At 43.4% G+C, this 1,153,433-nt stretch overlaps 5 protein-coding genes, 6 long non-coding RNA genes and 2 pseudogenes across 16 annotated transcripts; 7 read left to right on the forward strand and 6 right to left on the reverse strand.

Moving 5' to 3' along the window:
• Positions 1-38,834: 38,834 nt before the first annotated feature.
• PRKCE (protein kinase C epsilon) lies at positions 38,835-505,863 on the reverse strand. 3 transcript variants are annotated; one of them, XM_033124969.1, is made up of 16 exons: positions 505,443-505,863; positions 504,697-505,240; positions 332,691-332,754; positions 208,413-208,572; positions 206,283-206,317; positions 204,932-205,017; positions 200,716-200,845; positions 189,071-189,213; positions 186,550-186,646; positions 183,566-183,765; positions 180,637-180,810; positions 118,820-118,974; positions 71,189-71,327; positions 66,680-66,868; positions 63,526-63,672; positions 41,443-42,163 (listed from the first exon to the last, which is right to left on the reverse strand). In XM_033124969.1, exons 2-16 carry the CDS (start codon positions 505,042-505,044, stop codon positions 42,017-42,019), a joined length of 2,214 nt encoding a protein of 737 aa, XP_032980860.1. In that variant the 5' UTR covers positions 505,045-505,240; positions 505,443-505,863; the 3' UTR covers positions 41,443-42,016. The 3 variants fall into 3 exon arrangements, with proteins under 3 accessions (XP_032980861.1, XP_032980860.1, XP_032980862.1); XM_033124971.1 differs by adding an exon at positions 58,331-58,360 and having other exon boundaries at positions 42,031-42,163; positions 504,697-505,863; XM_033124970.1 differs by lacking the exon at positions 505,443-505,863 and having other exon boundaries at positions 38,835-42,163; positions 504,697-505,178.
• On the reverse strand, positions 250,030-250,676 carry LOC117033066 (heterogeneous nuclear ribonucleoprotein A/B-like; annotated as a pseudogene).
• A 4,315-nt stretch (positions 505,864-510,178) lies between the features above and the next one.
• On the reverse strand, positions 510,179-531,740 carry LOC117032686 (uncharacterized). The gene is made up of 3 exons (XR_004424795.1): positions 531,605-531,740; positions 530,193-530,318; positions 510,179-513,107 (listed from the first exon to the last, which is right to left on the reverse strand). It is a non-coding gene; the product is annotated as an uncharacterized LOC117032686 (long non-coding RNA).
• On the reverse strand, positions 523,188-524,197 carry LOC117032685 (F-box only protein 16-like; annotated as a pseudogene).
• Positions 531,741-531,766: 26 nt separating the features above from the next.
• On the forward strand, positions 531,767-713,079 carry SRBD1 (S1 RNA binding domain 1). Of its 3 annotated transcripts, none has more exons than XM_033125419.1 (21): positions 531,767-531,853; positions 534,111-534,190; positions 537,501-537,681; positions 544,039-544,425; positions 555,701-555,867; positions 559,264-559,381; positions 560,444-560,582; positions 564,827-564,923; positions 566,214-566,349; positions 570,401-570,504; positions 576,157-576,264; positions 579,955-580,112; positions 583,817-583,907; positions 584,609-584,716; positions 629,934-630,025; positions 642,175-642,257; positions 686,103-686,209; positions 687,493-687,669; positions 690,995-691,174; positions 708,778-708,962; positions 712,313-713,079. In XM_033125419.1, exons 2-21 carry the CDS (start codon positions 534,111-534,113, stop codon positions 712,600-712,602), a joined length of 2,988 nt encoding a protein of 995 aa, XP_032981310.1. In that variant the 5' UTR covers positions 531,767-531,853; the 3' UTR covers positions 712,603-713,079. The 3 variants fall into 3 exon arrangements, with proteins under 3 accessions (XP_032981310.1, XP_032981312.1, XP_032981311.1); XM_033125420.1 differs by having other exon boundaries at positions 531,830-532,127; XM_033125421.1 differs by lacking the exons at positions 555,701-555,867; positions 559,264-559,381; positions 560,444-560,582; ... (12 more) ...; positions 708,778-708,962; positions 712,313-713,079 and adding an exon at positions 550,696-552,583.
• A 62,637-nt stretch (positions 713,080-775,716) lies between these two features.
• Positions 775,717-886,852, forward strand: LOC117033216 (uncharacterized). The gene is made up of 4 exons (XR_004424852.1): positions 775,717-775,808; positions 814,493-814,650; positions 846,066-846,106; positions 886,267-886,852. It is a non-coding gene; the product is annotated as an uncharacterized LOC117033216 (long non-coding RNA).
• Positions 886,853-894,244: 7,392 nt separating this feature from the next.
• On the forward strand, positions 894,245-899,842 carry LOC117033418 (uncharacterized). Its single transcript, XR_004424879.1, has 3 exons — positions 894,245-895,298; positions 895,978-896,104; positions 898,769-899,842. It is a non-coding gene; the product is annotated as an uncharacterized LOC117033418 (long non-coding RNA).
• A 3,200-nt stretch (positions 899,843-903,042) lies between these two features.
• LOC117033417 (uncharacterized) lies at positions 903,043-905,455 on the forward strand. The gene is made up of 3 exons (XR_004424878.1): positions 903,043-903,092; positions 903,501-903,654; positions 904,514-905,455. It is a non-coding gene; the product is annotated as an uncharacterized LOC117033417 (long non-coding RNA).
• Positions 905,456-916,975: 11,520 nt separating this feature from the next.
• LOC117033416 (uncharacterized) lies at positions 916,976-948,290 on the forward strand. The gene is made up of 4 exons (XR_004424877.1): positions 916,976-918,288; positions 918,446-918,576; positions 946,627-946,700; positions 947,820-948,290. It is a non-coding gene; the product is annotated as an uncharacterized LOC117033416 (long non-coding RNA).
• On the reverse strand, positions 918,282-935,841 carry LOC117033415 (uncharacterized). Its single transcript, XR_004424876.1, has 5 exons — positions 935,578-935,841; positions 933,727-934,026; positions 929,653-929,760; positions 919,193-919,273; positions 918,282-918,607 (listed from the first exon to the last, which is right to left on the reverse strand). It is a non-coding gene; the product is annotated as an uncharacterized LOC117033415 (long non-coding RNA).
• Positions 948,291-1,036,131: 87,841 nt separating the features above from the next.
• SIX2 (SIX homeobox 2) lies at positions 1,036,132-1,042,493 on the forward strand. 2 transcript variants are annotated; one of them, XM_033125632.1, is made up of 2 exons: positions 1,036,132-1,036,955; positions 1,039,118-1,042,493. In XM_033125632.1, exons 1-2 carry the CDS (start codon positions 1,036,390-1,036,392, stop codon positions 1,039,452-1,039,454), a joined length of 903 nt encoding a protein of 300 aa, XP_032981523.1. In that variant the 5' UTR covers positions 1,036,132-1,036,389; the 3' UTR covers positions 1,039,455-1,042,493. The 2 variants fall into 2 exon arrangements, with proteins under 2 accessions (XP_032981523.1, XP_032981524.1); XM_033125633.1 differs by having other exon boundaries at positions 1,036,138-1,036,949; positions 1,039,118-1,041,394.
• A 40,829-nt stretch (positions 1,042,494-1,083,322) lies between these two features.
• SIX3 (SIX homeobox 3) lies at positions 1,083,323-1,095,071 on the reverse strand. The gene is made up of 3 exons (XM_033124305.1): positions 1,094,949-1,095,071; positions 1,086,521-1,087,334; positions 1,083,323-1,084,730 (listed from the first exon to the last, which is right to left on the reverse strand). Exons 1-3 carry the CDS (start codon positions 1,095,001-1,095,003, stop codon positions 1,084,538-1,084,540), a joined length of 1,062 nt encoding a protein of 353 aa, XP_032980196.1. The 5' UTR covers positions 1,095,004-1,095,071; the 3' UTR covers positions 1,083,323-1,084,537.
• LOC117032706 (translation initiation factor IF-2-like) lies at positions 1,093,873-1,100,925 on the forward strand. Its single transcript, XM_033124306.1, has 2 exons — positions 1,093,873-1,094,025; positions 1,099,599-1,100,925. The coding sequence occupies exons 1-2, from the start codon at positions 1,093,915-1,093,917 to the stop codon at positions 1,100,421-1,100,423; spliced, it is 936 nt and encodes a 311-aa protein (XP_032980197.1). The 5' UTR covers positions 1,093,873-1,093,914; the 3' UTR covers positions 1,100,424-1,100,925.
• The last annotated feature ends 52,508 nt before the right edge of the window (positions 1,100,926-1,153,433 follow it).

Below are 1,153,433 nucleotides of genomic sequence, written 5' to 3' on the forward strand. Positions count from 1 at the left end.
ACTACACTTAAAAATCCTAATTAAAGCATTCATAAGCACTTGACAATCCTTCTTTTCTGAGGGAGAAGTTAGGATGGAAAAAAGAAAAGAAATCTTAACCTAAACTTAGGCATAATCAGGTTTCATAGCCTTGAATCCAATCATTCTATTGTGAGGAAGAGAGCCAAAGAAAATGATCAGAGATGCAAAAAAAGACATGTCAAAAGACACTCATCACATCAAAATTTTTATATAATGTTATTATCTGTTGTTTTTGATTCCCTAATACTGGGTACCAGTTGAGATTGTTCAAGAAAAGAAGTAATTCTAAACAGAATACTTAAATTCCAGATTTGGCGTGAGGATGGCTCTATACCTCTCTGTATGACTTGGGTCCTTTTGCTTGCAAGTAGAGGATATATGTTTAGGTTTTTGAAAAAGCCTAACAGGAAACAATCTCAAATGTGCCAAATAGCCATGTCTCAGGGAGCCTGAACCATCAGTTGGAAAATATTTGATTGTTTAGGATAAAACACAGCTGTAGTGACATAGTTATTTAGCCATCCCCTTAGCAACAGATGCTGAAGGTTTTTCTGTCAAACTCCATCCTTATGGTGACGGAGCCACACTGTCCTCTGGCTGTACTGACTTTCTGAGCCTTTCCAGGGCAGATTCCCAGGAAAAAATATAAATGCTTCTAATTGTTTTCTAACTCATTAACTCAACAAAGACTTATTAAACATTTGCTATGTACCAGGCTCTTTTCTGAGCACCAAAGATACATCATCAGGTAAAATACACAAAGCCCCTGTGATCATGGTGCTTACATTTTAGGGGAGAAAGACAAAAACATTTACATACACATATATGTCAAATGTCAGATGGTGCTTCTTGCATAGAAGAACAAAGCACCATAAAGGAAGAGAGGGAGAGGAGGTGCTACATTTCACAGAGCAGTAAGTGAGGACTTCTCTGACAAGGTGAACATCAAGGTAAGATCTGATGACAGAAAGAGAGTGAAGCAAGGAGACAGCTGGGGAAGAGCTTTCCAGGCAGCTGCGGAGGCCGAAAAGCGTGCTTGTTGTATTGAAGAAAAGCAGAGATCACTGTGGCTAGAGCATAGCGAGGGGGAGAAGAAGAGGTTGGAGACTCCGCCACAGGTGGTCTTGTGGGCCATTGCAGAGGCTTTGCCCCTCCTCCCAAGGTGAGATGGAAGCATCTGGTGGGTTTGAGCAGAGATGTGACATGATCTATTTTTCTCTCCAAATTAATAGACTATTTTTTTTAGAGCCATTCTAAGTTTACAGAAAAATTGATTATAAAGTACAGAGTTCTGCAGACATCTTCCCAAAAGTTTCCTCTATTATTTATATCTTCTATTAGTATAGTACATTTGTTAGAATTGATGAACCAATACTGATACATTATTATTAACTGAAGTCCATAGTTTACAGAAGGGCTCACTGTTCCTCTTGTGTGTCCTATGGGTTTTGACACATGCATGACATAATCTACTTTTATGTTATAAAATGTTCACTCTGGCTGCTGTGAGTGAAGGATGGGGTTGGGGATAGAGCAAGGAGAGCAGTGGGGAGGCTGTTGCAGGTCTCTCGGTGATATGAAGGTGACTTGGGCCAGGATGGTGGTACAAAGTGGTCAGACAGAGCTCACAAGAGTTGCTGATGGATTACATGTAAAGAATGAAAGAGAGAAAAGAATCAAGGATGATCTCAAAGTTTTTATTTTGAGTAATTGGAAGAATAAAGTAGCTAAGATAGGGAAATATTGGGGAGGAGAAAGTGGGGGTGTCAGGCGTTTGGCTTTGAACATATTTAGTTTGAGATCCAAGTGGACATTTTGAATGGGAATTGAATACGAGTGGCATTTAGGGGAAGGTTTGAGTTGAAGTATACATTTGGGATTGTCAACATATTCATGATTGAATGTGGAACAAGATGAGCTTAACTAGAGAGTTAGTATGGATGGTGAAAGGAAGAGTTGAAAATTGAAATCAGAATCCTCCAACATTCAAAGATCAAGAAAATGAAGAGGATCCTGCAAAAGATCATGAAGAAGCAGCCAGTGAAGTTGGAGGAGAACCAAGAAAGAATGGTCTTGAATATCAAAAGAAGAAATACCTTAAGGAAGAGAGTGATCAACTGCGTCAAACACTGTTGGGATGTGGAAGAAGATGGTGACTGAGAATTGACCATCAGTTTTGCAATATGATGGTCATTGATGGCGTCTTCAAGAGTGGAAGGATAGAGGCAAGAGTCTAACTAGAATGAGTTTTAAGAAATAAGAAGAGAAGAGCTCCTCATAGAAGACAGTGAGTTTGGGCAACTCCTTTGAGGCGTTTTGAAATGAAATGAAGTGGAAGAATGAGGCCATGGCTGTATAGGGTTGTGGGGTAGGAGAAGATTTTTTCTTTTTTTAGGATGGGAGATGGACCTACATGCATTGTAGATCAGTCAGTCAGCACCCAGGGGGACACACCCGTTGGGGAGGGGGCAGAGATTTCATACATACTATGTTGCCAGCCTACATGTATCCTTTATCCTTTTGGCTATAGCCCAAAGGGGTGTCATGTGGCATCAAGCCTGATGACCCTCTAATGGGAATCTCTCAGGGTGTGGTGTACAGGCTTCCCAGTAGGCTCAGTTTCTGACCAGCACCTTGTGTGGTCAGTCTGGAATGATTCCTTTCTTTAAAGGAAAGAATATATATTTGAAGTAATCCAAGAAAAACACCTCTTCATTCATAAAATTAAGTATCTGTTCTTTTGAGGGATTAGAGTCTCTTCTTCACAGCTGCATAGTCATGTCAGTATTGATCTTTGCACCTTGCTCTGCAGGAGAACTTTATATTCTTCCAAGCTCCTTCACAGTTGTATTCCATTCAAATCTCTCAACCCCATGGGGTGGGTAGGGTAAGTATTATGTTCCTAACTTTACAATTGAAACCCAGAATGTCAGTGACTTGAACCAAGGTCAAACAGGGAGCTGGTATTAGGGTCCAGGTATCCTGTTCTAAGGCCAATGATCTTTGATTTAATCAGCTTGTCTGGGTGGACAGCCTGCTCCAAGCTCTGAGGTATATAAGAAAATGTTTTGTCTACACTGAGGTTCGGGGCAGAGCCTGAGCCTCAAGAACCCTGCACACGATCCATACATGGTAGTGTGACAGATGCCCTTGGGGGTCATGGCCCAGAGAGCAACAACAGGAAACTTCGACCCAGGCAGAAGAGCCTACCTAGGGCTTCAAGAGCCTGAGAGAGCAATCAGATTAACACCTCCATTTGACATATGGGAACTTTGAGTCCAGAAAGCAGAGTGACAGCCAGCTCAGCGTCTTGGTTCCCAGTCCAGTTGCCTCTCCTCTTGACAAATTCTCCTTACTCTTACTGTGGAGTTTTTCAAAGTCTTGTTAGCTGTGCTGATGAGATCCTGGCTTTTTGTTGTTGTTGTTCTGGGGACTTTTCACTGTGTCAGGCCTGAAATCCCACCCCAGGGATGTTTTCTCCTTCCCAGGAGCCCAGCCTCCTCAACACTCTCCTCTAGGTGAAATCTGGCCTCTGGTGTTAGCTCCAACCTCTTTCTCCTTCCTAGACTTTTCCAACTTGCTTTCCAGGCCTCTGGGAACACAGGACCTGCCTTTTGCCCTGAGGCCCTCCTGTCCCAGCAAAGAACAGCTGCTTTTTCTCTTGGGGGAAATAAGCACTTAAAAGGAAATAGCTCAGAATGGGAATGCTTTATAATGAGGGCATTTTGAGTAGCTCCCACAGGCTCTTTGGGAGCAGAGGGCCTTCACTGTAAGCTTCAGATACTCTCTCTACCCCCATGCCTCATGTCCTCAGCTCTCCTTTCCAGATACCCAGTCAGCTTTTATTAGCTCTCTCTGTCTCCTCCCTCTATCTTCTCTTGGCACCACCCATCAAAGGAACTGAGTCATTTGGAAAATGTGAGAAATCACTTAATAAAGAACTGCCCTGGGGAAATGCACAGGTAAAAGACTATAAATAAATGATTTCATCTCATGCTTAATTTAATAAGAACTATGCCCACAGTATCTCTGCTAGTAAGGAAGATAGATGGCAGATAAGTGGATGAGGCAAGCAAGCTGTCAGTGCTGGGGCATGTAATTGCCATGAGCCCAAGCTTCCCTCTCCGGATGCACATGGGGCCGTGCCAGGGAAAGCGTCTCTCTGCCTTGCCCCATGGAGAGGAGAAGGGACTGGGAATCAGGCCAAGCTGATGTCAATCCCAGATCTGCGTGACTTTGGGTAAATTACTTAGCTTCTCTGAGTTACTTCCAGGAAATGGGGATAACAGTTCCTATTTAACTTTCTCTATCTATCTATCTATCTATCTATCTATCTATCTATCTATCTGCCAAGTGCCGGGTACTATGCTAAATGTTGGGGGACACTCTATAAGGACCAGTGTATCAGGAACACCACAGGCTGAGGAGATGGGGTAGGAGCTAATTCACAAAGGGGCTAGTCAACCTTGACCATCAAGGGACAAGAGGTGATGTTGGCATTTGATAGCATTGTGGTCAGGAATCCTGGGAAGTCAGACAACTGCCTGGCTTGTCATTTCTTTTTTCTTTTTCTCAGTCCCAGGAAGTTCCCATTGGAAGGGACAAGAGTCAAACAGGAATCAGAATTACACAAGGGCAGATCATGAACAAACGCTGATTGAAACATGAAGCTTAGACTCTAAGCAGAATAAGACTTTCCACTTCCCCTGAGCCTCCATCCAAAGTTTGTGAGTTCACCAACTTTGGTCTGGGGCTGTATGGAGGAAGTCCAGGAGAGAGGGGAGTAATACGGCCAGGTTTGTAGAGTAAGATGTGATCGAATTTACCAAGTCCACTTGCTTATCCAGCTGGATGGGGGAAGACAAGTGGATATGTATGATTATTAAGGCATAGCACTTCCACCCACTTCTCTGTGAGGCCAAATCAGTAGTTCCCAACTTTAAGCATTCAGGAGAGTAACTCTCTTTGGAGGGGAGCTAGGAAGAGGGTAGGAATGGAGGTTATAATAAATCCTTCTTTCTCCTATGAGGAAAGAGGGAAGAAATGGAGCTACTGTAATCAAGCTGCTAATTACTAAAATCAAGAAGGCTGAGACATGAGGAAACAATTCTATTCTTGCTTTAACTAGCTTGAGAACCTAAACTTTGAACTCTTCAGTTATGCCTGGAGACATATATGTAAATATATACATCCTATAGAGAACACTCTGATAACCCCTGAAGGATTTAGGAAAGAATGTTCACATGTCCAGCCCGCCTGACATGAATTATCCAGACAACCAGACATCTGGAAGATCACCATCTCAGACCAATTCAGAGGCTAAGAATGCAGAACTCATTCTCCTGAAGAATGTACTTTTTACTATAAAATTGTCAAGCTTTTCCTTTTCCTTCGGAACACTCTAGGTATTGCCTACTCGTGTTCTTGGTTTGCAAAGCATAAGATCCTTGAATAAGTCATTACCATTTATTTCTAGCCAAAGCCTGCTGATTCATTTATGCTTAAATGAGTCAATTTAAGAATTGGAAAGCCCAATGGGAAACCAATGAATGCTCTTCAGCCAAGTGAGCGACCGGCTGAAATAAGATTTGCATCTTTAAGGAGCATCACTGCCCCTTAAATTATTTATGAACATATGCTGTTTAAAATAAAGAACACAATAGATGAATAAATACCAGGATATTTACAAATGAGAAATGAATTCATAAATCAAAAAATGGAATTGAAGAAAAACTTCCCAAACAGAAAAAGGGAAAAAAAAATATGCAAAGAAAGTTAGGAAATACAGATTTTAGAGATGGAAATGCTAATATCTGGATTAGAAGTTATCAGAAAAAGAAAGAACTAAAAAGGGAGAAGAGAAAACATTTCATAAAATAATAGAGATGTATTTCCTAAAATTAAAAAAAAAAAAAAGAACGGAGCAACCTCAGATTGAAAGGACCCATAGAATGCCAAAGAAGGAACACCAGAAAGACTCGCACCTATCCAGAGTGCAGTGAAATTGAAGACTATTAAATACAACACATTTAAAAGTCTAGAAAATTCATCAAGCTTCCTGAATATAAAATCAATATTCAAAAGTCAGTTGCATTTCTATATATTAGAAGCACATAACTAGAAAATTCCATTGAAAAGAGGTATCATTTACAATAATATTCAAGAGTATTTAAATAGTCAGGGATAAATCTAACCAAAGGTATTAAAGACCAGGGGAATGGTATTAAGAGATATCTAAAAACTATAAATGTATGGAAAAATACTATATTTACGGACAGGAAAGCTGATTATCATAAAGATGTCAATTCTTCCCAATCGGATCTATAGATTAAATGTAATTCCACTAAATATCCAACAGGAGAGTTTTTTGGAACTTGAGAAAATAATTCTAAATTGTATCTGGGAAACCACAGGACAAAGAATAGTCAGGGCACTTGTCATGCAGGGTGTCTGGTCCTGCTCCCTGCACAAGAACGCAGGATATGGTGAGGCCAAAAAGGAACACCAATGGAGCCATGGAGAGGGGGTTCATACCACTATAGTCTTGCCAGCAGCTGGGTTGGAGACACAGGAAGCAGGCTCCACGTGATGCGCAATCGTCATCCGTGCTTACTAACCCCACTTGCTAGCCACAATCTGCGCTTGCTAGCCACACTCTGCTGTCCGCTTCTCTGCCCACCAATCCACAACCTAGCGTAGCCACGGCAGTTATATTCGTGGCTAATGGCTAACTGATTACAGCTGATGGCCAACTAGTCACAGCTGATGGCCATCTACTACCTGAGCCAGCACCTTTCCACGTAAGGTCAAGAGCCTGGAAACTGCTCTCTGGGATTCTGTCCCCACAGCACTTCTAAGAACATGAGTAGGGAGGGGAATTACCTTACTGGATATCAGGAGTTACTTTGAAGCTATCATGGTTAAGACAGTGCAGTACATCTGTGCAGTTCAGGAATAGACAGACTGACCAATGTGATAGATGTGAGAATTCAGAGACAGATTCAAGCAGCTGGGAATCTGTGTATGATAGATGTTCATACATTCAACCAATGGGGAAAGAGAATTAGTCAATAACTGAAAGTGGAAAAAGTGGTACCCAAATCGGAATAGATTAAATCAGATCCCTTTTTTATACCTACATGTAGATTAAGGACTTAAATGTCAAAAACAAAACTTTGTTTAGCACAAAATATATGTGAATATCTTTTATATCTTGGGGTAGGGAATGACATCTTAAAACACAAAAAGCATTGGCTTACCATATAAAAGATGAATACATTTGACTATATTAGGAACTTTTGTTTTTTCAAGAGGTAACCTAAAGAGAGTAAAAAGATAAGTTATACACTGGAAGAAGATATTTGCAATATACACAACTGACAAGGATTAGCATCAAGAATATATTCATATATGCATATAACAATGACCATTTTAAGTAAGAAGATGGGCCCAATCAAATGAACAGAAAGATAGATAAGAGACATGAACAGGGATTTCACAGAAAGGAAGCAGATATGGCCATAAACATGTGAAAAGATGTTCAACATGATTGGTGATCAGGAAAACACAAATCAAGACTATAATGAAACTCCATTTCACACCCGTTCCACTGGCAAAAAACTTAAATGTCTGACAATACCAAGTTTGGGAGTCTGTACATCCACAGCCACATGATCTCTTGTACATTGCCAGTGGGAGTATACTTTGGCGGGACCATTTTGAAAAAAAACAAACAAAAAAAAACAGTCTTGCAGTGGTATTTCCTGAAGTTGAAAATGAACATAACCTATGCCCCAGATTTTCACTCACTCACATGTACTCAGGAAACATGTGCAAGAGTATTCATAGCAGCACTATTCACAATAGCAAAAACCTGGAAACAACCCAAATGTCCATCTACAGAGCGTGGAAGATTATACTGCGGTATATTCCAACATAAGGTTAAAAGAAACTGCAGTGCTAGACAACATAAACAAAACTCGGCAACACAATATCAAGTGAAAAAAGTAAGCACCCGCTTCCCCAATCATATGCAGCATGACATCATTTTTATAAAGTTATAAATAGGTAAAAATTTTTAAATAACATTTTAGGAATTATATAGAGGAGTAGGACTCTTAACAATGAGTACAAGGAAATGAAGAATGAGGGGATCAGGATTATTATTACCAAATGGGGGGCGAGGGAGATCAGTGGTTGCCGGGGGCCTGAGAAGGGGCAGGGACTGATTGCTAATGAACATATAGGGTTTCTTTTGGGGGTGAGGAAAATGTTCTGGAATTAGACGGTGGTGGTAGTTGCACAATCTTGTGCATACATAAAATCCACTGAATTGTACACCTTAAAAGGTGAGTTTTATGATATGTGAATTATATCTCAATTAAAAACGGGAAAAAAATCTTATTATGAAACCACAGCAATTAACACAGTTTGTATAGGATTCAAGATAGATAAATAAATTAATGGAACAGTATAGAGTCCAGAAATAAATCCACAGACATATGGCCAATTGGTTTTCAACAAAAGTGGAGAAAGGATAGTTTTTTCAACAAATGGTGCTAGAAAAACTGGATTTGGATACCAAAAAAAAAAAAAAGCTCTCACTCATACCTTGAACCATATAAAATTTTTAACTCTAAATAGCTCATAGACCTCAATGTAAAATTTGAAATTATTATAAAAGTTCTAGAAGAAAATAAAGGAGAAAATCTTTATGACCTTGAGTTTGGCAAAGATTTCTTGGATACAACACCAAAAACATGATCCCTTTTAGCTGAAAGGAGATTTTAAAAAGGGGTGCAGACTTCATCAAAATTAGGAACTTCTCCTTAAAAGATATTTAAGAGCATTGAAAGACAAGCAAGACTGGGAGAAAATATTTGCAAATCACATTTCTGGGACAGAACGTTTATCCAGAACATATGCAGAACTCTCCAAACTCTGTAAGAAGTAAACAAACAACCCAATAAAAAGTGGGTAAAAAATTTCAACAGATACTCTACCAAAAAGAATATATGAATGGCAAATAACCATATGAAAAGATGTTACATTTCATTAGTCCTTAGTGAAAAGCCAATTAAACCATATGAAATGCCACTACTAATTTTAGTATGCCTAAAATTAAAAAGACTGATCATATCAAGTGTCAGTGAAGACGTGAAACAACTAAGTCTCGTACAGTGTTGGTGGTAAGGTACAATAGTACAACCACTTTGCAAAAGAGTTTGGCAGTTTCCTAAAAAGTTAAACCTAGCTTACCATGTAACTCAGTCACCCCACTGCTAGATAATTGCCCAAGAGAAATGACATCAGATGTATACACAAAGACTTGCATGTGTGTGTTCATAGCAGCTTTATTTGTGATAGCCCCAAACTGGAAACCATGCAAATATCCATCAACCGGTGGATGTAATCTATCCCTACAACGAAATACGACTCAGCGACAAAAAGGAACGAACCATTGATACACACAACATAGACGAATCTCAGAACAATTACGCTGTGTGAAAGAACCCAACAGAAGAGTCTACTAACTCTATGATTTTATATAATATATTAGAAAATGTAAACTATTTTACAACGATAGGAAGCCGATCACAGTTGCCTGGGGATAGGGTTGGCTAGGGTGAGAGATAAGGAACAGATTCCAAAGGGGCACAGAGAGACCTGTGGTGGTGATAGCTGTGCTCATTACCTTGCTTCTGGTGATGGTTCCACAGGCGGAAACGTATGTCAAAACGTACTGAATTGTGCCCTTCAAATAAGTGCAGTTTGCGGTATGTCACTTACACTTCAATAAAGCTGATGAAGATATCGGCCTGTGCTCATAATTGTTCGTAATGGAAGCTGGACGACAGGCACTATATGGGGGTTCATTATGCTAGTCTCTCTGCTTTTGCACATGTTTGAAATTTTCCTTATTCCAAAGAAAACATGTCCGTAATTGTGACGGTTTTAATATATTTTCACAAATTCTTGTGACTTGAGAGGCGAGGTTATAAATCGCAATGCAACTTCCTCCTTATTCTCTCCTTTTTGTATAGCTCACTCTGGGGGAAGCCAAATGTCACATCGTAAGGACACTCAAACATAACACACAGCACGGAACTGAGGCCTCTGGTGAATAGCCAGTGTAGAGCTGAGTCCTCCTGCCAATAGTTGTGGCAATGAACTTAGAAGTGAATTCTCTAGCCCAACCAAGCCACTGTGTTTTGGCATAGTTTGTTAGGCAAAAATAGATAACTAGTATACTAACATCAAAAAAAAGGAAAACATAGGCAGAAAAATTACCCATATGAAACGTGACTGGACATCTTAACCAATCAACAGTCCCATTTAACTGTTGGCTTCTACAGGTATCTCCTGGCTCATTCAGACATCACTGGTGCCTCCTCTCTATGAGCTGCTACAGCCCCTGCTGTCTAGCCCAGGCCGTTAGTCCACATTGCCCTGGACACAAGGCACAATCTCGTCTCCCCAGAGCCAAACTTTCTGTCTCTATGGAGGCTTGAAGATTCCAAAGGCCATCCCCTGCTTCCCTTAGGACACCCACCACCAGGCAAAGCTCATGGGAATTAATACTTTTTCATAGATAGAAGCCAGGGAATCCAAACATTGCGATTCTCCACCTTAGACAAATTGGGAAAAGAGTAGAAGTTTCTCTGGAGAGTACTATCTCACTGCAAAGAATGATGAAACCAAAAGTAGGAAACTTTCAGAGGTAAGAATTAGCATCTCTGCTCTACAGACAAGGACACAGAGCCTCAAAGAAATGAGGGTATCCTAAATCTGCACATCTAGCAGGTGGCAGTATCAATACTGGAAGTCTGTCTTGACTGGGTACTGGTGTGCTCACAGGGAGTCCCCACCATGGCTGGTCCTCTCTGTACTGTCGAGGGAGGTGACACCCATGACGGATGGAATAGTGTGTGCGTTACCATCACCCTGACTGTGTTGTCCTTTCCTGCCAAGGAGACCCTTCCTGATCCTCTGAGTCTCTCCCTGGTAAACTGCCAATACCACTTCCTCTCTCTGCGTTGCCTTCCCAGACCCCTCCAACCCACCATGCTCTTTTCTCCTGAATGTAATACAGCACGACTGGCATCCAGCACTGCTTCCTGAATTTATGACCCATTTCCTATGTGTACCTAGCTCTTCATCCATGGGGCAGGAAATGCATCTCAGAGATTTCCCCCACTGTGCCAGGTGCTTGCCCTGTCCTGGGTTATTTGAGGAAGCTACGGAGCATAGGGCCCACAGCCACCACCTCTGGGCCTCTCAGAAGCAAGGACTCTGATTTGAGGTGAGCTGAGCTGCCAGAGCGCAGACCTTGAGGCTGCTGTCAGGTACCTGCAAGTGGCTCCCAGACACAGACCATCTGGCCAGGCTGCCCTCAGGGAGTTAGAGGCCTGGTCAAGGCCTCTGTGGGAATGGGATTCCTGAACATACTGGAAGGGCCACATAGTTTTGTACCAAAGCTGCAGAGACAGATGGGGAAGCCCTCCTCCTTCCCACTTCCTCCCCACCCAGGCCTGCATAGCCCAGTGCCCTGGGGGGTCAGAGGTGGAGGCTTGGCCAGAGTGCAGTCTCCAGGGGGAGGAAGGGAGCTTGCTCTCTCTGCCCCTGTCCTTAGAGCTGCAGAAGTCATTTGGGAATAGTTAGGCCAGAGGGCACAGCTGCCCAGGGCTCCTCCTCCCAAACCAGGAACCTCTCCTACAAGAGTCTCCTCCGGTCACAGTGTGTCAAAGGCCACACAAAGCCACCACCATGACTTTATGATGGGGGTGGGGTGGGGATCATTCATCATAACCATCATCCTCATGTCGTAAGCATGAGGATCTGGGGAAACAAAGGAATAATAGACACAGTCCCTGCCCTCAGAAACATACAATCTAGTCGGGGAGGTAGGTACTGTGTTAAAAAGTATACATTTTTTAAGACAATGGCGAGGGGTATAAGTTTGAATGCCTGCGGCACACGTTAGGATGCCAGGAGCCCAGAGCAGCGAGAGGGACTGTGGGCTCAGAGCTCAGAGGCTGCCTTGAGGTTATGAGCGCAGAAACCTGAGCGGCAGGTGGAGCTGAGTTCAATGCCAAAGGCCTGAGTCAGCTGGTAACGCGATGTGACCTTGGGCAAGCTCTTGGACAGCTCTAAACCTCGGTTTCCTTATCTCGAGAACTGGGGTGCTAATGATGCCTGTTTCATCACATTATTATGGGAATTAGATGAACCTGAATGTATAATACACACATACACAGCAAGGTCCTCAAAGTGCACAATCCATGCTTCCACCATGCTGGTGCCCAGTGAACTGGGGCTCTGCAGCAGGTAGCTGCCACTGCTATTTATGGCCGAGGGGGTCCTCAGTCTGGAAGGATGGGACGGCATGCCACCAGAGAAACCGCCCGAGCAAAGGTACAGATGCAAGGCTGTGCGAGACCTATCTAGCAAAGAACAAACGAGTTCACTGTGTTCCACATGGGCACGAATTCAAGAGAGGTGAAGGATCTGGAGGGGTCTCCCGGAATTTGCCAGACAGAGGGAACCTATGTCCTCCATATAATAGCTTTGCTCCTTTCCCTGTCCCATGCTGTAGCCGAGGGGCCCAGCCATTCCTTCCAGAGCAGGAAAAAGCAGAAGCAGACGTGGAGGAGGGCTGGGCCCAGTGCTGGTCTGCTCACTCCTACAGTTCCGCTCTGCCCTGGTGTACTGAGGAAAGTCTTCACAGAGCATGGGGTCAGGCTAGGGAACATGAGCAATTAGGGAAACGGAGAAAGTCACCACAGAAGATGCAGGGTAGTGAGGAAATGTCTGGGGGTATGCATACATAGAGGCTGATGCCCTCACATAGGTACCCCTTCTCTCAGACATGGGTACAGAGAGGTCCCCAGAGGCAGGGTGCATGCACGGAGGTACACACGACATCACACAGGCTGAGTAGACACAGGCAGTACAGAGATGCACAGACATCCAGAGCTCGAGTGCTAACTCTAGTGGTCGGTAAGAGACTTCCTGGGCTGCTCTCTTGTGATGTGTGTTTTTGTTCAATGCACAAGGGTGCTTGGCTTAGCCAAGGGAGGTGAGAGGGGGTGAACAAATGCAGGGGCTCTGGGCGAGGGGCCTGGATTTACACAATGTGATTGGAGCAAGGCCCTCAACCTTTTGGAGTCTCAGGTTCCTTAGCCGTACACTGGTGATGGTCACCCCACACCCCACACCCCACCCCCCAGGGCTGCTATGAGGATTATAGCCAATTTTATAGATAGAAACAGGGCATCAATCAACTAATTATTTAACCCAAATTGCTAACATTTACTGAATTTTCTTGGGTGTCAGGCATCATGCTAACAACTTCCTTTATCCTCATTCTACAAATGAGAAAACTGGGGTTCAGAGGACTTGACAGACGGCCCCAAGCCAAACAGAACATGATGGAGTTAGCATTTGACCCTAGGCAGCCACTCAGGGCTCATACTCTCGACCCACTACACCATTTTTCCTCCCTGATAAATACATTACTTGAAAAAAATGAACTACAGCTGACAGCAGTTTGTAACCAAAGAGGTGAGTGCAAATACTACCTGTTATCATTTCTATGAGCAGGTTTTAAGAGCCAGAGAATTGGACGACAACTCGCAGGTCTCACTCCCTGGTTGCTCTGTGCTAATTAATTTCAGAGTCATAGTTGCTGTTGTGATTGGACCTATAGATTATTGCATTTCAGCTTCAGAGACAGAAAGTTCTTCTTCATATCTAACTTTAGTCTCGCCCGCTGTATAATCGCCAACATCCAGCTCACAGCTGGCCTTATGCAAAGGACGATGTGTTTGTTCCCTGCCTTATTTGTGGATCCTGCTGTCCTGTCATGCAGTACCTGCAGCAGGTGTGGAGTGGGGACGCCTGGAAAGAGGGTGAGAGGCGGCCTGGGCCCCTTAGCTTCACAACTGGGTGCTACTTGGCAGTCTCTATATCGTAGGGCCTAAGAGTCTAGTGATATCTCCTAGGAGACAGCTTTAAAAACTGACCTACAGTGATGTAAATTAGATAGTGGTCGAAAGGAGAGGGGTCTGAGTGGAAAGAGGTATTTCCCTCAGGTATACCTCTTTCTGGGGAGGTAGGAATATTTTATAACTTGAATGCTGGTTGCACCCAAGTTGCCAAAAATGACCAAACTGCTATGTGCCTTTTATTGATGTTCATTTATCAAATGATATCCAGTTTTGATAGAACTATATCAATTACTTAAAAGAAATAAGTTCAAGCCTGCCTTTGGGGGCTCTGCACTCAATGAGACACTCCACTCCCTCTGCAGCTCTCTTGGCGGCAACGGCAACCCTTGGCCGCGTGTAGGGAGCCCTGAGTAGAGGCTTCGTCTGCATCTGCTGTCAGGAGTGTACACTCAGGTACGTGCTTAAATGCATCTGTGGAGAAAGTCACTGGGACTGGGCACAGGGGTGAGACACGAGCGCTGAGTTCCCAAGGGATGTTCAAGTCTCCTGTCTGCCCCGTAGAGCTGGGCACTGATGAGCGCAGCGGATGAATGTGGAGGGAGGGTGGGAGCAGAGGAGACTATGCCCCGAGCTGCAGCTGGAGCGAACTGGCCATCACCCCAACTTCACTGCTCCCTGGCCATTTTCTGGGTCTCCCCCTCCTGGGAGCCCTCCAGAAACCCTGCTGGGCTGAATCAGCTCTCTGTCTACGCCTGGGGCATTCATCCACAAATTGAGATGCTGGAGTCGAGTCAGGACAGGGGACGCTTCAGCGACGTGAGGGAGAGCACGCGGGAGCTGCCCACGCCTCTGAGCCAGCGCAGCTCCAGCCGCAGTCCTCCCGCATCCTGGGCTGCCCTGGCAGGACCTTCATGCAGACCCCATGGCCACACAGGTTTCTGGGTAGCCCACACTGCCCCCACCGCAGCTGCACCCTGGGACAGAGAGAAGGACCCTGGATCTGGCAGAGGAGTAGCTGGTGCAGGGCGAGATAGAGGGCGTCTTTGAGTTCTCAGGATTATAAAGTCTGTTCTTGGTGGTAAATTTATAAGATGCATCTAAGAGAAAAGAGAAGTAATTTTTGGATCATCTGCCGTGTTGGTTTATCCAGATTATTTATTTATTTATCCATCCAACAAAGTAACTGAAAGCTTATCCTATGCAACGCTCTGTATTAGGCACTTGGACTGTACACAAAGATGGATAAAATAATTTCCGTTTTCTCAGTATTTGCAACCCAATTGGGGAGACAGACAGGTAATAACTCACAATAATAAAAGAAAGAAGGAAACAAATGCTAGTGAGGTGTTATCTGAACCCCAGAGGCCCAGAATGAGGTGTTCATTCTAGCTGGAGGGGTTGAGAGAAAGCTTCCTGGAAAGGGAAGGGAGGTATGGGTAGCAGGGATCTGAGTCCTAAAAGCTGAGTGTGGTTGGTGAGGGTCCCCGCATCAGCGAAGATGAGGAGGATTGGAAGAATTCTGTGGGTTCTCAAAGCACTGAACCTCTGGAGATGGTGGGTCTAGGTCTCGCCAATGAGCATGGCAGACCAGGCCTCAGAGGGCTTGTTCATACACCCGGGATGAGACCAGCTCACGCTGTGACCCCACCTCCCTGCTCTCAGTTGATGGAGCAGGCTGGGCTCCTGTTCTGAGTCCTGTCTATAAGATGACTTGGCAAGAACACTGCCCGAGGAATATTGGGACTAATAGGATCAATAGATCCTTTCCCTGGGGGAGGGGTATTAGAAGTAGAGAGAAAAAGATGGCATTTGGCTGGTGGTGAGAATAGAAGAAAAAAGCAAGAGAGAAGAGAGAGTATGTCTTTCCATGACAAGCAGAGTTCAAGAGGTCAGGAAGTAACAAGATGGCACAGGCTCTGCACCTCTAAATGGAGCCCCACCTCAGGAGCCCTGACCCTGCTGTCCACCTTGGTCTTTCTTGGTGGCTTTTCATTGCTTTTGTCAGAAGGTCTAGCTACGTGGCTGAGGTTTGTGTTGTCTGACTGCCCTGAGCACAGGGCACCCCTGCTACAAGAGGCAACCTAATCTTTATAAGTAACATCATAAAGAAACAAGCACCTTGAAGGGCAGGCTAAGAAACTGGAGTTCTAGTTTATGGGCAGTGGGGTACTTGGAAGATGTTTTAGCTGTTGAGGAAGAGCCTCTGGCAGCAGGATGGAGAATGGGATAGAACAGAACAAGGCTGGAGGAAGGGACAGCCATCAGGAGGAAGAGAGGACCTGAAGAGGAACCATAGGGGAGAAAGATGTGGATGGACTTCAGCGACCTTAAAGAGGTAAAATAGACCAAACCTGGTGAAAGGTAGGTGGAGAATTGGGGTGAGAGGAAACCGTCAAAGACCCCTGGGTGCAGAAACCATAAAGCAGAATAGGCTTGGGAGAGAGAACAGGTTAAGTTGGAGGACCTTATGAGACACTCAGATGGAGCTTGGGAGGGATTTCTGTGTCAGGATACAGACAAATGGCAGGTATGACGAGAAAGCTTTCAACCAGAAAGCATGACCAACCTCTTGGGTCTTGCCCTACTTCTTGGGTCCAGGTGAATCAGTTCCCGAGTGTTGAGGCACAAAGACATCCAAATGTGATTGAGGTGACCCAATAAGAAAGTGGGCAAGAGACTAGAACAGGAAATTCACAAACAGGACATCTCAATGACCAACAAATACGTGAAAAGGCCCACCTCAAAACACGTTCCACAGGCCCACCTCAAAACATTTATGGGGTCCAGACACTGGAAGTCTAGTGACAGCCCCCTTAACAGAAATCTCAATATTTCAAAATTATAAGCTGAATTAACAAACAATTAAAATATAGTCTATCCTCCAAACTTCACAAATACACATTCATAGTACCTTGTAAGGCCAGGCTCAAATTTAGATCTTTTAGATTCCTGGGAGTTTCATGCCTGAATGTGGTATTTCAGGCACAGAGGGCTCCAACTCCCTGCCTAGTCTCCTCTTCTTCTGGATATTAGTCTCCACTAATATCCTGCACTGCAGAGGACCTCACACTCCAGCCTACATGTCCAAGGTCCACCCACATCCAGCAAACTTCTGTCCCGGAGCCGCCCTGGAGACTACAGATCACGTATATGCACAGTATAGTCTCCACTAGGAAAAGAGACCTAGAGAAGTGGCCTGTACAGGCTGTAGAGCCTGGTGTGGGGACACTTAGGTGAGGGATTCCAGAGTCCTAAGGACTAGCTCCATCCCTAAGTGAGTAATTTAACCTCTATGTGCCTGTGTGGTCATGATAAAGACTCAATATGTGCTCCTTTACTAGTCATTATGAGTAATAATATGTAACTCAATCCCCATTCAAATGCTAGTCCAATAAATTTAGGTACTGGGCCGGGCACTGACCTGACAGCTTAGCCCGGGCTGTGGGGTGTTACCGGGCATAGTGACAAGCTGAGAGGGGGCTGGGCTCCATCTGAACCCCTCTTGCAGCCCTACTGGGGAAGAGGAGGAGGCAGCTAAGAAGGCAGCCATACCATAGGCCAGGTGGGCAGGAGCCTTGGCTGGTCTGGCTCCCTCAGGCCTCAGGGAGATGCACAGCTTTGGCCAGGAGGCCTGACTAGGCTTGGAGGTCTGGCACCGTCCCTGCGTTGGGTAACAGGATTCTTGCCCTTGCGGTGGATCTGCCAGCTGGGCTTGCGTACAGCTTGGGTAGAGCGCTGTGTGTGCCAGAAGTGGGGAGACCTATTTTTGCTCTAGCCACAGGCCAATGGCTGAAAAATATGTTAAATTAAGATGACTTTGCTCTTTCTTTGCACATAAACAGTGCAACTTACCGACTTTTTAAACAGAGTGACTAAAGAATCTCTTCAGTGGAGACAATGAATCCTAAATGTGTGTAGGTCTGTCCGGAGGCTGGCAAAGTGAGAGACAGGGTAAGGACTGTGGACAGAGAGAGAAGAGAAAGGCAGAAGAGAAAGAGGACAGAAAGGCAGAGGGAGAGAGAAAAGGGAAGAAGGAAGAAAACCTCAGTACAGATATAGAGATACACCGGAGGCCATAGCAGGGGAGGAGACAGAGGAAGACAGACAGAAACCAAGAGAGAACAATGGACAGAGAAAGAAAAGATTCCGTGGGTTTTGGGGAGTCCGTTGAAGGAGGTGGTGAAACGGTGTGTATGTGCATGTGCTGCCGTCCTGGTTAACTGTAGTTTAAGCTCGTCAATTATTCCTCTCTGTGAACCCACAGAGAGTTCACATGAACTAACTTAAGCAGTCCATAAAAGAGGAAGTTATTCTCTATCACCCCATGTTGTCGCAAGCCAAGGGACCACATTCCTCTCGGTGTCCCTGTCACTTCTTTGAACAAGGGCAGGAGAAGAGTTAAACTGGAGCAGACTCTGGTCGACAGCACCCAGCCCACCTCGTGGTGAAGACGATCAGAGAGGAGAGGTGTCTCCTTCCAAATAGCTTCCCGGAACAGCAGAGTCGGATGAGATTTGAGAAGTGCCAGGGAGACAACTCTACCCCAAAATATCTCCCCCACTCCCGGTCAGGGCTTTGACCTCCACCTCAAGGGAACAGCGTCAACTGGGGCAGGAGTCAGGAAGACAAGCTGGGGTCCCCAGCACAGCTTTCCAAGTCCCGATTTCTCATCTTACATGGGGATAGTGTGCATTTCCCAGGGTTTCCCTGCCCATTTGCCGGGAGAATCTACCTGACAATAGATGGGCAAGTTCAAGGCCTGAGATAGGATATGACTCTGCTACTAACGAGCCCGGTGATTCAGACCCTCTGTTTTTCCTCATGCAGAAAATGAGAAGGAATGAGTTGTTGTGACAACAAAGAAAAGTAATATTTGTAATGATCTGGTACCAGTTGGTGGCCCATAGAAGGTAGTTAGGTACTTTCCCTCACGTAAGCTATAAAACTAAAACATTATTATTATTCCTTTGTATAGGGACCCGTATCACTTTCTGGACCCAAATGCATATATTTCTGGGAGGGAAACACATCTAACCTGTTGTTAACATCTTTTCATAAATAGTTTCCAATTAGACAGGCAGCTGAGAGCAAGTTTCTGATGGCTACTACAACATAGCACAGGTGAAGTTTGATACAGACAGGTGAAAAATTGGTCTAAGGTTGGACTCTGTCTGGGTTCATCCAGGCAGGCAGTCGGTTCTCCACCTAGCAAATTCTAACGTGTTCTTTAAGACTCAACTCCAACGTCTCCTTTTCAGTGCTGCCTTCCCAATCTGAGAGAGTTACTCCTTTGGGCCCCTCCACTTTTTGTCTGTGGCTGTGCTATTGCAGTCCTCCCATTTTATGCAATTATTGATTGCCTCTCCTACCAAACTGAATTCTTTGAGAGCAACGACTGAATCATGTTCAACTCTGGATCACCAGGTCCTGGCGGCGTGCCTGGTCCAGAAAGGCACTCAAAGTTTATTGACTAAACACCCAGGCTTGCCTCCCCTCTGGAAAAACCAGAAAACAGCAATGTTTAACCTCTGAGGGAGTCCGCCTCACTAACAAAATCAAAGCACTTTCATTTGCATAGCCTTTACAGATCACATGCTTACATACCTGTTACCTCATGTGCTGCTCAAAATGGTCCTGTGGTGTACATAGGAAAGGTGCTGTGCCCCATATGACAGCTGAGAAAAAGAACTAAGAAAAGCTAAAGGACTTGCTCAAGGTCATCCAGCTAGTGAACAGCTGAGCCAGGACTGGCGCCCAGGTCTCCTAAATTCTAGTCCAGAACAAATCTGCTGAGGTCTTATTGGGTCAGGAAACTCCATACCAGCTGGGGAAAGAAGTGGAGGATATTACTATCTATGTTTATTAAAGCTAAAGAATTATATGCCTTTTAAAAGAAAGCTGTTTTTTTTTTTTTTTTAGAAAAAAAAAAGAAACCTCCATAGGTAAAACATAGAAAACATCTACAAGCAGAATGTTATATAATTTCTTTTATAAGTTCAAATTTATTACATGTAATCAGTTGATGAATGTAAAACAACAAAGCTATTGTAAATCACACAAAAATGTAAAGTCGAGGTTATACATGACCTTTGCAGCCAAGTAAGCCTCATTATCAAATGAATTTTTGTATCGAATTATGATCGTTTAGTTTTCTAGCTTACATTAGAGAAAGTGGCGAAGTACTTTCTAATGACCATCAAGTAGGTGTCAGATCATTACAAAGATTATTTTTTTTCTCCATTTGTCACACAATTGGACGCATACTATAAATACTGCTAGAAACTTTTTTCTTTTTAACTTAAAGTATCTTGTTCTCTCTTCAGTACGAGCACACACAGAACCGCTCTTCTGAATGGTACAGAATAGTCCATGTGTTATAGACTGAATGTTTGTGTTGCCACAAAATTCATATGTTGAAACCTAATAATCCCTAATGTGATGGTAGTAGGAGGTGGGGATTAGTGCCCTTATAAAAGAGAACCCAGAGAGTTCCCTCACCCTTCCCTTCATGTGAGAACCCAGAGAGAAGTGTGGTTTCTTCACAGCTGTCTACAAACCAAGAAGCGGGCCCTCACCAGACACTGAATTGGCTGGTGCCTTGATCTTTTGGATTTGCCAGCGTCCAGCACTGCGAGAAATAGATTTCTGTTGTTTATAAGTCGTCCAGTCTATGGTATTCTGTTATAGCAGCCCAAATAGACTAAGACATCATGAGAAAGTTGCATCACTATTTGTTTAGCTACCCACGTGCAGACATTTGTGTTATTTCCAATGAATGCCTTTGAACATAGACGGCATGCTTGTGGAATATATGTGTAGCATAAAATCCCAGAAGAGGGTTGTTCAAAGAGCAGGTACATCACACATTGTCATAGATATGTCCAAGTTGGCCTTCAATGAAGCCTGCTCTGGCTTGTACTACCTACCAGCTCATCTGCCCTCACCTTTGCCAAATATGAGAATACAATTATTTTATTCTGTGTCAATATGCTACTAAAAGTTGGTATGACATCGCTTTAATTTGCATTGCTTTAAATTATGAATGAGATGGAGCATATGGAACATTTCCCCATGGGTCTATTGATGATTCCATTTCTTTTTTTCTGTCATGTCTCTTCATCTTCTTTGCCTATTTTTCTCTTGGTCTTGTGTTTTCTCCCTTTTTGATTTATTTATCTCTGACTATTTAAGGGGGTCTCCATCCCCACTGTCAACCAAGAATCCTAGATCAGACAAAACTGTCCTTCAAAAGTAAGGGGGAAATCAAGACCTTCCCAGATAAACAAGAGCTGGGGGAGTTCAGCGATAACCTGAGGGACCACCTCCTGGGTGCTGTTTACGTCAAGTTCTGGTGTAAGGAGGGTGCAGAGTGGGCAGTGGCTGAACTCAATAAGTGACTGCTGGCTCCATGGGCAGTTTCCATGAGCTGGCTCAATGTGTATGCCCAGCTGTCTCCTGTCACTGAGTACAGGGAATCATGCCGTGGGCAGCATGAGATGGGGGGATGTACCCCGGGTAGCTTCTGCAACTTCATGCACCTGTGACCCATCTCCTGGAATCTCCGGCGGCAGCTCTGTGGGTGGGGCCCCAGGCGCACGTATCTCAAGACCAGCCTGCCAAGACTCCTCGTACCTTAAGGCCCTATACCCTGAGATGAATCTGTGCCTATTCCCCCAACTGTGTCCCAAGCCTCTTGTACCCTAAGACTAGCCCTGAGTCCTCGTCCAAGACCAGCGCCTAAGTCCCAATGAAAAACTCAAAAAACAAAAAATTCTTTTTAGGTTTTCCATCTCTTCACTGCTATTTCCATTTTGTTAATACGATCTTTTCTTGACTTTCTTCACATAGTCCTTTGATTCTTTAAATATCTAAGTTGATAGTTTTAAAATCATTGTCTAGTAGATCTGTCAGGTTTTTTCCAGGGACAGTTTCTGTTCATTTAATTTTGTCCCCTTTGAATGGACCACACTTTCCTGTTTCTTTGGAGGCCTCATGATTTTTGTTGTTGTTGTTTTTGAAAACTGGACATTTGGATCTAATAATGTGATAACTCTAGAAATCAGATTCTCCCCCTTCCCCAGGGTCTGCTGTTTTTTAAAATTATTGTTTCTGTTTATTGTGCTTGGCTTTTTTATTATTGTAGGCTGTCTCTGTGCCACGGATCTGCCTGAAGTATAAACTTAAGGTCTTCTCAAGTCTTTTCTGAGTCTGCACCTTTGCCTGGGCATGTGTGGTCACTTCCTAACTTTCCTCATATATGCAGTTGCTTTTGAATATCCTAGTCTTTAATGTCTGGCTCCCAGGAGAGAAAAAGAGAAAATGAAAAAAGAGGAGTAGGATACCAGCTCTTTAAATCCCCTGGAAGTCACTTCAGCTGGCGGGGAGAGGCTTGTTGCAACAATGGAAGGCGATGCAACAAACAATGCCACCCACCTCTTTGTCTGCACTTCTGTAACTAGAATCAGCAGTCAGCTAGCAGAACCCAGATTCCTGGCATTTAGAGGACAGGGCCCTTTTTGCCCACCCTGGTTCCCACAAGCTTCATGCAAACTGCTTCTGGAATATGTGCTCAGCTGCCTGCCATGGATGGGGCTGAGGGAAGGGATGGGTAGGAAGGGTAGCTGCCATAGTGCTAAGAGCTGAACTTGACTGAAAATAACAGCAATTTACTGTTCAAGCCTTTCCCTGGAAGTTGTAAGCCTTCACTAGACGCCAGAGTTCCAAAAGTGTTACATCAGACAGATTCTGAGAGTGCAATTATTTCCTAGTCGGGGAGAAAGAGTCCTGGTGCTTCGTACTTTGCCATCCTCTCAGAAGCCTCGCTATTTAGTTTTATTTTGATTACATTTGCATGAACATAGTTGGGAGATTACACTAGTTATCCAAGGCTTATTATGAAAATGAGCACCTCTACCCCACACACCCCAGTAACTGCTGCTCCTAGAGGCAACCAGTTTCCACAACTTTAGGGAGTTCATTTGGTATATACTCATACAGCCACATCGCTCAGAATCATGCTTATATTGCTATTTATTGACTTTTTCAGTTCTAGACATAATCTATCAATTTCCCACTATGGAAAATGAGGATTTAGCTCTCTTTTAGCCCTTGGCCTTTCCCCGTCACATACACGCGCACTTTTCATGCCTCTGTCTTCCCCGTACAGTTAAATCAGTGTTTGTTTAGCCACCCCTGTGCAGACATGTGTGTTCCAGCTAAGGCCTGTAGTAAACTTTGTTTTACCTTTCCTGCACAGAACTTCGTTTTCTCTGAAATTAATACCTGTTTTATTTTCCCATTATCTTACTTTTTGACGAACTCATCACTAGTTCAACTTCAAACTTCCATTTGTGTAAATCAATGTATTCAAACACATTAGGTGTTCTATCAATTCAATCTTCTCATGGAACAATCTCTTGAGTCTTCTGACCTGTTCAAGTCCGTTCTCTTTGCCCTTTGCACTTGGCACCTTGCTGTTGTCCCTGGAATTCCTTTCTCCATCATCCTGGGGATTCCCTTCTTCTCTTCCTTGTATTCAATCCCTTGTTTCCTGGTTCTTCTGTTTTCCCAAAGTTTCTGAGAAAGGGTGTGTTGGAGACAATTTTCTAAACTTGAATATCTAAGTGTCTCTATTCTACACTAAAACTTGATTGATGGTTTGTCTTGTGTATACATTTCTGTTTAAAATAATTTTTTCCTCAGAATTTTCAATACACTGCTTCGTTATATTCTGTCTTACAAACTTGCCTTCGAGAATTACGAAGTCAATTCTCCTTCTGATTCTAAATGTTTGTATGTGACTTTTTTTCCCCCCAGGAACTTTGACTTCTCTTTGACTTTAAATGTTCTGAAATTTCATGATATGCATTGGACAGGGTCTATTTTAATCCATTGTGCTAGAAATTTAAAGAGTCCTTGACTCTAGAATCTTAAGAACTTCTCATCTAGCAAATTTGTTCTGTTATTTCTTTGATTACTTTTGCCCCTCCCCAGTGATCCCCATCTCCTCGTACTCGTATTTGTATGCTCTTGTGCGTCCTTTTCAAAATTGAAAGGGATGACTATGTGACCAGTTGGATGTTATAGAAGTAATGATGGATGATATCCAAAGTTTGTCATGAAAGATATTTCAGCTTTTACCTTGGTCTCTTGGATCATTTGCTTGGAAAAAGCCAGCAGTCATCTCAAGAAGATACTCAAGCCACTCTATGGAGAGGCCACATGGTGAGGAACTGAGACCTTCCATTAACAGAGAGCACAAACTTGATTGTCAAACCTGAAGAAAGCTGCAGCCCTGGCCAATATCCATCTGAACCTCATGAGAACCCAGAGCCAGAACCATTCAGCTAAGTCACTCCTGAACACATGGTCCCCTCAACACAAACCATGTAGTCTTCATCCATGGGAGAAATGTTTCTCTATATTACACATCTGTTGTTTTGCTCGCTCAGCATTTCTTTTTCTGGTGAAAGACTGTCTTTTCTCCTCTGGGAAACCATCTGTGTGGGGTGGACAGCGCTTGCTCCCCACCCCGACCCCAGCTCAAAAGATGGGTCAGACCTGGTCAATGAGATCATCCCCAGGACTTTGCTGGAAATGTCACACGGCAAATTATCACTCAGTCCACAGAAGGTAGAAGCCTGGAGCTGCTGGTGGCCAACCCCAGCTGTGCGGAGAGACCGCATGAGAGTGAAGCCAGTATGGTGAGCAGAACAGGCGGAGAGGTACTGTCTCCCTGACACCGCTGGAGGCTGGAATCTGGCCATTTATTAATGTGTCCATCTCCCTTTGAACTTCCCAGTTTCCTGAACCAATACATTTTTTTTGTTTACAAACTCGAAAAAGATACCTGTGTCTTTGCAGTGCCATACCTGTCTCTTCCCTGACTCATTCGTGAAGTATTTTTTATCATAACTGGATGTTATTTTTAACAAATGTTTTTCTGCATTTATTGAAATTATTATAAGAGTTTTCGTTAACATGGTGGATTATATTGATTGATTTTATAATATTAATCAGTGGTTCTTAACCAGGGACAATTTTGCAGGGGACATTTGGCAATGTGTGAAGACATTTTTGCTTGTCACGAATGGGAGTGGTGATGCGAGTAGTATCTACAGGCCAATAATGATGCTAAATATCCTACAATGAGCAGGAAGGTTCCCCACAACAAAGAATTATCTGGCTCCAAATGGCGATAGTGCCCAAGTGGAGAAACTCTGTCTTAAACCAATCTCACATTATATATATATATATACACATATATATATGTGTGTGTATATATATATTTATATTTATATATATATGTGTGTGTGTGTGTGTGTGTATATATATATATATATATATATATATATATACTGAGGGGGTGTCAAAAAATGTATACACATGACTTGTGTTCATCTTTTGTTATCAGTATATATTGAGTATTACAATTTTAATACAGTTTTTTCCTTTCTTAAAATGTGTATACTTTTTTTGGCATCCTCTGTGTGTGTGCATGTGTGTGTGTGTGTGTGTGTGTGTGTGTGTATCGCTAGATTCAGTTTGCTTTTATTTTGTGCAAGACTTTTGCATCTGTATTTCTTGAGTGAGATGAGCCTGTAATTTTCTTTTTCCAACTATGTTCATCTTGTTTTGATATCAAGATTTTATTGCTTGCATAAAATGAGATGGGAACTATATACAGTGTGGAGTTTCCTCTGTGGAAGGATTTTAAACTGTTGATTCGATTTATTTTAGTTATATGATTACTCAGGAGTTTATTTTTGTGACAACTTAAGTAAGTTTGTGTTTTTCTAGAAATTTATTTCATAAAAAATTTAAATATATTGACAAAATGTTCATATTACTTTATTGTTTTTTATAATAATGTCTATAGAATATGTAATGATGTGGCCTTTTAATATATGCTTTCTTTCTTTTATTCTTGGTGGGTCTAGCTAGAGGTTTATCAACTTCATTAATCTTTCCAAAGAACCACTTTTAATGTTTTCATTTCCCTCTTCTGTCTGTTTTCTATTTTGTTCATTCCTGCTCTGATGTTTATCATTACCCCCTTCTACTTTTATTGGGTTGTTTTGTTGTCCTTTTTCTGACTTCTTGAGATGAGTGGTCTATTTCTGTTGTCTGCTATTTCTGTAAGTTTTCACTTTCTTGTTTCTTTGTGTACCTGACTATTTTTGATTAAAGATGTTTGACTGTGTGTAAAAATTATTTTGAGGAATAGTTTTAAACTAGAATGATGTTATCTTCCTCTACAATGGATCTTTTCTTACTTCTGCCAAGTTTGCACATGTTCATTTTGTCTAGGATCACCTTAATCCAAATTAAATACTTGAGATATCCTAGACCTCCAGATGATAGAAAGGAGGGCTACAAGTTGGTGCCAGAGCTGATTTAGTTCTGCTCTATCCCACCCTGAAGATATAGTGAGTGCTGTAACCAGAATGCCTACTTCTGGTAAGCTCTTGGCTCTGACTTTTGTCCCCTTCCCCTGGCTCCGTGAGGCAACGAGGAGTTCAGGTCAGCTTCGCAGCTGTTTATCGAGGCACAGTATCTCAATGCAAACATGGCTTAAAATGGTTTGGTTTAACTCTCTGGGTTCTCCTTGCCTCCCAACATTCCTTAGCATTTGGCAAGTTCTTTGATGCTTCTAAGATAATTTTTTTAAAATAGTATGCTTTGCTTTTTTAGCTATTTTCAGCAGGAGGGTAGGTTGGAGATACCTACTCTGCCATTATCAGAAGAGGACTTTCATTATATAACTCTTTACACCTTTTGATTTGTGAGCCTTGTGCTCACAAATCAATCATATACATATGATTGATGCTTTAAGCATATATATATATATATATATATATATATATATATATATATATATGATTTAAAAAATAGAAATTGCGACTTCTGGTTTCTGTTTCTGCATATAAGGAGTTTGGAAATTGCCACTCAATCCTAACGATCAGTAAAAAGCTGAACAAACTGAAAAAAACAACTCTTCTTAAATCCGTAAGAAAGGTGAGGACACAGGGCAAACCGCTGTCCCCAGTATTGGAAAGACAGACAGGTAAATACAGGGAGTCTCAGCTTACTGGAATAGAGCCTCTTTAAACTGCCATCTTGAATCCTTAGCTTGGGGTTTGGGGGTCCTGGGGTGATGAGTGCTGTATCAATACAAATGAAGGTAGATGGTGGAAGTTGAGCTGGTTTGCGGGGAGGTTCCCTCGGTGTGTCCTGAGGGCAGTTTGTGGAGGAGAGAAGTCGGGGAGGAAGGAGGATTCCTCGGAGGTGGATGTGGCTCACAGGCCCACAGACCAAACTGCACCTCTTCAGGCTGCATTGGCTTCAGAGAGCAGCAGCCTCGGGGGCAGAGGTGTCTGCGCAGAGATAAGGTCTAGCAGAGATGCTTTAACCAGCAAGTGGTGTCCTGTCCTCTTATCCCTGCTCATAAACCTCGGATTCCAGGAATGCTGCTAGCTTGGGCTAAGCCCAGAGGAACAATCTGGGTCAGTGCATAAATACCAGTTTCAAGGAGCCCCCTCGGGGCAAGGCTGGGGAGGGCAGGCCCTAAGAAAGGTGGACATGGACCCTGCCCTAGGTCCTGACAAGGGGCTGAGACGTTTCTGTTTACACACCCTTCCTAGGTACTGCCCTCAGTCCTGCAACGGGCCACCCTGGGAACATTTGGCATCTCTCTCCTCCTGACAACCCTGCAAGGGGTGAGTGTCTCTACTTTGTCAGTGCAAGAAGCCCAGTGTCCCCTAAACAGTGGCAGATCCTTTCGGCCTCAGAACCTGTGCTCCCTGACTCTCATTCAATTCTTCAAATATTTATGTGGCACCTACCATGGCAGTCACTCAGCTAGAAACTGGGGACACCCTGTCCACAGAGGACAGTTTCACAGACCTGGTTAAATACCAGATTACCTTAAAAAAAAAACAAAGCCACTCCTCAGATCTGATTTCATAGGTTGAGGGGTAGAGCTCAAGGGACATTTTTACTTGAACAATATTTGGAAATGACAGTGCTAGCTCCAAAATGTGTGGGAGCCCTCTTGGGCCACCAACTGCTGGAGGAGACGGGTTTCCCTTTCTAGGCAGGCAAGAGCAGTAAAGTGGCCTAGCTTTGGTCACTTGCAGCTGGACTCTGCCTTAACGAGGGGTGACAGAGGCAGCTCAAGGCTTGACTTGCTCACCATCTTCCCCCATCTCCTCCAGGGTGCCTGAAATTCCACAGTCAGAGATTGATTCCTTTGAGTTAGGTTTTATCTCCAGCTGAAATACAAATTCCTCTGGGGGGTGGGGGAGAACATCAGCTATGACCAGTTGAATATGGGCGAGTTTGTCACATCAATGCACTGGGAGAGTCAACAACAATAAAACCAAATCCTTATTCAATAGGATGAATTGCGCTAAATCACAGTCCAGGCAAGTAACAGTGAGAAAACCAGACTGGGACCTGCCCTCTGGAAGCATCTAAAGGGGAAGAGGGGATGAAAGGGGACTAGGTTCAGAACTCAGGGCACCAACCTGAAGAAGTAGCTCTGAGGGCTGCCACGGTACAGAGGCAATCCAGAGGGTATAGAAACAAGGATGGCTCAACCACTGAACCAGCTACAGGGCCCAGGCCGTGGGAGCCCCGGGAGGGAGGGGAGCGCATTATGGACAAAGCTGTCCCCTTGGTCTGGGAATTCCAGGGAAGGCTTTCCAGTGGCCTTCTGATGCACCTGGAAAGAATCTGATGCAGTGGAGGGTGGCTGGGAAATGAAGGACACAGGCAGAGGGACAGCAAGGACACAGGTACCAGTCTATGAGAAGACCCTGTATTTGGGGGCTGGCCAGCAAGTGAGGCTGGGGCCTTGCTGGACTGAGCTGAGAGTGGACTCTGGCTTCTGTGTGAATTCTCTCTTCGCTGTATTTCCTCCTGCCGTTTTAGAGGCAGCGGCAAAGGTGAGAGGAGGACAGAAATGATGGAGTCACTGAGCCCTGCAAACCTGGGGCACGGCCCTAGCCAGGTACTCCCTGACCTCCCGAGAAATCTGCCCTGAGGCCTGTAGGGGAGGAAACATTTTTCCTTCTAACCTTCTAGGTTCTGTGGCTGGTCTGAGAATTATACTGACATAAGACAGACTAATAGGAAAAAACAATCTTAATTATGTATGTACACCCAGGAGGCCCACAATGATAACGAGACTCAAAAGGCGGCCAGACAGTTGAGGCTTATACATTATCTTGAACTAAGGAAACGGTAGGGGTCTGGGGCTTTTGTGGGGAAAGGACAATTCCAGGGAAGGTGAGAGGAGGAAATGTATACAAAACAAAGTTTGCCCCGCTAGGCAGATAAGTCAGGTGAAAAAAGTGGTCTCTGGTAGTGGCTCTCTTTTAGTACAGAAAGGAAGACACCCTTACCAACGGAGATTTCCTTCACAAAAGGGTAACTTCTACTCTGTTTGTGGAGTTTCTCCTGTGTCTGCACGTTCTCAAAATAATCAGCTCAAAATGACTCTTAAGCCCAAGAGGCGTATTATGGTGTGGTGTTTTCTGCTCCCCATCAGGCCTCTTTCCCTCCCACTGCTCCTCGCATTAAACATCTTCTACAAAATAAATTGGGGTTTGAAAGACTTGGTTTATATGAATGGGAAGAGGAGTTTATTCCCGGTCCTCAATGCCTGGTCCTCAATTTAACTCTAGCCAAGGATCTAGCCTGTTCTGGCAGGATATTTTCTCCCTCTCTCTGAGGTGGATGGGGAGCACAGTTCTTCTCTGGGCAAAATAGAAAGGCAGATTAAAGAATTACAACCTTGGAAAAAAAAAAAAGAAGAAAACTAAAAAAGTCCAAGAACAACAGGAAGCTGAGCAGGAAGTTCCCATAGCAGATGAAAATATTTGAGAGTTGTGCTGAGAGCAGAGACTGAGGGCAGAGGGGATTTCAGGGACACACAGGCCTGGGCATGGTCCGTGCCACCCATCCTCTACCATCCCTTCCTTTAGCAGGTGCCCCTGGCCCTGGTGGCCTGCATACCAGCGCCCAAACAGGCACATGCACACACACACATGCACGCACGTGGCAACTTTTACATGTGCTTTGCCCAGATGTGCCCATACATGCGTTCGCACACACATGCTCATGCCAACTAATATGTATGCACGGTGAACCCGCATGCATACAGATGCAGGAAAGGCAAACACTCAGAGACGCTGTGTGTGCAAAGCTCTAAAGACAGCAAAAGTTAGACTGTCAGCCCTTCCTCTCACTTGCTGTATTTGACCACCTCTGTTTGGCTGCTGGGAGGCTTGTCACAGCAGTGCCCCCACCCCACTCAGGGCAGCCCTCCATGGGTCAGGACCCTAATTCTGTCTTTCTAGACCAGTAGTTCTCAAGTTTTTTGATCTCTGAACTTTTTTATACTCTTAAAAATTATGAGGACCCCAAAGAGCTTTTATTTATGCGGGTATATCTATCAATATAGTGGCATTGTTTTCTATTCCGACAAGTCTCTTTAAAGTGCAGCTTAAGAGAGGACAGCTGTATTCTTCCATATGCTTCTGCAGTAATTCTCTTATGATATGTTTTGGTTGAGGCATACAAAGAAACTCCAGTATCACAGAGATACGTAGTTGAGAAGGAGAGAGCCTCCTGGATCCCCTGTGTTAAGCAGACTCTGAACTATAGTCCCCGAAAGTGCCCACATCCTGGTCTTCCTACCCTGTGTAATCCTCTGCCCGCCTCCCTTTGGGTGTGGGCCGGACCTGGTGTTTCGCTCCTAAGGAATACATATGGTAAAAGGGATGGGACGTCACCGGGAAGGTTGAGTTATAAAGACTGTGGCTTCCATCTTGAGTGGGCCCTCTCTTGTTCTCTTGCTGTGCGTTGTGAACTGTACCGTGAAATGTACTGTGGGGGAGCCGACCTGGCAAGGAATATCCAGTGAGGAACTGAGTCCTGCCGACAGCCATGGGGGTGAGCTGGGCGCAGACTCTCCCCTAGTTCAGCCATCAGATGAGACTGTAGCCCCAAATGATACCTCAACTGTGGACCGTGAGCTATCTTGAAAAGAGGCATCTCGCCACGCCGTACCCAGATTCCTGACTTACTGTGAGATAAGATGAGGTAAGCAATGTTTACTGTTTTAACCGGCTAAATTTGGGGCTAATGTGTTACACAGCAATAGATAACTAATACATCCCATGAAAAGGGTTCCCAAACCTCACTTTGAGAACCACAACTCCAGACCCATCTCTCTTCATCTGCTCTGGTGGATTCCTGCAGTCAGTTCTGCTCTTCTTTCAATGCCCTGCTCTCAGCCGATATGGGGAGGAGGACTGGTAAAGTCAGTAGGTTCCGCACAGGTGGCCAGTGACAGGGACCGTTCAGGTGAGGTGCAGGACAATGCCTACACATGAAGTGGCCACTCCTTGACAGTGGATTTGGAGGCCGTGTGCACTTAAAAGGGGATTCACTTCTTAATTAAGTTAATGATGGCAGGGTGTGGCCAAGGTTCTAAGCGGTGGTCTGTTCCCACCAGAGCCAGTCCACACCCCACCCACCCCCATCATGGTGCTCTTTGGGGAATCAAACTGCAACTTGCAGCTCCTGTGCCGGGCCTTGGGGGTCTTAATCACAAATCACTCTATTTCTTTCCCCTTGGGGGCCGACACATGGAGAGCCCAAATCTGACTTGGTCTCCCCTTCAGTGAAAAGTCTTCTATCTGAATTGCCATAGGCTCTATAGGCCCATCTGTCTGCCTCCAAAGATCCTGAGCAGCTGCTATCACCCCTCTTTTTATAGATGGAAAAGCTGAGACAGGAAGAAGAATCGATGGTATCCAGTCAGGGCCCCACTGTCTGTGGTGGAACCAGGAAAGCAATGTTCAAATGGAGGAGGGATTCCTTCAATCCTCGTATACCACCCAGAAGTAAAAGTGCCTGGTCACCTACACCCTCCTGAATTTCGCTTTCCTCTGGTACGCCCACGAGTAACGCCAATCTGACAACGATGTCTCACATCCTAGACCACTTCAGGCTTCTACCATTGGCATGTGCTCTTGAAGATCAGAACCTCAGACACGATCTGGGCACAGCGTTTCACTGCCATGGAGCGCATGGAGGTGATGCAACCAAGCCATGTCACCCAGCAAGGTTTCAGGCAAGCCCCCCGTTCACCTTCTCCCCCTACCCCACCCATAATCTGATTAGAGCTTTTTGTGTGGGGCCTAGCTCCTCCCGCAGGCTGTAGGGTCTGTGAGAGGGCTATGCTCACAGCACTTGGCTCTAAGTAGAAGTTCAATAAGTGATTGTGAATAGATGAGGAGGCTGGCAAGCACTTGAGGTTGGTCTGTGGCCAGGGTTAGGAAGCCATGCTGCGGTGAGTACTGAAGGTTAGTTTCTGACAAGGTCAAGGTTAGCGGGTCAGTCTGTAGCAGGATGGGGAAGTCAACCATAGGAAGGGGCTATGAAATCAGGCTTTGTTGGGGGTCAGCCAGTCTTTGGCAGGGTGAGAGGTAAATCTGGTTGGGGTGAGAAGTCAGCTACTGGCTGGGGTGAGGTCTCCATCCATGGAGAGTATTTGCTCCTGGCAAAGCTAATTAGCTGCTTCACACAGCATCCCTGCCATCCCAAACCCTCTTGCCTAATCCAGAATGGCTAGTATCCTAAGTAGGGGATGAAGAAGTCAGCTCCAGCTCCAGGAAAGGATGCAGCTCATGAGTGGCACCAAGGATCACACTGGAAGCTTCTGACCTTGCTTCCAGGGCTGTCCTCCAGCAGCTGGTCTGGGATGCAGACCCTGCCTGAAAGGCACAGTGACTAAAGAGACCTCAGACCCTTGGAGGCATTTCCTGTTTTCCAGTGAACTGAAAACTCAGCTTCCTGCTTAGAATAATCCGTAGGGATGGATTCTTTTTTTGGTGGTGGGAGGGGTGTCTGAGGGTGGAGGATGCAGACTTTGCTGGGCTTGCAGACCAGCTCTCAGGGCTAGGCGGTGGCACAGGAAGAAGGGTGGGAAAGGAGAGAAGGAACTCCCAGAGGCCTCTGCCCGTTTCCTGGCTGTGCCTTCGTGTTCACATCCAAAGCCTTTACAGAGAGCAACACAAGTCTAATTTCATCAAACAATCGTATCATTTCACACAAAGGCGAAATTTCTCTGGAAAGAGAAAGCAAAAAGTGAGCAGGACCTGTGTTTGGACAGTGACCAAGAGCCTGGTGGGAAGAGCCAGCTGGGTCTTTGGTGCCAACTAGAAGCAGATTCAAATAGCAGGCTTGCATCCTGGATCTGCCAGGGGCTAGCTGTGTGGCTTGGACAAGTTTCTGACCTCCCTGAGCCTCAGAGCCCACATTTCCCAATTGGAAAACCTAATTACTACCTCCCAGGTGTATGGTGCCCTTCAGGCCATGGCAGGCACCTTGGAAGCCAGTCTCCTTCCCTTTAACTGAGCACAAGGGGGAGAGGCGTACCTGGGCAAGAGAACAGAGGTGCATCTGTTCCCACAACAATCTAATCAGCTCCACTTCTGCCAAAATAAGCTCCTAGCTGCAACTGCTGACCTTTCCCCTTCCATCTCCTCCTTCCCACGCACTGCAGGCACGGCCTAGTCTTCAGCTCCTCATTCCACTCAGCTCTGGGCTCTTTCATGGCCTCATCTGGTGATGATTTGGGAAGACAGACTTCCCTCCTCTCCTGCCGGGGATCACCCAGGAATGCCACCCCCCAACCACCAAGATGCAGATTAAACACCCCTGTGCACAGCTGAGATGGATGGAGTGAATAGCAGGCTCATTTAAAAAGGCTATTAGCATGGACCACAGTGCTTAAGGAGATACTGGCAAGGATAGGGCCCTGTGATCCCAGCCCACGGTAAGGCTGAGCTCTGGAGGAGGAACTGGCCTTGGCTAAGATCAGGGGCGGGGGGAGTGATGCAAGGGAGGGTGGGGAGGGACCGTCCAGTCCAACCCTTATTCTGATTTCATCTGCTGAGCTGAAATTGCTGGAGGCAGAGTCAACTGACTCACACCGTCCCAGCAGACCGTGCAAAGCCCACAGCTCACCTGAGCGGTAAATCGTCTCACACTGGAAGCTTCTGGCTCCTCCCTCCTAGTCTCTCTCCTCCCTCATTCTCTCCTCCTACTCTTTACATTCAAACCTGGCTTTCTAGGTTGTTATGAAGGTGTCTCTGACGAGGGATGGAGCTAGGACATATTTTATTTAACACTAGTTTGATTTATAACTGAAAACATATTTAGCCCTATGTTCTGGACCTCCATTTTTACTCTTGCTTCAAATATCAGGGGTGGCCTGGACCTTCTAACAAATTGTATGATTCACTTAACGGTCATATTTATTCTTATTGCTGTCGACACCCAACCACCATGTAAATTCTGTAAAGGCACAGATTTTTGGCTGTTTTGTTTACTGATGTCCAGATGAACGGCCGGCACATAGTAGGAACTCTATGAACACCTGTGGAATAAATTTGTGGAATCAATGAAAGAATGAAATGTCCTGTGTCATTTGTCCTCTGTGTAAATATTTTTTGTCCTGTCCAAACAGACTTGACCTGTCACTGGGTCTGAGAATTTGGACAATTTAGTTTTCTTATCCATAGAATGGGCCTGCTTAACACTTGCATGGAGTTGTAAGGACTAAATAACTTATATCATTTCTGCGCCTCAGTTTCCTCACCTATAAAATGGGATTCTATCTACTTCATGGAACTTATAGATTACCTAAAAGCAGAATTTAGCACAGTGTCTGGAACAAAGAAGATAAGAAATGTAAAACTTAATGATTAATGACCTAAAGAAGGAAGCAGGGATGATGAGATTTCTTGATTGGTGCCCAGGAAGGGGCCTTCACAGAACCTCCCTTAACAGCCCATGGTGGCTGCCTGCTCCCGTGTGCAGAAGGCCTGAGAGGGAATGAGGTGTGTAAGTGTTTACCCTGCGGGGCCTAGAACTGAAGCCGGACTGATCTGGACCCTGAGGCGGCAGCTACCTGATCTGATGGGGAGAGTCGGCCGTGAAAGGAACTTTCCAGTCCTACGCAAAGACGGGGTGCCTGTATCGAAGCGCTGTGCTGGGCTTTCTCAGGACACCATCAAAACACTTTGAAAGATTGCCATGACCTTGATAATCTCATGTTGAGACATGATATTGAAGGATTCTACTGCAGCATTGCCTTGGGACTCAGGCCCCCGACTCCTTCTAGCCCTTCAATGCCCCTCGTCACTGAATGGCCACCCAGAAAGCCTTTCTCTACCCTTTGTCCATATCCTCCTCATCCTTCAGTGCCCTCTCACCACTGCCTCCTCCAGGAGGTCTGCCAGGATAACCCAAACCTAATCCCCTTCTCTGGACTTCCCTGGCATCATCTGCAGGGCTACTTTTGTTCCTCTTCTCTGCCTTATGCTGCTCTCATCTCCTTCTGGTTGTAAGTTTGCGGAGGGCCAAGACCTGGGGTTTGCTGCATACGCTCCCTTCCTGCCCCAAAGCAAGTCCTTCACTGGTGAGGTGGGGTGTCAGGTGCCCCCAGGAGTGCTGAGGGGGATGAGGGAAAACAAATCAGACTGAGAAAAGAAAAGGAACCCTCATTAGGCCAAGCCACCCTTCCCCCATGACACAGGCTATGCTCTGATCAAGGGAAGAGAAATTACAGCAACAGACACTGCAGTGGGAGCTTTATCTCACTAACATTTCGCAACAGGCCTCGGAGTTAGTAGGTCTTATCATTACTGGTTCACAAACGTGGAAACAGGTTTAGCAAGGTACAGCTTCAGCCCAAGGTGAAAGAGCTGAAGCCAAACCTCACTTGTTGTGGACTCCTTGAGCCAACTTTGTGGATTCTTTTTGGTAGATCTCAGTAGCTGCGAGAGGAGGAGGAGGCTTAGCTATTCTCTTACAACCTCACAGACACACATATGGATATTTTACTAGCAAGCAGGCACAGGAGAGTCTGTGACCATTCTGAAAGTTCCAGTGCTTCGCTGGTTTGGGTGTTTATGAGAGTGTCTCACAGGAAATATCCACTCAAGACAGATGCCGCTCTGTTCCAGCCACAGAACGAGGCTCTGGGAGTTAGGCAGCCAACATGTCTCCAAGATGGCAGGGAGACCTAGGCAGTTTACAGACAGCCTAGGGTGCCATCCCCAAGGGTAAGAGGCAAAGATCATCCTAGGTTTTTTGGGTAATTTTTTTTTTTTTACTGAAGTATAACACACATACAGAGGAGTGCACAGATCACAAAGGTACAGAGCTCCATGAATTGTCACAAAGGAAACACAGCTTTTTGCCAGGTTCCAGCTCAGAAAACAACACCAGCACCCTAGAAGCCCTTTCGTGCCCACACCTGGTCACTAGCTCTCCTCCCACAAAGGCAACACCTGGCCTGATTTCTAGCAGCATGGATTGTCCGTTTTCACACTTGCGGTAAATGGAACCAGAGAGTCGGTACGCCTTTGTGCCTGGCTTCTTAAACTCAGCGTGAGCCTGAGAGATTCATCCGTTCTGTGCAGTTGTAAATCATTCATTCTTATGGCTATGTAGAGTCCTACTGCGTAAATATTCCGTAGTTCATTCTATCGTCGATGGACTTTTTCTGTTGGGTCCAGGCTCTGCACATTTGACTTGGGTAGATACTGCCCAAGTTTTTCAGAGTGGTTGTACGACCTTACCCGCAAACCAGAAACACTGACATTTCCGATTGTCCCATATCCTTCATAAAACTCAATCTGTCTGCCTTTTTGGTTTCGTTATTCTGGTGAGTGTGAAGTGGATTGCAGTTTGATTTAAATTTGCATTTCCCTGATTACTAGGGAAGTTGAAGCCTCTCTAGGTTGTTATATCCTTTGGGTTTTTTTTTTTTTCTTTAATGTGGAGATTTGTCTTAAAATATCTTCGCCCATCGACTTATCTCAAACAGCATTAGTGTACCTCTCTCTTTATGCTAATTAACCAGCTACCATTTTCCATGAGGAAAACCCTTTCCTAGAATTCTTTATGCTAATAACAAAGCCTCCAGGTATTGATAGGAGATAAAAGAGAACTGAAGCATTGGAGTAGCCTTCTGAGTAAACAGCTATTTATTCAATCAGCTGTCCATCCCTGGAGGGCGTATTCCCCGCTTAGAGCACCTGATCACCCTTCAGCTAGAGTTTAAAACTAACATCCCACAAATGTAGTATCATGGTCGAGGCAAAAGTACTTTAAAGTAAAAAACAGAATTCTAAGGTGGCTGTGAAGCCTTCTTTCCACTCACTTCGCCGCTATAAACCCTATGAAGCACATGCCTCCTGGCTCAGTACTTTTATTGTATGGGGCTCTTCAGGCTGCTGGTAACACAAGCACTGGATTGTGCTCAGGTACAAGGGAATAGAGAAGAGGCCACCTGCTCATAGACTCCTTCCGTGAGAACGCTGGTAGACCTGCTGTTCCTCAGCTCAGGGCACAGCCACACACATACAGGTTTTCCCTGGAGCAGTTCTGAATGAAGCCTTCTGACCCTTGTCAGGGACCAGTGGTCGCGGCTTTCCTGGAACAGACCTGCCTGTGCTTGGCTTTCTCTCTTGGAATGTGGATGGGGCAGAGGGAGAGGTTCCAAACAGGGACGCTAATCAGCAACTGGCCTTTTCTTATAGCTTCAGTGTGATTTGTGGAGCACCTCGATTTGGGAGGATGAGTTGTCTCATCTCCAGGACTCTGGAGCTGTCTCTTCCAGGCCACTAGGAGAGACAGGTGTAGACCAGGCCTATTTCAGGCAGTGAAATGCTTAGAGACGTCCTCTGGCCTTCCTAGAACAGCTCCTTTTAATTTGTTTCTCCTGATCTTTATTTAAATTCAAGATACTACAGATATGCGGATGGGAAGCTTGCTTCTCTTCGGGTGGCCACTTACCTAGAAATAGCTGTCTGACCAGAGAGGAAAATATGTGATAAATACAACCTTCTTCTTGGGATGGGTCTGAGGTCCATGCTTCCGTCTTGAGGTAGGCCGGCGATGTTGCTGAAAGGGGGAACACTGCGAGAGGAGAGTACTTTCAGCACGATACACATACCCAAGTTATTGGAAGGCTTGTGAGGAAATGATTTTGTGGGCCATCCCCCTCATCCCAGAATGATACATAGTACAACTTCAATCATTTCCATAACTCAGGAGCTTTCGTCATGTGAAATTTCTGCTGTACTTGAGTATACTTTTGAGTTTCAAATGTTCTTGAAAAATCTGTGTTGGAGAAAGAAGAGGAGGAGCCTTGCAGAACCAGCACAACATGAGTGGTGTGGCAGGAAAGGCGCCCCAGTGTGAAGGAGGAACCCAGATAGCTGAGACGTCACCAGGAGAGCCACAAGTGTTGGCTGAGCAGGAAAGGAGAGCAGGAGCTTCACATGGAGCTTCACTAGCCAGTCTACACCCTGCAAAGGGGCTATCAGCCTGAGAGGAGTCATTTGGACTCCAAAGACCTGATGTTCTGAGTAGCAGATCAGAGATTGTGTTCCGGAGAGGCTTGACTGGGCATCGGTTGCAAGGAGATCCAGCATTTGCTTCTCTAAGAAGACAAAAATGAGAGTGCTGCCCGGCTGTGCGTGCCCATGCCCCAGCACTCCCGGGCAGCTCCGTGCCACACCCAGCCCACGGAGGCCCCCTTCGTACCTCCCACAGGCAGTCCCAGAAGCACAGAGGTGAGGCCCGGGTTGGCAAGGGGAGTAGGCAAATAAAGTTATTTGCGTCCTTTGTACATTTTCAAAGGACAAAGGAAAAGCTGAAACAACGTCTAGGTTTTGGAATTTTGTAATCTCTAACATACAAAAGACAAAAAGCTTCATTAGTGTCACCTTGTCACTCACAAAGGAGAGAAAAATGCTCACTGGGACTGAGAAGTAAGATTTTACATCATTGTATTTATTAGGTTCTGAAACAATACACATTCACATCCTTTTGAATACAGTACATTTGGCACAATAATGTTTACAATGAAATAACACTAATGAATGGCAAGAGATTAAAATTACATCCAGAAAGGGAAAAAATGTACAAATAAAGCATCACAATACAAAAAAAAAACAACTAAAATTGAATACATTTTCTATTTAGCCAGAATTATTTTGCACATAATTTAAAAAGAGGTAATTTTTTTAAGCCTTCTTCTTCTTTTTTTAAAGCAAGAATGCATTGTTTTTTCACCTTTGGAGGAAAAAATTATGTTTCCACTTCACAAAATTTCTCACTTCCATAATGAGAGAACACAGGAGAACAGCTATCCTTCATATATTTTTTTGGCAAATTTTTTTTTCACTCCATTTTTTTTTTCTTAAAAAAAAAAAGAGCTGGAAAGATTAGAAAGAATCGGCAGAAATGTAACAGTGTGTCCACTTCCAAACTCCTGTGAAAACTAAAATGAAACAATGACTACTCAAGGAACACACAAGCTTTTTTTCTATAGACTCCATGGGATTTGAACCAGCCAGTGTGAGAACTTGATCAGCTCCAGCCCCAAGCAGGAGGCCCCAGAGCAAGCCTGGAGACTTGGGTGCTGACAGAGGGTGTCGCTGGGCCAGGTGACTTATTGTTGACTGACTGCCTGGAGCTGCTGGGTGGAATGTATTATTATTTGACTTCCCAGCAAAAATGCCAGGTGTCCTGTTGGAAGGGCCCAACCTCCCCTGACATGGGAACTCCACCAAGCCCTTACACAAGGCCATTTGGCATTGCACTTAGAGCTTGCTTGGTTGTTCAACGTTCATCATGGTGAAGGAAGCAGGTGAAAAAGAGAGAGCAGTAGTGATGCATGAGTATGACGGGCAGTATTGTCATGTCTTCCTAAAAATGAGATGATGCCACCATGAAGATGTTTCTGTGCTTGTACTCAACTCCAGAAGATAGTCTCTCCCGAGGATGTCAAGTTACCAAAGATAAATTAAGTTAATCGACTGGTCTTCCTCACTTCACTGGTGTGCCAAACACACAACTTGATAGAGCATAATATTTGAAATTACCATAAGAACAGATACTAATTACACCTGAGTTTTTAAAAAATAAAAACGCAAGAGAACTGAATGTCACCATTAGTAACAAAGGCTACAACCAGCCAGAGGCCAATAAGGACACCAACTCTCTATGGGCTTCAGCTAGTCACTATCCAAGCTTTGAAACCACCATCAAAAACATTCCTTTCTCTTCCCCATCTCTATCAGGGCATAATAGAGCACAGGAGAACTATAGGTGAGATTTAATATAGCTTAATATATGTTTACATCTTTTAAGACAAACCAAAATGAAATAAACAATACGGAGAATTGCCCCCCTCCCCACCCCAAAAAGAAACAAACACACTTTATCTCTCGGTAACTTGAACCAATACACTTACAGAGTATTGCACCTGGACATTATTAGAATTATTCTTTCATAGACTAAAGTTTTATAATATGCCTGAACATGCAGCAGTTGATACCTCTAAATTCAATGAATTAATTCCACAGGCCTTGCAGCAAACACTATATACAAAAATCTCAAATGTACAAAAGGCAAAAAGCTTCATTAGTGCCACTTTGCCACTCACAAGTATATATATTTAGGGGCAGCTGGGAAATCCACGTGCAACAGTTGGAATGGATTCCATTCCCTCCTAAATCAGTTCAGGAAAATAGATAATCAAATGACCTCCGGGGAAACGTATACACAAAGCCACAAAGAACCCTTGGGAATCAAAGAACGTAACACTGTTAGCATATCTACAGGAGGTAACATCACATCCATTAAATAGTGCCCACGTCAGTTGCCATTGCAGGTCACACAGAAACAAGCCTCTGAGTATGTCTGGGTACACTGTCAGTTTTCAAACCAGTCGCTCTTCAGTCTCTGGATGTTCTCTGCATAACCCATGTTTAACCTCATCCTGCTTGTTCCAAAAGCAGATATTTCATATTAAACGTTACATGTTTAATGTTTAAAAACCACAACACAGTAGTACTATCATTGTGTAGAAGTGTGCAAAATAACACACTGCTGCAGAAAATAAATAGAGTTTATGCTGGGAACTTAGGAAGAAACCGGAAAGAGAATTTGGGAACCGAGCTTTGCTAGAACCCTAGGGTCTTGGCCATCAGTGCAGTGGCCTTTGTGTTCAGGCAGAACTTCAATAAATGAGGACCACTACGTGTTTCCTTTTCTCTCATCTCATACAGACCCCACTGTGCCACGAAAGCATTAAGAGCATAAACCATGGACAATTGGTTTCTCACTGCATATTAGCCCTTGAATTAATACTGCGTTCATCCTGTATTAATTAATTGAATTAATCCTGTATTAATACTGGAATTTATATCTTTTGGTCAATTAGAAAGCAAATTTGTGAATATATTTGTCAAATTAATAGACTTCAAAATCAAATTTCTTTTTCTACAAAGAGTGATTTCTTCCACGAGATGCATGCTTCCACAACTTTGGCATGCCCCAAAGCTAAAACCACAGCAAGCAAGAATTAGCCATTCCAGAGCAAACCAACACAGGTAGGCGACCCGTGCCTCGGCCAGTCTCTCTCCTTCACAGGCGTGCCCTGAGGGTGCCCACCTTCATGCTGAAGAAGCACCGGTCTCTTCTCCTGGACAGAAGGGCAGAGGATGGCAGGTGGAGGGGCTGCAGGGACGACAAGCAAGAATTGTTGGGACTCTACATCCAAGGGCAGAGCCAGCGTCTTCTTGTTTGCCTTTTGTTGTTATTGTTTTCCTTTGCAGTAAAAGAACTGAAGTTGCTTCACTGCCAGGAGCCCCCAAGGAGTGGAAAGCGGCTTGCCAACAGACCAAACACAGCAGGGTGTCCAGCTAACTGATGACTCCAACATGTATCTGCATTGCTGATGAGTCAAGAACCAAAGTACCTTCTGGTCACCAGGCAGAAGGAGGGAGCAGCTGGCCTGGGGTAAGGGAATGCAATAAATAGAGAGTGGTCAGGGGGTTGGGGTCCTGGGGAGGAGAAGTAGTTCAAGACCTTGTGAGCCTCTGGAAACTAGACATCGTCTCGGCACCCGTCTTGCAGCATCACCAAACTCCACCTGGAGTGACTTCTCAGGACATTAGGTCTTCACCAAAGTAGGAGAAGCCTTTGAATTCCTCCTGGTTGATCTGCTTCACAATCGCTTCATCCACAAGTGTGAGTACCGGCTCTTCCCGGGTAAAATCTTGGTCAAAGTTATTGACGTCTCTTTTAGTTTTCTGTGAGAAGAAAAGAGAAAGCACTGACTCCAGGCTGACCTTTCTCCCCAGGGCCCCGCACAGGGAGTAGGCACTGAGCTGACCAGCCTCTCGCCAAAGCAGGCCGCTAGCTACTGAGAGCAGACATAGAGCTGTTCCAATGAGGTAACGATGGATGGCCCCAGGACCAGGAGGTGACAGAGGACTTGGAGAAGAAAAATGAGTCCAGGTGAAAAGGAAGAAGGGTCTGTGAGAGGGTATGATGGAAAAGCAGGGAAGTGGGATTCCCAAAGACTGTGTGTGTGTGTGTGTGTGTGTGTGTGTGAGCACGTGTGTGTGTGTGTGTGTGTGTGAGCACGTGTGTGTGTGTGTGTGTGTGTGTGTGTTTGGGAGAGTGGGATGCATAGCTCCCATCTCACATTCCCCTTCCAGCATCTGCCCTAACCCTCTGGCCCCATCAAGGTCTCCCTCCCTGTGACCCAGGGAACAAACTCAAATCCCCCTCCCACAAAGTCTCCAGTGCTCTTTCTTCCCTACAGGTAGAACCCCCCATAACCTTGCCAAGTCTGCTCCATAGGGCCTCTTATAATATGAAAATGGGGAGGGGGTGGGACTGTCTTCTGGGAAATCTGTCTTGATCCCTATCTGCTCTCACCATGAACCCCCTTTTGTGTCCCCCATTATTCGTTTTATTACACTCAACACTCTAACTTGCAATGAATTGTACCCAGGATTAGTGACCTTTGCCTCGACCAAGAGCTCCTCACAGGCAGGCGTCCTGTCTTAGACAACCTGGGGTTCCCAGCAATAAGTGTGTCTGAGTGATTGAACATGCAAACCAACCCCCCACGGACTCCCCAGCTCAGAAGGACCCCTGCCCACTTGGAGGCTCAAGCTGCCAAAGTAGGGCTGATGGCAATCAAATAAATCCTACTTTGGGGAGAAAAATCAATAAGCATAAATACTACTTTCGGCCTCTAGGGGCGTCCAGTTGAGTTGGGAGCCAGTATTCCGGACTGGAATAGACTGCAGCGGTTAGAAAAACTTGCATGGAGAAGTGGGGGCTTGGCTGAGTCTTGAAGAATGAGTTACAATTGCATTAGTAGAGATGGGTGAAAGGCACCTTGGCAGGAAGAAAGACAAAAGCAGGGGGCAGGAACACAAACAATGTATACACAGGACAATGGGTTTGCCAAGCTCCCTGGGGCAGAGTCCAGCGTGAAGATGGCAGGAGATCAGAGTGGAGGCGACGGCCGAGGCCTTCGGTACCAGGGCCCATCTCCCCCACAGCACAGTGCTGAGAAGATGGAAGGGGCTCGGGCAACACAGTCTCAGACACTGATTAACTGTGTTACCCAGGATTAGTGACCCGGATGACGGAATAAATCTTGTGGAAAAAGTAGCATTATTACTTGTAGGAGGAAAAATACTAATATATGCTATGCTCTGCGGAAATCTAAAAGATGTTAATAAGTAGTCTCTGAAAAACGTGGTTTGAGATAAAGCTTTATTTTGTACCCTGCTTTTGGAGATTTGCAATGCACCTTGCTGAATTAAAGGCTCTCAGACGTTCTGGAGTCAAGAAACCCAGTGCACGTTGTTCAGGCCAGCCTTCCTCAAACGTGACATATATATATATATATATATACATACTTTTTTTTTCCTGAATAGCTTATTAATATCTCTCCTGGAGGAGAGGTCCACAGAAACTGGCTTGAGAAATGCCGCTTTAGTTTACAAAGCACCTTCGCATTCATTTGCTCATTTGATCTTTGGAACAGGCAGGTATGTTTATCCCGATCACTCAGATGAGGAAAGTGTGGCTCACAGAGGTTTGGTGACTTGCTCAGAGTCACCCAACCAGTTAAAAGTAGAGCCATACTCAAATCCAGGTCCCAGCAGGATGCCTTCCGTGGTGTGGAATGTCTGGAAAGCTGGACACTGGAGAAGAGGGAAGACACGGCAAGGGTCAAATTCAACCAGGAGACATTTAGGTGAAGCCACTAGGCTAAAATCAAGCCAGAAAGTCTTGCCAGAAGACCAGCACGGTGGCACAGGGCCGTGGGTCAAGGAGAGAGTGGGTACTGTGAACTGGGTGACCTCAGCAGGGGAGTCCGCTTTCAAATTGTCCCAGATTGAGATCAGAATCACATGGACAGCATGGAGCAGAGATGAGATAATCTTCTAGAACCCATCAGTACTGCTTGGCATCTTCTCCCCGGGCTTGAGCTGCATAGTAGGTAGTCTCAGATCTTGGCCGGGAGACAGCAGGGAGACAGAAAACCCAAGGGGTGGCAATCGGACCTGCCGCTGAAGGACACATGTGTTGCCCTTGAAAGGGGAAAGCCGAGTGGCTTAGTCATCTCTATCAGAAGGGCTGGCCCCAGGCACGAGGACTATCTGTTCTCCATCTCCAGTGTGTACAGAGCAAGAGGAAAAGGGGGGCCCTGAGTGGAGAGGGACTTCAGAGAAGAACAACAAAGCCCATCCCCACAGTGACGCATGTTGGACACGGGAGGGCTGGTGCCTGGGGAAAGGGTGTGGTGACGCCTCTCCTGAAGATCTTATCAAAAGAGGGATGGGTGCACTTGGATTGAGGAGGGGTTACAGAGCACGGGCCTGTGGTGCAGGGTGAAATGAGTCCAGAAGGAGGAGTAGGACGGGAAGAAGGGGATGGTGTCCTGAGAAGCCTTGAGTATCATCCCAGAAGGCGACCATGGGGCATCCTCAATAGGGGCAGGAGGGCAAAGGGGACCAGGAGGTAGGAGGGGCAGGAGTTGGCTGAAGAAGAGAGGCAAGGAATAGGGCAGGAGGAAAACTCAGAGTAACATCACCAAGGGTGGGCCTTGCCCAAGTCTCCTGAAGTTTCAGGGGCGGGACCACCTTTTTCCCAGCTCCCGCGCACTGGTCACTAATGAGGGGGTGTGTGCACAGAGAACCTTGGGGAATCTGCAAACACTCTGGCAGTGGCTCTCCCTGTGTATCTACTTGTTTGTGCCTCACCTTTCAGTCATTACTGTCTAGTAGGCACGGAAACTGGTCGTTTCCTGAGGTCAGCTGAGCATGGTGACAGACCTAAATTGCCTATGATGTCTGAATTTCAGATTATGTACCAGGGAATCAGGCTCCATCAACACAGTTAAGGATGGAATTCCCAGAGGACCTCTAGCTCCACGGCAGGGTAGCCTGGGGAGCTGTGTAGTGTGGCTCTGGTCTTTCCAGGGGTTTCAGAATCATCTGTGGCATTTGAGTGAGTGCGCCTTCTTTAAGAGCTCTACAGAAAAACATACTTGGCTCACCGACCTCCTTATGCAACCTGGCCCAGGCCCTGTTTTCCTTGAAGATATTTTAGGTGCATGCCAGTTACTCATTTCCAATTCAAATAACCAACATCCCCACTATGTGCTATTCCTGACTATTAACCTTAGAGGCTTGGGAAGTTTTCTAAAGCAAATATTTCTGGGAAACTCCATCCTCTATTAATAGCATGTATGCAGCACAGCTTCCTCAAACGTGAGGAGGACTGGGAGTTATATCCTTTACTCACTGATTTTATTCTCTGAGAAGCTGCTCTCTCCCCCGCTCCCCCCACAGGCACAAGACTTGACTCCAAGGTTCCGATGGGTCAACTTCCACAGACACTCCCTGTTTACTTGGGTCCCTGGTCATCCCAGATGCTTCCTCTAATGTCTAAATGCCAGACTCTTAGCCCACACTGCACAGCCTGAGAGGTGGCACTGGGACACACGGAACGACCTTCTAACTCCTCAGACCTTATCTTCTCCATGAAGCCCTTCCCGCATCCTTTGGCCCGTACTGAGGGGAGGCTGCATGGAGTAGGAGAAAGAGTACTGGCTGACCTCTCATCCTTGTAGTGTCCCTGCCTGGTTATATGACACGGTGTGAAGTCACTCTTTGAGCCTTGGTCTTTTCATCTGTAAGAAGGGGGTGGTAACAGTGCCTTGAGGACTGAGATGCCAAATGTGAGGTACCTCAGTGCAGACCCTGATGCATAATGGGTACCCAATAAATGTGAGTCCCTACCCTGCCTCTGAGTCTGAGCACTTCTGTGCCATCCGCTGGCACCGTGCCCAGCTTGGCTGTGTTAATCACCACAGTCCATGTGAATGATCTGCCCATTGATGCCGTGAGCTTCTGGGTGGCAGGGACGGAGTCTTCCATTTCTTTCTATGCCTCCACATCTGGAACTAGTGCTGAGCTTGAGTCTGCCTGAACATTCTAGTGCTTCCTCCAGTGACTGAGGTTCTTCTAACGGCGCTTCACTGCGCTGGGGAACAGCCCCAGGTTCTTACACCCACCCACTTCTAAGGCCTTTCAGGAACTTCTGCCCGCCTACCCGCCCAGCATTAGCGCCTGGGCCCTGCTGAACCATGAAGTGCTCTGGTCACTGGCTTGCTCCTGCCTCTAAGCCTCTGTCTGGAGCACCCCCTCCCCTCCGTACAATCTGCCCCATGTCCTCACCACTGACTTTTGCTCACTTTTCCTATCTTGGCCTCGATGCCGTTCTTTCCCAAAGGCTCCCTTGTCCCTCCAGGCTTCCTAAGGGTGTCCATTCACTCTCCTGACTCTTTTCACCGCACTCACACTAGGTGTCCTCCTCTTCTCAACTCATCTGCGAGCTCCTTGGGGGCAGGGACCAGGTTGAACTCACCATTCTATCCCCAGCCTCGCCCAATGCCTGGCGCAAAGCAAGTGCTCAGTAGGTATCTACCGAAAAACATGAATGGATGCACCTCTCTTGCTGCTCCTTTATTAGAGCCACCAACACGAGCTAGATTCACAACCAGTGTCGACGGTCCTGCCAGAGGGCTTTTCCATTTGGGGAAGTGCAGCTGGAGTGGGGAGAAGGCTGAGGTCTGATTCATGAAGGGCCAGGAGTGGGGCAGCCCAGACTCTTGCAGCCTCACAGGGCCCTGAGACATAGGCACACTTAGCCCTGTTATGGTGAATGGGGTTTCTTCTCCCAGCAGCCGTCAACTTGGGGCACTAGGGTTCCCTGGCTGGTACAAGATAGAAATAGAAACAGGTTCAACCAGAGAAATTGCAATTTGGGAAAATGACATCAAGAGATAGGGGCTAAGGGGAGTTTAGGGACTTGATGTGTATGTCCCTCATCTTTGTGGTTGGGGCTAGGGGAGAATGACATTCCTATTCCTTCAGAAATAAGGTCTTGTCTTTGAGAGTTCTGGGCTGATCTTGGGGGAAGGGCACATTTCTGGGGTCTGCTGTGGGGCAGTGAGGTGGAAGTTAGTGAAACAGAGTTACAGTCACTCCAGAGCCTTCTTAGAAACTGCATCTGAGCACAGCCAGGGGGCCCATCTTATAAATCACTCTGAGGCCACTGAGCGCTGGGGGCTCAGCCGGGCGTGGTGGTGTTTGGACCCCAGGCAGCCTGAATGCTTGCTTCCTGTGTGGCTAGTGCCATTCTCTCATAGCCCTCACTGTACTGAAGTCATAAACACAAGCTTTCAGAGGAGCCAGCGATATCTGTTTCTGTCTTCATCTGATTACCAGGAGATCAAGAGATGACTTTGTTCTAAAGCACCGAGAACACTCCCTGGCCTTACAGGCTGGGGCACAAGGCTGGCTTTCATGTGGCCGCCTTGCTGGTCCCTGCCTACCTCTTCATCTCTGCCTGGCATGCCAGCAAGAACATAGGCAGCAGAATGACCGCAAACCAGGGGCACCCTGCCCCATGTGTGTGACCAGCATGGAGGAGACACGATGTCTTCACACGTTCTCCAAATGCCTGCTCTCCTCTAGGTCCCATGTCAGGTTCCACCTCCTTCCTAAGTCTTCCCTGAACCGGCCTCACCCCATGTGACCCTCTTCCCAGTCCCCATGGCACCTTCTGGATCATGTATTTGGTCCCTTCTTCCAATGTTTTATGTGTGTCTTATTCTCCTCTCATATCCCTCAAGGCACCCAGTAGACACTTAAGATTTATTTGTTTAAAATAAAATAATTGTATTCACTGTAAGAGTCAAATCTAAAATTCCTCCTAGCTTTGAAATGTCAATATTGCTTTCTAAGCTCTACTTGCCTCTTTTAAATATTCTAAAAGAAAAAGCGAGAATTTAAATAATTAGAATGCTTGCTCAACGTCAGTTAACTGGATCTTAACTGGAATCCTGGGCTGGAACAGACTGTCCAGTTAGCTATCATTTACCTAGAAATTTCTCTAAACGTAATCCTCAATTCTCCTCCCCAACCCCCCACCCCTGCCTTTTGATTGTGTTAACCAAGAACTGGTTATACTTTTGGACTTTCTTTATAGAAAAGGGTGCGGAATGTACAGAATGTTCATCTGGCCCTGGGCTGCCCATGGAACCTTTTACAGCACCTGTCTTGCTCAGTGCTTCCCTACTATTTTTTTTTTTTTTTTTTTTTTTTTTTTTTTTGTAATCTATCTCCTTTTTACAATGTGGTGGCCGAGCTGATCACTCCATTCCTGACTCTGGTCTGAGCAATACCAAGTTCAATGGTACTTCGTGGAAACCCTCAAATTAAACTGCTGTCTACGATAGTACCAATGTTTTATCATTTCTTAAGTAGCTGTGATAAATCACAGTTTTATCAATCCAGTTTGACCCTGTTATAGGTTGACTTGTGTCCCTCCCCCTCCCCACCCCCCAAAAATATGTTGAAATCCTAACTCCCAGTACCTCAGAATGTGACTTTATTTGGAAAATAAATTTACATTACTTGGCAATGTAATCAAATTAAGATGAAGTCACTAGGGTGGGCTGTAATCCAATACGGCTGGTGTCCTTATAAATCAGGGGAATTTTGGACACAGAGACAGGTGTGCGAAAAAAGGGAAGGCCGTGCGAAGAGCCAGAGGGAGAATGTCCCAGGAAGTACAGAGTGACTCTGCCACAAGCTAAGGAATGTCTGGGATTCCCAAAACTGAAAGGGATAAGAAAGGATTCTTCCCCTACAGGTTTTAGAGGGTGCATGCATGACCCTGCTGACACCTTTATCTCAGACTTCCAGCCTCCAGAAGTGGGAGACAATACATTTCTGTTGTTCTAAGACCCCTAATTTGTAGTACTTTGTTGGGGTCGCCCTAGGAAACTAATAAAAACCCCAATTTTCTGAAATAGACTTTTCGAATCCAAACGAAATCCTTGATTTCTTCTTATTATGGTACTTCTTTCTAGCCTGTCACGATCACCATAAATAATGATTCTATAATTTACCTCTCTGAATCTTAGTTTATTTGCCAAAAATTGGGGGTTATATGAGAGCTTGACGAAGGTTCTACGAGAGCATCTAAGTAAAGCTCATGTGAACTCTAAAATAGCATGTAGATGTCATTTTAATTCTGTCATCCATCCTATCTGCTATATCCTTCAGCTTTTGGTCATCCTACCATCTGATTAGAACGCCTCCTATCTCTCTATCAAGATACGTATAAAAATAGTGTGCAAGGCAGGGTGAGGCTCAGAGCCCTTTGACCTGACCTCTACAAATGGCCTTCTCACAAAACTGACACCCAATCCCACACCCCAGCACACTTTGGGGGGGGTGATTGTTAAATCCGTTGTGAAACGACCAGCCATGGTGACTTTTCCCATCTTGTTCAAGAGGACGATATCAGAGATTCCTGTTAGAGCTTCTAATTTTTAAATGTAGACTGGCTCACTGGGTTGCACAATCCTTCCGTTTGTGACCTCTATTCAATCTAGTAAAATTGCTTCCACCTTTTAGGGAAGAAGAAAATCAAGACCTGTTTGCTTTTGAAAGTGCACATGCTCACTTCACGGCATTTAAAAATGGGAAGCGACTTGATTCCCGGCCTTTCCCAAGTCCAAAGAGAGAGTCACGATAGTGTGGTGGCCTCTGTTGCTGGCAGGCAGCGGTGAGGAGCCACCAGGCCTCAGGTGGTGGCCTCGAACGCTCCCACCCCTCTGGTCTGGTCGGCTGCCTCTCGTCTAAACCACTTCTGAGGAGGGAAAGCTGCTTCACTCCTGAGGCAGTCTGTATACATAAGTATCTTTTAAAAATGGACCAAGTCCCTCAGACCACCAGGCATCCTGAATAAACAGCCACAGCTGAATTCCGTCAAATCAGCTGTTTGATGGAATGCAACTATTTCCCCTCTCTTCTTGTCCCCTCCTTATTGCTAGACTATAAAAAATACACATTTTTTACAAATTCCATTTGAAGAGTTACTTTGGAAACTCTTACACTAACCTCCTCCCTCACACCCAGCAAATACTCCAGTGATCAAAGGAGTTCAGCCAGCTCCGATTTGCCTATGAACCAGCCCTCTCTAGGGTACTATAGACCCAGCCACATGGATCTGCATCATAGGGGACGGTGGGATCCCTATGGCTGCAGGACAGCGATAAGGAAGTGGTTACCGAACTTAGAACGCTTGTTACAATGCTTTTAATACAAAACTTCAGGGCAACTACCCAAAGATTCTTTGGAAGGCAGCGCCCATTTAGACATCTACAGAAGCTTGAAAAGAGGACCCAGGACAGAACTCCCTGGGTCCCTGCTCCCACAGACACCGGGAACAGGACCCTCATCTGCCCCTGGTAAAGGGGGAGCTGTCAGGGTGATTTTCCACGCCGTCTCGTCTCTCTCTCTCAATTCTATGGCTCAATCGTTAAAAAAAGCAAGTAAAGTATTTCAAGCAAGGCTTCTTAGCCTGGGTTCCTTGCTCCTAAAGCAGAGGTAGCAAATTTTCTGTGAAGGGCCAAATAATAAATATTTTAGGCTTTGCAGGTCTCTGTCACGACCACTCCACTCTCCTGTTGTGGCACAAGACAAGAATGTAAATGTGTGAGCATGGCTGTGTTTATTTATGGACACTGACATTCAAACGTCACATAATTTTCAGGTGTCACAGAACGTCCTTCTCCAACCATTTAAGACAAATGTAAAAACCATTCTTAGGGCTGCACAAAAAGAGGCAGTGGGCTGGATCTGGCCTGCGGGCCAGAGTTTGCCAACCCCTACACTAGATAATGGGCTTCAGGGCTTCTGCGAAGCTGGTAAAATGCAGTCGAGTAGCGTGTGATGTGTTTGGGCGTATTTGGATTTTCCTGGAGAGACTTCACTGTGGCAGATTCTCAAAGGGTGGGTGAGGGACAACTTCACGGCTAAGTTCAGAACCACAGATTTAAAAGTTTCCTCTCAAACAAAGCCTGAATTTCTCAGCGCTGCAATAATTCTCTCTGAGGAAACCACACAGAGGAGAAAGCCCCGAGAAGCCTTCTCAGGACCTGAAACGCCCCCTTTAGCTTACGGCCCTGGGACCACAGGGTAGAAGAGGGCGGGGTGCGGGCGGTGAGGGGGTGGAGCTGGGGGGCACCGCAGGGCTTTCCCTCTGTCCATCAGGTGCTCCTCCAGAAGGCAGAAGTGTCCCTGTGAAAATGGTAGAGCAGACTGTATGGAAGGCTGTTTCCAGAGGCGTATTGTAAGACCAGGTAAAGCCATTTGTCTCAAAGCTTTAGCTCCACAGACACAGTATTTCTTCCTTCCTTTTAGGGAAGGAGATAATTCTGAGTAGTTCTGAAGGGCAGTGCTTACACTTGCTTCCTCAAACCCGCGCAGTACTTCCCTCTCCCAGACCTGCCCGGGTCCACACATAGGCACACCTGTGGCTGGGACTCTTTGACTCTAAAATTTGCTAACAAAAGTTAGCAAACATTCCAGCCAAGAGTCATTTTGGGTCAGGTGGTTATGGACGAGTCCTTATCACCTGTGCAGGGAACACTGGCCCTTGATGACATTCAGTTTGGAATTTATAAATAGCCTAGAGGTGTCTCTAAGTGCCCCATAAATCCTGGCTCCCCAGTAAGGCAGCCAGCGTCTCAGGGCAAGTCAGACCTGCTGCATCTTCCATTGCCAGAAATGCCCAGCTCACAGCCCTGGCCTTGCCAGCTCCCAGTTAATTAAATGGACCCTGTTGAGTCCCCAGAGGATGGTAGAGTGCCAGAGCTTTTCTCACACAGGTGAGCCTACCTCCCTCCAAGACCAGAAATGAGAGTAAAGGAGGGTCCATTTCCCTCCTAAATGCAGCAAAGCAGCTCTGAAACCTTTCCCGGGGCCACTAACAAGAAGGGTCTGCTGCTGCTGTGACAAAAAGGAATGTCCCTTCCTGGGGAAACATCTCCAACCCAGGCTGGGCCCCCTCATACACCTTAATAAATAAATACACTTAAAAAAAAGGTGCCTCTTTATCCTGGCACTCCTTATAACTGGGCTACATAACGACTTACTGAGTAACTATTTTGTGCACTAGGCTGGACGCTAGCTCCACTTGGGTGGGTGTCTTGTATTTCTATCACCAGCACAGTGTTTGGCACAGCCTCTGTTTCTTCATGTGAGAAACATAATAAAGCTTGTGGATGGAGGCTTTTCCAAGTGTTTTCCCTGCCTGATTCATTTACCCTCACACGCCACCCTCCTGGGAGGCCACAACCCCCACTGTAAAGATTAGGAAACAGTGCCCAAGGTGCAGGCCAGCCAGAGGTGGAGCCAGGATTGCACGCGGCTTGTTCTGACCCGAGGCCCTGTCCCTGGCGTGTGCTGTCCTGCCTCCTGCTGAACAGCACCAATGCGTTCATGTGCACTGCGGGCTGAGTAGCTTCTGCCAGTCGTGTTGTCGCTGTGTTACAAACAAACAAACGAACAAAAAACTGCATTTGGTCTAGTACCCTTCACTGTGCATGAGGCCACCATCCCCCTTACGCCTTTTGCGGTCATTTCTTAGACATCAGGGGTGAAGAGGGGCATAGTCCTTCAAAGATTTAATTTTTTTTACTTTAAGCAACAGTAAGAAATACATTTATATATATGACTGTGTGTACATCACCTCATTCCACTACCACAAGAAAAGATTCAGCAAGATAGACACTAACCTTACTATACGTGACGCTTTCTGTGTTCCAGTTAATATTCTACTTTAGTCTCCTGTATTCTAGTCTATCCTATTCTACCCATCATTAAGAATTTTTCTACACTTGACCCACTAAATTGATTTTTACAACCCACTGCTGGATAGACCCCAAAGTAGGGTAAAGGGGCACCCAGTAGGGGTGCCTGAGACTGAAAAAGTACAGAAAACACAGTGTGGATCTGCAGGGATAAAAAGCCTTCGGAGGAGATAGCAGGGCCCTGCCTGCCATGGCTTGCCGGGGGCCTGAGCTCTTGAGCCAGGCTCCGCGGTGAGCTGGCCCCACGCAGCGGGACGTGCAGTGGCAGGACCCATGCCTGGTGCTGCACCAGGAGCCTGCGTCTCCAGCTAAAAGTGGGCAGGTACACAGTGGCAAACCTGGCCCCACTTTGCTTCTAACCTTGGGGCCCTGTCTCACTTATCATCTACTTTTCAAAGCAGTGTCATTGTTGACAGCTGTTGGGTTTAGCTTTCCAGGGATGATTGTTGGTACCAGAAGAAGAAACTTTCCAATCTTGTCCTGGCAAAAGCCCTGTTCCTCCACTCATCAATCTTCCCCCTCCTTATTTATGAAAATGTTCTAGATAGATATCAGTTCTTTTGGCCTGGGATTTATTATTGCTCTGCCTTCTGGCTTTGAAACAGGAACTGTAAACACTCCTAATACATGCTCTCAAGTCAAGATGAGGTCACTCACCTTCTCTTGCCATTCAACAATTCCAGGTTTCCTAATGCAGGATCTTATCAACCTTCTCCCGCCCACCCCTCCCAATTCCCAGGCACATACTGGAACAGGTCTTGGGCCATAAAAAGTGAGAAGAAAATCTGGAGATGGAGCTAAGACAGAAACATTCTCTGGAAAGAAAAACATGGTCTATCTACACAAGTCATTTCATTCATTCCACAAATACAGAGGGTGCCAAAAAAATGTATACACATTTTAAGAAAGGAAAAAACTATTAAAATTATAATACTCAATATGATCTGATACCAAAAGATGAATACAAGTCACGTCTGACTTCTGCAATTACAAGAGGTGTTCAAAGTGGTTACCATCAGCGCCCAGACATTTCTGATTATGGCAAACTACTGCGTGAGCAACGTTGACCGAAGTGTCCACTTGTATACATTTTTTTGGCACCCCTGGTGTATATTGAATACCTACTATGTGCCAGGAGTGGTTGCTGAGGCTACAACTGTGAATCACACAGATTAAAAGCCCTCCCCCAACGGATTAACCAGAACATACTAATTGTTGATGTTGGGTGAGGGACACATGGGGATTCTCTCTACTTTGGTACATATTTGAAATTCTCCATGATAAAATGTTAAAAATATAGTTCTCAAATCTCAAACACATGATGCCAAGTGATAGAAGCCAGGCACACAAGAGTACATGCTACATGGCTCCATATATATGAACCTCTATTCTCCAGTGACAGAAAGCAGGTGAGGGATTGCCCGGGGCAAAGGGCACCTGGGAACTGTCTGGGGCTCGAGACGTTCCTATGTTCATTGTGCTCGTGGTTACATGGGTGGATCCATTTGTTAAAATACATCAAAATGTGCACTTGAAATGAGTGAATTTTATTCTAGGTAAATTTCATTACAATAATGATGATTTATGAAAAGCCTCAAACCCCTGTGCTCATGGAGCATGTTTAGAGGAGTGGCTAGGGATGGAAGAAACCTTAGGGACTGTGTAAGTCCCTCATTTTATAGGAAGGGAGCAGAGAAATTCAGTGACTTGCTCAGGGTCCCACAGATTTGCTAACAGCAGGGACCAGCTGTGTCCAGCATCTTCCTCTTAACTCATTGCCTCTGACACAGAGTGAGGGCTAAACTCTGGAATCCTATGCTTTGGGGTGGCTGTATTCTGAAGCATTAGGTGGCACATTCGTATCCCAGACACCTGGGTACCTGTAGCCTAAATCTGCCATGCCTCTCCAGGAAGAACTCCTGTTGTTTTGAAACACTAGCTGAGATGCCAGCAGTGGCAGCAAGGAGGAGGGGGTCTGATTGAAGCCCCAAGTCAAGGTCTGGTTTATTTTGTAAATCATTTCAGTTGATAAGCCCCATACTGGCTTATCTTCCCATCTCCCTACTTAAGGCAAGAATCCTATTTCACTGTCCTGGTCATTCTCGACCCTCCTCCACACCTATCTGGGCTCACACACCTGACATACTCCATTGACATCTAAGCTCTGTACTCGAAGGAAACGCCTTTGCAGGTGAAGTAGGTCCCAGAAAGGAGTAGCCGGATTAACACAGAGGGTCAGTGGCTACAGGCCCATGGTCCAGGCCTTCTCGCTTTGAAAAGACCAAGGTTCATGTGGAATCTTAACTGTGTATTTGTCAAATCCCAGAAATGTAGAATAACATGTGAGTGTCAAGTTTAGGCCAAATCCAATTCTGTTACCATCCGCTACCCCTGCACACAAACAGAGCACAATAGATGCAAAACTGGGTCTCCAAGAACTTCTTTCCTTCATGACAAATGCACCCCTGGAGAATCAAGGTCTTGGACTTTGAGATTGGTGTAGGCAGGAACCCTGGCAACTTGCAAATGTCACTTGGTGGTCTGCATGCTTCCAAGAACAATTGCTGGCTTCAGGGCAGAGGACTGAGCCTCCCACGGGAAAGGCTGAATGTTTTCTGCGTTTACTGATGCTCATTACGCAGCCTCTGACCACTGCTCCTCCACGACTGCTTGCCAGACCACCCTTTTGCTTTTTCTGCAGAGACTGGAAGGAAGCACAGTTCAAGTGGACCTGCCTGGACAGAATCTTCTACAAGACCTCGGGTGGGAAGTGGCTTCTGTGGCACACAGGAGTGGCACACAGAACCTGTCTCCCAGCTTGTCTGGGGGAGGGGGCTCTTCTTCATGCCACCTCTCCTCCGCTGTCCTCTAACCTCGAGACGCAAACCTCAAAACTCCCGTCCCAAAGTTAAGTCCTGGATTTTACCCTATTGCCTGGTATTCTTCAAGTATTTATGTTAGAGACTCTCTTCCTGTCATCTTAAATCCTCACGCTGATGACAGTAAGGTGACAGTAGGGGATTCTACTCAACTCATGTCAACCTTCCCCTCCAGGGCTTCACAGAGAGCACAGAGTACATGTTCAATAAATACCTGTCAAAAAGAGCTGATGTGAATTCTGCCTTTCCCCTTTCTACGCTTTTGCTCAGATGGTTCTCTCTTCTTAACCCTTCCTGGCTCTCTCTGCCAAGTTCCAGCTCCTCCAGAGAACTTTTCCTGACAGCTTCTGCTCTTCCCTCCTGCCATCGGGCATAGCCCAGTAGGTCCCATGTACCCAGGTGGGCTGTGAGTGTTACCTCCAGTGCCAGTGGGGTGGGGAGGGGATTAAATTCAATAAACACTTGTTTGGTGAACCCACGAAGGCAAATCCCAACCGAATAGCTATTAAGTCATAAATGAAGGCTTCGGAGCTTACAGAAATGCCCGGCCCAGCTCAGGGCTCAAATCCCTCCCCCCACCATGAGGAGAACCAAAGTGATATGTGGGTGGCCACCCCCACCCCAGGCTGCAGGAATGGTCCTATAATCAGCATTCTCAGATGGAGAAATCTCTGTCAAAAATACCCCACTGAGGCTGCTTAGATTAGAACTACTTGGGAACCTGCTGTGCTAGCATGGCATCTCCTCAGTGACAGCCACCATTTCAGGGCTGGGGCATCGAGAACTGCACAGCTGTGCCCAGCAGAAACACTGCTGAGAATAAAGGCAGAAAAAGTAAAGGTGGTGAGCAGTTTCACAGCATAATGAGGGGTCAGAGAGTGTAGGAAATTGGGGTGCTATTCCAAGGGGCCAAAGGGCTGGGAATACTGGCATCTGGGGTGAGTCACACATGGTCTTGCAGTACCTCCCTTCTCCTGGTACTCCCCCAGCTTAGAATGAACTCCCAGCAGGCTCTCTGGCAGAGTCTGAATTGGCCATTTTTTGTGTGCCAGTCTTCAGATGCCTTTCTGTCCTGTGATAGTTGTTTCCCTGACCGCATTGTGTCGTCCCTCACCTGAACTCCTGGCCCCTCCACCCCTTTGGAGCAGGAATATTGTCCAGTGCAGCCCCCGTTAGCTTAGACCCCCACTGTCTCCACCACTGTCAGCACCACACCATCCTCAGCAGTCACCGTGTATCAAGGACTATCCTAAGCATTTCACATCATTAGGTTTTTTCACTCCTCACAGCAATCTGGTGTGGTAGATACTATTATCCCCACTCTATGCATCAGGAGACTGAGGCTCAGAGAGATGCGATGACTTTCCTAAGATCCTACAGCCCACATTGGAACCCTGTTGTGTGTGATTCTACAGCTCAGCCTTCAAAGCTCACACCACCTCCTGTAATCCTCCACTCGTGATTCTTGGAGTACTGGGAGGAGAGGCAGAGGGGCTGTCATAGGTTGGGTGGGGGTGGCGAATGGAGAGAGAGGAACTAAAATTTATTAAGAATCTAATCCTGTTTGTTATTGAATCCAGGCTTGTTATCTGATCCCGTTAATAATTCTGTGAGCAAGTATTCTCATTTTATAGATAGGAGGTTGGGGGCCTCAACGAGGTCAGAAGTCTGGGGGTGAAGTGAATTTCCAGGTTCACATGGCTCTCCTGTGACAGTAATTTTATTCCATCTCAAGTCTCTCTGAGGTCAAAACCAGGACCATGTCCACTATAACACACCACCACCTGGGCCAACGACCAAAAAACAGGTTCCTGGACTTTTCCCACGCCCTCCAGCCCTGCGCCAGAGTCCTGGCTCCTTGAGGGACCCTGCAGCCTCTTGGAGGGTAAGGGCTGTCACTATGGCATGGACGTTCTTGGGGGTGGGGTGCCCTGACTGAGGGATTGCAAGAACCAGCTGGGCCCTGCTCCTGCTCTGCCAGATGGATGATGAGGACGGCCCCTAATGGTCTCCTGGGCTCCGTCTTCATGGTCCACGCCATCAAGTGGTCCCTGGGCCGGTGGGCTGACTTTAGGGGAACGGCTGCTTCAGCAGCAGGGCTCCTCCCCAGGCCACTAAGATGGTGAGGGTGTGAGGGTCTCAAGCCCACTTCCCAGTTTTCTCTCAGCACAGCCCAGTCATGCAGGAGCATGCAGGAAAGGCTTCCCTTGGGCGTCCCGCCATGCAGTGTGGATGGCTGGATGAAAACGGATCATGAGGTTGAAAGGGGCCTCCATGTCACCAGGCCTGAGGGCTCACCTACCTGGAGAGACTCCCCACTCTGAAGGCCTTACCTTAATGAGGGACATTCACACTGAAGCAAACTTGAAAAGAGAGAACACGTACACAAACAGAAGTTTACTTGGCCGGCATTTTTCCCTCATCGCCTTTGGCTTTACTGAGGACACCTAGGTTTCTGGGGAGGCAGATCTTTCCCTCCTCCTCTGGCTTTCCCCCCATTCTGGCGCCAATGCCCCCGCTAGCCACAATCTTAGAGCCCAATGCTTTTTGAGGGGTAAGGGAGAGTATGCAGGAGGAAACCTAGGAGTGAACAAAATACTCCAAGATCTGCAAGGTCAGATGACGCCCTTCTACCACACCAAACACATCACTTCTGCCCTCTATGGTTCCCAAAGAAGGCAAGCCCACCAGTAACACAAAAGCGAATGTGCTACTTTTATTGGCAATTCGATGATGCCACCATTTTGGACGCAAATCTCAGTGGGATAGACCAACAAATCCTATACTGGACGATTTTTCTCTAGCATCAAAGCTCTTTGCTCCAGCCTTGCTGGCTTTTCCATTCCCCCACCCACTGCTGGGGTGCTGCCACCCACTCTGTGTGCCCTTGCTCTGAAGCCAGCCAACCTCAGAAAACCGATTTGAGTACTTGACGGCACAAAGTCTTTCATTTAGTGTTGATGGTATCGCTTGTGCAAAATCACTGGAGTATATAGGAAGAAGATTAAAGGGAAAGTGGAGGGGGGAGAATATATTATATAGCTGGCAGGACAAGTGCGAAGATATTCTACACGTAGAAGCAGGGGACACTGAAAATGTCCTGGGGTGGGGGCTAGTGCAATGGGGCGTAAACAAACCTGAAGGCAGGAAACCCCGTGGACTAGTGACAGCTGGTGAGTCAGGGCAGGGGTGAGACAGGGACACTCAGGCGCCAGGGAGAAGAAATCTCAGTTTAGCAAACATCTCAAGAAGTCAAAGGCCTAGAGGGGACAGCAGCTAGTGGAGGTATGTGATAGAACCTGACCAGAGGCTAAATTCCAGCTGTGAATCTGGACAATCTCCTCCGTGCTATCTTCAGAGGGCGAGGCCCTATAGAGGGGATGGGAATCAGGCCTGGGGGCTGTTCTCCCTCCATCGCCTCAGCCTCCAGCGGCAGCAGCCCGGGCGGAGTGCAGGCTCACTGTGTCCCCCAGCAGGATATGCCGAGGAGGGGACTGAACCGTGTTATGGGAGTGGAGATGCGTAGGGAGCCCTGGAAAACAGGCCACTACATCTTGGCTTTTCTTAAGTCCCAGCCTGTATGACTTGACCTCACCCAGGCTCACCTCCAGCACTTGCCACCAGACAAAACCCATTCCTTCCTGGATCAGACAGACAGACGCCCCTGCCAGAGTCCTCAGATTCAGTATGGCCAGCTGAGGAGTGGGGCAATAGCTATTCAGCAGGCTTTTGGGGATTGGTGGCATCCTGGCATGATGCCAGTGGACATGGGTAGGGAGCAAGTGGAGGATGGACAGAGGAGACCCAGAGTTCCTTCACAGGCCCCAGGCGCTTGACTGGATGCTTCAACCTGACGCAATCAGGGGAGTCTGCGCCCCTGGCCACCTTGCCTGCTCAAACACACGCCCTATGTCTTCTTGAGGCCACTACCAAATTGCAAGGCTGGTGATGTTTGCTCAGACTTGTCCCCTTCCTTCTCACAGTGGTTTTCCTTGGACTTGAAGTCATCCCTAAGATCTAAGAAACTCAGCCTGTCTCTGGCGGCTTGCAACCCCCTATCCCAGCCACTTCCTGCCAATGCCAGCCTCCAAACCAGCTTTCCTTCCCTCCTCTGTCAAAACCTTTTTTTCCCAGTTCTCCCTGGAAGGCACCTGATGTGCCCTCAAATCATGTGACACCAAAAGCCTGTCTTGTGATGGAACTCTGCCCCATGAATAGAAGACAACTTCTGTGGGACATACCTCAGCTTCCCTGTGTCTCTCCAATGACCTCTTGTGGGTGGCCATCTATTTTGCCTGTGGGTAACGCTGACCCTGCTTATGGCGCACACAGCCCTCTTCACTGCTTGAATCTGAGCCAGGCAGGTACCCACACCCCCAGGCTTTATTCTGAGTTAGTTGGCGGGGGGGTGGGGGGCGGGGAGGCTTACGAAAACCTTATGTCAGTTTTCACAGTGGTCCTGCAAGGCTTTAAGAGATGAGTAGTCCAGTATATTTACCGTGGCAGTAAGCTTTAATCTAACCTAAAATTTGTGTCTGCTCTATACAAGCCCACAGATAACTCTCGGTGGTGCCATTAACATTGTTCAGAAAAGAGCTTTCAACTTAGGGGCAGATTTGGGGCAACTTTCCAACCTGCTAACTAGATCTGGGCTATTCTTTTCCAATTTTGGTATTTCTCTGGAGATAAGTCTCTAGTCCCAAGGATATAAATGTGATCAGATATTTAAACAACTTGGATCTTTAAAGACCTGTAGCTGAGACCTCTGTAAGGATCAACAGTTTTGGCTTAACACTGTGACCAGATACACCTCTTGCAGAATGTAAGTTTCCCTTTTAATCCTTCCTTCAGATTTTCTAATTATCTCCTGAATTCAAACCCACGGAATAAACACCCTCTCCGCGGACCGTGTGGTGGTGAGGATAATGCTGGAGGTCTGCGGGGGTGAGTAGGAGAAACATGCACAGAAGATGATTTCCAAGGCAATGATGAAGTCGGGCTTCGGGAAAGCTAAGACTGCGAAATTGGTGGGAGCTTCTGGACAGTCCCTGCTCTTGTTCACTGCCATCCTCTCAGGGGGTGGGAAGGCCCCTGACCCTGCTTGAGCCCCTCAGCAAATGAAGTATACAGAGCTTTGCCCTTTGCTCTTAGGTGAGCGGCTCTCCAGAGGTCCAAGGAAGAAAGGCATGGGTGCCTTGTGCTCGAGGTGGAGATGGAGTCCCACCTGACCTTCAGGTGGTCCTGAGCCCCTGAACCCGGGATGTACTTCTACTGCTGGCACCCGGGGACCCCTCACAGTGTCACTCCTTTCAGGTCTGCACTTTCATTTGGCTCAGAGTTGAGACCAGAAGGTGGAACCCCCAGCGAAGAACCACTGGCACTTCTAGAAGTTTAGGGACCAGAGCTTCTCAGCCTCTTGAAATCTCAGATCTCTCTCCCCCACTGGATATGCACAGTATTCTGCCACTTACTCTACCCCAGTGAGAGATTCTTCCCCATGAATCCGTATGTTAAAACTTCCTTGTGTTTTTTAGCATTAAAGATCTCCCTAATTGCTTGCTTCTACGTGGCCTTTCAGCAAAGACCTGCTCTCCACCTCTGCCTTCCTACCCCAGGTCCTCTCTCTCTTCACATCCCTTGCTGATGGTCCCCTGGGGCTTGCCCTGTCCTCTCCAGTCTGCATGCCACAGGAAGGGGCTACGCCTCCAGCCTTCTGCAAGCTTCGTTTTAAGTCATTTTGTTGACCTGGAATCCAAATTGAAATCGAAATCATTGTTTTAGACCTGTGCTGGCTGCTCGCCCCTGAACTTGTACTGGAGTCCCGTTTGCTGGGCCTGGATTCTTTACTTAGGTCTAGTTCCCAATTTTCTTTGGGTTGATTAACTTAGATTACACTTGAATTAACACGTCACCCTCAGATGTGAGACTCTACTTTTGAGATTTGAGACTCTACTTTCTCCTCCTCCTCTGCCTGGCCTCTGGTTTCAGACTTGCCCTCATTTTGTCGGGGGCAGAGTTCATCTTGTCCTTAAAGACCACCTGCAGAGACCCCGGGGACAGGGGAGGCAGCCTTCTGGGAGGCTGGCATGTGCAGTAAGCCCTGTCCCAAACCCACAGCATGGGCTTGACATAGCAGGCCAGAGAGCTACGTGGGAGATGGGAACGGGTAGGGGTGATATAAGCCAAGGAAGAAGGTGAACCTCAATCTAGCCCGTTCCAAACTGTGTGCTAGCCAGTGAAAAATCATAAAACCCCAACAGAAAACAGGTGAGGAATGGTGACAGGACCAATCGTCCAGGGACGGTCAACCCACCATGCTCTAGTCTGGCTAAGGTCTGGACCACGGTCTTCAGCTGAGAGGTACCAGCCGCCCTCCCCCTCACCCCACTTGGCACATTTCTGAGAATCACAGCAATATCAAAAGCACTCCCTAGAAAACCTCCTAAAATATAATAAAATTTCTTTCTGACAATTCATAAAGCACAGGAGGTTGGTTTTTGCACTTGGTAATGAGGGAGGAGGGGGCTGACAGAATATAGGGTGACTGAGGGCTGACTGGATGATCGCAGGTCTTCTTCTCCGGGACCCCAGCCCTAACACTCTGGGGCTCCTGCCCAGTAAATGACTATATTACACACTTCCCTTTACTCCCAGTAACTAGCCAGCTGGCTACGCAAATTTTCAGTCTGAATGATTGCCTTATCAGACTAAAAGCCAACAGAATTAAGATATCCCCCCTACACACACACACACACACACACACACACACGCACACATATACACACACATATATGCACACAAACATACTCTCACTAACTTGAAGAAAAGCACTGCTTACACCTTCTCTGTTAGGACCTGGTCGTTGCTCTCTGCGTCAACAGTTCTATTCCTTTTTTCAACTTCTGAGCTACTAACACCCTTTATTGTTCCCCCCTCCAACTGGCATCACCCCAACAGGCCTAAGAACCTGGAAGAGTGTGATGAAGCTAGAGTGAAGTCAGAAGAGAGGGCAGGGCGAGAAGGAAGAGATCTCTCACGTGGCCTAGGGAATGGACCTCTTACAGATTTTGTCCCCAGAGGTTCCCAGGGGGACAGTCCTCAAATGTCAGTCACTGAGCAGCTACTTCATGCTCTGTGTTAGTTCCAAATAATGACTGTGACTATTATTTAGTTAATATTTTTCTTTACATTGATTCATTAAAAAAACCCATTTATTTATAAAGAAACCTTATATCTCTACCATACATTGCAAACTAGTGTCATTTGCAATTTGGGATCAAAATGAATAAGAAACTCTATTAAAATAAAAAATGTTCTTCTGTGTCCCATTTAAATCATCACCTTGGTTATGGCTTACAGGGTGTATATTTTCTACCGTAAACTCTTAAGGCTGAAGAGACTCTGTAGGGAGCGTCTTGGCGACCTCCTGCCCTTGTCATTCTGGCTGTCAGATATGTCCCAGACCATCTTTCCGCGCGTGGTACCAAGGACCAGCCCACAGGTGGGATGAGCTCCAGGCCTTACTTACAATTCGAGGTTTGAAGGGCGGCTTGATCTTCTTCTGCTCCAGGAGCACCCAGTCGATCTCCTTGAAGAATGGGTGCTGCTTGATGGCGTCCTCACCATTCTGCGCTGCCACACAGCCCAGGCGCTTGTGGGGGTTCTTGGTCATGAACTGCAGGGATGAGCACATAGGTAGAATTAGGAACAAAGGTCCGGCAGGCCTAAGCTGTGAGGGAGCGATGGACGTCAGCCAAGGCAACATCTTCGGTGTCACCTCCTAAGCCCGTTTTCTGTACGTTGGGGGGGCTTTGCCCTTTCTTAGTATCCTCTAACTCTTATACAGAACTTACTCTGTGCCAGCCACCATTCTACACATAGTATATTAACTCACGTCAGCTAAATGAAACCCTCTGAGGTGCTATTATTTTCCCTATTTCATAAGTGAGGTAGTTGACGCACACACAGGTTAATTATCTTGGCCAAGGTCAAACAGCCAGCAAGGTACCAAGTTGGGATGAGAAAGTCAGGCTCTTACTAACTCCCTAATTCCGCTCAGATTCTCACGCCTTCTCTTCAGGGAGACTGTTGTCTGATAAACTCACTTATCCTGACAGGTCAACAGTCCTTTTTGAGGAAAGGAAAGAGAACCAGATATTCATGTAAAGGTAAATTATCAAAGGTAGCTCCTGGTCCTTTTCTCCTCCTGGACCTGGGCCCTCCCACTCTTTAAAGATTTGAATTTGTCATCTCTAGAAACAACATAGCCATGAAAATCAAAAGATTAAAAAAAAAAAGCAAGGAAAAGAAATGCGTATTGCTTCTCAATGCTTGTCTATAAAAACCACATTGATGGGTTGTACATTTTTGGGCTGGTGTCTTAGGACAATGGCGAAGAAGGGAGGCAGCAGGACCGCCTCTTACTGCTGCCTCTGAGCAGACTGTGCACTGCAGAACTGTGACGAAGCGGTCTTCTCTAGAGTTCTGTACCCCCTTCACATAGGCAGCAGCCCTCAGGGACACAGCTCACCGGCCAGAGTCATGGAAAACCTGGCCTGGCCCTAGACTCGAGCGACAATGTGAGGAAGTGAAGTGTTCCAAGGCCAAGGGAGTAGAAGACTGCTCCTTACTTCCTCAGCTCTTCCTGTCCTCCCACTTCCGGGAGGGGAAGTATCGGGGCTACGGATAAGCATATAGGTTTTAACGCCCCAGGAAGCTGCCCCTGAGCCAGAGGCTCTTCTCACAGGGACGATGCCTTCTCTCAGAGACTTCCCCTCTCCAACCAGCTGACACAGACACGAGCTCTAGCTTCTGAATCTCTGTAGGTCAAAGTTTCTCAACCTCTGTGCTAATGACATTTCGGACCGGATACTTCTTTGTCGCAGGGGCCGTCCTGTGCACTGTAGGATGTTTAGCGGCCTCCGTGGCCTCCACCCACATGTGCTCGGAGCAGCCTCTGCTCCAAGTGGTGACAACTAAAAATATCTTCAGATATCGACAAATGTCTCTTGGGGTGCAGGGGCAACATTGTCCCTGTTGAGAACCACTGCGCTGGGTCATCCAAAATGAAAGGGCCCAGGTCGGGTGCCAGGAGGGAGGCTCAGAGGAAGAAGCGCTGGGCTGGTGCTCCGGGCCCAGCTCTGCGGGGCTCGTGTTCTGGCCGCCTTGGGTGCTGCGCGTTTTTCCTCAGTCAACACCTGGCACATGCTAAATGCTTCATTCATATGTTCTCAATAGATGACTGAGTAAATAAGCATACTCTATTTGCTTCCTTCAGCGCTCTGCTGTCCACTGTGACCACGTCTGGATGTAGTTTCTATTGACTGCCCACCTTCTCCTGCTGGACTGTAAGCTCCACAGGAAGGGACGATGGCTGTTGATATTTACCAATACTTACTTAGTATCTAGCACAATGCCTGGCCCGTCCGAAGCACTCAACAAATAGTAGTTCAATAATAACCAAATTAATTAATAGAAGGGAAACAGTGAGGGAGAGAAAGGGAAGTAGATGAGGAAGGGAGGGAAGGATAAAGTGAGGGGTAGAGGGAAAGAGGACTGCAAGCAAACAAACAAACAAAAACAACCGTAGCAGAAAGACACATGTTCTGATGTGGCATTTTCCCCCAGACACCTACAAAATGATGTTAGGTCTTTTTAACATTATCATATGATGATTTATGTTAATTAGTTACGGCAAGTGATACTGATTTTCCATTTATGATACGACATAAAATTTCTTTGAAAAATGCATACAAGTATATTAGGCAAATATTGGGAGTTGATTGAAAGAACAAGAATAGTAAATCGTAGTAGAGAAAGTACTTGGCTATGGTAAATTTTCTGAATGTGGTGTGCCAACTACTGAACTTTGGGGCACTCTGATGGATGAAAGAAGCCAGTACTGGAAGTCCAGGTTCCTAGGCTGCCACCCCGGTCCTGCCTCAGCTCAGGAGGATGACGCTTCCCAGGCAAATTGATTTGCTTAGCTTCCCGATACTTCAGCTTCCACAGCTTTCCTTGGGGGACAGGCAACTTCACTTACTAGCTGCAGCACATGTTTCTTAGGTTGTAGAAATGACTGCACTGAGCAGGTATGAAGAATTTTCACATGTGAGGGATTATCTGTAGGGGTGGGGACAGCCTCTCTATTACGTCTGAATCCAGCATGGCCGCATAGATCTTGAGTGGACACTTCTTTTCTGATCAGCTCTTCAGCCACAGTGACGCCTTCGTGGACACAGGTGCACAGTGCCCTCCTCTCTCTCCCCTGCTCTCTCTTCCCCATCACAGGCCCCAGAAGAAGACAGGCCACGGTGACAGGTATGGATAGTATGGAAGGAGTGTCCAGCCACAGAGCCTAGGCAGTAGGGGTGATCCCAGGGCAGTCTGGATTGGTTCTGCTCCCTCTGAAACACTCACTGGAGGACACAGAGCTGCCCCAGACCTGCTCTCCTTTTCCCCCAAGAAGAGCCATTCTCTCGGCAGCAGTTCTCTGACCTCCCAGGGATGACTGTCCTCAACTCCTTTCATTTAGCTGTGAGCAGAGGTGGGACAGAGAGAGGCAGAGAGAAAAAGGGAGAATGGGAGAGCACGTAAGGAAGGAGGAGTGAGAAGGAGTGAGAAGAGGGAAAGACGGTAGCAAGGCCAGGGAGCAGAGACCTCGGTGTGGGGGGTCGACTCACAGCTTTCAGGATGCTGACGGCCTCCTTGCTGAGCCAGACTGGGTAGAGCACGTCATCGTGGAGGATGGACTCAAAGAGGTCGTCCTCGTTGTCAGCCTCGAAGGGGGGCTGCCCGGCCATCATCTCATACATCAGCACCCCCAGGGCCCACCAGTCCACGGAGGGGCCATACTCCAACTCCTGCAGGATCTGCTCAGGAAACGGGCAACATCAGAGCCCACCAAAGACTCCCACCAGCAGCCACGTCTGTGCCACAAGTGCCCATGGGGAGAACCACACCTTCATTTCCAGCTTGCTGCTCTGCGGAGCGGAGCCCCATGTTACCTCAAGTTAGGTTCCCAATCAGCGAGTTCAGTGGAAATTGAGTTTGGGAGGCGCTATGCTGGGGGCCAACTGTCTAACGCTGGTACCTACGTGAGGTCCTCTTGTGGGGACAAGTCACTGTTTCTTTGTTTGAGCACCAGATCAAGTTCTTCACTTGGATTGATAGCCAAGTTAAAAAAAAATGCATATTTTTGACATTAGAATCAGGGTGAGAGGAGCAAGATGCAGATGGAGAGCAACACAGTGAGCTGCAAGGGACTGTGTCCCGCCGTGTGCCTTCCCATGTCACACTCCGTCCGGGGCACGGCTCACTGCGTGGAAAGGTGAGCAGAATCCCCGTCTTCAGAAATGGGGACAATGTGGAAATCCCTGAGCCCTGAGCTCTTGGAAAAGAAATTATAGTTAATACGTCTCCTCACCCTGTTGTGTTCTAATCGCAAAGAGTCACTATGCTCTTGCGTATTCCAAGGAAAGACCGTCTCCAGTGTTCCTCACAAGTCCCACGACACTCGCCAACGAGCCCCTCGTTTACCTGCCTCTATAAAACCCCGGGTCCCCTTCCTTTTACTTGAGACACCTCAAATGGCAAAGGCCATGCCTAATCATTGCAGCTTGCAGGATACCTCAGGTGGGTAACTTCTCAGGTAACTTGTCCCAGAACAGGCTCTAGTTCAGTTCTCAGATTTGAAGACAGCCAGAGAAAAGGAGGCTGAACCCCAGTATATGGGCTTTCTGTGGTCTCCTCAAGACACCCTTCTAGAGATTACAGATTGCTTGGAATTAAATAACAAGACTTGGGTAGAAGGATTTTGAAAACAGTAAAAACACATTCTAGTAATCTTTTGAATTTAGAATGAAAAGGAATATAAGCAAATACAGCCAACTCTAAATGATGCCGGTTTGATAACCTGTTTGGTGAGTACCTTGGTCTCTTAGACCAGTGGTTAGCACGTGGTATCTGTGAGAGGTCAGAGCTACAGACTCCACTGTCCTGAGGAGCCAGGAATGCTGCTCTGTCCCTCAACCTTGAAAGATCCAGAGCCCCAACCTATCTCACCACAGGACCACTAGTTTCTCTAGGGCACTGTTTTCTCAGGGCATTTATAAGCAACCAGGTGGCAGGGGCTCTCACATTCTTCAGAGTTCCCACTGTGAGCAACCCAGCTCCAACACTCGGGAGACCGGCTGCCACACGTGCCCACTGTGTGTGCCTTACTGGGTTTGCTCATTTCTCTCCTTGGCGCAGGGGGCTGTGAGTGCTAAGGTGGCCACCTTCCAGCCTCCAGAAGATGGCACAGTTGAGTTCTGTGCCACCACAGGGCGATAGGGAGGTGGCCTCAGGTGGCCTGTGTCGGCTCAGACAGGATGTCACTGTGGGAACCACAAAGCATTCCTGCTTACCCTTCCCCAAGGCCCTGTCTAAAGCCTTCCTGTTTGGGGTGGCACCTTTTATAAAATTGCTTTTAGGCTTGGCTCTAAGTATCTGCTTTCTAATCGGCTTGTCTGTGATGGAACTGGTGAGAAGGACAAGGCATCACAGGCCATGGGAGGGCACCCAGCATGGCAGCCCTGGGTGGGTCAGAGCTGGGGTAGAATAGAAAGGAAGGCATTGGGTGTCATGATGACAGGCATTACCCAGGGCTGGCCACCCTTCCTGGGCAGCGGGGGCTGGGAGCAGAGAAAGGAGAGGAGGAGAGATGGGTGTTAGCCAAAGGCATATTGGGGGAAGAGAAGCCCTGCGGCAGAGCTAGCATCTCCAGAAGGTGTCTGCTTTCAGAGTTAGCCAGGCACCTCTCCACTTTTCCTCCTTGAATAGAGGCTTATGCATTCTGAAGCATTTCCATGCTCTAATCTCATTAGATTCTCAAAACAACTTGAGGAGGCAGGTAGGGCAGGAATTGTTGTTCCCATTTGAAAGATGAGGAACCCCAGGGTCAAAAATGTCTTGTGACTTGACCAAGGTCCCATGGAGGCATTAGTGGTTAAGTCCAGTGTGGAATCTCAACTCTCAGGTCTGTGCTTTTCACACCCCACTGAACAACCCAGCAACGATAGTACTGATGGAGCCTCCATTTATTGACTCAGTACTACTCGGGGCCAGGCGCTGTGGTACAGGCTTGAGAAGCACACTGTCATTTACTCCTCCCTGTAGCCCTTGATAAAGGTAGCAATACGTTTGTCAGCTATAAATTGCCTACAGTAAGACCAGGGATTACTTGCCGTTTCAAGTGTAGCGGTGATTCTGCATAGTGAGCACATGTGTAGAATGGAAAGCACGAGTGTCTGGGCTCATAAACAGAGATCAGAGTTTTCATGTGAGTCTCGCCAATGGATTGCCCTTCGTGAAAGCGGTGTGGGTATTTTGTTCACCATAAAGTAAACACTTGTCTTGGGCTGGGTCCTTAACTACTATACTGGGCTTTCAACCCTTTGACTCTGGTATCAACTCAGAGGGGCTGGAACCAAGCATTCTGAGGACAAAGGATGAATAAAGAAGGTGCTGAAAAAGCAATTGAGAGCCCTGGCTTTCACTGGTTTCTCCTTGAAGGTTAAATTCCTGGTGTTCTTGCTAAAGGAACACACTAATAGAGACACTTAGAAGGTAAAAGTTCCAACGAGAATTTACCTATTGTTTACCCACCTCACTTCTCTGACTCTCCTCAGGCCTCCCCCTGTCTCATCTAGTCTGTGAAAAGTCTCTCAACTGTCCTTCCCTGTCGCTCTCCCCTCTGAGTTACGAATATCCTGCTGATATCCATCTTCTTACTAAGACAGGTCTGATTATGACTCGTCTTTACAGGGAAGCCCTTAGTGGTCCACAGGTTCTGCAGGAGAAAGGCCATTTTCCTTGGTCCTCTACCCTAATCTCATTACTAAGAGCACTAAGCAATCCTACACCACTAGCGTTCTAGCTACACTATTTTCCTTTCTTAAAAAAGGCCAAGAATGTTCTCACCCTTTTGTCTTGGCTCATGTTGGAGTGTCCCAAATTCTCATTCATTTATTCAGTCAACAAACCGTTACTAAGAGCCCGGTTTTTGTGCAGGATCCTGGAAGTACCCAGATTAGAAACAGCCCCTGCCCTAAAGGCTTCAGAACTCAGGGATCCTGAACCTCTTCCCTTGCCCCACCCCCACTCAGTCCTCCCTATTGTTTTCAGGAATGTTCCCCACCCTCCACACCAAAGGAAATCCTGCTAATTCTTTACAACTCAAATCATCCACCAGGTGCTCCAAGAAGCCTCCCCATCCTGAGGATACCATCTTGTGTTTCGTACCTATTTATTCTACTTATTTAGTTATTTACTTACCTGTCACTCCCTCTGAACCAAAAGTTCTTTTAGGAGAGCGACAAGTGTCTTAGTCAATTCTTTATCCCTACATTGCTTTGTGTCTAGCAGGTGCTCAAACAATGCCCACGGAAAGGAAATGAAATCTAAATGTGCTAACACATACCTAACCACCATGGGCAATGCTTAATGGGGATTGGTACTTCCTTCCCATTTTATATGTGTCAGAACCCACAAGACCACTTTTATTAAGTATCTATGATTGGCTATGTCTTAAACCATATCACACTAGGTATCTCTCAGCTGGGCAAGACTGACCTGGAGAAACTCAAGGCAAACAAACACTTTATGATGAACAAAATATCCACACAACTTTCACAAAAGGCAGCCCATCGGCGAGGCTTACAATGAATATCTCTGATCTGCATTTATAATGAGCCAGGCACTCTCTTTCTCCTCGATCCTGTGTGCTCCCTACGTAGAATCACCGCTGCACTAGAAATGGCAAATAATTCCTGGTGTTACTGCAGACAAATTATAGTGGATTAATGGCTGCCTTTATCAATGGTATTCCTTTATTCGGTGTATAAAGAAGTGAAAACAGTGACACAAGTCAACAAATTTCTCTTGGTCCTAGTTTCATCGGTAGCTCCGGACGGGATGGAAGAGTAACAATGATGAGGCGGACTAACCAGATTTGGGGAATGGCCTGTTACTCTCAGCTCACCAGTATCTCCCCCTTCACCACCACTTCCTTATGGACACATCAGCAAGTCTTTTCTCCCTCTTTCCTGGGATCCATCCTGATTTTTCAGACTTTCCCCCCAGCACCACTAGATGACCCCAGTTCACGGGGATGAAACAGGAGGAGGAGCAGACCTTGTACACTGTCTTACCTCAGGAGCGATGTAGTCAGGAGTCCCACAGAACGTGGTGGTCGTCACACCATTCAGAATCCCTTCCTTGCACATCCCAAAGTCGGCCAGCTTGCAGTGACCTTCTGCATCCAGAAGGATGTTGTCCAGTTTCAAATCCCTGCAACATGGGCCAGAACCACATTGTTAATGCTTCACTCATCCCAATAGGGTCTTCTTGAGTTGGAGAGAGAGGCACATCTCAGGGAAATCTGCTATAGAAAGGAAAGTCTTAAGGAGGCTTGACCTGCCAGCAACCAACCTCAAGGCAGGTCTCTGCCTACGAGGGCCAACCCCCAAAGGAGCCAAGTTCACCCCAACATGAGGGAGGAGGTTCTGTTACCCCAGGAATAGCTCAAGACTGTTGTGGTTAATAGATTCAGTAGCTATTCATTGAAGCAATATTATGTGCTGAAATTCATATTATTTAGACCTTGATATGAAAGAAAGAAGCAACTTATCCCCTTTCCTTTGTGAGTGAACCATGCAGATCAGCTGGAGGAACAAGACTGACACATGTTAACATCAGTGAGGCAGACAAAACCACATAAGAATCAGGTGCTACTTTACAGGGCACTGACTGTGTGAACTGTTGCATTTCAGGGAGTAGACAGACCACTGATGGCTGGTGCAGGCAGGAGGGCTTCCAGGAAATGGTGACTCTCGAGAGAAGCTTGGATAGATGGTAAGGTTTGGAAAGATCATGAAGAGAAAAAATGGGAGGGCGGGGAAGGCCAACACAGGAGATACAAAAGGTGAAGAGAGGAGAGAACTGGATCCCACTGAAGGTGAGAAGAGACAGGCCTGCTGAAACCAACCACAAAGAACCTCAAATGCCAGGAAGAGGGGTTTGACATTCACGCTGAGGGCAATGGGAGCCCTGCCTACATGTGTACCATGTGTTTGCATGATCAGTATTTTAGAGGCAAGCAGGCTGAGTGAGGGAAGCGTCTGGGGCAGGAAGGAAGACACACTGGTTGCAATAACCAGGACCTCCAGAGCTCAGGTGGTTCTGCGGTCAGTGAGGGCCATGGCCATAGTTGGCCTCAGCCAGTAGCTGATGTTACAGTTACCTCCCTTGTAGCTGGTGTTACAGTTTGAGGTCTGTGTCAGATTTTTACATAAAACCTGGGATTCTGGACGTGAATTCCCTAGTAACCAAGTCTGCAGACCCCAGACTTGTCCCACAGAAGGTCCCAGACTTTTGAACGGAGGTCTCTGCACCCCAAGCCTTCCTCGCAGTCACTCTGGGGTGGAAGTGTCTTGCAAAGAAGGCCCATTGCCTTGCACACAGAGCCAGAGGGGCCCTTCTCACAAGCCTGCTGGCGTCGGGACGTGAACTCCTCCACCATCAGGAATCCAGGCCTGAGTGCAAAGGTGGGTCAGGAAGCATTTTGGGGCCTGCCTGCTTGCACCATGGCCCCTGTTTCCACTTACAGCTGGGACGTCTTGAGAAAAGAGCACATAAAATGTGCTGCTGTAAGCAAATGCTCGTGAACTACAGAAAGTACAGTGAACCCAACCAGCCAAGCCACTAGGACCCGGGGTCCCTGACCCCCAATCCTGGCCACTGTGTGTGGTCAAGGCTCAGCTTTGTCTGGGAGTGGGAGAGCAGTGAGATGAATAGCAGCGTGGCTCTGGCATAGGAGGCCTGGGTTTTAATCACTGTTGTAACCTGGTCCTGGTGAAGTCACCTTGCTGGTCTGTTACCCTATCTGTCAACTTGGGTCAGATACATTCCTGCTCGGAAGCTTGTTTTCATGTGTGAAAAATCAGTTTGTAATACTGTTACACCCACTTCCTTCACGAGGAAACTGATCAAGAGGGAACTAGGTGTCCGGTCTGCCCAGCTGTGGTCTTGGAGAGGTATGCCCACTGAGTTACGGCCCCTGCACACTCTCTAGAGTTGCCTTTCCAAGACTTACAGGACTGCATCATGATCACCATGGCAACATTCATCGTAACAACAACAACAACAACAACAACAACAACAATAACATGTGGAAAGTACCTCGAGGTCTACAACCCACATTCATGTTCTGAACACCCCTGAGAGTTAGGAAGAGCACGCTCAGCTATTACTAGGGCAGAAATAAGTACAGAGAAGCCAGAAGAAGGTAAGCGATTTCTGCAAGCTGACGGGGATTGGTGGAACTAGGATCTGAACTCAGGTCTGCTGCTCGGGAAGCTGGTGTTCTTGCCTCAGTGTACCACACTCCTCTACCTTCCTGCCTTCACTTGGGGGGGCCTCTTTCAATGCCAGCCCCCAACCCCGGCTTTATAAAAGACCCCACATGCCACTGCTCAGAGCTCTTTTTTAAAGCTTTTGTGTCATAGAAAGGACTCGTTCTAATTTGTATGAATGGAATAGATTCAGAAGAGTCCACACCAGCCTGAACCTTGCCCTTGTTCTCAAAATTGCCACTTAGCATTTCTGGCACATCAGGCTCGGTCTTTCCTTCTACTCAGCGTTCCTACTTAGGGCAAGAGAAGGTGGCATGTCGTATTTCTGCCCACCTCCCGCTCTTCTTTCCCTGCCTGGCCCTAATGCAGATGCACACCATCCCTTTGCTTCTTGCCCCTATTCCCTCCTGGGGGGGAGATTGCTCTTGCTGAAGGTCTAAGGTGAAGCATGTGTGAAAGTGGCTGCCCCTCTGCTGTGGCAAAGGGAGGCCCCGGGCCAAAACGTTTCTTTCCACTGTCCTGCCACTGAGGCCTGAAATCCCGCGAGTCACTTCCTCAGAGGCCTCCTCCACTGTCTGTATTTCTCTAAAACTCTTGTCCCATGGAAGAGACAGTGACTTATGTTCCTTTCCTTTGTGACAGGAAGATTAGTGAAGCGTGAAAGACCCCTGGGGGCCAGATGGGCCATTCCTAGAACTTTATTCCTCTGGGTGTCTTCAGTCTCATTAAAAAGTAAAATACTGACACCACTGGGGACCAAACTTGTCCAGTCCTGGGCTCTCAGTGAGTTCCTGAGTGGGGTTTCAGTGTGGGGGAGAGCTCAGGGAAGCCCAGGGCTACATTTCCTCAGGCAGAGAAAAAGAGATGAGAGAATGCCCTTGCCTACAAGGAATAGGAGACGAGGGCTGCCGAAAGAAGGTGGCATCCCTGAAATTCCGTCTCTTGCACAGCTCACTGAGGTCTGTGGTCCACTTATGGTTCCCCACTTCTCCATCTCAGCACTGCTGTCCTGGGACCCATGACTTTCTACTTCCTATTCCTGTCCCATGATTCTCCCACCTGCTGGTTTTAAGTGCCACCTCTTCACTAGGGGCCTCTAAACCTCCCTGAGAAGGGGGGTTGGGAACAGCCACTGGCCCTGTCTCTGTTAAAACGCAGCGCTTTCGCTAAAAAAAAAAAAAAAAAAAAAAAAAAAAGCCTTGTCTGCTTCCAGCCTTGCCTGCTCTGAGGCCCAGCTTGCAGGGCAAGTTGAGTGGGCATGGCTCCTTCCTGAGAGTCCCCACAGTGCTTGGGTCATGGCTGGGCACATAGTAGGTACTCATCAAACTTGACTCACAAAGAAGGAGTTCTGTTTAGATATTAACCCCTGTCTACTCAGTCCTCAAATACAAGTCCAGGGTACTTTTGCAAACTGGGGACATTTTTAAGGAGTGGAGTCATTTTTCTAACGGGGAAAAATGCAGCAAAATCCCTTTCCCTAATATGAGCCAGTGTCACTAGCCATTGCTTATTAAGTTAATCTATTAATAGTTCCACTTAATCCCTTTCAATAGGTAATTCATGTGTTCATATTAATAAAATCCAATGTATAAAGAGGCATATACCGTGTTTCCCTGAACATATGACCTAGCTGGACCATCAACTCTAATTTGTCTTTTGCAGCAAAAATTAATATAAGACCCAGTCTTATATTATACCGGGTATTATATTATAGTAAAATAAGACCCGGTCTTACATTAATTTTTGCTCCAAAAGACGTATTAGAGTTGATGGTCTGGCTAGGTCTTATTTTCAGGGAAACATAGTAGTACGTATTCTCCCTCCTGCATCTGTTCCTCAGGCATTCCTTTCTCTCTCTATAGGCAATTGCTTTTTATTCATTCTTTGTGTATCCTCTTGATCACACTTTATACGTAAATAAGAAAATGTTAACATATGGAGGCATACCTTGGAGATATTGCAGGTTTGGTTCCAGATCACTGCAATAGAGTCACACACATTGTTTGGTTTCCTGGTACATATAAAAGTTATGTTTACACTATACGGTAGTCTATTAAGTGTGCAATAGCATTATGTCTAAAAAAACGCACATACCTTAATAAAAAAATACTTTCTTGCTTAAAAAAAAATGCTAATGATCATCGAAGCCTTCAGATTGAGTCATAATCTTTTTTTGCTGATGGAGGGTCTTGCCCTAGTAACGTTAAAGAGCACTGATTACAGATCACCATAACAAATATAATAATAACAAAAAAGTTTGGACTATTATGAGAACTACCAAAATATGACACAGAGGCACGAAGTGAGCAAATGCTGTTAGAAAAATGGTGCTAATTGACTTGCTTGATGAAGGGTTGCTACAAACATTCAATTTGTAAAAATCACAGTATCTGCAAGTGCAATAAAGAGAAGCACAATAAAACACGGTATGCCGGTATTCATTTACTCCCCCTTAACTAAGTGGAGATTACTATATGCATTCATTTGTACCTTACCTTTCCCCTTTAATATACTGGAGATCTTTCTGTCTTGGCACATAAAGGGCCTCCTACTTCTTTTTTATGGCTGCATAATACTCCACCATATTTATTGGGGGGCATGTTTAGGATGCTTCCAAGACTGTGTTATCGAAAACAGAGCTTCAATGAATACGCTTGTACATGTGATGTCTCGCACATATCTGAAGGTAATTGTATACATTTCCTAGAAAAGACATTTCTGAATCTGATAGGACAAGAATGTGGATTTCAGTGCATGTTGCCAAACTGCCCTCCTTAGCGGCTGAACAATTTTCACTTCTTTCAGCAGTATATGATAGTGTCTGTTTGCCAAGATGGTATGTTATCAAGTTTCTGGTAGTCTGGTAGGTGAAAACAGTATCTCAGTAGATGCTTAAGTATCTCTATAAGTTTGAACATTTTTCATATATTTAAAAATAATCTGTATTTTTTTCCCTGTAAACTGTTGCCCATTTTCCTTTTGTGGTGTTTGTTGTTTTTTTAATTGATTTTTAGGAGCTCTTTCTATATTAGGGAACAAACTTTGTGTGGGCTAAGAATTATAAATACTTGTCCTAGTTTACTGTTTGACTTTTGACATTACTTGCAGTGGTTTTGCCATGCTGATATTTATTTTTATGTAATTGAGTTGATGTTTTATTTTTATGGTCTTTGGATTTTATGTCTTAATTTGAAATGGTTTACTCATTTCAAAGTTATAAAAGCATTCTCCCAAGGTTTTTCCTACTACTTTGATGCTTTCATTTTACAAACTTGTCTTTGATGTATTTGGAATTTGTCCTGATAAAAGGTGTGAAGTATAGATTCAACTTTGTTTCCAGACATCTAGTGAATTGTCCCAATTCCATATGTTGAATAGTTTATACCTTTTCCTCATTGACTGAAATATCACCTCTATAAATACTGGTGCTAGATACCCCACATGCATTTGGATTTATTTCTGTAATCTTCATTCTATAACATTGATCTGCACCAAACTTTTTAAACGATTATAGGTCTATAATATGTTTTAACATCCAGTAGGGCTGGTCCCTTATTATTTTTTTTCAAAATTTCCTGGCTACTCTTGCTTATTTTTCCATATGAACTTTAGAATCATCTGTCTAGTTAAAAAAAAAAAAATCCTGGTGGTGATTTTATTGGGAACAGTTTAAAGTTATAAATTAACTCAGGGAGAATTTATATTTTTATGATGTTGAGTCTTCCTATCCAATAATATTGTTTGTTTTTCTATTTGTCTGTTTTCTTTAGGGGCATTTTAAAGTTATCTCATATCGATCTTGTACATATCTTGTTACAGTTTATGGTAGCCTGCTGGTTGTCCCAATATCCTTATGTCCTTAGTGAGAGAATTTTTTTTTTTCTTGCCATGCACAGAGCAAAGCAGGTATGAATGAGAATTCAAGGCTTTCCTTAAAACTTAGTTATGTGACTAAGTTCTAGCCAATCAGATGCGTGGAAGTCTTAACAGGAAGAGCCTTACTCTGCTTTTTCTATTTTCTATTGCCTAAATGAGGATATAATGCCTGGAGTCCTGGCATGTGCTTCTTTGACCAAAAACACAAGTTCCAGGCCCCAGGAGAGCCCACTTCCAGATAATGTTCATATGAAAAAGAAATAAACTTGTGTCTTATTTAAAGTACTGTTGTTTGGGGTTTATACGTTAATTGCAACTGAATCCACTTCTAAACAATCCAAGTTATTAATTTATATTTTAAATTCTTATCATAAACGGAGTCTTTTTTCCATTACATTGTCCATCTTGTTGCCCACGTGTATACTAGTTGTTGATTTCTGCTTCTCATTCTGTGCCCTGCCACTATATTACCGAACATATTCCTTTTGTGTGTGTATTTTCCTGTTGGTTCTCCTGGATTTTCCAAATCATCTGTAATTAGTGATCATTTTTACCTGCTCCTTTGCAGTGTTTATATTTCAAACGTCTTTGTCTGATTGTGTAGACTAGCGCCTTAAGAACACTGCTAAATAAAAGTGGTGATAGCAAGCATCTTTGGTAGTCCCTGATTTTAGAGGGGCCCCTCCCAGACTCTCTTCCTCAAGTGCCTTTGTCATTGTCTTTGTTGCTTGGCACCTGGACTGAAGACTAGCTTACTGTATCCTCCCTCAGAATGAAGACTTGTGAGACCTTTCATGGAACCTTTCTTCCTTCCCCAGCTGCCAGAGGGCCAAATGGTTGTGGGCTGTGGGGAAGCGGGGAAGGAGCAGGCCATGCAGTGTCCCTCTAGTTCAGGGTTTCTCAACCTTGGCACATTGGAGCTAGACTGACATTTGGGGCTGGATACTTCTTTGTTGTGGGGGCTGTTCTGTGCTCTGCAGGATGTTTCGTAGCATTGCTGTTCTCTATGCTTTAGATGTTGTTAGCAAACCCCCACCCCCAGTTGTGACAACCAAAAATGTCTCTAGATATTGCCAAATGTCCCCTGCAGGGCCTCTGGTGGGACAACTACTACTATAATCTAAGTCTTAAGTGGTGATCAAGGCTCCAAGATGGCCCAGATCTGTGAGCCAAGTAGGGATTTGGGAGCAATACTCTGGCTTTCAGGAAAGGGTGCATTTGCCTGGAGTGTCCCCTGCCATTTTATCCCTGGGAGACAGCAATCCTGACCACACCAATACTAGTAACATTTGAAATGAGAGGAAACCGAGGCTCAGAGAAGGTAAGTCAGTTGCCCGAGGTTGCCTGACGGGTAAGAGGCAGAGTTGAGTTGCCTCCACGTGACTGCCCGTGACCACCTTTCAGATCAAATGTGAGATCCATGAGTTGAAAATCTCTGTCTGCTGATTGGACCCAAATTCCTGTGGGCTGGGAAAGAAAGTCTTCGTGGTGAGAAGGGGAATACAGAGCCCGAGAGGTCACAGTTGCTGACAGGAAAGGATTGATTTAGGGCTGCATGGTAAAACCAAGGCTCCCTTGGGGTAGGAGCACAGATCTTTTCCAGAAACTCCGAAGACATCAAGAAAGGAAATTCCCAAAACAACGTACATTTTTAAAAATTCTATAAAACCTGAAGGGGGGTCGGTGTGGGGGGAAAGACCTAGTAGTTATTTTCATAAAGGAAAAAAAGGCTTATCTTCTAAAACCAATTGTGCTTTATTTATTAGAGTGGGAAACGGGAAAGGGATCTGTGAGTGAAAGCGAAGATCTCTAAGATGAGGTTGCTGTGCCATGGGGAAGAAACGGTCTCACAGGGAGGGAGAAGTGGTGCGGCAAGGTCTTAACATTAGGGAAGACTGCTGGAGATGGGGTGAGAGCAGGGGCAGGTCAAATGTTACTTTCACTTTTAACAAAAGTATTCTTTTAATGTGACAAGAAATCACCTGTTGACATTTCTAGAAATGTGGATAATTTTGGCTTCTAAGAATTGCCTCCCCCCCCCCCCCCCGGTGCTATCCATACATCTAATTCAGTGTCTAATGGCTTAAGTATACATAGTGGTTGGTGCCTACATGTTATGATCTGAAATGCTGGGTAACTCCCCCAACTTCTCTTTTCGTAATGTTCAGATAGGAAGTGAGATGCTTCTGAATCTGAATTTTAACTCTGCTACTTACTAGCTGGATGATGCTAGGCTTGTCCAAAATATCTCTGGGACTCAGTTACCTTACTTGTAAAATGGGGATAATCTTGCCAAGACTGAATGATATAACCGAGGTGAAAGCTCTAGCACAGTGCCTGATATGTGGTAGTTACCCCAGAAATTCTGCTCTCTCCAGGGATCTTCATCAGTCATTTCTTAATATACATATCCTGTTAGGGCAAGTCACTAGATCCCTAACAAGCTTTAACTTTTTAAAAAATATTTTACCTTCTACTGTGTATAAGCCACCGAGATAGACACTGTGAGAAGAAAAACAGGAAGCACATGCAATTATAACATATGGAAGAAAGTGATGAATGATACTTAAATGAGAGTGCGAGAAAACGCGTGGTGTGCGAGAGAGAGAGAGAGAGAGAGAGAGAGAGAGAGAGAGAGAGAGAGAGAGAAAGAGAAACTTTCAGCCTACCCTAGTGAGAAAATCAGGGGATTCATTTTCTCTGGGCCTGGGGACTGACACTACAAGGGAACACCAAGTGCCTCAGGGGAGAAAGCAAAGGGGGAGGCAGATAGAGAGCAGGGGTGGGGCTGCACAGGTGTTACTAATCAGGATTGAGGTGACAGCTTCCAGACCCTAGCAGACTTCTCAGGACCTGGAATGGCCACACCGTGAGCACGACCTTTCTGCAGGGCCCTGACGACCTTTCTGCAGGGCCCTGGGAGCTGCTGTGGCTAGCAGCTTTCATCCGTCCCTGTGCTCTGTGGTTCCCCACGTGCTAGCACACACCTTATCTCCTTTACTCCCAACAACAGCCCTGGGCGGTAGGTATCATCATCCACACTTTACAAAGAACTTGGGGGGCACAGCGGCTCACAAAGGTGAGCTGGGACCTGAACTTCATAAGTTGGGTGGAGTCCTGTTTTCTTCACATGACTCATCAGTGGTCTCATGTGAAAATTCATCCTTTTCCATTTGTAAACCTTTATTTTCCCAATTTGATGGCAGATTCCCCAAGAATAAGGGCCAGAAACTCTTCTGTGTAAACCACACAGCATTTAGCAAAGGGTTCGCAAACATGGCAGCCTTCACATATAAGAAAAAATTGAAAAAGGTTTTTTTTTGCTTGACTTAAAAATTCACCCTACAGGAAGAGACTCATAAGCCCCTGTCTTCTTCACCCAGCCTCCATTTCTTGATGCCCTCAACATCCTGGCATGCTCAACTCCTCTGGCATGCTAATTCCACAAAGCTCAGGCCTGAGTGCCATATTAACGACAGCAAATTCTTCCATTTACTTGAAGATAAGAGATTAGAAAGATTACTTTGCGGATGCCAAGTATTTGGATCGCCAGAGAACAGGCCTTCGGGGAGGTTATGAAGAAACTCTTCTTGTTTTTGGACAAATAGTGGAGACTCGTGAATGACTGTGGTTAATCAGATGGGAATACAGGCTCTTCTGGTACATGTTGCCAAACACCCTCACCAACATAACAACATATTCAAGAGGAAGACAATTTTCCCCTTCAATATAGTCAGACTCCCCTCAACAGTGGGGTAGATGGTGGTGACTGGCTGCCATCCTAACACTCCCAGGGATGCCAGATCACGCAAGTCTCACCCACGCCAGAGAGGACAGTAAGCAAGAACCATAGGACAGCACCTCACACCTCTCCATCAAGTAGAAAAAGCACAGTTTGCTTCCGAATAAAGGTAACTGATTTAAGAATTCTCCATTGAAGTGCTGACACCTGAGAATCAACAGTAATATTTCACTCTGGGCCAATCTGTAGGGAAAATCCTTCTCCAAGTCTTTTAATAGGAATAGCTCAATCATTTAGGAATAAAATAATAGCTACCATTTTTTCCCCCCGAATGTTTTTGTATGCCAGGCTCCGTGTTAAGTCCTTCTGTGATTTATCTCATTTTATCTCACAAATAGCCTATGAATCTGGTAGGACTATTACGATCTCCATTTTAAAGGTGAGTAAGAAGGCTTGGGGGGATTGTCTACCTGGCTCAGGACATACAGGTGGTGAGTGACAGAGTTGGCTCTGCCTGACATCAACTCCCATGCTCTTAACCACTTTGCTATGTGGCTTGAGGAAGGAAAAAAAAAGTATCCACACGGTGGGACTGAGAAGCCAGTTGTTGCTGTTGGGGTGATGGTTGTTTTTGACTCACGGCAACATGGTTTTAAGATGTAATGGATAAGCCAGTCTCAAGAGAGCAGACCTTCAGTTGCTACAGCTGGAAACCTGAGGTGTGAAACAGCATCCCCAGTGAGAGCCAAGGTAAATAGCCTGGCACAGTACCTGGACATTAAGACTTCAAATCACCGTAAAGTAACATCTGATTACATGGTTGCCCAATTACTTTTTTCGTTTTTAATCCACAGCAATGAAAGCAAATCTTATCCTTAATACTCATAGATAATATCATGACCCCCACTGATGGAAAATAGGCCTTTACTTTGTGACCCCAACAAGTGAGATATGTTGCCCTGACTGTCACCAAACTTATACTTAGTGCCCTCATTCCTTTCCAGGCCATCAATCAACTTGTACTTTGACCTGCTTATTTGGGGCTCAGTGTATAGACTGGGGCTAAGGACAGCGGTGACCTAAAGCAAGGTGTTTTACCGTCCTCATTTCAGAGATAAGATGGCTAAATGAGTGAATCCCCAAGGACCCTTCTCGTCTAAGATCCTGGGATGTGAAGGCAGCTAGAGCCCATGAAGCTTGAACTTGCAAGCCTGGCTGTAGCACCCCAAAGGTTTCCCCTTCCACTTTGGAGTGAACCCTTCTTTACCAACAGGCATTTTATACAAAATGTAAGTCAGATGATGCTCTCCTCCTGCTTCCATTCTTCAATGGCGCCCCAGGGACGTGCTTCCTAGCATGGCATGAGAGGCCCTCTGCGGTCTCCACCAGCCTGGACTTCTGGTCTCATCCCTCACCACACCCCCTGAGAATCCACACCTGGGGCCTGTGGGGCTTTGGGGAGGTTCCCAGGTGTGCGAGGCTGTCTCCTGCCTCGACGTCCTGGCATAGGCCCTACTACGAGGGTCTGTCTTCCACAGTGTAATCCTGAGGTTCGGGCCTGGAACGCCCCCAGCGCCTGATGCATCCTAGCTTCTGAAAAGCTGCTGGCCAAATGCATGACGGAATGAGGGAGCTGAGAAGTGAATTTGAGGATCATGGCCCCAGGCAGCCAGATGACCTGAACAAACATTTTCAGATAACATATGGAACTATGACCATCTATTATTATTAAAACGATACAATTAAGGTCCAAACCACCAGAGGCAGCTGACTCTGATGTTCTCTCACACCTTCTAAACCCTCCTCCCATTACACTCAGGAAGAATTCCTTTGTTAACTTCCAGCAGTTTCTGTTGCAGCTGGAGTGGAACTCGAGCACTGCACTCTGGCTCTGGGCTGACCCTCCTGTCCTCCACCATGTGGTGCCACTTCCCCACCCCCACCCCTCAATCTAGCCAAAGGGGTCTCTGACAGCTCCTTACACTCCCTGAGCAGGTTCCTTGAGCCCTTTGCCACTTCACTGTTTCCTCTCCCTGGAGAAAAGACTGCTTGTCATTCAGGTCCCTGCCTCCGTCCCCCTTCCTCTGAGGGGCCTCTCTCAGCCATCCTGCCATCCTGCCCCACCCCTGCCTGCCCCAGACCCTCACTTCCATCTCAGTCACCTCGGTTACGTCCTTTGCATTGTGATCACCATGTGCAATTACTTGGCTTCTGTCTTTGAGTTTCTCTCAACGAGCTCCATGAGAACAGGGGCTGCGTCTTCCTGTTCACAGCTTGAATCCCAGAGCCCTGCAAATGCCTGGGTGTTCACAGAGCGTCTGGATAAGATAACGGGCAGGATCTGTATTAAGCCCATCTTAACGATGGTTGAGTCAATGGCATGATTACTCCTAACGTGTTGCCTACTCGACCCTACTAGGCAACGTTCCACCATATTTACTGAGTTGCCACTCAGAGTCTGTCCTGTGCTAGACCTTGAGGATCCTGAGGGAGAAGACACAGTCTTTGTCCTCAAGGAGGGGTATGGAGGGAGAGGTGGACACGAGGCCAGAAATACTTAGGATGTAAGATCTACACCAGAGGGAAAGAAGACACCCCCACTGCCCTTAGAAGGCAAGGGCTGCCGCTCTTGCCTTTTTTGGGCCCAGAAATTTGTAGCTCAAAATCCAGCCAGCATTCTGTCATCACAGAAAGGGCCACTCCAGCTAAAGGACCAAGAGTAACCTTTCTGGGGGCGTGCCTGGAGCCTGGCGGAAGTGGACTGTAGAACCCTATGCAGGGCCCAGAATTTCTGGACGGGGAAGGCCAGAAAGCCATCCTTTAAGCTCCTTTGTCAGGATGAGAAGCTGCCAAAACTAGTAAGCCTACGTCTTCCATGACCAGCCCCATAAGGAGCCACGTGCTAGGAGAGTGGTCAGCACCTCGCAGGTCACTGCAGCCCCCGATAAAGAGCTGAGGAAACACAAATGTAGCTCCACATGAGTTGAGGGGGATGTAGGAAAAGCACGTCGTCCTGGTAAGTGGGGGTCACCCAAGTTACGGAGGATATCAGAAGCATCATGCAAGGCCAGGGAGCTGAAATGGACTGACCTCTGAGCGGACAGAGAACAGATTTTATTATTCTTAAGAAAAAGAAGTCTCACATTTGTATTTGTTTAATTTGGCCATGAGAGGAATTTGCTTTAAGACCGTGTGGTGCTTCTCAGCTAATCAGAAATATCAATGTGCGCACGTGTGTGTGCGTATGCATACGTGCTGCTAAGGAGGTCTAGGGTTGTGTTCATGCCCACACGTGTGTTTATGGGCTTAGGCCTATGGCTAATAACTAAGGAAAACACACAGGTCCACGAGGATCAGACAGGTTAAGAAGATCACTCTTTTTCATCAGGCAGGACACGATCCGCTGGCGTTTACCAAACAAAGACAATTAGAGCTAAAGACAGGCCCCCCCCTTGCCCCACTTGGTGAGTATTTACTGGGTACCTGCTATGTACCAGGGAGGTCCAGGTTTTAGAGTGAGGGCAGAGGTCTCCCAGGAGTTCAGCCTGCACATGCTGAGTCTGAGGTGCGTTGCAGGCATCTGATTGAACATCCTGAGCCGGTGGTGATATCTGAAGGTTTGGGCTGGAGAACTAATGAGCGTGGGTGAGATATTCTGAGAAGAGGGTAGCATGTGAGAAGAGGGCTAGAACTGGTCTCTGAGCGAGTCCAACATTTAATGGGCAGGACTTGCAGTGGACCAACCAGAGAGAAAACTCAGGGCACTGAGGTGCCTGAGCAGCCTCAGGAGGAGGGAGAATCTCAACCGTGGCGCGGGGTCAGTCACTGACCTGCTGTCTTAAGTTTGGTGAGTCAGCAGCTCCAAGAGCTCCGAGATCTTTTTGTCTAACTGAGGCCCAGGGAAATAGAGGTATTTGTCCTTAATTATATTTACTGACATTTTCTCTTTAAGCTTTGGGATTCCAATTTAGAAATAATAAATAATAATAAGTGTAGTTTTTCAAGAGAAGACTTTCCAAATCAATACAATATGTGCCACGGTCGGCCCGGCGAACAGCATTAGGAAAGTAAAGAACTGTAAATGTCAAACCCACCAGTGGGAAAGAGGAAAGGGATTTCCAGAATTCCACTCAGGAAAAAGAAAGCGACAATTCTGCAGGTGACACTGGGAGACAATGCCTTTGCATAAGACAGTAGCCGGCTCCTTGTGAGAAGAACCCCTATTCAGAGAAAACCCCCTGGAGCTCCATGTTCTCCATGAGCCTTCGGTCTCCGACCAAGAAGGTCCTAGCAGCTTCTCCTCTTCTTCTAGTTGAGGGAGCGCACTGATGCCCCAGACCAAGAACAGTTCAGGTTCCTGGGCCCCTCTCTCTCTCCGTTTCACCATGCCCACTGCCTTCTGGCTGCCCTCCCTGTCACTCCCTACCTACTGCTCCCTCTGCAGGGGCGACGGTACTCTGGACAGTTCTTTACTTCCTTCTCATAGAAAATCAGCTTTCGCCGAACTATGAGCCCTTCTAAATAATGTGCAAATCTGTTCAATGTCATTGAGCTAAGGACACTATGACTTGATATGTACCTTCTGCCAGTGACCCCCCCCCATAGGTTTATCAGACACAGATTGACTGGAATACTCTGGAGAGTTAGTGGAGGACATGAGCTGTGGGCGCAGCTTCAATACCACGTCTCAACTCCTGGCTGCAGAGGCCTAGATCCCCCTCTAGGCCCCTCCGAGCAGCCACTGCTTTAGCCCCTCCTTGGAGTCCACGGAGTCCAGCCTGATTTAGCTACTACGTTGTTTTTGTTTGTTTGTTTTTAAACCATAAGACCATTTTTGGAGCAGGATTTGGATTGTTTTGATGTCATTCAGCTACAATTCTGAGTGCTGCTCGTTCCTTGACTTTGCTGGCAATCACTGTCTGGATTTTAGCCTCAGGCTAGCACAGGTTGTTTGGGCATAGATGTGGATGAAATAGTAGTAAGTTATGTTCAGTGGAGGGAGGTACTTAAAACAGGTCGATCCTTCTCTGCCTTGGGAAAAAGTGATACCCAGCTTTTAAGCAAAGTCACTTTCAACTACAGTCAAGGTCATGGAAGTACAGTGAGGGCATGCAGTAGACACACTCAGATTTGGCATTTATAGTTTTACTATTCTTGAGCTACCCTGAGGGTCCATGACAAGTAGCAATTTCTACCTGTACAGAGTACATGTTTTAATTCAGGTTTTAAGGAAGCCCGTGTGTGGTGTAGCCAACTGGCCAGCAAATAAGTCTGACCAAGTGGAGACAGTGATGAGGTCTGTGAGAGAAATACGTAGTTCTCAGCCAGAAAGCAAGTGGTTTGACCAAATTAAACACAGGAACGGGCAATTTGTTGTTGGTTCGGATCTATGACCAACACGTCTTCCAAATATTCTACTCTGAAATGAATAAATCATGATTCGTGAATTTATTTTAGCAAGCACTATGGCAGAAACTGAAACTTTAGTGAAAACTAAAAAAGATGATTAACATTGTGCTGTGAAGATGTGCTCAGGCAACGTGTAACTCTCAACATCTCTATGTCTATCTCTCTATATTATATTAACTAGACTATATATTTTATTACATACATACTTCGTTGTATATTATTATATATGTACATTGTATTATATATGTAATAAAGTATACATATGTAATGAAGTATATAGTACGATTAATATAGAGACATATCAAATTAATATATGAAGAGATACAGCTATATAGAGAAATGTTGGGAGTTGTGTGTTGCCTGTATATGCACAATGTATACATGCAATCAAGTAGTTAACATGTAGCGGGAGAATGAGCCCAGGCCACATATAATTCTCAGTCTCCCTTTCTCTCATATATTAATCATACTATTAGGTTGGTGCAAAAGTAATTGCAGTTTTTGTAATTAGTTTTAACCCTTTAAACTGCAATCCCCTTTGCATCAACCTAATAGATACTTTGTGTATAATAAATTATATGTAATAAAGTGCATATGTGTAATAAGTATACAGTATGAATATTACAGTATAGAGAGATGTCGAGAGCTATGCATTGCTTTTATATACAATAAAGTATATATGTAATAAAGCATCTAGTATGATTAACATATGGAACAAATATTTATTTAGCATAAGTGTCTATGTGTATTTATATTTTATATAATATATGTATTTGTAGCGTAATGCAGGTACCTATAGTGTATGTTTTACATAAAATTATGAGAAGTTTCAGGGACTTCTTAGATTATATTTGGTGTTGTTGGTCTATTCCCAATTTTGAAATTTATTTTTACCTACCGGTGTATGCTAACAGACATAGAAACAACAACAATTACTCCTGAAGCCTTAGAGTATACAAATGGAAAATCTGTCATCCTTTCAGGTTAAAAAGAAATCACTGTTTTCATGTGTTTAACAGCCCCCAATGGAGGTTAATTAAACAAATGCTAATTTCCTAATCTGTTGATGACTGTCACGCAGTGTTTATTGCCAGAGATTAGCTGTTAAGATAGACATACCCACAACCAAACCTACTCTTTTTTTAAACATAAATGCTCTGATTTAATGGAAAATAACTGCAGGGCACAAGTATAAACTATAAAACAATTAAAATCATAAATTCAAATGGCAGCAATTCCCAGTGAGTCTTACAACATCAAACTAAGCAGCTGCCAATCTGAAAAGCTCTGCCCTGGGCCCTGCAGGTGAGCTGGCTCGAGCTGGGGCAAGAGACAGGCACAGGCGGCTTCCCATGGGTGGCCTCCAGCAAGAACCAAGGCTGGCTGGAGTCCCATGGGACAGCGGGATATCAACCCCAGGGCTCAGGAGGTTCCAGGGCAGAAGCTGCCCAGATGTTTCTAGACAACTTGTTTTCCTTTCATAGAAAACACCATTCATTCATGCATTCAAATATTTACTAAGCATCTACTTTGTGACATGTACAGTTCTTACCATGGAGGAAACACATTTCCTGCCCTCATGGAGCTTACATTCCAGCATGAAAGGAGACAATCAGTTAATATAAGAATAAATAACATGTTGAAGAATGAAAGTGCTTTGAACATTAGGCTAGGATTAACTGCGGTCCATGTTCTTGTATCTTTTCCATCAAGTGACAAGTACTTATTCAGCACCTTTTAAGTGCCCTGGCCTTTGTGAGATGACTTGCAAGAGGCATAATTCTAAGACTTGGCTTCTGCCATCCAGGTGAAGCAAGGAGAAAACCATAAACCCACCATGCTCATTTAGTGAATATTTACTAGTGCATCGCACAGACGATCTCATTTAATTCTCCCCAAAACTCTCTGAAATGGGTACTACTATTATTCCCACTTTATAGATAACAAAACTGAGACTCAGAGAGGGTGAATATCTTTCCCAGAATCCCACAGCTAGCATGGAAGTGCGGAACCAAGATTTATACCTCGCAAAGGGAGCTCCTAACCATACCCTCCACGCGTGTCTAAACTAAGTGGTGGAGACAGTCGGCACTGAAGGAGTTCCTGAGAAGCTATAAGCTCCTCGAAGAAGGACCCATATCTGTTACATTGTCTATCTTCTCTGCAGGCCCACAGTGCCAGGTGCCAGGAGAGGTCAGTGATTACTGACCGCCAGTCCTTCTCTGGTGGTCTCAGTGCAGGATCACCCACATTTTCCATCCCAGGAGTCTTTAGGTGTGTGGTCCTCCAGTTTTAATTTCTCCATACTGACATTTCATTGGTTTGTCCATCTTACTTTTAATGGTCAACTAGAGATCTAGATTTGGGACCCTTGGACAACTGGTTGAAGATCAAGGACATACGGACTAGGGAACGTTTACCAAAACAGGGACTCTCCATGATGCCATGCCTGAGATGGAGCAGGAGACTAAGACATCTCACAGACAAGAGTTTGAAGGTTACTCTGACTTTGATCTATCAACAATATGTGAATACAGTGATGGACTCTCACTGAGCCTCAGGTCCCTTACCTGTAAAATGAGAATAGCAATACTGATTTCAAAAGCTTACTGGGATGTTTAAATGAGATAATATGCAAAGAATTTATTCCAGTTCCTGGCACAGTGTTGGTGTTTGACAAATTAGTTTTAATTCCCCTTCATGGGCAATTTCCAAACTTGATCATCCAAACTACTGGTTTTAGACTCCTCCCTCACCTTCAACAAAATGACTTTCTGCCACATCAATAGATTTGAATGTCTGCTGTTCTGTTTTAGACTGACCATGTTACAAGTGATACGGTAAGGGTGCAACACGATGGGAGCAGCACCCAGAAGGGGAAACCAGAACGAAGAAATAGAAAGCGTAATTACAGAATGGTGGCAATCTTTGCTTCTGATTGTAGCAGGCTTTGTCATGGAAGGGTCGGGAGGGTACCTCCGTGCATGAGTTGTGGAAGGACAGGCGGTACCAAGTCTTGGCCATTTTAATACTCCTGTGATTTCTGAGCCAAGGGGACAAAGGTGAAGGGACTGTGAGCTGACCAGGCTGTGGTGTCCCACGGTCATGTGTAAGAGACATGGCTCCGTCCAGCCTCCTTGGTCCCTGCCCGTTTCCCATTTAGTTTCCAGCTTGCCCACCCACTGTACTCCTGACCTGCTCCATCTCTGTTCAGCAAAATTTCTTTTCTATGCAAGTTAGCCCGAGTTATGCTTACCACTACGAGCACAGCACTGGCTGAGAGCAAGACCAATACTGTGACGAGCCGTCAAGGGCAGCCGAACCAGCAATACTAAACGCGTTAGGCCTTCACGCTCTAAGAGAAGGCGGGCACACATTGTAGCCACTCAGTGGATGTTGACATGACCCATGAACATCCAGAAGCTGAGAGGTTGGAATCAGATGCTAGTTAAGGGTTCTGGAGCTCTCGCTCTCTCGCTACATTGTCTCTACAGCTGTTTCTGCTCCAACTTCAAAATAAGAGAAAACATTAAGCATCGTATTAAAACCTGCAGGAATTATTGTGAGGGACAAAGTATTAAAAGATTCTAAGGATCCAGTGTTTTAGCAATATTGTGAAGCAAGTATCAATGACGAGTTGTTTAAGGGCAAGGATCAATGATTTTTGAACGAAACAAACCTGGAAGCTAAATAAAGAGTATAAACTGCAGCAGCAGAGCTAACCAGAAAGGCCCAAATTGGCAGGTTTCTGGCCCTCAATCCTTTCTATTTCTGTACTTTGCCCCTCAACTCCTAGACTAAGGGTCTGGAGGCTTAAAATAGCACAGCTGACTCTAATTTTTAAAGCTCAACAACACCCATATTTCAGAAGCGCTCATGGAGTATAAGTCTATTAATGCTGAGTCTTAAGTAAACTGTACATTACTGAGCTGTGACTTCACTATCGGTGTCCTTTCCTCGTCTCACCTGTCTTTCCTCAGTGGTACCCCTCTCCCTGGTCCAGTGCCTGCTGCCTCTGTGCTCTTCTGCTCTCATCCAACGAGCTCCCAGGAAAGCCTGTGACAACAGTATTTATCCTCTAGGGTGAATGCTCAAGGGAAGAGGGAAAGGAATGCATATTTGTCAAAGTCTTACCATATTCCAGGTTCTGTGCTAGGTTCTGTGGGGGAGACCCAAGAACGCTAAGAAAGAGTTTCCACTAGGAAAAAGCTTTCAATCTGGTATTAAAATGGGAAGTAGATATTTAAGTAGCAATAAATGTCAAATAAAAGGTATAAATAGTAAGTGTTCACTTTGGGGCTCTTGCAGAAACTGTTCTCTCTGCCTGTAGCACTCTTCCCTTTTCTTCATTGGCCAACTGTCATCACTTCCTGCAAGAAGCACTCATGGGCTCCCCGAGTTAGGTTCAGTGCCTCTCCTAAGGATTCCCAAGGCACCCAGATCTCCCTTGCCCTAGTATTCATGACAACGAAATGTGAATGCTTACGGATTTGTCTGTCTCCCCTGCTAGGCAGTAAGGTCCACAGAGAGGAGACGAAGGGGCCGGAATGAAGGAACTGAGTCGAGTTGACCACTTTATCCCCACAGGACCTGGTACAGTGCCTGGGATGTAGCAGACACTTAATAAATATCTGATGGTTGCCTAAGAATGAACACAGGCACAAAGGAGAGCTCCGAAGAGTCCTCCGTTGTCTGAGGGGGTCAGCTGCCCTGACAGCAGGCACTTTGGAGTACTTACTAAAGAAAGAGCCATTGAATCATTTTCTTCTGGAAACTTAGTGTTGCCTGTGTCGCAGTTTGGATGCCAAGCTGATAAAACAACACTGCCTGAACCCACTCTACAAGAACCAACCTGTTGGGTTATTAGTACCCTGGCTTGGCAGCCCCAACCCTGTTGCTTACATCTGCCATGCTGTTTGCAAAGATTAATTTGCCTTAAACAATTTTTAATCATTTTAAACAGGTACTTCACTTAGACACAATGAAGACACGTACAACCCGATTTTGATTCACACTCCATTTTGTTATTGCGGTAATCCTGTAAGGAATGGAGTTTGATTTTCATGCTTATTTAATCCTAATGTGAATTAGGGAAGAATGACTCACTGCCATAGGCTGAACGTATGTTTTCTTTCTTAGAGGGTCCTGATTGAAGTACCTACTAAGTGTCTCTGTACAGTTAATGTTTTTTATGCCTATATCTATTGGTACATGTGAACTTAAAGAAGGGAATTATTCAAAAACACTGAAAAACGGAAAAAATTCCATCAGCCGCTTGTATTTGGCTAGATGACATCAATGGCTAATTCATTCCCCTCCTGCTCATACGCAGTTTCACCACATCCAGGAAATGGACTCTCCTGCTCCTCCTCCCCACTTTAAGCCCATCATGGTATAAGCCGACCTCCGGTTCGACATACTAACTTCAGAATGAATCTTTTCCAGATAAATTGATTCCCAAAAACTCAAAGTTTTATGTAAAACCCACTTGTTCCCTAAAATGTCCCCCCAAAGTCACTGTTAGGTTCATTTATCAGCTGTTTCCAAATAAACTTCTGGAGGAACATGGTATACAAATATGGTATCACCTGCTTTTCAAAGGTCTCTTTGCTTTTATGCCTCTTCGCTTTTACGAAAAACCTACATCACTACCTATTTTTGATAACTTGAAAGAAATCCAAAGAGGATTTTTGCTTTTACAAAAATAGCAATTCCTTGCTTTTGGGTAATACTTTTGACTTGCCCCAAATTCTTTTATCCTCATTATCTCATCAAACCTTATTTCAGTCTCACTACTTCCCAGTAACTGCCCCACAATTGGAGGTAATAGTTTAAGACATTAAAGTGTGTTGACTTGCTTATCTTTTTACTCTGAGTTTCCTTTAAACAGTGTGTAGACAAAAAAGGTGGAAGGGGGGGTGCTCAAGTGTGTTCCTTTGTAAGGCTTTTCCTTTCCTTGTATTTGCACATTTTTGATAGTGAACTTGAGTCAACTTTCTTCTTAAAGATTACACATTCCAGGGAGAAGTTTCAGAAACCATGACCATGGAGCCGTAAATATTGCCACAATGACCATGGCAAGGAGGTCTCAAAAGTTTTCTAGAATCTCTTCTCAAGCTTTACTAGGGAGGACAGCACTTAATTTTCAATGAAAAAATTATTTGGCTTCACTAGCTCTTCTAAGTATAATGGACGCAAACACTTATTGGCACCGAGCTAAAGAAAACAGACTATGGTGTCAGAAAGAGCAAGGTTCCAAAGTTGCTCCCCTACTTCCTGATTATGGGACCTTTTGGTTTCATGTTACAACGTGAAGGCTCAGTTTCTTCACGTGTAAAATGGGGACAATACTATCTACCTCACAGGCTATGTTCCTGAGGGTTACATGAGAGAATATATGAGAAACACTTTTTACCAGGCACAATTTAACCCCTCAATAATTTCAAAGTGGAGAGTTTCACATATCAACCCAGACTTTGGCAAAATCAGAGGGGTGCAATAAGGGCTATTTAGGGTATTTCACCAGTAAGGGCATTTAAAGAAACCTAAATGTAAAACTTATCCATGGTCAGAATGGTGGTTACCTCTCGGGGTTGGGGGTGGTAATGATTTTAGGGACATGGGAGAGCCTGCTGGGGTGCTAGATGCAATCTGTCTATATCTGATCTGGGCTACATAAGTATATATTCATGTAAAATTTTGTTGCCATCTAAGAATTGTGGACTTTATAATAGTCCTATTATATCTCAATAAGGAAAAAAGAAAAATGGAGGAAGGGAGGGAGAGAAGGAAGGAAAGAGGAAAAAATGGGAGAGAAAAAGAAAAAATGGAGCAGGTAAATGATTTTTCCCATGGTCTGCTTTGCTTCTTTCAAGTTACGTACAAACCCAGTTCAGGAGAGGCTTGTTCAACGAGTGTGCTGACTGGCTAGAAAAAATAGTGCCATCTTTCTTTCCTCCACGATCAGATCCTAACTCTTGTACAGAGGCACTCAGGAGTGTCATTTTGGGTATATATTTAGGCGTAGGAAGCCATGAGGCTATGTTTTCAGAAATGGTATGTTGGTCTGTTTTCAAACAAGATGTGCCTATTGGCACGTGCTCAATGCCTAATGCTATACGACCCTTGGTAAGCCTGACCATCAACCTAGAATTTCCCATCAACAAATTGGTCAACATTTTCTAGCCATCCCTCAGAAAACCCCCACCCTGCCAGGTCCCGTAAATTCCCTATGGGCACCTATACCATCTCAAAGCCCACTGTGTTGTGCTGTACAGGCTGGGCAGGTATTTGCAGGTATCCACCCATGGGTGTCAAAGACAGTGAGTGAATGCACCGGACACCCTGGAGTCAGAGAGAACAGAACGAGGAGATTTCTTTCAGTGTGTAGCGTGGAGCCCATCTCAGGCATGTGGACTGGTGCCTCCTCAGACTGATCTCACACCATAAAGAAGCCAGAAACAATGCAGTATCTACTTTACGATAAGTGAACTGAGGTGAAAATGAAAATTGTCTACCTGTGTATTCTTAATCCTTTTAATCCCAAGAACACCAAACCATTACTGGCATAAACCTTGTCATAAAAGATACTGAAAGGGTGGGGTGAGGTTAACGTGCCCTGGTTAGATAGAGTTGTGATGATAAAATGACTTTAAAAAAAATTGTTTTGTTTGAAATAAAATTTGTCTGGAGAGAAGTGGTTTTACTTTGGGAATGGATCCAAGCCGTTCAAATGGATACTGCCACGTGTTCAAGTTAAACACACATAAGGGCCACAGTGGTGGGAAATTGATATTAACACATTAATAACAAGAGAGGAGCATATTTACCCTGTTCTAGTTTTTACAGTATGGCTAGATTAAGTACCTTTCTTGAGTTAATAGTTATAGAAAAAAAAATCCTCTGGTTTTTCAAGCATGGGTAGAATCCTTTGAAAGAAAGTTCAATACAGTCTAAGAAATTGTATTGTAAAACCTTGTTGAGTAGAGAAAATGAAATGACAAATGGAAGTCTCTGCCTATGCCTTTCCTGATCATCAAAAGGGTCCAGGGCCGGCCCAGTGACTCGGGAGGTTGGAGCTCCATGCTCCTAACTCTGAAGGCTGCCGGTTCGATTCCCACATGGGCCAGTGGGCTCTCAAGCACAAGGTTGCCAGTTCAATTCCTTGACTCCCGCAAGGGATGGTGGTCTGTGCCTCCTGCAACTAGCAACGGCAACTGGACCTGGAGCTGAGCTGCGCCCTCCAAAACTAAGATTAAAAGGACAACAACTTGAAGCTGAACGGCACCCTCCACAACTAAGACTGAAAGGACAACAACTTGACTTGGAAAAAAGTCCTGGAAGTACACACTGTTCCCAAATAAAGTCCTGTTCCCCTTCCCCAATAAAATCTTAAAAAAAAAAAAGGGTCCAAAAATTCTTCCCCATCTCGATCTGATTCCTTCAGGGTCTGGAAATACTGCAGTTCTGGCTGTACTGCAGAATTGGTCTATGTGCCTAGGCTGTGTAGACCTTGTGGTCAAAAGAAAGGACTGCAAACTCATAACCTCTCTAATCCTTTCCAGTTGCGTGACAGAACTTTAGAGCTAGGGCAGGGTTTTTTATCCTCGACACTATGGACATCTTGGGTGGGACAATTTGTAGTGGGGGGCTGTTCTGTGCAGTGGAGGATGTGTATGTAGCAGCACCTTTGGTCTCCACTCACTAGATGCCAGCAGCAGTCCCCCCTCCCAAGTTGCGACAACCGAAATCGTCTCCAGACATTGCCAAATGCCCCCTGGGGGCAAAATCAACACCAGTGGAAAACCACTGTGCTAGAGGAACATCAAGAATCACCCAGTCCAATCTCATCTGAGAGGCGAAGAAACTATGGCCGATAAAGTGTTCTGAATCTAAAACTAAGTCCAGCCCTCCCCCCTCCACTGCCCCAAACAGTGCTGCCGCCTAAGAACCAAATTCTTTTTGTTTTGTTTTGTTTTTGCCTGAGTTCCATGCTGGAAAACTGAGTTTCCTACGTCTATTATCCAGAATGACAACACCTCCTGGAACCTCAAGGATAAAGGAAACTTGGGGCTCCACAGGTAGAGGAAGCATCTCCTGGGCAGAGGCAGCATCTCCTGGGCAGAGGGCAGCATCTCCTGGGCAGAGGCAGCATCTCCTGGGCGGTGCTAAATGAATTCCACTAACAGGCTGGGTGGGGTGTCTCTTGCTAGCACTGGGTTGGTGACAATCTAGATCTTTCCCTGCTTCCTGAACTCTGTCAGTGTGTCTGTTAGTCCATTGCTTTAGAAGGTCTTGTTGCAGGAGTGTTGTCACTTGCTAAGAGGTAATAGTTTCTGGAAAAGGAATCGCTGGAAACAGTATTACCTCTCCTAGTACTAATATAAACCATCCCGCAAACGAGGCACTAAAAACTAAATGTTCATCCTGTTCAGCGTAGAGCCATTAGAAATTGGAGGAATTTAGACAAAATGAGCCCCCAGGGCTAATAAACTATATTTAGAACCATTTGAATGCATTTTATACTTATAAGAATTTTATTTTTGATAAGAATTTGAATGTCTTGACCCCTCCCCCCAATTTATAAAGATTAAGTGACATCATTTAGCTGGAATAAAGAATGCCCTAAAAAGAACAGGCCAAATTGTTTCTACCATTTAGGAAAGGGGGAAAAAAAATAGAAAAACCAAACCAAACCTAACAAACCCCGTTTTTTTTTTTTTTTTTTTTTTTTCTCTTTCACAAAAATAACAGAAGGAAAGCTGCTACTGTAATCAGCAGTGATCACAGGCATTTCCTGTATTTTTGTATCAAGCTGGTTGTTTTTTTTCCATTACATACCCAGTGAACTCCAGTTAGGTCAAGACTAGAGAAAAACAGGACTAATTATGCCTCCCGACCCACAAATCTGCCTACTTAACTCTGCTAATTTTATTGTGTTGACTCCATGGTTCCAAGGAGCCAGTAAAGGGAAAACCTCCATGAGCCATTCGCTTTCCTCGCCCGGAAGCCGAGCCCCTGCCCACGCCTCCACCCCCACCACGGCTGCCCCACTGCGTTGCCAGCATCCTCAGAAGGAACTTGTGCTCCCCAGGCCCCAGGTTGAGATTCACTCAGGTTGTTCAAATGAGAGCGTCTTGGGTCAAATATCCCAGGCTCCCATGTGTCCATGTTCCAGGCCTACCTTTGGACAGGTCAATGTCTAAATATCCAGGTCCCACGGTCACTCTTGTCCATCACTGGGGACCTTCACTCTTACGTTTTATCCCTAAACAGGGCAAGAAGGTCTTCTTCCTTATGCTTCACCTTCTAGGTCCTTGGCTTTAAGTGCATGCCTTCCTGCTTTGTCTTCTGTGGTTACAAGAGAGTGTTCGGGGCCTTCTTACTGAAGTTAATTATGATGCAGTGATAATTGAATAGGGTCATCTCCTTTTTCTTTTTTGCTTCTTTAAGGCTTTCCATGAAAGGTGTCCTCTACTGTGTCTCTGCCTTTGCCCCCCTAATTTTTAATACCTTGCTTATCATACGGTATCCCACTGGTTTTTGCAGTCGACCCAGTGTTTTCACAGCTGCCAGTATCTATTCTCTCTTTCAAACCTTCTGAAAAGCTGTGAAAGCCTTCTTTACCAATTTGAGATCATTATAAAGAGATGACAAGATCGCTGGCTAACTGTGGGCATTTACTCTTTCTCCACCCTGTCCGACAACAACGCAAGTGCCTACTCCTCTTTGTGGAATTTTAGGTAGGTTTTCTTCTTGGTGATGTCTCTCAGGCCCAAAATAAACAAATTACTTCATCATTTTAAATGACAAGGCCACAGAGGAGTCTCTCCAGTTGACAATTCCGCAAAACTATCTTAAGATGATTATGCAGGTCATTATCCTTTAAGCTGTAGCTATAGGGTTACTTTACTCTCTGACAGTTTGTTCTTCAATTATCCATGCTACTTAACATTTTTTCTTATTGTTCATATTAGTTCCATTGTTTGATGCAATAGTCAAATCCTCAGAGCTAAGGTGGACCTTGGAGGTAAATAAATGTCATTCTGAAGTAGTTTGACAAGATTGAGGATTAGAAATGTTTTCCTTGTCCTTCTGCTGTTACCTTAGGCGACCCTACTCTTCAAATACTGGTGTCAACACCTGACATCGTCAGCATCAACCTTGTAACCAGCTGACCAATATTAAGTGATTACCTACCAGGTCCCTGGCTCCACATTATAGGAGAATTAATAACAACAATAAACAATTACTAAGCCCTTCCTATGTGTTTTTCAAGTATTACCGCATTGAATGTTCATAACAATCACACATGATAGGTATTTTTTAAATGAGGAAACTGAAGGTCAGAAGGGGGAAAGAACTAACTAGTCTACAGAGCCGGGATCCATCCATCCTAGGTGTGTCTGGCTCACAGGTATGTAATCAGCCAGCTAGGCTGCTGCGTATCAGGTTCCCTGGGAGTTACTGTGGGAAGGACTGAGGCTGCTTCTGCCCACTTGGTTTCTAGACCTCATGTAGAATTTCTTTTAGAATCCATCATTTCAAAGCCACTTAGAAAACCCATGGTTTTTCCATTGCAAACACACATTATTTTTGATATAAAATGATTTCCAGAGATCAGATTTGCCTCCAAAGGAGGACTCTTAGTTACAAACGAGACTATTCAAAGAAAAACCTAGAGAGGCATGTACAAATATCCCAAGTAAAAGTAGTATTTTTGCCCTGAGAATAAAGTCTCCCAGGAGGACCCTTTTAAAGGAGATGACGATACTCATTTGGATATATAAACTCTGGTATGTTTGCTTTAAAAAGTTCAGTCAATTTCCTCATGGCAGAATTGAGAAACCCCCAGCCTCCTGATGTACTCCCATACTTTCTGGAAGAGGTAATTTGACAGGATTCTATAGTACTTCTGATAGTCACATTTTCCCCCTGCTTTCCTTCAAACATTAAATTTGGTTCTTAGCTATTAAAGATAAAATCCTTTGTTTCATGTTCCTTTTCATATGAAATTTGCCTATAATTTTCTTTCCTGCTGGCTTCCCTTTAAACAATAGCAATAAAAACCACCACAAAATTCTTTAGATTCTACAAGTGAAACGTCTTTCTGCTATCCACAGTTGGGTTTTCCCTTCTCCAAACCTAAGCACTGCAGGATGTACATTCTCCTTTGCTACTCTTTCTCCTCATTTCAGTCTAAGATGTTTTTAATCCTCACATTTCATTAGCCTGGCTTTCAAGGAGATGTGTGTTTTTTTGTTTTGCTTTGTTTTTTTTAATAGTCCTTCTTCTCAGAAAAAGCATTATTTGTGATTTCTAAATTATTCTCTCTGGCCAACCACAGTGGAGAGTGAAAATGGACAAACGTAGGGATCGTACACGTGGCTAGTAAGCACATGAAGGCTGAGGGATTAGTACTGTTAAATGGCATGGACCAAATCCCATCAATTACACGGCCCATTTGGTTGTGGTTAAGGGCAGATGGAAGGAAGGGGGTGGGGGTAGGAACACATACTCAGGATAACCCCGGCTTTGTATTTCATAATTGTTCCAAGGTGTCCACAGTACCAGGTTACCTCAGCAGCTCTCCAATCTCCTTTCACATTTTTCTTCATCATCTGATTTTATTTGAAACTAGGATGAAAGCATCCAGGTCACAGTTACCAAATTGACTATTACTCAGCCATAGAGATGTTTTGGATTAGAATCCGAAGGGTTCTCCTGTAGGTTGTAGTTGCAGAGCGGCTCATGTCCACATGTGCACACTGCTCTGAGAAGTTCAAAATGGCAATTTTCATTGGACATTCTCTATCCCCAGAAATGTGCCTACCTGTCAAACAGGGATATCCTTCCTGAAGTAGGCTTACCTCATACACAGCCCTAGGCTGGGGGCCTTGGGGGACCCAGGAGGAGGCAAGGTCATGTTCTCTCACCAAGGGCTAACAATTTAGTCAGGGAGACAAGATTAACAGAAGTGAGACACTTCGAGACTGACCAAACACTACATCCCTAGCTGCACTCTGAAATCTCACGCCATGGGGCAAATGCTCATTCACCTTTTGGGGACATCTCACCCCGATCCTCCTGCTGCTGTAACATTATAAACCAAGAGCTTTCCCTCTGTAACTTTAGGCCTTTGGTTCCTCATAGTAAGGAATTTAATTTGTCTTATATTGAAAAACAGAGTCATATACAAAAATAAAAGAAAAAGGTGGCAAATTATGGGAACACTCTCTCTGAGATGCTCTCTCTAAGGTTGCCTCTGTGACGGGGTGCTAAGTACACGGGAGGAAAGAAGCCAGTGTCTGATTCCAGGCAGGTCCTAATTATAGCTTTGTTATCTTGCTTCCATCGAAAATACAGATTTATAATTCAGACAAACACACAGAAAGAACTCGGTAGCTTTGAAGCAAGTACTGACGCACACAGAGTTAGCTCCAAAATCTGGCCTCATGCAAAGTTGTATCTTCCATCAACGGCCAGACACTGTGTTGTATGCACACAAACATGTCCTTAGAAAATAAAGGGTCCCTACTGGAGAATGCTATAGAATCTGCAGCAAAGTGGGGCTTCTGGGTTCTTTACACCCCTTTGCTCATTCTTCTAGGCATGTGCTCAGTGGCTTAAATTTCTGGACAAGACAGACTGGGTGGACATTTTTCACTGGGGATTTGGGTTTTATGGGATGTGCATTTTTTTGTGCAAACGTAAGTTAGGTTTTGAGCTTCTTACCAATAGCAATTACCCCCACTACCTCACAGGAACCTAGAAAGGATGGGGAACAGTGTCTGGGAACAGGCCCTGTCTGTGGAAGCTCACAAGGTCAGGCAGTGAGAGGCCAGTGTGACAGGCTGAGATCGGAACTGTTGTTCTCCTCTGGATAGTTGATAACTGGTGAAATAATATTTCCCTGACACTTTATCCAAGCATAACTTTCCAGTGCCTAGGACCAAGGCTTGAGCTCCACTTTGGTCAAGAAGGAACATCAGAAGGAGAAATTCTCCAGGCCTGTGATTCACATGGAGGGCCACTCAGGACAGGCTGGATGCCTTCATGGAACTGTCCCTGTATTTATTCTGCAGCCCAAGCCAATGGGATAGGGTTTCTTAGGCTCTTCTAGAATATATAATCTTGGAGAAAGGGACCCCCTAAATATATATTATTAAGGCCTCAACTCCCTTTTCTCCAAATCCTGCTCTTTTCTTGGCTTAAGTCATCCCGATAATCTCTCTAATTCACCATAATTTTTAAACTCATGTCATTATATCGCAGAATTCTCACAAAGGAGGTCTCTCAAGGGAAAGAGTTTTAGATTCTGCTACAAGTCTTAGTCTCCAGAAGGCAATATTAGTTCCAGCCACATGGGCCAGGCAATGCCCAGCTTCTGGGAAGATTGAAGCCTTGACTCAGAAAACTCATGATCAAAGACCCCTGACCATAGAAAAGTAAGACAGACACAGGAATTTCCTTTTAGGGAAGGCCTAGCTTAGCATATGTTTAGTCCTATGTTGTTACCTGCCACTGCTGTGAAATACAGCCTAGGACTATAGGATTCTTCGGTGAATGTAATTCTCCCTGCTCATCTGAGTCCAAAGGCCCCGTCTGGTATTGTTTAGACATTAAAAGTGTGTCTGGAGAGTGAAGAGAGAGGCAGTGATTCATTCCCATTAAACCCAAACTGCGGATTCAGGAAACAAAAATATAAGAGAAAAACAAATAAAGAAGTAAAATAAAATGAATAACAAGGAGTACCTAGAATATCCTTGAGGAGAAACACCACAGACAAAGCACCAGCACCCCTCTGGGGTCCCACAGACAGACAGGACTGAGATGAATACGTAGTGGTATTCTTTCAGGATTCACTGCCTTACGGGGGATGTGGGAAGGGTGGTTACTGCCACATTGCTCCCGTTACCCGCATCAGCCAGGAAGCCCTCTTTGCCCTGGAGTTAACCCTATCTGGGGCTGAGCGGGAGCCCCCCACATGAAGCACACTAGGGAGCAGCCTCACTCCCTCTCTATACTGCCAAGTCTACCCGGAGAAAGTTATCCCTGTAGTTCAAGGCATTTCCCCTGCTAATGTTTAAATCATTCTACGCACCCTCTGCCTTCATCAGGGCCAAAGTACTGACGGCTCGAGTTTCCAGCTTAAAGAGGGAGACTGAGCCACGGGGAGCATCTTTTAGAGAAGAGATATGATGACAAGTGGTAACAATAATGTCTATAATTTGGGTTCCTGCGAGGTCATGACCACATTCTATGAGGAAGGCATTAATACATTTTATAGGTAAGGAAACTGAGACTTGGAGAGGTCAAGAAAGGTTCCCCAAGGTTACACATCTGTAAGTGACAAGTCTGGAATTCAAACACAGGACTGTCTGACCTCAGAGTTCTAAATTTAACTGTGGACTACAAAACAAACAGGCTAAGAGAACATACTTGCAGTAAGTAACAACAACAACAAAAACCCAAACAAACAAACAATCCCCCTCCCCCCCAAAAAAACCAACCTAGTCCAGAACTATATTCCTAATGTATTTAGAGTAATTATTCTCAACTGTGATACAGTGATGGAATTGGGGAGTCTAAATTAGTTGTGTGGTCCATAAAGTAAGTAGGCAGTACTAATACAGTAATTACGGTGATAGTTAACATGTAGTGCTCACTGCCATATCAAGTACTGTGCTAAGTACTTTGAAACATGCCTGGTACTATTTAAGCCCCACAACCTCCCTGTGATGGGTACTATGACCATGTTTCACAGATTCTAGAATATACTTTTTTTTTTCATATTTTAACAATTTTCAAGTTAAGATGCACCTCACAATTAAAATTTGTAACTCTTTTTAGTAAAAAAGCAACAGAAAAAGAGGGAGGGAAAAGGAAACAAAAGACAACTGTGATGAACACAAAATAGTAATGAGGATGGTAGATATTAATTCAACTACATCAAAACATCACTTTACATGTGAATGGTCTAAATACACCAGTTAAAGACAGAAATTGTTAGAGTGAATTTAAAAAACAGCAAACAAGACCCAACTGTATGTTGTCCATAAGAAACCCACTATAAGAAGATTCAGATTAGTTACAAGTAAAGGGATGGAGAAAGAAATACCATCCTAACACTAAGAAAAAAAAGTTGGGTTACCTATGTTAACTTAAGACAAAGTAGGCTTGACAATAATGACAATTATCAGGAATAAAGAGGCAAATCACATAATAATAAGGGGGTCGATTCTTCAAGATGGCTGAAAAATCCTAAACAGGTATGCACCTAACAACAGAGCATCAAAATTGGGGCAAGAACTGATAAGAATTCAATACTACAATGGGATATACATCATATCCATTTGGGTGTGTAATAAAAAAGACAGATAATAACAAGTGTTGGTAAGGACGTGGAGAAACTGGAACCTTCACATATTGCTGGTAGGAATGTAAAATAGTACAGCCACTTTGGAAAACAGTATGGGAGTTCCTCAAAAAGTTAAATATAGGTACTATCTGACCCAGAAATTCCCCTCCTAGGTATATAACCAAGATGAAGAAAATACACGTCCACTCAAAAACTTGTACACTAATATTTGTAGCAGCAGGTGCACAACCCAAATGCCCATCAGCTAATGAATGAACGAACAAAGTATGGTATATCCACACAATGAAATATTATTCAGCCACAAAAAGAAATGACATACTGACACACGCTACAACATGGATGAACTTTGAAAACATGCTAAGTGAAAGAAGCCAGGCACCGAAGACCACACAGTGTCTAGTCCCATTTATATAAAATGTCCAGGATAGACAAAACTATAGAGAAAGAAAGTAGGTAAGTAGTTGTCTAGGGCCGAGGGTGAGGGCATGAGAGGATTGGGGGATGACGGTTAAAAGGAACAGTTTCTTTGTGGAGTGATGAAAACTTTCTAAAGTTGAGCGTGGTGATGGTTGCACAACTGTGTGAATATACTAAAAATCATTGATTTGTACACTTTCAGTGGGTCAATTGTATGGTCGGTGAATTATATCTCAATAAAGCTGTTAGAAAAATATTATTGAACTAAAAGGAGAAATGGACAAATGCCCTCTTTCAGTGATAGATCAAGCAGTGAAGAAATCAAGGAGGACATTGTTGACCTGAACAGCACTGACCAGCTTAATCTATAGATTCATTTTACAGTCGTATATGGGTAAATGTTTAACCATGCCTCTCTAGGCAGCACAAACCTTTACCTGTAGCGTTTGCTGATTTCCATGGTACAAACACTCCCACCATGGCTGATTTCAAACTACCAACAAAATGTCACTGACCGTGGAGTTGGGAAGAGACATGTACAATCAGCTTTCCCCTTGGTGTGCTGTAGCTGGCACAAATCAGATTGTTAAATTATTAGGAATTTTGTGAGCTGTTAAACATGGGTAGCTTGAAACTGGCCCTGGGGGAAATATTTACACCATGGTAATCAGCTACAAATCAGGTGTCTCTGCTGTTTGTTCCCAGCCAGTTTATCAACATACCATCAAAAAACACCAGAGCCCCAACTCATGGTTCTGGCTGTGTCACCAAGAAACTAAATGACTTCCAACAAGTCACACAACCTCTCTGACTTTCAGTTTATTCATCTGTAGAAGATGAAATTGGAATAGCTGACCCCCAAGTTTTCTTCCACTTCTGAAATTCTATTAAATAGTAGGTCCCTCTTCCACAGCTCTCACATATATAATAATTCAATCTAAGACCATGCCAGTGTGCAGTTCCATTACTTTTGACAGTCATTCTATGTCCCTCAGGGTAGGGCCCCTGGCTTCTCTCAAGCCTGGTTGCTTACCAGGTCTCTTTTTGTGCTTTGAGTTCCACGCATGTGGAAATTCTTTAGACCCACAGACCCATTTGGCATTCCCCCACCACCTCAAGCCTTCACACATCCTACTCTCACTCCTTGGCACACTCTCCCATGTTCCTTTACTCTGGCCAACTCCTACTTACCCCCTTGGGCCTCTCTGGGAGAGGTCACTCCCCCCAGGAAGCTTCCTTGATTTTCTCCAACTAGTTGAGGTATCTGTGCTATGTAGTTCCCTGGCACCCTATCCTTTCCTTATCATCATCCTTATCCATTTTTATGGTTACTGCTTGTTTTACTGTGTGGCATCCCCACCCAAACATAAATGCCAAGAGGGCAGAGAATGTGCGTCTTTTCCTTTTCATGGCATCTAGAAGGCCTACACCCGACATACCAAAGGGACTTAACCATCATTTTTGGCTGAATAAATGAGTGTCTGCTTAAACACTGCCCTCTGAACAACGGAGACTTTTTCTTCATTGCTCAAGAAAACGTACAAACCCAAACAGAAATCCCCTTCAGATGAATACTTAGCAGATTTCCAACAAGGGAGAGAATTTCAGCTGAGATTCTCTCTCTTCTGGGACGGTTCTGACTCATGGTTGTGATATTCTCGGTCCTGATGGGACCATGATTTTCTAAGCAAGCAGCCCTGTTCCTTGGCCAGTTCTTGCCCCTGTGATGTGTTTCAGCCCCTTGAGGGAGCTCTGCTCACAACAGGGATTAACATTTAACTTGGCAACATCAGAGCCTTTTAAGGGAAAACTGTGCATACATTATAGAAAAGGAAGCCACAGACAGTGATTTGATACTCAGAGATCAGATCCTGGGACCACCTGCCAATGAAGTTTCACGTTCCAAGGAATCATTGGAATTGCAGGCCAGGAGCCCTAAACCCTCCCGGTAGGAATTGGGCACTTTCCTCCTTGGATTCAGTTCCCTCCAGAGCCTCATCAAGATCATTTGGAGAGGCCGGTGCAAAGGTTCATTTTCAGATTCTGTTCAAGGCATTCCCAGACCACCAGTCTTAGGGCATAGAGCCAGAGCATCCAATCCAGCTGTCATGTAGGGACTGAGGTCCAGAGAGAAGAAGCAGTTTGCCTAAGGTCACCCGCTGAGGCAGAGCTGTATTAGAATTCTGGCCCCTGACTTCTAACCCCGTGTTCTTTCCACGGCAGCACTCGCTCCATCAACCAGACACTCTAAAGAACAAAAAGACTTGTGGAATGGGGCAGGGCACACAGAAAGGAGGCTGAGGGAAGTGTTGGTCCAGTAAGAAGTCCATTCAAAAATGCATCAGGGCCAAATATGTTTAGAAAATCCCCCTATTTCCCCAGAGGTGTTTTCTGGGTACATTTGAATAGTTTGCCAAGAAATCAAGAGCCACTGGGTAAAGCCATAAGGTTAGCATAACTCATGGAAACTCTATAAGATCTTCCAACCAAGAAATAGTTACAGTACAATGTGAGAAATGCCCTAATATAAATGTAGCAGAGGCGATATTACTAGGAGGAATAAGGGAATAACATTGCTTGAAAGGGCCAGGGGAAATGAGCTGCAGCTGCAGCTTAAAGGATGAGGAAGAGTTCGAAAAAGTAAAAAGGAGAGATGGTATTCTAGGAAAAGGTACGGTATCTCCAGGCAAAGGAGAGGTCATGTTGTGACTGTTCAGGATCTAGGTAATAAATGCACGTTGTGTGTGGCTGTGTTGATGACAATACCTCTTAGGCTTGAGAAGAGATTCAAGGAGGAACTTGGCTGGAGAAGCACTTGGGAACATGGGGCAGGGGTGGAACCTGCGTGCAAATCCCAGAGATGAAGCTATTGAGAGGGTGAAGCTGGGGGATGACTTCTGGCAAGAGGCTTCAGGTCTAGACATTATCTTGAGATAACATGGAGTCATTGCAGACTTCTGAACAGGAAAGTGCCCCAACTCCTTGTTTTAGACAATTAATTTGCAGGAATGGTCAGCCTGTTAACACATGACCAATGAGAGAAGCAAAGCCAATTAAGTGTGGCCCCTATGGCGTCCAAGTGCTAGGGTACACCACCCCCCACCCTCAGCCTGTGTCAACTTGGACTCACCCAGGGCCCACAGAAACTGTGGGACCAACTCAGAGGTTCGCAAAGACTCGGCTTACCATGTGGCAAAGCCACCCATTGTTTGCCAAAACAATTCCCATTTTTAGTAGCTTAATCATTAGCCAAAGGCATTGAAGAAACAAAATCAAAATGACTAAATCTAGGAGAATTCAGACTCCATTGTTGAATACATTGCAGTAATACTTGTTCCAATATGTCTACTTTCTACAGAACACAGCCTAGTCATAAAATAAACGCTAATACACAGATATTAAATTCTCTTTATAAGATAGGTCCCAACTCCTCAAACTAGCCTTTGTATAAAAGGTGTTTTCATCAGTTTGCCAACTGGCAGGATACATTCAGGGTGAAATTTGGAAAACGGACAAAGTGAACCTTATCAACTGTCCACTCAGCCACTTGGGAAATAGAATGATAACAGGAATAATTGCAGTTAGCATTTAGTGAGTACTTACTCTGCACCAGACACAACTGTAATTACTTTACATGTATTAACATGTATTTGATTCTCACACTATCTCTTTGAAGGAGCCAATATCCCCATTTTACAGGTGAAGAAACTGAGGTTTGGAAAAGTAATCTCCTTGCCCAAGATCATATATCTAGTGAGCAGTGGAGACAGAGTTTGAGCCTAGGAGTCCTTAACCACTATACTGGGTTCTTGTTTCTATGGTAGGTATCATGACAGACACAGTAGTAAATGGCAGGGTCCCTGATAAGTTTTTTCTTTGAACACACACGACTAGCTGAAACACTCAAACAAATTTAATCAGGAATTTCCCTCTGGTTGCAAACTTCCTGTTTGCTCTGAACCTACGATGTTATTGGGAGTCAAAATTCTACTTCTGATCTGGTCAGCAATACCATGGCTCCCTCAGAAAGACGTAAATTTGTCTTTCATCCCAACTACCTCAGTCTCAACTCTCTCCTCCCCTCCCCTTTATCATGTCACAATGACTTTATCATGTCACAATGACCCTATACGATCACAGGCAGGTAGCACAGCAAGAAAATGGTTTGGGGTAAAGGTCTTGGGTTGAAATAAACCTGGACCCACAAAAAAGTGACTACTCTTGAACAACCCATGAAAATATTTCACATTCCTTTATCAGGCAGACAAGCCCTTCAATTATACAACATGGTAGAGGTACAGAATGACTTTCATTACCAAAATGTACCTTTCCAAAGTCAGCATGTGAGCTAAAGCAGGTCATCTAAGGACCAGGTGGTAGAGGTGGGGCGCTCATGAAAATGGACAGATGCAAAGGGAGCCCAACAGGGAGCCTCAGGCACCAAAGTCAGACTTGCTGCTTTCCAGTGCAAGCACATCTGTCAGCTGTCCCAGCCCCTTGGTTCCTGCCGTGTGCACTGATCAGTACTTACTTATCCTGCCCCAGGGTCCCCAAGTGCTCACAGTATTAGAATACTACCAAGGAGAGGGTCCCTTCTCTGGAATATTGCCTGGCTGTAAGGTCTGGGCCCTGTCCTAGACGGGCCCTCATCCTACGTGGGGGACACAGCCTCACATATCCATCACCCTGCTCCCCCCAGATAGGGGCATTACTGCACTGTCATTGTTACTGGTGCTTCTGTACTTCCCCAGGCCTTGCTGGGCCCCGAAAAACGTCCCACAGACTTGCTATATCCATAACTTTCTTAAACCTTTCAATTTATGCCAAGACTGCAGGCCTGGCCATCTCATTTTATTTAATATTTACTATCAGCTCCACTTTACAGATGAGAAAACTGTGGCTCACAGAGAGATTTGGTCATTTGCCCAGGGCGACCCCTTTAGTAAGTAGCAATGCTGGGACTTGAACCTGGGTCCTCTGTATTAGTTTGCTAGGGATGCTATAAAAAAGTGCCACAGACTGGATGACTTAAACAATAAAAATTTATTTTCTCACAGTTCGGGCGGCTAGAAGTCTCATAACAAGGAGCTGGAAGAACTGGTTTCTTCTCAAGCCTTTCTCTTTGGTTTGCAGATGGGTCTTCTCCTAGTGTCTTTACATGGTCTCTCTTCTGTGCATTTCTTTGTCCTAGTCTCCTCTTCTTATAAGGTCACCAGTCATATTAGATTAGGGCCCACCCATATGACCTCATTTTACTTTTTACCTCTTTAAAGACCTTATTTCCAAATACAACTAGATTCTAAGGTATTGGGGATTAGGACTTCAACATACAAATTTGAAGGGGACACAATCCAGCCCATAACATCCTCTGACTCCATAACCCTGCGCTCCCCATTCATCCAACCAATATTTATAGGGTCTCCTAGTTGCCAAGGATTGTACTCGGCACTTCTGCAAATGTTTCCTCATGTAATTCTCAAAATAGTTCAGAAAGGTTCATGTTTTAATTCCCATGGTACAATGAGGAAACTACATTTCAAACAGTTTAAATATCCTCCCCCCCACCCCCGGCCCCAAACACAACAACGATGAGGCAGACCCAGGATTCAGGTCTAGTTCTCTGACCCCAAACTCAGCTCTGTCTCGAACATACAACTTTGCTTCCCATGAAAAACCGCAGCTGGGAGCAATGAGACAGGGTGACTTGACAGTGGCAGCAATGGGGTGGGATCTGGCAGGTTCTCCTTTTTTGGAAAGATCATAAATCCCATGGATAACAGCGGGATCTACTGCACAGGCTTGTTGTGATGATTAAATGAGTTAATACACACAAAGTGGCCAGAATTGTGTCTGGCTCCTAACAAAGGCTAAGTAAGTGTCTTGCTATTATTGTTGTTGCCACTATTGCTATGGTGGTTATTTTTAGTTTTGTTGTTATTGACTTCTGGACAAAGAGGATAGCTTGAACACCCACAACTATTTTTCTCTCTTTCCCAAAATTACACACACAGGCCTATATATACAAAGATGGGGAGAACAAGAGAAGAAACAACAGCAACACAATTTTGGAAGATGGGAAACAAAGGGATGAGTGGTAAATGACTTAGTAGACCCAAAAAAGAGCTGAATTTTAAACCAGCAATGGGAAAGAATCAAGAATAATCAAATTTACACTGCAGAATCTCCCACCTTTTGCCCCAAGAAAGCTCAAGAATTTGCAGTAACAGTTACTTCTGGAGATGAGGGTCACATGAAGAGAGACAAAATAAAGACATCTGGTTGATAATAAATGCTAAACTAGATTTTTTTCTTTACTTTGCACAGCCCCTTCCCTGCTCCCAGGGGTTTATTCTCTGGAGAAGACAAACAGAGGGTCTCCAGACCCAGAGTGAAACAGGGAGAAAGAGCAGGAACAAGCGTATAGAACTGAAAACAGGGGAATTAAATGGACACATGTATTCTGGGAGCTGGGCCCTCCAACCCTCTTCCCTCATTTGGCTTCTGGCTACAAAGCCCTCTCTTTTCAGGAAGGACTCTGGAAGAGTCATCCTATGGTCATCTGAGAAATCCAAGAGGAAAGGTCCCAAAACTATTGATAGAAGTTTCACAACTAAGTGGCCATCCAGATTAGTTTGATAAACCTCAAGTTGACTAATATCTGAATGATAACTCCAGAAAGAGAAAGTAGAGAAGGAATCATTAAATACACAAATGAGACATTTTCTAGAACTGAAGGACATGACTTTCTAAATTGAAAAGATCAACCCAGGGCCCAGGACAATGGATGAAAATAGGCCTATATCACATCATTAAGTAATTAACAAGCTTCCAGGAAAAAGTAATAGGTCTATACAAAGGATCAAGAATCAAAACAGTTTTAGACTTCTTGCTTGCAACACTAGGGATTAGAAAGCAATGGAATAATACCAAATTTTGAGGGAAAATGGTTTTCAATCTAGAATTCCATACCCAGCCAAACTCTTTATCAAGTTTCAGAATAAGATAAAGATGATTTCGATATAAAAGGAAGGTCTCAAAAATTTACTTCCCATATTCTTTCTCAGAAAATTGCTGGGTGTGGGGGGGTGCTTCATCACATCAAGGGGGTATATCAAGAAAGAGGAGACATGAAATACAAAAGATAGGAGCTATCAAGTAAGAGAGAGGGAAAAGGAAGCATTAAGATAATAGTTCAGGGAGATCCCAAGACGACAGCCATACAGCAGGCACTGAGGATAACTGTTCAGACTGGAGCAGTTTAGAAGGCTCTGGGAGATATTTATCCAAGAATATGAAATTAATAGAATGTCTATGGCACCTAAACATCCTGAAGGGAGACAATTTGTGGAGAGTTTGTGTTGAGCTAATAATAACCGCAGGGGGAAAAAAAGAGATAATTCTTATCTCCATGGTAAACAAACAAAGAAAATATATAGGAAAGGAAAAGTAATTATAGCTTACCACATGGCTTAGTTCTAAGTAGTATTTCACGGTCATAATAAATGAATATGTACATTCATTTAACCAAAATTACCATAAATGCTATTGAGAGGATGGAAAACTGGAAAGTTGGAAAGAATGCGCAGATGTGGTGGGGTGGTGAGTGAGTGGGGTGGGGGCAAAGAACTAAATTCTCGCTTCCATAGTGGAAAGTTACTAGATAATGCCTAAAATAAAGTTTTTTTTTAAAAAAAGTAATAATAAATGCTTGTTATTTAGAAATACATAATTCCATACCAAAAGTGTCAGCTAAAAGAATTGAAAGTGGTTGTCTCTGTGGAAGGGGACACTGGGGGCAGCAGGGAGGGAGGGCAGAAAATGGCTTTTTACTTCTTTAAACACCTGGTAGAACAGTTTGACTCTTTATCTACATGTATATCTTTGATTGAAACAACATCTGAGCTTTATAACACCTCACTGTGTAAACTTGGGTGAGTTACCGCCCAATTTTGGTTTCCAAGTTCTATCTATAAAATGGAGTTGGAGTAGACAGCCTTTGAGGCCCTCGTTGATCGAACATTCAGACTTGAGATTCTTGCTATGGTAGACGGTATCCTCCTAGTATGATACACTCAGCCCTTAGGTTCTTGGGAGTTTTATATTAAAATATCATGTTCTACTTCCGGTGAAGATGGCAGAAGATGAAGATGCTTAGAAGATGTGATACTGAGGACTGTAAGAAAATGGAAATAAAATCAACTATTTAAAAAAAATTAATTAATTAATTAATTAATCATTTTCTATAATGGGTTGAGGAATGCTGACAGCTGAGAACACTCTGTGAGGAAATAGAGCCCCAAGTACCCTAAGTGATTTTCTAATGGGCAGGTCCTAGAAGACTGGGAAGGAAGAAGGAAGGGATCCCCCCAATTCTCCCTCCTCCCCTGCCTTGTATTAGCACTAGATAAACTGAAAATGTACTGAAAGAAGATGAGAATCTACATCACACTGCGCTCTGTATGCATTTTCCACGGAGGACCGGCTTGGAGAACACAGCTAGAGACCTCAGGAGGTCTCCAACTTTTGCAGGGGAAACCCCTTCCAAGCCCCTCCTTTTGGGCTCTGTTCCCCAGCCCTGGAAAGGACAAGACACTTAAGACTCAGGTTTATTAGGTGCTCTGAGATTTGACTAGATCTTTGTTTCCTGCTCTTAGTTTTTATTTGACTTTTTATAAACATTGTCATCAATAAGGTAAGCTTTTTCTAAGTACCTCTTGAGTACAGAGTGAGGTAGACTCAGTCAAAACAGAGACACGTGCTCCCTCCTGTCTCTCCTCTGCCCATCCAATTCTGGCAAGGGACACCTAGGGCAGACTGACAAAAGCACATAGGGCAGACTGACTCTTGGGGAATGATGAAGACTGATCGTTAAAGATAGAATGTCTTGGTGAATTTAAGGAGAAGGAGAGCTTTATAACTTACAACTTCCTTCTCTGCTAGATAATGACCAAATTTTAGTGCTCAAAGTGACAAATGCTAATCATTAATAATACTTCACATAAATAAAATACCTTGTCATTTCCCATGTGCTTTCATATGCTTCACCTCTACCTCTATAATCTGACTTCCAGTCCTCACTCTCAACTACCACATGAAGGAGACAAGATAAACATTATCTGAACTTCACAAATGGAAGCCAGTCTTAAAGAGTGGTTCAATCACTTGCTCAACAAGATTTCTCAAATTTTCTAGAAACAGTTTTACCCTGGGTAGCTAAAAGGCTGGTGAAGGAAAAACTGACTTTACCCATTTCTTTGCCGCTTAAATTTTTATTTATCCTATAATCTCTAAAATTATAATTAAAATAATAAAAAAAAAGGAGTTTAGTTCTATAAGAAAGAAGGAAGAGATTCATTCCTGTATAGATTCCCTTTTGGAGACTGGGTTGGATAAAAGATCTCCAATGTTCTTTCAATATATCTTAATAAAAAGCAATTCAGGATACAATAAGATTAACTAACCTTTATTGAGGAATTACAGTGTGCTTATAGCAGGCATTATTCAAAATTATTTAGATCTATCAACTCCCTAAATCCCTACAACCTCATGAGACAGGGACAACAGTTATTTCGACTTTATAGACTAGGAAACTGAGGCACACAACGTTAAGACAACCAGCCAGAGTGGCACAGGTCACGTTCACCACGCTCTGCGGCAGTACTCCTGGCTTCCGGACTGGGAAAGAATAATACACATTCCTGTCTGCCAAGCCTCCGGCTGTCTTCCCAGGGCCTCTGGCTGCCCTCTTTCTGAGGCAGATCACACAATTTCCCCTTTTTCGTGTCGCATGGATGGAGGAATGCTCTCAGAGAGTCAGCGGCTGCTATTGCGCAGCTCAGTGAAACACAGATGCACTGAGCATGAGGTGCAGGAGGAGAGAGTTCCCTGAATCAATGTTAGAAAGAAGGCCCACCCTTCAAAACCTCCACTTCGCATGGTGTGTGTGAACGCGTAAGGGAGGGGAAGAGATTTTTAAAAGCCGTGGTTGGGAAGAGTGGACACACCGTGAGCTCATGTCTTTTTCTGCCATCGTACACAGTGGAGTCCCAGGAACACTGGGCAGGGGATAAGAGACAGTGCCCTATGCAGCCCGGTGTGGGGAACCTGACCCAGAAAGGTACCAGAGGAAAGGGGGTCACGCCTGTCAGCTTGGGCTCTCCTTCAAGTGTGAGCCACCAGCCACAGAAAGGACTGCTTCCCTACGTTCTTGAACACTGGCCAAATAACCGCTAATTAGTTTCTGTGTAAATTCCAGAAGGAAGGCTGGATAATTCAGTTTCAGCTTTAGCAATGAAGTTCTCCTCCAAAACCTGGTTTTGTCAATCTCTCAAATAAGCCCCTGTATCGCACAAAATATGAGCTCTGCCTGGGCTTCAGAACAGCCAATAGGCAAGGAGACACACTCATAGCCTCTTAGGTCAGCTGCCGACTAACTACCCTGAATAGCCCTTCTGCTGGCAGCTTAAAGCAGAGCATCATAGGAAATAAAGACCACATGGTCCTCATCAACCCATAAAATGAGAGATATGAAGGAATGGGGGGCCTTTTAGGGTCAGGGAAAAAATTGTGTTCTAGGAATACATCCAACACAGACTTTTAAGAAGTACACCTATGACACAGCAATGCACTAGACTGGAAAGCTTTGGAGTTATAATGGGGTAGAAGAACAAATATGAGTGAACACCTACTGTAAGGAAGATACTGTCCTAGGCCAACTAGGTGAGCACTCCCACATGGAGTTCTCAATCACAGAAGGGGCATCTCAAGGAAAACTACAAGGTCAGCAAAGGGCACCGGCTAAGGACCTGGTAGAGAGAGATGTTATGTCACTCAGGGAAGGCAAACGATCTCCATGACAGGCTGGGTGGTCAGAACAGGGACACCTGACATCGTCCTGAAGGCAGAATGGAATTTATCTAGACCTGTGGTCCCCAAATTACCTGAGGAATGCTTTAAAAAACAAAACAAAACAGATTCCTAAACCCCATACCAAGACCTGAATCAAAAGCTCTACGAAGGTTGCTCTGGAATCACTATTCTCTTGAAAAATATTACAATATTATTATGGAAAATTGAAAACATACACAAAAGTAGACAAAATAGTGAGCCCACATGTAGGCATCACCAGTGCCAGCAATCACCAACTCATGACCACTCTTTTCTTGCCGATATCCTGATCTATTCCCCCTCCCTCAGTACTATGGAATCTACAGATTTTCAAAGCCAGGAACTCTGAGGCGGTAAGGCCATGGATGTGCACTGGGAACTACTCACTGATCAAGACACAGAATAGGATCGAGGGTAATCAAGGAACCGTGGGGACAAATGCACAGAGAAATGAAAGAGAATGGTACTTGGGGGAGAATGTCAAATAATTGGGAGTACCTGGAGGGTGGGATATGGGGTTGGGGGAACAATAATAAGGGTCAAAGGATTGTTGCGGGCCACCAGAGCCCTGTTAGCGCGCATGGTGTCTCTGTCAGGAACCACAAAAAGGCATCTCGTTTCTTGGGTAGGAGCTACCCACACAAGCAGGGTGGGCTCCACCTTCCACTCATTGCCTGTGCTCTTCACACCTGAGTGTGGTGTCCAAACCACAGAGCTGTGCACAGCAGTCCCAGGGCCAGGGTACGAGGGAGTCTGAAGGCCAGCAAACGGGATGGCGCTTTATCTTATAAGGGTGGTAGGGTGAGAAGAAGGGGAACATGTAACAATCAGCCTGTGCTTTGAAAGAGTACTAAATAATGGAGGGGAGGTGGATAGATAGAAGGGCAGAAAACCGAGAAGCAGTGAGTCAAGTAAAGTATTGCAAACCAGCCAGGGAAGAAGGAAAAAGGTTTTGAAGGTCAAGTCTCGAGAGAGAGGTTTGAGAGAAAGATCTTGTTTGGGGTTCTAGAGATAACTGAGGGCTGGATATAGTGATACGGGGTTGCTGGCACCTAAGAGGCATTTGAAGGCATGCAAATGTGCCAATGCTCAGAGAGAGGGTTTAGGTTAAGAATAAAGTAGGATGAAGGCCCTAGGGAAAACCAGCATTCAGAGAACGGAAAGAAGGAGCCAGGCCAGGTGATAGAAAGATTGAGGAGAAATGGTCAGGGAGGTGGGAAGGAGAGGCAGAAAGTATGGCTCATAGAAGCCAGTGGAGCAAAATCGTTCACAAGAGGGATGGGAGCGAAGCCTTCATTTAGGGAAGGAGAAGAAAACTAGAAATGTAAGGGAAAGTTAAGTTTTGGAATACCTGGAATGACAAGCTAAAGAGCTTGTCCTTAGGCTTCAAAAGGCAGGATAACAAGTGTCGTGGGGGTACAGCAGGAGCCTATTGATCAGTCAGTTATACTTCCTAAATCTGCCACTTCCGACCTTAGGCAAATTATTTAAGGTGAGTCTCTGCATCCCTGCTAGTAAGTTGTGGATGATTATACCCACCCTATAATAATAATATGGGATAACACCTCAGAGAGTGACAATTCTTCTTTATGTCATGGCACCTAACAATGCGCTGCCTTGTAGTATGGGGGATCTTTTCATATATCTAACTCCTGTATCTCTGACTAGCTTGTAAATTGCTTTGGGGCAGAGATTAGGGTTTTAATCTAACTGAAGTCAATGGTCATTCGTTGACTGTTTACTTCATGCAAGACAGAAGAGCATGCAGAATAAGAAGATTGAGAGGTTAAAAAAAAGAAGAAGAAATGGCCCTTAAGAGAGTGGGCAACTCAGTGAAGGATCCACATGGATGTCTACTCCGAACACCAGGTGGACAGTGGTAGGGGAGGCCGTGCAAGTCTCGAACTGCAACCCACCCCCAAATTGCAGATGAAAGTGTGGGCAATGGAGAGACTCCCTCTGGCTGGTGGGACCAGGCTTTGTGCAAGCAGGTGGTATTGCATGAGGCTCCTGGGCTGGACATAGCAGGTGGAGAGGAGGTACAGACGCACACGAGAGTTTGGAATTGGCAGGTGAGTGTGAGGAAAGCTAAGAACCTTAGGGGGTTCAAAACAAGGTGCTGTGGGAAGGGAAGGAAAGGTGTCCTGGCCTAGAGCAGACAAAACCTAAGACGATCCCCCATGAGTCAAGTTCCGGCATAATTCCATCACCCCCTTCTCTTGAGTTTGGTGGAAACTGTGACTTACCTGTAACCAAAAGAATGTGGAAAAAGGTGATGTGATATCACTATCATGATTATGAGACATTATGGAGCAAAGGGATTTTGTAGATATAATTAAGGTCCCTAATCATCTGACTTTTTTTTTTAATTTATTGGGGTGACAATTGTTAGTAAAATTACATAGATTTCAGGTGTACAGTTCTGTATCACATCATCTATAAATCCCACTGTGTGTTCACCACCCAGAGTCAGTTCTCCTTCCATCACCATATATTTGTAATCATCTGACTTTGAGTTAAACAAAAGGGAGATTATCCTGGGTACGCCTGATTTAATCAAGTGATCCTTTTAAAGGGGCGGGGGGCGGGGGGCAGGGTGGTCCAGGCCTTACCTGAAGTTAGAGACTCAAAGCAGAAAAGATTTTTCTCTCCTGCTGGCCTTGAAGAAGTAAGCCACAAGAATTCTATAGCTGCAAGGAAATGAATTCTGCCCACAACTATGTGAGCTTGGAAGAGAACCTCACACTTCAGACAAGAAGCAGCCTGGCTACACTCCTCGGTCACAGCAGCGAGACCCTGAGCAGAGGACCCAGGTACACCATGCCTGGACTCCTGATCCATGGAAACTGAGACGATAAATGGGTGTTGTTTAAGCCACTAAGCTTGTGTAATTTGTTACACAGTAATAGGAAATAAATACATGAAGTCAACGTGGAGGGCCATGAACAGCAGGCGACAAAGTATGGGCTTTATTATGCAGCCCATAGGGAACCACTGACTATTTTTGAGCACAGAGACGCATACTTTCGGAAGCTAAGAGATGTCAGTAGGAAGGGACGCCTGGGGTGGGGGTTAGTGAGAGCCCCTCGAATAAGATTTGGGCATTGTTTTCAGGAGGTCAGTAAAGTTCTGATAAGTGACTACATTCAGTATTGAACCAAGCCAGCTATTTGTCTACCCAACTGAAAAGTAAAAAAGAAAGAAAGAAAAAGAAAAAGAAAAAAGAAAGAGAGGGAGAGAGAGAAAGTAGGAAGCAAAAACCAAGTAAAGAAATTCACAGTCCTTGAAAAAAACCTTAAGGAACTTTAGTGTCCTTGTTGCTAATTATAAATATTTACTCCTCCCAGAATTCCTGACCTCACAGAAGAGCCTGCGTAAATAGTCCTGCTGCCTTACTGGAAAATTAGTGTGTGTGTGTGTGTGTGTGTGTGTGTGTGTGTGTGTGTCCTATGTTTTCTTGGAATAGGGACAGGGCAGTAATAGGGGACTAGATAATCTGCAAAGAGTCACTTCCTGTTGGATATTGTCTAGTTCCCTTTCCCTCCTCCACCCGGACTATAAACCCTGAGACCCCCAAGCAACTCCTGCTTCTCTGATTCTATCTGCTAGAGACAACGAAGCCAAACAAACTCAGGAAGTGGCAAGATGTTGGGAAGGGGAGGAAGTTCATGGCACAGAGGAAAAAGTAAAAAGAATGCCCTGATGTTGAAGGAAGAGGGTGGGGAGAGACAGAAAAGAAGGTCACCCCAAGGTCGTTGGGCGCCAGGCCTTTAAAATGTCGTTCTGGGCTTTCAATCAAAACTGGCACATTTATTGCAGCACTATACACAATAGCTAAGACATGGAAACAACCAAAATGCCCATCGGTAGATGATTGGATTAAGAAACTGTGGTACATTTATACAATGGAGTATTATGCAGCCATAAGGAAGAAAGAAATCTTACCATTTGCAACAACATGGATGGATCTAGAGAACATTATGTTAAGTGAAATAAGTCAGACAGAGAAAGATAAGTTCCATATGATCTCACTTATTTGCGGATTCTAAAGAAAAGAATAAGTGAATGAACTAATCAGAAACTGGGAGACAATGAGGAAAAACTGAGGGTTGCTAGATGGGCGGGGGGAGTGGGGGGTGGGGGGGAGGGTGAGGGGATTGGAGGGCAGTCGGTGACCACAGGATGGCCACGGGGTTTGAAAATTAATCTGGGGAACGTAATTTGGTGGTTACCAGAGCGTAAGGGGGTTGGGGGGTGGGGGATGAGGGTGAGGGGGATCAAATGTACGGTGATGGAAGGGGAGCTGTCTCTGGGTGGTGAACACACAGTGTGATTTATGGATGATGTGATTCGGAATTGCGCAACTGAAATCTATGTAATTCTACTAACAATTGTCACCCCAATAAATTAAAAAAATAAAAAAAAAAAAAATAAAAAAAAAATAAAATAAAAAAAAAAAAAAAAAAAAAAAAAAAAAAAAAAAAAAAAAAAAAAAAAAAAAAACTGGCACAAACAGTGGGTCTCCTGGGGCTATTCAAATACTAACATTCACAGTGATAAAACGAACCCCCAAAAGTCCTCTGTAAGCAAATTGGAACAAACAACTAATCTAAAGCGGATTGCTAAGAGACCAGCTGGGCAGGAGCCAAAGTCAGTTCAAGTATCTGGAGAATTCATTTTTTCACTCTGAGCAAAGAGAGGAGGAGAGAAGAGCTACCTGTAGATGACTCCATGTTGATGGAGGAACATGAGGGCTGACGTAACTTCTGCAGCATAGAACCGGGAACGAGGCTCATCGAATTTTCGGGAGCGCTGAATCTGGAACATGAGGTCTCCACCATTTACATACTCCATGACGAAAAAGAGGCGGTCCTGAAAGGGGAGGCAAAAATGTTACTTAGCTAATTCTCCTGCAGCTGCCCACACAAGCCAGTGCACCGTGAGCCTAACCTAACAGAACTGGGGGAAGAACGAAACGGGGAAGAAGGTGGATGAATTCTGGAAGCCACAACATAATCCAGAAAGAAGAGAGTGAATACCGCACATGAATGAGGGTCTGAGGTATTATTTTAAAATCTTGTCTTACATTTATGGGCATCAGCCCAGTCTAGTGGAGGAAGCCCGAAGTTGACAGAAAGGAGACCTGGGTCTGTCTGATTTCTGTCATGACCTTGAAGTAATGCCTTGGGCAAGTACGTGTCTGTGCCTTTGGAGGCTCCAGTTACCTTTATATGTGTGGTAGGTTGAATAACGACCTCTCCAAAAGATATCCATGTCCTAATCCCTTAACATGTGAACGCTCCCTTTGATGGCACCAAAAAAAAAAAAAAAAAAAAGACTTGCAGGTGACACCAAGGATTGTGAGATGGGAAGTTACCCACATCACCAGGGTGGGCCTTAAAAGCAATCACAAAGGCCCTTAGAACAGGGAGATTTGAGAAGGGAGAAGGCAATGTGACCACAGAGGCAGAGATTGGAGTGATGTGGCCACAAGCCAAGGAATACAGCTGCCACCAGAAGCTGGAAGAAGAAAGGACTCCCTCCTAGAGCCTTTGGAGTGAACATGGCCTAGGTGACATATTCTTTTGGCCCAATATCACTGGTTTCAGATTTCTGGCCTCCAGAACTGTGAGAGAATACATTTCTATCGTTTCCAGCCACCAAGTTTGTGGTAATTTGTTAAGGCAGTCCTATGAAAGTTATACAAAGTAGCATGGAATAATGAGACTGTGAAAGCCCCTTCCCATGAGGGCCACTGTTCACTTTGGACGACGTTCCTTCTGGGATTCCTGCCTCAGCCTTCAGAATGGCCAAACCAGCGTAACATCGCATTGGGGCTGGTGCCTTCTAACGCACATCCATGATGCTAGGGGAAGCAGATGGACTAAAATTCACCTTTGCGCAGTTTCTTGACTACTGTTTTCTAAGCCTGCAGAGCGTGGGATGCTATGCTGGACAGGCGGCAAAAATCATAAGCCATCATTGTCCTTGGGGGGCTTATGATTTAGGAGTAGAGATGGGAAATGGGCAGCATGATGAAATCCAAACAGGAGCAGAGTGCTTTAAAGATACTGGGTGCTGAAAGAATTAGAAGGTGGGCTCTCTGAACTGGGAGTCATGGAGAGTTCTAGGTGAAACGAGGCCGTGAGACAAAGTGGAGGTGGGGTGGTGGAACATGAACAAATGCCTGGATGTAGGAACAGAGTGAGAATGCTTAGGGACCAACCAGTAAACTGAGCAGGTCGGCTGGGGATAAAGGTTCATGGAGCAAAGGGGAAACAGTGATGTTTGACAGGCCAGGGGAGCAGAGTACATTCTTAACATATAGAGCCTAAATGAAGCTCCCAGGAGAATATTAGCCTATTGTTGTCAATCAAAATTCATAGAATCGTTTCCAGTAAGACAGTACAAGTCACAATAATATTTCTTTATTCATGAAGCAGTCTTGATAGTGTATCTACTTTATTATTGGCAATTCTTTGAAAAATCAGTCCATCATTAGGAATTGTTACAAATTCAGACAGCTTTCTCCCACACCACAATCTCCAGAATTATCTCCAAACTTCACTGGTGTTCACAAAGGACCCAAGGTCTAGCTTCTGTTCCATTTATCCTGCTCCTCCCCTTCAAGGCCTGCCTCGCTTTCTCTCCAGAGTACAATTGTGTCCTGAGAAGTACAGAGGCTGCCTTGCCGACCATTCATTCAATCCTCCATTCCTCCTTCAAACCCTCATTTCTAAAACCGAATGCTCAGGCTGACCCCAGCCCCATGAAACCAGAATTTCTGAGGGTGGGACTCAGGCATCAGGAGCTTTCAAAGCTCCTCCTGGGATTCCAAGGAGCAGCGAGGGTTGAGAACCACTGACTCTTTCATCTGCTTTCTGCCAAGGTGATTTGCAGCTGTGAGATATATGGATAAGTTATTTGAATTTTCCTTTTTTTCTTTTCAAGGATTCCCCAAGAACAAGGGTTCTCAAACTTGTACAATAAAATCACACAGAGGCTTGTTAGCACACAGATTCCGGGGTCCCCCGCCGAGTTTCTGATTCAGAACACTGGGGATGGAGCCTAAGAATCTGCATCACCTAATTCCCAGGTGAGGTTGATGCTGCTGGCCCGGGGGCCCCACTTTGAGAAGCACGGCCTAGAGCACTTGAGGAAAGCATTTCACACGGCAAGCACAGCTGTGTCATGCATTCAATACTGCCCTAAGCCAGCTGAACCATCAGAAATTGTCATTGCAATGCCATTCCAGAGTCACCGACTTGACTTGGGCGTCAGCAACCATGGAGGATTTCCTTGGCTATGTTTGAAAGAATCCAGATCTTTAATGAGGAAAAACTTCCCCTTCCCACTCTCCCTCCCTGGCTGCTTTTTATTCTCCAACACTAGACACACAGCTTTTAAAGATAGCAGCTGTGGAGTGAGAAAGAAGAGCTCCGAACCTGATTTCATCATGTACTGACCAAGTGATTCAGGCAAATAACTTCATTTCTCTGTGCTCCGTTTTCTCATCGGTAAAAATGAGGATGATAACAGGACTTGCCTTACGGACTTCTTATGAGGATTAAATTATAGTTAAAATGCCTGGCTCATAATTGGTACTCTATACACATTGTCTATTACTACCGTTACTGACAGCATTATAGCTATTATTGTCATTATCAAGTCTCCATTTTTTCCCTGTCCTTTCAGCAGTGTTTTTCCCTGATCATGGCCTCTCCCAACAAACACTTGCTTCCCTTGGCTTTCAGGCTGGTTTTTCTCCGTATGTTCCTGGCAGGGTTCTTTTTTTCCGCCTGCTCTTGTAGGCCTCTCCTCTCCCCAGCCATTGGGTGTTGGAATCCCACAGGGCTGTACTCTCTGTACATTCTGTACTCTCTGAGTGATCTCATCCACCCCCACAGTGTGTAATGCACCTTGACGCAGGTGACTCACAAACGCCTACCTCCATCCTAAGCCTCTCCTCCAAGCTCACACCCATTTATCCACCTGCGTTTCTGACATCTCCCACTAGGTGCCCCAAAGGCACTCAAACCCAACATATTCAAAACTGACTTCATAATCTCCCCCACCCCCAGAAAACTGGTCCTTGTCCAGGGTGCCTGTCTCAGGGCAGGGCTTCACCATTGAGCCAACCGTACCAGTCAGAAACCTGAACATCATTCCTAATCCCTCCTGTCCTTCTTCCCTTACATGCATCATCAAGCTCTGTTGCTTTTACCCGTTGTGCCTTCGTGCTTATTGTTTTGTACCTGTTACATCTGTCTGCTTCTGTCCATTTCCACCATCATCATGGCCACCATTCTGGCCCAAGCAATTAACATCTCTCGTCTAGATTCTTCCAAGTGTCCTTTATTAATTAGTGACCCCTACGTTGACTCCCATTCCCCCACCAAATGCTGATCACAATACAGATAGTTCCCCTGCAGAAATGAAAATCTGGTTGTAACCCATCTCCCTTCTTCCCTCATTCTACTGATTTCTTTTAAAGGCTTCCTGATGGAATGAATATGCCATATGGCCTGTATGGTCTTGCCCTACCCGCCTCTTTTGAGTCATCTCACTCTGTCCCAGGAGCAAACTCCTTCCTACCACAGGGACTTTGCTCATGCTGTATCCCCTGCTGAGAATATTTTCCCCTCTTGCTTTACCTGATTAATCGCTCCTCATCCTTCAGATTTCAGTGCAGCCATCTTTTCTTCTAGGAAGCTGTCCCTGACTTCTCTGACAAGGTCAAATCCCCCTAGTATGTGCTATGCTCTCCACTGTAGCATTTAGCACAGTGGAGGTTTTATTTGTATAATTGATGCGTGTCTTTCTGACTGTATGCTTTAGGAGGGCTGGAACTGTGGGTAATTCTGCCCTGTTGGTTTGTAAGGGAATTAGCCTAACCCCAAAGAAAAGCTGCTATAATCCCCTTAAAAAATAAGCATCCTCTGGGTAGAAGAATAAATAAGGTCAGGGGGATATAAGAGAGAAATGAAACCAAAGGGTGTTCTGATATTTATGTCTGCAAATTCTTACTGCTTAGGGAGTTGAAGACAGGTCAGTTTGCTGCAGTGAGCCTCCTGCCTTGTGGAATCTGGAGATGGGTACCTCCTCTGACCATTTCGCCCTCTCGGGGTCTGTCTGTATCAGCATCCCATATATAGTTAGGGCTTTGGACAGTACTTTTGTTCCATGGACAGATGTCTTCACGTCCCAGTGAGATTGTCGGTTTCTTGAGGAGCATACCTTATTCTTCCTACATCACCACTGGCTCTGAACTCTGTACCTAAGGAGGCACTCGATAAAAATCTGCTCATTCAACACTCATTCCATGCAAGCATCAGGAGGGAGGGATTTTTGTTGGTTTAGATCCTTACTGTATCTCCAGCCACTAGAACTGAGCCTGGCATACAGTGGGCTCCTGGTATGTCTTTGTTGAATACATGAGTTCTTGAACACCCACCACGCATGAGGCTCTAGATGCTGGACAGTCAATAGTAAACTATAGTTGGTTTCCCTGTGTTATTTCTCTTGTTAACCTCATTTTGAGTTATTCTAACTTTAGCCCATGTTGAACTTCAGTTTTAACTGGTTTTCTACTCATACAGCTCCACATGCATGGTCCAAAGCGTAGTCAACCCTTTTTACATAGTTAGGGGCATTTTAAAGCAAGATAAGTTTTTCACTTCCCCTCCCTCCATTCAGTGAGTCTGGATTGTTTCTGACCTCCACACCTAACAAATTTGAGAAGCATGTTTTGATGCAGAGTGAGAACCTTAAGTCATTCTGGGAACTGCTTAATTACGTAAACTGAAATCAAAAGAAAGCTGGCAAATCCAGCAGCTACTCATTAATCCCCTCTTGGCATCGGCAGAAAACAAAACAAAACAGAACCCCAGCTTCCTGGTAAAGTAAGCAAATATGTTTTCTGAGGTAATCAAAGATTTTAAAAGCCTTATTCCACCTCCTCCTTCCTTAATCTCACCTGAATGTCTAAAAAGTTACGGTCTTGCGATACCAAGTAAAATAATAAAATTAGGAAAGAGATTATATGTCATGGCTATTTAGGGTAAGAATAGGTAATAATGACTTATAAGCCGGAAGGGCCACACCGTGTGTTAGAAATTCCTATTGGGCTCCATTTTCCCAGAGCGCTAAACTTTCCTGCCTTTGAAGGGAAAACTAGGCCCGCCCTGTTCATCTTTCAAGGTGTGATGGATAGCCAGAGGCTTCCTCTCAGCAGCACTGCATGTCCTGCCAATTGGGTTTGTTTGGACACACATTCTCCATCATTTGTTAGCTGTTTATATGTGCGAAGATTCTATCGCTTTTGAATCAATTTCACATGAATGTCCAACAAAAGACGGGACTTGGAACAGTTTGCTTTAGATGTGCCAGTGACAGGACAAACCATTTTTCCAACATGCCATCTGAGGGTATTATGGGTCCTCACTCCACACTCTGTAGCATCTCCTTTCCCCCTCCATATCTACATCTGTTAACCTATCAATTCAATAGGTATGTCCTGGATACCCAGCCCTTGGCTAGGTGCTTGGGGATACGGAAGATGACATAAGCCATGGCTTTAGTCTCCAGGAGCTACGAATTAAAGACAGGAAACCATAGAAAGCAACACAAAATAATCTATCATTATGTGCTGAACTCTTCTGTAGCAAATCAGATCGTAATACCTATGTATCTGGGTCATATCTTCTTAGCCCCTGCTAAAGAATAACTATCTGTCAGCCAGGCCTTAGCCTAGAAGATCATAAGAAATAGTCATATGAAAACACTTTCTATATTGTATTTCCCATAATACAATTGGTATTGATGGAACTAGTCATTGCTATAGGAATCTGGTTGACATAAATCTGAATTAGGGGAAAGACCACACTTGACTAAGGTCTTGAACAATGGGAGGTGGGAGGCTGAGAACCCCTGGCTAGTGAGAAGCACAGCCCTGCAGGGTCGTGGTAAGCAAAAATGAACATTGCATGTGGGGATGAGTGGGGTAGGAGTGACCCAGTGAATCAACTTGCTATCTAGAAAACAGTGCATAAACTTTGGACATAGGTAGAAAGGAGACAGACTGGGTGGCAATGGGGCAGCAGGGAGGTGGTTCTGAATACACAGGTGGGAAGTAAAGAATTCTAGGAATCTTTTGAGTTATATAATGGCATGATGAAAGCCAATGTTAAGAAAAGCTATTCTAGAAACAGAGTTCAAGATGGACTGGAAAAAGGTAGCCTGAAGTTATTCCACCTCTTCCCTAGTTCCACTGTCTTAATGTCTTATTATCTTTGAAAAAGAACAAGCAGCCCTCCCTTTCCCTTACACTTCCTTGGTAGAACCAAGGGAAAGATCAACTACTTTGAGAAACTTAACTAAATCAGTTTTATTTCCCCACAAAGAAAGCACAGCAATCGTTATAATAAACTAAAAATAGTCAACAGTGAGTGGGACTTTCTAGCTCTTAAGTAGACATACCACACGTGGATGATAGGCAGAGCCTTATTTAATTGGTGTCACTGACCTGTCAACTGTGTATTGTTGAAAGGGAGGTATAGATAATAAGAAGGATCTTTTTGTTCTTATTGGACGCTTACTTGTCAATTAACAAAAAATGAGAGTCTCAGCTGAATAATAATTATGATTAATAATGTAAATTTTCCTATGCAATAATAATTATTGCTTGAATAATGTTTGGCTTTTTGTGGTGTTTTTTTTTTAAAGTCATTTTCACACATTCTGAGTCCTTCTTTTAATAGGCCTTCTCCTCCCTTTAACTCCCATTGTTCAAGGCCTTACTTAAGTGTAATGACCTTTCTGTGGTCTTTCTCCAAATTAAGATTTATCTCAATCAAATTCCTATCACAATGACCAATTACATCAACACCAGTAGTCATATGGAAAACACAGAATGGGTTCCTAGATGGCAGTTTCTCATAATGATCTTCTATGAGACACAGAGAGTAGAGTCCACTCTACTGTGGGTAAAAGGGGGATGCTTATTTTCTTGTGGGAAAGGTTTAACTTTACCAGATTTGCTCAAATAGTAAAAATTCCACCTGACATTCTGCTGGCTGAGATGGTATACCCTTCATTCATGTATACCTGGTATTTGTTTCCAATTGTTTAAAACTATGATTATTTGACAGGATGCCCCAAGTTTCAAGTGACCTAAAGTTGTACCAAACTGACTCACCCAATAAAGCTCAAACACTTCCTGCCTCTTGTTAGAGCTGCATTTAGCCCAGGGAACAACTTCAAGTTCCTGCCATCTGTGCATGAAAGCCAGGGGTAAGGGAAAAGTTTTGGTTCAATATAACACAGAACACTTTCCTTTTATAGGAGTCATCAACATTTTATGAAGTTTCTATCACATCATATGGGGTATAGCCCCCCAACAGGCTACATCTTGACAATACTGACCACCAGAGTGATCTCCTGCCATAAGAGCAGCATCTAAAGTTACTTAGGAATAACAACTTGACATTAGTTTCCTCTTTGAAATTAGAGAATCAAGAGGGTTTAGGATGTGGAACTTGGCCAATGAAAAGCACTTTTGCATCATCGCTGCATACATTGTATACATGGCATCCTCAGAGCGTGTCTGGTACCTCAGAGTCACCTCGCAGTATCTGGCTTCCTCTTGAAACTCAGACATCATCTTATTATTTCCAGTGCCCAGCACAAAAAGAATCACCTACAGAGGTCACACACTTGAGATCTGATTTCCAGGAGGCTCACGTACCTACTCGAGTTGTAAATAAAGCCTGCAGTCCTGGTCAATCCTGGACCGTGTTATTGCTGCTGCTATTGTTGTTGCTGTTTTCTCTTTGCTTTCTCTTTCTTTGCCTGCTTGCTTAATTCTATTTAGAAATAAATCCTGCTAACCAATCGGGGGATTAGAATGCACCTACATTAATGTTAAAATGACCCGTCTATTCAGTGCAATCAAGGAAACTCTTTTCAATCTTGTCTACATGCAACTCATCGGTTAACTGAATTGTTCACTTTACCTGTCGACATCACAATAGTCTCTATTTTCTTACCTTTTCTTTTCTTTCCAAAGAATATACAAAGTTCTAGTGACAGTTTTAAAGATAAGCAAATACCAGGAGCTGATCCTAAGTAGAGAAGGTACATCAATATTTCCCTACAATTTTGGGAAGAAAATATAACCTGCTTTAGATGGAAATATTTAGGTTGATCACACCACACAGAGAAGAAAGCAAAATGCCTCCTCATACCCCCGTGGTTCAATGTGGCAGTCAGAGCTGATCCTACATATAAAGAGCAGAGATGTGGGGAGAGGTTCTAGTTAGCCTAGAGGATAAATAATACGTGCATACTGAGGTCTGTGCAGCAATTTTCCAGGTATTCAATGAAACTTTATTTCTCTACTTGGAATACTGGAAAGATGTTACTTCTCTTCCATTCCAAAGTGTACTCATTCTCTAGAACCTGACCATGCCTGGTAAGTTCAGCCAACGCTGATCTTTTCCCTTCCTGATCAGCTATGAAGCTTTCCATCTGCACCAGTTTGGGCCCTTGGTTATCCTTACAACACTCTTTAATTGAAGCAGGACACGGGTGAAAAAGCATTCCTGTAGTTCTTGTTGGACATGGTTGGTCAGACCACATGGTCAGTGTGGTATCTGCTTCTGGGCACCATATTGGACAAACTAGAGTTGATCTAGAGTAAGGCAAATGGGGGTGAGAACAAGCTGGGACCTATGAAGAGTGGCGGAAGGAAGTGGCAATGGTCAGCCTCAATAAATCTACTCCTAAAGATGCTGACGGTCCGAACTGAACGAACGAATGAATGAATGAGCTATCAAACAAAGGAACAAATTGAAGAGGAACTCTCTCAAAAACATTTCAAGGATTGCCATGTTGGTAACCAATGGAAGGATTACAATGTTGGTAAATTCAATCTTTAACTACAGAGGGCCCAACAAGACCAACCGGTGGAAGATATAGCGAGGCTCCTTTTATTACAATCTAGGAAAGACTTCTAAGAACTCCAGCCCTCTGTCCACCATTGGGTCCTGCTGCCTTCTTTTGCAGTGAGTTCCTTCCCACCTGAGGTTGCCAGCCTTGGCTGGATGATCACTTTGCAGGGTTGTTAACGTTATAGAAACCCTCTTTGTTCATTGAAGGGATGGACCAAATGAGCTGGCTGAGAAGCAGAATCCCTTGGGGGGCATTTTAAAGCATACAGATTTCCAGGCCCCTCTATCAGAACTTCGAACTCTGGGATGGCTCCTGGGAATGTTCATTTTAGTTTTAAATTCCCCAGATAGCTCCTACTGATCAGTGAGGTTGGGGGACTACTAGATGAGGCAACTTCTCCGGCTCCTTCTAACATCAGGATTTGGGGATGTTACATTTCGTTCTACATCTTTCTGTGAGAATTCCATGTGTTGGTATATCCAACTAGAGTGCAAATTCTTGGGCCACTGGTTTCTAGCCTTTCTCCATCCCAGCACTCTGATGGACAAGTTCTCATGAAAACTATGGCTTTCCACAACAGGAGGTAGCTCCTGGAGTGACCAGGGCCCTGTCTCCTGCACTGGGCTGAGTCCCTACAATGCTTAACATCATGCTGGGTTTATCCAAGCCATTCCAGTAATGCCATAAAAAAGCACTTACTGTGTAGCTCAAACTGTACTTACTGCGTTTTTGCATCTATAGGGCCAGATGAAATCAAATCAAAGGCCTGAAATTCCCACCCACGGCCAGAGAGCTGTGGTTTCACACATAATTGTATTTCTTGTCTTTTCCTATCAATTGCACTTGGCTTGACTTTTCGTCCTGTAGACGCTTTGTGGGGTTCATATGCATGGCTACCCCGAACCAAATAAGCCATGATAGCAAGCAAGCATGGCTGATATCATCACTGGGCTAAATCCCCGTTCATGTTCTGACTCCTTTAATAAGCCGAAATGAAAATGTGCTAATCTCGGGGAAATTAGCAACTTGGAAATAATATACTAATGGACGGATACAACTACATCCTGTGAATTTTGAACACTTGATCACATTGTTTTAAATCTTCAGTGGCATGGCTGGTGGTTGCAGGCATGCTGAAGAGGATTTCCATACCACTTCACTAATACTTTCATTTGATGACAGATAGAGCGTGAAAGGAAATTTTTTGATTATTAAATTCTTTGATCTCCATACTTCTGCTCAGATTTACTCTGAATGCCAAGCAGTGTGGTGAGATAAACTTATAAATATTTGGTGTAATAGCACAGGGTCCTTTCCAAGGAATTGCTTAATCATGGTGTGTTATTGTAAGGAGGTGCTAGATTCCGGCATGTGCTGTTTTATAAAAAATCTAAGCGCACAGACTCCAATCAACACCATCCAGTCCTTATTAAGCAGGCATAGGTGTTTGTAGAAGCAGAACAAAAACAGCCTGTGTTTTATCTGTCCACAAACCTTTTGTTCTGAATGACCTGGAAAGGTGGTGATACGACAAGGCAAGTGAGAGTTTCAGGACCCATTCTCAGCTCTGATAGGAACTGAGGGCCAACAATTCGGAAAGGAGGCTGGTTTCTCTAAATGCAGATACGCATTATCTAAACAGACTTGTTAATGCCAGGGATGAGAAAAAAGACCTGGGAGCTTGAGATCCTCAACTGAAACACTTCATGACTTGACTGTACCAATCCCTGAGTGTGGAACTCTGTCAGTGGGTGTTTTTTAACATTCTGATAGCTTTCTCCATCCGTATCCTCACCTATACATAGTCTAAACTCAGCCTCTGCACCCAGTCTGCCTAGCTCAGCTACTTACTGGCTGTGTGAACTTGGACAGAGGTATTGGTGTCCCCATCTGCAAAACTGAGATTCAATAGTAGCTACTTCATGGAAAATTAAAATAGAGTATCCTTCATTGTAAGTGCCTGGCTTAAAACAAACAAACAAACACACACACACAAAAAAAAAACTGCTCAGGAAAATATTGGTTGCAATTTTTCATTCACAAGCCTCCCTTTGGTGGCTGCACATGGTGTGGTGATGGACAAATGTCAAATCAGTCAATTAGCTTGTATTTATAGAGAGCTTTCAAAAAGGCTACAATCTATTTGGAGGAATGAGAGATTCCAATGAAATAAGGCTTAACATCACAGGATGGTATTTTATTACGTGTGGATTTGTGATGAAGAGATAATGAAGGAAAACTCCCTGGAAGAGCCGGGACTTAAAGAGCGGCAGGGGGCATCAAAATGAGAAAGGGTTTGCGTCTTCCAAGTGCAGGAAAACCATGAAGGCTTAGAGAGAGGGATGCTTTTGGTATTCTTAAGGAACAGGGAGGAGACCTGCTGGCTTTTTTTTTTTTTTTTGAAAATTACAATCTAATGCGAATGTGAGACATAATTAACAAGGAGAGACTAATAATGGCTATCGTTTATTGAACACCTACTACAGGTGAAATATGAGCCACCTTTCTACTGATGAAAGAACCTTGAAAGCAGGTGTTAATACCTGCATTTTCCACAAAGAAACAGAGGCTTAGAAGAGTTAGTTGACTTTCTCAAGGCCACAGAGCTGGTAAGTAATACAGCCAGAATTTGAACCCAGGTCTGTTTGTCCCAAAGCCAAGGTTCTCTCCGTTACACCAAGAGTCATCCTCTCCATCATTCCATAAAGCTGACAATAGAGCTCACATTTTATGCATCAAAAATAAAGGTGCTTAGGGGTTAAGGTTCAAGAGTACGTGTTCGGGTCTGCACATTAACCCTTTGCTCAGGCTGTATTTATAGAGATGGTTTTGAATCTCTAGGACAAAAATCTCTGCTGCTTTTTGAAGGAACATAATAGAGATCTGGTCTTCAGTCTGGGACCGTTGGTCCTCTCTAGAGTCAATCTAGAGTCTAGGTGAGTACGAAATCATGTCTTTTTTTTCTGGTGACCTTGAGGCTCTAACAGTGGAAAGTAAAGGCTAAAGCAGAGTTATAACTTCCAGATAATAAAACGTGTGCCACCAAACACACTCAGAGCTCCTCACCCACACTTAAAAAAATACCTACTTATAGAAATACACTTCATATGGATGCATACCACACCCATTACCCAGACAAAACATACCTGCAGCCTTGAGAAACCACTTCGAAGAACAGTTATATGACTTTAGCTTCAATAGTTACATGACTGGCAATTTGGAGAGATTTCATTTTGCAGATGGTGAGCACAAGTAAGTGAGAATTGTAAGTGAGAACACTGAAGAGGCTTCCATGTACAAGCTGGTTTCCTAAGTGCCCTGGATGGTCAGCTCACTGAAGAACATGCCACATCTCCACTCAAGAGCCTTCAAAGGGTCTTCACTGTCATTTGGAATAAAGCCCGATTTACCAGTAGTAATGCTTTTCAAACTTTAGCATCCATAAAGAATCAACTGGACAATTTTTTAAAAAGATTCCTGGATCCCATACTCCAAAATTCTGAGTCTGTAGGTCTAGGTTGGGACCTGAGATTCTGCAATTCTAGCAACTTTGCAGGTGGTGCCATGCTGTTAGGCTGGGGGGGGTCACACTTTCAGTAGTTCAGGTTAGAATCTCCCCCAGTCAGGGGGTAATCTAAATTTCAGCCTATCTCATTACTTCCTACTTGAGTTGATTTCTTTCATATCACAACCACTCCTTACTCTTGGTCACTTCTGAACCATCCAGGCAACTCTGCTCCAAGTCCCGCCTCTCCACACATCAAACACTTCCTCTTCCTATTCTTCTCCACCTTGGTCACACCTTTTCCAATGAAGACAGCATTTCGAGAACTCTTCCTCTTGTGAATTCATAGTAGTACTTAAACCACCCACATGATGATTAACCATCTCCTATACATTATAACCTTATGCCATTGGCTTATATTATTAAGGCAGAGAGGGTTACTGAACTCGGTGTTATTTTTCTACCCTACTTCTTCGATTGGACTTTTCTCAGTCCTTGAGAGCAAGAAGTATACCTCGCCTATAACAGTCAATCAATAAATAATGAGTGATGAATTAGACTTATCCATCAATATATTTAATATAATTGTGGTTTTGCTTAGCTAAGATTTGTTTGAATTGCCAAGGTGGGTGAGCGCCATTACTTTAGACAACCTGATCCAACACTATTTTATGATCTTAGTTCCCGGAGCAGCCCCTGAGGTCTCTTTCTGAATCCCTGTACTGGACCTCACAGAGTAGCCATGCTCATAAATTAGATGGCTAATTACTTAGGTGTCTCATCCAAATAGAGTACTTCTCTTTATCCCGGATACAGACCAGCTAAGGTTTATACACATTCGTGACCTTTCCTGTAAGAATTCCACAGGGGGAATCTACCCACCAATGATGTAAAGTACAGGCAAACCACCAGAGTCTCTCATGAACAATGATAACAAAAGATACTTCGATTGCCTTCTGACTAATCCCTTGCTTGGTGAAATAATCAGTGAGCTGGTGCGGAAACCCTGCTTTTAACCACAGTATTGTGTAAAAAATGTGTATTCTCTTGCAATACTGACCTGCAAACAATCCAATGCCAGGAAACTCTAAACAAATGCCTGTAAAAGGGATGTATTTCCAGATTCACATGACTTTTACTGTTTCTCTACTTTGCATCAGATTCTTGGTTTGCCAAGGAGGAGGAGAGCTAAATAACTACTATGAAGCGTATTGGCTTCATAAGGACGGGCAGTCACACAGCTTTGGGCCCCCAGACTCTGCTACACTAACTGGAAATTTGGTGCATTAATTTCACAAGTGCCATTCAATCTTTGGCAGGCATCTTTCGAGCATCTACTAGATGCAAGGCAGTGCTGCCTCCAACATGTAAGGTGCTCATTCACTGTCTTTCTGTGTGAACTCCCAAGACAGGTCTATCCTTGAAATTACACGTGGTGTTTCATTTTGTATCTTTTAGGCTGGGCCTAAGTCTGCATATGCAATAAATATGTAGAAGAGGGGAGCAAAACTGCACGCGAGCAAAATCTCACTGCCCTGGGCTGACAGGTATCCCCTCACCTCTGCCTCTCAGGCATGGCAGAAACTGTCTCTCAGAGGCCATCTCAGGCTGTCTGTCCCGGCTTTAAACCACTGCTTTAATACAATTACCCCCACCCCCATGAAACCAAAGTGTTTGAACAAAATTATTTTGATGGGCAAGGACTCACTTCACCCATCGGGCATTTGTTCAAATAGGATATTGTGTTATCTTGCACAAAAGCAAACTGAAAATTTATCTTTATAAAGAAATGCATTGCTTGGCCACTTAATAGCCAATTCAAATGCATAAAAATTTGTAACTAATTTAAGAACACAAATGTTTTAAGTACTCTACAGTACCCACCTATTTAGCAAATGTGCTCACTCAAATTACCCTTATCTTTTTATAATGGAAGGTTCTGGGGAACCTCTACCTGGCAATAATTTGTTAGCAGTTCTAATTCCTGTCCATACACTGAAGTAATATGATGTCATCTTTTTGAACATATTCCATACAATTCAGATTTACCACCAATTCTAATTGCCCAAATTAGTTTTCTTTTGCCGTGTATCTCTGTTTGGATAAGATAAAACTCTGCCAACTTGTTTAAAACACAAGCACTGACAAAGAATAATTAGTAAGAGCTTCCCACCACCCCAAAGGCAGACCTCACCATAGAACTAACTCTTCCCCTCTCTGTGAAGCCCTTGACAAAGTTCCCACGTACTTACAACCCAGGGTCAGCCAGTGACAACAGTTGCTTGTAGTCTAACAGCACAGCAAGAAACTTCTGCCCTTTTCTGATCATCCAAATGGAAAATTTACGAGATACAGACAGATCAGTTCACAGACTATGCCCCAAGCACTAGAAATAACTTATTTTCACAATTTATTTGAACAAAATGTACTGGGTAATATGAAGTTGTTAAATGAATAGAAGTCTAGGATTTCTAATTGGAGGAGATGGTTCTCTACTCCCTTCCCCAGAGACTGGAAAAATCAAGATGCAACCTACAGACTTAGCCCTAACTCAACCTCTGTTTACCTATTTCTAGTAGTAAATTTGGGGGCAAAGAAAGGAAGGGAAGGAAGGCAAGATCTAAATAAAGGTACGTGCCTCTTATTACTTCAATATTTCCTTTGGGGTGACTTTAGCCAAGCCGGCACTCAAATGGGTGTGCTGGCAGAAACAGGGGAAATAACAAAACACAGGAAAGGAAGTTTATAAATGCTTTCCCTTCACCTGATATTGTACAGGGCTGTCTCATCTTCCCACAGAACCCTGAAGCCCCTTACCACTTCCGCGTCCTCCCCCTAGGGCACAGCCTGCTACTCCTACATTCTCTCAAGGGACATGCCAAGGTAACATGGCTGCTGAGTTATCAGCATCCAGCCCTGGGGAATGTTTGAAACAGTAACTTCTGGAGGGCTGCAGCTGCTGGATCTTTGCAAATAGGGTGGTGGTGGTGGTGGTGGTGTGTGTGTGTGCGGGGGGGTGGAGGGGGGCGGTGGTGGTGGTGCAGGGAGCAATACAGTTTCAGAAGAGACAGTTAAGACAAATTAAAGAGCAGCATTCCACAAGCCTCATATATGTAAGGCAAGGGTGCCTTAGCATCCCAGCAGACAATGCCATCACTTTAAGCATAAATCGACTGGTCTGTTCTATTTTCTAAACTTGCACAAACACTTTCCCAGAGCCAGCAACATGACTCAAAGCACCAGTGATCATTTATGGCTTGAAAATATAATAAAAATATTTCCTATTGGAAAATAGTTAAATATTCCTTTTTTTTTTTTTTGGATGTTTCTGACCTCTAACGATATCACATCTTGATCGTTAATATAAAGCAAAGATCTGTCAGAAGAAGTTGATCCTAAAATAGGAAGGTAGAAAGGATTCTGCTAAAATATGAGGAGCAATTTTGTCAAATTTCATTACAACTGATTGTATCTGAACTGTGCTCCTCATAACACAAATAATATTTGACTATTCAGATGGAAAGAACAGCGAATCATTTATTAAAATGTCTGTGTTCTTTTTTGGACTGTGCAGTTTAACTGGATAGATGATAAGATGGAAGGTCTGTTAGAGTCAGAGAAAGTCTTTGCATGGAATGACATCTGCTTTCACTTGTTGGAAAACAGACTGTCTTAAGAGTATATTAGAAACTACGACAAACCCAAAACAGTTTCTCAATGAGATTCTTGGAGGAGTTAGTTCATCCACAGACACATTCCCTGCCCCTCTGGATACTAGATAAACAGCATTCTTTCAAGGTACAGGATCTGAACAGTTGCTTCCCCCTTTTCTCTTTCCTTAACAGTAGGCTTTTAGATTTCAAAAAACCAGGAATTATATCACTCCTTTACCTGTCTGAATAAAAGAAGCTTGGAGAATTACTATCATACACTCTATGACCTAGCTCTGGAAGTATGGAAGAATTTAAATATTTTCAAGTCCAGAATGTGGAAGGGTCAAATAACTTTAGAGCATGGTCTTACAACTTAGAAAGTCAACACTTTCCCCTTCATATTCTGGTTAAAAATGAAGAGCAACATCTGTAGAAAGCTTAAGCTTACTGTCAGCAACAACACCCATACACACACGCACGCACGCAAAGGGAGATAAACTCTGGACCACAGACCAGGGACGTAGACAAGCAAAGAGAGACAAGTAAGCATAAAGTGGCAACATTCTATACTACGAAGGAGCCCAAGAGAATTAGGAAATATTCTGTAACTCTGACTGTGCCTCCCATAGTTTATTGAGCTGCCAGTTTTAGACTCATGAGGCACTTTCTAATTCCCACAGTTTGTATTGTCACCCAGGTCAGAGTGGAACCAGCCTTCGAAAATGTTTCCTTGTATCTCCCTAATTCTTCTTTCTATCTAATCTAGAAAAGAGATAGCATTCAGTAAGACTTTGCTTCTGGTGCAGGCTGTTGATGATAATCTAAATCCCTTGGGCTATGGTTTAAGCCTTTGTTGCCAAGACTGTCCATTCCATTGTCATCCAATATCATTTTTAAAGAAAAAATCAGTGCAAGGAAATCTAAGTAATTTGGGGTTGCCAATTAGTCAGTATTAAAAAACACATCATTAAGTAAAATTCATGTGAACTTCATTTGCAAATATATTTAGATGATCTTTGGGTGTCAAAGGAATAAAACTATATGTTAAAGGCAGTTAACCATTCTTATACACAGCAACAATGAGCTACTGAAGGATATGAAGATTAAAACCTCATTATAGTCAACAACTCCTGGGGCTTAGAGAGGACTAGGGTTCTGTGAAGTGATCAGAAATGAATCTTCCACCCTCTTCCCAGGTTATTTAATAATGTGCACCTTCAATGAGTTTGATAGCAAAATGCTACTCCAGTTTAGGCAGAAGAAGACTCACTAGCAAGGATTATTATAGCAGAAAGAATGGAGATGAGGTTTGGTCGGGCAAAATGCTGTGCACATCCTTTCCTGCCCCTTGCAAGATGGTCATAGTTGCAGAACTGTGTCCTGAGAGCAAGCTGGACTTTCATTTTCAAATGCAGGGGAAAACAAACAAACTTGGGCTGCTTCACATATCCTCAAAAAGCTTTTCTCAAAAAGGGCTTCATCTGTTGTCAGGTGGGCTTTTGAGAACCCAGAACACAGAAACTGTCTGGGAGTCTGTGCTTAAAAGTCCAGAAACAATTCAGAAATTATTTCAGCTGTTCTCATTTTAGAAGTCAAACAAAAACATCAAGTAGAAACAAACACATGCTTCTATGTATCTATTTTTAAAAGAAAAGCATAGCTCTGCCCTTGACTCTTTGTCCATCTTTTTTTGCTCAACTTCAAGATCTTGCTCATAAAAAAAAATAAACTGCACTGTTGGCAAAGGGAGCAATTCCAAAATTTCTTCTCCCAGAATATCACATATTCTCTCACCTAGCTCAGCCTAAGGCATTTTAGGTCTTCAGTCTTCTTTTTCTGGTCCTGGATCAATCAAATACAATAACCAGTAGCTAGTTCATCCATACCTGCTGATTCAATTTTGACCCTCTCAGCTCTACCTTTCCAACTATGATCACCCTCTAGTGGTAAAAGCAGTTAACTGCAAGCTACTCAGCCAATGAATAGCAGAGGAAAAAAATGACCAGCTTTTTCTCTACAGCTTTCTGATACGATTTCCAAGAACATACTTAGTAAAATGAGAGACATTCTTGAAGATTTGTGTGCTATTTTTTTAAATGTAGGAAACCTTACATTAATAAGCTGAGTTTTTTTTAATCCTTCAACTTCTAGTTAAAAGAATATGGGTGTTGAGGAGGGGTACTCAATCCAAAATAAAGAAAACAGAGTTATTGCAGAGAACCTCAGTGATCCTCTGTCTAACTTTCATAACTACCATGTTTTCCCGAAAATAAGACCTAGCCGGACAATCAGCTCCAATGGGTCTTTTGGAGAAAAGATTAATATAAGACCCAGTCTTATTTTACCATAATATAAGACCAGGTCTATAATATAATATAATATAATATAACATAATATAATATAATATAATATAATATAATATAATATAATATAATATAATATAATATAATATAATATAATATAATACAATATAATATAATATAATATATAGTATAATATAATATAAGATAAGATAAGATAAGATAATATACTGGGTCTTACATTAATTTTTGCTCCAAAAGACGCATTAGAGCTGATTGTCCGGCTAGGTCTTATTTTCGGGGAAACAGGGTACCTCTCAGTCCCCATAAGAGGGTCCAGTCCCTAATCTTCAGGGAGAGTTTCAGAATCACAGCAGGGTTTTCTTGGCATGTTGGGCTTCTCATGGCTTCCTAAAGGGAACACTTTGCATGAAGAGGCTGACTAGATTGGGTAAGGCACATCCGTCCACCCAGGGAGCACCCTGGCAGGACAGGAGTGACCTGTCACCAGAACACAAAGTAGCCCAAGCACTGGGACAGGCTTTGCTCCTGAAACTCTAAAACCTTCTCCTCAGCAAGAGGATAGGGGCCGTGGCGGTCTCATTCATTTCCACATCACCAGCATCTGACACAGAGCTATGGACCTCGTAGGAGAGCAAGGAATATTTAGTTTATGCATGAATGAGAGCAAGATGCTGAAAAGGTGCTCGAGAAAGCAAGTGTGATGCTGCTCTCAGGAGATTCTGATGACCAGCCCTGATGTCCCCCGCCAACAACCAAAAGAGGAGATTTAAACTACTCCAGGAATCCCAGATGCCAAGATGGCACACTGGGACCATCTACCAGGCAGCCAAGTTCTCCAGCTCACTTGAAGAAAAGGGGATTCCCTTTTATCATTTTATAGAGTGAGCGGCTCTGCAGGTTTCATTTTAAGGAAGGATTCCATTACTATTAACAGCCTGAAACTATTGCTCTAGGACACTGGCCTCAGCAGAATGACAACAAACCAGAGAGAACAACACTAAATAAATTCCAGAAAAAAAAATAGAGTAAGACACAGTTAAAGAAAAAAATCAAACTTGACTGTAAGATTGACAGGCTGAGACAGAGTAGTCTTTGGGGTACTGGGGTGCACACACACATGCAGACACCTTCAGTGTGTGCAGGGACGGACACCTCACAAGCTCACAGAACTCTTCCGAGTCCTGTTACCACTGGCCCACGGTGACTCGGCGGCACTGGAGGGCAGGACGGCTTTGTGCAGCTAATGCGAGTGGGTACTGGTTGCTTCCTCTGGTCTTCCCCATTTCCCTCTGGATGTCACTTCTGTTTCTCAGTGTGTATGTGGACCCCCCCAAGGCAGCAGAGCTCTGAGACTCCCCTGCTTTGCCCACCCAACGTCTCAATCACAACAGGCATCATGAAGCCTTGGACAGAATCTTCTTTTAAGTGGTACTGGTTTTTGGACAGTCCAGGCAGTGCTCTCAGAAGGGAAGGGCTGTCTGACCTCGTGTGCGGTGATTATCCATGAACCTGCTTCCTCAGTGATTCTTCTTGTTAACTTCAGTTTTGGGGGTCTGAAAATGCATTCCTAAATTGAAATCGTACATTCTTTAGAAACAAGGTCTATGGCAACACTATTCTTCTCCCAACACTTAATAGCACATCATGCAAAGCCAAAAATAGGCTCTGCTATTCTCTAATAAAAATACAGAATAATTCATGTTCAATTAATTCAATGACTATTTTTTTCTTTAGTCCTTTAAAGTTTTTGATTTTGTTTGATTTTCATTTTTACCATATATGTGGTAATAGTGTAAACGCATGACCCTGAACATAAAGCAATAAGGAATGTCAAATTGGCAATAAGAAAACACTCTTGCTGGCTAATCTCTAAAATGTTCGCCATCTCTTAAATTTTAGCTTATTAAAAAAAAATATTTCGGATATTGTCTTAAATGAGCACATCACATGTGGCAAGCAGATGACCCAAACCAGACACGGGGTTTAGGGAACATCAAGATGCACAGCCATGGAGGGAATAACCAAAATGATGGAATGCCTCTCACATCTGCTTGGAAACAGCAAACTCACTGATCCCTGCAAAAGCAAGAGAAATCCCAGTGGTCTCGAAGATGAATCTTTCTGCATCAGATTCCGAGTTTGTCATTCCGTAAGGTCTAACCAATGACTTATAGCCTCACTGGTTACTTCAAGGTGCCAAGTACCAAGGATCACGCTGATTGGTGCAATGGTCTATGAGCCGAGACCACTGTACCCAAGAAGTTGCCGAAGAGAACTTGACCGACCAAAGGAAAACAATTAAAGTGCAGGCAAATAGGCATTAATACTATTTTATCTTACTTAAAAGTGTCACTTTAAATAATAAAGGGTCATTCAATGTGCCTGAACCCGTGGCAGTTGGTGAACCTTTTGAAACATCTGGAAAACTGGAAGCACCTGGGGTTGTCCTACTTCAGTGGGAGCCCGACCTTCCTCACCCCAGGTGACTTGCAGAGCGTGTCCTGCCATAACATCTTGACCACAGTTTTCTGAGTGGATACAACTCTCACCTCCCCTTCCCCACTGCCTGTTCCCTCCAAGACAGGTTTGTGGGATTTAAAATCCAGACGCTTTGGCTTCTTCAGTTGGAGTTTGGTTTGATCAAATAAATATTTAGCATCTTAAACAATGAGCCAGTTCCTTTGGAAACATTTCATTCCATCCCCACACAATGAGCACCTGGCTCCTAGCCAGTCCTTTTCCAGCTTTCCAGAGGCTGGATGAACAGCGTGGCCAGCTGACCTCCTCTTGTCCTGACCTGCCCAGAACATTTGTGTCCTGTCAGGAGAGAGAGCCAAAGTCACCTGCTCCCCGCAGAAGCTGCAAACCCTGGTCTAACTTCTGTGTGACTTGGAGCAGGCCACTTCACCTCACAGGAGTTGAACTAGATGGTCACTAAGGTTCCTTCCAGCTCAAACTGCAAAGCGCTGAGAAAGGCATGAATTCATCCCTTATTTTGCTGCTGTAAACTGAAAACCGAGGGCAAACCGGGGCCAAAGGAAAGGAAACTGGGTTAGAAGGTAACTCTTGAGGTCTAAACCTAGCTTTTGCATTTCCTCGGTCAATGGACTGGTGGGTGGCCTTTTGCCTCTTCTGTGTTTCGGCTAGTGTAAGAAGAGTCACTACGAAAAATCCTAACGGAGATGTTTATACTCAGCTCTTTTCACAAGTGGTTGACATTCTGATCTTCACAACAGCTTCCCCAGGGGGACTGGGTCGCTATATCTAAATTCCCATTTCTGTGGAGGAACAAATTGAACTCCTGGCTGCTCAAGTAAAAAACACAAACACAAACAAAACAAAACAAAAATGCAAGTCTGTAGAGGTGAGCCATTTAGCAAATTAAAGGAAGAATTTAAAAAGAGAATCTTTTCTTATCCTACATCTCGCTCTCTTTCTAATACTTTACACCAGTGTTGTCATCAATTACGTTTTACAGAGTCTTATTATTGGAAGGAATTGGAAGGAATTGGGAAGATTGTGTTTTCCAGATCATTGCAACAGTATTTCTCATTCTACATGCTCCTTGAAACTGGGTGGGCTTTGGGGGCAGTAGTAATGCCATGTGACTCTCAGGGTTAAGGCGTAGAGGACAATGCAGCTTCCACATTGTTGACTGGAAGATTCTCTTTGGAAGTCTTTAGCTACCACAGAAGCAGTCTGCTGCCCTAAGGTCACCGTGCTATGAGGATGCCCAAGCCAGCCCATGCATACAGAACGCATGGAGAGGCTCTGAGACTCCCAAAGAGAGACAGATGCCCAGCCAGCTCCCAGCTTCAGCCCCAACTGTTCACACCTCCAGCTGAGTGCCCTGAGCCAGAACCAACCAGCTGAGCCTCCACCTTTCCACGTGATCTCGTGTTAGCAACAACAATCGAAACAGCTCCAAGCCTGTCAATCAGAGCAGAAGTGCTTTCATCTGTTTTATAAACTTGGGTTTTCTCATTATTACTAGAACCGTTTCTCAATATTGTTAAAACTATGAATTCCACCACTTAAAAAAAACAGTGTTTGAAAGCTATCTTTAAGAATGGAAGAAGATAATTTCAGCCCTGCCACCACCCACTGGAAGGATGGTGTGATGAGGACAAAATGTAACTCCAGGCTTGACTCGCATCCAATATTTATTTTTAGATAAAGACAGAGTCACAATGCATAGAGAAGTTCTTAATGAATAGGTATTCAAGAGGAAAAGATCTAAAATCTGGAAACACCTAAATTCATTAATTACTGCTAATTTCTTTCTTAATCAACACAATACCTTCTGAGAAGAAAAACAGAGAGGATCTGGGGGAAATGCCATACAATCCCTCCGGGTAACACATATGAAATGAACAACTTTATCAGAAGGCTTCACCAGGACAAATGAACCCCACCTAAAAGTTACTGTATGAGCAGTCAGGGGTACTGAGCTCAGCTCTGGCTTCTGTCTTTTGGGACAGATATTTGAAGATAAAGGACACCCAGAAAAGCCAGATCTAAAAGTGATGGGCCTGAAAGTCACCAGGTAGTGAAAGAATAGGTTAAACAACCAGAGATACTAGTGTGAGGAAGATTCAGACAAAATGTAATTATTGTTTCCAAACATGCTAACAGTGAACAGCTACATGACCCTCTCCTCTAAGCAGCTGCTTTCCATTTTACAGATGAGGAAACTGTGGCCTAAGGTTACAGAGCATATTTGTGGTACAGTCAGGATTCAAACTCAGGAAATCAGGCTCCTGATTTTAACTACCAAGTCCTGCTGAGTCCTGCTTTTAACTAGAAAGGACTGGCATGTAAACATTAGACTCACTGAGCATTGTTACAGAGAGAAGAACCAGGGTTGAGAATGGAAGTCACAGCAAGGTCAGTGCCAACTGGGGCTCAAAAAGAAGGAGCATTTCCTATCTATCAGGAGTATCAAATAACTGGCAGTTACAAGGTAGTGAGCTTCCTCTTGCAGAAAAAAACGCACAAGCAGAAGCTCTATAACAAGCTTTTGATGAATTTTAGCTCAGATGGAGACCAAACTAGAGGATTGCTAAGGGAAGTCTTTGAACCCTGGGATTCTGTGCATGGATGAAATTGCAGAGATTCTAAATTTGGATTTCATTCTCCTGCAATTCTGCTCTACCTAACACCTTACATATGTGGGATGTGTGCTCTTTGTGGGCAGGGGCTGGTGAGTATATGCTACAGTAGGAAAGCACCAGATGAAGCGATACGGAACTTGTACAACTTTGAACAATCACTGAATGTCTCTGAATTGCAGTTTCCTCCATGATCAAATGCAAGTGAGCAGAGTCCATACTGGCGTGGTGAGGGGCCGGTCCTCTGGCCACACTGCTTGCATCTGTACCCCAGCTCTGCATCTTACTACCTGCAAGTCACAAAACCACTTGTGCCTCAGTTTCCTCATCTGTCAAATAACCTTTCCCACCTCCTAGGGCTACTGTGAGAATTCAGTGAGTATGTAATTTGTAAAGTGCTGGGAGCAGAGCTGGGCACAGAGCAAGCACGAAGTAAGTGTTAGATAAAAGGAAGGTGATGGTAACTCTTTTCCTCACGCACCAGGGGATTGTGGGGAGGCGGGGAGGGGGAAGAGAGCTACGCATAGGAAATGAGAAATAAGAAGAATTTGAAATAAGTAGCTGTTTTATGTTTAAAGGTAATCTCCGCTATAACATAGTAAGGTCCCTTATCAGGTCCAAATTTCTAGGCTGCAAATGACTAGTAGAGTCCAAACAGTGAAACAAGGACCTTTCCTCCCCAGAGCAGGGCTTCTCGCCATGTTTTCACCATTTCTTGTCTCACATCCAGTTATTTCTCTGAAATCACTGAAGTTCTTGACAAAAAGATAAGCTTACATTCCTGCTTATACCTCTTGTCAGGTCCCCCACCCCCTCCACCCTGCCTTCAGCTTCCTCATCCTCATAACTCCGGAGGAAGTTGTATGACAAGCTTACATTTAGGTTAATCCACTTTGAGTTAGTGTATGGTGTGCGGAGAATGATCTAAATGTCCACCATTTATGAAAAGGTCATCCTTTCCTCCATGGAATGGCCTTGTCACTCTTGCTGAAAAATCAGTTGACCGTAAATGTCAGGGCTTATTTCTGGACTCTCAATTCTTTTCTATTAATCTAGATGCCCGTCCTTATGCTAGTACTACACCGTTTGGATTACTAGAGCTGTACAGAAAGTTTTGAAATCAGGAAGTACGCATCCTCCAACTTTGTTCTTCCTTTTTCAAGATTCCTTTGGCTATTCTCAGGCCTTTGAATTTCCACATGAATTTTAAGACTTGCTTGTCAGTGTCTGCAAAGAAGCCTATTGAAGTTTTGACAGGAACTGTGTTGAATCTGTAGACCAATTTAGGGAGAAATACCACTTTAATAATATTGAGTCTTCTAATACGTAAACATAGACCATTTCTGCACTAATTTAGATCTTCCTTAATTCCTCTCAGCAATGTTTTGTATTTTTTAGCATATAAATCTTCAGCTTCTTTTGTTAAATTTATTCCTGGGTATTTAAAGCACACCTCATTTTACTGTGATTCACTTGACTGTGCTTCACCGAGGTTGCGTGTTTACAAATTGTGGCAAGAACCTCCACCAGCCAAACGATTCTGACTCACTGTATTGCGATACTCGCTTTATTACGATGGTCTGGAATGGAACCCGCCATCTCTCGGAGGTATGCCTGTAATTCTTTATGATGCCCCTGTGAATAAAACTGTTGTTTAAATTTCATTTTTGGATTGTTCACTGCTAATATGTAGACATGCAACTGATTTCTGTATACTGATCTTGCATCCTGTGGCTTTCCTTCACGCAGAGCGTGTGTGTGTGTGTACCTTAATATTTTCTACATACAGGCTCATGTTGTCTGTACACACTGAATTTTGAAAGAGGCTCGAACCTTAGACATTCTCAACTACCAGAACAAAGGGGGAATCCTGTTGAAAGTGACACCACCTTAGAGTGTATCGCTTTTCTCCTCACTTTCTATGCACTCGAAATCATCCCTGAGTATTTGTTTCTCACTTTATTTCAATGAAGCCTTAAAAAAAAAAAAAGGCAGAGAGAACAATACCTGCAAGTGGTAAAGCACCAAAGAGATGGAACAACCCCTAAGGAACTGATAGCCTGACTTCAGGATATCAGGCATGACTTCAAAGAGGTGCTAGAACCAGGAAACAGCTTCCAGGTTTCCCCGAAGAGATCGGAGCCACCTTAAAATCCGCAGCTGGTGAGAAGAACGGCTATAGCACTGCCTCACACTCAGGCTACATAACTTCTCTGAAACTCGGTTTCCTCGTCTGTCAAAACCTGCCCTGCTCACAGCTATCAACCTTTACAGTTACGGCTCAGAAAGAAAGTGATGGTTTGCTGAGGTATGTAGATAGCTCGTCGCCACCAAGACGCACCAGCCCAGGGTCCCCAGGGCCGTCCCCAGAGCTGACAGGAGAAGCCACATCACAGCGCTCCTGTAACCCACTCATAGTACCCTGCCTGGGAAGGTCAGATGTGAACATCAAATGACATCCGCTGAAAGGATTGAGAATTGCAGTAGAAATGAGCATTTGTCAGCTTAGTTCCTGTGGGAGGCCCTAAAACCATCTCAGTACTTACGTGTGTGCTTGCCTAAGAGAGCAGCATCCAAGCTGATGATACAGAAACTGTCTTTCCTCTTCCTGCCCCAATTGGGAGGGGAGGGGAGAAGAGAAGGGGATCATTGAGACTCAACCAGGGCCTTTGTGAGACGTTGCACAGGAGACGCTCGTGCCCGTGGTGGGCGTCGAGAAGAGTCATTTTTGTTTGTTTGTTTTTAATTCTGAAAAAGAGGGAGGCTTTGACAAAAAGGAAGAGAAACGGGAGAAGACACATCCAAAATGTGCCAACCTGCCACCAAGTTACTCCCAGGACATAATTGGGGGGGAAAAAAAATCAAAGCTCTACCAAGTTGTGTCCTTTCCATGGTGGCAGTGTCCTGACATTGCCCCCAGTCACCTTTGGAACTTCATCAAAAGGCCAGTGCTGGGGGAGCAGGAGGGAGAGAGAAACAAAATCTTTGTTCCTTCTCAACCCCAAGGTCACACCTAACATTTTCTAATCCATTCAACTCACAAGGCAGGGGCAAGGAGAAGAGAGAGGAGGCGGGGAAAGCAGAAAAGGAAACCAAAAGACTAGAAATAATGTTTCCTCTCCATTACAGCCCACATGGTTGAAAGCCATTAAACTCTGAGGTGATTAGAGAAATTGGACACCTTTTAAGGAGTGGGACACTGGAGCCTAGGCGTGCCCCAGGACAGGCATGCAGGGGCAGCTCAGACAGCTTCTCACGGCTGGCTCAGGGATTAGGAGAAAGACTGTTGACTTAAATTTCATAAACTGTACAATCACAAAGGCTCATAAGAAATTACCAGTGCTCGAGTCTTGGTGGCACTGCTTCTGTTAAGCTTTCCTGCTTCAGCCCTTTACCTGTGAAAGGTAAACATGATCTAAGGGAAGTGACTACAGATTTTGGGCATGTGCATCCAAGGCTGGGCCTTGCCCAAGCCACTCCCATGAACAAGCAGGGGAGGGAGCAAGAGGAGGTCAGCGGAAGAAATGCCAAGCCTCCAGGACTGCAAGGCCTTGCCGTTTCCTCACCAGGATGGCTGTGAGAACCACACTCTAGGCACTCACTGGGGCCTGCACTGTGTTGTGTTCAGTAGACAGAAGGACCGGGTCTTTCCCCAGCGGTCTTATAGTCAAGATGGGGAAATATACACCACAGGAAATGAATCGCAGGACATCAGATGGTATGTCCTCAAGAGCTAAGTTGATGCAAAGCATGAGGAGTTGGCCAGAGCGAAACCAATAGGGGAGATCAAGCTAGGCGTTCGAGAGCAGGCGGGACTTACGCGAGTTCACAGCAGAAAAGTGGAGGTGAGGTCCCTCACTACTTGGTGACGTGTGGAATCAAGTGAGAGTATTTCTCACAGATGAAAGGAAACCAGAAGGTATTCCCTGCAGCAGGTATAAAACTTACAGACACTGGCCCCTGACCAGAGAACTTCTTAGGAACAATTCAGGCTTAAACCAGCTTGATTCCTCAAGGCCTGGACTCTGATCTGGGCTCACAGGTAATTGCAAAATGTGTACATAAAGGGCTTTGCACCAGGCTGCTGCATGCTGTCCCATCTCAGCCCATCTCAGACCACTTTAAGTCAACAGATGCTCAAGGGATCTAAAGGCCTAAGAGAGAGCTGGGCGATGTGCATTGTCCAGATGGAAGGAAACAGCACCGGATGGAAGGGCAGCACTAATGCAGGGGTGGGGGTCTCCCATCACACTCCCAGTCCATTCTGCAACTAGTGACTGGTTGGGAAGCTTCTAAACAGAGACCCTGAGACCCGTGGAGACCACTTACTAGGGCGAAGGATTGGGCAAGTAAAAGTTCAGGAAGGATAGCCTTGGACAGACAATCCTGCCCCAATCTCAGTCCAGAAGGGGAAAGAAGGGCCTTTTCTCATCCTTCTGCCTTTCTAACTCTGACTATAAAGGTCAAGTTGTCTCTGTTAGGGGACTCCAAGGAAGACCTTTGGACGCTAGACTGCAGGGAAGAGCCAACTAAGTTGTTTTTAGAACCTCTATTGAGTTCATCCTATAAAGGTCAGACATCAGGCATCATTGGAGAGTTATGTGACCCAGGCCCAACTATTACACTCTGATTTGTGCCACGTGGAAGTGTAAAAGGGGAGAGTACAGTCTGTCTGAGAAGGACGAGGAAAGCTAGAGTCACAATGAGTTGGGTCTTGCAGGATGAGCAGAATTTCCCCAGGTGGAGAAGGCTCTGAGCTCACTGACCAGGTCCTTTCGCATTCAAAGCCCAAAGCATCACCCATCAGACACTGGTTTCCTTCACAGCCATCAAAATCCCCATGCAGAGCAAGTCATTTTCCTCTATCACCTGCCTCTCTCTGGAGAAAGGCCAAGTGTTCAAAAAAAAAAGGGATCAAGGACGACCGGGTTGATCTCTAATACTGGGCAAACCTGCCCCACTCGTGTGCTGAGACCTAGGCTCTAGCTCAAAAAGTCATCTGGGCGGTACAAACAGAGAAGTGCTTGTGGGACACTGAATGCAGTGAACCTCACGTGGGTCTTTGTTGAAGGTGAGAAATCCCTGGAAGAGGGAAATTGATGTGGAAATACAGAATACAGAAAGAACACATGGTGGGACTTTTCCATTTTACTAATATCCTTAGTTAGGACTTTTCAAACTACTGTCCTGTAAGCCTCAGGACAGCCCTGTGAGTGAAGCAGGCAGAGTGTTGTCCCCATTTCACAGATGAGGGAACTGAGGCTCAAAGGGATCATTATGTAGTTACCAAAGGACCTAGTCTGTCAGAAGAACAGAAACTACAACTTACTTCTCCGTGTTTTCCCCATGTGCCCTTAAGCAAGTCACTAAACCTTACAGTGTTGGCAGGTGGACTTATCTGTGAAGTTCTTGCCTGCTGTGCAGGCACATAAGAGTTAAATTAAATGACACTGATTTTGTGACTGTTGATAAAAGTTAACAGGTTATGTTGGCCTTCCAATTTTCAAAGCACTTTCTACATTTAATGAGCTACCCAGCTGGTCTTGGTGAAACAAAGAGAGGGCATTGCATTTTAAAGTCAAGTTCAGTTTTCCAGGATTTGCTTGGTACTTGAAAGAAAACATCCTGTGTGTATGTCAAAGGCCAGCAATCAAAGTGGAAACACTTTGATAGGACTTTTTTAGGCCAAGATATCCTCTCTTTTAAACATTTTTTCCCCCAAGTTTTTGCTTTTGAGTCATTTAGCAATCTCACTCAAAAACAAATGAGTTAATTAAGTAAGCAGATAAGACGAGGGAAGAAAGGGAACTGCTTTGATTTGAAGCTATGAACAAGGGAAACAACTGACACTGTCAGGTTTGTCCTGATCCACTTCAGTGTTTTGAAATGCATAGCTTCTCAAACATCTAACATCTAAAATATGATGAATGGCTTGAAATTCATGGTGATCTCTAACTCAGCAAGTTACCCAGGATGTGCCCTCTAAAGCCCTCCTTGTGTGGGACACATGGCACTGTGAGCTCGCGGCCTGCTGGGCGGGCTAAGGGGGTGATGACCTCCAAGAACAACGTCCTCCATGACCCATTTTGCTTTTTCCTTGTTCCAGCCACATACCTTCATTGCTCTATAAAAGAACACGTGCATCACCAGGTATCAGTTGTATTTACCAACCCCTAATGAGACCTTGTCAAGTTCAAGTCCCTGGGGTTCCCTCGGCCAACTGGAGATGAGATTTCTGTACTGTTTTTCCCATGAGATCTTAGAAAACAGTTTAGCAAAAAGTTATCAGACAAGTGGCATAGCTCAGGAAGAGTCCTTCGCCATCAGCGCATCTGGCCCAGCCTGCTCTGAATCCTGTGCCTTGAAACTTCTCTAACTAGGGACACATATATCCAGAAAGGCTGGATATCTGGGGTGGGGAGGGGGAGCGGGGGCAGGGAGGCAAAGCCATAGGGTTTCTTGGATAAGAAAGCCAAAACGTTCTTGGATATCAGACACATCTCTCCTGACCTAAGAACTCACTTCAGGAGACAGGAGAGAGAATAAGGCTGAGAATCTTCCCTGATGAGGAAACAATTGGAAAGTCCAATGTCAGGCCCACGGCAAGCTGTTAAGAGCGCTTGTTAAATGGTAGATGAAGATGGAAATAGGGCTATTCTAACAAAGTTCACTCATTATCAGAAATAAATGGAGTACACCTCTTGTATCCCATCCAAGTCCTTCTTTATAAGACAGTATTTTTAAGAGGATTCCTGAAGGGGTCTTTCTCAAGGTGGAGACCCTCAGGGCAGTGCTATACTGTTGTTTCTATAACGGACAGTTGATCCCTGACCCTCTTTTAAATTTTGAACCAGCTATGGAAAAACCGTGACCAAGAAGAAACAAAATGAAGCCACCTTAAACATTTTTTCACTATAAAATATATATACCCTATAAGCTTAAGTGTTTCCATCTTTCAATGTAATATGCATATCAAAAAAAAACCCTAAAGCTGAGGTTCTCATGCTTTAATGTGCAGAAGAATCCCCTGGAAGGCTGGTTAAAATCACCTGGGACTCGTTTCCGAGCTTCGGCTTCAGCAGGTGATTTTGATGTGAAGCACAAGTTCTCTGGACCGCCCTTTGGGAAAGACTGCCCTGCGGAACTAGGGGTCACTATGGACTGCCAGGAAAAATCACCTCTACAGCTCCAGAGGTGAGACAAGGCCCAGAGCTCCGCCAGAGGCCTGGAGAATACCAGACCAGGCTGGAGAGGAAGCCCGGCTGCTCGGCCAACTTGTGAGCAGCCGGTTTGCTCAGAACAAAGGACGGCAGCTGACCCTTTAGGACCTGGGTCTGCTCCTGTGCCCCTCACCCCAGCACTTCCACCAGGAAAGAATTCCAGCCATAGCTTGCTGGGTGAATGGGGACCCCGATCTCTCCAGAAGGGGAGGCATTTCATTTACCATCAGACATCATCTTCCATGACAGCAGAGGATGTCCTCTGTGATTCAGGCCTCCTTCTGGGTGTTGTCCTTGCCCTCCCAAGATGCTATTTTGGTCTCTCACCTACTGACTCAGTTTCCTCTGCCAGGGCCGCGCACCACATGCCAAGACCTACAATCTAACATAGTGGACACCCTTGACACTCCAGAGGAAGACGAGAGAAGGAACGAAACACATGCAGGCCCTCTTCATCAGAGCCTGAGAAGTCCCTCCAGTATGACAAGCCGAAATGTCTCTGCAGGTTGGAACACAACCTGGAATGCAGTGACAACCTGTCTTAGGCAGGAGTGAGGGATAAGTCAGCACACGAGGCAAAATCGTGTATGTCAAAGAGTATGGTCAGAATTTCTCTGAACATCCCTTAAATCAGTTTTGTTTTTTAACAACAATGCACAGTACTGATGAACCGGCAAACACATGTGTATAAACACATATATGGCCAACTTATTCACACATGAGGGTAGCAAATATGACAGGGCACTCATATTTTTTACACACACATACATACATGTATATACACACAAGTAACTGAAATTGTTTCCCAAAATGACTATTATCTTTACAACATATAGAAAATACGGGGGCACGCTCATATTTTCTATCCTATTCTATTTCATTAAGAAAAAACTCTCATGGAGATACACAAAATGAATGTTGTGACCCACTAGTCAAACACAACCCAGAGTTTGAAAAAGGCTGCTTTCACTGGCAGCATGTATCGAATACATGGTTCTGGGTATACTGCGCTATACATAAATGTGAGTACAAATACATAACATATACAGTAAAGTACACCATAGGTTCATAAGGTACAAGGTCACAATTGAACATCTACTAGAATTACACGCAGCACGGAGTGATGCCGTCCTCAGGGGAGTCCCTTGCTTGGAGAGGCGGGCGGAGCGGAGAGCCCCTGAACGCTGAGCAGGTCCGTAGTTCGCTTGCCCTAATTTATTTATTTACCAACCACCTACGATTACGTTAGCGTAAAGGAAAGCTGGGTGTGGTGCCTCTATGGGCATTCCTATTGCTGTCAGGAGCTGTGGGGTGTTCCAGGTCTTCAGGACTCTGCACTGAACATGTTAAATCATACAAACCCTAAGTGGAACAATGGCATGCTAAATCAGCAGACCCCTCCACTTAGGAGTGAGAATATGAAAGTTCTGAGTACTGGCACAAAAAAATGGCACCACATCACAGCTAAATACAACAGTATTTATTATATGGACTATCTCCGGCTAAAAATTAAGCTGTCACATTTGAACGCAATTACCCAAAGCACCATGTGAGCTCATCTAAGTCCACGGCTGGCCGACGGTGAAACCTAACAGGATAGGGAACCGTGGATGCTGGGAGGAAGAACGGATGCAGCCACTGGCCCGAGTAGTAGGTAAGGGAAGATACTTAAACCCTCCCATGAGAATGATACCACCATTACGTGGTGCCCTACACCCTCCCGTATACATAGCTGTGGGGCCACAACTCAGTCAGAGATGGAGTTCTAAGCCCACTCGATTCACCTTCCTCCTCCAGCCAGAGGAAGGCAGGATCAAATACATTCCTGCTTTGCCCCATGTCATCCAGTGAGGCAGCCTTTTCTCACAGTGGGGTCTACAGCTCTCCATCATCTGGTTCACCTACCTACCCAAATTCTTTTTCCTGCCCCCCTCTCTGGTCAGGTGAGTGTCCTCACTGTCCTCCCTGACCCTAAAACTGCCCCCTCCATTCTCCCTCTCTCTCTGCTTACACCTTCCTTCAAGACTTTATGCTGATCCCTGGCCTGTGGTGTCCCCAATTCTCATCTTGGAGAATTAAAAGCCTGCCATTCCACCTCCTTGACCAACGACTTCCCTGACTGTCCTAGACTGGATTCCATCAATATCCCTTTTCTCTAACAAAATGATGTTATATAACTGGTACTTAAAGGGATCTTTAATTAATTCATGCAGCTAAATCTTCCTTGCTAAATAAGAATATAAGTTCCTTACGGACCAGGCCCAGACGTTTCCCCAGTCAGTCAGTCAATAAATATTTGTATCACTAAGTACCAAATTACCCTTCTCTTATATTCTCAGTCTCTAAACTAGGCTTTTACAGAGTCTCCAGTCTATACTTATTATATGGAATGAGTTTAATGTGTAAAAGTGGTGACCAGGATTAGATGTTACTTTGGTCTCAGATCTAAGGTGGCTGGCATGAAATCCTAATGAGAACCCAGCCCAGGACGTCACCCATCGCTGCTATGCTCATGGCACCCAAGTGAATGGACCCAGACACTCATGATCCTTCCTACACATGAAGGTCTCCCCCCTTTGGAATTCTGCATCTGCTTGCAGATGGTTATCACAGGAATAAATGAGAGACTCCTACATAAAAAGCCACTAGTTCACTCATAAAAACACCCACATTTTCAGACCAACTGATAATAGCTATAAAGATTCAAGGACATAGAAGCAGAACTCCCTGATTCCTTCCATCTGGAGTTCCATAGTGGAGATGGAGAGGAATAATCAGAAGTGACAGAACCCTCGCTCACCTTTCTTTCTCTGAGATATTTCAGTTGCCTAAAACCCTGCCCCATGCCCTCCACCTTCACCACAACCCCACTCCCCACACGCACAACCAAGGACTCATTGTTTATTTTACTAATGAAGAAGTTTGGTGGGTCTTTCCATTATTTACCATTACATCTTATAGGCAACAACTGCCTTCAGACCCATATAGCTCTAGGAGTATACTATGTAAATGCCCTTTGAGTTAAAAGCTTTTTAATGTAATATATTACAAAAGATATCAAGTGGACATTTCTAATATTGCTTTAAAAAAATTGGAATAATTACCACATGTATGACTCTTACGCTTCACTGTTGGACTGAAAGTTGTTTTTCTTGCCATATAAGCATGTCTATGAGAAGTCCAAACAAGCTCTGAGTTATATAACATATTTTGCATTTTGGGGGGCTATAATTAGAGTGATAAGATTATGGCAATGATCCTAGAATAGATTAAGGACATAATTGTGATGAAAGAGGGCTTTGGGTTAGTGAAAGTGCAGATCTGAAACTGTTTTATTTAACGTGATTTTGGCACAAAGTGCAGTAATAATCCCTTATTTACAGAACACCTTTTAGAAACTGTTTTTCTGAAGTCCCCACAAAGTTTTCCCACCTCAAATGTTTAATTTGGATGGGAAGTTGGCTTGTGAGTTTAGAATGAAGTTATAAAACAAAGAGGGTCTCTCAGGAAACCACCACAACTTTAAAAGGGCTTGAAAAGGCAGGAGCTACAGAGAAGCCAGTGTCGTTTCTGAAATTTACTAAGTTCTCCTTCTAGTAAAAAATGTTACACACAAAACAATAGTGTTGGTATAGTGATATCTGAAAATTAAAATACTGAGCAAGCCAGAGCCTATGAATAAGGCTGTCCATGGAGAAGCCCAGAGTCGGACTGGAGTAACCGGATGATTGGAGTAACCTGGGAGAACTGGGAAGACGGGCTCCACAGCTGGGCTTTAGGGAGTGAGCCCGTCCCCATCGCTTCTGGTATTTTATAACATGGGCAGAAGACTTCTGCGGAGAAGGGCCTGGGGATGACTCTTCTCCCATTAGTTACTTAACAATATACTGCTCGGGGCTAATGCCACTGGTTGAAATTAAATAGAAAGACCAAGAGAGGTTAAACCATGGGCTTTAAAGAGGGGCTTTGGCCCTGGTTCTCCAGAGGCAAAGGGACAAGAGCCACAGGCTGGCTTACGCACCTGTTTAGCTGGCTGGCCATTCTACTCTGTGGCTAGACCTTATTTAAATTGGGAATAGAATCGTGGACTCTAACCTCTCCTGTTTACTTTTGTTTATTTTCCCTTCTTACCAGTGTTCCTTTTGAAAAACTCCTCCAACAGGTTTAGGCAGTAAACAAGTAGGAAAAACTTTTTCCTCACTTCAATAAGAATCAAAAAGGGCAACATTCTTCTTTCAGGAAGTGGATAGGAAGGGGGAACTCACAGAGACAGAATGTTGGTGGGCCACTGGAAGCTACCAGCCTTCTTAGCTGGGGACTCAGTAAGATCCACATCTACAAAGACCAGCAGGTACTGGTCCTTAATGAACTGCTAATTTACCCATTTTGACTTTTCCTTTTCACATTAACTATTTTCCATAAATGTTAGTATTAACGGCTGGTATTCCCAAGAGTCACAACTCACGTATAAAAAAAATACATCAAAGGAGGCGGGGTGGGGGGAGCTGGAAAGGGGACACTTACATAAAATGATATTACAACCTGTAATACAGAAGTCATATGCTGTGATAACTAAAAACCACAGAAGAGAAAAGCTCATACAACGTCTTCAGTGTAGAAAATAAGAGTATTCAAGCGGAAGTGTTAAAATGGAGACGGGCATTTTCAGTATCACCTTGTTGGCAGTGCTGTGCAGTTTTCGGGTAAATTCCTCCAGCCCAAAGAATTTTAAATTTCACTAAGTAATGTAATGTCAATTGATCTATACTTTGTCATGATGCACACAGAAAGGTATTCACAAGGAAACACTTCAGTAATGTGTTGTGCATTCCACATTAAGCAAAAAGCTATTATTTGTGTCATGGCCGTTAGTTTGGTAAACAAACCCAAAGTCACTGCCTTCACGGGGACTCAGGCCAACACATGTGAAACCTGTCCAAGACTATATGCCGAGATTCTCCTAGTTCCTGCAAATGCTGCACCTTTCTGCACTGTGAATTTTTTTTTTTTTTTTGCCTTTCTTCTAGAAACCAGCATGTATGTGACCTGAGTTTGGATAGGTGTAGGGAGAAATATGGATATGCGATTTTTCTCTCTTTAAAACCCAATATGTATATCCTACGGGGATAGACATGCTCTGTAAGTGAGTTGATGAAGCCCAAGCATCAGGTAAGGAAAGACTAATAAACCAATCCCTCCATGAAAAGCATTTTGGTCTGTGTTAATACTGCTTTAAAATTCTTACACAGGAGACGGGCATACCCACTATTCTACTATCAAGAGTAATTATTTGTTCGAGTCCTATGGCTTAATTACTGGTACCAATATGAGAAACGCTTGAGACTATGCTCTTGCCATGAACTTGAAGACCTATGGAACAGAAACCTACTTATGAAATGAATACCTCATGTCACTTACTCATGAACAGAAATGATTTTCAAAACAGAAATGATTTTCAAAAAGTTTATGACGGTTAAACCGAATAATTTATTTTGAATACTGGAAATATAAACAGTGCCCTAATTAACTTTGCGAACTTCTCATTCCTGGTACGTATGGCGGCTTTCACTGTGACCTAGATAAAGGGTGAAGTCTGAACTACGTTTAAAATTGAGATTAGTCAGTTTGCAAGCACTCAGGAAATCAGCAATTTTCAGAGTGCAAAGGTTACAATTAAGGAAAAGCAGGGGTAGTGAAGTCTTAGTACATCTTTCCTATCTCCTCCCCTACTTGTTATTAGTCCTTATTGTTAATTCTGTGTTAGGAACACCTTTCTTTCATTGGTTTTTATCCAGTTCTTTCTAGGTTCACTCTAGGATGCTAAAGTTCAGCTTGGAAGACTTAGAGGCAGATTTTGCCATTTCCCCAAGATTGTTAGCAATTTATAGTAAAAGAGACCTCCTGGTGTGGGACCTTCACCACATTCTGTAAAGTTTTCCTATAAGTCCTAAGTCAGTCATTCTCAACCCAGTGCCCCAATATCCCCCAGGACCCAGTTTCAGTTGAACTAAGGTGAGGCCAGGAGGGGGTATGTTTTTAAAGCAGACCAAGTGATTCTCACCTGAAGCCAGAGTGGACAATGCTGTGCTAAGGTGTTCAGAGCATGCTGCCTCCCGCATGTCCTCCAAGGCCTCTTGTACAGAACTAGATTGCAGTCTACATTCTGTTCACCCTTCCCAATTCCTGCTCCCACCTGCGTCCTCGTTCATGTAGAAACCTCTCCCTGGAATGCCCCTAGCTCTCCAGGTCTTACAGCTACAACCCAAGTCATCCTTCTAGGTCCAGTTCAGTGCCATTTAGTTACCATTCTCCTGGCACTCACTATGAGCCAGACACTGTGTTCAGCTCAGAGAATACAGACACCAGCACAAGGAATAGGACCTGCCTTCAGGGGGCTTCTAGTCATGGTTGAGAAGTCAAGATTTTCTGAGATACCAGCCCAAATCAAATGTCCTACCCTCGGTAGGTTAAAAAGGACAATTCTACATATAGCACAGGCCTGGAAGTGTGGTGGTCCAGAAGCACAACCACAGTCAATTCAAGTAGAGGATGAATAAAGCTGGGACGCCACGGAGACCCACAAAGAACCCCAATGAGAGTAGATGGTGGTGGTGCCCCTAACATTTTCCTCCTAGATCAGCGGCAAACATGAGCCATAGAGACAACTAGCAAGCAGAGACTTGAGTCTAATCAAGGGAGCCTTATCCCATCTGTCAATATTGTCATCCTTAACTGTTTATTGAATGAACAGTAAGTAAGAGAAAAATACTTGAAAGAATATTAGCCTGCTTTGGAAGGCTGAGTTGATTCAGAGATCAAACTCAGACCCTACGAGCTAAGCTTTTTTTTTAAAAAAATGACATGAACTAATATGCAGTCAGAAAAACATAGTCAGGATAGAGAAAAGGGACAGCTTAGGTTGAGGTTTATTTTGCAACAATTTTGTGGAACATCAGTATGGGGACCTGAAGCTCTGACCGGTCAAGTGCAATTGTGAAAAGAAAATGGCGGCAGAACTGACAACTGGTTTCCAAGCTCCCTGGAACTACTGCTCTCACAGGAGGAAGGTGTGTGAGACACAGAGAAACTGGGTAGGAGGCAGGGGAACAAGAAATGGTAAACTTTAAGTGAATAGCAATAAAAATCATAGCATAGCAAATTATGTGCCATATAGTTTACTGAAGACTTCACATTATATTCACTCATTTAATCCTCAAAATGTTCCTTATTAATTACTATTCTCATTTTGCAGATAAAGAAACTGAAGCACAGAGAGGTTAAGTCGATTGACTAAAATCACCCAGCCAGTTAAAACAGAGGTGGAATTTACACCAAGGCCATGATCTCACCACCGTACTAACCTGGATTTCAACAGTGGGTATCAGGCCTAAGGAACTAGATAAATTGCACTTGAAAGACATTTTCTGAATATACACTAAGCCAGGAACTGTGCTGGAACTTCACAGGTCGCTTAGTAAGCTCTAGTTGCCAACTTGAAGACATTCATCGGTCCTATAGCAAAAAGTACAAAAATTCAAAGTAAATCAGCATTAAAAAATCAAAATAAATCATCTATTTCTGTCATCCTACTGTTTGGAGTTGGTAGAGAAGCTGTGTTTATCATTATGCAGTATGGCTAAGACTGGAAGCTTGATGTAATGGAACAAGAACGTCACAAGGAAATAACTGGAAAAAGTGTTGTGTGTGAGAGCACATGTATTCCGGGGGAAGCTGCTATCACTATGCCTTCATTTCATCTTTCCAGATATATAACACCTTATCACCAAGGACTGTGGCAAGTAGTGGGAAACATTTGGGAGGCAGGAACTTTTGTGGGTCAAAATATTTTTCGAGCCTCTTCTGAAGCCAGTTCATTTCAAGTTCACACATCACTTGGGAGCTAACAGTAGTTTGAACTTTTGGCCTGTAAGATATCCTGCCATTGGTAAGTAAACACGCAGTGAGGACAAACAGTTTTTATACAGCTCTTCATTGTACGATGATAAGATCTGGGGAAACTTTTTTTCCCCTAGTTTAGATTTCTTTATTCAAATATCACACAGAAATTCCCCATCCCACTTTGCCAAGACCCGACATTTGCTCCCGTGTCTGGGAACTTCAATAATTTGGCAATTGCTGCCAGTATGTTTTGTTTTGTTTTGTTTTAAAGAATTTTAAATGCTATGTAGCCTCTTGAATTTTTTCTCTCAAAATTATACCAAGTATAATTGGCTTATAAAGAAGATAAATATAGAGGAAGGGCCTCTAACCATTCAGTACCACACCCAGCTGGTCTCCTTCTTGACTCCCCAGCTGACCCTGGGCAGGAAAGTAGGAAACTGCTGTTAAGTCACCATGTTAGGCACTTCACAAAATCATATCTAACCCTGAAACAACTGCAGGAGATGGCTGTTATCACTCTACCCCTCACCCAGCTTTATTAAAATACAGTTGACATATAACATTGTGTAAATTTAAGGTGTATAATGTGTTGATTTGATACGCTTGTATCATGCAAAATGATTACCACCAGAGTGTTAGCGAACACCGGCCCTGTTTATTTTTTTAAGATGAGAAAACTAAGGTTCAAGAAGTTTCAAGATTTTGCCCCAAATCAACCAGTCCCCTAAATTGACGACACATGTGTGTCTGGCTTTGAAGTCAGTGCTCACTTCCTTTTTGCTAGAGCTAAGCTGGCATCATTACGACTTTCCTTCCAACTCCCACAGGCCTCTGAATACCCCCTGTAACCTGACTGTAACCCAGACCACTTTCTGCAGGTTGAAGGGTGGCCTCCGAAGGAACAATAGTCCCACAACATCCTGCCCACAGAAGTCAGGTTTGGGAGTTGTGGTTATTTTTTTCAAAAGTATTATTGCAAGGCTGAATAATGGCTCGGGTATTTTTCTCCTTCTTTTGAAAAATGGCAAGTAAAACAATACTCAGCTATAGTGTTACGAACCTGGGGAAGTAAGCATTAGCCTGAGGGACATTTGAACTCCTCCAGAGTATTTTATGTAACAATGCATCTCTAAACCAAATGGCATTAGCGGGTAATCCCTTTTTGCCATGCCTTATGGCAACGATGCCACCCTGCTTTTCTCACACATGGGTAATTACGGATGGAAAGAAGGAGGTAAGCAAGTTTCAGGGTTTGCTTGCAGATAAGCCAGACTTGGAATTGGGGATCCTTATCTTCAGCTCTCCCATGCCTTTTTAGTCCAGAAACTGAGCAATGCTTTTCATAAGAGTAGCTGCCTACCCCCTGCCTGTGGGATTCCAGCGGTTCCAGAAAGATGGAAAGAGAATTCTGGTAGACCTCAAAGATTTATGTCTGGGGAGAGGACCCGGTCTGTTTCCCTGGCAGAGTGATAGTCATCACTGGAAGGGATACAGGAAAGTTTGAGTCATCAATGGGGGCATTGAACCCGAGGCAGGGTGATGGGCCTGGACCTGGCAGGGTTTGGGAAGCTTCTGAGAGCTGGCATCTTGACCGGCCTGGGCCCAGCTGCCTGCTTGGGGGAACAGAATGTGGAGCAGCCAAGCTTCCACTGATTTTTCACAATGTTCTCATCCCCATCTGAGGCCCTCCGCACACAGCACCCATCTCTGCATTCAGCTTTCTCTTCCACTAGGCCCCCATGCCAATGAGCGAAAGCAGATGGAAGAGAAAAAATGTCTGAGTACCATCTAATTCCTCGCCTCGTGTTTTTATGCTCTAGTTTGGTGGGAAATACTGTCACATACATGACTACAATACAAAGAAGCATAAGGTGTATAGTGTCCCAGAGTAATAACATCTTAGGAGGATTAAGAAAGGAAAAAGAAATCAGACCTGTTTAGAAGGTGCGGGGTGGGGGAGGGTTAAATGTCACACAGCTATTAGCAAAGTAAGAGACATTTTGGATGGATCTTGAAAAATGATAGGAGAGGAAATTATATTATTTACAGAGACCGAGCCTTAAACATGACTCTAAGAGCTCACACGCAAACTTTCCTAGTGTGAGGTGATAAGAGAATCTCAGCTGAGGGTCAGAGGGCCTGCACAGAAGATCCAATTCCACCCATATTATTGTGGAATTTCGAGAACACCCCACCTAGGTTTTTATCCATTAAAGGAGGTGACACTCCTAAGTTCCACTAAGGATCACATAAAAGTGAGTGCATCAGAAATTTGGAATATACGTTATAAGCCGCACCAAGGTACAAATACTGAGCTCTCAGAGACCACAGTGTGTGGTGGCCCAAGGCACTCTTTATTTCAGAGCAAAATCTCTAAAAGCCCAGAGTGTTGATTGCCATCTCCAGCAGGGTCTCAGCGAAGTCCTCACCTGCTGGGCCCCTGCCCAGGCATGGTACCCATTCCAGGTTAACACCAGATTCAGGCTGGTGAAGTATGAAGCTCAAGGCTGCCCTCACACTGGTGGCCCCTCATGAAAAATGTCATCTGTTTCCTCTGAGTCATCAGTGCAAATGTTACAGTCGTCCGGGCTCAGCGGGAGCCCCATCTCCCATTGCAGGGGGTCCTCTAGGGATTCCTTCAGCAGCCCAGCATCTGATTCTGTCAAACCCTGCACTGTCCACTCCATTTCATGTATACGCTTTGTAAGGGCAAGGCTCATAGCATGTGAATCTTTTGCAAATCCCGGGAGGTGTAGGGTAGTGCCTAGGACAGTCCCTTGCTGATTGACTTTAAAGCCAGCTCAATCCAACAGTAGGTGGCTATGCCACTATTGGGTAGTGTTTCTCAAAGTGTGGCTAGCGACCACCCTACACTCAAAACTGCAAATCCCGAGCCCCATTGAATCAGAATCTCCAGGGGTGGGACCTATAATCTGCCATTTCTCCAGCTCCAGAGTTGCAATGCATACTAGTGTTTGAGAACCCTGCCATAAAGGACAAAGTAATAATCCGCTTAGACAGCAAGATCCATGTCTGAGGGTGATCAGGAGCAGGGTGTGGGGGTCTGCTGTGGAGACCCAGGAAACCTTCCAGTTTGGCGGGACTTTCCACCCCCACGCCTCGTAAAAAGATGAGGAGCGATGGCTCTCTGACTGACCTCTCTCCTGCTCCCCAAATGCTGATGTGGTGTCATTCTTGTCGATAAAATGATATGCCTAAGTCCATAACTAATGCTCGGTTCACCTTTTCTTCTTTCTAATCCTCCCAGAAAGGACTGGTCTTTGTAAATACTACTTGTGGATTTCTTGCCATTGCATCAGGAGCAGAGGCCATCCGATCCATGCTTCCACACCTCTCACACTGATTACAGACGAAAAGGGGCCTTTCTCCGTCAACTGGATGGCTCCAGTTCTATAAATGAAACCTTGACCTTTAGAAGCAGCACTGATGATAGCTACTTCATTTTCCATACTTTCCTGTTTCCAGTACATGGTGAATTCTTGGCAAAGAGTTCGTTTCTCACAGCCGAAAACACTGGCTGGCCACAGATGTGGAAGTCTCAGCTGGGAAACACGAAATTTCATTAATATCCCCCAAAGCACACACCTTGGAAGAGAACCTTTACCCATGACTAATTAGAAAGTCACTCCTAATGAGGACATAATGGAGAGGATTAAAACCCTTCATCTCTTTCTCTCAGCCTCCTGCTGAGGCTCTCCTCGGGTTACTGGGCTTTTCATAATTCACTGCTTGCTTCGCCAATCGGAATCCAAGCATCAACACAGTATCACTGCTCGGGTCGTTTTCAGCCCAGCCAATAAAAACTCCAAAATCATTATGGAACTTTCCGGGATAACTGGCATGCAAGCAAAATACATGATAACCTTTAACAAATCCTCCTACCGTAGGCAAGCAGAGGAGAAAGTTCCAGAAGGCGGCGGGTGAGGAGGTCCTCTGAGCATAATGAGGGTGCGCTCATGTCCATTTTGAGAGAGGGGTGGTAGTTTCCTCAGGCAGAAACTTGGTGCCGTCGGTGAAGCCTGGCCTCTCTCTCCCCCCATCGCCTCTAAGATGAATGCTGCCAGGAGGTGGGGCACCAGGGCATGCCTGGATCATGAATCACGGGCCCTTCAGCAAGTCCCCTCACTGATTTGTGCCCGTTTCCTCATCTATCAAAGGAAAATATACTACCATCCTGCCCACCTCATAGGTGCTGTGAGGATACAGTGAGGCGATAATGTGCAAAGGACTCTGAAAAGCAGCGTGAGAGTTGCATGTGTGCCACTTGCCAGGCATCGTGCTAACGGCCATCTCTGCTACCACTGAATTCTCATGGCCACCCTTGGAGGGGAGCATTATTACGTCCACTTTGTGGAGGAGGAAACCAAGACTCAAGGACATCCTTAATATCGGCTGAAAGTCAAAATAAAACAGACAAAACAACAGGTCTCCGAAAACTAAATGCCTGTTCAAAATGAGATACCATGTTCTTAAGTAGCTGTGAGATGAGTTGGTCTAAGGTGAGAGGTGGTTCGAAAAAAGTTTGGATTCTCTCCCATGCTAATTGCAATCAATTAGTACAGGGCTGTGAGGGACAATGTGCGAACATTGAATCGTATAGAATCCTATTCATGATTCTACAGCCACGTGCTGAAAGTGGCAGAACGATGGGTTAGTTGTAAGACAGTAGCTAATAAATCAGCTGATTTTAATTCCCGAAATGATTCCTGCTGGGTGTAATCACACTAGCTTTTGCTACCATTACTACCATGTTTCCCCGAAAACAAGACCTAGCCAGACAATCAGCTCTAATGCGTCATTTGGAGCAAAAAATAATATAAGACCCAGTCTTATTTTACTATAATATAAGGTTGGGTCATATAATATAATATAATATAATATAATATAATATAATATAATATAATATAATATAATATACATAATAAATATAATACCAGGTTTTATATTAATTTTTGCTCCAAAAGACGCATTAGAGCTGATTGTCTGGCTAGGTCTTATTTTCGGGGAAAGAGGGTACCATAGGATGTATTTCCTGAGCACTTACGCTGAGTAAGTGGGCTTGCCCTATAAAGACAAACACACACACAAACACACATACAGAGGGCACAAGGGGGATAAGTTTCTGCCTGCCTTTGGGAGTTCATAATTAGTTGAGGGAGATAAGTCATTTGTGGATATAAATCTAACTGTCATGTTGTAAACGCTGGATGCCAAGTAAGAAGAGCAGAAGGTTTCAGGTGAATTGGAGGGTTCACAGAGAAGAGGCTGGATGTGAGAGGAATGGTTGGAGATGTGGATAATCAGAGATGTGGGGCTGTGTCATCCTAGGCCAAGGGAACAGGCAGGAAGGCAGGGATTTGCATGGCACGTTTAAGACTCAGGCAGTGAAATCGGAGAGACAGGCTGAGAGCTGACAAAGAACATTTTATTTTATAGGCCATGGGTGGTGCCCAAAGTCTCGCAATAGGGTGGTAAAAGTCGGCAAGCTCTTTTGGTTTATTTGTAAAACTCCTTCCATGAGTGATTCATTTCAAATAAAAATCAAAATGGCTGCCCCACTATAATCCGTTACTCTTGTTACTACCCAAAAATAGTACGTGAGGGAAGTCCATTTAAATATTCATCCCTACTCACTGGGAGCTTACTACATCACTCACAAGGAAGCTGTACAAAAATAGGATGCCCTACAGGTAATGGATTCAAGGACAAGCGCAAAATACACATCTCAGAGAAGTTCCCACCTATCCTGAAAGGAAACACAAAACGAAAACGACTATTTGCAGGGAGAAGAGACTGACTTACTCTAAGGATGACAAAGATGGCAAGGATCCTCGAGTTTGTGGGGCAGGAAGAAAGGGACTATCTCATATTATGCGGGACTAGGAGAAACGGGTAGTGGATTGGGAGGGGGAAATGGCAAAGTTGTTTAAGTGGATAATTCCTTTCTGCTAGGACATACTTACAATTTGCTATAGGAAAGTGTTACTATAGCAACAACCCTAGGAGTCTTCCATGTCAGAGATCCTTAAGGCTGCCAGCCTTACATCTTATACATACCCCCAATTACCTCTGAAAGAGGCAATTGCTTTTCAGAAGTAACATTGATGGGGGAGATGGGACAGCACTTCAGAATCTTCAGGGCGGGTGCGTGGTTGGAAAAGACCAAAAGTAATTTTGATAATTGTGTCTTCTGTCCTTCTGGTCTCCCCCTCTCCAAATACTGCTGTTTTAAAGGTGATGGGATGATAGAAAAAGCGTAAGTCTGGCAAGCAACCAGGAAGGCGCTCCAGAAAGTCCTAGCATGCGTTTAAAAGATGCGGATATTAGACAAGGTTTATGGCTGTGGTACTGGCGTTTTCTCAGCCAGTCTGCTGTGTTTCTGGGTGTATCCTTATTCAGAAGGTTCTCCAGTGCTGTCTTCTCCTTTGCAAGGGGGATACCTAGAACACTGTCCGCATGCTTAGATGACAGACCCAGAAGTGAACGTGTTCCACTCCCCAGGACGTAGGATCACAAAGAGCTGTCAGCTCAGTCACCCTGCTCGGTCACCCAGCAGTTTTGAAAGTGAGGACTCGCCACTCCCTGAGAAGTAGCTTAACTTTCTAGTACATTTATAGAATCTTCTACCATGTTTTGCGGGTGGGCTTTCCTTCTTATATCGTAGCGAGGGCACTGAGAAGAAAGCGTGGTGTGAGAAACAGTTACCCAAATCTGCAGCTAGAGAAGGGGGTCATTATTCATGGAGCCTTGTGGTACAAGGACTCTAGCAAATCCCCCTAAACATCATTTACTTCACTTCTATTAAAAAGAGAGAGAGAGAGAGCACTGGAGGAGTTTGACATTTTCTTACAATTTCCTTTTTCCTGACTCTCTCTGTACAGGATGATGTAGTTGTTTACTTTAAAGCTCAGGAGTCAGCCAGCATTGTATGAAAAGCTTTCCCACAAAAAAACCCATAATAAGACAAACTCCTGTCCATGATGTTTAAGCAATTAGCAATACATGAACAGGCTTGCTTGAGGATCTGCTCCTTCCTCTGGTCACAGGAGCCACCCACCCTGTGATTGAGGGACACAGAGAGGACTTTTCATTCCATTGAGGAGTGGGGGGGTCAGAGAGTTGGTTTGAGTTGGGGGTGGTGAAGGAGCAGGGGACAACGAACCAATGAGGTCTTCATTGATCCCACCCCCAAGCCACTTTCATGAGTCCCTCTATTCAATCCTTTGTGAAATGACATTCTGAACCTCAGTATGCTTATCCCTAAAATGGGGGAATAGTAAAACTGTCAGAGGTGTAGTAAATCACACCTGTAATGTGGTTAGTGTGTTATCTGAGGCAGCACAGCAGAGTGGTGAGCACTAGAATCATGTCCGTAGAGAATCCCCTGGGTTCAAATCCCAGTTCCACCACTTACCAGCTGTGTGATACTGCAGAAGGCATTCTACCTCCCCGTGTCTTAGGAGACCTACCTCACAGGGCCTTTGCAAGGATTATACTAATTAATATTTGTAAAGAGCTTTAAAAATGACTGGTACATAGTCAGTGCTGTAAAAATGTCAGCTGCTATTATTTTTGGCTTATAGAAAACGTTCTATAAACGTTTGCTGCTGGTGATGGCAGCAAGGAAAGCTATTTTCAACTGGCAGCAGGTATGGAGGAGGGTGGCCCAGGAAGGGGCATGTCCCCCACAGAGGATATGTCAGAATCTGGAAAGAACATGTATGTATACAGCTTCAAAGCCGAGTTCATTTTTAATTTTGTAGATGGAAAATGGAAAGATGTGTATGGTTTTCATAATATAAATTGCCAAATGAAACGTTTGGCTGCGTCTTCTTGGCTATAAGACATGGCTTTAAAAATGTGGAGAAACACCATAGTTGTGGACACTAGGAGAGATTGCTCCCCTAATGAGAGCTGCATGCCAAAAGAGTGAGGCTGGGCTAGGTTACTCCTTAAGAAGTCTCAACGCGTGAAAGGGAGACCCCAGGTTGGGCTGAAGGTGGGCCAGCTTTTCTGTGGCTAACCCCTAGATTTCAGCCTCTTGGTCTTGGTCTTGGCCTTGGTGTGGGGTCAGGAGATGGGGACTAAGCTTTATCCTTCCAGCTAAACAGACCATGTGACCAGTTGCTATACTTCCTGTCCTTGAGACAGACCTCACTGCCAAAGACAACAGGAAAATCAAGAGTTTTGTGGCAAAATAATGATGTGCAGAAATTGTCCTCAAGCTCAGATCTGACTACAGTGAGAACTTTTTTTGGAGGGGCTAGCACAATTTAAAATGCTAATATCTATGGCAGTCTGGATACTTTCATAGTCTTGTTCTCCTCTCCCCTTTTTTTGTTATAAAATATACCTACAGAAGAATATATAAAATATACATACATACTTTAAAGACTACTCCAATAAAGCAAACTCCTTTTAGCCTTGATGCATGTTGACAATTAGCAGTTGACTGCAGGTCCTCAGAAACGCCTTGAAAACTCTGACTGACTCTCCTCCCTCCCTCCCATCCAGGGGGAAGGGGGGTCACCATGTGATTTTCCTGGTAATCACTGCCTTGTTTTTCTTTATAGTTTCATCACCTATGTGTTTAATCTCTAAACAATACATGGTGCAGTTTTTCCTATTTGGAAAAACTGTATATAAATGTAAAAACCTGTATATAAAAGACTGTATAGAAATGCAGTCATGCTGCATGTAACTTTCAAGGACTTGCATCTTTTATCTGTGTATCCTCCTTTTTAATCACCAGCTCTCTCTCAAAGCTCAGGTCTCCGTTCTTAAGGGGGTATCACTCTTTCCATTTTAAAAGTGTCCTTAAAAAAAAGTTCCTCCAAAGTTCACCCTCCAGTGTCACCACACAGCCACTGAACCAATTCATTCTGTTCCCTTGGATGCAAATTGTTCACCACATTTAGGTGGGTGAGGGGGAGGGGGCCAGTTCCTCATCTTTTCCATTCAAATATCATTTCCTTACATCAAAGTGACATTTTTGGTAGATTTAAAGATCAAAGAAATGCATTCAGAACTTCCCAGTGATACTGTCTTCCAAAAAAGAGACATTTTTTCCCCAAGCACTACATTATTAACATTTTTGCATCTTCTCTGTTTCTTTCCAGTTTTGTCCAACTGCTCACACTCCTTCGTATCCCTGTCCTTTACCTATGACGTCTAAATGTCCCTTGTTATGGAATTGGGATTTTAAGTTTTACATTTTTACTGTAACCTTGGAACAATTTGTATAGATTTTCAAAAAGCCCTCTAACCTTATATTTTTCCCTCACACAAAAATGCCTGTTTGGATCAAATGGGCTTTTTACTCTCATCATCCTACAAAGGAGGAAGGAGCATCTGAACGTCTGCATTTTATGCTCAAGTTAGTGTCTCAAGATTCAGGAATGCACAAGTAGGTCAAAGAGCTAAACAGAACCCACCCTTTTGGGGATCCAGAGGCATAGGAGTCACAGTTTTTGAGCTGGAAGCATCTACCTATCACTTAAAGTTTTTGGAAGGACCCCGTTTGTTCCTGCCTATGGCATCCACAAAATACTGACTTCCTGTGTTTGCCTAGTTACCCAGGACACCAGCCTCTCTTCAGTTCCCATGGTGATGGGCTGACTCCCCCACTCCCCACCCCCCAGATTAATGTGGTTTAAAGCTGCAGAGATCAACACTGGTCCAGGCAGCTGGAGGGGAGCATCTGAACAACATAATCCATCTGTCTCAGATGGGATTTGTTCCTTGTCATAACAGCACAGAGCCAAGCCCATTTATTCAAATGAGCTCTCACAACTGTGCTCACCACCCATGGGTCTTTCTCTGTGACAAAATCCTTCATATGTGAGAAGAAAGTGTTCCTCCAATTTGTCAGAGTATGCCTACCAGTCCAGCCTACTCATCTCTCTTCTTTCTCTGACTTTCTAAGATAATTTCTGCACCACTCATTTTTGCACAGAATCGTATGTCATTTTGTAGCTCACCAGTGCTAGTCTTACTTACCTAGATAAACTAGGTTGTCTTTTTCCGTCCCAGGCATTCCTGGTACTAAGCTGAAGACATACCAGGCATTGAAAAAATACTGATCATCTAATATATACTAAAGCAGAACGCTTTCTCCCTGATGGCATGTGTTTCACATGTCTTTCCTTCCCTGGTACTGCTCCTTCATTACTGCCGTTTTTAATGCTTAAGGTTTAAATTACTCTGGCAAATTACTTATACACATCAGCCACTCCATCTGGCAATCCAAATGGATCTTGCCAAACCCACCATGTTTTCTGGTGAATTCTTCTGTAAACATTTTATAAAAGGAGTTAGTTAGCTTCTCTAAGGTGAACAATCACACCTACATTGATTGATTTATTTTTTTAAAGTCAGATCTTATTTTCAAGTTTTCTTCTATTGGACCTACTTATACTTCTTTTTGAAGTTCATTTCCAACTTACTACATCAAGAAATACTTCCTGTATCTCTAATAAACTCCCCCAAAGGAACAACAGTGCATTTGACTATGGAAGTATTTCGACTTTAATGGCAATGTGTTTCATTTGGTTATGTGTTTTTAGTGTTAGCATTGGTGAACCTAGAAAATCATCATACACTAGGGTTTAACAAAAGAGGTTGATTTAAGCTATTATCTGGACAAAATGGGCATGGGTTGGATAAATGATGGAAGAAATATTGAGAACAAAGATCATTTTCCCCACTACTCCCATCCTTGAACTCGTACTGTACTATAACTTCCATGATGCTTTTGGACGACGAAGGAAGGCCAGTAATCCTATTGCTACCGTGTAACTATCAGTCAGTCAAGCCCAAATGGAGTCTAAGAGCAATGGCTAAATAATGAGTTTAGTTCCCTAGCAACCTGCACACAAGTGACCCGATAAAATGGATTACATACAGCTGGGGAATCGCAACTGAAGATCATATTGACACAGCAATGAAGTTAATCTGTACCTCCTGCCACACCACAGGGGTCAACTAAGAAAATTTTTTTTGCCTGTGATCCCTCCTGGCATTCTCCCTGGAATGGCATGGTAAAAATAAAACACTCTCGTGGGGTCAAAAGTGAATGTTTCAACTTCCTATTGCCTCGGCAAAAAGTTCTAACAGGAAGAAGAGGCTCTGTTTTTCCTTCTATTACTTTCCCAAGACAATTCAGATTGCCTAAAATATTACCTCCAAAGAGTTATTCCAGGGTGCCCTGGGCAACAGACATAAATCGTCTGGTCACCCTACTATAAATCAATCCATTGCCATTTTATTTACACCTTGGTCTCTTGGGAGTTCATCAATCCTCCAAAGCCTAATCTCCCCTGGGAATTCAGACAAAAGGAAATTTCCAGGAGCCAACTGCAGAAGTCCCCTCATTCATGGTTTCACTTTCCGTGATTTCAGCTACCCGCGGTCCACCATGGTTTGAAAATATTAAATGAAAAACTCCAGAAATAAACAATTCACCATAAGTTTTAAATTGTGCGCCATTCTGAGTAGCATGATGACATCTCATGCCCTCCCGCTCCATCCTGGGTGGGATGTGAATCATCCTTGGTCCAGAGCATCCATGCTGCAGATGCTATCTGCCCATTATTCACCTAGTAGTCATCTGCGTTAGCAGACCGACTGTCACAGAATGCCAGTGCTTGTGTTCAAGTCACCCTTATAGTAGCCTAATGTTGTGTCACAATGCCTACGTCATGTACCTCACTTTATCTCATCATGTCGGCATTATATCATCTCCCATCATCATAAGAAGAGTGAGCACAGTACAATAAGCTATTTTGAGAGAGCCCACACTCATATAACTTTTACTACAATATACTGTTATAATGTTCTAGTTGATTATTAGTTATCATTGTTAATCTTTTACTGAGCCTAATTTACAAATGAAACTTAATTATAGTTGTGAATGTATGGGGAAAAAACATAGTATACATAGGGTTCAGTGCTCTCCGTGGTTTCAGGCGTCCACTGGAGGTCTTGGAACATATCCCTTTTGGATAAGGGAAGACTGATGTACTTGGGTTTGAATCCAGGACCTGCCATTTCCAGCTGTGTAACCTTTCTTTGGAATAATAGAGGGTTGATGTGAAGACTAAATGAGTTAGTACATGTAAAATGCTTGAAATTAAACCTGGCATATAATGAGTACTATATACATTTTTGCTTTTATTGTTATTATTGAGCCAAGGATGACCCTGATGTGGAAGGTGATGACTAGCCCAGCTAGATGACCCATCTGTCTCTTTCCTTTCTTAGACTGTGACAGCAGCCTCCAAAGACACACCACCAGGCAGGCAGTTTTGTCCAAGCTGTTCTTTATTGGAACCAGTAACCTTTGCCTCTCACACTGGGGAGTCATCCCCTTTCCACCCTCAGTGACAAGAAGGAGACAAAGGAAGGTCCAGTAAGAATTCACTGAAATCTTGTGGATGAAAAAAAGCATGCAGAGGATCCATGAAGAGGCCAATGTCATGGTGACCCACGTATGCCGTCCCTAGTTCAAGCTATGGGTCAGTCAGTCAGAAGGACAAGCTACCTCACTCCTAGAGACACACAACCAAGAATGTGTTCCTCTCATTAATTAGTTACAATCTAAATTTATTAGATTCTATAATTAAGATTTAAGAGTAGAGTTTATAATTAAGCAACAAAAATGATGTAACAAAGCATGTATCTTCTAGTTGGGCATAGACTTCTTCTGGAAGAAAGGATGGCTCTCAGTCATCTTTTGCTTGATGCCTTCCTGATGTATTTGTGGAATGACTAGACAGGTTAAGAGGTTGGGCCCTCGCTGTATTTAAGGACAGTCTGGAATCAGGAGAGAGGATAGGTAATATATAAGTTCTCTTTATTAAGCTAATGTGCCTAAAGGGTCAAATCTACCAATAATGGTGTCTCAAGTCTGTTTCATGAACATTTGGCAAACTGGTCAGGAAAAGTCAGCCTTATAGGTGAATAGAAATGTGGCAAAGCTCTCAGTCCAGCTTAGGGTGTCTATCTATATAAAGCACATTGAAAGTATTCCTTGAATAAGACAGAAGCTAAAATGTGCCTGCTGTGTGCTAGAAACTGTGCTGAGCTTTAATAAAACAACTATAATACTTCCTGGTAGATCTTCTGATGTAGGACAATTCGTCATTGAAAGTGTATTTGAATTTGGAACCCTTATGTAGAGCAATAGCCTGTGAACATAGAGGCTTTGATCAAGGTAGGAGCAGCTCTTGAATTGAGCTTTGAAAAAGGAACCTAGACAGAAGCACTGTTCAGTTGAATTTATCATCGTTCTTTTCCCACTCATGCATTAGAAACAAGTCTGTAATGGCCCCATGGACTGTTCCCAATGAGTTGCAAATTCACAGGTCTTTAGAATCAGATTTAGGTATCTTACAGATCATGTTATCTAACTCCCCTCTCTGTGCCTTCCCCCATCTTTTATTATAAGTAAGGAAATCAATGTTCAGAGAACTGCCTCAAAGCAAGCATCAGTGGCAGAAGCCAGAGTTAGAACCACAGTTTCTTGACTCATGGTGCCCTCTTTTCTGTATCCTGTGTTTCCTACAAATCATTATGGCACACATGAACACAACTAGCCAAATGGGATGTACCCACCACTTTGCAAGATCTTCAAAGTCAAAGCATTACGGGTCAGCAGGGTTCTCTGAAGTGCCTGAGACCATTAGAACAAAAAAGTTCACGTTATATGAGGAAAGCCCATTGTTTAAGCTGAAAGATCTTAATAAACTGGGTAGAAGCTTCTCTACAAAATGCCCCATGAGGAAAACAACATCAGTCTACTATCAAAATTCAACATGAATCTAAAAATAGACACACTGAAAACAAGGTAAACCCTGAAATCTAACAGATGTCATTGGGGAGGAATACGGGAGGCCTGACGTCAACCAATGAAGAAACTGACTTTGTTTGGTGAATGAGTTAGATAACTTAAACCTCTGGTTTTAGATTTCAAGATGAAACCTTTTATTTAAATTCTATCTTTATGTCCCCAATGAACTGTGGGCATATGACACCACAGAAGTGTACAGGTTGTGTAACCCAATTGGCAGCAATCTAAGTTCTTGTTTCTAATTAGTCCAGGGTTGCACAATCAATATTTTCTAGAGTATTAAATGGAGTGCTCTACTTTCATCACAGGCAGGCCAGCCTTCCCAGGTGCAGAGGGGAAATTCAATGGCCTATGACAATTTGGTTTCAGAAGTTCTTCCCCACAGCCTCTGGACTTGTGGGTTATTGAAATAGCCTCCTCACCCACATCTCTGCTTTTTATTTTTCCCTTTCATCCGCACCACACAGAGCTGCCACATTGCATTTTCTATGACATCACTTCCTATAGCACCTGCAAGCAATCCTTTCCTTCCAGAATAAGTCCAAACCCCTTGTCGAGCATTGTAAGAACTCCATAGCTTAGCCAGACTCTGCTTATGAAGTTGCTGACTTTCTCACACCCTCCCAAAGTGAGCTAAGCATCCCAGAGCCTCAGTTTCTTCACCTGCCCAAAGAAATGACAACAATCCCTATACCAGAAGGGACTTGTGTAAGATTTATGAAATTAGTTCTTGCACAAGACTTGCCACATAATAATTGCTCACTAAATCACTTGCTCTTTATCCCACACTACCTTTATTCTATAAGCTACTATTATATATGTATATATACGTGTGTGTGTGTGTGTGTGTGTGTGTGTGTGTGTGTATGATGTCATCTCTCCTTGAACATAAAAGTTGTAGTCCCTATTATTTCCCACAGGCACCTAATAAGATTCTAGCACAGAGCAGATTCTCATGTTTGTCACTAGAGTTATGTCACACCCCAGTCACATGCTCTCTATCTCTCTGTCGTTCTGTGATGGAAAACCTTCCTCAGTGAGCCAAAGTGGTTTAAACACATGCTTTTAGGTATTCCTTTCATGGGTACTTCTATTAATGATCCAACCAAATTAGAGACAGCACTCAGAGAGAATGCTTGAGATTAAGTTTTGAATCTGCCTCCAAAATTCCACCTCAACTCAAGTCTCAGAAATATGCCTATATTAATAACAGAAGGACATTTGTAATGGAAACCTTCAGGAAGTGAGGCCTGCATACATAAATCAGATTACATTTGGGTAGGTAAAATTCAAGACTTACTCCAAACTCTCAGCAGAAGTTACAGCAGTTTTAATAATTTTTTCCCCAAAGTGTAATCCTTTCTTCAAATGATATTCTACTTGGAATACTAACATGTGAAGAAGCTGAAAGTGGGACTACTCTGAATGGAGTAGAAGAAGGAATATGAACATCCTCTCGTCACAGCACACACAGGTGTACGTGTCCAGATGTGTATGTGTACACACATGACAATCCTAAGACACCTCCACAAAAAACTAACTCAAAAACTACAGCTCAGAAGAGTAAACTAATAGTTTAGGAGAATGGGCTACTATACTACTTACTGGTGAAAAAAACAACTAGACAAACATGTGGAGATACATAATATAATGTCAAAGGAATTTAAATCTTGTTCTACAATATGTCAATGTCACATTCTTTATAAATTGTACTCAAGTTTATGCTATAGAAAGAGAGAAATATAAACAGGAGGTGGTTCTGTTGCAAAGGCTAAAACCATCTCTGAGCAACACTGGGTAGGATGTTTTAGTTCACTTGCTGCTAACATCAGCTCCACAGGAAGCCAAAGATTTATGGGCGACCTGCAACTCCCAAATGCAGGGTTTCTCTACAAGAGGCCCTCAGATACTGTAGAACCTTAGAAACCATTTAGTTGAAGAATATTTAGTGACAATGAAAACACAATATTTCACTTGGTGAAACAGTTTCATAGAGTTTAGAGTATGGTACCAATTATATATATATATAACGAATAGATATGTATTTTTGAATTGGTAATATACACATCAGAATGTTCATAGTCATGAAAAACAATCTTAGTTTCTTTTTTGTCCTTTGTGAATTTTCAAAATTTCCTACAGTTAACCAATATTCATTGTGATGAAAACTTAAATATTATTACGTTTTTAAAAGCCAAGGCCAACAGTTTTTGAAGGAGAACAAAGCAGTAAGTTCTGGGCACTACAGAGAAGCCAGCATTTATCATATTGTGGAGTAATAAACACGTTCCTATGAGGCTTCCAGTTCCATGAGGCCAGGAAACACTGCCTTGTTCACCACTAAATCCCTCAGCAAGTAGCGTGGCGCCCCATGACACCCACGGCACGGTACCTAGTAGGTGCTCAATAAACAATGGCTGAATGGACAAGTGTGAGGGCCACGTCTCGCTACAGCCCATTTTGGATATAATTCCTGTGCCCACGCCCCTTTCTCCTCCCTTCTCTCTTGCACTTGCACAAAACCCAAACATTTCGGGAAACAGGCTGACAGATCCTGCTACTCTCACCAGCTTAAAGGGCATTAATTTTTTTTTTAATTCCATTCTTATTGAGTGCAAGTAAAAACAGAGCTGTCACCCTCAGACCCTTTCTCATGTGTATGACAGCAAGTGAGGCCTGGGGAGAGGGGATTTGGAGGGGAGGACATTTGAAGTAGAGAATTGGGACTGGAGGGAGAGGTTGGAGACAAAATAATGTCCTGTGAACAACGGCTGTCGGGAAACCTCAATTCCAGTGCCGGTGCTGTCACAGACAGGCTGTAAGACCGTTGGGCCTCAGATTTCTCATCCCTAAAGTGAAGTGACTTCCTTTGCCTCACAGAGACATGGTTAGGAACAGGTGGGATGGCTGAAATAAGTGAAGGCATTCTGAAATGCACCTGTCCTACTCAAACGCAAGGTTTCCTTAGAGGCAAAGGAAGTTACATAAGGAGCAACCATTTTAGACTAAGAACCAACATGCAGACCTCTCTGCCCTGGGGGCATGTGAGCATAAATGAACTCTACAACCTTTTGTTTCATCACACAGAATGCTTCCTGTTATGCTTTCAGACCTGGTCTTCCTCCTCCATGAAGCCTTGCTTGATTGTGAAAACCGTGATCTCTGACTGGCTTGGGCACACCTGGCCTGTCCACACATAGGCACACCGCCACACTAACAGACACACCTACACTCTCTCTCTCATTTCCTACCAGCCCCCCATGCCCTCAGACCACCCCTCCTCAGGTGAACAGACCTTATAACCCCACGAATTTGACAGAAGGCCCTACTGTAAAAGTCTTGTTATGTGCCCTGCAGTGATTTGCATGCTATAGCCCTCACTGAGGATGTCTACATTGGCTGAATAAAAGAAATGGCATTGTTGACCAATCCACTCTCAGGCAAGGATGGTCTTCAGGAGTAAGGGATGGAGTTTGCTGGAGTCTGATCACTTTGACAACTGACTCTGCCACCATTAAGCCTTGTACCCTCTACCACGGACTCCATTTTCACTGAAATCTGTTAAAAATGACTGAGGCCATCTCCACTCAAAATCATTAACTGGCAATCATACTGATTCCCAGATGGCTGCCTGACCCACGGGCAAACGCTTGCTATTAAACAGCTCAGTCCACACTTGTGAGACACTCACCAAATCCAACAAAACCCCTCCAGCCCCTGCGACGTCATACTGCCTCAGACTGTGTATTTTAGTAGGAAAGAGACTCGTAGTTCATTCCGTTGGTTTTCTGGCTCTTTTAGATTTAATCTGACACCATCACGTTTTAACAAAAATCTACCAAGAGCCTAATTTTTCAGTTTGGTTTTTTTGTTTTGTTTTGTTTTGTTTTTTGCTTTCATGTTTGCTGTGCCTCAGAGTTAATGGTCAAAATACACACCAGAGTTCCTTGAAATTACATTGTTCCCCCTACATTGCCAGCACTCGTCCTCAGCAGTTCTCACCCTGTGCTCACACCGATTATTAAAACTCATTTGAAAATTGTCTCCAATTGTTTTTTCAAGGATTTTTCCATTCTGCATTTCCCTCAGGGCAGCAAGGGAGGCTGGCCAAGGGAGATTCTCTCGGAGTTCACCCTCAGTTTCCTTCGCAGCAGCTCACACAGGCACAGATCTCCTTGAGTTAGCTCCCCAGGCTTGGCAGGAAATGCCAAAGGGTAGGGGATGGACATAATTAGGGAGAGATGAACATTAAAGAGGAAAAATCATGGGTGAATTTATTCAAGTCAAATTTTTTGGGATCCAGTAGGAAGACATGATTTCACAGTGGGGATCATACACAGAATCTAAAAATGCCTGAGAACTTTATTCCCTGTAACTACAAAAACAAAAGCAAAATAAACTTACCACTTAGTAGCTCTCCTCTCCCTAGACGTCCACGGATGAATGGGAACCCAAAAGAGGCAATTCCTGAAGTCACTCCCGGCCCTAAGCCTTGACTTTGTCCAAGCCCCAACCTTTCAGGGCCCAGTGGAGTGCCGAGCCCAGTGAAGCAGGCTCACAAGTACTACCTTCCCCTCTCTACCCATCAGCATCTGGTCTTACAGATGCAGGAACTTCTTCTTTATGTCCCAAATACCCTCTCTTTCTTCCTCTCCTTCCTTGCTGTTGTTCAGTCATTGTTATTTCCTTGGAAGAAGCAGGATACAGAATGAGTTGGGGGTTCTAGCGTTGGAAAAATAATAATCAAAATGAGATTTGGGGATAAGTTCTAGGTCTCATGAGCCATTTCTTTGCCTTTATCCTCTTCTAAATTCTACCTATGCTTCAAGGTCCAGGTTAGGTTCTATCTCTCCCAGGAAGCCTTCCAAACTACCTTCTGCAAAGCTTCAAAAGAATCCAGTAATAATAATGAAAAAAAAATAGAATCACCTAAATGGCTCCATCAGAAGAGCTACTGTGCTATAGAATATCCCAATTTGCATTTCTTTCTCCCCACTAGATAATAACCTCCATGACTTTAGAGTTGGTATCTTTTAGCTTTTTAGCCTCAGAATCTAGCAATGTCTGGCATATAACAGATGCTCAATAAATACTTGTACATTTATTGAAATACTTACAAGCCATCCTTTTATAAACCAAGGAACAACGTGTGTGTGTGTGTGTGTGTGTGTGTGTGTGTGTAAATATTAAACACAGCTGCTAATTTGACACCATCCATTAAGTAATCTGGCAGTTTTAAATATGAAAATTTAGTTTCTTATACACATCAACAGATAGTATAATTTCTATAATTCTTCATGGCTATGTCAGTCTTGATGACCATAATGCCTTTATAAAAATAAGAATTATGCCCAGGGATTTTTAGTTGTAAGAGAGAGGACCTGAGAGGACTGAGGCTACTCCATGTTGTATGGATTCAGAAGTCCCTTTACCTCTTTTCGTACCATATGTTTGATAGTTAAATACAGGTTTTGTAGCTTTCCCTAGTTGTTTCAGGTTATTCTAGCATCTCAAAGAGTATACTCATCAAACACTAGTTTGAGTTTGAATAAAATTAAAGTTACAGGCTTAACTTATTGGCCTGTCTGCCATTTCTCACTAGCAGTGGAAAGCTGGAGCCATATCATTTGCTTTTTTTCCTTCCATATCCCACAGAGAGTAATGAGAGTACATGAGCCAAGGGTAGGTGGGCTCGGTACAGAAAAGGCCAAATCACTCTTTAGCTGTAACTTGGTCGTTCGGTGGGCTGTGGTGACCAGAACTAACTTGTGACCTGACTTCATCATTGATGCCAACGGGTTTACACAATCATCGCCATTGGTCATCCTGCCAGTCCTGCTACCCGTACCTCACACGCTTCAGGTCCTGCTGGCAACCTGTATAGTTCATGGTCAGAAGCCCTGTGCAATCTATCAGGAACTTCTCAAAGGAATGTTTCCTTACGGGCTGTTTATTCCTACATACTGAAAAATAAAGGCTCACCTAAAAATAATTAAACCTGACTTAATATTATCGATGCTCTGTGTGCCTAAATTAAACAAGAATGCAAGAAATCTTAATAGGATTGCAATCAGGTCTTGTGTTCCTTGATCATGTCTAGAGTCTTCTTTGAAACCAGGGTTCATGATAGCTCAGATAAACTGCCCTTTCTTTTCAGGAAAAGTAAAACTAAAGCAGAAGAACTATGGCTATTGTACCCAACTCCCATTCCGGCCCCAACCCTGTCCCAATCCTCCCCACTCTTTGAAGCCTTCCCCTCTCTGGAGCCTAACGAGCACCCTCTTTCCAAGCCCTCCTGGTTGGAACACCCCCACCTAGATGTAACTATGCAATGCTGTGTGCTGCTCCGTGTGCGTACGGACATTAGTAACCTCCCCATTTCTTATTGAATAAACCCCTCCACTTGAGAATCGTATTCCTTCTTGCTGATAACCCCATACCTAGCACCTACCTCAGAGTCAAGTGAATAATAACTACTCTTTAAAACCAAGAGTACTGGTTGTCATAAAAATAAGTCATATTTTCTAAAAGTTAAGTTGTGGGTTTATAAAATGATTGTAAGATTCCTTTCATTAGTAAGCTAAGGTCCTTCAGCCAGGTTAAATATGATTTGCTTTAGAAAATTAGATGAACATACCTCTATTATGTAAAGTGAGGTGTGCTGTGTTCTACTGAGTAATGGCGGCACGGGAGAGGTGGAGCAAAGTTGCTCCTGTAACTGTGGCTACCTGACAATGGCCTGAGAAAAGAGTTCTAAATCCCCAAAATACACAGGAAAGTCTCTTCACTCCCCAACCGTACCCTCCAGCCACCCAGACGCCAATCTCTGTGTCAGTTTGGGTAATATTCTGCCATAAAGGAAGCCCATGGTGTCATTCAGCACCATTTACTGCTCTAAAAATTGCCACACGATGATAAAAGTCAGCCTTGATATTCTAAAATGCACCGAGGAGAATACTGCTGACATCCATTCTCATTCCCTCTTCATTCACCAAGAGGTGTAGGGAAGCTGACTATCCATGATGACTTTCTACCATGCACAGGGGTTTGACAGAGTCCCTACAACTAGACTAGACCCCTCCTGAGATGTTGGGTCTCTTAGCAATGTGTCCAAAGGAAGAATGCAAGTGTGGATCCCTACCCAGGAAACTACCTCAGACAGTGAAAGAGATGGCGCACTGGCTAGGAGTAGGGGAAGAGGAACACTTCCCCACAGAGGGGACACGGTGCTGGGTCAGGCATAAGAGATTAGCAACGTGATATCAGAGCAAGGACCCACTGGATTAGAAGTCCCAGGGACCAGATGGTTAAGCTGAACTCGACCAGTATGGAATGTCTCTGGTCAAAGAACTTACTTCTCTGAGATCTGATTTTCTCACCGGTGCAGAGTAGAAATTTTTTTTAAAAAGTCTTTTAACCTTCTGATTCTGATAGTGAACACCTACCAGGTATGAGGCCCTGGGATAGACACCATGGAAAATAAAAATATGTAAGATACATTTCTCATTAATCTAGAATTATGCTTAAGTGGAGAAAAGAAGAAAGTTGACCTTGAGATTGATCCTCTATTATCATGTTGGACTTTGCGCGTGTATATATACACACAAATGCACAGACCCACAAATCTGAGGCATTCCATAACACACATCAAAAACAAGGATAGCTTGTGAGTCCTGTACTTATTCAGAAAGAGGGTTTTCAGATTTGCAGACATTAGTGGGCTAGGAAAAATTCCAGTAGATCAGTGATTCTCAGTGTGGAATGGGCAGGGGCTGCGTTTGGGATCAAATAATTGGGAAATGGTAAATTAAATAAAGGTAGTCCCTTTTTTTTCCATTGCAGGTCTCCTCAGGGACTTTAGTAAGCAAACGTATGCTGAAACGCTCCAAGAGAGGTCAAGATTGCAGTGTCCCAAACTATGGGCCACAAGTCCTTTATGCTTAGAGTTTCTCAAGTGAGGAGGGTGATGAGAAATACCTTTTGGGAAATAGTGTGCCAAAGGGACGGTCAGCCCCTGAAGTCCCGGGGGACTGGGTCTTGCTTACTATGGGATCTCTGGCACCTGGCACAAGAAAATGAATCAGTAAAATGTGGTAAAATAAAAATTTGCCAAATGAGTAACTGTTGAATTCTGAAAGTAGAACGACTGGCATTCACAGTGACAAGAGGTGAAAGTGTGCCAAGGAGCAAGGACTTGTCCATGACGGTACCCTTCACTGGGCTGCAGAGGGGCACAGGGAAGAAGTTCAGGTGAGGCTGCCTTTGCCGTTTCAAGGAGCCAAGGGCTACAAATCCATAAGGCATCCTAGAAGACTTTAACTTTCCTTTGCTCCCCCAAAAGAGGTAATAAGAGCCCTATAACAAATGTGCCATTTCTCTTACTAACAAATCAGTTGTGATACTCAGAGGTCAGACTCCATAATGTAGTTACTGACTATCTTCATTTCTTTACTGCCACCTTCTGGTTCCCAGGCTTCTACATGGCTTCTTCTAAATTTAAAATGCCACTTATATTTATAGTTCGCTATGGCATTTTAAGCACTTGTTCCCATCCTTTACCTCGTATGACATTATACGAGTTAGGAGCAGTTAGGGAGGCCATCATTCTTTTTCATTTGACTTGAAGACAACACAGAACTTAAATGATTTGCCGAGAGATAGTTAGGAGCAGAGCAAGAACTAACAACACCTGTTGGTTTTTCTCAGGAGCAAACACTGGGTTTAGTTGTCCGGCTTTGTCCAGATACATTGGGAGAGTTCGATCACTCGCTCATCCCTTCACAAGCACAAACTTGAATGGAAAATTCCATGCCCTTAAAAAAGAGGGTGCTGTTCAAACGACGACGCTGATCTTTTCAAGGGTCAAATCCAATCACCTTTACAAGGTCTTTGAGAAAGAATGTAGGTCTATAATTGATTTTTCACCTGACAGTCAAGATACCATATGTCCTCCAGTGCTACCCCAAGATGGCGGTCCCCCAGTTTCTTCCTAAACTTACCTTGGTCTGGAAGCAGCAATAGAGTTGGGTTAGGTACGGGTGTTTCCGCGCCAGAGCCAAAATCCTCTTCTCTGTCATCGTGCAGTCCACATCGTCATCCTGAAGGATGACGTCCTTCTTTAGGACTTTCACAGCGTATACTTCATCTTTGCCTTTGAGCTCCGCCAACATGACCTGCAATCAACCGAGACCACTTCTGTCAGTCTATACAAGTAGGGAGTCTAAAGAAGAAATACAACTCAATACCAAACGTTTTAAAAACTAACCCCTTTTTAAACATTTTCAAGAGGATAACAGCATTTTAAAAATGCAGTTATAGAAAAACTACCCATCCCAGGACAGCTACCATTTCTTTACTTATTTTTAATCTCTAACACAGTGTCCAGGCAAGGAAAATTTCACTGCACATCTGTTAAATAATTATTTATGTGTTTATATATGTTTACCATACTTGCAATGATAGTACAGCAAATATAGTACAGAATTTTTAACTGAACACTCTTTCATGAGCATTTGTCTATACAGTCTCCATCATTATCATGGTTTCCGATGCTCACTTCAACTAAACACATTACAATTTATTTAGCCTAACCATTTACCTCCTATTAGATTCTTGGGTTACATGTAATTATTAAGTATTCTATAACTTGCACCAAGTATTTTTGTACATATAATTTTTTTCTTTCTGTTGGGTCATATCCTTAAGATAGCAAGTGTTAGAAGTGAATTACGGGGTTAAATATTTGGCACATTTCTGATTTTCGAAGAGGATGTACACTACACTCTGCCAGGAGCAATGGAAAATGCTTTAGTGTCATGGCAATTTACCAACGTTGGGTGCTTTCACTTCAAAAACTTGTTTTGCTCATATCATGGGTGTGCACTGTTACCTCAATGCTGTTTTAACTTGCACGGAAATGGGTTTTTTTTTTTAATTTATTGGGGTGACAATTGTTAGTAAAATTACGTAGATTTCAGGTGTACAATTCTGTATTACATCATCTATAAATCCCATTGTGTGTTCACCACCCAGAGTCAGTTCGCCTTCCATCACCATATATTTGACACGGAAACTTTTTAAATATTTGTTTTCTAATTATATTTCTTTTTGTGTGAACTATTTGTCAGTTTCCTCTGTGTAGTCATCGACAGTTTTATAATATTATTTTCTTACATATCTGTCTGAGCTTGGTATATAAAGACACTAACAGTCTACTTTCTGCAAAGGTTTCTCTAAACCTGCTTTCTGATTTTCTTTCATTTTTTCCTGTTAAACGGGATCAGGATCATTTATCATGTAGTCAAATCTGTCCTTGTTTATCTTTATGGTTTCTGCTACAGCTTTAAAACTGGGAATGTGATGCCTTCTCCAGAGAGCAAATTAACACTTCCATCTCTTAAAGTTTTCCTATCATTTGATATTTTTGCACTCTTTTCTCTACAGTTGTGACACGCCTTTCTCCCATTAAATAACGGACTCCTAAGTACAGTTTTAGTGTAAGCTGTTAGACCTAAAAAGCAGTAACTCAGAAGCTCAATAAGGCAATTAAGGGTCTTAACCTGAAGACCTTTTGTTGCTCACATTTAATGCAAACCCTTTAAAACTGGCTCACTTTGGCTGTGATTTTTCCTAAGAAACCATCTAAATGCTCCAGAGTCACCCAAGTTCTCATCTGCATATGGAAACCTGGACACTCTGAGCCTGCTCATAAGCCCTGAATCTTGCTTACCATGAAACCTGCTCACCTCTCTGAGTTATACCTGCCAGAGGACTGGGGTCTGCTTCTTATTCAGCCCACTCTAAAGAATGTGACTACTTCCGCTTTTGTTATTTAAGTAAATCCAGTTACTATCCTGTCTCAGGGTGAGATGGGGCAGGTGACATGGCCCAGGGACCAGGCTCTGTACCCTGAGGGCTTTACAGAGCCATGCTGTTCAGAATGGAGTCACCCTGCAGCTCAGCAAGCTTACTGACCCACATGCTACTTTCAAGAGTCCCAGACATGTGAGGGCATGTGACCCCTGGAAGCTCCCAGAGATAGGCACCTGGGCCCTGGGCAGGGCCTCTGTGCTCCAGGAGGTTCTAGAAATACAACTCCCATCTGCTCCCAGGCATGGCTTTGTGAAGAGCCAGGGAATAATCAGCGGCCTCTGCTGAAATGCTAACCAGCTTCACAGGCTCTCTGCCCTTCCAGATGTTTTTCTAACGAACAGGAATTATTCCCCATCCCCACCTTCAGAATGGATCGCCATGAATGCTTTACTGTGCACACCTGCATTCATACCCCACACCCCTGTGTCTGTCCCAGTGGGGAGCAGGATAGGGAGCGCGAATAGCACCACGGGCAGAGGTCCGGGGTCCAAGATATGAGAGGATTATTCCCATTCTCTTGCCACAAGTGGAAGATCAACAAATATTTAGTAAGCGCCAGAAAAATCAATTACATAATAGTTAACTTCCAAAGTAACACATGCTAAGATTTGCTTGGAGCACTATGTTCACTGAGTTCAGAGATTCTAGAGTTCATTTTCAGTCTTCCTAATGAATGAAAACCAGACTTTCAGATAGATCTCTGAAGGGAAGACATATACTGTTAGTATTATTGATAGTGGAACGCCAGGCACATGTAAAGCAAATTAAACTTCTGAAAGTGCTTTGTCTCCTGCTATGTCACTTGATTCCAGTCCCCATATGACAAGTGGGGAAAACTGAATCCCAAAGAGGTACAACGACTACATTAAAGACCCATTGCTTGTGAGCAACAGAACCCCAGGTCCTGTCTGCTTGGCCTCAGGCTGCTTTTACTCAACAAGGCAAGAAAATATAACAAGACCAGGCTGAAGGGTTTATCGCTTAATCTTAGATCGAAGAGATAAGGCAGCCAGAGGGTAGAGAAAATCAGCAGTTCTACCCACACATGCCACCGACCTTGCCAAAGCTGCCTTTGCCCAACACTTTGATGAAGTTGAACTCATCCAGGCCCAAGCGCTTGGCCTGGCCTTGCCGGACTTCACCATTCTCGCCGGGGCTCGCCAGCTGGCCGTCTGTGGATGCTGCTGCCCTGTGCTCCTCCCCTCGGTTGTCAAATGACAAGGCCTTCCGGATGTTGTTTTCAAGTTCTTTTATTTCTAGGGCCAAGGGTGACAAGACATTGCATTAGTACACACCTCCTAAGCCCTTCCCATGAGGACTCAATGCTCAGACTCCCCCCTCCCCTGCCGCCCCAGCTCACAACACTCATTTTGGTTCTTCATAGCAACAGACTCAGTGTGGCGTCCCTTTATGTTTCTTCCTTTGCTCCACATACTTTCACTGGCACTTAATGTATAGGAGGACTAGGTGTGCAAAGAGGAGGATGACACAGTCCCCACCAACTAACTCCTTCTGATTACATTAGGACCCGGCCACCTCTCTGAAAGCCCCCTTGGCTAGTAGCCTATTCCATTATTCTTGGTTAGGGCAAGAATCCCAGCCTTCTCTGGACACTTGCCGAGTTCCAAAGGCAACGGGTAACCTTTGAGTTGCTTTTGAAGATGAGAGTGACGACTAGTTGAGAACTATCATCACAGTAATCATTGGTGATAAAATTATTTCGCCTTCCCAAGGACTTTACTTGGCCTTGTTGCTGGATTTATTCTAAATGCCCATCTCACGCAAGGGTTTTTAAACGACACAAGGAATGGTCTTATCATTAACCACAGAATTGTTTCCCAAAAGTAACATGTTACAAATTTATCTCAGATGGGGCAGGGATTCCTCAGTACAATTTCACAACAGCGAGACAGGCTTGCGCCCCTCCAGAGTATGTGACCTGAATTCCCTGGAGGTGATAATGCTGGATGATCCTTTGACCTTTTCTATTTGAGGAAGGGCTGTATTGTTAGTAATTCATTCACCAAGACACACACTCCTCTGTGTAGAAACGGGCATCTTGAGCATAATCCAATTTTAAAAGATGCTCGTGAATAAAACCGGGGTTCCAGAAGGGGAACATAGATTCCGAATACTTGGGACTCAGAATCAGGTATGAGTGATCAGGTGCTGCTTGACATACGCCATAAAAAGACATTCAGCTTTTTTTCAGAAGGACTGAGGCCCATGAGAACTCACTCAAGGAACCTGGAGATCTTTCTTATATCTGGAGTTTGGCTCTCCTGACACGTGTTCGAGGGAGAAGGGGAGGGGTAAGGAGAGCTTAGTTATCCCCCCAATTAAGTCAGCAGTTTCCCATCACTTAACTAAATGTAACTTTTAGTCTCAGCATAAAGTGAAAAGTCTCAGTTTCCAAGGCAAGTTATTAAATGGATTTTGGAAGAGAGAACTTGGGTGTTTAGGGATACTACTGTTGGAAGAAAACGTCTTTCTACGTGTTCTGACAATGGAGGAAAGAGAAACTATCTTATTTCTTTTCTGTAGTAATGTTGTGTCTTGCAAAGAGTGTTTTCACATAGTTACGTTTGTGCTCACGTCACTGCTGGGTAATACTGGTACCTGCATTGACTGGGGGCAGAGAGAGGGTCCCGAGAGGCATTGCATCCTGCCAAGGCTACACAGAACACTGGGCAGGAGCCAGGCCTAGAAACCATGGTCACCTCACTCTTACTTGGGGTCTCTTTACCATATGATCCTGTCTCCTTGAAGCTCTCAAAGGAGGTCTCAGCATTAGAAACGGAAACATGAAAATACCCACACTGGTCCAGGATAATACCTAGGTCAAAAGTACCGCCAGATAACTTACGAATGGGTCAAACCTCTTTCGGAATGAAGCACAGTATAAATATGCAGAAAGCTAATCAGAGCAGCACGAAGAGACTCAGACCAATTATTTTGTGGCTTCAGGACTGGCACGCCACCCCTGCAGCTATTTTATTTACTCCTGGGTAAGAAGAGCTGGGTCACAGTGATGACCTCCAGGGAGGGTCTCATGACATGGATTGAGAGTGGGGTCCCTAAGCCAAGAAGGGTATGGTCTTGTCCATACCACTGATTGATATCCTGACCTTTGGACAAACTTTTTCAACTCTCTGACCTTCCACTTTCCACCCTGTAATATCAGGACAGTAACGGAGCACCAACACAGAGTTGGTGTGAACATGAAAATTGGATAATGATTACGAAAGGGGCTACCAAAATAATCACGGCATTATTGTTGTGCAGTGATGAGTCTTGTTCTGCAGATGCAGACCTCCCTTCCCAGTGACTCTGGTTCTGGTCACCAGAGGGGAAGGATTTCTATGTCAAGTCCCTCTTCAGCCTCAGCACCCTCGCCTGCAGAATTCAGAAACTACTGAGGACTTGAAGCACCTTCTTACAAGGACGAAGGAGACAGCCTGAGCTGAGCATTGGAGGAGAGTCAGGCCCAGAGCTGCCTTCCTCCCCACTTCTTCTTGCAGGCTCCTCCCCAGTTCCATTCTATCCCCACCCACCCAAGCCAGAATATACAACATCATGCCCTACCCATGGCCCAACTCTTGCCCTGATCTGAGGTTTTGGGTATGATGATTAGAGTCAGGAAGGAAAGAAGGAAGTCAAACTCAACTGCTACTGGCAAGCCCGGGAGCAGCCACTGGGGCAGAAGGGTAAGAGACGGGGCTGTACCCCTTCCCTTTCCTACCCCCAGAACTAGGGAAAGAGGACAGGGAAAAGACAGGGAAAAGAGCATCACATGCTCTTCCTCTCTTCCTCTGTCCCTGAAGGGATTTAAGGCAGGCAAGGCGATTTAGTGGCTCTCCATCAAAGCCTTACAGAGTGAAAAAACAGCAAACGAGTCAACATGGAAAGAGTGTCCGAGGACCTTTTGGGGCCGCTGGCTGTTTCAGCTAACAAGATCATTCTTGGGTAGAGAGGCCTCAGCTCCCCCGTCCCACCAATGACCAAGCTCAGAGGTGAAGAAGCAAATCTGAGGGTCTCACCCTGGTCACAAGGGGAGGTGGGTGCTGACTTGGACCGATCTTCCTCAGAGGGTGAGCTTCCAGAAGCAGGCTGCGGGGACTCGGCACCAGCAATGAGCTAGAGAGAGTGGGAGAGAAAGAGGGGAGAAGGGCATCAGAAGGGAGGGTAGTGAGTTTCCCTGAGGTCAAAGGTATCAAGATACTGTATCAAGCACCAAAGGAGTGCCTGGTGCAGAGTACCACTTGCTGAATTGATATTCTGAAAGCACAGACTCAAGGATTACTTGCCAATTAAAGGGAAGAATATAAGAGACTTTACACAACTGACCTTCTTAAGCAAAGCTCAACCATAGCCCTTCAATAAAACCTCCCTTGCCTACCCAAGCCACGCAAATTACCTCATGCGATGTAATTTGACACTTGTCTCTAACACCTGTTTGGCATTTATTCGTTATCTTATTCAGCTTTAGTTGATAAAATCTGTATGTGTATATTGTGTGGGGCTCTCTACTCAGGTAGACGACAGGTTCTCTGAACGTAAGAGTCTATCCAGAACTGGCCCCGCCCCCGATAACTTGCACAAAGGGATTCACATAATAGACGTTCGGGAAATACTTTCAGACGTATCAACATTTGTTTGAAAAGTTTAATACAACGCCCACAGTGAAGTCTATTTCCTGGCACAGAGGCTGGCATATACATTTTAAGTTCCCATAAAAGTCAGAGGTTTGGACTAAGAGACAGCAAGCACTTCTGTTCCCTTTTACTCTTGGTCCACCAGCTGTGTGCCCACGTCTCTTCCGGATGATGGACTACCTACTTGCAGGGGGCAATATGAAGGGAATGAAAGCTCCAGAAAGTCTGACACTCCTGCCAAAAAGCCCTTTCAGCTTCTGACCAGGGCCATCTCTCTCCCATCCTCTCCTAGTAACTTGAGCTCCTACTTGGTTCACTTGACTTTTTCCAGCTTTTGCATCAGAAGCATTATAGCAATAAAACTATCAGGACTGAACTCCCTTAGTCTTTTACTCTGCCCCTTTCTAAATTTCTCCATGTTGGCTCCCGAATCCAAGACGGGCAGACAATGCCTGGCTACTGGCATTATCGCCCACGTCAACATGAGGGAGAAGGCAGGTACTGAGTTTTCCTTTAAGTGCTTCCTGAAGATAAAGATTCTGTCTCAATTTATTACTTCGGGCAAGGAGAAAAAAAAACAAAAAAAGTCTCCTGAAAAGGATGCTCTCCAGAGCTCCTCAATGTGTGTATCCAACACCGTCACCACCAGGTGTTTGCACAACCCACCTGTTCAGTGGGGCCCTAGGATTCTTGGGTGCTGACATTCTGCTTGCAATTTCAGCGCTCTGGGTCAATAACTTAAGTCCTGTTTCCACCAGCTGGATTTATGGAGCTAAGAAGAGCTACCAGAAGCACAGAAGTCACTCAGGAAAAGAGACTTTTTGTCTGCAACCCTTTCAAAACAGCGTTGTTTACTGGAAAGGTACTATAGAAAGGACGGAATTTAAGAAGATGGAAACAATTCACACCTTCAAGGGAAAAGGCTCTGCTGAGAGGCACTGGGGAGTGGGGGTGGGGAGGCCCGTGCAGCTTCTAAAATGAGAAGGGAAACAGAGCCCTTCAGAAGGCATTTTAGGGCAACATTTAGGGGAAATATTTAGGAGTCAAGTTTGCACAGGCATCCAGAATTACACTTGCATTTCTAGTAAAAGCTTGAGAACGCCTGACATCGGACAACGAGGGCCACTGCCCACCCCGCCTCAGCCAAGATTTCTTGCCCAGTTAACTTGGTTCTGATTTTCTCATAACTTATTTTTCAAAGACTTCTTAAATTTTTCTAGGCTAGGAGCCAAGGATAAAAAGGGCCTTCAAACAAAATGCTGAAGATGCCTTTCGCCCTATTTACATCTGTGGGCCTTGACGTACCAAAATAACATTTTAGCAAATGGATCTCTTCCTACTGACATTCAGAATGTCACATGGACAGAGACAGGGCTTTGGTCTCCAAAACAAGGCCCAGATGTTTCATGTCATGGGGCATTAACAATATTCCCCGGGCAGCCGAATGTCGGCACTATCACAAATCTTCTTGCCTTGTTCCCTAGAAAAGAATGTGGTTCCAGCTCTTCATCCATTTATCCTCATTACAGTGATACCAGGAGCAAAGTTCAAACACTGACATTGCTTTCATGCCAGTTCTGGAGGAGATAAGTCTATTTCCTTGTCTAGAGTTGCCCTGCTTTTTCTAGAGGGAGTTCCACAGCCTTCATCTTAAAGTTTATGTTCCCCTGAGAAACATAACACTTGAGACTTGCTTGGTTGTTCCCCCTCTTCTGGAACTAAAAGTGACTTTAATGTTACCAGCCTGGCTTTTTTTTTTTTTTTTTTTTTTTTTTGCACATGGTGTTTTGAGTCCAATGTCTCAAGCCCAGCGATCTTATAACCTCATTCCAGGGCACGCTCAGGAAGCCAGCACAGAAATGCTGGCCTACGAAGACCATCAGAAAACCACCAAATGGCCAGTTACCTTTTTCCTCCTCTGGCCACTGTTGGTGATTTTGTCTGGAGTGACGCCGAGGTCAGCCAGCACTTTGGCAATTCCCCTGGCGTCCACGCCACAGTTGGGAGCCACGTTGGACTCGCAGCGTCGGTGAACATTCATCTTGCAGACTGTTAGGAGACACAGAGAAGAAACCTCACAATGTGTAAGGCCAAAAAGAGTACCATATTTTTTTCTGATTGTAAAAGTAATACGTGTTCATTGGATAGGATTTGGAAAATGCAGAAAAACGCAAGAGCTAACTAAAAATCATCCGTCATTCCATCACACAGAACTAAAATCATCCATCAAACCACCATACACAGATAACCACTGTTTATTGATTAAATAAATGTTATACTTGAATTTCCTTTCAGGGAACAGAACACTGACTACAGGAAAACTTAATTGGTTTATGTGAAGAAAGTTCATTTGAGTTGTGAACCCAAATGGGTCACATGTATACAGTCTACTCTATTACTCTGCTAAAATGCGGGAATATTACCCAGAGAAGAATGCCCCTACTAGCGCCTACCTAGCAAGATACTCATCTGAAAATGAGGAGATTGAATGAAGAGACCTCCAAGGCACCTTTCAAATCTAAAATCCAATTTCAAAGAAACAAAGGCCACGCTGGAACATATTCATTTTGCCCGCATCATTTAGTTGTCCTTGGTGTAGGACATCAAAGGAGAAAACAAACTCTTCTGGTTTCCAGTCCAGCATGTAAAGAGCTTAGAAGTCGTCACTTGGCCCTTACAAGTGAAAAGCTGAACAAACTGAACAATCAACAACTCTTCTTAGATTTATCAGAGAGGTAAGGTCCCAGGGAAAACTGCTGTCCCCAAACTAGGAGAGACAGACAAGTGACTACAGTGAATCACAACTTATTGGAGCAGAAACTCCCCAGCAGAAACCTCTGTGGGAACCATTGCAGGGTCAGAAAATCTCAACTGAAATTGGCAAATTGCTGGAGTCTCAGAGTAGACAAGTCTGAGCATCAAAAATTCTAGGCAGACCCAATCATAGGGGCCTCCGCACTTCTGTGAGGTGTACTTCTAGGAGTTCGACCCGGTTCTCATAGTGAGTATTGGAGAAAAATTCCCTTGTGCTTCTGGCAGAGGGAGGGAAAAGGGAACCATTTTTAAGCACCAGAGCACTCTGTTAACAAGGCCTGCCGTCAGGAGAAACTATTTTACAGAAGCTAAACTATCATAGTTTTATAGATCTTAACCGACCTGGCGGAAGAAAACTACCCAAAGCCAGCCTGCTCTGGCCTTCCATGTGGGAGAAGGAAAATACCCAACTCCAGCCCACTCTAGTCATCCTGTCCCACCCCAGAAGGGAGAAAAACCTGAACTAGGAAGCTCATAGTTCAGAGGCACAGGCTCACTGCCAAGACTGAGATCTCATCAAAGGAGGACAGAACGTGTCTCCCCGCCACACCTACCCACACCACTAAAGGCCTACTCACTGCAGTTCCTTTTACACAGTACCTCATGACTGCCTATCAAGAAAAAATGGCAAGGCACACTAAAAGGCAAGAAACACAGTTGGAAGAGATAGAGCAAGCATCAGAATCAGAACCTGATATGGCAGGGATGCTGGACTGATCAGACCAGGAATTTAAGACCACTGTGATTAATATGCTAAGGACTCTAACTAATAAAGTAGACAGCATGTAAATACAGATGGGCAATGTAAGCAGAGAGATGGATATTCTAAGAAAGAATCAAAAGGAAATGCTAGAGATCAAAATCACTGTAACAGATACGAAGAATGCCATTGATGGGCCCATTAGTAGAATGCACATAGCTGAGGAAATAATCTCTGAGCTTGAAGATATGTCAACAGAAACTTCCAAAACAGAAAAGAAAAGAGAAAAAAGACCAAAAAAAAAAAAAAAAACAAAAAACCAACAAAACAACAACAACAAAACAAAAGCAAACCAAAACACACACACACACACACACAAATAATAACAAACTACACCTAAGTATATCAAATATAAACTGCAGGAAATCAAAGATAAAGACTCTTGAAAGAAGCCAGAAAGAAATAACACCTTATCTATAGAGGATAAAAATTACATCTGACTTCTCAGGAACCATGCAAACAAGGGGACAGTGAAGTGAAATACTTAAAAGTATTGAGAGAAAAAAACACCAACATAGAATTATGTTAATAATTACCTTTCAAAAATGAAGGAGAAATAAAGGTTGTCTCTGACAAAAATTGAGGAATTGTTACTAACAGACATGCCTTGCAAGAAATGTTTTAAAAAAAAGTTCTTCAGAGAGAAGGAAAATGATGTAAGTCAGAAACTCAGACCTACATAAAGAAAGGAAGAGTATCAAAGAAGGAATGTGACATTAGAATAAAAACTTTTATTTTTCTTATTCTTAATTGAGCTAACAGATAACAGTTGCTCAAAATAATAATAGCACCAATGTATTTGATTATGTGTGTGTGTATATATATATATATATCACATATATCAATATATCTGCTTATGTATAAGTGGAATGAATGACAGCAATTATACAAGAAATGGAGGAAGGAATTGGGATTATTGTTATTATAAGGTATTTGTACTATCCATGAAGCATTAGAGTGTCATTTAAAAGTGAACTGGATTGTTTATAAATGTATATTGCAAACTCTAGGGTAACCATTAAAAGAAGTAAGAAAAAAAAATAACTGATATGCTAAGATAAGAGAAAATGGAATCATATAACAGTTAAAACCAAAAGGCAGAAAGAGTGGAAGACAAAAATAGGGACAAAGAACAAGGGCATCAAATTGAAAACATCGGCAAAAGCATAGCTATTAATCTAACTATATCAATAATCACTTCAAACATCATTGGTCTAAACCAATCAATTAAAAGAGATTGTCACAGTGGATCAAAAAATAAGACCCAACTATATGTCATCTACAAGAAATGAACTTGAAATATGCAACATATATATATTAAAATTAAAGACATGGAGAAAGATATGCCATGCTAACACTGACAAAAAAAAAAAAGAAAAAAAAAAGGAGTAGCTATATTAATTTCAGACAGCCGACTTCAGAGCAAGGAAAGTTATCAGGGATAACAAAGGTCATTACATGAGGATAAAGGGGACAGTTCTCCAAGACATTAAATTCTTCATATGTATGCACCTAACAAAGGAGCATCAAAATACGTGAAGCAAAAACAGAACTGCAAGGAGAAAGACGAATCCATTATTACGATTGGAGACTTCAATATCCCTCTATCGGAAATGAACAGGTCCAGAAGGCAGAAAAATCAGCAAAGACATAATTGCAGTCAACAGCATCATTAATCAACCAAATAAAATTGATTACTTTATTTACTGAGTACTTCATCCAATGACAGCAGAAAACACATTCTTCTCCAACTCATATGGAACATTTACCAAGACAGACCATATTATGAGCCATAAAATACACCTTAACAAATATAAAAGAAATCATATAGGGTCTGCTGTCAAATCACAGGGGAATTAAATTAGAGATCAATGACAGAAAGATAGGTAGAAAATCCTGAAATACTTGTAAATTAAATTACACACTGCTAAATAATATGAGTCAAAGAAGAAATCTCAATAGAAATTTAAAAATATTTTGAACTGACTGAAAATGAAAACACAATTTGTCATAATTAGCAGGATACAGCAAAAGCATCCTTGAAAGACACGATCTGTGAAAACTCACAGAAGAAATAGACAATGTGAAAGGCGTTAAAGAAACTGAATCAATAATTAATAACCTTACAAAACAGATAACACTATGCCCAGATGGGTTCACTGATGAATTCTACTGAACATTTAAGGAAGTATTCTAATTCTCTACAATATCTTGTGGAAAATGGAAGCAGAGAGAAGATTTCCTAACTTTTTATGGCCAGCATAACTCTACTACAAAAACCAACAAAGACATTAAAAGAAAAGACAACCACCAACCAAAATCTCTCATGAACATGGACGTAAAAATCTCCAACAAAATACTAGCAAATTGAATCCAACAATATATAAAAGACGAAATGGGATTTATCTCAGGTATGCAAAACCAGCTCAACATTTAAAAATCAAGTAATATAATCCATCAAATCAACAGGCTAATGATGAAAAAAATCACTAAATCTATCAATAGATGCAGAAAAAGTATTTGACAAAATCCAATACCCATTCATGATAAGATCTCTCAGCAACCAAGCAATAGGGGAGAACTTCCTCAACTTGATAAAGATCATCTAAAAAACACTACAACTAACATCATACTTAACGGTGAGAAACTAGAAGCTTTCTAGTTTCAGGAACAAGGCAAGGATGTCCCCTCTCACCACTCCTTTTCAATACTGGATTGCAAGTACTAGCTAGTGCAACGAGAAAGAAAAGGAGATAAAAGTTATACTGATTGGAAGGAAATAAATAAAACTGTCTTTGTTCACAGATGGCATGACTATCTATGTAGAAAATCCGAAAGAACTGACAAAAAATTCCTGTAACTAATAAACGATTACATTAAGGTTGCAGGATACGAGGCTAATATACAAAAGTCACTTTCCTATATACCAGCAATGATCAAGTGGAATTTGAAATTAAAAACACATTATCATTTACATTAGCACCTAAGACAATAAAATATTTACTTATCAGCCTAGCAAAATACGTTTAAGATCAATATGAGCAAAACTACAAACTCTGATAAAAGAAAGTTAAAAAGAACTAAATGAATGGAGGGATATTCCATGATCATGGGTAGGAAGAAGGTCGATGATGTCAGGATGTCAGTTCTTCTCAACATGATCTAAAGATTAAATGCAATCTCAATCAAAATCCCAGAAAGTTATTTTGTGGATATTGACAAATTGATTCTAATGTTTATATGGAGAGACAAAAGACCCAGAGTAGCTAACACAATATCGAAGAAGAACAAAGTTGGAGTACTGATACTACCTGACTTCAAGACTTACTATAAAGCTACAGTAATCAAGACAGTGTGTATTGTGGAAAGAATATACAAGTAGATCAATGGAACACAATAAAGAACCCAGAAAGAGACCCCCATGAATATACAACTGATCTTTGACAAAGAAACAAAGGCAGTACAATGGGGCAAAGATAGTCTTTTCAACAAATGGTGCTGGAACAACCAGACATCCACATGCAAAAGAAAAAACAAAAACGAATCTAGACACAGACCTTACACCCTTCACAAAAATTAAATGGATCATAGACCTAAATATAAAACTCAAAACTATGAAATTCCTAGAGGAAAACAGGAGAAAATCTAAGTGACCTAGAGTATGACAATGACTTTTTAAATAAAACCCCAAAAGCATTACAGATGAAAGAAATAATTGATAAGCTGGACTTCATTAAAATATATATATATATATATATATATTTTGCTCTGCAAAAGGCATTGTCATAAGAATAAGAAAGCCACAGACTAAGACAAAACATTTGTAAAACATAAATCTGATAAAGGACTATTACCCACAACATGCAAAGAACTCGTAAAACTCAACAACAAGAAAGTGAACAACCTGCTTTTGAACAACCTGCTTAAAAAATGGGCAAAAGACCTGAGTAGAAACCTCACCAAAGAACACATGCAAATGCCATAAAAGCATAGATGTTTAACATCATAAGTTATTAGGAAATTGCAAATTAAAACAATGAGATACCACTACCCACCTATTAGAATGGCCCAAATCCAAAACAATGACAACATCAAAATGCTGGAGAGAATGTGGAGAAACAGGAACTCTTATTCATTGCTGGTGGGAATGGAAAAATGTACAGCCACTTTGGAAGACAGTGTGGTGATTTTCTACAAAACTAAACATCCCCTTAGCATATGATCCGGTAATCACACTCCTGGTATTTAACCAAATCAATTGAAAACTTAAGTCCCTACAAAAACCTGCACATGGATATTTAGAGCAGCTTTGTTCACAATTGCCCAAACTTGGAAGCAACTGAGATGTTCTTCAGCAGGTGAATGGCTAAATAAACTGTGGTGCATCCAGCCAACGGAATATTATTCGACACTAAAAATAAGTTAGCTATTAAACCATGAAGAGACATGGAGGAACCTTAACTGCATACTACTAAGTGAAAGAAACCAATCTGGAAAGATTATATATTGTATAATTCCAACTATAGGACATTCTGGAAAAGTAAAACTGTAGAGACAGTAAAAAGATCAGCGGTTGCCAGGGGTTAGGGAGGAAGGAGGGATGAAAAGATGGAGCACAGAAGATTTTTAGGGCAGTGAAACTACTCTGTAGGATACCGTAATGGTGGATACACGTCATTATACATTTGTCAAACTCATGGAATGTACAACAGCAAGAGTGAGCCCTACTGTAAACTGAGTGACGAACCCTACTGTAAACTGAGTGACGATGATGTGTCAGTGTAGGTTTATCAGTTGTGACAAATGCGCCACTCTGGTGGGGGGGTGTTGATAGTGGGGGAGGTTGTATGTGTATGGGGGGGGAAGGGGGTATAGTGGGAAATTTCTATGCCTTCCCTTCAGTTTTTCTGTGAACCTAAAACTGCTCTAAAAATTAAAATCAAACACACACACACACACACACACACACCTGTTCTGGAATGAAAGTAGGCCGGATGGCCAGACCTCCTGCTGGCCTCGCATAGCCCCGAGAGAAGGACAGCTCGGACCCCACCTTCCCTGCCCACAGAACCACAGGTGGGGATTCAGAGGTGGATGTGCGGTGGGAAAGGGCTTTCTCAGACAGTATAAGCAAACAAGAAAGCTCCACCAAGGCCTGATGGCCTGTGGCGCTCACTTGATTACCTGACTTACTACTAACAATGCCTAAAAATCCTTGGGCTCGGCATGTACTCCAGGCAACAGCACTCTGCCCTGAGTTCTCTGTCCCACCCCCCTCAGCAACCGCTACCCTTTGCACTCAATTCGCCTTACCTGCCCCTGCCCCCCAACCCACGAAAGTCCTCTCTGTCTCTTCATAAGGTGACAGAAAGGGCAACAAGGAAGCAACCAGACGAGGAATTGCTTAGCCAGAGCAGCTGTGTACATACTTTAACCACTGGCGCCCTCTCGTGTTGAAAAGCTAGATCTGCCCGTCCTAACAAAACAATTAGCTTGGGTGGGCCGGTCAGCAAAAAACAGACAGGATCTCGGAGGACTTTATTTTGAAAACCTCTGTTATTTCACTGGGCAGGCGGCGTAGTTGTCTTAATATGTAAACAAAAAGAAAAGAAAACCAAAAAAACCCCCAATGACGCGTCAGTTAAAACGCATGTCATGAGACTGACTATAAAAGTTCTTTGGAAAGTCTGGAAACATGAAGGCAAAGCTGGCTGAGGAAAGGGAACTTGAGATAATTCAGGCAGCCCTAGTGGACTCTCCTGGAGGTTGGGGGGGAGGGGGCCAGGGGGAGGTGACACCAGGAGGCTGCAGACCAGTAAGAGAAAGTGGATACACCAGTTGGAACCAAAAGAAAGCTGAGGTTCATTCACAGTAATGTGGGCCTCACAAACCATCCAAACTCCCACCCAATGGCTACTGGTGCTGGGCTGCCAGTAGCCCTGGGCTACCCTTGGGGTTTCTCTCTCTAGGCTGCCCTCTTATTGTTCATTTTCAGCTGGTTTCGCAGGGGTGAATAATGCTGAGAAGAAACAGAGCCGTCTTGCTGGGGCTTTTTTAAAAGGAGGATCATTATTCTACTACTACCCCACTTTTCATCACATATTTGTTGAGGTCCTAGTAGGTGCTGGGTGGTGTGTGGCAGCAGTGTCACCCTCGGGACAGACGGGGGCTCAGGCACGCTGGCCTTCATTTTCGTTGCCTTGTTTCCACCCTTTTCCTAGCTGAGATTAAAGCTAGGATTGTAATGAGGCGGGTCCCGCTGCTGGGAATTCTTCCAAAGCAAGAAGACGACATGCTGAGAACAATGACAAAGCCAGGCCTGAGGTAGTCAGGCCTAGGCGTCCGTAGAAATTTCTTTATGTTAGGGTGACTTGGCGCGTGAGGGTGAGCCAGGGCATTGGTTTGGTTTCACAACAGGTTATAGTCAGCCACGCTCAGAGACAGAGAACAAACAGTTGTGAGCAGGAAACTGCAATTGTGTAAGGGAAGTTGGCAGGGGTGGCAGAGTCACTGCCTGCAGAGTCCTGGGCAGATGAGAAAGGGAGGGTAGAAGGGTAGCTCCATGTGGTCATCCTGGGTACCAGTTGTCACCAGATAGGGAATTAGGAGTCCTGATCACACTGGAAACATCGTTCAGAGCTTTCCAGAGATGATGACCGGCCGACTTCCTGCTACCCAGCATTCCTCAGATGCAAACTCCGAGTGAATCTACTCCCGACCTTCCATGCATGATGAGAGTCACTAAGGCTTCATTTATTTTTATTAGTAATCATAGCAGCAGAGCCAGGCTTAGATTGGGCAAGAGGGGACCCTGCCCTGGCCCACGCTGGCCTCTTCGGGTCATAACCCTGTCCACAGCGCAAGGAGTCGACAGGGGTAAAAAGACTTGAGGGTGAGAAAGGATGAAAAGAGAGAAGTAAACACAGGGGACTCGGGGGCAGTAAAAACATTCTGTATGATACTATCAGGGTGGATACGTCATTATACGTTTGTCAAAATCCATAGAATGTGCAACATCAAGAGCAAACCCCAACGCAAACTATGGACATTGGATGATTTATGATACGTCAGTGCAGTTCAGTGATTATAAGAAATGTACCACTCTGGGCGGGATGCTGAGGGTGTGGGAGGGTCAGTGTATGTTGGGGCAGGGGGTATATGCAAAATCTCTGTACCTTCTGCTGTGAACCTAAAATTGCTCTAAAAATAAAGGAGAGGGAAGGGGAGAAGAGAAAAGGGGAGAGGAGAAGAGGGGAGGGGAAAGGAGAGGAGGCAAGGGTGGAGTTGGGTCATAGGGGTAGGAAAGGAGCAAAGGGAACATGGCCAAGTCAGGAGGAACAGGAGACGGAAGATCTGTGAGCTTTTGCTGGGGGCCCTAAGTTCTGAGCAGCCTTCACCTTCCAGTCTCCCCGTGGCCTGACTCCCTCACATTCCCCGGGGCTCCTGGGAACAAGTATCCTTGCTCTAGGCAGCTTTATTCTCCCATCCTTTACTTGAGCAGGCACGAGAGTATTTCCTGCCAAAACAGAGACGAATACACCGTCTCTGGGCCATGCCTCTTCCAGGGTCATCCGGGGACCCGCAGCCTTAGTAGCGACGTCTGGGTGTCTGGGCTGCTTTCTGAAAATGTTAATATTTATGAGATGATGGTATCTTCATTTGAATTCCCTAGATAGATCAATAATTAATATATTTACTAAAACCCAGACATGGCTTCATCAGAGTCCCATCCAAGCAGGCTCTATGCTTCCCGGCAACTCCACTCCACTTTCCAAAAATTCAGCACTCCTCTGCTAAAAACATTCAAGATACCTTCTCTCTATTTTCTTCCTCTTCTTTTGTTTTAATGTCACATAATGTCAAAAAGGACGTCAGGCAGGCCCTGTTTCTTTCAGGGTGGGAGCTAGGATACTAGAAAGGGAGATGTGGATATCTGGGCACCTCACACAGGACACCAGATATGTCAACAGCCAGAACTTTCTCCTGTCCCAGGTGAGGTCATCCTACGTTTCCACCGCAGCTATTTCCAGCCGTCACCACCCTCCTCAAGCCTTCCACACCCCCACTTCTCACTTCAACATCGAAAAGGATCTCCTACTTCGGAAAATAAGGGAACTTTTGTTGCAATGCCCTCCACAGATTCAGGACTTAAATGATCACTTTGCCCCCTCACCTCCTCCTGGATTTCTATCCCTGACACAGCAAACATATCTGCACCAGGACTCATCGGAAGGCTTCCCCTCTGTCCGGGAAGAGGGGCATCCATCTCTCTCTCCAAGGCCCACCCCTCCTCCGTCCCTGCTGCACTAATGGTCCCCTCTCTCTCCTGGCTCATTAATCTCTCCTTTTCCACTTGTTTCCTAATTATATTGAACAATCTGAAAATACAACCTTCTCCATTCTCGGCACAGCATCTGCGCAGTTGAGCTTCCGTCTCTATCATCCACCAAGACAGCTCGTGTCGAAGACACCAGGGACCCCCTCATGGTTAAATCTAACCCCACGTTCCCTTTTTACCTTAACTAACCTCTTGTAAGCATTTGGCACCACCCTTTATTGCTTCCTTTTCAATTGTTTTTTTATTACCCTCTACTCTTTCATTTTCCATGATGACATTTCTCGCTGCCTTTCCTCCTGCTTCTGGGGTCCTTCCCTCCTCCTGCATTTGCAGGCTCATCCTTTGGCTCCTCCTGCCAACCCCCGAGGTGCTATCTTCTCTCTTCACACTCAAGATACTTCTCCGGGGGATGACATCTACTCTAGGACTTTAACTCCTGCTTAGACGCGGACAAATCCCAAATCCAAATGCTCGGTCTAAACCTCTCCCCAGAACTTCAGTGAGAATGTCCCGAAGGGGGACAGCCCCATGTAAATTTCCCCCAGGTGCCTCGAAGTTAACGCGTCCCCCATGCAGCTCCACCATATTTGCCTCCAGCCCTGTTCTTCCTCTTGTAGTCCCTTTCTCAGCGAATGGTATCACTACCCTCCCAGGTAGATATGGGAATAAATTGCCCCTCCATGTCTCCTAAGCTATTCGCCTCCTCTTCCTTCCCACTGCAGCCATTTCCTTATTTCCAGTCCTCATAATTTCTCAGGGGAAATCCCTTCAGTGACCAGTTTGTTTACGGCTTCAGTTTTCTTTCTTACACTTTACCTCTTTTAGCTAATTTTTTCATGATGGAAATTTATTAATAATACATTCAGTACAAATAATAAAACACTGTTTTTAAATAATGTCTGTGCAACGTTCCTGCCCAATAGTTCGTGGTTGTCCAACTCTGTGAGTGGGCTGGACCAGCTTATGGAACTGGATGCTCTATCCAGGCCCCAGAGTAGGTCCCCACCTTCCCATATTATGTGCTTTTACCTAAATGGTCACCTAGCATGACCATTTGAGCAGAAGATAATTCACAGGCAAGAGAGCAGCAAACAGAGAAAGGAACCCAAGACTCAAGAGTTAGCTATTTCTGCTAATAAGCTGTGTCACGTGAACAAGTTACTTCGTCCCTGAGCCTCAGTTTCCTCACTGGGGACATGAGGATTATATCACCTACATCACAAGCCTAATGAAGGATCAATAAGGCGTCTTATGTAAAAGTATTCTAGCATGGCTCCTTCCAAGAGAAAGCGCTGAACCATGGATCATGACAGAAAAATGTCTATTACTCACTTCAGTACCTGACTCCGAAAACATTTGTTCCCTGATGCTGCAGTGCATCTTTTCCTTAAATTATTTCTAGGCTTTGATAGGAAAGGTGGAATCGTGCCTCCCTCCTCAGTGCAGTTCCCTTGGATGGCGCCCACACAGAGATGGCTTAACAAATTCGTAGATAACTAACGTGGGCTTGTGTTCGACCTTCCCGCTCTACCTGGAACTTGCTTTCGGGGCTATGAGAACAGACCAAGACTTGTAAAAAGAAGAGACAACAGAGGCACACGGGTGTGGGGAGACAAGGGCAGGGCACAGAGCACCTTACCTTTGCACTGCAGACCCTGCCGCAAGAGGCCCCAGAGCAGGGACCCACAGTGGTCGCAGAACGTGGGGACCTTGTAGTTGTGGATACCAAACTTGTGGGGCATGTTGACGCTGAACCGTTGGGAGCCCACCTGCAGGGATGGCAAAACACAGAGTCACGGCCAAGCTCCTAGGTGCCCGGAACTGCTTACTGTTGGCCCTCGTACAGAACTGACTGCAGGTGGCAGGCCTTAGCTTGGCTCTGAAAGGTGCTCTGAGAAAAGAGGTAAAGAGAGTCTCTCTCCTGCCCCAGGCCTTTGCTCCTGATGCCCTTCACCCATTCTCTGCAGCTCTGTTTGACTCTGCGAGGCCAGGCTTGCTCCCTCATGCAGTTCCCTCTGAGACGTCAGGCCTCTGACTCTCACAGCCCACAGCACTCAATTTGCCCCTCACACTTTGGCCATTAACGAGATGTCACCATGTGCTTTCAATGCTGCTGTGTGCATGGAAGCCTGGCTTAGGCAGAGTCTTTAGTGGACATGGAATTCCACAACACCCTGAAAACCCAGCCCTGCTGTGGAAACTGGAGGCCGTCAGTTATGACAAACCATTGTGGTGGAGATGGCTAATACAGAGTGGTGACCACAGGGTGCTCGGGTGTTGGCACTGACCACAGGCTGGGCACCACCAGCCCAGTTAAACCGCACCCCCACCCTACGCGGCAGGCACCCTTCTTAGGCTGAGGTTACAGAGGAGGAGATGGAGAGGCAGGGAGACGAAGAAACATGGCTGTAAGCTGAGGGACGGCAGAGCCAGGACTTGATGCCCACGACTCTGAGTTCAGGGCCCAGGACTTTTAACCTCTATGCTGCCACTTATTAATTAGTTAAAAGGAGTAAAGAGAAGGTGGTAAGGTGGATGGGAGGGATGGGGAAGAGAAGTCCAGGTATTTGATCTGTAGGTCTGGGTGTACCACAAGCCACTCGTGAGGTCTCAGGCCAGTTTCCTGACTCCCTGGGGCTTCAGATTCCTATCTGGCAAATGAGGATGGCAGCCTCATCCCACCTAATGTCACAGGGTCCCGGGGTCCGTGAGACACCAGAGGTGGAAGAAGAGGGAAACATTAAGTGTTCCACAGAAGTAAGACGTCATCAGCATTGTCTGCCTTTCTGGGTCTTCTTGTCGCTCGGCAGAGCTACTCTCCACCTGTGTCTCCAGTGCGGCAGCCACACGAACCAGGTCCTTCTCAGAAGGCACAGGGGACCATCACCTGTGACCCCCGTTGGCCGGGGAGGAAGTCACTCTTGCGATTCTGGGAACCAGGGAATGAAAAGCCGGTAGCAAGGATGTTGCCCTTGGCTCAGTGCTGACTGGTGAGTGAAAGGCCCCCACTGGGGACTAAGAGGGGGGACGAGAGGTGGACAGAACGTGGACATCGATGTAGACATGGAGTTGAACGTGAATATGTTTGGGGTCACTCGACTGCACAACGAGTCCCCTGTCACTCAGATGTAAGCAACGGCCGAGCGTCCCACTGGACCAGAATGTTACTGACCTTGCCTGAGACGCATATAATGTCAATCAGGGTCTTATCCCACTACAAGATTCCAAGATTTACTGAAAGCAATCGTGCCCACTGCTTCCTAGGTTTGTAGGTTAGGTGTGCCTATTTGTGCATGGAGTCACGTCACCTCCACGTCAGCCTGCTCAGCCTGAAGGACGTAAGAGATCCCTGTGCTCTCTCTAGTCCTGCAAAGGCTAACGACAGGCTGGACCTACACTGTGCATAGAGTCATGGTCTCCTAGGCATAGCCTCCTAGGGATGTGGACGACAGACAAAGGGGAAGACACGGGGAAGAGTCCCGGGTGGCTAAGAGGCTGAGTGTGGGGCAGGAGAGCTGTGTGGTCCTCAGGTATGACCACGAAGGACTCTAAGGTATCAGTAAGCGGGAGCAGGAAGACGATGAGCGCGTGCACGAGCACACCACAGAATCAGAGCAACGGCAAAACCAACACAGGGGCCGCACGCGTGTGTACACACCACTCCAACTGAGGGAGGCTCAGAAACAGAGGGTAAGTAAGACCTACAGAGAGGACCTGGGAGGAAGAAACGGTCAGAAAGACAGAATTGGAAGATTTCAAAAGAAGGAAGGTGACACAGAGAGCATTCCTTTGTCACCACACCTGAAGGAGCAGGGAGGGATGTGAGTCCTCAGTGAGCACACACACATAAAACAGGGCAAGTGCATTGGCCAAGGGCTCGCGGCACAAAAGTTCCAAGGAGCGCGTCGGCAGAGTACCTTTAGTAGGAAGATGAGCTATGTGGTGTTTAGAGCTAGCGTGGGCGTATGTACGATGTGTGTGTGCGCGTGCATCTCACTGCCAGTGGTTACACAAAAGAACAATGAACTCAAAGGCTGTTGTTCTCCAGCAGTGCTGTGCTTGACAGAAGGCACGTCCGTTGTACTGATGGCCCAGGGACACACTGACCCTAAAGGAGACTGGCTTCGGGGTGCACAGAGACAGGCTAAGAAATACAAAGCTCCCTTCCTCAATCCCTGGCAATTTATCCCCCTGGGGACACATGCTAAGTTTCGGAACACACCCTACTGGTGACTTCTTTTCACCGTTCACTATGCCAGGAAAGACAGTCAGAAGAACTAGGTCACAGGTTAAGCTGGGTTGTGGGCATTTCAAACACTTTAACCTGCATGGCATGGACTCCTATGGGACTCTTCCCTTCAAGAAGGTGTGAAAGAACTTTGGAAACCTGCAGAGGTTCACAGCTGATGAAACCTGTGAGATCCTTGAGGGTAAGAATCGTGTAATCCTATTTGTTTCCATGGGACATGGCATAATAGCCGGCACACAGGAAGTGTTTAATAAATGCTCAAAGGCCTGCCCATAGGAAGGAATAAAGCCAGAAAGCAAGCAAGCCCTCTCTTCCTTTCATTTACTTGTAAAAGTAATGAGGGTAACAACATACTTTGGGTAACAACATCCTAGACCAGGAGTCAGGAGACTCAGTGGCGAAGACCTGCCACTTTACCCACGACAGTAGAAACCCTGCAAACAACTTTGGCGCTCTGGGCTGTCTGCGCTTTGGGGACATGGAAGGTTCAACCTAAGCCTTGCCCCTTGCTGTGTTCCAGAAACTATTTGAAAGCAAAAGGAGATAAGAGATGGGAAATGCTTTGGATGCCAAGATGCCATTTGGTTGAATTATTTTTAAGAAGCAGGTAGGTCTCTGTAAGTCACTCCTTTTGGAAGCCAAATTATAAATCCACCTGATTATAAACCTACCCGGGACCACTCTCTCTGACCCCCAATTCCAATGATCTAGGATTATACAGTATTTATTTATTTCACCAAGAATTAAAAGCATGGCTTTGACCTCAACTACTATGAATAGAGACAATGCTTACAGCCATATTCACACCCTTCTCCTATTCGCTCAGTTAGGGGAAACCTAGCTTCTGTGTTGCATTTTCTTGCTTCCTTACCCGTAGAAACTTCCCTAATAGTCAATCTGATACTAGTTTGAAAGATTAAGAGACAGCATTGTGCCGTGTTTAGGGGCTCAGACTCTGGAACAGGCTATCTGGATTTGAACGTGGCTCATTCACATACTAGCTGTGTGAAATTTGACATCTCTTTGCTTCTATCCTCTCTGTCGTAAAATGAAGATGATAATAACTTTGATCAGCTGTTACGGGATTAGATAATACTGGCTAAAGTGCTTACATCAGAGCACGGTAGGTGCCCAATGAATGTTGGCTATTGTTATTCTTGTGGTTTTTTCTGCCTCCTAAGTGTTTCCTTGTGTTTGCTAATTCCACTCCAGTCCTCCCATCACCTCATAAAGACAAGGTTCCAGCTTGCATGTTGTGTCTCTCTTAACTGTTTATGAGCTCTGTGGAGCCACTGACACGTCAGCTAGCCGCTTCACTGTTCCGATAATGACATAAAAGAACTCACATTTTCCTTGTGGGCTCTGGGCTCACACAGCTGTTGGCATCCTAGCCACAGACATAAAACCGACTGTGAGCCACACTCATTCTGTAGACTGTACCCCATGCCAGAAAGCCGTGGACATCCCCCTTAATTCTTGATCAACACAAGGAAGAAAGCAATGGGATCTCAGAGAGATAAGACTTTTTTAGGGACCATGGAAGAGGCAGTGGAGGGTGGGGATGGCAGTGAAGAAAGCCCAGAATTTCAATGTTATAAATATTTACCTCGTCGGGAGTTTCCTGTTTCTTTAATCCAGCACACTTCGTAATTATCAGCTCATGGCATCGCTTGTGGACCACGCAAGTGCAAACTGCAAACAGCCAAAAAAAAAGAAGGGAAGACTGAGTGACTAGTGGGGGAAGGAAGGTTCCACCCCAAGATGTCACCGGGTTTTGGTGAAGGGGCGAGGGGAGATACACCCTTTCTGTCACCAAGCCTTAATGTAGCACCCTGGAGGAATCCCTTTGTACAGTCCTTGCAAAGCCCTTTGCCATCAGAACTCTTCCTGTTTCTTAAATGTGCTAGAGAAGAAGGAACCATTTATACGCAAAGGGCATCAGGCAGTATTGTCTAGTTCCAGGAGTACCGATCAGTTTTCTTGCTCCTGTTTGCCAAGGTGAGGGAACAATCTCCCTTCCATGAAGCACTGTCTATCAAAGGCATTGCAGCCATCTGGGGCTCCACTCAGGATCATGTCAGGATTGACTGGTGTGTTAGGTCAGGATGGCAGAAGTGGCACAGAAGTTCTTACGCTTTTGATCTGATTGTACTCTTACGTGCCAAACTTAAAATTTTTCATCTAATTTAGTATCTCCACAAGAAGTGGCCTGTAGCTCTATCTTTACAGTCATGGGGAAGTGTAGGCAGTAAATGGCTAAAGAGGTCAGAAACTGCACACGTGCTAAGCCAAAGACACATCAATGTCCAAAAGAACCTACCCAAGTCCCCAGGGATGAGACCCAAGTTAACCAGTGGCTGGGTGAGGAGATGGAATGGTCTCTCAGCCCAAACCGCAGAAAGACCTCCACATGACCACATCACATATCCACCCTCCAATTCTGGACAATTTAACCTTGCATTTGTAGTCAGTCAACTGAGAACAAAGAAACTTCAATCACTTCAAGTGAGATTTAAATGTTTAAGAGCTGCGGGGCTCTTAAACATTCCATAGTAGAGACAAAAAAACGATAATCGGCAAGGACCCTTCAGTGATACTGAATAACGCAAGTGACGGAGCTCCTTCAGGGAGCAGGAGAGTAAAGGAGCGGATGGAATACACACCACAAGGTTTAGTACTCAGCGGGACCTGCAACGGGCCTCTAATGGAAGCACGTGTCTCACGTGGAAAGATGAGAGTGCCACCTACAGGCAGGCTAGACCCCTGGGACACCTGGAGATGGATGGTACCTATAAGGTACTCCCATACATCTATTGCCACATGAGTATGTGGGAGCAATGGTCTGACAGGGACAAAGAAACACAGGGTCCTTCTTCTCGAGCATGCAAACTGTATAGCCTCTAAATGTCATCAAATCCATGGGCCCCAGGTGATTTAGTTCATACAATACCTCTTACCTTGACATTGGTATCCCTGCTTTCCTATGACACCCCTGAAAAGAAAAATACAACCCTTTAAAAAAGTTAATTTTAGTAGGTCAAAACCCACACAATCTCCCCATTCTGGTCACTACCCACAATGCACCAAGTAGGCTGGAGTCTGCCTAGCAGCGTGATTACACTCCCACTTGCAGGAGGCCTTAAAATGACTCCTTCAGAAAGCCACAGAGGGCAGCCCCAGTGCTTGGAATGGGTGCAAGGTGTGGCCAGTGTCAGAGCTTGGCTTCCTCTACAAACAGCCATTCTAGCGGGACCAGTGGCGCTCTGGGAAGCCACAGAGACCGCCTGCTTCCAGCAGGCCTCCATGGGTCGAGTGTGACCGTCACCTTCCTCGGGGGTAATCATGGAGGAGGGCTGCAGCTGGCAGGCACATTGCCTGGTGTTCCCGGAGCAGTCCGGGGTTATAGGTCTGTCTGGGACCAGCACTGGGAGCTTGACTCACCATTTGGGTGAGGGCCAACATTGGTGGTTCCTTCCGTGGTCAGAATAGGGTTCCCTGGGGCCAGTTTAGTGTCAGCATGGACACAGGACAGTTCAGTCAACCTGGCCGAGCCCTGTTCTCAGTGCACCAACAACTGGTCAGGGAGCTCCCTGCAACTCCCAGCCCAGTGGGAGGAGACAGGAGTCATTTAGTTATTTGGGCTATTCCTCAGGAACCTACAGCTCAGTGGGGTTCGCTATGGGCTTAGAAGAGACCTGACTCTGTAAGACTCAGCCTTACGAGCCTACTCCCCTCGGCACACAATTCAGGACCAAAATGCAGACAATGGAAGTCAGAGGGTTGAGTCAGCCCTGGGAATGAGACCTGCCTGGGGGTGGGAGTGGGGTGTTACCTCTCTTTCAGTTGAGTTGAGTTTGCTCTGAGCTGTGTCACCTCAGATGTCCATGCCAACCTCAGGGACTAGTTCTGGAACACCATGAGGATAAGACTAGCCACTCCTGGACACCCTGGAAATCCAGGGGGTCCTCCGAGTGCAATTCAAACGTTCCTTGGCTGGGTTCCTGCTGCAATTTGGCCTCACTCACTCTCCCTCACTGGATCCAAATGTGTTGGCAAACTCCAGTCAGTTTCAGAGAGCTCATAGAGGTTGCCAGAAAGGCTGGTGGGATGTCAGGAAAAGCAGGCGCTTTTAGTTGTGCTCACCAGGGATGGAATCAGGCCTCTGACACTTCCCAGCTAGAGGACTTCAGACTAGTCTCGTGTTCATTTCTGAGCCTCAGTATTGTCAGTGGAATGGGGTTCATACCCCATAGCTCATAGGATACTGGACCAATTTAGATAGTTCCAGTGCCTAAGAGATAACCTGGCACGTGGTAGGTATTCATTAAAATCCCCCCTCCAATCCCCAAGGCAAGTGCTCCTTCTCCACGTTCCAAACAGACTACTACTTACCTATATATGCCTATCAAAATCCTAGTTATCGTGAAAGAAGAAATGCCACTTCCTCCAGGAAGCCTTCCCTGAGCACTTCAGCCAATGCTGCTTGCTCACTCCTGAAACCTCAGTATCCTAGCAGCACCAGTTACAACAGTTCCTAAGAACTGCTTTGGATTATAGATGTTGGCAAAAGAGTAATTTGTAACTTTATTATGAAAAAATTCAAATGTATATAAAAGTCAGGAGATGAATAATGGACACTCAGGTACTCATCATCCAGCTCCAACAATGATCAGTACATGGCCTGTCTTGTTTCATCTCTACCCCAACCCCTCCCACCTCCTTCCAGCTTATTCTTTTCTAACAAATCCCAGAATCATATTATTTCATTTGTAAATAATTTAGTTTGTCTCTCTAAAGATGAGGATCTCTTCAAAAGAAACCACAATACCATTATTGGTTATAAAGTCTTAACTCCTTAAATATGATACATGATATGATCCTAAGTATAAAATCACCGAGAACTATCGTTTCTTCTTTCCATTTATCCCCCCAAGGACCAAACGCTCACTTAGCCTTTCAGAGAAGTCTTCTGCAATCCAATAAAGAAGAAACAAGGCACCTCAGCACATTTTACAGAAAGTTTCTCATCTCCTAACTTCTCGCCACAGAGAAAGCATAACAACGAGTGGTTTCAGGAGAGGACTTACCAGATAAAATCTCTGCAGTGGGAGCAGTAGGTGGGCTGCCGAAGGTAGGTGGCCATGAACTTGTGGCCGTTGACCTGGTGGACTCTGCGCCTGACAGCCCCCTGCCGCTTCCGGGGCCGCATGCGCTCCCTGAACACGCGCTCTTCATTGTCTTTAGGGGCTGGGGAAGGACAAAAGCAGAGAAGAAAACAGTCTGGGTTAGCACACCTTGAAAGTGACCTCCTGCAGGAGAGCTGCTCCATCCTCGGGTGCCTGGAGGTGTGAGGGGACATGGGGCACAGCCTTGGCTGGTGGAGGGATTTGGGGGTCTGAGGAACCTCACTGCTCAGCTCCGGTGAGACAGTACCACATGGGGAGGGAAGGCCAGGACTGCAATCTCCTACGCCAGCTGCACCCTCAGTGTCCATCTCAATCCCAATTCTGTTCCACACATGGCTGTTCCACTCCTACACCAGCTACACGTTGCAAGGGTATGGGGTCAAAAGGATCAGGGTTCAAATCTTACTGCCTCTTCTGAGTACTATGACCTTGGACAGCCGGTGGCCCTCGCCCTGAGCCTCTGTGGACCTCTCTCTCTGACAGTGCCCACCTCATGGGGCACTGTGGAGTCAATGGTGTGACTTCCAACCACACCCAGCCACCTGGCTCAAAGAAGTGGCTGTCAAATAAATCTGACTTTTCTTTCTTTTGCCTCTGATGTAGACGAGGACAATAAAGAGCCTTTCCCCAGAGGTCAGAAGGAGAGGAAAGTATAACCTGATAAAAGAAGTTCTGGAAGACTGACGACCCACCATCATGGCAACCTTCTACAAGCCAGGAAGAGGGCCCTCACCAGAACCAAACCTGCTAGTATCTTGATCTTAGACTTCTAGCCTTTAGACCTGGGAGAGAGAAATTTCCTCTGTTTAAGTCACCCAGTCTGTGGTGTTTTATGAAGGCAGCCTGAGCTGACTAATACGGTGCTGATAATGGCTAACATTGATCAAAGGCTCACGCTGTAGCAGAGTATGTTAAGTGCACTATGTGTCGTAACTCATTAAACTTTCACAACAACCCGACTTGAAGGGCACTACTATTATCCCCATTTTGCAGGTGTGCAAACTGAGGAATAGAGAGTTTAAGTAAACTGTTCCTGTTAACACAGCTATTAGGTGGTGGAGCCCAGATTTAGACCCAGAGAGCAGGGAAGAAACCAACGTCCCACTGTTCACACACTGCTTTGAGGGACAGCCCACTCTCCTACGGCAAGGCCCCAAAGCTCTGTCGGAGTGGCTCTCATCATGGCAGAGTCAAGCTGCCTGTGGCCTCCCCAGTGGCAGGGGAGGTAGGCTCTGGGTCTCCTACGAGGCTCCTAGCACTAGTGTAGGCCCTGGAAGTTCAGTCGCCTGCATGGCACATGCACTGGGAAGGCCCTGTGCCCCCAAATACTCCCTACACCAGACATCCCACCACAACAGTGTCAGTCCTGCTGGGAGAAGCATCGCCCCTCTAGGATCTCTTTGAAAGTAAGGTTCCCTGAGGTGGAGGTCACATGTGTGAGCCAAATAGCTGTTCAGTCCAAGGGCATCCTGTCAGTCCGGAGAGGGTACGGATGGAGGGCAAGTAAAACTGAAGGGAGAGAAAGGCAAGAATGGGAGCATGTGCCTGGCCAGCGTGGGTTTTTAGGGGGACGCAGCCTCCAAGCAAACAGGCAGAGCTGTGGACTGAGCGGCCGCACCCTTGGCACAGACTGATGACCCTGCTTGTGGGCCCTCTGCCCCCGGCCCCTAGCCTGCCTCCGGGCCCTTTCCAACTGGTGCTTGTTATTTCAAAAAGTCTCTGTCACTGACTATCTTCTGGGTGTGGAAACCCATCACCTCCTACCCTGCCACAACCTAGGGGCCAAGACGGGCTGACCAAACTCTCACTGTGAAGATCCAGTTCTGTTTTAACACAGAGATAGCTATCCACAGGCACACACATTCACACACACATGTGGAAATATGGCAATCATCACTCAATTGTGCAGTCATAGGTGATTTTCGTTTTGGCTTCATACTTTCACTATATTTAGAATATTCTATTTTATAAGGTGGAAAATAAATATGGTGATTTAAAAAACAAATCTATTCAGTAGCCCTTACTTGCTACAAACCTGATCTACAAAAACCCAAACCAAATATCCAGTTCTGGGCAGGTTAGGCCAGAGGATGGGAATTATTTTTGTAAAAGGCATCCTTTGAATTCTTCCACAGAAAATTCACCATGGAATACATTTAAACAGTAAGTCAGCTGCCTAATGCATTTAAGATGCAATTTGACGTACAAACCCCTCAAATTTACTAGTCACTTGGATCCTGGAAAACTGTATTTTCAGTTAAAATGGTGAGTACAATCGAGTTTTCTCAAGGTAGCACTGCTGCAATGGGGGGTAATAGTCGTCCCTGAGGGCCTTATTTCTCAACTTTTTACAGAAATGATCAGCAGCCAAATGTTCTAAACGATGTTTACATTGATTTAATAGGTAAATGCATCAACCCATGATTTGAACTCCACTGACTTTTAATGACCTCTTGGTAAAGTGTTCTGACACCTGGAGAGAAGCTGCTTACAGTTTGGGGGAGAGGGGAGGGTCTTGGGGGCAAGTTAGACGAGAGCCAAGAATAACTCCTGCGAAGTCGTGGTCTGATTGAAGGTCCCCGAAGGGTTCTGTTACCCCTGCCCATCTGCACTGCCTTTTAAGTCAGATTTTACGTCAAAGGCGTAGGGAAACAGAAGGCTACAGGAAAAGAAAAACACAGGCAAGCTTCATGCGCCCAATTCCCACCGCCACCCGCTCCTCCCAAGCCCAGTGTGCGAGCAGCAGGACAGGCAATAGGAAAACGGGGGTGGGACCCCTGGCTGTGAAAACATCCCAATTCCACATCCCTCTGCACAGGGAAGCAGAGAGTCCAGCCAGAGCATCTCTGTGCCCATCAACCACATGCAGAGAAGGAACAGCCTAGATTATGTGAGGAGGGGAGCCACAGGGTTCCTCGGTCTCTCTGCTGGGGCCTGGAGTCACCAGGAGAAACTGAGCCGTTCAGATTTCCCACTGCTGTGAAGGGTCTCTATTCAAATGCAGCTCCCACAGGGAGGGGTAATACAAGATATGTGGGTGTAGGTGTGTATGTGAGGTGAGGTGACAGAATAGATTTTTAAATATATATATATATGTGTGTGTGTGTGTGTATCTATTATTATATCAATTAATAGAATATTTGATATATTCGTAAATATAACATTACATTAATATATTCATATCATGAACATAATTAATAGTATATAATATATTATAATTAGAATATGATTACTATTTTAACATAATTCTATTGCAATTGTATTAATAACAATATATAGAACATACAATGTGATATAAATGTATAGTTTTGCTGAAGCATTTGAAAGTTGCATAGTAACACTTTACCCCTGTAAACATCAGCTTTTATTTCCTCACAATATCAGAGTCAAGAAATTTATCATTGATATAACATTATCTGATAGATACTTTATATTCAAATTTCTCCAACTGTCCCCAAAATGTCTATAGTTATTGTTTTTAAATTTTTAATCCAGGAACTAAGTAGAATTCATGGATTGAATTTAGTTGCCATGTCTCTTTAGTCTTCTTAATCTGGAACAGTGTCCTTGATTTTTTTTTTCCTTCTTATGATACATTTATGAAGAGTCTAGGATGCTGTGTTATGGCACGTTCCACAATCTGGATTTGTTTCCTCCCAATTAGCGTCTGATTAAACGGCAGAGAATACCAGAGGCACCTAGGTGTCAACAAATCCAAGCATATCCATGAGGATCCCTATTGATAACTGTGCAAAGGACACAAACATAACATGTATAGAAAGAGAAATGGAAAATACTCACTCTTATTAGAAATTTTTAAAACACAAAGCAGAGCAGTCTTAATATATCACTGACTTACCATTTAATATCTAATAAAGAAACAAATTTGTTTTTAAAATGGTATTATCCACCATTGGCAAGGCTGCTACAAATTGATGTATTCGTTCGCTGCTAGAGGCAATGTAACATAACATTTTCAGAAGGCGATATTACGATGCATAGCAAACACCCCAAAGAGACCTACATCCTGTGATGCGGCAACTTCTTAGGAATTAACTCTAAGTCAATAATTAAACAGAATCTAAAAGCTGTACCCTTATAACTTACAGATGTTCCCCAACTGCGTATCCATCTTGGCTAACAAAATAGAAGTAACCTGACTGCCTCACATTAGGAGTGCGACCGCATAAATCATATTTCATCTATAGTACTTTTTAAATGGTGAGGAAAGGATATGGAAGAACACGGGGAAATGTGATCAAATGCTGTAAAAACAGAATGCATAATAACACAACCCTCCGTGAAAGCTATTTGCAGTTTGAAGGTAACATAAAAGTAAGAATTCTTACGCAATCCTAGGATGATGGGATTATGTATTATGATATTTGAAATAAAGTTCTCTAATGCTCTTTAATGACTTTTAAAAGCAGAGCTCTCTCCCTAAAGCATTTAGTGGAAGTGCCCCTCATGCTGCCGGAGTGGGAGGCTGCATGGCAGGAACAAGGAGTGGGCACCAGATGTTGCCATGGAAAGCAGGAGAGACAGGACACACTTCATCAGTTTCCCAGCTGCCTGTGGTTCTGAACAGGGTGAAGAGTTACCCAGGCCTGTCCCCTACACCTGTGCCTCCTCGCTCACTGCTGTCACTGGATGCACTCAGCCACGCCCGCCTGGTGTGATGGTTCATTGGCTGTGGCCTCTGAGGCAAAACCAAGGCTGCCTTTCCTCCCAGAGGGCCCACTGGCCCTTTCCAGATCCTTTGTTTTACGGCTGCATCTGCCACAAAACAGAAGGGGTGGCCTTGAGTCAGAGAGAGGCTAACACAAAGCTGGATAACTTCTGTGAAACTTTCTGCAGGAATAAAGATGTTGACTGGTCAGATAGAACGACAAGAATTCACAAAGGCATAAAGTGAAGCAGAGACATGCTCTGAAGCAGTTATGAGATGCTCAGTAACCCCAGCCTCCAACAACATTCCAGGCATGTGTTCTGCTTGGTCCGATTCATCTATAAACTTTAAACTCCTAGGAGCTATCACACCAATGAATATCTTACAGCCCCAGTGCTTAGAAGACTGTCTATGGCAGGTTGCAGGTAGGATACAGGAGCAGCAAAAAGAACACCTACCGTGCAGTTATTATTCTGTTGACCTAACCTCATCTGGCCCCTTTTCCTTGGGCAGAGACTTCTCAGTCTAGACCAGGGAGCACTCACAGACTCAGGGAGGGGCAGCCCCAGCACCAAACCTGACCTTTTCTGAAAGTCTCGCTATTCTGCCATCACCTCTCTCACCCTGCCTCATCTCCTGCAGAGAAAGGAAGCCAAGGTGACAGACTGAGCACATGAGGTCAAGGGTACCCTTAACCTCAGCACACTCCGGGTGCATTTTTGGTTAAGAATATCAGCAGGGAATTCCTAGTAGACCCAGACTTACGAACTCCTGGATGCCAGCACTTCCTTCCAGGGTCTGTGTAGCAAGGACTGTCAAACTCAAGCATCAACCTTGCCCAAGACCCTCAACCCAGGAGCCTGGACCAGACTGACCAAATACGCACAACTGGTGACCTCTAGGCACCGCTGTCATTCCTCACTGCAGAATGGTCACCTGTCATTGATGTTTAGGGCACACAGGGTCTTTCTCACAGCAAGTATGCTGTGGGTCTTTATTTTTTCTGATCTCCCTCTTTTGGCCTCTTTCTGCAAGTGTGGTTGAACTAGGAGACTAGATAAATTTTGCCTTTGCTCCAGACTTGCTTTATGTCCTAACATTACTAATTTAATCTCTTTGAGCCTCTGTTTTCTTATCTATCAAGAGGAGGTAATGCAATGGCTTCCCCTAAATCCCAAGCTGGTATGCTCCTTTCTCTCTCCCTAGTACCAACATGACACCTCATTACTGAGGAAGAGTGAAACAGCCTCACCCCACCCTGCGAAACCTACACTGTTGCCCTCCTTGTTGCCCCCACCCTGCTGGGGTCCAGCTGCCTCCAGATGTTCCACACCTGCCACTGTGAGTAAAAAAGAGAGTCAGCATTGTTTTCTCCCACCCCACCCATTAGGGCCTTGAGAAAAACAGACTCTGTCTTCAGACTTGGAAATCTGTCAGGAAGGTTGGGCTGGGCAAGGAACACTGACTCAGCTCTAAGGCAAAAGCAGTAAGAAATGTGACCAGCTTGAGAAAAGGCTGGGGACCGCCTCAGAAGGCTAACCCAAGCAAACAATGAATCAAGGCCTCAAGGCAGGTAATTTCACAACACAAAGCAAACAATTTAATCATCCTTGCATTTCTGTCTAAATAGCTGTACTGTCAAATCTTGGATATTCAGAAGGTGAAAAATAACAAGTACCATTAATGGGGCCCCTGCCATGTGCTGAGTACAGTCTAAGCATCTTACATTCCCCAAAATACTATTCCATACACATGAGGTCCTGTTCCATATACATGAGGTACCATTACATACACCGGAGGTATTATTACATATACATGAGATACTACTGCATATCCATAAGGTGTTATTACATATTCATGAGGTACTTTAGATATGCATGAGGGACTATTGCATGCCCCTGAGGTATTGTAACAAATACATGAAGTAGTATTACATACACATGAGATATGTGAGCAACTTACATACATCCTCTAACACCATGAGGTATTCTTCTCAACTTACAAGTCAAAGAAACCAAGGCTCCAAGAGGTTAAATAACTAACTAGTTGTAGGTCACAGAGCTAACAAACAGTAAACGTCAATTCAGGAATACCCAGTCTGGCTCATCCATTCATGTCCCCCAAGGATGGCAGAATAGCTTTGATCCCACTTGTACCCCACTGTTTCTATGGAAGTCTCCTCCTGCTGCTGTTCACCAACGTCTCCACACATCTGCCCCGCTCTCATCTAGAGACTTAGAAAAGAAAGCTACAGGGGACTGACTGATTCATGGTACATCCACATAATGGAGTGGTTTAAAAAAAGCAGATATGCTAAGTCCACCAAGAAACAGTAAATAGAAAAAGAAAACTAAGAAACATGTACAGTCTGCATTTGTATAAAATGAGAAAGAATAGACTCAAACAACATAAGCAAAAATACACACTGAGAATTTCTGAAGGGTGTAAAATAAACCGTTCATCCAAAAATGTTTATTATGTGGATCCTGGATGCCAGGCAATGTTCTGGGCACAGACCGTTGGCTACAAAGGATGGGCCATAGCCACTCTCTCAGTTATTATTCGCAGATGTTCTGGATTTGGTCCTTAATAGACAAACCTCCACTAACAAAGGAATTGCTGTGATATTCCAGACAACAGTAGTTATGACGCTAGGGTGCTCCTAGCCGGAACCTTTCCCACTCAGTCTCTGAGGAGTTTACTTTCCCTCTCAATAATTCTCTGGTTTGACTTTATGGACTTATTGGTGAAAAATTTAAGGTCAATAAAAGGAAAGCAAAACAAACGAAAAACGATACTACACACTGAAAATCAAAGGAGCAGTGCCTTTTATGTTTTGCCATGAGGAAAACAGGTTATAATATTTTCAAGGGAAATAAATGCTTCATGACAGTGAGTTTTAATTATTAAGTAAATATTTATGTGATGCCAAAGAATATGCTCTACACGTTGTGTTCACACAATACATTAGAGACATTTCTGTTCAAAAACAGGAAAGAGGAAACAGCAATGAATTCCCTGAGAGAGATTACTCTATGCTATCTATATCTTCCCAGAGAGTCACACAACGTGGAACAGAAAGGTCTCAGACGGCAAGGCGTGGATGTGTCTGCATATGTTATTCTGTGTGTAATCTAATCAGAAGAGCACCGATGGAATTTCAAGATGAGTATCTCAGATTTAATATAAACCATTTTCTTCTCTCTTCGTCACTTTCTGAATGATCTGTTCTGGGTTCAGGGCAGAACGTAGGCTCTTTACACTTATTAAGAGAAAACTTAAGCTAGTTTGTGCTTTGCAGGAAAGAAAAATTCACACCCGGATAGGATAGAGAGAACAGCACTAATGTGAGCTGGGGTGAGAACATGGCAGTGGCTGGACAACGGGACGGTCACTGAGCAAAAGCGCTCTATGGAGAACAGGGGAAGGCAGCCTTTCAATCCCACCACCCCACGTTCTAAGGCAAAGGGGAAACATCGGAGAACAGGTATTTACTGAAGCAGGAGGTTTGCTTGCCTCCTGCCCGTCTGTACTCATTCATTCATTCATTCATTCATTCATTCATTCCCTCCCTCCCTCCTCCTTCCACTCAAAATTACATATTGAGGTCCCACTGAAACTTGACCGCATGCCTCTGGTACCCAGGAAAAGTCATTACTTGCAAGGAGGAAACAGCAGAAGCCCTCCAGGCAGACCTGCTAAAAGCTCAAAGCGCATTCCCAGCCTGGAAACAAGCCACGGAGGGCACTAGTCAAGGGTGGGGCTGGAGTCCCCGCCAGTGCCAGTGCCAGTGATGGGCCTACGATTCACATTGCAGCAAACTGAGCTGCTGCTGACTTCGTGGGCACCTGCGCCCTATGGAGCTTTTGTCCATGAGGCCAGGTTCTGGACATTGTTCATGTTTCTAAGGTGCTGTGTTGAAAAAGTGCCTGTGGGAGAACAGTGGCAGCAGTCCCGGCAGGGAGTCTGTCCATTTCCACACGCTAGATGGTGGTCGTGGGGAGAGGAGAATGTCAACGCCAGGTAAAGGTTGATACCCTCCCTTCAAATATATAACAATCTGTTTAATGTCATAGGCACCTCAGTCAAAAAGGTTGTGGGGTTATTTACTGAAAAACCCACACTTATCTAGTGTGGTTGATATCAGCCAGTCCATATCAACCAGTCAGTAGCAGGCAGAGTGAGCTAAAGATCAGACCCTCTCATGCCCAAGGGGCTCCCAACTACTTCATCCAAGCTCCATAGAGCTTCTCAAATTCTGCGCAATTTCCCTACATACCACAAGGAACCAACTTTTTGTTTCCCCCAAGCTTCTTATTTGCTAAGGCAGCTATGAGCTCTCAATATTTCAAAGTTAAAATTAAAAAGGAACAGTCCTGGCCTGTCCTAGAAAGATCTGGAAGCCTGGGCAGGGTTCCTATGAGGCTGACCAGGTGGGTGGGTATTTCTTCTTAGACTACCTGGGAAAGAAAGAGAGTTTCAGGTAGTCAGAAGACTATAAAAGAAGAAAATGGAAGGCAATGAAGGAATGATAAGACAAAGGAGATGGAGAAAGAAGATAAAAAGTTAAAGACGATGAAGTCACAAAGTCCTGGCTGGTAATTAACTAAATGATCCCCACACCTTTTCAGGAAGCAGATGGATTTGTCTTAAGTAATACAATCTCCTCTCCACTGTTCTTTGGTCCATACTGACTAAGAAGTCAGCTCGCTTTCCTCCACCCTCCCTTCTAGTAACCCAGGTGGGCTAGTTTCCAGGGCAGGGCGTTGGGGGGATGAACCTTCCTTAGGAAGTTTAATACAGGTAAACAAGCCCCATAGCTTTCTACAGAAACAGCTACAGTGGCCACAGCTCTTGTGGAACTTACAGGTTTTTCCTTGTTTTCAGAAACCTGCTTAAATTTTTTCTTATAAGTTTTATGTTCCACTGATACTGTGACCAAAACTCTGCACATGAAGACAGGGATGAGGCAGTCAAAAGCAATAATGCTTTTATTATTAACTGAAAGCATCCCATAATCCAACCCACGCTCCTTCAAGGCTTACAGGCCCTGATCTCTCTCTCTCTCTCTCTCTCTCTCTCTCTCTCTCTCTCTCTCTCTCTCTCTCTCTCCCCCTCCCTCTCTCTCCCCCCAGCCAGGGGACACTGCAATCTAGGAAACCTAATGAATTCCCATTATTCCTTCTGAGGGACTCCAAAACACCTTTCTCCCCCTGAGCTGTCTTCCATAGTAACATGAGAATGTTGGGGAAAGAAGAGTCACCATGTGAGAAGCAAAATGTTCCTAAAGCTCTGCAAGACAACAGACATTTGCTAAATTTTGGGCCACACAGCTATAAACTCCCATAGAGAGAACATGAAAAATGCCAAGAGGAAAAGAGGAGGGGAAAACCTGTTTTTTTCCTTCCCGTTTAATGAACCTAAGAAAATATTCTGAGGCCATTGATGCTCGAGGGAGATATAGTTAGCTGAGGTCTTAGTGCTAATAAAGTACAAGTAGAGATCAAATTCCACAAATAAGTAAGTTATCTTTGTCCAGAAGGAAAATATTACCAGCCAGAGGCCCTGCTTTGAATATTGGTGAACTTTCTGCACGTATATATTCTTGGTCACCAGCACCCTGGGGAAGAAGTAGTTATGACTCAGCATGACCCACCCTCTCTCCTAAAAACACAGCTTCCATCCTATACCTTAATACCTCAAGGCAGCCCACGATTTGTGTCTTTACCTATAGAAGCTGGCACTTTCCGAACCCGGAAATCTGAGCCCTGCATACAGTGCAGTCACATGCCAGCCCTTTCAGTCAGTCGTGGTTTAAGCAGTAACTGGGACTAGGCAGCAAAGGTTAAGCTGAGATGAAGGTCTATCGTAATCTTAAGAATCTCACAAATCCTAGCAATGGATTATTAGCACTGCTCGTGGCCAAAGCACATCACTGCCCCATGTCTGAAGTGCTAGCAAGTTCGGCTATCCCTAGCAGGTCACGAGATGCCTAAGTTGAGAACATTTAAATCCATCTAAAGGAAAGAGGTAAAAAGAAATGTCAGTTTCTGGGAGAAATAAGAAAGGCTTGAATGAGATGTATGGTATCCAATCTCCAAGATGAATGCCAGAGATCCCTGCCTCCTGCTGGTCTCACTTTTGTGTAGGTGCTTCCTACAACGAATAGAGATGACCTGCTGACTTGTGTAACCAAAAAGATTTTGCAGAAATGACAGGTTTTCAGTAACTTATGAGGCTAGGTCATAAAAGATACTGTGGCTTTCACCTAGATCTCTCTTGGACCACTCGCTCTGGAGAAAGCCAGCCGCAACGTCACAAGGACACTCAAGCAACCCTATGGAGTGATCCGTCTGGTGGGAAACTGAGGCCTCCTGCCAATGGTCAACACGGACTTGTGAGCCATGGGCATCAGCCACGTTGCAACTGGATACTCCAGACGCAGTTTGACCTTCAGCTGATCACAGCCCTGACCAACATCCCACCCACCTGCCACCTCCCGACAGACCATGGACCAGAACCATCCAGCTACAGCTCCTGAATTCTTGACCAACATAAACTTTGTGAGATCATACATGTTCATTATTGTCATAAGCTGCTAAAATTGGGGTGATCTGTTCCACTGTAATGGTTACCTAATTCAAGAGGTAATAGATAAACCAAGTGGGAGAGATATAGGATATACACTGCAAGGAACATTTTCTAACTGTGAGAATTGTTCATTTCCTCAGTCCGTATTTACGGCATCCCCACTGGATGCTAGATACTCACCTATACTTTGTGTTATGCACTAATCCTGCCGAGAGAGAGAGAGAGAGAGAGAGAGAGAGAGAGAGAGAGAGAGAGAGAGAGAGAGAGAGAGAGAGAGAGGAAGAAGCAATCCTCCTCTGGACAGGACAGGTTATATTAGAATCACTATCACGTGGATCCCAGGGCCTATGTAAAAGTGAGTTAGGCTGACCTGGCTCCTGAGAACTGGGAGTTCAAATATACTGGTGCCCTAAAAAACAAAATGATCCCTGTTGCTTTCAGTTCCACTGTGTTAGCTTTATCCCTTAAGCCTGAGGCTTTCAGCCCTGTTAAAACACAGATCCTCTGGGAGGGCCATTAGGAGTTTAATATGGATGAATTTCAGATTCCTTTTGGAGAGGCTATGCTGGGAAAGTAGGAAAATTGTGGCACATAAAGGATTGTAGAACCTGCAGGGAGAATAGTGGCAGGAGAGAAATTTTGGGAATTTTGCAGTCAAAGGCTAATGGGTACTTGGCATATCCAAAACAAAAGATAATACCCATTTAAAAAAAAAAAACTAATAAAAATAATAGGCACCATTTACTATATGTAATACATGATTAAAACATATTTTTTCTGCTTGTACACTAGACAAATGAGAAAACTGGGGCTGAGAAAATCTAAGTGATTTACCCAAAAGTGTATAGTTATTAAGGGGTAGAGCCTTATTTTGTACCAAGGTCTGTCTGGCTCCAAAGTTCATGGTTTCCACACTATAGTGTACATGTTAAAAAATATGCAATGAACATTATTTCCCCCTTTTCATCTCACATAGAAACTGGAAAAAATCATTCACGAAAATTCAAGCATGATGTTCATATTTCTCTAACAGGTGGTTTATAGATGTCTTAAAATTGAAATTTCCTTCTCAAATCATTAAGTGAAAAAAACTATGAGAAAAATTATTAACACATTGGAAGGGGAGAGGCCAATTTCTTTCAAGTGTATGTGGGGTTTGATGAGATGTTCTGAAACTTGTTTTGGAAACCAGACCGCTGGCAAAGTAACAGAAAATGAAAACTTGCAGAGACGACTCACTTTCATACCACAATCCACAGGCCTGGGAGCACAGGAAGTAACAGAAAGAAGACCAGAGCCCCTTCTTGTAGCCTATGTGTACTGATTCCAGTCGTTTCCTACAGAACTTTCAAAGGCAAGAGGAGACGTGAGGTAATGATGCAAACACAGTCCTCACGTAGGCAGTCACCTCCTGGAACAAAAAGTTTATATCTGTTTGAGCCAAGCAAGGAAGAAAGTTTCCAGTCAAAGCGTTCTCTAAACCTGACCCAAGCCCCTTTGTGTCCGGCAAGAACACCTGGCCTTAAAGGAAAAGTCTATTCTCTTCCCTAAGTCAGTCCCTTCCTCAATCCTGAGGCTACACAGATGGAAGATTAATGCTGTTTTTTTTTTGTTTTTTGTTTTTAAATAAACATTATTCTCTTTCTCCAAACAGAACAGTTAGCCAAGGCCCATACCAAATCTATTACTAGAAAATTAGAATTGAGAGGTTCAAACATTATGTGGGTGTGTGTGTTTAAGGTAGAAGAATTAAAATGAAGATAACACATTGTGTCTCTTGTTCTTTCAAACCGTCTTCCTCGGAATAAAGAGTGCAGTGTTGAAGAAGGCATTCTTCCTTTATTCTGGAGCTGCTCTGGCCTCTGGCTAGCAGCCTCGTCCAGATAATCCAGTGCAAGGGAGAGCTCTTACTCTCCTTGTGGAGAACAGGGTGATGATTTTCCTCTTGCCCTGGGGGAAGCTTGGAGCTTTCTAAAAGCTTGGATAATATTCTACCTCCTTATTTGCAGCTCAAGAGAACTCCAGTTGATTTCAGGTGAGGATGACCTGAAACTCAACAACTCATTAACCAGAACTACTGGCTGCTTCTCAACCTATTAACCCAAAATATACACCTATTAGACCCCTGACTTGGCTCTATCTGAAGTGCATGTCTCACTTAAAAACCATCCTAGATATCGAAAAGGCCTCTCTCTCATCTCTCAAGGGGAAATCTCATTTCCTCTTGGAGTGTGATGGATTAAGAAGTTCAGGAAAATGTTTTACGGCTGGAAGGAAGGGGAAAAAAGATCTCTCTTTTAAACAAACAAGGGTCACTGTCTGTTATCAAATCTGAATTAGAACACAGAAGAACCGAGATTTAAGCCTATTACCATAATTCCATCACCATTTTCTTTTAAATGACCTAAATCCTGAGGTCTTCACCTTCTTAAAATACTGAGCCTCAAACTTCAGCATGCATCAGAACTACTGGGAGGGCACCCTGCTGGACCCTGTCCCCAGAGCTTCTAATTCAGCAGGTTTAAGGAAGGCCTGACCATTTCATTTCAAACAAGTTCACAGGAAATACTAATGTTTCTGGTCTGGGACCACATTTTGAGAACTGTCTAGACCACATTAGCCACCTTATCTGAATCATGTAAAAGTGATACATGTATTTATTCAAAAATAACTAGGGCTCTGCTCAGAATGTCGAAAGCTAAAAAGACTGTCACTTCTACCATTACAACAACAATAACAAAAATCAGAGAGATGAAATAGATCAATGGAACAGAATAAAGCCCAGATATTAGTCCACAAATATATGTGCCATTGATTTTCAACAAAAATGGAAAGGCAATTCAAGGGAGAAATTATAGTCTTTTCAACAAATGGTGCTGAAACAATTAGATACCCATGTGCAAAAAATAAGCATAGATCAATACTTTGCATCTTGTTCTAAAATAGATCCAAGATAGATGATACACAAAAATATAAAACCCAGAACTATAAAACATTTGGAGGAAAATATATGAGAAAAATCTTTGTGCCCTTGGAATTAGGGAAAGATTTATTAGATATCACACCAAAAGCACAATTCATAAAATACAAGATTGATAAATTGAACTTGATCAAAATTAATAACTTCTGCTATTCGAAAGACATTGTTAAGAGAATAAAAAGGCAAGTCCCCAAATGGGAAAAATATTTGCAAATTGCATATCTGGTAGAACAGTTAATGTCTAGAATACATACAGAACTTTCAAAACTCAATAATAAGAAAATAACAAATTAAAAAAATGGGCTAAAAATTTGAAAGACACCTCAGCAGAATAGATGAATGCGTGGGAATTAAGCACATGAAAAGATGTTGAACATTAGTTTTAGGAAAATGAAAATGAAAGCCATTGTGAAACCACTGCACACCTATTAGAATGACTAACATTAAAATAATAATCATAATAAAAATAAAACTTGAAAATATCAAGTGCTGGTGAGGATATAAAGTAACTAGAATTTTCATACACTGGTGGGAAAAGAAAACGGTTTTGCCACTTTGGAAAAGAGTATGCAGTTTCTTATAAAATCAAATACACATTCACCAAACACAATCCAGCAATGCCATTCCTAGGTATTCACTCAAATGAAATGAAAAGTTTTATTTACCCAAAAACCTATGTGCATATATCTATGAGAGCTTTATCTGTAATCATCAAAACCTGAAAACAATCCAAATGTCCCTCAACTGGGGAATGAATAAGCAAATTGGTGTACATCCATAGAGTGGAATTCTACTCAGCAACAAGAAGGAATACATTACTGGTACAATCAACAACACGCATGAATCTCAAATGCACCACGCTAAGTAAAAAAAAAGCCAAGTTCAAAAGGCTACGTATCGTATGATCCCATCCAAATGACATTCTGGAAAAGGCAAAACATTTTTTTTGGCACTGAAAGGGGATTAGTGGTTTCTGGGGGTGGGCAAAGGGTTTGACTAAGAAAGGGAAAGCTAATGGGAGAGTTCTGACCGTGGTAGTAGTTACATGACTGTACGTGTTCATCAAAACTGGCAGAAATGTACACTCAAATTGGTGATTTTTACTGTATTACATATTACATTATTATTTTTTTTTAAAAAGGGAAAAAGTAACGAGGGAGAACCTACTTCATCCTCAGCCTTGAGTCCAGAGCTACTAAAGATACAAAGAACTACTTCGAGGACAGTTTAGAACAAACTAGATGCCTAACGCATTGAAACAGCCTACAACTGAGAACGTAATGAGCAAGAGATGATAAATGTAAGTCCAGAGACAGCTGGGGTATCTGGTGCAAACCTGGTCCCCTCCACTGTCTAGTTCTACCTTCACTTTGAAGGCTTGACAGACTTCCTCTTCGGCTTTCACCACCCTAACCAGGTCTATCTCCTGACTGGCCCTTACAGACGTCACGTTTATTTCTCCCTCCAATCTCCTAACTACATCAGTTCTCCTTTCTAGGACACAGTTCTCTTTCCCCTCTCCTAATCTGAAGCTTTTCCATCCTTGAAGATCTAAATCTTTCATGAAAACTTTCTTAACCAGAGCAGTCCACAGGGATCTCCTCTCCGTTGAACAATCATAGTACTTGGAGTCTTTACTATTCAATGTGCTATCCATTCACGAGATATTTAATATACATTTTCTGAGTGCTTCATGTGGTGTTCATAGTTTCCCTCTCTACATTGCTAGTTACTTTCAAAAAACAAGAAGCCCTTAAGATTTCTTTTGTCCCCAACCTCAGCCTCAACACTCCCATTGCCTAGTTCTAACCATCATTCATTAAATGAAATGCTCAAGTTTCGACAATAGTGGGTAAGAGAAGCAATGCATTCATCCGCTTATAGCTCAAAATCTTTGTGACTTTTTTTCCTCACAAATAAGGTGATTAAATACACAAAATAAAACTCATTCCCTCTTCTAAACAATTTAACAATCTCCAAAGGCCCCACAATAGTGCAGTAAGAACATGCATTTCTTAATATGTAATTGTTTCCATGTTTTAGATTCCTTTCATGATAGCACATTGAGGCAAGGTCTGGATTGAAATGAGGATAAGGTTCTTTTTTTATTCTTATTTTCTTTTAATAATAACCAAACAAATTCTATACATTTCTCTTTTCTTCTAGAAGTCCTTGGCCAAGCATCTTGAGTTAATATGCACCCTCTAGGGATGTTTCCTATTTTCATGCATGCTTATGTTTAAATTAGATAGGCCAATTTAATTAGTCTTTTTTTTTTATTTCACTAATTAGTCTTTTAATTCTGCAGAAAAGTGACGCAGGAAGACCATGCTGTGTTATTGCCATCATAGTCTGAGTCTCACGTTACATTTTATTATTTGTTCTTTGGTTATTTTACAGTCAAGTGTAAATGGAAAATGAAATATTGATAAGGAATTATGTGATTGCAAAGAAATTATTTTTTTCTTCAGAAATTTTCTAATCAGTATTAAACTCTTGACAGTCGAAGTTAATGATAAGGAAACCATCAGTCCTCACTTGGTTTTGATATACATAATTGCTTCCAATAATATCACAGAGACATGTGAGAATGAGTTTGGAACCTGTTTCCTTCCCTGCCCAGATCAGTGGGGCTGCGAAAAGACCCTGTGTACCCCCAAAGCCCCCTTCAGAGTGGGAGGGGAGAACTGAAAAGGCTTGGAAAGTTAAAGAGATCACTGTCCAAACTGACCATTTTGCCAAAGCCCAGTCCTTTCTAGTTATGGCTTAAGGTGTGAGCATAAGCATTACTCCCAGGTAGAAAAAATAAAACAGACATGCAAGGGCCACTTGCCCAGTGAGTATAACACAAAACCACTAGGCTAGCAGTTCTCACACTGTAGCCTGCATCGCAATCCCCCGAAGGTTCCTTAAAGCCCAGGTTGCTGAGTTTCTACTCAGTAGGCTTGGGATGGGGCCTGAGAATTTGCATTTCTAACAAGCTCCCAGGTGATGCTGACGCTGCTGGGCCAACAACGGAGTACATTTTAAGAACCGCTGACTGCCCTAGACCATCGATGGTCCTCTGAATCACCAGAATGATCTCCTAAGAGACAGGAAATAGACCCAGAGGAAGGAGGAACAACAGAGACTTCTATGTTTTAGCACTCTAAACTGCCCCTCCAACAAGGCAGCCACAGGAGCCCCAGCGATGGTGACTCCTGAGGCATTTCTGTAAGCTGTCTTCAGTGCCCAGGGAGTTTGCAGCCCCCACACCTCAGGAATCTCTGAAATAAGCTTCTAGGAGCAGAACTACTGGGTCAGCCAGAAAAGCCTCTTCTGCAAGCAGGTGACTAAGATTAGGGAAGGAGATCAGCAATCCAGGGAACAAAGTGAATGGCTGTGTGAAGGACATGTAGGTACAAAAGGGAGAATAGCAGCACTTAACAGAATCCTGGAATTCCATGTACCCCCCCTCCGCCCCACCCCAGCACCTGCTGTGTTGAGAACTGAGCCCAACTCTGTGAGGGGCTGAAGGAGGCACTGTCCTGACAGTACTTTACCCCCAGGTGAAGGGCTGAAGACTGGACACCCCATCTTCCCCCGGCAGCTTGTCTCTCAGGTGGTCATTTGGGGTTTTCACCAACCGGGAAACTGCTTTGTGAAGCTCTCATTTATGATTACTTTTTTCCTATGTCCTCCCAGTGACCCTCTCTCCCTGTATCACAACAGGAGCTTTAAAATACACAGAAGCCTTGGCTCCAGCCCCAGAGAGTCCCATGTATATGGTCAGGAACCAGCCCTCCAGGGGGATTTTAGCTTCCCAGGTAATTTTAATCAAGAGACAAAATTGAGGACCACTGGTGAACCAGATCTGGGCTTCTTGGCCAAAAATAAGTTTGTGTTCTTACTCTCCCTGCCCTTCATCTGATGAGGAGGGCATTTTCACAGCCAGGCGATTTGTTTTACTACAAAAACCAAACGAGCTATATATAGAAAATGGCATTTAACTATGTCTCTTAGTTTTCTTAACAGGCAAAGGCACTAGATAAGTTTGCAGGGGAGGAGTGGTGCTGTCTTTGCCTTCGGTGAATCCATTCAGCCCCCTGAAAACTTGACCCTCTTTGTGCTTCGCCCGCATCAGCTGGGTAAGCAGGTATACAAAAATAATTGGAATAGTGCATGACACTAGCTCTCAATTAGACTCACCAGGAGGATACCGAAATATGCCAGTGCTGGGTCCCGCCCCAGACAACTGAATCACAATCTCTGGGGCTGGACACCGGCACTGGCATTTCTTTAAAGCTCATCAGCGGGTAATCATGGACAGCCAGGATTGAGAAGCACGGATGGAAAGAGAAATTAAAAATCAGGAGACATGGAGGGACAATAAATAGCATTGATGGAGCCAGAGGTTTCTGACTCAGCAACTGCCAGTGACATTGAACAAGAGTTTGAGTTCAGTGTTTTCGGGGCATGACTCAGAAATAGGTATTCCAGGGGAGGTCATCCAAGGGGGAGAGAGAGGGAGAAGGCAAGGGAGTTGGTGTTCAGGGAAGCAAGGGAGAAAGAAAGAGATGTTCTATCCTAATTAAAAAGCGAATGAAAAGTACCCTTGCCTGGGAGTCTGGAAATGGAGGACAAGGTCTTGGTTCTGACACCGATCACAAACGGGACCCCTGGGGAAACCATTTCTCTTGCCTTGGTCTCAGCTTCCCCAAGATAAAATTACATGGATGGCTATATGTTTTCAAGTCCCTTCTGAATCTGAGATTTCCAGCTGAAAACTTGACGTTCCGTCAAAATCACTGGGGTATGATGTGGTCATGTGCCTGGACCCTATGACAATGGGGAGAGGACGGAGCTTTAGAGCTGAGTATCTTCTGTGTAATTTAATGCAAATGCTAAAGACTGACAACAACTGGTCCAGGTTTATTTTGAAGCTATCAATTAGTTGACAATTTCATTATCGGAAACACACTCCTCAGTAATGTCGAAAAAGGCAGCTGGCTTGAGCTTCCTGTCCATGAAATTAGTTTTGGGGGTGAACCCAGTCTCCATAGATTATAAAACAAATTCTCATACTTATTTGGCTACATGTGTTGTGTTCTGTTAGTTTATAAGCTCCTGGAAAGCAGGAACTGGTTGTCTCATGGAACCTTGGTGTAATGTGGCACAGCCTAAAAAAGCACTTGCAGTGTTTTCACTTGTTCTACAAAAGTCATGTTCTTGGAAAGTTGCATGTCAATGGAGTTGCTATTAATTAAACCTAATTTTAAATGTACATGAAGTGCTGGATAAGGGAGCCGTGTGGGTGCGGTGAGCACTTTTGAAGAGTGAGTACATTTTTTGGAAATGCTAACAATTACACCTTAATTCAACCGTTTAGTAAATCTAAATTTTAACATAGCAATTTCAATGTAAAATAGAGGTTGTTTTATGTTCCCTTAATGCGAACCCTTAACAAGGGGTTCTGGGGCACGTTATAATAAATTCTATAGTGTGTACTCCTTTGGAATACTTTCAGCAAATGGAGGGCGTTTTATTGATTTAAGTTTTAATGTACTTCTGTGTTCTGAGCCCCTTACATACACGGAACAGAATCGCAATGCCTATTGTAGTGTTTGCAGGCCCAGCAGCCGCGTGGTGCGATGCAATGAGCATACTCACTTTGAGTTGAGCGCCAAGGTTTCCCTACCTGTGTGCCCTTGGGTGAGCCCCTTTCCTTTTCTGGGTTCAGTTTGTTTATCTGTGCGATGGAAATAGTGGACTAGGTGATTTATAAAGTCCTTTTCAGCATTGCTGGCATTCACGGATTTTAGGGTTCCTTGGAGAGTCCGGATAATCTGAGGCTGTAAAATTTTATAGTCCTAAAACCACTCTATTAGTGCTTTAATCCAGCTTGGCACAAGCTCAGAGGATGAGGTGTGTGAGAACCAAGCTCACTGTATGTGGCTGTGTCGGTTGTGCACTGCACAAAATTACTCAGCTTTTGCCACCCTTGCCCCCAGCACAGGGCTACATACGCTCAGGTGGGGATCCTATTGGGTTGGGGGCTGCATGGTCTAATGTGGCCCTGGTGATAGCAAGACCTTTAAACGTACGGACAGCAAAGCACAACTCTTGCGGACCCCTCAAAGTGTGGTCCCATGGCAAGAGGGCTATCCTTGTGGGCCCACAGGAGACTGAGCTCAGGCGTGGAGATCGTGTACCCGTAAGTATCACCTAGTTTCAGTGAGGAAGTCAGGGTTAACGGGGGATGATGGAAGCCCGAAGACTTACAAGGTAGAAGAACATATCTGAAGAGATCACTACGACTGGAAACATTACTTACTGAACAGTCTACATGAAGCTGTTTCCTAGAGGACCTGGTTCCTGCCTAGAGCCTCGGGTTAAAGTTGTGTCGAGCAGTGGTTCTCAGACCTGGCTGCTTCTTAGAGTCACCGGGGATGCTGGTGCAGCCACAGACTCTTGAACCCCCAATCCCATTGGGCGAGGGTTGCAAATCTGTAATTTCATTCAGCTCCCCAAGAACTCGGGTGCAGCGAGCACAGCACCAGACACCATTTGTGTGTGAAGAACTCTGGTTCAGAGTGATCACCTGGGCACCGAGTAAGGATTAAACTGTGGAAAGGATTGGAATACAATTCACAATCAGGACCAGTGACAGACTACACTGTTTAGAGCTGTCATGGTGGCCAAATGAACATGGTCCCAGGCAGAAAATCTCAGGCCACTCAGTGGGCAAAGATAGGTCAAAGAAATGAACTTGGTAGCTTGAGGACATTTAATCAGGGGAGCCAAGTTCTCAGAGGTACTCCAGGAATGCCAATCCTCCCACTTGTCCTCCAGCGGCTAGCCTCATCTCTGAACACTTCTCACCGTGAGCCAACAGAGACGAGTCAGACACCGGGCTCACTTGCAACCCACCCCTTGGATGTCCATCTCTCTCTGCCCTCCATGTGCTCGCAGTAATCTTTTCTGCTCCCTTCCTTATTAGACACTTAGTCTGGGGCATTATGAAACCAGGCATCTGGTAGTCTCTGGGGAAACTGGGGCAGAGTAGGAATAAACCCCAGTGATGACCTTGAAAGCTGTTTATTTTCTCCTCACCGGGCTAGAGTTCCCCGTGCAAATGTGCTGTGACATCTTTATCAGCTACCCTTAAAATCAGAAAGGGAGAGGCAGAAAAAAACTAACCCTTAGTGAGTGTGACTGAAATTCTGCCAGCAAATTATAAGCTAAAGCTTTTCATAAAAAACGGTGAAAATCAAATGACTCATCTAAAGACCAGAGATTGGCTGATGTCCATTACAGGGAAATAAATTACATGATCTATAAAGCAGCAATTGTTTTTATGCCTACTATTAAAACTCAGCATTAGGTTTTAGTAAATATGTTGATTTTATTAAAGGCAAAAAAAAAACACACACAAAAAAACCAACCACACTGAAGATAGCTTCAGCCTTTGGTCAAAAATTCATTTTGCATAAAACCATCTTTGTTATTTTCCCCAGGATACCAATAAGGGAAATTTTTTCCTAAGGAATTATTTTAGGCAAGTGTTTAGTTTCAAAAAATTTTTTAACTCAGAAATACATTAAAAACCCGAACAGATCTATAATAATTTTAAAAAATCAATTAATTCAAAAATCAATAGATTTCCCATTTAAATCCCAATGGGTTGTTCATGGAATTTGAGAAGTTGATTCTAAAATTCACAGAATAAAAAGGGTCAAAATAGCTCCTCCCCACCCCCCAATGTTAACAAATAAGAATAAAGAATGGAAGGATGTTCTCTGACATCAAGATTTTCACAGCTAAAGCAATTATAACAATGGCACCAGCTCAGGGATGGATAGACAGACTAAAGGAATAGAGATCTGAAACAAGAGGATCAATGGGGAAAAGATGGACTGGTCTCAACATGATCCTAGGTTCACAGGTTGTCAAATTTTGGGGGAAAAAAACGAATGTAAAACACTAAAATTTTTACTTAGAAAATAAATAGGAAAAGATCTCTATCATTTAGATAGGAAAGGATTTATTAAACAGAATGCAAAAAGCACAAACCAAATATAATTATATTACAATGTGAAACTGCACCATAGAAGACATCATAAATAAATTACAATGGCAAGCCACGGATACTGTGAGAAGATATTTTCAACACATAATAGACTCAGATTTAGTTTTTGGGTTTACTGTATCAAAACTCCTACTACCAATAAGAAAAAGACCAACAATCAAAAGGAAAAATAAGCAAAAGATACGAATTGTTTCTTCTCAGGGGACATCAGTTGGCCCATAATCCTTACAGGACCCTCTACCTGACTGTTAATTGGGAAATGCAGATTAAAATAATAATTGAGAAACCACGTTATACTTATTGGTTGGCAAAATTAGCATCTGACATTACTATGTGTTGATGAGAATGTAAAGAAGCAAACTCTTACATACTGCCAGAGGGAGGTGTAAACTAATATACCCATGTTGAGGAACAACCCTGCAAACATGAACTAAGCTGATGAGGCGTTATGTCCTATAACCCAGCAGTTGCTTCCCAAGTGAATACTGTAGAGAAATTTGCCCCATGTACCCCAAAGATGCACATATCTAGCTGGGTGAGGAGAAAATAAACAGATTTCAAGGTCATCACTGGGGTTTTGCACACAAAGATGTTTACTGGAACAGTGTGTTGCAGTAAAACACTGAAAACAACTTAAATGTCCACCACCATGTAAATGGATAAAAAGTGTGATATTGTCATATAAGGAATACCTAGTAGTTAAAATGAATGAACCAGATCTATTCTATCAACACAGACAAATCCTCAAAACGTAATGTTCCCTTTAAAAAGTTACATAAGAATATGTACAGTATGACACCATTTATATAAAATCAAATTCACAAAACATTTATAAACACAGCCTAGTGGTTGGTTACCTCTGGGGAGAGAGGAAGAGGAGGAATCCCTCCACAAAAAGACTTCTGATGTCTTATTTCTTTAACAAAAACCAATGAAAAAGATCTGATGCAAATAGTAAATTTTTATATTTGCTAAGGGTAATTCGATTATTCTCACGCTTTCATTTACTTTTTAAACATTTCCAACATTTTTAAAAGATCTGTGTGACCACGTGTCAATGAGCATTTGTACCACATTAGCATGGAGGAAAGACTTAACCTCAGTCCATTGAATTTGGAGAAGGGACATATGGACACTCATAAGTGATTATCTTGCACAGCACAACTTTAAAACATATGCAATTTATGGATGAATTGTTCCCCACAGCTGTAGTTATTAGTCAGTGTCTAACATTTGGACAATAGACATTTATGTGAGCGATGCCCAAACACAGTCTAGAATAGAGAGGAGAGGGAGTTTTATCACTATGCAAAGAAGACACTGCCGACCTCACACATGCATTGTTCTCTGACTTCTTCCTCCTAGGCCATTTTACATTTCCAAACTTTATTGGGTAAAATAGGCTAGAAAAGGAATATAAATTTCATTGCAAGAAATTTTGACTAGATAGTCCCACTCTGAAGAAATAATCCTAAAGAAATTTTTTAATTCTATAGAATGCTGTCTATAGTAACAACCACTGCAACAATTCTGGAAAACTGAATGTCTCACCATTGTTAATCTTCTTTGAACAAGAGCTCGAGGATGGATGTCTCTGGGATTAGACAGTTCTGTTCTCCAGGACCCCGCCTTCTCTGCCCTTTGGACAGATGTTTCAGCCATACCCACTTTCCCCGCAAATCCTGGGAAAAGCTGAGACAGCAGGTCCCAAGGTTCTGAATTAGGTCATTTATAACCCATTTCATTTCCATAAAATTGAAATGAAAGATAGCCAGAAAACAAATGGGAAGGCAAATAGGCCGAGTGACCTTATTGCACGATTAGTTAGATGGACCAAGCGTGACTCACAGCCACTGACGATCTTATCAAGGGTCTCGTGGGCCTGGAGCCCAGTGGTGGGAAGAGATTTAAGAGACACGGGGGCTCCTCCAGGCTCTTTTGCAGAGTGGGTCTGCAAACTCTGCTCACCTTGCTTGGCACTCAGCCTACATCCTACACCCTGGGAGGGCCTCTGTCAGGTTCATAATCAATTCTGGCCTTGAAAATGAGGGATTCATGGCAGCCCTGCTCACTAAAAAACACAAAACAAGCTGTCCATATATATCACTGCATCCACTCCATTTTTTGGTTTCTCGTCACTTGCCATCCAGTGCTGGCCTCACACACAGGCATAAGTGGTCCTTCATGTGGTCTCATTGAAGGAGATGGAGAAGCCCCTCACCAAATGGCCCTCCCCACCAGTGCCCGCCATTCTGCCATTAGCAAGTCATTCTTATCTCTCAAGAGGCTGTATAAAATAGAGACAAAGAGTCCTCGCTTTGAGGTCACATTACCAGCAGGACACAGTTACACAGGCTCACTTTAAGAGACCTATAAGGATAATAGTAGTATTTGCCTCATGGAAAGTACTCAGTGCCTGGCATGTAGTACATGTTCAATAAATGACAGCTGTGGCTTTGGTTGTTGCGTCAGGTGACCCTCATAGGTTCTCCTCTAGGATCGAAATCTCCCTGGAATGTGTCCCAGTCTTAGTGTGTCAGTGATTTCCCCGATTCAAGAGAGGAACCCATGGCAGCTGAAGGCTCAGGGAAGGGGAGGTTGGAAGAGGAGCAGGCAATGGCAGAACCTTTACTGGAGAGGAAAAGGGCACTAAAAGGCATGGCTGGGAGCATGAAGACAAGTGTCCCCACTGACTGAGGGCCTCCTCTATATCCTTCACAAAAATGGTTTTGAGCGTGGGGTGGAATTTACCAACCTCAATCTCCAAGCATTTACAAGTGAGGTAACTGGAGTTAATTTTTTTTTTTTAAATCGAGGATTAATTTACATAAAGTGGAATGCATAGATATTAAGTGTACAAGTCAATGATTTTTGACAAACGTATATACCAGCACAGCCACCTGTCTAACAGAGCTGTCTTTTATGTATGGCACAAAGACTTCCATACAGAGCTCACACATCAGGAATCCCCGCTGGGGAAGACAGGGACCTTTCTCTCCAGTCCTGGTACCTGAGGCAATCTCCAGCGTGCGGAATAAAAGTGGCATCAAGAATTGGGAATGGAGTAAATGGAACTAGAGCAGTGAAGTAGAATGGAGAGCAGAACTGAGTCACCAACGAAGTGACTCAGTCCTAAAAGGCTGTGGTGTCAATGAATCTGGGCAAGAATCTGTATGGACTGGCCCTGTGGGGGTGTCGTGGTGGCCGAGTACTGGAGTTGACTCATGGCACCCAGATTCTTCCCACACCTGACTCAGCAATCACCCCCCATGTGTCTTTGTGAAAATCACATCACAGCTCAGTGCCTCAGCCTCCACACCTTATAAAACAATGAGAGTGGACCAAACGCTTTTTGGTATCTTTTCTGGTTCCACCAACTTAAAGAATCCTGCACTGATGATCTAAACAGGGTAGTTTCACTGCATGGTGACTCCAAATTCTCCTTTGTTTACTTAACACAGACTGGTGCATTCTGCAAACTGAGGCTCTTGATAAAAAGAACACAGGAAAGCAGGCATGGAGGCTCGGTTTACGCCAAGATAGTGTACCTTAGCTGACACATTTTGATATCCAGGTGTCTGGTGAAAACGTTATATTCCTCTGTCCATCTCAAAGGCATGTGGGATAGTGGAACTAGAAAGCATTTAAGAAAAAAATAAAAGGGGTCTGGAAAGAAGAAATTCTTGTCTCCATAATCCCAAAGATTTTGAGTCTTTGTAGGAAAAGTAGTTCTCATCTTGTCTATCTAAATTCTAACTAACCTGCAAGGCCCAGTTCAAATGTCACCTCCTCCTGGGAAGCCCCTGGCTAGACGGGTCCATGGAGAATTGCTATGGCCCTCTACCTGCACCCCTTTTTACACACATGTACCTTGTACTATAGTTACATGCATGCAACTCCTATCTCCAGGCTGAGATAAAAGGTTATGGTCCTTTTAATCTCTCAGAGGCTGGTTAAGGTTAAGTGCTTTTTACAAAACCGTTTTGTAAAATGAAGAAACAAATGAGTCAGTGTTAGTCAGGTTTAGGGTAAACTGCATTATGTCCTTAACAAAGGAATTTATCTCCTAAATATCCCAAAGTAGGAAATTACCTAAAATGGGCTCTTAAATCCTGCTGAGTCTTCATTGGTGTGTGCTAACCGACAAGATGCAATCATTCTCTTTGGCTAACATGAACTGTCGATTTAGAAGCTACTATAAAAGTTGAAAGGTTATGTGCAATACATAATAATTAAAATAATCGTGTGTCTTTGCATAGCACCTTGAAGTATATAAAGAAAGGAACTGTAGTGGCAGCTCACTCCTGGGGAGTGACAGTGAAAGCTCACAGCTTGAATCATTAAAGCACCCTTTAAAGCACTCTTCTGAATGGTGAAATGTTTTCCCGTAAGCATATATGGTTTTATCATTTAAATGAGGTTTAATTAAAACTAAAGTTTACAGAGTTTTGACACATGAACTAATTTAATTACACATGCATTATAATACATACGATGCATCGTAATGCAGTTTATTGTTGGAAAAAGCCTGAATCTCAAGGAGGTTAAATAATGTGCCCAAGAGTTAATTGCAGAACCAAATAACAGTGTGCTTACATAACAAAACACAGGAAAGAGGGAAATCTGTATTCCCCTCATATTCTAATCCTTCTTATGAGGACCTCCTAGTTAGGCCAACCTAATTTACCAAGTGCACACCCCGCGCCAGTGCCTGCTGCTCCGCTCCCGACAGCTATAGGGACCCTGCACATGACAGTGGCTGCATGTTCCTTTGGACATGACACATCGATGAACCATACAAGAGACTTAATCATTTGTATCAGCTAAATGGAGTCTAGGAAGGAAACATTGCCTATATTGTTATTTTTTTCACCTGTACAATTTGGAAGTCATAAACCAAATGACTTTATTATCAAAGTTTTCCAGGCATCTCAGGATGCACGCAGATAAGCACCGTCTTTGGCCATAAATGTTTCTGGAATTAGTGTCTTTGGAACTTACCGAGCACCACAATTCATTCCGTCAACTTGAACAGGTGAAAATAGAATCAATGTCTTATTGGACCTGCCTCGATGAACATGAGAAGTCAAAAAATATTTGCTTTTAATGTCTGGTTCCTACACGTCTCCCTCTAACCTAAGCAAGAGTACTACTCACAGTCGGTGGCCCATGCCAGGGGTATCATGCCTCAGGAAAAAATACCTAATTCAGAACAGCGATTAGGTTTGCTTTCCACGAGTTTGCTTTGGAAGATATTTGGAAAGACAGAGCGCACTCAGGCAGAACTTCCAGCTAACGGCAGCAGTCTCTTGCCTAGGTCTCCTGTTTTAATCAGTATAAAAGAGCCAAAACTCTCCAGGAACAAGGGTCTTTGATCCCAGTAAACAACCTTCCCACAATCCAGGCATGTATCACCTTCTAGCTAGAGCCAGCCCAGAAAGGCGGTCATGTCATCATAAAATCCCAGAGCTCAAGTGGACCTTCAAGGTTATCGAGGTCAATACATTTCCCTCATGAGAAGCCCTCTCGGCTCCTGTAGTGTACACTTGAATTGCCTAGTGCGCAGGCCGCTCCTCACTTCAGAATAAGTGACTTTAGCTTGGCGGGTCCTCGGTCCCTCAACAGATGGAACTGTGCTGGCTGAATCGTCCCTTCTTTCTCCCTTTTTAATTCGACTATCCATCCTTCAAGGCCCATTCCCTCCTGGCCCTCCTTCCTCTGAACTACATGTTATAAATACCTGTCTAGGCCGAGTCCGACTGAGGAATGCATTATCTCTCGATCCAAATACTACGTGTCTTAAGGCTGGACACCCTGTCTTTTCCTCTCAAGTCACCTAATCTACAGATGACTATACCGATGGTGTCCACCCAATACTTGGAGGAGGTGCAGAAAATGTCCTGGCCACTTCTCTTCAGTGTGCACAGGCCATAGGCTGACTTTGAGGCGCAGGTCTGATGCCAGACATCCGAATGGATTTACTCAGTCAGCAAATGGCCACGAGTGCATGTCCAAGGGATTAACCGTGCTACTGTTTCCCGCTCCTGTCTCCAGAGTGGGAGTCCCTGTTTTGGGTTACCATACACGTCATCTGCTCAGTTGACAACAGGTGTCTATTAAATTTTCAGTTGCTGCAGGTTATTAAGCAAAAGGCACCCGAATGAATTTGAGAAAAGTGCTGTGTGTGTAAATGAATGTAAGAGCAGGAGGGAGTGTGGGAATGTTTTGTTTGTGAGTGTGTGTAGGAGTGAGGGTGGGCGTGAAGGTGGGTATGTATATGTAAGTGCATGTGGTACGTGGGTGCGATATGGGTGAGTGATGGGTGTAGCAGTATAAGCATGTGAGTGTGCAAATGCACGCTGTGTAGAGTGTGCGTGTGCATGCACAAGTGTATGGACATGCCCCTGGACACAGGAAGCGCCTCTGCTCTTGCTCGGATTGAAATGCTCTCTGCGTCTTTCATTCCTTGGACCTACTTGGACTGACCAAGCCAGAGGTCTCCAAATATTTTGGGCTGCAAATACCAGTAAAAAATTTTTGATATATAGGTGTACTTTCTTATAAATAATAAACATGTACTGCTAGAAATCCATATATTAAATATTACAATGAAATCATGTTCTTTTTATTTCTTAGTTAAGAAAATAAATACAAATGAAAGGTCTATTGCTTCTTTCCCATATTCCAGTAGCTCATGTTGGAGGCCACTCCTCTGAACCAAAATGGCCCCTAATCTGGGTTCTCACCCCACTCCTACACATGCGCGCGTGCACTCACACACACACACACACACACACACACACACACACATCCTGATGAGGCTTTGCATTGGATCACTCAAAGCAAATGCCAGGTGATGGACTGCAAATGGGATCTGTGTTCATTTGCACATCAAGACAACCTCCAATTTGCAATGCTGATGCCAATTTCTAGAAGTCAATAGACTAGGGACAAAAGGAAGAGGAAGATGCAGAGATGAGTTCTAAAACATCAAGTGGACTCCTTCAGGTTATATGGGGGTGGGAGGGTGGGTGTTCATATGTTTTCTGAATGTACTTGCTGGCTAGCATGGTGAGGGGCTGGGTTACACATCTCAGAAACGACAGTCGATTCCCGCAACAATTGACAATAAACATGCCTGCAAAGTGCATTAGCTAACTATTGCTGGAATAACTTAAGTAAAACATTTTTAAAAATTCATTGCATTTTCTCTTAATGACATGGAACGGAGAATATCTTTTTGAAAGCCTTAACAGTTCTCTAGAGAAAGAGAGTGCCCAGATTCTACTCTGTAGGACAGTATGCTATAAAATGAAGAAAAGACAGCAAAAAGGTCATCTCCAAGGCCTGACCACCTGACAGGGGTAAGGCTGATTAGGCCAAACCCTGAGAAAGCTGGTGGTGCTGGTTTTATATGCGCCTGTCTCTTGTCTGTCACTACTGGGGTGCTACCGAGATAAGCTCTTGAGATGTTTAATTAATGACATTTTATGCTTGTATCAAATTTCTTTCTCCAAGTACCCCTATATCCATTATTTCACTGAAGACTCACAGTGACCGTATGAATGAGTCTCAAAAGAGTTTAATGTACAGAGGTCTGGTTTTTTTTGTTTGTTTCTTTGTTTTCTTAATTTTCCAGGAGAAGAAACAACTTGGAGAGTGAGCGTCCAGCACCTCCTCCACCCTGGTGGGATGCTCTGGGCTGGATTTCACTGGGTTGGAGCCAGTGGGGAACTGGCTTACTGCGAGGGATTCCTGAGTGTTGACTCAGCCACAGAACTCCAAGAGGGCAGAGAGCTAAAAGTGCTAAAATGAGTTACGGATGAGGTGCCCACCATGCCTGACTGGGTGAGAAGACCAGCCTCTGCCCTCAGGGGTTTATAATCTAACATCACGAGTGGGGCCAATGTTTTTGAGACTTGTAAATGAGTGAGAAAGAAAACTAGCACAATTTTGTAAGTATGTGCTTTCTCAGTTTAAGAAAATTTGTATATTTGTTCCTTTTGTTCTGAAAGTTGTTGAATACGGCATGATACAATGAGTTTATGATCAATTAATCAGGAAAAGACAAGATTTAGGCAAAAGAGAAGGGGCCCATAAGTTACGAAAGAATGCACATTGGAAGTCAGAAAAGGTTTGCTAACTGAATCAACAGCTGCCACAAGCACTGGTCGGGGTGAGAAGGGTGGGTAATAAATGTTGAAAGGATCCCAAAGGTCCATCATGCAAGAAAAATGAGAAGTTCAGTGACAATCAGGGTGAGTCTGCAGAGAGAATATAGGTTCTGATTCGCCCAAGAGAGTCCGAGATTTTGCCTCTTTTCCCATAGTAATTATGAATAGTGCCACCTTTCATTCTCAATTGTATCCCTTCTTGGAGGATAAACTACGAAATCACAGTTCTCAAAAGCCCACAAGATGCACTGAATTGCCAGATAGTACCTCGTTCAGCCAAGCTGTCTTCACTGGCTTCTATATATGTACAACCTCTCCAAGGGGCTAAAACACACCCCCTCAGCCTGCCCTGAGGTGGGAAGCTTCCATTTTCTCCTGAGTAGGAGCTTACAGTTCTTAGTTCTTTGATTCTCAGGACACACTGTCTCCCTAGAATACAAGAAGAATGGGTGGGGAAGGAGAGAGAAGAGGTAGAAGGGAGAGGGACAGCTGAGATTTGGAGGTTGGGGCCGTCAGAGCGAAGTTAATAGTGAGTAGAGGTCTTTCTCACTGTAGAGAAGCCAGCGAGGAAGGTGAGAGGACCTGGTGCATCGAGACTTGTGTTCTGCTCCCAGATTCCACAGCCAGTTGCTGAACCTCAGTTTCCTCATCTTTAAAATAGGGGATAATAATATCTGCCTTCCAGCATTAGTGTGACCTTTAGAATATAATCATTATAAAGAATCAGGCACAGAGTAGGTACTCAATAATGGTAGCTGTGGTAGGAATGATGATGTGTACCTACGAGGAATTTTCCTAAAACCAAACCACCTAAAATACGAGGCCTATCAAGCTTTAGCCTCCACCCTGTAACACTGTGGCTTAGGTCACCCTCAAGCAAAGAGACACAGGAAGTCAAGGGTATTCAGTAGGTGACCTTGGTGATGGGCCAAGGGACACATTGTGGCTGAGGCACCAACAGCATCTGCTACAAACCCCCAAGCAGGTATTCTTATTTAAGTACAATTATAAAACTACACACAAAGGGAAAGTTTTTAAAGGAGTAGATTTAAAAAATGGATGGAAGTTGAATCTTTTCTTCCCAAAGGGGGTCACCCTGCTCATCCCCTAGGGAGCCTGTCTCCTCTCTCATGATCACTGCCCTTCCCAGATGACCCATAACAGATATTTAAGCATCTGGGGAGCTCAAAATAGAAGCCCTGGAAGCCTCACATCCATACCAGGCCCAGGTCTTGATGCTGGGGATTCAATGCACAGCCCTAGCAGGTGTTTGGAAAATGCCTGCTGACTGTAGAGTAGCCTGAAAGTGTAAGGGGCACAGGCAGAACAATAGCTTTTGTCCGTGCCACTTTTAATAAACACGCGCACCTGTAAGAGCCTGTGGGTTGGAGGAAGTCCCCCAGAACTGGGAGGTATCTTATACAGCAGCAGAAAATCCATGGACTCCAAAAACCACACTTCACAACTGAAGTTGAAGGAGGCTTTTGGACGCTTAACGGTTAAGAAATAACAGCAATAAACAATCAAAGATTATGCACAACGTCTGCTTTTAAGGGTTGGTGCAGGGGCTGCCAGCGGCCCGCTGCATTTTCTGGTCTTGGTGTAAGGAAAACCTGGCTGCGTTTTCTAAACACGTACACCAGGGCCACACGGGGGCGCTCGAGTCGGCGCCTTCGATCTGGGTTTCCTGCTGCTTCCTCTCGGTAAAGACGAGGCGGAGGAGGAGGATGACGGTGAGCGGAGAGACGCTACTGGATGATTCGTTGCTTGGCCCATGGCCACTAAGGCAGTGACTCAGGCTGATCGGCCTTGGGTGTTTCAAAACTATGTGGGTGCCGGCCCAGAAGGTTTCCCTCTCACTTTCTAAGTACTCTCCCAGCACAGTGGCCTGGGGCACTGGTTACTGTTATTAGGGGGAGCGGGGGCGCGGGTAGATTACGGGAGGGTGGAGGAGAACTGAATTAAAAAACGCAATTTACAAAGAAAGTAACCTCCTAACCTGCCACCAGGGGAGCAAGTGAATACCCCCAAAGGAGGATCTTGGAGGACAGTTGGCTGGGGGTGGGGGTAATGGCCTGTTCTTCCGTGTGTCACCATGGTGTCCTTGGCATGAAAGGCATGCTTGCCCTCAGCGCCTGCCAGCTTCGGTAAAGCCTCCAGCCTGAGATGCAGGGCAGCTGGCTCCTAAGCAGAGCAGTGCTAAGCATCTGGAACACAGGGTCTCCCGCACCCACAGCCTTCACCTTCATCACCACATATACACCTGTCCACTCCCAGGGGACCGACCAGCGGCCGAAACACCCAGCATCACTAGGCACCGCAAGGCAAGCCTGGGCTCTGGCTCCAGGGTACAGGTTGGCCTGTCTTAAAGATCAGGGTGGATCCCCAAAGCACTGATCCAGCAGATAAATTAGGATCACAGAAGAATTCAATAAGCTGCAATTTTTAAAAACGATTTTGGAAAAGAAAAGCACATTTTAATTTTTTGAAAACATGGAGCAGAATGCAAATTTTGAAGTATTAATATTGTTATTTTTTTAAAAGACAAAATAGTACTTCAAAGAATTCCTGGCTTGAGGCCAGCTGGGGGGAGGGGTGTTCATTCCCCCGTACCCTCTTATCTGTGATGATAAACCAATTAAGTAAAAAAAAAATCAATTAAAGCAGAGAATCATGCTAAAAAAAGATATATATATATATATATATATATATATATATATATATATACTTTAAATACTTTAACTGACAGCATATATTCAAACTTAAAATATTTATCTGAAAACAAATATATATACCCATTGGCCAATAACAAGACCAAGGACGTCATGTGCTCTCATAGACACTATGATTATCTATGATTTCTATTCAGTGGAATTCTATTCTATTTCTCTATAGTGGAGCAAAAACTTAAAGATATTTAGGAAACAAATGGAATTTAGAATCTTGTTAAAGCTTTATTATCTGCCCCCACCCCCAGGATTTTATCGTTTTCTCTCTCACATAATTCAACAGCAATTTTATTAGCAACTCATCTTCATTGACTCTTTCCAACACGTTCCAACTGCGTTTTCACAGAAACTTTTTTCATGCTCATATTTCATTGCTTTAAATGAGATTGAGTCAAATCATGTAATTACAAACAGGAACAAACACAAGTGACTTCTGATAAACACACAACTAAAACGATCTAGACAGAAGGGCATGGTGTTCTAGAGAACAGACTGCTACACTATAACAGAGCTTTCAAGTGCACCCTTGGGCGTCAGTCAGAGGCACTGGGAGGCAGAGTTCATTTAGTATTTCAGTAAAGAGACAGGTTAAGAGAACATCTCCCAAACTTTGGTGGAAATGTCTGAAAAGTCACAGATTTGTCATTTCTAACATGGCCAAATTTATTAGATATAATTTATATGCAACTCTTCAGAAAAACAAATATGAAACCCAAGCAAGGAGCGCCTGCACCCACATGTGCTTCCACCAGTCACCTGACCCCGTTACCCCTGGTCCAAATTAACATGGTTTTACTACAAGGCTGACCAAATCTTAGCCTTGCACTGCAAACAACCCAGTTTACCTAGGATTTAAAAATTATTCCCAATTGAAAAGGCAGTCACATTAAGTGAAAGCTAAAACAATAAAGCTTTTGGAAGAAAAACTAGGAGAATATCCTCATGATCTTGGTGGGGGGCGGACAGTACTTTCTTCAAATAGAATACAAAATGGGTTAACTATAAAATTTTTAGAAAAGGATAAATTTGACTTCATTTATTAAGAGCTTCTATTCATCAAAATATATTCTTAAGGAGTGAAAAGGCAAGTCACAGACTAGAAGAAGGTACTTGCAATTCATATATTCAACAAAGAGTCATATCTGGAATATATAAAGATATCCTACAAATCAATAAGGGAAGACAATCCAATAGGAAAATGGGCAAAAGACTTGAGCAGTCACTACTAAAAGAGGACATCCAAATAGTCAATAATCACATAAAAGATGCTCAACAAAATGCAAAGTGATCAAAGAAATGCAAATTAAAATCAGAATAAAATCGAAGGATGCATGGAGAAAAAGAATGTGGTATATACATAAAATGGAATATTATTCAGCTTTGTAAAAGAAGGAACTTCTAGCACATGCTATAACATAGATGAACCTTGAATACATTGCGCTAAGTGAAGTAAGCCAGTCACAAAAGGACAAATACTGTACCAGTCTACTTATATGAGGTATTTGGAGTAGTCAAATTCATAGAGACAGAAAGTAGAATGGTGTTTGCCAGGGTGAGAAGGGGGGAAATGGGGAGTTTTGTGTTTAACAGGTACGGAGTTTCATTTTGGAAAAAACAAAAAATATTCTGGAGATAGATGGAGGTGATCACTGCACAATGATGTGAATGTACTTAACGTGACTTAAGGATTAAAATGGTAAATTTGAATGTTAAGTATATTTTACCACAATAAGAGAAGAACATAATTACACCGAAACACATCCACCAGAACAGCTGAAAGTGGAAAGAGATGAACAATATACCATGTTTTGGCAGGGTTGCGGAGCAATTGAAACTCTGACACACTGTTGGTGGGAGTGTAAGTCAGTACAGCCATTTTGGAACACTGACAGCATCCACTAAAGCGGAACAGCTGCAACCTATGACTCAGCAATACTATTCCGAGGTATGCATGCACCACCAATGTGTACATTTGTTCACCAAAAGATGCGAACTAGAATGTTCACAGCAGCACTATTTGTACGAGCCCTGAACTGGAAACAACCTCATATCCCCCCACAAGAATGGATAAATGTAGTCCCACAATGGACTATTCTACAACAATGAAAATGAACAATCTATACACAAGAACATGGACAAATCTCACAAACATAATGCTGAATGAAAGAAAGCAGACACAAAAGAAGGTGGACCATATGAATCCATTTATTTGAAGTTCACATCCAAGTAAACTTTTTCTCAGCTCTTAGAAATGAAGACGGCAGGAAGAGGGGAATAATGACAAGACAGTGCGTGGAGGGGGATGGTCATTTCTATCTCTTCGTCTAAATGCTGATCGCATGGTCTATTCATTTTGTACCCTTATGAACTATGCATTATTCTGCGGGTTATGTTGTTTTCATTTTAAAAAACTGACTTGAAAGAACAAAGTCAGTCATATGCAGCACTACATATAATGAAGTATTCAATTATGGAATATTTAAGACACAAGAGTGTGGGGAACTTAAGCCATAATGGAACACTGGTGAAGTGAAATAATGCATGCAGCTTCAGCTAGAGTGTAATTCACCATCAGGGAGTCAGTTAGGAGAGGGGAAAATTGAAGTCAAGGAGCTAATGGCACCAGAAGGTGTTAGAGCATTTACCACCAATGTTGTTCATCTTGGCATCTAATCACATGTTTGTTATTTAAATGTCTGCTGAGTGGTCCTCTTAACTGTAAGCTCCCTGAAAGCAGGGACTCTGGTGACACTCCTCTAGCATAAATCAAACCTAGCATAGGGCCAGGCATGTCAAAAGACCCAAAACACTTGTTTAATAACAATATACCATAATGCTAGAATTATATGACAACAATATAATAAACCTGTTATCATCCTATGCAAGGACTTAGAAATATTAGAATATCTATCCAGGGGCAACTTTATAATAAACAAGTAGCTTGGGCTTTGAAACATGACAGAACTTGGGCACATTATGTAATCTCCCTGGCCTCTGCTCTACAATCTCAAAGTGAGGGTATTAGTGACCTTATAGGGTTGGTGTGAGGTAATAAATTATGAGATAATGGGGGACCAGGAACAAAATTATGTGGCAGCAGCACACAGGCAAGCATAGTAGTTGTTTTCTCCTAAACCCGGTGTATACTTCTGACCCTAAAGAGAAGACTGGAAGCGAAATCTGGATATTTCTCCATGCTTCATCTCCTCACATCTTCCTGAAGCCAGCTGCTGGGGAACTGCACATCAAGGCTTTCTGATCTGTCACCGGGTATCCCCTTTGCAGCCACAATTTTGTCTTTCATAAGCCAGCTGTCTCTTCGTTATTAATTTCATAACTCAAGTCTTGATTCAGTTCCATAACTCATGAATAACTTGATAACCCAGTTAGATCAGGGATTGGTTATAAAAAGCATTACAAATTTTTAAGTACAAATATGTACTCGATGCCACACTTAACTGTTACAAGCCTCTTCCCCAGGTCTCCCTCCCATGAAGTCCCTTTCCTTCCCTAACCCAACGCCCACATGACCCTCCTTCTGCTGGAGGAGGCAGGTGCTGGGAGCTCTCAGCCTTGCTGTGACCTTCACAGGTGTCAATGTGGGTTTGGATGGGGAGCCCAGAGACTGAGATCCAGTTCAACTTCTGCCTCCCTCTGCCTATGAGATGCTGGGCTACCCTCTTTGAGCTTTGGTTCTCTCCTCTGAAAACTGAGGAATTGGATACTCTGCTTCCTTCCTATTTAGGTCAGTTAGGGTTCTATGGCAAGTAACATAGACTGAAAAAAGCAGGTTCAACACACAGGGAAATTTATTGGGAGGATGCTGGATTGTCTCATGGACTCTAAGGAAGACCTGAACCCCAAGCCACAGGAAGAGCGAAGTAGAGCTGCCCAGAATACCCCAGTAATGGAGGTTGTGGAGTTGCCCTCTTATCAATGTGACTGAGCTCTAGGCAACCACAAATTTTTGAGTCAATGACAAACAACAGATGAATTAACTGAATTCTAGGTGGAATCAATCAGGTAAGTGATGTTGATATATTCCCAACTGTAAGGCAGCAGAGTTCATTATGAAGTAATGGCAACTGCTGAGCCCTCCACAGACCAAATACAGCCATTCAAATTGGAAGGCCGGCAGCGAGAGCCTTGCTTGGAGCCACCTGTGTGGGAGGGCTGCGCCACATCATGGATTACCGGATGGTTCCTCTCTCCCTAGCAAGGGGCAGGGGCAGGGAAGGGCTCTGAACTTAGGTTCTGAAGATGTGCTCCACATTTGTAAGATTTATTGAGCATCTAATACAAGCCAGCAGGCACTGTCGAGATCTGCCAGTAACTAACCATCTCATGCAGGTCAAATTTTCTGAACACCTCTAAGCATTCATTTCCTCATTTTAAAACTGATCAGTACCTGTTTCCCCGAAAAGGAGACCTAACCGGAAAAATAAGCCCTAACATGATTTTTCAGGATGACATCCCCTGAACATAAGACCTAATGTGTCTTTTGGAGCAAAACTTAATATAAGACCAGGTCTTATTTTCAAGGAAACACGGTAATAGCAGGTCATCTTCAAATCTCTTATCAAGCAATGTGCTGTTCAAACACTGAAGCTAACTTTCCTCTATTTTGAATTAACTCCATGACATCTTGTTCAGCTAGCTTTAGAGTCCTCGTGTCCTCATTGAGGGGTGTCACATTGTGGGAACAGAGTCAGGAGTGCAGTTTCCAGGCTCTCGGCCTCACGTGGAAAGGTGCTGGCTCAGGTAGTAAATGGCCATCAGCTGTGGCTAGTTGGCCGTCAGCTGTAACCAGTGAGCCATTGGCCACTAATATGACGCCGTGGGTACACTAGCAGCAAATGGGGGGCTAGCAAGAAGATGGTGGCTGAGCTAGCAAGCGCGGATTGCAGTTAGCACGGCGAGTTGCAGCTAGCAAGTGAGGTGGGTTGGCAGAGAGAAGTGGACGGCAGGTTGCGGATCGTGTGGCTCCTGCTTCCTGTGTCTCCAACCCAGCCGCCAGCGAGAAAGAATATAGTGGTATGACTCCCCTATCTGTGGCTCCGTGGGTGTTCCTTTTTGGCCTCACCATGTCCTGTGTTCTTATGTGGGGAGCGGGAGCTGAGACCCCGCATGACACCTGCATGACCCACGTGAGCAGTAAATCAGGTGACTGATGAGCTGGATGCAAGTGTCATCTGACTGCCAAAGGAGACCAGCATCAGATCTGAAGAGCATCTCTCACACTTATTTTTCAGAAACCAAAACATTCCCCCTTTGGTTTATCCATTTGTGGATTCACTGAATGTCTCATTTATTCAACAAGCAAGTATTTGGTGCTCACCTTGGCCCAGGCATTATGCGGGGGACCGGGTGCTCACGTGCTATAGGAAGTGCAGCCGCTCCACGCTGGTCACACACAAACAGCACAATCAGGGAGGACGGAGCACGTGGTAAGAGGACGGGAAGAAGCCAGGAGAAAAAGCAAAGCAAGATGCACGAGAAGGAGAGGACGTGATACATGGAGTGAGGTCCTGGGGACAGGGTGGCAGATGGGAATGGAACCGGAAGAAGACAGTATTCCCTTCAGTTTTTTTTGAAAAATCCCTAAAAGTTAACCAGTTTCCAGGGCAGCAAGACCCCTTTGATAATTTGAGTCTTCTAAGTGCTTGGATTTGGAAAGAGTCAGAAGTGAGAGCTCTCTTTACCGTCTGCGCGTCGGGCCACGCCCCTAGACACTGTTTCCTTCTGCCCAAAGGGCCAGCGGCTCTCTGCATCTTTTCTCTGAGGCTCCCTTAGTCTCAGCTTCTGCTGCCCGAATTCAGTCCCACGGGAGGGTGAGTGGGAATTAAACATGGTTAAAAAGCCACAAAAGGGAGCGTACACAAGAGAGTAAAATTATTTATACATGGGCATCTTCCACGGGGAGAAATCATTTCCCTATCGCTCTTTTATGTCTCAGACTAAGGCTTTAAGCACAACTCAGTTTTCGCTTTTCCATTCCAATTAGCTGCATATTTTTAGCACGTGTTATATAAGGCTCATCTGCCCAAATCCGTTGGCTTGGGGCCTTTCCTTCCTTTCATTTCACTGGTAGATTGACCCGCGTGGTGGGATGACAAGTCTGTAAATAGCCTGCCCGAGGAGGGGTGGATGGAAAGAGAGCTCTTGAGATGAAGTGAGGGTTTGTATTTGGCATGCCAGAGCTAAATCCATCCCTTCTAAAAGGGGAAAGCAGCAAGAACACACAATTCCAAATTGAACTGCCATGCATTAGGAAAGGCCTGCTCCACGTACAACAAGCACGTGAAAACAAGAAGCACCGCTGAGACAGGTGGAGCTAAGCACCCACCCAGAGGCCCCCCCGACTGCCACTGAGAGGGCCACAAAGTTAGCCAGCCTCAGGTACAAAACGCTCCAGGGGCTCCATGAGCTTCAGAATCATCTAATGCTGGTTGTGCATGTACTATGCGCACGACTTGCAGGCCTTTCTAGGGAAAATTAAAAAAAAGCTCATCAGCACTGTCGATGGAGAGGCAGGAAAAAGCATGAAATGGGAATGAGAAAAACCTCACCCCCACCCCATCTCTGTCATCAGCTCCTGTTGTTCTAGGGATGACACTTCACCTCTGTCAGGACCAGCATCCTTGTGTTAAAAACATCTATCATCACTTCTATGAACAGCGTTGCAGAAAGACACAATGAATGTGTCCCGAAAAGTATAACGTTAAATTCAAATGTAAAGCATTGTTGTTATGAGTCTAAACCTCAATCGAAGATTACACGCCCTGAGTCAAATTTGCAAATGTTGCTGGGACTAAGCCGCCTTCTCTCAGACATCACAACATAGAACAAGTTTCTCTCGAACCAGAGCCTAGAGAAGCATGGAGGGAGGTGAGAGGGAACCCTGTAAGTCAAGTTCAGGGCGGCGGTGCTACCTGAGAGCCCAGAAGACAGACACCCATCCCCAGGCCCTGGGCTCACTGAAGCCAGGTCCACAGACACTGGGATGCTTCAGCCCTCCATCCTCTTCTTCCTCCTCCGAGTTATGCACCAAGGCAACAGCTACCACAGAAGGCACACATCTGAATAAAACTTGGGATGTTTCAAAGAGTACCTGAAGTCACTATGGAAAAGTCTTTCTAGAGCGAAAGAAAAATAAGGCAATATTTTTGCCTCAGCATCCATCAGCAGTTAGCAATGATATGTTTAACCAATTTAATGAGAAGACAAATATTTGAATCCAGTGCAGGAGAGAGTACCAGCCTCCAGGAGATGGAGGTGACCTGCTGATTTACAGTTCTGGAGATGGAAACCCTCTCCAACGCCCCTGTGGCTGAGCTACAGAACTGTGTAACGTATGTCAGGCTGTGTACATTTGGAGCAGCACTTACTGACTAGTGCTTAGCGTGCCTGGGTCCTGGTTAGGCCCTGGGATGCTGTAAAAAGTTATGGCCTTTGGGTCAGATGAGCGTGGATCCAATTGGTTTTACTAGGTGATTTTGAGGGAGGCATTTATTCTGTTTATGCACCTGTTTTCAGTTTTGTAAAATGGTGATAATAATACCTGCTTCACAGGAGCTTTTGGGGATTAAATCAGATGATGTATATAAAAATACACATTTTTTGAAAGTGTGCATAAAAAGCACAGGGCCCAGCACATTTAGCAGGGTTTAACAAATATTAATTTCCTTCCCTTACCTAGGCTCCAAACCCAGGAAAATTAAACTAAATGTGTTAGTTCTCAAATTATATCTTTACTTTTTTTTTCGGGGGAGGAGGGAGGGTTTACATTTTTATTTCAAAAGCTTGGATAGCTTCAATATCCAAGTCGTGGCAAAATCAGAACACGTGTAGAATACCTTACAATACATTAGATTCCCAAAAGGTACCAAAAAGTACAGTAAAATGAACACTTCCATTACAGGAAACGTATGACACAAATAATATAAAATTAAAAGGTGAAAAAAGGTGTCACTGGTTTTCTAAGACAGACCTCTTTATAACCAGGGTCCATAGGTCCAGGCTGCAGGGCGGCCGTGGGAAGCAGACCCTCCCACCTGGTTCAGGGTGACCAGTGATAAAATCAGCCCACAATGCCGCTCTGGCCTGAGACTCTACACGCTGCCTAAAACAACTAGAGCTCTGGAAATATTAAACAGGAGAAGTGATTTCCAGGGGGGGAGTTTTAAATAGGATGCACATGGGACAGGCCATAGAAAGGATGCCAAGTTAAACCTGGTACATAATTGTTTGTGTTCACTCGTATCCAAACAAAGCGTGTCCAGTTGGTCGGACACTCCTGCCGAAGCCTCAGTAGGGCTTGTAGTTATTCAGATGGCCCCCACATCACGGCTCTCTGAGTAATTCGTACTCCCCTGACCTCCACTTCCACTGCCACCACCGCTGCCTTGGTGCCTTGGTTCCGGTGCCCGCGGTCCCCAGAGCCATACTGCTGCTGCTGATAGACCTCTTTGGGCTGGGCCACCTTGATTTCACACTTACTTCCACTGATGGTGTGGAATTTTTTCTCCAGAACCTTCCTTACAGGATCCTCTTTTTCAAAGGTGATGAAAACAAAGCCTCGCCTTCTGTTTGACTTTGGATCCATTGGAAGGAAGCTCAATGGCCTCAATCTCCCCAAACACACCGAAGTACTCTCTGATCTTCTCCTCAGTGGCTTCGGGATTCAGACTCCCCACAACAATTTTCTTTACTGGGTCCTTCTTCATGGCCATGGCCTTTTTGGGCTCAGTGACACAGCCGTCCAGCCTGTGCTCCTTCTGATCTAGGACCTTCTCCATACTGGCTGCATCTTTCAAGAGGATAAACCCAAACTCTCTTGACTGGCCAGTATTGGGATCCATTTATATTGTACAGTCAACGACCTCTCCAAGTTTGGTAGAATAATCCTTTAGGTCCTTTTTGCTGGTATCCCAGCTCAGGCCACCAACAAACATTTTGCTGAAATGGAACGATGAGACACATGCCAACAAGTTCTTATAAGAAAGCTGTGATTTTAGGACTGACGCTGGCAAAGCTTTCACTAAAGATTATAAACAAAGCCACCATTGGGAACAAAGGTCTACCCCTTAAGCCCGAGGACTCTAGCTTTGGAAGATGTTAACCAATCTCCATTACCCTCCCAAACTCAATCTTGACCCTAGGATCCTCAGGAGACTGCACCCCTGAAGATATGCACCCCCGTCTGGGCGAGGGAAATGAAGGACATCGTGGCCAGGACTACAGGATCTGAGCACTCACAACTGGAAGTAATTTGTGTAATAACCATATATCCAAAGGCTATCGTCCCTGCCTGTCTTCACCACCTCTGAGAACTCGCTCTCAAGGAACCCGAAACCACTTCTATCTTTACTTTTTAATATCCCTTTTTTCTAACAACATCACCCTCCACACACACAAACACACTCATACACGCACATATCTACATTCTAACACCTCTGACTATCCAACTTTTCAGCCCAAACTTATAAGCTCAAATTCTATTTCCATGTCTTAATTTCTCTTTCTGATGCCATGTTATTAGTGTATAGAAACACAACAAATTTTTTTTTTTGTATTGACTTTGTATCCTGCAACTTTAATGAATTCATTCATTAGTTCTAACAGTTCTTTTTTTGATGGCGTCTTCAGGGTTCTCTCTACATAATATCATGTCAGTTGCAAACAGTGACAATTTTACTTCATCCTTTCCAATTTGGATGCCTTTTATTTCTTTTTTTTCCCTAATTTCTCAGGCAAGGACTTCCAATGCTATGTTGAATAAAAGTGGCAAGAGTGGGCATCCTGTCTTGTTTCTGATTTTAGAGAAAAGCTTTTAGCTTTCCACCATTGAGTATGATGTTAGCTGTGGGTTTATTGTACATGGCCTTTTTTATGATGTGGTACGTTCCCTCTATATCTGCTTTGTTGAGAGTTTGTATCATAAATGGATACTGAATACTGTCTAATGCTTTTTCAGCATTTATTGAAACGATAAGATTTTTATCCTTCATTTTGTTAATGTGGTTTCTCAAATTGATTGATTTGTGGATGTCAAACTATCCTTGCATCCCTGGAATAAATCCCACTTGACGACAATGTATGATCCTTTTAATGTAGTGTTGAACTTGGTTTGCTATTTTGTTGAGGACTTTTGCCTCTATGTTCATCAGGGATATTGGCCTGCCATTTTCTTTTCTTGTGGCATCGTTGTTTTGGTATCAGGGCAATGCTGGCCTCATAAAATGTTTTAGAAGAGTTCCCTCCTCTTCTATTTTTGGGAAGAGTTTGAGAAGGACTGGTATTAAGTTTTCTTTGAATGTTTGGTAGAAATCACCAGTGAAGCTGTCTGGTCCTGGACTTTTGTTTGTTGGGAGGCTTTTGCTTACTGATTCAATCTCCTTAGTAGTAATTGATCTGTTCAAACTTTCTATTTTATCATGGTTCAATCTTGGTAGGTTGTATGTTTCTAGGACTTTATCCTTTTCTTCTAGGTTGTCTAATTTGTTGGTGTATAATTATTCATAATAATCTATTATGATCCTTTGTATTTATGTAGTATCAGCTGTAACATCCCTCTTGCATTTCTAATTTTATTTGAGTCTCTCTTTTTCTTGGTGAGTCTAGCTAAAGGTCTGTCAATTATGTTTATCCTTTCAAAGAACCAGCTCTTAGTTACCTTGATCTTTTCTATTTTCCTTTTAGTCTCCATTTCATTTATTTCTGCTCTAATCTTTGTTATTCCCCTCCTTCTACTGACAGAAGTAGGGAAAAAAATCTCTTCAATAAATGGTTTTGGGAAAACTGGACATCCATATACAAAAGAAAGGAACTGGACCACTACCTTACACAATACTCAAAATGGATTAAAGACTTGAATGTAAGACCTAAACTCATAAAATTCCTAGAAGAAAGCATAGGTGGTAAGCTCCTTGATGTACATTTTGGCAATAATTTTTTGACTCTGACACCAAAAGCAGCAAAAGCAAAAACAAACAAGTGTAACTACATTAAACCAAAAAGCTTTTGCACAGCAAAGGAAATGATCAACAAAATGAAAAGGCAACTTACTGAATGGGAAAAAAAAATTTGCAAATCATGTATCTTACAAGGGGCTAATACAAAATACATTTAGAAGCTCATACAACTCAATAGCAAACAAACAAACAAAACCCTAAACAATCCAATTTAAAAATGGGCAGAAGATCTAAATAGACATTTCTCCAAAGACATACAGATGGCCAACAGGTACATGAGAAGATGCTCTACTTCGTTAATCATCAGGCAATGCAAATCCAAACCATAATGAAATATCATCTCATACCTGTTATAATGGCTATTATAAAAAAGACTAGAATAACAAGTGTTGGCAAGGATATGGAGAAAAGAGAACCATTGTGCACTCTTGATGGGATAGTAAATTGGTACAGCCACTATGGAAAACAGTATGGAAGTTCCTCAAAATATTAAAATAGAACTACCATGTGATCCAGCAATTCTACTTGTGGGTATTTATCACCCCAAAAGAAATGCTGACTTGTAAAAATATATGCATGCCCCCCGCCCCCGCCTCTGCCATGTTCACTGCAGGATTATTTATAATAGTGAAGATGTAAAACCAACCTAAGTGTTCACTGATAGATGGATGAAGAAATTGTGGTATGTATATACAATGGAATATTTATTCAGCGATGAGAAAGAAATGAAATCTTGCCATTTGCAACAACATGGATGCATCTCAGGGACATTTTGAGAAGCGAAATAAGTCAGATGGAGAAAGACAAATATCATGTGGTATCTCTTATATGTGGAGTATAAATATTTTTTTTTTAATTAAAAACCAATTTCATAGATACAGAGAGCAGACTGGTGGTTGCCAGAGGAAGGGGATAGAGGGTAGAAAAAATGGCTGAACTGTTTTTCTTTTATTTGTTGTTGTTTTTTAGTTTCCGTAAGTTGAATTAAAAATATTAACAAACCAAATCCAACAAGAATTATATACCATGACCAAGTGGGTTTTATCTCAATAATATAAGGCTGGGTTAATATCTAAAAAACAATGGATGTGATACACCATAATATTCAGTGACAAAAACAACATAATCATCTCAGTACAGATAAAGCATTTGACAAACCTAACATTCATTCATTCATGATTAAAAAAAAAAAAAAACTAAGAAAAACACATACACTCAAAAAAAAAACTAAGAACAGAAGGGAATTTCCTTAATCTGATCCAGAGAATCTACGAAACACCCCTATCTAACATCATTCTTAAGGTAGAAGACTAAATGCTTTCCTCCTAATATCAGGGGCCTGCTTTTGTCACTTCCATTCAACACTGTATAAGAGATTCCAATCAGTACAATAAAGGAAGGGGGGGAAAAAGAAAGAAAATTAAAGGCCTCTGAATTGCAGAAGTAATACTGCCTTTATACACAGATGAACATAATCTTATATATAGAAAGTCTAAAAAATATTAGAACTAATAAACTACTTTAGTAAGGTTGCAGGTTACAAGATCAACTTATAAAAAACCAGTTGAATTAGACTGTATAAAAATATATGTAGAGAAATACTATAATTTAGAATTATTGAAATACTATATATTTATAAATATATAGAAATAATATTTTCATTTACTAGCAAAGGAAAATCTGAAAATGAAATAAAGAAAATGCAATTCACAACAGCATCCAAAAGAATAAAACACTTAAGAATAGATGTAACAAACAATACATAAGACAGGTACCCTGAAAACTACAAAACATTGCAGAGAAAAATTAAAGGAGCTTTAGATAAACGCAGAGAAATCCCATGCTCATGGACTGAAACATTCAATCTTAACAAGATAGCACTTTTTAATAATTAATCTTTGAATTGAAATCAATCCTTACCCAAATCCCCAGAGGCATTTTGTAGAAATTGATAAGCTGATTGTAAAATTTATATGAAAAAATAAAGGACCGAGAATAGCCCAAACAATTTGGATTAAGAAAAAAAAAAAAAGAACAAATTTGGAAGCTTCATATTACCAAATTTGACAATTTACTACAAAACCACAGTAATCAAGACAGTGTGGTACTGATGCAAGGATAGGCCTATAGCTCAATGGAATAGACCAGAGAGTCCAGAAATATGGTTATGGTTACTCAGTGCTCAACAAAGGGGCCAAGACCCTACAGAAAGGAAAGCATCTTTTCAATAACTGTTGCTACACATACACAATGAAGGACTTGGACCCTCACCTTATACATACGAATTAACTCAAAATGAATTATGAACCTAAACCTCAGAGCTAAATTATAGAACTTGTAGGAGATATCATAGGAGAAAAATCTTCAAGATTTTGGAGTGGTCAAAGAGTTCTTAGGACACCAACACACGATGCATGAAAAACAAACAAACAAAAAAAACCCTGATAAATTGGATTTCATCAAAATTAAAAACTTTTGTGTTCTAACTGATAGAAAAGATAAGGTGAGCCACAGAGTGGGAGAAAATATTATAAATCACACATTTCATAAATGATTTGTATCTAGAATAAACCACTAAAAAAAAAAAAAATCATTCTATTTCCAGAACCCCTTTCTCGTGCCTCTGACCCACAGGAGCCTCTTGGTCTGAACATTCCTCGCCATGACTGTCCATTTGCTACTCACTGACGAGAGACACAGCAGTGCAATTAAGCAAAATGAAACAAAACACTGGCTTGCACATCCTCGGAATCTCAGTCTTTCAACTGAAGATAACTATACCTACTCTGTCTACCTCACGGTTTTGCTTTAACCTCAAATAAGATTTCCTGTACAGAAGAGCTATGTAATCTGCCAATACTAATATTAAGTACAGGTTTCCTCTTCTTTACCACCATCACCACCACTGCCACCACCATTGCACCACGACTACCTCCATAATCATCACCCTCATCACTACCACCACCACATCATGATTACTACAACCACCACCCCCATAAGCATCATCATAACCGCCACTATCACCATCAACGTCACGAACATGATCACTACCTCCATCACCATTACCACCATCACGATATCATCATAACACACAAAGGATCCTTAGGATGTGGGCACTCACAGAACTCATTGCATTCACTAGCTCCTTCCTGGCTTGCTGTGTAATGGAAATTTCTTTGTGTCAGGCTTTTCTTTGAAGAAAGTGCTTATGTATGGCAGCTGCCCTGAAACAAGGCGTGGATAACCCCTCTGCTCCACACATCTTTGGCCAGGGCCCCGGAGAAAGGGAAATTCAAAATTAGCCAGCCAAGTTTCCGTGCGTATCATTGCAACCCCCAGCAAACTCAATCCGCTTTTGAGCAGTACACTGAAAATTCATGCTTGCCAACCTTGTCATTTCTCAAAATTTCTGAGTTATTTATACTGCAGAAGTCTGTGAGATTCAAGTCCCCAGTTTCCTAGGATGTAGGAGGAACTGACAGAATGCTATTCTAGAAACTCCCAACCAAAAGTGGATGGTACTGAGGCTTCTAATATTCTGCCTCACTGAATCCTGCCAATCTGATTCCACCCACCTAAATTAGTCTCGATTCCCCCACTGAACCCCGCCCTCGGGGTACCCCTGCATCAGGGCCAGAAAAGTCTACCCTATCATTCTGTCTGCTTATGGAAAACCTTGAAGTCCTTGCCTCGGTCCCACCAGTCCCTAGAAGTCGGCTGAGGCTTTCCCAGACCACAATGATCGACAGCAGTTTTCTCTCAACGTCATAGATCTTAGTTCTTGAGAAGAGTACCCTTGGTCTAAGTGACCCTTGACCAACCTGTGAGCTCCCTGAGCTCATGCTCCGGGAGCTCAAGCATTCTCCCTTGGGTTCAGTGCTGAGCTGGATGTATCTTGGGTACACAGCAAATACCTGCTGATAATAAGTGAGAATAAAATTCAGGATGCTTAGAGAGGTCGGGCGAAATGAGGATCAGGACAATTTGCAGGGCCTGTAAGAAAGAAAAAGGGGAACACCCTCACCTTTTGGTACAAGTTATATGAGCAGGTCTCAAAAATGAGAAACTGGACATCTTCAAGAATAGTCCTCAAGCTCTGGTTGCCCAATATGAGGCTCCAGATATTTCTCTGCTTTAAGATTTTAGCAAGCTTACCCTTGAAGTAGGGTTAGATACCATTAAAACATCCTGCTCACCACTGTCTGCCCTGGTCCTCTTCAGGATGCCTTGGTTTCCTCTTCTGAGACTACCTGAGAACTCTGGCTGCTCAGCCCTGGCTTTCATGGGCCCTCAGGCTGGTTCCCTGTCCTCTGTACTCAGCTGTCCATATCCCAGAGGGCTTACGAGCACTGAAGCATCAGGGCTCTGCTGGTTTCCGCACAGGCCAGGCCTGGCTTTGGCAACTGGATTATGTCCTCCTCTATACCCATCCTCAATCCGAGTTCCAAAGTCTGAATTCAGCCTCGCTTCTCCCATCAATCACTTTCTGTGGCACTCTTTGCTACGATCAGTACTGGTCAAAACACTCATTTCTGTCAACACTGTGTCTGAAGCCAGTAATATAACAATAGTATCTCTAACTAACTTTTACCAAAGGCTTTAAATGCATTCATCCCTTACAGCATTAATACAACCTAATGAGACAGGGTGGTGGGTACTCGTATTTTCTTCTTCTTTTTTCTTTTTTTTAAGCTGTTGTCTTTATACATGTTTTTCTTTTTATTTATTTATCTATTTTGATTAGTTTCAGGTGCACAAAACAAAGTAATACTTAGATGTTTACAATTTATATCCCTCACACTGTGTCAACCCCCGCACCCCCATCCACTATCCCAATGGGTGGGTACTCGTATTTTCCCTGGTGAGTGTAACAACTAACCCAAGGTCCCACTTCTAGGAAGTGGCAGAGCCTGGATCCAGCCTGGGCGGGAGGCTGCATCCCAGCCTCCCTGCTATCCTGCCTCCACGGAACACCCACAGCAGCGAAGAATGCTTCCTTTCAACCCACCCCAACAATCACTGTTTTCTTAGCGTCTCCTCTGCCTTCAGTCCTTCATCTTTCTTTTCAAAAACAACTGGTCTGGTCAAGAAAGCCTCAAATTTGGCATCAGGATTTCTTTGTTCTGGCAGTAGACGTATTTGTTTTGTACTTTTAAACAAAAGTATATTTGTTTCCCTTTGTTCTAATGATCAAGAAATGAATTACTTAGCAACTAAAATGGCCAGGCCAAGGATGAAGAGTCAATGTCACTGCCCATTCCCCACCCACAAGGAGAGGTTCCCATGGATGTCTGTGACAGACGTAAGTCACAGGAGGAGAAGGGAGAATGTGGCCCAGTGTTGGGTCCATTGTTTACTGGGAACCATTACCTGGGGAGGGAGGGCTCACACTCATACTCTTTCTCAATCTCTCTCCCTCCCTCCCTCCCTCCTTCTCTCTCCCCCTCTCTTTTCCTCCCTATCTCCAAGGAGCCTAGGACATAGCAAACTCATGTTTAAATGTTGATTTATTCATGCCACTCTTCTAAAAACTTCCAATAAACTCCTCGGCCCGCATTGCCCACTGCACCCAAGAACATTTAGCTCTGGTGAGCGTGGTTTCCACACATCCCTATTACATTCCAAGGTCACTCCAACCACTTTGCCTTTGCTTACAAGGCTCTTCCTGCCTGGAATTCTCTCCCTCCCTCTCCTCTGCTCATAGAAATCCATGCTCCAAAGCCAGCACCAGCCCCACCTCCCCAGGGAGCCTTCCCAACTCCTTGAAGCCTGAGGGGGAGCTCCGTGCTCTGCCTTCCTACCTCACTGAAGCTTTGTGCTATAAAAGTCAACACTTAATTATATACCACCATACGTTGTTCCACACGTGTCTTCTCAACCAGGCTGGGGGCAGAAGTCACGTGTCTTGTGCTTCTATATCTGCCATAGCGCCTGAAACGGGGCCGAGAACACAGTAAAGACGAAAAACTCACTTAGCCGGGTTGATGGAAACTAGAGATGTCCCTGAGCTCTGCTCTACCTCAAATGTGGGTGTCCAAATGACAATTTACAGGCCAGTGTCCCAGATCCTACCAATCCCACTTGGCATCTCCTCCCCGATTCCACTCTGTGAGCCTCAGGGAGTTGGACTCACGGCGTGTCCACCTGGGCACTATTCTGGGCACACAAACACACTGTGGGTGGAATGAGTGGTTACATCCTCCCAAATTACCCAGAACTCCTATCTCCAAATCTGAAAGCTGTCAAAACCTCAAGAAGAGGTAACTGTGTCACAGCACCAGCCAGGGGGCCAGGGACCTATAATTTCTGCATTTCCTAAAAGGCTTTAAGTGTCACAGTCTCTCCCACAGGAACTTTCTAAAATGCTCTCCACTCAGTGAGGCCTCGTCCTCTAATTATTTCTTCGTTCACAAATAAACAGTCACTCTGAGGAAAATGCAAAAGCACAATTTTCCTCCCTTCCATTATAAGCACAAAGGCTCAATTTCTGTTTCCTTCCTTTATTCTGCATTACAGAGGCGTTTGGTGTTTTCTCCCCCTCTTAAATCCTGAAGAACTACCAATCCCTGTAAACCTGGGGAGATCAGAACATGATCTTTGTGCACTTATTCCTTCCAATAACTAATACATGAAGGATGAACCCTCAAGTTACAGGGATATACCATAAAATCAGAGCTGTAAGAGAAAGGTTTGGTGGTGGTTAGACATTCAAGCACATCCCAGAGCCAGAAGAGATACACACGTTTTCACCCTGTGGTCTCAACTCCATGATAATCTCCAGGCAACCAAAAGCCAGCTGCTTAGCAACACAAGCTGGAGGATCAGCTCAGCTCGTGTGTCTCTATTAAAGAGCGGTTCTTGCCTGGTGGTAAGCACAGGTCTGAGCTGGAGGCGCCCTGGGCAGCCAGCTGCCAGGCAGAGACCAGCCACACAGTCTTGGGGTGAGGACAGCTCAGGAGAAAGGGTTTAATGGAGACAGCCAGTGGGAAGGGAGTGGGTGGCAGGTTGTCCAGAAGTTAAAGGAGGCATTCGAAAGGAGACATGGGTTACAGTTCCAGGGAGAAGATAACCCCCTTCAGAGAGACTGAAGCACTTCCTTGTACTTACCTTTTTAATAATCTGTCTCTCTCTCTAGACTCTGTGCCCCTTGAGAGCACATGGGGGCTTCACTTTAGAAAGGTCTCATAGTCAGCGGCTCAGCCAGTACAAATAATTTTGGGGCCTTAGTCCAATTCCCACTGAATCACACGAAACACAATAGGAAAGCTAATGAGGATTTGTGAAAACATTATGTGACAGATTTTTTTGAAACTCAAGCTTTCACAGATGCTGTGAGGAATAGAAACCAGAATATAGATTACAGGAAGGAGTATGTGATAATTTTGGACCTAGGATACCTGGCGAGAGAGCAGACTGTCCCACTAATCAGCTCAGGAACCAGGAAAAAACGTGCTCCCTAGGCCCCGTCTGTAAAAGAGGGATAACAGTCCTTTTCTTATTCACCCCTGGGCTGTGTGAAGAATAAAGGAGAAAATGGGTATCTGGAGGAAGTTTTGCATTTCTGTAGAGCTGTAGTATCAATACTATGACATAGCAAGGTATCTGCCCCAGGAAAGCGTTAGACTGGGTGGAGAGAGAGACCAATGCAGGAAGCAATCTCAGACAGTAACCGGGTGCGTGGCCAAGCTGCAAGAAAAGGGAATCGAGAGACTGGAGTCTTTTTTTCCCTCTTGCCCAGTTTCCTAACCTCTTGCCTGAAAGCTGGGCATTGGAAAGTATAGGGAAAGCAATTCATACTAATCCAGGAGGGTCCTCGGGCACAGCTCCTTTCTTATAGGTCCGAACCGGTCTATGTCCTGAACCAATTCTATGGATTTTAATTATCCAGGCTACAGCAGTGCCCCAGAGTCGGAGAAGGCCTCAAGTTGATGGCAATAGACACTTGTGCTATCTCCGCTCCAGACCTTTCAATGTGACCTCCCAGAGAAACATCAGCTCGTTAGCAACATTCACACCAGGAGGTAGGCTTAAAATAAACTCCCAAGGAAGAAGAATGCTCCCCATGAAGAAAAGGTTTGTTTGTGAGCTCTCAGAGCACCTGCCCACCTGTAATCTCATCGAACCTTCGTTCATTTTCCCTATAAAAGGGCACATGTGGATAAATACTCTCTCTCATTATAATTCTATCCCCACCAAATATCAAAATACCGACTATCAACAACAATCTGGAAATCAGTTAACCACCTCTATTTATTATACAACCAAATGAATTGAGCTCAAGGCGATACATACGTGTTGAGCCCTTTCTGTGAGCCAGTAGGTATACCAGGAGGAGATATCAAAACAAAGACAAGGCTGGGTCTGCCCTCACAGGTCCCACAGCAAGGCTACGGCCCCACGCCGTCCTCTAACTCTACCTCTGTGTAGAACAGCACGTGCGGAGAGTGAGAATGTTTGATCAGCACACAGGGGTAACTGGACGAAGCTGCTCACAGCAGAGAAGGTGGGCCCAGGGGCTCTGGCGGCCAGGACCACCCTGTCAGTTTATGTTCCCTCCACCACTTACTAGCTGTGTAGCCTTGCGCACGTGACCCAACTTCTCTGTAGCTGAGTTCCTTAATCTAGAAAATAGGGACGGCAATAGCAAATAACTTTTTGGCTTGCTGTGAGGAATAATCAAGCTATTACATGAAATACTTACAAACAGTGCACGGCACAGGATAAGGGCTCAATGTAAGTCAACTACTATCATTTTTTCCATCTTTTCTTTGAAGAGGGCCTTGTTAACTCCTTTTATGCAACTGTGCTTATTCGTTTTTATTTTCTGTAATCCTTGGCCACAGTTTCTCTCAGAGGCTGTAGGCATTTTCAGCAGCTCCAACTCCCCATACATTTCCCCCGGGTAGGAAGTCTCCTCTTCGCAGAAACTGTAGGAGTTTTGCTAGGGGCTTTGCCTTGGGAAACAGGCACCCTCCCCGACACCGTTATTTGGCCCGTTTTCTTCAATCTCTTTCGGTTCACTGAAGATCTCTGCCTAATCAATGTATTGATATTTTGTGACATTATTTTTAGGTAAATTTTTAGAGCAGGGGCCACGTCCAGTCACCCTTGCCTCCCACTTGTGCGTCACAGAGCTTGCAGCCCTGTCATTTCATCCGCTTACCTCAGCAGGGATGAGCTGAGTACCCGGCTGGTTGTTGAAAGTGCCTGAACGTGCATGGGGGGAGAGGGGAGGACGAGGGGGTACAATTAGTTGGCCGAGTTTTTTAAAAGTTTTGTTGAGATATAATTCCCACACCATAAATTCATTTCAAAATGTACCATTCAATGGTTTTTTTTTATTATATCAGATATGTGCCAACATTGCCACAGCCAATTTTTGAACACTCAATGACCTAAACCTCTCATGCTTTAGTTATCACCCCCCTATCCTCCAATTCCCCATCCCCAGCCGTAGGCAACCGCTAACCTACTCTCTGTCACTACAGATTTCCCTATTCTGGACATTCTGTATGAATTGGAATCATGCCCTACAGGGTCTTTTGTGCCTGGCTTCATTGACATACTACAGGATGTTCAAGGTTCATCTGTGCTGTGCACATATCCGTACTTCAGTCCTTTTTATGGCTCGGTAATATTCCCTTGCATGCGTATTCCACACTTTATCTATTCCATAGATGGTGGATATTTCAGTTGTCTCTGCTTTTTGGCTATTAAGAATAATTCTGCCTCGAACATTCATGTACAAGTTTCTGTGTTTTCATGTCTCTTGGGAATATAGCGAGGGGTAGAATTGCTAGCTAGTATGGTAATTCTACATTTAATCAATTGAGGAACCGCCAGACTGTTTCCAAAGCAGCTGCACCATTGCACATTACCAAATTTGGTTAATTATTGAAGGGAAAGTTAGCAAGCCTAAAGCTGTGAGGACTTAACGTACACTCCCTCATCTTCTAAATTTTACCCTCAAGCTGATGTCCCTTTACTTTCCTCCATGAAACCTTAGGAACAAAGTTTTTCTCTTGCCAAAGAGAAGCTTGATTGTAGGTTGTTCAGACCCCACCTGAACATCGAAGAGCAAAGCTGTGTCTTCACCTGTCAGTGGGGGGCTACTAGTTCCCTCCCTACTGGCCAGGGCTGCAGAGGAGTAAGATGGACAGGGGTTGTATTTGCACCAGTTGGGCGCATTATGCACTCATGTGGAAACAAAGCCTGAGAAGATCTCATGACCAGCCCAAGATCACTCGGCAACTAGCAGGGCCAGGATGAGAGCAGCCCGTTGTTGCCTTCTCCCAGTCCCTTCCACTGCACCCAGTGTCTTCGCTTCACCCAGCCACCTCCTTTCCATACCTAACGGACAGTGGCGCTCGCACTTGCCTGAACAGTGAAGATGTCACACATATTTATTTACCTTTTTGAGAGAGGACCTTACATTTAGTCCTTCTGCCTTCCTTTGTCAGAATAGACCCCATGCATACCACAGCCAATGTCCCTAGACTGTTTACTGTGCTTTTCTCCAGCCCCCACCCTACAGCCACAAAAGGCCTAGATAAAAAATTAAAAATAAAAAAATATTTCTAACAACAATCTATTCTCTTGGGCAGCCTTCCTCAGCTTTTCCCCAGTCTTTGCTCCTTGGAGCCTTCCCCACCCCAGGTTTTCTCAGTGTTCTCCAAAGCATGAGCCAACAGAATGGAACACCCCATGGGTGTCTGTTCACCACAGGAAAGAAAGGGCCAGGAGGAGAGGGACTGGCTTTCTCCCGGAGGAGGAGGAGGGTTCCCAAATTCAGGCCAAAACGAGGCATCCGTACACAGTTCAGGGGAAAGGCAGCAAATCAAGCGTGACTAGAAGGTAGAAAGCAAACACCTAACATGCGCTGGCTTTCCTGTGGTCTCCATCACCAAGCACTTTGGAGAACACATGCTTTGGAAAGGAAGAGGACCTCTGGGGCCAAGCCAGCGCTGGGAGGTCCAGCTCCGCCTGCCCACACCCTGGTCTGCTTTCATTCTTGTGATGGATCGTCTGCACTACATCATCCCGTGAGCCCAAGCCATCATCTCTTCTCCACCCACCTGCCCTCCTTGCCTCCCCACCCGATGTTGTTTTCAAGTAAACTAAAGTGAAACCAGCTGTTCCATCAAACCACTGTGATTTAGATAAACCTACCTACGTATCAAGCCAAAATGGGCTGGCTTCTGGCCTGTTCTGATACTCTGGTGGCCGTCAGCACCAGCGATGACACTTTGGCCACTGCCAATATCCTGCCCGCGCTTCCTGAGTGAGTGCTTCTAGGCCCTGAAGTAGCTTATGCTTTCCTCCCTCCGCACCCTGTGGCCATCCCTAACCCTTCCTTTCCAGCCTGACCCATGTTTCTAATCCACTGTGGCTGCGGTGCACTGTGACCCCATCCCAAGCACTGTTGGTACCTCTCCCTCTGGCATTCATGTACATCTGCCTCTGACATCTCTTGGATAGTTACCTTTTTATATTATTTCATCATAAACACTATATAAGATTATTAAAGAAAATCTGGGAAATTAAAACAGGTATGAAGAACTATCACTCCACCATCCCAAATAAACATTTAGTATTCTGAGTACTTTCTCTCTCTCTCCTCCTTCCTTCCCTCCCTCCCTCCCTCCCTCTCTCTCTCTCTCTCTCCCCCTCTCTCTCGTTTGTGTGTCTGTTCCCTTCCACCACAGATCTTGCCCTGTTCTCCTTTTCAATTCTGCTCCTCCCATGTTTCTATTTAGAAAGGAAGCTCCTGGAAAACAAGGACTGTTTGACAAGAAAGGGAACACAACTTGGGCACTGAAAGGAGCTGTGAGAGCTCCAACCTCTGCAGTGTTCTGTAGAACACAGTCTGTCCTCTGGCCTTCTGCAAAACAAACTCATGGGACAGGCTCTGTCTGAGGACCAGCGCTTCTCCCCTCCCTCCCTGCTGCCTTCCTGCCACCTCCGCCCTGTAGCAGGCTCCCGTGTGCCTCAGCCCCCAGCCTTCACCAGCCCCACCACAGAGGACTCAAGTTGGCAATAAAATCGGCCCATGAAAAAGAATTCCTAAATGTGCCTTTAGTTTCCAGCTGGGGGACAGATTGGTTACTATACATAACCATGAAAGCTTCAGGGATGTGCTGAATTGAATCATCTGGTTTTAAAGGAACTATAAAACCTAAAAAGGATTTAAATGATTTTCTCTCGTCCATTGTCTGAACGCTTTCTGGCATTTATGCTAATGTGGTTTTTTATGTCGTCATCTAAAGGTGCACGTTTGCACGCATGGGCCTTAATTACAAGAGCTCCCTTCACCTGACTCTGGCCCCGCTTTCCTCTACCATTCTTGCAAAACGTTAGTTGAATAGTAGAGCTGAATCTCAAATGTGTATTGTTGATAATACTGTTTGGTACCATGACAAAGAGTTTAACTAAAAATAACTGACTTATGATTTTGAAAAAAGTTAAAGCACTATTAGAGATTAGACATTAAGAAATAAAGCTCAAGCCCACCTTACAAACTCCTCACTCATGGTAAAAGAGGAAAGTCACCACCTATCCCCTTCTACAGCGGTGTATGAGGTTGTCTCTGAAGCAGGAAGTAAATATGTACTCCATAATGAGGTTGTACTGTGTTGGAGAGTATGCTCTATTAAAACTATCCCCTGGAGAGATCAGAGCACCTAATGTTCTCTATTTGGCTAAAGAAATATTCAATGGGAGAGGATGCGACAATCCTCAAATAAAACATTATTACTGCAGACTTACCTTTGTCAAGTAAGAAATGTCTTCTGTGCAAATAGAAGGAAACTTATTGCTCTCTGCTATCAGAAGAACACTACATCCTAAATAATGTTAAAGGAAAAGTAAGTCGTGACAGAAAAAAACCAACAGATACAAACCCCGTTTTCGTTTTTTACCCTGGGTCTCCAGAGTTCCTTTGCAACATGGCATTTCTCACGGGAGCCCCAGAACTATCCGACACTCTCCAGGTCTGACCACCCTTTCAACAGTAAGTGATAGGCTCCCTCAAATTCAGAAAATGGTCCTAATTTTTCTGGCTGATGATAATTCTTTTCTGAGATAATTCTTTTCTGAGAGGGTGTACATGCTGCAGCAGTCACCAAGGGGAACATGCCCTTCTGAATTCTCCCAGGTATCTTTCGTTTCACACACACCTCTTGCAATTTCCCCCGCAGATCAAGGGCAAACAGAACTGAGTCACACCAAAACAAGGCCATGGCCCCACCAGCACCACTCTGCTGAGCTAACCTGCAACACAGAAAAGACTGTGTGGGTTTGGTAAAACTTAGGGAGACTTGAAAATCTACATCTATCCTTAGAAGGCTCCAATGTCTTTCATTTGTCTTTTGTTCACTCTTCAGTAGAATGGTACTTGCTTCTAGAAAGGCTCTCAGGGGGACCTAACTCTCTAATGATGAGGGGCTGAGTGCTTTAGGGTTCACTAGAGCATTAATGAATTCTAAAATACTCACACAGAACAGCCCAATTCCCAATCTTATTAATATTTAAAACCTTTCTTCTTGCAAATTCAGGCCATGGATCTTAAAGATGTGTTTGGAGGCCAGCAACAGATGCGCTGGTGGAACATTTTTTAAAAATCGATTTCAACAACAACAAAACACACACACACACACACACACAAATAAAGACTCATTGGGCTGACAGAACAGCATGCCCTACTCCTCCATTATTTTACATTTATTTTGCACCAAACTTCAGGTGTAGGGGGAAAAAACATTTCTTTAGTCTAAAACACACTATAGTAAATCCTAGCAAAAGGACACTTTTTTTCCAGTGGCTGATAATAAGGGAAAACTGAAATTTGAGGAGGGAAGACCAAGAAAGGGTTCTGTATCTGGTCTGCATGCATAACTCCCAAGAGCTGGGTGCTCTAGGGTAGCTAAGCATGGTATCCATTCCTTCCTATGTATGCCCAGCCAATAAAAGCAACACTTGATTCATTTGCCATCCGTGAATTGAAAGACCCTATGGATTTTTAAAATATTCCTAATGTGATTATGGCGCATTGACTTGAAGATGAAAATGAGAATAATAGCTACTGTTGAGAGTCATACACCCTCCTTCTCCCAGTTAATACTAAAACCAGAACTTTGGAAAATGGGTCACTCAGCTGAACAGTCTCATGTTACAAGTGAGGAAGCCAAGGCTGGTGAGGTGGCTTGCGCAGGGTCAGTCACATCACAATCACGAGCAGAGGCAGAACTCCTTGTTCTCAGTGTTATTTTCACTGTGTTTGGTGAACTGTGTTCTCTGTTTGACCAAAGAGCAGTTCAGAGATGCTAACAGAGGATGAGGACGACTGTTCTACTGTAAAAAACGAAGGATGGTTACAGATGCTGGAATTGCTCAGCTTAAAAAAAGAAAGCGTTAGGAGAAAAGCAAAGCTGCGTTTTGTGTGGAGGACGTGACAGAGTTACTCTGGAGAGCTCCAGGGGATGGACCAAAGCCTGCAGGAGTGAAAGCTATGGGCAAGAGCATTTGGATCAGCCCCAAGGAGAAGGTTCTAACAAGAAGGTGCGGCCCACAAGTCATGGGCTCTTCGTGCATATGCCTGGTGTGAACAGGGAGAGAATGCTGGCAACCAGAGACTTGATTCTCACCGGCCAGAAATAATATAAAATGGGAGTTTGAATCAGACCAGCAGATCTTAAACATGGTTGATGGTTGGAATCTCTGGGAATGTTTCATATACAGATGACTGAGCCCATGGTGGAAATTAGTACCTACTACACACACACACACACACACATACACACACACACACACACAGTAATTTCAGCGATTCTCCAGATAGGAACCCATTAAATGCATCAGTAGCTCTCATACTTTTTGACCACTATCCACATATAGAAAACATTTTTGCATGGAAACGGGATACACACATAGTTACATCACTGAAACACAAGTTTCACCAAACAATTGCTACCTCTACTGCATACGATGCACTGGGATAGTTTCTATTCATTTCGTATACATATTTTTAAAAATTTGGTTGATACTCACTAAATCGTTCCACAACCAGCTCATGGGTCACTTTGGGGAAATACGTAAGTACATAAAGTCCAAGGACCCAAGAAAAAGAGAGTGTGCCCACAGGAGAAAAAGGAACCATGGGTTTAGATCTTTCGGTGTTTTGCATGTGGTTTGGTTGTTGTAGGTACAGGTGAGAAGGGACCGAGCGGAACTTTGAAGTGAGCACCCATTCAGAAAAGTATTCAAAGAGGTAGTTGCTCTAATTAGAAAACATCATAGGTAGGCAGTTACTGAAGCCTTTGGAAACAAAACATCTGAGTAAACCTCCATGCACATGAGTTATCGTCCCTTGGAGAGCTTTGCAGCGGCAGCAAAGATCAAACTAGTCTGCAGCTTAATTATGCTAGCGATTGAAAGGGTGTTTCCTTCCTTTGCAACCTGCATTATCAGGTAAAGAAAATGCCTATTAATTAAAAAGGTAGCAAACTTGCCCAAAGCCCAATGTGCTCCATCATCCTATGGTGAAAGAGGCCACGGTGGCCTCAGCTTGGTGAAGGGGATCAGGGCCAGTGGATAATCTTCCCATGAAGAGGAGCTCTTCAAGGTTAGCTGAACATACAAGGTTAGCTTTCACTGCTTCTCAGAGAAAGAAGTTGCATGTCTCTCCCACCTATTTCTCTGCTTTTGTATGAACCTGATAATGTAGGTCCTCCTTACCTGCCAGCTGGATTACTAACACGTAGTACAGGGGAAAGCACAGAGCAGTGCCTCTCACATATTCATGTGCATGGGCATCACCTGGATCTCATTAAGAAGCAGATTCTGAGCAAGTCTGGGCCTGAGAATCTGCATTTCTAATGAGGTCCCTGGTGATGCCCATGTTACTGGTCCCCAGGCCACACCTCTGAGTCGCCAGGACCTAGACTTTGGAGCCAGGTGGATTGGGACTGGAACACCTACTCTGCCGTTTTCTGTTAGCTATACCTTTAGAAAACATTTCTAATAACCTTTACTGGTGTGGGGGTTTCTGTTTATAATGGTAATGTCAAAAAGGGCAAATTATTTCATCTCTCTGAACTCGAAACAGAAAATAAAAACCCTCACCTTTGGAGGGGACATTAAAAACTCTCACCTATGTTCTCTCCTCCCCTTCCAGTCCTGAAAGTTGGGTCTCCCTGTACTCTCCCACGCCTTCCCTGGCCTTTCTTTCTAGTCAATTCAGTGAACTGTGACCTCGGCCCTTAAGTTTCCCTTGAGTCTGCTCTGCACAAGGGCACCAGGAATCAACAGGTACTGCTGCTCAGTTCTCTTGATCACTCTCGAACTCGAGACTGCTAACTACCCACTTTGTTCTTAAAATGCTCTTTGGTTTGGGGATCAGCCCCCACCCTGGAGGATCAGCAGGTTTTCCTCCTGCTCCTATGGTCAGTTCTCCTCCATTTGCTTTGTAGGGTCTTCCTCTGCCCGTCCCATGCATCTGGGGCTTCTTCAGGCTCTGTCAGCTGCTTTCTACACACATTTCCTTGACCACTATGGCATCAGGATTCTCCACATGTTGGCAATTCCCAAATCTAGATCGACAGCCCAGAACACTCTTCCAAACTCCAGACCTGAGAGCCTCCAGCCCTGTAGGCACTATGTCCCTAAGATATACCCAGCTTTGCACGTCCAAACAGAATTCGTACACTCCTCTTGTGTTCCCATGTTCAGACCGCGGACCCTCCACGCACCCATCTTATTAGCTATTCGAACCCCAAGACATTTACCCTCCATCTGGCTGGTATCATTATTTTTTTCAATTCACATATGGATCTACTGTCTCCCTAAAAATTATGTAGTAAACTCCCTCATACCCTTAGAGTCTTTAGCATGATGCCATATGCATATTTATAATTTAAGTCACCAATAAATTATGTCACAAACCAGAAGGTGAATTACACTGTTACATGTGCAGGGAAAACTGCCTCCACAAATAGCTCTTGGCGTTGTTCATGGTTTCTGCCCAGAAACAAAAGTACTATGCTCCATTAAGTTTGTAGGTCACAAATAAAAATCTCAGGAAATTCTGCATTAAAAAAAAAAAAGAAGGGGGTCGGGGGAACAATCCTTCTTTTTCTAGGACTTGAGGACTACACACTGAAGTTTGGACAAGCCAGCATTTTCAGAAAAGTCCTGGAATTAACATGGATGAGAGACCCACACTGTAGTTCACTGTAACACTTCTGCTTACACATCTGGCTCTTCTCCCTGACTGCACACGAAATGCCTGGATGGCAGGGGACAATGTCTGCAGGTTCTATCCCCAGAAATCCAAGCTGTGTTACATATATGAGTTATCCAACTGAGTGAGCGGGTACATGGCCAGGTGGACAGAAAAACCAGTCTGCGGAGGCTGACGTAGGTCTCTCAGCCTGAAAGCTGTAGCCGGAGAGGTTAGGCCAGGCCTCAAAGACTTCCAGCAGCTCTCAAATGAGAATCACCTAATCCAAGAAGCCCCAGAACCCAGTGCTCCCCTGGTGTCTGACCGAGCCTTTTCCTTGTACAAAGTGCTCATAGGCTTTGTCTTACTGCTCCATAATCGCGGGGGAGGGTTAAAGACACAGATGATGAGGGCACTTGTCCAGATCCCTCATTAAGTGGCTCTATACATTTTAACAATGTTGCCATGTTATTGCTGTGTCCCCAGAGTGGCCCAGTGAGGTGTGGGCTTGAACGTCACCAGGACACTCATTCTGGGCTCTGGTGTGGGTCAGTGGGTGGTCTCCAGGAGGCTTCCAGGCAGCAGATTACAAACGTACGCGTGGCCCCCTTCCCAAGACTTGAGCTAAGCAAGTCTATTTTGTGATTTCCAAACCCTTCATCGCACAGACTCTTTTCTCTTCAAAGCTTTGTCTTTGAAATCTACTCTGTAGAAGCAGCCTTCAAGTTCCATCTGGTTGAAGCAAGGTGCCAAGAATGGGTCCTGGCTGCTCCAGTGCTGGTTTCTGGTGAGATATGCTTCTAAAGGGCATTTCTGAGGCCACTCCATGCCACCTGCAAAGGCTCTCTCTCACTGTCCCCAGGGAGGCTCCTTCCTGCTTCCTGAATTATCACCACTGCCAAGAGCCATCAAACGCCTTCTCCTCTTGACAAAGGGTAGGGCTCTGCGTCTCAGTCCTCCACAATCAGGGCCCTGCAGCATGTGGCAGAAAACTAACCCTCACCCATCCCCACTCAGCAAGAAGCAACAGTCTCAAGGCAAGGAGCCCGGCCTCTAACAACTGAAGGCAGAGCAGGCCCAGGGTGATAGGGGTTAATGGCTCTATGTGACTTCCTCCCTCTCTTTTTCCTCTCTTACCCTCCTTACTCCTGGAGCACTCTCAGAGGGCAGTCCTACTGCTCTGCAGCTGGGGCGGCATGGACGATAGGTCCTCTGTCTGCCCCGACTAGCCACGTGCTTCAGTCAGGACACTTAACCCTCATCTCCTCGACGACACAGGATTACACCTTCACTGCCTCTCTTCCAGAGTTTTGTAAAGATCCAATGAGATTATGAAAGTACTTTGGAAGTGCTTGCTTTTATTACTGGTATTTTACTTATTGCTGTGACCAATTATGCCCCATGTGTGATAAGCACTCGAGGAGAAAAAGAAAGCCCCCAAACACACTCGCGACTTGAAACTCCGTGACCGAAAGGTTTGGCAATATTCTCCCCAGCTCCAGGCTAAACAAAAAATTCTCTATTTTTTCTCTAGTTTCTTTGTCAAGCCCCTGCACGTGACGATAGCACCTGGCACTCCTGAAGCCAGATAACATTAGCCAGACACCGTGGGTTATCATTGGGCCTGGAGGATTCCTATAGTCTCAGAAAAATGGACTGCCAGAGCCTGACCACCCATCCTTCTGCCTCCAGGCAGGGCTTACAAAGAATATTCTTGAAAGCAACTTCTCATCTGGTCTCCAGGGTTTAGGGGAAAACAGAACCATGTGCACGCAGCCAGGGGCATGGCCTCCCTAGAAATGGAGAGTCACAGCTGCTTCAAGCCACATTTGGGATTCGCGGATCCATTAGCCCAAGAGACTGCCACGTTTCACACGCGTAGTACAGCGCTTCCGAACAGGCAAAATGCTCACCATGTAGCCCTGTGCAGGTGATACCTCCTCCCACGGCCTATTGCCTCAGTGATTCATTCGGCTTGAGAAATGGTGGGGAGGGTTACATAGTGGTGGGGTTGGAGAAAGCGTTTACAAGAAAAGACATAGTTTTGTTTTAAGTAACCCATACCTGCCTAAGCATTTTCCCTCCATTTCAGTCAGGAAAGTTGTAAAGAAAACCCCTGTAGGCTGAAAACGCCCGTAGTCGGTATCTCGTGGGCTACTGAGGCAGGATACCCAAACCTTCCTTAAGGTTAAACAACAGCGCACTGGTGTGAGCTGCTCCAGCAACCCGCCCAGATCTCCAACACTGAAAATATTCACGCATGAGTAGCAGTTCCCGTTTTTCATTTTGTGCTGGGCCTCACTCCTTATCCTGTTTCCTAGTCCCTACCTCCCAGTCCTCTTCTGTACAGCCATGACCCTCAACAAGCTCCCTCAAGCACACATTCCTGCACAGTTTGCTGCGGAGCCTCGGAATTCGGTGTGGGTCCCTGTCCTCTCTGGGACTGCTCCCTGCTCCCCTGTCCAGGCCTGCAGCTCCTACCCCCAAGCCTTGGCTGTGTTCTCCCCCACCCTCAGCTTCTTTCCTCCCCCCCACTACTGCCCCATTCTCCTCGAACAGGTGGGAAGGAGAAGAGAAAAAGAATTAATGTTCACCGAGCACCTGCTATGTGCAAGATGCCGTGCTGGGTTCTCCCACACACATCACTCCCTTTAACGTGCATCAACACCTTCCTGAGAAAGTCTGTAGAAGTGGAGGCTCTGAGATACTAAACTCACCCAAAGGCCCCGAGCTGATGATTGGGAGAGTTAGGGTTGGAACTGCAGCCTGCCTCTGTGAAAGGCGCTCCCAGTTTTCCCTTTCCACTGCCAGCCGAACCCCAATGCAGCACTGGAATGGACGAAGCACGTTTGGGTACAGGATTGTCTCCCCTTGCATGGCAAATCCTGTCGGGGCAGGGTCCCTGTTTTTAGCACTCTTTCTCTGGACTCCTCACCACCACCTCCTCGCACTCCCCCAGTTGCTCCTAGCCCAGAACTCCGCACGCAGCCACAGGGACTCCAGAACAATCACCAGTTTATGGGAAGGCTCCAGTTGTGCAGGGTGACATATTTTTTTTTTAAAACAACTTAGCTGTGTCATTCCTAGAATCATTAACTACAAATGACACTTGGGTGTTTCGTGTTTGCTTGTTTTTCTAAGGTCCTTACAGAGTGAGTTTAAGTGCCCTGCTTACACATTCCTGGCCACTCCACCAGGGGCGAGTTTACTGGAAAGAGCCACGGACAGAAATGCCGCTCCATTGCACAGAAGCAGAAGTGCGATTCCGGTTCTATTTGAGGGAGAAGGCAGGAGACTGTCACCATGGCAACCCCAAGCAGCCTGTGCAATGACAGCCTAAAGAAGGTTTAGGGAAGATTAAGTTGTGGTTGGCCATGTGTTTGTCCCACCTCGTCATGGGCAGTGGCCTGGAATGCCTGCCTGAAGGAAGGAGACAGGTATGGTGACCTGGAAGGGGCGTTCCAGGAACGAAGCCAACAAGCCCTGCACGACTGACTCTCCTGCCTGGGTGGCTTTCTACATGCCTCACTGTGGAATGGTAACCTAGTCAGGAAAACTAAGAAGAGAGGGAGTGAGAGAGGGAAGGAGAAAGGGGGGGGAGGAGAGAAGAAGAGGAGAAGCGGAAAAGGAGGAGAGGAGAGGAGGAGAGAAGGAGAAGTGGAGAGGAGGGGAGGAAAGGGAGAGGGGGAAGCGGGGGAGAGAGGGAGGGCGAGGGAGAGAGAGGGATGGACGGATGGAGAGAGAGAGAGACGGGAGGGGGGAGGAGAGAGAAGAGAGAATAAACACATTTTCTAGCTTATTTCCTATGATTTAATTTGGTTTTGATTTTTTTGTTGTTTGTTTGCTTTATTTGCTATTTTAACACGCTAAACTCTACAGCATTCTCAGCTGTGCACTGTAGGAAGAAGATGGCCAGTATTATTTCAGGAAGAGTCCTAACACCCCGTTATAGGCTGGCCAAACCTTCAGAGTCACCCTCGGTATGGAATCCGGATGTCGGGGACGGGGCAAATTAGGAGCTGAAGTATCGGCGAGTCTACTGAACGGTCAATATTCACTCTGACAAGAATAAGTGTGTGTATCCAGTTCTGCTACCCACTGCCCTGTGATCTCAAACAAGCTCACGGGTCCGTGTGAGCCTCAGTTTCCTGGAGCTGATCATTTTCTTTCATCTCCTAATGGTGGTTTGAGTACCAAATAAGATAATGACTGCGAAAGGGACTTGTAAAACATAATATAATCCACAAATGGAAGGAAGTGGTGCTGTTATCATATTATTAATAAATGCAGGCTTTCATGCAAAGAAGTCGCATTACTAATGACAACATTATTATAGCAAAATGGCTTGCTGTTTTTCTCCTCTAACCTTTCTCGAAGTTCAAAGAGGCAGTGAAACACAGAAGCCTGCATGGCTGGCTGGCTTCAAGGTCAAAACTCAGTCATGCATTGTTACGTGGCACGCAGAGTGGCCAATCGATTGGACACGGAAATCAGAGTGCTAAGTAGAAAGCTGCCTGAACAGATGACTGTGGGGCTCAGAGGAAGGAGGTACAAATTTGCCAGTCACACAGCCTGCCTGCTCCCCTGTCCCCAGGGTTTTCCCCGCTGTGGGGGAATAATCCTTCTCTCACTGGGAAACTGTAGCAACGCTCTCTCAGCGAGGTCCTCCAGTTTGCCCCAGTGAGAACTCACTAGCCTCCCTCAGTCTTGTTCCCATCTGGCTGGTGTGAAGAAGCCTGTGGCGTGGGACGGGAAATCAAACCAGTGCACAAGGAGTCAGCGAGGGCTCTTGATGGGAAACACATCCAGGCCATGCCAAGATGTGCTCTAGATGCTCACCACTCAGATGGGGGCTATGGACAGCAACATCTGCAAGACTGGGAGCCGGGGAGAAATGCAGGCTCTGCACTCACCGGCGGACTGCCTGAGTCAGAATCTGCACCGTGGGTAACACAGGGCCCAGGTCACTCCTGTGCAGTTCAACTTTGAGAAGCTCTGCTCTGGTACCCGAGAGCGAGGGAGTGGGTGATGGCAGGGGTGGGGATTCCTTGACGGGGTGTCTGGTGAACTTCTCCCACCCGCCTTGATCCTGAGGAGTTCTGGCAGCCCCTGCATCCTGATCATTGGGAAAGGAGCAGGACCACCACCGAGGACATGCCACTTTTCAGCAAGGAGCCAACAGGCTCCTTTCAGACAACAGCTTTCTCCTCCTCTCCACCCGGGATAAGCTGGGGCCTCGACTCCCTTCGGTGCTGTGGGAAATGTACCTTTCCAGTTTATTAGGCCTTTGTCCAAAGAATGTGAGAGGCTGGATGGTCACTTCAGTCGCACTACCTTAGCACTTGGGAGCAGGCTGCATACAGGCCTTGGAACCCAGACCGTGGAGCCCTCCCCAGTTCCCATCAGGCTGAGCTATGCCTGGCCTGCGGTGCCATCCTCCTGCCGTGGCCAGGGGCCTGACTGCCCTTCAGCACTGGTTTCTTCCTAGTGCCCAGGAGTTATTTTATCATCTGTCTGTCTTCATTCTGTGCCTGGGAAGCATGCCCATGTGGCCAGTGCCAAGACGAGAAACTGAGGGAAAATGGAGACACTGAGGCAATTCCTTCCCACCCTCCCGCATCCCCCCTCGCCCCCCACCCCGGGCGGTAAAGTCACGCACTCCAGGTTCTTGGTTTTCATCCCCGCCCATCCACTAAACAGCCACCTCTTCTGGAAAATATCTCCACACTCTTCTTGTGCTTTCCCTATCTCCAAAAAGGGGTAATAATCGCCATCCCCAGCTTTGAGGTTTGTAGAGGATGAAATGAAACAGAATCATAGGAAGTGAAAACTGGGAGGGACATGAGAGATCATTTAGGACGACATGTTTTATTTATTAAGATGGATGCCAGGCACTGTTCACGGCACTTCACAACTGTTACGCTATCTAACCAACACAGCAAGGCTGTGGAGTAGGTCTGAGTAAGGCCCCTTCAGGATGACACCCAGAGACCCAGAGAGCCCAAGAGTGTGCTCAGTCACCCAGGTGGAAAGTGGCAGAGAGAGCCTGTGATGCCAGGCAGACTTCCAGGTCTGTGCTTCCTCTGGCCGTGGCCTCCCACGTGCTCCTAGCCTGCTGCTCCCTCCCTTGGACAGAACAGTCTATAGAGCATAGAACAGTCACAGAACTTCAAGGCCATGAAGACTGGCTCTGGGGTAAAACTACATGCATAAAAAGGGTCAGCCACACCCTCCCCTGCTACTTCCACCACATGGAAAATCCAACAGGATGACCAGTGAAGACTTCAGGGAACCGTGCTCCACCATGGTTACCGCCCTGTCTGGGACAAATCCAGTCTAGTCCGATTCCCCGCCCCCGCCCTAATTCCACAGGTGAGTTCCCCCAGAAGCGCTTCAGAAAATACAGAAGGGCTTCAAAGACGCTCTTGGCCTCTGAACCCAAACACAGTCTGGTACATTCAAATGTTTCCTCAATATTCAATTGCCTGCTGCTAATTCCTGAAAGTCGCTCCACAGGGGGCTGATTTATTTCTTCTCCCTTTGCCAAGGACCAGTCCACTTAAAACCCTTTTATTCTTAGGCAGGTGCTTCGTGATATTGTTTAAGGCTTGATTTTTCTCTCTCAGGCTTTCTCCTTCACTGCCGATCCAATCACTTTGAGAATTTTAACCTTTGCTCTTCAGCAATTGAATACACTGGGCACCCCCTCTGACAGCCTTTCTGCCATCTTCACCACACTTACACCTCCCCTGCTTTATTCAAGAGCCAATCAGAGGCACCACACAGCATGGTTCTCGTAGGGGGCAGACAGGGGGACGCAGTCTGTGCCCCCTGCCCTCACCCCGGGCCCTGACCCAGTTTTCTGGGCTTGGACTGACAAGCAGAAGCCCTGCACAGATTTCATACAGAAGGACGACAGGCAGACACCCTGCAAAACAGTGCCCCAGCCAAGTGGAGGGTGGGACCAATTTGCAGAGAGGTTTTGAGAATGAAACAGGACTTCCAGTCAGTGCCGGCCCCAGGCCTCAGCTGGGCTCAGCCAGGCAATTCAGAAGCTGCTGGAACACTGACACCCGGAGCTGCCACCTGCCAGAGGGTAGGCGAGCAGCAACAGATAACCAGGCACTATGTGGAGGAGCACATAGTCCTTTGGAGGCAGAAGCAGCTGCCCTGCACTTAACCCAGCAGTTAGAATGAAGGTAAAACTGAAGGATGACAGCAGCTAGGCCTGTGTTCAGAATCTGACGAAAGACACTCAGAGAGAGAAAAGGAATCCCTCTGCCTGTTTCCCCCCTAAATTAAACCACCATGCACAGTATCACAGGTAGAAAGGGCTCACCTTGGTTTAAATGTGGGCATTTTGGCTTTGTTTTAGTAAATGCACAATTTTTAATCGTCAGAGTATCTCAGAGCAATTCTGCAGCTGGAGATCTGTAGGGGTTTAATTAACCTAATTACCTTCAACTTCCTGCCTCCAGAAACCTGTTCTCAGAACCTTGGCAGCATCTTGGCCCTGCAGTCCTGACCAGGCAGAGCTGTCGATGCCCTGTGAATAATGCTTGACTCCCAGACCCAGCACGGGCACACCCAGTGGTAGCCCAAGGAGCAGAAGATGCCCAACACCCAAGAGTTCGAGAATTCAACTTGGCCTTCGCTACCATCTGACTGGCTTTGGCCCAGCTAATAGGAGAATTCCATGCCATGTTCCATACCTGGGACATGGGGGGAGGGGGAGAAGGCTGAGGTGCCTCCTTGAAAGCGGCCTGACCCCTGACCCTTACCCCTGCACACACGCATGCACCGACACATACACACATGCACACGCACGCACACATACAACATACTGTGCACAAACACAGCTCTCCTCCCACTGAGCTTCTTAAACTAAAAACCTTAAAGGAAATGATTTCCCACTGTGGGAACCACGTCTCACCCAGTTTATGACTCTGTGATTGTAAGAACGGAGCTGGGAAAGCAGTTCAGGTACAATGTGTGTTTGTGGACTGCAAGGGACGAGAGCCAGTCCACCTGTGCCCCTCAATTCACAGCTGCAGAGACATACCCCCTTGCCTCTCTCCTCCCTGCCTGTCTCCCTCTGTTCACCCCAGCACAGGCATCTGTCCCTTAGGAAGAGCCCACAGGGCCATGATGCTCTGCCTGGCTTTCAGGACAGCGCCCAGGGCTCCGACGTGCTGAAGCTGTGTTTTGCTAGGCTGCAGGATGTTTTTAGCTGATTAAAGTCACAGTCTACTATGGCCCATCAACAACCAATTTGGCCCCAGTAAAATGAATTCCAGTTCCCTCAGCGCTAGTCTCCTAGCAATCAGCTCATCAATATACATAATGTTTAGAAGCTAGATATTGATTGTGGAATCTAATGGACTCATTATTCAGAGTTCAGCATTACCTCTGGAATAACATTTGATTGGAGCTTCACCTCCTCCCACTACCAAATTCCAAAACTGGGCGTGGGGATGCTGGAGAGCAAGCAGAGAGGTTCCTGGGGCTTGGCCACAAATAAGGACGCTCGTGACCTGGGGTGTCCCCCAGCCGCTGTGAAGCAGCCTGTAATGCTGCCTGCCCCCCAGCTCACTGAATTCACAAGGGGTTGCTGTTGCCATAGGATACAGCAAGCGCCAGTGGTGTGATGAACATTGGTGGCAGCCAGTGATCCTGTGTGTCACCATGCCCTGGGAGGTGACTTGGAGTCCCTGCCAGTGTTTTTACAATGGTCAAAAGCTCCATGCCCTGGTCTTCAAACACGGGCTCCACAGCCCAGCTCCCCAGTGCCCCCAACCCCTCACCCAGGGCAGCACAGAGGCTTCCCCCGCCCCTCTCCTAAGTCCTTGCTGTCAAGACCATATCCATCCCACGCAGGGCTGGGGAAAAGGTGGGCTTCTGGGGCAGAGAAGAGAGGAGACAAGTCATTGAGAAGAGCAGTGAAGCTGGGGCAGGAGGTCCAGTCACTCAGCAGGCCATAGGGAGACCTTTCCCACAGAGAGATGAGCTTGATTTTCCTTCCTCCCGGTGATATCCCTGAACAGACCTCCCTGGTAAACCCTGACCTTTTCGTAATCATCACTGAACATGGAGCTAAGACATTTCCCTTCTTGGCAGGGAAAGAAATACCCAGCGCTTCCAGTAATTCAAGGAAACACACGTCCTGCCCTCCACAACTCTCATCTCATCTCCAGTCAGTACAAAGATACATTTTAGACTATTGCTTTATTTTTACATGTGAGATAATTCAGTGTCCTCAGTTATATTTTAGGTTCCAAAAAATGGGGAGTGGGGGTGTTAAGAAACCTTATTTTCTTACCTTTTCCCCAACGGAGGTTTGCCCTAGACAGATACGAGGCCCACCTCCGCTCCGTTCATGGCAGGCAGGGAGTTTGTCGTTCTTTTGGTTTCAAGACTTCTAGGTTCAGACAACTGGGTTCTTTCTATGAAATGATAAGCTTTTTGAATTTTGAAGAGAAGCTAAAAAGCTGTGCGTTGGGGGTACAGTTTGGATCTTACATTTGTTTGTAAAAATGTGTGAGTCAAATAAAATACCTTCCGGATTACAACCGCTCACATATAAACTCTCCCAAACTGAGGAAAAGGAGAGTGGGAGGGAGCTGGATGATGTAGGAACCCATCTCTCAGGAGGGCACAGCTGGGTTCTCGAGAAATTAGAGCATACCTTTGTTACCTTGCCTTTGCCTGTTAAGTCACTTTCTGATCCTTGTGTCTAGGCTCCCCCAACCATCCTGGGCGGGGAGAGGAGGGCGTAAGGAGAGTATATTTTTATTTTGTAATAAAATATACATCATGTATATTTTTATTTTATTAGAAAATAAAAATGTAAGCTGCCCAGTTAAATTTCAATTTCAGATGAACATTGTATATATTTGTGTGTGTGTGTATATGTGTGTGTGTGTGTGTGTGTGTGTGTGTGTGTGTGTGTGTGTGTGTAAGTATGTCCCAATGTCCCACGCAATATTTGGGACACAGTTATACTGAACAATTATGCAGAGTTGATCTACCATTCAAATGTGACCGGCATCCTGTATCTTATCTGACAATCCCAACCTTCACTCTCAGCCCCGTCTGCTATAACACAGGGCTCTGTCCCCAACGTGAGGCTGTGCTGTTGATACAAAATCCTTCCCCATATTTGAAGAGAAGAAAAGGAATAACATTAACAAAAATATTTTGTTCAAAGCCCAGGTTATGTGTCCATTATTAAGGGATAACTTCTGAACCAAGATGGCCCTAGGGTATTTTACTCCAGGCTGGGCATCCTTGGAGGACCACTTATTCACTGGTTTCTTTAAATGAAGTCCCTCGAACTTCCTTCCAACCAATCCCTGTGGGCTTTCAGACCACTGAACACATGACCGTATGGTTAGTGACTTGCACTGAAAAACACAATGAAATACAATCATTCAGGCTAGCATTTCCTCAACTCAATTATACCCTTTGGAACTGTAGTCCTGCAGAAACCTCCCGGAAAACAAACAAACAAACAAAAAAAACAAACAACAAAAAAAACAGCCGCCACGGTTCTGCGGTTGAATAAGCAGGAAACTGCATGCTGTCTATACCATCTGGGAAAGACACCGTGAACAACAGCACATACAAGGCCTGAAGGGTTTTGCAGTCGGAAACTCGTAGTTGTTTATCCCAGCACTATGCAGACTTATTCGACCACAGAGCCCACTGGCCTCCACTCCCCCAACTCCCTCACCTATCACCTATTAACCCTACAGAGGACACTCTGGATATCGGAAACAGATGAAACATTTCTCAAACACCACTAATCCTGAAGTGACTAATTCCTTCTACCCCCTGGATGAGGTCTGGGGTTCTTCTGGGTTCTCCAGCAGTCTGCCTAGCCCTGCCCTTAGACCTGTTCAGTCTTGTTCTTCTTTCAAGGCCTTACTCAAGTTCCACCTGCTCAATACAGCCTACCTGACTTCTCCAGCCCACACTGACCGCTTCCTTCTGTTTCTCTGACCTTTCATTCAGCAACTATTCCCAGCACACCGTTTCACACATCCTGTGCCCTTCAGATATGAATCCAAATATCCTGATTTCATTCTTTTGCTATTTATTTTCTGCATCTTTCACTTCTATATATTATGGCTCTTCAAACGGACTTGAAGCTACTTGAGGGGCAAGACTTTTCCTGGTTACCCACAGTCACTTAGTGCAAGATGGACTGGACATCCAGGAGGCCTCTGGCAAAATAATGGTGATAAAATTACGTCTATTCGTGCACGTGTGTTTCAGTTGCTGCAGATTTCAGAAACAATGGATGGTTTCTCTAAAAGAGCCAAGAGTTGGCTTCTCTTGTGCACCATGAAAGATGACAGATTCATCCCAGAGTTGCCTTCTGAGCCACGCACTGTGTGCCCCTCACATCAGTCACTACTCCCCTGACAGACACCCTAACTGCCCCAAACCAGTGAAGGTAAGAAAGACTTGAGAGGGCCAGAAAGCTTCATAAAGCTGAAATAATTTTCCCATTAGTTTGTAAGTCAAAATTCCCAAGAATGATGGGATCTACAGCTTAGAAATTCAAATGATTTCAATTCTTCTGTCCTAGAAATACCACTTCACTATCTTAAGGCCTAGATAGATCGCCATGTGCTCGTATGAAAAAGAACAGATTGCAAAATGACATACTCTCAAACTCGGAAGTCACTGTCCTCTTTTACTTAATGTGCCTGGCTGGAGTTCAGGGCTTTGCAGACATTGTGCTGTGAGCCCCGTCGCGAATCAAGGCCTGGGCGATGCAGACTTCTAATGCTTCAGCTGCCTTTCCATGGTCTGCAGGGAGCTCTCACTTAAGTCACTGTCCTGAGACGCTGACTTAAAAAAGAAAAATCTGGGCAACAACAGAGAAGTCTCTAAAATACATAATGGGAAATCTAAACATATTGTACAAATCAACTGCGCCCACATTTCATTGTCCCAGAAGCATATTTCTTTCCATCTCAAGTCAATTCTAAAAAATAAAAAATAAATTAAAAAAATCTCTAAACTCCACACTCAAAGCTCTAAATAAGAAGCCTTGGTTTCCAGGGTGAAATACACTGATCTCCTGCTGAACAATAAACAAGTGATAAAAATATCAGTAATAAACTGATTTTTGTAAATCAATTATTTTCTAAAGACCCATGGCAAACTTTGGTGGATTCAGTTCCTGAAAAAATTAAATGAAAAATATGAGAACCCGCTAATACATTTCCTGGTGAAAACATTGCCAGGTCTGAGCAATGAGTATTCAGTAAGAAACATTTTAACGTTCTAAACCACTAATACCTTGTTTGTCCCCATTTTAATCCTCAAGTAATCAATTAGGAATACTCAACACAGACATTGTTGGTTTGCAAGCACAACGCATAACGAGTTTTGGATTTTGTAGCGATTTCTATATCTCAGAAATCTCAATGAGATTTCTGGAATTTACCCTGAAATATTCAGTAAGATATATTCAGTAAGGTTTGGTGGGTGAAATCCTTTCTCATCATTCAGGACTTGGCCCAAATGTCAGCACTTCAGAGTCCTTCCCAGGCCACCCCAGCTAAAGCTCCCCCACATTATTTACATGTAGACAGGGTTCTGGATCACATTAATTACCTGATTTTATCTTTCTCAAAATCCTTATAGCACCTGTGCTGCCTGCCTCACTTGTTAAATATTTGTTGCCCATCAGTAGGAAATCATCTAAAAGGTGTTGTTGCTTTAGGCCTTCTGTCTAATTCAATGCTATATCCCCAGTACCTAGATCAGGGCGTGGCAGCATACATTTGTAAATCAATTACATATAAAACTTTAAAAATGTCATTGTGATAAAATACATACTACATAAAATTTACCGTTTTAACAATTTTTAAGTGTACCGTTTAGTGTCACTAAGTAATTGGCATTGTTGTGCAACTATCACCACCATCCATCTCCAGAACCTTTTCATCTTTCCAAACTGAAACTCTGAACACATTAAACACTAACTCTCCCATTCCCTTCTTCCCCCAGCCCCTGGAAACCACAATTCTACTTTCTGTCTCTGAGTTTGACTACTCTAGGACCTTACATAAGTGGAATCACACAATATTTGGCCTTTTGCTTCTGGTTAATTTCATTTAGCATAATGTCCTCAAGGGCCATCCATGTTATATCAGCATTTCATTCCTTTATAACACAAAATAGAACTCTGTTGTGTGAATATACCATATTTTGCTAATCCACTCATCTATCAAGTGGCAAATTGAATCATGTCCATCTTATGGCTATCATGAATAATTCTGCCCTAATCACTGGTGTACAAATATTTGTTCTAGTCCCTGTTTTCAGTCCTTTGGAGGTATATACCCAATAGTTGCATTTCTCAATCATGTGGTAATTCTATATTTAATATTTTGAGGTAATGCCATACTGTTTTCCATAGTGGCTGCACCATTTTGCTTACCCATCAGCAATGCACAAGGGTTCGAATCTCTCCATATCCTCAACACTTGTTATTTTCTTTTTTGGCCAATTGAATTTTACTGAAGCAACAGTTTCCACTTAAGTCTGTTGCAGATCAAAGGATCTGATGAGAAGAAACTTTGAACATGACTTGGTTTACCAACTAAAGCATAGTTAGAGGTCAAGAACAGCTAAATGAAAATAATTTACATTTCACAGTTCAGCCTGGGCTAATAGCACAAATATCATTTGTTTCAAAATATTTAGAGTCACCTCATAATAGAAATATAAGTAAAAGAACCAGTGCTGGTTAGCTTTCTCTCCATATCAGTGTCAACCTTTTCTGCAACGAGTCCCTGCCAACAGCAAGTGGAGTCTCAGGCAGGAGCTGCTCTGTGTAGCACTAACTCCAGGCCCTGCCACTTCTGGAAGAGCATGAAAGGGCCTTTGGAAACTGTGTGGTGTTGGCCATTAAGACTTGGAAGGAAGGAGGAGTGGAAATTACAGCCATCTGAATGCAATTGCCTGGCTTTATCTTTGCCCAACATTCTAAGAGTCTATAAACATCAGTGGAGGGGAAAAGGTTTTATTTCCAAAGACATAAAATTTGCAGAGCTATGCGACCTCTGAGAGAATAAGGCCCGCTGAGAAAACTATTTCCTGAAACTCAAATCCAGGCTTGGGGAATGAGGCCACCAGCCAAGACTCAGTCTTCCACTCAGAATGTTTGCACATGAGCCTTTCCTGCTGGATTTGGATGCTGGAGAGAGGAAGGTGTGGCCTATTTAACTGTGTCTCCCGGCCCCTTAGCACAGGGTTTGGCACCTAATTGGGAATGAATACAAATTTCTTGAAAAGATAAATGAATGAATGACCAACCAACAAACGAAAAAAGACTGGGAGTTTCCTGGTTACAGAGGTGAGAGAATGTTGCCTTCTCGGTACATTCCACCCTTTTTTGTGGACTAGGCCCCAGTGTTCTCTAAAGACCCAAGACAGCAGTCCTTCACAGAGACCCCCGTACCTGCCATGGCCTCATGTGACCCTGTAGTCACATGATAGGCTTTCTCCATTCCTGCCTCCGAGCCAGCCCTACGAGATACTAATCTGACTAGAATAGTTCTCAATTCACTCCCTCTACTCCGGAGTCCATTTCTATGTTCCACTCTTCCCTGTCTCCCGCACTGGCTCCCCTTTCCAACAATAACAACAATAGGGGTAATAAAGACAGCAAGAACCCGCTTCCTTTATTGCTTTACAGTTTACACAGGGCATTCAACTGCATTAGCTTATTTGACCCTCAGCATAACTGATAAGAAAACCAAGGGGAAACCTGACTTACCAAGGATATGTGAGGAATATGTAGTAGGACCAAGTCTCCAGGTTCCAAAGACCCAGTCCTCTTTCTGTTAGTGGCTTCCTGTTCCTTAAATATTGCCCAAGCATATATTAACTGCAAAACCCAAACTCTCATCCTTTAAGACTGTTCTCAATTACCCACTCAGAGGAAAGACAGCAACTAGTGGACAGATTCTAATCACACTGATGAGTTAGCCACAGTGAGGAGTGAATTCATTGATGGCACATGAATTCACGTATTTGTGGTTATTTAAAGATATGTCCACAGATTCTTTCATATTCCTCTCTTCAAGAGATGGAGCTTGATTCCCTTCCTTTGAGTGTGAGCTGGACTTAGTGACTTGCCTCAAATGAATGAATAAACTGAAGTGATAAGTGATTTCAGAGACTAGGTCCTAAGAGCCACTGTGGCTTCATCTCTGCTCTCTCTCTGATTAATCTCTGTGAAAGAAGCCAGCTGCCTTGCTGTAAGGACACTCCAACAGCAATATGGACAGACTCACACAGCAAGGAACTGAGGCCTCCTGCCAACAGCCATGTGAGAGAGTCACTGAGGAAGGGAATCCTCCAGCCCCAGCAAAGTCTTCAGGGGACTGTGAGACCAATCAGAAGATTGACTACAATCTCGGGGGTTGTCTCTGAGCCACAAACAACAAGACCAAGCTTCTCCTGAAGTCCTGACCCACAGAAATTTCTAACGAATACACGTTTATTGTGTAAAGCAGCTAAGTTTCGGGATAATTTGTTGCAAAACGATAGGTACCTAATACAGGTTTCTATCACTTAGGGAATATTTACACTTGAAAAACGGTTACCTTTAAAAAAATTTTATTTATTTTTGTACCATTAATGTATGCTTATTTTATTAAAATTTTAAATACAAAATTTTAAAAAAATTATTCATATTCTCACCCAGAGAAAACTAATTTTATCATTTTAACATGTAAATTTTCATGTTTGTTATTTGTGTGGCTGTCTTTATTTTTCTTACAAAAATGAGCTCATATTACTTGGAACCTGCTTTTTTGTCATTCAATAATACTGGATATTGTTTCAAGTCATTAAAGATAATATTGCCACAATATTTGGAATAGCTGCATGATATTTTATTGCATAAGCATACCACAATACATTTAACCAATCATTTTTTAAAAGAGAGATTTAAGCCATTATGAGTTGTCTCTATTATTAATGAGGCCACATTGGATGACTGACTGTCCATGTATGTGCCTTTTCTGTGCTTGCCCAGCTATGTCTTTAATACAAATTGGTAGAAGTGGAACTGCTGGGCAGGAAAAGTACATGCTTCTTAAATAATTGTCATACATATTGCCAAATTATATCAAAGATTGAGCAAATTTATATCCCAGCAATTTATCAGAGTGTCCCTCTTCCCATACCCTGGTCAGCAGTAGTTATTATTAAAAGCCAATTCTTAACTCAAAGAATTGAATCTCCAGTGATGGGAGTTTCTGGCAGACCAATAAAAAGATATATGGGTGGCTCAAGAAGCCTTTCTCTCAAACCGTACACCGGATTACAATGTTCCCTGCATCTAAGTCTCTGCCAAACTGACCTTGACCCTACTTACTTTAGCCACCAGGAGAGGAGGCAGAGATCATCTCTGCTGTGAAAATCACCAAATGCAGCTGTAGAAACCTCGTCACCATCTTCTGATACACCTCTGGACATTTGGCAGTTGTCTTGGGCACAAGGGTCGTTTAGCCCCTAAAGATCCTCAACTGAATTTTGTTCTATAACACTAGCTATTTGTGCATCCCTTTGACCTATATAAAGGTTTCTCGGATTTTTAAAATAAAAACATAAAAACCATTAAATGACTTATTTCTGTTAGCATGGACCAAAATGGGCAGACTGACCAAAAAGAGGAGCCTTGAGTCATCAGACCCCCCAACACACTGCTTTGAACAGCAGTCCCCCAGCTGCGTCCTGAGGAAAACCAGTGTCTACAAGAGGTATAAAGATATCACCTTCCATGAGATACACACAGTCTGGGGAATGCTGGCCAAGCTTACATGCAGGGATGGATGAATGGATGCACAGACAAATGAACAGGTAGATGGATAAAACAGATTATTAATGCCTATACTTCTATTAGACTAAAGAGAGGAAAGTTCTATAAATTGAGTATATGTTTAATATAATTTTAGCTATTTCAAAGGATATATATATATATATATATATTTAATGATATCACCAAACCAATTATTAATGACCATTATTTTTTCCTCATACAACCTTGCTTTAAAGGCTGCACATGAAGCCCTGGACCAGAAGTCGGTCACTTATGAACACATTTATATTTACGTAAGGATTATTTACCAAGTGCATATATTTCCTCTATAATCCATTCAAATAAAGTAATTGCACATTTCACTACTTTGATAAAGGTATACCGACTCAAAATTGCTTCTTGTCTTGTAAGGTAAGTATGTACATTATGCTGTTTACCAAAAAAAGTCAATTTCTTGATCCAAATATGTAAATCCAACAGCTAAAAAGCCAGGGAAGGGGAATAGAAAACAAGCGGATGGGGGAAAACAGGCATTTGGGTGGTCATATCATCCCTGTAGGAAGAACTGGGGATGAGGGTTCAAGGAGACAGATGGGGCAAAGAGGTTCTTAAGCTCCTTCTCAGCCGTGGTCACTTAAAGCCCATGACTTTCAAATGTCTTCCCTTGGCCTCTGTGCAGACCATCCGCAGGCAGGGTGGGGATAACTGCAACCATTTAACCAACTTCCAAAGAGCTATGGGCACGTGAAAGAAGTGACTTGGAGGTGGTAACAGAGCCAGGTTGAAGGTGAGAGTCAGACACAGATCTCCTCACCCACGGAGGGGCAGCATCAAGGTTACAAACACTTCTTCATGGATGGCGGCCCTGGCGTAGGCACATCCGGGGCAGCCATCATCAGGTCCCGGGATTCGACCTGAAGCGCTCTTCCGTACCTGCGGCCTTCCTTGTGGACACGTTCACATAGTGAGCCTCAGCCACGGCTCAAACACAGCTCGTCTGGGACCCTGTGTGCCCCTCCACTCGGTATCAGGCTCCCCCCTCCGTCGCCCCACAGCACTTGTCCACCCCTGCAGAGATCTCCCCTTGCCGAGACAACGCCTGCTTTCCTAATGCACCGCGATGGGAAGCAAGCCCTCTTCCTGTGGTTTCCCCAGCGCCTGACAGAGCATCAAGGTTCAGTAGGATTTAACTCAGCTGACATGGAAACGCTGACATCATCTACCCTGCATGCCTTAGGAATGATTTCTACCAAATGATGAATAAAACATGATCACTTTGCATAAACACAGAAAAGCATTTATTTCCCTAACCAAACTGAAGAAGAATGAATCAGGCGTTTCCTGGTGTGTCCTACAGTTATTCCTTTTAAAATCACCGGGTGGCTGTCTTGAGTTGGTTGGCTGCACCATATGCCTCCCAGTTGGGGTCCAGCCTAGGGACATCAGGGCACAAAAAGACAGCCAGGCCTACCCTCATAGCATAGTAGAGGTTTTAGGAGAAAGTCCCCCTTGTTTCACTGCAACTCCCCAAAATCAGCCATCACCAGGCTCAGGCTCACCACTGCTGGAGAGCTGCTGCTACTGTAGCTGTATGTTCCAGGGGAGCACACCTGCAACTTGTAGTGACCATAGGTGAAAAAAAACAAAACAGAACAGACATCGATTGTAAAGATGTACCCAATCGACACCACTGACCCTGGAAAAGACGTATTTCAGTTCTCAGCAGACATTCTCGGCATGAGGCCAAACCCTTACTACAATGCCCTCCACAAGCACCTGTGTCTGCCTAAATTCCTCAGTTTACCCAGGTAGAGGCAGAAGCTTGATGCCACTGATGAGCTCACTTTTAAAATGATCATTTTTTTTTTCTATTTTAGGGGAAAGTGAAAGGGAACTACTACCGTGTTTCCACGAAAATAAGACCTAGCTGGACAATCAGCTCTCATACGTCTTTTGGAGAAAAATTAATATAAGACCCGGTCTTATTCTACTATAATATAAGAACCGGTCTTATATGATATAATATAATATAATATAATATAATATAATATAATATAATATAATATAATATAATATAACATAAAATAATACCGGGTCTTATATTATTATTTTACTCCAAAAGACGTATTAGAGCTGACTGTCCAGCTAGGTCTTATTTTCGGGGAAACACGGTATGAGCCAGGCAACACAAAGTATTTCTCATACACTGTTCCAATCTCATCCTTACATCAACTCTGTGAAATGGCATTATCCCCATTCCAGGGTTAAGGAAACTTTGGCTCAGACACGTTGAGTAACTTGCAGAAGTCTGCCCTCCCCAACACCCTGCAGGCTGCCTCACCTTAAAGAGATGCTTCAGTGTTAGTAGAACAATATCTCCCAGGCATTCAATCTCTTTTTCCTCTTATCCTAAGTTTATCCTATTAATTTTTATTGTTCTCTTTATCGGACACTCAACTTCCTCTCTCTTAAGATATCTCTACCTGGCATTAAACCAGTTATTCATTGCTCAGCAAAGTAATTAGTTCCCTTAATCTTTCTTTATCAAACAACCAGTTTCTTTAATCACTCTGAATAAGACAAGTCCCAGGCTTCCCCCAGGCAGTTCTTAGTTCTGAATTCTTCCAGGCTAAAATCAAAGTTCTAAAAGAGACCTTCAAAAACTGATATGCCAACAACTCTCATCACCATGAATAATCAACAGACATGCATTTGTGGAACAACTATTATGTACCGATTCTGTGGCAACATGTGTGGGCCACAGGGTGTTGGAGGGATGGTCATCCAGACAGTGTTTGCGGAGGACTTACTTCTATGTTGGGGGCATCACACATGTTACCCTCTCTAACCTGAGATATAGTCGCATCTGTTTTACAAATGAGCAGACTAAGAGAGGTTAGAAGTTCTTCACCAGGAAGCAGAGAGGCAGGATTATGGTCCTAGAGCCCCAGCACCCTCCCACCTGATGCTTGGCACAGAGGTAAGGGCCCTTGGGCACACATAGAACAAACCAGCCCTGGGCTCAGATATAGCCTAGTTGGGAAGACTGGTTATTCAATAGAAAAAGAACCGATAATTCAAGTGAGAGCTTGCAGTAGGATCCCTGAGTGTCCGAACAACAGTGGCTCCTGAAGTAGGAGGAGGTGGGTACCTGGGGAGACCCCAAGCAGAACGACATGTGCCGGGCTGTGATGAGGAAGAAAGAGTCTGATCCTGATGGACAACCTCTCCTGTGAGTCCCTTGCACATTGACCCCACTGGACAGAGGTCATTTTCAAGGGTCATTCCCTTCTATAAATAACTCTCCACAGGTTCTCTAAAGAAATGGGTTGCTTCTTTTGTTTGCACCCAGCTGCCCAGCTGAATGCTCTCTAGGTGCCTCAATCCTCCCCAACTGTCCCTTCTCATTCTTCCATATTTGAACGTTGCTGGGATGTGGCCATCAGGATTCGGTGAGGGATGCAAACAGACAGCCCAAACCGGAGGCCCTTTTCAACACTTCTCTGAACAGCTGAACAAGGCTGATGGGAAAGAAGGCCAGGGCTGATCATCTGCGGATGCCTCCCTTGAGAAGCAGTCAGTCACCAGCAACCCGGCGGGGGTGGGGTGGGGATCGCTGTGTGACTGATACACACTATTGCTCACTCTTTCTGCAAAGAGCACCACGATACATATCAAAGTGCAAGCTGTGAGGACACCACTTGCCATCAGTGTGTGCCAGCGAATCCACATCTCATTAAGCAGCCACTGTTCAAGTACATGCCATGCTTACCTCTATTTATACAAACACATGCTTGAGTCTCCAGAAAACCTTGCGGCTTGACTCTGGGCCACCTCCAGAGCATCCATTTAAACCAGGTACGTATTCAGAGGACACCCAGGAACATACAACCAAGGTGTCTCCATTTGCTTTATGCTTCTAACACTGAACCTTCATCTTGCCACACTCACCTCCTACTCCAGATTGCCCGAGTCCTCAAGTCCTCAGCTTGCTCGACCTCAACTTATGACCATGCATTTCTACCTCTGCATTTAAATGGGACCTTCCCTGTTTCTAATTTTTTCCCCATCTGCTCATGGTACAATAAAAAGAAAGCATCACATATCTAGTGAGCTCCCATGTGCCAACACGGTGATGGCACATAAGAGAAATACGAAGCCCGTGGCATTGTTCACTGAGTACATCGGTCTAAGTGGACAGACGTAAGACATGAAAAGGCCTCGTGAGCAATGTACACATGGGCCATAGGAGCTGAAAGAAAGCAGTCACCTCTCTCTGGGGAGGACAGCAGAACCTGAATGGAATACGGACTTTGATAGGCAGACGGCAGAAGGGAAAGCCTTCTGGACAGTAGAGCTATCATTAAACAAAGCATGGAGTTGGCACGGTACAGGGTGTGTTTGGGGACCTGCTTAGACACAGAGTAGGGTTCCCGGAACGACAGACAAGGCCGAAAATGGAGACCAGATGTTAACTGTGGAAGGTAGGAGCGATGTAAGGAGTGAGCCTTTATCTTCAGGCAACAGGATATCAAGCCACAGTGCTGTTTGGTGGAGATGAAAGCAGCAGCAGCGCTGTGTTGGCAGGACTGGCGGTGGGAGCAACGAGAAGCAGCGAAACTGCACAGGAGAGGCGCTGGGGCACCTGGGCTCTCACAGTTGCCATGGGAATGGAAAATCAGGTGCCAACAGATGCAAATGGCTTTTTTTTAAAAAAGGAAAATGAAGACCTGGTGACTGTGCTGAAAACACGGGAGAGGAAGCAGTCCAAGAGGATGGTGAGATTCAAAGGAGACACTTATCTTTCTGGGTGCTCAGCATCTAAACCCCTTTCTACCCGAGGAGAACCCCCCCGTCACATACTTCTTGAGGGAAGGCAGGACCCCATGTCTTCTAGAGAAGCTGAAGGAGCCTCCTCTCTGCCTCCCTTTGGCAGCCACGTTCAATTGTGTGACCTACCTCCACCAATCAGAAGCTCCCGCCTGGGACTCTGAAGGGTACCAAGGACATAGGGACAGTTCATGATTTAATCCCAAAGGAGGCATCCAGCAGTGAGGGCCAGCCTCAGGAGTGTGACTGAGACAGAGAGCTTTTGTGGTACGTCTTGGGCTGAGCTTCCCGTGGTCTGGCAGAGTGTGGTGCTCCGGCCTGGCGCTTCTTTAGTTACCCAATGAGTTCCCAACAAATTCCTGTCGTCAGAATCACAAGGATAAAAATATCAAATCCAATCCATGCTCTGTGCCCTTCCTCACAGCATTTGTCCCCAGACACCCAGACCACACAGCCTCTTGCTCCGATGAACCCCTCCAGCATGTTTGAATAGAGATGCTCACTGGGAACGTAACTTGTAATCACTTCTGGTAGCCAATGTGCCAAGGACTAATTGGATTAACCGCACTATTAGGATACAGGCTGACATCGTCTCCTATGTCTGCTCCACCCCATCCAACAAAACCTGACCCATTCTCACTCCTAGCATAGCACCTTGGACAGGGCAGGCACTCTGTGTATACCTGCAGCGTGATCTGAACACCATTTAGTTATTCCAGGCAAAACTCTGAGAAGCCCCTCACATGAGTTGAAAGTCCTTATTCGTGTGATGTTGAGAAAATTTTGTAAAAGTATTGAGAAATAAGGTAGAGAAAGAACAGGGGTAGACTAACATTAAAATATATTTTTATGAAAATTTTTGTTTCAATATATATCCGGGGGAAGAGTAAATGGGTACAAATATAAATGAAACAAGACTGGCCATGCCTGAGTAGGTAACTCCTGAGCTAGGAATAAGCACATGGGGATTTATTATACTATTCTACTTTTGACATAGAAATGTTCCATAATAAATACTTTAAAAGATTAAATAATATCACAATTAAATAATCATCCTTGAGAGTGTAAGCATGAAAAGCGAGGGGACTGAAATCTCTGGTGACTGTATGGTAAGCAATCACTCAGGAAGCAGAATGCACCGAGCTCCATGTTTTTAGGGAAAGCTGGGATTTAGTAATAATGCAAAACTTCCATTTATTAAAGTGTTTACCGGGGCAAAAAGGGTTTTGATAAGGGATGAGCACTGTGAGATTTGAACCCAGAGAAGGAGGAGGGGTGATACTCCCCACTGTGGACTCCATTCTTCTTGTTAAGGTAACTAGAGGAGGAGAAGTGGTTGACACCATGAAATACCTTTGTATCCATAGCTATCCATCCCATAACTTCAGGGTTAGTGAATCAGAAGTGTGAAAACTTAAGGGAGTCAGAGACACGTTCACAGCTCTGTGCAGACATAACCTCCACATTTCAGCAAGCTGATTTACTCTTGTAACTCACATGTCCCCACTCCTGCGAAGGTTGCATATCTGTATGTACTGAAGGCATGTCTGACTGACTTCCTATGGGAACCCACCTAGTTGAGAAGCAAAGGTGTACACTCAGATTTGAGTGTTTTCCAAACAGCCAGTGCCCTGTTCCCAGGCTTAAACTGAGACTTCAAGAAAGACTTGCTTGGGAATGACACATACATGTCACAGACAAACTCTGGGTTAGATAGTTAAGGTAGAAAATTAAAATCAATGAAAGATGCACTATAACATATAAGTTCATCTCTGAGAGTTTCTTCTTTAACCCAATTCTGCATCATCTGATTTTTGGAAGGTGCTCATTGACTACATGTACTGCTGGTCCAATTCTCATCACTATCTCGGGCCTTGCTGTCTGGCTGCAAATCCATCTGTGCAGGGGGCTGCCTTCTCCTGCCCTCATGCAGTTCCTGCGTGCTCAGCTGCAGCTGTCACTCACAGAGGTCTCCTGCACCCACACTCCCACCATCTCTCCTCCACCCAGGACAGTCTCACCAGAGACTCTGAGCCACCTACCCTGATGCCTATTTTCCTTGAGCTAAATGCAGTTCCTTCTCTGAAACACCAACTGCTTCTATAACAGATCAACACACAGGAAATGCGGTCTAAAATTGATTAACACTCTGATTGTTATAATTTCTACTAGTGATTACAAGGCGACCTCCTTAGAGGCAGGCCCCTAAGGAAGACTCTCAGGCAGTCTGGATTCCTAAGAGAAACCCTTCTGTCCACACAGGCTCATCTCACCCCATGGGGTCTCCTCCCTTTTGGTTCTCCTTGAAGGGCAGAGTGCCGTCCTACCGCTCTGATGGTAAACATTCCCAATCAAGGCTATTGAAAAAGTCAATTCCCTGAAAATAAAACAAAACTTTACTCCAAGGTAATCCCTGGCGTCCTCTTTAAAATACCATTTCTCACCAATGTTGGGAAACACTACTTTCTGAATCTTTTAAAAGTGGGGCTTTCTTGTGGCCAAATAAGTTGGAGGAATCCTTGCACGCTGTATCCCCATCTGAAGATTCACCCATACATTAGCACAGTCAATACTTTGCCATTAAGACAATTTTTTCACATCTTATTTCCTCTAATATCACCCAGTGAAATTAGAGTTCTCTAGAATCTGCCCCCCTATCCCATGTTACAGCTATAGCTTAACAGTCCCCAAGAAGCAGAAGCCAGATGGCAAACCTGTGGCCTATTGCTGCTTTTCACTCTTTGACGCCTGTTATCTGGGGCCATTGACACACAACCCCTTAGCGGCAGGACCACACCATGCCCAATTCTGTCATCTTCAGCTGATTCTGGAAATTCAAGGTCCATTTCTACTGAGCATTGAGCACAGGGGACACCAGGGATGGGTTTCCAACATACATTCCACCCTCCTCCAGGTGTGCCCACCTGGTCTGCAGAGGACCAAAAGCTAAAACATCTCCCAGATCTCTTCCAGCGAAGGTTCCAGATGTGAGTTAGGTTTGACCCATCAGATGTCCTTTTGTGAAATCTGGAAAGCAACATTGGGCAGAGACCCTGTTTCTGAGCTTGCTGACACTTCCTCAGCAAGTCCAGGAAGTACCTGATTTTTCTAGGACAATTTTAGTCAAGATGCCAGAAAACAGGTGCCCACTTCGAGTGGCAGAACCAAGACAGACATTTCCTGGTCCAGATCTTAGTAGTGTGACCTGGTTCTGATCATGGAAGCCTCTCACTCATGGCAGCCCCAATGTGGTTCTGAAGAAGCTGCTCCACGATTGCAAAAGAGGCAGTGGCTTCCCTGGTAGTCCAACTCTTTAGTTTAGCTTTGGGACACTCCTTCCTAAAACCTCCAGCTGGAGAACTGTGTCTTCAGAGCTCTTAATGATTCTCCAAGCCATTTAATTCCCTACAATGAATGTCTCCTCCCTAAGTTTGCTATAGTGGATTCTGCTTTCTGCGACTAAACATTGGCCAACACTCCAACGCAAGCCATGTTCCAGCAAGGATGATCTAACCTCTCAGCCTCACTTTGATGGCTGGCAGATTCCAAATAGACTCACTGTCTATGTTCCATCCAGGTAGGATGGCTCCTGTATGGCTGATTGTAGTCAAAATGCTAGAAACCTGCAAAGCTGGCTTTCTGCTACCACGCATGCATCCTGGATCAAGTCAACATTAGATGCTGCAGTAGTGAAGCCAAGACTACTTCTGGAGTAGCTGCTGTATGTTAGAAGCCACGAGAGGTGGAAACCATGTAAAACCCAGTCAGCAGCGTTTACAGGAAGGAGCTATACACCTGGGTTCTAATTCCCGCCCATGTCACTTAAACTCTGAGCTGAAGACCCCTGTTCTGCCAAGTGGGGACAGTGACATCATCACCTCATCGGAAGACAAGAAGGAAAAGAGTAGACCTAAAAGACGGGCGGTGGTGGGAAGAGACAGTATTCTAGTAAAGGATCACATTTAGTACTTATGAATATTAACATCCAGAAATTATAACCAAGAAAAACTGTTTTTCCTATACTTTTAAAGATACTTGCCAAATCTTTTAACACTCATAACTTTTCAGCACGTTGGCATTTACAGACAAAGTTTTATGAGCTTCATAAAAACTCAGAGCATTCAAAGTGCAATGCTTCCTTTAGATGATAGCCAAGCCCTGGAAAGATTTTTTTTTTTTTTTTAAATTATTTCACTTCAACAGTACTATCGAGACTCATTGCAGGGTCACTGTTTTCATGTCAGTTGACTTTTTGTGCTGTCCTACAAGATGGTGAGACTATTTCCTGTACTCATGTAGTTCTGGGTTTTTGTTGTTGCCGTTGTTTTTAAGCAAGCATTACTCTTGCTTCTTCAGTTTTTGACACAACAGGAAATCAATATGGCAGGTTTGTTTCACTGCTAGTCTTAAAATGCCATGGCCCCTTGAAGCAAATCCTCTTGACACAATCTCAAAGTGCAGCTCTAAGATAACAGTCACGTGGCAGGGGTTCTCAAGAAACAGTCTAACAGACAGGAAAGCAGGCAGCAGCCAGACCAAGGGAAAGGATCTCAGAGCTCTCAGCGTGCAGAGACGGAGTCGGTTAGAAATCGGGACAGGTGACAGGAGGGGAATAAGAATCAACAGCAGCCAGATCTCTGTGGCTGAGGACAGTTCTACAATCACCTCACCATACATTCCAGGACCCAGAAGAGAAGTCACCACTCATGTGAGGCCCAGCGCCCATGGGCCAGGGCAGGCAAGGGTTACACCTGCCAGCCAGGGCGATGGTGGTGGTAAGAGGCCCAGGCAAGACACATGATGATGAGGATGAGGGGTGGGGGAGGAAGAATAGGAGGCCACGGATAAAGGGTCCGGAGGGAAGGACCCAGGCCCTGAAGAGGGGTGGGCCCAAATTCCTTCCACACCTGATTCTTGGATGTACACGACCAAAAAGGCTTCTTCATGAAAACAAAACACATAACCCAACAGGATTCCTTTAAGGCTCCCCGGTGCATTTAAAATAAAAATTCAGCTTTTTAAATTGTCTTACACATAACATGTTGGGAAAATATCAACATAAAAATCAAAGCACCAAAAAACCACAATGTGTGGATTTCTTTTTTTTTTTAACCATGAGAGAAACCATTTCACACTGCAACATGAAATCATAGGAGTTGCTCTAACCCCAAAATATGTGCTTTAGGATGTTTGAAGTGTTTGCTTTAACTAGAGAACTAAACCTCATTTGTCGTCAATGACAGGCGAAGAAATTGGGTTACGGTATGATTATGCACTGCCCAAATAGCCAGGCCAGATGCAATCAAAGGGACAGATGAATTCACATGTTTAAGTAGAATTCATGTAGATTAAGTGCTTTTTAAAATTAAGTCGTCGGGGCTTGTTTCGTGTGTAAGACATATTTTTAAACACACAGAGCTACCTCTTACAACCCAACAGCTGACAATAGCTTCCTCCAAGGACAGGAGAGTGAACTGCAAACACAAAAGTCCCAGGCAGAAGGGCTCAGAAAGCAGGGCCTTCTGACGAGAGCTTTGCTGTGTTCTCTCGGATCTAAAAACAAAAGGGAAGCTTTGTCAGGTCCCTTCTCTCCAGACACACACATCATTTTATTGGGAAGTCACATGGTGTCATTAAGTTTAACTGGGTGGAGCAGTGGAAAACCACAGTATTAGCAGCATAATTCTTTCGGAGGAGAGATTCTGCCAAGTGCAAAATAGATAATACTGAAAGCTTTGAGCCACTAGGCACTGCTTTCAACATTTATTTTAAACCTAGGGGCACCAAGATTGGATACAACCTGGATCTTCAGTATGTGGGCTCTTGGTGAAAAAAATTATGACCCATGTATAAGAGAGTATGTGAAGTTTATATACTGGGCTGCCAAAAAATGTACACAAGTGGACACTTTGGTCAACGTTGCTCAAGCAGTAGTTTGCTGTAATCAGAAGTGTCTGGACGCTGATGGTAACCACTTTGAGCCCCTCTTGTAATTGCAGAAGTCAATCGTGACTTGCATTCATTTGTTGTTATCATTATATATTGAGTATTACAAGGTTAATACAGTTTTTCCTTTCTTAAAATGTGTGTGTGTGTGTGTGTGTGTGTGTGTGTGTGTATATATATATTTTTTTTTTTTTGGCACCCTCTGTACTTATGTAAGTTATGTGTCCATGTATGCCCATGTGTCCAGACAATTTCTGGAAGGTTACACAAGAAGTAAACAGAAGTTTTCTCTGGGGAGTAGAACTGGTTGGAGGGAGGGGTGTCTTTCAAGCTCCACTCTACATCCTTCTGTCCTAGTTGAATTTTTACCATGAGGAAGTATAACTTCTATAATTAGAAAAAAGAGCCATGAAAACATTTTGAAAAATCACTTCAGGTGCCCACGAGCCTGTAACTCTGAAGAGCTCAGTGACCAAGAAGCTGTAAAGGTGGAAATGCTTTGCAGCTATAAAACTCCTTACTGTTTACAAGCCACTTATTGTCTCCCTTTATTCCTATAACATTGTCCGAGGCATCCAGACAAGACACTTCCTGAGACAGTGAATGTTCCTATTTCACCCATATAGAAATGGAAGTTCTGGAGGCTAAATGTCCTGCCTGGGGCACACAGGCCATACAGGGGGACCTGGACTTGAACCCAGGCCTTCTTCCTCACTGCCATCCTGTCCTCATACTGTGAACCTCGGGAAGCTCGCTTTTGGGTCTTGCTTTACCCATGAATAAAATGGAGACTATCATTGGCATCATTTCAACAAATGAATAAACAGTATCCTCTCCACTTTACCGAAGGGGAAACTGAACTCAGAGAAGTCAAGCAACCTGCCCAGGGACAGAGATGGGACTTGAACCCAGAACCCTCTCATTCTACTTTCTGACTGGTATTCCAGGTTGCCTCCCCAGACTTTCCCCCCACCTAACACGTCGCTGGTGTTCACAGAAGTCTTGGTTCATGACAATTCACAAAAACAGGAGTTCTAGAAACTGTGTGGTGGGGACAAAGGTCAATGGGCAGTCCACAGAGCCACCTGCTCTCAAGGGATTTGCAAAAACCAGCTCCGTCCCCCAGAAGGCCTCCAGCAACTTCATAGATTCCAAGCTGCTCTGCAAACAGGAGAAAAACAAAACAACAACAAATACCCTCGGCTCTGCAGAACATTGACAATCAGGGAAGCAACTTGCAAGGAAAGGTTCCCAGGACCTTTCCCCAGAGCATCTCTCCGGGCTGGGGAAAGGGGCCTGTCTCCCGCCCACTCCCCTGCCTGCGCCATAACCACTAAACACCCCCTTCCCACCCTGACTGTGCAGAAATGGACGTGCCGGCCTAGCCCACCTTCCTTCCAGTGTGACAGGGAGGGAGGGCCACACTTTCCTAAGGAACTGACTGACACCTCCATGAAGGGATGGTAGAGCGGCACTGCAGTTGTGAGGGCTCACGTTCAGCTCACACAGGAGAATAACTACGCATGCGTGAAAAATACAGTCTAAATTTAACTCCTCCCACACAAAAAGAGCAAACCCGCACACAGCTGGGCGAGGAGGAGGAGGAGTCAGTCAGAATGGCAAAAGCAGAGAGAGGTAGCTCTGCTCTGCCTGCAGCCCTCCCACACAGGGAGCTCCCTGGAGGAGGAGCCGTCCAGACCCAACGCCCGCTCCCTCAAGGCCTCAGCCGCTGGCCACGGCTGGGCTGTAATGAGCTTCGGACACTCAGCCACACCATGGGGCCGGCCAAGAGTCATCCCTGCAGGGCTTCGGAGTCCTCTTTGGCCTGCTCCACAACTGCGCTGCAGCTTTCAATCAATGCAAACTCAATGAGCAGCTAATCTCTACAAAATCAAAATCCATACTTGGGTCTATTCGTGAGCAATCTGTTTAGGGCAGCCCCCAAATGGCAGGGCTGAAATGCAGTGAACACACATAATGAACACACACATGGCTGGCTGGAGGAATGATGATGCACATCTAAAAACAGTACTAAAACGTGAATTTGAATATGTGAGGACTTAAAAAAAAAAACAACCCACTAAGATTTAAGGCCCAGAGAGCCAAATATTTTAGCAGGGAATGGTCATTGCCACACACCGCTGTGGAATGTGGTTTCAGCCCAGCTTTGCCAGATGAACCAATGGCACACCTTAACATTTCCAAGTAGTGGCCAACTTTATTAACAACTTCCAAGTCCCGAATGCTTGCCTGCACACAGGTTTGCCCTGCCAGCGATGATGACAGAAGCCAGAACTGTCCTGGTATCAGCAGATTCAGAGGTACCACATGAAGATTTTTTTTTAAAAAAAAAAAAAAAGCTCAGTGGAGTCCCAAAGGGACAGGAATCATACATTCCAGCTCGCAAGGCAGCCTTTTCCCATTCACTTTCTTCTGCATCCTTCTCTTCCATTTGTGGACAGGTCCCTAGGGCCAGGGAGTGATTGAGAATTAAGCCAATTTTCTCAATAACTCGGGAAAGAAAACTGCCCACCAAAAATCAAGGTGCAGAAAAGCATCTGGAAGAGAGAGCCAATCAACACCTGCTTATTCTGCAATGATGATTTTCCAGAAACTATTTTTCTCTGGAGTCACTGAATACAAGGCCCTAAGACATCCTTGCATTCTTCAATCCCAACGGTTGTAGGAGGACTCAACACCATAGAATAACCCACCCAGGGAAGCAGCCCCCAAGGTCACACTGCCTCAGCCCACCGTGTGATTGAGATCATGAGGACAAGCGTGTCGCAATAACCCATGTGCCTCTTCACGGCTTCCACAAAGAGGCATGACAACAGGACAGCCTCACCCTGACATTCAGAACCTGCTCTCCAGATATGATTAATTCCATTACCATGACATCGTTAGAAAGTAAGTGAGCTAAGTCACCAAAGAGAAGAAACAGCTCTAACAGAGCAATTTCGTCTCTAAACTTTAAAAAATATTTTCCTACGTTTGAGTCTTTTTTTCTTTTCTTTTTTTTTTTTTTCTTTTTGTCTTTTCACAGAAACACCTTTTCCCTTAGCCAGTCAGACACATCAGCGTTTTGGAAATAACTCAAAAGCCCAATGGAAGGCTGGAAAATGTCTCTGCTGAGAGTGGTATAACAATGCTCATTGCTCCGTCTGCCCAGGGTCCTCAAGCTAGCACTGAGCCGCTTGGCTCTGATTCGCCTGCACAGTTGTATGTAGCCTCATAAAAGCCACTCATCCTTCCATCTTGCTCCTTGCAATAGAAGAGTGTGAGATTAAGAACACAGATGTCACAGCCGGAAAGGCTGTGTTCAAATCCTGGCTCTGCCTCTTATTGTGTGATCTGGTTATTCCCTCACAGTGGGCCTCAGTTTCCTCATGTTTGAAAATGGGTATGACAATAGCAGCTACCACATAGCGGTGTTGAGGTAACTACATGAATTAACGTACATTACACGGTTAAAATAATTCTTGGGATATGATAAGCACCGTATAAGAGTTGGCTATTATTAGTAATTATACTTAAGGCACGTTTACTGAGAACCTAATAAGCACTGTAAATACGAAGGCTTTTCAATTGCAGTAACAATAACTATACTCAGAAATTTCTCACTTGGGTATTAAAGGTCATCTATCTATGTTATATATATTATGGAAAACATAGTAATGAGGCCTGGAATTCTGTTGATTTAAAATGTGTACACCTAGATATTTTTAAATGTGTACACTTAGATTGCAACATTTGCCTCATCTTTTGTTTTTGAGTACGTACAGAACAAAATTAAAGCACTGCATGTTCTATATGTGGATTGCCCTTAATTCTGTGGATCTGCTTCTTCCGACAGATACTGCACAGAGCAGGGGGAGCTGGGCACATTCAGATGCCAGCTGCAGTCCCTGAAGGCCAATGTACCCTGAAATCTAGAAAGAGTTGTTCTGAGCCCTCAATATCTAGTTCTTACCTATTGATCTATGAAAATGTGACAAACAGGGCTTCTTTAACTGCATTCAAATCACCATAGTACTTTGCATCTAGCCTGTACCTACAAACCAATAAATACTCTGCTGCATTCATTTTTCTAGAGACCAGGCATTTATTGCAGCTACTATGAACTAATCACTGTGCTAGGCGTTGATACACACATACACATACATGCACACACATGTGAGGGACGCACACACAGTCCCTCACATAGCCATCCAGGCAGCAAATAGACTTCCTTAACATAAAAATAAGATTATAAATTGGGATAAATGTTATAGAGGAAGAAATGGGACTCTGCATATGTATAATAAAGAGACCTAATTAAGACTGGGCTCAGCCAAGTCTCAGGAGTGACTTTCAAAGTGAGAACTCCAGTTTCTGGTAATGGTAGACTAGGTGACCTGAGACAACTGTACCACTAAAAATATCCCCTCCCCCCCAAAAAAAACAACGATGGACAAAACTGTTAAAATTCTTTAAAGCATCAGAGTATAGACAAGATAGTGGTGAAGAACTAGGATCCAGGGAGCCACTTGTGCCCTGAAGGCATTTGCCAGTCATGGAAAATTAAAATTCAGTTTGGAAGATGTATCAAGAGTAGGAGGACAGAAATGAAAGATCAGTGCCTGCTCAAAGAGGAGGTCCAAATGAGATACTCACTCCTCAATATATTAGGACCCAAAAGAGCCAAAGTTTGGCGTAAGGGTGGACTGCAAATAAACCCTTATATAGATTTGCAACTTGGGAGACTGCTATAGACTGAATGTTTGTGTCCCCTCGGAATTCATGTCAAATCCTAACATCCAATGTGACGGTATTTGGAGGTGGGTCTTTGGGAGATGATGAGGTCACGAAAGTGGAGCCCTTGTGAATGGGATTATTCTTCTTACAGGAGAGTATCTTTGACCCTTCTGTCATATGAGGACATGGTGAGAACCAGGAAGAAAGCCCTTAGCAGACATGAAATCTATCAGCACCTTGATCTTGGACTTTCCCGCCTCCAAAACTATGAGAAAATTCTATTGCTTATAAGCCACCCAGTCTACGGTATTCTGTGATAGCATCTCAAATGGACTGAGACAGAAATGGCAGCCTGAACACACTAAGACTGAGACTCAAGACCTAAACTTGGCTTAAGGTGGCTCTAGATTCCAGGCACACAGCAAAAGCAAACACTAAAGGAAGGCACCTTCATAACAGGTCTCAAATGAAAATTTCAACATAATGAACCAAAAATAACTAAGTCCACAAGGAAAGAAGGTACCATGAGCAAGAACTAGCTGAAAAAATACAGTAAGAACAGAACCACAAAACCTTCCAGTACTGGAATTATCAGACTATAAATCAAGCTTAAAATGTTAAAAGATTTCTTTTTTAAGGACAAGTTTGAAAATATCTGCCAGGAACAGGAAACCTAGTGACCTAGCAGATTTTTTAAAAAAACAAAATAAAAATTCCAGAAATTAAAAAATACAATATCAAAATTTAAAAAAGAAGAGTTTAATATCAAATTAGACACAGCGGGAGAGAGACTAGAAAGGTCAGAAGAAATTATCCAGAGTGTACTACAAAAAGTGTACATACAAAAAGATGGAAAATACAGAAGAGAAAAGACATAGAAGAATGAAAGAATGGGGTGTGGGATCCCAGAGACAGGAAAAAAGGATGGGGTAGAGGCAATATCTGACGAGACAATGGCTGATAATTTTTCAGAAATTTTAAAAGATAACAATATGTAAATTTACAAACCTGTTGGATTGTAAGAAGAAAAAAATAAAAAAGCTAAACTTAGATATATTACTATGAAATGTACGCCATCAAAGATAAGCAGAAAAACCTTAAAGAGAGCCTGGAAAAAAAAACCTCAAAAACATAATATTACCTTCAAAAGAGTGACAGACTGATAGGAGACTTCTCAATTACAACAATGCAAGACAGTGGAATGACCTAGTGACTGAAGGGGCTGAAAGAAAATAACTCCCTATGTAGAATTCTATACCAGAAAAAAAAAAAAGAATAAAGGTTATTGAAAAAATTCCAAAACCAAAACTAAGAATTTGCCATGAGCACACTGAAATGTGAAAGTAAGGTAATTATTAAAGAATGTATTTTAGGCAGAAGAGAAGTATCCCAAATGGTAAGTCTGAAGTATAAGAAAGAATGAGGGGCAAAGAAAAAGGTAAATATGTGGATATATCAACATAAATATTGGCTGCATAAAACAATAATTATAATACTTTTAAGGTAGAGTTTCCTTTAATATAATTAAAAGTTTCATCAACAACAGCATATAAGATGAGCATGGGGAAAGTAAATGTAATTAATTATTCTCAGGTCCTTATATTATCCAGAAAGAGGTTAAAAGTTTAACTTTAAAATTTGAAAGTAGGTACAAATATATTTAAGTGGTAATTTCCAAGGTAATAATCACTAGAAGAACAGAAAGAGAATGCAATTTTCCAAACTAGTAAATGGGAAAAACAAATGATTTTTAAATATCAGTCCAAAAGTAGTCAAGAAAGCAGAGAAAAAGAAAAACAGACCAAGGTACATGTAGGGAGAATAAAGTAAAATGTTAGGTTGAACAAATATATCAGTAATTACATTAAATATAAGTAGACTAGATATTCTAATTAAAAAACAAAGATTGTCAGAGTGGATTTTTACCAGACAAGGTAAAATGTCAGGAATGAGAAGCTGTCAACTTGGCTAGGAATAGCTTTCCAGGCAGAAGGAACAGCATCGGCAAAGGCCCAGCAGTGGCAAAGTGGAACTCATAGGTCAGTGTGGTAAGGTGTAGAGATTAAAAGGAAATATGGCCTGACTCAAGCATGGAGGAGTGGGCGTGGCCAGTCCACACAAGGGTGGGCCAAAAAAGAACCATCAAATTTATCCCAAATGGTTGAAAAGCATTGGAAGAGATACAAGAGATACCACCAATGACCTCAGGTTGTAATACAGTAGACTAAGCACAAATAATAAAAAAGGTAGTGCTTTTAAGCACAAAAAATAAAGAACAACTTGGTCCACTTGGGAAATGATGTGGCTGCAGTGCGAATTTTGAGGAGAGGATAAGCTAAAAATGACACTGAAAGAACCACGGGGGCCAGATGATGGAGGGTTTGTATTCTGATAAAGGAATTTAAATTTATATTTTGGAGATGATGGGGAACTGCTGAAGGTTATTAAACTGGAGAGCGGTTTGATGAGATGTGCATTTAAAACCACTCAGGTAAGACTGCAGAAGATGAAATAAGAGGGGGATTGGAAGCAGGGAACCAGTAAGACTGCTGTTGATTTCAGAGCCACTGTTTTTTTTTTTATTATTATTATCATCCCACCAACTCAGTGATGTACAGAGAAGGAAGGTTTTATTCCTTACCTCCCAGAAGGATGGATTTTATTCCTTACCTCACCAGAAGGATGGATTTTATTCCTTACCTCACCAGAATCGGAGAAGCAAAAGTAGATTTTCAGCACCCATAGAAGGTTATTCCCACCACTGTTACCAAACTCTTCAGAAATTGGCTTAATTTTGAAATTCCAAAATCTGCCCATTGTACTATTAATCAATGAACAGTTATTTATTTAGCATTTCCTGAGGACTGGGTATCTGCCTAGCGCAGTGCTATAAAAGACTCATCACCTTTAACTGGGAAGAGATGTTATGTCATTCATTTTCGAAAGCATCTGTGAGGAATTTGCAAACTGACTTAGTCCAACTTCCCAGGCATTGTTGGAACCCCTTTTAGGCGAAAGGTCAATCAACATCTGTATGAAAACTTGGGGGGGCAGGTGGGAGCTCACCCTCCCCACAAAGCAGCCAGTTTAAAGGTGGGAAATCTTTATCTTGCTACCCTGCTGGTCTTTACTGTTTTCCTGATGGATGCAGAACAAAATGAATCCCTCATCTATATAACCATTCTTCCCATGCAGATGACTGCCTGTGGGCTGATATGTGCAAAGTGTCTCTTCCGTCAACTCTCCGCCATCTCCGGACCCCTCTCCTGGTCCCCCCAGAGCTGGGCTATGATGTGTCAACATCTACTTTAGCATGTAACACCAGAACTGGTCCCCAACTTAACGAGACTTCAATACAGTCATGGACTTTGAATTAGTAGGCTTTAAATCATAGTGACTTGAGGCAATTGATGAAAATGCTAACCAAGATGGAGATTAGATATGCTGTAAGAATTTTACCACAAATACTTCTGGTTGAACCTTTGGCTCAAATGTGTAACTTTCTCTATTAATGGAAGTAGGCCTTTGGTTGTTCTTTCCTCCGAGACTCTGCTGTACCATTTCTGCTCTGGGTCTCACCTGAAGGAAGGCTGTGCGCTTCAATCACTCATGCCTACACCATCCATGTGCTCAATCTTGTAGCATCTGAGGGGACATGTGGAGACCAGGTACACCTGTTTGAAACTCCCCAAACAGGGGCACCTGGTCTTCACAGTTCTCCTCAGATAAATTATGAAATATGTGTGTGTGTGTGTGTGTGTGTATATGAATATATATATATATATATAGACACATACATATATACATATCTCATAATTCATATAGCTATATCTGTATATATTTGCTCTTACTGCAATAAGAAAAACAGGATACTCATTTGCTTGAAACATAGGCTAAATTGATATAAGCTATCCTCTCAAATTAAAATAGACCAGAACCAGAAAAAGAGAATGAGGCACTTAAGTACCAAATATCCCCAGATGCCATCTGCTCAGTAGCATATTCTGAACTCTGAGATCCAGTGCCAGCAGAAAGCAGGACTCCTCTCTCTGTGAACAGTGGGACAACACGCCACCAGCTGCATGTTAATCAGCAGGAATTTAGAACCTGAAGGCAAGGGTTACTTAAATGCCACTTTAATAAAATAAACAAGTGGGGCGCCCAAGCTAGATATTTGACACATCCCAGGGCCATGCCCTGACCAATCAATGTGACTCTTCCAAAGAGTTAGAAGGAAGCAGGGAGCCCCAAAAGAGTGACAGTTGACAACTGGCTCAGAGGCAAGAGACAAATTGGAAAAACAGCTCTGGGAGGCCTTGCCCAATTGTAGAGAGGGCCTGCTTGAGAGCTGGCAGCCCACTCTAGACTGAGGAGCATCCTCCCTCATTTAGCTTCCAAGACAGCAGCGTGGGAGTCAAAAGGATGGGTACAAGTTCAGGGCAAGCTGAGGCCATCACACAAGTCCCCACAGTCTCCTCCTTTTGTCACCAGCAGGAATGAAGCAACTGGAGTTGTTAGTGACCACCCTAAGTGGTGGCCTAGCCAGCAACTTGGGATCTAGCACATTGACCATAAAATCCTACAGGCAGGGAAGGGAAGGACAGGGAGAGAGGGAACTAGCTCAAGGGTCCCAGAATGAGGAGTTTGAGAGATGGAAGACTGGGGCAAGTCTGGATCCATACGTAGGAATTTACCGACACAGGTGATTTGATGGAACTTTTGTTGGCAATTTATCTATCACCAGTTCCTCTACTAGGCACCTTACACCACTATTTTATCTAAGCCTCCCAGCATCACAGTGAGGTGGAGGTTTACTCCTCCATTTTATAGACAGGGAAGGGTTAAGAATCAGAAGGGTTTAACAATGGCGTTTGTCTATCTCCCTCCGAAACCCCTATTATTTCTGCAGTAGCTCAATGCCTCACTCTAGACTAAAGCCAAAATATAGAGGGTGCCAAAAGAATGTATACACGTTTTAAGAAAGGAAAACTGTATTAAAATTGTAATACTCAATATATACCGATAACGAAAGATGAATACAAGTCACGTTTGACTTCTGCAATTACAAGAGGTGCTCAAAGTGGTTACCATCAGCGTCTAGACACTTCTTATTACGGCGAACTACTGCTTGAGCAACGTTGACCAAGGTGTCCACCTGTGTACATTATTTTGGCACCCCTGGTACATCTCCTCCTTTGAAATGCCACAATGAGAGGCTCAGTTCCTGTGGGTTACAGGTATCCCTCAGTACATACTGCTGGACTCACGCTAAGACAGGTGGGAGTTGTTGGGAGAACTGCTCTCAGGGAAGGTTGATACTGAGCTGACATGTAGTCTCTGGGGAGATGGGATAGTGGAGTCACAGGACCTCCAGGAGGAGGGAGAAGGAAACTGAAACGCTCCGGGGGGAATTAAACGGCTGACTCCATCATTTGGCAAAAGGCACAACCTGAGACTTAGGCAACAGAAAAATGAGTACCAGATTCTGCACTGACATCTAACAAGTATTTACTGAGTGTTTTCCTCAAAAGGGATTGTGCTGGGGCTGTGCGTCTTAAACTAGCTATGGTGAAGGACCATAAATGCTTCTCATTTATTTATTTTATTTGCAATCTAACACATGGTCCTACTGTGCATGACTAATACGTAGCTCATACCACAAATGAGTCACTATGTGAGATCAATAATAGCCAAACTTGTCCCTATCCTGTCCAAAAAGATGAGGCCACCGATGTTGCCCTTGGATGTTGTGGTGATGTCAAGTTGTCATGCGAGATTCTAAATGCTTCCTGTCAGTCTGTGGTCAGTAGCAGGCAGTTCGTGGACTGCACCATTCTTGAGTAGCACTCTGGCAATGAGCTTAGGTGATCGGGGAGTATCCCAGATTAGGACAGCAGACAGCATATACGTTAGAATCATCTCCTGTTGTCCAGATTCCCAGCAAATGCTGCCAGTTCTATAGCTCCAAACACTGTAACACAGTGTATGTGAGTAGGCACTAGAAGCCCTAAATTCTAATTCAGATTTTCCACTTGACTCAGGTATACCTCGAGGCATAACCCTTTACTTCTTTGTGACTGAGTTCCCCTTGAGAAGATGACAAGTTTGAATCAGGCAACCACCAAGGACACTTACAACTCCCAGGTGCCATGCTCTCCTCCTGACTCACAGCTCCATAGAACACCTACCTGTTCAGGACGCCTCAATTTACACCTCTAGCCTCGATGTCTGCCCTGAATGCCATAAATCCAGCTGCCTACTTCACATCTGCCCTCCATAGCTCACAGACATCTCAACTTTAACACGACCAAAAGGCAGCTCCAAAAGAGCTCACCACCTCTCCCAGACTCTCCTGTGTCCGCTAATGGCAACTCCATCCTTCCGATTGCTCAGACCAAAAATCTCAGAGTCATCCTTGATTTTCTCTATCTCATAACTCACTTCCAACACGTCAATATAATTCTCAACTTACCTGCTCAAATACCTCCAAAATCCAACCTCATATCTCCCTGTCATCCTGATCCAGGCCATTGTCATCTCATTCATCGTTGGCCTGGCTCATGCCCAGAGGGCAGACCCAGAGGCTCCGACGAGGCCCTCCGGGTCTGCCCGTTCTCCTCTGTCCACTCTTACACAGTGTCCACAGTGATCCTGTCAAATCCTACATCAAGCCCCATTCTGCTCAGGACCCTCCAACCGTCCCCACCTTTACTTCAGAGCAAAGGCCAGATCCAGACTGTGATCTGCAAAGCCTGCACAAGCTGCTCCCTGCTGCCTCTCCCTCATTCTCTCTGCTCCAGTCACAGTGGCATCCTTGCACGCAGGGCCTTTCCACTTGCTGTGTTCTCTGCCCAGAATGTTTTGCTATCATTTCTGCACGGCTCACTCCTTCAGGACTTTACTGAAAGGGCTTCCCTGGCCCGGTAGCATATCAGGTCCCCTCCCCCATCCCAATGCATACCCTCTTTCCTGCTCGATGTTTTTCTCCTTAGCAGTTACAATGATGTAACGAATGATTACTTGTCTCCACCAGACTGTACATGCCATGAGGGCAGAGACGGTGTTTTGTCCGTGTTACAGCCACAGGTATCTACTACAGAGCCTGGCACGAGGTAGGCAGGCGCATCACGCATTTGTGGAATAAGGGAAAGAGTTCTGTGGGTCACTGGTCTGGCTGGTCCAAGCTCCTCTGGTTGCCTCTTCTCTACTTGTTCACCAAACCCAGACAGAAAATCTCCCAGCATCTAAGAGGATGATTCCCGTAGGTGTGAAAGAGGCCTGTGTCCAGTGTCTAGGGCCCTGTCTTGAGAGGGGACTGTGGAGAAATCTGATCCTCACCACTCTGGTTTCCAAAGCTGCTGCTTTGCACCCTCACCTCTGCAAAGGAAAATACCCCCCAAGATGGCTTTTTAATAAAACTTAATCCCATGTAAACCCTTCAGCTGTTTACCTGAATTCCATTTAATCTCCTATAGAGATGCCTCTAATTCATCTGTTCTCAAGGAGTCAGGAAAAAATCAACTCCTCCTCTGAAGATGTTTTTATTGCCCTTGCTGCTGAGAAAACAAGCTTTAATTTCTACCAAGAAAAGAAGCACAAAGCAACAGAGCAATGACTTATAGTTTTTTTCCTCAGTTCTGGATTATCTAACCACAGGTCTCTTAGAGCACTTAATCTCCAACAGGAAAAGGGTTTTATCCATTTAAATGCACCTTCGGACAAAGATCCTGGGTCCCAGCTGCATGTGCGTGTGTGAACCTGCGGGACCTTGCATTTGTCCACACCAGGGAGGGCATAAAATGCTCTCAAAGCCAGAGCCATACTTAAATGAGATTTTCCCTCCAGGGGCAGAGGGTGGGGCCAACAGGCCAAGCCGGCCACATACAGGAGGGGAAGAGGGTCTCTTCTCATCAATATGGTTAACTGAAGTGCCTTGTTTATCATTCCACATCAAACCCCAGTCCCTCTGAAAGGAACAGCACACCCCAGAATCTCTGAAGACAAGAAGCATTTGGAGGAGGCCCTGGAGCACGCCATTCTCCAAGAAGTCCCTTCACAATGTTCCTGACAACCAGGCTGTACTGTTTGCCCAAACGCTCTGGGGACATGCCCTTCTCTCAGCACCTTCTGGGAAGCCTGTTCCTCCTAAGTGCCCTTGGTCCCCCAGGGTTTATTCTCTTTAAAAATCTAGGATCTTTGTAATCACTGAGTGTTCACTCTGTGCCCAGAACTTCACAGACCTTACCTCATTTAATCACCACAGCCCAAGGAGAGAGAGAATTATCATCCCTATTTCCAGATGAGAAAAAAAATCAAGGCTTCCATTCCTTCCCACCCCTTCCTAACCACTCTCTTGGTGATATGGATTATAATGTAGTATTTTATTTTATGAATATTGCAACCATTGCCTGGATCTCTTTCACTCTTATTCTGGAAATACAGGCTAGCACCTTATAGAAGCATAAATCCATTCAAGCAAAGAGAGGGAGGAGAAAAACAGTACGTTTAGCTTTAAACACGAAGAAAGAAACTAGGGACCACCCAGATTTATCACATGATCAAATATAATCGGGCAGGTCATTGTCTCAGCTGAGGGAAGACTTAACACGCATCAGTCAACCCTGGCATCTTCATTTCATCAAGATCCTCTATCAATTATTTTTAAAATTAACACTTTGTTTTAGTGCATTTAAGGTTTACAGAAAAATTGGGAAGTACAACGTTTCCAAATACCCCTTGGCTCCCACGCCACATACACACAATTTCCCCTATGATTTACATCTTGTATTCCTTCAGTACATTGAGCCAATACTGATACAGTAACTAACATTCAGTTTATATTAGGATTCACTCTGTGCTTTATGGGTTTTGACAAATATATAATGCTGTGCCCATCATTACTGTATCATACAGAACAGTTGCACTGCCCTAAAAATCCCCTGTGCTCTATCTATTCTCCCTTCCTCCCTCCTCTACCCCCAACTTCACCCTCTGTCAACTGCTGATCCCAAGTAATTGACAAAGAATCCTGGAACTAATAAGCAATTAGAGCAAGGTTGCAGAATACAAGGTTAATATACCAAAGTCAATTGCTTTCCTATATGCTAGCCATGAAATATTGGAATTTGAAAATAAAAAAATCTTTCATTAGCACCCACCTGCCGGCAAACACTCAGGTATAAGTCTAACTGAATATGTACATGATCTCCATGAGGAAAACTACGAACCTTTGATGAAAGAAATCAAAGAAGACCGAAATAAATGGAGAAGCATTCCACCATTGAATTTTAAAAGCAAATTCTCCTACTCTCTGTTGTCCTGCTCTCAACTCAGAGGTTTAGAAATGCTTTCCTTCACAATGAAAGTTAACAGAAAAATTCTCTAAACAAAGGTAGCCACGTGGATGTGCAGCTACAAATGAAAAGCTCAGGGCTCCCACCTGTCGCTGCAGTGGGGAAAGAGGCACTAAGGCCGTCAGACAAAATGTAAGTGTGTAGTATATGTACGTGCCAAATATTGCATGGACTATACCTAGACTACAAAATGTTAATTATTCATCGTTTAGCTAACACTCAAATTTAACTAGGCCTCCTGGGTTTTTATTTGTGGAATCGGGCCACCCTAATGCAAGGCCTCGCTATCGTAAGACTTGCAACCAGGAAAAGCAACAAACCTCTTAGGTGTATTCAGTGCTTGGCACTTTTTCACAACCTTTTCAGCTCTTTGCTCTCCAGATTTTACTACATTTCTGAGAGGAAAGCAGGACAAGTATTTCCCAACTTCATTAGCAGATGAGGAAAAAAACAACAACAACACAGAAAAACAGGCACCAAGTAATGGAGCAAAGGCCACCCAAGTCAGGAGGCAGGAACACAGCTGGCTCTAATCGTTCTTCAGCCCACCTGTTCGATTAGCCCAGTGGGTTTCAACCTGGATGAATCTTGTCATCACCTGGGGAGCTGCCAAAACCCACCAATGCCTGGGCCTCTAAACCCCTAAAGCACCTCATTTAGTTGGCCTGGAGAGGGGCCTGAACATCTTTTAAAAACATTCTCATAGAAAAATGTAAAGATCTATAAAAGTAGACAAGAAAGGATAATGAACCTTCAGGTGCCCAATCACCCAACTTCAACAATTACCAACTCATAGCCAATCTTGTTCAACACACCAGTGCTGTCCAATGAGATTTCCTGCAGTGACGGAAATGTTCCATATTTGTGGAAATGTACCATGTTGGACACAACATGGTAGCTGCTAGCCACATGTGACTAATGAGCACTTGAAATGTGTTTGGTGTCACGGAGAAACTGCATTTTCAGTTTAAGAATTTCAATTTCAATAGCCACAGGTGACTACATATTGGATAGCACCGATCAATACCCTCATTCATTTCTCCCCCCACCATGGTATTTTGAAGCAAATCCCAGACATCATACTTATTCATCCAGGTAGCAAAGTTTTCAAATCTTTCAAAGTTTTGCAGACGGTTCGAATGTGAAATCACTGTTGGAGACCAATTACTAATCAAATATTTAATATTGCAATCCTCCGTTTAATTAAAGGACAGACTCTCATCAAGTTCACAACCTTTAGAGCAAAGTTCTCAACCTTGAGAGCACATCCCATGACTTGGGGAGCCAGACCTATGCCCAGGTTCCATCCTCCAGAGATTCGGGTACATCTGTTTGGGAATATGGCTTTTTCCTTTTCCCCCTTCTCCTCTTCCATTTTTCCACAAGCTCTTCATGCGATTCTAATATGTAGTCAGAACTGAGAACCACTGCCTTAAAGTCTTTCTATATAAAGTTTGTTCTATGGACTAGCACCATCACTCTCACCTGGGAGCTGGTTAGCAAAGCAGAATCTTGGGGCCCACCCCAGACCTCTTGAATCAGAATTTGCAATTTAACAAGGTTTCCAGGTGACTTACATGCACATTAAAGGGTGAGACATACTACTTGAAAACAGTGGTTCTCAAAGTGTGGTCCACTGGAAATTTGTTAGGAATGTAAATTCTTGGGCCTCACCACAGACCTACAGATCGGAACCTCTGGGGATGGAGCCCAGAAAGCTGTATGTGTATTTTAACCAGCTCTCCTGGTGATGCTGATGCTGGCACACGCTCAAGTTCAAGACCCACGGCTCTGGAATCTAGAACATAGCCCCATATTGCCTAAGCAGCAAGTAATGATTACAGAAATAGCACTTTGCTTCAAAAGAGGAGGTGAAGCCATCCTTAGGCTCCCACACAAACAATTACACATAAATTAAGATATCTCTTTTATGATCCATGACATACGAAAAGTAACTAGGAGTGGGGAGAAATTAAACACAGATAAAGCAACCTGGGGTCCTTAGAAAAGTACAGGCCAATAATTGATGTTTATAAAAATGTCCAAGACATTACACCCCACAGTTGTGTTCAGTACATTCTCCTTGAGAAGGCAACAGAATTTACATTTTAGAAATATTTCTATTACAACGTTTTACATTTCTTTCAAGTGAAAAATAATTGCTTGGAACAGTCTATTGTGTCAAGTATTTCATTCCTAAAAATGAACAAGAAGAAAAGTTTCCCAGGGTGCCATGGTAGGACCAAAGACCATTCTCCAGAACATTTTATTTTGTTAAGCTTCTCAAGGTCTTGAATTCTTCTGAGAACTGGAGCAAAGCTACAGACCTACTACCTTTGAAATGCCTGTCCAGAATAGAGAGAAGATTTTGCATACAATGTCAGAGGACTTAAGGCCCTTAGGCCAAGGGGTCTGAGGCTGAGGATACCTATTCTCATGCAGGAAGCAGGCAGAGAACAGAAGGCAGATCTTTCAGGGGGAGAACCGGTCAGACCCCAGGCCAAATCCTGACTTGCTCTCTAACCAGCTCAAGGATAATCAGACTCAGATTCCTCCTCTGAAAAAGTGTCTGAAGGAAGGACAGTTTATATTTACCTTTCTATAGGTGAGGAAATTGCAAACTGGAAAAGTAAGGGGCTGGTCTAGGTGGGCCAGAGATAGGGTCAATCTTTAAACCTCCATCATCTTCTAACTGGCCCGTCTATTGCCCAGCAGGCTGTAACACTGGCTTCCACACACCTCCAGGTCAGCCTGGTCCTGTCATGACTGCCCACTGTCTTTGTAGCCCATCTCCTACACATCCAGAGGAAGCTTGCATCCATGACCACTTGTCCCCTGCCAACGAGGACAGACCCGTCTCTGCTTCCAAGTCTCTATTCCAAGCCAGGAAGAGTTAGCCAGCCCATCCTGTAAGCCTCAATGAATCCTGGACAAAAGAGCTCTTTAAATCAATGACACGGTATTACACTGACTGTTGTAATGCCTATTCGTACTACTCAAGTGTGAACTCATTGAGAGTAGAGAAGTGTGTGACTCATCCTCTTTGCATCCCCAGAGTTGGCCAGTGAGCACTCAACAGACGAAGGGAGGGCAGGCACCGCTCCAGCCCTCAGAAATTCACAGTGGAGCAGCCTTGGGGCCTTTGCAAGAGTTAGGCTACTCTGGTATTGCTGTGTCTGCAGACAAGCAGACAAGCCTGTCTCCAGAACTAAACTTGAAGCCCTTTGAGGATGCAATTGAGTTTCCCTATCTTTATGTGGGAAATACCAAGGGCCACATTATACAGGCAACACAGTGGGGGGCCCTGAGACCCTCCCTTTTCCTGAAGAGTCAAGTTCTTCCAAACAAAGTAGTGAGACGAGTGAATGCTAATGAGATGCAAGGAAACGGGGATCCTAATCTTCATACTCACCTTTCAGAACCACAAACACACATTAACAGGACAAACCGGGAGTCTGGCTGCCCTCTCCCACAACCCCACAGCCCCTCAAACCACACAACTGTCCCCACCTGCTCCTGACTCCTCCGGCAGGGCCCTGGCAAGCTGCTGGGAGGGGGCTGCAGAGCCTGCAGGCACCAGGGAGTAAAACAGAGAACAAGGAAGGCTGTGTTTTTAATCAAGGTGCTCAGCCAGAACACTAATCTGGGGCAGGAGAGTACCTGAGTCTCCAGCGCTGATGTAGTCCCTGCTGAGCATGGAGCCCAGGAGCCTGCCACACAGGTGACTGTGAGCGCACGTGTGTGTGGGAACGTAGGTGCACGTGCATCAGTATGCACGCACGGCGCACACAGGTGCAGGCACACACACAGCCTTGAGGACAGAATAGAATTGACTTTAGTAAGAGGCTGCCCGCCCTGAGTCCTCGCAGTATCCAAAGCCCTGGGCATGACGCCCTTGTTCATATCACCCGTAGGGTGACGAGGAAACAGGTTTCCCAACATTTCAGCCCTAGGGACTGGGCCACAGAGCTCAGTGACTCAGAGTCCAGCTTCCGGGACACAGGAAGCAAGACGAGCCAGCCAAAGAGACCCCTACCACTCAGGCTGCACTTTGATGGCTTCTGGTTCACAGTACCATCTTCCCTCCTGATGGTCTGGTTGAAGACCAGTTGACACCGGGAAACAAGGAAGAGAACAACCTAAGATAGGCCTAACGTACTGCTAAGTCGTATGAGCAGGGAGTCCTGTAGGGCTTCAGAAAGCAGGCCAAGCTGCACCGTAGAGGAACCCAGGTGAGGCATGGAGGCAGGGAGGGGTAGTTATGTACGCTAGGAGGCAACATAAGGAGGAATACATATGAACAGATGGCAAATATTTAAGCTCAAGGCAAAAATGTCAATGACTTCAACGTTCTTTGGTCCCCCTTCTCACTTTTCAGAGGTAAAAATGTTTGTGTGTACCCAAGTCTAGTGTGCGTGATATGGGTTTCTTTTTGTACACATGGAATCATACGATACATACTATGCCAACTTACTTTTTTCACGTAACCATTTATTTTGAGCATCAAGCCTAAAACCTGTAATGCTTGCTTAATTAGGCCACTTAGGGAGGTACAAAATTGCCCCTTAGCTATCGGCATTTCCCTTGTTTCTAGCATTTTGCTGTTTCACTTCTGGCGATTTGTCTTTGCAGGTTTGCCAATGGGATGAATCTGCGGCAGAATGTCTAGGTCAAGGAAAACGCCAGTTACATTCCCACCAACAGTTCAAAGGGCACTTACTGAGTACCTACCATCAAGAAAGAGGTAAGAAGAAAACTGCTTTTGTTTTAATGACACTGAAGGTAAACTGATCTTGCCTACCTGGCCCCAAGGAGGGAAGAGGCCACTTATTGATGGATGGGTTAAGGGCATTTCTACTCTTCCTATATATTTTTTTCTATTGTATGTACATATATTTTTATGATAAATATTAAATGTACACCCGAACACTTGGGTTATAAAACATTATGGCCGAGCAGGTAATGACATGGCGTATTTATCCCAATCTATTATACATCATAAATTTCTTTCACTGTCTTCAGCACAACCCAGAATGTGATAAATTATGTGCATTAAAAAAAAAAAGAATCACCCTGTGCTTTTTCAGAATTATCTCCCAGGGGTGGCAAGGATTGTCTGTGGGGATCAGAACCAAATTAGTCTCTACGCTCCAGCCCACACCCACCCCTAATTGCAGCCCCCGCAGAAGGAGCATTAGCGTCAGGCAGCTTGCTGTTTTCCCAGCCAGAAAACCAGTGAGTAGGAAGCAGGGCTCCCCACTGGGGTGCTGATTTCCTGAAAAGCCAAATTCTCATTGCTCTGCTACGCAGACCCTTTCTCTGCCCCCACCCTTTTATCAAAAGTGAAAGTCTTACTGCAACAGAACATGAGCCTTGCCTCAAAGATCTGCGCTCCTCACTGGTTCCCAGAAAAACACTTGTCTGGGACACGGGTTAAGGAGAAGCCAAGAAGAGGTCATTGAACTCTGTTTCCAGGGCTCAGCGGCTTTGCCACGGGGAGGGGCCAAGGCTTTCCAGATGTTCCACTGAAGGGCTGGACGGGCGCCAGGGGAACCCTGCAGATCTACAAAGGGACGCCTGTTCCCCAAGTGTGGACCATGCGCAATCAGAAGCTCTCTGAAGAGAGTTCCCTCCAAATCGGGCAGGGCCTTCCTGGAGACTTGTGTAGTGCCCATCTTCCTGCTGTCCTCACTCACTCCGCGTCCATGGCCACCACCCAGCTCTGGTTTTCCACCACTTCCACAACACCCCCTCCCCCAGCACTCACATACACACACATTTCCCCCAAACTACCAGCTCTGGTTTCTATAGCAACAAAGCAAAAGCCAACAGGGTTTGGAAAAGCAGCAAACTTGACAGCAACCATACAGAAGGGCAAAGAAAATAGCCTGGGAAATTCTGGTCTCACCCTCGAAATCTGCCCTCGAAGGAGTGCCAGCCTATCAGGGGCCCCAGTTACAAATCTAAAAACTGAGCTCTCAGCTCCCAAGGGCACAATTCCTTTCCTCTGGCTCCACCCACCCTTGCTGAAAAGGAAAAGGCCTGAGACACATTGAACAATATACCACATAAGTTTGAAAGTTATCTGAACGGGGAGCAAATCCTAAATACAGCATGTGGATGACTGCATAGCAATGATATCATGACTATTACTAACACCACTGATTCAGTCATTCATTGAACAAAATTTCTGAGCACCTGCCATGTACCAGGCACTGTTCCAAGTTGCTAGGAATGCCATGTTAAAATGATCTTCCCTATGCAATTCTTGTCCTGTGGAGCTTACATTCTACAGCGACAAACAGTCCGTGAAAAAGGACATAAATAATTTCAGAAGGCACCAAGGTACAATAAAAAAGCAGCTCAACAACAAAAAATATTCCCAGAAAGTACAAGTAGGTAATGGTGTTAAAAATGGAGGCAGTATGATAATGTAGGAAGAAAATTAGCCTTTCTACATATGTGTGTATATATGCTATATATATGTGCTTTACTTTCAAAATGTGCCTTCATGCATATCAACCCATTTTGCCATCACTCGTTGTGGAGTTAGCAAGGTGGGAATGCATCGGTATGCTTATTCAATTAAGCAGAAAGAGAAGCCCAAACATGTGAAATGATTTCTTCTTTCATTCTTTGGATGTCTATTTATCAGATGACCATAGAGAAAAAATGAAAATATTAGCCACAAATTAGGGGAAGCTGTTTGCAACAAATATAACTGTGTCTGAAGCAACAACAAATAGACAAAAGAATAACAGAAAAAGATGCATAAAAGGAATGAACAGGTGTTTTTCAGGAAAGATAAAAAACCTGTAGGTATATGAAAAGATTCTCAATATCATTAATAACCATAGAAATACGAATTAAAACTATACTGACATATCACCCACCATACTGGCAGCAATTTAAAAGTCTTATAATACTAAGTATTCATAAAGATATAAAGCAGTTGGAAATTGCAAGTATTTGCAGTGGTAGAATCAACTGGTCCAATCGATTTGGGAAACAATTTATGATTACTGAGTAAAACTGAACAAACATATCGAACCATCAGTTACACAGTGAAATCAATAACATAAAGAAACGATAGATGCAAGTGTGCCCCAGAATACAGTATTGTCCCTAATAACAAAACCTTGAAAACAACCCAGATATCTGTGAATAGAACAGATAAATGAATTTTGATATATTATATGATGGAATAACATAAAGCAATAAAGATCAAAGAACTACAGCCACACACACCCGTATGGACGAATCTCAAAAGTATAATGTTGCATGACTTGCCAAAGAATTTATATGGGATGATACTCTATTTGAATAAAGCTAAAAAGGAGGTCAAAGTGAAATAATATAGTATTAAGAAAACATACATATAGGTGGTAAAATCACCAAAGAAATACAAGAGAAGAACACAATTTTCAGGATGGTAGTTACCTTTGCGGGGGGAAAGGATAAAGACAAGATCAGGGAAGGGCCCAGGGAGCTAAAAAGGCACCAACGTGTTTTCTTTCTTAATCTGGATCATAGGTACATATGACCATGATATATAATTTCAGAGTAAAAATAGTGGAAGGGAGGGAGAGTAAGGCTGGCTTAAATTAATCCCAAAGGACAGATTAATTCAAGAGAAACAAAACATAGAGGGTATTTTTTCCCCAAGACAAACAAAGAAATTATCATTTGTTTGTTTTCTAAGGCAAGGAAGTCCAGTGAAGGCCTCGTGCCAATAGGAAGTGAATGTTAAATCGAAAGGACCCTGGTTTGATTTATGTTTTAAAAAATTAAAAATAAAAGCAAACTAGGTCCCTCTCTAGGCAGAGCAAGGTGTTTCTAGTTGGCTTGGCAGTATCGTGGCTACAAGGGCTGTAATTACAGTCAGGGAGAGGTTGAGAAGCTAGATGGACATCTGTAATTAAGCAGGTGAAGTCTGTCTTTCAGGCTCCAGCTGCTCTGACAACTCTGGTGACTTCAAAGCCACCTATTACAGGCGATTCTTGACTTTCGTATGTTTAGCCTTTAAGCAATACAGTAGATGCTCAGCCATCAGCTGGTAATGACATTTCACAGTGGTGCTCTCTGCTTGCCAAGTCACTGTGCCACCTTCACCATACCTACCTGGCCATCAGTCACTCACTAACTCATGGCACAAACATTTCCTAATGACCGCGCATCCTGGCACTGTTTTAGGCCATGATGGTACAGCAGAGACCAAAATAGACACAGTCCATACAGCTTAGACTCTAAAGAAACTGTTTGTGCAATTATTTGAATATTTTATTGCCACCTGCCCTTTTTTTGTTAAATAAAAATGATGTGACAGAAGAAAATGAAAATTTTGGCCCTTGTGATAAGATGTATAATTTCTATGTCAGAGAATGGAGTCTACTATAGCAAATCGGTGAAGGATCCCAGGGGTCTGCAACGGTCCTGTTTGGCCTCAGCTGGATCCCCTTCCCCACCCATCGCCACACTTCAGCAGGTTGACAGGCTTCCCAGATGGCCAAGTGGGGAAAAAATGCTGAAAATATCACCGAACACAGTGTCTAGACAATGAGACATAATAAGAAGATTTTATAATACATTTTCGTTTTCTCAGAGTGGAATCTCCCGTTATAACCTTAAACTCAGTTATTCAAACTTCCACTACTTTGACCGTCAGACACCCTTTCAGAAAGCATCACATGCAAAATTAAGGAACTGCCTACAAACCTCTCTGTTGGTCCTTTATGCACAGAAGATTCAAGAAAGGCTTAGGATTACATCATTCTAAAAGGGTTCTTGTTTTTTTTTTTTTTTTGAGGGAAGGAAGAATTAGCGATTTAATGGGCGTCAAGAGCTTAAACCACCATCGATGTGAAAGCTCTAAAGGTGAAATCTCAAGCATTAGACAAAAAGGTAGGTCGTTAGGCGGGGATGAGTCAGCCACCTTCCTGGTGCCCCACCTCACATGGGCAGTAAACGGTTTCGTCTACTTATGGCAGTACATCACCCGCCACCCTGAAAAGCTATCTCCCTAAAATCAAACCCTTCTTAAAGGAACCTCAGTTTCCTCCTCCTTCTGTAGCGCTCATGCAATACTTTCCTAAGTTTGAGGAGAAAATCCTTAACTTACAACATGCATAAACAAGCTTGACAAAATGATGTTTTCCCCTAACGTCAGGGGCCTTCATTGCCATTCTTCTTTCCCCTAGATGGACCTCTTCCCAGGTGCACATCAATGGACCACTTTTTAAGTGAGCATGCATATCCATGTGACAGAGATGTTAGGAGCGAAGATTGATATTACGAGAGCTTTTTCCACTTAAAGTCTTCACAGGAGGGGTGCTTACGATTTAGGGTCCATTCAAGTAGAGACCTTCCCTAGTTAAAACAAGATCTAAGTTTTAACATTTCCGTTTTTGCCTAAATTTTCGAGAAATATAACCATTCTGTAAAATAGATGCTAAGATCTAACTTATTCCTTCTCCCCATTATTTCATACATCTCCTTTCTCTATCTTTATACAGTGTGGGCCTTGGATTTTTTTTTTTAAATTAAATAGTTGCCTTATTATCCTTATGAATATTCAAATCTTACAAAAGACCATTAGAAGATGAATCTTTTCTACAGAATTTCAAAACTCATTGAATCTCCGTTTGAATACCTCAAGAGATGAAAAGCTCCCTACTTACTATTCAAATGTATTAAATTGCTGACAAGCTCTGTCTATTAGAGGCTTTTTCCATGTATGAAACTAAACTTAAAGCTGTCTCCCTATGACTTCTACTCCTGTGGTCCTAGAACTGCCTAAGGAGCCACAAGATAAGTTCTCTGCTCTTCCACTTGGTCACACTTTACGTTTTTGAGATACTCACCATGTCTCACCCACTACTAAGGATCCCCTGCCTTGGCCAGGAAGAACGGAGTCTGGCTGCCTGGTGCTAAGTATAAACAGAGATTAGGAAAACCTTCTCGTTGACTCACACCTGGATTCAAAAAGTGTTCAATATGAAAATCTGAAATCCTGAGCATTCACTGAATCATAGCATCTTAATACGCTGTCGACGGAATCCAGTTGAGGGCTAGAAACACCCAATGATTTTTTTTCACCTTCAAATACTGGTGAGCAGCAGGGCCAGGAACAGAATCCAAGCTTCTGACTTAAAAAAAGAGTTACTCCCGTTACATCTCACCAGAAAGCGGCTCAATGCTGAATTCAGTGTAATTCACTGGGGCCTCAAGCCCAGCACGAAGGAGGCCCTGCAATAATTAAGGCTTCCGTGGACTTCGTCCAAGTTCAGAGATGGCCCTTGTTCCCAGTCTGGCTTTGTGTTGTTCAAATAGTAAGACAGTGCTCCAGGCTCAGCATTGCCATATAAGGAGGCCAGCCAGTACCCTCCTGTGTGCTGGGTCAGCTCTCAGCTCTGAGCCCATTTTACAGAAACCTCTGCCCTTGAATGGCTGGTGGCTTACTGAGGTGAGCAGAGCACAACCAGTACTCTAGTTATAGATACAATATAAATATATGAGTACCTGGTTGTACAGAGAGACACAGAAGAGAGTGGGAGCAAATACAGTGTCGTGCGTGACCCAGCAGCTCAGGGTGGGTGGCCCAACATGGGAAGGCCCCAAAAGGAGGCAAACTTGAAATCAAATTTTAAAAGAGTAGAGAAGTAGTTGAATCAACAACGCAGGGGGCAGGGTATTATAACTGGACACTTGCTGTGTATGGAGGCTCCGAGGCAGTCCTAAGTGCCAGGCACAGAAAGCGGGCCCCTCCCACCGGTGAAACTGATTGTACACTGGAATATGAACAGATTATCCAAAGCAAAGTCAGTCCAAACACCTTGTTTATTTCAATAGTTTCCTTTTAAAGTGATACTTTTTCCTGTTGTTTCATTGAGTCATGCATTCATTTATCCGACAAGTAAAAATTATGCCCCTCCTGTGTCCCCAGCACCTAATCTAGAACTCCCTCTGTGTTTCCCCATCGATCTGAAGGCAGGTGCAACCTGCCTACTTCAAAGGAGGATCACATAAAGGTAAGTTCTAGCAAGGTCCCTGGGTGAGTTATTTTAATTAAAACCCCAGGAACTGGGAGAAAATTAGCACAGTGGGATCAAATTCAAGCACCACTCAATATTGGAGGGTATTTATAGAAAAACAAACACAAAAACAAAACAAAAAATCCAATATCCTGACCGGGTGCTTTTTGTTTTCCTGGTATAAACTGGTTCTTGTTCTCCTAGCTGAAGAACACTGATGCTACGCATTTTGACCTTCTGCAGACAAAGTTGGGACTGGAAAACCAAGGCCTGGGCATCCCTGCCCACCCTCCCTAAGGATACCACGTGCCTTCTCGGCCCCTTTCTCAGAAGAAAGGAGAATGGGGAAGGAAAAGATACTAAACATTAAAGGATTCGAAGATATTGACTTTGAGATGGACTAAATGGTTGGAAGTTGGGAAAGGGAGAAATCAGTAGATTCCCGTTTTAATTTTCCATGAGATAGAAACCGGTGCCTGCTCAGCATGGTTCGGGGGGAAATCACAGGTCTTGTCGTCTCTTGTTACACAAAGTGTTGTCCAAGGACCAGCAGCATGAGCGTTGGGGACAAATGCAGCATCTCAGGCCCCACCCCAGGTCCACTGAGTCAGAATCTGAATTTTCCAATTTTAGTATATGTGCTGCCAAAGCGAGCACAGAATCTGAATTTTCAAAGGAACCCCAGGTGATTCACAGTAAACTCTTTAAGCTTCACTTTTCCCACATGTAAAAAATAGGGATAATAAAATCTATCTGGTACATCTATTTAGGCTTAAACAAAGTAATTTCCGTACGGAGATTTGGCTTAAAAAATTTTATTCTCTCCTACTTCCTCCTTTCAGGTGCCTGGCTGGTGCGAACTTCACCAGCTTTTGACTCAGAACTAGGAGTGAGAAGGTGGTCTTAGTCCCATCACCTCTCCACGTACAGAGGAGGCCACCAAGCCCCAAGTGGAACAGATGACTCGTTGCTGACATGCCCTAGCTTGGGAGCTTCTAGTGGACAGGGCCTAGGTCTCTTTCATCTTTGTTTCTCCAGCTCTTAGCATGGTGTCTGGCATGCAGCAGACTCAGGATGTGTTTGTTCAGTCAATCAGTAAACCAAGTAATTGACTAATTGTGGAGCAGGAACTACAATGCAGGTGTCTATGAAATTCTAGTCCCAATAAACACATAGATACACCTGAAAGTCAACTTAACTTCCCGAGTTCACACTTCTCAACAATTCCAAAAGAATTCACACCTGGCTAATAATAGAGGCATTGAAGTAATCACCACTATTTTCAATGTCAGGAAACAGGCAAACCTAAGTGCCTGGAGAGTAGGAATAACCCACTGGCAGCTGACTTGCCCCCCTTAGCTGGGCAGAAGGTACCCCAGCTGGTGAAGACAGTCTGCAGAGACGACCAGGCCTGGAACAAGCCTGATCCTAAACACTGGAGAGTGAACCCTGGTGCCAATAAAAATGCCACCGTGGACTAGTTCTGTTTCCTCACCCAAAGAGAGAGGATACCTATTATTACCTCCTTTTCGGGGTTGCCATGAGGAGCTGATGAGGGCACGTGGAGGTGTTGGTGAATGTCATTTATGGACTGCTTACTCCCGGGAGAGTCCCCAAGTGGAAGGAAGTCTCTTCCATGTCCCACTGCATCCTGTTGCACCAACAGCTACGCAATAGCCAAAACACATTACTGCGCTGAGCTTACTGGTCTCCTGCTCTCCTTCTGTAGTACAGATACCTGACAGCAGGGACCATGTTCATCAGCTCTACAATCCCAGTGCCTCGCATAGTTTAGACAAGCAAATAAGGGATGCTTTTAAGGAAGGAAACTGGCCAAAGGGGAGACAGAACAGGTGATTCACAGACATTCATTCTCACATGTGTATGCGTGTGCAGGAGCCAATACGCACACCTCCACAGGCCCCCACAAGCTCACACTAAAGATTTATAATAAAGAAGGAAAGATAAAAGCCCCAGTGTTCGCTCAAATAAGATTGTGAATATACTTGATTGTGAAAACATGAATGTTTCAACAAAACTAGGTAATAAGAAAAATCAATAAAACTGTCAGCACCGGCCAATTTCAACTGGATAAAAGAATAAAGTAAATGGTCCTAAAAGACAACTCTCTAAATTAATTTAGATGAATAGAAATACCCTGTTTTTGTTTTAAGCCAAATCACAAGGATATCAACAATAGTAAATGATTAAATTATAGGCTACTTTGACCCAGTATGATCTGAGCTACAAACATGAATTTCCCCAAAACAATCTACTTTATAAGACACAGAAAAGATGTATAGCAAGACAACAAAGACAGAGAATAACAAAGCCAGGAAATACAGGGCTCACTTCTTGACTAAAGATCTATTATAAACTTGCCCTTTCTATACGCTTATATCTTCAATATGACTCTTCCTTCCTCAATTACTTCATTAGTAAAACAGGCACACAAGACAACAGAGAATACACATCTATGCTCGCACAACGGCAGAGGGGAAGGAGGCTTAGGAGTGATCCTAAGGAGCTCTGCTCTCCAAACACTCACGATTCAATTCCGTTTTTCATCTGCTAATGGTCGCCATTTGGTGTTGTTAACCGTGAAAGATTTATTTCAGAGGAACTGCTGTGCGTGCACAGCCTATTTGGAAGGAAATGAGGGTTTCTTGGCTTATTTCTCTTCAAGTATTTCACCATTGTCTCTTTGTGGCATTGTAAGCCCCCTGATGGGTGTTCGGTGCTTGCTGTTGTCAAGCTGATCCTCTTTGTCTTATCTGGTCACTTCTAGGAACAAGCATTTATTCCATCAGGAGAAAAGATGGAGCCAAATATCTGGAGACTAAGGGGCCCACTCCCCGAGTCTGAGGGTCAGGAGCAAGTAGTCGTGCTGGGGGCAGACTGAGGGGTACACATTACAAGATCAATGTTCTTGAACATCTGAATTTTGTTATTTTCACCCTTTTCAAGCACTGAGGCTGTCTCTGTACTGTACATGCTACTGGAGAATCTGACATGTCCATGCACGTCTAAGGAGGATGCGTGGGGAGCCAGACCCGCATCTCATTGCCTAAGACTCCTCATAGGAGGGAGACCTCACAGAAGGGAGACCTATCAGCATCTTGGAGCTGATACCTGACTTTGAAGTCCCCTGTTTGGGAAGGTCAGGGCTCTCTTTAACCTCTCCAGCAATGTATCCTATTAGAGACTGAACAGAACTTGAAAAGAGAAAGAGTGGGAGTGTCTGGGCTTGATGCCAGGACACTAGTTAGATAGGCTGGAGAGGAAGAGGATGAGTGGTAGAGCGTTTACCATGGGACTATATAAAATTGCTAAGGGAGGGAGGGAGGGAGAGAGAGAGAGAGAGAGAGAGAGAGAGAGAGAGAGAGAGAGAGAGAGAGAGAGAGAATAAATGATCACAAAGGGATGCCTGGACCTGCACTTGACCTTCTAATCACCTAAGTCCCATGCTTATAAAATGTGCTCTGCTCAATGTCCCAGACTTGACCAAACTTGATCTAGAACATCTCTCCTTCTTTGGGGCCAAGGTGAATGAGAGGCCTTGGTCACGAACACACATCCTTCAACCTTCAAACACAGCTTAATCATTTAAGGCATTTCATTTTCTTGTTTGCAAAGCATGAAAATTTCTGTCTGCAACTCTGATGGCTGTCTTTGTTGGAGAGCTCCTGGAGAACACAAACTGCATCTGTGTAATTTATTGTGTCTATCCAGCCTTGCCTAAAAGAAGAGCATCAAAACTGTTTCTGACAGTGATGACATGGCACCGTCTGCTCAGTGTGGCCTCCTCACTGCTTCCCTATCCATCCAGACTACCTATTTTTTCCTTTTCAGCCCAAGCCCTGCCTCTTCCTTGAAGTTTTTCTGAGTTAGTCCAGCCGCAATTTATTCCCATTTGGAGAACTCCTGGTAACAACCGATTGGGCACTCATTATGGGACTGCCTGACATTGTTCTCTAATGCTTTTGTGCTGCAAGGAGTTTTAGGTTCCTAATTCAATTGCAAACTTCTTGAAGGCAAGGCCACGTGTTCATATGAATGTCGTCTCTCATTTTCCACTTACCTCCCCACTTCCTCTTCCCCAAATCTAGGACAAGCACCAAACCGGGCACATTTACTAAACTGCATTGGGAACTATTGCTCATTTGAACAAATAGTTCTTTTTAACTTTCTCATAATCAGAAGGCATTCAATTAAATAATGCAGAATTTTGAAGGAAAAAGGTAGGATTCTTATCAACTGAAGCTTCAATGGGACTCTGGGATCCGAGAGATATTATTAGCTAGAAACTGCCCACTAACTGAGGCAGTTTCAAGAATCCTCCCCCTCCATGTCAACCCTGAAGGAAGGGCTCTAATGCTTGCTCGGGATATAAGGAAGATGATTAACCTGCTGAAATTTGAGTCAGGTCTAGTCGCAGACCAAGACTTAGTTATGGATCCACCTTACAGAGAGCCTGAGAAGGAGCTCATTTCTGAACTGGGACCAATGGTGTTTTCATTTCTCAGAGAGTGGAAAAGAAACCTATTTGTTTCTGAAAAGGACTGTCTGGGTCACCCTTGGATTCAAAACTAACAACTTTTGCTTTACAGTTCGGTAAAAAGCTTGCTGAAGAAAATAACTAAAAGTGAAAAAAAGAAGTGAGGAGGCCTGTGCCAGGTTGGCAAACTCATGAAGGGGCCATGATTTAGAATGGGGCACTGGGTTGTAACCTGGGTTCTGGACCCAACTGGACCGTGTCATCCACCTTGTGGCTTTGGGTACATCGCTTGACCTCTTGCGCCACCATCTCCTACGTGGAGGTCATACTGTCAAGCGCAGGCTCTACACACATTATTATTATCCAGGATGGACCAACGCTGGTTCGATCACGTCTGTCTCTCTGTGCAACTTGAAAAAAGTCCAAAAGAGAGCTGAAAAGATGAGTTAAGATTTCTAAACTATCCCTTCGGAAAGGTTATTGGGGATTTGATTGATTCAGCCTGAAGAAGAAGGATTTAATAATGGTCTTCAAATAGACGAAGGGCTTTTTTTACCCAGGGCCAGTGAGAGTATGGGCACCACATGTTCTCAGTCTGCACTGAGCAGGGAGGCCGAAGCCCAGGCCCTGACAAGGAAGGATTTCTGACATTAAAGGCCAGAGGACACAAACAAGCTCGAGAATATCCTTTTGGGAAATACTTCATTGGGGGAATCGTGGGGAAGAGCAAATGAGAGCGAGAGGGAGGGACGCAGGGAAAGAGAGAGAGAGAGAGAGAGAGAGAGAGAGAGAGAGAGAGAGAGAGAGAGACAATGGGCCAAAACTATGGCAAGATCTGAATTCTGCAGAAAGCAATGTCATAGCCATGGCCAGATATATTAGTCTATGGATTACCTCTTTGTCACCTTGCTATGTTCTTGGACTTTTTGGACATGTACACCCGGGAGTCCAAAACCTGTCCTCAAACTATTCCTCTGACTGGTGTCTCTGTTTCTCTGAACCTGCCTGCTGCTCCTTCAAGGGCACTGGGTTAGAGCTACCCCCACCTCCCTGCTCTCAGGTCTCCAGGGCCTTAGGATGTTTACTGAGCATCTCCCATTCAAGGGCACTGGACCAAGGCACCGTTCTTACAGCAATCGTATCATAGTACCTATCTGAGGTACTATTATCCCCATTTATGGATGAGAAATCTAAACTAGCAAGCACTAGAGCCAGGATTGAAACCCAGGACTGGTGGCCTCCTACGCTGTTTCCACTCTATCCGCTGCCAGTCCCAGAGAGCAGACTTTCTGCTGTTCGTGGCTCCAGAAAAAAGCACAGAGGGGTGGATCCTGCCCCCTGCCCTTCGTCTTCTGCTTCCACAATATACAGTCACTCCAGGACCTGACTGAACTGCATTGTTTGTGCTGCATGTGTTGTAAAAACCATTCAAATTATTTTGTATCTTCTGCATCTTAGTGGAGAAACAGCTTAGTGATTCAAACATACCAGTGAGGCCTACTTCTTGTTATTTCTATTGTTGGTTTAGACACTGAAGAACTCTCCCAGGTGGATATTACACCTGGACGGAAGGCAGAGGAAGAAGAGCCTAGAAAGCCCAGATCAGATTGATTGCCCCTCCTCTGGAAGCCTGTAAATCATGGAGCATTGTCACATTATTATAAAGAATAGAAATAATATACAAATGACGTCACAACAGAGGAAGAAATACTAACTAATGTGCACAGCAGGAAATAATAGTCTGCACATTGGAGAATTACATTGTTGTGTATGCTTCTGTTACCTGGGATATTTATGCTCTGATTTATACAGTCTCTGGTGAGCCTGTAGTGCCCTGTTTACCAGGAAAACAGGTGGTCCTTACTTAGGATAATAGCAAAGCACTAAGAGGTGCCTGAGATCGGAGGATCACACAGGATCATTCCAAGGTTTGCTACTTGGGATGATGTAGGGAAAGTGCCTCACAGAGTACCTGTCAGAAAGAGTCCCTTTCTTTTAACCCCTCTATCTGCTACAGATACCAGCCAGCCCTCAGCCTTGAGCTCTGATAGATGTCTACTCAAATTATACCAAAGGACAAAATCACATGACCGGAGATGACCTTAACTGTCATCCAGCCTGACCCCTTACATCTGGGGTTAGGTTGCCTGGTTTAGCTAAAGCACACACTGGTCAAATCCCATTATGGTGAACTGCACAGGACGTGCAAGCACTGGAATTTTATTAGACAGTTAGAAATCACATTAGCTCCAGCTCTTGCAGACGTCAACGTCCAGGCTTTCTACAGTGTGTTAGTAAAAAAAAAAAAAAAAAAGTTCTTTGGCACATCCTAGAAGAGGAGGTGTATTCACACAGTCTCACCCCCGCACCTTTCTCCGAACTCTCTGGTATTTGCACATGTTGTAAACTTTGTGCAATTTCTATGAATATATTTTTTTTCCATTGATGGGACTGGAGTGTTTGAAGGGAGGCTTGATGCAGAATAATAGACTAGTGAAAATGTCAGTTATGCCTCATTTCAACTCTCTTTTCAACCTTCCGTGGAATACAAAGGTAGGCACTTTCACTAAAGAAAGGACGTAGTTTGTGGAGCCTAGCTACGACAACCGTTTTCGCACTGGACCCTTCTCACGCAGCCTAGGTAACCAATGTGTTGGCTACGCATCCTCCACTCCTCTCCTTGCCCTCCCCACCCTTCCAAAAACAAAACCGCCTGTGGGTCAGGAGCCCTCCAAGTCCCAGCAGCGGGACAGAGAGAACGGATGTGGAGAACACAGAGCACAAGAAGATCAGCTTCTAGGAGGGCTTGCTGGAAGTCAACCATCCAGGGAAAGAATCCCAAATCCAGCAAGAGCAAGGGAAAAAAGGCGTAGAAAAAGTTCTCCTTTTCTTCAGAGCAACACATGCTAGCACTTTACAGAGTCTGGCATGCATCAGCATTTCTGAAGTAAACTCTATTTTCTTTAGATGAAAGAGATTTTTTTTTTTTTTAAAGGAGACTAAGAATTCAGTCCAGTGAAAACTGCTTTGGCCATTCACATGCAATAAGCCATAGAAGCAAGAAGAAAAAAAATCAATTGCTTTTGATTTATTTACTCGTTCATTTGTCCATATCCTTTCTCTCTAATGTAAAAATGGACGTCTTCTATAATTTTGCAAGTCGTTAATCTTTTCAACGAAAAAAAGAATCCAAGCGTCCCATTGGTTGCCCAGCATCTTGGCACAGGAAATACATATTTAATTAATTATCCCTTTGTATATCGACTATGTAAAGAAAAAAAGGGGATTGGTTTTGCTCATCAACTGTTTCTCCAGCGTCTACAATTAGGAGGCCACTGTAATACAGGCACACGTCGGAGATATAACGGGTTCCGTTCCAGACCACCGCAATAAAGTGAGAATCGCAATAAAGTGAGTCGGAATCTCTTTGCTGATAGATGGTCTTGCCTTCAGTTTGTAAAAAATGCAATATATGTGAAGCACAAGAAAGCAAAGCTCAATGAAACAAGGTCTGCTCCTACAGTTGACCCTTGAAGAAAGTGGGGTTAGGGGTACTGACCACTTACATGGTCAAAAATCCCCTTCACATATGTGGCACCCAATTGCAGATGGAAAATATGTACTTTTTCTTTTTCAGTATTTTTTTTAAATTTTTTTATTGGAGAATACTGGGGAACAGTGTGTTTTTCCAGGACCCATCAGCTCCAAGTCAAGTCATTGTTTTCAATCTAGGTGGAGGGCGCAGCTCACTGGCCAGTGTGGGAATTGAACTGGCAACCTTCATGTTATGAGCACTGTGCTCTAACCAACTGAGCCAAGCAGCCGCCCACCGGCAGCTCAGCTCCAGTCAAGCCGTTGTTTTCACTCTTAGCTGTGAAGGGCGCAGCTCACTGGCCCATGTGGGAATCGAACCGGTGACGTTGGTGTTATGAGCACTGCACTCTAACCAACTGAGCCAACTGGCTGCCCGAAAGTATGTACTTTTAAATCTGGTGAGATTGGGATCACATGCTGCTGAAAGCAATGCTTCACCTTACTGGCTGCTTTATTTCTTAATCTGGTGGTTGGTACTCTTGTGCTTGGTTTATTATTATTCTTTAGTCCCTTTTGTATGTCTTAAATATTTCATACTAAAGATTGCTAAATCCCCAAATCTTCTACAACAGATTCTATTCTGGGCTGTTCTGAGCTGAGAACAGAGAAGCAAAGTTGGAAACATCAAAATGCAATTTGCAACAAAGAACAAAAAATGTAAGAGACCAATTTTGGAAGGATGTTTAAAGTTTTAAACCCATGCCAAATAATTTCAATCTATTCAAAGAGAACCAAATTCTTTTATGAGCCCCCTGTACACACAATTATTGAACACCTATTGAAACTAGGTAATAAATCAGCCAAATGAAAATCATCAGGCACCATTGTCAAGTGCATCATTTGAGCCGTTCCTTTGAAATTGCTTACATAATATCTGCTCCCATTGAACCTTAAACTAGAGCTTCCTCCCTAAAGTAGAGACCATGTGACTTTGTGCTTGTGATCCCCAATATGCTGGAAGATGCTGTAAAAGGCCTGCGTCTGCTAGCCAGGTCCTGAGGGAGCTGTTTGTCCTTCCCTTTGGGCCACAGCCCCTAAACCCCATTTTTTCTCATTGCCGAGAGGAAACTGCCTTGGTCTTCTGATCTTTCCGCCATGACATTAAAACCAACTGTTCTGTCCCTCTGCCCATGAAAGAGGAGAGGGAAAACAGTCCCAAAAACTAAATTTCAGTCCTAATTCCTAACTTTTCTAGAGCCCAAGTCTGCCACCACCTCCCTGTTCCTGTGTGGACAAGGTTTATTATTTGGTCTTCCCCTTTTCCCTGGCTGCTCAGGCCTCACGACCCAGCAAGCCCTTACCAGTAATAAGTGGACAAAGACAGGATCAAGAAAAGAGGGTGTATGAAGAAGAAAGAAGAAAAACCCAACTATCTGAGAACATCTATACCCTGTGTAATCAGCCAGCGGGGGTGGATGTTCCCTTACCTCATTATTACTCTTTAAGATCAGGGCTTGGCCCTACATGAGGGACTGGCTAAAAAATAATAATAATTATTAAAATAATTTTTTAAAAAGTAACACTTCTATAAAAGCTCCAAAGAAATAAGATTCTGACATTTGGTACCTTATTTGTTGCATGTCTGAATACCGTTAGACCAACTGCTTTTACTTCCTTCCCATCACACACACACAAACCCCACGGGAGCCTCCAGGGAGAGGCTGGAACTCTGCTGAAGCCTGCCTGGTGCACCAGTAGGCAGGAGCGTCGGTGTTATTGGCCTCACGTTGTAAGTCAAAAATCCTCCCTCTTGCTCCACCAAAGTTAACAGATGGTTTGTCCCTATTGGTACACAGCATCTTCAAAATACCCTTTTTCCTTTAAAGTGTGCCAATTCATTAAATGTCACTATAAAACACCCCAGCTCAGGAAGGAAGGGAGAAACTGGAAGACAAAGGGTCAACAGAAGAGAACAAAGATGAGAGGTCACGCTCTCCTACCTTCACCCGATGACCCTGAAAGATCGATGATCACATACACTCTGCCTTCTGGCTCCAGATCAATCTGCAATTGAGAAAATGACAGTGACTCTGTTAGTGCGTTGTGGGGGCACCCCAAGAGTTCCATGACATTTCCACCCCAAATGGCGAAAACCTATAGTCACAGCTCCATTCAATTAATCAACCTACGGAGTGTCAAGTGCTCGGTGAACTTGGAACGAAATAGAATCTGCATTTATGGACTGTCTACAATGTCCTGGAAACAGTTCTAGGAGGTCCAATGCATACCCAAAATCCCAGTGATTCTCAACTGGAAGTGATTTTGCTGCACAAAGGAAACACTGGCACAGGGGACACTGACACAGGGAACATTTAGGGAACACAAAAACATCTGGAGACATTTTTGTCATAACTGGAGAGGGAATGGTGCTACTGGCGTCTAATTGGTGGAGGCCAGGGATGCCGCCAAATATTCTACAGCACACAGGACAGGACAATCCCCACAACAAAGAATGATCCAGCCCCAAATGCCAATAGTGTCAAGGTTGAGAAACTCTGTGTTATCTCATTTTACCGATAAGGAAAGTTCCAAGGTAACTGGCAATGCTGAGATTCTGCCAAGATGGTCTAAAGAAACCTATGTCCTGTGTACTGTACAAACTGCTCATAGGGGAAATAAGAGAAGCATAAGACACTATTCCTGCTCTTAAGGTGTTAAAAAAAAAAACACCCAAAAACAAACCAAAACAAAAAACCAGAGAATAATGCTGACCCCAGCTTAATCACGAGGGAAAGAGGATAACTGATAGAAAGTCTGGTAAGTCTGAAATCAGTGTAGACGAGCAGTCTGGGAAGACATCATGAAGGCAAGAAAGGGAAGCCTTCAAGATGGAGGAAACCGCATAAGCAAAGCCTGAGACCACGCGTGGGCTGAACATGCTGTGTGAGACTGAAGGACCCCTGTGCTCAGGCTGTGTGTCGGCACATGCGTTTCGCAAACCTCAGATCCTACCAGGGTTTTAAAGGGAGAGGCGATATCACTAAAGTCTTACCACTGACCTTCACCCACTTTCACTTCCTCCCCCGACCTCCAAATCCAGCTAACTACTTCTATACAGAACCAGGCTGATAAAATCATACGAGGGGAGATAAGTCAGAGGGGCTAGGCCTCTTGTAGTTGAGACATCCTCGCAAGGTCTGACCCATCCTTACTGAACTGGTGTCCTCCATGAGAGAGAGCAGTAACTCTAGAAGCTCTGGATCACCAAGTGGCCCTGGTAGCCTACCCCCCACGCACAATCCCATCTGTCTACACAGGACTTTAATTGGCTGATACGTGCCAGGCTTGTCTCCCCCACAAGCTGTGAATTTCTTGAGGGCAGGAAACACTACCCTCTTTTTCTTTTTCATTGTCCCCAGAAAAGAGCAGGAACACACTTAGCAAGCTGTACTTAGGAAGGGTCATTGTGGTGAATACCTCCTGCTTCTTCAAGGCCAAGGTCAATTATCACCTCCTCTCTGAAGCCTTTCCAGATAGTCCCGGTCAGAATTAATTACCTCCTTATGTGTGTTCCCACAGTACACATGCATATCTTAACTATGGCTCCTACAATACTGCGCTCTATGGTCCATATGTGTATCTCCTCTGCTAGACAGAAAGTATGAGAATCCTATTTGCATCCCTAGTGCTTAGCTCACTGTCTGTTTGTCAGGAGACACCCAATAAACATTTGAGGAAGTGGGAAAAGGCTCCAGGCTCAGAACTTCCAGAGCCTATTCTGGGATCATTTGCCCGTCCTAGGCCCTGTCCCCTGGAAAGGAGGCAGGCAGGTGACATGTACCAGTGACATTCAAACGAGGTGAGAGGGAAAAAGAGGCAGCTGGGCCATGAGCACCATATACTCCCTGTGAGGTAAAAAACTCAGCTTGAACTGATATTCTCCAGGTTTCTCCCCCAACAGCTCACTCCACTCACAGTCTAGGTTCCCCGAACCATCCATGAGCCCCCTCTATTTCCAGACTCAGCCTTTCATGGTTGAGAGTGCTTAAGGTTTCCCTCAGAGTTTCACTTTCATCAACAGGTGTCTTCAATGCCTCCTAGGTGAGGCCCTCGGTGACATTTCAGGTGCTCGGTCAGGGCAGGGAGTGAGGGGTGTAGAGAACTCTCACGTTGCCACACAGAAGCCATTCACCTAGGATCTTGAGCCTGAGATCCAAATGGGGACCAAATCATAGACTGGTGATGCCATGAGATGACTTTCCCCATTCTTCCACCCCAAGAGTCTGTGATTTTAGGTTTCTGGGTAAAGAAAATGTTCCCCAGCCCCCTCACCACTAGTACTGCCCCTCTGCTGCCCCACCCCGCCACAAGCATAACCCAGCCCCTGCACTGAATTACAAACAGGAAAACCAACAGTCGGCTCTACGGATCAGAGCCAAACCAGAATCCTATCCCTGCCACATTTCAAAAATATCAGGGGCCCCCTTGTCCAAAAGCATGGAATTTAAATAATGTATGCCTTTTAGAGATTAGATCACCCCTATTAAACCCTGCCGGCAAAATGAAACGCTTTCTCATATCCTCTAAGTCAGAGATTTCCCACGACTGCGGACTTCGTTGGAGAAGTACAATGCTATCTGCGAAAAGCAGGGAGGAGACAGCAAAGGAATGAGATGGGCTGCGAGGCCGATCCGAAGGCAGGCAGCGTGCCTATCTTTGCAAAATGGGAGTGAGAACTCGTGTCGGGAGGACAGGTCATTGACGATAAAATGTATTAGGATATTAACATTCAAGATAGCCATCAGGAACCATTTTAGCATCCACTGCTGCTCAATGGTGATGAACTGCATTTCCAAACAGAAAAATAGGAATTAAGCTGTTAAACATGCCAAAAGCAACAGAGAGCTTTGCAGCCTGGGCAGATGGCCGCAGAGCACTGGCAGAGCCCCAGCCAGCCAAGTGAGGCGGCTTTGAGAATTCATCTAGGGTGGTGCAACTTTACCATGGATGACTAGAGGGGTTATCAGCACAAAAGGTGTTGGAGTGCGGTGGAACTTCAGAGCCAAACTGGTTTAATCACAGATTCTGTTCACAGTCGCAAGGCCTGGATAACGAAGCTACATAGGTGCCCAACCATGCACAGCCTCTGCAAACTGTCTGTGGGCAACACCACCAGGCAGCTGGCACAACATAAAAGCAGGCCTCCTCCCTCCTCCTAACCATTCCCAGGGTTAGTTCTAAGCTCCTTTTCCGGAGCTCCAGGTCCCTCCTCATTCTCCCAGATGCAACCCTATTTATCAAATCCCCTTGAACCTCATGCTTTTACTTGATGAGTCTTCCCAGCTCCTATCTCTGTTTCTTTGATTATGATTCTCTTTCAAGCTCCAGTTTCGTTGGCTACCCCTCCAGCTGAGGCCAGAAGCAAGGCAAGAGAACAGTGAGAAAGACAAATACAGCCTTTGGAGTCAGACCAGGGCTGGAGTCCAAATTTGTCACTTACCAACTCAGGCAATTATTTACTCTCTCTGAGCCTCTGCCTCAATCTCTTCATCTGTGAAATGGGTTGTTGTGAAAACTCTATGAGAAATACATGCAAAGCTCTTGGCACTTAGGAGATAGTCAGTGGTGATGAAGAGTGAACTTACGGGCTCTGTGGCCTGAAGAAAGCAACTACGTTTTCTAAGCCTCAGAATACTCCTCTGTGAAATGAAGTAAATGCTATAGGTCCTGTGTCATTTAGGCTGTCACGATGTTAAACGAGATAATCTAGGGAAAGTGTTTAGCATGGTGCCTGGCGTGAAATCCTCAGTTGTCACTGACCACAATTGTTGTCATTGTTGTTATTAAAACGCCAAGTCTTCAAATCTGCCACTTACTCCAACATTCTTTCTACTATATCAAGCTTCCCTCAACAGAAAAGACATTTTCTTGCCCAAAGTTGATATTTTTACGTGTTCTTCAAGGACATCCGATGACTTGACAGCGTTTTTGTGAATATCACATAAAGAACTGAGGTTAGGGTCTCGTACCCAGCACAGGGGAATCCCAGAGCAAGAAAGGCTCTAACCCTCGTCATCAGAGGCTATGAGGTGCTCGTGAGAGGAGAAGGAACAGGCGACCACGTATTATGTGAATGCCTGCTGAGCCTCAGACACTGTGTTTGATACTTTATCTGCATTAGTTCATTTCATCTAGACGGCCAGCAACATTACCTACTTTTCTGATGGAAAAACTTGGGCTGAGACCTTGAAGCCAAACTCTCACTCAGGGCTGCCTAGAACACGCAGGAGAAACGACTTTTGTGGCGCTCTCATCTCAAGCCCTGCTTCACCCTCGAAGCCTTCTCCGACAACCCAGGCCCAGGGTTCTCCTTCCGCTACGCCTCTGTGGGTTCATTTTCCTTCTCAGGTGCAAGTGACTGGCTTTCCAAGCCCTGCTGGTTTAAGGCAGAGCAATGCCTCCCATACTTCACCCTGACCCCCCAGTCACCACCCAGACCTCGGGGAAGGTCTGGGCATACACAGAGCTCCACTCCTTTGAGTTAGAGCAACGCAATGGGGAAAGAGCCTAAACCATCCATAGACCCATGAAAAAAGAAATCTCTGAAAAGCAAAAAGACTCACAGGCACTTTTTTGGGGGTGGGGCCTAACCATTCACAAAGCCCTTCCCACACACTATTTCATGTATTCCTCACAATTAACCTGTAAGATAACAAGTATTATTAGCGCCATTGTATGTATGACAACACTGAGGTTAAGGAAGTGGCCGAAACAGCCCAACTAGTGAGAACATTCCGCTGTCCAACTCCAGGGGGCACCAGTAACACGGTAGTCTCTCAAACAGTCCCCTGGAGCTGGGCAGCCCTGAGGTGAGTGGCAGAGTCAGAACTTGTACCCTCAACTCTTGACTCTCGGTCCAATATTCCTGCCACCACGCCACACTTCCCAGTGGGAACCCTGACCACTCAGCTAGCACCTCACCCATGATGCAGCACTGAGCACCCCGCTTAGGTGTTACTGCTGCATGTCACTGTGACCCACAGGCAGCTGCATGCCTGTGTTTGGGGTCAGTCAAGTTCAAGGCAAAGGGGTCAGAAATTCAGACAAACTTCCTCCTAATCATAGGCTCAACTTTCGCCGGAGACCTCTAGTCAACAGAACAACCCGCAAAATTGGGAACAGCCCCCAATTTGAGTTTCACTTCCTTTTCCATCTGTTGTCAGACACTAGGGCCTAGAAAGAAGCAAAATGTAGAGAGTGGGTCAGAAAAAGATGAATCCAGAAAGGATGAGAAGGAGGAAGAGAGGCTTGCACTACCCACGTTGTGCCAATTAAGTCTTAAATAATAGACTTTCTTTTTTACTTAGAGAAGAGTGGGGAGTGAGGAAGGAGGAGGCGTAGGGGAGAAGCGGAGAGAAGAATCAGGGTTTTTTCCCCAAAGCAGAGGACTCCCTGCCCAAGTCCTGCACCCTCTCTATCGCTGGCCATTCTCCTCTGGAGGCATCTTGGGCACAGTGTGGGCCCCAGAGGTGTCTGGCATGGAAGAGGCAAGCCAGATAGAGCAGGAGACCGTCACAGAGCAGATGTCCTCCTAGTAGCTTCTGCTTTTGGAAAGCACAAGATATTGAGGCACTGCAGTGGGCAACTCTTGAGCAGCTGCTGGGTGCAGATTTTGAAGATAACTGCTAATTAAATTAAAGACTCATCATTTGAAGAGGAGTATGCTATTAGCCCTATGGATAGAGTGCGTCAACTGGTTGAAAAGCAGAGGTGCCACGTAATCAAATATTTTAAGGGTTCTACTCTAACAGGCTTCCAATAGCACTGACTTTCATAAAATAAGGGGAGTGGATTTTTTTTTTCCAAACACCTTCCACAGCAGCGCAAAAATATTATGCAGGCTTTCATGTACATCCCTGCAGGGCAGAACCCTTTCTGCCCAACACATGGAAGGGATCTAATACATTTTTATACATGTTGGCTCAATGGTTGTATGGCCTGATTTTAAACCAGATCGGCACAAGTGAATTACAGAGATGATTTACTTGGGAAGCCATCAGCCTGTACACAAATGTTCCTGGCAGCTTCATTTATAACAGCTAAATATTGGAGACAACTCAAATGTCCAACAATAGGTCAATGAATATGTGAACCATGCTCCATCCACATGATGGGATCTTACTTACCATTAAAGAAGGGACTACTGATATATGCAACAAAACGGATGCTATGGGAAGGAAACCAAACACAAGAGACTATAGACTGTACCGTTCCACTTACATGATGTTCTAGAACAGGCAAAACTAATCTATATTGACAAAAAACGTACCTCCTGGAGGTGGAGGTGGGAACTGAATGCAGAGATGCACAGAAGACCATTGAATGATTTTGCCAGTATTGTATTTTGAAGTATATATTCAATAAAAAAAAAAAAAACAGGCATGGAAGAACTTTTGGGGAAAATAGCATTTTCTATACGTTGATTGGGTGCTGGTTACATGAATGTATACCTTTGTCACTGCATCAAGCCATACACTTAAAATAGATGCATGTTTTTGCATGTAAATTATACCTCAATGAAGTTGTGTTTTAAAAAGGAAAGAAGGAAGTCATCATTTCACATAAGGATTGCTCCACAATTTTCCTTTTAACTACCAAATCATCTTCCTACCCCTGGGGCATGTAAAATTTCATATTCCAGTTTAAAAATAAAAGGATTCATTCAGAGTTCTTCAAGAGCACGTCTGTCACACAACATAATGCACACCTACCTGTGTAGGCACACTGCACCCACCCACCCACGTGTGCAAAGCACACTCAGAGACACAGCCACCTTCTTGTCTTTTGTGATCAAAATACGGTAACAGTGAGAAAAACATCCCAAATGTAGGTTCGAGAATCTGCTGAATTATTTAAATCTGTCTTTGTGTGTGTGGATCTCAATTTCCTCATATGTAAGACAAGACAATTAGACGGAATGTTCTAGAACGGCTTTTAATGACCTTAAGGGTCTAACTATCCATGAATAGGGGACTTCTTAAATAAATTATGGTATACTTGTAGATCAGTAAGGAAGCCCTAAGACGAAGAATAAAAAGATCTAAACGTACTGATTGACATGAAACTATCTCTGGGATATATGAAGCGGGGAATAAAAGCAAGGTGCAGTGTGTTTACTACGCTAGACACCACGTGAATAAAATGGGTGTGTATGTGAGTGTACATGCACACACACACATACTCATATACTCTTTCACACACTTGTCACCCATAGGTTATCTCTAGAAGGAGTCTTAGTCAAAAGGAAACGGATTGCCTCAGGATTAGGGGAACAGAAATCAGGTAAGGGAGCTTATTTTTCACTCTGTGGTGTTTTGAACCATTTGATTTTTTTTTTTTTAATTTATTGGGGTGACAATTGTTAGTAAAATTACATAGATTTCAGGTGTGCAATTCTGTATCACATCATCCATAAATCACACTGTGTGTTCACCACCCAGAGTCAGCTCCCCTTCTATCACCATACATTTGATCCCCCTCACCCTCATCCCCCACCCCCCAACCCCTTTACCTTCTGGTAACCACCAAATTACGTTCCCCAGATTAATTTTCAAACCCGTGGCCATCCTGTGGTCACCGATTGCCCTCCAATCCCCTCACCCTCCCCCCCACCCCCCACCCCTCCCGCCCATCTAGCAACCCTCAGTTTTTTCCTCATTGTCTCCATTTGATTTTTTAAATCGTGTTCTTGAGTTAGCTTGTTTGTTACAAAATTTAAGTCAATGCCATTTTTGCTAACTATTTCTAACCTCCAACCCCCCCAGAGAGCAGCTTGCTTCAGCTACCAGACACATCTTAAATAAATGTCCTTCAAAACTGGCTGACAGACTGCTTTCCCATCCCCTGGAAACCAACAGAGCAGCAGCCACCACCTCCGTGTGAAAGCCCTGTCGCTGGACAGGAGGCCGATGTCGCAGATCCTAGCTCTCCACAGGCCACCAATGGAGTCAAGGCAAGTTAGCACCTGCTTCCTCTTTTCAGCAGGCTCAGAAATAGACCCTGAGAGCTGGCTCCCTCTGATGACAGAGGTGGCTAAAAACAAATAACTCTGTGTGTACGCAAATGCTTTCCTGCACTGAAACATCCACAGGGGCCAAACCTAATATTGAGAGCAGGTAATGGTCTGCAAAGCATTGCCAGGTCACAGTATAGTTTTTCTATCTTCTTTCGGGAAAATGGCAGTGTGTGACTGTATATCCTACCTAAGAGATGTTGGGTACAAACAGCAGGACATGTAGCCACCGACCCCCAGTGTTCTGAAGTGAAAAATACCCACTACCAACCTCCACTTTACATTTTGGTCTCTCTCATGCGGTGTATTTGCATGTGTGTGTTTTTTTCTACATTTCCTATTTTTTACACTAAGCCAACACATTGCAGTGATTCAGAGTAAAGGCTCTGAAGCTGGCCTACTTGGGTTTAAATCCCAGTGACAAGCTGTGTGGCCCTTGCTTTCATTTCCTCATCTATAAATGGAGAATGTCAGTGGCACCTGCCTCGTAGTGTTGTTGGGAGGATTAAATGAGATGGTTTAATTTAAGCACTTGGAGCTGTGCCTGGCACACAACTAGCATCCTATAAATGTAAGCTGTCTGGTGATTATAGCTATTTCCCACTTAGACTGCAAGCAACTCTAGGGCAGAACCATGTGCTCCTTTTGGGGGTTCTGCAGTTCCTGATTGATGGCTGGGCACAAAGCAGGTAATCCCTAGACACTTCAAGTGAAACTGAATGGATCCACGTGGAACAGAGGCAAGCTCAGTTGGGAGCTCAGGATTGTGCAACCAGAAAAATCACCTTCAGATCAGGAACTTTTCTGTCTCTCTAATATTACAATGCAGCAAAACCTTTCATTAATGGCTTCTCACAAAGATGTTCAGGTCCTGACTCCCTTCAAAACCCAAGACATTGTAAATGTCATTCGTCACTTCGTGCTCCTCAAGAACAAAGACTGTTTTATTCTTAATAATAATCACAACTGTTGTGAACACCTTTTATTGAGCACTTTACTTGTGCTCTCTAGATGAGGGAGGCAATATCCTTATTCTCAAACATCTCAGGGATGAGGACACTGAGGAGTAGGGATTTAAGTGAAGTGGCTTGTCCATATTCTCACAGCTTCAAGAAGAAGAAGCGGCGCTCTCCAACTCCAGACCCAATGTCCTGTTCCTTGGGGCCGGGCATGCTGTTTAACAAATGGCCTGGGCTCAAGGAGACGAGGAGGAAAGAACACATTGTGAGGTGCTCAAGGAGCTCACACTGTATGCGTGATGACAGAGCTTCTTCTTGGGCATAAGAACAATGAAAGTAACGCTCCTTCATAGTCCTGGAGTCATAGTTGAAGGTATTCCAAACCCACAGCAAAACAGCTGGGAGGTTTGGACAACAAGATACAGATACAGTGCAGCATGCATAACTTTGGGGAATAAGTGCCCTCCCGGAAATCACTGTATGGTGCTGGGTGCACCTGCTGGTGCTGGAAACTATCATCTTCCTTGTTCTGGGTTATTCCCTTGTTTTTGACAGTAAAGTACATTCTAATGGAAATATTGATTAAAAGTGAGTGTATAGAAAGCCAGCTTTCTAAGAACTCACATGCCTGCCCTCACACATGATTGACAGTTTGACTGGATATAGAAATCTAGGTTCAAAAAAAAAAATCATTATCAGAACTTACTTCTAACATACACAATGACAATGGACTGTCAGCTTGATTTCTGTTGCTCAGTAGATAACTTTGTTTTGTTTTGACTCTCTGGAAGTTTGAAAATCTTTATCTTTGGTGTTCTGAAATTTCACAATGATATGTCTTAGGGTGTATATGTTTGTTTGTTTGTTTTTGATTCACTGTATTGAATGAAACTGAACTTGTGGGAGATACTCTTCTATTTGCTCTTTGCTGTTGTCTTCTTCTCCATTTTCTCTATGAAACTCCTATTATTCAGATGTTGGACCAACAGAATTAATCCCTATGTCTCTTATTATTTGGTATATATATTTCCATTTCTCTTTTTAGTCCATGTTCTAGATTTCCTTGACTTTATCTTACAACCCTTTCACTGAACTTTTATTTCTAACAATAATATGTTGATTTCCAGAAATATTTCCTATTTTTATGCATTCTTTCTCATAGCATCTTTTTCTTTTCCTGGTTTATGGATGCAATATATTTCTGTGGACACTGGCCCATCTGCCTTAGGGTTAGAGAGTGGGAGCCACCATTATAGCAGGGGATCCCCACACCAGCCTTGGTATTTCTCACCAAACTATTGGACCTTTATTTTTAATTTTCCTTTTTTTCTCCCCCAGGTCCTTCGGCTGTAAGAGTAGTAAGCATATAGTTCCATATGCAGACCTTCAGGTAGTCACATACATGTATTTTCAGTTCCATTATCGCACTCCTGATCCCTGAGGTAAATAACTACAGTCTCCAAACCTGGAGCCCCCTTAGGGTTCTATGGAATAACTGGCTTTAGGCCAGGCTTCAGTACCTCTATTCTATTCCATCAGTTGCCACCCTGCCCTCTGTTTTCATCCGCAGAAATTCACTGGAATAGCTTGATGATAACTTCTTTCTGCTTACTTGGTGTTAGAAAACGTTATCTCCCCCCAACACACACACAGTTTTTTTCCTTTTCTATTACTTAGATTGGGTCTTGGGTAGGCAAAGAAACAAACACATTTGCCCTACGACCACCTTGAATGGAAAATTAAAAAAAACAAAAACATGTTATCTTAAACGATATTATCCAGTGCTGGTGACAGTGGGGAGAAATAGGCCCTCTGACACACTGCTGATGAACTGTAAATTGGCACAAAATTTGTAGAGTGGTTTGGCATTATATAACAAAAATCCTTTGACCTAGCAATTCTCCTTCTGGGAATTTATCCCAAATCAAACATGTGCAAAACAATTTCAATACAAAGATGATCATTACAGCATTTTTAAAGAGTGTAAAATTAGAAACTAATCGTCCAATAATAGCAAACTATTTAAATAAATTGTGGCATATTCAAATCATTAAATACCGTGCCATAGTGAAAAAAAATCTTGTAGAATTATGCTTAATGATATGGAAAGATATTCAAAATATGGCATTAAGTGGAGGAAAAACGAGATTATAGAGGAATATATGTTTTATAATCCAATTTTGTAAAAATAAAATGTATATGGGTGGGAGCATGCAGAAAAGGGAAAAAAAGGTTATCTATGGGGGAGTGGAATAATGTGATTTTTTTTGTTTGTGCATATCCATAGTTTTCTAAACTTTGTACTTCCCTTCTACTTTCTACTTTAACTTGTCATTTAAAAAAAAATCAAAGAATAAATCTGTTGGTGCTTGAAGAAGAATATTATGTAGCTCAATCCCCTCATTTATAGTTAAGGAAACTGAGGCACAGTGAGCAGTAAGGTTAAGCAATCTATTCAGACATCTGAGAAAATGACTCAGAGCTGATGTCCCAGGCCTTACGAAATGAGCAGGCAAATGCAGCTGGACACACAAATTAGACATACATACGCTCGCCCACACCAACATCTGAACTAGGAGGGAAGGTACTTTCTGAAGCACGCAGCAAAGGGGATGTGTGTATTGCTCAAGCTCTGAATGTCAGAATATTTCCGTAATCCATGGCTGTGTATCACAGATATGAGATTTCTATATAATATGCTGGACAAGCACAAAAAAGAGCTACATCACATGTATATTGTGTTATAAACCGTATTAAAGAGATTCTATGAACTCACTCTGACGTTGAGGACAGTTTAGGGCCACCTACAATCACTAGTTAATTAAGGGAAGCAGGGCTTGAAATAAAGAGAAGACAGAAACCACTCCCCAAGCACAAAGAAAGTCCTCAGCCTTTCAAAGATGTCAAAGAAAAATCGAGTTTGAAACTTACAAATCTATCCTTATAAGAGTCCATGCTTTGTTTATTGCCCAGAGTAGATGTAACCGGAAGCTAATTTTAGTTCATAGGTCTTTTCTAAGGTGAATCTTTTGTTGGTTTTCATTTAGAGAATTTCATGCCTTGGTTGCAAGAAGGGAGGTTTCAAAGTTTGGGTCTGTTGACTGTGAGTTAAATTTTCTATTAATTTATCATGGAAGGCCTTCCCGATACTCACCTGAGCCAGCCCTGCAGATTTCTGGGAGGATGACAGAAGCCTAACAGGCATGGGGAAGGGATAGGGCAGGACTGGCCTTTGCCAGGAGTAGGAGGAGACGGCTATGACTGGAGCAGAGTGAGGGGAGGAGAAGTGGGAGACGAGGTCAGAGAAGCAGAGTGCAATTAGTATCCGGGCTCTGGCTCGGAGCCGATGGGGAGCCAGAGGAGAGTTGGAGCAGAGGAGTGACTTGCTGTGACTTACACTTTGAAAGGCTCACTCTGGCTATTGTGTGGAGAACAAACCTTAGGCAGACATGAGGAAGCACAAAGGTCACTTAGGAGGCTATTGCAATAACCCAGATGAGAGTTGGAGGCTATCATAATAGTCCAGGTGAGAAATGGTGGTGGTTAGGAAGGGCTGGGCGTAGTGGAGGGGATGGGAAATGGTCAGAGTCTGAAGATGTTTTCAAGGGAGAGCCAAGAGGATTGCTGATGGAGTGGATGCATTGTGTGAGATAAAGAGAGGGCTCAATGGAGACTTTTGGTCTGGGCAAAACATGGAGCTACCCTTAGCTGAGCAACAGACTGTGAGTGGAGCAGTGGGAGTGGGGCATCAGAAGCAGAGTGTGGACAGACTCAGTTGGAGACAACTCTGAGACAGCCAGAGATAACTGGATATACGAACCTGAAGTTCAGAAGAAAGGTCCAAGCTTAAGATCTGAATTCGGTAGTCACCAGCAAACAGATGGGACACATTCAAAATACCTGACCCATGATTCTGATGTCCAAAAACCTCTAAAAGCTGGGCTTTTTTTTTTTTTTTTTTTGCAATTTGGGTCAAAATCATTTGGCAACAAACCCTGACCCAATCTGACCCAAGGCTATTTATTGTCTATATTTATTCCACTTAGTGTGAATTTATACAATTTATACAGTTGTGTTATAGAAATATTAATTTGTTTCACCATAAAGGGCCACCAAGAATCTGCTGGGAGGTATTATGTAATATTCAGAGTATATATTATATTAACCTTCTAGAATCAAAAAGTCTGAATTTCTAAAATCTGGCCCTAAGGGTTTTGGATAAGGGATATAGATCTATAGTTTGAGCCATGAGACTGGAGGGCTGAGAACGGATCCCAGGAGCCCTCCAACATATAGAGGTTGGGACGACAAGAGACCTGCACAGATATCTGAAAAGACCTTGACACAGAGGCCTGACCTCTACCACCCTGGGGGGTGTCCACTTGGACTTCCTTCCAAACCAGCAAGCAAGACCAAACATACACACTCGGCACAAACATGTGGCTTATAAAAGCTGTGTGTTTTTTGTTTGTTTGTTTGTTTCTTTGTTTGTTTTGAACTTTCTATATGTCTTCAAAAGAGACAGCAAAAACATTCTCTCTGTCTCTCTCTGCCTCTCCCTCTCTGTCTCTGTCTCTCTCTCTCTCTCTGTCTCTCTCTCTCTTTCTCTCTCTCTCTCTCTCACACAAACACACACACATACACACACACACAGAGTAGTTTTTATTAAGTCTGTTGTAACACTGACTTCATGCATTGCTGAACTAACTCCCTGCACTTGTTGCAAAGTGGGGTTTGTGTGATGAGGAAAAAAATGTAGAAAAACTGAAATAATGCTTGAAGGTGGCATAAAGACATTTCCTGTTTCTGGGAAGCCTGTGTGCCTGCTGCTGTTGCTCTAATGGATTGTGTGTCCCTCCCCTGACTAGTAAATACACCGACTCTAAAATTCTGTCAGGAGGCTGTGGCAGGGGTCTGTAGTGGGGCACCCCAAGTCCCAGGACTGTTGCAGGAAAACACTGGAGCAAGAGGCTGGTGCTGGAGCCCCCTGCCCAAGGTTCCCTCTTAGGCTGCAAAGCCACACGGTCCCCACAGGGGCATGTGTTCTAAGGCGAGACACAGGAAAGGAGTGAAAGGATTCAGAACCAAGGCTAAGTGAAGCTGCTGTTATGGAAGCTATTATTCCTATGTTCATTCCTGAGGATAAACATGCTCCAGAGTGGGCAGGTTTGCTGAAGATAAGTAGCCTTGTAAACAGTTAAAAATAAAAAGGAAAATGAATCCAACTCACGAATCCACCTAGCCCATCACATGGACCCAGGTTCTGCTGCTTTCCTAGGCCCCACAACCCAGCCTCCCCCATTTACTTCTGCTGTCCTAGATGTAGCTTCCTAGGCTCAGAAAACCTCCATGTCAGCCTAAACTGTTGGCTCACTGATCTTCTAAGGAAGAAGAGAAAGAAGAGACAAGAAATTTCTATCAGAAATTCTGGAAGCCCCTTCACTTATAAACAGATGAGCAACACACAACAAATAAGAAAACCCCATGGAGGCAGGGGCTGGTGATAATTAAATGCCAGCTGGAAAATTGGTCCTTGGTCGTGATAACTATTAAAACTGGGTTATAGATACATGAGGGTCACTATTCTAGTCTGTCTACCTCTGTACAGGTCTGAAAATTCCCAGGACAAGACCTAAAGAAGAGGAAGAGGAGAAGAAGGGAGGGACTTAGGGAAGCAGGGTGGGAGGAAGTGGATACCTTCAACGTCCCCATTGGACTGATGTCCCACGGCTCATCGTAGGTTTTCTTAAAGACCTCAGCTGCGGAGCAGGGTGCCTCATCTAACCCAAACCCTTCCCATCTCCTGCCCCAACCAATCTAACCAATACCCTGCCGCAGACAAAGGGATGAATAAACCCAAGTCACAGCTGTCCATTTTGGCCCTCATTTGTCCCCTCTGAAGAGACTCCCCCAGCCCTTTCTCTAGGCCTCTCCAGTAAGTGGTAGTTGTTTTTCAAGCTTTGTTCAAGATTCACAATGATAAGTGCTTTGGAGAAAAAGGGAGTTGATCACTTCATCTTTTCCTTTCTTCATAAAGATGCTTTCTCTGACTTCAAAGGCTGTCTGCTTACCTTAGATAATTAGGGGGGATTAATGGAACTAATTGTGTTAACAATATGACTGTCCTGCTGAAGCCTGCAAATTATCCCTGGTTCCCTTTGATTGCCTCAAGATTACCTCACCACCACCAAACCCAGTAAACTTCCATGACCAGGCTCAGCTGTGACCCTGTAGAAAGCCAGATGTGCAAAATCAGCACTCTGCAGGGACAGAGGCTGCCGCAGCCTCCAGAGTGTGCAATAAGCCTGCCAACGTCCCGGCAGTGCCGAGGAAAAGAAAAGCCAGCGAGCCAATGAGCACACCCTGTGAGTGCAATGCTCAGTCCACATCAGCCTGTCCAGACGCCCTGACCTCACACAGCCTGGGAGCTGGGACCCTCGAGCTGGCATCTGCTGTGTAACAGTTCAGGAACAGAATCAGCTGCCCAGAGCACAGGCACCTTATGCCTCTGCAGCTGCCAGTAGCACAGGTGGGCACGTCCCCAGCGGTGGAATGGGGCCCCAGGGACAACCTGGGGAATCGACGAAAGGCGGCCAGAGGAAAGTACGAACCACCCAAAGCTCTCTGTCACAGCCGGATTGAAGATGCCGTCCTCCAAAGCGTTCCAACCAAGCAGCTGGGGGGACACTGCTGCTTCCTCTCACACCTTCCTCCATGCTCCTCACCCTGACTTTGTCACTACGGCCGATTCTTCCTCAAATGTAACACATACCCTCGTACCCAACTAGTCAAATACGAGAAAATTCACCACTTGCTTCTCACAAGTCAAGTGACTCTATGATTCTGTAATTCATTAACCGATCAGTGAATCACAGATTTCCCAATTTAATGGGATCCAAAGCTTGCAATAGCCTGTCTGAGAAAGGGAATTCAACAGCTCAACCACTTGGTGTGAAATATTTCCCAACAAATTCCAATTTCTTTTTGTCTAGAAAGAGCAGAGGATCAAAGTTACCGCTAATAAACCCGGTAGCCCTGTTGGAGGTGTGCTGTTTGAGGCAGCGGGAAGGATGTGGTTGTCTGGGCCAAACTGCTCAAGCCTTAAGAACCACAGCCCTGGGAATTCGCTCCGATGCCGAGTCCTAGCTGAGCCCACTCTGCTCCTTGCCAATCGTCTGAGGCACAGGGCTTGACCATGAGGAACAACCTTAGGGAAAGCCCGGGCTCCTCCCGGACAGGTTCTCATCGTCTGTGTCTCCCCAGGCACCTGAGCGATTGGGGTGGGGGCTGAGGCTAACGGGCATTAGTCCCAGGGAAGTGAATATCCCAATCGGAAGATGAGAGAGAGACTTCACTTAACCAGTATTACGTCTTGCTTGGGCCATTACCTATCGATCACAGGACTTTTTGTAGGGGATAAGGGTGATTATTAATATAAGTTTATGTTCTGCACAAGGGAATCACTGCCAAAATAAAAAGGGAAAAAGCAACTCTCCTTAGAGAGAGAGGTTAAAAAGCAAATACTCCCAACTAAGAGAGAAAAGAGAAGTCAGTTTTATGAGAACTATTTAACCCTTGATTATTCACCTCATGCAGTGAGTGACACAGAGTCATAACTCTTGCCCCACAGCACCCCAAATGCACCCCTTCCCCCTCAATTCCTAAGTCATCTGAGTTAACCAGCTTGAAAGTGCAAAGCCTAATATGCACCAAAGCTCTCCACTGCCCGGAGTCCAAACCTGGACAAAAGGAAGAAAGGAATCGTGCAGAGTTGGGGCTCTGGCAGTTACCCTTCACTTCCACTTCCAACAGATTCACCCACCATGGTGCAGGCAGGACATAGGGAGCTCCAGATGGCTTGTAGCCACCACCCTCCCGCCTCCGCCCCCCGCCTGGTCCCGGCCCCAACCTTATCTACTGGCGCTGCAAGTGGGGACACAATTTTGGCTGCTTTCTAATTATTCCCAAGAGCCACAGCACTTCTCTCCAGGGTTGGCTCAAGTTTCATTCTCTGCAAACCAGCTGCTCTTAAAATGCCATCGGCCTTCCTTCCCCAAACTACAAAATTCCTTTTCTCCCCTCTGGAGAGGACAGGAACATTAGCTTTCCTGTCTCTGTGTGCCTTTGTATACACACACACATTGGATATACACAATAACTGATATATGCTGACTTTACACAATAACTTCTGAAAAGATATACAAAGAACTTGGAGAGCGTGCTGGACAAGTGCCAGAACATTCTGCAGCCAGTTCTCCCAGGCCCTTCCCTTGAAGCCATCTCTGGGTCCTCCCACACTCTGCGCCTCGTATCTAGTCAGTCACTGAGCCCCTCAAATCCTTCTTCATAAGTCGCCGTGCCTACCCTTTGGTTCCACTGCCATCCCTGGTGCCAGTTCTTATGGAGTCTGGCCTCATGGCTCCTCCATCTTCCCTTATTCTCCTCAGCATTAATCCACCTACATGTGGTAACCCAAATGGCTGGCGTACAATACAAACATCATCATGATGCCTCTTCCCCCAAAACTTCCCTCTGTCTATAGGGTCACAGTCTCTCTGAGCCTCAACTGCCTCAACAGTAAACACCCACAGGGGCAAGGTAGAGGTCTGCAACAATCAGCCATAGCAAGAGTGTTTAGCACAGTGAAGAACTCAACAAATGAAGAGAAAGAAGCTTTCAGTTGGCATTTGGGTCCTGAATCAAGACTTAAGGACAAAAGGCTCCCAGGCACCTCACTCCCAAATAACAAAGTTCAAATCTTCAATTTTATAATTCCTACTGCCACGAATCACAGCTTCCCTTGCTGGCATTTAACATTCTTTAAAACCCGGCCCCAACTGGAATTTTCAACTTGTTCTCCCACCCCCTTATGCTTCAGCCATACTGCCCTCCTACGACACCAGGCCTTTCTTTTTCCACCCTCCCTTCCTAGCACAGTTTGTTCCTTCCGGTCCCCTCCCCCCAAGTCCAAATAAGATCTACCTAAACTTTCAAGCCTTCTGTCCCCTCTAACACTGGTGCCCCTCAAAAGCAGGTCTGCAGCTAGGTCCCTCCAGCTCATCCCTGGAGACACCCCAGCAGGAGCACATGAAATAGTTCTGGGCACTTGAAAAGTGCTCAGTGACTCTCGTTTGTTAAATGATGTAATACCGAGCAAAACTGAAGCTCCACGATGTTCCCATTCCGTCCAGCTGGAAAATCCCATGGACGAGTCACTCCTTCGGCACAACCCCCTTAAAGCATCCTCCTTTATTGTGCTGCTAAGCTCATTTCAGTCCTGTAAAAGGACTGCACTCAAGTTCCATCTGTATTCCCCTGACCAGTGATCACTTCCAAAGCCCGTTAAGCTCCCTATTACTTTTCAAAGAAACAGCCACCCCAGACCCAAACATGATGAAGGCGGTGGGCTGTAGGAGAACACAGCCCAAACCCATCTTGATGCAATTATCTCCTTGTGTTGTCGCTTCCCTGCAGTCTTAGACCATTGTTCTTCATTTACCCAGAGAGCTGTGTCTGAAGCTTTATAGGAAAAATGAGTTATGACTTGAGTTACATTCCACACTTCCCAGCGCACCACCATGGGTTTCAAAGCTTTAGTTGGTGCCTCTCAAGACTTTGAGGTGAACAGTTTTATAAACCAGCTTGCCATATGGTGTCATCCAGATCTGGCTTCCATCCTTCAACCTCCCACATCCCATCTATCTATGTGTGCGCTGCCTTTCCATCACCTGGACCCTCATCCCTGGCCCAGGCACACGAAAAACCACATGCCAACAACCAGCCAGCCTGGCAGAGAGCGAGCTGGAAAAAGAGAATCAGCCCCGAGACCACAGGCTTAGAGAAACAGAATGGCCACTCAGCCCCGTGGCTGTAACAATTGAGGACAACGTGTCCTCTTGATTCATAAGAGTGGTGTTCTCCCTGAATGCCCTAGAGGGAAGGCTGTGTTCTGAGCCAGGTGAGCACTTAAGACAAGGAAAAACCATACTACATAAAGCAAAAAGTGTACTTGGGAGCCAGACTCCTGAGCTCCAGCTCCACTTAATAGCAGTGTGACCACGGCAAGTCACTAACTTCCTTCATGCCTCATTCTCAATCTGCAAACTGGGGGTAACAACAGGTCCTATCTCATAGGGTTGTTAATTGATACAAAATGCATAGAAACTATGCCTGACAGCAAATATGTATCATCATCATCATCATTATGGTTATTATTATTACTTCCTTTGCTTTGTTTAGGCAGGAGAGCAAATGTCTCACCCTCAACACAGAACTTCCTGTCACGGGAGACTGTACTCCAGAACGGTTTTTCTCCCTGCTTCCTTTTTTGCCTCCAACATTTCAAACATGAAACATCCACTCAAGCATTCTAGCCTTCGCACTGACCTGTTCTCACTTGCTTTCTCTCCTCAACAAACACCCCCCAGATTCTTGCAAGCTACTAGATACACTTGGTGGCAAATTCAAGAATGTTTATACAGGTTTTTATCATTATACATGTTTTGGAAACATGCGTGGTGAGTGCTGAAGCAGGGCAAAGGAGAAAGCAAGGCATTAAAAAGATCAAAAACAGGTCTCCACGTCCTGGTATTAAAATTGCAGTGGTCATTCCCCGAAAGCCAGAGGCTCATTTGAGATTTCTGTTCTTCTGAACTCAAATTGTCAGCTAAAGGGCTGCCCCAGGGAAGGAGATAAGGCAGATGGGAAAAACTGAGGATGAAAGGCTGAATCCCAAAGTGTCAGATGAACCCTTTAGATGTTCTCATTTAATAACATGGTTTCTGAGACCTGCCCACCAGCGTCCTGTCCTTCCTAAGCAAACATCTGCTATGATGACTGAGACACAGGCTAGTTTATTCTTTCTTTGCTAAAACTTCCGGTGGTGTATTGATCTCATAAATGTTATCCTTATGGCTCAGATGAAAGTCAACTTTCAAACCCAGAAGGGGGTGTGGGGCAGCCAGTCTATCCATCTTCTGAAGTCAAAGAGATAGACATCTACAAGTCACAGGATTGATTTTTGTTTACGCCTTTGATCCCAAATAATTGGCATGAACACTTTGATGTAACAAAAACATGTCCTATGTGTACCAAAAAACAAAAATGGAACTTAAATTTCTATGTGACAGATAATTCATTTTACCTTATGGACCGACTGATAATGCAAGATGATTATGACACTCTTACCGCACCGAAAGGGACAGTCCCTGAATCCTAAATGCGTCACCTTCTTTTCTCCTATCATACCCTAAAGACTGATTTAAACTTTGCAGGATGCCAGGGTTAAAAAGGAGCAACTCCAGGGAGCCTGAGCCTCATCTGACTCCTACCACGGCTGGGTGAAACCCTGTCTCTTCTCGCCCAGAACCCTGAGTGCAGGCAGTGAGATGCTCCACTCCTCCAGGCTCTCCGCAGGCAGGTAAAGACAGCACTCACTACCTGGCCTTAAAACACAGGACTCTATACCCGGCTTCTTCTTTATCAACAGGGTGGTACCAGATAGGCCACTAAACCTAGGTGAGCTTCAATGTCAGCAGAGTTTGAGGTTTATTTAAGGATTTTGAAAGATATTTGAAAGTTGGTTACTTGGCAAACTGTAAAGCCCTGTTACATGTAGACTGCAATACCCACTAAGAAGTTAGCTAATGATTTTATTGAAAAGGAGAAGGTTGTAGCTGGTGGTGTAGGAATGCCTGACACCAAAACACGTACACACATAGACACTCTCTGCAGACTTTCTGTCATTTTACCTATATCCTTAAAAAATGATCATTTGTCTTCCCTCTTTGTGTGTCCCTAAGAATTTCTAGTAATACTGGTATTATAAAAGTTCACAATAGTAACTGTATAAAAGAGAAACAAAATTTTAAAAAATCACCATACTCTTACTACCCAAAGATAATTTGCAATATATTCCTTTCAGTCTTTCATGTCTTTTTATGCATGTGTGTATACAAATGTATGAATAATTTTTTCCAAAGGTTTTGTTTTTAACTTTTTTTTTAGAATGGCTTAAGGTTTACAGAAAAACTACAAAGAAAATACGGAATGTTCTAATACCTACTTTTCTCTGTTGTTAACATCTTACATTAGTAGAGTACCTTTGTTACAATGAACCAATATTGTACATTAACATTGACTGATGTTCATATTTTTATGTATGAATAATTTTTTAACAATAGTAACTAACACGTGTTGAATACTTATTATGCGCCGGGTACTAGTCTAAGCACTTTACATGCGTTTAATCATTCAATCTCCTCAACAACCCGTGAGCAAGCACTGTTATTCCTTCATTTTACAGATGAGCAACTGAAACTCAGAGATGTTAAGAAATGTGTCCAAGGTCACACAGCTTGTAAGTGGCAGAGCCTGGATTCAAACCCAGGCAGAGTCTACTCAACCATTACAACATCAAACCAAGCATGACCTGCCAATTTTGTCACTTTGAAAATCTTGGTATTTTATTCACTATGTTTTCTACTATCATGACTGCATGGTCTCCCGTAGTGTTGATGAGCCAAGTTTTACTCAATGGTTTACTTTGACTTTTTTGAGTACTTCCATCATACCCCTATTTGGGATACTTATTTTCCAGTTTTTCAATCTTTTAAACAACACTAAAAAGAATATCCTTTATACACATCTATGATCATTTTTACCTAGAGGTGGAATTGCTGGGTCAAGAGAAATGCATAGTTTTAAAGTCTTGATATTTTTTTGCTACATTGCCCTCCATAAATATTTCATCAATTACACCTCCCCTTGCAGCACATGAAGAAATTCTTACCTCTTCATCAATACTAGGTAGTATTCTTATTCAGTTTTTAAAAACATCCTCTTTAAAAGTGCAACAGCTCTGAAAGGAATTAAACCTACCCCCTCATTCATACCTTGGGCCAGTTCACCTTCTAACAATTAGGGAAAGGGAAATGGAGGATTGCCAGGAAGATCAAGCTGGTAAGAAGGGCAATCAGAAGGCAGGCAGGGGCAGTCTGACGTATGGGGTGGAGGTGGGGGTGCATGGGGAGGGGCCAGGGCACGAGAGCAGGGTGGAGGAGCATAGCGCAGAAGAGAAAACAAGAACATTCCAAAAACAAAGGCCTGGCACTTGAAAAATTGTTCGAATAATAAAATGGCAGGAATCTAAGGATAAGGGAAGAAAGATTAATTCAAAACAAAACAAACAAAAGCCAGGGGTTTCACAAGAAGGATGGAGTCTGGCCAGTGCTGGAATCCTTCTGTCTAGTTGACACAGAAGGGGAAGTGGTCGTCTAAGTCTTAAGGATGATGAGGTGCCCAGGTATCCACCTACGTGCTACCCCCTGGAGAAAGTCCACCTGCTCTCTTTCCCAAGAAATATCACTAACAGATTTCCTAGTTCTAGAGGATACCCTCTAAACTTAAAACTTCACTGCGGTCCTAGGGATAGGGAACAAATACCATTCAGCCCGGTCATTTAGGACAAACTGTCTTTCCACATTCCCAGTTGGTCTGGGACTCGGAGAAAAGGAAAATGGAGCCTTTAAAGCACCTCATGAGATCACATACTCACTGGGGAAAAGCCACACATCAAACCGCCATATTCCGCAGTGCCAGGCAACACTAGTAGGCATTATAGTAGTTGTGATAATAAGTGAACAGGTGAATAAATACAATATGTAAATACAAAATATAAATGAAAACATGTCTTTCCAGTACTCCTCACAGACCAAGAGAAATGGGAGCCGCATCCATACCTGGGATGCGTCTTGCTTTCACTGCCAGATTCATAAATGCACCATTGACACTCTATCTCGAACTTGTGCTTCCTGGCAGTCACAGCCATCATCCCAGTGCTGGCGCTGGATTGGTGGGGTGGATACTCTCACTCTCATTTTTCAGATGAAAAACTTGAGACTTGAAGATGATTTACCCAAGATCATTTCTCTAAAAAGAGGCAGAGGCAGCACTAGATCTTACTAGTTCAAACAGTAGTAACTAGTTGTGGCAATTGTCTACTCTGGCTCCAGGTCATTCCTCAACAGCATTCCCTAGTTCTTTCTCATAAATAAGATAAAGTAGGACACTTGCTGAAATAGTTTACCAATACAACACTCTCCCTGCACGGAGCGGGGAGACTGTGGCTGAAAACATCTGGTTTTTTACAGTCGCCTGAGTTCAATTCAGCTGTCTCCCTCTAAAGTGACTAATCAGAAAGTGCTTCTCTGGCACTAATCATGGGTAGGGTCTTTGTTGAGGTCTAACGGAGGGAATCCAGGAAGAAAAAGACAAAGGACCTAGAGTTGGAGAGCTTTACTTTACTTTACAATGAAATGTAAAGTAAGAACAGGAGCCTGTAAGACAAGGTCAAGGGAGAGAATGGACCTTCTGGGGCAGTCTCAGAAGGCACCACCTGAGCTTTGTAGAACGGAAGATTCAAAATACCCGGAATCATGGCCGGCCAGCTGTGGTCACAACTCAAAGAATACACTGCTTTTTTTCAGCTCCAGAACCAACACTTTACCAAATGCATTTCTTGCCTAACATTGTTTAAAAAAAAAATTAAAAAAAAAAATCATATTCTTGACCCTGAACCACCAAAGAGAAAGCAAAGAAAGAGGGGTGAAACTGCTGTATCAAATTTCCTATATAATCCTCTTAAGAGATTAGTGCCTTCTTAAATGGTAATAGGGTTCTGGCTTGGGAAATAAATTATACCACAGGGGTAATTCTCCTATGGGAGCAGGGGATGCTTGGTTATATGACAAAGGAGGGGGAAATGAACCTCTGCTCCCATGTTTTAAAGAAGTATATACTCGTAGCTGGAGCCATTTCAAACCAGGAGCTAGGAGCACTTTGCTTTAGATTCAAAAGGAACTTAGCACACAATCCAACGTCTTTGTCGGATCATTTTTGGGGAAGTCACGTTGCCACAGCCTCCAAGCCTGGGACATGGGATGGCATCCCCAAACCTCTTCTTGAGTCTCTTCTCCTAAGGGCCCATCTGGACAACTGCAGCCTGCGGCTGAGGTGCTATGAAAGTCTCCCTTCCCCCTTCCTCCAGAGAGTATAAAGTGCCTGTAAGACATTGTCCAGGGCTAGGACATTTCAGCAACTCTGTTGCACCAAATATTCTTGGCGCCTAAGCCACCTCCTGAATGAGCCTGAGGCCTGAAAGAATCAAGATGCCTGGCTCGCACCCTCATAGCGAGGAGCCCAGGAGAATTGGGGCTGTTCATTTCCTTTCAAACTGGCAGTGATGCAGGATTATCCTTCTCTCCTTTTCCACATACAGCTACATATTTGGTCCATGAGTTTTATTTGCCTTCCTGGTTTTCAGGAAAGATTCCAAAAATCCCACTCGAGGAGGATTGAGCTCGGACCCAAGCGGCGGTGCCAGGAATGAAACCAGAGCTCTGGACAGAGGCAGGACTCTGACCTCCAGCTGCAGCCTGGAAACCGCTGCCTTCCCCACAGGGAGCACTTCTGTGGAGTCACCTGACAGCCTGGGCTGCAGGGCAAAGGGCCAGGGGCCTCCAGGTTACTCAGGTCCGTGGTTCTGTGGGAAAACTGTTCCCCATCAGTCCTGGCTGCCCTTTCCAGTCTCCAGCTCTAGCTTCATGATTCTCTCCAACCTGGCTCCAAAGTCAGGCTCGGGTCCACAGTTACCCCAAGCCCCGTCACCACGGTTGGTGACCCACTTCGCCACGCCAACTTGAAATACACCTGCCCAAATCTCTTTTTTTATTCTCCTCAAAATCAATTTCTGGAAAGTGGGGTGGGGGAGGATCCTTTCCTGATTATCCTGCCTACCCTGGAGCTCTGCTCTCTGGTAAGGGCCAATGCATGTATTGGACACATACACTAGATTCATTTTTTAGTTTACCGTACATGCTCTTGGGAGGTTAGATTTCACAAATATCCAGCTAAGCTCAGTTGTATTTACGCCCCAACAGGACAGAGCCAATGCAGACATTCTGGAACACATGTGTCATGGGCCACGTTAGGCACCTTACACTATCTCAATAATTTTTGACGTACACCCTATAGGATTATTTCCATTTTACAGAGGAAAGCTTGCGACAGGCCGTGATTTGGACCCAGCTCTGCCTGCTTCCCTCCCTCCCCCCGCCCCGACCTGGACGCTGAAGACCTGAGTGTTGGGTCTGGCTTAGCCCACCTCTCTGTCTCTGGGTGACCTCCTTGTACCTCCCCTGGTCTGTGAAAGACGAGGCGTGGCTCCTGAGGTCTCTTCGTGCCCCATATGATGTGAAGCAAGGGGGCTGGGAACATATCTGGGAGGAAACGGGAAGAAAAAGCTGCCCCCTCCCTCTCCTCTCTGCTTAGGGACAGCCCTGTCATTACACCTGCATCTGCCTCACACCAAAGAGAGTTGCCATTAAGAGCCATCTGTACCCAGCCATTAATCCTGGAGCCCTTTCCTGCTAATGCAGCCGGTGGGGAGGGGAGGTCACTTTAAGGCCCTTATTAATAAATGACCCATGGATGGCCAGCAAGGCCGGGGTAGAGAGAGGCCTCCGAGCCCATCCCAGGACTTCAGAGGCAGCTGTGCTCCTGAATCGCCTTAGATAAGTGCCTCAGGAAGGTGTAATGGCTTCCTGGCTGGTGATTAGCACACTGGATGAGATAATGCCAAATTCCCTGAAGTTTTGCAGCCTGGAACTACATGCCAAAAGCTTATTAAATCCATTCCAAACAAGGCTCATTCTTGGGCTGTTAGTGGGGCCAGGAAACCCCAGAAATGGAATTTTCTAAGCCATTTTCTTCTAATTGTTCTTCATGTTGCTCGCAACCAAGCTAAAAACTCTCCTCAAGGTACCTGTCAACCTGCCAAGGCTTAATAACTCTAATATGCCCACTCGATATTTAAATATTCACTCAGTATACTATTCTTTTGCTAGTGTGTGTTGTTTCACACCAGTCTTTCCTCCACTGGATTGTAAGTTACACAAGAGCAGAGAACAATGCTATTCACATTCTATGTCTACACCTCCCACCCTCCTACGGTGAGGCTACCTCCTTACGGGGCTCCAGGCCCTACAATGATGCTTTACAATCAACAGTACATTTAATTATCATCACCTACTGTGGGAGGGACTGTTCTTATCATTTTACAGCATACACCATGTGCCAGGCATTGTTGTTATCAGTGTTTTAGATAATCTATTAATTCTTTAATCCTTACAACAAGCCTATGAGGAGGGTACTAATACTACCCCCATTGTACAGAGGAGGACACTGAGGCACAGAGTGACTAAGTCACCAGCCTGAGGTTACCCAGCGTGTGGGAGCGGTTGCCAGCACTCGTGGAGTTTGTACTCTTTACCATCACACTCTACTGCCCGCCGCTGCTGTCCTCAGCACAGGGCTCGACATACACCACACTCCGTAAATACTGGTTTTACTGGCAGCCATTTCCACAGCTCACTCTTCACGCTTCATGTCTCAAACAGTCTTTCTTCTGCCTGAGACAGAATTTCCTGTATGAGTTCTGACTCTGCGGCTTCTTCTCTCTCAGTTGGTCATAATAATCACTTGCATTTGAATCATGCTTTACATTTTTTCACCAACGCTGACAGATCACCTCCCCTCAAACACAAATGCTGAGAATGTTCCCGTAAGGTACCTGGAACAAGTGCATGTAAGTCTGTTTTACCAAGGTGGGATCAATCCAGAAAGGTGGAGTGACTCACCCAAAGTCACACAGCTCATCGGGGCTGAGGCTGAAGCTCAAACCCAGGCTTCTGAACTCGTGGTTCATGCTTCTTCCCACCTTGAGAAGAGATGACTACAAATAGAGCCAGGAGATTTCCCCTGTAGTGGAATTCCCTAGACAAGAATACAGAGATATGGCTGTGGATACGGATATAGAAATAGAGGAGAGGGCATGCAGAGGTAGCTGTCAGTAATAGCTACCATAATTTAAAAGTTTTGTTTAATATTTAAAAACAGTATTAAGATTTTAAAATAATATTGAATCCAAGTGGTTCAAAATTCAAGGATCATAAAAGATATGCAGTAAAAAGACTCCCTATCATGTGTTTTTATTCTAGGGTTCCATTTTTCTTCTTCTCTAAGCCTCCTACTTCTTCTGACACTTGGGCACCCTGTTGTAAGAGTCTAGAAACCTTACCCCTCCCCAGGCTCAGACCAACTTCAATTTCCCTTTAAACCGTACATAATGGTGACTTTTATTTTATTAACAATAGATTATCCATGAACATAGTATAGATTCAGAAATATCAAAAGCAATTACAGATTCAGAAAGTACCAAAAACAATTACAAAGCCAGCCTCCCTTTTTTTCTCTGGCCCTCGGTCACCCAGACACTGTTACTCCTTTCTTTGGTTCCTTTCAGGGAGAATCTATGTATTCACAAATATATTCGTGTAATTTTTCCTACTCAAATAAATAGTAGTTTGTTATACACACGCGTCGGGATGTGTTTTTCACTGAACGATCTGTCTTGGAGATCTTTACATTAGTTCTTAGACAGCTGCCTCCTTATAAAGGCTACATAATAATCTGTGTATGGATGTACCACGAGTTATCTGATGGACCACTAGTTGCCTCTAATTGTTTGCTATCAAGAACAATGCAACAATAATCACAGATGATGGCTGAGGCAGAGGCTGCTGGTTCTCCCCACTATCTGTGTTCCCATTCTCCCATACAAGAGAATTGTATAAAGACCACATTCCCATCCCCCACCTTGCAACTAGGTGTGGTCATGTGACTCAACTCTGGCCATAGGATGCAAGCAAATGCACATGTGGCAATTTTTTTGGGAACTTTCCTTAAAAGAAAGCAGATGTTCTCCCTTTACTTGCCTCATCTTTATCTTGTGAGGAAAAACTGTAAAATGGACAAAAAAATTACAGTGTTCTCTCTAGAACATATGTCCGTGTCATATCATACTGGGGCTGGCTATGGGCCACTTTACAGCTCCGGGAGTGGTAGGTAGAGCACTGTTAGTAATACGAATGAGCCCGCCTCATGAAAATATGCCAATTATGTCCAGTGGAGATGAAGTGGATATTGCATCGCATACTGATCAATTTTGCATCCAACTGTAGGTTTACTTCAGCATTTTTGGTGGCCTGTGTGTGTGTGTTCAGCTCTCCTTTGAACTAGCTATGTCATATTCGTTCCCCCCTTAACTGAGGTAAATAAAATCTTTGTAATGTGCTTATTTGAATTCGTATGACAGTCATGATTTTCCTTTTCGAAAAAATTATCCTTTAATAATCCTTTTCTCCATCCTTCTGCCTGGAACACAGATGGTGTTTTGGACAAGATTGAAACCACCCGAGAGAGAAGGAGCCTGGGTCCCTGAGACCTTTGAACACCACGCCCACCTTACACTTCACTCAGTTTTATGTGCAAAAATACCCATGTCTATCCTGCTTCAGTCACTATTATTTGGGGTGTTCTGTTACAGTCAAACAATGAAACAATGAAACGACTTCCAAGAGAAATTTTTACTAATAGAATATGTAGTGATTTCATCTTTGCACAGCTGCAAATTCTCCTTTAGACCGTTCTTGGCTGGAATCATTAATCGATCATGGTGCTCCCCCACACCCCAGAGCCTTTATTCAAAACGCTTCTCAAGGTCACATTCTAAATCGTCATTAGTAGCAGAAAGAGTTATGAGTGACATTTAATTACCATTCCTGCTGCAGAATGACAAATCAGCACAAGGTTCTCAATTGTCTAGGTTCTAACACAAACGTACAGATGTAAACACTATCTTGTTCCTGAGAATACTTAGATCAGCAATCTATGGGGACTGATGTGAAGACCTGTAGTTTTGGGACAAGGTCGGGTCTCAGCCTTTCCCATCAGTCTAAGATGTTCCAAGCCCAAGTTCCTTCTCTTCACGGGGTTCACTCAGTCTCACACCCACATAAATCATAGAAGAAAGAAGTCCCGGAGAAACGAGTGCTATCAGGCGTGAGATTCTGGCAGACTGGGGCAGCATACAGTAGTGATGTAGAAAGACTGGCCTGACAGTGGGTAGAGGACAGGATAGATAAAAAGACCCCCAAACTCTAGTTCTATGCATGCCACAGCCACGTACAGTTGGAGGATGAGCACTACACTAGGAATTAGGGGAGCCAGCATCCCTTCAGCTCTCTCCTAGTTAGCTGTGTGACTGAGCCAGGTACCTTCCCACATTGCACCTCAGATTCCCTCTCTCAGCTTGGACTAGATGAGTCCCAGCCCTAAAAATTATATACTTCTTTCTACCTAGAACAACACACAGTCTCTGCAGCCTAGAAAGCATCTTCAGCTCAGCAGGGCCAGGTGCAGAGACCATTCTCCCCGCCCCACCCCCCTTCACCACCTGGCACTGGGGGGTGCTCCAATCCTGGCAGCTAGCTCAGTGGCAGAGGAAAGGGCTGGCAGGACTGGTGACTTTGGCAATCTCCAGACTGTACACAAACAGGAAGCCAGGGAGGGGTGATAATTGTTTAATCAGCTCTCCAGCAACACCTGTTCAGTCTCCCCTAATGATGTGACAAAGCAGCATACAGGGAATAACAGTTGCTTGTGGTGGAGGTTCGTGTTGATTGTAGTGTACCATCAAAGATGACAGGAGCAATATTCCCCTGGCAATTTCCTACAGTTCATTTGCTTTAACTTCCAAGGCTACAAGTGTCAATGGATAAAGTAGGTATATTTTGAATGTCTACCATTGGTGCTCATAGTGGTAAAACACAGAGAATGTTGAAGGGAAAAGAAAACACTGGAAACCCCATTCCTTGTCAGTCAGGCGCCTACAATTCTAGCTTGAGAGATAAGACCAAGCTCCAGAAATGTGAACTGGCGATAAAGCTAGCAGTGAGTAGGTCAGATCCTAAGGGCTACAGAATAATCAGAGAGTACGTGACCCCTACGGACTGGCTGGCATGTCCAGGAGCAATCAGGGTGAGCTGAGTTCTGAGGGCAGCCCTGGCAGAAGGGTCAGATCTCAGTGAGGTGAGGGGTAGAATTCTCCAGGGGCAGGGAGTGCCACAGCAAGAGAGTAAGGGTAGAATTGGCCCTGTATTTTCAAGAGGGAAACCAGTCTAGCTGGAGCAGAGTTTGTGTCAAGCCGCAGAAGGTGACAAAGCAGAACTGGAGGGGTTGGGGGTCACTGGAGCAGTGATTCTCAAACTTGAGTGTGCATCAGAGGCTTGCTAAAGCACAGGCTGCAGGGCTCCACCCCCAGGGTTTCTGACTCAGTGGGCCTGAAGTGGGGGCCTCAAAGTTTACATTTCTAACAAGTTCCCAGGTGATGCGATGCTGCTGCTTTGGGGACCACACTTTGAAAACCACTGGGCTACACGGTACAGGGCCGTGGATGCTGAAGAGCTGGGCGCGCTGGGAGGTCTTTCCCCAAGGGGGAGATGGAATGGGAGTGGTGCTATTTAATCGTCATCCTGCTCTTTTCCATGTCTACGAATGGCTTTTCTGTCCCCTTTTTTATTTTCTCTGTCTGTAGAGACATCAGCCCCTACCTACTACCTTTATTCATATTCGTGTTCTCATTTCTGTGTGAAACGCATTGCTTTTGAGAGAAATTGGTAGCCATGACTGTGGGCCATCAGCAGAGATGAGAAAACACTGTATGGACATTTCATCTTTAAAAACACCAAGTGAGTATGAGAGTCCATCTTGGATGCCTCAATTGTCACTATTTGTGAACGCCTACTTTGTGCAAAGTGCAGGGTCTCCCAGTTTATGCACACTACATTTTTAGAACAACATTGCAAGGGAGGGATTGTCATCCCCATTTTACAGATGAAAAAGTAGAGACCAGTTATGTGGCTCACTCAAGATCGCATCTAATAAAAGAGCCAACACTCAAAACCCAGTTCTACCTGTTCTGCAGTCCACAGCAGGTCCAAATTCTGCAACAGTTCCTATCTACCCGGGAAGCTCTTGGATGCTGCTTCAGCATAGTCTCATAGCCTCAGTGAGGACTGTCTGAAGTGGCTTGCTAGACAAAATGTCCACAGGGACCCAACTTCTGAACAAGCCTCACAGAAGTTCTGAGGGACAAGCCCCCACCCTCCCTCACAGGCCCCTGGGGTCACAGAGCTTTCCCAGCGCTCCTCTCCTTCGGTGCTGACACGCACGGTCCCTGCTGGCACACACACTTCCTCAGCCATCTTCAGGTCCTCCCTCATCTGTATGCCACCTGAAAACAACTGAGGGAAAGAATCAAGCAATCTAAGAAGACTAAGCCAGTCAAAAAGGACAAATACTGTATGATTCCACGAATATAGGTCCCTAGAGGATTCAAATTCATAGAGACAGAAAATAGAACGCTGGCTGCCAAGGGTTGGGGTTGGGGAGAGTGCGGAGGGGGAGATGCTTGATGTGTACCGAATTTCAGTCGGGGATGATGGAAAGAGTTCTGGAAGTCAGTGGTGGTGTTACTTGCACACAAGGTAAATGTGCGAGTCCTTAAGGCCACGGAACCGTACACTTGAAAGTGGTTAAGGTGGCAAATTTTATGTATGTGTCTCTTACCATAATTTAATAAATGAGTGAATGAATGAACCAAGTGAAAGGGAGGACTGGATCTCTTTAGCCTCGTTCTAGCCAGCCTGGGACTCCTGAAGCCACTCGTCACAGAGCAGAGCAGGAAGTGGAAATGAACGTGCGCTAAGGGAGAGATGGAAATGGTTGACGAGGAGTAATGGTAGCGCTGCGGCCTCACAAGTCACGGAATAACAATGCTGCACGTTTGTACGGTGTTCTTCAGTTCAGGCTTCAGGTCAGGCTTTCTCACACACATGGGCTCCTGTGGTTGATGTACTGGCCAGGAGCCTCGGAGCAAAACCCTCTAGAATCTACTTTCTTAATGATATACCTATGGATTCAGAACTTTGCCCTTGAAGTTTGGGATGAGGGCCCCAGTCTCACGTCCTCCCATCTCCTGGTTGCTAAAAGCCTGCATTGCAACCCCTAGCCCTCGAGCTCAATTGGGCAAACATTTACTGGGCTGCACATGGGAGCTCAAGGGCAGGGACAGAGGCATGCTGGATGGCCGTGTGACCTTGGGCAAGTTCCTGGACCTCTCGAACGGTCAGTGTAAAACAGGAGAGCGGTGATGAGATAATGCATACACCTGCTTAGCATAAGCTCTCAATAAGAGAAAGTTCTTTGAGGGTCTTTCATTGCCAAGGTCTGTGCTTGTAAGACCTACTCCTTTCCTCCAGAAGTCATGGCCCAAAGAGGCAGACAAGAGCAGAAGCAAGTAAACAACACCATGGTGTGCTATGTGAGTGGGCATGAGGGCCAAGAGGGGACACGGACCCCAGCCAAGAAGGCAGGATTCACCTCTAATCGTGTAACTATCCCTCACTGATCTCTAAAGTCCTTAAGCGGCCCTATGTGTCGTGGTTAAGAGCAGACAGCCCTGTCGCCAAACTGGGATGGAATCCAGCCATGTGATCTTGGGCAAGTTACTCACCCTCTCTGTGCCTCTGTTCTCTTATCTATAAAATAGGGGTCATAAAAAGTGTCTAGCTCTCTGGGTTCCTGTAAATATTGGATAAATTAATACTCAGAACAGTATCTGAAAAGGAGAAGGAGATATTTATGGCTTAGCTATTCTAATTATTGGGTCTTTGATTTTTCTTTTGTATTTTCTTCTCCTTTGCTTCCACATATCTAACCTCATTCTAGAAAGGATTTAGGCAGCAGAGCTGGGAACATACAGTAAGTGCTCAAAAACAGTTGAATTTAACTGAACAGAGTGTTTTAAAGGCTTAAATAAAATCCTATCCCAAATAAACAAATAGAGAGGCCTTTTGAAACAATCAAATGCAATTCTTGGTTTGGTCTTCCTATGTTAACTTGCTCTAATCTCTGATTTCCAACATCCAGATGTCAACGCAGTTGGAGCCTCCTGCCAGAGACTGAAGTCCCTGGGTGTCCAAATTCCCTGGGTGGTGGGGGAGAAAGAAGAGCCCTCTCTGCTCTCTCAATTAGAGAGCTGAATTGCTTTCTGAGTAGAAACATGTTCCTTCCCCATAACGCTGGCCTCCACGAGGAGCTGGCCAACTCTAAAGCCCACAGTGCTTTCTGGAACAGCCTGCAGAGGTTTTCCCAGGGCTTGGTCCCCTACCCACAGCCTCCAGCAACTCAGTGTGTATGTAGGAGGAGTTATTTCTAAGCAGGACAGAGCCTTTCCTGGTTTGTCTTGCCCAGGCTGGGCCAGGAGCTCTCCACCCTGGAAGACCATAAGCATACCCTATAGCTACCTCCCTGCAGCAAGACCTGTGCTCTGCATGGCACTGGCCTCGGCCAGGGGCAGAGCCTGGGCATCTGTATTTTTTAAAGCTGCTTCAGATAATGCTGATTTATCAGTCAGGGTTGAGACCCACTCCATGATTTTCCCTAACCGTTCTCAGCTTTGGCTACACTGCATTAAGTTTGCATCTCCTGGCTGTAGCATCTTTATAAAGCTCTCACTAGGGTCATGCATTGAGCACACATGGCAGACAGGTGATTGAACTTAATGCTGTGGGAGTAGTGACAAAGCTAAATCAGCCACAGCCAGCCCAGGACCCCCTGTCCAGGAAGGGAGAACTATGTTCCTGCAAGACTGACTCTGAGGCTTAGTTCCAACGTGTGGCCAAAGGCTTCTCTCCTGGGATGGGGTGAGGATGAGAACCCAGGGATCCTGACTTCCAGCTGGGCCCACTCAAACAACATTCTCTCTGCAGAATCTGCAAGTGTGGACGGACGATTTTATGGGAATACCCCCCACCAAAAAGCATAATACGTTGTTTAAAATTCACTAAATTTACAGTGTATACAATACTTTGGGGGGAAAGCACTCTGTTACTAAAACATTTCCGAAACAATTTACTAAACATTTATTCCATTGGCCTAAATAGAGCAGAGCACACAGTGGCCGAGTCAGCACTCAGTACAGCTGAGGATGGTTAACAAGCCCAGGACCATCCAAATACAAGCCACGGACAAATACGAGGGGCCAGCTGATAGCCGGGAGCAGAGAGGGGTTGCCGTGCGGGGTGGCCTGCGGGGTCTCTGCTCCTGCTCCCCACATAAGAACGCAGGATATGGTGAGGCCAAAAAGGAACACCCACGGAGCCATAGGTAGGGGAGTCATATCACTATATTCTCGCTGGCGGCTGGGTTGGAGACACAGGAAGCAGGAGCCACTCTGTTCGTAACCCTCACTGCACCGCTTGCAGGCTCAGCCACCATCTTCTTGCTAGCTCCCATTTTTCTGCTCGACTAGCCACAGCAGTTATATTACTGGCCAGTGGCTCACTGGTTACAGCTGACAGCCAACTAGCCACAGCTGATGGCCATCCAATCACAGTTGATGGCTATTTGCTACCCGAGTGAGCACCTTTCCAGGTGAGGCCGAGAGCCTGGAAACTGCACTCCTGGCTCTGTCCCCACAGGGGTTCAAGTGAAAGACTCCCTGATCGCTATCTTAAGTCAAATGTACCAAGCAGGGCCAGAAGATTGAAGCAAAGCCTTCCCAATATCTCTGATGATACCAGAGAGAACAGCCAAGCCGCAAGGTCGTCTTTCAATGGCAGCTATGCCCAGAGGCAGCTGCAACTGCCCATGTGGCAAAACCCCAGGGGGAACTTGACGATTGACACTGGAAACCTGACTATTCAGGGAGCGTACCAGCTCCTATCATCCCACCCAGACCCCAAAGCACTGTCCAACCTTCTTGTCCTAGGATTTAATTCCAAATGTCGTATGGTCATAGCAAAATGAGTATATCACCTGGTACAATTCAAACACCTGGGCATAGACCAAATCTCATCCTCTTGCATCTAAACATCCTCCTTTTTCTCCAGGGCTTGTGGTGGTAATACGATGCCTCGAAAATCCACCACCGTCTGAGACATTTAAAATTTTGCATTTTTCTTTAAAATTGCCTTGGCATATTGTTTAGAAGTCAAGTTCCACCTTTCGATTCATATTTTACTTTTACTTAAAAAAAATGTATCTATGTCCACATAGATACATAGCATATGTCCACATAGCTACATTTTGTAATACCTTTCATAAAATTGAGTCAACTGGTTCCACTCTAGTTTGATTAGAGTTCACATAACACTTGAGTCTGCCTCAGTAAACAGGTGATAACGATGACACTGTATCTTTACAGACGCCAGTTTTGTTCTCCAATCGGAGACTAAAAAAGTTAAAATAATAGTCAAAATTATGCTAGAAAATCTTAAAGCACCCATACCATACAGAGATTATATGTTATGTGTGTTTATGCTTTTATGTCTAATGATTTTAAGTCACACTGAAGTTTGAGAACCACTTTACTGAATCCCTGTGAAGGAACAAAGGGAAAGCTGATTGCATTCAAACCTTTCTGCTTTCAGAGATCTATCAAGTCGGCTGCCCCAGTGGGGACGGGGTAGAACATTCTGAAGTATTCCAGCTTCCCTGGGGGAGCGGTTATTTCGTGTGTTTAGAACTGTGCCTTAATACATTTTTATTTGTTTGTCGTTGTGAAGATTAAGCCAGAAGACAGCCTCATTTTCAGAGAGAGGTAGGCTGTCAAAGACCTTATAATTGTCTTACTCTGTTAAGATTTTCAAAACACACTCATATTAATTACAGCAATTCATCTAATCTAAGACACCATTACTTTTAAGATGGATCATTATTTTATGTATCATTAAGGAAAAAAATGCTTCCAATTAAAGTATAATAGGCTACCTTTCAAAGATTCATAGATGTTAACAGGTAAAACACTCCATGAAATACAGTATTGCTTTTAAACCTCAATCTAGATGGTAGGTATTATTATCCATATTTTGCAGGAAAGGGAAGGAGGAGAGGTACAAGACTGGCCCCAGTTAAAAGCAGCAAAGCTGGAACTATAATTCAGTTTCCCACCAGTTCTGGTCACCACGCTCAGACCCACGGTGACTGCCAGGAGACACTAGGGTAGGACGTCCTCTCTGGGACTTCGCCTCCTTTCCCACAGAACCTCCACTCTCACTGTGCCCCACAGGCCTCCCACAGACCCCTCTCCACCAGCTCCCAAACTGCACCTCTCATCTTCCCTGCCAGCACCTCACTCCAAATTCCTACCCTCTTGTATTTCAACCGATCCAGGAACCTGGGAAGCATCCACAACTCCCCTCCCTCTCTCTCACTGCCAACACTCATCGGTCACTAAGTCCTGTGGATTCTGCCTCTTAAATATACCCCCAGTCCTCTCCTTCCATTCCAATGAACACAACCCCACTTCCTGTTTTGCCATGTTTTACTTGGATTCTAAAACAGCCATCTAAAGGAACTAGTTTCCCCCCCTCTGGTCTTCTCTCCAAATGTATCCCTGAAAAAATTCATTTTAAAATCTAATCTTTAATGAGGCACTAAAAATGTCCACTCCTTTGCTTCCATCATGGCCTATGAGATCAAGGGGGGTAACACCTGAGCCTAGCTAACTAGGCCCCCAGGTGTGGCTGATTCTTCCATCCTCACCTCTCATGACCCTCCATCAAACCTCACATATTCTACTGCCTAGAGATCCCACAGCACTGCAAAGTGGTCACTCACCTCTCTGCTTTGGTTCACGCTGTTCCCCCAGCCTGGAATGCCCTTTACCAGTCAATTCTTACCCATCTTCTGAGACTTGCTAAGGAATCTCTCCTGATTCAGGTCACCGATGCATTGTTTTATGGCTGCTTTGGTCGCAGTGTATTGGAATGACCTTCTCTTCTGGCTACCTCGTATGGTGGCCTCGTATAATGGGTTCTAATCACCTGGTAGGAGTGGATCTAGGACAATAGCTCATTCATACTTGTGTGTGTGCCTAGTGTAGTATGTGGTACATAGGAGACAGTCCGTGAATATTTGCAGAAGGAAGAAAGGAAAGGATGGAAGCCAGCTTTACTGCTAGTTCTGTTCCAACTTCCTTCCCCAAGTTTAACGATGTGAGTTTTATTTTGTTCTTCTGCCTCCAACTCCATAGGCTGAAATTCCCTGTGAGGCTTACGGCATGGACTTGATCCCTTGCCCAGCAGCCAAGCTCTGCCAAGATTATAGCTCTCCCTTGTCCTTCTCTCCAGCCCTCAGTCCTTCTGGGAAATGGAGGCTGCCCTTGAACTCGAGTCCAAGACTGGGTTCTCACTACCTATTTCCAAAGCCTATAGCCAGCTGCTTGTTAAAACCTCCCTCAGCACCTGCCAGGTGCTGGGGACTCTGGCCATTCCAGGCCTGGCCTGGGACGCCGGCCAATGACGCAGGTGACCTTACTGCTCTCTGGAGTGGCCAGCCTAGTGTGGGGCTTTAAGGCAGTGCTTTTTCCTGGACAATGACATTTGGGCTGGGGAATCCCCATGTTCTCAAAGTTTACATCCTATTCATCCTTGCTTGTTCTGTTCCTTCCTGTCTCTTGAAAATGCTCGACTCCTACTTTACAGCACTTTCATGCTTTCACTGTGACACACCAGCCAGTCTTGGGCAGCTTGGCAGTCCTGTACCACCCTTCCCTTCCCCACCTTCTACAACTATATTTTCATTTTCTCGGTGTTATACAACCCATAGAACTAGGGTGGAAATCCCTCCCCACTTGGCCAGCCTGGAGGGGACCACCCATATCCCTGCCCTCCCCCTCCCCAGGGCACACCATGGCTCTCCTCACCCTGTGGATCAGAAACCCAGTCGTCCAGATGCTAAGGGCTTACCTCACTAAGTGCAGCCTGGTGACATGACTCTAACTCCTGATCCTGCCTGTTCTGGACAGTCCTGGTCCCCCAGGGTCCCGATTCTGATAAATACCCCCTCTACCACCTCAGCAAAAAGAAACCAAGTCTGTGCCCTGGATAAATCAAATGTATGAACAGTATCATCTGTAGGTCAAGGCAGGAGGTTCCCTGCCCTGGGCCCAGTGCTTTACTGAGCCGAGTATCACCACACACACACACACACACACACACACACACACACACACACACACGTTTCATTTATTTAAAAAACATACGGTACTTCTGTTGCTAAGGAGCTGGTACACAGTACAGACCTCGTGTGACCCATTACCCTAAACATCCACTTTTCTCCTAACATACGTAGTTCAGGCCCCAAGTCTCTTATCCTAGGTTCTCAAAGCCAAAACCAACTGCCTCCAAATGCCAGGAAGATGTGTGGGATTGTGCTGCTTCGAGCAGTAGAGACAGACCCTGCTTTGAAGTGTGAGAGATCGAGTGATCTCAATGCTTAGGTAAAAGAAGCAAATTAATTCACTTGAACAATTCTTCCTTTAAAGATCACATCAATGAATGCGCTTGAGTCTGGCATAACCCGTAATTTTGTATACAAGTATTTCTCAGCGGAGCCAAGCAACCGCTTTCTTGCTTCTCTTTGCATTCCAATTCGTGGTTCTAGAGATACTCATGAATTTGTGTGGCATCATGGTTGCCTAGGGCAGCTAGGGATATTTTGCAATATCGATTCATATTACTCTTAAATGTCTATAGACTAAAGGCTAGACATAGCAAAAGAAAAGTGATACTGATTCTGTGTATTAGCAACTAGACGGATTAGAATCCCAAAATTGTGGATAGTTTTACTTTTATAAAAACATTTAATAAGATTTAATTAATTTTTCACAGGTTAAATCAAAACTTTAGTTTTACTTAAATAATTTTTATTAAACATCTTAATATTCATTAATTATATTGACTTTTTGCCTTTTAATTTCATAGGATGATTTTGAATATTTTAGAACAAATTTTTTCAAAACATCAATTTTTCAATTTTGATATTTATTCCAATTTACATATTTGATAAAAATGTATCAGTTTTTATACTTTGAATATAATTATATTTTATTATGTTATTTTTTTAGATAACTGAGATCAGTATAAGTTGATATCACAATAGAAACAGAAAAGAGAATGGAGCTCAGAAAAGAAAGAACTGAAAAAAAAAAAAGGACATCAATTATGATGGAAAATGCTTACATTTTTAAAAACTAAAAACAATGAAGAGATTTCTATAAAACATGACTTACATACAATTTGAAACAGAAAATTACAAAATCTTGATTTACTAAAGATTCAAGACTTAATTACTGATCAAAACAATGAAATTTAGCAAGAAAAATATTCCTGTGGAATACGCAACCTGAACTTGATATTTTGCTGACTTTCAATCACAGAAAACTCTGGCTTTGCACATTTTTAAATTTTGTCCTTCTGAAGATATATTTGTCAAATTAGGAGGCTAGAACATATTTTGTTTAACAGTTTATTTGACTTATAACATTCCAATATTTAGACACATGGTATGCAGATCTCCGTTAGTCCCTACACTGGGTCCCATAAATGTCAGTGGCAGGCATGTGTATGAACCTAAGCAGGAAGCAGAGTGTTTCAGTGGTGAGAGCTTGAACTTTCAAGTTCAAATCACAGCTCTGCTACTTACTAACTGGACAACTTAACTGTTGGGAGCCTCAATTTGCACATCTGTAAAATGGACGTGGTACAACCTAGCTCATGTTATACACTCCAGAATGTAAATTCCAGTTATGTATTCTATAAGTCTTTATTTTTCTTTTATTTTTTCCCATCTTCCATTTATAATCTCATTTCACCTAAACCAAGGGAATAGTGGTTTCAGCTGTACACTTCATTTGCACAAGTGACTTTCCTGAGCTCCTTCACATCAAGCTGGGACAGAGTACAGGCACGCCCCATTTTATTGCGCTTCACTTTACTGTGCTTCACAGATGTTGCATTTTTCACAAATTGAAGGCAAAACCCTCCACCAACCGAAAGGTTACCACTCACTTTATTGCATGTGAACCTGCCATATCTCTGTGGTATGTCTGTACACTAAAGAGGCAGTTGTGGAAACCCTATTAAACTTGGCTTACCCAGGACACCAAGAAGCCAGCCCCTGGGTTTATCACATTATGCATTCCTGAGAATTCTTCACAGTAATATAAAATGAGGAAATGGAAACAAGTCTACATTCCTGGTTTTTGGCAAATCAAGGAGCTCAGTCAGCCCAGCGCATGGTTTTGCAGTGTTGGCAATTTGTACTCTCCTTTCAGCTAAAATCCAGCTAAATACCAGAGACCCATAAAGAGGCCTGGACCCCCTCAACCTCTACCAAGGTAGAGCATAGTAGCATTTACACTAAAAGGATGACACCAAGGTGCCAAGGCAGCCCCAATTCAAAAAGACAGGGCTTGCAGCAAAACAAAACAATGAAGTGCAATGCGGTCCTTCCCAAGTGTGTGGAGTTCCAACCATCCATTCCAAAACACCGCTGCCCCTCTGAGGAGGCAGACCAGGTGCAGGGCCTGTGGAAATGCTCAGTCTTTCTGAGGGTCTCCACCTCCTCCCACAGCCACCATAGGCTTGACTGGTTTGCATAGCGAGTAAATTGAGGGGAATAAGGACCCCAGCCCCGTGCAGGAAGAGACCTGCTGGAAAGTTACAAACTAAGGCATAAGGCATGGCTCTCAAGCTCTGCAAAGGGCGTTGTGAGAGTGAACAGGTCTGCTGTGCATCATTTTACTGGATCCACAGGTGTAAACTGGGGCTGTCCTTGGCAAACCAGGATGTGTAGTCACTTTGACAGCTGAGTCACTCTGCTAAGACTTGAGGATTTGTGGCTTCCTCTTCCCACCCACTGTCTTTGGCTCAATGAAGACAGTCATGTGGCAAAAGGAGTAAGGTGACCTGGACCCTGAACTCTGAAAGTGACCAGCTGTGTGAATTCAGCTAAAATGGGTTTGGGTGCAGTTTCTCCACATAGACAATAAGGTTAATAATACCCGTTGAACTGATACACAGAGGTGGTAACAGGCGGGCTGTGAAAAACATCACACGATGCACAGAAAGCATTATTTTCTCCCTCCTCTCAACTCTGTGTTGTCCAAAGCATGTTAGACCCTCCTGGGCACATACTCTCCTGTACTGTTATATCTCAAATAAATTACAAATAGAGCGGTATGACCTTGAATGATTTTTTAACTTCTTTGTTATCTTTATCTGCAAAGTTAAGAAGCCTCATGACCTCCGAAGTTCTTCTAGCTCTACAATGCTTGACCTGAAGCCCGGGAGAAAGGCAGAGTAGCTAATAATGATGGCTCACCCTATTGACGACAGAACCAGATACTTCCCAGCACTTTGCCTCTATTGACTCACTTCATCTACCCACTGACGTAGGTATTGTAATCCCATTTAGCAGATAAAGACGCTGAAGCCAGAAAAGTGAAGTTGACTTGCCTGGAATTAGACTGCCCACGTCAAGCGAAGATAGTCCCTCCTCCTCTCAAGAAGTTCAAGTTTAGTGATCATTTCAGTTCAGTTAATATTAAATGTTACCAAGAGATCAATTAATAGCCAATCTTTACATAGGTGACTATGTACCAGGTACTGTTCTCAGTGCATAACATATATTAATTCACTTAATGCTCATTACATCCCTAAAACGTAGAAATTATTGTTATTGCCTGTGTACACACGAGGAAACTGAGGCCTAGAGAGTTACGTAACTGCCCAAGGTCTCAGCTAGTAAGTAAGAGCTAGGATTTGATTCCTAGCTCCAGAGTCTGTATTATCAACCACCACATGACACTACAGCTAGACAGTTAATGACCATAGAAGAGGGACAGGTAACCTAGGGCAGGCATTGGGGTGGGAATCCTGGAGAAGATGTGAAAGACTTAGCTGGAATTGGGCAAGTAGAGCAGGGAAGGGCATTCTATACTGAAGCACTGGCATGGGCAAAGGCACAGAGATGTGAACAACTATTCAAAGAAACGCAAGTAAGGCTAGAGTGAAGGGAGATGGAGGATGGGAGAATTACTTAGAGCAGTGTTTACTTTTCTATCCTTTTCAACTTTTCTGAATGCTTGGAATTTTTTGTAATAAGGAAATTTTAAAAAGCACTGTCATGCTTCAGTGGGGGTTGTGCTAAAAAAGCAGCATAAAACTACAGTGGACAAAGGCATGGAGACAAATGCTTTGTCCGGCTTTGCTCTGCTTCTGGCCACCTGGGTGGGGGTGGCAGACTTTGAAGTGAGATGGGCAAGGAGCAGAGTGGCTGGTCCCCAGGAAGCCCCTGGTGAGGGAATCGGAGCCCAGAGAGCCAGCATGTGTGGCTTTGAAGTAGCTGACTATGATCTTCGGGCCAGGCAGGGAGTCCAGTGGGGCCAAGCAGGAGACAATAGGCTGAGCAAACTGAAAACACGTTCCAGCATTAAGGTTTGAGGGACAGCAGAGCGTGCATGGGGAGGAGGGGAAGAGATCGAAGCAGGAAGTAAGAAGCCTGAGCTCAGAAGGGCATGTGCCAAGATGTCTCAAGGGTAGAAGCTCCCGTGCACGCTCTGGTCCCTGCAGCAGGCATACCCACAGCAAGGAGTACCAGAAACTGTGAGGCCAGGGGACCTGGCTGGCTCATCAGCATGGGTGCAGCACACCTGGAGGAGAGGAAGACGTGCTGGCCTCACTTCCTCAGGAAGGTGGAAATGGGCCCCTCTCCCTGACAGCAGTGATCCCCAGACAGGGAAGGGTGGGTGGCATAGAGATTAAAGAAAAGAGCTTGGAAAACGACAACACACCAACAACAAAAACCTGGTCTGAATCACTTGGCTTTCATTACCTCTGTGATCTGGAAATGTTTACTTCCTTGAGGTTCAGTTTCTCTTGTTAAAAAAAAATGGGGTCAGTCACAGCCCTTCCCCCACAGGGTCCCGTGAGAATTGAATGAGACACTCTACAATCCAGCAGTGGCCAAGCACACAGCAGGTGAGTGATACATGATGGCTACAGTTACGATTACTACTTCAAATAGTCAAAAATGGGGAAGGATAGTACTTGAACCGTCCAAAACTAGCAGTGCATGAGGAAGACAGGAAGTCAGAGACCCTCAGAAGGAAAACGATGGAAACCACGCACATGTCCCCATCTAGGGATGGCGTTGCTGGGCCATATTCACTCTCTTTTTGAGATTTCTAGCAACAGTGATGCCCAGTTTCTTCCCCAGTCACTTCCAAACACAGACAAGGTTTGCGTCTGGGTCTGTGATAGAATAAGGCAGGATGAACAGGGACGAGCACGCTTCTTGCTTCATTCAAGCTGCATCACCCCTCTCTAAAAGATAAGAAACCCAACCCAGGGTGTAAATCCTTCCTGTCTGTCCTGCCAATGCATTTGCCATTTTCAAAAACAAAAACCTCTCCCTGAATAATTCATTATTCAAAGGAAGCATCAGCCCAGAGTGCGCCACTCCATTTATTCCGGCCTAAGAGCCAATCTCAGGCCGTGTGCATGTGCTTCCGAAAAGGATCCACATGAGAAATCGCTGTTTAAAACGTCGATATCTGAGGAGGCAAGCAGAGAGTTTAAAAGGGCCATAATTCATAAATCAATGACACCACACTCCCAAGGAAGCGTCCTGCATTGACTGCTCAACAATTCCATTTGCAGCAAGCTGAAACATCTGCGTCTTCCTGAGTTGTCAGCTGGGGTCCCAAGGCTGCGGCCCACGATAATGAGGCAATGTTTCAGGGATGATCAGAATCTTATGTTCTTTGGGATTCGGGCATGGGGCTACGCGGTTGCTGTGGATTTTATCTAAGTCTATTAGTTTCTGTTAATGTACCAATAACGAGAACGAATCTGAAGCAAGTAAAAATCCCACAGTTTGCCGTCATGACTCAGTGACCATTTGGCCTGGCTATTTAACGAGACTGTTCACCAGTCGGTGTGAAGCCGTGTCCTCGTCCTTCAAAGGCACCTGCACAGGGTTTGGCTGAGCCCAGATACTGGTTCTAAACATATCTGTGGGGAAATTGAAATAACTGGTGCTGCTATCGATGGCTCCTGATGGCCTCAATCAAAGCACCGGGGTTGCCGTGGATCAGGGCTGCCGAAACAAGAGTCCCACGCCGAAACTGGCTAACTGCCCACAGCAGCGTATACAGAAGGAAAGCAAGAGCATCGGAGAGAAAATCAGCACGCTGAGGCAGCCATCCAGAGTTGTTTTTCTGACACAAACCTCATCACTGCTAGAGGAAAACAACCTGAAGCCCCGATTGATCAGGAATTCTCATTGCAGAGGAACAAGAGAGAGAATACCCGTGAGATCTCAGGGTTTGCAAAGGGCAGGAATTGGGGAACTCTAGGTATAATTTCTTCTCCCTTCTTGCTCTTCCAGCTTGCCTCCCTCCTCTTGAACTGTCTAACCAAACACAGAACACACACTAGCAGAAGAAGAAAGAGAACAAGCGAGAGAACAGAAGCCTAGGAATCAGACCAAGGACCCGTGGGATTCAGAGCTGTACATACATTTTCATCGTTCGCCCAGATTCAACAAATAGGAAGGATCCTTCATTGCGCTCTCATGGTCATCAAAGAGCTTTCTAGTACATTTTGTATAGCGAATACCTTCCTGTGCCCTATTTAAATCTATTCTGGAACAAGGACGGGTAAATTAATTATACCGCCCAAGATTATCAGTGCTCATGATGAGATGGGTATATTTATAAGCATTATCTTATTCAGTCCTGAAAACAATTCTTGGAGGAAGAAACTATTCTTAACCCTATTTTACAAGTGAGGAAACCTAGGAACTGAGAAATTAAGTAAATTGCCCAAGGTCACGCGTTAGTGAGTGCTGGGTGTGGGATATGATCTTGGGCGGTCTGGCCCCAGAAGCCACACTCAGCCGCCATACTCTCAGGTGTCTTAGGGACTGCAGAAAAAGCTGAATAGAAGCGAAGGGGTGGTTTGTCTAGCTTTGTGTTTAGGATATTAATGGGAAGGGGCTAGTGACAATTACACTTAACATTTACTGAGAGCTTACCAGGTGTCAACAGTGCACCCTATGGGATGGCCCCACTATCTTCATTTCACAGAGGAGATGGCCAAGATCCAGAAAGGTCCAGTGGTGTATATGTACTGAAGCCAGGATTCCCATCCAGACAGCTGGGGTCACAGTCTGTGTTCTTAACCATAATTCTCGGCCACTGGGGGTGAGCATCTGAGATTCAGTACTACTTTAATACCAGCCAGAGCAAACGAGCCCAGGAAACAATATCAAGAAAAGGCTGTCTTTAAGGAAAGTGCAACCACTTTGCACAACTACCCATAAAGATTCTGGGCTCAAACAAACTATCAGGATTTAATTCTGCACGTATTAGTTGGGCTTCTATTTGGTTACTCACGATCAATCACACGACTGCATTCTTCAAGAAAGAAATAAAAGAAAGGATACAGAAAGAAAATAGGGATTTATTGAAACAGCGTGTAATGTGGATCCCACTGGCCCAAAGGGGTGTCTGAAAGAAGTAGGATTCATGGGCACAAGACCAGGCTGAGAGGCTGCAACTGGGCTCCACGGGGTAAAGGGCTCCAGACTGAGACCTCTACCCGCTGTGCTGTGGCCTTTTCTCATCCAAAGCCAGAGCTGGACTGACAATTCCTGGGGTCTTTTCCATCTCTAGTATGCTGTTATTCTAAGCAGTGGGTTTTGGTCTTTTAGTATTAAGATCCTCTTTCTCAGAAAGTTCAATATCTAAAATGCACATAGGGAACTGATGAGGTGGGAATCGTGGGGAGGGGGGGTGTCAGCAGAGTGTGGGCTGCCATGACCTAGCACCTCCCCCAGCCCCACGATAAGTCAGAAGCACCTCTGTAAGACAATTTAGAAAACTCCCCTTTGTCGTCAAAGTGAATTGGCTGCAGACTACAAAAGGCAGAGGAGCAGGGGAGGAGTGTGCATAAGTCAGAGGTCAAGACGCCTTTCTAGAGGTCTTGAATCAAGTACAGGCCACAGGTCTCCCAGAGAGGTACCGCCCAACCCTGTCTCCACCACTGCCACCACCACCATCCAGACCACAAAGTTATACGGTCAGCTGCTTGCCTGAGTATCAGCAACCTTGAAAACTTCCAAGGAAGGCACAGAAACAGATACAAAGTGTGTTCACAAATCAAGTTCTGCAATACTCAGAGCTTAGTACATCCCTCCTCAAATGTGATAATCTTCAAAGTCTGCAGAAGATTAAAAAGGAGCAGAAAAAAGTGGAGGGTTACCCAAGGTTGCAAGCACAATGGCCAGAATGTGTGTAAATACTGGAGTGGCCCTGTGTTGCTTTGGATCCCCTGATATAATGGTCATTTCCTGGAGCCCCATTTCCTCTCATTGTATTTCAGTGGAACAAAAATGTTATAGTGAGCAGCTCCTCAGTCACATAGGTTATTTTAATAGATACATCCTACAAGCCTTGAAAACCTGCTCTACGTACTGATAACAAGGCTAAATATATCACAGGCCCTGATAGTGAATTTGAGAATCTAAAACAGTGAGACTGGAACACACACGTGTGTGTTTTTCTCAGCACATCCTGCAAGTTTTCTCACATTCTGGCCTCCTCGACACATATTTACGTGATCCTTGCCCCTGAAGCTCGGTCTAAACTACTGCGTTCATGCAACACTGGAGAATTTTGTTGCATGGATGTAGCTCTTTGGCGTCCCTCATTCAGCTGCACATTTAATCTGAAGACTGAAGGACCATGCTGTCATTCATGTATATCTGCACTTTGGCAAATACGAACGTGCACAATGGACAGTCACACAAGCACTCTCTGTCCAGGCACCATGGCAAAAGCCGATCCTTCCACAAACTATTTGTGTGCCCCTGCCCCACCCCGTAATTCATGGCTGCTCTCAGGGCTCTCTCTCATGATCAGAGACAAATCGGTGGCGTCCCAGGTGTTTGATCAAAGCTTTCCTTTCCTTCATATCACACCAACATGAATGCATGCTACCATGTAGGCTTGTAAAGCGACTCTAAAGACACAGGTTGTCATCATCTTCAGAAAAACACTGCTACATTAAAAAAAAAAAAAAGGTTTCTGAGCCTCGCAGAAAATACAGATTTATAAACAGCAATAGCGCAGACAAAATATCTTAAAGCAGCCATTCTCAACCTTGACAGCTCGTTAGAAACTTTTGGCAGGGGTATTTTCAAACCTTTCCTAGCTCCTCCTTGACGGTCAGGGTTGAGAAACCCGGTCTTAAAGGAACATAGGTCTTCGATGTGGCAGTTTTGCGAGGGTCTAAATCAGTGGTTCCCACCCTTGGCTGCATGTCAGAATCTCAAGGAGACTTTTAAAAATATCAATGCCTGGGCTCTGCCCCATCCTCACCACCTGAAGATTCTGACTTACTTGACCTGGGATGGGGCTGCCTCTTGCTTTTGAAAATTATTTGAAAATTCAGCGAGGGTGGAGGACCACTGGTCTACATCGGTGCACTTCTTTGATTGGCTTATCCTTAAACATATGAAGATGGAGACCCCAGAAAATTATCTTCATCTATTTCTTCAGATCTTAAAATCCAAAGGACAGCACTACTTGGCCTACCTTAAATAGGAGGTAAGTAATACAGGCATCGGGATGAACAATTAAATTTGATGTTGTGATGTCCACGTACCTCCCTCTCGGGCTGAGCCTCCCTTGGGCCCTCACGGGGAGTGTGTTTCATTTCATTTCATTTCTATTCAAACAAGACCATTTATCTGGCGTCTAAACTAACAGCAGATCAGAATCAAGCAAATTAGAAGTGATAAGAAGGGGCAGGCAGAGAAAAGGAGAGAGAGACCGTTGGAAGCACGTCCCCTGATTGCAGTGAGAAGTGACTGCTAATAAGGAAGAGACAGAAAAACGGAAATAAGTAGACACTGCACAAAAAAAGCATTAAAATTAGGGTTCTTAAATGAAGGGACTCCACGGATAGCAAGGTGCCACATCACCCATAATCCTAAGAATAGCCCCGAGTCACTGAGAACAAATTAAATTATGTTTCTTATCATCTGGTTATGGAAGCTGAAATATATATGATGCCTTCCATCAAAAATAGTAATAATAACAAAGCAAGTGCAATTAAAGAGATGAACGTTTAGCTATGTGGAAATTGCAGCCGCCCAGAATGACTCATTTCCTGAGAATCGCAGGTAGTCACAGACTTCTACAGAAGACATTTTAGCAGGAAAAGCCTCAGCTTGTCCAGGAAGAAATCTCCCTCCCTGTCAGAGTCAGAGGCAGGGAGGCCTGGGCAATGGTAATGGATAAGCCTGATCTTTGAGGGTTCCAGGCACCTGGGCACAGGCAGAGCACTCTGAGCTCTCACTGAAAACCTAAGATCAGGCACCGCTCAGTCCAACGGGGAATCCTCCTTGGCTGGTATGATCTGGTTGCTCTGGGTGTGTCTCCCATTAATTGTGTCTCCACGGCACAGGGTCTCTAAGCCTGAAATTCTTTGCTGAGACTATCATCCCTCCTGGCCACACATTCAACCATCCAGACACGTCTTTTTATGCAAAACCGGGGATGGGTCACACCTGAATCCTGAACACTTAGCCAATTTGTCAGGTCTCCTTTTTTCATACGGTTAAGGCTGATGTTTTCAAATTTCCCCCCTCTGCAGATGAACTCTTATATGGAAACAAAATATAACACAAAAATTAAATGGGACACCCCTAGTGGAAGGGCTCTTGGTAGCTAGAGTCTGGTTACTCCTCCCATGAAAGTCCCATAAAACACCCACTTAGAAAACCATTTATAACGCACCTACTTGGCCTTGCTGCCCACAGCTAAACGTCCCCTCCTCACACCCACTTGCAGGCTCTGTGACCAAGGTCGCCCAGTGTTAATGACTAGTGTGGAACCCCCAGCTGCTATTCTGGTACAGGCGTCTCCCCCGCCCCTACTACATTTTATTTTAATAGGCTTTTTATTTGTTCCCCAAACACATCCTCAAAACTATCTGGATCTGCTCATGGAGCTCTTGTACCTGGAACCCCGTTTTGATCCAGCTCCTAGGTCTAGGCTCTGTTCCAGCTAACACAAACTGATGTCAGGAAGCTGGCTGCCAGCAACGCTCTCAGCAAAGGCTACACCCACAGCCCTGGCTCCTCCCAGCTGGCGGCGGGGGCCGTGCGGGGACAGCACTTCGCTTCCAAATAGCCTCGCGCAGAACTTCCTAAACACTCCAGCAGGTGGCATTCACTTTGGATCTCCATTGGATGTGCACATTCCCAAACTCATGGGATCCTACTTCCTGCTGGAACCACCTGGGGAATCTGCTCGTGAACCTATCATTGGGTGAGTTTGAGAAACTGGCTTCGTGGTTACCTGTGAGGTTCTTGGAACCAGACTGCTAGGGTTTGACTCCCAGCTCTACTATTACCTAGCGATTTTGTGCAAATGACTTAAGCTGTCTGAGCCCTCGATTTCCACATCTGTAAAGCAGGGATAACGATAGTGGCTGCCTTGTGGGGTTGTTGGAGGATTGGGTGGCCTAGACAGAATACAAAGCACTCAGAGTCCACGTGGCGCATAGTGAACTCCCAGGAAGCTTTGCTGCTATTTGATAATGAACTTGGATACGTGCCACCTCGCCCCCACCTCTGACTTCTCACACAAAATGCTCTGCCTTCTCCTTTGAACCTCCAGCTCCCGAGATGACCCTGTTTGTGCCCTGAAAGACTGTCCTGTCCCTAAGAGAAGGGCCTGGCCCCTTCAGGTCTGTGTTGTCTTATCGCAGTGGATTATGTCACGTGCAGATGGAACCTAAAGATAAATGGCTGAAAGGAAATACAAGGAGCAGCCAGAAAGAGAGGAAGTGAGGGGTGATGATGGTGTACAGAAATGGAAGGTGGAGCAGGGAATACAACCTTCGCTGATGTCACAGTTTTCTAGGAACTCCATGGTGGAGGTGGCTAAATAGTAACTGTCACTTGAACTGTCTCTTCACTATAAACGCCTCCTGGACGCTGGGGATGAATTCTACCATATGTCCAGAACAGGAATATACAGAGACACTGGACCGGTGAGCGGGAGAGCCCAGGCTCCCTGGAAACCAGAGGGCAAGGAGCAGCACGGGTCATAAATAAGTCACTGGAAGACTGTAATCGATGTTCCCTGTACATTATTTATTTCAAACAAAGATCCCAGCATGTGTCTGTGGAAGGCCACGAGTCCCTGGAGAGAAGGGGTATCTCTTCAGCCCTGCATGACCCAGCAGGGCTGTGAGACTCTTGGCCATCGGGCAGTACCAAGGCAGCTGGGCTATAACCTGTTCCTGTGGCAGAGCCCAAGAAGGTACTGGGTTGCTGCCACAGGTGAGTAAGGGAGAGGTTTCAGGGCAGCTTCGTGACCCTGTTTCTGTGTTACTCCGACAGATGGCACGGCCAGGCCTCCCAGGTACCCGTGCTACACACGAGGTGGAGGTCATGTGCATTCTCATCTGCTTTATTCCCTCGGCCTGCCTCATCTCCTCCAGCCCACCACAGATGCCTCACCCCGGCAGCCACCTCTCAGTGCTGCTGGCGCTGAGGGGCACTGCTGCCCTGAGTTCAGAAAACAAAATCGAACACAGTGAGGAATGTCTGAGTGACACGGAGTAAGAACAGATTGTTGTTCAGCAAGACCCTTCTCATCTGTCCCACAGGGGTATCCTGAAGTAGTAAGTCCCCATTCCACTAGTGTTTCTCAAATGTCTGCCACTCACATACCACCTTACAGTTTGCACGTACCACTTATATCGCGCTTTCTTAAGTAATTTTATTTTTGAAGAAAAAAACATTATAATACTACTTAGGGAAGCTAGTATCAGTGGCCATAAATGATTAGTTTAATACAATGAAAACAACAAAGTATTTTTCTGAGGCCTTCTGCTTTTGTTTAAAAACGAAGACAAGTATCAGAGAGATATTATGGACAGAACTGGAAGGAAATTAGGGGGAAAGGAAGAAGAAGAACTTTATTTTTTGAGGTAGAATCATGTGCAGAGTAATACCCAGATCTTAAGTGTACAGTTTACTAAATTTGACAAATGTATACATCTGTGTCACTAATACTAATACAAAAAAAATACTATTTTGTTTTCATTGTATTAAAAATAATCATTCATGACCATTGTCACTAATACCCCAGTAGAGACAAAGAACTTCATCATTATCCCAGAAACTCCCCCCTGGCCCTTTCCCTGTCAACCTCTCCCCGCCACCAGGAGCTGCCACCGTTTTGATTTCTATCTCCATAGATTCGTTTCTCTCCTGGTCTTGAACTTTGTAACATTGCCTCTGGGGATAGCTTTCCCACTGTTAAGTAAATGTTATGATAATATTATACTTTTGTCTATGTTTGAAACTTTTCATAATAAAAAGGTGGGGTTTTTTTTTGAGTTATGGAATGCCCTGTCTACACTTCACTTACAGTCTTCTTCAGGCCCTCCGACGGAATGAGACCGACAATTTAGGATAGATGCCAAATTAGGAAATTGTATTCTGACTTTGCAAATCCCAACATGATCCTGATTATAGCATTGATTTGCCAAATTTTCTCCCCTAAATCCTAACTAATCTGATTAATTTTTTAAGCTCCCCCAAAGGAAGCCTTCTCCAAGACTCACATTTCCTTCACAACTAGCTCAATTTCTCCTCCTTCTTTGGTTGGTTCGGCATCCCTCCTCGCCCACACACAGCCCCACTGTGGGCCACTATCAAGCCTCTGAAGGACTGCTTTCCTGCCTACCTCCCACCCTACACCGTTTTTCCTCAGGACCCCGCACAAGGGCAATGCCTCTCCCTTTCTTTAAAATCTAGTTTATACCTACACATTTGCGCTTAGCATTCCTTGTTTCTATTGTCACTTATCTTTTAATATGAGCACACCTTATCTCTGCAACTAGACCCCTGGGCTCCTTGAGGGTAAGCACAGAATGATCTTGGGCACTGATGAAAATATATTGGAGATGGAGAGGTACGTGTGGATGAGGGTGTGTGACTGAAATGAAATGAGAACTGCTTGCAGGTTGGATCCTGACAAAGTTCAAAGTCATAGCCTTGAAGAGAGAAAGAGAGAGAGGGAGAGAAGGAGAAGGAGTGAGGGAGGGAGAGAGGGAGGGAGGAGGGAGCGGAGGGAGGGAGGGAGAGGGAGAGGGAGAGGGAGAGGGAGAGGAGAGGAAGATGAGATAGAGAGATAGGATCCTATCTGATAAAGCTAGAAGATAAAAAGCACGACAAGCAAAAACTACCTCCTTCATCATTCAAGTACTTACTCCGCCTTCCGGCAGGCATGACTTGACGTGCCTTACGCCCTCCCCCTCAATACCCCACTCCACTCCCTCCCCTCCCTCCTCCTCCCTCCCTCCACTCCCTCCCTCCCTCCACCCCTCCCTCCCCCTCCCCCCCCGCCTCCCGCCCGCACCCGGCTTCGCCTTTCTTACATGATGGCATTTTCATTTATAGACCAACACTGTTTCTGGAACTTTCCTTTCACAGCTTCTTGGGCCCCACCACTAGAGATTTAGACTTATGTCTGGAGTAAGGCTCAAAAGTTTGCACACTCCCTAGTTCCTGGAAGATTCTAATGCTGGTGGTTCATGTACCACACCAAGAGAAACACCACCTGTGAACAGAGGACTGGGTAGGATACTGAAGACCAAGGAAAATTATGCTCCTGGCTGGCATGTGGAGCCTAACTTGTATTCTAGTTAATTCTTTCCCTGTCACTGGAGGTGGGATTAAACAGTTAGAAAACCACTTTGCTACAACCAAAGGTGACAATGAAATTTAATAAAAAAAATGCAGACCGAATTCCCAATGAGGGAAAAGCTGAACCCCAGTAAAGGAAACTGAAGTTCCTGACCTGGGACATTGTTCTGCTTTCCTTCTAACATTATACAGCGGTGTTTTTCTGTTCCTGGAAAGAACACCAACAGTAAGATAAACTTTGGGGTGCAGCCTTGGGCGGATGGGGGCATATGTGTGCACAAATGAACGTAGTAATTTAGAATCTTTTTTTTTTTTTTTTTAATAAAAAGGCGAACCACAGGACAGCAACTAGCAGGATGATGCTGAAAGAACTGGCATTCTGTTACCACAACTAATGAAAACCCTGAGTATTTGTCCTCTGCAACCCGGGAACAAAGGGGGTTTTGAGATGGCTGTGTGTAAAGGAGGTGGAAGTCATTCCAGCACTTGGAGTTTCAATTGAAAATAAACAAACAGCCTGAGCCTGCCCAAGGACCCAGGCTGCCAAGCACCAGCCTGGGAGCGCACACTGGCCAGCACACAGCTATTTATACGTGTAATCCAATTTGGATGGAGAAGGCGCACAAAAATAAATTGATTATCTTGAAACTGTAAGAGCAAAATTCGCCGGGACAAAAAGTAATAAAATAATAGAGAGGAAGTACCTGAGTAGGTCAACTGAGGGGATGTTTCTCATGAACTGTTGCCAACCCAGTTTGCTTTCTGGATTCAAACATGAGGGAACTCTGACTGGTGCCTTGACAGAAGGCATATGCCAATCGGTGGGTAGAGGTTTGGTGAGATATTCCTCCTTGATGTGTGTGTGTGTATGTGTGTGTGTGTGTGTGTGTACGCATGTGCATGTATATGTATATATAATCAATCCACCAAAAAACACTCAAGAGAATATATGACAGAGAGCTAATTATCTCAACTGAGTTTATAGCTTGTGAGGAAGAAAACAACCATCTTTCCAAAATCTAAGGGTTGAACAAAAGCATACATTATCCAGAAAACACTGGCCTTCTATCTTAGGTCTCTCCCATTCCCCCTTTCCCTGGAGGCTGGATTCAACTCTGTCTTTCCATAGTAACAATGGCAACCATTTATTAAGCATGTGGTATATGCCAAGGGTTGGAGATGTACAATCTGCAATGGCACCGAGTCCTGGTTTAGGGATTGTCAGCCCATTTTAAAGATAAAGAAACCGAGGATCATAATCTAAGTAACTTGCTCAAACATCACATTGCTACCAAGTAGGGACTCAGAATTTGAACCTAAGTCTGTCTGGCATTGGTTTTATTACACCACACTGCTTCCATGAAAGGATGTAAATACAGTCTCCAAAATCAACATAGATGTCCAGGAAGTAGGCAGCTAAGGCAGTGAGTACTTGCTGGGCCAGAGTCAGGAGGACAGTAAGAAGAGGCATGGTGAATGAAGCATTGATAATTTAGACAAGAACATATTCCTCCTTCAACTCAGCTCAAAAGAGTTTATATGGCAGATTAAAGAGGAATAATCCCCACCTCACAGACTGCATATAGGAAGGACATCCCTTATTGTGGACTTGACCTCTGTGCATAAGTCATAAGAAATAACAAGGATTTTGATAAAGCTCAAACAGACACAACCAAAGACTAGGCTCAAAGCTCACCTCCATTTAATACCTAATGATTCTGAGAAACGATGAAACGTGTCTAGGATTTGGATAAAAACTTTAAGTGAAGGGACTGAGGAGGAGGCGGATCAGGGAGAACCATAGACCAGTTTACCTTCCGTGGTTCGCTCCTGCAAGGAGGTTGATGAATGTAGTAACTCAGAAAACTAACCCTACTCTGTTCCTCACCAGCACTTTCCAGACTCCTCAGAGCTCCGGAAAGTGATGATGAGGAACTATTGTTAATATTTCAGAAGGCCTAAAGAAAAGCATATATTTCACTGAGATAAGATCACACAGCAAATTAAATTACCAAGTTCAGGTACTTTAACGTCACGTCAGCGTGGAAGTCCTGTATCAGCAGCTCTTTTCCTGGGTCTTTGATTCATAAAAAAAAGCAACCAAACTGCTTTTAAGAAACGCAATTTATCCCCGTGGTTGGGGGAAGGGAGACTAAGCAAAGGTATTGAAAAACTGGGAATGATTGTTTAAGAAAAACGTGGCTGAAGATGGGCTTCTGGTGAGTAGGATTCAAAGCTAGTGATTTAATTTCTAAATTAAGTGACTCCTCTGTGGGAGTCTGATATGATGTATAAAGCATTTCAAGAGCACTGGCGATTTCTGCAAATACTGTCCAGATTTTTTCCAGCTCTGAGCTGAGACACTTAAGCCGTTCTCAGTGGCTCAGCAGTGTCAACTGGATAAACTTGCTGAGAAGAGGAAAGAAAAGCATTTTATGCTGTTCTGTTTTGTTTTTTTAAATGGAGATATATGACTTATGGGAAGACGTTAGTGCAAAATCACGAGAGGAGAGATCTGTAGGCTTCCACTTGTGAGAATCAGTTGCCGTCAGCTCCAGCTGACCAGATGGTGGGATCAGATGGTCCCAGAGACCCCTCATGAAAGGTGCGATGAGATGAGATGAGAAGAGACACCCTGCCAACAACTGAGGATCCATGAAGCCAACCCTATGGAGGTTTGGGGTGGTCCCTCTTTGTCTCCCACCTGCAAATCCAAGAGACTGCTTGGGGAGGCTGATGCAGTGTCTTCTTTCCTAAAGCCACCACGCTTGCTCTTGGTCACTTCATTCCTCTGCCTAAGAAGCTCCAGCCTTTTTGCCAAGAGATCAAATCTAATTCTGCTCAAGCCCCTGGACCTAACCACCTGTTTATAAGAAATAGAAGGACAGAGGAACAGGTTCAAAGACACCATAGGGATACAATCAACAGAATCCAGAATGTGGGAAACTTTACAAGACAAATGACTAGTTTTTTTCAACAAATGAATGGCAAAAACAAAAAAAAGAAAAGGAAAAGTAGAAAGTAGAAAACTATGAATGAGAAGAAACTTAAAAAGCGTCAACCAAACGGAATATGTGGACCTTATTTGAATCACAAATCAAACGCATCAACTGTTAAAAAAAAAAGTTTGTGAGACCATTGGAAAAATGTGAACACTGACTACACTTTTGATGATATAAAGGAATTCATGCTTTTTTATGTGATAATGGCATTGTGTTTAGACTATTTTAAAAGTGTTCTTATCTTTTGCGATAGAGACAGACATATTTACAGATGAAATGTATGATGTCTGGAACTTTCTTTCTTAAAAATAATCCAGTTAGGAGGAATCTATGGAGAGGGGTAGCGGTAAAACAAGATTGGCCAGGTATTGACAAATGTTGAAGCTGGGAGAGTGGATTTATTATAGTTTCTATTTTTATCTATGTTTAAAATTTTCAACAGTAAAAGACTTTTTAAAAAGCTAAAAGATAACTTTACTATGTTTTTGAGATTTTTATGAAAAGAGAATTATAAAATTGTAGTTTAAAAACAATCCTATTTAAAATAACATACGCATATCTATCAATTTATGTATATATGAATGGACGACATATTTATCTATTTAATTTTACAGGCATAGGAAATCTTCTGGAAACATATACACCAAACTTTTATTTAACTATTAATCCTGTTTTCTTGTGGAGGATGAGGCTGCAGGGAGATTTTTTTTTTTTATGTACTTCTGCATTGTTTCAATTTCTTCCATCAAGCATGTCTTAGTTACCAATTTACAAATGTTACTTGGGGGTAGACATGGGAACTCCCTGGCACCCCAATCTAGCTCTCACGCGCTCTGTATCCTGGACCTCCAAGCATAATACCAGGCTCAGCTCTGGACCGGCAGCCTTTCCTTGATACCCCCATTCCTGTGCTACCTCTGTGCCTTCATCCACCACTCATTCTCCTCCCATGCAACCTTCCAGATTCCAGCTCCAGATCCACCTCTTCTATCCAGGAATTCCTGTTGATCTATATCAGGGCACAAAGGTCTCCTGCCTTTGCAAGATAGCCAGGACCTGACAACACTGTGCCACTGTGTCTGGATCGTGCACTTTTAGAGGAAAACAGGCCTCTAATCCACATACTACCTAGGAGGCTGTGGGGACAGAGCCCCAAAAAGCAGTTTCCAGGCTCTCGGCCTCACATAGAAAGGTGCTGGCTCAGGTAGTAAATGGCCGTCGACTGTGATCAAATGGCCAGCAGCTGTGGCTAGTTGGCCGTCAGCTGTAACCAGTGAGCCATTGGGCACTAATATAACTGCCGTGGCTAGGCTAGCAGGAAAATGGGGGCTAGCAAGAAGATGGTGGCTGAGCCTGCAAGCGGCGCAGTGAGGGTTGAGAATTGTGTGGCTCCTGTTTCCTGTGTCTCCAACCCAGCCGCCAGCGAGAGGATAGTGGTGTGACTCCCCTACCTATGGCTCCGTGGGTGTTCCTTTTTGGCCTCACCATGTCCTGCGTTCTTATGTGGGGATCGGGAGCAGAGACCCCGCCGGACGCCCCGCACGACACATGGTGTAGTCGGCAGGATCCCCTGCACTACAGAGGCTTACTACATGGTTTGGGTACGTGCTAGGTGCTCAAAAAAGGACCAAGTTACTTAACCTTCTTGAGCCTTGATGTCCTCGTTTGTAATTGGGATACAGATACCTACCTCATTAGACTGTAGGCAGAGCCCCCTGCACCTGTTTCAAAGGTTCTGTCTGGTGTATGCAAAACAGCCCCACTGAGACTTGCAACTGCAAGGTTTAAGTGAGTGGAAAGGGGACCAGAAAATCCAGTTGGAGCCATACACTGCACTCAGAACTACTCACTAGTTTAAACATTAATCATAGAAATAATGTACCAGGGTCAGGAGGAGGAGCTCTGAAGGTCACATACTGGACTCCCACTAGGTGGCAGTATTGTTTTCTCACCATTATGCAAATAGAGGGGAGGGCCATTGAAAGGGGAAAATAAACATTCTTCTGAGACTGAAACAAAGGAGAACATCTCTATATGAATTTCCCCATAATACTGAAATAGAGGTTAGCTTGAGCTAATGCACCGACTTAGGAGAGCATCCACTAATACCAACGATGATATCCCATCCAGGATCCCTCGGTCTCTCTGCAGGGGATGGGCAGGAATGTAGGGAATAAATGGGGTAGGGGGGATGTTGAGTGAAAGCAGAGGTACTATCTCAAAGAGGGGACTCCAGTCAAGAGGAAGAACTTGCTAGAATTCCAAACTATGGCTCAACCTTCCTCATGTGAAAAGGGACATGAATGTGACCAAGCTCAGTGAGTCTCCCTGTCAGGGACTCCCAGAGCATAAATTCCATGGACCTAAGCAGTCAGGCACGTCTTCTTGGGAGGTCAGTCTCCAGATAGGAGGAAGATAAAAGCCTCTCAGGTTCCACCTTCCTAAAGCAGTACTTTCTTCTCCAAAACCTCACACTGGCTCCCCACTGCCTCAGAACAAGGTCTGAGCTCCTCTACTGGTGACTGTCACCAGCAACTGGTCTGAACTCCACTTACCAGCCAGCGGACTTCAGAGAACATTGTATAACCCACCCTCGCTTTCCCTCAATGTTGCCAGTGAAGAAAACAAAGCCCTAGAGGCGAACTGCCTTACTCCCAAAGCCGACCGTCTGCTCAGCTTGGTTTTCTCATCTGTGTTGTATTACTTACTCTCTTTTCTCTCCAGAAAGACCTAGCTCCGTGACATAGCAGGAAAAATGTCATTGTTCAGCAGAAATACTGCAAACCAAGGTTCTGGTAGAAGGAAGTGCAGGGTAGTAATTAGGAATTTGGGGGCTCTGCAATCAGATTGGGTTCAAGTGCTGACTCTACCCTGAGCTGTGTGACCTTAACAGAGTTACTCAACCTCTCTGGACATCAGTTTCCTCATCTGTAATAATAGTAGTGACTGCATAGAGTTGTTATTGAAGATTGATATCTAGCATGTAGAGCTCTAGAAGTGTGTCTGACACATAATAGGGGCAAACGTGGCGATGTGTTCCAGTCCCACTGCTGTTGCTCATCAGCTGAGAGACCCGAGCAAGTCACATTATCTTTGGGGCTTCATTTTCTTCACTGGAAAATCTAGGAAGAGTGAGGGCAGGAGACGGTGAGTTACATAATGTGCTCTGAAGTCCTCTGAGGCTCTGAAATTCCATGCTTCTCTGGAACACTTCTCTCATATTCCCGATAGGACCTGGGACAAGAGTGCGAGGGGAGATAAGTCCAAGCACTACTGAGAAGTAGCCTTCTGTCAACATGCAGCTCAAACATTCCCTCCCCGGGTTTTCCCTGACCACCCCACTCTCACCCCACTCCTCTTCAACTAGGTTCAGTCCTACTGCTTTCTGTTCCCATCACACCCTATACTTTGCTTTGTAATACATACCTCAAATGTCAACTGATGTATTAACTGTGGCTTGCGCCCCCCCATTGGGCAGATGAGCAAACCGAGGCCCTGGGAGCTTATGTTATTCATCCAAGACCCAGTAAGTGGCAGGGCAAGATTCAAACCCTCGTCTTTTTGACCATAGAACCGGCAGGATCTTTTTTTCTATGCCCTCATGTAGCTTAGCACCTGATGTCGGACACATATAAAAGGATATTTATAATACGTGTGTGAGTTACGTGAGCTATGAAGCATAACGAGAAGAAAAATGCTAATGAACCTAATATTCAACCTACAAAGTGAAATACATAAGCCGTGAAGCTGCCAGGGCACTGCTCTCCGACGCCATCCTCCTGCCTTCCCTCACCCCTGACGAGGCACTGCCCTGAATTTATGTTTATTATTCTCCTGCTGATTTTCTCCTCTTCTTAACTTTGGCTGGAAGTGGAACATACTTACGGAAAAGTGCACAAAGTGACAACACCTGTGTGACCAGGGCCCACATAGAGAAAGAGTTAAGTACACAGCACTCAGAAGCCCCGGCGTTCTTTCCTGACACGAGACCTGCTTTCTTCTCACGGGGCCACGCTGCTCCTAAGGGCTCCTGAGTTCCATCTCATAAAATGAAAAGTTTCATATGAAGGCTGGGGTCTTTCTCATAGACGAGATCCTCAGGCAGAAGGGTTGGCATTCTGGGCTCTGGGGAGGACTTTGCTGGGAGACTTCTGGTCCATGAAAGAACTGGAGCCATCTACGAAATAAGGCCCATGGGATGTCCAGCTCCGTGAGGCTGGCCTCCTCTAGCCTGTTTTCTCCCAGGCCCTGGAACCATAATTGGGCTTCTTTAAACATAATCAGAGTGCAATGGGGGAGAGCAGCTGGCAGAGGAGCTTCATTAAAGCCTCACGTGTGGTTTTGATTAGATCATCTGAATTAACAGTTCTCACAGGCAGGTCTTGAGTAAAATCAAATAAGTTTGCAAACGCACCACCTACTGGAAAATACCAAGCTTGGTGCTGGAGTTCAGATTCAAGTCCCCTGAGGAAGAGCCAGCGACATAATGTGGATGAGATTCTAGGCGTGGTCAGGTTATTTGGCGCCACGAGAAAAGTCACCCTTCATCCTTTCAACTCCAAGTTCCTGCTTACTGACGCTCTCAGTGGGCAGTAGCAGTTTCCGTTCCTCTCAACTCCACAGGCATTTATTGAACATGTGTGAGTACAAGTGCCAAAGCTTGTCTGTCATCATCAGATGATGATGACATCTGGTCCGACCTCAAGGAACATGCCAAAGGAATGGCTCAGAAAATGAGTTTGAGTACTGTGGGCCTGGGGGTCAAGAAAGAATGTCTTCTCGGATAAGGGCACCGGTGTGTGGGGAGGTTGGAACTGGGCCTTGAGGAGGGCTGGGGTCTCCATCAGATTGTCTCTCCTCAGAAGCTTCACTATTCAGTCCTTTATTAGGGGCTGAATTCATTGTTTAATTAACGTCTTGGAAGACAGAATTGTAACTCTGTAACCCTCCGGTGGTAAATGAAATCCAAGAGTTGCAAGAGGAACGCATTGAGTCCTGGGTTCTGTTATAACCCTGGTCACTTTCCCCACATTCCCCGGGGACCTGAGGCTGAGGGACATGAAGCAGCTTGGGTCCTTTGGTACCTGAGAGCCGGCAGGGACGAGAAATGACTTTACATTATCACACAAAGCCTAAGTGAGGCCTCCCTATCTCCATGGAAACTTCCAAAGCCTTTACTTCATTGGAACCCCGTGTCCTGACAGGGGTACTCAAGGTTCCCAATCATTCCCCTCTTCGTAATCCAGGGGAGGGTTTTTCCTGGCCAATCTGGGCAAAATGGATATCTACCACCAATCAGGTAAGCTACCATAACCCAGGGTCTAGCTTGGTATATCCCGGCCCTTCAGATTCAAAGATGACGCTACTCCTATCACAACCCTATAGTTAGGGGGTGCCCCTTACCCTACGTGAAGACTGATCCTCAGTTGGCCAGCGTTCACACTTTTCTCAGGACTTTTAAGAACACCTGACATGCATATAGTCCTCTTCACTTCCCAAATACCAATTGAGGAAACATCCATAGCACACAGCTCACGGATTACATGTATGTTCCTGCCTTGTGGATTTGTAATCATTGCATAGTGTGGATCTAATCTCCATACGTAGAACAGAAATTCCCTGAGTGCAAAGAATGAGTTCCCCTTTCACTGGATCTCCCCTGACCCGCACTCAACATGACCTGGATAGTTAGGACTTCTAACATGTACAGTGTCTCCTCCTCTAGGAAGACTTTCCTACCACTTTCATGTTGGTTCTCAACGGCCCAGAACACTAGCGTGGGGGACGTGTTGGGGAGGAGGCTGCAGGAGGAGCAGACAGTACGTTGGTCTTGGTCATTGCTGGCCAGCAGGCTCCCTTCACGGAACCAACAACTAAGCTTGACTGGAGAGGGGAGGGCCAAACCGTGAGCAGTGAGCAGCCAGACCCTGCAGTAGCTTTTCTGCAACCTCCTGGCTTACTTTGGCTGCAACAATGGGCAAGCACCAGAATCTAATAAGTGTCCGTATGGATGCGATCATGGCCACCCAAGACCTCACAGGAAAGGAGGAAGAGGCAGGGGGCCAGTCCACAGGACATTGGGGGAGGGGAAGAAGACCCAGACGAGGTGAGCTCAGCATCAAGTCTGGTTCTCCACGCAGCTGGCAGGAACAGGAGGGGCAAACAGCTCGGTTATCAGTGCTGTTTCCTCCAAGGAGGTATAGGAAAGAGGCCTTGAGGACACATAGACCTGAAGTTAAATCCGGCTCGATCTCTCATTAGCTGAGGCCATAGGCACATCACTTATTTTCCTTGAGTTTCACTTTCCTCCCAGGAAAGATGCAGACAGCATGAGCTAATACGTGCACAGTACCTGGTACATATTTCATGCACAGTACATGTGGTGCTCTTTTGCTGCTTTCTATGCTCATGTTAAGTTTTGATTTATCTCCAAAAATAAAATTCTTTTCTTCTAACATAAAACACTTGGGGTTGGGGAAATTCTTACGTTGGGAGTAAAACACCAGGTTCTAGTCATGAGTCCCTCACTGACCTGATATGTGATTTCATTCATTCATCAAATATTTATTGAAGTGCCTACTATGTGCCAGGCACTTTTCTAGGTACTTGAGATGTATCACTGAACAGAAGAGGGGGAAAAAAATGACTGTCCTAGGAGAGTCTGCACGCTAGCGGTAAATAAAGTTAATTATATATTTAGAATGTGGTAGATACTTTGGACAAAAGAATAGATAGAGCAGGGTGAAGAGAATAAGGAGTGGGGAGGAGATACTCAAAGTATGCCTCTTATGGGGTCATTGGAGCAAAGACTTACGAGGAGAGGTTCAGATATCGGAAGGGATGCAGGCATAGAGAATGGCCAGTGAAAATCCAGGGAAGTGCCTGATCTGTTCTAGGAACAGCAAGGCCAGTGGAATGAGTTGGGAGAGAAAAACCCAAAATGAAATCAGAGGTGAGAGCAGCCTGGAGGCTGCTGTAAGGATTTTAGTTTTCACCCAAAATGAGGACCCACTGTGGGCTTCCAAGCACAGGAATAACATCATGTGAAAATTGTGTTGTCTGGGACAAGGGGTCCGGGGGGGGCGGGGGGAGGGCAAGGATGGAAGAAGAGAGACCAATCAGACGACCACTGCAATTAGCCTGGCAGGAGATGGCAGAGGCTCAGCCCGGGATGGTGGAAATGGAGAGGAGGGGTCAGATTCTGGATTTATTTCCTTCTTTGACCCTCAATGTCCCAATCTGTAATAGTTTCAGCACCCCCTTTCCATAGTCATAGGCAGGAATGAAACTACCTGGAAAACGACAACCACATGGAAATGTTTGGGGCCACTTTGATTTCAAATCCCCCAGAAACTTCCAGCAGTATGAATCAACTTGCCGGGGGAGGAACTCCAGGAACCTTACATTCCACGAGCACTGCATGAAGGGTGAGGGTAGACCGTCCACATGGAGGCTGTCTTTCCACATGTCTGCCCTCACGTACACATGTGCACGTGTCTACACGTACAGACACCTTCCAGAGTAGGAAGACAGCAACCATTGGCGCAAAACAGACCTGTCAGGAGCTTGGTTAGGACACTTTTTAACCATGGAGCAACTTATTCAAAGTCCACAGGGCTTAGTTCCTCATGAGCCAAAGGGATAAAAACATGGGGACAATGACATAAAGGAATGTGGATCCAGGGCCTGTCACGAGGCCTGGCACATAAGACAGTCTCAATAAATCTTAGTTTCTGCCTTACTGCTAACCCCACTTGGTAACCAAGCCCATCTGGGGAGGAAAAAGCTGTGGATTATCCAGAATGCAGATGAATCCACTTGTAAATAACGGAGAAGTGTCTACTCTGTCGTTGTTGTTTGACTATCCTGTTTACCATTAATAAAAACAACTCCCTTCACCACACCCTGCTGGGACCGTGTCTCTGTGCTTGTGTCACCGTGATGCCGTGGACTTGGAGGCAGCCTGAGGAATGGCAGGAGCAGGGCCAGTGCTCAGAGGCACACGGAAAGGGGCCGTTGGCTCTGGGGGCATGCAGCCTGGGCAGGCTCCTCTGGAAGGGAGTCAGGGGCAGGGTGACTGGGCGTCCTAGCTTGATTCATCTGTCAGGAGGCAGGGATGGAGGCCGACGGTCCCAGAGGCCAAAGCCTCTCCTTGGGCCTGTGGCTTCAGGACACCCCCTTGGTGGAACACCACGCCTTGTCTCGCCCTGCTCTGTAGGGTCACACAAAAATCCATGCCTAACTCCTAACACTCCGCTCTCCCAAGGCAGATAACCATGGGGGTGGGGGGCAATGGGGTACAGAGTACTCTGGCACAATGGAAAAAAGACAGGAGAGATCGGGGTCAGGGAGGGATTCAATGAAGAGAAAGAAGTGGCACTCAATTTCTGAAGCTGTGCCCAGGCTGCCTTTACCAGTCCTGCCATGATTTGGCCCCGTCTACTGTTCACAACTCAGTTCAACATGCATTTAGAGAGCCCCTCCACAGTGGACGGCTGGAAGCTGCAGATGGCACAGTGAGCCACCCTGCCAGGCCGGCATCACATCACCTTCCAGGAGCTCAGGGACCAGCTGCTGACAGAGAGGACGCCTTGAAGCCACCAGCCAGGTGTCGGCCCTGACCACACGGGTGCTCATCCCGGTGCACCCCCGCCAGGGCCGGCCCAGGAACCCCTAGGCTGACACTTCCCTGGCTTCCTCCAGCCTCTTGCCCCTCCAAGAGAGGGCCCCACCAACTAGTGCAGCACAGGTGGGGCCCCCAGATGAGCAGCAGCAGAGCAGAGGGAAGGGCTCTGGGGCCCAGCAGACAATTTCTATTTCTAACCTGCTGTGGCAGTGAGCAGTAACTGCAGGGTGTCAGCAGCAGACAGCTCTGTCTAGTGAGCTGTGCTCAGCGGGAGGGTTAAGGACCCAGCCCACCAGGGGAGGAGCCTCAGGCATGCACCCCAGTGCACCTGCTCGGGAAATGATGGCTCCAGGTACAACGGCCCCAGGGTGCTCCCCACAGGGCAGACGTGCTCCAGGTAAATAAGGGAGAAAGGATCTGAGAAACCAGCCAGTCCTAGGCTGCCTCAGGGCAAGCAGGCTCAGCAACTTGGGTATCCTCTTCCCCATCCCTTCTGGAACACCATCATTCCCAAGACCAATGCCTTTGCACCCTTGGGGACACCCCTTCTGTAAAATGCTAAAATGACGGTGCTGAGAGGGGCCCGAGCAGTCAGTTCTTTCAAGACCTAATCCTACAGGGGAGAAGAACGAGGCGGGGGGAATCGTAACTGGATGTGGTGTGCCCTAATCATTAGCACAAGGTCTTGGGAGTCAGGAAGACATGAATCCCAACTCTGCCCACTTCCCCACACCCAACCCCAGGGCCCATGAGCTCTGTGAGCTTGTTTACTCATCTGCTTGAGGAGTGAAATGACACACCCCTTCATACAGCTGCTGTGAATATCAGATGAGCTGGTATCCGTAATAGTTCAAGGCCAGGCACAGTGAGCAGGGACTACTGCTGCCCTCATCAGCATCTTCACCTGCGTCACACAGTTGGCCAGCAGCAGGCCTGGATCCAGGTCTCCTTTGCCTGCCACGCCCTCATTGCCCACCCTCCTGCAGCCTGGGCACCCTTCTCCAGGGGGCACTACTGGTGGCAGTGGCACAGCCTCTCTGCCTGGCTCGCCCATGAGAGGGCAGAGTTGGAGGGCTGAGGGTCATAAGAGCCAAGGCAGATCTCCTTGGACTCTTGATGCTGAAAGACCCACCCTGGGCGTGAGGTCCCTGCTCAGAAAATCCCCTCACAGGGCTATGCAGCCAGTACCTGAGGAAACCCAAAGGGGAAGAGATAGAGGAGCCACGTGAAGACTATTATGCAGGGCTCCTGCCTTCCGAGGAATGACAGTACTTCTCCTTTTCAGAAAGCCTTCCCGGGTTACATTCAGGCCAGACACCTCACCCAGCCTCCTGCTAGCACCGCTCCATTCAAGCTAGCTCAATTCTAAACACCTGGCAGAGGGGACCCTCACTAGGGTGTCACAGGTACAGAAGACAGTCTCAGGTCCATGGCAGCAGCGCTGCTCACTTTAGACTTCTCAGCGCCTTCTCACAGGAAGGATGGAGGAGCCACCTTCTTCAGACGGTCCTCTTCCCTGACTGCCTTCCTCACTCAGTCTATTCCTCAGAACCCACAACTTGATTCCAAATGGTGCCGAGTACATGGCACATTTCTTCAATCTACAGCCTTTTGCTACCTACTTAACCCTTCCAAGCATGTTAGTCCAGCATAGGCTGCAAGCTCACTGAGAAAGGAGCCTCTCTCTCCGCAGTCTCAAGAGTCCCCAAAGAGCCCAGGACCAGGCAGGGCACCCAGAAGATGATCAACAAACTTTTTCTCTAAGTGACTAGCGAAAGTGATTGAGAAATACCATTTTCCCCCGAAAATAAGACCTAGCCAGACAATCAGCTCTAATGCGTCTTTTGGAGCAAAAATTAATGTAAGATCGGGTATTATATTATATTAGACCCAGTCTCATAGTAAAATAAGACCGGGTCTTATATTAATTTCTGCTCCAAAAGACGCATTAGAGCTGATTGTCCGGCGAGGTCTTATTTTGGGGAAACATGGTAACAGGGCAAGTTAACAAAACCTGCATTTATTGGTAGATGTAACTACTGCATTTCCTTCTCACTGTGACCCTTGGAGGCAGACATGAGAACATCCCTCACCAGTTCCTAAAACTTTCCAGGTCCCACCACTTCCCTTTTCTCTTTCCCATAACTCTCTGCTTCCCTTTCTCCTTCAGTTATTCTTACTCCCCGCTCTTTTCCTTTGCTCTCCAGCTTTATGAAGAAGCCCTAAATTGGGCACCAGCATGTTTGGGTGTTAATTCTGACTCTACTACCCAGACTACCCACTTAATCTGGTTGAATAAGCTGCTCAATCTCTCTAGGCCTCAGTTTCTCCTTCTGTCAAATGGGAACAATCACATTTCTAAGAGCCATTCGGAGAATGAAATGATAGGAGGAGAGGTTGCCTTTCACTTCCACTCCCTTCCACCCATCTACAGTGTGTTTTTGGAGGGTAGGGGGCTGTGGTTTGGTCTTCATGGCAACAACTGAGATGCCAGCCAGGAACCTGGAGTTCACATACAATGTTCTAGCTCCACTTCCCTCCTCTCTGCTCCCAGCTGCCTGTGCAAGACTTGGGACCCTAGGGAAAGGTTTCTAGGGGAGGGAGTGAAACGGGCTGGGGGCATCTAGAGAGGAAGAAGAACAACTCGCCTGCCACTGGTCCTGGGAAGCTCCCCACAACACACAGAGAATCACCCCAATAGAGCCACTCCACTTCCTTTGTGTCTCAGGCAAGTGGAAAACCGGAACAAAAGTTCTGAGAAAAAACAAAGGAGGAGGAAGGGGAAGATGGCCAGGATTTACTGCATGTCACAAAGGGCAGCTCTCAGAAGGAGGAAAAACCTGGGCCGCAGAGCACATGCTGTGCTGTGCATTTGCCTCAGAGGAGACAGCCACTGTGGGGAGAGGTCAACCTGGGGCCACCAGGTTCCCCATCTCCCTGGGGAGGGAGGTGGCAGCACCAGGGTAAAGGAACCTCTCATTAGCTGTCTGAGAAGCTCGTCCCCAGCCCACTGCCAGCAGCATCTGCCAGAAAAAGGATCTGCTTAATGCAGGCCCTATATAAACAGATCCTGCTTGTTCCTTTTCACTTCACCTTCTTCCTGAGTCCTTCCCTGTGTTTTCCCTTTAGCTTCCAAATCCCTCTAGGTCACCTCCATCTTTGCCAAACACAGGACAAGAAAGAATGTCTGCCTGGGGAAGTCTGAAATGACCAACCTCTCCCACCCCTTATGGGCCCCCCTAAACACAATGGTTCCTCTTCATCACTGAATTTGGGGGCCACCTGATCCAAGCCCGGAGCAATCCAGAGCTAAGAGGACACTTGGAGAGAATAGGGAAGTGCTTTCTGAGGGTCAATCCCTAACTGCTGTCAAAAAGGCCAGCCTGAACAATGACCAAACTTAAATATTTTCCACCCACATTAATCAGCTCAATAATTCCTTAATGACTTCCTAAGAAAAGTGTGAGAGAAAAAAAAGCCCTTGTTTGTTTTGATTTCGTTGGTCTCTTTCACCCTTGGTTAAGGATTTCATTGTCTCTGCATGGCAAGAAGCAGCCTGGATTTTTAGGAAGGAAGAAATAATCTTCCGCAGATCGGGCCAGTCCTGGTGACCTATAGGTCAAGAGAGAGGGTGCGGTTGGAGAGCTGGCATCTTGGCCCTTGGACTTCTCACTGTCTCAATTTCATCATCCACCTATGCAGTAAAGATAACCATAACTACGGCCTGCCTAAATCACAGGGTGTTTTTGTGGGTTTGGGGGCGGGACCATGGCTGTGCCAGCCGGATCCTCCTGTGAAGGTATGACGCTAACGCGATCTTCAGCCAGCTGGGAAAACAGTAACGCATACTTCGGCCCACTCCAGCAACAGTGCCGAAGAGGTGCCATACGTCTGATGTCTCAGAATATATCTCAAATGCTACAGTCTATGTGAATGTGAATGTAACTCGAACACTACAATCTACGTGAATGTGAAAAGCTTAGGCAATACTCATACTCTAGAAACAGAAAAACGACATCATGTCCCTAAAATAAAAAAACCACAGGCAGTGTTGTGTTTTCCAGACAGAGGAAGCAGGATTTTCACCTTCCTGATGCATCTATCTGTATAGTCATTCCAGCTCGTGGCTGACTGCTCAGCACTTGACCCCAAGGAAGAGAAGCAATTCCACAGAGGTGGAGGGCAACCGAGGATCACGCTGGGACAGCAGTCCCTGCCTGAGAGTGGATTGGAATGCATCCCCGAGCCAATGCCTGGCATCTACTATACAAGAACCACCGGGGAGGCACAGAGGAGGAGAATGTTTCATAGCCCTGTCTCTTGCAGAACCGCAAATCCTTTGTGGTGGTTATGCAGGAATGTCCACCTGGGCATCCCGGATGTGAGTGACTGAGCACGGGGGACGCATGTGCCTGCTGTTCCCGACGAGAGCAAGGAACCCTGGAGGTTGGCTGTACATGCTTATCTGTCCCTCCCCTCTCCTCCTACTCTTTTGTCTAGGGTGCTGGAATTTGAGGATCCCGGGACAAGCACGCATTTAGCGAAAACTAAATAAACATCCACAGGTCAATCTCTGTGGGATTGATTCCAGGCCCTAGGTATGACCCCATGTAGCGAAGCACATCAAAACACGTGAGCACAGAATACATAGTCCATGCTCAAGGCATGCTGGGTAAAGCCCATAGACGAGAAAATAACTTACAAACTCAGGAAACAGAATCCCGCCACAATTCTCTTTCACCGGCTAAACAAACTTATGTCAGTGAGAAATAAACTACAATCTCTGCATGAAAAAAGGTTATTTTTTTCCTCTTTCTTAGGAACCTAGGTCCTACTCAGATGCCGTGTCACTCACTCAGTGACTACCCACCAGCAATCGGCATGAACGTGTGCACACACAACTCTCAGATACACACACAGACCCCCACACACATGTGTGTGCACAGGTGTGTGTATGTGTATATACCCCTATGGACACGTGCACGGGTACACCCACAACCAGACACAAATGCAGACGTACACATACAGGCACGCACTCCTCCCCGTCCTGCCAAAGGGGCGGCAGCCTGACTGGGAAGCCGTAAAATCTAACAAAAGGGGAGAAAGAGAAAATGGCAACAAAAAACTACCTGCGAGGAGGAAGGAGAAAAAAGATTCTTGACACGCAGCTTGACTCACGGTTTCTAAGGCATGAGGTGGGTGAGGAGGAAAAGATCTTTGTCAAGAGTATACAAAGGAAGGCAGTGCACCGGTTGGGCCTTGCTGGCTCCCACACAGAACAAATGCAGCCAGCCTCCAGAGGATTAAAAATGAGCTAATCTGATTAGAGATTTTTAAATTTGGCTTGATTGCTCCGTTCACCGACAAATGGAAACAAATCACTTACATCTTGCCCCCTAGCTCTGCTGTCAAAATTGCCCAGAATCTGTCAAACACACACTGAAACCGGGATTGGATGAAATGAATGTATCAGGAGCAGAACAATCAGATGATCAATACATATCTGTGGCTAAGATCTGTCCTGGCGAAGTGTGCATAGAAAGATGTCCAATTACTTTCAGGCCACCAGGACCCTGCTGCTAAGTAGACACATAGCATTTAGATGTAAGAAACAACAGTCCATAAACAAGGGAAAAACTTGTGTTAAACTGCGTGGTAAAGACCATAATTGCTGCAGATATTCAGAGAAGGGACAGATTACTAGAGGTGTAGGTGGGTTTTCCTTCACCTGGCATGTGAAGGACACAGAGGATTTGGATAAGCAGAGAGGGAAAATAGCATAATTGCTCGACATCCATTCTCCTGCCCGTTTCTTTGGCTCATTATTCCAGTGGGGCTCCAGGTAAGAAGGAAAAGAACTATGTAGTATTATCTCCCAGCTCTGACTGTCCCTTTCTAACTCTACCTTATCCTCCTATCTGTCTAGCCTACTATCTGTTACTTAAACTTTTGTGGAAGGAAAGGAGGGAAGAAAAACACCAAAATGTCTTTCATTTCTCACCCTAATTGGATAGTGCCATGAAAGAAGGGACTCAACTAATGAAATGCAATATTGTTCTGAACTGTTCCTTCCAAAACCCATCCCCATGGGCCTCCTATATAGATCATGCCATTTGGAGTTAATCAGATGTCGTTGTAGATAATTACAGCCAGTCCAGGATAGGACCAAGGGAAAAAGCACTCCCACAATGTGCACTTAGCAATGGGACTGCTTTTTGAGGTTCTGGCATTGCTTTGACTTTTTTTGACTTAACAAAATTATCAAATTTCCTCGGAGGTCATGTCTACCGACCAGAAAATATCTGGATGAATAAAGTATGAAAAGCTCAGCCATCTCACAGTTGCTTCTCCATGGTCTCAGACATCTGGGTTTGGGTAACCATCCACAAGACCAGGCCAGTATTTTGGCTTCTCACCAGGGCACTGGCACCATCGCCAAAGAATAGCCCTTCTCCAAGAAGAGTCTGGAGACTCACCTCTCAGTTTCAACGCATTTCCTTGACAGCAGGCTAAATTTTGCTCTTTGGGGTATTTTTGCATGGATGCCCTCTTTCCACCAATGTTTTCTATCTCTTGGTTCACCATATTCTGGGAAGCAAACACCTGTGACACCTAGAAAGGAGGCCCAAGAGATATCCTTACCTCAAAAAATAAAGCTCAAGGGGCTGGCCCGGTGGCTCAGGCGGTTGGAGCTCCGTGCTCCTAACTCCGAAGGCTGCCGGTTCGATTCCCACATGGGCCAGTAGGCTCTCAACCACAAGGTTGCCGGTTCCTCAACTCCCGCAGGGGATGGTGGGCAGCACCCCTGCAACTAGCAACAGCAATGGGACCTGGAGCTGAGCTGCGCCTGACACAACTAAGACTGAAAGGACAACAACTTGAAGCTGAACGGCACCCTCCACAACTAAGATTGACACACTGTTCCTCAATAAAGTCCTGTTCCCCTTCCCCAATAAAATCTTTAAAAATAAAATAAAAATAAAGCTCTAAGTCTTCCTCCAGTAAAACCATGCAGTAAGGAATCCAATTCATGGATCCTTCCCAGGTGAACAGCAAGTCAACAGAAATTCTGCTGAGAGGGAAAGCACATTCTTTGTAAGGCTGTTTCTTTGATGCGTAATAGAACCTGAGAGCAATGATTACAGAAAAAGTATGGCCCAGTAGTTTGAGTGTGCTGGATTGTAAAATTCTTCTGTAGGTATAGCCTTTAGCAGTACAAAGATTCTGCCACAATCTTCCTGTGTAAGTAAACTTTCTCTGCAATATGAACTTGATTGATTACATACTCTTTTTCTACTTAAAATGCCCTCAAAATGAGAAGAAGCAGGAAGATCAAGACTTGCAGATAAAGAGAAAAAGGAAGCTGAGACTATACATATTTCTGACATCAACACTCCCACATTCTGACAGTGCTTAAAAATGCCCATTAAGAGGTTGATTAAAAGAGACATTGTTGTTCATACTTTCTACTTTCTTGGTCCTTTTTCTTTTAAACAATCACAAAGAGCATCAATGTATTGAGTCAGGAGGCGGGGCTAATTCCCTTCCACCTTCCTTCCAAAGGAGAACACTATTGCCTCCATCTTATTTTTGTGATAATTGTTTGTGTAGAGCCCTTCAAAGTAAAAAGCACACCTCCATGGGAGGCAAACATAAAGCCCAAAGTGGGTCAGGACCATGCCGTTTCCCCAGATTTACTCAAAGGAAGTCAGACTTTTCTTTTGTCCCGTCACTAGGAACTCGAATGTAAGTGGAAGGGGCACCTAGGAAGTATGATTCAAGGGGCTCAGGAAATGCTGTTGGCCCTAACCAAACCCCCATCCATTAGTCTCTCTGAGGGTCTGAAATTCCACCCTTAAGATTTATTATTGGGGGTTAAGCAGTGACACCTCAGACTCTTTTTCTGTCTTACTATGATTTATCAGACTTCTCTCACTACCTCGTCTCTGCCCCTTTCTGTATCACCATTAATTCTCTAGGAATTTCTCTGATCATATTCAAAGTAAAATAGAAGGTCTGCAGTCTGGAGAAAAAGAAGGGAGTGAAAACAACCCATAAGTGGCCATAAGACTTTCTCTCTTGCTAAATAAAAAGGTGCTAGATTGGCCTCTCATTCAAGAATTCCTTTAGAATCGACACGAGATCTACACAGCACCCTGAACCAAAAAGGTAACAGAACTTTGGTGTAAGTCCTTCATATTATAGCCAACCTCATCTTTTCCTTCCCCCAGTTGATTCTCTTGTCCTAAAATTTTTGGATGAGCAGGAACCTTACGGCTATGAAGCCTGCAAATCTACACACTTCCATCCAACGCAGCTCAACGCCGCAAATCCCCATAAGCACAGATAAACTTGGGTACCTGCCAGCAACACAAGGGAACTGCTATGCTTGCCAGAGTCCTGAAAGATTCTCTCTGATTTCCAGTATCTAAGTTTCCTAGTTGCTGCCTAGAGGTAGGGGTGAGTGGTCAGGAAACCAACTCCTGGACTTACAAGTTCATTGCAACAACGTTCTTAGTTCCTTCTGCTACCCATATTTACCCAATGTAATTCCCTTCTCCTAAACTTGGTCAAGACTAGCTCTTCTGGCTGGATGTGAGAGGAGGGAGGGTGGCAGAATAAAGGGGAAATCTCCTTCTGTGCTGTAATGCTCTGTGTTCTAAAAGGCAAACTCTGCCAAAGCCCAGTTCTGGGAAGCAGCTCTGGGGGCAGCCCAGGGTGCTGCTGGGTGGTCTCATCTTTGGGCCTCGGGTGTGGGGGTCAATGATCCAGAGTTCTATTTCCAGCACCATCAAAACTTCAGCCAAGATACTTGACCTCCTTTCATGAGATATTTACCCCAAATGAAAGGGAGAGGGAAGAGGAACAAGAAAAGAGTAGAAGGGAGGGCCATCCTGTGCAGAGACATACTTGGTATTGAATGAAGACCCTTGGAAGCAAACCACAAAAGGTATTGTTACACAGCATAGTCGCTCTGTAGGGAAGGAGTAGAGTTTGAGAATGAGGCCACTTTGGAGCTGGTTACACTGTGGCTTTGACGCGCCAGTTCAAATGAAGCATTGCCTCAGCTTTCTATCTACAGGTCACACCTGAGAACCCAATCTAGCCGTTAGTTGCACATTTCAATAAATCTTGCTTTAGTAGTCAATGAAACCTCTTCAGAAAGCTTGATTTCCAGGCTTACTCTACATGTGACTTCTTAAAAAAAAAAAAGAAAGACAGAAAGAAAGACGAAAACACTGAAGAATTAAGTAACAATTAATGAGAAGCACATGGCTAAATTTCTTTGAAAGTTATACATGGCTTAAGAACATATTCAGGATAAAACATTTCTTCCATCTGGGCTTGAAGATTTGCAGAGAACAAGTTCCATGTCAATAGGTGGGTGTTGGAGGTCTGCCCTCCAGTAGTGCCCCAGGCCAAGACCCCAGGAAGGAAGGCTTGTAGCTCAAGTGGGGTCCAGGTTCTTCAGTACTCTTGCTCCTGATGGCAAAGAGAGATCCAAAAGATGCCAAAGCTCGCTGTGTTTCTAAGCCATTCAAGTCACATCATTTTGCAAGATGTAAGAACAGGATCACAAAGAATAAAGGAAGGAATTATAAATATTTTTTTATATACAATGTTGATGTTTATTTTTTAACATAGTCTGATTCATCTCCAACAGAACAGATGGCAATTTCTTTCCACTCCAAAGGTAAAGGGTTATTATTACCCTTTACCTTTCGCCTCGGGCATGGAAGTAATAATTTGAATTTATTTCTAAGTGGGCTTATTAAATGAACGGCTGAATTTTTCCTCAACTTTTTACAGTAAACAGGAAATGGATAAAGAGAAATTTGGAGAGTTGAAACCTGCTGTCACCCACCTCTTTCACTCAGCCTCTGATCTGAATTTCCCTGTTGGGTTTCAGGGCCGTCACTGTCACGTTACACATATCTGAGCTGCAGATAGTAACTTTCACGCACATGCATACATACAGTCATACCTAAAGACTGAACGCTGATTGCAACAGAAACCAGTTAGCAGACGATTATTGAATTATTCCTTATAAATAGGTCCGATTTTGGCTTTTATTCCCGTAATCAATTCATTCTTTGAACTAAAATCTGCCTTCATTTACAGGCTCTTATTAAAACATGTGTTTGAATTTCCTCAAGTCAATTAGAATTTCATCCATCTTGTATCACACAATCGTAACATTAAGTGGGTCAACAGTTTCATCTATCAATGTTCATACAAGTGGGCTTTGCCTTGAGAAATTCAAAATAAGAAAATCAGTATTTAAAAAACAGATAAAGACGACTAGTCTTGGTGTGAAGGGCTCTTGGTTCCTCCAAAGATTCAGCAATAACAAGAACTGCTGGGGTACTATCATTGAAGCACTGACCTCAGTGCAATAGTGGGTGTCCATAAGACTTTCTGGAGAATGATGAGAATGATTTAAATGATAATCTAAAGCTTTTGCTCTGAAGGGGTCACCCGTCATGATCTCGAAGTTTCCTTCTAGTTCTGAGAGTCTATAGGGAGTATAGGGAGAGAATAGAGCTAATTAAGTAAAAGAATTTCAGATCTAAATAGAGAAATCCCAGGCGTGCAGGAAAATATCCACCAAAACAAACAATACACAAAGCTCCCTATCTGTTCACAGCACTTTGGGATTCTCTCAACAGGTTGTATAACTTGTCCCCCGACCATGAAAGAGACCCTAATGATGGCCTTTCTCTTCACCGATGAAATGAGTAGATCAAACTACATGGTCTCTTAGGTCCTTCCTGGCTCTAGGCCGCACAGAATCTGGGCAGGAAGGCAGCAAAAGAGACAGGGGAGGAGTAGGGGGCGGGGGGCTGACACCTGAAGCAGCATGAGGAGGTGCTATCAAGGGAGAATCATGCTTTAGATTGAATATTACAGAATCCGAATGCTGAGACTCAGCGAAGCGGGGAAATCAATGAGGAATGAATCATCTAGAGAGGACGGCAGGGGAAAGAGATGGGACGTGGCCGAAACCTTGACATTTCCTGCACGTGGCTGTGTAGCACAGGTCTGGGTTCAAACGAGGGGGATGAGGAATGTTATGAAATCATTTCAGCCCCTGCTCTTTGGCATAAGCTTGGGCTCAATCTTCCACCAGATAGGTCTCTAATGTTTTGTGCTGCGAGGTTTCCTTATCTGAGGAAGAAACACCTCTCAATCCATAGGCTCAAACCAAAGCACGTTGAGATTTACAGGGGCCAGAGGGACCACCTCAAGAGGGCAGGGCTTTCTCCCAGCACAGGTAACGTGCTCATTAACCACTCTGGCCCTTACAGCTGGACCGCCTCCCACGGCACAGGGGGTTCCTGTCTTGATCCTCCCACTTCCTCCTCTGAAAACGGACTGAAAGGAATCTGTTAGGTTGCTGTGTAGATTAAATAGGTTATACACTTAAAGCACTTAGTGAGCACTCATAAACGGTAGCTACTACGTTGATGGAAGAAGTGAAACTATCAGTATCATTTCAGGCCCAGGGGAGACCTCACCATGTATCATTTAGACATCCACCTTCTTTGCCTTCCCAGGTCAGCCCTTCCAGAGAGATCCAACCATAAGAGGCCACGTTGAGCCCACTGAAAATACTGTCCTTCAAAAGCTTGTAAGAATAAAAAAGAGCCCTAGTGTTCTGAAAGGGACTTCCCTCTGAGCCTCTGAAAACGTGTGCATCTGAGGCCAAGCACCTCATTTCATCCTGTTCCCAGCAACAAAGGTCAGATGAGAGCAAAAGAGAAACTGAGCAGGGACAAAGGCAGGAATTTCAGCATCAACCCAAGAGTTATTCATCTGGTCATCAGCTTTCCCAACACAGTGGAATCAATTTGGCATTATCCCCAGATGCACAATCTCTTCCCCTAGGAATAAATGCATACTGGGTCCGAAGGTAGCAAGCATCCCAAATCCTTCAGAAGAGAGAGAGCTTGACAAAATGCTTTCCTCTTCCTCCATTAATGAGAGTGAAAATCTTAATGTATTTGAAAATATTTTTGATATGATAAAATGGCAATGGCATATGGCAGCAATTCCCCTAGAGAGTGGCTCAGTGGAGCGCCAATCAGGGGCCCCGGGTGAAAGAATGGAATGGAAAAGTGAGCTGGGCTTGACCTTTCATCGTCAATCCGTCATGTACCGTATCCCCCGATAAGTAGCAGGAACTTGCTGGGAGGTCCTGAAGGAAATGCAGGCTTTAAAAACAAGGAGACCTGGACTCTGCTTTTATGATTCTTGGAAGCGACTGATGGGATGCACTGGCTCAAGTGGAAAGGGTAAGAAAGAGTATGACTCTGGGGACAGAACATGGCAGCACAAGACCCAGAATAGCCTTTGAGATCAGATGGGGAAGTGATGTCATTCAAAAGGCCAGGGATTTGTAGGAGGCCCAGAACAAGCTTGGAACAGAAGACCCCAGCCAGAGAGAAGGAGCACAAGAGGGGAGGAAGAGAGACCCATAGCCACGGATTAGACGGGGAGCCAAGACTCGGTCTACCAGACTTAAAGTGAGGCCAGCTGGAACCTCCCTCAGACCGTAGGTGTAAGAGTGATTCTAAATCTCCACAAGTCCATCTCGCCAATAAAATGAAGATAATAAAAGCACGTACTTTTAGAACTTGTGAGGACAATGTAAATATAATGCAGGTAAAGTGCTTGGGACAAGAATAAATACTCAACAAATGGCAGCTATTGATAGTATGGATCGCTGCAAAGCCACGTTGTGAGCATGTAATCTTTTCTAATCTTGGCTTTAATTTTGTAAGTAAAAGTACCTTTTCAAGACTTCAAACTGCTTGAGAATTTGTCGGGGACAAGCGCAGGTGTTTTAAGGCTTCAATGAACATAGACCAAGGAATAGTGTCCTGAGGGATACGAATGATACATAGTGACAAGACCAGCTCTGGACTCTGGAATCAGACATGTGTTTCCTTTGACGCTTGACAAAGTGTCCTGGCTGCCAGGATACTCAGCACCCAATCTGATACCCAGATGGGGTCATTACATATTGGCGAGTGGGAACCCAGAGCGGGAGTATGCACATTCTTTCCCCAGGTATAATCTCACCAGGGTCAAGAAGGTTTCCCCCTGGATGTCCACCAGAAGGGCTCCATCGGGGATTTCTCCTCCATCTACTCTTCTAGCAAACGATTCTAAGTTCATTTTTCATTAAATCAGGTCCCCAAAAGCCACCTAACTGGATCTTGCCAGCTTAGCCACTAGCGCAATTATCTTGCTCATGTCACAAGTTGGTGTTCAGTCCTCCACGTTTATAAAGGCTTTTGTTGCCCACGGATCAATGCCCATTATGCCCCTCTGGCCTTTGTGTAAACTCCTACATGAGAAAATGATTTTAGAAAATTGTGCCAGAAAGAATTTTGCCTCCCCTCAAGAGCTGGTAGATTTTCCTCTTTCTGATCAAGAGAGCTATAATTAACCTGGTTTTCATTATGTCCTGGCTGCCAAGAAGCTCCAAACCAAATGCAGTGCTCAATTAGAGCCACTAGATTAGCTAATTTCTTTCCATTTGTGGCCTCACTTTTCTATTCATGTTTGTTAACTTTCTCCTAGACGGTGCTTCCATCCTTAGAAGACAAAGGGCAGGTTGAGAAAATCAAATAAAAGCAAAACATTCTATCCCTAATAGCTTCACTGTTTCAACATACTGCCTCCTCCAGGAAACCTTCCCTGACCACCCCACTCCACAATGATCCCTCCCACCCCCGATTCTAACAGCTCTTGCAGACCCTTCCACCTAGCGCTTTCAAATGAAAGGGTCTTGCAGACCCTTCTTACCTGTGCTGTTCCTCCCAACTGGCACCTAAGTTAAGACTCAAGGGCTGGGTCGTGCGCGTTTTAGTGCCTCCCATAAAATCTAACCACAGTCACGCATTTGGGACTAAAAGAGTATCAGGTGCTTGGGAGATCACCCAGTACAGAAACTGTGAGGAATTGAACCCAGGATCTCCCCCTATGACCTTCCATCTCCCCTCCCTGCAACTCTAAATGCCCGGCTCCTGAGCGTCCGCTCAAACTTGAAACAGAACATCATGCCACGCAAGGATGATCCCTGTAAGTGCTTTTAGAAGATTACTCACCCACACTGACTAGCTATTTCTGTCTTACTCCTGAGAGCATAAGCGAGGCGCTTCTATACTTAAATCAAATGAGTGTAATAACTGACATTTCAGATTAGAGCTAGGAGGAGGTCTGCCCTTCAAGAGATGCCGCTAATTGCTGAACTTGAGGAACAACAGGCGTCTCACCAGTCGCTGCCGCCTCTGCTTCCCCGAGGAGCTCAGGTGTGAGGGCAGAGACCCAGCCTCGCAGGGACTGGGCCGTGTGGAAGCCTCACGGCAGTGCCGGCTGCGCTGGGTGCCTTCCAGGCCCTGCACTGACAGATAAATCAGAGCCATCTCGCTGGCTCCTCTTCTGACACATGTGTCAGCTCCTCTCCCAGCCTCCACGCCCCCTGAGCCTAATGCTCTCCATATGCATGGGACCTGGAGTCAGCTCCCTTTCAAAACGGAACAGCTCATGACACATTCAAACAGTGACCCCCGCATACCACTCATTTGGCATTTACCGACACTGCCTTGTTCTGGCATATTCATTTCCTGCACGTGTGTAGAGCAGGGATTCTCCAGTGCAAGGCATGGGCAGGAGAGAGCACAACGCCCAATGGAGAGAGGAGAGAGTTTGGAACGTCATAGTCAAAATTTAAACAACAGCATTCCCTCTGCGATTTCAAAGAGCATGTGTGGGGCAGAACATGCTTGAGTCTCAAAAAGCATGAGCTTTTAAAAAAAAAAAGGAGAGGATCAAAAACTTGGATATAAATGTCCATAGCAGCATTACTCATAATATCCCAAAGGTAGAAACAACTCAATGGCCACCAACTGGTGAGCTGACCAACAAAATGTGTTCTGTCCCGTACAATGGAATATTATTCAACCATAAAAAGGAACGAAGCTTTCCTGACACATGTGACAACATGGAGGACCCTCAAAAACAATACAAGGGAAAGAAGCCTCCTATTGTGTGATTCCGTTTATATGAAAAGTCCAAAGTAGGCAAATCCAAAGAAACAGGAAGTAGATTAGTGGTTGCCAGGGGATTGAAGAGGGGGAAAGGGGGTGTAGTTGCTAATAGGTAGGGGGTTTCTTTGGGACGGTGATGACAATGTTCTAAAATTGATTGAGGTGATAGTTACACAACTCTGGATGGACTAAGAGCCACTGGGCTGCACATTTTAAATGAGTGCTTTGTACAGTAGGTTAACTATACCTCAAAAAAGCTGTTATAAAAAAGTGGGTGTCAGATGGGTACTGGACTTATGGGGGATCACTTCATACATTATATAAATGCCTAACCAGTACGCTATACACCTGAAACTAATATAAAATAATATTGAATGTCAACTATAGTTAAATATATTTATATATATAGTCATGGGATGGAAAGTACAGCACAGGGAATGCAGTCCACGGTACTGTAATAGCTACGTACGATGTCAGAGGGGTAGTAGACTTGGGGGGTTATCACTTTGTGAGGGGTGTAAATGTCTAATCATTATGTCGTTTTTGTACACCTGAAACTAATTAAAAAAATTATTCAAGAAAAAAAAGAAGTGGGGAGATGGTTAAGCAACACTGGCCTAAACCAGGAGTACCCTGTGGGCAGGAAGGAGGCTCTCCTCTCAGAATCCACAATACTGAGCACAGGCCCCGGTACAAGTAGGTGTTCAAATCCTTGTCCAACAGGGCACTAACTCATAAGGAGAAAGAGGTCTTCTACACTTCCACACGTCTGTGTGGTCCTGTTGGTCACGGCCACCGTCTTCCCTTCCCCTCCTTTCCCTGGAAGCTCTCTCGCTCTCCCCTCATTATCTGATGAGCTCTAACACTCTCCCCACCGTTTCTTCATCACATCTCACCGGAGACCACACAGAACCACGTCACCTTCAGGCTAAAGTACTTACTAGGTGCACAAAGTCCACAGGTGAGGAGACTAACTGAAGATCCTAACTGATTCATCCCAGGACACAGCTTGACAAGTCTCTCAGGCAACACATATTTATTGAGCATTACTATATTCCAGGAAGTGCTCAGCCTCAGGCTAGAGCAGGAGATAAAATGTAGTCCCTATGGAGTTACGTTCTAGTAGAGGGGGAAGAAAATTAAGCAAATAAACAGATAAATATCTATGTTAGGTGATGGGGTGAGGGAGCTATTTTCAATATGGTGGTTAGCGAAAGGCTCTCTGTTGGGGTGACATCTGAGCAGAGACCTGATATATGTGAGGGACATCAGGAGCTACCAAGCCACCGATACTCTTTTAGTCCCTAATGTGTGACTGTGATTAGATTTTATGGGAAGTACTGAAAAGCACAAGAGGACATTTCAAGGAAGAGTGTTCCAGGAAGAGTTGTCCCAACAAGTGGAAAGGCCCTGAGTAGGGACAAGCTAGGAGCAGTTCTTGCTAAGGGACTCTCACTGCTGTTCCCATGGCTTGTTTCTGGATGATCCTGGCATTCAAGGTCCTGCCCAGTAGTAGATAAATAGTAATAATAATAACAACGGTGATAGCAGTAACATTTATTGAGCACTTAGTTTATGCCAGGCATTGTTCTAAATACTTTTCATGCATTAACTCATTTATTGTTCACTATAACCCTATGAGGTATTAACTATTACTATTCCCATTTTACAGATGCGAAAACTGAGGGACAGAGAAGTTAGGGAACTTGTCCAAACATTGCCCAGTTTCTAAGTGATGCAGCCAGGACACACGGCCAGGCAGTCTGGATCCATCCCCTATGCCCTTGACCATCAGCCCATCCAGCCTTAGTTTTTGATATTAGCCCTTCTCAAGCTGTACCTTTGGCCTTCCCTGCACCTGCCTCCGCATTGTTACTGAACACAGCTTGTTGAGTCTATCTTTTAGGCCTTGCTCATTTGGCACCTCTCTGCTTTTAACATTTTCTCCACCCAACCAAGTCCATCTCTGATCCTACACCCATGTGAAGCTTTCCCTGACTAGTCCTTAAAGGCAGTTCCTTACGTCAAGGCGTGCCTTAATTGTGTTCAGTTTTAATAGTGCCCCTGCCTTGCCATCCTACGCTCCTTGAGGTTGTTCATTTTTTTCTCCTCTCATTTCCATTGATATGCATTAAATTATGTTCAGGGGTAGGGATGTAATAAGTTTGCAATAATTGGCTTAATTGGACTTGCTCAATCACCATTTTTTATTTGTTTAAACAGCTTTATTGAGGTATAATTAACAAACAATAAACTGAACACATTTAAAGAGTAAACTTTGATAAGCTTTGAGATACATATACACCTGTAAAACCAGCACTATAATCAAGATAATGAACATAGCCTTCATCCCTAAAAGTTTCCTCAAACATCTTTGTATTTTCCCCCTTCCTTCTCATTTCCCACAACCTCCATCCCAAAGCAACCACTGTTTCACTTTCTGTCACTCCAGATTAATTTGTATGTTCAAGAATTTTATATGAATGCAATCATGTAGTATATATTTTTTGATCTGGCTTTTATCACGCAGCATAATTATTTTGATACTCCTCCACTCATTCTTCTTTATTGCTAAATGGTATTCTATTATATGGATATACCACAGTTTGTTTATCCATTCATCAATTGGTGGACATTTCAGTTCCTTCCAGTTTTTGGCGACTAGAAATAAAGCTGCTATGAACATTCATGTATAAGACTTTATAAGGACATATGCTTTCATTTGTCTCGGGTAAACATGTAGGAGTGGAATGGCTCGATCATATGGTAAGTTTATGTTTAAGTTTTTAAGAAACCGCTAAACTATTTTCCAAAGCAATTGTACAATCACCACTTTTCTAAGTCTGAAACTTGGCACATTTCCATCGTTTCCAACCTACCCCAGTATTTCTTTTCCAGTTAAACCACTAGAGCCTGGAGGCTGGGGCCCCTTAATCTTCTTCTTCCTCCCTCATCCATTATCTGGTGTTTGGGGACGTGTTCTTTTGAAGTCCAACAACTTAGAAAATAGGGTGGATTTCCATCTGATAAGCGAATATTTATCTCTGTCTTAACCAGACTCTTTCCTTCAACCTCACCAGGAACTGGAGTGAGCATCATGTGAGAAGAATTGTGTAGCCACCCTTGCCTGTGGTCCGTCTATATAGTTCTTGGCAGTCCCCAGTGTATCCAGTAAAGGCCCAGAAGCCAGTGGTTCCAAACAAATTCGCCACACCTTTCTATTACACCCAGCAGTGGAGGTTCAAAGCCTCCTCTGATCTTCCCAACACCGAAACTGTTCCCCTTCCTTCCCCCCACCACCATCCCTACTTCTCCAAGGGCCAATCAGTTCCGACCTCCTTTAGGAGGGTTCTCCTGATGACACCAGCACCCGAGGTGCTCTCTCTCCTCTGAACTCCAAAAGCACCGCTGACTGAGCCATTGCATTCGCACTCACATAACACAGCCGGCTGCAATTTATTGAGCAACTAGATTTGAGTCCCTGCTAGTATGTATAAAACCACAGTGCCAGGGCTAAAGGGGATGGAAAGAGAAACCAAGAGGAAATAAATGCAGCCCTCATAAACCTTGAAGTCTAGAGCAGGAATAAGACTGAAATGTTCCTAGAAGGCCTCGTAATTTCGAAATTTGAGCTAAATATCGTGGAGGTTTGCTAGGCAGCACAAGGTGAGGAACAGGACGTTGAGAAGAGTTTCTTAGCAAAAGAACAGCCATTAGCAGTCACTTTAGAAGGAAGCCCCATATCTTGGGGAGCTTAGGTGGACGATGACATTCAGGACCAACTCAGATTTGGTTTTGCACTGTGTGCTTAACCTAATGTACCACAAAGATACCTCCTTTCCCTCCATTTCCTGGGCTGCAGTAATATATTTGCTGCACACTTATTGAGTGCCACTGTGTGCCAAACAGCAAGATGGTCAATGTCACCTCCCCTGAGGATCTTCCAGTCCAGAGGAAGATAAGGACAAGGTGATAGCCCTTCTTAATCCATTGTAGTTGGTGCCCTAACGGCGCACACTGGGGACCACCACAGAGGCACAAAGGAAGCTGTCAGGGGGTCGTGGATGCAGCACAGGGGCCCACACTGGGCTGACGTAGGCAATCAGCCAAGCACTTGCCCTCTCCTCCTTGCTGGCTCACTCCAGGCATCTCCATGGCGGTGGTGCTGCTCCCCAGCTTGAACTAGTGGTTGAAACCCCCTGGAAGCCCCTGACAGACAGTCAGGTCCCTGTCCAAAAAAGGCTTCCCTTCCTGGCAGCCTCGTGATTGCATCCTCAGCCCAGCTTGAAGTTGGCAGCCCCTCTTAACACCGAGTTGTGGGCCATATGGCCGTACAGCTGATGCTGCGTGACGCAGGGCAGCTTTGCTTTCCAATCCACGTCAGCCCCAGCCACGGGTACACTGTGGCATTTAAATTGCAGCAAGGGACCTCTGATTGGGGTGGGGAAGCTAAATTAGAAGCCTGTAACATGTTTGCAACACCTACATGAAGGATGAGCATGGAGGCAGGCTGTGAGGGGGCCCGGCACGGCACACCAATATTTATTTAACATACTTGAGTCAGGAAACCAGGCCACCCAAGGGGAGTAGGTGTGTGAGATCTCCGCGCCTAGAGCACCAAGGAGTATTTTCCCTCTGCAAAGCCTCGATGGAGGCTGGATTACTAACAGGGGGAGACAGAAGAGCCCAGGGAGAATAAAACACACAGCCCAGCTACTCTAGAACACCCACAGCCAAAAGTCCTCAGGCCCAAGAACTCCTTTTTCCGACCCTGGGCAACTCAGCTACTTTATAAACACATTCTAGCAGATCCATATTCCCACATGAAAGCTACTCACTGATCTAGAAGTCACACGCCTGTCTCCTTGCCTCTGCAGATCAAAGAAAAGAGAAAAAGTAAAAGCATCTGCACGGGGCATGGAGACGTCTCTAAGCCCTTGCACCAGAACTGCACTCTTCTCACAGACCCTAGTTCAAAACCTGCTTTCCCTACTTCAGACGCACTTTATCAGCTTTGCGTAACTAGCAGCAACTACCTACCTATCCCTGACACGCTGGAGATCCTCTGACCCTCAAAATCACAAATTCAAAGGGAAAGGTACCTAACAACCAAAGGTCAGCCAGATGCAGACATTTTTGCACCCTGATTCAAATGGAAAGACTTTTTTAAACAACTGGGGGAATGTGATTATGGTTTGAGACTCAGATGATACTAAGAAATTACTGTAGGGTTTGTTAGTTGCGACAATAGCCTTGTGGTTATGCAAGAAATGTCTTTATTTTTTAGAGATGCAGCCGGAAATATTTGGGAGGGGAATGTTATGATGTTTGGGATTGGCTTTCGAATACTTCTGCAAAATGAAGCAAAAATGTTAAAAATCTAGATGATGGGTATCTGGGAATTCATTGTTCTACTAGCTCTACTTTATCGGTGTGCACATTTTAATAAGAAAGCTTTTACAAAGCTCCAGGCAGGGAAATATGCTCCAGGCACACCAGCCAGCGTGAGGCTGACCGCCTGACCTCAAGGGAAGAGTCAGAAAACGGGGGCCAACCTAAGGTGATCTCAGAGGTCCGGAATTACAGCCAACCACAATAATGAATTGGTATCAAGAAGATAGTTATTTTTTTCAGTTTACTGGAATACAAGTAAATAATTTTTATCTAAAAGCATGGCCAGAAATGGTTTTAGGCTCACGTCAGTTTGTACTTAAAAGGAGGTAAAGTTTCAATTCTTCGGTGCATTTGGTTCTCAAAGTGTGGTCCCTGGACCAGCAGTTTCAGCATCACCTAGGCACCTGTTAGAAATGCAAATTGTCAGGTGCCACCCCAGACCTATTTCAATCAGAAACTCTAAGGTGGGGCCCAGCCATCTGTGCTTTAATAAGCCTTTCCCTGAAGAGCTTCACGCTGAAGCTCATTAATCTGAGGTGTTAGATGAACCAGACCTTACCCTGAGACTTTTGTATACACAGCAGAGGTGTAAACACACACACACCATGCTCAGACAAACGCTGTCCTACACCCACTGCCCTGACCAGAAAGCTGGTAGGGGGGAAGGAACAAAACGATACGGCCCCCACGAAATGTGTGTGTCCTAGGAAGCCCCATAAACCCTGAGGACCCTCCCACTAAGTCCATGCTCCAGAAAACCCCATAAACAGCAGGCGCCCCATCTGTAGTTCAAAGGATACACACTCTATTAAAACAGATCGTAAATGGATTACATAACCCACTAAATCTCCACCGCCCAGCAAACCCCACTGACAGCAGCGGGCTGGCTGGCGGCTTCTCCAGGCACTGAGGTAGGGGGACGTACCTGGGTCAGGGTGACCTGACTGTCTGCCTGCGTGGACAGAAGATAATATGCCTGCAGGTGCAGAAACGGGGGGGTGGGGAAGACTCAGCAGGAAAACAAGTCCTGGCTTCAATGTTTAATTCATAAAATCACAGAGTGTTCTAGCTGAATAACAGAGATCACTGAGACCAGTTCCCAGATTTATAGGTGAGGAAACTTAGGCACAGAGGTAAAGGGATTGTCCTAATGTCTCACAACCAGTGAGTGCACAGGGGAAAGAAAATCCAGCTGGGTGTGCGTAGGAAGGAAGGCGGTTTAGCAAGGAGTTTAGCACAGACAAGGGTGCAGGAGGGTACAGGAGACAGCCAGGAGGCCCAGGAAAGGGCAGGCAATCTCCAAGAACAGCATTATGAAAGCAGTTTGGGGTCAGAATGATGAAGGAACTTGCTAAGGGTCACACGCTTAGTTTGCAGCATTGTTGGCCCCTCGTCAGCAAGCTGGCGTCCATCAGTGTCAGACCAATGCGGTATTTACCTACCACAGACATGGACAAATGATGGGACACAGGATTGGTACGTTTTGAAGTGTGGGAAGAATGGGGAAAGGCCTAAAGCACGAAAGGAGGCCTGACTAGGGCAGCCCTGTGAGAGGGTCGCTGGGAGCTGGGTTGTCCAGACAGGGACACTGGGCTCCAAGGGGGTGGTGTGGGACCCTGGATGGTCACGGCAACGACACCCTATTTCACCAACTGGCTCTGACTTCATTAACAACTGACTTCTCGCCCTAACGGAAACTGGATGGGAATAACACAGGAGACCTCTCATTTTCATTCAGTTTAGTAAATAACAATGGACACCACACGCAGGGTCCCACCTAGGCACAAGCAGGGATACAAACATTAGAAGATATGGCCCTATTCTCGAGGAACTTCCAGTCGAGTTAGGAAAGCAGGTTTGTACAAATCGTCTTACGAGAATGATCTAATGATATAAAATGAAGATAACTAACACATCCTGAACAATTACCATGCGTCTCCCACACATGAATGCTTTTATCTCCATTAATATTATTATGTACTAGGCATCAGCTCAGTCAGCGAATCCTCAGAAAAACCCTGTGCTGCACATACTATTGTGCTGGATGCAAAAACGGAGGGAAAGACATGAGCGTAGCTTTGTCAGATGACAACGAGTGGAGGGTCATCCCCACAGAGGAAAGAACAGGAGCAAAGGCCGGGAAGCTGGCAAACCCAGGGGGCCTTGTGAACCCGAGGGTGGCCGGGAGCGGTGGCAGGGAAGGGTTTGTAGGGAATAGGATGGGAAGGGAAAACAGAAGAGAAAAAAGCAAGATGCAGAGGGCCTTAAATGAAACATTAAGGAATTTGAACTTTCTATTCTAGGTAGTAGAGAGTCACTGAGATTTCCTGAGATGAAAAGTGAGTGACCAGGCTGGCTCTGAGGGCAGATGGGCCAATGAGGAGCCCTCAGTATTATTCCAGTGAATGATGTAGGGCCTGGGCTAACTCATGCCACCAAATCAAGTATGTGACACTAACACATACTGAGCAATTCCCATCCTCAAGCACTGCTCTATGTACTTCCATGTGTTCCCTTAATTAATCCTCAGAACAGCCCGATGAGGTAGATAGGATTATATCCCCATCTTATAGGAAAAGAAGACCAAAGTAAAGAAGTAGTAAATAACTTGCTTAAGGTCAAGAACAAGAAGCTTTACATCATTTCACTTAATCCTCTAACAACCTTGACTGTCTCAGAGACATCATGTCACTTGCGCAGCTCGGTTTCTCTGATCTCAAAGTCATACCCACCTGGGGACACAGCTGCCACTAGGGCCATGGGACTACAAATGTTGGCATGGACAGGAGGAACGATGAGGGGTAAAATTAACAGGACACACACATGGCCACATAGTTTCCATTGACCTGAAATATCTACAGTAGGCAAATCTAGAAAATCAGAAAGCAGATTAACGTTTGCCAGGAGATAGAGGAGGGAGAAATAGGGAATTGGTACAGGGCTTCCTTTTGGGGTGAGGAAAATAGTCTGGAACTAGATAGTGGTGATGGTTGCACAAAACTGTTACTGTACTAAATGTCACAAATGGTATCTTTTATGATGTGTGTATTTTATCACAATCAAAAAGACACCCTAATAAGACAGAACCTTTTGGGTGTGGGAACAAGGGAGTTGGTGAAGTTGATATGTTATTCACTACTTGGACTTAATTGCTTAGGAAAATCAGACACGCTGAAAGAACTTAGGCTGCAGACAAGGAAGGTTTCCTTTATTACAGAATAGATGTTCTTCCCCAAAACGTCCTCCCCCTTTTACACGGTTCTTGAGTCCTGCAAATATCTCTGAAAGAATGCTAAGTGTGGGTAAAGGTAAGAGGCATTTATATTAACTTCCTTTTCTCAGCTGATGTCCTCACTTCAGGTAGCATGTGTGATGGGGAGGTGGTTTGGTGCAGCCTTTGAAAGCAAAGACTGTATCAACAAAGCAGAATCATGTTGAAGTCTGGGTACCATTATCTACCAGTTGTGAGACTATGGAAAATTCACTTTGCCTCCCTAATGATAGTACCTATACTTCATAGGATTTTTACAAAAATCATATGAAATCGTGTTCATAAAATACTTATTTGTTAACTGCTCATTATACGGTTATAATTTTATAGGTGCTGAGATATGCAGTTCGCACTGTATGAATGCCACTGCATGTCTGTAACTCTGCAATCCCTCTTTGAGGCTGATGAGCCCCTCGCATTACAAGTTCCCTTAGTTTGTGCCGGGCATGCTTCCGAGGAGTTGGTCTGTGACCTTTAGCAGAACTGCATCCATGAGCTGCAAGCCACGTATCAACAACACTCAGCGATAGACATTTAATCCCAACTAAACTGAGGCCTAGTTGAGATAGAAAAATGCGTAATCCAAAGAGGGCATCTCTTAGCTTTGGACCACGCTGTACAATTTGTTTGTAGCATATTTCCTTCCTGAATATGTTTTGCTCAGTCTGACAGTGAACAGGTTGGCTTTTCTGAGCCCACACCCATGATGGGTCAGGGAACATGGCTCAAGAACACATTAAAATCCTCTTCCCTCCCTGTTTTGGAACCTGGACAGTCTGCCCCACAGCGTGGACTCGACTTTCAAAGGCACAATATCTCTTGTGGATCCCTAGTCACGTGTGCCACTCAGTCCAGCTCCTGTAGTGTCTACTTCTTCAGGGCTGGACTGTTTTCCCGTCCCACCCCAGCACAAAGCCTGGCCTGCCCAGCCAAACTTCCTGTTGAATCAAATTGATTAATGCATGTGAACAGCTCTGAGAAGTCCTGAGCTAGAAACAGGACAATGGAGATGATAGATTCAAAAAGCAGAGTGTATGCCCGCCTGATGAAGGCTGGGTAAAAGAACACCAGGTGTTTGAGTCACGCCGCGGAGAAGCAAACGTGGAGAGGGATCACATTTTGCAGAGTCAGGGGTGCTGGCAGCAGCCTGCTTGCCAGGCACAGGGGTTTCTTTAATGAAATCCAGAGAACGAGAATGATGAGCACCACATGTGTGAAGCTTGCTCACACTCTCACACGCAGCTGAAGTCACAGGAGGGAAGGGGAACCGGGGTGGGGGAGGTGGCTTCACACCCTGGTGCTACCACTTAGGAGACTGGAGAACCTTGAGTAAATTATTTGACCTCTCTGAGCCTCAGTTCCTTCATCTGTAAAATGGAAGTGATACTGCATATCTTTCAGGATTTTGTGAGTTTGGTATGAGATGGAGTATTAAAAATGCCCGGCACAGGGGGCCGTCCCAGTGGCTCAGGCAGTTGGAGCTCTGTTCTAACTCCGAAGGCTGCTCGTTCGATTCCCAGATGGCCAGTGGGTTCTCAACCACAAGGTTGCCAGTTCAACTCCTCGAGTCCCGCAAGGGATGGTGGGCAGCGCCCCCTGCAACTAAGATTGAACACAGCACCTTGAGCTGAGCTGCCGCTGAGCTCCCAGATGTCTCAGTTGGTTGGAGCGCGTCCTCTCAATGAAAAGGTTGCCGGTTCGACTCCCACAAGGGATGGTTGGCTGCGCCCCCTGCAACTAGCAACGGCAACTGGACCTGGAGCTGAGCTGCGCCCTCCACAACTAAGACTGAAAGGACAACAACTTGACTTGGAAAAAAGTCCTGGAAGTACACACTGTTCACCAATAAAGTCCTGTTTCCCTTCCCCAATAAAATCTTTAAAAAAAAAAAAAATGCCCGGCACATGGCCCCAGATCAAAAAAAAATTCTTTCAAGTTACCCACCAGCTGGCATTTCAGGACCTTCAAGTGCAGACTCCTATCTTTGGTCAGTGGTTAGCAATGAATTCCCTATCAGAAGTACCCAGTTATTATAAATCATATATCTAATAAAAGGTTAATATCTAGAATACATAGAGAACTCTTACAACTCAACCACAACAAAAGGAAACATCTGATTAAAAAATGGGCAGAGGACTTGAACAGACATTTCTCCAAAGAAGACATACAGACAGTCAAAAAGCACATGAAAAGCTGCTCAATATCCCCAACAATCATTAGGGAAATGCAAATGGTGTCTACTATAAAATAAGTCAATAAATAAAACAAGTATTAGCAAAGATGCGGAGCAATTGGAACCCTTATGCACTGTTAGTGGGAATGTAAATTGTTGCAGCCACTGTGGAAAACAGTATAGCAGTTCCTCAAAAAGTTAAAGAGAGAATTCCCATATATTCCAGTATTTCTCCTTCTGGGTATATGCACAAAAGAATTGAAAGCAGGGTCTCTAGGAGACCTTTGTATACCTATGTTCATAGCAGTATTATTCACAATAGCCAAAAGGTGGAAGCAGCCCAAGCATCCTTTGATGGATGAATGGAGAAACTAAGTGTAATAAATCCATACAATGGACGATTATTCAGCCTTAAAAAGCAAGGAAATTCTGATACATGCTACAACCTGGATGAGGACATTATGCTAAGTGAAATCAGACAGACACAAAAAGACAAAGATTGTAGGATTCCATTTATATGAGGTACTTAAGGGAGTCCAAGTCATGAAGACAGAAAGTGTGATGGCGGTTTTCCGGGGCTGGGGGTCGGGGAGAACGGGGAGTGAGTGTTTAATAGGTATAGAGTTTCAGTTTTAATGAAATGCAAGGTTACGGAGATGGATGGTGGTGATGTTCGCACAACAATGCCAATGTATTTAACACCACTGAACTGTACACTTAAAAATGGTGAAGATGGTACATTTTATACGTGTACTTCACCACAATTTTTGTAACTTACAAAAAAGAAAAATATGCACAGTTACTGCATACGATGTACTACAAGGATGAAAGAACGAGAAACAAATGTCCTGGCCTCAAGAGGCTACAATCCTCGAGGAAATGAGATGAACATATGCACAACGAGGCAGGGTACAATCCCATGTGTGTCCGTATTGGAGAAATCAGAGAACCAGGTAAGCAGTGCAGCTGCACAGCCGGGGGGAGAAGGGGGGTATCCTGGGGGAGGCAGGGGGACCTGAGGCCTGGAAAGTTAGGAAGAATCTGGAAGGGCTACGGCAGTCTGTCTCCTTAGACAGAAGGAGCATGTTGAGAAATCATTTGGGTAGACAGCATGCAAAATAAAAGCTGGGTAAAATGTCTCTGTGGTGCTCCAGGAAGAGCGGGACACTGAATGCTCTGGAGAAGGTACGTAGAGCCTTGTGTTTATATAACGCAGTTCTCTCATTATGTCCTGGTACCATCCACGACAGAGTAAATAACATTATCACGTTTTAGCGAGGTAGAAACTGAGGTAGGGAGGTAAGCAACTCCTCTGAGGACACACATCTCATGAGCTGCAGAGTTGGGAATGGGTCAACTCCTGACTCCAAGCATAAAAGCATGAACTCTTCTTATTCTTCGTTCTACAAATATTTATGGACAGTATGTGCCAGGCACTCCCTCTTCTTAACACTGGAGGACTGCAGAAGGAGCAGATTTGGAGAGGAAAACCAAGAGCTCAGGTTTGGACATATGAAGTGTGAGAACCCAGGCAGGTGGATATACAAGTCTTAAAGGAGAGGTTTGGACAGACGTGAAAATTTAAGAGCCATCAGTATATAGGAGGTATTGGAAGCCCTTAAACTGGATATAGTTGATAGATTTCTCCACAGATATAAATAAAAGCTGAAAGAGGAGAGGGGAAAGAAAGTCTCAGAAAGAAGAGACAGACATACTTAGGACGGCTCCGCCTAATTTCCTTCGGTTCCACTGCCTGATTTCTTTTAACTATCATGTGTGGACACATAATGATTAATATACTAATTTATGAAAGAGAAAAAATAGTATGGTAAAGGTCCACAGGCTTGTGATTTGATCTATAATGACCTCTTAGGTTATCCATTTAAATTAGCACAGTGACACAGGGCTAGAGAGAATTGAGACAAGGTGGAAACGAAATTAGGTGCTAAACAAACTGGGATGCAGAAACTAGAGCTCTGATTCTCAGAAAGAACACTGATATTGTCCGGGTTTCCACATCTCACTGCTGTTCAGTTATTGGGGACACGCTAAGGAGCGGGTCCACATCCATGGTCTCCCTGGGAGACAAACTGAGAAGGCTGGTCAGAGCCAACTCTCGATCCCCCAGGCATCCCATTAACCCCCAGAAACAAAATTGAATGGGATTACAAGATTAGAATTTTTTTTAATGCCACATTCACTTCCATTTGGGGACAGTTATCTGTACAGACCATAAACACAGACCATGTCTTTCAGTGTAAGTGAGAAAAACTTCCTTGAATTTCAGCACAGTCCAGAGGTCAGATACCCACAGGGCAGAGTGAGTGATATGGATAGGGCAGATGGGAAGAAAAGCTTTTCAGAGCAGGGATGGGAAAGCTAAACACACCAGAGCAGATGCGGAAAGGACGCCTCAGAGGCTGTGATTCTAGGCACAAGTTCTGGGGCCACTGCAGGGAGAGGGGCAGTGGGCCTCTCAGAGCACAGTGAGACATGGGACATCTGTGTACCAGGACTTGGTGTCCCGGCCCCCACCACCCCCACCACCATCTGCCTCCATCGCTACAGAAAGGGGGGAAATACACAGAATGGAGGGGTTTCCTGGACCCCCAGTAATAGACAGGGACAACTATAAGATGTGATTGATCCCAGAGTCCCCAGAAAGAGGTCCTCCTTGCCCTGCAAACCTCCCCTCTCCACCCCCACACCGTATCCCATAACAATGTCTAAAATCCTACTCGGGGCAATTCATTCCTTTGGGTGCAACCAGAAGTTACATTAGAATCACCTGGAGAACTTTGTAAAATACGTATTCTAGGGCACCACATGAGACTCCCAAATCAGAATCACCAGAATTGAAAAATCAAGCAAGTGCATTTTTAAAAACCACTTCATATGATTCTAATGTGTAGCCAGAATTGAGAAAAACACTGCCTACTCTAGGAAATGTTTCGGAAAGCAAAATTGCAGACTCTCCACTTGATAGACAGTACTAATAACAATCACTACCCCTGACTGACAGCCTCTTCTGTTCCTAGTCCAGAGCTGTGTACTTATGCATGTTGTCTCTATTATTTCTCATATCAAACAACACTGTTGGTATTATTATTCTTCCCATCTTACAGATGAGGAAACTAAGCTCAGAAACATTAAGCAAGTAACCCAAGGTTACCCAACTTGTGATGGTTCAGAATTTGAACCCAGGGCTATCTGCCTCTTTCCCAAATGCCGTTTATTAGATGCACTATCTAAAGAAACAACAGCCAAATCCACAATCAACGTAAGCTCACAGGACTCAGGCTCCTTCCTGTACATTCAGGTCTCCGCACCCTCCACCAGGGCTGGGCGATGAGGTCATTCTGGCACTCGGGCCGTCTCTGGCCAAGCCAGCTTCCTATTTTGATGGCTCAGAAGCTGAGAGAACATCTGTAGGGACCAGGCCGGAATCAAGCTCTCTGTAGAGTCAGCTAATGTGGGTGTGTTAGCTTAAACTATTTGGACTAAACAGAATCTAAGAAAGCTTATGCTTGGAGCAGGGCTTTGAAAAGAAGCAGTGGTGGGCGGGGGGAATACCCACGCCCACAATACGGATGTGAGGAATAAGTAAATGTACACAGATGTAGCCAGGCAGGGCAGGATCTGAAAGATAAACCAGAGCTGGCTCAGTGGGAAGGGATGAGCTAACTTCCGACATTAGCTTCTCCTGGTTCCTTTCTCCAGAGCAACTTCAAAGGCAGAAAATCATCAGTCTAGCCTGAAAGGCTCCTGGACCTCTGTCTGTGAGGGGTAGGAAATAGCAGGAGAGGAGAAAGACTTCCATGAAGTTGTCCTTGGCTGACTCTGTACTCTGACTCTTGGAGATTTAACCTAAGCCAGTGTGGATAAGGAAAACGAGTATATGCAAGCTGCTGTCCTCTGCTCCCTTTCCTAGATAATTCTGCGGATGCTTCCTTGAGGCCTGGAGAGCCCTGGCTATTGTCCAGGTGCCAGCTGGCAGTCTCCTCCCGGTCTCAGACTCCCTGCAGCACCTGAGTCTACACCTCCTTCAAGGAGGCAGGTCCAGGAGGCTAGCCCACGTCTAAGATCGCCTTAGGGCACATCTGGTCAAGGATAAGGACTGCTTCCGTCCCTGGGAGGAGGTGGAGAGCACCTGGAAGCAGAACACACAAGTCCTCTTCCGTCCGACGACAGCCTGGCTTTCCAACATCGCTACAGCTCAGGCACACACGGCAGGGCTGTCAGAGGCTGAGCAGGTACCGAGCATTACAGGGGGTTCACGGGGAGGACTGTGCAGCAGCAGAGCCCTGTTGTACTTCTCTGGCCACAGTGGCTGTCCTGCTGGCGGCCTTCCCAGGTAATCCAGCCCAGGCTGTATTAGCATTGAGCTCCCTCCTGAACCTGCCCTCCGAGACCACAGCCCGCAACCTGTCAGCAGCGCCGTCTAGCCCGGGCATGGGCCCAAAACGTGCACATGTCCATCTGCTGGGCTGGGCAGGGCTGGGCTGGCAAGATCTGCGACCTTATTGGTGGGCCCTGGCTGGGGAACAGGTCAGAGCAAAACAGGCCTGCTTCAACAGGAGCAGTGTTGCTTCCCCCAGAGGGGCCCTCTGTCTCTTTGCCAAAGCCAGGCCCTAGTCTTCTGGCACTACCTGCCCAGCCAGACCCTGCTATTCATCTCCATGGGCTGAAGACCCTCTCTCACTCCCTACAACTGATGGGGTGTTTTTTGAGCAACTTAAAGCCGGAAAGTGTCAGACCTGTGTATGCTAAAAGCAAACTATAAACCACCTCCAGGAAATGTTTCTCGGGGACTTTATTACAGGGAGGGTATGTTGTTCAATCTGATTTTTCAACTCAAGGAAAATTTCCTCTAGGTGCTAAACACACATGGTCTACCTGAGTCCAGGTCTTATCTGCAGCTTAGCATGAGCCTGCTTCCATAATCAATGGCTCCTTTACAGGCACAGAGAGAAGCGATCCCATCTGGGACTGCTGAAGCCAGCTTCCTAATGCCTCAATTCCAGCACCAGAGCTTTCCTGATTTTAGTTTTAGTAATTGGTGAGCAACACTTTTTTCCCAAGAGAATTGTTTCAGAAAAAAATTAAAATATTTTCAGTGTATATATATATATATATATATTCAGTATATATATATGTGTGTGTGTATATATATGTATATATATACATATATATATAAAATACATATATATATACATATATATATATAATCAGATGTTTTAAATCAGAAAATGTGATAGATATCTACAACCCAAAGTATGTATTATTTCCCTGTCAGCAGAGACTTTCATTGAACAGGAGGCTACTCAAACTTCAGAAACCAGTATGTAATATATATATATATATATATATATATATATATATATATATATATAAAAAACGTAGTATCTCCTTGTCATGCTGCACCTCTGAACAACTATGGTCTAAGATGAGACCAGGTAGAGTTAGGGTGGGCCAGGGAGAAATCAAAACATTTGGGGGTGCAGAAGTGAATAATCAGACAGGAATGAAAAAAGGGAAATGCCCAGATTGTACTGAAATGAGTGAGAAGTGGTTGGGGAGGCATTTGAGGACATAGGGAGTACACAGACTGCATGAAAAAGAAAAGCCAGTCCTTGGGGAGACTCCTGGAGACAAGGTCAGAAAGGCTGTATGAGCAGGACTTGCAGGGGGTGGGGGAAGGCGGCACCCCAGTGAGGGCTAAAGAATGCACGGGATGGCAGAGGGAGATGAGCTGGGGGGGTGGAAATAAGGGGGGAGATGCTCAACACTGTGAGTGACCATACTTTCCCACTCTCCTCCCAACCTATCAGGCTCTGCCACCCCATGCTGTGACCTAAGCCCTCTGTACCAATCCCAGTCCAACATTCCTAGGAAGCCCCCACCCCTGATTCAGCCCAAGGGAGGGGAGCTGGGGCCCAACTTCACAGGTCAGCTCAGAAGCCGCTGAAGCAGCAGAAGATTCGCTCAGCTCAGGGAAGCTTTGCTCTCTTCCCAGGGAATGAGAGTAATTATTTCTGAATGACTGTAATACTTTGTGGTTTCTCATTCTTGATGTTAGGTGATAATGGTATCTCAAAGCAACTGAGTTCATCACAACCTAAAATTCTGAAGCTCATTAAGATGCAAATCCTGTTGTCACTCAGGCCTGAACAGATCAGGGGTTTTGGTTGGTGTTTTTATTAAGGTATAAGTTACATGCTTTTTAGTGTACAGTTCTGTGAATTTGGACAAATATATAGTCTTGTAAACACCACCACAATCAAGTTATAAAACAGTCTATTACCTTAGAAAAATTCTCCCATGCCCCTTTGTGGTCAGTCCCCCACCTCCATCCCACTCCTGGCATCTGTTTTCCAAACCTACAGTTCGCCTTTTCCAAAATGTCATATACATGCGATCATACAGCATGTAGCCTTTTGAGTCTGGTTTCTTTTCTCTAGCATAATACTGTGAGCTCAATATCAGGCTTTTAAAGAGCATGGGAAGAAAAAGAATTAGAAGGGACTGAGTATTCGCTAAGTCCTCAGGTAGGCCCAAAAGGGTCCAGAAAAAGGAAAATAGGAACCCCAAAGATATAATGCGTCCAGGGTTGCCCCTAAACTAAAAGAGGCTGACACATAGACATAAAAAGACATCAGTTATCCAGGAATAACTTAGGGTCATTGAAAGAATATGAACTTTGGTCAGAAGACACGTACTTCAGTCTGCTGTGTGATCTTGAGGAAGTCACTCAGCCTTTCTGATGCTCTGTCCAATGAGGCCTCTACCCAGGTAATCAAAGCACCACATTACCTTGGCCACAATGATGAACTCAAGAATAGACCCTACCAGTGACTTCCGCTGAAGCTATCTAGAAAGACAAGTTATCTTGTCATTCTAGGGGTTCCTAAAATATCAATGGTTGAATTTAAGCCTAGAGCTGTTGGTGGCCATTTCTGCCACCACATGGGAAGAACTGGTCTGCGAATATAGCCAGCCAGTATTGGAGGGACAAAGATAGCAACACGACAACATCCTACAAATACCCTGATCCAACTTTGTTTCCATCTATCCCTAAACCGGTACATGAACCAATACAGTCTCTTTATTTGCTTAACAAAAATAATACATGAGCAATAAGCAATCTCATTGCTCAGAGGTGTTGGAAGGATGATAAAATAACACCTATGACCGGACCATGTAAACTACACAGACGTATTATATGATGTTAAAATGCATCTGTTTCAGACTCCAGAAACATGATTCCCAATCCTGCACCTTTAAGAGCGATCTCATTTTCCTTTCCAATAACTCTAAGGCCAGAAGCCAGGCATTTCTTATGCCACATATGACGACCACCATCTAAGACTTCTCAGCATCAGTTAGGCTTTCTGAGAGACTCATGCTGGCTCTTCGCAAGATCCTCATATCCAGTACAGTTCAGCTAATACTTACTGAGATCAAAGTATAAGTCTAGGTTCTGTGGTGACATACGGGTTCAAAAGAGATAGTCTCTATCATAAAGGCAATTCAAAGGAAAAAGAAAACACACGTGACTGAGAAAATCAGAAGATCCTTGAAGATACGTGATTTGAGAATGGACGGGATTCCCAATCGTGGAGGAGAGAAGCAAGGGCATTTAGGGGAAGGCAAGGCAGAAGCAAAGGGAGGCATAGAGGAAGGAAATAATTAGCTTATTCAGTAAACAGCTAATAAGGCCTTTGGCTGAGGTGCAGTTTATCTACACGTGTGAAGGAACAAAGTCAGAAAGACTGAGTAAATGCAACAGAAGAGTCTAGTTGCTAGGCAAGAAGTCATTATTTAATTCCAAAGCAAAGAGAAAACCCTCAAAGATTTGAGCAGGAAAATAACATAATTAAAACTGTGTTCACTAATGATTTTAATTAACATAATTAAAGCTATAAATCTGACAATAGTATGTAGGCTGAACCTGAAGGTGAGTGAGACTGGCAGCAGGGAGGCCAGGTAGGAGGAAACTGCAAGAGTCCGGGCAAAAAGTTACAGGCGACGGAAACAGGACTGTAGAAAGGAGGATTTTGGTACAAGACGCTGTCAAGAAACAACAGATTGAACTTGCAAGGAGGTCCTGAAGATAAGAGGGAAAGGAATGACACAGAGGGTGCCAGCTGCAGAGACCAAAAGAATGGAGGTGTTGTTATTGGCAGGAAGGGAAGCTGAAGTTAGGGGAGGTTTATTGAGTTCATTCTGGATTTGTTGAATTTGGGAAGCCGGGATGATGTCCACATTGAAATGTCCAAGAAGCATTTGGAAATGCAAACAACTTAGCAAACAGGGTAAGTCTAGGGACCCAGAGTGAGGAGAGGAATAAGTACTGTACGGGGTCTGTGAGCAGAGCATGGAGGACTGCCGAGAGAGAGGAAGGTGGAAGGTGGGGAGATTCAGCAGACTCTTCCAACCCTGACTTTCTATGTCTCTTATGGCTCCAGGGGAGAAGGGGATCCAGTAACGGCAGATGCTGGGAGTATCTACTCATTAGAGACGAAAGGAGAGATGCCCATGAAAGATGCAGAAAAGGAGCCAGGAGGTGAGAGGAGAACCGGTAGGACTGTGCCAGGAGGCTGAGAGGAGGAGCCGTGGGCCTCGGTCTCCAGCCACATGGATGGACACACTGCTTCCCGCCCTGCCTTCTGGACTGCCCAGAAAAAGGGTGGACAGGTAACGTACGTATGAGTGTTCTGAGGAAGAGCATGGAATGTTCCAAGACTGGCAGGCCTTGATTCCACCAGGCTCAAGGCAGGGTGGGGAGGGGAAATGATTCCATGAGGAGTATTTGGGAGTTTCTGATTTATCTAAAAGGTGAGAAAAAGCTCAAGCAAGCAGGCAGCCTATACGTGAGCCAAACGTGGGCCAGCAGTAATTCATGCTCGCTTGCTCACCCACCTCCCATCAGGATTTCATTTTGAAGACAATTGCGTAGGAGGAGCGTTTGGTCTCACGTTGGCAAGGCTGGCATACCCATATTCCCTTAGGAACTGTCCAGCCCCCTGTGCTGCAAGACTAACACTTGTCACCAGGGTTGGCCCTGACAGCACACAGAAGGAGAGGTGCACACAACTGACACCTGTCCATCCTCCCGAAGGCAGCAGCTTCCCTTCAGAGCGACTGTGCCCCTGTTCCCTCTGCCCTTCCTCACCCCCAGTCGTTCCCATTCTCCCAGAGCTGGGTTTGAGTCTCACCTCCTCAGGGACGTCTCCCCTGACCACCCTTCACCAATATGATCCTTATCACCAACGGATTTCTAAAGCACCCAAGGCTGCAGTCACTTATCACCACTGTCTAGTATTTCTACTTGGTCATTCCTTCCATGAAACTTCCTGTGCACCTACTGGAGGAAAGACAACGTGCAGAGAAATGGAAGGGCAGAGATTCAGCCTTTTCTATAGAAATTTGACTATGTAACAGAAGGGAAAATGGCCCCACAGGTAACCACAACACCAGGTAGCAAGTGAGAAGAGCCTTAAAAGGTGGTGGAGATACAGACAGTGTTAGAAGTCAGAGCAGGGGGCAAACTCCAGGGCAGAGGAACTCGGAGAAGACTTTCTGGAGGACGTGGCTTCTCTGATTTGCCAAAAAGATTAATGTATCGCTAGGCGACTGATTTCTTCCTAGGCCACTCCGGCCCTGGCACATGACAGTACTAAAGCACAATGCTTTAAGTAATGTGATCTAGTCACAGGAACAGGCCGTGTTGTCACACAGACCTGCCTTCCAACCCTGTCTGTCATGTAATAGCTCCCTGACCTTGGGAAAGTGACTTACCTCTCACAACCTCAGTTTCCCTTCTATGAAACAGGGCTAAAAGTGCATATGTCAAACGGATATGGTAAAGAGTAAATGGGACAATACATGAAAGGACTTAGCACAGCACTGAGCACACAGCACTCCATGCGTGTTAGTTCCCTTATCTACCCTCATCCTCTCCCAAGTCCAGAATCCAAGCCCTGGGCCTTATGAGAAGCGTCTCTCATCCTCGCCTCCAGGCTCCTCAGGATAAGGGTCTGGTCTGCCTTCCTCATTCACTCCCATGTACATCTTAGGACAAAAGGCATAAAGTCTTCGTGTTCTAAGTTATTTTCTCCTTGGTGCCCCCAACACTCCAACATTTTTCTGCTACTTCCCATGTCCCCTGAGCTCCTGTCTCTTCCTATGAATCCGCTAAGAGCCAATGCTTACAGACGTCTGCAGCAGGCACCCTGTAATTACTTTAGAGAAACCACCTCACTTAATCTCCCAAAAGACCTTATGGGGCAGACACCATTATTAACCCCGTTTCACACATGACGAAGCTGGGGCCCTGAGAGGTTAAACGACTTGCCCATGGTCACCAAAACTAATATGTGGGGGAGCTGATGGCAAACCCAAGCAAAGTCAGATCCAAAGTCTATGCCTTTAGCCCCAAAATGTACACTGCCTCACGTGTCTTACAGTTTCTTTAGATTGCTCTTCTTCGGATCTGAGTGGATCTCAGATAGTTGTTCATATTGAGGTGGCAGTCTCTGAGGAACGCATAGAGCCAAAGGAGAGGCTGCAGGAAGGACGACAAGCTTTAACTCCAAGATATAAACCTCTCATGGTGACAGGACTGGCAGACAGCCTTGCCACTGACCCCAAACCATCTCACAGGGGTGATGGACCACAAACAGTATCGCAATCATGTTTATCCCTATGGCTCCAAGGGATCTGCCCACATCACAGGATATTGTTGCCGCCAGGGCTGGCCTGGCCTAGTGTCACAGGTTGGGCTTCTGGAAAGCCGGCTCTGAGATGGAGAGGGGTGCAGGAGGTTTACTGAATTCTGCTCTTAGCACCAACCCCTGCAGAAGGAGTGATAGAAGCAGGATGGAGCAGAGGGAGAAACTGGACTGTGATACAGCCACAAAGGTCTCAGCCAATCCTAAGGGGAGCTCTGCAGGGAAGATGGCCTTACAGAGTTGTCCCAAATTGGGGTAAGAGGCCAGGCCTTGTTACTCCCCGTAAGCCAGTCTTTCTATGCAGGTTGCTCCCAGGAGGGACCTTGGGCAAGAAGTTTCTCTCCCGCTGAGGGCAACAGTCCAGGGAAGCAGGGGACTGCTGTGGCTGTGAGCAGTCAGCAGTCTCCACTCCCAGCAGAGGGCAACGGATGCTTCAGGCTTGTAGGGGGTCTGTGCACCTCACCATCGCCATCACTCTGGGTCAGGGGTCACCTTAACATGCACTAGAGGCCCAAGCCAAAGGTCCTGCTGCTCCCGGGAAGGTAGAGAATGTTTAGACCTGGGCACCTCGTCTCCCCTCCAGCTTGCCTGCCTCCCCGGCTGCACCATAAAGCCGGCTCTTCCCCTACACACATTTGCTCTCTTCCAACATTGAACACATTCACATGGAGGAACACATTGCCTAAATAACATGAACAATGTCCAGTCATAGTGTATTCGATAATTTAGTATCTCCTGGTTGTACCGTAGGTACTCTAAAGCATAAATAAGGCTGTCTTGTGAGTTGATACCAACATCCAAAGAACCTCGACATATCCAAAGATTTTAACACATGACTCTGGGTGGAATGTATATACAATGGCATTGGGGGCTTACTCAAGGAAAAACCTGAATTCCTGAGACACATTTGTCCTCTACCAACCCCTCATGGGACCCTCTGTCGACCTTGGGATATCCAGGGCCCCTGTATTCCCTCCTTCCCTCCAATGACAGTCCGTCCCAGGTAAAGCTCTTAAATTTCATTTACAAGGATATTCAAATGACGGAGACGACAAATGCAACCCTTCTCTAAAATATCTGTATTTTAACCTAGTCATAAAAAACTTTAAGTTACAGAAAAGTCTTTCTAAAAGTAGAATTTCAAAGACAGTGGTAGAAGGCAGAACGGGTCCTCTCTGGAGCAAGAAAGTATCCTTACTGCTTAATTTGCATCACAGATAGCAGCTCACTATGGTAGAAAAATTCAGGTGTTCAGAAGACCTTTGATTTTCAGGCTTAGGTCTCCCACTTACTTACCCCATAATCATGACCAAGACACTTAATGTCTTTGAGTCTCTTTCTCTGATCCAGTAAATGAATGTGAGAACTAAGGAAGGAAAACTTAATTATTCCCAATGACCAACATATGGAAACAACCCAAATGGCCATTGACAGATGACTAGGTGAAGAAATGTGGTACATACATGCAATGGAATATTAGTCAGCCTTAGAAAAGAGGGAAATTCTGCCATATGTGACAACATAGATGAACCTGGAGGATATTATGCTACGTGAAATAAGCCTGTCACAGAAGGACAAATTCTTACGATTTCACTTATACAAGGTCTCTAAAATAGCCAAACTCATCGAAACAGAAAGTGGAATGGTGGCGGCCAGGTGCTGGGGGACGGGGGAAGTGGGGAATTGCTGTTCAGTGGGTATCGAGTTTCAATTATGCAAGTTGAGTAAATTCTAGAGATCTATCGTACAGCATTTTGTGCCTGTAGTTAACAATACTGTATGGTGAAGGGGGTAGATCTCATGTTCAGTGTTCTTACCACAATTTGAAAAAAAAACAAAACACAAAAAAACCTAAGAGAAGAGACTCAGTAAATGAAAAATCTCCAGATAGATGTTCGTTACTCTAATAATATCCATCCCTTTGAACATCTCTCCTAGGCCACACTTGATACATCAGACCCATAGAAGCCTTACAACTAATGGTCTTAAAATATTGACCAGGAAACCACAGGGAATGAGGCTTCTCTTTCTAAGTGAACAATGTGGGCCCAAGAGGCTGGGCCATGAAAAGGCAGGCAAACTTTTCGGCAAGTCGTTTTCATGCGTAAGCCGCAGGAAACACCATCCATTGCTCACCTGACAGTAGCTGTCATAACCACCCTCCTCTCCAAAAGCAAAGGCGAATGTTAACTAATCATGGCCATTAACCCACCTTCTTCTCAGCCTGCAGACTGTCCCCAGTAACTGCCTTCAGCCTGACGATTCTCCCCGGTTTGAAAGCATCCAAATTTCTATTTTCTACATTCCTATTTCCTTCATTTCAAAATTTTCATTAACAGCCTCCATGTGTTGTTTCATACCATGTGGGACTTGATTTCCTTTTAGGTAAATATAAGGAATGTCATTTTCATGTTCCATGAATGTTAACATTTATTTTTCAAACATTTTACAAAAATAATAGCTCTCTGTCTCCGATGACCTGTTGAGCAGACACACAAAGTTAATTTCTTTTTTTCTAATGGAAACTCTTCCTTGAGAGAAGTGTCTCTTGAGAGACAGAAAACAAAGCAGTCGCAAGGAAAGCTCTTGACAGTTGAAAGTGTTGTGCTCTGTTAAGCCCCCAACGGCTTTTCAGGCTCGGTGTTCTCGGCAACATGACTGTACCCCCCAGTGCTGTTCTTCTGATATGTGGTTTCCCTTTTCTTCCTCTTTTCTAACCCAAGGTTAACGAAGGGACTCAAAAGCATGCATTCTTGTCAGTCTTGTTGAATTATAAAATGCTGACCCTATAGCCTTTGTAACAATGCGAAATGTGCCCAAGACCAAAGCTTTCCTCCATAGTGATCTGTTTCTCTCATAAGACCCTGGATGGGTCTAGACCATGCCTTCAGTTTGCTGGGTTTCTAAGCCATTGCCAAGTCTGATCTTGGTGGGGCAAGAGGAAGGTACTGGTCTTTCTCCTGTAAAGGATGACCAGAGTATCTCTCAACCCGCACTCTGGCCTACTGCGGAGTCAGCATGCAGTCTGATCAACGAGACTACCAAGGTCCCCTGGAATATTTTCTGTTTGAACTTGAAAAACAAGCCCCGTGGAAAATGAAGCCTCTGGTACAGCCCAGAATCTCTAGTACAGATTCAAAACTAGCTGCATTCCTGAGTATGAAAATCCCTTCAATGCTGTGTAAGACTTCACATAAGCCAGGGGTCAGCATTCATAGCTTCACGGGGTCTGAGCAATAGCCTTCAGGCCACCACCCCAGGAAGGGGAGAAGGAAAAGAGAATGAAAGGGAGAGACGCAGATGCATATGGTGGAGGCTGCAGGCAGGAGCCCTTAACTAGTTTGGCACCACAAGTGCATGGACACAACTGTCCCTATTGGGGATATACTCTTTGATGATAAAGATGATGCAAGTGACCCCTGCTAAGAAGATATGTTCTTGAGTTGAGGATGGGTTTTCTGGAGTCTCCCATCCACTTTTTCTCTGCCTCTCTTGCTCAGTCTCCCATAAACCAATGCAAGAAAGGACTGCATTATGCCGTCCACTGCCCTAACTGCCTGACTGAATCATTCCAGGACTCCTCGTATCACGGATGTGGTATCAGACCCTTGACGTCCCAAGGATGAGGATTCTGAACCATTGAAAAGACTCCAAGGGAAGAAACCCAGGCTTCTGAGCCATCATGAAGGCCATAGTCAGAATCCTACCTTTGTACCATAGTACAAGAGTGAGATCTCTAGTGGGAGAGGGAAAAAGGGAAAGGGATGGAAAGTAAGTGGGGGGAAAAATGAGAGCAGGGAGAAAACCTAACTTGGGAAACACAGTGCAGCACAGCCTAACTAGTTAAGAACTAGTGCTCTGGAATCACTGCATTCTAAGTTCAAATCTCTGAGCCATTACTTATTAACATCTGACTCTAACCACATTACCTAACCTCTCTAAACCTAAAGGAGGGATGATAATAATGCCTCCCTCATACAGTTATTACAAGAAATAAACAACATGATGCATGAAAAGCACTTAGCATGGGGCCTTCATAAGCGGTAATTGTGTTGTTATTATTTTCTCAGATACTGAAAGAAAACATGAACTGGTGAAGAGAGCCTTGGACTTACATCTGGACAACTTGGGTTTTCAGTTCTCCATTCATAAAACAAGGGGCTTATAATTTAGATGCTTTCCAGCTCGGATGTTTTAGAAGTCTGTGACTAAGAGATAACGACTAGAATGTCATGTGAGCATTACAACTGTAATATAAAATGATACCCAGTAGCACGTTCACCACCATCACAGGAAGCTCCAACACAGTCGTGTGAAGCGTGAGTGTGTTGGGGTGTGGGAGTGTTGGGGGAGGGGTGTTGGTGGGGAAAGGAGTGGTGAACCACAACCGACATTGCTCATATTGTTGTTCTTTGGTTTGCTGGACCAGACTCCAGAAGCTTTTGGCCATCTAGATACCAGGCTGGCAATTAGGGTCTTAAATTTAAAAGTTTCACCTAAAATCAGAAGGGAGAGATTTCTCCTTACTCTAACCTTGATTCTTTGCCCTTCGAAGTCAAAACCCACAGCACCTTTGATTTATACAGACTAGCTTCTCACCCGCCATCTTACTTCCTTGATGGGCTACAAAAGACTTTCAGAAAGAGCTGAAGTCACACTTTAAAAAACACACTTTAATACAAAGTGAGGCACGGTGTTTACACAAGACACCACTGCCCTCAGCTTAGTTTAAACCAGTGAGAGCTTTAGTCTCCAATGGTGTCCTTAGCTTCTCAGAGTTCGGGTACAGTGTGAAAATACGTGCCCCAAATGTGTAGCCAAGAAGCAAAAATCACTGCAATGGCAGTGTCATCAGGGCTCAAATGATAGCCTGTACATCCGAGCGGAAAGACAGATGATACACAAATGATTGGTCAAGTCCTCTAAGCTACTGGTAACGCCCTCCCTCCCAGTCCAAATCCTCTTATCCTTTGAGGCGGAGTTCAAGCCCCCCTTCTCCTGGATGATGATAATACTGCACCCCACTGATCTCTCCCATGAGGGAGACCCATTCACAGTTACTGTCCTGCACTCGTCGGGCATACAGAACATTCTACCATTGCTTGTTTTCTGTCCTCAATACACAACTCATTCTCATGAAAGGACTTCCAAAGGGTTTTATTGTGTCTCCCATATCACCTTGCACTTGGCTCACACTGAATAAATAACTGTGGCCTAAACAGGTAAGTGCACCATTCTTAGTATACACATAATTTTCTTCTCAAGAGAAGACGGCACTATTGGCTTCATAAAGATTAACTGCGCCCAGTCATATACAATGAATTTCATCTCGGGCAGATAAGGCACTGTACTATGCCACACATGCAGGCATACATCTTCACCTAGAATATTTGCTCAGTGAATGGCAGGTCTATTAATAAGAACTGTCAGGCCAAATCTTACACTGATAGAGTTCGACAATACTGAGCCTTCACATATATACTTATTTTTGTTTCCCATGAGGAAAGTGCAGCTCAAACAGTTTAAGTGGCTTGCTCAAGGCCACCCAGCTAACAAATAGCCGAGTCAGCCCTGGAATACAGTTCCAATCCCCTTTCTCTGCCTCCAGCCACTCTGCAAGGCCCTATGTATCTGGCTCAACAGGAGGGCTGAAAGCACAAGATGATAGTGTCAGAAGCCCAAAGCTCCCAAAATAAGCAATATTTTGTATGAGACCAAAACTATACAGTGAAGAGCCCCCAGCACCCTGCCCAGAATCTGAAGCCAGGCATTGTTAATAGAGACCTTAGACTGTTTAAGCTACTCAGACAAAGAGCTAAAAGCAGGATCTTCTAAAGAGTGTAGAAACGGGCCATGTCACCACAGCATGAGGAAATTAAAAGAACATATGTTAGAATGTTCAACTCAAAACCAGTGAGCTGTCCTGAGTAGCAGAATATCCACAGTGGACAGAGTGAATGGTGAATCGTGACCATTAACAGGGCGAAACGGCTAGGAAAAAGGACAGGACCTTCCCAACGCATGGCAACGATCAGCACACACTTAACCTAGAGCACAGAAGCCCAGAAGCACATCTGTGTTGAAAATTAACACTTAAACCTCAGGCCCTGGAAGATTCCTGGGGCTCGTTATAGGCACCCTCTAATTACCACCTTGGAGACACATGTGAACTGGATTCTGGGCTCACAGGGGCCTCTCTTCCCCCATTGCATATTTTAACAGGGAGACTCACAGCTTTTCCACCAAGAATCTCTAGCGGTGGAACAACTACATATGTAAACCATGTGGACTGAGAGCTCTGAGAGTGGAGAAGTGGCCTCTCATACCCCACTTGTTTTCCACTGTCAGCAAATGGAGCATAAATGCTGTTAAGTTACCTTCTAGCCTACAACAAGGCATTCCCGGCGTTGCTATGAAGAGAGCCAGGAGGTGCCTTTGTTACGCACACAAGGTGAGATTAGAACTCGATATGGCAACAGGCCAACTCTGTCACCACCCCTGAATCACACCTGGGTAGTCCACTCAGACTCAAGAGACAGACCACACCACGCGACCGGTCCAGGAAGTAAAAGGATGGTGTCTCATCGGCTTGCTTTCTTCTTCCTGTTTCCCAAGGTAGGCGAACTAAGACCATCATCCCAAGTTCAGCACCCTTTTCTGCCTATGTTTAAGTTCTATTGGGTCACAGCAGTGGTTCCCAAAGTATGGTCAGGGGATCCTTGGTGGGGGTGAGGAGGAAGCAGGGAGGAGGGGACCTGAGACCTTTTCAGTTGGTCTATAAGGTCAAAATTATTTTCATAATAATACAAACACATTTTTGGTGTTTTTTTTGTTTGTTTTTTTTTTTTTTTGGTCTCTTTCATTCTCGTACTCAGGAGTGCACAGTGAAGTTTCTAGGGGCTACTTGATGTGTGATACAGCAACAGACTGAATGCAGAAGCAGATAGAAGAATCTAGCTGACTTCTATTAAGCCAGGCATTAAAGAGATTTGCAAAACTATAAAACAATGTCATGCTTCTAAGATTTTTGTTTTGGAAAATGTAATCACATTTCACAAAAATATGTTCTTATGCTAACATGTTATTGGTTTATTTTTAGTGAATTTTAAAATGTATCAGTTTCAATTTTAATCTGGTAAACATTGATAGATATGGCCCACATAAACAACAACAAAAATCCCTGGAGTCTTCAAAAATTTTTAAATATTTAAATTTAAATAATTTAAATACTGGCTTTGAGACCCAAAAGTTTGAGAACCACTAGTTCATAAGACTTAAAGATGCTCACATCCCTTCTGTGTTTTTCAAGAAACTAAATCTGAACAACCCTGGTGCTTTTGCCCAGCAGACCCTACCTTCAGGATATACTTCAAGCCCCACCTCCCCCACTAAATCTTCCTGATGACCCAGCCCTCTGAGAACTCGATCCTCTGATCTCCCTTGACAACTAGGTTTTCTATGCTACCTAGCATTGCGTTACATGCTGCCCTGTGACATCCACTGCATTATTGTCCTGGGTTATGTAACTTCTGTTGTTATTTAACTTTCCCTGTGGGTGTGTCTTGCTTCCCCAAGGCAATGTGGAACTGTGAAAGTGGGTCTGAATCCCTGCTCTGCCTCTTAAGGAGCCAGCTGACCTTGGCCAAGTCACAGAGCCTCAGTTTGCTCATTTCTAAAATGCAGAGGAGGCGGAAACCTGCTCTTCCGACACCACCTATTCAGGATTATTTCTGATAACAAACTGTTATAATAATCCAGAACACCAAGCATGGTGCTGGCATGCAGGAGACAGATCGATTTTCTTCCCAACTACGTGGACAGGCAGAAATTACCTTAACTATCACCTGCACTTATTAAGTGAATGAAGGAATGATGCACAAATCAATACACAACGCTGTGGTCTCCCCGGGAGATACTATGCCTTCCAAGGACATACTATCTCCACAGTCTAAAAATGAGTGTGGGACATTTAAAACTGAGTGTGGGCAAAGAGGGCTACTACTGGCTTTTAGTGAGCAGGAATTAATGACATTTAGTGGGCAGGGACATACCTAAGAATCCATTCACTCAAAGGCCACAGATTTCTATGTCAGACATGAATTTTTATCATCTCAGTATCCTGGTACCTCTCAGTGTCATAAGCCTGTCATTCACGCATATAAGAGGATTCCCAGTGTTTCTCCCCAAGCCTTTGCCAGGGGGTTTCCGGGGTATCCTCAGATCCCTAGGAGTAACGCCAGTTTCTCCAATCTCCCAGGTAGTTAGTTCTCATACCAACCGATAGCTTGAAATGATAGTGATCCACTTTACTTTACTTCAGCTCCCCAGAGGGGTGGGGAAGTGGCTGCTCCCAGCTCTGGGGGCTTGTCTCCTTTACCTACAGTGCCTTCCTACACTTTTCCTGCTCCTTCTACCCCTCTCCCTTGCTCGCTTTCTCTGGCAGGCAGCCCACAGCTCCATCACAGAGGGACAGGAAGCAGCCAAGGAATGCTGTTTCTGTGTAAATTCAGATTCCACTGCCTTGGACTGTGATCCCTGGGAAGGGACTCCATCAAATAAGCCCTGTGTGAACTCAGGACAGGCAGTCTGAGTATCTGCATTGTTTTCTGGGGAGTCACGATTTTGCTTGATTTAGGTTGCAAAGGAGGAAGAAAACATTTCATCCCAGCTATACCCACATGCTATGTGTGTTTAACAGCAATATATTATGTATCGGGCACATGTTTCTGATGTACCACACCTTGAAAGATTTGTTAGACAAAACCCTGATCCTGTCTTTCAAATGCAACCCACCATCAGTTCATCCATCCATCCATCCAGCCATCCATCCACCCACTCAGTACACATTTCCCATGTGCCCACTGCCCACACGGCTTTCCCAAGAGTTGGAATGAGCTGGATGAAATGAGGACAGGCCTATGCCCAAACAGCCTTTCCCATGGTCCACAGGACACCCTGGGGATATAAGCTAAAGGGATGTCAGCACTCAGGCCTCCACTAAGATCATCTGTAAGAATAAACCTTAAAAATTAGAAATATAGTTTGCTCTCTGTGAATAAAACTGTACGATCAACACAATAATTAATCAATGCTAATATAAGCAAAGTGAATCACTGAGACTAGATCTCAGTCAGGTTAAACACATCACCATAACCTCAGAGAAGTCAGAGCCTGAGGTGGGACTGGAGGGAGGTGACGGGAGAAGGGAGCCAGCAAAGAGACCCAAGAAGGAGGGAAGTTCCAACATACAATGGCAGCGCCCAGCTCAGCAGTGCTCACAGAGGGGAGTATCCTATGCTGAGGATGGAGGCCTCAGGCCTTCTCCACCTATTGTTAATAAACCATTTTTCCAAACTTTAGACTGTGGAGTAGTCTCAAGAGAAGCTGCACAAGTTTTAATACATTTGGACAACATTAGGAGAACTATAACCCACATTAGCATATTAAAGGCTCTGATAAGTTCTGAAATAAAGAAACCTGTTTAACTTTTACTCAATGTTTCCCAGACTCATTTGATCACAGAACCTTTTCTTTATGGAACAACCATGAACAGCCCTCAGAACCTGTGTTCCTTAGAATCCCAGATGAAACCATGGAATCACAGAACTCCTTTTCCTGTCTCTGATTCCAGCATTAGAGATGGGCTCTCTGCAGAACCTGCCTCCAGACCTAGAACAGGATAGCAAACTGACCTTGGAATCCCAGTTGGCATAACACCAATTCTCTTTGTAACTTGATGAACTGGCCCCCTGACTTTATAAATTAATTGCAAGCACTTGGTTACCGATCACTCTTCCCCAAAGGCTGGAGCCTCTCTCTCTTATTCAAACCTAATAGTTCTCAGCTAGGGGTGTTTTGCCCTGTAGGGGGACATCTGGTAATGTCTGGAGACATGGTTAGTTGTCACAACAGGGGAGGAGTGCTCTTGGCATGTAGTGGGCAAAGGCCAAAGACGCTGCTGACCATCCTACAGTGCCCTCACAACAAAGCATTCCCTGGCCCAAAATGCCAATGGTGCTGAGATTGGGAGCCCTGTAAACCCATGGTCTTGGTCTGCAAGGCTGAGAATCTTGGTAAATTTACCAAAACAATGAAAGCCACCCTGAAAGGAATATTGCCAACCAACCGTCTCTGCAGGGGGCCCATCTCTGCACACACGGGCAACAGGAGCCTTTCTTTTAATGTCCACAAGAGATAGAACCTGGGGTGCAGTCAAAGGTCAGTCACCCAGAGAGCAAAACTGTGACAATGGGTCTCCTCTGCTCTGTCCTCGACCCACTTAGTTAATGGCCACACAAATCCATTTGTGCAGTTTGCCTCTCATTTGCTCAAAAATTAATGACCGGCTTGCGGAAGTAGCCAGGCCAGAGGGTACTGGGCCCCTCAGCTGCCTCCGTACCCTCAGGAGACCCCATCACAGGGGCAGAAGCAAAAGACTGTGAATGTCAGCCAGACTACGTCAGTGAACTGAATGTTACCACCATCATTAAAAACACAAGCTGTTAGAAAAGAAGCCTAAGGATTCTTTTCCTGAAGTCAAAACAGATTAAAGAACTCAGACAGAAGGGACACACTATGTGCTCGTGGAACATGCAGATATGCACAAAGCGTGAGTTATGCTTCAGTGGGAGCCCAAAAGCATAAAGAGAGAGTGGTTTTTCTTATGTAAAGCAAAATACTCCAAAATATAGATGTATGTGTGTTTACACACATGTGCCCAGGTGTAGGTAAACAGATAGAAAAAGATGGATGATGAACAGGTAGATAGATGACTGATTGATTGATAGAGATTCCAAAGTGGCTGGTATCTGAATGCTGCTCCTTAGCTCACAGGTCCAACTCTCCTTCATATTCAATGAAACAGGCACACAAAACCTGGAAGCCAGAGATGCTGCACTCTGGGTGACAAATGTGAGGGTTAAGCTCCTCCCTCACAGCACGTCCGTCATCCTCATCTGCGCCAAGCCTACACTGTGAGACAGATACAGTGGGAGCCCCAGCCGTCACTCAAGGACCTTGAACAGATCGGGGCAGCTGGATTATCACCATGGCATTAGCCTTGAACGCTAGAGAAAGGACTCTTTCCAAGGATTCTAGTTCGGTGTGTAACAACTGAACGTGAATAAAAGATAAGCACAGAGTGAAAAGAGAGGGAAAAGGTTTGTGGGCTTCAAAACACACTTTCTGGGTTAAAAACTAAGAGAGGACCTTGCCAGGTGGGACTCAGCTGAGAATGTGGGGCACAGCTCTAGGAGAAGAGACCTTTGGGCCTCTACCCAGAAAGGAGAATTCAGGGGTATTTTGAAGTGAGACGCCCATGGGGCGAAGTGCAAAAAAGAGGATCAGCAATAAAGACGGCCTTTGTGGACTTCAGTTTCCCTTCAGCTAACACTGCCCAACCTGTCCCAAACCATTAGACGCCATCCTGCCCCAAAAATAAGAGCAAGAAGAAATAACTGAGTCACTAGAGAAAGGCAGTTTACGTGGTGAGGAGAGATGGCAAGAGGAAGAAAAATTGAACTAGCAGTCAAGAGATGGAAGTGAGGAGAAAAAGATGACCTGGGCCACATTAAGAAAAAAAAGAGCAACTGCCCCCCACCTGTCCCCTGCCACAAGCCATTATTCACCAGAAACCAGTGAGAGTGCTTAGCTCAGCACAGGCACTGTGGTATGGTGTACACACAGGCTCGGAGTCCTACAGACCCGGGCTCCAACCCTGCTTCCACCACTGAGAAGCTGAGTGACCTTGGGCAAGGTGGTTTAGTTCCCAAGATTCAGTCTCCTCCTCTGCAAGATGGCAACAACCACACCTTCCTCCCAGGCCTGTGAGGCCCGAGGTGCTGCAAGTAAGGCAGGAGGCTCTCAGAATCCGTCCATATATGGTCCTCCCATCCCCCTCACCCCGTCTTCATCCCTTTACCATGCACACTTTATTTCTGAAAGAGATTCGACTCCTTAGAATATACTAGTCTGTTTCTATGGAGACAGTAGACTGACATTCATAGAAAATTCCAGAAGAAGCCAAGTCTCTGGGAGAGATGACAGGAGTCCCTTGCTCCTTAGAAGCTCTGTGACAATGAAGGTCAATGGGGGTGAAAGCAAAAGGGGAGGGATTTCCTCAGAGAGACAGAGCCAAAATTGGTCAGAGATGAAAACCAATTGTCTTTAGCTGATTTCCCGGAGGCTCCAAAAGTCAGTGACATAATATAAGATTCACCAATACCTACCTATGGTGTCAAGGGGCACTGGGTGCTGAGGGGGTCAGAACAGACAAAAAGCTTCTCCCACCAGGAGCTTGAGCCTGGCAGAGGTGACAAGACCAATACCCTCAGGACAGTCCCTGGCAAAAGATGACGAAGTGCAGACCAGGGTTTGTCAGATGGTGCCACGCACACAGCTGCATACAGTCGGTACCAAAAAATTATTTGTTCAGTGAGTGAACATTCATTCAATTCAAAGTTTTGAGTAGATTGCCTGAGGAAAAGATCTGTGAAGCCCAGTCTCATTTTCTGCCTGGGAACAATTCCAGCCTGTTTCAGGGAAAACAACAAAGCCTGGGGAGGAACCTGCAAATGATGGCCACCTCGGGGCCAGGAGGTGAGCTGTCCTGTGGTGTCCACGCAGCCCAAACACCCAGACCACGGGGCTGCTCCTGCTTACTCACATACGTGACCAGTATTAATACTCTCGGGCCAGTGGCCAATGCCTCGGGTCTGACTGGGTTCTGAGAAACGCAGAAATTGACTCCAAGAATACCAAGATTCCAGGACAGGCTTCAGGCTGATCCCGAGTCAGGGAAGACATCCGCTAAATCTAACCTTGACACCTCCCCCCATGCTTTTTTCCACATGATCTGTACTCCTCACATGGAAAGGACGTGACCTCTTTAATAGGCTTAGCAGTGCTGGGCCAAGAAAGCCTTTCACTAGGCCACAGTAAAAAGAGGCAGGGAGGGAGGAAGAAAGACACAAGGACAGGCATTAGTGTGAGTTTTTCATAAAGCTGAATATATTTAACTTAAAGAGCCATATTTTATTCTGTGATACGCTGGTCCTAATTTTTCTTTTCTATCTTGAGCACACCAAGTCCTTTTCAACCTCAGGGCCTTTACACATGCAGTTTCCTCTCCCTGGAACACTTCTCTCCCTTTCCATATCAGCTCCTTCTCTCAGCTTAATTCTCTCTTCCACAGAGAGGCCTTCTTTGAACATGCCGCTGGAAGGCAAGCCTCCTCTCTTCACCTTGACCTTACCCCCTTGCTTTTCTTCCGGGCCCTTCTTATAACGTGCACTTATTGGTTGGCTTGTTTCATGTCGATCCTTCACCCAAGTCTAAGTCCAATTAGAGTAGAGGCCACGCCTGTCTTGTCTGCCATTAAACAGCCACTACTTAGCACAGTGTTTGGGGCATACTGGCTCTCAAGAAATGCTCATTCAATCAACGAATTAAAATGTGTTGTTTGTTTATGAAATAATTATGATAGTAGATTTAAATTCTTACTTGGTAAAATTAGAAGAGCATAACTCTAGGTTGGTGCTTACCCCTTTCGGAGGAAGGAGGTAGAGGGAGACAAGGCATTTTATAGTTTCAAGAAATGCAAAAGGTTTGCAAACCAATGCTTTATGGAATAAAAGGCCATTGTATGGGGGTGGGTCCATCTGCTACAACCCCAGACCTACTTCTGAAACAGGTATACATGAAATGTCTGCAAATCCACATCTGTTTCTAGAGAAACTCACTTTTTAGGAGGTGTTTTATCTTCATTTCTCATTTACCAACAGCAGAAACTAGTATCAGAGCTTCAGGGTCTTATGTCTTCCCCTTTCCTTGCCAAGTTCTTTATTATCCAGGTTTTACTATTTCAACCCATAAACATTCATGGGTTCCTATATAAAGAAATGCCCATGGATCCTTTCTTCAAATGGGGAGCCATTTTTTATTGCATTAATGACCCCACTGTTTTGGTTTGGATATTCGTATACTGAGTTTTCTTACAGCAGTGTTCACCTGTGCACAGGACGGCTCCCCATGGGCCTGGCCTCCCAATCAGTAACACAACAGGAGGACACACATCCTTGCAGCTACACAGGACATAATGCATCTTTACAGCTCTCCATTTCCACCAGGCATTGCTCAACAGGTAGGACACAGACAAATACACATTATCAGCCACCCCCAGGCTTGTGTTCTCCTGTGGCTGTTCCCATCTGACGAGGTGATCGGCTGGGGGGGGTCAAAGGGCAAGATGTGCAAAACAATGACGCCCTCTGTATGTCTAGAGCTCCATTCCAAACACATTCTTCAATAAGCATCCATTCCACCTTTACAAGATCTTTGGGATGAAGGCAACTGCAGACCATTTACAGGTGGAGAAACTGAGGCCCACCAGATGAGCTGGCTTACTGAAGACAGCACTGCAAGTCAGCACAGACCAGGACTAGGAAAATGCAAAGGTGTGCGAGCTTTGAGATCATGATATGCACTGGAGACGCAAGGCGACGGGTTATAGTTCTCATCAGTATTCATACATTAAAAATCTTCCAGCATTTACCATGTGCCAGATGTACTTCTGGGTTCTAGGAGGTAGGCGTGTGGGGTGAATACAAAGACAAATGACGCACGGTCCCTGTTCCTCAAGGAAAGGGAAGTGTGCTGGAGCGGCTGACCGGCTCTTAAACAAACCTGTATCACACAATAGAATTCTAGAGCCATGTGGCTGGGAGTCCAGAGCAGGACAGCTCGACTCTATTCTGGAAAGGGAAGCAGGGGGCATATCTGAGCTGGAATCTGTAGGAGGGTTTTGCTGGACGGAGAAGAAGCGCAGGACCCTTCCAGGCCAAGGGAACAGTGTGCTCAGGTCCTGGAGGTGTGACAGATCATGAAGGGACTGTAAAGGTCGGATGGAATCAGCCAGGGCCAATTGGCCAAAGAGCCTCATAGGCCTTGCCTAGGAGGCGAAACTTCCCTGGAGGACACCAACAGGACATGCCTCCATTGGGGACACTAAAAGGGAATGGCATGATCAGATTTGAATGTCTGTAGGACAGATCAGGCAGTGAACTTGGCTAGCAAGAAGTTAACAGAAGCACCTGAGGGCACAGAGACCCGAACAAAGAAGTCGTTGTTCAGGCAGGTGACAGTGTGAGGCTAAACAGGACATCTGCCTCCATCACTTATCTTTCACTTGCAGTATGAATATTTGTCCTGCCTCCTTTTCAGGGGCTAGGATAAAGTTATCAGTAATAATGCGAAAATAATAAAGATAATAGCAAACATGTACTGAGCAATTATGTATTTTATTTAACAAACACTTAGCATTTGCTAGGTGTCAGGCATTATTCTAAGTGCTTTACGAATGCTAATCTATTTAATCTTGTAACAATCCTGTGAAAGCAGGACTTTTATTATCCCTATTTTACAGATGAGAAAACTGAGGCCCAGAGAGGTTAAATAACTTACACTGGATCAGCCAGGTAGTAAGTAATGGAGTTGTGATCTTGCATCTAGGCAGTCTGGCCCCAGTCCCTGTTCCTGGTCATGACGCCCACGGCCTCTTGCTTGTTCCATCCCAGCACTGTGGTACGTGCCTGACAGCCATTGTATATTACTTTAGTCTAATAATTCTGTGAGCTAGGCACTCTTTTTATGCCTGTTTTGCAGATAAGGAAAATGAGACACAGAGACGACAGGTACTTTGCCCAAGGCTACCCGTCTAGTAAATAGCAAAGTTCCAAATTGAACCCTGGTCTGTATGACTGCAAAGTTTGTAGTCTTAACCATTTTCCCCACTCTCTTCATTCTAAAAGTATGAAAACCAGAGGGAGGAGACAAGGAGGAAGGAGCATCCTGGAAGAAAGGCTGCACACTAAGAGTAGTGGACAAGCAGGTGGAATAGGTTTTGCCCGGTAGGATTTCCCCACCCAATAGTAAATAGAGAGGAGAGAAGGCAAGTGCCCTCTCTCTCTTAGCACTCCTAGCTCAGCCTGGAAGACAAGTCAGGCCCTGTCAGCCAGGCAATAAAACACCCCAATCCCTTGGGAGTGAGGGTCTGCAGGCCTCAACCCTGGGAACAGGGGGTGGCAAACAATGGTATCTAGTCAGGCCTACGCTTCGCTGATTGGTCCTGGCAAAAACCATGTCAGTTAGTCACAGCTGTATATCTCTGTGACAGCAGTTCCCCAGGCCCCAGGCATACTCTGGGCCATGCTGGAGCCGCAATGTCCAGAGCCTTCTCCTGCCACTTCTCAGGACTAAGAGTCCTGGCCTGGGGCCTGATCGTGGAATCATTAATCTATGGATAGACTTCATAAGGAGGAAAATATGCAGGAAATTGTACAGAAGAAAGCAGTGCTAAAAAGTAAATGCACCGAGGTTTAGCTGAGACCCGGCCAACTAGGGCAGGGATTCTGAAGCAGGAGGACAAAACCTTCAGGAAGACATGCTAGAGGTTCTGGGGGATGCATGGACTTTGAAGGAGCACTTAGGAGAGGCTGTGTGTCACAGTGATCCAGGGCGTGGACTTTGAAGCCATATTCCCTGGGTTCAAATCCCAGCCTACCCACATACTAGCTGGAGGCCTCAGCATATTCCTTAATCTCTCCTGGTCTCGGTTTGCTCATCTGTCATATGAGGCTAACGACAGGGCCGACCTCATCAGGTTATAACGGGAATGACATGAGTTAATACACAGAAGCTGTAAGTACAGTACCGCATACCTGGGCAATGCTGGATGTGTGTTTATTAAATAAGAAAAATGGGCTGGAGGAACAGGAGACATCTCAATGTCTGATGCTGGAGGAGACCATAATATCCAGGTTCGTGGAGGCGGAGCTGGAATGAGATGTTTCTTTTTCTTTTAAAGAGTTTAGATTGAAAGTTGGAAGCTCCTGATTTAGGGTCACAGAGAAAGGACAAGTGCTGTTCCACAACATGCCGCAGCAACTACACGAAGGCAGAGCCATGGCCTTGGAATCCAGAGTCGGGTGGGGTAGCCCAGGAGCTCGAGGAACTCCTAAGGAGCAGTCTGTATTCAAGTCTCCAAAATTCACACCCAGAAATATCCGAAATCATCTAGCCCACACCCAGCCCAACGAACAGGACAAGAATCATGCTGAGGGCCAGAGCAGGGCCTTGTCAAAAGTCACGTAGCTGGCTGGCGTAGGGGACGGAGCAACAGCCACGAGCTGCTGGAGCTGGGCCATCTTCCCCCACATCAGCCTTTCGCCTTCCCCGGGAAAGCTGAGAGCCCAGCAAAGGTCTGTCTGGTTGAAGGGGCTGCCACCTGGCCTGGCAGGGCCTGCTAGGTGTGCCAGCCCCAGCCCAGGCTGCTGCTGACCAGTAATGCCACCAACCTCTGACAGTCCCTAGAGGCCTCAGGCCCAACTCCCTCTTTGGGAAGTGGGGATTGAGGGCTCTTTACCTCCATACTTTCACACCTGGAAGTGGCTCCAGGCCTCGGTACCAGTCCAGAAAAAGCAGCCTACAAGTTCTACAATCTCACCTGTCTCATCCAGATTGATTCCATGTTCCTGACTCAAGCCACTGTCTCTGTCCCTAAAACTGGGCAGATTAGCGAAATAGTAAATCCCCAAACCTCAATGGCTCAAAGCAATTGAAGTCCAAACTGTGTGATTCCATCCACACAGGAGTGGCTCTCCTCTACGCAGAGACTTGGGGACCCCTTGTAATTCTGCCACCTTCCAACCATAGATAACAACTGGCTCCTTCAAACCAATGGAGGGGAAAGGCTCATGGGTCACTGCCTCAGGAGGTTTATATGGGCTGGCCTACAAGAGGCACTTAACTCTTTCATCTGTTTTCCACTGGCCAGATTTTAGGCACCTGGCTACATCTGTCCATAAGAGAAGCTGAGAGGTGCGTCTAGCTGTTTGCCCAGGAAACAGAAGAAATAGACTTTGGTGTCAAAGGCCATTTCTGCTACGACTGACCTCATGGTTTTGCTCTGTGGCATTTGATGGCCCTGGTTTGGAGCTCCATCTTCCGTCAGCTACTTGCTCTGCCCAGGCAGACTTACAAGGGAATCAGATGGCGCTCGATGCCCAGGCTACAACACGCATGGAAGAGTGACAAAGACAGACCTGCACCAGGCTGGGAACTCACTGAGCACAAGAACTGTGCGGTGACTCACTGTGGCATCCCCAACATGCGTCACACATGTCCCGTCACAGAGTAGGCCCCACTCGTGTTTGTTGAGTAGGGAGAAGGGATGAATGAGATCTGCAAGCGTGTAGCGAGAATAGTGGCCTGACTGGAGCTTTGCACCTGGGGTTCCAGCTCCACTTCCCAGCTTCACGAGGACGAGGAGGGGAGATGACCAAAAGGGGACAGCCAGAGCCACCTCCCCCTCCATGCCCAGCTCTCAGCTCATCTGTGTAGAAAGGAAGAAGGAGCTGTTTCTATTTTATGTCATATTCGTCACAAACATTGTCCCACAGAAAAAACTTTCTCCCTCCCCCACTACGGAATCTCCAAAGCAGGGGTCCAGGGAAAATGTTGGAAGGAAACAAACTCCCTCAACTTCAGGGGACAGAAAACGGTTCCCCCAGAAGGGGCCAGCACATGGGAAAGAGCAAGAAGCAAAGAAAGCTGTTAGTTTGCTCTGTGACCTTGAGCAAGTGACACATTCTTTGTGGCTACATTTTTTCCCCCATCTTTCAAATGGAGACCTTAAATGCTGTTCTGAAGTGAGAATGAGATAATTGCCGTTGAAATGGTTCTGGAAAGTGTAACGCTTTGTACAGGAATATAAGGTGTTGTTATCCACTCACCCTTCCTGCTCCTGCAGTAAATTCAGGTGTGTGATAACGATTACAGTCTTGGCTGGGGCTCCGTCTTGATGAGTGGACGCAGGGCCGCAGCCTCCACATCTAAGAGACGGGCCCTAGGCACAGGCCTGTGTCAGACGCAGGGCTGGACTGTTCTGGGACACATGCTCTAATGAAGAAATATGTGCGTGTGAAATAATGAACTGTGATCCATGAGGGACTTCCACTGCTTCATCAGAAGCCAGTTCTCTCAGGCTCAGATGTGGTATCTGTTGGACTGCGAGGGACACACAGGCCAAAAATCACAGAATTCGACAGTTGGCTGGGACCTCAGGCAACTAGGGAGAAATGAGCGAGTTCCAAGTAAAAGTAAAAAACTGATTCAATTTCCCACTGACCTGTGAAAGGCGAAACAGGTTTATGTCTATCATCACTTATTTGGTTGGAGATCTTCAGCAAATCACCCCTGTACCCCAGTTTCATCCTCACAGGCGTACGAAATGGGAAAGCACGTTAGTAATTAAAGACACAGTTCCAATGAAAGGTATGTCTTGCTATCGATGATCAAATTTCCGACCTATGAATCACCTGCAGTGTTCTCGGATTCTCTTACACACGGAAGACAGGGGTTCCCATTTTCTTTCTGCTGGAATTTAATTCATTGGGGTGGGGCCAACCTGTACAGCAGCCAACACAAAATTCTACCTCAGGATGAACAGGAGAGAAGACACCGCTGGGATGAGACAGCAAAGGCTGGGACACAACTTAATTCAAAACAGAAACAAGAGCAAAGATCATTCTGGATTCCGGTCTGGCTCTTGTAAGGGCTGAGCCCTGGTTTCCAGAAACCTACCTTTCCAGGCTGGTTGACAGATTCTGCTTCAAGTCCCACTGACCCAGCAGAAGCACAGGCCTGAAACAAGAGCGTGGAGGACTCAAGGAAAAGCAGGGGATGGTGACAATGAAGAAAAATAGGGCATGTGCAGAACCTCATTTTCTCACTACCATTACCGTGCATTTATTTCCTCTGTTCAAAGAGGAAAAAAGTTTTCCATTGAGAGTCTAGGGCAATTCTGTGTAATATTTCACTTCACAGCCTCCTTCTCTTGCCAACTACGACAGCAGCTGTTAAGCCTTCTCCTTCCCACCAGCCCTGTGATGTTTCTACATCAGCATCCACTCAGAATCCTTCTCCAGAGCTCCCCGTCTTTCTCATCCGATCCACTCCCCAAGCTTTCACCTGGACACACTTCTGTTCAGGTGACATCCCTGGTAGAAATGGCTTCTAATCCTCAAACAGTGGAAAAATTCAAAGATGGCCAGAGATCCCTTTATCTGCTAGAATGACCTATGCGACAGAGTGAGCAGAGGACGGTAAACCAGACACAAGCTCCAAAGCAAACATCTCACTTGACATATCTGATGGTTATAAAAGCTCAGCACCCAGGCTCAGAACCACCTTCAAAAAGCCCCTGGATCCCACCAGCCACTGCACCGGACAAACTCATTACCCTCAGCCTCGGGGCAAAACAGGAGGCTTCATCAGGTCAGCAGAATTTGAGCCCAAAATAAGTACCTGCTTTTGACACTCATGGATTATAGGAATTATGTCGCGTAAAGCCACGTATACCTCCATGATGTCAAAGGATATTCAGCTGAGAGGAAACATCACATGGTCAAACGCTAGCAAACCCACAAAATGAAAGCAAGCCCACCATCATTCCAAAAGCCAAAGCCTTGAGTGGGGTCTGACAGTGGGAGAAAACAGGTAATTCCTCAGATTTTCCCTGGTTCTCTCCTTTCATTGGGCCTGTCACCTACACTCAGGGAGGGCAGAGGATGGCATGGTGGGGTTACACGTAGCCTTCTGAAATGGGTGCATATGCCCCAGTCTGTTGCCACTCCTATGTTTTCTGACAAACCATTGTTTCCAGCTAAAAATTTCCACTCCTGGACTCAACCCAAAGGTGAGTTTATTTTGGAAAGTCTGAGCCAAATTTTTCTGCAACTAGAGTTTTAAGCAGGTGAAATAAATGTTGCTGCTTCTTCTCACATAAAATTATGTCCTGAGAGTACAACAATAGTTCAGGTCCTCAGAGTTACACAGAGCCTAGCTCCACAGATCCAGGGACAAAGTCTGCATTAAACGTGGTGTGAAAAGATAGGCCTCCAAAAAAGATACTGAGCAAGGAACTGAAACGTAATTTGGACATATCCAAACAGCGATGATAGTGAATCCTGGGCATTTGTCAACTTTATACTTCGCAAAATACTTCACCCCATGCTTTCATCCATGCTGCACAGCTGCCCTGAGGATCAGAGAGGACCCTCCAGGCTCCCATTTGACAGATGGTAAAATGCGAGCAAAAGAGGGGCGGAGAATAACTGAAGGTCACACTATACATTAGTAGAAAGGTCAAGACCACCCCGTTGACCCCTGGTCTTCCTAAGCCAAATTTTATAGCCCCTGAATGCTAAGTATAGCGGTTACAACAGAATCTTAAAATATGGCACTGAACTATGCTATCAAAGTTTCTTAAAACTTTGTTATCTTGTTATCTCGTCAAGATTAAAGGGAGGAGGAAGAGACTGACATTTACTGAGTATCCACCCATGCCAGACAGCGCATCAGGCATTTCATTCTCACAAAACTTCTACAAGATTGGCGTTGTGGTGCCCATTTTTCAGAGAAAGTCCAGGAGAAAGCTAGCTATTAGGTTGGAGCAAAAGTAACTGCAGTTTAAAAGGTTAAAAATAATGGCAAAAACCGCAGTAACTTTTGCACCAACCGAATAGGAATGGGTAGGGTTAGTGTTGGGAATCCGGTGAGTCTGCTTGCTGACAAAGGCCATGTCACCACACCAGAGTGCCAGGCCGAGGAAAACTCAAAGACCCCACGTCCCATTTTATACAGGAAAGTCACTTTAGGATTTTGCTAGCAACAAAGCAAAACTAAAGGCTTAACACGCCTTTCCTGTCACTCTCTAACCTCCCAGTCTCTGAAGAGGGAGGGATACAGTCTGAAGGTATGGAATATTCTGGGGATGGGGCAAAGAACGGAAAGGAACAATCTAAGCAGTAGAAAACCAGCCCCTACATTGGAAGCAAGTAGTGTCCTTCAGATACACTACACTGAATAGGCACATATAGGGCTTGTTTTTTTCTGTATTTAATCCTAAAAACAATACATGAAATTAAGTGAAGGTAAAATGGTAATAATCTCAAATACTATATGCTGCTCCCTGCCATCATTTCCTGGGCCCTTTTCTATGCAGATATGTATCATCCATGCGTCTCTGGGCCTGAACTAAGTAAATGCTGAATAAATGGTTGATGGATAGATAGATGAATGGATGGATGGATGGAAGGAATAATAATGTTGTCAGTAATAAAGCCTCCTAATCTAGGTGGAATTTAAATTAGCACTATTCCAGTCATTTGATATTTGGAGACATATTTGTCATTTTAATACCTGCACTATAAAACAAGCTATTTTAGTGTTATCTTCTGTGAGCATATGGATGAAAGACTGTGAATGTTTTGTTGCAATTGAACAGGCTGCATACTTAAAGATAGTTTTCCAAAGAATATGACAGAAGCTCAATTATTGTCTTTTTAAAAACAACACAAAATAAATGTTCTAGGAAAGAATCTTTACAGGAACAAGTGGAGCTTTCTATTTAGGACAACAAAATCAAATCCAAAAAAGAATCAGTTCCATAAATGGAGGGCTTCTGTCTGTCCTTCAAATGGCAGGTGTCCTGGAGATTCCAAATGAAGCTCTACCCTCTGAGGGCTTCTGATGAAGTTTACGGGCTACAGAACACAATTCAGGAGGGAAGGAAATGGTATTGTGGCCTCAAAATCAGGTGGGGGACACATAACAACAGTCACCAGGAATGCGAAAACTAATTACACAGAAGCTGAGGCCCCACACATTCCAACTTTACTGAGGATAGCTAAATTATAAGATTTTTAGTGAGGAATATGGACTGACTTCCTAGGGAAAAAAGAAATCCCTTCCAGTTTCAGGAGAGTTTTCAGTTTTGCTACTCTCAATGTAAGGTTTTCAAATGCTCCTTCTAGGGTGTAATTGTCTGAGGGACAACAAAGAAAGGGAATGGGAACAAAGAAAGGCAGTTCTTGCCCTGTTTTCAAGAGAAGCTCCTCTTAGATTTACTGTATGTGCTGGGGTTCCCCTAGAGCTTTATTTCAAAAAAGAAAAAGGGAGGGGAATCCCTACTACTAAAAAAAAAAAAATCATAATAATTTGGATACCACTGTTGCAGAACATTAGCTAAATCTCATTCAGTAGTCATTCGACAAATATTTATGGGACCTAGTACAGAACTAGATGCTTTAAATAGCCAAGATGTGGAAACAACCTAAATGTCCATCGACAGATGAATGAATTTTTAAAATGTAGTACGTACAAAATGGAGTATTATTCATTCATAATAAAGAAGGACATCCTGCCATTTGCAACAACATGGATGAACCAGCGAGACATCAATGAAATATCAGACACAGAAAGACAAATACTATATGATCTCATGCATAAGTAGAATTTAAAAAAGTCAAACTCACAGAACCAAAGAGTAAAACAGTGGTTGCTGGGAGATGAGGGAAATAAGAACATGTAGGTCAAAGGGTACAAACTTCCAGTTATAAGATGAATAAGTTCTGAGGATCTAACATACAGCCTGGTGACTGCAGTTAATAACACTGTATTGTATACTTCATATTGTCTAAGAGCGTGGATCTTGAGTGTTCTCACCATTAAAGAAAGGTACTTACGCGAGGTGATGGATGTGTTCATTAACTTCATTGTGGTAATCGTTTCATAATGTATATGAATGTTAAATTATTATATTGTACAACCTAAATGTATACAATTTTTGTCGATCATGCCTCAATAATGCTAGAAAAAAATAGAGAAGAAAAAGACCTAGATCCTAGAGATCATAAAGACCTAGATCCCAGAGATCATAAAGACCTAGATCCCAGGAGGCATAAAGCCTATAGCTCAGAATAAACACATCTAACAACCTACCAGGCAGCTTACAGAGGCTACCTCATTTGATCATCACTACAAGAACTACTTGTAGTGGTAGGTATCATCATCTTTATCTTACAGATGAGGTAACTGACACTAAGAAAAGGCAAATCACTTGTCCAAGGGCTGAGACTAGCACCCCAGGTCACCTGACACCAAAGCTTCTTCACCAGCTACTAAACCAGCTTGATCACTGCATCTATCTTCAGGGGGTGACTCCCTATTTCAGGTTTACTCATCTTTGTATTTGCTTGGTGATGATGATTCCTAAATGTTAGATACCAAGGCAGGAAGGAAGGAAATAATCTAGACTCATCGATGTCTCTAAGAATCCAGATGTTTTCTAAAACACCAATGTAAACGATGGGCCTTTATCAGCCCGAATTCAAGTGGAAATGGGAAGTAGCCTGGACCAATGGAACAAGTTCTGCCTTTATCTGGGGCCTTGGCTGGGTTAATCTACAAGGTGGACAAAACTTGCTTTCTTCACTGTGTTATCCCTTCTTGAATACCCTCTTCCTTACGACAGACCTCTATTGCCCTGATAGGCTCTGCGCTCTCCTCTCTCTAGGTCAAAACGGCCCCCAAAAGGATCTGGACATCAGTCATTTACTCTGTGAGCCACTATGACCTACCTCCCAAGGCACCTGTCCACTGATAAAGGGCTAGAGACCTCACCAAAGGAGGACTGACAGGGGCATTTTTTTTTTGAACATTGGGAAGTAAAAACTGGGTACCAATGTGATATACATATAGGGCAGCCCAATTTAACCTTTGAGTACTTCTAGTATTTCAAAAAATAAAAACAACACACAAGCACATACACGTAATCTGAAAAAAAAATGGAACCTGCCCCTATTTTCTACTCAGTAATTTAATAATAGCTGTTGTTCATTGAGCACCTATTATGTTTCAGGCCTTGTTCTGAGGTATAAATAAATTATCTTTAGTCTTCAACACAACCCTTCATTTTCCACCCTCCTTCACTGTATTAGTTTCCTAGTGCTGCTATAATAAAGAACCACACACTCGGTGGCTTAAAACAACAGAAATTTATTCTCTAGCAGTTCTAGAGGGTAGAAGTCTGAGATCAGGTATTAGCAGGGCTGTGCCCTCTCCAAAGCCTCTAAAAAAGGATCCTTCCTTGCCTCTTCCAGCTTCTGGCAGCTCCAGGCACTCCTTGTCTTATGGCAGTTTAACTGCAATCCCTGTCTCCATCCTCATATGCCATCTGCTCCCTATGTCAGCTTTTATATCCAAATATCCCCCTTTTTATAAGTGCACCAATCGTATTGGATTGGAGCCCACCCTAACGACCTCATCATAAGTTAATTACCTCTGCAAAGACCTTAATTCCAAACAAGGTCATATTCTGAGGTACTGGGGTTTAGGACTTCAACATATCTTTTGGGGGGCACACAATTCAACTCATAACACACCTATGAGAGAGAATGATGACCTCAAGGTCCTACAAGGTCCCAATCCAAGCAAAGTTCAGTTTCATTTTCTAAATTATACTCAAACAGAAACACAGACTTGAATATCTTGAAGAAATTAATCACATTGAAAAATGACAGTGCTATACTTCTTCCTCCTGTTCCCTCTGCTTCAGATCTCTTCTCTCCCTCCTCTACCCAGCTGTTCCTTCGCCTCCTTTACATCTCAGCTCCAGCATTCGGACCCCAAGGAGCCTTCTCTGACCTTCCCAGAGAAGGTCAAAACCCCCTAACACAGGATCTCAATACACCATCTATCTCTCCCTCATTGGACTCATTACCTTTGCAATTTTCCATTTGTTTTGGGATTACTTGATAGATGTCTCGCCATGCCATCAGAATGAAAGGACCAGGACCTCTCTGCTTTGCTTACGGCTGGATCCCCACCTCTTAGAGCAGCCGCTGGCTTTCAGCAGAGGCTCAGAAGTTAGTCCTCTGCTACTTAGAAAGAACACTCAGGTAAGCCTTTCATCCTCAGCCCCAAGCAGCCTGGTTACTTAAGTACAGTCATTAACCTTGTGACCCACGCCTTCCACAGGCTGGGCCCAGCCGCTGCACCCCCTGTACAGCCTAGCCCACTCCTGAGAACCAGAGAATCACACAGCGCTACCCCCCCAACTCCACAGCCCCACCCCACTCCCCACTGCAGGCAGCTCTCATCTGTTTTGGAAACCAGTGTCTTCACTCGCGACAGACACGAGAGGTGACATCCTGACTAGAGCTTTCCAGGGCCCTAAGAGGTGTTCCCACTTCACACCTTCCTCATCAGCTGACCGCAACACCAGTCTTCTTAAAGCCACTGCCTTCTGAAGAGTCGATTTCGTACGTTAACACCCTACCCACCCCTGTACTCTACACACACCCGATCTGCTTCTGAAATCCCCCAAGATCATAAAAAACCGGGCAGGCTTCCGTGGGATCAGCTCTAAACAGTCCCTGCAGCTAAAGCAAGCTTGGCTTGCGTATAGGTAAGAACAGCAGAGCCGTGTCTAGAGACCCGCGTGGGGACTGGTCTCTGACTCCCCACCAGCAGCCCCTCAACCAAGGAGCTATGTGTGGTACCACCGAGGAGGGCCATCCGGCCATTCCTTCACCCTTTCACTTCGTAACACATCATAACTCACTCGCTCCTCACTCAGCCAACCTTTATTGAGTTCTTATAGTGTCAGTGGAATCATTTGAGATACTGGAGTTGACAGAGGGGAAAAAAAAAGAAAAGAAGCCCATCTTGTTCCTATATGCTGGCATCTGAACTTTGGAGAGACAACAGACAAAGAATCAAATGATGAGAAGGCAGTAGGGCAAATGCCCCAACACAGGTAAGTACCACGGGGCTACAGGGCATGACATTTCTGGGGATTGAGGGGAGCCCTTCCGCTGCCTACAAAGGGCAGTAAGACAGGGAGGAGGGTGAGAGGGTGTAGGGAGGTGTGAGGCAGAGCTTGCAAGTGGAGGGAAAGAAAAATATGTTATGGGAGCAGCAAACTGCACCACTGGCCTGCGGTGTAGGGTATCCAGTAAAAATAGAAACAGATGAAGCTAAAAAGATAAAACGTGGGGCCAGTTTATAAAGGGTCCTGTAATTAGCTGACAGGTGTAATGTGTCACCACTCCCTTGACAATACATAAATGTTAACCTAATTCTAATGGTGAATTTTCATGTTGATGGATGTTAATTCTTTCAAAATGGGTGGAAGCACACATACATCTCTATATAATGCCTGTTCTGTTCACCTCTACACATACAGCCAGACCCTAAGAAACCCAGACAACTCTCATCCATCCTCAGAGTTTTCTCAGATTGGCTATTTTTCCAGATGAGATCCTAGGATACATGCATTTGCCTTCACGCCCAGCTACAAGAACTTAGATTTGAAAAACTGAATCTCATCCTTGTTATTTCCTGCTTACATTGCAGACCTCCCTCCCCTTCTCTTCCTCTCTTTCCTCTTCCTTTCACTCTTCCTTTATATTTTTTTCTGTGCTCCCTGCTGTTTGCAACAGCTGCTGAATTGCAAATATCTGGGAAGTCCATTAACTTGCTGTTTACTTGAGCGCCACACCATTATCAGAGGTTTGGACAAAATCAGGCCTCTCACCCCCCACCCACACCCCCAGGGAGCCATAACCCTGCGCCAACATGGAAGGAGGGGGAACTCCCTCCAAACAGCCCCTTCCCTTTACTCCCCAACCTGGAGAGTTATGTTTTATATCAAGCCAGATTATGTTAACTTTACTAAAATAAGATTCTAACAATTTGGGATTCTGATAGAAAAAGATTCCACCAAATTCACCTACCAGCAATCTGGGTACTTAAATGTAAGTCTATAAAGGAAATAATCACACACAAAATCCTATTTTAACCACTTGTCCAGAAACTTGCCCACAAAATGAGTGTGGGCTGCCCAACACACAGCCAAACATTACATTCGCATGTGGCACCCAGTGGAGCATTTCTGGAAAATAATCCAGCCCAGGCTGATGTCTACTCTAATTGTAGCTGCCTAGAAATTGAAAATAAGTCTACAGGGGGATGACACATGCTCGGCAGCTCATTGGAAACTGGTCTCTTCCTTTTGTCAAAAAGCTGTGCTCCATTCACTCTGGCTGAGAATAAAGTGCTCCAGAGTTTAATGTTCTCAATTTCTATCGATGTAAAAAACAAATACACATATAAATAAAGAACCTCGGGACAAATTCCACCTACCTTCAAGAACATCTGCGGACTGATTCATCAAATAAAAGCTCATCGGGAATCGGAGTGGTCAGCTGAGCTGGTTGGACCATTCAGTCCAGAAATGGGACCGTCAAGGGCAGGCTCTGAAACAGGAAGCTACTTCCACTCAGTTCTTGGAAATAGAAGCAGGTGACGGTCAAGGGCCTCCAGGTGAACATGGCACGTGTACAGAAGTCACCTAAGCTGTGAGGTAGCCCGGGCTAGAGTGAAATAGAAGCTGGCAATGCCACCTACGTGGTGCCAACCTGGCAACACTGAGTAAAGCACAGAAGCCTGTTCTCTCTTTGCCCATCCAACTTCTTTGCTTTTATTAGGGGTGGGAGTGGGGGTTCCGGTTGCCAGTTCCGCTCTGGTTTGGTTTGGTTGTTGACAGTAAATGTTCTGGCTAAATGAAGAAGAAAATTGATTTACACCCAAATTTTGGCCAAGACCAATAGAGGATCAGAGCACCATTAGCAGGCAGGAAGGGCAATAGAGTCAGTCAGACCACAGCTCTTCGGAGCTCAAAGAAACCCCTCAGGACCAGAGCTAAGAGAATGTGGGTGGCCAGAGGGCAGGGCAAGGGCAGGGCAAGGCCAGGGAGGTGACCTCTCTTCACCCGCCAGACCCTTTCCAGCAGACCACTGGCTTCAAAAGGAGACACTAATCATTTGTCAGTGACATCAGAGCACTTCATTTTATATGGAGGCATCTTCCTGAGTATTAGAGCAATATCCACCATTAATCTCAGGGGATAATCCTCCATATCATCATGGGCATGAATGGGAGAGCCGTCAGAAAAGGATTTGCCTTTAGTTCCACACCAGACATGGCCCTTTTGGGGGAGGTACAGAAACCAAGGGGGAAAGGAAGTCCAGAATAAAAAGGAAGTGGGGTTCAGGGTCCCAGGGGGAGAGCAGAAGTTTAGTGACAGGGCTGGCAGAGTCGGGTCACGTGATCGGTCATGTGACCAAACAGCGAGTGTCCTGAACAATCACTTCCTTCTCCTCACCCCCACAATCAAGGGTATTAGAGCTTCTTCAAGCTCTGTGATGAGTCTAGAATTCTACTGAAAGGCCCAATGCTGGAACAAGAGGCCCACATGGTGGCCAGATTTCACTGTGTGGAACAATCTGACAATCAGCATGCTCAGCTTCCTGTGAGAAGATTCCAGCTCGGTAGGAAAACTGAGATCCAGGTTTCCAAGTCTCCCTCAACCCCCCACTATCTCAGCAGCTCCCTGCTGTGCCTTTTGCTTATTTCAGAAGGGCCTAAATTTTTCAAAGAAAATGAAAAGGTGATGCCATGTGGCACCTTCATCTGCCATGGGGCCCTATGGGTTCTCTCCTGAGGGCTGTGAGAATATGGAATGTGGTGGGGTGGGGAACAAGAGCAAACCCAAGATGTGAAATGAAAAAATCAGGGACGCCAACAGGAGAGCAAAGACACACAAAGCATCTCCACCAAAATGTGAAATTCCAGAGCAAGGAGAGAATGGGTGTGTTCATTGCCTCCTGCCAAAATTCCCTCAGGTATCTGGAAAAACAAGGTGTCTTTTTCGTGGCCCCAGCAAATCAATTGTGAGGAATTGCAGCTGCTATTTAACAGAGCCCCAGAAAGCCTTTTCCATAATTTAAAAAAGTAATTATTTTAACCACTGATGTGTATAATAAACTCTTGTCAGGCTGACATTAAAATCTGTTTCTTTTCTCTGCTCCCCACCCCCTGCCCCCACGCGCCCTTGCATCCCACAAGCACGGCACATGTTCTGTTATTGTTATTCTAGAATTTCTTCAAGGAGCTCTGCGACGGGCAGTCACCTTGTTAAGTGGCGGTGCGTTTATCTCACACGTACGCCATTTTCCTGAAGGAAAAATGAGAAAGATTGGAATGCAGTCAGCCTATCAACCTCCAGCCCAGGACTTGCTTCTCTTCTGTGGGTGTTGATGGTTTTATTAAAATCACCGAGGGAATCGGAAAATCCAAAGAGGAATGTTATCAAGCTCTTTAGGGGCTCAGGGCAAGAGACCAATGTCGAGGGGCAAAGAAAAGAAACACTGAAAAACAGGTTTTTCCCCTCAAGCTCTATAATAAGCTGCATTCTGTACAGTTTGGAGAAATAAACCCAAGCTCCTGGGGGAAGTTTCCTTACAGAGCAAGGAAAAACAGGAAGGAAGGACTGCCTTCTTCTGTGTTCCACAAGGGCAGGGAACACGGCCAACACATCTTGCATGAGGCTGTTAGCTCTTCACGGCCAAACTCAAGTAGAAAGGAGAGGCGATTCTCTTTCCAAAACACCGACTTCCTCATGTGACTCCTTTTCTATAACTTCCAGGAGCTCCCAGTCACTCTCAGGAAAAAGTCCACACTCTTCAGCCTTGTACGCAAAGCCCTCCACAATCCAGGATCATCCTATCTGATAGCGATTCACTCCCAAATACAAGCCCCTCTAGTCTGGCCAGTCTCCTCATTGTCTCACGGACACACCACATTGTTTCCAGCATGTTGCTCATCGACCAGAGATACTATTGCATTTCTGGGCAAACTACCCGTCATTCCAAGTCCCACTCTTGTCTTCCAGGATGGAGCCTTTCTCAACCACTCTAGCCAACACTGACCTTGCGTCTCCTTCCTGAACCACAAAACAAGCACACATGCATTTCTCAGCTAACGCTTGTCTCCCTGACCTGTGTAGCACAGGCTCCAAATCCCAGGTAACTCCCAGGAAGGCAAGAAACCCAATACTTTTGTAGGTTAGGACTTAGCACAAAGCTGGACAGACGGATGTCTTTGGTACCCAGCAAGGATAGCAAGGGGTTGAAGACACATACTCCAGGCTTCCTGACCCCTCCTCACTATCCTGTCCCATTTCCTGGATCCATCCACAGATCTAGAAATTCAGATCCGGAGAGAGGCAGGGATGAGGGGCAAAGCATAGTTGTTCCCCTGGATGGTGATGAAAGGAAAATAGTTGTTATTTCCAGGTCAGGCTCCTACAGTACTTTTGTTTCCCAGATAAGACATTTTGCTTGGCTCTAGTTCTTGGGCTAGAGAAAGCCTATTTGGGATGTTAGAGCTATCCCTTCGTTTTGGAAACAGCCATCAAATGATAAAGCCAGGCAATCTGTGGGACAGCTATTGGAGCTGTGGTGTGAGACTTCAGGTCTCATGTCTGTAGGGTACAGCAGAGGTCAATAATCACAATACTCTCTGTCCACACAGGTCAGCTAGTCTGGTCTCCAGTCTTTGGGGAGGGCTGTGGAGCTCACTGCAAGGGAGACCCTCAGGGATTAAAAATCTCCATGTGGTTCAGACTTCACTCACACAATGACTCCCTTACGTTGGTCTCAAGATTCTCTCTCAAGAGTCTCAGTTAAACTTTTTCTCTCCCTGCTGCCATTCCCATAGCCCGCCATCTTCCCTAGAAATCAGTTCATTAAATAATCATCCTCTCTTTTCTGTCTTCCTGACCAACTAAAAATTCCTTCTCTTTACTCTACTTCCTCACATTACCATTCTTTCTCTCTTCTCCCTGCCAAACTCTTTAAGAGTGAGAGTCTGCGCTCACCGTCTTACTGTCCACGTCACCCGCTTATCTCCTTAACCTCTTGCAATTTGGATTCTGCCCCAATCACTTCACTGAGAGTTTTCTCGCAATCAGCCTTTGAGAACATCAACTGTCAGATCGGACAGTCTCCTTATTTTCATTCTTCTCAGCTAACTCAAGGCAGGATGCATCCCTGCTGGGTATACTCTCTCCTCCCTGCCTTTCTGGTCTGTGCCACCTCCTACCCCTGTCCATCCCCTGGGCCTTCCCCCAAGGTTTGGGCCTTGCCCTGCTTCTCTACTGCCTCTGTCCACTCTCCCTCTAGGTCACTTTATCCAGTCCCATGGTTTCAACTATCACGTTGGTGTTCTTGCCTACAACCAGACTTCTCCTAGAGAACGCCAACCTCAAGTTTCTACCTTGGTGCTGAGCACCTATGCCTGGAGCCACAATGATCTCAAACTCAACATATTTACAAGGAAACGTATTACCTTCCCTTTCAAATGTGCTTTCCTCCCGAGCGCCCCATTTTGTCTACAGGTACCACCCTCCTCCCCATTCAACCCCACCAGAAATCTGAAGGCAGCTGTCCTCCGACCCTCCCCCATTGCCCACGCGTGCCACCTCCCATCAATTCCCCCGCCCCTGCCCCGTTCCTCATGACCTGTCCCTGACTTCTCATCCCACCATCATTTCCAAGTTCAGGCCCTCCTGAGCTGACCTGGCTACCTGGAGATTCTCTCAAATGGCCTCTAGTCTCCAGATCTCCAATCCTTCCCTCCTGATTCGACTAGAAGCATTTTTCTTCCCGGGTATGACCAAGTGTGCTTTCAGAACTTTGCTCACACTCAGCTTGAAATGCCCTTCACTACCCATTTCTCTGTCACAAAAATCTACCCGTCCTTCAAGGACTCACCCAGGGCACACTCCACCACAGGGCCTTTATAACGTATCAATTCTGAATCATATCGTAGATGTGCGTCGGTGTTAGTTGGGGTGTGTGTATGTGTGTGTGTGTGTATATGTATATGAGTGTATGTGTATCTGTGAATACGGGTGTATATGTGTGTATGTGGATGCAGGTATGTATGTGTATGTGTGTCTATATGTATACGTATGTGTGTGTCCTCCCTTGGACTCTTACAGCATAGTGCTCGGGCCTCTTTTAGCACTGATTTCAATGTCCTTTTCCATTAGTTTCCCTGCTGATTTGGAAGTTTCCTGAGGACAACTGGTATCATGAGTTGAACTGTGTCCCTCAAAAAGATAGGGTGAAATCCTCACCCCCGACACCTGTGAACGTGACCTTATTTGGAAACAGGGCCTTTGCAGATATAATTAAGTTAAGATGAGGTCATTAGGGTGGGCCCTCCATCCAATGACTGTTTGTCCTTATAAGAAGAGGAGAAGGCAGAGAGAGGGAGGGAAGACAACCATGCGAAGACAGAGCCAGAGCCTGGAGTTCTGTGGACACAAGCCAAGGAACTCCTGGGGCTACCAGAAGTTGGAAGAGACAAGGAAGGATTCCCCCGGAGGTTTCAGAGGGAACACAGCCCAGCTAACTCCTTGATTTCAGACATATACCTTCCAGAACTGTTGTTGTAAGCCACTCATGTGTGGTACTTGGTTACAGCAGCTCTAGGAAAGGAAGACAGGTGGGAACTGTGTCTTAATTCTTCTTTGTGGACTCGCAGTATCCAGAGTCCTTGCAACTCATTAACTTCTTAGTGAATTCATGAACAAAATGAAGCATGCCCACCAAGGAACTTCTGCCAAGAGTGCAGATTTTCTAAAAGATTAACTGCTTAGACTTAAATGTATAGTCATATTTAAAACATAATTTCCTCAGACGTGACTACTGACCCATAATCACTAGAACCTCAGATCTGTGTGTTGTGTCCAGAAAGATAAAGAAATAGGCCGAGTTCAAGCCACCTGTACCCTCTTCATCTCACCTCTCGATTCCTCATGGAAGCATTTGGCAAAGCAGCTGGCTGGGACCGCAGGTGTCGTCTCCAGGACAGCGAGGCTCTCCTCTGTGCAAAGCTGTGACCTTGTACTCATTAGCACAGAGCCCTGTTCCACTAATCTAATGACCTCAAATATCAGCCAGCAGAAATGAGATTCACTAAAAGGGGCCCACGCTTTTAAGAGCAGGCTGACAAAGACAGTGTCTCTCTTCACATGCAAAGTAAAGCAGGACACAATTATCAAGATGTCAATGCTGGAACAGAAATGCTTTCAATTCGAGCAAGGGGACACCTGAACCAAAAGCCTTTCAGGAATGAACAGGCTGGGGCTAAGGAAGCTGGATTAGCCAGAGGAGTGAGTTTTTCTTATTTATCCTTCTTGAACCAACACTGGAAACAAATGTGGTAGGGGCATTCCAGAAAACCTTCTAAATGGACAGAGGGAAGACCCTTTCTGAGTCTGTGTCACTCATTATGTCCTCCATCAGCATGGTGGCCATAAATAATACTCATGAGTCACAAAGAAAACTCACAGTCTCTCGGGAGACATAGTGGAGTAGCAGCAGGTGCGCCTAGCCCCATTTCTGTGATGAAATCAAATGGGGCAGGGGGAGACTACTATTCCTGCCCACAAAATGCAAATGATCATTCTTTCCTGTGCAGGTTGGAAAGGAAAACTGCCCAGCTGGGCTATTGACAGACATGGTTCACTGGTTTCCAGAGGCCCCATTTGGGCCCGGTTACAGCCTTTAGATCCTACTGTTCTGAAAACTTGAATGCTCCCTATGTAGGTGATTTTAAATAAAACTAATACTGAGCCATAAGAGAAGGAAGTCCAACAGAGTTCAGGCTTTCCCCACCATCACTACTTGGAAGCTTTTCCGTAAATATTAAACATAAAATTCTTACCAAAATAAATTTGCAGGGTCCCTACTTAGCTGGCACCCTAAGGTGTATGCTTCATCTGCCTTGGCTCTTACCTCTCTTACTTCCAGCTCCTACGTGATATGCTTAACCCTATCTTTGACAGGTTCTTTGCAACCCAATATTATTTTTTTCAACATTTTAAAATGGAAAAAAAACCTCTAACATGTATATATTGTTTTAAAAGGTAGTGAATTTTTGTCTCAAAAATTGAACCTTTTAGCAGGGACCCAGCCATCAACAGGAATAGCAGTTCTCATACAAGTAAAATCGACATTGTAAGAGGCCTGGCCCAGTTGGACTAAATGTGGTTCCACCTCCTGCCTCTGCTGACATAATAAGGACCAGTGTTTCATCCCTCGCCTTCTTTCATATATGACTGATCAAGAGCTGATAATGGGGAGGCTTTTATCTCCAAGAGGAGCGGCACATGTGATCTGTAATAACTGTGTTTTTCTTATTCAGACATCTTTTTAACCAAGATGTCAAAGTCATAGAAATTTAGAGCTGTGGGGAACTGAAGAGGAGATCTATGGAAATGAACTCTTCATTGACAAGATGTTAGTTAAATTAATTACCGAGCATGAATAACTACACTGTGGAGTCCTTCGGAAGAATAACGCAGATCAATATGAGCTTATGATTACAATTTCCAAAATCGTGAAGTAAAAAAAGCAGGAAATAGGATTGTGTGCATGGCACATTTATTCCCACTCATTTTCAAAAGATATATTTATAATATGCCCAAGGAATATTTCTGAAAGAATATACATGGAACTAATATAGTGGTTTCCTCTGGAGAGGGAGTTGGGAGTCTGGGATAAAAGGAAGGCTAGCTTTTCACCATCTACCCATTTATTATTTGAATTCTTTACAATGTATATTTAGTAAATCTTTTTTAACACTATAAGACATATAAATAGATAAAAACAGATAAAGCATAGATCACATTTTCAATTTTTAACAAGGAGAGAGTCCTTAAAACTGACTAATAACTTCTTTTCACCAATGAGGAAACCGAGGTCTGGAAAATGGCCTGACGGTGGCTGGAGGCCAGACCTCTGGCCCTTGATTCAGTTCCTTCTGCTCTTTCACAGCATTTCCTTAATCACGGTCATGTTCTGGTTGCCCAAAGTTACCTGAAATCTACTCCCCAGTTAAATGAGGCATCACTGTTTTTTTTTATTTCATTTATAATTCATGTTTAAAACAAGGAATTTGTGAACTGGACGTTTTTGTAAATCAAATTCTATTCCCAATGTGCTACAAGAATTGTGCTTCAATCGCTGCCTTCATGAAAAGCAAAGAAAAGATACCTAACTTATTAGGTTTCGTTAACTCTGCTTTTCTTTTATGAGGTTTGCTTTAAACAGAGCACTCTTCTGGCTCATTCGTGCCTGCAACATTTTGTTCATTTTTAACTCATGTTCTTACGTTCTGGCCACATCAGTGTTATCTGCTTTGAAACTTGAGCTGCCAAAAGGTCAGCACCGATTCTCTTACGTTGTTGATGCTCAACCAATGAACTGTGGGCTCCTACAGGCATTTCAGGAGCCTTTCGATAGGACAATCTCTTCAGCTAATGCCCTTGTCCCAAGGCCCAAGGTGCATTTGCTATAGGTGCAATTTATAAAATTGTAACAAATCATTAGAATATATTCTTCCAACCCAGATAGGAAACTGTATTTGAAATCCTGTTCCTTGTGCCTCATTTCTTCTTGACTTAACCCATGCAGTACCTGAAGTGTTTTATAAGTAGGGAAGATTCTAAATGCTTGGTTTCTCTCAAGCAACCCACAAAATCAGCACAATCATTTGGTGGTTTAGGCATTTATCATTAACAAAGCCCAAACTGTTCCTCTATTTCTTATGCATAATGTATTCATCCAAGTTTAATTCTCTTTATTTTGCTAAATTCTAGCCTCTGCTGTTTATAAACTCCCAGAATGGTTATTTTCTTAGGCCTTATTTTCAGGTTAAGGGGGGTAGAAAACAAGGAAACCTAACATGGTATTTTTAAAATGATATTTTAAAGAAGAAAAGAGCTTAAAGCAAAGTTTGAGCACCCAGAATCTCAGCTTAACTTCTTCTAGTATAGCCCCTTTCTGGACAGACATTAGCTATGACATCTTAGGGCTTTCTTAGGGCTTTACTCTAGGGCTTTCCTATTTTTTTATATATTTTTTTTTTTTTAACGCTGCCCACCATTAATTACTTGAAAATATTTCCTCTGGCCTCCAACTGCTCAGGGATCTCCCTTAGCAATTTCCTTACCTATATTATGCTGATGGGCTGTGTAACAGGTTGCGTCATTATCTGAGTCAAAATGACATTAGTGTGAATGTAATGTCAAATTTGAGGTGTCCCACCTGCTGGGACCCAAGAAGATGGCCCTAGGGGAGCTTTCCCCTTGAGGCATGTCAGAAGGCCAGGCTGGATGACCCTGAGTGGTAAGGGGAGCATCAATCAGGTTCTCCATCTATCTCCTGGGGCCAAAAATGCCACCAGCCACCTCCATCACGCTAGCATCCAAAGTCTTTCCAAATACTTCCAAATGGAGCACTCGATGCCGGAGTAGAGAGGCAGGCAGAAACCTAGCATGACTTGGCTGACTTTGCCCTAACATTTCAAAGCACAGGCAATTACCTTATAATTAGGACTCTTCATTTTTCTGACATGCCAGCATAATGTCCTAAATTTAGAGACTACCTTTCTTCTTCTTTTAGGGAACCTAGCTTGTTTCTAAGATACTCTTATACCAGCCATTTCAAGCGTCAGGAAACTAGAGTTATTATTCCCACCTTACAGATGAGCAAAAGGAAACAGAGTAATGAAGACATTGAGACGCTGCAGTGAATATTCTCGTGCATGTCTTTACACATAAACATTTCTGAAGGACAAACTTCTGGAAGTGGAATTACTGAGTTAATGAGTATTTTTAATTTGGATAATGATGATCAAAACACGTACTATGGAAGTCATTCCAATTTAGGCTCCCATTAGGCACGAAGCCTGGTTTCTTCTACCCTCAGTGATAATCTTTTTTATCCTTCCTATTCTGATAGCTCAGGGACAAAAATAGCTTATTGTAGGTAAAATATCTTTGTATATATTTAAGTCATTTTTATTTTTTTCTGTCAATAATCTGTTCCTGTCTTTCCCCATTTTTTCCATTATGTTGCTGATCTTTTATTAATTTATTAGAGCTCTTTACAAATTAAGGATGTTAGTCCTTTGGTTTTTATTGTGATTCTCAGTTCATTGTTTGTAGTTTGACTTTGTTTTTGATAATCCATGAAGCTGTCAGGGATCTAGGCTCCATGAGGCTGAAGGTTTTAGTTTTTTAAAATTTAATATACCAATCTTTTTATTTAGGATTCCAGAGTTTGGTTTATACCTACGAAGACTGTGCTAATAAAACAAGACTTAAAACTTCTGTTTTCTTCTACTACTTTTAATATTTAAATTTTTGATCCATCTGGCTTTTATGTTGACATAAGAAAAGAGCAATGGATCCAATTTTTGTTTTTCTAGATGGTAACTCAGTTGTCCCAAACTATTTATTGAATAATCTATCATTTTCTTAATGAAACAAAATCCCACCTGTATCTAAAGACAAAGTTTCTGTATATTTCAGTGTCTAGTTCTGGATTCTATTCTGTACTATTGAGCTTTCTGTCTATTCAAGTGTCAGCACTACACTACTTAAATATATATAACATTGTTTAAAATATATAATAATCTGGCAGAGACTAGTTCTTCTTACTCATTCTCACTTATCATTACTATGAAGGGAAACTTGCTTCCATTCTATTTTCTGCCTGGTTGGTTTTCTCTAAAGCTATTTTTATACATTATTTCATGCCACGCCACCTTATTGCCTTCTATTATTGCTTATAATAAATAGCATATCATTTAGTACATAAGCATATCGCATATAATAACTCCACCTCTTGCTTTCCACATGTATACTCAGGTGTGTCTTGTATGGATGACAATACAAAACAAGGGACTAAGTTCCCATTCTAAGAACTTCTGTGTATGATTCCCTATATTATTCCTTCCAAATCTCCCATACTTAAATTTTAAAATAACAATATAAACAAAACCTACTTATCTATAATGTGTTTGATGCTGAGTGGTCAGGGTTCTTTCAATGGATAGGTAGCACTAAGCTGCTATAGCAGGATGGACCTCCACAAGCTCTATTACAGGTACATCTGCCACAGCAAAGGGATCTAGTCTACAGTGTACGGGGGGTCAGCCAGTCTCATCCAAACACTACCCACGTCCATGAAATCCTGAGTTACGTCCACCTCCTTCCTAAAGCTCTTCCATACCACTGTACCACATACTTAGGAAGAGACTGCTCATTCATTATCTACCTCAGTATCCATGCTCTCCCTTATTCCTTAGTAATAAGCCTCCTGAGTTTTCGCTATGCACATGACTGTCTAGAATAAAGACTTCCCAACCTTCCTTAAAAGAAAGTATGCCTTTCTTCTCCCCTTTATCCAGGAACGACTATGTGATAGCTGGAGCTCTGGCAGCCGTATTGGACCATGCAAATGAGGGCCACACTCTAAAATGATGGAATGAAAGCTGGATGAAGTCTGGCAGCTTCACAGAACACCAAATCAGCCCTGATCAGACTTCTTACCCTTGAGAAAATAAAAGTCTGTATCTTTAAACCACGTAATTTTCGGTTTCCTGTCACATATAGACATACTTTAGCCTATCTGGTACATACTGCCTGGAACCCACACTGACCACCACTGAAGGGAGTCTCAGGGCCCATTCTGGTGCTTGCACGTTAGTAAGCCTTACCTTCCCGTCAACCCTGTCCCCGGAGGGCAGACTTGACAGTCCTACTTCACTCCTAGTGCCTACTTGTGTGTGTGTGTGTGGGGGGGGGTCACAGTGGGCATTCAACACATATTTGCTGACTGAGGGAGTCTGAGTGACACGAAGAAATGCCAGTTAGTCTTCTGCGCTTTAAACATGGTATTATCAAAAATAGGAGGGGAAAAGAAAACTTTATTTACCCGAGGAAACCTGGCAATTGTTTTGTTAACTTTAATTAACTCCCTGACACTCCCTCCTGGCACAATGGTCATTATTTGAATAACAGCAGTTGAGTCTCTTCTACTTTCAGGAAATGTATGCTTAATGACTAACTAGAGGTGAAGAAAAATTATAGAATTCAAATGAGAATATTGATGTAGTTGAGCGAATCTCATCTTTTTAATAGAAATTATTATAATCCATGGTGATTATAAGAAGCTATTTAAACAATGTGATATCTGATTCCATCTCAAGTACAGAGAAAGTTTTGAACAAACATTTGTTGAATTTATTATTTATCTTTATTTTTTTTATTACATTTATTTTTTCCTTAGTGCTCTTTCCTAATTTTTCCACACAGGCAGAAATTCAGCTCTTCCTTTCAGACAAATCTTGGTTATCTAAAAGGCAGTGGCCAGTGTGAAGGCTACATTGGACCTTTTTTCCTTGTCTCAGTTCAGCACTTTCCTCACCTTTGACCACAAAGTATAGGGGACGTGATAAAAAGGCCCGGAACAGATACTCTAACCAGGGCCAAAACCATGGCAGACCTCCTTTCTCATTCTGGATCTAACCTCTCCTCACCTGTGCCTTTCTACTTTCTCTTTCTTCTGAATGGTACCTATTGACAGGACACTACCAGCCACACAGATCCTATTTGTAAATTACAAAATGGTGTTGGGTGGGAACACACAAGCCCCACGCATACATGCCTTGGGCACATGGGCCATCCCTGTGCATGTTATAAAAGGTACCCCTTCCTCTGGCAGACTCAGCCCCAAGTCTGGGTGCCTGATTGGTGAGAGGAATGAGAGTCCGTGGTTCCAGCCCCGACTCGCTCCCTGAGTAGACACCCTGGTACAGGAAACCCAAAACAGCAGCTCAGCCTAGCCCTGTAGCTCACATGCCACTTGTTTGTGTTACACCTAGGTGTGCTAAAACAAGACTTTTATAACTTCTCTGTTTTCTTCTACTACTTTTAATATTTAAAATTTTGATCCATCTGGCATTCATGTTGGCATAAGAAAAGAGGTATGGCTCCAAATTTTGTATTTCCAGATGGTAACCCAGTTGTCCCAAACTATATTAGTGAATAATTGATCATTTCCTTACTGACACAAAGTTCCACCTTTATCTAAAGACAAAGTTTCTGCACATATCGGTGTCTAGTTCTGGATTCTATTCTGTACTATTGATCTTTCTGTGTAAAAGCAACTCAGGTAGGTCCAATTAACCTTACTTAAAATTTAATAATAGGTTATTCAACTAGATCAGGTGCCTCTCATGTGGGAAGGGTAAGTACTATTCCATTACTCCTCGTGTGTGCGCCATGTGCCACAAAGCAGACCTACTAGGTCTAGCTCAGACCTTTGAAAACCCAGCCTGAAGCCTGCCTGGGGTCCTTTTTTTGAGCACACATGAGGCAGCCCTTATCTTCCTTACAGTAATCTCAGGGTCATGCCTGTCTGTTCCTCATCTCCTTGTGATTCCTTCACCAGAAGCTAAGGCCGATCAGTTAACCTAGATTCAAAAGGCAAATCTCCTGAAAAAGGGAACCCACTGACTTATGGTCACACTGGGCTCTAAATGGCTGACTGCAGATGTTCCTGAGAGTAACTTTCAATGAAGTGGAAAAAGACCATCACATTACTGAATGGAGAGGAAGGCACTGACGATAGCCCCACTTAACTTCACAACTGTGTCCAGTTTTGGCATAACTTCTCACTCCTCCCACCTCCAGTCCCCACAACACTAAGCCAGTTGTACTCTGAAGTTGATTATGATGTTTAATGGCAAGGAAGATAGAAACTTCTGACTCATAGGCTTTGGGTTGACTTGTGGCTGTAGCTTCCCACATTATTTCTGTCCCCCTACAGCCACAAATGATTGATAATTGGCTGTAAATTTAGCTGCCCATCAATGGAAAACATATGTCTAGCCAAGGGATGGGAAAACAGGAGCATCCACTACAAAAAAACAAACAGTGGATCCCAATTGAGTGTGGCTGAAAGGGAGGGAGCACTCCAGACTGTGAACCGTTTGTTTATTCAGACTTTATTTTTTGGGGCATCCGTATCCAGTTCCAGCTCTAATGATTTGTTCAAGGTAAGGAGATGCCTCCTGAAATGGCCATAAATATTGCTCTTAAGAAACATTTCCCCAACTCCCATGAAACATTAAGGGTTGATTACATCCCATCTCTCATTCTTTCCAATTAGAGTCGAAGGTACTTTAGAGCAAGACCTGAAGCATCTTCCTCCTGCTGTACAAAGCTCACAGCTGGGTTGAGAATGAACATTTCCCTGCATCTTGCTCCTCAGGTATCTCTTTCCTTATCTCGCTTCTTCCCTGTTTCTGAGAAAGGCGGAACTTGCAGAGACTGAACCTAAAAATAGTTTGGCCTCTTTGATGATTCCAAAGAAAGATGTCTCACCTTTCCTAATGCTGCTTGGCTGACTGACTGGGGGAAAAAATTGTTACAGTCTATGGGGGTGCTAATTAGAGTCAATTAAAATTCAGCTGCTCTGTCCTGGCGCTGAATTTCCTAGCAAGGCTCTCACAGCCCCTATGACAATCAAAGAAGGATCCAGAGGGAAAGAGATTCTGCAACAATAGGAATAGTGACTTACTTTCCTGACTGAATCTTCCAACTGATCCTTGGCCAGCCAGCCAGTATCCCTTCACTCAGGAAAGTAAATCATTGCTGAGTTTGTCAAGAGGATAAAATACCCTAAGTTTCTGAGGCCATTATAAACTAGCCCCCATTTAAAAAAAAAAAAAAAAAGTACTATGTGAGGTCACAGATGTGTTAATTAACTTAACTGTGGTAATCATTTCACAACGTTTCCATGTATCAAATCATCATGTTGTACACTTTAAATATATACATTTTTATTGATCAATTACACCTCAATAATATTGGAAAAAAATTTAAAAAGCTATCCTCCTTTAAAAAGTAAACAAATAAAAGATGTAAAATATTCCTTTTTTAAAGGGCACAGAGATGAAGACTTTACAACCACGCACACCTTCAGTGACCAGGCTTTATCCCATGCCTACTGTGTGCCAGGAGCACTTCAACTCACCCTGGCAGGAAACTACAATCAGAACGTCATCTAGGATCCACTACCCCCTTAGCACAACAGTGTCATTTCAAAAGTCCCTACCTCACACTCTCAGATAGGCAACTTACACAAAAGCGGCACTCACTGAATGTTTTTTTTTTAAAAAGAAAAGGAATCAAGTTATCGGTCCAAACTTATCAAATTGTATACTTTAAATATATGCGGTTTATTGTATGTCAATGATGCCTCAATAACTCTGCTTTTAAAAAGTTCAATTAGTCAATTTATAATTGTTCGAATGAACAATACGTGTACTTATATTTTAATAAATCAAACACCCCCATGTTATAATTAAACCACAAATCAAGTTTGTTTCCCATAAAGAGCACTGGTAAAGAATTTGAATGGGGAGGGACCCCTATATCCACACGGCAGGAGAGGTATAGCTGCGGAGGAGAAACACATGCAAAGGTTACTAACATCCCAAGACAAGATGTAGTAAGTGCTAAATGAGTGACTCAGACAATGCATGTTACAGGAGTAGTGACTGCTGACCACATTCGCTTAGGGGGAACCAATCCATTTTGCTGTTTTAAATACAGGGTATGCATTCCTCTCCCGAGCCTTAGTGTTTGAATTCCCACAGGCATTACCCATTTGTGTCCACTCAGGTGGGCATGGCAGTTGTGTCACCAAGAAATGACACTAGCTTCTGGTAGCCCTGCTTTCACCCATGGGCCAAGGAAGGGATAACCAACAGAAGTAGATAAAATTTATAATCTAATAACACAGATGAAACTGCTCAGGAGTCAAATGGGGCATTCATCACCGGTATAAACATTAAAACCCAAACAGATCTGATTGGCCGCTATGTAGGCACATAAATTCCTACCCGGGCACTCTGAAAACTTCAGGACTTGGCTTATAGATAAATATAATAAGACCAATTTCCAAATGGCAGTTTAAAAAGCACCTGGCTAAAGTTTAGAATAATTACATTGCCCTAGATACTCAGTCACAATGAATTCCTATCCTGAGACAAATGAAGAGTGGCTATAGTGAGTAGAGAAAGAAAACACTATGTTTCAGTGACATTTATAGGTTGTAGGACCTGAGATTCTAGAGTTTTTAAATCTCTAACACAGTGCCTTGAACACAGTAGGTAGTCAATAAATGTCTGGCGAATGAAGAACAAATATGCCACATAATTTTAGAGTGGTGAAGATAATGCTTTAATTGCTGTATGGGTATTAGTCTGGTTTTCGTTACAAGCACCTGAGACAACCACAATTTCTTCCTTTCACAAGTTGAAATGTATAAGGCTGCTGGAAAGTCTCCATAATGTGTACATTTTTAAAAGGTTTTTTTCTACTCTCATTCAATAGAAAGATGTATATACCTGAGTACATGAGTTCTGGTCTAATGACAGAAATGGGCTAAGCTTTATCAGCCTGTCTTTATCTTACCTTCCCAGTTTGGCTCTCCATGTCCTGAGCATGTAAATAGCCCCACTGTAATGTTTAACTCTGGATACCATAAAACTATCAGAGGAGTATGAGTCGAAAGGGCTGGGGGCAAGCATCCCTACCATATATTAGCTCATATTTAAGATAGCAGAAAGCATGATTTTTTCTTTCTATTCTCCCTCCCAGTGGGGGAGAGAGAGGGCATACAGAGCCCATTCCATCAGCCTGGACACACCAGACGCTCCTAACTTGGAAAGAACACATCTTGCTGCTAGGCCTCCTATGATTGCTAGCTCCCACCATCCAAACTCAAAAAAATTGGCAACCTCTAGAGGTTTATAACCCTAATACCAAACTACCCCCTCATGATTTGTCTACTGACGTATTGTTTCCAGAACAACCAGCACCGAGTCTGTGAATGCTAGCTTCCAACCCGTACCCTCACCCTTCACCCGAACACAAACTTGTTAATCTGAGTCTTTCTCTTTGCCTCTATCTCAATAGTTATTACAATTGTTCTCACAATCCTCTGTTAACTCAGAGAGATGTTAAATCTCTTCCCGGATCTATCAGCATGGAGTAGTATGGGAAACAGGTAGAGCCTAGATTTGGAAAATAGACTTCTTGTGCCCTTTGCTCTCGGAGGACTTAACCTTCAGGTTGCACAGTCCTCTGATCAGAGGTAGAAGAGCAGAGCAGAGCCAGCCCTCTCTGTCCTAGCTGGGAGGAACCAGATGAAGGAAGATCAGAGTGCCTACAGAAGTCAATCAATAAACCCACAGCAGGCCCCAGGTACACCCACCGGCGCCAGGCTCCCTGCTGTTGGTGGTCACCAGCTCACTACAGCCCTTCTTCATGTAAGTATTCCACATGTGCCCCAATCTGCCCCATCTTTCAACCCATCACTCAAGTTCTACTTCTCCCAAAAGGACTTCACAACTATTACAGCCCATATACCCACGAGCTTGACCTTCTTAGATCTACAGTGCTTCCTTTTGCATCACATACTTGGCACTTATTACAGACTTAGATTTCCATACATGTGCACTTTATTTTCCCGATTGGATTGCAAACGCTAAAGGCAGAATTTTCCCTAGGAATACCATCTTTCTCATAGTAGACATGCTATAAAAGTGTAAGAATTAATGTGAAATAAAGATGAGTAGGAGCCTGTGACTATGTAGGTGTTAAAGGAAAAAGTCTCAATCCCAGTAGAAATGCATAATTAGGCTTCCAATATTGTGTTTTGCTTTTGGACATAATATATGTGCCTGTAGTTCAGTGTTTACAGCAAGAGATTGTCTATGGAAGTCCAAGGGCAGATTCTGTTGTAGCCACATTGCCATTTACTGCTTGTATATTTATGAAAAATTATCCTTTCAGGATGAAATTTTCCATGACTGGCTTCAGATCCAAAATAAGGGTGTTTCTCTCTCTCTCTCTCTCTTTTTTTTTCTTTTGGAAAATTTGAACAATATCCAGTCAGCCATGTAGAAGTTAGACATTAGTGAAAAAAACAATGACATGTTTTGTCTTTCAAAATCAATGTAAGACTTTCTTTTGCGTGATAAATTAAAAAAACAACTAACCTTCAAAATGAGAAATTTTCCACTTGTCCAGGCCTCATCAAGGATGAACCTTGTTGATAATGAGATAATGGAATGAGAACAGAACAGAAACAATTGAAATATGTATCTCTTCATTTTACTTGCATTAGTTTCACAAATGCCCACAGATATAGTCCTCTTCCCATGACTTCTGAAATTTCCAAAATATATTGTATTTATGGAATCTGAAATCTCAGTGTCCACTGAGGCAGAGCTTAAGCTCAGAGAAATGAAAAAAGTTCCCAGATAATTCCAGGATAAATTTCTGGGCAGTAAATAATTTAGTTATCTTGGAAGAAATTCCCTACAAATTTCCCTTAGTATAGACGTTTTTGCCTTCCATTTCTCAGCTATAAAACTTCCTTACCTTGTTTTAACACTCTGCCTTACCCAAGTTCATTTTATTCCCTTAAAATTAGAAATAAGTTCAGAAACGACTGGTCACCTTAACTAGCACATGCATTTTTTATTTGGCAATAGCTGTTGCAAAGCGTTTGCAATCTGCAGACTACAACAACATTGGAGAAATGCTTAAAACCTGATCCCTCACTAATGTTACCAAATTATACATCACACTAGTAACAAATGTTAAAATAAAATTTTAAAATCTTAACTTTGGTTTCCCTTTTTTAAAAAAGAAAAAAGGTATTTTAAGATCATTTTGCATTATATAATTCAAAAGAACAACAGTTTACAGTTGAACACCATGGGTTTTAACTGTGTGGGTCCATTTACGTGCATATTTTTTTTCAATAAATATGTACAGTACTGTAAATTTACTTTCTCTTCCTTATGATTTTCTTAATAACATTTTGTTTTCTCTAGCCTACTTTATTGTAAGAATGTAGTATATACTATATACAACATATAACATGTGTTAATTGACTACTAATCAATAGAATGTTAATCAGTACTCTTCTGGTCGACAGAAGGCTATCAGAAGTTAATTTGGGGGGAGTCAATTGTTATATGTGGATATTTGACTGTGCAGGGGTGTCAGTGCCCCTAACCCCCATGTTGTTAAAGAAGCAACTGTATATTGTATATTCTGAACACATTTGAACATAGATAGAATAGTAAAGACTTTTTAAAAAGAGAGATCCAAAAACTTCAATATGAAGTATTCGCATACACTTACAACCCAAGAAAACCAAAAAGAAATAGGTGAGGGAGACAAAAAAGCCAGGTAGGTAGAAACTGCCTTATTACAACAAAGAAACAAAGCTTTTCGCCTAGATCAGTAGATGAATCACCAACTTGGTTGGTTAGGTCCTCAAAGATTTCTCAGGCTCATGTAAAACAAGGTTGATATTTACATTGTGGGGCAGAGAAAAGGCAGGAAAAGCTATCAATGTGCTAATTCAGTTCCCACTATCACTTCAGACATCCAATCACCTTTCAATTGTCTTCATTGCTCCTCACCTTACAAAGCCCTATCTATTCAGAAACAGAATTCCCAATTTCTGGTCAGATGGCAGAATAGGTAAACTCTGTGCTTGCATCCTCTCATGACCACATCAAAATTACAACTAACCTACAGGACAACTGTCATTGAGAATCGCCTGAAGTCTAGCTTAACAGAAGTCCTACAACTAAAATCATACAGAAAAAGCCACGTCTAGACTAGTAGGAGGGGAACAGACTGGTCCCCATACCCATGTGTGGTGGTTAAAAATCAGGAGGGATATCTCGGTTGCAGAGGTCCCCAAAGAGCAAGGGGTCCCAGCCCCACACCATGCTCCCCCGCCCAGGGTTCCAGTGTAGGGAAGAGAAGTCTCCACAACTTTTGGCTGTGAAAACCAGTGGAGATTGTGGCTGAGTAAGACAGAAGGCGGCTGCAGTCCCAGGCATTCCTCTTAAAGGGCCTGTGCACAGACTCAGTCACTGACGGACTCATTTGTTCTGAGCTCCAGCACTGGGGCAGCAGCATGAAAGGCACCAAAGAAATATGAGGAGGAACTGAATTGTCTGGCTTCAGAATGACAGCTGGAGGAGCAGCTTTCTCCCAGATAGAAGTGCTGGCAGAACCATTGTTTCTTTGTTAAGCCCTCCCCCCTCCAAGCATGCAGACTCTGGTGGTCACCATATCAGAGTCTCCATCAACCTGGCTAACACCATTCACCCTGCCCTGGTGATTCCTTGAGACCCCACCCCACCCAACTTGCATTCCCACCTGAGCTGCTTCCAGTGGCTTTTCCATACAAACGGCCTGGCTTGGTTCATGTTTTGGACTTTCCTAAAATCTCTCAAAGGTTCACAAACCCAAAACAAGCAGCATTGGTGCTTGGTGTTCCCAGTACCTCTTGCTGAGCAGTCCCAAAGCTGGCACTAGTAGCAGCCAACATCAGTTCACATCTTAGCCTCTCCCAGGCACCTCCAAGCCCAGCACAGGTGGCAGCCAACAGTGGATAACTTTATGGCTCATTCCAGGTGGCCTCAGGCAAAGGACAGGCTGTGGCTGAACTTAGCCTGTAGCGGGTCCCTCCCAGGAGGCTCTGGGCCAGCCTGCCTGGTAACCAGCTTCAGACCAAGCATCACTTGGCTGCCTCTGCAGATGACAGAGGCAGACTGAGCAGTCACCCCAGCCCTACTAAAGCAAATCCCGTTCCATAGGGTCAGCCACTGCAAAACAGCTCCTTCACTGTAGCCACAGCCAGTCCTTACAAGCAATCAGCCTGAGGGTCAATCCCTCCTACTGACATGTAAACAGCAACCAAGGCACAACTATTAGACTATAGCAAAAGTACTTGCAGTTAAAAGGTTACGGATAATTGCAAAAACCACAATTACTTTCACACCAACCTAATACAACAGGAGGGCAAACATAACCCACACAAGGGACACACTTGCAGCATCCAGCTCAAGTGACCAGGGAGACTGTGCCTCTGGGCCCCACAAAACACCTACTTTATGAGGCCACTTGACTAAAACTAGAAGACACAGCATCTCTACCTAATACATAGAAACAAACACAGCAAGGCAGCCAAAATGAGTAGACAAAGAAACATGCCCCAAATGAAAGAAAAAAACAAAGCTCCAGAAAAAGAACTAAACAAAATGGAGACAAGAAATCTACTAGATGCAGAGTTCAAAACACTAGTTGTAAGGTTGCTCAATGATCTCAGTAGGAACTTCAAGGAAGAGATAGGAAACATAAAAATGGAGATAGAAAAAAAAAAACAGTCAGAAATGAATACAGTAACTGAAATAAAGAATACACTAGACGGAATCAACAGTAATTAGATAAAGAAGAGGTTTGAATCAGCAACTTAGAAGTTAAGGTAGCAGAAAACTCCCAATCAGAACAGCAAAAAGAACCCCCCAAATGAGGATAGTTTAATGGGCCCCTGAGCCAACATCAAGTGCACCAACATTCACATCATTGGGGTAGCAGAAGGAAAAGAGAGAACAAGGAATTGAAAGCTATTTGAAGAAATAATGATGGAAAACTTCCTTAACCTGGAAAAGGAAACAGACATACAAGCTGTGCAGAGTCCCAAACAAGATGAACCCAAAGAGGCCCACACCAAGACACATCATAACCAAAACGCCAAAGGTTAAAGACAAAGAGAGAATCTTAAATGTAGCAAAAGAAAGGCAGTTAGTTACCTACAAAGAACACCCATAAGACTGTCAGCTGATTTCTCAACAGAAACTTTGCAGGCCAGAAGGGATTGGCACAAAATATTCAAAGTGATGAAAAGCAGGTCCCTACAACCAAGATTATTCTATCTAGCAAAGCTATCATTTAAAAGTGAAGGAGAGGAAAAGAGCTTCCCAGACAAGAAAAAGCTAAAGGAGTTCATAACCACAAAACCAGTATTACAAGAAATGTTAAAAGGATTTCTTTTAAAAAGACGAAGAAGTAGAAAAAGACAAAAAAAAAAAAAGATAAAAAACATGAATAATAAAATGGCAATGTATATTTATCAACAATTATTTGCAATGTAAATGAATTAAATGCTCCAATCAAAATACATAGGGTGGCTGAATGGGTAGGAAAAACAAAACACTTACATATGCTGCCTTCAAGATCAAAAGATACACATAGACTGAAAGTAAAGGGATGGAAAAAGGTATTTCATGAAAATGGAAATTTAAAAAAAAAAGCTGCAGTAGCAGTGCTTATACCAGACAAAATGGACCTTAAAACAAAGACTATAACAAGAGGCAAAAAAGGACCCAGTAATCCCACTTCTGGGTATTTACCCAAAACACAACTTCGAAGGGATATGTGCATCCATATGTTCATTGCAGCATTAGTTACAATAGCCAAGATATGGAGGCAACCTGGGTATCAGTCAGTGAATGAATGAATGGATAAAAAAGAGGTGGTACATATATACAATGAAATATTACTCAGCCATAAAAAAGAATGAAATCTTGCCAACTACAACAACATGGATGGACCTAGAGGGTGTTGTGCCAAGACAGAGAAAGACAAATGCCATATGCTTTCACGTATATGTGGAATCTAAAGAACAAAATAAACAAATAAAACAGAAACAGACTCATACGAGTAGCTAGAGAAAACATTTTGAAGGTTGCCAGATAGGAGAGAGGTTGAGGGGATGGGTGAAAAAGGTGAAGGGATTGAGAAGTACAAATTGGTAGCGACAAAATAGTCATAGGGATTTAAAATATAGCATAAGGAATATAATAAATAATACTGTAATAACTATCATTGTCAGATGGGTATTAGATTTATCGGGGTGATCACTTCGTAAATTATATAAGTGTTTAATCACTACATTGTACACCTGAAACTGATACAATATTGTATGTCAACTGTAATTGAAAAAATTTTTAATTATTTTAAATACTATTAATGATGGTTATCTTGGAGCAATTTTAACTTTATTTCATGTATTTCTTTACATTTAAATATTTTAAAGTGAGCATTACTTTATGTAGTCACAAGAAAAATAAAACAATTTTCCATTTCAGGGAAAAAAATAACAAAAAACAGAATTCCCCAAAGCAGATTTAAAGCAGCCATCAAGGACCACAGCACCCACAAAGACACCTGTTCCTCTGAATTGCCCATCTCAGTAACTGGCACCCAGAGCCAACCCAATGCTCAAGCCAGAAACCTCGGATTGATCTTAGAGTCTAGCCATCCTCACCCCACATTCAATCCACTGCCGGCTGAGCCCACTTCACCCGTCACTATCAGTAATGGCCACTTTCCCACTTCAGGTCACCAACATCTCTAACCCGCTAACTAACTACAATAGTTCCCTAATTTTTAAATCAATCTCTAGTCTCTCCTCCAGGGTGATAATTTCTCAGCTTTAAAATCCTTCACTGGCTCTCCTGTAACCCTCAATATAGAGCCCAAAAGCACAAATTTGCAATGCATCTAAAGTGGCCCCTCATTATTCCAGGATTAAATCTTAAGGAAGAAAGGAAGGGAGAATGGGAGGGAGGAAGGGAAAGGAAAGGAGAAAATGAGGGAAGGAGAGGTGATGGGGGAGAAGAGAGAAAGAAAAGGAGAGATGGAAGAAGACACCAGCTGACAAAAAAAAAAAATCTTACTCTTCCCCATGCCTCCAACTCACTCCTACCTACCATCCTACTTCACAATGCAGTCACATTAAACTATTTTCAGGTTCTCCTTTTAGGTCTCTGCTTAAATGTCCCCTTCTCACAAAAGCCTCCCCCAATCCCACACGTCTTGGTTTAGGTCCCTTTTAAATGCTCCCACAGAATTCATCAGATTTTCGTACTATATAGTAATTGCCCATGTGCTTAACTGTCACTCAATTTGGACATAAGTCCTCCGCGGTCACGGTCCATATCTATCATGTTCCTTGTTATATCCCCAGGTCCTAGCTTGATACCTGCCTGGCACATGGCATGGGCCCCCTAAAGATGAGCTGAATGAATAAATGAATGATCTAGAAATTAGGAGGCAAAAAAAAAAGGATGGAGATGCTTGATACCTCCCTCCTTCAACAACTAGCAGTGACTGCCCACAGAAGGACGGGCAGGTGCTGACTTCACATGCAGCTCCTTAGAACCCAGACTGAGCTCTTCACTACCCTCCCCATTACAACAAGCTTTCATCACAAGACAACAATGTGTGTGTCTGGTGGACAACGCAAAAGGCGATGGTGTCTGCACCTACAGGCGCCTCTTCCCTGGCTTTCTTTGGTGCATGGGTCAGAATTGATGTCAAACAGAACCATCCTTCTCTCTATCCACACTCCACTCTTGGACTTAGTTTGCCTCTCAATGTAAACATATAATCCTTATTGGCTTCATTCTGAACTGCATGTGCCAAGTAAGGAAAAGGCTCTGTATCTTTTAAGGAATTATTAAAATGTTTTAAAACAGATACAAATGACTTTATTTTACTTGTTCTGGTTTTTTAAAAATCTCTTTCATAGAGCAACACTTCAATCATTGTAATGCTTGCCTTGTGAGGCAAACAAGTATCAAAAAGCAGGTTGCTAGGGAAATCTGCACAGGTGAGCTATGAAATGTCAACAGAGCTGAACATCCGGCAGAGAAGCAATGGGGGTTGGGGGATCCTGAAATTGGCAATGACTGGTAACGACCCCCTCCAGTGAAGCCATCTGGGGGCTCCCAAAACTTCCCATGACCCAGAAGAGCTCTCTACTCTGATAGTAAATAACTTCTCAAAAAATAAAAAAATAAAAAAAGGAAAGAAAAGAAAAGAAAAATCAACAAGTGGCATCTATTATCTACCATAATCATACAACCACGGCAGAAAATCAATGTGGAGAAGCTGAAGCTTCTCGTGACAGAGCCTGGAGTGGAGGCTGCGACTTTGAGGAAAAGAAGTAAAATGCTGAGCCACTTCCATTTCCACTACCACAGTTTGTCCTTCCCCACCCCCATCCTGCCAGCTGGAGGCTTCCTGGTAAATGGAGGCCTCTCACCTGGGTCCTCTGCAAACTGAAGGCCAATTTCCCAAAGGCTGCTGGGAATTCCAAGTGGTCCTGGCTAACAAACAGAGGCCTGACTGCTTCTTGCATGATTTTCAGCCCAGCCTCCCCACCCCCCATCCACCTCTCCTCCCAACCTGAGATAATGAAAAATCACCACGACAAGTAGAGCAGCATACCAAAAAGGAGCACGGTCAGAGGGAAATAAGGGGTGACCAAACCAGGAAACACATCACTGAATTTCTACAAACCACATGGACCTTAAAACTTGTCAGACTGGTTTAAAATTAGCCAATACCCAGGAGAATTTATTAAATGCAACTGTTATGATTCACTTAGATTCGCTTCAATTCTAAACTGATAAATGACAGTAAAATGGCTATATTTATTTCCCTCAAATTGGTCACAATCCCCCGCTGCTCCTGAGTAAAATACGGGATGAAAGCAAAGCCTTAAACACAGCATCATGTTTATATACTGTAGGAAAAGAAGAGGTGAGAAGAGGTGAAGGCTTGATTTAAGATGATAGGGGGCTCCCTGAGTCTTTCTGGTCTGAGGAAACATTTTCTGGAAAGGAGAAAATGTATGTCTATAAAGTGATTTCTCATCCTGGTCCTATTTTGTTTTGCAACGTTCTGGACTGTTCTGTTTGTTTGTAATGTATGGTGAAGTCCATTCCCCACTTTCTCCCTGGTCAACCAGCCTTAGGAACTCCCACCTCACCCCTTCTTTTCCTTCAACATTTAACCAGCATTGAATTGGAATCAGGTATATGGATGACAGGAAGAATTCTTTGCCTTGCTGGGGCAAATGTAAATTAAGATATTGGATCTATAACAGGCATAATCTAAACACGAAAGTCTTGATACCAAAAATAATCAGTTCTCTCTCTCATCCACTTCCCGAACAGCTCAACTGCTGCTTCACTTTACCTTCAACGTCAGGATGAGGACCAGAATTCTCATACATTACTCCACGGCACCAGAAGGGTGTCTACGAACTCACAAAATCTCCTTCCACTCCCTCAGGCAGTGCCCCCTCTTTTCAGGAAGCAATCTCTCTTTTCCATTTGACTTTCCATAAAGAAGCTGGAATTTTATTTTTCCTTGGCTTCCAATCCGTGCTTTGGACAGTGCCATAAAATTCCTCAGTAATTTATGGCTTGTTTTTCCTTTAAAGTGGAAAAGCACTAATCTCACATGGAGGGGTGGGGGTTGAGGTGGAAACAGGCCTTTCAAATGTGAAATAATCTAGGAATATGTCCACTGAGCATAGGTGAGTTGGGTCCCCAGCCCCTGACGAAGAGCATGGCCTCAGTAATAGCCTGGTCAGAAGAGAGTACCTGCTTTGAAAGATTCCTCTTGACCAAAAAACTCATCTTAACCTGTCACTGACATCTCAGTGAAGGATTGCTTCCTCTACATCACTCTTCTAAAATGCCAGCTATATTACTCATCATATATAAATGAGTTTAGTTTATCAGCCAAGAGGAACCCAGGAACCCTGACTGAGCCCCAGGCTCAGAGGAGCTCTTCACAGTCAGATTTCTGCAAGTCATTTTTCCACAATCTTTTCTAATACACACAGGGGATGAAATATTAAAGTATGCCTTCACAATAGAGTTGATTGGTATGTAGCAACAACCAAGTAACAAATAACTTCTGAAGAGAAGGAGCAAGAGTTAAATTGCACTTGGATAATATTCAGCCTGACCTGGTTCAGGAAGGAGGAAGAACCTTGGGCCTCTGGCCTCAATCCATGTAATTCTATATGAACCATAACATTAGCTTTGCTGCTGCTTTATAAAGGTCACTGGCTAAAGACAGAACAAGTATGAACCACCAGAATATCATGTAGAAAACCCTGATAATATGGGCCTTATTTGCACTCCTATTTTCATATAAAAACATTTGTCCAACTCAGCCTCTCTCCCATCTTTAGAGTCAGGTGCCTATAAACAACAGGAGGAAAACAAAGGTCTAGCCTTAACGATAAACTGATGAACAAAAATTAATAACAATCGTTTCCTGCTCACGACATCGGTCTCCCTGGGGTCAACAGCCCCAAACATGTAGTGTTTGCTTTAAATAATGGGGGCCAGATTCTCAGGCAGTACTTCCCAAATGACTTTAAGAGATGTTAAGTACTGTCCCCAAAACAGTGTTGCATGAACAAATGAGTTTGGCAACACTACTCACTCAAATGCCATCCTGGAGACTAATGGAAAGTAGCATATTAAAGGCTTGGAGAAGTCCTGCAACAAATTTTTAGCTTTACTTAATCCACTGTTTCCCAAATCTACTTGATCATGGCATTCCTTTGTTGAGTGTGTATGACCTATTAACTTCTTTTATTCTGCAGAACACATTTTGGGAAACCCTGCTCCAACCTAAAAGGAAGGATTATGCCATTACAGTAGGCTGAATTACAAAGTAAATGGAGCCTGACACCTAAAGAATTCTGGAAGTTGGGGAGCAAAGAGGGGAATCTTTAAAAACAAAAAATCATTCCTTATCATGGCTTTTCCCATCCCTTTGACACCACATAAAGACCAACCCCTCAGAGACAGGCAAATGGTTATCTCCACCAAACAGGCAAGTTCCACCTTTTCTCAGCCCAAAGGGTGGTCTGCTCAACTGCCCCAACCTTAGTTAATAGCAGAAGACCAAACTGAAAAAACAAAAAAATCAGCCTCCTTTACTGAAAGTTCTGGATACATGGCATTAGCATTAACTTATGGCCAATAAATCAGAAGTATAGATGACGAGGGATCGTGGAAGTGTGATGGGTGGAGGGTGGCTGGACTCAGTGTGGTACAGCCATACTAGCACCTGACTAGGAATCAGGAAACCTGGTTTCTCATATTTCCTCCGTCTCTACCGGAGTTTTCACTTTGATAAAATCACTTAAGTTCTGAGTTCTTATATGTTTCCATCTATGCACGAGAATTTAATAAACATGTTATTAGATGGCTATTTTTATATTCTTTCAATTGGAGAAAAAATGTTCCATGGATCTTTCCCTCACCTGATTATTGCTAAGAGAAAAAGGGGAGGGAAAAAAGAAAGTATTTTAATTCATTTGAATGCCTTTTGAATGAGCTTAAATGTATAAATATATAAACAGTATAAAATGTATAATGATATTGATAGTGAAACCTTCAGGCCCATGCCTGGGTCTCCTGGATTCATTGTGTTTGGGAGGCTACAGACCTGTGTATGTGCAGTAAATAGCCCAGCCCTAAAAACCAAGAGACCCAGGTGTTCATTCATCTGCCAATTCATCATTTAATTTCCCTGCATCTTGATGTCCTCAAATGTCAAATTAAGAGGTAGAACATGTATGTACTACCACACAAATGTGATGGGAGAAGCGAGAAAAAAGGTACAGATTTTTGAATAAATGTATTAACACCGTGGAGTCCCATGAGGGTTGAGGTGAAAACACATTATTTTCCAAAGCCTCCCCATTCCTGATCAAAAAGTGCAAAACTGTCCTATGCTGGCTGAAGTGTAGCTAGTGCTGGAGAAACCCACCGTGCATCGGAGGGCACGAACTGAGCTCTCTAACCTTGAACTTCCAGCGTTTCAACCCAAGAACCCTGATGTGCCACTATCTGATACTGAACGCCATTTGCAGGGGTTTCAGGACATGGGGGCTCGTGGAGAACATAAGGTGTTTCAGTTCATCAGGTCACTCCTGCATCCTACGTTGTTACGGACTTGTTCACGGAGGACGAGTTGGGCAGGTTTTTCAAAACCAGTTGATCCTAGCCATTCTTCAAAAGCCACCTCCTCCACAAAGCTTTTACCAGCTTTCCCCTGGGCAATCATAACACATCTGCCTTTATGGAAATATCTGGGTGAGAAAATGGGAAGCTTGTTGAGTGCAGAGTACCCTGTCTTCTTTACTTCTTATCTCCATTTTACTGGTGCGCATTAAAAGTGTTGAATTAGAAACTGTGTTCTAGGTCAAAGTTTCTCAAATTTTTTTTTATTTTTTTTAAATTTTTTTTTGCTGAAACCCACAGTAAGAATTAAGATTATCATACAAATAATACTCGTATAAATAAAATTGAAACAGAGGTTTTATAAAGCAATATTTACTCTTACGGCATGCAGTACATTCTGATAATTTCAATATTTTGCTATTCTATTTCCACATTTAAAACTACTGTTTAAGACACAGTTAATTGATTTCATGACCTCAATTGTGGGGTCCTGAGCCATAGTTTGAAAAACTGGTCAAGATGTGCCATTATTCTCTTTTCTCCTGCCTTTCTTCCCTCAAAAAGAATAGATCTTCCACTAAAAGTAGATAAGAATTCTAAAAGTTCTTAACTAATTTAAATTTGGAAAGGGTCAAATGAAGCTCACTTGGCCTAAAATCCAAATCCCATCAGAGAAGACACATGGCGGCTTACGGTGTGTGGGTATCCACACGGCCACCTCTTCAGCCATCAGATATAAGGCACTGTCTAGATTTTAAATAGTATTAGTGTAATATAGAAATAGATAGATAGATAGATAACTAAAAATGGAATTGATTCAGTATATACATTATCTTGATTATATTTTGTTTATATACATTTGGTTTTTACAAATACTACCCGCCAAGTTGTTTTCCAAAATAGGCTTCTTTGATTTAGACTTCCACCAATAGGTTAGCACAGGATCCAGTTTCCTCCCACTCTGAAACTGCTGTGATCAGTCTTTTCAAGTAGGCATCTCCCCTTTTGATATTCCTGGGGGCAGGCACCAAGACTTCCCCTGTAGAGCCCCCAATACCCCCAGTACAGACCAGGCCCAGAGCAGGGCACCAGCCCCAGGGCTGGAGCGGCTTCTGAGCACAATTCTCATAAGAGTGTGCACATGTGAACCTTGCGAAGAGTGCTCCGTCTGGGCTCTGCATCGGCTCCTAGCGGACGGAAGGACTTTAAAACACATTCCTGATGGGCCTTATTGACTCTCCAGGTGCTCAGGAGACTGTCTCAGTCTACAAAACTACTATACATCCCACCCACAAGGGGACAGCCACATGACTCCATTTTCCTGCTTGTTTCTGAATCACTGTCTTATCTGTCTTCCTCCCTTTCTCCCCCTAAAATAGTTGGCTTTACAGTTGTCTGTGCACAGTCATATGATAAGCAGTGATAAAGAAAATATGTTAAAGAGCCAAGAAAGGATAAGGAAGCAGAGAAAGAGATGTGTTCTCTTGTGCACGGGGGTGGGCTTCTAAGACTCCAGTTTCCTAGAAACAAAGCCAGCAGATCATTTTTAAACCTTCAGCCCCAACAACGTGAAAGACTGAAGTAGACTGTTTGGCTGAGACACCCAAATGCTGCTCTGTGTTATTAGGGACTTAGGGAAATAAGATCTGAGCTCCACTCTAGTCCCTACGAGCGACAACCTCTACCCTCAATTTCCCCATCTGTAAACTTTGGATGAAAATGCGATCCCCCTCCCCAAATCCCAAAGAGGTTCATCATTACTACTTTCATAGGTGTGACATGTTTCATTTTTCAGAGGTACGCTAAATGAGTCTTGAAACCCAGTGAGGCAGACAGAGCCAGTATGACTATTCCCATTATACAGTTGACGAAACTGAAGTTCAGAGAGGTTCATTTCTTCCCCATGTCACACAGCTCATTTGTGGTGGACCTGAGTTGATAAAGTACAAACCAGCAAACTGTTAATGCAGCACTTTGTGAATGGATGCTGGCCTACCTATAAATGCTTGAAAGCAGGCAGCAAATACAAACTTGGCCAACCACAGTCATTTCCTACATACTCATTACAATGAGAACTACCATCTATCTAAGGCATGGCCCTCAGATGAAAAGCACCCCCAACTCCAGGCAACCCTCAGACACACAGAATCAAATCAAATGGACTCTGACAACATAAGTCCCACATAATCTGCAATTTATTTTTTACAATAAAATTCTAATAATAATAATAATAATAGCTAACATTTTTGAGTGCGTGTCAGTGACACTTTTCTAAACACTTTCTATGCATTGTATTGTTTATTCCAAACAACACAATTAGATATCACTGATCTTGTTTTATAGATGAAGAAATGAAGGCTCAGAGAGGTTACACAATTTGTCAAAAAGTCACACAGCTGGTTCAGGTGTGCAACAAGGATTAGAACCTGCCTCCCTGCAGTGCAAAATCTTTGCATTTGACCATGATGCCACCTGCTTCAATATGCAGTGGCTATGTGGCATGTTTTTCCATTTCTTAGTAACAAAAACAAATATATACACACACAAACACACACACACACACACACACACACATACATACAGAGGATGCAAAAAAATGTATATACATTTTAAGAAAGGAAAAAATATATTACATATATTATATATATGTATATGGGGGGAGGAGGAGGTATATGGGAATTCTACATCCTGATCAATATTTCTGTAAACCTAAAATTCCTTTAAAAAATGGTTCATCAGTTTTAAAAAATAATGCCAAAGTAAAAGAGAAAAATCTTCCCCATGTCAGCACCCTTCTTTACCTTTTTCTTTTTTAAAGTACATAAAGGTGTGCATGTGGGTGTGTAATTTTTAAAACATTACGTTCTTCTCTACCATGGAAGAAAGGAGAATACCCCAGAACAATTATATAAAGAACATCTATTATTTAGGTAAATATTACATTAAATGTTAGAAATTAATGTTAAAATTTATTTAACCAATCAAGCATCTATTATATACAAGGCAGCATGCCAGATGTTAGTACAAAATGGCATGAGTTTTTACTCTCAGGGACATTTTCTGCTCCTGCAAGAGAACAGAGACAGAGAGTATCCAATCGTCAACAATAGACACTGATGATTTTAAATGGAGGGCACAAATCGTAAATGTTACCAGGAATCCAAGGGCCAAAAGAGCTGTAGCCTGGAAAGTTCTAGGAATGATGGCTCATTTGGAGGGAGACCTGACTGGGTGGTGAGAGTATTCCAGGAATATAGACATGGGGGATCAAAGGACAAAGAAAAATCGGTATAGAGGACAGAAACAAGCCGTAGCACAGACCATGTGGGGTCCACTTAGTAGGAAATGGGGAAAGAGGAAGGGTACAAGCAGAGCCCTGAATGCCTGGCATGATGATGAGGCTAGACTCTATTCTACAAGCAACTGGGGGTGCGAGGAGACAATTGTGGGTTCTGAGCACCCCAAAAGGGTATTTAATGACATTGCACAACTCTTGCACAAATCCCCTCAATTCCGAGGAAGGAGACTAATAAAAAGACGAAAATCAACCCTAAAGCTGTCATCATGCATGAGAACTCGGGCACTTAGAACTTAAAGGAGATCGTTTTTTCTAAAATGAAAAATATATATATTTTTAAATCAGCTAGGTGGTCATGGCTGGGGATTGTGCACTTTCTGGGAAGAGAGTCCTGATATTCACCATGGGAAAAAGAAGAAGCAATGGGGTCCTGTGGCATATAACAGGACAATGGGATGGACTGAACTTCAAACATTCAGGCAAGACGCAGCCTCTGTGATTCTAGGCATTCTCAGAAGGCGTCCCCGATCAAAAACCATGTTCCCTATTTTTGGATAATGCTGGAATTATTTGAACAAGATGCTAAGCCTTCCGTTTTAAAGTGACTGCAAACTTATGGGTATACAGTAATCTTTTTTAAAAGGCTGGCTATTCTTCCACCCTTGTTACTCCTCAGCAATTTTGATGTCACGGACAAAAGCAAAGTCCTGTTCTCTAAATGGAGCACCTTTGTACACTGCCTACATTTGGGCTGGGACAACAGAGAAATCAATGTGCACTGCATTAAAGGTGGGGCTCACGTAGAAACACATGATAGGAAAATGAAGTCTGATGCCTTGACCCAGAGAAATGGGACGGACACCTGGACCACAGCAAAGGGCTGTAAAAAAGCCTCAAACTCCAATTACCATATTAGGCCCACAAGCGAATGCAGGTGATGTCCAGGTCAAAATACAACATGGCCTCTGCTTTTAAAAATTCAAGAGAAAGCAACGCGTCAGGTAGATCAATCCATTGGGACCAACTCCCACCCCAGGGACCAATTAAGAAAGGCCAAGTGTGGAATTCTAATGCTGCACACTTGGAATTCTTCAAACCCTGAATTCCTATTTCCTGTAGCCAGCTTATGTCAGAGAGGGAGGGAGGCAGGGACTGGAAAAGGTTTTGCTCAAAACTCCTCAGTTGGTACTTCCTGAACAATATCTTCAGACAGAAGTACAATTCTACCTGTACCGAATAATAAACACTAATTGTAGACATTTACTATAATAATGAATTACCATTTAAGAACTTGTTAGAAGCCAGACACATTTACATGTTTCATCTTTTATTACAATAACTCTACAAGGTAGCTATTATTCCCATTTTATAGATGAGAAGACTGGTACGATAATTTGGTTAAATAATTTGCCCAACATCATGCAGCCCAAATTGATATAACTAGAATTCAACCCACGACTGACTCCAAAGCCCACTGTATTGTTTTAGATTCATGAATTTGGACAAACCACCACTCAATTACATGAAGCGTGCTACAAAGCGATTCTCCACTTCTAGCAGTCCTATCAAGAAATAAACAACAGAAAATTAATGGAAAATACAACATGGAGACTAAGGTTAGGCCTCAGGATAGATTTCATTGATAACCAAGATTCAATACATCATGAGTGGCTTTGTTCAACACTTTGCTCCAAGCAAAATTCCTAGAACACAGAAAGTATTCAATATGTATTTGTTGAATGGCTAGCTGGCTACTTGGCTAGCTGGCTAGATGGATGAATAGATTAACGAATGAATGTCCATTCTATCCCCTGTCCCCTTTCTTAGAACAGCTTGTTTTGGGGTGTGTGTGTGTGTGTGTGTGTGTGTGTGTGTGTGTGTGTGTGTGTGTTTAATGAAGCAATTATCTCTGGATTGCATTCCTACTTTAATCTCACTAGTTTTCTGACTGCCCAAAATGCTAAAATTTCCAACATTTTTAACACTCTTCTTCCAATTGAGACAGGCTCCCTTCCCTGTCTATTCAGATTCCATTTTCTTCAAAGCCTGGCTCAAAATCTTACCAGGAAGACTTTGCTAACTATTAGAACCCCTAGATATCCCCCTCTCCTGTGAATTCCTACAGTTGTTCAACTTCATGGTTTCATAAAAAGCGGTTAACATTGAATCCCCCAATGGCCCACTTGAGGAAGGTCCATTGTTTTTTTAATCTAATTATAATGGTTTTCAACACATACCCACAAAACACTGGTTCTATGGTGCTAATAATTTTTTTCATAAATAAGAACATTCTATGATGATATCTTTATCATAGAAATCTGTGGTTATATATAGGGGTGTACAAGTCCCTTTGCTATAGGCCATCTGGGAGACTTGAATGTACTAACATGCATATGACTGTACCATTTCCCAACATCTCTGATCACAGCCACCTGCAAATATGCTAAGGTTCCTCCTACCCTTAGGATGACACTCTGGCAAACACGGGTCGGGTGGCGACACGCTCCAGCCTTGCTGGCTGCCTGATGATACTGGCAGCTGCCTACGATGGTTGAGAAGATCATCATTCCAGAACGTAGGGAGATGGATTCATTGACCCTGCATTCTAGAAATTCTGCTTGCTTGTTTGTTTGCTTTCAGAATATCCTTTGAGTGGCTCAGTGATATACGAAGAGGGCTCCATTTTAAGACTACATGTATTTTTGTGAGACTTGAACACTAGGCAAAGAGGCGAGCTACCAAAAATTGCTTTGTGATTTTGATCACGACAATGAAGAAATGTGAGGAGGAAACAAAAGCAGAACCTGGCAGTTTGTCAGAGGAGACAAAACTTAGCTTCATAGAGAATAATAAAGATGAAATATTATCGAGCGCTAGGTTGAGCAAAGTCAAGGCCCAGAATGCTGAAAGCCAAGTCAAGGTGCTCATTAACGGAGTTCTTATAGAGCATTGAGACTATGCTAACTCCTGCTTCACACATGTGGAGTCTAAGGCCCAGCACCACCAACTAATAGAAGTTGCCTGACTCCTCAGTCAGTAAATTTCCCAGGGGAAAATATATATATATTATTCAACCCTGAAGAGGTGAAGTCTAGGCAACCTGGCTCTGACAAGGCTTGTGATGAGCTCTGCTTCTTAGTTGTAATTTTATATACCAGTATATTTATGTTATTTCTTGATAAATATTGTGTCTCCTACTAGATTATATACTCCATGAGAGGAGAGACCAGCTCCTGGCGTGCTGCCTGGTATACAAGGTATTCAATAAGTATTTGCTAAATGGATGAAAGGATGACAGGGATAATGAGTGAACACACCACATTGTCCACTGGTTACAAGATTTCGTGGGTTCCACCTTCTTTTTTCAGCATTGTACCAGATGATGAACTTTAAAAAGGGCAGACTATAAGTCAGTCTGATTAAAGAGTGCTGCCTATTTGAGCTTCTACAAGAGAGACCCCAAAGAGGCAGACTTTGATTCAACCCACTGATGAATAAGTAGGTTGTATGAACTTCCTGAATGGTGCACAGTCTCACTGGTGAGCCACTGGGGGAAGATACTTCCTGCTCAGAGATGCTTACATCTGGCTGGGGAGAGAGGAGTGGCACCAAGAGACACTAGTCTGAAAAAACAAGCAAATCTTTTCCAGAAGGACATCAGCAAAATCAAAGACTTTTTCCCTCAATAATTAATTATGGATTCACCCACTATAAATTTTCCTAAACTCTCTTGAACCTGATTACTTTGTTACTCTGATCGACTTTTGGGGATCATTAGCTCAATGAGTTTACTGCTTCGTCGCAAATAAAGGTGACTTTTCACTAGCTTAAAAACTACCTCTCTGGGACTTCAAGGTGAGGTAGAGGAGACCAGGAGGGGGCGGGGGCAGGGGAGGTCCTCCTTTCTGCACTGGGATTTGGTAACAGGCTTGTGCCTCTCCTCTTCCTCCCAGGTGTGATATTACCGAGCTCAGTCATCTTCCTCTGCAGTTTCCATTCTGTTTAGAAGTCAGTGAGCTACAATGACAACAGTGTGTTCCCATCCACTTGGTTCTTCTGGCCACTTTACCTGGGTTCAGCCAGAAAACTGGATTTCCAACAGGTACAGCCCTGCTGATTAGCATAGTAATAGATTGTAGTTATTTAACAAGCCCATACATCCCAAGAGGAACTTTGAGAGAAATAGTTTTTGCCAAGTGTAGCTTTTATTTATGTAAAATACTGCAAGCTTGCTCTGGAGTTCTTTTAATCTAAGTGAAACCTCTGGAAGCTTTGTCTGCATATACCTCAATGAGCTCTGTGAGTTCAGGTGCTGGAATTTAAAATTTCACTTCTTGTTGCTACCAGATACACAGGGTTTTGTATCTAAAGCCTTTAAGAGAATTTAAACTTGATTTTAAACTCTGCAAAGGAAGGACAAGCGGGCCTTTTCCTTCTCCTTTCATTCCATTATCTTGCATGGGCCCTAGGCACCTAGAGGGTATATAATTCCTACTTTTAGAAACCTCAGACTTGATGGAGATGCTTCAGCTTGGTGCAAATTGCTACATGGACAAAATATAGCATTCCCTCATCAAAACATCTTTAGGGATCACACAGATTTTTATGAAGTACAATATCTTTTTTTTCTTCCTTCTTTCAACCACACAGAAAGATTGTTGGTATGGATTGCATACCATACTGGTTTTCCCAACTAGACTTCATACTCCTCAGAAGCAGGAATGATACCATATACAGCTCTTGTTTTACCAAGCCCTCAATATCTACATAGCGCTGGGAAATACACACTTGATAATGAAATGCATTCATTCACTCAACAGTATGCCAGGAACTGTTGTGGGTGCCAAGAATATAGCATTAAACAAAAACCTTTGCATTTACAGAACCTCTGTACTGGTGTTAGAGATAGACAACAAAGATTAAACAAGAAAAATATATAATATATAAGACAGAGATAAAAGCTAAAAAGCAAAATAAAGCAGGAAAGGCGTATATAAAGTGTCAAGAAGAAGGTAAAATTTTACATAAGATTGTCAGAAAAGCCCTTACTGAGAAAGTAATATTGGGAAAGACTTGAGCCATGAGGGTATCTTGGGGAGGAACATTCTATAAAGATGGAATAGCAAGTGCAAAGACTAAGGCAGGAACCTGGGGACTATTTTTAAGGGGAGTCAAGTGGGCCAATATGGCCAGAAGAGGAGTAAACAAAGAGTAACAGGCGACGGGGTCAGAGAGTTCACAACAGTAGGCCTGACCATGTTAGCCTAGGGGGATTTGTGAGCAGAATGATATGACCTGATGAAGTTGGGGAAACCAGTTAGGAGGCTGTTGAAATAATCCAGGTATGAGATGATAGGGACTTGGGCCAGAGTGGTGTTGGCAGAGGCATGGAAAGATCATCAGATCTGGGATATACTTTGAAAGTAGAGACTACAGATGGACTGGATATGAGGCATTAAGAATGGCTTCTCATGGTTTCTAGCCTGGGCAACTGGATGGATAGAGTTGCTATTTTTCGAGATGTGGAAAACTATGAGGGGGCTCAGATCAGGGAAGGGAGAAATCAGGTGTACAGTTTTGGATATAACTGAGTTTGAGTTGCCCTTTACACAATCAAATGGCAATGCCAAGAAGGCAGTCACATATACGAAGAGTTCAGAAGCTCAAGAGCAGGTATGGGCTGGAATTAGGAATTTAGAGTCAACGGCATTGAGAATGTATTTAAATCCATGAAACTAGGTGAAATTAGTATAGTAAAACCAAAACAGCAGCTCCCAAATATCCTTATTTCCAATTACTCATATGCTTCAATACATAATTAACCTTTGACTACAGTGGCCACAATTCCTAGACGTCTCAAAACAATCTCATTTCTAGTAATTCTAGTATTTCCAAAATGACAATTTGTTAAGTGTAGCTAAATTAAATTTCTTTTGAGATGATGTGAGACTTTTCACATAAATACATTCACAAATCCAGGAGAAAAATATCTTTCACGGGATCTACGTTCTGGTTTAAGATTCTAAAACTATAAATACACACAGGTGATTCTTCACATATTAATAATATTATTAGAATGCATTGCAGCCTGGGCCTTTGCTAAAAACTTTACATAGATTCCGTTCTCTTTCACAACAATCCTAAGAGGTAAGAACTATTATATTACCATATTACAGATGAAGAAATAGGTTTCTAATAAATTAAAGAAACAGATTAAGTCACATGCCCAAAGGCAGACAAGCAGTGAGTGGTAGGAAGCATCCTGTAACTAGAACTCAGAATTTCCAGGGGAAGGAACCCACTGAGAAGCTAGAGAACTGAGGGCCTCAGATATTCTCTAACTCAGCTGCTGGTCAAAAACACATAGGAGAAACAGGACAGACGGACAAGTCCTGACTGCCCCTGAGGCCTGAGGCCTGAGGCCCTTTAAATTCAGGGTCCCAAAGCCATGCAGCTATCTGGCCATGTGTGGTAGCACGGGGGAGTTGTTAAACCACCAATTATGTACCAAAGGGAGCAATATTTAATTAGAAGGTAAGTATTATAAGAGTCAGTAGGGAGTAGAGTAGCAACAGATCCACGGAACCTCAGCTGTTAGTGGACAAAGTCAGGCTTTAGGTGCATAAAAAGGGTACATGGACCACTCCCAGTCCTTCCACAGCCACTTTCCAGACCCTCCCTACCTCGTTCTATTTTGGGGATTTTCAGAGATCCTTTCAGATTTCCCTACAAAAGTCCTGAAGATATACGCCTCTGGGCAGTATATACCAAGGTGTGCCCAGGCCACCATCAGGATGACTCTTAGCAGAGGTTTGCTTAACCACCTGTGTCCTCAGGCTCCACCCAGGGCATCAGCATCTGCACCAAGAGGGCCTCTGCATTGTAAGAATCTTCCCAGGGCATTCTGGGGCTCAAAGGCAATCACAGCCCCAGAGCTTAACTTCTCCAAATGATGCATAGGCCTATCTCCCAGGGTCAGCAGGGTAGGATAATTTGGAGGAGTCCTGTCAATGGGCTATTTTAGAAATATGAAACAGAAACATTAGTGTCCCATTTCCTGCCAAACGAGACTACCCTACTGAAGGGGAATATTTTGGAGACTATGAAAAGCTAGCTTCTTGGGGTCGTGTAGAAGAATCAGCTCAGTAAAGAACCCTCTCTAGGGCCAGCCCCATGGAAGGTTTAGGGAACATAAACAAGTATAGCAGTTCAACAGTCAGGGAGCCCTTCCTAAGGCTCTGGCGTTGGTCTGTAGATTTTGCCTCCTCTTATCCCACGACAATCCCATTTTAGTACAGCTAGGTACTTTGCCTCTCACACACTTTTTTTACAGAGGGAAAAACGAAGCACAGGTTAAATAGCTCACTCAAGGTCACGAAAGTGGTTGGTGCTAGAGAAGCTGCCTGAATCCAGAGCACTGCCCTTAAGGGCTCTGCTGAACCACCTCTCAAAAGATGACTTTTTGTCATTACTGCTGTGTTATGAGCACCTCTCCTACGGGGTGAAGCAAGAGAGTGACGTGACACAAACCAAATATGTCTCCAGGCAGGGGTGGGACAACACCGGGGAACTGAGCTCAGCGTAAATTACTGAGGTGACGATAGAGCAAACTCCTGAGTGTGAGGGGACCGCCAGCTGTCCCTGGTGTGCCCCATGTACCCTCTCTGCCATCTCCTGTACCCCCCACCATCTGTCCTAAATGTAAATGTAGCTCCATCCAGCTTCTGGTTCTAACATAAATTCCCATACTTCTCGTTTACACACTTATGCTTATAAATCTTGCTTGAGGACTTACAAAGTTCTACTATAAAATTTCAGGACATCTATATGTACAAGATCTTGATACATTAATTATCTGGAGCCCTCCCCCACCTGCAATTTCTATTCTAGTCCAGCGTTTCTCAAAGCAGGATCTGATCCAAGTCTCGAGGACAGCTTGTTGAAAATGAGGACTCCTAGCACTCATCCTAAACCACAGAATGAAAATCTCTGAAAGTAGGCAGGAGGATCTATATTCTTAGTGACTCTGATGCAAACCAAAATCTGAGTAGTGTTATTATCTCTTTCTTGGAAAACTGAGCTATTCCAACAGTGTTTAATGGGCTTCTGCTTCAAGCACAAGTGAAATCTTCCCATCTCTCTGTAATAAGCTTTCTCTGAAGAACCCCCTTTGTCATCACAACTGATATATTTCTCATTATCTGGAGAATAATTAACTCCACCTGGCTTTTAAACATTTTGAAATCCACCTCAGTTTTCTAAACTCTCTCCCACACCAATGTTTCCAAAGCATGTCCCCCATATCACTAATGATTTTAAGAGGTACCTGAGGTGAATTTCTTTTTATTTAGAAGCCATGGGTTCATTTTAATGTGAATGAAGAAAAATCATAACTATCATATCCAAACCTTGGATTTCCTGAATACTGGGGCTCAAGTGGAAAGTAAAAGAATCAATGTTTTAAAACTATTAAATGAATAATAGCACAGGCAGTATTCAGATAAAAGTCTTAAATTTGGGAAACCTGATCCTGCCTGCTCCTTTCTGACAGCCACCCTCAGTTCCATGCTTCTCCAACTCTGACCACAGGCATCCTCAGCCTTTATTCCAGCTGTGTCCATGCCCATGGAACGCTGCCCCTCTTGTAAATGCCTCTTTAAATGTTACTCACATTTCACACCCAGTGCATGCCTCCTTCCAGGAACCCTCCAGATTCTTTCAGCTCTCCTAGCATACTCCCTTTTTGAATTCCTTTAATATACTCATTTAGAACCTAATTGCTATTTAAGTGTCCATCTGTATCTAGTTAGTGCCATTTCCCTAGTGAAATGGAAGCCACTTGAGAGTCACCCAGCGTCTCTTTTACCTGTGGATTAGAGTGCTCAAACTTCCCTGGTTGGGTCTGAGCAGCAAATAGGAACTCGGTGAATACATGTGAAGTCATCGTGCTACTGAATGAAATGTTTCACAGCAATGAGAGAAGCAGTTATTTCACGCCCTCCACATCCCCTTACTTCAGGCCAGATTTCTTAGTCATACCTGACAAAGGGTGTATCTCTTCATCACTGCCAGGTAAAGAGCACAGAGGCCTGAGCCTGGGGAATTCTACCCAATAGTGTGATTCTGTAGGTGTCCCATGGCTGACAGGAATGGGAAAGGTGACCTTAGTCAGCCTAGGTGCAATCTGTCTTTGTTTCCAAGGGCCAGTCACCTCAGCTGATGCATGTCCACCCTTAGGCTGAAGGAACCAGAATGCCCACAGCATCCTCTCATTGAAAACAACACTAGATGAGCAAAGAGAACCGGCTCCATTATTTGATTCATCATCCTATCACTTTAGCCTTTCTGTATCTCAAGTGTTTCAATCTAATACCTGTCATACTTAATTCACACTTGCTTTAAGGCAAAAGAGATGGTTTTGAAAGTACTTTAAATTGTCACGTACAATAAAAACATTCAGGGTTATGGGACATAGATCAACAGGGAACATAGACTGGGAGGCCGGGGGCTCAGTTCTCCCCTGGGCAAGTGGTGGACAGTAGGAGGTATGGGCCTTACAGCCACCCATCCTTCGCCTGTTATGTGACCTCAGGTACCCACTGAGCTTCTCGGGGACATAATATCCTTGTCTGTAAAACTTGCCTGTCCACGAGATGATCTCTTCTAGAGCCAAATCCAACATGAATTAGAGACCCTTACAGAATGATAACCAAGCAAGACTAATGCCCACTGCATGATTCACTGGAAGTGCTCAAAAGAGGGACTGGTGTCCCGATATGCCCCGAGTTTGGGTGGGCCCCAGGAAAGCATCAAGAGAGACACTCAGACACCTCTCCCTCCAACCAAGTCTGTTTTGTGGATAACAGCAGACCTGCTGTTCATGCTACCTGCTCTCTGCCTCCTATCCAACTCCCTCCTCTGCATACACAGCACAAATCCCCATCTCCTCATTACCACAGTCATGTTTTTCTCTTCTCCTTCCTATTCTAAACCAACAACTTCAAAACCACAGATTTTCAGTGTTAAGGTCTGGCTCTGAAATTAGTTCTCCGTTCAGCTCTCCCTCAGATACACACTGCTTTCATGAGTAAAAGGAGTAATGGCCATGTGTGGAAAGGACGTTGGGGAATGAGTGGGAACTCTGGTAGTAGGAAGGAGGCAGAGGTGTAAGGGGCATTGGTGAAATGAAATAGAATGGAATGGCCCTGTGTCCTCTGGATTCTGTAAAGATTTACCTGCTTCCCAAATTGTAAGTCACAGGTCTCCTAGGGTTGTACCTGGTGTGGTATGTTGCAGCTTCCCTGCAATCCCTGTAACCATGGTTTGGGGCAGAATACATCACAGCCCTGAGCATAAAGAGAACAAACTTTTTCTGATTTTCCCCTAAAACTCCATTGCTTAAAAAACTATGTAAGGTAATATGCCAAGGTGATTCATATGCAAACTCTGACCCTAGGACAATTATGAAGTTATTTGTTCTCAATAAATAGGTGATTCCTCTACAGCTCTCCATGAGCAGCAGATACCTCTCTTTCTGTGTAAATCAAAGAACCCTGAAAACATATACACCCAGAGCCATACCTGCTCTTAGTGGAAACATGCGACAAATCTGAAAATATAAAAATCCATTTCCTCATTTAACGCCATCCCTCCAAGAACAGCTAAAACAAGGTTGCTTCTCTCTGCTTCTCTGAGTGCCAAGGTTGAGTGCATTTGACAAGGCCTCTTTCCAAGTCCCTAATATTTTGACAATGTAATCAATTAATTCAATCTCAGACTTCGAAATGGTATGTCATTGCACAGAATCTTGAAAATTAAAACAGGGAAACAATATAACTTTAAGTAGGTTTCAAAGCACTGATTTCCAATTACAAGCAGAACCATGTTTGATGGTTACAACACTCATTCTGGATGGATGGGCAATGCATTGGGCAAAACAAGCTCAGCTAATGTTTCTTGGACCCTGGAGGGGACATCCTAGAGGAGAACACATTTTTCTTCCTGTATGTCAGAAGATGAGCTAACCACCATGCAACAGAACAGAAACGAGCTAGCTTCCTCCAGGAGGGGAAAATAAAGCAGCTCCTCACTCAGCTACGCAGGACAAAGCCAGGACGTGCAAGAAGCCTTCAGTCTAGGGCTCCACGTGCTTCTCCAAGGACAGAGGAACCCACCCACACACAATCACACACAGCCAGCCCACTACACGCCTGCGGAAGGCGCCAGGTTCTCCGCCAGCCCTCAAGCATTGGAGGATCTGTGCTCTCCCAGCTCGCAAGCTCCGGGTAGCACTCGCTGTCTGGAGGGGGCAGAGAGCCCAGACTCTCTTTCCAAGTCTCCTCTTCCCTGCTCCAGTGCCTACCTCTCCCCAACTATCAAGTAGAGTGTGCTTCTCCAAGGTAACTGTGACTTACCTACACACACACCCCAAATAGCAGGAAGTCCCTGCGCCCCACGACCAGTGCCAAGGCCTTCTGTGTCCCCTCCACCCCGACCCCACAGCCAGGCTCCTGGCTGGGAGGCGCCCGACTCACCCAATCCTCGAAGTGGCGGCTCCCGTGCTGCAGCAGCTCCTCAAACTGGATGGTGCAGTTGGCCACGAAGTCGTCGTAGCCGATGGGGGCATCGTGGAAGACCGCCAGCTCGATCTTGCGCCCGTTGCACACATCGGTGACAAACTCGTCGTGCCAGGCCGGGCTGTTGGTCTTTTGCTTAGTGGCCGTTTGGCCGATGCGCGAATCGTCCACGTTGAGGGCGATGTAGGGGTCAAGAAGGAAAGTCTGTGGCCGGGGTCCCACTGCATGGCGCAGGGACCAGGCTGTGGGCTTCAAGCTCACGGCCTCGCAGATTTTGATCTTAAGAAGGCCATTGAACACTACCATGGTCGGGGCGGGGCGTGGGGGCCGGGGTCACTCCGTCCGCCCGGTGGGCAGGATGAAGAACCGACGCCCCGGCGCTCCGAGCTGCGAGGACCCCTGGGTCCCCTCTCGCCCCACCCCACACTCTCCCTACACCTTGTAGCGTTGCGCCCTGGAGCGGGCGATTCTCAGCGAGTGCATGTATTTCCTCGCCGGGTTCCTAACGGAAAACAGGGAGGGGGGGAGAGCTGGGGAATGTCCGTGTTAGGAGCAAGTCTCTCCCCCCCTACCACCAGCAGCACCTTCAGGAGAGGAGAGGAGCTGTCGGCTCCGCTGCCAGCGGCGGGGACTGTCTCGCCGCCTCACTGGCTCTCCGGGTCCCGGCTGCGGGGAGGCGGGCGCCGCGCCCGGCGCTTACCTACCTTTCCGAAACATAATCCCCGGGAAATTTCGACTCCGGGAGGGCGAGGGGGCGGTGGGACGGGGCGGGGACGAGAACGGGGGCGCAGATTTCAACCCGGATCCTCTTCTCACACCCAGCGCCTGCCTCTGACCGCGCGGGGCGGGGGATGGAGCGAAGGATGTTCAGTCTATCCGGAGGGATGCATGTCGAGAGGAAATGGTCCTCCTCGGAGCCAAATTTTTAAAAATCCACAAGCCCCACCGCCAGGCTGGCCGCCGCCTCTTGGGCGAAGCAGCGCCGCGCCGCAGTCGGCGATCCTGAGGCGCCAGGAGCCCGGAATCTCACATCCGCGCGGGCTCGAAATCGGGGTGGCCGCCGCTCCGGCTCCGGGCGCAGGCCGGCACCCGGCGGTGCGCAGCGCGGCGGCGGGGCCGGGACTGCGACTCGGCGCGGCCCCACCTCCTGGGCGCCGGCGCCCGCCCGCCCGCCGCTCTCCTCGCGTCCCGGCTTTTGGCTGCCGCTCGCTCGCCGCCTGCCCGCCCGCTTTTCCCCCTCGGTCCCTTCTCCCTCCGTCGGTGTGCGAGCGAGTCTCCCTCCCTCTAATGCAGGAAATGCGCAAAAGACGTCAGAATGTGTGTGTGTGTGTGTGTGTGTGTGTATGTGTGTGTGCGTGTGCGTGTGTGTGTGTGTGTGTGTGTGTGTGCACGCGCGCGCGCGCTCCTGTGTTTGGGGAAATAGAAAGTTTTGCCGGTTGGGGGAGCAATACGGGAAAAGTGAGCCGAGTAGAGGACGACCGAGAGCCAGCGAGCCTGCCCTGGTGGCGGCGGCGGGCGGGGGAGCAGGGCAGGGACCCCGCGTGGGATCCCGGGGAGTGGCGGCACTGGGCCCCGGGTGCGGGTGCCTGCGGTCTTTGCTCTACACCCGAGACGAGCGGGCCGCCCATCTCTCCCGGGCTCTGTGGCCAACACTGTCTTTTATAACCGCGAGGGGGAGACGGGCGGGGGTCGCACTGCTAGAGAAGACTCGGGACCCTTCCCCAACCCCACTCTCACTCCGGCTGTAGCAGGCCAGGGCAGCCGGCCGAGTACTGGCCTGTCTGTCGGTCAATCTGGCTTGATACGCTGGGCTCCACGGTGGTGGGGGAGGGGGACAGGGAGGGCGTGCAAGGCTCGGTGTGAGTTTTTACACGTTTATTCTCTCTTCCCTTTCTTTGGGGCATTCTTCCCTTTGGGATCTGTCCCGGACTTCTCAGGCTGCGAGAACTTGTTGACAAGTGAAAGCTTAGTAGAACCCCGTCTTGGTTTGTTTATTTTTTACAAAGTAACTTCATATTTACTCTGGACCTTGTCTGTACTCTTTTGGGGGACATGACTCTGATCAGTGCGCTGACAGCGGCTGTCTTAGCTGCGGGAAAACGGGGCGCGCTCTCCATTGCGGGGGTGTGGGGGGAGTGCCTGTGTCAGTGCTAATTTCCTCCGTAACCTTTAAACTCTCTCTGGAAGCCGCCGCGGCGGCTGGTCACGTGAGGCGAGCCCTAGGCTGCTGGGGAAGAATTTCCTTCGCCAGGAGCCGGGGACCGGGAAGGCGGCAGCGCGAGGGACTGCCCCGCGCCGTGGGACGCGAACCTGGGAGGGCGGGGCGGAGAGCGCGGAGGCCCACGGCGCGGCCTGGGTTGGAAAACCCGGAGGACTGCCCCGGGAAGAGGTCATCTCCGCAACCTGTGAGCCCCACGCGGTGAGGGGGTTGGGGGTTGGGGGGGGAACAAATGGAAAAAGAAAACCTGGGTTCTCACCCGAGTGCCAAGTCAAGTCAGAGAGTCTGTAGGAATCCGTAAGCTGAGTGTTTATCTGGCGGGACCGGTTAGTGTAGACGAAAATGTAAAACCCACCACTCGATCCCTTTTTCTCAGCGGAAAAAGTTCATCACTGCCTGTGGTTTAAAGGCTTAAAGGCGAGGAAGAAAGCAGTCCCCTGTAGGATACCGAGTGCAGCACACAGGTCGCAAAAATCACCAGAGAAGTTCCAAGGTGATTGTGGCAGGTCGTCTGTCTCCTAAGGTAGTCGCTGCTCTCCGGAGCTTCCAAGTAATTTCTGGCAGCCTACTCTCACCTTGTTGAATGGGGCAGGTGGGCAAAGAGAGTGCTAAAATGTAGGTGGTTCACATAAAATGAGATGGTTCACAGAAAAAGTCAGGATATAAAAGTTATGTCCTCACTAGACCACTCCCACCAGCTGGGGCTTATATTTGAGAATCTGCCAGTTTGACAAAGCACAAGTGGGATATCTCACTGCTGTTTAATTTTTATTTATTTGATCATCAGAACTTTTTCCTCCTTGCTTTTTACTTCCACCATTCTGTCCTTAAACTTCCTCCTCCCTTCACCGGGCAAGTGATGGAACGCAATGGCGAATAGGTCTTGATCTTCTGAAAATGCATTTGGAAAGTGAGCCAGCACTATACTGAGATGAGTGAGAGATACCTGACAAAGAGACAAAATTTAAAGGGTACCAATAAACTCGGTAATCAAGACAAATAATATTTGAATGCAGTATTTTGAAAAAAAACAAAATGTAAAAATCCAGCATGAACATACCCAAATTTTAAATAATTTTAAATATTGCATTAAAATATTATTTATGTTACTAAGTTTTTCGACACCCCTGAAATTTTGTACCCAAAATAAGTCGTTCATTTGACTCTCCCTAACCCTGGCCCTGTTGGGAAGTCTGGAAAAGCAAGTATTTCTGAAGTTAGGGATCTTTGCAGTAATCTGTAACATAAATCTGAGACTTACCATGCAGAAGGATTGAAAAATATTGGCCAAAATCCTTCCTCTTTAGTTTGTTAAACAGGAAATAAGTTTACATCTATGGACACGCTGAGCTTATTTTTTGCATATCATATCCCCCCTTCCCAGGCAAGACTCCCTCCCCGCCCAAGTATATTAAATAGAACCTGTTGCCATCGCCATGAGTGGGCATTCTTAAAACCCATAACCTACAAACTTCCAATGCCATTTTCTTGCAACCCGAGTAAGGTCTCAGGCAGGCTGTTAGTTACACATGTGCGAAATCAGACTGCAATTCTCAGGTGCAACCAAAACCAGTGTGACTTCTCTTTCAATAACAAGTCTTTCTGTCTGGGGCGGAGGGGAGGTAGGGGAACTGAAAACCGGCCCAACTGCCTATTTTGTATTGGATGAAAATTTAAATAAAAAGAGAGAATGCTGGTACTCTACATGCAAACATTGCTGATTTCCTGCCCTTATTACATCCTGATTTCTAAATAGATCTGTTGCCTCCCTACTCTCAAACTTGGCTGAATGAAAATATGTATGTATTCTCCAGGAGTACCATGGAACTACCAGATGTGAGCTTGTTTAGGGGAGAACCTGTATATTTCCCCGGGAGGGGACTGGTCTAAAATAACTCTGCTCCAGATTTCTTGTGAAAAGAAAAAGAAGCCTTTGCAGGGAAGAAGGTTTAAAATGTAAAATTCAAATCAATAATTATTGTCTATTTTATCCTTCTTTTGGCCCCTGCATATAGTCCCTAAAGACAGGACTGCCATTGATGTAGACATTGAGTAAAATGCCCTTTCGGTCCCAACTATGGCTTAATCATTTGTAATCTTTGGGAGAGGGAAGAGGAAAGGAAGAAAAATGATATAAGAATTTTACAAAGATGATCAAGATGGTGCTTTTCTCCTTTTAAAATTAAGGCTTATGGGGGAAAAGGACTGAAAGAGTAACAGTCCCTAGGGCAGTGTGATAAGCGCTGCTGTAGACGTAGGGGTGCACCTCTAGGAGAGTAGAGAGGAAGGATCAGCCCTTTGCCTGGGGTTGCCTGGGAAAGCACCACCCAGAAGGTCTAGGCTTTCCAAGAGGAGTTCCTCCAAAGGTAAAGAGGAGAGGGAAAGGCATTGGAGGCAATGGGAGCAGTGTGCAGAGCACAGGTAGATAAGAGCATGACTGTTTGGGATGAGTAAGTGACCAGGTGTACCTGGTGTGTGGCAGGCAGTGAAAAGAAGTGACGTAGGTCGGACTGGGTAATTAAGGCCTCACAGAACCTGAAAATGGGTTTGAACTCTTTTCTTGAGAGACACTGATCATTCTAAAGTGGGGGAGCAGCATAACTTGAATTAATGCTTTAAAAAGACAAATTTGTGGGGATGGATATATTTCTGTTCTGCAATTTTCTCCCAGAAGACTCACCCCAAAACAGGATGTTAGCTAGAAGACCCAAGTCTGAAGGTGATTTACACTCCATCTGATCAAAAATGGAAGTCTGTGGATATTGTTTAGATGGGCTACAAGAAGTAGGGAGGGGGCGTCAGAACATTAGACGAGCATGTGAATATTCATGTCCTGTTCCTGTGCTGATTGTTGCCATTTGTAGAACGTTCGTGGCTTCTGCAAAGGTCTGCCTGGTCAGGACCCGTCAGACATTCCGCACGTGCTCGGTGGAACAGAATTCAATCACCTGGGCCATGGATGGAATGCACAGCTCCACAAGGGCACGAAGACCTTTCAGAGTTTTGTCAGCGTAGCCCTGCCCCAGCCTAGCCCCACCTGAACCCCAGCCCCACTTCTAACCCCACCCCAGGTCCCCAGGCCCACCCTCTTGTTGGCTCACATATGCCCGCCTTGTCTTATTTTGGCCCCATCTCTTCTCTGAACTGTTGCAATGACCCAGAGACCAAGCTTCCCTTACACCTGCAAGGAGGTGGAGGGATCAGATGCAACACCACAGATGCAACACCACAGAGCTTCGAGAGGCATGCAGGCAGGGGATGGCCTAAGGCCCCTCCTTCCTCGGCTCCCTCCACCCTGAACCCCACTCTCTCAGGCACCATACAGAAAACAACATCACATAACACATTGTCTCTGGTTCTGATGCTGGATGTTGGGCTTCGTCTTGGGACTTTTAAGTACAGAAATCAATGCATGGGTCTTTACTAACACCTGCTATGTCCAGGACCCTGGGGAGGACAGGTAGATCTAGTGATGATTCCTACTCCAGTGAGGGAGACAAGTAGAGCGATTCAGTCAGTCATTTATTTAGCTGTTGGTATTGAGTGCCATGTCATTTGGAGCACTGGGGAAACAAAGATGATGACACACAATGACCCTTTATTAGTCGGGATGGGACAGAACGTGCTTCTATAGTAACAGTGCCCAAATCCCAAGGTCTTAAAATAACAGAGACGATTCTCAAGTGTGCTGTAAGTCCATGGTGGGTCGGCTGGCAGCTCTGCTCCACATCGGCAGCACTCCCACTCCTGCATCCAGGCCAACAGAAAAGTCACTCTCTGGAACACAGCTGGTCACAGGCAGAGAACAAAGGAACCTGTTAAGGGTCTTACTCAGGTAATTAAATAGTCCACAGGAAGTGCTAACCATCACTTCTGCTTACTAGTTGTTGGCTAGAACAAGTCATGTGGCCTCCCTCCCCCAGCCACAAGGGGGCTGGGAAATTCTCCCACCCACAGGGGCGAGGAGCCTGAAATATTTGGTGAGTAGCACTGAAGACTGCCGTGAACCCTATCCTCAAATATGTGGTGCAGAAAAATCACTCAACGTAGCACTGAGTAAATGACAGATAAATGTCACCATCAGAAAGTGCTGTAGTAAGTTACAGGTTGCAGAGGTCACAATCAGTGGTTTGGGCCACTGCATGCAGAAGACTTCAGATGACATGGAAGAATCCAGCCTATCAGAACTAGCTCCTTCTCCCCTTCCCTCAATTTGTCCAACCTCACAGGATATGCAGGTCCTTCAAGCGACTTCAGAACCAAGTTAGCACTGAGGAGCCATGCAGACACAACTGAACTAAGACAGACCTGTTTGTTACACTCTGCAGGATTTGAGCAATCACCGGGTCTATATCCTTTATCACTGTTAAATTCCTCCATTAAATGAGGAAACTGAACCCTAGAGAAGTTAACTGATTCGCCACACAAGAAAAAAATTTTTTTTAATAACCAAAACACTAATTACAGGTCTAAAACTAACTCTCTCACTTCCTAGTTTTACTAATTTTTACACATTGCCATGCTGAAACCAATGCAATACAATCTAACAGTAATAACTCCAATTACATTTTAATTCCTTATAAGTCCAAGGTCCAGGTTTGTTTTAATTTGTTGGTTCCAGCCTCAGTGCAGTACAATATTATAGACTTATAATAATTCTCAGGGGCTATGTTATTGACAAGAGTTTTGGTGGTATTTGTCTTTAAAACCAAAGGACGTTTCTGTTTTTCAATTTCTCTATTTTTTTTGCATCTTCTCTGCTAACACCAATTAGATATATTTTCGGCATATGGTTTTATAATACCTGTACCAAGTGTAACAGCTGTTTCTGCAGGTTCCCTCTGGACCTCATCAATTAGCAAAATGACTGATCTGACTGTTCAGATGAAGTTATATATCTCTAAGACATTCTGGACATTGGATTAATCCATTTCTATTTCTAATTTACCTGTCAGGATCAAGGAGATGATACTCCAGGACAGGGAATAGTGTCTTTTGTCACAGAGAACAGTCATGTAGGTATGTATAATACATGCAAAACCAGAACATCTGTTGCAACCAATATGTGATGTAGGGTGCACATCCTTCTCTCCTTGAAGACGCTAATCCTCCGTGGGCCCGTTCCTTATTCCCTTAGCTGAAGCTATGGGGCCTCCTCCCCGAACTCTCCTGGCCCTACCTCCTACCTCCTGCTTACAGCCCTGACCTCTGCCTGCACTGCAATGGACTTATTTGGTGCCTGTCTTAATTCTGCCACTTCTCTGAAAAGTCTTTAAGTTGGGAGATGTAGTATGACTCATCTCGATACTTTACGCTCCAGTATCTTGGACATAAAAGGTACAACTTTGTGCTCTATAAATATTTGTCACAAGGATGGCACGTTGAAACAACAACGTCACAAATCTTGGTAGTTTCTCCCTTCCTTGCTCAGCTGAGCGCCTTGGCGATGGTTGGCTCGCCGCACTCCACCGCAACCGGGTACTGTAGTTCGGCAGTCACCAGGCAGCTGAGTGGCGTCGCGACGGCACTTCGCGGCCCAGGGCCACCACGCCTGGCTCCGCGAGCCGACAGCGCCCTCTGGCGGGCCTGGCCCACCCAGCCCGGTTCCTCCCGCGGTTCTAACCGCCTGGCCTTTCGGGGCTCTGGCTGGAAACACTAGGATTACTTAGGTCAAGGAGCAGACTGCATGGCAGGCGACCATTGGCTTTATCTACATGCCCTCCACGAGCAGGGGGCAAATGCAGTCAGACAAATGCATACCTGCTGCATGAAAAAACTGTGCTGTCCTTTTTTTTAAAACAACTAGGCTTCTCAAAGTGAAAGAATTCTGTTCCTATCGCTGCAGTAGAGCAACAGGCCATCCATGTATCAGTTAGATCCAGGCTGGGATCAGGAAAAAAAGAGATGAAGGACATGCAGTCCAGGTGTCAGAGAAGCCAGAAGTTGAAGGTAAAGGAATATTGGAGGCCTCGAGGAAGACTTCATTTAGACTGTGCGTCAGCTCCTGAAGCTGAGGTGAGGGTTGTGAGCAATGGCCTAGGAACCCCACTGGAGATGTCACCCCAGCATGGGAAGTATTGGGAGTGGGAGGGGATTGGGGCCGCCTCAGAGGTTGCTCCTCTCATTCCAGCAGATAAATGGGCTTCCTTTTCTGAAAAACAAAACAAAACACAGAGGCCATCAGCCAAGGGTTCACTCAATTGTTTTGCCAGCAAACCCACAACCACTGAGGAAGGAAGAAAGGATGAGCATCATTCCTCCGTCGCCTGTGTAATCCCATCGGCTGGCGTGCAGTGCCTGTCACTTGAGCACAGCACAGTGGGGTGGAATCCAGCTTGGAAACTCAAGGACTTAGTTCTAGGATCTAGGGCACATTATCTGCCTCTCAATGGACCCTGGTGTATTCAAATGTAACAACAAGCGGTTTGTAACAACGACCTTGTAGAGTAACAATGCGTTTTGTATTACGGATAGGTATAGTACCTGTCACTGAGTGGTTCTCAGGAAATTCCTTTCTATACTGTACTCAATCCCGAAGGAACATTTCATTTTTTGATCCTTTCTATCTCTAGCAGAGATAGCTCCCCCAAAGTAGCCTTTTAACCAGGTGGCTCCTGGATAATGGGATTTTGGTGTGAAGGGTCCGGGCACACAAAGAGATTTGCTCTGGGACCAGCACCCTACTAAGAATGGCCCTGAGACCAGGTCTGGGGTGTCCCCTATACACTACTCCTTCCTACAATAAGATAGAGGACTGCAGGAAAAAAAAATCAAGGAACATGAATAAAATAGAAATAATAAGGAAACAAATCATGTGGTTAACCAGCTTCCTCTTGAAACCATGGTTGAGTTTTCCAGCCAGTTAACCCAACTAGAACCCTAATTCATGTGTACCCACTCAGTGACAAAAAGTAGTAACTGTCTCTGTCTCAGAAGACACTGAGACAGAAATGCCATTGAACCACTTGCCTAACGTTCCATGGTTGGCAAGTGACATACTCGTAACTGTAGGTCAGGTGTCTGCTCTTGCCACCCCAGATAAGGCCTCCTGTCCCCTGTCCTTCAGCACAGGCTTGACACACACACACACACACACACACACACACACTGCTCTATTAGTTCAAGTTCCCACCCTGACTCCCTCATCTCGTGGGAACTAGTGTTCCCACGAGTTGTGAACAGTTCAAGAACTGACCTTGCAAGAACAGTGCCAGTGCGAGAATTGACCTAGCCAACACAACATGTAGCGCGTCATTGTGGTTTTTCTCTAGCAAGAGAAACAGAGAAGTGGTAAATGTTTCCCACATTTTCCCCTGGTGACATCCACATATTCTGCGTTCACCTACACCAGAGCACAAAAATTCAACAGTGAAGTGGGTAAGGTATGCAGAAGGCAGGGTGCAGTGAGAGGGGCATTTTACAATGTATTGCAATGCAAGTTCCAATATTTATTTCTTAAAAATAGTAATAGTAGTAGTAGTAACAATAACAATAATAAAAGCTAACAACTATTGGTTGAGAACTATGTGCCAGGCAGTAACATTTCACAATTCTTTTAATCACCAAAACAACTCAATGAAGTAGGCATAACCATATTTCCCCAGTTCTAAGACACATTTTTACAGTCACATTTCAACATTTTATAATGCATAATGAAAAAAAAAGTACTATGTCATATGACAATTGCAGGTGAGATTTTTTTTTTTAATCTCTTGGTAGCACAAACAATTAGGGTGCTGTCTATAGATGAAGCAACTGAGATAAAGAAAAGCTAAGCAATATACCCAGTGTCTCACTGCTTGTAGGTGGCAGAGCCTGGACTCAGATACAAGTGGTCTATCTAGGTCCAGAGCCCACCATTTTTTTTTGTTTGTTTTGCCATCTCAGGCATCCTGCAAAAATTAGGAGAGATCTCGTAATAGCCATAGGTCTATCCATCAGAAGCTGGGCTCATGCTGAAAGCACACACTATAAAATAGGATACATATCTTTTCATTCATACCGATTTTGTTTTAACTTGCTTATGTAACAATGTTTCTATTCTGTCTCTCACAGAAAACTCTGAACTTAGAAACTGTCTAAAGAAAAACAGGCCAAATTAAACCTGGCTGAGTGGGCCTGGGGTGAGACTGGCATCAGAGATATTTCCCAAGAGAAAATCCACTGGTGTGGTTGCTTCATACTTCTTTTAGCCTTGATTAAGTTATTTGTACTTTCTGGCCTCACTTTCTGCAACTGTAAAATGAGGGGCCTGCGTGCCAGTTCCAAAGTTTTTCGATGGTGCATCCTTAACATTTTAAAGATCTGAGCACTCATATTTGATATATGTATCCTCTTTTAATTTTATTTACAAAGAGTAAAATGTACGTGTATGTGTACATTTCTATGAGTTTTAACACTTGTCTAGATTTGTGCAACCACTAGCCCAATCAGAATACGGAACGGTTCCATTACCGCCCAAAATTCCCTTGTTTTACCATTGATAGTGAAAATCTGACAACGTCTGACCTTTGGCAACCTCTGATCAGTTCTTCATCCCTATGGTGATACCTTTTCCAGAATGTCGTATACACGAAAGCATACCGTATGTCATCTTTTGTCACTTTTACTCAGCAAAATGTTTTTGAGCTTCATCATGTTGTGTTATCAATAGTTTGTTCCTTCATATCGCTGAGTAGTGAATCATTGAATAAACGTACTATGTTTTACTTAGTCATTCACTCTCGAAGGGTATTTGGGGTGTTCCCGGTTTGTGGTGATTATGAATAAAGCTGCCGTAAACATTCATGTCTGGGTTTTTGTGTGAGCATGAATTTTCATTTGTTAAAGGTAAATATCTAAGAGGGGGACTGCTGGATTAAACAGTAAATATATGCTTAACTTTATAAGAAACTGCCAAGTTGTTTTCAGAGTATCTGTACCATTTTGAATTCCCATCAATGTATGGGAGTTCTGGTTGTTCTACATCCTCACTAGCTCTTGGTATGTTTAGTTAGATTTGTTGTTGTGTTACCTTTAGTCATTCTAATCGGTTTATAGTGGTATTTCATGGTGATTTTAATTTGCATTTTCATAAAGACTAATGATGTTGAGCATCTTTTCATGTACTTAGCAGCCATCCCTATATCTTCTTTGGTGACATGTTTATTAAAATATTTTGCCTATTTTTTAAAAAATGAGGTGGTTTTTCTCCTACTGTTAAATTGTAACGTTTATTACATATTCTGGATACAAGTCCTTTGTTAGATATGTGATTTATTAATATTTGCTCCCAGTTTTTAGCTTGTCTTTTAATTCTCTTAATAATGCCTTTTGCAGAAAGTTTTAGTTTTGATGAAGTCCAATTTGTCATTTTTCTTTCCTTTTATGTATCTTTTTTGTCACATCTAAGAACTTTTTGTCTAACTCAAGGTTACAATCTTTTTCTCCTATGATTTTTTAAATGAAAAAGTTATATTAATACTTTTTGGTTTTACATTAGATCTATGATGCATTTTAGGTAATTTTTTCTATCAATTATACCCTTATGTGTACGTTCATTTTTTGCATATGGATGTGTAGCTGTTTCATTTGTTAAAAGGACTACCCTTTATCTACTGAATTGCCTTCATACCTTTGTCAAAAATCAGTTGATCATGAATTATACACTTTAAAATTATTAAAATGGTGAATTTTATGTTATGTGAACTTTATGTTAATAAAACAATCTATCTTAAAAAATCAATTGACTGGGGGCCGGCCTGGTGGCTCAGGCAGTTGGAGCTCCATGCTCCTAACTCCGAAGGCTGCGGGTTTGATTCCCATATGGGCCAGTGGGCTCTCAACCACAAGGTTGCTGGTTCAACTCCTTGAGTCCCGCAAGGGGATGGTGGGCTGTGCCCCCTGCAACTAGCAATGGCAACTGGACCTGGAGCTGAGTTGTGCCCTCCACAACTAAGACTGAAAGGACAACTACTTGACTTGGAAAAAAGTCCTGGAAGTACACACTGTTCCCCATTAAAGTCCTGTTCCCCTTCCCCAATAAAATTAATAAAAAAAATCAATTGATCATATTTGTGAGGACCTATTTCTGGACTCTCTTATTTTGTTACATTAATCTTTGTGTATAAATTTTCACGAATATCACATTGTCTTGGTTACTTAGCGTTAAATTAAGTTTTAAAATGGAGAAATGTTAGTCCTCAAACTCTGCTTTTCTTTTTCAAAATTATTTTGGCTATTCTAGGTCCTTTGCCTTTCCATTACAGTTTAGACTCAGCAGCTTGCCTATATATACAAAAAATCCTGCTGGGACTGTGATTGTTACTGTACTAAATACATAAAATCAAGTTGGGCCCACTAGGCTTGCCAGATAACATATAGGATATCCAGTTAAATTGGAACTTAAGGTAAAAAAATGAATTAATATTTAGCACAATAACACCCCAAATATTGCATGGGGTATAATTTATTAAAAATTATTCATTGTTGCTCTGAAATTCAAATATAGCTTGGCATCTGTAATGTCTTTTTCTAAATCTGGCAGGGACTGCTCTGTGAAAACTGCATTTTGACATTTCCTCTGGAGGGAAAAAGATTACTCTTTACCTGCAGGTCATAGATTCAAAGTCAGGCTGAGTCAGAAATGGCTAATTTCCCTGAAATCTCCAGGCTGATTTAAATGCAGATGTCTTGGTCTTTCTTCCTCTAACTTCTTGCCAACCCATTTTCAGCCATATCTGAATAGCCAATCATTCTTTTAAGGAGACATTCTGAGTTCTGAACAGAAAAGAACGTTTTTCCTGGTGCTGTGAATCCTTAGTATTTTTGAAATAGTGAGTGGATATATTTAGCTATTTAGGTATTTGCCTTATGACAAGGTAGGTGTCTTTTGAAAGAAATGTTGAAAAAAAGTGATCCAGTTGCAGTTCCTTCAAATGCCTTCTCCCATAGCCTCTCGCATTTCAGAGGTATCAGGATAGCACATGCAGAAGTGACAAACGGTTTTTTGCATCTTCAAAGCCAAATGCCCCCAACTAGTTATGTTGCATGTGGCAGAGGAGTATGCATGGTTAGGACTGTATTGTTCTGCTATTGATGGGAGGTTATCTGTTTCTCAGTGGCTGGGTCCTCCCTGCTTCCCCAGCCCCAAGAGTGAATTTCTGATCAGATTGAGGCTCTAAGCCAATTATGGGATGTATCACGCATCCCCTTTGTCTGCGATTAGTTGAGGAATGAGTATATGACATGAAACTATACAGTAAGAGGTGGGAGTTGGGGAGTAGGGGACCTTTCCGGGAAGAAAATGTGAAACAGTTCCTTGGTAATGCCTGAAGTGCTACTATTAGGATTATTTTTCCTTTTGAATTAATCATTGCCCTTTTCTTTTTTTTTTTTTTATTGTTAAAAAAATCTAAAGTTTAATAGTCATTGAAGGGAAAAAACCACTTATAGTCTACATTTAAAAGTAACTTTAACCGTATCTAAAACAAACTAAAAACAAAGAATTCTATTAAAAAAAACAAAAATGATAAAACATTTAATAACACCTAAACCATAGATACTTAAAATCCTAAACAAAAATATTTAAGGTAAAAGGGTCTTGAAACTTTTTTCCAACAATTCATCTTAGAAAATCAATTTCTAAATAGCTCATATCCTTTGCTTTGGTGTTTTGTCTACTATCAACTAAACATTAGCACAGTAGAAAATCACTTATGTTCTTTTCAAATGCTTGGCATTATAATGTGATCTCATATCTTTCCTCAAATTAAATTTTGCTCCACATATTCCACATGTATACAGGTGAATATCCATGTGCTGTTCCAACTGTTCATTATTTGGGAATATCTGAAAGCAGACCTGGCATATAGTCTCAACAGCAGATAAATGAGAAATCATATGCCGTACATGGTCATGTTTTTGGAAGTTTCCTTGATCACAAATGGAACAGACATACCTGGCCATGCCTTTGTGCATGTCATTGTGTAGTCGCAATTGATGTTCTCTTAAAAACTGCTTTCCACACATCTGACAAACAAACTGTTTTTCCTTAGTATGAACAGTATAGTGTTCTCTTAGGTGACACCGCTGATAAAATCCTTTCCCACACAGATTACAAAAATGCTTTCGCCTGTGATCTCTTTCATTTTCTTCCAGGATGGCACTCTTAAACATATCTTGGTCTAGGCAGCTCGACATAAGTTCAACCACTAGATTTTCAGTTTCAAAACGTTGGCCACAATTAGGACACCGAAAAGGACAGGCAGAATGTTTAAATAACTGCTTTTTTTGGATACTATTTATCTGGAAATGATTGTCCCTAAAATCATCCAACATCTCAACAAACATATCTCTGATTTCTGCCCTTTTCTTTTTGGTTTGTGTGATATTTATAATGTAAATGCCCCTGGAAGGAGTAATACCTAGACTCATATTGGCATGAATTAGTTGATCAGCTCTCTAAAAGGGTTGAAGTGGTGTAGTGGGTTGCATGGAGCCCCCACCCACCACCACCAAAGATATGTCCATGTCCTAATCTCCGGAACCTAATCCTTGGAATTTATGACTGTTACCTTATTTGGAAAAAGGGTCTTTGCAGATATAATTAAGTTAAAGATCTGAGATAAAGAGATCATCCTGGCTTATCTAGGTGAGTCCTCAATTCAATGACAAGTATTTTATAAGTGAAGCAGAGGGAGACTGAAACAGAGGAGAAGGTAATGTGAAGACAGAGGCAGAGATTGGAGTGATGAGGCTACAAGCCAAAGACAAAGAATGCTGGCAACACTTAGAAGCTGAAAGAGGCAGGAAGGATTCTCCCCAGTGGACTCTTGAGGAAGTTAAGGCCCTAGTGACACCTTGATTTCAGACTGCTGGCCTCCAGAACTGGGACAATAAAGTTTCTGGTGCTTTAAAAGCCTCAGCTGATGGTAATTTGTCGCAGCAGCCACAGGAAACTAAGACGCATGGCATGGGATTCCTGAGTGTTTAAATGAAACTAACACCCAGAAAAGGAAGGCTTTGCGTCATGACAAGGAGTTCCCTAACTCTGCAAGGGTTCACCTTTCTTCAGAGCCCCAGCCTTGACCCTGCGGGGGCCAGTTAGCTTGTGCCTTGCTCTATACTCAGAGACGAACTTGTAACTCCCCCTAGCCACATACTGCATTCCAACGCTGGCTACAGATGTTGCTCCTCACCTTGGCCATTTGTCTTTGATGTCTACCCTGGGACACAATGAAGTCAGAGGAAACAGTATGGTGGATTGCTCAGTCCAAGTTTTCTCATTTCTGGGGGGGTACCACTCAGAGGGCCCTGTCTCTCTATGAGCCTACAAGTTTCCACAAGAGGAAGGACACACTTGATAGATTCTCTCCCCCAGTGACTATGACTCTGCCCAAGGAACTGATACAGCTGGAGACTAGCGAAGAGCTAGGAATACAAGTTTGGGGCAACGGAACTAATGTGTGTTGTGCAAGTACTGTGAGCTGGCCTTGTGTTAGGTATTTACATCCACAATCTCATTCAATTCTCACAGAAATTACAAGAGATAAGAGCAGTATTGTTCCCATTTTATGTATAGGGAAACTGAGGTTCAGAGGGGGTGTCATGTGCCCATGGTCACACAGTTTATAAGTGATAGGAACAGGATTCAAGGTGGTCTATTTGGCTCTAAAGCCCATGTTTTCTACACAAGAAATCGCTCCCTCCCTGTGGAAGTTAGAAAAGGCTCAAGCTTGAAGGCGAAGGATGAATGAAGGAAGCACTGGGTTCATGCTTCTCTGTTGCTCTTTCCCCACAGGCAGCAGAATGTCTCTAGAGTCCCCGGAAAGGAGCAATCACACCCTCTGATGAAATGGGTCTGGGCTAATTGTTAAGGAGACATGCCAGTGTGAATGTGAAATGACACAGAGCTTTAACATGGCTCACTGGACACCTAAGCTGCTCACTTACTCCGGGACCACAGGTCACATGGAAATGAAAAGAGTAGTTGTCTACCTTGGGCTTGGGGGCCTGTTGCAACCCAGGTCTGGCAACCAGTACAGGTGTGAGCCAAAAAAGGCGGCCGTGCTGTGGACTTTTTCTATTCCACTTCCCTGTGCTTCCAGTCCACCGTCCCCCAGTCTGCAGGACATACTGCCCTGGAAAAGATATGCTCACCCTGTTTGACCTGGGCCAGTAGCTTTCGGGGTAACATGACTAGGAACAGAGCCAGAGTCTCCTTTTCCCCCAATCCTTGTAAGAATTTTCCCAGGAGCACCAGCTAAACTTTTAAGAGAAAAGAATTAAGCTTGCCATAAGGAGTATACGTTTTTACACTCCCAATTTCTTGGTTATTATCACCAATTTCTCTCTTGCACCCATAGTTTGGGAAAATCTTGCTTCCTCCTCACTGCCTCCTGTCTCTCTTAGGAGATCGAGCAACCACACACTTGTTTCTTCAGCTAGTAAGCTTGGTTCAGAAGGCGCAGTTGGCAAGCTATCTCTGGAAAGCTGTTCTGGGAATACGTATTAAGACTAGTCTCTCCTTCACTGGTTTGTTTGCTCTAGTTAGCTTTGAAATTTACCAAAACCTCCTCTGGTCACTGCCCAGCAGGATCTATATACCAGCAGTTCAACTTTCCTTGTGACATTTCTCTTAGAACATGGACTGAATCCAGTTCTAAGTCCCTGCTTGACCACTTACCAGCTGTGTGACCTGGAGTCAATCACTTAATGACAGTAAGCTTGAGTGTCCTCATATGTACAGAAGAGGGAAGTCATTCCTGCCATCTACTCAGCTGATCTCAAAACAAAAGAAGGTATATGAAAGTACACTGAAAACTCTAGAAGCTAGTGCAGAGATAAATGATATCATGGCGAAAATCCTTGTCCCACCAGGATGTTAGCTGTCATCTCATTGCTCAGCTTCTGCACGGTCAGAGATTCTGAACTTCAATAGCTTGTAGTTTGATGTAGCGAGAACAATTCTAAATCCATGTACACTATTAGCTCAGCTGTGGTCCACTCTGAGTTGCAATCGCGTATCCTAAAACAGGATACTATGTAACAGAGTGAGGATGGGGTTGGCGAGAGAATGCCTTTGGATGTCCCTAAGGAGACATCCTTTGTTCCTATGTAGGAACCTACGCAACAAAGTTTCTGACAGTGCTATCACATGTCAGCTGGGATCCTTCTGTTACTCTTCTTAAGGGTCCCCTCCTCATATAGGACACTTATTACTGTTCAAAAATGCTTCATAAATGAGAATCTAAACCTAACTCTACTTTTTTTTTTTTTTTTTTTTTTTTTGCCTGCTGGACTCACATAAAGGTCTGTCCATTCCTTCATAGGTTGTAAGAGCCTTCCTTTATTTATTTCTGTTTTAAATATTTCATTGTTAGCATATAGAAATGCAACTGATTTCTGTATGTTACTATGATAGTTCATACATGGTGTTTGCTAAATGAACCAGGCGGCAACTGCAATGAGTGACTGTAAATTGCTGGCAAGTTACACATGTCATTAAAACAGTGTTGTTAATTCATTCCTGTTGATGATGATATTTAAAAATGAAAATAGACACTTCCCAGACCACTGTGAGTATTTTTTTTTCTCTATCATTCTGCTTTACTTAGGTATATAAGTACCCTAGAATGGTAACTTCTGGGACCTTGAAATAGTTACATGAGTAGGTGGTTTAGTTTAGAATGTATGACTAACATTTTTGCAGCTAAGTAAATTTTCTGTGTTTGAATAACTTTTTAAAGCCCATGCATTGCTTCAATATCAAGCCCAATTCCTCATTTCAAATGTATAATCTCCAGAACTGTGAGAAAAACTCTGTTGTTTCTAAGCCACCCATCTATGGTATTTTTGTTATAGCAGCTCAAATGGACTAAGACAGTGGTACTTTGTTACGGAAGGCCTAACAAATTAAGACACCATGGTAAACAGCCCATCAGGAAACTGGTCCAGCAGCCTTGGGAGTGTTCTGTCTATACCCTTCTGGGACCCTATCCCACATGCCCAATATTACCAGTGGTGCTATCACATGTCCCTTTATCAACTCCATGTTATCTATCACCACATTTTTATCTAAGTTTGTAAGTATATCAACATTTATGCCATGAATACCTTTTGCTGAAATACTGTAGAATTCACCTTCACAATAAGGTACCTAAACTGACAGTTTCTAATACAGGAGCCAAGTAACATCCAATTCTCCAACGTGCAGAGCATCTTGTAATTTCTAGAAAATCTTTTCACATTTTTAAATCAGCTTCAGCTCTGGAGCCTGGATGGGTAACGACCGAGGCCAAGAGTATCTCTGAAGGTGCTGCAGGAGAACTTGCTTTGTTGCCTTGGTGGTGGGGAGCCCCAAAAACCGAGGAGGCCAGCCGAGATGAGCTGGAACCTGCAGAGCAAAGCTGAGTTCTGCACTTAGGGATATCAGTGCCTGTGCTTTTCTTAGCTTACATCTGTCCTGCAATTTATTTTTTTTATCATGTAACTATCGGCTGGAATCTGAGGTCATTTCATGTCTTCTTCTTCCGCGCCAGATGGCCTCGATGGGGTCACAGCTGTCCAGGTAATTGAAGCAGATGATATCAGTCGGATGCTTGTCAGAGGATTGCCGGGGTGGGAGTTCTTCCTCTCTTGGCTGATTCTTCTTTCTTAGAGGGGAAGGGGATAGGAAAACTGGTGAAGGAGACTGCTTTCCCTCTGGTGAATTGCCTGTGACTGGTTGAACATCAGCAATCACAAACCTGTCTTTGGGGAGGTGTCTTAGGCTTGGTAACATGAAGTTTTCTCACCAATTGAACATAGTGCTTCTTCCATATTCCCTGCTCAACGCGAGTTGGAGAAAAATGATGTACCAATTAAACTGTAAACATTTTAAACATTTGAGCATCCGGAGCTGATCCAACTCAGTTAAGTTTTTCCAATGCCAGCTCACCTGTGTACAAAGACCAATGCTTCAGGGGTCCAGGAAAGAAAAGATGTATAAGGATAACATTCCTAGAAGCGTGGTAGTAAAATCCAGAGTTTCTGCTAGAATTCTTTCTTGACGCTTTCAATAGCAGAACTTTTGCAGTGCCAGGGAGCTGCGTTCGAACAGGCCTGTCAGGATTCTTCTCCTTCGAGAGTCAGCCCATTTGTCAAACCATTTTCCAAGAAGAGCTCTTCATTCAAAAGCTTATGGTTTAGGGGTGCCCCGGTACTCATTATTGTCTGCATTTTGGGGCCATCTGTGCTTTTTGGAGGTGCATATGCCATCATGAAATAACTGGATATTCTTCCATAAGAAAAACTATACCTCTTATAGCTTGTCTCCCTTTTTAAGCTTCAAGCACTGGTGTTGTCAGAGTTGCTTTTTCTTTGATTCTGCCCAGCCCTTACCCCTCCTAGTTTCCAGTAGTCAAACTCTGCATGTTTTACACACAAAAAAATAATATTAAATCTCAAGTAAGCAAAATCAATCCTAACAATCCTGGGTGGCAAAAAATAATTGATAACCAGTCTGAGCTATTGGGCCTATTCCAAAAAGAACTCATAAAGTTTAATACAGAACAGAGGTAGAATTTTCAGGACCAAAGCTGTTCAAGTTGACAGAAATGGGATTCAAGCTAGTGCTGGTTGGGTGTGGATAAGAGCAGGTTCCAAGGTGTTTACCATCAGTTCCTGTTGGCATCTGTTATATGGTTACCTCTTATCGGCAGGCTGGTGCAGGTGAAGCAAGCTGACGGACCCAGCAATAAAATGAACAATATTTGGTGGTTTGTGTGTTGGGGTACAAAATACAATACTTCCTAGAATAAGGAAAGACCTAATTTTATATGTTTACTTTTTAATAAAATTTATGATTTAACATGCAACTAACAAAATATTTCCTTGTGATGAGAACTTTTCAGATCTACTCTCTTAGTAACTTTCAAATATACAATATTGTTAACTATACTCATTATGTTGTATATTACATCCCTAGAACTTATTTATAACTGGAAGATTACTATGAAATAATGTCTGGAGACACTATTTTTAATATATCTTTGACTATGCACTGTTACTTATCCAGACTCTGTCTCTCTAACTCCAGTTCATCCAGCTTATTTACCAGGAGATTATGTAAAATATTTACAATATTAAATAATATTTTTGGGGTAATTTGTTATGCAGCAATAGATAACTAGTACATAAAGGTTTAGTTTTAGTAGGGATATAACTATTTTGCATAGAACTTGTTTTCTTCTTGAGGTTTGTGATATGTTTATTTAATTGTGTTCTGTAATTTGGGGTGAATTACTTAAACTCTAAGCTTCCATTTCATCATCTTAAAATGGGGATAAATGTATCACCTATCTGCCTCAAAGGGTTATTTTATATATATATATATATATATAATATATATATATATATATATTTTATATATATATATAGATATAGATATAGATATAGATAGATAGAGAGAGCTTAGCACAATATCTTAAAAATGGTAAGCAATTTGTAAGTATAAGCTATTTTCAATTAATAAAGTATATCATAGTGTTTGGTGGGGCTAGCAGGAACTATGAATATCTGGTCTACCTTTTAGAAGGGCAAGTTTAAGGTTAAGCACCATAAAACACTATCTTTAGATACCACAGTTCTACAGCTCAGTCCTCTAAGTTTTCTAAATCAAATGTACAGGAAGAATTAGGCCAGTCTTTCTGTAATGTGTGGAACACCCCATCAGAATCACCTGGTACCCTCATACACAGGTAGACACTACCTTGAACTCATTAAATCGGGATCTTGGAGGCTAGGGGCTAGGAAACAAAACTTTAAAAAAGCTCTGATGGTGATTCTCATGTGCATTAAAATTTCAGAACTAGGTAATGATATCTAGAAACAGGCCTGAAATATATAAGAATTATAGACCTGGGTATCCTTACTGACAAAAGCTCACGGCAGAAAGTTATGAGAGGCCATCATATATGCAATACCTACTTCTGCTAAACTCCCTAAATTGCAGGATCTAACCGGAGTTTCTTGGTAAGTGATTTGGATTTTCTTATATTCAGATCATGGTCCAGTCTAAACAAAATACCTAGTTATGCTGTATGACCATTATGGCTTAGCTAACTTTCCACAATATTTGCTAAAGCTTTTTCAATTTTAAACCATTCCTTTAAGGTGATACATTCATGTATTTTAAGCTTATACTTTTATCATCTTTCTCTGTGAAACTGGTCATTTTCTTTTTTTTTTTACAAAGCATGTTTTCTGTTTGCAGTGATGTTGGTTTCAGGAAAATTCATGTATGTAAAAATGTTGGTAGTTTTGCTACCATCTGTTAGCTAGCCTCTTGAGGGACACTTGGCTGTGATAAAGATTCCAGAGAAGCAATCATTTTTCTGTGTGCTAGTATGCTGGCAGCTGCCTGTGATAACTTACAACTCTTAAAGCTAAGTGTCATATTTGATAAAGGACCCGTATCCACAATATATGAAGAACTCTCATAATTCAACCTTCAAAAAACCTATTTAAAAATTGTCAAAATATTTGAACAGACATTTTACCTAAGAGGACATATAGGTGACAAATAAACACATTACATTAGTCATTAAGGAAATGCGAATTAAAACCCTAATGAGATACTCCTAAACACCACTTAAATGGCAAAAAGAAAAAAATAAACAAACACGACAATATCAAGTTCTGGCAAGGATGTGGAACAACCAGAAGTCTCATGCATTGCTGGTAGGAACGCAAAATGGCACAGCCACTTTAGAAAACAACTTAGTAGTTTCTTATAAAAGTAAACACTCACTTACCATGTAACTCAGCAATCCTGTTCTTAGGTACTTATTTACCCAAGAGAAATGAAAACATATGTCCCCACAAAATTTGTACATGAATGTTTATAGTAGCATTATTAATGATAGCCAAAGAGTGAGGAAAAAACCTAAATGTCCATCAACGGCTGAAGAGATAAACTAGTACGTCCACACAATGGAATGCTAACCGTCTATAAAAAGAAACAAACTAATGGTACATGCAACAACATGGGTTAATCTCAATACATTCTATTAAGTACAATAAACCAGACTTAAATGGCTACATACTGTGTGATTATGTTTGGATGACAATCTGGAAAAGGTATAATTATTGGGACAAAAAAAAGATGGGTGGTTGCCAGGGGCTGGGCGTTGGGGGAAGATTGACTACAAAGGAGCATTTTTTCTAGGTGATGGAAATGTTTTATATTTTGATTGTGCTGGTGGTTACATGACTGTATGTGTCTGTCACAATAAAAAAGTTGAGTTTTACTCTTATGTAAATTATACTCTGTAAACCAGACTTAATACATTCACACACACACACACACACACACACACACACACACACACACACAGACCTAGACTGATCTGACACACAATGCTTGTCCAAATTTGAATTCCAGTTAGCATGGAGCTTCTAGTATTACAATTCTGACTAAGCGTTCTGGATGACTGTTTCAAGCCAGCCATTCGCAGGATGGTTCCAGCTCATTAAGCAGGAAGATGGACCAAAGTTACTACAAAGTACTAGTTCTGAGGTACAATCTCCAGACACCGCTCCCTGTGGTGATGAACAAAATAAATCTGCCCCACCCCCCTACCCCCCCCACGCTGCAACCCAAGCGGCCATGCCATCGCTAGGATCCTAATGAGCCCTCTGGAGGTTCTATGCTTGGAGCTCAGGCTTTTAAAAGAATATTTTAGGCCTTTGAGGTGGTCCCTGGACACTACTTGAAGATGAGAAACTCACCAGGCGAAAATTTTGCAATATATCTGCACATGAATGCAACTGAGTGTCTTTTAGCCAGTGAATTTGCCAAGCAGGCGATGAGTGCAATAGAGAGCCATGTAACAGATACAGTATTTTACCTATGGTTTAGAATTTTTTTCCTTAATCTTGCTTTTGATTGCATTCATTACAAAGTACTTCGAGGATTTGTAAAAGAAAAAATAATTGGGAAAAACACTGCAAGTTTCAGTTTTCAACTGAAGATAGAAATTATATTCTAGTTTAACATGCAGGTCCCATGCTTTTCCTTCACGTAAAATCAATTTAAATGTATGTAATCCCTTTCAATGATGCCTTAATATCCATTTCTTTGAAAAGTCTCTACAATTAACTTCCTCAGGCTTAACAGATGCCTCTTCAAGAACCATTCAACAATGATTCAAAACTCAAGATTTGAATTCCTTGAATCTTTTTTCGTTCACAGATAAGACTGACAAACTTACTCTGGGCCACAACAATGTGCTCAGCACTAGACTAGCACTTTGGAATTAGGCTGCTGCTCCCAGCAAGATTGAGAAAGTAACAGGACAGGCCAAGTATGGGCACCCATCTACCCACTGGTTCAACCTCACTTAACAAGAAGCCCCTTTCTCCTCTGGGAAACAGAGGCAATTCCCTCTCCGTTTATCAACCTCTTATCTTTTGCAGGAAATCTCTAAGTTCCTGGCTGAATTATTGCGAGAAGCTCATTGAAAACAATGAGTTTTAGTGTTTGGGAATGAGAATTTCTGACAGTGGGAAAGTGGATGGGCAGGGCTAACATGCATTTTCTAATCTGAAACAGACTCTTTTGCCTTTGCTAGGTGGTTGGCTCTAAGAGACAAAATTCGTTTGAATTTCCAAACGTGCACTTGATTTTTAAAATGATAACCCACCTTCTATGTGGCAGAAGCTTTAGATTACTTTTCTAGTACAAAGAAATATTTTTCTTTTCCCCAGGCACATTCTTCAGTCCAGGAGTTAGTCTACTATTTTATCGAGTACTTATTATATGTGAAGCGTTGTTAGGCAGTATGTGGGTAGAGGGAAAATTTGGAGAAGGGGAGACCAAAATGACTAATACTTACTTCCAACACTTAGATCCAAGTATCTTCGCAATTTAGTGGGTGCAAAATATAGTGCAAACAGTTGCATCCATATTAAGAATTTTTGTTCCTGTGAAAGTTCGATCAGTTTGAAGCCCGTAGGGAAAGAAAATAGCCTTGTTATGGTTTAAGTGGGTAGATAGTATTTTCGGTAGTATATTTAGAGACTTAACAGTTCCTTAGCGTCTCAGTGATTCAGAATTTTGCACTAACCACCAAAGAGGAGAAAGGAAAGATCTTTGCTTTGACTTAGTGGTATATGGGTGTCTTTAAGAGTACTGGGTTCAATCCTGGATCTGAAGCTTAATAGCTGATGTGACTTTGGATGAGTTATTTAACTTCTCTATACCTTGGTCTTCTCTTTTATAGAAAGAGGATAATAGCAACATCTCATTGAGCTGATATGTGAGTTAAATACACAAATACATGTAAAAGCATTAACTTAGTGCCTGGCACATGGTAGGCGATCGATGAGTATAAGTTATTATTATTAGTCTCCCTAGCGAGATAGGACCCACAGGGAAAGGACCTGAAAACATAGACGATAACATACAAATAGTAACATACCAATGAGTATCATATGAGGACTTGTATGCTTTGAAGCAATAAAATAAATAACCTCCAAGCAAATACAAAATATCTTTTCATGACTCCCAAACCCTATTATATAGTCTAAGGTGCGTGTCCAGATTATTCCAGGCTAACCTCATGAATTTCTTGGAATTCAGCACTTAAAATCCAAAGGTAAACAACAGATTGAGCAAGGTCCTAGAGAGAAAAGGTAGTTTTTGTGGTGGGGCTTGCTTTATACTTAGTGATTACAAATGTCCCTTGACAGCTTTTAGTGGGAATGGCTCTCTTGCAAAATTCCAAGGGAAATGTTTTCTGGACAGTCTTACTTGCTTTTGAAGGAGGTCGCCACCTATATTAATTTTAGAGGACCCTGCCCCAGCTTTTGTTTTCCCCAGATGTCTGATGTTAAAACCTTACTAGGTTACTTAGTTAAGTTTTTTCTTCCCCAGTTGAAAGGCAAATATCCCTGGTGGAAGAGAGGGGAATCCAGGTCCAAAACTATGCTGGTCAATCCCTACTCTCATCCTCTCTGTGTAGTGTAGCTACCACCCTGGGCAACCTAACTCTTGAATCTAGACTGTCTTGTATGTATCTCTGTCTCCTGTGACTGTATCTAGTCCCCAGTCTTGTTTGTAATTCCTCTGGGGGCAGGAATTATGTCAAAAGATTTTGTAGAATATTGGTTCACCTTGACCCGTTTTACCCCCTACCTTAAACCTGTATAGCACAATTTGACATCAAAAGTAGATGAACAGTAAATTACTATTGTTCATTATGACCTGGTTTACCTTTCCATAATCCCGGACTGTAATGTGTTCTCTAGTAGTCTTCCAAAACTAGAAATTGTGGAGGAGACAGTGATTGTCACAGACACTTCCAGAACTTCTGAAACCACTGCAAACAGCAACATAAGACTGCAAATTAAGAAGAAGACGGGAAAAAAAAGTCAGAAAACGATTCTTACCTATCAAGGATCTTAGATATAGAAGAACAGGTTTATTAAATGTAAAAAGTCTTATTTTCCTATACATCACAAAATGATCCAGTGAAATTCATGTTCATGTTGGGTGAATCTGTATGGAGCACGTCCTACTCATGGGTCATTTTAGTAATTTGCTTGGTTATTCAGTACTCAGTCTTTGGACATGAATCATTAGCATAGAAAGCTGCATTTTAGAATCTTCTAAAACAAATCCATGGGGTTTGATCTGCTGAATTCTAATCTAGACTAACAACAGCCTTATTGCCCTAATCTTACGATCTAATTTTTTTGGCTGTTTTTGTGAATTTAGAGTTTAGTATGCTTGGCAAAAAAACACATCACCCAAAACCAAGTCATTTTTCATTTCTACTGAGAACTGATTTTGAGAAAATGTATTTAAGGCAAAGGGAAAGAATTGTTGGGGAGGCCTTTTTGGCTTTTAAATTGTATTAATGAAAAAAAGCAGGTCTTCCGATATGGAAGTGAGATTAAGATACTTGAAAGTCACTGAAATAAAAAGCAGGAGCTACTTTTGTGTTTTGTGGGAAGAGAAACAGAAATGCTGCAACTGGAGGAGGGCTCACCTAGGATAGTAGGTTATTAGCACTTTCCAAGAATCTGAAAATGAAATGGGGCAGGTTTCTTCCATTCTTGCCCAAGGTTAAGAAACTGGGACCTGTGTTTGTCTCAATTCAGTATCTGTCTACCCCTAACTTGTATGGGATACCTTGGCAGGTAAGGGGTAAAATGGAGCGGAAGGCAGTGGTAACAGGTTCAAAGACATAAAGGATTTGCCCAAGTGTACTAGGAAGTTCCTGAAAGAACCAGGTTTCCAAATTGGTGTACTTGGCAGTGTAACAAGCTGCCTGAGAGACGAGAGTAAGATAGTGATGACTGTGTGAGGTATTCCCAGAAGTCCTTATTCGGAAAATTTGGATATTTTAATAAGACTGAAGTAACACCCTCATCTTGAGGCTTAGGAAATAATGAAATATGCTAAAAACAGGCTAAAAACATCCTTGTGAAGTTCAATAACGACATTTAAAAACTGACTTTAGAAAGAATGTTTGACTGTTTTTCATTTTTCTACCGCAAATTACAAATAATGCAATGAAAAGAAACATTCTTATTTGAATTTAAGAGACTAGATGAAGAGAGTAAAGAGGGTTGAGAAACAAGAGAAAGAAAAACAGGGAGGCGGGTCCACATTTGCAGCACCTCTGGCGCCACCTCCACCCGGATCCGCAGAGATAGAGTTCGGGCTCCACCTCAGCGTTCCCACGGGACCGTCCGTCGCTCTACCCTCGGCCTCCGTCTGGCTTGGCTCCACCCTGCTCCCGGAACTCAGCGGTTTTGCTGCCAGTCAGAGAGAAGAGAGGAGGGACTTCCGGCGTTTGAAAAACTTCCGGCGGGAACCGGAAGACACACACGCAGAATCTCAGGCCCTCCGACTCGCCGGGCGGGAAGGTGAGCTAAGCGTCCGCTTTGGCGGTGTTCTTGCGGGCTCCGGTGAGCCTGGCGTCCGGGCTCCGGCATTTTTGGGGCCATTTAAACAGTTCTGAGTCCTCAGTTGGGAAGTAACATCCCTTTTTAAAGTGAGAAGTTTCATGACATTTTACTGTCTGCGGTCTGTGTCGTGCAACCTACATCCGGAAAACCCCTCCTAGCTGCCGCGTGTCAGCTGGCGCGTCTTAGTCAAATTGCAGTTCTTAGGGTATAGGGCAGACAAAGGAAAGCCCGGGTAAGCCTAGATTGTTTTTATACCTCAAGTTTTCGGAGATGGGGAAGGAAGCACTTTTCACTATCAGATCATGGCTGAATCAGCTGCATTTTCAGCATTGTGCCTGACATATAGGAGGCACTAAATAACTATTACGGAAAGGAATTAATGGGAACTCTAGGCAACTTTCCTCGAACCTCCCACACGGCCGCCTGTCATTAATCTAATGTATATGGAATGGGAAACATGCCTAGTCTTGGTGTTTGGGGCTCTGGATTCTAGTTCTTACTCTGCTACATAGCTCTCCCCTTTGAGTAAATCGTTTCACCTCACTGCTATTTTCTCATTAAAAAAATAGCAAGAATGATTTCTGAGGCTCTTTCTAGCGTGAGGTGGAGTAGGGCATCTAGAGATATTCCTTTGCGGCAGATGTCTTACACCCAGCCCTTACTCCCTTCACTCTTACGAGTTCCAAGATACCAGGTATTGTTTCCTGTGATTGTTTTTTTGTTGTTTCTTTTTGAGGATGTTGCAGAGTAAATTGGTTTGGTTTTTAAATGCTCCCACTGCTCACTTGGTGTTTTAATTTTTAAGTGGTGAAATCTATTAATCTTTTTGGCTTTTGGAATTTTGAGTCATGCCTAGGAAAACCTTTATTCCCCCACCTCCACTCAAAATTATGAAAATACCCTTCTCTATTTTTTTGTAGTTTTATTTTGTACATTTAAAATAATAAGTCAATGTGGAATGTATTTTTGTTCATGGTGTGGCAGTAAGAAAGAGTTGTTTTACTCCAGAGGTATAGCTGGTTGTCGTAATACCATTTATTAAATAATTCACGTCTGCCCTGGTTTGAAATGCCTTCCATCATATAGTAACTTCCTCTGTTTTTGTTTGTTTTGTAGTAAAATACGTATAGCACAGAAATCCCAATTAACCCCATCCTTTCTGAGCAGTATCTAAAAGCACTCGTTTGAGGAAGAATGACCTGCATAAACATAAAGTTCCAAAAAGCGGGTGAAGGGAAAAACGGAAAGTTATCCTGTTTGCTTCCTGCGGACTTTTTTTCTTGCTCTCCTGGTTTCTTCTGGGCGGTCTTCTGCCCAACCGCCAGCTCTGCACCGTCTGGACTGAGCTGAGCTGTAGCAACCAGGAGAACATGCTCCCTTTTGTGACAGCCCTTTGGTATTTCTCTGAGGCATTTCTTTCTCCTCCAAGTTGAAGTTAGAACCAGAAGCATTATAACATGACTGGTTTAGGAACTTGTTTAAAGAGGTTCAAGTATGTCAGAGTCTAGCTTTTGGGATCTGACATACATTGTTTAGATAATTGATCAGCTAAAGTAAGTTTGTTTGCTTCCTGTATCATATGGTGTCTCTGGTTATTTGTCTTTTTTCCGAGCTGGGACTTTGAATTTGGTAAGTATAATTTAGTGGTGCTCATAATTAATTGTTTTATTTAAATATTGTGAACTTTTGTTATAACGGAATGGATTCTCTTGTTTTAGGAATAACATGGTTGCTTATGCAGTCAGTCAACATCATTTACTTGATTATCAACTTTGTAGATAGACTTCTTTATAATGTAAGAAGATATAGAAGAGGGAAAATATTTCTTATATTTGTATAGTTTAATAAAGGACTTTATAATTTGTTGTGTGATAAACCATCAAAAACACTTGCTGTATATTCAAGCATATAATTTAAAAACTGAATTGTCACCCAAAATGTAGGAGCTTAAATTTTTTCAAACATGGTCCACACTCATCAGGCTTTTGAAACCGTTGGAAGGGTGTTAACTGCTCTTATGATTGGCAGCCTCATAGGAGGGGAAACCAGTGTTTTGGCTTATGAATGATCCTCATTTTATTCCCCCTATGGCATTTTCTAGCAGCAGAGCTGTTGGAGTGTTAGTATTGCATGGCACATCATTTTGTAGACAAAATAAGTGATCAGTCATTCAGGTGATCCATGTCATGCTGATTTCATCTTCTGTTTCTTCCAGATGGCATCATTGCCAAGAAGAGCAAAAGCAAAGGTCCAGACAGCAGTCTCCAAAGATGAATTTTCTTTCTTCTCTGAGTTGTAAGCATATTGGAGTTTTTAAAAAAATTTTAGTGGGGGTGGGAGAATGATGTCTATTTTAAGGAATTAGAAGCGTTCTTTAACTAACTTCTAAAGTCATTTGGGTTGAAGAAGGCTGTCTTTTTCAATCCTTTATGAAGACATTTTTATTGAATTCATGCTGTGTCCCAGGTTCTATTTAGGTATTGGTGATAAACTTGAAAAAGGAGAGAAGAGAAAGTAACCACCTAAAAATATAACATAATATTTACACTAGAATGGAAGCTCCATGACAGCAGGGAATTTTTTATACTGCTTTAGAGCAAGGTTTCTCAACCTTGACACTATTAACCACGTGATTCTTTGCTGTGGGGGGACTGTCCTTTGCATTGCAGGATGTTTAGCAACATCTGTGGTCTCTACCCACTAGATGTCAGTAGTATCCCCCACCCTCGTTTTTACAAAAATTTCTCCAGACATTGCCAGATATTCCCTTTGGGGGCAAAATTGTCCTCAGTTGAGAACTTCTGCTTTAGAGCACCATAGTAGAAAAAAAATTTTAGTGGGGGTGGGAGAATGATGTCTATTTTAAGGAATTAGAAGCATTCTTTCACTAACTTCTAAAGTCATTTGGGTTGAAGAAGGCCGTCTTTTTCAATCCTTTATGAAGACATTTTTGTTGAACTCATGCTGTGTCCCAGGTTCTATTTAGGTATTGGTGATAAACTTGAAAAAGGAGAGAAGAGAAAGTAACCAGTAGGTACTTAGAGTGCCCTGAAGATATTTGTTAAATAAATGACTGGTTAATGTTAGGCAGTAGTAATACTGTAAAGAAACATAAAGTAGGGCAAGGGACAGAGAGCGTAGTGAGTGATTGTAGTGTGGGGACATTTTGGATACAGTAGCCAGGAAAGTTCTTTTGGAGGATGTGGCAAGAGATGTAAATGAGATTTGGGAGTGCAGCTTGCAAAGATCTGAGGAATGGGTGTCCCAAATTGAGGAAACAGCACGTGCAAAGACCCTGAAGAAGGAATGAGCCTGGAGTTTTCAGGGAACAGCAAGACCAGGGGGGCCAGACCAGAGTCATCAAGGCAGAGAAGAACTGAAAGAGAGATTGGAATGGGTGGGATCTAAGACTGTGACAAGATGTTCAGATTTATTTTAAGTGGGTTGGGAAACCACGGGAAGTTTTGGGCAGGGATGTGACATGATCCAGTTTACTTTTGTAAAAGATCATTCTGTTTTCTTGATGGGGAACACACTATAGGAAGCAAGAATGGAAATGGGGGGTCACAGTTAAGGAGATTATTATAGAAGCCTACAGTCCTAGAAGTGAAAGTGGTGAGAAGTGGTCTAATTTGGGGTATATTTTGAAGATAGAGTAGACAGGCTGTGCTGATGCATTAGATTTGGGTGTGAAGGAAAGACAGGAATTTGGGGAAGACTGGAAGAGGATCAGGTGTGAGGATGGTGAAATCAGGAGTTCTGTTTTGGACTTGGTAAGTTTGAGATGATTGCTAGACTCCAGTGAAAGTGGACATAAAAATCTTGAACTCAGGTCAAGTTGGAGATACGAGATTGAGATTCTCTGTTCAGCTGTAGGATAAGGTCATCTAGCAAGAGTGTAGAGAGCAGAGAAGAGAGCTGAAGACTAAGTCTTAGATCCCGACCCTGAAAGTTTGGGGAGGGGAGGGTGGGAAGGCAAAGGGTCTAAAGAGAATCTGCCAGGAAAGAGGGAGGAAAACCAGAGAAGTGGTGTTCCAGGAAGGTGTGAAAGCCATGCTCTAAGGAGTGAGTGCCAGATGCTGCTGAGACGTAAGTACGGTTAGGAAGGGGAGTTGACTGGCGGTCTTAGAACTGCCTCATGTGTGATAAAATAATACCTGTACTAAGGATTTCTTCATTATAACTGAAAGCACTTTTGTGCCTATCATGTCATCTTTGTAATATTCCTCTGTGAAATAGGGTTAGTATTCCCGCTCGACAGATGAGACTGAGGTGGAAGGAAGTCATTCTGCTCAGTTTGGTGATAGCATGAGGAGTGGAACGCTGGTTTTCTAATTCTCATTCCTTTCAATGCCACAGCTATTGTGTTATGTTAGTTTAATGATTGTTGGGGTTTGGGGTTTTTTTTTTTTTTGGCCTACTCTTAGGCTTTAGTTAGCATCCACCTCTGAGAGACTATCAGTGGCTTGACCTTTCATAACTACCGTGTCTCCCCGAAAATAACACCCAGCCGGACAGTCAGCTCTAATGTGTCTTTTGGAGCAAAAATTAATATAAGACCTGGTATTACATTGTATTATACCTGGTATTATATTTATTATATTATTATATTATACGTGGTCTTATATAAGACCCGGTCTTATATTATAGTAAAATAAGACCGGGTCTTGTATTAATGTTTGCTCCAAAAGACACATTAGAGCTGATTGCCCAGCTAGGTCTTATTTTCAGGGAAACACAGTGTGCTCTCCTAGAGCATAATTTAGCTAGACAGTCATCCAATCTGGTTTTTGCCTCTAGGCAGAGTTTAAACCACACAGAAAGCCAGACATTTCTATTCACTACTCTCAGTGAAGGAAGTAGTTCTTTCCACCAATTGACCTTTTATGTGAGGGGTCGAAATAAAATTAACTGGTTTGACAGGAGCATGATGTTTCTTTAGCAGAGTTCACATGGCTGCTTTTTTTCTGCTGTTGCTGTGAACTTGGTTCTTGGGTTGTTAGAAAAGTACTGTAGCTATACCTGGTCCAGTCAAATCAGGAAACAAATCCATTCTGTGAAAGGGGGAAAAAAAGGTCATTAAAACAGTTGCAAGGGTCTTGGTGTAATCAAGGGTGTTTCCTAGAGCTATTTCCCACTCCTTACATTGGTTTGAATAACTTATTACAATTTAAATGAATTGGATTAGCACTTAGGAAGTTATTTAAGTGCTTTTCACTGTTAAAATAGAAAACCTTAAAATGACTATGGTTGACATGGTCCAAACAATTGCTTAAATGATTTGCTATGTCTTGAGTGTATGAGAGAGAGTGTGTGTGTGTGTGTGTGTGTGTGTGTGTGTGTGTGTTTGTGTGTTTGTATGTTAGGTAAGGAGAATGGAGAGATCTGTGATTTACAACGTATTGGGTTATTTTCACATTGGTCCCTGATTAACTCTTCTGTTTCCATTTTTAGCAGTATCTGTTCATAGCCTGTGCTCACATTACTTCATTTTACATTAAGCATCTCCTACTTTATCCTTTTTTCAAGGAGCATATGTCTCTTTTTTGCCTTTAACGTTTGGGTTCATTTTTCCTAGAAATTTTTCTGTTAATTTTACTCCTAGATCATCGGCCTCTGAAGAAGATGACAGGGAAGATAGTGCTTGGGAACCCCAGAAGAAAGTCCCGAGAAGTCTTAAACGGCCTGTCCCCAAGGAATCCAAACCGAGGAAGGCACCGCGGGTGAAGAAGAACAAGCCACAGATGAGTGATGGCTTGGGAGGCATGACTGTTAAGGAAGAGCTGGTAGGTGTTTTAGTCAGATTCGGGGACACTATATGCCTGCCTGATTGGGGATGTTACTTCTTCCTTATTCATAGTAGCACAACACAGGTAAATGTCAATGACTGCAGGGCATTGGTTTCCTCTGCCATCGGTTTTAATAGTATTTACCATCCGATCCACTGTGTTGGAGGGGAAGGAATACATGTCAACTAGTGCATATATGTGTATCTTGCCATAAGCACACTGTAGCTACACCAACGTGGGTTAAAAAAACAATATATTATAGGGTATTTTGCATTACAAAAAGAATTACGCATTTCCAAAATCATTCACTATAGTACCTTTAAAAGAACAGCTTCCCTAGTATGTTTAAAATAATACTATTTTAATACATAGTGGATACCTGACTTAAGTCCAGGAACGCATTTATTGTGTATATAGCAGGTGACATTGTTATACCTTGCTGTGCCAGTCTTTTCTCCTATTATCCAATTCCTGTGTTCCTTCATCTTTACGTGCAAGCTTTTCACTGAACACACTTTTAGTGGGTGGCTGGGCTTTACCTATAGCTGAGAAAGTATTGACTTCCATCATCTTGTTGGCAAAATTTAGAGGTTTTTCATTAAGCATGGCATAGCTGTCTTAATAGAAGATTGAGTTCCTAAATCAGAAAATATCTCTTATTTAGTGGCACTAGTGAGTCTTCGGGTAGAGTTCTGCGGTTCTTTGAGAGTTCAAAAACCCTTTGAGAATTTGATAGAAGTTATGAACCCTCTCTTCAGTAAAATGAGTACAATGTACATATGTCTATCCTCTAATTTTTTAAGCCTAGTTCAAGGGAATACAGCTAAACAACATTTGTCATGGTGGTTTTTTGATCCTGTCAGTGATGTTTGTTTGGTATATGTATATTTTTTAAAGGGAAAAGAATTCAAATAGAAAGTCTCGCCTAAGAGACATTCTTGGGATAGTGGGCGTGGGGTTAGAATTTCTTTCAAAACGGCCAGAATTCATACATTGTTTAGCTCAGTGAAAGTACATGGATCATATTACAATATTTCATTAGGTTTGACATTTTACTTTGTTGTAATCACCACTGAACAAAGTAATTGAAAACCCTGTTTTGAGTAGAGCTAGAATTAGTAGCCTTCTAATAATTTTGAAATCTGTTTTTAGCAAACACCACAGAGAAAATTCATTATTATTCTGTCTCTTTCCCTGCATGTTGCTGGCATTTACGAACCCACTGGCCACTTTTCAGTCATTGAAGACTTGAGCTCCTGCTTCCGGCCTTGCTCTCGGCCATGTTCTGTCGTCATTCTTAGTGTTTTCTCCACCACTTGGGCGAGCCATCTATTACCCTGTGTTCTCGGTTCTTTGACCTCCTCGTCTGCAGTGACCTCTTCTTCTCTACTTTCACCGCTCATCTCATGCTCTCAACCTGAATCTTGTCATCACGGAAAACTGTACTACTGCTGACATTTCTTTTTCATCTTCTATTCTTCCCGCTCACTTGTTCAAGGACCCTCACTGCCACAATTTTGCAACCTTGTCATAACTTCTCATCAGTTCTCACCCGTAGGTGCACTAGAATCACCTGAGGAACTTAAAAAATGCCAGTTCCTTGGCCTTTTTTCCATATTAGTTAAATCTAGAAAGAATTCTGGGGTTAGCCTAGATATCAGTGGTTTTATTTCCTTAAAGCTCCTCAGGTGTTTTTTACAGCCAGGGTTGAAAACCACTACCTAAGCCTTTGATTCCAGCACTCTACCACTGTCAGTCAGCCCTTTTCTTTTCCTACCTTATTTAGCCTTGATTCCATCATTTATCATTTAAATCGCTTTTCTTTAAGTAGGTTCACCATATTTGCCTTTCTTTCCTTCAGTGATATATGGCTGATCAAACCCTGATCCTGGGTTGAGCCATAGTCTGCCTGCACTGAGCAGCTGGCTATGGCTGGAAAGTCTTACCAATGACCTAATTTCTTTTCATTTAGATTCATAATCTCAGACCTCAAAATTGTATCAAAAATACCTGGTAGACTCATTATTTTTTTCTAGCACTTTTGTTTTTCCACTTTTTTCTCTTTTCTTCCTAAATTCTTTTCTGTTCTCTCACTCTCAGCTGATGACATTGCTTTTTGTGTTCTTGAGAATATATGAAATTTCTTACCTTCCTCACGACCAAGCTAGCTATTTTGCATCCATCTTTTGTCCTACGTTATAATGGAGGAAATATCATTCCTCCTATCAAGGATTACTCCCACCTCTTGGGCTTGAGATCCCATCCCCTCTTGCTTTCTCAAGGTCTCTACTCCCTCAGTTATCCCTTTCCTTTTCTCTTGTCAGCTTTTCTTCCATTGGCTTAATCACTACAGAGTATAAAAATGCTCTTTTATATCTAATTTTTAAGAAATCTCCCCTTGATTCCATACCCATCTCCAATTACTTGTCAATCTCACACAACACAACCCAAGGTAAGGGTAAGGCCGAGGCCTGCTCACTGATGCAACTGGTAAAGATACAATGAGCCATTTTTTGATTTAGTAAGTAGTTTCCTATTTACAGAGAGAGCAGAAAGAAAAATGGTAAATTCTTGGATTCTTGGGGTTAGTCATAGGCTACATAACCATTTGGACTGTTAAAAGTGATTTTGAAAACCCATGACGGTAAAAGAAAATGAACTTTGATTAGTTTGTCAAAGATTCAGGTTAAACTGGAGGGAAAATATTGTCATAGAGGCTTATTAAACTTACTAAACACTGAAGGAGGTTATCGAATCTTAGAAGCTTCAAAAACTGGAGAAATATTTCCATATGTTTTTGATACTTTAGATCCGTGTTTCTTAAAATTTTTGGTCTTTGGACCCCTTTATACTCTTAAAATTTATTGAGGACCCCAAGGAACTTTTACATTTGTGGGTTATATCTATCAGTATTTATTGCATTAGAAATTAATGAGAAATCTTTAAACTATTGAATAATTAACAGATAATAAACTTTTTTTGCATGTTAATGCAAATAACACTTTAATGAAAAATAAGTATATATTTTTCAACAAAAAATTAGTGAGAAGAATGACATTATTTTACATTTTTGCAAATGTCTTTAATGTCTGACAAGATAACTGAACTATACAAAGAAAACCCTGCCTCCACACAGACATTTCCCTGGTATTTGAAAAATGGAGTATCGCTATTTGAAAATAGCCTTTTTAAATAATTGTGGATATTCTTATTTGATACTATACTATGCTCAGTAAGTGGTAGTTTCTTAAAGGTTATTTCCATTGTGGAATCTGGAACCACATTAATAAACTTTTTATACTCTGTTACATTAAAATCCATTGGTCTAATTATAATTTGAATGGATCTTTTACCATGCATGATTTTGTAACGTTACGTATTGATCATTTGGAAAAGACTGGTTCACTGATTTATGCCTATCTTCTAAACATTGTACCTTTCATCATATAATGTCAAAAAGTAACATTTGTCAACGTTACAACCTATCTCATCACAATGTTGGGAAGCCTCAAGCTCACAGAAACAGATACAAATTTTCTAATTTTCACTTTAGAGCCTTAATTTTATTATTGGTCCAAATGTCAGGTATTTCCATGAAGTGACAGTCTCACTTAGTTCATTTATGAAAAAAATGTCTGCCAGCTACCCAAGTCTGAATAACCATAATTTGTCGTTCTTGCAAGTAAAAATGGTGTTTTGTAGAAAAAGAAGGTAGGTCGGCTCACAGCTCAAAACGGTTGCACGAGTGCTTTTCCTCAAGACACTGCACATTAGTAAGCACTGGTATACAGCAGAAGTACTTCACGTGTATTAATCATTTTAGCACAGAGTATTAAAAAGGTGTGTTTTCAAGGGTCAAAATTTTTTAAATTAGTAAGTTTTATTGCTTTGTTCTTAGGTGAAACTGACATTGTTTTATTGCAAGTGTGTGGTGAAGGGAACAGTGATTGCTAGTACAGCTTGGTGCCACTGCCATGATTTTTGCTACCATTGCTCTTGCACCATCAGTGCAAATGTCAACATTTGTGAAAAAGCCAAATCATGTCTTGGCATTATTATGAATATAGCTTTCATCTTCCAGACCCCTGAAAGGGTCTCAGGGTCCCCCACTGGTCTGTGAGCAACACTGAGAAACAGTAGGAAAATCTTCCCTGATTAATCCAGAGAAGATATCTTTAAGAGTCTAATTTATGATTATTGACTTTTCTCTTATTCCTCTTACTTTAAAGCTTCCCCTTTAGTCATTTTACTTTATCTTAATTATTTTCATCCACTTCTTTTCCCTCTCCTGGAAGGTGGTCTAGGTGTGGTAGTGGCGTTAATGCTGGTGGTATTAACACATGTTTGTTTACCATTAGCCAGACAACATGCCCAACATTGCACTTGTGTGCCCTTACTTAATCTTCACAACAACCCGTTGAGGCAAGTGTGCTCTTCTTATCGTGAGTTTATTGATGAGAAAGCCAAAGTAGGAGACATTAAGTGACCTGTACATGGTCCGTAGATAGTGAGTATGGAGTTGGGTTTCTAAGTCAGGAATATGATTTTGTCAGCATTTCAGGAACTGATATATCTCTCATGGGTGTTTTTACATCAGCCATGGGCATAAGAGTGATGTATAAAACCAGTGCTGGTTTAATAATAGTTTAATCTAATTATCACAAGGACTTGAAATTCTTATGACCAACAGCGTCTCTTTGGAGGCTGAAGTAAGTAGGGAATTAAATAGTAACCAGAAATTTACTTGATAAACATGGACTCAGAATAGGAGACTTAGATAAATCCATTCATTTGTGTTTACTGAATGCCTACTGCGTCTAGGCACTGTGCTTGTCGTAGTGACAAATGAATGTTTTAGTTGCATGAATCTAAGGTAGCCCAATACAGCCATCTCCCAGGAGAGCCGTCTTACCATTGGGACCAGAATACCCAGAATCCGTTCAGCTTTCCTCTTCTTTGTACATTACTTAGAAGAATGCTGATCATATTTGCTTTTTACTGTTTTCCTTTTCCTGCTCCTCTGTGGATGACAACCCTTTGTAGGATTGACACATTCTTTCTTTAGCTATGTCAGTTCACTTGATCAGGTTATTATCAACTCATAATGGACCTGGGAGTCATTCTATTTTTATATTTCAGTTCTTATCTATTATATTTCAGCTAAAAGTGTAATACTCAGAGAGTTGTTTAATGTACATCATTTCCAGGTTCAGGTGGTGGTGGGTGGGTATCAGGGTGGCGTGTGCTCTTTATTGTAGTAGTTCCCAGAAATTTCTGTAGTCAGTAATTCTGGAAAAAATATTTGATAGGAGAGGAAAATGAATTTTGACTAAAATTTAGTTTGGGAGTTGTTCTTTTGTTCGAGTTTGTGCTATCTGCATCACTTAGGTAAATGAAAACAGGCTAGCTTATGAAATTATAAACTCCATGTGGACAGGGGATGTGTCTTATTTTGGCACCAGTCCAGTGCCAATATGAGTGCCAGGTCTCTCATTCCTTCACACCTGAGCTCTCACTTGGAAGTGGGTGTGGGGGTGGGGTGGGGTGGGGTGGTACAGTGAGTAGCCTCTGGACACGGGTGGCCTGCTTTGCAAACTCCTCCTAAAGAGAAATTCCTGACACTATCATTCTGTCATACTCTCTTCTGTATAAATTGTTGGCACATGGAGCCCATTCAGTTTTATTAGTGTGTGTTAGTCTTTTTGCCCTAAATGATTAATTTTTGATTGCAAGTTTTGAATCTTGGTTTTTCTGGCATGTGTTGACCTATCATTTGGTCATTTAAAAAAATTAAACTTTTTATTTCTAGATAATTACAGATTCACATGCAGTTATAGAAGAACATACAGAGCGATATCATGTGCCCTTTATCCAGTTTCCCCCAATGGTAACATCTTGTGAAACTATAGTAAAACACCACGAGGAGATTGACCTTGATAAAATCCACTGATCTTATTTAGATCCCCCTACCTTTATTTGTATTCATTTACGTGTGTGTATGTGTATATTCAATGCAGTTTTATCACGTGTAGGTCTGTGTATCTACCACAGGGACCTAGTGTTGCCCTTTTACAGCCACACCCACATCCTTCCTGCTTCCACCCCCTGCATCCCTTCCCCACTCCCAGTCTGTGACTGCTGGCAACCACTAATTTGTTCAAGAATGTTACATAAATATGATTGGATAGTGTGTAACTTTTTGAGATTGGCTGTTTTTCCACACCCAACATAATCTTCTTGAGATTCCTCCAAGTTATTGTGTGAATAATTTGTTCCTTTTTATTGCTGAGTAAAATTCCAGGGTAATTGATTTTTATCTTCTAATTCTCATGTGTTCTCTTTGTGGTTTGATAGGATGATTCTGTGGCTATTGATGATGTTGTTTTGGAAGACAGAAAAAATAAATTAGATACTGTGCAGACTCTGAAAACAGCAAAGAGAAAACAGAAAAATCCAACTCAGTCACCTTCAGCTCAGAGGACCAAAAGGCTCAAAGTGGATGAAGAAACCAACAAAGCCAGCAACTTCAAGAGTGAGAATGACAGTACAGAGATACCATCCACAAGCACCATGTGGGAAGTGGCGTGCAAAAAGGAAGGGGATGAAGAAGACTATACCTGTGATCAATTCCCTTTAAAGAAAATAAAGACTGAAACATGTCCCCAGGGGCAGCCTGTCAGGTTGCTGCCAAATTCCAAGAATACTGTAGAGGATGTTGAAATGAACTGGGATATAGTACAGGTATGTATAGTCACTTTAGTTCAGTTGATTCCTTTCTCTTTGACGAGGATAAGAGTGTCACTGGCTAAGGGAAGGGTTTTCTATTCTCTTTTCAGTTTTGTCAGTGATTTCTGGAGACCACTGGTTCCTTTCCTAGGTGTGCTGTTTTGTATCATAGGTTATTGTCATCAGTTCTTCAGCTAAGAGCTGTGACCTCAGGCAAAGTATGTCTCTCCCATAGAGTTTTAGTGCACATATGCTTGTATAGAAAGATTGCATCAATAGGTCGGGCCCTCAAAGACTCATTGTTAAGTTTTTGCTTTGAACTTGGACTGTTATTTCTCCATAAAAGCAGTGCAAGTGATTAGGTCTTTGGCCATTAGTACATCTACTTAACATGTAGTATAATGATGCAATACTATACTATGAACAAGACCTACCAGTTTCTTAAGGGAAAATTCTGTCCGAATTCCAACTTGAGGTGCCATAATTATATCTTTTACTACAGGGAAATCAATTTCTCCTAGTTTCTTTTGCCGGCTTTGGGGATGGTAGAGAAGACCTAAAGAGTGATTCTTAAGTCGTGATTCTCAACCTTTTGTCTGCCCTAACACTGAGAACATTTCAGACTTTATTATAGCAGTGCCCCTCAAGGGAGATGGGGGAGACTCCTTCCCTGGTGTCTGTCCAGTGGGAATTCTGATGTGGACTCCTTCCCCTGCTGTGAATTGCTGCTCTAGAGCCCAGGACCTCTGCTGGATCCTAATACTATTTCTCAGTCTGACACTGTGTGCTGCCTTTTTCTTTAGAGGATGCTACCTTTTTCTTTAGAGGAACCTTTTCCTTTTTAACCTATGCTACGTTTTCTTTTTATTACTTATTAGTAGAACATTGGCAGTAATTTTTGTTTTTTTTCCCCCCTTCTTTAACCTCCCCCTCCACACACTCTGGTTCAAGCTGCTGCTTCTCCGTCTAGTTGTGTAGGACACAGCTCCCTGGCCCATGCTGGTATTATGAGCCTTGCACTTTCCCCGGCTGAGGCAGTTGGTCGCCTGTCGTTGGTCGGCTGCTCACAGCCCCTCTCGCTGGCTGCCAGCCGCACATGCTGGCCACCGGCCACTACTGGCAGCACAGGGTAGCCCACAGCAGCTCACTGCGACCTCCGGCTGCTCACGGCAGCCCAGTTCCAGGGAAAGCCGTTGTTCACAGTCTTAGCTGTAGAGGGCGCAGCTCACTGGCCTATGTGGGAATCGAACTGGTGACCTCAGCGTTAGTAGCACTGCACTCCAACCACGTGAGCCATGGGCCAACCCGCCAGTAATTTTTAATTATGATTTTTCTGCTCTCTAGCCCCCTAAGAAATAGACTATTGCCTCATATCTTTCTTCTCACTCTTGTTCCTGAGCTGAACAGTCCAAAGTTTCTTGGAGAAACAGGATAATTAGGCTACTCTCTACCGTGTTTCCCCAAAAATAAGACCTAGCCAAATAATCATCTCTAATGCGTCTTTCAGAGCAAAAATTAATATGAGACTCACTCTTATTTTATAAGATCCGGTCTTATATAAAATATAATATATACTATAATATAATACTGGATATAGCATAATATAATACCAGGTCTTATATTTATTTTTGCTCCAGAAGACACATTAGAGCTGATGGTCTGGCTCGGTCTTATTTTCAGAGGAAACACCGTATGTCTTCTTTTTCTTTATTCATTTAGGCCTATAAGGAAATGTTTTAAAAGGGTGATTCATGGACTACCTTCATCAGATTCACCCTGAAGGCTTTCTTAAAATGCAGAATTCTGGTTTCAGTCCAGACTTACAAGGGCCAGTGGACATGTCCCACTTCCCCTTTACTAACACTTTTAAGCTTATGTCTGTATTGACATAGGGTCTGTGTTGACATAGGTCTAACTCTAGTAGTTGACAGTGAGCAGGAGAGAGGGATGAATGAAGTCTCTTAACCTGTGGTAGTAAATTATTTATAGGTAAGTCAAGGGCTACCTGTTCTATGATACTTTGCTTCAGACCCCTATCTCCTTATCTTTGTTACAGAGAGAAATGAAAATGGCCCTGCCTTAGCCATTTTTCTCTTGGTTACAAGTAATAGAAACCTACTGCTAATGAGCTTAAGCAAAGAGTTAATGAGCTTAAGAAAAGAGTTTATTACTGAATACACGGGCTTTTCAAAGAATGCGAAGGACAAAATGTGATCAAGTCTCCCAAAGATCTTAAAGCAAAAATTGGAAAACATTGAGGACTTGAGGAAGATACTCTCTGTTTTCACTTTTTCAGGGGTCTGATGATCACCCATTTCTGCTGCTTCTCTGTCTGAGTTATTTTTTCTCCGCAGACCAGATTCTCTGCTTCTTTACAGAGGGTGGAAGGTGACAGCTCCCCAATTCATTTGTTACTAGTTTTAGCTTGTGAGGAGGGAAAAGTATATGGTCAGAACAGGTGCCCAACTGGCAAAGGGTGAGTGGCACAAGAGCAGAGGCAAGTAAAAGCTTCATTTATAAACCGGGAGCAGCAGTGTCCATTGTTGGATTGTTGGAATGTCAAATGGAAGCAAGTTACCTCATTTTGAGGTTCTGGAACTAGTTTATGGATTTGGCCATATTATTTGGGTAATATGGGTATACTTGTCTTTCAGTTCCAAGTAGTTTTTTCCTCTTCCTCCCATTTATGGGAAGTGAATTTTGACAGTTGAATCAAGCCTGTTCTCAGAATCTGGCATTTGTCTCTTATGAGTTGGGAGAAGTGGTTGCTACAGCTGCTGCCTTCTCTGCGCACTTTGATGACAAGTAGTAAGCTCAGCTCAGGCATGCCTCAAAGACTTCCACTTGTTTTATTGTGATGCTTGCTTTAGGAACGGAACCTGTAATATCTCCAAGGTATGCCTGTACTTTCAAGATGTGTTTAGGGAAATTGCCCAGGAAACTGTAGGTGTTATTTACATATTTGAATTTTTAAAAGTTTTTCCTAGTCTAACCTTGAGCTAACTTTTACAGACAATTCTTGTGTTATGTGTGAATTTCCTTGCCTATGCTTTTTATTCCCTCATTAACAGAAGAAACTTTGTGGGAGAAAAGGAATTTCTTCATAGCACTGCATTCCTGCTCCCAAACATGGCTGAGAACAATAGCAGTTGTGGGGGGAAAGGGAACTGAGAAGAGCGAAATCAGCAGTGCCACATCAGACAGTTGGTTTGGCCTTAAATATTTGATTGAGAACCAGACTCGGTGAAATATCTGTAATATGCATATTATCTGCCACAAAACCAAATGCATATGCAAGGTCTTTGGGGGAAATCCTGAAAAATACCTAGTTAGTAAGGAATGGTCAATGGAAATTAATTGTATAGAAATTATTAGTTCTAATTGAACATGTGGGAAATTTCGTTTTTATTTCCTTCGTTTTGTGCAATAATGCCCATGAACCCTGCCTACCATGACACCTGATCCTCTAACTACTTGCCCTTCAAGGTGTGTTTCTCGACTCTGAAAAGTTCACTGCTTTTTCAGGAACATCGCTGTCTTGTTTGGGGAAGGAAAACTACATTGGCAATACTTGATTTGTTTATAGACTTTACATATAAACATCTACTTTTGTTTATTTACGAATCAAGGAGAGGAGATCACTGAGCCGAAGCAACCTGCTCTTTTTCAGCTCTATCCCCCCAAATTGCAAATGTGTGGCTACCATCAGAAACTAGTTTTTGTTAAAGTACATTATATTTTTAGGCAAATATGTTGTGAATACCATGACCTTTATAAGAATTTGAAGAGGTGGCTAGCTATGAGACCGTTTCTGACAAAATCGAATGCTCCAAAGTGGTGATTGCTGTTATATACTCTCTTTATTTTGAGGGGGGCGGGAGTAAGGGAGTAGAGCAGCCACAAGTAATATAGTAATAAAGTTTCCCAAATTAGGGAGGAAGAGCAAGCAAAACCTCTTTCTTAGCTCTTTTCCCCATTCTTGCAAGAGATAATGCTGGATTACATGGGTGAAGAAGACTGTGGGATGACAAAATTGGGGAAAGAAGTGGGACAGGAAGGAGGTGAGCGTCTCTAAGTTGGCTTTCTCATTGCAATTCTGCATATAAGCACAGCCTCACCCGTCAGGTCAATCTCACCTGTTAGGTTCCAGGAGGAACCTAATTTCTTTTAAGTAAAAGAAATTATATCGGCGTTCTTTGTTACTGAAATTGAGCTGGTAGTACTTGTTATGTTTTTTAAACTGTTTTGAAGTATATATACAGAAACTTGAAGTGTACAGTTTATGAATGTTCAAAAATATCATCATGTAACCAGCTTCCAGATCAAGAAACAGAACATTGCCAGCACTCTGGAATCCACCCCCCCACTTCAAGCCCTTTTCTAATCCACAGTCCTCTTTCCTGTAACCACTATTCTCACTTCCAACAACATAGATTAGTTTTTCCTTTTGCAGTCAGAGTACAAATCACACTATATTTTAACTATCTCCCTGTCTGTCTGTCTTCTGTTAGCTTGTAAGCTCCTTGGGAAGAGGGACATAAGTTTTTTACATTTTGAATATCACTGGCTAGGTATGGTTATTAGTAGATACTGTAAGTTAAAATAAATGTTTAACTAAATTAAAACAGAAGAAATTGGATGATTTGGAGGTCCAAAAGTGGTGACTGCTTATATGTAGTTTAGTTACACTTAATTTCAAGGAGCAAATTTGCATAAGCAGCAGTATATACTCCCTTAACACATAGGATGTTTCTGGATTTGTGAGGACCTAGTACTATCCAGATGTAGGTCTGGACTCTTAGCTATCTTGGGTCTTTTTTAGTTTAATAATAATTCAGTTAATAATAGCTGAGCTAGTTAAGGGTAGTACGAGCCCATGGGTTGCTTTAACAATCGCCCAGTTCCAAAATGATGATCATTTTGGTCATTTTCACCTCTCAGGTCTCTCGGTCAGAATCTGGCCTATTTTTCAAGAACCAGCTGAAATGCTACCCTTGCAACAAGCCTTTCTTGATTACCCCAGGGAGATCTTTCTCTTCTCTGAAAACATTATGCCACTTATTCCCTGGCACATGCTGTTTTATTTGTACTTATTTGCATTAACATTTTATCTTCTTTTCTGGATTGCCAACTCCTTGAGGACAGTGAAGTTTGGAACCAAGCTTGGGAAGAAATTTTAAAACTATGTTACAGTGGTTGGACTTTTACCAGTAGGCAGAAATGAGTCATTGGGATTTATGTTCCAAAGAAAAAAAAGAGAAGAAATAAGGACTTATATCTATGTTTTAGAAATATAGTCAGTAGGTTAGATGAAAGGCATAGAGAACAACCACAAAAAAACAAACAAAAACCACTCTGTAGTTTCGATAAAAGATGGTATTAGTAAAAAGGGAGTTCCAGGGGAAGCAGCAGACATTTTAGAAGTTCAGTTTGTTTCTTTGGTGACAGATTAGATGGGCATGATAGAGAACACACAGTTAGGGTTTCCAAGTGGGAATTCCTTCCTGCCAGTTCTCAGGAATTTTTTTCACTTTGCCCGTTCCTGAATCCCGAGAAAAGTTGGTCAGGAAATCGGGAAAATGGGCTCCTTGAACCCAGTAATAACCACAATGGGAAATAAACATACTACTCACAATGTATCTCTTAGACATTTTTCCTATTTATCGCTATCTAAAGTTACATTGTGTTACAATGTTACATGCCACCAGACATGCACATGCGACACCAGAATCAGATATCACATGACCAGCTAATTTTAGCTCTTGTAAATCGAGCACATTTGATCATGGAGAACAGAAAACAGTTTGTATTTACACAGAGAAATATTTATTTCCACAACCCCGGATTTGACTACAAAATCATCTTCATGTGAGCTAATGAAGGAAATCTAAGGTAGTTTACCTTAATATGACATTGTAATCAAATCCTTGGTTGTGAAAATAAATATTTCTCTGTGTAAATACAAAGTATTTTCTGTTCTCCATGATGAATGGTTTCCACAAAGTGACGACTGATACTACCAACCACATTCGATCAGTTGGTTTGCGGCTGATGACTGATGTATGTGACTGTTCTTGGCTCTCTCAGCTGCTGTGGGTAAGTCAGTCTATTTGAAAACAACTTGCACTGCTAATATTTTATTCCAGTATTACAATAATTTCCAATCTCATATCATAATGTTTTGTGGCACGTTTTAGCTATGAATATTCACTGCACAATATAGGTCTTTCTTAATTTTATCAATTGTTATTTTTAATAAATACATATTTTAATATTTTTTTATAGTTTGCCGTCACAATGAGTAAAGAGTATAAAGAATGTTGGGAATATTTTAGAAAAGATAAAGATAAAGAATCAGCTCGTTGCCAGATATGCTCCAAAACTTTGCAGTGCAAAGCATCATCAACCAGCGGTCTACATAGGCACCTAGAATACATCCATGGAATGAAAAGGAAAAAAAAGTCTGAATTGAATAATGATGAGCCAATGCCTTCATCTTCTAAGAGACGAACGACAATTTTACATTATGTCAAGGGACTGGATTTAGAAGAAACCGTAAGCAAATTAGCAGCCTTGGATGGGATATCAATCAACACCATCACAAAAAGTGAGTTTATTAGGGAAAGTTTTACAAGCAAAGGAATGCAGTTGCCAGGAAGTCCATCTTCAGTTATGACACTAATACATAATTATTACAGTAAAGTGAAACAACTGTACATCCAGAAATTGGATGTATTCAAATGTGATAATAAAAAACTGAGTATTTCAGTAAACGAGTGGACCAGTTGCAAGAATCGCAGATACATGAATGTTCACGTATACTGCAATGAGACCTCTATGAACCTTGGTTTAATAAGAATACATGGGAACTGTCCTGCGGAAAAAGTGTTATCCTTGCTTCAGGAAAGATTAGAAAACTTTCAGTTAAAACTTGAAAGTGATGCGGTTGCAATTACAAGTGATGGTGCAGCTGTTATGGAAAAATTTGGAAAATTATCACCAACTATTCAACAGTTCTGCTACAACTATGCACTACATCTAGCTGTAACAAAAGTATTTTATGTTAAAAAGTTGAAAGGTGAACCATCAGTGACTTGTAGCAGTGATAGTGAATTCAATACAGATTCTGAATACGAGCAAGACGGTAACAGTGATTCTGAGTTAATTGATGTGGCCCGAGCTGATCAGTATGATTTGCGAGATGATCTATCTTCGGCAATTAGCAGTGTACGAAGAATTGTGAAAATATTTAGATATTCTCCAGTAAAAAATGCTCTTTTGCAGCAGGAAATAGCCAGGAGTGAAAAGAGGGAATTAGAAGTCATTTTGGACTGTAAAACACGCTGGAACACCCTGGAGAGAATGATAGAGAGATTTTTAAAGATCGTAAATCCAATTAAGACTGTTTTACGAGAGCTGAAACTCGATCACTTATGGAAAGAAGAGTATTATGAAATATTGAGAGGTATGTTGAATTGCTTACAACCTGTAAGATTAGCAGTTGAAGCCTTAAGCAATAGAGAAGCTAATATTCTCACAAGTGAAGGAATTTTTAAGTTCCTGTTCAGTAATTTAGAAAAACAGAACTCTTCAATGAGCCAAATGCTTTTAAAGGAAATAAAATTTGAATTGGTTAAACGTAGAAATAGAGATCTCGTGTCTCTCACAAAGTACTTGAGCAATGTTAGTTGTCTATGTGAGAGGGAAGAGGATGAATTTTTTGCCTTGTCAAGTAAGAATGAAATTGCACGATTGGCGAAGTCATTAATGGGAAGACTTTTTAAAGGAACATTTACAGCAGAAGTTCCAAGAGAAGAAATAAAGGATGTCCATACAGAGAGTTCTGACATTAAATCAGAATCTGATCTGAAGTGTGAATTGACTAAAGCAATATCAATTTCAACATCAAAATCTAGCCCTATGCATGCAGACAAAATATTTGCTTCTCTAAGGAAGGAAATGAGCTTATATGAAGCAACGCATTCTCTCACTCCCAACTTGAAAATGCTTTTAGACGCACTCATAACAATTCGACCAACATCTACAGACAATGAAAGAAATTTTTCCACATCAAGTATATTTGTTACAAACCAAAGATCACGATTGTCTGATCGGGCAATTAATGCTCTATGTTTCTTAAAGTTTCATTTTAAAAATGACAAATAAAAACTATTTGAAGTATTTTTTAAATTTTCAAATGAATAATATTTGCATTTGTTTTCTATTAACGTTTAATAAATAAAATATTTAAATGAGATTGAGAATGTTACTACATTGTGTTATGTATGTAAAAACTCACTGTATACTATAAAGTTTGGTTAAATAAAGTTTGTATTAATTACATTGTTTATATTTTGAGAAAACCTGAAATATAACAGAAACCTAGCTAAAATGATACCGTAGTGACCTGTTTAGCACTCAGGGCAAGGGATGTACTAGTCATGAAATTCCGGTCGACTTCCATTTAGGAAATTTTATTTACTCACGTTTTGCGTCAACCTTTTACATATAAGAATGTCTCAAAACCTCTGAAAGACTGCGTCGGGGCCACGAACCCCAGTTGTCCCACCTTCTTTATGGCTTTTCTGTTTATTAACGTTTACTGTTAACAGCCATTGTTACAGATGATCAACGAAAATTAAATAAAAAAGATGATTTAGGGAATTCTCGAGAATTCTCGGGAAATATGACTTCCCATTCTTGATTCCCGAAGGTTCCAAAATGTCGGGAATTTGGAAATTCTACTCACATTGATATTGAGGACGTCAATTAAAGTGCTTTTGGTTACAATAAGAAAACCCAAATCAAACGAGCTTAAACAGAAAAAGAGATTTATTGACCTATGTAACAGGAAAGTTTAGTCATTATACTAAAATGGTTCCTCCATGATTGTCAGCACTACCATCCTCAGCTTCAAGATTCTACATGTATACACCCTGTTTCTCCAGAGGAAGAAATTGTACTTTTGTCCAGAATTCCAGCACAGATCTTGAGATTCTTGATGACAGGACTAATTTCTGGCCACACTGACAGTTGAGGTCAAGTGCTCTCAAGCCATATAGCCGCTTCACGTGAGGCGGTATTGTTGGAGGAGATAAGCACAACATCCCTGAAAGTTTCTGTGGTAGAAGGTGATGATGTTGACTGGAACAGGAAGTAGGAAAAGGTACAAGTTTGAGGGAGACAATACTAAGGAGTTTGATTTTCTTGGGGTCGGAAGATATCGGGCAAGAGGAGCATTTCTGAATAAGGGAGCATCCTCATGAAAGTCTCTAAAGAAGAAAGCACCGGGCTTGTTCTAGGAATTGAGAAAAGGCTATTGGGGCAGGCTTCTAATGAGGGTAAGACTGGCTAAGATGAAGTTGGAGAGGGAGGTCATTTTTGGGGGGGGTCATGAAAAGGAGTTAGAATGCTGAATGCAATGCGAAATCATTGAAAGGTTTGGACCAGTCAAGTGACATGATCCAGGATACATTTTGGAGATCACTTTTGTTGCTTTATACCGTGTTTCCCTGAAAATAAGACCTAGCTGGACAATCAGCTCTAATGCCTCTTTTGGACCAAAAATTTAAACTCAGTCTTATTTTACTATAAGACCGGTTCTAATATGTAATATAATTAATGTAAGACCGGGTCTTAATTTTTGCTCCAAAAGATGCATTAGAGCTCATTGTCCGGCTAGGTCTTATTTTCGGGAAAACACGGTAGAGATCGGAATAGATGGGATTGGAGTGGATGCAAGAACAGTTAAAGGCTATTGTAGTAACAGGCTTGAACTAGACTGAGGGATGGGGAAAGAGAAATGAAGGGCAGTAATAGAGTAAATATTTTGCAATTAAGAGTAGACTGGTTCTTATGATGGAGTGGATTTAAGAGTTGAAAGAGATGAAAGAGTTAAAGACTCTTAGTTTTCTGGCTTGAACTGCTGTTTGAATGGACATAATAAGGGTTAAACTGGAGGCGGAATAAATTTGAGAGGAAAATCACTTGGCAAATGAAAGATTTGAGATGCCCATTAGGATTCAGGCCAGTCGGTCAAGTAGTTGGCCAAATGATTCTGGAACTCGGGTGGAAGAGAGCCAGGGCTGGAGATGTGGAGTTGGCATCCTCACTAGAAAGTTGATACAGATCATCAGAGTGGGTGATAAGATGAAGGCCTCAGGATTTAAGATGCGCAGAGGAATGAGAGGATCCTCAGTCGTCTCTGAAGGTTAGCCATTTATTTCACCTGTAGTTTTGAAATTCAGTCTGTTTTATATAGTGACGTGGTTTTGGTAACCAGTTGATTATAATAATTCTTTAGTAATTTTCGTAGGTTTTCTTTTCTTCCATTTTTGGCAGACCTTGCATATCAAGATGGAAATAATAATAAAACGTATGCCTTCTGTGCTTTACTGTGAAAAATCTGCTTCAGTTTTGTGAACAGTTATTGAAACTGTATTTCATCCTTTCTCTACTCCAGGCTGACTTCTCTTACTTTTCCGCTTACATGTACGTACCTTTTGCTGAAACCTGTAGACTTGTGTTTTTTAAGAATTATTTTGAATATGTAGTACTACATGTATATGATAGAAAATTTAACAGATACAGAAGGATCTTTTTATCCTAATTCTCACCAAACCAATTACCTTTCCCAGAAGTAAGCCATGTTCCCAGTTCTTGTGAATCATTTAGTATCAGTTCATATAAGAGTAATTGCATGGTATTCTACTCTGTGGGCATATCATAATTTATTTACCAATTCCCCATTGCAGACTTAAATTTTTGCAGACTTTTACTGTGCTGGAAACAGTTCTTCCAAAAAAAATCACTAGAAATAATATCCTTTCCCAGAGGAATAAATATATCAGGATAGATTCCTAGGAGTGGAATTGCTGGGTCACAGAGTTTATGTACTGTAAATATTGATAGATGTTGTCAAATTGCTCTTCCTGCAGAGGTTATACCATTGTACTTTCTCACTAGCTGTTACGGAAAGTGTCTTTTCCCATTACTCATGCCAACACAGTGAGTTACCAACTCCTTGATATTTGCGTCCAATCTGAGACATAAAAAGTGAGTATCTCATTGAGATATGAATGATACCGTACAGAGTGGTTTCAACTGGATTTTACTGAATTAGTGAAATGACTATTTTATGATTGTCAATTTGTATGTGTATTTTATGTAGGTTATTTTTAACCACAGCAACTAGTTTTTAAGTGGAGAAAATTTGATGCTGTATTTTAAACTATGCATTATAGATATTTCATTTTCAAGATTTAAATCACTAAATGTATTTAATTTACAGGTTTTATCTGAGAGAACTAATATTGAACCTTGGGTTTGTGCCAACATCATTCGTCTCTTTAATGATGATAACACAATTCCCTTCATTATACGTTATCGAAAAGAACTCATTAATAACCTTGATGCTGATTCCTTGAGAGAAGTTCAACAAACCCTGGAGGAGCTACGGTAAGAACTCTGGAATGGGATGAGCCTAGTGTAAGGAGAAAGCGGGTATGTGAGCCAATGAGGAGCAGTAGTGAGGAAATGAATGACAATATATTTCTGCAGTTTCAATGTTGTGTTATTTTTGAATTGTTATCTGGATTTGGTCCCATTCTGACAGAGGAAGTCAGCTCTATTTCGCTTATTTAGAAGTGTGCAGAGCCCCTCTGCTGGTGTGTTTATGCATAGATTGGACATGCATCAGTGAAAAAGTGGTTTACAGAGAAAGTGTGTGCCTACGAGTTTGACTGTCATCTTGTCATAGAAATAATTGTATAATGGCAAAATTAGGATTGCCAGCAGGAAACTCAGAAAAATAACATTTTAGTCTAAATCTTCAACAACTTGTATAAAACTGTAAAGTCCCTGAATGGAGAGTTCTTTAACAGCATAGAGTTTGGCAGGAAATATGTATAATTCTTTTTTCTGTTCTTTTAAAAGGGTTGTTAATTTTATATAGTGGATTGTAAGTTTTGTGTGGTAATAGAATGGGAAGTACTCTTTTAAAAAATTACGCCTCTGGACTTACTGTAATAACTCAGAAAGACACATAGAAACTATAAAGACTGTAGGTATATTACTCAGTGAAGTTTATAAAAACACTGTACATTCATGCATTCATTGCATGGCTCCTACATGCCAGGTACCATGCTGTGTATTCTCAAGTCTACAAAAAGGATCTGATTAAAATTGGATATAATACTACCATCAAGCCACTCTAAAAGTACTAAGGGTTAGTTTTATAAGCTTCCTGTGATTTGGGGGGAACTTGCAGCTCACTAACTTTTCCACCTCTTTTGTTGAAGTACTTTTAATGCCAGGAGGATTAAAATGGTAATATGTGGAGAGTTATACTTCACTGAGAGGCAAAATCAGTTAGCCAACCCAGAAATGTAAATGACTAGCTAATTAAGTGGTCTCAGACTCACATCTTCAGGACCAGGCTAGTAAAATCAAGCAGCAAGGGATACAAACCGGAGATCACAAGTCTGAGAGGGGCAGCCTCTACCATCTTCCCAGATTACGACATACAGTGTTGTCTGCCCGGTTTGCCAGATCTTCCTGTTTCTGAAAAGAATCTTGGTAATCTGGGCTTTTAATGTAAAAAACTTCTGAGCCAAACAAAACCACCTACAGGCTATAACTGGAAGGCCAGCAGTTTACATTTTCTTAAGTAAGCGTTCTGTTTGATTGAAGGCAAGGTAATGAACAAAATCTGAGGCTTTTAGGATCTTAAATTGGAGAAGTGTCACAAACAAGCAAGAATAGCTTATTTAAAAAATTTAAGGTATCCTAACAACATTTGGTTGTATGTATAGGGGATATAAAGAAACTTTATGTCATGATTATTATTATTTTCTTTTTCTATAAAAAACACTTTTACTGCAAGAGAGTCCCATTCTTATATTAGTAGGAGTGTTTCTTGAAGTAACTGGGGGCATTGACTGGGGCTTAGAAGACTTTTATATCATGCAGATTGTTTTTGGCAATGAGATAAGATCTCTATTTTTCTTGAGCTTGGCATTTTTTATGTTTAAAGCATTGGCTTTCGACCTGTTCATCGCTACCCATAAATGAGTAGTAAAACCAGTTTAGTAGGTCATTACCATTTAAGAAATATGAAACAGAATAGAAAGTATAAGAGTGCAGTTTATGTGCTAAAGGTAAATATTGTTTCATGAAATTATTTCAATTATATATATATATATATTATATGTATATACACATATCTACGCATTCAGGGTTGCAAAGTAAAATATATTTCTTACTGAGAGTCACTGTTCAAAAAGTGAATTAAAGAGTATATTTATGGATAGCAATAAAAGTTTATTGTAGTTTATCTAGATACCTCTTCTCTTATATTCAGGCCAATGAGACATTGGTCTTTTGTCAAAATGACCCTGGTAGGCTTCAACCCTTGAGAACAGTCTTGGGCTACCAGGGCTGTGAAAGACATACAGGTTGTAATCTAAGGACTACATGTTCTTCCTCTTTAATTTACAATCTTCTGTTTTTAGTTTAGTTGTTTTTTTTATAAGTAGATTTAGTTTTCTTTTCATCAGTCATTTTTAATAATTTATATTAACATCTCTTACTTTTGTGCATCATTTTAGCAATACTGTTATTAGGCAGATCCTATAAATAGGAACAGGTAATGAAATAAGACAAGAGGCATTAAATAAACAATAGGATTGCATAATCACAGTAAAAAGTCATTATAAAGTAGTAGAACAACTGTGCCTTGCCCCTACTTGTGCATTTATCCCTGTATATTGATTCCTAGAATCAGCTTTTCTCTACTAAATCCTGGTGCTGTGTAGTGGAGAACGGTATTTAGAAATAAATTATGGGTGCCAGGTGTGCTTACCCTGAGCAGTGATGCCCAATAGCAGTGAGCACCCATAAGTTGGTGTCTTAAGTACCATTCTCCTGATTCCAGGGCTGGGGTAGTGAAAGTAAAAGATGAGTTTGGAATATTTTGTGCCAGAGAATAAGAAAGTGCTTAGAGAATGATGGAGACATGTCAAAAGGACACAGAACTAGCTTAAAGGGGTTACTTCTGGCCAAACAGAACAATTTGAGTGTTAAAATAAATGATAGTAATGAATCATAATGACTAAAAAAAAAACAAAACAGAAACCGTGAGCCCATAGTGATATAAATAAATCAGTGAATAAATTGAAAATTTAATGAGGAATGGAATAATCAAAGTACTTGCCACAAAATACTTAATTACAAAGGGAATAAAGAATACGTAGATTATGGAGAAACCAACAAATATGACCTTAATCAAATGATCAAAGTTAATTAGTACCGGGGCAAATGAATATTACTGTAACACCTATTTGTCACATAATATGCAGTGAGAAGAGCACAGCATCACTTCTATGATATTTTTGCCAAAGATACACCATCTGAGTCAAATTGGGAGGGAACATTAGAGAAATCCAAACTAGGACGTTCTACAAAATAACTGGCATGGAGCATTCTAAATCAAGGCTTTGAAATGAAGGAGAGACTGAAACATGGCAATTACATGTAACCTGTGATTCTGAACTAACTCATTATGAAGGACATCATTGGAAAAAATTATTGAAAAAACATAAATGCTGAGGTCTGAGGATTACATGATAGTAGCATATCAACATTAATTACCTGGTTTTGATGGTTATATTGTTATGTAGAAGATTCTTGTTTCTAGAAAATACATATTAGGTTATGGAACTTATTGTCAAATGGTTCAGAGGGGAAAAGAAGTTCTTTTTCCTTTACCTGCAACTTTTCTGTAAGTTTGAGATAGCTTCAAAAAGAAAGTTTTGACATATAGGTCCTGTATATTACAAAAGCTTTTATTTTCAGGACTGTGGCAAAGAAGGTTCATAGTACAATCCAGAAAATTAAGAAGGAGGGGAAGATGACTGAATGCTTGTTAAAAGCATTGCTGAACTGTAAAACTTTTGAAGAACTAGAACATGTGGTAAGGAGCCCTTTTATCTGTTAATGAAAACTTGAGTATATTATGATTTGGGTCTATTTATAGTTAAAGAAGACCTGGAAATGAAAAGCTAAAGTCATCAGTCATCGTTATTTAATTCAACAAAATATTTATTCTTCATTCAGTCAGTATCTGTTAGATGCTCATCTGTGCTAGGCTCTTGGGTTTACAAAGATGGATAATTCATCATCCTTGTCTTCGAGGAACTTCCAGTCAAATACGGGAAAGGAGAGTGGGTTGTAGAAGTATGAAGCCTGCGGGCGGGTCCTGAGCCATAGGCCTAGATGTGAGTGTCATCACCATGTCATTGGTATTTGCAATCATGAGAATGGAAGGTTTCACGCAAGGAGAGTGGGTGGCAGTACGCAGGTCAAGGTAGACCATTGAGGGACACCGACTTTTGAAGCATGAGTGGAGGAAGGGAGAGCCTAAGAATGAGAAGTGGAAAGAATAGAGAAGTATGAGGAGACTCAGGAGATGATGGTAGCATGGAAGACTAGGGAAAAGAGTTTTAGGAGGTAACGATCAATAGTTAAATAATTAAATGTTGCAGAAAGATTTGGCTAGATATGGATTGAAAATTGTATATTTGGTCATCGGGATCATTGTGGATCTCTGTGATACTACTTTCAGTAAGGTGTGTGGAAGAGAAGACAGATGGGGGCAGGTTGAGGAGTGAATAGACTGAGAAGTCGAAGCATTGTGTGTTGACAGCTGTTAGAGGAACTTGCTGGAGTTGAGGAGAGGACCTTACAGTTCTTGCATTCCAGGCACTGAGTTTTTAAGATGAGTGAATCCAAACAAAAAACTAATTTTAAGCGTATATTAAAAATGTAAAGAATCATACAAGGATCAAACATCTTCATACACCTAGTATTAATATTATCTAGTCCAATCTAGTCCGTTAATTCATCTCTGAAGGAAGATGAAAGGGTTGACATAAGGATGTCTAGCATTATCACTGTGTCCTCCAATTTTGTATCCTAATTTAACTTTTGCTTTTTAAAGCTGAATGATGTGGCATGTTTTCTGACCTTTTTCTAGTCAACCCCTTATAAAACTGGGAGCAAAGGCACCAAAGCCCAGAGAGCAAGGCAGTTGGGATTAGAAGGAGCAGCCAGGACACTGCTCGAGAATCCAGGGGAGCTCAATCTGCTGTCTTACATTCAACCCAATGCCAAAGGTAACGGTTTTACTTAAATCAGCCTGTGTCTTCTTTTTTTTTTTTCTAATTTGAAAACTTATGTTAAAAATTTTGTTTCAATAAGTAATGACTGTATAAAAAATACAGCATATAAAGAATGAATAATTTTTATAAAATAAATCCCGATAGACCTCCTGCTTAGCCATTCAGTTTTCCTCTTGATGAAGTACCTGTTCTAGACTTTTGCCCATTTTCCTATTACGTTGTTTCTCTTTTTTGTGTTAATTTATAAGCATATTAAGATATTCTTTTTCAGTTATATGGGTTGCAAATCTTCTCTTTCGGTTTGTAACTTCTATTTTCACTTCCTTTATGCTGTCTCTAAGTAAATAGAAGGGCTTAGTTTTATTATAGTTTATTAGTATTTTCAATTTATTAATCTTCATTTTTAAGATAATTGCTTTTTTGTCTTTTTAAAGAAATCCCTTCACATCTTAAGGTTATAAAGTTTCTACTATATTGTCTTTCAAAACTTCTATTCTATTTCGAAAAATTTATTTAATTATAAAAGTCATATCTATCTTTAGAAAGAATTTCAACAGTTCTGGCATACAGGAAGTATAAAATGAACCTCTAGTCTCACACTTCTTCTCTGCAGGAGTCAAGTGTTTGTCTTTTTCTGAAGTATATCTTCCTAACTTTTGTGAGTGTGTGTGTATATGACAAAGAGAGGAAGGAAGTAAGACAGAGCTATTTCTAAGAAAAACCCAAGCAAAGTGACATCTGATACATGTCAAGATGCATTGGTTTTATTATCAAAATGAGGGCCTTAGAGTGAGAGCTTTGGAATAGATTGGCTTTTTTCAGGAGTGCTCTGATACGATTTAATGGGGAGACACAGATGCTCATTCCTTCTCATTCTGGTTTTTTTGGCCTTCTGTTGATTCTTATGCTGGGAGACATAAGTGTCTGTAGGGGGCAGTATCTGATAACAAAACCCACAGGCTGTGCTAAACTGTGCATACCATAACCTGTTTTTGTCTTAAATAATTCAGCAAATGTGAATTTGCAACTAAAAAAATTGAGTATGTGTGTCTATAAAAATACATACATCTATCTGTTCATAAACAAATATATCTTAATACATGTTTTGAAAAGAGCAATAATGAAAAGGCAGATTAGTATTATTTGAATATGGAGATGGATTGAAATGAGTAAAATTCAAGTTAATTTTTTTAATGTTTATTTTTAGTTAGATTTTCAAATGGTTGCACCATTTAGCGTTTTAATGGTAGCTAAGACTATAGCCGTGCATTAAGGTTGGCCACAGGGGAAACTATCAGTGCTCAGTCATGGTATGTTTTGTTAAAATTGAATTTTGGAGCTTTCAGAATGTTAGATGCATAAAGGTTTATCGTTTATTTTAATTTTTCTCTTAAGGTTGATTTCCTTTCCTTCTACTTCTTACCTCCTTTGATACAAAGTTTTCCTTAGTTCTCACTCATACTGCGTTCCTACAGGGTAGGTTTTGATTGTTATATACTGTGATACTTCTGGACTATGTGATAATGGGTACTTGGTGAGACTTCTGGTTATGGGGATAAGTCAGGGATAGGTCAGGACCCAGCGGTTACAGGAGTACTAACACCACATCAGGACTTTCTGTTTGCTTTTCTTCCTCTCTTTCACTCTGATCACAAATGTAGAATTGTAATTAATTCCAAACAAGCTAAATACTGCTTTTTAAAGTTTGCTTGGAATGTGTTTCCCTTTTTCTACCCCCTCATTCTTTATGCTGCACATATAATCATGATTACCCTCAATTCTATTATTGCAAGGGTGTCCAAACTGCAGCCCGCAGGGCCAACTGCGGCCCACAATTCATTTTTTATTGGCCAGCAGCAAATTCCAAAAATATATTTAGTTTACTTAAATAAACCAGGTGAGGCAATTCATACTTCATTCACCTCGAGTGAGTGGCCCGGCTGTTTGTGTATTTTACCGCATATGGCTCTTGGTGAAAAACGTTGAAAAAAGTTTGGACACCCCTGTATTACTGTTTTCCTAAAGAAGTATTTTCATCATTCCCATCATTCCTAAGAAATATTTATGAATCCAGATATTTCAGTGTTTTATTTTCCCCCAGTAGAAGACACATCTTGCTTTTTAACTTGCCCCTGGCCAACAAGAATTTGGTCTTAATAAAAAAAGTATATTATGCCACAAATGGATTACATCATAGAAGATCCAGAATTCCCCTATATTGTATACAAAGAGAGTAGCTGATTGTTCAGCACTGTTGTATATAAGAAGAGGTGACCTTAGTGCAGATAAAGTGAAAAGAAATGTTGGCCCTTCATTTTTTGTTACAGTTGTGGAGGTTTGGAGAATCTACAGCTGGAAAGCTTTCACTAAAAAGGAAGGAATATGATTTTATGGTTCTGTGGACCTTATTTTCTGATTTCACTAAGTTGTTCAACTTTTGGAACTCATTATCCTTGGCTGTAGTAAACCCCAAAGATCAGTTCTCTTTGATGGGAGAAGGTGCTTTTTCAAAACACACAAGACTCTTTTCCAGTCCTTTCTCTCCCTAGTTGGACTGAGAAAGGATATATAATTTGAGCAAGCTTCCTGAATGACTGATAATTTCTATCTCCCATTGAGAGCCACTGCTCTAGAGGTAGTTCAGGGTACCTCTGTAGCCATAGTTTTTAAACTTGAATGAGTATCACAATCATCTGCGATACTCTAAAACAATAAAATCCCACAGTCTAGGAGTTTATATTTTTAACAAGTACCTAGTGTGAATTTATTTTTGGGTCCTTAGACTGTACTTTACAAAACATTGCTCTAGAGATCTAGAATAATTTTAATTACATAGGGTTTACTAACTGTATTCCTCCCAAATGATGGGGGCTTTTCAAAGGCCTTTGTTATAATACCAAAATCTATAATTTCCTCTTTCTGTTCTCTTATTAATGGTTCTCAATGTAGGTTCCATCTTTACAACTGATTTACCACCATGGTGTTCTCATTAAACTTGTGTAACGATGCTGTGAGATGCTTTGGAACTCCAGGATAGTGGAAGTTTTTTCTTAAATGAAGACTGACCTAGGGAGATAGCTAACATGAAAGTAGATATTTATTGACTGCTTACTATGTGCTGTAGCTTTTCTAAGTCCTTTACATGTACAGTCTTTCACTTCTCAAAGGTAATTTGTTCCTGAAAATTCCCTCATAGGGAAATTATCTTAAAATGTAAACAGAATTCCTATTAATCTCAGTGGCCAAATTTCTTTCTTTAAATTTCTTTAAAATAAAGGTAATTACTTCACTAGTTAAGATTAGTTATCATAACAAAACCCAGCAAGGCATTTTCTCTGTATTAATTACTCCATAATTCTGTCTTCTAGTTCTCTTTGTCTTTTGTACCATTACTCATTAAAACTATACTCTCAGAAAAGCATCTTATGATACTCAATGCTACCCTTGTGTAATTCAAGCTTTAATGCAATGAAGAAAAAAAAGCTTTAATGGAAATAGAACAATAAACACAAAAGAAATGAAAGAAAGCAATGCAAATGATCTCTCTGAATTATATAAGTTGATATCATAGGGGCCATAATATACCAGACTCACTGCTGTAAATTAGCAAATCGAAAGCATTTGGAAGAACTTAATATACCATTAATAGACAATTCAACTATGAAGATGAACAGCCACATAATGGCTCGTCTTTTGTGTTTATGAGATTTGTTAAATTCAAGTAGATCATTGAAAATGTGAATACATGCCTCATAAACCAAAATAGGAATATTAATGAAATTACTTATAAAGAATTTTTGTAACTGGACTGAAATAGTATATCTTCGGATCTGATTCAATTAATGTCTGTCTCCCATAGCATGCTTAATCTTTGTAAATACTTCATGAGGTAGGTACTATTAGTCTACTTTTATAGGAGACTGACGCACCGAGAGGTCAAGTAACTTGCCTAGAATCACACATTTAGTAACTGTTGGAACCAGGATTAGACCAGGCAGCTGGCTCCAGAGCTGCATTTTTTTCACCACTTAGGCTACATGGTATGTGAAGGTCCTGGATGATTGCTTTCGGAGACTTGTTTTTGTTGGTGAGGGAAGCTAGTCACTGCTATGATACTTTGCTGTCTTAAGTTTGTCAATTTAAGGTTTTATTTTGACTAGAATAAACTTATTGTGATTTAATTATAAACTTACAAACCACTCTGTAGTTCTTACTTTTGTTTTCTCTTTTACCTAAAGGGCTTTCAACACTCAAGGATATTGAAACAGGAGTGCAGCATATTTTAGCAGACATGATTGCTAAAGACAGAGACACACTTGACTTCGTTCGGAAATCGTGAGTAACTCTTCTTAAAGTTTTCTGCTTTGTGGACTCATGCTATAAAGGGCCAGATGGTTAGTGCTAAGACCAGTGTTTATTAAAGACTTTATTTTCAGACTTGTTTTCAAAGTAGCAGAACTCTGTTCAAACAACAGAACCCTAATATATAAAACATAAAAGCAAAGTTGCTTTAATTCTGGGCAGGAGCCTGGAACTCTACCTGCTCATCTTCCTTATACTGAAGCACCTCCGTGGAGGGTTCTGAGGACACAGTTTAAAAACCACTGCATTACACAACATATGCTACAGAGAGATTAGAGTGGGTGGCATTGCTCTTTAAACATGATGTGTGTACTTCATTTTATCATATCTCATTTCTGATGTTTACCAGTGATTAGGCTAACTTGAGAATGTTTAATGTCAGGTATGGATAAAAGTACTGACTTGAGAATGAATTTTAACTGGTGGAGAACAGTTTATCCATGGTATCACATCCCAATTTATCAGAGATTAAAACTCTTTGATCTAGACTCTACCTGGGTTTATGGATTTTATGCCTCATTAAAATAAGGTACTAATTTAAATCTTCATTATTATAGTCTCTGTCCTTCCTTTTTGGCTGTATATCAGAAGGGAAGACATGATTTTGCCAGAACTCTGCTCTTCCTCTCTCTCCATACTTTAGCTGTGTGACCTGTGCGGACAAAAGGAAAGGTGAAAATGAATCAGTTGACTACTAAAGCTTGTCAGGGTTTTTTTGTTAATAAAAGGGAGAGAACTTTTCTGTTTTCTCAGTGGCCCTAGCAAGAAAGAGTTGAAGTAGGAGAAGTGCCTAGGTTTTTAAAATGTGTTTTTTATAAGTAATTATACTGCTGAAATTTGGTCCAGTTTTATACATTGTCATTGGAAGCTTTCCTGACATTTTCTTTTTTCTCTTTTTAGTTTTTAATTGGTTCTGACTGATTGACTCAATGGTTAGAAAAGGATGATATTTAGACCATAGCTTTTGATCAGATTCCTCGTAGATAGTTTTGGTCTCTTGTATAACTGTTGATGGTATTTGAATTCATTTAGGTATTTTATGGGAGGATTGGGTTGACACATAAAAAGATCTGTAGGACCTATGCTAGTATAAATAGGCAGTCCTCTTTTAATGGGTCAATAACATTTTTATAGTTGGGCATCATATAAAAATAGCTTATTTGGTAATGACTTCACTTTTTTGCTAACTTTATTTCGTATACCATGTTTCTTTCTACACGTATTAATTACTTGTTTTTTTTAAATATTTGTGTATTTGAACAGGTGCCAAAATGCACATATTTGTATCCAGTCATCTTTGACAAAAACGTCCTTTAAAAAAGCAAATGAGAAAGATGTTGATAAGTTTATACTCTACCAGAATTTTTCATGCAACATAAGTAGCATTCAACATCATCAGGTAAATAAGGAAACTGCTTGTGCATGCTGATAGTAGTGATATGATACATCTTTGGATTTGCCTGCTATGTTACTAAGGAAATATATATATATAATGTTACTAAGGAAATACATATATATACATACACGTCATTCTACTTTTCAGCTCCAAATTTCTGTTTGGTTCCTTTTTATAATTTCCAACTTTTTTTTGATACCTGTCTTTGTTGAGATACTGTTCTCTTGGTTTCTTTTAGGTCTCTGTTTATGATTTCCTTTAAATTTAAAATTTGTCTCATAAGGCCGATATTTGCTTCCCCAGTGACAGTTCCTATTCATTTATTTTTCCTGCAAATGGGTCATACTTTTTTGCTTCTTTGAATACCCTACAATTTTTTGTTGAAAAGTGGACCTTTTGAATATTAAAAGTTGGCAGCACTGAAAATCAGATTTGTTTCCCTCCCCAGTGTTTGTTGTCATTCCTGTTGTGAGCTTTTGTTGTTCAGTGAGTTCTAAACTATTTTTGTATTGTTCTTTGTTGTGTGTGGCTACTGAAGTCTTTGTTTCTTTAGCTTAGTAGACACCTAATTATTTGTCAGATATTTCCTTAAATGCCTGGAACTAAAACAAAAAACAGCTCTCCCAGGTTGGCTCAGTTGGGGTACTTCAATGCTTAGCAAGGCTGTTCACAACTCTGCCTTAGCCATCACTTCCTCTTTGCATGGAGCCCAAAGGTCAGTTAGAGGTGAAAGTTTAAGGTCTTCTCAGGTGTTTTCAGAGCATGTGTGTAGTCTTAAGCAGGCATGTGGCCTCTTAGATTCCTTCATATATGTAGGAACTTTTAAAAGTCCCTTTGGCCTCAAGCACCTCATTTCCCAGCCTCTTCCTTCCCAGGATATTTTGGTCTGTTAGTTGCCCTCACTATAATTCCTTGTCACCACCTGTTATTCCTTACCCCTTGAGACTGCAGCTAATACATTTGCCTTTAAACACTTTTAACAAATTCCATCCAGGAAGCTCTGCCACAGGCAAAACAAAGGCAAACCTTTGAGCCAATTCCTCAGGGACCCAACATACAGATTGAAACACACAATCACAATTTTTATTTTTCCTCTTCTTCTTTTTTTTTCCCCAGATTTTTTTCAATTAAATTTATTGGGGTGACATTGGTTACTGAAATTATATGTTTCAAGTGTACTATTCTGTACTAAGTCATCTATATCTTGCATTGTGTGTTCACCATCCACAGTCAATTCTCTTTTCATCACCATATATTTGACCCCTTTTACCCTCTTCCATCTTATCCTCCCCTCTTAACCCTCTGGTGATCACTAAACTGTATCTGTATCTGTATCTATGAGGTTTTGCTTGTTTGTTTTTCTTGTTTGTTTGTTGCTTTCAGTTTTATGTCCCACATATGAGTGAAGTCATATGGTTCTCACCTTTTTCTGTCTGACTTAATTTCACTTAGCATAATCTCAAGATCCATCCATGTTGTCGCAAATGGCAGTATTTTATCTTTTCTTATGGCTGAGTAATATTCCATTATATTTATGTATCACATCTTCTTGATCCAATCATCTATTGAAAGACACTTCCGTTGTTTCCATGTCTTGGCTATCGTGAATAATGCTGCAGTGAACATAAGGGTACATATATCTTTATGGATAAATGTTTTCAGATTTTTTGGGTAGATATCCAGAATAGGAATTGCTGTGTTGTATGGTAATTCTATTCTTAACTTTTTGAGGAACCTCTGTACTGTTTTCCATAGTGGCTGTACCAGTTTACAAATTTTTGAGAATAATGCCCATATTGCTCCCATTGGTACTGTGTTTCCCTGAAAATAAGACCTAGCCGGACAATCAGCACTAATGAGTCTTTTGGAGCAAAAATTAATATAAGACCCAGTCTTATTTTACTATAAGACTGGATATAATATGATGTAATACAATATAATTCAATATAAGGTTTTACATTGAGTTTTGCTCCAAAAGACACATTAGAGCTGATTGTTCGGCGAGGTCTTATCTTCTGGGAAACACAGTAGTAATATTAAACCTTCTGACCCATGTACATGGGATATTTTTCCATTTATTTAGGTCTTATTTAATTTCTTTAAACAATGTTTTGTAGTTTTCAGAGTATAAGTTTTGCACTTATTTTGTTAAAATTACTCATGAGTATTTTATTCCTTTTGGTGTATGGGAAGTAGAATTTTTAAAGAATTTTTATTTTCAAAATGTTTATTGCTAGTGTGTAGAAATGGATTATCCTGAAATCCTCCTGAACTCTTTATTCATTCTAATAGTTTTTAGTGGTTTTTTTAGGATTTTTTATATATAAAAATCATACTTTCTAAAAATAGAGTTTTGCTTCTTTCTTTCAATCTAGATGCCTACTATTTCTTTTCTTTTTAAATTTTTGCCTAATTTCCCTGGCTAGACCCTCCAGTACAGTGTTGAATAGAAGTGGCAAGAGGAGACGCCCTTGTGATCTGAGATGGAAAGTATCCAGTCTTTCACTATTAAATATGTTGTCTGTGGGTTTTTTGTATGTACCTTTTATCATGTTGACAAAGTTGCCTTCTGTTCCTAGTTTGTCGAGTGTTTTTATTATGAATGACTGCCGAATTTTGTCAAATACCTTTTCTGCACCTATTGAGATGATCTTGTAATTTTGTTTTTTATTCCACTGGTACGATGTATTACGTTAATTGATTTTTTTAACAATGTCAATCCAACCTTGCATTCCTGGAGTAATCCCTCTTGATCCTGGTATATGATCTGTTTTATATGTTTCTGGATTTGATTTACTCATATTTTATTGAGGACCTTTATTTCTGTATTCATAAGACATAGTGGTCTGTGTTTTTTTCTTGTGATGTTCTTGTCTGATTTTGGTATCAGGGTAGGTACAAGGAGTTGGGAAGTTTTTTCTTCTGTTGTAGTTTTTGGAAGAGTTTGTGAAGAATTGGTATTAATTCTTTAAATGTTTTGTAGAATTCAGCAGTGAAGCCATCTTGTCTTGGACATTTCCTTGTGGGAAATTTTTAAATTACAAATTCAGTCTCTTGTTATAGATTGTTTCAGATTTTCCATTTCTGTTTGATTCTGTTTTGGCAGTTTGAGTCTTTATTAAAATTTGTCCATTTTATCTAAATGATCTAATTTGGCATACAGTTGTTCATAGTATTCTTTCATGATCCTTTTTATTTTGTAGCATCGATAGTAATGGCCCTTCTTTCATTTCTGATTTTGCTAACTGTAATGTTTCTTCTTTTTCTCTTGGTCAGTTTAGTGAAAAGTTTGTCAATTTTGTTGATATTTTCAAAGAACCAACTTTTGGTTTTGTTAATATTTTCTATTGTTTTTCTATTCTGTATATTGTTCATTTCTCCTCTATTTTTATTATTTCCTCCTTTCTGCTTAATTTATGTTTGCTCTTCTTTAAGGAGTGTTTTTAATATGTTTCGTAACAGTTACTCTCTTAATATATTAACAGCTTGGGCAGGCTGATCTTAGTTTAAATTCCTCCTTAACTACTTGTTAGCTTTGTGATTTGAGACAAGTTAGTCTTGGAAAATTATATAAAATAAAAATGACAATACACATATCATTGGTGGCTTTGAAGATTAAACAAAATAACATATTTAAAGTACTTAGATGGTCCTGACAAAAAATGGTAAAAATTAGTAGTTATTAAGTATTTCACTTAGGGATTTTTGTATGTTTGTATTTATCTTAGCAACTTATTTTCACAAATAAAAATTATATTCTATTTCCAGATGATCATAAATTTTCGATTAATAGGGACTGAAATGAGATTTTAGATCACCAGAGTCTCTTCTGGTGAATGTCATAGGCTTTGTACTTGTATTTTATATTTTTTAAACCTGAAAAAGTATAAAGAAATGATTATTTTTAAATACACTCTTGGTAAATAAATGAATAAAAACTGATACAGCTCTAGGTTGGCTAACCACGATATTGTTTTAGAAATGTTGACTGGTTAAATTGATCATTTGTATATATTGTTGATTATCAATCTTTGCCATATATGTTTGCACTCAGGTTCTGGCAATTAACCGCGGAGAAAATTTGAAGATACTGACAGTCAAGGTCAACATTCCTGATAGAGTTAAAGATCAGTTTTGTAGATGGTGCATCCAAAACAGGTCTGTTTATAGATTTTTATAGAATTTCTTTTCTTTTTTCCTAAAATATCATACTTAGATTGACTTGTACTAATATGGAAGATGTCCATTATGTAAAAAAAATTAACAATGACAGACCATGGATATAGTCTGTGCATAATTTTAAAAAAATTATGTTGTATATGTTTCAATAGGAAATAACTTGGAGGATACAAAAGAAGTACTAATTGTGGTTATCTCTGGGGAAAGGGACTTTCACTTTAATACTTTTACATACAATTTGTATCTTGTATAAAGAGCAGATTTTCTTTTGTGAAAAAATGAATTAGGGCCGGCCCGGTGGCTCAGGCGGTTAGAGCTCCGTGCTCCTAACTCCGAAGGCTGCTGGTTCCATTCCCACATGGGCCAGTGGGCTCTCAACCACAAGGTTGCCGGTTCGATTCCTCGAGTCCCACAAGGGATGGTGGGCTCCGCCCCCTGCAACTAAGATTGAACACGACACCTTGAGCTGAGCTGCCTCCCGGATGGCTCAGTTGGTTGGAGCGTGTCCTCTCAACCACAAGGTTGCCGTTTTCGACTCGGGCAAGGGATGGTGGGCTGTGCCCCTGCAACTAGCAATAGCAACTGGACCTGAGGCTGAGCTGCGCCCCCCACAACTAAGACTGAAAGGACAACAACTTGAAGCTGAACGGCACCCTCGACAACTAAGATCGAAAGGACAACTTGACTTGGAAAAAAAGAGTCCTGGAAGTACACACTGTTCCCCAATAAAGTCCTGTTCCCCTAAAAAAAAAAAAAAAATTGTAAGTTTCATTAATGTCAAAAATAAGATATATAAAAAAAAATGAATTAACATGCATACTATATATAGCATATCTGAAATGTTTTATTAAGGATAATTGAAACAAAAATTTAATTTATTGTATATTACAATTTAAATCTCTAAATGTATTCTGTGTATTTCACCTAAAACTTTTTGTACATTAAAGATGATTGAAACAAACATTAAATTTATTAGATATTTCAGAGAATTTTCCAAACATATGTGATGTTTTATTATCCTTTTTCATTTAGTAAGGTAACCTTTTAAAATAGCACCACATGTTTGTATGGCACTTTTAACGTTTAGTTATAACTTTTCAGAATATTTTTGATCCTCACAATACTCTACTTGGTTGGTAGAGCAGATTTATAGCTGCCATTTGACCAGCGAGAAAATTGATGCGAAGAGGTAAAGTGCCTTGCCTAGCAGTTAGGAGTTATAGATTTTGTTATGCTCATCACTGGCCAGTTTTGTGTGATCTTAGGTTAGAGAGATTGCTGGGAATGCTTCTTGAAGAGTTGGGTGAATTGTTCTTTTAGAAGAACAAGTTCTGTGTATTTTGGGAATTAGCTCTCTCATCCAAAATAATTCTTGTATCAATTTATTGGAAGCTAGTTTGCCAAAAGCCGATTCTATAAAGGGTCAACTTGCTGAATGACGAAGTAATAAACCAAAGACCCATCAAGTAAAGCCACCATCTTAATGTTCGTCAGTCAGTAAATTGCTTAAGTCAATTATGTTATATCAGTACAATGGAATTCTGCATAGCCACTTTGAAAAAGTTGAGATACAGTTCAAGTTGAGATACAAACATGTCATTAGGTTAAAAAGACAATTTATAATAATTTCATTAATGGCAAAAATACGTCTATGTGTGTGTAGGCAAGTATTTGAGAAGATATAAAAGGTCTATTCCTTAGCTCTAGTGTGAGATTTTAATTTTCTATCATATACTCTTTTATGTAGTTGTCATCTTTTAAATGAATGCTTATTTCCTTTATAAATGAATAAATTCCATTAAAAATAAAAAGGAAATAAACACCTAAAAGAAATCCTAGACTTAAAAAATTAGATATGAAACTTAACATAGTTTCATAGAAAGAATAAAATCCTAAAAAGTGGATGTGTCTGAGTTTGAATTCGTTGTATTATATTCTACCCTTGTGACTATGAGCATGTTATTTAATTTCTTAATATCATTATCCTTAAAATGGTGAATAATACTTTTCTGACAGATTTGAGAGCATTAAATTATATTCCATGTAATTGTATAGCCTTCAATGATATCTATAATTACAAAGTGGTGAGTTTATTGTGCTAATTTCCTTTTTAGTAGTATTTTTTTATGAATAGATCACAATAAATTGGGGACAACTTCTAGCTTATTTTCCTATGAATATAATACTCAGTATCAGAGTCTGTCTTAAATAGGTAAATAAGCATTAGTTATGCTCTTAATCTATTGTCTTTATACTAAGTAAATGTGAAGGAATGGTTTTCCTTGCAGTGATTTAGTTGGTTTTCCTTGGCTCCTTTCTCTATTTTATTTTATTCAGTTTTACTCAGTTGGATAATTGGTAATATTTATTCTATACTATAATACTTTACATCATTATGGGTATAGTGATACAATTTTCAGTCATGTTCCAGAAGTTTCTCTTCATATAGATAATTGAAGAAATGCTTCTATGGGAACAAAATAACTGAAACAAAAGGTAGTTAAAATACTTCTCTGTAAACTAAAGAATCGTTCTCAAGAAATTTTTTTTTCTTTAAACACATTTGGATTACTGAAGATGCTTGCTCGAATCTTATTATTCGTTTTTAACTCACTTTGTCCCTGCTTTTCTCACCTTCCATCCCTCCCATGTAATAATCCATTCAGGTTATGTGCTTGATGTTGGGGACCCACCTGCAAACCAGATAAATCTACTGGCTGTCCTTGGTGACAATGGAGTTTAATGAAGAAGACACAGCAAATGTTTGGGAGTTGCTGAGGTTAAAGGAGAAGGGCAGTGTGTCCTAAGAGTTTGTAATGGGTAACCTTAATGCAGTCTGGGTTGGGTGCCTGTGTAGGTCAGAGACAGGAGGAAAGGAAGAGGAAGCAACAAGAAATAATGATTGAAATGTAGGCATGGGCCAGGTTATACCTAGCTTTCTTAGGCATGCTAAGGATTTTGTTCGTTATCTTAAGATTGATGGAAAGCCAGTAAAGGGTTGAAACGGAGGAGTGTCGTGATCAGTTTGTATTTTAAGAAGATCACTCTGACTGCAGTATAGGGAACTATTTGGAAGGAACCAAGAGTAGATGTGGGGGCAAGAGGTGATGGTGGCTTGGACTAGGTGGTAGCAATAGGAAATAGGTCAACTGTGAATGGGTATAATTGAGGCATCCTCAAGTATTAAATAGATTCCCAGCACTCTGTTCCAGGGAGGGGAGCAGGAAGAAGGCGCAGAGCAGTCACACCAAAGAATCTTGAGGTTAAGGGAAGACTATTGGGACTTCCAGAGATACTGGATAGGTAGTATTTAGGATTTCTGTTTTTTTCCTACAAGTAATGGGGAACCCTTTGTTTGGTCTTAAAGGGAACGACCCCAGTAGATATCAAATACATACATTTAAAAAAAAAAAAATCACTCCATTAGGGTCTCCTTGCCTCACAAGACTATCTTCCTAGCATATTGTCCCACTACCCGGGACTATGTTCTCCTTCCTAACTGACCAAGCTCCATAGCATGGTCACTGCCATATTTTCTAGTTCATCTACCCAAACCACCCCTTCTCCCCCGAATTCTGCTCTTTTATGCTCTAGGTACTAATCTACTTGTAGTTACTTGAATTTATCATTCTCTTTTACGCCACTAAACTTTTACATGTGCTGTGGTTTCTTCCCAGAATGCTTTTATTCCTTTGTCTTACTTGGTAAACCACAATTCATATTTTAAAATCCATTACAGGTGTTTCTTCTGAGAAGTCTTTCTTGACATTGGGTTCCCTAAATTAATAATGATGATGATGATGGTAATGTGTCTAATTCATGTCCTACTTCCCTACTTCTCATGTCCTCAGGAAAAGGTGACAGTAGGGAGCAACAGGGATTTGGATGGAAGGAAGGATATATATCTTCCATAAAAGCACTATCATTCAAATTAAAAGATGGATAAAACTATATTCTCCTCAAATAATACCTTTTATGGAAGAGATTCAATTAGTTGCAATTATGTAACTTTTGGTATATCACATTATAAATGCTTAAGTGTTTTTTCATTGATATTTAGTTAATTTCCTTGCTGAGATAAGTAAGGGAGATGAGAGTATCCCTAGGTCTGTTAATGGTTTATTAGAAGCCATTAATACCTTATTATTCAAGAGCCACTAAAGGACAAGGGCAGAGAAGCTATAAATGGATGAAAACACAGAAAGGGTAGAGCTGAATTTGTTCTTTTTAGCTTGCATTTTCTCTTACTGTTCTTTCTCCAGTGTCCACTAACAGTAAGTTCTCTGCTGTTTACATTCATCCACATTTATGCATATACACTACTGCCTGGTAAAGCTGTACAGTCTGAGCAGTGGAGTAAGTTCTACTCAAGAGTGAAAAAATAGAATTTCTATAATACTTTAGCTCTCAGGAGCTCTCAGAGATGAATAGATGGGAAAAGAAGGATACACTGTTGGTCTTAGCTCCGGCTGCCATAACAAAATATCGTAGACCAGGTGGCTTAAAGAACAAACATTTGTTTTCTCAGTTCTGGAGGCTGTGAAGTCCAAGGTCAAGGTGCAGGCTAATTGGGTTCCTGGTGAGGGCCCTTTTCTTGGCTTGCAGACAGCTGCCTTGTTGCTATGTCTTCACTTGGTAGGAAAAGAGAAAGAGCTCTCAGATGTTTTTCATACTAATCCTCCTTCAAGGACCCTCATGACCTCTTCTAAACCGAATTGTTGCCCAAAGCCCCATCGCCAAATACCATCCTATTGAGGGTTAGAGTTTCAACATGAGAATTTCAGGGGACACAGTTCAGCCTATAGCAATGTTTTAGTAATTTTTTTTCTTTTTGATTTTATTGGGGAAGGGGAACAGGACTTTATTGGGGAACATTGTATGCTTCCAGGACTTTTTTCCAAGTCAAGTTGTTGTCCTTTCAGTCTTAGTTGTGGAGGGTGCCGTTCAGCTTCAAGTTGTTCTCCTTTCAGTCTTAGTTGTGGAGGACACAGCTCAGCTCCAGGTCCAGTTGCCGTTGCTAGTTGCAGGGGGCACAGCCCACCATCCCTTGCGGGAGTCGAACCGGCAACCTTTTCGTTGAGAGGACGCACTCCAACCAACTGAGCCATCCGGGAGGCAGCTCAGCTCAAGGTGCTGTGTTCAATCTTAGTTGCAGGGGGCGGAGCCCACCATCCCTTGCGGGACTCGAGGAATTGAACTGGCAACTTTGTGGTTGAGAGCCCACTGGCCCATGTGGGAATGGAACCAGCAGCCTTCGGAGTTAAGAGCATGGAGCTCTAACCGCCTGAGCCACCGGGCCGGCCCCACTTTAGTAATTTTTTGGTAACTTTCTTATGTCTTAAGATTTTGACTTTTATTAATAATGCTTGGGAGACTCTTCCCAGAATGGGAAAGTTTTTCCTCCCTTAAGTTTTATGTGTGACCATGGTTACTAGGTTTTTAAAAATAAGAACTCCAGATGTCAGAGTTAATAATTTCCAGACATCACAATCTCCTCTCAGATTATGTTACTTTGGCTTCAATAAAGTTTTTCCCCTTTTTCTCTTCCACTTCCTCTCTCCTCTTCCAGGAGTCCTTTCCTGGTCTCATTATTGGTACCTCAGTTTTAGTATAGGCTTTTCTTTTTTGCAGGTGGAGACCACGTAGCTTTGCAAGGCCGGAGTTAATGGAGATTTTACAGAATTCACTAACTGATTCCTTTAAACGCCTCATTTATCCTCTCCTTTGTAGAGAGCTCAGGTATGCGTCTTGTCTAATTTAATTTTGTATGCTGTTTATTGTTATGATGTATGGTAATAAGCCCATTAAAGCATAGTAAATATTTGTTGCTCTGTTAACCAACTAAAGAACTGAGTCACAATCACAAAGTCTTACATGTAAGCCTAGATTTCAATATGTGGAGGCATTCATATGCATAGATCACAAACATAGCTCTTAATTATGATATGCTTTTCAAATCTTGATCACTTAATGTGTACCCCTTCCAGTTCTGCAATACTAGTCTTGCAATTTGACAACCAAGCTAAACAAATGGTTTTATTGATGAGAGAGTTGGCTTGGGAGAAGCAAATTAGGAAGTTAATGGAGAAGTTAGTTGGAAGCAGTTTTTAGAGGTAAGAGAGCCAAAAAAAGCATAAAGAAATCAGTGGAACGCATGATGAATTTATTACTATGAAGAGAGAAAGCTAATATGTTTTTCACTCCACATGGGAGTTGTTTGGATGAGTAATTATCAGCAATGATGAGCAAATATTAGGAGGTTATTAATGTGACCATGTGGATGGACTAGCAGGACTAAGAGTTACAATGAAGAACTGCAAAAGAGGTGAGGTGCAGAATTGTTTTTAGGGGAGGAGATGGAAAGAAAATTAATGCCAGGAGGCAAAACCCTCTTTCCTTCCTCTAGCCTTTGTCTTGATAGGCTACTTTAGAAACCAGCCATTTCTTCATACATACCTTCCTATGTGGTTGAGATTTCCTTCGTTCTCACTTGTTTACAGTTTTCGGCAAGGGTTACCTGGGAACTGTATATTCCTAGTCATCTCTTCAGCCTCGCTAGAATTTATAACACCCTTTATAATGTTTGTTTTTCTTGTACTAGACCTGGCCATTGACTTTGGAGGTGTTTAGAGCAGGCAGTGAGGAGGTAGCATTAAAAAGGACACACAGTTCTTTTGTTCAACTTCTTTTTATTAAAGTAATTCATTCTCTTGATGCATCCTTTTTAGCCCAGACTTCCCTTAAAAATATTTTCTTTTGGAATCCTCTTTCACTTCAAGTCTATATGAAGTAACATCTCTTACTTTTGAGTGCTGGGGCATCAAATTAAAAAATAAGGGATTCTGTTCTTAATGAACGAAAAAGAAAATGATCTCATTTAAAATTGCATTTCCTTTTGAATGCTTTTCCTTTATCTTGTTTTCTCATGTTGCATATAATGTCTGGTGGTGGTTTTGATATTTTTGCACATACTCGATTTGCATAGCTTCACTGCTTGTGGAATAATTTCATTGAAATTTAATAAAAGCAGTTTAGTGTGGGATTGTTTAATATATAATCCTTCTCTGACTGCCATTATTGGTGGCCAGCAAGAGCACTTTTCCTTCTCTTTTTAAAAAATGCCTGTGGTTGAAAAAATGTCTTATTTCATAAGTTGGTTTGCAGACATTGTCTACTGATGTGTCTCTTGATAGAAATAATTACCTGAACAGCAGTTGAGGGGGGAAATTCCCAATGGATTTTTTTTTAAGAAAATTACTGTAATTCTCTAATTAAAAAGAAATTAGTCATAATGTAGAAAAATTGAAAGAATCAGTAAAGCACAAAGAAAAAAACACATGCTTTTACTACCTAGAGATAATCATTGTTAACCAGACTTTTCTCCATTCATGCGTGTGTATTAAAAGAAATTATAGACTATTATTTTGTAGCCCTTTTATTCAGTTGACTATATATATGTATATATATATATGACTATATATATGTATATATATATGACTATATATATGTGTATATATATATATGACTATATATGTGTGTGTGTATATATATATATATATATATATATATAAGATTCATAGCCTACTTCTGCATTTCATACTTCTGTGACTGGCATGATCATTCATCCATGTGTCATTTTTCACATCTACCTCTTTCTTCAAGCCATCAGTTACCCAGTGCTATCTATTTTACGTCTTTTATTATATTTTGAATTTTGCCTCCTCTTTACCTCCATGGTTACTCAGGCATAGCTGGTATCTATCCATGGTTAGTTCAAGACATCATCATTTCTTGTCTGAATTACTATCCTAGAGTCATAGATGATCTCTGTTTTGTATTTTCCAATATATATTCCACATTGCCATCCGAAAGTTTCTATTTGATTATTTTATACTCTTCTACTAAATCCTTCAATGGATCTTCTTTGTCTCCAGGATAAAATCCAATCCACATGATCTTTTGTGATCTTTCTTTTAGCCTCTACAGCCTTATATGTTGGTATTTCTTTTTACTTTAGTGTATGAAATTACTTGCTTTTTCTATAAAGAATCATTAGTCTTTACATATGCTCTTTGCATTGCCTGGAGTATCTTCTCCATGCGTCTCTCTACTCTCCCTACCTTTGTTTGCCTAACTCTATTACTTACCTGAGATGACATCTCTTAGAAAGTTTTCCTAATTTGCTGTCCCTCTTATGTGTTCGCATTAGCATAGCACTTATCGCTTTATACTTGTCTGTTTATTTTTCTGTTTCTTCCACTACACAATGGTCTTTAAGCCAGGGATCTCATCTTTTCAGCTTTGTATCTTTCACACCAATTACGGTGCCTTATATAAGACTGACAACAAATGCTTGCTCAGTAAATAGTTAAAAATGAAGCTCTAGAAATGCCTATAATGATACTTTTCATGTTGCTTGGCTGAAGGCAGGGAGACTGACCCTGAAATGTTAGAGAAGATGAGAGAAAAGCCTTAAGAAACTGAATTAAGCCAGAAAAGCAAACAATTAGTTGTGTGTGCCTTCAAGTATGTAAATAATTCTACCTCAATACTGATATGAAATGTGCTTTGAATTGCTTTTTACTCTGAATTTTCCTATGGCCAGTGGCATGCATTGTTTTTAACTCGGGCTAATAGAGAAGACATACTTTTTATAAATTCGTACGAATTTCAAGAGATAATATGTTAAGAAGTTTTGTTAAGTAGATGAATGGTATAAAACTTAGTCTACAAATGCTTTTAAGTCCATTATAGGCATATGTTTTTATCTAAAAAAGTTTTAAATTAAACTTTTAATAACTTTAATAACTAAAATTGGTAAGTTATTTATATGAGTCATGGTTCTAGACTGGTATTAGTATCTGTGGTCATATCACATAAGCGAGAGGGTAGATGTGGGCAATGCAATAGCGTAAGAAGATAAGATTGCCATATGTATAGGTAAAGGTGTAAAACTAAGTATTGATGGAGGAGGCTACTTGTGATTTGATAACTTACCACTCTAATTTTGTGTTTATATTTTTAATCAGCTGATAAGCTTCAATTTGACATCCATGTGTTGTCAAAATCTTTCTATACTCTTGACTCTCTCATATATGTTTTCGGATAGATAGATAAATAGATAAGATAGATGAGAGAGAGAGAGATTTTTGTATGTAAGGGAGAGCAGGTAGAAAAGGAGTGTAGGTAAAACAAATTCGGTAGGTTTCATACCACAAAATTATTTGTGGTATTACGTGTTACTGCATTTAGCAAAAATAGACTCAATATAATTTTGTATATGATATTTTTTCTCATAAGTCATTTTGTTATAATAAATACTCCTGTGAAGATTAACTGTATAAAATGAATGCTGTTCTTTTTCTGGAAGAAAGTTTGGGTGAAGGAAAAACTAAATATGTTTTTGTTTTTCTTTTTCTGTTTCTAAAGAGGCAAACTAACATCAGATGCAGAGAAGGAATCCGTAATGATGTTTGGACGGAACCTCCGTCAGCTTCTTTTAACAAGCCCTGTTCCAGGGCGCATTTTGATGGGAGTGGATCCTGGTTACAAACATGGTTGCAAGTTAGCTATAATTTCTCCTACCAGTAAGCATATCTTTCAGCTTTTCATATCAATTTGTTTGATTGGCCATACGTTTCATTTCATATATTTCATGAGGATTTGGAAATAATGTTAATTTTCAAGGCTTAGAAAATGGTTTTCTCACATACACAAATATGTGTTGTGTTGGAACCAGGGAATCCAACTTTATATTTCTCTTATTTATTGATCAAATCTCTCAACATATTATGATGATTTATACTCTTCCCTATGTCACAGTGGAGATACTGAAGATGAACTGGGCTCAGACTTGAATAATTCTGTCACCCCATCAACTTCTATTTATTGTAATGCATTTATGTGTGATACATTTTAATTCTGTATATATCTTAAATACCACAAGACATTTTTATTGTTTTGTCCAGTAAATTTTTTTCTACTACTCATGTATTTACCCTTTCTATTACTCTTTACTTTTTTCTGCATTTCTGTTTTCATTTGAGATCATTTTCTTTCTACTTGAAACTAGGCAATTACTTTTAATGTGGATCAGCTTTTGACAAATAGTCTCAATTTTTGTTTGTTTGAAAAAGTTTCTGATTTGCCTTTAATTTTGAAGAATATTTTTGCTGGATGTAGAATTCAAGATTGGCAGTACTTTAAAGATGTCATTCCATTTTTTTGGTGGGTTTTGGGGGGGTCGTTAGGGGGTTGTTTTGCTTTTTGGCTACTACAGTTTCTATTGAGAAGTCAGCTAAAAATCTTATTTCCTCTGGCTGTTAAAATTTTCTCTTCGTGGTTTTCAGAAGTTTTCTTATGACGTGCTTAGCTCTGTGTGTATTACTTATTTTTATTTTTGGTGTGAATTCTATTTGGAGTTTGTAGAGGTTCTTGCATCTCTTTCTGGAATTCCAATTGCATTTATATTATGCCTTTCAGTTTCCTCTTCTATTTTCAATTCTTTTTGTTTTATTTTCTATTGATCGGCTTTAAGTTAATTAATCCTCTGTTTTGCTGTGTCTTATCTGCTATTAAATCCATCCATTGAGATTTTTATTTAAGTTATGTTTTTAAGTTTTGGAATTTCCATTTCATATCTAATTCATTTCTGAGTTCTTTCATCTCATTTCTGAGGTTTTTTTAGTTCTGATTTATATTATTTTCATTTTCCATAATTTTTTTTTGTAGTTCTCATATATTGGGTTACAGCTTTTCTCTGTGGGCAAGGACGTCATACTAGTCATTTTTCCTGTTTTAAAAAATAATCATTCTAGGGCCAGCCCGGTGGCTCAGGCGGTTAGAGCTCCATGCTCCTAACTCCGGAGGCTGCCGGTTCAATTCCCTCATGGGCCAGTGGGCTCTCAACCCCAAGGTTGCCAGTTCAATTCCTCGAGTCCCACAAGGGATGGTGGGCTCCGCCCCTTGCAACTAAGATTGAACACGGCACCTTGAGCTGAGCTGCCGCTGAGCTCCTGGATGGCTCAGTTGGTTGGAGTACGTCCTCTCAACCACAAGGTTGCCAGTTCGATTCCTCAACTCCCACAAGGGATGGTGGGCTGTGCCCCCTGCAACTAGCAACGGCAACTGGACCTGGAGCTGAGCTGCGCCCTCCACAACTAAGATTGAAAGGACAATAACTTGAAGCTGAATGGCACCCTCCACAAATAAGATTGAAAGGACAACAACTTGACTTGGAAAAAAAGTCCTGGAAGTACACACTGTTCCCTAATAAAGTCCTGTTCCCCTTCCCCAATAAAATCTTTAAAAAAAAGAAAAAAAACAATAATATTAATCATTCTATATGAAATTTGACTATGAGTCTTTTCTGTTGCTTAGTGTTACATAAAATTAGTGTTCCTCAACTTTTAGGATGGAAGGCTGGTCATGAAAGGTTTTCTAGTTTTATATTGTTCTGGCGTAGAATTAACCCGTGGTTGTTCCCAGAAGGTGAAAGCAATCACAGACTCAAAAGGAACAGAAGTTAGTAAGTTTATTTAAGAAGAAAGGCGCCGGCAGAGAGGCTGCTGGGTGACTGAATCTCTAGTGGACAACTGCACCTCGTGTTAAGTTAGTTTTTTCTTAACGTAGGAAACGGGGAGTCGGTCAGGCAGGTTTGAGGACTGACATCCTGATGTCGTTTCCTGGGGTCTGGTCTGTTTTGAAGATAATGTTAGCTCTAGATTCTAGATTCAGACTCAACCTGGGGCTTTATGCATCACCAGTAAAAACTGCAAGGGAGTTGCAAATTGGATTCTGGTGTCTGGGCACCTGAGGATTAAAACATTGCTCTTTTTCTGACTCATCGTATATCTGTAGAACTAGCACTTCAATTTTTTCCAAATTATTGGGAAAGAAACTTCTGTATTTATGTGGATAGAGACAGATAATCTTTTACTTTCTGGAATCTGCTTCCCTGTTGTTTTCCTCCAGCTCACCTTGAGTTTTTTCCTTTGCCCATATTATTCTTACCTGCTCAACATGGAAATGATTGGCAACAGTTTCTCCTCAGTGTGGGGTTTTGTATTGAAGAGGATATTCTACTTATTAATTTCAAAAGTTCATAGAGATCAGAGTTTTCCAATCCTTTCTGAAATTATCGGGTAACCTTTGTATTGACCTGTAAATTAGAGTTAGCAAATTCAGCTCCTGTTCTCAAACAGACCTAGGTCTTACTGTGGTTCCCACAGAAGTACCTTTTGACATTTTGGGGATTCTTCCGATCTCAGGTTTATGAGATACTCTATTGTTTCTCTCTGTTTCCTCCCACAGAAATGCTGATTCATGTAGGTGTTGGTAGTTGTCAGTGCATTGTTCCCACCTGCTCATCTTTTGGCTGTTGTGGGGATACTTTCTTATAGATAGAATCATGGGTTTTTGGATTTGCTGTTCTAGTTGCTCTCTTTTTATGGTATGCATTTTTATAGTAAGTAGGAAATATATCATTGTATTTTCCTGCATCTATTGAGCTATCATATGGCTTTTTTATCTTATCCTTTGTTTGTATTGCTTAAAAAAATGATTCTTTTTTTCATTTCTAATATAATTTATTTGTGTCTTTTTTCTTCTTCATGATTGGTATTGCTAAAACTGGTATTGCTTTTTCTTTAAGTGATTTTTAATTTTAAACTTGATTGGTCCTTTCTGTTATATTTTTTTTCTATTTCATTAATTTCTGCTTATAACTTTGTCATTTCCTTCTGTTCATTTTCTTTGAGATTATTCTGTTGTTCTTTTCCTAACTTCCTAAGTTGGTCACTTAGCTCATCATTCCCATTCTTTGGTAGTTATCCTCAAATATTTAAATGTATTTTAGCTGAAATATAATACAGAAAAGCTCACAATTCGTAAATACGCAGCTGAAAAACACTACACATAGTAAAGACATCTACAACCTAAAGAGAAATTGAATAGTATCACAACGTATCTGATATGTAGTAAATATTCAGTAAATGTTAGCTTTTACTGTTATTAATGTTAAATGTTACTAAAAATCATTTATCTTTTAGGTATCATGGCATATTATGTAATTAATAATGGTTTTGTGTATCAAAATAGAGTCCTTGTAACTTTGGAAGAACCAGAGTTTCGGAATGCTTAGGAAAAATGTGATTTAGTGAATAGGAATGATTCAGACTGCATTTTAAAGAGGAACCAGTTCCCTTTTCTGTTTTATCTGGCTTAATCAAATCATTGTTGAGTTATGTTTTATAATTTCTTACAGATTGGCTTATTTTCATTTTTTCCTAAGGTCAGATACTTCATACCGATGTGGTTTACTTGCATTGTGGACAAGGCTTCCGAGAGGCAGAGAAAATCAAGAGGCTTTTGCTGAAATTCAAGTATGAGGATAAGTAATCTTTTCAGTACTTCAGTGGCTCAGCCAATCAGAGATACCTTTGAAGCCCTTAATTTGGAGGGACGGTTTAAAGGAAGTGCCTTGGTGAGAGAGAAGGAACTGTGTAAAACAATGCTGGGTCAAATTGCTGGAGACCCCTATATTTGGAGACTCCAGAGGAATGCTCCTCTTTTCCTCTGCCACCTTCACTAGCCAAAGGTAGTAATATGAGCAAAAATGAGCATTATAATTTTTCTATTTGGGCCTGCACTTCCTCCCATCCTCCCTCCTTCCTTCCTCATGGATCTGAGGAATGAATGGCTGTGGTAGTAGTTAGAAGCTTCAGAAATTATTTGACAACATATCACATAATTCAGTCATAATATCTTTATTATGGCTTAGAATGCTCCAGAGTTTATTCACCCATGTCTTAATGTGATTCCTTCTATGTGGAAGAAAGCTGACTGTTCTTGAGATTGTGTGACAGTAAAATATTGCTCCACTGCCTGTTACACCAAATGCTGAGGGAGTGTCTTTTATCCTACATAAGTCTATCTCCCTTATGAAACAGTGCAGAGGTTGCTTGGATAGGAGAGAATATGAGCATCGTATAGTAGTATTTGTGCATTCTGTACATTTTCTCCTAATTGATTTAGAAGCATGCTTTGAGCTCATCCAGTTTCTCATCCTATTTCTCCCTTGAAGCTGCAGCACAGTGGTGATTGGAAATGGAACTGCCTGCCGGGAAACAGAAGCTTATTTTGCTGACCTGATAATGAAAAATTACTTTGCACCATTGGATGTTGTTTACTGGTAAGAATGTTAGGAATGTTTGTTTTCTTTGAGAGGTAAAGGAACTTCCAAAGTTCCTCCTGTGATTTCTCCCCTTTTTTTAAAGATACAAGTGTATATATTGTTTGCCCCCAAACCACTTCAGTGTTCACAAGAGCTTTGCAGGACAACGTAAAGTGTCTGTGTCTTGGAGAAATTTGCATTTCAGTATCCTGAAACCTCCACAAAAGCAGCAGATTAGGGCTTACTTGGTTTTGTGGCATTTTCCAGCCTGTACATTGTGTGAAGTCTCTAGTTAACTACTGACTAAAATGTAACACTGTGGATAACAGCCTTCTTCTTCCAAAGTTTTGATGCCTATGAATCATTGGCCTTCAGAACTAAGAACCAAGGCAAGACAAATTAAAACCATTTCTGAAATTCTTATTTGTCTCTTTATCACAACCTTTCATTTTATTTAGGCATACAGTTGTGTTCTGAATAGCTTTAGATTAATATGTCCCATTTCTCTAGTGCTGGCACTGGATCCATAGTGGTTCTGCTTTCATTTACCATTGTTTCCTCTCTTTGGACCTCAAATAGCTATGCTTACCTTTTCCAAACTACAGTACAATATTAAGTCCTAAAGAGTTTAATTTTAGGAGAGAATATAGTTATAATGGCTGATATCCAGGGGAGATCACACAAGATCCATCCCCCACTGCTTTTTGAGAAATCTAATAACAAAGTATAGTCAACTGATGAGCACATGACTGATGGGATCAGCAGAACAAAATAAAAACCCAACACAGGAAGAAGAGTTCAAAGACAGATAGGGCAAGAGAGAGGGGCCTGTATTGAGTATAGTATGCCGTGTGCCAGGAGTTTAATCAAGATGTCAGGAAAACAACTCAGGGAAACCAAAGGGGATTGAAGTTCAGGGACAAACTGTAGGTGTCGAGGGAGATCATGGTACAGGAAGGGACCAGATTGAAAAGTCTACCTCAGCTCTTTTCCGCCTCCCTTGTCTTTCTTCTTGTTCAAGTTAGTGTGGGGACTACTGTGGACCTTCCCAGTTCTGAGAACTGTACACATGTACCCGATCCTCTTGAGAACCAAACACAAGGACCTGACATACTGTTTCCCCAAAAATAAGACCTAGCTGGACAATCAGCTCAAATGTGTGTTTTGGAGCAAAAATTAATATAAGACCTGGTCTTACATTAAATTATATAAGACCCGGTCTTATTTTATACTGAAATAAAACCGGGTCTTATATTAATTTTTGCTCCAAAAGACGCATTAGAGCTGATTGTCCGGCTAGGTCTTATTTTCGGGGAAACACGGTAGCGGATTCCATTTATTTCAGGCAACTTCTCTGATGTCCTTTTAACTTGTTCACATTGACTTGATATAAATATTTTGGGTACATTTGTAGTGACTGTAAATAGAACTTGCAACTCATTAAAAATATTAAATAGTGAAGACTTCTTGACTTTCACCTTGCTTATATAATATCCCTTTATTGAGCTTTCAGCAGTGTATTGTGTTAGAAAGAGGATGAGAGCTTTGGAGTCAGACAAATATGGATTCATCTTTGTTATCACTATTTACTCGTGCAAGGTTAGAGGTTACCCAGCCTCTCTGAGCTTCACCTTCCTTAGTCATTAAAATGGGTAGTGCTTTTGCTTTCAGTAACATTTTGAAGTTTTCGTAATTATCTTATATATTAAATATTAACACTTTTGTATTTGTCTCTTTGTATTTCTATTAAAAATTACTTTATTACATTACTTTATATCTGTGTAAAGGAACACTTTTATGTTAATTTTGTTCCCCAGCCACAGTACAGACTTCTTTCATTGTTTATAATTAGTTTTTCAGTTGATTCTCTTGGATTTCTAGGTATAGGATCTTATCATCTGCACAAGATGATGAATTTATGAGTTCCTTTTCAAATTTTATACCTCTTGAGTTTCTTCCCTTATTTAATGGTATCATGTAATGTCTTTGAAAAGCTATTAAATACTAATGATAGCGGACCTTTTTTTTCCTCTTCTCCTTGACTAGATTGCTTTTAATGTCAAGTTCGATACTTCCTTTTGTATACTTTTAAAAGATCATTTAAAGCAAAGTATTTATTTATGAGTGTTTTAAAAATACTGATTACTACTTTGTTAAGTTTTAAATTCAAGAATGAAAGATACTATTTATGTTTTTTATAACTTCCTTATAATTCCTGGGTTTTTTTTCCTATTTTGATCTGTCCATATACTGAATAGTAGTAGTAGATTTTCTACAGTTGAACCATCTTTGCAATTTTGATTTGAGCTCCATTTTGTCATAGTGTGTTATTCCTTTAATGTACTGTTGGGAACAATTTGCTAATATTTTTATGTGCTTTAAGTTCTTAAATAGTTCAAATATTTAATCAGAATTTATAGTGAATGTTAGAAAAATCAGCTATTTGATTTCATCTCATCGTTTTGCCAGTTCAAGGTGTCTTTATGAGGAAACCATATTTTCTCATCTAACGCTTTGAAGTTACATTACAAACTACATTTAAGTTGAAATTTCCATGCTTTCTCCCACAGAAATTTTTAGCACCTCCTGAACAGATAACCTGATATGCATTCCTATAATCCTGTCAGCTACTCATCCTGAAAAACTTTTTTCTGACATATCCACCAGCACATTCCCCCTTATCTATTCCTTCCAACACTTTTTGCCTTGAAATACCTGCCATATGTTAACATATTCATACGTCATGGCATATCTCCTCAGTTATAAACCCATGCACCCTGACCCATTTACACACCTTCCGTCTCACCCACTTCTCTTCCTATCCTAAAATACCTTACAAACTGTGGTACTTACACATATTATGGCAGAAGTCATCCAAAACTTCAAATCTTAATTACCAAAGGAAAAAAAAAGAACTGGAATTAAATTATAGAATGTAATTATGCTTAGTCACACGTGTTTAAAGTTGGAAGTGTTTGTGAAAAGAAATTGTACAATATTATGTGTCATTTGTTTTAAGTATGTGCTAGAATGATTTGCTATTTTAAGTCATCTGGCACATAGTAGGCACTCATTTTGTTTTTTGAATACCTGAATATTTCTTACCATTTATGTTAAATTTTTACACTCGTTTTCTGCTTTACCTGTTTCCCCTTTTGTAAAAAATAGTGGTTTCTTTTGTGTAGCAATGGTAAAATTTATTGAAATGTAAAAAAGGCTAGCTCCTTCTGAGACATTCGTTTATATGCAGTGTATCTGGTTTCTCCTATATTGAAAGCTTAAATCAGGGAAACATGTTTTATTTATCTCTACCTCTTACACATTAAGCATATTTCTGTACTTATAGGTCCATCTCAGTAAATATTTATTAATTTGAATTCTTAAATATTGAGGGTAAAACTATAGTTGACTCTTGAATAGTGTGAAACTTAGGACCCCCCTTACTTCCCCCCCAATGCAGTCGAAAATCTGTGTATAACATTTGACTCCCCCAAAACTTAAGTTGTCCCCAGGTATCTGGGGGGGATTGGTTCTGGGAACACTGTGGATACCAAAATCTGTGGATGCTCAAGTCTCCTTTGTAAAATGGTGTAAATCAATGAATATAGTCTGCCTTCTGTATCCCCAGACTCCCAGCCACGGATCAAAAACAGTACAGATATTTATTGAAAAAAAGGTGTGTATAAGTGGACCCATGAAATTCAAACCCATGTTGTTCAAGGGTCAACTATATTTTTAATGAGGTAAATTTTTTTTTTTTTTTTGCATTTTGCCTTTTAGTTTTATCTTTTTCATGCCACTTTTTTCTGCTTATAAAAATAATGCATGACTCATTTCACCTAATTTACAAATTATATGCATGTACGTATATCTGTATACTCATTTATACATGTACACATATTATATAACCTGGAACAAATAACTTAAAGATTTGGAGTTTTTCTTTTTAACAGAATTAAGATTCTAGTGTTTAAAAAGCTGATGTACGTTTATTTTCACTTCACATTATCATGAATACTTACCCGTCAACGAGATGATTCTTTTCAAGACTATTGACCAGAATTGCTGTATGCGACAATTACGGAAAATTTCTCCTCTGCTAAATGCGTTAGTAAATCTATGATTAACTGTTTACTCTGTTGTTTTATTGGCACAGAAATTTATAATTGGCAGATTATAGACTTATGTTTTGCCAAAGATAAATGATGATTTCTGGAATAAAAATAGTGCATGGTTAGAGTTAATAGTTTAATGAACAGCGAAAGAATTAAAAGTTTTTAATATTTGCTGTCTTATATTTCAAACTATGGTTGGCACTATTTATGTTGATAGTGGAAACATTGCTAGAAATCACAGCATTGGGTACATTCTGGAAAATCACAGATACACGAGACTACTTAAAACCTGGGATCAGAAAATGGAAAAGAAATTTTTGGGCTCTTAAGTCAGATCCTGTGCTTAATGTTTTTATGCGTATTCTGAAAGCTACAACATATAGATGACTTTGAGCAGGCAAATATGCAAAAGAAAAATAATTTTTGCTTCCTAATGATCTCGTTCATTAGGATAGTGAAAGAATTAGGAAATAGAATGAACTGAGAAGGTAAATGGTGTGTAATGAAATGAGAAAAGGAAAGGGGAGCTGTAGTGGAAAGTTGGAGTTACCAGTTTGAAGTTATGATTAATCTGTTGGTCATAAATTTTGCCAATTATGCATATAAGTCCCCAATTTGTGTTTATAATTCAAACTTTATTTTTGTAGAGAATTTAAAATTTTCTCAGATTTATCTACCCTTTTTCCTCTGGCTTTTGAGTTTTGTATTATGCTTATTTGAGTCTAGACTATTAAAAAGTATTGTATTAGTTTTTGTAGAAAATATGAACCTCTGGTATCCAAGAATATCAGGTATTTTTTTAAAATGCCAGACCCTCTCAACTTTTTATTTCCCTATCTTTAAGTTTCCTGACTTTTCTTTGTGAAGCTACAAAACCTCATTACCCTCTCAATTACATATATGGTTACTTTGAAGCTTTATTCCCTAAGAAACCAAAAATTAACCAGAGAACCTTAATCATCTTAGACAACAGAAACAGAGAGTAGAAGGCTATTAAATAATTTGAGAGTAGTTTTGAAAAAAATAGTGGATGTTGATTTTTCCCAAGACCTTTATTCATATTTTGTAAGCAGCAGAGACACCTTTGTTTTTCCCTTCCTTTTCCTCCCCTCCTCTCCCTTTTCTTTCTTTTTCCTTCCCCATTTTTCTCCTCCCTCTCTCACTTTCTTCTGTCCCTTAATTCTTCTGTTTGGTTGTACCGTATTTCAGACATTTGTTAATTGACAACTGGGCTATTTTCAATCTTTCATGTCTTTTTAATTTTAAACCTGTTACCCTGTTTCCCCGAAAATAAGACCTAGCAGGACAATCGATTCTAATGCGTCTTTTGGAGCAAAAGTTAATATAAGACCCGGTATTACATTACATTATATTATTGATTATATTGTTAATTATATTAAGACTTGGTCTTATAGTAAAATAAGACAGGGTCTTAATTTTTGCTTCAAAAGACGCATTAGAGCTGATTATCCGGCTAGGTCTTATTTTCGGGGAAACATGGTAGTACAGACTTATTGACCTTAATTTCAGTATTTATTTGCAGGCATGATTAGTATGGTATTTGTAATGGACCCAAGAGAAAGGGCATTTCTATTTTCAATTTTGTCATTGACAATTCAATCTGGAGAGTATTGATATGTTGATAAGAAAATAAAATGTCAAACTGCTTATTATTTCTTTGGGCCATTAGATAGTATTTTATACTGCTTTCTTTATTCTACTTACAATTGGGATCCTTGAAACTAGAGGGTGATACCTTCTAGTTCTTCAATAATCTCAGCCATTACTCTTCAAATATTACCTCTGTCCCGTTCTTTCTCTCTGTTCTCCCTCCAAAATTCTCATTATATATATTCAGCCTTTTCACTCTATGTATGTCTTTCAACCTCTTTTTATCTGTCTCTCTGGGCTGCTTTGCCGTTGATTTCTTCAGGTCTTTAATTCACTAGCTTTTTCTTTAGCTGTCAGACCCATTCATTGAAATTTTAATTTTAGTTATATTTGTCCCTTCTAGAAGTCCTATATGTTAGTTTTTCAGCTTTTACTGACAGATAGTTGACATATAATAAACTACACATACTTAAAGTTTTCAATTTTATAAGTTTTAACGTATATAGACTTTCATGAAACTATCACAATCAAAATAATGAACATACCCATTACCCCCCTAAATTTCCTTGTCTTCTTTTTTAATCCACTCTTCATTCCCTGCCCCCTTTTCCCCCAGGCAACCGTTGATTTACTTTCTGTAGTTGTAGATTTGTTTACATTTTCTAGACTTGTATGTAATTGGAATCATACACTCTGCATTCATTCGCTCACTTCTTTCACTGCATCATCATTTTGAGATTTCATCCATGATGTTGCATATGTCATAGTTTGTTCTTATTACTGAGTAGAATTCCATTGTATGGCTAAATCACAATTAGTTTATTCATTTACCTGTTGATGGTCATTTGGATTGTTGCCAGCTTTGGTTATTACAAGTAGAGCTGCATGAGCGTTGTTGTATAAGTCTTTGCGTGGACATATGCTTTCATTTCTCTTGGGTAAATAAGTAGGAGTGGAATAGCTCTGTTGTATGGTAGATATTTTTTTTTCTAAGGTAGAGTGTACCATATTTCCTTCCCGCTAGCAGTGTGTCAGAGTTCCAGTTTCTTCATACTCTCTTCAGTCTGCTTGGTATGGTTTTAAATCTAGCTATCCTAGTGAATGTACAGTGACATCTCACTGTAGTTTTAATCTACATTCCCTAGCAATTAATGATGTTGAGCATCTTCATTTGCTTTTTTGCCATCCATACATCTTCTTTGGTAAAATATCTGTCTGGAGATTCTTTCCATTTAAAAAAATGGATTAATTCATTCTGAATACAAATACCTGTTCTGTAAACATTTCTCCCAATCTGTAACTTGCCTTTTCATTTTTTTAACATGGTCTTTTGAAAAGCAAACATTTTAAATTTTGATGTTCAATTTATGAATTTTTTTGTATAGTTCTTGCTTTTTGTGTCTTATTTAAGACTAAAGGTCAAACTAAGGTCGTTTTAAAACTAAAGGAAAAACTAAAGTCATTATGATTTTCCTGTATGTTTTGTTTTAGAAATTTTATAGTTTTAACTCTTTCATTTAGTCCTATAATCCATTTAATTTTTTATGTCTCATACGAAGTTTTTTTTTTTTTTTTTTTTTTTTTGCATATTGCTAAGGATTATTCCAGCACCATTTGTTGAATGATTTTCCTTTTCCCATTGAATTGTTTTGGCATCTTTGTTGAAAATCAACTGTCCACATACATGGGGATCTATTTCTGGAGTCTATTATGTTTAATGGATCTATGTGTCTTTACACTAATCTATGTATGTTTAATACCACCAGTGCTGATTTGTACAGCTTAAAAGTCATGAACTGAGATAGTAGAAGACCTTCCATTTTGTTCTTCTTTTTCAAAATGGTCTTAGCTGTTCAAGGTCCTTATACATAAATTTCTACGGATGGACTAGCTGGAATTTTGATTGGGATTAAGTTGACTCTACAGTTTAATTTGTGAAGAATTGACATCCATCCATTTAATTTTTCATTTCCATTATATTTTTCATTTCTAGAAACTGTATATGTTTTCACATCTGCTTGATCTTGATCATTCTTACAGGTTTTTGTTGTTCCCAAGTATATTTTCAAACATATCATTTATTTCCTTAACCATATTAAACATTTTTATTTTACAGTCTGTGTGATAATTCTAGTATCTAAAAATCCTTGCAAGTCTATTTCTGCTGTTATTTCTGGTTCTCCTCTGCAGTGTTTGGCTTTCTTTTCTGTTCGATTAATTTTTATTGAAAACTTGTTTTCCTAGAACTTTATCTGTGGGAATTCATTGAGGCCTCGATTGATTGGGAGTTGCTTCAAAAAGGATTTTCATTTGCTTCTGCCAGGTTCCTGTAGACACTACCAGTTTGGGAATCACTTAAATTCTCGGCTTGAGTTTTTTTCTGGCTACCCAGGTAGTGTGAATTTAGGCTGCAAACTAGAGAAATGGCTTATGGTTCCATATTCTCATCAGAGATTCCCCCTGTGACAAGATTTGAAATAGTCCATTTTCACTGCAATATCCTGGGGGTAGCGTATAGTGAGTTTATTTCTCTTTGACTATTAGACTAGGGGGGTTAACCCTTTAGGATATCAGCTTTATATGTGTGAGGGTAGTTAGGGGAATCTTTTATTAACACCCATCTTAAGTAGACTCTGGGTTTTGTCTTCTTGTCCTCTAGTTTTGTGAATCACTTTGGGGCCTGAAGATAAAAAATAAAATTTACCCAGTCCAGCAAATGTCCTCAGCTGAAAGTTTCAGAAATCAAGGTTCTTATATTTACTTCTTTTTTTATTTTTATTTTTTGGCTTGAGTATTTTTTCCTTGCTAATTCACTGATGCATTTAAGGTGTATTATATCTAGGATATTTAGTTGTTTTCAATAAAATGTTTATCCAGGTAGCTAATCTTCCTTATTACAAACAGACAAGGTCACTACTTGATTTTCTAATCTTAATCTCCTTTAAATTTAAAATTTGGTGTTTTCAAACATCAAAGACATAAACCATAAGGGAAAATTAGAAGATGATCATTTTTAATCATTTTATTTTGTACTTTTGGATTTAGAATTACTTGTTTCTTTCTCTCTTCCTCTAGGTATGAATGCCTTTCAAACATGCACATGACATTATTCTCTGGCAATTTAATATCTTTTTAAAGCATATTCAAAGGAGATTATGGACAAAGAGGAAAATAAAAATAGTTCATATTCTCACCACTCAAGAATGGTATTAAATTTTTATATTCTAGATTTTTTACTTATGTATTCATTCAGCAAGTATTTCTCACATAAACGCTTGATTGAATGAGATAGACTCACTAAGGTTCAAGAAGAAAATAACTTTGTATTTACTATCTCACTCCATATTCAACTCATGTTTGGAATAGTTCTTTTCTTCCCTGGCCGAAATGATAGACAGGTTTCAGCTTGCAAGTCCCTCTTAGTTATTAGAACAGTCCCATTTCAGCAATTGAAATATCTGCTCTAGGGCAATAATCAAAGGTCCAAACGTGATGTAAATTAAATTCCACGTCAGGTCTGTTTCACTCAGGGAAACACTACTTTACTCCAGAGGTTTGCAGGCAGCATGGTTTCCTCTCTCTCAGTCCCTCCCCAACTCACTAGCTGCAAAAGATCCTCTTAAGGAAAGAGAATAGGGCAAGAGTTCTCAGAACACACTGGGATATGTGAGCTGAACTAATGTGCTCTACCAGTAAAATTAGGAACTACAATCCTTTCCAAATTTTCTGGGGAAAGTTAAATTAATGACTAGAATTTTCTCAATTGAATTTCCTCATGTCAAAGAAAATTTCCTGAACACTTTATTAAACACATGTCAAAGTTTTATTGTAATCTTGTTGCAAGGTAGAAGGCTTCTCGTGGGCCAATTCAGAGATGCATTCTTGGTAACAAATCTTATAGCAAAAGGAAGTGTAATATAAGATAATTAGGAAAAAAAAGTTTGAGTGACTGGTTTGCTAAGTCTTAAACACCATCAAAGTATATCAAAAAATTGTTTAAGCATTCTATCCAAAAAACTTAATTTTTTTTCTGGAAGAACGCTATGAATTACATTACACAGGAAAGAGAGTCTTTGCCAAACCAAGTTTGGATCAATTTTTATTTTACACTCATTTTTCTTAAATTTTTAATTTTTCTAGTGCCTAGTATTTGATGTATCCCTTGTATATTTAATCATGTTATTTAAAATGTTCTGAATGGAGCACATTGACTTCTAGGGGCTTTGCCACCAGAAAAAGGTTGGGAGCTAACAGTAAATCAATTTGTGTGTACCGGGTATAAACTTTTGGTCAAGTGTGGATTTTATAAGGACATACACAAAGCCGAAAAAAGTGCAAGTAATCAAGGGTATATGTAAGAGAAGAGTCACTGATCCACCAAAAACAGTAGTGGAGGGCCAAAGCGTAAGGACTGATCCCTCACTTAGCTGCCTGCCTCCAGGTGCTAAGTATAGCATCAAAGGCCTATAATGCTTATCTTAGGAAAAAGAGAATTTGAAAAGAGATCCCACTGCTTATACATAATGTCATCATCCCAATTAGTGGCTAAGAGAAAGTGGAACTTCCCAACTCCTCTTTTGATTTGTGAGATAGAATGATTTGGGGGCTGAAAAGATAGATGAGGTCTGGCAAGTAAGTTCGTGAACTCATCCTAGAAAAAGTGCTACATACCTCATTACTGAATATCACTATGGTCACCTTTGAAGTACTCCCCTTGGGAAGCTATGCACAGCTTCCCAAGGGTGCTAGTCCACCCGCCTAGTCCACCCTTCAAAGCAATTTTGGAACTCTTTTTCTGGAATGGCCATCAGAGCTGTCATTGTATTACCCTTGATGTCCTGAATGTCATCAAAATGTCTTCCTTTCACTACTTTCTTTATCTTTGGGTAAAGAAAGAAGCCATTGGGGCCAGATCAGGTGAGTAGGGAGGGTGTTCCAATGCAGTTATTTGTTTACTGGCTAAACACTCCCTCATAGACAGTGCCGTCCATGTGAGCTGGTACCTTGTCGTGATGCAAGAGCCATGAATTGTTGGCGAGAAGTTCAGGTCGTCTAACTTTTTCATGCAGCCTTTGCAGCACTTCCAAATTGTAAACTTGGTTAACTGTTAGTCCAGTTGGTACAAATTCATAATGAATAATACCTTTGATATCAAAAAGTTTAGCAACATCATTGCAACAAGTTCACGAACTTAATTGTCTGACCTTGTAAGAATCAATAAAAAAACTACAACAACAAAAAAAATATAATGTACCTAAAATAGGGTGATAGTAAGAGAGCTTTTGTTTCGAATTTTATCTTCTGGTCCAGATGAAACATTTTCTGGAGTTCTAGGTGGACTTGTGAATGAATTTTGGTACCACTATTGGTAAAATTGAGAAACTGGAAGATAGATATTATTTTGATGTTCCAAAGGGGAAGTTCCAAAGGTTATGCAAATATGATCTTGATCAGGCAAGATTATTATTAAATTATAAAAGGATTGTTTAGGAACAATGGAAGGAAGGAACAATAGAACAATAACGACTGAAAATCAGCATGCATTTCTTTAAAACATTTTGGTCTTATCCCATTTCATTTTCTGTTAGGAAAGCTAGACTGGTAGACTTAGCACACCTTTTGATAATCTTTTGATATTATAATCTTAGGGAGAAACTAGAAAATTAGAGACTTGGCTATGTCACTCCGAAAAGGATGTTGATTACCTAATGAATCAATGAATCGATGTCTGGTGTCAGGTCTGCAGGGCATGCCACAGACACTGTATTAATTAACGTTTTAATAATTTAGTTAAGGTTTGGAAGCATGCTTTTCAAGTTTATGGACATTGAGGTATATTAGAATCAGAATCAGAAAAGTTTTTGAAATACTTGAGTTGTTGGACCTTACCTAACAAGATGAACTGAAATAGAGATAAAGACTTTTGTGATGCTAGAAGGATTTTCAGTAGAGATTTTGATGGGATGATTTCTAAGGTTTTCTTGAAATCTGACAGATGATTCTACCAGAATAATATGTAGCAGGCCTCCCATGTCCTGAACCATGTGGATGTAATTTTTTAAAAGAAATTTGCTTCTCAACAAATCAGTAAGCTTAACTGTACAATTTCAGATGTATCTAGCTATATAAAGCTCATAATTTTGTGAAGTTAAAATTATTTTATTTGGAGGAAGAATTGTTTACTGTTCTTTATTTCTGACTAGTGCAGTAATTTCCATTTTACATGGAGAATGTAAAATTAGTTTCTGTGTATTTAAAAATACTGTCTCCTCCACCTGCAGTTTCTGGAAATAATGAAGGCCGTGAATTAGCCTGGGACACCCTAAATTATTTTTTCCATGTCAATTTGATTATTATGCTTAACAACTAGGTGATATAGTAGTTGTCTCACTCTTCTCTACAGTGACAGCTTGAGAAAATGTGCTGTGATAGTCTCAGATTTTGTTGTCTTTCACCTATTGATATTCCTCTGTCCATTTTTATGACTACTATAAATACTAGATTCTTGTTTATAAGGTGTCCTTTCTTATAAAGGACATTAAGTGAATTTAAATATAAAATTGTTTTATAACCAATATAATTTATGTTCTTTTTGTTGAAACAGCCAAAATATTTTTAAAAATATATATTTAAATAAACCATAATGAGCTATGTTGGAAAGAAGGTATAACGAATGAATAATTGTGTGTGTGTGTGTGTGTGTGTGTGTGTGTGTGTGTGTGTGTGTGTTTGGTTTTAAAGTACTATTGGATTCAGATTCAGTTTGACAGTTTTTGATCAAAATAAAATATGTTTTACCAATTTTGTAATCCATGTGTTTCTGTATCCCTAAGTCCAATTTAAGTATCTGCAGGAGTTACCCCAACGCACACACTCCCCCTCCCCTTTAACTGTAGCCCCTCTTGCAGATAGATCTTTGTTTATTGACTTAGATTAGAACTGGCCTAGAGCCCAGTGATGGTCATTTCTCCTCTTAAGGTTTTTGGTTACAAATCTGCTTTTGTTGCCAGATCCAATAAAGATTCTTGATTGTTTTTGTTAGTTTTATTACAAGTTCTTGCCAAAGATACAATGTATTATAACCAAAACAGATGTTCTGTTTAGACAAGTGTATTTGCTATAAAAGAACCTAAACTATAAAAGAACCTAAAATATAAATTAAATAGTATGTTCAACATTTTGTAACAATTGATGAACTTTGGGATTTCATGAGTGTGTTTCTTAACCTTTAGAAATGGAAGAAACAATGCCTTATTTTGAGCAATTGTTTTACATTTTCTCTGTCTCAGCTTGTGTATGTATAGTCTTTACATTGTAGATCCTCCTCAAAACTAACATTTTATTGTGATCTTGAAAGTGGAGTTCTCTTATTTCTTAAAGTACATACATCAAATAACCAGTAGTTTTTGTCATAGAGACATCAGTTGAGTAGAAAAGAATAGTTTTTTTAATATCCTAATGCTTATAAACAGATAGGTGAAATAATTATACATAGACCTTTCCATAAATGGTGTACCTGGTGAAGTTAGGAACCATATTAAAGGGTTGTCGTGTAGATATCTTGAGACTTGAAGTAACCGTCTCTGTGACTAGGGCCCAGTGCAGTATTGATTTATGCTGAATTCTGTGTTGTAGAGAACACAGGCATGTAGTAAATAGAAGATGAATGCACTTGCGCGGTGTAATTGTAGCTCTGTTTTGGTCATAGTTCCTAGAATAAATTAAATGTATAAAGGATAAAACTGCATTATCAGTAGGTTACTATTGGAATGAGTATTACCTTGAGATTGTTAACTCTTTGGCCTATTCTCATTTATATTCTCCTCTTTGGCATTAAACAACTTGCTGTTTTTTTGTCACTTTTGGCCAACACTTTTAAAATCAATTGCTTATTGGGGAACATTTAAGTTTTTTTCTTTTTATTAGAACTCTTTGGGTTGTACAGAATCACTATGGTTTTCTCATTTTGATTGCATTAGAAGAATGCAAAATGGCTAGAATCCTTTTTCATTTGATTACCTAGGACTTGAAGATTCTGGGGCCAGAAATTGATATTTGCTACTAGGAGTTCTTGAATCCACCTTATTTGTGTTTCATGTTTTTATTTTTTTTTGAAGCGGGGGATCTTTTGAATTGGATGTATTTTGTGTGGCTAACTCGTTGTATTATGCTCTCCTAACTTACTGCAATACCACTTTCAAGTTCCCCACATCCATCCATTTCTAAGGTTACACCCAGCTTAATTCCCATTACTTTTCCGCTTCACAGCACTTGCATTTTGAAGGGACCCTAACATTTGGGTTCACATTATGATAATTAGGTTTCAGGGCCATGGGGGATTAAAGATGTCTTAGGTCTAGTTGCAGAATCAAGTTCAGAAGCACTTGTAAAACTTGCCTGATGGGTGAGTAGAGGTGCTTTTATTTATTCACTACTCACGCAGCATTAATCCGTATTTCATCAGGTACCTACAGTGCTGTAATTCTAGATGTGACCTTGGACTTGATTTACTTCAGCTTCGTTTTCTTTATTAATGTGCCATGAAAGAGGTACATGAAAGATAGCCAACATCAAAAAACCTTTTAAAGTAAAATGGTTGATAGGAATTCTCTGGTATTTAGCACTGTCTGTCAAATGTTTCAGCTGGTTTGCATCCTTTTACAAGCTCTAGCTTGCTGCACTAAAAGAAATTTAAAGCGGTTGTTTCAAGGCAGGGCTGATGGGGAACGTGGTTATGGTGGTGGTGGTGGAAGTGGGTGGGTGGCATTAGCCGGGGAAGACAGTAAATGAGAAGTTAAGAACATATTCTTTTTCCACTGTGCTCTTCCCAAGATGGTTTATTTCTGCATTTTTCTTTGGGTTGGGGTGTTTTTAGTTCAATGCAATGCTTATGATTAGAGTGAGGAGGCACTCATCTTGGTTATAAGAAGATTGAAGAGGGTGGCCAAAGAAAATTCATCAGACCTCTGCAAAAGAAAGAATAAAAGGCAATGTCACTATCTTATTCAGAGGTTGTTTAGCTATTTTAACTTTACAGTTTGTTTGTTCTTTACTGAATCATCTGAGAAAAAGCTTTTAAACACAGTAATATGGGAAACTGAGTCTTAAGAACAAAGGAAAGAGGACTCAGAAGGCTTGCCATATGTACCGTGGAATATTTATTTTTCTGTAAACACGTTTTAGAGGCTATTGTCTCTGTTCTAGGCTGAATATATAGGGGTAGAACTTGTAGCTCAGTTTTAAAACTCTGATTCCTTGTTTCATAAATATTTGTTGGAAATTTCTCCCTGTATAATAAAAAATATTTTAAAGCATTTTGCTTTTTAGATAATCACAAGGATTGTGGATCTATTCCGATTGTCTTCGCTATAGAACTATCTTAATAGTTAAGATAGAAATCACAGAATGCTTTAGAAAATGAAATTAACTTGCTTTCAAATTTATATTTTATTTTTAATTTACTAACACCTTTGACTTGTAAGAAGTCTTTTAAAATCTATTGTAATAAAAACTTAGTGTTTAGTATTTGTAATTAGTATTTGTTAAAATGTCTTTATAGTGTTAAAATGCTTTAAAAATAGCATATCCTCTTGATATTCTGTAATTTTGTTCACACATACCTGCTTAACTAACTTTTATTCATATATGGCAGGAAAATAAATTTCAACCCAGACGTGGTGTTGGTGATTTATTGAAATAAAGTATTTGGCCTGCAAAGTATAAAAAATCAACACTACGACTGACACAGAGAAGTTTGGTAATGGCCTTTTCTTTTCAAGGAAAGCAGATTTTTGAGACAGACAGGCTTATTTTGAATTAAAATTCATAGGTTATATAAGAAGAGCCCAGATAACCTGTGTTCTTCTCTTGGCTCCTTTATTGGGGGTTTGGGGGCCCTACCTCTCAAGCCCTTAGGGAGATTCTGTATTTGATTCTCAATATGAACTACTACTTGTAGATGGTTTAGACTTTAGTGGGAGAAGTAATCATTAAGACTTCTACCAAGAAATCAGTTTTTTTCTATTTCAGTAAATTTTTGTGAGATACAGAAAGACTGCAAGGATGCTAGGGACCTCAGCTTAGTGTTTCAGATTTGGTTTTGACGTTTTTCTTATTCATGGTTTTTGGCCGGGAGATATGAGAAACGGATAAAGCAAGCCAGGAACACGTTAGGCTTTTGAAGTATTTATAGATCTTTCAGGTTGAATTTGCCTCCTAGTCTTCATTTTCTTATTGTTATTTGTTTGTCTTCCTTCTGGTTACCTTTCCCTAGTTAGAAGTGACAGGTTTGTGTTAAGTGGAAAATGGAAAATGTATCTGAATTTAATATCTTGGGGGAACGTTTGTCTCCAAAATCTAGTGTATGTATAGCAGTCTTTTTTTGTTATTATTATATAGAAGTGAAATATTTTATTTAAATTCCTCTCTACTGTTAGAAGCCTGAGATCTTACTGTAGTGTCACATTTACTTTCATTCTTCCTAAGATATTCAAGAATCTTTTGGTTATATTGGGTAATTGTCTTCCCCTTTTGTCAAAATTCATTTACTTATTCATATTCAACAGATACTTATTGAGTACCTTGGTCTGTGCTAAGCGCTGTGAAGTCAAAGATTCATAAAACCTTATCCATTGGCTATCTTGTGTTCGATCCAGCAGCCTCCTCTCATTTATACCTCATCTGGATTCCTTTTCAGTTTCATATACTGAAATGGTATAATCTTCTGCTTCTGATAACCATTCTTTCTATGCATCCTTGACCTATTCTTTGCTCTTAAATTTAGACAATGTTCCAAATATTCTCTCATTTTCTTTATCTTTTCTGTGTATTTTCTTTTCCTTGATAATTTCTCCATTCACTTCTGGTACTTCATCTATGGATTCTAAACCTACATCTCTAGTTTCAAGTTCTCTCCAGAGACCTGGACTCAAGTTTCAATGGCTTGCTGTCAGTCTCTTGAATATCCCTCTGGTGCCTCAAACTTAACTTTTTGCCTTGGCTCCTAAACCTGTTTTGCTTCATGTGTTTTTTTGTTCTTTTGTAAACCCTCCTTCGTGGATGGACTAGCAATTCCCTTGGGCACAAAATTGGTAATCTTTGATTTCATATTGTGCTGCATACTCCAAACTGCCATGAAATCCTGTTGATTCTCCCTCTGGAATGTTTCTCTTATTTCTTTCTTTCCTTCAGTGTCTCCTGTTTGCCAGTCTTCTTCCTCTTAGGTTTTAAGCCTTTCATGAACTGGCTTCAAGCTACTCTTCCAATGTAATCTCTTGATACTCCCTTCTCAACCCGAGATGCGATGTTCATCATTCAGGCTTTTGTAATCTGCGTCTGTGCAGCTATCGTTACGTATGCTGCTGGTGCCATTCATTAAGGAATCATACAATGTAAAAAATTATATATATACCAACAGTTTATTCATTATAAGAATTAGCACAGTTATAATTTATAAACCTGTATTAAAAATAAGCTAATATAAATCCATTTTCAATATGTTGTTTTGTTTTTCAAGATAGCCTCTTTAAATCTTACCCTGGTCTGCTTCTATTACTTCCAATGAAATTTTGGTTGCTGTTTTTAGTGTATTTAAATACACTTTCCCTTCATATGAAGTATCCTGTGATATCAATAATTCCTTATGCCGGGTGAATTGGAATATTTCTTTGAAATTTGTGAGTTTCTTTTTTCTGCCTCTTTTGTAGTTAAGAAAACAGGCTGTGGAGCCAGGTTCAAATTGCAGTTGCATCCCTTTCTGCCACAGTGACTACAGTCAAGTTACCTCTGTGTCTTCATCTTTAAAGTGGGAATAATAATAGTATCTACCACAGGATTTTGGTGAAGATTAAATGGGGTAATAGATTTAAAAACACTTAGAATAGTGGTTGGCACATAGCATTAATCAATAAGTGTGAGCACCTACTATTTTTATGATAACTACTAAATGTATGATTATCGTTATTATTGTTCATACTGTTTTCTTTCCTTGGAATACCCTTTTCTCATCCCCTGCCTTTCACAATCCTACCTAGACTTCAGGGCCTGTCTCAGGTGTCACATTCTCCATGAAATTCTCTTTGGTGTTTGCGGTTGGAATTAATCTTGCCTCCTCCTTCTGTGTGCTCGTAAAACTTTCCATGTACTTCTACCACGACAGTTAAAATATAGCCTTCTTTGTACTGTACCCATCTGTGTAGCTGTTATTTGGGTAGTTGTTTATCACTAGGGAGGCATCGTTGTTTGTAACTTTAGAAGAGGAACACTGTTTTGGCTGTGTTGGGACTCAATTGATTTGAAACTAATTAATCGCACCCCCGCCTGCACATATGTGTGTGGAGAGTATGTATATATATTTATATACATATATAACCCTTCTGTATATAAGGCACTCCTGTAAGGTCTATGGAGGATACAAAAAAAAAATAAAAGGTAATGCTTTCCAGATTAAAACCAAATGTTATCTGTACATTTAAAAAGAGTTTTAAAAATACCATACAAAGAAAATATATAACTTAAACAATAGTAACCTATGATCAACAGTAGTAACAATGATTAAATAACCTGTGTTCTCACCATTCAGCTTAAGACATGTAACCTTGTCAATATTTCTTTAATCCCATCTGTTTTTCCTCCTTCACAACTCCCATCTCCCCTTCCAGCAATATTCACTCTCCTTAACTCTTGTTAATTATTCTCTTGCTATTTTGATGGCTCCTTTATATAACTAGAATCGTATATAACATGTATTCTGTGAGCTTTTTTTTTTTACTCAAGATTATTTTATAGATTCATTCATTTTGATATGTATATAGCTGTTCCATTAATTTTCAGTGTTAGATAATTATACAATATTTTTGTATTTTATAGTTGATGGGCTTTTGGGTTGTTAATCAGTTTTGTTGTTTTCAAAAGTCTTAATTCATTTATTTTGTTTAAATAATAGCTTTATCGAGTTATAATTCACATACCGTACAATACACACATTTGAAATGTACAGCTCAATGAATGTTAGTATATTTCCAGATATGTGCAATAATCACCACTGTCAATTTTAAAACATTTTATCTTAAAAGAAGCCCCATACCCTTTCACTCTTACTCCCTATTCCCTCTCTCCTTCCTCACTCCCCCATCCTTAAGCAACCACTAATCCACTTACTGTCTCTATAGATTTCCGTGTTCTGAAGATTTCATATGAATGGACTCATACCATATGTGGTCTTTTGTAACTGTGGTCTTTTTCACGTAGCATAATGGTTTCAAGGTTCATTATGTTGTAGCATGTATTAGAACTTTATTCCTTTTATGACTGAATGATATTCCATTGTATGGACATACCACATTTTGTTTATCCAGTCATCAGTTGATGGACATTTAGGTTATTTCCACTCTTTGGCTATTATGAATAATGCTATAAATATTCATGGACAAGTTTTTGTGTGGACATATGTATACATTTCTCTTGGGTATATACTTAGGAGTGAAATTTTCATTGTAACTTTATAATGAATTGGTTGAAGAACAGCAGACTGTTTTCCAGAATATCGGCACCACTTTACATTTCCTCCAGCACAATATTGTATGAAGGTTCTCAACTTATCCATGTTCTCGCCACACTTATTATTTGACTTCTGAATTGTAGCTACCCCAGTTGGTATGAATTGGTGTTTCTTTGAGGACTAATGTTGAGCATATTTCATATTCTTATTGGCCATTTGTGTATATTCCTTGGGTAAATGTTTATTCAGATCTCTTGCTTATTCTTTATTTGATTATTTGTCTATCCATTATTGAGTTGTAAGATTTTTTCAATAAATTCTGGATACAAATCCCTTATCAGATGGATGATTTGCAAATATTTTTTCCCATTCTTTAGGTTATTTTCTTGATGATCACTTTTGAAGCACAAAGTTATACATTTTGGTGAAGTCCAATTTTTCTGTTTTTCTTTTGTTGCTCATGCTTTTGGGGTCATGTAAGAATCCTTTGCCAAATCCAAGGTCATGAAAATCTACTATGTTTTCTTCTAAAAAAGAGTTCTGTAGTTTTAGCTTTTGTGTTCAGGTCTTTGATCCATTTGAGTTACTTTTTGTATATGGTGTAAGGTTAAGAGTCCAATTTCATTCTTTTGTATGTGGCTCTTCACTTATCCCAGTAATATTTGTTAAAAAGACTATCCTTTCCCCATTGGATGATCTTGGCACCCTTGTCAAAATCAGTTGACCAAAGATGTATAAGTTTATCTCTGGATTTTAAGTTCTATTTCATTGATCTATGAGTATCCTTGTGCAACTACCACACTATCTTGGTTGTCACTGTTTTGTAGAAAGTATTAAGATCAGAAAGTATGAGTCTTCCATTTTGTTCTTTGTCATGGTTGTTTGGCTATTCAGAATCCCTTGAAATTCCATATTAACTTTAGAAACAGCATGTTAATTTCTACAAAGAAGTCGGCTGAGATTCTGATAAGGATTATATTGATAGTTTGAGGATTAATGCCATTTTAGCAATGTTAAGTCTTCTAATCCGTGAATATGTGATGCCTTTCCATTTATTTAGATCTTTAATTTCTTTCAACAATGTCTTATAGTTTTCAGAGTAAACGTTTTACACTTTTGTTAAATATATTTTTTGTTATTTTATTCTTCTTGATAATTTTGTAAGTAAAATTTTCTATTTCATTTTTGGAGTTTTCATTTCAAGTGTATAGAAATGTAACTGATTTTTGTGATTTTTCTTCTATCTTGCAACCTTACTGACCATGTTAATTGGTTTAACAGTTTTTTAGCGTATTCCTTAGGATTTTCTGTATATAAGATCGTTCCATGTCATCTGTGAATAATTTTACTAATCTGGGTATCTTTTTTTTTTTCCCTTTCCTAACTACCTTGGCCAGAACCTTCAATACAATGTTGAATAGAGGTAACCAGAATAGAATCCTTAGCTGTTCCTGGTCATAGAGAAAAGCATCCAGTTTTTGATCATTAACTATGATGTTAGCTGTGAGGTTTCTTTTTATATTCCCTTTATATGATTGAGGAAGTTCCCTTCTAATCCTCAATTTTTTAGTGCTTTTATCATGAAAGGATGTTGGGTTTTGTCAAATGCTTTTTCTGTTTCTCTGGAGGTGATCGTATGAGGTTTTTTTTTTTTTTAATTTTGTTGCCATGATGTATTACATTTATTGATTTTCAGATGCTGAACCAACCTTGCATTCTTGGGCTATGTCTTACTTGGTCATGGTGTATAATTCTTTTTATATGTTGCTAGATTTACTTTGCTAATATTTTGTTGACAATTTTTACATCCATATTCATAAGCAGTGTATATTTGTAGTGTTCTTGTGTCATCTGGGCCTGCTTTTGATAGCAGTAATACTGGCCTTATAGAATGAGTTGGGAAGTGTTCCTCCTAAGTTTTGTAAGAAATTGGTATTAGTTTTTTGTTGGTTTCTTTTTTTTTAATGTTTGGTAGAATTCAGTGAGTGGCAAAGCTATCTGGGCCTGGTTTTTCTTTGTGGGTAGTTTTTTTTATTACTAATTCAATATCTTTGTTATAGGTCTATTCAGATCATCTATTTCTTGAGTCATTTTCAGTAGGTTGTATCTTTTCAGGAATTAGTCCATTTCATCTAAGTAACCTAATTTATTGCCATACAACTTTTTCTTATTATTCCTTTAAAATCATTTTTATTTTTGAAAGGTTGGTAGTAATGTCCTCTTTCCATTTCTGATTTTAGTAATTTAAGTCTTCTCTTTTTTTTCTTGGTCAGTCTGACTAATGATTTGTCAATTTTGTTCATATTTTCTAAGAGCCAACTTTTGATTTCATTGAATTTCTCTATTGTTTTTCTCTGTTTAATCAGTTTATGTTGTAATCTTTATTATTTCCTCCCTTCTGCTTGTTTTAGGTTTAGTTTGTTCCTCATTTTTAGTGTAGTGTCTTAGGTGGAAGGTGAAGTTTTTGATTTGAGATCTTCGTTTTTTGATATAGGCATTTACAACTACAATTTTTCCTTTAAGCACTTGTTAGCTGTATGCTATGTTTTCATTTTCATTCATCTCAAATTATTTTCTATTTTCCTTTTTGATTTATTCTTTGACCATTAGTTATTTAGGAGTGTATTATTCAATTTCCATATGTTTGTGAATTTCCCAGATTTCTTTCTGATTTCTAATTTTACTTCATTGTGGTTATAGAACATACTTTGTATTGTTTCTATCCTTTTAGTTTTTATTTATTTGTCTGTTTATCACCAACACCACTTAAAATTTTTCTTACTGTGATAAAGTACATATAACATTATTTATCATTTTAACCACTCATAAGTGTACAATTCAGTAATCTTAAATATATTCACAATATTGCATAACAATCACTGCTGCCTATATCCAAAACCTTTTCATCATACCCAAAAAAACATACCCACTAAGTAGTTTGCCCTACCACCTTTCCCCTGAGCCCTGATAACCTTTAGTCTCCTTTTGTCTCTATGATTTTGCCTGTTCTAGGGACCTTATATATGTAGAATCATGCAGTATCTGCCCTTTTCTGTCTGGTTTCTTTCACTTAGCATAATATTTTCATGGCTCATCCATGTTGTATCATACATTAAAATTTCATTCCTTTTCATGGCTGAATAATTTTATATGTATATACCACATTTTATTTATTGATTAGTTTGCTTATTTATCTATCTACCTATCTGTTGATGGACACTAGGGTTCTTTCAATCTTTTGGCTATTGTGTATAATGTTGCTATGAACATTGGTGTACAAATCTCTGTTTGAGTCCCTGCTTTTCCATTTGGATCATATGGTAGTTTTATGTTTACACTTTTGAGAAATTGCTAAAATGGTTTCTACAACAGCTGTACCATTTTACGTTCCTATCAGCAGTGCACTAGAGTTCCAATTTCTCCACATCCTCGTTAACATTTACTATTTTCTCTTTTTTTTTTATTATTGCCATCCTAATAGGTGTGAAGTGGTATCTCATTGTGGTTTTGATTTGCATTTCTATAATGACAAATGATATGGAGCATGTTTTCATGTGCTTATTGGCTATTTATATCACTTCTTTAGAGAAACATCTATTCAAGCCTTTTACTCATTTTTGAATTGGATTATCTCTTTTTTTTGTTATTGAATTGTGGGAGTTCTTTAAATTCTGGAACAGGCGCTCTCCTCTGGTGCTTCTGTAACTCTCTGCAGCCTTTTGGCTGCATTTTGGTGGTGAATATGGAGATCTTGTAGCTGCCATCAAAGATGCCAGAGGCAAAAACTGCTCTTTGGCATTGTGAACAGGTGAGTCTCCTTTCTCAGAAGGGTTTCCTGGGTTGGAAGGGTATCTCTTCCAGACGCTCTTCAATTAAACCAGATTCATAGCTTCAGCAAATAGTATATGTCTGCAGGCTTTACTCCACCCGGAACAGCACAGTAGAACCACTGGGGCCTCGGAGCCCACTGCTGCTTTCCCAGTGTGCCCACCGTTCACCCCTTATTGGGCCCTCCTTGACTGACAGCTGCCCTCCTTGACTGACAAATGACTGATAGTCATTTAACTGGGATATCATTTTCCATTCTTTTACTTTTGTCCTTTCTGCTTGTCGTGTTTTAGATATATCTTTTTTTAAAGATGAAAGGTAACTTTGTAACGTTGTTACAAGGATTAAATGAGTTAACATGGAATGGCTCCACTGCTGTACGTACCGAGGAGAATTCCATCCTCTCTGAAGAAAAGAAACACATTAAAGCTAGGTATCAAAGATTTTCTAGAGTTAAAATTCTGGGGAAAATGAATACACAATTAAAAAAAAAAAAATCACGTACTGTATGTGCCTGAGTCAGCAGAAGTAACAAAATTTGCTATTGAATCAGCAGACATGCAGTTGTTGGAATTATCACATAAAGAATATAGTGTACCTATGTTGAGTATATTCAAGGAAATAGGGTATGACACGGAACGGGGGCGCACAATGAAAATTGGGCTTAACCAGAGATCTCTTTGTAATCTCCTTAAATGGCTACCTGGGCCATTGGAAGTACAACAGGCCAGACGAACTTTTTGGTTATTTTTTGCTTTGGTAGTGGCCCTTCTTTCTCTAGGCCAGTGGAGGCCAAGGTTTAGTTTGAAAGGAGCGGGGTGGAGGTGAGGTGGTGGTAAGGAAAAGGGATACCCACGTTGTAGAGTTGAGGACCCTGAGTAGGAGAGTACAGTAAGTACTATACTATACAGTCGTTGCCTTTATCTTTCCAGGAATAACTGATATTTTGACTTACTTATATTTTAGGAAACTAAACATTTTGTGTCCTTTTCCAATGGCCTCCTTTAACTAGGATCTATCTAGTTCTTACCTCATTTTTTTAGCCTTGTTCATTTATAGGATCTCACATTGAGAAAGCATAGAGAAAGCCCAAATCTCCCATTTCTTTCTGAGCAAAATGTGACTTAAATAATTTTTGTAGTTCAAACTAAAATGCATGCTTTGGCAGTTTGTAAATTGGCTCATTAATGTAAACAAAATAATCAGATCAGATATTTTGTGTTTAAAGAGATTTAGTTGCTTGAATACAGCTGTGTCCTTTATATAGAGAAATTTCAGGTCATTATTCTGTGATCTGTCCTTTTCTAAACTATTCCTTTATAGTCTGTCGAAAACATAAAAAAGATGTTTCCTCGGTTGGTTCTTAAGAATGCCCCAGGCATGTTGTAAAAAATGTAAAGTGGAAGATTACTGCCTCCTTCATCCTTAGCTGTGGTTTCTAAACAAGGTGCTATGGATTAAGGTAATGAGAGGGTTGACCTGGGGCCTGGAGGCCTCAGCCAGTCCCTCAGTTCTTTCTTCCCTCTCCCACTCCACTCACAAACAACAGAGTTCACAAGTGCTGCCGGCCTAGTTTGGAAATTACTGTACAATATTGTTCTGTCATTCATTCTGCTCAAAATAATTTCATGTAAGTTGAGAGGTGTGAATATTTACTTAAATATTCATGCAGTAGATTCTTTGAAGAGTCAGTACTGCATATAAGAGCCAGAGGTAGAGAAATAAGTATTACAATGATTGGTGAGGTGTGGTGGTGATGGAGTCACTGCCTCCTTCTTAGGTGGTATGTGTAGTGCTAAGTGTAAGAGCGTGGACTTTAGAGTCATACAGTCCTGAGTTTGAACATTAGCTTTGCTCCTTGCCAGCTATCTGTGTTTGGGCAAGTTTCTTTTTCTTTTTCTTTTTTTTTAATTTATTGGGGTGACAATTGTGGCAAGTTTCTTAATCTCTGTGAGCTCCAGTTTTCTAATTAGTAAAAGGAGAATAATAATACCTGTCTGTACTGTGGTAAATATAGTGCACAGCTCAAAGTAGTGGTTAAGAATATGGACTCCTAAGTCAGACTATCTGCCACTTACGAGTTGTATAAACTTCAGCAAATGACCTAATTCCTGTACCTCAGTTTCCTCAGCTGTTACATGGGATAACAAGGTTATTTTGAAGATTAAATAAATTAATACATATGTTGCTACGACAGTATCTGATCCTATGAGAGCTAACACTCAGTAACTAACTGGTCTCCTTTCATTCTGGAGTGGTTTCACACTTATGTTCAGCAGGATATAATTTCATCTACTCTCTCGTTCCCAGGTTCTCACTGAATTTGCTGTCCTTGAGCTTAAAGCACTGTTAGACTTGAAATATCTAAGTCATATTGCTCAGTGGTATGATTTCTCATGAGATAGAGAAATTCCTTTTAAAATTAAGAGTCACATCCAGTGATAAAAGGACTGAATAAGGATATTTGATAAACAATATAGTCTCTCATAGCTGTTCATAGTCTAAGACAGACTTGGAGTTTTTGGTTGGAAATGCTTTGACAATTATTTGTCCTATAAAATTTGAAGGTATAAGGAAGTTGTTAATAATTTTAAAAGTGGTTTAAATGAGAATTGGAACACTTTGAAAAGCAAAGCACTGATTCCAGAGAGACTGAAGAAAGCAGATATTTCTTCTGGAAACCTTGATTCAGACCATTCATTGATTTCTACAACGATGGAGCCAGAGGTCTCAGACAATTCCAACACCCCTCCATTCCATTTATTTCTTGCTGAGAAGAGTCCCAAAGTGTGTTAATATATTTGTTTTCATTCAGTCATAGATTATGTAAGAAAACTATTTTTCTGCCTAATTTTAGCTTGAAAGCTAGATAAACTATGTTGTGGTTATTTGTGTGGGATGTGTTTCTGAATGATATTTTTGCACTGTTAGAAATGCTGTGTGATAGTAATCGTTTTTCCTTTTCTTTCATAAGTAAGTTGGTTAGATAAATTTTATTTCTCACATTTGTTTTTTTGTTGAGGTTCATACCCATTACTTGTGAAATTATATTTGTGTTATTTAGTATTGCTGGTTATCCAAGATGCTACCTCACCACACCAAATTATCCCTGCTTATTTGCACTGTCAGTAGGTCACTGCTTTGTAGAAGGTGATTTCAGAAACCGGGGAATGACTCTTAGTAAGAATTTCAAATAGTTTGTTCCTTTATTTAAAAAAAAGACAGAAAATGGTTACTTCAGTCAAAAATCAGGAACCGTGTCTTCACATATTGACTTTAAGAGTTTTATTTAGGAAGTATTTTTATTTTACAGTGAATTACTTTGTGTTATAGTATGTAATATTTCTAACTTAAATCATAGTGCACGTCTCATAATTTACTTTTATTAAGTAAAAGTAAAGTCTACTTTTATTAGACTTTAGTGAATTATTTAATTCAGACATTTTGTAATAATATCCCATGGATTTACTACTGCTTCTCAAGTACCTTTACACTTTTTCTTATTTATTTCTCACAGTAACCCCTTGGTTGCTTTTACAGGTGAGGAAACTGAACTGCAGGCTGATACGGATTAAAGACTTAGTGGAATGGGGACTCAAATACAGGTTATTTGATCCAGCAGACATGCTTTTTCACCTCTCTATTGTTTAAATGTGGCAGGTTTTTCCAGAAAGTTTAACTTAAGGGAATAAATGCCTATCTTCAACACTCTTGAATTTAACTTTTACCTTTGATTGTTCATTAGAAGATTGTGGAGACAATAGCAAAAATCTTCTGAACAAGACTTTTTATATTCATGTTAATTCTTGTTCATCTGTTTTTTTAGCATTGAGGAATTCCCCTAAATTATACATAATATAGTATTGGAGGCAGAATACCCTCAAAGATCTAGTCCAACTCCTCATGTTCCAAAAAGTACCTGAGGCTCAGTGAATCAGGCCAGCCAGATTTTGTTCTTTGTGGGCCCTAAAACTCTTTCAAATAGTTACTAAGGTAGTGGAATGCAACACCTCTTTTAAAAATTTTCCATCTTTAATTCACCATAAACTAAATTTGTCTCAATGCTAAGTTGAAACTAATTATTTCATGAACTGCTCAGTTTTTTTTTAAGGGAGTATTCTGGAGGAGTAAAACTTTCAGGCGGTAAACTAGCCCTTATTATGAAACTAGACTGCATATGAGTGTAGTGATACATTCTTATCAGTATCCAGATAGTTTCTGAGCCTGAAATCTCAACAGATGACAGGAAATAATAACTAAGGGGCTCCCTTTGGCCTAACGTAGTTTTATATGATGAAGAGTATGGAGGAAGAAAGAGAAGATCTTTCCACCGCTTCTGGTGCTAGCCTGTGGATATGACCTCGCTGGAGCAGTGGGTTAAATGTTGCAGAAAAAATAGTGGTATGACCAAGAAGGAAAGAGTTTGAAGGTAGAGCTTGATTTCTTGGTTTTGTAGGGGTGGAAAAACTTATCCTTGATGCTTTTAAGGTCCATGGCTGGGCCTGAAAATTAAACAGAATAGCATACAAATTTATTTAATGTAAGTTTTATGTGACATGAGAGCGTGCACATGGAAATGAAGACACAAAGAAACAGTTAAGCCTGAGAGTTTTTGTACTAGGTTTGATGAAGAGTGTAAAGTTGTGGAAAACCGCAATGGGGAACAAAAAGGGTATGAGCTAAGGGTAGTAAACGGGGCAAACTTAGTAAGGCCTGTGCCTTTGGATTCCTTTTGGTCATCCATCCATCTTCAAAGATAAGGGCGTTTTTTCCTCCAGCTACAGGGAGGACACCTCGCACATGGATGACGAAGGTTCGCTTCAGGGAGCAAGGGGGAGGGCAGAGTTCTTTCTGTTACCTGTCACTTCTCAGATTAGTCCAGCTTAGAATAATCGTTCTGACAAAGTGTCAGATTTTGGGGTGACATATCCTGATTCCCTTCACTTTCAGATTTTGCCTTCTGTTAGCTGAGGGTGTGTGCTCCAAGGATCATTTGTGAGTGGTTAGCTTGGTCCTTCTAAGCATGGGGTTTTTACCTCTTTCCGTTTCCCTGGGGAGCATAAACTAGATGTAGTTTAAGGGGGACAGACCTTTCTTTTCTCGAACAGTAGAACATGGAAGTCCGTTTCCATCATTAACATAGGTGTGGTGTAAGATTAAAGAAAAGTATTATTCACTTATGCAAATTCTAAACAGAAAATCACAAGTTAAAAGCTCAATGGAAGGGGTGGTTTACCAGTGAATTCTTTGCATTGTAAAAATTTTATAGCTCCTATAGCTAATGAGCTCTCTTGTTGCATTCAAAATGCCTTTAGAGTGGAATTTGACTCGTGAAAATTCTGGTTAAGAGCAGATTTTCACGAATTCAGCTACACATAAAGCAGAATCTTCATCTTTTTTTTCAAAGCAGAAGCTAGTTGTCACTTGGAAATAGTAGAGACTTTGATATATGCTCTTGGTATAAATGCCTGAATTTGGTGTGCCAGAAGATTGTGTTATGCTTTGAAATTTAAAAATATCCTTTCAACAGATAAGTATAATTTAGTATGTTGGTAGAATTATCCTATATAAATTCAGGGTTTCTTTACATTGGGTTAAGTGATGGGTCTTTTCCATGAATAAACCAGGCTGAAAGCTTCTAAATCCAGAATTGTGGTTAGCAATAGGATTCTGGAAATTAAATATGCTCAGGTCATGCAAATGTATGTAAACTAAGGCAGTGTAGTCTGTAGGTAGAAATGAGAATCAATTACATGAAAATATTCTTTCCTTCCTTTAAACAGTCTTCAGGTTCAGAAGCATACTTAAAAAAACAATGTTTTAACTATGAAAACCCCTTTGTCAAGACTCCAGTCTTGACAAAAGTATGTGGGCCTGCATGCAGCTTTGCATAAGAGATAGATGATAGTAATGGGGGAGGAGAGAAGGGATTCAGATGTAGTATTTAGCCTCTTTGTAGGGGAAGGCAAAGCAAATAGCCATGCTGTGTGTCTCAAAGGACCCTTGTGTGGGTATTTCAACTTGAAAGGGGATTAGCATTGGAAGTCTGTGATCATGTCAAACATTTGTAATTGAAGGTGGCGGTTGAAAATAATTCTTAACATAACTGGATCCTAGCAGTCTTACTGATGATGAGGTAAGTGGAGAGAAGAGGAAATGATCTGTTTGTCATCGTTTGAGCCACAAAGCCAAGAAACTTAGTGTCTGGGAATGGAGACTTTAAAAAGAAGCAACATTGGGAAATGTTTGATAATTCATATCAAAGAGGCTTTTTGTAAAAAGCACAGAAGGAAAATACACATGGGAGTATCTATACCCTGGAATTTTGGTTTTGAACGTTGTCCCTTGCCACAGTTGAAATCGACCCTTTTGATTACTTTAGTAGCCACAGGTATTAATAATATAATGATTTTTGCCAAACTGTAAGCCTAGGTAACTTAAGTATATGCCTCATGTAATCAGTCTTATTCTGTGAGCTCGTTTGTCCTGTTGCCTGTACTTCTGTCCTTTGAATACAAGTTTTAGATCTTTTGGGGGGAAGGTCCTGGACGATCACTAGTTCTTTCCAGTAGATGAACATGACGCTCACTCCTGGGTAAATTACAAATGTTGTACTATATAAATTCACCTGGACTTTCAGTTGGAAAAGATGTATTATGATTGGCTGCCAAAGAACAGCTGTTACATCTCTGTACTTACGCTGCTTGCTAATGAGGGAACACTTCTACAATACCGTCTGAGTGGTATGCAGCCTTTGGAAAACAACAGAGTGAACAGGAAATTATTATTTTTTTTAGAGGATTTTATTTGCTCATCCAAAGCAATAAGAAACATTAAATAATTTGTGGTGGATTTTTCTGAAGTATCTTCTACAACCTGAAATTCAGTCGGTTATTGTGCCAAGGGATGGGTGCCCTGACCTTGTCAAAAGAGTGAGCAAGGATTTCATTTGACTGTGGTTTGTTAGTTCACAATACTCATGGATATCTGGATCTCTAACCTTGGCTTTTTATAACTCTGTAATACTAGGCAGTCATTCACTATGAAAACACTTGTGTTTCTCTTTTTTCTTTGTATTTGTTCATTTGAAAAGCCTTTCAAAAGGAATCGCAGCCTGCATGTGATTATAGCTATCAGTAGCACTTAAACTAACCTGAGATGAAACTTTTCTTTTTGGATCCTGCTAATTTCAGATATCAATAGGAAAAGAAAAAATTTCCCCCATTAAAAGGCCCGACTTTACTAATTGGTAGCTGCTCTTTGGGTTGAGCTAGATTCCTTAGGGACAGAATTTGATAGAATAATTTTTGACATTTTAATTTGACAAGAAACAATTCAGGGAAATGACTTAGACATGTGCCTGAAGTGAAGTCTTCTCTTGCTACGATTGTGATACTCAGTGCAGGGAATGCCTTTGAACGTCTGCAGCACTTTGTAAACCCTGTGATCCATTTAATGTGATAGTTCAAGCTTCTTGGCAGGTGTTTTCATAGGAGCTTCACCTAAAATGCTCTTACACAGTTGAAAGACTTTTTTATATAGATATTAAGATGTGGGGGCTAATGCAGTAAAACGTAGCTTTCTATAAGGACAATAGGTTTAGATAAAATGTGTAAATTTTATGTCTCTCTATTCTTTAATTATATTACAGTCTACATCATGTAACTCAGAAGAATTATTTGCTTTAAAAGTACCCCTGGCATTTGAAAATGGTGGAATAGACTAATTTCAGATACAGGTTATTTTTTGTGCTGTTATGTATCTCTGATAATAGAAAATTTACATTTTTAAATGAAGTTAAAGCTTAAAACAAATATAGAGTGTACACACACACACACACACACACACACACACACACACACACCAGGCATGCTAAGTTATTTCTGAAAAATGCTATCTTAGAAATCTGCATTTCACCAAGTATATTGGAGAATATTTAAAGGACCAAATTAAAACTGAAATGGGTGTTTGAAAAATATCTGCTGACAGAAGCCTGGTTTCTAAGGCTGGGAAATAGGTTGAAAGAAAAGTGATTTTTAGTTTCTTCCTTGTGTGTGCGTGTGTTTCTAATAAGTGAGGTTTTGTTTTTTAACCACTAGATAAGGTTAGAAATGGATACTCTCAAATTTGCTCTTGATGATAGTGATTTATTCCAGGTGAAGAAAAGACCTTCATTTTACTAGCAGAATGTCCACCTGAGATTAGGGTGGGTAGAAGGTTTGGAGAAGTAGACTACTTACAGTCGATTGGTTACATTCTGTTACTTCTTTACAACCATTGTTAGTTTGTATCCTACATATTTTGGTGAAAAATATTTTAGTGAAAAAAAGATTTTAATGGATGTGCCAGTCATGTGTGTATGCGTGTGCTTGTGCGTTCACTCTTGCTATCTCTCCTGAAAACATTTACCCATCTGCTTCCCTTGCCTTCCCTTCCTTCCTTTCTCTCATCTTTCTTTTTCTCTCCCATTTAAATATGGGGAAAAGGTTAATATCTCTTGTATTACTGTGTATAAAACCCTGTAATTATAAATAATTCATTTCATGAATACTTATGATTTGAATCATTTTGTATCAATTTTTAGTAAAATCATGTGTTTATTACACTTAGCAATTCACTGTTTATAATTGCTCATAAAGAAGAAACACCACTAAATTTTCTTCTAATAAAAAAATTAAAATTACGTAAAAGTATGTACACTTGGGTATGAATTATAACATCTTTTGGTTTTTGTTGTTTTAATTTCAAATGAAAATAATGTTAGACTATTATTCCAAGTGTGTGATGTGCTCCAATAATATTACTTCAGAGATAGTAATTTTATTGATAATTGTCCTAAATTTGAGTTAGAGAGCTTGAAATTAACAAGAAAAATTCATTGGAGTCCTATGATATAAAATATATTTTCAGAACATCAAGTCATTTAAAATTTACTTGGGGGGGGGGCGGTGGCGGCCGGTTAGCTCAGTTGGTTAGAGCATGGTGCTCTTAACAACAAGGTTGCCAATTTGATCCCCACATGGGCCACTGTGAGTTGCGCCCTCCACAACTAGATTGAAATAACTACTTGACTTGCAGCTGATGGGTCCTGGAAAAACACACTTAAGTAAATTAAAGTTTTTTAAAAATAATTTACTTTGGAATGGAGACTTCATACTTAAAACCAACTTAGGGGAAATAAAATAATTTTAAAAGTTCTTTCAGCCATTGTGCAGAGTTACTGTTGGAGGTGATTGCCAGCACTGGGGAATCAGGAAGTCTGTAGTTTAAATTCTTTAGGATCAGATTATATCGCAGATTTTCTTTACACATGGTGTTAAATACATATTAAGTAACAGCTATAACTTTCTTTTCCTTTCTACCTTTGGGAATCTCAAGAACACAACTTTAGCATTCTTTTAATTTGTGTTATTTTTATATTTGTTTTAATTTTTAAGAGTATATACCTTTAAATTACAGTGAGACTAAATATCTGAACAACCCTCTAACTTTCTATATACTATATTGTGTTTTTAAAATTATGTAAATATCTACTGACCAGGAATTTAACAATTTGGGGCAGGAAACTTTCTTAGGAAGGGATGGGAGAGATGTCATTACTTTTAGGTAAGATTAGGCCAGGAGGTTGTGTTTACTCATTTGTTAGTTTTAAGGTCCTTTTCCCTCCTGCTTATGATTTCGTTTTAGCATTAAGATTGTTGAGATAAAATACATTTGGCAAAAAAGGCCCGACAGTTAAGATTTAAAATTGCCGGGGATACCAAGAGATATTAAAAGATTTTAGAGCTCTGAAGGGAGAATTGACTACATATGGATTTATTTTTAAGTTTTAGACAATGTACAGTGACTTAAATAAACACAGTCTTTTGTGTTTTGGCTTAATCAGAGAAGTTTCAGTGAGTTTCATTGGCCAAATAACATTTAAGAACCCTCCTGAAACTAATAAAAAAATAATAATAAAATAAAATAAAAACACTTAAGTATCTTAGTTTATTCTTTCTTTGTTGTGGAGTGAAAAAACGGATGGCTCTTTACAGTGACGTTGAAAATTATGAGATTACCATATCTGACTTGTACTAGTTCTGCTTGTATTGCAGTTGAAATATGTACCACATCCAGTCCCAGTGCAAACAAAGCTCGTCTATTTCATGTGTCTGTTTACCATTTGCATGATTTTGAGCAACAAACATTCTTTGACAACAGCATCACACTTTGTTTTTACTAACACTCATCCTTGCTGTACTCCAAACCTGAACACAAATTGGTTTTTATCCGTGTTTAAAAAAAATAAATAAATCCCTCTGTTTTTTCAAGGGTAAGACAGAAAACCATGAGATGCTGGGAAGTGTGGAATCAAGTTAGCAAAATGTGTAGGTAAAAAGGTAATAGAGGTGGAAAATGATATTAGAATAACTTGTTTTACAGAAATGGAAGCCTGCAGACTAAATGGTAAAGAAGAAATTAATTTAGAAAATTTGACTTTCATTTAATATTTATTTTAATTTTATTGAGTACATTTGATTTTCAAGCTAGAGTATATGTGTGAGATTACTTAGTCTTTATATGAATGTGGTGGGTCTGTGTTAATTGGTATTTACTTTTATCATTTCTATGCTGTATATGTTAATCAGTCTTAAAATAAGATCTGAAAATACAAAGCTGAGAAATTATTCGAGCACTTGCACAGAGTTTAAGTTTAGTACTTGCTGCTTGCTTAGAAGCCAAGACAAGATAAGACAGACTGCAGAGAATTGTTTTAGTATGAAAATGGGCACAACTGTATGGCAAATAAATGAATTTCAGTGGGGTAGTAACGGAGTAAAAATGTTGTAGAGAAAAAATTTGTGAGAGAATTAGAACATTATGCTTGTTCTAGATGCTTCCAAAGATCCTCACATTGACAATAAATTATTTTAAAATATCGCTAATTTGAATCCAGGTGAAGTCCTGGCTCTTGTTTGTGCTTGGTCTTTTGAGATACGGGAGGAAATTCGGTGTTTTGAAGTATCCATTTTTGGCCCAGTGATCCCCTTCCAATAAAGTATAAAAACCTAAATCACACTGAATTTTCTTTTCCTTGTATGGATTATATCATTAACTATGTATTCTACATCTGAGTGAATCCTAGTTTTAGTTTCTGGTGTATCTCACCAGATGACTTGATACAGTGAATGCTTCTCCCTTACCAAATGACTTATTTTTATGCCTCTCCAGCATCTCCTGCTTTGAGTGTTTCTCAGAAATCTTTGTTTCTTAGACTCAGATCTGAGGAAAAACAAAGTAGACCATCGTGTTATTAAGCTCAAGGACAAAAATGCTTATTGATTGACCTTCACAACTTTCAAAAGGCTGCAAGCCTTTCTTATTAAAGGAGGAAATCTATGAAAAGGTGATTGATTGCAAGGAGAAGAGTGGGCAGAGGGGAGGTATCGAAATAGAAAGAAGTCTGGCTTAACAGTCCAGAAGCCAGTGTTTTCTTTCAGATACCAGTGTCTTGGTATCAGATGCTCTCAGTCTAATTTTATTTAACTCTGGTGCTCTTTTACCCCACAGATAAAATGAAGAGGGTACTTACAATCTTAACTTCCTTATAGAAAGTTAGTTTGAATTGGTAGATCTTAAAGCACTTTCAGAAATCTGTGAGGATTATGCAAATGCAGGAGATTCATATGATTTCCTTTCCACTTACAGATTAAGCAAAGCATTCTGTGGCCATTTTCTTTCTGCATAGGAGCTAGCTTGACCTATGCTTAGACAGATAGGACATGGACAGGTGCCATTGCACTCAGCTATTTTCCCTTTTGTGAGAGCCTTGAGCTGAATGTTTTTCTGGGTGGCAAATCCTTGGCACCACAGCTTTGTTCTGATATTGGCATCTGGCACTAGATTGATTTGAGGGTGAGGTTTGCTCTTTTCAGTATGTGCTCTCTAGGCAGTTCTTGTGTGCCTCTGACGTGACCACATGCGGCTGCTGCCTTTCCTGCCTTCTAGCACCACATGTGAGGCTAAGGCCTTCTGACTCCTGCCATTCGGAACCTTTACTTGATGAAAAATGTCGAGATTTTCAGACAAGATGAAGACAGGTATAACTGATCAGTCTTCACTTTCTCTGGGGTAGGCTGAGGGCATTTGTTCATACATGGGTGAATTGCCAATGTGGTCCAGTTCTGTTAGTTTTGAGAGAGCCACACAGGTTTTGTACAGAAGATTCGGATGTGTTTGTTTAATGTGTTCTTATTCTCCTTGGTATTTAGTGTGGTATTAATTTGCTGTTTGTATAAGCACACCTTTTAGTGATTTTTTTGGTTTTGTTTTGGTTTTTTTTGCATTTCACTGGATAAATGGTGAGGGTTGGAGGGAGGAGTTACTCTTACTCCTCATTGTTATTAAGAACCTCACTGGGAAACTGCAGCGTTTATCATCATATATCATTCTGTTTGTGCCTTGCAGATGCACAAACTGATGACTGTCAAACCGTAAGACCTTCTGTTTGAGGTCCTTGCTGCTCCCTCCCTTTTTTCCATTGAGCCATCTTACTGTTCTAGGACCAGAGGACTGATTAGTAAATAAAGGACAGGAGAAATGGTGACCTGGTGAGTTTGTTCTTCCTAGTAACTGTATCTAACTGATAGAGGAAGGGACTTGCACTCTAGTATAAAAGAAGGTTTAAAAAAACTGTTATTATTTTCCTTATTCACTTTCAGTCTTACTACTAAATTACAATTAGTTGTACGCTATTGAGTAAACTCTTCTGTTTTTCATTTTGTGATCTTTATCTTGGATCTCAAGTTCAGTAATATCACAAAAATGGTGATAGCCTCGTTTGGTATCACCATTTGGGAAAGATGTTCCAGTGACTCTAGTTATTTTGAATTTCAAAAAATGTGGAAGATGGATGAGATGCACCGTAAGTTTGTTTACTGGGAGCCAGGCTGTGTTGAGAGACTGTGAATCACGTGTCCTCTGACACCTCTTTGGATAGCTGCTTCTTCCTTAAGTGGCTTTAAGTGGTTCAGTGGAAAAGGGAAGATGAGTATTGGCCAACAGGCTTGTTCTTTGTAGTGTAACTTAGGAAGACAAGTAGAAATATAAAATACATCTCAAGAAATTGGAAAGCAATGAGGATTAATGGCTTTTATGTAATCAACAGGATCCATGAATTGGAACATAAATATTTGAAAACATTTGGCAGTGGAAGCCTGGAAGTTCTTTAGTAAATAAACCTTCTTGGTGTGTGTCCTAGGTCGACTTGGCTTGTCAAGAAGGATTCTTGTTGCAAATTTAGGTGGATTTTCTTCATTTTTTAACTAGATCCTTCCTATTGTTATAGTTTTTCCATAGAATCACAGAATATGTGTTTCTGGTCAGGATTATAGAAATAGTGTTCATGTAAGTTGCCTTATCTTATGATTAGCTTTTCTGACATCGATAATCTTCAAGGAGTAAACAGGTATGTAGTATTTTGAATTTCACCTTGGGAATGAATAATCTTAATACTGCTTCCTTCTACCTGAATCAAACATATTTTATATATTCTTGAAATATGTTTCATACATTTGTAAGTTATAGTCCTAGACAAGATTTGAATTTTAGCTGCCATCTTTGGCTCCTCTTAATTCAAGGTACAATAACTTTTCAACAAAGAAAGGGCTGTACTGGTATATGAATATTTTAAAAGGCCATGAGGTGAAGAAGACTAACAAAAATATCAAAATAAATCAATTGTATCTTTCAGGTACCATGCTGTTTTCTGTAATCTCTACCATGTTGGACCATTTATTTTTATTCCCTTAGTTTTTAAGGTGGACATATTTCTTAGCTCTAAGTGTGGTGTCAAAGCCATAAGACTGACCAACCAGTGCTTCTGAAAATGCTGTCTCAGTAGTTCATGCTCTTTACTGCCAGCATGCCATTCAGTGTTCTCAGGTGATAGTTCAGGCCCATCTGAAGTGAATGTATTCATCCTATAGTATATTAAAGCCAGTCAGTCGCAAGTTCTCTTTTCTCTTCCTCCTAAAATGGGTAGATATATTTAAGATGATAATTATGATAGGCTTTGCTAAAACAAAACAAAAGAAAAAGCAGATGCTATGAGTGACATTTACATATTTACATATTGCTTATGCAGATGGAAACCAGGAAGCTGTCACATTTTTCAAGGATACACACACACACACACACACATATCTGTATATGTAAATTTTTGCTTTGAGGCTTTAGAACAGTGGTTCTCAAAGTATAGATCCATACTTCATCAAAATTTTAAATTCTGTATTTCAAAAAACCATTCAGAAAATAAAAGTAAAAGCCAAAAATTGGGAGAAAATATTTGCAAATCATGTATCTGATAAAGGACTTGTATTTAGAATACATGAACAACACTTATTAATAACAAGGAGACAAAAAAGCCAGTTAAAAATGGGCAAAAGATTTGAGTAGATATTTCACTAAAGAAGATTAGGGAAGGCCAACAAATATATTGAGTAAATGCTCAGCATCATCAGTGATTAAAAAAATGTAAATTAAGCTACAAGTAGATACCATTTCGTAATCACAAGAATAGTGAAAAAACAGACAGTAAGAAGTATTGGCAAGAAAAGGAACAAACTGGAGCCCTCATTCGTTGCACCTACAGTTGCTTAAAAAATCATTTACAACTGGGCATTTCCTCTCCTGAGAATCTCTCCAAGAGAAATGAAATGTTATGTCCACACAAAGAATTACAATGAACGTTTATTACAGCATTATTCATAATACCAGAAAACTGGGACCATCCCAAAAGTCTGTCACCTGGTAAATGAATAAACAACATGTGGTGTATCTAGAACAATGGAATACTATTCAACAGAAATAGGAAGTGCCGATGCTACTAATGTGGACAAATCTCAAAAGCATGCTAAGCGGAGAAGCTGGACAGAAAAGACCACATATTTTATGGGTCCATTCATATGCAATGTACAGACAAAGTAAATTACTGACCTCCCGGGGCTAAAGGTGGGAATGATGACTGCAAATGGGCACAAAGGATCTTTTTAGGATGAAAATGTCCTGAAATTGGATTTTGGTGATGGTTAACCATCATTGACTAAGTCGTTGAATTACACTTAAGCTTGGTGAATTTTGTGAAATGTAAATTGCACCTCAACAAAACCGTCAAGTGTACTGTCCTGGGCCAGCAGCCTCAGCGTTACCGGGGAACTTGTCGGAAATGCAAATTCTCATCTCAGCCTCAGTGAAACAGAACGAAGGGGTGGGCCCCTCAGTCTGTGTTTTTACAACCTCCAGGATCAAGTTTGAGAACCACTGCTCTAGAATCAAGGAAAGTTAAGTGATGATGTGGGTAGTTTTTGGTACAGTTTATGTACACGACCTTGTTTCTGTAACTGTAGGAAAGGTTTGAATTAAGGACTGTTGTTGTAGAGTTAAAGAAAATTATAGGGCAGTGGGAGTAAAAATAAACTGGCCTTTCATGTTTTTGATATGTCCCCATGAGAAGCTTTCTGATTGTGATGTTTGTGTACCACATATGTTAGTAAATTCCTGGGTTCTTTTAGGCTTGCTGTTACTTAACAAACACAGCATAAACAGCTTCATTTGCCATAACGACAGTGGAAGTTTAGATCCTTGAAAGGATTTATTTATCCTAAATATTTACATAGTGTAATATAGCAGAGCCAGAAATGTGTAGTGATCCCACAAAAAGTAAAGATCTGACTATAGATAACAAAGTAAATGGAGCAGCCGGCTGAACTGAACAACTCAGTCTCCCCTCCATCTGTTCAGTGTACTTATAAAACCGTGATTAGAAAGCGGCAGATTTAGAGTAGTTGTGAAATACGGGTACTTTCAAGGTTGTTCTCCCCCTACCCCACCCGAGCATGATCTGAATAGTCAAAAGAAATTCTAAAGGGTAAGGCTGCTCCAGAAAAGGGCTTGGTCATCCAAGCTGGAGGCTGCTGGTTGGTGAATGTATTAGATGAAGTTTGCAGATAGGGTCTCCCTTCACTGTGGGATAATGCCTCCTGCAGAGGTATGAGTTCACTTCAGAGAAAATTAGAGCTTGGGTGGGGGTAGGAGGAAAAAACAAATGTAAGAGAAGGGAGAAAAGGAGGAGTGGGTAACGGTATGAAAGCTGATAAATGTATGTCATTTATTAGTGGAGTTCACAGAGATTGTCAACAGTAATATTTAGAAGAATATTAGTGAATGTACCACAAACCATTGTTATTTCCAAAACTATTATACCGTAGGTAGAAAATACTGGGATATTAGCTGCTGGAAAAGTGTATCTCAGCTTCTGTCTCTTTTTAATTATTTTCTCATTATTTTTCTCTCTTTGCTTTTCTTTATTGTTGCTTTTTCTTAGGCTGTTAATAATTAATATTGTATTATTGAGCACTTATTAGTAAAATGTTAGATTATAACCTCTAAATTGGTAATTCTGATCCTTCTGTTATTAGATGAATAATACAGAAATAAAACATTCTGCAATAAGTTTCATTCTGAAAAGTCTGTGACATAGCAATCTGAATTCCTCATATTTATTACTAGATAAGCTCCCATAGATGTATTTAAGCTAGAAAATATAATAGCATCAGAGGGGTAGAAAAAAACTAAATGAAGCAAACCTTTTCCTTTGTAAGAAAACTATGCATTTCTCTGTAACTCAGATTTATATCTGAATAGAATTGCATTTAAAAAAGAATAAATGGACACAGGAAATCTCTTATATGTAAATACAAATTGAGTGTGTAAAAAATTGACAAGTTGGAGTTAACTGGAAGGATCAGGAGAAACATGCTTTTCAGTGTGTGGGGGGGATGGCAGGTGGCTTGACATCATGTTCTTAAATCCATACATTTCAAGATGTCGACCAAAAGACATTTTAATGATAAAATCAGGTCAGTATTTGCTCCCTGACCTCTTCGTTTTTGTGTCTTCTTAGTAGTGAACGTGGAATATTTACAGTACTGCTGCAAACACCTGCCACGGTTAGTGTCCCTCTGTCCAAGGCTGCTTTTCCTCCCCTGGAATCAGTGGGGCCTGCGTCCTTTTGCCTAGAGGCTAACACCTCTTACGCACTGAGCCTACACTTGCTCCTATGGCTGTTTTTCCCTTGCCCTCCATTCCTGGTATCGTGCAGTACTTGTGACCACTTCATGTTGGTCTCAAATGTAGATGGGAAGAAAAAGAAATAAAGGAGGGATTTTTTTTTTCCTAAAGGAAAGCAGAGGAAGGTGAAGGTAAAGGAGAAAGAATAAAAGGGATGCTTACTGTGAAGGGTAGTGTAGACTAACAATTTCTGCTGATTCCAGTCTTTGTCAGAAATTGCTTTACCTCAGTGGAGGGAATCAACCTGCAAATAGAAGCCAAGCTATCCATCTCTGTCCTTCAGTTGGTTGATTTGCTTTCCCCTCTGACGGCATTTGAAGGTACCAGTGATTGTCATCTCTATCATTGAATGACCCACTGAGAGCAGTAAAAGTGATATAAGTAATGTTTTGACACACTGGTACATTGTAGCTGCTTAGCAGCACTGCACACAGACCTATGAGTGCTAAATTGCAGAATCAAATTCTCAGGTTGAATACTGTTGTCATGTTTACGCATATGGCACAGAAGGAGAGGCATCGGCAGCCAGTGCTTCGAGGAACCCCTAACTCCAAATTAAAGTTTTTTTAAATTGGTTGCTAATTCGCGTCTGCCCTTTTTTTTTTTTCTTTTGTGACTAGAAAGACTTATTTTCCTCTGATACAGTATGAGGAACTGAAGCGAAAGGTAGCCAAGGGAATTCTGTACTGTTGGAATAGTGCTCTGTGGTCAAGATGTGTTAGGATGTCCACCTGTGTGTACGCTCACCCTCTGTTTGGTTGACATTTTAAGTTCTTGCAGGCTTGTCGTGGGTCATCTCTGTGATTACTGAATCATGCTAGACTTTTTCTCTTTGGAAATGCTTATCTTTTGAAAGACAGATTAGAATTTTTAAAAAGCAAGAAACAAAAAGCTGGTAATTGGAGAATTGCTTCTAATTGGTCTTCCACCAGATGGTGCTAGCGTTACGTACCTGAAGGTAAAATGCTTGGTTGCCATTGAAATCTTCCGGTGGTGTATTTTCTCTCTTTTTCTGTGTCACCACATTTTGCCTTTAGTGTTTTTTTCACATACACTACTTTCCTGGTATACTACTGTTTCACCTCACATCTTTTATGTTACGAATAGTGAACTGATTGTGCCATGGCGATCATGAAGAATAACTTGGGGGATAGATTCAGAGGCCACGGACTACGGCGTGGAACGTAAGGATACATAATACATACTTTCTTGTAAAATTTTTCATCATGCATTTGTTTCTTACCTGACCTGTGTGTACAAATTGAGAACTTACTCATGACTTTTCTGCTGCTACCTTTCTTTTATGTTATAACAATATCATGAAATGTTATTGTTTGAGATCTCCTAGAAGCCATGTTTGGAAGTTATGACTACCAAATGATACATTTACCCACATTTAAGTTCAAAATAACTTTAAAAGAAGGTTTAGTTTAAAAAAGCATGTTGGCCATTATATGATACCAGATTTCCTGGCCAATTAACAATTGTCATTTTAAACTTTTTCTGTTTACAAATAAATACTACATGGTTATTGGAGAAAAACTTAAGTAAACAAGAATGCAATTAAGGGAATAACTCATTTAAGTACTATTAACATTATATTGCATAACCTACCTATTTTTTTCTTTTGTATTTACCGATATTTTAAAAGTATCAAAGTTGGTCTCATAGTTTTGTAACTAGCTTTTTCCACTTAATATTTTACAATAATTCTGACTGTATAGTTTTCCGTTTAATGAACACTTTAAGGGTAGGCATTTTGGTTTTCAGTTTCTTTCAGTCAGATTTGTGCTATGATGAATAGCACTTTTTAATTTTTTTGTCTATTTCTAAATTTCATATGAATTCTTAAAAATGTGTGTTTTAAAGAACGTATATTTCATGACTTTTGATCTGTATTTTCAAACTACCATCCAAAAGAGTTCTACATTTTAAACATCTTTAACAGTATATGATTTTGCTTGTTTCCCTACATCCTTTTCATCACTAGATTACTTTAGTGTTTAAAAAGACTAAATATTGCTCATTTGAGATTCCTTGAAATGATAATTTGTCCCTAAGTAAAGGAATTTAAATTTGCTTTGATAGTTTCTTAGAAATAAGCCTTATCCTTTAAACATTAAATTCTAGAGTACCTTTTACTTATGGTGGTTTGGCTTTTGGTTTTGTTTCCTATCCCTAAAATACAAATACCTATCCTTTCCTTTCATACTTTAGAATCGGTTATCTCATACACAACGAATTTAAATCTGTGTTGGTTAACTTTTTTAGCACTTTTTATTACTTGATGAGAAACGGAGGTCATTTACCATCTCTTCTTGAGTGTTTCTCAGTCTGAAACTTGGAAGAATGGTTTTTAGATAAATTATTTTTAAAATTTTAGTGAAATGAGCTATGCATTTAGCATAGTTACTTAGTACATATTTTTTGATGGGAAGAAGGAATGAAGAAAAGAAAGCTGCTAGATCTTGATAAAGCTTTAGGAATTCTAGTATACTTTGGTGAAGAATTAAAAATACACTATTTGTTTATTACTTTAAGCAATATATCCTGCTGAATTTTGATACTTACGGTGTTTTTATTTAAGTGGATTACCTTTGAATTAAATTCTGTTAAAATAAGGAAGAATGTAATTTATTTTAAAATAAGAAAAAACTATTTTCATATTTGGGAAATGGGGAGAGGGTCTCAAGGAGACTCATACAGAGGCTTCATGTAACTTCGTAAGTGAATGTAAAAACTATTAGCCCAATAACTGAAAAAAACAAACAGCTAGTTTTCCTGTGTCATGAAAAGAATCTGCCCCATCTCAATTTAGTAAAAGAAATTGCTATTCTCTGACTGTCAGAATAAATAGTTACCGTAAGAAAACTACTTGCAAACCTAGTTTTAAAAGATTCATCCACATACAATCTGTCTTGGTAGAATAGATTTATAAACTGAGTGGAAATACTAATTCTGTAGTTTAAACATAACGGGTTTTAAAAATAAATTGATAAATGATCAGATTATGCGACATCATTGAATTTTACTTGAAATAACAAAAATTGGCATTATTTACTTAAGAGTTTTTGTAAAAAAAATTTAATGAATTTAGATGTAAATGCATCTATATTGTGGGCTTTTACTTGATTTTTAGGTTATGAGTGTTTCGCTTGTATTTTTTGTTGTTAATAAAAAGACCTAGAAAGACCCTAGAATAGAGCTGAAATAGATTAAATATTTTAAAAAGTACCAGTGTAATTCTAGAGAATTAGCACATTAACACAGATCTGGTAAAATGTAAGTCCAATGGTAGCTTCTGAAATATACTTTCATATATTTAAAGTTTGAGATACCATATATATCTATTTAGGTGTTTGTCTAAACTAACAATTTGAAAGGGGCCTCAGAGTATGAATAATCTCAAAACCTTAGGTCAGTTACAAATGTGTCAGTTAAATTCCCCCTAAATTATAAATTCTGCTCAGAGTCTTGTCTGTTTTATGGTAAAATAAATAAAATAATCAGATTGCCAAGATTATGAACGTAATTTGTTTACACCTGAGAGAAATTTGTTTTGTGAAATATAAAACTTATTAAATCATTAGATACCTGAATTTTTTCTAAGTTTATTTTTGCTCTCCTCAAAATACATTAGAGATGATTTGAATAATTTTTAAACAGTTTCCCAATAAACAGAAAGTGGCTTATAAAAACTGGCATACTTTCTACTGAATGTCTATCCTTGAACTCCAAAAAAGGAATGAAAAAAGGGGGGAGGAGACATTATAACTTTTGTTCTTAGCAACTTCTCCTGGAAAAAATCATCACCACTCCCAGCTTGATTTGTTTCATTTAATTCTTGCCACATATACTTCTTAGATCCTTATATGTTTTATATTGAAGTAATCAGTGTTGAGGTTTTTCTGTTCATTTAGATTATTTAAACATTCTGATCTGTGCTTAGTACTGAACTCTTTATTGGATCCATTCTATCTAATAACTAAAGCATATGAAATTTACTGCATTTTGTATTGATTTAATAATGTTAATCTAAAATCTTTGGGTGCAGTGTGTCACATCTGTTTTGTATTCCTCTGTTTAAGAGAAGTGGCAGTATGGTATTTGGAGGAATATTTATTATCTGAGTATTTTTCTTTGCAACAGTTTCCCTTAGTCTATTGAGAATTATAACTTCCAAGAGACAGTGAATCACCCAGCAAATTCTCAGGTACCCAACTGCTGAAGGCCACAGTTAATTGGAATTTTTATTTACCATTTAAGTTCCCTTTGCTTAAATAGTGGTAATTTTGGAGGCTTCTGGCAATAATAAAAAATAAATTTGTAGTGAGATTTTTTTTTAATATTCTTTTTTCTTAATAATAGATCCAGGTTACAATTAGTGGATACTCTGGTTTTTTAGAGAAAACAAAAAACAAAAAATCTTTGTTAGACTGTTGATTTGTGTTTGAAACCTAATTTTCCATGGCTGGTGATTGAATATTCTTATCCTGTGGTGGTGTTTCTTAACCTTTTGATGGATTTCTTTAAGTAATCATGAAACTAAAACCCCTTGTCCAAGACATAAATGCATGAACACAAACATTTGCATACAGGTAATAATAATGGCGATGCTTGTGGCAGGGGTTTTGTGTATGTTCAAATATAATTTCTGAATACCCATGTCTGTGTGCTTTCCAAAATGTTTCACATTGACTACTTCGGATGGGAGTCATACATGTCAGTCCATAGGGGATTAGAAACACAAGACAAGCTAAGTATATTTTGTAAATTTGAAGTTGGCATCATGGGGAATATCTGTTGTGTTCTTCTGTAAACTATCCCATTACGACTCACAGAATGCAACTGAATGAATTTGTTATGGATTTAAATCTGTGTATTTCCTCTGTGAAGAAAACACACATTGCTTAATCACGTTCTGTTAATGAAAAATTAAATGTGATAGGTATCACTGAGACATAAAGAGCACTTTGCCCTGCAACTTTTTTCTTACGTAGTCTTATTCATTTACTTTCTTTGACCAGACAAAAAGTTTGGGAAACGATATTTCCGTGTTCTTTCTTCTCAGTATCGTCAGTGAAGCAGGAGCATCCATCTACAGTGTAAGCCCTGAAGCCAACAAAGAGATGCCAGGACTGGACCCTAATTTGAGAAGTGCAGGTAAGAAGCTCTGCACCATCCGAAAGCATGTGATTTTGACAGTTTGGACATGTTTTTGTAGCAATCAAAATATTTAAATACCCAAGAAAATTTAGAAGATCTGCATATGAATAGGCATTTTAGAAAGAAGTGTTTGGTTGGATAGTGACTGGTAAAGAAGAGGAAGACTACTATTTTTAAAGGACATTGCATAGTATTCTAGAGTATAGTGAAAACTTAGCCCAAACCGTCTTTAGTAAAATTAAAGGCTAAAGAGTTAATAAAAATAATAAAATACTCTACGCTCTCCTATTATTATTTAGGACAGCTTTTTGTTGGCAATAAGTAATATATTAACATAAAAATATTTATAATGAAATGTATGAGCCTGCACAGGCTTTCAGTTTATTGCTCAATCTTTGTCAAATGACCAATTTCTCTTGTTTTGCTAATAGGGATTGTCAGTAGTGTATTGTTTAAATCAGCCTATTTTGATTTTAGTTGTATTAAATTGCTTTGATTTCTATGAGGTAGAATAGTTCAATTCTTGTGTGTGAAGAAATTAAGATATTTTGATACATCTAGTGAATGTAATTGGTATCACAAGCAAAACATTATATCTGTTCAGAGCATTTTTCTGTGTAACAGGTGGATATTTAGACTACTTTGTTAGAAATGGACTTTTTATTGAATTTTTTTTCCTCAAATATTCTCATCACATTTCATTGGCTGTTCTTGAAATGTATACCTGGAGTTATATACTTGAATTTTTTTTGCGTTAATTTAAAGCTAAAACTTCTTTCTTATATCCAGAAGAGCTTGTAGTTTCCCTTCAGTTGTTCATGACACAGTCCCTATCTAAAATGATCATCTTAAACTCAGATCTCAGCTGAAAATCTTGCTGCTTTTGTGAAGCTTTTCCCTATCCCACCAGCTCAGCATGGTGTCTGCCTCCTAACCATGTACTTCTTGGGTACTTTCCTTGTAATAATAATAACAATAATTAGATATAGTAATCATAGTGGGAAATGCTAATACTAATCTTTCTTAAGCACTTAAAATACACATATGTAAAACATTGTGGTAAATGCATTACCAGGATTATTTTATTTAATTATCAAAATTTCCCTATGAGACATTGATTAGTCCCATTTTATAGATGAGGAAACCAAAGTTTACAGGGCTTAAAGAGGCCACATAGCCAGTAAGTGTGTACATAATATTTGTGTACTTAACTTCTATAATAAAAGAATACTTCTCTTTATAAAAAATAAAATTCAGAACCTCCCAAGTTGACACTGAAAGTTTCAGTAATCTTCCAACAGGGCATTGGAAAAACATATTATCTGGAAGGTGGCAGTCCCTCCGACCTCCCATTGTTAAAGGGGCAGCTGTTTCTTCTTCACCACTGGCCTGTGTGGGTGCATAACTGTCATAGCATTGTAGGTGAGACATGATTACCACATTCCAACAAGATCCTATGAGAACAGGAAATAATAAAAAGGGGAATTGGTATCTGGTCCTAATTACTTTGATTTCAAAATCTCGTTGTGTCTTCAGTTTGTGATGCACTGCAGGTACGCCTTCCTTCTTTGTCTCAGCTTCCATCCACGTGACAATGACTATGTTTGATCCATATTAACTCGAAATATCTACCTAGACATTTTGAGTCTTCAAAGTCTGGTCCTGGAGGCAAATATTGAAAGTTGCTGAGTGTCTCCACTCTTGCTTTTCTAAGGCTCACTTCCTTTTTAGTTCCTGTTTTCTGACTGGAAGTCCTTCTCTTTCCTAGTGATTGATTCCAGGGATGACTTTATACTTCATTTGAGACCTGACCTACCTTTGGGTGTGGGTTTTACCTTTCAACTTTCCATAAGTTTACTGAATCAGGATATAACAGAACCTCAACCTTCATATAAGTGTTAAACATATGTAAGAAAATGACCTTCAAATTACTCCATCTTCTTGACCAGTTTATCAGCTTTGTCGAAAACAGAGATTATCCTTATATATACTTATTTTCCCCTATAATATATACATTGTACATGAGAGACATTTAATTTAGATGGATAGAATAGTATATAGACAGCATTAAAATGTTTATTATGGATTTGTGATTAAAAATGGAAGATTGAATGTACCTGTTATTCTCTCATTTGTTTCTGAGATCTCATTAAAATCACAGTAACTTGATAGAATGAAGACATAAACTCACTAGGACAAAGGGAGTAAGAGAGGAGATAACAGCAACATTATTTTTGAAGCTGGAAAGCAGGTGGCTGAGTGATAGGTTATCTAGCCAACTTGAGAAAGTTGAATACTCAAACAGCATTATAGAAAACAGAGAACTCACCTGAAATAGGTCATGGAAACCCTATAGGTTCACGAAATGTACCAAGCACCTTTAGAAGTATTTTGGAAGGGCTGAGGGTGGGTCTAAAGTAAGAGGATTAATTAAAAGTCTGTTTTAAAAAGCAATTAAACCAAGTTAAATATGGAATACCATATAACCCAGCAATTCCATTCCTAGGTATATACTCAAAAGAATTGAAAACAGGTACTCAACAAATACTTGTACACAGAGATTCTTAGCAGCACTATTCACAATAGCGAAGAGCTGGAAACAACCCAAATGTCCATAGCAGATAAATGGATAAACAAAATGTGGTACGTTTATATGATGGAATATTATTTTCAGTCGTAGAAAAGAATGAAGTACTGATACATGCTACAATGTGGAGGAACCTTGAAAACGAAAGGTCACATACTATATGTTAACATTTATATGAAATGTCCAGAGTAGGTGAATCTGTAGAGACAGAAAGCTGATTGGTGGTTGCCAGGGACTGGGAAGAGGGGAAAAGGAAGAGCAATTGCTTAATAGGTACATGGTTTTCTTTTAGGGTGATAACATGTTTTGGAACTTGATAGAGGCGGTGGTTAGCACAATGTTTAAGTATACGAAATACTACTGAATTATACATCATAAAATGGTTAATTTTATGTGAATTCCACATCAATAAAACAAACCGTTATAGCTCCCATTGCACACATTTTGAATAACTGTCTTTCTTCCATCTTTACAGAAGACTGGAAATTTATTCTCTGAAGAGGGTTACACAGAAGGTCTCTACACTAGAGGACATAGGTTATACAGGAGAGTGGGGATACCTACTGGAAAAAGAGGCATTAAATAATTATTTACGTGCTGTTTTAGAGACCTTAAAGAGGACTAAATCTTCCCTGCAGAAGCTTAGAGGATACTAACCAACCCAAGAAAAAATACCTAAAGAAACTGAGATCAGAGATTCCACAAAGAAATGGCTAAATCACCCTACAGTGAATGAAACCCACAGTGACAAACCTCACCTTTGAGCAAAGCACTTAACAGTCAACTTTTTTAGTACCCTGCCCCTGGAGGACAGTCAAGGGTCATCTAACATGTAAGGAAAACCTATATTAAAGACAGATGCCAAAATATACCAGGGGTTGGGAGTGAGGGGGGTGGTTGCTGCTTGAAGGAAATAGAGATTATAGAAAGAAGAAAATAAAGAAAAAGTTGGATATTCTCAGAGGAAAAAAAGATGTATCTTTCATTTAAAAGTACATTTATATAAAGTTAAATTTACTCTCTTCTAGGTACACCATCTATGAATTTTGAAAAGCTTATACTAGATGAGTAACCATAAACCACCACAGTCAAGATATTTGAATATTTATATCAGGTTAACAGATTTGTCAGCTTTTTATTCAAAAATGTAATTATTAGGGGATCAAAATTATAATAGATTTGCATCAAGACTATTAAAACTACATTTTAATAAGCTTTATAGTGAAAAAAATTATAATTTGGAGTGTTGAATGAAATAAGACCACACAGGGGTTTCATTTATCTTCCTTTGATGCTGTCTGATGACAAGGGGAATGATAAAATGAGGTGAGTGTTAGACTTTAAAAATAAAAATTTCCACTTAGATATTATTAAGTAATAGAATACGGCAAATTTTAAAGAGAGCACAGTACAGTACAGTCTTTTAAGCAATAAATGTATTTGCTCTGGAAGCTCTACAATCCTAGCTATTTCATAGAGCTGAAGATCAAAACCCATAGAACCCCATTTATCCTTTGGGTGTACGAGGTTGGACAATTAAGTTCATGAACTCATCCTAGAAAAAGGGCTCCATACCTCATTGCTGAATATCACTACGGTCACCTTCGAAGTGCTCCCCTTGGGAAGCTATGCACCGATGCCAGTGCCTAGTGCACCCTTCAAAGCAATTTTGGAACTTTTTTTCTGGAATGGCCATCAGAGCTGTCATCGTATTACCCTTGATGTCCTGAATGTCATCAAATGGCTTCCTTTCAATATTTCCTTTATCTTTGGGTAAAGAAAGAAGTCATTGGGGGCCAGATCAGGTGAGTAGGGAGGGTGTTCCCATACACGTACTTGTTTACTGGCTAAAAACTCCCTCACTGGCAGTGCCCTGTGAGCTGGTGGTTTGTCGTGATGCAAGACCCATGAATTGCTGGCAAAAAGTTCAGGTCGTCTAAGTTTTTCATGCAGTGTTTTCAGCACTTCCAAACAGTAAACTTGGTTAACTGTCCAGTTGGTACAAGTTCATAATTCACAACTCCTCTGTATCAAAAAAAGCTTACGAACATCGCTGCAACAAGTTCATGAACTTAATTGTCAGACCTTGTAAGACAGCATGACTGAGGGGAGGTGTTGCCGTCAGGGCTGCTGTGTATGGCTGAACAGGCTGTGCACCGAGCAACCTTCCAGCTCTGCTTCTTCACCTTTTAGGTGATTATCTTCACTTAGTCTCGGCTCCTCACCCCCCCATTCCCACTTTTGATGAATTTAACATAAATTTTTCCTCTAATGCTTAACTTTTGTCTCAGTATCACTTATTGTCTTCCTTTATGCATTGAATTTCATTACTATTTAACAAATCACCAATTATTAAACACTGATTTCCTGCATGTGCTTTTTCTCCTGTTTTCATGGGTCTGTCTAGTCAGCCACAACGCAAGCCTCTCTCAGTTACTGTGGCTTATAATATGGCTGCTTAAATGTTTTAATTGCACTTTTCTTAGTATCTCTTTTTTTCCATGTAAACCTTGGAGCCATTTAATTAAGATTTTAAAAACTCTATAGAAATATGGTGAAATTCTGTTAAATTTATACCTTCTACATATTTTATTTTTCTTACAGGCAGAACACACACACAAACACACACACAGAGTGAATGGATTCTCCTCCATGATATTTTCTTTTTGGTTGTTGGTGACATGATGGAACATCAGTTTTTGTCTGGATGTCCTGAAACCAGCCAACTGTTTGAAATTTTATTAGTTCTGATATTTTTTTTAGTTGACTCTCTTGGGTTTTCTAGACAATCATCAGCTGCAAATAATAACCTCATTTATGTCTTTTCAGGTGATTATACCGTCTTATTTTCCTCATCCAATTGCAATAACCAGAATTTCCTGAACAACGATGAATAGTATCAGTAGTACAGAGAAATATTGATGTCTCATGTGGACAAAATAGTATTTGCCATATATTTGGATATACTGCATTTCAAAAATGCATACTAGCTTCATTGAGATATAATTTACATAGCATACAATTTGCCCTTTCAAAATGCATGTTAGTGTTTTTTGGTATAGTCAGAGTTGTGCAGCTATCAGCACTGTTCAATTTTAGGTCATTTTCTCCGCCCCAAACAGAAACCCCATACTCATTAGTAGTCAGCCCTCCTCGCCCTCTCCTCCCCAGTCCCTGGCAAACACTGATCTGCCTTCCGTCTGTATGAATTTGCTTATTCCACAACTTCCATATAAAGGAAATCGTTACAGTGTGTGCTCTTTTGTGACTGGCTGGCTGGCTTCTTTCACTTAGGATAATGTTTCTTGAAAACAGCCATCCATTCTGTAGCATGTATCAGCACTTCATTCCTTTTTATTGCCAAATAATTTTCCACTGTAAGGGTGTACTACATTTTGTTCATACATTTATCAGTTAATGGATGTTTGGGTTGTTTTCACCTTTTTGGCTATTATCCACTATGAACATTTATATACAAGAATTTATGTGGACATAGGTTTTCATTTCTCTTGAGTATATAACTAGGAGTAAAAATTTGAGGACATATAGTAACTATATATTTAACATTTTCCAGAAGTCTTTTTGACTTCTATTAACTATACTTTCCTCACCATTAATCCTCTGCCTCTTTCACTGTTTTCTTCTTCTCTTTTCTATCTCAAAAGGTGAATGTTCCCCTAGTTTTGGGTCATGACTCTTCCTCTCTTTTTATTCTCTTTATCAGCAATCTATTAACTCCCTTTGCCTGAACTACCAATCAATCTCTTACTTATCAGACTGGTAATTCTCAACCTACAGGCATGCATTATTACTGTCTACTATATGAGTTCTAACAATTAAGTTCGTGAACTTGTTGCAAAGATATTGCTAACCTTTTTTGATATCAGAGGGATTCTTCATTATAAATTTCTACCAACTAGACAGTTAACCAAGTTTACTATTTGGAAGTGCTGAAAACACTGCATGAAAAAGTTAGACGACCTGAACTTTTTGCCAACAGTTCACGGCTCTTGCATCACGACAGTGTACCAGCTCACATGGCACTGTCTGTGAGAGAGTTTTTAGCCATTAAACAAATAGCTGTATTGGAATACCCTCCCTACTCACCTGATCTGGCCCCCAATGACTTCTTGTTTACCCAAAGACAAAGGAAATATTGAAAGAAAGACATGTTGATGACATTCAGGACATCAAGGATAATATGATCACAGCTCTGATGGCCATTCCAGAAAAAGAGTTCCAAAATTGCTTTGAAGGGTGGACTAGGTGCTGGCATTGGTGCATGGCTTCCCAAGGGGAGTACTTCGAAGGTGACCATAGTGATATTCAGCAATGAGGTATGTGGCACTTTTTCTGGGATGAGTTCGCGAACTTAATTGTCCTACCTCGTATAACTTTCCTTGGGTAACCTACCAGCAGGAAAACAGTGTGATCTTCTCTCAAAAACCTGGGCATATTACTTTTCAAACTCTACTTAAACAGTTCATCTCCCTCCCTCTTCCTGCTTCCCATCTCTTGCATGCTTGGGTTTTTATGCTGTATAGAGTTATGAACAGCATCTGAAAGGGAACTACCCATCCTAGGAATATCAGCATCTATATCAGCGTTGTTTATTGGGAACAGTGTAACTGCAGAGGCTCTTAGGACTTATTGTAGAATTAATATGTCACCTAGAAACCATCATTTCTATCCATTGTTCCTGATTTGGCAATATTAGGTTGAACAAAGGAGACACTAACAGTGAAACGGTTAGAAGGGAACCAGGTAGAAAATAGTTTAAAACCATTTTGTATATTTCAGAAATTTTTAAAACTATGGGACTCTACCCACATTTATCAAATTATGCAGTTGCTCTACCCAATTTCTAAGTTTAGGTTTTCATAAGGTGGGTTTTCCTGAAGGAGTTGATTTGAGAGATTTACCTATTATTGATATGATTTTATTGAATTTCTAACACTGCCTTCCTACAAAATAAATGTTTTGATGCCTGTGTCCTTGTTTTACTGTTGTGGGTTGTTGTTGTTTTTTAATCAGCAGTGCATTTTGGCAATGTATGTATGTGTTTGAAAATTATTCGTATTGCATTATATATAGATAAAGACTAGAAAAGAAGGAATAATACTAGCTTTTAGAGAATATCAGGTGGTGGCATATATTTTCAATGTGCAATTATAAATGTGGTTATTAGAGGAAACCATTTCTCCTGAGGCCTGTGATGTTTACAATGATTAACCTTTTGTGAGGTTTGATAAGTAAGGTGTATGTATAGGCCTTGGAATCCCCATCTCCTCTGTTGGAGAAATAGACAGATTGTATGACATCAGTTTATTGCTCTCTAAGCTTGCTCTGTAAGCTACCATTGCACAGTATGTTAGAAGTAATAATAAAAGATACGAAAAAGACTTGAATGATCATGCAGTAAACTTGATGTTTCCAGTACAGAGGTGGTACAAATCAGTGATGGGAGAATCTGGTAGTCACTTGTAAAAGATGGCTTCTGTTGTCAGGCCTTGAACAGTTAACATGAAAACAGGCATAGAATTTTCTTTGTTGGCCTTAATGTCTTCAGTTAATGAATTTATATTTCATCCAACCTTCTATATAAGTAGATGGATTAGTTTTCATGAGTTTAGAAAATAAAAGCTGTTCCTACATAAGCACTCAATGTAACTATGCTACTTGAAAATAAAAAAGAGCTGCCTTTAGAAGTATTCTTACCATTCTAATTAAATTTCTTTTCTCTAGCAAAATCTATCTTACAAGGTAAATTAAATATGAAATTTTGTTAACATTTGGTAGAAAAAAAAATGCCAATAAAGGATGAGCAAGTAAAATGACACAAGTAAAGGAATGTTTGGAGTTTACCCTCAAGTCTCTTGAACATGAATTGTGATGGTCAAGAAAGATGTGATTAGGATTGTGTGTGTGTTAGGAGACATGCATTTGTAATGGGGTCGCTTCACAAGCTAATCTTGCAATCATATTCAAGGCAATGCAGATGTATTCACTAGCTAACTGACTTGGTCTCTGGTTACAATAATATACTGTGTTTCCGTAAAAATAAGACCTAGTCGGACAATCAGCTTTTTTTTTTTTTTTTTAATTTATTTTTAATTTATTGGGGTGACAATTGTTAGTAGAATTACATAGATTTCAGTTGTGCAATTCTGTATCACATCATCCATAAATCACACTGTGTGTTCACCACCCAGAGTCAGCTCCCCTTCCATCACCATACATTTGATCCCCCTCACCCTCATCCCCCACCCCCCAACCCCCTTACGCTCTGGTAACCACCAAATTACATTCCCCAGATTAATTTTCAAACCCCGTGGCCATCCTGTGGTCACCGACTGCCCTCCAATCCCCTCACCCTCCCCCCCACCCCCCACCCCCCCCGCCCATCTAGCAACCCTCAGTTTTTCCTCATTGTCTCCCAAACTGTTTCTGATTAGTTCATTCACTTATTCTTTTCTTTAGAATCCGCAAATAAGTGAGATCATATGGTACTTATCTTTCTCTGTCTGACTTATTTCACTTAACATAATGTTCTCTAGATCCATCCATGTTGTTGCAAATGGTAAGATTTCTTTCTTCTTTATGGCTGCATAATACTCCATTGTATAAATGTACCACAGTTTCTTAATCCAGTCATCTACCGATGGGCATTTTGGTTGTTTCCATGTCTTAGCTATTGTGTATAGTGCTGCAATAAACATAGGAGTGCATAGAGATTTTTGAATTGAAGTTCTGGATTTCTCCGGATAGATACCTAGGAGTGGAATTACTGGATCATAAGGTAGTTCCATTTTCAGAATTTTGAGATACCTCCATACTGTTTTCCATAGCGGCTGCACCAGTCTGCAATCCCACCAACAGTGCACAAGCGTTCCCTTTTCTCCACATCCGCGCCAGCACTTGTTGTTTGTTGATTTATTGATGATAGCCATTCTGACTGGGGTGAGGTGGTATCTCATTGTGGTTTTTATTTGCATTTCTCTGATGGTTAGCGAGGTTGAGCATTTCTTCATATGTCTGTTTGCCATCTGTATGTCCTTTTCAGAAAAATGTCTCTTCAAGTCCTCTGCCCATTTTTTAATTGGATCGTTTGTTTTTTTGGAGTTGGGTTGAGTAAGTTTTCCATAGATTTGTGATATTAATCCCTTATCAGATATATCACTGGCAAATATCTTTTCCCATTCAGTAGGATCCCTTCTTGTTTTATTGATGGTTTCCTTTGCTGTGAAAAAACTTTTTAGTTTGATATAATCCCACATGTTTATTCTTTCTCTTAGTTCCCTCGCGCGAGGGTGTATATCAGTAAAAATCTTACTCCGGGTAATGTCTGAGAAGTTTCTTCCTATATTTTCTTCTAGGTATTTTTATGGTTTCAGACCTTACATTTAAGTCTTTAAGCCATTTTGAATTTATTTTTGTATATGGTGTAAGGAGGTGGTCCAACTTCATTTTTTTGCATGTGTCTGTCAGGTTTCCCAGCACCATTTATTGAATAGACTGTCATTACTCCATCGTACATTCTTGCTTCCATTGTCGTAGATTAAATGGCCATATAGGCGTGGATTTATTTCTGGACTCTCTATTCTGTTCCATTGATCTATGTGTCTGTTTTTATGCCAGTACCATGCTGTTTTGATTACTGTAGCCTTGTAGTATAATTTGAAGTCAGGTATTGTTATACCTCCCACTTTGTTCTTATTTCTCAAGATTGCCTTTGCTATTCGGGGTCTTTTATGGTCCCATATAAATTTTAGGATTATATGTTCTATTTCTGTGAAAACGACGTTGGCAGTTTGATAGGAATTGCATTGAATATGTATATTGCCTTAGGCAGTATGGACATTTTAACTATATTAATTCTTCCTATCCATGAACATGATATGTGTTTCCATCTATTTATATCTTCCTTCATTCCTTTCATCAGTGTCTTATAATTTTCTGAGTATAGATCTTTTACTTCTTTGGTTAAATTTATTTCCCAGGTATTTTATAGTCTTTGGAGCGATTGTAAATGGGATTGTTTTTTTAATTTCTCCTTCTGATGTTTTATTATTGGTATATACAAATGCAACTGATTTCTGAATATTAATTTTGTATCCTGCCACTTTACTAAATTCATCTATCAGCTCTAATAGCTTCTTGGTGGAGTCTTTAGGGTTCTCTATATATAGTATCATATCATCTGCATACAATGATAACTTTACTTCCTCCTTACCAATCTGGATGCCTTTTATTTCTTTTTCTTGTCTGATTGCTGTGGCAAGAACTTCCAGAACTATGTTGAATAGAAGCGGAGATAATGGGCATCCTTGCCTTGTTCCTGATCTTAGGGGGAATGGTTTTAGCTTTTCCCAATTGAGTATGATGTTAGCTGTGGGTTTGTCATATATGGCCTTTATTATGTTGAGATAAGATCCCTCTATTCCCACTTTCTTAAGGGTTTTATCATAAATGGCTGTTGGATTTTATCAAATGCTTTTTCTGCATCTATTGATATGATCATGTGATTTTTATTTTTCATTTTGTTAATGTGGTGTATCACATTAATAGATTTGCGGATGTTGAACCACCCCTGCATACCAGGGATGAATCCCACTTGATCGTGGTGAATGATCTTTTTAATGTATTGCTGAATTCTGTTTGCTAATATTTTGTTGAGGATTTTTGCATCTATGTTCATTAAAGATATCGGCCTGTAGTTTTCTTTTTTTGTGGTGTCTTTGTCTGATTTTGGGATCAGGGTGATAGTGGCTTCGTAAAAAGTGTTTGGGAGTCTTCCCTCCTTCTGGATTTTTTGGAAGAGCTTGAGGAGAATTGGTGATAATTCTTTTTTGAACGCTTTCGGACAATCAGCTTTAATGCGTCTTTTGGAGCAAAAATTATTGTAAGACCCGGTCTTATTTTACTTATAGTAAAATAACCAGGGACCAGTCTTATTTTACTATAAGTAAAATAAGACACCAGTCTTAGTTTACTATAAGTAAAATAAGACCGGTTTTATATAATAGGATAGGATAGGATAGGATATATGATATGGTATAATACTGGGACTTATATTAATTTTTGTTCCAAAAGATGCATCAGAACTGATTGTCCAGCTAGGTCTTAGTTTCGGGGAAATGGTATGATTTCATCGTTTACTCATCTAGTCCTAATAAGCATATTTGACATACAAATGTATGTCATGTTTATAATAATACAGAATTATTTAAAAGTAAACACCTACTTGTTCTTTCAAAGTATGAGGTACCCTACTATGCTATATTTGTATTTAAAGAAGAAACAGGTAATTGTGTTAAGTATTTGTTCAAATGTATAACCCTTTCAATCTATTTGTGCTCAGGAATGCCTAAGGGTTCTGGTAGCATAATTAATCCTGAAATTTTACATTTACTTTTTGTGTGAAATTGTTGGTCTTTTGGGGAGGAGATAAAGAGGGATGGAATTAAGTACTTGTATTATGAAGAACTAACATAAGTAGTTATCTAGATACTGCTTTTCACATTAAGACTTACTTATTTTCTGATTCTGTTTTTTTCAGTTTCCATAGCAAGGCGTGTACAAGATCCATTAGCTGAGCTGGTGAAAATCGAGCCAAAGCACATTGGAGTTGGAATGTATCAGGTAAAGCAATGTGGATCATTTAATTTATGAAATCTTTCAATACAAAGAGCAATACTCAAACTTGACATAGTAATTGTCAATGGGAATAGATTCCAATTTTCAAAGGTTATACAGTTTATGGGACGGTAGTAAGGAGTTATAAGTAATTAGGGAAGGGGGATTTTATTTTTCTGTGTTTATGGTTTTGATCCAGACTTAGAATTAACTGTAGTCAGATGTAAAGACTATTAAATCATTAGCTCTGACTAGTAACTTAATCTGGAGAGGCCTCTTATTTTAGCATTATTATAAAAATAGAGAGGTTATAGAACAGGGGTGTCCAAACTTTTTTCAACGGTTTTCACCAAGGGCCCTATGCGGTAAAATACACAAACAGCCGGGCCTCTCACTCAAGGTGAAGTACGTATTGCCTCACCTGGTTTATTTAAGTAAGCTAAATATATTTTTGGAATTTGCTGCGGGCCAATGAAAAATGTATTGCGGGCCGCAGTTGGCCCGCGGGCCGCAGTTTGGACACCCGTTATAGAACAAGGGAGAAACGTTGGCTCTTTGTGTAAACCAGTATGAACTATTGATCTTTATTGATCATTCAGGAAGAAGCCTTTGGTACCTACTGTGACTTTTTTCCCCTGTTTTCCATTTCCATTTGGTTATTATTGTTAATTTTGGCCATTACCAGTATGAGCGAAAGGCTTTCGATTGTTGTTACTGTGTGGTATTAATAGTAGTAATAATGCTTGTTGTTGCTGTATTTTCAATTTTTGAAGTTGGGTTTGTGGGCAATTGAGGACAGCACTAAATCTTGGCAAAGTGAATCCATGTGTCTCTAGAACCCTCTAGTTGAATTGTTTTCTTCTTTGATGAAAGTCTGTCTTCAACCTGAAATAGAATATTACTCTCTGTATAATTTCATGGGATTTGAGTTAATAGGCACTACACCGCTTTCTCTAAAGAAATATTACATTAGGTCATGGAATCTGTGACCACTAGAAATGGAAAGAGACCTTAGAAATTATACAGCCCTACCCTTTCATTGAACAGAAAAAAAGCTGTGTTCTAAAGTAGTTAGGATTTTTACTCAGGATCACACTGGCAAAGCCTGGAGTAATCTGTCATATTGGACTTAACTGGGAGTATTTCTGTTGTATAGCAAGTGAACTAAAAGCATCCAAGAGGCCAGGGAATGACATGATCTGATTTGTATTTTTAAAACATTTCCTCTGGCTACTCTGGGGAGAATGATTTAGAGGGGAAGAGGAGAAGCAGTAGGACCAGTTAGGCGGCTATTACGTAGCCCAAATGAGAGAGGATGGTGGCTGGACAAAATTAATGGCATTAGAATTGGAAAGAAGTTAACTCTATTTTTGTAGGGACTACTTGGTGATAAGTGAGGAAAGGAATTGTTAAGAATTTGCTCCAAGGTCCTGGTATGTGGAAGATGCCTGAGTAGAGCAGATTTGGTAAGGATAAGATCAGTAATTCCATTTGGACATGTTAAATTTAAGATGCCTATAAGAAATCCAAGAAAAGATGTCAAACAGGCGTTGAATATACAAGTGTGAGATCTGGAGAAATAGCCATATTAACATTGGAGTACGAACTGTTTAGCAAATGATGACATCAAGAAAAGTATCAAGATGGTAGGCTAAGCTCATGATACGCCACCACCACTGGCATATCTATAACTCCAAATTCCATAAGAAAAGGTGTACATATATACCTGTACCTATATAAACCCACACTTATATGAATAAACTGATAACAGCATGGGAAAACAAGAAATGGTCCATCAATGGATGGAAATTTCAGGAATTTCTGAAAGATACTAAGCGTGAAGAGTCACACCCACAGAAAATAAACCTGGTGGGTTATACCTCAGAACATTGGATCAGACATGTTCTCAAACCAGGATCGTACTCAAGTAGTGGGAAGGGGACCTTTAGGATTAGGTAAGGAGGTTTGTCTGTAGGGTGGCGAGGCTTATAGTGACCGCTCTCTCAGTGTACTGTGAATCCAAGCTAAAGTACTGAGTATAACTCAGAGGCCAGAGAGGCTAGGCGATCCTTACGTAGCCTTTAGTTGTCAGGAAGCTCAGGAAGCCTCATCCTGGCAAGGCAGACTCCTGACCTGTATGTGACACAGGCATCATAACCCACATTTCCCACATTATCACTTGAAGCAGACTATGGTAGACAGCATACACAGACAGCCAAACAGGAACACTGAAATGATCTTGCTACCAAGAATCACGAAAATGTTTGAGGAAAACCTGTGATAGAAAAATGAGGCAACACTTAATCAGCAAAAAAGAAACACCCAATGAAACAATGAACAGACTTTAAGCAAGATATTCACAGAGAGACAAAGAGGTTATTTTGCATTTATAAACAAACATGGGATATAATGAAATTAGACTAACCTTAGAATTTAAAAATATGATTGTCAAGATAAAAAATATTAATAAAGCAGGATAGAGTGGACACAGCTAAAGCAAGTTAATGAATTGCAAGACTGAGCTAAGAGATTTCTTTAGAATACAGTCTTACACTGAAAAAGGTAGGAAGCATAAACAAAATATCATATGATGTAGAAGACATTCTAAAGCTTCTGCATTCGTCTAGTAGAAGATTCAAATAAATAAAGAGAATGGAGGGGATTATGATCACAGAAAATTTCTCCAAACTGAAGGTAGACAAGTCTTTTGAAAGTACTGAATAAAGAATAACAAAAGACCTACACTCACCATGCGGTCTAATGAAATTTTCAGAATGCTAGCGATAAAGAGGAACTGACTGAAAGCTTCCAGAGAGTATAATTTATCTACAAAGGAAAATTAGATTGACATCAGTCCTATTATTGGTAAACACAAGTGATAGAAAATAGAAATGCAGTAGTCTTGAAGTTGTGGGGAAAAATTATTTTGAACCCATAATTCTATATTCAGGCCAAACAGCAAATCATGTGAGAGGAAAATAAAAGCATTTTTGGACCTGTAATGATTACCTTCTCTGATTGTTACAGACCTTTTTTGAAAATATTATTTATGGAATTCTTCTGACCATAAAGAGGGGGGCAGGGGGTGGTCCAAAGAGAAGGGAAAAGCATGTTGTGAGGAAACAGTATTGAGGTAAGACACAGGGGAGAGCTTTACCAGTACCCCACACACAGTAAAATGTGTATAGAATTGAGTCTCCACAGTTTTTTATCTAAAATGTTAATCTTTAAATATATCAGTCTGGATCAGTTCAGCTCAACATGGAGGGCAGAAGAAAAACAAGTGATAAAGTATTGATACTTTCTTTTTTCTGGAAAAATAATTAAGATATAGATTAACCACAAAGGATATTTTAAATAAATCATGAGTAAAAAATAAAGTTTATCATCCGAACCAAAAGGCAGAGAAAAAGAAACAAAAAATATAGTAAATAAATGAAATATGTGATGACAGGAGTAAGTATAGGTAATAGGTAAAGGTGAATGATTAAATTCCCCATTAATACAATCTCAGACTTTAAAAATAATATATAGCACTAAGCTGTGCAAGAGATACTTCTAAAAAAAAAAAAAAGCAACTTTTACATTAGAAATTTGAAGAAAATATGCCACATGAATGAAAAAGGAAGTCCTAGCAATGTTACTGTCAGACTAAATAGAATTTAAGGCCGAGTGCATCAAATAGGTTAAAGAGAGATATTTCAGGTTAATAACAGATACAAGAAGTTATAATTGCTCTGAGCATTCTATGCTACTTAATAACATAGCTTCCAAAAAAACATGCAGTATTTAAAAACTTAAAAATTAGAGCAAGAGACAAATTTACTCTTTTTGTAGGAGTCTTAACCACTATATTAACATATATTTTAGAAATAGCTTTATTGAGATATAATCACATACCATACCCACATGTACATACATCCATAAATTTCACCCACTTAAAGTGTACAAGTCAATGATTTTTAGTATATTCATAGGGTTGTGAAACTGTATTACCACTGTCTAATTTTTGAACATTTTCATCACCCAAAAAAACCATTAGCAGTCATCCCTTTCCTTCCCCAGCCCTAGGCAACTACTAACCTACTTTCTATCTCTATAGGTTTGACTGTTCTGGACATTTCATATAAATGGAATCAGATAGTATATGGCCTTTTGTGACTGGCTTCTTTAATTTAGCATAACGTTTTCAAGGTTCATCCATACTGTAGTATGTATTAAAACTTCATTCCTTTTTATGGGCAAATAGTACTCCACTGTATGTACATACTACATTTTGTTTATGCATTCATCAGGTGATGGAAATTTGGGTTGTTTCCACCTTTGGCTGTTACGAATAATGCTACTATGAACATTTGTATACAAGTTTTTATGATGTATGTTTTCATTTCTCTTGGATATATACCTAGGAGTGGATTTGCTAGGTCATTTAACACATAAATTTAAAGGCAGATGAAAAACTAGGGAAATTAGTTGCCACAAATATATATGTACATATGATGATAACTACATATTTTATTAAGATTTTGGTCATGTTGATTTGTACACATTTATATATGAGTTTATATAAAACATTTGCATAAAATATACAAAGAGCCTCTATATACCATTTAACACAGATGAAATACAAATTTTTTTCTTTATCAAAGAAACCCATATTAAACAAGGGGATGTTATATCAACCTAACAATTGAGTAACACTGTAATAAAATGATAAACATCTGTGCAAGTGAGGATACAGTGAAATGAACATTCGCATATGCTGCTGGCAGACGTGCAAATTGTTATTTTTAGCAAATAGTCAATACCTGTCAAGATGCACTTTTAAAAAATACATTCCTTTGACCTGGTAGTTCTTCCTTTAGGGATCTCTTCCAAGGCAGTAATGCTAAGAACTGTTGATTGGATTTATATACAAGTTTGCCATTTTAGCAAAATATTGGAAGTAACTACTACCACGTTTCCCCGAAAATAAGACCTAACCGAACCATCAGCTCTAATGCGTCTTTTGGAGCAGAAATTAATATAAGACCCGGTATAATATTACATAATATATTATATTATACCGGGTCTTATATTAATTTCTGCTCCAAAAGACGCATTAGAGCTGATGGTCCTGCTAGGTTTTATTTTCAGGGAAAAAGGGTACTTATATGTATTCTGAAGCTGGACAAACGTTGCTGATTTTAAAAATGAAAGCTGTTCAAAGAAAGAATGTTAAATAGTGAGATGAAATAATAGAAGCTATAATATTATTATTTCAATAGAAACTAAAATACTTTTGGTTTAATAACAGCTAAAATACTAAAGACAGTGCTCCAATTCTTGTCTTAGAAATGGGGAGAACTGATTTTAAAAACACATGCCTGTCATTATTTCTGGAGAGAGAGGCAGCCAGTGTGGTCAAATGACAACATATCCCTAACTGACCCCTAAAGACTTTGCTGGAAAGTGGCTTGGTGTTACTCCCAAGAAAACACTACGGGGTGAGAGCAGGATGATGCAGGGCTGGCTCCGTTGAGTTCTCTGGGACGTGGGGAATGGTGGTTTAGCTTGGCTTTGTCATATCCTGAAAGCACAACTTAAGTAAATTGGATTTACTTGCTGCATATTTCTTCTTTGGGCCGTTTTTTAGCTACTTTTGTGCTTATTAACACCCTTGTTTGTTAATGAGCATGCACAGTAAAGAAAGATAGAGCAGTCAGTCCTCTTTCTTCCTTTTGTGCCTCTCTGTTAGATCATTTGACGATGTTAGAGAATGAAATGGTTTTCCAAAATGAGGTTTTGGAACCCTTAGTGGGTTTTATATATCCAGGCCATCTTTATTCCTCATTATTTTGCATAATGAGGAGTCACTCTGTAAAAGGAAAATCATCTTCTCAACTGAAATTTTTCACGGTAAAACCTTAAAGGTGGGAATTTGTATTTCATTTTTCCACCCCCTGTGTGGGATCAGTTCTAGGTAAAAATAAAAACAGCTCTTCAGTGGTGACATTGCTCTGGTAAAAACTATTTAGTTAACATATGTATAGGAATTACGAAATGTAGTTTTAGGTCTGTAAAACATAAGGTTCCTCATCTGCTATATATTGTTTGCCCAAATTCTGTCAAACATTGTAATTCCTTAATTATTTGTTATTGTAAAGTGGGATATAGAAATGAGTTTGCCGCCATGATGTTCACTTAGATGACTTTTGCCTGGATTTTTGGCCCCTACACTAAAGCAATATTTTGAAATAGATAAAACACAAAAGTGAAACATAGACTGTATTCTAAAAATCAAGTATTGTTCACATAGATGAGTTCCTTGCTAAATATTTTACATCTTGTCCCTTAACTACAGGCTGTACTTTGAATTTCTGCTTTACCAAGTATTATGAGTGAAATTCAATCTTAGTCTCGCAATTCACGTATTTCATTCGTGACCATAACTGAACTGTTTCCATAACTGAACAAAACCAAGTAATTGACCTTGACTGGGAATATGAACTAAAATCATGTATTAGAATTTGCTAATTATTCCTTGAAGTTTTTATATTTCTATTCTGGGTATTTTTTTTCCCACTTCCACGTGAATTATGCTTCCTACATTGTAGTATTAGCTTTAGTTTTCTCGGGTTCTTAGAAATCACTGACAGTATAAGCTATGTATATATACACACACTCTAGTGTAACACCATTACTTAGCTTTAAAAGAAATATGAAATGTTAGTATGGGATGAAGAAACTTTTACCAATAATAATATAATACCTTAAATTACTAACAGTGAAATAACTAATTTCCTTTATCTTCTGTTTGTTACTCTTTGTATGTCACTGACCTTGGACAATGAAACTAGATCAATTCAGTTTCTAATTAAGTTCGCCGTCTAGTTTTCATATATCAGCACAAAAATCACAGTTAGGATTTCTAAAACTTTAAGGTATTTTCATAGTGTTTAAAACTAGTATTTATTATGGATAATTGGGGGGGGCATGAAAAGTACTACCGTAAAAGAAACGATTAATAAATTCTACTGCATTAGAATCTAAAACATCCCTGAATCAGAAAACAATATATAAAAAATCCACAGAGAGAAGGTATTTGCAACACATAGACCTATAAAGGCTACAGAATATGTAAAGGTCTCCAACAAATCAAGAGAAAAAAAGACAATTCAGAAAAATAGGCAAGGGATATGAACAAGCAATTGATAGGAGACACAAAAAGTATAAATATGAAAAAAAATTATCACTTTCACTAATAACTGAAGAAATGCAAAGTAAAGCCATATGGGAAACCTTTCAGGTTGTCAAAAATTAGTACGACAATTTGGATGTTAGTCACCGTGTGCAGCATTGGGAATCTTGTACATTACATATAGGAGTATAAACTGGCGCAGCCTCTTTGGAGAATAATTGGAAATTAGTAAGGTTGGGGGTCGGGATTCTCTTCAACTCAGTAATTCTGTTGCTAGATATACATAGCTTTGAAAAAGTCTCTAACCTGTGCACAAGAAGACTTGTAGAAGAAATTTATTGAAGCACTATTTATAGTAGTAAAAATTTGAAATGGTGTGTCCATTACATGGAAAATAGAAAATTATACTGTAGTATACTCAGATGGTGAAATATTACATAGAAACGAAGATGATCCATTTAGAGCTACTATATTAATATGGCTAAATCTCATAAGATATACTATTAAGAGAGAAAGCATGTTGTATGGTACGGTAATGTATTATTGGTATAAAATTTAAAAAATATGAAAAATAATACTACATACTATTTAGGAATGCCAATATATGTGATGAGAATATAGAAAGAAGCACTGGAATTTAAGATAGTAGTTACCTTGGGTGGAGCATGGAATGGGAGGAGAATGGAACTGGGATGGATACGTCAAGAGTTTGAACTATATAATATTTTATTTCTTAAGTAGTTTGGTGAATACATTGGTGTCCATTATCTTCTGTAACTTTTTGTTAAATAAGTCGTAATTTTATAAAAAGGTGCAGGAAAGCTTGGTCAAATGATAAAGATGTTTTATCTCAGGAACTTTGGCTTTCAATGAATGAATCTCTTTTTGGGAAAAGCGTTGGAGAATTTTAGGAGCAGAGAGCGTCAGAATAGCCATGTAGTTGGAATGAGAATGACTGCAGAATGTGAAGAAGGATTGCTAGAGAAAATCTTGGATGTAATTCTTTACTCGGTGCAAAAAAACTACTATATGTAATATAATAATGTTCATATTACAATGGTTGAAAACTCAAATATAGGATTGTGCTAGGTTGTCTCACCCTGAGGCAACCTCTACTCCAGCCTATGGAGTAGATCTTTACTCAATAAACTACTTTCACTTTGCAAAAAACGGTTGTGCTCGATAACTGTGGTAATAGGGAAGAGAAATAGAATGTGTAAATATTAGGTTGGTGCAAAAGTAATTGCGGTGTCTGCAATTTTTTTTTTTTAGAGCTTTTAAAACCGCAATTAGTTTTGCACCAACCTAATATTAGGAGGGCCACTTCTGAGAATTTAAAGGCTGTATTCTAAATATCTGATATTATTCAGAAATACTGATTAACTCATTTCTTTACATATGTGTGTTGGGGGTGGATGTTGATTGTAGTGTTTAAGAATAGCACAGGTAAATTTAATTACTTGTAAGACTATATTACATTTTAAATTCGCGGGGAGTGTGTCATCATTGTCATAATGACAGTATGCATTAAACGTATGATACTGTAGAAAGGAGTGTGAGATGGACGATTTTGGTAAGAAATGAACCCTGCCTGCCAAGTGATTACAGTGTGGTGCAGAGACAGGAAAACTGGCCTCAATAAATTATGACGTGAGTTCACTCATGGCACATTCCTCCACCAAATCTGTCTTGTGCCATGTATGGGTGTGTTTACAATGCCTGTCTTTCTGGTGATCATGGAAGGAAATTCTAAGGAGAAAAATCTGTGTTGAGGAAAAATTATATTGATGAGGGATTTTTTTTTCTGGGTCCTTAATAATTGTAAATATCAGTACAGGTAAGAAAAGTTAATTTGCCTGGATTTGTATAGAATGCAGTTTGTGTCTCAGTTCCACAGAAAGAAATACATCTGTTGTCTTTTTGAACAACTAACTTTAGGAGGTATCTTTGGTTTGGGGTGAGATACTACCTAGTTGGCTGCCTTCTTTGTGCACTATTAACTGGTGATATATTTCCTTTAATAATTCAGATCAGGCTACCCAAGCTGTTTATTGTATAGTATTATTTAAAAAGATGTATTTTCTTTTTCAAATATATAATTGAACGGGAGAATTTTCTCCTGACATATACAAGGCTTTTGTTTCATTATTATTTGGAATAAATGGGGCCAGAGGGTATGAGTGTAGTTAGGTTTTGTTGGAGGGGGGTTTGCAAAGACTTTTTGAGGCATGATGTGCAAGTGAGTGTTTTTAAATCTCAGAGGTGTGATTATGTCATAACAGGCTATAACCTCTGGGCTTGCTTTATTACTTTATTAAAACAAATCTGTATAGGGGTGCTATGTATATTTGGTGATGAAGGAAATGAGGTGGTTAATTTATTATGTGAACAGCACTTTCAACTAACCACAGCGTGATTCACTGAAGAGACGGTGGAAAAGCCTAGCTCTGTAGAAATGACTGCTTTTTGATTTGTGGACCTTAACTTTCAACACCAGAGCATGAAGTTTATCTACAAAATGGTTCCTTTTTTTTTCCCTGTACTAATGTTTTTGTCCAATTTTAAACTTGAAATGTTTTTCTTCATTTTATTTTGAACATTTACTGAATATGAATGATATAAACAATACTTGCCAGCAAGTTAAGGAAGAACAAAAAAAAAGAAGTGGATTCATGTGTTAGGGTATTAGGGGAGTGGCTTTATGGTTTCCAAGCGGCCCGCACATACCTCAGAAGAGGACTCCATAAAATAAATCAATACCCTGAACCAATGAAGATAACTACCTGGTATCAGATAGGCGTTTAGGAAAAGTGAGGCACCTGTTGTTCTTTTTTATAGGATGCATTTATAAACAGATGCTATAGTGGAAAAGAAAATCAACCTCATGCAAAATAGCCTCTGATAAATGTTTGTTTGGAAGCGGGAGTTCCAAACTATGAGAGAAGGTGAGGATGTAATGCCACTCAGAAGTCCACACACTATAGAATGGAATCAAAAGAAGACCCATCCATCCAATGAGCTCACAGGATATGAAGAACTTGTATACTCATAAACAGCCATTGAAAGACCCAAAAAAGGTGGTTTCCTCTACAGCTGCGCCATATCCAGCATCATGTGGTGATGTGAACCTGCCTAGAGAGTGGAAAATAGGTCATCTTCTTGGCAATATTTTTGAAAGACCTCTTTATTTTCCAGATGTGCCAAAACCAAGCATTTACAAACAGAAAGACTGAGAAACCAGTCAGGCATTTAATTGATAAGAATTCTCCAAAGCATCTTATATCTGGAATATTACAAGGTTCCATGAAAGTAAGGATGACAGTTTTATATTTATCTACGCTTCTTTGGAGTAGCACAGCACATTCCTCTTCAGAGCCCTGAATTTGCTCTAAAAATGATGTCATGCCCTCATAGCTCTTCCCCAGAGAGTTGGCAAAGGCCAGGAGAAACATTATGTGTATAGTTGAAAGACGGAGTGTAGAGGAGGGAGGTCCAGGCCTGTGGTTTATGTAAACAGGGCGGACTGGGAGGGGGCAGCGGCACCCCTGCTTCAGCTGTTACTCGGTCATTGTGGGCAGTCAGTCCTGGTGAGAATGTGTCCACTGTGAGACTGCTTCAGCCACGGTGATCAGTGGTGATCACCCACAGCCCCAGACTGCGGCAAAAATGTAATTGTAAAAGGAACTGGACTGGAGGCAAAATTTCACTCTAATGACATTGGTTGAGTGTCTCAAACTTGCAGGTACCCTCACTAGTAGAATGAAACTGTTTTGGACATTTCCAAGAGACATGTTTGACCCAATGTAAGCATGCATTGAATTTGTTGAAAGTGTATTTGTCTTCATAATGATTTGGTTACTTTTTAAAAGAATGACATTTTAAAATTATTCTTGGCTGTAAAAAGCCTGTTCCACTTCCTTCCCTTCCTAAATGTACATCTCAAACCAATGCAGAGCATAGCACTTATTTCAGAAGCCTGGATGATGGAGAAGCCTTATGTGCAGGTATGCCCGCCGTGCTCCTCGGCCTCCCTCCGCGTTCTCTCCTGCGGCCTCCTTCCTCGTCTCCCTTCCAACCTTCTGTGAGCTGCTTTTTGAAGAGGTAGTTTGTTCCTTCGTCCCTTACTCAGTGCCCGCCACCCCTTCATAGGGTGTGAAATACAACCAGGCCTTTAAAAAAGTGATTCTACCCTCGTTTACGATTTGAAACCTACTCAGACATGTGTTGACAAATTTAAGCAACTTTATGAGTTTTTCAAAAAACAAATTTATGGTCATGCTACTGGAGTAGCATTAACTGAACACAGACCCAGTGATGGTAGCAGAATACAGAAGACATCCAGCCTAATCTGCTAGATGGGAAGGGCGTGGTTTTAAATAAAATGGAACACTGTAGTTGAGAGTGAGACCAGACATGTCTTCTTGTAGAGAAACCCTGTGCTTATCGTTATGTTTGCAAAGGAAATTTGGATTCTAGATTAAAATACTTGGTTAGTCATACCAGGGGCACCTAACTATGCTCATTGACAGATGCCCCTCCTTGCAGTTGGGTGGTTATAATTAAGGGTGTGTTTAATCAAAATTTTCCTGAGAGGTAAAGCTCCTATAAAGATAGAGAATTGCCTTAAACTGAAATGACATGAACATTTTCACTGTCCCCTTCCTCATTTCAGTGCGGTTCAGTGAAAAAGAACACAACCCCAGGGCACCAAAGGGAGCTATGTTCTTAACCTTGGATTAGCTACATTTGCTGTGTGACCTTGGGAAAGTAATTTTACTTCTTCAAGCCTTGTTGGAAAATAATATGTTACCTATATGTTTTCTGAGTGTTAAAAGGAAATTATATATATATGTTTTTTAAGATGTGAAAATACCTTATGATGCAAATGTAATTTTATTTCATATGATGGGATCATCAAATAAACAGATTCCATTTACATTGGTGGGACTCTTTATTCCTATTCTTTATTTATTCATATGCTAAGCTTATCAAATATTCCTAAAATCATTTAATTTCAAGTTACAAGGGACCTTAGAGGTCATTTAGTTCACACCGGCAGGTATAAGTATGTTCATTGCCTTCTAAAAGGGAGTGAAAGAAGCTGTGGGGAAACCTTCCACAACAAAGGATCAGAGTGGCAGCATTGCTGTGGTCATAATCCAGGAATGAGGAAAGAGGCCCATTGCCTGAGCTGTCTCATGTACGACAGAAATGACAGGACACGTCGTACCGGGATAGATGGGCATTTGAAGTTGAATTGGAAAGTACACTTTAAACTTCTGTTACTTATTACCTACAGAATTTTGTGTAAGTCTATAGTGCTCTACTTGTTATCCTTATATACCTGATTCTTCTGTTGTGGTTCACGTCTGATGTTTAAAATTGACTCAGTATTTTGGAGATGGGAGGGGAAGAAGGTAGATAGTTAAAAACAAACCCAACAGCAACAACAGAAACTCCTCCATTTGTTGGGATGCATGATCGAATTATGGGTTGGCAATATGAAACAGCTGTTTGTTTGTTGACAGCCTGCCTTGCTTCTCCATAATCAAGCTGTTTCTCATCATATAATTACCAGCTCTTTAGAATTTGAGGCTTGTTGTGGATTTATAGTTGGTTACATACCGTTTGCCAAAACGTCATAGTTTAGATAAAAAATTAGTGATTCCCCTGTAGTCATTCTACTGAAATATGAATGTGGGTTGTAATAAAACAAAGATGCCTGAAGAGACTTCTGAAATTCGCTTCAAACTTAAGAGAATATAGATGCTGTTTTGTGTGTGTTTTCTAAGGAGGGAGTATTAGTGTAACTCTTCCTGTCTTGTAGACTCTTGCCAATCAGAAAAGCATTCTGTGTTCTCTTTGCTTTCTTTCTTCTCTTCCTGTGTTCTCTTTTCACAAATGTAGTTTAGACAGCACTGATGTGGGCAGCAGGATACATCTGATCCAGAAGGACATGATTTTGTTCTTTTTCATTCTTTTGTTCTTTTTTTTTTTTTTCTCCATCTTCTTAAAACCCTTTTCTGAGGTCAAAGCCAAGAATGAAAGGAAATAAAGTTGAATTTAAGTTCTCTGAGAGTCCAAGGTGATGTTTCAGCCTCCTGGATAGCTTTACCAGTTGAAAAAAAATCTGTGCCTATCTAGGTAGGACATTTATAAATGACCCCTTTTCAATCTGGATTATGCTGAGAGGTCCATTTTGAAATAGGGGTAACCCTGTGTTTTTGAAAAAACAAGACAGAAAGGGGAGGTTTCTATTGCTTCATTTAGTTTTACTCTTTAAAATAGAGCAAAAACATTTTCTAATTATGCTTAAGTCACAGCTTCTCTAGGAATGGAAAAGTTTCTCTCCTTAGTAAGTCTTTTCACAGTGCAGAGTTACTTCAAAAAACTCCCTTTGAAGATTACAGTTCCACGAATTTTTATTTTCATAAACTCCAGAGTAATGTCACAATTTCTTCTTCCTTTAATAGGTTTGAAATTATAATGGAATTTAGAAGATTTTTAGTAATTTTTTCTATTTGATCTCAAATGCATTATATAAATTAATTTTTCTCCATACAAATATATATTTTAAAAGAGACAGTAATATGGAAATAGTAAGTGCTTTTGTGATAGACGAGTATGAGTAGGAAAGGGAACACATTAGTTTAAAATTTGTAAAAATAAAATTTTGAGGAGAAAAGTATATTTTGTATGCATATAGCTTTTATTTCTATTATTTGCATGTGTTGATATTATATCTTCCTTCAGAAGTCCACATCTACTTATTTCTAAAAGCGTAAGTCAGAAATATTTTACTTTAAAAGAACATGTTAAAATGCTTGCCCCCTCATAGCCAAATGTCAGTGGGAATTTGACTAACAATGATTTCACCAGGTGGCTACTGACAGTAAGTACTTAGGACTATTACCAGAATATGAAATGTTCTGTACTTTAAATTATTTAATTATAATTGGTATTAGGCCAAGATTTAATTCTCTTTCTTAACACATGAACTATGTACCATGAAATTGGAATCCAAAGCTAAAAGATTATGTCTGGCTTAATTGGAACACGTAGGACGTGATTTACTATAAAGATGAATATTTTCATATATACAGCTGTGCATATATTCGTAGGGCTCTATTAGCCAAAATCTGTTGTCTTAGGAGTATTCAGGTACATAATTCAGTCAAATGAGTCACAGATGATCCATTTTAGGAGCATTTAACTATTTAGGTGTCGGGGAAGAGAACTTAGTTACAATTTTGAGAACTTCATCCCCAAATCATTTAATGGGTTATTTAATTTTAGCTTCCCTAAATCTTTGTGGGCAAAAATTGTTGTTACAAATAAAAGATGTGCAAATCCTTAATCCAACTACCTTTTTTGGGGGGTAGAGGAAAGACTTAGGAGATGTTACAAGATACCATTTCTGCTTTGTTTCCGTGTTAGACTCTCTTAGTTTTTTATGTTTTTTTTTTTGAAGCTTTCTCAGAAACTAAGCTAAAAATCTATTATTATAGAACCATTAAAAATACTGTTTTATGATCCAGTGATTAATATCCATTATCTTTATTTTTGGATCAGCTTCATAAATATGTACATTTTTCTGTCAGTCATTGTCTAGAATTTCATTTTTGTTCTGCTTTCCATTACATACCATGAATTATATAAAATTAATTTAATCGCTACTACAAACAGAAATTAAATGTGCCCTAATCCAGAGTTACGTTGTTTGCTTTTACAACTGTAAGTCATAAGTAATTAATTTTCCTTGGAAAATGAATTCCCTTACCATTCCCAGTAGCATCATATGTTGACACAGGGTTATAGATAGTTTAATATTTTTCTTCAACATGCTGGCCTCAACTTTAGAAGACCTTAAATGAAAACAAATTAAATTTGCTCAACTGTACATAATTTGGAGTTATTTAAAATAAGTGTTGTTGTTACTGCTATTATCCAGGTGATGACTCGAAAATTATATTCAAACTTCACAAAATCTCCATTAGTATATTAAGTCTGAAACAACATGTTTTTAAAAGTTGTTCACATGATAGTAACCATTAAAATTTTAATTCCTCAATTCTGAATAAAACAGTTTATATGGCAACCATCTGACTGCAGTAGCATGGAGAGTTTTACCAACACTGAATTGGTAGGAAAGCAAAGCGAGGAACTTACTTGCCAGATATTTTGACCACCTAGGATAGCAGGCCATCGTGTCTGATTCTTAAAGAGCTCGTTTTCAGTATCTAATCTGGGTCAGTAGAAAGATTTCTGTCACGGTCATCAGAAAGATTTCTATCTGTATCTTTCATATTTTGTTTTAAACCCCCAAATATTATATTGATTGCCCTTCTCTCATTCTTTCTTTCTTTCTTGTTTAATACGTTTTCCCTCGCTTTACAGAACGGCTAATGTGGAAAATGAAATAAGCAAAAGTCTTTCAGTTAAATAAGCTAGGTTTCCACTAGCTGCTGCTTATATTCTGGGAATCAGAAAATACGGGCGAACCGAATTTAGCTTTTCTTTTGCATTTGCCAGGAGGTTATTTTGTAAGGTGATTTTTTTTTTCCTGGCTCATAGAACTCTATAAAACATATAGTGTTTATTACTTTATTTATATTTATTTAAGTCACCAAGGTGAAACTCTAGTGATGGTGGCAATGTTACAGTTTTTACAAGTGGGGGCTTATTTTATAAATGTGCCTTTGTGGCCGTAGCTTTCAGAAATGCAGGGGGTTAGCAGTGAAATGCTCTTTATGCCTTTTGGAAAGAAAGTGTGCTGTTTAATTCCAGTGTAAAAGTACTACTAGAATACAAAATCACTGTTGTTATTTTTTGTTAGTATTCATTGTTATACTCAGTTTTTTTTATCAGTACTCATAGGATTGCACTACATGCATTCCAAAGTTGCATCAAGAAGGAAATGTTTTATTTGCTACTTCTTTCATAAGGAGGATGACAGATGAGTCCCCTTCTCTGTGCTTCGGAGGGTTTCTCTGTGTGCGTGGCCTTCAGAATTATGATAATGACTTTCTTTTTTATCATCATTAAACAAAATGAAAAAACTACAGGTATCAAGTCATGTACATGTATGTTTATGCTCTGATTAAATATAGATTGTTACACAATCAGGTTTAAGGGAACAGAGTCTTTCAAAAATAATTTATGTAGGCATCCCAGCCAATGATATTTATAAAAACTTCTTATGATATGATTACATATAAATATGTGTGATATTAGGTTGGTGCAAAAGTAATTGCAGTTTTTGCAATTTTTTTTTTTTAACTGCAGTTACTTTTGCACCAGGCTAATAATTTTGCATGTTTTCTTACACAGTTTTTAGAAGGTTTTTGCCTTGTTCCTGAAATGAACACAACAGATTGGGTTTGTCCTGTTTTGAGGTGGAAAAGGAAATGTGTGCTTATAGAGATTTGTTAGTATGAATCTGCATTTTATTTCACAATATGTTCTTTCAAAAAATTACATTTAAATGAGAAGTTTGTCACATTGTGGCAAACTTTTATTAACTTTTATTTTGTGTCAAAATGAGTATCTTTTAGGGAAACATTTACTTTTATAGTAAGCTAAGCATTAATAGAGGGGTTGTGTGTAAGGTGTGTTTACAAAAGAAGGTTGCAAAACTGGTGCAAAGAAGTGCTGAATTTAAGTTTAATGGTGTTTTACTCAACGCTGGCAAATGTACATTTCATATTAAAGCATATAAAAATTACGGATTCAAGAAACAGATTTTGGAGAAGCAGATTTTTTTGCTTTTCCATGATTATTTTGTTGACTCTAGTTAGAAGAGAAATTACAAGACTGTGGTAGAAATATGTATGATACGTTCTTTTTAAAAATTGTATAATGTGGAGATAGTACAAAGTTTATAATTCGCTGAATAGTTGTGACATACATTAAAAACTATTTGTGCTGTATCTGACAAATAGACAAACACGTGCCTATGTGTCATGAGGATTCTAAGGAACTTTGGACAGACGGGCTTGATTTGATCAATAAGATTTTATCTTTGATCTGTAAGCAGAATATAAGTAATCACAGTTATTCCTGAAATGCTCCCAAAAGTACAGTAAAGATAGGGTTTGCCAACTTCTGATACCTGTTGGAGAATGCTATTGATGTTTTATAACATGTTACTATTCAATCGAGTCCTTGGTGATACCACTGGGTAGAAAAGTAAATTTGGACCTAAAGAAATGTACAACTATTAATTTGCATTCTGTTCCACACTGTTCTTTCAAAAGACTAAATTTAAATGAGTTTTCACTTCTATTCACAAAGGTAATAATTAAATTAAGGTGATATATAGAAAGGTAAAATGGCAATTTACCACCACCTGAGATTGATAAAACTCTCCCAGGTCTTTCAAAGTGAATCATGCCCTTAATCATTATCTCATACAACTTTAATCTTACACATTGACAATGGGATAAATTAGGTTATAGTTTTGCTTTTACTGGAAACCCAAATCAAATCACAGTCAACGTAGGGAATACTACTGCATTGACATATCCTGCTTTTATGCTTCTGTCTGTACATTAATCTTTGGCTGTAGTAAACAACTCACCTAGATGTTGCCTTTTTGTTTTGCAACACCATTCAGGCTGTCTTCAGTCTGATAAAAGAACCTTGCTTCAAGACTGTGTGCATATATAAGAATGTGAAGTAATTTAATGGTTCCCTTTTGATGGGTTTAAGTGAACTTGAGATTTATGTTAATTGCAGTGGATGGATTTCCACATTTGTCCTACTAAACCTGCTAATCAAAAGATGAAAGTGGACGGGAGAAACTTTAAATAATGTCGTGTCTCCAAATTGTTGTTTCATGTTTGCACATTAATCCAGAGCATTTTTCCTCTAGTATATATATTAGAGAAATAATTTTTGAATTGTGATTTTTGTCAAATTTGCCAAAACTCAACCTCTTCCCAATAAACATTGCTACAACATATAAGTTTATCATTTTTTAGAAAAAAGGAACAGTTAGAAGCTACTTAATTTTTTTAAGTTTTAATATTTACTGAATTTATAAGAATTCTCAAAACATCATTGTTTTATCTTTTTTTCCTCCATATATGTAAACAGAATGAAGTTAAAATTAACTGGTGATTCTTCCCCTGGAATGAGTGAAAGAAAAATAATGTATCTGCTAATAACAAACTTATTGTATATTCTATATGCTGTGACGTGAAAAAAAATGCTCAAGGAATAGGGAAAGAAAGAATGTTCTAGCTAATAAGAGAGCTTAATTCTAGAGAGGCCACCAAGGAGTCTATCATGATTGACAAGCATTCTAGTGGAGTCTTTCTTTTCTTTTTCTTTTTTTTTTTTTTCTATAGCAGTGTTGAAGTCAGTCAAAGTATATATACAAAGCTGAGTGAATACCAGTTTCCCCAGTACAGAGGCTATTTTTTCAGGAAGTCTAACTCAAACCAGATGTTTTGCCTAGACCCAGAGTTTGTTACTGCCAAGCATCTCATCAGAGGTCAGAGTTCTGGGCTCCGGGCCCTGCTAGAATTCTTTCACAAATTGCTATTCGGTGAGGTTTTAATCCTAATGGAAAGAATAATGTGCTTGTAAAATCTGCAGTTATTACAAACACAGTATACATATTGTGGACTTCAAATGACTACATATTTCATTCCCATAAACAGGGAACGCAGATGAATGCTTTGTGTGATAGCTTTAGACATTCTAACTAAAGTCTAGTATACAGTTTATACCACATTAACCATTTGCATTTGTAATACCTCAATAAAAGTAACTGTTATCTTTGGGTGACAACTGGTAACCAACTTGTGCCCAACCCTCCCACCACCAATTTTTTTTAACAAGCTCTACAACCTCATAACAGCTGTTTCAACGCAAGAATTAAAAGCATTCGGAACTAAATATTGGATATTCTCTTAGGAAGTTGTATGAATACTACAGTACTAAGTGAAAAGTTCTTAAAGTTAAGCAAAAGATACCATTGTGCCAAGTCTTAAGTATTTCATATATGGAAACACATACGTTAAAACTGAATTTATTTATTCAAATTAGGATGAAGAGTATTTTTCTTTGTAATAGGAAATGTGATTGGTATATATAGCTGAACATGAGTTGTAGCTCTTTTGGAAAGATTAGGGAGATAAGTGAGGTTTATTATATCTCTGCTTAATTTTATATACAAACATTATTAGATGCTTATTTGGAGGCTTTGCTGTTGTTGATTATGAGCCCAAGAAAAATTCCCAGGTAGATAAAAGTGTATGAAACGAGAGAATCACAATTTGGGCTAGAGATAAGTATATTAATTAGATCATAACTACTAAAATTAAATAAATCTGCATTTCGAACAGATGTGTGTTGATTTTTGTGGCAACAAAACAGCGAAAATCCAAATTCTGAAAATGAAAGAAATTGAACTTTTTTAAAAAAATGAAAGAAGACAGATTGTAGTGTCCCTGAATTATCCCATACCATATGACAGCACTTTTTGGTTTGAACAGTTTGTTTGTAGCATTTATTTGATGGGTCGGAGTCTAATTTCTGAATACCACCTTTTTGTTTTCATAATTGCATGACAACAATGTGGAGTATAATAAATATATAAACAGCGGTCAAACAGGCGCTCTAAATCTTCCAAATAAATAAAAATTGGTTAACTGTGGGAACCAAAAAAATTCTAATAGAACCTTATGTTATAAGTAGTACCTTTTGAACTACAGTTCTGATTTTACCTTTCTACAAAAGAAAACCAACGTGGATGTCATCCCTAGTGCACAGACAATTGCATTGGTGTTAAGAGGAGTCATCGTTTCTATGAACTTAAATTCTTCTGTCTGCCAGCAAATGAAAAAAGATTTGTCGAAGTGTGTGATATGAAAAGAAAATGTTTGGAGGATATTTGTGTTATATCACTTTCTTCAGGTTGTGAACAATTTTAACAAGCTATTTTCTGATTAATCTTTATGCTTTTTTTACGTGTCTGGAGATCTAGCATTGTGTCAGATTGTCTGCAGTCTTATTTTCCCACATGTGTCTCCCTAAGTCCTATCTTCTTTCTACATAACCTCTTATAGTAGATCATATTTACTACTACATATGTTATTTGATTTCACTTTAGTATATCGTTACTTACAAGAGACTTTTTCTTGGAAGAAAGATGCAATATTGATGAATAGTATTTTTATTATCTTTGACATTCTGAAAAGTGAAATAATGTTTCTTTTTTTATTTGTTCATAAACTATAGTTGGTGGATACCCCCCATAAAGTCAGGTGATATAATCATCAATTTCTTTAAAGGGGTTGAAAATCAATGTCATAACTTGAGGCTGCATTTCATTCTGTATGGCATAATCATTCAAGTGTAATTAAAAGAATAGTCTGAGACTGTGATCAGTTAATGAGAAACAAACAATTTCATATTAATGAGTTCCCATTTGCCAATAATTCTGTCATTTGTAACTTGAATCAGTCATCACCCCTGCAAATAGCCCTTTCAAGACATTATTTGCAATTTTGTCCTCTGTTTTCTGTCCTTGATGTTGTGAAAATGGCCGTCTACTGTTACAGGAATGAAAAGAGATCCCGTTCAAACATCTTTTGTGTTTCCACTTTCAGTGAAAAATGTTTTTCAAACCTGCAGCTGGTTATTTCTGCAGGAGTTCCCACTTATGCTCAGATTTGATTGACATTTTGAAATGGCAGCTTTTCATGAAAAGCTGTTAACTTGTAGAATTCAGTTATAGTACTAAGACAGACTGACTTTGTTCTGTGCCTGGGACCTGTCCAAACTAAATAGAACCCTGCATCTGAATTTAATAGTGCTACTCAGCCAAGATAGGGCACTTTTGCCTTTTTTTTTCTTTTTCTTTTTTTTTTTATACTCTCAAACTCTGATGCTTCTTATGTGTTCTAAAACTAACTTGATGGATATTCATCCCAACATCTTTCTGTTCTATAATTGCTTTAATTGACATATATAGTCATTCTCTTGTTCCCTCCCTTGAATGTCTAATGGACTAGGACAGTGCTTCATTTAAAGATGTGATGCAGATTGAGAATTTACTTTGCAATGTATATTACAGATCACAGAAAAATTAGGAATATTGTAAAAGTTTTCTTCCAGTATAGAGGCTTTAAAATGTTTGGAAACGTTCTAACAACACTTATAGATTCATTTATTAGATGAAAACTTTTTGGAAAACATTTTACATATGATATAATACAAATATAGTTTGTTAATATTTATTTACTCAACAAATAATTATAGTATGTCTTCAATTTCAATGGCAATGTGCTATACACCATGGGAATCACAAAATACATGATCCTGCCCTTAAAGAACTTTGAATGTCATATCTTCTTTTTATACTTAAGTGATAATTATTGCTTCATAAATGCACCAATTTTTAGCATTGTCTAGTGATAGCGATGTTTAATTTTTCAAATGCCTAGCTGTTCTTTAATTTCTATATAGCAGTCTCATAAGATGAGAAGAAAATTTAATATCCTAGGCCAGTTTTTGTTGTTGTTTTTCGTCCCATACTATCTATTGGGAAATGTAAAACTCTGGTTATTAACCCTGAACATCTATATGTCATACTTGGTTTCACTTGTCTTAAGACATCGGGCTAGCACAGATTATCGCCCCAAATCCTGATCATCTTTATGAAGCCTTGATCTTCATTTTCTTAGCTCACACCCCTGTGAGTTTAATTGAAATAGCTGACTTGGGATGATTATAAGTGATTATAAGTAGCTGGCGTGTTGCTGCTGCTTTACTATCAGGTAGATAGACTTTCCGTTCTGTAACATATCCACAAGAGTGTGAGCTAGTGCTGCACAGTGTGCCCTCTGAGAATGTTGCTGTAAGACACACTGTTTTAATTTTTATTCTCATAACTCCGAAACAGAGGAATTCAGAGTTGATGTTGATTTAAATATTAGCTGGAATGATAATTTTAATATCCCAGGATTTTAGTATCTCACTTTTGTTTTGCTCCCCAATAACTTAGATAATAGAAATTAAATTAAACATGTCCATTTGTATTAATATAGAAGATTTCAGAGGATCGCTACATTTTAACCTATTATTAGTAAAAATAACTTTAACTTTGAAGTCATAATGGCATTAATTTCAGAATCAAAACCAGTTCTTAAGTGAGAGTTTAAATTCATTTCCTGATTTTAACAGATGTGTAAAGAGCAATTTTGGAATCTTAATTTGACATATGTGTTAAGAATACACATAGACCCATAGCTGCCGAACAGGTAGCCCGAAAGGCATTCCTCTATCCTTCTGGGAGAATGGCAACTGATAGAACTATTTCAGTGTGCAGCTTGACAATATGTATCAAGAACATTAAAATGTCCTTTTTGTTTTGACCAGTTAATTGGAGGGGGGATTGTGTCCTAAGTAAGCAAGTTAATTTTTAGCTTTTATGCATAAGCATATTCTTACAATGTTACCTATAATAATTAAAAACTGAGAAAGCAAAGGAAAATGTTCAATAAAGAAAGACTGGATTAACTGAAATGTTACTTTGAATATACTTGAATAATCTACAATCATTTAATACTGTTTACAAGGAATCTTAAATAAAATGTTCAAATATTCAGCCAAAAACCTGGATTCACATTTGTATTACAGAAGAAAAACATGCCTAGGAAGAGTTGAAGGAAAAATTCCTAAAAGATAAGATGAGTTGCCCCAAGTGATAACGATTGCGTGTGTTATTTTCTTCTCCTTTATGCACCTGTGCACTTTTGTAATTTGCTGTAATTAAAGCATGTAACTTTTATTCTTTGGGAGAAAAAACAGATTTATTAAATGAGAAACTTAGATAAAAAAATAATTGTGACACACTGGAATCTAGGAATCTTGTTTCCTAACTTCTTTCAGGGCAGTTTGAGGGCTTGAATAATGGTTCTAGTTCAGGAGGTAAAAAACAGTTGCCTACAGGCCATATTCCACCAGCAGAGGATTTTTGCTTGGCCAGCACTGGAATTCTAAAATAATTTAAGTTTGAATATCCTTAAAAGAGGGTACAAGCCTCTCCTGTGTACCACCATCTCTCTCTTATTCCTGGTGTGATTCATATATTTGTATAATCTTCCAGGCCTCTGAGATGCAGATGTTTTATTTGTTCAGCTCTGTTCCTAATGCCGAATACTTCTGTTAATAGAAGAAGGGTTCACTCCAGTTTTTGTTTTGCTCACCCAGGAGATGATAATGGTGGTTGTGGTGGTGGTATTGATCATAACAGTTTGCATTTGTTGAGCCCTTATGTGCCAGGCTTATAATAAAACAAATTAGTCATATAATTTCATTTTCACCATTCTATAAGATTAGGTGCTATTTGTTTCCCCATTTTATCAGTGAAACAACTGGAGCTCAAAGAGGTTAACAATCTGTTAATAGTAGAGCCAAAATTTGAAGCTGAGTCTACTTGGATTCCAAATTTGTGCTCTTCATAGTTAAAGTATCTGCATAATGATTGTACTTGAGCATCACTAGAAGTCTTTAACCACAATGCTTATGTTACTGAAGAAAGAGGACTCGGTGACAACTGGCCATTCTTGTTTATGCATATCACATGTTGACCATGTTTACCATGGAAACTTGGTATAAATGTTATTCTCTGTACTAAGGAATAGTATATCTATTTCCTATATAGAATTATGTTGATTTCAAATATGTATTCTGATATACTCAGTTTGTTACGTACCATATTCAAGAACGTATCCTTAGACCCCTCTAATAATTGTCTAAGTATAAAAACAAGGCTAGGTGTAAATACTTTGATGTATAACCTTCATAGCTGTATAAACTTAATGCTTGTTATCTCAAATATGTAATAGTCTCACAAGAGATAAGCCACTAACTCTTATATCTGAATACCATTTGAGAAATGTGATGTGCCATTTTAAAATTATTTACAAGTCATGGGAAAAGGAAAAAAAAATCACAGAAGTAATGACTGCTTTAAACTCTTTAGAGAAAAGCGTGTTCAGTAAAGACACAAAACCTGTAGTGCATTAGTAGTACATGGAAAGTTTGAAGAGGAGAAAAAGCAATGCGTAAAATCCCACTACTGATGGATCACTGTTTGGAGGTGTATAAGGGGTAAATGTCCTGAATTCATGTGTGTTGAAAAGATATTTTACTCTCACACTTGAATAATAGTTTCTCTGGGTGTAAAATTTTAGGTTGAAAATAATTTTTCTTCAAAGATTTTACTGCATCTATTCTATTGTCTTGTGCCATCTGGTGGTATTGGCACTGATCAGATTCTCATTCCTTTGAGAGTGACCTGTTTTTTACATCTCTGGAAGTTTTAGCTGTTTGTTTTTTTCCATTTGTAGGGCTGAATCGTTCTTGTACCTTTATAATCCGAAGATGTCCTTCGGCTCTGGAAAAATATCTTGTACTGTCTATTTGATTTCTTGTCCTGTGTTGCCTCTAACTCCCCCGGGGTAGATACGGGACTCTTTCTGAAATTTTCAGATCTTGATTTTTGTCTCCATTGTTGCTCTGGGGAAGCCCTCAACTTGATCTTCTAATCATTTTATTTTGCTATTTCATTTTGTGACCATTTTTAATTTCTAAAAAAAATGCTCTCGATTTCTAATTCCCTTTTTATGGTATTAGTCTTCTTATTTTTTTTCCCTTCATATTTTTAACTACATTTTCTTTAGTTTTCCTAAGAATAGAAACCAGGGGGATTTTCCCTCTATCTCTGCTTCTCCTTTGTTTGTTTGTTTTGTTTTGTTTTTCTATTTGTTATCTTGATTATTTCTTAGGACAGAGACTTTTTAGTTTCTTACAAAAGCCTTGGTGATCTCTTCCTATTTAAGAATTGGCCATAGCAGAGTTGAACGGAGGTTTGCTATAAGCAGGCAGAGTTTGTTTCATTAGCAGACTTTGGCTTATTGTGTTCTGTTGAAGAAAGCTGGCTATTCTTAAACAGGAGTGTGTACATACCCCATTTCAGAAGACTTTTTCCCTGGGTCTTTGCAGTTTCCTTAGTGAAGAACCCTGCAGTTCTTTTCTCCTTTGGTGAGGGAAGGTGGAATAAATATTTCAGATGCTGCTCATGGTGAATTTGGAGGTTTACTGGGTTGAGTAGTGTCCCCCGCCCCCCCCCAAAAAAAAATTCTTGTCTACACAGAACCTCAGAAGGTGGCCTTATTTGGAAAAAAGGTCTTTGTAGATATAATTAGTTAAGATGAGGTCATCCTGGATGAGGGTGGGCCCTAATCCAATGACTCGTGTCCTTTAAGAAGAGAAAACTAACACAGAGAAAGAACACCATGTGAAGACTATCTAGAGATTGCAGTGGTGTAGCTGCAAGCCAAGGAATGCCAAGGATAGCCAGCAACACCAGGAGCTAGGAGAGCGACATGGAACAGATTCTCCCTCCGTGCCTCCAGAGGTCTTAATTTTGGACCATAAGTCCAAAAGGCTCCATCCACCACTGTGCGAGAATAAATTTCTGTTGTTTTAAGCTACCCAATTTGTGGTTATTTATTACAGCAGCCCTAGGAAACAAAAATAGGGGTGTGTAACAAACAAGCCTCAATGATCTAACCCCCAAGCTCACCGGGCCCTTTGAACAGCATCTGTTGCCTCCTAGCCTTTTGCACTCAGTCACTGTACACAAGAATTTCAAAGGGCCAGATCTCACTTGAGAAAAAAATTTCCAATCCTTAGACCATGAGAGTTTAGGCTTAAAGATGAAGGAAGGATCAGCCCCTTCCCTGGAGTAAGTAGGGGCTGGAAAGCCCCTATTCTCGGTGGGGTGTGGCACATCTTTTTGTCTCCCCTCCTGTTGTGCTTTCTCAGCATGTGTGGTTGGGGGACCACCAACCCATACCTGCCTTGATAAAGAGGACTGCAGTCTCAGGACTTGGAATTCCAGCATTGGGGAACGTTAGGAAGTAGTGACCTGATTCACCACCTCCGCTTCCACTCAGGATGGTCTTAAGCGCTAGGCTATTTTCATGGCACACTGTGCTGAGGGCCAGCTCGCGTCTTGTCTGGTGTGGTCTCTGACATACCCCAGGCTGGAGCCTCTCTAGAGGTTCTGCCTGACTTGTGAGCTCCCTCCTCGACTGTGTCTCCTGCATGAATATGCCAACTTGCAACTTCTTTCTTCTGACTTTCCTTCCTCAGGACACCTAATACTAAGACCTGGAGAAAAATGTGCTCCCAGCCAATGAACATTCTAGTAACAGGTACATCATGGAGGCTTGGGCAAGGGAAAATACTCTGGCCTTTTTTGCTTTTTAAACTATCTTTCCATTTTGTTATGCTTTTCTGGCAAAACCGTTGTAGAACTCAAAAGTTTAAATTCAGTCCCTGTTAAGATGGAAAAGTTTCCTAGGTGAGTTATCAAGAGTTAAAAAGTATGTCTGACTTCTAGTATACCCATTAATAAAAGAAGTATGGGCCCTGGCATGGGTTTAAGTTACGGACAACATGTGGTTTTCTATGCTGTGCATGCATTGGTTTCTGTAATGTGTTTCTAACTTCATTCCATGGCTTGACCAGCACTAATTCCTTTTCTACTTTTTCTTGACTTCTGGGAAGGTACTGCTTCTGTAGATTTCACAATGTGGAGAGAAACTCACCTCATTGTGACCCCTAACCTATGTAGTAAATCCTCTGAAATTAATTTTGGTTCTTTCTGATCTGTGCCCCCACACAACTCCCCCCAAGATTTCATTATTAGATTTTGACAGCCTTTTAAATTTGTAAGTGCCACAAATTTGTCACTAGAGATGAATGGGTAAAAAGAAAATTCCTTGCAGTAGAGGATATGGGTAAAATATTTCAAGCGACAGATCTGCATCAATAATGTTAATGTTTATAGGGTGATGAAAACCATATAAGTCTTAAGCCAGAATCTTGTTTCAGCTGAGTCCCAGAAATTTTGACCACAGAAGCCAAGGCACATTCCATTTATTCCAACAAATGTTTTTCTGAAGTCCTTTCCAGCTGTCTGAAAGACGATTGTCACTCTTGAATGCCTGAAACCTTAAATGCTTTTTCTACTATTATCAGTAAAAAGCAATGGAAACTTTGTCTACTATTCCCAGGATGACTTTTGTCTTGCCTTGAGTTCCTAAAATGGAGAGCAAAATTGACAGTGTTATTTTGTCCTCTGTTTGTCATGTTCATCCTCTGGCAAAGTTTTTGAGAAATTTTGCATCATTCTTTCCTTTTTAAATTTAATTTTATTTAATATTATTTTTATTAAAGTATAGTTGACATACAATATTGCATTAGTTTCAGATGTACAACATAGTGATTCTGCATTTATATACCTTACAAAGTGATCACTGTGATATCTGTCACCATACGAAGTTATTATGATATTGACTGTATTCCCTATGCTGTACCTTCCATCCCTGTGACTTATTGTATAACTGGAGGTATGTATGTCTTAATTGCCTTCACCTTTTTCACCCTTCCCCACACACACCTCCCTCTGGTAGCCATCAGTTTGTTCTCTGTACAAAAAAGTCTGTTTCTGTTTTGTTTTTTAGAGTCCACGTATGAGTCAAATCATACAGTATTTGTCTTTCTCTGTCTGACTCATTTCACTTAGCATAATACCTTCTAAGTCCATTCATGTTGTCACAAATAGCAAGATTTCATCCCTTTTTATGGCTGAGTAATATTCCACTGTGTGTGTGTGTGTGTGTGTGTGTGTGTGTGTATACCACATTTTCTTTATTCATTCAATTATCAATGAGCATCTAGCTTGCTTTCATATCCTGGCTATTGCAAACAATGCTGTAATTAGCATAAGGGTGCTCATATCTTTTCGAAGTGGTTTTTTGTTTACTTCAGATAAATACCCAGGAGTGGAATTGCTGGGTCATAAGGTAGTACTATTTTTAATTTTGAGGAACCTCCGTATTGTTTTTCTTGTTGACTGCACCAACTTAAAATCCTGCCAACAGTGTATGAGGGTTCCCTTTTCTCTACATCCTCACCAATGCTTATTAATTTTTTCATAATAGCCATTCTAACAGGTGTGAAACGATATCTCACTGTGGTTTTGATTTGCATTTCCCTGATGATTAGTGATGTTGAGCATCTTTTCGTGTGTCTGTTGGCCATCTGTATGTCTTCTTTGTAGAAATGTTTATTCAAGTCCTCTGCCCATTTCTTAATCAGATTGTTTTTCTTTGATGTTCAGTTGGCGAGTTCTTTATACATTTTGAATATTAACCCCTTATTGGATACATCATTTTCAAATATCTTTTCCCATTCAGATTATCTTTTCATTTTGTCTGTGGTTTCCTTCGCTAGGCAAAAGCTTTTTAGTTTGATGTAGTCCCATTTGTTTATTTTTTGTTTTGATTGTTCTTGCTCAAGGAAACATACCCCTCAAAAAAATCACGAAGACTGAGGTTGAAGAGTTTGCTGCCAATGTTTTCTTCCAGGAGTTGTATGGTTTCAGGTCATATATTTAAGTCTTATACCCATTTTGAATTCATTTTTGTATATGGTAAAAGAAAGTGGTCCAGGGTTGTTTTTTTTTGTGGGGTGGTTTTTGTTTGTTTGTCTGCTTTGTTTTTGCATTTATCTGCCTAGTTTTCCCAACACCATGTATTGAAGAGACTGTCTTTTCCCCATTGTATATTCTCATCTCCTTTGTTGTATATTAATTGACCATTATAACTGTGGGTTTATTTGTGGGCTCTCTATTCTGTTCCATTCATCTATGAGTCTGTTTTTGTGCTAGTAGAGTTTGAAATCAGGGAATATGATACCTCCAACTTTGTTCTTCATTCTCAAGATTACTTTGGCTTTTGGGGTCTTTTGTGGTTCCATATAAATTTTAGGATTATTTGATCTAGTTCTGTGAAAAATGCCATTGGTAGTTTGATACGAATTACATTGAAATCTGTAGTTTGGATATTTTAACAATATTAATTCTTCTAATCCATGAGCACGGTCTGTACTTCCAATTATTTGTATTGTCTTCAATTTCTTTCATCAGTATCTTACAGCTTTCAAAGTATAGGTCTTTCACCTTGGTTAAATTTTTTCCAGGTATATTATTCTTTTTGATGCACTTGTCAATATCATCATCATTATCATTCCTAGTGTAGATTGTAGTATGTTAGCAGTGAAAGGTATTTGAGAGACTATTAAACCCAGCCCCTTATTTTCTAAAGAAACTGACACCTAGAAAATTAAGTGACCCTCTACCAGTAGTTAGTGTTTTAGTTATAACTAGAGCAGTGTTATTCTAACTTCTATGTCTTTCCTGCTACAACAGTTTTCAGACTTGATTTTGTGGACTAGTAAAATAATTTTAAAAGAAAATGTGTGGTCCTGGTAGCTAGTATCCAAGACGGTCCTCAATAATCCCTGCCTCTTAGCATTAACACTCTGGTGTAGTCCCTTCCCACACTGTACAGGCCTTTGTGACCAGTAGAATATAGAAGAAGTCATGGTGTATCACTTGTGAGATTAAGTTATAAAATACGTTGTGATTCTGTCTTGGATGCTGGGTCACTCCCTGTGGTGTAAGCCAACTTTCATGGCATGAGCAGCCCTAGGAAAGACCCGTATGGAGAGGAGCTGAGGCCTCTGGCCAACAGCATATGAGGAACTCGGGGCCTTCTGCCAACAATGACATGAAAGCCATCCTGGAAACGGATCCTTCAGTCCACTCAGGTCTTCCGGGTAATTTCAGCCCCTGCCTACATCTTGACTGCAAACTCATGGAACCACTCCTGACAACCAGAGTCACCCAGCTAAGCTGTTCCTGGATTCCTGACCCTCAGAAGTCCTGTGAGATAGTAAATGTTTGATGCTGCTAGGTTTGGGAGTAATTTGTTTCACTACAGTAGATAACTAGTGCAGTAGGGTTATGGAGAACTGACATAGTTCCGAATTTTTTCCTTCTCACACAAGGAAAAGGGAAAGAACTATTTTAGCATCAAAATAGTAAGAATGTCATAATTATATAGTAAAGGACATTTGATTAAATTGATTACATTTACCTTATTGAAAATCTTTCACATTGTGCTTTTTCTCATTTTGGTCTTGACCGCTGAAAACTTTGCCATGAACTGATGTTTGGAAACCCTTGTAATTCATCATGCTGTATTTCAGTTAGTAAATTTCAACTTGACCTTCTTTTGTGTCCTCAGGTATTTGCTGGATAAAGGAAAATTTGTTTTCTTTTGAAATGTGGCTAGAGAAAAACCAAACTGTGGAAACTTAAGTTGTATTTTTTATTCGTGGTGGAAGACACAACAAAGACTATCCTAACTTTAATCACTCTATCCAGTTTCTCTGTATTTAGATTTTCTCATCTGTGAATTGAAGGGTTATAATATATACATACATATATATACATGTATTTGTATATATACATATATATGTATGTACATATATATTTATATTTATATATAAATATGTATACTTATATATATATTTATATATTTATTTATATATATATATACACACACATATATACATATGCTCTTTTGAAGGCCTTTTCGGTCCTAAAACTTTGATATTTCAATAGAAGACCTTTGGACATCACTTTTTTCTCCTGTACTGTTTACCAACAAAAGGGAGGAGGTAATCATAAAATCTTTTCTTTTTACATGTTTAAAAATGCAGTTGTTTAAAGTCAAAATTAGAAACTCATCAGCACTAATATTGTTACCCAAAAGGGGGAAGAGGGAGAACTGCCAATGGAAGGACGTATCCCTTTCCTCTGATTCTGACATGTGCGTACTGTGTCCCATCCTCCATACTTGTTCTACCACTGGGAAGGAAGCACCAGAAATGAAAGAGTTCCAAAGTAGTCATGTTTCCTTTGAGAAAGAAATGCATCTGTCATTCATAGCTGAGCTGGTTAGGTGGCAAATCATAATTATTTTCAGTGTGTCAAATAAAATGCTGCAATTGATCTTTCTTAGTGACAGAAGGATGTAAAAATTAGAGAGGAAAGGAACAGGAGAAAGTAAATTATAGTTCCATAATAGAAAAGATTAGTGCCTTGTCAAAGCAAGTTGCCATGTAGTTTCTTCAGGAATCTCTTACCTTGTTCATTTGTTTTGGTTTTTTGTTTGTTTGCTTTTGGATATTGCAGAGTTACTTTTACCATTTATGTAATATTTGTAATAAGAACAATATGATACAAAATTTAAAAATCATATCTATTTTGTCGGAACATTTTTAGTCATGGTAAGCCTTATGAATGAATAGAAATATTGTCTTTTAAACAAAAAATGTGTTCCTGATTTTATAAAACTTTCCCTTAAAAAAAAAAAATAGGTAAAGTCAATGGTTTTTCTTTGCAGTCCAAGCAAGAGAGCTGCAATTTGCATTGCTAGATCAAGTGATACTACTTTACTTATGAGAAACAGGGGGGCATAGTGTTTAAAAGCTTGGGCTTCAGAGATAGAACTTTTGCATTCAGCTACACCCTGGCAGTATGACCTCGGGCAACCTATTTAACCTCTCTGTGCCTCAGTTTCCTCTTCTGTAAAATGGAGATAATATAACAATAATAGCAACCGCAGGGTTGTGAGGATGAATTAAGTTAGCATTATAAAATTCCAGACACCTATTAGCACCCAATATAATTATTTTCTGGTGCTATTACTGTAAAGTGGATTTTCTTGTACTGGGATTTTGAGAAATTTGACATCTGAGTATAGCTACTCTGTGACACTGTATTTTTCCCCTTTGTGGTAATAACAACTGCACTAAGTTATAAATTCACTTGAAAATTCAGCCCTGTCACAGACATTTACTTATGAAGTACCTGTCAATAAAGATTAAGCACCTCATTCGATGAATATTACTAGATGTTCATTAAAAGGATTCTGAAGGCAACACTCCTTATAAAACAAGTAGGTAGTTATCATCTCCCTTTTTTAGACCAATTTCAGAATTATTTGCATATAACATCTGCAAAAGAATTCTGTTCAGTTTTTCATTTGTGTAGCTGCTTATAAGATAGATACACGTTTCTACTTCTGGACCTTGACGCTGCTGGATGCTCTCCGAAGGTTTTAAATGTTTATTTTGTACCTCCTATTTGCACGCTGGATGGTTCATACTTAGAATGCTTCACAGCGATCTCTTCCCTGAACTCCAAAGTCCATTTTGGATGTTTTACTTCTTTTTTCATTCCTGCCAGCCTGACCTTCTTACATACACACATACCTGTGTGCAGCAGATGATAGCAAGTACTGTGGATAAAAACAAAATAGGAAATGGGGATGAGAGTGTGGGGGTGAGAGTTTCCGAGCCCCGTCTTCACTCCCGCCGGTGTAGGAGGCTAGGTGTGGAGTGATTATTTCATATCCTGTGGAGCTCCTGGACTCCCTGTTGCCATAGTCATGTGGAGATTTGCAACACACAAACAAAAGGGAACCTGACTTTCCATATTAAAGCTCCAGGTCTGCAGAAACACGTTAATGTGGATCCTGTGCCTCAGGTCTAATTGGGAGAAATTTACTGTATAATATTAATGGACTGGAAGCCAATGCATATGTGGCTGCATGTGTGACCACATATGAGTATATGTATGTGAGTTTGAGGAGAGAAGATGGATCTTTAGAACTGGCTACTGGAAATATTAACAAGGAACCTATTTTCTACAATCTGGGGAGAAAAAAAGTTTACTACTTTGCATTAGCACCCCCTTTTTTTCCTAAATTGCCCCTCAAACAATTTAAACACTAGACTGTCAAAATTTCTGTACACAGGGAACTCTGTCTCTCACACACACACACACACACACACACACACACACACACATACACACACACACACTCACACACGTACATACGCAGAATAGTTTCAGATCAGATTTTCTACACAGTTTTATTAGAAGTGAAATGTCTGTCTTGTGGCTAAATCTTTACACCGTAAATTTTTCTAAGGTCCACTTTTATGACTAAGCTATAAATCTCTAAAAATAGAGATTTACAGTGGAAATGTTGACTCCTTTGTATTATGTCAGGTCAAAATATCTAGCTAATTGGTATGCATTTATTCATGTATATGTCGTTAGTCAGGATTGTATTTTAGCCCAGGCCTTATATGTGACCAGACATGGGGCAGAGAGGTGTGGTCCAGTTCAGATGCCTTAATGTTTGTCTCTATTTGTAGTAAATTAGATGGTGCGACGCATTAGTTTAGAAAAGTATATGAGCAAGGCAGGCATTTACGATTTTATGGACCTTTTACTAAACCAGCATTGCCCCTATCTTTCTTCCACCATATCGACCTGTATCCACTAGGGGACATAAGAGCACCTACTAGAAGACAGAATGAGGCCAGACTAGATTAAAATTTAAACACTGGGCTCTTGTGATAGCATGTGAAAAGACTCATTTTTTAGCCTCATGATTCATAAAGAAGTTATACATTTTGTGTAAGTTTTAATGATCATGGGAAACTTTTTAAATGCAGGATCAGTATCTTATATTAATAATTATGGAATGAGAACCAAATAAGCAGCTAACTAACAAGTTTGTGCTGTCTTAACTGCATACTCTTTTTCATTTACTAAATTCCCGTGTGACCTACTGAAGCTATGCTGAAAACGATTCTGGCCTTAAAAAATCACTGCATTTAGAAAAGAATGACCTTTTAAGTTCTGGAGGTGAGAAATGTGGGGAGGACATCTCCTGTCAGGTTCCAAAGAACAAAAACCAGGAGTCGTCTATATCCTATACCCCAGCCACCTGCTCGAGAGCTGTGAATGCAGACAGATCTGTAGTTCGGAGCATCACTCTTCCCTCCTAAAATGATTATCTGGCTTAACAGTTCAGTAACTCACATTGGATTTTTGTTTATTTACAGGTTTTTAGGTGTAATCTGCAGACAGAAAAGGGTAGTGATGCAGTGCAGTGAGTTTTGACAAATGCATAACCCACAACTGTGAAGATGTGGAACAGTTCAGTCATCACAGGAGGTTCACTCCTGCCCCTTCCCACACAGAGAGCACCATTCCAATTTTTTCGTCACACATGAGTTTTGTCTGTTCTGGAAATTTACATAATGATACAATACAATGTATATTCCTCCCCCCAGTGTATACTGCACCCAAGTTCTTCAGCCGAATGTCTGTGAGCTTCATCCATGTTTTTGCATACATCAGTTCTTTTTTGTTGTAGAGCAGTATTCCATTATATGAACATACCACTTTTTTTTTTAATCCATTCTCCTGTTGATGGATACCTGGTCTGTTTCTAGTTTTTTACTTTTTAATGAATAAAACTGCTATAAATATTCTTACACACAGTTTGGGAGGGCATATTATAAACTTTTCCCATAGGTAAACACTTAGCAGTTGAATTACACAAGTCTTTGAAGCTCTGTAATTAGGTATCACACATTTTCTTTGGTATTACTCCTTGTGTTGATGTCTTTCTTGTGTGATATTAATATAGCCCCTCTAGTCTTTGTAGTCTTAATGTTTGCATGGTATATCTTTTTCCATCCTGTTACTTTTAATCTATTTATTTCTTTTATATTTACTATGTGTCTCTTGTGGATAGCATATAGTAGCATCTAGATTGATAATCTGCCTTTTTCCTTTTTTTTGAAGTTGTTGGTTTTTTGTGTGTGTGTGTGTGTTTTTTTTTGGAGAGCGCAGCTCACAGTGGCCCATGCAGGGATTGAACAGGCAACCTTGGTGGTATTCACACCATGCTCTAACCAGCCGAGCTGACTGGTCACACCCCAGTCTTTGCCTTTTAATGAAAGCATTTATTTTATTAACATTTAGTGTATTAATATGATTGAATTAAGGTCCACAGTTTTGCTCTTTCCATTTTAGTTTTTCTATTGATTTTTTTACCTGTACTTTGCATTTTTTTAAGTGATCACTCTAGGAATTGCAATTTATATTTTATCTTTCAGTCTACTTAGAATTAATATTATACCATCTCACAACCTTCCATTCTTTGTGTGATTGTTTTTGTAAATATAAATCCCAAAGTACGGTGCTATAATTTTTGCTTTAAATGGTTGTGTCTTTTAAGTAAACTTAGAACACACACATATACACATACATTTACACGATTTTACATTTATCTACATACTTACCATCTGGTGTCAATGTTCTTTAACCTGAAGAATTCCCTTTACCTACATTTTTTTGTAGTGTAGGTCTGCTAGCGGTGAGTTCTCATTTACCTGAAAATGCCTTTATTTTTCTTCACATTTGAAAGATACAAAATTTTAGATTGACAGATATTTAAGTTTCTATTTTATTTTTGCTTTTTAATGCAGCACTGTTTGGGTTTTTTTAAAGATTTTATTGGGGGAAGGGGAACAGGACTTTATTGGGGAACAGTGTGTACTTCCAGGCCTTTTTTTCCAAGTCAAGTTGTTGTCCTTTCAATCTTTGTTGTGGAGGGTGCCGTTTAGCTTCAAGTTGTTTTCCTTTCAGTCTTAGTTGTGGAGGGCGCAGCTCAGCTCCAGGTCCAGTTGCCGTTGCTAGTTGCTGGGGGCACAGCCCACCATCCCTTGCGGGAGTCGAAGCAGCAACCTTGTGGTTGAGATTGTGGTTGAGAGGATGCGCTCCAACCAACTGAGCCATCGGGGAGGCAGCTCAGCTCAAGGTGCCGTGTTCAATCTTAGTTGCAAGGGGCGGAGCCCACCATCCCTTGCCGGAGTCGAGGAATTGAACTGGCAACCTTGTGGTTGAGAGCCTACTGGCCATGTGGGAATCGAACCGGCAGCCTTCGAAGTTAGGAGCACGGAGCTCTAACCACCTGAGCCACAGGGCTGGCCCAGTGCAGCACTTTAAAGATGTCATTTCATTGCCTCCTGATCTGTGTTGTTTCTGATAAGAATTAGCCATTTTTCCACAGTGTTGTTCTCCCATACGAAATGTGTCCTTTCTGCTACTTTCACAATTTTCTCTTTGTCTTTTTTTCCCAACAGTTTGACTGTAATAATATTCCTAGGTGTGGTTTTCTTTGTGTTTGTCCTTGGACTTCATTGAGCTTTTTGTGTCTGCACATTCTATTTTTTTAAATATTTGGGAAATTTTGTTCGTTACTTCTTTGAATGTTTATCTACCTTATTCTCCCTTCTCCAGTTACACATATTTAGATATTTCAGTATTATCCTGCACGTCACTAAGGCTCTGATTTTTTTTCCTCTTTTTGTTTTATCTCTATTCTTCAGATAGGATAATTCCTGTTGATCTCTCTTCATGTTCACCCACCCTGTCTTCTGCTCATTTCCCATCTGCTATTAAACCTGTCCAGTAAAATTTTCACGTTAGATACTAAATTCTCAGGTACGGAATTCCCCTTTTTTAAAAAAAATTGTCCCTTTTCCGTTTCTCTGCTATTTCCCATCTTTTTATTTATGACCATATTTTCCTTTAAGTGTTGCAGCTGCTTTAAATTTCTTACCAGCTATTTTCAACGTCTGGGTTATCTGTAGTTGGTTTCTATTGACTATTCTCAGCCGCCACTCTGTTATGGGTCAGACTTGCATGCTTTTTTATGTTTCTGGTTATTTTTTATTGTATGGTGTACATTGTGGATGTTAGGTTATTGAGAGCACAACTTTTGTTGTCTTCTTCTATTTTAGTTTTATATTGTTTATTTTTTTTTTCCAAGGAGGGCACAGCTCACAGTGGCCCATGTGGGGATCGAACCAGCAACCTTGGTGTTAATTAGCACCACGCTCTAACCAACTGAGTTAACCGGCCACCCCTGTTGTCTTTTAAAGAGTGTTGGATTCTGTTCTATCAGTTAATTTACTGTCAGACTGAATCTTGTTATGATTGTTGTTGTTGTTTTTTAAATACACTTTAAACTTTTTTTTAATTTTGTTTCTAGAACAGTTTTTAGGTTCATAATAATATTGAGTAGAAGGAGAGCTCCGTATCCCTCTTCCCCCACGTACGTACAATCTTCCTCACTGTTAACATCCCACCTCAGAGGGGTCATTTATTACAGTCAGTGAACCTACACTGACACATCATCATCACCCAAAGTCCATAGTTTATATTAAGCTTCACCCTCCATGTTGTACATTCTGTGGGTTTTGACAAATGTATGGTGGCATGTGTCTACCATTAGAGTACCATACAGAACAGTTTTACTACCGTAAAAACATCCTGTACTGTGATTTCTCTTTCCTTCTTCTCTAACCCCTGGCAAACACTGATCTTTTTATTGTCTACATAGTTTTGCCTTTTCCAGAACGTGATAGAGTTGGAATCCTACAGTATGCAGCCTATTTAGGTTGACTACTTTCACATAGTGTTATAATATACATTTAAGGTTTCTCCATGTCTTTTCATGGCTTGATAGCACGTTTCTGTTTTAGCCTAAATAATAATTTCTTTCGTGGATGTACCACTCACCTACTGAATAATATCTTGGTTGCTTCTAAATTTTGTCTATTATGAATGAAGCTGCTTCTGTCTTCTGGAAAAGATTGTATAGAATTGGCATAATTTCTTCCTTAAGTGTTTGATAGATTACATCAGTGAACCCATCTGAATAAGGATTGTTTTATAAACTTTGTCAGGATGGGTATAGAGTAGCCCTTACTCTAGGACTAGAATAGCCCCACTTCTAAGGTCTGGACTTTCTGGAGTACTGACGGGGTATCTGGGTGTTCATTGAGGTCTCCCCACTGTGGTAGACCACCCCATGTCTTCCAGTTCGGTGCAATTTCAGGAATCTCTGTATAGTCCAAAACTTCCAGGCAGCTGTTTTCTGCCTGGTCATGTAGAGTCTTGTTCTAGTGCCATGAATATATGCAGCTTAGTATTTAGCTAAATCCTTAAACGGTTTCATACAAATTTCTAGAGTTCTCTTCAAAGCTCCATTCTCTCTGGTATCCTACTCTTAAAATTCCAGTCATTTCAGCAGTCCTGAACTCCAGCCTTGACTTCCCCAGCTCAGTAAGACTGCTATGCTCTGCTTGTGCCACCTCCCTGTGCCTCAGTCTATAAAGTGTCCTCAGACAGAGATTGTGGGCAATTGTGGGGCTCACCTTATTCCCCTCTCTCTGGAGTCATAGCCCTGCACTGCCTGTTGTCTAACATCTAAAATTAGTTGCCAAAGATATTTTGCCTAGTTTTATAGTTGTTTGTGATGAGAAAAGTACCCTGGTGCCAATTACTCCATCATAGCTAAAAGGAGAATTCTTATTTGTTTCTTTCAAAACTGTCTTTGATCACATGTTAAGGTGCACATATGCAGGCCAAGACTTCATGAAGCCTAGCACAGAAAAGCTGCTGGAGCTGGTGGTCTGATGGAGATTCCAGAGGTTATACAGTGTCCCGTGAGCATAAGAGTTCTGGCTACCCTGAGGGGAGACCTCAGTGAACAGCTGTAGGCATTCAGAAGACCCCCCGAAGATCCCTGCCTGAGGAGTAGGGCTACTCTAACCCTGGAATCGGGGTGAAAGGTTCAATATTTCCTTGAATTCAAAAAAAATTAGTTTGCATTTGGCTGGTGCAGAACCAAGGACAGTCATTGTCCCAGGGATCTTTCCGTCATGTTGGCTTAAATAAATATGATTTCAGTTAAATAGCATAAGTTAATGCAAACTAAGTGCTTAAATACTGAGTTAGCAATAAAGAAGTCTTCAGCATACCTTCCATATGCTTTATTTGAGGAGGAGAATTTACAGGGGAATCTCTTTGTGTGTTGTTTTTTTCCCTCTTATAACCACTGGCCATACTTTATGTCTCCAGATCTGGAAAAATCCTTCCAGTGCTGAAGGACTAATGCCCTTTGCCATCTTAATCCCAGAGCCCCACAGGTACAATGAGTTGCTCATTGTATAGTTTATTCATTTAAAAAATAAAAATATTCTGCTAGTGTTAAAAATATTTGTTTTTAAAAGAATGTGCTTATGAAGAAATACTTAGAATTTTTTTCAAGAGTATTTGACCCATTACATGTAAATATCTATGATCCAGTAGAGCTACAACATGAAAGTTTTTAAAAAGTGAAGTATGATGCTTCTATGGTGCTGAATGTTGTTTTAGTCCTTAAAGGGAACAGCTAAAGACTTCTCGTACACTGGGTTTGAAGAATTGGAAGAAGAACTACCCTTCAGCACACATGTTCTGTTTTCCCAAATGTTCTCCATTCTTCTGTCATTCTGTCTTTCATGAGTCATTGCACACACACTCTCATGGATGACTCTTAAACTGTCACATATCTGTCAAGGAAAAGTAGATGCAAGATGAGGACATAAACTTGCTTTATTTGAAATTGGCTTTCCCTGTAAAGCTTTTTTGCATCTTTAGTTTCTAACTGCGTGTTGTATCTTGGCGATAGTAAGAGACAGGGAGGGACACCAGTAAGTGATAATTGCTCAAGAAAATACTCAAGAATATTACATCAGAAAACCACTTGGGAATTAACTTAAGTTTAAAACGGAATATGCAACGTGAAATTTTGTTGCTGTAGTCCACAGACAATGTTTCATCTGGAAGGACTTTTTAAAAATAATTGTAAGATAATTTTAGTGCTTTGGGACAAAATAAAAAAAGAGCAGTTTGGATCAGCAATTCTTCAGAAGTTTGTGGTAGAATAACAGTAAAAATGTGGATTGACCTCAAAAAAGCTGACTAGCATAAATGACTGTTTATATTCCTTTTTTAAAATCTCATAAATTTTACGTAAAAATATAATGACCCAAACAATATTTCCTTGAATTCAAAACAGACTGTTTATACAATCCAAATGACTTGCCCAAAATCTCAGAGTTAGGTAGCTTTTAAAAAATGGAACAATTCATTTTTCCTGGCATCAAGTCCTTGACAATTAGTACAGTCGGTCTTGGGGTCCTCTTGCCTCTTATACTATGACTGTCAGTAGGGTGATGTATCACATCTCAGCTTTCAGCAGATGTAAACTGAGCTTCTTGAAGACAGGTAGTGCATATGCTTTTTCCTGTACTTTCAACACCTAGCACAACTAGCACAGTGTCTGGTACATAATAGTTGCTTAGAAAATGTTTTTAGAATGACAAAATCAATGCCTCTACTTTAATGTCAAACACATTATTATGGAGACAATATAGAACTTTGTTCAGTATTCCCTCCCCTAAACATACATGAAAATTGTGTTAACTCTTCAGTGTTAACTCTTTAGTACTTTCCTAAGCAAAAAGTTGGAGAAGAATTGTAGGCAGAATCCAGGATTATAGATGACAGCAGTTCTTGCAGAAATTTTCTCACATGAGTTGAGCTGCTACTAGAGGAATTAAAGAATTTTTCAACTCCGTATGTTATCTTCAACCTTTTTTTGCAGAGTGTTTGGGTAAAATATCTGCTCTGCTTTACCTGATGCTCTTTTAATGACTTCATAATAGTACATATTGTGGCTGTTTCATAATTTATTTGTAACATTCCCCGGTGAATTTTTAGACTGCACACACACACCCCTTTGCACATATGTCTTAATAGTTCCTTAGAATAAACTCTTAATATGTGAAGATGGTACATGAAATCATATACACATTTCGAGCAATTGTTGTGAAGATTAAACAAGATAATATTATAAAGCCTTATGACAAATAGTAAAATCTTAAGGGGTTTGGTAGTATGGTTATTGTTAGTTGTTTTTATTGTCATCTTTTTGCTAGACTTTGAGCCCCTGTATAAAACGATTGCTTCAGTTAGAAAAACATCGGAGATTCCAACTCCAAGTGGCTTGAACAATAAGGAGATTTATTATTCTTTATTAAACAGTAAGGAAATATTACAAGAAGGTCAGAGGGGGCTGAGTCCCTAACTGATTAATACAGGATCTCAAGAGTATCCTGAAGAACTGGAGTTTTTCTGTGTGTGCACCTGCCGTCCTCAGGGAGACAGCTGTGTTCTCAAGCTAGTCCCAGTCACGTGATACAATGTCTACACGTCCAAAACCAGTAGTTGAACTTGCTTCGTTATTTTTTTTCTTCAGAGTTTAAATTGTTTCACTCTAAGGACATCTTATACTAACTCAGTTAAGATATTTCAGTTGCTGATAATTTGAAAACTGTTATACTCAACATTCTGAAAAATACTGAAAATTTGTAACTAAACTTGGTTGAAAGAATCAGCACTTTGCCAATAGATGATAAACTTATACTTTTTTTGATACTTTGCTTCATAGCTCTGTAAAGTTACTCTTTAAGCTCTCCATCAATCATTGGTTAGAATGGCCATCATTTATCAGAAAATCAAAAGAAATTATCAGTGAATAAAAGACATGTTCTGGCTGAGTTATGTATTCCTTTCAGATGATAGTCTCATTTGCCTGCATTATTTATTGCACTGTTCATTCCATGTTAAGGATATATACAACATGCTTGATGTGGTCTATATTCTATTTCTTTCTTCATTTTTTTATGCTGGTGGCAAGCCACCAAATTAACTTTATGACCCACTAATTGGTCACAACCCTCAATTTGCAAACCACTGGTTTTAACCAGTCATTATCATTTTCTGGATACGGGGCCAGCTTTCCCAAAGCACGCGGCCTCACAGAGATGTATGGATGCATCAAACACAGTTGGGCTTCTGTTTGGAAGGGGGAAATGGGGGTGGGAGGCTAGAGGTAGGATAGGCAACCAAGATTGTCTGCTACAGGGACTGCTTGCTACTCCTTTAGATATCTCAGGCATCTCACATGCTTTGAAGTGTGTGGAGTTGTTCATCTGGACCCTAATGGCTCTCAACCATTGCTCTTAGTTTTTCCTATTTGTTTATTAAAGTTTTGTCTCTTTCCTCAGATGGTTTTTCTTGTTGCTGTAATTGTCCTAGCCTCTATATTGTCATCCATCTCCTCCCCTCACTTTTTTTTTTAAATCCCCTTTTCATTTTGCTGCTTCTCATCTATTTCGACAAAGAAAAGACTACACCTTCTTAAAAGCTGTGACTCAAGGGTTATCAGGTTCTCAGCAAGGTCTTAGGTTTTTCTTTATAATCTTTTTCATGATTATGTTTGCTTATTAGATTTCTAAAATCACATCTATATATTTAAGCTGTGGCCTAGATAGTTACCAACTAAGTTATCTCTGAAATACAAAGGTACTCCTGTACCCTTCAGTCTTCAGAACAAAAACTGCTGTTACTAAGTGATAAGAATGTAATCACAATATCTGGGGACCCTGTTTACTATATTGTCTTCCTAAGGGTTTGAGGTTATCAGACCTTATCCTTGTTCCCTTGGATTTCTGGAAAAGAGGAGGATGCTGACCCACAGTTTCATATCTGGGAAAAACAACTAGAGAATCTTTAATTTCAGGATCGTGAATAATATCAAGTATATTATAAACTCATTTTGGTAATCTGGCTTCAATTAAGCAACAAAGATTTACTTTCAAATGCTGCCTTTCATCATTTCTAAGGCACACATTTTCTTGCATTTTAACATCTCTGGAATCAGGATGTGTCTTACAATTAATTAGTGGCGTCCTACAGTTGCAGTTGGCCCGATGGCAAATCATGGTGTAGTTTTCTGTGTAAACGTGATTGTTAATCCTGGAGACATGACTGAACTCCAAACCCTTCACTGTTTTAGTCAATAAACCACTGAACGTTAAAACATTTAAGGAACTTTAAGGTAAGAATAGGAGTTTTATTGCTGTCCAAAATCTCTTCTGTAGATACTTTCTTTTAAGATAGGACTGTTGTCAAAGCTTACAGAATGAGCATCTAAAGCTTAAAAGAAAATCCCAGAGACTATAGAATGTTTCCCTTTTCAGAAATGCTACATTACCAAGGCTCTTGATAATATAAAACACAATATTGCATGGAGAAACTTGGACATCAATGAAACTTGGACATCAATGACTCTGAGTACAGAAGTGATTCACAAGAGTTGAATACTGAGGAAATTTTAGGAATATCTTAACGAGCTTATGTTGCTTATGCTTTCTTTTTTTTATATATGCATAATACATGCTTTTAAAGCTTTCTAAATAAGTCTAAAAGAGCTCTTTTGATATTTAGAAAATAAAAATCTAATAAGAAAGCGTTGTGTCATTATGAATTAGCAATGCACTTTTTAGTGGTACTACAGGACTGGTGCTTCTTATAGGGAATACTGTCTTCAATTTGATGAAACATGAGTTTGGTTTACTGTCTACTTGAGTGTACTGCTTCCTATTAAAACTTTCTTCTCTTAAGAACTAAAGGAACACATATGCAAGTGAAGGTAACACTACAAGGCAGTGAGTGAATGATGGAGACCAGTGTGTCTCCAGGTGTGCTCCCAGAACCAGCAGCAGCAGCATTACCGGGGAACTTCAGAATACACATTCTCAGGCCACACCCCAGACCTACTGAATCAAAAACTCTGGATGTGGGGCCCAGCAACCTGTGTTTTAACAAGCTCTGCAGGAGATTTTGCTGGCAAGCTCAAGTTTGAGAACCACTGCTCTAGGCAGAATTTTGGAAAAAGGGAAAACACTGGTGCTGTTATATATAAGGGAAGGGCATGAGTAATTTAGAGAGTAAGAAAACACAGATTCCTTAAGTTCAGCTTAATTACATCTGCTAACAGTGTGTTTAAGAGAAATGAAATTTACTCTGCTGTATCTCAGCCAGTAATACAGGCACAGTAATGGAATAGTCCAGAACTTCACGTCCTTCACTTCTGAGTGATATTTGATCTTTGTCTTTTCAGCACGATGTGTCCCAGACTTTACTCAAGGCAACACTGGACAGTGTTGTAGAAGAATGTGTCAGCTTCGTGGGAGTGGATATTAACATCTGTTCAGAAGTTTTGTTAAGGTGAGACAAGAAGTCTGCGCTTGAGAAGTGCAGAATCTTGAGTTTGACTGTCCATCCTGTGCAAATTCAGTTAGAACAAGGGGACACGTGTATAAAGATGTCAAGTAGAGAAAATCTATGAGTTCATACATTGCTTAAAGGTAATCATTCAGAAGGGAAGACATCATTTAAGAAAAGAATTGTAGCAATTCACATGATCATGTTTAACACTGCAAATCTGAAGTGAAGAGCATATGGTTACCATTGAGTGCATTAGTGTCACTAATAGAATTTAAATAAGGTTAACGTGGAAAAGAGCTGTTTCCCACCACATGAGAGTAGATATTTTTCACTAGTTTAGTCTCTTGCATATTCTGTCAAAGTTGGCAGTAACCAAAAGATAAAATCTGAGGGTTCCAGGTATGGTTACCATACTTTTATCTTGATTCTGCAAGTCACAGATCAAAATCTCCATCGTACTGTAATCACATCTTATATACTCTGTCTCTTTTTCCTGGGGTTATGGAAGAGCTGCTGTTTTGTTCATAGTCTTGCATTTATTTCACAAGTTTGTTAATACAGCATGAAATTCTGGACTTCTGGAAAAGATCTGGACCTTTTGCCTTTGAAACTGGTATAGCAAAAAATGTCCCTTACATTTTAAGGTGATGTTTTTCTACCTTAGCTACAAACATTTCATAATTCCTTATATGGAATTTTATAATAGAATTAAGGTTCTATTAAATAGTAATCTTTTAATTAACACCAAGCAAACTACCTAGTGATAACAATTTTCCTATTTTTATACTATCCATGACATTCATGGATAAGTACTTTTCTATAGTTCAAGTCTTTACATTAATAAAAATAGGCCGATAAAAATACAATAGGGTAGTACAATGCAAGTGTAGCTATTGTAACTTCTGCTGCTAACTCACCTTGTAAGCTAAACAGGAATAGGCAGAATTATTACTTGATTCAGAAATAAGGAATGTGAATAGTGTAGAAATACTATGGGGAATAGTTTTCTTGCACCAATGTTAACCAATTTACCATGATCTTTATGGTTTTACTGGTTTTGTCTTGTTTTGTATTCCATTGTTTTTCTCCCCTCTTGGACAACTCTTTTCCCGTTGTCTTTTTAATTTAGTTCCCCTTTTTAAATTAACTTAGAGACATAGGACAATATGTAATTTTAATTTTTTATAATGCAAATGTTTTATATCATTGTCTTTTCAGATGAGATCTTTCGGTACTCAGAACTATTATATCTGCCACATTTCTCATTTTGTTTATTTTTTTAGGCACATTGCCGGACTCAATGCCAACCGAGCCAAAAATATTATTGAATGGCGAGAGGAGAATGGGCCCTTCATCAACCGAGAACAGCTGAAAAAAGTAAAAGGACTGGGTCCAAAGTCTTTCCAGCAGTGTGCTGGCTTCATCAGAATCAATCAGGACTATATTCGAACGTTTTGCAGGTGACTATTAAAGTACATTTTTGGTTCTGTTATCAACCTCTTACTGTTACCCATCCTTCTCACTGGCATAAATCCTAGGTGTCTACTTGTTCATTCCTTCATTCAATATGTGTTGACTGCCTAATCTTTGCTCAGCACTGAGAATACAGCAGTGAATAAATCAACAGATTTCCTGTTCTCATGGAGTTAAATGTTTATATGTGAGACAGACAATAAATTAGTAAAATAAATAGTTTCAGATGTGATAAGTGTTACAAAAATTAAAACAGAGAGATGTGGCACTGTCTAGGGGAGCAGTATAATTGCTTTACATGAGTTACTCATTGAAAAGTTATTTGAGCTGAATTTTTAATGAAATTAAGGAGCCAGCCACACAAGGATTAGAAGGAAAGCATTCCAGGCAAACAGTACGTGCTCAAGGTCCTAAGGTAGGACCAACTTTGGTGTACTCAATAAACGAAACTGAGGCGAGTGTGATTGGAGCATCACAAGTGGGGAGGACCGGTACACAGTGAGGTGACAAAAAGTACCGCTTCATAGTGACAGCTTTTCCTGTGTGTAGTTGGGCTTCCCCACTCCCTCCTCACTGAAAACTGACCAAAGCATTATTATGAGTTGTGTAGATTAAGAGCTAAATTTTAGCTTTGTAATCCTGGTAGCACAAAAATAAAGAAATTAGGTAAACTTCTTAGCATTTGATAATCATGAAAGAATAGCTTTTAAGTATTTACTACTTCAGAACTACCTGGGTCTTTCATATGTATTTTTTTATTTTGATAAAATTATAATAAAGGTATCATGGACAAATAATCTTGATTCTGGAAAAGACTAATTAAAAGAAAACCACCCCACTGGATAGTAGACTATATTATAAAGCTATAATAATTAAACAGTTTGCTTTTGATGTAGAAATGAAATAGAATAGAGTCTGAAATCCACCAAAGCATAGACGGAACTTAGTTTGTGATAAAGGTGATGTTTCATATAGTGGGGGAAATTGATTAATTATCCATTAAGTGGTATTACGACAGCTGAAAGGAATTTAGTGTGTGTGGAGGAAGCTATAGTTCTACCTCATGCTCTATACCCAGATAAATTCCAGATGGATCATAGACTTAAATGGGAAAAGTGAAACTGTAAAAGTACTGGAAGAAAATATGGATAAAGGTTGCAGAACATTGAAGTGATGGAAGTTCTTCCTAAATAGACCACAAAACCCAGAAGCCAGAATGAAAAAAAAGAAAAATTGAGGACAAAATAATCCCATGTCTTTTGGTTTATGTTTTTTGAACAGTTGGTTAGAAAATTCACAGTATAAGAAAAGAATAAAATGAAAATAAAGGGGACCTCAACTTCTCACTTCAAAATAGTTGCTTATATATTGCTTCCTAAAAATAAATTTATATCAGCCTGTATGTATGTGTTTATTATGTTTAAATGCTTACTGAAGGGCTCATGCTATACAACTATTTGAAATTTGCTTTATTTGTTTCAGTAATATATCTTGGATCTTTTTCCAAATATTACATGTAGATTTACATCATTCTTTATAATGTCTGCATAGTTTTTAATTTATGGATGGATCATAATTTAATCTAATAAGTGCCTACTGATAAACTTTGGGTTGTTTTAAAGCAGGGGTGTCCAAACTTTTTTCAACATTTTTCACCAAGGGCCATGTGCGGTAAAATACACAAACAGCCGGGCCACTCACTGGAGGTGAAGTACGTATTGCCTCACCTGGTTTATTTAAGTAAACTAAATATATTTTTGGAATTTGCTGCGGGCCAATTAACAATGGATCATGGGCCGCAGTTGGCCTGCAGGCCGCAGTTTGAACACCCCTGTTTTAAAGCCTTACATTTTTTCAACTGATAATGAAGTACTTGAAGATTCATGACTGTTACATCTTTTTGATAGATCGTACCTTTATTCAGAATGGACTATTGCTATCTCATTGAATGTTTTTTGCTTTGAAATCGATTTTGTTTGCTAGCAGTGTTTTTATATGTGTCTTTTCATAATATGCTTGGCATTTTTGTATTTTCAAACTTTCAATGGCATTTAAATTTTTATATGACTTGTAAACAAACAGGTTTAATTGTTTTACTCAATCTTACATTAGTACATTTACATTTGTTGTATTTATTGATGTGTTTGGAATTAATCTTCCATCTTATATATTTTCTCTTCATCACACTTTCTAATTCTTTTCCTTTCATTGTTTGTTGAATTTATCAGTTAACAAGTTTTCTTCTTGTTTTCCCACCTCATCCTTATCTCCCCTGAGTGATTTCATGCTGTATATCTTACTTTGATTCTTATGATTATCTTTGAAATTGATTCAGACTGATCTCTGGTGTGTCTGTCCTCCTGGAGAAGACTAGAACCGCAGGTCTCTTCCCACCTTGCTCCCTTCAACTCTATGTCCCGTGATGAGATGACCTGGGACTTTAATTTCAGACTATCCTTTTTATATATATATTTTTACATTATGCATGTGAAATTATTTAACTTAAGTTTTTATGGTTTCTGTACTTATCACTGTTTCTTGTAGCCCACATTATCATTTGTCTTGAATTCATTATTTTTACTGGAGTATATACTTAAGAAATTCTTTTCAGAGGGGATACTATATGGGTTATACTTTATTCCTTACATGTCTGAACATGGTATTAATTTGTCCCCCTATTTGAATGCTAGTTTGGCTAGGTATAGATCCTGGATCCTAGGTGTAGATCCTAGATCCAAAATCATTTTGTCTCAGAACTTTTAAGATATTGTTCCACTGTGTTTTGACATCTGTTTCTCAAAGAGAAATATGATGCCAGTCTTATTCTAGTTCCTTCTGAATAAATCTGTTTTATTTTTCTGTCTTAATTGTAAAATCATATTCTAAAGTTTCCCCACAATATTTCAGATATGAGGCTTTTTCCATTCATCCTATTTTGCACCCAGTAGGTTGTTTTGAGAACTTGTGTTTTTCTTCAGCTCTGGGAAATCATCTTCCCCTTCTCCTTCCTTCTCCTTATTTAATTATTTCCCTCTGTTTTTCTCTATCATCTTCTAGAATGCCAGTTATACAGGCTGAATCAGTTAAGAATGTTTTAGGCTTTAAGTGACAAAAAACCATATTAACAGTGTTTAAACAAATAAGTCGTAATTTCTTTGAAGTGAATGGCCAGAAATGGGTTACTGGGTTGCTATTTGCATATGGGCAGACAAATAAGCACATTTTTAATTAAAGATTCTTTTCTTTCCTACCCAACTTCCCATCCCCCCTCCATTCCACATCACTTCACCTTATTTTAAATGGTTACTGTAGTCAGCACAATGAATCTGCAGGCCCGATTCAGGGAGTTGCTGTGACAGCTCCAGCAGGTGTTGAGGTAACAAACGAGAAGCAAGGCAAGAAGAAGAGCAAAACCGCAGTGACTGCTGTACTGAAGCCAAATCCTTTGGACCAAACGTGTATTCATCCGGAATCATATGACATAGCGAAGAGGTAAGTCTGAGGCCCAAGTAAGAAATCTCCATGCTCAGAGCAAATGCCTTTGTTTTGGCATAATGGAGACTTTAAAAATATGACCATGTTTAACATGACAACATTTTTCAGAAGTTCCGCATTGCTGAGTTATGTGGCACATTATTTGATTTCATTGAGGAATGAAACCATTATTCCTGGAGCAGTCTCAAGCCAATAAACCCTGGTACTAATGGTGAAGTGTGTGTAATGGAAATTGCAGGGCACTCTCCTCTGTTTGTTTTGGAAATTAACAGGACACAAATGACTGGCACCTGGCTTAAAGCTCCTGCTTATCTAAAGATAAAGCCCTTTTGAAAGTAAACAGCCAACTCTCAGATTTCTTAGGAAGTATTTCCCTGCTTGATTATTACAATCTAAGAAATGATGTACTTTTACTGAACATACATTAACATAGAATGATATGGGAGGAGGATTTTTAGTACAAGGAAAGGTTTAATGTAAGGCATTAAAAGAAAAAACTTTTTTAATATCACATTTGATTAGTTCAGAATTTTTAATTAGTTTAAAAACAGTGACTTGCTACATAATTAAATAGCTTAAGGCTTTTAGTGAGTTACTGGACTTAAAAATAGTGAATATTTTAACTTTCATTTACTCTACAATGAGATTTTAAATATGTTTTGAGATCATTGATATTTCATTATTTTGATAAATGTAATTGGTTTCCTTCTAATGTTAAAATGTTTAAAATTATAGACTATATTACACATTATAGAGAACTTAGAAAATAAAAAGAAAGAAGTAAAATATATTCTGCCAACATTAAAACAGTGACACCTGTTTTTCTTCCAACATTTTATTACTAATTTTAAACATACAGAAAAGTTAAAAATGTTTACAGTGAATTTCTATATATCCACACCTAGATTTTATTATTAATATTGTTTCATGCGTGTTTATCCACTTGCCTATCAATCTATCAGTCCATCTTATAAATTTATGTGTTCTGTTTCATTGATCTGTATGTCAGTACTACACTATTTTATTACTGTAGCTTTATGAGGTCAGGTAGTGTAAGTTCTCCAGCTCTGTTCTTTTTAAATATTGCTCTGAATATTATAGATGATTTGCATTTTCCTATATGTTTTAGAATGAGCTTGTCAATTTCCATTAAAAAAAGAGAAAGAAAAACTTGGTGGCATTACATTGAGTCTGTCAGTGAATTTAGGACAGTTGATGTCCTCATAGCTAAATTTATTGAGTCTCGATCATGAGTTTATTATGTCTTAACATTTATATAGGTCTCCTTTCATTTCTCTCCACAATGATTTTTAGTTTCCAGTGTGCATGTCTTGCGTGTATTTTATTAAATGTATTTTGTGTTTTTAAACAGTGATGTAAATGGAATTTTTAAAATTTGTTGCTTGTACGTAAAAATACAATTGATCATTATAGTAACTTTGTGTTCTTGCTAAATTGACTTACTACCGTGTTTCCCCAAAAATAAGACCTAGCCGGACCATCAGCTCTAATGCGTCTTTTGGAGAAAAAAATTAATATAAGACCCAGTATTATATTACATTATATTTGTATTTATTATATCATATATTACACCCGGTCTTATATTACATTAAAATAAGACCGGGTCTTATATTAATTTTTGCTCCAAAAGATGCATTAGAGCTAATGGTCCGGCTAGGTCTTATTTTCTGGGAAACACTGTAGTTAGCTCTAGAGTGTGTGTAGATTCTTTAAGTTTTCCTATATAAACAATTATTAACGAAGAGATAAAAAGCTTTACTCCCTTTTTTAAAAAATTTAAATGCTTATTTCTTTTCCATGCCTTTTGCAATGGGGACCTTCAGTACTGTGCTGAACAGGAGTGGTGAGAGTGGACAACTTTGTCATGTTCTCAGTCTTTTAGTACGTGGTTCTCATTTTTTTAATATATACATTAAAACTTTGTATATATATATAAAATATATATAAATATATATTAAAAATTATATATATAATAAATATATATATGTATATAAATGTAGTCTCAGGTTATAGTAATTATATTTTTACTATTTGTTGTTTGAGAAGATGCTTATATGCACATGGATTTATAGAATTCTTGCAACTACTGATGGCTCCCTGGGTGCTAAATTAGCATTTTGTTATATGCAAACCAGTATCTTTTTTTAATGTACATTTTTGTTTCTATAATGTAACTTGAATACGGTTTGTAAGTCTTTCAATTTGCTTTCTAATATAGCACAGTTTTTTGTTTCTGCATATCCGTCTTTTTAAAAGGCTAAATAGTATTCCATCACGTGGTCGAACTGTAATTTAGTAAGAGCAGTACTAATAGAGATCCTTATGATGGATTCCTAGAAGTGAAATTACTCTGCCAAAGGATGTGAAAGTTTATGTGACTCTTGGTATACTTTGTCAAGTAACATACTGATTTATAATGCCACCAGCAATGTTCAAGCCTGAGAAATCGTGAATTTCTCCCATCAGACAGGACTTTCCTGCCAATTTTCAAATGAGTCAGTTTCTGCATGTGGAGGATCCCTACCAGTGACTTCACCCCTCTCTATGCTTCTTTTGGGAGTAGCTGTGTCTCTCAGGAGCAGGGTATTTGTGGACTGGACTGTTTCATGAGAAATTTCTTCTACATGAAGTTCAACTCCTGACCTTTCAAATCTGGAGACACAACTGGTAATTCCTCTAATTAATCTTACCATCCCCAGTATCCACTTTGGAGCTCTGATAGTCATTTCTGGCTTTCAGGTATACTTCGTGTGGACATCACTCAACATAGGTAGGTCGTGCTTTCATGTAGTGTTACATAAGTCTTCCCAGGGAAGACAAGCCATTAAGGATATGATTAGGTCATCCCGGGGTTGACTTCAGTTCTGTAAAAGTAAGTTCCATTTCAGTAAATTTCATTTTGAATTATATCAAAACCAGTAGGAACATAATGGCTTTAATGCCGTTCTACCCATATCACTCCCAGAAATACACCAAAACCTGAAGCCATTAAGTCTTTTCACTTTTGTATTTATGGTGTTTTCTCTCATATTCATATTTTAGAAAATTGAGATCATGATATTTTGTAACCTAAGTTGGTTGTTTAGTGGTTTAAAAAAAGCCTTTCTTTTTTTTTTTTTTTTTACTATTTTTCTTATTTATATTACTTTTGAAAGTCTTATTTACATGTTGGGATTCTCTATTAAATATTAAAGTGGTTTGGTGTGTGGGCTAAAATTTTTTATAGTTTGTTTACTTTTTAGATCTGCTTATAATGCTATTATGATTTTGAAATACGAATGTTTTCATTTTTATGAAGTAAACCTATTATTCTTTTTCTTGCTTTTATGCAAATTGGTCTTCTCTTAAGATCCATGACCTCTAAAATAAATTCAGCATTCCCCATATTTTTTCATATTGTTTATGGTTTCATTTTTTACTTAATGAATTTTATTGTTTATGATTTTGTTCATCACTTAGAATGTACAAAGCACTGTGGTAAGGCCTGAATATTGTAAAAATGAGTAGAGGTGATTTATGTCCTAAAGGAACCTACCAAAATAGGGAGAATAAAACTTGCAAATAACCATCATAGAGGTCAATAATTAGAAAGTGCCCTTTGTGAAGCACAGAGATTGTTCACAGGAGAAAAAGGTCATTTCCAGACAGGGGTATCTCATAAGCTTTCCTGTAGGAGGTGACATTTGGTAGGTCTTTAAGGATTTTAGCCAGTACAAATTAGGAAAGAGATGCTGAGAGGGTTAGAGAGGAAGACGTAATCTGGTCAGGTTTGGGAAGTAGTTAATAGTCAAATAAAAACAATAAACATTCATTGAGTACTTCATCTTTACCAGGTACTTTAGAATCATCATCTTGTAACCTCACAGCAGTCTTCTGAGGTTGGTACTATAATTATTTCTACTTCTTTAGGTACAGACTCTCAGATGGGTAAATTGTCTAAGATAACTCAGCTGACGGAACCAAGATTTCAACGTCTATGACATTCGAAAGCCTGACCTCTTAACTAAGTCAAAATTAAACAGCTATTTTGGAGCAGATTTAAATGTAATCATAATGGCCTTTTAGACCGAGGGTATCATAGCCTTAAAGACAGTGTGTTCACAAAAAGTGACGGGATTGTGACTTATGTTCTGTTGCTTCTTAAAAAAAAAGGAGAGGGAAAGAAAGAAATGAATATCTGGAATATGCTAGCTTTGAGTGTTATTCTCTATCATCACATGGCTGAAATTAGACTCTGCCTTTCCTCTGGAGAAAACATTACCTCCTCCAATAAAGGAAACTTTGCCTATTTATTTTATTAAGGGATCTGTAGGAAATAGATCCTTCACTTAGAGTGTGTAGAATTTTATGCTGCTTTGCTGCAGATGTGATGTTTCCTGAATTTTGCACTAAGAAGAATTTAATTCCTTTATGTTTTTTTTAGAATGAGGTGTGTGAATTTCAACATAAGCAGCCTGATAGCGACCATATTTGATATCTTCTCGTTTTAGGAGAGGAGTAGGGTATAGACCAGGAATAGTATATTCATCCTAGAAGATGAATATACTCTGAACGTACTCTGCTAGAAGATGTTCTTAACTAAGAGAGAGAAAGGAACAGTGCACGTTCCTTTAGGAAATGTCAATTTTAAAAACATAAGAGAACCCATAGTATAGAAGAGATACGGGGAACATAGAATTAAGAAATCTATTGCTAAAGATAGATTTTCCTTCAATAGTCCTTTGAAACCATTCTGTTCTAAATCTCTTACTTGTTTCAGGGTCTTCTCGCATTTACCTGATTACTTCCTACTTCACTGAAAAAAATTCAAAGCCGCCTTACAATCAATCCTCCTTCCTTAGATTATCTCCATATCTTTCTCATTGTGTCCCATAGGTAAGCTCCCCTCCCATCTCAGACTTCTGTTTCTCTCCCCACCCTCACTTCTCAGGTTGCTGCTAGGACTCTTGGCTTTGGCATTCCCTTGGTCTCTCTGTGTCACATAATTGCCTGGCCTCGGGGAGGCGGGGGAGGGAACTAAATGAGTAAGATCTTTTCGCTTTATAAACCGTTATGACTGTCTTTGTACCTTTAATGACTCCAGCACTTTTCCTTCCATTTTGTTCCACAGGTTCCGGTGGTGGTCTCCCCTTCTTCCACTCCCTCAAAGCTAAAAGCAGCAGCCACCTTTTTTTATCTTCCCCCTAGAACTTCTATCTCACTGCTCCTTGTTTTCATTGCCAAACTTCTCCGAATTGCCTACTTCTAATTCTTACTACTTGCTTTCTCCCAGCCCCTTACAGACGGGCTTCTGTCCTTAACCCTCTTCTGCAATTACTCTTTCAACTAATGACCTCCTGATTGTCAAAACCAGTGGCCTCTTTTCATCCTTAAACTACTGACCCATTCAGCCACATTTGACACCATCAGTTTACTGACTTCTGTTTTTATATTCTATCTTCTCTACCTTCTCTTCTTCTCTGTCCCTCTAAATGTAGATATTCTTCCAGTTTTTTTTACCTTAATTTCCTTCTCCTCTTGTCCTGTATGCTCCTTTGGATGATTATATCCAATCACATGACTATGTTTATTTCTCACCTCTCCACTGATAATTCCAACCCTTCATTTCAACATCTCTAGTCCAGGCCTTTCTTCTACGTTCTAGCTCTCTCGTTCTATTTGCCTGTGAGAGATTTTCTCGTGAGTATCTTAGCAAGTCAAACTCAGTATATCTAAAAACTGAAACTTGAATTCTCCTTTCCTCTCTTTCTTTATAACTCCCTCTTCTCCTCCCATCAGCCCTTCTGCCAGCCCCACACAAACACAAGACAGACAAACAAAAAAGACTTGGTCTTCTTCTCTTGTCCCATAATGGATGGTTAATGGCACTACTGTCTTTTCATTCACTAGGGCTAGAATTAACAGAATCATTCATTTATTCATTAAACATATACCTTCTGAGTGTCTGCTGTATCCCAGGTACTGTTCTGCAATCGTGGAATACGTGCCAAGATTCCTGCTCTCAAGGAGAGACAGAATATACAACCAGCGTAACAAATCAATTGCATAGTATAATAAAGATAAGTGCTGTGGGACAGGAAAGAGCAGAGTAATGGGGATCAGGATTTTCCAGGGTTATGAGTAAGGGCTTGCAAATTTAAGTGGGGTGGTCAAGGTAGGCCTCATTGACAAGGTGACATTTGATCAGTTTTGATGGAGGTAAAGGAGTTGGCTGTGCAGATGTCCGGGGGAAGAGGATCTCAGCACGAGGCTCAGGCAATGCAAAGGCCTGGTGCTCAAGGGATAGCAAGGGAAGCATGCCAGTGTGGCACGAGCAGAGTGAGCAAGGAAGAGAAAAATAGGAGATTAGGTTAAAAGGGCATTGGGAGGCGACTATAGGGACGTGGCCTTAATTCTGAGTGAAATCGGGAGCGGAGCAGGATTTTATGCTGAAGAGTGATGTGCTCCGATTTACATGTTAAAAGGATTCTGTTGTCTGATGTGTTAAGAATAGATGATAAGGAGCGATAGTAGAAGCAGGGATACCAGTTAGTAATCTGGCTGAAAGGTGACGGTCACTGAGACTCGGATGATAGCAGGAGAATTAGGGATAAATGGTCAGATTCGGGGTGTATTTTAAAAGTAGAGCCAATGGGATTTGCTGACAGATTGGATGAAAGGTACGAAAGACTAACTGGGTATGAATGGCAAAAAATAATACAAATACCAGAGACACTGGAGGATAAAGTGGAAACTCATTGTAATGGAGGAGAATGGGGAAGAGAAAAGTTAAAGAATTAGACTTTGATCACTCCCCTGGTGATCTCTTGTAGCTCTCATGGCTTTAAGAACTTTCATAATCACAGGACTCTAAATTTATACCCTCATCCCCATCCAAACTGCAGACTCATGCATCAACTGCCTATTTGACACCTCAAACTTAACATGCCTTCAACTGCACTCCAGGACTTTCCCCCAAATCTTGCTCCAGCCATGACTTTCCTCATCGCAGATGATGCAGTTCATTCTTGCTGTTTCTCAGTCCAAAAGCCTTGAAGTCATCCTTGACCTGATAAGATTCCCCTTGTCTGGAAATGACCTCTTTCTCCTATGAAGAACCTCTGTGGTTCACAAAGGGCACTTACCTCTGTCACGGTTATTTATAAGTCTTATCCTCCCAATTTTGGTAGGCTCCTTCAGGACATAAATCACTTCCATTCATTTTTAGATTCTTTAGGCCCTACCACAGTGTTTTTCACATTCTAAGTGATGGATAAAGTTATCAACAAAATATGTTAAGTAAAAAATGAAACCATAAACAATATGAAAAAAATCCATGTGAATCATTGAATTGATCTTAGAGATCAGAGATTTTTAAGAGACAACCAATCTTACATAAAAGCAAGAAAAGAATCATAGGTTATAAAATATTTTAATTAAAAAGCTTGTTTTGCTGTGGGCCTCAGTACTCCACTTTACCCCCACTTATTCATAATAGACTTGGATGGTCAAAAAAAGTATGACACAGTAGAATACTAGGGTTAAGGTAAAGCTGTGAGCCTCTCCGATTATCCTTGTCCCTGCAAAATAAATAATTCATCTGAAGATTTTATACCAGATTTATTAGGCTAGTATCAATTAAATTTAAGGTTACTTATCATTGTATGCCGTGAGCTCCAGGAGGGTAGGGGTCTTACAAATCTGGTGGTAAACTCTATCCCCAGCACCAAACACGGACGGATATGGCAATATTTGTTTAACGAAAGAATACGTGATAGAAATAGAAAATGAAAAGATGACTACATAGAAGAACACTGAGGAAAAGGAACTGCTCGGGAATTGACAATTTTAATTGTCATTGAGTAAAATAAAATATCCAGCTTTCCTTGAACCCAGACATTTTTCTGTTGTCTGAACTGGCAGGGGTCAGTGCAGTTGTGTAAGCAAAACGATTGCTAGACCTTCTAGGTCATCCTTTCCGCCATTGTCTGTCCCACATGCTGAGTGAGGACTTCTTTCAGAATCCCTTACGTTTGGAGGGATTTCGGCATCTCCCCACGTTGAATCCCCTGCCTCCACAGAGCGCTGTGTCCGGAACCCAGGCCTTCCTCGATTTTACAGACCAGGAAACAGACAGATTATGAAAGAGGATTACTTAACCATTTGCTGTCATCATCTATTAATAGAAACAATCTTCCTATGTTTGAGTGATTTAATTGTGCTGGGTATTATGAGCCACGAGTAAAATTGCTGCTTTATTATGAGTAGAATGAAGCCCAGAAACAGCCTATTTAGAGCTTACCACTCCCCCGTGCCTCCTGTTTTTGTCCTACCGTTTTTTGGTTGATCAAGAGAGCCAAAGGCAAGTATCCGATTTCCCCTTTTCCTTGAATAAGGTTCAGGAGGTAGTGCTTTGTGCTGCAGATTATGGCGATTTGTACATGTCACAGTGAGACCTGGCGCTCTCCCAAAGAATCTGCTGCATTAAGAATTTGATTCACTCCAGATAGTTAAGCTTGAAAGTGGTTATGTTCTTGATTCAACTTGAAAAATGCCAGGAAATTTAATGTCAAGACTGTCACTCAGCACTCATTTTGATAAAGCATTAGCTAGTATTTAATTGTTATTTCCATGTTGGCCATTAGGGAGAAATTTTAAAAGACTAGTTTCCAGAAGTGGTTAGCAGCCTTTGTAGCAGGAATATGACTTGCAGCACTATTCTAATGGACTTTGGTAAATGTATATCAAGAAATGATTTGTATCAATATCCGCACTGTAATATTAATATTTATTACTGATGATGTACCTATTTCTGACCCTTACAAACAATGTTGAAGAGTATATTTTCAGAGAGTAAACGACCATCAACGTAAAATACAGGTCTGGGACAGGAGTAATCACATAACCTGACAAAAGACTTATTTGGGGAGGGGAGAATCTTCTGTACAAAAGCCAAACAATGTTTATTCTTAATTCACAAAAAAACTTGTGTAAGGTTTTTAAGACCAAAAGTTGGTCAAAGAGTACAACTTCCAGTTGTAAGATGAATAAATTCTGAGGATATAACGTACAGCGTGGTGGTTATAGCTAATAATACTCTATTACATACTTGAAAGTTAGTAAGTGAGTGGATCTTAAATGTCCTCACCACAGAAAAAAATAGTAGTAGTAGTATGTGACCTGGTGGAACTGTTAGCTAATGCTGTGGTGATAATCGTTTTGCAATTATATAAGTGTATCAAATCAACATATTTGTACAGCTTAAAATTACATATGTCAATTATAGCTCAATAAGGCTGGGGGGGGAACCCCACAAAAACCAGAATTAACCCAACAGATACACAAGGATTCTGTGATGACATAAATGGAACCCAGCCAGTGCTCCTGGGCCAAAAGCACTTGGGGGGGCTGTGTGGATTGGGGAGGCTCTTTAGAGATCTTCCTTGTTCTCTGCCACGGAGCTGAAATAAGTCAAGCCAGACACTGACTGGTGACCCTACTGAAGACCTTTAATGAGTGAGCACATCTCAGTCTGATTTTCCCATTCCTGTTCCAGGATTTAGCATCTTTGAACTCTTCTTTAAGATTTGCTTTCAGAGATTTCATCACATTCTTCCCAACATTAGCTTTCTGCCCAGCAAGGAAAGAAATCTTCTATCTAAAAAAGCAGCTGTATTGCAGGGAGTTTAAGTTGTTTTTGTTTCAAAACAAAACAGCAGTAGTAGAGCAATGACAGATATAATATTCACAGTTTCGACTGAGAGCAACCCAGAAGGCCCATGGCGTGCGGTGATCTGTAATTTCTCAGAGAGCTATGTCACTTAGCCGACTGACTGTGCTGAGCACACCTCCCCACATCTAAAATTCACCGCAGCTTTATTCCGCATTTGCATGCCAACTAACTTCTGCAATGATAAAAACAGGTTTCTTTGTGGGAAACTTGCCTGAAATCCATCCACAAATGCTGTAAAGTAAGTGAAGATTAGGTAAACAGACCTAAGAAATTATTTGCAAATTCGAAAGATCTTAAATTTTTCTGGACTTGCCTTGCAAGAGTTGGCAGCATTTGGACATGAAAATTAAGGTAGAATCATTGCTGGCTTTTGATAAGTGATGTCATAGGATGTGTATCAGTAGTTACCCACATTAACTTCTAGGGAAGCTACGATTAGACAATATTAAATTGCCTTTTCATAAAGAGACATAGCATCATAAAGGAGGCCAAACCTAAAATGTATAAAGATGATAAATGGGGAGATTACTAAAAGGGATTTTTTTTTCTTGTTAGTAGTTAAAACCCAAACATCTTACTGTAATTCCCGGGAAGTAACATTCATCATATTTTCAAAAGTGCCTTCACAAAAGAGAAAAATGGTGAAAGAGAATCTACCCACTTGAGAGTCTGTGGGGTTCTTAGGAATTGATTGTCGTATTGAATGTCTCACACACCATTCCACACACGCCCCACCTGAAGTTTCAGGCAAGGCTGGTAGAAGAAACTAGGAACTGGAAGAATCTGAGGCAGTACCTAACTTTCCCCTAACTCAATCTAGAGGGAGTGTAGTGCCCTTTGTGGGAAACTTGCCTGGGTTCATTTACATAATGCCAATTTGATCCCGAGAAAGTTAACCTGCCAGTACCTCAGTTTCCTTGTCTGGATGATGATGATGATGGTGGTGATAGCACATGTCTCATGGGATTACATGAATTAATATATATATATATAGAATTCTTAGCACCTGGGGCAATAAGCTATTCTTATTGCTATAATTATTATTGCCGTTATTTTTGTTGTGATCGATTGAGAACGGGGCTGTCAAGCTGAACCGTACATAAAGGGGGATGGGTGGTTTACAACTGTTAGTCTCCCAGGAAGAAGTATTTTTACCATGAGATTTGGATATAATTTGGGTCATTTAACATTGTTAATTAATATTAACATCTTGGGCCTGGAGAAAACGGTTTCTCTCCTATTTATCTGGAACAGCGTGTGGAGGAGGAGTGAGCGAGGATTGTAAGCCAGCCGCAGAGTTGTGCTAGCTTCCGTCTCTTCCATCTCCCAGGTATTTGCCCTTCTCTGCTTCAGGTTTAGATCACAGTCTGGAGCCTGAAACTCCATAGGATATCGATTTAGTCTCCCATTATCTCCCTCCTGCCTCCCTCCCTCCTTCCTGTCCCCAGTCTAGCTATGGATTTTAATCTTAGCCTGTCTTCTGACTATCTGTGTGACTATAAGCAAATTACTGTGACCCCAGCTGCCCACTCTTTAAATGGAATAAAAATGGCTCTGCCCATTCAGAGAACAACCAGGGGATTTATAGAAATGCAGATGTTAAGTATTTTGCAATTTCTAGAAAGGAGGATTTCTTGACAGGATGGAACCCATAGTAAAAAGGCTGTTTCCCAAGGAAGAAAGTCCTTTACCCTAATCCATGGGCTTTATCCCCAGTAGTGCTGGAGCGGTTTCACTTCAGCTCTGCTGTCACTAGCCTGCATGTTTTTGAATACTACTTCTTTTACTTGTCCTTCTCTTTCAAACATTCACAGGCACTAACCCACGTTATGGCTTTACAACCAGTAAATTAAATTATATGAATTCTAAACAGTGTTTTTGAGCTGTAGAGTCTGCAGCCTTTGAAACCACTAACTTAATTTTGTCCAACTCTTATTCAGTAACTCAAACAGAGCCAAACTTTTTCCTTTTGAATTTGGTTTTAAAAATAATAAATTGCTCCCAGGCAGTGGTCCCGAGTGCCAAATTTTATCTGGGATCTAAATCTTTTGTCTGCATTGAAAATCCCCCAAAGTAAAGGGGTAAAGAATGCTAATGAAGACGTGATATGTGACAGTTCTTACCTTAGCTACAACCTTGTGGTCTCAGCTGTGTCATTTTGGGCAGGTCACTTAAATCTCAGTTTTGATTCCCTTATCTGCAAATCTATAGCCACAATAAATTTTTGAGAGAATGAAATGAAATCATCTTTACTGAGCACTTTCAAGGTATCTATTTACCTGCATGTAAAATCCTGCCTCTAAAAGACCAAATATTAAGTGGCAGATTATTTATTCCAATATACTGTCATTACTTAAAATTAGACTGTAAGCTCATTCAGGGCACAAGCTGTTATCAAACCTTTCAGATGGCTTCACATTTTGTCTCACTACTTTGAAGAACCTTGATTTTAGCAAATCTTTATCATTTGAAGGTGTGTGAGTGTGTGTGTGTGTGTGTGTGTGTGTGTGTGTGTGTGTGTGTGAGAGAGAGAGAGAGTTTAAAACAATCAGACTCAATGGGAAGAGGATGATGAAGCTGGGTAATACTGGGTTATTGGGGAGGGAGGTTCTTTTTATGGGGGTTTGTTTTTTAAAATGTAAGACAACCGATTTTCCTTTGCTACTCATACATTTATTTCTGAGCAGTTCCTAAAACAGGGTTTTAGAAATCTTTAGAGCAATCACAGTGCTTTGGTACATAATGCCTTCCCATTTTTATGTTCTCATACTCATTTGTATATATATATATACACACACATATACACATATACATTTGGGTTTTTGTAATTATAATCACTCAGTATATCATACCTAGCAAGTGGTTCTGAAATAGGATAAGGTACATAAAAACCAATGCTGCTTCTTCTTTGTGACATTGGTTATTATTTCATTGGTCTTAGATATTTTGTTTGATGTAACTATATAACCAATGTCTTCAACTATTTTCTAAAGAGCAGGTCATCCTAAATCTTTAGAAGGTGTCTGTGTAAGCACATTTTAACTGGCCTTTTTTTTATAAAGTTAATTTCCTGTACTAAATTGCCAAAGTAAAACAGCTTTCTAAGGAATTGTTCTCCTACATACAATTAATATGACATGCATCCCGTATCCAGTTTCTATGCACATGTAACAGACCTTTCAAAAAGAAGGAAACATTTAGTAAGTTCTTCAGAAGTTAGAAACAGGTGACAGTCTGATAAGTCTAATAAGTCTTTTGGAAGACAGACTGCATCCCTTCTTCTGTGGCAGCTTATCCCTTTCAGTTCTTGTTATTTTCTGCTACTCGTAGATGGGGGAGTGTGCTTACACCAGGAGATGCCTCCCAAGACTCCAAATGGTCCCAAGCCAATGATAATAAAAATACTCGCACTGCCGCCCAGATAGCTACATACCATTTAAAACTATACTCTCAGATCAAAATCTGTAAGGCCTTTCAAAACAACCCTGCTGCCCTTTCTGAAAGGGTTACCTGTTTGAAAAGTTTATCTGTGGTCTGTAAGTTTTCAATAACCAGTCAGCTATAAGTTCTCATGAAAAATTACTTGCTGTAACTTTCAGTGGTTGATTATATGCTAAGAAAAGCCATTTAAATAATATCTTCACTTACCTACTAGCTTCTCCAGTCCAGTAGGTGGTTCTGTGAACCTCTCCATAAATGCGCTCTACTTGAATTTACCATTACTCGTGGATTTTGTACCAACAAAGGTTTTTAATGATTCTGCCAGGTTCAGTGTCTTCAGTTTAACCAAGAGATTGTAAGTTTGAAAAGATTCTTTGATGGTGATTGAAGTGCAATTCACACTGCTGTCCCTTTGATTTGACTGCTGAAGCAGCAGATGTGTAAAGCCAGTGTTCTTTCTTTAACTAAAGGTGCGCTGCTACCAGCTCACCTGTATAAATTCAGCTCCCCGTAGGTAGCATAAAAGAAGTAGCAGGATTTTCTCCTTTGCCACATTGGGAATTATAGTCAGTCTTTAATATTAAGCACAGCAGATTTAAACTATATGTAATATGGGTGGCTTTTAGTGTAATAGACTATTACTGAAATTTCACTTGTGTCCCACCGCTTAATCTGCAATCCCAGTTAAGGGCAGGTTTCTCTTAAGCGTACAAGCTCTCTTTTAAAATCATTGAAGGTCTACCTCTATTACAAGTGATGACCTGTTTTATCTGTACCTTCTTATTTCTAAAGTGACTGTGCTCTTGTAATGTAATGTTTCGTTTATTGATGTAATTACTTGAAAGCAGAGTGAAACTAATAGATAAAATTAAACAAGTACAGAAGTCTCTCTTGGAAGGACTGAGAACGGATAGACAACGAGAAGTTCTTTGCCCTTGCAGCATGGTTCTTTTTGGAGTTATAAATCCTGTGTGCTTGGCCCATGCACACGGGCATCCGGGCTAATACGAAGTCGGTTTTAAAGTGATACTGCTGCATCACCATGGTTCTTCTGTGCTCTGTGGGGTATTACGTTGCTTTAATGTTATGAACTGAGTCCTGCGCTCCTAAGTTTTGTTTTCTTTTCTCCATGTTGGAAATAATTACACAAAACTGAATGGCTATATCTGAAGTCTTAATGAATTTTGAGAATATTTTATTCTGCAGGAAGAATATCTTACAGACTTTTCTTATTCTTAAAGGGAAAAATGGTGCATTTGTCTAGCAAGTTTCTGTTGAAAACATCAGCAATTTTGTTTGAAAAACAAGCATTATCTCTGCGAGTTTTGTATTTTAACTTGTGCAGATGTGCGCTACCAGCCCATGACGTGCTTGTTTGTTTCATTCATGCTGCTTTCTTCATTTAAGCAAGATGGGTGAAATCACATATTTAATAAAAGCAGCAGCCCAGACGGCAGTCAGCAACCTGAAAAGGCCGTTCGTAGACAGTGGAGAAAATGAGACTGACTAATAACTCACTGACTTTTAAGAGAATTGTCTACTTAAATGCATTTACACAATAATTTCTTGGTGGGATTATCAGTGTTAACTGTCTAATGTTTAAAACTAATCTGCCATCAAATCGTGTTGGTTCAATGTTACGAAAACTATTGTTTTATATAGCACTTTAATTTTTGATCTGCAGTTATAAACACACACATACTGATGTGTATGGCATGAAACTCCACTCAGTGAAAATAGCTGTGTGGCCTTGGGCAAATTATTTAACCTCCCTGAACCTGTTTTCCTTTTCTGTATGAAATGATATCTACCTTTTGGGATTATTATCAGGATTAAATAAGAACATCTATCAAGCACTAGCGTCATGTCTGGCATAGACTTATCAGCACGTGTTCACTTCCAGTCTGTGTTCCAAGCTCCAGAAAGCACAATCCATTTCCTACGGTGCTTTTAAGCCAGAAAGTACTTTGCATTGACTAAAATGAAACTTTGTATTGGATATTGCTTATCACATTCAATTCAAGGATGAAAATTCAGAATATGTTGAATAAATTTTTTTTTTGGGGATATTTAAAGAGCACACGTTTGAGTGGCTACTGAGCGTAAAACATTGTTTCCTGTCATTGACAGTTGAGTATCTTTGAGTTCCAGTAAAGGAAAGGTCAATATGAATGCTATTCCAAGTTCAGTTTATAGTCCCTCTACCCTTTTGTTTGCTATTTTCTTTTTTTCTACAACCCTGTTGTAACTTTTAAACAGTTTGCACAATTAAAACACATTTGACTTTGTTCCATAGTCATTTAAAAATAAGCTTGATCAATATGAAGCATTAGCCAGGAGCACAATTTGGTGCTTTTTTTTTATTATTATTGATTTCAGTTACCAGTGCCCTCAGGCTTAAGTGTGTGAGAATGAAAATGATATACGAAATATGCATCCAGGTTAAACAGACCAGTCTCCTTTTTACATCTGCAACCACTATAAACAGAATTCTTTATATGGAAATGACTTTGGTAGCAGTTACACACACACACACACACACACACACACACACACACACACACACACCCCCCCCCCCCCCTTAAGACTCCAAGTGGCCTCCTGAGCCAGTGTTTTTATTATTGAGGCCAAGACTTATATAGTGCTTTGGGAAGTTTCTGCCATTTAGTTACTTTTATTATAAATGCCATTTCCAGCTCATGAGTACACTTTTTTGGCATGATAACAGCTGATTGTAAGCCAAGGCCTTGGGGATTTGAAAGATGTGCGCTAAATAGCCAGTTGCAGACCAATCAAGCCAACAGGGGAGCCTGCTCAGCAGGGTGTATATTATTTAAAAAGTTGGGCAAGGAAGTTGGCTGTGGGCAGAGGTGGTCATGTGTCATCTGCCCTGTCAGAGCTTCAGCAGCTGTTGCCTGTCACCAGGGTACTTACCAGTACGTGCTACTGCCCATCCATCAGCACGAACAGATACTGGCTGCCTCTCTGGGGTGCTGGGAAAGCCATGGCCGTACAGACTTACAATGTGTGTCTCACTGGCCACCAGTTTGGGTGGAAGGGAGACCAAGCACCAACTCGGTGGTCTTTGATTAGACCGTTAACCAAAATATATTCTCAAGAGAATTATTTGGATTTTGGAAAATCTGTTTTTGACCAAAAATATGGCTATGGAAATGTAGGAGGATTGCACATTTGAACACAAATAGATGCCCTCTTTCAATGAGAGATGAGAGAGCTTTCTCCACCAGATATCAGCTTATCATTGAAGAGGCCTTTTCGGGTTGAACACAACATTGCAGAAAAGACTGAAAATCACACACATTCCTTTTGTGATGATACAGCAACCTGCCAAATGGGATACATCCCAATTCTGATCACAGACAGTTTCCTTCGTCCCTCCTTGTGTTCTAGAGACATCCTTAGAGGAAAGGATTTAAGGGCATTAGTATCACTGATTACTGTGTTGACATTTTTAAAGTGCCATTAATCATAGGAAATGAAGCTTAATGATGTAGAAAAATACCCAGCCAAGGAATATCAAGAAAGTGAGCTCCAGCCCAGTCAATATTCAGATGAATTTGCAGGGAAATGCATTTTAACCCTTTGTGTTTTTTCTTAATTAACTTATTATTGAACTGCAAAGCTAAGTCACTGAGAGTCAGCTGTGCAAGCCAGGGAAATGATAAACATAGCAAAGGGAGATGGAGAAAGGCACATATTTTTTATTTTGTAAATATTACAGCTATATAATATATAAAATATATTAAGGTAGTATTCATCTTAAGATTATGTAATTGCAGTCTTGCTTCCATCACATCCATTTTGGAAGAAAGTTTTTGATGTTCCTTCCCATATTTTCTTTGTTGATGCTGAATATACTTAATGTACTTGATACAAAGTCCATGTGAGGCTTGACTGTTAATGGAATTTGAGAATCATTAGGCTGATAGTATGCTTACATAGAAGGTACACAAAAGTAAAAAGCAATGATATGGCACATGAATAGAGTAATTCGTGTCTCAAAAGCTGGAGATGTTTGTTGGATATTTTGCCTGTTAGCTCATTTAAATTCAAATAAGTTTTCCTAACTGAAATTTTAGGAGACATTTGGTACATATAGGTATCCTTATTTAGAAAATACATATGACACTGAACTCTAATAAATGTTATGCTGTAAAAGGTTTCTGGTACTGATTTTGAGTAGGAGCTTCATTGGAAAATAGTGCAAGAACCTAAATCCATCACCTCCCTTTCTTTCCCAAGACATATCATCTTTTACAGCATGGGACACATAGTAGATTTTCAGTAAAGGCTGATAGATTGATTGACATGGATCTGACATGAAGTAATTTTAGGGTGACCTGTGTAAGGAGATTGAAAAGTAACTAATACTATTAAGTGTTGGGCTTTTTTTTTCCCCCTGCAGGTTTTTATCATTCATTGGAGAAACACTGTGTGAGATTGGAAAGCCTGAAATGCAACAAAAAATAAATTTATTCCTTCAGAAGGAAGGAATAAAGAAAATTGCAGAAAGATTGCAAACAGCAGTACCCACCTTACAGATCATCATAGATGGTCTCAGCCAGCCCGAAAGCTTTGACTTTCGAACAGGTAAACAGTTGAACTTGAGTAACAGCACCTTTCATTTGCGTAGCTCCCATTATAGCCTATGGCTCTCACAGCAATCCCATGCCATAGGCACAGCACATATTATTCTCCCATTCTAGACATGAGAAAACTAAAGCATGGTGACCTTCCTTCAAATCATGGCAGTTAGTTCGTATCCAGAGCCAAAGCTAGAAGCCACGTTTCCAGACTCCTCGTCCCATGCTTGCTCTCTGTTCCAGTAGACAAAATGCATCATGCATGTGCTGCTGTGTACATGGAGGCACACATTTTTCTTACTTCTTTTGTAAGCTGTTTTTATCTCGTAGGAGCCAGAAGGTCCAAGATAAAGCATTCAGTTGACAAACTAAAAAGTGAATCTTCTTCCTAACTTGCAGCCTTCCAAGTTCCTGGATTCTGTGTCAGTGAACACATTAAACAAATAAGATACTATCTCTCTATTGATTTTCTTTCTAATTAAAAGTGCTCTCAGCTTTCTTTCAGCCCAGGTAGATGGCGAGGGAAGTGTAACAGCCAGAGTTGTTGAGAGCAGTGACCCGGTGAGAAAGAATTAAGGTATCAAATGACCTGCTTGCCAAGAACAGTTGACTAGGAAGCCTGACAGTTGTATGAATCTGCACTGTTCTCATAACCAGTTTTATAGCACCATGTTGAGGGCTTGGCTCTTTTTCATTTTGGTTTAGGCTGTGTTGAGGTAATTCGACGTTCTTTGAAAAGGTTTAAGGGAATTGAAAAACACACCCAGCAAGCTCACTGTACTTTGCCCTCCACTTTTCTGTGAGTTCAAAATGATGTTTTATTTTAAGTTGGAGAAAAGTAAAATAAAACAGACAGTAAGACCTTTGCCAAAAATGTAGGAGTAGTAGCCTTTCGGGGGGGTCCATCCAAAATGGATGTTTCAGTGGACAAATCCATCTCCGTTTGAAGGCCTGGTCTTCTTGTAAGTGAAACCCAGGGGTGCTGTTTAGCAGGAATACTGAGTAGACTAGAGGTTCTCAAACAGGGTGGGATATGAGGGTGGTTAGAAGGTTGGCACATACACTCGAGCTGCAGGTGTTGATACCTGTACCGATCAGGGTTTTTATGTCCATCTTTGTTTTTCTATCCTGACGTTGATTGTTCCATATTAGTTACACCATAGACTCAGGGCAAAGATCAACATTCAAATCTATGGTTCAGTTAAACAACCAACCGCTAAGTAGAGGTCTTCACCTGGTAATGTGTCTAGTTGAGCAGAAACACAGGTGCACCTGGTTCTGGACTGAGCTTACCACTTACTGCAGTGTTTATCATCGCGAAATTTCAAATCAGTCTGTTTAAACGCTCTTTGCCTTAGTGTAAGTCACAATTTTCAAGATACTTGAGAATTTTTCGTTTTAATAGTTAAAACATCCCCAGGGGGAAGGCAGACGGTCGAGCTTTTGAAGGGGCAGGTAATGTTCTGGATGTTTTTGCATCACAGTATTTATGTTACGTCTCTTTTATTCATTTTCTCAAAAGTGTCTTTTCTTGATGCTTCATTCTTATACTCGTCCTGTCTCCTGTTTTCTGAGTGACATAATCAGTTCTATTTTATTAACACTCTGCTAGCTAGTTTCCATAATTGGGTTCATTAGAAGCGGCCTGGTGACAGGGGACTGAATATGTAGCCTTGGCCATCGAAGTGTTAAAGTTTGCCTGGTCCATGGAGGAGTTTCTGATTTCTCAGTGGCCCGTCCTGTCTTCAGGAACACATTCAGTATATCCTGACTCTGATTTTCCATGCAAAATCAAACTAAACAGCTGATCAGGAGCGCTTGGGGAATCTGTACCAGCTGGGCCTCTGCAAGAAAAGGGAAAAATAGTTTTCAAGCATAAAAACAATGCCTGTGGGGCTTCGGAGACCATCCTACCTCTGACCCTGATCAACAACTTAACTTTCACTTTGCTTTGTCACAGTCATTGCTCAGTGTAATAGTACATTACAGTAGGTGTCTTGCTTTTGGAATTCACTGCTTCAGCATCAGGTGAAATTCTACAGTCAGTTCCAGTATTAGCATATTCCTTTTTTATGAAGAAAATGAGATTTGAGGTTTAAAGAAGGCTTTTTTTTTTTTTTTTTTTTTTTTTGTCTCACAGGGAAAAGGGGAGTTTTTTAAAAAAAATCTTGATTTCAGTGTGGTTAGACTGAAGAAGGGGAACAAAGAGATGACCAGTTGTTGATACAAATGTAAAGGATAGTTTCAACAAGTAATCAGGATAAAGCTAACAGCTGTGGAGGAAAAGGAACTGGAATGAGTGGAGGGGAAAATGAGGTTTAGTCAAAGGACATCCGAGCGTAGAATGTGTTCTTTGTTACTAGAATCAACATTCAGTAATCCTAGGCAAGGGGGCCAAGAAGAGCGTGGATAAGTGGAATCCAGAGATAATCCAAAAGTCCCATTTAAACTGTTAGTTCCAGCCTTCTCCCTCATAAAATCTTTGCTTTGTTTTAACTAGAACCATAATGATTCCTTGGCATGCTTTATGCCCACCTTTTGGGGGACAGTGTTGATGAACAGAGACATGTACACTAGGGTGAGCAAGAAAAGAGGGCTGTACGGAACTTGAGAACAGAGATCTCCACGTCTTCACCTTTGCATCTCTAGCACCCAGCACAGTACCTGGCCAGGAGATAATAGGAGTTAATAAATGTTTGATGAATTGAATAACAGAAGAAAGAAGATTTAGTACTAGCTGATCTGGATTTCTGAGTCACAGATCATCAAGAATGCATACATTTTGATTGGATCAATATATTCAAAATGGATAGGAATTGATTTCTGAGCTCCAGATGTGTGGGGGAAAGTGAGAGCGGAGAATACTTGAATTTCGTCCACGTTTGACCAAACGTTAATGGACGTTCTACCACCTTTAAACAGTGTGAGAATTCAGGCAGTGGGGAAAATCTCCCAGTCTTCTGTCTCCAAGGGTCTTTCTTTCAGTGCTTGTGATTTAGCTTTGTGTATTCATTGAGCAAAGATAGCTTCTACCTTCTCATAAAAAAGAAACTAAGACTACTCTTCTCAGTCCTTACGTAGAGGGCTGCTGTTCGCGTGTTAGCAAGACAGAGTTTGAGGAGAACAAAGGTAGGAGTCAATTGTCTTGACTTGTTTCTACTGTGCAAATGCTGTTTCTCCAACTAAGATTCACGTTCTCCGATGGCAGGCCTGTGTCGCTGGCTCCTTTTGTGTCCGCCCTCAATGCTTAATACTGGCCTGGGCACATCACTAAGATGTAGTAAATCCTCCTTTAGATCGTGTCTAGGAAGTACAGTACCTTATTATTTACACTAACTGTCTTTTTTCCCCTTGTAGATTTTGATAAGCCTGATTTCAAGAGAAGCATAGTCTGCTTGGAGGACCTGCAGGTTGGGACAGTTCTTACAGGCAGAGTCGAGAATGCCACTTTGTTTGGAATTTTTGTGGATATAGGAGTGGGGAAAGCAGGGCTGATTCCCATACGAAATGTAACACAAGCCAAACTCTCTAAAACCAAGAAGAGAAGGAGCCTCCAGCTGGGCCCTGGAGAGAAAGTGGAAGTGCAAGTGCTCAACATTGATATTCCCCGATCTAGGATCACGCTGGACCTCATTCGGGTGTTGTAAGTGTCCCACCGAAAGCCAAACACTTATTTTATGGTCCCGTTTCTGCAGCTTGGCAAGAGTAAGTCCGATGTTTCTGAATTCTAGATAGCTGAGGAGAAACAATTCACTTGCTATCAGAAGTGTTTTCCAAACACTTTCCTAATTTTCCTTCTGAATAAATAGAAAACTAACGGTTTGATTTCTTTTCCCCTAAAGAAAACAACCAATAGGCACCTTTGTGTGGCTTTCTGTAGTAATTATTTTGTGATCAAAATTTTATTTTTTTTGTAATTCTTCTGTGACTCCTTTTGCATTTTGTATGACAGATCACTTCACTTCTACTTGCCAACTTGTCTTGCTGGACTTGTTTAGAATCGTCTTGATTTTAAGTGTACAATGTTTCTTGACAGAGTAGGGCTGGCAGTGTTTAATGCTCCCTTTTTTATACACTTTTAAAATCAGGCCTTTTGGATTTGGTTCGTGATTTTTCCCTTGCCAAGCAAAAATACCAATAAAAAATACCAATAAATACCAATAAAAATACCAATAAAATACCAATAAAAGAGATTCTGATGTGTTCGTAACCATCAAGTGAATGGCTTAAAACATTTCTCAGAAGGATATATGTATCAGTCCCTTCAATAAAGTTTTGTGGCTAATAACATTGTTTTTGTTATGTTGATTCAGTGAGTGACCTGGGAGTCATTTTGATTAAAGAAGATGTGGCATACATTTGTGCAAGTTTCATATAAACCAGTGCCTTTGGGAAAGAGGGGAGCCTCTGGAAGTTTGAAGAATGACTTTCTGTTTGATTTAGCTTACAAGGGTGTATTCTTTCTTAAGCATCAGAATTAAACTTCAAATTGGGATAGAAATATCTAAAGACTGAATGGACATCAGGTGTGAAAAGGCAAGAAAAACAAATAGATGCAGCAAGTGACTCTTAACTGTTTTTATTCAGTGGAGATAAGTATTAGCATGACCATTCATCGTAAAAATGATGCAAATGTATCCCGTGCTGGATGGTGTCCTGTCCGTTCACGCTGGGCTGGTGGTTTTGCCCAGTGGAGCATCTGCATAACCGTGAGTAGCTGGTCTTCTCCATGTGTAACGAGTGCAGGATGGTACTGAAGAGGGTGATCACTTGCCCTGCGACAGTCCTGGTAAACGCTCCTGGCAAATTGTCCTGGCATTTTTTTTTTTTTAATTTTTTATTGGGGCATATTGGAGAACACTGTTTGTCCAGGGCCCATCAGCTCCAAGTCATTGTCCTTCAATCTATTGGGGAAGACGCAGCCCAGCTCCAAGTCCAGTCGCCATTTTCAATCTTAGTTGCAGGGGACACAGCCCACTATCCCATGAGGGATTGAACTGGCAACCTTGTTGAGAGCTCGTGCTCTAACCAACTGAGCCATCCGGCCGCCCCTCTGGAAGCTCAGCAACAGCTCAGTGTCTTCAGTCTAGTTGTGGAGGGCGCAGCTCACTGGCCCAGGTGGGAATCGAACCGGCAACCCTGTTGTTAAGAGCTCGCGCTCTAACCAACTGAGCCATCCGGCCGCTCCTGGCATCATTTTTAATAGTGCCTCGTCTTATTCCTAAAGTGCCCTATTCTGGATAATCAATCATATGATCACCTTAATAGTAAGTCCCTTACAAAGTGGTAAATCAGTGTGTTTACTGACAGTTCTGCCTGATGGTTTACTATTCTGGAAATTATGCAGCCTTCCAACTGGTATACATAGATCTTTTTAATGCATTCGGTTCCTTAAAAGTTGTATACATCAAGTCCTCTTTGCCTGACGATTTCACTTCTGAAATGTTTTTTATCTCTTTCATACTGCTCATCAATTGACAATGGATTTTAATGTTGTAAACTCTAAACTGATCTTCCCACTCACTCCTCCCAGTGTCATTCCTGGTTCATAATTTATAGGTCAGTGATGGATGAGTGATACACTGCTGAAGCACATCTGAATAGCACATCTGAAGTCTTATTCTGAAGCCTGCAGTGAAAATGTGATTTGAAATAAATGCTTTTTCTTATTGCAATATAATAAAACACATAACATCTTATTAATGTCAGGTGTTGAGCATAATGATTTGATATTTGTAAAATGATTCGATATATTGCAAAATGATCATCACAATAAGTCTAGTTAATATCCGTCACCATACACAGTCAAAAAAATGCTTTTGGGGAAAAGGCCTCTCATAGGCATTTAAATATAGGAATCATAGAGTTGACGGTATGCAGCAGCTCTTTTGATCTGGTGGCTAAGTCCCTATAGACTCAGGGAGGACTAATACTACCCTAGGTTGTCTGGCTTGTCCTGTCCAGCCCTGACATGGTGAAGGCTCCGTAAGGCCTAGTCTAGGAGAAAAGGGCATGTCTCATTCATCGTGTAACCCCAGCCCGTACCATGGTGCTTGGTCAATCAGTATATTCAACAATTCTTAATCCTGTTCTACCAGTATTCCACGATGTGCCTTTGAGCTGGTTTCTTCTCTGGGCCTCCTTTTCCCAGTTTAGAAAAATAGACATTATTCCCGCTCTATTGGAGCTTAGAGTCTAGTGAGGAAAAAGGTATCATTAATCAAAGAATCACATAAAAGTATAAAATTACAACCATGATAAATGATATAATGGTGACAGAATTTAATAGATGGATTGACCTAGTCAGTGGGTTTTGACTGAGATGTGAAAGATGACCAGAAGTTAACTAGGATAAATGTTTTGTTGACCTTAACAAGAGTTGTTTCCGATAAATGGTGGAGATGACAGGCTTATCCGAGTGGGTTTAAAAGAGAATAGGAGGAGTTAGATAGGAGATGGTGAATACAGGCAATTTTTTCAGGGGTTTTGGCTGTAAAGAAAGAAGAGAAATAGCACAGTGACTGGAAGGGGAAAATGGAGCCCAGAGACTGTGTGTATGACAGAAGAAATAATGTACACAAATGGAAATGACCCAGTAATGCAGGAAAATTTGATACAGGAGACAAGAGAATTACTGAAATGATACCCTTGAGTGGATGAGATCACATGGAATCTAGTGCACCAGTGATTGGTCTAAGATAGGAATACAAAGTGTTCATTCATATTAACACGAGAGAAGATTGACTGTATGGGCACAGATGTAAGGAGAACGATATGGTGATGGGAGCTCATAGAAAGTATCTGGGTTGTTTCTGTGTTTTTTTTTCATTGAAATACAGAGGAAGGTCATCAAGTGAGATGGAGGATGGGGGGAAGGAAGGTGGAGGTTTGAGAAGAAAGGAAAAGGCAAGAAAAGGACAAGAAAGTGAAAAGCCTAGGGAAATAGAGTATGATTTCCAGACAGTGTTAAATGTTCCACTTTAGGTTAGTGATCGGCTGAATGTAGGATCAGTCAGCTTGGTTATTCATTATCTTTCATCTACATCCACTGTGTGGACACAGGTCCAGATTAGGTGACGAGGTGGATCTAATCAGGTTTGGGAGTTAGCCAAGTGAGTACAATAGCAAAGGACAAGAAAGTTGTGGGCACATGGACAAAGAAAGTATTGACCATGGAAATTAAGTTAAGTAAGAAGAAAAGTAACAGTATTAGGGGAATGTGAGGGGCAGTGAAAAAGCGTAAGATCAATGGATTGTAGGTCCTCGTGGAGTTGGCAGAATGTTAGAGTGGGAATCATAGAAGACAATAAGTGGTGGAAAAGAGCAGGTGTCAAAAGTAGGATGCTTACCTTTGAACTTACAATTTTGGGGTTGGCGTTTTGGTTAATTACAAAGGGTAAGGAATGATCACGGGAGTGATTAGCAGAGGTCAGGGACAAGGATAAGATCATAAGAGACGAGGACGTGAAGGAACTGAGTTTCAGGAAGGAGTCTCTGTGTGGATCATGATTTTAGGAGGCTGTCACAGAAATACAGGCACAAAATAATGATGGCTTGGACCAGAATCTTAGTGGTAGAAGTGGGATTCTGGATATGGTTGGAAGGTTAAGGTAGAGCCAATAGGATTTCCTGGTGTATTGGATATAAGGTGTGACACAGATGGGAGTCTAGGATGGTTTTAACCTAAGGAACCAGGAGGTTGAAATTGTTATCTGCTGAGATGGGGAAGACTGTAGGAGAACAGTTTTGGTGCAAGAGTTCATTGTGCGCAGGTTAAATTTGAGATACGTTAGATATATAAGTGGAAATGCCAAGTCGGCAGTTAGCTATTTCGGTCTGAAGTTCAGGGGTCAGGCTGGGCTGGAAATGTAAATTTGGTAGTCACCAGCGTAAAACTATACTTGCAGCCATGAGACTGGATAAGATCATCAATGGAATGAGGAGGGAATAAAGTAGAGAAGGGACTCAAGGCCTGAGTTGTTGAAAATCCAAGACACTCAGCTATAAATTCTTTGAACATCTCAAAAAGGCAGACATTTTTGTCTTGTCATGGTGGGGCCTGCTACATGCCTCCTCAGAGTTCTGTCCTTCCTTACGAAGAGAATTCTGATTTGAGGGGAGCAATAACGTGACGAGTGGACATGGACGTGGCCATGTGATACAGTTCTGGCCCGTAAGGGGAAGCAAAAGTCGTGGGGTGGGATTCTCAGAAAGCTGGGAAGGGTGGGGAGGTCAGGCTCAGCTCTTGTGCTTCTTTTGTCCTTTGCCCTTGCCCTCCTTCCTGCTTGGAATGCAGATGGAGTACTGGGAGGGCTGGAGGTCAGTCAGTGACAAGCCCTCAGCAATGCTTGCTGAACAGAAAAATGGAGAATCCCTGAATCCGTTTTGGCACTGTGGAGTTGCTAAAACAGCCCTGAACTGCCTACTCTGGACTTCACATTATGTGTGAAAAGCAAAAGCTTCACTGATGATAGCCATTCTGACCAGAGTGAGGTGGTATCTCATTGTGGTTTTTATTTGCATTTCTCCAATGATTAGTGAGGTTGAGCATTTTTTCATGTCTGTTGGCCATCTGTATGTCCTCTTTAGAGAAATGTCTCTTCATGTCCTCTGTCCGTTTTTTAATTGGGTTGTTTGGTTGTGTTTTTTGTTTGTTTGTTTTTTGGTATTGAGCTGAATATTTTATAAATTTTGGATATTAACCCCTTATCAGATGTATCATTGACAAATACCTTCTCCCATCCAGTAGGATGTCTTTTTGTCTTATTGATGATTTCCTGTGAAAAAACTTTTTAGTTTAGTGTAATCCCATATGTTTATTTTTTTCTTTTACTTCCCTTGCCGGAGGGGATATGTCAGTAAAAATATTACTCAGGGTAGTGTCTGCAAATTTACTCCCTATATTTTCTTCTAGGAGTTTTATGGTTTTGGGCATTACATTTAAGTCTTTAATCCATTTTGAATTTGTTCTCGTATATGGCATAAGGAGGTGGTCCAGTTTCGTTTTTTTGCATGTGTCAGTCCAGTTTTCCCAGCACCATTTATTGAATAGATTGTCTTTACCCCAGTGTAAATTCTTGCTTCCATTGTCATAGATTAAATGACCATATAGGAATGAATTTATTTCTGGGCTCTCTATTCTGTTCCATTGATCTATGTGTCTATTTTTATGCCAGTACCATGCTGTTTTGATTACTAATGGCTATCATCAATAAATAACAAACAACAAGTGCTGGCGAGGTTGTGGAGGAAAGGGAACCCTTGTGCACTGTTGGTGGGATTGCAGATTGGTGCAGCCACTATGGAAATCAGTATGGAGGTATCCCAAAAAACTGGAAATGGAACTACCTTATGATCCAGCAATTCTACTCTTAGGTATCTATCCAGAGAAATCCAAAATGTTAATTCGAAAAAATATATGTAACCCTATGTTTATTGCAGCGCTATTCACAATAGCCAAAACATGGAAACAAACAAAATGCCCATCGGTAGACGACTGGATTAAGAAACGGTGGTACATTTATACAATGGAGTATTATGCAGCCATAAAGAAGAATGAAATCTTACCATTTGCAATGATATGGATGGACCTAGAGAGCATTATGCTAAGTGAAATAAGTCAGACAGAGAAAGACAAATACCATATGATCTCATTTATATGTGGAATCTAAAGATCTGAATAAATGAGCAAAGTAAACAGAAATAGTCTCAGAGATATAGAGGAAAAACTGATGATTGCAAAATAAACAGAAATGGTCTCAGAAACACAGAAGAAAAACATGGTTACTAGATGGGAGAGGGGTGGGAACAAGGGAGAGGTAAGGGGATTAGAAAGCACAAATTGGTAGTCACAACATTGCCAATGGGACATGAATGACAGTTCGGGGAATATAATCAATAATGTTGTAAAGACTTGGTAGGGTGTCAGGTGGGCACTTGTCTTATTAGGGACATCACTTGATGGACAGTGTAGATGCCTGACCTCTGCATTATACACCTGGAGCTGAAGCTGAATGATGTTGAATGTCAACTATAATTTAATACATATATAGTCATGGGATACAGAGTACAGCATAGGGAATACTGTCAATGGAAATGTAACAGCCATATATGATGTCAGAGGGGTAGTAGATGGGAGGGGAGGTTATCACTTTGTGAAGGGTGAAAAGTCTAACTATTAATACTGTTTTGTACACCTGAAACTTATTTTAAAAAGTAGGGGGAAGCAAAAGCTTCATTCACTTAAAAGCTATTGGGGAGCAAAGAGGTGTTTACAGCCAAGTTTCTTTCCTGATATATATTTGTGTAGTACCCTACTGTTTCCCCTGTACATAGAAAAATGCCTAGCGTTTGATAAGCACTCAATAAATGTTTATTGATTAGATGAATATCTAATAAAAGAGTTCAATAGAATGGTTGAATATTAGATAAATGTTCAAAAAATGCAATTTTTCATAATCATATTAGACAACATGATGGAATAAAAGCTCCTATTTATTATAATAACATACCGTAAAATATTTAGAAATAGTCTAACAAGCAATGTACAAGATCAATAAGAAAAAAAGTTATAAAACTTTACTAATGAATGTAAAATAAGAGCAGAATAAATTAATGTTTACCATGTTCCTGGATTGCAAAACATTGTAGAAAGATCAGTCCTCTAACAATTATTATATATATCTACTTCTGCCAAAATTCTAATCATTCCAGTCGGCTTTACATTTGTTTGTTTAAACTTAAAAATAAACTTTATTTAAAAGGAAATGTGAAAAAAGTCAAATCAGTACCTTAAAAGAATCATTTAGTTGGATGGTGTAGGGTAATTTGTCCTACCAGATATTAAATTATACTCAAAATCTGGTATCATTTGAACAGTATGGTTAGTAGGAATGGACAAATAAAAGAGTGGAATAAACAATTGAAAATCAGTGAGAATTCAATGTATGTTAAAAGTGACATTTTAGATTAGGGCAAAATCATATGCCACACTACGTACAAACATAAATTCCAGATGGATTAAACATAAATACAACTACCCCCCCACCCCGGAATTGTATTTATTTGTTTGTTTGTTGTATTTTTGTAATTATTAGTTCCAGGTGTGCAAAACAATGTAATATTTAGACATTTGTACCCCTCATAACATGGTAACCCCCCTCCCCCAGCTACTACCCCTCTTGACATCGCACATAGCCATTACATTTCCATTGTCACTATTCCTTATGCTATTCTCCACTTCCTGTGACTATATAAATATGTGTGTGTGTGTGTGTGTGTGTGTATACATATATTAAATTATAGTTGACATTCATCATTATTCAGCTTCAGCTTCAGGTGTGCAGTACAGTGGTCAGTCATCTATACCGTCCATGAAGTGGTCTCTCTAATAAGATAAGTGCCCATCAGGCACCCTACAAAATCTTTACATTATTGATTCTATTCCCCAAACTGTCTTTCGTATCCCCGTGGCAATCTTGTGGTAAATGCAATTTTAAAAGAACTACAAGCAAACATAGAAAGGCTTTGAGAAGCAATCAAATAGGCATGGTGTGGAATGCAAGGAAAAATGGAGGACACGTGGGCCTATAGACCTTTATTGCACACATACTATGAGACCCTATGCCAGCCACTGGGGATAAAAGATGAATATGACATCTTTTGAGGATGTCTGTAGCCTAGAGGAATTGGAATTGAAGCTGCAGCAAAGTATATTTGAAGTTGAAAATCATGGACATTTTGGAGTTAAACCTGCCTGCTATCTACTTTGGAATGTGGTGTCATCCCATCTCATTTGATGCCACAGGACCCTTTGGAATGCTTGGTTTTGGAGTAATGGAGAGCTCACGCTGAGGTGTCTGTACCTTTGACCCTGGCCTCAGAGTTAACACTTGTGTTAAAATTGGAGACGGAAAGAAGGGACAGGATGGAAATACCAAAAATATATTTAGTCAATCTTTTCATTTTGGCTTCCCGCCTAAAATCAGTCATAATGAGTTGTGTTTAAATAACAGATCGTGGAGAACTCAATGACTGGGCTCGTTGCCAAAATTGTTCCACAGGAAGAAAGATATAGATTTCTTCCCACTCACTCATTTTATATGGTGAGGATGATTCTGTGCATGAAGGCTGGCTTTATTATTTGGGGGGAGAGTGGGATAAGCAGACTGGTCCTGTCAGCACTAAAAATTACCTTTTTAGAAATTAATTTTGAAACCACTCCCAGAAAAGATTTGCTATTCTCTTACCTCATATCAAGAATCTAACTAAGGATTGTAATATCCACCCCCTTCTAAAAAAAAAAATGTTTTTGAGAAAATTCTAACCCTGAAAAAAGGAAATTATTAATCTAAACACTACAGGGAAACCTCTCAGATGCCAGAGAATTTGTCACAACTACAGAGGGTGCCCCCCCCCCAAAAATGTATACACATTTTAAGAAAGGAAAAAACTGTGTTAAAATTGTAATACTCGATGTATACTGATAACGAAAGATGAATACAAGTCACGCTTGACTTCTGCAATTACAAGAGATGCTCAAAGTGGTTACCATCAGCATAATTTTAATCGAGTTTTTTCCTTTCTTAAAATGTGTATGCATTTTTTTGGCACCCCTGGTATATACCTCATGTAATGTGACAAGTTAAGTGTTATGTAGCTCAATCCTAGCAGATAAATCTGAAGTTAAAGACACAATGGTGAAGGGAGAAATGGGGTGAGAGAAAGAAAGGGAGAGAGCAATGGAAGAACCCTGCGTTGTTGGAGCACGGTGTTTTGAGAATCTTGTTTTATCCAAGCCAACTACACATCTCCCAATTCATTGCAGTATTTTGCAAAAGTAACAAATGGATAAAAATCCTGCTACTGAAAGCTTCCCAGTTCTGACAAACTTTCCACCTCCTCCTGGGCAGGCCAGCAGTCACTTGGGTAATTTCCCCCAAGGGAGCAAGCTGTGGAATGACCTCTGTTTCCAACAATTGCTTCTTTGATCATGTGACGCTTGCCCACCTGCTTCCCAGGTTGAAGCCTGTCCCAGCAGTGAAGGACAGGGTGGCACAGTAAAAGTCAATCCTAATGTTTGTCCAAATTCTTTGCTTCACAGGGTTAAAATGATTCCAGGAAGCTAAAACTCAAAAGGCCACTTTAGTCAAATTTGGTGTCATTGGCTACTTCAGTAACCAAAACGTCTGAACTTCTGGTAAGATATACTGTCATTTTACCTGTGGTAGCTAGCCACCCACAAGAAACATCTGAAGCTATACTACTACATGATAAAGAGAACAAATAATGAAACACAAGAGTTGGAAAACAAAAGTCCCCTGTAATTTGAGAAGTAGTCACCTTTTATAGCTCACATATCTCTCCAGCCCTTTTTCTATACATATACTCCTTCATATATAAAGATTTTTAACATTGGAATCAGGTTATATATACTGTTCTACTTTTTCTCTTTACAGTATAGCATGTGTCTCTTTACATATCAGCACCTACCTTAATACGTTTCATTGTATGTGTGTAAACCACTGCAAACAGGGCTGCAGTGAACACCAGTACGATCTGGTGGTATTGTTCTGTCAAAGCATATACACCTTTAAATGTTAATAGCTATTCCAAAGAAACCTGTATAGTAAGGACACATACTGTCATGAAATTTTTGTTTCATTTGTGTGTTTCTGTGTGTGTGTTGATACTGGGTTAAGATATATAATATATTCTTTATTGTGGGTTGAGATTTGTAAAATGTGAAAGCCTAGGCTAGGCGGCACTTTTCTCTGTCGGAGGAGTCCTTTCTGTTCCCCAAACCAAGCCTGTTCCCTCTCACTACAGAGCCTTAGCAGATGTCACGTCATTCCTTCTGCCTGGAACAGCCACCTTTGCTCTTATCTCCACCCTTTCTTGGGTCCCAGTGATTGGCTCTCACCCCAGATGGCATTTTCTCAGAAAAGTCTTACTGAACTCCCAGACTAAATCAAGTTCACGGTGCTATGCCCTCCTTGTACCATCTACCTTTTCCTTCACTTCCAGCATATCATTTATGACTATCCATGTCTGTATATGATAACAATTCATGACTGTCTTCCTCTGCAGATTGGAAATTCCACGAGGAGGACAACCTGGAATATCCACCGCTATCTGTAATAATTTGGAACATCATCCCCTTTTTCTTCATTCCTTCCCTCCTGATTTTGACCCTGTCTTCCCCAGATCCGAGCCTTGCATCATTTTACCTTGATTCCTCCACATTCCCCCAGTGTGCAGCATTGGTCGCCTTCGCACAGGTTCTCTAGAAAACAGACCATGAGGAAAAGTTTATTTAGTCAGGCTTTCTTGGGGTTTATAATCCCCGGGTAGGAAGAGCGAGAGAAAAAGGGAAGGAAATCCACGAAATGAGAAAGCTAAACAAAGTGCTGCGAACAGCCTCATAAGAAAACACTGCCAGTTTCTTAGTCACCACGTTGTCCTTGAAGAAACCTCAGAACAATGGTGACTCAGACAGTAAATGGAAAGATGGGAGGGAAGGAGGGAAGAGAAGTGGATCTGCTGTCTCCTGGTCAGAACTCAGCCTACCAGGCGTTGATTTCCTATACCTCCAGCTTTCATTACTCTCACTTGGCTTCTGTGGACAGCTGCTGAAAATGTGGGGGAGTAGGGGCAGCCCCCTGAGCTGCTTTGGACCCACTGCAGCGGGTATGAGAGAGGCCACGCTGAGCACTGGACCTGACCCCGCTGGCCCAGCAAGCAGCAGTGACTGCAGTAGCAGCCAGGCTGCCTGTGGAGCTTCTGGCAGATGGTGGGGATGGGTGTGACAGTGACACAGGGTGAATCCGGGAGCCTCACAGACAGGCCCAGTACCGCATCTGGAGCATTAGAATTGAGGCTCTTCCAAACTAACTTAGTTAAGTTAGATGACGACGAATGCCCACCATCCCTCCTTTTCTTCCCCCAGCTGTGCCTTACTCCTGTTCTGTACTTGTGACGCTAAACTCTAACCGGGCCACCCAACCAGCTCTTGGGCAAGCCAGACCCGGAACCTACGCACCCAGGACTCACAATTTATAACAGCACCAGGTAATCCAGGTGCTAGAAACCTCTATTTCTTCATTGTTTACAAGATTCCCTCAGATCACTTCCCTCCCACCTAGACCTCTAAAAACACTGAGCAGAGGCTGCACGTCTATTAAAGAAAGAAAATCGGAAATTCAGAGCAGTGGGGAGATCTCTCTGCCCCACGGAGAGTTTGGCTCCTGTGTGATTGATACTGGAAGCTGTTGGAGCTGACGATGGACATGAGTCAGGGGCCAAGAAAACTAAAACTGACAATTAATTGGCCCTTAACCCATCACATCTTTCAAAGAGGAAAACATACCCTCACGCTCCAACCCATCCCCAAGATAAAAACATCAAAAACCCTAGGAGAGGATATGCAAAACCAGACAGTGTATGTCTAATTTGACAAAGGGTTATTTAAAAATAAATTGCTCAAGGCAGAGCACAGATGAAGGAAGCTCCTTTGGGCTCTGGCCAACTCTCCACTAATACAGTCTGCTGGCCCCAGTGAACAGAGACAGGACCAAAGAAAGTAGTCTGCAATCAAAAATTTTGCCTCCAGACTTTTACGTTCCTCATTTGGGTTTTGGTAATAGCTTTATTGAGATATCATTCGCCATTTAAAGGGAACAAATCAAAAGACAAAAATAAGAATTTAAAATAGGCAAAAAAAAAGTAGAAGAAAACAGGGAACCAATCAATGATTTTGAGTATATTCACAGAGTTGTGCAACCATCTCCACAATAAATTTTAGAACATTTTTATTACCCCAGCAAGAAACTGCACCCATTAGCAGTTGTTACACACACACAGCCCGAGCTAAACACTGATCTACTTTCTGTCTGCATAGATTTGCCCCTTCTGGACTTTTCATATAAATGGAATAACACGTGGTGTTTTTATGACTGGCTTCTTTCCCTTAGCATAATGTTTTCAGAGTTCATCCATTTGTAGCACGTATCAGTACTTCATTTCTTCCTATTGCTGTATCATATTCTATAAAACTATACCATATTTTCTTTATCCATTTATCAGCTAATGATATTTGGATTGTTTTCTACTATTTTGGCTATTATGGATTATTCTTCCATGAACATTCGTGTACACGTTTTTGTATGGGCATGTTTTCATTTCTCTTAGGTCTATTCCAAGAGTAGAATTGCTGGGCCAAATGTTTAACTCTATGTTTAAACTTATGATCAACTGCCAGACTGTTTTCCAAAGTGACTGCACCACTTCATGTTCTCACCAGCAGTGTATGAGGGTTACAATTTTTCCACATCCTCATCAAAACTTGTTATCTGCTTTTTTTTATTATAGCCGACCTAGTGGCTGGAAAGTGCTTTCACACGGTTTTCATTTGTGTTGCCTTCATGGCTGATAATGAATGAGCGTCTTTTAATGTGCTTATTGGCCATTTGCATATCTTTGAAGAAATGTCTGTTCAAACTCTGACCACTTTTTAGGTTATTTTCCTACATTGCAGTAGTTATTTATATATTCTAGATATAAGCCCCTTATCAATGTATGACTTATAAAACTGTCTCCCATTTTGTGCGTTTTCTTTTCACTTTTTTTTTTTTGATTAGCAACTGCTTTTTCTTTTTTTTCTTTTTCTTTTTTAATTTATTGGGGTGACAATTGTTAGTAATATTACATAGATTTTAGGTGTACAATTCTGTATTACATCATCTATAAATCCCATTGTGTGTTCACCACCCGGAATCAGTTCTCCTTCCATCACCATATATTTGTCGTTTCACTTTCTTGATAGTATTCTTTGAAACACAAAGTTTTTAATTGTTTTTAATTGTTCAGTTTATCCACTTTTTTCTTTTATTATGCTTTTGGTGTCGTATTTAAGAAACCATTGCCTAATCCAAGGTCAAGATCTATGCCTATGTTTTCGTCTAAGAGTTTAATAATTGTAACTCTTACATTTAAGTCTTTGATCCATTTGGACATAATCCGTACATGGAGTGAGGAAGAACTCCAAGTGATTCTTTTGAATGTGGATATCTAGTTATCCCAGCACTATTTGTTGAGGAGACAATTCTTCCGCATTTAGTTATCTTGGCACCCTTGTCAATAATCAGTTGACCATAGAATATATTCTATAGACATAGATTAATTCTATTCCATTGATTTTTATGTCTAGTCTTATGTCAATAACATACAGTTTTAAATACTGCAGCTTTGTAGTAAGTTTTGAAATTGTGAGAGTCTTCCAACTGGATTCTTTTTCAAGATTTTTCTGGCTATTCTGGATCCCTCATATTTACATATGGATTTTAGGATCAGATTGTCAATTTCTGCAAAGAAGTCAGCTGAGATTTTGATGGGGATTGTGTTGAGTCTGTGGATCAATTGGGGGAGTATCGCCATCTTAGCAATACGAAGTGTTCCAATCCATAAACATGAGATTTCTTTCCACTTATTTAGGTCTTCTTTAGTTTTTTCCAACAATATTTCTTTCAGAGTTTAAGTTTATTTATTCCTAAATGGTTTATTCTTTTGGATACAATTGTAAATGGAATTGTTTTCTTATATTCATTTTCTGAATATCCACAATTGTATAGAAATACGATTGATTTTTTTATATTGATCTTTTATCCTGCAACCTTACTGAACTCATTTATTAGTTTTTTAGTGGATTTCTTAGGATTTTCTATATAGAAGATCATGCCATCTGTGAATGGAGATAGTTTTACTTTCTCTTTCCAATCTGAAATCTTTTTATCTAATTTTCTTGTCTAACTAGTGACTAGAACCTCTAGTACAATGTTAAATAGAAGTAATGAGAGTGGACATTCTTGTCTTGTTCCTGATCTTAAGGGGAAAGTATTCAGTGTTTCATCATTAAGTATGTTTTAGCTGTGGGTTTTTCGTACATGCCCTTTATCGGGTTGAGAAAGTTCCCTTCTATTCCTAGGGGTTTTCTTAGTGTTTTGGGTTTTTCTGGGTTTTTTTAATTATGAAGGGGTATGGAATTTTGTCAAATTATTTTTCTGCATCTATTGAGATGATCATATGGGTTTTGTCCTTTATTAATATGGTATATTACATTAATTAATTTTCAGATATTAAACTAACCTTGCATTCCTGAGATACATTCTACTTGGTCATGGTGTATGTTATGGGTTGAACTGTGTACCTGAAAAATTAATATGTTGAAGTTCTAACCCCTCAGTACCTTAGAATGTGACCTCATTTGCAAATAGGGTCATTGCAGATATAAGTAATTAAAATGAGGTCATACTGAATTAAGGTGGGTCCTATTCCAATATGTGTGATGTCCTTATAAAAAGGAAAAATTTAGACACACGTTTAACCAAAGAGAATGTTATCTGAAGATTGGAATTATGGTGCCATAAATCAAGGAACTATGAGAAGGTAGGAGAGAGGCCTGGGACAGATTCTTTCCTAGCACCCTCAGAAGGAACCAACCTTTCCAACACATTGATCTCAAACTTCTACCCAGAGCTATGAAACAATAAATTTTTGTTAATCCACCCAATTTGTGATACTTTGTTATAGTACCCCTAACAAACGTATACAGTGTATTCTTTTTACATGTTATTGGATTTGGTTTGTTAGTATTTTGTTGAGGGTTTTTACATCTGTATTCGTAACAGATGTTGGTCTGTAGTTTTCTTTACTTGTGATAACTTTGGAGTTATTACTGTTTCTCTAGGCTTACCAGATACATCTGAACTAATCAGAACTCACTTCAGATTTATAGTAATTTATTCCTGGTAAGATATAGAAACATTGTTCCCATATAATTCTATTTCCTTTCCCTTTTTGTACTTACTGTTATATCATTATATCAATATTAATTATATCATATATCATATTATATTACATTATATTATTGTTACATCTGTACATGTTACAAACCAAACAATGCATCGGTATACTTATTACTTTATTTAATTTTATGTCTACTAAAGAAGCTGATAAAAGGAAGGAAAGCAAGCATGTATTTATAGAGTTAGTTATGTTAACCTTTTTGTCTGCTGTTCCTGGTTGTCTTCATTTGTACCTTATGTTCTAAGCAGAGAAGATTCACTGAAGATTTTCAGTGGGGGACAGGGAATATCAGGCATTTAAATCTGTACAGGGGTCTTTGAGGACAATTACTCTGGCAAACGTGGAAATGCATTGGGGTAGTGTGAGAGATAGAAATCAAGGAGATAAGAGACAGTTACAGCAGTCAAGGTACAAGTTCGTGGGAGTCTGGATTTGGCTTGATTTTGGCACCGTTGCCTTGTATTTTGCCTTCTGGAGCTGGGAATGTGTAAGTCAGTGTGAACAGACACTGACTCAGGGTCAGCCGTAGATAGGTACACTCATCAGGACTTGTTGATGTACTGCGGTCAATCCAGGAATGAAGCCTAAATGGGAAAAATGCCAGGTTTGATGATTTGGGGGGCTTGGAGGGAGGACTTTCCCATGGCAAGGCCCCATGGAGAGCATGATGCCTGGCAAGTAAGGCCTGTCCCAGGCTATTGTGCTGTTACATGTGAATGCAAGGGGGGGAGGGGGAAGGAGGAGAAGGAGAGATTCTTCCCTACGCACGTGTCCCTGCAGCTGTCAGGGATGAGGTTACAGACCATGGAAGAGAATGCAGAATTCCTCTTCCCTTTCCCAGGGCAGATGACCTTTCAGAAATTAAACAAATCAATTCTGTGTCCTCGGAGGAAGTTATGTCTGACTGCCCTGATTCAATGGGCTCTGTTGTTTCAGGTGAAGCCAGGTGATTCAGTTCATCACTAAGAGGTTTTGTCTGTGAATTTTCCTCTGGAATAATTTTGTAAGATGTGGATTAGACATGCCTCTACATACAGTTTAAAAAACAAAACAAAACAAGAAACAAAGGACAAAGAGCATGCCCCCCTGCGTGTAGAAACCACACTGGTGCTATTGATAACGTGTAGTGGTTATTCCATTACATGACTGACCTGACTAAGATACCGTGTTTTCCTGAAAATAAGACATAACCGGAAAATAAGCCCTAGCATGATTTTTCAGGATGACATCCCCTGAACATAAGCCCTAATGCATCTTTTGGAGCAAAAATTACTATAAGACCCGGTCTCATTTTCAGGGAAACAACGGTAGTCATAAGGTTCACTTGCAGAATGCTTGTCAATGTAATCAGGGGTAGCAAAAAAACAGTTATAACAAATGCATAGACGTTTAAAAATACTTCTAAATAATCCATCACTCAAAGAAGAAATCAGTGGAACTTAGAAAATACGTAGACCTAAGAAAAGAAAAATACCACCTATCAAAAATAACAAAAATTCTGTTTAGCACTGCTAATTTCATACTACCTGCATGATCCCCAAATCCTCACGCCAAGACTATTTTGTTTAAAATCACTGTGCCCCCTTGGCAGCTGCAAGGAAATGCAAGTCGTCTCTGAAGGAGAATTCTCTCAGAAAAGTTCAAGGAATATGATATCATAGTCAAACAAGCAAAACGAAACCAAAACAAGAACAAGCCACTATGAGTAAGAGACAGTAGGCGAAAAACAGAGCTGAATGAGACCCAAAAAGCCTTTCCATATTAGAATTACTAGGCACAGTTTATAAAATAAGTATAGTTAATATATTTAAAAGAAAGAAGGGATTCGGCACACGAATCATTTTAAATAAGGAGAACAAATATTTTTTAAATCAAGTAGGTCTGATAAAAGAAACTGAGTGTTCGAAAATAGAAAATATAATTGGAATTTTTTGCCATAAAGAAAATGAAATTTTTTTTGTCAGGTCAAATACATCATTCCTGTTACCTTTATGTTTATTTTTTTCTTTTAAATATGTAATCTGTGTAGAATTTAATTTAGTGTAAGTGAAAGAGTCCAATTTCATCTTTTCCAGATGGCTACCCTTTTATCCTAATACTATTTATTAAATATATCAGTTTACCACCCTGATTTGAAATGCCAGCTTTATCAGAAACTAATCCCAATATATATTTGTGGCTGTTTTGGGGGTATCTATTCTGTTCCATAGATCTTTCTGTTCATGTGCTGATACTAAACAGTTTTAATTACTGTAATGTTTACAACACTCTTCAGTCCCCTCACCTGACTCTTTTCTTGCTTTATTCCCAAATTAATGGTGTTGGTATTTTTCTTGAGGAAGTTAGATTTATATATTTATTTAGAGAGGATTTTCTTCATATTTCATCATCTCTTTATCTAAGAATATGTCTTACTATTTAGTCAACTCTTTTTAATGACCTTTCATAGTGTTTCCAAGTTTCCTTCCTGTGACTCGTACACATTTCTGAAACGTATTCCTAAGTATTCTGTCAGATTTCTTGTTTTTGTAAATTAGATATTTTCTCTTGTATTTTCTACAGATTGTTCATATATCAGAAGTATTGGTTGTGTTTTAGTTTTGTTCCCAGCCACTTTACTAAATTATCTTCTTCTTGGTAATAAGGATTTTAAAAGTTTCTGGATTTTCTACCATAATATCTCCTCTGCAAATAGTAATGGTTTCTTCCTTTCCTTTCTGATCTTACGTAGTTTTCCTTTTTCTTCTCTAATGACATTGGCTAAACAAAGTTACGTAATACTGGTTATAATATGCATTCTTGTTTTGTTTCTGATTTTAATAGGACTCAATGTTTCACTGTATAGTGTCTGACCTTTGAAATTATATACGTATGTATACTTTTTCTGTTAAGAAACTTTTCATCTATTGCTATCTTATAGGGAATTTTTTTTAATCAAAAGGGATATCAAGTGTTATTAGGTGACTTTTTAGAACCTACAGGAATGTTCATGTAGTATTTCTCTTTTGATATATGTTCAAGTTATACTATAATAATAGATTTCTTAATATTGAGCCATCTTTGCATTCTTAGGACGAGTCTTTCTTGATCGTGATATATATTTGATTAATGTGCTACTACAGCTTATTGGCTAATATTTTATTTACCATGTTTAGGAATTGGACTATGTCTGTGTTATCCTGAATTGATAAAGAGATTTTGGAAACTTTCCTCTTAATACTCTGGAACTATTTAAATAATTTTATATGTTCCTTACAGATTTGATAGAATTCACTTGTAAAATTTTTTGGAAATTGATTTATTTGTATTTTCTTCCTTTTCTGAGTTAGTTTTGATCATTTACATTTCCCTAGCTAATTATCTATTGCATAAAGCTGAGCAATGCTTTCTCTTATAATTTGTCTAATTTCCTCAGTATCTAAACTTATTTCTCCATACTAATTTTTAATACATGTATATATGTGATCTTATACCTTTTTAATTTATATTGCCTGACTGGCTTTGGTAAATTTTTGCCTTTTTTCCCCCTTAGGATGATTCTCTAGGATATGCTTATTTGTTCTATAATTCTTCCCTTTTCTAATTCTTTAATTTTTGTTTTTATCTTTAGTATCTCCTTTCTTTTGTTCTTAAGATTTATTGTTCTTTTTCTAACTTACTGAATTGGGCACATAAATTATTTTCATCCTCCATTTGTTTTTCGATTGATAGGAGCTATTTTCAGTAGTTTTTTTTTTTTTCCAAGAAAGACTCCGAGGAACTTTGTTTTTTTGAGTATTTGTATGTTTGAAATCATCTGCATATTGCTTTTATGCTTGAACTATACTTTGGCTGGAAGTAAAATTCTTGGGTCATAGTATCCCAGATAATTTTGAAAACATTGAATATGGACAATGTTCAATGTTGCTTTTAAGAAGTATGAAGCAGCCTGATCTCTATCTCTTCCCCTTGAGGTGATTTGATTTTCCCTCTGAATGATCATATCTTGGAAGTCCAGTAACTTTATTATGGTATGTTCTAGTGCTGATTGATCTTTGTGAGTTCTTCCTGCTTGAAGATGGTATGGTGTACCTTTTCAAATCTGTAGATTCAAATATTTTATTTCAGAAGAATTTTCTGAATTATATTTTAGATAGTTTTTGCAGGCTTGATTGTTCTGTGTCTTCTGAATGCATAATTGAACATTAACTCTTCCTTATCTGTCTTCCATATATTTTTTTTTCTGTGATTCTTTAAAATTTTTTTCTATTTGACTTTCTTTTTATATTATTTTGCTCAATTTTCTTAAGCTCATCTTCCATTTCTTCGGCTTGTTTTCAACAATATCTATGCTTTCTGTGATTTCCATTTCTGTATGTCATTGCTTTTTTCTTTTTCATCTTTCCTGGGCTTGCTGAGATCAATTTTATCTTATGTTATGTTATGTTATCATTTCTGCCTTCAATCCTTTTATCTGTGATTTGAACTCTTGATTCTTGGAGGCCACTTTTTCACTAAGTTCTTTAAATACATAACAAGTTATTTGGTCACAAGGTTCAACAATTCCATAATAAATTTTTTCTTACATATGCTGAATTTGTTTTCTTACCCCTTGTGTCTTTTGTCATGCAATGATTTTGTCTCCTTGTATTTTTTTAAAGCTTTATTAAACTATAATTCACATGTAATTCACCCACTTAAAGTATACAATTCAGCATTTTTAGTATATTTGTAGGGTTTTGAAACCATTCCTGGTTCCTATTTTGGTTATTCTCAATTTTGAATACAAAGTCCTTTCTGGACCAATTACATTGAGACAGAAAATGTGAGAGAGATGTCAGAGGCTTTGAACAACCTCTGGGCTAGTAAGTCCTTCTAACTCACAATAAAATGCTACATATAGAAGGTCTAGTGGAATATATTATAAGTGTGGATTCAGACTTTACAAATTTTCAGTTGACTGGTGTTGCTTCAACGCCAGCATTAAGTTTCTCGCAAAACTTTTTCTTACAGGAATATCATGTCTGTGTGGTTTCAGACGGGAGTCGTGAAGAATTCTTGAGCCAGTTTGCAAACGTCAGCCTTTTCAAACAAGGAACTATTGCTTTTGCTCCTCAGGGTATACTACTAACTTGGAAAACTGTGCCTTGTTGACTCCACTTGAGATCTGCAGCCATGGGCATCTTCTTTTGGCATCCTTCCTCTGGTCTAATTTTCACTTGGCACTTGGCAGCCCTTCTTTATAAATATTAATGTATGGGGTCTTAAGTGTTGCCTGATTTCCTCCTAGATGGAGTTTTTATTCCATTTTTATTCTTCTTGTTTCTGATTTATGTTAGGAAGCAGATGGGGTCTTTCTTAGCTCCAGCTGCTATACCACAATACCATAAACTAGGTGGCTTATAAACAACAGAAACTTATTCTCACAGTTCTGGAGACAGGAAGTCTGAGATCAGGGTGCCAGTACGGTTGGGTTCTGGCAAGAGCCTTTTTCTGGGTTGCAGATGGCCAGCTTCTCATTGTATCCTCACACGGTGGAGAGCAGAGAGAGGAAAAAGGCTGTCTCGTGACTCTTACAAGGGCACTAATTGCATTAATGAGGTCACCACCCTCATGACCTCCGCTAACCCTAATCACACCCAAAGTCCCCACTTTCTAATACCATCGTATTGAGGGGTAGAGTTTCAACATATGAATTTTGGGGGGACACAAATATTCAGTCTATAACAGGGGCAGAGATTTCTTTATTCCTCCATCTTAAAATGAAAAACTGGTAATTTTATTATGAACTTAGTTCTATTGGTTACTTTTCAAACTTTAATATATTTAATATAACTTCTTTTGTTTGCCCATCAACTTTGGACTATATATAGTTTGATTCACCACTTTGAGCAGTAAGAAAAGAAACATATCGACAGTTTTTCTCCCTTTTTTTCCTTCTATTTTTGCTCTGCAACATCTAATATTCCTTTATTTTTACAACGTTCAGATTTAAGGCATTATGTTCTCTGTAATTAAGTGTCTGTGCTTTTTTGGTCTGTAAGCTGCCTCTAAAAACTGGGGGGCGGGGAGGGGAAACCATTGGTTATGTAAGTATTATTAACTGTGGAGTAAAATAGTATTATTGAAACCTCAGAGAAGGAAACATAATCCTATGTCATTAGCTTTTAAAGGAGAATGTTCCAAGTGTCATGTCAAATGAATTATCTTTCTTATACTCTAGGAGAAGTATACTGTATTTTAGTTGTTTTACAGTTCTTCTATAGTGCCCTGTTCAGGCTTTCAATTACCTTTCTTTTTTAATCTATGTATTATATACATTATTTATGTTATGTACGATATTAGCTTTACCATAACATTAAAAAGTCCATCTTCTTCACCATACTACCTTTGGGTAAAATCTGCTGTCTTCTTGGAGGTAGACTTTCTGGGATCCACATTAGACTAGTTGTTTTCTTAGCCTACTGCTTATCTGTCATCCTGGGATTTCTTTTTAAAACACTCATAGGTAGGTGTCTCTTTCTTGAAGCTTCAGTCTTCTTTCTTACACTTCTTTTTGTTAAGCTAGAATACATTCTTAAGATTATTAATTTTATTTTTATTTTTTAGAAAATGTTCATGGGATATAAATACTTTGAGACATACATGTCTGAAAATGTCATTAATCTATCCTCTTACTTGGTTGCTAGTTTAGCTGAGCGTAGAATTCCAGAATAAAAGTAATTTTTTCCTGAGAACTTTTAAAGTATTACTCTATTGTATTCTAGAAAATGATTTTACTTAAAAAGAATTGGATGCCAGTTTGATTCTTGTTCCATTATAGGTGATATACTTTTATTGAGGAATAATTGACATGAAATAAATTATATGTATTTGTGGACAATTTGGTAAGTTTTAACATTTGTATATACCCATAAGACCATCCGTTTTCCTCTCTGCTTCACTCTGAATATCTTCTACTGACCCATCATTTAGTTAAGTAATCCTTTTCTCTTCTGTGTCTATTCAGTTTTTCTATTGAATTTTTAATTTCAGTAATTTGCTTTTTAGTTTGAGAATTTAGATTTCATCTTCTCTTTTCATTATTATTGATCCTAGTTCTCTAGTGTGTCTCCATTTTGCCCTATATTGTCTTGAATATATTAATCACAGTTATTTTCAAGTCATGCCTAATAACACCAATATCTATATTAATTGTGAGTCTGCTCTAAAGTCTGTTTTATTCCTTGGGTTTGGTCAGTTGATCCTATCTCTTGCCATATCCGGTAATTCTTTGATTGAATGCTAGGCATTATGTATGAAAAATGTAAATATAAGTTGATGCTCTGGCTACTGTTTTCTTCTTCCAGAGACGCACCTGCCGTTTGGAGGCAGTTAGAATAGAGAGAGATGACTTTAATACAATCTTGGATGAACTCATTTGAAGTTTGGTTTCAGTCTTTTTTGCATACTGTTCTATTTCCAAGTACCCAGAGTCTTAACTGGAAGTCGGAGATGCATACCAGGGCTCCTCCTACTTGGCACCAACTGATCTCTGATTTCTGTCACCCTGCCTGAGAGATTGCCAAAAGATCGGATTGGCTTCCCAGGTTCTTAGCTGCTACTCTTTGCTGTGGTGCTTCACCTCTTGTACTGGGGTCACATAGGATCAGCAAATTTATTGAAGAGAAAAGTTTGAAGGCTTTTGCCCCTCAATCCTTCTCTTTGGGATTCTTGCCCCTCAATCCTATCAATGATAGCAGCTTCCACCTTAAGAAACAAAAAAAAAAAAAAATAAAAAGAAAAAAAAAGAAAGAGCAAATGAAACCCAAAGTAAGCAGAAGAAAGAAAAGAATACACAAGAGGAAAAAAAATCAATGAAATGGAAAACAGAAAAACAATAGAGAATGTCAGTGAAACCAAAAACCGATTCTTTGAGGGGAAAAAAAAGGTAAACCTTTACCCAAAATGATCAGGAAACACACAGATACAAATTACCATAATCAAGAATGGGAGACGTAACTTAACTACAGAGTCTATTCAGATTACAAAGAATAAATGGACAGCTTTATGCCAATAAATTCAACAACTTAGATTAAATAGACAAATTCCTTGAAAAGCACAAACCACCAATGGTACTCAAGAAAGAATAGATAACTTGTGTTATGCTAATCTATTGAAGAGATTGAATTTATAGTTTAGAACCTTTCTACAAAGAAAATTTGAGGCCTAGATGGCATCCCTGGGAAATTTAAGCAAACATTTAATAAAGAAATAATCCCAATTCTACATAAACATTTCCAGAATACTGAAGAGGGAGCCCTTCACAACTCCTTCTGTGAGCCCAGCATTACCAGGACACTGAACCCATAAAAATACGTGGATAAATATAGTAAATATTGACAATATAAAACCCATTATTTTGAGGTGTTTAAAATATTTAGAAATAAAATTCATGACAATAAAGGAAGTTAAAGTGTGTTGTAGTCTTTGCATTGGTGAAAATACAAGTTTATGATAGTTCTAGCAAAGCAAGATGCACATTGTCATCTCTAGGGAAACCGTGAAAACAATAATAGAATAATGTGTAATTAACAAACTAATCAAAAGGGAAATGGAATCAAAGTATTTGATTAATTTTCTAAAATGCAAGAAAGAAGAGTGAAAGAAGCATAGAACAGATGGGACAAATAGAAAACAAAGAGTGGGTTGGTAGATGTAAACCCTAATACATCAATAATTACTCTAAATATGAGTACTTTGATTGAAAGCAGAGTATTCCGTCTGGATGAAACAAAGAAAAACAAAAGCCGTGCAGCTCAAGCAGGAAAGCATGCTGAAAGCAGCAGGAAGGATTCGCTGCTGGCAGATTTCAGGCTAGCCTGCCAAGTGTGTTTCTGAATTTGGGGACTCGTCCTGCAGTGTAAGACACAATCCTCTGTGCTCAATAGCAAGAGGAAAATGCATAGGCTGGTGGCAGAAGTTTCCCCAAGATCAAATTTGGATTTGAGAAATAAGGAGATGGACTAAACAAGGAATAACAAATTTAAATCCAGTAGTGTGTGCTGCTGATACATGTTTAATAGCTGGTTCTCCAAGTGCAGTTCCATCATGAATGCTGATTGATATTATTTTTGTTTACATTAACAAGTCAGATGAAACTGAAACAATGAAGACGTGTTGGAACATCACTCATTCACCAATTGTCAATGGCATATGTGACTTCTTTGCTGAAGTGGATAAGTTCTGAATACTGAAAGAAATTTTTTTTTTTTTTTTTTTTTTAGCTTTTCACAATGCAATGGCTACAGACATGACAGATTTTTAAGATTCATCTGCATTATTAACATTTTCTCTATCACTTTTTTAGATCTAGACCAGGGTTCAGCAAACTACAACCCAAAAGCCACATTAAACTTAGTTCACATATACTTTGGAATGATCCATTCAGATCTAAATATCGCAATGCTTTGGTGTGTACCAAAGGCCTGAATAAACTCTTTTTAATAGTCAAATATTGTACATCATGTCTTTTTTCCTTGAACTTTGATTTCCTTTCTTCTTCTTCCATGTCCCAGTGCGATATCATTATGCTTAAACATTTTTATTGATTGTCCTATCATATTTCTCTGCAACAAAAATTCACATACAAATTAAAATTTAATTAGTTTTCATTTCCTATGTCCATAAGTCTTATGAATATTAATTTTTCCTCTGATGGAGTTATTGCAATTATTAGCAGTATAGAATTAAACAAAATAAATGTTATAAATTGTGACAAATAGTGATTAAATTTAAAAATAAAAATTTATTAGAAAATTCTCACTTAATGATATTGGATGAGGCAGTTTTCAATTAGTTTGTGTAACCACAGGTAAATATTTATGATTTATTTTCAGAATGAGACAGGCTTAGCATCAATTTAATTCCTCTTTTTAGTTTTTATAGATGTAAGAGTTGACACCCTTCTTCATATAAATGACCAGGTGGAGGTTAAAGGAGTCTTATTTTTTAAAATGTCACTCAACATGTGGAAAGCCTTGCAAGCTATATGCCAAAATCATGTAGTAATCATCAAAAATTATTTTAATGATCTATCACTGATAACTTGATTCGATTTAATTTTGTTGAAACCCAGGAATTAGAAACCGTCCAAGTTGCAAAAACTTTTGTTTCCTTATCTTTAAAGCCATTCACTTTTTAAATTTCTGACAATTTTGCCCAAAAAGCCTTTCCAAGACTTACAAATTACTATTAATTATTCTTGTTACTTTTAGAGAAATCTCATTTTGTAGCTCGTTAAACTGAGATTTGACAAAAAAGAACAACATAAAATCGTAAATTTTTCATCTTTTGAGAACAAAACTTGATCGTGTTGAATTTCAATTTTCTAGGACATTTTGAAATGTCTAAAAAGCAAGACAGGTGGACAGAGTTGGATAGTTGGCAGCTGTTATACTCGTAGAGAGATAAGTTAGTAATTTATTTAATGATTGAAAAGGAGCATGTTTATAATTATATGTTTGATATTGTTAGAAAAGCACATCAAAATCTGAGAGGGAGGAATTTTCCCTAATTAAATAAAGTTGGTTTTGTAAAGTTCAGGATATTATGTTCCAGTGTATGTTTTGGGAACATTTTATCCTACACCTGTACAGAGGTAAATGTTTTATTTTTTTAATGGGCTATTTGTTAGAGCAGTTTTAAGTTCCCAGCACAACTGAGCAGAAGGTACAGAGATTCCCCATATCCCTTCTGCCCCCACACTTGCATAGCCTCTTCCATTAACACCCCCCACCAGAGTGGTACATTTGTCTCAATCGAGGAACCTACATTGACACATCATACTCACCCAAAATCTAAAATCAGGGCTGACTCTTGGTATTGTGCATACTTTGAGTTTGGACAAATGCACAATGACATGTATCCACCATTACCATATTATACAGAGTAGTTTCACTGCCCTAAAAATCCTCTGTGTTACGGAGTTCATCCCTCCCTTCCCTCTAATTCCTGGCAACCACTGATCTTTTTACTGTCTCCATAGTTTTACCTTTTCTAGCATGTGACAGTCAGGATCATACAGTATGCAACCTTTTCAGATTGGCTTCTTTCACTTAGTAATATGCATTTAAGTTTGCCCCATGTATTTTCACAGCTTGATAGTTCATTTCTTTTTAGTGCCGAATAATATTCTATTGTCTGGATGTATCCGTTTATCCATTCACTTACTGAAAGACATCTTACTTGCTTCCAAGTTCTGGCAATTATGAATAAATCTGCTATAAATATCCATGTGCAGGTTTTTGTGTGGACATAAGTTTTCAATTTCTTTGGGTAAATACTAAGGAGCAGGATTGCTATATCCCATGGTAAGAGTATGTTTAGTTTTGTAAGAAACTGCCATACTGCCTTGCAAAGTTCTGTACCATTTTGCATTCCCACCAGCAATGAATGACAGTTCCTCTTGTTCCACATCCTGGCCAGCATTTTATGTTCTCAGTGTTCTGGATTTTGGCCATTCTAATAGGCGTGCAGTGGTACCTTGTTTTAATTTGCATTTCCTGATGGTATATAATGTGGAGCATCTTTTCATATGCTTATTTGCCATCTGTATGTCTTCTTTGATGAAGTGTCTGTTAAGGTCTTTGGCCCATTTTTTAATTGGGTTGTTTGCTTTCTTATTGTTGAATTTTAAGTGGTCTTTGTTTATTTTGGATAATAGTTTTTATCAAATACGTCTTTTGCAAGTATTTTCTCCCTGTCTGTGACTTGTCTTTTCATTCTCTTGAGAGGTGTCCTGTTTTTTTTTTCACTTTATTTGTTTATTTATTTATTTTTTAAATTTTTTAAAAATTTATTGGGGTGACAATTGTTAGTAAAATTACATAGATTTCAGGTGTGCAATTCTGTATCACATCATCTATAAATTACATTATGTGTTCACCACCCAGAGTCAGTTCTCCTTCCATCACCATATATTTGATCCCCCTCACCCTCATCTCCCACCCCCCAACCCCCTTACCCTCTGGTAACCACTAAATTACGTTCCCCAGATTAATTTTCAAAACCCCGTGGCCATCCTGTGGTCACCAACTGCCCTGCAATCCCCTCCCCCTCCCCCCCACCCCCCACCCCTCCCGCCCATCTAGCAACCCTCAGTTTTTCCTCTTTGTCTCCAAAACTGTTTCTGATTAGTTCATTCACTTATTCTTTTCTTTAGATTCCACATATAAGTGAGATCACATGGTATTTGTCTTTCTCTGTCTGACTTATTTCAGTTAACATAATGTTCTCTAGGTCCATCCATGTTGTTGCAAATGGTAAGATTTCTTTCTTCTTTATGGCTGTGTAATACTCCATTGTATATTAAATGGCCATATAGGCATGGATTTATTTCTGGACTCTCTATTCTGTTCCATTGATCTAGGTGTCTGTTTTTATGCCAGTACCATGCTGTTTTGATTACTGTAGTCTTGTAGTATAATTTGAAGTCAGGTATTGTTATACCTCCCACTTTGTTTTTATTTCTCAAGATTGCTGAGGCTATACGGGATCTTTTATGGTCCCATATAAATTTTAGGATTATATGTTCTATTTCTGTGAAAAACGTCGTTGGTAGTTTGATAGGAATTGCGTTGAATATGTATATTGCCTTAGGCAGTATGGACATGTTAACTATATTAATTCTTCCTATCCATGAACATGATATGTGTTTCCATCTATTTATATCTTCTTTCATTCCTTTCTTCAGTGTCTTATAATTTTCTGAGTACAGATCTTTTACTTCTTTGGTTAAATTTATTCCCAGGTATTTTATAGTCTTTGGAGCAATTGTAAATGGGATTGTTTTTTTAATTTCTCCTTCTGATGTTTTATTATTGGTATATACAAATGCAACTGATTTCTGAATATTAATTTTGTATCCTGCTACTTTACTAAATTCATCTATCAGCTCTAATAGCTTCTTGGTGGAGTCTTTAGGGTTCTCTATATATAGTATCATATCATCTGCATATAATGATAATTTTACTTCCTCCTTACCAATTTGGATGCCTTTTATTTCTTTTTCTTGTCTGAGTGCTGTGGCTAGAACTTCCAGCACTATGTTGAATAGAAGCGGAGATAGTGGGCAAACTTTCCTTGTTCCTGGACTTAGGGGGAATGGTTTTAGCTTTTCCCCATTGAGTATGATGTTAGCTGTGGGTTTGTCATATATGGCCTTTATTATGTTGAGATATGATCCCTCTATTCCCACTTTCTTAAGGGTTTTTATCATAAATGGCTGTTGGATTTTATCAATGCTTTTCTGCATCTATTGATACGATCATGTGATTTTTACTTTTCATTTTGTTAATGTGCTGTATCACATTAATTGATTTGCGGATGTTGAACCACCCTTGCATACCAGGGATGAATCCCACTTGATCATGGTGTATGATATTTTTAATGTATTGCTGAATTCTGTTCGCTAATATTTTGTTGAGGATTTTTGCATCTATGTTCATTAGAGATATCGGCCTGTAGTTTTCTTTCTTTGTGGTGTCTTTGTCTGATTTTGGGATCAGGGTGATAGTGGCCTCATAAAAAGTGTTTGGGAGCCTTCCCTCCTTCTGGATCTTTTGGAAGAGCTTGAGGAGAATAGGTGATTTTCTGTCTGGAAGACCTGTCCTTTGTTGTCAGAGGTGTGTTGAAGTCCCCTACTATGATAGTGTTACTGTTGATCTCTGTCTTTATGTCAGTCAGTACCTGTTTTATATGAGAGGTGTCCTATTTTTAAGAATGCAATTTAAACTAGTTTGTGGAAAGTAATAGCAAAAGGAAAGTATTAGAGTGACGTCATAGGAATGGCGGCAGCGGGGCGCACTTTTTGAGTTCTCCTCCGGATCTTATCACAAACAGGATATTTATAACCCATCAAAGGACTCTCTGCTCATCACAGAGAACAGCTAAGAGACTCGCGCAAGGATTACGTGCAGGTGGGCAAATTGGGCGAGCAGGGGAAGAGGGAAGGGAGCGGAGTGGAGACGCGGCCCGCAGACGCGGCCCGCATCTGCAGCTGCAAAGAAGCAGGGGATCCCAAGACGGAACAGAGAACACAAAAGCCAGGAGGTGGGCTCTTTCCCTGCGTCCCACAGCTGATCTCTCCCGCCGAGGGGGCAGCATATCCAGCATTTGAGGCAATAACCTCAGCTGATACCTCCAGTTGGGCCCTAGGCCGGACAAAGGACACAAACTCCATACCTGGGCCCCTCCCTCCCCATCCTACTTCCGCCCTACCAGAGACTTAAACTGGCCCCTGAACTGAAGAGTAGTGTCAAATTACAGAGGAGCCACAATGCTTAGGCTCTGGGAAGACTGGCGGGCAGCTCTGACCCAGGGAAGAGGCTGGGAAGAATGTGATTTTTGCTGGGCTGGGAGAGAGAAGACCCCTCCATCCCCAGCCCCCACCCTTTCTGGCCTGCCAAGGGTGGGGCAATTACAACTGCGGAGGCACTCCCAGGGATCAGCAGTAGGCGGCAGACGCAGCTCTGGGCTTTCAGCAGCTCTGAAATCTCCTGCCCGCCACACACACACACACACACACACACACACACACACTCACACACACACACACTGAAGAAGTGCCCTAAGACTCAGGAGAACTGGACACAGGGCTGGTGGTGCTACTCTCGGTGCGCATATGTGCAGGCAAGGGCAGAAACTGCACTGACTTTGTAGAAACTACCATCCAGACCCCTCAGCCCGACGCATCTAAATCTGCAGTTCCAACATCACTTTGGGCACCAGGTGACCGGCTCTGCCTGCACAATATGCAGAGGACTCTGGTACAGCAGAGGACAACCTGGAGATTACTTGGTGGGCTTAAGCCAAGACTGGCGCTGCTTTTTGTTTTGTTTTGTCTTTATATCTTTGATATCTTTGCCTGTGTTGAGTGGGGTTTGTCGGTTGTTTTTACATGTGAAAGTACTTGATTTTTTCTTTGTTGTTGTTGTTGTGCTTGATGATTTGCTTTGTTCTGAAATTGCCCTACCAGAGTCCAGCTTAAGAGGCACAAGATTCAACACAACCAGAGGCCAACTCCAGACCAAACCAGAGTACTACTGGGTTTGACCTACAAGTGACACACCCAGAGGGAATTCTCTACAGGCACAAGAGCCCATAGAGGCCAAACCACATTTAAGTTGTCAACCCTCACGCAGCAGAACACCCTGCGGTGGGCAGAGCCAAGTCTCACAACTAGTCAGCCTAAGAGTTAACCCCACCTACTCACAAGCAAAAAGCAATTAAAGATCTTTTTTAACAGGACAATATACACAATACAAGAGTCACCTTTGGAGCACACACAGAGGAGAAGAACGAAGTAGTGCAAGTCAAATATGAAGGTCACACACTACATAAGATAACCCAGCAAGAACTAAGAATTCTAGGGGATCTACCTAATACATCGAAGCAAACACAGAGAGTCAGCCAGAATGGGGAAACAAAGAAACATGTCCCAAATAAAAGAACAGAAGAAACCTCCAGAAATGGAACCAAATGAAACAGAGGTAACCAACTTATCAGACACAGAGTTCAGAACACTGATGATAGAATGTTTAAGGAGCTTAGAGACGACATAAAGAAGGATGTAGAAATCATAACGAACAACCAGTTAGAATTAAAGAACACAATTACTGAAATAAAGAACTCACTTGAAGGAATTAACAGCAGGTTAGAGGAAGCAGAGGATCGAATCAGCGACTTAGAAGACAAGTTAGCAGAGATCACCCAAACAGAACAACAGAAAGAAAAAAGAATAAAAAACAATGAAGATGGTTTAAGAGACCTCTGGGATAACATCAAACACAACAACATGTGCATCATAGGAATACCAGAAGGTGAAGAGAGGAAGCAAGGGATTGAGAATATATTTGAAGTAATAATGTCCGAAAACGTCCCTAACCTGATGAAGGAAACCAACATACAAGCCCAGGAAGTGCAGAGAGTTCCAACCAGGATAAACCCAAACAGGCCCACACCAAGTCACATTATAGTTAAAATGGCAAAGGTTAAAGACAAAGAGAGAATCCTAAAAGCAGCAAGAAAAAGACAGAGGGTTACATACAAGGGAACTCCCCTAAGACTATCAAATGACTTTTCTACAGAAACATTGAAGGCCAGGAGGGAGTGGCAGGAGATACTCAAAGTGATGGAAAACAAAGGCCTACAACCTAGATTGCTTTATTCAGCAAGGCTACATTTAAAGTTGATGGAGATTGCTTTATTCAGCAAGGCTACATTTAAAGTTGATGGAGAGATAAAGAGCTTCCCAGAAAAGAATAAGCTAAAGGAATTTATTACCACCAAGGCAGCATTGCAAGAAATACTAAAAGGACTTCTGTAAATAGAAGAAAGATGAAAACAATCTAACTACAAATTTAAAACTGGCAATAACTATGTACCTATCAATAATCACTTTAAATGTAAACGGATTAAATGCTCCAATCAAGAGACATAGGGTGGCTGAGTGGATAAGAAAGCAAGACCCTTGTATATACTGTATACAAGAGACTCACCTCAGATCAAAAGATACACACAGGCTGAAAGTGAAGGGTTGGAATAAGATATTTCATGCAAATGGAAATGAGAAAAAAGCTGGAGTTGCAATACTTATATCTGACAAAATAGACTTTAAAATGAAGAACATATTAAAAGACAAAGATGGGCACTATATAATAATAAAGGGATCGATCCGACAAGAGGACATAACCCTAGTAAACATCTATGCACCCAACATAGGAGCACCTAAATATATAAAACAGATATTGACTGACATAAAGACAGAGATCAACAGTAATACTATCATAGTAGGGGACTTCAACACACCTCTGACAAGGGACAGGTCTTCCAGACAGAAAATCAATATGGAAGCAACAGCCTTAAATGACACATTGGACCACTTGGATTTAATCGATATTTTCAGAGCATTTCACCCCAAAGCTGCAGAATACACGTTCTTCACAAGCGCACATGGAACATTTTCCAAGATAGACCATATATTAGGACACAAAACAAGTCTTGATAAATTTTAGAAAATTGAAATCATACCAATTGTCTTCTCTAACCACAGTGCTATGAAATTAGAAATGAACTACAGGAAAAAAACTGGAAGACACACCAATTCATGGAGGCTGAATAACTTATTACTAAATAATGAATGGGTCAAGCAGGAGATCAAGGAAGAAATCAAAAGATATCTCGAGACAAACGAAAATGAAAACACTATGACCCAAAATCTATGGGATGCCGCAAAAGCAGTCCTAAGAGGGAAATTCATAGCATTGCAGGCCTACCTAAAAAAAACAAGAAACATCACTAATCAACAGTTTATCTTCACACTTAAGGGATCTGGAAAAAGAACAGCAAAATAAGCCCAAAAGGAGTACAAGGAAGGAGATAATAAAGATCAGAGCAGAAATAAATGAAATAGAAACCAGAAAAACAATGCAAAAGATCAATGAATCCAAGAGTTAGTTCTTAGAGAAGATAAACAAAATTGACAAACCTTTAGCCAGACTCATTAAAAAAAGAGAGAGGACCCAAATTAATAAAATCAGAAATGAAAAAGGAGAAGTGACAACAGACACCTTAGAAATACAAAAAATTTTAAGAAATTACTATGAGCAACTATATGCCAACAAATTTGACAATCTGGAAGAAATGGACTATTTTCTAGAGGTGTACAACCATCCAAGGCTAACACAAGAAGAAACAGAAACCCTGAATAGACTGATTACCACCAGGAAATTGAATCAGTAATCAACAGTCTCCCAACAAACAAAAGCCCTGGACCAGATGGCTTTACAGGTGAATTTTACAAAACGTTCAAAAAAGAATTATCATCTATTCTCCTCAAGCTCTTCCAAAAAATCCAGGAGGGAAGGCTCCCAAACACTTTTTATGAGGCCACTATCACCCTGATCCCAAAATCAGACAAAGACACCACAAAAATAGAAAACTACAGGCCGATATCTCTAATGAACATAGATGCAAAAATCCTCAACAAAATATTAGCGAACAGAATTCAGCAATACATTAAAAAGATCATACACCATGATCAAGTGGGATTCATTCCTGGTATGCAAGGGTGGTTCAACATCCGCAGATCAATTAATGTGATGCACCACATTAACAAAATGAAAAATAAAAATCACATGATCATATCAATAGATGCAGAAAAAGCATTGATAAAATCCAACAGCCATTTATGATAAAAACCCGTAAGAAAGTGAGAATAGAGGGATCATATCTCAACATAATAAAGGCCATATATGATAAACCCACAGCTAACATCATACTCAATGGGGAAAAGCTAAAACCATTCCCCTTAAGATCAGGAACAAGGCAAGGTTGCCCACTATCTCCGCTTCTATTCAACATAGTGCTGGAAGTTCTAGCCACAGCAATCAGACAAGAAAAAGAAATAAAAGGCATCCAAATCGGTAAGGAGGAAATAAAATTGTCATTACATGCAGATGACATGATACTATATATAGAGAACCCTAAAGACTCCACCAAGAAGCTATTAGAGCTGATAGATGAATTTAGTAAAGTAGCAGGATACAAAATTAATATTCAGAAATCAGTTGCATTTGTATATACCAATAATAAAACATCAGAAGGAGAAATTAAAAAAACAATCCCATTTACAATTGCTCCAAAGACTATAAAATACCTGGGAATAAATTTAACCAAAGAAGTAAAAGATCTGTACTCAGAAAATTATAAGACACTGAAGAAAGGAATGAAAGAAGATATAAATAGATGGAAACACATATCATGTTCATGGATAGGAAGAATTAATATAGTTAACATGTCCATACTGCCTAAGGCAATATACATATTCAATGCAATTCCTATCAAACTACCAATGATGTTTTTCACAGAAATAGAACATATAATCCTAAAATTTATATGCGACCATAAAAGACCCGGATAGCCTCAGCAATCTTGAGAAATAAGAACAAAGTGGGAGGTATAACAATACCTGACATCAAATTATACTACAAGGCTACAGTAATCAAAACAGCATGGTACTGGCATAAAAACAGACACCTAGATCAATGGAACAGAATAGAGAGTCCAGAAATAAATCCATGCCTATATCGCCAATTAATCTACGACAATGGAAGCAAGAATGTACGGTGGGGTAAAGACAGTCTATTCAATAAATAGTGCTGGGAGACCTGGACAGACACATGCAAAAAAATGAAGCTGGACCACCTCCTTACACCATATACACCATATACAAAAATAAATTAAAAATGGCTTAAAGACTTAAATGTAAGATCTGAAACCATAAAATTCCTAGAAGAAAATATAGGAAGAAACTTCACAGACATTACCCGGAGTAAGATTTTTACTGATATATCCCCTCACGCGAGGGAAGTAAGAGAAAAAGTAAACATGTGGGACTACATCAAACTAAAAAGTTTTTTCACAGCAAAGGAAACCATCAATAAAACAAAGAGGGATCCTACTGAATGGGAAAAGATATTTGCCAGTGATATATCTGATAAGGGGTTAATATCACAAATTTATAAAAAACTCACTCAACTCCAAAAAAACAAACAACCCAATTAAAAAATGGGCTGAGGACATGAAGAGACATTTTTCTGAAAAGGACATACAGATGGCAAACAGACATATGAAGAAATGCTCAACCTCACTAACCATCAGAGAAATGCAAATAAAAACCACAATGAGATACCACCTCACCCCAGTCAAAATGGCTATCATCAATAAATCAACAAACAACAAGTGCTGGCGTGGATGTGGAGAAAAGGGAACGCTTGTGCACTGTTGGTGGGATTGCAGATTGGTGCAGCCACTATGGAAAACTGTATGGAGGTATCTCAAAAATCTGAAAATGGAACTACCTTATGATCCAGCAATTCCACTCCTAGGTATCTATCCAGAGAAATCCAAAACTCTAATTCAAAAATCTCTATGCACTCCTATGTTTATTGCAGCACTATATACACAATAGCCAAGACATGGAAACAACCGAAATGCCCATCGGTAGATGACTGGATTAAGAAACTGTGATACATTTATACAATGGATTATTATGCAACCATAAAGAAGAAAGAAATCCTACCATTTGCAACAACATGGATGGACCTAGAGAACATTATGTTAACTGAAATAAGTCAGACAGAGAAAGAAAAATACCATGTGATCTCACTTATATGTGGAATCTAAAGAAAAGAATAAGTGAATGAACTAATCAGAAACAGTTTTGGAGACATAGAGGAAAAATGGGGTTGCTAGATGGGTGGGGGTGGGGATAAAGGGAAAGGTGGGGGGATTAGAAAACAGGTGGTAACCACAAGATGGCCACGGGGTTTGAAAATTAATTTGGGGAATGTAATCAATAATGTTGTAAAGATTTTGTAGGGTATCCGATGGACACTTGTCACATTTGGGAGACCACCTCAGCGATGATGTAGATACCTGATCACTGCACTGTACACCTGAAGCTGAAGCTGAACAATAATGAATGCCAACTATAATTATATATGTATGTATATACTAAAAAGAAGCAGAGTACAGCATTAGGAATAGAGACAGTGGAAATGTAATGGCTCTGTGCGATGTCAGAGGGATGGTGGATGGGGGGAGGGCGGTTCACACAGTGTGAGGGATATAAATGATAAACGTCTAAGTATTACTTTGTCTTGTGCACCTGAAACTAATAAAACAAACAAACAAACAAACAAAAACAACACAATAGCTAAAGAGATTTAACTATAAATAAATGGTCTAGAGTCACAATAAAAAAAAAAGAGAGAAAGTATTAGCCCATCAGTAAGTGGGGGATTTACAAAAAAAAAAGTTCATTAATGGTTGTTTCTTCTGAATTATTTACAGTAGACTCTATAACATATTCTTATTAAGACATAACAGGAATATAAATATATAAATAAAAATAAATATAATGTAAATCTAGTAACTACATGGTGAAAAAAAATAATTGATCAGTAAGTAATTGACCTGTGACAGTGAGAAGGAGACATTTACACAAATAAAAAATAAATATTAGTTTATGGCATCCCATAGTCTTTTGGCAAAACTTAATGAAAATCTTTCCCCTACCAGCCTGAATGAATGTTCAAGAAAATATAAAACCCTGACTTCGATGTATGTTCTATTTATAGATGTGACACTAAACTGCTGGAACTATTGGAAGTTAATGTGGAACTTTTCACTTTCTTCTCCTCAAAATCATGTAAATATGCCTCTGAGATGGGCCAAGGCACGGCCCACGCCTTCGATGAGAGTGTTCTCTAAACTCCGTCACTAAGAATAGTGGGAATTCAGAAAGAGGAATTTGCGGCAGATTGATACATCATTTTAAAACAGGTATCAATACCAGAATTCATAGATTAATGGATATCTAGATAAGATAGATAAGAGTCAGAGCTTGTCATGTATTTGTCTTTTGCATGCTCTCGCAAGACACCCCCTTAGGGGCAATGCATTCTTGACAATAGTTACGGATGGGAAGGGGTACAATTAATAAACAAAATTTGTCATCTCTTTTGCTGCCTCACTCTACAATGAATTCAGAACATGCCAACACAAGCAAAATACTCCGTTTCTAATGCCTTACCTCAAGCTTAACATAAATGTGTTTAAGAGAAGAAAAGACATGAAGTCCTCTTGATGGGTTACGGTGCCTTGATTCAAGGAGGTTTCACTTACATCAGTGATGTTGACTGATTGTAAAAGGGATGATGGGGAATGAAACACCTCAACCTTAGGTGTATTTTCTGGCAGATCAATTTTTAGAAAGAGTACATATGGAGATTGATAGTCTTAAAACTATATATGCTTGAATATCCCTTAGAAAGTCTTTGCCCAGGAGTATGCATTGTTATTTAAGACTAACACAGAGACTAGAAATGAGAAAAGATAGCAAAATGAAATGAAAACAAATGATTGAGTAGCGGCTTAGAGGGGAAAATAATACTTATGGTAGACAAGCCAAGGAGATCAATGTAGGGTCTGCAAAGAAGGCAACAGACATAATGGACAGAACAAATATTTTAAAAACTTTCCTGAACTAGAAGAAAAGTATGACTCTTTATATGGAAATGGCACAGCCAGGTAAAACTGATCCAAAATGATCAACCTAGAGATATATTGTTGTAAAAGTACTGAACCTCGAAGAATTCATTGGGAAAGCAGGTAAAACAAGAAAAAAAATGAATATCTAATGGGAGTGAAATCAAACAAGCCTCAGAATGACTAAAAGACAATAGAACGTACTTTTCTTTTCTCAGGAAAAGAAAGTATGACTTGAGAATTTTTTCCCAGCCAAACTATCATCCTAATGCTATAGTCCAGTAACCAACAAACTGTTTTAAACATGCAAGAACATGGTGGAGGAGGTGTTGGTTCAGTGTCCTTTTTGGTGAATAAGAACATGCCCTTTCGTTACCTATGAGAAGACAGGAAAAACTACAGTGAAATAATCTGGTGGCAATCATTGAATCTATTTAACAATAGAACTAAAACTAAAACAACCATGGTTTTTGTGGGTTTTTTTGATTGCAGAAGAGAATGTAAATATTCTAAACCAAGATATTGTGAAAAAAAAATAAGTAAAAAAAGTTAGGAGGAGAAGGGATAAAGAGACAGATATCAGTGTAAGTAGAACAAAATCTTTAAAAGCCAGGAGATCAAAATATATCATTTAATAATAGACGTATAAATATCTGTTCTCTCATGATATTTTTAAAGTAAACTTTTTAATGGAAGTAAAACATACACGTAGAAAAACACAAAAATTGTAAGCAAACATACTGTTGCGTTTTACAAAGTAAACATATTAATAAACCCGTATTAAAAGGAATCAAACCAAGAAATAGGACGTTACCAGCACTCAGAAGCTTCCTCCTGTCTCTTTACTATAGAGCACCCACTATATTAATTTCTAACTGAATAGATTAGTTTGGTCTGTTAGTATATGTTATGTAATTGGATTCATATACTATAATGTGTCTGGTTTCTTTGCTCAATATTATGTTGTTGAGATTCATTCATGCTGTTGCAGTAACAATAGTTCATTATTATACACATAAAGTATTCAGTTACACAAGTGTAGCACAATTTATCCACTCTACTGCCGATGGTCATTTGGATAGGTTTTAGTAGGAGGCTATTATGAATAATTTTGCTACGGACATACTTGTACTTGTCTTTTTGTTGAATATGCAAGGTCGTACAATTAAGTTCGCAAACTCATCCTAGAAAAAGTGCCACGTATCTCATTGCTGAATATCACTATGGTCACCTTCAAAGTACTCCCCTTGGGAAACTATGCAGCGACGCCAGCAGTTGTCCCAAATCCCATAGAGACCCTAAGATCCTCATATCTGTGGTGCAGTATGAATTTGGAAACCTCTGGTTATTGATGATGTATGTCCTTAGTAGTTTGGATCCAAATTATTTTAGAGAGGAAAATATAAAATTCCAAATTACAACAATTTTTTTTCATCTTTGACAAACATATTGAGCCATTCAGAGTACTAGAAAATTGTGTTCCAAAATCAGGCCCATCTAGGAAATGATGTTTCAGATATCTCCCAGAAATCACAGTGGAAGGAACAAGTTCTGAGCATTATTTCTTTCTTCCTCCTCTTTGTTATCTCTAGGAGTAAGAAGGTAGAGCCATTCTATCCACAGCTGGCTTCTTAGAACAAGATGTTTATTAGCGATGACATATATAATTCAAGTGTATGAAAAGGGGTAAAAAAAAGCAAAGATTCTATACCTTCCATTTGGAATTCCTGCAGCAGTTTTGTTAGGTCTGTACTGTTTCATTTACCTCTTTATTATAAACCGTCTTGTGTTGTCTTTCGTGCTTATGGCTCTAATTTCAGGGTATGGATTGTATCTTTTGCATTAATTCATGTCAACAAATATTTATTGACTTCGTACTATATTTGTGACTAAGCTAGACTAAGGAGCAAGAAATCAACCCATTTTCCTATTCTGAAGAAGCTTAAAATCTAGTTACAGAGCATGTCCAGTGCTAGGAATTTACCCTACAGATCTAGTCACAAAGGTTCACCAAGTTATGTCACAAGGACATTCATTGCAGCATTGCTTGTAATAGAGGAAAAGAAGGGGTGAGTATGAGGGGACCTAAATATCCCTCAATACAGGACTGGTTAAATTATAGTTCACCGTACTGTGTAACACTCTGTCAGCCTTTCCTAACCACAGTCCCCATCCGAAGCTCAGAAAACAGCAAGTGATTTAAGTGACTATTTCCTCAATTCTCCTAAGGATTGCACACAACTAGTCCCATCCTGGATGCATAGGAGAGACTTAATTCATGACACACATTGTGGCTTTAGGGCATCAGGGCTTAATTCTTTCATGGGAACAAAATTCACATGGAAATATCTGCAAGATGTAGGCTTAAGTGGAAAAAGATATGAAGTGAGAAAAGCAAGATGGACAACAAAGTGTGTGGTGAATCCCTTTTGTGTAAATATAAACGATAGCTATCTGGTTGCTTATATGTGCAGAGAGTTAAGTGAGCAAAGGCCGGGCTCGGGCCCAGCTTGGAGTGCTAAGATGGACACCAGGAATGGCCTCAGTTCCAGGGTGTCCAGCTGGTGCAGATGTAGGTCAAAGAGGCCGGTCCCCTGTCCTTAGCACAAGGCAGCTCTGGCCTTCTTTCTTGCCTCAGGCCCTTTTCCATCTCTTTAGATGGGGCCCCTCTAATCTGTCAGTTTGAGGATGGATTTAGTGTATGTTCCACAGGAATGGAATCAGTAGGAAAATAAATCTAAGGGAATTTCCATTTGGTCCTGACTCCTACTCCACATGGCCCCTGCCCCAGCAGCCTTGCTTTGGGATTGTGTTTCAGGCCATTCCTGTGCATTTACAAATAAAACCAGGCTGCTCTGGGCACACTTCTGAGGTGATGCCGGAGCATCGTATGCATGGGCCAGAGATTGATACGGTGTGTGCACGCCTGGGCTGATATGACTCTTTTGATCTATTTCTGAAGGAGGCTTTTTACCTCCTACATCCAGTGATTGATTAAGTTAGGATCTCTTTTAGGAATTCTCTCCACTCAGGCCTCCTCACCGGCTCATGAGCCCTGCCAAATTGGACTCTCCTTTTATGCTACAGATTGTTCTGTTCCAAGTGAGGAAATGGAAACTGTTCTTAATATGCAGGCAGTTCCCTAGTCCTTTCTATGCAGTCAGTTACCTTGGAATTCCTGTTTTGCATTCAGTATTGTGTGGGCACCCTCTTATCACATCATCAGTCATGTTCCCAGCAAGGTTTGGGCCTTATTGTTAGGGAATAGCTTCGCTTCAGAGCTTTTCTTCCCCTGTGTGTCCCCACCCCCATTTTAGTGCGAGCGTCCTCTGGGAATCAAGGTGATACCATTGGTTTTAAAGCAAGCCTACGCACACATGGGCTGTTCTTAGGCCCAGCTGGAGAAGGGCACCTTGGTTCGGCGGGTAATAGTGGAAGGAGGTCAAGGTGTTTCAAAAGCACCAGCTTTCCGGTTGTGCAGACTTGGTTTCCACTCCTGCCTCTCTCTGAGTGCAGTGTTGCTTGTAAAAACGGGAAGTGTGGGTGAGTGATGAGGGAGACTGAAATGAGGGAGTAAAAGTACACGCATATTCCCATCTCCCTTTCTCTGACCTCAAATGTTACATTGTCTTTTCCAAAGTGGCCCATCCTGTCACATAAGTGAGACTGGCCCGCGGTCACATGTCGTATCTGGATTGCTTTCTTCCTTCTTTTCTGTGGCCCTCTCACTATATACCAAGCATTTCCTTCAGTTTCCCCAGAACTTTGGTGCAATCTTGTTTAAATGATCCAGTCTGGTCTCAGCTCTGCTTCGAGAAATTTGAGCTGGGATGAAAGTAGTAATGGTTCAGAGCCCTGAAGAAGGGAGGGGGTCCACCACACCTCCCCATGACATCCTTTTCCAACCTTTCACAATCTGGGTTTTGCTTTGTTAAGGGAGCCTGGAGGCTCTCTTTATGATCTATGCTGTCCTGTCATAAACCCCAGTATTTTTCTTTTGGGGACCATATTTTTCCCCACAAAGAAACACAGTTTTTAAAAAATTATTCCATGAGAGTTACTGTGTACATGATAATGAGGATAATACTGATTGCCTCGGTTTATAGCTTATTTATTTATCCATTCACTAAGTTACTCACCCGGTAAATAGTCATCGAGTGCCTTTAATGTGCCCAACACAATTCAGAAACTGGGGATATAACCGTGAATGACAGAACAATCCCTCCCCATGGGGATTTTAGATCCATGATGTCAACAACAACAAAATGTATCATTTCAGGCCGTTCATGTGAAGACTCATGAAGCAGGGAAGGGGATAAAGAGTGACAGAGAAAGGTGTGAGGGCAACGGCTTGTAGACAGGAGAGAGGTTCTTTGGAAGGTGACATTTAGGTGGAGGCTGGAGTGAAGCAAGACAGGGAACTATACAAAGATCCAGGAGAAGAACACCAAGGAGGTGAAACGGAAACAGCGTGATGGATTCCAGGAAGATCAAGAAGCCCCATGTGGCTAGAGCCCAAGGAGGGCGTGATAGGAAATGGGGCCACTTCAGGTAGGGTACTGTAGACCATGGTAGGGGCTTGGGGTCTTATTTTAGGCATAAGGGAAAGCCAGGAGAGGGTTGTCAGGAGTGGACTGACATGGTTTGATTTATGATTTTAAAATCTCACTGCGACTGCTGTGTGAAGAATAGAAAGTAGGCAGCAAGATGGAAGCAAGAAGACCAGCTAGATGGCTGCAGCAATTCAGGCAAGAGATGCTGCCTGGCTTTGTGCACTGTTATAGCAGTCGAGGTGGTGAGAAGTCATCGACTTTAGGATATTTTTTGACCAGAGCCAACAGCACTTGCTGAGGGATGGCATGTGGGGTGTAAGGAAAAGTAAGAACTGAAAAATGACTCCTAGGATTTGGGCCTGAGCAGTTGGGTGAATGGTCATGCTATTTACTGAGAAGCGGAGAGACGGAGGCAGAGCTGGTTTGGGTAGGAATCAAGCGGTGTATTTCGGACATAGGAGCTTTGGGACACTTATCAGATATCCAAGTAACTGGAGCTCAGGAAGAGGTCACATCTGCAGATGGACATATAGGCATCCTCAGCACACCAAAAATATTAGGGCCTTGGGACTGCACGGAGTTACTCAGGGAGTGAGTGGAGATGCAGAAGAGAAGAGGTCCAAGGGCTGAGCTGCGGGGCACTCGACACTGATAAATGTGGCAGAGGAGGAAGAGCTACCCCTGAGCTCACCTCTCCTGGTCTGGCAGTTTTGTGGAAGTCTCCACCGCCTGTTCTGGGCCTCTCAATCCAGAACCAAGTCTTATATGTTGGTAGCTAAGGTGTCTATCCTGCAGTGACCTTAGGGATTTCATGGATCCAGTCCTGGTCCAGGTTCTGATGGCCTCCACCTCCCCTAGGCAAGTCCAAGATTGCTGTCTCAACCTCCTTCTCAAGCAGCGAGCCTGCTCCTGCACCGAGAACCAACAAGCCGATGGCTTCAACCCCACGTGTAGTGCTGTCTTTCCATTGTGCTTCTAAACCAGAGTTGATTACCTTGCTTTAGAGACAAGATATGACTATGTTGTGACTTTTTAATTTTATGTGTCATGCTGTGCATTTTGGGGAATACGGGGCAGGCCATCTAGGAGGCAAGAGACACTGCCCTGCTAACCGACGCACCAACATTTTGAATTTCAAGAACTTGTTTCCTCTATGGTTCCGTCTCACCCCTTGAATCTCTCCAGTGGCTGGTTGTCCCTGACTCACTCACTCACTCACCTTGTATTTATTGACAGATAACTATGAATATTTGCAAAATACAAAACAAGATACGGCTTCTGCCCTCCAGCAGCTTCAGATCAAGACAGGCAGTTGAAACCCGCAAGCAGAACATGAGGAATGACACCAGAATGTATATTCTTCTGTGGCCCTGCTCTGACACAGTGCTCGGCACATGGCAGATTCTCAACAAATGTGAAGAAACAGGCCCACAGGGGGTCATCACTGTCCAGTGCCACCTACCAGCTGCAAATGCCCCCAGGAGGAGATGAACAAGGGCGGGTGTGTTTGGAGAGAATGGAAGGAGATGAACGTGGAAGCCATGAGTTGAGGGTGGGGCTTACAAGAAGGGCAGGTTTGGGCCAGCGGAGGACAGAAGGAAAGTACTGCAGGTGAGGGAAGATGGTGAACGAGTGGGAGATTGAGCCCTACTCTGGAGGTGATGGATCAGCCTGCGAGGAAGGGTAAGTACATTTGGGGAGTAGTGGCTACACACTACAGTGGTCCTTAAAGCCAATTCAGGGCCTGGAAGGGAGGACTTGACCTGCCACTGCTTTGCTCTACCGAGGATTACAATTCATAAGGAAAAGAAATTGTGATTTCCTTCAAGTTGGAGTAAGAAGGGGTTCAATGTCCTAGGGGCCTGGAAGGGGCAGCAGACTGGAAGAGAGACACAGAGGTGGGAAGACACTCTGCCCTCCTGGGGCTGCATCCAGTCGCTGGAAGCTCGCTGATGTGAGCCAAGCCCGTGTCCCTGTGGCCTTAAGGTCGCAGCTTCTCCAGAGCAAAACAAGCAGCCAAGGTAGCTGCCTCCATACCACTGTTACGAACAGTCATTAAAAGGTTCGCTAGTATTATTAATAACAAAATATCCCCTTACTTTGGCTTCCAGAAGCTTCCAGACTACCGCTTAAAAAGTGCTTCTAGTCACATTCTAGCTCTTAATTCTCACAACTCTGCCATGTTTGCCTTCCCGCCTAGCAGAAGGAGACGGACGCTTTCAGAGTGGCCCCCAGGACCACTAGTTCACGGGGCCACTGCAGTCTGTGTCCCAGGGCGCCGAAGCGCCCACCTGGGTGATTGGGGCAGCCAAGCAGCCACACCAGTGATCCCTGCATTCGTTAGATTTTCAGGGTGGAAGACACAACAATGAGGGAGGGAGGTGTGACAATGTCCAGGACTGGGACCCAAACTGGGAAACTGAAGGAAGGGGAATCCATCTTTGGGTTTCTAAGTTTTCCATGGTAGCAGGCACATGAGCTGCTTGGTGGACTGGGGCCGGTATTCCTGTTCCGCGAGACTGGATGGCATCAAGCGCTGTCCTGTAGACCTTGGTCCCTGTGCCTAGCAGGCTGCTGCTGCTGCCACCACACAACAGACACAGCTGTCCACGGTGCAGAATGGAGGACAGCGCCATGTCTAGTCCTGGCCTCAGGGCAGAGCGGGCACCTTGACATGGAGAGAAAACTGCACTCCAGTAGTTTCTACACCCATCCTGGTGCTTGCAGTAGGGGCCTGGACTCCAGATCATCTTATTTCCTGCCTCACAAGACAAAATCCCAATTTCAAACAAATGCTCAGTTTACCAAACAGGAAAGGAAAACAGTAGATGATAAGAAAACAAAACAAAAAAAGAGTATACTCTGAGCCATCTTTGTTCTATTATCATCGTATTTTGTCTTCCAAAGGAAGCATCTTTACATGCAAATCCATTTTTGTATATTTTGACTGATTGCTGGCAAGATAGAGAGACATAAATATTGTTGGAAATGGACATGGCATAAACATATCATTAGCAGGGCTGCAGCTCTGTGTCTGTGTGTCTGTGTGTCTGTGGTTTGCAGAGATGTTTATGGCGAGTTCAGTCAACAGACCCTCCTCCTCTCTCTGATCAGGAGTCTTTAAGGACTTGGGAGCATCAGGCTTGCAGACCATAGACAGGAAGTTTTCTGGGCGCTGGAGGAACATTCCAGATTTTAAGCATTAATTAAGTTAGAAACCCACCATCTGCACACTTGCTTATAACCCTTCTGATTATCTTTCTTAATTTTTAAATGTATGAAGCATGTTTCGTTGTCCCCTATGACGCTGATGTTGCTTTAGAAATTCCAGCTGTTGCAAAGCTCTTCTTAACGACATTACTGGGCCACTCAGCCACTGTGAAGGGAAAGGCGCTCGTGACCTCAAATTCCGGCAGAGCCCAGGCTTGTCAAATACACATCAAGAGGCAATTGTCACTTTTTCTTTTCCTTTTTAAAAATCAGACCTAGTCACAGTGAAGCCCTGCTCCAACACGAGAGGATTGAGTGTAAAGATGTTAGCAGCCGAGTTGAGATGGCAACGTTTTCACGTCTGGGATATATTGCTTTGTCTAACAAGGCGCCCCAGCAGGCTTCCAATTGTGGTCTCTCTGCAGACCCTCCCAGCTGCACGGGCTGATTGACAGACTGTGGGCAGATGCGGTGCCAGACTCTAATAAAGAGAGGGCCTTGGGAAAATATAAGGCAATTATTGATGGGCAGCAATCCACTAATCAGACAATTTCAAAATTAATCCCATATTCCCTTACTGTATTAGCTTTCTTTCTTGTTTGTATTTATATAGCAAATTCATGACTTCAGTGAAAATTCTTCCCTCCAGCCCAATTATATCTCTCCGAGGGCATTAAATTAAAAAACAAGAGATATTGAAAGTGGCTTGCAATTAGTTTCTTTAGTTAAAGGTGCTGCGTGCACTTAGCGACAGAGGGGTTCATAACAGGATGCATAATAATAAAAATAAACACTCGCATTTTTTTTTCCTTGTCTTGACAAGGTGAGGGCTGGTAAGAATAATGTGCCTGGCATTACTCTGGACCAGGGATGATGGGTTAAATAATTGTGATTTGATTTGGAAACTGATTAGATTTGCATAAAATCCGACTCCAATGTCTTGACATGCTCCAAACAGCTCCCGACACTCTGCCCTCCTCCTTTTGCTGTGGCCCATCCTGGTGTCTTCTTCCAACTTTCCTGTGCCTCATTAAGGATGTGGAGTTTTTTACAACAAAGTCATTCAAAGGAAACCTGCCAGTTTCTATTACAGGTTTCACATGCAAGATTACCTTCCAAGTAGGGGTAGGAGACTTTTAAATCGACATAAAGAAGTTTCAAATATTTTGCCAGTTGCTATTGGAGCAGTCTATCTTTCTAGGACTATTTCCACCCTTATTTCATCTCCCTTCCCCACCCCCATTTTTTTTGACCTGAAACAGATGGAATTCTCTTTTGGTTCGCTCTAAAAATTGCTCCTGCAGAATGCTTCCTGAATACATAACTTGACCGCCTAAGCTGAGGAAAGTCGAGTATCCGCAGCATTCAGAGGCCAGAGCCTCCTGTTGGGGGCCTGAAGAGCGTGACAGTCCAGGCCTTGTCTCCGAGCCTGGGCAGTGTCGCCACCCCCCCCGCCCCCCACTCAGCTAAGCTGCCGTCTGCTCTGTTGGTCTTGGCCGCCAATGGGAGGGACTGAAGCAGCTCTGTTCCAGCGGCTTCAATTCCGTTTAATGCTCTTGCCGTTCTGACCCTGGCCCCGGTTCTAATAACTGACCCTGTGGCTAGTTTGGAAATACTCAACATTTGTGACGGTACTCTTCCCTCCTATGCCTGGAGTCCCATCGGGAATGAGTCATGAAACTCTTTCCTGGAAGCTGTTGGAGAGTCTTGTCCTAGAATCTAGAAGAATCGGGTATCACGGCCTCCAACCGCCTGGGTCAAGAAGAAAAGGCCAAATGTGAAGAAGCTGACAAAAGTGAGGAGGGCTTTCCGGTCCAGATTGTTGGGATGGGCGTGAATGAAAGGAAGGAAGGGGAAACCAAGGAATAGCATGAAGAATGTGCAGGATGTGTGGAGGGAATCCCGAGGAGCCCGGCCTGCCTGGAAAAAGGTCTGCGATGTGGCTGGATAAGCAGGTGGGAAACAGAATCTTGTGTGCCCTTGGATTTACTCCCAAGCACTCAGGGCTGGCACGTAACGTGGCTGAGACCAAGCCCCTCAGCCAGGCCTGGATCTGGGACTCACAGGTCTGGATGTGTGTCCTTGTACCGACGGACTTCACAGAACACCAGTCTCCTGAAGACTGGGGCCTGGGCCTGAGACTTGGCCACTTGCTGCAAAACTTCCCCAGTGCTGATGGTCTGCTGGCTTCTTGGGGTGTCGCTTGTTCCTGGGTGCCCATCTCTGGAACTACGGGGAGATCCTCCTTGACACCCTTCCTGGGCCTGACTCCTGGGTGGCTGCTGTTGTTTGTTTCCATGCCCTTTAGATGCCACATTCTGCTCTTATACTTGATTTCCTCCCAGAACCTGCTACACGCAGCTGCCTGGTCTAGTTCCAGGTCCCCGCTGCTGCTGGCATCCATGCAGAGCTGTACCATGAGATGCAACACTTTGGGGGTGGAGTGGAAAGAAGAGAACGCCATGCCTGTACTGACGTTTTCTATGCAGTGCTACCCAATGGAAGGGAAGTTCAGAAGTCTCTCAGATGAAGAGCAAAATATTAATCTTCCCTCTCTAAAAAGTGAATTATAAAAAAAGGGGGCAAGAGCAACATGACAAGGATGATCCAGAGCTTCAGCACAGTGTCATATAAGAAATGCAAAGAAGAGAAGATTCGTGACGTGGGTGTGGATACACTAGCTGGCTGAAAATATTGAAGGACCGTCATGTGGAAGAATGAGCAAATGTGCTCCTGAAACGGTTCTACGAGTTGGAATGAGGTCCACGAGTGGAGGCCTCAGGAAGTCAGGTTTTGACTTTAGCCACGGAAATAGTTTCTAACAGCCAGACATTTCTTAAGATAGAGAGGGTTACCCAATCTTTGGAGGCTTGTCAGACAGGAGCTTCTGCACAGTTTGGCAGCTTCACATGAAAGTGTCAATGACGTCAAAGTAGTTTTTAGCCTTAAGAAATGATTTGCACCTATTGAATCCAACCAGTGCTAAAAGGGATCAGCTTTTATTCCCGTGAGGTGTGGGGCTGGAGAGCGGAAGGTTCCGAATAAAGACAAGAGCATTGGGATTTCATGACCTTGTCTCAACATCTCAGCGTTAGTTTTGGTTCAAAAGTTTTATACTCCTTCCCATTCTTCACAAAGCAACCTCCAACTTAGTTATTAAAGCCGTTCTCGGCCACCCACAGAAACTACATCTGAGACCCAGGAGCAGGTGTTTTTCTTTTTAACGGCTTTTCCATATGGACAATTTATACTGTGGAGACGTCTATGAACTCTCTTAATCAGGCCACTACTCCAGAAATTCCAATAGCTCCCCACTGACTGCTGGAGTGGCCTCCTCCTTGACCTGGTGGCCACGGCCTTTTACATTGGGCTCCCATCTGCTTGTTCAGCCACATCTCTGCTCCTTTTGTTCTAGGCCAGTGGGGCACTTCAGGAGTCCCTCCACGTACGCTGCATACTCTCCACTCTAGTCCTTGGTTTCCCCTTCCTCCCTTTCGCTTACTCCCCACCCCAACAATCTGGAACGGAAAGCCCTCCTTTCTCTTCTCAGCCTCTTCACAACCAGCCTTTTCTGATCGGATGCTTCCAACACCCGATTCATCTGTTTGTAGAAGCCTCTGAACTGTGTGAGAAACCTTTTTCCAAATGGAATGGGGCTTCAATGAGGCAGAAAGCAAACAGCAACAGCTGAACACGGGGACTTCTGTCCCCCCATGATTGGTTTGCAGAGTTTCATCACTGTCAAAGCGCCCAGATCCTGGCAACGTACCTTTGTGTAGCAGGCAAGAATGAGACACATCTTCTTATCCAGGTGGCGGGTGGATAAGGGACAGGTGCTGCAGGGCAACTCCTTGCCTGGGTGGAATGGGAAGTGGGTGGCTGACCTGTTTCTCAGGTCCTGTGTGTGAGGCTCCGGCTCTCTGACCGGATGGATGTACAGGCCAGGAACGGAGAGGGTCAGGACTGCTCCCCACATTAGCTGAGGCAGAAGCTGAAGTCACAGGTCAGTCAGGACTCTGTCTGGAAGTGATTCTCTGTTGTGAAGATCTGAAAGCAATGTTGGTGGAATCGTGTATCATCAGGAGGGAACACAGAGGGTGTTGGCGTTCGAGGGCTTACATCCCATTTTCAACTCGTCTACGTATTAGCTGGGTGGTCTTTGCCAAGTTGCCTCATGTGTCTGACTTTCAGTTTCCACATCTGTATAATTGCGGTGATAATGCTCATGTTTTTGTTTGTACGGTGCAAGGTTCACATTAAATGGTGATTTGCAAATTGTAAAGTGTTAGGAAAACTTTTGTACTCTAGAGGCTTCCCGTTGAAAACAGCCCTGGTCTCAGACAGCAGGGTGTGACAAGCAGGCCTCCTGAGGGCATGTGCCTATGGACGCAGTGGGAGTGAGCGCCAGGTATAGATCACCGGCAGCTCTCTGTTTGAATCCCTGTTTTCAGTTCTTTGGGGTATATACCTAGGAGTGGAATTGCTGGACCATATGGTAACTCTGTGTTTAACTTTTTAAAGAACCGCCGTATGGTTTTCCACTGTGGCGGTGGCATTGGCCATACCTACCAGCGATGTCGGAAGGTTCCAATCTCTCTACATCTTCACCAGCACTTGTTACTTAATGGGTTGTGTTTGTTTGTTTGTTTATTTGTTTGTTTGTATTGAAACTGTCCTGGGGGTATAAAGTGGTGCCTCATTGTGATTGGGATTTTCATTTCCCTAATGTGAGAGCCTCATGTACTCTTGACAGAACTGAACAGCCTATGAAGCAAACCGCTTACAGGCTTCCCCGGACGCCGTCCTATCGCAGTAAAGGCTCTGAGGATGACTCATCACCTCCACCTTGACTACCACCGTCTCTGCTGCCAGGAACCAACGCTTAAGGTACTTTTAGGTGCCAAAGACTGTGCTGTAGGCTTTCAGGATAACAGCTCTATAAATTAGGTATTATTATTGTCCTGTTTCACAGCTATAGAAACTGAGACTTAGAGACGTTTAAACAACTTGCCTAAGGTTGTACAGCTGAGTGGTGAGACGGCGAGGCTTTAATTCCAGGTTTGTCTGATTCCTTAGCCATGCTCTTATCTTCAGTGCCACAGTGATTCCTGCTAGAAAAGAAAACCATCAAACAGACATCCCTGATTCAACAAATGCTTCCTGAGTGCCCACTGTGTGCCAACCTCTGCGCTGGACAGTGTGGCCACAAGCAAAGCTGCTCTGCGGGGCACCTCACGGTCTAGAGAGTTCCGTCTGAATTTGCCAGTGATTTCTGTAGAGCAGAGAAATGAGTTTTATAATTTTTATTTGATTTAGCTCTCAAGTTGTTAACACCTCCAGTGCAGGAGCTGGGGAGAGGTTGTCTATAAATATTAGCTCCCAAAGTAAAAATGACTCTTTCATCTCAGCAGACCTAATTAAGCTGTTGATTAGAGAAGGATCAACACCTCCGTCTGTAACAAAAGACACTGTCTGTCAGCAGGAGGTTCTGTCGGGGGGCCATTTCTCCTGCAATTTAGAACTTTGGGGAGGATAGAACCCAGGCAACCCAGAGTGTCAAAAGGGACAGGTCTTACTTTATATAACTCCCCCACCACACACACACACACACACACACACACACACACACACACACACACATGCACTGCTCCTGGAAACCCTGTAGCCTGCCACCTGGGAGGCATTTAATGTCTCTAATAGAAATAGAAGTTTCAAGCAATCGACAAGTTTATGGGCAGAATCAGTACAGCTTATGGGACAGAAATGGAGCATGGCGGCTCTAAAATATCTGGACGTTTTGCAGACTGAGGCCAGCTGAGGAGCTGAGTGGCAGGCCCGGCTCTGACCTTCCTGATGGGATGACCAGAGAGGCCAGCCCCAGGCTTCCCCTTCTCCTCTCTCCAGGGGTACTGGTTATCTCCAGGGGTCATGCAGATGTGGAACACTTTCATGGGAGTAGTTGCGAGAAAGCGACTTCCCTTAAGTCTTCATCACAAAGAACAGGATTTTCCATGAAAATCCTGGGAGTGGACCGTCATGTAATAAGCAGGAATGAGAAATACCTTCTTGCAAGAAATCCTGTCTCCCCCGGTGTGATCTGCCTGGTCAGCCAGCAGCAAGGATTCAAGGACCTTCACCCTGTCCCCACCCCAAGGCCATTCACAACACCCAGTAACTGCAAGAAAGGGACGGAATGACAGCTTCCCTGAATGGGCCTCCCTGGGCTCAACAGAGAATGACAATAGGGAGCAGAGTGGTGTGTGTTTGCCGGGGTAGGGAAGCAACTTTCTCTGTGGGCACTGGAGAAGGCCACTCCAAACTTAGCAATAGGATTGACACCTATGGAGTACTTACTGTGTGACAGGCTCTGTTCTAAGCACTTTATATTTGTTATCTCATTTTATCTTCATAATGACCCTATGAAGTAGGTATCACTAACCTCAAATTACAACTAAACGGACTGAGGCACAGAAAGATTAAGGAACTTGCCTGAAGGCACACAGCTGACAGGCAAGTGGGCACAGGCTGCCTCCAGAACCTGCATCCCTAACCACTGAGCTATGCTATCTGTGGATTGTGGGCAGCAGTCTGGGCAGTTTCCAGCAAAGTGAATGGCCTCATATGAATCTGATTCGCTTTGTCTACTTATCTGTATACTCAGGATAGTGTGAGAGGGATGAATGTGGGGGAATTCTCATAAAGGGAGGAAAGGAATGGATAATTCATTCATGCAACACATTTTTATTGAGCAACTACTACGTGCCAGTTATAGTCTCTGAGTTCATGGAGCAAAACAAATCAACAAAGAAGTTTTAAAAACTTGCACATTGTGATCAGTCCCATGGAGGTAGCAAAGGGGACTCCTAAGATCATGGGGCTGGAAGGAGAAACCAGTGTTGGAGAGGGTGTCAGGATGACGATAAAACAGAGACTAGCATTAGCCCTGTGAGGAGCAGTGGGAGGGCATTCTGGGGTGCTGGCATTGCAGACACTGAGGGAGAAAAGACTGGTGGATGGAGTATCTGAAAGACCTGCATACCAGAGACCTGTAAGTGGGCGAAGGGCTGTGTGGTGAGGCCCAGGAGACCAGGTGGGACTGGACCACGGGAAGGTGAGGCCTTGGGCTTTTTTCTGAGAGCAGTAAACATCCACTAACAGATTTTCATCAGGAAAGCGACATAAAAGGACTGTGGCCTCTGAGGAGAATGGATTGGAGGGGGTAACAGGGAGCAGGTGAGACAACTCCGGAGGCCACCCCGGCAGTATAACCTTGGGGCACAGGGGGCCAAAGTAGGACAGGAGGCCCGGGAACAGCAAAAGGGGGCTACAGCACCAGAGCAAAGAGCTCCTGAAGACGGGGTGGCCACTGGATGAAGTGGTGTTTCCTCTAAAAGGCAACATCTTGGCAATGGTTGCCAAGTTGAACAACTAACAAAAGTTTTGGAGTTTCCTGCAGCGACCCGCAAGAGCCAACACCGTGGCAACAAGAAGGGGTTTGCAAGCTTTCTTCTCACAGAGCAAAATGCAGGCAGTCAGGAGGCATGTGCCATGCTCCCCCAGGATACCAGAAGGGAGAGTGGGGGTGGCTTCAGGAAAGGCCAGAACTCTGGCACCTGCGGGAGAAGAGGGCATGGGACTCTAGGAGCGGAGGGCCAGAAGGGTGCTCTTTACTCAAAGACACTCTCAGAGTGCCAGGGGCAGGCAGCAGGCTTTTGGGAAGCAGGGAAGGCTGCATGGCGGAAGCGACCTTGGACGTGAGCCCTAAAGGGTGTGCAGGGGCCCTTCAGGTGGAGGACAGAGTAGATTGTCTTTCCAGACCAGTCCCTGCAGAAGAGAATACTGCCTCTGGAACCCAGGAGACAGTGCACAGGAGGCAGTTCCCCTTGGCTGCCTCCTAGGAGGGGGTGAAGGAGGTGAGGCTGGGGCCTGTCCAGAGCTGGAGCAGAGAGTTTTTCTACCGACAGAGCCCTGAGCTACCCGACCCACCATGAACGAGTCACCTGAGTGGGGAGGGTGTCTCAGCCTGGCCTGTTGATTTTGGCTCCCTACTGCCCGTGACAGCGCTGTGCGGCCCACTCCCACTGCCTGCCTGTGTGGCCACCTCGTGCATATGTATCCAGGAAGAGAAGCAGTCACGTTGCGTCGAAATGTTAATAAAAACGAAATCCCTGAGCAGTCACTGAAATTAGCCCGAGTCTGATTGAAATGCCAAGGCAGGTCTTGTTATTTTTATGAAGCCGTGAATAATATAAGTATCCAATTGATAAAATGTTATTAAAGCTGACAGCCCTTAAGTGATCTAAGTGGTAAATATTGAAATGAGGTCTCTGCCACACGGTACCCGGGGCCCGCGGCGATAATAAGCATTGAACAATGATTCTGTGGGCTCGGGGGAGCTGTGGAGTTTAGGGAAAGCAAAAGTGTTCTTCCTAAATAATTAAACCGGGATTCCGGGGATGGATCACAGATCCTTGTAGTGGTTTGTTCAAGTCCAAAGGAGCTGGCTTCAGGCAAAGCCCCTGTTGGGCCATCCCTCCCCCAGCAGGGGTGGGAGGGAGCAGGAGGGGCTGGCTCCACACCCCCACAACCCCCGGGAGCCTACATTGAGCAAGCAGCTTATTTCAGCCTTTATTTATAATATAAACAGACTGGTGCAGCCTGAGGGCAGCTAACAGTTGATGAGCCGTGGGGCTGCCACGTGGGTTAGAGATTTTATTAGCACTGCTCAGGAAAAAAATAAATAAAACACTGACACCATGGAGAGAAATTTAAAATGAGGTGCCGTCCTGATAATCAGATTGTTTAAGATGTGAAAGGGAGCATCTTTCTTTTTCCCACTCTTAGAAAAAGGAACCGGAGGTTCCCTAAAAGCTGTTGTCTATTCCGTCGTGAGCTAAAGGCCCGCTGTGCTGGGGAAGCCTGGGCCTCCCTGAGTTTGGCCAGGGAGGAGTGACACTATTCATAACCTCTCCCAGGGCTTTGGGAGTCGGATGCTTCTTTGGTGGCCGGTGGGATCTCCAGTGCCATCCATCCATCCCATTCCCTTGTCAGGTGCTGTCGTGCCTCTGCGGTGGGAATGGGGAGGGAGGCCTGGCTGCCGCAGACCTGTGGAGCTGGCCTCAGCCCCTTCCTCTCTGAAGTTAATTCCAACAGAGTATGACAGCTAAAGAGATGCCAGGAGACTTGTCCTGCTTGCTCCATGCTGGTACTGTGTTTGCCCGAAAATAAGACCTAGCCGGATAATCAGCTCTCATGCATCTTTTGAAGCAAACATTAATATAAGACCCGGTCTTATTTTACTATAAGACCGGGTCTTTATTATAATATAATATATAATATAATATAAGACCAGGTCTTATATTAATGTTTGCTCCAAAAGACGCATTAGAGTTGATTGTCTGGCTAAGTCTTATTTTGGGGGAAACACGGTAGCAAGAACATGAGAGCTTCAGGAGCACAGGTGGAGGAAAGCTCTCTGGAGATCAGGGAGGTCGAGAAGGTGTTCCCAGAGGAGATGCAATTTAAGCTGATGGTGGCACCGTGGATAGAGCCCTATGTGACCCCTGCAGAGACAGAAGGTCCAGCACAGGTGACTGAGCCACAGATGGTCTTCACCTGGCTGTGTCAAGCACCTGCTGGGGAACTCAACAGGACTGGGAGGGAAGGAGCAGTAAGGGGTCTGGAGAAAGGGACATGAGCCTCTGGTCCTAGGAGCCATGCGGGAGGTAGTGGTAGTCCGAATTTGGGACAGATGGGGAGATTCTGCTTTAATTTACCCCTTACACATCCAGGATATTCCGACCAAGAGCCTGGAGCCTTTAAACTGAAATGTGCCCACCTGGCCCAGTGACCCAGGTTAGAGGAGAGCAACAGGTCTGTACTGTCTCTGGGTGGCCCTAGGCTGCCCTTTCTTTCACATCCTTCCTAAAGCTATAGCGAGGACACATGAACCCATTTCATTCATTAAAGTCCTCTAAGCTCATAGGTGAAAAGCAGCAGAAACTATAGTGGAACAATAATAGCTCACATAAGAATTTTCACTTTAGAAAGTTTTGTTCTCATTCGGAACCTATTTTATAGATAAGGAAGCTGAGGCTCAGAGAAGCAACATGTCCTATTGACACAGCAACGAAGACTCGTGCCTCTACAAAGGAAGACTGCTTACTCTTGGCTCAAGGGATAAAAACTTTTTAAAAATTGAAACTGCTCCCCAGTCCTGATTTTCCCCTTCGTTTCCAACCACTGCTGCCTTTGTAGCCTCTTCAGGGTCTCCCCTAAAACAAGCAGGGTGAGCTGGCCCTCCCTGCTTTCTGCAAAGCCTTGGAGGAGAGTACTGGTTGTGAGCTGGCTCTGTGCTCAGTCCTGCCCTACCCCTTCTCTCTGTTCTCAGTGTGCTACTCACACTCTCCATTTCCAAGTTCCCTCAAGACAGAAATTGCTCCTTTCCTGTCCTCTGGCCCTCCAGCTGCAGGCAACGAAATAACATCATACATACTCATCAGCAAGCCTAACACCTCCTTATGTTGGCCCAGGTATTTCATATCCATCATCACATTTAGGCCGGCTACAGCCATGGGAGAAGACGGGCAGGTTTCCTCAAGCTGCAGTTGGGGAAATTGAGGATTAGAGCAACAGAGGTGAACTTAGCCTAACTCACCAAAGTTTCCTGGTGCCAAAATATTCTTCCTACCATGACTTGCTATGCCTGATGCTGCTGGGGGTAAAAGGCAGACCGGAAGTCTTGATGAACAGGCAATGGGCCCCAGGAAATAAGCTTTTTTCTCTGGGAGAGATGAGCCTTCTGATGAGAATGAGCTAATGGGGTGGGGCTTGCCTTACCAGCCATTTGGAAAGATTACAGGATATTTTTTTAGGACTAGATGCACGAGCTCTTGAGGGTGGGCAGTTGCTTTGAGTCTCGCTGAGGAAGAGGGAGTGGTTGACAAATGCATTAAAGAATATTTAAACTTCCAAATGCTTCAAGCAGCTCACTTGTATTTCTCGGCGCCTCTTTGGGTCTCTGTAAACAGCAAATCGATTGAGTGTCAGGCTTGTTTTCATAGCTGTCCTGCACACTGGGAGTATTAGATGAAGCAAACCTTTTATTTAGTTCCTGACAGGTAATTAAATTTGCCTCTGCATTGGTTTGTTATCCAGCCAAGGAGCCAGGAGTAGCATTCTGAATGGCTATAGCTATTTGCTAGAATAATACAACTTAATTTTGCTTCTCAAGTTGCAAGTAGAGATCTTGATTCAGTGGAAAGTTTGACTCAGGCTTGGGGCTCCAGGTTAGAAATTTCATTTTTTCCAACATGGGTTTGCTCTCTGTCTCAAACATGTGAAAGCCCCATTTCCACATTTTTTCCAGAGTGACATACTGTGGGAAAAACTGAGTTACAAAGTAAAGAAAAACAGCAATTGGCAATAGCGAGGAAAAGAATCCAATGCCTTCCAAAAGACCCGTTTCTTTGGGAACAAGGAAAGAAACACTATTTCAGCGACAGAAAGAAGTTCTGGATTCCATGCTCACTGCAAATGCCAGAAAGAGCTACTGTGGCTCTGAGCGTTTTTATAAAGAAGCTGTTGCACTGGGATATGCAAGAGGAAGCTGATGGACTTGGTGTCCTCAGTGTTGCTGCTGTGTGGGGTGCCCCTGTGCACGAGGCTGACCGCAGAGGATAAGGGCAGCAGCTCCCTCCGGTGTTGGGGACAGTCTTACTCCATGTTCTAGACCTGAGTCTTCCTTAGCATTCCTTCTCTGAGTTCTACTTGGGCAGGAAAAGACTTTCCTCTTCCGCTTCACGGTCTGCAGTTTCACTATGATGTGTCAAGGAGTTTTTCTTTATCCTGTTCTCCATGGTGACTTCTAATCTGAGTTGTTATAGCTCATCAATGTTGGAAAATTCTCAGCATCATCTCTTTGCATATTGCTCCTGTTATTTATGGAGCGCCTATTAAATTTATGTTTGTGCCTCTCATTCTATACTCCATGTATCTATCTATCTATCTATATCTAATTTCTTTTTCTCTCTATACTGCATTATGAACTAACACCTTGGTACTATCTTCCAATTTATTATTTCTACTGTATCTCCTGTAGAATGTATTCTATCACATTTTTTTATTTCTCCAACTATATTTTTATTTCCAAGATTTCAGTTTTGCTTATTTTTATATCTCTCTCTTTAATTAATTTCTTCTCTATTTTATAATTGTACAACTCTAATGGCTATTTCTTCCTTTACTTCTTTTACCTCTTTTACCTAAACATATTTATTGTAAATTTGTTTTCGATTTCACTACTATTTTCATTTTATTCGGAGTGAATTCATTTATTGTTGATCTTTCAGGCTTTTTCTCAGAGGGTTAATTTTCTTCCTGTGTTTGGAATTTTTGTTTGCAATCTCATCTGGAATGGAGTTTTGCTTTCTCTCTCTCTCCCTCTTTGCATTGACCCCTCTGTCTAACAGTTTTTCAGGGATGCTGACAGGGTCCCAGGAATCGTGTGTAGACCCAGGCCTGGTGTGTGTGGCTCAGGTCTCCTGAGCCAGTGGGCAGCTGCGCCCAGTCCCTGGCTGGGGGGCTGTGCTGTCTCACCCTGCCCCTCCAGATAGATCAGGGCCTTGAGCAGCACTCAGTCATTTCCCACTCCACTTCATGGACGGGGAAGCCCCATCCCAACCCCTAGTTTCAGCAGGAAGCTGGATCCAACTCTTTGCCTCTGTGGGGCACTTTTAGGTCCCGCTATCCTGCAAAAGCTGAGCTGCCTCCTGTTTGCTAGCTTGTCTTTCTATTTGGTTTCAGGTCCTCAGAGATGCTTATCTAGCAGTGAGCTATTGGGACTATGTCTTTGTAACTTTCTCATCTTATGTTTTATCTCAGGTTTCTATGATTCGGAGTGCAGGAAGGCCTCCCAGCAGGAACTAATAACAATCCTATGTTGATGGGAAGTTCTAGGACATGGTCTTGAACCTTTGTAGGGAGATGTACAGGAAAGGAGGCCTCATCTTCCTGCCCCTCCAGGAGCTTCTAGGACATGGCATTTGCCAAGAAAAGCTGGAAAATGTCAGCAAGTGTTTGGTTTGAAGGATGGAAGAGAGCAGGCATGTGACTGAAACATGGAAGCAGGATCATAGAAACATCATCATGGAAAGGGACATTAAAAATCTTCAAATCTTATTCTCTGCCCCGCCCATGCCATCACTCTGCTCCCCTCTTTCATGATTCTCTCTCTTGCATCACAGCAAGGGATTGTCCACTCTACGTTTGAACACCCCCAGCGATGAGGCGCTGCCCGGCGAGGCAGCCTTTTGCATCTTTGTAGAGCTGTGTTCTTCCCTTTACAACCTGAAATCTGTCTCCCTTCAGCTTTTCCCAGTGGTCCTCATGCCTCCCCTGGGACACATATGGAAAAGTTCAATCACTCTCCCACCTGGCACCTATAAATGCTCAATAACTGCTCACCACAATGATTATTTCTGAACACCAGTAACTCAGCCAGGCTCCCTGTGCACTGCTTGTCCCATTGTTTCACAGTTCACCCCTTGGCACGATGAGGTATGGCAGCCTGGAGTTTTCTGATGCTGTAGTAAGACCACTGTTATGTTTCTCAGAAGGGGAATGGGGCCCACTGCCGCACTCCCTCCTGCTCACGCATGGTGTGTACTCCTGGCTCTCAGAGGGAAAGCAAGGGTCCTAAAGCCATGGACAGAGGCAACTGCAGGTAAGGGATCCTGGGGAGCCAGGAAGGATCCTCGTAGGAGCAAATAGAGTCTGCAGTTGGGGGGCCAGGGCCGGGACTGAGAGGGGGTGGCTTGATGTTGCATATATATGTAATACTGTCCCCTGAACCCCGAGTTCCAGACTCAGTGCTGAGTTGGACAAGGGTGGGTCCTGGGGAACTCTTCCCAGAGGGATCTTGGACTTCAGACTGGGCCATCCTGGGGTTTCCCTGGTCCAGTCCTCTGTTCCTGCAGGGAAGCCCTGAACTATACCCCACCGCACTTTGATTCATGAAACTACAGTGGGAATGTTTTGAGGACATGGAGTCGGAAGTCCTGGGTTTGAACCCAGTTTATTCTACCATGTTTCTTCGAAAATAAGACCTAGCCGGACAATCAGCTCTAATGCGTCTTTTGGAGCAAACATTAATATAAGACCCGGTATTATATTATATAATACTGTATAAGACCGGGTCTTAGAGTAAGCAGTGTATGATGGTCATCGTCAATTATTATTGTCTGGAGAGGAACATATAACGTGATCCGGGTGGAGACCAGAGATACTGGTTGCGCTATCTTTCTGCCCTGATTTGGGGCTAAAGTGCAATGGCCGTCACCTTACTCCAGGGGCTAGTGAGGGAGATTTCAGCACACAGTAGTATCAGGGTGCCCTGTAAGGAAAAGAGGTGGCCTTGGTGCTTCTCCCGGGAGACAGACTCCGATAGGAGTTCTTTCATTCGTACATTTATTCAGAACAGTTACTGAGTGTCTGTGAAATAGCGTGTGAGGCACGCCTTGCGTAGGCCTAAGGGCAAAGTCTTATGGATCCTGAGGAAGTAAATTCACCCCAGGAGTCAGCTCGATGTGGGTGACTGTGGACGTCCCACGGATCTGGTCATCGCCTGATTCTGCTCTAGAGAAAAGATATTCCTCCTTTAACGTTTGAAGGTTAAAAGGAAGGAAAAAAGGAGGAAAGGAAGGAAGGGAGGAGGGCAAGAAGGAAAAAATAAAGGAAGGGGGAAATGGCCATTTTAGAAAGTCTCAAAGAAATTCTTGCAGTACGGATGTATTCTTCCAGAGTTACAGCGTGACTGACTGTCGGGGCCAATGAAAATCTCAAGGCCATCCCTGAATGAGGCTATCAGCGGACTCTGGGTCCCTGAGGATGGCAGGGGCTTTGAGGGCCAGGAAGTATGGCACCAGGGGTCTTCCAGGGCTCTTGCAGTAGTAGTGCTCCATTTGGTGGTACCAATCTGTGAGTCTCCACAGGCAGAAGTGACTGGGGACGCCATTTCTCTAGGGCTGGAGGTGCTGGGGCAGCTTATTGCATTTGCAGGTTCGTAAGGGAATGTATGTGTTTTATAAACGGAGCGAATGCCTTATGTTTCTGATTGATGGGCCATCAGTTGCACAGTTGTTGGGTAGTGATTGATTTTCCAACCCAGCTGCTCCAGCTGTGCCACAGATGCTCCTTGTCTGAAGTCAGAGGGCTGGTGTTATAAGCCACGGAGAAGATCCTAATTGGAGTGATCCCTGAGAAATCGGCCATTGTGATGGCTAACAGCCATTAATTTGGGGCTTTGCTTGAGGTGCTAAACCACACGCTCTCCTTTGGTAATTGCCATTCCCAACTAGATATAGATGCCATTTTGAAACTCATGAGGACACAGAGTTTGCCAAACCAAAACTCTATTTTAAAAATATCTTGTTTTAAAATTCAAAATGGACACATGCTTATATTAAAGGTTTTAAAATATATATAGGGAGGTAAAGTTAAGAAAGTCAACCACATTCTCACTGTCCATAGAGAACCATGGTTAATATTGTGATGTCTTTTAGTTTGCTTATTTTATTCTGTGTGTGACGTACACCCACACTTTAAAAAAAGAAGTTGGAAGTGTACTTTAAACAAAATTTTATATCATGCTTTTCATCTTTATGTTACAATTGGGAAGACAATATATATGCCTTTTTAATTAAAAATAAAATTAATGAACAGGCAAATGATATACGCTTGATGGAGCTGGAGAGAAACCTGTTTCACAGCAACGTGGGGTGCGGATGAGACCATGACAGATACTCAGAACTTGTTTGCCCTGGCGTTACTTATGCTAGGTGCCTAATGTATAAAACAGTGACGTTAATAGCGGCCTCACTTATCTCAAGGGGTTGTGAAGTGCCCTACTGTGCAAGCACATGGGACTCAAGCATTCAATCAAGGGAAAGCATTATCATTATTACTTAAGAAAGGAAAAAACTCTCCGAGCATGTCAGATGCACCCATTTGTATAGTCTGGTTAATTAGAAACGGCCCTATTTCATTAGAACGGACCAAAGGGCACCACAGCCCCTCCTGTGGGCTTTTACTATAGAGGTAACGTGGGGATAAGAGCACTTTTCTTGCCTGCAGGTAGCACTTGTACCAGCTGCTCCTTGGAGGCCTCTTTGAGCTCCAACGTCTGCCATTTGGTATCCTTAAAAGGGTTGGTAAAGTATTTCTTTTAAACCCTCTGTTGGGAAACTTTACACTACTCCCCAAGTCCTTCCCCCTCTGGTCCATAGAAGGATGACTTTCTGGTGGCGTTCTCTCACATGTCTGTGGGTGCGGCAAACCAGTCCCAAGCTCTCAGGTTCCCTGGAGGCCTAGAGGTGACCACACATATAAGTGGAGCCTCTGTCAGGAATGCTGCCTGGGTGGCATGGCAGGGGGGTGGTTCCGAGGGCCCCTTCAACTTGGGGGTCTGGGTAAGGCAGTGGAGCAGCCTCTCTGGCTACTGGCCCCACCTGTCCAGGAGGCCCCCGAGGATAGTTCAGTTGAGTATTTCTGTGGCCCATGAAGTCATCCAACACCCAGACCCTCTTCTTTGTGGGAGACCTATATAGGACGGCTGGTGGCCTACACTTCAGTGTCATCACTTTTAGGGCTTTTTGAGTTCTTCAAGTTCTTATTCTAGGAGAGGAAATGAAACTCCCAGCAGCTGCCTCTTGAGTTTCTGGATTCCGGCCCCTGGGCCACTCCATGCAGACTTGTTGTTTGCTTAATAAAATTCTGACAACCACTAGCTCAGGGATTCCCAGCCTTGCCCGCACATTGGAATCACCTGAGGTTCCATCTCAGCCCACTCAGACTGGAATTCTGGGGGTGGAGGCCAGGCCCACCTGGGCTCAAAGCTCCTCAGCCCAGTCAAATGTGCCACCCAGGTTAAGGACCGCTGCGGGAAGGGGATGGCCTGAGAGAATGCAGCCCAATGCCCCCATTTCCAAAGTGACAAGACTGAGGCGGTGAAGGAACGTGTTCATGTATGGCCACCGTTAGACGGAGGCAGATCCAGGTCCGGGGCGCACACCTCGGAGGTTTTCTAGATTATTTACTTGTATCCACATAGTGGCAGCTATGAAACCAATGAGCAAGCCTGTTCTAGTAAACGGTGTAAGTGTACAAAGAAGAGACCATTGTGTTGTCTCTGTGGCCTGGTGCTGCGGCTGAGCAGGGTGGCACCAGTGACCCCGTGAAGGAGCCACAACTTCCAGAGACCCTTAGAGGAGAGGTGAGGAGGAGGGGAGCAGGCCCTGCTGACCTGCAGTTTGGGGGGGCTGGACAGCCAAGAAGCTGGGAGTGAGAGCACCTTCTCCCAACTCCTTCTGCTGTGAGGGTGGGACGCTCCCAGCCTCCCTTTCCCAACTGCAATAATAGTATGACCTCAATTTATAATCTTAGTTTTACCAGCGCTTTCAGAAAACTTTCCCTCTGGTCCCCACAGTAGTACGATGTAGAGGGGACAGAAGGCATTATTTCCATTTTTGCCGATGGAGCACCAATGCGGAGTAACTTCACAGCCCTCACCACAGGGAGAGACCATCTCAAAGCCCACCTCCATCCCTCCTCTGGTATTTTCTGGAAGTTTCCAAGGGGTTCCTTCTGTGAGCCCATACACCAGTGTGTGGGTTTCAGACTCCAAGCACAACTCACTGTCCTTCCTGCCCAGCTTCCGGGCAGGTGTCCTCAGCCGGGAGCCCCACCTCCTGCCGTGTCAGCGATGAGGGCACCTCTCTGGATGGTCCCAGAACACGGAAGCATCCTCCCCCACTCCCACCTGCCCTCCCACAGCTGCCCCAGCCTGAAGAGGTCTGTTTGGCCCTGTTTTCCCAGCTTCTTCTGACCCCCTCTAGACACCCAGTCTGAACTATTTGGGTGTTCCTCCCAACTCCAACCTTCTCTCGGCTCCGTGCCCACCTTGACATTTTAGAGTTACCGAGACTGAAGGGAGTAAATCCCATTTTGCCGGTAAGTGGGGGAAGGGTGCGTTGGGGGCGGGGCGTCGCCCGCGAACAGCTGCCCACCACTAACTGTTACCCAGGTGAGGAACCGCGGGCTCCCGGTCACCGAGGTAGTGAGCGACTCCAGGGGAAAGGAAACCTCAAGCCTTCTGATCTCAGGTCGGTGCAAGTGGCGACAGTAGTACCTGCTCGCGCCGTGAGTGCGGAGCCGGCCCGAAGGGAGGGCCGGCGTCCGAGGGCGGGCGCTGTTCAGGCCGGAGGGCGGGCGATGCAGGCGGGCGCAGGTGCGGGGTTCGGCCGTCGGGTCCCCACTCCCGGCCGCGCCGTTAACAAGGCCCCGCACCCTGGCGGCCTCCGGGAGGCCGGCGGCCTTTGAAGCACACAGCCTGGATTATTTAATATAATGGAACAGTGCAACTCGACCCATCAGAGACATAAATTTCCAGGTGTTTTAAATTTGTTTTCCCGTCTGAATGGTAAATGGCAGATAGTAAAATTCGGCACCGGGTCGTGGCTGTCGGTGCAGAGTGAGCCCAGGCTGCGCTCAGGTGGGCGGGTGGCCCTGCAGCCCGGGGTCCACCACAGTCCGCTGAGTCCATGGGCTCCCCAGGACGAGTCTCCCGAGCCCGGAGAGGGATTCTACGCCAGGGCTGGGAAGGGTCTTGGGCTTCTTGTTTCCAGAAGGGTCTCAGGGCACCTAAATCTCTTGCCCACGAGGGTCTCTCCCAGACATCTGTGCTCAGAAGCCCACAGCCCCTATTCCCCCCAGGTTAATTGGGGTGCAAGGGCCTGTAACACCTATAACAAGGTTTCTGTTGACTTGCCAAGTTCAATTATGGGTGCATCTGCTTTCTGATTTTTCCAAGATGGTTTGACTTAAAAAAAAAAAAAAGCAAACTACAAAGGAACAGATTGCACAGTAGCTTTTTGCAGAAGGTAAGAAATTCTGAGCACTTTTTCCAGACTCCTCCTGCTTTTTGAGATGTGTCAAAATTCATAGGGTGGCTGCTGAGGATAGATATTACTCTGAGTAATTCTGGGGAAATCTGACCCTTCAGCCCACTCCCCACAAGGCCCTTCACCCTTTTCCCTTCAAAGTAATAAAGGATGTCTACTTTTTATAAGGCGGGCTCCCCTGCCTGCTACCCGAACCTACTGTGATCCATCACTTTGAATGGAGAAATCATTTGACATTTATTTCCCAAACAGGAAGCAGTGGCTCAGAGAAGGTGGAAACCCCAGAAATTAGTTCAACTTAGGAGATGAAAGTAGGGAAGGCAGTTTGCTCCTTACCGAGGTGATTATACCATTCTCTATTTGCTTGTGGGCAGGGCCTTAAACAAGGAGACCTTAGGGTCTGGGGGAGGCAAAACCCCTAATGAAAGTTACAGCTGCACTGAGCAGAATACCCTTTCTTGGTCCAGCATTGCATGTGTACATGTGTGAGTGCGCGTGTGTTAGTGGGGGAGTGGGGCCAAGAAGAGAGGATGCAGAGCTGTGGGACACTTACGATTGGCTGGTCCTCAAAGAAGTTACACAGATACTAGCTGAAGTAGACAGTTCACAAAGCTGTGTGTGAAAGGTGCCAACAGAACAGAGCAGAAATACTCATTGGGACTGAGAAGTTAGAAAGGCAGCGATGGGACAAATCCTTTTTGGCTTTAGGTGGTATTAACATGGTCAGGGAGAGGCTTTGGGAGCTTGATATTTAGGCTGGTGGGAAGAAAAGGCAGAGGGAAGGGCAAGTAGGAGCCAAGTGAGCAGCTGTCGGGGGTGGGGAGGGTGGGGGGGACAATGACAGATGGCGTGGTCAAGACCAAATCCAGCTGGGGCAGGACCCCAGGTGTCCTCAGAGAGCTAGGAGTCCCCCTATTTGTTCTTCTGTTGTGTTTCTTCCCTCAAGATGACATTCCCTCAAGAGCAGGAGGGTCCTTCAGAGGTCAACTTCTGGAAACAGGAAACAGTGATTAGCAAATCAATTAATTAAGGCCCAGTGAGCCATTGGATTACAAAGAGCAGTTATTTGTTAACTGAAGACAGACCTTGGCCCCTGATGAGAGCTTTGATTCTTTGAGGAGGCTGACTGAGACAGCATACCTAAGATGCGTACAGGCCCTACCTACGTGTGAAATTCCAGCAGCCCAGCTCTGCTGATGACAGAAATGACCGTAATAAACCAGGGAGGCCACAAGTCAAACAAATAATTTGGTTGACAAATAGGAGTATAAACAAGACCTTGATTAATGAATTTGCTAATAGTTCTCTGTTTATTGACATTAGCTCAGCTTGGTCATTAAGCCTGACATTGCCCATATATATGTTGTCTGGTATAATATCTTCCATTCATTCTAAGACTGCTTTGTAGCTTTTTTTTGGTTGTTGTATGTTTTATGTCTCTTAAATCTTGTCTCCCTGACTGGACCATGTGCCCCTAGTTCTGAGAACCCATGTGCTTATTGAATGAAGAGCAAGGTCATGGAACTTCCTATGAGGGATAAGTAGAAAAATGAGAGAAGTGAGACGAGCCTCCAATTTCAGCATCTTAATCCCTTGGCATTGAGTTGGGAACTGGGTTCTAGAGCCCTTTCACTGTAACTTTTGTTGTCTTTTAAACTCGTTGCTTCATCCTGCTCTGTCCTTGAGGGAGGGAGTCATCCCAGCAGGCTTATCTTCCTCCCGGTGTTACAGGTCTTAAAAAGAGCACCCACTGAGGCAGTGGATGGAAGCACACTAAGTAGAGTGGAGGAATCCCATACGACAACAGCTTCCCTGAGACTCATCTTGGCCATGACTTTGACTGCTTCCAACAGAGCTTACCTTCGCGTTTCCCCGAAAATAAGACCTAACCAGAAAATAAGCCCTCGCATGATTTTTCAGGATGACATCCCCTGAACATAAGCCCTAATGCGTCTTTTGGAGCAAAACTTAATGTAAGATCCAGTCTTATTTTCAGGGAAACATGGTACAGTGTTTTTGGGGACTTCAGCCACGGCCTCTGATGGCCAGAACTCAAGACAAGGTTGTCCTTGGGAAGGTGCCAGTGTGCCTACAGTGCCAGTCCCTGGTCCTTGCATGCCAGGAGCCACTGTCCTTGTCAGCATTCCAGCCTGGGTGACTCTGGCTGCAGCTTTAGCGACTTGGTGAAAAGCAGAGGCAGGAGGAGTTGAAGCTGTAAATGCCAGCTGTATTTTTATTGGTCGTCTGCAACTTCAAAGGTTTCCCTGCTTTAAAGGAGGCACAAGCAGGTATCCAGTTAGTTCTCTGAGCTCCCAGCCTTGATGCCTTATTGATTTTCAATGTGGCTTGACTCCCAGGTGGGCAGACTTCAAAACGGTCTGTATTTTTCTGCTGTCATGTTTCCATCCCTGTTAGTTTCCATCTCCAGCAAGATTCCGGATATGTTTGAGGGCAGCTTTTCCTTCTTCAGCTTTCTCTTAATAATTCACTTCTGGACAGGATTTCAGACAGCCAGGACCACTTCTGCTGGGGTGTGTCTCGCATTGTTTGTGCCGAGCTGGACCAGCTGCTGGCAAGTGTGAGAGAGAAGATGCAGTCCTTACCCTTAAGGAGGTCAATCCTATCAGTCCATCTAATACACCTAGAGTTGAAGTGTATTCTAAGTGTGGCCACAATGGAGGGCGTGGCTGATGGTGGGAGGTGGGACCTGTGACTTGATGTGGTCTCCTCCTGTAACACATATTCTTCATAACTGACCTTGAGCCAGTTCAGTAGTTTATTGAGCTATTGTGTGGCCAGATCTGGGGCTAGAACATTCGTTAAATGCCTACTAGAGACCAGGCACTGAGCTTCACTGATATTTGCTCGTAGCTTTCCTTACATTTCATGTGAATTCTATACTACTCTGTATAAGAAGCAGGTTGCGCTTCGCTCCCCTTTATAAATGCGAACGATGTTATGCAGGTTTTCACAACTTGCCCAAGTTCACTTTGCAAGCAAAAGGGAGAGCAGGATCTGACCCCTGGGCTGCTCTTGCTACCACTCCAGGCTGGGCTGGGTGTGTGCCTGTGTCTGTGTGTGTTGTGGGGAGAAGGAAAAACCCTGGAAGCTCTTTGTCTCATTGGCAGACAAACCTATTCACATGGAACAAACAGGCAAGATGAGGTTTATGTGTGGTAATGATAACAGCAAACACTTCTATAGCATCTCCTGAGTGTAAGGACTGGTCAAGTATTACTATTAACCAATATGAACTAATCCCTATGAGGAAACTGAGGCATAGAGAGGTTTGGTTACTCTGCCAAGGTAACACAGCTTAGAAATGTCAGAGCTGAGCTGCAAACCCAGAATGTGTCTTATATACTTCATGGAGTTTCAGGACGGTCGGAGAGGGATGCCAGCAGTGTGGCCTGAGCAGTACCTCCCGTTGGAGAGAATTTCTGCCTGCTCCCCATAAGTGATCTCTTCTAAGCCTCCAAAGGACAGTGAGGTAGGTGTCCAGGCCTTCCTGTCACCTCCCACCCCCTTGATAGACGAGGCGCAGTGACGTCAAGCGGGTACCCAGGGTTACCCAGGCCTCAGCCCAGCCTCCTGTCTTGCCGCGTCAGGGGTTTTTTATAGGGTAAAATGGTTGGGACCTTGAACAGATGTTTGGTTACAAGTGTCTTGTCTGCAAACTGGGACATACAGGTCCATGAAAGCAGTCTCCTAAACAAGCAGTTCTTCTCTACCTGCTGTGGTCACAGAGTGCGCTGGGAAAGTGATATTTGTGAATACAAAAGAAAGAGGGCAGGCTGAGGAGAGGCTGGGTCCAGGTCCAGGGGGATTCCCTGGTGCCCTGGGCACGAGGCCTTCTGCTCTGCAGCCTGCCTGGCTCACCATGCAGGAGGAAAGGCCTTTGAAGTCACAGACCACCAATAAAATTGCAGCTGGCACCAGGAGCTTACAGGGCTCCAGGCGTGAGATTTTACACCACTAAGGGGCTGAGCCAGCGCTGACAGGCTTGGAATGTGCCCTGGACTCCCCTTTCCTCGGCAAGAGCCACCAGGGTGCCTCAGCTCCTGGCCACCCTGTCACCCAATCAATCAAGGCTGCAGCGAGAGCCCATTAGCCACCACAGGGAAGTGAGAGAAGGAGCAGTTTGTAGTGGAGGTGTGGATCCATGACTGAGACGCAGGCAGCAAACAGCTACAGTGCAAGCAGCTGAGTCCAGGCTGGTTGTGCACGCACAGGCAATTCTCTGCTAAGTGGTGGTGGCCAGACGTCAGGGCCACAGACAGGGACAGGGCTGAGGGTTGGAGTGGTCACAAGGCAACCACCTTAGGTTTCAGCATGAACAAAGGTATGGAGGCTAGAATAAAGGGGTGCTCTTCTTCCTCTTCCCTCTTATCTTCCTCCCTCTTCCCTTGTCCTCCAGTTTAAAGCCCCTTTCCTTGGTTGTCATTCAACTGCTGTTTATGTCTGGCCCTGCGCTGGGAGTGGCTCTGTCTCTCCTCTTGAGGAGCTCCTAGTCTGAGACAGGCAGCGTCCTTGAGAATAGGCTTTGGATCAGGACCTGGAGGAAGAAGGTCAAGGACAGGGTTAACCTGGCCAAGCACCATGGCAGCCCTTGTAGCCAGGAGCATCATGGGGGGGGGCATCATCCTCACCTCTGCCCAGAGTTTTCTGCTGCCCTGACCACTTCCTCTTGGGAAGCAGCTATTGATTCAGCCCTTCTGAGGGGTTTGGTGCTGAGTGGATTAGCTCCCCTCAGGGATGGTGCATGGGAGGGGTCCCAGGGATTGGGCTGAGTAGGGAGAGCCGTTATCTGGAAGTTGTCGCCAGGAAGAGAAGCGAAAACAGAGACCACACATACCTAGGGAATGGGCAAAGGGCTGAGCAGAGGAGGCTGGTGGAGGAACGAGAAGATGCCCTTTCCTCACTGTGGGCACTCCCATACCACAGCAGCTGTTCTGCCAGGGCATCGGTGCTTAAAAAAGGAAACCGATGAATCCAAAGGAACAGAAACCTTAGTGGGAGACTACAGTCTACAGGGACAAGAGAGACTTGAAGAGTCACTCAGATCCCACCCCCATTCTACCTGCCCTCTGCCTCACCTACCCCACGCCCTTGGTCTTATAGGAAGGACGTGTCCTGACCAGGGAGAGGACAATGTGAAGGGTATTAGGAGTTGGAGGCTCCAACCTTGCAAGGCTGTGTCGCCACTGTCATCACTTCTCCCAGAAATGCAGACTGTTCTCTGCAGCTCTGTGATGCACGAGGGCCAGCACCCACACGGGGAGGGCTGCGTGCAGAAGGCCTGGTGGACCCAGGTCAGACACACAGACACCGCTGGTGCGTGACCCACCAGGGTTGTCGCGCCTGACTTGCCACCTCCTGTCTGGGGCTGTGGGGAAAACATCATTCTTTTCAGCTGCTAGGGAAATGGGGAGTCAGGGGACATTTTTCTGTTTTATCCTGAGCGCTGAGCTTCTATACCCACCATCACATCTGCCTCAGCCACTTCACTGGAACCTGATGAGGAATTGACAGACCTCCCTGCTGTCCGCAGACACTTGAATTCATGATGTGATTGATCCACATACGCCTATGTCCACGTTTTTTTTTTTTTTTTTTTTGCTAATTATTGCGACAGGCATTTACATGTGGAGAAAAATCTCTTTCTAGGAACTTGGAACAGGAAATTAAGTGTGACTAATATAATGAAGCTGGTCTTTGAAACACTAAGTTTATAGAAGGTACACAGCCAGGTGAGGCCTGTCCCCTGCAAAGTAGTCACCTAGAAAGGCCAGCATTCACTGGAATGTGCTTGTTTAGCTGCATACCCTGCCTGGTTCCAAAAGGAAGTTGAGGTAACAGTCAGTGAGCACTCAAGATATTGCCAAGTGACCCTTGTTGTATATGGCGAAACATTTGATCAAACTCTGCCCGATTTCAGAAGAGGGAACAGATACAGCCTGAGATTGTAGCAATAGGAGAAACGGTAAGACATGTTCAGAGCATTAGAGCGTGTGGGGTTGTGTCTTGTTGCTTTTAATAAACCTTGGAAGAGTGGGGTGAACTCAGGCTAGCATGAGCTGGTCTGCAAGAACACACGGAAGGGAATGTGGCTTTGTCAAGGTGCTGCTCTGCCAACTGCACCCTGAAATCTCAACTGGCTGAGTTCTGTAATGTGGAGCCCTGCTGGGTTGAAAAAGTGTGATAGTGTGATTTATAATAAGAAATACATATTTCTTGGCACAGAGCTCATAAGACCCTCGGAATTTCCTAAGTGGCGAGAGCTATGAGGGTGACATTTGTTATGCTAATGAGTTACTGTTGGAATGCCCTTGGGTTACCCAAAGGGGAACCAACCGAATGATTAGAAGGTTGACCTTTCAGTCTCGCCCCCACGCCCCACCTCTGGGGAGGAAAGAAGGGCTGGAGGATGAATGTCTGCCCATGGCCAACGATTTAATCAAGCATGTCTCTGTACTATGAAGCTTCCACAAACCCTCCAGAGGAGAGCTTCCGGGTGGGAGAACAGGTGGAGGACACTCGGGGACAGTGGCGTACTTGGAGAGGGCATACCTTGCCCTATGTGTCTCCTCACTTGGCTGTTGATTCATCTCCTTTAATAGTCTTTGTAATAAACTGGTAATGTAGTGAGTAAACTGGTTTCCTGAGTTATGTGAGCTGCTCTAGCAAATTAATCAAACCCACGGAGGGAGTCTTGGGAACCTCTGATTTATAGCCAGTTGGTCAGAAGCTCCGGTGGTTATCTGTACTTGTGATTGGCATCTGAAGTGGGGGGTAGTCTTGTGGGACTGAGCCCTCAATCTGTGGGATCTGATGTTTCCGGATAGAATAGAGTTTATACTAGGAATAGAGTTTAATTGTAGGACACCTCGCTGGTGTTGGAGAATTCCTTGGATGTGTGGGAAAAAGCTCCCCAAACACATTGGAATTGTGATCAGAATCATTCAAAAGTCCATTGCTTCGGTGCCTTAAACTGAAGCAGAGGGTAAGTGGCCTTTGAGATGCCATAGACTTGGCAGAAGATGAATTTCGTGTTCGGCCATACCGCAGTGGTGAGCCTGCTGACCTCGGGGGGATTGGGGGGGCGGCAGGGATGTGGCCTCCCTCCACCCAAGCCTGTTGTTTCCGACGGACTCTAGATAGTTGCCGTTACGCTGAGCGCTCTGGCGGAGCCCAGCAATTCGTAAGTGAACGAACAGCATGTAGGCTTAAAAATGACGAATAGGAAAGAGCTTCAGTGGTAGTTTGTTGCACATGGGATGACCAGAAGCAAAAGTATTTCAAAAGCACTTGAAGAAATGATTTTACCAAAGGAGCCGTAATCTTGATTTAAAAAAACTTATGATTCAATCCTTAAAACCATCCCTGGCCACCCCGACCTGCCCAAGCAGGAAGGAACCTGCGAAAACTTTGTAGCCCTCTGAAAGTTCGTCCTCTCCAGTGGCCATGTGGGTGTGGCCACGAGGGACTGTGGACGAGAAAGTCCCTTCCGGGGAGAACAGGGTTCCATCAGCAGAATCTACTTTGGAGCGACAATTTTGGAAACAAAAGCCCCACGTTGAAAGTAACACACACTTCGTGCAGAAAATGTGAAGAACTAAGATAACCATCTCCCCCTGCCAACCTCCCTCCAACCCTGCAAATATCCTGTTATTCTATCACATTATAAGATTTTGGTGTGTGTCAAGTGTTTTTCTAGGGACATCTATTTATATATTTACTGGATTACATATTTATTTGCTATGAAATTGGATCATGTTGTATTTATTGTTTTATATTCTGCTTTTTAAACTTAGCGCTGTTATGAATATCATCTTCTTTTCTTAAATATTCTTCTCAAACATGATTTTTATATAATCATATGATTTTTGTCCTTTATTTTGTTTATGTGATGTATCACATTGATGGATTTGCGTATGGTGAACCATCCTTGTGCCCCTCGGATGAACCCCACTTGGTCGTGATGAATGATCTTTTTAATGCATTGTTGTATTCGATTTGCTAGAATTTTGTTTAGGATTTTTGCATCTGTATTCATCAGAGATATTGGTCTGTAGTTTTCTTTTTTTGTGTTGTCCTTACCAGGTTTTGGTATCAGGGTAATGTTGGCCTCATAAAATGAGTTAGGGAGTACTGTCTCTTCTTCAATTTTTCGGAAGAGTTTGAGCAGGATTGGTATTAGATCCTCTTTGAAGGTTTGGTAGAATTCACTAGTGAAGCCATCTGGTCCAGGACTTTTGCTTTTGGGAAGGTTTTGGACGACTGATTCAATTTCGTTACTGGTGATTGGTCTGTTTAGATTTTCCAGTTCTTCATGGTTCGGCCTTGGAAGGCTATATTTCTAAGAACTTGTCCATTTCTTCTAGGTTATTGAATTTGGTGGCATATAGTCCTTCATAGTATTCTTGGATGATCCTTTGTATTTCTGTGGTGTCCGTGATAACGTCCCCTTTTTCATTCCTGATTTTGTTAATTAGTGTCTTCTCTCTTTTTATCTTAGTGAGTCTAGCCAAGGGTTTGTCAATTTTGTTAATCTTTTCAAAGAACCAGCTCTTTGTCACATTAATTTTTTCTATTGCCTTTTTGTTCTCTATTTTATTTAGTTCTGCTCTGATTTTTGTTATTTCCTTTCTTCTGCTGACCTTGGGTTTCACTTGTTCTTCTTTTTCTAGTTCTTTAAGGTGTAACATGAAGTTATTTATTTGGTTTTTCTTGTCAAACATGATTTTTAATGGCTGCATAATATTCCACTGTGTGAATCTCATAAAGTTGGACATTCAGATTATTATTTTTCCTACCTCACGATACATACCTTCACATGGAAATACTGGGCCACAGGATACAGACGTTTTTACAACTTGATACAGACTACCTACTGCCTTCTAGCATGGTTTTTGCCACTTTGTACTTCCTGTAACATTGTTTGAATGCGCCTGTTTTCCCACTCCCTCTGCCTCACTGGCTGCCACTCACCTTCATCTTGGGGATGATGAGGTCTCAGGCCGGCATTACTTCTTTCTTGAATATTTTTTATTTTAACCTTGGCTGCAGCCACCCTAGAAGATGGTGCCCTTTTTTATGTTCACACTAAACAACTTCCGTTGACCATCTCCTAGCTGAGCTGTATAGAAGCCTGTGGGTAACCAGCAATGTGATATCTCTGACCTTGTACCTGGTCTCAGAGTGGCCCCTGTGGGTTTCTGTACCTTCTGGAGAAATCCTAGCTGCTCCCTCTGGGCAAATACCCAGAAAGCAGGAATGCCTGTGGGTCTGAGCACACACGGAAACAGGAATCCCCCAGCCGCACATCCTCAGCTGCTTCCAGAGAGAAGATGTGGCACTGATCCTCATAAATAGTGATTCTCCGTGCCTGCCAGAATGCTCTTGTCCAGTATGGTGCCCTGCTGTTATCACCAATGGAGATTTCTGACTACAAAAGTGTCCTTGTTCTTTGTGGACATTTTTCTTAAATGAAAGTGTAAAGAAGAAAGTAAAAGTCATATATGACCTCCCCAAAATAGTAATAACCCCCCCCAAAACACTTTTGACATTTTGGTGTGATGATAGAAGCAGAGGTCAGAAAGGGAGAAGGAGAGAGATCTGAAGATGCCACACGGTTGGCTTTGAGGACAGAGGAAGGGGCCACGAGCCAAACAATGCAGGTGGCCTCTAGAAGCTTGTAAAGACAAGGAAAGGATCTCCCATGGAGCCTCCAGAAAGAAACAGCGTTGCCAACACTTTAATTTTAACCCAATGAGACTGATTTGGGGCATCTGACCTCCAGAAGAAATTGGTATCATTTTAAGCTGCCGAGTTTGTGGTAATAGATGAAAAATGTAGAATGGATCACATTTCCATGCACAGTCTTCGAATATCAGTGTTTCTAACAAGGTGTACTTCTCATTCAGAATAGTCCTAGTGACTCTGCAAAGCAAATGTCATCCATGTAACAACTCAGGGATCCATGAGGGTCGTATGTCCGAAACCTAAGGCCTCCTTACTCAATGAGGCAGAGGAAGCGAGAGAGAAAACTATCCGTGGGCTTTTCCCTGCCTCAGGCTGGATGTCAGTTCCTCTCACAACCTATGGCTAGAGGCCAGCATATGGCTCTGCCCTGCTCTAAGGGGCTTGGAAAATGTAGACTTCCTGCTTCCAGAAAGGGGGTGAGAACTGATAATTAGGAGATACCAAGAAAGCCTACCACATAATGCATGCAAAAGGCATGAAAAAACAGTCTCTACTGCTCTGACCCCATATCTGTCAAGTGCTGTGGTGACTCACATTTGCAGGCTGCCTGGTGCAAATTGTGGTCCTCCATATTAGTCCAGCAGACAGTTAGTTACCTCAAGCTCACGGCCATAGTCTGCAGAAATTCGGAAACTGAATCATGCATGGAGGAGTGCTGTTCTCAGGAAATGAGTATTTTATTTTATTGTCTAAAATTTAAATGTTTGAAGATACCTCCCAAGACGTTGCCTGGTTTAGAACACTTCAAGGGACCATGGTACTCTGCAGAAACAGCTTCCTCTTCAGGAGGGTGCCTACAGGGAACCAACCTCCCACCTACCGCATTCCATAGGAATTGCAGGAAAAGGGGAAAGCCAGGGAAAAAAGGCATTTCAATCATATTTTGAACATGACTTTGTAATTCTAGCCCTGGAAGTCACCTCAGACTTCAGTGAGTGTGAGGGACTTTTGCTGTCCATTTATGAGAGATGAGAAAACGGGAGAATGAAAGACTGCTCCAAATACACCAGTGTTACAGCACATTCAACGTCTGAAATAAGATTTGGTACTAATTTGAATAACTTTTATTAATGCAAACATGTTAAATACTTGTTAGAAAACAAGTTTATTCTTAATTTTTCTAAATAAGTGTTAAATGCTTTAAAAACATTATTTTTGAAAGCCCTGAATCATCTGTTTCCCTGAAGAAACATGCTTGGTTCCTCTTTGACCTAAGACTCTGCAAGGTGGCTTTCACTTGGCGAATTCACTGGAGTTGGGTCTACCCTCAGCCTTGCTTGCTGTGAATGGACTCCCCTCATAGGCAGAATTCACACTAACCAGCCTCACACAGGCTGGTGTATAAACCAGAAAGCCAGGTTAGTTTGCAGTGAACACTCGGGCTTAAGCTGCCCAGGGCTTCTGGTTCACACATTCTTTCCCTGTTGGCAAGTTATAGGAATGCCAAGCTAGAATGAGGTTATTTGTACAATTTGAGATCATATAAGGCACGACAGCAGTATATTTCAAACTTGGCTACACAGTGGAATCATTTAGAAAACTTAAAACAAAATCTCAACGTCCGGGCCATAACCCACGCCAATGAAATCTGAATCTCTGAGGGGAGAATCCAGGCAGCAGTAAGATTGATTGATTGATTGATTGATTGATTGATTGATGACTTAAGCCCGGGAACCTGTGTGATGACAGGGGTAGGTCTTCCAAGGAAATGAAATGCTCCTGCCTCTGCCTCCCTAGCAGTGCTTGGGTGGATAAGGCAGGTGCCTCATGCCTCTCCCTTTCCTTCCTACTGTCTGCCAGCCCTGAAGCCATTCTGTCTCTTTCAGAGAACTTCAGTCTGCTTCTTTATGGATTGGTTTCAACACTCAAGGAACAATTTTTAGGTTTCTAATTGCCAAGGGAAGAGACAGGGAGACCAGATGAAGTTTCCCCATCTTCTGAGATATTTATGTATTTTTTTAACAGTCATAGAAATACAAATCACCATGCCTTACATGTACAGAGTGGCTTGTACATCCCAAAGCACCTTTTGCTTCCCCATCTCCTTTGATTTTTCCCAGAAGCCCTGTTGTCAGGCCAGGAACATGTGAATCCACTTTCCAGTTTCAAGACCTGCATTTCCACCACCTGCCACCATTTTCACATGGCAGCTTCATCAGTGCCTCAAAATGAACATTTCTGAAATATATCGTCGGATCCCACCCACTTCTCTTACTCTTGGGTTCTCTGCTTTTCCTCATTGCAGCGTCACGTTCCCGATGGTCCAGCCTTGAAACCTTGACATTCTGTTGTTGGGTTTCACTCTTTCCCTTGACTTCGCATCCAGTCAGCTCCTAAATCCTGCTGCTTCTACCTTTGATGGGCCTCTCATCTCAGCCCTTTTCCTCTCCCTGCCTTTTTCACTGCCCTCTGCCTTCTCCCTTCTCTCCTGAACAATTGCAGCCGCCTCCCAACTGATCCTTGCACCCCAACCCAGCAGTAGGACGAACACCCCAAGTCTAGTTCTCGTTGGCATTCCCCTGCTCACAGCCCTCCAGCAGCTGCCTACTGTTCACTCCAAACTCCTGAGTGGCTTTTCAAGATCCCTCGCTGTGACTCCAATCTACCCCTCCAGCTTCATCTCCTCTGTAGCTTAGGTCCTCCACACTCTCCCGGCAGGTCCCAGGCTCCTCCATCTGTGGGCATTTCATGTCACTGCGTTGACGAGAAGATCCCCTCTCATTCCCCCCACCTTTTGTCCTGTTGTAATTTTGGCCCAAATGGCCTTTTCTCCACCAGGCCCTCTTAGCCTGTCACTTGGAAATGGGTTGGTCTATGCAGTTCCTAGTCCTCCCAAATGGTCTTGACCTTTATCAAATTCGCCTTGTGTTGTGGTTATGTACGGAGAAGTCGTATCTTGCACACTGAACTGCAAGTGCCTGGAGGACAAGGAACGTAAGCCCCTGGTGGTTTCATCTCAGCCATCACCAGGAGAGCCGAGCAGAGTCCTTGTATGCTCTGCCTGCTCCATAAGCATTTGCTGATCTGAGCTGGTTGCCCATTTGTAATGCAGACAGGCTGAGAGTCAGAGAAATCACACCTTACACCAGGTGGGACACTAGGCTCACAGCACCAGCTCATAATGCAGCCTGTCTTTCCATGACTCCAATATTGACAGGAGAGTTGGAAGTCCCACTGGCCTAACCGTGTCCTGCACTGGGTGCTGGGGAGACACTGGTGAACATGACAGCAGTAGACCCTGCCCTCATTGGAGGCTTAGCCCAGCTAAGGAAGCCAGACCTAAATACATGGTAATTAAGGCAAAGTGCTAGGATAGCATAGAAAAGGGGGATCCGCCTAGACTTAAGGGGGCTGTGGGTAGTGAGGAAAAGCTTTCCTGAGGTACTGTAGCTTACATCAGCCAGCTGAAAAGGACCAAGTAGAGAATCGCTTTTACGCAGAAACAGCAGAATATTCAAAGACTCTGGAGTAGGAAGTACAGAGGACCAAAAGGCCAGGTGGCTAAACTATAGAGAGGGAGGGAGATGTTGGCAAGAAATAAGGCTGGTTAGGAAAGGGTGTCTGATGTCAGAGAAATTTGTAGGCAATCCAAAGGCCAGTTACAAAAGAGGCTGGTTGGAAGTGGGGTATGGAGAAGAGGGCAGACATAAGTGAAGGAAGATTATTGGGGAGATCACTGGAGTCATCAGACAAGAGAATGGGGGCCTAGGGTAGAGAGGTCACAGTGAGGTAGAGAGGAAGCAGATGGGCAGCCACACCCAAACAACCCTCTTTATGATTCTGCATGGTGAGCCCACGCTGGAAGGGTACAGCAGCATTTAATGTCCTCCACACACTTCTGTGTGGCCTGGGCAGAACCCAGAGCCTCTTTGGTTCTCGTTTTCTAAACCATAGAGTGAAATTGGTTAAGCCTCTCAGTTGGTGACAGTAAAACCCTTTCAATTCCCTAACAGAATAGGACTCTAGACATCCTGTAAAGAATGACTGTCACTTACTCCCTCCTACTTGTTGTTTTCCCCCGAGGTGGGGGTTCATGTATAAAAGAAAATGCTAAAAAAAATTAAATTAAATTAATTTAAAATAAAGTAATTGGCAGCGGTAGGAATTTGTCATTGCAGACTGGCCTTTGCAAGGTGGACAAACCCTTGCTGTTTGGGGGGAAAAAAATGCAGCCAGCACTCATTGGATTAAGAGTGTAGAAAAGCAAACGTGTTCAAATCTTAAACACATCATAATTTTAAGCATCCACAAGTGTTTAAAAAGTGTTAGCTGCTATGAGCACATACATCCATTCACTAGTTAAACATCAGAACCTGTTTCTTTTCTAAACACGTGGGTAGGAGAACAGAGGACGGTTACCATGTTAAACACACTGACATGTTTACAATGTGTTGCAAGAAGGTGTTTAACTTTTTGCGTTCCAAAGCTAAACACTTTGGCATTAGGGGCTTGGCTAATTCCACCTCCAGTTAGGATGACTACCACCCAGTGGCCCCCTTGGCTTGGAGCAGAGGCCCCTTTGGAAATGCAGACAATCCCAGTAATAACCTGGATTTCATAAAGAGCAAGGTTAGGCTACTTACTGCAGGGTCTTGGGTACAGATGAAACATGTGTTTCTAAGAGCAAATCATAAAAGGAATTAGTCCTAAATGCATGACTTGCTGGACACAGCCCGTGCTCTGGTTAAGCACGGCCCGTTTCGTCTCTCTGGTATTCCTTCTGTCCCGCTGGCGGGGGCGTTTGAGGAAGTCCCCAGACATAGGCCAGCGGGGGCCTTGGTCTCTGCTCCACACTGGCTCAGACTTTCACAGAGAGTGAAGAGAACCCTGGAAGCTAAACTGGAAAGGTAGATAGAGGGAAGAAGAAGGAGAAAGGAAGAAAGGGTGAACGTTTGTTTCCTGGGGCTGCTGTCACGAACTACTCCACACCTGGTGCCTAAGACAACATAAATTTATTATCTTACAGTTCCGGAGGTTAGAAGGCTAAAATGGGTCTCTTTAGGCTAAAATCAAGTGTCAGCAGGGCTGTGTTTCCTCTGGAGGTTTAGAGACGAATTCATTTCCCTGCGTTTTCCAGCTTCTAGAGGCAGCCTATGTTCCTTGGCTGGTGGGCCCCTCTCTCCTTCAGAGCCAGCAGTGGGTGGTGGAGTCTTTTCCACGCTGCGTCACTGACTCTGCCCCTCTCTCTCCTCCCTCTTTTACTTTTGCAGGCACACCTCAGAGGTATTGCAAGTTTGGTTCCAGGCCACTGCAGTAAAGCGAGTCGTAATCTTTTTGCTGGTGGAGGGTCTTGCCTTCAGTTTGTAAAAACTGCGATATCTGTGAACTGCAGTAAAGCAAAGCACAATAAAAGGAGATATGCCTATAACGACCTCTGTGATCCCATTGCCTCACCTGGGTAGTCCAAGATAACCTCCTTACTTTAAAGCCTGCTGATAAGCAACTTTAATGCCCCCTCGCCATGTTCCAGAGACTAGGACGTAGACATGACTGGCGAGACATTATTCTGCCGAACACAGGGAGTTATAGCAAGAAAATGAAAGAGAGAGAGAACAGAAGGCATTATCCTAAATTGAAATCCTGCGTATCCTAAGATTAGGGACCATCTCAGACAAGCACTAGACGGTGGTCTGGGAATGTGGGCCAAAGTGCAGGGGGCTGGCGCTTGACGACTGCGTTGGCCATGTCAGGGGCTCCAGGCCACTGCCCTCTTAAAATCCGTTGTGTGCGTTTGGGTATGGGCTAATCTGCTAGTGTAACGAAAGAAGGCTGTTTCTTTGTCATGGTTACAGCGGGAGGAGGCAATCTAGAGCTGTTGTGATGGCTCTACCATCCCCAAGCAACTGGTGTCTGTGTCTAGGTCCAAGGACATTGCTGCAATTTTCCTCAGCTCGTAGCCTGGAGGAAAGGACCAGAGGAAGACACGTATATTCCCCAGAGGAAGACACGTATATTCCTTTTAAGGGCACGATCTAGAATCGAGTTTCTCAACCTTGATGCTGTTGGCATTTGGGGCCAGGTGATTCTTGTTTGTGAGGGGCTGTTTTGTGCATTGTAGGTTGATTGGCGGCATCCCTGGATACCAGTAGCACCCCCAGTTGTGACAGCCAGAAATTTCTGTGGGGGGGGGGAATCGCTCCCTGTTAAGAATCACTGAGCTAGAAAAAGCACATGTTACTTCTGGTGTTATCCTATTACCTGGAACTTAGTTATGTGGTCATAACAAGCTGGGCCGCAATATACCCATCTTAGACTTGGGAGTTTTATTATAAAGAGAGAATGAATATTTGGGGACACCTACTGTTCTTTGCCTCCATTTCAGGCATCTGGACTCTCAAATTACTGAAGTCCCACCTCGTATCTTAGGTATTGGCCCGGAATACACAATGGGAGGGAAGGGATTAAGGGTAGTCACCAGTAGGAGGAATATTCTGGGGTCCTGGGCAGGAGCTCTGGATGGTCATCTGCCACCCCTGGGCCATCATTGGAGCCTTGCTTCCCAGAGCTTGGGGTGGGGAACCAAAGACATTTCTGGGAGCCCGGAGCTTGCAGTTCTTCTACTATGCATCATGACATGTGCTTTGCCTCGTGAGGCCTCTGGTCTGAGTTGCTCTCAACCTCTTGTGCTGTCTGCAGAGGGATCGGGGGACGCTGGGGACTCACTGGGCTGGATCCATATAAGGCAGTGAGTATAAAAGAGACAGGACTGGGTTCTAGTTCTATGTCTGCCATTTATTAGCTACATGACTCCTTAGCACCTTAGTTTTCCTCACCTGTAAAATTAGGACGGTAACATCTGCACTGAAGGAGCTTGTTGGGCAGGTTAAAATTAGATCGTATGTGAAAAAGACTCAGTGCCATCCCTGGGACTTAATAGGCACTTCATAGACGGTTGTCATTTATTCCTTTATTCCTCAGATACTTAGTGAAGAGCCTCTCCCCCATCTGAGGTTTCGCTTTCCACGGTTTCCGTTACCCATGGTCACCTGTGGTCTGAAAATATTAAATGGAAAATTCCAGAAATATATAATTTATAAATTTTAAATTGTGCGCCGTGCTGAGTAGAGTGGTGAAATCTCAGGCCATCCTTCTCTGTCCACCTGGGAAGTGAATCCCCCTTTTGTCTACCGTGTTTCCCCGAAAATAAGACCGGGTCTTATATTAAGTTTTGCTCCAAAAGACGCATTAGGGCTTATGTTCAGGGGATGTCCTCCTGAAACATCATGTGAGGGCTTATTTTCCGGTTAGGTCTTATTTTCGGGGAGACACGGTAGCATAGCCACGCTGCATATGCAACCCACCTCTTAGTCACTTAGTAGCCATCTCAGTTCTCAGATCGGCTGTTGCAATATCACAGCGCTTGTGTTCAAGTGACCCTTATGTTACTTAATAACGGCTCCAAAGTGCGAGAGCAGTGATGCTGGCAATTCAGATAAGCCAAAGGGAAGCTGTAAAGTGCTTCCTTTAAGTGAAAAGGTTCTTGACTTACTAAGGAAAGAAAAAAACAGCAACGTATGCTTAGATTGCTAAGATTTACGATAAGAACAAATCTTCTGTCCATGAAATGGCCTAATTTATAAATTAAACTTTATCATAGGTGCGTATGTACAGGAAAAAACAAACAAACATAAAATATATAGAGTTTGGTACTATCCACGGTTTCAGGCATCCATTGGGGGTCTCGGAATGTATCCCCCAAGGATAAGGGGGCACGACTGTATCTACTATATGTAAGGCTCTGTTCTGTATTCTGGGTACATGAACACAGCAATGAGCAAAGTAGATGAGGTTCTTACCTTCTCAGTAGTTATATTGTGTTGGTTACTACTGCTATTATTGTCATGATTCTGGAAACAGACCTAGAGATTGACTGTCTGCCAGCGAGTGGGTGAGGTTGAGCCAACAAACTCTGTGTCTGGGTACGTAGGAATGAGGCTGGCTGGTGGGGGTGGGGGTGCAGAGGTCCAGCCTGCATGTTTGATGGGACCCGTTGAATGAGGAAGCGTGGAAGGTCGACTAAGGCAGAACAGCCAAGGACTTGGTCATATGAGTCAGCAGCAGAGGTTCAGAAATCCCAGGGAATTCAGAGGACATGAATTAAGGTAGGGCTGCTGTCCTGGAAATAACGAACGGGGCAGGGAAAGATCAGCTATAAGGAGGACAGGGACAGATAGCTGCAGGTGGAATCACTTTGGCCCAATTGGAGGAGCTCAGAGACACGGCTGAGATCTGAGGTGACTGCTGGGGCCACTTTCAGTGAGGCCAGCATTGCCCATGAGACACGGTGCACTGATGTCTTTGGGGTGAGTGGGGTGCCCCATGGGCAGCCTACGAGCGAATTTAGTACAAATAGGATGGACTCTGCCTCCCCGCTCCACTGCCAACTTCTGTACTGTATCGCACCTCCTGGCAAGCAGATCATGGAGGCACGTTCGGGAGGCAGGTCACCTGCAGTGAGTCCTCAGGGAGCTGCTGAGTTAGCGATGGTTGCAGGGGGTGAGTCTCAGATGTTTCCCACCCATAGCTCACTCTTGGCAAAATAAAAGACCTCACATGTTCCCACCTACTAAAATGGAAACTCTTCTTTCTAGAATGCCACTTCTAGAATTCCATCGTCAATCATTGTAATCACTTTCTTGCACCTCTCATTTCATTGTTACTGTCTTGGCAAAGCCACGACTGAAGTTAATCCAATTCTCCATTTACTACGTGCCTGTTTTGGGGGAAAATACAACATGCTGCCTGGTCTCACTTTAATCTCGTGCCCAGAATTTTCCAGGAGGCCTTCAGTTGCTGCCAGCTCATCACCCTCCACCCCCTTAGTCCACTCACTCTCCTACTCTCCTAGATGGTGACCAGACCCCTAGCGCCTTCCTGCCATAGCCCTCTCCCTCTCTGCTGGTGACTTCGTTTCTGTCTTCACCAACAAAGCTGCACTAATCCTAAGAGAACTTCCACTGAGGCAGCACCACATCTGCCTGCCGCCTGCGCCTACCCTCACACCCTCACGTCCTTGGCTGGAACTTGATGGACTTTTCACACACCTCTCTAGAGCCAACCTTCTCCACCTGCACACCGATCCCATCCTTTCCACCTGCCCAAGGCCATTGCTCCAGCCGTATTGTCCACTTCTCCACCTTCAGCAAACAAGCTGAATCATTTCCGTCAGCAAACAAGCGTGTGGTCATTTCTCCCATTTTACAAAAACCTGCTCTTGAACTCACTTCTACAATTTTTCGTTTGTTCCCCATTTGCAGCAAAACTGCTTCAGAAAGTGGTCTCTACTCACTATCTCCAATTTGTTTCCTCCTTTCTCTCTTGTAAAGAACGTTATTGAGATATCTTTGACATATAAAAATTGTATATATTTAAGGTGTACAACCTTATGTTTTGATAAATACCAGGGGTGCCCCCAAAAATATATACAAGTGGACAGTTTGGTCAACGTTGCTCAAGCAGTAGTTTGCCATCATCAGAAGTGTCTGGACACTGATGGTAACCACTTTGAACACCTCTCGTAACTGCAGAAGTCAAACGTGACTGTATTCATCTTTTGTCATCGGTATATATCGAGTATTACAATTTTAATAGGTTTTTCCTTTCTTAAAATGTGTGTACTTTTTTTGGGCACCCTCTGTATATACATTGGTAAAGGTCACTACAATGAAGCTCAGTAACTTGTCCATCGCCGCTACCTAGTTGCCATTGTGTGTTGAGAAGATTTAAGATCTATCGTCTTAGCCATTATTGTTAACTATTGTCACTATGCTGTACATCAGATTTCCACAACTCATTCATCTTGCATAACTGAAATTTCCCACCCTTTGACAAAAATCTCAGGCTCCTCCTACCCTACCCCTACCACCCTGGCAACCACTGTTTTATATTCTCTGTTTCTATGAGTTTGACTATTTTAGATTCCACACATAAATGAAATCATGCAGTACTTTTCGTTCTGTGTCTGGCTTATTTCACTTAACATAATGTCCTCTAGGTCCATCCATGTTGTCACAAATTAGAGGATTTTCTTCTTTATTTAAGGCTGAATAATATCCCATTATGTATGTGTATGTATGTATGTGTGTATAAATCTATTACATTTTTTATCCATTCGTTTTTCAACGGACATTTAGGTTACTTCCATGCCTTGACTTTTGACCAAGAAAGATCCAATTTCATTGTTCTGCATATGGATGTCCAGTTTTCACAGCACCATTTATTGAAGAGATTATCCTTTTTCCATTTTGTGTTCTTGGCATAAATATGGGGATTCCTTCCATTTTCTCTTAAAGCCACTCCAATCAGCTTTTTGCTCCTCATACTCAACGGACTGCTCTTATCAGCTTTCATATCGCTGGGTCTAATGGTCAAGTATCAGTCTTGACTACTTAGTTGATCAGCTGCATTCGACACAAGTTGATCACTTTTTCCTGCTTGGTATGTCTTCTTCACTGGACTTTCACAACAACACACTCTCTTTGTTTTCCTCTTGCCTCCCAGGTTGCTCCTTCTTGGTCTTCTTTGCTGGTTCCTCCTCATCTCCTTGCTCTTTTAGGGTTGATATATCCCAGAGCTCAGTCTTTGGTCCTCTTCTTTATGTACATTAATTGTTTTGGTGATCTCACTTGATCTGGTGGCTTTTATATCAAATATCCCTGATGATGCCCAAATTTAAATTTATACCTTCAGTCTTCAGATCTCTACTTGGATGATAGCTCAAGCTCAGCATGCTTCCCTGATCTACCCCAGGCCTACCTCTTCCTTGTAAACCTGCTCCGCCCACAGCCATCTCCGTGTCACATGATGGCAACTCCATCCTTCCAGTTGCTTAGGCTTGACATCTCCATGGCTACTCTTGGTTGGTGCCTCTATCATTTCTCACCTACATTATTGTCGTAACCTTTGTCCTTCTGCAGCCTATTCTCAAAACAGCAGCTAGAGGGAGTCTTGGAAAACTTAAATTACATCATGTCATTCCTCTTCTCAAAATTCTTTTAATGGCTCCCCATTTCTGTAAGGCCCTACAGGATTTGCCAGTGCATCTCACCTCTGCCTCTCTGAACTCACCTCCTACTCGTCTTCCTTTTATTTCCTCTACTCCAGCCTGTTGACCTCGTGGCAGTTCCTCAAACACTCCAGGCGTGCCTCACTTTACAAACTGCCCTGTCTGTTCACTCTCCTGGAATGCTCCTTCCCTAAATGGCCACATGACCCTAAAGTCTTTGCTCAGATGTCACCATCTCACTGAGACCCATTCTGATTCCCATACACTCTGCACAACTTGCCTCTACTCCCTACCCCATTCTACTTTTTTTGTTTCCATATTGTCATCACTTTCTGACATACTGTGAAATTACTTAATTTTTAATGTTTATTGTTTACAGGCCTCCTCCTGATAGAATGTAAGTCCCACGAAGGCAAGGTTTTTTTTTGTTTGTTCACTGCTGAACAACGGCTGGCATGTATTAAGTGCACAGTAAATATTTGTTGGATGAAAGCACAGAAAAAAACTGTTCCTGCTGTGGGAAGACCTCCATGAAAGATGTCTGTCATCCATCCATCCGTCTGTCTATCTACCCATCCAGCCTAATCATTCCACAAGTGTGTTTTGAGCACCTGGTCATTTTTTTACCTTATGCTTTAGCCTATAGGAAAATGGTGTCTACCCTAAAATTAGGGGGAATAGCCCAGACACAGGACTCAGGAAATAGAACTTGTTACTCTAAGCCAGAATTAAAGCACAAACATTGTCACTCTGGAGGGCTGGTGACCAGGGTAGCATGATATTTACGGCCTGGCATTCTAATGGTTTTAAGGTCTGAAGCTCAAAGAGCCTTTGAGGACCCCAGTATGGCATGTCCAGGGAATGTTGGGAATCTGGTGGGAGGGGCAAGGGGGTGGCCTTTGACAGTCCTGGGCGAGGGCAGCCTAAATTGCGAGCACCGGAGGCTGAAGCTGGAGAGTAGCTGCTGCCTGGCCTGTTTCTTTTGTGTTTTACCTGGACCCCGGGGCTTTCTCCCCAGGGCAGAGGGGAGAGTTTTAGCCCCAGAGGTGGGGGTGACATCCAGCTGCCTGTGTCCAGGGAGCTGTCCCCTTTCCCCCGAAAGGCAATGTCATCAACATTTGCTAGGGAGCTAGACTTCCCAGCAGCAGCAGTGAGACATGAGGGCTGAGAGGCCAGGCCCTGGGCGTCCTCAACCCGGGCTGCTTCTTCTCACCTCTGCACCAAACTCAAAAAGAAAAGCAGTCCTGATCCTATAGCCCCAAACCAAACAGCTCACAGCTGGCTAGCTCACCAAAACAAATGCACCAGGACCCCTGAGATCTGCAGAACCAGAAAGGGCGACACCCATCCCTTCTTGCTCTTCTTCTCGGTTCTGTGGCTCACAAAGGCTTGTGGGGAGGGGAGGTGGTGAAACACATAGACATATCTGGAGGTGCTGCTGCAGCTCAGGGAAGGCTGTACTGAATGGGGACTGTGGGAACGAGGCAGCTTGGACGATATACCCCCCACCCCCATTCACTGCTTAGCATTAGCGGGCCATGCAGTCCTGGCGGAGGGGGTGACGGACCAGGGAGTAACTCGCCCAGCTCTTGACTTCTCCACACAGAGCTCTGAATGGCGTCTTACACCGCGTGGCGGTTCACATGTGGACAAGAACAACTCAATCCTCAGAGCACGCACTCGAGTTTAAATCACTGAGATAATACTCACTTTGCTCATTGCCTCTGCTTTCAGCTTCCTCCTGTTTCAGAAACTCTCGTCCTCCAGGCCTGTAAGTGAATCCTACCTTCCTTACCAAGTGCTTCCTCCAAACTATACGTTTTAGATACAAATGATTCATGTTTATTGTAGCAAGTACGGAGTAATTAAAAGGAGAAAATGCCAATCACCATAATCCCTTCCCCCCCTGCACCCCATAACTGCATTTGGGCACATGCCGGTCACATGTCCCTGTGCACACACAGACACATCTAGTCAAATAACTGATTAATGGTGTGGGTTCTCCCTGGCTCCTTCCTCCCCGATTCTAAGGCCATGCATTTCCAGCCTGGACGGCTTCTGGTAGAGGAAGCCAAAGCTGTCCCTTTGTCTCTCGGGAAGGCCCAAGCTCCCTGGAGCCCCATATTATGGCAGGTGTACATAGGGGTATGGAAGAGAGGACAAGACAGTGCCCAGCCCTAGTCAACCTGGTGGACCCCAAGTTGCAAGGAACCCGACTTGTCCTGGCAGCACCTGAAGAGGGGGCAGGACACTTCAGGGGAATGACTGCCCCCAGGGGACAGGCTGAAGGCCCTGAGCTCCCAGCCTGGCTGAAGAGCAATCCCTCCCCCCAATCTCATGAACATCCTTTTGTCCATAGGGGCCTGTGGGCTTGACCATGGAAATGTCAGTGCAGCCACGAGGGGCAGGAGGCTGGGGGCTGGCTTCTGTTTTCTGGGCATCCCCTTCGCATGCTGGATTCCCCTGGGACACTGGGTAGGGGAAGAAACCCCAGCGATGGCTGAGAGTGAATTTCCTGCCAGCCCAGCAGGGTGAAATTTAGAGTTGGATCTGAGTTGATTTAAATAAAATCGCATGTGATTGCATCTCCAAGCTTGTGGAGTACGATTTATACACACTGTATGTATAGACTTTTAGCATAAATGGGACCATCCTATTTGGTCACTTGGTTATTTTACTCAGCATGATGTCACATGCATCCCTCCATGTGTATTCATGTGCACTCACCATTATTTTTAATGGTCACATCACATTCCATCACATGAATGTATCACAGTTTTCTCAACAAACCCGTCCAGATACTTTGTAACCCAATTTCTCTCCAAGACCCAAATCTCCAACACGCTGGAACTGGGGAGAGTCGCTGGAATTGGGGAGAGTCGTCATCTTGCTGCTGGGTCAGGAGCACTGGGATGGCTCCTGAGACACTGACTTTTCAGGCCGTGGTGCCCAAGAATGACTGGCAGCAGTTATGAGAACATGGCACCCGGTACTAACAGTAACTAACAGTTATGTGACACGGCGGACCAGGCCCCGTTCTAAGCACTTTACACATATTCTCTCACTTAATCTTTACTGTAATTCTGAGGCAGTTCTACTTTTATTCCCATTTTATAGGTGGGGAAATTGAGATGAGAGAGAGAGAGAAGCTTGTGGGGGGGTCTCACAGTAAGTGGCTGTGCTGGAATTGGAACCCAGCAATCTGGCATCAACGTCATGCTTTTAACCACCAAGCTGGTCTTCCTGATTGGGGGGTTTGGCCTGGTTACTGGGAGCAAGTAGCAGTGTTTTCGTTTGTTTGTTCTTTACCTTTCCACCTAAGTTTTGGCAGATTGTATTTTGAGGCTTGTCTTTATTTATTTGTTTATTTTTTCTACCAAGAAAATCTTTTCTCGTTTTCCTGTTAAGAGTTCAAGAGCCCATGCCCTCTGGGCCCGTCATTCCTGGGTAGCACCCTGCTGACATGTTAAGTCACAGGTCCATATTTTGAGCTGCTCCTGGGTGGTGTGTCCTGACACCCTTCCCTCCAGCCTTCCCAGGGTTGAAATGACAAGGATTTCCCACTGCTAGCGAAGGGTCACCCTGCCAGTCTTCATCCTGGACCAATAATGTTTCTGTGTAGAAGCCGGCCACTTTGCTGGGTCCAATCCAGTGGTTCTGACAATGGGGGGCCCACGGGGCTGCTGTGTACCCTTCAGCTATACGTGGTGACCCTGGGACACACCAGAATCACTGAGCCACTTTTGCAAAATATAGATGCCTGAGCTTCAGACCTATAACAGGAACCTCTGAGGGTGGGGTCTGGGCTTGTACCTTTTGACAACCGTCCGCAGTGAAGCTGCGGCCCAGCCCTGGCCAAAGGCTCCTGGGGCTCTGATCGGCTTCAGCCTTTGGTTTCTTTCTGCCTGTCATGCTCTCTTGTGCGAAGAGTCTCTCTCCCATCTCGCAACCTTTTGATGCAAAGGTTGAGGCAATGCCGGTGGCAGCCCCCTGGGGCGTGTTGTCTGAAATCTGAAGTGGTTTTGAATGGAGGCCCTTCCAGTTGGGAGCCCGAGCTGGGAGCTCATTAATATCAAGGGTTCTGTGATTGTGAACCATCCGAAAAATGCTATTAATTGTCACTGGCACCATATATGGAGAGCAGCTGCCTGTTATCGACTGCTCAGGGAAACCACCCAAATGGACACATTTTGTATCTCTGCAGTTGGAGAATCAAAAGCTTTGGACAGTTTAAAGCTTAAGAGAACATTGTTTTGTTTTTTTGTTTGTTTGTTTTCCCTTCTCGTTTCCATGTTTTCTTAAAGGAGGATCAGAATAACACGAAAACAAAACAGCAAAAAACCAGAATGCGTTTTCTTGATCTAAAAAAGAGAGTTGAGCCACTCTGTTTCATGTAAGATGTTACCATCCGGGGGAAACTGAGTGAAGGGTATACAGGCACTTGCCTTACTATCTTTATAACTTCTAAAAATCTAAAATTAGTCTAAAATAAGAAGCTGATTTTAAAACATTATTTGGTAGAACTTCCTCAGCCCTGGTTGTCTAATCCCGGCCCTCCCTTTCTCTCCTCACTTCATTTCCCAAGAGAATAGGTGACATAATTCTCTTGCACTGCACTGGCATTTCCTCCCGAGGACTTGCTCCAACGAGAAGAGTGATGTCAACCTCCCTGGAGACAGAGCAAGGGTCTGTAGTCATCACAAAAATGGGATGAGTCCATGGGGGTCTGATGTTTGGGCCGCAGGCCGGCTGTGTTTCAAATGAAGACTTGGTCTTCTTTCCACCTTGGGCAGGTGTGGTGGAGGCAGCACGTTGGGAGAAGTTACGTTCTCGAAGGGTCTGCAGAACCAGTATCTGAAACAGAGAGGGGCCCCTAAAGCTCCTCACTGGTCGTGGGGGTGGGGAGCTTTGTCATGGTCAAAGATATTTTAGGAGATAAAAATGAAAAAAAAACTGGCAACTAGGAAAATGGATATAAAAAGCAGCAGCATCGGAGGAGAGGGAGGAAGAGGAAGGAAAAAAGAAAGGAGTGAAAGGAAATTAAAAAGGCTGAAAGAGCTTGGCGGGTTATTGGAAGGTTGGAGACTGCTATCTCTGGGATCAGCTTGCCCTGTCTCCCTCCGCCCTCCTCCACCTGCCTTTCACCTCGGGCTCCTTCCTGTCTTGGGGACAGTTAATAATGGGAGATATCAATTGTGACAGGCAGCTGTGCAGAGCCCGTGCTGGGCGTGGCAGGGTGGGCCTCCCTCCAGCTCTGTTGGAAGCACTTGAAAGCGGTTCAGGGTCTGCTTGAGGAGGTCAGATCACATGCTTCTCAAACTAGCTGGCGGTGACCCTGAGACAGGGGACAGGGTGCTGGCCAATCACAGAATGAGCGAGGCACAGACGACGCGTCAAGTGATACCTTGTGCCAGGAACTGTGCTGGGTGCTGGCGATGCAGCGGTGACAAAGTAGAAGAGCTCCTGCCTAAGTGCCCAGAGCAGTGATCCTCACAGTGTGTTTCCTGGACCAGCAGCCTCAGCATCACCCGGGAACCCGTGAAAAATGCGAGTTTAATCAGAAACGTTCAGGGTGTGGCCCAGTGTTTTGAGCTTTAGCAAGATCTCTCGGAGGTTCTTAGGTGTGCCGATATTTGGGAAGTCCTGTCTAGATGCCATCCCCTGCATAGAGTGGGTACTCGGTGTACAGGAGTTGGCAACAGTGGTACCAGAAGCAATAAGTAGGACTCTGTGGTCCCAGCTCCCTCTCCCTCCTCACTGGCTCCAGGTCCATAAGGCCCAAGATGGCACATAAAAGGGAACTGGCAAGTGAAAACCCAGAGCTCTCCCAGGCAGAACCGTGATGATGAAACTAATGATACCAATTGCAACAGCCGACGTTAAGTGAGCACTTGCTATGTGCCACCACTGCTCCAGCCCCACGTGGAACTTAGTCCCTGCAGTCCTAAAGCAGGCACGACTATTGTCGTCTTCATTTTACTGATGAGGCAACAGGCTTAGAAAATTTACAGATCTTAAAGAGTATACAGTCAATGAGCAGTATAGACGAGATTGTTTTGAATTGAGGTGAAATAAGAATTTCCTGAGTGGGTGGGAAGGGTCGGGCTGGGCATCGTGGCAGCAGGAGGGTCGTTCTGCGTGAGTGCAGGTAACATTCGAGATAGAAAAGCTTCCAGCCATGGGGGGCCTTGCTTCCCCTTGATTCTTGCCACCCCTTGATTCCCCAGAAGCCATTGCCCAAAGGCGTCTACCATTTAGCCTCTTCCTCTGGAAGGCTGGTGTCTGTGGACTCTCCACCTATGTTTGTCTGGGAGCATAGGGGAAAGTTCCAGGGCAAACCATGAATCTCTAGTTAAAGGAGGGGCCATAAAACATGGGGTGCCATATGCCCATACTCTTGGCGTGGTCCAAATGGCCAGGAGAGCTTTGAACCTAGAGTTCTCCCTGAGGAGTAGTGGGTAGAGGTGAAGACACCTTCGGTGGGTCTGCACTAGGAGTTGGCTGAATTGTCGGACAGCCCTCAGTTTGTTCCCTGTCCTGCCTTAGCTCTGGAGGGACCAACAAGAAGGCCCCTCCTCACGCTGTTTGGAATCACACCGTCAGGAGAGGTTGAGCATGGGACGGCAGCTCCCACACGTGCTCCCCGCGCCCTCCACCGCCTCCAGGAGCAGAGGACCAATAGCTGAGAGCCGTAAGTTAAACTCTGAGGCTCTCGTGGCTATTTTGATGCTGACTTTGCTCCCTTGAAAGTCTCCATTGGGAAAATAACAGAGTGGGGTGTGTCCTTAATATGAATTTGCTTGCAAGTTTCAGAAAAGAGTATTTTTGGAAGGAAGGGGGAGTCATTTGAGAGTAAACAACAGTGTAGACAGTAGGTGCCTGGGTGTTCACTGAGGTGTCTCCAGGCTGTAGCTGACAAGAGCCCCGTGAAGTATTTGCCCGGGCGAGCAGTGTGTGCCTTGCAGCCAAGCCGGGAATGCCCACCCTCCAGGCACTCCGGGCCATTCGGACGCACTGAGCACAGGTGAGGCAGTCTCCATCCTGGGAGGGAAAAGATCTGATGAAGTCTGGGAGATTCAGAGGCTGGCAGGGCTTCCAACAGATGAAACACCCAGGAGGGTATGCTGTCCCGGCAGGGGCATCACGGGAAAATGCGTGTGGAGGTAAGAAGGGCCATCAGGAGGGAGGGAGCCACCCTGAGGCTCTCTGGCCCCCTGGGCCCTGGGCCGGGGGTGCCTGCACATGTCCCAGTGTGCAGCCGGCCCCCACAAGGTCATTAACTGCGGCAGGGGAAACACCTGCCCTTGGCGCGTGCCAGGATTTTTATGTCATCTTCATTGCTTTATGCTTATCTCATTTATGACTATAGAAAAGATTCTTGGCAGCTGTCATCAAATCCTACAGTGCCTTTAATGTCCCTCATATATCCTGAACGTGTCAGTAATTCCACACTGCGCACTGAGGCGTTTCTTTCGCCTGCAATAAAGGGTTAGAAAAATGTAACTTCAGTGGAAATGCCTGTGAGGATAACGAAGAACATAAACACTCTTCTAATGCCTGAGGAAGGTGTGTGCACACAGCCGCCAAGAGCACGGAGTGAGGTGGTCAGGGCCTAGGAGAAACCAGGGGCTGGAGGGAGACCTCAGGCTGTGGGCAGGTAGAGGTTGCACACACATCGGGAAGTAAGGCAGTTCTTGTGACAGCTGGCAGGGCCGGGGCTTTCCCGGGATTACCCCCCAAGGCACATCAGAGGTGGTGTTTACTTGCTGGCCTCTCTTCGGGAGTTAGTGAGGATGGTTCGTTGGCCTCTACTGTTGAAACGCTATGCAGAGACCCTGACGCCATGTGTCTGTCCCCTTCCTGCTGGGGCCATGAACACGACCTGGAGCGCAGACCTACCTATGAATCCCCTTTGTTGGATCGGGAAGGACTAGGAGATAAGACTCTTTAATTTTATTCTCTGAGTCCTGGGATACGCAGCAGGTATCCATTTGTGGATCTGAGCTGACTTGTGATGGCCCTGGGGGCTATGTGTAGAGAAGAGGTTCTAGGCTCTCGTGGCCTAAACAAGCTCAGCTTTTCTGGGATCTCTTGCTCTCTGCTGAATAAGGATTTGGAGGCTGTTTCTGATTTGGAAATTGCAGCCAGAGTGTTTTTGGTGCTGTTTTCCAAAGTCAACATTCCCAAGCAGAACTGGGGTGGAGAGGAAACAGTGCCCCCAGACCTTGGAAGAAAGGATCAGTGTGGTTCCATTATTTAATTAGGCTAAAGAATGCTCACAAGTGTGTCCTGAACAAAAGCTGGGGTGGCGGGGAGGTCGCACAGGGCAAGGGGGATGCTGTATGTTACTGGACCATCCTCCGCATCCAGAGAGGGATCCTGTAGTGGGAGGGAGAGCAAAGGGTGAGCGGTCAGGGCACTGGCCTCGAAGACGCCACTAATTGTACGCAGTTGGCCAGTTAGGGCCTCAGTTTTCTCATCTGTCAAATGTGAATATGTCGCTATTTCTTAAAATTATCATGCAACTGAATTGAGGCAATCTTTATTTAAAAAAAAAGAACGCTTTTAAAAACCTACTGTGGTCTCACGAAGAATATACTGGGTCACTCATGGACTCTGTGGTCTCTTCTGTGGCCCTCAGATTCTTCATTTGAAGAAAATAAGGTGTTGGATCGCATTGTCCTACAGGTCGCCTAGAGTCCAAAATGTTTATGTCTGCCCTTTTGGTCAGCAGAGGCCCAGAAGAGACGTACACACACACATGATCGACTTACATTTCAAGACACACTGGTTGGCCACCATTTGTGTGCTAATCAATGACGGCCATTGTCAGCCAATAACTTAACCCTCAAAAAGTGCTCCTCTTAACCTGGTGCTTCTCGACATGTTATTGTCTGGTTCTTGTATCCTTGTATGGACCTCGTGTGTGCACATGTCTTGTGGTCCATCTAGACCAGCTCTCCCTGGCAGGTGTTTTATATGTACAGCCCGTGTCGGTTTTCAACAGTCACTTTTCAACAGTGGCCACATAGCTAGTGGCCGCCCCTATCGGACAGGGCAGGTCTAGACCGTAAGCGGCTTAAAGGTAGGGATTGCATTTTGTGGTATTTAGTACTTGGAAATAACGGTACTGTTTAGAGGTCCTTTCTGATATGTCACCTTCGCTCCTTACTGTTGTCTGGTGAGGGTGATCCCATCATTAGTGCCCTTTTATAGCTGAGGAAGCTGAGGCCTTGGAGGGGTGAAGTGCCTGCTCTGGTCCATAGCACGTGTAATAATAGAACTGGGATTTGAACCCAGAGATTCTGGTTCTAAATGTAGAAGCAGTTGTAACAGGGCAGCTACTTTGATTTACTTGTCCATCTACTTGTCAACTCACTTGTTAATTAATCTGAGTGGGCATTCGGTGAGTCTCGTGACGTTAACCGGGCATTATCCTCCTCCACTGTAAGAGGAGATAGAATGGAGATGGTTCGTGTTTCCTTCCTTCCCTCCTTCCTTCCTTCCTTCCTTCCTTCCTTCCTTCCTTCCTTCCTTCCTTCCTTCCTTCCTTCCTTCTATCCCCTCCCTCCCTCTATCCCTCCCTCCTTCCCTTTTTCTTTCTTTTAGGTTTGAAAGTAAGGTTGGAGGATGACTCTAGCATTATTGTCAGCACCTTTATCTTTTTATCTGCAAGCCTGCCTCAACACGTCTTTGAACCAGGACTGGTACATTCCTGTGTTTCAGGCGGTTTCCCCTCGTCCGTTATCTCCCAGTTCTGTGTGTCCCCTACCCAGCTCCTCTTTCCTCCTTGGTCTGCATCCCCTAGCCAAGCCCGGAGATGGTTATCACACACACTCTCTATTAGACCTGACTTTAGCCAAACTAAACACAGTTCTCTCTCTCATGTGGTGATCTCAGCTCATTGTTTTTAAGAAGGGACACCCTCATTTACTTTCCTGACAAGGATTCTCATTCTGGAAGCCTGAGGCCTTCCTGCTGCAAGGAAAGGTTGGTCTGTGCTGCTCTGAGGGGAGCCTGATGTCCTAGAAAAGCCCTGGGCTACACACTACTCATCTGAGTCGTTGGTGATGGTTCTAGAAAATTGAGAGGGCCCCACTCTTGCAGGCAGGTAAAGGAGATGCTGGAGGCAGAGCCAGAACCCATGATAAAGTTTGGTGCTCACTTGGAAATGCCTGATTGAGGAGGGAGCAAGGGACAGTCTGAGACCCCTGAGCTGAAGTCGATGCCACCCCAGTCAGGGCCCCAGGCAGGAGCTGAGGCTGGGGAAGGAGGGGTCCCTCTGCAGGCAGGGACCACCACCCATGTTCTGCGTGACCCCCCCTTGGTGCACTGATACGTCAGGAATGACACAGTCCTTGGGAAGAAGGAATCTTACAGGTCAACTGTTCTGACCCCCTCACTGAAGCCAACATGGTCCACAACAGGTGCTCTGGGGAGTCCAGTGGCCCTTGGGGTGTCTCAGGGGTAGGGTTGTCCCATGCAATATTTGGGACAGAATTACACTCAAAATTATTCATTGTTTATCTGAAATTCACATTTCACTGGGTGTTCTGTATTTTCACTTGCTAACTTTGGCAACCCTGTTTAAGGGCTCTGCCAAGAGAGGAATGGGGTCTCAGGGAGCAGGGTTTTCCACCATCCACCCACCGTGCTAATATGGCCAGCTCTGCTTTTACCGATGGGTGAGAGTTAAAACGAACAAAATGAACCTCTCCTCTTCTGTGGTCTATGATCAAGGAGGACGCCTGGGAAGAGATTTGGGCATGGTGCCATTCATGGCCGAGGTTATTAACTCTCCCCAAAAAGGTCAGTCGTGTTAAAGGAGGAGTAGAAATCTCTCCTGAAGACCAGCCAAGGTGTTTTGTTGTGGTTTTGTTTTTTGTGAGGAATTGATCCTCAGGATGGCAAGTTATGGTGGAGAAGACAACAGCATCCAGGAAAGGATGCCTCCCCCCGCCCCCTGTGCTGGCCCCAGCTGCCCGAAGCCCTTCCGACCAGAGTGCCCCCTCCTCCACTTCACACGGGGGCAGATACTGGGCTGGGAAGAGGTGTCAGGACAGTCACAGGATGCTGCTGGAGTGTGTGAAATTTGCAGGATAGGGGAAGGGACCTCAGGGGTTAGGAATTGATATTTGAATAGGGAAGGGAGGGCCAGCAGGGGAAAGGATGAAGATGGTTAGGGTTCCTTCCCTCCAAGAGGGAAAGGGTTAGAGGGAAGTGAGGGAAGAAGAGGAGAGTCAGGGAATGAGGAAGCATCCTCGTCACCCCCTTTCTGTACATACAATCACCAACACTTGTTATTTTCTGGTTTTTTGATAGCAGCCATCCTAATGGCTACGGGGTAGTATCTCCTTGTGGTTTTTATTTGCGTTTCCTAATGATTAATGATGTTGACCATCTTTTCAAGTGCTTATTAGCCATTCGCACGTCTTCTTTGGAGACATGTCTGTTCAGGTCCTTTGTCCATTTTTCAGTTGGGCTGTTTATTTTTTGTTTTTGAGTTGTAGGAGTTCTCTCTCTCTCTGGATATTAACCCCTTTATCAGATATGTGATTTGCAAATATTTTCTCCCATTCTGTGGGTTGTTTTCACTCTGTTGAGTATGTCCTTTGATGCACAGAAGTTTTTCATTGTGATGTAGTACAAAAGATTGTGCTTTTCTACGTGACCATGAATTGGTGAGGAAGTCATTCGGAGGCCGGCCTTGGCAACAGGGGTCAGTGTCTGGGCAGGAGGCAGGAGGCCCAGACTGGAGGCACCAACCAGGCCTTTAGGTTTCTGGAAACCCCGGCATTCTGGAGAGCTTTAGTGTTTGGAGCATGTGTTGGGGAAGCCGCTGCCTTCTGAGCGTTAGTGCTTCTCCTCGGAGCTCATGCCTGCACATTGGGCACTGGGCACAGAAGGGCCAGCCATGGTTCGAGGGTCAGCAGCTGGCAGTTATACCAATTTCAGTAGCCGATTCCTTACGGCAACCCATTTTTCCCACTGGGTTGGAGGCGGAAAGGGCAGTGTTAGGGAGGAAAAAATACAAATCTTTGTTCTATGTGCTGGATTGACTCCCTGAAGTTCTTGGATGGGCGCGTGGTAGGTCCTCTGTCTGGCACTCTGCAGGGAAGAGGAACGCCGGGAAGACCCAGTGCCAGTACCCTGGCTTGGGCTTCCACAGGCCAGGGCGTGACCTGGTCATTGTAAGCTGCTAGCAAGTAGAGGGAATCTGGGCAGAGATGCCCAGGGACTGCGCTGGCCTGGCCTCGGGAACGGCGCTCCTCCTGAGGGGTATACTTCAGAGTGAAACTCTGCCCCCCGCTGTGGACAACAGGCCCTGTCTCTCAGAAGAGAATCTTGTGGCCCAGCCACTGGTTAGGAGTCCTCTGTCAGCAGGTCCACAGTCAGAGGCAGTGGGTACACTGGGCGGGCTGACAAAACTGGTACCATTGCCAATGGATTCTCTTTCAATAAGTGTTCCTTTTTTTTTATTTGGAGGAGAAGTGGTGAGCTGTAGGGGAAAGTACACGGAGGGAGAACCTTCCTGGCTAGCCACAGTTTCTCCTCTGGCCTTCAGCATTTAATTCTGTCCTGGCTCCAACTTAGGTCCCCTTCTCAGTAGAATACAAGTCCTACAGTTCATTCATTGTGCCCCGAAAGACAGTTTAGAGACCACCCACCGTTCCATGCCCCCATCCCCCCTCCACCCCCGCTATCAGAGTATTTCTTCCAGACAGAGCCCTGAGGAAAGTTGAAGTAAAGCAAATGCAGTTTTCTCCATCTTGATACATTATTACTCAGTTTATCAGCCCTAAAGGATTGGGCCACTGAGTTGCCTGGCTGGCCTCCCCAAAACATGGCACTACCTCTGAGAAAGATGTCTGACCTCCAAAGACCTTAGGATTAGCTCTGACAGGCTCTTTTGAGTAGGAGATTCCACCCTCACCTGCATGGTGGTGGGTGAGCCTGGTTTCCGTTAGAAGTGCAGCTGGAGGGAGGCAAGCAGAGAAGATCCAGCTGGACAGTGGCGTTCTTCCATGGTAGTGCTGGTAAGCCTGCTGGAGGGCGTAGGGACGAAGTCACTCTGCAGTGGGCCTTGAAGCCTGAGGGTCTGGCTCAGTGACGAAAGCGGAGAAAGTTGTTCCAGGGTGGACCAGGAATAGGTTTTGGAGGGAAGGTGGCGGGAAAAGAGGCTGGCCAGGCCCAGAATTTCGAGCGTCGAATGCATGCTGAGTGCACTTAAAGCTGAGATTTTAAACAATTGCTTGCTACCGATGGCCTCTACTAGATTTATTAGATTGGTGCAAAAGTAATTGTGGTTTAAAAGGTTAAAAATAATCGCAAAAACCACAAATACTTTTGCACCAACCTAATACCCTTGTAATGCAAAAAAACCAGTATTCTACACTCCCTTGTTCTATGCCCTTTCTCACTCAAAGCCTCTCAGCAACCTGCAAAACTTGTCTTCTGTTTTGGGCCGGAAGAGGCTCTGGCATTGCCCACGGCCCCTGGGACTCCAGATGTTCTCCCTGCTGGGAAGGAGCTCATTTAAAAAAATCCAATAGTTAGTAATGAGATACAATTTTCTCTCAAAAGCAATTACATCTGCTAATTTGTTTGCGCACAATTGCTTTTAAGAATAAATTCCAGGTTCCTTATAATATCTCATAAATCATATCAAAAGACATCTTTTTCCTTGTGCATTTTATTTTTAAACAGATTCAGATTTTAGCCTTTAAATAGAGAAGGTTCCCAAAGTACAAAGTTCCTCCTTACCGTAGATGTGAGTTTATATGTGAAATTCCAGATGTGATTAGAATCCACTTTATGTTGTTGATAGACTAGGGGGTGCTGCTAGCAGCAAACTCACTTCTGCCATTTCTAGGTGAGAGACAAGTAAAAAAGTGTTGGTGCTTCTAGATAACCTGTGAGGTTTTGAATGGAGTCTGAGAAGTAGTTAAAATGAAACAAAATAGTAATAGCTACAGGAGGCCCACCCTGTAAGTCTGGCCCATCTGGGTGGGGAGGAGAGGAGAATGGAAGGGAGAGTAATGGGGAGAAGAGGCATGGAGAGGTGGAGAAGAGAAATAATTCTAGAGTATGGAACTCCTTGATGGTGGGGGAGGTGGGAGGGGGCACAGGGCTCATTCTAAAGTCGGGCGTCCAGGGACCTGAAAAGGAGCCCCAGAAGTGCTAAAATATAACTGGTTATTTCAAAATTCTACTTAAACCAATCCTGCATCAGAAAGAAAGGGCTGCCCTACCCCTAGGACCCAGAACTCATGTATTTTCCTTCCCTATATTATGGGGTACATTAAGTTAGTGGGAGAATAGACCAGCAAGCATAAGAGGACTTTGCTAGGAAGATTTGTTCTCAGTTAACTAATTTCTAGGGCATAGAGGTCTCATAACTAAGGCTCCCAGAGCCTGGTATGTCCATATTCGGGCAGACCCTTCTTGGAACATGATGTTGGGATAGGAAGGTAATTTCCTCAGGAGTTACATTCAAACATCCAAAATTATTCTCCTTAGTACAACTACTGAACAGGAGGTTCCCAGATACGCTCAAAGATTTATCTTCAAGATATTTGTACATCCATAGTCATAGCAACATTATACATAGTAGCTAAAACATGGAAGCAACCTAAGTATCCAACAGTGGATGGATGGATAAACAAAATGGGGTGTTTTCACCTAACAGAATATTATTCAACCTTAAAAAGGAAGGCCGTTCTGATGTATATGCTACAGGAATGACCCTTGAGGTCATTAGGATACGTGAAATAAGTCAGTGACAAAACCATAAATACTGCGTGATTCCAGTTATCTGAGGTACTTAGAACAGCCAAAATCAGAGACAGAAAATAGAACAATGGTTGCCAGGGGCTGGGGGGAGAGGGAATAGGGAGACAGTGTTTTATGTGCGCAGAGTTTGTTTTGCAAGATAAGAAGAGTTATGGAGATCGTTGCAAAACATGAACTTACTTAACACCACTGAATTATACACTTAAAATGACTAAGGTGGCAAATTTTATATGTATTTTATCACAATAAAAAATACACACAAAATAGATGATCTTCAAACCACTCACACCTGATCAGAGGCAAGGATCCCTGAGCCAGAGGAATGGAGAACCTTGCAAATGGCTACCTCGGTCCCTTGAAGATTCTTCAGATATAAAGATGAAGCAATTCTTAAATAAAAGGCAGTGGGAAAATTAGATTCTATTTATGAAAATGCCATGTAGAAAAAAGTTTTCAGGACTGTGCTGTGCCTTTTTTTTAAGAAGTGAAGCCCACCTAAGCAGAAATTCTCTCACTTTCCTCAAAATGGAGTGGTGGCCGTGACTGTGGGGGAGTCCGCATTTCTCAGGAGATTTTGCTGTGAGGGTTCCCACTCCACATGCTAGCATGATGTAGGGGTAATTCAGAGCACTAAATGTGAGTCCGAGGTTCAAATCCCTCTCTGCCACTTACCAATTGAGGAATCTTGGAGAAATGACTTAAGCTTTCTAAGCCTCAGACACCTCATCTGTAACGAGGGTAGCTTTTACCAAATAACCAACTACAGTCATGTACCACTTAGCAACGGGAATATGTTCTCAGAAATGGGTTGTTAGGCGATTTCGTCACTGTGTGAACATCACAGAGTGCGCTCACACACCTGGCTGGTACAGCCTACTGCACACCTAGGCTGTATGGTACAGCCTGCTGCTCCTAGGCTACCAGCCGCTATGGCATGTAACTACTGTATACTGTAGGCAATTGTAACACAATGGTAAGTATTTGTGCATCTAAACATACCGAGACATAAAAAAGGCACAGTAAAAATAGGGCATAAAAGATAATAGTACGCCTGTAGAGGGCACTTATCATGAATGGAGCTTGCAGGCTGGAAAGTTACTCTGGGTGAGTCAATAAGTGAGTGGTGAGTGACTGTGAAGGCAGAGGACATTGCTGTCATCACTGTAGACTTTATAAACCCCGTGCACTTAGGTTGTACTCAGTTTATAAAGCAACATGAGATCAAAGCAAACACAAGAGAAAAGGATGCAATCGAGATGCGGTGCACAGGAAATGTCTGAGGCTGCTGCCGGGGTAAGACAGCACTCTGTTTTACAGCAAACCTTTTGGACTGTAAGTAGAAGGAGCACTAAAACACGATAAACAGCATAGTGCAGTAAATACATAAACTAGCAACAGGGATTTTTATAATCATTATCAAGTATCATGTACTGTATTTAATTGTATGTGATATCCTTTTATAGGACTGGCAGTGCAGGAGGTTTATTTACACCAGCCTCACCACAAACACACGAGTAAGCATTGTGTATGATGTGAAGACAGCTACGATGTCACCAGGTGATAGGAAATTTTCAGCTCCACCATAATCTTGTGGGACCACCACCTGACACTCTGTGTCATTGACTAAAATGTCGTTATGCCGCACATGACCTTACCTGAAAACTTGGTGGCTTACAGCAACAGCACTTACTATTTCTCGTGATTCTATAGGTTAGGCGGGCAGCTCTTCAGGTTTGGGCTGCCTCGGATGGGGCTGGACGGTCTAGGATGGTCTCACTCCTATGCCTGTGGCCTCATGGGGGATGGCTGGAACAGCGGGGATCTTGCTCCACCTGGTCTCTCATCCTCCAGGAAGCTAGCCTGTGCTTGTTCACACAGCATGGTTCCAAGCAGCGAGAGGGGGCAAGTCATGATGCACAAGCAATTTTAAAGCCCTGCTTGCACTGTGTTCGCTAATGCTCCGTTGGCCAGTGCAAGAAGACAGTCAATATCAGATTCAAAGGAAGGAGAAACAGACTCCACCTCTTGATGGGATGAGGGTTTTTTTTGTTTTGTTTTGTGTGTGTTTGTGTGTGTGTGTGCGCGCAAAAAAAAATCTATTTTTGCAATCTGCCACAAAGGATAATAACAAAACCTACCTCAGTGGGTTATCATGAGGCTTATATGAGATACCACATAGAAAAAAAGCACTTGGCATGATCCTGGCACATAGTTGGCCTCCATGAATGCGAGTTTTCTTCCCCCTTTATCTCCTTCTTGATTAAGAACACATCTTTATGAAAGACACGACGGATCTGTTGACTCTAATTCTATTCTCTTTCAGAGCACTTGGAAATTGAAGCCATGTGGGACTTAACAAGAGATCAAATATGCCTTCGACGTCCCAGGGCAGCTGCCCTGTCCCCAGAGCCTGGGGCGGCCCCTGTGATGGGGCCTGCCCGGCCTGGTGCTCTGGGCCCTGCTCCGCCCAGCCTGCTGCAGGTCAGTCTTGTTTTCATTACAAATTGCTCATAAGCACACACATCCCCAGATGCCCGCATAAAAGCTGGTATTAAAATTGTGTAATGGTGCTGGGAGCCTTGTTATGAGTAAGGCAATGGTAAGCTGTTCCCCAGAGCTTGGGGTTCTAGTGGGGGAAAGCCCAGGGAAGCTACACATACTCCCCAGTGAGACACCCTCTCCCCAATCCCCGTAAGTCTGGAAGGAGAAAGATACTGTGCTGTGCAAGCTGAGGGTGAATCAGTTATCAAGAGAATAAGAATTTGTGGGGGACAGAGATCTCTGAAGAGGGAGACCCCACGGGACAGAAGATCAGCATTTGAGATCTTCAAAGGACTCTGCTGATGAGTTTTTCTGAGGCAGCCACCACAGTGCTTGGCAACCCCTGTCACGGAATACTATGCCTTGCGTTTAGATGGCACTTCACAAGGGACCAGGCTTCTTGCTCTTACTCGGTCCTCTCAGCCCAGTGAGCTTGGCAGGAACCTGAGCCCCATTTTATAGATGTGGACACTGAGGTTTGAAGCCCAGTGTTGTCATTCATTTACTAGGAATGCTCTTTCCTCTGCGTTTGGTGGCCCCTCCTGCTCCTTGATCTTGAACCAGCTGTATGCAATGCTGTTAGTGCTGATGAAACATTAATTAATGACCTCTGGAACATGCACTCTTCAACAAGCATGACTGTGTATTGTGTGTGTGATTATATATTACATGATAAATTATCCTGGGCTCCTTGCCATTGTAGCATCCAGAGTGCTTACAATGGCTGATGCAAATCTCATAATGAATAGCGGGATTGATGGAAAGGAGAAGCTACAAAAACCCAAGGGTGGAGGGCCAAAGAAGTTGCAAGCTAGGAAACAGGCCATTGCTTCTTAGAACACTGAGCAGAACCAAAATGGAAGAAAAAGCAAGAGATAAGTCGGAGGCCAGCATTTGGAAGGCCAACATAATAATGATATAATAGTTAACATTTATTAAACCTTTTTTGCATGCCAGGAACTATGCTAAAGGTTTATATGGATTGTTTCCTTTCCTTATCACCAGGAGCACCCCCATTAAGCATTACCACCTTGTTTTGTGCTCCTTCTTATCCGGTTCTCTTCTTCTAGGCACCAGGTTAAACTTACGCTTCCCCACACCCTTGCTGGAGGCAGGGCCATGTGACTAGTTTTGACCAATGATTGGTGAATGACAGTGACGTACATCACTTCTGGGCCAAAGCACTTCCTAGTCTCCGGAGGCCCTCCAGAATCCTATTCTAATCTCGGAAGTACGTGGTAGACGGGGATGGCACTTGGTTGAAATAGCCTGGATCGTTGAGCCTGGATTGCATGGGGGACAACTGCTTTGGGAGGTCCCTAGACCTGGAGCTAAGGAATGGCTTTGTTAAGAAATAAACCTTCGTAGTTTTAATCCACTGAAATTTAGGAGTTGTTTGTTACTGCAGCACAACCTAGCATATTCTGCCTAGTGGACACTCATTTTATAGATGAGGAAACCGGGGCTCTGAGAAGCTCAGGAACTTGCCCAGGGCACACAGGTCGTCAGAGGGCACACCAGCATTTGAACCCAGATGTGGCTCCAGAGCTGAGCTCTTACATACCATGATATGATTCCGCACACGAAAGACATGACCAACGATGAATCCTGAAAGGGCTTTTCACCCTGGAGGTGGCCTGTGGACAGCAAGGTCCGTGGGAGCCTGCTGTGGCTGAGACGTGGAGGGTGGGCTGGAGCAGGGGGGTGGAGCACACACCCACGACCAGTCAGTTACTGCAGTTTGTGCTTGTGCAGCGTCTGCCTCTGCAGGGGCGGCCTTGTCACCCGCCGTCCCTGGCATTGTCACCACTGATATTTGTATGTCTCTGAGGAGAGGGCAGCAAGAGCTGCTTCACCTTGGGAGCTGGCAGAGGCAGGATCGGAAGGGGCCGGTGGTGTGGAGGTGGGGGGAGATGCTGCCAGAGAGACAGGGGTCCGAGAATCTCTCCATCCCACTCCCACGTCAATCACCACAGCCCATGGCCCTGACGGCTTACTCAACGCCACTTACCCTGACTGTCTCCTGGCGGAGACCTCCTCTGGAGCCCTACCCTACAACGAAGGCCATACACCCAGGGATGGGGTTTGCCATTCTGATGGGGCTTTACTGTCCAGTTTAGCCAGACAGTTGTGGTGCTGATTTATAGGCGTGTTTCCAAAGCTCGCCTGAACAAAGGGTCACCTGGGGCCACAGTCCATCATGACGCCCAGCCCCCCAAGATTCTGATGCAGTCGTTTCGCTGTGGGGCCTTGGGCTCCGTGCACTTAACAAGGCCTCCAGGGGACCCCTACCTCTGGCAAGGATTGGAAACAGTGACGCATGCAGTGCCCAGTCTGACTGAGCTGGTTGTGGAGTGAGGTTATGGGGTTGCTTTGGTGTCCTGCACATAGCACAGGGTAAATCTTTTATCTATTTAATGTTGTACATCTAAAAAAAAAATAATCTTTAGTTTGAAAAAAAGAAGTGTCCAGCTTTTTGTTTTTGTTTTTCAAAATGAAAACCCCTGGTTTATGATATACCTCAATACCGTGTTTCCCTGAAAATAAGACCTAGCCAGACAATCACCTCTAATGCATCTTTTGGAGCAAAAATTAATATAAGACCTAGTCTTATTTTACTATAATATAAGACCAGGTCTTATATAATATAATATAATACGGGGTCTTATAATTTTTTGCTCCAAAAGATGCATTAGAGCTGATTGTCTGGCTAGGTCTTACTTTTGGGGAAACACGGTATTCCCTTTGAGAACCCTATGTGAGAAAAAATTCAAGCTATGTTAGAAATACCTTGAAGTCTCCCTCCCGGGAATATCTGTGATTCTTCTGAGTAATGGTGTGTTTTTTACCTTAGTGACACTGTGACTCTTGGAACTGACAGTATTATCCTCTTTGCTCTGGCACCTGGGAAGCCCACAGCCACGTGTATCGTAGTTCCCCTTAGCAAAGATTTTATGTAGCAACCAGGACTCATCTTATTTTTCTACCCTCATTTCTCAGTCATTTGTTCTAATATCATCTTTTTCTCATCTTATGCACACCTTTATAAGCTTACACAAATCCTACTTGGAATGGGTTGGGATGGATATTAGTAAAGGTAATTTTAGGGGAATAATTTCACAGAATCGCTGGCTCAGAGTTTTATCTTCTAGGAAAAACAGAAGCTCAGAGAGAGGGAGTAGAGCTTCCTCAAGACATCCTGGGGTACATATCGGGGACGTGAATCTCCTGGGGTCTCGGGACAGAGGGAAGCAGGTTGAGACTGAAACCAGGCATCCCGATGCAGGGCAATTTCTGGAACATCGTTCTGTGGGGAGGGCTGTGTGGTGGGTGGGGTGCCGCCTCCAGCATGCAGAGTTCCCTCTTGCCCCCAGACAGCTGTGTTAGCACCCAAGACATTCCACAGCTGGGAGTTAATTCCTTTGGGTCTTGATAATTGTTAGTTTTTCAGGATCTCAATGAAAGTGCAAATATCCCTGGGAAGGGAGCAAGCTTCCGGTGTCTCAGCTAGTTCCAGGGACTCCCCAGAGGACATGGGGAGCAAAGTCCTGGGAAAGTGCGTGAGCCGGGCTGTCCCCATGCTTGAGGGGTCGAGCTGGCAAGAGTACGTGTGTGCCCGGGTGGGAGGAAGCAAAAATTGTGGCTTTCCCCAAAGGCCCTGAGCCCTACAAGGGCCTCCTTCAGCCCAGGACTGTAATACGGGAAGAGGAAAAGAAGAGCGATGGAAAAAGGCCTGCTTGGCAGCTCTGCCAAAGCCTGCCCTGGCAGAGTCCCCTAGTACTTCTGTGTGCCTTTGAGAAAGATGGTGCCGCCTGCTCGGTTGTAAACTCTGCCCCACATCCCCTGTGGAGGCAGAGAGAGCCAGAGAGCTCAGAGGAGCTTCTCACCTCCGTAGTGTAAGGCTGTACGAGGAGGCCCAGAACGCAAATGCACTGTGGAGAGAAATGTTCAGAGCAAGAGCTCAGAAGCGGAGAAACCCCCTAATTACAGTTCCAGGTCTCATTACCTCTCTGGCTTCTTGGCTCAAAGGTCCCATGACTGTAGAGAGTAGAGCCTTGTGGCCTTGTGGCCTCAGTGTCCCCGGGGGCACCCGACCCTGCCCCGGCCCTTCATGAGACACACGTGTGCGTGCGTGTGTCTGAGTGTGAGGGTGAGGCCTGGTGGACACACAGAGGCCCGCCGACGTCTATTACATGGAGAAACATCTGTTTTCTGCAGAACATCCACCGTATCAGATGTTTTACTGCAAAGAACCCATTTTTTTAATAAAATGAAAATGAGACATGGAAATCAAGGTAACCACATTTTAAATGTTTATGGAAGATAAAGGTTTAACCACAAGTCTTTCATCAAATGGAGGACAGTAGAAAAAAGTTTAGGGAATGCCCTTTGGCTGTCCTCGGCTGTACGGTGAAACCTCACAGAGTCTCACCTCATATAGTAGAGGGGCCCTCCGGGCAGCTGGAAATATTTAGCAATGTGTCTAAATGTTGTTGCACAGCAGCCCCACCATTGGGCCTGTCCAGCCACGACTGTTGGGAGGGAAAGCTTTGCTTAAATGAAAAGCCCAGACTCAAGTGTGATGGGCGAACGGCACCCCAGGGTATAGAGTACAAGGCCTCTGCTGGGAGGATGGACTCCGAGCTGATCCCCGAGCTGGGACGGTGTGAGCAGATGGAGACAGGAGGGCCCAGCCAACTTGACCCTTTGTTTCTGGTTTCCTGGGGACCCTGGGGTGCTGGGTCAGAGCAGGAAGGCCCCTCCATCTCCTCCCTGTGAAAACAGGAGCTTTGGGCCTCTTTCTGAAGTTGTCTTCTTAGATATCCATCTCATATCCCCTTAGTGAAAATCTCAGTCCCACCGTCATTCCCACTGAACGGTGTCACTGCTAGTGAGTGAAATAAAGCATTTTCTCTGCGGTTACATGGTCATGAGGGTGGAAAATAACCCTATTGCCCATTTCAAGGATTCTTCCTCCCAAGGACTAGTACGCACTCATATTTTATCTTATTTTTTTCAGCAGAAAGCTATTCCCATGTTGCAGATGCAGAGAAAAGGGGGGATCTGACACCTCCGGACACAGTTCTGAGGGTGCGTGGAGCACAAAGGGAAGGGCCGAGTCTCCCAGATGGGGTTCAGAGAGGAAAATGGGGACTCGTGATGGGCTCCCCCAGGACGGCCCCCCTCCCCTCCCTTCCTTGAGGTCGTTCCTCTTTGGATCTGAAGTAACTTTTCCATTTTAGAGCAATCCCTCATCTCACAGTCACCATCGCAGGGATTTATCGCTCTCACCATCAGCCTTGCGTCCCCTGAAGCACATAAAGTGTAGGATGGAGTGAGGGATCAAGTTGAATTATGTGACTGGCAGTTTACGGTAGGGGCCCTCCGGACATCCGATCCAGTGTCTGAGCTCAGTTACCGCAGCTCTGTGCAACGGGCCGATTACACTTTCCTCAAGGGGGTGCGGGTCTTGAGGGAGAGGACACTGAGGACAAGGGAGGGGCCGAGAGGGCTGCGAGGGCCATGTGGCACACTTTGGGTCTCCGTGGCCGCACTGCTGTTCAGATCCCTGAACAGTTCCAGTGGGGGTCGTAGTGGTGGGGCTTGTTGGAGGAATGAAGTGAGATGGAGCCCAAGGGGGGCCACTTTGATGTGCCAGTGAACTAGGTTTAGGGATAAGAGGAAGAAGTACCTTCCTCCCACCAGCTCTAACCCAGGCCACGTTCATCTCGCCGAGTTCACAGGAACTAAACGTAAAAGGGTTCTCAACGGGGGCAGTGAAACCAGAGGTATTTCCTAGACTCACAAACCTCTTAAGCTATCAAATAAACTGGAGGATTCTGCTTGGCCCTGAGCTCTGTCTTTATTAGAGCTGTCATAGGCCAGCTGTTTGGCAAAGAGTCACCCACAGAACAATGTTCTGATTTCTTAGCATTTGCTATAGGAATATTTGCAAAACCCTGACATGTGCCAATCTGGCCAGAGTCCTTTCCAAGGGTCCTGGTAGCCTGAGACTATGATTCTGGGAATCCCAGGATGCATGAGGCCAATATGGAAAGGCTTAAAGAACTCTGAAAGTTTCTAGACCCAGGTGTTAGAACAAACCAGGCCCAAGGTCGGGTCTCAAGAAATATCTGTTGAATGAATCACTTCGACTAGGAATCAAGAGACCCAGATCTTGGTCCTGGTTCTGTCCTGTGTTGAAATAAAATGTGGAACTTCTGCGTATCAGTTTCCCCTTGTGTGAAATGGCCTGCAAATACGTGTCCTGGACACCTCTGAGGGCTGCTCTGAGGATCAAATGAGAGAGTGAATCTGAAAGTGTGTTATGTCCTGCAGGGTCTGCAAATAGGCGTCCATACTGCCCTGTCCCTTTTGTTCTCAGAGGTTCCTCTTGATAACCCACCATGACCCGTGTTCACTCAAAGGCACCCAGCCCTTCTCAGACTGGTTTCTGTTCAAGTCATGCTTCGTGTGAGGTGTGATCAAACAATACAGTGAATGTTTAAATTTTAAAAAATTATTACAGTAAAAGAAAAGACACATTGCCATTAATCCCCCTCAAAGTACTCCCCCTCGCTTTGAACACACTTATCCCATCGTTCTTGCCACAGTTCTGGAAGTCCTCTTTCATGAGTGTCTTTAGTTGCGCTGTTGTGGCTGCCTTGATGTCCTGAATTATTTTGACTTTGGGGAAGAGCCAGAAGTCACATGGTACCAAATCCAGTGAATAAGGTGGACGTTTTTATTTGACCCAAATTGCCATATACCAGAAATGATGTGTGACACGGAGTGCTGTCATGATGGAGGATGATTTACGGCACACTTTGAAACACACCTTCTCTCAACCGTCGCTCATACCCGACTGACTGCACCAAACAAGTTGAAACTTGTCACACACTGTTACTAAGGTTTGACACACCATTTCGCATATTGAAGATCCCTGCCTTTCTGTTGGATGGCATTCGGCAGCCGCATTCACCGTATTTTGTGATCACAATGGAAAGGCTCCGTGCCACACATCGCTTCTGGTATGTGGCAATTTCTGTCGAATAAAAACATTACAGTGTGTCCTCATCCACCTTATTCACCGGATCTGGCACCATGTGACTTCTGGTTCTTTCCCAAAGTCAAAAAGACCATGAAAGGTAAAGATTTTGAATCAGGACACTGAGGCAGCCACAATAGCACAACTAGACACTCATGAAAGAGGACTTCAGAACTATTCAGAAAGTGACAAGAACGATAGGATAAGTGTCTTTGAAGTGAGGGGGAATATTTTGAGGGGAATTAATGACAATGTGTCTTTTACTATAATAATTATTTTTAAATTTAAACATCCACTGTATGTTTTAGTCATACCTTGTATATATATATATATATATATATATATATGAGAGAGAGAGAGAGAGAGAGAGAGAGAGAGAGAGAGAGAGAGAGAGGTGTGGGTAAAGATAGGATCTAGTTTGATTCAGGGAGAGCCCTTCATTTTCAAGATATTGGTTCCTCTCAACATTTAGACCTCAGGTCTCTAGTGCAGCCCAGACAGCCACATTTGTCTCCACACCACCCTCTGCTGCCAGCCAACTTGAATCAGTTTCAACTTTCCAGGAAGGTGAAGTTCCTCTTCTTTGGTAATAATAAAATAGTGGTGACTCCTCTTGTTCTAGACCTTTCTACTTAGAAACGATTTCCCAATAATAAAATTGCTGCCAATGTCATAGTCACAAGGAAGGGTTAAAGTTTATAATATATAAAGAGCTCTTCCAAATCAATAAGAGATAAGTCTCCCAAAAGAAAAGCGAACAAAAGACAAGAATTAGCAGTTTGCAAAAGAAGAAATGCATCAATCTCATTTCTTCTCTCTGCGGGCCAATTCCACTTAATGGCTGAGGAAATTGTGGCCAGGAGAAGTTAAGTAACCAGTTACACAATTGCTGATCCTGAGCAAGAATGAACCCAGATGAATTTAGAACCCCAGGAGGGGTTATTATCATTCTCATTTTATAAATGAAAAGGCTGAAGTTCTGTCCATCTCCATTTTTTTTAGATTGAAACTTTATTTACGTATATATATTTTTAATTTTGTTGGGGAATATTGGGGAACAGTGTCTTTCTCCAGGGCCCATCAGCTCCAAGTCATTGTCCTTCAATCTATTGGGGAAGGCGCAGCTCAGCTCCAAGTCCAGTCGCCATTTTCAATCTTTAGGTGCAGGGGGCGCAGCCCACCATCCCATGTGGGAATTGAACCGGCAACCTTGTTTTGGAGAGCTCGCGCTCTAACCAACTGAGCTAACCGGCCCCCCCTGTCCATCTCCATCTGAACCTACACGACTTAAACATGTGATTGTCTGCTTATGACATCCTCTTAGCCAGCTTGCTCACTAACTGAAGAAGTGGTGGGTATAGGAATCTGAGAACTGGAATTGGGGGTGGGGGAGAGAGAGGGCTGGGGGTGCTTGCACAGACTGAAGTTAAAAATTGTCAAATGTAGATTCTGCCTCTCCCACAGTCGCTCAGCCAGTGAGTGGCCGAGTCAGGCTTCCAACCGGAGCCTCTGAATGCAGAGCTGATGCTCTTGGTACTGTGCCATGTGACCCAGCCCTCCATTCTCCCCTGCACCCTGGGATGGGCACGGAGGATACAGTGAAGAGTAAGTACAGCTGGATTTTTGCAGCCTGCCTAGCTGTGGTGGATACCTAATCTGGGGAGATCCCTGATTCCTTGACTCAGAAATTCACATGTCAGTGCAGAAACCTAATAGCTAACCAGAGACAAGGGCTCTAATAAACCTAATAAGGTTTAATTGTTTCTATTTGTAATCTGAAATGACCTGGCTGGATTGTGGGGCCTGGGCCAGGACCCCTTCTTTCTTTAATATATGTTTGCTACCCGCTGCGGAGGGAGTCTACCTGTCTCTATTATTAACATGATATAGGCCTTTGGTTTCCAGTATCATCTCTTTGGAGTTTCTGTCTCAGATCCTGCACACATGAACGTTATCCCCTGGCAGGAATGACGTTTTGGAGTCCTGGCAGCAGGCTTGGGGCCTCTGGGTTTCATGCAAATATTGCCAGATGCTTTCAGCCTCAGCCCTGTCCTGGGTCAGCATCTCTGCACTGGAAGAATCACCACCCCCCACCCCCCCACTATTAGGGTCTGTGTTCAAACTTGAAAGCCTTGGGGTGCTCTCGCGGGAAGGGAGGAGGCTCCTGGCTCATGAGGACTGTCATTCAGTGACTCTCCCAAGACAGAGGCTGCAGAGCAATTTTTCTGAATGTCTCAGGCTAACTAGAAAGGGTTGCGGTGGGGTCACAGCTCACCTCCCAAGCTTTTGATGACGACAAATCTTGATTCTTTAAATGAGACTTCTGTACTTCCCACACTTTCCCAAATCACACCACACATCGAACAGCATTATTGTTGGACATCATAAGCGAAGTTAGCACTGCTACTTATAGCCGGAGGGAGCTGCTGGTCTAAGGGCTCTGGCTGCCCCAGTGGCTGAGAGGATATGTAGCTCAGCCCACCTGTAACCCATCAGGGCCTGCCGAGGTGCAACAACTGGCTGGGTGGGAAGCTCTGGTAGGAATATGTGGACTGGCCTACACTGTCAGGCTGCCATTCATTTATTTTATATTCGCCTCACAAACATTATTGAGCAACTGTCCTGTGCCAAGCACCATGCTCAATGCTGGGGATGGAGACCGGAGGGGCAAAAGCAGGGACATATGGTCCCTGCCTCATGGAACTGAGAAAGACAGACATATAACTAAGTGGTTCTGTCACTGACTAGCTGAGTGACCTTGGGCAAGTCACTTAACCTCTCTGAGTGAACACTTTTTCGGTCAAATGAGAATAAAAAGCATGTACCTTATGGGACTGTTGTGTGGTCGGAGGAGGTTTATTAAAGAGAATACTTACTAAACAGCCTTGCTCAATGACCAGCGCGGGTAGGCAGCACTTAGTGAGTGGGGAAGCATTTGATACGTGGTAAAAGGCTGGTGCAGAGCTACTAGGTTATTATTCCCCATCTCTACTCTGTATCATCTGAGGATATTTTACAGTGGTTCCCCTGAAAGGGATCTTTTAAAGGATTACATAGAATCACCTGGGAGGAAGTAGGGATGGGAGAGGAGGAGGCGATTGCTACACATATTGATTGTCCTTTCCTAGTCCTAAAACTTTCTAGGGAAAGTAGACAAGGCTGCCGGCAGCCGGAGGCTACTGGTCCAAAGCCTCTGAGCTAGTGTAGGCTTGGGGAGTCTGTGTTTTTTGTCAAGTTTTCCAGGTGATTTGGAGGCAGAGCAGGTTTGAGAAACACTGGTGTGGTTGACAATTTTGGGGGTGACTTCCTGTCTCCATCCTACAGCCACAGGTCACAAGAGTCTATAACCATAGGTCCTCTGCCAGCCATGTGGGAGCTACTAAGTGACCCTAGCCCTCTGCCACAGCTGATTGGATAAGGGATGGGTCCTGACTGAAACCGGGGCTATCAGAATTTCTTACCCGAAAATCTGGAATTCTCTTCTAACCAAGAATAGAATTTGTATTTCTCCTTTGAACAAAAGGGGTTATTATTAGATTATTATATGCCCCATCTCTTACTCTGCATCACCTGCTGGTATTTTACGTGTTTTCCCCAAAAGGAGAAATACAAATTCAGCACCAGCCAGGAGGCTTTTTCCCACTATGTTGACTGAGTTGGCAGAGATACAGGGATGAAGTCAGTAGGAGAGGAAGAAAGAGTGTCTCCTGGGTTCCCAATGGACTTCCACTTTCTGATTTCAGGCCCTTCCTTAGGCCCAACTGCTCTTGCCCTCAGGTTCTGTGAGACCTGCCCTTGCTCATTTAAGCTAGCATGAGGTGGTTTCTGTTTCTTGCAACCAAAACAGTTCTCCTTAATAAAAGAAGGGGAACCTATTTATTTTACTACAAGGGAGTGGAGGATTAGGTGATTAAACCAGGAGTCTGGAATTTATTTAGTTAAAAGTGTTAAATCTCCTATCATCTCACTTAAACTAATTTTTAGCCCAGAGTAGTCTCAGCATTGAACCTGAAGCTTTTACGATCTGCTTCATATACCTGAGAAATTGAGTGTTCACTCAACGTTACCCAGATGGCAACTTGGAACAATAATGATGATGATACGAGGTGTGGTCAAAATATATGGTGAATGTTTAAATTAAGAAAAACTTATTATAGTAAAAGACACATTGCCATTAAGCCCCCTCAAAATACACCCCCTTGCTTCAAACACTTCAAACACATTTATCCCATTGTTCCTGCCACTTTCTGAACAGTTCTGGAAGTCCTCTTTCGTGAGTGTTTTTGTTTTATCCTCCATCATGACAACGCTCTGTGTCACACACTGCTCCTGTAACAGCAATTTCTGTCAAATAAAAACATTATGGTGTGTCCTCATCCACCTTATTCTTGCAACTTCTGGCTCTTCCCCAAAGTCAAAATGACCATGAAAGGTAAACGTTTTGAATTGATTCAAGACATCGAGGCAGCCACGACAGCACAACTAAAGACACTCATGAAAGAGGACTTCCAGAACTGCTTCGGAAAGCGGCAAGAGCAATGGGATAAGTGTGTTCGAAGCAAGAGGGAGTATTTTTTCTTTAATTAAATTTGTTGGGGTGACAATGGTTAGTAAAATTACATAGCTTTCAAGTGTGCAACTCTGTAATACATCATCTATATTATCACATTGTGTGCTCACCACCGAGAGTCATTTCTTCTTCCATCACCATATATTTGACCCCCTTTCCCCTTATCTACCACCCCCATCCCCCCTTACCCTCTGGTAACTACTATATTTACATCTGTGTCTATGACTTTTTGTTTCTTTATTTGTTTGTTTTGTTCCTTTGTTGCTTTCAGCTTTATATCCCACATATAAAGGAGTATTGGAGTGATGAGGAGGAGTATTTTGAGAGGGATTAATGCCAATGTGTCTTTTACTGTAATAATTTTTTAAAATTTAACTGTTAATTTAAAATTAAAATTTTAATTTTTTAAAATTTAACTGTATTTTTTAATCACACCTTGTATATGCCTTATAGTTTACAAAGTCCAACTCACATTTGTAGGAGACCAGAAATACAATCGTTTAATTTGTTTATTCTCTGCATCTGCTGTGTTCTGAGCATCGTAATATATGCTATTTAAAATTGTCTTTTAGTTCACAGAGGGCTCCCACGAGAAACTTTACAACCAGCACTTGTTCACTGTGTGGATAATAGCGCCAAAGAAAATGGGTTTAAATTAAAAGAGAATGTAGCTCCAATTGGCAATGGAGGGAGAAGCAATGGGTGATGGGGTAGGGGGTGGGATTACGTGCCCAGAAATCTTCCAGAACAGAGGTGATATGATCAAGACATATGCTTGTCCGATGGCAGTGGCTGAGGCCTCGACTCTTCATTATGTTTTCCTCAGCCCTGGGCTTTTATGTTTCTAAATGGTGAAGTTGTCATGTGAAAACATGACCCCAGTGCACTCTCTTTAAATGATCAGTTTACACTGCAGTGGCCTAGTTTTGGTTCCTGTCATCACTGAAGCTCTTTCCTCACTCATAAAATGAGGTTGGTAACACTACTGGTGTATTAGTCAGGTTCTCCAGAAAAACAGAACCAACAGGATCTATCTATCTATCTATCTATCTATCTATCTATCTATCTATCTATCTATCTATCTATCATCTAACTATATCTAGAGAGGTTGATTTGTTTTTTAGGAATTGGCTCACACGATTGTGGAGGCCCAAGTCTAAAATCTGCAGGATAGGCCCGCAGGCTGGAGACTCAGGGCAGAGTTGCAGACTGAGCCCAAAGGCAGTCTGCTGGCAGAATTCCTTCTTGCTCAGGGGAGGTCAGTCTTTGCTCTATTCAGGCCTTCACCTGGTTGAACGAGGCCCACCCACATTATGGAGGGTAATCTGCTTTACTCGAAGTCTGCTGATTTAAATATTAATCTCATCAAACAAACAAACAAACAAAAAACCCTTCACAGAAATATCCAGAATAATGTTGGACCAAATGTCTAGGCACCATGCATGGCCCAGCCAAGTTAACACACACAAAATTAACTATCACAGTGTGTCTCCTAGGACAGGCCTGAAGAGTTAGTCAGTCAGGAAACGTGAGAAGTGTTTTATAAATGGCAAACTGCTCTGTACCGCTATGAGAAGGGGGAGCTCTGCAGGTCCCTCCCCCGACCCCCAAGCCAAAGGGTCCTGGCACACGGAGGGTTAACTGCCTCCACTGCTCTTCCACCTGTTTTTGGAACTGTCACTACCGCATCTCCCCCGACCCTGACCTTCAGGTGAGGAGGGGCTGCAGAGGGGCCTGAAGTTGCCCGACACCTGATACTTCCTTCCTGCCTGGATTAAAGTCATATTGTCAGTATCATGTCAGTGTTTACCAAATTAACAAATGGACTTCAAGTTAAACACCCGGCCATTTGTGAGATGGTTTTTTTTTTTTTTTTCAAATGTGACCAGGCTCAGGGATTACTCACAGGTGATGGGCTCTTTGCCGTTTTGGGACGCCTGGCCTTTAACTTCATGTCACTTTAAATTGCTTTTCATGGAAAACCACCTCCCTGCCATTCCTTTGCCTCCACTGAGAGCCTCCGGGCAGGCATTTCTGTGCACAGCTGGAGTGTTGCCTTGCTGTGGGGGAAACTTCTTTCTTCTGGGCCCAACAGAGACAAATCTCCTCTGCTCAGTGGCTCCAGAATGGAAAATAAAGTGTGTTGAAACACTTCACTCCCCACCAGGAATTTCTACCAATCTAGCCGGGCCGAGCAGGGCCGGGCCGAGCAGGGCCGGGCCGAGCAGGGCCGGGCCGAGCAGGGCCGGGCCGAGCAGGGCCGGGCCGAGCAGGGCCGGGCCGAGCAGGGCCGGGCCGAGCAGGGCCGGGCCGAGCAGGGCCGGGCCGAGTGGAGCAGAGCTTCTAGCCAGTCATTTACGGTCTGCTAATGAGCAACAAAGAAAGCAGAGGTGTCTCCGTAGGGTGGGCATGACACCAGCATCTGATCTGGGCATTCCCTTTGGCATCTAGACTTGGCATCGTGTCCACAGCCAAATACCCAGGGATGTGACTGCATCTTCTCCTCCTGGCAGTTGAGAGGCCGCCTCCATGGGTTAAGCCTGCTCTGCTTGGAGGATGCGCTGATTGCACTGCTTCTCGGTGATGGGAGCCGCCTGACTGACCCCGAGGAGATGGGCACTCAGGGAAGCGTGCCTTCGGTAGACAAAGCGATGCAGGTCTTCCGCAGGTTTTCGTACTGAGCTTCATTCTGGAGCCCGTTAATTTTTCAATGCTATTTATTTTGGAAAGACGTTAAAAGGAAAGAAAGAAGTGGATTTCAGCACCTTTGCCATGTGTTGTTCTGCAGTGATTTCTGAAAGGCAGGCAGCAAAGCAGCCATTTGAAAAGTGAAAGACTTAGGTCAGTTATTTTTCTTTCCTTGGCTTACTGGACAGCAAAAAGCTGGTTTAACTGAATTGACCAGTTGTTTGATGAATCAATCAATCAGCAAATATTTGTTCTGTGAGGCCTGTGAGCGAGGCACTCACTGTTTGATTAAGTTGTTTGATGAAACAGAACACATAGACCTGTCTTCTAGGCCCCTTGTAGACACAATCTAGCTGTGTGTAGCTAATTACTTTACCACCTCTAATTACAGATACACGCTCAAACCGAGCTCTTTTCCTTGAACCTAAAGTTAATCCTGGAAATCTGGTAATGCAATTACTATGCTTGTTTCAACAAGTGAGAGAGGGAGGGAGGAGGGCGGGAGAGAGAAAGAATATGAATATGCCCCATTTATACAGCCCCACATGAGGGCGAGCGACAAAAAGACTTTTATATCCCAAGAAAAACGAAGGTCTGTAATTGAGCATGATTTGGTGTCCAAGAGTTGGCTTTGAAAAGGAGCCGGAACCAACTTTCCTAAGTGGCATTTAATGTACTCCCCATGGGTTTCGCTTTTTCATTAGCTTGGTTTTTAATTGATGTCACAACTCAAAGTCAGGGCCATATTTCAAGAAGGAGGAAAGAATGAAAACACTCAGGAAACACACACAAAACAACCAAAAAACTAAACCACAACAGTGAAAAAACATGTCTTTCTTTTAAACATCATCTTAGTATGAGGCAAACTGATCTGTCAGATATGCTTGTCATATCCACATATTTTATAATCCAATATGTTCAGGCAAGAATTTTGGCACGACCTGCCAACAAAACCTGAACTTTTCTTGACACTTTAAAGAGCACGTAATATGTTTGGGGGGGGGGGAGGGTTCAGATTTGGGGGAGGCCTTAACCCTTTCATTCATCATCTTAGAGTCCTTTGGAGTGAGCATCACCTAAGAGCAGCTCGGTGCTGACCAGCCTTGAGCTCCACCGGTGGCTGTGGCTACAGCCCCCACCTGTGGCCACTCCCTTGCATGTGAGTCAGGAAAGCTTTAAACCTAACCTAACCCTCTCTCAAGGATGATCTCGCATGGAATACCGTCCAAGTCAGTTCAATTCACCGAACCACAGAGTTGCACGGGACTATTTTGATGATCTAATCCAGTGGTCCTCAGTCTTGGCTACACATTGGAATCACCTGGAACGCTTTAAAAAAGGACCAAGACTGAGGCTTGGTGTCACCCACCACTATTCAGAAGCCCTGGAGTAGGTTCTGGCTATTGAGACCTTTTCTAAGCCTCCGTGTGACCCTAATGTGATGGCATGGTTGGGAGTCCACCTCTCCTTTTACACATAAGGAAACTGAAGCCTCAAGATGGAGGCGACTGCCAGTGTCAGGGCCAGGACTCGTGTCTCGGCAAATGTCAGCCTGGTTTGCTAGGTGGTGGTTGAACACCTGTAGAATGCTTAGGCCTGCCCTGGGCGCAGAGGGGTTACACGAGGAACCTGAAGCCCGCGCCCTGCCCTCGAGGAGTGTGCGGCCTCGGTGGGGTGGCAGAACTAATGGGGGAAGCCGTCTAATGAACACGGTCGGGCAATGTTCAGTTAAGAGTGGAGCTTCATAACACCCAAGGCCAAGACCAGACTCACGTGTCCTGGAAGGGATGCCAGCAACGCTGCTTAGAGTAGTAAGTAAGCCTTCGTGGGGTCAGGAAGCCCCAGGCAGAGCTCAGGGCAGGGAGACGTCGCTAGTGAAGGGAGAAGAGGGCACTCTCCAGGGAGCAGAGCTTAGGTGACAACGTGGAGGTTGGAATGAGTGGTGTGTGTGTCATGTGCTTTGCTACCTTTGCTGGAGGGAGCGTAGGACTTGAGGGAGCATGTGGGGCGTAACGGTTAGGGCAGGGAGGCTGGGCCACAGCGCATCAGTTAAAGGGTGACTGCCCACATGGGGGGGGAGGGGACATCACCGCAGGTTGAAACGACAGGCGAATGGCATGCAACATGAAGGGGTCTGGTGAGAATCCTGTTCTGATTGGTTGGTGCCCAAGTCAGACCAATAGTTAAATAGTTTGAAGACCTTCCCTGTAGCACATCCCTGGCCACATGGGGCCAGGACCTTTGGGAACATTATCTTGAGCCGTGAACTCGAGGGAGGTGTGCTGTTACACGAGGGGGCAGCTAGAGCTCAGGCACTCCTCATGGGGATGGGGTGGTGGGCAGGCAGAGCTAAGTGACAGAAGAGAGGCTTCCAGTCAATGCTACCGAAAGCACCATGTTCTGAAGCACTCGGCCCACTGCCCCATTGTCAGGGCCAGGAGATTGGCGGGGCCTCTCTTTCCTTGCTCACGTGTGCATCTTCTCACGGAGGCTCCTTTACCCCTGTCTTCTCTTCTCCTTCACCTCTCGTGTGGTTGTCTGTTTCCTCTCTTGAGTCAGTGGATCAATCCTGCCTTTACTGTGTTTTGTGTAAGAACAGGCCCAGAGGGCAGGGGCCAGCATCCTGGGCCAAGTAGTAGCTTTGGGAAGCAGAAGAAAGGTGGGGTTTCGGTATCAGATGTCCCTTCCTTCAGAGACATTTTGCTCAGAGCCCCTTAGGAGCCCACAGGAAGACAGGCATTCTTCTTGGGTCCACTCTTCAGCTATGCTGCCTCCTTTCCCATCACACATTTGTCACTTGATCCTTATCGCCTCCATTTGCTTTCTAGGTGGGTGCAGCTACTAAAAAGCCACTCCCATTCTGCAGAAGTCAATTGTGCTGCGACACTATGTGTGCTTTGGAACACCCCTGAGGATAATAGTTCTCATTTCATTGGGTGGCGACCATACTTAAGGAAGATAATCCACATAACATGCTTAAAATACAGGCTGGCATATAAATATTATTGTATTATCATTGCTCTAAATGAAGAACTTGAGACAGACATGTTCTGTAGACTTTCTGGAAACTGGATACTGGGAACTATTTTGTAACTTGTCATGTTACTTAAGTGGTTCTTAAACTTTTCACCAAAGCGTCCTACATATCAAAGAAGACTAGAAACACAAACCTAAGGAATCTAGGGGCTTAGATCGATTCCACAAGAGTTAAATGTCTTGGAGTTTTGTGTGATCTTTAAAAAAATGCATGCAGATTTTTCGTTTTATTTCTTGATGGACCCGTGTGTGTTCCAGGGTAGAAATAGGGGTTTCCCTCTCAAAGTCTTTATCCTTATAAAATCAGCTTTCCTAAAGCTAAGTGATGCTTATTCATTATATAGTGAGCACATCTAAGAGAGTGTAACTCCAGTTTGAGGGACGTGAAGCTAGTACATGGCACATCTTAAACAGCCAGGGACTGTTTCCACGTCGGATGGGACTTTGGCTCTCTTGCAGAAAGCAGGAGGGAGAAAGTTACACGTAAGCAGCAACCCCCCCCGGGAAGGAGGCGAGGCCAGCTATGTGAGATGATGATAACTTCATCCCTGAAAGCTGGCAGCTTTTTGTTCTTGGCAGACCCAGAGGCCCCTCCTTGTGACTCTCTGGGCTCCAGACTGGGGGCTCTGTTCCCGCCAAGCCCCAGGGGGGCCACAATATGAAAGATGTAGCGTGACTTGGTGCCTCGAGGCAGGCTGTGTGCTGAAACGGAGGCGAGACAGACTGTCAGCGTGGAAACCATGCGGTGACAGCTTCCTTCACCCTCCAGACCTGTCAGCTCATGGGGGAACTGACAGGCCTCGACTAATAAGGTAAACAAAGGCTTTAGAGCATGGAGGAGGAATGCCGGAATTCTTTCTTTAATGTTTCCCTATTCATAACATGTCACAGAGTTAATGCCTGGCCCAGTGGAGGTAGCAGTTCCTGGCTTTTAAGATCTCCCAAGGGTGGTGAGTAGAGAGATTGGAAGTCCAGAGACTGAGCTCAGAGTCAGAGCAGCTCTTGTTGTTGGGCAAGGCATCTGGCCACTTCCCTGGGAAGTCCATGGCTCCCGAGGTTACATGTTTGAGGGTAGAGTCCAGAGTCTAGCCTGGTGGTTGAGGCCTGGTAATGGCCATCGTCCAGCTTTGCCTCTCTCTACTCCAGTGCTCTTTACACTCGCTCACCTTTCACATCCCAGAAGTTCAGTTCTAATTCTCCTGGGGGACCTAGACAGGTTCCAGGAAAAGCTGCCTCAGCTTTACCTTCTCTGAAGACTAGCCAGTGTGCACGCTCCCATTTGGCTTTGGATCTAGAAAAGCCACAGCTTTTCTGGATCAAATCCCTTCCTACCTTGGGTGCTTCTGCCTCCTAGACCTCTTTCCTTTGCTCCCTCCCACATTCCCCCTTACAAGACAGAACCCCTCTGCAGGGCTAGGATGGCAGCAATACAGTATTTCTGTGCCATTACTTAAAAAGACAAATGGCCTGTTAGTTTTTTAGGATGTAATTTAAAAGCCATTTGTCTGGTGGTAATAACTGGAAATGGACTTCCACTGTAGGCCAGTAAGACTTCCTCCAGGAGCTAGAGATCAGTTAATGGGGACCTGACCAGTTGGCCGTGGCTGTTTTCAGACTTACCCACTGTTTCCACTGGAAAGCCCAGAGACGGGGTAAATGGCACTTTGCGGAGACTGTGAGCTCACAGAGCGCTTTAGAGAAAAGCAGATATCTTTCTCTGGAACCACGCAGTTGCTCTTGTTTGTCTTAAACAGCCAAATCTCACCAATCAGAACCCTTGAAATCTGAAAAGGCTGGGCGTCATCTTTGCCCTCTCTTTAAGAATCTGCGGGCAAATTTGAGTTATCTGGCTTTTGTGCCCCTCAGACGTGACATTTCTCAGACAACTGAGGCTTTTTTCTGTCGACAGCAAAGCTTTTAGTTTAACCATTCAAGATAGACAGTTTGCAGGAATATATTAGCTGCACCTCTTCTCCAGCAGGATTCTTGCAGAGACATTAAGTGTTCATTGATGAAACAGGGCCATTATTTTGAATGTCACTTTTAAAGGCTTTGTCTTCTCTTTGCTATTCTTTTGTTCATTATATGCTATTTTGCAATTACATCACCCCATCTATCGTGGTAGTTAATATACATCTACTCCTTATTTAGTGGGAAAAAACGATGAGAACATCCCAAATGGTAAAATAAATGATGATGTGTTCACTCAGTGGGTTCCTCTGTGACCTTTGAAAAGGCTGTAGAAGGCTATTGATACAGAAATGAGAAGAGTGCAAAGAAGTTTATGCTCTATCGCTACGTGATGCAATAGGGCTGCTAAATAGTCTGTACACTGGAATGGTCCCTATGCCTGGGGATCCTGGTGAGCTCTGATTCCAGACTGTTCAGATCTGCAAATGCAGACGCCAGAATACTCACCCTTAGATGAAACTTAGAACTTAGAAAGTTCTGTGCATTCAATTAAAGGATTCCAGGCAAAGGAAGCAATACCTGCTGACCACCTACCCCGTGCTAGATGCTGTTTTAGGAACTTCCATTGTGATCTCTGTTATCATCCTGGTGATGACACTGAGGTTATCCTTGTTCAATAGAAGAAGATGCTAAAGCTAAGAGGAGTTGTATAGCTTACTCCAGTTTTCACACAGGTGAAAGACAGTGGAGCTAGGATTTGAATATAGATAAAACCAATTAGCTGTTGCCTCAGTAATGCTGCGTGATGCATGACAAACAACCGCAAAACCTCAGTGGTGTGCAACAGTAAGTGCACATTGCTTACCCTTCTGGGCTCAGCGGGGAGTTAGCCAGGCACTTCTGTTCTGGGCTGGTCTCACTCACACGTCTGGTGCTTGACTGGCCATCGGCTGATGTAGGCTGGTCTTCTCTGGGGCGACTGAGGTGACTCAGTTCTGCTCCACATGTCTTTCACCCCTCAGCAGGCTACCCTGAGCATGTTCTCATGGTAATGACAAGGTGGAAGAGAACACGAGGAATCACACAGGCCCCTTGAGGCCAGGCAGGGAACAGGCACATGGCCATTTCTACTGGTTAAACCAAGTCACATGATCAAACACAGCATCAAGGGGCGGAGCATATACTCCTCTTTTATGGAAGGAACTGCAAAGTTATGTCGCAAAGGGTAGATACAAGAAGGGTGAAAAAGCTTTCAGCCACATACAAGTTGCCTGTTTCAAACAGGTATTCTGATATCTTCATTTAGGCATTCATCTCATCTTTTTGAGGTTTTGGTAAAGTATGTGTGCGGTGGGGTGGGGACAGGAAAGTTGCTAGGGGGGAGCTAGGGAGAGGAAGGAGACAGACATATGTTTAACCAAAATAACAACATTCCATAGTATGTTATTGGCTATATGGAGGGGAAAATTGTCCTGTCCTTAAATAAATTGGGGGGATGCAGAATAAATCAGACTTACATTTTATCTACTGCGGTACTTCTCACTGCCTTTGATATTTCAATGTACATTGTGAAGATATGGGTGGAATATTAAATATTTCCCAGACTAATTGGATCCTGGGATACTTTTTATACAACCTTCCCATTAACATCTCTTAGAAAAAAAATATTCTGGGAAACCTGTTTTGGAAACACTGGACTAGATGATTTTTAGCAGATGACATTTCATGCCACGTTCTGTTATTCTACACTATTTTGTAACATGGGGATACACTCTGGGACTATGAAGGGAAGGAGAGAGTTTTTCTGTTGTTCTGTTTTGTTTTGTTTTTTTCCATCCCTACACTAAATGGACCCAGACTCATGACTCAGAAAGAAAGACAGAATAACTTTCCACAGCACTTCCTTGGCTATCAGCAGGTAATATGTTACTGCTGTTACTGTTTCTTGCTGCCAGGCTCTGCCTCTCAGATGCCACGTCTGGGCAAGGGGCTAAGGGACACGCATCTCGGGGTGTGCAGTGCATGAGCTTTGTGAAACTTCTCTGCTCCTCAGATATTCTTTCCTTTTCCCAATGGGTCTCACAATAGTTCTGGGTGCTCGAGAGCCCTGCAAGTCTTTCCTTCAGGTAACTGCTATCACGTAAATAAAATTGCAAGAGGAAAGGGAACACAATTTAAAGAGCCGTTATCACACACTGGGAATGCCTGTTTGAATACAATCAACCATATAGATTATAAGTAATGAATCTTCCTTTGGTGAGTGGGGCCACAAGATTTCTGCTTGTTACTCTTGAAGGCCCCATATGTAGCTGAAAATATCAAAATGACGTTAAAAAGAAAGAAATCTGTAACTCAGTGAAAAGTGGTTTAGTTTTTCTAACGGGTCTGTTTCATCGCTGTCCTGTCTCACCCTCAGCTCACCACCAAGCATTGCTGTCCTGGGCTCTGCCTCTTGCTATGTCCGGCTCCCCAGGGAGCCCAGTTCCGCCAGGACTAAGAGGCCATGACACCATTTTGTTTCTCCTCTGCTTGCCATCTGAGCAGCTGGAGGAATGGACCCTTGCACCTCGTTCCTGCCCTTCCCCCTTTGGAACTACATCCATTAATCTCTGACTTGGACCCAGCTCCCTGGGAGTGAGTACCAGTCTGCTGGAAGTTTCAGCATGGAGTGGGGATGGGAGCCTGTAACAAACTCTGCACCAGGCAACCACCTCTTACTTCCCTGCAGAGGCTTATTAACAAAAATGATTGTAGCTGACCTGGCAGGGTTTGATGTGACCTCTCGTCTGCTCTTCCAGTGATCCCCATGTCTTAGATGGCGCCGCGTTTACTGTTCTAGGATTCACACCCGCTACGTATGTGATAGTGTGTGAACTAGTGCTCTTTGGAACTTATGTTCATTTACAGAACACATTTCTCAGGTGTATAAAAGTTATGCACAAGTCTGTGTTGTTAATCATTTGAAATTTAATTTGAACACGACGTGTTTTTTTTCTTACTCTTCGATATTCCCTCTCTGTCCCACTCGAGCTTATGAAACACTTCAGAAGCAATCTGCATCTCCTTTCCTGTCAGTGTGGGGTTCCTGACTTTTACTTTAATTGGGGAGATGCTTAGGAGCCTAGGTTGGGGTGGGGCATCTCGGCCGAGGGAACTTAACGAGTAGAGCATCTGTGATGAAGCCCAGGATTCCCTACCCCACAGGCTCTTCCTCTCTCCCCATCCTTTCCCCAGGCTTGGTGGCCCGTCTACTAAGGAAAAGCTAATTGATAAGCCAGGTTGTCATCCCTCCCCAGCTCTGCGCTCAGGCTTCTGAGGGACTTTCCCAGAATTCCATTAGGCAAGGGCACAATATTGATTCATGTCCAGTGATTATTTCCCTTTGTCAATTAGAATTCTCAAAAGTGAGAAGGATTTTTTCTTGCTAACAAGAAGGTGTGAGTTGAAGAACTACAGAAGGCAGAACTCTAATTAGTTCTCAACAGGGGTTCCCCCTGTGGGAATTTGGTTCTACACACACACACACACACACACACACACACACACTCCATCCCTGCTCAAGTGTCATGACCCGCGCAAAAGGCAAGTTCAGTTCCCACAGGTGCAGAGAACCCTCTCTCCTAAATGAGGGAGAAGAGAAGAGTGATGAGAGCTGATATCCCTGCTCCCGAAAACAGGAAGCAGCCTGGATAGATTGACTTGATAGGGAGCTATCAGACTGCCGCTCGCCTCACACTGGGACTTTTATCACCGCCAGTCATCAGCACTCTGGCGAGCTCATGAATAATGCATTTCCCAGTGATTTCCTTCCTTATTTGCTAGCTCCAGGCAATATTGATTTTTTAAAAAAAGTCTAGATAGCTGAGCTGTGTTGTGGTAACATTTATTTAAAATGATTGGGAGACAGAGCACACATATGTTTATCTCGACATACGTGTGTTAGTATCTGTTGTCTGTGGATGAGGACATTTGTTTAAGGAGCCACCATGTTTATTCAGCATTTTTTTCCAAATCAAAGTTTGGTTCAGATTGAGGCCCTTGAAACAGCTGTGTGGTGTGGACAGGAAGGTGAGGCGGAGTGCACCGGGAGGGGTTACGGGCAGGGAAACTGAGCCATTGAGTTAGCAGGAAGGTCTCGTCTTATGCAGCTGACCTGGGTTTCTCTCCGCTCTCCATCTCATCCATGGATGCAAAGCCCCTCCTGGCTGTGCCCGTCTCCATATCCAAGGAGCAAATCTAAGGAGTCACATGTTAGAAATGCTCCTGCAACGGGACCAAAACAAAACAATGTGTGACCAGTGTTGGTGACTATGAGGCTGTGAGGCTCAGAGGTTGGAGAGAGAAGCAGTCGAGTGGGGTGGGGGCGTCAGAAGTTCCAGTGGGTGGCTCTGTCCTGCTGAAGCTGCCAGGACCAGCTTCCCCACATGTGGAGGGCTCCTGTGTACTTCGTTTCTGAGTCTCAGGAACTGACAGAGAGCAGCACATACCTAGAATTACTGTGCTGATGGCAGGTCTGATGCCCCCAGCCCTGCTCATCCACCCACCACCTCAGGCGAGCCACAGGCACTCTTGCAGTTTGACAGGCCGTCGTGGCCTCTCGCTTAATTATATTGTCACACAAGCTTTGAGGGACTCTAAGAAGAGAGCCCTCTTCAGGGAAATGTAATTCTCCCCCCAAACCATTCACTGGCTCCACTTAGCCCTCCCCTCACTGGCGTGCTGGTCTTTCCCTCTGAAAGCTCGAGAGAAAGTTCGGCAAGTGCCAGACGCCTGCTTAGTGTTGAAAGAGGGTCTAACGAGGCCGGCAGCTCCTTCAGTCATCCTCCCTCACAGCTTTCTCTTTTAGGCACTCCAGGGTTAAGTCTGCATCTCCTGGGGTGGGTACGTGGCAGAGGTGGAGGAGCCACAGTCAGCAGAGTCGTGGAGAGAACTCAAGATGTCGTGGAGGATCCGAGTGGTGGAGGGCACTGCCCGGCTGGCAGGGCAACTTCAGGTGTCTGCTGTCCGCTGACTTGACACTCGTACCAGTTAATAATCAGAATCCAAAGTCTCAGCCACATGGCACCCCCTACTCTTTCAAAGGTATTTTCACATCTAGTGTATTATGTGAATGGCCCCAAAAAGTCTAGAAGGCGCCCCCAAATCCTTCCTTCAGCTGTCTTACCAAACAGTAGTTTAAGCTCGCTCCTCTTTCCTTCAATCCCAAACTTGTGGAAAAAAGAAGGCCCCATACACACTGCCTCCGCTTCATGACTTTCAATCCTCCTCCCACCTTGACCTGGAGCCGCCTTCTTTAGGCTGACCACTAATGTCCAGGTTTAATCCTAGGGCTCTTTCTGAGTCCTCACTGGCTCTGTTGCATTTTCCCCCCCGTTAACCAGCTTCCAGTTCCCTGTACCTCCTCCCAGTGAACCCCACCTCCTCCCAGCCCACCCCCTCACCCCCACCCCCACCACTTCCGAGTACACCCCTACCACGTTACAAACTGGTAACAGGGTTAACCCAAAGTCATGGGTGTCTAATTGTATCATTCCACACATCAGATGCAGACAATATTCTGGATCAGGCAACCATGCTAACGGTTCTCTTCAGTCTTTCCATCTGGACAACCACTGACGTGGCCCACATGCAGAGGTGGCCCCAGGTCCCTGTGGCTAGTGACCCTGGGAAGTCACCCAGCAGGGGGTCTCACCCCTTCCCACTTCTCTGGTCCCCAGGTGGTCGCAGAGGCCTCAGCACTCTGTGTTTTCGGCTTCTCATTCCCCGTTTGCTGAGCAACACAGAGAACTGAGAGTTCACACCCTTTTCTCCCCCAGCCCCCACACCGGGTCGAGTCAAAAGCTTGAAGTTGTAACCCCTTTCAGGCTTGGGTCTTTGCTTCTGCTCACCTAAAAAGAAAGAGGCTGGAAGGGAAGGGCTTGTTTCCTCTGCAGGGCGTGCGTGAAAAGCTGGAGCACGCACCAGACAACTCTCGTTTATTTGAAATTGCTCCATGGTGCAAGGCCCTCTAATCGATCATGGCTCTGCACATGTCAATGGAGAAATGTGAGTTCCGTATTTATAGAGCCAGAAAAATGGGGGCTTGTCCCCCACCTCCCAGGTGTGTATTTATGCACTGATGAATGACCCCAAAGTGGATTTGTTATAGAAAAAGTCCGTGCCAAACTCAGGAACCTTGCATCTGCAAACACAGTCTGACAATTAGGCCTCTGAGCCCGGAGGCCAGCATGCAGGCTCCCCGTAGGTTTTCTGGCTGCGGCTCTCACTTCCTTAAAGCTGGGGTGAACCCAGGAGTTTTGGAATTTGGATGCTGATTGTTTCCACAGCGCTGTTCCCTGAAGCTGCTCTTTGTTCTGTTCTGTGTTTGTTTGTTTGTTTGTTTGGTTTCAGCGCTGGGGGTGGAGCTTGCAAAATCTCGAAAGCCAATAAAATGTAGTACAGGAGAACAGAGCTCTTACTCCAGTCTTGTCCCAAGAGGAGCGTCGTGAGGAATAAGGAGTTAATGTTCAAAGGCCCTCTGACGTAGTTAGATGGGGGGGTTCCTCGCAGACTTGGGGCCTCGAGATTGGATGGGCATTTCCCAGGAGCTCAGCCCTCCCAGCTCCACCTCGGGGAGCACTCAGGCCTGTTCCGAGACGTGACCCCGACTCTGCTGACGCCTGTTCCCTCCCTTTCTCCCCTCCAAACCAGCCTCTTTTTTCCTGCCTTCCAAACAATGGCACCCTTTGTTTTAAAAAGTATGGCGAAAGAGGAATCACACTTCCAAAGTAACATTTGTAGAAAGGAACAGGAGTGAACTATTAAGACAGGCCAAGTCTAAAGTGGTGTGTCCTGCTTGGGCTCCTGCAGGTCTTTCTCCTTTCAAAGGGCATCCCCGGGCGAGGTCTGAGCGGACTAACATCTGACCGGTCGCACATGCCTTGTGTTTTTTGCGCCGAGGGGGAAACAAACAGTGGCTGTGTAAGGGTTAAAAATCAGCTCCCTCGGTCAAGAGCCTCAAGCGACAGTTTCAGTCAGGAAGAAAGACAAGTGTTTGGTTAGTAACTGGATATGGCTGGCTAGAGCTGGGTTTTGGCCTCCCTTCCCGCTGCAGGTTGAGAGTTGGGGATGGCCCAGTTCTCGCAGTTATTTGGAAGAAGAATCGGGGCAGGAGACCCTGGAAGGCAGGGCCTGGGGGTGCTACCCACCCCTCCCTCATGCAGAAGGAAACTAAGGCCCGGGGTGGGCTGGGGACTAGCATCCAGTCATCTTAGTTAGTGGCATAGCAAAGAGTGGGAAAGTCCTGCTTCCGGTCCCAGTGTCCTTTCTGCAAAGCCCTGGATTGTTCTAGAATGTGGCTTTAGGTAGACTCAGATTCAGGGCTTCAGCCTCTGCTCAGTTGGGTTATCTCCTATTCATCTGTTTTCCTCTCCAACTAGATCCCTCTTCTATGAAATGGGGTTCAAAAATAGCTCTTCAGCTGGGTTCTTTATGTATTCAATGAGATGGTACATATAAACCAGAGACTAACACACTCAAAAAATGTTCGTTCTTGGGCTAACAGGAATTCTCCCAGGCTTGGGACCGTTCAAGCCAATGGAACCGCCTCTTCCCGATCAGTAAGGATGTAAATAAAGTCTCTGAACACCAGGTATTCCCGTTGAAGTCCTACGCACTCTCAGCCCCTTAATGGAAGAACCCTATGTCAAAGGGAAAGGCAAACGGGATGGGAAGAATAAAAGAGCCTTTGCTGAGCCAGGGGGAACTCACCCCCGAGAAGTGCCGAGTTAACGATGCCCAAAGCAGGCCTGTGAAGTTAGAGAGGCCTGGAGATTAGAAGACCAGGAGGAAATAATGCTTTTCTTGTCTGGGCTGCGGTGGCAGAACAGAGCAACAGCTGGCGGGCATATGCAGCCTGTTAGGGGCACGCTCCCATCAGACAGAAGGAAATCCTGCCCGGTGCTGGCAGGGCTGCAGCAGCCACTGGGGAGCAGGCGGTCTGGGGGTCTCGGGGAATCAGAGGCGTTGCTGCCAAGGCTCCGAGCCCTGTGTCTCCCCCACAGCTGCTGGAGCAGGGGCCTCCCCGCCCCCCCCAGCTGTTGGCCCCTAAGGCCCTTCCCCTTCCCAGGAGGTGTCGGATCCAGCGATACTATCGACAGAATCTCCGAGGAAGCCTGGCGTTTGTTTTGTACCGACTTCAAACCGCCTATGAATCCCCCTCCTCCTCGGGCTGTGCCCGGATGGCAACTCTGGTCCATTCCACAGCCTGGAATCCTTCTCCTCAGCCAGCTAGACAGTCAGTGTCCTTCTTCCTCCTCCTCCAACCTTCCCTTGGTTTTCCTTTACCAGCCAAGGGTCAAAGGCCTGAGACAGGGGCCAGGGCCGCTTGCCATCCCCTCGTGGACCCTCAGCCTCCCAGCCGCCGGCCCATGTGACAAGATGCCCAGCATTAGCGTCTGTTAATTAATCGGAAAACCGGCTCCCTGTTGGCCCGTAGCTTTTTACAGACCTGAATTAAACGAAGTGTTTATGTGACAGATATGTGGGAGGGATTTCAGATATAATCACCATCAATCTGGCTGCAGCCAAAATAAATTCTGTGAAAAGTAAAACAAACTATTGCACAGACAAAGTAGGCCTTAGGGGTCTCCAGCAATAATCTGTGTTTTCTTATTTAGCCACGTCTAATATTTCTGCTCTCCTCGGTATAGATAGGATCTCTGCACACGGGGTACTCTTGCTGCAGCTGACAGGGGTGGACACACGCTCCCTCCTGCTGAGTGGAGGGAGAGGGGAAGGGATGTTGCATATTTACATTTAAATTCTTAGTTCAAATAAACCAGCTCTGGAGGGGCACAGCGTGGGGTGGGGGATGGGCGATGGGGGTCGGAAGGAGGAGCCCAGCTGTAAGGTCTCCTCTCCTCCGACCTGCCGACCTGCCGGGGTTCAGGCTACAGTCAGGGCAGGGAGTAGAAAATCAGAGAATGTGGATCCTTGCAAAGGGGCTGCGTTAGGAGGCCCTCCGTGTGTGCGTGAGGTGTGCAGGCTTTCCGTGGGCTCTGTCTTCAGGTCTTTTAGCACTCCCATGGGGAAAGGGAGTAAAGAAATTGAGGCTCGGAGGTAGTCATAACTCGCCCGGCTCTAAAACAGTGTTGTGAGGTTTTGACCCTGACTCTGAAATCCCTGTTCAGTCTCTCTTCACTCTGCCTTGCTAAATAAAGAGGAACCCAGTTTCGCTGTTGTCTCTAGGCAGATGCCGTTGGGTCCCTGGTTCAGCCTTGCCGATAGGTGCCCTGCCTGCATCCCTCCCTCTCTCCCAGCTGGGGCTAGTCTGTGCTCCTGCCCCCATTGGGCTTCTTCTCCAGACTAGGCCTGGGTGAGGGAGGGAGGAGAGGCTGAGGGTCCCAGACTAGCAGCTGTCTGTCCTGCACATCTGAGGTCCCTCTGAGCTCCAGCTCCTTTCCCTCCTGGGCCTGGCCCGGTTGACCAGCCTAGTACCCCAGCAGCCCCCAACAGCAAAGACTCCAGCTTACTCCATACAGATATCCAGGCGCTTGAAGCTATCTCTCCCGTTCACCTGTACCTGGGCTTGGCAGACTTGCTGAGATTACACAACTCTGGGGAAACCCCTTCCTCCCACGATCCTCCCGCGATCCTTCCACGATCCCTGCCCCACTGCTTAGCACTTGCCTGGGCCTGGGGCTAGACCTCAATATCTGGAATGGCCATGTGTAGCTGTTTCTTACTGATTCTGAGAGCCCCTCTGGAAATCGACCACGAGGGCTGTTTTTCCTGTTTTTGTTTTTTTTTCCATCTGCTCCTCTATTTCTCTTTGCAAAAACCCTATCTAGGGTCAAAAGGCCCATGCTCAGTGGGAGAAGATACTAGATCTGTGATTCAGGCCACAGCTACTCCTCCTCCCTTCAACAAAAGTAACAGGACAGACTCCCTGCTCTCCAGCCACCCTGCAGCACCAGGAACAGTTGATTATATCACAGTTAAGCTTATGTACACTTGGGTAGACCAGAAAGAAAACCTCTTTATGAAGTAAAAGTGTGTTTGGGGCTTTGCAAGCCTATTCATTCATTTATTCATTAATATTTATGGAGAATGTGCTGTGTGCCAGGCACTGTTTTAGGCCCTTGGGATGCATCATGAATTAAAAATCCAGTCCCTGCCCTCCTGGAGTGTATATTCTCCTAGATATAGGCAGATGATACATAGTGGTCATAAACAATAAGAAAAGTATACAGTGTGATAGAAAGCAAAAAAAAAATGTCAATGAATAAAACAGATCAAGGTAAGAGTGACTGGAGATACTGGAGGATGAGTCACATGTTCAAATCAGGGGTTAGGGGCAGACCTCATGGAGAAGGTGATGTTTGAAGATAGACTTGAGGAACACGAGGAAGTTAGCCATGAGGGTATCTGGGGAAGGGTGTTCCAGGCAGAGGGAGCAGCTAGTGCAAAGGCCCTGAGGCACAACTGTGTCTGGCATGTTGAAGGAACAGCGAGAAGTCCAGAGTGACCCTGGTGAAGTGAGCAATGGGAGAAGTGGAAGGATGTGAGATCAGAAAGTTAACAGGGACCAGACCATGTAGGGCCTTGCAGACACCGTAAGGACGTAAATTTTTTTCTGTCCCTACTCAAGTAAATTCATAAAGGCAGTCTCTCTCATTAGGCAGGATAGAGTGTAAGAAATTTCACAAATATTTCTTGAAGTTGTGTGCCAAATCTTGAGGCATATATTGATGAGTAAGGCAGTCTCTACCTTCAAGAAGTTCAAGTCCCAAGGGTTGTGTGGCCGCATGAGGAAAGAGCACTGGACTAGGGGTTAGGAGACCTGGGTTCTAGTTCTGCCTTTCTATTTAAATCTGACCCTTTGCTAAACTTCAGCTTCCTGTCACTGAAGATAATTATCCATGCCCTGGTCACCTCCTTCGTGCTAAAGTGATCAAATGAATTAAGGAATATAAAGACTCTGAAACCTCGAGAGCCCTGTATAAACAGGAAGGGATTAAGCAGTCTAGTTAATATGGCCACGGCCCTACGTCCTGGTCCTTGGGCCCAGTAGACTCAGGCTGTGTTATAGTATTTGCAATGCCCACGGTTCTCTCCGTGACCTCATTGGCACTCAATTCGCTTGGTGAGAACCACCACTGCCATTCATTCAAGTTAATGCAAACCTCCAGCATGTAAAATACATCCAAGGGTGTCTGCTTTGCAAAGGAAATTTACCCATTCCTTCTCTATTTCATGCTTCCCTGATCAGATAAAGCCGCATTTGGTGCTAACTTTTAAGTCAAGTATGCGCTACTCCAACCAACAATAACAAAAACAGGCCCACAGGTTGCCAAGCACGGTGAGCTTTTAAAATGCATTCAGACAGTGTGAGGATATTAATAGGGAGACACATATCTCATTTCAGCCTACAAAGCAGATCCCACAGTGGGACATGGAAATGCTGGGTGCTTGAAGGTTAGCTTAAACTGGAGAGAGGAACTCAGCTGGAATACAGACACGCCTCAGGCTGTGTCCCAGATGCTGCGCTTCCAGCTCTCGTGGCACAGTCTGTCAACTGCCCTCTGTTTTGAGTGGAACTGGACACTTGGTGATGGCCAAAAACAGCAGTTGAGTAAAAGAATGAAGCTCCATAAAGATGGTGATGGAGGCAGTGAAAGATATAACTGGACAGGCCCTTTGGAAATCATGTTCACTCTTCCTTTATTTTGCAGGTGAGGACGCCAAGACGTGCAAGTCACATTGTGACTGCAATAATGACAGGACTCTAATGCCATTTTCACTGTGGGTGCTTTTGCCTTCTCTGGAAGCTCAACAGTCTAAATGTCCTTAGCTTTCCTTTTTGTGTGACAGTGGCCTTCTGGACGTAGGACTAGCTGAGTGGATACTTGGAGATTTGGGGGCCCAGTGATGGGGATGTTGGTCACCTTAGAAAGAGCTCTGGATAAGGCTCTGGACTTATATACAGGGTGATATTTACCTCTCTGTTTTCTCAAATGCAGAACATGAAGCATAGCTTAGAGAATGTGAGTTGAAGGACTCAGAAAACTGAAACTGTGCATGTAGATTTTTATGACCATTATTTTCATCTCTCTTTTCCAGATTCCAACATGTCATCTGGAGGACATGGTTCTGAATTAGCGGTGAGTCTCTGAACAGGGCATGAGGGGAAGCTGGATATCCCCAAATGGACCCCTAGCCTTCATGGTCACCGTACGCAGGGCTCCTCACCACCAGTGTCCACTCTCCAACCCCCACCTCCCTCCCACACCCCAGCCATACTAGCCTTCTCTTCAGTACTTAAGTTCGTCCTCAGCTTTGCAGTTGTCTCTCCTTCACCTGGGGAATTCGTCCGATCCTTTCAAATGAATGCATCACTACTTCAATAGGACCGTTCCCAAGTCCCCAGGCAGATTAGTTGCTATCTTCTCGGTGTCATAGGGAAGAGAACGAACTCTAGAGCCAAACCTTGTGCGTTTAAATCCCAGCTCTGTCACCTGCTAGGGGCTTGCCTTGCACACAGCAGTTAGCCTTTCGGTGTCACAGCTTCCTCATTTATAAAATGGGGATAATAAAAGAATCTGGATCATAGGGTTATTCTGAGAAGTAAATTCATGTAAGTTAAAGCATTTAGAACAATGCCTGGTTCATGGTAAATGTTACATAAATATTTTCTATTATTATTAATATCATTGGAGTACTTAATATATCATGTGTAATACAATGGATTACGTATCTGCCTCTCTTACTTAGGCTATTAGAACCAGAGCAGTGCCCTGTTTTTGTTTTCTCAGTGTATAACACCATGTCAGGAACATATTAAGTGTTCAATAAACCACTTAAATGATTGGTTGGATAAATGATTAGGCACAGTTTGTGTGGCTCCGTCTATGACATCATATATTTTTTCCAGTACATTTCAAAGGACAAGCAGTCTTTCAACTATATATCTGTGGCCTTCGTATGAATTATCGTATGGTTTTAAAAATACCCCAATTCTCATTTTTGTTTAAATAACAAAAGAAAGTTGTCTTGGAATTATAATCCGTAGAACTACAGTATGAAATCAAGTGAAACTCATTTGGTGATAAATCTTTCCACTTAGAATTACGGTCCTAGTCGCACTGTTCTCGACATGGTTTCAAGAACAGAGTCCAGGGTTGGGTTATTTGAAGAGCAATTGAAATAAAAGAAGATCCCCCTCCCAAGTCTTCGGGATCATATGGATGGTGTGAGGGGTAGAAAAGCCTCCAGAAGCAACCAGACAAGTTAAGGATCTGCAGCATGATGGGGAAGTCAGAGTAGGGTTGGGGTTGTCATTTCCTCGAAGAAATGGATTTTAAGCCACTGGTTCTAATTCCTGCTCTTAATTTTGTTGCTATGCTCACTATCCTGAAACTGACGCCCAACAGACTCTCTGCCAAATTGGGTTTAGAGTGAGAGTACCGTGGGGTTAACAGCTATCTTCCTATTGTAGTCTTAATTTTCTCTGTCCAATTGTAGTCTTAGATACAACAAAATACAGTCCCTCCAAGTGAGTGGGGGGTTCAAGTTCAAGCACATGGTCTCTTTCTGAGAGTGAAGACCATAATCTAACAAATGACCATACGGTTGACAATATTGACAATATTTAGATAGTAGCTGAGGCAGCAATGTAAATATGTGTTTCTGAATATAATATGCACGCACTAGCGGTTACATTCATATTTAAACAATTTAAATGAGGGATGAAAAATCAGGAGTATTAACATACTTTCTTCACCTATTTTGTAATATGATTTTTCAGGCCAATAGACACAGAACAGGATCCATTGGGTGAGCCAAGTAAGGGATATGATAAATTGTTTGGGAGGACGACCCCAACAATTCCTCCCTGCCCCGGATGCACGTGCCTCCCATCAAGAGGTGGAGGCTATTTCTCCTCCCCTTGAACCTGGGCTGGCCTTGGGATTTGCTTTGGCCAAGAGAATTCTACAGAAACAATGCTGTGCCAGTTCTGAGCCTTGTAAGAGGCCTGATAGCTTCCATTTTCACTATCTGAAAGCTCTTGGGGCAGGGTGGTTGGGGGAGAGCAGGGAAGGACGGGGGTAGTCAACCCCCACCATTCTGCCTCTCCATCCTAGATACCTGGCATGGAGGTGTGCAGCTATCTTGGTTCCTCCAGTCCCAGTAAAGATCCACCCCTCCACACTGCTTGGAAAAGAGATAAGCTATCCCCTAAAAACCCTGTCCAAATAACACCATCATGAGCATATATTATAGCTGTTGTTTCGAGCCACTTCTCTTTGGAAGGTTTTGTGACACAGCAATGTATACCTGAAACAAAGGATAGCACCAGTCTACATCAGTGTCTGAGATCCTGTGCGATCTCTTCTTCGGATTAGGACAGGCTGGGAAAAAAACTCGAGTGCCTCTCTCTCCCCATTGCTCATGGCAGACACTGTTGGCTGATATAACTTTCTTTCCCATTCAGTCAAGGTGCTCCTTTAAACCTTCCCACAGGGCTCTGGACAGCAACTACTAAGCCATGGATGTAGGTCTTTGAACTGAAACTATTTGCCATTCTAGGATTAGTCATCATGTTTCTATCAATAAGAGAAAAGGGGACTGGTGTACCCTCATAATTCATCAGCACCTCCCAGATTCATGGAATGTTAAAAATGAGAGAACTTTCGAGATCATCTAACATAGTGGTTCTGAACCCTGGCTGCAGATTAAAATTACCTGGACGGTTTTAAAAATTGATGTCTGAGCCTCACCCCCAGAGGTTCAGATTCAATCGGGCCTCAGTATTTTAAAATATGCGTATTCCTTAGTCATGAAGAAATTTGACTTCACAACTTGGGGCCTGAAGGGATGGATCACAGCTGGCTGAGCCCTGTTGAAGGTTGTTGGGATATCAGGGGCCGATAGTCCAAGGATTCTGAGCCCCAGAAAGTGGGCTCAGAGGTTCCTCAAGGGAACTCAAAAGGGTTCATGTGAGGGAAAAGGAGGGTAGGGCAGGTACTCAGGCACTCAGCCAGCTCCTAAGTCGGAAGATAGACGTCCCTTCCTTTCTGTCAGGAAAAGCTAATCTGTGAAGGCAGCTTTTGATATATGGCTCCAGATGTGAGTGGAAGGTACAGTCCATGCTTTGAGGTTTTTCCTGTGGAGAATTTCGTAAACCTCAGACCTGCCTGTCAAAAAGAACTGAGACGAAGTACGAAGCACACGAGAGATGTGTTTGACACAAGAGGGTCAGGAAAGTTCAAGGTGCCTTCTTTCTCTCTTGGCAATTTTGGCAGGAATGCTAAAACACAACAAGGGGATTGGAAGCCTATGACAGTTACATTTGAAGGCTTCGTTTTTTTGGTAAATTATGACATCCTGTCAGGTATATGAGTTGGTAGCTTTGATGCAAGCATATAAAACAATCTCACCTCTTTACTGAAGTCTGAAGAGATGTTCTGCGTGTAAATCAAACCATGAGTGAGATAAAATTGCTTTTGATCACTTCACATGAAAGGTGTTAGGAATTTTCAAGCCGTTACCATAATTAAAGTGCTGAGGAAATGGAAAAAAAAAAATCTTACTTGAATGTCTCTCCTTCCACTCATTCTTAAAATATGATTTCTGGAGAAAGGTACATTCACCCACTTTAACTTTGTAGTTTGAAGAAAAGTTACAGCTTTGAGGGACAGCAGGAAAATTGTCTTGCACTTGAAAACACTACATGAATGATACCGGAATTTGCAAAGAGGAACCAAGTTTCTCCTCACAGCCTCAGCCAAAAGGAATAACTTCTCAAGAGCTCATTTTTGTCAGTCAAGGGGTTGCCTGGAGTTCTTTCCTTCCTTTCCTGGGCCTGCTTCTTAATCTCCCATCTGTAGGGTCACAGTAGGGAATAATCTTTGCCTGACTTGTTCTTTCTACAGGTCTTATTAAAATCACTTTTTATATTTGCTTTATATGCCAATCACAGTTTTTATTCCATAATCATAGGCTAAAAATGGGAGCCGCATCATTACTCAAGGGAATACCCCCACCTGCTCACTCAGAGTGCCTCAGTGGCTGCCTCCTTGGTCATCCTGGCTCCATGCCCCCTGCTCCAAGTCATCCCGTGCTGTCTCAGGTTGAATAGTCAGAAGCTTGACTGCGTTGGCCACTGCTCCACTCAGAAATTTAAAGGGATTTCCTTTTGCTTACAGAATCAAGCTCAAACCCCTTAGCCTGGTCTTCAAGATCCTATATAATTAATCCAGTTTTATCTCTGACACTCACCTGACTTGAAACCTTGGCTCCAACCTGGCTGCTTTACTTGCTCCTGTTCCCATTTCAAGCACCTTAACTTCCATCCTTCCAGAAATGCCCTCTTCCCTCTGATACAATTCCTGCAAGGTCCGGCTCACTTTTACCTCCTCTGGGAAACTTTCCCCAGTTACTCTATCAAACTCCCTTGAGCTTTGGTGGAAATTGTTTCATATTTAGCGCATGCACACACACACACACACACACACTTACATGTGTATCTTATTTTCCTTTCTAGATGGTAAGATTTTAATCAGATATTTATTGTGCATCAACCATGTGTGAGCACCTGAGCTCCCTGCAGGAGTGCTGCAGTGAATAAGTCAGATGAGGTCCCTGCCCTACAGAGCTTACAATCCAGTGAGGAACAATCACCATTCAGTGTGACAAGTGTAATTTGGGGAACAGTACTGGATGCCATGGGAGAACATAAGAAGACCACACTGAGGTCACTGTCAGATTTTGATCTTCCCCTGTAAGACCAACAATAGGGAACTTTCATTTTCTCATGTAACATGCAATCCAGAGGTAGGTGATTCCAGGCTTGATTCATTTAATAGTTTAATCATGTCAGAGCTTCAGGTCATGTCTCCAGGGTTCCCTCCGTTTTCACTTTATGGTCAAAGATGGCTTCCACAGCTTCAAAGAGCATACATATCCTCACAGGGCAGAAAGGTCGAGCAGGTAGAAGGGTTGTGGCCTCTTCCACGTACCTCCTTTTTATCATGTGGGAAAATATTTCTCAGAATCCTCCCTGCAGTCTTCAGTCTAATATCATAGGTGTGGACTGGATCACATACCTACTTTTAAACCAATCACTGGCGAAGGGGAATCAGATTTCCATGATTAGCTTAAACCAAATATGACTCATCTTCTGAAACTGGAGACAGGCCCTATCTTCCCTAAAGGCATTGTCACCCAATACTTGAATAACATTGGAGTTTTTTAGCAAGGAAGAAAGAAAAGATTACTGTTGGGGCAACAACCAACAGTGTCTGCCACAAAGCATCTCCTAAATACAATAACTCAAACCCCTATACATACTAAAGGCCTAGCAGATGGAAAGGCATGCTCATATCCAGGCATGAAAACTATTTGCATCCATTTGCACTATTACATTCAAGATGTGTGGCTTTCAACAAAAAATTATGAAATATACAAAAAGGCGAGTTAAACAAAGAACATACTTTCAAGAGACAAAGCAATCAACATAATCAGACTCAGATATAACAGATGTTGGAATGATCAGAGAATTTTAAATAACTGTGGTTTACATGTTAAAGGTTCTAATGGAAAAGAATGTACAGTGCACAGTAGCAGATGGGTAATTTCAGTAGAGAGATGGAAATGATAAGAAAAAAATCAAATGAAAAATGCTAGAAATGAAAGACACAGTAACATAGATGAGGAATGCTTTTAGTGGGCTCCTTAGTAAACCTGATACAGCCAAGTAAAGAATCATTGAACATGAAGATATATCTTCAGGAAATTACCCAAACTACAGTGTGCACATGTATGCTGCATTCATTCATGCGTGCATACACACACACATATACATACACAAAAGAAAAAAAACAGAACAGAGCATACAAAATCTGTGGGCCGATATAAAATAGTCTAATATACATGTAAATTACAATTCCAGAAATAGGGAAAGGCAGAAAAAATATTTAAAGAAGTAGTGACAGAATTTTCCAGAGTTAATCATAAACACTACCCATGGATCTAAAAAGCTTAGAGAACACGAAGCAGAATAAATACAAAAGCAAAGCAAAACAAAATAACTTAGGCATATCATATCCAAACTCTTGAAAGCCAAGAATAAAGAGAAAAGCTCGAAGACAGCAAAGAAGGAGGAAAAAAGATATTATATACAGATGAAGAAAGATTTTTGAAATTACAGCAGAATTCTTATTAGAAACTATGTAATCCAGAAGATGATGGAGTGACATCTTTAAAGTGCGATGGGGTGGATAGGGGGGACTGCATCAACCAGAATTTTATACCCAGTAAAAATATCTTTCAAAAGGAGGAAAAAATAAGACTTCCTCAGACAAACAAAAGTATTGTTGACCACAAGTAAAAAATGGGAATGGTATCCCACTATGGTTTAATCTATTACTAATGAGCAGTGAAGCTAATTGTTTATTTTTGTTTAGTACTGACTTGTAGTTTGTCTTATTTAAATTGCTCATTCCTATCTTTCACTAACTTATTTACTGGGCTTTTTCTTTTCAAGGTTTTAAATATTTTGAATACCAATCCTTTGCTATACAGCAGGTTCTCTAATAATGTCATTTCATTCAATCTTGTTCCATTATACCATTGATGAGATACCTTAGGAACTTAACTCTTGTTTATATTAATTAGCCCATGGTAAAATTGGTTTTGTTATATGTTGTTTGACTTCAAGTCGCAGAACCAATTGACGGCAGTAAGTGATGACTTACTTTATATGTAGCAAATATATTTTCATTATCTGTTACTTTTAGTATGTTTATGGTGACTTCTGTTGATAGAATTTTATAATTTGACAAAATTAAATGTATTCACTTTTCCCTCTATAGTTTTTGCGTGGGCTTTCCCATCACATCCCCTAAGATTTTCTTCTAAGGTTTATAGTTTTGTATATGTTTAGGTCTTTAATCCTTTTGGAGCTTATATTTTGATATAGTTAAAAGTAGTGAAGTAAATTACTTTTTTCCAAATGGTCAGTAAATTACCCCAGTATTATGCTTTGAATAGTCATTCATTCTATCCTTTCTCTATTGATTTGAAATGCCACATTTATCAGATAATACATTCCCATATAGTCATGGCTCAATTACTAGATTCCCTTTTGTCCTATTGAGCTATTTTGTACTAATTTCACAATATTTTATTTTCCATAGCTTCGTATTATGTTTTGATATTGTGATAGGCAATGGCCAAGCTTGTCCTGCTCAGCTCCTAGCTGACGTGCATGCCTGAAATCTTGAAAAAAGCAGTCTAGAAGAGAGAACATGCTTTTCCACATTTCTGAAGTAGTTCAGCAGAGAATGGGCCTTAGGATGAGTAGTGATAATAACCAGGCATCACACATGGCCTGACGTATTGTCTTAGGGCAACCAGACATATTTGATGCCTAGCTATTGTCATTTACTCTGTGTTGAATGTAGCATTATAGCATTTAGTATGGCATTATAGCAATATAGCAAGAAACTGAGCCTGATAACAGGTCTGGATAATGTGGCTTACCAAAAGCAGTTTTGTAAAAGCCAATCTGGGGTGTTGAGTTGTTGTGGCCGGGGACCTGTGGGCTCCAGAAGACACTGTTCAGTACTTACCATCACCTGTCTGTTTCCCCTGGCAGGCTGACCATCGCCAGCCCTCAGGCCTGTCTCTCATGGTGGAATTAAGGTAACCCCAAGAAGCTGTGCTTCATAAGCTCTCCTGCTTGAGGCAATCTTTTATCCTTCAAAGTCATTGCAATGACATGTACTCTGTATTCTCTCTATGTGCCTGAGTGTTTCTTCTTACTTGTCTTTAAGCCCAGCCTCTATTGGACTACTTCAGAAATTTCAAACAGCATGCACTCTCTTTCAGAACTTCTTTCTCAAAATTGCCTTGGATATTTTTTCATATTTTCTCTTCTAGAAGAATTTTAGAATCAGTATGTATGTTCTGTGAAAAATCCCACTGGGAATTTGATTGTGATTTCCCTGAATTTATAGAATAATTTGTGGAGGATTGAGCATCTTTACTATGCCAAGTCTGTCCGACCAGATACATGAACATTTTCTCCATTTATTTGGGTTTTCTTTTATGTCCTTTCGTAAAATTTTTATCATTTTTCTTCATGTATATCTTGCAGATTTTCAGTTTATTTTTAGATATTTTGCAGTTTTGTGTCTTTTGTGAATAGGATCCTTTTTCATAACATTTTGTAGTAGTTATTGTAGAATAGAGGCAAGCTATTGTTTTCATATGTTAATATTATGCTTGGCCTCCTGACCGAACTCTGTGAAGTCTAGTAATTTACTTCAGATTCTCTTAGATTTTCTCAATACACAATTATGTTGTCTGCAAATACTGACAGTTTTGTTTCTTCCTTTCAAATTTTTATGTCATTTGTTGTCCTTGTCATTTAACTGGGTGGGACATCTGGGTCAATGTGAAATAGTTGAGGGCATCCTTCTCTTATTCCTGATATCAGCAGGAATAATTCTCTTATTTCATCATTAGCAAGGATATTTGTTCTAGGTTTCTGGTTGGCATTTTTTTGTCAAGAAAAGAAATTTTTTTGTCTATTTCCAACTTGCTAAGAGTTTCTGGGAAATGAATGTTAAATTTCATGCAATAATTTTTTCTGCTTCTATTGAGATAATTACAGAATTGTTCTCTCCTAGTCTATTAATTTAACAGTATTTTGAAATGTTGAACCAACATTGCATTTGATGGATTAAACTCTGTATGATTTTTCCTAATTGTGGTAATAATGCTTTTAGTTTGCTTATACATACTTAAATAGGACAGGCAGTCTTTGGTTTGACTGAAAACTGACTGTCTCAAAGGTCTCCCATGACTCCACTGTTTCGTCATTTTTGTCTGTATTTTGTCTCTAGTGAGTGAGTTCATGGTCATCTTCTTCAAAGGTTTTATTGCAGATGATTTAGGAGAAACTAAGGATGTTTGGGACAAATCCTTAAGCTTTAAAAGTTGGCATCATAGAGGACAACCAGGGCATACCAACTGATGATTGGTGTCTGTCAAACACGATCCTACATTTGAGGTGGGCTGAGGGGTGGGTAAAGGGATCACTTGTGACCCACGATAGCGTTGTGTATAGTTCATCTTCGTGGAAGGAAAAATGGAAAAGTACAAATGATTACATAAGAGTAGAGAGGATATACCTCCTTGGAGTCAGTCAATCCAAAATCCAGGACACAAACAGAAGGCTAATGTTCTTTGGGTTTCCATGACAACCGGAGGTGGATGTATCATGCTGTTAATGACACTTAATGCTTCAGGGACTGTGACTTAAAAGGGCCCCTTCCAAGGAAGGCCTTGCTCCTAATTTTGTATTGTAGCTGCGTTGTTTCCTCAAAGAGAGACCCCAAGGTCTATAAGCCTTCGATCCCACAAAACCTGACTTCATCCCTAATTACAACCCCAGGCATGGCTTTGCATACCAGCCACAAAGCCTGGACCCAGTGTTCTGAAAGCCCTTTCTGGCAACTCTGATAATTCTCTCAGTTTAGCAATTAGAGTGGGTGGCAGATTAAGTTACCCTGTTGCTTCCCAGCTGGGCTAGGAAAACTGTGGCCTGACACAGAAGCCGGTGGGTGTCGCGTGGAACAAGTGCTCAACTATCTCACACTTTTCACTTGGTGGGAGCACGTGACCAAATTCATTATTAACGCTGAGCTGATCTGGTTACCTTGATTGACACTAAGTGATTTCAGCCTGGGCTATATTTGTCTTTGTGGGGAAAATGACTGCTGCAGAGCTGAAAGGTTATTTCCCTCTTCAAATACATTTGGGGCTGTCACTGTGGAGTCACGCACCCTGACATCAAAATCGGACCCACGGGCTTTGGAGGACAGCAGATGACATCATGGGCAAAAAATGGTGTCAGCTTCATTTTGTTTTTTCCTTCTCTTTCTGAACTCTGACAGAGAAGTAGTTTGTCTAGAATTTGCAAGGCTTTCAGGTGAGGAAAAGGAAGAATTAGTAGCAGCAGTACTTATTTTACACATACAAAAATCGTTTCCAGGACACGTTTCTCTGTTCTCCTGGTCCCTCTCTGTTACTGTTAACCTTAATTTAAAATTTTATTTATTTATTAGGGCTTTGGTGTCTAAGTAATAGGACTAATAAACCATTAACTTGCTATTGAATAAAAAGTTAACCTCTTAGAATAAAATATTCCTTAATACAACACTTATTTTTGGTGATAGAACCAAAAGGGAAAATACAACCTACAAGAAACTCCATCCTTAACTCTGATACCCTTTCTCATGATTGCTAGAAGACAAGTCTATGAATGACCTAATGTTTTGTTTAAAATGTACTGTTACGTGAATTCCAAATGCATGCAAGAAATACATCAAATCTAGTAGCACAGGTAAAAATTGGATACTGCCAGTCCATCAACTTCAGTTAGGAAATTTCAATTAGATCAAAGGGGAAATTCTAGCCTAAAGATATCAAATAGCGTTACAGTGGCTTAAAGTGGACTATTGCCCTACCTCATAGGATTTAGTTATTTTGGATAAAGTAAAAGTTAATAAATTTAACAAGCAGTTGTGTTCATGGACGGGTCCTCTGGACTGGGAATTTAAAAAAACAATTTTAGAAAACAGAGAAACTCTGCCTTTTGTCATTGTTCTTGTTATAGCACATGCTTCTGGTTCTCTGTTTACTGTTGGTGTGTTGAAGAAGGACCTTATTGCAGGGTCCACATCTGGTGGGTTTAGGCCAGAGAAGTGATAAAGCTCATTTCAACAGAGACCTGCCTGTGGAAATAGTTCTTATACCAGACCGAGTCAGGGGTAGAGCTACTGTTTCGCTTCAAATCACAAAGTCATAACTACCGAATCTGCTCCTCCCCTCTTGGATCTCTGCCTTCTCTCCAGGGTGATGACAGTGAGATGGGCTGGCTTCTCAGTAGACAGAGAAATAGGAGGGAATGTCCACTGACCTAAGGAAAATATCTCATGAAAACATGGTTTCTTTTATGTAAAGAGGCATATAAAAACGCATGTAAACAAGCATTTTTTATTTGAACATTAAATTTTATTGGTACAGAGCACGTGTTTTGTTATACTGGTGACTAATGCCTTTTAAAAATGAGATTCTGAAATGCCATTCTGTTTATGTAACGAGATAAAAAACTTTTAGAACATTGTTCTGGTACAAACCCCTATAATAATAGCTGATTAATAACAAGACAACTCGAGGTGCCAAAAATATTTTCTGCAGAGCCCTCTATTAAGTGGAAAAAAAGTTTTGGGTTTTTTTCTTTAATGTTATCCAAATGGTTTTTGTCTGAGAAACTTCTATAACTAGGCCTCAAAAGTCATCAGTTTGCAAATATTGGTGTGCAAAAAATATTTATTTGCATGTAGCTACCCCGACTGGTCCCTGTTTTCTTGTCTAATGGGGTCAGTAGGAGAATGATTTATTAAAAAATAAAACATCTAGTTAAAATAAATTTATCTACGAGAAACAGAGAAAGAAAAATGTAGGAATGAAAGTTAATAAACACACCAAAAGTTGCTTATTATCAAAGAAGGAAGTTATTTTTATGTCAACACTGACTGTCTTGGGAAGCCTTGGTTATGGCCCCTGATCATGATTTGTCTTTTGTAGAAAAGCGCTTTTAGACTGCGAAGGAATTCCTGATTGTTGACTAGTAGGCTGGTGATGATGGTGATCCCATGTATGGGAGTACGCCTGTTCGAAGAAACAACAGGAAAAGCCAAAGAGGCAAAGCAAACAAAGATCCTTTCAACAGAGAAAAAAAAATTACTGAAATAACGAATGTGGTTAGAAGCGCATCTTTTCCCAGGTTGGTCATTTTCTTGCACCAGGAAGTGTATGACAGATGAGTCTCAGGTCAGGTTAACAGGAGTCACGGAGGTCCTCCTTCTCAGACAGGCCCGAGACCCCGGTGTCTCGTAGAAGTGTGGATCATGGGCCGGAGCATTTTCCCAGCCTCTGGGAGATTTAGACTTGGACCATCAGGGAAAATCGGCCTATTTTCAGATTTCCCAAGGATCCTAAGGTCTGCAGGGTACGTATGTTGAGAAAGAAAAGTGATTCGTTTTCGTTATCATGAAGCAAACCCAGCCCTGGTTCCATGGGAAATAGTGGGATTTGGGCTCATTCCCCCAAGTTTTGAAGTTAATGTCCTTCAAGGCAACCTTGGTCTCCCCAAATTGTTTCTTATTTCTGAGCCAAAGTGATTACAGGCCTGATTTGTGTTCTGTCCTGAAACAAAACAAAACACCTTCGATTTATTGTATGGTGGGAGCTCATAGGCTTTGGAACCTGACAGGCTTGAGTGTGATTCTCCGTCACTTTGGGCACGTTTGCATCCGTTTCCTCACGTGTCCATGTGGGAGATGATGTACTTTCTTTTCCTAATGATGTGGACATTAAATGAGGTCATGTGTGGAAATGACCCGGCGCACAATAGATACCCAATAGCTGTCCATCCACTTCCTTTTGGGGAAGGCCTTTCCTGCTTGGACACATCCAGACTTTCTGGAGGATTTACTTCTGGAGGCTCAGACCTCTTGGAAGTCCTTATTCACTTACTTACAAAAGGTTTTCCAGGATATTTTTTGTGTTTCTGGGTTGTCAGATCATACAGGTAGTGTTTGATTTTGAAATAGCTCTTCCAGTCTCTGCAGTTCTTCACAGTCTGAGTGTCCCCTTGAGGGAGGCAGAGCCCAGGCTGGGAAGTCTCCAGAGTATGATGTTCTGTACTTTCCTTTGCCGAGCCCGTTCCTCAGAGGAAGAGCTCTATACATCTGTCCTTAACCCGTGGGCTCCTCCTGGAAGGAGGAGAGGAGTTCCCTGACCCCAGTGACTCGAACTTCTTGCTTCAAAGGGCTGTAGTGTTAATGGTGGAGTTTCAGGCATGGTGGGCCAAAGGAAGATTGTTGGAGGAAGATGCTTTTGAGAGGCGAGGCAGTCCCTGAATCCCACAAGTGCCACCATGCAGAAGGCTACCTGTTCCACCTGAACACAGGGTTGGCTCTGGCTAAGACCTCATGCTGGCTCTACCAGACAGTACAAGAAATAGTAATTAGCGAATACAAGTAGGGAACTTGGCCTGGTCAAATTCAAGGTCATTCATTAATGCAACAAACTTTTTCTGAGCACTTTTTCCCCCAGGGTATATACATTTTGCCCATTGTTCCATGGCAACCACACTAAAGGACACTTTGTTTACATCAAGGTATTGATCCAGGGACTCAGAGATGGGTTTTGAGAGTAAATGAATCTCCTGAAACTGCGTGCCAAACAGGACATGCATGTGTCTGTGCACTCCTGGGAAGAACATCCAGAACTTTCATTAGCTCCCCAGGAAGTTAGGAACCGCCTGCTGGATGTGAACTGGATGCTCTCCCTGTACTCAGCTGGGGCCCCTAGGAAGCTTGGCTCCAGAGTCCCTTCTGGGCCTCCAGACAGATAAAACATCGTGACCGAGGGAGTGTTCAGCATTCCCCAGAAGCCCGTGCCCAGCGACTGAGCCCTGAGCAGTATTTGCTGGACCGCCTTCCCAACCACTGATCCCCGGACCCTCACCCAGTCACAGGCTGGTCTGCATTCGGCTAAAGATAAATCACTTTCCAACCTCCTGGAACTAAGCCACACCGGGCTAAAGTTATAGAACAAGTGTGGAGCTTGGCCATAGAGGGCGGTGCGCTGGGCTGTGTTTGGCCTCTGTTCTCCTAGTGGGACAAGAACGCCTGGCTGCAGGGCCATCTCCCTCCCTCCTTAGTGCACCCTGCTCCGTGCCTGAACCCAACACGTGCTCAGCTCCCTTGTGGAGGTGAGGAGAAGAGGGGTTGATAATCCTAGCCCTGTACTGGGAGGGGAAATCAGACCATGCAGATAACCATGACGTAAGGTAGAAAGGGATCTATAACATGAGAGAATTACAGGTCAAGGCCTTAGAGGCTGCAGCACAGAGGCTGACAGGTGAGCTTCAGCTCAAGGGCTGGGGGGGTTGATGGGCAATCAGAGAAGCCTTTCCGGAGGAAGGGCCTTAGAGGCGGGGCTTGAAGGAATAGTAGAAGGTGGCAGACATGGGGATCTGCGGACAAAAGACATTTAAGGGAAGGAAGTGGCGTGGGCAGGAGAGCACAGGCAGGCAGGTATGGGGCAAGAGCAAGCAGCTTGGTAATGCTGGCACCAAGACTGCCTGGTTGGGAGCGGCCACAATGGGTTGGAAACTTGGCGGGTGCCCGCAGCTCTGGGCCCTCTTCACTCACTGACCAAGTGACGGTCCTGGCTGTCCCCCTTGACCAGTCCATCAAGCTGCAGCTGGGCACAGCTCCTGTGGGTTTACTGGCAAGGCCCCAGGCCAGGGCAACCCAGCAAGGCTCAGAGCTGCGCCGGGTTATGCAATTTACAGCGAAAACATTGTCCGTGTTGTTAGGTGCCTGCCTGTTGGTTCTCAGAGCTCACATAGATCACTATCGAAGGCGGCGGGGAGCAGATCTATAATTACTGAGGCAGCTGATACTCTTCCCCAGGGGAATCGCGTCTTAGCTTATAATGTTGTCATTTGTAAGCCCCGTTCATCTCTGGTAATGAAATGAAGCGGGGCGATGTTATTGGATTTGAGATAGGATTTTTTTTTTCTCTCCTCCTACTCCACCCCTCTCATTTCTATCCTTCAAATTTCAGCTAATCTGTCTCCAGCTGATCTTTGGCATTATGTTATAACTTCTCACCACAGAGAAAATATACTGGGAGGCAGTAAACATTGAATTGTTGCTTAGTAGCCTCCACGAGACCCAAATCTCCTTTAACAACTAGTTCAACCATCTCCTCCAGGCAGCCTTCCTGCATTGCCTTTCCCAAAGACTTTGATTCCTTTATGATCAAAGCCTTGCTGTTATACAGATGGTTCTCTTCTCTTGTAGCTGGTCCTACAGGAAGGAACATTGTGACTATATCAGGCCCTCGACCCTTTAGAGCATCAATTCTCTTGAATTATGAGCAAAAAGAAAAAATTAAGAGCATGAAGCCTCTCTTTTATACTGAGGGCAGAAGGGGCAGATATTCTGATGTCCCCTTTCTGCCTCCATGTGGAGACTGTCTCCTCCATCAACCTGGGGTTTCATGGAGTACTCAAAAAGTACTCTCTTTCTCTCAGAGTACTTACCCAGGGCATGCTGGGAGGAAGGGTGAGCTGTGCAGTGGATGGTGGATGGTTGGTGTGTAGCCTAGGCACCCTCAGCCCACTTGCCCACAGGAAGCCACGCCTCCCTGATTAGGACAGAGGATAGGGGTATGTGGCCTGAAAGTCCAGGGAACCCTTTATCTGTGTGGGCACTGCTTGTTCCTGTCCTCAGCTCAGAGAGCACAGTCCCTAAGGGAAGGCACGGGACCTGCCTCTGCTTGGCTCTTGGAGAATGGTAGGGTCAGGACAGCACTGGAAAGCAGTGATGCGACAGTGTACCCTGGGCTCCCCAACCCCCACCATGTGGACCTGTCCCGGGCCCTCTGTGCCATACTATCTGGGCTAGGAGGGGAAGAATGTTCCAGATGAGGGGAAGGGCTAAGCCAAGGCAGAGAGGCAGCATAGGTGCACTGACAGCTAAATATTTTCATCACAAATCTAAATAGCAATTGCAAAAGGGTGTAATTTCTGCATATTGAAAATTTTATAGTTATAAAACTAACATTACTTTTAAATGTATCCGGTGGTCTATAAATACCATAGCAATTTTTATACTCATTACCATCTGTCTATAAAGGATATGAACAAGCTCTTCGTTACCATCAGAAACCTTACATTGTTCCTATTTCTCCTTGAATCTGCATTTTCATTCCTCTTCTCCCATAGAATTTTATCCTAATATATTTTTTATACCTTGGCACTAAAAAGTGTGTATGTATTAAAATTAACTTTTAAAATCTTCTGTGATTGTTTCTAGATTATTCATTAAAATAACTTTTGTTATATAATTGACCAAAATATCGTAAATATAATACAAATTTTAGTAAATATTTAACAAAACTACAGTGTTATTGGAAATACATCGCTCCATGACATGGGAAGCCTTTCTTTTTTGTTCTCTCTATCCATGGAGGGGTATTAGTTACTTGTTACATGAGACAGTGTTTGGCTTCAATTCTATTCCTATTTTTCCTTTCTTGTAGATACACATGCTGAGAAAACGTGTTCACAAAAATATGAAGGGAATAGAAAGAGTTTTATGATAGCAATGATGCTCAATTCTTTGAACTCCTTCCTAGTTACATACCAAAATCACATGGTGACCTATCATCAAAAATTATTTTTAATGATCTGTCAGCTAATAATTCAGTTAAATCCTCCACCGGTTTAGTTGAATACAAAGAATGGAGAATCAACCAACTGGAAATTTGTATTCTTGGTCATCGCACACATCCAGTTTCTCAATTTCTAGAAAGTATATCAAAAAGACTCTACTATGACTTATGGAATGACTATTAGCTATATGCTGCACTTTTTCACATAAAAGTGCCTCGTTTAACCTGATATACTCTAAGAAGGTTAGAATAATAAAAGTGTTGTTATTTTAATATATCTCACTAATACAGAGTTTTTAAAATAAGAAATATATATATATATATATATATATATCACACACACATATACATACACTCTTCAAACTGCAGATTTAGCTCATTCAACTTAGGGATTTTGTCCCGCATTTAACTTAATTGGTAATATGCAGAAAACTGTTAGTAATGCAAATAATTTTTGTCCATACAAATGGGGGAAGGAAAGAGGGAAGCAGTGAGGCAAGAGGAAGGTCTGAGCACCTATGGGGATAAAGCGTTCTCTCAAAGAGTGTTCACAGAATTCTTCCTTTCACAAACAACTTTTTTGAAGACTGGCCCCACGCCTAGTGGAATTCTTAATTTTTCTGCAGCATCTTGATTGTCACTCTTAAACGATTCACTGTGTCTTAGTGTAGCTGAAGCACTTGCCAAGGTGTACAAGAAGAAAAAAATGGTTCCTGGAATTTTGATCTTTTAATCATTGCTCCAGACTGGTTCTGGGAACTGAAAAGAACCATCTGCAAAAGGCTTTTGGAGGAAATGGGGTGGGAAGAGGGGTGGGTGGAGTTGTCAGGGAGAAGAATATGTCCCCAGACCCATTAGAGCAGTCTGGTCCGCCGTCCCTCTAAACTGAGCAGCCACTTTGAGGAGAAAACCATTTTGTGGTGTCTTCACCAAGCCTAGAGATTTTAACATCATTTCCAGGTCCATCTTGCCATTCATTCCTTCCTTGATTTATTTTGGTTTTTTTGGCTGTTGTAACAGGAAAATCTGTTCCCTTTTTAGAACAAACAGCACTGAAAAACATAGGACAGGAGAAAGTTCTCACGTAGAGCCCTACGTCTAAGTTTCCAGAAGAGAAGCTGCTTCTTCCACTCCCAAGCCTTGGGCTTGTTCCTCTCATAGCCTGGGGGGAGGGAGGAAGGACAAGGGACCTTCTTCTCATAGGTGCATATTGGTGTCAAGTTCCACTTTCTCCATAAAGTTCTCCCTGGCCACCAGCCCTCTGTCCTCTCTCTGTCCCCTCTCAACTCCTACCCCACTCATTGTCCCACCCATTTTTATATTTAATTCCACAGTTGGGTGAATTGTGTGAGTCATACTATTTTCCAGTATGGAATTCTTGTTTTTCCAGCTATGAACTCCTTAACAGCAAGGACCGTACCCGGCCTTCCTTTCTGTTCACCACCATCCTTAGCATGAGACTAGACTCATGGTAAGAATTTAGCAATTACTTGAATTTACCTGAATTCAAGACATCACCTGACCACTGGCAATAATACAACAAGATTTACATTTCTGGGGGTAGATGAAGAATGCTCAGAAGTGGTCAGACTCTGCGCTCTCCTGATACTATCCCATAATATCATAGGGCATCATCCCAGTCCCCACATCGTTACCTTCAAAGCTCCCATGCAGGTGGGGAATCTCTAGGAAGAGTTTCATCCCATTTTATGTCAGCCCACCAGCAGCTAGCATCATACTTAATGGTAATGCAACCCCCTAAGATTTGGAACAAAACAAGGATTTCTACTCTCATTGATTTTATACATTGTACTGGAGGTTCTAATCAGGGAAATTAGGCAAGAAAATAAATAAAAGGCATCAAAATTGGAATGGAAGAAGTAAAATTATCTCTATTCATAGATGATATGACTTATATATAGAACACCCTAAATCACAAAAAAATTATTAACTCTAATAAATGAGTTCAGCAAAGTTGCAGGATGCATGATCAATATACAAAAATCAATTGTATTTCAATAAGCAACACTTAGTGAACAGAAAATGAAATTAACAGTTCCACTTGCAATAGTATCAAAAAATAACATACTCAGAAATAAATTTGACAAAAGAAGTGAAAAATTTATACTCTGAAAACTATATAAAATAAAGAAGATCTCAATAAATGGAGAGACGTCCCACGCTCATGGTTTGGAAGACATAATATTGTTAAAAGATGTCAATACTCTCCAAATTGATCTGCAGATTCAACATAATCCCTATCAAAATCCCAGATGATTTCATTGCAGAAATTGACAAATTAATCCTAAAGTTCATGTGAAAATGCAAGGGACCCAGATTAGCCAAGATAATCTTGAAAAGATGAACAAAGTTGACAGAGTAACACTGCTAGATTTCAAAACTTGCTACAAAGCTATAGTAATCAAAACAATATGTTATTTGCATATGGATGGACATATAGATCAAAGGAAGAGAATTGAGAGTCCAGAAATAAACTTTAAACTTTATGGTCAATTGATTTTTGACCAAGGAGAAGACAATTAAATTGAGGAAAGTATAGTCTTTTAAATGATGCTGGAACAACTGGATATTCACATGTATAAATAAGAATGATGTTGAACCCCTTACCTCTTATCACATACAAAATATACTCAAAATGGCATCAAAATTGAAAACTTTTGTGTCTCAAAGAATACCATCAAGAAAGTGACAAGACAACTTACAGAATGGGAGAAAATTTTTGCCAATCATATATCTGAAAAGGGACTTGTATCTAGGATATATAAAGAACCCTCACAACTCAATAACAAAACTACAAATAACCCAATTTAAAAATGGGCAAAGGATCTGAATAGACATTTCCCCAATGAAGATACACAACTGGCCAAGAAGCACAGGAAAAGATGCTCAACATCATTAGCCATCAGGAAATGCAAATCCAAGGCACAATGAGATGCCATTTCACGCCCTCTAGAATGGCTTTAATCAAAAACACAGATAATAACACGTGTTGACAAGGATGTGGAGAAATTAAATCCTCACGCACTGCTGGTGGAAATTTAAAATGGTATAGCTGGTTGGGAAAACATTCTGGCAGTTTCTCAAATGGTTAAACATAGAGTTACTATATGACCCAACAATTTCACTCCTACGTTTCTACCTGAGAAACAAAACATGTCCACACAAAAACTTGTACCTAAATGTTCATAGCAACATTATGTGTATTCATAATAGTCAAAAAGTGGAAACAACCCCAATGTCCATCCATAAATAAAATGTGCTATATTCACACCGTGGAATATTATTCAGCAATAAGAAAAATGAAGTGCTGATTACCTGCCACAAAATGGATGGGCCTTGAAAACAGGCTAAGTGAAAGAAGCCAATCACAAAGCACTACTTACTGTATGATTCCATTCATGCCAAATGTCCAGAATATGCAAATCTATTGAAACAGAAAGTAGACAGTGATTGCCTAGAGCCGGAGGGTAGGGAGAGGAGAGATTGGGAGGCGATGGATACGAAGCATAGGGATTTTTTTGGAGAGGGAATGAAAACATGCTAAAATTGATTCTGGTGATGCACACATTTTGAATGTACTAAAAGCCCTTAATTACACTGTACTCTTTAAATGGGTGAATTGTACAGTATGTGCATCATATCTCAATGAAGCTGTTTCACATTGTGCACGGGGAAACTGGGGACCAATTTTGGATCCAAAATGCATGTGTGTGTTGGGAGGAGGTTGTCCTAGCATTGCGTGATAGGAGACCAGGGTGGAGAAGTAGAGGGGTCCCAGCTCAGAGAGGGGAAGAGCACTAGATGCCAAGTTAAAAGAAATAGGACAATGGTTGCACACAGATTTTGTCTTAGATGCTCTCCCTGGCCAGTTGGTAGTGGCTACTTGCTATGCTGCCCTGAGGAGCCTGAGACGGAGTCTAGTTTCGGGGAAAGATGCCCTGATTGACTACCAGTGTCAATCTGCATAGTCCGCATAATCATGGTAGCTAATATTTATTGACTAGGACCTTTGTGCTAAGCACCGTCCGCAGTATCTTACGTGCTTCATCCCACTTAATTCTCGTCAGCACCCTAAGGTAGGCATTACCATTGTCCCCAGTTTCTAAAGGAGGAAAATTCGGCCACAGCACGCTCCAGATCACACAGCTGGTTAGTGGCAGTCAGGAGTCAGAGCCTAGAAGCGGGACACCAGAGTCCACTCTGTCACGTCCCTGTGCCTCCCCCAAGAACACGGCAGCCCATGCTTTAAATCTGCCGGCGGATAGAGGTCACCCTTCCTGGGTATAATTAAAGAGATGTTTGGAAAGACTCAGAGGCTTTAACACCTTTTCCCCACTACTGCTGGAGGTCCAGAATCCCCATGGATTTGACTTCTTGGGGCGGTGTCACAGCTCATCAGTGGACCATTTCCGGGGACTCGCAGTCACAGGCTGGGTGCAGGGCCTGGGGCACAGAGTGCCAGGGAAATGTCTGGGGATGTGGGGCCGAGAAAGCAAGTTATGGGTCACGTACACAAAACCCCCCCCCTGCAATCCTGACAGTCACGACTTTGGCATCCGGCAACTTTGCCTGAGTCCTCGCGTGTGAGGAGTTTCTGAGGATGCCTGGTGCCCCCTGTGATTTTCTGGGCGAGGCTCATGCCTTGGGAGGCTACAGCCAGACAAGAGGACGGCAGCCTGGATGCAGGTGTGCATGGCTTCGCCGGGGGACCTGAATGCAAAATGCCATGTGCTTCGGGGCAATGGACAGTCCATTATTTCAAAGGCAAAGGAAACTCACTGCCCTGGCTACACTCACACAGGCGGGCGACTGAGACTGGGATAAACTAGGAACCCACAGGCCTGGCACCTCAGGGAGTCACCTGCCCGGTGGCCTCCCTGAGGTTCTGCCGGGGACAGTCATCAGCCAGCTGCCCCTGGCCCTGGCAGGACCGCCAGTGGGGTGTGTGACAGCTGCTTGCTTGGGGGCCGCTTTTGTAGAGATCCGGGCCTCTCTGTCCCTTGGCACAGAATGAACCCTGACGGGCTGTGAGCCCTCCCCCTACGTCCCCACAGGCTGTCCCCCCTACGTCCCCACAGGCTGTCCTACTGTGCTGGGGGTGGATGGCGAAGTGGCCTGGGCAGAGGTGGTGCTGTCACTGGCGGGGTGAGGCAGGAAGGTGTCGGGTGGCTATAAAACACAACAAATGCAGGGAGAGATGTGAGAAAAGACAAAGGTGGAATTTGTGGAACCTGGCAGGCACAGGTGGAGGTGTGAGTGGCCCCACACCCTGGTTCGTCTCAGCTTGTTCCTCGCCTTCTCAGATTTCTCTCTGCACTCTTCTCTGAGTGTGCTCTCAGCATTGCCTGGCTTTACATGTTGGCTCTGCCACTTTCTGCTTGCCGGTACTTGGGGCATTTATTCTCCACATCTTGGTGTCCCTGCCTGTAAAGTAGATGGAATGACACCGTAGCCTACTTCATAGGGTTGTTGTTAACATGAAATGAGTTGATGCATAAAACACCTAGTGCTATGGGGGCATAGTAGGTGCTCAGTACGTGATATCTATTCTATTATAGATATTTAAAAAATCTATTTTTAACATAACAATTTACTGGCTTTTCAGTGTACAAGTCAGTGGCATTAAGTACATTTATAATGTTGTGCAACCATCTCCACTATCCATTTCTAGAACTTTTTCATCATCCCAAACAAAAACTGTGTACCTATTAAACACTAACTTTCCATTCCCCCCTTCCCTAGCCACTGGCACTTCTAATCTATTCTCTGTCTCTATGAATTTGTCTGTTCTTGATATTTCATATAAGTGGAATCATACAGTTTTTGTCCTTTTGTGTTTGGCTCATTTTACTTAGCAGAGTGTTTTCAAAGTTTATCCATGGTTGGAGCATATATCAGAATTCCATTCCTCTTTAAGGCTGAATAATATTCCGTTGAATGGATATACCACATTTTGCTTATCCACTTATCCGTTGATGGACCTGTGGGTTGTTTCTACCTTTTGACTAATGTGCCTATTGTGGATATCGCAGTCACTCACCATGAAAAAGTAGTTCAGGCTGGAGGATCAGACCACAGACCCTGCAACCACACTGCTGGAAGCCCATCCTTGCGCTTACCTCCACCTGAGATGCTTTTAACCACGTTGTGCTTCAGTTTTCTCACCAGTGAAATGGGGATACGAGGCCGTCCTGCTCAGGGCTGTTGTGAAGAGGAAATGAGTCCACATACGTAAAGGGCTACAGTAGTTTCTGGCACCTGGTCAACATTCAGGCTGATTAGCTGTTATCACTGTGTTGGGAGTTGATGCCTTTCCTGGGGTACCAGATACGAGACCTGTCTGGGTAAACTGGAGCGTTCTCACCTCTGGGAAGTGGTGCTTGAAGATGGAGCATTGCAATACTGCCAAGTGCTAGAGATGAAAGAGTCTTTGGAGATCACTTAGTTAAACTTCCCCCTTTTACCAATAGGGAAACTGAGACCCAGAGAAGATGAGAACATGGCCAGAGTGACAAAGGCAGAGCTGGAGCCAGGCACCTGCTCCCAATGTCTAGACCTTGGCCTTGCCTCCAAGCCCGGCCTCACCAGCTCCCTTCTCCTCACCAGGTCCCCCTCTGTGGACCCTGCCCCTCGCCAAGTAGGGGGCTGTTTCACCCAGCAGGATTCTGCTCCAATTTAGGGGACACAGGGGCCCAACTGCCCTTTCACTTGAGCTCAGACACAAGGCCAGCTGTTGGCTGCACTCTGAACACCACCTGCCCTTTCTCTTCCTTCTGCCTCACTGGTGGGGGCGGAGCGGGGAAGGAGAGTGTCAAAAGCTTTTCTTGAGAGGGTCTTTTCTGGCAGGGCAGGGAGTGGGCAGGGAGGAACCCAGAGCTGGCCAGCATAGGGATGGCGAGACTTTGGTTGTTTTAGGATTAGGTACCTGTGCTTGGTAAGCACATCTGTTGTTCAGCTGCTTGTGTTCTCTTTGTTCATTTCATTGGTTTTTTTTGTGAGGTTATTTTTAGAGAATTCCAGCCTGTCTGAGCTCTGCGAAGGGGGACAAAGGGGGCGTGGTCCACACCTGGGCAGGAGAACCAGGTGGACAAGGTGACTTGTGGCAATGAGAACAAAAGAGCAGTGCCAGTGAGGACAAAATCCTGGCGGAGGGAAAGGGACCAGCTGCCAAAGTGTCCCTTCCCCCTGGAAAGGCTTCTCTCTGGAGCTCTTTGATGAAAGAAGTTTTTGTTTGTTTGTTTATTCAAAGATGAACCCTCCCCCAAGGAATTAATCTAACATAGAAAAGTTTTCCAGACTTCAGTGTGGTGGGGAGGGGTGGGGGGGTGCTCACAACTCCTGCCATGTCTATTTGGGAAGCAGTGACCAGGAGGGAAGGATCTGTGAGAACTAACATCATAGGGCAGCTTTAGGCAGGAGAGGGCACAGCTGGAAGGGACACTGCATGGTGTAGAGGGAGGAATGGCACGTTTTATAAACCGAGTGTTTATGGCTCCAGAGTAAATCTTTGCTTTTTCCTTCTCCTTCATTTTCTTCTCTCCTTTTTTCTTTCCAAGTGTGTTATTCATCACTACAGGAAAGTTTTTTCCTGCAGAGACCTTGAAATGCTGGTGGCACGGACAGAACAGTTGTGACCTAGCCCCGTCCTCACCTCCCAACCCCTACTCAAGACAGATGCATGAAGGGTTGGGACTGGAGGCAAGAGGTGGATTCTAACTGAGGGCATGTGGCATGATGTCTGGGTGGGTCTGAGCGGGCATAGCAGGAGAAGCCTTCACCAGGATGGGAGATGGCTCACCTTGGCAGTCCAGGCTGCTATGAAAACAAACACCCAGTGAAGGGGCAGAGGGAGGAAGGGAAGGATCCTGCCCCTGATCCAGCAGCTGAAAGTGAGAAGCTGATAATAGCGAGAAGGCCTGAAATGCACCCCACAGTAATCTAGCCGTCTGGCACGAGCCCACTGGGAAAGGAGGCCATATCCGGCCTACCAGGCCCTTCTGAGCAAATGTGGGGTGCAGCACGTTCCCAACGGCCCCCTGGAGCTGGAGCCTGGGAGGGGCTCTAATCTCCAGGCCAGAGGGCGGGCCAATTCTCACCTTCCAGAGTGAGTGAGAGAACATCCAAGGCCATCTGCTTCTGGCCCCAGGTCTGCGGAGAGGCTCAGCTTTCCCTGAGACAAAGTCGTTGGGAGCTGCACTTGGACATTTTGTTAGCTCACATAGTGGTTTTGAGAGCTTTGTGGGCTCCTGAATGCTTATGGTAATGACAAGCAACTCTTATACTGCACTTACCCAGAGCCAGGTACTGTTCTCAGAGGTTTTATCTAAACCATTGACTCCTCACAACAGTTCTACAAAGTAGGAATTATCTCCCTTATCTCCATTTTACAGACAGGGAGACTGAGGCATGGAAAGGGGGCAGAGCTGGGATTCAGATGCGCTTCGGCTCCAGAGCAGTGCCCTTCACTGTGGGGTGGCACTGCCTTGTTGCTCCACTGCATGAGCTGGAGCAGAGATTTGGCTTCAGTTGTCCACGGAGAACCCAAATGTCCTAAACCTGTGGCCTGCGGGTGTATAGTTGGTGCAGGTGATAGCATGCCATCAGAATTAACCGTCACGTCACTTAGAGCAGGGAGAAGGCTCATCCAACCCCACCTCCTCTTAAGGTTAGTGCAAGCAGACCTGGAGAGGTTGCCTGGGGTCAGGCAATTACCGTGTTTCCCCGAAAATAAGACCTAGCTGGACAATCAGCTCTAATGCGCCTTTTGGAGCAAAAATTAATATAAGACCTCGTCTTATTGTACTATAATATAAGACCAGGTCTTATCTAACATAATATAAGACTGTGTCTCATATTAATTTTTGCTTTAGAAGACGCATTAGAGCTGATTATCTGGCTAGGTCTTATTTTCGGGGAAACACAGTAGAAAATGATGAAACAAGGATCAGATCCAAGGTCTCCTGGCAGCATCCTTTTAATTTTCCACATTTCTCTAGGAAAATAAGACTGTGTCCCTCCCCCTGGCACCCCTGCCTGCCCTGTTCACTCAACCCGCACGGCAGAAGGCAGGGGTGTTGGGTGTTGGGTGTCACTTATCTGCTAGAGATTTCCTGTGGAGCTGAGGGCCATGTTGAGCTGATCACCTGTTGCTGCCCTGGGTCTGGCACCTAGAGAGCCCCTTCCATCTGGTAAAGAAGATTGAGAAGAACTAGAGAGACTTTTCAGTCCCATGCCTCCCCATCTCTCCTCCCTCTTGACTGAGGGCTGGTTGGTGACCCCTGGAGGCCCTTTGACCTGAGAACCAGGTTCGGTGGGGCTCACCATGGGTCTTGCCCAGAGCTCAGGTTTGGTTGCATTGGGATCAAGCCTCTGGGCCTGGGACAGTTACCTCTGGATGTACGGGAGCTTTGCCAGGTAATCATTGCAGGTAATGGCAAAGGCTTTGGATGAAGTGTCCAAACTTGTTTAACACCCTTTTGGTATTTCTCTTATTTTGTGGATTTCTTTTATTCACCTGTTAAGGACCTGCCCTGCCTTAATCTCTGTTCCCTGAGGAATGATAAGTTTCTTGTTTGTTTGTTTTGTTTGTTTAAGGGATGTACTCACTGGTCTTGCCTCTGGGCACCCAGCCCACAGGCCCAGGCAGACTGGAACTCTAGTGATGCTTGGATCAAGATACAATCACTTCCTGATTTCAAAATATGTTACAGAGCTACAGTAATCAAAACAGTATGGTACTGGCCTAAAGATAGATACGTCGACCAATGGAACAGAACAGAGAACCCAGAAATAAACCCATGCACATTCGATCAACTGACCTTCAGAAAAGGCATCAAGAATATATAATGGGGGAAAGAACAGTCTTTTCAACACTGGTGTTGGAAAAACTGGATAGCCACATGCAAAAGAATTAAATTGGACTCTTATCTTGCACCACGCACAAAAATCAACTTAAAATGGATCAAAAGCACAGGCATTAAAAACAAAAATAGACAAACGGAAATTCATCAAACAAAAAAGCTTCTGCACAGCAAATGAAACAATCAACAGAGTAAAACGGCAACCTATGGAATGAAAATATTTGCAAACCATATATCTGATAAGGGGTTAATATCTAAGATATACAAGGAACTCTTACAACTTAAAAGCCAAAAACCTCATAACCCAATTTTTTAAAAAGTGGGCAAAGGACTTGAATAGACATTTCTCCAAAGAAGACGTACAAATGGCCAACAGGTACATGAAAAGGTGCTGAACATCACTAATCATCAGGGGAAAGAAAATGAAAACCCTAATGAGATTCCACCTCCCACCTGTCAGAATAGCTACTAATAAAAAATAAAAACAAAAAAGTGTTAGTGAGGATGTGGAGAAATTTCAAGTCCTACACTCTATTGGCGAAATGCAAAATGGCATGGGTGCTATGGAAAATAGTATGAAGCTTTCTCAAAGAACCAAAAAATAGAACTGCCATACGATCCAGCAATCCTACGTCTGGATATTTACCCAAAAGAATTGAAGTCAGTTGATTGAAGTGACATTAGCCCTCCCGTGTTCATTGCAGCACTATTCATAATAGTCAAGATATGGAAACAACTTAAATGTGCTTCAGCCAATGAATGGATAGAGAGAATGTGGTATACACATACAGCAGAATATTATGTAACCTTAAAAATATGAGGAAATTCTGCAATATGCAACAGCATGGATGAACCTTGAGGACATTATGCTAAGTGAAATAAGTCAGTCGCAGAAAGACAAATGCATGATTTCTCTTACTTGAGATATGTCAAATTCGTATAATTAAGGAATGGAGTGGTGATTTTCAGGGGCTTAGGAAAGGGTGAAAGGGGAGTTTCTAATCAATCAACGTGAAGTTTCAGTTAAGCCAGACGAGTAAGTTCTAGAGATTTGTTGTACAAAATTGTACCTATGATCAACAATACTATATTGTACACTTAACAATTTGTTAAGAGGGCAGATCTCAAGTTAAGTGTTCTTAACACAATAAAATAATTTTTTTTTAAAATGCAACTGATTTTTTGTGTGTTGATTTTGTATCCCACAACTTTGCTGAATTTATTAGTTCTAATAGTTTCTTTGTGTAATCTTCAGGAGTTTCTACATGTAAGATTATGTCCCCTATGAACAGAGATAATTTTACTTCTTCCTTTCCAACTTGGATGCTTTTTATTTCTTTATCTTGTCTAATTTGTCTGGCTAGGAATTCTGCTATGTTGAATAGATGTGGTGAAAGTAGGCATCCTTGGTTTGTTCCTGGTCTTGCGTAAAGATTCAACGGAAATCCATTGAATTTGCAATCATCAGTCAATCAACAAATACAAAGTGCTAACTATGGTTCAAAGGATTTTGATTTTAATTTTATCTAGCTTGCTTATATAATCACTGCATTACTCTGGGCCCTGTCCTAACTCCATATAAAACGAGGGACCTGCATTAGATCATAAGGTCCTGTCCAAATTCGATGTTTCTTTTAAATCTATAATTCTAAGACTATTATTTATCACTCAGTGGACATTCAACCAATGGAAGTTATAAGAGAAAAAATATCATTCAATTTTTGATCAATCAACAACGTCTGTCATGCATTTATTATATAAAGAGGAATATCCTGTTTCCTGCCCTGGTGTTTACAGTCTGCAAGTTAAGACCTACGTATATAGGAATATCAGTAAGAGAAACAGTGCAGTAAAGAAGGCAGTACACGATTCATTGCCAAATGAAAGATACGGGCACAGTCCTCACATGATAGTGTTTCACAGAGTAGTTGACAGACTTATTCTCAATAAAAGGATACCAGCAAAACACATTGCCAACGTAAGTGTGCCATTATGAAGAATTAGGTCAGGAGTGCAGAGAAGACAGTCGGCCAGGATTGTTGGGGATGGGTCTTGGAAGAAATGTATATTGTAGTGAATATTTGCTGGGCTTTGGTGCCCCTGTGTCCGTTCTTCCTTATTTTGGAAACTACCCTGATTTCTTTCTGGGCAGAATCCCTTTCTCCCTCATCAGCCCAGGACTTGTAGGTTGGGTGACAGGTGGCAGCACGATTTCTCCCTCCATCCCCCAGTTAATGATAACATCGGTCCAGGGATAGACCTGTGATCCAGTCACAGCCAAGGAACAGATGCAACGTCTGCTGGGGCTAGTAGGAGAGAGGCAAATTCTCTGTCTCACAGGGCTTGAACCTGGGCTTCATTTTGCAATCAAACCTCTTGCCACAGGAAGTATAGTGTCTGTCTGAGAGTGGCACCGACATGGAAGAAGCAAGGCCAAGAGATGATACCAGGTCCCAAAGACTTCAAGCAAGGCTCTGACGCAAGCCATGCCTGAAGGCCTATCCCTTAGACTTTTCAACTACGTAGTCAGTATATTTTCTTTCTTGCTATATGGGTTAGTTTTCTCAAAACAGAAAACATTTTGTTACAATGGGAGCCTGGAACTAGATCTGAGTGGATGGAGGTGAATGAAGAGGGCAATCCAGGCAGACAGTGCTGTATGAACGAGGGTGTCCTGACAGGGTAAGGCTGTGTGGAACCTGACTCGGAGAGAGGGTCTTGATGGAAAGCGTGCAAGCAAAGCACCCTGCACGAGAACACGTGTTTTCATGTCATTTGGACAAATCTCAGTGGGATTGCTGGGAAGCGAAATGTAAATGGAAGGACAAAGGGAGAGAGACAGGGAGCTCTAAAACTAAGAGAAAAATGCAGCAAATGTTTACTGAACACTTACTACATGCTGTGCATGTTTCCCACTTAATCCTTTCCGTAGGCATAAGGCATTACCGTTTCTCCATTTTACAGATGAGGACACTGAGGCACAAAGAATCTGCCCACAGTGACCCAGTTAATAAGTGCCAGAGCTAGGATTTCAACCCGCAAACCACCGCTGTCTGACTCGAGCTTGCTTTCTTAACCCGCCTTCTCCTGTTCCTGCATATGTGGCCTCCGTCTGGTGGCAGCCGAGGGCCAGCACAGTGCTGGGGGAGGAAAAAGAGGCAGCAGCTGATGAAAGGGGCCACAGCAGAACACGGAATTCAAGTTATTTTCCCAAAGCTGGCCCTGATTTGACCATGTGTTCATTTTCACTCTTTTTTTTTTTTAAGTTGGCTATTGAACAAATACTGACTCTGGCTCCCCTGCCCTCCGTTAGCAACAGTCCTTGCACCCGGCAGATAACTCTCAGTGCCTCTCCTGGTCAGGTCGGACAACCTCCTGGGCTGGCTGAAGACACTCAGAGGGGAGCAAGACCCTCTGAACCAAACCCCCTGCTGGCACCGGCTTGCTCCTTCTTCCTCTCCGTCTCTTTCCGGCTCTGTATCTCCTTCCTTCAGATTGCCTCAGGAAAAGGAAAGAAATGTTTTTTAAAAAGAAGTTTAATGAAACCAAATACTTGTATTTCAAACTATTGACATTGGATTTGTGCTTCTCCAGCCCAGCCATTTGGGACAAGTCTTTAACTGCCTCTCTTTGCCCAACGGTCTAATGCAAACAGACCATAAAAAAATAAACTTTCCCCCCAAATATTATCTTAGGCCTCATATTATCATGCTTCCTTGTGTTGTCTCTGTAAAAGGGAAGAAGAAAAGAATGTGGCTTTTCGTTTGTGCAGGGCTGGAGAGGGTCCGATCACCCATTCTGCCAGCATGGTCTGCTTCCCCGAGCACTCACTGTCCACCCCATTTCCAGGGAGGTCTCACCCAGGCTCCCCTCATCGATTCTCCCATTTTTGTTAATTGACCTGTTAAAAACCACTATTAACCCCTGTCTACAAGCAACAAGGTTGCTATAGGACAGGTGTGGCAAGCACAAGTACCTTTGGGAGTGAGAAAACAGGGCAGGGACAATACAAGAGGGGGGGGGGTGGGCTTTGATCAAACCAGAGAGAAAATGCCCCTGCGCAAATGTAGTCTTATTCAGCTTAAAACAAACAAAACAAGTGAAAACATTCTTGCCGGCTAAAACAAAATGTAGTCGCAAGCTGGGTTTGGGCTTGGGGCTACCTGTTTTCAACCCCACAAGGATTGTGACAGAATATTTGAGAGAGGTGGCTTAAAATCCATATAGCTCGAGGATGGGTGATGTTCACAATTTATCTCCTAAGCGGGGAGGAAATGAGGACCTTCCCTTCTGGAAGGTCGGCTCTGATGGGTAGGAAGATGGAGAGAAAAATGGAGAATACATAGGCCTGGGGTGAGCTCTTAGGGGGTCAGAGGCATAGTGGGAGAAGGCTGGGCCATTTGAGGCCATTTTAGCCTTTTTGACAGTTTTGCCCATTTCAGCCTTGAGCAACTTACCTGGATTTGACAGAGCTTTGAGCTCCTGGAAACAAAAAAAATCAAGCATTTGCCCTGATTCTCCTATTTGAACTAAAACACGAGTAACCAAATGATAGAAGAAGGGAAGTTCTGAACTTGGATTTCACCATTCTGAAGCCCCCCATAAATTAATGGATCTAGGCTGAATCTTGCAATGGAACACCAGTGGCTGTTCAGAATACATAAAAAAGAAACAGATTTTATAGATGAGTATCTTTTGGTAAACAAGTGCACCACCACCTACAGTCATCTTGCCAAAACTAATCAAACCCAAATTTGAGCAACCTATAGTTCTGACTAGCAATTTAGAGGAATTGGAGGGTCAGAGGAACACATACACACAACACCACGGGGATGCAAGCCACGAAATCCATACTATGAAAAACTACAAGTGACCCCCTTGTTTTTCACCTTCAAGTTGTATTTTATTTCAAAACAACACAAATTTAAAGACTGTGGTACTGTAGCAGACATACAAATATTACAATATACATTTAGAAATCAAATATAATAAAATCATCACGACACTATCTAAAAAGCTCATATGTACACACCCCACGTAAGTCCGAGGTCTAGGCATGTGTACCCATCCGATTTCCCCCTGGAAATGGGTGAATCTTGCTGGGAGATTGTCCACGGTGTACGTGACGGAACTGGTTTTCATTATGGGAGGTCCACGTAGAAGTCATCAGTCCCCATGCCTAGCCAGCTCTAAATGTTTTCAGAAGAATTTCCCAACACAGATCCTAAGGCCTCCCCCAGAGGAAATGAAGGTGAACCTGGATGCAGCCTCTGGATAAGGATGCGTCACCGTGCACCGGTCAGGATTAAATTCCTCCTCGTGGGTGAAGATGACTGACACATCGTGAGAATCACAGATACTGTGGATAAATTCTTCAGCAAATAAAGTCGCAAGGAGAAAGAAGTGGATAGGAAATCTGTCCATTAAAAGAGACTTACACATATTTTAAAAGTAAAACCAAGCCACAATGTGGAGGGATGTGCGCAGAGGTGATGATGCTCTAAAGAAAGGAAGGGGGTCACTCTGATGAGAGCAGAGTGGGGTCCGTGGTGGAACGGGACACAGGCAGCTTCTGGGCTGCTTGACTGAGTTTTAGCTTTTGATTTGGGTGAAGGTTATAAAAGTGTTTGCCTTTTAATAATGTATTAAACTAGACACCTATTTTCTGTATGTGTGCTTTTTTTTTTTTTTTTTACCATATAAAGATTTTTTCTTTGTTTTCAGTACCTGCCCCTGATTCTTTCTCTACCCCTTCCCCAACCAGCTCGGAGCCCTGTTGACTCGGAGCTGCCAATTTCTAGGTTCTGAATTCTGCCCAGTTCCCTACCCTCCTTTTCCTCGATTCTCTCCTCCTTGTCTATCATCCCAGTCAGAATGGACTGTTGTGCTGCGGAAACAAACAACGCTAAGATCTGGCTTTAAAGCAAAGGTTGACTTCTTGCTTCTGCTACATGTCTGTGACATCTTAGCAGGGGCCTTTGCTTATCTTAGTTGCTCAGGGACCCAGGCTAACAGGGCAGCCACCTTCTCAGATATCCTCAGGGGCTGTGCCAGTGCTGACTTGCCGTCAAATGCTTTGGCATGGAAGTGATACATGTAATTTCTGCTCACCATTCATTGGCCGGAATTAATCAGATGCAACCACGCAGCCACAAGGTGGGTGAAGTGCAGTGCTCTAAATGTGCTCAGAAATATTTGATAAGTAACATTGATAAACAGTCCTTGCTTTGGGTGGTTCCAATATGCACAAGTTTCAGTTGCCATGATTTAGTTACATAGTACCAGTCCCCAACAAAATGATTCAAATTTCAGTCACCACAGCATATGATTGTAATTGCATAAAGTACAAATTTCACTGTCTGCTCTTCAGACCTCAGATCACTACATATAAACAACAGAGGCACATCTTGATATGACCAATCACATCACTTCTTTCAAAGTCTGTCCGTGATTGGTCACCGTGCATCTGCTACTCAGTTTGCGGACAGACAGCAAAGTGTGTAGTTGTGTTGCCTCCTTGTCTCCCAGTGATAAACCCATGTGACATGCTACAAAAATGGATAATCTATAGAGGATTATCTAACAAAAATAAAGGTACAACAAAGAAAAAAATGTTATAATGCTGGAAGAGAAATTGGATATGATTAGAAGATTTGAAAATGGCAATAGCAAAGACGGGATGACACATGGAGCCTCTGGAAGCTATGGTGCTCACCATATTGGGAAAGTCCAATGAGTATAAAAAGCAAAGTAAAGTCACTCATCACCTTTTAGTTTAAATGGCACTAAAAAAACAGAAAGCCACTTATGGTTGAAATGGAGTATTTTCCACTTTCGATTGAAGACTGTAATATTTTCAAATCCCAATTAGTCTGGCTAGCATTCAGGCCAAAGCATTGACGTTAGCTGCCGCAACGGGGGGAGGGGGGGCAGGTAATTACAAGGAGACTGAAGAAGATACCTTTTTCTGCCAATGAAGGCTGGTTTCATCATTTCAGAATTCAGCATGAGTTAATTGATGTTAAGCTACTATTGAAGCTGCTAGCACAGATACGGATGCTGCTATGAAATTTACACCCAGATTCCTAGAAAATTAAGAGGTCCCAGAGGAAGTGACACCAGAGAAAAACTTCACCATAAAGGAATGCTCATAGATATTTCATGGCACTGCAAGAGCAAAGGATAAAATACTGCAAGCGGATCCATACTTAGAAAGCAGTATGACAGTGATCCGAGGCGTAGAAAAGATGCTCGCTCCGTTTCGTGACACAAGGAGAGGAAGGAGGCAAGAACTGTTCAAATTCCTTTTGGTAAGATTTTTTATAGGAAAATAAAACACTTTTATTCTCAATGTTTCTAATGCTTTAAATTACAGTGTAATAATAAGTAAATATTAGTTTTACTAATTTTTCACTTCCCAATGCTTTTATAACCCAGAGAGAGAGAGTTTTAAATGTTTTGACAAACATTTTTAAAGGTCAAAGAACAATTGTAATTTTTCCCATTGATTATCAAGATCACTTTGCAGGGTTTCAATTTACACAATCATTTTTATGGTCCTGTGCTATCATGCAAAGCGAGGACTGCCTGTATACATGTGTGGTTGTGTGGAGTTAGATTACAATTCCTGCACATCTGTTTGTGCCAACTCAATTATGTGGACTGTGAGCAAACTTCTGGATAAAGAACTTGCACCACTACGAGTACGTAGGTATAGGGGTTCCAGGTATAGTTCGGAGGCCATTATTCAACTCCAACCTGATCCAGCCACCTTGACGGCCTGTGTGTGACCGAGTGGGAAAGAGCTCGTATGAGATGAACTGCACCCATTCAGGGTCCATGCCATTCCGCTGTGGGATCCAGCTAAAAACAAATGTGTACAAGGCAAAGGGAATGTGTTTCTTCACTCACTTCATGGGAGGGTTGAGGTCGCAAGCTACCACCGAAACAGAGACTCAAACCCTGGTCAGGGCTCAGCATCCGAAGGGCCTCCTCGGTCCCTCTGGGCCTCCTGGCAATGGTGGAACACCCAGACGTCGTCTGATGCCCACGAGCAGAAGTGCCAAAGGGAACCACCACTCCCCGGGGAGAGTGAAGTGGGCTGTCAGCTTTGGGGTGCAAAGCAGCAGCCTCAGGAGAGGGTTGAGAACAGTCATGGAGCAACAGTTTGATCTGATGAGAGCGTGTGGGCTACAGGAGTGTCTCAGGTGTCCTGGGAGGAAGCCGGGGAGAATGAGTGGGAGGAGCCGTGCAAGGTTCCCAAGTTACCCGGAAGGGGAGCTCTAAGCTAGAGGAATTCAGGCTGTGTGACCGCGACCTTGTTTTTCCACACTGGCAGTGAAGCCTGGGGGCATTAGGGTTGTTTCCAAATAGAGTGGCCACATAATTTATCGTGTAAACCGGGAATATTTTTAAAGTAAAAGGGATTGCTATTAATAGCTAAACCTTTTACTTATTAAAGGCACAAATTGTCTCAGGCAAACCACGCCGTACATTGATCTTACTTACAAATGAAATCCAGGTAATTGTAAATTAGAGGTCATATCAGAATTAATGAAAATAAATGAATGTGCCCTAACTGGGTGTTGCAGGCTAGGTTCCCTGGAAGTGGACTCTGAGATGGAGATGTGTGTGTAGGACATTTATTAGGGAATGCTCCCCGATCCACACCTGTGGAAGGGAAGGAAGGAAGTAGGATTGGAAAGAGGGGAAACTGGGACTGCAAAGCAGTCTCATCAAAGACCTCAGTTGACCCCACGGGGAGCCCTGGGGCTGGAATGACTTTCAGAGTTGTTGCAAGTTGTGGTGACAGGGACGAACCTCTATTCATTCTCCACACCAATCAGCCCTTGGATGTGGCTGTCCCAGAGGGCTCTCTCCAGCGGAGCGCAGATTTCTAGAGAGGCTGACAGCTGACAGTGCTCCCAGCAGACCTGAAGAGGGGTCAGGGCAGCATATCACAGTATCCACTGCCCACAGGGAGAGGAGTGTTTGAATAAAGATATTATAACAAGATATAGGCTTTAAGTTCAATCATTGGTCAGGTCCTGCCAAGGAAAGATCCTGTTACATTTGCAATGAAGAAGAGTTGAGACTCAATGTAATTAGCATACCAATTACTTATCTGCAAGTGACATTTCTAGAAAGGGGAACTTACTCTCTAAGATTAATAAACTAGCACCAATCTTCTTGGTATTGCTTAGAAAACTTTTTCTCTAAGGTAAATTTCTGCCCAACTCTATTTGGTAATGTTTGTATTTAAGATACTTGCATAGGGCTTCCTGTGTTCCAGGCACCGTGTGATGCTCTATTGAAATATTAATCCATTTAATTCTCATAACAAACCTTTAAAGTAGGCACCACCAAAAAGGAAACAGAGACCCTGAGGTGAAGTAATCGGACTCAAGTGGTGGTGCCCGAATTTAGACCCAAGGATCATGTCTCCAGAGGCTGTGCATTGTGAAACATTATGCTATGCTGGCTCTCAAACCCACCATTTAATTGAGTAGATACTATGTCACTGCAAAGAAATTTAACAGGTATTTATTGAGCTCCTATTGGTTGCCCATGTCTAATTTTTGAAGAAAATAAAAATCTCTGGGGTGATGCAAAGAAGTAAAATAATAATAACAACAAGAGCAGCAATATCTAACATGGAGTGAGCTTTCACAATGGGCCTGGCACTATCCTAGCAGCCTTCTGTGCATCACGTCCTTTAACTACGGAGGAGACTTAGTGCCTCCTCAGAAGGAGATTCTGATTAATCGGGAAGCAAGACAGGAAATAGTTACATAATCACATGCAAGACATGAATAATTAGTGGCGCTGATGTGCAGGACAGACCGTCACTGGGTGAAAGGACCAGAGAGGGACAGGCTGAGTTCAGATCTAAGGGATTTAAACCCTGGAAAAATGACAGTGTGCCCCCCCAACCCCAGGTAATTTTAAAAATAAGCAATACCGTAAAGAACAAAAGAAGAGTAAAGAAATACTATAAGAAAATTCATATTTTTCCATTATGATTTTATTTCAATGCTTTTAAAAGAAATCTTCTGGTAACAAATTCATTCCGAACAATGCTTTTCGTGGCCCATGTTTTGCTGGTGCTAAATTTGGTGTGGTCTGCAGTTTGGGTAATCAATTTTCGAGGAGGAAGGGCTGATGGTGGACCTGTAGAGTCAGCCCACTTCATGGATCTCGAAGGATAGATAGGAATAAGGAAAGGGCGAGAAGGAGAAAGGATGTGCTTGGATGGAGGCACAGTGAAGAACCGAGAACACTGGCCTTGCTGGAGCAGATAGATTGGTGCCTTGGTGTTTTAAAGACCTTGAATTCCTGGTCAAGGGGTTTGTAATATATCCCACAAGCAACGGGACTCTATGGGAAGTAGAAGCGATATTGTTGCTGTCATTGACCCTCCTCCCCTAAGTGTGAATGCCGAGGTACTCAAAGCCCTTTTGAGCAGAAGCCCCAAACAGCGGGAGGGCAGGATCCCTGGTCACCGCAGGGACAGCTCTCCTAGGCTGTGGCTCTGACTCGGAAGTTGCTTTGAACACCCAGGGCTTTCCTTATTGCCCAGCTGTCCTTCCAAAGGGACCTGACCAGCTCAAGCTCCTGGGTGGCTGCTTGGAGTGGGGGCTGAGAGTAGGTAGGGGGCCCTGGGCCTCCCTCTGCCCACTACTCAATAGTTCTCTGCTCTTGCAAAAAGCGGCCCATCAGGTATAAATGCTCCAGCCATCTTGGTTTCATCTTTCCCTCCTTCTGCCAAACTGTTAAAACACTTTATTCTACAAACAAATCCAATCTTGCAACTGCTCTGGCCTGAAGCCTGCCGCAGGGCAGAAGAATGGCAAGAATGCACGGGGATGGTGTTACTGTGGTACTTTTGGAGAAAGGGCCCAGGGCTTGGCTGTAGCATCAGATAATGGAGGCAGCCTCTGGTTTTTAAAGACCCAAGACAGCAATGCCCTGTCACCCGCTTTCCTTCTTCCAGTAACAGTGGGATCATAATTGCAGTTCGGGGAAGATGCCTCACTCGGTTTTGCACTCTGTTAAGTAGTTTCAGCAGCTGCCCTGAATTGCTGTCCTATTAAGAATTTCCAGATTATTGGTGGTTGTTTCCTTTTTCTGAAGAAAAATTCAAACATTGTTTTTCCACCCTCATTTTATGCATTCAGGTCAAAGCCTCTGGCTCCTCTCTTTGGCAGAATGAAATATCCCAACCCGGTTGAATTCGGGATGGAAATATTTGTGGAACTTTTGACCTGGCGCTGGTAAGAGGAGCATGTAGTTAGAGCCGCTCTGAAAACCCAGAGGAGCTGGGTGCCCACCACCTGCAGGCACAGTTGTGTGTGCCTGTGGCCAGGCTGCAAGTTTTCTTCTTCCGCGGCCTTGATTTACACTCGCTGAATTCACATTATCTTCCTGTCCCTTAAGCTCTGCCCAGCCCTTTCCCAAAGCCATCCAAAAGCCCCACCTGGCCAATGTGACCTGTCCCTGCTTGCACAGCCATCAGATTGGGTCCGGCACGACCCAGGATTCAGCTATATGCTCTTACTGCTTAGCTGTGAGCTTTTCCTTAAGATGGAAAGCCCGCTGAAGATAAAGACTATGTTTTCTCAGCTCTGGGCTGAGTATAAAAGTGTAAATGGATGAAACACAATTGCTCCGATTAAAAGATGGATCGGCCAGGACCTTTCCCAAAGATGTGCTCTATTGTAAATAACCAGATGGACAACTGACACTCACTGCATTCTTCTCAGAGAGGGAGTGAAAGGCACGCAACACTTATTTTGTGTCTCAACGGGAAAAGCCAAGCAAAGTGTGGCTGGGAGAAATCCTTGGGGACATTCAATAGGTAATTGCAAGTTTGCATAGCGCCAAACTGGTCACGAAGACAGAAGGGAGACTGGGCTGCTTCTCCCCCCTCATCAGCAAAGCTAGCATGGCCTCCAAATACATGTGCCCAAATGTGTTTGAAGGGCACCATTCCGCCAGCCTGCCCTAGCCTAACTCACAGTCCACAAACAGTATATCTTTAATCCATCCTTTAAAAAAATAAATTAATTGCATAAAGGGAATTGAAGTGAACAAGTCAAGCTTTTCCTCCCTGCAGGACAATGATATGAAGGCATTGTTCATATTGAACTCTTTCTCTCTTCGTTGAAAGGGAGGAGAGACTGTTTCTGGAGTTCCTGTTCTCTAGCGTGGCTAGCCACAGTGGGGGCCATGGATGTGTCGGTATCACCTGGAAACTTGTTAGAAACTCAGAACCTCAGACCTACTGAATTCAAGTTTGAATTGTAAAGAGATTTGTACGTGGTGCTTTATAGAACATAGAGAAAACGATCTAATGGTCTCAGTCTCGAGTTTGAAACTACAAGTAAATCCCTAATGTCAATAATGGCCTCTACAAAGCATCTCTCAAGCAACGAGCCTTCATGGAAATCTACTATGTGCCTAGTCCTGCTGGTACATAGGCACTGCAGGAAAGAAAGAGGCAGGGGCAAGTCCAGAATGTAAGGGCTTGCACTGTAGGATTTCAACCCCAAACCCTGCCCACCCCTTCCTGTACAAGCCCCTACTCAGGGGCGGGCTCCTGCTGCACCGAATTCTCTGCAGCACAGCCCCTGGGGTGACACCAGTCACGTGATCGGCCCTTGTTTTCAGCAGTAACAAGTCATTAAGATTGAGCTAGCAAATCTTCAGAGAAGACAGCCCAGTCCTAACCTCCGTCATAACATTTTTCTTTTGCGATGAAGCATTGCCGGGTTTGTTGAAAGCTCATTCAGTGGAGCTAAATCTCAAGCATTCAGGCCTTCAAGAGGTTTGGGGGATTGAGAGTTGTGGGGGTGCGGCCTGGCCTACTGGCCCGGAGGCACAGTTGCACTGAGAAGCCTATACTCCCTGCATTGTGTCTTGCAAATGGAGTTGTTTTAGAATACTGTGTGCATAAAATTGTAGATTCCGGAGTCAGACTGCCCTGAGTTCATTTCCAGGTTCTGCCATTTGCTGACTGTGTGACCTAGTGCAAGCATCAATTTTCTAGCTCTTAATAAAGTGATACTTTATTTCCTGCTTAATTTGGATGAAATCCAATGTATCCTTTTTTTCTTTTATGGATTGTGTTTTGGATATTGTATCTAAGAAATTTGTCAAGGTCATAAAAATTTTCTCCTATGTTTCCTTCTAGATGTTTTATAATCTAAGTTTTTATATTTAGGTCTAAGATCCATTGTTAGTTTTGAATATGCTACAAGATAGGGAAGGTAAAGAGAGGTTCTTTCTTCTCTTTTTCTTTCTTTCTTTGTTTCTTCTCTTCCTTTTTTTTCTCTTCTTGACATATGGATAGGTAATTGTTCCAGTACCATTTATTGAAAAGACCATTCTTTCGACCTTGAATTGCCCTAGCACTTTTGTAAAAAATCGCCAACAATACATTTGTGGGTCTATCTTTGAACCCTCTATTCTGTTTCATTGACCTATATGTCTCCGTTGGCCAATACTTCACTGTCTTGATTTCACTAGCTTTATGGCAAGCCTTGAACCCAGGAAGCTGAAGACTACCAACTTTGTTCTTCTTCAAAAAAATATCTTGGCAATCCTAGGTAGGCTGTATTTCCACATAAATTTTATGGTTGCCTTGTTAATTGCTACAAAAATCCTGTTGGAATTTTGCATTGAATCTCCAGATAAATTTGGAGAGAACTAACATCTTAAAACATGGATTCTTCTAATCCATGAACACAGTAGATTTTTCCATATATTTATTTCTTTAATTTCTCTAGGCAATATTCTATAGTTTTTAGTATATAGGTCTTGTACATCTTCTTTTAAATTTATTCCTGAGTATTTTTTGTTATTTTTTCAATTTCTATTTCTAATTGTTGGCTGCAAGTCTATAAAAATTAAGTTTTGTATATTAACTTTGTAACATGTAACCTTGATAAATTAACTTATTAATTCCAATAATAGTTTTGTAGATTCTTTAGTTTTGTAGAACTTTCTACATAAGAAATCATGTCATCTGCAAATAGAGACAGTTTTAATTCGTGCTTTCTGATCTTCAAAACCTATATTTATTTATTTATTTATTTATTTATTTATTTATTTAGGCTCATTGCAAGACCACCAGTCTAGGACCACCAGTACAATTTTGAATAGAAGTAGTAGAAGAGGACATCCTTGCCATGTTTCCAAACTTACTGGTAAAGTGTTCGATATTTCATCATCAAGAACACCCTTTATCAGATTGACGAAGTTCCTTTCTGTTCCTAGATTGCTGAGAGTTTTTATCATAAATGCATGTTAAATTTTATCAACTGCTTTCTCTGCATCTATCCAAATGATCGTATGGTTTTCTCCCGTCTTGTTCATGTGGTGAATTACATTGATTTTTAAATATTAAGTCAACCTTGCATTCCTGGGATAAACCTTCAGTCATGATGTATTATTCGTTTTTATATATTGTTGGGCTTAATCTGCTAATATTTTTAAAGAATTTTTACGTCTATGTTCATGAGGGATATTGGCCTCTTTTTGTGTATATGTGTTTGTCGGGTTTTGGTATTCGTGTTTTGCTGGTACCATAGGTCAAGTTGGGAGGTATGCCACATCCTCCTCTATTTTTTGAAAGAGTTTGTGCAAGTTTGGTATTTCTGCTTTGAATGTTTGATAGAATTTATCAGTGAAATTACCTGTGCCTAGAATTCAGCTTTTCTGTTTTATCTTGTGTAAATATTTGTGATTTACATTTTTAAAGAATTTTTCCATTTCACCTATTTTATAGAAATTATTGGTGTAAAGTTTTTCACAATATTCTCATATTCTCCTTTTATTATTTTAATGTCTGTAAGATCTGTGGTGATAAACTCTCTCTCATTCCTGATATTGGTAATTCATGTTCTCTATATTTCTTGAGCAGTCTAACTAACAAAATTTATCAATTGTTGTTGTTGTTCTTCTTTATAAAGAAACAGCTTTAGGGTTTGCCAATTTTCTTTATTGCTTACCGGTTTTTTTAATTGCATTCATTTCTGCTCTTATATTTATTGTGTTATTTGTTCTATTTGGGTTTACTTTGGGATCAAGGTGAAATCTTAAGTCACTGATTTTAGATCTTCTTTTCTAATACAATAATTTTAAGGCATAGAATTTCCTCTAAGTGCTACTTTAGCTGCATCTCACAGATTTTGTTGTATTTTCACTATCATTAAGTTTTACATATTTTCAAGTATACCTATGATTTTTCTTTCAATCATGGGTTATTTAGAAATGTGTGTTTAATTTCCTAATATTTGGGGGTTTTGTAGGTATCTTACTGTCATTGATTCCCAATTTAATTACATTGTGAATAGAGGATACATACTATTTTTCAATCCTTTTTATTTTGTTAGGACTTGTTTTATAGCCGAGGATATGGTCTCTCTTGGTGAATGTGTGTAGTTGAAAAGGATGTGTGTCCTTCAGTTATTGGGTGTAGTGTTCTATAAATACCAATTAGGTTAAGGGGTTGATAAAGTTGTTCAGAACTCCTATGCCTTTACTGCATTTTTCCTCTGGTGGCTCTAACAATTGCAGAGAGTATGTTAAAATATCCTACCACAGCTGTAAAATTTTTCTATTTCTTCTTTTACTCTGTCAATTTTTGCTTCATGTATCTTGAGGCTATAGTCTTCGGCACATGCACATTTATGTTTATTATTATGTCTTCCTTATTAATTGACCCTTTATACTTAAATTTATCTCTTTTTTAAAATTTATTTTTAATTGTATTGAGGAATAATTGAAAAATATAATTGAATATCATTTAAAGTGTACAATACAATGTGATTATTTGATATACTCGTACATATATACTGTGGAATGATTGTTTAACACATCCATTACTTCACATAGTTAGCAAAATTAACTTTGTTTGTTTGTGTGTTGAGAATATTTAAGATCTACTCTTAGCAACTTTCCAGTATGTAATACTGTATTATTAACTATAGTCACCATGCTGTCCATTAGATCCTCTGAACTTACTCTTTTTATAACTGAAAATTTGTACCTTTTGACCCCATTTCCCCCTCTCCCCAGCCGCAGCTCCCTCCATCTAGTCTATTCTCTGTTTGTATGAAATCAACTTTTTTCTTTTCTTATTTTTAGATTCCACATGTGAATGATAACATACACTATTTGTCTTTCTGTCAGGCTTAATGCCCTCCACATTCATCCATGTTGTAGCAAATGGCAGGATTTCCTTTTTTTATGGCTGAATAGTATTCCATTGTCTTTCTAGGCCACATTTTCTTTATCCATTTTTCTGTTGAAGGATATTTAGGTTGTTTCTATATCTTGGTTATTGTGAATAATGCTACAATGCACATAGGTGTGAAAGTTTACCTCTTCTAGTCAGCATATAGTTGAGTCTTGGTTTTTTTAAAAAAATAATCTATTCTGGTAAACTATGCCTTTAAATTGGGGTATTTAGTTTATTAACATTTAATGTGATTTTTTGAAATGAGTGTATCTAGGTCTACCATTTCATATTTCTTTTGTCCACTTCACTCTGTCCTTAATTCTATTGTTTCCCCCTTCCTGCCTTCTGTTGGATTGTTTGAATATATTTTATAATTGTTTTAATTTATTAGATTTTTAGCTATACCACTTTGCATTATTTCTTTAATCATTGATTTAGGGATTATAAAAAGCATCCTTAGACTTTCACAGTATACCTGGAGTAAATATTGTACTTCTTTACATAAAAATATAAGAAACCTTGAAACAGTCTAAGTCCATTTACCGCCCCCACCATCATAAGTCCATAGTCATTCAAACATTGTTCTCTTGTATGTAATATGTCGTTTTTCTTTGCCTACTTACAAGATTTCCTCTTTATCTTTAGTTTTCAGCAGCTTAATTATGATATACCCAAATGTGATTTTATTTATAATTATCTTGTTTGGGTTTCCCTATACTTTGGATCTGCAATTTATGTCTCTCAACAAACTTAGGGGTTTTTTTTAGCCAGTTTTTTCTCAAATATATTTTCTGCCCCACTGTGTTTTTTCTCTCCTTCTGGGACTCCAATTAACTGCATACTAACCCATTGGATATTGTCCCACATGTCCCTGAATTTTCCGTTTTTTTCAACTCAGTTTTTTTCAATCTTTTTTCTTTGTTTCCTTCTGATTGCATCATTTCTTCTGATTTATGTTCCTGGTCACTCACTCTCTCTTTTATTAGTAGAGTGGCTTCCTAACCAGGCCTGCTTAATATTTAAACTTGAGACCTCAGCTCAGGTTTTAAAGTACAATAAAAGTCTACTATGCTAAGATTTACTAATATTAACCATGTAACACCATGATTGCATATGCAACGTGGTTCAAATCCTGTTCTCAGGTTTGACAACTTTCTAAAGAAAAGGTTTGAGATTTTGTGCTGAGTTGATAACTTGACGAGGAGCTAGTGGTCTGGTTAGGAGATAGAAACGAAGCAGAGAGTTTACAACATAGTGTGACCAGGTGCTAAAACCCTGATGTGAACAAAGTGCCATGAGAGCACAGAGTTGTACCTGGCTGTCACTGTCCCAGGGAGTTGGGAAAGACCTTCAGAGAGTTGGTATCAGGCATATTAGTTAGAGGAAGAGTCAAGCTTTGTCAAAAAGCTAGAAGAACATTCGAGTCAGAAGATTCTGGGTTTGGGAGGAGAGGGGAAGAGGAAATGGAGTATAATGTCCCCAAGGAGGATCGTAAGAGTAGTCTGTGTCAGGCTGCCTTGAAGTTCAAACTGAGGAGTAGCATGTTCTTGTTGCATCATGTAAAGCTGCTACTGGGAAGGAGGGAGGGGCTCATCCTTTATCCCACAAAGACTAAAGCAAGCGCTCTGCCCTCAAGGAGCTCTCAGACTGATTGAGAAGCTAAATCAACCCATGTGACACCACAAGAAAGAGAACACCCGTGGCCATCATTCTAATCCAGCCACCATCTTCTCTGATCGAGACTACTGTACCCTCCCAACGAGTTTCTTTCATTTGCACACTTTCAATCCATTTTCTACCCTTACAATCATCTTTTAAAAACATAGATTAGAACATATTAATCCATTGCTTAACACCATTTAATACCTTCCCACAGCACTTAGAGTGTTCATACCAATTCCCATGGCCCAACCGCGCTCTCTTCACTCCTCAGGCTGTCACAGTGGTCTTCTGGCTGGTCCTTGTCAAGCCAAGCCCTTGTGGGCATCAGGGCTTTCTGCTGCCTGTAGCCTCAGTAATCGTCGCCACTTTCCTCCCAGCTCTCATGTTAGCTATCTCCTCCTTAGCTTTTAGTTCTAGCATAACTCTCAACTCCTTAGAAAGACCCTGCCAACCTCAAACATCTCCCCTATTAAAACCTCTCACAAGGTCCAGTTTATCCCATTTAAAGCAATAATAACAATTTGTGGCCTTTTGACTTGTTTCCCTGACTTATAACCACCTGCCCCACTGGGACATGAAGCTAAGGATCTTAGCTGTCTTGTTGTTCATGAAATCCCCAGCACCTAGTATGGTGCCCAGCATATGGAAGATACTCAAAAATATGTGTGGATAAAGGGCTGTGAGTAAATGCTAAGTGTTGTGTTATCCACTCTGTGTCACAATGGGAAGACGAGTGGGGGGTGAAAGATCAGAGGAGGGGAGAGAAAGCCCTATTTGAATGGGGGAGACCCAGTTGCCACTAGCCTATCTGAAAGGAGAGCCCCCCATGATCTTGCTATGGGTTCTACTCCTTAGGACTCTAGAAGGAGAAGCTTTGCCTGTGAAAATGAGGCTTTGGGTAAGATCCAGCTCTCCTGTTCTCTGAGTCCACTCCACTATGCACACTTCAGGGCTGGGATTTCCACACTCCCCAGAAGGCTATTGTGGAGGTGAGATCATTTCATTTTCTCTAATTCTTGCTTCTAAGCCGCAGGATGATCTTGATGAGATTGACTGCTCCATCTGCTTTGCCAAGCCAACTTCTAGGAGAGGAAACCTATCCTGTTTCTTAGAAGTTTACTTCTTATTCCTGGAGACAGCAAGAATAAGAGAAAAGAAATCAATGTTGAATAACTTGAGTTGCTTTCTTTTAAAATACCATTGCTGTTTCTACAACTGGGATATATTTTTGGAACTGCCCTGCCTGAGACCCGAGCATCACGTAATTAGAAATGCACACTGAACAAGAGTTGGAAGCCTACAGGAGCGCCTTCATCCATCCCAAGCACTGGCCAGGGAGAGACATAGCAGAAGCACGTGCTGTTGGCCTGAGCTTTTATTGAGTGAGATGTGATGTTCAGAAAGTCTGCAGCACAAATTCCAAGTGGAAATTCTTTCAGGAACAGTGCATTAGTCAATTCAACCCTCTCTTCCCTCCATCCCCCCTTGTCCCTCGTTCTTTCTTATACACAGTCATGGAATAAGAGCATCTCGCCTTGGCTGGGTCAGACGGTGTCACCTTCTTGACCCCCTCAGTGAATATTTGTAGTGTTTTTGCTATTTTCTCTGCTGGGTGCCCTTGTGATAACAGGATGGAGGCCCAATCTGCCCTGAGGCTTCCTTGGTTTACAGGACTCAGTTTAGACCCCAATTCTCTTAGAAAATTAAAATAGGACACAAACATCCACCCCTCACCTCCAACTTCCTTATCCTGTTTCTGTCTGCCCTCCTTCCTTCTCCCCAAACAAGTGGTTATCTAAAATCTGTTGGTAAAGAGTTTGCTACCAAGAGTCTAAGTTTTTCTGTTTCAGAATCTGTTTCCTGCCTCAGGCAAACTGGGTGTTTGGCCTGGAGAGCATGTCAAGAACAAAGCAGAGCATCTGAGTCAGAGACAGAGGTACCCTCCAGCCCAGGGAGCAGGTGCAATTTCCAGGTCTCCTGGGCAGTGTGGCTGCTCAGGCTTTCCTCCTGGCAGGTCTCAGAGCAGTTTGGACAATGAGGTGCATGCCCCCCCAGGCAGTGTCCTGCAGGAGGCAACAGGCGTTCGGATGTCCTTGTGAAACAAGCTAGGACATCCTCCTTAGGCCTCACCCTGGGAAATAATGACACAGGCAAAATCATCACTGTGTCAGTGTCACAAGGGTCTGCTACTGTGCATAAGCTTCGTTACAAGAGCTAAAACTGAACTTTCAGGAGAAGAGCTCCCTCCGTGTCTATCTGCCTCATGCTCTCTTGCTCCACCAGACAAATGATACCTCCTTGAAATTTTAGAGATTCATATTCTCACTAAGGAAATTAAAAAAAAAAAAAAAAGGCCTTCCTTTTCCAGACTCCTCCTCTGAGTGGACTGCATGAGGAGATGTCTGTAAGAAATTGTGGGTAGATATCTCAGACAGCAATTTTTTTTAAAAGCACTTTAAATTGACAAATCAGTCCAAACCACTAAGGTTATAACTCTTTTTTTCCTTTTCCAGCAGAATAGTAAAACAGACGTGTTATTGGCAGCTCATTAGTGCTAAGGAGAGGCTGTCTCCAGCATGACATCAGCCCACCACTAGACCCAAATCTATTAGTATTTCACCAGAGAGCCTTACACGGCTGGCTTTCCAACCATACAGAAGACACTCATGGGGGAGACGGGGAGAAGGCATAAATAAGACACAGATTGGAGACTTTTTGATGTGTTTAGCACATTTTTGTGACTTCCTTTAATACCACAGATCTTGTATTTCCTCCCCCCCACCCATTCGAACAAAAGACAAGACTGAAATGGGGGTGGAGGGCAGGGAGCTCCATTCAATAAAAAAGTTCTGTTTGCCTAATTAGCATTTTTAACACAAACGCTGCAAAGGGGAGGTGAAAAAAAAAAAAAACTGGGACGAGAAGAATGAATACCACAGCTGAGTAACTTCAGATATAAAAAGTCCCTTCATTAAATCAGTTGTTTTTAAATTCATAATTGAACTTAAATAAGGAGCGACCTATAGGCAGCTGTTTCTAATATCGAGTCCCCACCACACATGAAAGACGCATTTATTCCAGCAGCCGCCTCCCTACCCTTGGGTGTTATCAGCTGAACATGTTTTGAACCTACCTAATGCATTTGAGGTAGCTTGGGTTTATTTTTCTTTCAATAAAATAAATGGTTTTGTAATTAAATTTCTGCACTGCCTGTGCTTAATGGTTACATTGACAAGTGCTAATGTATGGCAAGAGAATGAGTTTGAAATGAAACATGCTGTTTTTGAATCTGCAAGCAATTTTGCAGTGGGGCAATCAAACCCCTCATGCCAGCGAAACATTTTCATTAATCTGCTCGCTGCACCCCTGCCCACTCGGCCAGCCAGGAGGACACTTCTAGCTCCCTCTTTGCCCACCCCCCACCCTTGCTTTTTGCTCACACACACACACACACACACACACGCACGCACGCACACACACACACACACAACTATCATGAAGCGAGCCGTTGTTTGAAACCATTTTGTGGTCTCTGGCAGGCGGGCCCGTGGAAATTCGCTGACTTTACACCGTGAAATGTTGCAGCTGCTCCTCCGAAGGGACTGGCTGCCTCAACGTTTCAATCCCTGGCAGCCAGTCAACAAGAAAATCTGTCCCTCTGTTTTCCTTTTTTTTTTTTTTTTTTTAACTTTTCCCCCTTAGCCAAATTTATTTTTGAATAAATCTTCTCATAGAAAATAGAGAACGGCTATTACATATCTGGACTCGGTCTGCGCAAACCACTTCAAGCCATGGCAAAGGCGGCTGCCTTCCAGCCTTGCGCTTGTCGAACGTTCATGAATGGAAACCTGGACGGCCAGTTGTGGCCTTGGCTGGCTCCACTTCTGCCCGCTGCCTGGGGAGGGGAGCCTGCAGCTCTCTGTCAGGCCTGCAACAGGTACAGACAGTGGGCCCTCGACCTCTGACCTGTCCCTTCCCCAAAGGTCTGTGTTTCCTCCGACCACTAGAGGGATGGCTTCCCAAGGCAGTGAGTGCTCTGGAGCCTCCTAGACCCCTCATCAAAGGCCAAGGATGTACAAGGCCCACAAGCTGTCAGGCGCATGGGGAAATAGAGAGCGATGGGGTCTCTGGCTCAGTGGCTGCCCACAAGGTATGCGACTCAGCATTTTCCCTCCAGGCGGTGGGAGAGGAGCCAGGGGCTGCCCACATGAGTGCTGACTCACCGGCAGGGCAGCCAGAATCACAAGCTGTCCTACCCCAGCGCAGCTTTCTCTTCCTGTGTGCTCAGACAGTGTTTAGGGGAAGAGCTTCTGTGTGGTGCCGGCCTCCATGCATTTGCTGCGGTAGAAGACAGAGGAGATGGCCACTTGCAGGTTTTCAGGAGCCTGACCAAAGATCTGAACATCTCAGAACTCCCCTGCTTGTTTCCTAAGGTCTGAAGAGCGTTTAATAGTGGACGAAGCCTGTCATTTCATAAGAGGCTTGACTGAGGAATTCCTTGGAAGGGAAACATAGGGACTTCTGTCTCCACTATGGAGTCTCTATGGGCAAAGCCCACCGTGAGAAGGTGAAAGCAAAAGCATTAGTTAACTAGTATCTGAACAGAAGGGAGAGGAGAACTCTTGGAAGCAGAGAGGGCAGGAAGTGGGGGGACTAGTATCACAGGTAACAGACACCTTCACAGTGGCCCTGTAAAGAAGTAGAAAGTTCCTTGATTAAACGACTGCGCGTAGACTTACAGAAGAAGTAGAGACTTAATCTGATCCAAGGTAAAGGACAGAGGAGAGGCCCATGTCCCAGCAGGAAGAACAGAAAGATCGTGAGAAAATGAAGCAGGAGTGAGCATCGGCCGAGTCTGAGCTGGGATCCTGATGCAACTAAGAGAAAACCATTGTGAAAGCACAGTCATCTGCCCCTCAGCCACCACTACAGTGATGATCCTCTTGCGCCCATGCAGCGGGGGACACGTTAGTGATTCACTCGCTCATGCGTTCAGCAAAGAATGAGTTCTCATTATGACCAAGTCAGGTTGCTGGGTTTTTAAGGGCACAGGCATAACAGAGACGCGGGCTTCCCTCTCAAGGATGAAGTAAGTGCTATGATGGAGATACAGACAAAATGCCACATGACTTCAGAGGGGGAAATGGTGAGCTGTGCCAGGAGGAATAACAGAAAGCTTCATGGAAGAGACAAGCCTTCAAAGATGAGTAGGATTTCAAAAGAGGAGCATGATGTTCCAAGGTAAGGAACCAGCATAATAGGGACGTATGAAAGTAAGAGTTGTATTTGGAGAATGGTAAGTGATCCCAAATGAAAGGAGGATAAGGTAAGTACCTGAGTACGGTGTGTGTGTGTGTGTGTGTGTGTGTGTGTGTGTGTGTGTGTGTGTTGGTGGGGGTGGGAAAGGTGGTGGGAAATGGAACTGAAGTTAAGATGAGGCCATATTGAGATCCATGTATAGAAGCTACGCTTTATTTTGCAAACCACAGCCACCCCTTAAAGGTGTTGGATGGGGGTAAGTGAGGAAGTGGTGATGTAACCCTATGTGTGAGCCATTAAAAAAAAGGGGGAGTGGCCGAGGAGGGACGATAGCGGATACAAGCAGACCAGAGGCTATTTCATAGCCCAGGTCATAGAGGAGGAGGGCCGGCAAGGCACAGGTAGTGTTCCTGGAGAGAAAGGATGGATGCTGCGGACGCTGCAGGGGCCCAGCGCAACCAGTTGGATGTGGTGGGAAGAAGGGAAGCACCAGCAACTAGTTTGCTGTTTCCAGGGGGCCTGGGAAGATGCGCATGGCCGTGCTAGGGACAGGGAGCTCTGAGAGACAAGTAGTTTTGGGGGGTGGGGAGGAAAACACCAGTTCCGATGGGATATGTGGAGTTGGAGTTCTGGGTGGTGACTTTCATGAGACAATATCCAGGAGGAAGAAATGGACCAGAATAGAAGAAAGGCAGAACTCTGAGGAACATTCACATCGAGAAGTGTCAATGCAGCAGACAAGAGGGACCAGCAGGAGAAGTAGCAGATGAGTCAAGAAGAAGAAGGAGGTGAGTTTCGAGAAGAAGAGCTGAAACACATTTCTGATGCTTCAAGGAGGCCCCAGAAAGGGAGATGGTGGTTGGGTTCAGCAACAGACACTGGTTGTCTCTGGGAGGACAGTCCTACGTAACGGGGAGGTTGAGTGGGAAGGGAAAAGTAGAGGCAGCAAGAGTGGATTTAAAGAAGGTTCGCAGTGATGAGTGAAAGGAAATTCTTCTTGGGTGGTGGGCCCTTGAACAATATTCAACAAGGAACTGGTGAGGAGGGAGAGATTGAAAAGGCACCAGACAGGGGAGTCTCTGGGGAAGCACGACCATGGGAGATGCAGAAAGGGGTGGAGGGATTCACCTGGGAATGCAGCAGGAAGAAGAGCCCATGGGCCCGAGAATGCTGAGATAAAGGCAAGGGGGGAATGAGAGCATTGGCAGCCTCTTGGAGAAGGAACCCATAAGATCATGTGCTGAGAGTAGGGGCCGGGGATGGAGGTGATAGTAAGAGAGGGGTCTGGGAAATTTGAGGCAGCCAGGAAATGGGAGGGAAAGTCCAGCAGGAATGGACGCTAGGGCGTTGAGCAGCACTGAGAACTGAAGATGGAAAGCTGGAAGCTGGCTGTGCAGCAGCCTGGTGCACGTGGCTGTGACGTGTCCTCCAGCTGCTCTTGGCCGTCTGCAAGCAGGCACAGAAGCACAGAACATGCGGTGGGAATACTCGGGCTAGGGGTGGCATGGCAGCCGCAGTGGGAAGCAGGAGCAAGGACCCTGGGGGCCAACCAGGGAGAATTTCACAACAGGACGCCTTTTAGTTGACATGCGAGAGCTTCCTGTCCAGGACCAGCACAGCCCTGTCTTGGGCTGAAATTCCAAGATCAGATTTGAAAAGGAAGGGTTTTTTGTTGTTTGGGGTTTTTTTGTTTGTTTTTTGCATTACTTGTATATTTGTTTTTATTTTTTTATATGTATTTGTTTTTATTCTTTGTATTGGCGTACAATATTATGTTAGTTTCGGGTATACAACAAATAATTTGACATTTATATACTTTACAGTGTGATCACCATGCTAAGTCTAGTAACCATCTGTCCTTGTAGAAAGTTATTACGATATTATTGACTATATTCCCTGTGCTGTACCTTGCATCCCTGTGATGTATTTATTTTATAACTGGAAGTTTGTACTTCTTATGCCCCTCTGCCATTTATGCCCTCACTGCCCTCCCCTCTGGCAACCATCAGTTTGTTCTCTGTATCTATGAGTCTGTTTCTGTTTTAAATTTAAAAATAACCACCACTGCCAGAGAGAATTGTAAGCTAGAGGTTTAGAAAACTAACTCCCATTGCAGCTTCTTCTCCTGCTCAGGCTGCCTGTGCTGTGTCATCAAGGCAGATAACTTCAATGTTTTACATCTTTACTCCAATTCGCCTGCCTCTGGGACACATTCTGTTGATTTACTAGCTTCCTGGGAAAAAAGGTGCTATGTAAATATGGGTATCCTTGCTCAGAAAGAGGTTTGTGCTACAAAATTCTGTAGTTCTTGCCCTCTGGTTGCAGCAGTAAAACAAAACAAAAACAAATGAACAAGCAAAACCAGTTTAGCTGAAAGCTCATTGGTCTTTTGACTGGCTCTTGATGTTCAGTGGGGTTCTCAAAACCACACAGATACTGAACAAATCCTACCTAGTTCGGTTTTAGGAAGTTAACCCTGTCAGAGTTTGGTCAGGTCTTCACCCTCCAGGATGGAGAATCCTGGAGTCAGTTGGTTACAATCACCTAACGTGCTGACTCTTCTGACCAAGGCACCAGCTTAGCTTTGGCTGGAGTGAAGCAAGGGTCAGAAGAGCTGAGGCTCACGGTTCAGAGTCAAGAAACCTTAAGCTGGGGGGACAAGGCCAGAGGAGAGAGCCTGATGCACCTCGCGTGCTGTGACTGCCCTGACTGGCAAGGGGTAGCGATTCCATGGGGTGTCTTCTTCCTGCAACCCCTTCAAGCATCTCCATGTCCTTCCCCAAAGCCCTAAGGAGACTTTTGAAGCCACTCATTCTCTCCTGTTAATGTTAAGCTCAGTCACTGTGTTGTTAGCAGGCCAGAGGGGGACCAAGAAAGTCAGGGTCCAAGAAAGCCCTCCCCAGTGTCAGCACTGGGTTCTGTCCAGCCTAGAATCCCGTGACTGCTGGGACACCCAGACCCAGATTGGGGTGGGGATTACGAGGAGCCTTCTCCACAGCCCTGCAGAGCATGGACTCAGCATCCAGGGCGCAGCCTTCGTGATGTGTCCCAATTCTCCTGTGAGCTCTCTGGATTTTCCATCCGGGCCACACTGAGGCAGAGGGAAGTTCATCAGTTGACTTCCCACTGTCTAAAATGTACACGTCTTTCTCTCCCAAAGGAGCCAATTTACCAGCTTGAATTTGATAACCTAGCAAAGAAAGGAAGAAGGAACTGATTACAGCTGGGACTAACAATGTAGCAGACCCTTGGCTAGGTGTTCGTGGCTGCTGAATTGTTTCACAGCATAGCTCTTATTTAGGCGGCATTATCTCCATTTTACAGGTGAGGAGCTGGGTTGGAATCACATCTGGATGAAAGCCTAAGCCTGTGCTCCAAGTTTCATCTTACTGCCAAGTCCTTGACGCCATTGTGTGCTGCCTTATAGCTGCCTCTGTCTCTCCACATTACAGAGTCCTCGTATCCTGAAGCTCCATGTTGGTGTCTGTGTGAGAGAGGATTAGACATCTGAACATGTTGGCTGGGAACCAACATATCTTTCATCAAGTATTCATTGAGACCTACAATATGCTCAGCAAGCGAAGAGAGATTTCCCATCTGCAAGGACCCAGCTACCTGCTCTCGATCTCAGAAAACCACGTCCACTTGCCTCCTGTTCCCTGCAGTCAGGCCAGTAGCATGAATTGTCATTTCAAGATGCAGGACAAACATCATGAAATAACTCTGAGGACCGGGGAGCCCCAAGAAGCCCCTTAGTATGGCATCATGCTGCACCAGTGAGTCCCAGAGCAGCCTTCTTCAGTGGTGGTGAACGTGCCGGGGGGACCAGGCATGCTTTGTACCTTGCGTTGCTTCCTTCATGTCTCCACTTGAACCTGGAAGAAGTAACGGACACTGGAAGAGCAAGATGGCAGTGTTCTGGTGACAAGAAGCAGGTTAGCTCAGCATGCTGTAGCAACTGATGCTTTCTGTCGCGGAACCAATCCGAGCATTGTGATTCCCCCTTCCCTTGGCCCTCAGCCCTGTTAACACTTCCAGGAAGGAAACTACACAGAGGAAGGAAGCCAAAAGGGATGGAAGCAAGGACAATTCCCATCACGAGAAGACGCCTGGCCTGGGGTGGGGGAGGGTGGAACCTAAAGGTGGGCTGCTGAGAGGGGCAGGGAAGGCTGGATGCTTTGGGGCCAACGTGCTCATTATGAGAAATTTCTTAATGACTGTCAGTCCTGAGGGAGGCGTGTGAGCAATGCCTGGCGCCAGCCATGCTTGCACAGGGCCTCCTGTCTAGATGGAAACTGTGTAGGGAGTGAGGGAGGAGTGTGCGAAGGGACCATGTGGCTGCTGAAGGTGACTGATGGCTTTGGGATGGTCAAACGGGCTCCTGGGTAATCAGGTTTTACTGGAAGGAGACACAAAGATGAGAGACTTTCAGGTAAGAAGGAACCCTAGTTCCTGGTTTCTAGAACAAAGTTTTGTGGTTCTTTGAGTTTCATTTGTGTTCTCCACCTGCAGACCTTTCTTCTTTCAGTCCGCATGTCCAAATCCTCCCAGGTCTGCTCAGGCCTTCAGGAAGCTGTCCCTGAGGGTCTAACCTGCAGCCTCCCTCCCATGACCTGCCATAGGCGCAAATGATATTGGTTTGAGATTCTCCACCAGAGATATGGGTTCAGGGTGAATGCTTGTCTCCTCAGAGCCTCAGTGTTACACAAAGACTCTGGGAGAACGCATTTATAAGATTTACCATATTAAAACATTATTTGGAGTAACATACAACATTGGCAAGGTTTAAATTAAAGCTGAGACTTCAAAGAAATGTCGTGAAGGTGGAGGGCCACTGTGAGCCATACCCACCTGGATCCCTGCTTGCTCTCCTCTCTACTGGGGAACTTTGGCGGAAGAGTTGGAGAAGTAGCTGGTTTGATGTCAGGAGACATTGGAAGGCCCCCTTCTCTTCATAGAAGCTGGACGATGATGAGGTGAAGCCTTACTGACTAAAGGCAAATAGAAATGGTTCCATCACAGTGTGGTTAAAAAACAACAACACAAAAAAAACAGCCAATGCCATTTATCACACACTTCTCAATGTCAGGCACTGTACTAGTGGCAGCACACATATCATTTCAATCAACCCTCACAGCAGCCAATGAGGTCAATATTACTTTCACTTTACAGCTGATGAGACCAAGCCACTGGAGATCAATTAACTTACCCCAAGTCAAATAGCTCGTAAGCTCCAGTTCCAGGATGTGATCTGAGTCTACGGGACTCTTCCTACTACGCCATACCACTTGGGTGCGCTGAGGAAGACACGTGTGGCACATGTCTCCACAATCATCAGAGGCCCTCCCGAACGTTTCGTGATTCTTGTGTTGGCCCCACATGTTGACCTACGCTGTTGCAGGTACAGACTCCGGCTCCAGTGGGACGCTCGTTTTACTCTTTTGGTGTCTCCCCATCCTGGGGCTCCTGGGCCAGGCGTGTGGGGACCGTAGCCCCTGAACTAATATCTGAAAGGTGTCACAGGGCCCCAGCTTGATGTAACTAACCAGAGATAAAGTGGCTGATTTGGCCCATCCCTCCACAAGTTGGGGAACCCCCCAGCCAGATCTCAGTAGCCATAAGCTAAGATAAGGAACAGTTTACAGGACAGCCAGGGGGCTGGTTGTTAGTCCACTCTGCACATGGAGAACTCAGGGAGAAAAATCAAGGCTGGAGCCCCATTGCCCAGACAGCTTGTCTCCAAGAACTTTTCCATCCAGTAAGTGTCCTGCTTGATCGTTTTCATTGTGGTCACAGTGAGGGACCCAGTTATTTTTAATAACACACACGACAGCCATTGCATTCATTCGATCCTATAGCATGTTATGAAGTGTCTGACCCAGGAATATGTGTGGCTCCTGGGGTGGGGGTCTTCATTTTCTCCCCTTTCAGGCTTCCGTTTCCTTGGCACTTCCCTGAAGAGGGAGTGGATTTTGACATCCCATGAATACTTTTCCACCATTTGTTCAGATTTGCCCCGTCTCCCAAAAGGCCCTTCTAACTTTACATTGCACAAATTCATGTCCCGGGGACTTGCCAAATCTGTCAAGTCCGAACGTTTTCCTTGGCAAGGACCGCACCTCTCCACTGAAATGGGTCGGGTGATCCATTGGGCCTTGGTGCCGCTTTTCCAGGCGCCGAGCGCAGCCACTGGAGCTTCCTGATGCCCCTCCCAGGCTCCGTGGGCTCTGGCTCACCCTGTGTCCTGCCTGGTCTAAGCCCTCTGGCTCCCTGAAGCATCTGTTGGAGCATTCAGTATCTTCCAGGCTCACGGCCTGCAGGAACATCAAGATTTAAGCTTTATCTTCCTTGCCTCTGCCCAACTCACCCAGCACCCCTTGCCTTCACTGTCCTCTCCCAGCTGCCTCTGCTAGTGGCTTCAATCTTTCAGGTCAGAGTGGGGGAAGTCCACTCATCCTCTCAACCAGAATTCGTGCAGACTATCGATACAGCTCTGTTCGTTGTCCTAGGCACTTAACATGAACAGAGCACTGAACAAAACAGACAAAAAGCCCAGCCTTCGTGGTGCTTACACTCTAACTCATCTAATAAACTTTTTAAATGAAGCTGTTAGGAACTTAATATGCTCCTCCTTTCTGCATGACTGCTTCTTAAAAGAAAAGTCTGGAGAAGTATAATAGAACCCCAAAAGGAATGAAATACCAAGGGAGGAACTTTGGGTATGGGTGGGGCCAATATTTGGGATGAGAGACTTCTCTGGTCCTCTGGACAGGGCTGGACAGGTTATGGCCCACGGGCAGCCCACTGCCTGTTTTATATGGCCCATGAGCTAAGAATGGTGTTTACATCTTTAAACAGTTAAAAAAAAATCAAAAGAAGAATAATATTTTGTGACATATAGAGGTTATATGACATTCACATTTCAGGGTTCAAAAGTTTTACTGGCATACAGCCACGCCCATCCACTTACACATTACCTATGGCTGCCTTCATGCCACAACGGCAGAGTTAAGTTGTTGTGAAGGAGATTCCACGTGGCCCCCAAAGTCGAAAACATTTACTCTCTGGCCCTTAACGGAAAGTTCACTGACTGCTGCTCTAGAATCATGCGGTGGGGACAGCTATTTATTTCCCGTGTGTGTAAAGCTGGCTCAATCAGGCACACAGGAATCGCTTTCTCAATCTGCCTGTAGAAGAGAATCATAAAGGGGACTTAGTTGGAGGCTGAGAACCTGTCCCTGACATCTGTTTTCTCTTCAGCACACACGGAGACAAGCACTTCTGGAGAGTGTCCGACAAATGCAAGATTCTTTCCTGGCAGAATCTTCAGTGTTCTTTGCCGAGTTCAGGAGCAAATTTTCACTGTGGGAGGTTCTGGGCTCCTTGGTGGGGATGGGGGTGGGGGGGTCGGGGAGAGAGACATTCATGCTCTCAACTATTATTATTAAATAATAATACATGCCTGTGGAAAGCACACAGGGCTAACAGAGGAAACGGGTTCAAATCCCCACTCTGCCACTTAAATTAGTTGTGTGGTATCGGGTAAATTATTTAACCTGTAGAAGGAAGCCTCAGTTCTCTCATCTGTGAAATGGCCAGCCTTGCCTAATTCGAAAGGCTATTAAGAGAAACAAATATGATCATACAGATGAAGGTGCTTTGTAAAGTAGACAGCTGCACGCAAACACATCATCTTTTCTTTCATAGGTGGGGAGCAATATTAGCGGAATTCTCTTCCTTCTTCTTTGTCTGTGGAGACCCAGTCAGGTTGTCAAGGTGAGAGAGACCTAGAATGGTGTTCTCCTTAACCTCAGTCAGAATCTCTACCTGTCCTGAGGCCCCACCTCCCACCCCTTCACCCCAGATTCCACCTATTCTCTGACATCAGTTTTGGGGATTCTCAACCGCGTAAAGGGGCATAGGCCTCACACAACCAAATAAGAACCATAGCGATACTCCTGTGGTTCTTCCCTTAGGATCGTGTCTCTTGGTTTGAAGGACGCCACAGCTGCTCTCCATCAAACTCCCCCAAACCCCATACTATGTATGATGGAACTACCAGCTGCAGCCCCTGGACCTATTTGCCTATTTCTCTCCCCCTCCTGGAGCCCTCTCAAATGCAGCGAGTTTATTTCCTGCTATGTACCCCTGATTTATCCTAATTTTGACAACTGTCTTTTTCAGGTCATTGGAGAAAGAGTGAAATGTACAGAGGAATGATTTTTAAAAATTAAAATCTTCCTCCTTCGCTGGACTATAAGCATCTTAGGGGCAGATACTACTTCTGTCCTGCTGCTCTCCATTGTGTCAACAGTACAAGCATGGAGCCTGGTGCATGGTGAGCACTCAGTAAACATTCAATGAATGAATGAATGAATGAATGAATGAATGAATGAACGAACGAATGGTATCTTAGGATTTAGTGACAAGACCTTGGGTCATTTTACTGATAATTTTTATGAGTTTATACATATCCCGTCTCTGAGAAACCCAGCATTCTACACACAGTGGTGTCTAATATATGTCAGTGGATGGTGACAACAAGGAACATGAGGTTGCAAAGCCAGCCTCCCAAATCTCAAAGCCAAATGAGTAGCTCGAGACATGTGAATAGGGTCTAAGTTTAATATCAAAAACAACACAAAACACAACAAAAACCCTTCCTTTTGTAAGAGGGTTAGTATCGTGTACTTCATATTTTGTTCAAGGATTTAGCTGCCATGAGACAATGCTAACTTGGAACATTAACATGTGATCTGGTAAGTTTGGGGTGGCTAATTCGTTGGTTGCATCTCCTGAGAAAATCCTCAAACTAGGGAAAAATACTCTGACAGTGACACACAAAGGCTGGTACTTATAACTACCATCTTCGGTGTTTGGGGGAAGAAGTTTTAATTACGGGCTGAAGAACAAATCCCCAGCCATCCTTCTGCTGTTTGCTGTTTGTTATGAGTCACCCAGGAGCCTCCATCCCGGCACCAATTTTCGTGAGAAGCATCAGCATGTGGCCAGAAGTTCGTGCTGATGGATGGACTCACCTTTGGTTAACTGGAAGACTGGGCCTCAGGTTTCCGTTGGCTCCAGTCTTCTTTGCTCCTTTGGTCACTTTGTTCCCCTTCCCCTACATTCCTTCTCCATCACCTTCATCCTCCTCTCCCGAGCTGGATTTTCACAATAAATGTGGCCTCTTATTTCAGTTCTGGCAGCACTGGCTCCTCAGATGCAGAAATGAAGGCTGCAGAAACACCTCTGCTCAGGATGTCTGTCTGTGTTGTCCCTGCCACCTACGAGTAGCAGGAGTTCTAAGAAGGGAGAGGACCATCTCCTGGACTGCAGTGGGAAGAGGTGAGTGGCTTCCTTGGTCTTTTCCCTTGGGGACTCAGGAGAGAACCCTTTAGCCATCCTGATTTTGCCCACTCACTCCAAAGCTTCCTGGACTCTCCCCAGGTTTTTTTTCTGGCTCAGCCATTTCTACCAGCGAAATGGATCTCTCGTTTCCCTTACTATTTTCAACTAACCATGGACAATTCTCCTCCCCCTTTAATTAAATCAAGATAACGGTGGGATTTTGCCTACGAAACTTGACTGGAAACCTAAGGAAAACCCCATACACTTGTAATAGGGATTCCTAAGCTGGCGGGCTTCATCAGACCCCTGGTCCTTCTCATGTTCTTATCTAACTCAGTTCCTAGACCAGCCACACAGATCCCTAACCTGATAGGCACGTGGTTAGCTTTAGTAGACACAGCCGGTCTCCAAAATGGCTATCCCCTTTTTGCACTCCCATCAGTAGTGAATAAGTGTTCCATTGCTCAAGATGCTAGCCCACCTTTGTGACTGCAAGTGTTCTGTATTACTGTCATTTTGGTGAGTGTGTATGAGTATCAAGTTTTGATTTTGTTTTCCCTGAAGAATAATGATGTTGAGCACCTTTCCTTGTATTCCTTAACCATTTGGTTATCCTCTTTTGTAAAGTGCATTTCAAATCGTTTGCACATTTTTCACTGGATACAAGCTCTTTGTCAGATATATATCTATTGCCAAAATCTTCTGCCAGTCTATAGCTTACCTTGGAACTCTCTTCATCCTCATATGGCCCAATGAAATCTTTTTGTAATATAAAACCACAGAGTTAGCAGGATTGGATAGCTGTCTGCTTTTACTTGATTGCATTTCCAAATCACTTTTCAGAAAGTCAATAATATTTATAATTCAGCACCACAGAAGGTGCCCTCGTGCCCACTCTCAATCAATATCCCGCCCACAAAAGTAAATTCTATCTTGACCTCTGTCACCATAGATTTGTTTTGCCTGTGCTTGTCCTTCACATAAGTGGAATCATACAGAGTGTACTCTTTTGTGTTTCACTTCCTTTGTTTTTCATTATGCCTGTGAGATTCATCCACTTTGTGTGTAGCAATAGTTTGTTCTTTTTCATTGCTATATGATATTCCACTGTATAAACAAACTGCAATTTGGGTTGTTTCCAGGTTGGTGCTATAATAAATAAAGTTGATATATATTTATATAAATTTGATAATATTTATAAGCATGCAAAATACATAAAGCTTATTCTTGTACATCTTTTGATGGCCAAATGCAATTTTGGGCCTATACCTAGGAATGGAGTCGGTGGATCTTTGGGTTTGAATGGGTCTTTCAATGGATCTTAGGCTTTGTTTTAGTAGATACTGCAAGTTTTCCTAAGTGGTTGTACCAGTGCTCATTCCCACCCACAATGTATGAGAATTTCAGTTGCTTCTTGTACTCTCCAATAGTTGATATTGTCAATGTCTTTTTTTTTTTTTTTTTTTAATTTTGGCCCTTCTGCAATGTGTGTATCTCAGTGAAGTTTTAATTTCATTTTTCTGGTGACTAATGTCATTGAGCACCTTTTCATATGCTTGCTGGCTATTTTGTTTTGTTTTTTTTTGTTCGTTTTGTTTGTTTTTCTTGCTGCCTGTTTGGATACTCTCTTTGATGATGTGCCTATTGAGTCTTTTGCACATTCATAAATTTTGATTTGTTTGTATTTTTCTTATTGATTTGCAAGAATTCTTTACATGTTCTAGAAATGAATCCTTTGTCAGATATGTGTGCTGTGAATATTTCTCTCACAGTCTGTGGTTTGCCTTTTCATCCCCTTAATGATGTCTTTTGATGAACAGAAGTTCTTAATTTGAATGGAGTTCAAATGATCGATTCTTCGCCTTCAGAAGGACGTTCTGCTTTAGGTTCTGTCTGCTCTGAGTTCCCAGGCTGCAGGCTCTTCTCTACTGTTCTGCAGCCCCCTCTCCTCCCCTTCCTGCAGAGCCCTCTGCTCCGTTAGCTAGCTGCAGATTCCTGGGTAGGGGCTGAAGCTGTTACTCCTCTTTGGATAAGCAGAACCCTTCTCTTTTACTGACTCATGCCTGGCCTTGTTTCCTCTGTGACCACAGGTCTGGAAGGCTGGAACTATGTCTTCCTCCCCAGGGTCTCCCTGCCTGCCATCAGCACCCAGTAGTCCTTCCCTAGGTCCCTCTGCATTTCACATTCCAGTCTGAGCCCCACCCCAGGCTCATTCACCAAGCAGAGGTGATTCATTCATCCTTATCAAGTCCTTCCTGGCTCTGGTTCTGCCCACTGCTACCTTGACAGGTGATCTTTGACACTTCCTTCAGTGCCCTCTCAGCAAGGGGACACTTCAGAAGATCTCCACTCTATTGGATTACAATATAAAGTTACTTTTCACCTTAGGACCAAAACCTAATATCGGAGGTTCAGTGTTTAAACTCCAAATGTAGGCCCAGCATAACCCAATCAGAATCAATTCAAATGGCTATAACCATCTCATTATATATCTCTAAAGTACCATAAGAACTGCCCCTCTTCCACCTTCTAAGGGATTCTTTACTGGGAAGTGAAATGATTTGGAAATGCAATCATGTAAGAACTAAAGTCCATGAACTTGGATGTGGAAAATGCACATCCTCATTTCTACAAACTTCTATTTGAAAATTAGCTTTTCCTTTCATTATGAATGTAGGTAACAAACTACAGATTGTAGTTTGTTACCAACAGAAATCACAGATGCCTTCATACATTATAGTTTGAATTATTATTCACACTTATCACTGTTTCAATATTACAGAAGTTATTAGACCCACCACTGGATCTTACATTTAATAGGTTAATAGAGAAAGAAATATAAATAGTACTTATAAATTTGTTTCTTAAAAATATTCTGATAACTTATTTCAATATAATTTATGCATTTAAAATCATTATTGTGAGAAGCAGTCCATAGGGTTTACAAAACTGCCAAAAGTGTCCTGGGCATGAAAAAAATTAAACGACTCATGTTGACAAGAGACTCTCTTAAATTCATAGCAACTTTAAGTCACGGGGTGACCTATGCAGATGAATCAGCAAGTATGCTTCGGGTTGGGTGGTGAGGGAAATCTGCTCCATCTTTCTTAAGGGGTTGCTTTGGTGTGAGGGTGGGGATGGGTGTGGGAGGGTCTCAAGGAGCCCAGGCATGTGGCTCCAGTTTTCTCTGGATTCTGGCATTCCAGGGATTCTGAAAGAACAAGACATCTCCGCTTCAGGTCAGAGGAAATGGGTAGCTATCCAGCTAAATAGATTTCATGCTTGACTTCAGGGGAATCGCCCAAATGATGATCTGTTTGGGAGAGTAAATTAAAGAGGTAAGCAGGCATGCTGGTTTTATTTGGTTTAACTTTTGCTGGTTTAGTTGCTCCCCTAAGCATTTCCAAAGAAGAATACAGGTTGTCAGACCTCTTTTTCCAGCGTTACTATCACCCCCCACCCCAATTCAAATTCTGGCTAGATCCTGCTTCTCAGAGGACACTGATCTTGGATTAGCTTGATCCTTGGCCTTACCAGGATCTCTTCTCTCTCCCAGCCAATCAAAACATGACTGTTTTTCTTTTCTTACAACTCCAAATACTGAGTCTGATTTCACTCACTCCTCCCACCCCCATTTCTCCTAATCACTAGCTTTCCTTGCATTGCTTAAACCAGAATGCTTCCCTTTCTAGAAGCAATGCTTCAGTGTTATTTGATGTTGAATACAGGATAAAATGGAAGAGGTTTGGTAACGGCACATATGAGTCCAATACCTTGACTTGTGCCATGAGGAACTTGTGAGGTTCCCAGATCCTAAAATTTGGGGACATATGCTTCATATTCCTGTCTAAATATCCTTAAACTGTGTATTTCTCTTTGACCCCACCTCCACCCCCATCTTTCACCCTCCAACTACCCGTGCATCCTAACTTTCCATTTCATCATACAAGCCACTGGGACAGTGAGTTGAGATGGTTATTAACTAGGTGACACACTTCCACTGACACCTTTGTCTTCTGTAAAGAATGGTGTCAGTGTGGCTACGACCACCTTCTCCTCCTTTCTCCCCATGAAAGTCACTTATTTTGAATGTTCGAATGTGTTATTTTCAAAGAAAAGAGACTGTAGCAGATTGTGTGCAGACATTCTTCCAAGGTGCTTCAAGTTCTCTACAAAAAGTTAAGCTGTCATTTGTTGTTATCCGGACCACTAGCCAAATTGGTGAAGTTGACAGAGTTTTATTAGTTCTGTTTTTGCCATAGCTTGTCTTACTATGGAGACAAATGGGGAAACTGTCTTCACGCTGGCTTTTTTTTATAGTTCTTAGATGTGTAACACAAATGAATGGTTTTGAGCCGTTTCCAACCTGTAGTGATGGGTGTCAGTTCCTTGGATACATCTTGGAAATCTGTGACTGACCAGCGTTGTAATGATTCCCAGGCAAGCTGTCCTGGAACAAACATTGGACTCTGAGTCACGCTGGGCACTCGGAGATTTTAGTTCTGACTCTTTCTAATGTGTGACCTTGGGTAGGTCCTTTATTGTTTTTCATCCCCAGTTTACTCATCTATAAAAGGAGAGAGGAGGCCTGGATGAGCTCTAGGTGTCTTCCAGCTCTGTCATTTTATTATTCTAATAAATAAACCACAAAAAAGGTCACGAAAACATCCCAATTATAACAATCAAGAAAAAGAACTGTGATTCTGTTTTATATGGTGTTAAAGATTCCCTTTTGACTTTTGAGTCTCTTAACTCAATACGTATACCCCTGAAACTCTAAAAGATCCCTGTAAACTATTTTTTTTAATTGATTTTGAGCCAGTATGAAATCTTGTGTCTTGTTATCTGAGTCTCAGATTCTGAGTTGTAAGAAGGTCTATTTAAAATGGTATGTTTCTCCTGCAGCAGTTGTTAAGTGCTCAGATTTTATGATGTTTTAACATTCATTGCCATTCATTATCTAAACACTCTTCTATAATGCAGTGAGTATGTGAGATTAATAAGTAGAATGGAATTCATTCTGGATTTGATTTCATCTGCTGAATCTAATGGAGGGCCTCTCTTTTTATCTGTGCTTTCTTTCTCAACATGGTTAAAGAAAAGGAACTTGGAAAAATTCAGACTCTACTCATGACATTAAATCTCTGTGCCTTTGGGGAAGGAAAAAATGTTTCTCTGTGTCTTCATCCCCAAACTTAACAACTGTAAAGTTATGGTGACATTTCATGTGAAGAGAAATCTATTCATTGGTCACATTTTTTCTGAGTGATTAAAATATTCATCATGTTGATTTCTTTTCAAATTGAGACTTTCCGCACCTGTATAATGCTCATCAGTCCCAATTGTATTTTAATATTTTACTACATTTGTTTGATGTTATAATGCTCCAAAAAGGAATAGTAGGGAAAGAGGGCTTTAGAGAGCACAATAACCTTTCACAGTCCGATTGCCTCTCAGGCAAAAGGCAGCCCAATTCAAGCTGCTGCTGAATGCTACATTTTGCCTGTGTAAGACTATGGGATGCCACAGACAGATTCTTGGAAGGCTATATTCTTTAGGTCAAGTCATTCTTCCATTGAATAAGGCTCTTCTCTCTTACCTTCCCATTTCTGGCTCCACAACTACCCTCCCTCCTAAGTACACACTAACACTTGTATTTGGACTGCATTTACCAAAACATATACTTAAGTGTTTCATTTACTGATTGCTTTGCTGCACTCCAAATGTCCCAGCATTTTGCCGATGAAAGAGTGTAAATCATGCCTTACGTGGGATACGGTAGGATGTGATGTTTAGAGGAAGGAAAATATGCTTCCTTATAGGCACTAAACCATCTGGACTGGAGAGAAAAGTTTCAGTCATTCATCCTGATGTTTTGTCTACGTAGTACCAAACATCTGGAACCTGGGTGACAGACTGAATTTTTCAATTCACATCCAGATGTTTTTGCATTGTGCTGAAACAACTTAGAAGTCAGCTATATTTTTAAGAATTTAAAAAGTAAAAGCAAAAAGTTATACCAATTTAAGTTCTGAGATAGAAAAGATGAATGAAATAGAAGCAAACTTTTGGTTGGTTCTTTAAAAAAAAAAACACATACATTTTGTTACTCAACTATGAGAATTAAAAGAATTAAAAGAAATACACCCAGAAATACTGTCAATGAAAATACAATGATTTAGACTGATGTTCAACAGTTGAAATGTCCAGGTTCTACGAATTCAGGTAAGACTTGGAAAGTTAAAAGAAATCATTCTCAAAAAATAGTTGCTTAACTGCTTGAGAAATGAGTTTCAATCCAAGCGACTCTCTGTGAATATATTTATTCCTTGCACACAAACGAGAACGCATGATCAATAGATTATCAAGGCTCTAACAGGATTTGCAAGGAGAATTTTCAGATCTTTTTGAAAGACGCATTTTTGAGAAATACTTTTAAATGATTCAAAATGGAAAATAAGATTCCATCCACTGGAGCCACCTTGAGCATCTGTCACAAGAACATGAGCAGAAAGGAATGTTTAAACATTGCACAACACAACCATTTGAAAAAAAAATTCATTGTGTTATTTTGAGAATTGTATTTCTCTCTCATATTAAATGGAATTGGGTCTAACACTTGTGAGAAGGCATGTTCACAACATATTTCTTATATTAGAAGACATGGCATTTAATCCGGCTCTTAACTGCCGACAGGCTTTGTGGGCATTTCTATGCCATGAAAATTCCAATGTATTTTTCATTATTTCCACAAAGACAGATAGAGTGTGTACATTACACATAGCAGTGTTATTGAACTGAACTGGCCTGGTGCAGTGTTTTTGCTGACTCAGCACATGGTTTCTCTTTTCCAGATTAGTAAAACAACTCTCCTTTAGGGTAAACGCTTCACAGAAAGCAAAAGGGGAACCGAAATACAGAGGGGCCTTATTTTCACCTTCAATTATACCAAGTCCAAAGGCAAACGTAAAATCGGACCCAACTTTTCCAAGTTTATAGAATTGAAAAGGTTCCTCCCTGTCTCTCCCCCATTCCAGCACTTGAGGGAGTCCCATTAAGTTGGAACACAGCTTGTTCTTCACCCATGAATTTGTATACCAAGCCTCTTGGGGTGCGGTTCCAGTGCAGGTTGCCCATGCCTTCTTTGTGCTTTGTGTACAGTATTTTAAGCAAGGCAGGTCAATCTCATTTTTTACTGACTTGCACCAGCAAACACTTCTTAAGAGTTGTGCATTAAGGAAGCTGCATATCCCAGACATTGCAAAGATACTTGTAGGGCCTGGGGTGACCTGGGGTCACAGCAGTTGTCCACCTTCTTTGCCTGATTTAGCGCTAGAGCCTTCAGAGATTTAGAGTTGTGTGTGCACGCTGACCACCACGTACATGCTAAATGGCCTGGCGGTTCCTACCTACATGGAACGCTCTTGACGGTTCTCTGTCCCCTGACACACTCAGCAATCTGGTGCGGTAGGAATCGCTGGGCTGCAGGGTAGCTCCTGGAACGGGGTCAGGCAGAATATTGTGAACCTCCGGTCCCCCCAAAGCCCCCCAACTCCCCCGCCTTTGGCCTCCCCCATGACCTGCTCGCTAATCAATGCAAATGTCGTAGGAGGCCAGGCCCGCAATTGGCATTCCAGAGAGCACGGACCACCAGCCGAGCTTTAAATAAGTGCAGATGTGACAGGCAGGAGACCCAGGGAGGGCCGCCTCTCTGCCACGCACCTCCCTCCGGGAGCAGGCCGATGCACACTGCCGCGGGCCCTGGCTGTGTGCGCAGTGCACCCTCGGCGTCAGTGGGAACTATGTCCTGGAGAAATGGGTTGCGCACCGAATAACAGCAGAGGGAATGGAGGCCCCTAAGTTTGAGGGCAGCACAGGGATGGTGTGAGCCCAGTCGCCCATAACTTCCTTGGCCCCGCTGCTGCTTTCCTAAGTGGCCGGAGAATAACGCACCCTCGCCGCCCGCCCCAGCCTCCGGGGTAAATCCCGAACCTGGCTGGCCCGACCGCTAAGGAGGCTTCGCTCTTCCAGGGCAGCACCTGACCCGCCAGCGACATCCACGAGTCTGGAGCTTCTCCCCCACTGCTGCTTACCCCCACCCCACGCGGCAATACACCTCCCCGCCCCAACCCCAGCCTGGAGGCTCAGCACCGACACCAAAGAGCTGTGTTCGAGACGTCCCGACCTGCGGGCCGCAGTGTGCGGTCCTGAGAGTGCGGGCGGAAGTGGAGGGACAGGTCAACTGTGGGTCAGTCCCCAAGCCAGAATGAAGGCTGAACGGCGCTGCCCCGGGGCGAGGTGCGGCATGGAAGCTTACGGCGAGGGCAGCCGCATCTCCACAAACCGCCCGCGGCCCCGGCGACCCGCAGGCCCCGCGGTAGCCCCGACTGCAAGTTCCAAGTCTAACGGGCTCAGGGAAAAGCAGAGCCTTGCCCATTCTTTGGTATTTCGTCCGTCCTGAGCCCGATTCCGAATTTATTCACAACCATCCCCTCAACCCCACCATGTCGGGACGGCTCCACTAACCTCGTCAGGTCCGGGGCTCCCAGCCCGCGCGGCCCCCCTCGTCTACTCTCTCGCCCTCCGACCCGGGCCTTTTGGGTCCGAGCAAACCCCCTTTCGCCTACCCCGTCAATCTCCGCGGTGCCACTCGCGTGGCCCAGAAGGGCTGCAGATGTCGGAGATGCAGGCCACTTGGCGGCGGCCCACCTCCGCCGCCCGACACGGCGCCCAGGCCAGCCCCCCACCCCGCCCCGCCCTAGAGACCCCCCGGCCCCAGGCATTCCCGCCTTTCCGGGCCCCGACCGCGCCAGCCCCGGGCCGCGCCGCGGCGGGAGAGGCTCTCGGAAACCTGCAGGCCGAAGGGCCGGCCGCCGCGCCGGGTGCAGGGCCTTCTGTGCGGAACGGCCCTGCCGCCCAGTCCGGCTGGCCCGGGCCATCGCATCGGCCCCCAACGCGTCGGAGACACCCGTCTCGGTGTACTCTCCTCCCCGCGCCCCAGCGCCTCGGGACACCCCCTGGGCCGCCGGCATGCTCGGCAGGATCCCGCTCAGAGGCCGCCTGCCGGAGCCCCGGGGCTGCGAGCGTTATCCGCGTCGCCGGCCGGCCCCGGGCGTCCGTCCTTCCGTTCCTGCGGGGCGCGGCGCGAAGGGCAGGGGCTCCAGGCGGGGACCGGGGGTACCAGCGGACACCCAACCCTCCGTAGCGCCGAGAGCCACGTGCGCCGACCAGGCGCCGCACCCGCCGGGGTCCCAGCTGCCCCCAACGCCGGAAGGAGACTCCGCGCCGCCGCCAGCACGCCGCGCCCGCTGCAGCCTCCGGCCCGCACCTGCACCCTCTCTTGCTTGCCTTTCCATCCGCACGTAGAAATGCCACGAACGTTTTAAAAACAAAAATGTTTTCCCCCAGAGACACGCACGAAAGAAACGAGAGGGATACAACAATCCGAGCGCCGAGGCTCAGAAACGCGAACTGGCCCAGAGCGACCTTGCTTAGCGCAGAGACTCACCTACCTAGCCGGAGAGGCGGCAGCAAGGGGTGTGCGGAAAGGGGAGAGACACTTAAAAGACAGAGTGACATACAGCTTCAAATTATATCGAAATACCACCCAAAGCCTAAATTCCTGTTTGTGGACCTGGCCTAATTGAAATGCCGATTGTAAGCAAAAACAAAAACTTGAATGTATTGATGCAAGTCCTGTTAAAAGAGGCCAACGGGAGTAAGGTATACATGGCAATTAAGCTAGGTGATGCAACGAATAGACTATATTTTTCAGAGACGTTCTAATGAGTGTTTCTATTATTTTTTAAAGTGCAAAATTTAGCTAAGCAACTTTCTCAACAGCAAACAATCCCAGATAATATGGTTACTTTCCAAATGTAAAAATTCTTGATGATGTATCACCTAAAACAGAATTCACAAGGTTTGTGATTGTGTAACATAAAACAGCAGAACATAACCTGGCTAAAGAACTGTTAAGTCCCCTTATATAAATACCTGATTCCATCATTCAAAAATAGTTGTTGGTTTGTGGAGTAAATCTAAATCATAAGGCCAGGCTTGGCCGCCCTTTCATAAATAATATCTCAACTTTCATCCAACCCTGAAGAAGACAAACTGCAATGTCAGTATTTTGTTCTTTAGAGGGAATAAATTGTCCTTTTCAGCTGTCTGAGGTGCTCAGGAATGATATGTGCTAAGCATTCATATGAGGATATTTTGGAAGATGGTGCAGGTGTGGGCTGACTTAAATTACTTGCTTTTGTTGTTTTTCTAAAAGGTCAAATGTAGGATTTGGTTTTAGGGAAGGCAGAGAGAATACGATTTCCTGACATGAGTTAAAATGCCCATGTGCCCAGCCTCAGATGGAGGAGATAATACAAACCTGATAAGGCATTTAGCTGCCGCATCCTGAAAAATGATGTGCCTATCAGCGTGCATGTCATCAATCAAAAATTATTTAATATTTGCATTCAATTAACTAAATGACTCCACCATTTGGAGAATTTTCACAAATAAGCAATTAGTAAAATGATCAGTAAAGTCTTCCACACTCATTTAATGGTAAATTATTGAGCAATACTTTAACTTGTAGGAATATTTCATAGACTGGAAATTAGTGGTGCACTCAAAAATGGAGTGCGAGAATTTCACAGTTTAATTTTCTAAACTAGTAGAAAATACTAACAGCGTAACTCAAGAGCTGTTTTGAAAAATCATTTTGGAACAAAGACTAAATTTAGGAAACAAATCAGAGCAGCCTTAACATCTGAAGACATAATTGAGTGGAGTATATGGTTTCTTGAATGATTTTCCTTATAAAGTAGCTTAATGGCCTTAAAGAAAAAAAACTGTGCTTAATTAAACAAAAAAAATTGGCTATGTGCATGTATATTTTTTTTGTCTTATGTAACTAGAATTCCTTGCATACCAACATAAGAAACTAACAGCTATGTTGGCTATATTCCCTAAGTATCAGTAATTTAAATTCCCTGAATATAATTGACCTCATTAAGTTGAATCATAGGACATAAAAGCTACTGGGGAAACTCTTTATATACAATTATGCAGATCACTAGTAGTTTTTAAGTCACTAATAACTAGACATATAAATTTTCTGGGTTGAAGGAGAGACTGTAAATCTATCTCCTATAATTTCCTAGCCATCTTTTAAAATGAGATAAATTATAGCATATAAACATCTTTGGGATCAGTTTTATTATAAGGAAATAATTTTCTTTGCTGTCAGGGATGCCCATAAGGACAAATTTTTTTTTATATAGTGAGAGCTGTTAAATTTGATGATTAAACACATAATTTCAAACCATTTCTCAGAAAAGTTCTCAGACTATTAATAATATTTTACTTCTGAGAAGTGCATTAAAAATGCAAAATTAATGGCATTGATATTGAATTTTCGTAATTAAGAATCTGTACATACAACAGGAAATATGTGCAAATAAAAACTAAAGACTGAGGTCCAGGTGAAGGAGGACATTAAAAATTATGGTTGGCAGAAAAATAATCTATTTTACTAATAATTTGTGCCGTATTTTCTCTCTCAAGATCTGCCCTTTACAGTGATGAAATTGCTCAGGGATCCTTTTACCAACCTCACACAATTGCAGCTGTGTGTATATATTTGCGTGTGTGTGTGTGTGTGTGTGTGTGTGTGTGTGTGTGTGTGTAGTTCAATCTCCATTCGCCTTTGCAGGGCAAAGAAACAAAGGAAGAATGAAAATCTTGAGCTACTCTGACACACACAAGGACTTATAGTTTATTAATCGGAGAATTTAGCTTATCCCCTCTGCTATTCATCTGAAATTAATTAAGTGTGTAGAATTACAAGGTGGGTGTATCCGAGACAGCAGGCCCTGCTCGGACTAATCAAAAGGGCACATGTTGAATGAGCACAATTTAGTTAAGGTTAATCCAGTGAAGATGATACCTCCCTGGTCTTAATTACTCTAGGTGATAGATTGTGGAATGGGAAAGTAGGAAGGAAGAGAAATTTGGTCCTACTGAATACCAGGATTTTCTAATTTAATTTAGCTCTCTATTTTCACAGAAGCAAACAGTTTCCATTCAGAGAGCAGGACCACACTGTCTGGGTTCTTGTTTAAGGTACGTAAAACAACAACAACGAAAAATAATTGCATGTGTATTTTTAAGAAAAATAAATAGAAAAAACATTATGAAGTTTTCAAAGGTGTTGGTGATAATATGCTTTTCATTACAGACATGTCAGTTCAGAATTTTATCACAGCTCAGTGAAGTCTTTGTGATTTATATTGAGGGTGGGCTACTTTTTTGAACTTTCTTCTGACTGCCGAGACTGATCAGTGCGTTGAAATAGATAGACATTTCTGTACCTACAAAACTGCATTAATGAAATGAATGCATGTGTTATTAAAAACAATACAGTTTAAAATATTAATGAGCACACAGCTAACCACCACGGAGGAGTTGCACAATTTAAATAATGTTGAGCAAAAGAAGCAGACATAAGAATACACACTTTATGACTCCATTTATATAAAGCTCAAACACAAACAACACAAATCTGTAGGGTTACAAGTCAGCACAGTGATCACTCTCCGAGGCAAAGCCTGCAACTGGAGCAGGAGGACTGGGGACACTGATAATGTTCTGTTTCTCAAGCTGGGTGCTGGTTCCACACGTGTGTCCATTTCATGAAAACTCATTGATCTTACGTAGTTGTGAACTTACGATTTGTGCCTTTTTCTGTGTACATTTTATTTCAGTAACACATTTACTTTACGAAATGAAAATGAATAAGAGAAAAAAACACTAAGAAGTAAGGGAATGGGATTGTGGGACATTTTTAAAAGACAAGGGTGAGGGCTGAGGGCTGGGGATAGAATTCTAAAAGAGAGAAAATGCATTAAAATAGGTAGCAAAAATATTATTAACAAGGTCTCATGTGTTCACTTTGCTATCTTAATATCTGCACACCCACAAACACTTCGATTAGTCCTTAGTATCCAGACTTCACCCAAATATCTGGATCTTTCTCCATTCTTTTGTGTGTTTTAAAGTCCAAGTCTGATTAAGGTGTTTAAGAATCTTATTTTTTTGTGGCTATTTTAAGGTGCAGCCATTCCCACCCCCCCAAAAAAAAGCTCATTTTCTCCTTGCACATACATTAGAAAATCATCAGATGATTTCCTTGTTTTCAGTTTTGAGATATATTTTCTGTTCAAGAGGGGGTATCTGTTTCTGATTTATTAGCATTTGATCCCCTAGTTTCCTGCCATTGATCAAGCCTAATACTTGGCTCAGCTGATGAGTTTTATATGAAAACTGATATTTCAGGAAGACGGAAGGTTGAACCCATTTTTAATATTTTCCCCCCTTCATCTCTTTCAGAGTTTGACGTACACAGGAGACACCTAGCAAAGCCCGAAACTTTATTATTTTTCACCACATCTCCCTGGTATAAAACTTTTGTGGAAGTCAAACACATATTTATCAATAGAAGAGATGTTTGTCCAGTGTCATTCACATCCTGTCAACTGTATATACATTTACACCCTCTCGCCAAAACATGCCTTCACCCCGCTGCTGACCGGCTGTCCGCCGTTCAATCTCCAGTGAAGTCTTGGTGAGTAAGGTCAACTCCTTGGAAACATCTGTATTTGATCAGTTTGCACAAAACAGGGGCCTTCCTAATACTGGACTTCCCCGAAGTCCGCTGCGACAACAGTTGATTCACCACTGCTGCCCGAGCCTCCCTCAGGAAACCTTTTTTCCCCTCTCAGACGATGCCCAGACTCAATTCCACTGTAATGAGCCCAGGCCGTTTGCAGTTCCACGCCTTCCGAGCTGGCAGCACACTGGGGGAGGATTTCCCTTCTTCGACTAGAAGAGATCGTCCTAGTTCCTGCGAAAGGTAGGGCGATTTGTGGTTCTTTATTTAGGTCCTGAGAAAGAGTAACAAATGGAATCTGATCAGAAAGTCAGCAACATGTCGACAGTATCAACCATTCTAGACCCCGATAGGGTCAGTTCTCTGCTCCCAGGTGCACGTCCGTGGAGGGTTAGCATTAGCCTCTGTGTTTTCTTTCCTCTCTCTCTTTTTTCTAACCAAGTTTTCAGCATTGCATCGTCCGCACATTGTTCCATCAGAAAATCTAAAGGACAACTCTAGAGTTTCTCTTTCTTTAAAGCAAAAAAATAACTTAGGACAGTCTGATAGTATTTTGATAGGCAGAATATTTTTTTTCACCTCAACAGAATGACAGGGGCTGAGGGCAATTTAATGCTAGGGAAAATTTGACCAAAATTCTAGTGTAAACTTTTAAATTAAACATCAACCTGAAGACAGCATGAAAAAAGTTCCATTAAAATTCGAAGTATCGTTCAATTCATTCTACTGGTAGAGCATTTAGAAAACCCCCGTCAAGTATTTACCAATTTCATTTACTACAATTTAAAAATCTACAAGTGTGACTATCTTTCATTTACAAAGATGGTGAAGCAAGAGGCTGAAAAGACGAATCCGTTACCTTTTCACTGATGGGCTTCTGCGTGCAATAGGTGTCAAGTGAGAGGCAAGGGACACAGAAGGTAGCCCTCTTCTTCAAGAGCTGTTGGTCCAGTGGAGGGAACAGGGCAAAAATACACGAAAATGTAAATAACAGAAAAAAGCGAGAAGTCATGGGCAGTCATAAGTGGCACAGTCACTTCCATACGTCATCCATCTTTTCCCCCATGTTAAGCACATCAAAACTGGCTCCTGGTTTAAGGCTGATGCCTGCTTGTGGTCCCCTCTCAGCTCTCAGTGCTGTTGCTTCCCCATCACCCATCATCAGCTGTGCTGGGGTCAGACACCTACATTATAATCCCGGCACTTCTGGGACCTGGGGCAAATTGCGGAACCTCTCTGTGCATTAGGGGCCTCCCCTGTAAATAATGGTAGTGCCTCATGGGGCAGGTTGGTAAATGAGACAGTGTATGAAACATTCTTAAGCAAGTGCGTACAGCACGCTCAGCGCAGCCAGCTGGGACTCGTATTCAGATTCCTGCCATTCCCCACCCTCCCACATCAGCCAGCCATGTTGTGTTTAATATCTACTGATGCAGTTTGGATAAAAAGGAATTGTCTTGAACTACTTCAGCACACTGCTTTTTTATTTTATTTATTTTTTTAGTAAACTGCTTTTTAAAATACTGCTGAAAAGTCTACTGGCTCTGCCAAGCAACCCAAGTCAATGGTGATGGAAATTTAGGGTGATTCACATCACCATATTTTCCCCTAAGTGCAAAATTACACACTGCACAAATAAAGGAACAGTTTTTTTTTTTCTGCCACAAAAAGATTAACTTTTAAAGATCTTACAATGGGTGTAGAAATCCTTCTTGGCACCAAGGCGAATGCTGGTCCCAAATGTTAACATTCTGGAAAACCCGATCACCTTGCATAATTTTAAATGGCTTTATGCAAGTGATTCAAATGCTTTTTCTTACCTCAGCCTAGTCTCGTATGTCGGCAGTTTTTTTTTTTTTGGTTTTTTTTTACTCATTTCTGCTTCTGAATTGCTTCGTGGCTGTACGACCCCATTCCTGTATCTTCTCGGTCTGCCTCTGGCTCTTCAAGACACTGTGCGTCTCTCCCACTGCCTCTGGCCACTTCGCCTCAGCAGCTTTCTTCTCCAAGTGGCTCCCTTTCCTTCCCTCTTGGCCATCCAGGTTTCCTGCAGGATTAGTCTCAGTTCCTACTGTCTTTGGAATAAAACCCTGGTTGTCACCTTTAGGGTTGTGAACATTGGTCCTCTTCAGAGCTCTTCTTTCAAAGTGAAACTTCCCCGAGTTTCTCTTTGCTTTGCTCCCCAAATTAAACTCACTGTACCCTTGACCTTGGCTCTGTCTCCCTTCTCTGGCTTTCCTCATGCATGATACTTGTCTCTCTTTGAGTGAAGGCGCAGTGGCTACAGGGTGAGGAAGGAGATGTTGGAGTCATGACTCCTAGCCTTCCTTGGTTTATCATGTCTTCCTCCTTCTACTTCCCATGAAGACAGTTCTGGAGCCTGTCATAACCTCCTTCTTCAAAATTACTTCTGGAAGATCTGCTTAACCCCACCTACCTGCTCGCTAGCACCATCTAAAAGCACAGTATGTTTCAAGTGAGTGTGTTGACACTGTCCTTTCTCTAGATAGGGAAACCGTTTCACTCTTGTGTCATGTCCTCAGGAGTGTTTCTTGACAAGAGCTGTGCCTAATTCAGTTCTTTATAGAACCAGGCATGTTCCTGTCATTAGATTAAAAGTCCCATTCGATTCTATTAAATCTAATTAATTTAAAATGTAAAGATGATTTGGGGTTGCCCTGAGCAGTGAAAACAAAAAAAGAATGGATGCCACATCTCTGCCCCCATGATGGAAAATAAACACATATGAAAGAAATAGAAAGCAAGGCAATATCAGTGTGATTGAGGGAGGTCTCCAGCCTTGGAGGTAGGAACTCCCCCGGGAGAAGTCAAGGTTTGTTTGTGTCCAAGGGGTTTTGGGGAGTGGTTAAAAAATGTTCACAGTGATTCCTACTTAGTTTAGTGTCCAAATTACTAATTTTTAAGCAATTAACATTTTGAAAATACCCACACACTACTGAATAACTAATAACTCAAAAACATCAACTTAAGTAATTAGATTCCCCCTAACATTTTTGCACACTTAAGCAATTGAAATCTTCACAATTCTAATATATCAGATTCTCCTAATTGCTTTAAACACATTTAAGAAAATAAATCAACAATGATTTGATTATGCAAAACTCATCAGTTCACTTACACTGAAGTCTGTTACAAAAGGGCTAACACCACACACTTAAATGTGATTCTTCTCTTTTGTTTGTTTGTCTGTTTTTAGTCTAATTATTAACTTTTTAGTTCTTTGTTCTTCACCTTGGGTATGATTCTTACTCAACGACCCTTAAGAGTCAGACTTAACTTTCTAAGCCAAGTTAAGGTTGCAAATACAAGTGGGATGATCCTGATTCAGGCCAGGGTACAAGTGAAGCAAGTGCTTTCCAAGGGCTGTGTCTGGCCAGTCAGGTACTTTACTACATGGAGACTTTGGTTTGTTACATCAGAACTGCCCAAATTATAAGCTCTGACCAAACAGATACATTTTTATTGTTTTGATCTTAATCTTCTCCCCCAAATGAGGCTTGTTCTGAGTGTCTTACCTTGTCCATGGTACAGTCTTACGGAAGTTAACTCTACAGCTGCCTACTCTAAGTACCTTCTCTTCATTTTATAGCAGATATGAGCCTGTTTTGCAACTGCTGGTTTTCAGCCATTCAGTTCCATTTTAACTCAAATGTTTGGTAAATTTAGGTAACCAAAATTATAGAGTTATAGTATTGATGTTCCACACTCCACTAAACTAACTATAAGATATTGGCACATCACTTTCCTTGAGCTCCAGGTCCCGGACTTCACCTCTGAAGTTCAGTCAGCCCTAACCATCTGTGATGCTTGGATTCTAAGTGGCAAAATGTATGTGACATACAACCAGTGCTGTGGGCCTTCATGGGAGGTGTGACCAGTGTGAGCTGGAGTTAGGGAAATCCTGCAATGGAGTTGATGGGTCAAGTGGGATCGTGAAGGATGGTAGGATTCGATTGGAAGAGAGAAAGAGAAAGGGCATCTAGAGAAGGGGCAAACATAAGCAAAAGCCTGGCAGGAGGAATTTGGTGGTCCCCATAGAAGTGGAATGCAAAATAAAACTATTCAAGAGAAACCACAGTGGTAGCAATTAGTACCAGGAGGGATTTGCATGTTTACTAATAGTGAACATTGGACATGTCTGTCCTGGAAGCTCTGTTATCTGTTCCTAAACATTTTTCCTACTTGACAACTGTTTATGGGATTTCCTTTGAGGATATAAGTGCAAATCCAGATAACACCTTAGCAAAGTTGTGTTTATTCTATCTGTTCTGTACCCAGACGTTGGAGGAAAAGGGTGTCATCTACCACACCCAGAGGTGTGTGAGTACAGTGGCTCTGCCACCCTTCCCTCTTCTTACCGAACCCCTGCCCTCCTGTTTCAGTTTTCTATTGCTGTGAAACCAACCGCTCCAAAAAATAATGGCTCACGACAGCAGTTTATTATCTCTCATGATTCTGTGGCTTAGCTGGGTTTAGCCAGGCAGTTCTGCTCCACATAATATCAGCTGGGGTCACTCACTTGGCTGCATCCAGCTGCTAGGTGTAGTGTCCTGGCAGGTCAAGGAAGGTTTCATGCACGTGTCTGGTGCCTCAGTGCTTCTCCATGCGGCCCTTCCTCCTGGTGGCCTTGCTCACAACATGGCGGTTTGAGGATGGCCAAACTTCTTATATGGCCGCGCTCTTCCAAGTGGGAAGAAGCAGAAGCTGTCTTAAAAAGGCCTGCATTTGAGAGTTCTAGAATGTCATCTCCATGGCATTCTATTGATCAAAGCCAGTCACAAGACCAGTCCAGATGAAATAATCCTCCGATGGGAGGAGCAGTCTGTGCAGAAGAGGGCTTGGTGGTAGCCATCCTTGAGAACTATCTTCTCAGTCTCCTCCCCACTGCACAGTCGTGCATGCAGGCTGCTGGAGGGATTAAAACAACTATAGCAACCGACAAATAGACCTCGGAGCCAACAGCAATCCCCCTGCCAGGTGTCAGAAGTTCCCATCTGTGAGCAACTACAATAAATGCTGGCGGCTCTGCTCATTTTGACTCTTCATCACACACCTTTGGTTACTGCTCTGTTTCTCAAGGGTGAACACTCTCCCCCCTAATTAGACAGCTCCCAGGGGAGGTGACCACCTGATCTTCTTTCATTTGTTTGACTGTACCTTCAGTCAGGCTAATAGGTTCTGAAGAAAGTTGAACTTGCACAAAAGTCCATGCATTCGTATCTCATGAGCAGTAACCAGAGGTCTAGAGTTATAGCAGTGAACAAAGTCCCCGCATTCATGGAGCTTGCATTATTGTTGAATAATAATGACGATGACCGTGATCATACCCACTGATATTGAGCAACTATTGTGTCTCCGCCAGATATTGTAGCTGCTGCTTTACGTGTGTTTTGTCCTTACTCCTCCCAGCAACTCAACGAAGAGAAGTTGTTACTGTCCCCTTTCACAGAAGAAGGAACTGAGGCTTTAAAGAGATTATGCCATTTTCCTTCAGGCCAGAGCGCCTCAGTGACAGAGCCAGCATCCAACCCTGAGACTATGTAGCTCTGAAGTGGGGCCATTACCTCTATTCTGGTACTAGCGAGGTTGCGCAAACGCCTCTTAACAACGCACAGTTTTCAGGTACCCCAAGAACATCATGACATTGCCAAAACAAAAATGCCAGACAAGCATGTGCCAGTGGGCACGTGTGTGTGTGCACCTGTGTAAGAGAAGGCAGTTGATACTGGGAAACTTAACAGCTCTGAAGCAGCAATTCTCAGTGTGGTCCATGACTCAAAACTATTCTCACTACAATACCGAGACATTCTTTGCCTTTTTCATTTTCATTCTCTCACAAGTGTACCCTGGAGCTTTCCACAGGCTATAGTATGTGTGATCTCACAACCGACTGATGCAGAAGCGTATATGAGAATCAAACTGACTTCAAATAAATCAAACATTTCAACATTTTCAAAATTGGAAAACAATGCCAGGTTTCTCACTAGGTTTTTTTGTTATTGTTTCTGAATATGTAGTTACTTTTCATGAAAGTATTTTGTTAATATGCAGAGGGTGCCAAAAAAATGTATATACCTTTGAAGAAATGAAAAAACTGTATTAAAATTCTAATACAATGAATGACGCTGGCATTCATTTGATTAACATCATCTTTTGAGCTAACGTCATACTACACATTGCTACCGTAATTCAATTCAACTTCGAAAAGTAACACATAGATAACACCTTCTCAAATTTGTACATTTTTTTTGGCACCCCCGGTATAATGGGTTTATTATTTTTAAATGGATTAATAAACAAGTTTTTTTTTAATTTTCACATTAATTTTCATGTTAATTGCTAACATGGAAATTATTGATAGAATTCATATAAACAAAAGCTTATTGGAGTCCTCAATAATTTTTAAGTATGAAAAGGAGTCCTGAGACCAAAGAGTTTGAGAACTACTGCTGTTAAGTGTTACAACTAGGGGTGGGTAAAAGTTGGAAACCTCTGACTCAGTAGGAGAAACTAAAGGTATAAGTCCTTTGCCTGAGTTTCGGTAAGCATTTTCAAAGATCGAAAGGAGGTAGAATGAGATGCTCTGAGAGGAGAGAGCCCCTGGGAACCATGAAGAACCCACTGAAAGTGAGAGTGAAACAGGATGTTGAATTCTCTCCCAGCCTGCAATCCAGAAGCCCCAGGAGAAGTTGAAAGGGTGAGGCATGATTTGCCCACTGCAGGAAGCAGTCGTTTGCTACAGAGACTAAAACTCTCGTTTGTACCCAAGAGCCAATGCTTTAAACAACACTGCCCGGGTGGACGAGTGCCCGGCCCTGACATCTGAGGACATCGGGTCAGGGCTGATCTCCAGATACTCAATATCGACACATAGATTTGTTCAGAAAACAAAATGGGCAAAGCAACATCTGCTCGTTAGCCTGGTTCTCCAGCAGCAGCTAATACTGTGCCCTCACCCCCATCCCATCCCCATGTCTGCCCAGATCGCCGAATGAGAACTGGGAGGACAGAGGCTTGTGAGCTGGATGCTGTAAAGGTCAAAGTGCATTGCTTGATCACTGCTGAACTCCCTGTTTTTATCTCCGGCATCCTGTGTTTGTGGTAGTCAGTCCCAAGTCATACACCTCAGTTCTTTCTAAAACTTCTTTGTTATGGTTGTGAAGATGCGAAGGACGGTGTGAACAAAAACATCGACATGAGCAGCCTGGGCTACACAGCCCAGCCTCACCATCTGACCTTCAATTAGAGGAGCAGAACCTTCTGCAGACTGGTAGCCACATGAACCAGCCCCAGGCTGACCAGTGAGGTTTGCTAAAAGGCTGTCAAGTGACGAAGCAGCTCATCCCTAAAGGCGGGATTCCAGGATCTGGGACAAACTGGAATATAGTGAGTCCAGGGAAAGAGGATTAGAGCCTCAGCCCACGAGGATGAATCACTGCTTCCTGTAGTCCTCTGTCCTGTTACCCCATGAGCACCTCTTTCTTTATCTCTTCTCCTGTTCTTTACTTAGCTCCTTTGTCTCCCACTCTGCTTCCAGCACCATTTCTTCTTCATGCACCCTCCCTGCTTTTTCTAGAGTTTGGGCCTCGAATCCATGGGTGTGGTTTTGCTGGAGACCCCAGAGAGCAGGAGGTGCCGCTGAGCCCTAATTTAGAGAGGGATGCGGAGGAAGGGGGAGGATGAGTCAACAAAGTGCCTTCAGTTTAAGAAAATAAGAAGCATGTGAGTCCCGTTTTGCATAGATTTTATTTAATTTAATTAGGATAATGATGCTATCTTTATGCGACCCAATCACAGAAATGAATGTACCTGAATATTCGGTGTCATAACACCACTTATGGAGTTGCTAACAATGCTTGTCTAAAAGGCTCTTAAAACTACAAAGTAATACATCTCTAGGGGTGGACTCCCAGGCACTGAGACAGACTTGTGTGAGTGATATTGGGGGAGAAGAGCTACTCCAGCCTCTCTCCAGTTACAGCAAATGGGCAACCATCTAGTACAGTTATGTAAAAGGCAGACTGCATCAATTTCCATCTGAATGCATGCTTGTAAACTAAAATGACTTGTGGTGAGTTATCTTCTCCAACCAAGAGTTCTAGGGCCTTAAGGTTTACATTAGTGACCCATTCCTTGAAAACTGAGCATGGCTCCAGCAAAAGGCAGCCTCTTAAGTCCCTCGGGCCCCTCCCATGACAATGAGTTGTCTGGGTGACTTGGCAACAAATAGAGCAGAGTGGTGCAGCATTCATTCGTTCATGCAACAAATAATGGAGGGGACGGAAGAAAGGCAGTGAGGAAAGGGATATGGGGCTCTCCAGGGACTGGGGGAGAAGTGTTACCAGCTTCGCAGGCGTGAGACTTCTGTCTGGCAGGATCAGCTTTGGAACCACAACCAGAGTCTCTGAGAGAAGCCTCTCGGGCTCAAGGCAAAAATGAACCCCCGGCAATGGAGAAGATGGCAAGGAAGAGGAGAGTCTGTGGGCTCCACACTGTCGGCTTTCCACTTAGAATTGTACCTCCAGCAACATGTCCTCCCCTCCCCGGCTTTGCCTTGTAGAATTTGGCAGAAAAGAGCCTGTGGAAGTTTTTCGCATGAGCACGACTCATTTCTCTCGTGAGCAGGTCAAGTGGGAGCCATCTACTCTGAGGTGTGTGTGGAAGAGAGTCAGAAAAGCCCTCCCCGGCTCTCTCACTAGCCTCTCTCTGATGCTGGCTTATTCTTCTGGTATAAGCACCCTGGGTCCTAAAATACAAACCCTACTGGGGTAAGTAACAGATCAAGACTTGAGCAGTTGTCAATCCCCAGCAGGGCAATGGTGAAAAAGCAGCTGCTGGTAAAGGGTACCAGGTATTTGGGGTCAAAAGACTTGGATTCAAATCCTGCACTTTTTAGTTGCATGATCTGGTACAGTCACTTAACCTGTTAGAGCAATATGTATTAAGAAAGAATTTGTTAATGTGTTTTTTTGGATATGGAACACAATGGTGTAGGTCATTCTTACCCGGTGACGGATCTTCTTGTGTGTGAGCTGGGAGGAAGTTTGTCAGGAGGGCTGAGGAGGAGAAATGGAGAAGGGGAGGGAGAGAGCTCCACAGCAGAAAATGGTCTAAGACAGACAGGCCTGGAAGCGGAGTAGGCACTCGGGGGGGTGGGGAAGGGGTAGGAGTAAGAAAAAAAGCAAGAAAGTTGCCCAAATCAAACAGCCAATTGGCGATTTGTCTGAGACTTGGGATCAGCTTCCGCTGCTAAAACACAGACTGTGGAAGATCCTTGAGACGTGATGTGTAGAGGCCCACGGACTGCCCTGTGGGGCCAGGGACAGCTCAGGAAAGAGACAAGGAAATCATGGGACTCTCTGGCTTCTATGTAGGGTGACTCTTGGAGAAAAGCCTGGGGTTTCCTCACTGCTGTTCTCCAGGCTAGGGTGAGGGTCTGCCCTGTGCCTTGCCATGGGCTGGAGAACTCTCTGGACCCTGCTTTGGGGTCAGAGGCGTGTTGGGCAGTAGGTGCTCAGCCTGAGACCCTTGGAGTAGGTGCTTGGCCCACTCACTAGGAACATACAGACCAGGGTGAGGGGGCCACAGGACCCCCATATTTAACTCCCAACTGGTTAAGAAACCACTTCTAATAGAGACCAGTCTTCTAATCTGAAACCTTGGGCATCCCAGCTTATCTGGACTTCTGAGGCACTCAAGGTTTCATCTAGGGAAACACGTCCGGTTGCACGGGAGGGAGGACTCAGGAAAATCTCTTTAAATTAACTCGAGACTGCTTCATTCGGCAGGGGAGCTCCGGGGAGCTCCGTAGGCCCCAGCTATGCTAATGCAGCCTCGGTTTGAAGGGCAAATGCCCCAAACGCAGCAGCACCACCTCCACAGTAACACTGGCTGCTGCTCCAGGGCCACGGGGCTCTTACCACATTGTAAACTATACATTTGCAAATCTCACAGCTAATCCACAGTACAGCCTGCCTGCAATCTAATATGGGTCTGAGAGCCTGGAGGCACCCTCGTGGCACAGGCAGACCCTGTCTTAAGCCTCACACTGAAACGTACAACGGGTTAGCCAGACTGCAAAATATGTAACTTGAAGTCCCCTTGCCATGAGAACCACGTCTCTGGAATTTCCTGGCTTCGGGAGGGGTGGCGTTCAATTTCTAACCTTTGCTTTATGTTGGTGGAGCTCTTGCATTTTATTCCTGGGGTTGTTTCTGTATATGGTAGGGAGGTGAGGGGGCAAGGAGAAAGGAATGAAAGAATCTAATAGGAAAACGCGGAGCCCGAGTCTGCCAAGTGGCACTATGGAGGCCCCTCTGGGCCTGGCACAGTGGGCCCAGGGACAAAGTAATGCAGACCGAGGTCCTGGAAATGCTCCTGCCTTCTCCCCAAGGACACACTGCTACAGGTTCCCTCACAGCCTGGTCATTGTGGTGAAGTGAGAACAGCTATCATATCAGGGCAAGGACGCTGGACTTGGGATCAGAAAACCTCATTTCCAGCCCTGCTTTTACCACTTGCTCCTGCGGGACCTTTGACAAATCTCTTGACCTGTCTGGGTTTCAGCTTCCTCCTTTATCAATGAGGCTAATCTTACTCTCCCAGAGAATTGTGAAGATTGGATGAAGTAAACGGGAAAATAGAGGCCATCCATGAACCCATCTAGGGGAGCTCTTTGGAATATCTGGGTTCAGAAAGGTTGCTTCTGCAGCTTAGCCCAGGAACAAATAAAATATCCAGTGAGCAGCTCCTGTGTGCTGGCTACGTTGGTTGACCATGGGCGTGAGGAGAATAAGAAAGGCCACCATGAAGCACAATCGAGTGTTCAGGACAACGCCCTCAAAAGATGACTAACAGAACAGGGCACCTTTGGCTAAGAATCAGTAAATGTTGAAAAGAACTCGGAGGAGAGAAGAATGAACATTCAATAATGGATGGTAGATTCTTTTAGAGAAAAGAAGCCCTTGGAATGCTTTATCCTTTTCGCTTTGGCATCCTGGGACTATTTCTTGCCCCTAATCAGTCTAGCCAAATGTATCTAAATTTGAACAGTCACAGGATCCATAATCTAACTCGGCCTAAATAATCTGAGCAAACATTTCTAAATTAAATTGTCTTCAGAGAACATTAGTGTTTTTCACCAGAAATTTTTGTCTTTCATGTCCCAAGTCTGTAGGCCCCAACACCATGCTGAGTGCCTGCGAATGCATAGTCTCTAAAATTTTATTGTTCTGGATATGTTCCGTTGGGGAAAAAATTACCAAATGTCATCATATAATTCAATTTCTTGGCTCCTACCTGAAAAAGCCTTAGCTCTCCTCTGAGGGAATGCCTTGTTGATAGCTGAGGCCTTCAGCCTGGGACCACGCCACACATCCCGTCTCCTCTGCAGCCCTGGGGTTCAAGCTGCAGCCGACAGGGAGGATTTGAGTTACAACTAACAGAGCACAATGACATTTTAAAAATATCCAAGCATCTCTCTTGTTGCCTGAAAAACCTCTCCAGGCATGTCCCTGTGTGAATGTTATGCGACAAGGGCCCCGTCCTACAGAGGTCCCTCCAATCTGAGCGATTTCTGAAGGTCACACTGAGGCTGGAGCTTTAGATGAAGTCATATTAACAGTGAGGGAGGAGAGTGCCTATAAACTGGGAGTGCTATTTCCGTGGAGATCTAGCTTATTAGGTAGTAAAGCAAAACCGGGGATCAATATGAAGACAGACCAGCAGAAGCAAAAGACCATAAGGAAATATAGCAACATATTTACGGGGACTAGCTTTGTGAAAATGGTATGAGAGGTGATGTCCATTTTTCACTTCATGCTTTTTGCAGTAAAAATTGATCATTAGCAATTGATCACTAGAAAAATTCCCAATAACTATTCATTTAAAAATAAAACAAGAATACAAATGTTCTTTTTGAATCTAAACCACTTGGGAGTTTGGTTTTGTATTATCTAGGGCAAGTTCCTTAACCTTTTTAAGTTTCAGTTTTCTCATCTGTAAATTGAAAACAACAATACCATTGCCAATCTCAACGGGTTGTTAGGAGGGTTAAATGAAGTAAACCTAGTAAAGCTTTTAGAGGGGCAGCTGGCACTTGGTAAATCTCAGTAAATTTTAGTTGTTCGTGATCATCCGTCATTTCTTAGAATTAATACCTATATCTACATATCTGTATATCTATATATCTATATCTATGTAATCTATATCTAGATAGATTGATAGATTAGATGATAGATAGATAGATGATAGATAGATGGATGGATGGATGGATAGATAGATAGATAGATAATGAGGAGTTGGTGCCATCCTTCCTGGATAGCAGAGGGGAGAGTAATTCAAGCAGGCTCAGGTGGGATAGGAGAGCGCCCAGTGCTCCTTAGCACGATGATAATAAGATCTCTTGTTCCTAAACAGAGCCAAAGCATACCAATATGAGAAATAGTCTTCCCACCATGTGAAAGTACCTGCACTGCCTTTAAAAGTTCAAAGTGTTGCCTTGGTAGGTGTGTTTACTTTTTCTAGTATGTTAGCTATATTTTAATAAAAATCTTTAAAAAATTAAAACACACACACATACACAAAAGAAAAATAGCCATGTCTTCCTAGTAGGGAGGTCAAACTGCAACTGGAGGGTCCACATTCACCTAATAAGAGCAAAGCACAATCCACCCTTTTAGGTGTGTGTGACAGGGCAAAAGAAAGTCTCTGTGAGCATCTGGCCCAAGTTTTGCAAGGAAAAAGGTGTTAAGGGGCAGAGTCTCTTCCCTTTTTTGGGAGGGGGAGCTGTTGAAGGAAGAATAGAGGCACTTGACTTAGAAACTTTAAGAAGATGGTGGCAGAGATTGTTTGTTGGCCCCCAATATCCATCTCTCCTTCTTGCTTTAGTAACAGATCCTTGAATTTTAACTGGCCACCTGGGTGCCCAGAATAAAGACCCATTCCCCTGCCTCCCTGGTATGTCTGTGTAGCCGTGTGATAGCTTTTGGTCAATAGGATGTGAGCAGAAATGATATGTGCAACTTCTGGGTCATGTTTCTAGATGAAAGGAACATAGTCTCCTCTTCTTCCTTGATCTCCCTTCCCACTGGCTAGACTGTAGACATGATGACAGGAGACCTGGAATGGCTCCTAGTTCACAAAAGGGGAGCTGCATGTGGAGGATAGCAGAGCAACAGGACAAGAGTCAGTTTCACACACTGTAAAGCTGTCATAATAGCCAGGGACTACTTATGCTCAGATTGTTAGAGAGAGAAAAATAAACTCCCATCTTCTTTAAGCCACTGTACTGGACAAAATGTATTTGATCCTTATAGATTAGAATCATTTGCATTTATACATTTTATATCACTGAACTTCTACCCCTACAGAGTTGTTAATTAGCCTAGTTAATAGACAAAGATGCATCCCCTTCTGAGTCAGATAATTTCTAGAGGGTCCATTAGATAACATGCAGTGCTCCACTGAAAGCACGCTCCATAAAAAACCAACAATCTTTCACTCAGAGTCTGTAGTAAGGTGGGAATTCAGGTGACCCTTCTGTGCCTATTCAGCCTGTCCTCCAGCTCTTTGTTAGACAACTGAGGGTCTATTTAGGATCAGCAGGTCCTTTGATCATGGCTCTTGGAGTTGCCCCATGATTGGCCCCTCTCTCTGTCATGAGAAAACCAAAATCATTACTGTGAATTCTCTCTACTTTAAGCCCTTTTCTCCTAATCCTTGGGTCCTACAGCCTCTCCCCTAGCCTCTGATAAATGTTATCAGCCTTCTTTTTATTTCCATCTCATTCCATTGTGACTGGGTTGGGGTCTTAAGCTCCCAGAAAAGAAACACCTGCAAGACAATCTAAGCATCATTTTGTCAAGAGCTCTAATTATCAAATTCCTTGAGTTGCGTTACCAAATGCCCTTTTCACAGCGTGTGCCAGGTCCCAAGGTGGGGATGGACAGAAACAGTGTATGGAGAGTAGTAAAACCCCATTCCATCACGGTAGACTTTCACATAATGAATGTGATTACCTGGCATATCCTGCATGCTCGATACGTGGTAATGACTATTATTATCAGAAGAGAGAGCTCACTGATGGCCGGGATAGTCCTGTAAGAGGTGGGACTTGAACTAGGCAGTAAAGATGGCAGAGAGGGGAGATGTAGAAAGAAAATGGAGGGGGGGGTTGCATTCCAGCCGGTGGGAATGTCATGAGCAAAGGCAGGGACACAGGAATAAACGTGTCCACTTCAGAGGACAGAGAGGAGACTAATGGGTGTTAGAGAGAAGTGGGATCAGTGGTGTAGCAGAGGGGCTGGAAAGCTGAGATGAGGAGCTTGCATTTGAAGCAGCACAGAAGGGATCTGTGGAAGGTTCTGGAGTTTATGCAGGTCTTGTACAGTCGTATCCCTTGACCACAGTGCAGCAGAAGTACCAACATCCATAAAAGCCCCTCTCATTGCTGTCACTTCCTCCTCAGCAGGACAGGGGTCCTCTCAAGTTCTGATACACCTTGGAGTAGAGCTGACCCCCAGCTGCCAGACCCCCTGCAACTTCTCTAGGGGAATTTAGATTGTGGTTTATTTTCATTATATTTCTGGGAAGATGTGAAGGCCAACCAACTAGTTTATGTTTCAAATGAGGCTTATTTCGCCAAACTTTGAAAGCTTGAGTCAAAGCTGTCACCACAACTACCATACTGCCGTGTAACACAAACGTACAAGTACCCTCAGAACGTGCCTAATGGATGTGGCTTCCAGGAAAACTGAAAGGCACAAAATAATTATTTTCAGCCATCAAATGGGCATTTGTCTAACAACATTGTCTAACTGCTCAGCTGCAGATAGAGTCTAAAAAAACATGAAAGGCGCCTACGATTTACTCTCCAAATGTCGGGTGACGATTATTAACCTGATGGTAATAAATTCTTAGAGGCAAATTGCTTGCATATTCCAAATCAGACAGAAGCAGCAGGGTATGTGTTCAGTAGGCTGTATAGGTGAGTTCCTATTTCTGAGAAATGTTTTATGTCCCAGTGCTTTCCAAAACAACATCAGAGTATGTGGCTTTCAAAGATAGCAATGTCAACTTCCTGAAAGAAAAGGGAGCCATGTTTTATATTTTTCTTTGATTCTCTCTTAACAGTATGACATCTTGTTGAAAACTGATAATCTAAGCAAATCTTGCAGAAATTTTTGCAGTTTTTATTTAAACACATTTTCTATTTCTTTTGCATTTCCCACTAATATCTGATACAGGGTTCTTCATTATTATGTGTATTATTAATTAGTGAATGCTATTAGTTGGGAGAGATGCTCTCAGAAGCTCGTAACAAAATGCAAAAACCAAAAATGGCTTAAACAACCTGGAAACTTATTAGCTTACCCAACAAGAAGTTGAAAGGCAGGGCAGAAGCAGATTGGTCAATGCAGAGACTCAGCCATGACAGTTGAACCCAGGTTCTTTACATTTTTCTGCTCCATCATCTTCCACAGGTGGATTTTCTTACTCTCCACACACCACATCCAAATGCAGGAATTGCCATATCTCTTTTTTCTTCTCTTGAGGAGGGAAATCTTTCCCAAAAGACTCAGGACAACTTCCCCTCAAGTCCCATTAGTCAGGACTGGGTCACATGACCAGGCCTAAGCAGACATCTGGATCCTCTATGGAGGGAGATTGCCACTGTTAACCAGGAAGCAATAGAGGGTTGATATTGGAGAGGCCACCAAGAGTCTGTCACTTTATCTGTGTATAAAGGATGTCTCTAATGTGAGGTGAGTGATAACAGTGAGGGAAAAACAAGTTCCAGAAGTTGTGTGGTGGGAAAATAGGTTGGGAATCATTGATACCAAGTGCCTAGTTTGAAGAAAGTTCCCAACCCCACCCGGCCTGAACACTTATAAGTACAGTCACTACGGAAAGCCAAAGAGTATCAAGTTGGCCTGCAGCAAGTTCTGTTTACTACTCAGTTTTATAAATTGGCTAAAACCATTGGAAAAAGTCATGATCGTCATAGTACTTTCTCCTTTGAGATACTGACTGCTTACATATGTGTTCCAATACCTGTCCAACTTCATAAGAGCATGAAATAGTTTGCAGCCAATCTTGCTTGCAAATGAAATGTGTAATTGTAGGCTATATGCAAAGATACAGAGCAAATAATAATTTGTTCACATATGATGTAATGTAATTGTGTCACATTATAAAAAAGCAGAATAGCTAGCTGTCTGATAAAGCTACCAGCTGAAAGAATTAGCCTCTCTTCAGTGGATGTACATGATAACATCAAGTATCTGGACCAATTAAGACAGAAGGATCTGGGAATTTAGAAGTCTAGAAAAAGGAGTCTTAAATTAACTCTAAGTAACTGCAATCAACAGAATATACAATATGCATATTGCATGTTATATAATGTAATTGTATTTATTGTAATTCTAATTATATAATAAACAATATGTAACATTAGCATATAACATACATATAATATAATCTGTAACACATGTATATATATTTCATAGAATAAAATGGTAATATTTCAATTATAGCAAATTACTTTCCTTGTATTTCTCCTTTATGTTAGTTAGATATGTCAGCTTATGTTACAAAGATTAAAGATAACACCTGTGCAACCATTCTAATAACGTAGGTTGATAGGTTTGACATGTAGAAATCATGCCAGAGGAAACGTATTGCCACCAGCGTAAATAGAATAGAAGTAGCTGCATGAAGCAAAAGGGCGTTAGATTTGCTAGGCTCCTGCAGACAAGAGACTCATCTTCCTGGTATTATCTGGCTTTTCTGGGACATCACTCTCAAAAGCAGAGTTTTCTTAGGTGTTACACACTCACAACAAGCTAAATCCTTAAGAAAACTCCGGTGCCTCTGTGGGGAACTTCACAAAGCTGTTAAGTGTTCATTGCTCTTAAAATATTTGGCAAAAGTCAACACCTGAATTCCAGTCAGCTGAGTCTGCCTTGAGTCGCTGAGGATGAGCCGGCTGTCAGGAACAGCAGACCGTCCTCACCCTTCGGCCACACCACCTCTGTCCAACACACTTAGCATACAAGACAGACCTCCTGGCTGCCCCTCCATCCTTCCTCCTTCCATTCTGTAAACTGAGCACCTACACATAGGAACACAGCTATGGAGGGGGAAGAGATGAAAGAGAAGATATGGGCACTGTTGTCATCTGAAAGTACTCAGAGAAAACAAGACAAAACAGAAAACACTCACAAGCTAAACGGTGGTGGGCAAACTGAACGGAGTGTGAGTAGCCTCGTCCCGTCCCCAGCCTTGGTCACAGTAAGAGTTTGAAGGTCTTGAGTTTCCCTGGCTCTTCTCCTAGAGGTGATTTACACCCCACTCGACCCGCACCAGGCACACTATCAATGGGCAAAAAGAAGTTGCTCACGAGAGTGGAGGTCTAGAGAAAAACCGCCGCCATTCTCTGCATTTAGAGCTCCCCAAGGCAACAGTGAAGTAAATATTGTCATCGTGAGGCTGTGGTTCCTCCTGCGCACACCCAGTGTAGAATTGCAGGCCGGCCTTAGTCATGCTACATGACGACCGGGTGAGATAAACACAGAGACTTTGTGTTTAACATTTCCTTCCGTGGGGCCGCTGGGGCCTCTTCTGAGGGCACAACACACTGGTCTTGCCAGCATTCCTTTTTTCCCATCCCTGCTCTCAGCCAGGGAGAAAGGAGCTAGACACCGCATCCTCCCTTGCCCCTAACTCCCAAGCCCACTGAGTTTAGAGATATAGGTGGTGAGTTAGTGTACCATGCCCCAGCTGGTCAGAGCTCCTGGATTTGTTGAAGGTCCAGCTTCATGGGCATGAGATCTGTGCAGTACAGGGCCCCACCCTTAGATGGGCCTGCACTTGGTTTCATGCTCTGCTGTCACCGTCTTAAAATTCTCAATACTGTTTGAACAAGGAGCCTCATATTTTCATTTTGCACTGGGCCCTGCAATTTATGCAGCCAGTCTTATTTGCCATATGGTCTTTAAAGACATTAGGCCCTTCCCTCCCACTCTCTCCGGAAAGTATAGCTCCGCCATTTCCAACTTTCATTTTCATGGAACCATTACATCACCCAAGACATACTCCCAGGCAGACTCCGTGGGAGGCGGAAAACTGTCCTGACTGCCGGTTGTGGGGATAAAAATGAGACAGATGCAGGCTCTGGATGTACCAGTCTCACCCTCCCCTCCAGGCTGTTCCCAGCCCAGGAACTGCCATCCCACTTCCCTGAGAGGTCCTTCCTCTCAATCAATCAGCGTGCACTTGCTGCTGACAGCTATCGAGGGCTCCCTGTGTGAGAGGTGAGACAGGAAAGGAGGGCACTTTACCCTATGGAGTGTAATAGCTACTTTGGTGGACATCAGTTGGCAAACAAAGTCTTAGTATATGCTGAGTGCCAACCAAGACCAGCTGTAATATAGAGATGGGAGGTGCACAGAGCTCAGCATGGGCTGGAGTGCTCAGAACTTCATGGATGATGCCCTGCGCTTCTCTCCATCTCTTCCCACAGACCAACCCTTCGCCCTGCTCTTATCTTCATCTTCCCACAGACCAACCCTTCGCCTTAGCCAGCCCCCTCACTAAAACCTGCCACTGATAAGAAGGAGGGGAAAGGAGAGTTAGGAGAGGATCTGAATACCCCCACCTCTAGAAAATGATACAACTTGTACCGGACGTAGTCTATGTTGGTGAAAATAGATGAAGGGCTTCTCCTTCTTATAGATCATTAACTCAAAAGTGTCTCAGGCAGAGAACAGTTAATTTTTGTTGAGGAGACGGTGAGAGCCCATAAGATGGGTGAAAGTCTGAAGTTTCCACTGGACCACAGGGGTCTACTTACCAATAATTAGTTTTCTGCTCATATCTTTATACCAGCAACACAAATTCTCTGTACCGAATAATTTAGAATAGAATTAATTTATTTGGATAATGGTAAAAACCTGATGCTCTGCAACTTTCTGCATGAATGTGAATCTTATCTTTATTTTTTCTTTAAACTAATTGCTTTCTAATAAAACAAACATTTTTAGAGCAGTCACTGTATGCCGGAATCTATGCAAAGGGCTTAACTCAGACCTTGCATCTGTATAAATAGATACCATTTCTTATGGGCTGAATGTTTGTGTCTCCCTCCCAAATTCATATGCTGGAGCCTAACCCCCAATGTGATGGTGTTAGGAAGTGGGGCCTTTTGGGGTGACTCGGTCATGAAGGTGAAGCCCTCATGATGGGGATTGTGTCCTTATAAAAAAGCCCCCAGAGAGCTCTCTCATCCGTTTCTGCCATGTGAGGTCACAGTGAGAAGATGGCAGTCTACTGGACTAGGAAGCCGGTCTCACCACACACTTGATCTTGGACTTCTCAGCTTCCAGAACTGTGAGAGGTAAATATTTGTTGTTTAAGTCACCGATCTGTGCTATTTTTGTTATAACAGCCTGAACTGAGGAAGACACTGCTATTATCTTTAATTTACAAATGAGGAAACTGAGGCATGGAGAGGATAAGTAACTTGCCCAGAGTCCCTCAGATACTAGTTTATAGATCCAAGATTTGAACCAGGGCAGTTTGGCACAGAGTTTGCCTTCTGAGTTATCTGCAACCCTTTCCTACCCACCTCACATACCTTCATTTTGCCTGGAGCTGAGAATAACGTAAGTGCTTTAGATTGATTGGTTCACTAGAGAAATTAGAAACAGTTGGAAATTCAGAACCAGTCTATGCTCTGGGCCTTTGACCACCCCCTCCATCCCATCCTCCAGACCTCTTCTCTTGAGAGTTGGGTGAAGGTGGAGTTGTCTTCAGGATCTTAAACCCACGTAGAAACTTTCTATCTCTTCTAATGTCAGTTAAATAAAATGTGGGGTTTGAAGATTCTACCAAATGTTGAGCATCTTAGAAGTATCTTAGAAGATAATAGGAGCACTTGCAAATTTCCATGGACCATGTTACCTGTGGTTGCAAATCAGTCCTTTACTTGTTTCACATAGAAAGTTCCCCGGGTAAGGCTTCCCAGCTCAGAACCCTTTCTCCTGTTGGTTATTATATTCCTCAACCAGTGTTCTTACCTGATGAGTGAGTAGAAAAGGCGTGACTTGCTCCTCTGGACTTCCTGGGCCAATATAATAATAATGGCAACCACCATTTATCAGCATTTCTCCTTATATGCGGGCAGTCCTCACTTTGCATGGTAGTGCAGGACCGTAAAAATGATCGAGAAAGCTGAAAACCTGCAAACAAGGAAAGCAATCTTACTAATTATGGGGGAAAGTTATAATTGTTCTGTGATCTTTAAATTTTTTTGTCAATACATGAAGAACTCTCTTCCTGTCAGTTATAAATGTTTATTGAAATGAAAAGGATAATGAAGCCAATATTTACTGAGTAGATTGTAATTTAAAACATTAGAAACATTGGCAATTAACATATTTTGTTTCTTTGTAAAAATCCTGTCAAGAGAAGTGTGAATAGTGCTTGCCTTCTTCTCATCATATAACATATGATATAAAGAAAGCATCTTTTCTATCCTTGACAAATTGTCATGCTCCTTTCTAAGTTTGGATCAGCTTCCAATGCTTTATTTTTCGTGTGTGCTTTCAATGTTATGAAGGATCTCTGAGAGTTTCTTTCATGGGAAGTTTTATGCTGGCGTCACTTCCTCTGAGACATTTTCATTCTTTTTGTCACACCACTCTCCTCATGCATGTCATTAAGTTTGCCTTCCCCAAGATCTCTAGAAGAGTGACACTGTCACTATTCCCATGGTCAGCCATTCCTTTTTTAACTCCATTTATGTTGGGTTTGAATTTCACTTCCAGCATTATCATTTTTGTTTCTTTGCTGCCCTTTCATCTTTCTTGGCCAACTCCCTCTTTTTGATTCTCACATGGGTTTATCACGTGATGTCTCACTTGTCTCTCACGTGGGAGACAAGGAAACAGCTACATGCATTGCTGTCTGTGCGTGAAGTGAGTAACAGATGCATGGTGACCAGTCACCCAAATGCTTTGAAATAAGTAGTGCAGTTGGTCACTGATCATGACGTGCCTCTCTCATTTACATAGAGATTTGGGGATGGAGGAACTAGCAGAGAAGTTTGTACTTTGTGCAATTACTGTGGGGACAGAGCCCCAAAAAGCAGTTTCCAGGCTATCGGCCTCACATAGAAAGGTGCTGGCTCAGGTAGTAAATGGCCATCGACTGTGATCAAATGGCCATCAGCTGTGGCTAGTTGGCCGTCAGCTGTAACCAATGAGCCATTAGCCATGAATATAACTGCCGTGGCTAGGCTAGCAAAAAAAGGGGGGAGCTAGCAAGAAGATGGTGGCTGAGTCTGCAAGCGGCACAATGAGGGTTGAGAATTGTGTTGCTCCTGCTTCCTGTGTCTCCAACCCAGCTGCCAGCGAGAGTATAGTGGTGTGACTCCCCTATCTATGGCTCCGTGGGTGTTCCTTTTTGGCCTCACCATGTCCTGCGTTCTTATGTGGGGAGTGGGACCAGAGACCCCGCCTGACACCCCGCACGACAATTACTCACCATTAATACATGTGGTAACTAAAATTCAAACCAGGTTGTTGGGGACTTGTGTTATTGAACTAAACAGTGATAACTGAAATTCATGCTTATTTGAACTCTGCAGAGTGAAGACTGCCTATACATGATTTCATTTCGTTCTCATGATAGCTTTATGAAGGATGAAAGTGATGCCATTATTGTACCCATTTATAGACGAAGAGACTTAGGGAAGCCAATCAACTTGCACCAGCAGGCACATGGCAAGTCAGTGATGGAGCAGGGACTTGGCCTCTGCATGCCGCACCACCACTCCCCAGGGTCTTAATTTGGAAGGAGGAAGGTAGTGTGCTTTCCCTGGAGGCACCTCATCACACAAAGGACTTCTCGTGTTTGGTCTACACTGGGTCTTTGGCCTGGGCCTCATGTAAACTTCCCCAGTGATTCTCACACTGCTGACAGGTGGCTTGGCTGTCACCCACAGAGGCATGGAAAATAAGGATAATCATGTCCATTTGAAATAGGAAGAAATGAAGTCCCAGAGAAAGAAAGGGCCTAGTCCATGCAGCACAGCAGGTTGCCAGGGTACATTTCACAGTGGATACAGCTAGACCCTGAACAGGGGCTGGCCCTGAAATTGGGGTGACTGGGCGCTGAGAAGACAGCTGCTACTCTGCCCCCACCCTCCCCATCCCACACTGGCCACACTGTTGGGGAACCCCTACCCTGTCCCAAGAGCAGGAAAGCCTGCTCTTACTCAGTTGGCCCAGCCCAGAGAGGAAGGATGTTTCTCATTAATAGGATCAGAAAAGGCATCTCTCTAAGAACGAAAGAAAACATAGCTTTATTTGCCAAGGTCGCTCCCCTAGAAAGCCCTCCAGAAAGCATACAAAATTGTTAAATTATGAAAACATTAATTAGATTGTTAAATAAAACCAACACTAATCCTCAAAGCATATGGGGCAGGCCCTTTGATGGGTCTCGCCTAATGGCTTTCGGGTCTAGCTGGTACTTCCTTTCTAGAAAGTTACAGTCTTGGAATGAACAGCTGAAAATTCAAGTAAAAAGTAGGTGAATGTATAGAGACACCATCTGCCCCAGCAGAGTCCAACATGGCATGGCAGGCTAGGAACTTGTAGGGACAGAGTCCCAGAGAGCAGTTTCCAGGCTCTCGACCTCACGTGGAAAGGTGCTGGCTCGGGTAGCAGATGGCCATCAGCTGTAACTAGTTGGCCATCAGCTGTAACCAGTTAGCTATTGGCCACTGACATAACTGCCACGGCTACCCTAGCAAGCACAGATGGCAGATGACGCGCTTAGCAAGTGTGGTTAGCAAGTGTGGATTGCGGCTAGCAAGTGCGGTTAGCAAGTGGATTGTGGATTGTGGATCGTGTTGATCCTACTTCCTGTGTCTCGCCCGGCCGCCAGCAAGATTGGGGTGCAGGAAGACCCCTCATTGGGGTACTGGCAGATATTTGCTTTTGCGTCTCGACCAGCCGCCATTGAGAATATAGTGGTATGACTCCCCTATCTATGGCTCCGTGGGTGTTCCTTTTTGGCCTCACCATGTCCTACGTTCTTGTGTGGGGAGCGGGACCAGAGACCCTGCATTACAGTGCTTCTCTGAACATCAATCCAGCCACAGTAGGAGCCTTCCCGCCTCCCTCTCCCCAGCTCCGAGTGTCTGTATCTTCCATCCTGACATTTGAAACACTTGATCATATCCTGTGACTTCAGCTCACAGATTCATATGCTTGAGTCGGGTCCTTTCAAATAGGTTATAATTGCCTTGAAGGCAGGGACCAGCTATTATATGCTCTGTTCTCAATGGTGCAAACTTTAACATTTGAATTAAAAGTAAAACTTTTATTTCCATTTTATTCTCTCTCCACTCCCTGTCCAACCCAGTAGATATAAAAGGGAACATGACCTGGAAATCTGCATCACCTGCCAGTCCGTATCCCAGGACAGCATTCCCAGGTTAGGCCCCAGAATCAAACACATGGCTGCTGCAAGGAATTTCCGTATTGCAAACATAGATAAGAACATACTGGAAGCCAGGCTATGCAGCTGTGAGTCAAGTGAGAGGAGGGGAAATGAACCTGTTTTCTCTCCTGCTCCTCAAATTTCTTCTTTTATTTTTCAGATTAAAACTCCAGGGATTGTTTGGACCTGTTGGAATAGAACTGTTGAAATGAAACATTTCAAAAAAAAAAAAACCTATATTGAGCAATTTGAACAACTAATTTAAAAAATTGCTTATTGCATGCCTATTAAGCGTCAGACATTGTGATCGGAGTTTTCTTAAGTCTGAAGAGGAATTCCCATTCTGTAAATGAGGAAAAAGGTCCAGAGAAATTATGTAATTTCCCTACCAAGTACAGGAAGGAGGATTTGAATTAGCTCTCTCTGATTCCTCCAGAGGTCTAGTAGCTGGTAGCCTCATAATTCCCTTTTTAACCCCTCTGCCGCGCATGCGTGCAGTCCTTGTTATACAGGAGCCCCTTTCTCCTCCTCTGTGTTCTAATTCCGACTCTGCCTTCACTCTCAGTTCAAACCCTCCGTGCTGATGTACCTCTCTCATCTCGCTTCCCATGGTTCCCTGTGCTTCATTCTGTGACAGCACTTAGAACATTGGCTTCTAATAGTTCGTAGACATCGTGTTCTCTTTGTGTCCGCACATGGCAGAAAAGGGAGACAGAGATCTGGGGGCTGGCACGAATTCAAAAGGGAGTGCGGAATAGGTATAGCCCTCCCTTTGAGAGAAGTTTTGTTATGGGGAACAGAGTAATGGTGTACTCGCTGAAGGAAGTTACAGGGTCAAGAGAGTTTCCTAAAATACAGGAGATACTACAATGCGTTGATATGCTGATATAAGTGGTCCAGTAGAGGGAGAAAAGAAGTGGTGATAATGCTGGAGAGAAGAGTGTTACAGAAAGCCCTTGTACAGGCAAAAGAGATGGTATTCGCTATCCAAGTGGAGCTGTTGGTTTTGGATGAGAGCAGGGACAATTCATCCACAGAAGGGGAGAGAAGGCAGGGCATAGAGGACAGAGGCAGACATATGGGGGAATATGGAGGCAGGAGTATATGGGAGTTCTCTTCTGATTGTGTTCTCACAGAGAAATGGGGAGTGGGGCTCTCACTGGGTATAAACAACAGACTGATATCTGAGAAAGTGGGGAGTGACTAGACTAGGAGTACCAGGCAGAACTAAGCGTCCACTTGAAGTTAATGCTCATGAATGTCAATGTGAACTGTGCATGTTTTACTTCAGCCATATTCAGCTGCATGGCGCAGGCCTGGAGGTTCCATTTTAAAAGGATTGAGATTTTGCTAGGGATGCAGTGAAGGGAAAAAGAAGCCAGGGAGTTGAGAGGAGGGATTGCATAATCATAGAATGTGCAATCTAAGATGGGAAAGGAGGGAAGGGGAGGCAGGGCATTGGGAAAATAGTGAGAGCAATGAATTACAGGTCCCAAGGGGACTAAATCAGAGCTGGCACTAGTCTGCAGAGTGTCCTCAGTGAATTAGATAAACACTTCCCCTGTAGGTGATACAGTCTCACAATTTTGCAGAGAAAAGCTACCTCTTCCCCTGGGTGGATAAAGCCATGAGCTGGAATACACAGTGTCATTTCTGGAGGTTGGGCTGGATTTCGGGGCCCTTTTGTCCCCTTGGCCAATGACTGTTGTGCAATCCACGTACACAAAATGCACAACTGTCCATGGGTCAAAGGATTGTTGGCGATGAGTACAGAAGGATGGGCTCTGAGACAGCAGGTGACCCTAGAGTAGGAGGATGAAATTGAGAGTGTGAAAGGCTTCTCGTCATTGGTGACAAGAAGGTTATAAGGTTTGAATATCTGTGATAGGGTGGAGGACAGGTATGGAAGCGGAGATTATCAAGGAACTGACAGTCCCAGGGTTGGAAGGACCATCTTCACGAATATTGAAATCATAAAAATGGTAACTGGAGAGTGTGGGAAACAGTGCCGAACGCTGGGGCTCCAAGACTATTGTGTAGGCTGATGGCATGTGCTCCAAAGCAGGTGTCTTTGACAGGAGGGCAGAAGAAGGGTCCCCAAGCAGCACTGAGTATCAGGGAAGACCCCAGCAGTGGCATGAGGGATGGAGGAGAGGAAACTTGAGGGCTGCAGAAGAAGCTGTGACGTGGGTGGAAAGAGCCTTTGATTAGTGCAAGAGGGCAAAGAGAGCGTTCAGGGAGAAGCAGACGATGGGGGCATTTTACTGACAATGGAGAATGTGATCCAGACGGCTTGGGGGAGTGGGGGAGTGAGAGGCAGATTAAAATTAGGGGCGTCATGAAGCTGTCTGGAGGTGGGAGTTAGGGGATAAAGGATGATCTGGCAGTGTGGACACCTTGGGGTGATTGACATACACAGGAATAAAAGGCACGATGGACTAAGCCCCCATGGTCTGTCAGGTAGACCGTGGTCACGAGGCTGTGGGAGTTGGGATGGGAGTGTTTTGCACCCAGAACTCGGGCCTCTCTTTACTCCTGCTGATCGAGGTGACAAGGCCAGGGGAGAGGCTATATTACCCTGGGTCTGCATCTGATTACCTTATCAGAAAAATAAATGCCTTCTAATTAGTCCAATTTTGGTGTTCCCACAACTCCAGGTGTCTCCATCTTAATGGCAGGTGTTATTCACCTATTGGACTGAATGTAACAAGTCCATGATGCCCCAGAAGGCCAGGCCTCCCACTTGACTAAACTTCTGGAATCCCTGTCCATGCAGCTGCTCCCAGCTCAGAATTCCGACTGGAAAGGCCAGCCCGATGGGCCTTCTGAGGACCCTCATCCTCGCTGCCTCTAATGTACTGGCCCAGACTGTTCTGTAAACTGTTGAAGCCATCTTCAGCTCGCTCTAAACCGGAAGGACTAGATGTGTATCGGGAGAAACCAAAACACTGTTTGATTAATCGCCACCTTGCAAGCTGGTGAGTGATGGCTGGGCACGAAATGTGGTCGTTATCTAAATGGAGTGCCGGCCTGTCCCCGGGATCCCGAACAAATGGACTCCCCTCTATTTATAAACAACCCTGAGGGATGAGCATCTCGGTTTACGTTGGAAAGGGGCCATCATTCATTTTTATCCATCATACCTGCTTTTAGTGATATTCCACACACACACTGCTTGGGTTAGAATCTCAACAACCCAAGAGGTTTATGTGCTTTTAACACCAATGTCGAGGGTCTCTGTGTACATTTCATCATGCCGGGGTAACGGTGGGCCTTAACCGCTGTTGTGTGAGCTGATGTCTTCCTCAGGGCTTCATGCAGGGTTCATGATGAAGATGAAATTGAATAAACTACTGTTGGCCCCAAGGGCATGTTTGTGAACTGCAATGATTACTAGAGGTGAGAAGGCAGGAGCTTCTGGCAGGTCAGGGGGCTGGAGCGGAGCCAGGTGAGGAAGACTGCCTGTGGGGTGCAGGTAAGCCTAGTGTGGCCCTGGCCTGAAGCAAGTATTTGGCATTTAGCATTTGCTGACTGGATAGAAAGGGAGGGAAAGGAGGAAAGAAAAATCCCTCCATTTGTGCATATAAATTATTTAATGTTAGAGTAGCACTTTCATTTTTTTTAAGCTTTCCTCAGATACTCGTTTTTATTTTTAAAATAGCCCTGAGAGGAGGGCAAGAAATACTTATTTTCACTTTAAAGATGAGGAATCTGAAGCCCAGGGCAGGGAGGTGGCTTGTCCAAAGTCCCCGTTTTCAGATTCCCAGCTCAGAATCATTCCACTCGATCCTCAGCATGTTCCTGCTGTATGCCAGGCTCTACTGAGAATGCCGAAGTCTCATCCTTCCACTTCCACCCCACGGGGGAGGAAAGAAAGACGATTCCATGAAACAGAGACCACGCAAAAATGCTGTCTCTGTAGGAGCTGAGAGGGTAAATCAGGCATCCCTGCAGGTGTGGGGCCAGTGTCCTTACAACACTGCTGCCCACAGTAATACAACATGAGCCACACGTGTCATTTTACATTTTCTAGTAGCTGCACTACAAAAAGCAAAAAGAAACAGGTGAAATTAATTTTAATAATATATTTAACATACAATGTTCAAAATATTAACATGTATTCAACATGTAATCAACATGTATCAACATGTATTCAACGTGTAATCAACATACACATTTATTGAGACATTTTAAATTCTTTTGTTTTGCATTAAAGCGTTGAGATCCCATATGTATTTTATTTTTATTTTGACAGCTTTATTGAAGAATAATGGATACACAAAAAACTGCACATATTTAATGTATACAATTTGATGAGTTTGGACATATGCTCATGAAACCATCTCCACCCATGTCTATTTTAAATCTCTATTCAAATCCTAAGTTTTCCGCAGAAATATTTGATCTATATTTAGATTTCATAAAATATCTAGTTGAAAATTAGATTCACATATGCAGGTTGTTCCCAACAGACTTAAAATGTTTTCTAATAACTTAAGCATCAGTTTTTACATTTAAATGAACCAAAATTAAATATATTTAAAATTCATTTCTTCAGCTATGCTAGCCATTTTCAAGTGCTCAGTAGTCACACATGGCTTCTGGCTACCATATTGGAGAGTTCAGCCATAGAGTAACCATGGCAGCTACAGTTTCAGAAGTTTGCCTTTCTATAGAATCTCAGGCTCTGGGAAGGGGGCCAGGCTTTCTCTTTCCCATCATGCACCTGCCTCGCCTCTTCTTTTCACTTGTTATCTCTTTCAGTGTGACTGCTTACAGAGAGGACAGGACCTCAGTCTATGACCCACCCAGGAAGGCATGGATAACTTCAGGAGGAGGTAGGCATGGATTTGGCATTCTACACTGTCTCCTCAAACACGGAATCCATGGAGGCTGGTGCGATGTTGTCATAGCACACCAGTGCCCTCTCAGGCCCACAGGAGGTAATGATCCTTCCCCGTGGCTGTCAACATACACACCACACGTACACACACACACACACACACACACACGCACACACACACCCCCCCATACACATGCATAATACACCGCACAACACACTACACACCACAACATACACAACACACCACACCACATACCACACACCACACTCACACACACCTCACACACATACATAATCGAAGCACACACACAGTACACACACACACATCTCAGACACATGCATCATACACCACACTACACACACCACACAACATACAACACACTACACACCACAGCATACAAAACGCACCACACACCACACTCACACACACCACATACACATACACATTCGAAGCGCACACACAATCCCCACACCACACACACACACACACACACAAAAAAAAAAAACACACACCTCATACACATGCATAATACACCGCACAACACACTACACACCACAGCATACAAAACACACTGCACCACACACCACACACATACATAATCGAAGCACACACACACAATCTGCTCTTCCAAGGTCTATGATAAGAGAGAGGTGTAGGAACTGTTCATTCTACGTTGTTAACCCTGGAACGTTAATTTTGAATGTGGGGCTTAAGCACTGCACACAGAGTTAGGAGACCTATAATCTGTTCTCGGTTCTGCTTCCACTGACCCATGTAACCTTGACCACGCCAATTAACTCTGGTTTCCTATAAAATGAGACGTTAGTACTTCTGAACTCTGATGTTCTGGTCCACGGTTCGGCAAACTACTGTCCATGGGTCAAATCTGGCCATGCCCATTCGTTTGCATACTGTCTGTGGCTGCTTTCACCTACAGCCACAGAAACGAAGAGCTGGGCCAGAGACCATATGGCCCACAAAGCTGAAACTATTTACTCTGGTGCCTTTTATGGAAAATAGTTGCCGACCCTGTTCTTGTCTGTGGTTCTAGCTCATTTTAATAACTCTCTACACATTGATTTTCTTCTTTATTCACTCAACACATATTCATAGGTCACCATTATTGTGCAAGCGTTATGAAAATTGCTGAACTACAATGGTAACCAACATAATCAACACAGCCATTACCCTTAAGGACTTTAAGAATCTTGCTCAGAGTGAGTTTGCGGATCTCTAATGTGAGAGAGACTGCCGTTGTCCCCAGTGACCATCTACAGTTCTTCCACACTGTGATGATTTATTTATGTGTGAACTTCGCCGGGCCACAGAGTGCCCAGATATTTTGATCAAACATTATTCTGGGAGTTTCTGGATGAGATTAACATTTAAATCAATAAAGCAGATTGCCTTCCATGATGTGGTGGGCCTCATCCAATCAGTTGAAGGCCTGAATAGAACAAAAAGACAGGAAGCAAGAAGGAATTCTCTAGCCTGCTGGCCTCCAAACTGACACTGCAGCGTTGGCTTTCCTGGATCTCTAGTCTACCAGCCCATCTTGCAGATTTTGGACTTGCCAGCCTACATATTAGGGTAAGCCAATTCCTTATAATAAATCTCTTTAGATGATGACAGATGGATGGATGGATGGATGGATGGATGGATGGATGGATGGATAGATGATCAATGATAGATGGATAATACATCCTATTGGTTCTGTTTCTTTAGAGAACCATAACTAATATACATAGTAATAGAAATTTTAGCTGGCAAATGGCCATCTGGAATAAAGATTACATTTGCCAACTTCTCTTGTAGTGAGGGGTGGCCACGTGACCAATGGGATGTAAGCAGAAGTTCATGTCACAGATTCTAAGGAACTTTCTTAAGAGATAGCCAGTGTGTGCCCTTTGCTACCTCTTTTCCTCTTCCTCCTTCCTGCTGCTTGTAATAAAAATGTGTCAGAGGGACCTGCATCCTGGCCCACAGGAGGAGAACCAACCTGTGAAGTAGAGGTCTCCAAAAATGGGGAGAACTCAGAATGCATCTGGGTTCCTGCATATTTTGTGGAGAAAAGCCACTATGTTGTTCTGAACTTTTGCTTGAGAGAGAAATGAACTATATGTGTAGTCCCTGCAACAGCCCTACCAACCAGTGCTGTTCAGAATGACTATTGTATTAGAGGTGGAACTCACTGCCTACTTTGTCCATGCCCCAACTCATAACCTCTGCTCCTAAGTGTCGCGTTGCTCACCTCTCCGCTGACTGCACTCTGGGTGCCCAACACAAGGGCAGCCAAGACACAGGCTGACCACAGCACTCGGACTTGCCCCCCGAAAAGTGATCGAGGCCAGTTAGGCCAGTTCGATTTCTCTTCCGACAAGAGAAACAGCCAGTTAGCATTGGGGACAGATGCCAAAAGTTGTATAGAGAGTTGTCACAACTGAAGGGAGCGGGCCGTCATGATGAGCCTAATGCAAAGTGAAGTGACAGAAACTGTGAGGAAGCAAAGAGGAGAATGGAAGTGCCAGGCAGACAGAACAAGGATTGATGGGAGAGAGGGCCAGTCTCCAGGGCTGCTGTGGGTCCTTCCAGCTTTGCAGTTCCTGATCCATTTCCAGTTCCAGGACACACATCCCCTGCAGCGAACCTTCTACAACTGCAGCCCTTGAGTATGTTGACTTGTCTGTTGTTTGCCTATTTGCACTTTGGTGCCTAGTTCTGATGGAGCCAGGCAATCCATGAATGCGTCACAGTGGGACTAGCAAATACCAGCTCTTCACCTAAGGGTTTTTCACTCAAGTATTTCTATGAATATCAAAGAGAAGAGGAGAAAGGGCAACTTTCTGCAAGGGCGGATGTAAAACTTGAAAAGGAACAAAATCTGCCATCCTGCCGCTTAGAGAGGGCTCTCTAGGAGGTATTTATTATGCAGTAGACTTCTTTAGAGTTAAAGGTTGTCTCTGATGGGAAACCCAGGAAAGAGTTGAAGACCAAGAGGAGTTACCTTAAGGTAACTGAAGGTAACCTTAAAAGGTACCCTAAACCTTAAAAGGTGAGGATCATACTTTGAGTACTCCAAACTTTTTCCATCTCCCTTTGGCTAAGACCAAACCTTGTTGGTTGTCAGAGCTAAATAAGGCAAGGCCCCTTTGGACACCCCCTCGACCACTCCTGCCGCCAGAAGCTATCTCAGAACTGAAAGACCCACAACTGTAAGTCTGTGTGTAGAAGCTAGTTTAGGGTCTCTCCATGAAACCCAACCCCCAGCCCAACCATGTGGCATGAGCTCATTCTGCCCCAACTGGGAGAATGAGAAAATGGTCTGCGAATTTCTCTTCCACTCTGTCAAAATAAGAACAGAAAAAATACACCTCTGCAAAAGTGTTTTCTTTCTGCTTTTATTTGCACACATTCTGTATAATTATGGTCAGCAAGAGGGCATTTTCCATAGCCACACTGGCAGTATTTTCCACACAAAGGTTTATGCTGGCGGGCAGCCTGCCCTTGAGCTATTTACTTGTGTGGTGGATAGAAAATCATCGAACCTATGGCTAGTTAGATCCCAGCAAAATGTTCTCCTGTGGACCTTTCCTGTAACAGGACATATTATTTTAATTTCCCCTCCACCCTTTGTCCCTCTTCCCTAGGTAAAGTGATTCAATATGGTACAACCACCTTTATACAACCAACTGTATAGTATACCTTCCACTTTAACTACTAATGTTCACATTTTAATATGCTTCTCCCTGGCTTTCAAGATCTTAGAAGTTTCTTACCCAGTTTTATTCTTCATGACTCCATCTCATTCCTTCTCTCTCCAGGTAAGCCTTTTGCTTCACTGGCTCCTCACACATAAGCCCGTTTCCTCCGTTGGGCCGTTTCTCATACTGTGACCTGCCATCCCAGTCCCAAATGCCTGCCTCCTTTCTTCAGCTTCTCTAAATCCTGCCCACCGTTCAACACCTAGTTCTAGCCCCCTTCTCAGTGAAGCTCTCACGGACTGCTGACGTCATCCTGACTCCTCTTGCCTTCGGTCTATGGGCTACCCATTTTGTAATTAACGAGTCACTGGACGAGTTGATTAAATGTTACATTGGTTTGTGCATAGAGCCATAGCATAAATCAAGTAATTTAGCAAGTATTTACTGAGCCCCTCCATTATGTTCAGCCCTGTGAAGAACAATTCCATGTCAGAAAAGTTGGGATTCATGGGTGAATTAGACCTGGTTCTATCCTTATGGAATTTTCAGGTGCCTTTGAGAAAAAAAGCTATACATGTGAAAGAACAATTCCAGAACGGGGGCCCAAGATATGACGTACTTCAAGGCAACACGAGGTAAACAAGAAGGAGAAGAGGAGCCAACACTATCCACTAAAGTGGGGCTGTGGTTGGGAGGCGATTCCACCTGCCAGCAGAGTCAACTTCCTAATGTTCATTAGATGCATAGATAGATGAGATGGGTGGGTGGATGGATGGATGGATGGATGGATGGATGGATGGATGGATGGATGGGTGGGTGGATGGACCAACAGACAGATGGTCCAAAAGGCATCTATCCACCCATCCATTCAAGAAACATTTATTGAACACTTACTATGTGCCAGTTATAGAGATTACTTAGATGGATAAGATAGCTTTCAATGAGATTGTAGTCTAGTCTTGTGGCATGGCAATGCAGTCAGAAGACAACCAATGGTGACTTTAAAAGTTTAAAAAGAAGTAATAATAGCTAACATTTGTAAGTGCCTATAGTGTGTTAGGTGTTTTTCAAACATCATTATTGCAGTTTCCACTCTGGGGTGCTACAGAAATCTCACAGGGTCACTGTGAGGTATTTCAAATTTTGAGGGAAACATGATGGTACTCCACATCTGTTAGACACTGCAAACTACTAGCTCAAGGTAGTTCACACTTTTAACATGAGATCACATCCCATTCCTTTTGATGATGTCATATCTGTAGAACTGGGTCTTTGGGAGCAGCTGCAATAAATAAACTAGAACCATATGTAAATCAGCACAGAACAGGAGATGAGGGCAGCAGGGGCCAATCGGATTGCAAGGCTTGAGAAATTGTACAGTGCCCAAGAGGTGCATACATCTCATTAATAAGTAATGGTTATTACGTGAACAAGAAGGAAATAAAATTATTGCTTTCTTTCTTTCAGTATGTATGTTTTATTTTGTCAGGACAGAAATACTTACGTGGTTATTAAGAAGTTGGTTCCAATAAATGGGACTCTAAGGTGTTTCTTAAGGCCTAGAGACACTGTGAAAAAATTACTAAGGTACTAAGGACACCATAAACTGAGAAAGTTTGAGAACTTCTGTGTTGTTGCCAATCCTCCCAGGTTACTAATTTGCCAAGGTCACATAGTTCCAGAGTCAGAATTGTGAACCCAGATCTCTGCTTGTGGTCTCTAAAACCACACTACTTTTGCTTATGGGAGCTCAGGGGGCTCATCAGAAGATGGATAGGCATACTGAGGCAGAAGTTGGAGAAGTAGGTGGGACCCACAGATCCTGGAACCTAGTCGATTTGAGCAGAGCCTTGAATGGCGCACTACGTAGTCACTCTGCTTTGTCACGCTTTACGTGCTGAATTTCTATGGGACCCGGTCTGGTGGGAGGAAGAAGAAACAACCCCTAAGAGGTACATAGCAGCAAACCCTCTGATTTTCTCAGTATGGTCACAAGAAGGGGAGAGGATAGGGTATGGAGACCATAGCGAAGTACAAGAAATAGGGGCTGAGTCTGCTCACATATTGGGGGTCAAATAACATTTTTGGAGCCTGCTGATTTTTGAAAACTTGAGTGGCTGCTGTCATAGTACTATCCCCAAATGACTGGACTTCTGTCATTTCAGGTGGGCAGATTCCTGCCAAGATTGTGAGGAGAGGGGAGGTAAGTTCCCCTGAGGGAGAAACCCTCTGGAATTGGGAAAAATATAGGTCAACATTATTTGAACCTTGACTTCCTGCTCTTTTAACGCCAGGCAGACATTTCTTTGACCTCTAGAAATTCCTCTGCCTCAAGGGAAGACTTCTCCTCCTCTCCTCCCCACCCCCACCCCAGAGGTTTCCAAAGTGGGCTGGGAACAGATTCACGGCAGGACCCCAGGGAAGCATGAAGAGCCTTGTGAGTGTGGAGAGGCTTCTCAGCAAAGATCTTCAAAGGCAAACCCCAAGGCCCTGAGCACCCCAGGAGGGCAGGCTCCAAAGAAGAGTGCTGGAGGGAGAGCCTGCATGCCCCTGCCAAGGGGCCTGGACAGAGGGACCCCCTACAGTGGCAGCAAGCCTGCTTGTAGGAGCTCTGAGAAGCCTAATTCAATTACCCTTATCAGAATGCCTCTGAACTTAACAAAGCAGGTAATCAGTTCCAGAGACAGATACTGTGTGGGGGGCCAAAATTATTTTGTTTCCCAAAATTGGAGGCTGAAATTGGAGATGTTTGCGTAATAGAAAACATAATCCCTCCCTGGGCCTAAACCCCCTCCCAGTACCCACACCTGACACACCCCTACCATCAGAGCTACTAAGGAGACTGGGTTTCAACACCTACACCCATCTTCTCCTTAACACACCTGACCATGAACTTGACCTTTTTCCCCCACGCCCTTTGAGCCATAGCCAAAAGGAAGCTGTGTAGAGGTTGGAAGCAGGAGGGGAAAGGGATTAACATTTATTGAACCCCTAAATATATCAGATTCATTATATACATTATCTAATTTAAACCACCCACACACCTTTGGAAGAAAAATATTAGTGCCACCACATTACAGAAGGCAATGGAGATTTGGAAAAGCTAAATTCCTGCCTGGGGACCTACCCCTATAAGCAGCATAGGTTAGATTCAAACACAGGTTTATCAGACTTTGCAACCCAGTATGCCACACGGCCTCATCAGACAGCAGATGGAAACTCACCTACTCAAGGATTCATAGCAACCTTCCAAGGTAGGATTGTCTTCTTCACGGGTGAGGAAATAGACTCAGAAAGGCCAAGTAACTTTCCCGAGGTCAAACAGCTGGTGAGTTTCTCAGTTGGTTTTTGAGGCCAATGAAATCAAGCCAGGAGTCTAAACCAGGGCTCTCTCATTGCTATCTCACAGCTGCCATCCAGATTGTTTTCTAGAGACTTCCCATAACCCTAAGTGCAGGAAGCACATCTTCTCATTTTCCCAGTGGGCCTAGTGCAGGGCTGGACGTGGACAGAACCAGCCAGCATGGGTGAATTTCTGGGTGCTGGTAGCCGGGGATACTGCTGCATGATCAGATGTTTTCCTTCGCCAAAAGAGAGCTCTCAGCTTCTGTTTACTTAGAATTGTAGTGTATACAATGTTAGCACAGGGAAGAACCTCTCAGATTGGTGGATCATGCCCTTTCTTTTATTTGCTGATTTATTTATTGATTGATCTATTTATTGATTTGTGCTTACTGTTTTGCTTAGGTAACATTAGACATGTACAAAATAATATCTATATAAGTTATAAAGCTTAGTAATCCTAGGACCTGTGAGTCCACCACTCCACCTTAGAACTAGACCATCACAGTGGATGCTCCTCCCATTCTTTTCTCTCACCCCCACCCCCCCACACGAACAGTTTTGTGTTTATCATCCTTAGATCATTTTTATAGTTTTGCCAATGATGTCTGCATGGTAGATTGCATTATTGTTCTGAGTTTTAGATACCCTTGGCCGTCTGACCTTGTAGTTCCTCCCACTAGAGGCGGAATCAATTTCCCTGCCCAATGAGGTTGATTGGCTTTGCCCAATAGAATGTTGTAGGCATTGCCGGGTGCCAATTCTGAGCGTAGGTCTTAAGAGGTGTCACATGTTTCCAGTTTCTCCTCTGACATTCCTGCCTCTGCCGTGAGAAGAACGTGCTCCAGGTCCCCCTTGCTGGTCCAAGGAGGCTGAGAGACATGTGGCACAGACCTGGACCCAGTCTGAAACTGGAACCAGAGCCAATGGAGCCCAGACTAGATCAGCCAAATCCCAGCCAATGCACAGATACCTGCGTAAGAAAGAGTACATGAAGCTTGGTAAGCCACTTTGGAGTAATTCGTTGTGTAGCGTTCTTGTGGCAATTGCTGATAATATACAGTGTATCTGTGAAGAGCATGTCTGTTTTTGAGCTTTGAAAAATGATAACTAGTATTGCACGTCATCGTCTACTATTTACTTTTCCTTTCCACTCAACATTATGTTTCTGAGCTTTGTATAATGGAATATAATACAGCAAAGGAACTACAGCCTTAGCCCCCGCCCCCCGCCCCCAGCCCCGCAGTTTGGAGATAAGAAAAGGCGAAGGATCTCCACAGGGCTCATGAATGGCTGAATTGTCTTGGGAGCCCACGTCTTATTCCTTCAGCAAATATTTATTGAACGAAAGCAGAGCCCTTTCCTCAGTACTGGGACTAGAAAGGTGCACTGGACACATAAGATTCTTGCCCTGAAGGGCCTTGTGTTATAGGGGCCACTTCACAGAAAGAGGGCAACGCACATCTGGGCCTCCTATCACTTCACTGCCAGCATTTCCTTATTGCCTCTGCCCTGCCAGCTATTTCCCTTCATTCCATTCACCAGCTCCTGTCCCTGGAGGCAGATAGTGTAATTAAGGCAGCATGTGAGGAGAGCAAGCAGAAACTATGGAGTGGATAACTCTCCTTGGGAGAACTGCTGGCAGACTGAATTCCAGGGGAAAAGGCCAAAGTCATTGGGAAACTTGGGCCCAAGGATTGATCAGTTTGGGAGACAGGTTTACATTTCTGCAGGTGGCATGTGTCTGCAGGGAACAGGCAGTGAGTTGTCTGGCCAGAGTAAGCCATGCAGTGAGCTCAGCAGCCCCATGGACTGGGCTCCTGGTGGGACCAACGTGGTCAGCAGCACATCTTTAGGAGACAAAGAGAGGTGAGAAATGTTCCTCACCCTGGAGGACTTTGCAGCCAAATGAGAGAAGCAGGATACACCAAAAAATGCGAGGTCTCAAACCCCTTCGACAAATACCAAAGGGCATAGATAGAACCAGAGCTGAGCAGATGCCCAGAAGTGGCTGAAATGACCAGGACGTGCTGTCATTCCATAGACAGGTTGTCTTTTGTTTCTCCATAACTGCTGAGTAGGTCCCATAAGAGTTGCTTTTCATTCCAGGCTTTGGAAAAGCACAGTGAGAATCACTTCACATTAAAACTAGACTGAACACAACCACATACTCCCTCAATGATTCAGAGAGCATTCCAGGGTGTTGCAGGGCCTCGGGGACATCGTTAGGAAAATCAGTTACCATACAGGATTGGAAGAAATCGCATCCTGATGATATGAGGTTTCACGGTGATTGGGCCCTGGGTAAAGACGTTATTTTCAGTAATGAAGGATTTGCAACTCCTGCCAGATAGGAAAATGGCAAAACCAAGGATTGCGCTTGGCTGTTCCCACCAGTGCTGGGGGTGGGGGAAGGGTAGAGGGGACACTGCAGCTATGGGGTGATCACTCCTTGAGCTGAGGGTTGTGGACTGGGAAAGCTGAGAAGGTCTAAGATCAGAGTATTGGCTCCTGCTGGGGGGAGGAGCCCGGGGCATGTTTTTACCTGTCTCTCCACCTAGTCCCATTTGAAAAATTCCCATTGCTCTGCTTTGTTATTGTTGTTTTCACTCTAAAATTAATGTTTTCAAAGACAGTGATTTCTGCCCCTATAGTTATGTGGGAGGGATGTCCCCAGGGAAGGAAAGTAAGGCATGGCCTGCAGTGGAGTAGTGAGGAGCCAGTGGGTCCCCTTCAGTGACCCAGACCTTACATACTGTGGATGACTGCCAAGTCAGAGGGTAGCAGAGTGATTGGCAAAGGCCAGACATCCTGAGGTCAAGTCAGCCCTCCCTTTTCCTAAAGGTGCAATCTTTGCAGTGCAAGGCTTTATACCTCCTTGGGCCTGGGTGTTCCCTCTGTAAACAGGGTCCGAGAGGACAGTCGTTCTGACTATAGACAATTTCCACCTTCAAGAGCCTATGGTAAAACCAAACACTTCTTAGAGAGGTGGCAAGAAGTAAGGAAGAAAATGACCACATTTATCTGGGCCATAGTTGAGAAAATACCAAGTGGCTCTTAGCCCATATGGTATATTTTCTTTCTCTCTTAGATTTATTGCTATTGTACGTGTGTGTGTTAATGTTATTTCCCCAGTTGGATTGCAAGAAAAAGTTTCACAGAACTCATTGAATTTCAGAACATATTGTATTATGAAAATATATTATAAAATTAGAAATTATATGAATCTCCATTTATTAGATTAGAATAAATATCTCTCTATTGATGATATATCATTATAGATGATATCATTTTTTTCTCATATCCACATTTTTATAGTGTCTCTGTACCTATTTTACAGATGAGTAAACTGAGGGAAAGAGAGGTTAGAAAACTTACTAAAGGTTACATAACTAGTAAATACCCGAGCTGGAACTTGAATGCAAGTCCTCAAACTTAAACTTCTGGACTCTTTAGCAGTCATTTGGATCTCTTCTGTATCTCATATGACACTCAACACAAATGGAGATGCATAACAGGCCATCAATAAATAATTGTGGGTTGATGGGTACCACACAAGTATAAATTGCCCAGCTGAAAGGCTGGGGCAGAATCAAATGGCCTGGAATGATTTTTCTTTCCTCACCCAGAAATACCCTTGGGGCCCTCTGAGTGTCCCATGCTGTAGGAGCCAAGGCACGGGAGGGTACCCGCCTGGACCTGTTGGCGCATATCCCAGTCATGTGGCTGGCCAGGCGCCTGCGGTTCCCCTTTCTCACAGGAGAAGCCAGCAGGCCCAGACCAGGACTGGAAGCCCCCTGTACAAATACATTCCAGTTTGCATTCACCCCTGACCAACAGACAGGGCCCTACAAACCGCCCAGCAAAACCAGCCAGGAAAAAGCCCTCAGTTCTGGCCACAGGAACTTCACCAATGCGTCAGCCTGAGTCTGAGGCGCCAGTTCTGCCCACAGGACATCCAGAGGCAGTAACCTCATCCAGGACAGGTCGCATGGACTCATTGAATTTGATTTGCCCATCCGGGGACTGGGACAAAAATCGAAAAGCAAACACCTTGGTGCAGTTCAGTTGGTTATCTTAACCACAAGTAAGACTGGATGTACGTGTAGGTCCATCTCGTTTGCCCCAACAGCTCAATTTGGGAATATATGTGTATGCAGCTCACCCAGGGCCAGGTACTTGGTTCTTCTGGTGACATCAGCTCTGGATTTGGTCACTTTGGCAGCTTAGCCTCTTCCCTGGACTGTGCATAAGTGCTCCTTACCTCCCCCAACTTACCTCCCACCGTTCATCATCCTCTCTAAAGCTTTTGGTTCCTCCGGCAGTAGCCCCGATCTCAGATCTGGGTGAGCCCTTTGGTCCACTGACATGGCACAGTCATCATCTTCTATTCATAAGCCTTCAAAGACTCCCCAACTCTACTACAACCGCTGAGGACATGTTAGAACTCTTAAACTCTTCTAAATGTCTCCACCAGCTCCCACCGCCCAGCTCCTGTTTCTCCCAGCACACACCTTCTGTCTTTCTAGACCAAGCTCTCCACTGGCCCAAAATACAGGAGACCCAACTTGACCTCAGGGCCTCTGTTCACGTTGCTCTCCTCTCCTGAAATGCCCTTCCCTATGTCCCGTTCTAGTCTGATCTTCCCATCCTCCCGCCCCATTCTCAAGGAATCCTTTCTTGGTGGCAGTGGTCTCTCTCTCTTCTAAAACTTCACAGCACTTCATTGTATCCTGTCTTGAATTGTTATGGAAGTGTTCTACACCAATGACTACTGAATCAATACACTATATAATAAATAACCACCTCTCTTCAACCTGGCAACGAGGGCCCCTGCTCGGGCCCTCATTCAGCCCTGCCTTTCCCCATGGGGTGATGAGTCTGTGGGACCAAGTGAACATGCCCACCTTGAGCTTGCACCCTTTCTATTCCCACCTTTAGACTGTGCTCCTGATACCCAGGACCCCAGACTTCTGTCCCCACACAGCCCTGAATCTATTTCCAGAGCCTGTGGAAGCCCCTTCCCCAGGTCTGTCTTTCAGAGGACAAGGAGTGGCCAGGTGGAGGCTGTTTGCTGGGAGGTAGTTTTGTGGATGGAGCTTGGACACCTGGGCTGGAGGCCCTTTGTTGGGGGGGGCCCTTTGGATGAGGGGGGTTGGCCTCTGCAGGCTGGTGTTCCCCAGCTGCCCTTTAGTTCACCCGCTGGAGGGTGAAGCCAAGAGAGAAAAGTAGAGTGATATTTGGAGAGAGAAAGTTTGAGCAGAAATGACATTGTTAAAACTCTGGATCCAGCCTGTGCCGAGACTTTACTTTCCAATTAACTAAACCAAAATGTTTTTCTTCTTTGCTTAAATTCATTTGAGATGGGCTTCTGTCTCTTGCAACTAAAACTGATGAATACAATCGTGATGATGAAGATGACGACGACGATGGTGGTGGTGGTGGTGGTGGTGGTAATGGTTGCTGACATTTATTAGATCATTTGCATGTTCGAGGCACTCTGCTTTACCTATTAGCACACTTACTCTTCCACTACCTCATGAGGGAGTTGGTAGTGTTATCCCAGTTTTCCAGATGAAGAAACAGTTTCAGAAAAGCTAAGTAACTTGCCTGAGGTCACACAGTATTCAAACCCAAGTGTGTCTGGCCCCTAAGCCTGTGCTCTGCCTTTTATAAAATTAAATTTATTGGGGTGACATTGGTTAATGAAATTATATAGGTTTCAAGTGTACAATTCTATAATACATCATCTATACGTATTGGGCTTTTTTTATTGTTTGCCAACAGTGCGAGTTGGACCACATAAAAGGCATGGGACTTAAGTGGTGTGTAGTGAGCCACTGTAGGACAAGCAAGGCTCTGAAAGAGGAGAAAAGGCAAGGGTCAAGGGTCAGGATGCACAGGGTGCAACATGCTCAACCCAGCAATTCTTGTCAATGGTGAGGAGGAGAGGAGAAGACGATCCTTCTCCAAAATGCATTCCTCTATACCTCTCCCTCTCAGCCCCAATCTAAGGCTTCTGCAGCGAAGCTTTGGGAAGAAGGACAAAATCTAGAGTCTGGCAGCATGCCTTTTAATGTCTCTGCAGGGTTCAGTAGGTTATGCTTTTCAGCAAATATACAGAGTAGTTTATGCTGCTATTCAGTTAAATCCTAATAATGAGCAGAAGCATGTTATAGCACAGATGGGGGAGGGTGGCCAAGTCCAAGTGTTCACCACTACCCAATATTAAGTGCAAGGTCAGACAATTAAGTTCACGAACCCATCCTAGAAAAAGTGCTACATACCTCATTGCTGAATATCTCTACAGTTACCTTCGAAGTACTCCCCTTGGGAAGCTATGCACCGACCCCAGTGCCTAGTCCACCCTTCAAAGCAATTTTGGAACTCTTTCCCTGGAATGGCCATCAGAGCTGTTGTCATATTACCCTTGATGTCCTGAATGTCATCAAAATGTTTTTCTTTCAACATTTCCTTTATCTTTGAGTAAAGAAAGAAGTCATTGGGGGCCAGATCAGGTGAGTAGGGAGGGTGTTCCAATACAGTTATTTGTTTACTGGCTAAAAACTCCCTCACAGACAGTGCCCTGTGAGCTGGTGCATTGTCGTGATGCAAGAGCCATGAATTGTTGGCGAAAAGTTCAGGTCGTCTAACTTTTTCACGCAGCCTTTTCAGCACTTCCAAATTGTAAACTTGGTTAGCTGTTTGTCCAGTTGGTACAAATTCGTAATGAATAATCCCTCTGATATCAAAAAAGGTTAGCAACATCACTGCAATAAGTTCACAAACTTAATTGTCAGACTTTGTGTATATAGGCTACCCCAGATATGGTCCGTATTGGAGCCCAGCACACACCCAGAGAGTAACTAAAATCATACAACTTAAGTCTGGCCTCTTCAAGTGAAAGAAAAGTACAAACCGCTCAGAGGGCTTTGCTCATGTCTCTTATGACTACATGCATACTTGTGAGATCAGTCACCATTTGTGTCCCGCCCTTAAGGAGAGCAGCTAATAAGACTGAAATTAGCACAAGAAGATATATGCGGTGTGCAAGATAGCAGGACTGTCATAAAAGGTTTATTGCTGCAAGCATAGGAAAACTGCAGCCTCTGCTATGCCACATGTGAAAAATGCCCTCATCCGCTGGCACCACCATAAAATCTTTATAGGAAAAGAGCACAAACCTTCCCACTGTCTAGTATTCACCAAACACTCATGAAGCGTGCAGAGCCTTACCATTTTCAGGCGTGGGTTTTTCAAAATCTCCCAGGAAGTTCAGCAGTCATGGCAGAATGGTCTCTGTGATGCCTCTTGGAAGGGTCCAAATCTAAATACATTTTACTCCTTACCGTTCTGTAGGAGGACATATGCATTGCAAGCAAGTGCATTTTCTCCTAAGAGCCACCGTTTCCCATAAGTAACACGCCTACATCAGTGGGCCTGAAACCTAGGCCTGACAACATGGAAGAGTTAGAATATTTCCTTCATTTGTTCATATATTCATCAATATTTTTGAACAAAGAGTTAGAGAGGTAAATAGGACAGACTGTTATAGAAGTGACAGTGAAGTGAGGGCACGACATGAACGTGGCTGCGTGAACTTAGGGCCAAGAGGAACAGGCGAAAATGCAGAGTTTTGGTGGACAGGAATTCAGAGGAAGGATTTGGGGTAGAGAGATAATCCTGGGGTACCTGGGTACCTCAGTTGCAGTTGAGCCAGAGGGATAACAGAGATTGCCTAGAAAGAGTGTAGAAAAGAATAAGATTTAGGACGAAGGCTTGAAGCCTATCAACTGTTTCTATTTAAACACATAACCAACCTTTATTGAGATATAATTCACACACCTAAACTCAGCCTTTTAAAGTGGACAATTCAGTACTTTAATATAGTCAGAGAGATGTGCAACCATCACTATTAATTCTAGAATATTTTTGTCACCCCAAAAGGAAACCGACCTTCACCCACAGCCTCTGCCAACCACGAATCTGCTTTGTGTCTCTACGGATTTGCCTATACTGAACACTTCATATAAATGGGAACATATGATATGTGACCTTTTGTGTCTGGCTTCTTTCATTTAGCACAATGATTTTGAAATCTATCTATGTTGTAGCATTTATCTGTACGTTATTCCTTTTTATGGCTGAATAATATTCCGTTGTATAGATATGCCACATTTTGTTTTATCCATTCATCAATTGATGAACATGTGGATTGTTTCAATTTTTTTGGCTCTTATGAATAAGAGTAAGGCTGCTATGAATAAGTTTTGGTGTGAACATGTTTTCAATTATCTTATATACCTAGGAGTGGAATTACTGGGTCATGTGGTAACTCTGTGTTTAATTTTTTGAGGAACTGGCAAACTGTTTTTACAAAGCAGCTGCATGATTTTACGTTCCCACCCACAATGTCTGAGAGTTCATTTCCCCACATCCTCGTCAGCACTGGTTATTGTCTGTCTTTCTGATTTAGCCACCCTGGTTGGTGTGAAGGGGCATCACTGGGATTGGTTTGCATCTCTCTAATGATGATGAGTGTTCTTTCATGTGCTTATTGACCATTTGTACATTTTCTTTGCCGAAATGTCTATTCAAATCTTTTGCCCATTTTTAAGTTGGGTTGTCTTTTTGTTATTGAGTTGTAGAGGTTTTTAAATTCTGGACACAAATCCCTCATCAGATATATGATTTACAAAATGTTTCTCCCATTCTGTGTGGGTTGTCTTTTCACTTTATTGATGGCATTCTTTGAAGTATGAAAATTTTTAATTTTGATGATGTTTACCTATTTCTTCTTTTGTAATTTGTGTTTTTGGTGTCATCTCTAAGAAACCATTGCCTAATCTGGGGTCACAAAGAATTAAGATTAAGCTATATTTTCTTCTAAAAGTTTTATAGGTTTAGCTTTCACATTTAGATCTCTGATCCATTTTCATTAACTTTTATGTATGTTTTGGAGGCCAGAGTCTACATTTATTTCTATGTATATGTATATATCCAGTGGTTGCAACACCATTTGTTGAAAAGACTACTATCTCCCCATTTAATTGTTTTGACACCATTGTCAAAAATCAATTGACCAAAAATGTCAGTGTTCAGTTCTGGATTCTCAATTCTATTCTATTGATTTCTATGTCTATCTTTATGCCAATACTACACGGTCTTGATTTGTAGTAAGCTCTGAAATTAGAAAGTGTGAGTCCTCCAAGTTTGCTCTTTTTCAAGATTGTTTTGGCTGTTCTGGGTCCCTGGAATTTCCAAATTAATTTTAAGATAAGCCTATTAATGTCCACAAAGAAGCCAGCTGGGATTTTAATAGGGGTTGCTTTGTCTCTGTATATTACTTTGGGGAGTATTGCCATCTCAACAATATTAAGTCTTCCAATCCATGAGAAGGCGGTATCTTTTTTCTTTTATTTCTTACAGCAGTGTTTGTAGTTTTCAGGATACATGTCTTGCACTTATTTGGTTAAATTTAGTACTAAGCATTTTATTCTTTTTGATGCTATTATAAATGGAATTATTTTCATAATTTTATTTTCTGATTGTTCATTGTCAATGTTATGGAGACATAATTGATTTCTGCATATTGATCTTGTATCCTGTAACCATGCTGAATTTGTTTATTTGTTCTAATATCTTTTTATAGATTCCTTAGGATTTTCCATATACAAAATCTTGTCATATATGAATAAAGCTAGTTTTACTTTTCCTATTTCAATCTTGATCCCTTTTATTTCTTTTTCCTGCCTAGTTCCCCTGGCTAGAATCTCCAGTATAATTTTGACTAGAAGTGGAAAGAGCAGACATCCTTGTTTTATTTTTTATCTTAAGTGGAAAGCATTCAGTCTTTCACCATTAAGTTAATATTAGCTGTGGGTTTTTCATGAATAGCTGTAATAGTTATATAACTGCCATAACTAATATGTATTATCTCCCAGTTCTGTAGTTTAGAGCCCAATTTGGGCTTCACTGGACTAAAACCAAGGTGTCACCCTATGTTCCTTTCTGGAGACTGTCTTCCTTGCCTTTTCCAGCTTCTAAAGGCCACCCACAGTTCCTGGCTCATGGCCCTTTTCCTCCATTTTCAAAGCCTGTAACATGGCATCTCTCTCATGGCATTTCTTCCGTAATCACATCTTTTTCTTACTGACTATCAGCAGACAAGGGTCTCAATTTCAAGGATTCAAGTGATTAGGTCCCATCTTAACATTTTTTTTTTTTTTTTTTTTTTTTTTTTAAGGAGGGCACAGCTCACAGTGACCCATGTGGAGATCGAACTGGCAACCTTGGTGTTATTAGCAACACTCTCTAACCAACTGAGCTAACTGGCCACCCCCCCTCCCCCGTCCCCATCTTAACTTTCTTAACCATAGTCACATCTGCAAAGTCCCTTTTCCCACGTAAGGTATCATAGTCACAGATTTCAGGGATTGGAATGTTTGGGGGGGCATTATTTTGCCTACCACATTCTACTCTCTGACCCCCAAAGATTCATATCTGTCCCACATGCAAAATACATTTACCCCATCCCAAAATCCCCCAAATTCTCAACTCATTGCAGCATCAACAAGTCTAAAACCTCACCTACATCTCATCAATTCAAAAGTCCCAAGTAAGTACCACCCCTAAATCATCAGTGTAAGTATGGGTGAGACTCAGTATATCTGTCCTAGAGCACAGTTCCTCTCCATGTGGACCAGTGAAACTGAAGAAACAGGTTATGTGCTCCCAAAATACATAGGTAAGACAGGCATAGGTATTCTGGCTCAAAAGGGGAGGAAATAGAAAGGGAAAAGAGTCATTGGTCCCCCAAAATGTAGAAATCCAACCAGGAAAAACTCCATGGGACTTCAAGCCCTGGCGATAATCTTCTGGGGCCCTCAGTTCCAACTGCTGGGTCCTTGGTTCTACCGTCTGAGCTTGAGGCTCCATCTTCTGAGCCATCCTTTCTTTCTCATGAAAGGTAACATGTCTTTGCAGCTGGGTAGTTTTACCAGCATGTTTCCTGCCTGTAGAATTTTGAGGGTCCAACAGCTTGCTTTCATTTGGTTCTCTTTGTCCCTTTTGGTACACACTGGCAGTGTTTCTGCTGGTATAAAATTTTCAAGAATCTGTTGTTCTCCCATTAGACAAAAGGTCCCTCCACAGAGTCTTCCTAAATCATCCCATCTCTATTTTTGGCTTCTGATGAGATAGCTGAGGGTGTCTAAGTGTCTTACATGTCATCTCTAAGAGCCTTTTGTGTGATTGAATACTCTTCTTTTTTATTTTTCTGAGGTATCGGCAAAAGGTTGTGCAGCTACACTCTCAACTTTTCTCCTATACTTTCCTGAGAGTGAATCTCTCCTAGAGTCTTTCGCAATCTGCATAAGCTGAGAATTTCCCAATTCATTAAGTCCTGAATCCTTTTTTCTTTTTTTAAGTTCTTGCTTCAATTTTTCTCTTGCATTTTACCATAAGCAACAAGAAAAACTAGGGCACACCTTCTACACTTCACTTGGAAACTTCAGCTGAATGTTGAATTTCATCATTTACTAGTTCTGCTTCCCACATAACTGCAGGACACAATTCTGCTAAGCTTTCTGCCACTATGTAACAGGAACCCCCTTTCCTCCAGTTTCCAATAACATGTTCCTCATTTCCTTCGGAGCCTTCAACAGCAGCACCTTTAACACCCATATTTCTACCAACAGTCTGTTCCTGATGATTTAGGTATAATCTAAGGCAATTTATGTTTTCTCTACTGTGCTTCTCATTTCCTTCTGAGTCCTCATTAGCAGCGTTTATTAGCATCTGTATTTCTGCTAACGGTCTGTTCAAGGCAATCTAGGCTTTTTCTATCATGTTCCTCCAAATTCTTCCAGCCTCTGCCCATGGCCCTATTCCAAAGCCATTTCTGCATTTTAGGTATTTGTTACAACAGCACCCCACTTCCAGGGACCAAAATCTGTATTAGTTTTCTACTAGCATTAGTATTTTATCAGCTTGAGGAAGTTCCCTTCTAGTCCTGGTTTGTTGAGCATTTTTAACATGAAAGGGTATTGGATTTTGTCAAGTGCTTTTCTGTGCCTCTTGAGATGATCACGTGGTTTTGGGTCTGTCCCCTTTTAAAGACTGTGTGGAGAGGAAGGAGCCTGCAAAGGAGAGAGTAGTAGCCAGTCATATAAGGGAAACCAAGTGATCGTGGCGATATTGAAGCCAATAGAAGAGAAGGGTTAAAGGAGGGAGTGGCCAAGAATATCAACATTGTTGAGAGGTAAGAAAAGATGGGAACTAAAAAAACGCTGTTTTTTATTGAGGTAAAATTGGTAAATAACATTATATGAGTTTCAGGTGTACAACAATGTAAGTTGACATCTGTGTACCCCACAAAGGGGTCACCACGAAAGTCTAGTTACCGTCCACCATACAGTTGACCCTTGTTCACCCCTTTTGCCAGCCTTCCAATCCCCTTCCACTCTAGTAACCACTGATCTGTTCTCTGCAGCTATGACTTTGTTTTTGTTTTGTTTGTTTGTTTATTTATTTTGTTTTGCTTTTTAGATTCCACATGTGAATGAAGTCATACGATATTTGTCGTTCTCTGTTTGATTTATTTCACTTCGCGTAGTACCCTCAAAATCTATCCCTGTTGTCAAAAATCGCAAGATTTCATTCTTTTTTATAGCCGAGTAATATTCCTACGTGGTGTGTGTGTGTGTGTGTGTGTGTGTGTGTGTGTGTGTGTGTGTGTGTGTACCACATCTTCTTTATCCATTTGTTCATCGGTGGACGTGGACACTTAGATTGTTTCTGTATCTTGGCTACTGTAAATAATGTTACAATGAACATAGGGATGCATATATCTTTTTGAATTAATGTTTTTGTATTTTTCAGATAAGTATCCAGCAATCAAATAGTTGGATAATATGTTTTTTAATTCTTAATTTATAAGGAACCCCCATACTGTTTTCTATAGCAGCTGTGCCAATTTACATTCCCACTGGCAGTATACAAGGGTTCCCTTTTCCTACAACCTCTCCAACACTACTTGTTTCTTGTCTTTTTGATGATAGCCATTCTAATAGGTGTGAAGTATTATCTCATTGTGGTTTTGATTTGCATTTCCCTGAGAGTGAAGTTAACGTCTTTTCATGTTCCTATTGGCCATCTGTGTCTTCCTTGGAAAAATGTCTACAAATTCAAGTACTCTACCAATTTTTTAATTGAGTTTTTGTTTTTTATTGTTGGAACAGTGCTCAATTTGATTTGTTTTGTGGAGGTCATTTATGAGCTTGGTAATAGCTATTGTAGTGGGATGAGAGGAGGCAAAAAAGACCTTTGAGAGTGGGATGACGTGCCCTGGATTTCAGGGAGCCTAGGGTAAAAGCTAGAGGACAGTGATTACGTTGAAGTGGTTAGCAACAGGAGAACGTACTGGACTGTCATACAGTGGAGTTTGGATACAATTTGGCTGAAGCAGGGAGGGCTAGAAATGTGTCCTCCGTGTCTGAGATTCTCGAATAAAATTTGTAGCTTTTTCTGGAGTTAAGAATGGACGTTTCCAGGCCTCAATTTTAGGAACCAGTTCCTACCCTTTGGGGAGACATGGTGGTCTCCCACCTGCCACAACCCATGAAGAAAACCAATGGGGCTGCGATAGGTTACACCATCTTGACAACATACCCAGGCTCGGGCCCCACAGCTGAAGGTGGACTGAAATCCAGATATGGTATCTAGATTTTTGATGACTCTTTAAAATGTGAAGCTTTTTTTGTGGGAAGGGGTGGACTCCTGGCCTCAGGGAGAAGCATTTCCAGGCAGCAGCGGCTGAGACTATCATCCACACTGAGAAAAAGCCAGCTCCACCCAGTCCTCTGGGCCCAGCCTTTTGACTACAGTCTTGGATGGGGCCTCCCACTCAACAGGACCTGGGAGACCCCAGCGTTCTGCTGTAATGCTCATTCCCTCTACCTGGCAGCCTTGTTTGATTGAACGTTTCCCTGGGATATTTATGTGGAAACCAAAGAAAATACTCCAGGGTCGTTTTTAATAAGTGCCAATCCCTCCTAGGCTATCTGCAGCCATAAACATTTACGTCTAATATCCCAAAGAAAATGTTGATGCAGTCTGATGTGGGGGCGACAGCACACAGATTAGTCTAAACAAAAACATGAGGGTGACAGTTTGCTTTTTTCTGCGTGAAGCTGCGTTCACTCATTTTTGACATAAAAGTGCAATTTGCATATTCTTTCAAGTCTGTTTAGCTGCAAACACATGTGTGTTTGGGGCACAGAAATTTAAAATTTGTAAATTATTCAGAAACTACTGCCAAATTGTAATCAAGTGGTAGGAAAAACATTCTACACTCAATAGTTGTATGTTCAGAGGGGAGCCTTTCTCAGGCTCAGGAAACATTTTTAAATACACTGGTGCTTAATCAACTCGGAAAAAACAGGGGGAGAAATGTTTACTTTGTTAGTAACAATTTAATATAGATGTTGGGATTTCTTTTTCTGTTTATTGAACATTGCAGAAAGGAATGATTTTAGCATTGTGACATTAAATAAATAAGGTGCCTTCCTAGAGAAAACTAAACATTGTGATTAAGCTAAAGTAGGAATTTCTAATGCCTCTCTAAAAACCATTTTAAGCCTAGCACTGTAATTACTAGAAAGCAATTCAGTGCAATTTAATGTATACATACTATGCCTTGTAGATTGCAACATTCAGTATGTATTCAGTGCGTCTCACCTTTGATGTCTACCCCCTTCTCATTTCTTCTTTTCTTCTGTGCATCTAGCAAATATTATTTGGAGGACCTACTTTTTACAAAGAACTGTACTGAGAGCCCTAGGGTCCAAAGAAGTTATTTATGGAGATGGATATGTACACAGCTAAACTATTCGTGTGAGAGGTTGACCTAGCTGGCACTGGCAGGAGTGTTGAGTATGAACAAAGAGTGGAAGCATTTGCCTCAAATTAGATGGCGGGTCAGTGAGGAGAGGGAACACTTTCACTCCCCTGCCAAAGCTGATGACGGAGTGAAGCTCACTGATGCTGTACAATAATTATGACATTTCTTCCATGAAATGTCTATACAATGTACACACACAGATTGATGCAACCAAATTAAGCTTTTAAAATCAGCCCAATTCAGTCCACCCAACATCTACTTCTCCTACTTTACTGTTTGACTGTTACCAATGGCAACCTTGAGGAGTGGGATTGAAGTGGTGTGGGGAGAGAAATGATTGTGACTATTTTTGAAAACAGTTGACTATGGATGAGAATATTCTTTTGATGGAACTAAGTTGTAAATGGGAAACCAGATTATTTAAATATCAAACAGAAAAATAGCAAATAATTTCAGAGTTTGACAAGGTGGATTATCATAGATAGCTGAAGATTGGGACAGACTTCTCTCATCCATAATTCCACTGATTCACTCCTTTCATTTATTCATGCATTCACTCATTCAAGGAACATCAATGGAACACCGAATTGGCAAAGTACAGAGTAGACATAGAAGACAGAAACCCTGTTCTTATCTCATATGTGCTGAAATTATTTTCCCTGGTTTCCACATAAATATCCCAGGGAAACGTTTAATCAAACAAGGCTGCCAGGTGGATGAATACAGGGAAAATTGCTCTCCAAAAGGTCCCAAAAAAGGCAAAGTATGACATAAGCAAAGTTTGTTTTGAGACCTCTGCACTCAAGCTCTTGAGCTTTTTATGGTGATTTAACAAAAATTTTTCTTTAGGCAAGATTTTCTTGTATTTTCTACAAAGATGATTCACTATTTGGTTACTCATGTGCATATTTATTATGCATGGGTGTTGTATACTTTTTTGTGCATGTAAACACTTAATATCAACTGGGGCATTCAATGAGAAATCATTTTCACATCATTGCTTCAATTACATTATCCAATATTCTTTCCAACTAAGTCCTCCTTCTCCTGACACTTTTTACAGCTCATTTTACATATGACTTGAATTAGGACCATCACTCTACAGAGAAATTATTTGGAAATCCCTTCAAAAGGAAAAATAAATAAAAGGCCATAAAAAGTGGAAAAGAAGAAGTAAAACTTTTTATTTACAGCTACCATAATTGTACATGTGGAAATTCCAAAAGCATCTGTAACAAACTATTAGAACTAATAAGTGAATTAATACAAAGTCAATTGATAAAATTGTATTCCTATAAAAGACCCACAAAATGGAAAATAAAAAATTTAAAGCCCTATAGCATTACAATAGCATTAAAAATATATGAAATGTTTAGTGATATACCTAACAAAATTTGTGTAAGACGTGTACACTGACAGCACAGCAAATTGCTGGGAGAAATTAAAACAGGAGCTAAATAAATGACACAGCCATGACCGTGGATTGGATGATTCAATAGTGTTAAGGCATTAATTCTCCCTGAACTTATGTATAAGGTCAAATGAAGTAAAAATCCCAGAAAGTTTATAGTTCTTGAAATCGGCAAGTTGATTCTACATTTTACAAGGAAATGCAAAGGACCTAGAATTGCTAAGACGATCGTGAAGAACAAAATTGAAGAATTTATACTACTAGATTTCAAGTCTTACAAAGATGGAAAGCCATAATAATTAAGACACAGAGGTATTCACCAATAGGATAAACAGCATAGATAAATAAGCCAATGTTCCAAAATAAAATGCAGAACTAGCCTCGGTGATATTCTCACCTGACTCACAAGGAAAGCACCAATGAAATTCAGTGGGGAGGAAAGAATGATCTTTTGAATAATTGGTGCTGAAACTTGGATGTTCAAAATGGGGAAAGAAATTATGTGTGAACCCCTATCTCACACACGGCACAGAAATTAATTTGAGATGGATTGTAGATTTATATATGAAAGGTAAAGCGCAAAGTTTCTAAAAGCAAACATAGAATATCTTCATGACCTTGGGATAAGAAAATATTTCTTAAACAGAACTTAAGAAGACAGTAACCCTAAATGAAAAATAACTGATTAATTGAACTTCACTAACATTAAAGACTTCTGTTCATCAGCAGAAATTATTATGAGAATAAGAAGTCAAGCCCCAGACAAATATCTCTGAACAGACAGACAAAGACTCATATGTGAATATATGAAAAATTCCTGCACATGAATACAAAAAAAATACAATTTAAAAATGTATAAAAATATTAAACTGGCACTTTAAAAAAGAGACTATTCAAATGGTCAATAAGCATATGAAAATGTGTTGAACACTATTACTTATCAAGTAAATGCAAATTAAAACCTTAATGAGGTACCACTCCCCATACCCAGAACGACTAAAATTAAAACGACCTACAATACCAAATGTTAGTGAGAATATGAAGCAACTTGAACGCTCAAATATTGATGGTGGGAATGTAAAATAGTATAACCACTTATGAATATTATTTGACAGTGTCTATTAAAGTAAACGTGCATATCCTACAGCCCAGCAAATCCACACACAATAGAAAGTTGTATACATGTTCACAAAAAGACACGTACAAGAGTATTTGTAGTAGTTTTATTCATAATAGCAAAAAACCAGAAACAACACAAAGACCTGTCAACAGGAGAATGGACAAATAAATTGATAAATTGTGGTATGTTGGTGTGTATACATAAAGATTTATGTATATGTGTATGCACACAGACATATACATACACACACACATACAATGGAATACTACAAAGCCATAAAAATGTACAAACTACTGATAAGAACAACAAAGTGTATGAACCTCAAGACTGGTATATTGAATTCACAAGCTGGTTAACCTACTTCCTGTTGATAAACATGAACAATAGTTACCTCAGGGGTTGGTGTAGATGGAGAGGGAACATGAGGGAATCTTTTGGGGTACTGGAAAGATGCCCAATGCCATATCTTAACCTGGGTATATGTATAATTACGTAAAGATTCATCAAGATGAGCACTTGAGATTATTACACTTACATACTTTACATATATTATCCCTCAATAAAAATAGTTAACCAGGAAGGAAGAAAAGAAGGAAGGAGAAAATTTGACTACAATACCACATTAGTGAGCTTTGTAAAAGAAAAAATTTAATACTTTATTTCATTAAACACAAGGTCAGATCAAGAGAAACTATGTATGTATGTACGTAAATATATATGACAAAAAGATCTCATTCACTATAACAAAACAAGTTACTAAATATGGGTGAAGGAATACCCTTATGACAAAAATGTATAGAATCCATATAAAGAAAATTGCAAAACTTTACTGAGAGATATTAATGTCTTCAATAAATGGAAAAACGTCATATTTCTGTGTGGGAAAATCTAATACCACTTCAATACCAATTCTTACCCTAAATTACATTACATCTTTAACATTAGCTCAAATAAAATCCAAACAGAAAGTGTTTAAACTTGACGAAACTATTCTATAGTTCATGTAAATAGACTGTATATTTTTAAATGATGGTGATTATATGAGCCTTCACCAACAAGACACTAAAACTGAAATAATGTAAAGCTGAAATAATTTTAAGACTATATTACTGAATATATCTTGCATTTCCTTGTACAGAAACAGACAACCTAGGTAGCAGAACAGAAATTTATTAATGTACACAAATGTATAAAATAATTTAGATTGTGATCAAGGTATCTTCTCAAACCAGTGGAGAAAGGCTAGATTATTTAACAAATAAGGGCAATGGGTTAATAATTTGTGAAATAAAGTTAAAAACTTACTTGTTAGCTTAAAACAAAATTCAGGATGGATTGTTTAAACTTTTAAAATAAAGTTGCCAATATGGTAGACCAAACTGGTGAAGAAGCCCCCAGATTTCCTGCTCAATTTCCAAACACATGGAATTTCTGATTTAAATATAATTCATATTCAGCCTACCTCAAAAGTAAGAAAATGAAATTCACAGGTACCAGAAAATGGAAAAAGAACGTTAAAAGCGGAGCAGTAAAAAAAGAGAAAACAAATAGCTTATAACGTTATGAGAACCAGATACACGCCAAGTCACTTAGGTTTCAATAGAGGCACATAGCTTATTTGCATTTATATAATTATTGATAAATAATTTCTTGTATTAGGTTATATCTACCACCTTGCTATTTGTTTACCATTTGTCCCCCTGTTTTTGCTCATTTTTCCCTCTTTTCCTGACTTTTTTTAGATTATTTTCTCGTATTCCATTTTATCTCCATCATTGGAGTTATAGTTATACCTCCTTGTTTTATTTTTGGTTCTTACACTGAGATTGCACTATGCAACTTTCACTTTTTACAGACTATAATTTATCAATATTATGCTACTTCACATGTAGTAAAAAACTGTACAAGAAACTTTCATTTAGCTCCTTCTGTACTCTGCACTATTATGATCATATGTTTTACTTTTACATATGTTATAAACCCTATGATATATTATTATTATTCACTTTGCTTTAAACTGTCAACTGAACTCTAAAACCTTACGGAAAGAGAAAAATGTCTATTTTTATTTACCCACATGCTTCCCATTTCCAGAACTTTTTATTTCTTTCTGTTCCTTCATGTTTTTATCTGGTATTGCTTCCCTTCAGTTTGAAGAACTTCCTTTAGCACTCCTTTTTTTTTTTTTGTAAGGAGGATGCAGCTCACAGTGGCCCATGTGGGGATTGAACCAGCAACCTTGGTGTTACCAGAACCACGCTCTAACCAGCTGAGCCAACCGGCCACCTCCTTCCCTCCCCCACCCCAGCACTTCTTGTAGTGAGGATCTGCTGGCTATAATTCTCTCAACTTTTGCTTATCTGAAAATGTCCTTATTTTGCCTTAATTTTTGAAGTACACATCATTTCACTGGCTCCAGTATTCAAGACTGACGATTCTTTCAGTACTTTAAAGATGTTGCTCCATTGTCTTCTGGCTTGCATTGTTTCTAATTTTTAAAAAAATCATAATTTATATCCATGTTACCTTATATGTGGTCTTTCTTTTTTGCTCTGTCTTCTTTTAATATTTTCTCTTTATCTTTTTGAGCCATTGGGCCATGATGTGTCTAGGTGTGTAAATTTACTTCATATGAAGTTTATTAATTTTTTGGGTCTATATATTGATGTTTTTCACCAAATTTTAGAAATATATGGCCATTGTTTCTTTAAAATTTTTATCACATTCGCTCTCTTTTCTATGACTCCAATTACATGTATGTTAGACTCTTTGGTATTATTCCATATGTCATTAATGGTTTGTTCATTTTTTAAAATATTTTTCCTCGCTCTGCTTCAGTTTAATTAATTTATATTGTCCCATCTCCAAGTTTGTGGATCCTTCTTTCTGTAATACCCAGTGTCTCATCTTTTCATCCCATCCAGTAAAATTGTTTCAGATAAGTTATTTTTCAGTTCTAGAATTTTCATTGGGTTCTATATTAGAGCTTCCATTTCTTTTCTGAAATACCTCCATGTAATTCTTTACTCATGATATCTATCTTTTTCTATAAATTCTTTAACGTATCTATAATAATTATTCCTTGTCTGATCCCAAATTGAGAGGCATTCTACAAATTGCTGGATAGTACTCTTCAAAAGTGAAGATCATGAAAACAAAAGGTTGAGTAACTGTCCCAGATTGGAGAAGACTAAAAAGACGTGACAACTAAATGCAAAGTGTGAGCCTTCACCTTTTCCAGTCTCTGCTGTATGCATGCACAGCCTCCGCAAGGAATGTGCTTGTCCCAACCCCACAACCTCAAGTCAACCCCACAACAAGCAGCTCTAACTGCTTGTCTGCCACTGAGAGAGTCACTTCCACCAACAATGCCACTGGGTGTGACTTCACCCACTGCTCCACCTTCTACTGAGCAGGGAAGCTGCCAGTATTCCTGGCCTGCCCTGCCCTAAGCCCCAGTTTACAGAGCCAAAGACTTCCACTGTCCTTATCCTAAGCCCAGCAGGTTTTCAAGTATAAAAGCTCAGATTGTTGTTATGCCTTTGATCAGTTTCCAGAGCACTGAAATGATTATTTTTGTCAATTTTGTCTGGCTTCATAGTTGTTTTGTGGGAGGACAGTGTGCCAATCTCTCCATTAGGCCGTAGCCAGAAGTCCTGCCTAAATACTTTTTAAAGAATACTGGTGAAGCAGATATTTTAAAAAATAAATATATTAGCAATATCATCATAGATGAAGGGAGGAGAGTTAATTTGGAATTCATGTATTTTAAGATCCTAATCTTGCTTAGAAGATAAAAGTTATTAAATAAGCATATTAAAATTTTAAGCATATTAAGAGCAACTGCTGAAAAATAGAACACGTAACTTCAAACTAGTCAAGGAAACCAAGGAAAGAATAAGGAAAACTCAATTAATATATTAGAGGAATAAAAAGATGGGGAAAGAAAGAAGAAAATAAAGTATAATAAATTAAAATATGCAAAATAATACATCAGGGAAAAAATCCATATCAGTAACCATAGTGAATATAAATAAATTAAGCTTTCCTATTATGGTACAGAGAATATTAGAATGGATAAAAGGCCAAAATCTAGATACGCACTATTTACAGGAGGCATACCTAAAATAAAGACATAAAAAAGTGAAAATTAAGGGATGGAAAAAAACATATACTATACCAATACTAACCAAAAGAAAACTGGCTTAGCCATATTAATAAGAGTTACTTAACAATAAAGGGAATTATCCACCAAGAAAACATAGCTATCATAACTTTCACGGGATTGTAAATTGTTACAAACTTACTGGAAAATAATTTGTTAAATATATATCAAAGGCCTTAAAAAGAAGTTTTAAATGATGAAATTCCATTCCTTGCAATTTATCCTAAAAACAATAGTTGTTCAGATGAACAATGACATATATAAAATGATGTGCCATAGATAATAGTTGTTGGAACCAGGGGCTCTGACAGCTAGGTTCAAATGGTGTGTGTACCTTACTTTTCTGGTCTGTAACCCTGGGATAATAACAGTACCTGCTTCATAAGGATGTTATATATATTAAATGAGAAAATACACTTAATGTGCTTAAAAGAGTAGTTGGCACATAATGGCAAACATGGTATTTAATATTTTCTAAGTGATCTAGACCTATTAACTCACTTGATTCTTTTAGACTCTCTTCTGAAATAGGTGTTATTGTTATTCTCACTTTACAGATGAGGAAACTGAGGCACAGAGAAGTCAAGTAACTTGTCAAGGTTATACATGTAATAAATGCTAGGGACAGGATTTGAACCCAGGCAGTTTAGCTCCTAAGTCTGTGCTGTGAACCACTGTGCTCTTTATGACTAAGCTGTAATGTTGGAAACAACCCAAATTATTTATTTGGATAAATAATTTATTCATAAAGTGAAATATCTTGTTTATCCATTTTAAATGCCAATGTATAAGTAGATAATAAAATAGCTAAATTTTATTAGGTATTTTGCTATGTAAGAAACACTATGATAAGCATTTTATATAGATTATATCAATGAATCCTCATAAAAATTTAAGAAGGCACTATCATTGTTCGCTTCCAGATGAGGAAGTGGAGACACTGAGTGTCTCCCATGGCTGACGCTGGTGGAGACAGGACTAGAACCTGGGCAGCTTGAGACTTACCTCAACTCTTCACACTACACCAGAAATACTAACTCTTCATCCAGTCTCCCTCAGCCATCTCTTCCTCGACCTCCTCCATCACCTCACAATTATTCCCAGCCCACAATAATTCCCCGGTAAAAACCTGGCAGTCATTCTTAAAATTTGCTTCTTTCTCTTGACTCCCACGTTGGATCTATAATCAAGTCTTATCTAAATCTACCTCTAAAATGTATCTTAAATCTGCCCACACGTTTCCATTCTCCCCACACGACTCATCTCTTCTTGCTGTGATGATTGCAGGACCTCTCAAAGGATCTTCCCATTTACCCAATTCTCGGCTCCAGTCCACGTTCACACAGCTGCCAGGGAGATCCTTTGAAAACGTAAAGAGATTCTAACACATCATTCTATTCCCCTGCTTTACATTATTTAAACTTCTTATATTGCAGTTTGCATAAATTCTACACTCCTTAACCTCCTCCCAGGTCCCCCAACCAGCCTCTGCCCTCTTTTGTCCCTTCCTTGTACCACCTCTGCCCAAGGCTGCTTTCTGTGTTCACTTCACAAACTCTCTTCCACTTCTGGAGCCCCCCACTGCTGTCTGTCCAGATGGCTTCTCCCCAAACAGTTCACCGAGATGATTTCTTCTGATCCTCCAGTATCAGTGGAAATGTCATCTCCTCTGAGAAACCCTCTCTGCCTACTCAGGCCACAGCAGTCGTCGCTAGCTCCAGTGTCAGGCATTCCCTCATTCTTTTTCTTCCTACTACTTCATTCTTTCAGTCAACAAATATTTACCGAGCGACTACTATGTGTCAGACTGTATTCTAGGTACAAGAAATGCAATAATAAACAAAACAGGGCTTGCCACCCCTTGCAATTACATTTTAATTCATTTATTTGTGTAGTGGGATAATTCATTTACATATGAATTTTTGCTTTATTCCATGGAAACAGAAACCCCAGGAAGGAAAATGTGATTCCCCTCCCCCAGTTCTCAAAGCAGCTTAACCTTTGTTGTCTAATGTCCAGGCTTTTTTGGGAGCGTCACATTTCCCAGGTGTTGGTGGGCTTCTGAGGAGGCAGCTAGCATTGGACAAGGGAAAAGAAGGAATGGAAGCTGGTGTTATGAAAAGAAGGCAGAGGGGGTGGTACTGGGAAACTGAGTAAATTCCCAGGGGCAGAATGCAGCGGGAGTCGTTACAAACCTGGTACCTCCAACTCAGAAGCAGCTGGGGCTGGTGGGAACTCACATGGGTTTGATGGGAACAGAGGGCTGCAAGCAGGCAAGACGGAATAACAACAGGACTAGGATGTAGGCCGAACATGTGAGAGCTGCCTCCAATTTTCTGGCCACAATAAACCCCAGGATTTTGGTACAATCCATGGGAAAGGAAGTGACCCCAACAACTACTGTTGAACTCAGTGCAGACTTTGGCATGGGCGGAGCTGAGAGCCAGATTTGGCGGGATTTGTGGGGATTCATTCTTTCACGCCCAAGTGTCATCGAGCAATTCCATTCAGCTGCGCTAGTGGCGGTGGAGCCACTGAGTGCTTCCCACTCTGGTCCCTGAGTCGGTTTTGTTTAGTGTTGTATGACCAGTGCCTTAAAGAAGATTTAGCCCCTAGGGGCTCAGTAAATGCTTGTTAAATGAACGACTCTAGAAAATTATCGATAAAAATAGCATGACTAACACTAGAGAAGGGATAATAGGCGATTTTAAACTGAATCTTTAATTTATCAAACTTACAAATGCCCATGCCTTTTGACCTTACACTTCCATTTCTAGGAGTTTATCCTGCGGATATACGAGCATATGTGAGAAATTATACATACACGAGGCACTTCTTGCCAGCCTTTTTGTAATAGACACAGATTGCAAATAATCAGCTGCCTATAGGGGACTAAATAAATTGCGATAAAATACTATACAACTGAAAAAAAGAATAAGAAATGTTTATGTAATGAAAAGGAATGGTCTCCAGGATATATTGCTAAATGAAAAAAAAAAAAAATAGGAGAGTATGTGAGTATACTATGTAAAAAGGAAAAACTATAGGTGGATGTTTGTGTTTGAGCAATATACCTCTGGAAAGGTACACAAAAAATTGATAACGCAGGTTGCCTTTGGGAAGGGAAACTGAGTGGCTGCAGTGGGGTGAGAGAGAAGGTTTTGGCTGATGAATTTTTTGTTCTTTTAAAATTTTTAATCACATTATGTGTTTCCTATTTTTAAAAATAATATCAATAAAATCATCTTTGTCTGTTGCTTTTTATATTTTCTCATAAATGAAGGAAACTTTTTATTTCTTTTTCTGATTACTATTTTTAATATTTAGATTGCGGGCTCATCTGCACTAGGATTTGGTTTTTGGTTGTCTTTTTTCACAGTGCTTTGTTTAATTAAATTTATTGGGGTAACATTGGTTAATAACATAAATTTCAGGTGTCTGACTTTATAGACTGTATAGAAAGAGAATTTTTTAAAAGGAAAAAGAGGTAACAGGGGAGCCCCCATTGACAGAAAGTAAGGTCTAATTGAAAAGGAAAAAAATCTACAGCGGTTTTCATCTGGAAATGTGTTTTGAGGTGCCCCTTTGTATTAAGGATGTTAAAGCAAATGTGGTTGAGCCTTTCATCAATAGAACTAGTAATAGGAATCATGTAGGGGGCTATATTTTTTAAAACGTGTCCTGTGAATTCCTCTAAGTAGAAGTGATTTAAAAATCCACTTATATTGCAGTCTTCTCTTTAGACTTTATTGTCATCAACATCTGTTTTTTAAAAGAAAACAGCTTTCATCCTGGGAATACTGCTGAGCTCTGTCAAAGCTACTTACAGGAACCAAAAGTGTCTGTAGTCTGGGAGAGTGAGCTGCAGCCCACGTGCACACCAGAGGCTGGGTCGGGGCTGGTGCAGGGACTTCGGTGAAGGGTTCGGCCACGGAGCCCGTATGAAATAAGCTCAGAGTGTTGGCAGTGGATGGGAAACCAAGGCCTGTAAGAACTTGGTACTTTTAAGATGGCATTCGTTGACTAGCCAAACAAAAGAACTCCCCAAACTGACTGTAATAGCTAAGCATCCTCAAAACTCACCTCCCTGTAATTCTCTTATGCCACCTGCCCTGGTGGGCTTTCTATTCTTCTAAGTGTCCCCACCATTGTTGGGTTATACAGTGTATTACTATATGTTGCCTCGTTTGATCACCAGTGGGTAATATCTTCTTTAATGATGTCCCCACCATAGAAAGTTTGAGCTGGAAGGGACCTTAGAGGCCTTCCCCATTTTTTTCCATTTCGCAAATAAAGAAACAAGAGTCCTAGAGTGTTGTAGGTAGTTTGTCTAAGGTCACCCATCAAATTAGTGGCAGAGTCCTGTGCTCTTGGAACGGCACCTGCCTTTATTACTTGTCTTTGCTGTCATTGTATGGACTGCATCTTTAAGAGGCAGAGGAACAGGCTGACGTCTTTCACGCCCAGGTGGCACTACTGATTAGCTGGGGGACCTTGGACAAGTTCCTGAAACTCTAGTCTCAGCTTCCTCATCCAAAAATTAAAATGAAAAAAATTCAAGCTCGCAGTCGGATGAAACGACCTTAAAAAATGCCTGGAAAGTAAATGTTCGGCAAATACTACGAGTTTCCCATCCCTGCTCTTCGTTCCTTTCACAGATGGACTGTCTTTGTTTGCAAAGTGGAGAAAGTGGAGATGGTCCCTAAGGTCCCTCCCAGCACAAATATTCTGTGAAAGGCCTTTGTACATAGAAGGTGCTGGAAAATGTTTATTGATTTTGATTGACTGATTGCTTGATGAGCATTATTTACCCAAATTGGTTTCCAGGCATTTTGTTAGCTCAGAGACATCAGGTTGCTTCCAGCTTGACCCCTAAGATGTCTTTGGGACTTGCCAGCTGTCACTGTTATACAATTCTCCTTCGCTGCCACCCTGCAAAGTGAGCAGGGTTTCGGTCAAGGGTTTTTATTTGCCAAAGGAAGGCTGTGGGCAGGAGACTAGGACCCTGTCCCTACAAGAAGGATGCCAAAGGCATTTTCAGTTCGTGGTGAGAGCCTCGGGGCTTGATAATGTAGGTGGCAGCCAGGAAAGAATATTCTGTTGTCCCTCTCCTGCCCACGGACTTGGCTGGTCAGGCTGCAGCCATGAGCCAGGAAGTAGAGGAACCCCAACCCATCAAAGCTTCCCCTCTCTGGCCCCTGGGCTCTCCAGGCCCCTTCCCTCTCTACCTGGCACCTGTCTCAACAGTGAATTCTAAATATTCCCAGTTTCTTTCTCCCCTGGGAGAGAACGGAAGAGAAAACTTCGAGAGGAAGAGGGAGACAGAAAAACAGCTACACAGAGAGGCAGATAATTTAAAGTCCACTGACCATTTCAGAAATGGCTGAGCCCATGATGCACAGCCATTATCCTACCCCACAGTCTTGTGCTGAGGGATAAAGTAAATGAAATAAGACAATGTATGTAAAATGCCTGGTACAGTGTCTGGCATATCGTATGGGCTCAATAAAGGGCAATTGTCATTATTACTGGCAAGTGGATTTATAGTCAGGAGACTTAAAGCTGGAAGATTGTGGAAAGAAATTTAAAAAGCTATACATACACCTATCAGGCTGAAATAAAAGAAGAGCGACGCCACCAAATGTTGGCAAGGATCCAAAACCATTCATACATTGCTGATGGGAATATGAAATGGTACAGTCATTCTGGAAAAGTTTGGCATTTTCTATGAAACTAAACATGTAACTACCATACAGTTCAATAATTAATTTTACCGTTGTGTATTTTTTTCCAGAGAAATGGAACTTAACTTTACACAAAAACCTGTACAGGAGTGTTCATAGCAACTTTATTCCTAGTTGCCAACCACTGGAAACAATGTGGATATCTTTAAACAAATGGTGGTACATCCACACTATGGTCTGCTGCTCACAAACTATTGATATAGGAGGTCTAACAATTAAGGTCGCGAACTTGTTGCACAATATTGCTAATCCTTTTTTGATATCAGAGGAATTATTCATTATGAATTTGTACCAGCTGGACAGTTAACCAAGTTTACTATTTGGAAGTGCTAAAAAGGCTGCATGAAAAAGTTAAACAACCTGAACTTTTCGTCAACAATTCATGATTCTTGCATCACGACAATGCACCAGCTCACAGGGCACTCACTGTCTGTGAGGGAGTTTTTAGCCAGTAAACAAATCACTGTATTGGAACACCCTCCCTACTCACCTGATCTGGCCCCCAATGACTTCTTTCTTTACCTGAAGATAAAGGAAATATTGAAAGGAAGAGACATTTTGATGACAGTCAGGACATCAAGGGTAATACGACGACATCTCTGGTGGCCATTCCAGAAAGAGTTCCAAAATTGCTTTGAAGGGTGAACAAGGCACTGGCATCAGCACACAGCTTCCCAAGGGGAGTATTTCGAAGGTGACCGTAGTGATATTCAGCAGTGAAGTGTGTAGCACTTTTTCTAGGATGAGTTCGTGAACTTAACTGTCAGATCTCGTATGCAGCAATTTGGATACATCTCAAGAGGAAAATGCTGATTTTAAAAAGTCAATTCCAAAAGGCATCATACACTGCATGATATGATTCCATGAATATAATATTTTGAAATGACAAAAGTATAGAGAATAAGAACAGACTGCCAAAAGTTGCCAGGTTGCCAGAGGTTAGGGACTGAGTGAGGGTGGGACCGAGGCCGTGGGCCCGGAGGAAGGTGGGCGTGGTTATAAAAGGTCAGAAGAGGGATCCTTGTGGTGCTGGAACTGTTCTGCCTCTTGACTCTGGTGGTGGATACACAAGGCTACACAGATGATAAAATTTCATAGAACTAAACACACATACACGCACACATACACACACGTGTAAAACTGGTGAAATCCAAACCACATGAGCAGATTGCATCAATGTTAGTTTCCTCCTTGTGCTATTGTGCTCTAGTTTTGTACCCAGGTAGGGGAAACTGGGTGAAGGGCACCCGGGATCTCTCTGTATTATTTCCTACAACTGAGTATAATCTGTAATTATCTCAAAATGAAATGTTTAATTTTTTTTAAGTGCTTTCTAAATGGTAAGGAGTGTGTGCATGTAAGATTATTTCTAGAGTAAGAATTCTAGGAGCACATTTGTTGCCGAAATATCATTTTATTTATTATAGTACTGCTTGTAATAGCACAAGACTGGGAACAACTTAAATACTTAAATATCCTAGTAGTTAAATTAATTAGGGTAGTAGTTAAATTAATTGTGGTGCATCTGCAAAATGAATACTATACAACTTTAAAATAAAATGAGTAAACTCTTTATGTACTAATAGAGAAAGACTCTAAGGATCTGTTGTTAAGTGGGAAAAAAGCAAAGTGAAGGGCAGTGTGTATAGAATGATAAAATTGGTATTTAAAAAATATTATTTGGAAATATATTTAGAAATCTCTGGAAGTGTCCAGAAAAACTAATAACAGTGGTACCAGGTTTGCTTTTGTTTTGGGGGGGAGGAGCATAAATATGCAGAGGGACCAGGTGGGAGCCCGACGTCACTTATGTCTTTGTATATTTTTTTGGTTTTTGAACATTTGGCTAAATTGCCTACTCAGTATATTAACTTAATGTGATCATTTTACAGAGGAGAATTGAGCTGTAGATTGCTCTTTTATAACTTAACAAAATTTGCCTCGACCTTTGACGGTGTGCTAGTGAACTTGGACGTTTTAACAAGTACCTGTCTTTCTCTGGCCGCCTAAAGCGCAAAAGGCTACCTAGGATATATAGTCTGCAGGTGGGGCACTGGGAGATGGAATGGCTTGGGGCGTTACGTAGTGTCCTGGAGAAGTTGGCAACTAAGCTGAGAGCTGATAATTCAAAGAAGAGATATAAGACCAAAAAAAGTGGGGGAGAGGTACAGAGAGAAAAGGCTGTCTTTTTCAGAGACACAGGGTCAGGTAGGTGCCCCATGGCACCCAAACTCAGCTTCCCCAAGCCCAACCCCTCTCCTGTAGCCGCTTTGCAAAATCTGGCCTCTAACTTTTTCTGAGTATAACCATTTTCCAGTGAGCACTCAAGAAACATTTATTGAGATGAATTTCTTCTCCTAAAGAAGAATGTATGTGTGTCTTTCTCATTCGCTTGACACCATCACACTCTACGATAAGTATCTCCACTGTTTCCCTGAACTTTTAAATGGCACTGCATCAAAGGAGCTGGTGATTGGCTCCTTTGCCACCTCCCCATGGCTCTCCTCTGTCTGCCTTCTGTTGTCATCGCACCTGTGCCTGAGGGGTGCGAGGACAGTCCTCTTCATTACTCCCCAGGGTTTCCATCCCAGGCCCTTAGGCAAACTGCTACCTGTTTAGCCACACTGGACTCCTGTGAGCCTTCAGATGCCCCCCTGCCGGGAAGGAGCCCCACCTGTATTACAGCACAGCTCCCCATGGTTTAGAAGAGGCTCAACCAATTGACTCCCCCAGTGGCTGCCCTCTCTCGCCCCTCTGGGCCTTGGCACACACTCTTTTCTCTGCCTGGAGCATAATTTAGAGCTCACTTTCCATGCATTCAGTAAATATTTATGAAGCACCTACTCTATGTCAGGTACGAGCATGGGTTCTAGTACACAGTGGTGAACAAAACAGACCCCCCCCCCCAAAAAAAGACCATGTTCTCACCAAGTTTACAGCTGTTTTAGGTGGAACTTCTATTTCAAGAAAACTTTCCTGACCTCTCAAGCAGTGGTGATGCCCCTCTTATGTAACCGCTGAGACCTGGTCCTTACCACCAGGGCAGCAGCCTTCCCTTCTGGCACAATACTCCATGGATGGATCCATGGGGGTAGCCCTCTCCGACCTAGAATGGACCATCCTCCCCAAATGTTGGACCAGCTGGCAGCTCCTCCTAGGCCCCTCCATGCCCAGGATATAAATTCATTCCACAGAATTACTTGGAAGATTGAATGAGATAATTGGTTGCTGACTGTCCAGCACCGGGCCTGGGCGAAGAAGATGAATAAATTAGTGTTTATTGTAGTGTAGTGACTACAAGCAAGGATGATGAGGTCAAAGTGGGTTCCAACCTTAATGCATCTCTTATGAACTCTGTGACATAGAGCAACCTACTTAATTGCTCTCTGTAATTCAGTTTCCCCATTATCTATAAAATGGGGACGAATGACGATAACAGCCCAAATATTTTGAAAATGTAGACTATGTGTTTCTAAGCACATTGCATTCATCATCTCTCCAATCCTCACAAGAATTGAAAGTTGTCATCCCTCCCTCACAGCCAGGTTAACCTGCATGCCCCCAAATCACACAGCTGGCAGTGATGAGCCAGGCTGCCCTTGACGAGCGTCGGTTCTTGAGTCTTCCACTCACGTCAGGCTTCCTGGTGGCATCTACCCCAGTGGGTCACCGTAGGAGTGAAATGAAATTATCCACGTAAAGCCCTTGGCGCAGTGTCTGGCAAATGTTATCCATAAAGTGATCCATAGATGTTAGTGACGCTTCCTGCTATCCTTGCTATTACCATTAACTAGCTCAACAGCAAAATGGTTCCATAGGCGAATAAAGAATTAAGGGAGTAGAGCCTTTTGTTTTCTCCAGTCATGTCAGTAGAAAGAGCAGCTCAGTGTCAGAGAAGTCAATGAAGGCTGGATGCAGGGCAATTAATTTTCCCACAAATGTTTCAACGGGGGCCTGGGTTGTATAAGACGTAGCAGTGGACGTAGCAGGTCCTTGGTGTATACCTTGTTGCCCCGGGCAGAATGGATGGGCTCCCGAGCTTGCTAACACGGGCTGATCTCCTGGCCAGGGTATCAGGCATCAGCAGGTATTTCCTGAGCGCCTGCTGTGTGTCCAAGTGCTGGAGAGAAGCAGGGAGCCGAGGCCGCAACGGGAACAAGTGTAGGACTCACAGAAGCATGAGTGGCAGTTCAGTTCTTTCACTGTGAGACAAAGCATGAACATGAGACGTTAAATAATGCTGCCTGCTATGCATGCAGCTCCAAGCTAACCACCAGCACCGGGGTATAGACAGCAAGAGCTATGAATGCAGGGAAAAGGAGATCCCATGGGCTGGAAGGCTACTCGGAGGAGGAGAACCTCGACAGCAGGTAGGATCTGAACAGGTAAGGAGGAACACGAATAGGAAGGTCATTCAAGAAAGGGACAATGAAATTTGCAAAGATCCAGAGCCAAAATAGCTCACAAGGCTAATAATGTTGAGGATAGTGAAGAGGTGTAGTGGGGTGGGGGGTGGGGGTAGGGCTGAGTGGGGGACAGGGGAAAGCCAAGGTGCCAAGGTGCAGTGGGGCAGGGGGAAGCCACAGGTTCCTCACACAGCCAGGGACAATGGGAAGTTAGAAGTTCTAATCCCCCAAATGGTGCTGGTCACCCCATTAACCCATTAAGCTGCATCCCAGCTAAGAGCGTGGGGCCTGGCCCGCAGTGGTCACTTACCAGCCGTGTTATCAAAATGGGCATCACTCGGATTACTGTGCCAGGCTGGTGTCAGGGCAGGGCTGGGGGCAGGGGGTCACATTTCAGAGTCCATGGCTCCCTGGAAGTTACAGGAGGCTGAAGACTGGCAGATGGCAGGTAGGTTTTAACCCCGTTGCAGCCCAGAGCACTAATGCACACTGCAGCTCTGGAGCCAAGGGCAGCGCCTGGTAGGTAGATGACAGGTACGGTCTGCATTGTCTCTCAAAGGAATAAAGAGCATTCCCAGTGCACCCCTGTCTCCACATCACCCTACCCACCTCCCAACGCCACTAGGAACAAGCTCAGGAGGTTACAGAGTTTCTGTTCTGGTAAATTCCTTATGCCTGTGATGCCTACAGCCAGATACAGTTTCTTCAACTGACTTGCTCCCCACAGCAACTTCTAGATCTTCGTTATCCAATACAGGAGCCGCAAGTGGCTACTGGGCACGTGAAACGTGACCAGTGCATCTGAAAAATTGAATATTTATTTCATCTTCATTTAAAAACTGATACTGGATTCGGTTATTGGAAAGCCGAACCAAGTTGTTTGGAACCACTTGGGTACGTGGAGCTACTTTTCAACTGTCAGTTTGATGAGATCTAGAAACGATCAAGTATTTCAGATGACAATCTATTGCCTGAATTGAGATGTGCTGTAAGTGTAAAATATATACTAGATTAGGATGAAAAAGAAGTAAAATAGCTCTTTCACAATTTTTTGTATTGATTACATGTTAAAAGGATAATCGTTCAGATGTATTGGGTTAAATTGATATATATAAGTAAAATTAATTTTTAATTGTTAGTGTGGCTTCTAGAAATTTTTAAACTTCATGTATTTTGCATTATATTTCTATTGGACAGTGGTGGCCTAGACCCTTCTTTTCTCCAAAATAACTTAAGCGGGGGGGTGGGGGTGGAGGATTTCAGAAATTAGGGAAAGGAACATTAGAAGAAAGATCCAAAGCCTCTAGGAAGGACACCACGTTGACCTTTATTCAATTATAACCACAGCTAGTGTCTACTATGTGCCAAGTACTGTCCCAGGAACTCACTTAATCATCATAACAATCCCAGAGAGGAAGCACTTTATTATCTCCACTTTACAGTGAGGAAGCTGGGGGCACAGAGAGGTTAAGTTACTTGCCCAAGGTTACTCAGCTGGTAAGTGGCAAATTCAGTTTTTCACCCAGTCTGTCTCTAGAGCCTGAGCTCTAAACTCCCATGACAGACTGCTTCTAATTTTAGATTATTGCTATCAATCCAATCCTCCTGTGTATCAGTGTCAGATTGAATTCCACTCTCCCTCTCGTCTAAATATTCATGACTTCACTTCCCTCTCGCCCTGTCGCCTGCGTGTCTCACATTCCTCACCTCAGCCCCAAGTTCTCCAGCCCCCCCGCCCCCCCACCTGCCTGGCCTGGCCTGGGGAGATGGCAGCAGAGTGCTCACTTCATCCAGGAAGAACCTTCTGAATGGAGGCAACAGGATTTTTTCTGAAACCCTCACAATGAAATGTCATTTTAAAAAGTGTACAGCCAAGTACATGGTGGCTGGATGTGGGGGTGCAGGAGGAGGTCAGGGGGACAGGGGAGAGAAGTTCTTTATCTTACGGAATGTTACAGACTCGGGGCTTTCGACCTTGTCCATTTAACAGGGGCAAGTGAGAGAGGCAGACTCTCTGAGCTCCATGCCTGGGGGATTCCAGACGAAAGACAGGTTGGGGTCATTTGGTGAAATGGAGACAATGCCAGGACACAACTCATTCAGGCTTATCACTTGCCAGGAGAGGCAGTCACCCTGTCTCTGCTCACCCAAATATCTGTTCCTAGGCATCTGGATACCAGTGCCTCCCTGCCAAGGCCCCACACCCAAGTTTTGCCACCTGTGTCCCCAGAGAACAAAACAGGCACACATGATATCTCCCTCCATGGGAGAGTCAGATAAGGCCGAAGGATTGCTCACCAGTGGGTAGTTTGTGACAGTGTCTAACTGGATGGGCAAGAAGCTGTTTGAGGTCCCTTCTTAGTCAGGTGCTCCATCCCCTGCCAAGGGCAGAGGAGGGCGCTGCCTGACAGGTGCACACCAGCATGGCCACGTCACCATAAGGGGCCAGGGTGAGAGGCTTGGCTCAGACACACCCTCTAAACAGTACTCAGCCTGCTTGGGACCAGCTCAGGCCTTCAACAGGAAGGTTCCAGTTTGGAGAAAGTTAAGCCAGATGAGCGACACCCTGGTCAGAAGAGTGTCTTAGAGCTGATCTAGAGCAATTACTGGTTGTTTTCCCAGTATTCCTGAGTGTTGGCTAAACCACAAGGTCCTGAACCCTTTGCCCACCTGGGGACAGCTAGCAGTGACCGTTATGAGGAGAACAGAAGGCCAGATGAACTTCCCAGCTGACAGTCAGTGGAGCCCAAGACCCAGGAACAGAGTTGAAGAAGAAATTCAATTGAACGAACACAGGTTGAGCACACACTATGAGCACACACTTCTGTGACTGGGGGCAAGATGTCCCATCACAGAAAGCAGCGCCGGGACCACGCTGTTATACAAGGCACAATATGGGGAAGGCAAGCCTGTGGCTAAGCAACTGGGACGCCCATGTGGTGAGGTGGCATTTGAGCTGGGTCTGGGGGAACAGAGAGGATTGTTCTAACAGATGGACATGGGGAGGTCATTCCAGACAGAGAGGACAGCAAAGCCAACACAGAGGATGGGACAATCATGGAGGACATTCAGAGAACAGTTGGCAGAGATGAATTCCCGGGAGGCAGAGCTGCAATGGGAGAAACCTTAGAGGGCCCTAATTCCCTAATTTCAGAAATTAGGGAAAGGAACATTAGAAGAAAGATTAAAATTTGGGATTTTAATCCCAAATTAAAATCTGATTAAAATTTGGGATTTTTGTCTGTAGGGAACACGGCGCATCAAAGGTGCAGAGGCAGGGGGACAGTGTGTTTACGGAGGCGGCCAGTGACCGTGATAAGAAAGGTAGCTGGGTAACAGGTGAAGACTGAAAGAAGGGGAACGGTGCCCCCACCAACGTTCATAGTCATTGTCCCTCTGTCAATAGCTACGTGGGATTAAGCCTTAGTTTTTAAAATGAAAAGGTGTGTTATTTGGTGTTCCCTGTGATGGACTTCTCTAAAGATTCAGGATTCCGTACAGCTGGGGCACCTGGGCAGGGTTTAGGGGCTCTGATAGGAAAGCTACAATGGACTTCATCCTGAAACAAGACCGGTCTTGTGGGCACCAGCCGACGACCATTAGCACTAACCATTCGAACCCATTGCTTCTCTACCAGCGGTATCTACTTCCCCTTATGTCCCACGCTGCCAGGTGGAGCCCAAATATGACCTATTTCATATGAGGAACAAAAACAAATAAAACCACACATGAGCAAAGAGTAAACCGGTAATGTGAGGTCCTTAGCTGGTTTCGTAATATTCAACAAGGGCAAAACCATTCATTCCAAAGAAGGAATCCAAGATTTCATGGTTTTATTTTATTTATTCATGTATTTATTTTAGGAAACCCAAGGTGAGGTAAATACTATCTTCCCTCAACTCTTCAGTCAGTGGCTTTAGGACTACTTAAGAGTTTTTAGATTCTTTGAGGAGAAACAAATAATTCTGTTATTTGCAATTTGGTTGAGTTAAAACTTCCCTAAGAGGGTCATTTTCATCCTGTCCCCTCCCTCCACTTTCTGAGGCCAGCAGCAGGTCTGGGAGAGGAACTCGAAGCATTTGGGCATCTCTTCACCACCACCAGCCAGGGTCCCCAGTGCCCCCCTTTCTGTTCCGTTCACCGTGAATGGCAGATTCCTCTGTCCGGGTCAGGTTTCCAATCACCATAGAAACAAACTCGAGGCAGTTTCATTAATCATTTAGAGCACGAGAAGTCTAGGTCAGTCTGATTGCAGCATATAGTGTATCATCTCCGGGCCACATGGGACTCAGTCGATTTGAATTAAAAAAGATTAAGCTGCCCTGGGCTGCCTGGCCCCATCAGTTTAAGTTCTCATGTAACAGTGGTCTCTGGAGCCATATGGATTAGTGAGTGAAGCTATGCATTTATGTGGCAGGATTCAGTGAAACATTAGATGGCTGCAGGTGTCTGAGGGGAAGAGGACAGGGATCACATACAGTTTTTTTTTTCTTGTTTTTTTTTTTGTGTTTTTTTTTTTTTTATACTTGTTGCTGTTCTTTTGAAACTGGAAACAATAACTCAATTTTATTTCTCCAGTGACAGTTACCACTCTTGCTGACCATGAAATGGAACATTTGTTACCCGGGGTTTATGGTTCACGACGAAATGGTCTGCAAGGAAGCGGGAATGGCCAAGTCCCATGCCTACTCCAGGGTGGCGGGTGAGAATGCTGACATTTTGTTTCTTCCTTTCCTATGGAGTGGTAAGAAATGCATCGAATAAATATTGATGACATTTTAGTTTTGCTCGAATCGAGATTTATGAGCCCCAGGAAATTGACTTAGAGGCAGCTACAAATCAATGTGACTCTGAAAGAGTTGTATGGGGATCCCTCAAAATGAACGCCCCCTTCCAAAGTACCTGCCTTATTTATGGGCCTCTCCAGGACTTCAAAGAAGTTCAGTAACTTAGGCCAGACCGTTTTATTGCTTCACGGAGCTAAGATGTTTCAGGGGGAAGATGCAGGTTACAGTGTGTTAGGAACCTCTCTTGGGCGGTGGGCAAAAGCTCTCTGCAGATTGAACTATTGATCTAAAGCTTGTTACACAGTGGCTTCTTACGGAATCACTTCTAAATCTCAGCCGATTTGGCATTGTCTGCAGTCCTAGGTGCTAAGCTCCAATCAGAAATAACTTCTGTACTCTCTTCTCCCTACCCACTTTCTTGAAGCAACCGCCGTGGACTAGCAAGGAGGCAGCTGGGCTGGTAGAAATCAGCGATAGAGTTCCACAGGGTGTTTCCGTGGGCCTGCTCTTCCTAATCTGATGTTTTATTTCTGTTCGTTGTGACACTGACAGTCCTGAGTGCTTTGCTGAAAATGCCAGAAGGCAGGGACCAGCCTGAAATCTTCATTCAGTCCTTCGGCCCTCATGTAGCAGGGGCAGCTTGGGATGGTCGAGAAACCCAGCTTCTCAGTCCAGCCATGCTACTACTACCTGGCTGTGTCACCTCAGACAGGGCATGCTGCCTTCTGGGGCTCTGTTTTCTCATTTCTGAGCTAAGAAATGCAACTGTCTTCCTCCAGTTCTATGGTCGTAAAATGCCTTCCCACTTCCTGAGCACCTGATGGGTTCCAAAAAGTCCCTGCCTCCGGGACGTTGTGTAGAGTAGAGGAAGAATGAGTAGAGGAAGAATGAGTACAGGTCTTCTGATCTGGCCTGTGTTGGCCTTTCCTTCCTCTGAATGTGACAGCACTGACAGACAGGACTCCCAGGGCACCACTCTGTGCCACTCTGCTCTGCCACAATCGCCAGTGCCTCCACAGGAGAGCCTTGGCTCCCCAAGCTGCCTGTAACTCTGCTGAGGCACGATTCTGTCTTCAGAATCCCATTCCACCTGGCAGAGAACTGAGCCCCTAGGCGACTTTATCAACAAAGCACTGCTTTGATTGACTCAATATAGTTCAACCAAAGTAGTATGAACTGACAGAGCTTGTTCCGAGAGAAGACAGAACATGATACATGGGAAACATGGAGGCAGAGTTTCCAGGAGAAGGCACCAGCAGAGATCCGAAGGAGGCAAGACAGCAAATTGATTTGGAGTGTAGGTGAGGGTGCCTGAATGGTGGGCATTTGCTTCTAGCTATGACTTTGAGCAAACCGTTTAACTGCAAAGCCCCACTGCTGGAGTCAGAAGTCCTGGTACTCGTCCCATCTCTGTCACTTGCTACTTAGTGCAAGCTTAGTCAAGTGAATTTATGTGGCGCACTGATCCCTCCAGCATCCTGCTTCAAGAAGGAAAGACTTACATTTGCAGGCACTGGGCGTGCTGCCAGTAGGGAGCCCTCAGCTGTCAGCCTCCTCGGGGATTGCCTCAACTAAAGAGAGTGATTTGCTCAAAGTCAGGCCCTGTTCCTGGGGCAGCCTGCATTCAGTGAGTGACCAGCATAGGGATCTAAAGGCCTGTCCCCCCAGTGAGGACTTGGAACAGCTCTGCAGGGCTATCCCAGCTCCAGAGTTCCATGGGGAGCCAGCTGAGACCTTTATTGGAACCGCATCGCAGCCCAACTTTTCCTTCTGCCCAATCCTACTTCCAAGCCCGCCCTCCCTTCCACAGGCTTAAGCTTCAAAAGCACTCTCTGATGCATGTTCTGCCCACTAAGTGCTATGCTCCATCTCGGGGTTTGTTTCCCAGGAAACATAAACTGTGATATTGCGCAGCTCTCGGAGGCACATTTGCCCATCTCGAACCCTGAGGCAGTGACAGTGCCTAGCCCCCAGGGCCGTGGTGCGGGGTAAATGAGATGACCCATGTAAAGCTTTTAGCTCACTGCTGCCTGTGGACCAGCTATGAATCTCCCCAGTAACACAGACTCCTTATTTTGCAGATGAACTTGACTCGATCTTGAAGAATGAAATATGGATCCATGGAGAAGAAATGAAGGAAACAGTAGAGATGCTAGTTCTCCCTAAATATTCTTCTCTCCTTCTTCGATGATGATAGAACCCTAAGTTTTAGCTGGGCACGGGACCACCCAGAATACAAAACACATTTGCCAGTTTCTCCAGATGATAGGTGTGTCCGTGTAATTAAGTTCTGGCCAATGGGATATATAAAAAGGTGGCATATGCAACTCTGGGAGAGTGTCTTTAAAGATAGGAAGCCTGCTCTCTCTCTTTTCTTCCTCCTTGCTGAAATGTGGATGTGTGCTGGAGCTCCAGCAGCTATTTTGGGTCATAAGGTGACCTTGGAAATGGCTACCAGGCACAGCAGAGCAACAAAATGGAAAGATCCTAAGTCACCCACACAGCCCTGGAATGCCTGCAGACTATTACATGAGAGAGAGAGACACATACAACTGCTGCCTTGGGTTTTTTGTTACTTGTATTCCAATCTAATCTTCACTAACACAGAGGGACTTGCAAGTGGACAAAGAGACCATGAGCAAAGACTCAGAGGCACAAATGGGTATGGGGCATTCACAGGACAGTAAAGAGACCGGCCAGTCAAAAAATAAGAAGAATACTTTATATTCACACTGTGCTTTACAGTTTACAAAGCACTTTCCAATTCTTTGCCATTCCTTCTTTACAGTTTACAAAGCACTTTCCAATTCTTTGCCATTCCTTCTTTACAACTTTGTAAGCTAAAGCCCATTTGTCATCTCCATTTTACAGGTGAGGGAACTGAGGCTGAGAGAGAAATGACTTTCACAGCTTCACAAAAACTAGGAAGCAGCAGAGTCAAAGCCAGAATCCATGACTTTTGAGGCCAAAGGCTGGGTTTCTCCCGCTCCCCCCATTGTACTAGACGTACGTGCCTTTGACAGTTCACTCAGATCAATGTAGTTAACAAAGCTCTTGCCGAAAACTTGTATCCGGCAGATTTACAGCGGCTCGTACCTGGTTTCAACTGCTTTCACGACATCTTGCATTCTCTCGTTTTCTTTGCTAACATTAATTGACCACCTACAATGTAATAAACACCATGCCTTATCATGCCAGGTGCTTTTACATGTTCTCATGCTTTCTGTTCCCACTCAAATTAGCTCTTTATCCTCCATCTCCAATTTCGGTTCTCTATCAGGCCTCCGCCTGCACAAAGCCTTCTCTGGGGGCCACAAGAATGAGCTGTTCACTCACCCACTGGCCTCTATCACCACCTGAGGCAGCTCCCAGGTAGACGCATGCAATCGCCTCTTAACCAGACCTGAGCCAACTCCAGAGAGAAGGCTGCTGAGAGTGGGTTCTGAAGAAGCCTGCTGGTTTTAGGCCAGGGGGAAAAAAAAAAGGCATTCTGGCTTGAAGTGATGTGTGAGAAACTATTATTTTCCTAGGGCTGCCATAACAAGTGACCACAAAATGGGTGGCTTAAAACAACAGGAATTTATTTCCTTCCAGGTGAGGGCGAATGTGTTCCCTGTCTCTCCCCCACTGCCCTTGACTTTCCTTGGCTTGTGGCAGCATCACTCCAACCTCCGCCTCCATCTTCACATGGCATTCTCCCTGTCTCTGTCTCTGCCTAAATTTTCTCTGCTTTTAAGGACCCCAGTGATTGGATAAGGGCTCACCCTAATCCAGTATGATCTCAGCTTAACGTGATTGCATCTGCAAAGACGCTTTTTTCCAAATAGGTTGCATTCACAGGTACCAAAGGGTTAGGACTTCAATATTTCTTTGGGAGAGACACAATTCGATCCAAAACAAAACCCAAGCCAGGGTGCTGGAACCAGAGAGACTAGTTTCTAACCCAGCTCAGCCTCGCCACTGGTGAGACCGTGGGCATCTGAGGCAACTCTCTGAGACTCTTTGGTGAGAAAGAGAAGCACCATGTAGGAGAGATCGTGAGAGGCTTACATGAGAAAAAGAATAAATAAATGGAAAACACCCAGCTCATTGTTTTCCCCGCTCTTCTCCAGATGGATACAAGAAAGAGCAGGGAAGGAAAGAAGAGCTAAAGATAGTTCATGACATTGAGAAGACATAAGATGGCAGCTGCTACCTCAGTCAGCAAGACTGAAGTCAGGGCCAAGAATTAGAATCAGCCTCACAGGAGAGGGACCACTTAAAAGAGAGGGGCGGAGCTGCCTGAAAGACAGTGTAGAATCTGGAACTGACTGGTAGAACAGCTAGAACTGACTGGTGAATTCAAAGGAGGCACTAGCAAAGCCCACGGGCCCACCAAGCAGTTAACACCTCTCCTGGGCCTGAAGCTCCCAAGGAAGGGACAAGGTCAGGACAAGGGAATAAACTTTGGATCCAAGAAGGACAGGCCACGTCAGGGGAGATGAGCAAATTGGCGCTGCTCAGCCCTGGGTCACATCCTGAGTCAGAGGAGCCTTCAAAGTCAGCTCTGCTCAGGCAGGGGCATTCCAGATGGGCGCTCCTCACACCTGGGGACAATGTCTAGCTGAGAAAGTGCAAGGCCCACTGCCAGGTCAGGCTGCAGAGCCTCCCGCTGCTTTCAGTACAGCCTGGGTAGACATCCTGAGTACATTGGCATTCTGGATGCTTCCCATGGAGCCCAGTAGTAAATACCCAGAGAAGTCCAGAGGAGGAGGTCAGATTTCTGGGAAGGGTGGGGGAAGGAAGAGCAGAGAATGAGTTGGATGTCAGGCTGCACGCCCACCTCGCCAGGTTGTGTAGGGTCAGGGAGAAAAGCCAAGTATTCCGGGGGCCAGAACCGTGCTTTCTATTACCACCTTCCTCTGTCAGAAGTTCTCCTAAGTCAGGCTGGGCAAACACTGACCCTTCATCCCACATCATCCCTTGTTGTCTCCTCCGTCCTCACTCTCCTTACCTCTGCTCTCAGCACCCATGCCCGTCCTCGACTCTCCCTCTCCTCGAGGCTCTGCAGTGTCACACGTGAGCTCCCTGAGGATAAAGACCAAGCCTCACTCACTCACCTTTCATCCCCGGAGCAGTCCCAGCACCAAGACCCTCTCATAAGAGGTATTCAAGACCTGTACATGCCACCCCACACCCCACCCAGAATGAAAATCAATGCTGTGTACAGGGAAGAAGGAGACGAGTGTTTTCCACACAGGTTTAAAGTGAGGGGAGTGGGGAGAAAAAAGGAGAGAAACGGAGGGAGCATGGAGGAAGGACTCAGCTGGAGGAGATGGTCAATCGGCCCAGGGTTCCAGCTTGCATCTGTCTTCATATCAAATCCTTCCACGTCTGAGAACACTCAATGACTTCTTTTGTAACACAGAGTAAAATGGCATTTCACCAAGTATAAAAGCCAGAGGACGACCTGGGGCTTTTTCAGACAGTGAGCACATACTGCTTCATGCTCAACTCTTGCAGGCAGACAAGCAACTCTTGTCTCCCCGGACTCAGAACAGAGCATTGTCCAGTTGTAGGTTTACTGTGAACGGTTTCCTCATGGGTCCGTCTTATACCCAGAGCAAGGCTATGCCTTCTTTTCATGCCTTACCCCCTCAAACACACACATGGACATGTATGTGTGTATCCACATACAAGTGTGCACACGCACACGCAAGGCTGGATACACGATTACCAGGCAATAAAGAAAGGTTGATTGATTGATTACCAAACACCATCGCCCACACATTGGGCCCTGTGAGATAACGGAATGATGGCAGCTTGAATTTATAATCCCGATGTTCTTTTTCAAAGCCCAGGACACTGCCTAGAAAACTGTCAGTGGACTCTGAACATCTCAGTCAGGTCCCCACCCCAACCCAGTATAAACACACCTCTCAGACCTCCAAGACCCAAGTTAGCCAGATTGACACTACATCTCAGGAAGGCACAGAAGGCAAGAAGAGACTCAGTGTCCCTATCCCAAGCCCTTCTCAGTAGGATAAACTGTTACCGAGCTAGTGTGACCTTTCTCTTGAATGTTCAGTTTCACTGCCAAGCTTGCCCTGGTACCCCAATGTAGGAAAGGTTGAAAAACTTGATCTTGAGCTCCAGGGCCTTTAGCACATGGAACACATGTGTGTTTGAGAGACAGAGAGGGCTAGAAGGAGTGGCCATGGTCTGTACGCTCTTAGGGAAATCTGGAGGCATGCCCAGGTAGGGCACCCATCTCCCAGCTCTTAGTCAGCTCCGGCTCTTATAACAAAGTACCAGAGAGAAGGGGCTTAAACACAGAAATTTATTTCTCACAGTTCTGGAGGCTAGAAGTCCAAGATGAGGTGGCCAGCCAGCATGGTGGGGTTCTCAGTGAGGGCCCTCTTCTGGAAGCAGAGAGTTGTTTTCTCGTATCCTCACAAGGCAGAGAGGGTGAGAGAGGAAGCAAGCTGTCTTGTGACTCTTACAAGGGCACTAATCCCCTTCGTGAGCTCCCCACCCTCATGACCTCATCTATTTCAAATCATCTTCCAAAAGCCACATCTCCTAATACCATCACATTGTGGGCTAGCATTTCAACATACGGAGCATGGGGACCCAAACACTCAGTCCATAAATGGAGTGAAGCAGCGGCTCCTGAGACCCTGGATTCTCTGCGCAAGCACCTGGCCAGGGAAAGCCCTAGATTTCATTCCCAGGCGGGCACTCCTCATAGGCTATGAGGATTAGAAGGCCTCAGAGATCATCCCTGTGTGAAATCATTTCTCATCACCTCCAGGGAGGCAGGCCTCCAGCCCCGCAGCAATTAGGAACTCATTGTTCCTCCTTATCAGCCACAGCCTGCTCCTTGTCCCCAATCTGGGGACAAAGCTGATCCATCTTCCACATGACAGACCTCCAAAATCCCAATATAATGGCGTTAGACAGTTTTGACCTGATTCCCCTGTGTGTGGGCCTTCCAGGCAGCATATGAAACTCAGAGCTTTAAAGGCTTCAAGATAGAGAGTTGGGAAAGTTACTTCATTTCTGTGCCTCAGTTTCCACATATATAAATTAGGGATATGTGAAATGAGCCAGAACCTAGCCCGTAGGATTGATAAGGAGACTGCATGAGATGACACACGGGAAGCCCATACATAGCACAAGACAGGGCATGTCGTAAGGACCCAATACATGCCAGCTACCGGTATCCCATATGTATGTTTGGACAACGTTTTTTATTGGAATCATATCATAAATTATCTTTTGTAAGTTGGTTTTCTTTCCTACTCCTGCAGTGTATATTTTCCTATATCATTAAATATTCTTCAGACCACTTTTAATGGCTGTCATATTTCATCTCAGGAGTGATTGTCATTTATTTAATCACTCTCAGAGCAATTTCTTCTGTAAACTTCTTTTGTTAACCCAGGCTCCCAGCTCGGAGCCACCAGGGCCGAGGGGTAGGGGCTCTTTCCGAGCTACTGACCCTCCTGCCCCCACCCTCCCGGCATCCATTACCCTTAGCCTGTCCCGCCTCCCTCCTTCCTCAGCTGGAATCAATCGCCCTCCCTTCCGGCCCATTCCTCCTGCCCCATATCATTAATCAACCCACAAGCCACCAGTGTGCCCAGCCTAGTGCCAGCAGCACAAGGGGCGCCCGGGAGAAGAGGAGTGGGCCGGCCTTCCAGGACCCTGTTTTCTGTCTGGGAAGGTAAACTGCACGCGAGAGGCGGAGTTCTCAGAAAAGCAGAGGCGCCAACTGGTGTTCCCTGGGAGCACAGGGAACAGGGAAGAGAGGACTCTAGGGCGTGTGTGTCGGCCAGAGCAAGGTACATCACGACTGGCTGGGCACAGGGAGTCCGGGAGGGCGTGGGGACAGGACTGTTTGGAGTTTTGGCAGGAGCACAGGTCTGAGCCCTTGTGGGGTCATGGTCCGGCTGGGGTCTGAGCTGATGGAGCCGTCCTCTGCTCCACAGCTTGCCTTGGGCCAGGTTGGGGGCCCCCAGCTCGGAACTAATGCCCCTGGGGGCTGGGGGCAATCATTTCGAAATGAAGGTAATGATCCAATTAGTGGTTATCCATCAAGTTCAGTTATCTTTCCTTGGGCTGCGGAGCAGAGAAGCTGAGTAAACACGTGCCTTGGACTGTGACATAAAACCAGACCCCCTCGTGCTGGAAAATGAGTTCAAGATGCGGGCTGAGCCTCCTCTCTGGGCCTGCAGGTTAGTGTCTCAGTGGCCCAAAGAGGCAGGGGAGCCATCGAGCTCACAAGGAGCAGGGTCTCTGAGGCCACAGCTCCTGACCTGGGCTCCTGCCCCTACTGTGAGAATGGGGAGAGGCCTTGTCAGCTGTGGCTCTGAGAAAGCCTGCCACCACCACAGCCAGCCTCTGACCTTCATCCCAACCAGAAGCTTCAGTTTGCTCAGCCTTGGCCCCCAGCCCCCAGCTCTGAGCTTCCCCAAACATTAGCATACCTCCCAGCTCACCCCCTCCTCTCCACATTCACGGTCTAGGCAACACATTTTCACACTGGTGTGTTCTGTCTGAGCCTCCTTATTGCGACGCTAAGGCCCTGAAGACAAAAGCTTTCTGTGTCTTTTCACAAAGGCCACAATGTGTAGTTGCCAGGCACACTGGGCCGTCACCTAATCCAAGTATCTCATTTAAAAATGAAACTATGGCCCAGGAATGGGAAGTGATTGAGAGGACACCCTAACTATGAGAACCCTCACTCACTGAGTGTCCTGTCAGGTCTCTTTCACTGAGAGGTAAGCCCATTTACCCTCAGCTTCCCCGGAAAAGGGCACCAGCCATCACTTCCAACAACCATTCCGAAACCGGCAAGCCATTTGTGAGCCTTCCCCTCACTCGGCCCCCTGAAATTCTGTTAACATCAGGTTACCAATTTCTTTACTCCCTCCTGTTGGTGACCCCAGACCTGCTCAGGTTATTGGGAGAGAGCCTTAGGGGTTCTTCCCACTCAGAATCTCCGACTGCCATTTGTCCCCAACCCCCCCCAACCCCCACCTGATGTTCATAGCTGCCTCAGGAAATTATTTTGCAGAATATAAACACATTATTTTCCAAGTGTCCATCCGGGAACCTGCCCATCCGATCACTGTCCATCCTCCAAGCTCTCCCGAGGAGATAGCACACAAGCCCAGCATTGAGGTCTGCCCCTTTCCATAATAAGAGTGCAGGAACAAGGCCCAGGGCTCCCCAATCTGCAGAAGTTTCCTAGTGGATTCATTCTTCTTCCCCCTGGTCTAGGTGAGTGTTAAATGACCTTAGGCAGCTTTCTGCTCTGGGATACACCGGTCTGCTTTGAAATGGCCCAGCTTTCCTTGTGTGCTCGTCTTTCACGGATCTCAGTATGCATGGACCATCTGCATGGACCATGCTTGGGCATTAACCGCAATATGTTTTAAACAGTCATCCAGTTTGCTTTTTCTGGGTCCTCGTCAGTCTCCTCCCCTCCATTTCCATCTATGGAAATTCTACCCACTGCGGGCTTCAAAGGTAAATCCCAACTCTGCCACTTGTATGCTGTGTGATTTATGGTGGACAAATGATTTAACTCCTCTGCATCTCAGTTTCCTTATCTGTAAGATGAGAAAAATAACAAATATCTCAAAGTATTATTGTGAGGATTGGTAAGATCTAGGGCAGATGCTATGCGTGTCATATAGCCGGCCTCTGCTACATGGTAGTGGTTATTAGTGTTGTAGTTTTAATAATATTTCAAGTGCTACTTCCTCCATGGGGCTGCTCCTCATGGCTTCATCCAAACATCATTTTAGCCATTGCATTTTGTGTTTTTCTTATGGAACAGCCCTCATGGTAATGGTCACTGAGGGAGCTAAGGGGATAGAGAAGATAGGAAAATACATTTTTTAAGTAGAAAAAAATAGTCATTCAACAGTAGTTTGATGATTGAATGCTTCATCTCGGGTGGTAACATGATTTGGGAAGGGATTGTTTGGAGCACAGGAGAATGGTGTTGTGATTAATTAATGGTGTCTGCTGTGAATGGTGAGCCCTGTGTGATGTATTGCCAACGATGGAATAAACGATAGCTGGACCGGATATCATTAACTGGATGTGACTGCCAGAGACATTTGGTGAAAACTCCTCATTTTATAGTGTATCCTAAGATGTGCAGTTGTGTACATTTTTTTCTTCCTTTCTTTATCATTTGACTATTTCTTTAAATACGTATAGCTGTGTACCATAGGGATTAGGATATAATTAGTTATGTATTCTCAACTACAGTTTATTGCTGTACCTAGCTGTTTCTTTCTCAAGTGAGACCCTAGAACATTCTGAAACCTAAAAGGAAGAAATACATTGCTCCAGGATTCAATGAGTGCCTCCAGTACACTCAAGAAAGACAAGTTAATATAGAAAACCATAAAATGAGCAAAGCACGTGTATTACTCCTACAGAAGAGGGATGAGAGGAGAGGTTATAAGGGAGAAGGGATCCCTGATCCATAAGAATCGAAAGCGTGCCAGCATGTAGCCTGGAGAAGTCTAATGTCTGGGTGTTTCAATGAGAGAGCTTAGTCGTTACCCATGATCACCATTGGTCAAAATGTGGGGATGCAGGATATCAATAGGTGGCTCTAGTGTCCTGAGATTTGGTTCCGTTGGGAGTTCAACATCCTCCAGAAGAGAGTGTGCTACAAGTGAGGTCACAGTCCTATGCAATACTCAGAGATTACCAAGCACTTTACCTACACTGGCGTTTGGTCACCTTAACAACCTTCTGAGGTAGGAAATAATTATTTCCATTTTACCTGTAAACAATGAGATTTCATTAACTCAATTGCCCAGGACAACAAAGATGGTGGCAGAGCCAAGGCTTACACACAGGGCTTCTGACTCCAAATTCTTACACTATTCCAGACTGTTTGCTGGTCTAGGCCCCTCCATACATGGTGTGGAGTAGTTTGAACAAAGTCTTGCTTCAACTCTGAGCGTGGAGTAGTTGTCCTCTTAAACTCTGACCATCTTTGATCTTGCTGGGGGGTTGTTACCACAGTTGCTTGGCCAGGTCTCTGAGAAGACTACCCCTACTGTGACAGCTCCTGATTATGATACTTTAGAGATCTCTGCTTCCTGAAGGAGATGCCCCTGAGGAAGATGAAAAATCTGAGGCCCCATTTTTGGCAGGCCTTCCATGGCTCTGGGCAGCTGACTGTCCATGAGGAGTGAGCATTGTGGTGCCGCTAGCCAGGCAGCTCTCACTTGTTGAGTTTCTGCTGGTATGCATCCTCTGTGGGATCTAGCCATATTAAATTGCTTCAAGCAGCCTATAAAATAAAGACAATTGCAGTGCCATAAGGAATACCATATCCCCAACCATAAATAAATTAGGGCTCTAATTCCATCAAGGCATGTGGGTGACATCACACACCGTGAGAGCAGAGCTTGGAAGGGCTGTTCACAACACCACAAATCTGAGATGGAATTACCATCTTAATTTATTTACATCTTCTGGTGGCTAGGTTGCTGTGACAGATTATTTCTGAAAAGTCTGGTCCCTCCAGATTATGACCTCATGTTCCACTCTTCTCATCTGCCTCCCCCACCTTACCCTCCCCTGCTCCTGTCTCCCACTCCCTTTCCTTTCTTGTTTCTCACACCCCTAGACGTGCATTTCCTTCATTGTGTTTTATTTTCTCTGTGGTCTTGGTAAAGTATGAAAGGAGGGAAGCACCTAGTTCTGGGAAGAGATGGCAAATTCCAGATGCAGAGGAAAGGCCCCTGAAAAGTGGGGGAGCACAGGAAGAATGAATCTCTCATACAGCCATGATTTGTTGCATTACCCCACAGCCATTTATCCACGATCTCTCTGGGGACATATAGCCTTTCCTTGCTTAAAATTTCAATTTAATTAAATCCACTAGGTGTGTTCTTGGATGTCAACCATGTCCTAGGCAATGTAGGGCAGTCAGAACCATATGGAACCAAGGAATTTAAGAGGCAGACAGGCTTTCAGCAGTCTCTGAGTTAGTTCAACTCCTCATTTTACAAATGAGGGACCCAAGGCTCAGAGAAGTAAAGTGATTTTTCTAAGATCATGTGGCTAATTAATGGCGGAGCCAAGTCTAGACTGCAGAAAAAAATGGGAAACCTTAGCAACGTCCGCCAGGGCCTTACAGCCTAGTTGAAGAAAAAAGACAGACATCTTTCGAAGAGTTAGCTAATACCATGACAGAGGACATAAGCAGAATTCAGGAGGGAGGAAGCAATACTAGCTGGAAAGTTTGGGGCAGATTTCACGGAGGAAGCAGCAGTTGAGCTGGATGCTGAAGGGTCGAAGGGATCTTGCTTGGCAGAGCTCAGGAGGGAGGGCATTACAGGCAGAGAAACAGCTCAAGCAATGGCCTGAGAGCTGGAATAAGCATTTCCTGGACACAGAACTCAGTGGGACCCCAGTGGGAAAAAGGGGTCAGTATCTAAGCATCAGTACTGATGGAGCTGGAAGACTCTGGACTTAACCCTGAGGTCAGCTGAGGGTACTGGATGTTCTTGAACAAGAAGCAATAAATGAAAGCATGATTTAGGGTTTAACTATACAAAATGTGGTCTGGGGACTACCAGCATCAGCTTTACCCCACCTGGGAGCTTTTTAAGAAAAGCCCAACCTCAGTCCCAAAACCAGACCTACTGAATCAGAAGTGCATTTGAACTAGACCCCCAGGTGACTCACAGGCACATGAACATTTGAGAAGCCCTTCTTTAGAAAACCTAGCATGATGTGAATGTCACTTCTTGGTTGTTCCAGAGTAGTTCTCTGGTGCTGCTAGTGTTTGTTTCACCCCCCCGCCACCCCGACCAGAGACGATTTAGCAAATACTGTCCTACTCAGAAATTCTTGCTAAGTGAGAGAAGATAACACACTGTTTTCAAATAGAATGAAGTGTTTGTTCATATTAATTTTAACAATGAATGAAGATGACATTATTAGGTGTCCTAATCACATTTATTCGTTTCCGTTTTGCAGTTCTCTTTTTTGTGTTTTGGAACCTATGGCCTTAATGCCAATGATCAGACATTTCCTGAGCCCTTGACAAGCTCTTGCACTTTAGTATGTCATGGATAAATCAGGCCATGGTGGGTCTTGAAGGAGCAGGGACACCCATATAACAGGGCAGGTTCCTGGGGAGGGAGGTGGTAAGACCTCAGCAGAGAAGACCAAGAGAGTCCCTGCCCCATGCAAGACCCCCACGCCCCCATGCCACCAGACTTCAAAGGAACACTCAGGCCTGGATTTTGACTCATGAAGGGTTGGAGGCACTTACCCTTCTCCAGGCACCACATAAACCCAGATCCCAGTGCTGCCTGGAGCCAGATGACAGGTGGAGCCAGCGACGACTGAATTTCCCACCCGCCCACTGGATGAGAGCTTAGAGTTGGAATTGAGTTCATTTCAAGAAAATATATAAAGGGATATTTATGTGTGTGTACTTGAGTTTGTAAACCAAGATGAATACTTGCTATATTTTCTTTATTAAAAAAAAAAAAATTCTTCTCCCAAGGCCTCCTCCAAAGGGAGGAAAGTGTGTGCATGTGCTTGAGGTAAGCCACAAGGCAAAGTGAGAAGAGTCAGGGAGTCTTTCAACTCTTCAACTTTAGAGTGACATTGACATGGAGCACCGTGCCCCACCAATCCCACCAAACCACAAAATATGCGCCAAGTCTGGGTCATAGCTTCCTCTCCCGATGACCATCTTGAAGTGGTTGGAGCATGCTTTCAAAGGCAAAAATTCCAGCTGGGTCCCCTCGGCAGTAGCTGACATTGCTTTGGTCTTCTGGGGACTATTGGTCAGTGAGGAATGGGCCTGGGGGCCTGTCTGCCTCTCTGTCCCTCGGCTGTTTGTACTGGGGGCCTGCTGGTGACACTACTCCTCAGAGGGGCCCAGTCAGGCCCCACAGTGGGTGACAATCTTTGACACTCTGGGTCCCTATGGCTTAGCCTCCACTCAGAGAGACTTCCACAATGAGGAAATCTTCCATAGCAATGGGAAACTTGCAGGAAGCCTCCTCTCTTAACTTTCTCTTTTAAATTGAGATTTAATTTACATATTATAAAACGCACCCTTTTAAGTATACTAGTCAATAGTTTGTAGAAAAGTCACAAGATTTTGCAACTATCACCACTATCAAATTCCGGAATATTTTCATCACCCCGAAAAGAAACCCAAACCTATTGGCAGTCACACCCCAATCCCTTCAGTTCCTGAAAACCACTACTCTGTTTTCAGTCTCTATAAATTTGCCTATTCTGGACATTTTATGTAAATGGAATTATACTTATGTGGCCTTTCATCTCTGGCTTTTTCCCTTCTTGTCTTGCCACCAGCAGACTTACCTCGGTAACTTCTTATGAAGGTCTAGAAGTTGCTAGTCTGAGAAAAAGGACAAAAGTCCTAGAGCAAATTCTCCTGAGGAAAGCCATCGGACTTCCTCGTTTTGAGCTCCTCCAGACCACACATCCTTGTTGGGACTCAGCTTCATTGAAGGGACAGGTCAACGCAATTGAACACATTTCAGTTGAGAGCTGTGGATTCAGCCTGTGCTTCTAATACAGAGCAAGGGCTCGCCACTGCCGCAGAGACTGGCTTTGCTCAAATCTGTCCCACCTAGCCATGGCCACTTCATAGCAAATATTTGAATGGCTCTTCATAGTATTTAATAATTGCCTCCTTGGGTGATCGTAACTATGGAGAGAAAGGGTAAAAGACTTGCCCAAGGTCATGCAGGTAAAAAGTGGTAATGCCAGGGTTGAAATTCAGGTCCTCGGACCCAGTGCTTGCCCAGGAGCGGCTCCCATGTTAATGACCTGGACGGCACTTGTGGTAGATGAATCCCCCAGTTCTTCACCCCTCAAACTTCTCCCTCCAGAAAACCATCCTGGGGGAAAGCGGGTCTGCTGGGAGCTGACAAGCAGACTCATTCCACTGAGCTTCTCTCTTTCCACATCCTGCAATTGCCCGAGTGGGCCACCAACATTGCTAGTGGTCTCACTAGCACTGAGGCCAATTGCTTTGTTTTCCGACTTCTGATGGTGATCTTGAGAAAATTATTAAACCACTTGTGCCTCAGTTTCTTCATTTTGCTTTTTACAAGTGAGGATAATATTAGTACATACCTTTTAAGGCTGTTGAGAGGACTGACGTGTGTAAAGAGCTTGGAACAGTACCTGACACATGATAAGCATTTGATAAATGATAGACTTTTGTATTGCATGTGTTTGTATTTCTCATGCTGTTGAGTAAGAAACTATTTGTACATATTATGCCTTGTACAAAAGAAATGTTCATAAATATTGGAGGAAAGAATGAAGGAAGGAAGGGAGGGAGGGAGGGAGGGAGGGAGGGAAGGGAGGAGGGAGGGAGGGAAGGAGGGAGGAAAGAAGGAAGGAAAGAAGGAAGGAAGGAGAGGAAGGAAGAGGAGGAAGGAAGGGAAGGAGGAAGGAAGGGAAGGAGGAAAGGAGGGGGTAAGGAAGAATTTTACAGTAGCTTCTAAATAGAGAACAAAGATTGATCTATAGCTAGGTTTTCTTCTAAAATATTTTCATATATACACCAAGAGAAATTCTTGCAGTGCAGAAAAAACAAACCCATTGGCAATTTATGAAATTCACTTGAAGTTGCAAATAGAGAGGATAGGATGTGTCCTCTTTGTTGGTTAACCCTATACTAGCATTGGAGAATCAACACTCAATTCTTTTAAATTCATTCTCACATCTCAACCTACAGTTAGTCTTGATTACATCAATTGCCATTTTATTAGATTCTCATTTCAGCATCCTGACAACCTGGCTTATTTCATCCTCTGAATTGTCTGGGTATCAAGTTCTCTGTTGAGTCTGTCTACTTTTTCTCTTCTTGTGATCTTCTGGTGAAGATCAATGTTCTCCCTTGTAAAATTCACAGCATTTGCTTATGTTGGTATTAGGACGGCTTTGTTTGCTGATTTCTTTCTAGCTTGTCAACCCTCATACATCTCATGTCAGGAAATGCTCTCACTGTCAGTGAGAGGCTGTGCTGAGGGAAGGTGGAGGCAATATTGTGAGAGGACTGAGATTTCAGACAACTAGGAAGTTCTTTATCTTAACTATAACTATATTTATTCTGGTTCCTGGTTCCAAATGCAATAGCTAGAGACAGCACTGAAAGACATTCCTAAACTGGACAGACCCAGCCTCAGACTTGCCATACCTTCAATGTTGTTCTAACAGAGACAGCTGTGTTATGGGTAGTCTTTAAGTTGCCATGTTTGGGCCTTAATGACCCACCATTTCCACTTGTCTAGCAGTAGAAGAGCTGACTGAACAAGTGTCAGACACCTGGATCAAGGACAGCCAGTTCGAAAGATGTGCTATGCCCTTCAGTTTCTCTTTCTAAGGTACTTGAACCAAGAATGCCAAGTGAAGGATGTAATTAGCAATAAGGCTACAACAAAGTTTGTGATTTAAGAAAAACCAGGGAAACCATGATAATGTAATATAAACCACAGTTACATGGGACCAGAAACTATAAGTAACAGAAACCAGACTCAAAGAGTTATCAGGAGGAGAATGGAGAAGACATACCAAAAGATGCAGAAACACAGTGAGACAGGGTGACCAGGTCATTCATAGTAGAGAACCCTGTGCTAGCTCCTTCAGTTCTGACCACATTCTGGTCCAGGACATGAGTATCCTTAAGAAAAATCTTCTTCTCTCCTGAAGTAACTTGAGTAAGTCTCTGTTTCTTACAACCACCAGAACCTGAACAGCACCTTCCTGTTCCTTAGGCCTCTCCTGAGATTGGGAGCCAAGTCTAATGGGGTCCTCCAGACCACAAGCAGTATCAGGGACCAGTTCAATCAAGTCAATGCACTGCACTTGGAGTCTGGGACCCAAAGTAATCCAAGAAGAGTATAATTGGAACACCTACCACTGTGAAGTCCTGTGCAAGATTTGCAGAGGTAGAGGGAAGTGAGAAAGCCCTTGACTTCAAGGAGGTTGTGATCTAAATAAGGTAGGAGAGTGTGAGAAATGCAAAGAAATAAGTCAATACACAGCAGAACAGATACATGTGTCAGAGAAGGAAAAACAATGCTTTAGAGTTTGGAGGAAGTTGTACTCATATTAGGATGCGGGGTTCAGGAAAATCTGCTCAACTTTACTGGGAATACAAAGGAGAGATGTAAGAAATATCATACAGGTTGCTCTTCTTTTCAGATGATTTTTCAAGTTAAATTTAACTAAGTAACATTGATTAATAATATTATATAAGTTTCAGGTGTACAACTTTATAATACAACATCTATATACCCTATTGTGTGCTCACCACCCAAAGTCTAGTGTCCTTTCATCACCTTGTATTTGACTCCCTTTACCTGTTTCATCCTCCCTCCACCCCTTTTCCCCTCTGGTAACCACCATTTTGTTGTCTGTATCCATGAGTTTGTTTTCCCATTTGTTTGGTTAATTGGTTGGTTGATTTGTTCATTTGTTGTTTTTTGTTTTATATCCTACATATGAGTGAAATCATTCTTGTCCTTTTCCATCTGACTTATTTCACTCAGTATCATAACACTCTCAAGATCCATCCATGTTCGCAAATGGCAACGTTTCATCTTTTTTATGACTGAGTAGTATTCCATTGTATATATGTACCACATCTTCTTTATCCAGTCATCTGTCAAAGGACATTTGGGTTCTGTCTACATCTTGGCTGTTATAAGTAATGCATGCATGTTACTCGTTCCAGAGCTTGGCAACTGATTGGATCTGAGGGGTGAGAAAGATAGAGGATGATACTGAGATTGCCAGGGACATTGTCAATAGAAGAGGGAAGATGTTGGTGATGGAGTTCAGGACACATTACCCCAAATTATGGCATGTTGCAATATGGAGGATCTTAACCTGAAGGAAGTGGAAAAAAATGGCAGAAGCAGAAAGGTCACTCTGACCTATCCTCTTCTCCTTCTTCCCTGAAGCAGGTCATAAAACTTCCATCCCTGTACGAGGGGAAAAGAGGGCATTCTTATCACCAGAGACAGGAATTTGGGGCCAAGAAGTCTGTAAAAGCAAACCTTGTTAAACTAAACCTCATCTTCCTAGTTACTTCTTTACCATTTACTACCCACAGCCCAAACCCCTCTGTCTTGTCAATTCTTCACAAATTTATTGTTTCTTTGTCTAACAGGTATAAATGCTTCCTGCTCTGGTCACTTTTTAGGGTCTTCATTCTTTCGTGAAGGCTCCCATGTACATGTAAAAATTTAATAAAATGTATCATAACTTTTTAAAATGTAATAACATTTCTCCTATTAACCTGTCTGTCAGTTTAATTTTCAGACCCAGCCAGGGCCCCTAGGAGGGTCGAGGAAAACTTTTTCCTCCCCTACATTGGGAAGTGGGAAGAAGTTGATGTTGGGAAGAAATGGGAAGGAGGTATGTTGACTTCGGGATGCTAGCTAGCAGAGGACATCACAGAGGAGACATCCAGTACACAATAGGAAATGTGGGTCTGGGAGTTAGGAAATAGGGTAGATTCAGAACCTGGGGGAGGGAGACATCTGCAGGGAAGTGACACCGAGGAAGAAGATGGGAGTGCTATGCCGCTGAAGAGAACTACCAGGGAGGAGGGAAGAGGGGAACGTGAGGGAGGAGGGAGAGCCACGGAGCTGGCAGGAGAATGTGCGCGTGAACTTAGTCAAGTGGAGTGGAGAGGAACCAGGAGCGAGAGCATCTCAATGAGAAGGGGGAAGCAGAGTGCCAGCTGCTGGTTAGGAGCTGGCTGTTGGAACGGTGGGAAGCGAAAGAAGAGAAAAGGGCAGTTGTTTGAGGAAGACTTGAGCAGAGGGAGTTGGAAGGAGGGAAAACACAAGAAGGCCCGTGTGTAGTGAAGGTCAAACAACTGAACCACAGGAGCTAGAAAGCAGGTATCTATCAACCTCATTTTCCACCATAAGGTTTGGAGCAGAGTGGGAGCAATGGGGTGATGAAGAGGAGAGGATGAGACCCAGAGACAAAACTCTTGGGCAGTGAGAGAAGATAATGGGTAAAAGTCTCCCATCAAGATTCATGTGCTCTCTAAACTCATTGCAAAACAGCCCTAGTAGGATTTCATTTTAAAACTATTTGTGGATTTTCTAATTTCATAAATAAAACAGTTCCCTGGTCATTTTTTTTAAAGGATTCAAAGATGTCAAAAGTCTATGAAGTAAAAAGTGAAAAAACGTGCCATAAACCCTCCTTCCCTAAAAATAAATGCTATACATTTTTTTTTCCAGAATGGTCTCTGCACACAAAAACTTTTTCAAGAAAAAAAGATCAAAGTATACACACTGATGGACAACTTGTTTTTTAATTAGGTATATTGTGGACTCTTTCCCAGATGGGTGCATATGGATCAACTTCATCTTTTTTTCAATAGTCATACAGTGTTCTGTAGTGTGGATTACCAGATTCTTGTATGAGTGGCTTATTTAACTAATTCCTTGTTGATGGACAGTTGGGGGGGGTTTAACTTTATGCTACTATAAATAATGTAGTGAGTATATCTATTTCTTCCACAATGTGTGTTTCCATAGGATAAATTCCTATACCTAGAAATTCTGGTTCACAGGATATAGACATTCTAGTTTTTACTGACAATGCCAATTGTTCTCCAGAAATGTTGTGTCAATTTACTCTTTCATCCCCTGCATGGAAGTGTCAATTTTTGCCACAGCTTTGCCAAACTGGGTATTAGCAGTAGTTGTCATCTTTCTACTCCAATAGGAAATTTTAAAAACTGCCATTGTTTTGATTTGCCTTATTATTGGAGAGACTGAGCATCTTTACACATGATCTGAACATTTGTAATTTACTTTCTATTACTTCTGTGAATATCTGTGAATGTGCTTTTCCAATTTTTCTAATGAGTTGATGGATTACCTTTTCCCACTCACAAGAGGATAAGGTTTTAAAGGAAGTGTACAGAAGTCTGTGTTACAAAACATTTCTAAAGTGTTTAGTGTACCCAGAGAGTCATACCATTTTCCAAGGCTTATGTGCTCCATGAATCCTCATGGTGGCAAGGTGGATAGCTCATGCAACAGAAACACAATACTGTTGCTTTTTTGTTTTTTAAGACTTTATTGGGGAAGGGGAACAGGACTTTATTGGGGAACAGTGTGTACTTCCAAGACTTTTTTCAAGTCAAGTTGTTGTCTTTTCAATCTTAGTTGTGGAGGGCGCAGCTCAACTCCAGGTCCAGTTGCCGTTGTTAGTTGCAGGGGGCTCAGCCCACCATCCCTTGCAGGAGTCAAGGAACTGAGAGTCGAGGAACTGACTGGCAACCTTGCGGTTGAGAGCCCACTGGCCCATGTGGGAATCGAACCAGCAGCCTTCAGCATTAGGCGCACGGAGCTCCAATCGCCTGAGCCACCGGGCCGGCCCCCACAATACTGTTTTAAAGACTGAACTTGAACAGTTGAGACATCAACAATAAAAATGTTTTGCAATAGTATTTTACCTCAGATTCAAGGAAGAAGCCGTTCAACATGGACACCAGCTTGTGACACAGAAACACATTGGATGATGATACAACCGGGACAGAATGCTGTCTCGGACACCCCCTCCTTAGGATTATACCAACACTGCATTGGAGAAGGCAGTGTTAACCATCAGAGCAGGGCTACTCTCATGCATGTCCACGATATGTAATTTACTCTTCCTATTGATGTGTTTGGGTTAGCAGTTTAATAAAATGTGTATTTAATAAACTGTGAGTTTGGGTCTTCTCAATTAATCTTTTGCTGTCCTTATAAAGTCCCAAGAATCCTAACATGTTTTATTAAGGGGTTATACTTGGACTAGGGCAAAAATACGTGTGTGAATTAAGAGGCCGGGGTGAGGCAGGTATAGAGATGACCAACCAACTGTGGTTGTCACCATGCTGATGCTAAAGAGGACAGAAAAGATAACTCGGATGCTTCCAGAGCAGCACCTATTCCCCTGTGAGTGCACCACCATTTATACCAGCAAGAAGAGCGGTCATGTTCTCAGCCTCTTGGTGCCCAGGACCACGCACTCAATACTTGCTAATTAAATCAAAATGTCGATGGGGCAAGTTCCCCAACGATCACGAAGGAATAAAAATTTAAAACTAGACCTAAAACTTGAATTGCTAAGCCAAGCGTAGACAAGTGCATTTTTACTTTGTTCTTAGACAACGTTTCTCTCCAGGGGACATTTTTTTTTCCTTCTCCCGATTTTCCTTTTCTTCCTCATCCAATGTAGGCTTGCTTCTCTCCCTCCTACGGGTTGTATGAAACCAAAGGTATTCCCTGCCACTGCTCAGTTTTGCTGTGGCTAACAGTTCCATCCCCGTGAAGCACCAGCTGGTTGGGGGTCTCTCTCTGGCAACTGATTAGTCCACAAGCCCTTCTTGGCCGCTTCTGCAGCTTTCTCCAATGCAAATGACGGAAAACATGCCTTTCCCAATGAGGAAAATATGTAAGATTTGGTTCCCAAGTTATGTTTCATGTTTACAACGGTCTTCTCATCATCGTTAGTTGGATTAAATTTAGTGATTACAAAGATTTTTGTTTTTATCAATAATACCCTTGATCTTGAAAAACAAGAGCAATTTAAACAGACCCAGATGCTCTAAACCCCACCACATGCTTGTTGTACTTTTTTAAATCGCATTGTATTTGAGGCTGTCATTTAAATGAATTAAATATGAACATTATTCCTATGGCCACTTTTCCCTGGCTTCTCACTCTAAACCTTCGCTGTTTCTAGTTATTCAATTGCAGAACCTTCGAAGAAAAATGTTTAATGTTAATTGTTATGTTATCCCCACATGCTTCTGAAACAGGTTTATCCCTTTACCAATGCCCGCACAGGAACCAAAATGCAATCCCAGGGAAAAATGACCCTGGCCCTACAAGTCATCGGATTTTAAGTCACTGGTCTGTTTATCCCCTTTCAGCAAGTTTTTCTCCCCTTCAAAATGGATCGTTTAGTTTCATTATTATCACTATGCTTATCAACAACTCTTTCTGTCAATGTAATTCAACCAAGACTTATTGAGTGTCCACTGACTTTCTATAAACATTTCCTCCATTTGTAAATCAAAGCAAGTTCAGCGACTTTGGTCATGCAACAGTGAATTCTGGGTGCAAAGAGGAGAGAGGAGTGGGAAGGAAGACATGAAACAATAAAAGAGCAGGCTGTATGTGGTCAATTAATCTATGACAAAGGGGGCGAGAGTACACAATGGGATAAAAACAGTCTCTTCAATAAATGGTGTTGGGAAAGCTGGACAGATACACGCAAAAGAATAAAACTAGACCACTTTCTTAAACTATATGCAAGAATGAACTAAAAACGGATTAAAGACTTAAATGTAAGACCTGAAACCATAAAATTCCTGGAAGAAAGCAGGAAATGCTTTGACATTGCTCTTATATTTTTGGGGGTATGTTTCCTCAGGCAAGGGGAACAAACGAAGAAATAAACAATTGGGACTACATCAAATTAAGAAGGTTTTGCATAGCAAAGGAAACCATCAACAAAACAAAAAGACAACCTACTGAATGGGAAGAGATATTCACTAATGATAGACCCAGTAAGGGGTTAATATTCAAAATATAGAAAGAACACATACAACTTAAACAATTCGATTAAAAAATGGGCATAGGACCTGAATAGACATTTCTCCAAAGAGGACATACAGGTGGCCAATAGACATATGAAAAGATGCACTACATCACTAATCAGAGAAACGTAAATTAAAATCACAATGAAATATCACCTCACAATTGTTAGAATGGCTATCATTAGTAGATCAACAAACGCAAGTGTTGGCGAGGATGTGGAGAAAAGGGAACCTTCATGCACTGTTGGTGGGACTGCAAATTGGTGCAGCCTCTATGGAAAATAGTATGGAGGTTCCTCAGAAAATAAAAATAGATTTACCATATGACCCAGCAATCTCACTTCTCGGTATTTATCCAAAGAAATCCAAAACACTAATTCAAAAGATATATGCATCCCTATGTTCATTGCAGCATTATTTAAAATAGCCAAGATATGGACGCAACCTAATTGTCCATCAATAGATGGATTGATAAGATGTGGTACATATACGAGAGTATACAATAGAATATTACTCAGCCATAAAAAAGAATGAAATCTTACCATTTGCAACAACGTGGATGGACCTAGAGGGTATTATGCTAAGTAAAACAAGTCAGACAGAGAAAGACAAATACCAGATGATTTCACTTATATGTGGACTCTACAAAACAAAAGAACAAACAAAATAGAAACAAACTCATAGGTAAAAAGAACAAACTGATGATTGCCAGATGGGAGGGGGGTTAACGTGAAGGGGTGAAAAACGTGAAGGGATTAGGAAGTACAGACTCGCAGTTACAAAATAGTCACAGGGATGTAATAGTACAGCATAGAGAATAGAGTCAATATTATGATAACTACATATGGTGTCAGGTGGGTACTAGACTTATTAGGGGGATCACTGTATAAGCTACATAAATATCTAACCACTATGCTGCACACCTGCAACTAATATAATAGTGAATGTCAACTGTGATTGAAAAATAATTTTTAAAAATTTTTTAAAGAGCAAGCTATATGTACAAGCTAAAGGCAGCTTGGCAGCAGGAGACATGAGTTGAATCCTGACTTAGCATCAACCATAGACCCTGGGCATGTCATTTAACCTCGTTGAAATTTTAGTGTTCTCACCTGTGAAATAAGCATGTACCGAAAAACCTTTATGAAAAAACACCTCTCCAGAAATGTTGGTGGGTGACAGTTGCGAAGATGCTCCTGAAATGCACAGGACCAGAGCTGCTTCCTGTTTGTGCAAGATAGAGCCTTCTCTGAGGAGACAAGGTTCTTCGTAGGTCCATCAGGTCTTGCAGAGGAAGAAAGAGCGTGAGGAGTTCTGGTCAGAGCTAGGAAGGCTGAGATGTGTAGGAGGGCCCTCCTGGATGCGGATGGAGGTCTGGTGCCAAGAGGGAAAGCCAGCAAGGGCTCTGCAGAGGTGTCCCAACCCTTGGGGTGAGAATGAAGAAATAAATCTCGTCTTGAGACCCTCTTGGGAATGAGACAGAGCAGAAAGTCCCTGTCTTCTTGAAGGCGGCCTGGTTGTCACTCTTATTTTCTGGGTTTACTTCCCCTTTTCCCTCCCTTAAGATTTACAAGAGGCTTTTGAGACATTCCAGCTGTCTCCGTTAAGAGAAAGGTTGATGCCCCTGCTCTGGGGGCCAACAAGGCAGGAGCGGTGGGGATCGGATGGAAGAGCCCAGGAAGACCCACGCTGACAGACCAGGGCCTCTTGGTCCCAACTGTCCCTCCCACCTCGAGAACCCCTTTCCAGAGCTAAATCCATTCAGAGTTTTATTTCAATAGGCAGAATTCTCTCATGCTCTTTCCAAGTCTCACACACCAGCTAGCCCAGCCCCTGGTTCCCAGTCGGTTTACAACCCCTGCCGCACACTCAGCTGGGGTCTAACACTCTAAACTGTTTCCAGCAGTGGCGAAGGGATACATGGACCCATTCACACTCTCCCAGGCCACTGAATGACCCACTGCCCATGCTGGCTCACTAACATAAAAGTGCAATAAATTTAAATAAAATAAATAAATTAAAAAAAAAAAAAAAGTGCAGCCTGTGGCCTGGAAAAGTCTTTCGTGTTGCTCTCATTCATCATCTCAGACTTGGCCCCCATCATCAGAGCGAACCAGCCCACATGGCTCCCCTTGGTGATATAAAGCCGGATAATCATGAATGGACACCAAGGCTGGGACCCTTTTCTGAAATGAACTTGCTGTCAGGGGTCAAGTGCCTTCCACTGAATGTCAGAAGGCCACTTAAAGATCAGTGTAACCCCTTTTGCCACCTGTGTTTGTTATCTGTGCGCTACACTAAGCAGGGTGAATGGGAGCTCATAGTTCCAGGCAGCCTGCTTCCAACTCTTTAAAATCAAATTTTATTAATAATAGCAGCTAACAGGTCTGTTTTGTTTTGTTTTCAGAACATAATGTCTGCCAGATGTAGATTATCTCATAAAATCTTCACAATAAACCGATATTTGGTCTTCTTTTCTTCATTTTTATAAGGAAACTGAGATTCAGAGAACATGATCTGCCCAAAGTCACACAGCTGGTGAGTGGGGAAGGCAAGATGCAAATGTCGGCTTGGCCTCTTCACCACAAAGCCACACTTTAATAGTGGCTGGCATTCATTAAGTCGCTTGTGGTCACTGGTACCAGACACCCACAGTGGCTGGCTAAATAAATAAGTACACAAATAAGGGGGTACAGAGAGGGCTTAGCGTTTCCTAGATTTCTAGAAGAGTTGTCAGAATCCAGTGGACAGCTGCACGGTCGGCAGGAAAAAAGCAGGGGGTGCAGGACAGACCGCGGGGGGCCTGAGCAGCAGGGTCTTTGCCTCCTCTCCAAGGGCACTTGGTGCCAACTCTCATCTTCAGTGGTTCAAAGTTACAAAACTCCCAGAAAAAAGCAGTCAGACTATCCCAGTGTGGTCAGGTGTTCATCCTGGACCGGTCAGCTGATCAGTGGCCGGAGCTGGAAATAGGGATGCCGGGAAGGGGGCAGGGTAAGAAGTGCCTGGAGGAGAGTCATAGGTAGACAAGAAGCTGCTTCTCTGCTTCCAAAGAGGTTAATGAAGATATGAGAAGGCATGATGAAGAGGGGCCATGAAATCTTCCTCCTTGTAGGGATTCAGAAAACACGAAAATCCTACCCAACTCATTCAGCTCCTCATGAGCTAGACTTATCTGACTCCATCCAGTGTTTCCAGGTAGGTTCCCTCAGCCTCCAGTCCTTTCCTCACCCTGACAAGGCTACCTTGTTGGTACCTTTGCTTAGTTGGTTCCCCCAAGCCTAGTTCATCCTCTCCACCACCTCTCTAGCAACCCAAATATTCCCCGAAGTTCAAGGTAAGTCCCACATCCTCCAAGAAGGCTTTCTTGGCCCTTAAGCCCCTTGCCCCCTCCCCCATTATCCTGCCTCCTGTAAACAACCGTAGCACTTAATCTATACCTCACACTTCATTGTTTTAGCTATATTTTGCTGTCCCATCCTGTATTTGCTGTCCTTTTTTGCTATCCGTCTCTGTTTCTTGGTCTTTACCAACTAGAATAGGCTCTTTGAGAGCAAAGACCTTATTTTCTTGATTTCTTGTATTCTCTTTATATAACCTAGTATAGGACTGAACATGATAATAAAAATAACCACAAAAATAACAACTATCTTTATACAAGCTTTTCAAAAGGTTTCTTTGGTGTGTTTTTTCATTCGCTTCTCACGATAGCTCTGCAAAGTAGGAAATGAAAATAATTTACTCCTGACTCTGCTAACTGATGCCCGGGGCCTCAGCTGGAGGCTGGAATCATCTGGTGGTTGGTGCTAGCTGTCAGTCAGCGGAAACACATCTACACGTGCCCTCTCCATGGGACTTGGGCTTCCTCACAGCATGGCAGCCTCAGGGTAGTTGAAATTCTTACCTGCTGAGTCAAGGCTCCAAAGGTGAGTGTCCCAGAAGAACCAGGCAGAAGCTGTGTGGCCGTCTCAGATCTAGTCTTCAAAGTCATGCAGTGTCACTTTATACCGCACTCTACCAGTTACAAGTGAGTCACTAAGAATGGCCCAGATTCAAGGGTAAGGGACATAAACCCCTACCTCTTAATGGCAGGAGCGTCAAATAATTTGCCCAACGTGTTTTAAAATTGCCACAACTCCCCACTGGGCAGATAGAAAAATTGAGGCTTAGAAAGGGTTAGTGGATTTGCCCAAAGTCATGCAGCTGAGTGGAAAACAGCAGAGTCAAAGGCGTCCCCAGCTCCCTGTACACCTGCTGGGTGATACATTAATGGATTAGCTGTGAGGGAAGGTGGCAGGAATGAGGAGTGGCGAGAGAAGGAGAAGGGTCAGTGGTCTCTCTGAACCCTTCCTGGTCTGTGTCTTCTTTGTTCTTTGGACTCCCCTGACCATTTTGGACTCCAATCAGTTTGAGAGATGCCCAGTTTCTCTGTGCTGAGAAATAACTCTCTTTGATAGCTAGGAAATGAGGGCATCAGTGACAGATATGTGTGTTGTGTTTGGATCAAAATAGAGAGAGTAGATCTGTCTGTGGCCTATTTCAGGGGGCCAGCTATACAATCATCAAAAGGGGCTGGGGCTGAAGTCTGGGCTGGGCTGGAGACAAGAGCTGGATGGGGGCTGGGGGCTGGGGCTGGGGCTAAACACTGGGGGCTGGAGACTGGGGCTAGGGTTGAAGACTGGGGGCCGCGGGCTGGGGCCCAGGCGTGGGGGTTGTCACTGCCCCACTTTCCAATATGATCCGATAACCCAAAGCCTGCATGCTTATTCATATATCTGTTCAGCACTTGCTTGCAATCACTTAAGTTTTATTATTGGACTTGTCACCATATTAATGTAGTTGTGCATTTAAATTGATTGTAAGTTTCCTGAAAAACCTTGGGTCTTTGCAAGTATTAATTAACTGACACACTTACATTAAAAACAATTATGTAACTGCAGACCTGCCTTCCTTGCTCTCCATGTCAAAAATGGGGGGTTCGTGTAATACATAAAATATGTGGATTAATATTTCATAATTAAGGTCAATTTCCATTCAGAGAGGAAAGGTAATTAACTGATTCTCACCTGTAATCTGACATGTTTCAATTAAGAATACAATTCTTTATAAACTTTGTAATCTGGACACTCGGAGAACATGTTAATAAAGCTACTGATAAATAGAATCGTTAACAAAATAAATCAGGACCCCTGGCTTGCAAAGCTCAGGTGGCATCTGTTTTCATGTTAAGTCAACGAGGCTAGAATTGGAAAAGCTCATACAAAATCGCAGCTGGGTCCTTAAGCAGCAGAGAAAATAATATGTGGCGTTCTCCGGCCCGCCCCTGAGGTGAAACACAAAGCAGAGTTAGGTGTGAGGGCTTGCCTTCCTCATTCTTCCTCTGCAGCTTCTTAGCTAGGTGACTCTGGGCAAGAGACTTGATCTCTCTGAGTCTCTGTTTCCTCATTTATTAAATGGGGATATGTTGAATCGACCTTATATTGTTGTTGGAATTGTACATAAACTGATTTCATATATATATATATATATATATATATATATATATATATACACACACACACACACACACACACACACACACACATATCATGCTTAGCACTACACCTGAGATTAGTCAGGACTCAATAAAGGGAGATACTGGTTGTGTTCATTGAGTCCAGGAGGGGAGGCTAAGAGAGAGAGGTGGGGACTCTCTAGCTGTGGAACTTTGGACAAGCCCCTTCCCCTCTCCGGCCCTCCAGCCCCTTCTGTGGATGAAGCTACCTGGGCCCTCTCCTTGCCAGTGGCCCTCCCTGACCTCTCCTTTACTGTGAGGGGTAAGATGTCAGCTTCCCTACCCCTCAGTCCCTCTCATGTGCTGGGAGCTCACCCAAGACCTCACACCACCAAATTAAGGGCTGGAGCCTCCTGAAAGCCAAAGATTTCATCTATTTAGCAAAGTCTGCCCAAGGTCGTGACAAAAGAACAAGTAAATCCCACAGCCACTTTTGTGACAAGGCTCTCCCTCCATCCTCACTTAGAGAAACCTTCACCATAAACCCTTGAGAGTCCTGTCTTGCAGACCCCGAACCCCTCAGGTGCTGTTGAACTCCCCAAACAATAGACCTGACCCCGTGAGACCCATTTTCAGAGTCACCCAACATTAACTTCCGAATGTTTGTAGGTGGCAAGATGGGGGGAAGCGAACCTGGTCCTGGCTCAGGCCACCCCCATCTCCTCCAAGTGACAAAATGCACTTGATCTCAGCCAAAAGGCTGAGTAGCGATTCCAAGTCACAAAATGAACTGGACCCATCCCAGCCTCTCCGCCTGTTTCCTCATCGGTAAACGGGGGCTGATTAGAGGATCTCCAATGTCCCTTGTGCTTCCCAGTTATGTATGATTTTATTTTCCTTTGTTATCTCCTCCAGAATCTTTTATTTTATTATTTTTACAAAGGCAAAGACACAGCAGAGGTGTTTGACATTCCTTCTCTGAAAAAGAAACATTTGTCTCAGTAGGACATGTCTCCGGTAGGGAGCAGGCTTCTTTTCCTGACCCATCCATCCCACAGGGCTACGAGGTGTCTCTGTGAGACGATCTCATTGAGGTTCAGTGCTCAGTGTGGTTCTACTGGGTAGGTGGCAGGGTGCTCGGGATCCAGGAGGAGGCTGGGGGACGGGATCAGTCTCCCACTTGTGAGGCTGCCAAGCCAGCAAGGACTTGAAAGCATGACCAAATGGAAAGGGCAGTCGCCCATCCACTCACCACCTCTCAGTGGGTGGTGACTGACAGAGAGGATGCAGGCTGTCTGCCACGGGAGATCACTCTAGTCTGGACCTCTTTCCAGGACACCTTGGCCTCTGTACTGCCAGCAGAAGGCAGCGCTGTTAAGAAAGAGCAATTGTGATCTGCTAAGTTCTCATCATTGCAGAGAGTCCCCCTCTATGCACTAGTCACAGCGTGCTTCCCTCCGGAAAGTTCATCCACCCATGCTCCTACCTGACACCAGCAGCTGCTGACACCCAGCAGGACAGCAGGAGTGGTTGGGATTTAAAGGCAAAGCTCCAAGGGTGGCCCTCCTGGAGCCCAGCCCTAATATGAGCCCTCACACATACCACAAAGGCAGCTGTTGCATAAATTCCCTGGCTCCAAGGAGGCTGGAGGGCAGGAAAGAGATGACAGGGAGAGCAGAAGGCTGTGGGGAGAGGAGCTTCTGACTGTGAGTCCTGGGTGTTTTTGTTTCTCCATGCAACAAGTGTTTACTGCGAGCCAACCAAGTGCCAGGCGTTTTTCTAGGCACTGGGGATACAGATGTGAACAAAACAAATAAGATCCTTGCCCTCATGGAGCTTATGTTCTAGTAGGCAGAGAGAGGCAATAAAAGAAACAAATAAAGCATAGAATATGGAGAAAAATAAAACAGGGAAGGTTCCCGGGGTGGGAGGTATGCAATTTTAAATGGGTGATCAGGGACAGTCTCACTGAGAAGGTAATGTTGGAGCAAAGACTTGACACAGGTGAGCTTCTAGTCCTGACTCACCCCTGGCTCTCTGGGGTAGCTTTGAATGTCACTTTCCTTCCCTGAGTTTTCCTGGAAAATAATCCAATAAACGGGCTGACCTAAATCAGTAACTTGCAAACATTTTTTCCTCTGTAGCAGACCCCTTTAGTCAAATGAAGAAATTACCAAAGCCCTATAGGTTAAGGATCTCCAGATAAAATATAGGATACTCAATGAAATTTGAATTGCAAGTAAACAATGCATAATTTCTTAACATAGGTACATCCCAAATACTGCATGGGACATACTTACACTAAAAACATTTGTTGTTCATCTGAATGAAATTCAAATTTAACTGGGTATGCTATCTTTTTCTTCCTTCTTCTTCTTTTTTTTTAATCCTGTCTTTTTCTTTGCTAAATCTGGCAGCCCTGCAGATCACATCGGAATGGGAGCAGGGAAGCACATCTCACAGCTCGGGAACTCTACCATGGAGTGGCCTCTCTGAGCCTCAGTTTTTCCAACAGCTAGGGCTGGAAGGTATTGCAGAGAGATACTGATGGACTCCCATGGGAAGAATGAGTGACCACTGCATTCCATAGCTTGGCCTGAAGTAAATCTGGGATCTCAGAGTAGTTCAGTAAAATACCCAAAGAGAAAATGTCCAGCCCACCACCTGGTTGTGGTGTGTGCCCAGACACTGTTTGGTTTTTTGGGATCCAGTTTTCGAAAAACCGCCTTGCCCTCTTACCCTCAGGCTTTCTGAAGGTCAACTTCTGGTCCATTTATCCCAGATGGTCCCTCAGCCCCCTAAGGCCAGGAAGAGGCTGAGACATAGCCTATCAGAGTCTGGGGAAAGAGCCCAGGAGGGCTTGGGTTTTCTTCTCAGAAGTTTGCTCACTCCTGGGGTTGGGAGCTGAGCTAAGTTTGGCTCAGAAGCTCTTTCACCCTCATTTGCCTTGGAAGGGCTGGCCTTAGGCTATCCCACCCAGTCAGGGTTTAATTGGAAGAAAAGGTGACTTTTTTTAATGAAAAGCAAAAACAACCCTCCAAGCTAGATAAAGAGCAGAAATGGGCATAGCAAAATATCCGAAAACTCCCGGCAGGTACTGGAAATGGTCTCTTAATGGCATGAAGTAGAAGTAAAGCCAACAGCTTCTCCAGAACACACAGCTTCACAAAATGGTGTGAGCAGCTGAAACTTCTCAGCTCCCTGGGGTTAAATCAGTAGCCTAGACAGTCTGCTCTCAATTACCTGCCTGTGGCTTATCCAAGGTGGCATAACTTCATGGTGAGGGAGAGGGGGACTGAGGACAGAGGGGAAGGGGTGAAAAGGGCCCTGACTAGCAGCAGGGCAGAGCTGGAAGAAACCATGACATGTGTCTGTGATTGTTCCTATTATCTGTTGTTGCATAATAAACAGCCCCCAAATGCTTCAAACAATGTATTTTCATTTCTCATAATTTCTGTGACTTGTTGGTGCTCAGCTGGGCAGTGCTCCCTTTTGGGTCTGTTGTGTGGTAGCATTCAGATGGCAGCAGGAGCTGCAGTCTTCTGAAGCCTTGACCAATTCTAGAAGTCCAAAAGCACTTCTTCATGCATATGTCTGGCGCCCAGGCCCAGAGAGTAGGGACAGCTGTGGTGTGGCCTCCACGCATTCTTACTATACGGCTAGTTTGGGCTCCATCACAACATGGTAGTCTCAAAATAGTGGACTTCTCACTCAGTAGCAAATTTCTTCAGAGCGTGTGTTTCCAGAGTCTAAGACAGAAGCTGCAAAGTTTTCTATGACCTAGCCTCAGAAGTCACAGTGTTACTTCCACTGCCCTCTAATGATTAAATAGGCCAGCCAAGATTCAGTGCCGGAGAGACTACACAAGGGTGTGAATTCTGGGAGGTGAAGTTCATTTGGGAAGAACTAGCAGCCACAGTGTTCTTGCTGTGTGGCTAAGGCTTGTGGCAGACAACACCAGCCAGGGAGGGGGAAGTTGCCCATCAGCCCAGCTTCCCGGTAGAGCAGAAACTGAAGAGACAAGAACAGCCACTTTGCTCACTGGTGTAAATGACACCCTCTAAACCTCAGAAGGTAGACTGTGTGGTACAAATAACCAAGAAACCTGGGTCCTTGTACTGGCTCTGGCTTTCTCTCGCTGTGCATCTTTGGGCAAGTTCCCAGACCTCTCTGGGCACTGGTTTCCTCATGTTAAAATTGAGGCAATAGGATAAAATCACTCAAAGTTTCCTCTCACTTCTGAGTTAAGAAATATAGCGTGTTATATGAGCTCATCACAGAACTCAAGTCTCTCTCTCAAGAGGCAAGGCGAGAAGAGTCCCACGGCCATTCTCAAAACAGGCATGAAAACTAGAGGTGCCAAGTTACCAGTCACCGATCTTCCCACCTTTCTGTAACAACAAAATCCAAGTGGCTCATTGATATGTCCAGTTCAGGGAACCTTCTACTTTCTTTTCTGTGTGTGTGCTTATAGTTGTGTGTGCTTGTGCATATGTGTACATGTATGTATACTTGGCATGTATGTGCTTGTGAGGGTGTCAATATCAGGCAAGAATCCCACATTAATTTGTTTCTGCTCAAGAAAAGACTGCCAAGAGGGTAGTTTATACTGGAAACAACCCGGAATATCTCACTATTTATATAACTATGTGTTGTATGGCATTTTAATTTAGCCTTCATTCCAAATGCATGACACGTCCTTTTGACACCTTGAAGAAATGTTTCTCAGATGGCAGGTTGGGCACAGCAGCTCCAGGCTGCAAAAGGAAAACACACAGCCCTGAAAATTAAAAGTGATTTAGGTCCTCTTAGGAAATGCCTCGCTTCAGGCTACTTGATGTGGTCATTTATTAAGTCACTTAATCAGGAAACTAACGCAATCTCAGAGCAATTAAGTCCCTTTCTGGGCACTCCTGGATCCTCCCAGTTATGAAGTGGATAATGTGTTCATAATGGGACTATCAGAAGAGAATGGTTTCCTAGAGCTGAGGGTTGGTTAGCTGCTCAGCTAGGGGAACTCTGTGTTGCTGAGAAATGTACCTTAAATCACTGATTCTGGGGAAATGTCCCTTTGGATTCAAGCAGACGTTAACATGCTTTCACTTGCTCTACAGTGGGACAAGTTAATTACAGATGCAAAGGCCATCAGAGTCTAAAGAATCTCAAATCTGTTCTAGCCCAAGTTTGTCAACTCGCTGCCAAGTAAACAGTGAAAATACAGTGACCAAGGCTACACACCTTTTCTTTGCAGATCTGGGACCAGTACCCAGGTCTTTCTTGCAGTTCAAAGCACTTGGCTAAACTAGAGGGGAAAGGGACTTTCCCGGGCTCTGTTGGAACAGTAAGAGAACATTCTGGATCCTCCAAAACACCAGATGCGGCCCCAGAGAGGAACAGGGACAAATGGACTCAATATTCCAGGCCATGCATCCTGTGCAAAGTGTAACAGGCTAGGTGAATCTCAGTGAGAGAGTTTGTTCAAACATATTTATTGAGGGCCGACTCTGTTCCAGGAACTATGCTAGAAACCAGGAATACAGCAGAAAACAGTCTCTGGTCTAGTGAGGGAGCTTCCACGGATTGGGGTGGGAGGAAGGCAGGGCAGATGATAAATGAATGGATGGGTTATTAATGGATAGACAGGTGGATGGCAAGTGAAGGATGGATGGATGATTGCTACATTGAGAAAGATTGGAAAGCAATAACTCAGGAATAAGTGAGGGCCTGGACTTAGAAACCTAGAGTTCTACACGCCTGTAACACAGCGAGAATCAACTCTCCTGTCAAAACAACTTCAATGGATATCCAGTTCTCCATAGTCTATACCCTACCTCCCATAGCCCAGACTGCTCCAATATTTATTTGCCTTTTACTTCAGTCTGGTTAATCTCATCACAGTGTCCTACACCACTAATCAAAACCCCCTTCTGCTCCTGTGCTCAGGCTGACCCCCCTTCATATAATGCCCTCCCCTGTGCCCTCTGCCTCTTCACATAGTCCCTCTTCCTCCATTCAGCCTCTCCTCCTGACCTACCTGTGGCACAGCCTGAGCTCTTCTGGGAGGTGTGCCGTATCTGGTGAGCCAGATGGGTCTCCCCCACCTCCAGTTAAATTGTCAGGTCATCAAGGACAGGAACTGTCTATCCCTTCAGGATCCCCATAGACTGGAGTATGTGGCTGGGCACATGAGATGATCAACAGAGACTTTAAGAATAGCATAGACTCTGGACAAAGTAAATGGAAGGGGGCCCCAAGACCAAGTGCCTGGCTTGGGCTCATTCTGGGAAACTCTAACCTGGGCTTTCCTCCTAGAACCTGATTCATACAGCCCCACCCCCTGCAGTGCTCCCTGGAGGCACCCCTTCAAAATCAGAACTGAGCTGAGGCCTAGAATGATGGGTGGGGATTGGGGAAGGGCCTCTTGGACTGTTTTATAACAAAAACTATCTTCTGAGCTGGCCAGTGACCCCGCATCTTGGATCCCAAATGAAAAGGGTTGTTTCATCCTGGAATGCAGGAAGCAGAGAGGGTCCAGCTGACTTTGTGAAGCCACCAAGCCAGGCTCAGCACCCAGCCGTGTCAAATCCTGGCACCTGAAGCCTAAACCGCTCTGCCAATCTATCCAGTCAGGAATGGGGAAAGAGCACCTCCTGTTGATGGGCTTGGCCACCCCATTTTATAGATGGGAAAACTGAGGCCTAAACAGATCAAAACCTCTTAGGGTTCTCCAGGTTGCTCCTCTTTCTCCCTGATGTTTGGCCAGGGCCTCTCTGAGCAGGTGAAAGATGAAGAATTAATCCTTCTTCAAAACAGGTGCAACCCTGAACTGAAGGAAAAACCCCTAAATACACACCGATTTCACAGGGGTCTTCAGCCAATTTTTGTGCCTTTGGCATCTGGTGAATCCTACTCACCCCTTCTCAGATTAATATTTTCTAACGCATAAAATAAAATATCCATGATTGCAAAACAACACAATTATGTTGAAATCAAGTTATAAAAATAGTTTTTAAAAGTGATATAGTAACATATGTGCTTCTTTATTAACATTGTAAGTTGTGAGATCTAGCAGTCAGTCTAATAAGTACCATCATTTCAAATGTAGTGATGAGCCTCCGTATTTCAAGAGGTCCGCATCAACTCTCGTGTGATGTGACAATATCTGTGGTTTCTGCCGTAGGTATTGCCCAGTATTGCTATGGTCGAGGCCTACATTCTTGATGAAGCTGCTAAACTTCAGATAGAGGATAGTGAAAATAAAGATGCTATTTTTTTTCCCATCCAAGTTCACAGACACCTTGAATGCTGTCCGCTGCAATGCTAACGAAGCATTTTCACACAGCGACTAGCTACTTAATGGTAGGATCTTAGGCCAAAGCCTGACATCCTCCTACCCCAAACTTAGCGCCCAGCACACTTCCAGACACTCAAGAAAATGTGCACTGAATTGAACCAAATACTTCTCAGCCCTCTCACTAGAGAGGAGAGTGGATAGCACACTATGCACGCGCCTGCGACCAGCTCAGACCGGCTCATTCATGAAAGCGAAAGCACGGGGCTCTTCATAGAGGGGCTTTATTTTCATTTGAATATGTTTGGAAGCGGAGGGAGGTGTTAGATAACAGGCCCTGTGACTGCTGAAGGGAGACCTGTGCAGTGGCAGGAAACGTTCAAGAACAGTTCATCCTTATGAAAATATCCTCCTTCTGACACCAGCCAGCTCTGGAGACGTGGGAGGGGGCAGTCGGAAATGAATGTCCATTCCAGAAAGAGCCAATTCTTTCAATGAGGCAGTTTCCCTCCTGCCTGGGCCATCGCTGAAATAAAACACCAGTAAGGTGTTGTTGCACTGGCTTGTCCTTGCATCCCAGATCGGGTTGCCCCAGGACCTGCCTGGAGGAGGGGCAGAGGTCCCTGGCCTTGCAGCAGCTCAGTCGTGCGGGCATCGATTAGCCTGCCTGGCATTTAGGCAGGTCTTCCGGTCCTCTTTCTTTCTTTTGCTCCTGCCAAATCATGGTCAGTGTATTCAACATTAGTTGACAGGTTATATTGCTCAGAGTAGCGATATAGGGTAGTGGATACATGCCAGATTCTGCAGGGAGATTTTGGGTTAATTCCCTCCTCTCCCACTTCACTAATTTAACCTCTGTGCACTAGGAGTACCCACTTTACCTTCTGTAAAATGGACCAAATAATAGTATCCACCTCATAGACTTGGCAGAGGAGTCCATGAAATCCTTGCTTCTAAAGCCCCTTCCTCAGTGTCTGCACATTGTAAGCATTCACTTTTTAAAAAGCTATTATTTATAAATTAACAAAAGCCTTTTTTTGAGCTTCTGCTGGGACAAGACACCATGCTGGGTGCTGGGCCATTTCCATGTTCAAGGATGGGCAAGAGCTGCAAGAGAGAAATTATTCAATCCAGTTAATTTTGAACAGTTATAGGGAATGGAAAACATTTGGTGTCTGAGAAAACTGACCGAGTTGACTAACGGGTAAAAATGGTACCTGCCCTTGATGAGAAAGGAGACCCCTGGTGCTATGGGTGAGCACAAAGATTCTTCTAACCACGCCTGTGCTTGTCACACTGGTGGCTGTGAAGGGAGATGAAAGCCCTGTCCTTGACCCCAAAGGGGTGCTAGAGATTCTCAGGAAGCAGGAGGCCTCCAGTGTTTGGCAGTGCCCCAGCAACCCTTCCAGCTGCACCTGTGCACACCATAGATCCAGGGATGAGCTCAGGCTGAGGGGCGGGGTCTGTGAATCCCTGCAATGGAATGCCACCTTTTGTGTGTGCTAATATCAGCTCATTTTTCCAGGGGAGAGAACTTCCCTCATATTTCCAGTTGGGTCTCTCACCCTCAAAGTTAAGAACCACTGCTTTTCAGATTAGCTTTGTGGGGACAGAGTCCCAGAGAGCAGTTTCCAGGCTCTCCGCCTCACGTGGAAAGGTGCTGGCTGGGGTAGTAGATGGCCATCAGCTGTGACTAATTGGCCATCAGCTGTTACCAGTTAGCCATTAGCCACTGATAAAACTGCCGTGACTAAGCTAGCAAGCACGGATTGCAGTTAGCAAGTGGGGTCGGTTGGCAGAGAGCGGATGGCAGGTTGCGGATCCTGTGGCTCCTGCTTCCTGTGTCTCCAACCCAGCCACCAGTAAGAATATAGCGCTGTGACTCCCCTATCTATGGCTCCGCTGGTGTTCCTTTATGGCCTCACCATATCCTGTGTTCTTGTGCGGGGAGCGGGAGCTGACACCCTGCATGACACCCCGCATGACAAGCTTCACCCCATCTAGCATGGTTCTCAGACTACACTGTGAGCACCAGCCCTTTCTCTGCAACAAGATTGCATTTGCCATCCAAGGCTGTCTATCACCTGAGAGGGCCAGAATAAATGTGCATTGGTGGATTCTGTATATTTGTATATATTTTTACTGTTCCCAGAAATCTCATTCGCTTTGGAGAGCTGGAAGAGGACAGGAGATGAACACAAACGCTAGGTGGCCGTCCCAGGTGTAACTAAGTTAGGTCAGGAAAGCAGCACTCAGCCCTGCCCTCATCTGGACTTCAGGTAGTCCCACTCATGCCTTTCCCTCTATCCTAATTCTCCCTGTTGTTCAAAGCCCAGATCAAGACCACCTTTTCCAAGAATCCTTCCTTGCACACCCAGGCACACAATAGTTCTCCACCTCTGTGCCCCAGTCATGGTGATAAGTAGTGGTGTGTGGTCTTATTTTCTTCTGCTTCACACAGGTTGGTTCTGTTACCCAACCAGTCTGTAAACTTCTAGAGGGCAGGATAGTGTCTTCTTCTTTTCTTCCCTTAACAGAGTCTAGTGCAGAGTTGGACATAGAGGAGAAGCACTTTAAATATTCCTTAGACGAATCCTTCAGGAAAATAAGTATATTTGTTTCATTGACTGGAATGGAATGAGATTGAATTGAATTGCTGGTGAGTATTGTCAGTATTGATGTGGGTAACATTTGACCTTCCAGAAAGTTCTCAGATTAGATATGACCTAGAAAGAAAGAAAAAAAAAAACTAGTAGAAACTACAGATTCTTTAAGAACGGTCCCATCCCCAGCCACGTGCCAAGTAGCCACAAAGTTTGGAACGCATTGAGCATACAAATTTTTCCAATTAAGAACGCTTGCTATTCAGAAGGGGGAAAACTCAGTAAATGAAGCTATTTACATTTTATAGCTTCAACTTCTACCCCTCTTACCACCTAAATCTCCTTCCACAAAAACCCTTAAATTGTGACTAAACTCTCACAGAGAGTACTGGTTTGGAAGTGACACAGAGGTATATGGTACATTGAGGGTGAAATGGTCCCCATGATTTCAGGAATGATTTCTTCATGTGAATATGAATGGGTGTATCCATAATTTCCTACGATATACATACATATGTATTTGTGTATGTCCACATGTGTATACGTGGGGACATATATTTGCCTATATATACAAAATTATTTACATGTGGGTGCATGTACATTCCTGTTTGTTTCTCTGTGTGGGTGTGTGTGTTTTCCTCTATATACCCTTTGAACAAAGACCCTAAAAGAAATTAAAGTCTTGCTGAGGTTACAAAACATTTCACTTAAAACACCGTAAGATAAGACAAAATATTATGGCTGCTAAAGTTCTCCTGTTTATCTCCAAACAGGGAGATGAACATACATTAGCTTTTTCACATACATTAGCTCATTTCCTCTTCCCAAAACCGTGGATGCAAGATGTTTATTACGCCAGCTTTTTATTCTCCTTACACTGGAAAACTGACTCCGTAAGTTTATGTAGCTTGCCCTTGGTCACACTGTTACTAAGTGGCAGAGGCCGGATTTCACCCAGATAGCCTGACTCCAATGCCCACAAGGCTGCTGTGCATGGTGAACTGCAGAGACCAAGGTAGTCTCATGTGTAGGCGTTCCTGTCTTTCCAACTGCTCCAGAACCTCCAATCACAGATTTGAACGTTTCCCACAGTGCCTACCCCAGGTCTCAGCATACAACAGAAGCTTGATATTTGTCACCTGGAAACTAAATCTGCCTTTTGACACTTAAGTCAGGTGCTTTCTGAAATAACACTAATTGTATGCAATTATGTAAACACACTACCCCATCACATCCTGATGACAATGATAGCCTCAGTTATTGGACATCTATCGTGAATCAGACGTTTCATAAACTATCTCTAATCCCCAATGCAAATGTATTCAATGCAACAAGCAATTGTTGCATGCTTATTGTGTGCCAAGCACTGTGCCAATGCGTATTATCCTCAGTATACAAACGAGCAAAACAAGCTCCAAGATTCAGTGACTTACTAAAGTGGTGGGTCTGGACCAAGAACCCAGGCCGTCTGACGCGAAAGCCTACGTCCTCTGCCCTGCTTACTCTACCTTCCCCTTATGCGAGCATTTACTAACAGTGCAACTATATTACAGTGGTTGGAACAAAGATGATACTTGCCAGAGGGCCAACCATACCTGCCATCACAAAGCAGGATGCCACAGTACTGCCAGAGGCTATTTATTTGAGGCTGACATTGACCTGGTCCCTCTGCAGCAGCCTCATGTCCAGGTTTCCCTGAGCTATGTGCCCTCCCCAGCAGAGCTGTATCTTGTTTCTACCTACTTGATTAAAACGTTCTCACAGTGCTGTGCATAAATTAATTAGCACACATTCTTCTATAAGAAACAGCCCATGAATTTTAACCTTAATTCATAGAAGCAACAAAATAAAGTATTGGATTTCTGAGTTAAGAACAACTCGGGCTTTTTCCAGGTTCCCTTTACAAATGCAGAACTTGGTGGAAACTCCTATGTGGCTGCCTTCAGTGTCTGGGTGGGAGTGCCCTTTTGCCCAGGCGCTACCTAAATCCAGAGAGCCAAGAACAGTCATCAGCCAGAGGGAGGGGGTATCACTGATGAGTGGGACTGATGCATTGTAATTAATGGTAATAAAAATAGATACTGCAGGAGAGAGAAGTGCCAAGCCAGGAATCCCTACTCCCGGATAGAATTTCTCACAGGTAATGGAAAGAAGAAAAAAAAAGTCACTTCTTACAGGAAATCTGATCTACCCGTTGCCTACAGAGGATTTTTGTAAAGTAACTAAGGAAATGCAACTAAAAACAGCAGCCCAGAAAAATTAGAATAACTCTACTTAGAAAACTTTCTTTCCTTCGACCTGACCTAAGGGAACCTGGTAATGCTACAGGCAGTTAAACCTGGAGTTTCTAAGAGCAAAGCATTCAGTCTGTAGCTAATAGCTCTATGGAGACTCCAGCACCCAGCACTTCTGGTTGGAGGAAGCCATCACAACTCTGAGACTTCCCCTACAAAGAAGAGGAGGGCAAGATGGGGGCTGGGAGGGAAGAACAGGAGGCAGGAGGAGGAAATGGACCTCTCTCCTCTGGGCCTGGTACTTCCCAGTTGTTTCTGTCAGTCAAATCCCACTGGTCATTCAGGCATCCATTCAAACATTTCCTGGGCACCCAATGTAGGCAAAGCAGATCCAGACTCTCCCAAGGGAACATGCGAGAGTAAAAAGCCGGCGTCTGTCCCCCAAAGATGGTGTGATCAGACCCTAGCCATCTAACGCGCCTGCGGGCTTGTGTGTCTGTCTCCGAGGGAGCGCGCTTCACCGATGCGCCCCAATTCTGGTGCCTCCTCTTCCAGCACATAAGGCCGGTTAGTGCGGGGTTGGGGGGTGAGAAGGGAGGAACAAGTGGGCCCGCGGGTCGCCCTCTCCCTCCTCCGCTGGAAGCCTGGGGGAAACTGAAGCGACCCACCGACCCGGACTCTGAAACCTGCCGCGTGGGGGCGCTCCCACACAGACCCGGCTCCAGGCAGATAAGGGACCCACAGGCCCCGTATCGCCCCGCGGAAAAAATCCGGCGGCGGATTTTCTGGAAGGCCGCAGCAGGCGTGAATGGGTGTTCTCCAATGAACTCACACAGACAGAATTTGTCTTTTAGAACCCAAAGCCGACAGCCTGGCCCCCACTCAGATGCTTGGCCCGCCGCGCTCGCGTTCCCCATTCCACCCTAGATGAAGGAGCCCGGCGTCCCCTGCCCGCCGGGGAGGGAGCGCGGCGCGGGGAGGAAGGGACTCCAGGACTGAGCCCTGACCGCGGGCGGGGACGAACGGCCGCAAGTCGGGCCGGGCGTCGCAGGAAGGCGGGCATCGCCCGGGGCCTGGGCACCCGCCCCAAGTCCCGCTCGATCCTGGCGCCGCTTCTGGCCGATGTGCCGGGCTCCAAATGGGCCTGGAGCTCTCTTTTCGTTTGAACAAGATCCCCCGTGAGCCCGCGGCCTCCAAACCGTTTTCTTGTGAGGGCCCTCCAGGCCGCTGCGTGGGTCCGAAGCAAAAGGCCCGAGGGACGGAGGGACAGTGGTGGCTCCAGGGGGACCACCCTGCCCCAGATCTTGGGGGCCTGTGACCATGCCAGCCACGTGCCGCGCGGGCGACGCCTCGTTTCTCGCCGTTTCAGGAGGGCGGCCACCCGGAGCCCAGTGCCCTGCAACCTCGCCCGGGCTCGGGGCGCCGCGGGACCATTGTCTGAAACGGAGAATTGGTGTGAGCGGAATTCCCGCGCCTTGACGGGCCTCAAACTTTGGACAACACAGAAAACCGTGGGGTACGGGGGTTTGCAAATACCCCCAATGTGTCCGCACAGCAGCAACAGAACCCGCGGGTGCGAGGGCAGGCGAGGTGGGGGCAGTAGGAAGGCGACCGGAGCCTCAGCACACACCCGCCCTGAGCTCCTTGCCCGCTTTCAACGAAACGCGCCGCTGAGGCCCACGCGGGAAGAGAGGGCTCCGGGACCACGTCCAGTCCACCCGCGCAAGACGCCCCAGAGCTCTGGAGTCCTGAGTGTGGAGCTGCAGGAAGGGCCTGAGACGGGCAGTGCCAGGGCCTGAGTCTGCGTAGGGGATTTCTGCAGTCTTTATAGGCTGGAAAAAATAAAGATTTAAAGTAAAAAAAAAGAAAGAAAGAAAGAAAAAGCTTCTGGTCCTCTGGTTTGGCACTGAACCCCCTCTCCCTTCTCTAAAGTCGTTGGCAATAGCCGGTAAGGAACTCGTTAGCCTTAGGTCACCTCTTAGGTCACCTCTTCTTACCCAAAATCAGGGAAGCCCTTGAGAGGCTGGTGCGGCTGCTTTCCCTCGTTCTCCAGAAGTCCCCCCGAGGGGCGAGGGGCGATGTGCCGGCTCTGGGGAGGGCAATGGGTGCCATCTGTGAGAGCCCTCCAGCCCTGCTCCGGACAGCTTCCCGCCCAGTTCCAGACACAAAGGCCCCAGACAGTCCCTGACAAGAGTAGGGGGTAAAGGCATTCTGACAGCGTGAACTCATTGGATCATACCCATCCATCCCTACTGCTGCCTTCTAAAAAGTCCCATCCCAGGGACCTTCCAACACACCTTGGAGGTGAAAGGAAACATTTCAATGAAGCCCAGATTTCCACAGGTCTACAAAAGTTTTCTCCTCCCCAGCCATGGAGCTTCTATTTGTGCTGGATGAAACAGTACATGCAGGCCTCTCAATTATGCCTTAGGGGAGGAAGGAGTACGGGATTCCCGGGGATAGGGGTGGGGTAAGTCCTAGGCTCTCAGTGCCTGCAGGCCTCTCCAGCAGCTGCTCTGAACACCGCAACGAGGGGCTGAGATTGCCTCAGGGATGGTCAGGCTGGTATCTATCAAATCCTCACCCAGTCATCTCCCAAGTCCTCTGTCCTGGGACAAAGACTGTCAGGGAAGAGTTAGTTAGGGAGGGGGCTGAGGAGTGAAAAGACCCTAGCTGAGCTTGTAACCTTCACAGGTTAGCAGGCACTCAGCTGCCACAGCTGGCAAGAGGTTCTAGCCCAGACCTGCTAGAACCGGTTGGTTTCCTACAAATATGGGGGGAGGGGAAAACTAGTGACATATGGACACACACCCATACATTGGGCAAACGGGGTTACAGGTTTTCTGTGCTTGCTCTGTTATGACTTTTCATATAGCATACACTATATTATCTAAGGAGGCAGGTCCCACATCTGTTCTCCTGGCAGGGCTGACTCTTGGGCTTAGCACCTGGGGGGGTCGCAAAAAGGGCAACGCTAGAAAGGACAGTGAGTCTGAAGCTCCAGAAAAGTTACAGAAAATCAGCCTTAGCTGAATTTGAGCAGGACCCAGACCTGGTGGAAATTTAATCCTGAAACTCCAAGGGTCCAGGGAGGCATATTAATGGTGGAAGCTGTGGTTGAAGTTGCAAAGATTACCTACTTTTTCAAGGTTAATATTCTTAGACTCACCCAGCCCAGAACCAGCAAGGACCTGAAAGATCATGCAGGCCTCATCTAATTGTAGGAGAGAATGAAGTGGAGCAGACCACAAAGTGGTCCAAAGTTTCACACCAGGAAGTAACTGCCCAGTCCCTCTCACCTACACCAGACAAGGGTGCTCCCCCTCAGCCCTTGTTGTCTGATTTTGCCAGGATGTAAAATCGCCATGACCAGAGCTGATACCAACCTGCCAGCTGTTAACTATGTGGCTAAAGTAGAGGTCTTGAAAAGAGTAGGTTGCCCCTTTTTGGGGGTTCAGCAAGGTGGGCTCTGAACCTCAGTGTAGTCAGGGGCAAATAAATTATTCCCCATGTGTCCAAGTCCTGGAAGCCCAATTCTGGGGCAAAACCCTGTTCAGCAGCACACAGAACTGTGGAAAAAGTAGCCTGGACATAGCAGGGCTCCTCCCAGCCCACAGACGCAGACCCTAAAGATGCCACCTGGATTTCTGCAAGGAGCTGTCCCTGGCACTAGCTTGGAACATACTTTGAGCCCTGTGGGCTCAACACACTAGGACAGGCCCCCGGAAACAAAAGTCTTAGGCAAAGTCCCAGGGTTCCACTCTTCACGCATGCAAATCCCTCCCCCTAGAAGACTTCTAGAAAGCTGGAGGGGAGGGGGGCGGGGAACTCTTGCAAAAACAAACAAACAAAAACAGACTTAGAGGAATAGGAGCCTTGCTCATAGACACCAAGCAAAGCCAAAACTTGAACCCAGGGCTCTGGATTCCCATTCTGGTTCTCCTAGCACAAACTCCTCAGAAAGCTTAAAGGGGTGGGAACAAAGAACTGTTGCCTAGACACAGGTTCCACAGACTAAGCCGAGGGCAGAGCCCAGGCTCTGTGTTGGCTTGGGTCCTGGCACGGGAAGCCAGATCCGCTCTGGCCTGAAACAGCTCAGAGCCAAAGGGGAAACGAAGTGGAAAGGACCAGTCGGGGAAGGAACTCAGCCCCTTGCTTTTCAAAACCGTAGAAACATTAGCAGTACCCCCCCAACTCTCTCACCTCCTTTGCCTGACCCTGTCCCAGAGAACCAGCAACACGTGTTTTCACATCGCCCTGACAAAGAAGAAAAACCAGGACCCCCTTTTTAAGCCCTTCATTCCGGAGCTCAGCGACCCGGTTCCCATGCTGGAAGTGACCGGAGCCGACTCAGAGCTGAGAGGCTGAAGGGGGCGGGGGGTGGAGGGCGGTGTCTTGCCTCCTTTCGGTCCTCCCCGACCACCCACCGGAGAAACGCCAACGCCGTCCTAGTCTCCCAGCCCTCGCCTCCCCGAGGGTAGACTGCGGGCGCAGCCGACCGGAGTCAACTTCCGTAGAGGCCACACGGAAGTGCTGGGCGCTTCTCTGGCCGCGGGACCGGTGGGACCCGTGGGGTTAAGTCTGAGTCGCCGCCCGGTGAGAAGAGAGAGCGCCGAGCCGGGGCGGTACCGGCAGTAGGGCAGCCGGCCGGGTTAGGAGAGGGAGGAAAGGCGGGATCCTCCAAGAAGTAGATTCTCAGGCATCCGCCTGCAGCCACTGCCAAATATTCCCCCACGTCTCTCCCCTACTCCCTCCCCCTTTTCCTCGAGGACCGCACTGGTCCGCAGTTCTTAAGATGGGGGTGGGGCGCGGTCAGCAGGAAAAGCCAAATCTTTTGAGGGGCGTCCGAGCACGTCCAAACTCTACCATCCCACTGGCGGGTTCCCGGGTAGAATCTACCCCCTGAAAACAGGGGCCCCGGGAGGGGCGTGGCGATCCTCGGGGCGGAGGCGCCCAGCAGGGCCTTGAGAAAAGCTTCCCAAAGTTCTTCCCCCTCGAGGTTCCCTCCACCCTTCTCTCCCCTTCTTCCCGGCACCCCCTTAAACAGTCCTCCGCCTTCCCTTCTCTCCTCTTCCCTCCCTACCTCGGTCCTCCCCTTTTCTTCTCCCCGCGTCTCCACTCCGCCCCACTCCAAAGTCCGTCTCCTCCCTTGCTCTTTGGGCGTCCGCCCCGTCAATCACCGCCGCCGCGGGCCCCTGCCCGGCCCTCAGCGCCTCCCAGGCTCTTGGAGCGCCTCCGGCTCCCGTCTCAGGCCGCCCTCCGCTTAGCGCAGAGCGGGGCGATCTGTCAGCGGAGCCGGCGGGGGGGAGCCGCCCGGCCCGCCGGGGCTCGGGTTACCAGTGACTGACAGCGTCTCCATGGCGAATAATTTGACTCCGGCTATTGTCTGGCGCGGGCAAGCCCCGGGTCAGATAACCAGACCAATCAGGGCGCGGGCCGCTGCGCCTCATGCCCGCTTAGAATAATATTATTAAAAAAGCAGCGATCGAGCTAGACCGGAGGGAGAGCGAGCAAGAAGCGAGCAAGGGAGCGGCGGGCGGGCGGGCGGGCGCGGAGCATGCCGAGCGGCGCCCGGGGCGGCCCCCGGGCTTGGACGAGGGCGAAGGCGAGGCGTGCGGGCGGCGGTGGCGCGGACGGGCGCGGGAGCCGCAACCGCCGCGGGGACGTACTGCAGTGACTCGGAGTTCGCCGTGAGCCGGCGCCGGACCAGGGGGCCTGCCCCGCCCGCCTCTCGGCCGGGACCGCCCGGCGGGGAGGCGCCCATGCCGGACAGCCCAGAGCGGTGAGGGCGCGCGCGCGCGCCGGCGGGCGGGCTGGGGCTCAGCCGGCACCATGTCCATGCTGCCCACCTTCGGCTTCACGCAGGAGCAAGTGGCTTGCGTCTGCGAGGTGCTGCAACAGGGCGGCAACATCGAGCGGCTGGGCCGCTTCTTGTGGTCGCTGCCTGCCTGCGAGCATCTCCACAAGAATGAAAGCGTGCTCAAGGCCAAGGCGGTGGTGGCCTTCCACCGCGGCAACTTCCGCGAGCTCTACAAGATCCTGGAGAGCCACCAGTTCTCGCCGCACAACCACGCCAAGCTGCAGCAACTGTGGCTCAAGGCGCATTACATCGAAGCGGAGAAGCTGCGCGGCCGACCCCTGGGCGCGGTGGGCAAGTACCGCGTGCGCCGCAAGTTTCCGCTGCCGCGCTCCATCTGGGACGGCGAGGAGACCAGCTACTGCTTCAAGGAAAAGAGCCGCAGTGTGCTGCGCGAGTGGTACGCACACAACCCCTATCCCTCACCCCGCGAGAAACGCGAGCTGGCAGAGGCCACGGGCCTCACCACAACGCAGGTCAGCAATTGGTTCAAGAACCGGCGGCAGCGTGACCGGGCAGCCGAGGCCAAGGAAAGGTACGAGTAAGTAGAGCTCCGGCGCCAGTTTCCCTCACTCCTGGGCTCGAGGGAGGGGGTCTCAGGGCGTCGGCCTAACCCCAACAGAGGCCTAAACTGGGTCTCTGGTCCCAGCCACCGCCCAATCGCATCTTGGTCTGCCCCGGACGGCGCTCATGTCTTGCGGGAGGACAGGAGGGCAAGGATTTGTCTAAAGCGGGCAAAGCAATCGGGGAAGTTGTCAACTCACTCCCTGGTCGCTTGTGGACAAAAGCGGAGAAGCAGCGAGCTTCCGAGCGAAGGCAAGACAGAGAGCCTGGATCCCCTGCAAGGGGAGCACACCCGGCAGGGCCTAATAGTCTCCGAAGGACAGAGGGGTTTTGCTCAGGACTGTTGGCGTTGCAGATTTCAAGCTGCCTGTGCGAATTCACCAGCACTTCCTCGCACTTTCGATATAGGCCTTACTGAGCCCTCTGCCAAAGTGTGACTAGAAATCAGCAGTGGGATTGGCATTTCCCTGGTATGACCTGGATGTGGAGGGACCTGGGCAAGAATTTTCCTTGTCTGGACGTAGGAGTTGATAGCGAGTCTTTTATCCCGCATACAAAGGACCAGGTGGCAAAAGGCTAGGGGAGGAATTGTCAGCTCTGGGAGAGAAGAGAAACACATGCCCCTTTTTTTGCTTTGTTGGATACAGTCACTCTTCCCTGGCCTGTCAGGCCCTTCACGCCTCTCTCTTCAGTCCCTACCCTATTTAGTAGGTAGGTCCGGTAAGTCTGGAGTGAGCGGAGGACCTCAGAAAAGCTGGGAGTCGCTTGTGCTCCAGTTCTCAGGACTTCCTGAATTAATCTAATGGTTGCCCATTAGGCCCTTGTGGCTGCCAGCTCTGCTGTCTCTCAGAACCCCAAATCTAGAGGGAGAAATAGAGAAACTGATTGTGAGAACAGAGACCAGCCGGAGTGCAATAGAGTGTGTGCAGCCCAGAGTTTGCATGATTAGTAGGGTGGGGGTACTGTCTAGTGGAACCAGATCCCTGGAGGTGGAGCACCGAAGCTTCAGGTGACCCTTGTCTCTGAGACTATGATGTTGGGGTATCCACAGTTGTAAGGTCTCAGTTTCCAGCCCTATGGGAAGTTTCCTTCCAGGAAAACAGGAAGAAAAGGCCTTTGAAAGCCAGAGAAGAGAGAATCTACCCAAAATTTCAAATCTCAAAATCTGGGCAGGGCTGTCATTCAAAGGCAGTGCAGGAGGTGGGTTCTCCCTGCTGGGGTCCCCCTCCACCCAGACTGGCATGCATCCAGACTGCAGAAGAACTAGGTTCTCAGGTCAGGCCCCAGGTGAGGGCTGCAGAGTCCCTCCGTTTCTGGTATGACAAGAAAGTCTAGGCCATGATTAGCAGCCCCCTCTGTTCTCCACTTTCCATTCTCCTAGGAGCTGCTCTTCAAGCCCCTAGCTTCCAGTCCCCCAGCTGAAGTTTCCACTATGCCACCAGGGAAAACGGAGTCCTATATCCTTAGGGCCTTGTCCCTACACCCAGCAAGGAGAGCCCTCACCAAGCCTGCCAGTTTGGAGCTAGAAAGAAAGGACCCTTAGCTCCAGGAACCTGTTCCCCAGTCAGGGATTTCCCTCAAGCAGAGAAAAGCAAAAGGAGATGCAGACTTCTGAGATCTTCAACTTCAAGTGGGGCTCGCTGCCTAGTACCTAGGGACCCTTACTCTTCTGGCCCTACTTCTATCCAGCAAACCTTGGCTTGAGGAGCTAAGAGTGATCTGAAGAGCGAGGCATTCATTTTCTCTTTCTCCCTGTCCCTGCCACCTACCCAACTCCAGGGAGCCTTGTTCCACTGCCGGGCAGCTCTGGGAAAGAAATGTTAGCAACTCAGTGAGGTGGAGAGGGACAACCTACAGAGAGAAAGAAAGATTTTCATGAGATTGAGAGCATGAGAGGTGGGGAGATAGAGATCATACAGGGAAAAGGAGAAGGGAAATCGGTGTTGAGAGACTGAGAGAACTGGCAGAAAGAGCGAGAGCCCCAGACCAGGCCGAAAAAAATGGTAGAAACCGAACACCCACAGGCGGCGCGCGGTGGCCCTCGCTCCAAGGCGGGCGGCAGGCTCCGGCTCCGGGTGTCGCGGCACTGAGCGGCCTCTGTACCCCCACTGACCCGCTGCTTTGCTCCTGCACTTGCAGAGAGAACAGCGAGAACTCCAACTCCAACAGCCACAACCCGCTGGCGGCGTCGCTGAACGGCAGCGGCAAGTCGGTGCTAGGCAGCTCGGAGGACGAGAAGACGCCGTCGGGGACGCCAGACCATTCGTCGTCAAGCCCCGCGCTGCTGCTCAGCCCGCCGCCGCCACCCGGGCTGCCGTCCCTGCACAGCCTGGGTCACCCTCCGGGCCCCAGCGCGGTGCCGGTGGCGGTGCCGGTGCCGGGCGGAGGAGGCGCGGACCCGCTGCAGCACCACCACGGCCTGCAGGACTCCATCCTCAACCCCATGTCGGCCAACCTCGTGGACCTGGGCTCCTAGAGCCCCGCCTGCCTCGAAGCACTGGCCTTCCCGGCTTGGCGCTGGGAACTTCAGAGAGACGGTGTGCGGAGGGCGCCCTGCGCCGGCGGCCCCACCAGGTACTGAAACACCCGCACGCTGAGGGGCAGAACCGCCGGCCCCGGTAGGGCGGATGGCTGTCTGCTTTGGTCTTCGTTCGGGATTTATTTTCAACAAGTTGCTTTTGAGATCCTTTGGAGGACTGGGACCGGGTAATAAACCAGGGAAGGGAATAAATTATACACCATTCTCATACACGCTCTCCCTGTCTGCTCTTGGTTTCTCTTTTCTATTCTCTCTTCCCTTCCCTTGCCTTCCTTGCTCTTTCTTCCTCTTCCTTCTCTTCTCTCCAACTCCCTCCCCTTCTTCCTTTCCCCCTTTAGTCTCTCTGTGTCCTTCTGTACTTCTGGCTTGTCATCTCTCACTAGGTTTCTGTTTTTCCGTCTCTGCTCTTCGCCACCCTCCTGCACTCTTAGCCCCTCGGTCTGTGCCTCTCAGTCTTATTACTCCAGCCTGGCCTTCGGTTTGCCTCCCCCCGCCCCCATCCCTCATTTTCCTGGCGTGGGGAGTGGGAGGAAGAAAAGCAAAGGAAAGACAGGGCGTTTGAAACCAGGCCTTCTCCAGAGGCCCATCTCCAGGGGTCATTGGGGCTGCTGGTGTCAGCTTTGCCCCAAGAAACTTAAGTGAAAGAGAAAGGGCTGCCGTGCAAAGGCCCTGAATGCCCCCTGCCACTGGCCTCTCTCTCTCTCTCTCTCTCTCTCTCTCTCTCTCCCCCTCTCTCTCTGTGAGGCCCTGCCCCTGCCCCTTCCTCCCGGGACTGCGGCCTCAGAGCTCCAGGCAGAGCGTGCCTCCCGAGCCTTGGACTTGCCCTCTCCCTGTTATGCCCTCATGTGAATGTTCTTTGGGAAATATTTCTGCTTTTATTTTATAATAAAATTAGAAATCATAAATATATATATGGATATATACCACAAGGCCCGCAAGCCGTGAGTGCAACAGTGTCTGATTTCCCTACAGGGACTCGACACCCGGTTGGACCGTTCTGGGCTGCGATGCCCCGCGGGCCCCAAAACCTGGAGACGCCTTCCCACATACACAACTGTATCAGTCACAGAGGGAAGGGACTGAAAACTCGGAGACCTCTTCCCCCAAATCCCGCTGTCCCTCTTCCTGTCCGGGAAGCTCCCTACAGAAGCAGAGAGGAGGTGGCCTGCTCCTCTTGGGGACTCCTCTCCCCCTACCAGTGTAGCCGTACCCTCACGCCTCTTTCTTCACCTCGGGGATTCCAGTAGGAAATGGGAGGCCTGAACAGAGCATGGGTACTACCTGTGTTGGGAGATAACGAAGCTGGGGAACAAATCGGGCTGTGGAGGTTTCCTGAAGGGGTAGACTCCTTTGTGGTGGTAGCAGTCCCCAGAACCAGGCGCGACCCACCGGACAGATTCAGCGGCCCCAAGGGCAGCCGCTGATCCAGCCTTGAAGCCCGGGTCTTGTGTGTGTGTGGCGGTGGAGCAAAGGTCTCCAAGCTCAGAAATCTGTCGGTTTGGAGTGGAGATGAAGGTGTGGGGAGGAGGAAAGTCAGACGAGATTCAGGGAGACTGGCTGCGCCCGCGCGTGTTCTAAATTGGAGCAAGCGGGTGCCAGGGGGCTGGTTGGTCAAACCCAGGAGGCACCTCCGTGCGTCGTACGCCGGTGCTTCTGTGGCTGTAAAATAACCTGCAGCGACCCCTCCCCTCTTGGGAACCAAGCCCCCATCCTATTAAGCCACACATCTAGCCGGTCTAGGCGAAGCAGGAGGGACTCCTAGAGGAGGAAGTCAAGGCTTTTCAGGTCGCGGTCGCTGTAGGTACAGAACACGTCCCACCTCCGCGATTAGGATATTTAGGACCAAACTTGCCGGTCCCGGACTGGAAGGGATTAGGCGCCCTTGCAGCCAGATGATCTCAAGTGCGGGGACTCTGGGGACTTTCCTCTTTTGGTGAAATCAGCGCTCACTGAAGACCCTTTGGCTCGGACTTTCTAAGTATCAAGGATTTCTTCCCAGTTGAGACCCTTGCAGACGCGGGCAGCTTGGACGGCTAACTTGCCGCGGTGGCTGTGCCTCGGCTTTCACACTGTGCCTGCCTGGAAATCCAGGGAATGCATCGCCAGCCGGCTAAGACTGTTTCGCCTGCTCCTCCCGGACTTGGTCTGTGCCAGTAGGGCCCAGCCGCCCCATCTCCACTAACTGTCCGGGGGAAGAGCCCGCTACTGCCCGAGGGTCTGGAGAAGCTCAAACGAGGCAGGAAGCTACCTTGAGTCAACCAAGCCCAGCCGACAGGCCCGGGCGTACTTCTGGGAAGGGGGAAATGCAGTAGCCCGCCTCATGCCTACCTGCCCTCTATTTTCCATACACACTCACAAGCAAACAGGCTGTGTACCCACTTCCACAAGGAGAGGAACATACCATTTCTAATTGGATTCACTGGGATTGAGAGCCGGTTATGTGTTAGGCATTGTGGATGGCAACCGCCTCACACATAGTGGCCACACAGGGAAACATACAGACTCTTTCACCCATAGATTCACATGCACACGTACACGCGGAGAGGCAAACACACACAGACCCTCAAACTACTTTCACAGACACACTAACACATGTCCTCAAGCGAAACATAACACTTTCCTGCACAAATATACCAGAGATACATACACAAATGAGCCCCTTCCAAATACGTGCGCTCACACACACAAATACAAATATACATCATGCTTCACCCCAGAAGCATGAAAATCCACACTCATACTGTTGCCTCTGCCAGCATTCAGTCCCAGCCCAGGCACCTGCTGGGGCCAGGCCGGTCTTCCAGGTCCTCGGCACAGGGCGACGGAGTTCCAGAGACAGAAATGATTCTAGCACGAGGCGGCAGAGGGCCAGGGATCACACCTGCGGCCCCTTCTCTCCAATCCGCCCAGGTGGGATCTCTAGAGTTTGCTGGGAGCTCTCACTCGCCAGTAGGGGGCGGGGTGCTTGTCCCCCAGTTTTATTCCGGAAAGTGAACTCCAATAAAGCCCCGCACTACTTGTTGCAACGTCCCTTTTGCCTTCCCTCTTAGAAAGCTAGCCGAAAACCTTTATTTAAATGGGGGAAACTATATAGAAGTTCTGAAAAGAAGTTCTATAAAGAAGTTCCGAACGGCTCCTCACGCACTGCATAAATCCCTACAAGCCACTCCTCCATTCCATACTCCAGTGGACCCAGGGAAAAGCTGCGGCCGGGTCCAGAACGCATCAACTGGACATAACTTTTGCACAGAAGTAGCCAGGTGGATGCAACCCTCCCTAGGCGTCCACAAACAGGATTCCCAGTGATTTGTCATCCCTCCCCTCTGCCTTCCTCCACCCGCGGCAGCAAAGAAACCAGGAGTTTCGCTCCAGCAACTCCAAGGGACTCAGCGACTGGAAACGCGAGTTTCCTTCTCTGCTTCTGTGGCCGCGTACGCATTTCATTTGTTCCCAGGTCCCATACCCACGCAACCATCGAAGGTGAGACCGAATGAAGAAGGTAGAACCCAGACTGCGAGGGCAGCTGGCCAACTCATCTGCTCAAGGGCATAAAAGCCGAGGCTTAGTAAGGGCAGAGGGGAGCACGCGGGCTTGCTAAGCTTCCTGGTCAGTTTCCTCCCCATACCCCAAGCCTGGCTCCAAGTGGCCCTCGCCAGGACTGGGGTCAGGCTTGGACCCTGGTGTCCCCACCCCGAAGCGCATCACGATGGGGTGGCGGGTCCACCTGGGGAGCAGGTGGTAGTGACTGGCGTACCACACAAGCAAAGGTTAAACAGAGCGAGGGAAATGTGGGGAGAGAACACCAGGCTACTCAGTCCTCACTTTACCCCTGTCCTTGTAGGAAACACCATTTGGGCCCCTGAGAAAAGTATGGACCAGCCGAGTGGGGGCGCCGGAGTCAGGAAGCAGGGAATGAGGCTTCCACGATCCCCTAACGCCCACCTCTTGCCAGCATGCTGCCCGGGGTCCGGAAAGGAGAAATGTTAATGTTTCTGTGTTGAATGTCAGGTGGAGAAAGACTGAGAAGGACTTGGGCTCGTGACTCAACCCCCCCCCCCACCCCGACACCACCCCCCCACCCCCCACCCCCCTACCCCCACCCCCACCCCCCCACGCCCCCGGCCGCTTTCTTCGTGGTCCCCATCCCAGTGCTACGGCTTTGGGCTTTGGTTCCCTGGGCGCTCAAAGCTGCCAAGGGATGCTGGAAAGGGACGCTGAACCAGTGCGTGAGGATGTCCTGGTATATGGCATGAGAGAGTGTGCTGGGCAATCCGCCGGGAAACCGTGCTGGCGTGCATAGATGGGGAGCTCGTCTGCCTCAGGAGTACCGAGGTGTGCGGGTGAGCCAGTGAGCGTCCAAGGCACTCGGGGAAGCTGGAAAAGTCGGGCTACACCTGAGCGCTGCGGCTCGAAAGCGGAGGCGCCTGCGGCTGGAGGAGGACCAGCCTTTCCTCTCGTGCCGCCAGAACCCAACCCGGAGCGAATTGAGCCTGATTACTGAAGCCTCTGCTGGACGCAGGCCGGGACGCAGAGGCGAGCAGGATCTCCGGGTCGCCGCTGCCGGGGTGGGAGTGGGGTGCAGATTAGTGGAGCTGAGCGTGGGCCCGAAAGACCTCGAATCCTGGTGTCAGGGTCAAGGCCTCTTGGGAGTCTCTTCTCAGAACTCCGCGGGATCCTGTGTGACTGGAACTCGGAAATGGTCTCCTGGATTGCAGGGTGGAATCAGAGTGGAAAGGGTGAGATTGCATGCCCTCCAACAGGGTGAATTTTCCACTCTGTTTTCTCATAATCTCAGCAGCAGGGCTGCTCCCCCTCCAGGTAGAGCCGGGCCGTTCTGCGGTCCAGAGAGTCTCAGTAACACCATGTGGAGGCGCCCAAAGGCCCGTCTCGCGAGGCCTGACAGGCGCCCCAAAGACTCCCTTTCTTGGGGGAACCCACAAACCTGAGGCTGACCAAGGGTGGGCATATAGGGGCAGGCTATTTTTAGGACGCTAGCAGTCCTAGCCCCTGCCAGGGTTGAATCGAGAATTACCAGCAGCCCAGCCCTCCTGGAGTGCCAAGCGCGTCCTCACTTGCTGAGTAGCGGTACCAGCCCTGATTCTGGCCGGCTGCGAGGAAGAATCCTGTGGCTCCCCCTGCCCCTGGCAGCCGCGATTTCCGCAGTCCCGCCCGCGCGCTCGGTGCCAGCCCCGGCGCCGCCTGCCTTCTGGGGCGAATAATCCGCGCTCTGCTCCGACTAACATGAAGCCCTGGGTCTGAGGGCTGGGGAGCCTGAGACCGCGGGGCAGGGCAACCCCATTCCTCGGGCCCTTTAAGTCAGAGGTCTGGGAGCCAGGACGCTTGGGAAGGGCCGCAAGCGACAAAGCCATACTCAACTGTATGGCCCGAGGGCCCACGCCCCTCTGCAGATTCTGCAGAACCAGAATGGAGCTCTGCCTCGGTTGCCCGGCCGGGGAATCATACGTGAGTCACCTGAGGTCCAATAAACAGAAAGATGGGTCAGACAGGAAAGCAAGAGAAGCCGTGAGCGTGGACTTCGCAGAGCTGCAGGCTCTCGATTCCCCTACTTCAGGGCTTTTTCAACGGCCGGTGCTGGTCTGCCCAGCCAGGCTCTCTCACTCGTTCAAAAGCTCATTGCTGCTAGAATTATTCTGCTAAATTGAGTTCCCTGGACTCTAGAGACGCAGCTCGATGGTGACTTCTTGTTCCCCAGACTAATAGGTCATAACTGGCATTTCTTGAACGCTTACTACGTGTCAGGCATTTTACACACCTGGTATCTGTTTAATTCTCACAGCGGCCACACAAAGAAGCTATTCTTACTGGTAAATGAAACTGAGACACCAGATTCTGGAACTTGCCCAGAGTCACACACGTTACAGCGGCAGGACAGGCATTCGAACCTGGTCTCTGCGAGTCTGCAGACGAGTCAGAGACGTTCTTACCAGCATCGCCGCTGCATGCGAGCACCATGGTGGGGATTAGAGAGATGTCTCATTCCTGGGCCCTGGGTGGCAGGGGCAGGCAGGCTCAGGCGCAAATGACTCTCAAGTGGGTTGGAGGTAGCGCTGAGCAGCACAAGTACGCTTCGAAACCGGAGGAGAACTGGCTCAAGGCAGGGCTGCGGCAGCCTAGGTGACCCGCTTAAGTCGGGTGAGAGAGGTTATCTCCTCAACAATCCGGATAATTACCCAGTGTCCTCACTTGCCCTCTACTTTGTAGACCGCACCATCGAGTTACCACGGAGTGGGTTTCGACCAGGGCGGGTTACTGGAGAGTAAAGATGGAACCTTAGGAACCTAGGGTCTGCCGGCTGCCCCATCCATCTTCGCCCTCCTTCTGCTACTCTGGCTCCATCACGCCGTTCTGTTCGGGAAGATGAGGCTGACTCGGGGACCCTGAGGGCTGAGACATGAATCCTTGGTGGGATGCCTCATCTTTGCTCTCTGCTCCCCATTAATCCTGTGCTGGCCTGTTGGGAACAGGGCTTTCAGGCTGAGGGGCAGTATATTAAAGCGTCATTCCATTAACACAGGTTTACCGCTGGGGTATGAGACGGTTAGGAAGGGAAGGGGAAGCCAGACCCTGCTATTCAAAGACCAGAACAGAGAGGGCCCATCCTGGCCTGCAGCCCACACTTTGGCCCCACTGGAAGCCCCATTCCCTTCCCGCCCACAGAGATGGTGGTGGTGCAAGCACTGGGATTCAACCTGAGCTAGCTGATTCTGTCAGTTTCAAGATGGAGTATATGAAATACCCTATTGTCCCAAGGCAGAGCCATTGTGGAACCTGGAAAACCACCCTGAGACACCTGAGCTGATCAGGGAGGTCACCGGTCTAAGCCTAAGGAAGTGAGAGAGTGGGCAGAAGCTGAAATGAAGCTTAATTAAGGAAGCCAACCAGGAAGTGTGAGTCACTCCTCCCTTTTTCCCCCCGGGAGGGAAGAGCTACAGCCCTGGTGAGAAAGGGAGCAGGGGCCTGGAGGGAATTAGAAACAGAAAAGGTGAAGCTAAAATCAAAATAAACTAAATAATTCTAGCGTTTATATAGTACTCTGCAAATTGTCAATGGTTTCACAGACCTATTATTTAATATTCACAATTATATAGGATAGACAGGAAAGTAATTCTTATCCCCATTTTACAGATGAGGACATGAGGTTCAGGATGTTGTTATATGTGACTTTCCTGAGGTCTCAGAGTCAGTGGAGGCTCTTTTCTCTACACTCTACTGTTGAGGTGATTTGCTGAGTTTGGGAGAAATAGCAGATACCAAACCAGCCCAAAGGGTAAAGATTGTTTCCCTGGGGTTAGGAGAAGGATGAAGAGAGATGGCAGCCATCATGGAGATCTAAACACTACTACAGAGATTTAAACTAAATGTACCTCAAAGTCAGAATAGCCTATCCCTGAAATCACTAAAAGGAATGCCTGAAACAGGCCTCTTTTGACAGGCCACTTCCATACAAGGGAAGCTTGGGGAAATGGGCAGAGCTGAGAACTAGAGCTTTGCATTCTCATTGGACTCAAGATTTGTCAGTTAAGGCTCCCAGCAAATGAGCTGAGAGCCAGAGATTTCCTCAGAAAGTGAATAAGAATTTTGTGGTAATTCCCAAAGAGTTGTAGGTTTTTTAACTGGAGAAAAATGGGAAGAAACTCAAGACTTCTGTTTACTCTGAAAGACTAGACCCTGGTGTCAGTTCAGAGATGTTGAGAGGTTATCTCCTCAACAATTGGCATAATTACCCAGGGTCCTCACTTGTTCAAAAAGTCAAGACTCACTTTATCATTTTCTTATTATTTTTTAAAGGAGTAGGTTAAGCATTCACCCTGAAGTCGAATAATATTAAATAAGAAGAAATGGGGAGGGGGTCAGGGACAAGGTAGGAGTGAAGATAAGACTTCAGAAAGTCCAGAATGGCAGGAGCCATGGCACAATCTCAGGGGTTAGGCAGGTCAGTGGGCAGTGCCTCCTTTCCTAGAAACCAGGAACCAAAAGGAGCCAAGGAGGCACAAATAGGTAGTGCCACACCACCCAGAAGCAGCTGGGATGTGTTGAGCACTAAATTTGAGACCAGGATACATTGAAAATCCCACCATATCTGGTAGCTGTGTGTCAGAAAAAGTCTGCTTCAGGCTCAAAGCTTACCCAACACAGGCCAGCTTTTAACCCAGATGGACCTGAGGCAACGAGCAGGAAAAGAGACAGCATTAGGTAAGACTGTAACAAATAAATTCCAAAACCTGAGCCTATTTCTCACACACACAACAATCCAATAGGGGTGTTTCTGGGCAGCAGGTGGCTTCCCAGGGGTGATTCAGGGACCCAGTCTCCCTCATCAGGTGGCTCCAGCCTCACCTACTACCTTAAAGTCCTTTGTGTTCAGTTGCTGGATAGGTAAGTAGCATGGAGGACAGGACTGGGAGTCATGGGGAGGGAGCAGATTTGGAAGGAGTGCACATCACTCCCACTCATATTCCATTGGATGGAACTTAGCCATAGGACCTACTCAACGGCAAGGGAAACTAGGAAATGGAGCTACCTGTGTGACCAGAAAGAAATCCCATGGAAAGGATTTACTGAGTCTGTATAAGGGATTAGTCAATCCTCAGTGATTTTAGAACAGAGAAATCTGTGCTCTGTAAATGTTCTTTTTTTCTATGCATCTGTATTTCTTATTATTGTTGTTTTTACTATTATGGGTTGTAGTTTTGTTTTTTGTTTTTGTTTTTCCTAGTTTTTCTGTAATGAAGAATACATGTGGACATACCACTCCTACATTATAGACTACAAGTCGCTTCACTTCTTTAGGCTTTGGTTTCTTCCTCTGTTGCATAGTGTTTTCATTAGGGTAAAGTTCAGCTAGAAGTGATTAAAAAAAAAATAACAGTGGCTTAAGTATAATAAAAGATTATTTCTTTCATACATTAAAGTCTTGGTAGGCAAGCCAAGATTGGTAGAAAGTCCAGCTCCTCCTACTTTGTTTCTGCTCTATGCTTGACCTCAACCTCATGGCCCAAGATGGCAGCAGGGTGGAGGAAGAGCCTCCATTTGGCAGTGAATGCTGTTTTACAAAGCCTTGACTCCCCTACCAGTGTGTAAAGAGGCTATGAGCCTAGTTTGGTCATCACCCTGAGCTACGAATTAGCTTTCACTACTCCTCACTATGAAAAAACATGTGATCTACCTCTTCTTTTTTTTTCAGTTGAGACAAAGTTATGATCCAGAGAGTTGTGAGAGGGCAGGCTTCCTTCTTCTACAACAGTGTGATCACTGACAGCTGAAGCTAGAGGTTAAGATGAGAACGAGTTAGGACTTTGAGGGAAGAGTATGGGATAAAAAGATGGAGGAGACCATGGTGCCAGCGAGGGAAACAAATAAAAGACCAGGAAGGAGAAATAGCCCTTCAAAGGTGAAGAATAAGTTGTTGCATCTAGCCCCTTTTACAACCAAAAGAGAGGCATAACACCAAGGGAACCTCTTTGGATTTTGGAAGCAACATATTCTTCATTTGATTGTGTTACTCTAGCCCAACAAATGACCCAAAAAGCCCATAGTTTTGAGTGAGGCTGAGAACAAAAGATGCTCCACAACAGGTCCAGACTGCTGTGCATGCCGCTCTGCCATGGGCGATGTGACTCAGCAGATCCAACAGTGCTTGAAGTGTCAGCAGCACACAGGGATGCTGTTGGGAACCTTTGGCAGATCCCTACAGGTGAATCACAGTGCAGGCCTTTAGATTTGGGAACAAAGCCTGCTATCCTCTGCAAGTAACTACTCTCCTTTGAAGAAACAGCTCTTGCTCTGCTAGTGGGCATTAGAAGAGACTAAACACTTAACCATGGGCCACAAAGTCATCGTGTGACCTGGGCTGCCCATCATAAACTGGGTGTTATCTGACTTACCAAACCATTAGGTGGGTGCACACAGCGGCACTCCATTGTCAAATGGAAGTGGTGTATACATGATCCGATGAATCAGGCCCTGAATACACAAGTAAGTTACATGAAGAAGTGGCTCAAATGCCCATAGTCTCCACTCGTGCTATACCACCTTCTCTCTCCCAGCTTGCACCTATGGACTCTTGGGGAGTTCCCTGTGATCAGTTGACAGGAGGAGAGAAGACTCCGCCTGATTTACAGAAGGTTCTGCATGACGTGCAGGCACCACCTGAAAGTGGTCAGCTGCAACACTAGTGCCCTTTTCTGGGACATCCATAAAGGACAGTGGTGAAGGAAAATCTTCCCAGTGGGTAGAACTTCAAGCAGTGCACCTGGTTGTCTACTTTTCTTGGAAGAAGAAATGGCCAGACATGCAGTTACATACCAATTCATGAGCTGTGGCCAATCGTTAGGCTGACGGTCAGGGTTTTGGAAGAACATTATTGGAAAATCAGTGACAAGGGAATTTGGGGGAGGGGTATGTTATGCACCTCTCTGAATGAGCAAAAAAATGGGAAGATATTTGTGCCTCATGTGAGTGCTAACCAAAGGGTGACCTCAGTAGAGGAGGATTTTAATAATCAAATGGCTAGGGTGACACCTTCTGTGAGTATCAGCCACCCCTGTCACTGCCCAATGGGCTCATGAACAAAGTGACCATGGTGGCATGGATGGCGGTTATGCATGGGCTCAGCAACCTGGATTTACACTCAGCAAAGCCAGCCTGGCTGTGGCCACTGCTGAGTGCCCAATCTGGCAGCAGCAGAGACCAACATATGATACCATTCCCCAGGGTGATCTCCCAGCTACCTGGTAGCAGGTTGATTACACTAAACCACTTCCACCACGGAAGGGGCAGGGTTTGTTCTTACTGAAATAGGCGCTCTGAATATGGATTTGCTTTCCCTGCAGTCAATGCTTCTGCCAAAACCATTATCTGTGAACTTACAGACGGCCTTATCCACCCTCATGGATTCCACACAGCATTGCTTCTGGTCAAGGAACTCACTCCATAGTGAAAGAAGTGCAGCAATGGGCCCATGCTCATGAAATTCAATGGTCTTACTTGTTCCTCACCATCCTGAAGTAGCTGTCATGATAGAAAGGTGGAATGGCCTTTTGAAGACTTAGTTACAGTGCCAGCTAGGTGGAATACCTTGCATGGCTGGGGCAAGGTTCTTTAGAAAGCACGTATGAGTCGGTGCTCTGAATCTGTGTCCAATATATGGTGCTGTGTCTCTCCACAGCCAGGATTCATGGGTCCAGGAATCAAGGGGTGGAAATGGAAGTGACACCATTCACTATTACCCCTCGGGACCTATTAGCAAAAATTTTGATTCCTATTCCCACAACCTTATGCACTACTGGCCTAAAGGTCTTAGTTCCAGACAGGGAAATGCTTCCACCAAGAGACACAACAATGATTCCACTGAACTGGAAGTTAAGGCCACCGTCTGCCCACTTCGGACTCCTCACACCTCTGAATCAACAGGCAAAGAAGGCAGTTACTATGCTGGCTGTGGTGATTGGTCCTGACTATTAAGGGGAAGCTGGTCTGCTTCACAGTAGAGGTAAGGAAGGGTATGTCTGGAGTACAGGAGATCCCGAATGGCATCTCTTCACATTACCATGTTCTGAGATTAAGGTCAGTGGAAAATTACAACAACCCAAGCCAGGCAGGACTACTAATGGCCCGGATCATTCAGGAATCACCCCACCAGATAAAGAACAGTGACCAGCTGAGGTGCTTGCTAAAGGCAAAGGGAATACCTTTGAATGGGTGGTGGAAGGAAGTAGTTATAAATACCAGCTACAACTATGTGACCAGTTACAGAAATGAGGACTATAATTATTATGAATATTTCCTCCTTATTTTGTTATGAATATATATATATATACATATATATATGTATGTGTGTATATATATATATATATATATATATATATATATATATATATATATATATATCTCCTAGTTCCCCAGTGCTTGCTGCCCCCACCAGGGGGTTATGAAATGGTAAGTTAGAACATAACCCAGGCACCTGAATGAAGAAAGTTCCCAGCCACTCAGATCCCTGGATGACTTTGTCTGGACTCAGGAAGCTACCAGAGATGTTCCCACTTTTAGTTCAGGCTTTCCTCAGGCTGGCACTCTCAGGAAGAGTCCAGAAGCAGAAGGGAGATAAAAAGAAATCCACAGCTGTTCCTTCAGAGCTATGGGAGATGATGAGCTATTGAGAGTCAGAGAGAGTTAACTTTATCCCCTTCCCAGCCTAGAGGTTCAGAACCATTTGCCTCATTTTATTAATGACGTGGAGGATCATGGTGAAATCTACATTTGCAGGTGACATTATGCTCTTCTAGGGAGTGAAGGACCAAGAGGATGAGACCAAATTCAGGAAGATCTTATAAAGGCACATGAGTGGGCAAACGAGGGACAGTTAAACTGAGGCAAGTGAGTAACAGACTGGAGGTGGATAAAAACCTAAATTTGTGGGTTGAGGAGCTGAAGGTGGAGGCACAGGAATTATTCACTATTCTCTAAAGACATTAACTAATGCGCTGGTACAATCAAGAATTTCAGTGCAATTCAGTTGCACAACATTAATCAAGAGTCTACGATGTACCAGGCAGCACACCCAGCGTCAGTGTGCAAATACGTACGTGCAAGATGTGGGCCCTGCCTTTACGAGGTGCACGGTCTAGTTCCAAGTGTCACCAGGAAGAGAGTTGGAAATATTCTTCTCCCCTGCTCTCTGGAATGTTGTGTGCAAAACTAATCACTGTGCTCAGAAGCCACACCAGAGCTGCAGAAGGTCCAAAGAAAAGGTGGAGCAAGAGGGCAAGTGTCTGCGCCATGTACTAGTTACAGAGGTAAGGGTTTCACTCTGACCACAGGATCATCTGTCACCTCCTCTGTGAAGCCTGCCTAATTGTACCCCCCAGGTAGAACGGACCTACTCTTATTTTTGTATCTTTAGTATTTATTATAGTATGTACATGTATAGCATATAGTACATGCTCAATAAATGCTTGCTAAATTAATGGAAAGATGGAAATATATTCCATTAGTCTCTAAACATTTTTGTTCATCTGCTGCATCAAAAAAAATTTTTGAGCACGCACCATTTGTGTATTTTAAATACATTGAATACTATGTTATGTACATTTTAAGACATGAAGATAATTAAAACTGAATGAGGTATAAAATTAGCTATAATATTTTAATATCTTATTTTTTAACAGGACATCAATAACAATAATAAATGCAAATCTTTATTTCAAATAGCCTTGATCATTTTGATTGGTTTTTTTTGTGAGTGTTTCACCTTGTCTAATCTGATTAGGATATCATATTTACCTCCTAACAGGGTAGACGAAGTTTTATCAGGAGCTGAACTAGTACCGGCTTTGCCATTTAAAAAAATATATATTTAATAGACTATTTTTACTAGCAGTTTTAGGTTTACAATAAAATTGACCAGAAAGGACAGAAATTTTCCATATGCTCCCTGCCCCCACATGCATAGCTTCCCCCATTATCAACATTCCTCTCCAGAGTGGTACATTTATTACCGTTGATGGACCTGCGCTGACATATCATTATCACCCAGAGCCCATAGTTTACATTAGGGTTCACTCTCAGTGTTGTTCTTTATATGAGTTTGGACTAATGTATAAGGAGATGGGTCCCCCATTATACTATCGCACAGAGTAGTTTCACTGACCTGAAAATTGTATGCTCCACGTATTCATTCCTCCTTCCTCCCCCAACCCCTGGCAACTATGGATCTTTTTGCTGTTGTCAGAGTTTTGCCTTTTCCAGAAAGTCATGTAATTGGAATCATATAGTATGTAGTCTTTGCAGATTGACTTCTCTCACTTAGTAATTCATAGATTGAGGCTGGTACTCACCTTCAGGTTGTTTCAGCTACAAACATGTTACCTGCTGACATGTTTGTTAGCATAGAAGATATTCCAAAGGAGAGTGAATGTTTCCCACAGGGATTGTCAATGGGGCCCTTAGTCATTTGTCTGCCTTGTGTTACAGAAGTGCTTAGGGGCCAGGCTGATGATCTCTAGTTTTAAGGAACGATCTTACTCCTCTGGGTAAGTCAAGGAGCATGATTGTTGAATTGAATGATAAGAGTATGTTTAGTTTTGTAAGAAACTACCAAGCTATCTTCCAAAGCGGTCGCACCACTTTGCATTCCCACCAGCTGTGTATGATGGTTCCTGTTGCTCCACATCCTCACCAGCACTTGGTGTTGTCAGTGTTTTGGATTTTGACCACTCTGATAGGTGTGTAGTGGTATCTCACTGTTGTTTCCATTGTTTTTCCTTGTTCTTTTTGCATTCATTGTTTAGTTTTTCAATCTAAAGATTACTTGTAAACTCCTTTTGAGCTTCTTAACCATTTGCAGACAGGTAATTTCCTTAAAACTAGAGATGATCAGGCTGGCCCCCAAGCACTTCTGTAACACAAGGCAGACAAATGACTAAGAGCCCTACTGACAATCCTTTTGGGAAACATTCACTCTCCTTTGGAATATCTTCTATGTTAACAAACATGTCAGCAGGTAACATGTTTGTAGCTGAAACAACCTGAAGGTGCCAGCCTCAATCTATGTATGAAATAATAAAGTTTCATTTTAAATTTTATAGGTGAAATTAAAACAAGAATGAAAGTTGTTAATTCTTTTGTATCATTTTGTGGATTGGGTCATAAATCTCAGGTATTTAGGGAGGCTGCCATGAAATTTGGAAAGAGGTTTTGAATAGAGAAAAAATCCTCGATTTATTAAGTGTAGAGCTAGAGGCAGATATAGAACAGCTCATTTCAATTCAATAATTGTGGTTGTTTCGAAACACAGTGGCAGGTTGTTTTCCACCTCTTCCATCAAGAGGTAGAATTTACTACCCTTCCCCTAGAACCTGGGTGGGCCTCTGACTACTTTGACAAATAGGATACAGTGGAATGGACATATGTGACTTCCAAGGTTAGTTCATAAAAGGCCATACAGCTTCCACTCTGATCACTGGAATACTCACTTTTGGAATTCTGAGCCTTCATGTAAGAAGCCCAGCAACCCTGAGGCCTCATGGAGGAGCTCATCACAGGTCCAGCCCAGCTCCATCTCCCTGCATCCTTGCCAAGGAGCTAGACATGCAAGAGAAGCTGCCCTGGACCCTCCAGACCAGTTCCATGTCCAACCAAGTGCCACCGCATGACCCCAGTCATTGCCACATAGAACAGACAAATCAGCCAGGCAAGTGTTTCCTCAATTTCTAATGCACGAAACCATAAGAGATGAGAACACAGTTCCTGTTTTAAATCACTAAATTTGGGGATAGTCGTTATGTAGAAGAAGATAACCAGACAACAGGGAAGTGTTTCTCAAAGTCGGAGCTACCCAACAGTGGAACAGACTGCCTTGTGGGCAGGTTTCAGTAAGATCTGGACAAACATGTGCCAAGAGTGTTTGGGAGGCATTTGTGTTGTCATGAGTGTGCTGGGCTTGACAGAAGACAACACTAGTAGATCGTTCCACTTTGTAGCTGTGAATCCTGGGGCGAGCCACTTCACCCGTGCCTTTTACAAGTGAGCATTCAAAGAGCTGCGGACACCATCTGCAAACTGGAACGAACTCTGCTTCCCTCGGGTTGTCATATTGCATGCAGGAGGCGCTCTTGCACGGGTGAACAGGTGAATTAAGTGAATGAACTCTGAGATTCTATACAAAGAGAGGCAGTTCTATTCACGTAGAAAGTCATACCCATGTGTAAAAAAAAAAAAAATGTGTGACTTACTGGTCAGGATTTCATCTTTCCAAAGACTGTGTAGAGTTAAGTCCTGAAGCACATTCTCCTTGCTGCTTCTCCTAGCCTCTGAGACAGGATGTCAGCCAGGCGAGCGATCTCATTATTACATAGGTTGAAAATATAGATTTTAGAAGTGCTAGATCTGGATGGTAAATCCCCCAGCACGATGAGGCTGGGGGTGCTTGGGGAAAGCCCCAGAATTTTAGGGTGGTAGCATAATTATGGCTTGCTCAAATTCTTCCTCAATGCTCCAGGTCTAGAAGGAATCAGTAAGTGTTTCTGGCAAGTTTGTTTATGATGCTCAGATAAAGAATCAGAAATATTGAGGGATTGGGAGGAGAAGGTTAGTTGGAGTTCGTTTGCTATCCTAAGGGATATGAAAGTCCTAAGTACGGAGAAGGGGAGTGCCAGGTGGCTGGCTACTCACATTTCCTGGTTTGCAAACTCAGCGGCCTTCCCTGGCCATAGAGGCTCCGAAAATAAAGTTATGGTGCCACCTGCTGGAGAAATGTAGGCCTGATTGTCTCCACTTGCAGATTTTGTTCCTAACACTCAGCCCTAAAACTCAACCCCTCAGAGACCCAAGACAGGCAGGGGAACCTCCTACAAGTCAGGTGAGATACTACTGTCCAGCTTATCAAAATATGCCTTCAGCTTTTCAAAGCCTGTGCTTTTTGAGTTAGAGAATTGGAATGTTAGAAGCCTAGCCGTCTTTCCCAAAGGAGAGTGGGACAGGATTAACATGTTCCGAGTCCCTGTAAAAGATAGGACCAGGGGAGAAATGGGGTCTCCTGAGGTTGCCCTGTCTGCCGTTGGGAGCCCACCCTGCCACAGTCCCCCTCCCTCCTTAGAAGCTACGGGCTCTCGGAAGGAAGAGCTATGGGCTGTTAGGGAGGGAGCACCCATACCAACCCTGAGGAGCACGCACGTGCCCGGTTCTGTGTGGACCAGGTCTAAAAGGCTCCACAACGACCCCATAATGGCTGGCACATGCCTTGCAAATGGCAGCCTCCTCTAGAAATCATTAGAAAGCTATTGAGGGCGTCTAATTATTTCTTAGTGCTAATAAGCCAAGGAAGGTTTCTCACTTTTATGGAGATAATTAGAAGGCCAATTATTTTTTATGTACATGAAGGAGTGAAACCTTAGCCGCTGTCCCTGCCACTAGGTTTTATTCTGCACTTGTGGCAGAAGCTGCTTTGTAGCACGTCATTACGCATTAACAAGAATCTTGGGTTTTTGAACTCCACACCACCAGACCACCTCAGGTTAAGGGTTAGTCCAAAGGAAGCAGAGAGAGAAAATAGAGTGTAATTGATCATTCTCTAGGACTTCGAGGGAAAGGAGTCACCTTGGCCATGCCTTCTACTCCAGAAATTATGTCCCACTGAGCTCTAAGACGGCGGGTCTCAAACTTGGGCATACAGCAGAAACACCTGGAGATTCGTTCACACACAGATGGCTGGGCCCCGCCCCGAAGTTTTTGATTCACTTAATGGGGGTGGGGGAGTGGTTTCTAATAGGTTCCCAGGTGGAAAACACTGCTCTAAAACAAGTGTTTCTAATACCCTCCTGCCTTTCCCACCAAGAGATTGATGGATAGGATTCAAAGGAGCCCTTGACCGTGGGGAAAACAAAAACAAAAAAACTGACATCTAACTGAAATTTAGCTTTTTCTGAAATTATGAAGGGAGGCAACCAACCACAGTAGTATTAGCAATGGTCACAGATATTTTCAAATCCCATTCCGGTTGTCGCGCTATCTGCAAATATCATCTAGGCTCATCACTGCTTCAAAACTCCAATGGTTATTAGTCCTGCCAGTAGATGTTATTATTTAATCCATTAATGGAGAAGCATGTATATTACCATATCACTACTTAAAAAATATTTTGATAACTGTATTTCAAAATGGTTGGGGTTTTTTTTTGAGGTCTTCTGTAGTTTCTTTTATGCATCTGAAAAAGTTATTCAGACTGCCCAAGAAGGAGGGGGGGAAGAGAGGCAGGCGCCCATAGCACAAAAAAGAGGAAAACTCTTGTTCTCAGGGTGGGAAATTGATCCTCAAGAGGAATTCAGAGCTTCCTTCAAGGAGAAAGTGTGAAAGAAGTGATGCTAGTGCTTGGACAGGCAAGGAAGAGGGTGGGCAGAGAGCTGGCCTGGAGGCAGGGATACGGACAAGACGACCAGGTGCCGAGTGGAGAGCTGGGACCGTCAACTCCTGCTGTGCTGTGCACGCTATGGTCACATCAGGCCTCTTAAAACACCACCAGGTCCGTTTGGAACAAGCAGTGGCAATAGCAACAATAATGTAAATCTTTAAAATATTATTGACTTCTATCCGGAACTATAAGGTTTATCAAGGACTTACATGTGTGATACACTTTCTTGGGGAGATATGATGGTGGTTATATATTATGGGGTGCAGAGACAGGGAGGGAATCCACTCAATTATTGGGGGAGGTGAGGCTGATCTCTTGACTCCAAATCCTGTTCTTTCCAGCCAGTTGAAGGAATGGGCCTGTGGGTATGTATTTATGCAAACAGGAGTTGGCAGATATGCCCCATCATGAAAGCCTTCTTTATCCTTCCTCCAGGTTAATAGGTCCTGTCACTGTGGCCCCCAGTTCCAAACCCCAATTTCTCTATGTGACCATTGAGGAAAGAACCTGGGGTCTAGAGTCATACAGATTTGAGTTCCGTGCTGATTCTGCCACTGTGAATTTGGGTGATTTACTTGTCCTTCCTGAACCTCAGTCTCTTCATCTCTGAAATGAGGATAATATCGACCTTGCACGGCAAAATAGTAACTATAATAAACACAATAGTTAGTATTTATTGAGTACCTACTAAGTGCCAGGAACTTGCTCAGTGTTTTCGCTTTGTTATTTAATCCTCATAAAAAACCCACAAAGTGATTATTATTGTTCTCATTTTACAGAAGTATTGAGGCTCCACCATTATGTGCCCCCCAGCCTTATTGGGAGGCCTGGGTTAGCACCCAGGCAAGACCCGTTGGAAGATTCCTTTAACTCCAGCAACTGGCCTCAGAGCCACAACCACCATGGGCTGAAGAGCACTTCTGCTGTCCCCTCTCAAACTGGCTTCAAGTTTCAGCAACTCCATCGGAGAGAAAAAGACCATCTGGTAAGAAAGAATCAAGAGCAACAGCAAGGAAGTCCCAGCCTGGGAAAGAAGTTGTACAGCCCAGCAGGTCCAGGCTACAGGCCCACACCCACCTCGGCTGGTCCAGGTGGGACGAGCCAGCAATGGGTGGGGTGGGAAGAAGGCAGCCAGAGAGAGCTGGAGAAGGCCTGGCAACTGGGACCCCGATTTAGCTTATGCAGACCCTCCTCTTACTTGACTGAAGAATTACACGTCCTTGCCAGAATCTCAACCCTTTCTGGAGGGGGTGAGAAGGAGGTGGAGGGATGGGGATCAAAGAGGAGTCTCAACATCCCTCCTCTTTCTGCTCTTTCTTCTCTTACCTCGATGGGTTCAATGGCCAAGTCCAAGACGCAGACCTTCACCTCCATGCCATCGCCAGGGAGGAATCTTCTAGTGTGTGTATAGACCTTACCTTGGTCTTTCTCTGAGCTCTAGGGTTTTCTAACTCCCTAAAAAGCATTGACATGATGCAAAACAGTGCAAGTTATAGCGCCACTGAAGAACCAGGTTCCTGCCCTGCCCTGGGAAGATTCTCCATTTGATAGGGACATAGCATGTGTTATGGGGGAAGAGGGAGAAGCTCTCTGAGCAACATGTAAAGTACACACTCTGGACTTGAACAGTTATTTGTACACCCATGTTCATAGAGCATTATTCACAACAGCCAAAAATGGGAAACAACCCAAGTGTCCACTGGTGGATGACTGGATGAACAAAATGTGATCTATGCATACAATGGAGTGTCGTTCAGCCTTAAATGAAATTCTGACACATGTTACAACATGGATGAACCTTGAGGACATTACGCTAAGTGAAATAAGCCAATCACAAATGCACAAATATTGTACAATTCCTCTTATAGGAGATACCTACAGCAATCAACTTCATGGACACACAAAGTAGAATTGTGGTTGCCAGAAGATGGGGAGAGGGAGGAATGAGGAGTTATTGTTTCATAGGTACCGAGATTCAGCGGGGAAGACGAGGAAGTTGTGGAGATGGACGCTGGTGATGGTCGCACAACACTGTAAATATACTTAATACCACTGACCTGCACATTTAAAAAAATGATTAAAATGGTACCTCTTATGTATATTTTACCACAGTAAAAAAATACAAACTCTGGAATTTGGGGTTGAGAGAGGCTCAGCGAGGAAGGCTGTGGGTTCTGTTTCTAAGACAGAGCCTGCTCACCCTTTGCCATGGATACCTGTCCAATGCCCCCCGGCCCCAGGGACCGAGGTGGCTGGGATGTAGGCCTTGTGTTGATGGGGAAAGAGGTATGGATTGGGCCTAGGGGAACCCGGCAAGGGGTTCCAGGACAAGCAGTTGGTAGGTGAGAGTCCAGATTGCCAGGGGCAATGAGGAAACACCTAGCGGCCCCACTCAGTGCTGTGCACAGGTGCCCAGGGGATATAAATCCAGCTGCAGTGATGGCTGAATGGAACATGGAGTAGACAAGTGCCGGAGGGGGTAGCAGGGGCAGTTGAAGGAGAGGTGGGCAGCTCAGTAGGAGCAACAATCCTCATATCCTGAAAGTATCCTCCTCTTAGGAAGGGACCTGCAGTGTCTGAAGAGGTGTCCTGTGGATGATGGGAGCACCAGAATTCCTACAGAGGCAGGGCTTAGACCAAGCTCTGCTTTGGTACCTTGATAGTAGAATTATTTGGTGCCCCATTGCCCCTGGACAGAACAGCAGGCTTTGCATCATGACCCAAGGAGGAAACAGCAGAGGACTGCTTCTGAGTCAGTACTGAGAACTGTCTAGAACAACTACAGATGGATTGGGCTACTAAGGAAGGTAGTGAGTTCCCTGTCACCAAAGGTGTTCCAAGATAAGCTGTCCTTTGCAGAATGGAGCCCCCTGTATGTTGGGCTGCTTGGTTAAAAGGGGAAAAGAGAGCCCCAGAAGAAAAGGTATTGTCTGATGGAGTGGCTGTGGCTTTTTCAGAGGAAACCACTAATCCTGGCAGTGAGCCTATCTGGCCCAGGGCACTGGATAATCCCAAACTGCCCTTCTGGGGTTTCATTTCATCCTGGTGCCTGGAGTGAGGGGCAGAGCGGCAGAGCCATCCAAACACTTCCAGGCAAAAGTGCCAGGTGCGGGCAGACAGTATGGCTCCCTGTACCTTTGCCCTGAACGTTGGGCTGGGGAGGAGACCAGCAGCAGGATGGCTCAGAGACACAGGAAATGGCACCCAATGCCTCTCAAAAGACTGTTGTCAGAACCCACAGCTGGTGGCCCTGGGCTGGCTCATGGGCGGATGCAGCAAGCACAGGGGTGCAGCCCACGACACATGCAGGACAGGTCCTGGACCAAATGAGACGACAGTTTTTTCTTTCAGCAGCCTCCAACCTTTAGAAAAAGGGATGGATTCTACAGAGAAGCTGCCTTTTTAGGGTTCTTTGGAGAGGATATCACATAGCCCCAAGACTTGGATGAGACTCCATGGTGGGATTTAAGGGGGGTTTGCAGATTAGGTGAGAGAATCTTTTGGGGCAGAGGGAATCTTTTGGCTCTTTCCATCCCTCCTTCTGCCTGTCCCACCTGGGAGTCCATTTGGCCTACAACACAAACACGAACTGCAGGTTAGCACTTTCCCAGGAGGGGAGGTATGTGTATACTTGAGGGTCCCCAATCGAGCCATGTATCAGAATAACCTTCCTGGCATATTAAAACTATTGACTCTTACTTGTCAAGATCCCTTGCCTCCGAGGATTATCTCTAGTAAAAATGCAGGATTCCATAGCAAACGGATAGACCAAGGAACAAAAGCTGGAAGGGAAATCACCATCCCAGCTGGAGTTTTTTGCTCTGCATTGTTAAGGATCGGGGAGGCAGTGAGAGGACCTGTACATACCTGGAGTCATGAGCATCCCGCTTGATCAATTATTGTGCACTGTTCTAGCTATTGGGGACACGCGATGGGAGGCATGCAATATACAACTTCATGGAGCAGCCAGCAAACTGTGTAACGATCTATCCAAAAACCTCTCAGTCTCAAAAATGGCCCCGTGAACCACTGTTCCCAGGACCAACATACAACCACACACTAGCCAAGCTCCAGGGGTGGCCTCAGTTGGGAAGAAGTGACTCTCCAGGGACCCTGTTCCATCCTCCCCCAGAACCTTCATCCTTAATTCTTTCAGCAGCCCCTCCATGTCTGCACTAGTCTGCGTGTCTGTGCCATGTTTCACTAGTCTAGGTATCCGCGGCAGGCTTGGCAGAGGAACTGATCCCCAGGTCAAAGGTGAAGGTGAAAGGGAGTCCCAGAAGTCATTTTGAGAGCCCACAGGTGAGCAGGATTGTGTCCTGGCTGTCTATTCCCCACAGTGGAGAATGGAGGCGGGGTGGAGAAGATCAAAGGCAACTCACCCCACCCCGTCCCTAAACTTGGACCCTTTTCCCAGGGTTGCTTAGAAGGGCAGAATTTCTTTAATCGGGTGGTTGCTAATCAAGGATCCCTCTCCATCAGATTCTGAGTGAGTATAGATTCTTATTGATGATGATCTCATTCACCAAGAGCATGTTTTTCCACTTTGACTTCCATCTTCCCCCTCTCCCCCAAAGCTCACATAATGGTACTCATACAATAATTCAAATACTATTTGCTGAGTTCTTAACGTGTGCCAAGCTCTACTAAACCCTGCACGTGCGTTACTTGACGCTCGTCACAATCGCGCCCTCCCTGGATACACTTCTTTGGCTTCCAGGACAACCCTCTCTTGGTTTTCCTCCGATCTCCCTGGTCGCTCCTTTTTAGCCTCTTGCTGGTTCTTCCTCTTCTCCCTGACCCGTAACAGTTGGAGTGCTCAGGGCTCTTTTCCTTTCCTTTTCTCCATCAACTCTCTGCCTTGGTGAGGTCATACTTTCCCATGGCTTTAACCACCATCTATATATAATGTGCAAACCACTCCAACCCGCCCAGACCCCTCCCAGCCTCCTGCTTGCCTATCCCACTGCCCACTCAATCTCTCTAACTGCAAGGTTCATAGACGCTCACACTCAACATGTCCAAGAGGCACCACCGATTGCCTCCTCCCTGCCGCAAACTTGCTCCCCCGTCAGCCTTCCCAGTCCCTGTGAGTGGCACCTCCCACCGCCCAGGTTCTCAGAACCCTCCTAGGGCTCCCATTTCCTCGAAGCACAAGCCCCTCCTTACAATGGCTGTGCATTGGTGCCCTCGCCCAGCATCACTTCTGTGGTGACCTCTCCATGCTCCCTCTTTAACGTACACTCACCTCCTGGCTGTCTCTCAAAAACAGCAGGCGCATCTTTAGGTCTCAGCGTAGCTCTTCTCCCTTCTTGGAACACATTTCCTCCAGATACTTCATTGGCTCACCTCCTTCATATCAGCTCGCATCTCACTTTCTCACGGAGGCCTAAGCTGACAGCCCTATTTTTTGGCCACAACTTGCCCCCACCCCACCCTTCCTGTTCTCTTCCCTTGTTCTACTTTTCATTGTTCCTACAGCCTTGGTACCTTCAAATACACTACATGTTTTACTTATATATTATGTGGGTTTTTTTTTTATTGTCCATCTTCCTTGACATGAGAACATAGATCTTTGATTGTTTTTGTGCACTGATAGAACCCAAGTTCCTAGAACAATGCCTGGTGTATAGTAGATGCTCAATAAACACTGTTGAATTAACTGACATAATCTGGGTCTTCTTCAGGTCAATATGAAAAACTTCATAAGCTGTATATCAAACATAATGTTAATATACCCATAATGTCACCAGGTCCACATTAAGTTTCCTGCTTAAAACTTCCTGCTTATAAATATTACTCAGCTAAAAGAAAAGATGAAATACTGCCATTTGCAGCAGCACGGATGGATCTTGAGATTATGCTAAGTGAAATAAGTCAGACAGAAAAAAGTCAGGAACCATATGATTTCACTCAGATGTGGGACATAAAACTTAAAGCAACAAACAAACAAAAACCCATAGATACAGACAACAGTTTAGTGTCACCAGAGGAAAAGGAAGGAGTGGGAGGGTAGAAAAGGGTAAACGGGGTCAAACATATGGTGACAGAAGGAGAACTGACTCTGGGTGGTGAACACACAATGCAATATACAGAGGATGTATTATAGAATTGTACACTTGAAACTTACATAATTTTATTAACCAAGGTCACCCCCAATACATTTCATAAAAAATAAAATAAAATTTTAAAAAGTGCCCTGCCTCTGGAATCTTTGGATTTACTTATGGTTGGCTTGGATGTCTCAATCATTGGGCATACTTGAGAAATCTTGGGAAGCATGAGACTCTCGTTTAAAAGCTGGTTTCAAAGTGCCCCCAGTTTTTCTCCTCCTTACTAGCCCCACCTTCTATTGTCAAGGGAGGGAGAGGTAAGAGGCTGTGTCTACCCAACATTTTGACATTAATCCTCCATCTTACAGAGACAGTGAGGTTATAAAGAACCCTCCTTGATCGAAGTAAACACATTCCATTTTTCTATTTACAAATAGGTCCACATTTTTACACCACTTGGGGAGCCTCTCCCTGCCAGATCCTTGGGGAGGGGAGGGTCATATTGCTGCCTCCCCACTGGCCTCACTCAGACACAAACACCTGCAAAGAACTTTCTTCTCCAAGAACGACAGCAATGGCCTTGACCTCTGACTCATTGGAAACCAGACTTCAGAGATGACTGTGATGTCATCTAGCACTTGGCATATTTGGTTCAAATGCTACTAGATATTTCCCCTCCTCTGTCCTGTCCTGACTGAGGAAAAAGACTGCATTTCTGAAGACTTTAGGAGACGCTCTTCCTCCAGATGGCTTGGGGTGTGGGTGGCCTTGTCTGCAAGCAGAGAAGTTGTAAAAAGACAGTCTGAGGGAAAATAGGAGGAAGCAGTCCCTCATTCCGCTTTAGGGCTGGGGACAAAAAGGGTGAGTGTTCCATATTCCTTGAATCCTGTGAATCTCAGCCCTCTTGGGGCCCAGCTTGTGAAGATACCCCATGGACTCACGGGAGCCACCACATCATTACCTGAGATGACTGGTCTCAGGGCCCATGACAGCCTCCTCTGCTTCCCACAGCCTAGGAACTGCTCAGATCCTTGGAGACAAATGAATACCAACATTTGTCAAGATTCTTTCCTGCCAATAAACTCTGCTTTAGGCCAGGGAAAACAGGAGTAGAATAAAAATGCTTTGTTTGTTTACAGTATTCTGCAGTGGTTATGCACCTGCTTATGGCCTGTGTGTTCCTGTTCATATCTAACCACCCGTCCTGGGGTCTTTCTGCAGGAGGGACAATCTGCAGGCACTGAGCCAGGCCGGTGCAAGGGATGCAGTCGATGTTTTCTGACACCAGAAGGGACATCATATTAACCTTGCTTTTCCCTGTCAATCCATGGGTGAGGCACATTCTAACAAGGTGTGTGTGTTGGGGGGAAGAGGCAATCATTCTCAAATTCTTTGAGGTGACACCACTCCTGTTCTACCAACAAACCCAGCACCTAGTCAATATCAAGTTCCTTAGACTTTGCCCACAAGGTGTGAACACAGGGGTAGGTTGGGGGGGGGCCAAGTGAGAAGAGAGCTGAAGGAGACACTGAGGCAAGGACAGAGGCCAGGCCGGTGAGTATTGCAGCTTCCGAGGCAGCTGGGGAGGAGGTATTCCATTTCCTGAGCTGTGGTTGTCCCCTTTCAGTTTGAACAGATGGAAATATAGTCCAATGTGTCAACATCATTTGCCTTTCTCATGCTAAAATATTGATAAGTGCTGCCCAGGCTGACGCCCCTGCGGTTCGGAGCAGTAACTGGAGCATGATGTGTACTGAAGTGAGACGCGGCAAAGCCTTTAACGAGAGTTTAAAATTCCTGGAATAATGCTCCACGGCGCCTTAGCTCCTTGGGCTCCTTCAAACCTCCCGCTCTGGGCCGCCGCCTCAGTGGCAGGAGGAGTGTGAGCTCGGCGCCCGGACCCCCTGCTGGTGGCAATTAGTGCAGCAGCTGCTCGTCTTCAGGATGGGAAACAAAGCAGAAGGTGCCTGCATCTGCCGCTGAGCCAGGCGGAGGGGCGGGGTGGGGGGGGCCGACGCAGGGGGTGGGGGTGCGGAGGATACGGGGTGCTGGCTCTTCCGCCTGTAGGGACCTGTCACTGGGAACTCAGGCCTCTGAGGGGGACACTGGGAACGGCTCTGAGGGAAGAGTAAGAATAGGGGGAAGCGAAAGGAAGAGGCTGGGGAGTTGGGAAAGGAAAGAAAGGAAAAAAAGGAAGGAAGAGGGAGGATTTGCCAGGAACAGCAAATCCCCTGGGAAAGCTTGCCAGGCCCTGATAGAAAAATTAATTCATCATGTGCCTCTAAAAAAGAGGAAAGGCCCCTCAGAGGAAGTCAAGGCTCCTGGACTTCACCCAGAGGTGCCCCTGTTCTAAGATCCCCCTCTTCAAATTTCAGCCAGACAAAGGCCCCCACAACTAGGGTGAAAAGAAAACTTACAAGTGCACCTGGGATGTCACTTCCCAGATTTGGATCCACTTGGGTCCCCAGGTGAGTCTCTCTGGATCTCAGCATTCCCACATGGAGACCAGGTGGTCTAATATTGGAGGTCCCTGCCCTGTTACATTTCTTACATCCTTCAAGCTTCTGTGTAGGGTTTCCAGGTGGGAATTCCCACCTGTTCTCAGGAATTTTTTTTTTTGCTTTCCCATTCCCGAATTCCGAGAAAAGTTGGTGGTCGGGAAATCGGGAAAATCGGCTCCTTGAATCTAGGTGGTTGGTAGTGTGGTCTATCAATTCATCATGAAGAACAGAAAACAGTTTATATCTTGGGATTCGGGAACGGGAAAGCGAAAAAAATCCTGAGAATGGGCTGGAATTCCCGCCTGGAAACCCTACTTCTGTGTTTCAGATTTATAATTTTTAAAAAACTCTCTATAGGTCTTTGTGGGATTGTTCAGAAGAATGTTCTCCAAGAGGCCTATCAGATCACAGGGAGAAGATGTCTACTTTTTCAGGAGTGACCACCTTAAAGCACCCAAATGGGAGAAAGCAGGGCTGTGTCCCAGAAAGCTGTGGGGTAGCTGGGGGGAAGGAATTGTGGTCTGGTGGTTAGATGTGACTTCACAAAGCAAAACTCAATACCACCAACTGAAAACTTATAGACGTGATTGTTGTAGACTAACATTTGCAATTGAGAAGACAGAATAGGAAATCTACAGTGAGTTGTTGGGAAACAGAGTCTGATAATTATACTCTACCTCTGCCTTCCATAAAATAAAACTCAGTGAAGTCATGTGAGCATAACAATCCTATTTTCTGAGACAAAAAAAGAGGGGGGTGCATATGATCTGACCCATGGGAGGACATTTATGGGAACAAACAGGATAAAGTAGAAAACTGAAGGGGATGGGACAGGAAAATCTAAGACGCACAGCTATCAGATGAGACGGACTAGGGCAGACTAAAGGGCTCCAGAGACCCACCTGAGGCAGCTGTTAGACCTGTCTTAATAGAAGAAGAATTGCCTGGGCTGACAATTGCTGTGAGCTCTGAGGAGGTTGGCGGCAGCCTCGTCTTATTCTCCATCCAGAAGTCAGTTCAGCTGAGCTGATTGGGGAATACTTGCCTGGTATCACAACAGTGCTTGTATTCATACACACTGCTGCTCCAGGTGATGTTTCTTCACTCCTGTGATGTTCCAGCTGCTGGCCCCAGCGCAGCTACTCTCCAGCCCCAAGCCCCCTCAAGAAGCCTGCCCGTCCCCCAAACCCACTTCCATCTGGGCTGTTTCTGGGACCAGCACAGTCTCTCTGGGCTGAGGCCCTAGCAGTGGGTCTGTGATTCTTTTCCCAGTTCTCCTGCTGCAGCATCTGTCTGTTGATTGATGGAGGTATATGGTTACCGTGGCCAGAGGTGGAAATAGGAGGGAGAAGGTGTGGGCAAGCCAAGGTGATGACCCACCTAATGCTGACCACCTCCTCCAGGAGTTTATCTGCAGGAGCCAAGAGCCCGCCTTCAGGCAGGCAGCCTGGGCACTGCAGCAGGGGGAAAGGCCAGCACCTGTGAGAAGACAAACAGGAGGGGGAGTCCCAGGTGGCCAGAGTGAAAGGAACAGCAGCAAGGGCCAGACAGCAGGAATAGTCACTGTTTCTAAACTTTGTGAAATGATTCCAACTCAGCATGCGAGCTGATCCACACAACCCCTGGCAGATATTATTGCCTCCAATTTATAGAGGAGAAAGGCAAGAGCTCGGCTTGGGGCAATGACATGAGTAAGGTCACAAGGCCTACATTTTCCTCTTGCACAATGTCACCTCCTAGAGGAATTGCAAACCTAGTGATGCCCCTATGCATAGAAATCACCTGGGGGTCTTGTTAAATGCCTGTCAGGATGGAACCTAAGACTCCACATTCTTAAGTGTCCCCAGGTGATACCCACGCTGCTATGCTGCTGGGACCTTCACACACACAAACACACACACACACACACACACACACACACACACACACTTTGCATGGCCACGTCCTAGAGCAGCGTTTTTCCATCTTGCTTGTTCATAAAAAGCCTTTGGAGTACCAGGAGATTTCAATTCAATAAGGATTCAGGGTTGCAACTATTTAACAAAAGCCTTAGGTGCCTCTAAGAGTCAGGTGAGCTTGAGAACTGCTGCCCTAGAAGTATGGGAAAGATGGGGCCAGGCTGGAAAGCATTACCAGAGGCTGAGCCTTCTTCCCTGGTCTCCCAGGTTTACCAGGTGCCCTTTCTTCCAGCAGGAGAAGCTTGCCCTGGCCCTGACATTGCTTTGGCGCTCAGTTTGGGGCAGGCTTTTCCCCATCTCTCTGCCTCCCATCTCTCTATGAAATGGGAAAGAACCTATATCCAAAGCCCAGGGCATGCGGCAGACATGACAGAGGGAGGCACCTAGAGAAGAGGGCTGCTGGAGAAGTAGCCAGGGATGAGGCCTATGCATCCTGCAAGCAGAGGGAGATGGATGAAGAAAAGAGCAGGGATGAGAGGGGATTCTGAAGTGGAGACCTGGACTGTGTCCCCATGAGTGTACAAAGCCCATAACTTTGGTGCTCCTTTATTACAGCGGAATGGAGAGGCAGTGCTGGGGTGGGGTGGGGCTCTGAAATGGAATAGAGGAGAGGAGGGCAGAGTTGGCCCAGAATTGGGCTCAGCTGGACCCAGTGTCTATCATGTGTCTAGACAGGAGGAGCCCCTGCACAGGACACACACCCTCCCAGCTGCCCACTTACTCTGCCCCAATCCCCAGCCACCATCACCCCATTTCAGAGCTGCCACCACCACACATGGGTCCTCTCTCTAGGCAGATACTGAGCGCCCACTGTATACCTGGTACTGGAAACATACGCTATCTCATTAACATTCCATCAACCCTGGCCCGAAATGTGCTACTGTACCCATTTTACAGATGAGGAAAGCAGACTTAGAACACTCAAGGTGGCGGTTATTATGAAGAAGCACTGAGATTCCGAGCTAGGCCCCCACTCTAACATCACTGACCTCTGTAGGCTGGCATCTCTCTGAAGAGGGTGTTGGAACAAGGGCCCCAAACCCAAAGGAGCCTGACTTTTCCACTGCACAAAGTCACCTCCTTGAGGAATTGCAAACCCAGAAGTGCCCCTGTGCACAGAAATCATCTGGGGAGGAATACACTTACCCTTCTCCTGAAATCAAATACACATGTATTACAGTGGTGATTTGGGCTTGTGACATGTGTATGGGGACTTTGCACAGAAAGATATTGACCTACAAAACTACTGGTTCCAATTCTGGGTTCATTTGATGGAAATGGGTTTGCTAAGTGGATGGGCGTGTCGTGGTTTTGCTCTAACACACACCAAACACAATGAGTTTTTTTTCTTTCTTTCTTGTGTTTCCTCATGAAATCCATTACCTCACCTGGTAGTCCGGTGCACACTCATCAGCCAGAAATCACCATCCAAAGACAGCTCAGCCCACACATCTATGTGGAGAAAATGGAATGTCCCTTTGAGCACATAGGTTTTCCCTTTTTTTGTAATAAGATAAATTATTAAAGTGTAAAGATCTAAGTGTGTTTAAACAGATGACTTTTACACTCAATAAAGAAGCTGGGAGAAACAGGAGGGTTGTTCTAAAATTTGCCAAAATATGATGGTTCCATTTAGAATCAGGGAAGAGCTTTGATTATTACTGTCCACCCTGACCCCAAGCAAGGATGTACTGAGTCTCAACTCCAAGTACTTGAGTGTGACATCACCTCCAAGACCATTCTCCTTGCCCGCCGGGCCACCCTCCCTCACACAGTCTTGTTTAGCTGCCCTCCCAGGCACACCCACCCTCTTGCTCATGCCCTGGCCTGTTAGCCCCTCCCCCTGGCTAGCTCCCTGACTGCTTCCCTTACATCCGACCCCAGCGCATTCTCCTGTCTACGCCATCCCAACATGCCCAGGCAATCCCTGCCTCCACTCCTTTGCTGTATCTCTGTGGGTCCGGGTTCCATATGTCCCACCTAAGTCCCTGGTGGGTTTCTTTAGGTGTAGTCCATGGGGAATTGGCAATGCCTGGGCTCTTCGTCTATGGCCCTGAGTTGGTGTTTATCACTCACTCACTCATCAATTCAACAAATACATGCCAGACTTTGTGTTAGGTGCTATGGGCAATACAAAGGGGTGGTCACTACCACCCTTCCCCGTCTCGTGGGAGAACTAAGCCACACGTTGAGACCCTGTAAGGCCAGGCGGAATGTGGTCACGGGCAATCCGAGGACATGGTGTTTGTCTGGCACTTGCTGCACTCCACTATAATCCCCCCCCCCCACACACACACACACACAGCCTGAGTGAGCCCTTCCTCCTGCTGTTTGAAAACCACAGCTGCCCTTTGGGTCACCTGCAGAGTTCCTGTGGCCTCTGCCTCTGGACAGGCCAGGATGACTCAGGGCTCCCTGAATCACACTTCCCAGCTCAGGTTACCATCACCCCCAGGCTCTGAGCTGTTCTCTTGTGACTCAGATGTTCCTGGGGAGGGCAGTTCCAGATTCCCATCACTCCGTTTTGAGTGTTATAACACTTTACATAAACATTGAAAAGAACACGGCCACAGTTCTCATGGAGAGATAAAGGGGCAGTTCTGCCACAGAAAGAAGAGCTGAACAGCTGGAGCCTTGTTGGGGAGGGAGTAGCCTCACCTGGACAGACAAGGGGATGTGTCATCTTTCTGACTCTTCGTCGTCTCGGATGGAGCCTGGAAGAAAGGAGCTCCACGGGGTCACCCTTAAGCCAGGCCTTCCTGGAGCACCATCCCCCCGAGCTCAGGGCCACCAGCCACATCCTTGCAAGGGACATTACTCCCTACCCCCCAACTCTAAGGCCTGGAAGAAGGAAGAGAGGAAAGCTTGTGATGGAACTCCTTACCTTCCTGCAAGGTGACTTCAATGTGATAGAGACTAGCAAGCATATCAAAATTCTCTGAGCCCTCAATTTTCCCAATTGTAAAATGGGGATAATAACAGTAATCACCCAGCGTGCTGGGAGGACTAAAAGAAATAAGATGGTGAAAGAACCTAGGATACTGTCTGATGTCTAGGAAGCGGTCAATCAGTTTTCCTTTTCTTTCTCCCTTGGAGGCTCTTACCTGTGGCTTCATGGTAGAGATGGACTCCCCCCAATCCAGGGGTGAGATTAGTGTGCACCTGACTGTCTCCAGCCTGACCTGGAGGGTGGACTCGAGCTAGGCCTGGGGGAAGAGTGAAGTCTGGCACCAAGGAGAGAGCGACTCTGAGCGAATGGCCATTAAAAAGGAGAACTGGCCGTGACACGGAGTAGGCTCAGCAGATGAGTCAGAGATCTAATCTCTGCAGAATTGGACTTCCTTAAAAGGGGTCCTTTCTGTTTTTTCAACTTTGCAGCTTCTTCGTGAACCAAGCTCTTCCTTTCCACTGAAGGTGAAGTTTCTATGTTCCCCTTGACTCTGCAGTAAAAAGAAGAGGGGGCAGGCAGAGGGAGCAGGGGTGGGGAAACCACCGGGAGGGAGGAGCACGCCCAGCTGCCTGCTCTCTCATCCCAGGCTGCCCGTGAGCCTTCCTGATCTCCAGGACCACCTTCCTGATCTTCCTGACCACCACCTCTGGCTCCAAATGCCTGCAGATGCCCTCGTCTCCTGTTCTAGGTGGCTTCGAGCCCCTTTTCTTCTTTTCATCCAGCACCAGGTTAGAATTGTTCTAAATAAACGTATTGGGAAATAATAGGGTATCCATGGTGTTGGGGAGTAGGCACCTGAAAACTACAACAGCCAAGTATACACAGTCCAGATGACTTTTCCTTCTAAAGCTTACATACAGTTACTGGCAGGTTGGGGTGACCCATGCATTGGGGCCAGAGAATCTCCCCCTTTACCTCTACCCTTTCCTGGGGAGGTGCTAAAACCCCCTTTCATCAACTGATAAATAGATGAACGCAATGTGGTAAATCCATATAATGGGGTAGTATTTCTCAGCTATAAAAAGAAATGAAGTTCTGATACATACTACAAATGGATGAACCTCGAAAACATTATGTTACGTGAAAGAAGACTGTCACGAAAGGCCATGGATAGTATGATTCCATTTATACGAAATGTCCAGAATAGGTACATCCATAGAGACAGGAAGTAGATTAGTGGGTGCCAGCAGCTGGGGGCAGAGAGCGAGGGGACCATGGGGAGGGACTGCTTAATGGGTACAAGCATTCCTTTTGGGACAATGAAAATGGTCTGAAACTAGATAGTGGTGATAGCTGCACAACGTTGCAAATGTGCTAAATATCAATGCGTTGTATACTTTACAGTGATTTAAATGGTGATTTTGGGTTGTGTGTGTTTTGCCACAATGTAAAAAAAACAAAAAACTTTTCAGGCTTTGAGTATTTCCTCCTCTCTGTCCACCCTGTCAACCCTCCCCCATTAGCAACTCTAGATGTTAACTGTAAGAGTTCTAGAGCTCACTTGAGTGAAGAAGGACATTTTCTATTTCTGCTTTTGTTGGGGAGGGAGTGTCCATTGGCCAAAGCTCACTAGGGACAGCCCCACTGGGCCTTGAGTAAGCAGTACGGGCGCCCTCAGACCTAACGTTCATGGACTAAGAATGAGAAGAAGAAGGACCCAATCTTGCATATTCCAGGCCTTCGTCCTAACCTATCTCCCTGTCCATCCCACTCTCTGTTTCACCAGCACTGAGCTTCCCACGTGGTTCCCAGAGCGGGAAGAGGAGGCTGATCCACTGTGTCTGAAGCCCATGTTCCTCCAGACCCTCTGTCCCCTGGTCTCAGAGGAGCAGGCAAGATGGAGCCCATGCTCATGAGGTCTGAGGCCTGTTTGGAGATTCACCTATAAGACCACAAGACTCACCACGTCTGAATACAGCCCAGCTCTCTCGCTGTTGACCAGTACTGCTGCTGGAGACAGGCACAAGTGACCACAGGAAACCTACATCTCCTCCCTCCTTGGAGATAATCTAGAATGTCATGCGATGCCACTCAGTTTATTGTGGACTAAACTTGGCCCGAAAGCCAGCCGGCCCAACTCATCATGACATATCCAGTAGAAAGCTACACGGGAATTGGATGTCAGGGAGGAGAAAGAGTGTTTGGAGACGGGGACCTGGTCCTGGGCCAGTCTTCCAAGTGGATAGCAGAAAGACATCCAAACAGATGAATTTTCCCAGATGGCCCTGTGGCTCCTTCTCTTGCCCCTAATGCCAAGAGCCAGGATTTATCTGCCTCCTCCAGCCTGTGTAGAAATCAAGACCCCAGCCCCTGGGGCTCTCCATGATGCCACCAGCCTTGTTGAGATGGCTCTTTGACCATGTCCCACAGCCACTTTGACCTACATTTCCTGTGGACTTTACCCTTCATGGTTTATCTACTTGCATTATTTAAATTCCTACTGTCCCAACTTCCTGTCCCACCACGAACCTCTTTATCCTTAGACAATACAGACTCAATGCGATAGACACAGTCCCTTGCCCAAAACCTTTGGGATAAGATGTGTTTGGGAAATCAGAATTTTGCAGATTTCAGGAAGGTACATACAATGATGCATATGTTACATATCACACAATACCACCCTAGAGGGTCCAGAGCAGTACCTGTAATCAAACCCATGAACATTTTCAGAGTGAAACATCTGATACCCATGTCAAATAGGAGAAATAAAAACTATAACTAGCTTCACATCAGTTTAGGTCAGGTTTTGCTGCCACATCGTTTTGGCAGCACACATACGAAACAAACAAGCAAAAACAAAGCTTTTTGAATTGTGGATTTGAAGAAAAGAGACTGAGGATCAGTATTTATGCTGCATACCAGAGAAGCAGGGTAGGAAAACTATAGTTGAGAAAAGGAACAGAGCCTGTGATGGCGCCTCTGTCCTCCTCTCCACCCCCAGCTTCCCAGCCAAGGTCTCCTGGCATTGAAGCCCAGCCTCCCACAGGCACCGTTTGGGACTCCATAGTTATGGGCCACTTAGCTGGCTGTGTGCTTAAGGCCAGAGACTGAGCCCTTCTGAGTCTGTTTCCTGATCTATTTAAATGGAGAAGGAAGAAATCCCAAAGGTTCTACTCAATACATTAGCCAAATCTGGCCATACTGTTCAGAGTGAGACAACGTGTGCACCATCAGACCAAAGAGCACCCCCCAGAAACAGCGTCCTTCTCAACACCAATGCCCTTTGCGCATCAGTGTCTTTGGACATGCTCTTACCAGTCCCTGGATTGACTTTTCCTCATCGCCAGACTGGAAAAGATCTGCTTACTTATGGATCAAGATCTGCTTCAAATGCTCTCCATGGCTCTCTCTTTGTTCATACTTCTTTCTGCATGGCCATTTATGCGTAAATTATAATTTCTGTGCTGCATTATCGGCTTCCACTAAACTAGGATCGCAGGGCAGGGTCTGTGCTTCCATTCGCGGAGCACAGTCCCGGAGGTGTAACACAGTTCCTGGCGTAGGGCAGGCGCTCAGCAAGTGGTTGGGGACCGGGGGCGGCGGCGGGGGACGGGGGGGGGGGGGGGGGGGGGGGGGGGGGGGGTTAAGTGGGTTCTCAATCCGTGTGGCTTCCCTCCATTCAGACAATCATCTTGGAAGCAGAACCCCAGGCTCCATCTTTACGGGACCCGGGGGCATCTGGAAAGGAGGTTAATCTTGCAGCGAAATAGAAGCCTTAGCATGAGACACATTATGTAACTCCAGGTGGGCAGCTACAGGATCAAATAGTAAAAGCGAGAGGAAGAAGTTAGAAAGATGAACCCAAATACCACAGGCCAGGGTAGAGGGTCCTACAGACACAAAACTGTGGACTTTGACATAAGTTAGGGCTTGGTCCATCGCAGACACCTTTAAGAGTAAGAGGAGGCTATCCTGGGGGAAGAGGTGCTGGGAAAAACCCAGCGGAAAAGGAAAAGCCTCCCGTAAAGGCCCTCAGCAGCACGCCGCAAAATGCCGGGGCGCTGCGCACCGCCGCCGCGAGGTGGCAGCAAAAACCCGCCAATGGCCCGGAGCTGCCGGCCACTGCGGACTAGGTCCTGCTTCTCGCCTGGGCGCACACAGCCAAAATAGGAGGGCATCCCGCCGCGTCCCTGCGGGGTCCAGGTCTGAGAGTTCTGGCCTAGCTCTCGGGGTCCCCGGAGGCGGAAGAGGACTCTTCCTTGGGTGTCCAGCTCATAAAAGCTCCTAAACTTGTGTCTGGAAATTTCTCGAAAATTTAAGGAGTCTAGATGCCCTCACCCTCCCAATCCCAAGGAAATGGATTCATTCTCCTGCCTTCCGGCTCGCTCCACTTGCGGGGTCACGTCCTGGATTCTTCTGTGGGAACAGAGCTGTGGTCTGCCTTCATCCTTCCGGTCAAACCTCCTTACGATCCTACTCACAGCACAAGCCAGAACCTGAGAGCAAGTCTGGAAACGGAGGCTTTTGGGTCCTGCTCCCTGATACCTGTCACCCCCCCCCACACACACACACACAGTAGACACGTGAGGGCGTAGAGTCACCCAAAGGCCACGCACGCAGACGCCTACTCGCACAGACTCGCCCAGGTCACGCGTACCCTCCAGGCTCGCGAGGAGCAGACATGAGAGGCCGCGAGGTGCAATGGAAGGATCTCCAGGAAATTTGAGGTGACTTGGACTCACTCGGTTTCTCTGGGTCTCTAAACCCTCGTTCGTCCAATAACAAGATCGCCAAGTTGCCAGACGGCTCTGAAGCTGACATATCTCCGCGTGGGGGCGCTGTTTCAGCCCGGCAAGTCTTCTCTAATGTCCTAAAAGCTCAAACGGCAGATTCCCGCTCTGGACTGTTTGGATACCCCGAGGACGCGCGAAAACCCGTTAGCAGGAGGCTGCGCGCACCGAAGTTGCGGAGAGCCTGTCGCACTCGGACGAAGACTCTCCAGGCATGCGTGTCCTGGGTCCCCTGCTCCATCTCTGACCCTCGGAGACCTTTCATGAGGACCACACTCCCATTCACCTAGTGTTCTGGTGTCCTCAGTTCAATCAAGCTAGTCCTTGAGGACCCGCCATGCTTCAGGCCTGCGGCTCAAGCTTTCAGCATCCTCCCTCACCCTAGCCCCTCTGGGAGGGTGTTACTGCGAGGTGGAACTAAAGCAGAAAGCGGTGGGCATGGGAGGAGACCTGGCCATGCGGTACTGCCGTCCTGGGTAGGGGATGGGTTTCTAAATAAGGTGCAACAGTGATCCACTCGCGGCACCCACGGACAGAATCCTCTGAGGAGAACGTGTGAGCCTTATGAGAGGCTAATGGGTATGATGCTTGTGGAGAAACTGGGGTCAGAGGGTGAGATCTGGGACCAAGTCACAGACCCACGGAAAGGGGACAAACACTGAAATCAGGTCATCAGAGAGCCCATAGGTCTCCAGCTGGTCCTCAAGTCCTTCCTCATTCCTGCTCGGTCATGTCTTTGGTCATGTCTTTGACGTGTGCTGCTGCCTTAGCTCAGGCCCTCTGACCTTCTCATCGCCCATTGGAATAGGCTCCCTGTCTATAGCCTCACTCCCTCCACCTAAAGTCCTGAAGCAGAGCTCTGGGTATGACGACTACACTCTCCGTAAAGCCTTATTTAGCTCCTTAGCGCCCATGGAATCAAGGCCACACAACATGTCTGACCGTGTAGCTGGCCCCCACACCCCCTTCTCTCAGACTCCGTTATCAGCTTCCTCACTCACCCAGGCGCCAGCCACACTGCACTGCCCTGCTCTGGAACCGGAACCTCCTCCATGCCTTTGCTCCTGCGGTTGCTGCCTGGAATCTCCTCCAGCAGTCCATTTCATCTTTCCCGTCAAAGCCATCGCTTCTAAGAAGGCTTTCCTGTTCCCACCCCCAAAGCTGTAATTCATCTCGGAGTTGCCACTCCCCAAAACCCTCTCTATACAACTCCACCTCGTTTGTTTGTTTTTCAGTGATGACCTCGACTGTCCACTGGACTCTGAGGACCTTAAGGGCCAGGCTTTACTGTGCTTCTCTCACCCCCTCGGTTCTGATTTCTGGACTAAAGTTGGATGTAGCGCTTCTCTTACGTCCTGCCCCTGTAGGAGGCACGTTTTGGTTGGGGCTACATCCCTGCAAGGTCCAAGGAGCGTGAGAGGAGGTGGCCCAGACCGGCAAAGCCTGGGACCGGCCGCTCCGCGCCCTGCCCTTCTCTCACATTTGCTTCATCTTTTGCGCACAAAGAAGGGTCTTAGGAAAGTATGTACTCGGCTACCTGGAGCACAGGAGTGAGGAAAACTGGAAGGGAACACCAGAACACCAGATACGCAGGTGTGTGTTTGGGGGGAGAGGTAAAGATAGAGGCTGGCTGTATGACAGTGGCCAAGCCATGGCCCTCTCAGCTTCAGTTTCCCCTTCCGGTGTAATCAGAGCAGCTTTCATCTCAAGTCAGGAAAAGGCAGTGGTGGCCTGAATTCCGCACGCCCGCATGTGTCCAGGTGTCTGTCAGTCTGTCCTTACTCCCGGTCCGGACCGGCTGGCTGCGCCCAAGTGTTCGGGACGAGATGGTAGAAGGCAGGCAGGAAGCGGTGGCCCCCGCCCGGAGCTGCAGAGCCAGAGGTGCACCCGGCTAGTCATTAAGGGGCCCTGCTAAGAATTTTTGTTTAATACTGGTCGCAAATTAGTTATAATGGGAAATACTCATCTCAAAATCCAACAAACTGAAGTCACTGTCGGCCTGGAAAGGTCGACAGGTCGCTCCAGGTCGCCCCCAGACACAGCACCGGCCGTCGCCTGGGGCGTCCCAGCACCGCGGGTACCCGGCGCCGGGGAAAGGAGGCGCGGCTGGAGGAGGAGCACATCAGGCGGGGAGCGGCGGGGGTGCAGCCACAGCGCCTCCCAGCGGCCTGAAGAAAGGAAGACGGAGTTCCAGCCAGGGAAGCAGGGACAAAGGCCCAGCGCCAGGGAGCGCCGCGAGGGCCCCGAGGCGGAGCGGGGACGAGGGGAGCGCACACCCACAGAGCCTAGTGGGCATAGTCCCAGACCCCTGCCCTAGGGGATTACCTCCCACACACAGGGGGCTCCCCCTCACCTCTGGGCCTTGCCTGAGCCCCTCAGACCTTTTGTTTAGGTTCCTGGACCGCACACACTATCCTGCCTTAACCCCCAGGGTTCGGACTCAGCCCTGGCCTCAAGTCCCAAGTTTTCCAAGGGGAGGAGAACAGCCTGTGCCTTTCTGGACCGTGGCAGTCCCGTCCAACAGCAATCTCCATCTTCCCACAGAGAGGCTCTCCTCCCAACCCACTTGAGCAGCCTGAGGAGATTATATACTTGTATATATGACTTTATCTGTAATTTCCTATCTTGCCAGCACATTCTGTAAAGTCCTCAGTGTCTGAAGGGTTAGATTTCTGTAGGTTATGGCCCATTCCTTTTCAGAAGAGTGTGTGTGTAAATCGGTGAGAGTCATAGACTCACTTGTAAAGTGGGGAGATACTGCTAGGAGTGGATATGTGTTTCTGCTCTGTACCAGAGGGGTAGTGAGCCAGTGCTACTGGGGAGGCTGTGTGTGGTGTGTGTGTGTGTGTGTGTGCTGGGAGTGGGTGAGGTTGGGCAAATGGATGGCCTCTCTGTGCCTAGATTCAGGCTATGAGTTTTAAGGGTTAAAGTACCCCTGGGTGACATTTCTACTATGGCTTTGGGTTGACTCATGTATGTTGCATGTCTGAAGATTTCCTCTGCATGTCCTCTGTTCTTGTTCTGGTGGGTTGTATAGTAGCTGTGTTCTCTGACTGTATTTACTGTTCATCCACTCCCTTTCTTGTATGTGAACTTTTGGCGAAATCCAGCCCACTGTCCTGTATGTAACAGGCTGTGCACTTCATGCTTATTGGTACTAAAGCTGTTTTATGCAGACGTGTGTTTCTTTTGTGGTGTGGATAGCTCTGGATAGCTCTGTAGGAGGGTGTGACTGTGAGATTGGGCATGTGTGTGTGTACATGCATCGGTGCGGTTTGGAGGGTGTGTGCCCTGGAGAGTACGCCTGCAGGGGAGAAGGAGGTTGGAGGATTCTTATGTTTGTGTCTAAGGACCGATGTAGAATTTGTAAAGAGGTAACCAGAAAGGTAGACCCTACATTGTGTAGGGAAAGCGGGTCTATGGGTGTTAGGAAACTGCTCTGGGGACAGGTGGGCAATAAGGGAAAGGGCTATACTAGGTGTATGATGAAATAGCTTGGTGTGAGATGTGTGCATAACATGTCAAGCGGTGTATTTGTGTAGATAATTGTGTGTGTGTGTGTGTGTGTGTGTGTGTGGTGTAGCCTCTGCCCGCCTGGCTCCGCCTGCCTGCTCCTGCAGAGCCCCGCCTGCCCGACACAGCAGAGCTCAATCAGCCGCTGCATGAATACACTCGAATGGAAAGTTGTGTTCAGCTGACCGGAGAAATCGGAGCCTGGCTAGCTCCCCTCCTCCCTCACTCCCTCCTGCCCTCCCTCGGGCCAGACAACCACGGGGGCCCTTGCACTGGGGCAGAGGAGGCTCAACTCAGCTGGGGCCGGAAGGACAAGGGGGGGTGCAGATGAGCAGGCTTGAGTGCTAGGACGTGGGGGACTGCATCCTGGCGAGCTGTGTGTCTCAGCCCCAGCACTTGGGAGTGGAGGGAATTGGGGAAGGCCCAGGAAAGTCCCCTGAGGTGGCAGCCAGTGTTCTAGGTGGGACTGAGAAGGCCACAGAGGCAGAGAAGGATGGCGAGAGCAAGAAGAGACTTGGGATGTCCAATGTTCCAGGAGGCCAAGTGAGCCTAGTGTGCCACAGGCCTGGGACTAGGCTGCAACCTCCAGGGACTCCAGCGACGGGCTCAGTCTAGAGTGTGCCTGGCTGACCCAGTCTGTTTTTCAGAAGAAGCTGAGGGAGCCACTCCGCCACCACATCCCACACCAGGGTTCGTGTCCCAGCCCCACTTGGCCAGCCAGAAGCCTGGAACTGGCCCTCCCAGTACCTCACTGGACTCCTCTTCACGTCCAAGTCCTAGGCATCACTGGCTGGTCCCACTGTCTCCAACCCCAGTCAGCCCGGACTGGCCAGGCTCCTAGGCCTCCAATCCCACTATTGATCAGCACCCCCACCCCGCGCTGTGGCAGCTTCCAGGTCACTTCATTTTAATCAGCTATACGTCTCATGGGGATAATCAACTGCGCTGGCAGTCGATTCTGCATGATTGGAGGAGAGCAAGAAGAGGAGGTAGGTTGGGGCTAAGGACCCTAGGTGTGGGGGTGAGGGGTGAGGAGAAAGAGGTGAGCAAGTGGGAAGGGGTAGATTGGCCTATCTTCCTTCCGGCAGGCAGCTTCTAGGGCTCAATGACTTTGATACAGATTTTCCCAGTTTCACATCTGCCGGTTCAGGTTTCCGGTGCAAATCCCGGATTGTTATTGTTTTTCTTTGAGGGAGGTACGAATGAACAGAATATCCCCAAATTGGCTGTTATTCTTCCAGCCCCTTATACACTAGAGTAAGCAGCCCAGGTACACAGAGGCCTGTGCACACAGGGGAGACTCCCAGGCCCAATGTGCTGGCTGAGGCGCCAGGTGGACGCGCGCTGGCACAGGGTAGTGTGTGCCAACACTCTGGCACAGGCCAGACAGAGGGGACGATGGATGGTTAACGCTGAGGCCTTCTTATCCAGCCGAACAAGGCCCACTCGAGAGCACACATCATTGCATACATCCCCCAGCCCCAAGGCACAATCAGAAACATTCCCAGGCAGCAGGGGCGGTGCACAGTGGCTGAGATGGCTTTTCCGCCAGCAGGGCTTCAGCCAGGCCTTGACCTCGAGCTCTGCCCCACAGCCGCTGGGACATTGACTGCCTTGGCCATGGCTTTGTGGGACCCAGAAAGAAGAATGGGCAGGCAGTGGATAAAAGGAGAGATCTAGTCAGAAAGGGGCCTCTTTTCCCTCACTCTGATGTTAAAGGGGCAGGGACCAAATCCAACATGATATCTGCAGTGTGTCAGGGTAAAGGGGTGACTGGCAAAGCCACAGAGCCCAACTTCCCTGAGCACTCCAGTCAAAGAATACCCACGGTGACTCCCCATTCCTTAAAGGGAGAGGAAGGTCACTTAGGGCTGGGCGCCTTGGCAGTCGTATCTGTGGGTTGACTAAAACAAGGCAACCCACACATGTCCACACCAGAATCTAGACACCTATCCACTGCACAGAAAGGCACTGCACTCACAGCATCCTATAGGTATACTGGAGCCACTCCTCGCAGAACTAAGTATATACATATATACACTTATACATATATATACATATATATACATATACATATACAGTATATATGTATATACTTAGTGCAGCCCAAGCCGCACACAAATACCTACACTATAGGCTACATACATGAAAACACATACTGGGCACACACTGATACACTGTGCGCACATTTATAGCAAACATCACACACACACATCACTTTATATGCAGACCTCGATTGCATGGTGGAAGCCCAGCATTTGGAAGTGCACAGATCTACACCACTCACAACAAGTGCTCATGCCTCTCCCGCCGGGAATCTGTAGGTAAGGTCAGAAAGTGCAGAGTAAAGTACTGGTGTTTGTACAGACCTGGGTTGTCACATAGGAGATGACAGAGAGTGATAGACGACAGCTAGCGAGACAGACAAAGAGCAGGTGGGTGACACCCGCAGGGCCTAGGCCTCCAAAGCGGAAGACTGCTGTGGATTCTGATAGCCTCCTTTTTGCAGTGAAGAAAGAGGAATAGGTGCTGGATGCCCCAACTTGCTTTCTCTATCTTCCTTCAGGCAGGCAGCTTTGGGGATGTTGAGAGAAGGATTTTAACTCACAGGTTTGTCCCATGTCCCCAGACAAGAAGGCATCTGCTTTCTAGTGTCACTAGTGAAGACCCTTCCAGGAATCACTCTCCAGCCATAAATTCTGTTAGGCAATAGGGTAGGGTCAATCCAGACTCTTCACACTGTTGTAGGCAGCCACTTCTTTGGGTTTCAGGCCCAAGCTCTGGGTCAAGTATGTGACAAGCCGTTTAAAAAACAAAGTTAGGGGACAAATCCCCTCATCTAGGGATAACATTCTGTACACCAGAACAGAGGCTCAATCTGTGTAGAACCCCAAATTCCTACCACTTGGGTCACCATGGCCTGAAATGTGTCATCATGAGAAACGTTTTCCAGAGCAGTAAACACATGCAAAGATTCTGACACTGTGTGCCAGTCCACAGAACTTGGAAGCTCTCAAGGTTGTCTGGATGCCCTGGTTCTAAGCACGGGCGCATGAGGGAACCTTCTGCTCCAGGCAAGCACACGCCCTGGGCACGAAAGGCCCCACTTGTGCGCCCAGGTCCCCTTTGGGCATGGCCACCTTTGTCCAGCCCGCCTGCATAAACCCCAAGATGCTGCCAGGGATGGGGACAAAAGAAAATCGGAAGTCAAAATTAGTTTGGAAACAGTGCAAAATTCCAGGCACGTTTCTCCCCTAATCCTCCTCGCTTTGGAAGTTGGACTTTCAAGGGAAGGCAAGTTTTCTGAAATTACCTCTTTGGCTCTTCCTTGGGTGCAGGCCAGCCTGGCCCAGAGCAGGAGAGGTGCCACCAGCTATGCCATCACAGGAAACTGTGGGGGCCCTGCTCGGGGCCGGGAGGCCTGAGGCCAGCAGGAACCTGGTTAGCAAAAGGAGGTGATTTTTTTGGTTTTCAGTTTGAAGTGTAAATCGACTCTGAAATATCTTAAGAACTCGAGGGACTCCAGTAGATCCCAAAAGTCGGGAAGAAATGTCAGAGATATAGGTGGAGACCCATAAGGCAAGTCATCCAGTCACACGGAAGCGCACATGGTTGGTGAGAAGGGGGTTCATTCTGATTCCAGGCCGTAAACTTCTTAAACTACTCCTACCTTGCTCTCTCTACCCTCCTCCATGCTCTGGCTACAGTTAACTCCCACCCCCCAAAAAAGTAGACAAAACCTGTCAGCTCCGCTCTGGTTGGATGCTTGGATTTGGCGACTTTGTATGTTTCCCCTTAAAAAAAAATGGCGACAACAACGAAAGACGCCAAACACTCCCCAGTGACCTACAAGGGCCGCGGCAGGCTACAATTCCTGGGGATGGTGGCCTGGCAGCTCCCGCTGAAGAAACTGGCCCCCTCCTTCTGCACTCTCTTTGCCTTTTCTGTCAGGTTTTGGCTTTGGTTCTTTTCTGACGGGCCTGTTCCCATTTCCCCCCACCCTCCTCCAGGAAAAAAGCTCAGACCCAGCCTTAAAATTCTGCCCCAGCTCTGGCTGCGTAGCTGGAGTGGAAGGAAGGCCGGATCACTGCACCCCAGGGCTTCGGCTCAGGGGCGGACAAAAACACCAGTCTCGGGGACAGATAAGAAAATGGAGAATACTGTATTTGCTTTAGAAAGTTTTTACATATAGATAAACACGCAGTTAAGATAACAGTAAAAGCGCCCTACGGGGAGTGAGAGATATCTCCAAAGCAGCTAAGAAATACTTGAAATAGCTTTTGCATAAGAATACTACGGTCTCACCCTCCGCTTTCGCTATCGACGGGGTCCCTCTTCCTAACCCTGCCCTCCAAGCACACCTTGACTGCCAAGTCAGCGCCAGGAACACCGAGTGGGAGGGGAACCCCAAAAAGGAAAGAGACAGGTGAGCGGAAAGGAGGAAGAAGGAAGGAGAGAGAAAGCAAGAAAGGGAGGAGAAAAAGCAATATCATATACAGGCAATTTCTACACATATATTACAAACTGGGAAAATGACCAATCATTAAGATATACATAATTCATATAAAATTTTGAAATAAAAATAAAAATCTGTTACAGTCATAACTATTCTTTTTCCACATTTATAACCAGTACCCACACAGGCAGTGACAGAGTGGAGAGAAAAAGGTGCTTACGAAGAAAATGATTGTCTGCTGAACAAAAAACAGAAGATTGCATCTTGTTTGACCAATACTTGGACTTAAAAACAGAGAAAGAAAGAGAGAGAGAGAGAGAGGAAGAAAGAGAGAGAGCAACAAAAGGCGAGAAACATTTGCTATTTCCCTCTCCAGAAGTTCTTTTCTTTTTCTTTTTCTTTTTTAAACAAATTCCGAACAGAGATGGCGGTTTTATTTTTTTCTTTTTGTCTGTTTTGCTTTTGTTGTCTTGTCATCGTAGTGGTGCTTGGTTTTTGTGTAGTCGACTCTTTTTTAAATCGTTTTAAACTAGAGAGAATATTTTCCCAGATACAAATAAATCGTCATGCAGGTGGGGTGCCGGGTCCGTGGGAACCGAAAGGAGAAGCCGTGCTTGTCCTAGAAAGTATACAACTGTCACCTCTTTTATGTTTCTGCCCGAAACATCAGCATTTGTGACTGTCTGTTGGCGTCGCGGTCCTTTGGGGTGGTGATGATGGTAGATGGTAGTCGGGGGTTATTGATGGTTTGCGTTCAATTTATTTTTCTTGGATTTTATATATTTTTGGCTGGGGTGGGAGTGTGTGTGTACTTGTGTGTGTGTGATTGTGCATCCTGATTTCGGTTTGTTTTGGGGATGGAGGAGGAAGAGGAGGAAGAGAGGGCAAGGAGGAGGACGCGAATGAGGAGGGGGAGGAGGGCGGCCTTGGGCATCATACATCACATTCCGAGTCGCTGGAGGTTACCGAGAGGATGGAGGTGCCGGTGTCCGCGCGCTCCGTCAGGCTGGACACACTGGTGGTAGGGCTGGCCGCCGTGGACGGCGACTCTGCCGAGCCGTGCGTGGGGCAGCCGGGCTCGGCCAGCGAGCGCATGCCGCTCGGTCCGATGGCCTGGTGCTGGAGCCTGCGGGAGACAGAGAGCGGCGCCTGCCCTGACACAGCGGCTGCGCCACCAGGCTCTGCCAAGCCGCCTACCGGAGCCCGCGCCGCCAGGAGCGCGGGGCCTGCCGCCCTCGGTGCTCCCCAGCTTCCCCCACTCCGCGCGCCCTTTGCCACCGCCCCCGACTCCGCTCTCGGCGTTCATTCCCCTTAAAAAGAACCCGGCTGCTCCTTGAGCGCCGCAGAGCCTCCCCAGCACGGAACTTGGCTCTCGTGTCCCTTCCCCAGGACTCCCTCGAGCTTCCAAAGGCTTCCCAGATCCGGGCCGGCCCCTGGGCACACGCAGGGAAAGATGCAGAGCCTCGAAGGAGCAGAAGTCGGGGAGGGGAAGACAGGGTGTTTCTTCCTCCCGGGTCCCTGGGACTCTTCAGACTGAGCCAGCTGCGCTAGGAGCGGCTCCGTCGCCTCAGTGCCTCCTCCCCCAGGTCCCCCAAACACACTCCCGGAGCTGCGGGCTGCTCACCCGCCGCCTCTCCGGGGTAGGGCCGGCTGGCTTTGCTCTCAGGATCCCTGCGCAGAGCGCAGGACCGGGGTAAGAGAAAATGCAGAAGCTGGGAGCAGAAAAGTGGGGAAAGACGAGGGAGAGAGAAAGAGGGAAAGGAGAAGGCAGGAGGGGAGCGCAGAGCAGTCTCCGGCTCCCCCTTTCCCGGGTCAAGCAGCGGCTGCCTGAACCTGTGTCCCTGATTCCTCCCCACAAGGAGGCCTTCCCCTGGCCCTGGGATCTCCCCCTGTCAGGCGAAAAGTTGGCTCCATAGGCGGGTGAGAGGGCTGAAGGCTCAGGCGTGGGCCACCTAAACCCAAACACACTCACTCACTCACCCCAGCAACTCACACCCAGCCCCCAGTCCCCCAAGCTGTCAGCAGCAGGGGCCCTGCTCCCAGTGTACTTACACCAGGCCTAGCGCCTATCCAGACTGCGTAGGGACACAGGGTCCTTATCAAGGCTTTCACCCAACTTCTTCACTTCCCTCTTCCATCCCTGATCCTTTCCCCTTTCCCCATCTTTCCCTCCAGTTATTTTCTCCCTACTTGCCCCAGGCCCAGCTCAGCTGACGGGTCAACCCCGGTACAACTTTGTGATTCTGTGGCCAATTTGCGAGATATAGAAACTGCTCCTGCTCACTTCACAATTTAGTGGGCCAAGGAGATGTTTCTTGGCTGGGGCAGGAGGGGTAGCGCGCGCATGACCTCTCCACTCCCAGCCTGGCTCTCCTGCTCCAGGTCATACAACTTGCCATGCTATGGGAAGGAGGCTGGCTGCATGAGGCCATCTGCCTTTTCCCTTTGTGGCGGGGGCCCAGGTTCGGTTTCCTCTCCCTGACATTTGTAGATTCCTCCTCGGGTTTGTGCAATGCATGGAAATAAGAACCAGATGGCAAGGAGCGTTCTTTCCTTCCTTCCCTGTCAGTAGGCTCCTGAGGACCGCCAGGCTGAGGAGCCGTGCTTGGGTGTAGCTGCAGTGCAGGGCTAAGGCTCCCGGGGCCGGAACCAAGGACCGTGGGCACTCAGGACCACACATGCACACTCTCCACCCTGACAACAGCCCCTCTCCAGCAAAGCAATCAGTAAAACCACAGCACGCGCCCCTCTTCCGCACGTCTGGGCAAGAGGAAACTTTGTCCAACTGGCCAGGGGGTCGAGGCTTCTCGCACGCTCAGCAGCCGTTGGCACCCTGCCCCACCCGCCCGCATTTCAACCCCTCTCCCCCTCCCGGGTTCCGGAGACGGTAGCCAGGCCGCGGGCCCTATCACTGACCTGTTCTTGGCTGCCGCGGCACGGTCGCGCTGCCTCCGGTTCTTAAACCAGTTGCCTACTTGTGTGGGAGTAAGGCCGGTGGCCTGCGCCAGTTCGCGTTTCTTGCTGGGATTGGGGTAGGGGTCCTGCAGGTACCACTCCCGCAGCAGACTCCGAGTCCGCTCCTTGAAGCAATGCGTCTTCTGCTCGCCGTCCCATATGGTGCGCGGCAGCGGGAACTTCTTGCGCACGCGGTACTTGTCCACCGGGCCAAGTGGGCGGCCGCGCAGCTTCTCGGCCTCCTGGTAGTGCGCCTCGAGCCACATGGCCTGCAGCTTGCCGTGAGACTCCTTGGTGAACTTGTGGTTCTCCAGGATGTGGTAGAGGTCACGGAAGTTGCCCGTGTGGAAGGCGACCACAGCGCGCGCGCGCAGGATCGACTCGTGCTTGTTGATGGCCTCGCACGCCCCGGGGGCCACGGGCAGCGACCAGAGGAAGCGGCCCAGCCGCTCGATGTCGCCCGTCTCCTCCAGCGTCTCACAGACGCTGGCCACCTGCTCCGGCGAGAAGTTGAGGGTGGGCAGCTGGAACATGGACAACTCTTCCGGGGGGGCCCTGGAGCCGCCGCCGCTGCCGCCGCCGCCTGCTCCGCCAGCACCGCCGCCTCCCGCACAGTTGCCGCCGCCGCTGCCGCCCGCGCCGCCGCCGCCTCCCGCACCGGTCCCGCCGCTGCTACTTGCCAGAAGTAGGGAGCGGTGGTGAGAATCGGCGAAGTTTGGCAACAAGAAGTGGGAGGAATAGAGGTCTAGGGGGGAGCGGAATACCATGGACTGACCTGAGAGGAGAGAAAATTCAGGGAGAGGAAGAGAGAGGGGAGGAAGAGGAGGAGAGGGGCGATGAGGACCAGGAGGAGGGAGAGGAGAGGGGGGAGGAGGAGAAGGAAAGGAGGGGGGAGCAGGAGGAGGAGGAGGAGGGGTAGGAGGAAGGGCGTAAGGGACACCCACACCCTACACACATCCACACACACACACACCCGCGCAGCCACATAGAGAGGGAGGAAGGAGAGCGGCCCGGTGCGCGCGCGCAGAGAGCGAACCCGAGACAGAGAGAGGGAGAGGGAGAGAGAGCAGAGCGAGAGCCAACCACCGCCGAGTCAAGATTCAGCGATTCCACAGCAATCGCCCTAATGACAACAGCCTCATAATATCTCCCCTAAATCCACAGTGAGTGCAGCATTGAAACATTTTGTTTCGCTTTTCTATTGGTCTGCGGCATGTCGTTGTGGCGTTGCCACGGCAACCGCTGCCAATCACTGTCAGCCCTGCCAATCAATACCGAGAACGTAAGGACGGTTTTACCACTTAGCCAGAGGGGGGGGGGAGGGAGGGGGAGAAGGAGAGGAGGGAAAGAGGGAGAAGGAGAAAGAGAATTTTAAAAAATCTTTGCAACTCTTAATCTTGCCTCTCTCTCTCTCTCTCTCTCTCTCTCTCTCTCTCTCTCTCTCTCTCTCTCTCCTTTTTTCGCTGTCTTTGAGTTCCCTTCTTTCCTCTTCCTCAAAGAAGTTGATCCAGAAATTCAAAGAGCTATGGGCATAGAGTTGTTGAATGGGATGAGCAATTAAAAGGGGGATTTTGTTGGGAGGTGATTTTGTTGGGAGGTGAGAGACTACACATTCTGCATGAAGGCCAAGGGCCAGCCCGCAAAGACAGGCCGAGGGCCAGCCAAAAGGGCACGGTTTGCACATGGTGTGCACGTCGGGCAGCCTCTTTCTGCCTATGTGAGCACTAATAGTGGCGAGGAAGAAAGAAGAGATGAGATCATGGGGCCCACCGCCAGCCGACCCCGGTCTGGCAGGTTGCTGTGCCCGGGGATCTCCGATTTCGGGGGGCATCGGGTGCTGGGAGCCGGAGCCCAGGACCCAGGGGATAGGAAGCCGCTCTGGCCTCCCCCTTCCCCATCATCGGCCACATTTACCCCAACTTTCTCTGCACTGGATCCAGCTTCTCTTTACTCTGGCCCCAGTCAAGGAAACTTGATTTGCCATATTGCCCTGCATTTCAAAACAGCAGTAGAAATAACAGAACACTTCTTTCCATCTTAAAAAGCAACCTGCCTCTTTGTTTCTCCCCAGTCTTCAGCTGCTTCTCCTAGGAGCTGAGAAGCCTGGGAACCCTCTGCCCCCACGCCAAGCCCAGTACCCCCGCGCCCAGGAGCACTGGGCCTGCCTACCAGCCCCAGAAGGGCACTCAAACTTTGGAGGCTGCCCCAAAGAAGCATATAGGCCTGCAAATTGCTTGCTTGTTCACATTGTAAAGAAAAAATAATAAAAGTCTAATTTCTCTAAGGAAAGCCCAAAACAGACCCCAAGAGGCCCACAGAATGGAGATAGCTGTCCCCCTCTCTGGCCACTGCAGGCCGCAGGCCGTGAATGAGTATTTATTCTAAGGTATGTCGCTTTTAAGAAGATGTAATCAGCATCTTGAGCGGGGCCTCCCTTTGTGAGGCTTCTGTAACTATGGGAGTGTGATTTACGCAGATTTGTCGAGGTCAGAGACGTCTTTCTCCTGAGCAGTGTATATTTAGACAGGACTCGGTTTGGTGTTAGAAAGTATATATTTTGAATGAGTTCACACACAGTAGCCAACAATGCCCACATTGTCGGCCCGTGTACAACGTGTATTGAAACTCAGCGTCCAGACTTCAACTAATCTGCCCTCAATAAAGCTGAAATAATTATCCTAAGCTGCCTTTCCAGAAGAAAAATCATTGAGGAATTCAAAACTTTTTTTTTTAAAGATCTTTTCTGCATTCCGATGCAGATCTGGGGGCGAGGCTCCGAGTCCACACCGCTTTGGAGATCTCAGTGAGGCAGGAGAGAAAGAGAGATGGAGAAGGAATTTTAAATGTGAAACCTAACGTGACCGGGGCTGCGAGTGGCTGAGACCCTAACCCCCGAGCTCGGCGCTCCTTAGGCCTTGACCCCCGCAGCGCCAGGCCTCCAGGCTGGGAAAGCGAAAGCTGTATTGGGGGTTCCGCAGGGGGCTGGAGGCTCTGGGCTGGACGAGGGGGCAGATACCGGCCCACTCAGCCCTAGGCAGCCGAGGATCACCGGTCCTAAACCCGCTGACGGAGGCCGGAAAATATTCGCTCACAAGGAAGACCGGCCAAGCCCTACTTGGGGTGACTTCTCCCCTCCATATATCTTCCTCCCGGCCAGTGCATCCTTTCCCGCTCAGCTTCGAAGCTCTGGCGGTCGTTCATTGCGCCCAGAAAGAGCCTTGAGGTTGGGACACAAAAACAGACACTTCATCTTTTCTTCCCGATCCCTTTCTCTCGTAGGGGAAGGATTATAGGCTGAGGGGTGGGAGGAGGAAGGGGCAGGAGGAGGAAGCGGGGGAGGAAGGAATGAAAAAGGGGAGGGGAGTGGGTATTGTGCCGCGTGTGGGGGGAGAATTCCTACGGGTGGGTTTCCGAATATTGTGTTCAACTTTTTGAAAGCAGCTCGTGACCCCGAAACTGCATCCCCTGGAGCCGAGGACCCAGGCGCCGGGCGGGCGGGTGTACCCACCCAATCCCCTCCCCGTCCCCGCAACACCCGCCTCCGGGTGGGGGAGACACGGTCTCTCCCCGCCGCTGCGCCGCTGGCCCCGGAGGGAGGCTGGGCAGGTGCCGCGGGCTCTGCCGAAAGCGCCGAAATCGAAAACCATCGTCACTCAGGGAGAATTGAGGCAAGTGGGGCTGAGACTCAGCTCGGCAACACCCTTTCCCCAGCCTCGGCTGGGATTCCTGCCGACCCGCCGCACCAAGCCTGCTCCGGTGGCGGCAGCGGCTTCAGGAGTGCAAAGCAGGGCGGAGGGCGGCGGCAGAGCACGCAGCTTTGTGCGCTGGGACAGCGCCGGGCGTAGCCGGGCGGCAGGGCAGCCCAGGCTGTCAGAGCCTCCCCGTAAAGCCCCCTCCGCGCCGCCCACGGAGCCCACCTCGCTGTCCAGTTGCCACCAACGCCTCTCTGCTCCGGTCGGACGCACCACACCCGCCACCCGGAGCCCGTAAGTTCAGAGTCCCGAGAGCTAAGGAGGGAGGCGGGGCGGCGGGTCCTCGGCGGGGATAGTTGGTCCGGCTCCTAGCGAAGCTGGGACCGCAGGCTCGGCAGGGTCTTGGTCTAGGTGTGCAGATCCCTGTGCAGAGCGGGGGGCTGGGGTGGGGAGGACCGCTGTGAAGCAGCAGAGCTTCCCCTCCCAAATTCACAGGCGCTGGGGGGGGGGGCGGCGGTTAGAAGCATAAGGTTCTCTCGGAGTCCGGGCCCTAGGCCGCCTTCCCCTTGCTTTGGGCCCCCGCGGCGTTGGGCAGTACGACTGCGGGGTGATGAACCTGGGGCACCGCTGAAGGGGGTGGCGTAGGGGGCGCCTGCACCCTGGGTCTCTCAAAGCGGGGAGATCGAATGGGTACGTCAGCCCGCGGGCCTTAGCTCTCCCATACCCTCTCACTGCTCACACTCCGAGATCTGGGACTTGGCGCAAGTATAGGCCGAGGTCACAAAATTGTCACCATCATCCCTGCTATATCCTGGCCCAGATGACCTGAAGGACAGCGTACAGGTGGTGCGAGGAGAAAAGGCGTTTGGGCTGGAGAGTGTCTTTCTCGACTAGGACCTACTGGCCATTTATTTACAAATGTCAGTATTAACTCCAGCATTCAAGACTCCATCAGGAGGGGAGCCTGAGAGACTCCCACTCTCTCCTTGTTTGGTGTTACCAGGAAAGCCAAGAAATCTGCAAACCTCCCAGAGGGGAGGACCCGAGGGCTAGGGCAGCTGCACCGCTCGGCCTTGCTCAGCTCGGTGAGGCTACTTTGTCCCGAGGGGCAACGCCCCTTCCGGCCCCCAGGACGGCGCGAGGCGGGGGCCGGCCCAGTGACCAGAGGTCTGGGCTTCCCCGCAAGCTACAAACTGAGGCGCTAGGAGCGGGCAGCCGAGGAGGGCGCAGGGGAGCGCAGCACGCAGGCGGGGAGGCCGCGAAGCTCTTCAAGGACCCCGATTACTTTCCTTTGAATGAAAAACAACAACAACAACAACAACTGCTCCCCCTCCCACGCGCCTTAGCCTCGGGGGACCCGCGCTCCAAGCAATTGTCGCCTGGGACAGTAAACACAGCTCAGTTGCCTCAACTTTCTCCGCACATAAAAGTTCCCGGCGTGCGGGGAAATTTGAATATTTGATCAGCCCCTTTGAGTGACCCTCATTAGCCTGGCGCCCTGCTAAGGCATCGCCACTGCAAGAAAGCTGCTGGGCCCGGCATTTGTATGCCTTGTTAGCGCCGCTTAATGAAGCCGCCCCAACGACTCAAAGGCGGCCTCCGGGGGCTGGCGGCGCGCACCTCCCGGCACCCCGCTCTGCCTAATGAGTCCCACCGCCTCCTGAAGGCTCCTCCGCCCCCCACATCCTCAAACAAGAGGAGTTTGGCTCTGTCTTGGGCCACCGCACTTCTCACCGCCAGGCCAAGGGCTGTGGGCACAAACCCCGCCCAGCCGAGAGAGGTGGGAGACATGGAGGATGGGAGCCTTACGGATTGGGGACTGGGTTGTGGCCTCAGGTTGTAGCCCAAGAAGGGCACGGTCAAACCTATCCCAAGAAGGCCAATTTCAAATCAGTTAGTCACCCCAGTTCCTTAAAGACACATCTGACCTAATATTAGGGTGGCAGAGGGCAGACGCCCAAGGGAGGGTCAGCTTTCCATCTTCCCTCCTCCCCAAGTTCCTTTGGTCTCCACTGCGCCCGGGCTACCTACTTCTTTGCAGGGATCCCCTTCTGACAGCCAGAACTAACATGCTAGGGCTTGGATTTGAGAAGGGGTGGGCACATTCAACTCCTCAAGCGTCATTGTCCCCACTATCCGCAGACCCAAACACAGTCAAATGTTATGACAGTTGGCATCAGGGCAGGCAAGGTACCACGGCCACCCTGCCCACCCCCTACGAGAGCCATGACCTCTCTGGTCTCTCTTTAATCATGCTTCCAGTCTTCAGGAGGCCTGGAGAAAACTTCTAGGCAGGGCCACCCTGTACAGGACTAACTGAATGCTAGGATGAGACCAGGATTAAAACAGGCCTGAGGGAGAGGAAGAGAAACATCAGTCACTCTGGGAGGAAGGATGGGGGGCAAAGCCATCACTACTTCCCCTTAAATCAATGGGATTAAGGAACCCTATTAGAAATTGTGCTTCAGTCCTCTGAAAAAGTAGACTTTCTTGCCTCTGCCGCCTCTCTTCTGATGCCCTTTTCCCAGAACAGTTGTCTCTCAAGGTCCCTCCTTGTTCACCCAACTCGGGTTTTTAAGGGTTACTTTTGGGGGGATTAGTGCACAGGGCTTAGGAAGCATGTTGCTCTCAGGGCCACGCTCTGGGCCTCCTGGAGATGGGTGCACCCCCATATGCCCACAACCCCTCAGATACACAGCAGGCTGTCCAGGTTGGTAACCTTGGGACACCATTCCAGGGCAGCCGCCTTTAGAAATGAGTGGCACCCAACCAGCCCTCACCCTCTGCCAAAAGGCCTGGTAGGCCCCTGGGTTAGCAGAGCCTTTTAAATCCATCTGGTCTTCTCTTCTTCTCTTTCCCCCAGTTCAACTGGCATGCCCCACCCCATTTACCATCCCACCCCCGTCCCCATATTTAAGCCCAAACTGATGATCTTTAGAGCTCATCTCTGTGTTGAGCAAGGTGGTGTCCCAGCCTTGACCAATCTAAGGGGCAAAGGTAGGAGCGGGGAAGCAAGGGGTGGATGCTGCTGGAGAGAAGGGGGACCTGAGGCGGAAGGTAAAAACTCAGCTCTGTGGCCCCAGAGCCAGGCCTTCCAACTGCTCAGGGGAGGAGGTGAGGGGAGGGGGCTAGGAGTCCGCGGGCAACGGCCGGGGCATCGGCGTGGGGGGCTAGATCCACAGGAGAAGGGCGGGAGGCGGGGGTCGGGGGAGCGCGCAGGGCGCGGGGGGGGGCGGGATGCGGCTCTTTAAGAGCCACACGGTTGGCAGGAGAAGCGCGCGGCCCGGTGCTGGTAGAGCAATGACCCGAAGGGGATTTAGAGAGAAGGGAGCAGGCAGGCTCTGGGGGCTTTGTCGGGGGCGACCAGAGAGGCCGAGGCACAAGAATAAGGAGCGACCGCGTCTTGAAAGGCCGCACGGAGGCGGCGGCGCTGCTGCTCTTGACTTCTGAGCACGTCTTAGAAAGCCTGCCCCGGCTTAAGCCGGACTGCCTGTGCTGGGCCCTGATCGCCGAGTCCGCGGGTTCCCAGCCTCCGGCCTCCGAGCCCAGGAGGTGTGGGATAAGGGGCGCACTGGGGTGACGGGAGACCTGGCAAAGTTGCTTTTGGCTCTACAGCCGCCTGACCCTAGCGCAGAGCTGCGAGCCTGACCCGCCACACCCCGCATGGCCAGAGAAAGAATTTTCTGTTTCCAACTTCGGCTTTTGGTTTTGTGTGTCCACCTCGCACAGCTCCGGAGCCGGCCGACCCCAAAGGGAGTCTCAACAGGTGGCCGGGTAAGTCATTTAAAAATTCGGGTTATATCGTCAGCCCCTCCCCTCCCAGTTTTCTCCCTGGCTGCCTTGCATTCCCTGTGCTCCTCGCGCCTGCAAAGGCGGGAGGAGGAAGTGCGGGGGGTGAGGTCGGGGGTGAGCGGCGCCCTCTCCCAGGGTGTCCTCGGGTTCCTGGTCCCTGCCCAGGACCGCCGGCCGGCGGCCCCTGCGAAGCTCTACCCAGTACCCCCGGGTCGTGATCACCCTTAACTCCGTTGTGGGCTCTGGTACTCTAGGGTGTGTGTGTGTGGGAGGGGGAGCGTCGGTTGCAGGAAAAGGGGCGGGGAACTTTTTGGCCGGGCGGCTTTTGTATGGGGGTTATCGCGGAAACCCAGTATCACCCGCTCTTTTATGAGAGACCCGGATCCCGCCGGGGGAGCCCGCACTAGCTGTACAACAGCCTGCAGAAGCGCGTTGCAGCCGCCGGGGGTGGGGATAGGGTGGTAGAGACGGAGGGGGCGAGAAGTGGGAGGAGGGGTAAACAGAGAAAGGCAAAGGCAAGAAATCCTGGGCGTCCGAGTGAAAAGTCGGAAAATGTCCTCAGAGCGCGCAGGAAATAGGCGCGCTCGCTCGCGGGCTCTCTCTCTCTCTCTCTCTCTCTCTCTCTCTCTCTCTCTCTCTCTCTCTCTCTCACACACACACACACACACACACACACACACACACACAGGCACGCACTCATACCCACCCCAACACAAGTAGCCCATGCACGCGGCTCTTGGCAGGGCGGGTCGCAAGCCCCCGCGCCCAAGCCAAGCCAGAGTGGAGCCACCCTCCTTCGTCTCCCTCCCCGGCTCTAAGAGAGTTTCCTCCAGGCCACCGGTGCCCCGAGAATGACTGGGGGAGCTGGGAGGGCCCCCCGGGCTGGGGCGCAGGGAGGATCTTACCTGCAGAAAGGTAAGGGAAGCCAGGAGCAGGAAGCAACAGCGGATAAATATTCATTAGGAAGTGTAAGTGTCGCCTTTTAAACCGCGCGGCGCGCGCTCTCGCTCTTCTCTCTCTTTCCCTCCCTCTAGCTGTCCTCTTGTGAGACTCCTTTCCCCTCTCTCTCAGTCTCCCCCTCCACCTCCACCCCACCCCCTTTCCTGCGAAATACCTGGTGGATCCCAGTCTAGCTAACTTGTTCGGAAGCCTGAGCCTGGGGCAGCGCCTCTACAGCTGTTTGCCCTCGCTCTTGGGGTGCGCGTTCCCCATCCGCCTTCCCTCCGGTCGCCCAGCCCGCACGCCCTTCTAAATTACTACATCATTAGCTTTATTTTCCTGTGCGGGGTGGGGTGGGGTGGGGGAGGAGGTGGTGGTGCTGGTGGTAACTGCGCAGCCCGACGCACCTCCGCAAAGCGGGCCAAAAGCCGGTTGGAGGCTGCCCCAACTTCATCCCCACCCCACATCCCCACCAAGTCTTATTTCTCCCCGACCGTCTTTCCATCTCCTCCTCTACCCTGTACCAACCCAACTTCACCATCCCTCTCCACGCCCTTCCCCCGCCGCAGCCAATCCGGATACCCGGCCAGAGCGACACTGAGATGCCAGGTGTGTGGGTACAACGCGCTGAGGTTGGGGCTTCGCCCTGCATGGAGTGTGGGGTAGCCATTGGAGCGCCCCTTTCCCACGTGTGTTTTCTAGCTTGACATTAAGGGCATCAGCTCCCACGCCTCAGGGCCCCTGGGCCTTGGCTCTTTGGCTTGGCCTGGGAGGCCGCACGGAAGGTGGGAAAGAAGTGGCCTCACTTTGTGCGAATGCGCAAGAGAGACAGACTGACCCACCCACGTACTGACAATGGCCTTTTACGAACAAACTGACCTGAAGTTAGCCGCAAGTCCGCATCTTTCTCTCTCACGCTTCGAGAAAACACTCCTACAGGATTCCAGGAGCAAACAAGTCTCGGCACCATCCCTCTGAGAACCGTTTCCAGCCGCTAGCGAGCACGTGCACACCCCACCCCCAACCCCGCACGCCGGAGGCCCCAGCACCGGAGGCCTTCCCTGGTACCGGCTGGGGAGACTAGAAGGCGGCAAGGCGGCTCCCGGTGGAGGGATACAGCGTAAAACCTAGGATGACCGTGGCCACCATTCTTGGTACTCTTCTTTCTCGCTCCAGGTCCCTAGGCCACTCCAAAGGCTCTAAGGGATGGTGTGGCCCCACGGTGCTTGGGGGTGACCTGGAGGCGCACTCCCGCAGCCCGCCGCTCTCCGCTCGCTGAGGCGGGGGCGGGAGGAGGGGCCGGGGGGCGGGCCCAGGCCAGTTCCCAGTTACAAATACCGCTGCTCACCGGAATCTGAGCAGAGTTTCGCCCGCAAACACGCACGTCACTGGCCTGGAGGCACCGCGACCTCCTCAGTACGGTCCTACACCTTCCCCAGGCTCCCGGGGGCGCACGCTGCCGTTTGGTTGCCTGGGAGGGAGTAGTGCGGTCGCGAACCTCCAGGCGACCTCGCGACGCCCTCTTCCACCATTTGGCCTGGTCTGACCGGGCCAAAAATCCACTCTGAGAGGTCCCAGAGGCTGTTTGCACTCTTCTGGAAGGGAGCAAGATGCAGGATGGTAGCAGGGTCTCCCTCCTCCTGGAAGGTTAAGAAGCTGGGCAGATGAAAGTGTAAGGGAGGTCTAGAGGGCTTTGGGGTAGGGAAGCCTTGTTAACCTTGCACCCCACCTAAAACTCCGAGTCTGCAGTTGCACATCTCCCCGGAATGCAGACTCAGGAGGTACGTATCTAGCACACGACCGAGCTCAGGCTTAAGCTACCACCTAACTGTACACGAAGCGTACATGCAATTGTACTCGAATACACATGGGAGAATTCGAAGAACATTAACAGCAGAATTTGAGGAAAAAGGAAGTATCCACAGACGGAATTATTCGAATGCACGGGTGCATAGCCAGTGGTCCAGATACAGACAAAAGCCGCATGACGCGCGCGGGAGTGACCCCAGACACAGCGGCAGATGTACAGGAAGCCACACACAGGGCGAGTGGGCCGAGCGACGAAGCAGGCCTCCAGGACGGGGCTTCCTGCTAGAAGGACTTGGTTCCTGAGAGGGCAACTTTGTTGAGCCGACTGGGTGAGAGACTTCAGGTCAAGCCCTAGAGATTAGATAGAGCACCTCATCCACCCCAAAGCTGACCCTTTTAACTTCCTCTCATTTGGGTTGGAGACGCCCAGAAGAGGGCAATCCAGGAAAAAATTCATTTTGACAGGGGTTATTTGTTATTATTAGGAGATAGCGTTCTGAAGCAGCATGGGGTGGAGAGCATAGATGCACCCACTCAATACTGTGAGATTCCTAAATCCTAATGGGAACGTTCAGCTCTAACCAGGAGCGGGAGGGCCCTTATTTTGTCCCTCTCACTCCTCTTATCCCAAATTTAGTCGTCGAAAAGAATCTTAGCTCAGCTCCACACTCTCCTGCCCTCACTTCCATTCCAGTCCCCTTTAGAGCAAATAGTCTACAAAAGAACACTCCAAAGCAAACTGAATTATTTGGTTTATTAAACTCATTTTTGTTTGTGTGTGAGATATTGAGAAGTTCTCACAGCCCCTATTCTCAGGTCCCAGGCAGATCTCACTGACTCCCCTCCAAGCTGGGGAGCTGCGAAGGAGTCCCAGAGTGGCTCTCCCCCAAATGCCGGAAGAAGTGTTCAGGCTTGTTTGTGATTTTAGCTCTGTTTGCCTCTCCAGTCCAGTGAACATTCCATATACTAGCCACCATGGTTTTCCTGCAGAAGAGGCAGGCACACTGGACACAATGGTGTCCTCCCTTGCACTTCATCTCCCTTACTTCCTAACTCTCTCTCTCTCTGAAAATAGAGGGTAAGTTTGGGAAGAGTCTTTTAGGAAAAAAAAAAAAAAAAAAGGAAGGAAGGAAGGAAGAAAGAAAGAAAAGAAAGAAAGAGGACTTTCTGGGCCAGCAAGTCGGATGACCACCCTCCAAGGTCTGTCTTGTGAAGAAGAGACAAACCATCTGGAAATCAAGGCAGAAGGGATATGTTTAAGCATAGTAGTTGCCCTAGAAACGGAGGGGGTGTAAGATCTGAGTAGGGAAGCATTTCTTTTCTTTTGGGGGCAAACACTGTGTCCTTTTTTTCTCCCCAAGATACACTTAATTCCTGGAAATTTTAGCAAGAGTTTGTTGTAGCTGTTTTGAACAATAAAGAGTGAAAATCACTTTAGAATCAATTAATCTTCCTTGAAAGGGCAGGTTCTTCCAAGACTTCTCTCTTTCCTCAGGTTTGTTTTTCTTTATTCCCTAATAAGAGTCCACCTGCTGACACACCTCACAAAGAGACTGCAACAGAAAGGGAAAAGTGAATAAGGAGACCATCACTTCCAAACCGGAAGTATAACTTCCATTCCTTAGAGCTGAGATTCAGGACACAAAAATCTCCTTTACCTCGGGGGCATTTCTCCCCTCTTTGGGTAGTTTATTTGGAGCCTTTTCGTTAATAACAATCAGCATTTCAGAGTTGGAGACGTTTGCTTTTACTCTACTTATCAATTCTACACAATTCTTCAAAAGGCTTGTCTGATTTATAAAACTGCATGTACACAGCTAAGCTCCTTGCAATATTTATCACTCAAGCAGAAAGCAGTTCGTTTTCTCATAGTCCCAAAAGCCCAGGGTACAGTCACCGGAGCGAATTTTAATTTTTTAAATTTTTCAATTAGTTGACATACAATATTATATTAGTTTCAGATGTACAACATAGTGATTAGACACTTATGTAACTTATGAAGTGATCACCCCAATAATGGAGCGATTTTTTTCTCTGTGTTTCTTAAATGCCCTTGTCACCTCTGTCAGAGCCACATGGCTCAGGGCAAAACCTTGGAGGTTTGTGACTTCTTGAGTGAGGCGCATTGTATTTGTTAGGGGTTTTTTTTGTGTGTGTGTGTGTGTGTGTGTGTGTGTGTGTGTGTGTGTGTGATGAGGAATTCTTAGTGATTACGTGAGTTTTCTTCTCTCTCTCCCCCACTTCCCTTCTCCGGCCCAAAATGAGCCAACGAGAGTCTTCCTGAGCAGAAACCCGCGGTCTAGATAGAAGCTAACCATTTCCGCTGCACCCAGCAAAGGGCTGAACAATGTAGTTGTCCGGTCCAGGTCTGGGGCGGGAAAGGGGGAGTATGCGGGTGGGGGAGGAGAAAACCATCACTAACAATAAAATAACCAGATACCTCTTATACCCCTTTAATCCCTTCCATTAACAGTGTCAATGCGCTGGAGAGGCCGTGTCACCTCCAAAGGTGTCTTCACCCCTGGAGGGCTCAGGCTTCCAGCCACAGCCCAACAGTGGGCCCGCGCGCGCCCGAGAGGAGGTGCTCCGACGGCAAAAATCCCATACATTTTTAACTACAGTGATTACTAAATTAATAGCAGGCACTAAGACAGATGTCAAAACGTCTTGAAAATGTTTATCTGTGAATAATTGAGAAGGTGGTGGGACGCATTATCTGATTGTGTAATGAAATATGTATGAGGAACAGCTGTTTGCAACAGTCCCCTCCCGCCGCCTCCTCAGCCCGGCCCTTCTCTTCCAAGCAGGAGTCGCGGCGAAGTTGGTCGCCCACTTTCGTCCACTTGGGAGCCCGCTCCGCCTCTCCAGGGCTGCTGGCAGAGTTGTGGCTCCAGCGCGTCCCGGAGTCACCCTGTTTCCTGACGGACATCAGCAGGCAGTCGCCTCCTCAACCTCGCGCTTGTGGTTTTGGTGGCAGCGTGAGGCTTAACTGCCGGCCGAGCTGTCCGTCGCGCCTTCGGGGCGGGCCGCGGGCTCGGCCTGCGAGGCCCAAGGAGAGCCCAGGCTCGGGCGGCAGCGGAGGCTCGGAGCCCTGGTATGCGCCCGCGATGCGGCGCGGCCTGCTCCGAGGCCAGGCCCCGGGGCTCGGCGGCTCAGTGGGGCGGGCCCGGGGTCACCGCGCGGTGACGGGGCTCCCGAGAGGGCTTTGTTCACCGCTCTGGCCACACTGCGCACTTCCTTCCAGCCCCCAGCCAGCCCCCGTTCCAAGCCTCCGCGCCGGCCCTGTTTGTTTTCTCAGCCTCGCGCGCGCCCCCGGGACACGCCAGCAGCCCTCGGAGCGGCGTCCGCGGCGCGAGGCTGTGGCCCGAGGCCGGCCCAGGAGCGCTGGCCCGGCCGGAAGTGAAGTGAGGGGAGACGGAGCTCTGGAGCCTTTCTGGGGTTCCGGGGGCAGGGGTGGTGGCCTAACGGGGCGTACGGCCGGCGAAGGCCCAAGTCCTGGGCTCCGAAGGGCCCGGGCGGCCTGCGCCACCGCCCACCCCACTGCTCGCGGGCCGCGGGCCCCGGGCCCCGGGCCCCAGCCCCAGCCCTGCAGGAGGGTGGCGGCGGTGTGGAACTGGATGAGGTCGCCGTGAGGGGGGGCCATCAGGCTTGAACATTAGCGGTGTCAGCAACTCCGATAAACCCGGTGACCCCGTGCAGGAGGGCTGTCCCCTTTGCCGCATCCCGGGCTCTTCGCACGGCGGTGGGAACGTGTCCCGCAGCCGAGCCGTAGGCCTGCCCGCGCACTCCGCCTCTGCGGCCTCCTAGCCCTTCACCTTCCCGCGCCGGGGGTCCTGTCCCTAGTCCCTGGCGCCCAGGAATCCTCTCCCCACAGCCTCCGGCCGCGCTAGCCCTGCCGGCGCCGCTGCCCCTGACCGCTCCGGGGCCGGCAGCGGAGGAGCGGGGTCCAGCTCGGTGAGCGCGGCGCCCAGGCACCGAGAGTCTATGGGTTCCCACCGGCGGACTCGCAGTCGAGATGCACTCGGGCGTTAGTTCTCGAGCGTCCCCCCTTTTACCTAATCCCTTATGTTTTTATTCTAATCCTACACATTACAGTTAATCTGTAATGATACCGCTTCGGAGGAACCTGTTGCATACAAGGCACGGTAATTTGTAACCTTGGAAACTGTTTTAAATAAAGATTGTAACAGTGATGTCAACTGTGTTTGTTCTCCGCGCGGGGAGCGGATGGGGGGCCTGGCAACCCCCAGGAGGAGAAGACAGAGTTTCGCAGAGAAGGGAGCAAGGCGCGTGGGGCAGAGCGGAGCGGGCAGGAGTCCCGCAGGTGGAGAATCAGCCAGAACCTGTTCCAGTTCCTCCCGTCCGGCGCCTGCTGTCTTTTGGGTTTTTCCTTTGGGAAAATCGCGTGGTCTTAAACCCCGAGGGAAGAAGAGAGAGCAAAATTGAGGAAAACTTGGTGAACTTGAGCCACTGTGTATTGCAAATTAGCATACAGCCGGGCCCTGCGCCGCTGGGACGCTGAAGCCTTAGAGAGTAGAGAAAGGGAGGCTTACAGGACCCTTTGGCTGCAAGAAGGCAGAGCCGCCTGTGTACTGATCACTGCTCCGAGCTTGCTTCTCTATTAAACACACCCGCAACAGCAGCAACCACCACCAAAAACTGTTCTTACACCGAAAAAGCAAAATTAAACATAATTGCTTTTATTTATCTATTGCTTTTATATCATTAAAATATTTTTAGTTACACTGTATAAAATAGCATCCACTCTGATTATTACCTGCCATATCTGTTGATCTGCTCCTTGTGTATCCCGCACAGCAATATTAACAATTAAGAAAAAAGCATATCTTATACATTGTATCTGTCAAGATATGTTACAATTTCCATTAACAAAAAAACATTATTCTTGTTGAAGAAGCTATGAAGCATATCTTTCATGAGCACTTTATTAATAATCATAGTTGTCAAAAAGAATTAGATATGCATAGATTGTAGATGCAAAAGAAATATTAGATGCACAGAATAAAATGTACAGTGCGATTGAAGCATAACTATTTTTCTTTTTAAAATAAATTTTTACTGAGGTGAAAAAAAAACCTGAGCTATTAAGCTTACTTAAAAGATGGCTTTGTTGGTTTAATTATACTGTAGTTATTTTATAAATATGTTTCAAAGGAAGCTTGCCATATTGCATGTCAATGAGGACTGTAAAGAAAAGCTCACAAAAGCTAATGCATACCAAATACCAAATTTTAGTCATTAGCATTCTTATTTATTACAAACTAAAGGGACCTATTAACAGACAAGAATTTCTATTTAGCTAGCATTACAATGTTTGGTCATTAAAATAAAAGGGCAAAGTATATACATATTTTTTCCCTTGGAATTATACATTCTTTTTGCCTAGAAGCTTCTGGAGAGACTGGGGGATATTTGTCATTGGGGAAACAAGGTTCTACAGTGAGAATGGTCCAGAGGGCCCAGAATCACTATTTTTAGTTATCAAGCTTAATGCTATTTATTTTGAAGCAAGAACAGTGCTAAGCTGGGATACACAGCGTCCTGAGGGCTGCATAGTAACCACAGTCTATGAGGGGCCCTTTGTCTTTAATTTGTGTCATGTGCATATGCAAATTATCAATTGTTTTTCCTCTGGGGGAGGGAGTGGATAGCAACGGTAATACTGCTTTTGTTTGGATATTAAAATGTCCTTAAATGCTCCCTGGACTGGGGTACTTCTCCCAATGCGGATTCCCCTAGTAGGAAACCCTACCACGACTTTAAATACAAGCAGTACTAATTCTAGAAACACTCACATATAGATTTGCGTCATTTCAAAACCCTTTCATTAGAGCAAAAGCGGCAATTCTGCTTTCACACCAGAAGTAAATGAATATATAAATATATTTTTCTGAATGCCGATTTGAGAGGGAAAAAACTTTTGAACCATTTTTACATTTAGAAACTTTAAAGATCTTTTTTCTTATTAAAATCAAGGCAGACTCCCCTCATCCCCCAATTGGGTAGGAGAACAAGTAAATATTACAGAAACTGAAATGAAACATTTGGAATGATAAAGAAGGGTTATTTTGAATTACGGTAGGTGAGAATTTTTTTAAGTGCCCAACAGGAAAAAAAAAGAAAAAGAAAATAAAGCACAGCTTCTTCTGGTCTGACATTTCATTCAGACTTGAATGTATCTTAAATCTTTTAAATGCAAAAAGCAGAATGCTGCCTGCTTTGGGGGACTTTTTGCGTTAAAAAGATTGAAAATTTACAAGAAAGGTTCTTCTTTGAAAGGCCTACACAAAAACAAGAGGTATTAGAAGGAAAGAAGGGAATTCGTGATTTAATACAGAAAATCTCTCCATCAAAAATAATTAACATTTGCAGACCGCATGCAAAATCTTAGTTTTCAATAGTAAAAGTCGTTGTGTCATGGTGGTGGTAGTGTTGGTGGGGGTAGGTAGTCTCTCCCCTGTGATTACTCCGGCAGAGCTAAAGGAGCGAAAGTGTAATGATTCCTACACTGCCAACTTTTCCTACAGGAAATAAGGAAAGTCAGTGTATTATGAAAAAGCTCAGGTGCCTCAATACTGGCAGTTCTAGGGGAAAAAAAAAGTGAACTCCCTCCATTCTTATTCCATTCTATCTGGACGAGGTGTCAACTCCCGTTTCTAAAGCATATTTGATACACAGGTGGGGAAAATTGCTTTTAAAACTTAACTGTATCAAACAGGGTGACACCAGTAAAGGCCAGATCTACACAATTATTTGGATAATTTGGCTCCTCTTTCTCACCCCAAATTAACCAGTCTGATTTTCCCTCCACTACTGAGAGTGCCCAAATTATCTAGGTAGGCCACCCACTTGCCTCTCCCTCATCTGCATCTTTCTCCTTCATTGAATGCTGAATACTACCAATAGCCTAGGAGGAGAAGGCTGTTCTCCATGTATTTAAACCAAAGTGGCTTAAATCTCAATGTGAGTGGAAGAACACCCTATTTCAATTGCCTTAAATCCCATTTCAAAGAGTGGATTGGGGAGACCATCTATCTATGTGATGCAAATGCAGAGATAAGTGATATGGAGACCCTTTCCTCAGGGAGCTGATACTTGTTGAGGGCTCAAGAACTTACACAGGTTAAGACAGCACAGGACAAAGGCATTCTATGGACATCCTGGAGTGAAGCTTACAAGAGGGAAGCATGGGAGAAATCTCAGAAGGCTTCCTGGAAGAAGTGGGGTTTGAGCTGAGCCTTGAAAGTTGAGTATGATTTGAGATGGTGAAGAGAAGAACATACAAGCAAAACTGGTAGCTAGTGAAGATATAGTGACAGGTCTGCCATAAGGGAGGCATTTAAAAGTGCTTATATAAATGAATGAAATTATTTAGAAGCCTGATAATAAATTCCTCTAAACAGTTCTCCTTAGGATGGCCTGCCTGCTATGTTAACCTGAAGCTGTCTTATTTTTCTCCCCCTTTGATGTTATATCTTTCCCTCATTCAGGAGAGGGAGCTTGGGTTGAGGTTACTGACTTGTCTAGGTCTGACAAAATGATGTCCACTACACCAGAGAGTGAGGGAACGTTCTTACTCAGAGACTTCTCCATGGGCAAATGTTCCCTGTATTGATATCCTGTTTTCATTCTTGCAAGAATGAGGGATTACTGCAATTCTAAGGAGTTTTGTATTTTTAACAAATCGTCTTGTTATAGTACCAATTTAACATTGTGTTTGAAACATGCTGAAATACAAAACAGTGAAAGGCGGCTTGTTAGGTTTTTATACATAGAGCAGAGACCACTGAAAATGCCCTCTGCCTTAGAAACAAGGCAACTTGGTAGTGTCACTAATTAGTGTGTGGATAAAGTGGCTCACCCAACCCAGCTTTACTCTCTCTCATCTGTGAGGCAGGGACAATATTGGCTACCCTGTCTATATGAAGAGACTTTTGTTTATGTTCATTAAAGACAAAACAGTAGAAAGCTAGGTTTTTACATAGCTATGGTCGCCAGCTAATGCAGGATTCTGGTGATATTAACCAATTATGAACCGTTTTTTTTTCTCTTGGAAACAGATGATTATTAGTTTGAGCTTTAAGATGCACATTTTAAACTTATAACTGCCAGAAAAATAAATAATAGTGGCAAAATGGGACATCTACACCCATATTGCCTTTTCTTCAGAATGCATTTTTATGCTTTCTTAGGTCTTTGGATCTGGGACATGCAATCCACATTAGGACTCAGCAGAGATTTGCTCTTAGAAAGGGCCTTAGCTGAGGAAAGCAGTGCCAGATTGTATTATGGATCCTGCCCCAAACATCTCACATCTCCATCCTCCCTCCAGAATCTCCTCCCTTTTGCCCTCACCTCCACCTCTGCTCCAGAAATCTGGCTTTCTTATGCTTCTTTTTATCTAAACAAGCCACTGTTTCTTCCTAAACTAAGCGTGAAAGTCAACAAGCTGAGGGCAATTCGATTTCAATAATAAACAGATGTCTTTTGAGTTCCTGAGACCCAAATAAAGGCCCTTCCATGGGAAGCACCTAATTCAAAAGGAGGAAACACCAAGGATTATGAAAGATTCTGCAATGAGTGTGGCTGCGGAGGAGCCAAACTTCCACCACCCCTCCTCCCTGTATTGTCCTTCCGAGTTCATCTGAGGGAAGCTGGCTTTCCCAAGAGCCCATCTTTTCCTGGTTGTACAATGTTTTCAGTTCTACCATATGCAGGCTAAACATATGCTGGAACAGTGTGAAGAGGGAAGCCTGTCCATTAGCACATTCAGGGGAAGAGTCTGGGATGTATGTTCAATAAAGGGCTTCTTGTGTGGGAGCCTGCTACCGCAGCATCTCCAGTGAAAGCTGAACTAACCTCAGTTTGTGTGGGCAATGTGCTCGTGCGTGTGTACGAGGCCAGACGAATTCAAGCTACTCTGACAGTCTCTTGGTGGAAAGGAGGAAAAAAGTATTGGATGACCTTGTGTGTATGTGTTGAGGAGGAGGAGCCCCGAGAGATTAGACAATGAAGAGGGGCTGGAATTTTATTTTAATTGGTCTCACATTTCCTGGGAGAACTTTTCTGATAATAGGATCTATCCCATTTACATCTCTGCAGCAAAGCTTGGAGAATTACCACTGAGGAGGAAGAGAGGACGATCTCGACCCAAGCTGAATTCTGAAGAAAACCTGGCCCTAGCTTCCAGAAATCCTAACTGTAGGCAACGTTTTGGCCCAGTCTCCAAGAATAAAACAGAAGCTGAATCCATTACTCAAATTTTCAAAGTAACCAGAGGACACTTTGAAAAGCCGTTTCTTGAGTGAGAGAATGAAAACCTGGTTCAAAGGTGATATGTTGGGTCTTCTCTTGACAGGACATGTGAGGGCTATATCCTGGAATCTTGATACCCAGGTCACATCTTCAGCTACTCCTGGATCATACTGCAAGGGACGGTGGAGTAGGAGCTGGGAACGGGTCTGCAGAATCAGCAAAAGCAGCAGGAGAAGGGGGCAGGAAGAGCCCAGAAAACATGCCTCGGAGACAGCAAGTCTCTCCACACACACAAGAAGGCACCCACCTGGGACAGAAAGGGTTATTACGTCCTTCCCTGCACCACACCACTGATGTCCTCAGAAAGCCTCCAACTCTCTGTAGCAATCTATAGCATGCGTCAATATGGGTGGAAAAGCTCCTTCTATCAAGTTTAACAACTTTCTGGTGTAACTTCTGAGAGGACTGATTGCTTATTCATGCAGAAGCAAGACGCCCAGTTCATTTTGCCTGTTTTTGCTGTTCTTTGTTGGGTTTGGGGCGCTGTTACGGTAGCTGCAAATGGCTTCTCAAGTGACATTTGCTGACATTCAGTGAAGTACATTTATCAGTATTCACCAGCTCACCTCTACACATGCAATCCATTTTGTTTTGTTCTTCATAGTAACCTCCTTTCCAACAGCCATGCCCTGAACATGATAAATGGCAAGGTGGCATATTTCTCAAGCTGCACTCAAATGTCACTGTGAAAAATCTTTAATGGACTAAGTGTAGCTCTTCACGTTACAACTTGTCAGGTACTGAGAAATTCTAGAGTTTCTCCTTAATCCACAAGTCTTTGGAACCATACATCTGCAAGCAGAGACTAATTCTAAGCTACACCAGTCAGACCTGGCAAGCAGACACCAAGGAGAAAACATCTGATATCAGCTACTGCTTTTTTTATTATTATTCTCATTCCATTTTTGCTACTTCCTTTCCTACTCAGAAAATATGCCAGGTCTGAGCAATCTGTTACTCTCCTGAAGTGGGTGACAGCCCCCACCAGCCCCCCAAGCAGGTTTGTAATCCACTTGTACCCTCAGCTGTCTCCATAATAGCTTTACTCTTCTCCAAGTCTCAAAATCAGTAGGACTTCATTGCCCTCCCCACTGCTCCCCGAAAAAAACCAAAAAACCCTGATTCTGAGCCATAAATCCTGGTCCCTAATGTTGGCCATAACGGGGTAGCTCAGAGGCATTTGAGATGTCTGGCTAGAAGAGTCCTTTCTCCTGTCTCTCTAGCCATCCCTTTTCAGAGTGCATGGCCCTCCTTCCAGAGGGCTGAGAGTTTCACACCACCACCTAAACGTCCTGCTGTTTTCCTCCCCTGCCTGCGTGCTTGTCCACCACCATCATGAAGCTCTCAGGGGAGGTGCCTACAATCACTCACTCACCCCTGAACATGGCTTGCTCACTCAGTTCTCTTTTTCCAAGTGGTTTCTATTCCCTGGTATGTGCTCAAGGGGGAATCAGCTCTTGCCCGTCCTCGGGGGAGAATCTGCTGATTTGCATGTGTCTGAAATGTGTTCCCAAAGAGCATCATCATCAATTTACACTGATTTTTACAATCAATGTTTGAAGGTCAAAGGGGCTGGGAAAGGGGGTTACCTGATGCCAACAAAAACAACTGGTATTACACCAAACTGTGCCAGCCAAGTTCATCTTTGGCCAGATGCTAAAGATTGAGATGTCATCGTTTTACTTCTGGTTGAAAAAAGCCCTAGCCATACTCTAATCTTGACATCTGCTTCTAGACCCCTTTGTCTGAGTACCAACAGGCTCTTCTGTTTTTCCCCAAACTTTGTCCTTAGCTTTTCTCCCTTGGGTTTGGCTTCCTGTCTCTTGTGTTGAGTAACTGTGTCTTTTGGTTCTTAGCCCTCAGGACAACCCCCAAGTACAGGTTTTGGCCCCATAGAGACTCAAAAATTTAATTGTCTAAAAATACACAATTTCTAAATATCGCTACTTGTACGTTATTGTGTTTATTTTGTCTCAGTTTTTAGTTCTTTTTGAAATCTTCCTCTTATGCTAGATCTGGGCTAACAACTTTGCCTTTTCTCACACCTCAGTTAGGCTAAGGAAGGGCAATCAGTTGTGCCTCCAGCGGCCAGGCATGGTAGGGCCGAAAGAGTGTAGGCAACTGCGAAATGTGGGCCCAGTGAGGGTGAAGGGCAGAGGACCCAGGTAACTAAACTACCTGGAGATGGCATGCATACCGGACTGACTCAGGCCCTGGTATGGCCAGACTGATCACTCTTAGCAGGCAAAGGCTTATGACAGAAGAAGAGAAATGTGTCAGTTGTCCATGTAATTTGAGCAGGGCAGACCATCAAACCAGATAGGTGAGGGGTATTATACCTTTGGAACCCACTAAAATGTATTATACCTTTGGAACCCACTAAAAAGCCAAGTATAGGATTGGAAGTGATTTTTGAAGGCCATGGTTATGTATTTATTTGCATGGATGTGTTGTGCATTTCTGTAAGCTGTTTTGGATATAGAGGACAAAATATAAGACATAGCTACATCCTGTTTTCATTATTAGCTATTCAATAATGAAAATTAATGTTTCATTAATTTTAAAAAACGCTTGAGGAGTTCTTTCCAAAATCAGTGGAGATTCCATTGTGTCTCATCTGATGATGAAAACAATATCTGGGTTGGGTGTTGGACTTCAGATGACACCTGAGTATCCTGGAATGAGGTGTGCGTGTGTGTGTGTATGTACATGTGGGACGTGGATTCTGGAAGGATGAGGAGTAGAGATGAGAGGGGGCACCTTTCAGAACCCAGGAAACTCTAAGGATGCCTGGCATCCAGTTTTCTCACCCAACAAATAAAACAGCCTTCATTTTAATCTATAATTATAGTCTGCACATAATAATTAATACAAAATTGCTTTGTAGACATTCTCATAAATTCTAGATAGTCTTCCTTTTACTTAACTATTTCAGAACACAGGTTAGGAGGAGTTCCCCTGAAGTCCTTTGGGTGGGTGCGTTCTCTGTATGGTGAAATCATCCACTACAACTAGAGCAAGGCTTGTTGCCACTGGTGACCCTCCAATTTTACGTCCTGGGCTAAGGCTGACGTCAGCTCTTTGAACCCAGGACCTCTCTATACACCGTCTACTGCAGAGAACAGCACAAGCAAAGGCCAGGTGGTGTGCAGATGTCCAAAGAAGGCATTTTACAGCCCCTGTCTGCAGTGAGGGACATGGGAGGGGCTATATCCACAGGAGCAGCAAATACCATGAGGGTCTTTGCCGGTTTCTGACCCTTCCACAGAGGGTGGTGGGGTCTGATGGGGGCTGGGGGCCTCACACAGGAGCCTGTGCTGATCGTTCCCATCAATAGCCACCTGCTTCAACACAATCCAATGAACCAAATCACCACCATCGCGGATTCCTCCCTTGAATCTGATGACTCCTTTCAGAAACCGTCCCATTGACCTGCTTCTCTGACATAAAACAATCCCAAAGAGCTAAAGATGTTGTCCAGTCTGTCTCCTGTTCCCACCCCTTCAATGAGTGCTGTTCTCCAGGACGTGCCAGTCACACAGAACTTCTATTTTGGAACATGACCACCCCCCCGTCCTTCTTTCCACCTTAATGCCTTTGCAGAGGCTCCTCTCTCTGCCTGGAGCGCTCTTTCCTTACATTTCCAGAGTTGGCACCTTCCTGTTGAATTGTTCAAATGGCACCTTCTTAGAGAGGCTTTTTCGGAGGAACCCATCTAACTTGGCTCCTGAGGCCACTCCATCACATCAGCCTGTTTTATTGTCTTCACGGCACGTTGACTCTTCGGAAATGATCACCCCCTTTTATTTGTTAACGTGTTTATTTCCCATGCCCTTGATCTAGGATGCAAGCCCGTAGAAGCAGGGACGTCACCTGTCTTCTTTACTGCTATGTCCTTAGCATCTAGAATAGTGCCTTGCTCTGTTAGTGGGTGCCCAATAATTATTTGTTAATAAAATTAGCCTTTACAGAAGAACTCTTCAACTCAAGAACTCACGAGGTAAGAATCCGTCTACAGGGATAACTAGGAACTTCTTCAGCCCTCCACCAGGAAGCCCTAGGGACACCATAAAAATACACAGGGCTCAACAGTAGACTAAATCAGAATGTTCAGGGGTGAGTCTGGGCTTTGCATGCTGAACAAGCATCCCAGGCAATTCACACGCAGCTGGCAGGTATGGGTGATCAGTGGCAGGTGCGAGCCACTGAACTAAGCATCAATCATTCGTGCCACAAAGAATCACTGGACACATCTGTGGTACACAGCTCAGTGTGGGACTCAAAGAACGTCCTGGTGACAAGTAAGAGAAACTCAGTTAAACAGCATCATTAAAATGGTGAGGACTTCCGGTTAAGCACACAAGATGCTCTCAGGAAGCCAAGTAGCAGAAGGAGTAGTTGCCTCGGAAAAGTCTGGGGTCCGCTGTGGAAGAGGCACCAGAAGAGAGGTGGCCATTCTCTCCCTCACTTTCACCCTCATTCACGCTTGCCTCTCTGCTGAGTGGTGTTCTCTGCTTCTCTGTGCGCCTGGTGGACCAAGGTGCCCTCAGTCCTAGGACTTCAACTTCCTCACTTGGGATGATTAGCAGACCCCTACTTCTCTATCACCCAACTCTAAACTCCCTGGAGGGACAGTCTCTTTGTCCCATTGGGTCAGAAGTTGACCCAGAGGACTGATCCCTTATGTGGGTGGGGACCTATTCTCAGAAGAGAAAGTTGTGGATTAGATAGTGTACAATAAATTAGGAATGAATAGCTAGCACTGGGGTGTGGAGTCTTTAGCTTATATCTTCCATGGGATGGAGATGCCAGCTCTTATTAGTTGCTACCACCTGTAAGTGAATGAATTTATCAGATTTCTTTCCTGGGGATGGGTCTGAGGGAAGTGGAAATAACTACGAAGGCATTGAATGTCTAAGGGAGGGTAGGAAGGATGCCATGTGAGTTGAAAAGATTGCACTACCCTTCTGTGGGTTTCACGAGGCATGTAGACAAGACAGGCAAGAGATCTGGGCAGCTATATGTCATGAGAGACGTTTGAACTTGAGGTGAGAACAGAAGGTCCGTGGGCGACTGAATCCACATGGCCTGGTACTTTTAGTCGCTTAGTAAGTTCACAGATGAATTTAACAGAATTGAGGACCCAGGAACCCTCTCTGGAGGCCTTTTCCTCATGGCCCTGGGAGATTCCCTTGTCTATCTGTTTGGAAGCTCATGGACACTGTTTTCTTCCTCTTCTCATTCCTACAAGATCAACTGGCCAGGCCTGGGGGATCAAGGGAATGGAGGGTACACAATTCAGATCTAGGCAACAGGGATCCATAGGTCTGCAATCAGAAGCTTTGAGGACCAGGACTTTTTTGGGGGGAGCTTCACAGGACCCAGTCATTTAACCTGAAGGACCCACCTTCCTGCATCCTCTCCTTAGAACCCCCTCTTTCCAGTGAATCAGATTTCAGCTTCATTTTTCCAATTCACTAGCTGAGTTAGGGCTATTGGTCAGGGACTCAAACACCCAGACAGGGGCTTGGTTCTGACTCAGACAATTGCTAGTGTTTATGAAAGCAACGGAAAGAATTCCTCGTGGGGTTTGGGTCTGGTCAGTCCACTGGGCTAGGGACAAACAAGCCAGGTTGGCTCATGGCTTGGGAGCAAGGCTGTGGGAGTAGTGCTGTCATACTCCTGAGGGTCAGGCCATAGGAGAAAATGTTTCAAGCCCCAATTGTTGGTCCTCTCCCAAAGCAAGAACCAAGAAGTAGTCCTTCCCTACTTCTCCATCCTTCTCAGAACAAGAGAAAGCACTGGCAGAGTAAAACAGAATTAAGAGACTTTGTTTCTGGTTCTAGCTCATTCATTGCATCACTCATTCATTCAGCAAATAGTCACTGGGTGCTTATTCAGAGGCTAAACTCAGGGGATACACATTGAGTGAAGCAGCACAGTCCCTGCCATGACCTAAAGCACAGGTTCTTCCCAGCCTCAGTTTCCTCGTCTGTAAAATGAAATGGTTGGACTAGATCAACGGTTCTCAAAATTTAGCATACATTCTAATTACCTGGAGAGATTGTTAAAAGAGTTTGGTTGGCTTTACCCCCAGAATTCCTGATGCAGTAGGCCTGAGAATTTGTCTTTCTCATAAGTGTCTAGGAAATGGTAATGCTGCAAGGCTGGGGACATACTGTGAGAATCACTGGCCTAGGTGAGCTCTCAGGCCCCTTTTAGCTGTCACAATCATGATGTAGATGGTTGGTGGTCACTGGAGTGGCCAAAGCAGAAAGGGATTGTGGAAAGAACCTGGACCTGGAAAAATCCCATAAGTTTCCATCTACCCCCACCCTGCTTAGGGGTAAATGGATCAGAGATAAACCTCAACAGAGCCACTAAAGCATTTGCCTCATTATTTTTTAAAAACAATGATTAAAAAGTCATTTCTTAACATGGAAGTTCAATCAGATGCTGGAGAAATTATTTCAACTTTCCATAGGGGAAAAAAATTCTCCACTAAAAAGCTGCAAGGGTATTGATGTCTATTAAATATTTGCTTTTCTCTCTAACCCACACTAGACTGAGTCATTTGTATTTGGCAGAAACCAGCTGCAATTACATTAGTCAATCCAAAAGCCCAACTTGCTCATACAAAATGCAAACAAATTAGTTAAAATGGCCTAATTAGTGGACTGGAAAAATACAAACTGAGGCTGGCAGCTTGATGTGTGTTAGTCAAGAGCACTGTCTCCCCTCACTGGGAAGTCTGGAGCTGAGGGACCACGGGACTCAGCTGATTGTTCCCAGTTGACTGAAGGTCTTCTCCTGCAACTTCTGATAGCCAACGACCCAGCTGAGCCCTAGTGCTTTTGCCTTAGGCAACTGCATCCTCTGCTGGCCCTGGACATGGTCTCCTCTTTAGCCAAGTAGGTGCAATGGAAGAATTGCATTTGAATCCAGATGAACTTGAGCTTGAATCTCAGCCCCACCAACTCACCAGCTATCACTTTAATCAAGTCACTTGATTTCCTGGAGCCTCTAATTTCCTTTTTAAAAAGGGAAACAATGCGCCCTGTGTTGAAAAGTGGTTGTCAGGATTAGCAACTATATACGTACGTGCTTGGTACGTAGTAGTCGGTCTGTAATTAGTTTAGGTCTGGGTTTCCTGTGCTTGAACATACCGGAATCAGCATGGCCCTATAGGCCAGGATTCTGATTCAGATTTGGGGTACCCAAGGGCAGTTTTGTAGAGATTGGATGAGTCTGAGCTCACGACCCTCAGGGCATTGACCAAGGTCAAAGATTGAGTTCAGGGTATTGTGATGTGACTCAGACAACTCATCTCTGCTACATCCCAGTGGGCTACAGGCTGTAGCCTTATAGATGCATGGGTCACAGAATCAGAGAACTGGAAAAGACCTCAGATCCCATCCAGTCTAAGAGTTCAAGCCCTCAGCGTACATCACAATTTCCTGGGGGAGCTTATAAAAAATGCTGGACACCACCCCCAGAGATTCTGATTCAAACAGACTGGGAGGGACCCAGATTAAGTGTGTTTTAATGCCTCCCCAGGTGATTTTAAATGAAGCCAAGGTTAAGAATCATTCCTCTAACCCAAACCCTTTATTTTTATGGAGAAAACAAAAAACAAGCAGACAGTGCAACAAAAATTTAAGAAACAGACAAATAAGCAAAACAATGACAACTCAGAGACTCAGAGAGAGGTAAATTATCTAAGGTCACATAGAATTAAATTTTCCTAGTTTCACTCCTTACCCAAATTGTTGGGTCAGACCAGTGGCTCTGATAAGAAAGAACATTTTCGGGATACCCGTAGAGAATCAGGGTTTTCTACCAGGCGCCTCAAGGAGGCTAGACTTTGGTGACAATCAACATCTTGTAGTTTATAACACCTTCTTGGCAAAGCACATTTTCAGCTCAGTTATAGTCACAACATCCGCCAGATTGAGACTGGGAGTCCCAGAAAAGTGCTACCATTTGTTTCAAGATCACATAGCCAATCAGTGTGAAACACGAGACTGAGATACCCAGGGGATGGGTGTCAGACAAATAGAGAGTCCCTGTCAACTCTGACCACCAGACTTTATGAATCATGTCAGAGTGGTTCCCATCCACCACCAAATTACACACTTATTTACAGAGGACAAGAGAAATAAGTTTTCCTGAGTGAATGGAGAGAATTACTGTGCAACCCTTACTTCAGAAAGGGAATTTAACCCTTCAGGGACTCTGCACCTCGTTTATTTTTGCTTCCTGGATCTAATGGGTGCTCTTCTGAATCCTTCTGCCTCTGTTCTAATGGGCTCTGCCCGCTCCAGCAGAGTGGGACACCAGGGCCCCCAAAGGCCGGACACAGGGAGAATCTAAGAGCTCCTCATACTGAGGAAAAGGGCACAGAGTGTTGGTTCTGACCCCATTCTCCAACTCCAGGCGCCCCTTATATTCATCCTTTCTAGCCCAATTCCCAGAACCAAAATCTCAGAGAACACGAAAATACAGTGTCATCGATGACTCTGTGGCTTCAATAATGTCATCAATACTTATATTTGTGCTTCTATAAGTGCTCTGAGAAGCAATTTTGGTCTTTGACATATTTGTCTCTAATTGTGTCATGGAATCAAGCTGAGGTTGGATCCCTGGTTTTACTTACCTTCTTAAGTCAGATGTTTAGCTCCTTAGTACTTTGCCTTTATTTCCTCAACTCTGATATCATTTCTTCTAAGAGCTGCTTTAGCTGCTTTCCATAATTTTTGAAATATAGTATTTAATCTTTCAGTATTTTCTAATTTTCCTTCCTAAAGGCCTGCCTAACGATCTGTTGGTAGAAAAATCATTTTGTCTGAAAATACTTTGAAATGCATTTTTTTCTAAGTATAGACTTTTAGGTTGCTACGTACTTTCTTTCAACACAAGGAAGATATTGTTTTACATTGTCTTCTGGCTTCCATCGTTGCTATTGAGAAGCCAGTTGCTACTCCAATGATCATTCCTTTGAAAACAATGTTTTTTCTCTCTGAATGCTTTTAAGATTTTCTCTTTGTCTTTTGTGTTCTGCAATTGCAGTGTTATGTGTGTGGGCGCGTGCATGGCCATTGCATTGGATTATATCGATAAACATCAGAAGTAGGTTCTTACTGACAGAAAAATCGGACATGGACCTGGATAATTCAGATGAGTTTTGCTTATCTAACAAATACAAATGGAAGTCAGCACAGGGAGAATACACAGCAGAGAGAGACAGAGATATAAACTTCTGGACCCCATTTTCACAAAGAAATATATTGTTGTAGATGGCAATTTCCAACTGAATGAGGGTCACATCAGACTTTCTGAAAAAGATCTTCCTCTTCCAAGCTCAATCTCCTGTACAAACTTGGTGTTATACAATATATGGTATGACCAAAAAGTTCAGTACAGTAAAATACAATATGCTTGTGCATGAACACAATCCTTATTAATCACACCCAGCTTGGTCTTAAACCTGTGATATGGAACTAGAACAAAAGTCAGGGACTCAAACATCTCTGTAAGTCATGCTAGGTATTGAGCCTACTATACCACATAATTTTATCTTTTATTTACCCTTCTTGGTATTTTTGGGGTTCAGACTCTGTGGAAAATTCTTATCTTTTTAAATATTGCCTCTGCCCTATTCTCCCTCTCCTCTGTAATTGTTGAAATTAAAAACTCAATAGATAGCTTCAACAAAAGATTAGACATACTGAAAAGAGAATGAATTAGAATATAGATCTGAAAAAAATTATCCAGAATGCAACTCAGAAAGACAAAGAGAACAGTAATATCAAAGAAATATTAAGAGACATGTACAGTTGAGTGAACATCTTTTACATACATTTAATCTGCTTGGGCAATTCAATATGATGTCTTTGTGGGTTCAACTTCACTGTTTGCTGGCTCTTGCTCATGGTACTTTGCTTCCTTCAATGCTTTGTGGTATTTTTAAAAAGTTGAATTGAAAAAATGGAGATATAACTGACATATAACATTATGTTACTTTCAGGTGTACAACATAATGATTTAATATATGTATATATTGTGAAATGATCACCACCATAAGTCTAGTTAACATCCATCACCACCCGTAGTTACAATTTTTGTTTTCTTGTGATGAGAACTTTCACAATCCACTCTCTTAGCAACTTGCAATTATACAATGCAATTTGTTACCTATAGTCACCATGCTGTGCTCATAACTGGAAGTTTGTACCTTTTGATAGCCTTCACCTAGTTCCCCACCCCCATATTCCACCTCTGGCAACTACCAATCTGTTCGCTGTATCTATGAGTTCTCATTTATTTATTTAAGATTCCACATATAAGTGAGATCATTTGGTATTTGCCTTTCTCTGTCTAACTTATTTCACTTATCATAATGCCCACAAGGTCCATCCATGTTTTCACAAATGGTAGGATTTCTTCCTTTTTTTGTAGCTGAATACACACACACACACACACACACACACACACAAACACACACACACAACATTTTCTTTATCCAGTCATTCACTGATGGACACAGGTTATTTCCAAATATTTTGTGATTTTTGACTGTGAGTTTATATCTTTGAAATTTTACCTATGGTGATTCTTTCAGATTTGGATTAAAGTTCCTTTAGAGAGGTAGCATCTTATTCCCTAGGTTCCGGGGACACTATTAATTGAGATTCACTTCCTCAAATTTTTAACTTGAGACTTTTTAGATCACTCAGGGAGTATAAATTTGACATGCAAACCCATGGAAGAGCTGGCTTATGGTTATAAATTGTCAAAATAATTCTCCTCTATTTAGGGTCAAAGTTGGATACACGTGATTTTCTTTAATTCCTTGGTGGGAATAGAGTCTAGGTTATTTCTCATTTATCTTTATACTGAGGTTGCAGTAATTTGGGCTCTCAGTTTTATGCATAGGTGATCTCTACTGTAGTCCCCTCCTTAGGTAAGCGCTAGGCTTTTTCTCCTCTGTCCCTTGCCCTGTGAAGCTATGAAACAAACCAAAGTTTACATGATTTGGCAAATGACTTCAAGGTCAAGGCCAATTTTAGTGCTACATTTATTTCTCTAAATTGTCATTTCATCAGGTTTTTGGACTGAATATCAGGCGTTTCTTTCCAGCTCATTAGCATATTTAAAATGTTCTTTTTATTTTATCCAGAATCTATAGTTGTTTTCATTGGGAAGGTTGATCAGCATGTTTAGTCCACTGAATTGTAAAAAATAGACATTTTCTGATCTCAGAAAAACAACTGGTCTCTCTAAATCTCAGTCTCCTCATCTATAAAATCACCTATTTCCTAAGGCTATTAAAGGATCAATTGAGATGCTGTACAAGAAAGATCTTTCAAACTAAAAAGTAAAGCAATAGACCAATATTAGATCATTTCACGAATCTGTATAAGAATGATTTTTTTTTTTTTCATTAAGAAGAGTAAAGAAAGCTAGCATAGGCTATTTATAATCCAGGTCAACATTCACCTAGTTATTCAACAAATGCCAACCATCTTCTATATGACACTTTTCTAGCATAGGGATGACCTGAGTCAATTATTTCCTGAGGGGTTAAACCCAAGACAAAATTGTGGTTTATTTAAGAATTTTTTTAAAAAAGCTGTTTGCTTATATATCCTTTTTCTTTCTTCATGACTGACATAAAACTGACATGTCTTTTCTAGTACATCTCCATTTCCTTTGCTGGCTAAAAAAAATACTTGTTTCTTTAAGAGCACTTCTAAAGTCCTGATACCTTCTGGAACTTTTCTCAAGAACTGTTTTCATCTTAAGCTACTTGTCTGCATCCAAGGGCAGCCCTGTGAGGAGCTAGGCTATCAGTCTCAACTGAGAATTGGAAAACCTGGGTTCTAGTTCCCCTCCCCACTGCTTGGCTGCTTGAACTTGGGAAGGCACACCCCTCAGTGCTAAGGACCACACATCCCATCCTTATAAAAAAGGATGCTAAGGACAATAGCATTGTGGGGCTCCAGCAAGGTAATGCATATGTAATTACCTTGACCATTTCGAAACTTTCTGCACTGTAAGGGAAAGGGATTACTATTGTCCAGCATTAGAAATGATTTATTCTCATACCACCCCTCCCCGTACCACCACCATCATGACTAACAATATCCCAGGCCAGAAAAATTTTTGCAGGGAACATTCTCTTGGAAGCCAGGATCTGGGAATGCTCAAAACTGTGTATAATGGTGGGACACGTTCCTGTCTGGCTGCAGGCCCCTGGCTCCAGGCAAGAGTCGCATTCCTGCCGTCTTTGCTGCAGCACCTGTGTCCTTTCCTCTCTCCAGCTGGGCTGCCTCCCAGGAGAGGAGAACAAGGAGACCTGCCTCCTCTGTGCTGGACGTGGAGTGCCAGAACCAGCTGATCTGCAAAGGGCTGTGGTATCAGGGGTCAGTGTCAGGACGTGCTGACTGCAGAGGACACAGTGACAGGTTGAGCTGGGGCAGTAATTAGACAGTGAGAGCTTCCTCCAGCAAGTTACAATCAATAGGTCTGCTTACCGAGGAAAAAAAGATTAAAGTAAAGCAGATGGTGCAAGATAATAACATCTCCCTCACTTAACTCGCATTTTCACTGGTCGAAACACTTTCTCCACCATTTTCTCATTTGGCTGCAGCACCTCTGCCCTCAGATCCTCCAGTGTGTGTAGCTGTCCGATTTTACGGGCAAGAAGGCCGAGGCACAGAGATGGAAGCTAAGCAGCCTTGCTGTAAGAGCTGGGACACGCATCTCCACTCTCTTTGTGCTAGCCTTTCTATCACTATCTCAGAGAAAATACAAACATATGATGAATTCCCCCATGTTTATTGAGCACCGACTATGTATCAATCACTGTTCTAAGCATAACGGATACAGCAGTGAACAAAACAGTCCTATTCTCAGGGAGGTTCCCTTTTAATAAGAGACAATACACAAATAATTGAACAAGATAAGTTCAGACAGCAGGATGTACTATAGACAAATAGAAGAATGATTTGATAGAAAGGAACCAGGGGGGCTAGTTGAACCTGGAAAGAGCTCTCTGAGCAGGTGACCTCTGAGCTGAGACCTGAGTATCAAAAAGTTGCTTGAACGTCAAGAGGAGGCAGAATAATGAAGGAAGGGAAAAGAGCAAATACAAATAAATAGCAAATGAACAGTGCGATGGGCCTGTGGTCTCTCAGGCCTGAAGGAGGAGGCTGAGGAAGAGGAAGTTCTCTTGTGCAACACAGGGATGCTAGCCTGGAAAGTTAGAACTTTCCTCTGGAGCCCTCTTCACGGGCTACCAACGTTTCTTTACTCCTGGTCTCAGATTGCCCATCTGTGAAATGGACGCAGTAGCATCAGTCACTGTTATTGACACCTTCAATTGGAGGCCACAGTGAGGGGTTGTGAAGTGTTAGATAGATGTTATCCAACCACACCAGCAAGGGAATGGTTAGTGAATATTAAATATTTCCTGTTTTAAATGATGTTACCAAGACAGCTAAAGGGTAAGCCCCTGTATCCCACTCAGTTGGAGTCAATTCAATTAGACTGTTTGCCACATAACACCATCAGCTTCCTAAGGCTTCCTTTCAATGACAAGCCTATTTCTTAACTGTATATGGTACACTCGACTGTAAAGAGCCCTTAGATAGTTCTTATTAGATATCTACTAGATTCTAAGCCCCCAGAAGGCAGGGACCACTTCTTGCTCATGTTTATCTATAGATGAAGGGTGTAATAAATGTAGTGGAATTAATATGTGAAATACACAACTTTATCCCCCTCACAATCCATCTCCCCATCCCCTGCTCCCATGTGGGCAGGGTCATTACTACCATCCTAACATATCAGATGAGGAAACTGAGGCACAGAGAGTTTGAGAGACTTGCAGTCTCTACCCAGACTCACCTGACTTGTTGGGAAACTTCTCTTGGTACCTTTATCCAAATTTTCAGAGGCAGACACAAAAGTAGACACTTCTCTGCTCAAAAAGTCTGAGTCAGGGAACTTGAATCTAGGGATCTAAGTGGAATTGGCTACCGAGAACTTGCAGACCCAGAACTCAGAAGTTCTGTGCAGGAAGGCACTAATGACATTATTCAGGCTTGGTGTGCAGCTGGGTAACCGGGCCAGAGAGTTACCTGGGCTTGTCAAAGTCACCAGGTAGGGCAGCTATCACCTTCCTTTACAAAAGGTCCCTGGTGGCCAGACATTGGGGTTTCATGTCATTTGCACGTGGACTGCCTAGATGTCAGTCAGTTGTTGCCCCCTCCCCTGAAAGTTGCAAGCCCAAGATTTTCTTTAGGGAGGGAGAAATGGAGTAATGAAACCAGGTTAGCCGTTTTCATGAGGCTGAATAAAATGCAGGCAGTACATTCAGAGAGAAACACAACACATTTGGACATCATGCATTTTACCAAAACACAGACTCCTTTTGAGTCTTTTAAGATAGTTCAGGCTGCTGAATAGACACAGAAGCCTGAGGGAAGCCCAGTCTTCAGAGCTCCTGGAAGTCCCTCTCCTGTGCTCCGGTTCTCAGCCTTAGCTAAGAGGATCTGGAGACTTTAAAAAGCATCGCTGCCTAGGTCCTGATTCAATTGTTCTAAGATGTGGCCTGGACACTGAGAAATTTTCAACCTCTGCAGGTGATTCTAAGGTGCAGCTAAGGTTGAGAGCAATGATCTGTAAGGGGCTCTTCCCCGTGAGCAAAGGAGGAGGACGCTACTTATATCAAAGAGGAGAAAGTATCGTTTCTGCCATAGCTTGTATTCTCTGTGCTGAGACAGTCATGTATTCCAAGGTGACCAACTATCCAATTTGCTTTCCCAGGTTTGACGCTGAAAGTCCTGCTCCCCAGGAAGCCCCTCAATTCCAGTCAAACCAGAAGGCTGATCACCTGACTACCTCCTGCCCCGACCCAGGTTGGCTCAGTTCTTTTGTACAATGGAAGAGGGGGGATTTAGAGCCTCCTGGCATGGCATTCAGGAGAGCTGGGAGGAAGCCTCAAAGGGAGAAAAGAGGCAAGTTGGAAGAGGGCTGGTGCCTGCGATCCTTCCAATGGAAGAATTCATGTAAGTCAAAAATGTTTAATGTGAATAATTTTTTTCTTTGGAAAACTGAAAAGGTGGCCAAGTTTCACTCTAGGGTTGAAATAATATCGGATACTAGAAAGTCCCAGAGGCTGAAGTGGCCTTGAGATGATCCAGTCCCCCCAAGAATCTACACACATTGCGTGAGAGGGCTTGGAACTTGGTGGAGTTGGTGTGGTTTGATGCCCTTTCTCCTTAGACCTTGGAGCAAGGTGGCTCCCAGGTGACAGCTGAGTCATACTGGCATCCATCATACACCGAACCTTTTATCGGACACCTTTTATTTGCCAGGCACTGTGCTTGGGCTTATACTGAGGGTGAATGAAGGTGGTGAGTACGGGCAGAAAGGGATCCTGAAGTGACTGCAGAGAAGGTGAAGGGGTTGAGGTGGGGCTGAGCTGGGGGAAGCTGGACTGGCACAGATGGGGTGTCTGGAGACAGGAAACCAGCTTAGCTAGATTCACAGAGGGCGGGACCTTGTTTTATATCATATTATAATAACAAACCATGCCAGCTTGAAAAGTGTCCATTGGCCAGGAGTCTGACATAATTAAATGTTGAGAAATCACTTACAAAATGACCTCGTAGGCTCCACCCTGAAGTTGATCAAACAAATGGTTGGAAATATGGAAATAGACAATTTCTTTCTTCCTTTTTTTTTCAGGCCTCCACGCCACCTCAGCCTTGCCATCCCTAAGGAACCGAATCTGAAGTTTGCGATTAGCCTTTGGTGCTCTGATTTTTTAGAGGAAAGGAAAACACCTATTAAAAATGTTCGTTCCGGGCGGATGGTTGCTTCCTGCAGCCTCTGGTGCCAGAGTAATGCATCTAGAATCCCTAGTCTTTGCCCAAATCTCAATGGCTATTAATTAAATTTCTACCAACAGTTTGTTTTATCACCTCAGTTAGCTTGTTGACATATAATAGGTGCTGCTGAGAGGTACAGCTAGTTAATGATTTTCTTTTACATATTGATATTAGTACCTAGAGTGGGAATAGTTCCTCTTCAGAATGTGATTACTATTTTTAAATCTTAAGCACAGGAGGGAAATCCATTTCTAGAAATTAAACAAGAAGTTCTGAGAACTTCTATCTTCAGTTCCTATCCAGACACTAATGCATCTCATTTACTTTGTGCTGTTCCCTCGAGTTATCTGTGTCACACAGGCGACTCGTGCATGTTGCGTTAACTATCTATTGAAAAAAGCTCGAAGTGTGCTTGTAACAGTGCCCTGAGCCAGGATGCAAGGTAGGGAGCAAACCAGAGAAAAATTCATCGTGGTTATATTTCAAGTTGTTTGGATATTTTAATTCCAAGAAGAAAGAAACCGTGTCAGCTAAAGATGGAGCTATAATTAAACTGATATGGCGTTCACTATTGCCTCCCAACCTGCTGACTTGTTTCTTTCCCCCCTTTTTAAGCTACATGAAATCAATTATCCCCGCAAACCAGTGGTAAAGATTGTTTGCCAACCACTTACTCCTGAAGTGAATAAATTATTTGGAATTCATTATTGCTGTGAATAACTCTTCTGATGGAAAGCCCGATCCGATTCTCTGGGGATGGGTTCAGGGAGGCACACCCACTGGCCTCTGTCTGGAATGCCAAGGGCAACATCTTACAAACGCTAGGGGAGGGGGGGAGGGCAGGACAAAGCTGGCTTCACCTCTAGAGTGGCTGCCCCTTAACATGTGTGGCTTTACACATAGTGACAAATGTGTTCCCAGCATACCCTAGAGTGACAGCTACGGGGTGAAAGGGGGACAAATGTCCTGGTCTGAAAATCCCTCTTACGTGTGGAGGATGCCAGCCACCTGGAGCAGTGACAGGCAGTGCTGCGGACAGGCTCTGAAATGGAATTGATGCGATGTCATTTTGGTTCTCCTCTAACGTGGTTATCGTTTGCCAAGACTTCACGTCTGATTAGTCTGCTTGGAGGGGACAGCGGACTTTATCAGCCTCACTTCCCGACACTCCGTCAACTCCAGAAATGTAGTGAAGGAACGTAAGATGAGGTGTCATATCTTCCTATCAAATTCTTTTGTGAGCGCCCATGAGTCCGGTGCATCCTTTAGAAAACATTCATAAAGGATGGGAAATGAAGCTTCAGCTCGCTTCAACCTGATGATGTGTTCTGCAATGCCACCTTCCTGGGTTCGTGTCTCCTAGTTGGCTCTGGCCTGTCTCTCCTGCAAGTTCTCTTTGTCAGCCACACTGGTAGGGGGCAGGACAGCGGTGCCAATGGCAAGCACTGCTCCTACCCCCTTGCAGTTCGCAGGAAGGGTGAGGCCTGCTGGAGATGGGCAAGGCTGACCCTACTGATATCTGTGTCTGAGCATGGGGCAATCATCCAGTAAACTGCTGACAAAATAAATCCTTCCTAGCTGTCACCTCTTTACTAGTTGGGTAATTTTGCCACTCCAGCACCAGGGTCCCTGGCAGGACCTGGACCACACAGGGTTTTCTAGGGGACTGATCCTGCCAAGCTTCCTGGCAAAGGAAGGAGGCTGGCTCCTGTGCCAGGTTTCATACTCTCAAATCCATCTCTCACCCCTCCAGCTGCAATGGCTGTGCCTACAGCAGATCTGTGACCTTCTCCCATCCTGAAGAGAAAAGATGTGTGACAGCAGGCTTGACCATTAGAAAAGTTATGATGTCCAAGAAATATAAAATTGGCACTGGTTGGTTCTTCCCCCGGCACATGGCTTTCCTAACTCATCTCCCACTTCCCACTGCCCTGTAGTCAGCAAGCACTTCTATGGCACCGCATCATTCTATTTAGGAACAAGATCCTAAACTTATTTATCATGGCCTGTTAGTGACTCAGCATATGGCCCTTGACCCTAGACAAACTTTGATTTTAAAAGGAGAACTGCAGAGATCAGTGCTTCATCCGAGAAGAATGAGTCTCTAACGGCAGAATTGCAAGCTCTGAAAGATCTGACATTTTGGAACCCTGGTGCGGTAGTTGTCAGGGTCCCTTAGATCATATTCTCTGAACATTCGTGTCGTAATTGGGAAAATGGGGATTATAATAACAGGGTTACTCCTTATTCGTGTCACTCCTATAGCTTATAGGATGTGGTGACTGAGCACATGCAGGAAGTGCCACACAAACTGTCAAGTACATGACATACTGCTATATAAGAGAATGTCGTTTCACTTCGTGAATAAAGCCCAGACCTTCCACAATTTAGACCAGGAAGGAGAATCTGCCAGCTGACCTCAAAACATGAATTCCATCCCACTGAATTCCATGTAGGCCCCAAGGAATGCTTCTGCCCTTCTATGCTCTGTCCTCAGGGGGCGGACAATACGTTCTCCTTTGTCTCTTCTATCAGCCAGAGTTGAGTTGCAGGAGGCGGAGGCCGCTTAGTAGACTTGAAGCAGGAAGGTATTTAACAGAGGGTGCTTATAAACCCATGAGAAGGGCTGCGAGAGCCAGTTCTAGCCTGGCTCCAGGAATGACTTCCAGAACACCACAACAGGACTGACCGTCCAGGGAGCGGCTGCTTCTGCCACCATCAGGAAGGTAGAGCATCGGGAGGCCAGTACTGGCATCAGCCCAACAACTCATCATCGAGGAGTGAGCCAGGAATCAGGGAGCACCCTCTACCACATCTGCCTCTCAGCTCCACACGCTGGGATCTGCTGCAGAAAAGCCTAATATTTCTCTGACTGTGCTTGCCGGGAGCAACAGCCAAAGGAAGGAAGATGCCCCCTCCCCCACTTCACCTTCCGAACCTCATGGCAGCACATATAATTGGCAGAATGCACTTGACACCCAGAACTCCAACTGCAAAGAAATCTATAGTTTTTGGTTTCCCAGCCTCCCCAGTTTGTGAAGGAAGAAACGGGAATGGACGCTGAGTGCCATTCACCACAGAGTTTCATGCTCTACCCGTTAGCACAGCAGAGACAGGGAGGAGCACACTGAAAACTTCAGTAAATTGGAAAAGAGGACAAAAGGGAAACATAGAAAGTATAAGGAATTAAAACAACCAACCTAGCTGTCTTGTCCACATTCATCCTAGTGTCTTAAGAAAACTTCATTCTAGTCCGAAAGATTAGCACCTCTTTGCAAACGACTTGCCACAGCCCCCTACATGTGGCCTTTTGGACTGTTCCAGGTGACAGGCTCCACTCCAGTTCCTTTCACCCACACTGCATTCTTTCCAGTTCATAGTGACAAAGAGAGGGAATCCTCCAACTAGGGCTCGTCCTTTGCCCTTATTTCCCCATATGATAGCTATGTTTCTCCCACTGGTATTGGCAACCAGAAGTGACTCATCCTGTGGTAAAACCCAGAGGTAAGTGCATGAAATCGCAGGGATATGTTAGCTAGGATGCTCTGGGTTGCAAGCGGAAAAACCAAGCCAATCAAACTAACTTTAAAAGTGACTTGGATTTATTACTTCATATAAAGCCCAGAGAGGATGGGCTTTAGAGGCAGTTTGATTAGTGCATTGACCCTATTTCTCTGCATTTCTCTTGGCTTTATCCTTCTCTGTATGTTGGCATGGTTCATAGGCTGGCTTCCCTCATGACCACAAGAAGGCTGCAAAAGCAATGAGGGCAGGACTCCCTGCATTCACTCCAGGGAAAAGGGAAGGTGGCTTCCCAAAATAACCACTCAAAGGTCTTGAGTTTCTCTCTGACTGAATCACCTTCAAACCAGTCCCTGGGGCCTGGTCTAAGCCTGCTGTTCTCTGAATTCCTTGTGCTGTGGATAGAGTTCGTTTCACCCAATCGATTTGGGTGCTAACCACTGGGGAGGGGTGGAATGGGGTTGGAAATACAACCCAATGTCCACATTCCGGGAGAATGACTTTCACCTTGCAGACCTGGGACCCAAGCTACAAACTAACCACACATCGATCCTAAGGTATGAACAACTGGAGACATGTGCGTGGGCCTCGGGGGCCGGAACGCTCATCTGACACCTATGGGTGAGGTTGCTTTTGGGAAGCAGTCAAAAGTTGAGCTCACGGGGTTCCTGGATAGCACGTCTCATAGCCATTGTCTGCCAGGCTGAAACACACGTGAAATCAAGACACAGGAAAACAGGTTTCGACGTGTGGGCAGCACCCCAACATCCAACTTGAGATTTCTTCCCTCTTCACCCAGGAAACAGCATAGAGAAGGTCTGTGTTTGGAGCAAGGTAGACGAAGGTTAAACCTTAGCTATGCCACTTAGCAGCCCTGAAACCTTGGTCAAATAACTCGTTTCCTGAGCTTCAGTTTTCTTATCTACAAATGGGGATCATGACACCTAGGATTATTGTGAAGAATGAACAGATACGGTCAGGGGATACCCGGAAGCGTATCTGTCATGGTGGTGTTTCTTAACCATATCTCCCCCCTTGACTCCCAAGGGATCAAGATGGGCATCAACCTGGTAGATGTCATTGCCTGGCTGCTTCTAATGTACCAGGAGCCCCTCTTAGAACTCCAGGGATCAGCTGTTCTTTAGATGAATAAGGACATTAGTAACAGGTCAGTATTGAAGCCCTATTATGTTTGTGCCTCGTACTATTTAAGGTGCTGTGCGTTGGCCGAAGAATGGGAAATCAATGTTCTTTGCTTTTAAGGAACTCAGGTTGGTTGGCACAATAAGATTTATGCCAATGAGGATCCAAGGAATCCTGTCTTTGGGCCTCCCTGGCTTTTGGTGCTCTTCTAAAGCAATGTCAAGGTTAGAACTGTCCTGTCCTGTAACTGCCAAGGATAGTCCCAGTACGTTCCATGAATGCTTCCTTCACTCTGGACAAAACTGTAACGTTGGCCCAGCTGGAGCATGGAGCTCTAAGCTCACCTGTCCTCAGATCCCTGCACCTCCCAGAGGCCTCTCTGTCATCTCTTTCCCTCCAGCCTCGTTCCCAGTGAGCTGCTACCTAGGGACATTATTTAGCAGCAAACTCCCGGACTAAGGTATTAGAAGTCAAAGAACACTGAAGGCATTCTTTGCCGGTGATATTTGGTTGTTAATCAAAGACTTTTAAAAACTCAGATCCTTGCTGATGACTCTTAACTTCATTGCCTCTGAGTTGAGAGACACTCATGTGTATGTGACCCCGATCTGGCCAAGGAAATGAGATGAGGATGATGTGAGGTGACTACAAATAATAGCTCACATGTACTGAATATTTACTGTACATTAGGCACTGTTCTAAAACCTTCGTATGTACGACTCATTCCATCCTCATAATAACCTTATGAGACAGGTGGTATTATGATGATTTTATGGGTGTTGAGATGTAGACACACAGATCTTACCCAGGTTCACGCCGGTAGTAAGTGGAAGAGCCTGTGTGTGATCCCAGAGCCCAAGACCCTTGATCTTCGTCTGTCTCTCTGTGAGATATGGTATGAAATCTGCTGAGGCTTCTGGAAAAATTTTTCCTCCATGATAAAAGAACAGCACAAGGAGAAAAGCCTTTTGCTTCTCTCCCTCCTTTCCTTGCATGTTCTTATGTTAAGGAGCAGTGGCAGTCATCTTGTAACCATGAGGCAATGTGCTGGAGGACAAAAGCCAAGAAGCTCAAGCCAGTGGAATAAAGAATGCAAAGAGCCCAGTCCCCTATAGCTATAGCTATAATGCTTAATAGCTACATCAACCCTTGAACCGCCAACCTCTGGATTTCTTTTAAATAAACAATAAACATCCTTATCACTAAACTACTATTAGATCTTCTGTTACTTGAAACCAAAACCTTACTAATTGACGGAGGTTTTCCATGTTGCACCTTAAAACACCTTTCCACATGGGCAGCCCTATACCCTGCATCTTCCCAACAAAAAAGTCCAAGCATGTTTGGTCATTATGTTACTAATGCCAGTTAAGGTTAATTATTTTAGCAAATGAGGCAACAAGAATATTATCTTCAGGAATAAGAGTTGGAAAAAAAAAACTTTTATAGTCACACTCAGTCATAAAAGTGTCCCTTTCTTAATAAACCTGAGCTCAGATCCTGCAATGGACCAAAATTCACCATGGCGGTGGTGATGGTGGGTCAGGGCACACGAAAAAATCTAAGAGCTTCACCAGAGCACTCTTCTTGGGTACCACCATCAGTATTTTCTTTGCGGTCCCAAGTCATTATCCAAGAACGCAAGGCCAGAGAGAGTTCTGAAGAGTCCTTGTAAGCTATCACCATCTTTGAATTTCAGGATCCTTATCTGAAGACTCACTCCTCCCCTCTGGATGAAATTGGGAACATCTACCTGCAGTCCACCTACACTGAGGACAGTCATGAATTCAGCACAATTCAATCAAATCCAATGAAACCTACACAATTCAATACAGCACAATGTACTACAGCACAAGGAACAACAACCCAAACTAGAGCAGGTATGTGTGCACACACGTGTATGCACATACGTGTGTACATGAACCTTCTCATGGCTGCATGCTTCGTATTTCCTGGGTGATTTCTATTAGCAGAATCAAGCAGAATTAGCACCTTTCTCATCAATAGCTCTTTCCTCCAAGGTACTAGGAAGAAGTTATAGCTAGGTGAGTCCTCTCTCAGTGGGCCCTGCTAGAGGCTGGCATTCAGGGACCTCTCAGCCTGAATGTCACCAGGCCTTTTGTTTCCCTTTTATAAACTGATCTCTCATCTTTCTATACAGACATGTAAAACACACTTGACTTTTTACAATACAACACGTCATGATTCAAACCCCTTTTTCCCATGAAGACGTTATTCTGGGAATGCCTCTGCTATTTTTAGGACCATTGATTTCTTTTTGAATCATTCTGCCTGCATTCTTCGTGATGCCCTCAGACAATACTCTTGGTCTGACTCTTCTATGGACACCTAGCAGAGGCATCCTGCTGATCAGTTAGCCGAGGCAGCAGGAGGGATGGGGCTGGGGAGGAACCTCAGTCCCCCGGCCCCTCCCCTTCTTCCCCTGCAGAAATAACCCCGATAACAATAACGACACCACCGCCCTGCACTTACACGGAACATTGTACTTTTCAAAGCACATGCACCTTTCAACGAACAACGCATGATACCTTTCAAAGGATGAGAACAGAACAGTGAGCCAGAACAAGTTTTAAGTGGGGTAGGAGGTGGGTAACAGTACACGTATCCTGGGCTTTTTTCTTATCCGTTTTGCACGGCTCTTGAGGAAGGGAAATCTATTCTGTTGATCACCTCACTTACTCCCAGGCCTGGTCCTTGTGGTTATACTACTACTCCATGCTCCTTGGCCTAAGTGGGGACAAGCACCAACCAACCCTTAACACAGCTAAGAGCCCAGAGTTTCTTAAAAGCACTATCCATTGAAAGCAAGCAATTTTTCTCCTCACTTTCTAGGTAACTTGAACTGCCATCAAATGCAGGATGTTGAAACAAGCCTTGTTCTGGGGGCTGTGGGAGGAGGCTTCCATTGGAAGGTAGCTGTGGTATAGTGGAGACTGAACTTGGTGTCAGGCAAGCTGGCTTTAAATCTTGGCTCTGCTACTTTCTAGCTGTATGGCAATGGTAAGAGGAAATGGCAGTACCCAGTTCTGCTTATAATGAAAACTAACTGACATAACTGTACAAAGATGCAGCTGGTAAACTGAAAAGTGACATATAAATGCAAGGTTGCAGCATGAGGCAAAGGAGAGAGCTTGGGTCTGTAGGTAGGCACTTCCGGTTCGGAATCCTGGCATTGAAAATTACCAACGGTTTAATCCTGGGCAAGTTACTGAGCCTTTCTGAGCTTTAGTTTCCACATTTGTAAAACGGGACTAACAGAACGGAGATAAGCAATGTGAGGCTCTGAGCCCAGTGACTAGTGCTCAGTAAGTGCTTCCACTACTGCTTTTGTGTCTCAAACCGTGTTCCAAATTCAATCCTATCTCTAGAAGAGAAGAGCAGGCCATGTCCATAATTCATAATGAAAGATTTTTCACACCAGCTTGTGCTAGGTACCGCTGACCAGATAACACAGGTGCACTAAGCAGTCCATCAGCCCTGTGCCCTTGGGAAACTGTTTAGGGTAGAGGCCACGATGAGCTCAACTACTAAGAATGATTTAGAAAAAAGATAAGGACAGAATTGCTAGTGGAAATGAGAGCGTGGCTTCAGGGGGGTTGAAAGTCTCCATAGCGTTGACCTTTGCTCCCTGGCTCTCTACCTGCAGCAACTTAGTAAGGGGTTTGTTCAGATTTGACCTGTTTATCTGCTGAGAATTTGGGGTCACATTTTAAAGTTAGCTTTGCCAGGCCAGGTGAGTCTTGATGTAAAAAAATGACATTTACCCTGGTGTTTAAATTGCCCTGAGGCTAATGTAACACACAAACTCAGATTCTGCATATGATTGTATGATGCAGTGCACACTTTTCGTGAATGTATGGGGACACAACTGCCTCTAAGAAAAGTTGGTTGTGGTTTCAGAAAAGTAGGATAGAATAGAAGACAACATGGAGAGTCTTGGAGTGGAATGGTTGCTCCACTACTTATTGCAAAACTATTGGAATCCAAAGATATTTGCTCCCAATTAGGAATACAGGCATTGCTTGAGTCAAGTGGCCACAAAGAAACATTTCAACTTCAATGGTAAGGTTAAGTGACAGAAATGAGTACTTATGTTATCAAAAAGACATTTAAAAGAAAACTCATAGCAAATCTATTCATCATAGTCCCAAACTGGAAACAACTCAGATGTCTATCAACAGTAGAAGAGGTAAATTGTGGTATAGTCACACAGAAGAATATTACACAGCAACGAAAAAGAACAAACTACCGATAAACCCAACCACATATTGTTGAGGGAAAGAAGCCAGATACACAAGAGTACATACGATATATATGACTCCATTTCTACGAAGGTCAAGAACAGGCAAAATGAATCTTTGGTGACAGAGGTTACGTTTTGGTGGTGGTGCGGGTAGTATTAGCTGGAAGAGTACATGTACATGCGGGAACCTTTTGTGGTGCTGAATTATAAATAGCGCCTTTCTGAAAAGTGATTTGGAAGAGGAATACATTTAAAGTAGCCAAACCGTCCCTCTAAATTTGTGGTTTCACGTTTCAAAGACGATTTCACTGTAGCCAAGTAAGCATAGACTCAGTAGGTGTACTAATTCCCATTGCGTCATCTGCCTCCAGAATTCCCTAGTATGTATCGTTCACTGATAGATCGTTGTTGAATGAACAAACGAACGAATGACTTTGTTTCAACTATTTTTTGGTTTTGTTTTGTTTCAACTATTTATGACTTTACATCAAAACATGTCGTTTGCCAGCTGACCACGGCTGTCTGATTTGATCGATCCCTGGGTCCACCAATAGATCCGTGGTTCAGACTCAACAGGTGGGACACAATGAAAGCCTTCCCAGAAGCTAAGGGGCTGGAGGCTTCGGGTACATGATGTCAACATTCCAGGCCTTGGTTTCTTGACTCTAGTTGAACTTATTCTGCTCTTTGGACTTGAGGCCTTTGAACTAAAACGTGCCCTTGCAAGACTTCCCGGCTTCCTTGTTTGGACTGGAGAGGAATGAGAAACACGACTCTTATGGTATTTCAGGATCTTGTCTTCCTGTCCAGTTCCTAAAGGAGGAAGTTCAGAGCGGGGCAAGGGTTCATTCCAGTCCCACCATTTACAGGCCATCCGGCCACACCTTTGCCCCGAGCACGTATCCCCCAAGAGTTTATACCCTCCACTGGCCCAAACCCCTTTTTCATTGTCTTTCTAATACTAATCAGTGCCTGCGTTCTCTCTCTCTCTCTCTCTCTCTCTCTCTCTCTCTCTCTCTCTCTCTCTCTCTCACCTTCCAGAAGTATTTTCTAGCCTGGCTTAAAATTTATCATCTTTTTGAGCACAATTATCACCATAATAAAGGCCTCATGATCATAGCTGATAACACTGTATTGTGTAATTGGAATTTGCTAAGAGAGTAGAACTTAAATGTCCTCACACGCACACAGAAAGGTAAACATGTAGGTGATGGATGCGTTAATAAACTCAGTGGGGAGAATCGTTTCGTAGCGCATACACGCATCAAATCATCCCACTGTCCGCTATAAATATCTTACCATTTTGTCAATTATACCGCAGTAAAGCTGAAAATGTAAAAAAGTAAAGAAATAAAAACCTTGGGCATTTGAGTGGATCCTACTATTTTCAAAAGTTTTCTTGTGATCCTACAAAATAGGTTACAGCAGGTGTTATTTCCCCCACTTAAAAAAGTGCAAAAAATGGGGCGGCCAGATGGCTCAGTTGGTTGGAACGTGAGCTCTGAACAACAGGGTTGCTGGTTCGATTCCCACATGGGCCAGTGAGCTGTGCCCTCCATAACTGTATTAAAGGACGACAACTTGGAGCGATGGGCCCTGGAGAAACACACAGTTCCCCAATATTCCCCAATAAAAAAATTTTTTAAAAAAGTGCAAAATGGGCTCAGAGAGGTTAATAGATTTTCTCAAGGTCCCACAGCAGTAACGCGGATAAGCTGAGGCTGGAATCTGGTCCTTCTCTTTGTGAGCCCCTTCCACCCTCTCCTTGGCTTCCCTCTGCCTGACTCAGTTCACAGCCTCTGACCCTCACCTCTGACCCTCATCTCCCACTTGGAAGACAGAGACTTGCTGTGGAAGTAAGAAGGCCCCAAGTCACCAGGGAGGTTTCACAAAGAATGGGCTTTAGCACCTATTAAGGGCCCAACATGGCCTCTGGGATCTTTTCTGTATCCCCAGGACCTACCATAGAGCTTGAAGCAGAGGAGTCCTCAGTAAAAGGGTGCTTAAGTCACTTAGCCTCGTGTGCTGCAAGCTTAGTCCTCTTGAGCGTCCAGCAAGTAACAGAACCACAGAGTTGGGAGGATGGATTAGAGACCCGGAGCCTTCCTGGAATTCTCTAATAACAATTACAATTGTTCTTATAATAATAATTACAATTGTTATTATTCATGGAGAGCTTACTGTGTGCCAACAACTTAAAAAGTTGTCCGTGAGTTATCTCAGTAACACAATGGCGTTGGGAAATGGGCGTTTTCTATCACAGTTTTCCAGGTGTGGAACCAAGGCTGGCCCACAGTTGCTCAGGCAGTACGTGGGGGGTTAGGATTCCCACTCAGGCCGTCCAACTCCAGAAACCATGCTCTTGGCCTCCCACATGTTCCCCCACAGAGAACCTGTCCCAAGGCCAAGGGGATTCTCAGACAGCCTGATGCTTCTGGGTGCCTTGTTCCATGGACTGATACCCTGGTCCTTAACATGTTCTCCTGCCTTCAGCAGTTGATAACTTTCCTTCCATCCCCTTTTCCCTGCTCTCCTTACTTGCTTATTTAATTTTCTCCCTTTATGTTCCCCCTTTCCCTCCTCTCTGTCCTGGTGTTGCCTCTCATCTTTCCAAACGGCTCCTCCTTTTGTCTGCCCCTATGTCTCTCCCCAACCATCTCTCTCTCGCACTTGCGGCAATGTTGGCACAACCATAAGTTGGAGTAGAAAGTCACCTGGAGGAGAGCTTGGGTGCCCCCAGAGCCATCAGTTTTCTCCCACACAGCTTAAACCAACCAGTCCAGGAGGTCATCCATTCATGTGTAGTGGGCATGCAATGGGGAGGAGAAGCAGACATTAACTGAATAGCCACACTGCAAATGTAAAATACAACTGGATTGGGCCAATTAAGCACAGTGGCACCTCAGCTAGCCTGGAAATAATAATAGCTAGCAAAATCTTAAGCAGGACTTAACTGTCTGTCACTGTTGTAGGTGATCTCAGTGTCTCAACTTATTTAATATTCACAATAATCCTCTGAAGTAGATATAATTATTAGTCCCATTTTACAGATGAGGCAACTGTAGCATAAAGAAGTTAACGGATTTGCTCAAAGTCACAAAGCTACCCTGTTGCCCTGAAAATAAGACCCAGCTGGACCATCGGCTGTAACATGTCTTTTGGAGCAAAACTTAATAGAAGACTGGGTGTTTTATATTATATAAGAACCAGTCTTATATGCTAATAAAATAAGACATATTAGAGCTGATGGTCCGGCTAGGTCTTATTTTCGGGGACACAGGGTAGTAAGTAGCAGGATCAGAATTTGAACCCTGACGGTGGGCCCCAGACCACAGCCTGTGCTGTCAAGCGCTATGCTATGTTGCTAAGTCAGGGCAGGCTTTCTTGAGGAGGTGACAATGAGATGAGATATAAGGATAAGTAGAGCTGTGATTGGACTGCCATAATGAAATACCTTAGACTGAGTGACTTATAAACAACAGACATTTTTGTCTCACAATTTTGGAGGCTGGGAAGTCCAAGATCAAGGTGCCAGAAGATTGCGTGTCTGGTGAGGTTCCACTTCTTGATTCACAGGAGGTTATTTTCTCCCTGTGTCCTCACATGGTGGAAGGGGCAAGGGAGCTCTCTGGGGGCTCTTTTATAAGAACACTAATCCCATCCCATGAGGACACCACCCTCATGACCTCATCACCCCCCAAAGACCCCTCTTCCAAATACGTTGGGGAGTAGGTTTCAACACATGAATTTTGGGGAGACATACACTTTCCATCCATAGCAAACTGGATTATAAAATATGCAATAAAATATTGCCTTTCCCTCATGCCATGTTCATGGTAGATATCACTGACTGATTACAGCACACCTTTTCTCAGAGTCCTCAAGAAGGTTCTCCAAGAAGCCCCTCCAGATGGAGCAGAACTGGTCCCAGAGTTGAAACTTCCTTGCCCCCCTCGGCTTTGCTAATCCGAAACCAGCAAGCAACCTAAAATCACTGTGATGTAGCTTTGAACCACCTTCTCTGCGCCAGTGAACCAGCCACCATTGCTTAGGCACTTCTTGTGTACAGCAATTTGGTTTTCCCAACATGGTAGTTACTTGAGCTACCTGGACTGGGTCCTCATTTTCTGAGAAGAGTGACCAGGAAGGGCAGGGGCACTGGAAGGTCTGTGAGCTTCAAGGGGAGTTGTTTGGGCAATGAACATCACCTGTGGACCTTGCCTCACGCAGAGAAATCATGTGTGAGTCATACCCTGCTTCGTTGTTGGACCAACTCAGGTTCTGTCCTGGGGTCTCTGGGTCCTCACTGACTCACAGCCAAATAGAAATGATACTGAAAATGGCAGTCATGGCCAGTCCTAAACATCAGCTTCTGAGCAGAGAATTCAAAACATCTGCTCAAGTGCTGACCTCCACACGACATCCCTGCTCGCATTCCCACCCTGACCAGCTGTTTGTCAGCAGAGCCCAGCTCCCCGTGAAAACCCGGAGCAGAGGGCAATGCGTGTTGGGAAGCGGGGCTGCCGCAGCCCAAACAGGGCCCCCAGAATCGCTGACATCTGAGATGGTTCCTCCATCTTACTTACGTCCTCACATTGTAAGTCAAGCACTCACCTTACAGATTGTCTTTTAAAAATACATACACATTTAATGCGGTTATACGTGTATGAATAGATCAGTATGATATAAGTGATATTTAGTAACCGATAATTACTGCGTGTTAGCCATCTGCTATTCCCGAGGGTTCCAAACCCTTTCATAAAAGCAAAATGATACTCCCCAGCCAAATTATATAACATTAGCAGAATATTTTATATGGGAAATGCTGTATTTCTTTATTTTTCATTCAATGAAAAATGTACACAGTCAGTAACAAGCCATTTCAGCTGCATATTTATCCAAAACATTTCATAGGCAAAAAAAAAAATCAAGTGAGAAAAATACAGTTCAGCCACATGAGGAAAAACACATTAGAAAGGGCTCCTCGTTACAATAATAAACCAGGGCCCAATTAAGGCTGCCACATGCAGGGAAAGGACCCGAGGGCGGGTCCATATTTGGCAGGGAAAGCCGGTGCTCAGGAGGTTTTGCCCTTGACTTTGAGAGTGACCCCAGCACCCTAACCAGCATTCCCAGACAGGGGGCTGCCTCAGCTGCCCCACAGGAAACGTTAACAATAGCCACTTTTCAGCCTCACAATCTGGAAAGTACTTCTTCAGTGTAAGCAGACACTGCTTTCCAGGATTGCCTAAGCCCCGGGGCCACAGCCCTGTCACCCTTACTACCCTGGCACTTTTAGTGGGCAAATGCATGAGGAGCAGAGAGGGATGCACAAGCTCTGAGTCCCACAACACGTCCTGAGAAGACACATCTTGCTATTCATGAACCTGGGCTCTGAGCCTCTTGGATGGGGGAGAGACAGGGCACTCATGGTTAATGGCATTTGCCAAGTAAGTATGATGTGTGGAGCTCTGGGGGACGGGGAGGGAGGAGGGCGGGAAGAGCTTGCACCTGGTTCCTGCAGAGGCCACATCCTGCAGAGGGATAAGAGCTTAGCGCAGTGCTCAGACAGTATTTCCCTTCTCTGAGCCTCAGTTTCCTCATCTGTGAAAAGGGAACATAATACTACTTTTACGGCCGCTTGAGGATTAAATGAGATTATATATGCTAAGCACAGTGTCTGGCCCATAAGAGTCACTTACTAAATGTCCACTATTATTATGATTAAGCCTGCGATCTAGTTGAGTAAATAAAATATATGTCCATGAACCAGCAGGGTATAATCATGGAACAATGTGAGAGTGAGTGCAGAACACTTAAGTACGGACTAAATTTGAGGAGTTGAAAGGTTCCCAGAGGGAGGAGGTGAGCAGATGGCAAGTGGGGCTGAGCGATGAAGGCTGCTTGGAAGAGGCGATTTCACATAAGAGCTTCTCTGGTTCAGATCCTACAGGATGCCGGGTCTTTTGCAGTCCCTGGCAAGGGTAGGGCGGCCTCTGGAGGCAGATTTAGCCCTCAGGCCTCGTGCTTATACCCACGGTCTCAGCAGCCAGGTCAACAGTGGGGTCTATTTATGGTAACTTGGGCCCCATAGAATAGGATTTCTTCCAGAGTGGATAACGGAGAGGGGCAGGGAATTCACAGAGGCACTTAATGTCTCCGTGTCAGCAGTTTACTTCTAATCAGTTTTCTCAGAATTGCTCTGTCCTTGCGTGCAAGAACATCCAATGTCTACCTCCTGACTTCTTAAAGAGGCCACGGTCTTTCTCATACAAATATTAAAGAACTTCCCAAATAACAGAAAATCTATTTTTAATAGTTACCTGGCTATTTCCCCTCTCACATACATAGTCACACAGAGGGAGATGGGATGGGGGGGGGGAGAGAGAGAGAGAGAGAGAGAGGAGAAATGGAGGGAAGGGGACATATCTGGAGGAGAGACGAGGACAACCAATGGCAAGACAAGGAATTGAGTGGGCAGCATTTCTGGCCTGAGCACCAACTGCTGCTCCTGCCAGAGAAAGCCAGCAGCTGGGTAGCAGGACTGCACCCGGACTGAAAGGGGCACCCTGCTGACCCAGCTGCCTTCCACCTCCCAACTTTTTACCTGGAAATCCAGCTCCCCAGAGCTGTTGGATCTGAATACCCACATCTGTGTGCCCATTCATCCAGCCAGCCTGGGTTTGATCATGACTCACCAACTGAGGTTCAGGTGCAGGGGCAAATCTATTAGACTATCGGCGCCTCTGGAGAGCCATCTGGTTTGTAAGGCAAGTACAGTAAAAGGGACCCTATTTTCCTGCAATTTGACATGTGGCTGAAAAGTTCAGTTTAAATTCAGTGTTATACTCCAATATTATCATAAAGATACTAGCTATTCAAAGGTGCTCTGCTTTTTAGAATAAATAATTTATTTTAGTTTATCTGGTTCAGGAAGTTGGCATTTAGATTTTGTGAAAATGGGAAACCTGTAGGTTGTGTACATTGTGAACACAGCTAATTAAAACGAGTGCTAGACAAAGGCTGTGCCGCAGATTTCAAAGTAAATGCTGGAGCCATGCTGGATGCAAAGAGATGGCCTTGGTATTTACTGAGCATTTTCCATATGCTCACCCGATGCAGGAAGTCATGGGGCATATAACAGAAAACAAACTCCACCTGGACAGACTTGTTTCCTTATCAATAAAACGAGGAGTCGGATGAAATGATGTGTAACATGACTTCTAGCCCTAGGGAGTTTTATGATTCTGTGATGTGATCTATGCCCTAATGGGGCTGAGAAACTTGCTGGAAAAGAAGATAACACACCTTCCAATGAAATAACAATGTCGCAATGACGAGAGGTCAGGGAGGGAGAGGCTGTGGGGGTTAGAGATCTAGAACTCTTTGCTTCAGCCTGTGGGACATGGCAGTGTCTTTAATAATGGAGATAAATCTCCAGAAGACCAGTGGAGAGCTGAGTCAAGGGGAAGGGGACAAGCTTGGTGATGGTAGGGGTTAGAGAGGGTACCTGCCTAATGGCGTTGTTGGAAGATTAAATGAGTGGGTAGATCAAATGTAGAGTCCAACATAGCACCTGGTGCACAGTAAGCGCTTAGCACACACCCAAACACAACTGCTACTGCGTGACTGCCACATTGGATTGTCGTCTGCTTACACCGCGTGGCTATAACCAGAAGGAGGAAGGAATCTCACAGGAGCTGCTGGAGAGGAATCCACAGGGTGGCTGCCATGATGGACAAGCATCTCTCAAAGACGGAGAAGGGTGCAGGTCTGACACCAAGATCCCTCTCCATTTACTTATTTTTGCATAACAATGGCTTGCTCTGCCCAAGTAAACAGCAGCCCCAAGATCTTGGAGAGCTCTTTAGGCAAAATTTGGACTAAATTGACCTCTTGGCATGATCAAGAAGATCTCTTAAAAAATATTTTGCACATTTTTTTGTCTTTGTTATTATTAACCAGGAGACAAAATTGCTTATTGAATCGTGTGCTTCATGCTATTCTCAAGAGGTCAGTGGGTCCAGCAAACACTGGGTTCCTGAAGATGTCCCTAAACTAAAATGCCAAGAGTTCTCTTTAAATAACTTGCCTGGCCTCTGTGACCAGCTCTCATGAAGTTCTATGTCTCTGGATAGAGTCCCAGCCAAGGATATTCACTGATATCTCTCTTCTTCGAGTTCCAACTATTATTAACTGTAGCTATCATTTATGGAGCTACATAAATATGTAGCTCCATATGTAGCTTTACTATGACTCAGGTACATAAATAGATTACTAAATCAGATTATAAACACCTTACATTAGTCCTATGAGATAGGTTTATTATTATGTCCATTTTACAGATAAGAAAACTGAGGTTCAGAGGGGATAAGCAACTTGCCCAAAGTCACACAACAGGCAACTGGCAAAACTGAGACTAAAATCCAGGTCTGTCTGATTCTGATTCTTAATAACTATACTCTCCTAGATGATGAGGCAATTGAAGATCAGGAATAAAAAGGGCATATGAGGCAGATGCATGAGAAAAAAAAGGAAAGCTTTTCAACATATCCCCTTGGAAAGGATAAAGGAAGATAAATGGAGCAAACAGGGCTGTAGAACCACACCCCTTCGGCTTGAGGGTGGCAGGCACATGGGTCAGAGGAGTTGGTACCACATTCTTTGACAAGACGTGTACCACGGACAGAACTCATATCCCATAATCCTGGGTGTTGAGGGTCCACATGGAAGTGAAAAACGCCCAAACACAGAGCACCCCCAGCCTTTGCTGTCTCAAGCACCCGGATTCATCAGGGTCTTGGGGGAGGGAGGAGAAGCCCTACCCCAGGGAGTCAAGGCCCCAGACACTGGTGGCTGCTGCTCATGACCAGGGCGTCACAGAATGGAAAAGCACTTGGAAGGAGGAGAGGTAGGAAATAAAGTCCCTCTTAGGTATGTATTATCGGCAACAAAGCAAAGCAAATTTACAAGCGTATTATAGAAACTGTGGGAGAGGGAAATAAAAAAATGTCTCTAGTGTACAAGGAAATTGGACCTGGAAATTGGATTCTCCTGCCGGTTATTATTAATTTGAGCTGTGTAAAATGTTATCGATACTGTCTTTGTTACTATCTTCAGTCTGCTTTATCTTAGTGATTACACAAATATTCGAAAGGCTCCCAAGGGTTCGTTCTCAACCTCCTCGCCCCAGTCCTATTTTTTCCTCTAACATCTTAAATTTCCTCAACCCCAATCCTCTACACCAGCAGTTTTCTTCATGCCTGGAGAACCCACTGCATACATGATGTGATCCTGGCAGGCCGAAACTGGGCTTTCCCTACATGAAATCCACACTGGGCTCTGCCTGGAATGGACAAACACTAAGTGCTCAATAAATACCTGCTGTCTGATGAACACTTCTCAGTTTTGCCTCCCCTGGTTGTGTGACAATTCTGAGACGCACACTGGAAGACAGTAGGAGAAGGCAGTTGGGCCCCCGTTTCTGCCAAGATGGGGCTCTGAGCAAAGGCCTGTCCCAGTGTGGGGGTGTCTGCAGGCTGGGGAAGAGCCTGCCAAGGATTTGCTTGCCAGGATTTGAAATTTCTGCATTTTCCCTGGGCAGCCAGAGTTGGAGGTGGATGGAGATGGGGGTGGGGGAAGCCCACCACGGCCAGGACAATGAAAATAAAGAGCAAGCTTGCACGTCCTGGACTAAGCTGACCCCCTGTGAGATACAAAGATGGCTCAGGGCCTGCCTGGGAACAATTCACTTGGTGTGGACCTCAGACTTGGAGGAAAATTGAAGAGCCGAACAATTTCCCATTCATGAAGAAAATGAGGAGGCTGAGTATCTTTTCAATGAGTCAGCTGTAGGCAAAGGGATTTATTTATAATATTATTATTTGGTAGAAAAGAACTTACTATGGCCGAATGTAAAAAGTATTTTTTTGATAAGTTAAAGAGATTAAGAAAAATCAGGCCGATTTTGACAGAGAATGGTGTGTAAACGAGAGGTGTTATCAGTGAGAATCTGGCACCAGCTCCATTTTGTTATGGTGAAAAATATCAGTATTATTTACTAAGAAGATTAGGGTTGAATTGGAAGAGAGGCTGGTTGTTGTGTGCAGATGGAGATAAGATAAGGATTTTACCTTCTCTACAGAGCCAAATGCAGTGCACACAGCACTGTTATCTCGGGGCTGGCAAGCAGGGGAATATTAAGATGTACGTTGTAATTACCAGTGGCAGGAGCAAATTTCATAGTGACTATTTTAAACCCTAATAAAACGCCGGCCTTTAATTATACAGCTTTGAAATATTTTTCTCAGTTAATTGCAACGGGGGAAAATAAAATCAACCTCATATTTGAAACTGATTCTCACAGGGAAAGCCCTCCGCCTGGTGCTCCAGCTGCCTCTAAGTGCCACGCTACGGGCCTAGGGGTTGTCTCGGTTCTGAGTTTCCAGGTTCCACCGACCCCCTCCCTCACTGCGCAGCCCCCAACCTTGTAGAGGGAGACAGAAGAAAGAGTGAAGTCTTCCCGTGTAGCATTCGATAACCCCAAGAAGCCATGTGCTCATTCCTTCTGGGAATAAAGTCTGATTTCTAGAAGCTGGAGGCAGGTGGGCCACAGGGGGGAAGAAAGGAGGGTTCAAACAGGCCAGAAGGGGCTTCCACTCCACAGAGGCAGCAGCCCCCAAGCAACCTCCAGGTTAGGGAACCTGGAATCCTACTCCGCCTCCCGGAGTCATCCATCTTTTGAGACATCCATTGAGGCTGGCATCCAGCTTGGTCCCCACCTCTCCTACTTTCAGGTTAAGAGTTCATCGCGGGAGTTTCATGTCATTCACTCCTCCCTCTCCTTTGCCCTCCGTTAATAAAAAGAATAATATCACTACTACTTGTAGTTGTCGTAGTTGTAATAGCTCCTATATGCGAGGCACTGCCCTAAGCACTTCTTATTCCCCGTAAACTTCCCAACAGGAGGCAGGTATTTCTATGACTTCCATTTTGGTCTATATTTTAGTACTGGGACTGAGGTCCAGAGAGGCAAAGAAACTCGCCCTGGATCACACCCAGAGAGGCCATCCAGGTCCATCTGACCCCAGAGCCCTGCTTTTCATCAACAAGGGCAAGCTCACCTCCATCTGTCTTGTCCTTTTCTTCCTCTCATCAACTCCTGTCTATGACTGTCATCAGATACCTGGACTCCCCGCTCAGAAATGTTAAGGCCCCCTCACTCCCTGCAGGACGACAGTGGAACATCACAGCTGCCCAGAGACTCTACGTTCTGGTCTTGACTACATCTCTTCATTCACCATCCTCTTCTTCCTCACAGGAAGCTTCCAGGCCCAGATTGACCTACTGTCACTGGCTGCTGAAAGGAATCACACCTACTGGCCTGGAACCCCCTGGAAGCTTCTCTCCATTCAGTTGTTCTTCAAATCCCAGTTCAAACTGCACTATTTCCTGAAATCCGATCCCTCCCAGACCCCATGCAAGCCCCCTCTGTGCTCCTGTCATGCCCAGGCTTTCAGCACTTGCTCTCTTTGCATAACTTAGAACGGAAGCTGCTGAGGGCAGACAGTGGTGCCGCTTTGCTGCCACTGTACCCCTGGTCTCTCTCTCTCTCTCTCTCTCTCTCTCTCTCTCTCTCTCTCTCTCTCTCTCACACACACACACACACACACACACACACACACACGCCATTCGTCTGAGGCCCTAATAGTGTTTTCTGAATAATAATTTGTCAGTTATCCTTTAGTATATGGGTGTTCTGTCTTACCAGGCGGGTTGTAAACTTACCGATAGCAAGAACTATATATGAATTTCTTTTATAATCCCAGCCTAGATTTGCCAAAGATGCTTTTGATGGGAAAGGGGCTAGTTTTGTATCTCGGTTTCATGAGGTGGAAAAACCAAGAGATGGCACCACCTTCACTAGATTGCGTCACCTTCTATCCCGTGACTCTAATCTCCTCCGTGTGAAATGGGGCCAGGAACACCCACCCTACAGAGTGCGGTGTGTTGGGCTCCAATGACTATATGGGATGGGGAAGACTTGTTCAGGAAGTACACAAACATGGAGTGTTGGAAAATAACTACCTCCTTCTCCCAGGGGCTGCCAGACCTTTTAAAGTCCATGTTGTTGGCTGGCACCAAAAAGAAAATCTCTCACCCTTTACCACTGACCCTGGACCCTGGCCACCATGCTGGGGGTAGGCAAGAGGGAACCATGGTGTGAGCTCTGGAGGAATTGGGGGTATCCTTCCAGAATTTTCCCTGGGTCTGATGTGAGGCAGGGAGAGTGCGGGGCAGAGGAAAGAGCCTAATTAGATACTCAGTTATTTGTACCATTTCTCATTCGGGGCGTGGGGTAGAGGCAGGCCCCTCCCCCCAGAAAGGGCACCAACCTCGCAACGAAGGAAGGGTTTATCAAAGCCACCTAAGGGACCCATTAGTATGCGTGCTGCTGCCAAGCTATTATTCCCAGGAGAAAGTTGCCTTCAGATAGAGCACAGACAGTCAGATATATTGTGTTCCTACGATCCCTCTCACTGAATTCCCTGACATGCTCCTAGAGCTGGGCATAAAGAATTTTTATAAAGTAGAGCCTCCTTTTCCATTAAATTATACCTTATCGTCTCAGAGTTAATCTATTTAATTTCGTATGGAACCTCTCTGTGCTTCATAGCTCCAACGTTTCTGTCTGATTCTTAGTGATCTGAAAATAGATACTTACACATACCAGGAGCCCCTCCCCTAGAAGGTTTGGGATGACTCTTTCTTATGGAAAGGAAGAATTCGTTGGTTCACAATGGTTGTCACCATTAATACACTCATTTATCAAGGTCTGACTAAATGTACCAATTCGTAAATTTTAATTTTTATTATTGATAACAATAGCTAACGCCAGTGGTTTGTTGTTGTTTTTTTAAATATGCAAGGCACTGGACTAGAGCTCTTCACATGTGGCTTCATTTAATCTTTATAAAACCCTCTGAGGTACAGACTATTATTATTCCCATTTTACTGATGAGAAAACAGAGGCCTAGAAAAGTTAAGTAACTGGCAGCAGAACACTGAATCCAGTCTCATTCTAAAGCTGTGCTCTTAACCAGTATGTCATACAGCGTCACGTGGGGCCAGCCTGCATTGGTTAGGTGCGTGTCCACAACTAGGAGTCTTTGTGTCTAGTGCACACGCGTACCTGTGTTTGTTTGCAGCAATCCCATGTGTCCCCCTCTTGCAGTTCGTGGCCCTCTCAACAACAGTGACCAGGGCTTTGTGATTCCCTGGTTTTGGGAGGTCACAGTCCACTCAGATACAATGCCTGGAAGCAGCCCTTTACCCAAATACTAGCAGGAGCCGGCCGGCACGTGCTCTTGGTCACAGAGCTCGGAGATTAAATACCGAGCAGGCATCTGTTATGGGCGGCTGCAGCTGGCCCTGGGGTTGCAGCCTTTGTGGGTGCTGGCTGGTGTTGGGGCTCTTACTGTTCCAGAAATGATTAATACCCTGATACTATCTTGATAGCTTTAGGAGACACCCCTCTGTGGACTGGGAGGCTACTGGTTGATATAAAATGATATATTTTTTTCAATCTATTTCATGGTGGCAGTAATTCAGACAAGGAAATGTCTTGGCCTACTACTGGAGCTTTATGCTGCTTAGAAAGAAGAGAAAAAAAACCCCACAGAAAATGATGAAGAGAGTTTTTCAGAGAACTTAATACGTTAGTAACTGGGAGCTTAGAAAATGAATCACTTTCTAAATTTCTGATATTGAACAAATGGTTTTCCCTCTCTCCTGAACAATCATGATTATCTCTCCCTCTTTCCAAAAGCCAGGCAGCCCAAGGGGAGTATGGTGAGATAGAACACAGCCAGGGAAAAGCTGAAAATATTACTGTGTTTTTCTGATGTTTTCACCCAGAAGCAGCTCTATTTGTTGGTTTCCTTGAGCAATTGTCCATTATTTTTGCAGCCTGCTCTAAAGGGATAGAACACATATTTTGAAGCCATAGACAAAAAACAATTTTTAGATTGTGTTAAATCTTTGCTCCTCCCACATTTACAATGTTCTTAAGTTGCTTTGTCCCTAGCTAGAGCATACCAGGACCAAAGCAGCTCTTTAAAAGTCTAGCTACTATGGTGGCCTTTTTCCATGCCATTGTTGCCCTCCCTTGGTTGTACATGACAAATTGAGGCCGTTGGTAATAACAATATTTTAAGGCCTTTCTGAAGCTTCTGATTTTGCAGCAAACATAGACTGGAACCAAGTCGGAGTCACCCATTTGCCAGTGGGAATCTGTGGTCTGATATAAATACCCAGCAAGTAGCTAGTAGCTATTGATAGATAGAAGGGTCTGAGGCTTTGAGGGGATTTGGTGACAGGGAAACTGTGATCAGAGAACAAGCTTTAGCATTTACTGTAAATCCTTCTAAAACATTATTTTTATCAAAGTTATATAGGTACAGAGTTGAAAAGTAAAAAATATAATTCTATAAGGCTTATTCCCAACTCCCTTTTCACATTCTCAAGAGGCCACAGTTGCAACTCTTTCAGCAGCTTCTTCTATCATTTAGTTCCATTTATCGAAGTAACATATTTATGCTATTATTTCCACATTTTCCAATTTTGGACACTGTCTGCTAACTTTCTACTAAGGAAGATGACGTTTAGGATTTCTTACACCGTTTCTCCCTCCACCCCATTCACATTTGCTCGCCCCCCCACCAATATGTTCTCAGTCCCCATGCTCACAACAGAGTTATAATTTTTTGATAGGTCAATGTTTAGTGTTTACATTGCTATGATTAGGAAAATAATTACTGTGGAGCTATATGTATTCTACGGTTATATTTATTACTGGTACTTTCCTTATTTTCAGTAGAGTAAATAATTCTCTCTTTTCCTTAGTTTGGTATATATTTCTCACTAATTCATCCCTAAATGTTGTAAATCTTCTCTCCATACGTTTAAAATATTAGGAATTTTATCAATTTTATTTCTTCCCTAGCGACTTCCACCTCATAGTCTCTAGTCTCTTGGCCTGGGTGTTTCCTCGGCTATTGTGCAGTTATTGTCTTGGGATCTTATTGTTATCCCAGTGATTCCCTCAGCTTTTCTCTTGTATTAGAGTCCCTGTTTCTGGAATCCAAGGTCTTCCTCTTTTTTGGTTCATTCCTTCAGAAGCTTCATGGTAAAAAAAAGATATGTAAGATAAGGGCGGGGGGTGACTTTTCTGAGCTCCTGTATGAATGAAAATGTCATTCTGAACTTATGCTTCATAGTTTGGCTAGGTATAGAATTGTAGGGTAGAAATAATTTCCCTCCAGCTTTTTAAAGCATTTCTCTGCTTTCTGGGATTGCATACTGATTCTGAAAACAACAAACCAACAAAATAATATCAGTGATTATCGCAGTAATAACCAACTGCTAGATTTTAAGAACTGGAGAAAAGTTGAACAGTAGGAGATCACCTTCCATCAGGTATACAATGTTGATTATGACAATAAGAATGGTAGCATTAACTTACTTTCTTCAAACTCCCTTCCTTGCTTAATGACCTACAAAGTCTCTCCCACTGCCCTATCTACAGAATCAAAGTCAGTCTTCTCTTAACAGCTATCCAAGCTCCTACCCACCTAATGCCTTCCTAATATGCCTACTCTTGTTCACTTCAGTAAGCTAGTCTTATTATCCCCTGCTCACTTTTCCTCTCTTCAGCAGCTAGGAATTTTCTTCCCTGAAAGTTTCTTTCTTAAAATAAATCCTATACATCTTCAAGGACTATTTCAAAGTTCATCTTCTCCATGAGATCTGGTTACATTGATGTGCCATATACTCTGGATTGGCTCATTCTACCTTCCCTCCAATCTCGTTGTATTTGGAGAGATTAGAAAGATGAAAACTACATTTCTTAATTTTCTTGCGGCTTAGGTTCTAGGTTTGAATTCGGTTCTGCCTAACTATATATACTCACATAAGATTTGGAATTGACTTGAGTTGATTTGGAATTTGGATTTGAATTATTCACCATAGCATCTGAAGAAGAAAATGAGTGAGGCCAAAAGTAGAAGCAAAGAGTTTCCCTACAAGCTAATCCTCAAGGGATCAGTTTGTCAAGGCTGACTAGTTGGGTGAACCAAGATCTGCCTCCTTCATTCGTATGTCACTCAATGCATGTTTCCTGAATGAAGAAAGAATTAATGATTGCTAGAATGCTACTAGAGATCTCAAGGAAAGCTACTCATTACCCTCCACCCCCAGATAAAAAGAAAAAGGAGGGAAACTCCTTCAGGGGTGGCCAAGGGGTTGATGAAAGATATAAGGGGTGGATGGTTAATTAAGCTTCGCATCCCACCCACAGGGTCCCTTGTCCAATTCTTCCTGGCTAGAGGCATTTTTGTTTTGTTCCTTTTGGAAGCAAGTTTCTCTCCCCTCAAACGTCCCTCAGTTTATCTGGTGTCCAGTTCACTTCCCACTTGCAAGTGTCATGGGAGTATCACTCTATAACAACAACACTTGTGTATTCTCTCAAATTGAGCTGTGTGAAGTCCCGTATTGTTCTCCAGGGAACTCATGCATATCTGACATTATGTCACTTCTGACACAGAGAAGAAAAGGAGGACTCTGTTGAGAGCGATTGACAAGACAAGGACATGTTCCCAAGTCAGACAAGTCAATATTACAGCTACTCACAAGGAGTTCTTTGGAAAATGACATAAATCTAAATGTTACCTCAAATTCCATTTATAAGGCAGCAAGAAATATAGGATCAGATATATAAATAAATGTTTCCAAACTACACGCAGCAATTAATGAAATGGCCACTGACTGACAGTGTGCTCACTAGAAATCATGGGAAACCAGAAGGAACAGAGGAAAGCAGGAGAACCAGAACCAGAGGCAATAACTAACTTACATTAAAACGTACGAACATGATTGAGCATCTGCTATGCGCTGTTTTCAAGTGCATTATCTTACTTAATCCATATCTTGTGAGTTATATATTATCAACTCCATTTTGCAAAGGAGGAGATAACAGTCAGAGGAGTTAAGTAACTTGTCTGGTGTCTGAACTAAGATTTGAACCCAAGTTGCTTCATTTCAAGTTATGGGCTTGGTTTCCGTCTTTGTGCACTTACATGGCTCCCAGAGTATAAATCGGTGGTAAGAACCAGGGAAGGACCTGGAAGAGGCACAATGTCCACTAATGCTTTTAGGATGAGTGTCAAGGGGAAAGGTAAATGGATAAATATTATTTATACTGGGAAACGGAGTATCTTATGACCTATGGTCAATTCTTTACTATAGGGACACAGACGGAAGTTAGAGAAGGAGAAGCGTCCTTTAGTTGGAAAGATTCATATTTATTTCTCAGGAGCCTTTTGACCCCGGAAGAGATTCTCTTCAGTCTGGAGTGGGTTAGGGAGGCTTCCACAAACTTGGAGGCAGAGGAGTTATCAGTTCCTTTATCCCAACTCACCCAGGGCACCTCCATTGTAATGAATTGGGTACACTGGTTTTTCCTATACAAAATAGATTAAAAATCAGTATGGCAGGGCACGGCTTTGAATCAATTGTCTCATTAACATTTTTGTCATTCGTGTGCATCCAAACGTCAATGGATGAATGCATACGTACAATGGAATATGGCTCAGCTATAAAAAGGAATGAAATCTTGCCATCTACAACAGCATGGAGGGACCTGGAGGGTATTGTGCTGAGTAGAGCGTCAGACAGAGAAAGACAGATGCAATGTGATTTCACTTATATGTGGAATCTAAAGAACAAAATAAACAAACAAAACAGAAACACACTCATAGATACAGAGGACATTTTGGTGGTTGCCAGATGGGAGAGGGTTGGGGGGATGAGTGGAAAAGGGGAAGGGATTGGGAAGTACAAGCTGGTGGTTGTGGAACAGTTATGGGGATGTGGAGTGTGGCATAAGGAATATAGTCCATAGTATTAGGTAGCTATGTGTGGTGTCAGATGTGAGTTAGATGCATTGGCGTGATCACCTTGTGGGTTACATGGATGTCTGGTTACTGTGCTGTGCACCTGAAACTAGTGTAATACTGTACGTCAACTGTAATTGAAAAGTGAAAAATTATTTTCAAAAATATTTCTGTCATTTACTGACATATTTATTCACTCAGTTGGTATTTATTGAGTCTCAATTCAATACTCAGCTCTGTTCTTAGCCCTGTAACTCATAACAGAAAAGAAGCTACTTACTCTCTACCTCGCGAAGCTTCCCATCTTAGAGAAAAGACTAGAAACACACAAGTCAGTTAAGGAACAATCCATAGTAGGAATGATCAAATGCTCAAAAAAATGATATGGGCTGTATAAACACTGTATTCTATTTCTTTTTAAAGTAAATGGCATGGTTAAAATGGCAAGTTTTATGATATGGATATGTTTTTAACATGCACGGACATACACACACAGTAAATGGAAACTTAAGGCTTTCATGGAACCTGAGATAGAAATGTTTTATAGAGACCGAACTGGTATCATTAATCATCCTAAAACCATCAGGGACAGTGGCAATCTTAATTCAGAACCCCACCCACATCGTAGCTAACATACTAAAATGCATTCACACCCACACTAAATACATGTGCGCATGTTTTCCATGTGAAACATTTTTCGTAAAATGCTTTCTATACTTAAAAAATTTTCCATTTAAAAGTATTTGTCTAACTCATTTACATCATAAACGACAATTGATTTCTGGCAAGATGGTACCTACCCAGGAATTTGGGGAAGGAGCAAAATCTAATGTACAAATTATCTTCAAATATGATATTTTTATGAATAGTAAATTTAACAATGACAAAAATATGACATCGTAGACATTGAATCTAGCAAATGTTAATTTTGATTTCCAGGTTTTCTTTTAGAATCAAGAGCCAACAAATATGTTGTACATATGATTGCTGAAAAGAAAACATTTAGGCCCTGGGGTTGTATCCAAGTGCCCGTAAAAATGACCTAGATTTGGTACAGAGAACCAAAATAAGAGGAACGCTCTAAGAACAGCATACAGTAATATGAAACGGAAGTTTCCTCTACTCATTTTTCCTCCTCCACTAAGAATCACAGAACATATAAAAAGCACAAGTAGAAAGGGTACTGATACCCACCAGAATTGGTCTTTCACCTCATGTGCTTAGAATTATTTAGCTGTGGTGAAACTCAGGAGCAGGGAATGGATTTGGCGGCCACAGGGGAGCCTCTAAAGATCCAGGACCCATAAAAAGTGAGGCTACCAGAGAAGGAGGACGTAATATACATGGCGTGGTCATTTCCAAACAGCCTGTAGTTTCCAGCGAAGTGAGTGGGACCCCTCTTCCAACCCTTGCCCCTCAACTCTCCACAAGTTTTGACCTCTGTAAACAGCACCATCTTCTAAACACTAAATTTTAGATGTACCTCAATAGCACTTTCCAGCTGAAATATTTTCAGAATGTCTCACCTTTCCATCTGGTAATTACGGCCCAAATGAATGCCTTCTACTAATCTCTGGAAGGAGGAAGATAGCATGGCTATTCTCCACCAGGGCTGCAAGGCAGACTGTTTCACAGTCCTTTCCATTTACCACAGGCAGGGGACACAGAGAGAGGGAGGAAGTGGGTGAGGCTTGGAGGCTCAAGGCTACTGTGTGAGAAGGCTGTGCTGGCCTTGTGGGTTGGCAGTGGGTTGACGTGAGTTGATATAGGAGAGACACACGGTTCAACCCAGAGGGGGCTGCAGTTAGTTGGGGAGACACATGCAATGATTAAACACAACCACCAATTGGTAAATAAGGAAGTCCTGTATTGTGTGATTAGTCACAGCCACTCATGGAGGAGAGGGATGGAGCCTCCATAGAAATTACAGTAATTGAACCAGGCAGGGTTTGTCCCCTCTCAGGCATGCTTGAGGCTGTTTATCTACCCTGTTGAATCACTCAGCTTTTCCAAGTTTTATCTCTTTATGGACTCTTTCTGCTCTTCCCCCTCCCAGAAATATTGGCAAGCCTCTCTAGTCATTTGTGTGTCTTTACATTATCAAGGCCAGAGGTATATCTTCTCTGATAGATAATGGCCCTCAGTTAAGACTAGCAAAAGCTATTTTGCTTGATGTATTAGTGCCCTATTTTAGAATAATCTTATTCCCTTGATTCTTTAGTATTTACAATTTTTGTAAGTACCGATTATATTTTCTAAGTCAAAGTGGGGTAAAATTAGTGCATTGTATCCTGTTGTTGCTGCTTTCTGGAATCGTCAGTCTTACATATTTGAACAATACCACCCTGGTGTAATTTTAAAAGGTAAGAGCTCAATTCTTTAAAAAACACTTAGACGGGCAGTGTGAGCTCTCTCTGAGGATCCTCACATTAGGAGTGTTTTACATATATCACACAAAAGGAAAATGCGTTCGGAGGGGACTGGGGCTCATCCGAGCTGAGAGCGAGACCCGCTGAATTGTGGTAAATGGGCCCGTTTCTGCCAGCTGCACACTGTCAGCCAGGTGACATTTGAGGCTGTCTTCCATTAACGGGCTTGTGGTTTGGGAAGCGACTGGTGGGGGCACGTAAAATGTCAGGCCCAGTCAGAAGCAGGGACCCTCCTCGGCGTTCCCCAGCTAATAAAGACTATGCATTTACCATGCAGTGGCTGTCAACTCTGTCGTGGCCCTCGTGGGCTTTGGACCTCACTGCTGTGGATTATCGACAACTCCTGAAATAAAGAATTGGTGCGATGCAGGAAGAAGTGGCTTTTGGTGTTCTGATAGTCGAGTAGAGGGAGAAATGAGTGTGAGCTGGAATAGTCAGGGAAGGCTTCCTGCAGGAGTCGGACTTCTGCAGAGCATGGAAAGGTGACCAGGATTTGGATGAGCAGAGCAGAGGACAGAGACAGAACTTGACCACGCACCTGAAGTGCTCTGCTCTCAAGCGTGGCCTTCGCTTGGCTGTGAGAGACCATCATCCCCTTGGAAAGTTCTTAGCTGCTACCTCCCTGTCTGTTGTGTTGGACTGATCACTTTACTGAGAGTTCATCCATGGTCAGAGACTCTGCCTCACCCCCTTTTGAAATCTTAAATTAAAAAACACAACAACAACATAAAAGCATAGAGGATAATATAATGAATGCCCAGCTCTTCCCCAAATATTGTATTACATCTACTCCGATCTTTTTATAATGAGATGACTTTTACAGAAAACATACTGTTCTATGTTCCTCCCCAGTCCCATCCTCCCCAAAGACAACCGCTATAATGAATTTGGTTTGTATCCAGTAAATGTTTGTATACTCTTTAAGAGTGTGTGTGTGTTTGTGGTCCTATTCAAAGATTATTTCCCTTTATGTTTTCGTCAGGAAGTGGGTGCTGCAAGTATAAGACTATAAAACGGGGAATTGGCAGAGTGGAGGTGGTAGGATAGAGGAGGCTGGGAAGTTGGGGACCCTTGTTTCAGAACAAGTGTCCCCCACTTTTCCTTGGGACATAGACCATATGCCTATTGAGGCTGTAGCAGTAGGAAGAAATTCAGAATCTTGGTTTGTTAGCTGCTTCTTGTGGCTTTTGATAAGCTCCTACAAGAAGAAGATGGCTAAAAGAAGCCCTAAAGCAAAGAAAAGAGGGAAACTGAGCAACAGAAATGTCAGTGTCTTGTGTCTGTCGAGTTCTCTCCTGACAAGCTGATCTTCAAAATGGTTAGGCCAATTTGCATTCCCACCAGCATTGTGTGAGAGCTCCTATTTTTCATATCTTTTTCAACAATCAAAATTTATTTTCTGCTAATCTTATGTGTGTAAAATGATCTCTCATTGTGATTTTAATTAGAACTCCTTGATTATACTGAGGTTGAACCTTTTAAAATGTGTTTGTAGGCTATTCAGGTTTCTTCGTACATGAATCATGCATTTTTCTATTTGGTTGTTTGCAGTTCTTTTTTTTCTAAATAGTAATCTTTTGATTGTGACATATGATGTAAATATCTTCTCCCAATATACTGCTTTGCTATTAGTTTATGGTATGTATCTTTTGTTCCACAAAATTTTACATTTTGCTGTCACCTTTTTTTTCCAGTCTTTTCCTTTATGATTTCTGTGAGTATGTGTGTGTGTGTGTGTGTGTGCGCGCACGCGCGCGTGTGTGTGTGTGTGTCTTCTAAAAAAATCATTCCTTACTTTATGGTATAAATGTATTTTCCTCAAATAGCTTTAAAGTTTCATTTTTATTTTAATTAGTGACCAATATTTTAGAGCAGTTTTAGGTTCATAGCAAAGTTGAGCAGGGATGGGAGGCTGGATGGCTCATTTGGTTAGAGTGCGAGCTCTCAACAACAAGGTTGCCAGTTCAGTTCCCACATGGGATGATGGGCTGTGCCCCCTGCAACTGAAGATTGAAAACAGCAGCTGGACTTGGAGCTGAGCTGCGCCCTCCACAACTAGATTGAAGGACAATGACTTGGAGCTGATGGGCCCTGGAGA

Source organism: Rhinolophus ferrumequinum, chromosome 13, assembly GCF_004115265.2.
Source record: "Rhinolophus ferrumequinum isolate MPI-CBG mRhiFer1 chromosome 13, mRhiFer1_v1.p, whole genome shotgun sequence".
NCBI classification, from domain to species: Eukaryota; Metazoa; Chordata; class Mammalia; order Chiroptera; family Rhinolophidae; genus Rhinolophus; species Rhinolophus ferrumequinum.

What these genes read in the sequence shown, in the direction of transcription:
- PRKCE (XM_033124970.1), bottom strand. Translation starts at nt 505,044, where the DNA reads ATGGTAGTGTTCAATGGCCTTCTTAAGATCAAAATCTGCGAGGCCGTG. An exon ending in GCAAAGGCAGCTTTGGCAAG is followed by an intron (nt 180,811 to 183,565) that starts GTCGGTGGCATG and finishes GGTTGATTGCAG; the next exon opens with GTCATGTTGGCGGAGCTCAA. An exon ending in CCGTCAGCATCCTGAAAGCT is followed by an intron (nt 63,673 to 66,679) that starts GTGAGTCGACCC and finishes TCATCCCTGCAG; the next exon opens with TTCATGACCAAGAACCCCCA.
- SRBD1 (XM_033125419.1), top strand. Translation starts at nt 534,111, where the DNA reads ATGGCATCATTGCCAAGAAGAGCAAAAGCAAAGGTCCAGACAGCAGTC. An exon ending in CATTCAACCCAATGCCAAAG is followed by an intron (nt 560,583 to 564,826) that starts GTAACGGTTTTA and finishes TTTTACCTAAAG; the next exon opens with GGCTTTCAACACTCAAGGAT. An exon ending in GTAGCATTCAACATCATCAG is followed by an intron (nt 566,350 to 570,400) that starts GTAAATAAGGAA and finishes GTTTGCACTCAG; the next exon opens with GTTCTGGCAATTAACCGCGG.
- SIX2 (XM_033125632.1), top strand. Translation starts at nt 1,036,390, where the DNA reads ATGTCCATGCTGCCCACCTTCGGCTTCACGCAGGAGCAAGTGGCTTGC. An exon ending in GAGGCCAAGGAAAGGTACGA is followed by an intron (nt 1,036,956 to 1,039,117) that starts GTAAGTAGAGCT and finishes CTGCACTTGCAG; the next exon opens with AGAGAACAGCGAGAACTCCA.
- LOC117032706 (XM_033124306.1), top strand. Translation starts at nt 1,093,915, where the DNA reads ATGGCCAGAGAAAGAATTTTCTGTTTCCAACTTCGGCTTTTGGTTTTG. An exon ending in GAGTCTCAACAGGTGGCCGG is followed by an intron (nt 1,094,026 to 1,099,598) that starts GTAAGTCATTTA and finishes TCTTCCAAGCAG; the next exon opens with GAGTCGCGGCGAAGTTGGTC.
- SIX3 (XM_033124305.1), bottom strand. Translation starts at nt 1,095,003, where the DNA reads ATGAATATTTATCCGCTGTTGCTTCCTGCTCCTGGCTTCCCTTACCTT. An exon ending in CTTCCCTTACCTTTCTGCAG is followed by an intron (nt 1,087,335 to 1,094,948) that starts GTAAGATCCTCC and finishes CTCTCCTCTCAG; the next exon opens with GTCAGTCCATGGTATTCCGC. An exon ending in GCCGCGGCAGCCAAGAACAG is followed by an intron (nt 1,084,731 to 1,086,520) that starts GTCAGTGATAGG and finishes TGTCTCCCGCAG; the next exon opens with GCTCCAGCACCAGGCCATCG.